Source organism: Chlamydotis macqueenii, chromosome 1 (assembly GCF_036417535.1).
Source record: "Chlamydotis macqueenii isolate bChlMac1 chromosome 1, bChlMac1.mat, whole genome shotgun sequence".
Lineage (NCBI taxonomy): Eukaryota > Metazoa > Chordata > Aves > Otidiformes > Otididae > Chlamydotis > Chlamydotis macqueenii.
The window spans coordinates 12,348,900-13,445,724 of NC_141556.1; the positions used below are offsets into that span (position 1 = coordinate 12,348,900).

General features: G+C 38.8%; 4 protein-coding genes and 1 long non-coding RNA gene across 17 annotated transcripts; 2 read left to right on the forward strand and 3 right to left on the reverse strand.

Moving 5' to 3' along the window:
* Positions 1 to 163,870: 163,870 nt before the first annotated feature.
* Positions 163,871 to 165,987, reverse strand: LOC147601972 (uncharacterized). Its single transcript, XR_015258294.1, has 2 exons — positions 165,884 to 165,987; positions 163,871 to 164,087 (listed from the first exon to the last, which is right to left on the reverse strand). It is a non-coding gene; the product is annotated as an uncharacterized LOC147601972 (long non-coding RNA).
* Positions 165,729 to 923,007, forward strand: MAGI2 (membrane associated guanylate kinase, WW and PDZ domain containing 2). Of its 11 annotated transcripts, XM_086745836.1 has the most exons (24): positions 165,729 to 166,055; positions 397,273 to 397,389; positions 620,310 to 620,429; positions 676,010 to 676,225; positions 685,855 to 686,068; positions 698,482 to 698,561; positions 767,707 to 767,764; positions 774,769 to 774,890; positions 776,340 to 776,522; positions 807,196 to 807,831; positions 834,232 to 834,263; positions 837,251 to 837,440; positions 851,449 to 851,540; positions 857,261 to 857,453; positions 858,465 to 858,551; positions 860,594 to 860,842; positions 869,449 to 869,496; positions 872,431 to 872,616; positions 875,330 to 875,507; positions 878,541 to 878,781; positions 880,493 to 880,636; positions 899,276 to 899,414; positions 904,787 to 904,875; positions 920,018 to 920,214. In XM_086745836.1, the coding sequence occupies exons 1-24, from the start codon at positions 165,755 to 165,757 to the stop codon at positions 920,072 to 920,074; spliced, it is 3,972 nt and encodes a 1,323-aa protein (XP_086601962.1). In that variant the 5' UTR covers positions 165,729 to 165,754; the 3' UTR covers positions 920,075 to 920,214. The 11 variants fall into 11 exon arrangements, with proteins under 11 accessions (XP_086601962.1, XP_086601889.1, XP_086601899.1 ...); XM_086745763.1 differs by lacking the exon at positions 904,787 to 904,875 and having other exon boundaries at positions 920,018 to 923,007; XM_086745773.1 differs by lacking the exon at positions 904,787 to 904,875 and having other exon boundaries at positions 875,333 to 875,507; positions 920,018 to 923,007.
* Positions 923,008 to 950,109: 27,102 nt separating this feature from the next.
* Positions 950,110 to 1,020,331, reverse strand: PHTF2 (putative homeodomain transcription factor 2). Of its 2 annotated transcripts, XM_086745891.1 has the most exons (18): positions 1,020,234 to 1,020,331; positions 1,005,038 to 1,005,114; positions 991,951 to 992,007; positions 987,515 to 987,584; positions 985,418 to 985,576; positions 980,577 to 980,742; positions 979,713 to 979,877; positions 974,419 to 974,620; positions 973,320 to 973,478; positions 969,479 to 969,697; positions 966,972 to 967,100; positions 965,584 to 965,856; positions 964,397 to 964,528; positions 961,793 to 961,879; positions 960,631 to 960,786; positions 957,210 to 957,305; positions 953,276 to 953,401; positions 950,110 to 952,494 (listed from the first exon to the last, which is right to left on the reverse strand). In XM_086745891.1, exons 2-18 carry the CDS (start codon positions 1,005,080 to 1,005,082, stop codon positions 952,474 to 952,476), a joined length of 2,262 nt encoding a protein of 753 aa, XP_086602017.1. In that variant the 5' UTR covers positions 1,005,083 to 1,005,114; positions 1,020,234 to 1,020,331; the 3' UTR covers positions 950,110 to 952,473. The 2 variants fall into 2 exon arrangements, with proteins under 2 accessions (XP_086602017.1, XP_086602026.1); XM_086745900.1 differs by lacking the exon at positions 979,713 to 979,877.
* Positions 1,020,332 to 1,020,874: 543 nt separating this feature from the next.
* On the forward strand, positions 1,020,875 to 1,025,518 carry TMEM60 (transmembrane protein 60). The gene is made up of 2 exons (XM_086739954.1): positions 1,020,875 to 1,021,014; positions 1,024,854 to 1,025,518. Exon 2 carries the CDS (start codon positions 1,024,896 to 1,024,898, stop codon positions 1,025,298 to 1,025,300), a length of 405 nt encoding a protein of 134 aa, XP_086596080.1. The 5' UTR covers positions 1,020,875 to 1,021,014; positions 1,024,854 to 1,024,895; the 3' UTR covers positions 1,025,301 to 1,025,518.
* A 4,949-nt stretch (positions 1,025,519 to 1,030,467) lies between these two features.
* RSBN1L (round spermatid basic protein 1 like) lies at positions 1,030,468 to 1,078,657 on the reverse strand. Of its 2 annotated transcripts, XM_086745882.1 has the most exons (9): positions 1,077,937 to 1,078,657; positions 1,064,387 to 1,064,500; positions 1,056,879 to 1,057,139; positions 1,056,496 to 1,056,560; positions 1,045,098 to 1,045,235; positions 1,044,771 to 1,044,913; positions 1,041,369 to 1,041,536; positions 1,036,100 to 1,036,208; positions 1,030,468 to 1,035,988 (listed from the first exon to the last, which is right to left on the reverse strand). In XM_086745882.1, the coding sequence occupies exons 1-9, from the start codon at positions 1,078,559 to 1,078,561 to the stop codon at positions 1,035,332 to 1,035,334; spliced, it is 2,280 nt and encodes a 759-aa protein (XP_086602008.1). In that variant the 5' UTR covers positions 1,078,562 to 1,078,657; the 3' UTR covers positions 1,030,468 to 1,035,331. The 2 variants fall into 2 exon arrangements, with proteins under 2 accessions (XP_086602008.1, XP_086602000.1); XM_086745874.1 differs by having other exon boundaries at positions 1,056,496 to 1,057,139.
* Positions 1,078,658 to 1,096,825: the final 18,168 nt, after the last annotated feature.

The following is a 1,096,825-nucleotide window of genomic DNA, read 5'->3' on the forward strand; positions in this document are numbered from 1 at the left end:
TCCAGAAGTGAAGAAAAACAAAGCAACAGTCTCATAACACAAGAAAGAAGTTTTGCACCATGTCGCTAAACGCCAGCCTGGCTGCAGCTCTGTAGAGGATGTAAATTAATATCGCTGAGCTGAGGTGAATTGCATCTGTCTAGAGTGACAATCTAGCTCGTAACACAGAATGTGACCAGTGAGGGGAAGGAAGTGTGAACTAGAGGAGAAGATTGTCGTAACTGTTGGAAAGTGCCTTCTGTGGAAGCCCTCTCAATATGATGACAGAAATGTAGGGCTGCTCGCTGCTCCCATTCCACAGAATTTCAACAAAGAGCCAATGAGGCTGATTAAAGGAACTTAGTAAGCAAAGCAATGATTGATTACAAACTTTATATGAACTGGAAGCTGAAGAAAAATTAATTAGTACCATTATCTGTTCTTGATGTGAATTTTACAGAAATTCCTACCCCGTTGTACTTGGTAATATTAGACCATATGTGTAGGTGACACGTTAAGTACACGTTCTGCCATTTCTGTTTGGTTGTGATATGATATGCCCTTTGCTGTTATGATGTGCCATTCGCTCACTGTGTGGATGGTAGCATTTAGTAGTGACTGTTTTCAGAAATACCTTTTCGCCTTTCTGTTTCTTTCGAGAGTTTTAATACTGCCAGGATTTTCTGAGGAAGCAATGTTGTTTTTACATTTTGTACAGTCCAGGCTAGCATATGAGGGGTGAAAAACTTATCTTATATGTTAATTCCAAAAACCCTATGTCCAATGAATTGCTAGGGCTTCTTCATGCTGTTTACATGTAGTCTTCTCTGCTTGAATCTTCTCAAAAATGCTGTAAAGCGTTCTTTTCTGAATATGCCAGTGTTGCTTGTATTAGTTCTTCATTAAAAGTGCTTGTTGAAGTCAATCAAAAAAGAACTTATATTCCCTTATGCCTTAACTTTTTCTCAGTCTAAAGAATAGGAGATCAGCAATGCAAAGGTGTAAGTCTGTTTTAGCTTAAGTTATTAGAGCCACCTGGAGAGAAGGAAAGAGAATTCGCAACTTTATTTGTGATGTGACAATGCAGCCACACAGGAGGATGTTGCTGAAATTTGCATGCAATGCATCACCTGCTCTGCATATTTTCATGGAGATGAGCTGGAAATGGAGAATGTAATTATATTTCAGATTTAGCAGGAGATACTCAAAATATCCAGTTCTACAGAGATAATCTCATGGAGTTAGTGTAATTATTACAAAATTACAGGGGATTAAGCTAACAAGCAAGATGATGAAGAATACAGCTCTTGAGTTCATCTTCTGCCTTTTTTTTTTTTTTTTTTTTTTAAGTAGGAATGTACTCAGACAGACCAAGTTTAATCGAACTGGATTTTTGATCTCCTTCCAATATCCCTGTTCAAACCTATTTTGTGCTCCTCATGACACTGAGGGCTCCAGGAGGAAGATCTGCACAGCGGTTGCATTAGATATACAGGTGCATAAACCTTATTCCCTACTTCCTTCTCCTAATCCTGATGCCAGTTCTGGGTTATTGTGAGCTGAAGAAATCCCTTACTGACTGAAAATCTGTATAATGGAAGTACAACAGTATCAACACATTATATACACCCAGCTACTCAGTGGGATTGCTGAGTGGCTGAGATGAAACATAAGAAAACCCCTCACTGTCAGGTTTTGCAGTAGAGGGAAAATTGTTTTTCTCTTTTCTAGCAGGTAATAGCAATTGGCACCATAACAGTGACATGGGGGAGGAATAGAGCTCACAATCCCACTGTAAAATTGTATATAGCCTATGAAAAGGATAAATAAGCCTCCACATACACTGTACAGGGAAAAAATGAGCTTTTGCTGAACCCTTCTATATGGAGCAAGCAGCCAGGCGATCATTCTCTGCAGATCTAGAAGGAGGAAAAAAATATGGTTACAGCAACTGTTTAGGTTTTTCCCTTGTTTAAAGAATGCATCCAAAATTCCGAGGGTCCTGGCAGCTGGGAATTTTATAAGCTTTCCTGATGTGTAAATATTATTGTGCACAAATATTTGCACAGTGTCCTGGACACTTTGATTATGTGTGAATTAATTGCTGGTATTGTTAAATAACAAATACAATGTTGTTAACAACAGCAATAGTAACAATATTAATAAGTGAAAAATTTTATTTCCTGTTCAGGAGAGAAACAGCATCAGGAGGATGTCTGTTTGCGCAAAATGTAGTGAGAGAAATGTACATGAAAGCAAAGCTTAGCAAAGAATTAAACCATAAAGGAAGGCTGGGTGAGATGCCTGGCCAGCTGGACAACATTTACATTCCAAGCAGTGTTCCCATGATTTACTTTGAACACATGGTGAGGTCATGACTATCAAATAACTCTAGTCCAGATTCACATATCATTATGCCTGAAATGAAGGACAATAAGATTAAAAAGTGGTCATTTAAAGAAGTGTTTTAATATATCACAGAAGTGCATAACATCTTCCATCCATGAGGATTTTCAAAATCTTTCTGTAGAGAAATAATTTTCTCCTTCATTGACTTTGCAAAGATATTTGATATGGTGGGATGAAACTGAAGATGAAGTTCCCATAACATCTAGTTGAATTTTCATGTAAGCTTTGTTGCAATAAAAATATTTGTCAAAGCTGAAGGCACAATGCTGCAGTACTTTGTCATTATAAAAGACATAAAACAAGGGCATATATTATGGTGCTTGCTTTTTATCTGTTTTTCATCTATTTTCTGGCTTTTTTTTTTAGCAGATTGGAAAAAACTAGAGCAAGTTAAATTAGAAACAATAGGAAATGCCATGGTTACAAACGTGTTTTTAGCAATTAATAGGCACATTGTACACTCTTGACTCAAGAGTGGATTCATCTCCATAGCTGCTTGTTATCAGCCTTCTAAACCTAACCCTAAATCTCCAGTTCCATTCACTCTTCTGTGCCCTTTCCCCATGTTGTACTAAGAAGTGTCCTCTTTTTTTTTTTTGCCATATATTTAACATATGTTAAATATGTGATTTCAGTTTCCTTCATATCTGACTACACGTACAACACATGCTGACTTCCTTCTTTTAATTGCTTCAGTACTGGCACATTAAATTTCACTAGTCATTAGATTTTTTTTATGTTCATATAATTCCAATAATTTTTGGTGAGAATTTAAGCATTTTTAATTTTTAGTCTAATATTGAGAGTGAAGCTCTCATAGCAAAATATAGTTAGTGTCTACACAATTTCTTCCAGAGTTCTAATTATAAGTTGATTTTTCTACTTTACCAGATCCTTTTGACATATATGGTGCATCTAATCCCCTTCAAAAAATCAGCTCATATGGAATACCTTGATTCACTAACCCTGATCTTACATACAAGATATTTTTTTTGTGTCATATTCAGGCTTTTCCTATTATTCCAGAATCATCAAGGTTTTCTGTAATTTCTTTCAGCTGTTCTTATCTGAGAGAGACTCACTGATGAGCTTTTCTTATGACATATCTTTTTTTTTATATACGTAGCCTATAAACCACATTCTTCAGGCAATAAGGCAGCCAAAATCATATATTCTGCAAACCTCAGGCTTCTGAAGAACCTGTTTCCTGCCTTAGGTCACTCCTTAAGTCTCTCAGGATTTTGTTTATCATCTCTGTTAAAATGTAAAGTTCTGATCATTGTCAATATTGAAAGACAAGTAGGATTCAGACAGCAGGTAGGAAATAACTCAAGTGAAGGCAACTGAAAATTTATTGAGAAAGAAGAAAAGGTCCAAGAAACAAGAAAAAAAACCTCATATTACTTGTTGAAATAACTGAAGATAAAAAAGAGAGAAGCCTAGCAGATGGACCTAGACTGAATTGCAAATCCAGAAGTTGAGCTTGAACAGAGTTTTGGAACCCATGAAAGAGTTTTATCTTCTTAGTGACCATAAGGTTAAGATTTACAGTTTGTGACAAATCTACAAAGTGATACTTCCGCTTCCACCACCCACTATGTAATAGTTTGTTATCAATGCCAACTGAAAGGGAAAAACGTTATTCTCCTAGTTACCAAAGTGGTATATTGCAGTATCATGCCCTATCTACAGACAGCACGAACATATAATAACCAGGAGGTGCTGAAAGATCACAGCTAAATAAATTGTGGTATAGTCTGAAAAAGTAACAAGTAAAGCTGTGCTTTATAGAGGTACATGAAGTGTTACATCTTGAATTCTGAAGCAAATTAGATGTGGAAAAAAATTCAGAGTAAAATGTTTTTGATTTTCATAGTTCCATTTCCTATTCCTAGTATCTACAGGCTTGCAGCTTGAGAGGTAATACAATGAAAGTGAACAGTTAAGTCTCATTCAATTGCTGTAGTCATTACAGATTTGGAGTTTCACTCAACATATTAACATTCAGGTATCATCAATCCAAATTTTTGTAATGGTTGAAGTGAGGCTTTATTATTATTATTGCAAATGACCATATTCCTTATATTGGAATATTCCATATTCCATATAAAATATTACAGACAGATTGAAAGATTTTACTTTGAGCACACTGGCAAAGGCTTACGTTGACACTGAAGTTCAGCTGATCTTCAGGTTACTCACCTTATAACCACACACCTTACTCCTAATCACATACCTACCCTGAGGTCGAATTGCTGTGTCCAGTGCATAGGTGTTGAGAAACACTGTATATAACATTCAGGTAATACTGATTTGCATTGGTCCAGTTTTGGTTCCTTGGGGGCAAAACAGGGGGAAAATCTGGTCTAGGTAGTCTCTTGCTCTTGTGTCCCCAGGTGCACTGCTGAAAGGCCAGCCCTTGCCCACCAGCCTGCATCTTAGTGTTTTCTTCCTGAGAACTTGCTCTAGGTGATCACACTGCCTTACTGGCACCTACTGGCCTCCCAAGTCATGCAGCGTAGCTCTCAAGGTTTGTTTTCTATGGTAAAGGCAGAAAACTTGTTCAGCCTCCATTAGCCTGGCCTTGTCAGAATTCCTTCCCAACCCCATGGCTGTTGATGAGCATGTACTGGGCTCAGGTACACTCTTATTTGTGGTGAAATAAGTCAAAGGGGAGCACATCAGCTTTCCTGGCTGCTTACCAAAGGCTGAGCTCCCAGGCTTATATAAACTAAATATAGACCCTTCCTGGCATCCACATCACAGTAATTGCAATATACAAACCTACCCCAAGGGTGCAAAGTATCCTGCTGACTCACCTGGGGGACATTTCCATTCTAACTTCTTCAGCTGAGTCTAATCAAACTTCCAGCTGAAAACCCAGTGTTAGCATCCTCTCCATAACCAGAGGTCACAACACCTTTTTTTTTTTAAATCTTCTGATTTAAGAGCATCTTCCATTTGCTAATTGTAATTAATGAAGTGCTTCTGAAATTGTTCTGATGGAATTTGATAACAACATCAGGATTAGCTTGCTACAATTACTCCAGCTTTAACAGATAATAAAATACCAAAAGTCCTTCCTCAAGTAAACATCAGAATATTAAGTTTTCCTAATACTCTGCAATACACAAGTGTGTGTTGCATTGAAAAATAGCTGCATTAATTCCAAATGTTTATATTGAATTTTCTGTATTGAATTATTAAAATGACACTTTAATTATTTATGTGCAGCATTGATGTACTCGCTAATAAGAAAATATATGAAATAGAGTTGTCAAGTATGAAAGAAGGGGAAAAAAAGTTAATATTTGTGACAAAGGACTCCCTAATCATTCCATGCTGAAAAGTTTGTTGTTACCTTGTCCATCACAGGTTGCCTTGAGGTGCTTTTCACTGAGATATATAGTTATAGGGACATCTGGGTGATTACTGCCTTTACACATTCACGGTATGAGGGATCAAAGAAATGCATGCACTCTAGATTCAAAGGAACAAATTGATAATTTGTATTCTGATAGTCGAGTGGCAGAATATCCTAAAAGTTGAAATGGTGCATATTAGAATGAGCAGTGAAAACAAAGACCTTAAAAAGTGTTCATGTAGTGCATATTTTGGAAGATGTGATTAATTATAAACTGGTTTTCTTTCTCTATTAGTACTGTTGTGAATATAACAGATAGCTCAAGGAAAAAAAAAAGTCTTCCAAAGCCAGGTCATTCTATAATGCACTTTGAATCTTGCTAACTACTGTGGACCACAATACAGTGCTGTCCTTAATAGGGGACAGCTACAAAACCAGGACTAGGTCTTCTTCTGAAGAAGAGAATCAGTGGTGATTCTCTGAAGACAATAACAGATTAAATGGCGCTAATCTTCTCCCGTACTTGTGAATGACAAATTGTCTCTCAGTACAACAGACAGGGCGGCTAACTTTTGAAATCACAAAACATTAACCCCTTATGATTACACGACTGGGAGAAGGAAGGGAATAGGGTATGAGGCTGTGATCTGCTGACACAGATCCCACTTCTGTCGTATTCTCAGGGCTGTTGGACAGGATGCTGCCCTTTGTTTAGGGTTTATGGAATAATTTAGATGTAAAAGCTCCTGAAGAAAAAGAGAGGAGGAATGCAGTGTCGCCATTCTGCAGAGAAAGGTCCATTTGGCTGGCTGTTATCTTGGTTTCCTACAGAACAGAGCTGTAATGCTCTGAATACATGTTTGTTGCCTGCTCTCTGGACCACCAGAGAGATTTTGGTAACTCTCGGTAACTTCAGCTGATGAGTAAAAAAACTTAAAACCCTCAAAGACACTAAGTTCTTAAAATCTTTATGAAAGTAGAGTGGACAGGCTGTAGGCAAACTCTATTAAGTATATGAAGTACAGTAAGATTTAAATGTGTTGGAAATGAGGCGTCATTAGTAAGAGTTCCACAGAATAACGTTTGCTATGACAGAAAATTCCAAAACTGTTGTGAAAATATACTTGGGAAAATCCTCATTACATTTTTTTTTCTTCTCTATTGTTTTCCAATGACACTTCTGAAAGTCAACTTTGAGGGAAAGAGATAAAATTCTGAAGTTAGAGGGTTCCTCAGCAATTACATATACCAATTGCCAAGTGGCCTGCAGTAGTTCAGCGGGAACATGATGATTTCTGAACTGTAGACTTTCTGTAACACAGTCACATACAAGTGATGAGAAATAAATTTGTAATTTAATGATGGAGGAGGATGTGATGATCTCAATTTTCACAGAACCCCCTAAAATAATGAGAAGACTTACAAATAGTTAAACTATGGCTAATCAGAAATGAGAATTTTCATACCACAGAAAAATTCCTATTTCAACAGTTGCTTTTTTCTAAATTAGACCAAGCTAAAATAGTAAGAGCGAGCAGAATGATATACTCCAAAATATTTTATTTAAAAAATCAGTAACGAGCTCTGTCTCCTTTGAACCATAATATATCCTAATGTATGAGATTGATGGAAATTATAATGATCCCTTTATATATTCAAGCATATAGAAGTTTATTTATGAAACTAATGTTTTACTTTTCTGTAGTGTATATGACATAAGATTGTTCTCAGAATAACTTAACTGAAAGTACATTTCGGACTTCACTTATGGATTATATTTGCTGGTTGTCCGTAAGTTTTGTATGTAACAGCTCTACCTTTCATCTAAGAATTTCATAAAAAAACCACTCACAACCCACCGTGCTGATAAATTAATCTCCACAGCCATCGAAGGCAATGGATTCCACTTTATATTCAGCATTGGTAATGCAATTTATCAACAGTAATAATTATATATCCAAGTAGGGCAAATTGGGTAAAGTTATAGGAGAAAAACTGTGCCCTGTTATGCCTATAAAACACTTGAAAGCTGATCAACTCCATTCAAGTCTGCAAAACTGCAATTATTTCAAGAAATTGGACCTATTAAGAGCAGCCAATGTAGTCAGCAGTTACATACCCTCTTAGCTGAGAGGTCAGCCTTGAAGAGAATTCTACATTTGTTAGAGTGATGTATAATATATGTATATGATAAAGAACTATTTGTTGCTCCCTGAAGATTATTAAGATATCAATTATTTAAGATGTTCATTTTTTCTCTTTCATCTGGAAGAGTATTTATGCTCTGTTGCAGTTCTTAATAAAAGATTGTATCACTTTTCCAGTTTTGTTTCTAATTTACATGTTTCCCATGCATTGTGTGACTGATTAGATGTTCCTTCTATTACTTGATGTTGCTATAGCTTTAATGTAATTCTTAGGTAGTTCCTTCACCTACATTATTTATTGTGAACTAATCTATTAATATGAAAATTGGTAAGAGTTGGACTAAATTGTGCTCTCTATTACATGAGCAGAATATGGTAGAATGGGGAAACCATATTCTTTGGATTCAATACGCCTTTTAATAGAATTGCTAATCCATGAACGTCAGTTGTGGAACGTGACTGTAGTATTGAGCTGGTCTTGATTTTCCAAAAAGATTTGCAAAGCCATATTATAACTTCTATACAACTTTCACAAGGAAGAGTTATTGGATTTCACCCTGGAACTCTTTATCAGACGCAGGGAAAAAGAGTCTTACCCTACAATGCTTCTGTGGTTCAAACCCTCATCTCCGCATTAGGGAAGGGGAAGGCAGGAATCTGAAACCTGAGACGTCTGAGGCGGCTATGACAAGCTCTGAATGGGAATCCTCCTTCCTGCTGTTCCAAAGTGTGTGGGTGTCAGACACCCTTTCTGGGATTTTAGGCTGTTTTGTTTTATTTTGTCTGTGAAGCATCTTCAAAGACGTTGGTTTCACTCAGATAGATCAGAGGAAATTAAGAGAGTTGTGTTTTCAACCTCTTCCTTCACCCTCTGTCGTACTCAAAACTAGTAATTTTGGAGGGTAAAATTATAGCTTGGGTAGGTATTATTAAATACCTCACAAGCAGTACTGGGTAACATCTTATAAGAAGAATTTTAACCCATGAATGTAATTTTCAAAATGTCTTCTGCTGTTTTGGATATTGAATGCTGTAACACTACTGACTAGCTGCAAGTTTCACTCAAGTATTTCTTTGGGTGACACAAACACATTCAAAAATGTCTGTCAAAAACCTACTGTATTTTATGCACATAAAATGACAGCAACAAAACATCCTTGCAAGTCAAACTCAGAGAACATTTGTGCAGTCTCAGATTTGTGCAGTAATGGACAAGGGATTTCTTAAACTGGGAAGAAACCTTTAAATTTGGTACATCATTACTGAACATTTTTGCAAGGCAGCTATACTATTATGTTTTAGAATTGGAAAGGTCAGTTCCCTGAGGAACTGAGACCTCACTGTTCATTTTGTCATTTTGGTTACAATAACTTTGCTTTCAAATTGACGAGTATTCTCTAAAACGTCAGGCCACAAATGTATCATGGACTGCTAGAAAGAGCAGACAAAGCAGATAATATTAGGCAACCTCTGAGGCTCAGTAGATTCTGGATTCTTTGGATTCTTTTATTTATGGTCCTAGTTTTTATCCTCCCACAGACTTATCCTTTTATCCTGTCTCCTTTTCCCTAATTTTCCTCTTATCAGTTGTTAAGTGGATTTCAAATGTAACCACATATAAGTCACTTAAAATTCCAATTGTTCATAAAAGTTTTGTGGACTGAGACTCTGGAAACAATCTTTACCAAATGGAAGGAGAGCTGTTAGACCAAAACAGCTGTCTGCATGGCCCCTGAAATGAGCTGGAGTTCATGAGGACAGAAAGTTGGAATACACAAAACAAGTCTTGCTTATTGTCTCTTGCCAATAAGCTGAGAATGAAAATTTTCCCTTTTTCTTTTCTATGTCCCTCTAGTCTATTTGTTAGCTATGCAAAAAACAACAATTATAATGTTAAACAAACCATGCAAGTCAATTATTTTCTATTTTTTTTGCTAGATAAAAAATATATTAAAAAATAAAATAGAGGAAAATATAGGATAGAATTTCTAAAAACATAGATATGATTTAGGAGTCAAAATCCCATTGAGAAGAAAATTAGGTTAGTCAGTTTTAATGTTTTGTTCCAGAGGGCGTAGGATTGAAAGATCAAGTAAAGAACTAGGTATTCTTAAGTATCCATAAACAATATTCATATCTGTGGCTTAAAATTCTTCCCCGTCACAGCCTATCATCTCATATATTTTTTAAATTTTGTCACCTTTGGAAAATATATTCAGTACTCATAGGAAAGCCACAAGAAAATAAGAAAGACGATTTTCACACACTATTCCAGTTCTCTCCTGTTCCCCATCAACAAACTGATCACCTAACTGTCTTTGTTAGTAACTGATCATCTAACTATTTATTCCTGAGAATTTTAGTTCTTGTTCTGTTTCTCTGTGATATGCTCAGCAAACGACTGTTTAAAACAATCACCATGGAGTTTTTACTATGGAGAAATAGGCTATTAAGTTTCAAATCAATGTGGATGATTGCAATGTGAAAGTAACAATTTTCTTGAAATTAATACTGGAAGTGAAAAGCTGTGGCAAAGAACTAAATCAAGCTTGATTATTAGACACATTCCCATCATTTTCACAGAATTTAGATTATTATTTTCTGTAAGAAACTTACCACATTTCTGATTTTTCACTCAATGTCCCTTTCCTAAAAGCCTCTAAACTTAATGAAAAGATTTTTGATAACTCTTATAAAATGTGAATGAGCCTTTGCTTATCCATGTGTATATTCCAATATGTTTTCATAGCATCACTACACCCGGATTTGTAAGACCCAAAAGCTCCTGGGAAACTACTGGGCTTCGATCCTCTTGGAAAGAGGATGGTCTTTGATGAGGAATCAGTGTGGTATGAGCCCTGAAAAAGAATACCTGTGTCAATCCACACCAGCAGCCACCGGCAGCAGAAGCATAATCAATACCCATGCAAACTCCTGAAATCTCTTTTAATTTATGTAGCTAGAGCCTATGTCAGACTAGGGTGAGAAGAATTAAGGGTACAATCATCACAGAGGGGATGTTGCTTATGTGAAAGGAACATATGCAGGCTCTGTCTGGCAACTTATTAAAACAGATAGTAAAAACGGTCTTTATCATGAAGAGCTTACAATCTAAGCAGAAAAGACAGTGAATGGGCAGATAAATACAGGTGCAAAGCAGTCAAATGGCTTTATCAAGGTTAGTGACAGAGCTGGAATTAGAAACGAAAGCATCCTAAATCCCAAACAGGGAATTTCAAATCTACTGAAGGATGTGTGTTGCATCCTTCAGTAGGGACTTTATTAAAGTTTTAAAAATTAAAGGAGGCATTTGCTCATGAAAAACATCTCATGCATTAGCCTGGCTGTAATCAAATGCAGCTTTTTCATGGAAAGTCTATTTATTTTCTGCCTTTTCCAAAAGAAATTAAGAAAGAGGCAGAAATCGAAAGGAATTTTGATGAACAGTTGGAAATTCTTGTCTGCTGTTCCAGCATGTTTTGCTGGTGTAGAACAAAGAAAAATAATAATAAAAAACCCTGCAGAAAATGAAATATATAGAGATTAGTTAATTTGGATTTATTGGACCTTACTTCTTTATAGCAACATAAAATGACTGGCTTAATAGAGGAGAATATGAAGGATAAGGATTCACAGGGAGTAATATAATACTTTGATACAACTTTTGTTTAATGATCTGTCTGGACATTACTTGTTTTCTCTGACACAACTCTGCTCATTTTTTTTTCTTAACCTTTACTGCCCCAAGGGCCAGATTAGATCAAACTATATCACACATCTTCAATACATGAACCAAACTATCCAAATCTCAGAATTACACTCTCCAAACCTTATTATTTCTTATTGATTATTTTTTTTTAAATTATTTTTAGGGGTTTTTCTGTGATACTTTTTGCAGATGCAACATAGAGCGTAGGACGCTAAGCAATAACACATTGTAGGAGCACTGACCATCAAGAAATCACAACTTCTTGTAGTAGGAGGCTAGGAGACAAAAAGATTTGAGCTGTTGCAAAGTGTTGTAATGGAGAACAGGAGTAGGGCAGAGACAGAAAGAGAGCCACATCTCTGAGCTGCTGGTTCAGCGACTGCAGCGCAGGAGGCAGCTGATGCTGACACCAGCAGTTTCTCACACACAGTATGGGTGTGAGCATGTGTATCTGCGTGTGTATATGTCAGAAAGGCTGCCAAAATTCAATGCACAAAGACACACTTGGATGATATAAGAATGTCTTTTTCTACAATTACTAATGCAATGAACAAAGAGCAAATTATTCGTCTGAACTTAGCTGTGGCAGACTCTGATACAGTTCCAAAAACACACATCAATGTTATCGCTTTCAAGTCCTTTGTTTTTATTAACCCATAGGATGGGTTTTTAAATATTCTTTGGACAACAAGCCAAATTTGCTAACCTAAATTTAGCAATAAAAATAGGAAAGGAGAAGAAAAGTGCTATATTTCTAGTATCAGCAGCTGTACCTTTCTCGGAGGGTCACCAGAAGAGTCTCAGACAGCTATTAAAAACACACTTGAAAGGTGCACAATGAGCACAATGCAGTCCTCAGTAACTCCAGATGAGACACTGGCTGTTATGTACAAAGCACAAGCAACAACTGTTGAGGCATAAACACACAGCTGTGAGGGCAAATATCTTTTCAGTTCACTCATTGACAATGATGCTTCCTCTTGCTTGAACAATTACCTTTTAATTTAAGGAGGGAACTTAACATTCTTCTAGCTTATAGATTCAGTGAGGATGTCTTGAAAAGAGATAGGTGCAGAAAGGTGCAATTTCATCTTACTTAACTTTAGACCTTTCCAGTACTTAAATCTGGACTAGTCAACCCCACTTCCTTGGGCAATGGAGAGAAATAGGTACTTTATCTATCTTGGACAACTGTTTTAGGAAGGGATGAAGAATGCCTTAGAAACATTTCTTTTTCTTGAGCCTTCTCAGCTGTAAATCTCTTGAGATAAGGGTCCTTTATATGAGATTTTGCTCCTAATGACAGATGATATTGACATATGAGTCCTAGTTTCAGTCCAAGAAGGAATAGCCTGTGAACAAGTAGAAAGAAGAGGTAAAAGACAATTGTTTAGAATAATTCTGAGCATCGCCTGGAAATGGGTGAGTGATGCAAGTGGCACAAAGGTGGAAAGATAGCCTTGTCAACCGTTGACTTTTCTGACCTTGGTCCAGAAACCTATGTGCTAAGGACTGATGGAAGACATCAGCAGAGCCAAGTACAGTGTCTTTGTCATAGGATGATGTATTTCCTCACAAATCTTTACAACCTTCTGCAAACTTTCTATCTCTGAAGTAAATTATTATCTACCACTGTCAATATTTCCCAGCTAATGTAATGGAGATGAGGAACAGCTTTACCAACATTGCATAATGAGTCTATATTAGAAATGAGAAATAGTAGGTGAGCTTCTTACCAGGTTTCATTTCAGACCACTATGATTACTACAGTAATTTTCCACTTAAATCATCTAGTACGCTACAATCCTTTAATTCAAATTGCTCATGCTTTCACAAAAATACTTTCTTTTCATTCACTGATCCATTGCATTAAAGTAATAGGTAAAGTGTTTAAGAACATACAGTGAAAGGAATTTGAACCATTTTCTTTCCTATTCTTTCGAAAGACCATATATACCACCTAACAGCCTGCTCCAGCCTCCAGGGAAGTTCATAGAAAGACTCCCATTCATTTTAATGAGAGCTGACTTAGTCCTGTGGTTCTACTAATTTAAACTAACTATAAATGAGTCCCCTGGTTTTAAAAATAAATGGCACAATATTACCAGGAACAAGCATGTATTCAGTAATACTTTATTTTTCTTTTATTACTGACTTGACATTTTTTCTTATTCCCACCAAATAGCTGGAAGAGGTGAAGAATAAAATGTATTCCCTGAAGAAAATATAAAATCCTATCTTTGGAGTCTTGATCATATTCCCAGACTTAGGTGATGGCTGCTTGCCAGTCTAAACTCTTTCAGAGTTGATGAATTAGTGTTCCTCAGGGGGTTACGGTCAACTACTGCTCCTTGCTTAGACAGTTGGAGCAATGATAAAAGGTGCCACCAGTCATCAGTCATACCTCAGGTGTACCTAGAGGTGAGAGCAAAGTGATTGTATTGCTGCTATGTGTGCAATGAAAGAGTTCAGAGACAGAGTAGAAACAAACCCACGGTTGGTATCAGTTGCTGAAACAGTGGTTGAGAAAACCACCTCTTAGCTGATCCTTAGCTGATATAAACTGGCCTCACTCTACTAGTCAACTCACTGTCACATCAGTGGATGTCAGCTGCAGAACTGGCCCATTGTCACTACATGCTGCATGGCCTCAGGTTCAGACTGTGCCCACTGGTAGACTCACGCAGCCACAAGTGGTTTTACAGCTTCACTTTGCACTCTGGCCACAACTGACATCACCGCAAGAATGCAACATAGTGCTGTCTGGCTTCACTGCAGGCATGATTCTACTATATATTTATTCTCCTGGTAGCTAAAAGGTGTTCTGTGTTATATACATCCTTTCGGATGTAAGCTTATGTAGGCATACTTTTGGGAAGAAACTATCTGTATTTATCAGCACTGAAGACATGAAAACAGGTAAATTGCGAAGAGTTTGAAACATCTCCATCAGCTCCTCTTAGCCCTTCAACAAAGAACAGGGTAGCGGTGTCCAGCAAGCACTCCAGAGCTGGTTAATGGCACAATGTGCTACCTTGCCTTGGACATACCATGGACACCATGCAGCATTTTGGAAGGCTTTGCTCCCCCTCATCCCTAGGAAGGATGGCGACAGCAGAGGTCCTGGCAGCAGTGCGTTGTCTCAACCTCACATTTATTTAGTAGATTGGAAAACCTGCAGAACTTGGAAGAGTGAAACCAATATGTAGGGCAAGTTTCTGCTTCATCTCTTTATTTCTTTATGACAGTCTTGGATCAGTTGCTGAGCTCTGCTTGCTTCTGAGAATTACCACTTTCTTCCTGACTTTCTGAATTTCACCAAATGATGTAATGTATTATACTAAGGAACCAAACAAGCAGAGTCTCAGAAACTGTTGCTAGTAGTTGCTTTTCAGATTTTTTTTTTATCGGTTTATGTTTCAAGGCAGGATTTCAGAGTTGATTAGCTGTCTTTGCTGTTGTTACAACCATTATTTTGGGAGGCAGCTCTCCAGTATCAGTGCGTCTAGTTTGAAGCTGACTCAAAGGATGCAGAAGCATTTATTTGTGTCCGTCTCTTCTGGTATCTAGCGAAGTTAAAGGACAGCCTTACACTACTGTCAAAGGCCTTGAGTTAGAGCTTACTGAGCAATGCAAGAAAGCCATTAGGCATGTCTTACCTGGCAGTCATTCTGCATACTTTTCAAGGACAATAATATTTTGACTGCTTATTAATAAATCCTATTGTTTCAGATACAAATATACCAGAAACTATGACAAATGGTGAAAAGCACCACATCTTATGGCTTGAGTGATTCATTTGTCAAAATCTTTGGTCAACACTTAGTAGATACACTGCCGATAATTAATATTTCATATTATTAACATCCTCATGTTTTCATAATAATGCTGTCTTCTTTTAATAGTCAGTTCCCATAAGGCTGCTTATGTGATTGTGATTCATTATATCCATAAAAGCATTTGTTTTTATCTGAAGAGTGCAGAAATCAAAACACTACATGCAAATACAAGATAAAAGTTGAGAAGCACAAGAGACATGGAAGAGAGCGGGACTGATCTTGCGTTAGTAAGACCCAAGCAGCAGGAGTGGGACAGTTACATATCACTGAGTGCCTCATCACAATACTGAGGTTTGTAGCACAGGTCCATGTATTTTTAAGCTTCTTTGATCATCTCTGCGCAGTCCCTTTCCTCAAGGTGAGCAGCATATGCAAGGAGTGGGCACAGATTTCATCTTGCAGATAATTGTATTAAGCATTACCCCAATTTGTGCAATTTGCCTCTGAATTAGTCCTGAAGAAAAACCTTGGGGTTTTTTGGTATTCTATGCAAAACCTTGCAGAATTAAGGTCACAGAACTTACATGTACATATACACATACAGAAGCAGGCTGGAAATGTTTACATTGCAACACAGACCTTTGGGTAGACCTGGCACTCACTGTACTTGTTCCTCAGTGCAGCTCCCACTTCTGCTCACGCCTGTAGGTTTGTATTTTGGACTGTAAGTCTTTAGCCCCCAAAGAAGTTACATCTGACAAGAAATTAGGTGCTTAAACTGAAGGATAAGATATTAACGCTAGATTTAATGACAATATTTAATGCTAAAACAGGTGAAGCACTCATTGGTTAAGGAGGTTGTAGAAGCTCAATTACTGGCTATTCCTGAGGACAGGCTACATTAATGTGACATAGATGATCCTGCTTAGGTCCAAAGACCAAACTGATGAGTTGGCCTGTTTCTCTCCACCATCTATAAAGAAAACTTAGGTGAGTAGGTGTCTGTCAACATTGATGTGGCAGGTGGATATAGGAAAGGAGATGTGTCTCTTAAGAGAGTGACCAATTTAATAGCTTCTGTCTATGTTGAAATAAATTTGCATGTATCTCCTGTATTATAACAATGTGGATTTCCCAGACACTGAAGGCATTCATTCAACTGCCAAATTCAAACAAATTACAAGTTTGGAATGAATGCTGGCTTCAACTTAAAATATATATCTGCATGAAGTTTACACAGTAGTTTGCATATCTGTTTGCTGTGGCAAAGTGATTCTACTCTTCGTTCCTTAGCAAATGCTCTAAGTCACTGTGAAATATTATACTGTGTGACTGACTGACTTTATAGAATGGGAACTTCACAAATCTCAATTCTGAACTGCCTGAATGTTTGTTGCAGAACAAGAGAATTTGGTCTCACCTGAAAAATTTGCAACAATCTTCCATGCAGCATCATGTGATGCTTTAAACCTCCAACTTCTGCATGTTCAAAAGCAAAAATTAAGAACTCTAAAAAATATCCTAGCTTTTCTGGACTTTTCAGGCTGTGCACTTCGAATTTCAATCTGGAAATGAGCCTGAAAGTATATTCTTCCAGGTCATTTGGTCAATGTTATCCAAAATCTCGTCAGAACGGCAGCCACAGTCACTGCTTACTTTGATAAATGGAAGAATGGTAATTGTTAAAACAATAAAATTTTAATTGAAATGTATCTTCACAATCATGACTTAGGAAAAGCTCTTCAGGACTGGTTGTTACTTCTGACAAGACTACATTGGAAATTCACATCTAGTAAGACAATAATGCGCCTGCTGTTAAGAAATAATTCTCTTTGTTATTAGTAATAAATAGGGTTGGACACTGATTAATTCACAACACACATTATTAAAAGCATTTTATGAATTAAAGTCAGAAAAAAAGGAATGTTAATGATTAATGAGTTCTTCTTTTCAACCATTTCCAAAATCAATAGATAAAGCTTTAAACTTCCCATGTCTAATGCAAAGCACAGCATGCTGGCCAACAGCATCTGCTGCTTTCTTCATCCAGGGGCAGCTCCCCAGGCTCCCAGCTTGGGCTGGCTGGGAAGTACCTGTCCTTGTGCCAAAGGTACCACTGAACTCTGATCTTCCCTATTTTTCAAGAAAGCTGAGGCAGCGCAATAAAAGGAACAGCGGAGCATGTTGTAAGACCAGAAACAAAAAGATCAAGGGGAATGCATTTGATTTTAATCTGTTCACTTGACCCTCACATTCATTCCAGCTTTTCTTTTAGACAGTGTTCACCGCTCGTTGTAGCTCTACGTTCAAAACTTGCTACATCAGCTTCTGGTCCAACTCTCTTGGAAGAAAAAAAAATCCTATTAACTTTTGTAGAAAGAGGGTCATGACCCATGTGATCACTTAGCAGTGTTTCCTCTTTCCTCTAAGAAAGAGAATAGCCAGGAGGCTGGCAAAAAAAAAAAAGGGGTGGGTTGCTTGTTTGGTTTTTTTTTTTTTTTTTTTTTTTCTAAGGGAAGAGTAAAAGATTTCACAGTACTCCCTCCAGGGCTTAATGAAGGAAGGCAGCTGGGAAGCTTTAATGACTTTTGCATGCAGAATCTTAGAGAGATCCTCAGGAGCAACTCTGTGCCCCCTCCAGCAGCAGTAAGTTCAACTGCTCCCAAACGCGTCTCCAATGGCAGAAAAGTCTGAACCTCTGCAAGCAATGTGCTCCACTCTTTTGCTATACCACCATGAAAACCCTTCCCCTAACACCCAACATACATTTTATTCTTACTCTTCAGAGACATGGAGAACAGCTTTCCTCTTTGCAGCAGCTATTCATATATTCAAAGAGCATTCCCAGAATCCCTCAGTTTTTCACTACATCTCCATTATATCTCTATTATGCTAAACAGTTCTACCTTATTCAGCATCTCCTTGCAGGTTATGCATCATGGATCTATGATCGCTTACATTTTTATCTATTCTTGTCACACATTTGCTGCTTTCTGTAAGTATGTGCAGTGTATCCTAGACAGTTATGAGTTCTTCTTACTAACATGTTAAAAGAAGCTGATAAACTATATGAATGCTATAAAAAGATAATACTACTATTTTTTTTTAATAAGAAGCAAATTAATAATAAGTGACTCAAATGTTGGATAAAGAGGAGTCAACAAGATAATATATTTAATAATCAGAAAAATGTCTTTAGAATAAAAGGCAAAAAAACTTCTCCTGTATGAAGAACTGGACAGGAAACAAAATCATAGAATCATAGGATGGTTAGGGTTGGAAGGGACCTTCAAAGGTCATCTAGTCCAACCCCCCTGCAATAAATTGTAAAAATTAAAAAAAAATCATAACAAAGTCCATCATGACTCTGTATGGAGTCCAGTATTGTACTTACCAGTGAAATAGAAGAAGGACACAGAAATTATTTGAAAAATACCATATTAAAGAGGACTGTCTGAGATAATCGTGTCCTCTACCAGGCCTTTCTTCTGTAGTGCATAACAAGAAGAATAGCAGCATGAACAAAACTAGTTTCTCCAATTTTTCTTCTTAGGTCAGTTTTTTAAGATCCCTGGTCATATTTGGTTTTCCCCTCTAGACTCTCTACAACTTTCCTTACTATTCATTATGAGCAGTAGTCACTGATAGATAAACCCTCCATGAATTTAACTGATCCCATTTGGTCTCCACAGTGCATTATGTCAATATGTTTCACAGTTCAGTGATGTACTCTTTGAAAAAGCCTTTCCTTTTACTGTTGTAAACCTATTACACATTATTTTCTTGGCTGCCTTGCTGTTCTTGGATCGTGAGAAACAGTGAATAATCAATTCCTATTAATTTTCTTCAGGAATTTATAGACTTTCATCCAAACTGCCTAAATAATCTCTTTTCCAATCTAATTGTTCTGTTCTATTCTTCTTTTATAGAAGTTGTTTGAACTTTTGATCAGCTTTGTTCTACTAAATCCTCTCTGAGATAGAGTGACCAGGAGTCTACAATTCATGCCCATTCATGGCTGGACATGATTTTCCTTCATAAGGTCATGCTTGGCTGCTACTTTCCTTACCATATTCTACAGAAAATATGTACCTTTTTTTTTTTTTTATGTGATCCTGTATTTTTCCAAGTGTTGAAGTTAAACTAATGGTCAGATAACACTTTGGTTTTCCTTTTCCTGTGTTTGAAGGAGAAGAGCTAAGACTTAGTGTGTGAAACCTTACTGATTGTTTCTGATGCATCCCATGTAATATCGCACGGTTCAAATACTCAACAATTTCAAATATTTACTGAATGTAAGTACTCTTTAATAAGTCTTTTTTTTCTACAGCTTGTTTACATTTTTTTTTCTGTCCTAATTGTGTCGGCTGTCTGACCACAGCTGTCTTTGTTTTGGGAAAATTGCTGTTAAAAAAACCCACTTGTTCCACCTGGATATATTGATGTGTTTATCTTCCCCGCTCAGTAGCCTACGGATTCTTGCCTGGGCTCTTCCTTTCTCTCTTAAGGCACTTACAGAATGTTTTCTTGTCCATCCTAATGCTCCTTGCAAGCCGTACTTTATCTTGTACTTTTTTGTGCTTTCTGCTATTGTCCACAGATGCTTATCTCTACTTATCTGTCCCTGGCAACTTGGTGTAGTTTGCCCATTTCCAGACTTCCTCCTGTATTGCCAGCTCTTGATCCAGCCACAGCAGTCTCATACTGCTTTCATCCTCTGCACTTGCACATTTTGTGTCTGTGCTTATACTATCATTTTCTTAAGAGAGCTACGTATTAGCTCAAATTCCTTTTCATAGTTCCTATTTCTATTTCCTATTCCTTTGAATAGTGATGTTCTGAGTTTAATGATTTCTTCACAATGCAGGGACCAGACAGACAGCCTCCATCTTGAGGATTTCCTTCCTCTACAGACTTTGTTTTGTTCAAAGATCCAAATGCCATTATAACTTGTATTGTGCCTGATTTCGCTGCCTACTCACAAAAAAAAAATTGCATCTATTTCATCTTCACAGCAAATTTGTCTATAGAGGATCCCTGCTATGGCAACAGCCTTTACTGCCTTTACTGTTTAAAGAATTCTTATTAGTATGTCTATCTATGTGTTCAGGGTCTCAGAGCTTACATATAAATCTTTGCTATACATGGCAACACATTTTTTTTTTCCTATAAAAGATGCATATGTTGATACTAATATTGTGGTCATGTAAATAGTACTTTTGCAAGACGTAAGAGAGTAAATAATGTGAACAATATAAAGGCTTTGTAAAAAAGCAAGAGTGTGGACATATATATGGAATATTTACAATACTAGCTGTCTTCCCTGAAATAGTGTATTGTAAAAATAGTAAGTATTCAAGAAAGAGCAAGGGAAATGAAACTGTGCAGCATTACATATAGGGACTCTGACTCCCAGACTTTGATAACAAAAATATTGTTCATATGTGTGGAAGGTTCTACAGAAGAAGCTTCTCACTGGTTTCACTAAGATATCAAAACTTCATAAAGCTACTAAAAGGCTACTCACAGATGTTACAGCATGCAAAGTACATTGGCTCCTTTTGAACCTTGGACCTTGGAAGGAGCTGCAGCATCTGTATGTCAGCTGGAGTCCCAGAGTCATTACATTTCTACACGGACTGTTGTCTCGAACCTTATAGCAGAACTCAGCTGTTCAAGTCATCACCTCGTTAATTTTATTTCACATGATAAATATTGGTTTTCCTATATCAACTAGTCAGATCTGGGATAATCCTGCAAGAAGCTGAATTCAACTCATATCAGCAATGCCACATATTCAACTTCAAGCCACTCAGCTAAACCCGTAAATGGTATTACCTTTAAAAGCCAATGCTCTATTCGATTGCTGTCCTGGCTTTGTTGGGAATGTCTCATCATTGCCATTATTCAAGATCACTCTCTATTCTTTGTGAGATTTCTGTAACTTTTGTTAAGTGTCTTCTCATTTTTATGAGTGCATATCAACTGTTCTGCTTCACTATCTTTATAGTATGTCACATACAATAGCACTGGGAGTTTTTGCCTCAGCATTTTGATGAACTGCCTGTAAAATTCTGAGGTTTTCTTCCTATTTTATAGGTACAGAAACTTCTTGATTACATTTCAAAACTAACATAAATGTTAAAATCTACCCTGAAGCTAGTGCTTCGTATTTTTTTTTGTTCCATTTTTAACATCAGAAATAAATCCTGAAATTACTTGACATTTATCTCTTTAACACAATGTTCATATTTGATATAATGTCATCCTTTCTTACATTTTTTCAATAATCCTTTCTCTGTTAACATCTATATAAGATTCTTTCTCCTTGAAAAACTTTTCAAAACCAAAGTAAATGTTTGTCTGTAAGTAGTTCACATTCCAGCTCACAATTAGTGGAATAAAGCAGGAAAAAAAAAACTCCACACAAAGTAACAACTTTATAGAAATGTAAGAAAATTCAAAACACAAAGAATATCAGGTGAAAAAGTAAATCCAAAAGTGAACAATGATTAAAACTCATCTTCTATTAAAAAGAGAGTGAATGTTATTTTATTTCTTGATTAGCTAAGTCACATTTCTGGATGAGATGTTCTGTGTCAGCATTTCACGAAAATTTTATAAGAGAGTGAGCCCAAAGTATATTATAAATGCTTTTGCCTTCTAATGTGAAGGTCTTAATAATAAACTCTCTTTTTCAAAGGAAAAGTCCAGTGTCTGCTACTGTATGTGTTCAATTTCTAATAAGCCCTTCAGCATTAATGGAGAAGAGAATCACATTCCATATTAATGGATCCCAGAAGTGCTATTTGATGACAGATGTACAGGGAGTTTTATCTTTTGGGCATAGGAGCTGAATTTATTTGACTTGGCATGTAAAGAAGCAAGCTCTGCTGCTAACCAGCGTGCATTAAATGACATCAGTGCTAAAGGCAATCATCTGAGGGCATCCAGAGAACAAAATCCAGGGTTACCAAAAGCAGAAAAGCATAAGTTGTTTTTTTTTTGTTTCTGCACACCACATAGCTGGAGATGGCTTCCTTATTATTAGAAACATTTTTTTGAGGACTTGCACAGCCCTGTTGAAAGGCAGTAAACAGAACAGTCGTGGAAGTGTGTATTTCTAAGGGTGCATTTAAAGAAACAAGTACAGGTACCTCAGCTAGATACCAGTGGGCAGCAGTGGACTGCCCATGTTGTTTTCATACCATGGGATTCAGGCAAACCTTTCCAGCCTCAAAGATAAACCAGGAAAAAAAAGCAGTAATCATGTAGACCAATAACACCAAACAGGAACCCCAATCTCCTTTTCTCACATCAACCTTGATGTAGCTTCTTTAAACTTGCGAAAGGATAAATTTGTATTATTCCATGTTGTCAAGTGTGTTAATTCATTGTTATACAATTTTAAGAGTTAGAGACCAATTTAACTGTAGCATTATTTTAAATTATTCTTTTTTTCTAAAGTCTATTTTATATCAAAGGACCAATTTATAGATTGTTGCATTTATTCATCTAAAATATGGATGAAATTGTATTTGTATTGGCATTGTGTTGAGTTGATTTCTGTTTTCTTTTTTTTTTTTTCCCCCGAAGTGTAATGTTCTAGCTTATTTAGGTAACTCTATTTTAGGCATTTTTCTCGTTCAAATATGACGTTTTGCCTTTAAGTGTCCCTGCAAGTGCTGCAACTGCTGAGGTTTTGTGCCCAGCCAACTACATTTAGTCACTAATTCTCATTTCTAGATGAAAGCATTTATACAGATTGTCAAAACTCTCTGTCCTGCAGATCCTTATAGATCCATCTGTGATTTCAATGCATATAGTCCCCAGTTTACATCATTTAACTTTAGAAAGGCCCACTTTATTTTCTGCCATGTCAGATAATATGTTTTGATCCTTTGTAACACTTCATTTAACAAACAGAGTTAATCTCTGGAACCAGGCTGTGCGTGGCCCTAGCCCAGGAATGTGGGAGTGCTTGGGGGATGTCTCTTTGCTGTAGCACTGCAGTTTCAGAAGGAGCAAATGGGACCATTGCTGACTATATCTTCTCTCTGAGGGGATGAAGGTAACTAAAAACTAGTAAAGCAAGGCTGTGAACCAGGAAAACCTAACTTCAGATGGCAACCATGGTTCAGAAGGGAGCAGGTTGTGGCCTTTCCACATCTCTACTGGTAAAAGAGAAGTGAGAGATTGAGGCAGGCACTGATGGTACCATGATAGTGGTGTTTGCATTCAGTGCCAAGGGCAGCACAAACCAGCTCTGGTACAGAAACCATTTAGACATACAAAGACATGTAGGCTGTGGCCACCAGATCAGAGCAGCCCTGCGGTCACCTGGCCCTGAGCACAGGGAAAATGAACGGCCGCCTGTTTGCACTCGGCCATGACATGCACGTGAGGAATGTGAGAGCAACCAAATGCACGGGCTGTGTTTCTCTGCTGCTTTATTAGCTACAGTTTCATATTGACAGCATCGCACTGGCATATGGCTGCCCTGTACAACCCCCTGGCAGGGTGACTACGTGCCGACCTGCTGTGGAGGCAAAACTCTCCCAAGAAGAGGACTTGCAAAGAAAGTTTCTGCTCATTAAGTTTTCTTCCAAAGCCCATCAGAACTCACTCAGTCAAAAAACCTGTTTCCAAAGTCAAATTACAACTATTCAAGTTAAGGAGGAGGTTTTATGAGCAAGATTGTGCCTTTTTGCATTCGTAACAGAAGTCTGGCCCATGTATGGGCCTCCTCCCTGGTATAGAGGAGAAGTGGCTCCTCGGAAAATCCTCATCGGAGCCCCACCACCCAGCAACTCCCTCTCCCCTTTGGCTTCACCCTGGCCCTGGTGACCTGCAAACCTCATTTTCTGTCCTGAGACTTTTTTGAATAGGGGAGGGAAGTACAGGAAATTAGAAGGGTGGGAAAAGTTGTAATTGGGAGTGTCTTTGAGCTTTTAAATTGCTGAGCTTGCAGGTAAAAGACTACATTGACCTGAATTTTTTTGCTCATTTTCCTGAGTTTTTAGCAATACCTTGGGTTTTTTAGAGTGTTTATTTTGGATATGCGCCCTTTTTTATGTGTATGTGAATTAATGAATAAAATGAAATATTCAGGCTCACATTATTTTCAACTATCTGGTTTATGCAAGTTTTGCCAGCTGATATACAGCATGAAGCAGATGAGTAAAGGATAGCAACATTTTTCTCCCCGTCGCTTTTATAACATACAATTTAATGTTTTTATTTCTTGAGCTATATTTACAGTCATGCTGTGATTAACACGCAATACTGGGGAGGCAGAGCAGTATTCATATATTTAGCAGGCCTCATTTAAGTTAATATAAAATCACTGTTCCTTGAGATTACATTGGAAAGAAGTTTTACTGCAAATGTGAAGGAATGAAGGCACTATTGTGATGGCCAGAAAGCAGCACACGTAGTTGTTTTTAGGTAAGCAGATAGCTATCCTAATATATAATCTCATTAAAATATCAAAGAAAGACCACTGAGGCTGCTGAGAGGTAACATCATGATGCCATCAAAATGCGAGATTACTGAAAAAGCACTGCATCACTTTGCCAATGAAGCTCATTTCCATGCACAATAGCATGGAGCTGCCATGCCAAATGCTGTTACTGATGTTTTTTTTGGCCTTCCTGGACTCCAGCTGTACAGATACAGCTTTCTGCTACCAGATACCATATCTGTATGTACAGTCAAATCACATCTCCCATTTTTAATTGCATGCAATACCATTTTTGACTATTTTAAAAATGCCTTGTGCTGTGTATGCTTTTCAGCTTCTCTATACCTGAATTTTTTATTGGAACATTAACTCAGCTTACTTGAGAATTACTGGGTAGTAAATGCACTAGTGAGGGAATTTAGATGTGGTGGAGTTTTGATTTATTTTTCAAATAATGATATATGGTGCAGCTTACTATTTTGTCTAATTATTCCTGCTTGAAGGATACTAGTCATATTTTGACACAGATTACCCTTGCAAATTTGAAGCACTTGTAAAAATAAATTTCAGGAGGGGAGCACACACCTTAGTTATACCTATGCTGCATGGTAGAAAATACTTTCACACATTCTCTGCTGTGGTTTTATTTCTAATTATTGATTTGAATAGATTTTTGCTTAAAGCTGATCTCTCAGTTTTAATGAGTCATATTTGTCATTTGTTCTTGAGCCATGATGGTCTCCTGTTAATATTCCACCTATATCTAGGACTTAAGTATCTGCAGCCATTCACCGGTCTCAGATTTTCTGCTTTCACAGTAGCTCTGGTTATCCAAAATATGTTTCCCTGGGGAGAATTCCAGTCTTAAAAATATCTTAGTTAAAACTCATGACTCAGGGTTTTTACCAGCTTCAGATCTTCAGGTATACTCAACCACATACTCCTTGCTGATGCAGTAGCATGTGGACTCTCTAGTATTCAAATTGCTGTCTACAGATATTTAAACAAGTATTTGGTCCAAAAGACTGATACATTGCATTTGCCTTAAATACTCAGGATCCCTAACCAAACATGAGGAGATACCTCTCAGAAAGAAATTCCCAAAAACTTTAAGATGGCGCCGGTGTCTCTAGCCTATATAAAGCAGATATTTCCTATCAGGGTAATTCAGCTTCCCACACACCCGGCAAGGCGCTGCCTAGAACCAGCACAAAAGGGAGCCTGAGAAGGGTATGCTCTGAAGCATACTCAGACACAGCCCTGCACAGGGTAACCCAAAGTTCAGATTTATAACACCAGACCATTAATTTAAATTGTATTTCTTCAAATGTGGGAGATGGAGGTAGCAATGCTTACCCACAAAAGGCGATCTGGTCTCCAGTGCATTTTCAGTCAATGAGGGCTGGGAGTAAGCATGCCAGTCCTTACAGATGTTGGCAAGTAACAGTTCTCCCTTATTCCCATGAAATTAATTACCTACAGACTTTGTAATCTCACTTTTGGTATTGCAAAAAAATAGTCTGACTATGTATCTAAGTTATTCAAACACTTTGGAAATCATTGCCATATTTCTATATGTATGTTCAAGCACTGATTTTGAACACACCATTTTCTTTCTTCCTTGATGTACCTAAATGCTTTTGCTTTCTCATTCTCTGAGCAAACTGGGAGCTGTTTGCCACAGAATCCAATTCTTTATTACATGAGACTGCAGCTAATTCAGGGACCATCTGTGTGTACTTACAACTTAAATCATTCCCTTCAATGTGCATTATATTGCACTTGTCAAAGTTCAATTTAATCTCCGGTGGTGTTGCACGTTTACCTAGTTTTGCTCTTTCCCAGTGGAGCTCGTCACATTCCTTCTGACTTTGCACATAAATAATCTTGAGAGAGCAACACATTTTACAAGTTTTCTGCATTTTGGTGAATCACACGAAAAGGACAGTTTCTGCACAGCTACAGTGCAAAGGATGCTGTACTGGACTTGCCGCCTGTCCTTCCTCGTTCCCTCTCACAGAGTTGCACACCACTGCCCCATGAAGCATACAATAGCAAAGTGGAATTTCCACCCTAAACACAGTCGAGGGGCAGGGGAGGAGAATGTTCCACCTCAGCCTGCCTGGTGCCCATGGATCCCAGTTCAGATCAGTGAGGAGGAGCAGGTGTCTGGTAGAACAGCGGGTGGCATTTTGAATAGTCCCCTGAAGATTTATGTGACATGCTGAGCATCTTCTGATGGATGACTTCTTTCAGTTAGAGTGTGACTATCGCACAGAGAGAGATAATTAGCTCTAAGTTAGCTGTCTTAGGTACAAAGAGCAATGATGCCTGAAGGCTTCAGTGCAGCTGTATAACTTTGCCAAAGATTGTGTTGCTGTGAGTGTTCTGCTATTGCTATCTAAGCCAGCTGGACTTATGGTACTGTGGGCATAACAACTGCAACCCTTATGCACAGGCACGTGAGAGCTCTATAACTTGCTTTCTGTACATTCGCTGGCTTTTCAGAGATGTCAATATTTCTTATTTAGGCACATCCACTCACAAGAGGTATAAAGGGCATGTGTTTCTCACAAGGGATTAATCTCCCTGAACTCCAGCCCTCAAGTGCATGCAGCTGGAGCTGCAGTATTGGCTCCCGGTTCTCTTGCACCCTGTGTTCTATATCACCAACCCCTTGGGTCTTATTGTGTAGTTTGGTAGCCTTTGGGGATTTTCCTGAAAATCTGAGTTCTCCTATTCCATTAAATTTTTCATAATGTGAATATTTCACTGTCACATGAAGAACTGGAAAATGTTAAAACTAAAGCCACAAGCACTGTAAGGGAAAGAAAAGACGAGCATTTATGATTACTAATGCCACGTGATTTTTAAAAGCCTGAATTACAATTACCAAAAATTGATCACTGCTAAATGTAGCCCCAAATCAGACCTGCAGGCAGCCTAGGCAGACAGCACATGCTGTGTTTGCTGTCAGGTGCCAAACTGCAGAGGTGCTCATGTCTTCTCATGCTGAATCCTGGCCTCTGCTGAGAAAAGGTGCTGCAGACCAGCAGCATCACAGGAGCCTGCAGCCAGAGAAAGGGGGAAACAAAAGGTGATCAAAAGAGAAAACAAAATGGCTTCATGTCAGGTGTGAAAGCTAAATAAAAGAGAAAAACAGCAAATCAGCAAGTGCTCTGAGAAACGAAAGAATGTAAGCAGTGAATGAATGTGGTTGCAAGGGTAGGGAATAGTGAGTAAGGATTATAGAGACGGGGTGGGTAAATCTCTATCTTTTAGGCAGAATCATTAGTGTGCCACTTCCCACCTGACCATTCATCCTCTCCCATGGAGTCATGCTGAACAGGAATCTGCCAGACAGTGATCTGTGGTGAAGGAAAGCAAAATACCTTTAAACATCTGTCCAGGGACATTTTGCACTTGGACAGAAGGGATGGTCAGGAGAAATCCTTTGGGAGAAGGAAGGAAATATTGACAAGTATCTACCTGGACTGTTGCTTCTCTCTCTCTCACCTGTTTAGCCTGCACATACATTGCAACAAAACCTGTGCTCTGTATCTGCACAATGCCTAGCATATTGCAGAAGCAAAATAAGAGAAGGGAAATATGGTGAGAAAAGGAAAGCAGAAGGCATATTTTTTTGTGTACCAAATAAACTCAAGACAATCATACTGAATGATAATTTACCTGTACTTAAGCATGTCATTTTTCCAATATGTTTGCTAGGTACCTTCAGCTGTCTTGAAACCTGAAAGGTGATTTTATGGAACACAGATTTTTAGCTTTATAGTTTTGTATAAGTGTATTATAGGTATGTAAATGTGTGATGAATGTCACACCAGCACCCTGTTTCATTTAAAACTCATTGATTGTCTGTTGTGCAGATTTCCTTTCCTGGTTATTGGGAAGAAACTGGCAGAGGCAAGCCATGAAAAGCAGAAGGAATGTGCAGGGAACAAATACTCTTAGAAAGGACAGAAAAGACAAATGGACAATCAGACACAGAATAGTGAGAAAATAGAGATAAAACATAAAGAAAAGTACATGAAGACCAAGCCCAACAAGAACTACCTCCCTACGTAAGGTTAAGCATAGATGTAATTTATTTTTCTAAGAAACAGTAATTTTAAAAAATAAATTATGCAACATTTTTTTTTGTGTGTAAAAATACTTCCTGCTATTGCAGTATTCTACCAGAAGGCTATATAAGCCTGCTAACACTATTTCTCCTCTGTACAAATCTTTTCTTAAATATTCTTTTACCTCATCTCACTAATGAGTGAAAAAAATCAGAAAAATGTGAGATGTATGACTTAAGGCATCTTATTCCAGCATGTGAAAATTGTGTTTATACAATTTATTGGGTACTGGTAGGGCTGAGATCCAGCATTTTGTCATTAAAAGAAAACTAGGAATGTCTGTAGCATTTGCTGGTATGTGAGTAGAATATATTTGTTGACATAAATACTGTGTTTCTAACAGCCCAGTGTCAGTGCGTAAATCTGCTGTTTTCTGGTAATTCTGACTGTCAAACATGGCATCCCTGCCAGACGGAGCCTTTGCCTCTGCAGCCACAGAGATCTGCAGGACTATTAAGTCTTCCCAGGTTTCCTAAAAGTTTTTAAGCACCATAAGATCTTCCCAAATAAGTGTACACTTACTGAAGGCATGATAATCTACATAAAGCTGAAGGTTATTGCAGTGCCTTGACTAGAGCAATACAATCCTCACTAGAGGGACTTTTCTCCTAATTCCAATTTCATGCATTTTTCAGCAATAGGAAACAATGAGTGAAATGTATTTACAAGCTGTAAGTTGTAAGAGGGGCTTACAATATTCAGAGTTAATGTCTAACACAGTTCTGATTATGAGGTTAATGTTAATAGCTTACAATACGCTCAAAATGCCGCTGCGTTACTCTGCTTGTTCATGTGAGATAATTGTAGTGAACGGGAGAGTTTTTCAGGTGAGAGGGTTGTTTAGCTCATCTCCTCTTAGTGCACGTCTATAATTCTAAAGTCTATATGTCGTGGTTTTATCTCAGTAGATAAATTAATAATAAATAAATAAATCCATCATTGACTTGGGTTATAACTTCAGCAAAGTTTCTGCCACTTTTACTTTTCTTCTTATTTTTTATCTACCCTATCAATCTCATTAGATTTCCAAGGCAGGGATTATCTCACAATTTATTTTGCTCTCAGCTGTGGCTCAGTATAAAAGACCTTGATCTCATTTAGAGTCTGGTCACACTGTAATATAAACAATGTTAATAAAGAGTTCAGAATAGTCATATCTCTATTTTTATTATTGTAGAGTATTCTATAGACTCAAAGGAAGTTTTTCTTTTTCATGTTTTGTCACATCTCTTTCCTTCTCTGCACAACTCTGTGTGTTCTCAGCTGTTCTGCTGAGCTCTGTCCTGAACACTCCTTCCCTACCTCAAAAGTCCACTCATCAAAGATTCATAAATTGGATTAATGTTTCATCACCTCTTAAGTTAAATACACAGATTTTCCTTTCTAAATCCTTCTTCAAATCCCGCAACAGCCTCTTGATTTCTTTTTGTGGTTTGCCTTTGTCCATCCAGTATTTCATGCAAAAGTACCTTTTCTCCTACAGACAGCACAAACAAAATATCACCAAGGTAATTCGTCGCCCTAAAAACTTGCTTCACAAGTAACTGAGAAGTTAAGGTAGGAGAAGTGAAGGTAGGGTAACTCAGCTGCTCCTTTACTCAGCATGGCTGTGGGGGCCATGTAGCAGGCCTAGGGTGCAGCATCTGCTATAAAGCCTGCATTTGATAAAATTGTGTGTTCCTTCCAATTTCAGTGATGTAGATCAGGCCTCAGCCAATGCCTGTGCCAGGAATGGGCAAGAGTTAGAGAACCGGATGAAACTCATCTGAGTATATTGGGAGAAGAAGAAAAGATGGTGATACAATCTCAGCCTCTCTGACTTAAAGCTTGTGGCCCTTCTTAAAAACAGGAGGATGCGTACCAAGGATGGTTTTAGACATTGTCCCTTGGCACATACTGTTCATTGATCTGGGTACAGAGTCCATTTCGCTATTTTGACACAGGTAATAGGCAAGTACTCATTTCTTTTAGAGGTGACCTTGCTATCTTTGTCTCAGCCATGGCCACCTTCAAATTAGATTACCAAAACTAAGAATTACATGGTCCATCACAATACCATGATGCTGGAAAAAAAATTCATTGAGGCTTACGACAAGAGTCCAGTGTGCCTTTGCCTGCAAAGTCTGTGCTAGCTGCCTCATGGTCTTCCAGCTCTTTTCAAAGTGTGGAGCTGTGAGCAATGCATTTCTTGATAGCACAGAACACATCTGTTTGCAAAACACTTTATTGCCTTTGGATGTACTTACAGGGGTGAGATTAGCTGAGCGACTGATCAAACTGATCACCTTTTATTTTAAGGGAAAGGGTATCATCAGAAGGGCATTTCCCATGAAGCGTGGAACCAGTCTCTCAGAGCTGCTAAGAGATCTTCTCATGCATGCAGAAGTTATTGATCTGACAGCTCTGGGGAAAGCTGGCAGTTTTGGTCAGAGGGAGAGGCAAAGTAGAGTTTCTTCTGTTGCTTTTCCTTATAGGCTGGATAACTGAAGCCTTTACATACACCTGGGTTTTTCTGTTTGTTTGAGTGTGTAAACAACAACTGTAATTATAAGTCTATTAAATTGAAGTCCATAGCGGTTTTGTATTGATATTTTTATTGTAATTTAAATAAAAAACCCTGCAGATCTATGTAATAGTCTCAACTATGCAGTTAGGTGTGAAATCCAGAAAAATTCCAGTAATGATTTTTTTTTTACTTTCTGTAATGAAGTAAGATTACTGAGGTGAGAATCAGAGAAAGAATAATGCTGATAACAGCACTGAAAGTGTGTTTTTTTCCTTCAGAAAAAAAAAATTACACATTAATTAAAAGCTTTAAAGATGGAATTCTTGATTAATCTTAGATTTCAATACATACATAATAAAGAGGAACATGAAAACCTATTTCTACAAGGTCAAAGATGCACACCATAGTTGATGCTCTTATTGACAGAAAAGCGTATCAGGTTGTTTATTAAATGTAGTCTAAACCTTCCTGCCTCCTGAACTATCCAAGTAATTATCACAGATTTCAGGAAAAAGTATTGTAGCATTGATTTAATTGTTCTTATGTATACTCAGAAATCATTAATTCTACAAGGGATTGCTGTGCTCTGATTTTTTAGCATCCAAAATATATTTAGTGGAAGGGAAGGGGTGTTACGTGTTAATTGAATGTGAGTATCTAGTCTTTCACCATAACATTGATCAGATGATGGTTTCTATAGCTCAAATTTTCCTATTTCTGTGTTTCACAGTTTCCTCTGTTGTGACAAGTGAGCTTTGACTTTCAAATGGAAGGTGATAATGCGCTAGTCACATCATCCCATTTGGTTAGTTATTTCATAAAACTATTTTGATGACTAATCACTTTTACTGTGTCAAAATGAATCCTACTCAGTTAGAAAGGTACCGTACAGGCATAGTAGTAATGGATTAAAATTACATATGGATAATGAGTTGAAAATTTTTAAAATGCAGAAAGAAACGTTAGTGCTCTACACATTTGTAAACCACACATATGCCTATGCATAACGATAAGGGAACACAAGACTGACTCCTGAAGTCTAGTTATTAAAAACACATATTGTAGTAATCTTTTTGTAGATCAATATGGCTCCATCTTAAAGTCAATTAGGTTTTATAACCTTACTCTTCTAATTGGAAGTCTGTTTCAGAATTTTGTTTCTCTTATGGTTAAAAAACTCCTCATATCCAGCCTAATTGCATTCATGGCTAGTTTATATGCATTTATTCTTGTGTCAGCACTGTCCTTTACCATAAATAGGTTTTCCCTTCCTGATACTTACCCATCAAGGATCTTTACAGAGCAGTCATATCCTCTCTTAGACTTCGTCTAACAGACTAAACAAGCAAAGCTTTTTTAGTAACTTTTTATAAGAAGGCTCTCCACTCTCTTGATCATCCCAGTAGCTGTTATGTTTCTGATCCGGTTTTTGATTCAAGTTTTTAAAAAATAACCAGAGAAATCTGTAATATTTTAGATGGATTTTCTCCAGCATCTTGAACAATCACTAATACTTCTATGATCCATCTGTTACATGTCACCATTGCATTTAATGACTTCTTTTTTAATGCTAGGTATAATGTTTAATATATTGATTGGCACATGCCAGTCTCTATTGCCAAGACTTTCTCCATCTATTAGTTTGCATGTGTACACCTGTGTATTTTCTAAAATCACTAGCACTTTTCCTGTGATTAATCACAAAAATAGATGCAGAATATCTGTTATTCTGCAGAGTATCTATCTCTGCACCTGATTTACAGACAATTCAACTCTATGCTAATCTGAATGCTAAGACCCCAAAGCAATATTAGTTAATGTTTTTGATCCAGAGATTCCAAGTTCAAAGTTCCTGAACTTCACCAAGAAGACTTCACAGTCTATTAGCAATAATTAAACCCACATCTAAGTTTTTGAAACAATTCTTAAAGACCTCATCATTATCAGTACTGCAGTTTAAAATTGACTGCTGACCCTGTAGATGGGCTCTAGCAAACTCAGGTAAGTCACGTACTGTGGGAACATGGAGTTCAAACTGTAAAATCCACCTGGTATCTCAGGTAGAGCCGGCAGACATTACTGAATGACATAAGGCAAAAACATTCCTCTCTGTCTTGGAAAGAGTGAAATAAAAAATTGTTATGTAAAGGGAAAGCGATGTAGAAATACTCTTAGGCATCAAATTTCCGTTAAAATTCCCTGTCATGTGCATCTGGCCACCTTACATACATGTAAAAATCCCAATATGAAAGCTTAGGAAGATGAACTGATTGCAAAGGATAGGTCAGAAAGATAAAATCATTTACAATTTATATATATATATTTGCTCTACATTTTAGAACATTGCAACTGGAGAAAGAATTTTACCAGAAAATGTTTTAGCTGCAAAACTAGGATAGACCTGAAATACCTTTGCAGCCTAATCTGTAATGTGCCCTTGATTTAAGAAAATTTGACTCAGTGCAAAATGAAATAATGAGCCACTGAAATCCTTACAAACAAAAGTGATTGCTTTTACAGTGAATCTCTTCACCACTATGTACGCAGGCAGTTACTTCAAGAGCTTTGTCAGTTTGAATGAGTTTGCAAGCAGCTGTCACACATCTTTAGCCAATTTTCCCTTGTCACATACATGGAGCTCTGTCACCAGAACTGGAATGACTGTCATTAGCAGTTATGCAAACCACATGGATTTCTTGTAATGTTTTTAAGTGACATTTCTGTAATATTTCTTGAACTTATGCAGGACAGCAGCCTGGCAGTATGGGATAGTCTGCTAATACTCAGGGCAGGTACAGCACAGATACGTTTTCCCACACAGCCTTGCAAAGCAGCACGGCTGTGTTTTATCATGGTGTGAGAACCTCTGGGAGGAAGGATGGGCTTGGGGCATACTTCAGCTGTATACATCCTGTGTGATCCCTGTGATCCAAACCAGGCTGTCAAGCAGAGATGAAGGGGTGATGATACTTTGGCACTGAGTGTGGATGCACTTTAATGAATGATGGTGGGATTCTTGCATGGGGCTCATACAGGGAAAGCTCTGCTCAGGACTAGATGCAAATTAGCTCTTATATAGCAGGCATTTAGCCATGGTAAAAGGGGAAGGTACTTTGGGATATTGACACACTAGTGTGTCTCCATTCTTTGGCTTCAAGAATGGAGACCACTCTTGTCCAGATAACTCAGAACACAAGCAATGAAGTTTATAACTGTCCAAACCTATCTATCAGGCAGAAAGTCACACACCTAAGAGGTGTTCATGTGTTCAGAGGTATTTCTGCCTTCACTTCCATTATATGTCTGATTAATAGTATTTGGGTTTTTTGAACTCTCCTGATGTATTTAAAATAGTAAAACTTGCTTCTAGGATAGATAAGAGTTATACCAAAACAAAAGTATGGCCTTTTCTTGTTTGGTGAAATGCTACTGCTAAAAAACACCTCATGGTGGTGTAAGAGTGTCTGCACTAACTCTTTCACAGGAATACTGATACTTTAAAAATCATACCTTCTACTCTGTTGTGATGATGGCAAGGATTTCTGTGCAGGTACAGCAGACTACACTCTTTCGCACTGATTTCCCATGAAAGTGTTCTGCTGGGCAAAAGAAACAAACCTCTATAAAGTCAGTTGGAACTGTTCTACAGATTAATGAACTTCATCAGACAGAAGTAACTTTCAGTGATAACTTTTCTCTAATAATGGTATTTTCAAAGACATACTAAGGCACTCAAGTCTCATTGGCTGTAGAGAGGAACTGGGTCAGGAAAACCAGAGTCTAACCCTCTGCCACCTCACCACCTCTCTTCTTGGTCTGTGTTGTAAAAGACTATCCTTGAAGGGATAGTCTTTTCCTTTATTGCTAGTTAGAGGTAGAACAACAGAAGAGGTAAACAGATACCAGTTTTAGTGACCTATAACGGAATGACTGAATGAGTGGACAAGAGAAGAGCTTTCTACCTGAAATTCTCTGAGGCCTTTGATACGGTCCCCTACAACATTCTTGCTACTAAATTGGAGAGGTATGAGCTTCATGGATGGACTGTTAGACAGATAAGTAATTGGCTAGATGGCCATATCTGAAGAGTTACAGTCAATGGCTCAATGTCTGAGTGTAAACTAATAAGGAGTGGTGTCCCTCAAGGGTCTGTACTGGTACCAAAACTATTTAATATCTTCATCAAGGACATAAAGAGTGGGATCAAGTGCACCCTCAGCAAGTTTACAGATGATAGCAAGCTGAATGCTACAGCTGATTTGCTTCAGGGAAGGGCTGCCATTCAGAGGGACTTCAGCAGCCTTGAGGAGTGGACCCGTGAAGATTGACACCTCATGAAGTTCGACACCTCATGAAGTTTGACAAAGACAAGTGCAAGGTCCTGCACTTGGGTCACGGCAATCCTCAGTATCAATACAGTCTGGGGTGTGAGTAGATTCAGAGCAGCCCTGCAGAGAAAGACTTGGGAATACTGGTGGATGAAAAATTGGATACAAGCCAGCAAAATGTGCTCGTGACCCAGAAAGTAATTGTATACTGGGTTGCATAAGAAGTGCGGCCAGCAGGTCTGCTCTTGTGAGACCCCCCCCTGGAGTACTACATCCAGTTCTGGAGTCCCCAGGACAAGAAAGACATGGACCTGTTAGAGCGGGTCCAGAGGAGGGCCACGGATATAACCAGAGGGCTGGAGCACCTCTCTGAGAGAGCTGGGGTTGTTCAGCCTAGAGAAGGGAATGCTCTGGTGAGACCTTATTGCGATCTTTCTGTATTTGAAGGAGGCTTATAAGAAAAATGGAGAGAGACTTTCACCAAGGCCTGTAGTGACAGGACAAGGGACAATGGTTTTAAACGGAAACAAGCTGGATTTACATTGAATATAAGGAAGGCATTTTTTGCAATGAGGGTGGTGAGATACGGGAACGAATTGCCCGGAGAAATTGTGGATGCCCAGTCCCTAGAAGTGTTCAAGGTCAGGCTGGATGTGGCTTTGAGTAACCTGATCTAGCAAAAGATATCCCTGTCCATGGCAGGGGGGTTGGAACTAGATGATCTTGAAAGAACCCTTCCAACTCAAACCAGTCTATGATTCCATTATTTCAAAGCTTGTTGTGTTCTGCTTCTGGAAACATAAATTATGTATTTTTGAGCACCATAATATGTCTGCACAGATGTAATTACAGCAGGATAGACTCTGCAATTCAAAATCAGATTGATCTTTGGCAAATTGTTTTCTGTGGCACTGTCATAAAGTTGAGCCTTCAAGCAAGGTAAAGCTCTAGGAATCAATTTATTTAGGGCAAACATTTATTCTGTGCAGTAATTAAAAAGTAGTAATTAGGCTTAGGATACATCATTATTTGTGCTTTGAATCCTGATCACAGCAACACATTCTTCACTGATGTTTTGATCTTTTCTTTCCCTGTTGTAAGCAACACTAACTACAATAGGTGAGGGATAAAATCTCCCCCTCGTACAAGTTAAAAGCTCAATGGGATATCTCCACATGGATTATCAGAGGGAAGCAGTACAGAGATTGTGAAAAAAAGGGAGAAAACTGAGGTTCTACTTCTGGGTCTCTCTCCAAGCACCACTACAAAGAGCAGAAGGGAAATACTGAAGCACTTCACCCCCATTAATTTCTGTGGCAGAAGCAAACTTGTGGCACAGGTCATTGGTCCAGAAGAAGTACCTATTTCTTGGCTGTGCATAGCAGCTTTGCACTAATCCCCAACATTTACACAAAGGAATAAGAAAGAAGCTATGCTGATGAACTGGTGAGCTGTGAGATACCATCTTTACAGCTGTGGAGTAGCAGATGCAGACCACTGATGGTGTTAAGCTGCCTGCTTAATTCCTGCCTGTTGCTGTTGTCCATTATGATAGCACAGTCACTTCGTCACTTGGTCTCACTTCATCTTTAGGTTATCAAGTCTTGTGCTGTAATAATTCTTACCTTATAATATGCTGTCACTCAAGTACAGGAAGTGCATCTGAACTGTATATTTCACTATTTTTTTTTTTAACAAATTGAAATCAACTTAGCATCACCCTGTCTTTATAGATGCTTGACTGAGATGGCTGAACAGGTTAAGCATGTGGATTCCTTTGATGTTCACATAGGATCTAACATCTATTTGCTGGTGAGACCTGTGAAAATCTCATCCTTAAGCATGGCTGTTACTCCATAACACTTTTTGGGTTACATGTCAGAGTATCCACATGACTATATTGTGGTCAAGGAGTTATAAGCCTACAAAAGTTTGAGCTGAAGCTCATGTAAAAACCCAACATTTTTTCTGCATGCTTTCCCCAGTGAATTCTTTCATGCCAGCTTCTACTAAGGGAAAGGGAGCTCAGTCACTGGTATACAAGTTACAGTCCTGAGTTCAGTCCAAAATGTGTCTACATGCTCAGTTAATCATGAATCTGAGCCCACCTGCATCATCATGACTATGCACTCCAAGGTTGAGTGAGGCAAAGGACTCTTGAGTCCTGTGCTCCTAATGATGCGCTATGGACAGGCAAGGCACAGGCAGCCCCTTCCATGAGAAGCCACCTGAAACTGGTTATTGGTAAGCATATTATAGATTTTTTGTTCATAAGCTACAGAGATTAAAAAAAAATATTTTCTTTGCAAAAGCCAGCTGAAATACAGAGGAGAGGAGTGCTTTGCTAGAGCTGCTTCCATAACAGTCTTTGCTTTTGCCAGTCTCCTAAGTGGAACTGCAATATGTGTCACCTATATCAAGCCAAGAAATGACCAAAATAAAACCAGGGCAAGTGCCCCTCTTATTAAAGTGTCAGGTCACAGTGTGCAATTCAAGTGGTGGGCTGTCTTCTTCCAGGGCCTAGAGGGATGGATGGCTGAAGTGATCTGAAATTGAACACCCTTTAGCTCAGATCTACAAAATCTGTCTCTCTTACTCATTGCTGACCTAATAATAAATTCATGACTGCTGTAAAAAACTCAGGCTATGAGCTTTATTGACCCAAGCATGACACCCAGCAATTCAGGAGGGAACAATCTAAACATCTCGTTTCATTTTCTTTCATGAAGCCAAGAACTCATATCACTTTCAAGTTCATTTCAGCTTTCCTGTCTGCTTCAGCAGAAAACAACCCTCTCATGTACACTTTTGGCCCACTAAAATTATACAAAATTTATTTATGCTGAATTTCACAGAGTTTCTAAGGGCAACATTATATAGTTTGCCATACAGAGAAATGCATCATGCTGAGGAAAAAGAGTGAAATTTATATATATAAATATGAAATGCCTGAGTTATTGTATCCTTTAAATAGGAATAGCCCTTGAAAAGAGTAAAAAAAAACTGCACAGAGCTTCTCAGAGGCTAGCTCATTTTAAATACCAGAAATTCAGCAAGTACCCTTTCTTCCTGTCTGCTTGTGTGACATTATAGGGAGTGAAAAAAAATATAAATCTTAAATATTCAAAATCAGGCTAAAACAGAAGGAGTGGAAGGACAGGGGTTGGAACAGGAGTTTCTAAATACATATATATGATTTGGAATTTCCTTTATTTTATTTGGAAAGTCCCATAGGTGTTCTTTCACTCAGGTATTCCGTTAGTAAATCAATCTTACTGGAAATATATTCAGTTTCCAAGAAGAGCTAACTGTACATTTCTTTTATGACTGAAGCATCAAAAATTCAACTAAAAGAAACTTTTTCCGTTATATATAGTAAAGTAATCTTTTATCTATAAAAAAATGTTACCTGTAAGCCACAATTTGTTGACACAGACGCTCTAAAAGTTAATGTGAACTTGGGTTGAATATTTGTTAGTTAAATGGTATTAAACCTGTGTGAGTAGTTTAATTCACCCTTAAACTGAAATAAGTGAAAGCAAATTGTGACCACATGAATTCTGAGTAAGGATGCTGAATCAAGGATTCAATAACATTAATCTTCTTTAAATTTGTATTGTGGATTTGTATTAACGGCCCTGAGAACCCTCAGACAAAGACATTCTTAATCTGTTTGGCTCACTGAAAATTCAAGTTTTTCCAAAGTGGGAAGCTGTGGTAAGTGGACAGAATTGTTTTCAAAAGGTGATATTAAAAACTTCTTGAGTATTTGTCATATGCATATCGTAGCCAAAGTAACAGATGAGGCTAGTTTTAGTAGATAATAATAAAGTAACAGTAGCTGAATTTAGCAGGAGCTTTGTCTGCCGAAGAATCATAAGATCAAGTCAATAAATTTTAACACTTATGTTAGGAAAGTCACCTTCAGGTGAGGAATGGAGAAAACTCAAGGAGAGCTTGCTCAGGTAAGAGGAAACTGATAGATTTTGAGAGTATGATTTTTTTTTTTTCAATCAGCAATACAGGAGAAATAGCAATGCATTTATTTCCCATTGGTTTTGCTCAAACTCCAGTGATGTTCTTGTTCAGAACAAACTTCTTATTTCAGGTCATGTAAGAGGTTGAGAAACTTCCTTTGTGTTGTCATATGATCTAGGACTTCCACAGAAAATGAGCATCAGATACTGCCCCAAAATGGCTGCCACATTTTCTGTCAGTGCCGGAGTGTGTCCCTGCCCACTCCTGTGGCTCCCCTGCCCTGCCCCTGGGGCTGTCTGTCCTCACCCCAGTGAGGCTGTAGGACATGTCTCCAGCCCTGCCACAGTCCTGCCTGGCCATGGGCTCTGCTGAGTCAGGCCCAGTTGTGGGCCAACGTCCCATCTCCAACCCAGGAAGGTGCCCGATGCCCGGGGTTGGGGCTGCCCTGGTGCCCCCTAGCCTGCCCTGTTCCTGTCTGGGAGCTTCTGCCCCCCAGGCCCTGCCCAATAGTGTGCAGAGAGGACAAGTGGGATCCAGCCAGCCATGAATAACAAGCTAGCAACAAGAGAGGGGTATCACACTCTTTCAGGAGATTCAATAACTTACCGACCTGAAGGGTAACTGGGATTCTCCCAAACTGCTAATAGGACAGAGTAGTTGCAAGCTCTCCTTTATCTGGAGAACAGCAGCTGAAGCTGACTCATACAAAATGTTAAATCTTATATTGACCTGCTATATCCTCTATTATAATTACTGTGTCTCTACCAGGAGAGTTATGTTCTCCATACAATACATTCAGCTTATCAAAGTGATGCATGCACACAAGCCTACATACTCATGCTGACTTTCAGAGATACATGTGAACATATAAATCGATTCTTGAAAGTATATAAATATATATAAATTTAGATAAAACAAAAAATCTTCATGAAATATTTGCATATGAAGTCAGGTTGTCTTTCAAGGATACAGTTGAAGCTCAGTAAATCCTCACACAAATGGAATGTGGTAGGAGTTTTAGCAAACATGTGGATGTCCAGAAAATTCAGATCTATGCACATACAGTATATTTGTAATATGCAGAGAGAAATATTTCTTTGTGAGGACATAAAGTAATTAGTTGGAAAGGTCATCAATGAGTCTTTCGATGAGGAAGCCAAAAGTGAGAAGTCATTTTTTCTTAATACCAATCTGTCTCTCTGAAAAAGAATACTCAAAACAATCAGATTGAAAATAATATCAAATTATCAACAATATTTTTCTGATGTGAATTCTCGAACATATTTTTTAGGTAAAATTCTTTGTTTTCAGATTTGTACATACTCCTAGGAAAATACATTGGCCACATGTATATTTATTTGCAATCAATGAATGAAATATTTCTAAGTCGCAAAGAATCAAACACCATGTTTTTATTCCTAACAGGCATTTTAATCACTGTTCCCCAGCCAGCTCTGGAGCAAAGTGCTACCATTGTGTTTCACAGATCTCTCTGTGCTCCCTAGCAGAACATACTGCAAACATGTCCTTTATGACCTTTCATATGCAAGGGATCTGTATTTTTTTTTCTTCTTTGGTCACCTTACCTATCTTGCTTTGCCAATCAAAACCTGAACTAAAAAGAACTCACCATCAAGTTGACAGATCGTCACATTTCTGACTTGATTCTATATGTTCACATTAAATTCATCTGTCTCAGCAAAGGGATTGGGACCATTGTTTTATAGACAAATATTTCCAAATGATCAATAATCCAGTCTCATCAGGCCATGAAAACTATTTACTTGCTCTCAGTGAATGCCAAAATTCCCTGTCTAATTCAACAGGCTAGCAAATGAGGACACATTAAATTGCTTTCCTTCATGTATATGTCTATTGACAAGATATTTCAAGCTAATTTGCTTTATACCACAGAACTATTTTAATGGGTGAATGCTTCAGCCCTTGTCTCTGCTGGGTGGCAGACATAATCATGGTTTCTCTTGCATAATTTCTCTCCCATGCCTGCATATGTACACAGAACATCTTCTCTGTAAGTTTAATGGAACAAGTTTACATTTTTAAAGAAAATACATTTATTAATAATAAACACAAAGCTCTGTAAAGTCAATGTTCAGGTCTGGAATTCCCCATTTCATCCAGGACAATCACATACTTTCTGTGGTGCCAAGACATAGTTTCAACAGCTTGCCTATCCACCAGGCCTAACCTAAGGTATGTTTACTTGGTATCAGAACTTCTTAGAGATTCCCTGAGTTTTATTTACATAACAGAGCATTAGAGGCACTATTCTGACAACTATTGGATCTAGGCCATCAAAATTTTCAAGGATTTTATGTATGTCACATCAGGCATTCAGAACCTCATACGAACCTGAAGTTAATCCTTCTCCCAGACATCATGGCCTCCCAGATGTCAGGGTAGAGTTGGATCATACAGTAGTTCACTACCACCCCAGCCCAAACAGATTATATATTAAGCAAATTATCCAAGACACACATAATTTCATTAGCACAGAAGCATATTCCAGTAAGTCTCATCTACCATGCCAGTTCACAGACAACATCTTCATTACAGATTTGGCCATCATTTCGCCAGATTGTGATATAAGTTAAATCGGGCAAGACTATCTGTGAAGGACATACCTATAATATTATTAGCTATAAGCATGGCATGGATTTTAAAAACATACCAGGTAATTTGATTTTTCAAATTCAGAGATGCATATGTAAATTAAAAAAAATATCAAAAATCACTGAATAAGTCATAGGGAAGAGTTAGCCATAGGTCCATGGTCATAAAAATAACCAACTTTGTATCCAATTCATTATCATATTCCACCAGAAAGTAGAACAATATTTTTTGCCACCCACACATACTATTTGCTGTAGTATCATTCCAAGGTCAGATGAAGTATTTTCAGTGCCTTTAGCTATTACAAGTTTGGTTTATGTTTACTTTCTTATGTTAGTAATAATAATGTACCCTTGCGATCAGAAGTGTTACTAACTTTATGTTAGCAGGCTTAATAAGGTGAATATTCTTTTTCAAGAGAAGGAACACCTCATGGCTTTTGAAAGACAGTTCTGCAATTCTTCAAGTAATATAATTCTTGCAGTATCTGTCTGTGCTACCATGGCTGTGTACAGGTTCCTATCCACATCATACGTGCTGATAAGATAGTCAAATACTACAAGTCTGTGAGTTATAAACATGTGAATCAAGGGCACTGCTGCACTCCCGGGATTGTTCATGCAGTAGAGTGCAGAACAATGGAACAAAAAAGCTCTTCGGAGCTCTGACTGCAATACCCAGAGTTTAATAAATTAGCTGAATCTGTGGGAAGGTTAAAAGAAGCCAGCTGGTTTGATTCAAGTTGTAATTATTTTGCTTGTATAATTCTGGCATTCTCAAAGCCTGTTTATGCCCTAGAAAGGCATGCACTTCTTCCAGCTTCATGCAAATTATTACTCTATGCATGACCTTGTCCAACAGCCGTATTGAGCATTTCATTGTCTTTGGAAAAGCTCTGATTTAATTCACCCAAATAATTGTCACAAAAGTGGTGCAGTGAAAAAATAAAATAAAATAATTGGGTTTGATGCTGTATTACCCCCAAATTTTTAGTGATTTGCAAGACACACAAAGTGGACTTAAGATAGTCTTAAATCACAATAGTAGTGATTTCCTCTCAAGCAATTAAAAAAGCAAAAGCTGAAGGCAACAGGGCCATACACATTCATAATTTAATCATGAGACTGTGTCTCAAAAGGGGCATCTGAACTGCCACCAAAGATGTGACTGCAATTCTTCTTACCATGTTATGCTGGTACTGTCTTCCCACTTCTGAGCATTTGCCTGAAATGTTCATATGAATCATATGTATCAAGAAGAGCTTTTTAGCCTCTCTTCATTTGATAACTGTCTCTTCCATTGTGATAGGAAGTAACACCCAAGGATCCCTAACTTCTCTTGGATTTTTGGCACAAACATTGCAATGATGCTCTGTTTGGATTTGTTGCCCCTAAAGAAGTAAAATTGCTTCAGACTCAACCTCTTTCCCTGAGGTCACTTTAGAATATTAGGCAAACTTTAATGGCAAAAAAAAAAAAAAGAGTTTTTCTTAACAAGACAGAAGGTTCATATCTTCATTATAAAATGAAAATTTAAAGGGAAGCATTGCTCCGTGGGGAGCATTTCAGTTGCCTGAACACTGGTAATTGGACAATGAGGGGTTTGGTATATGTTTTTAATTTTTTTTTTTTAAATAATGAATGGTACATTAATCTAACATATACGAGATATGGATCAAATTCTTTCTTTTTCTGTACACATGAATACCTTTAATTTTCAGAATCTTTGTATTACACACACCCAAGCTGTGTTTCGCTCAGTAAGCTCAGGTGAATAATGTAAGTATGGAATGGGGTTCAGGGTACCTGCCAGGTCCTGGACTCTGGCTCATTACTGACCAGCTTAGCCCAGACTTGGCTTTGTGCTGCTGGGGATATAGAATCATAGAATCATAGAATCATAGAATGGTTAGGGTTGGAAGGGACCTTCAAAGGTCATCTAGTCCAACCCCCCTGCAAGGAGCAGGGACATCCCTGACTAGAACAGGCTGCTCAGAGCCTCATCCAGCCTGGCCTTGAACGTTTCCAGGGATGGGGCCTCCACCACCTTTCTGGGCAACCTGTTCCAGTGTTCTATAACTCGCATCGTAAAAAATTTTTTCCTAATTTCTAATCTAAATCCACCCCCCTCTATTTTAAAACCATTACCTCTCGTCCTATCGCAACAGGCCCTACTAAACAGCCTTTCTTGTAGGCCCCCTTGAGGTACTGGAAGACTGCTATCAGGTCTCCCTGGAACCTCCTCTTCTCCAGGCTGAACAGCCCCAACTCTCTCAGCCTGTCCTCATAAGAGAGGTGCTCCAGCCCTTTTATCATCTTTGTGGCCCTCCTCTGGACCTTCTCCAACTGGTCCATGTCCTACCATTAACATCAAAGCTGATTAAAGATAATGCCTGTAGGCATACATGACCTGCTGTGACTTCTTTGAACTGCAGAGCAAATGTACTATTAGGACATGAAGCCACCATGAGAAGAAATTACAGTGAAAGTCAATTCATTAAACATTCCCTACAGCAGTGCATCCAGTACTTTAAAGTGTTCTAAAAGGTCTTTGGGATCCTATTTACCCTACGTAGGTCTTAGCACTGAAGAACTCTTCACTTTGCTCTTCAGAACCATGGCTCTCATACAGCTTAAAAGTAGCACAAAAGAGGTAACTTTGCCCCCGAAATAACAGTCCTGTCTTAAGAAGCCTAGATTTACAACAGTAAATTAAGTGGAGTAGAAACATTACTGTAATCAATGTTCATTTTTAGGTTCATTTCATTTCAATTTTTCTTTCTGGGCTTCAAAATTGGATGAACAATCTTCTTTATAAACTTTTGTAATGCACTGTAAATCTGATAGTGTATATACTTACAAAAGTGCTAAATGCATAATATGTAATTTTATTCTGCTGGCTTAGGACAAAATTTATATTCTTAAACACAGCTTGTCTAGCTTAATTTTTGATATCTATTTCACTCATTTACCCTCTCTGGTTTTAGGAAAAAAAAAAAAAAGTGCAATTTTCAATTGATCCTAAATCAATAGTGTCAAGCAGCAAAATTTTCCGTGATAATACAGTAAACCCTGAACTTACATTTCTTCCCTTCAGGTTTTAAGCCCTGATAAGGAAGATAAATCAGATGTGAGGAAGAACTTATTAATTAAGTATTCCTCACTACTGATTGCCTCTTTAAGTTCCTGGGACACTTATTGATTGAAAAGTCTCCCAAAGCCAGACATTTCAAGGAAGAAAAAAATCAAATAGTATCTTTTAAATTTTGCAGCCACATATCCCTAGTGTTTTCACGTGCTCAAATCTGTTCTTCTTGTAAACCAACAAGGTCTTCCTTTGTTTAGTTAAGTAAATATAAATAAAATTAACAACTGTGTAATACCTGTCTGTACTCACATGAAAGATTTTGTGGCTTTTTAAACCATGAAATTAAGCCTCAATGTTGTTACTGGTTAGAATTTCAAGACAAAAATGTTTTTGCATTACCATGTGCCTAAGCTTTTTCTCTTTTAATAGCCTCAGTTTGACTGAGCCTGTTTCAAGGGCCACATGCTGGTATTGCTGGTGGCATTACATGAGAAACTCCAGGAAAGCTTAGTGTCCTCAGTCATGAAAAAAACAAAGAAAAACACAGGCTTTATCCCTGCCTCCAAAGAGTATCTCATCTGAAAGAAAACATGAAAATATTAAATTGTAAGTCCCTGTCTAAACAACAATATGCCTTAAAAGGACTCAAGGGTTTTACTGGAAACACCATAAAAGAGAAGTCAGCAATTAGATCTGCTTGCAAAAGCACATCTCACACTTTGTAATAATTTGTGAGGAATAATTATCAAGTTGTATTTTGCCCTGATGAGCGTAGCTTGGATTCTGCATCTAGCTTGTCACCTACTTTTTAAGAAAAATATCACCAACTTGGAGAAAGACTAGAGAAAGACAACAAAAGATAGAATCATAGAATTATAGAATGGTTTGGGTTGGAAGGGACCTTAAAGATCATTTAGTTCCAAGCCCCCTGCCTCACGCAGGCACACCTTCCACTAGACCAGATTGCTCAAAGCCCCACCCAACCTGACATTGAACACTTCCAGGGATGGGACATCCACAACTTCTCTGGGCAACCTGTTCCAATGCCTCACCACCTTCGCAGTAAAGAATTTCTTCCTTATATCTAGTTTAAATCTACCATCTTCCAATTTTAAAACCCTTATCCCTTGTCCTATCACTGCATACTCTTGTCAAAAGTCCCTCTCCAGCTTTCTTGTAGGGCCCATTTAGGTACTGGAAGGCTACTGCAAGGTAGCTGTCTCCCCAGAGCCTTCTCTTCTCCAGGCTGAATAGTCCCAATTCTCTCAGCCTGTCCTCGTAGGACAGGTGCTCCAGCCCTCTGATCATCTTCATGGCTTCCTCTGGACTCACTCCAACAGGTCCACGTTCTTCTTGTGTTGGGGGCTCCAGAGCTGGACACAGTACTCCAGGTGAGCTCTCATGAGAGCAGAGTAGAGGGACAGAATCACTTCCCTCAACCTGCTGGCCAAGCAGTGTTCGAAGTACCATGCAAGAGGTTAGTACATTCACTGAAAAATCTTTAAAAGCTGCAAACAAAAAAGGCTAAAAATCACCCGAAAAAGAAGAGACTGAAAGGAGACATCATTACAGCTTTACAGTATATGGCAGTGTTTTCAAAACTGGAAGGTGATCCATCATCTGTTCTCTTTGGCTACTGGGAAGATGCCAAGAACATATCAGCTTAATTGGCAACAAATGGTCTTTTTGACCACTTGACAAACAAATAGTTCCCCAGGTGGAATATTAAGAAAAAAAAATTCAAGCCACAAAAACAGTGAAGCAGATTCCTCATCTCCTCCAGATAGGCACTGAAATCAACTGCAATGCATGGAGGTGGTACCTTTGTAGCATATCGCTTAGATATCAGAAGTACCGAGGTACTTGTACATCACAGGATCCAGACTGGTATTAAGAGGCTCGATGTAGTTTGTTCCCTTCACTAAGAACTAGGATGAAGACTGATCCCATGGAAAAATTCTCATGGACTTCTTTAGAGACAGAGATTCAATTCTGAAATGAAATCATGACTTTTCTATGACTACCTCTAAGTCAACTTCAAGGAAAAATGGTCTCAGACTGTCCTTCACAATTGACAGGTGATAATGTTCTAACCTGCTGAATTTTTTTTTTCTTCTTCCATTATTTCCTGCTTTCTTTCTTCCTTTTCTTCACTATGTTAAAATATAGCTTGTTATAGGAAAAATGGGAACCACAAGAACACGTGCAGCAGGGCATCACTATAGGAGGATAATGATTTGTTCTCCAGCACCAACCAGAAAATTAAAAATAATTAATTACAGTGCCATTTTGGAGGACACCTAGCAGAGCATTAAGACTTTTGTACTGTCTCACTGCTTACTTAGCAGCACAGAAAACACCTGATATTGAAGCTTACTCTCAGTCTCAAAATAAACCTCAAATTTATTATTAGGGGCACAGAAACAAATAATATCTGAAAAAGATACTAAAAAATGTCTGTGGAGAGAGAATCAAGAGTCATGTTTGTGAGCATGATGTATTCTTGTAACCTAGGCCACAGACAGAGTAAAATGAAAATGGAAGTCCAGATCTCAGCAGTCCTGTGCTCTTTTAAATTTCCAGGAAAGCCAAATCTAATCTACTCCTTTTTGAACAGCCAAATCTCTTTCAGAAGACAGGTTTCTCCCCTCAGATTTACAATGCAACTGTTCTCCAAGAAGCTCCTGCCTCCCAGTGAATCCCTGAGCTTCCATTTTCCACCTGAATTACACCCCTTTCTCAACATACATTGTTTATAAAATCATAACATAATAATCTTATCAATTAACAGCCACGGAAAACCAGTCAGAAAAACGCAGGCTAAGCAGTTTTCCAGACTGAAAGAATTAAAGAATTTATATTTTTCCACATTAATTTATGCCTTTGAGAGCTTGAGTTAAAATTACTAAGTCATCTCTTGCCAATGCAGATTGTATGTTTAAAGTAAAAACAAGATGAAAAGTTTATTTACTATGATTGTAAGACCAGGTATTGAATTTTAAAAATGTATTTCTGCAAAGGAAAGGTCAGAGTTTTGCAGCACTGGGGAAATGTAGAAATCACAGGGAATAAGCAACATGGCTGGAAACATTAAAGAATGCAGGAGAATTGCTTCTTTCTGTAGTTTGACTTCTTCAACATAGTTTTGATGGTGAACACTGGGCTACATGTGACTCCCAGCTGCATGAGGTTGGATCATGCTTTCATTTACGCTGCCTATTTGCTACTTTACTGTGGTTATTTCCTATAGTAATGCAGTTATGGTCTTCCTGACTTCTTGACTCTGTGCTAAAGAACAAGTTGTACTGCAGTTTTGAGGCCAGATTCCTTGATCATCTAATTGTGCCATGATTTTGAACAAATCTTGGTAGGCACCATAATTTTTCATAGCACCTAGGGGAAATCCTAGGGCTGTTACTCTGTAGTTGCCATATTAGATATTCTGGGTGACCTAGCATGAGGTCCTACAGTTGTATGGTGCGCCATTGTGTGTCTCACAGCCACATGTTCTCATGCCATGCTCAGTGCTGCTGTAGCCCATCAGACCAAGGACCCATGAGACTGCAAGTGCAAGATGACCACAGAGATCCTTGAGAACATAGACACAGGGTGATACTAGCAACACCCAGGATATAAACACAAATGATAGGCAGTTGGCCTGTGATCCCTAAAGAAACGTTTCCTGAGGAGTTGGGTAGAACCACTTTTAGAGCATAGCAAAGAGAATGAAGAACATATCTCTGACAGGAAATACATCCCATATTGGGTGAAGAAACAAAGGCAGGAATGAGATGACATAAACAGTCATGCCTCCTGCCAGAATGAGAGCAAGGTAAGTGCAGAAACAGAGGAAGTGCTCCAGTCCTGTCTTGCTTCGTTAAAGGTGTTGCACCTGGTCAATGCTACTGCAAATCTGCAGTGGTTCCTCTATTGCCTCCAGCAGAGAAAGAGCACTGTTGTTCAATTTGCCACTTGCCACATTCTACCCCTGCAATTCAGCAGTTGTGTATGAAGGGTTATCTTGGACTACATCATTGGCTTAAGGAAATCAGTATTTTAAAGAGCGATGACTCTCTGTGTGTGTGTTTTCTTGGTCCAGCCTTCCTATATGACAGGATAATTTATGCCAAAGCACAGAGGAAGGGTGAAGGTGCAACAGTATATCTTAAAAATCTCCACAAAACCAGTAGAGCATTTAGCATTCTCATTTACTAATCTGCACATAGTCTAATCTGATATAAAAGTGACTGGTAGAAAGAACCAAAGACTAAGGAAAAACTACAGATATAGGCTTTTCTAGAGACAGAGTCCACCTCACCTTCTCAGTTACGAATGCAGAGTTAGAGAGTTGACCTGGCACACAGCAGTCTCTATGCATCCCTTGTCTCTGCTTTCCAGCAGCAAAACACCACTCCCTGCCATGCCCACATGCATGACCTGTTTGGCATTGCTGACCAGCCAACATAGATCTAGCAGGCACCTGACGAGTGCATTTGGAAGTCTTTGTTGGTCTGAATGCACTCAGTATCAGGGGATCCTTGGGTGATTCAGGGATGCCCTGGTTTGGCTGGGAGAGAGTTAATGTTCTTCATAGTATCTTCTATGGTGCTATGTTTTGGATCTGTAATGAAAACAGTGCTGATAACACACTGATGTTGCAGCTTTTGCTGAGCGGTGCTTACACAGTGTCAAGGCCTGTTCTGCTTCTCACACCGTCCCACCAGTGAGCACGCTGAGGGTGCACACGGCTGGGACAGCTGACCCCAACTGACCAAGGGCATATCCCACAAAATATGATGTCATGCTCAGCATATAAAGCTGAGGAAAGAAGGAGGCATTTGACTTATGGTGTTTGTCTTCCCAATGAATGGTTAAGTGTGATGGAGCCCTGCTTTCCTGGAGATGGCTGAACACCTGCCTGTTGATGGGAAGCAGTGAATTAATTCCTTATTTTACTTTACTTGCACACGCAGTTTTTGCTTTACCCATTAAACTGTCTATTTCAACCCCCGAGTTTTCTCACTTTTGCCCTTTGATTCTCCCCCTCATCCCGCTGTGGGGGGGAGTGACTGTGCGGCTGAGCTGCCTGCTGGAGTTAAACCACGACAAGGGATTAATCCTGTAATAATCCTATATTTAATCCTGTTGCTTGTATAAAGCATTGTAACACTGAAAGGGATCGCAATGTTTCTTAGGGGTCACATCCTTTAACACTTACTGGATTTCTGGACACATTTGCACCTCCTAGCTTAGTAAGCGCTTGTGAAATGGACTCAAAGGTCAGAACCCTCCCAATTCTGTGATATTTGTGCCGCTCTCCAGATCAAGAGAATAGCAACCTGCTTTCAGTCAAAAATTTTTATTTTATACAGATGAAAAGATGCACAGTTTTACTTGGTGGATGTTAGAACAGGACTCAGAACATTTGGTTATTCAGTTTCTGCCTAGGCGTGCTTTGTCACAGCCCGACTGTTTCCGAAACTCCACAGGGATTATAGAACATAAGAGATAAAGGGCCTATTAAAACACCACAGTTCTTATAAAATTTTATCTTGTCAATTTGTCAATTTTTCAGCTGGAAGGGATGATACAAGCATGAAAAACCATCCTAACAGGGTACAGAGACCATCAGTGCTCTTAAAAGAGACGTGAGACTACAAGTCATTCAGTATTGTTGTCTTTGAAGGATGGATAAGAAAAAGCTAGAGGTTGCAATGTGCGATGAAGATTGAAAGCACTTTTCCTGTAGAGAGGAGCACATCTGACATCCATTTAAAGATAATGATAGCAGTCTGTTAAGGGCAAGTGAAACAAAGGGACAAGGGAAAATGTGTCTAAACAAAAAATAATGGTCATGAAGCTTAAAGAACTTAAAAATAAACACACATCAGGTCACTATCTGGTAAACAATAAAATCTTAAGTGCCATTTATCACAGAACTGAACAGATCTACATAAAAGGAGCAATGTTCTTCACATCAAATGATAAATCAAAAGTATGTTTTTAACCAGGGGAACAGAGGGAAACAGAGAAACTATTTTAGTTCACTCTTGACATTGCAGAGATAATAGCATCACCTCTCAAAGCAGTGAAGGCTAAGTCTGAAATACCTTCTTAAGGCCTTTTAAAGTTAATTACAAATAAAAGTAATTTAAAGGAAGATTGAGAGTTTGGGAAGTAACTTGTGCTTTATGATAGGGGCTCGGTGACGACTCCATCCAGCTGAACTAGTATGTCTTAAATGACCTATAAAACTATAAAAACCTATAAAACTCAAACAGCGTTCTCAATCAATATGGTCACAAAGTCTAAGACATGTTTCATGAGTTTTTAAATTTTTTTCTCATTCAGGCTATGCTAAGATACAAATACAGATTTCTGCCAGACGGCAGTTCACAGAACAGATTCTCAGCTTTTATCCATGGTTGCATCTTGTTAAACTCCACAGAGATATGCAGATTCAGAGAAGCTGAGTGTCTTGTCCATCAAGCAAGTAATGCTGTTGTATTTGTGGAAAGGAACAGTTTATTTTAGGAACAGAAAATGTAGCTATTTTATGCAATATTGCACTAGCCTTTCAGAGTTTGGTTTGCAATAAAATGTGCACACAGAAACTATTTGATTCACCTACTTGAAACTCATAAATAAGGTCTTGCTCAACAGATCTGACCAAGTTTCGTCAACAAGTTATAGGAGAACTTTTTCGGCTCAAGTATCTTCCAGAGTCTTTAAATCTGCTGGCACAGAAGCCACTTATATATGTTGGATAGCAGCTTAATTCCAGGACAATTTATAACTTCAAGCTCTTTCTTTGTATGCTAAAGGAAAGTGATTATTTGCTTGATCTTTGATATAAATGTGGCAGTTCTGATGCCACCCAGCAGACGACAATGGTATGCACAGAAAGCCACATGTACAAGCATGTGTGCGTACACATGCACCCGTGTATGTCAGCCAATTCATTACAGTGCTTTTGAATAACATTTTACGTGTGAACTTTCTAGAACCCCATATGTCTACTTTGGATGCAACCCACTTGGAAAATTCAAATGAAAAGCAGAAAGATGAATGTTTGAGTTGGTACTCTAACAGGCTTGGATTACTGAAACACACACTGCCAGTAAAACTGTTCAAGATCTCTCATGAGAGCTTAATATGCAATTTCAGTATCTTTACTTATCTGGTAATGTCTCTGGAAAGCTAGTCATAATCACCACCTTAATTAAAATATGTCCAAAATTAGACTGACAGAACCATGAGCCTAAGTCTGTCTTCTGTCAGACTCACCATAATATGTTCTGAAGCTATCCTATATCCCATATACTGTCTTGCCAGTTACTATGTGACTGTTACAGAAAAACGTTTTTGTTTGCATGAGGTAGCACCAGAAAAGAATTTTCGTGCATAGTGAATGCTACTCAGAGAGGGATATTTTTCAACCCCCAATTTCTACTCAGGAAATATATGTAAACCACTTAATGGAAATATTGATAGTAATGCTTGCTTTGGTGTCAATTCCATTGCTTTGATCAGTGCCCCTTCAAGGTGGATAATAGCTTGTGGAGAATAGTTTAAATTACTTCATCCAGAGAAACAAATACTTAGAGAATTTGTGACTTCTGTTCAGCAAAAATTGCAGATGTATTTAACTGAAATGATGAAATTAATTCAGAATTAAGAATGGAGAAGAATTGGCTAATGCTCACTTTTATACATCTTCATTCTGTAAATCAGAACAAAATACACTGAAGCTGAAAATAATTCACTGCTAAAAACAATGATCCAAATAAGATTTGACTCTGAGATCCCTGTGTGTTACCTGTTTGTCTGACTTCAGATTCTCATGATTTAATGTTGTTCCTATCTCCATTGCATCCAAGCATTTCACTTTAAGGACCACATAGCACGAATCGTTATGTTTGTTCTTAGATTCCTCTCACTTCTTTCTCCATCTGCCCAGGACAGACCAATGAAATTCTAGGCAATGCTGTTGTTATGAGCATCTCTTCGAACAAAAGACTTTACTGAAAGCTTTTACACTTGTCTGGAGCACACATTGATCTCTAGAAATTTACTGCATAGGTGGTCCTGAGCAGAAAATATTCTATTATTTCCCATGTCAGTCTACATATACCAAAGTGGAACGCACATGTCTTGATGACTCATGGATGTGTGCTCTGAGATAATAAGTACCCAGTTTACCAGGTTCTCAAACGTGCAGGGCCCTTATCCTCCCTCCTTCGCTTTCCTCAGGGGAAGATGAAAAATATAATGGGGGAAAGGTTTGGCTGGGAACAGAGCAGAGGATTTGGCAGAAGAAGCAAGATTTTTTTGCATGCTCCCAGCAAATCTGCCACCACTGTTCCTTCTTCTCTTCTCCTTCCCCCACTGAAGGAGTTGTAGACTTTGAAGATGCCTATGGAAAAGAGTGGGAGGAGAAAGGGGAGCACAGGAAAAGACTTTGAAAACCAGTGTATCTTGGGTCAATTAGGGAGTAAATCTGGTACCTTAGACCTCCTGAATCATAGGTCCAATGTATTTCCTCTTTGCAGACCACTGAATTGTGTCACAGCCTCTGCTTTGTTGAGGCTTGCATGGTATTCCTTACAAGAATAAATTACTGTAGTCCAGCACAAATCAATTCTGGATCTATCTAAAATATTGTTCACAGAAGGAAGTGATGGGTAGAACAAATATTAATACTCTGTTAAATAATAGCAAATGTTTATTCCCAAGTTCCTAATGCATCCATCCATGCTCTGTAAGGATGACTTGTGTCCTTTCCACCAGTTCTTCCATGGGGTGTATAAGGGCCTTAAGTTTCTCAGGCTCCAAAACCACTTTGGTACTTTTGAAAAGGTCTCCCATTATGAACTGAGTCAGACTTTTTCCTGAACTTTATGAGGTCCTCTCAAATGGATGAACATTGAAATGCCTTTGATATTATCATTGTCTCTCAGAGTAATAATTATAATTAGCTCTTTTCTAATATCCTCTTTTGGCTTTAGTACAGCTAAGGCTATAAAACAGACTTGAAATTTATCCCAGGCACTGTTGGGAACTCTTTTGTATTTTAAGTCAATACCTAAATATAATCAGCTTTCTTAATGTGAATTAAAAGTCTGTATGAAGTCAAAACACTTTTATGATGTTCTACAAATATATTAGACTCTTATTTTTGTGAAATAACCTTGACTAGATGCCTAGATGCTCTGGTGAGGGGCATAGTAAAATGTTTCCTGTTTTTCTTCCTTCTCCCTCCATTTCATCCCTTTATCCCTCTCTTACTCCTTTCCATCTACATAAAGTCTTCCTTTCCAAGTGACCTAAGCCTCTTCCACATTCTTGCCTCTCCAAAAACTTACTCCCTTTTCTCCTTTTCATTTCTAAATACTTCATATGCATCATTTACAGCCACTGTGTTTTCTTCTGCAGGCAGAAACCATTTTAAAAGACATCTGCCTGTGGCTCCCTAATGAACAAGTTCACATCAAATTGTCTGATAGCTGCTTACTAAAAAGCAAGTACTCCATCTCCATCATTCCTTGCTGAGGACTGTCTTGTCTTCTCATGTTTTTAAACTGTTACTCTCTTTCAGCTTTTAGGTTTTGGCCTTTTGTTGGTCATCCAGGTGTCCCAGAGGGTTTAGTCATCATCTGCTACTCTTTCCCTTCTGCATACTGTCACTGAGCAACAGAGTCAGAGTGTTACCGAAATCCGGAATAAAACTCCTTAACAGCAATGAGAAGTTAAGAAGCAGGCACTTTTTTATTGCAGCGCTGGGCGCATGGGGGATCGCTCCATCTAGCGTGCGCACCTGTTCGATCAACAGCACAGGTTAAATACACATTAATTATACATATTCACTAAATTTCTGAGAAATATTATACATAAACATCAACGTCCCAAGAAATCATTATAATATTCTCCACCCACTTGCGCATGCTCAGTCTTTTGAGTCAAGGGTCTTTTGGTGGTCTTGGTGGTGGTCAGAATGCCCCCTCCTCGAATTCGCTGGTCAAACTCCTCCTTGAAATTGCCATATATGGTCTTGAGCTCAAGGTCGTGCTGTCCTTGAAACTTTCTAGCTCCAAAGTGATGGCTCAGAGCCTATTTTCACAGGTGGTGTTTGAGGTGTTTGGGACCTACCATTGTTCTAACACCCTTCTTAATTACCCCCAGACATGCTAGACTAACTTTTAACAAATGGGATATTATGATACCTATAAGATTCCCACTCCCTCTAAGGACCAATAGATTTCATATAAAATTTAACCTATATGTCTACAGTTCTATAGTTAATAAAAATTATCTTATTAATCCTACCCATCTCTGCTGATTAGGATCCTCGATGCCCAGATCGAGATGGAAAGGGTAGGGGGTTCTCTGAGGTAGGGGTGTCCTAGCAGCAAACTGGTGTCAATGACAGTTTCCTTAATTTAAGGTTATAATCTTGTAACTACTGTTGATTCTTAGCACTCCTATATTCTACAATTTACTTTTAACCTCTAATTTGCAACAAGAGAACCTTTATTCTGAGAAGTCTCTGCTTTACTTCTACGTGGAGCTTTCACCTCTGATACAGATGCAAACCTCATCTTGTGTTTCTGTCATATTCCTGCCACAGGACCATATGAAAAGTCAGATGGGAGGACATCAGGAGGTCTCTAGTCCAATCTCCTGCTTAAAGCAGGGTCATCTCTGAAATCAGATCAGGCTGCTCAAGGCTTCATCCAGCTGTGTCTTAAAAACCTTAATGGAAGAAGACTGCAATCTCTCTGGGAAGCCTGACCTAGTGCTGGACTGTACTTGTGAATCTTAGTTTCAACATCCTGAAGAATACTCAGATAGAGTGCTTTTCTTTACTACACACTAACTGTGAAAAATCTATATTCTTTCTTGTCATCAGGTTACATCATCTGGGTCCTGGTGTTGCACAGACACTGAAAGACAGAATTCTTTGTGTTGATTGTCTCAACTATATACAAAACATGTCCGAAATGCCTCACCAGAGCTGTCCTACGTGACCATTTCTGCATCTGTAGGAACATTTTCTATTGAGTATTTACACATCTTGTCCACATGCAACTTGATCTAACCTGCAGCAAGAATCTCTGTGACACTCCACCTGCTACCTTAATCAATAGATTTAAGCAAATAAATTGGACTTGGCACAGCAGGAGCTGCCTTGTGGAATCTCTAGGGCAGTCTGAAATTCCCACCTGGAGAGCTCTTGCAACAATCAATAAAATACTTAATTTTCAAGGTGGCTGGGCTTTCAAACAATCACCTAGTTTCTTTAATTCCCTGTTGGAAAGTAATGACAACAGTGAGCTTAATTCCTAACTTTCATGAGATGGGGGAGTAATAAAGTCCTGGGAGTCTTTTGCTGTCACTGGTATGTATCTCAGTCATTTCAATAAACCATGTACTCCTCCAGGTGCTAAGTGGAAGTCTCCAGCTGGGATTCAAATTAGCAAATTAGTTTACTATAGCACCATCATATTGACACAAGCATAGAAATGGATTTTTGTTAGGTATCTTTTGGTTACTGTATTTAACTGTGTATGAGGAAGAAGGATATTGTATTTGTTCATACAGTATGGACAGGTCTGGTTTGTTCTCAGCTTGTATGTATTTGTTATTAATGTATTTTTGATTCTTGTTCCAGGTGTATTTCTTCTATTTTATTCAACTTTGTTAAGCTGGGGTTGGTGCCTGATGTTGTTGTTATTTGGGAAAAAAAAAAACAAAACCAAAATAAACAAACAAACTAACTAACAAACAAAAACCTTCTCCTTTTGCATCTTACTTTGTACCAATACCTTATTCTTAGAATGAAACATTGAATGAAAATATTCTCATGTAACCACATTAATGTGAATTCAGGGCTGACACCTGCTTGTCTAAGTCTTACTTTCAGTTACCCTGGTATGACACCGTATGGCTATTCATTTGATCAAGTTTCATTCGATACACTTAAAACTCAGAACTTACAAATTTGAAATGATGAAGAGATGGAGGGCATATGGACCAAAGAATCTGCTATGAAACTTTTAGACAAAATTTTAAGTCCTCTGGAGCTTGGATATCTGAGATGAAATGACAATCAGTGAAAGAAATGACAATGAACATAATTTTCTTTTACGTGTTACTTTAATCTTTTCCATGAAAACCACTGAAAAGTCTTGGTCTTTGCTATGCAGTCTTGAAAGCTGCATAGGAAAAGGTTCATAAAATTAAATTTCCAAGTCATTCAACCACTATTTTATCAGACAGTTCAGAAAAACTGTTCATAATACTATATATTATACTTCTTCTATTTTGTATGTGTGAGTGATTTTTAATGAAGACAGTATTGGAATACTGACATATTGGAAAACTGAAATATTCATAAATACATTTGACCTGACTGACGAGAAGCTTTATTTTGACTTCACTCTGAAAACCACAGTCAAGTTTGAGAATGAGTACACAAATACACACAGAAAACTACGTGCTCCAACCCATGAAATATTTGCATTAATTATATTTTTACAACACAAAGCAACTTCAAAATGCCTGTTGTTATCTTTGCTGTAAGCTTTGGGTAAGGAAAATGTCCACTAGCAGAAAGCTTACAGAAGCACTTAAGTAAAAATATAATGGCAAGTGGATATGTCCTATATAAGGGCATATATATGTGCTATAAGATAAGAACAAAAGTCTGCCCAGCCTGGTATCTTGTGGCTGACAGTAGCCAAAACAAATGCCTTGGGCATATGGGAGAGGAATAAGGACATATTGATTTTCCCAGAATGTTTTTCCACCTTCCCGCTATTCGCAATTCAGACATATCTTGAAAGAAACCTTTCATTTTTACTTTTAAGAGAACTGAGGTAGATAACCACCTCTACCAGAAATACTCCATTCCTTGCTTTAAAAAGAAATGATGAGCAGGTATGAAAAAAGTGGATTTGGAGTCTGGGAATTAATATCTTTGTGCTTGGTAACACAGCATTTGGATATGTTTCATGCTTTTGTGTCAACATGTGTTTGGCAGGGAATGCATGAAAGATATTCAGGGCAGCAAAGATTCACAGATCTTCAACAGAACAAAGCTTGCCAGAGGCATGTTACTCTGGTTTAAAAATCTGACTTTGACTAGAAGGGGCATGCATGTTACTTTCAAAATATTTTAAAATCTTCTGGAATGCAAAAAAATTGTATGTATCATTTCAATATTTCCAGAGGTGAAGGCACTGCCATCTTGCACCCATAACAGTGTTTCTATTGCCTGGACAGGACTTAAGGACATTTTCTTCCTCCTTCCTATTACTTTTGTTTAACTAATATAGTTAAGAAAATATGATCTGTTTAACCAGATTAATTAAATGTGATCTTTTTTTTTGTGTAAACATTATTAGTTTAGATTAATAGAATCTAGATTAAATATTCTGATTCAATTTATACCAAAAAGAAATAAGACCAGTATTGGACTGGAATACTTGCTCACATGCAGATTTCACTGTTCTCCATTTAACTCTACAGCTTAGGTTAAGCTACTGTAATTTTGGACCTTGGACTGTGTATGATGTCATTCCATATAACATCAGATTTTTGAGCCAATGTTTTCTGGGATGGCATTTACTTCATCATCTACTTCTTCTTAAAAATTCATCAGAGGTCTTTGTGAAAAAAAAGAGCTTGAAAACTATTTTCATGATTAGCAACAGCAAGAACCACAATTGGAAGCTGCAAATGTTCAGATCCAGAAGCTGGTGAAATCAGTGGGAAAATGCTTATTGACATTAAAATTTTGGATCACATCCAACAGACCAAATCTTCAGAACTGATAACAAATTTTGTGGTGACTAACACTTTCCAATATCAATTTTTTTCTTATTTGAAATAGTAAAAAGAGCAGTTCCTTTAGGTTATTTACAGAGCTAACCATCAAAATGGTCTATAATAGCCAGTTTTAAGCTATTAAAACGGAAATTTTTAAAGGCAATTAATGGGAATTTTGCAAGCCAGTGTCCTGTAATCTCTCATTTGGGACAGTTTTATGCAACATTAGTAAATAAGATATTTTACACACAGACTGTCAAAGGAACCTTCTCTTCTTACAAACATTGTTTATTTCAGCTCAGTGAAATTCTTGTTAGATGGAAATAATTGGCATAGTCTTTTTTTTTTTTTCCCCATTGGGAAATTACTTATCTTTAATTAAAATATGTGTTAAAATATTCACCCATACACTGCTTTATGAGGGACTCTTAGAAACTTTACTGAGACAAAACACAGAGCTGGTGACTTTCCTGGTAGTCATGTTCTGAAGCCTCTTTACAAAGTTTTGCTAGCGCTCACCTTGTGTACATTAGGCCCAGCTCCAAGTGGAACAGCAGAATGGAGAGAATATTGTGTGTATTCAGATACCTCATGTTCTTGTTCCAAAAATTGCTTTCTCACCAGGCAAACCCATGAGACCTCATTAATGCAAAGCCCAATTCTCGACTCCGTCTGTCAGCTTGATGCCACTGAGTCCATTGAGTTACTCCAGAGCAAAATTGATGTAACAGAGTGAAGAGAAAACTCTTTTCTCATCATCCACATCTTGTCTTTTTAATGAAAAAGTGTACATTTCTTCTGTATTCCTGTAATAACTTTATATTTGTTGTGAATGAAACAGGGTTTATGGTATGAATGCATTATTATTCTTTCTCCTGCTTTTTTTTTTTTTTTTCCCTAATCCAACTTAAGTGGAAATTGAATACTAAAATGTTAAGCTTCATTCATAGAAGTCAGCTCTATTTTTCATCTTCGATACTTGGCTGAGAAGAGGTCCCAGAATTAGGGGACCAGCATTAGGGAAGATAGTGCAGAGTAATTTTTGCAAACTGTGGCAGTCTTTTCTTATCCATGTCAGCACCTGTAACAGTTTGCTGCCTGTAGGCAGTAGTCAAGTGTTGTAAACTGAGTTTGAGCAGAACTCAATTTTGTTCCAGGCCCAGGCAATTTCTGGAAGCTGGATGCATTTCTTCTCAAGGGGATCTCAGAAATCTCCGTACCTCTTGTTCCACACTAGAGTCAGTTTGGTTATATTTGTGTGCAGATTCCAAAGCAGTCTTGGAGAAAGAGGTAGGCTATGGTCTCTGCGCCTGTCTTTTCTCAGCTCTCTGGAATATCTGCTGGCAAGAAATGGTAAAACATGGAGATCCCTTGGTTCTATTTATTGTCAATGTTTATGTTAGCTCAGTTGTTTTAGCATATTGCAGCAGCTGTGAAACCCTGCCAGAGTGATGTTCCTGGAATAATTATTTCCTGCTGCAGTCTAATCACAGTAGAGAATGAGACTGGGTCAAGACTTTGGAGTTTGCTAAGATGAGATCTATGCAATGGTAAATAATGCATGTGTCTAATGTGTTGCAACAAGATGTAAAAGAAAATTAATTCCAGAGGCAGTTTTTATTATTTTTGAGTCTGTAACCTGTCATCTTCACTGTGAGTCAAATGCCAAATTACAGATAAAATCCTGTTCTGCAAATGAAATCCTTTAGTCATGCTCATTTAAATTTTATATTTAATTGTTTGCATTTTACAACTCCTACTATTAGCCTGGAAGCCAGTTCTACCTCCTAAATTTTAAGAAACATAAAAAGCTATTTTCCTATTTTAGTACTGCAGATGCAAATGATGATGCCATAGCCTTATCTCAACTGCTTCTCAGGAGGTCCATGGGTAATGAACCAAGGAGGAAACTGGGGTTATGGGGACAGCCTGTAGGAAGTGGAAGACTTTTCTTAGGTATAATATGTAGCCTACAAAGACATAGAAAACTAGGTTAATCAGTTCTACTAGAACAGTTTATTTCTACAGGAGAATACATCAATGTAAATAAGCAATAAAGTTCAACTATTACTCAGGTTCAACAAGCCATGGAGGCTTATGCTGCTTTGTACTGGGAGTATGCAAAGTTACTGTGCCTGAGACCTGGGGACGGTAACTTCCTACCAGCTTTGCACTATATAGCTCAAGTGCTCCTCTTATATCTCAACTTTTGGATCTGATCCTGAGCTCCTAATGCTTTAGCTTCAAAATTACTTCAAGGCACTTCAGCAGCCAAAACCACTAAAAGATTCACTTTCCCCATTAATGAAATGGCTTTGGAGTGAAATATGACTTTTTTTCACAGCATGAATCAATTCTAAACAATATTTTATTAGAGGAAATTAAACACACCAGGTGGAGCTGCAATGGGAATTTTAATTTGGCAAGATTAATCAAACTCCAAATTTGACAGGTCAGTTGAGCTAATATAACCAGACTTTCCAAAAGGGCTCACTAGTGAATATTGTGCTAGACTGTTACTTTCCAAATGGGAGAAAAAACCCAAGCCATTCAGATACCATCTGCTACATCCCCTTGCACCCAAAGAGGTTACAGTAGTTCGTTCCACAACAAGCGACTGGACATGTACAAATGGCATAGGTTAATCTTTTGCTCTAAAAATTCACTAGCTCCAGGCTGACCTCTGTCTGGAGCAAGAGCAATAGTGGGTTTAGATGACCTTGATGCATATATCACCAAGTACAGAGACATATATCTGAGAATATATATCTAAATCTAAACTACTAAAGCTAAGTGCTAGAGCTCTATGTTCAGCTGAAATTTGTTGAACATATTTGCAAACCAGCTTGGCTAATGTCTAATTTTAGCAGCAATAGTTCTGCTAATTAGTTCAGTAATCAGCAACTCAGCTTTCAGAGAGCCTTTTCCCATTGACGTCGATATAAGATGCATAGACCAACTTATGAGAAGGCAAGTTATCTGGAGAGGGACAAATAACTGGTATCATAGCACACAACACAACTATTGATCTAGCAGCTGATAGTTTTGAATCTCTAACAGGACACTTCAAATAACTTAAATAAGCAACAGCTGAAAATACTTATCAGGGAAATGAAAACAGAGGAAGAGAAGACAAGGAGAATATTCACTGAATCATTCAGCCTATGAAATGAATGAAAAGCTAAGAGTACACTTAAAGTTAAATGGGAGAGATGATAAGAACCTTTTATTGATGTGAATGTAAGAATTTTTTTTTATTTCTACTGTACAGTATTTTTTGAAATAATCCTCAAATTTCAAACTGACATTAGGCTGTCCTGGGATTCATTAGTTACTAAACTGATAAAATGAGCAGTAAAAAGTGTTGCTTTAAAAAACTCACTGCCTTGGTGAGGGACATTCCTATCACAGAAACAGCAAAGGAAATTATACCATTTGTTCATGCATGCCATTTGAAAAATACAGTATACTCATTTTCACTCAGGGCCAACTCTGTATGTAAAATAACATGCAAGAGTTCCTGGACTGGACAGATTGCTCAAAGCTGGGCAGAATGGAGATGTCTAAATTAAAAACTATGACTGAAGGAAATCTTCAAGTTGATCACCCACTATAGGAGCACTGAAGTCAATATGTACATGTCCATCTTACTCTGAAAGTTCCCAAGCACCTGAATTTCTGGTTTTATGCATGTTCAGGGTCACATTAGTACCAGAATCTGGGTGCTAACCTCCCGCCCAGCTGCGAGCAGGACTGGAGGTTCAATGGAGCATTACCCAAGTTCCCCAAGGGACTCTGCAAAGATTTTGTTACTCTAAAACTGCAGGTCCAGCTGCTTCCCTTTAAAATAGACCTCAAGCAGGCATTTGCCTCTAGAGCCCTGTTTTGGAAGTGAGGCACCAGAGTCTGCAGTCAGGGATGGGAGTGTTCCCCACTCTTCTTGATGATGCTCTTCAGCAAATAATTCAAAACATTTGGCTATAGAGGAGGCACAGGGAACATAACTCTGTAGCACATCAATTAGTACAGTCCCATGGGATAACAGAAATTACAGAACTGATATATTTTCCTAGAAGGCTTTTCCTAGGTCCAAGTGGATTTAGAGGATCTCACATTTCCAGACACAGGAAATTTTTATTCTTGGTAAATGACCTAAAAAAAATGTACTTTATTCCAGCTAATGAAATACCTTATTCTTGGTAAATGACCTAACATTGCTGAAGAAATGTCAGCAGGAGCTGGTGTGCTCAGGGGCCAGATATTTCATCAAGGACTACCACGTATCTGGAAATCCACACATGTCCAGGGCGCAGGTGTAGTGTTACCAGCAAAATGTAGTTTTTGGAAAACATCTGGCTCACTAATCCTCTGCTACAAGTCAGTGTACAACGAGTCTGACACTTACTGTGCAGGGACTCTGCATTCACTGTATAGTCACCCCAAGGGATTATTGTTTAATAGATTTGTGTGTTGGCTTAGATGGGTGTCTTCATTTCGACAGTGTGAATGCTCCTCTGTGACTCCAACTTTGCATGTGGAAAAGCTTCACAAAGCAAGAGCTATTTTTGGTGCTTCAGGTAAAATAATGTGGACATCTCAAGAGAATTGAGATGCTCGTTGCTGTAATAATAAAATAATAATAAATTAATATAGCTGAAGAATCAAAATTGATTTGAAGGTGATGTGCAGGCATACATTTCTCTTATAGATTGGAATTACCTATATTTGTACTGCCTGCATTTCCAGAATTGAGCATAATATCTTAAAAAGACACTCCAGACTACAACCAGAAGAAAAAAAGAGAAAAAGAAACCTGCCTCTTGTTGTTTTCCATGTCATGTGATTCTATATCAATGAATTTCTTAACGCAGAAGTTGCAACAACACCTCCTGCAATTCTCATTGTAGCTTGCATATGCAGTAAACTGTATACAAGTCATAAAATAGTTCTCCATTCAATGGTGTCCTGGTTTCGGTCTACTGTTTTGGTATTTAAAAGGGGACATCTTCTGGGAATAAAGTTGCTGTACATTGCTACAATGAAATATGAACCACTTCTATGAGGTTACACTACAGATCATTTAGATCTTTTCGTAAAACCTCTCCTGGCAAATACTTCCTATCATATTGATTTTTGAAGAATACTTGAGATTCTCATGTTCTCATCATGGCTTATTAACATACAGTAATTAAAAAAAAAATACATCTATTTTTGGACATTTTTTCTATCAATATTAATTAACTCCTGACTATGCTAGAATGACTGAGAGAGAAGACAGTTTTATTTTGCCTTTTGCTGGGAATCTTGCTCACAAACTTCAAACTATATATGTGCTCAAAACTTCAGAAGAAAAATGAAGGTGTGGAACTCATTTTTAGAAGCAGAAACGGGAGAGGAAGGATGGCAGAAAAATCACTTATGTATGTAAACACTGTCAGTCATTCTTACACGCATCAAAAAAAAAGAGCACAAATGGGCACGGTGAAAGGAAGACTGGATTTTACTGACCGCTTGTGAACAGGGAGCTCGTTCCTCTCTGTGCCCTTAAATACTATTCTTCACAAGACACTGTAATACTTGGTGCTTATTAGAAATCTGCTGTCAGCAGCAACCTGAAGGCCCTCAACTTGTTGAAATGGAAAGTACAGCAGACATAAAATAGCCAGCCCCCTCATGTTCACAAGTTTCGAGCATACTGGATGCATACATCTTTTAATGGCCAACACAGAAAAATGGTAAATTTCTGAAAGAACTTGTGCACGGTGTATTCACTGATCACAACTGCTGCATTCATGATGAAGGAAAGATTCTTCTGAGGAATAATCTTGAAAATCCTGAAATGAAGATTTAGACAGAAAATATAAAAGGAGGCACTAGAGAGAATCTAAGCCAGTACCTAGAAGTGCTCATGAATAAGTCCTTGTTTGAGATGTTTCTAAGATCCTCTAAAGAGATTTTGCAGCTGCCTTCTATGACCTTAAATAGATCACTTTCTCAATAATTAGAAAGTGTTTCCTAACGTTTAATTTAAATTCTTCTGTACCAAAAGTTAATTCACTTTCATACTTACTTTAGGCATGCAGAAAAGTAGCTTATTCTCCTCTATTTTAACCTTTGACAAATCACAATACCATTATTATGATTTCCCCTTTATATCTCCCTCTTTTAGACCAAACAAGACTAATCCCTGGATGAGTTTGGCTTTGATAGTTCTAATATTAGTTTAATTACTGCTCTGTATAATAATGAGTCTCCTTATCAAATGCTACTGTTAGTAATGGTGAGGCTATTATTTTTGTCTCAATTACATTCACTTTTATAATGCTTAGAAGATAAAATTTCTTTGATGTCTAAATATTGAAAGAAGTCATGTCTCCAGCTGGCCAGAATAAAACCATTCAACTACCAAAAAACCTTTCTATTACAATTTTAGTAGGATTACTGGTTACTGTCATTGATTTGTAAGAAGTCCCACAGCATCTCAGTCACTGGTCTTGCCATCTGAAAATGTTTTACTTGACAGATGACCTGTAGCACAGGTGGCATGTTGGAGTGTCATGCTTAGAAAAAGATTTTCTTTCTCTTCTGGCATGGAAACTAAAGCAGCTGTCCATCCGTGTCTGTCTGCGATGAAATATTTCACAAAGTTACGATTTGGCAACACTTTAAGATTTATTAATGGTGTAAGGTAAATAAAAGGTTAAATTTAGCAGCACTTAATCATTAACCAGTTTAAATATTAAGAAAGTAATTCAATGAAATATGTTATGATTAAAACAGCAACTTAATTACAGATTCAGGAATGACAAGATTCACACTAATTTACTACAGGTTTTCTGTAAGCACAAAACACACAAACACAGAGATATTTGGATCCAATGAAGTATGTATGTAGTTACAAGTTCCCTCTTCCTTCTCGTGTTTAGAGTAGACACTCACAATGTATCCTCGGCATTCCTCAATGGGCGATAATTGAGCTTCAAGAAGTTGAAATTCACCCTGGCCTTTTGTCAATTTTGCTGACAGATGGTCCTTAAACCTCTTTGATCCAAGGAGGCTATGCCTCAGAGGTGTCCCAGCTCAGAGGAGATGCTGGTCACAGCCCACTACAATCCAGGAGAGCTCAATGGGTCTCACTTAGGGACACTATTTATAGGGTCTGAGATGATTGACTTTTGTCAGGTACTATTCCATTTCAGCTTGACTCTGACGGTGAAATATTCTGGTGCTTTCCACTAATTGTTTCTGGTATATCACACACCTGAGTTTCGACTTGGGCTAAGTTGTGCCAGGCTGCCAGGAGAAAATTGATTGTTATTATTACTTTCATTGTTTAAAATAGGAGCCAGGTGCATCAAAGGGTTGCCTTAATGCTCTAGTTCACTGTATTCCCAGTCTTTTCCTGGCTTACCCTCATTTGGTATGGGGCCCAGGAGGGGAGGAATCGCACCAAGCACTGAGTGGCTCAGGAGGCAGAGTATCCTTCTCAAAAATAATGTAGGTTTCTCATCACTTTTGTAACTCTGATGCAAACTAAATACTTAATAAAGGTCCTTAAAAATTAGATATATCCAACATCAAGAAATTGTTCATTCTAACACCAGGGTCAGATCTCTCCAGGAGACACACAGCTTGAACTACCTCAACCCTCATCAACATGTGACATCTCAAAAAAAAAGACCTGGAAGAGCCACTTGTACACTACATACTGCAAAGTAATAATAATAATAATAATAATAATAATAATAATAATAATAATAATAATAATAATAATAATAAACCTAACCCAAACAACAACAACAACAAAAAAGCAAACAAACAGCCCTTTGCCTATAACTGTTTGTTTTGCCTTAACAGGCATGTAAAACCACTCTCTATAGGACTGTCTGAACTTGACCATAGAGGACCAGATCACGTTGTTATCTATTGCTTACAAATATGGCACCCTACATTGTGCTAGCATGAATTTGTGCTAGTGCACAATTCTCTACTCCTGTTGCTTCTGGTCTCATTAGTATCTTAAAAGCAATATGAGGGATTGAATTTCAGAGTGGGTTAGCAAAATCTGCCCATTGGTCACTATTTTAAATTGCTTATGTAAACTGAGCTTTAAAAATAAAGACAGCAATTTGATGGAGGAAAGAAGCAGATCATGTTGCAAATTTTCTGTGGACAATGTCACTCATGAGTTTAGAGTTTTGGCAACAGTTGATTTGTAGACCAATATTCCCTCGGATTTTTCACAATAAATGAAAAGTTTTCAAATCACTCTGAAGATAGTGACTATTTGGATGTACAGTGCCTGTTCCTGAAAGGAATATGATTTACTAATTGGAAAATTAAGGGTAAGAGGATGAGAATGCTTACATTCTTAGACTTAATTAGTTCTGTCCAGAATAACATCCAATAAGAAATTATCTCCTGATAAAGGAAGGGGTAGCTTATTAATTCAGTCTTATTGTCGTCCTTTGTGTTGAAGGAAGGTTTTCCCTCACTTTCCAATGGTTAGGGAGGCCCAGGGAGAGATCTTGTGCAAATATTTACTGCTACTATTCATGGGATTTTCATCTACTTAAAAAAAAAAAAAAAATTCAAGTTCAAAGTGGAGAAGAAACATCGTCATGTTGCCAGTGGATTTAATTGTTATAGTCAGTTCAGTGTTAAAGAGATTGTCAGAAGTGGACTTAAATTGAACACAAAGCACTCTCCAGTCAGACACACTTTCTTCCACAAAAGCAACATTTACAAGGCAGGCAGAGTTAGTGGAAGAGAAAAGATATTGTGGCTAGTATTTTAAGCAATGGTGGGACTTGTGTTCAAGTATGCAAATGGTGAAAACCACCAACCCATCCACCCCGAACAAATAAAGCCAATTCCATGGCCCAGAGAGAATTTAGCTTAATCCTGCCAATACAGAATAGTTAGCAATAAAATTGCCTATGCATGAAAAGTAAAATGATTCTATTTAATAATTTGAGGTTAATTTTTTTATAACATTCTAAATTTGAATTGGGAGAAAAAGTATTTTATATTAATTCATACAGTCAAAAGTAGAAGAAATCTTATGATCTTGTGAAAAAGATATTTACAAATGTTTCCATTTTGCCATTTTAAATTAGATTTGTGAATATCTGATGGATTTTTGTATTTAATAGATACCATAAGAAGTGACTTCCATTATATTATAAAGAAAAAAAAGACTTTTCCTTCATGGTCTATACCACCATTTGATGTATATTCACTATTTTGAGCTAGCATTTTCTATAACTTTAATCAGACAATGTAATTCTATCTTTTCAATCTATATAATGGCATTCAAAATCAACTTTAAGGACAAAAAAATATACGGCCTCCAAGGAAAATATATTTATATTATATGCCTTTAATATATGCTTTTATATGCCAGTTTCTTTACTATGATTTAGCCTAAAGAAATTTTGCCTGCCATCTCATACACTGGGAGGGTGGAAAGATGATCTTTTCAAAGGCCTAGATGTGTATTAGGGTCAAATTGTCTTTAAACACTTTCTCTAGAGTCCCAAAGAAAATCTATTGCACTGATCAAATCAATTGGTTGACAGATATATGTATAGTGCCTTTCAAGCACAAATACTGGGCTTCTGGTCAGAATTTCTAGGATAAATTTTATGCCTCGTGTTGTTGAAGAAATCAGACTATGTAAACATTATGGCATAATCTGTATATAAGTTTATGAATCTGTGAGTATGTTTCAGAGAAATTAAAGCAAACGTGTGGACTAAAGCGAGGCAAAAATTCATAAAGTGAGTAAGTGTTTGGTTTATCTATAAAATGCTATTTCCTTTTTTCTCCAGTAAGAATTATTTGTGATTTGCTTAAAATAAATAACCTCCCTATCTTTTGTTTGTTAAACATAATGATTTTCAGCATTTACTGGAAAGAAAGCAGAAAAATTTAAAATATATAATGGAGCAAAAGTCAAATGTTCCCTTAAAATTAATTGGCAGTGTGATGACTGTCAAAAATTAAGAAAAAATTTAAGTGTCATAGAAGGTAAGTGGAACAAGAAGCACTGACGTGGATTTTCTCTGTAGCTCAAAAACTAACAACAAAATTATTCAAAATTAGACTTGAGAGAAACTTGAACAAAATTATCTGGAAATGTGTTAAACAGTAAAATTCTGTAGACAAATCTGGTGAGTTTGAAACCATGAAGTGTTCAAGTATCAGCCTGTGAATATATCTGGGCTGGAAAAGACTGAATTAATGGAGGAGCAGAGAGGAACCATTAAATCTAAAGGTCATAATTTTGGGTCGTAAGAGATGTTGTAGAATCTATTCTAAATTTAAGGGCAAGAATATTTCCTTGTAGACGTCATGTAAAAATACAATACAGAGTTATTACAAATTAATTCCGAGCTGGTCATATAGCCAACCTTGACTGAACTGTGCAAATCCAGCTGGAGTATATAGATAGTATATAGATAGAGAAGAGCCAGTCAATATTAAATCTTTACGTCATCTGAATTAATTGAAAATATATTGCACTGTAGAAATAAAGGGAAAAAAATGGAAAAAGAACTGCACTGGACTTCAGAATCAAAGTAACCTTCTATGGAGTCCTGTTGTTTACTGCAGCATAGCTATAAAGATTATTGTATTTAGTTGGATGGCTGCAAACAGAAATTTCCCGTAATACATAAAAGGACTTCATTTACGATGGTGCTGTAGAAACACATGCTCCTAAAAAGGCTGGAGAAAACCCAGAATGTAGGGGTTTTACACCTCAAAAGGGGTGTAAAGGTCCAGGGACATAAGTATGGTGCTTAAATTTGACTTCATCATCAATAGGTCACTTGACACTTTGACAATTCTGCTACCATGTTGTGATTTAAGGCCATAATAAATTTCTCTGTAAGAAAATTGCCACACAAATGAGCCTATAGCTGAAAAGCAATCATGTCAAAAACTTCAGGCAAAACAAAAGGAAGAGACTGGAAATAATGCACAGCCAACCAGGTTTCGAAAAAGATTGATAGTAAGATAGATTATATTTTCCATTCATTACTACATTTTCTAGAAATCATCAATGATATTAGTTAAAATCAAATAAAATCCAAGAACTAATCTTCACAGACTGCAGATGAAAGCAAGTAATTTTTGCAAATATAGATTTATACACATAAGAATAATCAACTAACTATAACAAGTGTGTAAGGCAATAAGTGGCTTATATGCTTTGCTTCTACTGCTGTTTGCTCTCATCTTTAAACTGGTGTTTACTCTTTTTCTGGAGTTCTCCCTAGTGTGACTTGTCTCTGTTTTATTTGATTAAGGGATCCTGTAATGCTGTGAAAAAAAGAAGGAATTCAGATCATTCAGCCTGGAACTGCTTGAAGTCAGAACTGCTAAGACTATCCAAGATAATAATTCTGTAGGAAAGCATTCCACATCTAACAGAGCCTACAAAAATAGAAAAAAAAAAAAGTGTTATCAAAACAAATGATTGACAGACTAGTTGTCAAAGGTTCATTGCGAAAATTAAAGGGTTTATTACATGGGGTTCTGAAAAACTCTTGTGCATTGAAAATAATTGATATTTTCAAGAATGACTTGAATGATGGAATTAAGCATATTTTTTACTTTTGCTAACAACACCATCCTGGATGGAACTGCAAATACATTCACCTAGGAGATTACCTGAAGAAGATAGCATAAGGCTGTCCTAAAAAACAGGAACAAGAGCAAGATACTGAATATAGGACAAAAGTAATCATCTACAAAAATACAAGAAGAGGACAACTGATTAGGGAGTAGTTCTGAAGGGGTATATGGCTTAGAGAGGATTACAAACTCAATCTGAATCAATCAAGCATTATTGCTGCGTAGAAGACAAATACCAGCTAGAACCTACAAGCAGGAATACAGTTTCCAAAGTGTTTGAAGCAATACCCCAGAAGCCTCTGCTGATGGATATTCTTGGGCTCAAGTGTGGTAAGAATCAGTGGGACAGAGTCTGGAGGGAGTAATGAGACGAATCTGTAGTCATGCACACAGGTTCACCCTTGAAAAAAAAATTAGACTGGCTGGTCAGAGACAGCTGAGGGCACCTCAATAATTACTCAGAATTGCAAAAGGTTGCTGTGAAGAGGAAGGAAACAATCTATTATTCATGTTATTAGTGAAAAATGCAAGCAGTAATCAGCTTAAATTCAAACAAGAAACAGTAAAATTAAACAGCAGAAAATATTTTTATAGAAATTATTAAATACTGGACTTGAGGAAGCAGGCTAACATCTGTAACTGGAGATCTTTAAGAATAGGTTAGACAACCATGTCACAGTGATCGTGGTTTGGGACAGAAAGATGAACTAAATGAGATCCCTTTCAACACTGTGATTCTATATTTAAGGTGTTAGAAATAAAGTGACACTGCAATAAAGTGAGACTTGTCTAAGGAAATGCGCAGGGAAATATTGAAAAGGATTATGGGAAATAAGAACTAATAAGAAAAACAGAATGAGTTTTATCTATATAAATACACAGACACAGAGGAAAAGAGAAATAGGATGTAACATAAGAAATAGATTTTTAAAATAATATTGAACTAGAACAGATATGTCAAATAAATTTGGAAAAAGTTATTGAAAATCTAAGTAAGAGCAGGATGGCAAATTTTTCATCTGAGGCAGAAGGAAAAAGTTTTAGCATTTCAGGAGGACTGTGCAATCTCCACTGCACAATAAATAAAAAAAAATCCGGGCAAAATTAATGATAAGGTATAAAATATGTTTGAGAAAGTGTAAATGCCAGAAGTGTATCTTTATGAATAATGAAAATAGAAACCATATGCCACAGGAAAAAGAGGTATCAATAGCTACAAAATAACCTTTTCTGACCTTAATATTATACAAGACTTCAGAACAAATTTTGGGAAGAAAAAATAATTGAAAACATGCAGATAAATCAAAAGTGGGATAAAACATAATCTGCTTTAACCAAACAACAGATTGACCAAGGTTTGCCTGATACCTCATTAAGAAACTATTTTTATGGGAAAATTTAAATATAGTAGGGGTTTTTTTTCTATCTGGTCTTCAAATATAGTGCTTTATGAAAAACAGTTGGTAAAGCTTGACTGCATGGGAATTAGTAAGTGAATTATAATGGGAAAAGGAAAAGACTTATGGATAATGACAACTAGTCTCACTTGAGGGGGAAATACCAATCTCGATAGAGGTTAGCATTCTCTACCATTGATCTTTTAAATAGTTTTTCAACAACCTAAACACTAAGGACAGTGGTATTCTGCTGAAATGGGACAGGGTCAGCACAGAGAAGGACTGGGATATCATAGGGAAAGAGCAAGACAGCTCAAGAGTGGTAGAAACAGGATTAAATTCAAGAGTACACAATACAGCACAATGTATTTAGGGACAATAAATATAAATTTATGAGGTACATCTGTGTACAATGAGATAAAGAACATCAGCTTTGTAGATGATAAAGAACGGTTCTCCCAGCCCTCCTCTCTCTTTTTTTTCACATCAGACAAGGATTCTCTCCTCTAAGTTCATAAGTTATGCTCAGAACTGCCACTTGGTTTTCCTTTTTTTTCAGAAGCCTAGCAAAAAGCTTCACACTGACACACTGCTGTCCAAGCAGCTAGAGGAATTCAACTCAGACGCTGTAGAAAGCCCTAGGACACAGAGTTCTGGCTCCTGTTGAATGCAAGATACCTGATGTGACACAGTAGTTCACACCAGTTAGTGACTTGGCTACATAGCTCTCCCATGCCCTTGCCATACCTTAAGATTTCTGACTTATATCTGTTCTGATTACTGCACACATAGTTTGGAAAACCATGAGCTGAAGCACCCCAGTTTAATTACTTGTAACCTGTTGCTCCTAATTCCTCTTGGCATTTACTTAGGTATGTTAACTTTATCACTGTACAACTTCCTTTTGTATATCAAGATATTAATCTGCACAGCCTCATCTCTCCATTTTTAAGTCTTAACATTTGTCATGGGTACTCAGTTGAGTCAGGGGTCGATGTTGGGACTGGCCCTGTTCAACATCTTTTTCAGCGACATGGACAGTAGGATAGGGTGCACCCTCAGGAAGTTCACCGAGGACACCAAACTGTGTGGTGCCGTCGACACGCTGGAGGGAAGGGATGCCATCCAGAGGGACTTTGACAGGCTGGAGAGGTGGGCCCATGCAAACCTCATGAAGGCCAACAGGTCAAGTGCAAGGTGCTGCACATGGGTCGGGGCAACGCCAGGCACAAATACAGGCTGGGCAGAGAGTGGATCAAGACCAGCCCTGAGAAGAGGGACTTGGCTGTGCTAGTGGATGAGAAGCTCAACATGAGACAATGCACACCTGCAGCCCAGAAAGCCAGTCGCATCCTGGGCTGCATCAAAAGAAGCATGGCCAGCAGGCTGAGAAAGGTGATTCTCCCCCTCTACTCTGCCCTGGTGAGACCCAGCGTGGAGTCCTGTGTCCAGCTCTGGAGCCCCCAACATAAGAAGGATGTGGGCCAGTTGGAGAAGGTCCAGAGGAGGCCACAATGATGACCAGAGGGCTGGAGCACCTTTCCTATGAGGACAGGCTGAAAAAGTTGGAGCTGTTCAGCCTGGAGAAGAGGAGGCTCTGGGGAGACCTTATAGCAATCTTCCAGTACCTAAAGGGGGCCTATAGGAAAGATGGGGAGAAACTCTTCTGCAGGGCCTGTTGCAATAGGTTGAGAGGTAATGTTTTTAACACAGAAGGAGGTAGATTTAGATTAGATATTAGAAATTTTTTTTTTTTACAGTGAGGGTAGCGGAATATTGGAACAGGTTGCCCAGAGAGGTGGTGGATGCCCCATCCCTGCAAACATTCAATGCCAGGTTGGTCAGAGCTCCGAGCCACCTGATCTGGTTGGAGATGTCCCTGCTCCTTGCAGGGGGGTTGGACTAGATGACCTTTAAAGGTCCCTTCCAACCCTAGCTATTCTATGATTCTATGATTCTATTATGAATGCATTAGCATTTAGTTCAGATCAAGAGTGCACCTCTGTAGCTAATCTCATCACTCTCATTCACTATGCTTGAGTTCACCTCCCAGAGGCTCTCAAAGCACACAATCAAGATTATTTTCAAACAAAAGTGAGCAATACCCAGCTAGTGGGTGGTCAGTCCATGGGAGCAGAGCAGAGGTTGCCTGAAGTGAAGCCGCAGGAGCAGACAGGTCTGGCATGCGCTGGTACTCTAACAGAAGTGTTAAGAAGTGGAAGTGCCCCACTAGGTACATGCTGTTTCGCCTCTGAAGAGTCATTTTGGTGCTGACAATGGTGAGCAGTCGAACTGCAGCCTGGCACATCTGTCACAGGTTAAAACCCTTGGAGCCAGGCACCTCCCCGATGTGTGCAGTCCATACTGGGGGTGCCATGGGGGGGCCTGCTTGGGCTTGGTGGCACAGCGATGAAGGTGAATATCTCCTTGGTACATGACCTGTGACCCAAGGAGTTTTAGGGTTGCAAGCGGAGGATGGATGACTGGGCTGCTGACTAGGTGCTGGCCTGAGATTAAGCTAACTGAACAGGATGTGAGAAACTGCTGGACAAGACATGAGAAAAATATTCATTTTACAAATGACAATGTGAGAAGTTGACAGAAGTAAATGCACCATGAGGAATGGCTAGATTTTAGAAAAGGATAAGGAGGACGTATGTGAGAAACAGACTTCACAGATAATTGGTGGATGAATAAAGGGCACCTTTAGGAAGCAGAGACTCATGAGACTGCCAGTGCCCAAGAAACATAATAATACTATGTAAGGTTGCAACTTAGGTAAATATCAGAAATACTAAATATGCAGCAAAAGTGGGACCAATGGGGAAAAAATAACTAGGGGCCAGTTGTTTATGTTGGATAGGATAAGGGTGGTAAATGGGAAGAATAATGAGGCAAAAAAAGGGACAGGGACAAGAATAGATAGAAAATGCCAACAGAAAATAAAAAGAAAATTTCATTTTTCTTCTTCTGAAGAAAGAGAAGGATATTTGTCGATGGCTTTCTCACAGAAGAGGAGGCAAATTTTTCAGTTTGCAAAACTTTGATGTGATACTTTCAAGAGCCCAAGTGAAATCTGTCTGTGCAGTTCTGGTGCAAAATCTTGACATAAACATTAGAAAAGGGAAAGTCTGACCCGGTGAGAATAAGTGGCAGAAGGAACTGTAGAACTGAGAGTAAATAGAAGAAAATTGCTTTCACTTCCCAAAGGATTCCAACAGCCCTGATGCTATCCAAATCAGTGTCTTCCCAACTTCAAGCAATCTAAAGCAATCTTGCAGCTGCCCTTGCTTATATTGTAAAACTAATACAACTTTGCAAGAAGCCACTGCATGCTCTAATAAGCAAGATCACTCAACCGCAGCCCAGTAACTGAAGTAATTAAAGACTTACATATTCAAAAAAGAGCTGTGTGCCAACTTAATCAAATTTGGGGAATGGGTATGATCTGGATGAGTCCCACCTTTATATACATTATAGACAACTTGTCTCTCAGACTTAGGAACAGTTAATATATTTTTGCTGAGCATGACTGTCATGATTTAGCTACAGTCAGCAATCGAGTACCACACAGTTGCTCAACAACCCTCAACCACCCTCGAGAATAAAATCGAAAATAAAAGAAAAGTCATGGGTTGAGATAAAGGCAGTTTACTAGGATAACAAAAGAGAATAGAATAATATATATATCTATGTAATAATGATAATAATACTAATAGAAAAAAAAAAGAAGATTTTTTTTAAAAAACAAACCAAACAAACAAACAAGAACAACAAATGATGCACAATTTCTCACCACCTGACAACCGATACAACCTGTCCCAAGCAGCAACCATGGAATGAAAAAAAAACCTGTAAACAATCCCAGAACGATTCTGAACAGTGATAGAGAAAAAAAAAGAGAGAGCAAGAGAGCTCCCTGGCTCACCCCCCTACGTAAGTACTGAGTGTGACATTTATGGCTTGGAATCGTCTCTTTGGCCAGTCTGGGTCAACTATTCTGGCTGTATCTACCTGCACATTAGCGAAACCTGGGAAGACAGACAGTGACCTTGGTCTCTTTAGCAAGAACTAAGAACATCAGTGTGTTTATCAACATTCTTCACATAGGAAATCCAAAACACATCAGCTACTGAGAGGAAAATTAACTCCATCCCTGCCCAAACCAGGACAATGACAATGACAAGAGCTATCTCTCTCTGCAATAATTGTGATTTACAGTGGCTAATCAGAAAGAGGAAAAAATGTTACTGATACATCTCCTTGCTGTTTCAAAGAACCTGATAAGGAGAGAACTCATATCGGGGCAGGATCCTAATCTAAATCAATCCCTTCCTCACCGAACTGATTCACTCAACTGTAATAGTACAAGTGAACACTAAAGTAAGAAATTAAATTGAACTCTGAAATACTTCTATCAATAAAATTGATTAATGCATGTTTTCCAGCATAGGAAAACGCAAAATTCCCAAATGGTCTAGAATAACACTTACATTTTAAATGCCTAAATTGTGGCCACTGAACAATTTCCAGTTGTTCTGGAGGCATCCACTCAAGACAAAACCAAGCTCAACAGTCTAGCAGGGGAAACATTTTGGGAAAAAAAATATTTCTTATTTAAGCATTTAATAATTTCCATATTAAGGCATTCATGAATGATGATGGTGGGGTGTGATGGTGTGCTTCCCCCCAGCCCACCCTGGCCACTTTTCCCAGAACCCTGCTTAAGTGATAACCATCAGTGACAGATGTGTCTGGTCCTGATGGTGATGGCAGCATCTGACTCAAACTGGATTTAGAGGAGACAGATAACAACACAATAGCCAAGGGACGACGGTGCACCCCCCTAACCACAGTGCTGGTTAATGTCCAACTCAAGTCATATTTGGAAGAAACTCACATGTACGGTCAGTGTGCAAATATGACTATGAGTCAATTATCTTACTGCATAATTAGTGAGCAGTCCAAGAGCCTTTTGAGCGCTCCTGCATGGCAGTGGGCTGCATGTCGGGATCTCCCCTTGGATAGGAACATCTCACAAGGTTACTCCTCAAGGCTGAGAGATTCCTTGCTGCAACAGATCCTTGTAAGTCACTAATAGCATGCTAAACTTCTTTGAATTTTTAGCTAAGTGATATAAAGGATTGATTGTGCACATATAATCCTTTAGACATAAACTATTGGTCAAGCCTGGGACTAGGATTGGATCCAGCCACACCTAGACCCCTCTCTGAGGAGTTTAGAAAGCAGGGGTGTCCTTTCTGGATCTCATGACTCAACAGGAAGTTCTCTCTGAGAGTTTTGTTTGACTTGGTCCTCTGTGCAGTAAAGAATCCAATATACCTTGCCATCAAATCTAGTTAAATCACCATTGCATTTACTATTTACTATCAAACTTTGAAAAATTGCTGGTTTATATCAATAAACAATATTATTGCTTATCTCTTACGAGTGAAGTGCATCACTCCCATTCACAACATGGGGACAGTGTCGTAGTTCAGTGTGACTAGTGTAGGGCAGGGTAGCGTAGAGTAGAATAGAATAGAATAGAATAGAATAGAATAGAATAGAATAGAACAGAACAGAACAGAACAGAAAGAACACATGCCCTTGTCAAAATATTCAGGTTGCACAGATGAAGCCAATTAGGAACTCAACTGAAAAGATCTCCTTTCCCAGGCACAGGGAATTCTTTCAACATATATAGCTTTATGTTTTCAACAGCTAGAGAAAACAAATATACATTTCTAAATAAAGTAATAGCAATGATTGTAGCTAAGCATGAAAGGTCTCTTGTTTTGTGAGTCATCCATATTTTTAAGTGCTAAAAAATATATGTTGAAAAATCCCATTTTCTGAAATTGTGCCCTAATTTGCTTTCAACCCAAGTGTAAGTGTTTTCAGACCCCTAAGCAAAATTGGTTGAACTTACTATAAACATTTTGAATATGCAGGCACAGCTTGCTGATGTAATTTAGTAGAATGGTCTCCACAGCAAGAAAAAATAATAAAGTTTAAGTCTTGGCTTTTTTGTAGCTTTTACTGAGATATATGGGAAAAAAAAAGATAGCAAGAACTTGAAAAGTTATGAATTTTTAAACATGTAATTTTGTACAGGCTTCCTAGATTGCTAAAAAGAACATATGGTGGATGGACTTAATTCGTCCTTGCATACTGAAAAGCAGACATATACACATTAGGGGTTCATCATGGGTTATGAAGGCATCAACATCAGCAGTAACCCCCAGTTACCATATATGAAGCACACTGATTTTTGGAGCAACATTTATATACTATTTGTTTAAAACTAATTGTGACATTTGAAGCACCACTGATACAGCTGCAATGCATAAAGGGAGAGAGATGAGTCAGTTCTGTTAAAAGATGTGAAAAGAATCTAGGAGTGAATTTCTGTATCTACTGGAATCAATGGTAAAAGTTGTGTTCACGTTAGTGGCACAGACCCATGTGCTTATTTTGCCTGCAGTTCTCTCCTCAATCTGCCTCACCTGAAGTCATGCAGGTTTGGAACAGAATTGTGATTCACTGATGTTCTGCAAAAAGAAGTGTTACTCCTTCTGCAGTAACACCTCTAGGTGGATTTGTTTATAAGTAGGCAATTACAAGAGGAAGAAGAATGACAGTAAACTGATCTTTCATTGCTCACCCAAAAGGTGGGAATTGTTGCAAATGTGAGAAATCCAGTTGGATACTGAGAACAGTCGTGCAACTGATGTTATTCAGCAAGCCACACTGAATAATGATGTTGCGGATAACTTTATATAAAACCCCCTGTGCTTAACAATGATGAGAATAAATGCAGCCTCACTTACAGCTTCTACTCTTTTAACAGCAGAAGGGATGACAGAGCACTTAACACAACACAGCATGAGAATGAGCTGTGCAAGTGCACGAATGTATGCCTGTAGCCTGTACAACATGCAAATGTCTTGTGACAGTTTTTATAAGTAGATCTTTTTTTCTTGCATAGTACGCCCTCAATTTAACATAATTTTCAGATTAATATTATCATCAACACAAACAGGATCTCCAAAATATTCTAGAATGTGCACAATGCAGTTACAAAGTCAAACAGGAAAGTCACACTGAAATAGAATATTTGCAACAAAACCATGAAATTAAAGAAGAAGGTCCATTTCATGCAATAGGCATGCCACAGAGGAAGGGTCCTGCTCAAGAATTAGGGAAATAGGATTGGCCAGAAAAGATGGCTAATGACAGGAAAAGGTGAAGACAGTGGAGAAATAGAACTAGGAAATGAGTCTGCCTTTAAAATCAAGAGCTGTAATTTCTAGTAGCTGCTGGACGCTTTCACTCTCTTTGATTTCGGTAGGAGTTGCAGATGGTTTGTTTTACTGATAGCTAGAAGATAATAGCTAGGAGATATTTGAGTAATTTGCACCAGATTCCCGAACTGTGTGTGACGTCATTGGCAATGACTGATGAGGTGGATGGTATAGCCCGTATTCCTAGCACAGCATGCCACTAGCAAGAAATGGTTTAAATATGCTTGGGTCAGTAAGGTGAATCTCGATTAGATGAGTGCCGTGATGGATGACCTAGGATGAAGGTTTCAGCAGAGGAGGTATCAGGAAACAGCACTCATGGATAATGCCACGGCGTTCGAAATATGACAATCAGGAGACTCAGGGAGGCAATAGGTGTCACCATACAGCTGACAACACTGGAATAAAGTTTCCAGCAATCCTCCCCCATCACAGAGATATGTTTGGCTCAGGAAGGGACGTCAAAGTGCAGCTGCCTTCTCTCTGACTGTTAATGCTGCTCAGTTGCTCAGTGACTCCAGACTAATACAAGGGCCTCCAGCCACGCATTTGTCACCAAAGTTGTTCCATGAGTCTAAATGCCAAAATAATCTCAGCCAGAGTCCCTAAACCCAGGCAGCATCATTTATCAGACAGAACAGAAACTCACCAGTTGCTCACGCAGGAAATTGAGGGTCTCTTTTTAGTCTCTACGGCGTAACAAATATAGGTGACAAGTTTCTGGTAGCTGTACATGGAGAATTCCTTTTGAGCCTTTGTATCTCACTGTACATTGTATTTTAATAATTTAAATGGTAAAATTACAAGCCTATTTAAACATAGAGGGCTTCATTTGATTACCACTGGGATTATTTTGCCTCATATGTAGCTCAGTGGATTTCAACTCTGTTTTCATTTAACTGTAGGAGGAATTGGACTTCAGTAGGTAGAAAGATGGATAAAATCTCTCTTTGCAGTGCTGCTTTCCCCTGCAGAATTACAGACTCAGAGTAAAAGATGTATCCCTGGCAGGGAAAAAGCATTCTGCAATGAACATAGATTCATAAATTTGAAAGCCAAAAAAAAAAGATTATTATCATCATTTATGCCTTCCTGCATAGTTCAGGTTACAGAATTTCCCACAAGTGATTCCAGTGTCAATTCCAATAATTTACAGCTGAACTAGAGTACATACGCTGAGAATGATGGGAGTTTTTCCATAATGATGATGCAGTGTAGCCCAGTATGCTCTGTTATGCTATGCAGCAGCTCCCTTCCTGGAAATGCATTGAGAAAATACAAATAACCACATTTTAATTTAAAAAAAAAAAAACATTTTTCAGCATTCTTCCATATCTTGATTTGAATATAGTTAGACTGAACTTGGTTTTCAAATACATTGTCACGGTATTCACAGAGCTCTGCTCCATGAGACATTAATTGACAATTTGTGCAAGCATCACCTCTGACAAATAGACCTAACCCATAGCTGGCACACCACAGACACACTTTGGAAGGGAGGTTGTATTTGTAAAGCGCAGTGTACGTGACCTGATCCCTTCTTTGGCTTCTGTTCTGTATTAGCCTTTGTCAGACATAGTTATTCAGTACTTGTAATCCCTATGCATCTGCGTACAGGAACATTTGAACACGTGAGGTGGATTTCAGGCAGTTTTCTGTGGGTGTGCAGTTTATCTGCCTTTACCTGTGTCAGGTTAGCGTGGCATCCGAGAAACTGTTTGGTGCACAAAGCCTGCAGTCATTCAGCTAACACTCTTAGTAACTGATCTGCCCAAATGGAGGCTGCCAAAGAGTATTTCATTTTAATGTTATTCCAGAGCATTAAGTATCAGTTCTCAGCTGATGCAGAATTGGTTTAATTTACTGAAGTCAAGGAAGGTGCAAGAAAATCCATTATAACCAGACAGGGATAAAGTAATCTTCAAACACTCCTGAAATGGCAGTGCTACCTGGAAAGGGCTTGTTGTCCATCTTCTGTGCCAAAAGCATTTCTCATCTGAGCCCCAGCAAGCTGCTCACACACCATCAGTGCACCCATCAGCACGCAGCCACTGTGGAAAACATGCAGAAGAAGGGAACCGATGGAGTCCATAGTGTCTCTTCTGCCCCAGAATAACCATGAAACTATTAGAAGTCCACTTGTCATTCAGTGTATAATTATTATTCTATTTCTTTTGGAAATGACTGACTTTTATCAGCCCTGATAGCTCCTCCCCTGGAAAAGGTCAGCATCTCCCCAGGGAGGCACTGCTCACAGCCTGTGAGAGATTGCCTGGGAGTCATATCCTTTTGTCAGCTGACCTTTAAATACAATAATGTCAGTTTGTTAACAAGAAAGTTTCATTTGTTAGTCCTTGGTGTTAGTCTGACGTGACTTGCCATTTAAAACATTTATCTGATTTTTTCCTACCCTGTGATTTCATGATAATGTTATCTTTGAGGTCACACACTAGGCAGATTCCCTCTCTAGCCCATATTTGTGAGCTTCATATAAATACTTTCCTCTGCCCTTAAACTACATTTAAGGAAGTTCAGACACAAGTTCAAAGAAATGCCATACCATTTCCAAAAGCTTTTACACCAGGGGCTAGGAATGCTCCTTCTGGGTTTTCTGTCTCAGATTGGTAATCTTGGGAAACTTGGGGAAAGTTTTTGATTTATTTCATAGGTCTCATTAAATCAGTGCTCTGTTCTGCAAAATGAATACCATACTCATCCTCTCTGTACTGAAAGGGCAAATACTAAGCATTTATTTAAAAACAAAAACTGTTTTCCAGCTGACAGTATAGTTGAGTGAATATGAACCATCCAAAATTGTAGAATAAATTTAGACACGGTTTCCTGAATTCCTAAGCGTCTTTTGGTGCTGCCTGTATTCAAAATTACAGACATGGTATTAGACTTTTTGGTGAGCACATATATTAGCTGCAGAAAGTAAAGAATTTTCTGTCAGTCTGCTTGAGGCTATCATTTTACTTGTCATGCTCTTGCACAAACAGAAGGTCAGGCTCTTATGGATTCTCTCCTAGGAGTTGCTTGAGTAGTTTACAGACTACAGGTAAATCTTCCCCAGAAGCTAGCTGAGTCCCTGCTGCACAGCCCTTCTTCCCAGGTTGCTTATATAGGCAACCTATCAAAATGCATGAGATGCCTTTCTGCCTACCCAACAGGCTTGCTTTCAATGAAAACTAAGGCAAATGTGGACACTGGTAGCCATCACGTGGACTGAGGCTATGGGACACGATGCAGAGCACACCTGCCTCTAGCACGGCCACATCCATGAAGAAGAGAAGAAACAATGAGGTCATCTAGGCTGACTGCATATTATCACTCGAAACTCAGCTTTATCCAGACACTTCATACGGATTGTTAAGATACCAGCCCCTCAGTCCTATGAGTGAGAACAAGAGGCAAGGAAGAGTGATGTGCTATCATCAGAGTAAAAAAAAAAAGCCAGATTAAAAAAAAAAAAAAAAAAAAAAGAAAAATAATTTCCAAACCACAGTCCGAACTAATCTGTCCAATCCAAGGGAAAATGTTCTTCCAAACTCCGATAATCACCTTGATCATGAATATGTGATTACTTTACACTCGCAGCACATCTAAGGACACAGATTTCCTGCAACTCACTGGAGCATTGTCAGGGCTGTGCTGATCATCTGCCTCCAGCTGTGCCCCATAAGCAGGGCTTCAGGCAAAGATGCCCACATGCACACAAACTCAGATTATTTTCCTACCTCTGCTTGATATATCTTTCTTTTAGTGTAATTCTGAAGTTCACATTGTCCCTTTTAGTCACAGCACTGAAAACAGTTCATGTTAAGGTAATTATCTGTGATGACCCTGAAGTCCTCCTTGGAGCCTAATGTACCTAATGCTCGTTACCGTAATATCTGAGTCTCCATAGTATCAAGGCATCTGAGTCAGTCATGTCAATCTGCAGAGCACAGCCTGGAGAACAGCGGAGAAGGAAAGCAGATGAAGATAAAGATTCAAGAGTAAAAGTGTAGGAATTTTAAATTTTAGGAGGTATTTATGAGATTGAAAGAGGAATGTAAATTTTCAGTAATAAAACAAAGAAGTATTATTGACAATGTTTCATGGGAAATACTAATGCAGAAATAACTCTGCAAAACACAACACAAAACCCCGTTGCAGGAACTGATTGGAAAATTGTTTTTACTATAAACATACAGATTGAACAGAAGCAAATTCCAGTAGAAGACTAATGCCACTGTCATGTACACTGCTAAACCAGGAGTAATTTCACTGAAAACCATGCAGTTACATGTGTGTAAGAGTGCTGTAAGAGCAGAATAAAGCTCACAATAAGGGAAATTCAGCTGTATTAGTATGGTCGTGTTGCAGTGGCCTATCATGTAAAAATAATGCACAGTACCTAGCACGGTTTCCATCAAATTATATATTCACTATACTCTTACAGGTCTTTCCCTGGTTGTTTGTTTATTGCTTGTTGGTCATTAACTGGCCTCCTTTAACAAACGATACATGCTTTCCAACATCTATAGCTTTGCAGCACTAATAGAGGAAGCATCAACCACACATTTTCTCCGTTGAATTACACGTCTCCTGTTTGTGACTGTCTTGTGGGAAGAGTCATGCTGGAACAACAGTGCGTCAGGGTGGGAATCATCTCACCTCACTTTACATGTCTACGTCTAAGGCAGTCAAACCCAACTTGTCTTATAGCCAATTACGGGCATTTCTGTAGCAGGGCATAGATGGCATCTACTTTAAGTATAGATGAGTCATGATCTAAAAGTGCCTGTTTCTCCTTATTGGCTGCAAAGGGAGCCAGGAGCAACTAGATCAAATATAGCCTTCCACAATAGACAGCTACACAGAGTCAGCTGAGTATCACCCCCGCAGTTTATAATTTTGACAAATCACACACACATTTTAAACTGAATTTGTTCAGTGAAGCATTCTTTCAACAGAGCTTTTGGCAACTAACATGCACTCTAGAAAACAGGTCTCTCTATCTAAGCCTTCCCTGCCGACACACGTGCAGGAAAGTCTGTGCCACTGCGCTTCTCTCTCACTTCAACAAGCACTTTGCTGCTTACCAAAGGACAGCAGTCCAAAACTGTATAGCTGTCTCCTAATTGTATATTAGTTTTCTGTGGCCAGGCCTATAGTAAAGCATTTTAATGTCATATATTGCCTAATACTCACGCAGTTAAGTAGTGTTCTCAGTCACCTTGTGCTCTTTTCTTCTAATTGCAGGTACCAAACCATACATGACGAGCTAAAGGCACAGCAGTGCAGATGCCCAGAGTTGCATATCTGCTTCAAGCCAATCTAGTACAAGGTAGTTCTGGTCTGCAAGTGATCTAACCAGCGTAGGGCATGAAGAGCACTGGCTAGGACTCCTTCTCTCTTTCATTTTCATTTCCCATTGTAACAGTAACTGGCTGACATCTCAAGGGATATGCTTGGCTTACAAATAAAAGGAAAATGAATTTATATCCCAGATTATCAAGAAACAACTCTAGGCAGAAAACTCCACATAGAAACTCCAGGTAGAACAGGTAGAGAGGTTGTGGAGTCCTGACCAATTTGGTGGCCTTCTATGACGGGGTGACGGCATCGGTGGACAAGGGACGAGCAACTGACATCATCTACCTGGACTTGTGCAAAGCTTTTGACACTGTCCCGCACGACATCCTTCTCTCTAAACTAGAGAGACATGGGTTTGATGGATGGACCACTCGGTGGATAAGGAGTTGGCTGGATGGCCGCACTCAGAGAGTGGTGGTCAACGGCTCAATGTCCATGTGGAGACCGGTCACGAGTGGCGTCCCTCAGGGGTCCGTGCTGGGCCCGGCCCTGTTCAACATCTTTGTCGGCGACATGGACAGTGGGATAGAGTGCACCCTCAGCAAGTTCGCCGAGTTGTGTGGTGCCGTCGACACGCTGGAAGGGAGGGATGCCATCCAGAGGGACCTTGATAGGCTGGAGAGGTGGGCCCGTGCCAACCTCATGAAGTTCAACCAGGCCAAGTGCAAGGTCCTGCACCTGGGTCATGGCAATCCCAGGCACAAATACAGGCTGGGCGGGGAATGGATTGAGAGCAGCCCTGAGGAGAAGGACTTGGGAGTGCTGGTGGATGAGAGGCTTAACATGAGCAGGCAATGCGCCCTTGCAGCCCAGAAGGCCAACCGCATCCTGGGCTGCATCAAGAGAAGCGTGGCCAGCAGGTTGAGGGAGGTGATTCTCCCCCTCTACTCTGCCCTGGTGAGACCCCACCTGGAGTACTGTGTCCAGTTCTGGAGACCCCAGCACAAGAAGGACATGGATCAGTTGAAGAAGGTCCAGAGGAGGGCCACGAAGATGATAAAAGGGCTGGAGCACCTCTCTTATGAGGACAGGCTGAGAGAGTTGGGGCTGTTCAGCCTGTAGAAGAGGAGGCTCCGGGGAGACCTGATAGCAGCCTTCCAGTACCTCAAGGGGGCTTACAAGAAAGATGGGGAAAGGCTGTTTAGTAGGGCCTGTTGCAATAGGACGAGAGGTAATGGTTTTAAAATAGAGGGGGGTAGATTTAGATTAGAAATTAGGAAAAAATTTTTTACAATGCGAGTTATAGAACACTGGCACAGGTTGCCCAGAAAGGTGGTGGAGGCCCCATCTCTGGAAACGTTCAAGGCCAGGCTGGATGAGGCTCTGAGCAACCTGTTCTAGTCAGGGATGTCCCTGGTCCTTGCAGGGGCGTTGGACTAGATGACCTTTGAAGGTCCCTTCCAATCCTAACCATTCTATGATTCTATGATTCTATGAGTCTCCTTTCTTGGAGACAGTCAACATCTGCCTGGACAAGGCCCTGGGCAGTTGACTCTAGGTGGCCGTGCTGAGCAGGGGTTTGGACAAGATGACTCCCAGAGGCCCCCTCCAACCTCAAGCATTACATGATTCTGTGAAAACTCCCACAAACCAGCTGTTAGGAAGGCTCGTCAACAGGAAACAGAGCTGATGCATTTGTACCTGTGTCTGCAAAGGCAAGTTGTGGAATAACCTTTAAATACCCAGTGAGGAAGAGTATCAGTGCTGCTATTAGAGATTCTTGTTCAGGTAGTAATAAATGAATAGTTTTCCCCAAGTTGAGTCTGTTTTGCCCGTGATGGTAACTTTAAGGATTTCTCCCTGTCCTTATCTCAAACCTTGAGCCGTTTTTCCTTATATTTTCTCTCCCTATTCTCTCAGAGTGTGGGGGGAGTGAGAGAGAGACTGCGTAGTCTGGTCCGATCGGGGCTGAACTACGACAGTTATTTTGGTGCCCAACGTGGGGTTCGAGGAATTTGAGATAAGGATTGAGTTTAATTGGGAGCGGTAACGGGCAAAACAGGGATTGAACATGACAAAAGAGCAAAATGATTAGGGGAAATTTATGTTCTGATTGTGGTGAAGGGATAAGTGGTGAATTGTGTGTAAATTGCATAGTATATTCACTGTTGGTGTTTTGAGGATATTCTTTTGATTCTTGGTGCGGGGAATTCTTTTTCTTTTATGTTGATGTGTGTGTATTTTAATTAGAGTTCTTAAATACGTAATTCGCAGAGGCGAGGGGTGGAATGTCGTGGTTTTGTTTAGTAGGGGGGAGCCTAAGGTGGTAGCTTCTGTAGGAAACTGCTAGAAGTCGCTCCCCTTTGTTCAGGGGACTTGGCCAGGCCTAGGGCGGACCCACTGCTGGCCAAGGCCGAGCCGATTGGTAGCAGAATGTCTCGTGATAACGCCTCTGCGATAACGTATTTAAGAATGGGAAAACAGAAAAAAAGGAGAGAGAAGAGAAGATGTGAAGAAGCTGAGTGGGGGCAGAGGCGCAGAGGGGGAGGCGCAGGCCTCATGGGCCTTGCAGGCTTCACCCTCTGGCCTCTCGCCAGGCAGCCAACTGGGCCTGACTCGGTCCAGCCCGGCTGCAAGAAGTGGAAAAGAGATGAGAAGTGAATAAGATGTAAAAAAAGATCCTGAGAGACATCTACTAGCCTGTTGTGAGGAACGGCTGCAGACGCCAAGGTCAGTTCAGAAGGAGGGGGAGGAGTACTGCGGCTCCTGGCCAAGATTCCCCTGCAGCCTGTGGTGACGACCATGGTGGAGCAGGTTGTCCCCCTGCAGCCCATGGAGGTCCACGGAGGAGCAGAGATCCACTTGGAGCCCGTGAAGGACCCCGTACCGGGGGAGGTGGATGCCTGAAGGCAGCTGTGGCCCGTGGAGGGCCCGCTGGGACAGCTGTTCTGGAAGGACTGCACCCGTGGAAGAGATGACCCACGCCGGAGCAGTTCCACGAAGGACTGTGGCGTAGGGGTGGGACCCCACAACGGAGCAGGGGAGGAATGCGAGGAGTTCTTCCCCCAACCATGAAGCAGCGGCGTAAAACAACGTATGATGAACTGACTGCAACCCCCATTCCCTCTTCCCCCCTGTGCCGCTCGGGAGGGGAGGGTAGTAGAGATAATGTTAAGCTCGGGAAGAGGGAGGAGTCGGGGGAGGTTATCTTGTTCTCTGTCTCATTATCCTGCTGTTTGTAGTAATAAATGAATAGTTTTCCCCAAGTTGAGTCTGTTTTGCCCGTGACGGTAACTTTAAGGATTTCTCCCTGTCCTTATCTCAAACCTTGAGCCGTTTTTCCTTATATTTTCTCTCCCTATTCTCTCAGAGTGTGGGGGGAGTGAGAGAGAGACTGCGTAGTCTGGTCCGATCGGGGCTGAACTACGACACCAGGTAAAACCATAGTTGTAGATTTAATCTCTGCCATACGAAGTAATTAGAATGTCTTATGTCCCTCTCTGTTCACGGCTCCCTTCAGTAGCTACTTCACAGCAAGGTGCCAGTTTCTGCTGTACAGCTTCAAACACAACAGATCTACACGTTACCACATGACATCAGCTTTCATTTTTATTGATTTTAAGATGATTCTTACATAGCAGATGTTGGAGTTACTCTTCAGTCTTCTCATAAACAGTTCTAGGAAATCACATAGTTGTTTGCAAATTAACCAGTCTAGAGAAAAATCATGTGTGACAACAAAATTCATAAGATGCAAGCACACAGCAGGGCAGTATTTTCAAGGTGCTGAAACTGCACCAAAAATAGAGGACCTTTTTTTCTTCCCACGTATTATATATATAACTTAAATTGACTCTCTGCACATGAAATATTAAAAAAATACTTGTCTTGCCATGTTTTGGATATTTGTCCATATTTCAGATTGGCTTAGTCTTCAAAATCAAGATCTGCCAAATGAAAACCAAGATGTGAACGCCAAGCAAGGCATCTCGCTGAACAACTATGTTTTTAAAATTTCAATTATTTCACTAACAGAAACACTCAGCCTCACTTATGATTCACCAGCTCATATGAAATACTGAGTTTCCAAAAAGAAAACAATAGTTCTGGGGTTTAGTCCTCATCTTATATCTTTAGCCTACAGTTCTAGAACCCTACAGTTGGACCATTTATAACACCTTACGCTGACTGTTTTGTAGCACCTTCTAGAGGTGCTGTAGTTTCAGTATTGACCAAAACCTCCTTGTGTCCTTGGTAGTATTTTTTTTCAATATTCTCATGCACTGTCTTAGGAAGGACAGTCTGCACATACAGAGTTATCTTCCTTTGGTATTTTGTTAGCTGTTACAAGTTGAGAGAAACACTGAAGGAATTTGTGTTTAATGTCACTCCCAGAGAACGATGTACAAACCAGCCTCATTCTATTTTCTGCAGACAGATTGTCTAGAATATTTTTTAAATCTTTCTTTTTAGGGGAATGCATACAGAAAATTCTTAACTGACACCAAATTTTCTTTTAATTTTGAGAATATATATGAGATGAGAAGTTACCCTTTTAAAACTTTTTATTTTTCCAGAAATTAAGGAGGTCTTTTGAAATTCAAATGATGTAAGATTGTATTTTTTTTTGTTGTGTTTTTGACAACATTTTTCCATCCTCAAAAGGGCTTAAATATAATTCTGATTATTAAATAAAATCATATAAAGCCAAAGAAATTATTTTCATAGTCATTACTTTATAACATAAACCCAGTGTATTTACTACAGCAGTTACTGTTACAATACTTGTTCAGGCCTTGTAGCTTTTGTTTTAAAAAACCAAACTGAAGTGTGGAACTGTTCATTAAGGAGAGGTTCAGAAATACCATAGAAGATAGAGAAGGTAAAAAAAGATCCCAGTGACAGGTTTTCTCCACTACATAGTACCAATGTAGCATCCAGCACCAAGGATGTTCCTCTGAAATTAGGAAACCAAACTTGAAGGAGTGGAAAGGTTGTTAGGAGTAGAAGATGGAAAAAAGATAGATGTGTTGGCTTCCTCAAAGATTATTATATAATGACTTCCTTTTTGCTCATCACAGATGTGGTAGACATCACAAGGAACCTGAACCACCTATACCACCAACAGGACAAGGCAAAGAGGAGGAAAATGCATGGCGAAAAGATGATGGAAAGAGGAAATTACTCCAGGTTCCTTGTGAATAGAGGCAGTCTGAATACGAGAGATGAACTAGAAGGAAACAAACCAGCTGGCATTTAAAATCATTTTTAATTCACTGCATCCTGGGCTGCATCAAGAGGAGCGTGGCCAGCAGGTTGAGGAAGGTGATTCTCCCCCTCTACTCTGCCCTGGTGAGACCCCACCTGGAGTACTGTGTCCAGTTCTGGAGACCCCAACACAAGAAGGACATGGACCAGTTGGAGAAGGTCCAGAGGAGGGCCACAAAGATGATAAAAGGGCTGGAGCACCTCTCTTATGAGGACAGGCTGAGAGAGTTGGGGCTGTTCAGCCTGGAGAAGAGGAGGCTCTGAGGAGACCTGATAGTGGTCTTTCAGTACCTCAAGGGGGCCTACAAGAAAGATGGGGAGAGGCTGTTCAGTAGGGCCTGTTGCAATAGGACAAGGAGTAATGGTTTTAAAATAGTGGGGAGTAGATTTAGATTGGAAATTAGGAAAAAATTTTTCACAATGCGAGTTATAGAACACTGGAACAGGTTGCCCAGAAAGGTGGTGGAAGCCCCATCCCTGGAAACGTTGAAGGTCAGGCTGGATGAGGCTCTGAGCGGCCTGATCTAGTCAGGGATGTCCCTGCTTCTTGCAGGGGGGTTGGACTAGATGACCTTTGAAGGTCCCTTCCACCCAAACCATTCTATGGTTCTATGATTCTATGATCAAGAAGGTTGGGAAGGAGCTTTCAAAATATAATGGTGAGGGAGTTCCAATATGTGAGATTATACTTCAAAAAAGAAACTTGCTGGAACCCGAAGTATAAAGGAGAGCTCAGGAAAGACAATTCAATTGAAGAAGGCAAATGGATTCTTTGCCTGGACATTCACTGTAGAAGAAACTGAGTGCATTCCTACATGAAAGCCTTTTCTTGCAGGCAAAGAGAAAAGGGGCAAGGACATCTGCAGAGAATCTGTTTGAAGCCAAAATAACTGTGGAAAAGACTAGACATAAAAGATGTATAGTGGATCTGTGGATAAATACTGTCTGATTAAAAAATCAACATCACTTCTTTAAGGGGAAGTCCTGGTTTACAAGTGTCTTAGAGGGTTCTGAAGGGGTTAACAATTACGTGAATAATAATTATTTGATTGATTTAATCTATCCTGATTTCCAAACAGTTTTTAAAGGAAACTGAGAAGGAATGGGTTAAGAGAGAAGGTCTCAACATATACAAAATATTCTATAAAATACAGAAAACTGAGAAAAGGAGTAAATTATTAGATCAGGGATGTCAGCAGTGGATTTTGTAATGTTCTGTTCTGGGACTTATACTGATTAATATATTCATAAATGACCTAGAAAAGAGAGTAATCAATGATAAGTTTTGCTGATGGTACAAAGTTTTTAAATGTAGTAAGGTGAGAGCCAACTGTGAAGTGTTCACAAGAACTGACAAGACTGATTGGGCAATAAAATGTCAGATTAAATGTAGTGCAGATAAATATAAAGTGATACCCATGTGGAAAACCAGTCGTAGCTTCTGACAAAGTGGTTTGTTCTGAGCTGGCTTTTGCTTCTTGGGAGTGAGAACTTGGGGTATGATAGCTAGTTCTACAAAAATATCAGCTCTGGGCTCAGCAGAAGTTTAAAAAAAAATAATTTAAAAAATGAAGCACATGTTAGGAACATGTTGGGCAAGCAACAGCAAACAAAGTAGAAAGCACCTCTTTGCTGCTGTATAAATTCACAGCTCACCCATGCTGTGCCCTTTTCAGTTTGAAAAATATATGATGTGAGAGGTGTGATAGAGATCTACAAAATCATTATGATCATGGAGAAGAAGGAGAGAGATGGACTGCTCAGCAATAATTCGGTCAATAAAAAGTAATCAGTCTTCATCAATTCTCAACATCAACAACAAAACTGGAGGCCATAAAATGAAGCTATTGGGAGCATTTTAAAAACAAGAGGAGGTGGTTCTTTATGCACTGAACAGCAGAGCTGTATTACTACATGCCAAAGGTTGTTCTGCATGCAGGATGTTTAGATGTCCAAGTGGAAACTGGATTAAATTCTGGAGGAGACATCCCATACAGGCTTAGTAAACACACTAAATTTAACTGGCTCAGGAAGTCCAACAAGGGGAAAGCATTAGGAATAACCTTGTCCTCATACAGCTGGTTCTTTCCTTACTCTTCCCTAGAGGTCTGTTTGTGGTCACTGTAGGAATCAATGGTCTAGAAGGACCATTGGCCAGGACAGAAATGATAGGACCTATGTTCTTATGTGCTTAAGGTTTGAAAAAGATGGTGCCTACTTTGTCATCAAATGCGATTTTGACACTGTTCATGACAGAATAAAGCTATTTGGTCCAATCGCAACTCTTTCTCTAGAATATCCCATAAACTGTAGAAGAAATATACACAGTTCCACGAAAATCTACTTGCCTGTTAACAGAGTTTGCACTCCTTGGTTGCAAAACCTTAGAGCAAGCTATCTGCAACATCTGAAGATAAGGTTGTTTCATTTGTCAGTGAGTAAATGAATTATTATTGTAACTAAAACAAAGAAGTCAAGATAAGGTGGAAAGATAAGACGGTTCTGTGCAAAGAATGTAATACAATTCTAGAATCAGAAAGCCACAAAACTTGGACATGTGTTATAGTAAGGGGGCAAGCAGTGAGACAATGCTTTCAAACTGTGTACCTGAAATTAAGGACCTAAGAATTCAGTAGACACTGAAGGTATCCTTCAGTACTTCATGTATGCCACAGAGGTTTAAACAATGATACAAGGGATTGGACTCTTAGGCCAAATAGATTTTTGAATCAATCCCTGACCAGCTGGAAGTCTTATCAACCATATATGAGATCCATTTTGTTTAAATTTAGATGTTTACAGTGTCTCTATACCTGAGCTAGTTGTCTAGACTTCTCAAACTTAGATGAGATGTTTCCTACCAGATGCCCATGTGTTGAATAAGGGAATTACTTTTCTTACCTGAATGTATCTATAATTTTGCAAGACTGTTATGTACTTGACTGATTCCACAGATGAAGCCCACTGCCTACTGCAGGTTCTCCCTTCTAACTCCCAGCATACAAATTTCCTTTCTACCCCTTCCCATTGCTGGTCCTTTTGTACCTTTGGCTGTGCATTTCAATCTCTCTTCCTAACTACTTCCCCCATGACTGTCCACTCTTCCACAAATAAGTACCTGTCTTTCCATCCCCTTTGCCGCAACTGATCTCCTCCCTTGCTTTTCATGCCTAGATTAGGTGCTACTCCTGTACTTTCATGCCTCATCAGTCACCTTAGATCTTCTTTACAGCAAGGCCCCACATTCCCTTTCCAATGGCTCCTGTGGGATAAGGTAGGCTATACAGCATAAAATGAACGTCACAGGTTTTCTTGGATCATCTGGCATTCTGGAAAAATTACTAAAATATTGTCAGTTGAGTATGCAAATACAATGAAGAGGCTGCTTTCCAAGGACTGTAGTAGCTATTGAATAGAATAACTTTTAAATTTTACCATATAAACATAAATAGGCAGTGACTATTTACACAGCATACATGCACAGTATCTACCTGTGTTTGTATATTAGACCACTGCAGATAAAGAGTCATTTTATAAGATGCATATTCTCAAATGTAAATGAAATATTTTTTTCCTTTAAAATAAAATATAATTTACATTCAGACTCTTTAATGGTCCCTTAACATCATTTACATTCAATTAAGCAGTGCAAGTTTTCCGTCACAGTTTAAACAAAGTCAGAGCATGAAGAGCTAGGATTTATAGGTTAGAAAAGTAAAACCAGCCTATTGAAGTTGCTAAGCTAACTTTTGACAACAGTTGTGTTTCATGAAGATGCGCAAGAGTATTTTTTATTTCAGTTTATTTGATGCTGAGCTGAAGCAAAGCTGTGAGATCCAGAGCATGCTGAAAAAGGAGGAAAGCTCATTTTCCAGTTTCAGTTTGTAAGCAAGCAGTGATGAGGTGTGAAATGATGAGACTTACTCATTTTAAAAACTTGAAGAACATGGTAAGCAAAAATAATCTATTGACTAGTGATGGTTAATACTTTCTTCATTTAATATAGTAACTAATTTTGCATAAAAGCTTATTTTGAGGAATCTTTTTTTTCTTTTTGCTATTTCTATAGTTTTATTTCCCCAACAAACAGTACCAAAATAGTTTCATTTTTAAGTTAGTGTCAATTAAACTGAATTTCAATTCAAATGCAACTTCAGACAAATAAAGATAAATTTTCCACAAAATAATGAATTCACTATTCATTGATTTCCAGTATAATTCAACTGTAACTACTGAGAAGAATAAATGCATGTAGCTTTATAACAGCTTAGACAAATATGTAGCAGACATGCATCTTTGACTGAGCAAATAGCTTAATTAAATTTATGAAATTTTATCAGCTAATTAGAACAGATGTTATTTTGCAGAATATTTTAGGAAAAGGGATAAACATTATTTAAATTAATGCTTGTTGATTTAAATGATACTTAAAATTGCTATGATTTAAATCACCCATCTTGGTGCATGTATTGCATATCTGCTCTGGTTTTATATGCAGGAAATGACATCTCACTTGGAAAAGACTGAAATCTACTCCTGCTCCATTGTTTTCTGTTGAAGTTTCATATTTGCAAGCCTGATATTATTCTATCATCTGTGTTTTGGAGATGTCTGTTCTAAAAGGATGTGGATTACAAGCATTGGGTGCTTAATCTGCTGATGAAAGATCTTTATTAAGGAATGTGAGTGCAAATAGCACTTCCACAGTTGTCATAGATGTGGCTAAGGCATCTACATAGGAGAGACCCACAGGAGTGAGTACATCTGCATTTTTGACCACTTGCAAGTGATTGTGATTTGCAAATAATGTTAAAACAGAAATTTCATAGTACAGCTAGGGGATGTAAAATGGTGGAAAATCATGAACTACTGAACTATAACACTAAGCTGCAGAAACTTAACACTTTACATGATTGTGCAGTGCCTCCAAAGTCTTCATGATTGTCACCTAGGATAAATCAAGATCTATGACACTGAATTTTAACATACGGGAGAAAGTCAAGGTTAATTTCTAAAAGGTATTATGCACAGAAATAGTGCACTTGAAAATTCACAAAATAAAGCAGGAAAGCTCACAATATAAACCCCAGAAAAACTGGAATTGGCATTAATTTATTAAAAGAATTGTATTTAGAAAACCTCTTTTGATCTAATTTACCATAGCCTCAGTAATCAGTACTTGTGGAGCTGGCTACAATAGTGAAACACAAATTTGTACGGCATAAGCAGCCAGTTTACGCTCCATCAGGAGATGCTGGAGTGAGGAAGACCAATGTAGCAATCAAAAATGCTACACTACCTGCCAGGCAAATCAAAAGAAGATATGCCACTGACAAAACAACAAACACAAGCCAAGTAATTTCCCCCTGCCTGTTCATGTTTGGCACAGGGAAAATATTTTTTTTCTGAAATACTTCTTAAATTCAAATGCAAATACCCACATAATCCTTGGCAGGTAGCAAAAGTGTAGAACAAACTGACTAATCTGAGGATATAAAAAGTAGCCACATATAATGTTAGATTTTCAGAGGACATGATTTGTTGTAACTATTGAAACCTTTTGAGAGCCACAGGAGAGCATAGCAGCTGCTTTTAAAGCTAGATCATGAAGGATATATATGGCAAACTATATACAAAATTGCACATTATCTTGAAATTACATGTTAAATTGGAAGAATGCAGATGATTCAAAGAAGATTAAAACTTCCACACTTTCTCTGCTCTGGCCCTTACAAAAAAAAAAAAAAAATAGCAGACATAACTAAAATATTTTTTCAAGGAAATCAGAATACCAGTCAGGCTAAGAAAAACAGCTTAGAGAATATTTAGCTGACATAGATGTATTCAAGTAGGCATGGTCAGATGTAATTCACTCTTGGATAACTGAGGAAATAGACAAAATAAGCTCTGATTACTATCCGTAAGAAGTTGTGACAGACAGATAGTATCTTGAGGACTGGGAAAGGACTGTCAAACTCTCTGTCTCTGAACTAAAAGGGAGAAAAGAGGACTCAGTGAAATATAGATCTAATCAGCATAGTTTCAGATATTTAAATATACTGGAAAACTTATTAAAGGTTCAATTTGTGACTGTCCAAAAGATAATTAGATGATAAACAACATGCAACAGGATTTTGTCAAGAAAATTAATATGAATCCACTCTAGTCTCATTAAATAGCTTGTTAGACAAGAACAAAAGAAAAATATGTGATCTAGCCTGATTTTAATAAGGTTTCTGACATTATCTAGCATGATGTTCCTTAATGTAATGAAATAAGAATACAAAGTAATAACTCCAAGATGACTGAATAATTGGTTAAAAATTGGATTTCAAATTGGCTTTTACCTATGATCAACTCTTAAAACACTACACAGAGTCCTAAACAAGTCTGATCTAAGTTTCATTCTACTCTGAAATATACATTTAAATAGGAGGCTGGGCACGTAATGTGCTGCTTAGCTGGCCCAGAAATTTCAAACATTCTTCTGAAAGCCCAGCAGATGAGATTCACTATATTTTCTCTTTCTAGAAAATGAGCAGACTAAATACGGTAAATTAGTTTGGACTGATCTGATTTCATAAAACAATATTGCATTTAATCCCATTTTCCATTTATCTCCATGTCTTAACTATTCTTCTCTTCCAAATTTGTTCAAAAGCTTTTCATTATACTTGGGTCAAACTAGCAGATCTCTAGTTTTCAAGATTACATATTTCCTTCTCTCAGATATCATTACTGTAATGCCGTTCTTGCTGCTGTACCATGCCCAGTTTGACAGATTCAATAAAATTTCTTGCTGCCAACTTTGAAACTTCATGTGCTAGTTCTTTCCAGTATTATGCAATGCACATTACTCTTTCCCTCCAGACTGAGCATAGGAATTTTGCTTCCACGTAAAATGGACAGGCACATCCATCACTTCTTTTCTAAAAACTACAAGGGAGATGTTGGATGCTGGTGCCAACCTTCCCTTTGAGGCTGTGCTTCTCCTACCAGCCTGTTCTCTAACCTTTCCAGACATGAACTCAGCCCATGCTGAGCAGTAACCAGGTTTCCTTTTATTTAAGCAGTTTGTCAAGAACCGTGGCTTCTTGCAGACTGAACAACCACTGACATGCAGCTCTCCAGAAAGTGGAAGTTCAGCTGGAGGCTGTGGCCTCTAGCTCCACTTATGACTAAGTATCTTTGAGTATGCTCAGATTGTTAACCCTTTGATTGCCTTGGTTAATTAGGCCCCTCATTACTATCCGTTCCAGTCCAGTTTCCCATATCTGGTCTCTTTATCAGAAACAATGGGTTGCCATAAGTTACTGCGCTGATGGACACTTATAGTTAGTTAGAGCCAAACCTACACCTGATATTTCTCTCTCTTCTACAGAAATTTTATCTTAATGGATCCTATCCTGCAGGCCTGTTGCAGACTCTTAGCATTGCTATCCCCAAAGCACTCTGAACCAGAGAAATTCTGGTTTACCTGTGTTAGCACTTAGCCTCCAGTTTGTTGTACAATTAATGTGCAAAACTACCTATCTTCTGCATCTTTATTCCTACCATTCCTGAGTAGTTCTTACCCTGTATCTTAGTCAAACCTATTTTATGCCATATTTTGGACGCCCCTGTGATATCTCATTTCACTTCATTCACCAGTAAGGTTTTGCTTTGCTTTGTTGCATTGCATTAGTGTGTGTCAGTGTCTTTTCTCTGTATATGTCCAGTCTGGTAGCTAGATAAACAATCTTTCACTGTTTATATTCCTCACAGCACTTAAGAACAGTGCTTTCATTTTTACTTTCTGTTATCCTACTTTCCTTTCTTGTAGGACTACTCCCTTTCTTCCCTTCTTCAGCTCTATCTGATCCCAATCTCTCCCCCATTCATGACAATTCTTAACTTCTATTTTTTTCTTTCTTCATCTGTTCCATGCTTCTGGGTTTCATTTGTACCCATCCTCCTTCTTGGGTTGGTCTTCACCCCAAAATGTACCCTGTTAGCACCTGTTCTACATGTGCTGATCTGATCAGCACTCATGGATAACACAACCTGTGAGTTTTTTTCATTCACTTATCCTTGTTCTTTCTTCTCTCTGCATCATCTTCATTTATAATATACATTACTGCACTCATGTCTTTTAACACCTCAAAAATATTTTGACTTCACTCACTTAAAATATAACTTACCAAAGATTTCCTGCCAAAACACGGTTCATATATAATACTGAGATTATTCTCCCTCCTAAAACCTCTATTAACATCTTGGAAGAAGTTTTCTTCAAGAAAAATCATGCTGATTATGCAATACTTACTGTCCTCTGCTGCTTGAGCCCTGCAATCCTACAATTAACTTTTTCTATAATTCCCAGCGTCTTGGTTAATGAAGCAAAAATTTTATTCTACTTAATAAAGCAAGTAAAAATTTTCCCAGTTACTGATGTGCCTGACTTACTATTACTTCCCTCTCCGTGCAAACTAGATCATGAATTATATTAATTCTAATGCCTAATTATAATACAGCATATCACTAGTAATTTTTGCATGTAGTTCTACAGCACTAATAGAATATATTATTGTCAGAGCTAGACAGATTTTTCATCCCTTTGCACATTTCTATCAGGAATTTATTGAAAAGCTGAAATAATATTGCTTTATATGTACAGGTACAATAATTATTTTGTTTGTTTTCAAAGCAGCAGTCACAGAAAAGAATATATCATCTTTTCAAAGATGATCTATGTTTTTAGGGCTGGGGACCAAATTCCATGTGACTTGTACCAAAGACCCAGTGATCTTCTGTGAGGCTTTAACAGCCAAGGTCTTGGCCCCACAGTGGATGTAGGTGCTGAACATGGATTTAGACAGGATTTAAGAGCACAGCTTCAAATACATGATTTTGAGAATTCTGCACTTAAATGCTGCCTAATTCTGCAATTGCCAAAGTTCCATAATGCCTCAGGTTTAAATTTTTAAGTTCCCAAGCACATGAAGATCTGTCACTGCTCATTTCCCAGATGACCTCTCTCTTGACTAATTTGACCTCTTTGCTGCCTAACATATGCCAACACACCAGATGGAGCACAAGACTGGTAATACTTACCAGTCTCTGCTTGCGACCTCCATACTAAAAGGGAGATTACTTTCTAAGAACATACAGATAAAAAAGCCAGGCTATCACAGCACACTGCATCTCAATTGATGGATGCACACTCTTGGAATCTCTATTACAGACAACCATTGCCTAATTCAGAGCTTTGTTACACCCCTGCATAGAAGAATCCCATGTTGGACTTTATTTTTGTAGAGAGAAATAATTGAACTTCAAGTTTAAAAACTGCTGAAACAGGGCATGGTTCTGTCATATTTTGTGCAAACCACCAAAATCTGACCAAGTCACCTGGGCTAACATAGGCATTAAAAAATTACCCTTGTAGGTGAAATAAAAATTTACCAAATTTTAAGGTTCTATTTGCCTTAGCAGGCTGCTTACACTGAGCCAGGATATACTCTGTTCTGACAAAACTGGGATGTTGTACAGTCAGGAATAAATCTAGTGGAGGCAGGTTGATAGCTAGTGCTTTCACCTGAAACCTGAATCCACTCCACAGACCTTCTCTAATTTTTAATCCAGTGAATGTGTGATGTCAAATACATGAACAGACCAAGGAGTAGAGCCTAGATCAGGCCTGGAATAACTCATACTGGGAAATTCAGAATGATTTCTTTAAATAATATGTAATACAAAACCACTAGCCAAATGAAGAAGAAAAACTGTCTTCAAAATGGAAAATGCTAGCCTTCCACACCCTCTTCAAACATAGCTGTCTGTCACTTTTATTTCCAACTTAAGGCTAAGCTCATTAGCAGCGAAAGGCACCAGAATGAAAAAGCGAGTACCTCATCCCACTGGCTGAAGCAGGCTGCTCCCAGGAGCTGATTATTCATATGACACGGCATTAAAAACTGACTTGTCCCCAAAGCAGAACGGCATACCAAAACAATCTGCCAGGATTTCAACACAGCAGTTTAAGATCTAGAAAATGAAAATGCCAATGGATTTCAGATAATTACAAAGTATGTTACTTCTACTCTGCACTGGAGTGTTGAGGTCTATTTATTCCACATCAAACTGGAAGAGTGAAGGGAACATAAGCAAGAAATAACTCCTGTTTTTACTCTATGGGATACATCTGAGAAGAGTTTGAGAAGGTAAAGATGTATGTTAATCTCTGTTTTTTCAAGTAGTCAAAAGGACTGCAGAAATGAAGTGTAGAGATATTCATGCTGACTGTTGCCTGGAGTATATTAAGCAGCCTGCAGCCTGCAGTGCATAAAGGAATCAAAAGGAAGGCAGAGGGAAGGTATATAATCTCCCTGTGTGGATTTATGAATATAACACATATAACTCTTTTTCAACTGCCTTGCTTTCTTTCTTCTCTCTCTCCTTTTTTGTCTTCTTCAAGATACCACACTTTGAAACAAAGTTTTGGAGGTAAGAGCACTTGTGCAACGCAGGACAGCTCTTCATGAATTCTCCGGTTTGGACCTGGTTCATGGGATGCTGTTGTGCTCTCAGAGAAGGCAGAGAGCAAGTTCAGGGGCAGAAAATGTTCCGTCTCCCTGGCCCTACAAGAAATAGCAAGTTAGACAGGAGCAACCATTGATAACCAACTATCTAATTGCATTCAAGGGTACACTGGGTGAAAGGACTAAAGTGATTCTCTAATACGTAAGGAGAAAATACTGGATTTGTGTAGAGAGATTATATCAGTGGTTTACCAGCAGTACAACTGTTACTAGAATATTGTATCTATTCCTACCATATAGGATTGAAGAACTAAAGAATGGAGAGGGTTCAGGATGATTGAAGGATAGGAGAACATTGCCTACAATGAAATCTTCAAAGGTCTGAATACGTTCAGTTCTGTGGATTTTTTTTTGTTTAAATGGTAATTTGATTATGGACTGTAAATTCTAATTTGGGTAACAATCTGATTGTATCTGGCTCATCAACCTTGTAGATAAAGATGAAAGAAGATCCAGTGACTGCAAATTGAAGGAAGGAAAGTTCAAGTTCAGAAACAAAAGAAGGTGAGAATTTTCAGAAGAGGGATAAATTAACCACTGAGATAACCTAACAAGATTACCTTTAGGTATATTCTTAGGTTGTTGGGTTTTATTGTTTGGGTTTTTTTTTTCTTTCTTTTATAAAAAGAATATTTAATTAAAGAAAATTTATTCAGGAAAGCCTTAGGGCATGTGTTATTCAAGAGTTTAGACTAGATGATAGTAATGATAATAATAATACAGAGCTAAGATCCATTCTGAGTGGAAGCTGTAGATTATTTAACCCATGAGCATTTTGCCACAGACTTGATTTCATAGCTGCTTTTGATTATATTAAAAATTCTTTTACCACACCAAATTTACTGGAAAAATAAGCATACACAAACCCTAGCTGAAGTGAAAGATGTTATTTCTGAAATAATTAAAAGGAGGACGTGTTTGCTGAATATGATTGAAATCCTGCCATTGGTTACTTCATTTTCAGAGCAGTGTAGCACAAGCATGCCAGGGCAACTGCCCACGGCCTGAGCTGATGGAAGCGATCCAGGTTAAAGGCAGCACTCCAAGAATAAAAGAGGTGGTGGTGGTCATGGTGTTAAGTCCAATTTCTGTGTACCTGCCTACAGTACACTACCACACACAGTTAAACAGACACAACTGGAAACACAGCTGATTGTGTCAGGACTGAATGATAAATAGTCAAATCTGGCTTTGACAGAGGAGAATGGGAACTTTTAAAGCCAGCTTCACCACCAAACACTACAGCTCACGTAACTATCTGCTAAAGCAGGATACTGGAGGGAAGAGGAAATAGTGGTATTTTTTAATGCAGTATATTTGAAATGTGATTCTTGTGTTTGTTAATGAAAGAGTGAGAACTGGAGTGCTTTTACTACAGAACAGTTTTCATGCAAACCATAACCCCCATATTACTTTTGCTAATAGCTGTACTTCACATTTCCTGTCTCTAGAGGAAATAATGACAGTCTTAATGGCATTCTTCTGTTCAAAGTTCACTCCCTCCCATACACTGTCCATTACATCCAGCATTACCATGAAGGGAGAGCAGGACTGTGTTTTTCGTAGTGTTTAAGACTCAGTGAGCTGCTGACTCAGAATCACCTTGCTTGGAGATGTGCCTTCCTCACACATTGGTCCTTTGCTTAGACTACCAGAGACATTTAAAGAATGTTGGATTCTCTACATGGCAGCATGAGTTTTGAGCAATATTCCCGTAGCACTTACACTGTGGTTCAAAATAGCATCCATATACACTTATATCTTTAAAAGATAATTTATTTTTAGCATACAGCTCAGAGCATTTTTTAATGCCCACATTTCATATTGCATTTGTCTTTGATTTGTGCTATGGGGAAGCACTAATTCATCCAACACTTTTTTTTTTTTAGCATTTTTGAACTGACATGCTATTTTTAGACCAGATTAGTTATTCCCTCATCTAGCTACTATATTTTGATCTGCTGCTAGCAGGCCTCAAGCCAGCTTTAATATGTCATGTCCTGAAAAAAAAAGGAGACAAACAGTGGAAAGGAGCTGTGGGTTCTTTATATCTGCACAACACATACAGGTTAAAGAGACGCAGCTAAAAATGCCCATAAGCTTCCAGGTCGATAGCGTGGTAGCTAAAAAGCCATTCTCAACAGCTTCTTGTAAAGCTTTACGTGGAGTGTCACAGCACTTCAAGAGCCTGCTAGAACAAGCAGTCCCATCAGTGCCCCTGACTCTGGTGAATTACTCCAACTACCTTGTCTGTGATCACCCTAGCTTTTGTAATGGAGCTGGAAGCAAGGTCAGGGAATCAATTCAGTTGAGTCCCTCGAGCTGGTGTGATCAGCTGGATTAGGTCCCTGCTCTTGTTGGCTGGGCGACTGCTGGTGCTGTCACAAGAGAGTGGGAACATGCACCTCAGAGAAAGCTTTGAAAGAAGCTTTTCAAGCTGCCTGGTCAATGAATTCACACACTTCCCATGTGTTTTACATGCTTTTTTTAACTAAGAAGTCAGGACATATTCAATCTGCATGGGCTGATGCAGAATCACTAACACCTACATGATTACAGAGCATCTACTAGATTTTATAATAGATAGATTTAGAAACAAGCCGATTTATAACAAATAGTCTTAGATTTAAAACCAAACTGCCATGGAAATTGTCTCTTGCACAGTGCTGGCTTCAACAGCCCTTCACTCAGCAGCTTCTCCACTCACTCCCGCCCTCACCGCCGTAACCCCGCAGCCCTGCAATAGGGCATTGCCATTGCTCAGCTAGAGGTGATAAGGTCCGAGGCTTGCCAGGTCTGCACTGCCTGAACTTTTCTTGACCTGCCTGCTGCTTTGTTTTACTTGGTTTAGCTGTGACAGCGATTTCTCTACTTGACTCTCTAAGGTATCTGTGGCTAATTTGTTCTACTTTTCCTTATCTTTGTGTGCTACAACCATGGTTTTATACAGATAGCTCTAACGAGCAGCTATTGTATGTAGAATGAGATATTTACAACTCTAACACAATGATGTCAGGTAGAGAAATACAAGCCTGCCACAACAGCAGAGACCTCGAGAAGTGGAGAGGCAGGATGGAGCACAGAAGAGTGCAAGTCTGGGATGATAAGAGATGGGGCATAAGATGGCACTGGGGTGCCAACAGCTGTAAATCACTCACCAGCAGGCAGTTAAAGCAATGCAGACCTGGAGCTGGACAAAGCTGATTTCAGCGGTAACAAAGAGAAGAAAGCAGTATAATTTAATATAAAGAGCACCATGGACAGTAAGTTTGGGTGTTACATGGAGCCACAGAACAATGAACAAAGGGAAAGGTGCAAATGTGTATTAGTAAATGTATAAAAATGGGCAGAGTAAGGAGCAACATTAACATTGGATTCTTCCCAGTGAGGGAGTCTGGAGGCTGATGGCTTATGGTCTTACCCTCTCCAGCAGCACCAGGCTGCTGACTGTAAGTTCAGAGGCGAAATGTAAGGGTGAGCATTCACCAAGAAAAGCATAGAAAATTAAGAACTGTGTGTTAACATTTTGTTTGTATTATTACTATTATCGAGATTCTTTCTCTATAGAAGTACTCTAATTGCATTATTACACTCTTTTTAATGTAACAAATAGAACCAGAATAATAATGATACATGAACTAGACTGTTAAGATTTCCGTTATACTAACAATAAATTCTTGGCTTTACAGATATGTGGCGTGCTTCCTCTTTGCCCATAAACAAAATTCTGAGTATAACACCACCTCCTCCTCTGTTGCACTTGTTTACCAGTGTGTGAACAGCAACTGCTCTGTGAACAGGGCAGTGACCCTGGTGATGGAGTGGAACCACAGTCAAAATAACTACGACAGAAAACTCAGCAATCATCCAACAAAAACACATATTTGTTCCTTGCTATCAGCTCCTGATTTAGTGCACCACATGTTCCACAAAAGTTATGCTGCCATGACGAAGGGTGGTACAGGAACAGAGCAAGCAGAGATGGACACTGCTTAAATCAACTCTATTACCAATGGGACCACAGCCAAAGGTGCTGCTCTGGCTTCCAAAAAGAGCTGAGAAGACTTAACAGTCCCAGGTGCTCCAGCAAAAGGTTGAAAATAAGATGTATGCAATTTATTTACATTATTTGTGAAATAATATAATTACATCTTTTATTTTTAAATGAGAGACTAACCATAATGTAAACCAAAATAACTCAGTTAGATTTTGCATATGTAAAACAACCATAAGTGACAAAAGTCAAACCTGGAGGCAAAAATATTGGAGACACCTATAAACCTACATTAGAAGCTTTCAAATCAACATTAAGCAATTTGTTGTAGTTCAGCCCCGATCATCTTTCTACAAAATAAAGACTAATAAAATTAGAACTTTTTCCTTATTTTTTGTTAAATCAGAATTTTTCAATTATTTAGAAGAATTGCTTTTGTATTTATTTAAGATTTTTTTAAATATTGTGTAATTGTGTGTCATATATTTTTATTATATTTCTACATAAATATTCTTGACATTTTTCAATACCTCCTCTTTGGTAAACATCCCAGAACTATATTTTTCAGGAGAGAAAAAAACAGAGCTTTATGAACTGCATGAGTGCTCTGAACAGCTTGATTAAGTCTATTATGACAGATGAATAAATCATTATTTTACATATTGATGCTTATTGGTTCTGAAATATCCATAAATTTGTCTCAACTATAAATAGACAAATTTATTTTTCGAGTTCATATAGTTCCTTCCATCTGTAATTTGCACCATCTTTTCTTTGGATTCCAGGACTTTACATTGGCTTCTGCATCTGTTGTTCAAGATCCTCCTAGACTAGTAGAAAATATTTCTTATGCTTCTCTTAAACTCTTCATTATGCTATTGATTGCAATGTATTGTTGACTAAAGCTCAACTAGTTAATTAAAAAGATCTGAGTTTAAGCATGTGAAATGTCTCATTGAACACAATTCTTCAGTGTTGATCAGTACTTAAAAGCCTGGGTGAATCGGGCCTTAGAGAAGGTTTCTTCTCTCAGAGCGGCTCAAACAACACTTCTCTCAGTAAATTAGGTCCTTGTCGTTCATTAATCTACTTATTCGAAGATTAACACTCACCTTTGAAGAGGTGAGCGTTACTTTATGATTCTGAACTAGATCTCAGTACTTGGACTTCAAAACCTGCTCATTTGAAGAAGTAATTAATGTTTATGTTATGAAATGGGATATTTCTTATCAAGTTTAAAATGTTTCATTAGGGGTACAGCTTGTTCCAAGGAAAAATAGTGGCTGTAGCACTGAGCACTGTAATGTCCTAATGTTTGTGTTATTTGGCTCCTTATCCTTGGAGAAATTCAAAGTGTGTGCCAATAATAATAATTATGTCAGCAAAGAGCTACCTAAACCTAATGGGACCCACAGGAGATAGGGATATCTCATAAATCCCATCTGACCCCAGAGCACTTTACCAGCTCCTTACCTGGATAGCTAACTCAGCTCCAACCACAGCCACTTTCTACTTGGTGCTAACAGACACATGCCAGCAGTCCCCTTCAGTGTGGTGTCGATGAAATCCCTGAACCAAAAATCACTAAACTTGAGAGAGCATATGCTGTCCTAGCTCTGATGTGTATCCAAGAAATTAAGAATTGTCCACTGCTGTGAATGCTGCACTGGGCCATGTGGCACTGAGATCTGAGCTGGTACAGCCATTCCTACCTTCTCTTAAAGCACAAAGGAGGGAGGTGGCTTCCCATGCTTTGCCCGTCTGAGTGGGGCAGTCCCACTTCCCCCCCCCCCACCCCCACAGTCACATGTTCCTTCTGCAGCCTTGTCCCTGGGAAAGCATTCATGTGTGTGCACTGAGCCCTGCAACTAGGTGATAAGCCAGGAAAAATAGAGATTATTTTTTGGTTATGTGGTTTAAAGACTGGATAAGAGCCAGGTCCAATTCCACCCACACCACAAGAGGACTCAGAACTGCAATCTCGGTCTCTTTAGGAGAACAACCAGAATTCAAGACTGCAAATAGTCTGAGGTGGGAAACAAATTCTGTTCCACCTGTTGAAACTGTAACATATTATATCTTTTCATTTGTCAGGTTTACTAACTCTAACTTGACTTGCAGAGACAAGGAAAGGGAAGGTTCCTCCCAGGATCAAATCTGTCACATCAACGTATTCCATTCAGCAGGAGCAGATTAGTAAGACTTGATGGGGGACTCAAGCATCTCTTCTGCAGTACCCTTCTCTGCAGCTTGCATGTGCCTATTTGTCTTCAACCCCATCTTCACTTTTTAGGGTAATCCTTCTTTCAGGGTTTCAAACTGGACTAAATTTTAAATCTCCACATGTATAATCTAGCCATGCATCTTTCCTAGACATAATTTCTGTCTTTTTTTTTTTTTCTAGAAGGAATGGACATTAGCGGTTGGACTCAAAAGCAATTACTTTCCCGCATGTATCTGTTTATCTATCTGAAACTGCAGCCTAGAGATGCCCTTATTCCCTTCCTTAACTCTTGACCCATGCTATCTTCAGAAAATGTTGTGACATTTGGTAGCATCCTTGTCATGTAACATTGTATGTAACCATTTTCAAATACGATTCTTGAGGTTGCTGAACAACCCTAGCTTAAGTTATACTTTTCTCAATTCCTTGGAAAAATCAAGGTGAAAAGTGTGAATATTTTGACCTAAGTGACATCCTGAAGATCATCAGAGAATGTAATGGCATTGATAGTACAAAGGAGATCTTCCCAATTCCATTTTTGTCATCAGCTGTCAGGAACTTTGACAGGAACTGCATTCATTTTTTTCAATGTTACTTTTTCTGTAGGTACTTTCATGCTCTTTAATGCTTCTCATCCAAGAGTATTTCTGATGTGAAATCACAAAAGTTGCTAACTTACTTGTATGAATTTGCTTTTATCCCTAATTTTAAAATAGGTTTTCAGATCTTAAGAATACATCTTCCTAAACAAATTGCAAACCTCAATGTATGCACAAAGTCAATTCATTTCCTTTGTAACTGCCCTTTTAGCAAAGATAATTGATATTAACATTGAATCATTCACCCTGCAGCACTACTTTTAAAAGCCCTGAGAGCCATATTGGTAACTTCATGTTCTGATCATTTACATCAATTACTGTTCAATTGACCACAGAAAATAAGGATCTTGACACAACCTCATCCAGAAGATGAATAAAAGCCTCTCTCATTGTATTATTCATAGACATAGTGTCTATTTTTATTAGGATCCCTGGAAGGTGATGCAATCGCAGACAGAGAATGGACCATTGACTACAATAGTAACACTGTCTATACCATGATGCTCTTCACAAATTTGCCACCAAACGTAAATACTCTAGACTGGGAGATGTTAATTTATAACAGTAGCAGATGCATGATGCTTTGATTTTTGAGCTGTTTGCAAGCAATGGCAAAAGAGCCACATTTTGCTGGTTTTGAGTAGGTCCTAGCTTGTGTGGATGAACTGTTGCTCTTTTTTATGTGATGTTTCTCCTTTGCATAGTGCAGAACAAAATCCAAAGTCCATGAGAGTTATTTTTTTCTATAATTACCATTATCAATAGTGAACATTAACAAATCTCGTGTTTGGGTTATTAAAAGAAAGTCAGGAGCTACATAACCATGGAAACACAACTTCCAACCCCCTCAAGCACGTGACTGCTCCAAGCCATGACAGGCAAAGCCCTGGCAGCAGAAGGGCCTGATCCAATGGATGTGCTGACAATCTAGGCATGAAATTTTGTTCAAACTTATATTCAGTGGAGTTTTCATCATAGATTTTGGCGTTTCAAAGGAAAAAAACTAAACACCTGAAAGGACAAAGCATTTTTTCCATTAACATGAATAAGCTTTGTGTGTTTTTACCACTACAGTTAATTTGTTTCTTATGATAGCACTCCAGAACTTGACCATGGATCTGTTTTGTTCTAGACATTTGCACAAACACACAGTGGGAGACAGTTCTGGTCCTGAGAAGCTTACACAGCTTACAAATAAAATAGACAAACTATGTGGAGAGAAAAAAGGTCCTCATTTGACCTGGTCTTTAAACACAGACTATCAATCACATCATCAGAAAATCAAGTTGCTTTACTGAGTCCATGCTTAATTGATCCTAAGGATACACAGAAAATCTGCGCTGGAGTCAAAAGTTTAATCTACATTTCCCATGTGCCACTGTTGCCTCAGCAGCAAAACCCTACTCTCTTCCTAAAAGAGACACGCATCTCCTGTTCTGCTGATCAGGTGCTTTCCACAAAAACAGATTTCACTACAAATTTAAAAACTGCCACTATCGCACTCTTTCCACTCCTCCATAAGGGAAGACTACAAAGATCTTCACAAATGTCTCGGAAACAGCTGTTATCTTTGCATGCCAGGTACTCAGGATGGCGACAGCAAAGGTGTTGAAACACTGTGTTATTACAACATTTCCTCTGTTGCTAAACCCGCCATTTCAACATTTTGCTCCTTGGGAAGTTCAGCTTTCACCAGGCATTATTATTCCTGACAGACCATCCTGTTTCCCAAATGTAGGCATCTTCCATACCTAAAACTAGTGAGACAATCTTCTTTAGGAATAGCTTCAAAGTTTTTTTCTCCTGTTGAAGCTATTCCTAATGTACTCAACACAGCAAACTTAGCCTTGCCTTCAAAGAATTCCCTTGTTCCAGCATGTCCCAAGCTTTGGGACTACACAGCCCTGCTGCTGGGGACAACAACTGGAGCTGCCTGGTGCACACTGACTGCGTGGGAAGGCAGGACCTCCAGAGGCAAGCCTAGACCACAGCACAACCATTCAGTGGCACTACCAGAAATCCTTTTTTTTTTTTTCCCTTCTAAACACACCTTCAGCATTGTTTCCAAGCACAGATTGCACAGTATGCATATTTTTAATTAAATAATCTTCAAAGATACATAGAAAGTTTATCATTGGGGAAAGAAAAGAACTGCACATGGTGGCAGATAATCATGTTGCTTACAGCACTTTCAAAAGGTTCTGGTAGTACAGTGGTGAGAATTTTCTCTGCAAATCAGAGCAGAATATTGACACTACTGTTTGAAACAGAAACATCCAAGCAGTACCCAACCACTCCTGCATAAGTGCTCCTAGGAGGCTTCAGCAGAAGGTGATTTTGAGGATGAGGAGATACCACATCCTGAGTCCTATCTGCTTTCTACGCTATCAGGGGATAAATCAATCATAGAATTATAGAATCACAGAATCTTAAGGTTGGAAGAGACCTCCAACATCATCAAGTCCAACCGTCAACCTAACACCACTATGCCTACTAAACCATGTCCTGAAATGCAGAGATCCAAGTTGGCTATTTAACAGTATGGTGACTGCATGATTGTCTCATCATCAGGGTCTTGTATGGGTATGTCCTCCTTAAAATATGGTTTAGGCTTTGCTTCCTGGGATGTACACGTATGTAAGAGCTTGCTGGTCACATTCCTGCCAAGTAGAATCCCGCTTGCCCATAAAAGTTCCTAACCTAAGTATTATCTCACCAAAACGGTAAATGCTTGGCTCTGGGGGCAGCCCAGGACTACTGAAATATCTGTCTCAGATTTCTGTGCTCTCACTAGTGCTGCTGAAGAACTGCAGAGGGAAAGTCACTTGGACTAAAGTGAAGTGCTCACACAGAGTACAAGAAATCAGTAAGAAATGTCAAGGTTGTCCATCCACTTGGCATCCAGAGTACTCAGCCCTCTTCTAAAAATGAGAAACTAATGGACCAGGACTACAGCTCTCTATCTGCTGCATTTTAGTCCAGTAATTAAAGCAGTGACCCAAGAAGCGAAAATCCTGCATCCACAGCACTGAATATTATTCCAGCAGCACAGGGAGTCTCTTGCATCAGCCTGCTTTGTCCCCCTCCTGCTAAAGCCAAACCACTGCCAGTTGAGAAAGCACAACCTAAACGTCTAGAAGGAGGCCAGGAAACTGAGTACCTGCTTTTCCTGTTTGAACAGATTTGCTGAAAACAGGAATTCTGTTTATACAACAAAATCTGACTTCAGCTCCACAAGTAGGATGAGAGTCTTGTATCAGAAATGACAACTCTACGGCAGCTCTAATGCAGTGGGAGTTGCTCAGGGAGCTTTGCTGCTGCCGCAGACAGACTTGCTGAGGTGTCAGGGCTCAGCAGAACGTGCCGTTCCCATGTCAGCCAGCTGAAGAAATGCCCTGGACACACTGCGCTGCCCATTGGAGTGCAAGAGCACTTTCCTCTCATCAAATTAAAAAGTCAGATTGAAACAAATACAGTCCTCACAGTGTTAGGAATCTTGTCCAAAATGAGCAGATGGAATTACATCCATCTGCAGGAATGCTGTGCCAGCCAGGTACTGAAAGGTTTCTGCTCACCACTATTACTGAGCCAGTGAGTGTAATGAGAGGGAGAAGAGCAGGAGCATTGTGATCCCAGGTGTTATGCATCAGGCACTGGAAACACGGCTTCAGATGTGCAAGGGCAATTTCATTAAGTACCACCACATCTGGTAACTATAACACATTCAGTGCCATTCTTTTTTTTTTTTTTTTTTTTTCACACCATCAGCTGACTGATGCCATTTTAGCCATCGCTTATTGTTCTACCTCATCTTAAAATGTCTGCTGGGTCCTCACATACCACATTTGTTGAACTATTTAGAGGCTGATGAAGATTTCTTGTCCCTAGTCTTCAAGGCAGCCACCTTGCTTTTTTTTTATCATACTGCATAAGCATTTTACTTCTGTTGACTATTAACGATAAGCCAGGTAAATACCCATTCCTTAATTAGGTTCATCCCAGCAAGCAGTCACAGAAGGTTGTAAGAGATATTATAAGAATACTCTATTTTTGCCAACAGAAATGAAACATGAAATATCCTGTAATGTAGGTTCAAGGCTCCACGAAGCACAGGCACAGAACCAAAGTTCTTGGTGGACAATTCTTAATTATTAAACTGTTTTGCAAAAAACTAAAAAGGCAAGAGAGTAAGGGAGCATCATTACTAATTGTAGTACTGCCCATTTTAGCATTGGCACTTTCTCTTGGAATTTTGCCAGAGATGGGTGTCCATCTGGCTACAAAGAACCCTCAGGCAGAATACGGGAGCTTGTCTTATTTCTACTACTCCGTGCAACTGGAAAACGACATTTAGGCATCCAGGGAACATTTAGGATAAACAGAAGGGCAGGTTATGATTATAAGACCCTACAGGGACAATATTCTTGGAGAATAGACAGACTAGGTTGCTATTGACTCCTTGAGAGATTTTACATGTCCTTAATCTAAATTTAGGCAAGATTTAAGTAGACTAAATTTAATTAAAACTAAGGCTTAAAGAGAGAAACACATTAGAAAGATTATTTCCTTTATACACAAAGCCCTATTATATGGATAAGAACAATAGATACCAGAGAATTTATCTTTGAAAAAAAGAACTGCAGGAAAATCTGTCTCTCAGTCCTGCTCCTTTATCTCCACAGCCATGTTATGTACATTTTCACTTGTGGAGTCTAACTACCTGTGTATTTTGGCATGAGCCTTGAAATATCCTAATTTTTTTTGTTAGACTTTGCCTTTACAGCACTTCAGCACTAATCACATCATTAGGGTCACCATGCTGCCAGAGCTTGACTTGGCTGGTATACTTACGTTTGGCATTGACACAGTCTGAATTCAGAAATGTCTTATAATCTCAAAAGTAAATTATTAACATGCATCCAAACACAAATGTCCATCATATTAATTAATAAAGCTCGGCATCTCAGAAGACTAATTTATTTCTATTTATAAAAGCAATGTTAATATATATATTAGCTTATTCATATATATATATATATAAAAATCTGTTTCTTCTTGAATCCACCTGTTGCCACCTGTTTAACTGTTTGTATCTTCATTCTGAGTGTCGCTAACTCATGAAGCTGGTGCAAAGCCATACAACAACTGATGTATGTTTTTCTACTGTGTAGGCGTTACTAACATATGCTAATATATCAGGTATCTGACCATCACACTGGCAGCATTCTAGCCCCAGAAAGGTTCTTTCTTCTCCATTTCTATTTCCTGTCCACTGTAAGACTACACAAGAAGTTAAAGGAAAGAGTTCCAAACAGCAGGACATGTATCAGTGCCCAAAGGAAAACGGATGCAATTGCTGCCATGCTTCCCTGTTTCTGTTCAGGGCAAATGATATTTCTGTTAGTCCCAATGGGAATGCTGGGTTCTGTTGTTCACTAGGGATGAGTCTGTCACTGACACATAGAGCGGCCCTCCAGAAGAGCCAAGCAGACCTTACTGTGGTCTGGCAAGCCACAGTGATGTTCCCAAACCTCCACCAATCTCATGGTGGGCATGGCTATGTTTACGGCATGTTAAAAGCAGCATAACTGAAAGACATTTCCAAGAAGCAGAACTTGAAATTAATTTCTATTGATGAGCAGAAATTGGAAAACATATAATACAACCCTTTTATTCAAGTCATTAGTCACAAAGGTGTCTATGTCATCCCCCTTCAGAACCTCAGTTTCGAAGAGAAGGAGGAAAATGCGATAATGGATCTGAAGGAGCAAATGAAATGCTGGGCGTGAAGAATTATCTTTGTATTGCAGTCCAGTACTCCTCCACTTCTGAAGGTAGCTGGGCAGGTGACGTGCTTTAGCTCTCTCATATAGATTCAGCACCACTGAAGTGCGCTTCATCAGCCAAGAGGCCGTAGTTTCTGGTTACGAGCATGGGAATAGTGAGAGCTGACAGCTTGGACCCCACTTCTTTCTCCGTGGCTACGTCTATGGCGTCATGCTACACCAGAAGGAGAAGAGGATATTGCTATTAGCAGACACCTTACTGCGTTATCTACAGCTGTGGATCAATGCCCTTAGTGTGCTTGGTACGTGATGAATACACAAAGATAAAAAACAAAACCAAAACTCTTCCAAAATGTGCTTATGCTTAACAGATTTGCAGGCAGACAGAGAAATACCTGTCCTCCATTGAAATATTAGTTATGATTACATGGTTTAATTACCATGTAATCATTTTTAATGGGAATTAGAAACTTGGTTTTGTTCTTCATTCACTGAAATAATTTCTGCTACTACTGATCTAAACAAATAGAAGAAAGAAAAGAACCAAACCACAAACACGTACTGCTGATTGCTGTCCATTTTTTAGCATTTTTTTTCTACTGAAACACTAGTTGCTCCATATACAAAAATGTTATGACCGTGAGATAATTTTTGTCATCACTGCATCAGGCCCTTACTATGATATATATATTCTTCATAGTATTTAGTAACAAATACTCAATTATCAGTCTCCAAAGATTTTTACATTATGCTCTGCCAATAACAATTAAGTTTGTATTGACTTCGAATAAGTGAAGATCCAGATTTATTGACCCAAGAGTTAAATATTAACTGAGGACATGCCAAGGTCAATATTCTCCTAGAGTAACAATAAATCTTGATGTTCTTCACAATAAAAAAGATGCATGTAATCCCACATGTACTGAAATAAACAGATTTGATTTGCCCAGATACCCAGTTGCTCTGCTAGACAAATAAGGGTTGCTCATGACAGAGGGAAATCTTTGTTATAGGTGAGAATGAAGAGGGGAAGGTACAGTCAGCCACCCTAGAGCCATTTTCCATGATGTATTTAAAGTAAATTGTCTGTTGTTCTAAAACACGCCAGGCAAAGTTTCAATCTGTAACCAGCACAACATGGAGAGAACAGTTGGGTGCTCTCCTCAGCTGCAGAGGTTACTCTTACAGATTCATACGTTCTGACCATGACTCTTCATCCAAATTTAAGTGAAGCCACAGAGAGAATTAGTTTTGTATCTTACTCCAATGGGCCGGGTAACTCATTTCAGCTGCATTTGGGGATCATCTGAAATACTGGAAATTTCCTATTATGAACATTTATGAGAATATATGAACATACATGAGAATAGTTGAAAATAGAATTAGAAGAGAGATAAATTTCTGATGCAAAGATCTCCCACTTGCTTTCAATTAAAAAACCCCAAGTAACAGTTTCAAGGAATTCACTAACCAGTAAAAGTTCAATTTCCGTACTTGAACCGTTATTGTATTTGCTTTGCAGATAGTCAGAAACTTTTGAAGTTGAACTAAGTTAGATACTAGCATTTTTATTTCAGTCACCTGAATTATCTGTATGTGTAGTCTTAGTAGGGTTTTATTATTCTCCAACTGCAGCTCTTTTGGACTCAATAGGATTTACTCCGTGGCAAAACAACACTCAAATCAGCAACACGAGATGCAATTTAGGGCCTGAGTGACTCACATGAACCAAATCAGCACAATTTCCAGTCTCATGAAGGAAATACTTACCCATCAAACTCTTAAAGGTTAAAAAATAAACTGTGAAATTATAAGGCATCCAGTGAAAAACTTTATTATATATTGAGTTTAACTCTTAGTTAAGATCAGAATTTGAAGGCTACATTTCATTTTGTTAAGTTAAAACAGCACTAAAGCAGCTGCTTGCTTAGTTATTGTTCTGAGATCAAAGTGATCAACACAATCCCACTATGAGATGCAAAGTCATGAACATATCTTTATCTGATTGATTAAGTATTGTAAATATATACTGCCACAGATAAACTGATTGTATCATGGTAAGCATCAGGGTCTAAGAGTGGCAAAATGATCCTACGCATAATTTGTGCTTGAGGAGCAAACGACCTGTGGAAAATCCTGACCCTATTAATTTTAGTGCATAGACCAAAAACTCTGTGTTTTGTGTGGATGCAAGGATGAATAACGTAAGGATGGAAGGATAAATACTGCAACTTAGAATCTCAGGGTGGGAAATCACATTCAAGTGTACATTCAAAAAGCTGTGTGTGCATCCCTCATCTAGTAACTTTTATGAGTTTTTATATAGGCTCAATCAGACAAAAAGCAAATTCTCCTAACTTTTCATACACATATAGCTTGTGCAATACATGGTAGGATTCAGTCTCTCATTAACAAGCTTTTGTTTCATTTTGTTTTATTTTGTTTTCATTAATCCGTTATTTCTCCAGGAATAAGGTCTATTAAATAAATTCAGATAAACAGAGTTTTTGACCAGAGGGGAATTTACAACCTATATATCAAACTTCATGTTCCAAGAGCAGTTAAAGGAATTTTCAAATACTTATTTGTACTGTTGCATTTTCTCCTGTGTACATACGATGTTAAGAATCCATTTTGTCATTCATTTTTACACTATTTGACACTAACCATGGGGGAAAAAAGCTAGAAATTTTTTTCTTATTTGCTCACTCTAGCTTCTGATATTTTAATGCAAATCACCTATGGTTAGCAGGTTTGTTATTCTCATCTCCTGAATCTTGTCTTTCTTGTCTCTCTCATTTGTTCTGCTTTAATATATGTGAATTGTTTTTTTTTTTTAAATTCCTACAAGGAAGTTCCCACAGGTCTGTTCTAAGAGGCAGAGTGGTAAAGGTTCTCTTCTTTCAGCTGGGAGAGCCACTCATTTACATTTCAATTTTCATGCTGCTGGAAATCATGAAAAATAATCTGAAGATTTGTTTATGTATCACTGTTTCTGTAAAGTTCAAACCATTATAATAAGAAAATCCTATCCAGTATTAGTAGAGAAAAATGTCAAACAGAAAATATGGACTTATCAGGTATTCAGATGACTGAATCTCACGCAATATTGTACTAGCGGAAGGGGACAAAAAGCAATTTTGTAGTTAAATATTTCAGATAATTTAGAAGATGAATAGCAGGTCTCTTATTCATAGCTCTTCTTTTTGGTGCTAAAATCCAAAATTGTAAGACTGTGCCTGAGCAGAGAGACAGTGAAGTTAAAATCGTCTGGTTCACTTTTTGACTTAGGAGTGTATTGCCGTAACAGAATTCCAATTTCCAGCTAAAAAGATTTTATTGAAAACTGACGTTTCTGAACATTTGCAAGATGGAAAATAAACTAGCAATAACACACACAAGGGAATGAGCCTGATGATAGGTTCTTATGAGTATGTCCAGATTGCTTTACAAGAAGTTTAAGAAAACTGTAGAGAAAACTAAAAGGATGATGCTTCTTATGACATACAGCACAAATTTAGGGAATAAATACTGGCCTTTAATTATTTGCTGGTGTTTTTAGTCTTTTAATTGAACGTAGTATTTGGGGAAAAATGTAAATCAGCAAGTTTTTCTACAGCCAGGAAAATGAAAACAGCCACGTAGCAGCTTTTCAAGCACAGCTCCATAAATGCCTTTCTGCTGTTACCTAGGGGAACTACCCCAGCAGAAATTCCTACTCAGGTTCTGGATAGTGTGATGTGGCTTTCCACAAGCTAGCCCTGGTTGGACCAGGTGACCTCCAGAAGTCCCTTCCAACCTCAACAATTCCATGATTCTGTGAAGGTGGCTAAATGTGCTGGTAACTTTCTAAGAAGCCTACTAGGCTTTGTTCTTATGGATCACAAAACTGTCAAGACATAGTAAAAAATTTCACTCCCTCGTGACCTGTCAGGTTCAAACCTCAGTACAGAAAAGTCATTTAAGCACATGAGTAGCTTCAATATATAAACAGTGCCATTTAATCAAGCCTACAAGACTTTTACTTATCTCTTTAGTAGGGCTATCTATATGCTTAAAATGATGCTTGTGCATTTGTGTTCTGTCCCAGACCTCAGGCCTTGTCCTCAGTGTCCTCCAAGCTGACGTCCAGCCCCAGCAGAAGCTGCTGCAGCTCTGCACAGGCACTGGCCATTCAGGCAGCAGTCAAGTACCAGGATTGAGTGCCCCTCACCTCTTCCAATTATATTTTCAGCCTGTTTCCTTTCTTTTGATATTTGTCATTGCTTAAACTGCAATACCTTTCTAAGCAGGTATTCCCTTCATTGTAATGCTGCGGATCCCCTCAGGAGAGCTTCATTCTTCACTGCTACTCCAGTCTCATTGCACATAAAGCCACTTAAATCCTTGCAGCTAAGCAAAGCAGTGACCTCTGGACTCTGAACTGATTTTTGTTTTTATCATCAGTTTGTATGGGGTAAGTCTTTGTAAGGCTGACATTTCTGCCTATGGCCAGGATAAATTATCAAATACTATTTAAAATCGTTCCATCAGCTTCTTTCTCCTATAGGTTCAGGGATAAACAATTCAGCCTGGTTCTTCTGATAAACATGACATTTTATTTAAAAGTGAAAAAGGAAATTTGAGAGTTTATTCCCCCGTCATATTTGTGTAGGGATTAATAACTCAGTACTAGGATTAGCTAGAGAGCTAAGGGAGAAGCCACCTTCTCCACAACAGGAGCAGCCCATCCTCGCTGAGCATTTCCTTGTGACACAGCGATGCCCCTTCCACACACAGCTTGTCTCAGCTCAGCCTGGGAAAAACAGCCCAGGAACAGACCGTGGCTCTTAGACCTCAATTCTGACTCTTGTGTCAGAAGTAAGAAAGACCTGGAAGTTCCTCTGTAGTCTGGAAATGCTGATATAAACCTTGTCCTCTGGGGCCAGGCTTTTCTCCATTTTTTGCTGTGTTAAAACCAGAGCATTTTCACTGACTCCTGTAATATTGTATCTAATTTGCAAATGAAATAATTCAGAAAAACTAGTCCTTACTTTCAGTTACACTGGAAGAATTGACAGTTAATTCCTTTTTCACAGAATGAAGTTATACTTCAGACCTTAGTTTTGCTCTCAGTTAAACAAGTATTCTTTGAAAATATAAATACTAATCAACCCAAAATCTAATATTTTCCAGTTATTGCCCAATTGCTAATTTATTCTTTACATAATGAGGAGCTGGGTAGCAGACAAATTATTATTTCACTATTTCTCTGAGGGAAAATGGCTTATGAAGTATGCCGGAGCATTCTTTAGTTAGGAGAGAAGTCCTCAGTTGGGCTTGGATAAAATCAGAATCTGACAATCAAAACACAATGCTTCATAAAATTTCTACAATATTTTTTTTTCCAGAGAAAATAATACTTAAATACTGAAAAGGAAGTTAAAACCTTCCCTTTTCTAAATTGCCCCAAAACTAACTGCATGAAAAATTTTTAATAATGTGGAGCAGTCAAAAAGCCAGAAACTTAACACTTGCACTGTAGGTTTTGTTTTAGAGCCAATCTATTTTCCTAGGAATTTGTTCAGATGTCATAGCAATTGGCAACAGTACAAAACATGTAAATGGACAGGTCAGAGTGCTTATCGGCCATGTTCAGATTCTAGATGACCTTTCCCCAGTGACGCTGATGTTGATTTTAATCCTATTAGATATTTCGGTTGTGCTGCAGTGGTAATATGTCACTGCTGAACTATACAGACAGTTTGTGTGCGAGAACAGTTTCCTGTCTGATTTCATTATATTTATTACAGATAGATGGGCAATGATTGTGTTCAGATTAGATTTAAGTTTCAGATGAGGCTCCAAAGTTTAGACCTAAGTTATATAGGTTTGGTTTGACGATGACCAAATTCTGCAGGCTTACCTTGTAAGATCTCTGTCATTCCAAATCAGTAAAATTTTGCTCTCGTGATGTTCTTTCTATGTCTAAAGTAGAATCAGAAGAATCAGGATTTTAGTTTGAACTTGTCCTAAGTGGGACTCCCTAGGAATAGATGGAAATTTGTATATATACATTTCATGCTTCTGGGAATTACAATATCACTTTTTGTTTTTCAACCATCTTTCAATCCTAAACATTTGCTGTTCATTTCCAGTTTCTTCTTGTGACCCATGAATGTATTTCTTGGAGCCTATTATCATTCAAGCACTTCACATCTACTTGTTTTCTTCAGTCATCTGAAATATGGATTAGATTTCCATTAGTATGTTAATATTGTGCCAGTTTCTTTGAAGATCAGCTCTCATCTTTCATCCATTTCTGTCCTTATGTGAGCTTTCCATGAGAAAATAAATGCCTGGCTAGTCAAGTACATATTAAAATACAATGCTAATAAAAGTGAACTGTTGAACTGAAATATGCAACTTTCAGATGTTGTCTTCTTTTCATTTTTTTTCTCTGCAGCACCCTTTCCTGGTCACACACCATCAATTTAGCTAGTAGTCTCAAGAATATTAGAGTTCACTGATGGTCTATTACAAAAGAGCCATTTCTAAGAACACAAATGCATGAGTCAATTTGTTCACAAAGTAAGGAAGATTAGTGCTTCCCTTTTGCAAATTGGCTTAAAAGCATAACCTAATTTAGATAGAAAAAAATACAGTATATTGCTCTAACAAATGCTTTTACAGTATTTTAATACATTACAAGCATAAAGGTATTAACCTATCATCCTTTTTTTTTATGGAAATAATGCTTTTTGAGGATCATTTTATGGAAATAATGTCATCCAAAGAGGAGGATGACTTAAATGAATATTTTGCAACCTCTATTCTTTCTGTGAATGAAAAGATGAAGTGTAGCAATAGTCTAAAGAATTACTACTGAAGAGTTTATTGGGATCAAACCTCTTTATTGGGATCAAATCTCTTTATTTGGATCAATACTAGGTAAAGTTACCAGTACTCTTACCATTACGTCAGAATGATGCTGTATTCCCATAGCAGCAGAGCACACATTTTATGGCCACTGTACTTTACAGGAACCTGTCAATAGTTTAAGAATAAAGGGCCTAACAGCACCTCATTTCTAAGAGCAAATTCTCCTGGCGAAGCAATGCCTACATAGGAGAGACAGGATTTAATGAACACAAGAAAGAGTGATAAAATTGCTACTTCATTATGATTTCAACTTTCACTAGAAGCCCAGACATCCAGAGACATTTTCACTATATCTTAACTAATTCCTGTCAAAAATATTAATAAGCCAGTTATTTCAAAATGAAGGTTTCATTTTTTCAGTGCCTCTCTCTCTCTCTTTACTTCAGGTTAACTGCTTTACAGAATCTTGGTTATTGTTACACAATATTCAGAAAATGTTACACTATAACCTTGAAATGAAATGGTCAGGTGAAAGCAAAGCCAGAATTTTATATTATTAAAACTATAACTTCTAAAGTGTCAAATAAAAATAAAATAATCTAATGTGACAAATTTGGGTTTACTTGCTTTGATATTTTTCTTTTTTTTTTTTCCTAGTCATCTTCCAAAGAGAAATAGAAATCAGAAAGAAATGAAGAAGGCTAGTATGTTGAAATAGTAATCTTATTAAGTTTTGTCACTCAGAGCTCATTTTTTCTTAACTTTCCATAATGTCATTCATCTGAATTAATCAATTCATGTACAGAATGTGGTTCATGTTTTAAAAATGTTTTTTTTTCCCCCTGTGAGATACAGCTAGAAAATTGGCAATTGGAAACAGATACAGAGTGTCTTAGCAGGATGAAGTCGGCTGCCTCAACAAACAAGTCAGATTGACAAAGCAATTAAGCAAGACTCTCAAAGCAGTTGCTGTATCAGACACTTCCCTTATCAAACAAATTGCAACATTTGATTTACATAATTAAATGTAATTCTTCTTGCCACCTGCATAACATAAGAAACAACTGACAATAATTTTTAAAAGCTTTGAAAATACATTACCCTGAAGTGGTGGCTCTCCAGACTGACACAGGTCAAGATCCACTGAGCTGAGGTAAAATAATGAAGGATGTTCCAGGTAAGCAGAAATTATCAGGTGATTCTGGTTGGCTTTATGTGCATTTTTTCCACTATTTCTTGACTAAAACATCACAGGGATCATCCACAGTCCATGCAAGATTTTGTCAGTAGTTTTCTGTACTTTTTTTTTTACAACTACAGAAAAACTTAAATTTTTTTTTGCCTGCTACAATACACATCTCTGCTGAGGAATTTAGCTGCAGAACCTAATTGCTATATTATGTTCTCCATCACTCCTATGATACTCCAGGGAAGTAAGAATGAGAAATTTATAACTGTAAAAGGAATCTTTTTACCCCTTTGGGCAGCTATGTCTTGAAATACTTTTAAATGGAACTTCAAGTATTATTACTTTAGCAGACAGTCATCTTTATTCTAACTACATCTGGTACTCACCCGTCCCTTGCCAGTCCACCCAAGAACAGTAGCTCTTTTTCACTTTAAAACAATCCAAAATGAAACAGTTAAGAGTGCTATCATTAGGTTTTTATTATATCTCAGAGTTAATGATTCAAAATGACATTGAGCTAACTAGAAACATTTTAATTCTGTCAGACCCATGAGATCTGGGTTTGATTTCATACCAAAATACATCAGAATTAATTTGGGTGAACTCAGCAAGTCCAGTGACTCCAGTTGTGATAGCAACCAGGAACTTGGTGTTGTATTTCTGAAGACTACTCCAAACTGAGGTTCATTTTCCGTGAACTTCCATCATGCCACAGCTCTCCCTGAACTGGCTCTATTTTGTGCAAATGACAGAGTCACTCTGGTTCTCAAGTCTTACAGGTAAGGTGCTAGAACAAAATAAAAAAAATCTTTCTGGTTCAGCACTTGTGAGACCATTAACTTAGCGACTCAAAAAGAGCATAGGATAAATGCTAATTAATCAGCAGAGAAGAATTCATGGTTTCATGCTACTGTAATCCTTTTTTGCTTTCTTTTTTGTTGTTTGTTTGAATCTTTGCCACAATAAAATAATTTCCTAAACGCAGAATCATAGAATCATAGAATAGTCTGGGTTGGAAAGGACTTTTAAAGGTCATCTAGTCCAACCCCCCCTGCAAGGAGCAGGGACTTCTCGAACCAGATGAGGTTGCTCAGAGCCCCATCCAACCTGGCCTTGAATGTTTCCAGGAATGGGGCATCTACCACCTCTCTGGGCAACCTGTGCCAGTGTTCTACCACCCTCATTGGAAAAATTTTTTTCCTTATGAAAATCTGCATCTACCTCCCTCTATTTTAAAATCATTACCCCTCAACCTATTGCAACAGGCCCTGCAGAAGAGTTTTTCCACGTCTTTCCTATAAGCCCCCTTTAAGTACTGGAAGAAAGCTATAAGGTCTCCCCAGAGTCTTCTCTTCTCCAGGCTGAGTAGCCCCAACTCTCTCAGCCTGTCCTCACAGGAGAGGTGCTCCACCACTAGGATCATCTTCCTGGCCTCCTCTGGACCTTCTCCAACTGGTCCATGTCCTTCTTATGTTGGCGGCTCCAGAGCTGGATGCAGTACTGAAGGTGAGGTCTCACGAGAGTGGAGTAGAGGGGCAGAATCACCTCTTTCGACCAGCTGGCCACACTTCTTTTGATGCAGCCCAGGATGCAGTTGGCTTTCTGGGCTGAAAGTGCACATTGCTGGCTCATGTTGAGCTTCTTGTCCATCAGCACTCACAAGTCCTCCTCAGGGCTGCTCTCGATCCATTCTCCACCCAGTCCGTATTTGTGCTTTGAACTGCCCCACCCGTGTGCAGGACCTTGCACTGGGCCTGGTTGAACCTCATGAGGTTCTCACAGGCCCGCCTCTCCACGCTGTCAAGGTCCCTCTGGATGGCATCCCTTCCCTCCAATGTGTCAACCGCACCACACAGCTTGGCATCATTGGCAAACTTGCTTTGGGTGCATTCTATCCCACTGTCCACGTCGTCAACAAAGACGTTAAACAGGGCTCGTAAACCTATATATGAATGAGAAGACAGCTGGAAGTGCAGTGTTGACAGCAACACACCTTTTGATTAAGTTATCTGGATCCTAGCAATCTGCGTGTGCTGACTGACAGTTCGGAAATAATGCATTTGTGGTTCATTTACACACTGGAAACAGGGTAAATACATGGCAGATGTACACAAACAACGGCCTTCTGTCAACTAAGCTTCTAGCAAAAAGTCCAAATTATGGATAGGAGGTATGAATAAAAGAGACATTAAAATAATAAGTACTGTTTCAGAGATTATCGATTACCAATGAGAATTTTTTTCCAGTGTGGGACAGGTAGATAAATTTCAGTTTTGTTAAAGCACTTCACTCTCTTCCTTCTCTCTTGCTCCTGTCTGCTATTCCAGTTTCCTCTGTGGCAGCTTCAGCCTGCAGTGAGAAAGCTACACAAATGGCCAGCAAGACTACTACACCTTCTTACTGGGTAGATTTCCATGAGGTTGAAAGCAAACTGATTTGTAACAAATTAGATGAGCTGAAGAGACAGAGTCAGGATCACAGCCCCTGTGATTTTAGAATATTCAGTTAAGGCCAGCATTGCAATGACATTCAGTAACAGAAACCAAAGGCAGACACTTTGCTGCTGAAATCAATACCTTCACTTGGAGAAAGAAGTTATCATCAACGCCCTCCAGGAATCCCCTGGATTGCTTATGCCCCGCTCTGCTGTTCCTCCCACTGATATCGAGGTGGTTGCTGTCCCCCCAAGAGGACCAGGGCTTGAGAGAGCATAAGAGGAAATACCCACACCACAGAGCAGTACTGGCGCAGTTCTGAAGCCCGAAAGAACATAACAGCTTGCTCCATATCCCTCAGAACAACCCACTCCTTCATACCTCCGACTGAGCTGAGGTGGAGAATGTAGAGCATCAATTCATGCCAGAAATTGATGCTATTGCAATCAGATAAAACAGAGACCAAACTCCAAGAGCTGATGTCAAACTGATGTATTCAGACCCTGGAAGTCCATCACAGGAGCCACAGCACTGTCCCCAGGTGAAACTCGATTCCTCTTCGATCCATATATTTTTAATTTTCTGGACAGTCTTGCTCTCCCCCTTCCCGTTCATGTAGTGTCTGAGTGTATTTTGCTAAATTTATCTGTTCTTTCTGTCGTTATCATTAGGAAAGATTATTTTTTATTATCTTTCATTTGACATTACTGTATCCCCAACCAACAATCCCACCTACATACATTCTGTGAAGCCTTGCAATGCCTTCAGACACCAGTCATGTTTATATACGCTGCATCTTTTCTCTCGTACTAATAAAGTGCTGTCATCCAACAGGTTTTTGTATCCCATCTGGCATGAATATAATACACACATTACTTAACCCGAGTCTCTCAATAACAGCTATTCTTCAGAATTATTTAGAACATCATTTAACATTGTGCTATAATGTTTTATACTAAAATTTAGTGATAACACAGTCCTGGCAATACCTCATGGGGTAATACATACCTCTGGGGTTAGGACTGAGGGAAAAACAAGAGGCCAAAGGACTTTGAATATTCGCAGAGTGCTCCTAGCATGTTAGAAACACTGAACTTAGCATGTCATACTCTGAAAAGGAAATGAAAGCCAAACAAGATGAAAAGGCTCTGCATTAAAAATGCCAGGGGCATAACCTTTCTGTCAACAAAGCAAACAGATTCTTGCTTAACACTACACTTCCGTAATAATAATTACTGTTAATATTAGGAAGTTAATTAGCTCTCCACTGTACATAGTATGTTGCAGTCAGAATATGATATAGAAATTGTAACCTGTCTGTGGAGGTTTCTCACAGTGGGAACGACTTACCCTGTTTTGATTCAGTAACATTTTGATGCTGTAAGGCAGTCTTGTGCCCTGCTCATGATTATCATTTCTATAGGTCCTCTTCAGATAGCGTCCACCAACAAGCAGCTATTTATTTACAGTGTCCTAAGGGAAGAGCTGCACAAAGGGATCGATTTACAGAGGTATCAAGCATTTTATGATGCTGATAAGTACCTACTCATAGGGATTTACAGAAGCATCTGAGCACAGTAGAGTTTATCCAGACAGTAGTCTTTGCCAGCCAAACCCAACTATGTTCCCAATATTTACTTGTTGTGTGACTGAAACTAGTTGTGTTCATACTACTCGCAAAGGCAAAGTGCTAATTTGCACGTGTTGCTGGAGGGTTCCTTCTCACTGAGCCTGCAGGTCCCGTCCAGAGGAAGGTTGGGTGATAGGCAGATTCTGGCTTGAAGGTCCACTCGGCATTGCCCTAGCCAGAGAACACGGCTGTCACTTGGGTCACCTGACATCCAGTCATTTTATTGCAGCCCAGAGAGAGAAATTACAGAAATGAGCATCATAGGTAAAGCTGGGATTACAATTCAGAAGTTTGGCAGTCTGGAATTGTGCCAGGAAGGCAATTTTTCACTATGTAAAGATCTAAGATAATGATTTATAAAGCTTCCATTGTTCATGTTAAAAAGAATGAGGAGTAATGATTTCAGAAGTAGTTTTGAAAATTGGAGATGGAAAGCTGATTGTTAACTTCTCTCTCATATATGTGAACATATATGTGAACATTAATCTGTGTATTTTATGCTCCAATCCCAAATTGTCATTGACTCAATGTGTGCCTATGAGGAAATAATTTTCTTCCTTGTGCCTCAGCTTCCCTTTTCTACAAGTGGAAGCCTCTAATCTAATAGTTTTAGAGTTCCCACGTAGAAAAATGTTTTCAGGCTTAATACATTAAGACAAATAAATTGTACAAAGATCTTTGAAAAAGAACACTGCACAAATGCTGAAAGATGTATCATAAAAAACAATTACAGCAAACTCATTTTGAGTATTGAGTCCAAAATGTTTACAAGTCTATAATTCAGAGCAAATCCTTCGAGTAAGGCTGTTCCTTTCATGAGAAAGTGCTATGCAAGAAAAATAAGAAGATTAAATATTTTTTATGTATATATCACACCACAATAATGTAGCTGCATTGGCTAAAAGCACTAATAACATCACATTAATTAGTTTAAAGAGTTAAATTATCTCCCACTACAAGTACCAAAGGTCTCTTAGCTATAGCTGAGCTAAGACAATTCCTCCTCATTTTAAAATCTGTTCTTTTACGATATATGTTTTGCAATTAACATATATTGCATTCATACGTGTGTTAAATAAAAACTATCTCTAAACAGTTGAGGTGCATAAATATCAAGGATGGAGACATGTCACAAGGTAACAAAAAAAAAAGATACGAACAGAATAGTTCAGGTTGAATATGAGAAAAAAATGTCTTAATAAGGGTAAGATCTATTGGACTGTGGAATAGTCTTTAAAGGGAAATAGTAGAATCTCCATCTCCAGGGATATGTACAAGGACACTAGAAAAAAATATGAAATAAAAAATTGCAAGAAACAATCCTGATGTGACTTGGGATGAAGGAGATTATGGTAATTGGTTTTGTTCATCTTTAATACCTCTGATTCACAGTGGAAAAAGACAAAAAGAAAACACACCACAGAAGCATTCCAGACTTGCAGTGACAGAATCAGTTTGACAGATTCACATTCAGAAGACAGTTTTGCTGACCTATCGGTCATTCCATGAAAGCATTTATTATTCAGAATATATATTGATAATAACTGATTATTCGTATTTAAGTTTTCCAGTCTCTATTCCTCCCCTTCATTCCCCCTGGGGTTCATTTAACAAAATATACAGTAAACAAAACAATGGAGTCTCTGATATTTATGTTTATAGATCTTATCAGGGCATGATCACTATGGAAATTATATCGTCAATGAAGTCAAATTTCCTTGCACTTTTATCTTTATTGCCATGGATACTTTCATCCTTATAAGCATTAAGATACAGACTTGATATTGATTGTTTTGTGATATTATGACTTGTAGAAAAAAAATACTGAAATTGTAGTCTTCCTCTAAGTTGAGGTCCTTGAAGTGAAGGAATACACCAGTATTTTCCATTGGGAGAAGAGGACATTCAACTCTAGGACAATTAAAAAATTAGTGGTTAGCCAAACCGAGGTCAGCAGCCCTAAATTTAGTCTCTAGAAATGGTCAGAGATGCTAGAAGGATTTTAGTTCAGTCTCTTCCTCTATTTCTCTTTTCCCAAATCTGTATTCTAGTTATAAGACAAACTCTTCAGAGAGGAAGCTCTAAAGATTCTTCCACGTTCCAAGTCTGCAGCCACTTCAGTAGACAGGGATTTAAATGAACAAAGACTGACCCTGAGAAACTTGAAAGCTTTTGTTCTAGAAAGAACATGGCAAAGCACAACAGAGCATAGTGTAAAGGTATCTTCAGGACGTCGCCGATGTCAGAGATCCTGTGATACCCTGAAGATCATAGTAACTCCTGAGAGAGTCCCATCAATACCTATGGCTCCAGCGTACAACCAGATGAAATGTTTTAGCTAACCTGACTACTGTCCAGAATAGAAATTGCACATACGATTGTGCATACCATTTTGTCTTATTGCTGCATAACAATGTATACTCTCATCCTCTCCAGGAATACAAAATCTGGTCCATATCTGAAGCTGGGGCAAATAAGATGTCATGGCTCTCAGTGATGAGGTTATTTTGATACAAAAGGGATAACGAGTCAAACATGAGGTCTGAAATCTCCTAACATGTTTTTCTATAAAACTAAAATACATAGCAGACACAAGGCGGTCTTGTCTGCTTTCTGCAGCTGAACTCTTGATTGTGCCTGTAGTGTAATGTTATCTGCTTTTATTTATATTCTGCTGCCATAGCAATTTAGTTCTACATTCTGCTTCCCTTCAGAACGGTAAAGACAAACAGAATAGAGACGTCTCAAATAAAAATTCTCACCTCACTTCTCTACTTAATACGATATATTGCCTTTTAGTACGTAATACATATTTTCACCTCTGATTCCTGGTTCTCAGGTGTATGACATTATGTGCTCATGTACACTTTCCATCACAGCTTCAAGTACATAAGAATCAACAGTTCTGTAATTTTGACTGCTCTATTTCTCATGCCTCATTTTCACTAGCGAGAGAGAAACAATGTAAGCAGGTAAGTATATAACACGTCCCCTTTTCTCTGAACGAGTACATTGTATTCCAAGTCTGCACTCAGCAGCCCTAGCAACATTTTAGGTTAGGTGGTAGCACATGCGCTGTCTGCTCCTGAGTTTGGGACATACTGATTGACAGCCATGCATGCTGATCAGCCAACTTGCGGGTATATTTGCCTTTCCCATAGCAGAGGACAGTAATTTACTCCTCCTCTACTTGGCTGCAAGTTTTAATGACCAGCTGGTTCATTATGGGGTAGAGGAAGACAGACAGATTGGAGAAGAAAGAGGCAGAAAATCCACTGTCATTGTTACAGTTGTTAACAATTGGATATGGAGAACATAACTTCAGTCTCTTCAGTCTTAGTAAATTGAAACAGCTCACAATGGTATCTAAAGATTTCTGAAAATACAAGATGACAAATTATTTCTCTTTCTAAATTTTCTAAACTTTCACATTTTCTAAATATCAAATGTTACAGATTCCCGGGTAATGAAGAGAAAGTTTTTCATTTGCTGATATTTCCAATTATAATGTAGCATTTAGGGTCATTATAACTTGCTCAGACTTGGATGATAAAAGAATCAGCCAAAATCTAGTAAGATTTTTTTTTTTTCATAGGAATTTTGGAAAGCGCCTGAAAACCAGAATAAGAAGCCATGTAAATCCACTGCTTTTGCTAAAGCTTTAAAGAATCCAAATAATATTAGAATTTGCAAACTTTGAACTTTATGTCAGCATGTAGCTAAAACCCTAAGCTAGAGCTACCTTTGGAGAAAAGTAAAAGCATCTAGGAAAAACGGATAATCCTGAAAAAGTATCTTTTTTCTCTTGAGTTTGAAGAGAAGCGGCTCTTGAACCATTAGAAGTATTGTCTTTAAGGGATAAAACTTCCAAGTAGAGGTGATATTTATGTTATGTTTAGCCATCTAAAGTTAGGTATCCAGTCTAAGCTGGTCATTTAGAGTCACTTTGTAGGTGGAGAGAGGTCAGCATCTGAGATGAACGAATTAGCCCTTCAAGGCACCTACTGCTTTCCACAGACAGTTTAGAACAAATGGCTACTTTTAAAGTTTCATACGTTGACTAGATGACTCCACCCTTTGTCCTATCACTACGTCCCCTTGTCAAAAGTCCCTCTCCAGCTTTTAGGGCCCTTTTAGGTACTGGAAGGACACTATAAGACCTTCCTAGAGCCTTCTCTTCTCCAGGCTGAACAGCTCCAACTCTCTCCCCCTGTCCTCATGGGAGAGGTGCTCCAGCCCTCTGATCATCTTCCTGGCTCTCCTCTGAACTCTCTGCAACAGGTCCACATCCTCTTATGTTGGGGGCTCCAGAGCTGGATGCAGTACTGCAGGTGGCGTCCCATAAAAGCAGAGTAGAGGGGCAGAATCACCTCCCTTAACCTGCTGACCACGCTTCTTGTGATGCAGCCCAGGATGTGGCTGGCTTTCTGGACTGCGAGTGCACATCACATGTTGAGTTTTTTATCAACCAACAAACACCCCAAGTCCTTCCTCTTAGGTTTGCTTGCAACCCATTCTCTGCCCAGTCTATATTTGTGCCTGGGATTGCCATGATGCATGTGCAGGACCTTGCCTTTGGCCTGGCTGAACTTCATGAGGTTTGCACAGGCCCACCTCTCCAGCCTGTCAAGGTCCCTCTGGATGGCATCCCTTCCCTCCGGTGTGTCAACTGCACCACATAGCTTGGTGTCATTGGTGAACTTGCTGAGGGTGCACTCTATCCCACTGTCCATGTCACCACAAAGATGTTAAATAGGGCCGGTCCCAACACTGACCTCTGAGGAATGCCAGTCATCACTGGTCTCCACTTGGACATCGAGTCATTGACCACAACTCTTTGAGTGTGACCATCCAGCCAATTCCTTATTCATTAGTGGTCTGTCCATCAAATCCATGTCTCTCCAGTTTAGAGACAAGGATGTCATGTGGGACAGTGTCAAACGCTTTGCACAAGTCCGGGTAGATGACGTCAGTCAGTCGTTCCCTATCCACCAATGCTATAACCCTGTCGTAGAAGGCCACCAAATTAGTCAGGCATGATTCACCCTTAGTGAAGCCGTGTTGGTTGTCACCAATCACCTCCTTATTTTCCACGTGCCTTAGCATGGTTTCCAGGAGGATCTGCTCCATGATCTTGTCGGGCAGAGAGGTGAGGCTGATTGGCTTGTAGTTCTCTGGGTCTTCATAATTTACCCTTCTAAACATGGAGGTTATGTTACCCCTTTTCCAGTCAGTGAAAACTTCAGCAGACATCCATGACTTCTCAGATATGATGGACAGTGGCTTAGCAATTTCATCTGAAAGTTCTCCCAAGACCCATGGATGTATCTCATCAGGTCCCATGGACATGTGCACTTTCAGGTTCCTTAAATGGTCTCAAACCTTATCTTCTACAGTGGGTGGTTCTTCATTCTCCCATCTCCTGCCTTTGCCTTCTGTGAACTGGGTGGCATGTCTAGAGCCCTTGCTGGTGAAGACTGAGGCAAAAATGTCACTGAGTATCTCAGTCTTTTCCATGTCAGGTCATTAGGAGGGAAGAGGAACCAATGTGCAGAGCCAGTGAAGGTCTTGGCCTTTGCCAGCATGGCAAAGGCAAAACATAGACATTGAATGCAAAACACCGTAAACTTAAAAGCAACAGAAGAGCTGAATGCAGTTCAGGAGACATCTACGCTTCAGGCTTGCCTTAGTATTCTACCTCACATTTCTCCAGATGCTGGTTTACTTTGGGCCTATCTTGAACTACCACCAGTTTGTCAAGCACCTCAGCACCTGGCTTCCAGCGTGTCACACTGTGATCAAGAGATAGATGCTTCTTTGTTTTATTCCCTGGGAAACCTGAACACAACAATCTTCTTAGGCCACATCAACATACAACTGCAGGTTGACCTCTTCAAGCAAAAAAAGATAAATGTGGCGAAGTTGCCAGCATCTTATAACGTTTCTCCTCACTCCAATTTATTTATTAGTCTAATAGACAAACCACTCACTTATGAAAGGAGCAAATGAAAGTTTATTTCTTCTCCAAGAAGTCTTGAATGGTAAAATATGTTTTGCCAGTCATCTGTGCAGATGCAGATTTTTATCAACAGATTTTAAACCTTCTATTATTAAGTATCTATTATTTTAAAATATCTGTTAAACTAATTCCATCTTAATAACTGCAATTGCATCCATACAGTCCTAATGAACTGTATTTTCTCACTGGGTGTGTAACTGGGGTGTGTACCTTGTCCTTTGGTTCTATAACAGAAGTTTCAAGGGTCTGATTCATTTGTACTTGAATTTACCGTGAAGGTTTCTAAAAAGTAAATTCAGAATACTTGTGAAATGTTGATGAATCTCAGCATTAGTGTTACATATCCACTGTATAAGATGACACTGATGCGAAATGCAGGAAAATGCAGTCTTAGGTCCTCAGACCTCCATGTTCATTTCTTAGTCTGTGCATTAACATTTCTCTCATAGTTGTTATGTTTTCAGAAGCCAGTAGTATTTTAGGTCTGCAGTAGACTGTGAATAATAATGTGCATTAATAAGGTAGCAAAAGATACAAGTTCCTGCTGATTGCATATCAAAGATTGTCGTTAATGACTCCAAGTAAACAAATTCCTACTTGAACAGATCCAAGATATGCCAGCTGCCTAGTCGCTAAAGAACATTAACATTTCAGCGAAGAAACACTCAACTGTACTGTCATTTTCAAGGGACGAATTTCACAAGTAATGATTTTTTGGAAAGGGTATCAAAAACATGTGAAAGTATGATACATTTCCAAAAGAAGCGTAAGGATCTTATTCCCTTCATTGTCCACACCATTATGGTCTAGCATCAAGGCCAACACTAAAATGTTCAAGTAACAAAGCAAACCTTCAGATATAAAATAAAAATGTATTTATTAAACTAAATTTCACCTTTTAGTACTACAATTGAAAACACTCACATTTCTTTAACCAACAGTTTAGTTTGATAATCTCCTGTGCCTGGTTAGAATAATATTTCATCTCACAACCCTGAGATGGATCCACATACCTCCAACTGATGCCAACAAGATGAGTCTTTCCCATTGTCTTCAACTGAGTTTTTGCCATGAGGCTGGATTGTAAAAGGATTAGGCTGCTTCCCTGAAGATTTTTATTTAGGTATACGAGTGTTGCAGTTTAACCCCGCTTGGGACGAAGCTATGCAGTCTCTCTCACACTCCTCCCACCCTCCAAAGGAACAGGGAGAGATAATATAAGAAAAAAGGTTCAAGCTTAAGGACAGGAAGAGATCCTTAAAGTTACCATTACGGGCAAAACAGACTCAGCTTGGGGAAAACTACTTGTTTATTATTAAAACCTAAGCAGAATAATGAGAAAGAGAACAAGATAACTTCCCCCCACCCCTCCCTCTTCCCGAGCTTAACATTATCTCTACTACCTTCCCTCCCTGAGTGGCACAGGGGGGAATAGGGAATGGGGGTTATAGTCAGTACATCACATGTCACGTTACGCCACTCCTTTCTCCTCGGGGGAAGAACTCCTCACATTCCTCCCCTGCTCCAGCGTGGGGTCCCACCCATGGGCTACAGTCCTTCATGAACTGCTCCAGTGTAGGGTCATTTTTCCATGAGGTGCATTCCCTCCAGAACGGCTGCCCCAGCAGGCCCTCCACGGGCCACAGCCTCTTTCAGGCATCCACCTCCCCCGACGTGGGGTCCTCCACAGGCTGCAGGTGGATCTCTGCTCCTCCATGGGTCTCCATGGGCTGCAGGGGGACAACCTGCCTCACCATGGGCTGCACCACGGGCTGCAGGGGAATCTCTGCTGGGAGCAGCATTACTCCTCTCCCTCCTTCTTCACTGACCTTGGTGTCTGCAGCCGTTCCTCTCACAAAAAATTCTTCACAACTGGGTCAGGCAGACGCCTCTCAGGATCTATTCACATCTCTTCTCCACTTCTTGCAGCCAGGCCGGGCCAAGTCGGGCCCAGTCGGCTGCCCGGCGGGAGGCCAGAGGGTGAGGCCTGCAAGGTCCACAAGGCTCGCGCCTCCCCCTCTCTGCCCCTGCTCAGCGTCTTTACATCTTCACTTCTTCGGTATTTTTTCTGTTTTTCCCCTTCCTAAATATGTTATTGCAGAGGCGTTATCAGGCAACATTCCATCACCAATTGGCTCGGCCCTGGCCAGCAGTGGGTCCGCCCTAGGCCCAGCTGAGTCCACTGGACAAAAGGGAAACTTCTAGCAGCTTCTTACACAAGCTGCCACCGTAGCCCCACCTCACTGAACAAAACCAACACAATGAGCCAAGTTTGGCCCTGAAGGAGGTCATTTTTGGAACACAGGAAATGTCAGTAGACTATTGCATTAATAGGTTTATAGAAAGTTCTGCAACATATAACAATATATTTCATGTTTAGCTTTCTAGATAAATAAAAAGTTATAGAATTCTAGGATCCACCCAACAGAGCCTGACTTACAATTTTGTCTAGGAAATGACTTATTACTAGTCATATAATATATGGCTTCCTGAGCTGCATTGAAGAGAAAGTGCAGGCTCCAACTGTAGACACATAAATACAATACAGCATTGTTTGGAGACTTCCATAGAAAGACAAATAAAGGCATTCAAGTGAGAGTTAGGTTCCTTTTCCCAAAAGCTTCCACAAAAAAACAAGAAGCAACAAGTTGTGAGCTATTCTAATACACAATTTCATAAGGGATCAGCACAGTGAGGTACCCAGTCAGGGACTGTCTGGTTGCTATATGGCTCACAAAAAAATAGTTCAGGTAATGGTTGCTCATAGGGTGAGTCTTTTCTGACCAGGGATGCTGTCATAGCTCCTACCATGTTCTCTATGTGAACATCCATTTCCAGACCTTACTCTTCTGTAATAATGTCTGTAATGATAACTTGCTCCAAAACAAATGAAACCACAGTTGATCTTCCAGAATAATTATACTCCTCAGTTTACTCTTTAGTGACAAGGCTGGAGAAGACAGTGGAAAATCCTGTCCTGGGCATGGGTACAGGACTTTTTTTCTGAAGGTTATTTTCTTTCTGGCTAGTATATGTTGCTCTAGGACAAGGACCTACCTAGATGCAGACATCACACCAAAAGGAGATAGCTCATCCACACAGGCACCAATCTGTACTGATTAAAGTTCCAGCAGAGCTGGGATCAGGCACATGCTTTTGGACTATGTGCTGTATTTCCTCATGCATCAAACATTAGGAATGCCCATTTTAAGCATTAGCATTGTAAAATATAGATGGTAAAGCTTAAGCGTGAGACATCTTCAGCAGTAGTTCAATTTTTCCATCTGGTTGCTGGTACCTGAGAAACACATAATACACAACTATTATTTGCTTATTATATTTTAACATGCCTGTCAGTTTATAAAATGTTAATGCAATTTCTACTTATATGTATAAGCAACATTATACAGCATTTGTTTATTCTATATAGTTACATTTTACTTTGCACATGGATAATTTTACTTTGCACAACTGAAAACAGTGAGGTACAAAAGTAGTGTGTAAAAACAGTGAGCACAATGCAAATGAGGAAATTTTAGAAATGTCAGTTCAGCATGTGAGCATGGTAAAGGGGGCTGTTCTTCAAGATACATCACATTGCTTTGGTCAGAACTGCAGTGTTTGCAACGCTTGCAGAAAGTTATTCTTGCTCTTGATGTTGCTAATACCCATGCCTTTATCATGTCACAACATTTGGCATTTTTCCTAAATTGTCAGGAAATGTTTGGGTTTTTTCCCTTTCCTTTTCTAAAAGGAAATTTCCTGCTCCTTCCAATGTCACTGGAAAGCCTGGAAATATACAGGCCCAGAAAAGAGACTCAGAAATCCCCAAAACTATCATTATTTTTAATACTGATTTTTAATCTCTATCCTATTTGTAGATTTGTGGTACTGGCTTTTCTTGTGAACTATAGCAATTTATTATTGAGTTAGCTATGGTTTTGTATTTTATATATTAAACTATTCTATATTATTGCAGAAATTTAATTTTACTTAAGGACCTAAAAAACCTATTTTTTAAAAAAAAATACAGAGTAAATCTGGATACAAAACAAGTTTCCAGTTTCCAGACTTATTTTTCCAGAAATGTGATTTTGGTTTGAATGAAAAGAAGCAGCAAATCAGTACAAACTTTATGCCAAACCAGGAGCTTCCTAGAAACGGCAGCTGGTCAGTGAAACCAATTCCTTCATTAACTTTGCTCTGAAGAGAAAGAACAGCAATTTTGCCGCTGAGAAGTTGTTGGGGGCTCCCCATCTCTCCGGCATAAGGACAGACCCTCCACTGGACTCCCCTCCATGGTCCCCTAGCCTTCTCCTGGAAATATTTTTTTATAATTTGACAAAGCACTCAATATAACATGACATACAGGTTTTGACAGTGGCTGAACCAGACACAAAGCTCTGGGAAGCTGTAAGAATGATTACTTTTTTTTTTTTTTTTTAATTAATGATATTGTTGTATTCATCTTCATGGGAATAATGGTAAGTCAGTGTATTTCTAGTATGGCGATAGCCTGTAACTGCAAAGTGATTCTCTGGACAGAAACAGACAAAGCAAAGTATATTCTGGAATCTGATAACATAGCAAGGTTTTAGGCACATCATCCCATCATCCATACACAGGTCTGAAGATGGAGCTACCTCTTTTCAAAAATTTCTCTCATCAGAGCAAATAAATATTAGTGTCAGGTGAGCAGACTGAAAATCTGAGCCTTTCCAAAACCAGCACTAGTTTAAACTTCAATACCAGACTCTCCATAAAGATAAGGCACGACAACAGGACAACATTTTTAATTGGGAAGATGAGCCATGAGAGACAGATCTACTCATTTCTCCCAGTGATCATCCTATGTATTTATTTCCTTGTCTGACATTTCATGCTGCCTTTCCTCTAAAATATTCTCTGTTTGAGGATGTCGTCAGGAGTTGTTCTGGGTACAGATTCCCAGAGCTGATTAAGCACATTGCTGGCTGTCCCTGCTGCTCTACCAGGATATTGCCCTTAGCAGAGTTCTCTGGAAACCTGCAGAGAGAAGGATGGAAGCAAGACCAGCTGAAAGGCCTGTCTCAGGCCAGTAGAGCTGGATTTGTTTTACTGAGTGGGTAAAACCTATATGTGACTATCAGTTAGTAACTGGCATTGAAAAGGATATAGTGGGCATGCAGAGCTAGATGGGGCTGAATACCTCCTCTTCAGAAAAGGAAATAAAGCATGTGGAAGCTGGAACATAGAAACAATAACAAAAGTTTGTCTGTGCTAAATGTTCAATGAATAGTGACATGATTAACAAAATAATACTTTCAGATGCTTACAAAATGCAGGTTCAAGCACTACAGCTTCCAGAGTGAGGGACCCCATTCTGCTTTTACTCCTTGACCAGTCATTGAGTCACACCACCAGGACAGGAGGGGTAATGGCAGAGAAAACCCTGCCCAATGCACAAAAAAAAGCAAACCGAGAAGCCTTTCCAATCCCTTTCATATTTATTCGTCTGTTCTGACTGTTCCTTATAGCACTGGCATGGAATAAGCAACCTTGAAATTAAGACTTCTTAACATGGGTAGTTTTCCATGGTGGGCACTGCAAAGAATTAGCATGTGGCTCATGGAAGACAAATACATTAAAATTAACAAATATCTGCGATGTGCTTGGATGAACAGGGAGAAGCAGTGGTCCACTGGTCCCATAACACTGGGGTAAGGCCATCTTTAAGAAACCAGGCAAACCCCTAGATTGGGAAACAGTAGATATCAAGAGTAGATTCCCATCTCTGCCTTACTCCTCCTGCCTGAATTTGAACAATTCTCTAAGTGTTTCTCTGCTTCAGTTCAGAATGGAGTAATATCTTCCTGATGCACTGTGGGATGCTGTTATCCAGATATTGTGCTGATGGGTGCAATTGAACAATTTACCATATATTAAAAAGAAAATGTGTTCAGATGGATGGTGACTTTATCACTGGAAAATGTCAAGTGAATGAGGTGCACTCATTTTTTTAATAGGTTCTTTGTATGTACTTCGTTACAATAAGAAATAAACCACCACTGTGGCGACCTGAGTTGTCTTTGCCCTTATTCTAATTTTTTTTGCCAGCGTTTTTCCTTGAATGTAATACAGATAAATCAGTATAAAAATGGAGTAATACCATGGTGAATCAGAGCTTTTGTTTTAATCCCTGGAAGATGCACTAGCCCTGCAGTCCAAAACAATTATTACCATGTAATTTATTTTCACTTTATTATGTTTCTCTGAAATCAGAATTCGAGTTTGTTGGTTATGCAACAGCTCCCCATATTAATTTCCCTACACAATGAAACTTCAGCTGGGAATACATACAAATTAAGGATTCAAATCTTTCTAAGAAGTTTTGCAGAACTTCCTTTATAGCTAGCTTCTATCAAATCCCATTTGGTTTTATAAACTGCTGAAAACCCTAATCAGAAACGTCTGCGCTTTTGGGCTCAAAACAGAGTATCATCTATGTCTTACCTTACTTTGCTGCAAGAATCCCTGAATAACGTCAAAATGGCATGCCTTCCCTAATTCAAACATTTGGCAAAAGTGTTATAATAAATGATGTAACAAGGGACATCCTAATAAGAAACATGTGTACAGATTGCTGAAAGCAAGATCAAAATATGTCAGAGTCTAAGAATTTACCACAAGGAAAAATTACTGACAAAAATATGTAAAAAATGTTTATATTCACTGTTGCTTGAAATGCAACATCCACAAAATGCATAACAATACCACACAAGTAGACCACAACCCTCTTTTCATATTTACAAAGCTATTGAAGGGTTGGCACAGGGAACAAAAAACGCAGTCCTTGACTAGCAGCTGCTTTGAAATGCGTTTACTGTCTGTAGGCACAGGTCTTTCCACGGCGCTTCAAACTGAGTACAGCTGAGCCTCATTTCACACAAATGAGCACATTCAGCCTCAGACCACTTGTGCAGGACAGAGAAATACTATTATCTTTCTCTTTTTGATTGGAAAACTCAGGTACAGAGAGATCAAGTCAAAATTTTTCCTTTAATCTGAATGTAATAAAACTTGTGCAATGTAATTTACCTGTTACTTAATCGAAAAATGCAATGTGTCTGAATCTTCTATTGCTTTCAGCTAAGGAAAACAGCACTTGGCCTCCTGGGGCACCATGTCCAAGATTTCTTATATCAGAGACCCCCAAAATGAGTATGTGAACTCGAAGGTTATTCATAGCACAAGGAACGTGCCCAAGGACCCTCCTACACTGACCAGCCTAATAACCTGATTCCTTGTGCTACATCACGATACATTTTTTCCTTTCTTCTTCAGAAGGACATCTCCTTCATCCATCTGTACCAGTCTGAAATGAGTAACAAAACCAAAGAAAAACATGCTGCTGAAACACACTGTGTTCTGAAAAACCATACCGGGCCCTCACCAGCAGGTAGGGAAGGTGGTCTCTGAGACTGGAAGCAGGGATATAAAACAAAAGTGCTCTCTGAATGTCATGCCTTTAGGCTCCAGGAGGAACATGCAATGAATTAAAAATAACAAGGAGATTGGACAAGCAAGCAGCATCCTGTCAGCCTCCTGCTAACGAAAGGCTGACTTTTCCAGGAATTGATGCCCTGCGCCTAGAGTCCAAGAGGCAAAGGTGATGAGAGCCTTCGAGGACTTGTAGTTTCTTAAGGGGCTGGTCAGGTCTTGAAGTAAAATACATGGAGTACTATGCAGCATTGAGTGGGGATTTCTCTGCTGTACCAGATACCCGATTATCAGAGCTCTGGGACTGCTGACACTGTATGTCAGTGATACTCAAACTAAAATTTTTGCTCCATGCTTTTTATTTATTTTTCTTTCCTCGGAGATTTTCAAAGTGTTTTAAAAACTGGAAAGAAACTGTTTTGAGGTTTTAGTTGATGTTAATTGTTTCTTCACGCATGAGGCTACATAGTTTGGAGGAGAGCTGAGGATGTTTTTTTAATAACAAACTCTGCTACTCATAAGTACGTAAAATATTTTTGCATTCTATAAAAATAATGCTGATTCTGTTCAAATAAACTCACTGCTGAGATGCTACAGTGAGTTTCAATATTTTTAGACCATTTGGGCCCCAGTCAATCTGAAGTAAATATATTTATTTTAGCTTATCCCTGGTGTAAACAGAGAAAACCTGAACATCAGGGTAAAGGTCATAATCCCATGGGCAACCTCTGCTGTCTTGAATTTTGAGGAATATTTCTGACTGCATATGCAATAAAGCTTGACAACTCTGCTCTAGATCTCAGTCTTCTCATATCCCTCCAAGTCTCCCGGTCCCAAAATGTTGGAACCTTTGAATTTCATCTGATGGATCAGACAGGAGTGGGTCAGCTACGAGTGCTGGACAAGGGTCAAACTGTGACTCAGTCTCGGAGCATCCCAGCTTGAGTGAAAATCTCCAACAAGCTTTCATTACCTCTTATCATCACTCTTTAAATCAGGAAGCAAGAAACTCTGTAGATTAAGCCATTTATTTTCATCTTATTTTCGTACAATCTGTACTTATTTTTATAAAGAGAAGCTGATGCTCTTCATTTAGTTAAAACACTGCAGACAGAACAGATATGATCTTTAAGCTTTGTCACACGGATATACACATTTAAAAGCTTACACAGTTTGTCTTAATTTGTTTTCCTTTTATTGTGCTAGAAAGTGAGGAATGGCATTTATTAATTGTTTTACTGATGATTTCCTGCTTTGGCAGGAATCAGAATCAACTTCAAAATGCTAGACGTCTCAGTTATGTCTGATCATTATTTATGCAAAATTACTTCATATGTTCTGGATAAAGAAGAAAAAACAATATGTCAAAACCATTTAATATTGAAAAGCAACAAAAAAGTGAAAAGTAGTCATTGTTTCATATCACACAGTCCTTCAAGATTTTAGATCTAAGCAGATGACAGTCTCTCAGATCTCTGGGACAGTCAGATGTAACACACTGCTGCAGGTCCATGTCCATTTTTCTCAGTGCTTGCACTGCTTGTATACAACAGAGTGCCTATCTTCTGTGTGCCTGAAGTTGCAATTTATAAATAACGGTTCATAACAAACTGTTCCTGCGTTCTTCTGCTCACAAGAACTGAAACGTGCATAAAACATAAGTTCTTCAGAGATATTTCACACCGGGCTTGTAACTAGTGAGGTTATTCCAAATCCAACCTAATGAAACAGCTAGGTTAAAATCCCAGTGTATTTAACTTTATTTATAGCAAAGCAGCTGTAATAGTTCAAGGCGTTTTATTTTTCCAAGCAAGCTTTTGCATAATGTTCTGTCTTTCTTGTTCAAATTATGAAGAGGAAAAAAAAATTGGCACTGTATGAAAGGAAGCAAGCAGACATAAGAAACACATTCCTAACATGGATCCACAGTGACACAATGAAGACCCCAGTCTGGGAATTCACCAAAGTCTGGACATATTTGGAAGAAAAGAAAGAAGTCACTTGGAGAGATCTCTCAAAGTCAGAGATATTTTCAGACAAGCTCTAGATCTCCATGAAATGTCATACAGGAAACCAACTCCTTACTGCAGATCCAGTGCTCTGGTGCTGAGAGGGTGCAACCTCCCCTGGGCTATGGCGTTTTACCATTAAAACTGAGCTACATCACCTTTCGTTATCTAAACAAGCTGAAATCAGGCCTTTACTCCTACAAACCAGTGCAATCACAGGGGCACAATGAACATTGTTCTGTGCCAGAGTGCATAAGAAGCTCCATTTTCCATTAACTTAGTTATTAACTGAGAGTAAGCAACAATTTATAATGCTACACAAAAAGGCTGCACAGGAAGAACGGATGCCATTGTATTTTCAAGCTTAACTCTGTCTCCTGACTGCTGACTGTTTGATTTCTGAAGCTGTGCGATGCACAAACACTAAGCAATTACTAGGTTATTTAAGATGTAGGCAGATTTAGGCCAACTATGGATATATCTTCCATGTATTTACAAATCATTTATACAGATAACAAAGGGTCATAGCCTGAGGATGCTGGCAATTTATGAGATCTCAGGATCTGGCCTGAAGAATCAGAGGCAGCTTTTGTATTTAACCAAGGTTTCCTGTCAAGAGGACGCAGGCTCCCAGATGACCTGAAGCGAAGGACCACATCCATAGTCACAACTCTCCGAATCACTGAGGATTTTCTTTGCCTTGCCAGTGCAAGTGGTTCACACATCACAGCATGGGGATCACTGTACTAAATTACATTTCAGTTCCTGAAATTATATGGCAGCTTAACTAACACTGGGAGAAAGAACATGGGTCACTGAGTCCGGTCCTGCATAATCTCAGGCAAGCGTGGTGTTGTCACTGAGGCCAGAGGGGTGCACAAGGATGTCCCCTCTGTCCCATGGACCACTATGCACTAAACATCCCACTGTATTTGACTTAAGATCTTTCACTATAAGGAACCAAAAACCTACAAAAATGATCATGTACAATGGCAGGAGAAATTGAGACTCTCATCTATGGGGTGGGCCCTTGCAATGGCCAGAAAACTGCTGGCACTAAAACTCATATGACCTATACTTATGCTACCCTAAAGAGAATGAGTTCTTCCTCATTTCTGCAAAAAACAAAGGACAAGCATTTAAATAATACAGGCAGTCTTATACAACCTAAAAACAATAAACAGTCAGTACTGTGAGAAATTGTACTGATCCCTCCAGGTACTGTTAACATCTCAGCACTAAACCTGAACTACAATTAAGAGACTGAGATAAATGGAAAAGACAGGCTCAAGGCAGAAAGACTTACAGACCTTAGTAATGGATTTGTAAATCTCTAAACACTTACAATTTTTCTGAATTGCAGTGATAACCTTTTATTGGAAGCTGTCTTGTGCCACTTTTATATTTTATCATTGTAGCACCAACACAAGTGCACCTGGGATATATATGGTTATGGATTCCAGCCTGATGTGTGTGTTTGACCCAGCCTTTGTAAGAGAAACTCGGTGTCACACACGTGCCTAGTTTTTTTTCCTCCATCAAGGGAAAAGGTTACCCACTTTCCAGAGTCCAAAACTGCAGTGGTACTAGGGCGTGCTCCTATGATATTGAAATAGTGATGAGATTAACTTAAAGAATAACCTAATTTACACCCGATCATTTCCATACTGTTCCTTATAGGACATCACCATGACGCATGGGCCCAGCCCTGTTCAACATCTTTGTCAGCAACATGGACAGTGGGATAGAGTGCACCCTCAGCAAGTTTGCCAACGACACCAAGCTGTGGGGTGCCGTCAACATGCTGGAAGGGAGGGATGCCATCCAGAGGGACCTTGACAGGCTGGAGAGGTGGGCCCATGCAAACCTCATGAAGTTCAACAAGGCCAAGTGCAAGGTCCTGCACCTGGGTCATGGCAATCCCAGGCACAAATACAGGCTGGGCGGAGAATGGATTGAGAGCAGTCCTGAGGAGAAGGACTTGGGAGTGCTCGTAGACAAGAAGCTCAACATGAGCCAGCAATGCACCCTTGCAGCCCAGAAGGCCAACCGCATCCTGGGCTACATCAAGAGGAGCGTGGCCAGCAGGTCGAGGGAAGTGATTCTCCCGCTCTACTCTGCCCTGGTGAGACCCCACCTGGAGTACCGTGTCCAGTTCTGGAGCCCCCAACACAAGAAGGACATGGACCAGTTGGAGAAGGTCCAGAGGAGGGCCATGAAGATGATCAGAGGGCTGGAGCACCTTTCCTATGAGGACAGGCTGAGAGAGTTGGGGCTGTTCAGCCTGGAGAAGAGGAGGCTCCGGGGAGACCTGATAGCGGTCTTCCAATACCTCAAGGGGACCTACAAGAAAGATGGGGAAAGGCTGTTTAGTAGGGCCTGTTGCAATAGGATGAGGGGTAATGGTTTTAAAATAGAGGGGGGTAGATTTAGATTGGATATTAGGAAAAAATGTTTTACAATGAGGGTTGTAGAACACTGGAACAGGTTGCCCAGAGAGGTGGTGGATGCCCCATCCCTGGAAATGTTCAAGGCCAGGCTGGATGAGGCTCTGATCTAGTTGGGGATGTCCCTGCTCCTTGCAGGGGGGTTGGACTAGATGACCTCTGAAGGTCCCTTCCAACCCTAACCATTCTATGATTCTATGATTCTATGCCTGATATTGGCACCATGAACTGCCTGCCAAGCCAGCATCTAACATTTATGCCATATGAATATGCACGGAGACGGGCCGGTGGGACTGTCCTGTGTCCCTGCGCAGCAGCTGGGACTGAGACCCCCTGACCAGGGCCCTGCACTCAAAGAAGTCCTGCTGAATGCAATGTTCTACTAGGGTGCATGCACAGCAACTCTCTTCCTTGTGCTGTGGCCTCAGAGAAGCTGTCGACATTGCAATACATAAACCTGTGCCCCTGCTGCTTGGCCCACGGCATGAATCCCCCATGTCGGTTTAATCAGAAAAGCAGATGGTCTGAAAGCTTCTCTGCATATTTTCCCAGGCAAATGCTTGGTTAGAGAGTACCCCCCAGCTAGGAAGATGAGCTCATTCAGACCCAAAACCTCGGTGTGGATGACAAGAGAGAGCGTAACACCAGGCACATTTGTTTCATTAATGAGTGGGTTTATGCTGCGACTTTCAAAGCTGCCCAATGCAAATATCAGCATTGTCAGAGCTCTCCACAAATACATCCACAAAGAGGAAGGTAATGTGACAGTACTATAGGGAGATGTCGTAGTTCAGCCCTGATCAGGACCAGACTACACAGTCTCTCTCTCACTCCCCCCACCTTCCGAGGGAACAGGGAGAGAAAATATGAGGAAAAACGGCTTGAGGTTTGAGATAAGGACAGGGAGAAATCCTTAAAGTTACCGTCATGGGCAAAACAGACTCAACTTGGGGAAAACTATTCATTTATTACTACACACAGCAGGACAATGAGACAGAGAACAAGATAACCTCCCTCCACCCCTCCCTCTTCCCAAGCTTAACATTATCTCTACTACCTTCCCCCCCCGAGCGGCACAGGGGGGAAGAGGGAATGGGGGTCGCGGTCAGTTCATCATACGTTGTTTCATGCCGCTGCTTTATGGTCGGGGGAAGAACTCCTCACATTCCTCCCCTGCTCTGTTGTGGGGTCCTACCCCTATGCCACAGTCCTTTGTGGAACTGCTCTGGCGTGGGTCATCTCTTCCACGGGTGCAGTCCCTTCAGAACAGCTGTCCCAGGAGGCCCTCCACGGGCCACAGCTCCCTTCAGGCATCCACCTCCCCCAGTATGGGGTCCTTCACAGGCTCCAAGTGGATCTCTGCTCCTCCGTGGACCTCCATGGGCTGCAGGGGGACAACCTGCTCCACCATGGTCGTCACCACAGGCTGCAGGGGAATCTTGGCCAGGAGCCGCATTACTCCTCCCCCTCCTTCTGAACTGACCTTGGCGTCTGCAGCCGTTCCTCACAACAGGCTGGTAGATGTCCCTCAGGATCTTTTTTTTTACATCTTATTCACTTCTCATCTCCTTTCCACTTCTTGCAGCCGGGCCGGGCCGAGTCGGGCCCAGTCGGCTGCCTGGCGAGAGGCCAGAGAGTGAGGCCTGCAAGGCCCATGAGGCCTGCGCCTCCCCCTCTGCACCTCTGCCCCCGCTCAGCTTCTTCACATCTTCTCTTCTCTTTTTTTTTCTGTTTTCCCATTCTTAAATATGATATCGCAGAGGCATTATCACGAGACATTCTGCTACCAATCGGCTCGGCCTTGGCCAGCAGCGGGTCCACCCTAGGCCTGGCCAAGTCCACTGAACAAAGGGGAGCGACTTCTAGCAGTTTCCTACAGAAGCTACCACCTTAGGCCCCCCCCTCACTAAACAAAACCACGACAGGAGAATATAAATAAATAAATAAATAAATAAGCTAACCAACCCCCAAAACAACAACAAAACTGAACACCTCCTGTTCCCCAAGCTGGGTAAGGCATAGATTGCCACCTACCACATTTTCTTCTTTGGTCATACTACCACAACCCCAACTTTTCTCCTCTAGCAATGGGTTTGTCAGTATCTTTATGGTATAAGTTAGCTGAAAATGTGACATTATACATATTTCATTGCTTCAGTAGATGTTTTAACAATTTTTTCTTATTTTTCCTTTTGGTTTATTTAGCACAAAAACAGTTTCTTTGTAGTGTTCTGTATATTTTAGCTCTTTAGAGAAAATATTATAAGCTACAGGTCAAAAAACAGATTTTCATAATACTACCCTGTTTTTATGCTACTGTGACTGTTAAATTAGCAAATATATTTACTACCATAAAATTAAAGTAGCACAGAGAAGAACAGGCCCATGGATTGATTCAATTCAGGAGACCAAAAATTGCCGAGAACCAAAGTGTCTACTTAACCCATTAAGGAACTGTGCAAATATGATTTGTTCCATGGTGCCAGCCACAGTGAAATACAAAGCCTGCCTCATGTGCACACATTTTAGCTCTTTTCACAGCCACAGCAAGAGGAAGAGGAGCGTTCCGAAGAGCTAACTGCATGCAGCCTGCCCCAGCTCAGAAGAAGTGAGTGAAGTCCTCTGAACCAGGGAGAGCCGGAGATGATGAGTGTGAGAAGCATGGAAACCTACAGAGGCAGTGGTCACTCCCGCTCCTACTATTATACAGTGGTGTGGGATATCTTTCTACCCACTCTCTGAATGCTCCAATACAGAAAATCCATTTTAGGGAAGTATTGATATTTTGCCTAACTTTTCACATGGTTTCACTCATTAGAAATATGAAAGGTGTTCACCAGCCAGCTCTCTGTGCATTGTTCACGATTTCTCCGGGGGCCACAACCAGGGGCCTGATATGAGGATCAAACCAATCTGACATCAGCCTCATTTTAGCATCAAATGTAATAAAGATGGCAAGCCCCAAGAGAAACTGAGGAAGTTTTCTGAGGCAGGCACAAACAATTAAATTGTCCCAGTCAGGTGTTCGTACTGATGGCCTCACCCTGCTTCTTTTCTAGCCCATAAGAGGGTGGACAATCATCAACATGTTTTAATTTTGAAACACATGACATTATGTGTTTTAAGGCAAATGGGAAAAAACCCAAACCCAAATGCAATTCTGATTCTATGTTTTGAAGCTTTTGGAAGGAAAACAAATCTAACTCCATACTCCTAATGAATACAATAATCTGATTCTTCACAGTTGGCAGGTCAGTGTGAGCCATGTAATGGAAATTTGTGGCTGTTCTTACTCTGGAGTTAGAACTAGGGCTATCAAAATAAAATGATGGATGGCAAGAGATGTTTCATAATATCTGCTCCAAACCTGCTTACATTTTGCATGTAAGTCCCTTTTGCACCGTGCTGGGAGAGCAGCAGGTCTGAATGCTCTCCATTATAATTGTCAGCTTCACGTAACTCAGGTGGGATAAACAGCGCAACGCTGGCTTAAAACCAGCCCGCATGAGAAGGGAAGCAGGCCCAGCAGTTTCAAAACAGCTATATTAGAAGAGGGTTAGCTGTTTCCATAGAAATGGAAAGGAAATATAGATTAGCTCCCTTCAAATCAGAGCTCTGAATGAAGCAGGAGAAACTAAACTGTTTGTAAACGTGTCATGTCGCACAGAAATGCCTGGTAAAAGTACAGCCTTGCAATGCTCATAATGCTAATGTAACTAACATTTATGATATAAAGCCAGGCAAAAGGCAGACCCTGGTGTCTCCGGTCTGCCTTGCTCACTCTTGCTGTGGTGGGAAGTGGGAGGACTGGAAGGCAATTATGGGTCATTGATGATCAGCCCCTGCCCTTGGGTGAGCAGTTTACAGTATTGAGATAGTTTGCAGGTACTGGTACTCACCCCCTGCACATCTCTTGTCACAGGAGTACCACTCTTCATGCAGACAGCGAGAGGTGGCAGTGCCAGCAGATGGCACTCAGAATACTCAGCATCACCCCTGCTCTTGCTGCTGGGCAGCACAGGTACCTCCCTCCCAGGGAACCAGAGGCCAGGGCTCCTGATTGAATCACCAGAAATACTCCCAAGCAGAAATGTTTGCAGGATGCGGGCAATGACATCCCTTTGGCAAGCATAAAGAGCTCCCAGTTACGCCTGTAGTGTAGAAAGTCCTCGCCCCACGCACTGCAGTGCTCAGCCGTGTTCCCTTGGCTGGGTTTTAAATACCCCAGTAACCACGACTGGGGGTGCAAAGCTGCAGCCAGCCGTCCAAACAGACACTGAAAAGAAAATCAAGGAGCGAATGAGGAGAATTAGCAGCAAATTGTGAGCGCAGGAGACATCAGAACAGCAATTACTGTGAGGAAGACTGAAGATGGTTCCCTGGGAAATGATAATAATGCACTGACAGCCTGAGCACCAGCAGCGGCCGGCGTGTCAGGAAGGATCCACAGCTCTCCCTCTAACTCTTCCAAGTCCATACATAACAAAAATCAATCCATGGATACTTTTCTTTCGCATAACATCCTGATCTCAGGTTTTTCATTAGCTTGGGAGAGTGCTGGCGACTCCCACATCAGCAAGAATTTCCCGATTGCTTTCAGAAACGCTGCGTGCTGCATTCCTCTGAGAAATGCCTTAGCATTTGCACAGCGTAAACAAGCACACACATGGGTGACATTTTCTGAAAACCCTGTGCAGCAGTGAAAAGCGGACACTCCTCCACATGCCCTTATTTCTGAGCACGAACTTTGACTTCTCTGCTGCTATCAGTACTTTTTAAAGAATTTTTTTTTGCTACAAAAGGAAAAGAGGAAAGAGGATAAAAGCAGAAAGAGTAAAATATAACTGAAATAAATGTTTGACACATCCTGGGAAAGGTTTAAAATAAAAATTTAATTTTATTAAGTATTTCGCACTAGGCTTTATTGTTAATTTCCAGTATATCCTCTTGTCCACCATGGTTTCATACGGTCTTTTAATTATCTTTGTTCATAATGGCAGGTTCCAGACCGTTATTCCCTATTTCCAGCATTTTGTCCTCCCTGACAGCCTGCTGTACTTGCAACCGAGCAGCAGACATTTGTGCTCTTGGTCAGGAATTTACTGTATGCCTTTGCTCTCTATTAGGAACAGTTGATTCGGCTAGGCTGAAACTATTGATGGCAATAACAAAAACATGGGGAAAATTCTGACATATTCCAAATATTAATTTCATTATTTTAAGAATGAAAAATTGCTGTTCCATGGTATTTCTTTTCCAATTAGGATGATCTAGATCACTGTTCAGAAACTTCAAGATGGTCCTGTATTTTCCTTTCAGCTCAGTCTGTCATTGTAACAATGGCCTAAACCATCATTAGACTTGGAGATATTGGTTCAATAATTTTAATAACTTTTGCTTAAATATTTCTATACTGAGGTAAATAGAGATATTGAGGTAAACAGAGATACAGAGCTAAAGCTCTCAAAATACCACACAGATGTGTTCCATGCAGAGAGCTGTAGGAAGTCATGAAACTGCTGAACATTTTACACCCACATTTTCAACACTGTGTTTCATAGAGCAGTAAGTTGGTTACTATGTCATAAATACCTTATGATTTCTACTGACTTTGACAGATAAAAAACAGGGAAGCAAATCCTATTTCTGAACAATGAACATAAAAATATGTGGCTACACCAAGGCTTGAAAAAAAAAGAATTACTTGAAAAGCCCAAATAATTTTTTAAACAAAATTATTAATTCTTGAAAATTCTCGCACATGCAGATATAGACATAATAAGCTGAAAAAGTATAGAAAACCCTAACCTGCCTGATTATATTCCCTTTAAGCAACTGCTCATTAAAATTATTTCATGCATGTCCTCCTATCATGAGTGAAAATTAGACTGACTGTTCTAAAAAGAAAACAACGTTGAAAAATGAACATAATTTTCCCTCCCCTCTCACACCCACTCACATGGTTTTTGTTTGATGAGGATTTCTTTTTTCATTCCTACGCCTTTAGCCCTCCTCCAGGTCTTCCTTCAAACAGTGCCCTGATCTCTCCATCCGTGTACGTGCCATACAAAACCAGCTGGAACAGACTGGTGGCTACTACTCAACTTGATTAGATCTCAGCTGCTGGTCTAACTATGAACTAGTTTAGGCAGGGTATACTCATTCCTTCTTGTAGTTACCTTTCCAGCTCCATGTCTAGCCCTTGTTGAAAGTCATATACTAGGTTTTCCATCACCTCTTTCCTACCATCAGGTCTAACAGCAATGCACACCCATGATTTGGTTCCTAGAATTAAGAAGCTGACAGAAACACCTGCCTCTTACCTAGCAGCTAGCACAGTGTTTGCGCGACAAACAAGAAAAAAGTTTTTTTTCTGTCCACAGAGCTTTGAACTTGCTGCTTATTTTCCATGTTAATGCTTTTAAGACTATCGGAGGTTCAGTCCTTCAAACTATTCCACGGCACATGACATATAGAAATAGCCACTTGATGAAGCCAAAGAGAGAGATTATGTGTGATATGATGTATACATTACAAACATAAAGGTGATCAGTTCCTGCTGGGAAGTTACAGAAATTTCAGCCCTTGCTCCAAGTACTACTTAAAGTAAGAAATGCATGTACTGTGTCATCAGGCTGGCAAAGGGAGTTGATTCCAGATTTTTCACTTATTGAATGAAGACTGACTGTTAGATACTAGAAAAATTAGATATAAAACATGGCTTCTGCAGACAAATATCCTTTCTTACAATTTTAACAGGACATGGGGCATAAGAATGTCATAACAATTCTCATGCTCATACTGAAGACATTAGTGGGTCTCTTTCTTGGGCACCTAATTCTTCTTATACATAATACAGATACTTAATTATCAGCATAGAATTTATACATCCCCACACATACAGTTCCAAGCTTCTCCTGACTGCTCAAAGTTGACTCTTGCAACATTAGAATGATGCAAGAACCAAGTCCTTCTGTAGTCCTACATCTGAAATGAGTATAATGTATCTTTGAAAGATGCTTACCCAGGTCTAGTATCAATCAGTCAATTACTCTCTTCTGCAAGAGTTTTTAGAAATCAAGGTGATTATTTATAATCCTAACTCCCCACTTGGATGTCACTTGTTTAGTCTTGTTTGAAAAGTTTCACCACAGCCATGTTATCCACTATCTGCAGCATCTGGATTTGTTAAAATATTTTACAAATTATATGGATTTAAATAATCTTTTTTTCCCAATGAAGTTTTCATATTTGCACAAAAACTGGGTTTCTAAATGAGGCTTTAAATGAACAATAGCTGATTTTGGTAGCTATAGGAAATAAATATAGTACTTGGAGTCTTGCCCACAGTACAGCAGAGTTTTATGGGATTTAAGAAAAGTAGAACATATAAGGAATTATGTATAAGCTTCTTGTAGCCACTAATGTCGATTTAGTGGGACAGAGTGCACCCTAAGCAAATTCACCAATGACACCAAGCTGTGTGGTGCGGTCAACACACTGGAGGGAAGGGACGCCATCCAGAGGGACCTGGACAAGCTGGAGAGGTGGGCCCATGCAAACCTCATGAAGTTCAACAAGGCCAAGTGCAAGGTCCTGTATGTGGCTTGGGGCAATCCCAAGCACAAATATAGGCTGGGTGGAAAATGGATTGAGAGAAGCCCTGAGGAGAAGGACTTGGGTGTGCTGGTGGATGAGAAGCTCAACATGAGCCAACAATGCACACCTGCAGCCCAGAAAGCCAACTGCATCCTGAGTTGCATCAAGAGAAGCATGGCCAGCAGGTCCAGGGAAATGATTCTCTCCCTCTACTCTGCTCTCGTGAGACCCCACCTGCAGTACTGTGTCCAGCACTGGAGCCCCAGCATAAGAAAGATGTGGACCTGTTGGAGAAGGTCCAGAGGAGGGCTACAAAAACGATTAGAGGGCTGGAGCACCTCTCCTGTGACGACAGGCTGAGGGTGTTTTGATTGTTCAGCCTGGAGAAGAGAAGGCTCTGGGGAGACCTTATAGCGGCCTTCCAGTACCTAAAGGGGGCCTACAGGGAAGATGGGGAGAAACTCATCAGCAAGGCCTGTTGTCATAGGACAAGGGGTAATGGTTTTTAAATAGGAGGCAGATTCAGACTTGATAAAAGGAATTTTTTTTTTGCACTGAGGATGGAACAGGTTGCCCAGAGAGGTGGTAGATGCCCCATCCCTGGAAACATTCAAGGTCAGGTTGGACGGGGCTCTGAGCAACCTGATCTGGTTGAAGACGTCCCTGCTCCTTGCAGGGGGGGTTGGACTAGATGACCTTTAAAGGTTCCTTCCAACCCAAACTATTCTATGATTCTATGATTCTAAGTTCTCTGAACATAACCTTTTATACAGATTAAGATTCAGAGTTCCCACACAAACACTGAAACAAATACATCTGCATACTTCACCCACGTGTATCTAACTATGCATAAATACAGCACAAGCTACATTTTCCCACCAGTTGCCCTCAGGTGAGAATGGGGACTTGGGAACACTTGAAAAAAGAAGTGAATAAGATGCTTGACCTGCAAAACCCCAACATAGTTTTACGAGTCTGTGAGTGTGAAGAGAGACATTGTAGACCTAATACACCTGTGAGACTTATGTACACACTCTGACTCAGCCCTGCCTCACCACTGCTCTTTCTGTATCGTTCATGGGATCTCTTGCAGTGCTGTGGTTGTCCCCCAAGTGGACACCCTTTTCCCACTGCAGGTTTCCATACAGGTCCTGGAGACCAGAGAGTTTCTGCTTCTCCCTTGGGGCTCCTGAGACAACTTTGGCTAACCCGTTTGATTGCATGCACTGGTAGGACCTTCCTGTTTGAGACTGACTGAGCAGAAGATCTCACTTTTTTGACATAACACCAGATGTTGAGAAAGAACTTAAAACCCTATAGCCAGGTGATTCCACTCACCTCTTGTCTGTTGACAGCTCAGTTATTTCTCTGAGCCTTGACAAAGGTGCTTGAGAGGAACCTGAATAGGGTGGACTTTGCTGGCTGGACCCAGTTTTTTTGCTGGTTATCAAAGAAAGCTTCAGACACCAAAACTAAATCTAACACCTTTTTGTTTGAGCAGGAAGAATGAACACCAGCACCTTACAGAAATGGTCTGGAACCTTATATCCAACACTTCAGTCTTCTCTGACAGGAGGCACACAGTAAGGAAAGAAAATCCACTTCCTAATAATATGATTAAATATCAGTCTGCATCTCTTTCAGTCATCTAATTACCATGTTCCATCAAAAACATTGCACCATATGTCATACTACAGTTTTGATCATGTTTGCATGTACATATTTGTTAACACATCTTGGAAATAACAATAAATTATATAAGAATTATGCTAACTTGTATTTGGACACAATAGTGATAATTTTTACTAAATAATAATTTTTTTTTTTCTCACTTTTGTGTATGTAGGCAATTAAAGTGTCTCCCTTAAGAGGCAGGATGATTTCTAATTCACTATCAAAAGCTTTTTAGTATGACAGGTATATTAATATTTCTAAGTCATAAAGAAGTCAAAGATGACTGTCATTCAAAGCCAGTTTTAAGAAAATTCCCTGCTCAAATCAGGGCTTGGCTAGATTCACATTAATTTCTTCCAACAAGAGATATCTAAAGACACAGGAATCTTCTTCTGATTAAATATGCCAAGTAGAGAGAAGAAACAGAAACGACTACAACAAGGAAAAAAATAGGGAAAACTACATTTTTCATGACTTCTCTCTTTGGTTTCTAACTAAATATTGGCTAACATAGAAATCAGTGTGTTTTAACTTCCATCTACTACTCCGCAAATTATTTTTCTGTCCTGTTCTCTAACTACATCTTGTTTGAGTGCAATAATTATTGAGTGCAATAATTATTGAGTGCAATAATGCATTAAAAGGATAATAAAGAAACAACAACATAACAGAGAATTGTATTCTGCAAAGGGCAGTGCATGGGGACAGCACTCTGTCCAGCTGATTCTTTCCCAAGTGTGTGGCCCATAGATTCAGAAATACTTCATCTGTTTAAGTTTAAACATTTGAGCATCAGATTTTCATTAGTGTGCTAGTAAAATGGAATAATGGGTTCATAATTCATTGTTCTAGTTGAAACTTCATCTGTACTTGTAAATTTGCGAGGTAAGGTGAACTGAAGAGTAACGCTAGGAAATGTAAGTAGAATTATTTTAGAGGTCATCTGAAGAAAATGAGGGAAAGCCTGAGACAAGTGAGAACTCTGTAGATAAAGTATCTTCTAATTAATTTCATACACCTCAAACATAATTTCAAATTCTCTCATTTGCTTCTTAAAGGCCATATCAACCTCATTTTCTATGTCAATGTAAGTATTTAGGGCACTGATCTTAGAAACACCTGCAGGAATTTTGTACTGCTTTAATGAGTTATCCCCCTAAAATAAAGAAACCACTCTTTTGTTTAAAGTTCAATGCATATTAAAAAATGTGTGCATTCAGAATGTAAATCCATTTGTATTGTTTTACACTGCCATAAATCACAGCGTTACAACAGGCTACAGTAATTGTTAAAACTTGTGAGAAAAAAAATCCAAAACCTAATGTGAAACAAAGAAACAAACCTGAAAAAAATGCAAGATATTTTTAAAAAGTATTAACTATACTTTGATTTTACCTGAAGATTGGATCATTGATTAATTTAGAATAGAAGTTTAACAGTTAATAGTTGCAATACTCTTATTTTCACTAAAGAGGGTTGATCATTTCACCAACACCAAGATACTATGATGATATGTGGCTAAATGTCTTTACTAATTTTGTCAGGTGTATTAGACACACCAATCCCTTCTTTTTTTTTTTTTTTTTTATTTGTTAACCCAAATAAGAACACTTAAGGAGGTTTATTCCTATTACAAGAAAAATGAGCTGCATGGTCAGGGATGGAGCCACAATGCGGTCTTACAGTTCGTCAAGTTTTGATGGTGAGGAGGCCACACTGCAGAGTACAATATTTGCCTGTCAGGCTTCCAAGCACAAATAATTATTGCACTCTCTGTGTTAAGTCGCATAGAAGCATGAAATCTAAAAAAATTCAAGTACCCAAAAGACTTTACAAATCTGGATTACAGCCAGACACAACAGTGAGTGAAGGAAGCAGATGGAAAAATAAGGGCTGGGACAAGGAGCAAGTTTTTCCTGGTAAGTAGTAGTCGCAGCGTAACACCTGCCTCCTACCGTCCTTGGATCACTGCAGAGAGCCAAGTGTTAGTAGTAACAAATACTGTCAAGTGCCATGGTTTTGCCAAAAGGAGTGAGCTCAAAAAGAGTGAGCACTCATAACAGTTAAAATCAGTGCTTGAATCAAAATTCCTGGAATCTTAAAGAAAAAAAAAAAAGTCTATGATCCAGAATAAAAAATCTAAGCATATAGATTCATTGTCAGATGAAAGTAAAAACTTTATGTTGCCTTCTACATCTCCAGTAATTATCCTAGAAAATCACTCATCATTCAAATGACAAACTAATCTTGTAACTAGTCAAACATAACATGTAAATGTCAAACTAAAGGTAAACTGAGGGATGGGGATGTACTCACATAGTGTAGAAAACTGAAGTTCAAAATAAATCATTAAGAAGAGAAATTTAAGTTTAATTTTCAACTCTTTTTCCTCTCTAGGATTAAAGTGAGCTCGTTAATACTAACATAGACTTTGTTTCGACGATTAATTATAACATGCATTCTACACAAACCAATTCTGTGGAGTTAAATACTATCATACTTACACCAAGAAGAAGGAGTGCAAATGACTTCACTTGCTCTTTTTGGCTGGAATCGACTTGCTATTTCTAAATCACAAAAATTACTTATTTTCATTAAATGTATAAAAATCAAACCAACCTTGAAAAGGTTCAACTTTGACCTATTTCTTATCAGCTTGATTACTGCTGTCTAAAGAACAAAGTGACTTCTTAACTCTTTTGCAAAGACCAAAATCGTGTTCTTCGGAAAGTCTTTCTGTAATAAAAACATGGTGAAAAATCTTGTCTAATTCTTTGTTTGCTGTGGATTTATTTTCTTTAAAAATAAACTGGCTAACTTCAGAAGATATTAGTTTAAAAATTAATATCTTTTTGATTCTGCAACAGTACAATCCAAAAGCAATAACTTTCAGTATTTTTTCATATACAAAAAGGATTAAAAAAAAAATCTGACAACCTTTATTTCTTTTGAAGACAACGCTAAGACCGAGGGATATTAGTAGGAGCCAAGGTACAACAGTGTTCTAATCTGTTTTAGAAAGATCAGTGCATACACAAAATCGGCAGGGAAATGTGTACTTTTTGAGAGAAGAGCATCCTGAAGTTACTACATACCAAAACTGAAGGAGTGATATCAGGAAAACACTGAAGTACTTGAGAAAACACTATTGTTAATTGAGTAGGTCACACTTTTTCTCATGCTCGTAATGCAAGGAAACAGCTGCCAGTGCAGCGCTCATTTTTTAAGTGCAAGCAGTGAGGGCAGAAGACTTTCCATTGACATGTAAAAACGCAAACACAAATTTAAGTCAGATATTAAATACAGCAGTACATGGGGCCCACTGAAAATTTGGTTTCATCTGCTGAGAGCTCCTGTGAAGAAGTAAAATAAAAGAAAATATTATTAGTTTGTCTGCGCAGGATGATGCTACATTTTAGTCTACTTCTAGCACTCCTTTCTACAGTGTATTCCACAAGAGACAAAATCCTGTCAAATTAATAATCTGCCATTTTCTCTCATAATTGGGAAAGATCAGTTCCAAACGAAGACCGGCTGAACTAATACCAGTTGCACCCATTTACTACTCTAGGAATACTAATACATTAACCCAGTTAATACATTATTAATTCTTTGAGGGCTCCTAGGTCTGGAAATTAAGAGGGTTATCAATCTGGGTTTGGAAGAAGTGTCTTAATAGTGCCAATTAATTTTTAAATTGAATTGCATATTAACAGCTTAACCTTCAGGTCAAGAGGTGCCCAGAAGTCAATTTAATACATAAGTCAATAGGACAATTGCTATGAAGAAGTACTACTCAATCTAATAATTGCAGAACTGGTCTCCATCCATAGCAATTTTGGTTTTATCCAACTTTATGGCAAAGATGATGTGGTTCAATGAACAGTTATGTCATATGACTCCAGAGACTTAGGTCCGCTTGACTCTGCCCCTAACACAATCACACAGAATCACCAAATTATTGAGATTGGACAGGACCTCTGGAGATCACCTAGTCCAACCTTGTGCTCAGAGCACAGTCAAGTAGAGTAGGTTGCTCAGGGCTGAGTCCAGTTGGGTTTTAAGTGCCTGCAAAGATGGAGACTCTACAGCCTCTCGGCACAACCTGTTCTAGTGTTCAAACACCTCAACTTCTGTTACATGCTCAGAAAGTGATCTTGGAGCTTGGAGTGGTCCTGCCTGCTTTTTACCCATATTACTGAAGACATCTGGATTTTAAACTGTTCAGAGCATGAACCATGTCTTATGATGTAATTGATAGCACAAAGCTCACGGTGATAGCAACAAAATGCAAGTAACAGCATCTGCTTGGAAGATCATTCAGTTTGAAGGTTAAAGTGAAAACAAGACACATCTCAAATTAATATATATCGGTGTCTTGGGAAAGTAATTTGATTCTTCTTGAAGCTCTTTCTGATGACAGTCCCTCTTCTTCTCCACTTTATTAAAAATTAATTTTAAAATTTCAACGCATGGTGTTAGTCTCTTTATTTAACCGATGGTATGTTCATGCTTATTCCATTACCTCATTACTAATTTTGGGGTAAAAAACAACAGAGTGCGGGACAGCATGTTGCAGCAGCAGAAATATGGATTGGAGGCTCCAACTCATACATCATTAGCTGACAGGGACAAAAGAATAAGTGTTATTGCCTTCAGATACAGCAACCCAGACCCTGGCTACGACAAGAAAGAACAAGACTGGCAAATAAAAAATCCTTATGAGAACAAAATGCCATCATGGAATGAAGGTTATGAGAGCTCCAACATTATTTACGTAGAATAAAATCAATATGCTTGTTCTTGAATGAAGTATCTCAGATTAATTAAATAATCTGCAGAAAATTTCCAAAATTATATAATTGCTCATTCAGTGTTTCTTTTTCATGTGTGTTTCTAACTACACAGCCAGTTAGTAAGAACCTTTTTCCCTTTGGATAGTGATAAAAAATTCAACACCTATGCCAGTCTAGCAAACACTGTATTTCTTTCATTTCCAGCTATCGTACAACAGGGCGATGATGAAGTACACTATCTTTTCCTTCCAGCACAAGCAAATACGTTTCCAAAGACAAAATCAGAATAATTTTACTTTTGAAACTTTTAAAAATCTATTTTTGTATTCTGTGTGTTCAAGACAAATCTCTCAACTGAGTGCAGTAAGAACTAAATTGTGCCTGTCTTGCCTCGTGAGGGTGAGGCACACTTCTTCCTTCAAATCCAGCGCAAGTGCCTATCTGAAAGTCTTCCCCAGGATAAGCTGGGGTTCTGTAGTGGAGCCCCAAATATTCCTGGAAACTGTGGACTTGACGTACAATTTACTGGAGCAAAAATTTTTAATTGAAACCTTGACTGAGTCTTCTGTCTTCAAATTGTTACACTTAGGTCATGGAATCGGCTGAAGTCTCTGTTTTCTGAGAAAGTCACCTGAAAACAGACCTTCAGCATTAGTGACCTGGCAATACAGCACAGTCCTACCCTGTGAGCTACTACTGATGGAAGCACCTGTATAGAAATGTTCTTACTGAGTACAATGTACGACCAGTAGACTGACTGAGCATGAAGCCATATTCTGAGAATAACGCCAAAACTGCACAATAATGTAATCCAACCTCCTTGAATGCACTTTTTAAAATTATCTCAAGTCCAAAGCGAAGCCCATCACATGCTTTTAAGCATGAGTGCACCAATTCCAGAACTATATAAAGAAAATTGAGTAAAATCTCGGTGATGAGTTTTTATGAGGACGCAATGCATATGCATGGTGGCACAAATGCCTTTATGTTACATCATCTGGAGAAAACATACTCTGGGTGTAGGGCAGAGAAAAGGGGTTATCAGCCTCTAAGTTCACCCTAGAATTCAAGTTTTAGGAGTATTTATATATTGCTTTGGAATTAAGCCCTCATAATTAAAAAAAAAACATTTTTGACACTAACCTCAGTGTGGTGATACTTTTACCAAAACATACAACCATTGCTAGATAATCTTTCAATACAACCAGCTTTTTGAAGCAATCTGAATGTTTTTGCAGTTGTGAAAAGCACCCACTGCAGGGAGTTGAGACAAGCTGGACCCTGGTCCTCAGCACCCTCCGACCAGGCAGGGGACGTCCTGCCCCTCCAGCTGTCATGAGGCAGCACAGGTCAGCAACTCTGTTGAATTTAAAAGCATGGCAGGGTACTGGAAATAAGACATGATCCTCATCCAACTAACTTCTTTAAAGCTTCAGGCTTATCAAGGTAAAAAAGTTGAGAATTTGGCCAGTTCAGTGGTTTGGCACCACTTACACTGAAGCACTAAACTGACTGAGGTGTAAATCTTTCCTACAGAGCTCTGCTCACACGTGGCCTCTGAGCTGTGACAATCATTGGGTGAGTTTGTGCAGGTATTATTTTAAAGCTGCTTTCTCTAAACTCCTCACTGCACCATGCTTTAATATTTATGGAAATGTATCTACAAAACATGTAACCTTTTGTAAATTTCCATGGTGATGTCTCTGTGAAAATACGCTACCTCTGACTTCAAAAGTATTTGTTAATTTTCATGACAAAAAGTCTTTGCAATCACATTCAGCACAAGAAGTTTGACATGGAAAGGTGATTCCTCTCTAAGAGATGAGAGAGATGTGCAAATAAGGTTCTGAATGGACATGCTGTCACAATTTCACATGGAACATGAACAATACATCCCTAGAATAATATGCTTTCATTTTATCTTTTATAAGTTCATAAAATATTCATCTTCTTTCCCTGCTACGCTGTGAGATCAATCTCAGCAGCACTGTTAGTTCGTACGAAACGTAAAATGAAACTGATTATAGACATGAAAGAGGAAAGCCTCATTTCAGTCTAATCCAAGGGAAATGAAAATGCAACAATGAAAAAAGAATTCAGAAAATAGGTCTTTTGTAGTTTGTTAATCTAAGATATCATATAAGAGTGATAACTAATTTTTTACAGATTTTTTAATTGTGAGATAAATCACTGAATACTAAATAGTATAGTGGGAACTGAAGATACTAGAAATTAAAATTCAGCGAAAGATACAGGCTAACCCACATTATTCAATGCAGTGATATCCTACTGCTGTCCAGTGAGGCTTACCAGGGGGTCCAGGGTAACTTAAGCTAGTGAGTGCACAAACTGGTGTCAAGGAGGTGGAGAAGCCGTGATTCCAAACCCAGGCAGCTACCCGGCCACTTCATTTAGTATTTTTCAGAATCCCAGCCACCACCACCCCACGTGCTGCAAGGATCTCAGCAGCTGTAATTCACTACATGTGACTCACACTTCTCTTTCCAGTCGCAGCGACAGATACTTGTAGGCTTGCTATCTTTCTAGTGTCAGGCCAAATTTAAAGGATTATTTTCTGATAGGGTATTCTGTGTGGTTTTGTTTCTAACTTACTCTATCTCCTACTGTGCGTATTTTCTGGGATGCAATTTAAACTTGATTTCTGTGGAAAGAGGCCATCATTTGCTTATTTTAACAGCTCTTACCAAATTTATTTTGACGGCTTGTCTCCCAGAACTTTGTCCCTGGGCAAGTTTATGACCTCCAACAAGTTTTATGTATCTTACCTTAATCAGCTTTTGAGCAGCTAGCAAGAGCAGCACAGGAAGTGTGTAATACCGAGGTTTGGCAAAAAAGAGAGAGGAAGGAAACTGGAAAAGATCACACTTAAAACAAACACCGACACAGAGAGGATCAGGAAAGAAAAAAATATCTCCTGCAATCTTATAATCTCATTGTAAACTATAATGTTTAGATGAACTCCTCTCTTTAATTTGTCCTTCACTCCCAAAGGCTGCATTTATTTTTCAGTACAGGCATGGAGACTATTTTCTTTGCATCCAGAAGCGATCAGATTTGTCCTCTGCAAGAGCTATTGCCACAACAGAAATCCTCTAAAGAGTTGAGAAAGCTGAGTATTTCCCATTACTTTCCATTCTAACCAGATACACATTTTAGAAAGTTTTGAAGTCTACAATTAAACAACAGTTTATTTTGAAGCACTGATGGCCAAAACTATGGAAGGTTTTGCTCTAAGACTTAAACCCTCAAAAATCCTTCTTTGGCTTTGTAGTAAAATAAAACATGTACTTTTTTATTGAAGCTTTCAGAATGTGGAAGACTTGAGAAAAGAGGTTTTGGATAAATAGCCTGCGGTTTGAGCCTTTCTGAAGCAAAAGTTCTTTAAATCCAGAAAATTGGAAAAATTATATTGGTAATAATACAAGGCTCATACTAGTAAAACTAGGTTCATAAAAGACGTGAGTGGCAATAGTAAATATCGTAGCAAACTTTTAGTGACTTTTTGGTCAAATTTGCAACTGCAAAGGCTAGGAATTTGCAATTTTTATCCAAAGAAAAAAAAAATACTTTGAATCTTCTCAGAATCCCTAGGAGAACATTTAAAACTCCCAGCAGAAAGCAGTGAAAGCAGCTAAGACACTGGAGCTCTCCTCCTGGGAAGATTAGCTGTTGTAATCTTCTCAGGCAACTAAAGGTACTGGCAAAACTTTTTTGAATTTGGATTTAAATATCTGAATTTGGTCCAAGTCCTAAATGAACATAGGTCCTGTAGTGGACCTAGGCTGTTGTGTCGAGAAGCCACATGTAAGAATAAAGCTGTTGGGTAGCTGACATGCTAAATAGAAAACTGTGAGAGAAAAGAGGGATTATGACCATACTAAAAAAAATTAAGAGATGGCAATGTCACGTAGTTAGCATCTAGTCACACAGAAAGCATATGCCAAAGATGGAAATTTAACATCTTCTGAGTTCAAGTCCAATGTTACAAACGCAATTCCAAGGTAGAGAGCATGATTACAAGGTAGCATAAATAATAGTACGTAATTGACGGGTTTTTTTTCCCTGTTTGGCACATGCAATACATCATTTTCTACTTGAAAAATTCACTTATCCAAAAATGTAGTATATTGAAAATACAGAGAGAATTCAGTTACATTTTTACTGAATCTGTAGTGTTACAGTAAGAAGGATTACTTTCCAGCTACAAAATACATTTATTTACTGAAGCCTCGTGTGCTCACGTGCTTACTCATGTGCTCAACTTTACTCCCCAAAGTACAGTGACTTACAAGTTCCTGTGTACCTGATTTAAAGGTATAATAAAAGCCACTTGTGTTGTGTTTGGTGAACGTGTTTCATTAAGTGCTGTTGTTACTTCTACCCATAGGAAATCCCTTGTATTAAGATACCCTTACATTCACACTCAGGACCAGTTCATGCCCTCCTGGGATGAAACCCAACAGAAGGGACTGACAGAAAGATCTTGGCAAGTCACAAAGTCCTTTTTAGGTTCTTCAGGGGCCAAGCAGAAAATCTGCAAACTTGCCCCTTCTGCCATGTGCTGGGACACTTCTCTGTGTGACAAAGATAATCTTGTTTTACAGCTACCTGTCTATCACCCTAAAAATGAACCAAAGTTATCGGAAAGGGTGTAGCTGCAGCACAATGACCTTATACGAGGTTTAATTTCCTCACAATATATTTTTAAATAGAAGACCAAGGCAAACTATGCATTTCCATCAGTCCTTACTGCCCTAAACTCTGAGAACAGAAATCAGTGATGATAAGATGGCAAGACTTTATCCATACACAGTCAACCCCAAACTCTAGAAACTTCTCCCAGCTACAAGAGAATGCTGCAGAGAAATACAGCATCCCTCCATCATCCTTCAGTCGCAATATCCTTCACTCTGTCCTCGTCTTTACAGGTACCACCTGTCATTCCACTCACCAAGGTTTGTTCATCTCTAAACCTGAAAACTGATATTCTTTCCTGGTATAAAGATCAACTAACATGTAGCTCTGTTTTGGGAAATCTCCTAAGGCTCCTTCCACATACCCCCCACCTCTCTGCCAAACGGCGGATGCCTGCGCTGAGGTCCAGCTCACATTGCTGCCCACCTTCTGAAGGCAAAGTTAACGCAACTACGATTCATCTCCCTCCAGACAACTACCTCCAACAGCTCTACACGGTATTATTTTGGGGAATACGACTATCTAAAGTAGTTAGAAATTAAGAGCTCATTGAGTTTCATTTGTTCACAACACATATTAAAGCAGAAATGATGACTTGTCAGCCCTTTAAAATAGGACTTTGTGCCACCAATTGTGCGTGCAAGGCACCCACCCACTACCTACTGTTAACGTCCTCTGACCTAAAATGGTAATGAGCACTTAAAAAATTCTGATCCATAAATCATGTGAGACTCCTAAGAAATAGGAAAATAACGCCCACAGGATTCCCTTCCCCCATCTCCCAAGAATATTTCAAATATTAATGACACATATTTCTTCTTAAAAGCTGCATTTTTGGCAGATGTCCTAGTGTTGTACATATACTGTGGTGAACATGAAGTTATTTAGAAATTTACTTTTAATTATCAGACAAATCAACAACTGTAATACTACACTAGCAGAATGACTACAACCTCTAAGTTAAGAAATTCAGTAGAGTAGCTTTAGTAGAGCAGAGGATTCAGCAAAGAAGTGACTGTAGAAACATTTGGGAACCTGAAGGATAACAACATGTTTTGTCTTGCTGTGTGGTTTTGTTTAGTGAGGGGGGGCCTAAGGTGGTAGTTTCCTACAGAAACTTTCTAGCAGTTTCCTACAGAAGCTACCACCTTAGGCCCCCCCCCACTAAACAAAACCACGACACTTGCAATTCCTCTTTTTAGCCATTTGCTTCCTACCCCACTTCTGAAATAAAAAGCAAGACAAAATGCAAGGGCAGAGCTACAGAGAGAAACAAACCTACTGACACTCTTGTTCTCTTTCCAAGTGTTTTAGCCCATTTCTGTCCAGACCAGAGACCCAACTCGTAGTGGCAGCAGGCCACAGACTTCAGTAATTTCTCATCGCTTTCTTCCCCTCCGCATGTGTCCATTCCACCTCTGAGTGCATGAGGATGTTAAGCAAGTAATTCTGGGAGAACATGAACTGAAGAACCCTGGTTTCCCACAGACTTACACTGAGGCTGATAACGAGCTGTAATTGAAACTTTTCTCATTACCAAGACATTTATATGGTCTCTCAACCATGTGAATCACTGTTTAATAAGAGGCAAGTTCATGTTACAGCCTTTGGGACATTTACGGGATCTCTCAGCCCTACCCAGCTGCGTGTTTTCATGAAATAACTTAATTATATTTGAGATAGATTTGGGTGAAACTGCCCAACAGCCTCAGAAGTTATTGGAGAAGTAAAGACAACACAGCCAAGCATGATTGCATAAAGGGCTGTTTCCATAGGAACCTAGAGGGAAAACAGCAATACAATTTGTGAAAAATTTCATTGCAGAGTCACTTTAATTGAAATTTTAAAAATATTTGACCAGCTTTCAATCACGTGCCGTAACACACGCAGCGTTTCTCCTGCCCTCCCCCATGCAGTACCCAGTCTGCAGACCCCTGCCTTCACGTATCCTGCTCTCCAATATCCTGCAGGCACAAAATCTACGTTTCTTACAGTCGCTCTACAGGTTGCTCTGCCTGTGTTTTGTCAATCTCCCCTTCAGGTGGAAACTATTTTTTTAGGCAAGGCAAGCTTCTCAGAAACATGCCAACTGCTACACTCTGCTGCTCGCACACGTGTTAGGCATATGACAGAACTAATTTAAGGAGAGTTCCCAAGAGGAGCGGGTTCCGGTATCACCTGCTGCACAAAATGCACCCCAGTGCTCAGGCAGAGCGAAGCTCGGGAGGTTGGCACTGACGGTCTTTGGCCGCTAAGGTCATTTGGGGTTTAGGGCCAAGGAGCAGACAGCAACCTGAGTGAGAGTGGTGAACATCTGGCAGGTGACAGCAAGTAGAAAAAAGTGCCACCCCTCTCTTCGATATCCCCTCTTCAGGTGTAACACCCACTGAGCTATTCGCTCCTGTGGCCGCAGCAATCAGCATTAAAAATTACATCCATCTACAACTCCATCAACTGAACTGTGAGACCTCCGAACGGAGAGAAGCCACTCTGCAAACGCCCGTAACAGCGGGATCCTGGAGGCAAAAGCCTGTCTTTTGTTTTTCTGGCCACATCTGTGCCGCTGGGTCCTTCCTCGCCATGAGCAGAACTACAGGACCGCGGCACCCCTCTCCCCCTCGGGCAGACTCCCGAAACTCCGGCAGAGCCCCCCCCGTGCGGATCGCAGCCGGCACACGCTCAGGACGCTGCCGGAGCACCCGGCCGCGGCGGTACGGCGAGGGGGGCTCAGCCCGGCCCGGGGAGGGAGAGGCCCGCGGGGAGGCAGCTGGCCAGGCCCCGAGGCAGCCCCGTGCCAGCGGGGGCCGGTCGCCGCCGCTGCCCCCACGCCATCTTGCCCAGCGCGCCCCCTCTCGGCCGGGGCCGGGCGGCGGGGCAGGGGGTGCCGGGCCGGGGGCTGCTGCTCTCCCCGCCGGGCTCCTTCCCCCTTCCCCGGGCCGGGCCGGGCCGCTCTCCGCCTGCTGCCGGCAGCGCCAGGCAGCCTCTCTCTCGGCCTTCACTACCGGGTCAGGCGAGGCGGGAGCGGCGAGGCAGCGCCCGCCTCGCTCCGGCACCGACACTGACACCCCTCCTCCTCCTCCTCCTCCTCCTCCTCCTCCTCCTCCCGCCGCCGTCCCCTCCCTCCTCCCTCCCTGCCAGTTTCTCTACAACTAGTACATCCACGCACAGGCAGGGTCCCGGCCGCCGCGGCTGCCATGGATATCAGCTAAAGCCGGGCGGAGAGGGCAGAGAGCCGCTCCCCGACCCAGCGCCCCAGCCCCACGGGGCCGCCGCGCCCTCCCTCCCGCTCGCCGGCCGGCCGGCAGCAGTAGCGGCGGCCGCTCCCCGCCTGCCCCGGAGGAGCCCGGCTGCCCCGGGGAGCGGGGCTGGGGGGGCGAAGAGAGGGAGGGAGGGAGGGAAGGAGGACGGAGTACCGGGAGGGAGTCGGGCAGAGCATCCCCACGGCAATGTCCAAGGGCTTGAAGAAGAAGAGCCACTGGACGAGCCGAGTCCACGAGATCGTGATCGTGAGGAACGCGGAGGGGCAGCTGGGCTTCGAGCTGAAGGGGGGCGCCGAGAACGGCCAGTTCCCCTACCTGGGGGAGGTGAAGCCCGGCAAGGTGGCCTATGAGGGCGGCAGCAAGTTAGTGCCGGAGGAGCTGCTGCTGGAGGTGAACGAGACCCCCGTGGCCGGGCTCACCATCAGGGATGTGCTGGCCGTGATTAAGCACTGCAAGGACCCCATCCGCCTCAAGTGCGTCAAGCAAGGTAAGGCGGGGACGGCCCCCCCCCCCCCCCCCCCCGCCCCGGGGCCGGGGCAGGTCTGCGGGGAGGGGGGAGCAACTTTGCTGCTGCAGTTTGACTTTCCCCCTCCCCGCCGGCGGTGCGGGGGGCGGGGGGGGGGAATGCGAGCGGCGCTGCGCGGTGCCCGCAGCCGGGCGAATTAAATGTGCGTCAGTGACAGCGCTTCGCCATGGCGGGGGGGGCCGCACCCCCCCCGCATCCCCCACGGGCCCGGCCGCCCCCCGCTGCCCCGGCTGCTGCTGGCGGTGGGGCCGGAGGGGCGGCGGGCGCGGCTGCGGAGCGGGGTTCGGCCTCGGCTCAGCTCGGGCCCGGGGCAGGGGCAGGGGCAGTGCCGCCGTGCGCCGGGTCCCCGGTGCCGTGGAGGGGGCGGCTTCAGCATCTCTCCCGTGTCCGCAGCGGAACGGGCATTCGTCTGGTCCCCGGTGGAAACGACCGCCTAATCCTAGGGAACGGGGAGCGCAGAGAAAGTGGGAGGGATGAGCGGGGAGAAACTTTTGGGAGGAAACAGTCAGCTTCTGCCTTTCCTTTCTCGGATTTATTTCTGAAGTAGTCTATTAGGTTAATGCATTTCCAGGGAAGTCAGTAGAGAAGAGCCGCCACACGCTGTTTACATGTTTGTGTCTGCCCTCGTTAAACTGGGCTGAGCTGGGCTGACTGCAGCTGAGCGCCGGTCAGGAGGTGTCTGCCCCCCCCGCCCCCCACCCCCAGCAGCCTTTTGGAAGCACAGGAGCTGTGAGGTGCTCCGGGTCCGTGGATGCTCCGTGGAGGTGGACGGCTGAAGTGCAGATTTGAGCCGGGCAGGGAGCTCAGCCCTTGGAAAGTTGGGGGTTTCGGGGGTGGGAAGGTTTTTGAGGCCGTGCATTAGAGGTGCTTGTGCTCTGAGGATGTACAGGAGAGTTGCTCTGACATTTGGTATAATTTTGTAATTCAGCTTCCTCATTGTACTTGGAGGTTTATTATTGTTGAAAGTGACATTTGTGATTCTTCTGAATGCTTCAAGGATATGTCAGTTACAAGTTTATCCAAACACAGCAGAATCAGTCGGAAGCATTTGACTTTCACTCAGGCCTTCAGAATGTACTGAATGATAGATACAGCTGTCTACATCAGGTCAAACCTCTAAATAAAGATATGATCTGGGTTTTTTGTGTTTGTCCTTTTGGGTAAGTTGTGCAATATGTTGTAGATCGTATCTTGATAGTCAGGCAATGCAGGGAGACACAATAGTTTATGTGACAAGTGAAGATTAGAAAGGAGTATAATGGATTCTGTCTTGCAGCAGAGTGTCAGCTCTGGGCACCTGAACTCCAGAAAACCTGCTCTGTAGTTCCTCTTTCTATCAATAATTTTAATGTGAGTGATCTTACTGTGACATGATTCAAAAAGAAGCAGCAGTAAAATTATCATGAAGATAAGGGTACATTGTTAAGTGATTTAAATTCTTACTTTTTTTTCTTTGCGGAAATCCTATAGATGCTTTATAGTAATGCCAGTTTAAGGTTACATTCATTTACTATGTGAAACAGTCTCTGTCCCACCTCTTCACTGTTTTTCTAATACTTCTCCTTAAGTTAAAGCAATCACCAGTGATTCATTAATGTGTGCACCCTTATTAGAGATATCTGTCATACATGAATTAGGGACATTAGTCAGGCTTTTAGTCCGTGGATTATGGCAAGTTTCTTGAATGAGACATGGAGGATGAATTCTAAATTCTGCCTGGTTTATATATATCTCTGAGGAGTTTTACTTCAGTATGTTAACATGCTACACTTTTGATGCAAGTCCTCAAAGCACTGGCCAGATGACTGCGTGCTTGGAAGTGACAGTTCTGCAGAGATTCTTGGACTGAGAGAGAGTTCCTGGCTGGAATGATCTTTCTTGTGCTCCAGCATCCATCCTCTGCTTCGCCAAAGGGAGAGGCCTTCTGGATCCAACTTCCTATTTTTAAAAAAAAGGTCAGCGGTTTGTGTATTTTGCCACCTGACTCCTCCTTCAGTGTAATTCAGTCTAATCTGCACCCCTTGGTTACAAAGCACAGACAGCAGGCATCCATGTTACAGGAACAATCACTATTCCCCAGCACTACTTTGCAGCAGTGTGTAGGAGAGAAAAAGCTGGACAATAAAATCCTTATATTTTTTTTTGTAAATTTTGTTCTTCTTTTAATTATAAAACACCTTTAGTGTGCTGGAACAAGGTTAGTGACTCCATTGTCATTGTTTCTGCATAATTTATCAATGATACCTCTGTAAATTAGAATAGCATGACCTTGAATGCACCATGTGACTGTAGCTGCTTCTTCAGTGCTGCCTAGGAATGAAGTCAGAGAGAGAAATGTGGAGGTAGGACACCACTATTTATAATGTGATGCTTAGGATACTGTGATTATTTATCTTGTTTGAAAGTTTTGATAATTCAGCAGTGAAAATTAATTTGTAGATGAAATCAGAGAATGGCTAATTCAGTTTACAGGAATTAGCTTAGCTGTTTTAAAGTACAGAAAATACAGGTGTTTTAATGATTTTTCATTACATTTTATTTGATTAAACACTTCCCTCTTCAAAATAATGAAATACTTCATCTTTTACCACACTCTGAGGTAAAATACTTCTTTAAAAAAAGTCTGATGGAATATTGCTGTTTTGTGTGAGCTGAACATCTGAGCTAAAAATACTAACTTAGAAAAAGCAATCATATAATGTAGGAGTTGCCGTATATCATCAGGAGGAGTAAACATTATGAGAAACTAATTAGCAGTTCTATGATATGATCTGACATGGAACTCTCCTAAGTATGACACCCTATAAATAAGGATGTACTGCAGGAAAATATTGCCTGGTTTTGCATGGGGAGAAAAGATTGTAAGAACCATTATTATTCTTTAATCTTAATTGTAAGAGTTTGCAGAGAAGTATTCCTTGGAGACTATTTCCTGTTTGGGATTTTTTGTTAGGTTTTTTTTTGCAAGCCACTTACTGTGCTACTATTGGCAGAATCACAGAGATTCTCTTAAAACACATGGGGTGAAATCTTGGCCCAGATGAAGTCAATGGCAAAGCTTTCCTTGACATCAAATGAGGAAGACGGGATTTCCACTGTTAAGTCCTATGCTTTTTTGAGTTTATACCCTTTGAATGGGAGAATTTTGTACGGCAGTCAAATCAGTCAGGTATATTTGCAAATGTTACACATTCTGACCTGTTCACTCTGATGAAGAGAAGAGCCTTACTGTTTCTGAAAGAAATAGTTCTGAATTTCAAATGTGATTGTTTTTACATGCAGAACATTTTAGATTAAGTACTGCCTTCTTCCCACAGATGCGTAGTTGTAAAAGTAGCAATGTGTTAAGGAAAGGCATCCTAATTTGGATAATCACACGGGAGAGTCATGTGAGGAGCAGTGTTGTTTCCAGTTCTACTCTCTGTTCATCGCTGATATCTCAGATCCACAGTGTCCTTCTCCAGTAATTCCTATCAGTAGGCGACACAGGTCCATGATGTGTGCAGACTCCAATACAGCTTTGGTTTTAATTTGGAGGGTTGCAGGAACAGCCCACTCAGCTGTCCTGCATAAACCGGGATCTTTATTCTTTGCATAGAGTTACAAACTTCCACAGATGCCCTCAGCAGAATCCCAGTGAACAGTCTGAAAACATGGATTTCAGAACTCAGGAGCACTGCAGCAGATTTTGTCCTGGAGCTGCTGCCTGACACATCTGTTCCTCAAGGAAAATGATTTGGACGTATTAAGTAACCAGGTGATCTGACTCACTTTGCAATTTAATGTACTTCTGGAAGTATTTAGTTGTATGACCATATGAAACTAGTAGTTGAACTGAATAACATTGTTACTTTGTATTGACACTTTCTAACATCTCTGATTTGACTAAATCATCAGACTTTCAGCTTCAACCCACAACGCTTTAGCACCTTATGCAAAAAGACAATTTAGTATACATAATGTAAGGAGGGACTTAAAACCAATGTTACATTCTCAGACTAATAATTTACTTACAGTCAGCGTACGCTAAAGTGTTTTGCTGATGTTCGATGGGCTTGGGCATATTTGCAGTCAGGAGAAGATTTGGACCCTCATTAGGGTGGATGCAAGAGGGGCCGTGTTTGGGCAGACTGCAGGTTTGCTTCCTCCACATCCTCTCCCTGGTAGTGGCAACAGCAGTTTCCCGGCAAAGAGTAGAAGGACAGGACAGTACTGTCCCAGCACTCAGTGATTTGTGGCTCAGGGATTTCTTAGCCTTGTAGCAAGTCTGGGTTTTGTTGTTTTTTTTTTTCCTTAATAAGTTCATCCATGAGTATTGTAATTAAAACCTGGCAGATAATTTTCTTTTTTTTTTTTTATTTAAAAGTTTGTGACAAGCCTTTTGACAGAGAGGTACGGGAATGTTTCAATTTTCTAAAGTTTTTCCCTGCACATGTAAATACCGTGTCAGCTAGTTAACATGTAACTGTTTTCCTACAGACTTTTTCATACACGTATTCCTATGTATAGTTACATTTTTAAGAAACTCCTTTGGTTATTTAAGTTCATCAATAATTCTCTTCTATGTTCATTAAAATACTCTGTGCATACAGATCATACAGATTGTCTTTTTTTGTGTTTTTTTTTAATTTTTTTTTTCCTGGGTATCAATATATACTGTCTTCCCAAATGTGAATGTTGGATAAAATTTTCTTCACTAACATAAAGGATGATATTTTACAATAGAAAGTGGTGTGATTTTTGCGAATTTTAAAAAAAAAAATCACAAAGGTCTTGCAAAAACCAAACCCAAAGAACTATAAAAACCTGCCTGGTTGCACTTCTGGTCTATAATGCAAAGTTAGTCTTTGAAAATAAATTGTACTTCAGACTCACTCCTTTTTCCTAACTTGTGCTCTGTAGGATTTTACTAACTCCAGCAGTGACATTCAGAGTTCTCTTTTTACCATGACTTTATGTAATTCTTATGCTTGTCCATCTTAAAGACCACTGAAGCTGACTTCTGACCCATGTAGCTGGTGATTTATTCTTCAGCTCCTCCAGGGAGACTCTGATGTTTCATGTCAGGAACTCTGTGTGTTCACTGGCAGTAGAATTATATTCATCAGTCTTTTTCCTTCTTGGAGAATTACAAATGTGCCATTAACGGATGGGGCCATGACTTTGTTAGTGCATCATTTCCTTGAAGAAATTAAATAATTGAGAGTGCTCTGCTTAATCCTGTTGAGTCACATATGGTAAAGTTCATCTCACACTAACACTTGTCCATCTGTTGATACTGTTGACATCAAAGGAAAGTACCGATATGAGGGGGTAAAATTGCATCTTGACTTATTTTATGCATCCTATAACCTCACCTGCATGAATTCAGCATTTTGTGAAAGATACGGATTCTAAGCGTTTGCTTTCATTGTTCATGATCTTCTCCTTACTCCTTCTAGATGAGGAGTGCCTTTCATGACATGAAAGAGTTGGTAAATTCATCTACATTTTTTGTATGCAAGAAGTGGTGTATACATGGAAAAAGTTCTCCTTCAGGAGGAATTTATGTGAGGAGGTGGTCATACTGTGATTTAGAAAGGGTGATGGAGACGAAAGTGCTACAGTAGTTATAGAAGCAGATGTTTCTTGTTCTTCTCTTCCTCATAGCAGTACAAACAATTTATTAAAAAAAAGATAATTTTTTTTTTTTTTTTTTGCTGCAGAGCATCAAGGCAAGGGTCAAAAAGCATAGTGCTTGACTGTGTTAACATTCTGGAAGTAATTTCTTTTCTTCCATACACATAATAGGTATTTATTAATGTGTAAGTATACATATTCATCTGTTGTTTGGGTTTTTTTTTTTTTTGGAGAGCTATGGGTAGGACTTTTTATCTGTGGGTTGAGAGTGTGTAAGACTTAGTGTAGTATTGCTACACAATAATAAAATATATACAGATATTTATGGGCTACAGTATCAATCTAGAATGTTTGTCATACATGTTTTGATGCATATATGTATGGTAGTTACAATGAACCTGTTCATTCTGATGGCCACGCAATGTGCAGTAAGGCACCGTTTTCTGCAGGAGGAAATAAAATTATCATCAACTTTGGAGTAAGATTGACTGGATGCCTACCCAAGCAGGTGCAGTCCATAGTGCAGAATTTGAAGGTATTGATTTCAGTAGAAAAGTGCCTATTTTTGGTTTTTGTTGCTGAATGACATTGCAATGCTGGCCTTAACTATATTTTCTAAAATCACAGGTGCTATGATCTCGACACTATCTCTTCATCACACCTAATTTATTACAAATAAGTTTGCTTTCAACCTCATGGAAATCTACCCAGCAAGAAGGTGTAGTAGTCTTGCTGGCCATTTGTGTAGCTTTCTCACTGCAGGCTGAAGCTGCCACAGAGGAAACTGGAATAGCAGACAGGAGCAAGAGAGAAGGAAGAGAGTGAAGTGCTTTAACAAAACTGAAATTTATCTACCTGTCCCACACTCGAAAAAAGTTTTCATTGTAATTGATAATCTCTGAAACAGTACTTATTATTTTAATGTCTCTTTTATTCATACCTCCTATCCATAATTTGGACTTTTTGCTAGAAGCTTAGTTGACAGAAGGCTGTTGTTTGTGTACATCTGCCATGTATTTACCCTGTTTCCAGTGTGTAAATGAACCACAAATGCATTATTTCTAAACTGTCAGTCAGCACATGCAGATTGCTAGGATCCAGACAGCTTCATCAAAAGGTGTGTTGCTGTCAACACTGCGCTTCCAGGTGTCTTCTCATTCATATATAGTTTATGGTTAGTAATAGATGAATAATGCTGTTTCACTCTGCTTATCAGCTGCAGACGTTTCTCCTGGATGTCTTTGTTTATTTCTACAATGCATGAACTCAAGATGAAGGAAAGTAAGACAAGGAACAAAATGGAGAAAGTAAAATGTAGGAGAGAAGGTCCCAGGAAGAAAGAATCAGAGATTATTAAACTAAAATATAACTGGCTTTACAAATCACATGTTCTGTCATATTCAAGAGAGATTGTGCAGCTCTGAGGAGATTCTCCAGCACAGGGAATGTGCATTTCCTAGACCTGTCTTAGATCCTCAAAATATGTTGACATCTCCTGCTGGGCTAAGGCTGGCCCTCTAAAATACCCACAATTGACTCATTCTAATGAAAAAAATTGTATTCTTTCTTTCTTTAGCTGACCTCACTAGTTGTTCTTAATGCATCACGGTTTCTGTCCCAAATTCTCACCAAAGTAAGGTGAAACAGTGGTGTCCCCTGAGAAATGAGGGAGAAACACAGATTTGTGTAGGATGACACATATTTGTGTAGGATTTGTATGTGTGTGATGGTCCTACAAAAATGGAGATTTACCAGGTAGCGTTTAGTTGCCATTGCACCAGAACTGCATGCCGGGTCTCTTGCTGCTGAGGTGGCACCAGGACCTCCCTGGCTCACGTTCTGCATCCTCCCTCTCTGGTACCAAAACTGTTATGGTGTCATTGACCTTCAGAGGCAGTGCTGGCTCACAGACACTAAGTAACTTCTGCACCTTTCTTTTCAGACCTCCGACCTTGTGAAGCAAGGCTTCCAGTTCAGATGTTCGAGATCATGTGAAAATGGAAGAAAAAAACAAGTGTTCACGTGTTTTATGGTTTGCAGACAAACCAGATTGGCTATGTCCACTGCCAGAAAAAAAATCCATAGGTGAAATAATGCTTCCTTACATTTCTAGATCACATTTTTTCTGAATGTCTTGAATCATCCTTGGTTCAGATCAGCGTACTTCAAGGAGCTCCTCCCATATACCTTTTCTTTCTCAGAAACCATGGAGACTTAGTTGCCACCACTTCTTTCTTGTTTGCTCCACAGCTTTTCTGCTACTGAAGCATCTTTGTTCAGGGCCTCCTCTGTCCCTGGAGTTCACCTCGCCCCTTTCAAGTAGTGCGTCTTTCAGGTCTGGCATTAATGTCAACTAGTTTATTCTACTAGTAAGATGTTTTTACCCTCTATACTTGTATTTACTTCAGAAAGCATGCATAAACTTGTTTTAATTTTGGCATTCCATGATTCCAGATCATTCCTGTTCTGATGGGAGTAACCCTGCTATAACAGTTTCCCGTTGTCCCTGGTCTGGCAGATACATGACACAGCCTTGACAACATATGGTAGTCTCTATAGCCATCATGGGCAATAATTTCATTGAATTATCCAGGATTATTAAATTGTTCACAGAGTTCCCAGGAAAGGAAACAGAAATAAGGCATCAGTCTCATTTCAGGACATCAGTTTTCATGTGTAAGTTCTTACAACACACACATTCTTTGTTTGCTTGATTTTAAACTCAGATTGAAAACTGAGGAATGGTCCTGTTTGTACCTCGAGTTGTACGGAATAGTTTCTAACATGTTGCATTCACATGGCTGGTTCTTTAACTAGTGTGAAATGAAATGGCTGTGTTAGTTTCTATTATTTCCTTTCTAAGTCCTATTAATCTGCATTAATAAATGTCACCTAAGCCTCTCTTATGCTTCCAAAACAGTACGTTAATATAAACAAGGATTAATCCCATTATATTTTAATTCTCTGTCCTTGTATAAGAACAGCATTTTATATTTCAAAGTGTGCAGAGTCCTGCTGCAAACTGAGTAAGCTGGCAGAGCCCCTCAGCGCTCCCCTCACCGCAGCGCAGTGCCGGTGGGGTGGGAGAGGCAGCAGATCCAACGCTCCTGTAGCACATTGGGGCAGGAGGTGAACACCTGGTCAATTTAAGCTATCCTGTGTTTTGCTTAGGTAAAGTGTCATTACTCCCCAAATTTCTATGCACAGCCACTAGACTATTCTTTTGCAAAACTCTCCTTGCAACTGAGTTCTGCGGAGATGCCCGCTCGATACTAGGTGCTGTGCTGTGATTCCTGTTTGTTATATTGACAGTGATTGTTTCGCTGGTATTCCCGATTTCCCCTTCCATGTGGGTTTGTTATCTCTGTCTGTTGTCTCATGCATCAAGTCTGAAACCTTTTGGTGAGAGGAATTGCCTTTTTGTTACAGGAGCTAGCATGACAGTTTCAAGTTGGGAGTCTCTAGTTTCTATGGCAATGTAAGTAAGTATTCACACTAAATTCGGAGTTAGCCATAATGACTTTCTTGGTAGTAGTTATTGGAAATATTCTGTATAATTTTAACACAGGATCTGTAACTCAAATTAACAGTATTTTAGTCTTGGTGATAGAAGCTGTAAAGTGGATAAAAGTTGAACAATAGAATTTCAGAGCAGTGACTGTTGAGGAGCTTCTATTATTGGTAGCACGGGTCTGTTGTCTCATGGTCTTTCCATTGCAGCTACTGCCAGTGAAGCTTGTTCAAAAAACCTTAGCTAGTCTGAATACAGAGAATATATTTCCTGAACAATTTAATTTATTCATTTTATCTGCTCCATTTACTTGTGGAGGAACATTTTCCCCCTGTAAACTTCTGGAAGAATTACTGGAATTTCTGATAAGCCAGTAAAAAGAGCTTTTTCAATGCTCACTCTATTTGGTCGTTTTCCAGTAAAAATAGCATAAAAGATTTCAGGAAAAGAATGTATCACAGCACTGGAGGTTTTGTTGAGGAAATAAAGTAAAACCAAGATGTTGGGTTTTCTTAGTTAAAATTAAAAGTCAATAATTGAAATATTAATTGAAAGGTCTTCTTTGTTCATATTTATGTTGCATTTTCATGTTATGCCTATGGTACTTATGTACTGAAATACTCTTCAGAACAGATGAACCCATAAAATTTTAAAATGTCTCCTCTAAATATGTGTGAAATATTGTAGGGGTTTCTGTACTTGCAGAAGTATAACATCTGCTTTGCCTTTATAGGGATTCATGGTTTTGTATGTGTTTTAAGGGTAATGAAATTGATGTTTCTGAATGTAAAAGTTGGGGAAACTGAAGATTTTTTTTTTTTTTGCGTACCTGAGAAAGCACCTCCTGCGTATGAAGAGTATCAGTTTCTCTTGGGAAATGTAGCAAGTCCAGTTGGGATCCAATAGTGCTCTTTTGGGTCAATATTAAGTAGATTTCTAGTAGGCAGTAAGCAAATTTCTCTCCAATTGCTGCAGGAACTGGTTGCAGTGAGCTGCAGAATTCCTCCCTCCGCGTCTGCACATTGCTGGCCAGCTAGCGAGGAGGATGCTGCTGGGAAAGAGATTTGCAGCTGAGACATTAAAACAGAAGTCTTCACATGGATCCCTCTGGACACTAGTATTGCTCTTGTTATTAAACTATCTGAATAGATTCCAGATTGTAAAAAACCTTTACAAAAAGAGCTTATTTGGAGTCCCCCAACAGGGAGTTACCCTTGGTCTCCTCACCGACCTCAGTGAATTTCGATGCGGGGAGGGAAGCTGGGACGGTGTAAAACTGCTTCGCATCTTTGGTCTCCCGATCTAGGCTGTGAGATATTGTTCTTAAAACCTCCTAGGATATTGCTGAGTTTCACAATTGCAGTGATTATATTTTCATCAGGTGTGCTGTCTTTTTATGTTTTTTTTTTTTTATTATTTAAAGCCTGTCTAGCTTTTTAGAAAGAAGCGATCCATCTGAATACGTATGGCTTACCAACAGAGCTGTCACTGTATTTCTCCAATACAATTACTTAGTTTTCTCTTTTTATTATTTAAATAATTAATCTCCTAAAACATGAATGTTACTATTAGTGTATCAAGACAACTGAAACCAGATCCCGTGGAGACAGGTACTACAAGCTGGCAGTGAGAAACAGTCGCTGCCCCAAAGGGTGTATGGAGGCTAATTGGACACAGCGGATAGGCAGGAAGAGGCAGAACCGCACGGCGGTGAAATGACTTGCCAAAAATCTCAGGTCAATCAATAACACAGTGAAGAACCCTGCAATGTAATTTGAAAGTCTATGCAAGCAGCACTGCGTCCAAGTAAACGCGCATAACCTGCAAAAACCCCTCTCCTGTTCAGTAAGGACTTCTATCGATTTCTGAGTAAAACATTTTTGGAGGTATTTACTTTAAATTCTGTGACAAATCCCGTGTAAAGCAGAAGCTTTGTCAATAACAAAGAATCACAAGCATGCAAAGGTCTGTACAGAGGAGACAGTCTGATGGGAGTGTTGTCTCTTAAAATAAAATGCCTTTCAGAAACATTTTGGAAGCAGTGAAGTGTAGGAAACTGAAGTAATATACATTTATATGTTTTAATGAGATATTTATGTTTGTTTGCAATGCTAATTGGACATGCAGGTACATCATCCACACTGTATGACAGATTTATGATTTTTTTTTCTGGCCTGTTAAAGCTGCTGCCTGATGAGTGGCAAATTATAATTTTGTGGGGGGGTTTTTGGGGTGTGAAGGTTTGGTTTTTTTTTCCTTTTTCTTTTTGTTTTAAAAAAACTTTCCCATTTGTTTTGGAAACATGAGAGGTCCTAAAAAATATTACCACAGGCAAAGTTTGGTTTGCCGAGTGACACATATAGAATACTAATTAAACACCTAGTGAGAGCTTCTCACTTTTCACAATGCTGAGGGACTTCAGATTGGCTTCGGTGGATGGTGGCATCTTTCAGAGCCCTGCTGTTGCCATCTTTTGACCCAAGTTGGGTGAGGTTATTAGCAGGATCCTAGATTTAGCTGAACTTGTGAAAAGTTAGGGCTAGGGTATAGAGTTGTCAGATGGTATCCTTCCAAATTACTGAGGAATTGTAGAGCAGTGTGGCTGTTTTGGGTTTATGAGGACACATAGTCATGCTGGGCAGGGCTCCATTGAGGCCATTTCAGTTGCAGTTACACCACTTTGTGGCTCTGTACTTCTGTCCCTCAGTGGAGAGCTGTTTTTCCCTCTTTGTGCTTTCACCTCCTTCACTTTGGCATCAGTTTCTCATTTCTCATTGGAAACTCTTTCCTCCCACTCCCCTTGGAGAGGCTGGGATGAAGGAAGGGGGTGGGGGAACTTCCCAGCACTGACCTGGTGTGAGGAATGTCTGCCTGAGCTGCTGGAGTATGTTTCACTGTGAGGATCCTCTGGAAGGTCTCTGTGTCCTCCTCTTTCACTGCCTGGGGACTGTGCAGGGTTAAAGAGATGATCAGTGAGAGATCAGAGTAGGGTTGTGCCTTGTACAAGCAACAAGACTTAGGTCTTGCTGGATCCACGCTCGTTTTTCAGGAGAAAGAAGTTGTGTAACATTAATGGTGACATCCAGCTGAGGTTCCACAATCCTTTTTTAAATCCCCTTTTAAGTACCACTGTACTTCTGGGTGCTTTAAATAAAACTGGCACAAGCCAGGGCAGCACATTGTGGACACCTGAAATTATGAAAAAAATCATGTTTCCTTTTGACAGCCACGTAGTCCTGTTCGCTGTACAACACCCTTTGTTATGTAGTTAGTCTGATAGGACTTTGATCCTGAAGTTGATCATGAGCACAATTGCCCTGCGTTTGCATTATTAATTCATCAAAGCTTTTTACAGGTGCAGTCATTTGTAGGACTAAGGACAAAGGAAACCCTGAAAAGCTGATGTCTTTGACCTGAAAAAGCGCAGCTGGTTCGCAGTGCATGGCAATACTGCAACGCAGTTTTGTACAGAAAATGTGTGATGTTGTGTGCAGCCACTCTGACCGGGGAACAGGTGGGATGAGCGGGACTTTGGCTCAGGCACCAGAGTTAACAATCCAAACAACTGTAAAGAAAAGGTCCAAACAGTACTTCATGGAACAGCACTGGGATCGTTCCCCTCCCAGGACCATCACCAGCTCTTCGCTGTCCTGAATTCAGCCAGCAATCGGGCTGTTCAGGCATGCCGGGTGTCCTCGTAGCAGGAGATGAAAATGCCTGTGTTTGAAGAGTGCTGGGGTCATCCTGCACTGCAGAATACCAAGTTTTTTCTTGTGCATGTGTGTGTCTCCCACTGTTATCAGAAGGATGGGATAGCCAAAGCTGCACAGAGTGCTGGGCACAACCACATCCCAGAACAGAGGAGTGAGCAGTGGATAGCTCTCTAGGTGATGAGAGACCTGAGCTTTCCCTCTGGGAATGTCAGATGGGGCACCGTAAAGGTTTCCCCAAATACACACTTGCAAGCGAGTGGCCTGAACCTGCTCGTCAGCTGACTCAGACCATCCCAGGGAGGAGATCTGTACAATAATCTCCAGTGATGCTTGGTGCAGGACTACAGTTGGATAGGAATTCTTCAACTAATATTTGAAAGATTTCCTTCTTTCTCCTCCATTTTATTTTTTAAAAGCACAAAATGCTTTTGTCAGATGGAGGTTGGCGACAGGTGGTGTCCCTCAAGGGTCCATACTGGGACCAGTACTGTTTAACATCTTAATCAATGATCTAGACAGTGGGATTGAGTGCACCCTCAGCAAGTTTGCAGATGACACCAAGCTGAGTGGTGTGGCTGACATGCCTGAGGGACAGGATGCCATCCAGAGGGAGCTGGACAAGCTTGAGAAGTGGGCGCATGCAAACCTCATGAGGTTCAGTAAGACCAAGTGCAAGGTCCTGCACATGGGCTGGGGATGAAGGGATTGAGTGCAGCCCTGACAAGAAGGACTTGGGGGTACTGGTGGATGAAAAGCTGGACATGAGCTGTCAGTGTGCACTTTCAGCCCAGAAAGCCAACTGCCTGGGCTGCCTCAAAAGAAACGTGGCCAGCAGGTCAAGGGAGGTGATTCTGCCCCTCTGCTCCACTCTTGTGAGACCTCACCTGGCTCTCCAGACCTGGCTGTGGAGCCCCCAACATAAGAAGGACATGGACCAGTTGGAAAGGGTCCAGAGGAGGGCCTTGAAGATGATAAGAGAGCTGGAGCACCTCTCCTGTGAGGACAGGCTGAGAGAGTTGAGGCTGTTCAGCCTGGAGAAGAGGCTCTAGGGAGACCTTATAGTGGCCTTCCAATATCTAAAGGGGGCTTACAGGAAAGATGGGGAGAAACTCTTAAGCAGGGCCTGTTGTTATAGGACAAGGGGTGATGGTTTTTAAAATAAAAGAGGGTAGATTTAGACTAGACATAAGGAAAAAAAAAAATTACAATGAGGGTGGTAGAACACTGGAACAGGTTGCCCAGAGAGGTGGTGGATGCCCCATCTCTGGAAACGTTCAAGGCCAGGTTGGACGAGGCTCTGAGCAACCTGATCTTGTTGGAGATGTCCCTACTTCTTGCAGGGGGTTGGACTAGATGACCTTTGAAGGTCCCTTCCAACCCTAACTATTTTATGATTCTGTGATTCTATGAAAATTAAACTGAATACCAATCCTTCCAATTTTTTTTTTTTTTTTTAAGCAGAATCCTTGTTTTCTGACCAGTCTTTCTGAGCTCAATTATACCTGTCTAACTTGAGAGCAACTGCCCTCTGCCACATTGCTGGACTCGGGTTATGCACAGCAAGAAGAGTGCCATCTACTCAGTCATCAGGTAGTTGCAGCTTTTTTCCTGTTCGGAAGCCAGAGCCAACCACATCGAATCATAGAATCGTAGAATCTTTAAGGTTGGAAAAGACCTCCAAGATCATCAAGTCCAACCGTCAACCTAACACTACCATGTCCACTAAACCATGTCCTGAAGTGCCACGTCTACACGTTCTTTGAACACCTCCAGGGATGGTGACTCCACCACTTCCTTGGGCAGCCTGTTCCAGTGCCTGACCACTCTTTCAGTAAAGATGTGTTTCCTAATATCCAGTCTAAACCTCCCCTGCCACATCTCATCATGTTTATGTTCTAAGATTTGATGGATCACAGAACTAGAGTGGAATTGCTCCGAGTCAAAAGTTTATGCACGTGTTTATTCCTGTTTTGCCTGAAAACAATGTTTTATGTCACTGCTGAGAGGCAATTTCTGATCAAATCCGGGAACAGCCTAGCTTCTGTGTCTCTATAGCCTTTTTTTCTTTTTTTTTTCCCCCTTGAGCTGGCAGCTACAGATACTGCTGTCTCCTGAAGACAGCCTGCAGTTAGAGAGAGTGGACCTCCAATGCGTGATTTAGACAGAAGTTTCCCAGAGGGGCAACAGAAGAGAGAGAGGTAGGAAACCCAACAACCAAGACAGTTCACTCAAGTCTCCAAGTCAGGGAACCCTCTTTATATTTTTTTTTGATTTTTTAATAATTTTCTGTTATGAAGAGCATATCCGTTGAATCTGCAGTAATTGTTTTCAAAATGAAACGGTTGAATTTTAGTATAAAGGATAAATGACTTTAAAAATACCATTTTTTTTTTTCTGACCGCTTTTTCACCCTTGGTGCTCTAACCTGCACAATGCACGGGCTGTTTGGCTGCTCTGAATGCTTTGAGTTTTATATAAAACATCTTCAAAGGTAAAAGGGACTTGTAGCAGAGCGGCTTCATCTTCAAGACCTGTAAGGTATTTCACACTTCTGGGGCTTTGTATAAGAAAAAAGAAACCCATACATTTGGAAACTTAAATAATCAGTTTGATTAGCAATATTATAGGTCATGTAACTTTGGAATTTGGCTTTGAGGAGCTAGAAACTGCAGCTTTCTCAGCATAAATTGCAGGTGTTCTGTAGCTTTCAGAGTGAGCCAGACATTTCTTACGACATCTGAGCCAAACGGAGCTGCCCTTGTTGAGCAGCCCAGCGACTGGCCTGGCTGGACGTGGCTGCCATCCCCAGAAACGCTTCACAAGCCTGCTGGAGCCTGCTCCTCGTTCCCGTAGAAGCAGCCTGTTCCCGATGCCGTCCCAACATCATGCAATGGCTTCTGACTGCTCCAGCCCCGGGATGGCCATAACTACTTCCACCTGGGTTTTTTTTGTTAGTTGGCTTGGAGATCTTCCTTCGGCTTATTTTCCTTTGAAAAAAGTTCACCTGTTAACAATCAGCTGGGTGTCATGTTTGCTTGCAAAGCACCTGCAACAACACATAATTTGTGCTTTGCTTATGTCAAACAAGACAGCCAAGAATTACATGCCCATGCTGATTTATGCTATGCTGGCTGGAATTACATTGGAAATGCATGAATTTCATGTGTCTTGCTGAGCTTTGCTTTATTTTCATGTGCCAATATCAACTATGCAGGGCAATTTCATATCAGTATTATCAAGTTCACAGTATGGTGTGGAATATTTCGTGTTTCTCTTGCAGGAGAATTGCCAATTGACTGTTTGTAGATCTTGTGGTTTTGTGTGTTAGAGCTGTGTTTTAAAGGTTTGTAATTGAGTTTTGCTTACTAAAGCTGTCCGCAAGCAATGCCTGTAATTTGTTTCTGTCTTAGAACTGTTTATAAAACAAGGAAATTTTGGATTGTCTTGTTTTTCAGAAAGCTTTGCAAAGTATTTCTGTAATTGCTTATTATAAATACAAAGAGTAACCTGGCCAGCAAAGAAAAGTGAGGAAACAGGAAAAAAACGAGGTAGGAGTGGAAGAAAATGCTGAGTAACGCCATCCAGTTGCTTAGTAGGCTACAAGGATTTGTCAGTCTGCAGTGCTGGTGCTACTGCCTGAGAGTTTTCATCTTTTCAGATTACATCTCCTAGCATAGGACTCCTCACCTGTTTTTTAAGATGGGCAGCATGTACTGTAAGAGCTGGGAAGTTTCGATGGGAGATGGAGACGTCCTGCCTCCTGAGCCCTGGCTCTGACACATGGGAAGGGCTGTGCTGCAGCCCGGCCTGGGAGGTGGAGGAGGCCTGGAGCTGGTGCCCTGACCCCGGCTCCTGGGGGAAGGTACGAGTCTGTTGTCCTGTGCGAGAAGGGAGGGAGGTTGCTCTCCCCAGGGAGACGATTCCAGCCCCTTGTGCTTCTGGAAGCCATGGGAGACGAAGGGGAGGTGTGCTCTCAGTCCTGGAACAGCTGCCTCCTCACCATTCTTACTGCCCACCTCCAGAGAGGAACTTTGCTTCCCTCCCCTCTCCCCTTCCCTCCGACATCCCTTCCAGTTGGATTGTCAGGAACTTTGCTTCCCTCCCCTCTCCCCTTCCCTCTGACATCCCTTCCAGTTGGATTGTCACCTAAGGAGGGAGAATCCGCCAAGGACTTCACACTGAGTATTGCAGAGAGGCGCTGCCCTGACCTGTGGCTGTGGTTTAGGCCTGGTCATCACACAGTTTGTCGCTCACACTCCAGTCCCCAGTGGGATGGGGGAGAGAACTGGAAAGAAAGGAAAACTCGTGGGTTGAGATGAAGACAATTTACTAGAATAGCAAATAATAACAAAAGATAAGGATACGAAAATACACAAAATGAATAGTTTATGTTTTCTCACCACCTGATGTCCCAATGACTAACACAGCCCGTCCTGAGCAGCGATCACGGAAACAAAACTGAGCAGCCAGCAAAGGAGCGAGAGGAAGAGAGCAAGGTAGGAGTGATGCCAGCGAGCGAGATGGCTCCCTGGGCAACCCCCACTTAAGTACTGAGCGTGATGCTTATGACATGGAATACTCTCTGTCGTAGTTCAGCCCCGATTGGACCAGACTACGCAGTCTCTCTCTCACTCCCCCCACCCTCCGAGAGAACAGGGAGAGAAAATATAAGGAAAAACAGCTCGAGGTTTGAGATAAGGACAGGGAGAAATCCTTAAAGTTACCGTCACGGGCAAAACAGACTCGACTTGGGGAAAAAACTATTCATTTATTACTACAAACAGCAGGATAATGAGACAGAGAACAAGATAACCTCCCCCCACCCCTCCCTCTTCCCAAGCTTAACATTATCTCTACTACCTTCCCCCCCCCCCCCGAGCGGCACAGGGGGGAAGAGGGAATGGGGGTTGCAGTCAGTTCATCATATGTTGTTCTACGCCACTGCTTCATGGTCGGGGGAAGAACTCCTCACATTCCTCCCCTGCTCCAGCGTGGGGTCCCTCCCACGGGCCACAGTCCTTCGTGGAACTGCTCTGGCGTGGGTCATCTCTTCCACGGGTGCAGTCTCTCCAGAACAGCTGTCCCAGCGGGCCCTCCACGGGCCACAGCTGCCTTCAGGCATCCACCTCCCCCGGTATGGTGTCCTTCACGGGCTCCAAGTGGATCTCTGCTCCTCCGTGGACCTCCATGGGCTGCAGGGGGACAACCTGCTCCACCATGGTCGTCACCACAGGCTGCAGGGGAATCTTGGCCAGGAGCCGCATTACTCCTCCCCCTCCTTCTGAACTGACCTTGGCGTCTGCAGCCGTTCCTCACAACAGGCTGGTAGATGTCTCTCAGGATCTTTTTTTACATCTTATTCACTTCTCATCTCCTTTCCACTTCTTGCAGCTGGGCTGGACCGAGTCGGGCCCAATCGGCTGCCTGGCGAGAGGCCAGAGGGTGAGGCCTGCAAGGCCCATGAGGCCTGCGCCTCCCCCTCTGCGCCTCTGCCCCCGCTCAGCTTCTTCACATCTTCTCTCCTCTGTCTTTTTTTTCTGTTTTCCCATTCTTAAATACGTTATCGCAGAGGCGTTATCACGAGACATTCTGCTACCAATCGGCTCGGCCCTGGCCAGCAGCAGGTCCGCCCCAGGCCTGGCCAAGTCCCCTGAACAAAGGGGAGCGACTTCTAGCAGTTTCCTACAGAAGCTACCACCTTAGGCCCCCCCCTACTAAACAAAACCACGACACTCTCTTTGGCCAGTTTGGGTCAATTATTCTGTCTGTATCCCTCCCAGCTTCCTGCACCTGCACATTAGCGAGACTTGGAAATCTGGACAGTGTCCTTGGTCTCATTAGCAACAACTTGTATCATCAGTGTACTTATCAACATTCCAATCCAAAATACACCGGCTACTGAGAGGAAAATTAGCTCCATCCCTGCCAAAACCAGGACACTTGGCTTTGTTGCGTGTGCTGCCAGAGCCCAGTGGCATTGAGTCGGCCGCTGTGCTGCCCCAAAGGGTTTACCCACCGGTGAGCTCTGCTGGGCTGCTGTCCCACCAGCTCTGGGAGCGGGACAGGGGCCGGGGATCTGGGCTGGCTCCTCGGTGGTGCTTTGCGAGTTGAAAAATCTTAACAGCTTATTAAAGCTGTTTGTTGTCCTTCATCATGCAATGCAGTTCAGCTCAGCAAAGGAAATAAATGTATTTGGTCTACAGAAATTTTACATGCCTCTGAGTCTTTGTGAATCTGTATGGAGAAACTGTATGTTTAATGCATAAGTGGCTAGTTACAGTAACATTAAGAATTTTATTTAAACCAACAGAATCCAGGATTTCCAAATAAAAAACATAATCTGTCTTTTCATCCAGGTTTTGTTAAGCATGTTATGTATGTAAAATGTCCTCTTTTTTTTTTTTAATTGTTTTCTGATTTAGGGAATGTTTTTTAATTTTTTTTTTGGTAGAAGAGGTTCAGTTTTTCTGCACTGTGTGAAAACAGATCCAGAGCAACCCCCTGATCCCATGTGTTGGGTTCTTAGGGGTTTGTTGGAGTACGTTCAGCATCAATCACGTGAACACTGTCCTGTATCTCGGTCTTCGGTCCTGTGATTTGAAAAGAGAAAAGATTTGAATCCTGTGATTTGAATGGAGTTATGTGCAGAATCTCACCGTGTTTCAAAGATGTGCTTCTGCCGAGGGGGTCAGCCTGGGCTTGGCAGGGGTGGCTGCTGCGGCTGGGGGGAGAGAAGTGCAGTGCTGTCTGGGGGCTTTGGTGGTGATACTGGGATGGATGGAGGAAGGGTTGGAGGTAGGCTGCTTAACCACTCCTTACGGTGCTAAGACTACGGTGCATCACTTTTTGAAAAGTCACTTTTACAGTTATATGCAGCTGTATATGTAAAGGGATCTATATACTATAGTGATGACAGAAGAACAGCGGTTTGTGATATATCTCATTTGATAAAGTGCTGAGATATGATAATGTCGGTATTGTGTTTGTGCCCTGTTTTAAAGTGACAAATCTACAAGTAGTTCCAGTATTTTCAGTGGGGTGTTTGAAATGTGTGGTGACATAGATTTTAAGATGTTTCAGTAGATTAGGCAGTGTATAAGCAGTCAGGAGATCTGGACTCTGATTCTCTAGAAACCTTACATAAATTTCTTTGTCTCTCTGCCTTAGTTCCCCAATGATAATAAAATCCCCAATGATAATAACACCACATAGAGTGTTAAATTGGTAATTGGTCTGTTCCTCAGAAATTTGTTCTGAGGGTAACTCCAATAATAGTTGTGTGTTTGTCTACAATAGTAGTAAGGGCCACATAGTAATATGACTTAGAGACATGTTAATTGCTAATTGTTCAGTATTGACCTGATCCTTGAAAAGTAAACTCTGAAAGCAGCATAAGATCTTGTGTAAATAAGAGATAAATTATAATGTGTGTATTTGTCGTTGGTCATTTTCTCTATGTATAATGCAGTGTCTCAAGATGTTTCCCATATCAATTTTGAGGCAATAATCAAGTCAATGATCTTCTCAACTATACCTGTCTTTTTTTTTTTTTTTTTTTAGCTGCATGGCAAATAAGGGCTTTCCCTTTGCTGAGAAGTGTCTTTTCTGCTATTATTACTTCTCTAGAGGGATAATTTCTCTTTGGTAGAGATAAGGAGAGTGATCACTGAGTGCATTATCCTTCTTCTTTCACTGGGGTAGAACATCTGCTGAAGGTTTTATTTAAGCATTTATTTAATACCTATGGCCAAACGTTTGGACTCTGGGGTAGTTCCAGACAATTTAATTCCTTACTTTCCAACAAAACTGTAGTAGTAGAAGTTAATGTTGTTTCTGATTATTACCTTCGCACTAAATTGTTCTCCTGACGGTACATGAGTGCTTTGGAAGATACCTGGCCAAAAATACATCCCTATGCTATTCTTCTTCTATACTTTCCTCATTCTGCAATTTGTCTATTTTCTTTCTTTATATAAAGAATCTACTTTCTAATTTTTATTTCTTTTCCTTTCTGAGCTGTTTCACTTCTTTTTCATCCAAATTCATACTTGTGGGCATTCTTCTATTTGTTGTAGAGGCAGCATTGGACGTGAAGAGAGTTATAAAAATCCTGGTCTCGGGGTCGATACTGAAGGTAATTAGATTTTACTCTGGATCTCTGTTTGCTGGATTTTAATTGCCTGAATCCTACAGGCTGGTTGCAGTATTTCAGTAAAATCTGGGAGCACTAGATGCTTACAGGATAAGGCAAGAAAAATATAAGGGCTCGCTTCATAACCAGGTTTGCAATTTGATTCCAAATGAAGGTGGTTTTGAAAAGGAATAAAGTGTAAGTTGCTCCTTTGATCTTTCTGGTTTTTATTAAAAGATACTGGATTTCAGCATTTTTTTTTTCTGAAGATATTGGTTCTTTTATGCACTTTCAAATTGTTTGGGAATTTTTAGGTAGCTTGTTAGGTATATTGGATTCCGGAACTGGGGTTGTTTATTGTTCTCAGATGTCAGGTAAGATAGGGTGTCGTCTTCTTTTCTTTTGCTTCAGAAATGATTTTTCAAAACTATGGTTGGTTTCTTTGAATAGTCTTGAAAGAACAATTCTTTAAAAGGAAAATAATTCATCTGCCCAAACAAATACAAGATTTAAACACGCTGAAATATATTATTTCTATTTGGAGATTTTTACCTACAGTTAGGGAACAAAATCTGCTGTCAGTTAAGGCATTGTAAACCCTCATTAAATTTGCTATGGAATTGCTCTGGATTCGTGGGTAAAACTGAAAAAAAATAATATGCTCCACTTTGTTCTTTGTATTTTAAGGTACCAGAGGCTGTCATTACTCCTTGTACAGGTGCAGTATCTGAGTTTACTGAAGATAGTATTTTCTAATTTTTTTTTTCCTACTTTTCTAAATTTTCTTTCTGCTTTATCCTCCAGAAGATAGGCTGAATTCCCTATATTGAGTAGAAAGGGCCAAAATATTTGGCTTGGATGCATAGCAAACTATTATCCACCAGAACATTAACTTTCAGGCACTTCATATTTCTGTTTCTTTTTTCTGTTTTATTATTTAGTATAATGTCCAGTATGAGGAGGTGCAGGGGAAGGATTTGTTGTTCAGTCTTCTGGAGCATGAAAGCTGAACTCCGGCTTGACGTGATCTTTGATTCCATCTTTCTACACAACTACAAATATCTTAACTATCAAATATTCCTGTCGTTCACATATAAACCAAGAACCAATATTGCAAGTTTTCATAATCTTTACTTTTCTGTAATCTGCTGCCCACAAAGCAATAGAGATGGAGGATAATATGAAGTCCAGTTGCACTTCCTCATCTAAAGCTCTTAACCAATACATAAATAATGGAAACATTTTTATTTTTTTGAACATGGTGTGGTAAGTTCCTATGACAAACCTGTGTTCAGAAGGGATCAGTACCACACCACAGCTGATGTAAGAAGCAGAAAAGAAACTCAGATTCAGGTGGCTGCATCAGAGTGGCTGAAATAACAGTTTGTAGGTGAAGCATGTGCTTAAGGTTGATGTCATGATCACCGTATCTGAGAACGAAGCAGTAATGTGTAATATTTTTTTTTTTGCATTCTGAGCAAAATTCAAACTCTCATGTCAGCTTTGCTTTTTAAAAATCCCCCATCAGGTTTGATACAGGTAAGTAGGTAGATTTTGCCAAGCAGCTGTATAAGCCTTGAGAACATTTTTATAATTTAGTTATAAATTTCTCGTACTATGTTCTAATATAAACACTTAAGTTTAGTAGTAATAAGAAGCTCTACAGTTAAAATTAGTATCAGATTTACCTAGAATGAAAGACAAATAATTTTTCTATATAGAATAAATGCAAGAGTAACCTGTGTAATAATTGTCTTGTACTTAACCAAATTTATCAAAGGCCATTTGAAACGGAAAGTACTTTTTGACAATCCTACCTGAGATCATCTGAGAAATTGAGAGTGCTTTGATTTTTTTATTTTAATTGTTTTAATATATTTGTTTTTATTAAATGTTGAGCAGTTCTTCCTTACTGATGTTAGAATTATGGATGTGTGACATTTTTGGATAGTAATTTCTGGTATAAAAAGTCTAAATCTATCTGCTGAAGTTGAGGTGAAATGGAGATGGTTTTTGTAGCTTCTCTGAGTCATCATTAATCTCACAGGAAATATGGACTTCTAAAGATTTTTTGAAAATCATTACAGTTTTGGGCAGCCCAGACCATAGAACATTGAAAAAAACATAAGTTTTGAGGTAGAATATTAAGTGTTGGGATACTGCAGGCAGTGTCTGTGTGGAGATGACAGTGTGTAGACCTCCAGAAAAGCACATCAATACTGGGAGTTCAGAAGGCCATAAGGGAGCAGGAAATCACTGAAATGCAGTAGTCCTTTTTGAAACATCCTCTAAGAGAATAAATTTTCAGTACTTGATTAGCGCAGGGTTGGTTTCCTCAAATGATTTTAGTGTCTGAGGGACTCTGAGAGAGCTGTGGGGCTGTCGAGCGCTCATGATACCTGGTGACTGAGGCCAAAGCTTGTCATGTATTGACAGTAAACACAACTTGACCTCAGTCAACATCACAACTGTCTTTTGTTCTCCAGGGTTCCAGTGTATTCCAGTGTACGAACTAGAAGTGGTGGAGTTATAGTGATTCTGTTTTCTGCTGTCCTGTGATGCATGATTTAGTTCGCTAATTTATATTTAAAAGAGCCATCTGACTGTCTTACCAGTTCATCCCGTTCGGTGTTGTGTAATTCCACTCAGTAATACACGAGTCTTTGTTGCTGCAGACTACCTTATTCCTATTTCTTTAATATATACACATATAAAATAAGAATCAGTGTTTACAGAAGGGGAAAAGGAAGTGGCCGTACATCTTGAAGATGTTAACAGATTATGTTTTTATCTTTGTGGAAGAGACAAATAACTGGAAATGTGAAAAGAAAGTGAGAATTTGTGGGGTTTTTTTTGATAGGAGTGTCATACATTCCTCATAAATAATTGAGTGACCATGATGTATTCAATGCTTTGTTGCTGTTGGTAAAAAACATTGATTTTCCCAGGGTTAATAGACTTGAGAAGTGGTAAGTTAGGAGTTACCTGTAATGCTGTACTTAGAGAGCAGTGGTGTGAATTTCTTCTTCCACAAACAGAGCAGCTCCCCTCCGTCTAGGAGGGTCCACTGGTGGCTTTCATGGTGTGGATGCTGCATTCGGAACGAAACAGAAAAACTTTTTTCCCGTAGGTCACTACCTAGAGGTACGCATGTCAGGTACGGACAGTGCCCAGGGCTGGGAAACTGGGAAGACCTGGGCTGCATGTGCTGGGTTCTGATGGAGAGAACGGTGTTGCTGAGGTGTATCTGGCGTACCTTACAGGAACCCTTAATAGTTTTTGTAACACATGTACAGAAAGGTTGTTCTGTCTGTCTCCTGCAGCCATAAATGCAATCCCTTGTAAAAGAGCACATTACTGGTCAGTGTGATAGGGTTGGGAGGCATCAATGGCAGTTGGTATGTGAATTTACTGCAATTTTCAGTAACTGGCAGTCACTGCCACTCCAGGCTGCATTCAATGACCTGATACACAAAGATGAGTGGGTTTGTTTTTTTTTTTTTTTTAAGAAATTGAAAGATCTGTATTGTATTTCTGGAATGACCAGGAATTGTCTGTGAAAATGAAATATGCAAAAGTTGTCATCACAGCCCAAAGAGCAGGTTTGTCTTTCAGTGTCTGCATCCTTTTCTAGCGGGAAAAAATGAGAATTTAAATTAGCTAAATCTGGTTTTTATGTGAGATATTTGTGTGGGAAAGAGCAAAATTTAGATTCTTCAGTAGCATAGTAAGATGACCCAATAAATAGCTGCCTCCTTGTAGTTCAATATTATTTTATTTTTTTTAATTGATCTGATCCAGACTGTAAGATTCTTTCTTTTGTTTGGGCATAGATGTCTCCTCATAAGCTCTGTATGTGCTGGTATTCACTCAAACAATGTAGAAGCAATGGAGGACAAAAATAAAATCACCCTGTTAACTGCAATAAATAAATAGCTAGATTGTAATGGGTAAAGATAGAATAGGGAAGTATTGCCAAAGGAGTGTCAGAGTCCAAATTGTTATCTATGTTTGTAATTCCACGGTGGAATTCTGCAAGAAGTTGAAACTTAATCTGCAGAATTTTTACCCAGAAGAATTCTCTTTAACTTGGACAATCTTAAAATTACTGGAGTTTAAAAAAATCTAAGTCAATTTTAAAGAACACTTCTTAGAAAGTATATTTCAAGTGGATTTTGATAATAACGCAGAAGCAGAGACTGAATTTACGTCTCGTTTTTGATATTTTTTTACTGCATGGTAAAAAAATAAATTAATCTCCCTTTCTCTATACTCCTGTCTGACCACTGAGGATAAAATTTCCCTCATTTATGTGTTGTATAGATTCACATGTTGTAGAGATGTTTTGCACAGAAGAAAAGCAGATTTGGTCTCTTATTTGTGATGTGCTCAGAATCATCTGACTTAATCACTTTGCATAGTAACCGGAACAGATAATCCCCCTGCAGCTTAAGGAAGTGCTATACAATCAGGATATGATCTTGCAATCCTTGATTACTTGACCAAGGACCATCAGCCTTGTTTTTAAAGATTGGTGCTAAAAGGTGCAAAAGCAGCTAGTGGGGTTTGCAGGTGGTTTAGCCATTCTGGAAAACCTTACTTGCCAGCTGCATCTTTATACAGTCGCAGACTTTTCCGGCTATTACCCAGTGTGTCTTAATATAGGATTACGAATGGGAAGCCTTTATTTTGTTCTAGCCTAAATATGTTCATGATTAAATGTAAGAATGTGGATCAACCAGTTCTAATTCCTAAATGGATTTCAGAAAAGATGAGTTGAGCTCCTCTTTTAAAAGCAGAGATCTCTTCTTCAGTGGTTTGACCGGATTTCTTCGCCTTTCTTTACCTCGTTTGCTGGGAATGTGTGGGTACAGGAGAGAGGAAAAAGTTGATACCCAGCTGGCTTCCAGCTTTTTGATGAGTTAATTGGAACAGCACTACCCCCTAATGATCACTGATGGGGATTTAGGGTTGGGTTGGTTGGTTGGTTGGTTTCCATGTCTGTGAATCACTCACTAAAGGACGAATGCCTATTTTCTGTTCTGCAAAATTGTTGTAGTAGAGTTGGTAGTGGCTGTGATGTTCAGGAGTTCTCCAGCCCTGGAAATGTAGTGGCTCTCTGCAGTGCCTTCCTCCTTCCAAAGCCCTTTGGACAGCAGGACAGGTTTGGAGTGGCTGGTTTCTCTGCCTCTGCACGCATCGGTCAGACCATGAGTCCACCTCAGTTCTTCAGCTAGCGAACGTGTTTTTCTGTCCTGCTCTTCCCCATGCTGTGTCCTACCACCTTAGGAAGGAATCTCTCTTTAATGCTGTATATAAGACTTTCATGTGCATTGCAAAACTCTTTTTACATTTGCAGAAACGGGGAAATGAGTGGAAGTACATTCTTAAACTTGTGAACAGGTTGTGGAAAATAGTTTTTATGCTCAGATCAAAAGCACAGGCTACTGAAGAGAGTGGAATTTCGTGGATGTTGAGCCTCTGTGAGGAAGCAAAGTTTATGGTGGCAGATAGTTGTTTTATTTTTTTCCTAGCAACTGCAGGTAAACTGCATTTTAATTTTGTTTTCTTACCGTTTGTGGTAGGAATATCTGGAGCTGTTTTGAGATGTCTCCTAATCTAATTATTGCAGAATCCAAATACCTGTGCAGAAATTAAAAAAAAAAGCTATACAGGATTTTTCTTTGCTTAGACTGCTTAGCAGCTTATGTTTGAAGAATGAGTTCAGCATCTCAGGTCTAGAACAGAATACCAATACCCAGTTCAGGGTGAAGAATGATGCTTTCACTGTCTTTTAGTGAATAGCAGCAGCCGGAAAAATCAAAGCATCTGTGCCATCTTCTCTATAGGAGCATGTGCAACTACTGTGCACCAGTTTGCATGCTGAAATACATACTGCCCAAACCAGGTGAACGATTTTTTAAGTTGCCTTCATACATATTTATATGAGTGAATGAATTATTGGAGTGTCTCACTTCTCTTTACACTTCATAGTTGAAAATTATGCTTATAAGATCAGGTATCCGTTACACTCTGACACTGCCCAGACACTTTCCCAGAGAATAATTTATTTATTCTTTTTATCTGCTCCTTTTTAAAACTAGTATAGAATGGAGTTTTACATAAGGGAAAATGAGGTTTTGGCTGCAGGGAGGAAATGTGGAGCATAAGAGAATAGCTAGAAACCCTGCAGGCTAAGAGGATGCTCTGTTTCATGGTGTTGTTACATCCTTCAGTCGTACATCAATACTATATTATGTCGGAAGCAACCCCTGCAGTTTCCCAGCCAGAATGTCTTGTGAAGTCTCTGAGTCAGCAGATAATGGAGAAAAATTTGGAATATGAGCGAGTCCTTAAAAGAGACTTTATTCTTTCAAATTGACATAAAAAATCAACAGAGCTTCCTAAAAACACTTTATTGTTCTTTCTATATTTAATTCCTTTTGTTCTTCTTCAAGTGTTATTTTTGTAACCCTTTGTTTCAGCCTGGTCTGTTTAGGTTTTTATACCATTCTCATCACTATTGTTTCTGAGTGCATTTGACTACTATATAAAATGACATGACAAACATCTGTCGCATGTTGCTCTTTCATCCTGTCCCCAGGGAAGAATCATGCCTGCGGTGCTGTATTTTTGTCAGATTTTTGTTGTTGGTTTGTTTTTGTTTTTTTTTTTAAGCTATGTACACATTGCTGTAAGTTTATGTTAGAGCAGGATGGCTAACAGAGAATCCTTTGTACTTGGAGGAGAAGGGGGTTTGAGTTATCATCTGGATGTTTCCCCTGTACATCTGGGGAACAGTGGCGATGCTCAGCCACTTCTCTCTACTTTCTAGACCTGCTGATATTTCTGTGGGGTTTTCCAAGGTGTGCACAGAGGTTATTGTGGGAAAGCTAAAACTAAAGACTCGGTTTTGCCTTTGGCTCAGAATGTGGTAAAGTCAGCGCATGTCCTGGTTTGTGTTTGTGATCCGCTTCCAGCTCACGCACGACTTCGTGTTTTTGGGAAGGGGAGGTCTGCAGGTACGGTCAGATGTCTTCAGGTCGGTATCAGAGTATGAGCCCTCACTGTGGTGGTCGGGACATCTTTTATGGGAACATCTAGTCAAGGACAGGGAGATAATAATGACCTTCTGTGTACTGTACAGAACAGAGCATGGCGTTATGACAGGCAGGAGATTGAGACAAATATTCGCACAATGGGAGTTGCCTGGACTCTGCTACAGTGGTCACTCTGCTACAGTGACCAATTTGGCAGGAGCCTGAGGCTGCAAAGTGACAGTAACTGGCAGAGAGAGATCATTGCAAGTGACTTCCCATGCTTTTAAGGAAGCTGGCTGCAAATCCAGCTTGTTCAGTTCTAGCCAACTGCTCTTGATTGTCTTGGAAGAGATGAAAATGATTACCTGAGTCTGGGATGAAGAAGCTACGGGAGTGGGCGATTCCCCTCCCGCCTCTTTAAAAATGTACAAAAAATATATGATCCACCTTTAACAGAAAGAGTGTTTATGTTTCTGACCAATTACAGGATTGTACAGCTACATTTAAATTATTTTCTCCTTTTCTTTGCATGGTTTTTTCCAGGACTGTATAGGATGTACTGTAACAATATTCATTTTGGTGTGAAGGTTACTTTTACTCAGCAACTTGTTAGGTGGTTATGCAATATCGAACCCAGAGTTGCAGAGGCACCAATCCTAGACTTCTGGATTTACCAGTGAAAGTTGACCTGAGTCTGGCCTTTTTTGGATTACACCTTCTGGTATGTCTCATCTTAGGATTCGTAGCTTTTTAGGATAGGCAGGATTATTACCATCACACAACTGACCCCACCTCATACTCACCATGTAATTTTAATAGATTTTTTTTTTCCATGAAAACCATAAGTTTGTCTTTTTTTCTTTTTTTTTTTCTTTAGGACGAGCTTATCTTTCAGAAATATGCATTGTCTTGATTTAAGTTCTTAAGGGACAAGAGGTTCATGATAGGTGAAGTGTTCCACAGTTAATTACTCAAAGCCTTAAAAATCTTCTTTATTTCTGGTATATGTTTCTACCTTCAGGTTCCGATTGTTGAACTTTCTTTGGCAACTGAATGAAAATTAAAGAACTCTCTTGTATTGAAAGTATCCTCATCCATATATTTGGAGAGGATGGCTAAATTGCTTCTTAACCATCTGCATGCGAACTACACACCTGAAGTTCTTCCAGTAATATCTGTTTTCCAGATCTCCCGTTGTTTCTGTAGCTCCTTTTGAAGTCTTTATAATTTATCAATATCTGCTTAAAATACAGACAGCAAAGTGGAGCCCAGTTTTCCAGTAATGATCTTATAAAAGCAGAATGTGGTGCTAATAACGCTCCTGAGCACTGTTTGAACATTCACCTTGTTATCCAGGCAGTGATCATCTTCACACCGCATCACTGTTCCTTACCCACATTAGTATAACGATGTAGCTTCTTTTTCTAAGACACAGAGAATGATAGGATTTATGCCCAATTAGGCAATAAATCTGCATGAAGGAGCTGTGAATTGTGAAACTGGACCTTGTCTCCTCACTTCCACACTCCAGAAGGTGTGTGTGTATCATACCGAGTTGCTTTTAAAGTTGTACGTATTACATCTACAAGTAACCGTTCTGGCAATTGCAGTGGGAAAAGAGGCAGAGGTCAAATACCTAACATTCCTTTGCAGTGAAAAAAATAATCCCATATTAACAGGCATCTATCCCCATCCAAAAACTTAGAAAACAGAATTATGTAATTGCTGAGTGGTACCCTTCATTAGTAAGCCGGTCATGAGCAGAGATTTATGCCACTTTTAGGCAAAGGCAATTTTCTGAGGTGTGGTAGGAAAGGAAGACAAAATTATGTTAGGACTTTAAACAATCAGTGAGTCAACAAGTTTAAGTAGGGGTCCTAATCACAGTTTCTCTGTCAGAATTTTGAGAGGGTAGTGAAGCAGTTTGCCATATTCCACCCAAATTGCACAACTGGTAGAGAGGAAAAAAAAAAAATTAAAATAGTGACACAGGCTCTTTTCTTCCCAAATGGAGAGGGTTGGTCTGGCCGTAACCATGCATCCAAGTGAAGGAAATACAGTGGTCAACCATGCAGAGACCACTATAGGTCTCCGGCCAAGCAGACCAAGATCAGCTAAGGCAAGGGGACGTGAGGGAGGGTTGTAGTCAGGGAAGCGGTGGCTCGGTCTGCCACTCACAGGGGGTACGAAGGGACAGGTAAGAGGCGTTAAGGTGGGACTGAAGGGGTGAAGAAGGGAAAACGGGGTCAAATGATAGGAGTACTGGGAAGGATATATGGGGGAGACAGGTGGTAGTGGGGAGAGAGATGTGAAGTATAGTGGGAATTTACAGAGGGTAAAAAGGATACGTGGACACAGATGTCCTTGTGGGGAGAGGTGGGAAGGGGTTGGTCGGACGTGGGCAGGAGATAAGAGCATAAACCTCAGTGTTGCGAAACTTGAATTGCTGCTGACCCGCTCCTTCATCTGATTTGCACACTGCTCCCCTCTGGCTTCATTTGCATGGCTTACATGCCGGAAGGACGTGATTTGCTGGGAAAAGTTATTCAATCTATAAAAAGCAATTTAAGAAGCAGACTATCAAGAAGGTGCTTAGGGCATGAAGAATGATATGGCAGATAGGAATACAGTGGCCTAGAAACATAAATAAGTGAAGTTCAGCAGCATTATTTCCATTTGTAAAGTTTTCACTAGCGTGCATGTCAGTATTACAAGTAACGTTTTTATATCTTATCGCAGTAGTACTCTGCACATTTATTCTACTGAGCAGAGAGTAAACATAAAATATAAATAACTAGAGCTTCAGAGAGTGTGGGTTTTTTTTCCCCTGACTTTTCAGATAAGATGCAAAATTGCCTCAGCAGAGCCCTGCTAGAAAGCGGCTGATAGTTCTTATTTCCCTGCTTTCTCCTTCTGAAAGGGGTTTGGCAGTACTCTGTTTTATTGTCTTGGGTCTACTCGTCCTTGGGAACAATGTGTAGAGCCCTAAATTTACCATCTGCATTGTGAAGGGAGAGTTAGGAACCTCAGAGAGGAATCCAGTGCAGCCTGCATGGTGCCGGTGGGAGATGCTGTCGCTGCTCTCCTCAGTGTGTTCTCCTGCTCAGAAACCTGCCCCTCTCCTCCGTGTCCCATGGAAGTGGGCAGTTGAGAGGCAGGAGCCACCTCTTCACGTAGCTGTCTGGGATCCAGGTGGTATGCTCTCCCTTTTAAAAGATATCTAAAGAAAGATGGCATTTACATATATATTTGTTTGTGTGCATTGAGTGTTTCTCTTTAATTTTGCCTTTAAAGAGTGAAGCCTTTGGAGTTAAAATTGTCTTCTACAGCTGTTCATCACATACAATGAGGGCCTCATCCCAAGTTGAGACCTTTTAATTCTGAATCATTTTTTTTCAGGCAGATAAATAATTTGTTTGGTATATGAACTTATCAAAAGCCTGAACGTAAATGTTTAAGACCATCCAACCCACTGTTCTATATATAAATCAACACAAGAAGAGTGTTTTACTGAATTTTGCGTGGTAGGTGATTGCTCTTTTCAGATTTGAGGATAGGTCAAACTTTGCTGAATGTAATTTGTCATGGGCTGTGCAGACGAAATTAACACGATATGTATGGAAAACTGAAACGAGGAGTTCTTGTCTCTTTTTTTTTTAATTGCTATTTTTTAGTGTATCACCAATGAAGTATCTGGCTGTAATATGTTTAAAATGAAGGGCTTTTTAGTGTTAGCAAGGATTGCAAAATTTAATTCTGAGTAGTGAATATTTTTTTGCCTTATGCAATTCAAGTTAAAACATTCAGCAATCCTTTTTCCTTTGAGAAATGTCAGGATGACAGGTGGCTCCATTCCTCTTGTTCTGTCACTTCCATGTGAACTGAGGTCATGCCACTGTTCGCTGTGGTGATGTGCTCTCTGATTTTAAGGTCAGGTGAGGAGTTACGCAGAACCTTGGCCATCGGTGGGCAAAGGTATTAGAAATCGTTCACGTTCCTCTGTTCTGACATAGAGAGTCATTACTGAATGAAGCTGTGATGAATCATAATCTGCTGACGTTTGATGTGGTCTGGTAGGAGCGCTGGGAGTGCTTAGATTCGCCAGAGTGGTGAATTAGTCCTGGTCTATGGCTGGTATCTCCTGAATTTGGTAAATAACCAGCCTGGGGCCAGCACATGTCTCCTATTAGCATTCCATACCTGGATTAAGGCTTACAGTAAGCACGTTGAGTGTGCTGTACATTTGTCGTAGTTGGGGTTTTCTGTAAGCAAAGTTTTAGAAATGGCATGAAACCCACTCTCCGTCGGGGGACAACCACTGGCACGGCTGCTCGGTGAGCTTTGGTGGTGGCAAAATCCCTGCTGCTTTTCAGCACACGGTTGCACAGTTTGCCAGGCATGCCATGCTTATGGAAATAACCAGGTTGTAGCAAGTAATTAAGTTTTTACTCCAAAGTTGCAATTACTGTTTAAGCATCAAATTATTCCCATGTGACACACAAAATTATGGATATGAGCAGATCTGAATTTTCTTCGTTATCAGCAACTTGTGAGTTCTTTTGTAAGTTTGCCTTGTACTGCTCAGTGCACTGGCTTATATTAGGTCAGATTCTGGAATACAGTGTCTTTCACCGCAGGAAATAAGTAGCATAGACAGAACTTAAAATTTCAGGAAAATTGAGGCTTACAGGACAAATCAATGTTTTGTACTGCAGGCTGAACGATAGCACATGAATAATCGGCTGGACGCTGAGGTTCAGGTCCAGTTTCACACCCACCTCTTTTCTGAGGGTAACTTAGCTTTTAAAAAAACCCCGAAATAGCTTAAATGCTGTGCAGGCTGAGTTCACACCACCCCGATTATAGTCTGTCTACTTAGACGATAAGCTCCTTAAGAGAGAGGCTTTTCCTTCACGCAGCAGCCACCATTGCGGGGCTTTGATCTCAGGGGGTTTTGTGCAAGCGGTGTGGTGCAGTCCAGAGCGATATCTGAACAGCAGGACTGCTTAGTAAAACTCCTCCCTTCCATGACACCATAAAGTGCTTTTTGCTGGAAGTCTTCTATAAATAGTACTGTGAGGTTTTTAAAAATGAGCTCAGAAACTGCCCTGTGTGGGTGTGGAGTGTCCCCATTTATTTTCTTTTCAACTGGAAGGCACCTGGTTGGTCTAGCCCTGGTTGATTCAGGCTTTTTGTCCTTTGACTGCATCTTTATTTAATTTTGGAAAGTTAATATAACTCTTTAATTACAGTTTGTAATTCAGTAGTTTGTTCTTGACTATATATCAGAAGTTACATAAATGATAACAGCGGTGGGATGCTAGAAAGGATGGCTAATTTTCTATGGTGTTTCTAAAATGCAGTTTCCTAAATTACTAATTTATTAGCAGCACTTCAAAGCATTCTTCTTGAAAGAAAAAATAAATCTTCTCATGAAGGCTGTCTTCAGCCAAAAATGCCTATCAAATTTAAATTTGGTATGTCAGTGAATCAAAAGATTATACTCCTAATCTGAACATGCAGCATTTTAGGAAAGTCATGGGAGGTAAGGGTACATAGAGTATTTGAGAACTGGTCCTTAATGAGAAGGTTTTATATGCAAAGTTTCTTTATATGCAAAGTTTCTTTCTTGGATAGACTGCATTTCTTCCATGGTTTGGTTTTTAATACAAGGCAATTTATTCATACATAATCTTTATTTTACTTTAATCTATTTAAAGTAATTTAAAAATAAGAAAGACTGTATAGTTTGTTTTAAATCTGCTGATGTTGGTTTGGGTATAAAAGTAATGAGGCAGATGAAATTAATTTATTTTTACTTAGGCACCCTCTGTGGTTTCTCCTTCAGTGGATCAGTCTTACATTGTGTAATCCGTGTTTAAGCAATCACAGCTGCCTCTTTCACCACCTATACAGAGAAAAAGTTCTGTTAATGTGCTGCTCTACAGCTGGTATCTCACCACCGGATCCTTGGCAAGTGGTATTCAGCTTTGAGGCAACATGTGGGAAATTTGGTAGTGAAAACCTTGTTCTCAGTTTTCTTATCTGTAGGGACCTTTCCTGGCCCCATCATAGTAAAGAGGAGTCACTCCGCTTCAGGCAGAGTGCGTTTGGCTGTTCCTAGCTTTTAGTTCCTCATTGCATTTTTTAATTTTGGAGAGTAGCAAACAAACTTCGGAAACAGTAATCACAAAAACTCCCCACATTTTTAAATGCTTCTGAGAATTAGTTAGGTATTTCCATCTGCCATGTTAAAAAGTTGAAATGCACCACTAGACCTGATGGATAAATCTGATACATCAAGAAGGAGTTCAAATTAACAAAAAATTAATGGGCAGCATCTGTGCTATTGTACTGGTGTCTCTGAGGGGAAAGAGGCACTAATGGTGAAAGAACTGGTGTACACTTTTTATGTGAAAGGGGAAAAAATGCCTTTTGTAGTTGTAGAATTGTTGTAGATTATGATTATCTAAAGTTACGTAAGAGGCAGGATTTTTAGGGAGAGATTGTCAGACAATTATTCTTCCTATTAAGAAAGAAAAAGTGTTAGCCATACTTTGAGCACACATATTCTTCCTCAGGTCTGGTTTATTTTTTTACTTTTTTTTTTTTTTTTAGCATGGAAAGCAAAAGTCTTCTTGTATATATTGAACTTTTCAGTTTCCTCTTTTTTTTTTCTTCTTGTCAAATGAGAACAACCTGATGCTCAGTAAAAGGAAAGCAACTCAGTGTGTGAAATAAAAAGCCGACCCCATCCTCTCTTAAGATTCACATCCCAGAGGATCCTGAGAGTTGTGTGAGGTTTGGCAGCTTTTAGTCCCATACAGTGAAAGTCATTGCAGTCTGAAGTCATTCAAAGAGGCATTGTGCTGTGCTTCAAGAGGCAGGGATCTATATTCTGTAATATATGAAGAAAATATTTAGCAATTCAAGGTAATGAAGGAGCAGCCAATTAGCTGCTGTGTAAGCTGGCTACGTGGATGGTGTCTGGCGTGAATTCCCACTGCTCTCTCTGCACCTGCATTGCAGTAGTACTTAGATATATATTTTTCAATTGCTTTCCTCTAAAAATCCCCTTTGTTCACTACTGAAAGCTGATTCCAGGTGATACAGGCAATTGGTATTATTTGGTATGATAGGTATTTTAGGTAAATATAAGTAATGGAAAAATATGACAAATGAATTATACACATAAACAAACAAACAAAAAAAAATACGCAAAGTTAACGTAGCATGTGACTAGTCAGATCTGTACAAGGACGAGTCCAGCTGTACAAAACAGAAGTGTCCCTTGTGATGGGAGATGAGCAATGCGTATTGAGAGTGCTACTGATTTTGAGAACAATCATTCTATTTTTGGACTTTTGTGACCAGCTATGGCACAATACCTCTTCGGGAAGGCTGTTACAGTACTACCCATTATTTCAGCTAAACTTAACATTCTACCAGCATTTGCATGATAAATCTATTTCTAAAGGCTACAACGAGGCGGTAAATGTTCATTCAGCAACAAAGACAGCTGCGATTAGCCATTAAAAAAATTTAGAAATAGAAAGCAGAAGTTCACAAAAACAGTCTCGCATTCTGGCACTTGTATACAGGAATTAAAAAAAATATAGAAGCACTGCAGGCATGGGACATGCTTCTGTTTGTACAGAGCACAAATGGCTCTGTCTGCTCTGTTCTGCAAGAAAGCTGCAGAGTTGCCTTTAAGACACAAAACCTCTGATTATCCAAACCCTCAGAGCCATTAGAATTCCCACCTGGAGTGTCATGAATGATCTTGGAGGACCAAGTAGGTGGTCTGAGTGACCAAAATTGCCTGGAAGAGCCTGGTTTCTATGAGACTGCGCAGAAAGGCTGGTGCCATCACCCTCCCCACATCATCTCGCTGGTCTTTTGGCACGGGCAATGCAGTGTCATCTGGTCCCGGAAGACACTCGTGTCTCTTTTTCACATGGGAAGAGTACACCTGTGTAATGAACTCATTTCCTGGAAATATCCCAGCAGATTGGTCACCAGTGCTCCATTAAGGCCAAAATGCTGGAGAGGTTAGAGCGTGGTTAAGTACAGCTGCCCTTGCTCGCAGATGGTAATCGCTTCTGCTTTGAGTAGAAGGTTTTATAGCACTCACTGGTTTTGCCGTTCAGTTCATGCTTCAGTTCATGCTTCACCTGTGAGGCTGAGAAGAGCAACACATGGCTTTCTGGAGGATCTCTCTGTGAGGACAGAAGTGAAACATCTGGTGTGTCCTCATAGCTTCAGGCCTTCTCTCGCCTCTGGTAAGCTCACAGTGCACTGAGGGATGCACTAGTCAAGATCATGTCACCAGTGTGAGAGACCAGCCCCTCTCCAACAACATCGCTAGCTCTTGCATGGCATGATCCTCATCCTGGAACAGGCACCACTCGTGCCTGAAGCACTCCAGCCTTGGGACAGCCAGTCCTCCTCTTCCTCCTTCTGCCAGCAGGCCCCAGCTCACAGACAGGACTCCACGACTCCTCTTCAGGCCATCACCTCTTGATGGTTGCCTTTGAGTCCTCTGATGGAATGATACGTATCTGCCAGCTGATGTGGAGGAGGGCTTACTCCAGGCACCCAGCCCAGATCGTGCAGAAGAAAGTTCTTCTTTCATCCTGCTGGACAGCAAGCAGGATTCAGACACTGGTGAGTGTGTTTTGGGGTCTCGTGTGTTTGGGAGAGGGAGGATAAGTTAAGGTACCTCTATGTAGTTTTAAAGGGAACAGCTCTGAGGCTGTAGTGACATAAAGCAAGGCAGGAACAAGGACAAGCTAAGCTTGAAGAAAAACTGTGAGGAACTGCAAAAGAACTGGGTCCTTTGCATGATCTGGACCTGGCGCCTTACAAGTTTCTTTCCCCAGAGGAAGAGCAGGTTGTTCAGATCGTGTAGGAAAAAATGTGTCTGCTCAGCTACTGCCTGTGTGAGAGTCCGACCCACCTCTGGTCAGAACAGTCAGTTAGGAGTGACAGCCTTGTCCCTTGCTTTCTTCACAGAGTCATCAGGCAAAGTGGCTTGGTGCGATGGATTTTCCTGTCTCCCACTGCCTCTCCAGTAGAAGTCCAGGCTGCAGAGGGCACACCACCCGTGTGACATCCCAGATCTCCTGGCTCCAGGAGGCCTGCACAATTGCCACCAGGCCATAACAGAGCTCACCAAGATGGTGGATGAGCAGGAAGCATAGCTGCAGCAGGACCATGTAGAGTGGAGGTTTGGGGCAGCTGGGAGACCCTGAGGTAGAACAACCTGGTGGGGCATGAGGAGTTCCTGGCACTTCTCACTCCAGACATGAGAGCCCGACTGCCAGTTTCCTGGGGAACTCCATAACTGCCTATCGTGTGGAGACAGCCAGGCATCCTACACCACTTCTAAGCAGATGAAGTGTTTACGGTGCCTGGTCTGCTGACTGACTTTGTGAGTTTTTGTATTCTCCAGCTTATGAAAGTCCACTCAAATGATTGCATCAATGGGTGATGCAGCTTTGAAGGGGGGCACCTACAAACTCATCGATACCAGTAGTGGGCTGTTCATAGCCTCTGGTGGGACTGAAGGTCACAGTAACAAACATTTTTAAATGTTTGTTGTTGTTGTTGTTCTTGCCTTTGACTTTGGCATTTGGAGGAGATGCCCTGTCACAGACTGGTAATTCTAATTAAGGTTGGACATGTTCTAATGTAATGAGGAAGTGGACAGACTCACGGACCATTATTGCAGGACAGAGAAGACTAGAACGCTTCATATTTGTTTAGCACATTTCAACAGATATATTGGTGCTATAGTCATACTTTTTAAATTGGGTTACACTTGAGAACGTGCAATGTTTTTGTTCTCTTTCTCTCTATCATCAGCCAGAGAGATAAAGCCCAAAGAGAGCCCCTCAGTGCATGTAATTTGTCTGAACTTAAGGCCTCGCTCACTACGGATGGCCGGTTTCCCAGTCTTGTGTGGCTGGACTGTGCCTGCTCCCATCTGGTCCTGGTGAACAAGGGTAGCCTGTATGAAAATCTATGCATGGGGCAGTTCTACGTGTGGACTCTGGGTGTGCTGGCTGCAACAAGAACAACTGTCCCATTTTGAAATGTCTTCTCTTTTTCCTTATCAGTGTCCCATTGTGGTAGGTAATCCATGCAGTTAAAGATTGGTTGCCTTTCAGGTCTGCTCCTTGCCAGTGGCTTTCCTATATAAGGTTAATACAGTTGCCTTGCACGTGTCAAACCAGCAAACAAATGTGATAACAAATAAAGTTTTTTTTTGCACTGTACAGTGTGTGACTGTTCTCTGTACTCAATGTCCTTTGGGAAGATGCTTAGCTCTGTGACTGCCACAGCCATCCTGTGCAGTTTAAATGCCCCTTGACCCAGGGTTGGGGGACAGATTTGGGATGAACTGTTAGTTTCTTATGGTAACAAATGGGGAATTTGGCATGGACTGGGGGTAAAGAGGCAACTGTTGGCAATGCGTGACTGGTGTTTTCTGGGCAAACCTGGCAGGCATCTGGGACATTTGCTGCTGCTCCTTATGTTGAGTGCTGAGCAATTCTGTAGTTCCTCATAACCCCGTAACAAGCTTCCCTAAGTTGTAGCTACAGAGTTCAAACAAGGTGCCTACATTAAAAAAGAAGTGCTTTGGATAAGCAGACCCAGGGGACTTGGACATTGGTTAACTCTTAACAAGGCTGCCCTCTGTTTTCATGGCAGTTAGAGGAAGAAAGTCTGCTGTCTCCAAGTCTTCTCCAGACAGTGATAGTCTGTATCTGGCTGTATCAGAAAAACAGATGTGAAAAAAAACAGGAGAATAACTGTTTAAAAGACCAAAACAGGAGTTTGAAAGGATTGGAAAAAGAGGTGAGCCTGAAGTTGCAAAATAAAGCTGATGCCCCATGCTGGCATAGGAGGATCTTGGTGGTGGACAGGAAGCTTTGCAGATCACCCTTGTTTGCAGGGGCTCTGTTACTGGGGCTGTGTCTGGAGTTGCTACTGGGCAAGGACTGGAGCACCTCATCCTCAGACAGCCCCAACATGATTTTTAAGGCCTCCTCATTGTCTTTGCATGTATTTGTGTCAAGCCCATCTCACAAGCACTGCCATTCAGCAGAAGCTGATGGTTGTTTGAAACTCCTGGGCACTGTGGTCACTGGAAAGGATCATACATGTTGCATGTGGCATCAGAGAACAGATAGCTTTGCAAGTGATGAAGGCAAGTACTTCCACTCTCAGATGGTGGGAGTTTCTGTTTGTGGCAGGAACAAGGTACCAGTGTGTCCTGGGAAGTACACGCTGGAGCTCTGAACGTATGTGAAAAGCACGTGGTTTTACCTGTGAAGTTTGTACATCACCATGGAGATTGCTGAAGCCTGAGTGTATGATGGGATTATATCTCTTATCATCATAATGATAATGTATTGCCTCCAGTAGCATTAAAAGGGAAAATAAGTCACATTTGGACCCTTGTTCATTACTGTGTCTCTTGGCTTTGCACATCTTCAGCAGGGAATTACAGTCAGTACAGCAGTGGCCTTGCAGGCCCGGCAGATCTGCTGACAATGTAAGAGTTTAGAAACCCTTAAAATAAACCCAATGCCTGTCACTGCAATGCTGATGGTTGTACTTTTCCATTTGGCTGACCCACCTGGGAGCCTTGAGCTCCCTCCTGGTTTGACTGAACCCTGCAAGTATTCACCTGTCGTAGCCTGGTACTGCAGTGCGAAGGCAGGAGAGCTCCAACAAATGGAGTCCTTCTTGGGTGGAGCATGCTGCACTGGCCTGTCCAATAATTCAGGTTTATTAAGAGTGGTAGAAATTTCAGAGCATTAGGTAAGTAGAGGTTTCATTACCTTTTCTGTGGCAGATTTCCTAAGGCAAAGTGACTTAGGTGAAATCGAACAGAGCTCTGCCTCGCCTGTGCTTTGAGTGCTGGGCAAAGCGTTCAGCCCTCCTGTTGCAGCTGTGCGTGGTTCACATGTCTGGACAGAATAAATGAACCCCTGTGCTGTCCTGGGAGGGAGAAGGGAATTGTGGATTCTCTCTGGGAATTGCATATGCAGTTTACAGTGATGAATCTTTAAGTTTTGAGAATAATCATGAGGTGCACAGGGCCAAAATGGAGCCTAAAGAGCTTCAGCTGGGATGGGGGGAGATCGTTCTCAAGGTGTTCAGGTACACCCACTCTTCCAGTTTCTGGCTGAATGCCTTAAATATTACTTTATGTTAAATATTCAATACTTGCCTATATATTAAAGATGGGTAGTGCCCAAGACTTTTCTTCCTTTGAAAGAATGTGGCTCTGTCTTTTCAGCTGGACTGAACGTGGAACCTTTGGGACACAGTAGGTAACGTTAAGGCAAGCTGAAAATGACACATGTATGGGGATGTGAGCATATGAGTCTGAATTATTGCCAGCGTAGGCACTAGCTAATTCTTCTTTGCGTGATGTGAGTTCAGATGTGTGCAGTGTAGAGACCTCTAGATGCTGTTTTGGTTTCCTGGTATAAGGTGAGGTGCCTGTGGGATCCCAGGAGGCTGTGCAGTTAAATAGGGTCTCCGTGGCTTGTTCACTTGGATTTATTAAATTGCCTGCCTGTGGAGAGTGGGTAGTAGGACTCCTGTACTTGACAAAGGGAGTTTTGAGGACAGACTATTAATAACTGTTGAGTGTATATGTACAGCCTACCTTATTAATGTCTTCTTAAATGTAAGTGTTCCAATACTTACTTGGTTTTTATAGATTATTATAAAAATGTACTTACAGGAAACACTGGTAGGGGGCCAACTCTGAGATCTTTGGGTAGTGTGGCTGTAGTACCAGACCAATAGTTTTTTTTCAGAAGAGAAGGAAAAAATTCTGTCCAAATTTATACAAGACAATTATGATGAAAATAGCAAAAAGTCTTGGGCCTAAATATAGAGATAGTGATATTTTACAGAGCTGATGACTGTTTTTTACAGCTAATTTTTCTAATCAAAATCTAGACTCAGAAAGAAAAAAAGGGACAAAAATCAGTCCTGGACACTGGTACATGCAAACCAAAATTTAACTTACAGGTTAAAATTCTTAGTCTCATTGTACTCAGTAATACAATACTCTGGATCTGCTGTTTTTCCCAGGGTTTGTAAGTGCCCTTTGGAAAGTACCTAAGTATCGTTCAGATAATTTACCGCAACAGTTCTGATAATTTGCTGGGTAAATATTCTGTGTCTGGAAATCTCCGTACAAGGTAGTTTAGCTGCAACCGTGAGGAATTAGGGAGCAAGGAGTTTATACCTCTAGTTTGTAAGAAGTTTATGAACTGTAATAAAATCAGACTAAATCAGACTCTATAAATCAGAATGCTTAAAAGTGAGAAAGATTTTCCCTTCTTTTAGATGCCCCAGCTAAACCCACTGTAAGCAGCCTCAGGGCACAGCATGAAATGGGAGCTGCCTCAGGTACTGAGTTGCATTTACTTTTAAAACACATCCATGAAGAGCACTATAGAAGATCTTTTATTTGTGCTAAAAAGGAAAAGCTGTCGAAGTTAAGGCTCTCTGGGACATCTTACCCAGTGTGCATTCAGAGTTAAAACTTCCATCTCTCTGCTCAGTGACCCTGATGCTGTCAGGTGCTGGGTGCCTTCAAGTTCCTTTGCTGTCAGTGGGAGAAGACTTTTACACTTCTCAAGATCGGGCCTTCGGCCTTCGGTATTTGCACACTCCTGCTGTCGCAATGGGATGGACGCTTATGTTGGTGCCCAAAGACTGACACTGCGGGTGTCCTGGAAATACTCCTGGTAGCAGCTGAAGGAGCTTTCGCTTTGCTTACAGGGTAGGAAAAGCTTTAGAGCTTCTCTGGTATTTCCTTTTGAGGTATCACTAATAATTACGGCTTTCTGTTTCTTTCTGTGCTCAACATTTCCTATTTTGAAGCTGACTCACTGGTGTGAGTTATCTCTTGGAGACTGGAGACTCCTCCCCTCACCTCTTCTTCTTTCAAAGAAGAGAGTTCGTGGCTTCCAGTCACCCCCAGTGTTGTGGTCCCCTGGGTCTCCTCGGTGCCCCTGTCCCCCCGGAGCCTGATGTGAACAGTCTGTGTGGGTCTCTGCTGCCCGTGCTGCCCGCAGAGCCCCACTGGCCTCTCCCCAGTGGGCACAGGCTCTGCAGCTTGCCTGGGGTACCGATTCCCTAAAAAGGAACTAGGGGGGGAGGTCACCATATTGAGTCAATGTTTTCTGCACAAATGTCCTCAAGATTTCTGTTCTAATGTATCTTCCTCTTCAAAAGGCTGGTTAGTAAGTGTGGCAATTCCTATTCCTAATTAAGTGACTTTAAACAAATACCGGGCAACTACTGAGACTTGGCTCAAGGGAGAGCATACCTGAACACTGAAAATAAATGGCATATTTCATTCCCCTTCAGTACTTTCTTTGTTGACTATACCTGTGCATTTATATAATCACAGAGCCTACGTTGAATGTATTTTTGTTAAATTTTGACATGTTTTTTTTTTAACCCATTACAAATTTTGTTACAGGAAACAAGAAGTACATCTGGACTGTAACTAGCATGATTGTAGTTTTATTGGTTAAATGTGGCCATCTATATGTAATGTTTTCATGTGTTTTGAACTCGAACAAGAACATTGCTTGCATTAGTGTGTGTTTCATGGCCTTTCAGAATTCAGTGGAGGGGACAGCCTTCCAGGAAGCCGTAATGCCTTTCCATATGGAGGCAGTGCCTGGTTGTGCACGAGATGTTTGATTTCTTTTCAGTTCTGAAATTTCTTACCTTCTGGTATATGTTACTTTATTATTTTTCTTTTTTTTTTAATAAAGGAGCAGAATTAAGCTTATTATGTAAAGGGCACAGTTCTTTAACTCACAGTTGTGTAAAACTTCCTGCGCAGAGATTTTTTTTTTATCTGAGCAACGGAACTCGATATATTTATAATGCTAGAACTTCTTTTTCAGTGGGAGAAGTTGCAAATGTAATTATTTTGTAACAGGAGAACAGATTGCTATATGAAATTGGAAAGATTGGCTGGAAGGCCTGTTTCTGTCCTTAGAATAATGATATAGAACTATAGATTGGTATAGTATAAGAATTGCAGAATATGAAACAGAATAATGCTATCAGAAGTACTTTTTTTGTGTGTGTGTGCTGGGTACAATTAGCTAGACCTTTTCTGGTCTAGAAATTAAATTAGAATTCATAAACATAAATGGAGTTGTCTGAATTGTAAGGTTAAATTGAAGAACTTATCTCAGGTTTACTGAATCTTAATTTGTTTGAGGTCACCCCTTCCCTTTGTCAGGGGATTTGATTTCCTCAACCTTAAAGAGCTGGCTGGGGTTCAGATGCTGGAACCCAAAGTAAAATCCAGTGCATTGGGATCCTTGGAGGCTGAAAACTCAGCAGCCCAGACAGCGATCCAGCAAATTTACTTTCCAGAACTGCACAACCTAGTAAGCATCTCCTTTCCTAGCCTGAGAGCTTTCTGAATTCCTGTTATGAGGAGATAAGCACTTACCTCTTGCCTAGACTGTATTTGCAATTGGATTTAAGGATGGAATATTTTCTACCTCTGCTGGGTCCCCTGAAAAGTCCAGACAGTCAAGAATTTAAATGACTGTTGCAGGCTGAATGCGTGTCCATCCTTCCATGATGTCTAAACAGCACCCAAAACACTCAGCTCCTGTGACAGTTAAGGGTAAGGGCCATATCAAAGCTGATACCACGATCGACCAGCATTTCTTCTAGTACATCCCTAAATACAGCTCTTGATGGAGCGGTATTAGTCATGAAGGGAATCCTTCACTCTCCGCACTGCTGTTCATGGAGTAGGTGTCATCAGACCTGAAATGAGGACAGGCAGTGTTGCCAGAGTCAAGATGGACATTCAGGGGCAGATGTTGATCCTTTGGGTTTGAATTTTCCTGTTCAGAGAGTGGGCAGTGTGGAGCAGACCCATTTTTGCCTTTCTGCTGTTACTCAGCAGTTCTTCAGAATCTGTGCAGAATCAGAGCGTTAACAAACTGGTGGATGCAATGCTGTGTTCCCTGTACCTCTCAACCCATGATGCACGACATCCTTTGACCGTAAGAGTCATCGAGTGATAAATCTTGGAAAAGAGCTACTCTGTGCCAAGCATCCTTTCCTTTTTGATGTTGCTAGTCTTGTTCTTGATGATGAATCTCTGTGTATAACATACCACAATCCCCTCGTAATTCAGACAAATTTTGTGTTTTTGTAGTACGCCATCTCCTACAGTATGAATATTCAACTGTTGGCATGTCTGTAAGCATTGGACTGTTTTCTGAAGTGCTGGAAATAGGCTATGGTGCCTCAGCAATTTGATACCAGGAATTGTACTTCATCTGTAGCACCCATATTAATTCATCATTCATTCTATCTATAAATTAGCAACAGAAAGCCCTTTAATTTATATTTAACGTAAGAAGCATTACCAGATACATCTCTTCTGCAAGAGCTGGAGAAGAAGAGCTTGCTTTCATCTGACTGCTTCCACTTGTTAATAAAACTCAGTGACTCCAGCATTGAGTCTGGTGACACATGTATGTAGTTTTAACAGAAACAGCAGGGATCCAGATCATTATTGTTACCTCAGGAGAAAATTAGAAAAAATTGATCCAGCTGAGCAATGTTCTCAAGGTGCTGAGCACCCTTAGCTTCCAGAAACTTTAATGAACTTGAAAGCACTGAATTAACTAGATTGACCTGCCATGAATTAATCAAGACAGCTCATAAGCCATTTAGCAGAGTAACACTGAGCCATATTTGAGTGGTCAGGTATCACTTCATAAGCCAGTGCTCTAACTCTCAACAGGAAAGTCAGGTGTCTGGGGTAGTACATGATGGTTTCTTGCTTGATGGATGAGTAACCTGCAGGATGATGAAATAAGTGGTGAAAAAGGCTTTAATTTGAGTCGCTTTAAAAAAAAACTTATATTTTTTTGATGAGCAACATGCATTATTTAGTTAATTGCTACTTTAGTCCTTTTTATGGATACTAATTATGGTAGTTTGAACAGTGTGTTGGAAAGAAATATATATCCTGTTCATCATTGCCATGTGCGCTCTAGCATGAGAAGCTGGGGACAAAGACACCTTTTTAGGTCAGAAGCTACTGTAAGAACTCTGCAGCTATTGAAAGATGATTTGTTTCCGAGAAAACGATGAGCTGTACTCACCGAGTCAATGAGAGCTGACTCATCATTATGTAGCAAATAGCTGCTGCACTTGAAGGTACGATCAGCCCTATAATAGAAATGTCAGACAAATCACATATGCCCACACGTTCAGTCATGCCAGTAACAAACTGCCATTGTAGCTCAAAGCCGCTTTTACCAATGTGCTGCAGGCACTTGGAGAGGAGCTGTGTAATAGTGGAGTTGAATCGGTCCAGACAAGGCAGGAGGAGGGCTAGAGCATCTTCTGCAATAGATCTTGTGCTTTGGAACCCTCTTCCAGAGGACGTCACAAAGCTCATCTGAATTTAGGAACAGGATACATGTTTTTAACAGAATTACACTCCTATATGTGTTTGACAGTACATATGCATGGTAATGTACAGCCCAGAGGAACAGGAAAATGTTTTTTTTTTCTCTTGTGGAAGTCATATTGCTTTATAATTTTGTTTGTCATTTGTGTATCTGCTTCGTCACTGAAAATGTTGGTTAGCATTTGGGTGACACAAGCTTTTCGCTTCGGCGTAGGCACAGATGTGTGCAGAAGCCTGGGCAGGCTCTGTGTGTCAGAGTATCTCAGACTCCTGCCTGCTCTCCCCGTATTTCTGCCACACGAGTGTGTTGTTGGGTTTAGGCAGCAGCTCTTGAAGCGGCATCCATGGCTCCGGGTCCACCCAGGACTGACTTCCAGCTGACCAACCTGCCAGGTAGATACAGAGTGTGTGGCCAGATGTGCTTGGAGCACAAAACCCTTAATGGTCCCAAGACACCCAGGAGTTACCAGGCAGAAGCTGCTCTTTGTGATTGCTCATTCACAGCTTTATAGGTGTATTCAGAGACTTTAAGAGGAAACGCTCAGTTTTTGGATTGGTTCCCTGAATTTTCCATCAGTTTCTAAGCAGTTAGAACTGTACCTGCAACAGGCAAAGCAATTTGTCTCTTCAGAAGCCTTGCTGAGCCACATAGTGGAATAATCTCTGAAATATTTTTGTTGAGCTGTGGGGTTTTTTTGTGCGCAAAGAGATTATAAATTTTTATTAAAAGAAGAATCATGTAAAAATGGAGATTACACTGCAGATAGTGTGTCCAAAATTCCACATGCTCGACAATGATAAATTATACCATTTAACTTATCAGAAGCTCAGTGAAGCAAGATTTTACGAGGATGCCTAGAACTTGTAAGTTCTGTAAATTAATGAAAGCACATAGAAACTGCAGTGTAAAACTCAATTAAAAAAGGAATGTATTTTTAAGGAAAAACAAGAGGTTAGAGAGTGGTTTATGTATTTGATCCATGCTTTCCCCCATGACACAAGTATTTCTGTGAATGAACAGGAAAATTATCTGATTATGGTGACTTCCATAACTCATTTTTATTTATTCATGATAAAATATGTCTAGAGGAGATGCATTGCACCCATTGCTTCTAATGTTGGCAGGACTAGAAAGGAGACTGCATTTCACATACTGAAGAATGCCACTTCTGAGACTAAGATTGAGTCTAATGCCTTTTCACGTGCTAGAAAAGAGAGCAGAACTACTGGTAGTGTTTCCTCACATACTTTCAGGTTTTGTTGTTAGAGAGCCTCTGGCAGAAGTCATGCTAGCTATGAAAAAAATTGGTGACATGGACCTGGTATCCTCTTCACATCACAAGCAGCAGAAGTTCTTGACATTTCTTGTCATCTGCACCAGACGTTCCTTCACCAAGCATTAAAAATTAACCTAATCCTGCAGCTGAGTCTCCTGGGAGTTTGTGCGCCTTTGGGAGTTCTGCAGTGGCAAAGGAAAAAGAAGAAATCGGGGAAAAACAACAACAAAAAGCAACCAGCCTTGACTGAGCAATCAGTTTCTCTTCCTTTAAGACTAGGGGAAACTTTTCAGTTTGCTTTATTACCAGAATTGGAAGCAAAGTCCTTGCAGTAGCAGCTCACAGTTCAGCCTGCTGCCCTGCAGACTCTGCTTTATCTTCATCAGAATTCTCTCCGGGAACATGAAGCTCCAGAAGTCTGTTGTGCCCTCAAGACTGTGGAGGTCGGAGCTCCTTACCTTTTGCACCTTTCCCCAGAACTCCTCAGACCAGCAGGGACTCTCCAGTGGATTTTCTGGTTTCTGGTCTGTATAATGATCATGAGTCCGGCTTCTTGCCTCTGAAGCTTTGTCTACAAAACAGAATTTTGCTATCGGCACTACACCATTGTCACTTCACAATGTGTCTTATAATACAACCCATTGTTACAAACCCTGTAGCTACAAAAATTTCAGAAATAGTTTCATGACTTTTCTTCTGACCAGGGATAGCCACTCTGTCATCTCTGTCGCCACAGCAGTCACGGCAGCAGTCACGGTGTCCCTGCGGCAGCAACACTGAACAAAGGTACCACACAGACGCAAAGATGCTGTGGATCTTCCCAGTGCAGTCATCTGTCATTGATGGCTTATCTCCAAAGCAGCACGTGCGGTGCCTGAACAGCGTCTTATCCCATTCCCACCATCGTTTGCAGAACTCAGCTGTGGTGTTACGTGTCTAGCCTCAGCTCCCTTTCTTCATTCATCAGCCCTTCTTCTTAGGCTCAACAGAGAGGCACAGAGATAGAAGGGAAAAATGTACCGAAAAAAACGAGATTTAGTTGAGTTTTTCTTTCCTCTCGGGAAATTAATCTGGAAAATTCAACAAGGAGACAGCAGAACCGGCAGTGAACACACGTACACAAAGTACAATTTGTGTCCTCAGTGTCTTTATGAAGGTCAGCTGTTACCAGTGGACATCTTCCCCGTTTGCGAGATCTGAAAACAGATCACATAGATGAGATGAGAGAAGACAGACAGACGAGATGATGCTCATTATTAGTTATTGGCTGCAAACAAAGAAAGCTGTCCCAGAACTCTGCTCTTTTCCCCATTTTAACTTTTTTTTTTTTTTCAGGCATAGTGTATGGCAAGGAAATGATGGGTGGAGGGAACCTGCCTGGATCAGGATAGGAAGGCACGTAGAGTGATAGTGTCCTTTGGACTTGGGCCTCAGCAGGCCTTTCTGTAAATGCTAGCAGAAACCAAAGACATAAATAAAATAGATAAGGTAGAAAACACAGTTAAATTCCTCAAGAAAATTAGATTGTAAGAGTTTGAAAGTGAAAATTATAGGAATTAAGACAAAATTAAAAGAGTTAAATATCTCTCTCTCTTTTTTTTCCTACATCTGCAGTTTATTAAGTTCTGACAAAAGCCCTCCGGGTATCAGGGCACTAGCTCCTTTGCAAGGAGCCTGCAGGGATTGTTCCCTGTGTTGTACCTTCAGACAATTCAACAGTAACAGCACTTGAGTTAGTGTGCCAGTGCGTACGGAGCTCCTCCTGTTTGGGGATTAGGAACTGGCAGTCTGGAATTGGATTTACAGCCTTCACACACCAGGTTTGGTTTCAAGGATTTTTCTTGGCTTCTTTTTTTTGTATTTTTTGTTTTTTAAGGCTGAGAGTCTGTTTTAGCAGAAAACTACCAACAATATCTAATCACGTTCAGCTTTGCACTCATACTTTTCAGAGTAGGAACGCAATTTTCTATGCTCTGCATAGAATTGGGGGGATTGCAGAGTTCCAAAGGGAAGTGTTGGAGGAGTCTTCCAAGGTGTGTGGGGACTCAGTGCGAGAGGAAGAGTGAAAGTTTTGTCAGTACTCACTTTAGTTCAATATTGCACATTGGCTTCCATTGGTGCCTAGCAAATACAAAAAATATGGTATTTCTGTCATTAATGAACTCAATTTGGTTGTCATACTGTATTCATCTAGATAAAAGGAAGTAACTCTTAGAAGGTCCACCAGTATAAGAATGATGATATTAATAAGAATATTAATATAATATTTGTCAGCTCAAAGCACCTCACAAGCCACAGAGCTTTACATCCAAAGAAATCTAGACCTCGCTAGGATAAAGAAAAAATAATGGTCATATTACAGCGCAGTGCACAGCAGTGGGAAGAATACACAACACAGAAATTTCTCACAATCCAAAAAAAGTATAGATAGGAATTGTGCTTTCTGGTCTTTTTGCCATTTAATATCCTGCTTTCAATCTGCTCCTATGTAAAAAAGTCGAATTCCAAAAATACGTTTTCCGGATTTGCCCTCATTTATGGCAAAATTTATCTCCTCATTGATGTCTTGTTTAATTTAGCTTCAACAGTGGTTTTCTTCAGCAATCTAGAATTTACTGTTCTTATTTTTAAGTTATATGAGATTCCCAGTTGCTGAACTGGTGATATGAGTTTACATAAAGAGAAATCTAGTCCTTTGTACTTAAGGTATATAAAATCCTTGTAATAGTTTTTTTTTTTGACATTTTGATCTCTCAGATTGAAAGTCCCATGGAAAGTGCAGTTCTGACACTTTCCTGCTGTAGCACTGGAAAACCACAAGAATATTCTGAACTTCAGGACTTTTCCCTGTTCATACTTTGCTAGTCATGCTTGAGGTACTTAAGAAATGGAGTGGTAAACTGCTGCGTTGATATTGGGGGGATTTGTGCAGGCAAATAGAAATTTACTCTTCAATTTTGCTGGGAAAGACTACTTGGAAGACAAGAAAATACAGCACCTGGTACAGACTATAATTGCAAACAGCCGTAGTTGAAGTAATTCCATTTTTTATTTTTGATGCATTTTTGGATTTAACCTGACCTGGTGTAGTGTCTTGTTACATACATGATATGACATATAAAATGAAAACCAGGTCCTTTTTGCATTTTGAACAACTGATAATAGTTTATTTGGAAAGTGAAATTTGAAAGTAAAGTAGCATGGCCTGTTTGTGAAAAGGATAGAAGTTGTTTATGATTAAAAACCTTTAAATTCTGTTTGCTTTGATCTTTTATTTTATGAAACTCAGGAATGAAAGCAATTTGCAGTACTAAAAAGGATTTTTTTTTTTAAGGCTGCTTCAATATGCACATTATTTTCTAATTTGATAATAGATATTTTGATTTGTATTCTAAAGTACCTTCATTAACTTGAAGAAATTTTGGATTGGACACCTTATGAAATTGTCACCGTTAGAAATTTTACATGTAATTTAAATCTATGTGAAGAAATAACAGCATCATCAGTATGTAGCAGTGGAACCTGGCCAACTGAATTGTGTCTGTCTCATCTCATACTCTATGTCCCAACCTTTTCAGCTCAGTGACCTCTATTTAAAATAAAAAAATTTCACGCTACTCTTGTTTTAGTATTAAAGTAAGAACAAAAAAGGCAGAAATACTAACAGTGATAAACCTGTGTAATTTATTAGTGTGTCTGTGTTTTGAAACGCTGATGCATAATATTCAGCTCTGAAGGGCAGAAGCTCTTTGGAATAAGCTTTTCTATTATTTATATTGGATTTAAATATCTAGCACCTTGCAGTCTCTCTTAATTACCTTTGTGAATGCGTAGGGACTCCAGAAAACCTTCAATGTTTGTGAATTGCAACTGTCCAATATTGTAAAAATAATATACCACATAGATGGAAAGAATTAAATGTTCAGATGGCTAAGTTATGTCTTTGTAACAGAGCCTGCATAAAGGGATGCAGAAACTGCCAGAGACCTAGGCCTGTATCCAAAAAGAAGTCAATAAATTGTTCCCAAAACTGCATATTAATAAGGATAACTCAGTGGAAAGCAGAACTTTCTGGTTTATGAGCACACTTTGAAAAAGTCATCCTTTTTTATCAAAACTCAAAAAACTGTAACCCAGGAGTTTAACCAATGACTGAGAGAAATTCTGAAACACCAGATTTACACAAATCCAGCCCAAAACTAGTGAAGATTGACAGGATTCTGAAAGCAGAACATGGACTTCAGCTTTGGTTTGGTTCTCCCAGAGTGATCACCACCTTGTGTGACTGAGCAGTATAATGTACAGGCAATAAACCGATGAAGTATAATGGCATATAAAAGATGAATAATTAGTTGGGAGAATGCAATGTCAGCTGATAGCAGCAGAAAGCTTACTGTTGAGAATTTAAATAAAGTAACGAAGTCTCAATACAATATAGTCTCAGTTGGCTTTGTGTGATTAAATATCAGTGAAGAGAGAAGAAAGATGATAAAGAGTGGAAATGGTGGTGGAGCAAGGGAGAAGGAGAGGTTCTTGTCAGTAGGTATTCTTCAAGTTGTCAGGAGAGACTAGATTTCTCTTGCCTCTGCAGATGGGAGAACTATTGCATATCCGAGGTGTTTTGCCACATATCATGCACCAAACCTGTTTGTGCCACTTGGTCAGCACTGGGCTTCAGTTTATTTCCATACTCATGCCATTTAAAATATAGGAGCTGTGGCTCCAGGACTGCCAGAGGATTTGCACATAGAGCTATTTGCACATAGAGCTAGTTGCAAATTTTTGATGGGATTTTTAGATAAGTTTCAAATAAGAAAAGAATTGTCTCCAAGTCCATGTTTCCATCTCCTTTCATTTTTCTGTGACCTTGGTGGGGTCTCTCTAGGTGCTGTGGGAAAGGAGCACAGAACCAGAGACAACGGCCTTTTCTCTGTCCAGGGAGTGTGCATGGAGAATGCTTTAAATACGGATGGAAATGGTTCCTTCTTCCTTCGAAGCAGGCTTACATCAGCCGTATAGATTGTAAAATATGCAGATCTTTGATAAGCACCCTATTAAATTTCCAGCACCAGATTTGAATTTTTGTTCAACAACGGGTAATCAGAACAGATAAATATTTCCTTACCTCACTGCAGCACAAGACAAAGATAGCTAGCATTACCCAAAATGAGGACAAAGAGAAGAAATTTTCCCACTTTATGTGTCTACTCAAATTACTAAGAGGAAAAACTCTTTAAAAGAAAGTTATTTTTTTTAGTTTTGGGTCAATAAATATGAGCGAAAGAGCCACTTTTCAAGTGATAAATCTCTAGAGCTTAGCGTAAAACCTCAAAAAAGGCAATTTATACTGTTGGCTTCAACCATAATTTTCTTTCTTTATGTGCAAATCAGTCTAAGAAGTTTAATACATAATTCATGTCTGTGAGTAAATTTATTTATTTTGATGGCACAGAACAATATTGTCTAAATAGAAAAGGATGTGAAAGCACGACTGCTCTGTAGGATCATAAGATAGGATTCATTATCTTCAAATGTGTTCTGTATGTTGTCAATGGATGATTTAATATAATGCAGCTCCATTCCCGGTGTTCTTTATGCCACACAAGCTTTAAAAGGCGTTATCTGGCTAAAAGACAGAGATGGCTTTATTTAGATCTCTACTTATTATCCAACCTCTGAAAGTGAAGGGAGAAAAAGCCCACAGACTGTAAAGGTTTTTTTTATATTAAAGGAAGATGTTTAAAACCATTAATTTAAAGGTGAGAGGTCTTCCACTGATCATGCAACTTTGTGATGATATATAAAGGGAACAACTTTGTTATTTAAATTCCTACCAACTGTTATTATTTTGCCAGCAACATTTTCAGCCAGCTTCATATAAATTCCTGTCTTCTTTTGTTTACAGTAGACTAATACGTGTGTCAGAAATACCAGCACGTCAAAGACAGATATCTACGTAGAAAAATGTGATGTTATCTATCCTAAACAAACCTACTTTTTAAAGCAGTCCAAGTAACTGTTCAGTGTATGCCAGAGTAACACCAAACGACGATTCAATCTTTATCCATTCCTAAGGCTGCAATCCCAGTAGTCATCATCCAAACCTTGAGAGCTCAGACCTCCCAGCACAATCTGGGCAATGTGGTGGAGAGGGTCTGAATGGATGTTGTACAAAACATGGTTTTGATAGACAGGAAATTCTGTTTCTCAGCGCATTCCCAGCTTCTCATTACTAAAATGATATACTGGTGGTTGTAGGTGGAACTCAGTTGCTGAAGTTGTTTCACAAAAGGGTGTACTGATGGTTCAAGTCAGTTGATGTGGGGCAGGAAACTCTTTGGATATTTGGTGAGGAAAAAGAGGATGGCGGGGAGATCTTGTTTACTGAAGCCTAAGGTTCAATTGCAAAGGTGCAGTTTTTTTAAAGATTTCCATGGAAGATTTATACAGGCAAGCAGATGGTCAGGTCATCTTTTCAGACTTGGCATGATTGCATACATTTTAATGCTTTCCTAAAATTGTTGCTAACCTCTTGGATTTGTTTGCTTGTCCTGTATAAAACGTATTGTATGAGGTTCATTCATTGCTACATCACAGTATGATAAGAACAAGGGCCATTCATTTATAAGGTTATGATTTTCGTTACGGTCTCATGGTTTTGAGATATTTAATGCAGAATTTGTCTAAAGGGGTGTTACTTGAGTCTTTTTATTGAAGAAGTTGTTTGCCCACAAAAGATGCGGTATCCTGAAACAGGTCTGTTTCTTGCTCAGCAGCAATTCATTGTATCCAGAAGCTGATGCCTGTGCTGAAAATACAGAAGTCAACATTATTTAAGGCTGTTTTGGTATCCGTGACATTGTTGGCTGTAACTTCTTATCCCAGTAGTATTGTCATTGAGGGTACGGGAATGACCTGCTGGAGGATTTCCAAATAGACTTGTACTTGTGATTCATTATTCATTAAAGGAAACAATCTATACAGCATTTTTCAGGTAATCTAGTATGATGTGCTGCTTTACTCCTCATCCCTTTTTCTCATTTCTGCTGATTAGACACAGACTGAGTTTTCAGGCATATAAGGGCAGCTTGTCTGAAACAAAAGGAAAGAATACGGCTTTAAAAAATGGAAGGCCTTGTTTTAGAATGAGAAGGTAGTGTTATGTAGTATGAGCTTAATCGTAGAATCATAGAATGGTTTGGGTTGGAAGGGACCGTAAAGGTCTTCTAATTCCAACCCCCCTGCCCTAGGCAGGGACACCTTCCACCAGTCCAGGTGGCTCAAAGCCCCATCCAACCTGTCCTTGAACACTTCCAGGGATGGGGCATCTACAATTTCTCTGGGCAACCTGTTCCAGTGCCTCACCACCCTCACAGTGAAGAAGTGACAGAACACAAGCCAACAGTCATGTCCCCAGCAGGCAGATGCTTACTTACTGCTACTCACTCCACTTCAGCACCAAGGCAACAGGCAGAGGTGGTCCTGGAATGGCATTTCTCATTGCGCTTGGATGAAGGGCAGAGCCCCAGAAGGTCATGCTGGCTTCCCCAGGAGAAAAAACCCAGGTTACTCTGAATTGGCAAGGACCAAGGGTATGCCTTTTGGACAAATCTCCTGATAAAATAGGCTGATTTATTTATATTGATGGTTATTAGTGTGATGTGAAAGGAAAGAGCAATGAAAAAATATTAAGAAAAAAAAAATTAAAGGCACTTGAAATGATAAATTGAAAGAGATGAAGATATATTTCCTACAATTATTGATGTAATTCTGATGTCTCTGTTTGTACTTGGAATATCCCCATAATAGGCAGTTTAGAAAACAGCTAAAGGACGTTCCTTCTCTCAGGATACTCTCAGCGTTTCTCAGACAAACAAATGTAATGAGTGATGGGAGTCAGCACTTTATTCACTGTCCCAAATTTAAGAAAGTAAGATACTCAGTTTATTTTTGATTAATCATGTAGCCCAGATGAGAGTGATAAATGCATCATTTTTGTAGGAATGTTCAAGTCTTGTGCTCTATGAGTAGCGAATGATGATGCAGAATGTTGAATTTTGAATAATACAGATCTTCTTTTCTGAAGTATAGGGCGTTTGTGACTTTTAGCAAAGGCTCTTGTTTCTCCCTTGCAAAGTCTCTGGTTCAACAAGTTACTTAGGCATCTGCATAGTTTTATGTGTGTGGATACTCATATTGATTTTAGCTTAAATTTTTGAGCCTTAAAGCTTTATTTTCTTTAATTACATTACTGAATTAAGGCCAGAGTTGTTAAAAAAAAATGTCTTAAATTGAGTTCTCAGGGATGCTATACCATTCAATTAAAATTTGTAAATCACTTATTATGGCATCAGGCAGTACCCATTGTTAATTTGTACTTTATTTACTGACAGGCACAGGATAAAAGCCGCTGTACCAGAAATGGAACATTCTTTGCTTTGCAATAGTTCCATTACGTACCAGCCACGGAGAAAATGAAAATGTGGGGCATTTTTCTGTGGCAACATTGTCCACCGTCACTAGGACACAGGGCTATCGTACAACCGCAATATTGCAGGAGGGAGATACAGGCTATAAAGTGAGCGAGAAAGGATTCACAGGCTGATAGGGAAGGAAAAGAAAGTTGTAGCAGTGGGACGTGACATGATTTTCTTGGGTTGTTTTTTTTTTTTTAGGCAAAATACTCCCTTGACATTGTTTTACCTGTTATTGTAAATAAACCACGTATGGGAGGGAAGTAACTCTAGGGTCAGGTCTATAACTAGTTAGAGCTTATTTAAGTCAGGGGAGTTACAACAGAGCTTTGGCACGTAGAGTTTTAGCAATTCAGAAATGTCTCCTCTGATGAAAAGCTAAAAAAAAAAAATACTTGAAAGATACTGTGCCCTTTGAGGGTCAGTATAATCCTGTCAGTATTTAAAATGGATTTCAGTATTGGTAATGTGACTGCAGTTGGTTCCGCACCAGATTCCTGGTTCAGTGAACAAAACTTAAGAGTCTGTGTCACTTTGAAGATAAAATACTCTCTCTCAGGACATACTGTCAAAAGTCTGATGAGATGAAGTGCTGAAGCTTTGACTGGTTCTTTAGTTGTGCTTTGACTTCAGAGTCCTTTGGGTTATTCTTTATTAATCTAAAGAAATCACACCTTCTGGCTATTTCACACTGTTTGAATTGCTAAACAAGCCTGGCTGCTAGATTTCTTATTCCAAAGGAGTCCTCTAGATCATATGAATGACCTCGGGCGGTGTTGCTAATACCTGGAAACGTTCTCTAGATGTAGTTACTAGAGGTGTAGTCAGTATTACACAGGCTTATTGTGGGAATTTCTTTGAATGCAGAAAAGTTACAATAGCAATGCTTGGCTTTTTGGGGCTCGATCCTCAATTCTGGGCTTGATCCTCAATTCTGGGCTTAATCTTCAGTTCTCCATGCTCTAGATCCTATACTAGCAAGGTAGTGAAATTAAAGACTGTTTCAAATCAGCTATAGTCATTAGGTTTCTAAGTGCTGAAGTATCATTGCATTGTCTCCACATAGAGCCTTCACAGTTTCCCACAAGGAAACTCTAAAACCCTACCTAGAGGTGCGCTGGGTTGAAAAATCCTTCTTACAGAGAACAAGAGAGCAAGTGACTTTTGAATTAGTTTCTTACTCTATGCCTAGCACAGAGACCTTGATCTCGGTTGCTATCCCAAAATACCGATCAAATAATAACAGTAGTTGCTAATGATTTATGAGGTTTGGAGAATCATCACGGGATTATTAGAGGAGTTTTGTATTTACTTTATATCACTGTGTTGACTAAAAGCTGCCAGAGCCAAGCATGAAGACTTAGACCCCTTCCTACGTAGTAATTGTCTGGGCTCTTCCACTGGCATTGTTTCACTGATGTGCTTATTGAACGTTGAAGTTACTTAATGCTTTAGGAGGCAATGTATTTTGTCCAGATGTATTCATCCCAGAAGGCAGAGGTTTCAATTTCCTTCTTTATACGCTACTCAGTGTAGAGTAAAAGCAGAGTGGGGAAGGAAGAATTCAGGAGACTGATGGTACATATTCTCTTGAGATTAATTGTTGTCTCAGGCTGGAGACATTTGGCTCAGATTCCTTTATTTTAAAGTCCTTTTCTGTTGTTTTTTTTTGTTTTTATTTTTTTGTTTGTTCGTTTTAACATTTAAATTATACTGAGTAATTCTGCTGTGATACTAGCTTCTCTGAAAATACATGTTTTTTCTTCCTACTTTATTAGAAGTGATTCCTGATGTAAAACATTGTGGAAGATGAGAGATTTGTAACACAGTAGGTTATTCATTAGCTGTTCCACTGGAGGAGCTTGGCAGAAAACTGTTCCAATCTACTGATTATTTTATGTTTTGTGTAAAATGAGTTTAATACTTTTGATAAATCCCAGTTGATCTGAATATTTTTTATCCTTTTGTAAAGGATTTCTTAGGAACATCTTCTTCAAGGGCAATATTTGCAAGATCTGGAAAGAGCTTTCCATTCCCTCCATCCTTGCTCTGTAGCTTTGTTTGCCTAAAGCCACTGTCCCAGCCTTAGACCCTCCTGGTCTTTGACTTCACACTGGTGGACTCTCAACCATTGGCTTGTCCTTTTTCTTCCTTCATATCTGCAAAATCTCATAGCTCAAACTTTTCTTGTTTCACTAGCTCCTCTTCCTCAATTGTCCTGCCGGTCCTGATGGCTCAGATCCTCCTGACGAAGCCTGCTAAGAAGGAGTTTAGGTCAGTCAGCAGGATGCAAAGCAATGATGCAGATTTTCAAGCTCTTAGAAATGTGAAGCAAATCGCTCAAGCCAAACTGCAAACTGAAATGTAGTCACAGTGTAGAGCCTGACTTGTCCTACACAAGCAAATCCTCAATGAGTTTGGATATTTGTGGCAATGCAGACCTTGATGACTGGAGCCATCCTGACACACAGGATTTCGGGTGGGTTTGACAGTCTGCACTGAATCACACAGTCCCGCAGCTGTTACTGGTACTGAAGTTGACTTAAAGTTTATATGTGTACACCTGTCGTGGTTTTGTTAGTGAGGGGGGGCCTAAGGTGGTAGCTTCTGTAGGAAACTGCTAGAAGTCGCTCCCCTTTGTTCAGGGGACTTGGCCAGGCCTAGGGCGGACCCACCGCTGGCCAAGGCCGAGCCGATTGGTAGCAGAATGTCCCGTGATAACGCCTCTGCGATAACGTATTTAAGAATGGGAAAACAGAAAAAAAAAAAGAGGAGAGAAGATGTGAAGAAGCTGAGCGGGGGCAGAGGTGCAGAGGGGGAGGCGCAGGCCTCATGGGCCTTGCAGGCCTCACCCTCTGGCCTCTCGCCAGGCAGCCGATTGGGCCCGACTCGGTCCAGCCCAGCTGCAAGAAGTGGAAAGGAGATGAGAAGTGAATAAGATGTAAAAAAAGATCCTGAGAGACATCTACCAGCCTGTTGTGAGGAACGGCTGCAGACGCCAAGGTCAGTTCAGAAGGAGGGGGAGGAGTAATGCGGCTCCTGGCCAAGATTCCCCTGCAGCCTGTGGTGACGACCATGGTGGAGCAGGTTGTCCCCCTGCAGCCCATGGAGGTCCATGGAGGAGCAGAGATCCACTTGGAGCCCGTGAAGGACCCCGTACCAGGGGAGGTGGATGCCTGAAGGCAGCTGTGGCCCGTGGAGGGCCCACTGGGACAGCTGTTCTGAAGGGACTGGACTCTGTGGAAGAGATGACCCACGCCAGAGCAGTTCCACAAAGGACTGTGGCGTAGGGGTGGGACCCCACAACGGAGCAGGGGAGGAATGTGAGGAGTTCTTCCCCCGACCATGAAGCAGCGGCATGAAACAACGTATGATGAACTGACCGCGACCCCCATTCCCTCTTCCCCCCTGTGCTGCTCGGCGGGGGAAGGTAGTAGAGATAATGTTAAGCTTGGGAAGAGGGAGGGGTGGAGGGAGGTTATCTTGTTCTCTGTCTCATTATCCTGCTGTTTTTAGTAATAAATGAATAGTTTTCCCCAAGTTGAGTCTGTTTTGCCCATGACGGTAACTTTAAGGATTTCTCCCTGTCCTTATCTCAAACCTCAAGCCATTTTTCCTTATATTTTCTCTCCCTGTTCTCTCGGAGGGTGGGGGGAGTGAGAGAGAGACTGCGTAGTCTGGTCCTTTTCGGGCCTGAACTACGACAACACCTTTGTCGACAAGATCATGGAATAGGTGTATCATGAGGCTGGCAACAGTTTTCCGTAAGGACCATCAGAAAATCGTGGGGAAATGCTGTTTAAGGGAAAGCTCTGTTTTCTGTGACAAAAAGTCAATACTTTTCATTGAAAAATCTAATGAAAATGAAACCTTGTACTCTGGGAAAAGATTTGCAGAGAAAAAAAAATTTCTAATAAACTTTCTGAGTTTTATTAAAATACTTATTTGCTTCTCTTGCTTCTGTTTCCACTCATTTCTTTTCCATCTCTCCTCATGCCAACTGTGCCACTTATGACTTTCACCATTCCCGTATCGTATTCTGTCTTTCAATTGATTTGTTAGCTCCTCTGACTGTACCAAATGCTTCCTATCTCACTCTGTATTTACATGGTATCTCCTGCCACAAAGGAAAATCCACTTGTGAAAGATTTACACCGTCTCCTATTTTCTCAGTTGTTTCTGAATAACCCCTTTTTGCCTAAGATCTTCAGACTTACCCCTTTGGCAATAAACACTATTTATTCCTTCATTTATTAGATTCCTATTGTCCCCCGGGTGCTCCTGCTCTTTACCTTTCCTTTGCATGGTAATTTCTTTCTGTATTGGTTCTCCAAGAATTTATAGCGCTTTTGTTGCTTGGACTCTGTGCCTGGCTTTCTGTTAATGATATTTGAGCTGATTTGTTTAAATCTATGGCAGTGAGCAATTGTATGACCTTCAGACATGCTTTGAAATTGTGGAGTAGACATTCTAGTTGATCAACAGTTTTCACTGGAATCATCAGAAAATTATATTATTTGTTGTTTAAGGGAGAAATATGCTTGTGGTATTGAACTACAAGTTGTGGACATGAACCTTGATTTAAAAAAAAAATTAATTCCACTTTAGTTTGTGACCATTTCCCTGCTAAATCAAAGGCTGTTGCTATTGTTCTCCAGAGGAAATATTGCTTATGTAGATTCATTTTTTTTTTGTGTGAATATGAAAGGCCACAAATATTTCCAGAACGCTGATGACATTTAACACTATTTAGTTATTGCCTTGCATCATACACTGTGCTGTTATTTTTTGTCTTCTTCCAGTCTTTAATTTTTCTTTCTTCAAAGCAATAGAAAATAAATTCATAAATTTTAAAGCTTGGATGCTTGTCTTGTCAGTTGAACCAGAGTGTAGATGGAAGAGAACAATCCCTTGACTGAATGATAACCTGTAACTGAGGTGTTGGGAGTAATTTTTAAAAAAATCATGCTAAAACAAACATACAACTCCCCTCTCAATTTCTTTTACAGTAACAGTATTTCATGAAGCACAGAGCATACACTCTGGAGGCAAATAAAAAGGAGTCGTCTCTGAGGAAGCACATCTGTGGCTTTTTTCATTTGTTTGATGGCACTTTGGTACCTTACACGCCTGGTTTTGAGAGTTCAGTTTCTTTTCCCCTATGTAATAACAGGGAATTTACCCTATTATTACTCCTGCCATTTTGGATATCGCAGAAATGACAGTAAGAGAAATGAAGACATCTAACTTAAACCAATGGTAGCTTATTAATGTAGACTGACTCTATGCAACTTACTGGTGTGATCAGTGACTTTCAAAATGTTGGGGCTTGCAGACTGTCGCCAGCCCTCTTGTTTTCTCCATCTGTACTCGTAGCATTACCCAGGAAATACTGTTGCACAGCTCAGCTGCAATTCGGTTATCCCAGAACTGGGGGCTTTTGGTGGGTGGCAGAACACGGTCTAGAAATCAAAGGCAGAATATTCAACCTTAGGGCCTTGCCACTATTGTTATGCTAATCAAAGTGTTCTTTACCTCAGGCAACAGTTTAGATCCTGAAATCCTTCATTCAATTTATGGAAAACAACCTGCGGAACAAGGCCTTAAACGTAACATAGGACGCGTTTAACATGAACGCTTTGTAAATCTAGTTTTCCGGACATGCCTGTCCGCAAAGTCTTCTTTGAATGATGCTTCACCATTACTTCACACTGCCACTTAGATTATATTTCTGTTTTCCAGTGCTGAAATGAACAGGAGCAGCTATCACCCTCACCAAGGCACTTGGACTATGAAGTAGTTAGCACGGCTCCTGAGCAGCTATTGTAACTCTTAGTGGTTTCTTTCTAAATAGTAAACGAGATTGTTCTCTGTGACTTATTTAAGAATTTTCTGATATACTTCGTCCGGATTATTTTCTTAACGGTAAGAACTTAATAAATTGGGAGCCATTTAGACACCTTAGGTAAAATCCTTCCTTCAGCTGAGTCACTTGGAGTTCATCCCTAAACAAAATTGATGCCAGGATCTCATCAATTCCCCTGCGAGCCAGGGGCAAAGCTAATACCTGCCTGTACTGATATATTGAAGAGAACTGCAGTGAGACTGCAGTGGTGTTGGTAACTCTGTGTGGGTAATGGAAAAATATTGGGTAATAAGAAAGCATCTGAAAAATACTTGAAAGACTCAAGGACCACAAAAAGATACGGGTGAGGAAATCCTCCTCTGCTGACGTCTACTGGAGATGTACCCAGCATGAGTAAAGATTTGCATTCCCTTTGGCAGACGCAGTATGCACTGTGACAGTGCTCTTTTGACTCACAGGCAGCTGAAGTAGAAATACATGGCAGTTTTAATTGCTCAACACTGCAAGTGAGAATTTAAATATTGAGGTCTGTTGTAACAGTTTTTAAGGATGTGCTGCTCCAGGAGTGCTCTGGATTTTAGCCGTGTGTCATGTAGTAGACTAATTCTCTCTCAAGGAAAAAAAGAAAAAGATCATCAGACTTCTGAAGCTTTTAAATCTTGGCAGCTCTCCAATAACTGTAGTTGTGATGTTCATTTATGCAGCACCACAACCCTGATTTGAGGTTTTAATAAATCTACAGATATTATTTAAACCTAAACTCACGAATAAGGGTAAAATCGGGAAGTACAGTGTTTTCTTTGACATCAGTGTTACGACTGAGTTTGCCTTCCTATACACCATTTATCATATGGAAAAAAAATGCTATTGATGGAGTTTTGTTTGTGTATATTGTTTTTAAACTGGAGGAAGTTGTAGCTGGGCTATGTAAGGTATTTCCTGTGAGTGTGCAGGATGGCAACACGAGCACTTTCTGTGGTTAGTGAAGAGATGCTGCTTACAGAAGGCTGCATGTTCCACTAACACTGTTTTCATTTGGCGAGAGACCAGGACTTCACAGTGCCTTTTCATAGCTTTTCCAATTTCTTAGCCTGAGTTTCCTCTGTCAGCTGTCACACAGGTTACTGCTTCTTCCTTGTTAGCTATCATTTCAGTTATTGTGCTATTTGTGAAAATTAGCTGATTCTGTGTGACCATAGTAAACAACCTGCTCTAGAAATGAGGCCCTCGTCTCCCATTTCAGACTGGTGGCCTAAAAGTCCTTTGTGGTTTCTCCTACTTTTAGTGTGTGCTACTTTTTCTTCTGCCCCAATGCGTCTTTCATTTGGTTGAGTGGACACCAACTGATCCGTCTGTGCTGCTCTTGCACATAACCCTCCCTCTCCTGCGTCAGACCTGCTGATTGATTCAGCTTGCCTTACTTACTCCTGATCCTTTGACCCTATCCCACTGGTTGCCTGCTGATCCTGTTTGGTTATTTACCATTCTTGCTCCAGGACTGTTCAATACCTGGAACACGTTTTTGACTCTGTCCCATCAAAGTTCAGACTGTTGACTTCGCCATTCTCTCTCTACTTATTTGGTGGTTGGACATGGATGCTTACTTCTTGCTGTAAACAGTTTCCTGCTTTGCTTGTTATTCCCCGACTACCGATGTGTTGTCTCATTTCTGTGTGTCTACAGCAGTGCCCATCCTAGGAGGCAGTCTTGGTTCTCTAGCTCATCCACCTTGCTGGTTACAGGAGGAAAAGTGCAGACAGAATCAGATTTTGCTTAAAAAGGCACAGACAACTTCACTAGGAGATTTAAGAGAAGACACGTTGCCCAAGTGGATGTTTTACATCTTAGGAGAAATGCCTGGGACAAGTCAGGAGTGATATTTATGCTAACAGTGATAAGGAGTTTGCAGCTAATGGGGACCGTTTGATCGTGTTGTATGACCTGCTGGACATCACAAGCCAATGGCATTTTTCTGGCTTTTCCTGCCTTAATCCTAGTTTGAAAAGTAGACTTCCAAATATTATATGATTTTATATCTCTTTTTACTGCAGTCTCCAGCTTGACTGATTTCCATTAATAGAAACTGGACCGGATATTTTTAAAAGTATTTTTCATAGTTGGTCTTTGTACACTCCTATGTGCACTTCTGTCAGCCTTGACAGTGGTGCTGAGTGTCTGGTAACACTTGAAAACCAAATTCAAAGAAACTTGCTGTTGTTTATACCTGCATCATTTGGTGTCCTGAGATTTGGAGGAGTCTTTTTAACAGAAATTCCTACTACGTGCTGCATCAATTCCCAAACCGTATAAAATTTCCTGTTATGTCATGTCTGATTTCTTTTCATTTTCCAGCTTAAAATTTTAATACTTTTATTTTTCTTCCCTGTCAAAACACTTTTATCATGAAATCTCATTATACCCTCAGTACCTGGTGCCTACAGCATATTGCAAATATATTTGCTGTATGCTTATTGCTTATTTATGAAACATATTCCCAGTGTTTGTCCAATACTCTGGCACACATCACAGAAGTGAACACGCAGCACCTGGTCTTAGTTAAGGAAAATGTTGCTAATTCAATCAGAGACCTATTAAGGATCCCTTTGCTGCACACCCAAAACTCCACTGCCTGAGGGAAGAAAAGAAATAAATTGAGGAACTTTTACTGAAAGCACTCTTTCATCGACAAAAGTCTGCCTAGTCGCTGTGCTGTCCTCATTCAAATCTGTCCTCAGGACTTCCCAGCACACTGCCACATGTTCCCAGAGGTAAGCAGCTGCTAGCGTCTATTAGCTGCTTATGAAACTAATCATAACTTATCTCCTCCTGCACTCTTTTCACAAGTATTTGTGGTTTCCATTAATTATTTCCTATCATATAGTTAATGTGATTGTAAAATCATTGGTTTTAATCTTTTTTCCTATATGAGCCCACAGTATTTAATATGAATACATGTATCCATAATTGAAGTAAATAACTTTTAATAAATTTCCAGCTTGCTGCAGGAGGATTTAATCAGTTCTGTCAGAGAGCTGATGATTTCATCCACAAGTACTTACCTATCCATCCTCTGGGGTTGCGCAGGGGATACACTTTACATAAGAGAGCAGTCGTTACGCAAGTCAGCTCAGACTTTTTCTCTACCTTGAGGTGACACACAGATCATCCTGTGCCTGAAGGATTCCCATGGACTTGCAGAACTGGGACTTGCTGTCTCTCCAGTTTTATTTAGGATCCTCTGCTAGTTTTATGGCCTCATTATCCCTTCTGTACCAGTCAGAAATAAAAAAGTCTGGCCTTTGATTTTCAGTTAGTAGTCATTCTGAAGTATTTTTTGAAATGTGTACGATTTTCATAAGATTCTTCAGAGAAAGGTAAACTAGTCTTAGTATTGGTGTTTTCACTGCTAAATTGGTAGGGAATTGGTAGAGCTTTATTTAGAAAGAAGAATGTTTGCATGCAAAAAAAATATTTGCCAGTTAATTGTCTGTGGGACCAGCACGGTATTATATATGAGGAGCGTAGAGCACAATGGAAGTTAATGTAAGAAATGTTTAGTCTAAACTGATTGAAACTTGTGTTCCTTTCTCTACTGGGTTAACCATCATTCTTGAGAATGTGGTTAGGGATTTTTAGAGGATCTTTTGTTGTTATTGTGCTTTTTTTTTCTTACATTTTGAGTTAAATATTTTTTAGCTTGCAGTTTCTTTCTTATCTAAATCTTTTCCTAGCAGTATTTTCCTTACCACAAGGTTAAATATCCTGCAGTCAGTCAGATCCCACAATACCCATTGGCTCCATCTGAATTTTCCATATAGAACAATTTTAAGATAAGGATTTAAATATTAAATCCACAATAATATTTTTCATTATTACCTTGAAGTGTCATTAAATTAGATGCACTGAGCAAAGCTGAGGAGGCAGCAGGGAACAAACTGTTCAAAAAGTCAAAGAATATAATGTACAGATATGAAGGACAGAGAGTCTGCATTAACCAAGCCTGCCAGGAAGAGATTGTAAGACTAAATGAGGAGCCAATTAGGGCAGTTTGTTCTCACATAAAGACTAAATGCCGTATTATACCATTGATCCACACCTTAAACACTCATTGATTTTTACAGGGTGTTTCATCTGTAAGAGGGTGGTAAAAGATAAAGCTTTTAATGAAAATTCATTTGAAGAGGATAAATGAAGGTATAACCGTACTATTTCAAACCACTTAAGAAGATCTGATTTTTGGGAACAAGCACATTATATTGGCACGTGCTGTGTCCAGAGGTGGGCTCCCAGTAGGACATGGAGTGACTACAGCAAGTCCAGGGAAGGACTACTGAAACACAGAAGGACTTGGGGAATCTCTTACATGAGGAGAGGCTGAGGAAGCTGGGACTGTTCAGCCTGCAGAAGAGAAGGGTCAGGTGAATCTTAGCAATGCATGGACGGCATAGAGAAGACAGAACCGGACTCTTCCCAGTAGTGCCCAGTGACAGGACAAGAGATTATGGGCATGGACTGAAACACTGGAAATTCCATTTAAACATCAGAAAAAACACTTTTATTGAGAGGGTGGACAAACACTGGGATGGGTTGCCCGGAGAGGTTGTGGAGTTTCCATCGCTGGAGATGTGCATAGCCCACCTGGACACAGCCCTGAGCAGCCTGGCTAACTCTTCTCTGAGCAGGGAGCGGGAGAAGGTGGTCTCCAGAGGTGCATGCCAACCTCATCCATGCTCTGATTGTGTAATTCTGTCACACTGGACAGTTTTCTTATTGTTATATGTTTTCTAGAAGCTCAGATTTTCTCCAACTTCTGTAAGGCAACGGTAATTTTTTAGATTTTCAGATTTGCATATACTGCTAAGAGAAACACCTTTTTCATGGTCAGATCCATAGATTTTGTCCAAAGAAAAATGTCCTTGTTTTTCCCTAGGCTAAGTGGTTCTGTAGGACCGTAAAATATTGGCAAAGAAGAAAATACTTTGATAAAGGAGGAAAACACCAAGCGATAATTTTGAAAAAAGAGAAGTGTTCTTGAAAGACCGTGTAACATTGGCTCAGGTTAAACATCTGTAGAATGATAGCCTACATTATTCTGTCTGGATGTGCAAAATTTTGTGCAAATATATCCAAAAACTTTGAAGAAAGTATTTTTTTATAATTATATTTTTAATATTTGTTTTTCAGTTGAGTAAATTGACTCACAGAGAATGTAAGGAAATGGTGCAGCAAATCAGTTGCATACACAGAAACAGAAACTTATCTAGCAGGTCTAATTTTTAGACTCTGACATTCGATTCCATTGCATTAATTGCAAATTACATTTTGTCATACAATAGGTTTTGTAAGGAAATTCTGATTATTATACTAAATCAATCAGAAGTTAAAATTAATAACTTGTAGGTTAAGTGATATTGTAGAGGGCAGATTTGCTTTTGTTCTGCTTTTGAAGGGACCTGAGAAGGTGAAATCACCTCTACAATAGAAATCCAATGAAAATCAAGGTACTGACTTTCACAAATGCTTTTGAGAAGTGCATCTTATATGTCTAACACCACACCTTTCTGTAAGCTAACAGAAAAGTAGCTGGAAAATCGTGTGAAGAAAACATTTGCATAAATATGAAGTTGGGCACAGCTGTTCTGAGAAAGCATGAAGCTGAAATAGTATAGGAAATGGAAGCAAGGAATTCTTTTATGTTTAAAATATGAGCCTATATGAGAAGAGATTAATGAGAATAGTTGTGAAAATGAATTCATTTAAATATGAGCTATTTCCTTTTTTTGGACCAGTAGGTTATGGTTTCATGAATATTTGTCAAAGTTAATGTTGTAAAGCTGAGCTGTTGCTTTTTCTTGGAGAATAAAACTTGTTGTCTTCCTTTGTATTGCATATTCTCTTTTAAAAAATGAAGAGAATGCAATGATTAATACATATGCTGCTACATTCTCAAAAGCTTGGTTCAGCTGTGGAACAAGAACATTTTGCTTCTTGTGAAAAAGTAATAAACTGTATAAATATAGGAATCAAAGCTTAGAGTTGGCTGAAAGGGATGAACAGCTCTTCTCTTTGGAAACTCAATCTTTGTTCAGTTTCCTGACCTTCAGATAAGAAGAGCCATCAGGCTTTTCCACACTTGCTCATGCAGTAGCACATCCATTATGGTGCTTATGGTCTTATGGGAAGTATAATGCCTTGTCCAGTTATGATGTTACATACTTGGAAATAATGCAGCTGCTACTGCAGATTTAAAACAAAAAAAAAAGCAAACCCCTCATGGTTTTCCACAGGGAAACAATAAAGCAAAACCTTTGCTGAAGGCAGTTTGCATATGTGTGTAAAAATTACAAGTTTCTAAATTCTAATAGCACAAAAAGCCTCAGATATATGCTTAATCTTGATTTTTAATAAGCCAGTATGACCATGCACTGATTAAACTCGGAAATATATTTTTTTCTGAGATATGTTTTCTTCTTGGCAAGATATTATTTTAAATTAACATTCTGCCTTTGGGCAAACTAATAGCAGATTTCCAGGAATGGATAATTTGCCTTTTCACAGTGTTTTCAAACACGGAAGAAAGTCTGTATTGATTTATAGATTGCCTTTAACTTTGTTGTTTGTTACAGTAGAACATAAGGCACTGAAAATAAAATTAATATGAAAATAAAATTAATAAAAAAATTGTACAAAACCAAGGACTTGAGTAATGGATAAATGTCTTTTCACAAGTTGCTCATAACTCATAACCACTTTGGCCATATTCAGTATGTACATTGTAGAGAATTTTGACCAGAAATCAGATGGCAATGGTATTATTTATTATGCATTATTGATTTATTTGATTAAAGGATTTATAAAAATGTAACTGAATTAACCAGACTGATTTAATGAAGTAATGAGGTTCCATGTAAAGCAGGGTGAACCTCAGTGAGTACATACTCGTCTTCTAGTTTAAATTGGTAGGTATCTGGGTACAGGATAAACATACCTCTCAGTACTTGAGATGCACCCATGCTGTAGTTTGGTGAGATCATGGAAGTCGTAGAATCGTAACATCTTAAAATTATATGTAGAAAGGCAAGAAACTGTTAATGTATGTTAGTCCAGTATTTTAAACAATACATAGCTCTGATTTTGTTGATGTATTAGATGCTATCAACAGAAGAAGGAAAATGTTTTAGATAACCAATATGTTTAAAAGTGCTTATAATTGTTTCAGGTAACTTCTATGAGTCCAATGGAGTTATGCTGCCTGTAGTAAGTGAAGGTAGCACTGGTTTAAAGCGCATCTATTTGCCTGAGCGTACTGCTGAGTGTTCAAACAGTCAAAGTTATAATTGTCTGCAGTAATGCTCTTCAACATTCAGACACAAATAACTGCATTATTTTCAGTGTGTTAGGACTTCTAAATGATGTCTTCTGAGTAAACTGAGGCCATTTTCATAGAATATACACCTCAATATAACGTGAAATCTCTATGCGTGCTTATAATGTGGGACTTTAAACATTTCAAAAAAAAAACCAACCTAGTATTTTTTAACTCAAAGGAAATTTTGCCTTTGGCTTTAATGGATCCATTATTTTTTTTCTGTGCATTGGTTTCACATTTAAAACTTTTTTTAGGTCTTTTTTGTTACTATATGCTTTTCTGAGGCAGGAACATTCCGACCTATGGAGATGTTTTTGAAAGTTCAAATTAGTGGTTCTGCAGTTTCTAATCTTATTAAAGAGACATTCTTCTTCATGTATTGAAAATCTAACTTGAGTACTCAAAAATTTGCCTACACATATGCCCCTAGCGCCATACAAGATGTAGTGTAGTCTGTGGCACAGCACATCCAGGAGAGGAGGGTGATAGAACATGGGGCAATAGAGTTCCTGCACTCTTGGGAGCACAGGAAAGATATCCAAAATAATCCCAAGTGTTTCTGGAAACCTTTTAGGCAATTAAACTCAGGGCCTAAGTTATATGTAGATACCTGAATCTAGATTCTTAACTCTGGATCTGAATCTGTACCTCATGCCTTTATTCATGCCTTTAGCACAAAGAAGCTGCGTAAAAGAACACAATACTGTCTTCTAACTGTACAGCCTACTTGAAGTGTGTGTGTATCGTTATATATATTTAACTGTAAGCAAATTAATAATCCCACATAGTGCATTGGTCTTGGTATACATATGTTCTTCTGAGAGATCTTCTCCAAATATCTTTTGAGATCTCTCTCATCCTTGGAGATATTCAAAGGCCATCTGGACATGGTCCTGGGCAATCTGCTTTAGGTGACTCTGCTTGAGCAGAGGGCTTAGACAAGATGACCTCCAGAAATTCCTTCCGACCTCAGCCATTCTGTGATTCTGTGAGCGATGTTTGCTTATAAGCAAATTATGATCTAATAGGGAATATGCCAGTAGATGGTGCTCATGAATGTATAGCTTTGTTCTCACATCATTAACAGATTTTTTGGTAGTTAATGTTACCAGGCTTCCAGCATATGATGTGGCTCTCTTAACAGTTACATAATTAAAGTTGAGAACATACATAATTATTTGCAAGGTAAGAACCTAAATGATGTCATAAGGTTGTAGATGAAACTGATCCTTCACTAAGCCTCTCAATTGCCTTCGTGTTAGCATGAGTCCTCCAAAACCAAATTACTTCCACCCTGTTTGAATTCTCCTCTACAGAATGACATTGTTTCTTGGCTCTGGAACGATCCAAAATCAAAGAATTTTGAACACGTCAGGGATTTCTGAATGTGAACTGCTAGCCTCAGCGCTTTATCATTGCTAGATTAGAATAATAACATTTTCTGTTTTCTCAGGCTGCAGGAACTGACCTCAGAACTGTATTGGACTTGACTCTACTGAACAGATGTTGTAATGAGATAATAAAAAACCCTAATTTGTTCCGTAGAGGAAAGGAACAGAAAAGTATTTTATTTACATGAAAGGCATAACCACATTAAAACAGTTCGATGAAAACATTATATACTTCAGAAAGATGTTACTGAATAGAGTTAGGGCTAGGGCTTATAAAAGACAAATCTACAAGCTGGTGTGTCAGTGGTTGCTATAGACATAATGGCTCACTAATAATGCCGCAGTCAGAACTGGGTGCCTAAGCTCCAGGAAACTGAATGAGGAAAGCTGGAAGCTCAAAGTGGCAACTTGAAAACCTGAGGCTGAGTGAGAAGTCACCCCAGGTTAGCTGTTAGAGAGAGTACAGGAAGGGTATATGGAGTCCTACCCCACGGCAAGAGCTGATCTCTGTCATTTGATCCGGCAGTGGGATGCCTCCATCCATGGAGACAGCAGAGTTTGGAGTCCTCTCCGTGTACTAACCACTTCCAGATTTTTTTTTTCTAAAACAACTGAGCAGAACCTACTGCTGTCTTGGTAAGGAAGTAGGAGCAGTGTAACAGTACCTGCCTTTTATAGGCTGCCGTAAGTGGGTGACCATCTCCTGGGTAGTAGGGTACCTGCCTTCTGCAGCCGCCACTCGCTGACTTGTCGCCCAGGTGAGAACTTCCACCACCACTTGCCAGGCTGAAGCAGGTGGGCACCCGTGCCTGTGCAGGCTCTGCTCAGCCCAACAAACGGTGCCACAGGAGTGGGACTGACCTGAGGGAGCAAAACAGAGCCTGACCCTGCCACCTGGTGCCCCAACATCCATTGGTGAGCTGTGCAGACGTAGGCATTTCACATGAAATAGTCACTGGTTAAAATATAGAAACTATACTGAGACCAGGCGCCATGGATCAAGTCCACCCCTCCTAGGTGATTTCCCTAATTACTGAAGGAGAGCCTGTTCCTCCATGCCTTCCTGTGTCCCCAGGATGCTGGGTTTCCTGCCCGTGCCTTTGCTTCAGCAGCACAAGGATATTTGCTCACTCGGGCTGGCCTGCAGCCTGCCAGCGCACACTGTCTTGGCACATGTGGCTTTCATTCGCCTCAAGCTAAAGAGGGAGTTCAGTCCAAAGTCATCTTTATCCCAGGAGAAGGTTCTCCTGCATAGATCAGAGGCTAACAGTTTTTTTTTTTTTCTCAGCTAGTGAAATAATTTCCATGCACATTTCCAAACTTATCACCCCTAACAGAGATTCTGACGCTCTGTGATTTGGGAAATTTCTCATATTGCCTGAATCCAACACTGAAGAGCGTTCTTGTGCAGGTCTTACAGAGAACTTTGGCACGTCTGTTCAGCTCAGGACCCAGCACGGCGCGGGGGGAAGAGCATCCGCCTGGCCACAGGGCAGCTCTGGGCACAGGCAGTGCGCAGCCCGGCAGGGACCTGGAGAAGGAGCGGCTGCGAGAAACTGAGGAAACCAGCCTGGATCACAGCTTTTGTCTCAGCCCTTCCTGGGTCTGACCCATACTCGAATAATATGCTGTTATTATTTAGTAGCTTCTGTCAGCAAATGCATACTGCCAAATGACAGAGAAATGTTGTCTTATAAATTTTAGTCAGAAAAACATACACTACCCTTATTTTAGTGTATCATATAGCAAAAGCTGTATGTTTTATGTTAATGGCTTCATGTACTGTTTACATTTTATTCATATTATTTTGTTGGTCCTTAAATGTAAAAATATCATTATAAATATTTTAGATGTTTTCTACTTGTAAGTTCTTTTCCCGCAGCTGGTGGTCTATTTTGCCAATTTGGGTTAAAGGAACATCGTCGGTTGGAAACCTAATCCATTTTAAAAACAGAGTTAGAGGGAGAATAAATTACCACACCTGCTAATAACACCCCTGCCAGTTTTCCTGTTTCTTTTCAAGACTTTTTTTCCCCCTCTCTTCTCTTGCTGTGCCAGTGTTTGACATCCATTCCTTGCTGTGAGAGGCAGCATTGCCAACGCCTCTGCGCGGAGCAGGCTCCGGGAGCGGCTGCGGGGCTCGGTGCGCTGCGCTGCGGGGAGCTGTGGAGCTGTAACCCCGTCGCATGATGGAGTGCCTGCAGCTGCTGTGGGGCCACATTCACCTATCAGCACTGTGAGGCTGCTCTCGGTAGAGATGTTGGCATTATCTTTAAATCAGCTGGCTTAGTCTCGCCGTGGCAGAGCAGAACTTGAGGCAGGCTGGCTTGATGTGCTCGTGCCCTCAGAGAGCCAGAACAGCAACTGAAGGAATTGACTACGCTGGGAAACTGAGCAACTGTGCCCAAAGGATCAAAATACACACAGAGTCTTAAATTAAGGGGAGAGGGGGAACAGAAATACTCATAAATAAACTGATGGCTCTTTTTGTGTGCTTATAAAATTCATTTTATAGCACTCAGACTCCTGAGTGCCTTGTCTTCCACGAGGTACCTAGAAAATCAGTGAATGTGAAAGCACTACTGGCCGATGGAAAGCTGCTGCATTCAGCTTACACAAAGCTCCCCGTCAGCTCGACTCATCTGCCCAGCCGGTCCATGCTGCTGGCGAGGTCAGAAATGATGGGTGCTTTGCTTTTCCTGCCTCATGCCGATTCCCGTTCTCATACTGGCACATGGTGTACCCTCCCCTGCGGACCTGTGGGACTGCTGCTCCGTCCTTCTCTGTCCTGATCCCTTCCCAACTGGATCTGTCCTAGAACGCCTGAAGTCAATGAGGCCATCAGTAATGGCAGACTTTCCAGGCAACTGGGCAGCTGATAAAATCAGCTGGTTGCTTTAGCATTAGTATAAGGGTTTTCATTTGATTACCTACCAGAATGCCTCTCTCCTCACACGTATATACACACAACATTTTGGTAGCTAGACCTCCCTCCCGTTTAGCATTTTGGAGGTGGGACAGTGGCTGAAGCTGCCTGGCACTCATTCCCAACTCCAAGATCAACAGCTGCTGCCACCATGCATCAGCTCTGCCATTCTCATCCAACATCTTGCAACAACCTCTTCACAGAAACATACTACTCTCCCTCATATGCAAGTTATACAACTACAAGCCTTAGAAGATAAATTTCTTTTTAACCCTAGGCATTGCAGCATCTAACTTCTCCTTTAGATGTTTTTTCCCTAGGCCAGAAGGACATTTTTGTTTGTCACATGCATATCTTTTCCTGTTTCTTTAATCTAAAAATCTTGATAAAATGAATTTCAGTTTTTTCCAGATCATCTCAGGCAGGAAATATTTTGTGTCTCCTCTGACAATTAATCAGTAAAACTCTGTTCCTGTGTTGCATTAAAAAAAAGCCGCCTTCAGCACTGAAGTAATGATTAATTTATGCAATGTTTGAATGATTTTCATCAGTTAGCAGATACAATGATTTGATTTTCCTGTATAATGATTTTGTCTTAGATGTATCACTTGCCAAAGGAGCCTGACAGATCTGATGTGAATACTGTTTTTTTTATTACAGTAAATCACTTTATATTCAATTTTTTTTTTTACATTTTGATACTTGCTTACCTTAAGAGATAATTCAAAATAATGATACATTTTTTTTCATTTTGAAATGAGTCACTGATGAACCTGTTCATTCCCTACTGCAATTCAGAATCCAGTCTGCTATTTTAAATAACCAGCTGCTTCACAAGGAGCATAAATGCCCGGTTCCATAGTGAACAGTTCAGTCTGCCTACCATAATTTGGGTTTTTTCCCCTGTGCATTCAACAGAGGCGCTTCTGCAGATCTACAGGATCCAGCCTGCCTCATTTAAATACTCATTACTCTCCTTTGGCTGGATGGGGTTTTTCAGCACCTTCGGAGACTTGTCAGTCAGATCAGGTGTCAGCCACCTTCACTGAAAACAGAGGGAAACAATAGCAAACGTTAGAGAAATGCATTTGGCATCCAATCCGTCCAACGCTTTTCAGCGGTGGGTGGTAGTGTGCCAGCAACCACCTTGTGCATTTTAATAAGGACACTTTTCGAACCATAGAGAGCTATAGACTGTTATGGAACCCATGAAAAAGACCAAGGAAAAGCCATCAGTCAAGGAAAGACATCAGTCAAGGAAAAGACGTTTCAGTCATCTTAAAATCACTGTACAGAGAGCCCTGCACTTCTGTATGAATTCAGGTCATAGTTGTTGCTTCCTGGAACTTCTGTGTGTTTTACATCACGTTGTTGTGTAAAGACCTCAAGCTGGCCCAAGAAGCAAAGCCGAGCTCTCCTCGTTTTCAGCGATGCTGCGTGCCCACAGCCAGGCTTGCTCCAGGCTGCTCTCCCTTGGGGCCGCGTCGCTCGGCTCTGGCTGCCCAGGGCAGCTGCTCCGCTTCACGGCCTGCTCGGCGTAGCCCAGGAATGCCAGTGTCATCAAATCGTCCCATCCAGGTATACTTGGGTGATTAAATTTAAGCACGTAAAGGGTTTTCAGGCTAACTGGGGAAGTACCTAATGAATTCAGGTTTTTCTGGAAAGCAGAATTCAAGGACTTCAAGGGACTTTATTGGCTCACCTCCCTGCTCAGATAGAAACCTCCTCTTGGTTTTCCCAAAAAAAATAGAGTTTTGCAAACAGCAGTGCAAATTTTAAGCTGGCTTTCTGAACTTAGCATATAAGAAGGCCAGAAGATAGCAGAAAGCAAGCCTGGGGTAATCTATAGATAGGGTTTGCAGCCTCTCTGTCTTCATTAACACCTTAATTGGGGTGTAAAGCAAACACCCTGGCTGATGCTTGGCCTTTCCGTTATCACAGTTCCTGGGCAGGAGGCTGATCAGGATGCCAGCTGCTGTTCACAGATGGTTTCCTCTCTCAGTCAGGATGCACAGAGGTGTAGGGAGCTCACTAAGTACTCAGCCATGGGTCAGTGGACCTGGCTGAACAGCTGATGACTTCCTTGGCTTCATCACTATCCAGTCCTTCCAACCTCCATCTCTCCTGTCCTGTGTTGAGACCAGGGGGCGTAAAGCACTCTTGAAAGGTGCCTGGTGGGAGGTGAGGAGTCTCAGGTAATGCAGGTAAAGAGAGAGCGTCCTGAGGCTGATGGAGGAAGAGGGGTGGGTGGATGTTTGGGAGAGAGCAGAGGCTGCAGAGTGGGTTGTTGTGGGGCTGGCACTGCTGGGGTTAACTTCTGAGCAGTGGGGCTCTAGGAAGAATTTAAGGGCTGGAGGGTGTGGAATTGATTAACTTGTATTTTGGGGAGGGGTGGAGAAAGGAGATGCAAGACTTGTGCCAGGAGGCACAGTGTTTTGGAGAAGTATGTAATTTCATGCAAATTGAAAAATCTTTTTTTTTTTTTTTTTGTTGGAGTCAACTGGCAGATGAGATTGCTGGCACTTGCTATAGTGCAATTATGTTCATGTTGCTCCTGGGGTAGAATCAAATGCTCAAGTAGTTACCCATATATATTTGATGAGATGTATATAAAAATTTGGCAAGTGTCTGAGCATTGCTCTGTTTAGGCAAGTATTAATTGGAATGGGTAAGGTAATAAAAGTTGTATTTGCTGCTAAGTTAAAAATAGTATAAATATTGAAACAAAAATATCAGAAAAATCTTGAAGCTTAGCCAAAAAGGGAATATCCTCTTCTATGTTACTGTCATTCATGAAGAGAAAATTTTGTTATTTTTTCCATGGTAGTCAGGAGACTACCATGCTTTTAGAGACTTAGACAATCTACATCAAGATGAAATTAAGTCTTGAATAGTTCATAAGTCAGCTATTCCTAGTTGGATTATGAATGCATCTAAGTTTATTTATTTTAAGGACATGCTTGCAAGTAAATTCAACTTCTGTTTTTAACAAAGTGTACAAGATCAATACTGAGGCATAAATGCTGTAATCATTACTTTTTTTTTTTCAAATAGAGGCAGAAAACTTCTCCCTAATAGTAAAAGTAATGGGAAGTTTTGATCTCCAGATGTGTGTATTACAACTGAAGTCAATCCCTGTGTAGAGAGGCAGTCCATCGAATTTTCCACTCAATATCTCATTCTGGAAACTGTTTGTAGAAACTAGTTACAAAAGTAAGAAAGAGTCTTATTGTAGTTGAAGGATCATAACTTTGATTTATAGATCAATAGACTATAATTAGATCTCATTCAGAAATGGTACACAAAAAAAATTATGTCTTGAAGGTTTTCTACTTCTGTTTCTCTTATCCCTACCTGCTATGAACTACTCTTAAATTATTTACCTGAGATCATGATGCACATCCTGTCAGCATGTAACTGTTTGGATTCTTCTTCACCAGCTACCTCTGCAGGAGTGGTTCTGATCCCCCTCATGATTCCCTTGATGCCTCACAGCCAGGGAAATACCTCTCTCTTGCTGAGTTGCAGTAGCTGTCATAGGACTTGAAAAAGAAACAGATAGGTCTCTGCCACTCTTCCAATATGTAAATTTGATTCTTAATAATGTAGAGTGCTCACTTTGGAGGTGCCCTTGGTGTCAGAACATTCAAAGAGGACTGTGGTGTCTGATCTGGCCTGTGGTGGGGAAGCAGCAGAACGTGTAAGTACCTTTTGGCACCTCACTTGAAAGTGCTACCATCAACTTGGAGGCAAGTGTGATTATGACTCTGTAGTATTCAAACCCTGTGCATAACTCAATTTCCAAGAAAAGGATTAGATAGCTGTAATTGTCTTAAGATTTTTTTTTTCCTATGTTCAGCCTGTACTTCAAGAACTGGAATAAAATCAAAAGCATTTCAGAGAACTAAGCACGATATCTGCATTTTTTTTTTTTTAGGATGCTGTTTCTCATTTTTTTAATAAACTTTTTAATTTAATGTAAAGATTTGATTGATGAAAAGACTTTAAATCATTACTTCTGTGTGTTGAAGGATGGGATAGAAAACTCTACAGCTGGTTAAAACTCAAGTCACATTCGAGCCACTTGAGGACTTGAAATGTAGACTGTGTTATGTAACGCTGATCATGAAAAGCCCATGAATTCTTAAATATGTACTTTGATACTACCTGACAGATTGATTTACTCTACACAGAGTCCTTCGCATACATGCACCCATCTCTCCATACTAGAGCTCTGAATGGAAAGGGATTAATCTTGCTGAAGTCAATGCCAGGGGAATCAGGCTCCCAGAATGATTCTAGTAGTTCCTTTTTTTGCTGAAACCTAGTGTTAGTGTCTCTGATTTTTCTTTTTTTTTAAATATTTTTTTACTTTTTCTTTCTTTGAGGCACTGCATTTTTAATTACATGCATTTTTTTTTTATTACAGATGGGAAAGACAGTTCTGTTGTCATGGTACATAACAGACTTGGAGAAATCCATCTCATTTTCATGGCGTTTTTGTGTAACGTGTGCGAACAAATTTGTTTTGCTTAAGGAATGGAGAAATTTTTCCTTTATTCACTGTCCTTAAATGTTTATATCCATCCTTGTTCAGTTGGACTAAAAGTTCTTCAGAGCAGCACACAGTTCTTGCCTTGTGAGAAGATCTTGTACTGAAAGTGCTCTGGTCTTCCTGAGGCCTGAAGACATTACAATGCAACAAATAAAAAAAAATTTCTTAATTGCTTTGGTCTTCCTGCAAAACCTGTTCAGTAAAGTACCTGTTCACTCTTAAATCTGTTGTTGTGTGACATCTCATAAAGAATGGAGTGTGTTCTTGGGTACATCTTATAAATTATTGCTGTCCTTGTTGAATATATAATACTCCTTGGCTGAGAAACTTATGATATGAAATACTGTTTATTTTCTTCCCACAATACATCAGCACTTGAAGAGCAGCATAACCTTCACCATCCCTAAATATCATGTGACAGTTTAATCCACTGCATTTACTTACTTCACTACAATTTACGTAAAACACAGCATGATTTTTTTAAAAAATCTAGTGTTTTAAACTTCCTTTTGCCACAGTTGCATATTTTAGTGTTTCTCAAGCCACAGTTGCATCTCTTGCTACTGCTTTGCGGCTCCTACATTCTCCATTTTCTGGTATGCAGTAGTTGGTAGGGTCTTTAAACTGCCAATAGAGTTCAGAATCAATTATATAAACTGCTTAAATAGATATTTTTAAACAGTGAAAATTACCAAAATGTTTTCTAAGCAGATTATTGTAAACTTTGACTATGATCACGATTTTCCAATGTAAAGCAATACATGCATTCAATAAGCTGAGAGCATAAACAGGATAAAGTTTGACTGCACTTGGAGAAGCCTACTGAAAAATTGAAATTGTTTCATTAATTAAGTCTTTATTGAATAAGCGTGCATCTGAAAAGATAGAACTTGTTAAATAGTGATAAAGCAAGAGTATTTCTGTCTGCATCATACCCAAGTATCCTTTAACTGTGTGCTTGATAGAGGATTTTTCAAAGCCTAAAGGTGAGCTGTTGACAGTAGTTTGGAGTGCTTGTGTTGACTGCAACGTTTCTTTCACAGCCCTTTTATTGTCTTTCAGAAATGAATTGGTGTTGCTTGCATCCATTCAAGATATTGTGCAATGCAGGTGGTTCTGTTTGTTTGGAAGTCATTGATAGAGCTCCTCCAACATCTATCCAGTGGTATACTCTTGAAATTTTAAAGAGAAGAATTTTTTTTTCAGCACTAGTCAGTGAAGAATGTAGCTAGGGGCTGAAATTCAATTGAATGGTAGGATTCCTCAGTACTCTTCGTTTTCTTGGCAACACTGGGCTGCTGCTGTGAAGGCAGTGTATGGTAGGTCTGGCTTTGAGACCCCCACAGATTATATCTGTGTAAAGCACACTTTTGTACAGCTATCTGCAAATAGTTATTTTACCTTCCCATTGCAATGATGTAAATCTATATGTTCTATTTACCCAGTGTTTGTCCACAAGAATTGGACTAAGAATCAGCAGACTTTTACACAAGTCTTGGTGCTGCTACCAATATCCTGGAATCAGTGCCCTCGTTACAAGATTATTACAGTTATTCAATCACCTCCTGATAGGCAGCATATATTTATAGTACATAAAGCACTTAGGGGAAGTTATTATTTTTGGTAGGTGGCAGGAATGTTCTGGGCTCAAATTGTTGCATACTGAGCATCCCATAAGGGGGGGTCTGAGGAGACTTCCTTTGAAACAGAGAAATGGAAGAAGGAAGCAAAGATTAACTAGTTGCTGTCTCTGCAGTCCTTGAATCAAATAAACTTGTAAGTGCTCTTTCAAAGGCAAAACTATCCCCTCCCAGGAATTGAATCACTCCCAGGAATTGCGGCTGTATATAACAGGAACTGGCATATACAACTGACGTACAGAAATTGAGTGTTTGATCACTGAGCATTCAGCTGGGATATTTCTATTGTGAATAGTTTATAAGCCAGAAAGTACCAATTTAACATTTTCAAGGAAATGCAAAACTTCCTTGCGTCTCAGTGTTTATGTATGAGTGTGTAACTAGTCTCGTTGTTGACTCTGAAGTATTGACTTAAAATGAAGCTATTCTGCTCTAGAAATACATTTCCCCCGGAGATATGGGTAATGTTCCTCCTATGAACTGGAATAATCTCATGAACTTTGTTTTCCTGTATATTTTAGTGATAGCTGCAGAACTTTGCTGTGAATCTCAGAACTTTGTGAATCAGGTCACATTGGTTATTTTAAATTTATTTTTACTTTCATATAGAACATGCTAGTGAAGCGTTACAATTTTTAATTAAATTTCTCTTATCTCACTGTAATTCATCTTGCTGTATCATATGTTATTATAATTATGAAAAGGTAACTAATTGTGTTCCTTAGCAGCAATATACCATCTTATTATTCTGTTTTAAGTTGTGCCAGATGACAAACAGCACGATTTTGTAATGCTCATAACACCACAGCAACTAAAATTTTAAGGATAAATAAAAGACTCCTGTGGAATATGTCAAACTGAATTTACTCCAATCCTTTAGGAATAATAAACTTCTTCATGATCCTTTAAATAAAGAACTGGAAAAGAGAAAGGCAAACAATACATGAAACAGCAATGGAATTTGTACTATAGAAGTAATTAGATTATTCTGTGCACAAATCAGTTCAAATAAATTCTTTAAATTGTTTTTCCTCATAACAAAGTTTATGAAAATATTAAGAAAGTAGACTGCAGGTATGCAACAGAAAATGGCTGCCAGAGACTTTGCAATATTTGTAGATTTTTGTTCTGAAGCAATGATCTAATAACTAAGCAAGATTGAATCTTCTCAACAAACATTACTACATGTCTAACAAATAATTTGGCTTTTTAAAAAGTTTTCTAAGTGTATTTATCTCATTCAGTACCATTAAACTGGAACACATGTTGTTTATAAACTACCATGTACATTTGCAGCACTAAGAGACTTTTATTAGTAATTAGGTCAATAAATTTCCCATTTAAAATCCCTTCGTTATCTATGCAAGTGACAGATTAACCCTCAGAATAAACCAGATAAACTCATCAGACCAGTAATGCACACTCAAAGGAAATCTCTACGACTGATCAGTAACAGACCCTAATAGATAGCATAGAAAGCATGCACAGATTGTATTATCAAATAAATGTCCATAGTATATCTTTTCTTAAAATAATCTAGACATTCAGATTTATACTTCCCTGCACCATCTGACATGGTTACTTCTCATGGTTGGACTTGCTTGCGCATGTGGAGCTGCCCTACCCCATGTAAAAGCGTTCTGCTTGCTTACTAATATAAATGATGCTTAGCTCTCTATAATACTTTTTGTCCATTATTATCTAAAAACCTTGAGCTTTTTCACTGGGTTATTGAAAATCTTCTGTAGTGAGTTTCTTAAAAGCCCATTGTGACGCCAGTTGTTTCTCTTACATCTCCCAGAACTTTTCTTTATTTAAAGAAATATTATCTGTGTAGCGTGGCAACGCATTGCCTTCCTCAGCGCTGTCGTCGCTGCTCACGGGGTGTTCATTCAGTGCTGTACCCCTTGTCAGTCTCTCTCCTTAATATTTCTTTTGCAAAGCTGTCATTTCAAGTATTTTTCAATTTTAATGCAGTCTTCACCACTATCGAGAGCATTTACCTTGCCAGACAGGGTGAGAAAAGAAAAACAGCTGTTTTTTCTTGTTTTTAAGCTGCCCGCAGACTTCTGTCTTGAGGTCATGAGGGTCACAAGCATATTGTGTGCTCACAATGCTCAAGCAGATATTTTCTGTAATAAAAATTTGGGGCTGTGTTCCCTGGTCAGCACTTGCATGATACCAGCTGTGATACTGCTATTAGTATTAGTACACTGTGTCCATTGAGAGACAATATGTTGCTGGGTATGCTGCTTGTTTTTTGAGCTCATTTTGTTTTGCTTGCCTTTCCCCCCCCCCCCCGAAATACCCATGTATAATCATGAATTTCCTCCTGAGGCATTACTGTTCCTTTTAAGGGTCTTAATATTGGTGTCTGGCAAAAGATTCCCACCTAACTTCTGCGTTTTCTTCTTTGGCAATGGGTAAAGAGCGTTATCTCTTCTTGCTTTTATTGTATCTCACTCTGGTAGTATGATGTCTTAATTTGCTTTCCATGTTGCCTTTGTGTATTTTATAGAAGATCTGCTTTTATTTGAGAGGCCTCAAGAATGTGTTCACTGAACTGCAGTTATTTGATGGAGCTGGTGGGGGGGAATATTATAAAATGGTATTTGATTCTTCTGTGAAAACACTCTGGTCCTGCTGCTTTAACTTGGACGTAAATATTTCACAGATTAAGATGATAAGAAGTGCATAAATTTAGGTGTGTAAACTAGCACAGTAAAATATATTATCGCCACACACTTTGTGTATAAATTGAACGACTTGTGCGAATTTTAATTAATGTCAGTTTGTTAATATGTTTGTCATTTTCTATCTACTGTATTATTTTTTCCTCCTTTTGGTTTTATTCTCCATGTAGAAAATGAAAATATTCTAGGATAGTAACAAATTTGTCTTTCATTTCATCCTGGAAACAATCCTGAGTTGGCTGTAGAAATATTTAAACACTACAATGAGGTGACTTATATCAGCTTTTACTTAATGTTTTTCACCTAAGGGGAATAAATCCTGATTTAAAAGGTTAATTTGCATCTGAATATGTGAATGTTCTAGACTGAAATGAGATGGAAGGAAACCTCTTCAAGGCAAAGAAGATACATCACTCAGGCTGTCAGGCTGGGCAGTTCTGCTACAATTGAAGTATTTGTGAGCAGTCAAAGACCAGCACTTGGGGCAGGAGAACACACTGGGAGCAGACTTAGGAGGACAGACTATCGCTTTAGAGTCACTGTGGTAAGAGATGTTGTGGATCTTGAAGGCATTGTATTTTGTACTGCTATAAAGCTTTATTTGGAAGTTTGGGTTGCCCCTGTCTTTCTCCTGTTCCATGTACTTAGAATCATAGAATAGTTTGGGTTGGAAGGGACCTTCAAAGGCCATCTAGTCCAACCCCCTGCAAGGAGCAGGGACATCTTCAACCAGATCAGGTGGCTCAGAGCCCCGTTCAACCTGGCCTTGAATGTTTCCAGGGATGGGGCATCCACCACCTCTCTGGGCAACCTGTTCCAGTGTTTCACCACCCACAGTGTAAAAAAAAGATTTCCCTATATCCACTCTAAGTCTGCCCTCTTTTATTTTAAAATGAATACCCCTTCTCCTATCACAACAGGCCCTACTGAAGAGTTTCTCCCCATCTTTCCTGTAGGCCCCCTTTAGGTATTGGAAGGCTGCTGTAAGGCTGACCATGGATGTGCTGTAATGAATGAACAGTCTTTGAACCCATCACACTTGCCTGGTTCAAAGTGCAGTGATGTGACAGCCTGCACACCCTGTCACAGCTGCTTTGCCTGTGGGGTGGTTAGGTGGACACAAGTAATCTTTGACTTTTGTTCACTAATGCGGCATTTAAATGGTGTGCTAACACATTAAGAGCATATTGTGTGCATGCTGCAACAGCTTGATTCCAGCTACTTTATTTCGTTGTCATAATTGTCTAAAACATCAGGTGATTTCTCTGATTTTAAGCATTGTACATTTTGGTAATTAGAGGGAAAGAGAAAGCACTGCTCGTGAAATGGAATAGAGAGGCTGAAGTGAGGTTCATTATGACTGAAACATTCAAATAAATTACTGCTCTGCAAGACTGACACGTAGACAACCATCTGCTTGCAGAGAAGCCCACCTTTCTGTGGGTATCTAGGGGAAACATTCTTTATGCTTTTAAAAAGTTTTTTGGTTTTTTTTGAGAATTGAGACTTCAAATGTATTGACTGTATCCCTGCCTTGCTGCCTGACTTGACTACATCTTGAGACCTGCTAAAGTCTGGTTTAAAGTCACTTACCCTTCCTTGCAATATTTGCAGAGAGACTGTTGTGTTGTAAGTGTCATTCCTGTCCTCTGTCAAGTCAAAACTCAGTGCCAGCAATCTGCTGTGCAACCTGTCAGCTCTCCAAGGTTGTCTCTGCTCATGCTGGTTGAACAGATTTTTTTGAGACACTGTTTTTGAGTGTTTTTTTTTTCTTTTTGTTTCGGAGTAGTATTCCACCTGGTTTCTGCTGTTGTTTTCGCTTCTTGCATTTGGAAAGGATTCTCCTCAAACCTGCCTTTGAAGCAAGTCCTAAACTGACATGGTAGTAAAGCTGGAGCTGTTGCTGAGCCTTCAGAAAGCTTAAAATTTAATTGTTATGGAGGAAGTAAACAGGAAAAGATGGAAACACATTAATTGAAATTATTTACCTCCTTTTACATGAGTGCCTGGTTTGCTTTGTTATTTTAAAATTTATTTTCATAATATTCCAGAGACCTGATGTTTAGTTTCATGTCCTCTGGCATTAGTCAGTCATGGTGCAGGCCTTCTCAAAGGCTTGTGGCAGACTCCGCACCTGGGACACTTGTCAATTCCAAAAAAATAGCGCTAGACAAACTCTAATTGTTGTCTTTGTTGGCTAACCGAAAAGGCACTGAAAGCGACATGTACATGAGAACCTAAGTTAGGTCACATTATTTCCTTTTCTTGATAATGGCATGGTGCTTGCATGGTAAGTCCTGGGCAGTGGAGTGAAGCACTGGTACCCTGAAGCAGAGTAGATGGGTACAGCACCAGGCAGTAGAGGGAAGGGTAGGACCTCCTTGGCTGAGTGTTAATTGGCTTTGAATTCTAAACTGAGCTGGAAAACTTCTGTACAACATCTCTGGCACTCTTTCTTCATGTGAAATCTCTGGATGGTTCACATCTGTGAACTAAGGAAAAGAAAGAGGAACGCTTTTCTAGTCCTGTGTCATTAAAAATTTCTGAAGTTGACTGGCTCTGCACCCAAAACTGCTTGAACATAACCTTGAAGCCCTGCACTGACAAGGTATTTGATATTGGAGGTGCTGGGAAGTACTGAGATACCTATAATCTTGGTGTCTTCAAAACCACTGTCCTGAACTTTAATATCTGCCACAAATCTTGAAAGACTGTTCCTTGTCGGCTGCGGTCTGATTCAGTGAGGAATAGTCTGGAGTTATCTTCAATTAGAGCAGGCTTTTTTTTCTGAAGGAGATAGTAAAATTTTGTTGTAGCTTTGTTTCACAGAAGTGGTGTGGGACAATGCTAACCAGAGTCCAGTTTTAGTTGGTAAATATCTTCATGATTATGACAAGAAGGATTCTTTAATACCTGGCTGGTTATTATATAACCTCAGTTTGCAACACCTGTTAATCTACAGCAATGTGTGTGTGATTTTATTTAAGCAGGAAACATTTTGTTGCTTCACTCTTTACTTTTTAATAGTAGAATATTATACTTAAAAGCCAGTCCAGGTGCATGTGAAGATCTGCTCTAGATCATAGCTGAAATGGTTTATCTTTAAAACTGAAATGCAAGCGATACATACAAAACTGTCAGATTTAATGTAAGGGTGCAACCAACAGTTGATGAAACTCTACAAATAAAGCCATTCCAGAGCAAGGGAACAAAAAGGCTACACGAATAATATATAAAAATAATTACATAGGAATGTGATGGATACAGAAATGTAACCACAAAGATCTCATTCTCCCGGCATCTTCCATTGCTATTCACGTGGAAGGTGCCTCCACTTTCCACTAGAACTGGTCATGAGAGTCCTGAGCAACTTATTGTCTGACAGCCTCTGTTCAGTAAAGGCTCTTGAAGATCTCCACCAGAGTGTTTTCCACTGAAGGGTGTGTGGAGACTACCACTTTGTTTTAAAACAGATCTGAAGTAGGAGGTGATCCTCTAACCTTTCCTTTTCACATAGTAGTTCATGGCTTGGAACACTTCTTCAGTACTTGTGTTTTGGGTGGAGGAGATTCAAATACCTACTTGACTGTGAAGTAGAGAGTAGATTAAAATGAGGGAAAGGTGAAGGGATGCTCCTGTATCTTGTTTGATGGAATTCATTTGTCATAGACTTGTGGAGAAGTCACAATGAATCAGAAAGAGAGCAATTAAGATGGCAGATAGGTTGTTCATCTGTGACTGGGGAATCTTAAAGTCTCATTATATTTCCTACTTCTGATGCATCAAACAGCCCTTGAAGAAACCAAAAACTCAACCTTCCTGTTTTCACCTAAGTTCCTATGCAGATGGCAACAGACTCAAGCCTAAGCTTTCTGCTTTCTTCTCAGCCCAGTAGTTCACAAATTATGCTCAGTCTGGAGGAGCACTTGCGACTGAAGGAGTTCCTGGACCAGACTTCTCTGTACACCAACATTTAGAGAATGCCTGTAAAAGAGGGATTTAAGTCCCTCAAAATGACAAAATGATTATATTTGAGGTTAGCTGTAGTACTTGCCCAGGTAACGCTCTGTGAAACTATTGGATAAAACTGAGGCAACCAGCTATAATTTAAACAAAATGATGACTCCTGGACTTCATTGAATGGAGACTGCTGAGTGTCTGGTTTTAGAGCAGGTGCTCGTTTATGAAACCTCGATATAGAAGAGAATGCCTGAGACTTTCTGAGGAATAATACAAAAGGTGCACATCTATACTCTCCCTGTTTGTACTATCTGGATTAGGTGCCTCCCTGTTCAACGAACTGTTTTGTCTGTCTTTTCTCCATCTCAGCCCCTGAACACACTAATGTAAGAAGTTAAGGCAGATCTGATACAGAACCCTTTAGAAGTGCCAGATTCTCTCCACCAATGAGTAGGTGAACTCAGAGATCTGACCTAGATACTTGAACTTTAGCTTTCTAGAGTTAATAAAGATGAATCCCGTCTTTTGCTGCTAAAGAGGAAACCAAGTTTCTTAAATGTCTCACAGTGAGTGAATGGCCTTCTCTCTTTTACTTACCAATATGCAATTCATAGTATTTTTACACTTTTTGAGGTCTTGTATGAACCTTACCTTATGATAGTGTAAAGAAAATTGACTGTACTGTTAGTTTTTGCTTTTCCAGGGCACAGTTGTCCAAAATTACCAACTGCTGTCTAATGGTACTTAAAATACCATAGTTTTGAATACACTTTAGGCCACATAATTTTTTCATTGTTGCATTTTTTTTTAGCTTGCTGTTTGTTATTATCTTACCTGAATAGCTATTATGCATCTTACACAAAGTAGCTTAACTAGAAAGTAGGGACAAGGAGTTGGCCAAACAGTCTCTTTCTGAGGGATGACCTTGAATTTTATAGCTAATAGTGGCAAGTGGTTTTCTTGGAAGGGTTTGATCAATAAAATTCCCCTGGATTTATGATCCCATTGTCTTTGTCTCCTTACAAAGTTGCTGTTCTTGTAGGCTTGACCTGGCATTTGATTTATCAGATGAAACTTTCTGCTTTGCCCAGTTGAGATTGCCATTGTAATGCTCAGAGACTTTTAGGACACCAAACTTTAAGGTAAGAATCTGTTCATTGTTGCTAATTGCTGTAATGAAGGGGGTTTTTTTGGTTTTTTTTTGGTTTTTTTTACATTGTGATGTACTTCATGGGTCAGTTATCAAGGATTCATAGAAACTGAGTTGCAGAAAGGAGCAGGTTCTGCTTTGTAGCATTAGTTGTCATTAAAATGAGGGATTGTGCGAGGCAAAATGCATCAGGAAATAGAAGGAATTAGAAGTCTGGTGTAGCATTTCCGGACTATTTGGAGTTAAACGTAGCTGCTGTTGTAGTCTCCTCCAATAATTTCCCAAAGGTTCATTACAGAGGATGAAGATACGAACTCTGATAAGAGGCAAGCCATCAGCAATTAGGGCCTTCTATAAAAGAAGGGATTTGCCTGGAGCAACTGCTGTGAGGGGCCCAGTAGGAATCTCTGGTGAACGAGGCAGGGTAGGTGTGACTTAAGGCAAGCTCCAAGAGTTCTCAATGGAGGCCTTACAGTGCCTCGTCAACTCCCGGAGACTGTGAAGTAGCTGAGGAAAAACATCACCATCAATGCTTGCCAGTAGCGACTTTGTTCATCTCGCACTCTCCTGTTCTGCCTCTGTTTCTACCATTGGAACAGAATGTTTAGATAAAAATTAAACATGTTATTTTGTCAATGCTTTCACCATTGGCCCTGGGAATGACAAATCAATACACAGAATCACAAACTTGGGCTGTCTTATAGCCTGTGTGAGCTGTGTCCAGCCTCTGCAAAATATCACACACTTTATCCCCTTGCTGAAAGGGGTTGCTTGAGCACTAGTTGTCCTAAAAGCTACAGTTTTAAAGAGCAGGTTTATTTTGAAGCTATAACCTTTGTTCTTTTGGCAAGCAAGCAACAAGTGACTAGGAAAATACATTACCTCTTCACAGTGACCCAGTCACTTGTTTGTGGCTGTCAGCTGAGCAAATGGCACTTCATTCCTAATAAGATACTCTGATTTCAACTTCAATACTAACTGAGGATTTTTAAAAATTATTTCAATTTCTTTTCATATTTCAGATCAGGCAAAGGATTTACTTCAAATCACAGCTTGTGCAGAAGTACTCTGAGGGAAATCTAGCCTACATAAAAAAAAAAAATGTTAAAGGGGGAAAGGTCTTCTTGTAGACAGATGAAAGTTAAGGTTTGCCTATTTTGTTATCTAACCGCATAGTTCTTTAGCTAGAGGTAATAAAATATATGTCAAAACAATTAATGCCAGAAAATATATCTGCTCATCACAGTAATCTTGTAGCTCTTAACCAAAAAAAAAAGAAGCCAAGAGTGCTCTTTAAATGAAATTAACTGGTTGCTCTAACTGTCAGAGTGCTGCTTCATCATATTTTTCCAGTCTGATATCAAGACTTTATAGACTAAAGCCTAATTCATCATAAATAAACATATTACCATATAAACAATTCGTGCAGAGTCATTTTGTGGGAGTCAGAGGAGTTAATATTTATTGGTACAGTGTACTAGGAATGCAGCCAGATCTCCTGTGATGCAGGCTGTGCTCAGTAGCGGTGAATATAAGATCAGCAGCACATGGAGTGAGAGACTGGCAAAGGCAGGACTCTTAATTCATAAACAGAGAAGCTGGATTTGTGCATTTTGTTATTGTACAGCACTGTACAAAAGACTGCACTAAAGAGAGCATTTGCCCTGGGTTTACCCCTTCTTAACTCATTGCTCCCTCGCTAGCTGCTGCTGTTACAGTTATAAACCTTGGCGTAGATGCCTCCAGTTTTCACTATAATTGATCATAAGAAATCTTTTGCCATCAAATCTCAACTGAACCTTTTTGGTGGTTTGCTAACAATTATGTCTCTCTCCTAAATTTGGTGTATCTTTAACTTAATGTTAGTCGGCTGAGACCTGAGCTTGTCCAGATTATTTCCATAAATCTTGCATGTCCTTTTTCGAGAACTATTTTTAAGATCTGTTGTTTTTACCTGGGCAGTACTGAAGATCAGAAAATATATTCCATAAGCTTGAAATAAACTCTACTTTTTTAAGAAAAAAAAGGAAATTCAACCTAGAGGAGCCTTTGGAAATATAATAATGACCAAGACAGAATTTATGCTTTCAATAGCTAGAAAAAATTGCAGTCAAATGGCCTATGAGCTTGGCTAGCAGTCGTAGGAACTGCATATAGGAGAAAAGGAGTAATTTGGATTTTGGGTGTTCATCCTTACAGGAAGGAGCAGCTTCAGTGAGTGGTGATGCTCAAGGAGGATGCCTGTTGTTTGCAGAGTTATAGCCTTGCTTGGCATCTGTGCAAGCAGTTTGCTCAGTAAAAGTATATTTAAATCAACAGGAAAGTATAAACCATTGGGATTATCTAATTAGGAAAACATAAAGCCAACAAAATCATCAGTCAATCTTACTTACACAGTGGGCCTTATTTGACCTGTACCATAGTCAGCGTGTCTGCAGTATTGTTCAAGTGGCAACTCGTTCTGTTTGTATGCTCAGGCTTGTTCTTTTGGTCCAGGGACCGTGCTACACAGCCCCGCTTATGCTGAAGAGATGGACATCGTATAAGGAGAAGTGCTTTATGGTAGACATTTCTTATATTAATGGGGCCACTAAACACCAAAGACTTTGTTGATCTGTCACTTGTACATCAACAAGTCTTGGTGCTTTAAAGAATTTGACTCCTAAAGCTTGTTTCCTCTCCAAACAGTGACCTCTGGTAGGATTCACCAACAAGGAGCAATAGCTTTTACAACAAGGACAACTTACAGAAATATTAGCGTGATAGTTACATACGGAGTTTTCCAGCCAAGGAGGGCACACAGCCTCTGCCGTCACTGCTGTCCAAAGGAGAGCTCAGAGAACTTGTAGAAAACCTGTTTGTGCTCTCACTGTAGGACTTGTGGCTAATGAAATGATGAAGTTACACCTCAGAGTGGCTGTATTGCCTGTCCCATCAAATGAGTGTGACTCTTCTTTCATTTCTTCTTCTTTTGTTTTGTATTAGGTCCTGTATATATTTTCAAAGTTATTTGATGTCACAGCATCCATGCCATGCTATGGCTGCAATGTGTCTTAAATTTCCTTAGTTCCTCTGAACTAACATGCCCACATGATCCATGGCACAGTAAATTTAAACACCTTTCTTCAACGTCTAGCAAGGCATTCTGAAACATTAAACTATTGCAGTCTATCCTGAAGGCCTTAGTATGGTGTGATCACTTTCCCCCTTGAATTTCATTTGCTCTCCAATTTTAATCCAGTCTCCAAATTTCAGCATTCGCTATATGGGGATAAATAAGTGCCTTCAAATTGTATACTTTTCGGTCCACCAGAGCATCCTCATAAGACAGTATGAAGCCAACCACCGTTATGCTTTGTTTCAGTTGTTATCAATATTTGTTGCTTAATTAAAGCCCCATGTCTATGAAGCAAGTACTTGCTGGGAAAATTTCAGGTGTAATGTAAATGTGGTAAGATACTAGTCTCTATGATGGTGGGGAAAAAAACTTGATAATGTGACTATAATGTGCACCAAGAGGTGAAAAAGATAAAATCCCAGGCCTTTCTTAAAGCCAGCTGTGTAATTTTCAGGGTACCAGATGGCGTGGCGGAGCTGGTGAGGTTTGTATTTGGCATTTGAAATGTATTGTAATTTTGCTATTTCAGGGGTAAAAAAATTGCAAAGCCTTTTGCAGTACCTTGAATAGACAACACAGTGTGGTATGAAACTAATTATCCTTGTTACACAGGAAGCATATCATTGTCTTTAAAATATACCCTGGTAAACACCATACTCCCCCAGTTTCTCATAGCACTTGCACAGTAACAATCAGTTGCTTTTGACTGGGTTAGTTTTATACTGCTCTTAGGGAGAATGTTTTATCTGATGGAGAACCAGCATTTGCCGAGCATATAATGTGATTAAAGAGCTTGATAAAAATTCTGGTAGTAGTTTTTAGGAGTGTATAATCTAAACTTATTTCTCTATCTGTATAAACAATGAAGCTCTCATTGTTTATACAGATATACTCTCAAAATACAAATAATACTCTCAAAATAATTTGTTCCATTGTATTTATAAGAACTGATGCAAAATTATTTTTTATGAAGAAAATCTGTTATGTGTCAAACTGATACAACACCTGTATTAGTATTATTTAACTCTCAAACAGGAATCTATTGGAATCTATTGTTTTAATTCTAAAAACTTTTTTCAAGCACATAACATTCCCCTGGAGTATGTAGAAATCTATATTATTCATTTGATTAACACTACTAAATTCTAGAAAAGTGCATTGTGGCAGTGTTGAAAGATACCCTGTTCAAATACATTTTCATTTTTAACATGAATACAACTTTCAAGGAAACACTTAAAGGCTTCAGGTCGTGCTTAATGCTAAGGTTATTTGCAAGTTTTTCTTTTTTCATGTTCATGGCTAAGGATTGCAAAAGTTTCTTATTCTGTGGGGCTGGAGCTTTTTTTTTTTTTCTGTTAGTACTTGAAACTCTTTGGTTGTCAGTTTGCTGTTTGGATGAAACTGGCAAACTTTCAGTGAACATCTTTGCAATATTAGTTTGATTTGCTGACATTAAAAGTCTGGACACATTTTCTTTCAGAGCATCCAGGCTTTCTCTGTGTAGTGGAGGGATTTGAAGTTTATAGCATGGATATGCTTTTTTACTACGCCTGTAAAAATCCACCCACATTTGGCAAAGTTATAAACATTTGAAAAATTGCATTTCACACATTCTTGGTCAAATCTTATTAGATTTTTAGCAGCTACATTTCCAAAAGATTATGTATGTATTGGATGTTTGCCTCCCTCGAGCAAGATACAACTTTCCTTGAAATCGCTGCTCTGAGTTGAATGGGTCAAACCAGTACAACCAGAGGAACTGAGATCAAGGAATTTGCCTGCCATGTTTTCTAGTGAATATCCTTTTAAGATCAGTTGACACATCAATAAGAATTAAACACTGAGGATTAAACTTCAGAAGAGATAGCAGTTGGGTAGGTAGGTGAGAATGGTTGTTAGTTAAGTGGTAAGTTGTGTTTCCATGGCCAACCAAGAATGGGAGCAGGACTGGAAGAAGATGAGGATCATAGAAAGGAGTTCTGGCTGAGCGAAGGACAAGGGCTGAACTGGTGGCCTTGAAGGAAGGGCATGGCAAAGAAGTGAGATCCAATGAGGAAATGGATTGCATGAAGAGAGTGTACTGCAGCTGGAGGAAAACATGAGAGGGTAGAGAGACTGAATCGGATGCCCTTGAAATGGTAAAGGAGAGAGACAGCCTGCATGTTCTGGATGCAATCTTCTATGTGACCTCAACCTGAGGTCTACCAGGAGATAAAGTACTTCTGGTGTGCTAGAGGTGTGCTTGGTACAAACCACGTGACGCCCAGTATAGATGCAAGGCAAACCTTTTGCTATAAAATGGATGCCTTCAGTCCATTAAACTGCTGATATAGATGCATCCAGTGTCCCCCAGCAATACTTGCACATGCTGATGCAGAGCTTCTCAATCTTTCAGTTATATTGGCTACCCCTTAAAGCCAAGATTCTTGTGATAACTTTCTCCCCCATGTTTTTGTCTAGACCACCTTCCCTTTTGTTTTGCGTTGTGGAAAATCCTTGCATTGATTAGACAAAGAACTTTAAAACACTTTCCTGAAATTGTTTTTGTATAACTTCTAACTAAACTTACCAGCTGCAATTAGAGAGGAGCCAGCAGGTTGTTCTTGGTGTCAGTGGAGAAACTTGGAGCTTTTTGCAGCAGAATTTAGTAATTTCCAAGGTAAAAAAAAAAAAAAATTAAAAAAAAAAAAGAGGAATTGTGTATTTACTAATTTAGTTTTCTTAGGAGATCCTGCATTATGTCTACTGTAAGTGGATACTACACATCTGCCTTCATTCTTTTGTCTGAAGCCCAAGGCATGGGAACCTCTGGTATCTCTAGTTTTACTTAGAACACTGCTGCACTTCACATAAATTTAGCATTCCTTCTCTAGTCACCCAGCAAGGACAAGCTGTCATCTCCATTTTTTTTTCCTTCTCTTTTTCTCTCTCTGTAAATACATGGGTTGTTCTAGTGATTTCCCATGTCGTGTCCATCCCTTTCCCTCTCATCTTCATATTCATATTTTACATCTCTTCCTGCATGTTGGTTTTCTGTAATGTAGAAGGACCTTCATAGACCTCGATAAGTTTATGACATTTTATCTCTTTCTATATAACCTAGAAAGGAGATAATTTGGCGGGTTTTTCTTTCCATTCTTGCAAAGATTCTTTGCATAAAGAAAATCAATTATCTGTCAAATGTGAAAATCAAGTGATGTGTCAGCAGAACCTGAACCTGCTGAAATAACGTCTGTGCTCTGACCTGCTGAGTTGAAGCTGATTGACACAGCTCAGCATGATTGTTTGAAGTGAAAACACAGGGAAACAAAGTGAGCATTTAACAAATAGCTCCTTTGTGACTGGCCTGTTAGCTTAGGAAAAAAACGCCATTTTGTGACGTAAGGAAGTGTGCTTTTCCCTTTATGCGTCAACATCATTGTACTTTTGGCCAGTGTGGGGTTTAATAGGTCACAAGTCATAGGTAGCTTCTCTAACTCAAGGCAGAAGTTCTCTTCCTTTCACTGCTGTTCTCTGCAGGTTCGGCTACACCTTGCATAGGAGTTCAAGGTCTGAAGCAAGAATGTTTGGTTTTTGACTCATTATCTTCTTTCTGAATGTCAGTTTAACAATACCGTACTGGAAGGCAGAATAGCTGAAGTGCAGCAATGCCTGATTTCCGCACTAGGCGATGACTTCTTGGCTTTGACAGAAATTTTCTAAAGAAAAAAAGGATGACATTGCACCACTTTAGCAAAAATTTTGATATTGAATTTTGTATTTTTTTTCCCTTTTCTAATAGCATTCTTTTGTTTGGTTCAAACCAAAGGGGAAAGAAAGAGCCATAAAATGCTGAAATTGCATACAGGTTTTGATTTACTTTATCCTGGCCAAGACAAGTAAGTCAAGTAAAGATTCAAACTATACAGCTTCCTTATAACCACACAGCTGAATTCTTTTCAGATAAATAGAATGTAAAATCAGTTAATGCCCAACAGAAAGGAGACTCCGTGGTGAATTACTAGGCTTCTCCCGGGGCACATGACAGAAGTTTGACCTCGTGTTCAAAAGGAGTGGCTTAGGCCCAATCCAAATTACATGGAATTGAGTGGAAAGAGTCACTGTATTTTTAATGGGAAAAGAGTTGGGGCCTTTATTGGTAACTTTAATATAGTACTGTCTCGAGAGGTTTCATTCTACTGCATTTTGTGTTTGAATATGACTGCCTTGCTGCAAATTATCTGGTTATTGTGATTTCAGCAGCAGCAGACAATTTCTTGAACATTTTACTATTACGAGTAATGGCATGGAAGGAGAAAAGTTTATTGTTCGCTTGAATTTTTTTTTTGTGTATGAAGAGCTAGAAACACAGAAGTTCAAAGAGGAGCTGCATTCCTTAGTTTTAATGGACAGTGCTGTGTTCCAGAAAAAAGGGAGAAATAAATGTGAGTATGGAAAGCGTGTCATGAAATAGCTGTTTCACTTGTAGTTGGAGCTGAGGTGCTACAAAACGTCCCAAGAAGGTAGTTATGAACCCTTGGTATCAAGCATCACCTGCAGGAAGTGGAGCAAAACTTTTCTTGTCATCCTAGTAGGAGAAACGTGGAGCTGTCTCCATGCTTTTCCAATGAATGATGCATCTAAATGCTGCAGAGCAGTGCAGCACAGAGATAGTAGCTCCAAAACTGCAGACAAGGCAGCATACTGGGATGTAGCTGGACTAATTTACACTGGTGGCCTCATCTAGGCTCTGGACGTGGTTTACTTTGCAAGACGTCTGATGCCACAGCTAATATGCTGCCTATAAATTGTTGACTTCTTTGGTTTTTTTTTTAAAAAAAATATTCTGCCCCTCCATCCCCTCCAGGAAAGAAAGAGGAAATTGGTAAACTCTACCAGCCCAGCTTTCCTCCTCACCTCTTAGAATAAATTGGGAATAGTTCCCAGCTATTGAATGGAAATACAGTAGTGTCCTCCTACCTTCTTGTTTGTGCAGTGCTGGTAGGTGGCCTGTCATGGCTGCTACTAGTGACAGGTCATCTTCTGCTCATGAGGAAACTGAGCTCTTAGTTTGAAGTTAATTTAGGCTAATTTTACCTGTAGCTCAAATATGGTCTTCCCCGACATCTGGTGATCCCTGTTTGAGCATGTTTCAGAGTTTATGGAATAGTTTCTGGTGTGGTTTTTGAAGTGCTGATTAGTTTTGATCCTAATTATGTGACTTCTAGTTCATTGCAGTACTATGGATCTCAGATGGATTGATGGGAGGGGCAGGGCTTTTGTTGTGGGTTTTTTTAGTTTTTTAAACTTTAGTGCTTGAATGAATTTATCATCAAATCTAAAGTGTTGGGAAGGGGTCTCTTAACAGGAAACCACACTTCCCTCTCTGCAGGCTTTGCGGCATCACGCAGCAGCTTGCTTGCTTGAATTCTCTTTTATGTTGTCAACTATAAATATATAAAACCAAAAGAAAACCTTTAGTGTAAAAGGCTTTAAATATCTAAATTGAAGTACTTTAATCTAGACCAATAAATTAATGAGCGAGTGATAAAAAAATATTATCAACATTTATAAAAAATAACAAAAATCTGCTCATTGTATTATCTGATGCTTCTATACTTTCTTAGGGCAAAATAAATGTTTTCTGTATTGGGAACCTGTGATAATATCACCATATCACATTACGGTCAGGTTTCTTGACTTTTCTTCAAAGGAGCTGACCTGTCTTCCTTTACAGAAAGCAAATTCCAATTTCTGAAAGGAGGATAGTTTATAAATAAGTAGATGGAAGAGGGCTGTGTTGCAGTGTGGTAATTGCTTTCCTCTGACAATACTTCTGCAATGCTTGGAGCTGATTTTTGTTTGACCATTCCTAGGTCTTTTGCTACTCTCCTGCCTGTATTAAGGTCTTGTGCTGTTGGAGCTGAATCAGCTCTGTCCAGATCTCATAGAATCATAGAATGGTTAGAGTTGGATGGGATCTTTAAAGGCCATCTAGTCCAACCCCCTTGCACGGAGCCAGGCACATCTCCAAACAGATCAGGTTGCTCAGAGCCTCATCCAACCTGGCCTTGAATGTTTCCAGGGACACATCTAACACCTCTCTGGGCAACCTGTTCCAGTGTTCTACCATCCTCATTGTAAAAAAAAAATTTCCTGATGTCCAGTCTGAATCTACCTCCCTCTGTTGTAAATCCATTACCCCTTGTCCTATCAGAACAGGCCTTCCTAAAGAGTTTCTCCCAGTCTCTTTTGTAGGCCCCCTTTAGGTAGCGGAAGGCTATAAGGTCTCCTTGGAGCCTTCTCTTCTCCAGGCTGAACAGCCCCAAACTCTCTCAGCCTGTCCTCATAGGAGAGGTGCTCCAGTCCTTTGATCATCCTTATGGCCTCCTCTGGACTCCCTCCAACAGGTCCACGTCCTTCTTACATTGGAAGCTCCAGGACTGGATGCAGTACTCCAGGTGGGGTTTCACGAGAGTGGAGCAGAGGTGCAGAATCACCTCCCTTGACCTACTGGCCATGCTTCTTCTGATGCAGCTTGGTGCCATGCAAGGATCTTGTTTGATACCACACGAAGAACTCAGAGATTGGGCATGAAGGGATAAGAGATGCAGATTATAAATTTACTATACTAGTTTAGCATCAGTCCAAATGAGCAGAGGATCTGCTGTGGAAGTGGTCATGAGAGGAGACAGCTGCTGCCTTTTTTGTCTTGAGCATTTACTGGTGCGTCCATTGGCAGGGTGAAAGAGAGCATTTCTTGGCTCTGTCACAAAATATTTTATGTCCCTAATTTTCTTAGCAGTTTGCATGGGCTTAAATACTTAGATATATATATTTACAAATTAGTCACCTGAGGGTCATTTAACACCAAATTTTACTTCAGATGTGTGTTATTTCTGATTTTATTTACTCAATCTAACATTGTGCATTCGCTAAAACCACCCTTATGCTTATGCAGAACACCAGTTTCTTTACAGAACAATACCAATGAACCTCCTTATCACCATGCTAATGCTTCATTTCCGATCAGTTTATTATTTCAAGCCAAAACGTACATTACTCTACCTTCCAGATAGTGGTAGACCAGGGTCTACACTGAACTTCAGCTTTTGTTTCCTTTGCGAGGTCTTGCATCTAATGTTTCCAGAGAGAACTGAGGTTCCCATGCAGTGACTTTGCTGTAGTATATAGTATAAAAGGGCTAAAATAGTTTATCCTTGATATTTCCATTAAATACAAAATATGAAAACTCTCTGTAGGAAGCAACATTAAATTAGTACAATTACATATCTAATCGTGGCAAACAGCATTGTTGGTAGTAGTATTCCTGCTAACTGCTATGGGCATGAAGTAATGTTTAAAAAAATTATTTAAAAATAAAATGGGGACATTCACATGTTTATTTTTCTTGAAATAAGCTAGTGATTGGGGTGTCAGTAAGAGCAGAAGACTTCTAGGAAGGATACTGTTCTTAGAGCTTTTTTCCTTCAAACATGTGGAGACCTGTTTTCTTCCAGGCCCTGGTAGTGTAGAAGGAACACAGGGATTTTTTATTTTGGTTTTTTTTTTTTTTGATGGTTTATTTTGTTTGTTTTGATTTGTTTTGTTTTTACATATAGTAACTGAACCAATATTCATTATAATACCCCTGCCATTTCTGTGACAAAACAAGGCATGTGGCAGGAGACCAGGGGGAGATACCAGCCTTTTCTTTCATCGTATTACTAGCTTCATCTGGCCAGGTTGGCACTTTTTGTGGAAATGTATGCCAAATATTCAGGATTATTAGTTTGGCCACACAGCAACATGGCATGGCTCGGTAACGCTTTGGTCAATCACTTTTAATGCACCTCCTTTGATTGTATTTTCTGACGCTGTTTTGTGACTTGCTCGGGGTTGCTAATTTCATTTCAATTAAAAATACCCCTTTTCCACTGCTGAAATATTTCACTTGCTACTCTGTTCCATGCAGTATTAAAGAATTGTTGCTCTTTTTAATATGTTTTCCTTTGGGACTGGATTTCAAAGGTATACATGAGAAGTTTTTCTTTGTTTCATGTTGTTTCATTTACAGTAGCCTGAATTCACAAAAGAGGCATAAACAGAATAAATTAGCCAGCATATTTAAAGTTAAGACAGTTTGCTTAGAAAAGGTGTAAATCTCTTGGGAGATGGTATCCAAAAGCTTGTGTAAACTGAGCAATTAGAATTCTTGCTTGGAAAGAACTTTACTTAAATTCTCTTTCTATTGGAAATATGGTCAGAAGGAAAGCTGTTCCTAAGGAAAACTGTAATTTAAATAGTTTTATGCTTACCCAAATTATTTTTATCCCTTGTTGCTCAAAAATAGTAATTATTCTTTTACAGCTCATTTTAAATTTGGATTATGGTTTTCATTTATAAAAAAAAAAATAAATGTTTAAGTGAAAAGTATAAGTTGGTGAACAAGCACTCTCTAATGCAGATTAAAGGTCCGGTATGTGCTGTAGAATCTAGCACAGCTCATGGCTGTAAAGGCATCTGTATTCATTTTTGTAGACATTCCTATAACCCCTTCCCATTATTACATCAGTACTGAAGTGTGGGGTTTTTTTTCCAAATTAAGCACCCTTTTGCCTTCAGGGAAAGAGTGATCAATAGCATCTTCAGAAATCCCACTGACCTTTGAGAATACAGCACATCCTTCAATGTTTCCAGAATTGGGGACAATAATACTTTTACAAATAGATTTTTTAGTATAGAAGGTTCATGAATGACAAGTTTGTAGTTGAGACTGCCCACAGTCATCTATTCGGGTGCCGACAGTGGAGAGAAATAAACAGTGATTAGATTAAGAGGAAGCTAGAGGGGAAAATCTGAGGGGTTTGGATATATCTAGGTTGCATTAATTGTATTTTCTACCTGTCCTTCTATCAAAAGAGAAATTGTGACTTTTGCTTAGTGATGTGCTCAAACACCTTGCTGAAATTGAATTTTTTTTTCTTCACTCCCTATTTTTTTTTTCATGAAACAATGTGATGAAGGCAATATTTATTGGATATTTAGCATAGATTTTTGAAGAATCTAATAATACTGATCTTTAGGAAATTCAGGTGTTTCAAAATTTTAAGTTTAAATTTGACCTTTCTCAGGTTTCAAACTACACATAGATTTATGTTACGTACACTACTGGGTGCCTTTCAAATAGATTAAATTAAGGAAAGGGACTTTAGTGATGCATAGCTCAAGCACTTGACTCTTCATTATTTTGAACTATGAATCTTAAATAGATACATAGGCATCTTTCCATCATTGAGCCAGATGGGAGCAGCGTTCTCACTCGACAGAATCCAATTTGACTTGAGCATATCTTTCTCTTATTTATTTTAATGTGTTTCATTTCATGTCTTCAAATGTTTTCATTTTTGCCCAACTCTGTGGGCCAGTTCCAAAATTCACATGCTACAACCCTTCCTCTCCCCATCTCTACCAGAATGAGCAATCATATTTTGTTCCTTATTCTCTAAAGTGGGCTACTTCTGCCAGACTTATGTTTGTTTTGTTCGCCTGCCAAACTCCAGCAAATGTCTTATGTTTTAAAGATGATGGGCCAGTCTCCGTATGAATTCAGATGGTTCTGCAGATTTTTTCAGGGTTTTTTTGTTTCTTTTTTTCTTTGTTTTGGGCCTTTTTTTTTACTTGCAGGTTTTTTTTAGGCTGTAAGACATAGCAGCTAAAATGATCTTCAGCTAAAGAGTGAATTTTGTTCTATTCTTCTGGAATGGTAAATGTTAAAATTCACTTTAAAGCAGTCAGGAATTTATAGCACAGCATGGTGAGGCAAGGTCTTTCACTCATTTACAAAAGAACTATCAGCTGTCCAGGAATTTGTAGTTTAAACACAGTATTTACAGCTCGTACACTTTAACAGCTCCTCTCTGTGTTTACGTGACCTGGTAAGGGCAAAACTTATGTTCACTCATATTCTTCTACAATCAATGTAATCATGAAACCTGCCATGAAAGTTCAATTTCAGTAGTTCACTGCTGACATTTTTATGAAACTCCTCTGGGATGTGGATTTTTATTTTACCGCTGTGGGTAATGCCTATGTAAATCTGTCTGGGAAAAATAATCTGAATTACATGCAAGACTGTCATGGTTCTTTTTTTTTTCTCCCTGAACTATTTATCAGTTCTATTCCATTCCACAAAATGATAATGATGTGACTGTCCAGGCTGTCACCTGAATATTACAATGTGAGTGAGATATTTTTCATAGTGTTGAGACCTCAGACAAAATAAACAGTTACGAAAACTAGTTTGAAATATTTTTGGTTTGCTTTTTAAAATTTTATTTCTATTTCTTAATATGAATGCAAACCCTTATTTTCCATGGTGTTGGTTACTAACTGCCTATATAGGAGGAGTGGAGGGATTTTCCTGATCGTATTCTAATTGCCAACAGACAGGTTGCACTTTCTTCCAAAAATTTAGTGTTGCACTTTGTAAGATTCTGTGGTAAATGCAAATGGTTGTGGGGATGGAAGCAAGGGGTAGGTGGAGGGTAACCTCTTAAACAAGCATGGCGCAGATGGTCAGAAGTTGTCATGGAGAACTCCCATGTTTAGCCATGATGCAAGTCTGAGGTAATGTAGTGATAAGGGGAAGAGGAGGATAAGAAGCAATTATAATAAAAGAGTGCCTATTTTCAACTTTGTGAAACACCTTAGTTTCAGAAGGGATTTTACTGCAAGAGAGCGGAAAGAGAGGAAGGCAGGAAAAAGTAGAGTACCTGAGGAAAAGGACAATTCCAGGTACAGAAAGATGCAAAAGGCATAGGCAGAGATAGTAATTGAGAGAAAATGATGGAAAAGAAACAATTAGTGTGCATTTTCTCTTGAAATCCTTATTAAAACAAAGGACATGACCCGAGGAAAGGTGCTGGATGTGACTGATGGTGGCTTGTGTGGTTACAGATTTGACGTGGTCAAAACAGGATGAAGGCAACCAACAAGTCTTTACAAATCAATCATCTTTTCCATGTTGCTGAACTCCTTTTTGTGGGGAACCTTTACAGAGGTCAGGGTGGTCTTTCCGATCCCAGTTCAAGTCAGCAACATTATCATTGAAAGAAACAGTTCAGTTCATAGGTCTTTAACTTCATTGTGTCCCATATGTGTGCCAGTATTGAGCTCGGTGAAGACAGCATTGTTCATCTGATAGCAGAATGGATGGATGTGTCATCCTCCCGGGAAGGTTGGACCCTCACAAGTCCTTGGGGGATTCATATGTACCTGGACTGGTTACAAGTTTTGGGAGATGGTGAAGGTTGTCTGGCAGCCCCTTTTCTAAGACACAGCTGTCACTTGTACTATTTTAGGCAGTGACTCTGGGTAGGTTCTGAAGAACAACAAGAAATCCTGAGCATGTGCATTGCTGTTAGTAGTGGTTTTCCTCATTAAAACTCTTGCTCAGTGGCTGGTGAGGCCAGACAACTAGATGAGAAGCAACTCAATGCATGGCATATATTTTAATCTGTGGCTTCTATTTCTCTGGTAGAGATGTCTGGGAAGGACTATGAAAGGTGTCATGTCCAGTGTTGAACTCAATTAATAACTAATATGCTCTGTTTTTCCATAATTAAGAAAATCCAAGTGAGTCCCTTCTCCTACTGCTCGCTTTCATTGTAGACTTTACCTACTTTCTTAATAGTAAATTCAAGGGGAAAAACATTGCTGTTAATCCCAGGCAATAAACTCACACAGACAAATAGAAAAATGAGTAATTTCCACCAGTTTTCCTATTCCTGTCCTGTGGAGTCTTATCACAATCTAGTTATCAAAAATGGCAAAGGAGGGACAAAAGAAGAAGACACATAAAATAATTTCCTTAGTATACAATTTTGCAGCCTCATATTAGTGAAGTGAAAAGAGAGATTTGGCATTTGTGAATTACCCATGGATTTAGCGCTTGCAAATCACCTTTATTTTGGAGACATTTATCCTGATTGAGTCTGCTGTCATTCAAGTGAAATCATTTAGGAGAGAAAAACTTTGTGGATGACCTTGTAACACCTGGCTTTGTGACTCTTTTGATCCTGAAGTAAAAGTAACTGGCACTTTGCTACCTTGAACTTTGTGCAGTCATTTACAGCCATGAAATGAGACCAGATCAATGGGGTGTCATTGTATTCTGACTCCCCAAATGTACAAATCAGCTATAAGACAGTAGGTAGTGGAACACTTGACCCACTCTTCTCCAGGGAGTAATGATAATGTGCTAATTTAAGGTTAGTGGTATTAGAAATGGCTGTTTAGCTTATATTAAGTACATAGAATCATAGAACCATTTAGGTTGGAAAAAACCTGTAAGATCATAGAGGGCAACTGCAGATTTGAAGTTGATGATTTGAAGTTTACATGTGAGGCACTTCAAAGAAAATATTAAAGAGACCCCTGCTTTTTCCTGGTTTGGTTTTCTTTTGTGATTTTGGGGGTTTTTTTCCACCTCCTTGGGTTTTTTTTTTTTTTATCTTACAAAAGAAGGAACAACATAATGATATAGAATGGATGTGCAGCAAACATAAATGAAGGAGGGCTGTTACCCTTGAAAGGGTGAATGAGATTTTAGTTTCTCCTCAGCAAACACTAGGTAGCTTGGATTGGAATATTTTGGCCAAGTATCCAATTTTAGTGTTTTAGTAAGTATTTAATTTTTAAATAAGACTCCCTGATAGACTTTCTGGGCTCTCAACTTTTTTTTTTTTTTTTTTTTTTTAACAGAGTGTTTATTAATCATTGCCTCTGAAGTGCCTTTTCCAGAGACTTTGATTTTTCACTGTGAGTGTCAGTTTTGTTTATATAGAGGTAGCAGTGTGTAGAAACTCCTTTTTGGACCGTTACTCAGTGTTGAGTATTCCTTGGGGATTTGCACCAGGGACAAAGCCAAAAAGCTGCAAATCTCCAGCTTTTCTGACACAAGAAGTTTAGAGGCCAGCATATTATTGCCATCTAAATACTACAACAGAAAGAATGGTGATGCCTTCTCTTACCGCTAGTAGACCATTCAAGGTGAAGAGAGGAAAATGCAAGAAAAGGCATGGGGAGAAATCCTGCATCTGCGTGCAGTAACTTGACTAGGAGAAACCGTAAGGTCAGTGAGGAGAGCACAAGTCACCAAGTTGGAAGATGTAAAATACATCTTCTGTGCCATTTTCTTCACGATGTAGGTAATTGGAAGTGCTTTACTATCCTCTCTTAGCAAAGAGTGGATTAAAACAGCAGTGCATCAGATAGAGCCCTGATCCTTCAGGGCTTTTCTGGGCTTTGCTGTGTGCCAATTGCCCATGGCAATGTTTGCCCGATTCCAGTGAGTTGTTTGAAGAAATTTTAAACTAGGCGTAACATTAGACCAGGAGATCAAATAGCATCTATCCCTTCCTAAGCCACACTGGAGTGTGATGAAAGTCTGTGGATGTGGAACACTCCTATAATAGTGGATGATGAGTGAAATTAGTTTAAAGACAACCCTTGAGCAGGACTAGGATTTCAGTCAACTACTCCAGAAGCAGAAATAAGTCATCTGTAATTGCATTTGGCTGCACGATACGCAACAGAGGTGCTACAAGTGGTGTTATTTAGTAAGTACGGTAGTTAGGTACAAAGATAATGATCAAGGCTATTTTTAAGTGCATCTACTGAGGCTGCTATGCAAAATTTATAACTGGATAGCACTCCTTAGTGATTGAAGTTTGTACGTACCCTATGGGAGGCTGTAAAATATTGCAGATTTTTGATCTAGAAGAAAAAGCATTTTAGCAATGAGGAAAGAGAAAGTGTGCCCACATGTCCTCTCTTGCTATTTGTATTCTTACTAAGCTGGTCTTTGCCAGGATGAAGAGATCAAGACTTGTCCTCAGAATCAATTTTGAACCCCCCAATAAATAAATCATTAGCTGAGGAGAACATGTTTGTGTGTGTATGTGTGTGCAATTGTTTTCTAAGAAAAAGCCAGCTTGCTTACTGACTGACTTGTCAATAGATGACACCATGTTCACACAGACAGGTTTCAGAACACAGAAGCAGCAAACAGAAGTCTCTGGGTTACGTGTTTGAGGCAGACTTTTGCAGATGCGCACAGCGTTTGGGTCGGCATGCCAACTCTCCCATCCTCACAGTAGGAGACTGCTGCAGAACTTGGACTGTGGCTCTCAAGCTACATTGTCCTGCTGCAGTGTCTGGAAGAGGGCCTTTTCTAGGGATTGGGATGACATACAGAAAAAGCCTTATTTTGGCAGACACATGTCCACATACATATATGCACATATATGCCGTATGGATACAATTCTAGTATACTTAGTTTAAGGATGTCCCATTTGACAATACAAATGCAGGGAACATAAAGACATTACATGCATGGCAGGGGAGGCAACATGAAAAAAAAAGAAAACAAACCCAACTCTATAGTAATGAATACTTTCTGGAGTGGTCCTGAAGGTAATTTTACTTTTCCAAAAGGAAAAGCAAATGATTCTTTAAAAAAACCCACAAAACAAACTGGCTTATGGACTAATACATCATAGGATCATAGAATCATAGAATGGTTAGGGTTAGAAGGGACCTTCAAAGGTCATCTAGTCCAACCCCCCTGCAAGAAGCAGGGACATCTCCAACTAGATCAGGTTGCTCAGAGCCCCGTCCAACCTGGCCTTGAATGTTTCCAGGGATGGGGCATCCACCACCTCTCTGGGCAACCTGTTCCAGTGTTCTACCACCCTCATTGTAAAAAAATTTTTCCCTAGTAGAGGACTTCAGAATCAACTTTTATCCATTGATGGTGAGTAAGCTGACTACCCCAATAACAATGGGAAAATGTCAGATTTGTAAGAAATTGTCATTTTAGTGCATCCTTATCTGTAAAGGCTGGATTTATTGCTAGGCCTATTTCTGTACCATTCTATAACTGGGTTGGAGTAGTTGTCACTGAAGCTTTAATAGACTCACATGTCAGACAAGCAGAAAGAAGAGGAGAGTGGCAAAAGCTTTTTAATGCTTCATCAAAATTTTATTTCTTTGCTTTTAATAAAATCTAGTTAGGGAAATATATTTATAGGACTTATGGTGTGTTTCTGAATTCTGTAATATAAGAGGAAAAGTCCCCCACACTTGCATATCTCTACACTGAAGTGTTGCTCTTCAGACATTTTTTTCCTTCCTCTGTTTTGGGTAACATCTTACTGAATGAGTAACAAACAGCACCAAACTCCCAAAGTCTGTCACTCTGTACCGCGGCTTGTTCTGTGCCACGCTGGACCAAGCCTGTACCTTTGGCTTTTAAAAACGCACTTTGCACTTGGGAGTGGAGCTGTTGATTCTTCTCTGCTATCTGTGGTGGCTTTGCAGGGCAGTTTTCCATGGTCTGCGCCTTCTGAGTGTGGTGGGATGTCTATACCACTGGTCTGTTTTCTCAGGTCTGTCTGAACTGTACGGCTTTGCCCTTGTCTCATCCTCTCTCTTGGCTGGCAAGAGCATGGCAGTAAGGTGTGTTGACAGAGGTCTCCATCTGACATTTCCAGGTGTCCTAGTCAGGCAGAGAGCTGCTATTTCTTTTGCTTCCCACGCTTGTCAGTCTGCTGATTGCTAGCGCTGGCCCTGATCCGGTGGATGTGTGCTCACCTGTTTCCAGTGAAATGCAGTACAAGAGGTGATGTGCACACGCGAAGAGCTCATCTTTGATGTTGTTGTTCTAGTCTTTAATTCTCCGCAGCCCCTGGACTCTGCCAAGGCAGCGAGCTTGGTAGCAAAGCCTTCTGCAGAGGGGCTGCACGCTTCTCCGGGGCTGAGGCATTAACATTCAGCAGGCTGCTTCCCCCTCGCAGCAGTGTTTCTGATCAACCGAAAGCTGCAACCATGCTGCTGAGCTCTTCTATTCCGATGAGTTAAGGTCTACGAGTGTATAACTCAAAGTTGTTTTGAAGAAATCAACATACAAACGTAGAATAAATTTCTTTTAAAAAACACTTCTTCACGGAAAATTTGAGTGTGCTCTATTCTGAGTGAGGGATTGCTTTATACTCGCCACGTCTAACAAGAAAAGATGAAGAAGGAGGCAGTTCTATGGAGATAACTGTGAGCAGTCATGATGGTAGTCAGTAATTTGTATTCTACTCACTGAGAAAAGGGTAAATAAGGAAGTTTGTGATTTTTTTCATACTTTTTAAAAGTTGCAAAATCATTCATTATTTGACTGCCCAGTATTTCACAAAATGGTTTTCATTCCAAGTGTTTACTTTCTTTGTGCTTTTGATTGTGAATAATGTATATTTGCTTATAGTAAGTTTTAAAAGGCCAAAAAATAAAGTCTGCATGTGAGCTTTGTAATGAAATGAAGGTGTCCGTCTGACAGCATTACTATGGTCTCTACAACTCTCATCTTGGCTGTTCTCAAGGAAGCTGAGTTGGCAGAAGTTAAACATAAAACAAAGCAGGCTGGAGGAGCACAACTACTTTCAGCAAGAATATGTGTGCTTTTGGGAGGTTTTTTGTTATTTTTTAAATGCTTCATCATGAAATATTCATGCTTTATTTTATTAAAACTGTAATTGGGTCATATGCTTCTGGAGGGGGAGACTGCCAGGCATGACTGAGCTGTTGGATCTTCCTCAGTGTTGGTCCATTTTTGCTTTACAGATTTAATTGACTCCAGATTCTCTTTGCACGCTGAATACAATTGTATTGTTAGGTTAAAATCCTGGAGTCCAAATCAGACGTGACTCCCACTGACTCAATGGGAAATCGTTCCTCCGTAAGAGTTGTAGGACCAAACCAGCTGAATCTGTTGTGCTTCAGGGAAGCAGAAGCAGTAATTATCTGCTTCCCTATCAGGACTACTTAGAAAAACATTAACATTATCCGTCTCTCAGTTAAGCAGCATCAGCTGTTCAAGTTTTGGCTCCAGTTTTACTTCCTTCGTAGTTGTACAAAAATCCCTGTGGGTGGGGTGGAGTAAAGCTCTATGAAAGGTGAGTTTGAGGTTTTTTTACGTTTTTCTCCATATTTCCCAAATCCTTCTTGTAGACATCCCTTTTTTTCCTTTATCATTTTCTTTTGGGTTGCCTCATCCCAAGGAAGCCAGGCTGGAGCCAGGGAAGTCTATCTGGCATGCCAAACATTTTTCTGTGGCTCACAGGACGACATAGCAGTAGACTGTGATGAGCCCTGATCCTCACTGTGCGCTGCGTGACCGGCAGCGAGCTCTGAACCTGTTACGCAGTGGGAGGGCCGTCTGACCGAGATGGCGGGCACAGGTCAGTCAAAATGGGGAATGCTCTTGAATACAAAGTCACAACTGACGTATCTCATGTCTTGAGCTGGAAATTAAAAACTGATTTCTGTGCAAATAGAAAGTTCGTATCCTGGCTTATTCCTTTCTGCAAGCCTGCGGAAGCACAATAAATGAATGAAAGGCTGTTGAATTCAGTGGGAATTGCTGAGAACAATCAAGTAAACATCTTCATTGATGTCAGCTACACATACAGCTTATCACTGGACAGATTTCTCTGAAATTTGGCAAAAATATCACAATATTTAGGATATTTCAGGGTTGCATTTACTATATTGTGACAACAAAAACACTAGAGCCTAGTTAAAATTTTTATTTAAATCTTTTAAAGTGTTCATAAGTACTTGCTTAAATAAGAATACAAGCTTCTCATTTAGATGGTTACTCAAATAAATTTATTTTAAATGTAGTACGCAGCAAGGGCCTGAGATGCATTCCTCAATCAGAGCAGCTTTGACTAAGGTACACTCTTACCTTGTGAGCAAAGGTGCTGTACTAAATAAAGTGATTTGAGAAACTTGATTTTGGAGCTATGGTAATCGGTGGGATGCATGATGGATGTTGTTATTTTAATTTCTGTGTTCTTTAAGATTTAGTAATTTCCCTGAAGAATTAATTCAGTGTCAGGACTAATGCTGCATTTAATGTTCATTACAGGAGGATGGGAAGAACCACTGCTGCTATTGTTGCCCTCATAGTTTCAGATGATTTCTCTAGGTTATTTGTGTGAGGCATGAAAAGCTTCAGCCTGGCTGTAGGAATTCAATTGTGACTGAGAGCAGGAAGGAGTTAGTTGGGGTCAGGTAGTCACAGTAAAACCTTTGCTGAAAGGGCTGGGTCTAGAAGGACGATCCTTAGAAGGTCTCAGGACTTGGAGAGGAGGAAGCTGGAAGCAAAATTGCCTTCTCTAGGTCTAGGATAACAGGGAAATTAAAGGATTAATTGGTGATGAAACTTCTTTTTTTTCCCCCCTCTAATTAAATAAAAGATTTTGACTGTGGAATGGAAGGCTGACTGCATCTAAGCATTTCTGGTGATTGGCTCCAATCTACACCTGGCTCAGGCAGATGAATTTAAGCAAATTTCTGTGAGATTAAATTTTAAGAAGTCTCCAAATTCCTCTGAAATTTGGCACAGCTGTTACTTGCTCTCCCCTTTTTGGAGGAGGGGGAGGGGAATAAAGATTTGAATGTTATCAAGAATGTATGGTTTAGGAAATAAAGGGTGTAAATATTTGCTTTAAAAAGAACTCCCAAAAAACTTCTTGAAAACAGTGAAATGAGAGGAGGGGAAAAAAAAAGAAAAGAAAAGGAATGCTGGGACGAGTCCAAATTCACAAACCCCACAGATGTTCCACATCAGCAAATGCCTTTTGTTCTTGGATGATGTTTTTGATGATGCTCTAAATTATATATTGGGAGTAGAAGTGGCGGGCTTCCCACATAACCGCAGATGACAGCTGCATGATAAAAAGTAAATGTGTAAATAAAGTGTATCGTTCACTCCTGCAGAGAGAGGGTGATAAAGGTCTAGGATAGTGCCAGGTGACCAAAGAGAAATAGTTTAAATGTGTAAGTAATTAAAGGATTTCACTCCTTAGTCTTATATTAGTCTATAGACCCACACAGGAAGATACATTCTCAAACATTCTTCATAGATCCACCAGGACTCCTGTGTGTGTGCCTAACTTGCGGAAACACAGGTAGTGTTTACCTAACGGGACTTCTCACATGCTTAGACTTATTTGCATGCTGTAACATTAGAAGATAGATGTTCTACTCATGCTGGTGGTAAGGTAAAGAGCACCAATGTGTGTACCCCGCTAAAATTCAGTGCAAGGACTGATATGTAGTAAATAGCAGCATCTCAATTCGGAGACGTAGTCTAAATCATCTAGTTGTATGAGTGCATGTGCAAATGTATATGTTGTTTGTCAAATAAATAGAAAAAAACCCCAGTTCTTTATTTTTATACATTTTAGATCATTCAAGCTACAAAGCTCTGGTCTGTTAGGTAAAATGAGATATCTCGCTAGGTTTTTGCCATTAAGGACGACTGTATGTTAACATCAAAGATCAAATCACATTTTATCTTATAATCTACTTAATTTTGGCTTGTAGCATAGTAATTATCTTCTAAAAATAGTATTTATGACTTAAAATGTTAACTGACAAAAGTTATTGTAGAAAAATTAATTATAGAAGTTTATTAGTGTTTTGAATTTTTTTCTTTTTGGGGGGTGGCAAAAGCAAGTTTGATGACTTTTGAATTCTTCAGTGACAGCATACCAGAAGTTTCTGCCAAAATAACTTAGAAATGAGAAATAGAGTTACATTACCATTACAGTATTTAATAAAAAGATTAAAATGGTATCTCTGTTACTTAGAAATAAAATAAGGAAAGGATTGCCTGGGAACCTGAGAGCTCATCTAGCTCCTCTCTTATCTGGAGGCAGGATCGACGATACCTGCATACTTCCTGACAGATGCTTATCGGGCTCTTTCTTAAAGATTTTCAGTAATAGAAATTCCGTAATCTTTGTAGCCAGGAAGTCCACTCTGGTGCCTCGCTTAGTCCAGAAATGTTTTTTTTCCCAGCTCTCTAACCTGAATCTGCATTACTGCAGTTCAAGGTCATTTTGTAGAAGAGAGGAGATTCTTTTATTTGTAGCAGCAACTTCCCTGCATTTATTTAAAGTGTTACTATGATCTGCCCAAGTCTTCTGTTGGTTAAACACTATTCATTCTTCATTTAACATTTAACCCAGAATTGTACTGAAATCTAGAAGCTGTAGTGTAGGAGATAATCTCACTGTAAGTGCAGGTATGGTTTGGAGTACTTATAATTATAACTCTTAATTATAACTGCTTATTCTAGTAGTCACCAATGATTATCATGCCAGCAAGGGAAGAATATAAAGAATGTAGAATATCGAGAGCTTTTAACCATGTGAAGGTTGTGACTGTACTGTTTTAATAACGTGGCATTTCTGTGCTGCTCCCAAGTACATACCATATTTTTGTTGCAAGTTTAATGCATGACAATACTGAGTAGTATTGAGTAGTAGAGATTGTGACGTTCAAATTTGTATTAATTTGGGCAATTTTGTTATAGAAACAGTGTGAGATATGGGAGATTATTTTTTTGTTTACATGTAGAATTATAAGGAAACTGGTTGTTAAGAGGTTGAAGGGGATTAGATTAAAAGATTGCAGCAAACATTACAATTAATTTGTATTGAATTGCAAGTACTAGCCAGAGCTTTCCAGCTTTTACTAATCTTGATTTAATTTCTTTTTGTAATGTTGCAATTCTAAAAGCCAGAAAACATCATGTTTCCTTTTTTAAATTCAGAGGAAACTGCAGCTTCAGGTTAGATGCACTGTATTATACTAGGTGCATCAAATTTGCATTTGTGGTTGGCTTCTTGATTGCTCTTGTTTTCTTTTTGTTTTCTTCTGGGAATAAAAGCAGAACAATCCTAAAAATTTATATTATTTAAATGAGGGACTATAAATAGAGTAGAAGATGGAAGCAGGAAGATCTCCAGCAATACCGTTTTGCAGACTGTCTCATGAGGGGCTGAAACAATGGAGACTCGATTAGCTTGAAAGTCCAGTTATGTTAAGAACAGAACCAAATCAAAACAAAAAAAAAACCCCAGCCTGTGCCAAATGGGAAATGTAAAATACCAACACATTTGTGATCTGCCAAATACAGGACTAGGGGTGGCCATGATCTGAACAGAAAAGAGGGGATGAGGGGGAAGGAGGCTGCCCGTGCCTCCCTCCCGCGTGCTGTGAAGTACGTCCTGGGCCTGTTCAGATCGCTGGCAACCAAACCCATCCCCCTTGTCCAGGCAACACCTGAAACACCAATTGGATATAGACTATACATTAATACTGTGATTATTTTTTAGGTTCACTGCTAATCACTGAGTGGTTAAAGCAGTCTTTTTCTGGATGTAAGATGCATTTCTGTTAATTTTATTCCAATAAGTTCAAGTATTATAACTCCTGGTCTATGCAAGCTCTGAAAACTCATGAGCTTCACAGCTGTGGCCTTCAGCTTTCTCTTATCTGTTTCTCTTGTCATATTTATTTTTGTGATATCTCAATGGCCAGGACTGTTCACAAACATATTTTTCTCTTCTCTGTGGAGGTGGCAGGTTCTTCACGCAAAGACCTGGGCTTGGGTCATTCTTGCACCAACAGGAACCTGGGGTTCATTAGTTTAGCCTGGGAGTGAGGATGAACATTAACTTTGTACACATATTGGATGTTGCGGCTCGTAGAGAAAGGAAACCCATTGATCTGAGCGCTGTAAGTGCCTGCTGTATATGTTCATGAGACGCAGGAAGCAAATTGATCTCTGAACTCAATAGGTCAGCAATCCATGTGGAGTGTAGGTCATGAGCAAAGGGCTTTCCTTTTAGATTAGTGGTGTATTTGCTCAGTGCACAGGAGTGTTTTATATTGGTGAATTTTGAAATCAGGATTCCAAAGAATCATGTCCTTTCAACCAGTTTGTGGTAATTCTCTTAGGGTCACTTGCAATTTATGTTGGAATATATTTATCTGTATGTATGTACTAACCCAAATCACAATTTATTTCCCATAAAATGAACATATTTGCAAAATTAATAATACATTTGTGAAAATAATAATAAATTTCTTTTTAATAGTATGAAATTAAAGGTGAGGTTCATCTGACAAACTAATATACATCCTAAAAGTGTTTGCATATCCTCACAGAATATGAAAGGAACTTGTAGTGATCAGCTAAATATGTGTATCCGCAATGGAGATTTTAAGGTCGGTTTGTTATGGGGTACTTTTTCGGTAGTAGTGGTGGGAGGTGTTGGGCTTGAGAAACAAAAGAAGGTATCCTACATATGTCAATCAGAGGTGAACTCCTGGTGTAATTGTTTACTTCTGTAAAAGTGTGTATTTGTGTGTATATATGTACTTGCATGTATATATTGATATATATTTAAAAAAATCTAATGTAACTGTGTTTGTATAATTAAAGTTAGTCCTGAATAGCACAAAAAAAAGTATGAACTTGTCGATGAGTATAAGAGTAAAATACAGCATAGGCCTAAACACCAGCAGAGCTGCTGCCATAGCCAAGCGTTTCTGCGTTGTAATTGTATATCCTGAGCTAAGATGGTTGTGAAACATTTTAAATTGAGTTATGTGGTAAAAGTAATTTCTTTGAAAACAAGAATATTACTAGCAGAAATTCAAGTTAGACTTATTAAATTAATGCAATTTCAGGAAAGTAATTAAAAATCCAAGTTGCAGTTATTAATGTAATTTCAGTGAAGTAATTAAAGTTAAAGCAGAAAATTACTGTTTTGGCATTGTATCAAGCTACAGGTTTAGGAAGATTTATCCCAAGCACTTGAAAAATTAGCTAATACTTAAACAAACACATGCCGATAAATTAAATGACTTTCACAAGCAGAATTTTGTAATGGTGACTTATTAAAGAAATCCATAGAATATAGTCAGGAAAATAAAACCATGGATATTAAAAACAACAACAAAATCCCTTGGTACTATAATGAATATAGAAATTACTGGTGCCATCTACTGTTGGGAAAATAGAGATGAGCAAAAGATCCAGGCTGAGAGGTGGAAACGAGAATTAGAAGTCAAATAATTCCTTTCCTTAATATCAAACTGAAAAACAAGAAAAAACCAAAACCAAAACACAAACAAACATGATGGGAAGATCATATTATTTTATGTTTCTGTGTTGTTACCAATTACAAAGTTGGAAATAATTGTCACAATACTTGGAACCTATTTAGGCTTTTTTTTAATCCCTCAAACTCTGTGATTGTTTAGAGAGGAAAGCCAGGACAGGATACGTGTAATTCGACTATTTTGGGATTGGAGTTTGTCTTGATAACTTTATCCTGTTTTTCTTTAGCTTTTAAATCTACTGGGGTCAGTTCTTCAGCCTGTACAAACAGGTGTCACTCAATTAATACTAGTGTTGAAATCCCATATTAAAACATGACTGAGAGGAATGCTCTGGGGTTTTTTGGTTTGGCTTTTTTTGTTTGTTTGTTTGTTTTTGTTTTTGTTTTCCGTCACAGGAACAAATTACCTTCTTTGGCTTCTAAGAAAGCAGATAAATATTGGAGTAGTTTAACAGCAATAGTAACACTGAGATCAAAAGGATGACTGCAATAGAAATAATTCAAGTTTTTAAGGGAAAAAAAAACCCCACAACAATAAAGAACAAAATCTCTCAACATAAGAAAACACTTTAGGAATTTAAGAAATTCAACTGCTTTGATTGTTCAAGTGAGCTTGAAGCAGTGATGGAGGCAAACACAAGATGTTTCTGTCTGCGTACATGTAGAGAACTTTTGAGGGCTCTCCTGCTGGAAATGTTATCTCTCTCATTGTGGTCTGGGTTAGGTGGGGTCTTTTTTCATTTTACAGCTACACCCTGGTTTCATTTAAATCCATGGTAAAGACCTTGATTATTTCAGCCAAGGTAAGGTTTTGCCCACAGGTTACCCTGAAATCCAGGTCCATCTCCTGGGCAGAACCATGCTCTGGAGCATAAGCTGTTGTTCTCTTACAGCATAGTTTTGTAACCTTTTAGATGACTTTGTTAATGTGACTAGGATTTAATTTAAAGTTCGGAGTCAAGGAGGTGACCACTCTGTCAGCAGCCAGATTGAAATATAAATTCAAAGGCCCAATTTCATTTCCTCATGCCACTGGGAACTTACCTATAAAACTCAACGAGAATTTAAACATCACTGGTGAAATGTACCATACAGAAACACATAGGTAATGCATCAGGTTTATTTTAAGAGGACTATAAAGACTTCACTTGATTTCAGGAAAAAGAACACCTCAAATAAAACATGGGCAGTGCTCTGCCTGAGGGCAGGAAGGCTCTGCAGAGGGATCTGGACAGGCTGGATCCATGGGCCGAGGTCGGTTGTATGAGGTTCAACAAGGGTAAGTGCCAGGTCCTGCACTTGGGTCACAACAACCCCATGCAACGGTACGGGCCTGGGGAAGAGTGGCTGGAAAGCTGCCCAGCGGAAAGGGACCTGGGGGTGCTGGCTGACAGCTAGCTGAACATGAGCTGGTAGTGTGCCCAGGTGGCCAATAAGGCCAATAGCATTCTGGCTTGTATCGGGAACGGTGTGGCCAGCAGGAGTAGGGGAGTGATTGTGCCCCTGTACTCGGCACTGATGAGGCCGCACCTCGAATACTGTGCGGTTTTGGGCCCCTCACTACAAGAAGGACGTTGAGTTGCTGGAGCACATCCAGAGAAGATAACAAAGCTGCTGAAGGACCTGGAGCACAAGTCTTATGAGGAGTGGCTGAGGGAACTGGGGTTGTTTAGTCTGGAGAAGAGGAGGCTGAGGGGAAACCTTATCGCTGTCTACAAGTACCTGAAAGGAGGCTGTAGTGAGTTGGGTGTTGGTCTCTTCTCCCAAGTAACTAGCGATAGGATGAGAGGAAATGGCTTCAAGTTGTGTCGGGGAGGTTTAGACTGGATATTAGGAAAGATTTCTTCACTGAAAGGGCTTCAAGCATTGGAACAGGCTGCTCGGGGTAGTGGTAAAGTCACCATCCCTGAAGATATTCAAAAGACTTGTAGATGTGGAGGTTGGAAACATGGTTTAGTGGTGGGCTTGGCAGTTTTAGATTTACAGTTTGGCTCGATGGTCCAATCTAAATGATTCTATAGTTCATATATGAGGTTTAAATTCAGGACAACTCCCCACCAAAGCAGAATCCCAAGTATGGTCTGTCTGTTCCCTGGGCTTCCTTGGTGGTGCTGGAGGAGAATGAAGCAGCTCTGGTTGCTGATCTGGAAAGCTGTGTCTGGAGGTATGGAATCACTAGTTGTTTTCTGTCTACTGGCTCCCAGGACTCAGGGAGTGTTTGAAATCCCTGCCCATCTCCAAAAAAGACAGCAGGAGATCACTGTGAGCTGCAGAGCTCTGAATTGACTCCTCAAAGTAGACACGATAAAAGTGGTGAGAAATGTTACAGATAAGCATGAGGTGCCAGTGTCCCTCAGTATTTATAGCAGTTGATTGATCAAAGCTTCCCACATAAAGGGATTCAAACCAGTGTTTCTGACTGCAAAGCTGTGGGTTACCTTGTCAGGGTGAGGAGCATCACTTTCCTATTCCTCCAGCTGTCTGTTGAAGCTGGCAGCTATGCAGCTGAGGGTGCAAGGTCATTTTGGTGAGGAGGGGACACCTCTCCTGAAGTCTTCAGACTGCTCAAGCATTTCATATTACGCAGACAGTTGATTGATTACCAACCCCATCACTGGTTTGAAGGAGGGAGTAAATCCCCCTGCAGTGCTGCTGGCCACCAAGACAAGAGTGTGCCACGGAAGTCCTAGATTGTGTTAATCAACTTGTTTGAATCTGATTTCTTACAGAAAGAGAAGCTGAGAAGATACAGGCACGCTGAGCACTCAAAACTGATAGGTTTTGGCTTTGCAAGGCCCAAGTAATGCGAAGAATTCTTGAAAGTATCAGATTGTTTTCTTTGCTAACTGGGCACCGAAACACTAATAAATTTTAAGCTCTTTCTGTCTTGCATGTCTTCATCTGAAAAGTGCAGATAATATGATTCCCTTCCTAGTAGGAGTCTTGTGAAAATAAACTAGTATTTTTGGTGTTGTTAGATACTGTATCGAGGAACAATAGAAAAATTCCACAAGAAAATTAATCATTCTGTTTGCAGAGCATCTTTGAATGGAGCATGCTAAACTAAAGGGTATGGTTGTGCACTGAACACTGAGGAGGAAGCCAGTTTTTAAGTATCTGTTCATTGAATGAGCATAGCCATCCATCTTTTGCATTAAAATGGGAAAAGCTCTTACAGAAGAGTTTGTATGTGGTCACATAATTGAGAATGACATCCTAGTGCATACACATGGAAGGCTATCACTTTAATTATGACATTCAATAAGTTTTTGACTCTGTACTAAGATATAGCTGAAGTTGCTGTAAGCTGCTGTGGTTTTTTAGTGTATTATGCCCTCTTGCTTTTAGAGCCGCATACGCATTTAGGTTGTTTATGTTCTGTGTTACAGCTCTGTTCCAAGCAGTGTTCTCTGTTAAACTGGTGATTCAGGAGTGATTCAGTACACATCAATGCATACAGACTGTGAAATTGTGTCTTAAAATGACTCAAAGCAAACTTACAAAAAAAATTTTCTTATTCTCAATATGTTTTCCTTACCCAGGTAATTGATGATCAGACATAGTTTGAGTCTGTGCCAGGAGTACAAATCACTGCATAGATGGCTCTCAACTGTGAAATTGGTCAGCCCATCCAAGGTCTACACTGCTTAAAATATTGAGTATTACATATATTTTCACCTGTGTTTAAAATCTGAATAACAGCATTGTGTTATCTTCCTGCTACTTTTCAAGGTTTTTCACAGACTTATTAACTACTGTTTAGGACTTCGGCATTGCGGATAAAACTACAGGCTTTATCCTCCTGTTGTGTACACTTTATTTTTAGTTTGCATTGCAACAAAAAGCTTTTCCGTTCTGTACGTGTATGATTTTTGATTGAATGATGTTAGCATTAGCTATTGTTCAATTTTTGTTAGATTAATGCAGCAGCACTGTTAAAAAGCTGTGGTGGTGTAAGGACCAGCACTGACCTGCATGTATGCGTAGGGATGGGCTTCTGTTTTGGTTGCTTTTTTGGAGGGCAGTTTTGGGGTGTTTCTTTTGGTGGAGTTTTTTTTTTCTTTTTTTTTTTTTTTTTGGTGTGTTAATGCTTTAGGATTAGTCAATCTATTGTCTGCTGCGGAAGTATTTGTTTGTCCCTGGGGAGATGAGAGGAATTTTAGGAAGAGTACTGTACAGACTCTGAACACTATGATTTGTGCCAGTATCTTCCCTTCAAAGTAGACAGCTCCCAGCCTTTACTGAAGTGAAAAGTGATTTCTAACCTATAACTCAATGATTTCATAGCATCTCTAAACCTGGATGTGTCAGGAGGAGGAGAAGGTACTGAAAGGCTGCAATAAGGTCTCCCCAGAGCCTTCTCTTCTCCAGGCTGAACAGCCCCAGCTCTCTCAGCCTGTGCTTGTAGGAGAGGTGCTCCAGCCCTCTGATCATCTTCCTGGCCTCCTCTGGACCTTCTCCAACTGGTCCATGTCCTTCTTATGTTGGGGGCTTGTTGTGGTTTTGTTTAGTGAGGGGGGGCCTAAGGTGGTAGCTTCTGTAGGAAACTGCTAGAAGTCGCTCCCCTTTGTTCAGTGGACTCGGACGGGCCAAGGGCGAACATGCTGCTGGCGAAGGCCGAGCCGATTGATAGCAGAATGTGCTGTGATAACGCCTCTGCGATAACGTATTTAAGAAGGGGAAAACAGAAGAAAAAAAAAAAAAAGAAGAGAAGATGTGAAGAAGCTGAGCGGGGGCAGTGGCACAGAGTGGGGGGAGCAGGCCTCATGGGCCTTGCAGGCCTCACCCTCTAGTCTCTCGCCAGACGGCCGACTGGGCCCAACTCAGTCCGGCCCAGCTGCAAGACGTGGAGAGGAGATGAGATGGATGATGTGAAGAGATTCTGAGAGGCATCCGCCAGCCTGTTGTGAAGAACTTTTCTTGTGAGAGAAACAGCTGCAGACGCCAAGGTCAGTTCAGAAGGAGGGGGAGGAGTAATGCGGCTCCTGGCCAAGATTTCCCTGCAGCCTGTCATGACGACCATGGTGGAGCAGGTTGTCCCCCTGCAGCCCATGGAGGTCCACGGAGGAGCAGAGATCCACTTGGAGCCCATGAAGGACCCTACATCGGGGGAGGTGGATGCCTGAAGGCGGCTGCGGCCTGTGGAGGGCCCACTGGGGCAGCCATTCTGGAGGGACTGCACCCCATGGAAGAGATGACCCACGCCGGAGCAGTTTCATGAAGGACTATGGCGTATGGGTGGGACCCCACAACAGAGCAGGGGAGGAGCACAAGTCTTATGAGGAGTGGCTGAGGGAACTGGTGTTGTTTAGTCTGGAGAAGAGGAGGCTGAGGGGAAACCTTATCGCTGTCTACAAGTACCTGAAAGGAGGCTGTAGTGTAGTCCCCCGACCATGAAGCAGCTGTGTGAAACAATGTGTGATGAACTGACCGCAACCCCCATTCCCTCTTCCCCCCTGTGCCGCTCGGGGGGGGAAGGTAGTAGAGATAATGTTAAGCTTGGGAAGAGGGAGGGGTGGAGGGAGGTTATCTTGTTCTCTGTCTCATTATCCTGCTGTTTTTAGTAATAAATGAATAGTTTTCCCAAAGTCAAGTCTGTTTTGTCTGTTTTTGTAACTTTAAGGATTTCTCCCTGTCCTTATCTCAAACCTTGAGCTGTTTTTCTCTCCCTATTCTTTCAGAGGGTGGGAGGAGTGAGAGAGAGACTGCGTAGTCTGGTCCGGATTGGGGCTGAACTACGACAGGGCTCCAGAACTGGATGCAGTACTGGAGGTGGGCTCTCAGGAGAGCAAAGTAGAAGGGCAGAAACACTTCCCTCAACCTGCTGGCCATGCTTCTCATGTTGAAGGTGCTTTGCCCACAGGTGCACTAACCAAGTGTATCACAGTAATGTGCGAGTTTGCATCATTTTGCACCTCTAAATTATAGCTTTCTTCTATTATAACACTGGTAGAACTGTATTCTAGATTCAAGTCATCTAAATATCAATATTGTGAGTTTACCTCCCTTCTCCCCCTGTCCAGAGAAAGTTTCTTAGCAGTCCTGATGACTGGATTTGGCTACACGTTTAAATAGCAGGCATTTGTCTGAAGTGCGAGAAATTCCTGGAAACTGTAAATTTTAAGTTATTATCGTAGATATGCATATTTTAAAACTTTGAAATTGAGTTAGCAGCAGCTTTTCCAGTGTAGCTTTCTCAGATGATTTATATTCTGGTCTAACTTGAGTGAAATAATTTAAAATCAAAATGCCTAGGTTTGGTGTTTCATTTCAGTATATTCAAGATATATTTTTAAGGCTCTGCATTTGAGCTTCAGATCCCACCAGAGGATAAAACTTTGTAACATTCCTGGACCTCTGTTCTGGGGGTCTTTTGTTGTAGAATGCTTCCTTGTTTTTTGTTAAGCAATTTTTCTTTCTCAGTCAACTGAAATCATTTGTTCTGATGGGGCGGAGGAGAAAAGCATCAATCTAAGCTTTAAAATATTTTGTTGTTGTTCAGAGCAAAGTGATTTTAGACTGTATTGTACCCAGACCCCTGGTGAACAAGCTGTTTTTTGCAATGACCACTTTCCTGTGATTTGGCTTTTAGTGTATTTTCTGTCAGCAAGGTGACACTGCCATGAGAAGATCTGTCAGGTTTGGCCATAATTAGCATCAGTGGGAGAGGCTTAGCAGAAAGCTCAAGGTTAAATGGTTTCCTTGAACTGATTCCTTTTTTCCTTTCCTAGGGAGGATCCTTGTAAAGAGAGGTTGAGGCATTCCTGGGGTTAAAAGGGGGGGGAGGACAGATTTTTTTGCTTTTCTAGATAATTAGAGGCCTTTAGTCTCTCAAGTTCTCATCCTGCAGCTTTCATGAGCATTGATTTTCACTGGAAAAAAATCTAGGGGGAAAGAGAAAGCAGAAGAGACTGTATTATGCTTCATTTATGAGAACTTGAGCTAAAATCCCAAACATATCAGAAGAGAAAATGTGCTCAGTGGACTTGGTATTTTTTAAGCGTTTGTTTTCCTTGCAAGACCAGCCTGCTACTGGGTAGTTTTAGCAATGTCCAGTCAGCAGAGTTGGGATGTTTTTTGTTGTTTTTTTTTTTTTTTTCCTTTGGGAGCTTAAGGCTGTGTTTTTAAAATGGAAAAAAGTAAACAAAGAAAGTAGATAAAAGATATCTTTTGGATATCTCATTTTAAAACTATTACCTTAAATGCAAAAATGAAATTAAACATGTTAATATTTTCTCAGGATTTTTCTTATTCCTCACTGCCAGGATAATAGTGGAGCTGTTCCCACTGTCTGCATGGTGTGTGAAAGAGGTGACATTGTAAGTAATTGTTTTGGTCTGGAAAATGTTTTCTTCAAATTGAATTAAAATACCTTTAGGATTAAGGAACTAAGACTTGTTATTCTATCATAATAACTATCCTCTTCACTTAAAAACTTTATTTTATGAGCAGCTGTTTCTGGAGTCATCTTGATAAGGAGTCTGGGCATTTTCTGTCTCATGAGAGCTCTCTTTAGTATGTGTTGCAAGTTTGTTTTTTTTTAATATTGATGAAAAATAATCAGCTACAGATTTTTTCTTTTCTTTTTTTTTTTTTTTTTTATAACAAGGCAGAATACTATACTAAACCAGTAAAATAATAGCCAACATGGAGGTTGCTTATTGATGAGGTGACCAGAGGAAAAGTCAAATAATCGATCACAGCATCCTGTGACATAGAACTCTTAAAAATTTAGCAGTTTGTTTGAAGCATTCCTCTTTGTTGGCAAACAAAAGTGTTTGGAAGCAGATCAGGTCATTTCCCCGTGCTCTTTTTGGCTAGTGGGAAGCTGTTGCCATTTCTTTTCGCCCCAGGGGGAACCAAATAAGAGAGAAATCAGATGGTCTCCATTTTAGATGTGGACTTGCAGTTCTGGGCTCCCACCTTCAGATATGATGTTTTTCACGTGTGGATTACTTGCAGTATTTACTGTCAGGGGTTCCCTGGAGTCAGGGCTCTGGGAGCCATGGGTGGGAGTCAGGATCAGGCCCGGTGACGGGCAGGGTTGTGGGGATGGGAGTGGGCCAGGACGGTGGTGCCTGCCATAGTGGGGCCTGTGGTCAGGCAGGGCTTGGACCGCATCCTATGGCCTTACTGGGTCAGGGACCGGCGGCCCTGAGGGCCGAGATGACGTTCTGGGCTGTGGGTAGGGCAGGGGGAGCCCCGGAGGTGGGCAGGGGCATTAGGGTCTCTGAGTGCATTCAAGTGCTACATTTGCAAACTGACATCTTAATTTCTAACAGAAATATGACATAATGGGCAGTATTAATGCTGGAAAAAAAAAACCAGAGCCATTAGCTGTCCCAACACTTGTAAACCGTGCACCACAAAAGCTTAAGGTGAGTTTTGGGAACTGAGGCTGACTCTGCACAGCATCATTTCACCCGTTACAGAAACCATTGGCAGTAAACGGTCCCGGTGGCTTACAAGTAAGCACAGTCTTGTCACTGGCTCTTTTCTCTGAAGCAATTATAGACTCTCATAATGTTGTACAGTAACGTTTCAGAGAAGAGCAGGCTGTATAAGACATCTAAATGAGCCATCTCATGTAGATACATGGCTGTGGTCCCTTCAGTAGCTTTGGCAATGACCGTGCTGTAGGTGGACTGGAGATTTTCTTTTTGCTGCTCAAGTAACAGAGTGCACAGCTGGATTCCAGCTATGCTGCATTTGGATCGAAGCGGTTTATGTGCTCTTGCTCTCTGAGAAGAGCTGAGTGCTAAGTCTGTTCATTGAACTTACATTGCAAGTTGAAGAATGTGTTATGGTTCTTTTTCAGGTGTGAAAGTTTATTTCAAAAGGTTTAATTGCAAACTTTTGATAATTTCTGCTAGCTCCTTAAACTGTATATTTGTCTTAATAGCATCATTATAGTCTGTATACATCACTAATTTTTAAACACAGAACCACTAACTGAAACAATGGGGGAAAAACCCCTTAATCTGGCCATTTTAAATCAGTAGCTGTTCCTGTTATGAGCTCCATAGTGTCTCCTAAAACCTAAGATATGGAATTATAGGAAGTGTTGTGTCTCACTTCATTGAACTCTGCGATTCATCTCGTACAGTCAAAGAGATTGTATCATGAAAATCCCTCGTTAGTCTCTTCCTTAATATTGCTGTGCTTAAGTAGAATGGTATCTTGTCCGGCATTTATTGCACAGAACAGGACATCAGACACCATCTATGCTTCTTCCTGAGCTACAGGAAAACAAACTGGTAGTGTCTGAAATCCTAGTTTAGGAAACAGTTGACTGGCCTCACTGGACTACAAGGCAGGAGTTGGGGGGATTTGATCTGAGAGGTGAAATTCTGTGCTCTGAAGAGCAGGAGTATCCCACTGCACTTAAGGGAAGTCTGCTTTATGTCTCTCAGATTGTCCAACAAAAAAAAACTGGTCCATGAACTACATTATTGTGCAAAATGTAGAACAAAAGTAGTGAAAGTAAATCAACTAGATTTGAAAAAAAATTATAATCTAATAGTTCTAATATAATAATGTCAGCAGCTGTTTTAAAAATATATCAAAACTGACCTTTCCACTTCTATGTGTATTCCAAATATACTTTGTCACTAGTTTGAGTTGCAAAGAGAATAACTTTGTTAATATTATTCTCTTACTGAAGTCCTTCTCATCACTGGAGAGATCATCATGCTCATCACCTCTGCATCTTCATGCAGTGTTCTCCAAGTTATCCTAGGTGTTACTCTATGATGTGCCCTTTTTCATCTATTTATTCCTCTATCCCATCTCACTGTATCATGGCCCTACGCTGTGTGTGTGATAGTGAAGTTTAGCTGTTGATTTATTCTTCATTGCCTCCTTGCTGGCTCACTGAACTGATGGGCATGGCTTCTTTCTAAATCCCACTGGGAACAGAGTTTAAGAACTGCATTGTTTGGATAAAATATTCTGGTTTCAGAGTGGTCATTGATCTGAGATTTGGTTGTGTGCAGTCCTTTTTTGCATTGGTAGCTCTGACAGGGCTGCCCTGCGGGCTGTGAGTTCCTTTGGTCTCCTGGTTGTTCAGAGACCATCCAGTTAATTTCCCTGTCCTTCATGAGATCAAGCCCAGTTTCTCCCTCACACAGAAAAAGAGCAGTTGAGGGTGACTTTGTCTTGTGGAATGGCTCAAGTTCCCTGTTCTTGCCTTAAAATGAAGACAGTGTCAGAGCCCTGCATGTGTGATAACCCTGAGTGGCCCTGGGCAGGCTCACAGGGGACCCCTACCTGCACCCTCAGCTCGTGGGCCCAGGGAGATGCTGGCACCCATGGCCCCTGGCTCGCCTGCCCTCCTGGAGCAACCATGCTCTTGCTGCTCCCTGCTAGGCAGTCATGTGCCCAAATCCACTTCTCACATTTTGAGACAAATGCCCCAAATGGCCTCTGCCTGTTCCCGGAGTTCTCAACACTTACTCTTTTTGTCCTGAGGAGATTTTATACCTCAAAGAAAATCACATCAGATTATAAAAGCCCGTGAAGGGATTAGATGGTGGGCTAGGGGCAAGCTAACATTTCATCTGCCTGCTCTGAGTAGTCTGCATCTTGTTCAAGGGCTTTTTGCCCTGCAGAATCCCTGTCAGCCCTCAGGACAAGGATGTTTTGCTGCACTGAGACCATGATCTGCTTTACTGCTTACAGAAGACCTATGCAAAAGCTGCATAATATGTCTCAGAGCGCTAAAGGCAGTGTTTTTTTTCCAGAGGAGCGTGTATCATGAGCAGGATGATCGACTCTTACCCTTCCAGTCTGTGGTGCTGATATTAGAATGAGCATTTCATGAGCATGGCAGTGGATGGATCTTAATTTGTGTACACAGTGCTCTTCTGGTTTTTCATCACTGTAGTTTGTCAGCCTTCATTGTTGTGGCAATTCTTCGGAAAGAGATAAGTTATTTGTTCCAAGCTTGGGTAGTGTAATTTGATATTCTAATTTTCTTTTTATGAGTGGGTAGATAAAATTGCATCAATATTTTTGTTTTGTTGCTGGAAATGTGATAAGTACAAGGTATCTTCAAAAATTTAACACGTTGAAATAATTGTGCTAGGTAGTACTGTGCTGTTCCTGTCATTCACCTTACAAAAGCAAGGACCGCTGAGGAACACAATGACAAAGCATTTACGGTGCTCCAGAAAGCCTGATATAGGTGTTCTGTGCATTGGCTTCACATTGTAAGTCTGGTGGCAGACTTAGTTTTTGGTTTTTTTTTTGTTTTTTTTTTTTTTTCGGTTGCTGTTCATAGGGCATGTTTGCTAAGAGATAGCACTCATCACAGGATGTTGTGGGTACTAATTTACAAGAGTTAAGAGATACGAGCTGTGCATCAGAAATTCCCTCAGCTGCAAAATGCTTTGAAGTATAGAGTATGCTGGACGAGTACACAGTTACACTGTTTTCACAGTTATTCCTATATCCCATCTTGGTGCCTGTTGGAGACAGGATCTTGGGCTAGGTGGATCTTTCTAAGAACTTCTGTACTAAGCCAGAGCACCTTTGATGTTATTTTCTTATGATATTCAGGGTAGAGGTATAAGATAGGCAAAATGGCATTTCCAATTCTGAGTAAGTTCACAAAGTTTCCTATAAAATCATCTCACAGTGAAGCAGTCATTCTCTCCTGTGGTATTTGAATTCATTAAAGGTGAATAGTATCGCTTTTATGGAAGCTTAGAGACTGTTCAAGTAGTCTAAAACTAGGAGACCTTTTGGCCTCAGAGCCATTGGAGAGATAATTACTGTAGTTGGATTGCACTGGTTCCTTTCAGCATAGCTTGATGCATACAGTTGGTATTTCGCTTAGTATTTGATTAAAACCTGTAATCTTAAGTAACACAGGCTGTTCTTTGGTGCACAGAAGTTTACAGTCTGTTTAAAAGGAACAACTTGGTGTACTTCATGGTTGGAGTGGTGGAACGTGAGCAGTGACAGCAAAGAGAAGGATGGATCAGAACCATCAATCACTGCCATCAGGGAAGTGCTGAGGAAGGTTCTCTCAATGCTTTATAAACCCCCAATGGACCAGCTCCAAAAGCTTCTCATGTGACACTTCTGGATAATGATTTGGATTAGTCATCCAAGCCTAGTTTTGATTTTTGCAGTCTTTCTGCCTTGCTACTGGCAGCATTGGTTTCAAATGGAGGAGAAAGCCAGAAGGAAAAGCAAAACTATCTACCTCAGCCATTCTTTGTTGTGTTGCTGAGTAGCTTTTCATACCACAGAGTTGCTTTGGCCAGAAGCAGCAGCAGACAATATTGTAGCTGTTGGCCCAGATGTGAAAGGTTCCCCATTCCATGCTTGCTTTCCCTAAGCAGATTACTGCCCGTGGGGCAGTGAAGAGACACCTGTGTCCTTATAGCTGTCTTGGCAGTCCTTCATCTGGTTGAAAAACTCAACTTTCTGTACCTGAGCTTGAGCATGCAGTCACTGAATTTAGGGCTGCTTTCCTCCTTCACACCAGGCTTCTTGGGAGAACTGTCCTGATATCTCAGTTCTTCAGGGGAAACACTGAGCAGAGGTTTTGGGTCTTGATTTTGAACCATTTCCTGGGACCAAAGGGATTTTCAGAGTTTGTTGGAAAGCTGACATCTCTAAAAGCCTGGAAATCGATGTCTGAGTTCAGTTTTGCTCACCTTTCTGCAAAAGAATCGTAGGGACAGATTCCCCAAAGTATGTAAAGAGGGCATGTGGTCTAAAAGATAGTCTCTTGGCACTGTTTTTTCTTACTTTTGCAATTCAGTAGGGAGAGATAGTCTTTTGGCCTTCAGTTCCCCTTCTGCCCTCCCAGTGAGTGATGGAGACTAAAGGAGAAGGAAGAAGGCACAGATCTAAGCTGATTTCCTGAGAGCTATGGACTCAAAGATATTTTATTTTTCTTCTTCTTCAAGGAGAAAAGCCACCTATCTGAATTGGGAGATTAAATGGCAACATTTATGTATGAGTAGTTATTCCTCCGGGTGGAATTTCAAGTACTGCAAATGTGTACTTAAGAGGACTAGGAGTGTAGCTGCCCCAGAAAAGCTAGAGCCACTTCTGGTTTTCTTGTTACTTGGGAAGCTGGAACTGAAGGAAAAAAGGCTTTCTTGCCACTCGTGAAACACTGAAATAGTATCTGGCTGTTTCCACAAAGGACCAGTACCACTGTGAGTTTCTGTGCCCTTGTGTCTGTATCAGTAGCACAGCTGCGGCTGCTGCAGATTACAGTTTTTCATTTCTATTCCTCTCTTCCTGTGACCAAAGGGAGAAGACCTGATACAGAAAAAGAAGTGGTCTCTTGCTTGCAACGTATTTACTAGCCTGCCCTCCTGTCTGCTCCATCTCCCAGATGCACGTAGTATTCCTTATATGTTGTGAGACTACAAAATTTATCAGTCCTGTATCTGTGCTCATGATATATATGGCTGTCTGAAAAGGGTTTGTTCCTTGTTTTTAACTTGGAGATGCTTGTTCTTTTTCATGTTAACTCTTCCTAGACTGTAAATCAAAGATGTAACTTCAGCTTCTATGTCTGTATATTAAAAATACCCTCAGGAACAGGTTGCCCAGAAAGGTGGTGGAGGCCCCATCCCTGGAAACGTTCAAGGCCAGGCTGGATGAGGCTCTGAGCAACCTGATCTAGTCAGGGATGTCCCTGCTCCTTGCAGGGGGGTTGGACTAGATGACCTTTGAAGGTCCCTTCCAACCCTAACCATTCTATGATTCTATGATTCTATGAAAATCAAACTTCTGGCATCAGCCTAATACCAATGAAGATAAAAGCTGGAATGTCATGCAACATTGTCCCCTTACTTTCACAAATGATCCAACACTGGTGCACACTTTATGATTTTTACTCTTTTAAAAAAAATAAAAAATTAGTAGGACTGAGATACAGTGGCATTGGCATGTTGCACATAGTCTTCCACGTCCCCTCTTCCATTGCAGAGGTTTATCTTTCAAAGTGATATATAGGCACTGAAATTAGATGCTCTGGTAAATCCCAGCTCTTAGTGCCAGAGCAAAAAAAATTCTGCAGAAAGCTTGAGGCTGACCAGAATCAATCATAGTTGTTTGTGAGCCTTTTTTCTTTCCTTTCTGTCAGAATCCACAGAAGGGAATATGTGTTGAGTGGCAAGTCTGAAGCAGTCCCCAAAGCAAACGAAGCAAACCATCACTTTGCAAGCGGTTTCTGGAATAACTCCAGACCTTAGAGCAAGCTGTATGGCTCCTAACCCGCCCTTCCCGGAGTTAGTCCTTGCAATTAGCCAGGAGCTTTCAGTCTGGGAACAGACAGCTGACTATAGCTTCAGACAAAAGGAGGGAAATAGGCATTGTCCAGAGGGGGAAACTTGTGGAGCTATACAAGAAGCACTTGGATCACAACAACCCCGTGCAACACTACAGGCTTAGGGAAGAGTGACTGGAAAGCTTCCCGGTGGAAAGGGACCTGCAGATGTTGGTTGACAGCCAGCTGAACGTGATCCAGCATTGTGCCCAGGTGGCCAAGAAGGTCAACAGTATTCTGGCTTGTTTCAGGAATGGTGTGGCCAGCAGGAGCAGGGAAATGATCATGCTGCTGTACTCGGCACTGATGAGGCCGCACCTCAAATACTGTGTGCAGTTTTGGGCCCCTCAGTATAAGAAGGATGGTGAGTTGCTGGAGTGCATCCAGAGAAGGGCAACAAAGCTGGTGAGGGGTCTGTAGATCAAGTCCTATGAGGAGCAGCTGAGGGAACTGGGGTTGTTCACTCTGGAGAAGATGAGGCTGAGGGGAGACCTCATTGCTCTCTACAACTACCTGGAAGGAGGTTGTAGTGAGGTGGGTGTTGGTCTTTTCTCCCAAATAACTTGTGATAGGATGCGAGGAAACGTCCTCAAGTTGTGTCAGGGGAGGTTTAGATTGGATATTAGGAAACATTTCTTTACTGAAAGAGTGGTCAGGCACTGGAACAGGTTGCCCGAGGAAATGGTAGAGTCACCATCCCTGGAGCTGTTCAAAAACCATGTAGACGTGGCACTTCAGGACATGATTTAGTAGGCGTAGTGGTGTTAGCTTGATGGTTGAACTTGATGATCTTGGAAGTCTTTTCCAACCTTGAAGATTCTATGATTCTATAAGAATCTGACTGCAAAGATTCCAGTGGATTAGAAGCCATGCAACATGGATGTTGGATCATAACAATGTAGAACCTTTGAGAGTCTTTGAGTAAATCCATGAAAAGCGAACCAGGTTTCCATCTATAAATACATCCAAAGGCGGTGCTGTTGTTAAATCCCCACTCACTATCCACATCTCTTGTAGTACACAGTTGGTTTTATTAATTTAGGGCATTAGCTTTTCTTTGCCTAGTATAAGTACGTTTCATTTGATCTGAAAAATTGATCTTAAAATCAATGTTTAAAAAATAGAAGATGGAAATGTGTTCTGCTGAGCAGAACAGAGACAGAAAAATCTCCAGAGACAGAAAAATAACTATATGTTCTTTTATGCAATATCATGATTTGTGGTAAAACCCAGACCTGGTGTAGTTAGTGCTTTTCTAGGAAGCCTGGGTGAAATATGCAGCCTGTTTCAGTGGAAGCTGATTTTGGGAGGATGTTAATTGAAGATAGTCATTAAAGACATGTCTGTGTCAGAAACAAAACTATAGCTCTTACGGAAACCATCTGGGGATTGTAATTTATTTACAAATATGGTTCAGTGAACTGGTGTTCAAGTTAATGCTCTCCAGTAATTCCTCCATACTGCATCGTATTACCCTACTGACAGAAATCAAGATCCTAAATTTAATCCATTTTTAAGGGATTTACCTATTTAGCTGACAAATGATCCTTAGCCACATGTTATCAGGAATAGTGAAATGAAATAATTTGTGAACTGGGCATCTAATAGAGAAGGTATAATATACCCTGAATCTCAAAAGACCATTCTCATGAAAAAGTGCCTTTTCCCGGTATGATACCCAGTGTGCCTGGCAGGCTTCACATGAAGAAACTGGAAGATATGTAATAGCTCATTGCAGCTGAAAAAATCAGCATCTTTCTTGGAAGAGGCAGCAGTGCCAAGGAGAAAACTTGCACCAAGGCTTACAGGGCCAATAGCGTAGAGAAAAATCTGCCCCCGGAATATCCTCATGTATTGTAAGTCAACTTGATGTCCTTTTTTTTTTTTTTTTTTTTTGTACTTAGTACCTGTTATAAAACACCTTGTGGTCTCTTCAAGTGTCAGAACTCATCTGAGCGGTTGATAAATGGTGTCTCACAGATTGGAAAGGTTGCTGCTATATATCTTCACATGGCTCTCCAGAGCTAGACAAAGTACAGGAGAAGCAGCAGCAGCAATATTCATGTCTTTTTGCTGAGAAGGCTCTGGCTTGTACTGCTGATTACCATGAAAGCACGATTTTCAATATACTTCTTTCTTCATTAGGGAGATCTAAGTAATCAAATTCAACTCTTGGTTAATAGCAACTCAAAACACCTGCATGAAACAGTGGTCACTTTCATGAACTTCATGGAGAAGCTAACAAACCTAGCTTACTCTCCTGTTGCAGTCAAAGCAATAATGTGAATATATCGTGTCTGGTATCTTTGTACTTGAATGCCTTGGTCCTATTGCTGCATTAAATGCATTTTTTTCTTATGTTCATTAAAACGCTCCCTTTAAATAGGCTTACGTTTAGCCAATTAAGGGAACAGAATCTGCTTTAAAAGTTAGTACATCCCCTTGGAAACTCTTCTGGCAGTGTTACCTGTGTGGATTTATAGCTAATGCATACTTTCTGATTTGTCCTAAAGTAAAGCATCGATTATTATCATCTTTTGTTGTGTTGGAAGCCTCCTTGGATGACACCCAGACTGATACTTGTACTTTGGAAAAATCCTCCTAATAGTCATAACCACAAATTTCCTCAGTGAATGTGATAAATATTTATTTTTCCTTTCAAGGACAAACATTAAGATCATCAGCGCTCCTACAAAATGAAAGTGGGGAAGTCGTATGTTCTGTAATGGGATCTGCTTGTTAAAATGTCATAGTGTTCTAAAAACATTAATATGTGTATTTGCCAAATTATTTATAATGGTCATCTGGTGACAAATTTGAGCAGGTGTGTTTTTCAATGTCTTTTTCTTTTATGAACACATAATTCTTAATGCTAAGCTGTTCATATTTAAAGAGCAATTATGTTTTGCATACTGAAGTTGATAATGCTATGAAAATCCTCTATTGCTTATTCTCCTTATATCATTACAGTAAAGAATAAGAAAACTCTGCTTGCTTGAAATTTTATTTTTCCATCTTTTTCCCTCCTTTTCTCCCTTTCCCCCAGCAAGATGTGCTCATTCGGTCAACCTAGACAATATTTACAGGTTTATAAATGTAAATTTCTATCAGAAGTTTTCATTGTATGAAATTAGAGACCTATTGTGCCTGTGATCTGTGACAAGAGACACTAAGGAAAAAACACCGTGTAGGTGTAACTAACTCCTCTGTCATTTAGGAAAGCAGAGGGGAGTCTGGTTATAAAAGTTATATCAGCGGATTAATTTCCAGGGGTGCTTGATATTGGCAGCAGAACATGACAATTCTTGTTATGATGGAAAGCTGTCATCTATTTTAATGGATCTGCACACATTATTAAAGGGCATAGAAAGAAAAAAAAAAGGGACAACAAAAAAAACAAACCAAAAAGAAAAAAAAAAACAGAAAGTGTATGCAGTTTACAGTTGTGGTAGGATAGGAGTCTTAGTCTGTTATTTTCTGAAGCTACAACTGCTCCCTTAGGGCTTCAGAGGTTTTCTGAAAATTGGGCATTTTTTGTGCTAAAATGTTAATGAGCATTAGTAGCTCATTTCCATTCATCTCCCCTGGGGAAATGAGACTTTTGCAGTCACACTGCCTCTGAATGCAGGTAGTGGAATGCAGGTGATAACTTCAAAATCAGTTGTCCAACCTAAGCTAGGTTTCACAGAAAAATGAGTTTCCAATAATTGTGATACTGCAGGTTTTAGGAAAATGAAGAGTCAAATACAAAGCTTCAGTTTGAACACAGTAATAGTAGACATTGGAGAATTCACATGGGAAAGAGCTGGTGTAGATGCACCATGCGGGACTGGTACATTTATCAATACTTTCTTTGTTCTGACTTTTGTAAATAAAAGTGTAGCAAATGTAGAAGAAAACAAAATAACTCCATCAACTTCTGTTTTGTTTCTATGTCTGATCTGGTTCTAGGAAAATTCACACTTGCACAGGGAGCCAGTGAGACAGCTGCAAGCAGCACAGTGAGAGGTCTCCTGCGTTGTTTCTTATGGAACATATCTTTGTTTCTAACATTGCTGCTCGTGTTTGCAAACATTACTCCTATTGTTTGTAGATTTTTCTAAGAAAAAGGTATTTTTTAAAATGCTTATTTGACTTATATCTCAGGTAATAAATTCAAGCCAAAAGGCATCTTTTACTGTTACATTATCTTTAAAAGTTCTTAAAAAGGTGTGCTCACAGCATCTTGGGAGCCTTGTTCCAGCCTGTGGGTAGGTTCATTCCACAGTGTGGACTGGTCCCTGCAGATCGCTCTGCCCCATCCTCCACACCTCTTGGTTCCTTTCAACAGGGAAGAAATTCATGGAGAAGTGCCACCCCAGGAGCATTCCTGGATTTCACAGCTCTGACATAGTCTATGAACGCTGTCTCTCGAGCTGACCTTCATCATACGAGAAAAGATGATGTCTTTACCGGTATTTGTCTCAACTCAAATGTCTTTTGTAGTGGCTTACAAATGTATTAAGCCATTTCTTCTTGCAGCTACTACCATATTCACATCTGTACCTCCCTTAATTACCTTGGATGCAGAAATATCTCTTAATAGAATGAGCACCAGATTTTTCAGTGTCACTGCAGTCCCATCCATCAAGAACTTTATCCATCATCTAATCATATTAACCTTCAGTGATTTCACTAGTTCAGCAGAACACAAAAGAAAAAGCCTTTACCAGTTCTGTCTCTATTCTTTAAATGTAGAAACAGCTCAAATATATAAGCAAATAAGAACAGAGCTAGCCAGTCATATATTGCTACCTAGAGTAATTTTATTGTGTTTCAATATTGATTTCTGTTTCATTAGACTGAGATTTACAGTGGGCAACAAAAAAAAAATCATATTCTTCTAGGACTGCTGTTGACCTCAACCTGGGACATGTTTTCAGAATCCATCACAATGCTCTCATATTAAAGATATTAAACAAGGGAACTTTTGCAGTATATATTTCCATGATAACATACAAGGCTGGTAAGTCCGTGCAGAAAGCAGTGTGGTCTCCACCAGCTTCTCTTTCACTTTGAGTGCATTCTCAGGGTAGAATCAATGACACTTCCAACTCCAGCATCATCTGGCCACTTCAAATTTACAAGATATTTAGAAGAAAAGGCCATGAAACCTGCAGGACATAAGATGAGTCAGTGACTCTTCCTTGCATAAAAGACAGAAACGCATTTTTTTGGCCACAGATTTGGAGTAGAGAATCAATATTTCATAAAAATTAGATGGGGACGGAAAGTGGTGGTGATGTCTGTCTTATGATCCCAGAAGTATGTTGCCTTATGATGTAGGTCATCTTAGTCTGGTTTTAAAACGAAATAATCATTTGTGAGAATTCTGTTCCTTTGTAAAAACACATCTTATTTTCAGATTTTGCCTAACACCTTGTATGCATTTTCTAAAAAGCTTGTTTTAAAAGACTAAGCAAATCATTTATAGGCCTTTTAGAGCCTTAGAAGCTCTATTTAAAGGCTTTAGTTCTTAGTTTTACCCAGCTTTGATGAAAGTGTCTGCAAAAAATGTTACATACTAAATCGCTAGCTTTACTGCACGAGTGAAATCTTTTCTTCCACTTTTCCAGTTTAAACAAACATCTAATTCAGCTGTGGCCTGCAAATCCATCAAGAATGGTGCAAGATCTGATTATAGCACAAAACTGTAGCCTACAGAAGGTAGTGAATGAAAACTTTCCTTCTCATACACATAGATGTACCAACACGTGGGTCACAGCTCAGGACCACTTAGCTCCTGGAGTTTTAGCAGGAATTTGCTATGTGTCATGCTATAATTGCTGCTGCTCATTAGATGCAATGAGCAAGGACAACAGTAAAAATTCAAGTCTGTCATAACTGCTTGGATCTTGTACAAAGATGCTTTTAAGTAATCTGTTATAGTAGTTGTCTATTTTTATTCCAGACATAATAAACACTTATGATGTTTTTCTTTGCGACATACCCCTTCCATATCTTCTACCTCCAGCTTTGCTGGAGAAGACAGGGTTTATGCAAAATGTTTTTCATTTCTTATTTGCAGCTGGTGTTAAGAAAGTAGAACCTAGTATTTGCCACTTAAATAAAGGCACTGAACTGAATAAATAATTGAATTAAAAATGGAGAGTTATCTAGGCATCAAATTTGTTTAGTAATTTGTCTTCACGGTGCCACTGTGTATGTATTTCTTTTCTGCATGACAGTTGGTTAATCTGTTTCGACAGCTACTTAATTTTACGAGCTAAGATATAGAGCTGAGCATCTATTAGAAAGTATTTCTTGTGAGGCACTTGCCTGAGGCTAGTTTCTTATTTAAATGAAGAGTCCTCTAAAGCACAGCAGCTAAGTAAATGCACCTGAGTGTGTTTGAAATATTATGCTTGTCTCTGTTACTAGTCAGAGAATGACATAGAAATGAGACTGAAAAATCAGTGTTAATATGGGATTCTTGTTTTCCTGTTTTCTTTTGAAGAGGAACTAATTAGTCTTTGTTCTTTCATCCTTTTATTACATCTCTTCTCCTCCTAGGATGCTATTATTTTAGCTATCTTCATATACATTAAAAATGTCAAGTATTTGTAATGTGCTATGGTTTTAAAAGTTGCAGAGTTCATGCTATTCTGGCTGATCAGAGACGGGCTTTTAAGTAATCCTGGTTGAGCATGTGAAAGGGGAACCAGCAGCCTCTCCTCTCATCATCTTTATTCTGAGTAGGGAAATGAAATGAAAAGGCTAAACTTGTGCTCAAGTGTGCAAATGTGACATGAGGGAAGGGTGCAGCAGCTGAAGGACAGCCCCGTGGCACACTGGGTCCAACTCCCAACTGCCTCTTGAGTCCAGCCAAGGCCACCCATGCTTCTCTCAGCATCTCTGTGCAGATACAACTAAAGCCATTGAAATAGGAAGAGTTGCTCCACATGCCAAGGAGAGATTAATTTATTTTGTATTCTGATAGTGTTCTAACCTCCCTCTGTTGTAAGCATTTTTAATATAATTTTGATGCTAAAAATAGCCAGAAATATGTTGATCCCATTCTGGGAAAAAAAAAAAAAAAAACCACCAAAAACAAAACCCCAAACCATTCCAAAAAAAAAGTGGACTATATTTTTTGCTTGTCATCTGTATTAAATTCTCAGGTACCTGCAATGACTGTGAGACAACAAAAGATGTGATGGATTAAGAGACAATCTGGTGGATTAATAGACAATGAAAGATCTGGTGGATTAAGAGACAACAGCTGAGTAAGGGAGAAAAATGTATGATACCTTCTGAATTCTCCGTTTATGGAGGATGAATGACCAAAATGTTTAGAGAAAGAAACTGCTTTCTGAAGAAGCATGGGTTTTTCTATTGATACACCTCCAGGCAAGATAAAAATAAAAAATGTATGTGGTGGAAAGATGGGATGGGTGAGGGGAAACATCTTCTGTTCATAACTTATCATCTAGAAGTAAAAAGAGAATATTTTCTTTACAATATATCCTTGGTAGCTGACCTCTAAGCCTATTTTTAGACTATTTTTATTCATTTTTATTTTCAGACAGGTGATAGTTAAAAAGCCATCTTATTTCCTGCTGAAACACTTTATTTGCTTTCAATTTGCTTTCTGGAGTCTTAAAATGACAAAGCTATTCCTAGTCCTGTCCTTGTGCTATTTGAACAAAATTGAACAATATCTGTATACTGCCTGAACAGAAGCTACAAGAAAGGACAGCCGTAAGAAGTGTGTTTGTGTGAAATTGTTTGCGCTATGATATTGCTTTGCATTGCATAACCAAATGCAAATATTGCGTTTAAAAGAAAAAAATGTAAGGGACCCACAAAGACTGGAGAATAACTGAAAAAAAGGAAGGGCAGATGGGGAAAAAACCAGCAGGGAATCTAAAAGGTGCGTTCTGGTGGGGCGTGTGTGACAGCAGCGATGGAAAAAAAAAAACAAAATAAGAGAGAAAGTAATAGTCGGAGATCAAGGGAACAATACAAAACTGCAATAAAAGCAACAGAAAGATGAGAAAAAAAAAACAACGTAAGATTTGAAATAAGATGAAAATTGACCTTTAAGAGGCTAAATGGAGAATTAAAGTAATAAGAAAATGAACTGTGGAGTTGGGGTAAACTGCTGTCTTTGACAGTTGATGTTTAAGAAATGTTGAACATGGTATGTAAATTTTCTCTGATAATTTGGTAATCTTGTGGCACTAATATTACTTAAATTTGCAAAAATTTTTGCATTCAAGGAGGGCACCACAAAAAGTAACTTCCTGGACAACTCCAGCAATTTAAAGTTCTAATACATAAAAGTCTAAAAGCAATTAATGGAAATGCTCTGCTGCGTGCTTGCTGGTAAAAATTCCTCTTAAAATGCTGGTTTTAGGATTCCATCCCCTGTAGTTTTTTAAATATCCCAGAACTGGTAGAGTTCCCAACTTTCCTAAGGCAATTATTTCACAATTTAAGAAAGCTGTGAAAATAACTTCTGAGCTCAGCTTCAGTCTTTGTCTTTTACTCAGTTAATTGCACATCCATGGGCTAATGTAAAGCAACTCTGTCAGTATTAGCTTTTGTCCCTTGCAAAACTTTTTCCAGGACTCCTCATGAGCTGTTGTTTAGCTGAATTGCGTATGTGTTTAAAACAGTCTTTTTAGCTATTTCTTTCACTTCCCAGGTCATCTTGTGGCTTGCCAGTGGTTCTTTTCTGGCCTCTCTGCAGTTTTTCTTTCTTTCCTCTATACTATGAAAAACTGAGATGCTTTTTTATGTGGATGTTTCTGTCATTGCCAAAATGGAAACAATTCTTGTTGTGTCTTTATCTGCATTGTCTCTGTCTTGTGATATTTAATGCAGAGGTCAGAATTAAGCACAAGTAATCAACATGTGATTTGATCTGGGTTTTTGTTGTTGTTCGTGAGGTTTTGGAGGGGTTTTGTATTTTTTTTCCTTTTCTTTTTTTTTTTTTTTTTCCCAGTCTCTGGCACAATGGAAGCATTTCCCTCCCAAAGATAGGTGCCTGGACGCTCCTTTATGGTAGCGCTGCCGAAATGGTGGAGGCAGCCCCCAGATTTGCGCACACAGGCCTCCAGCGCTTGCAGACAGATGGACGAGTTGGCAGGCTTTAGTAGCAAGGCCTGTGCTGCGCCTGTGCTTCTGCCAGCTTGGACATGAGCGACAGTTGTGTTGCAGGGGATGCTTTAAACGTTTGCACATGGAATATGCTCCAGCAGTGGTGTCGGCAAGCCCCAGGGCGGCTGTGCGCCCAGCCCTGTCAGACCGCGGGGGAAAGGGGATGTGTGGGTCCCAGAGCCCTGATCCCCCAGGATCTGGCAGTTCCTCAGCCCTCTGCTCCCAGGCTAGAGCATATGGACAGGGAGGGCCCAAAGAGGCTGGAAAGAGGCAGAAGGCAAGGGCAGATCAAGAGCTTAATCTGGTAGATGAGTATTTTAATTTTTTTTTTAATAAACTGCAGCCTGTACAGTTACACGTCTGAGATCCCCTCCATGCTTTGAGCTAGATGTGTTTATCTATGCTGAACTGTTATCATTGAATTACAGGCATGTCCAGCACGCGTATTCAAGTGAAATGCTGCAGTCCTGACCCATGGAAAAGAAGTTGGCAGGTGGTTGAAACAATTTGCCATAAATAAAGGGGGATTGTTGGACAACAGACCTCATTTGTGGACAACTATCAAATATTCCACTGAGAGATCAGTGCAGTAACTAAACCTTAGTTACTGCAGGCTTACAATTAATTTTGTTCAGTGGGATTTTTATCATATCTAGAGTCCTGCATTGGACAGAGTTTTGCATGGCTTCCCATGGTGATTTCGGTGTGTGACCATGCAATTGTCCCCTAATTCCAGTTCATCAGTATTCCAGTGGCAGAAGGACTCCTTATTCTTTTCAATGCAAGTTCAGCTCTAGTCTTGCTGTGGTATGAAAAGAGACTAAATTACTGCATCTGTTGAGCAGGGGATGCAAGTAGATCATTCCTACCTGAGAAACCTGATTGTGGCTGTACTAAGGCCAGACCTAAGATCTGCCCCTGCCCTTGGTGGTGGCTGCTGCGGGTATTTGAGAAGGCATCTGAGGATAGGATGGTCGGGTAGTGATACTTCTCTAGAATACTTTGATTGCTTCTAGCACATCACAACTCATAGATTTCATAAATTACAAGAGAAAACTTGAAATTCTGTAGCTGTCAATGGATTTTTCTTCAATACATTTGTCGCATAATTTTGTGAACTAAGTGTTACAAGTTCTGTAGGAAGGAATAATATAGGTTAACAGCAAAATATGTGGAAAAAATATCTTCTGTGCAAATATGTCATGTGATACCATCTTTTGATAGCCCTTCATCTTTGTATAGCAAGGCAGTGAACAAGCATTACCTGTTCAGCTTCTTCATACTGTTCCAGATTTCTTAGATTTCTTTCCTGTCCCACGCCAGCTTTATCTTTTCCAGGTTCAGGAATCCCTGTGTCCTCTTCTGTAATATTTAATAATTTGCTTTATTTCAGTTTGAATTACTGTACCTAATGGGCTTTGTATTCATTCCCCCATTACTTCTTACCAGTTGATGTGTTTGTTACATTTCTTTCTCTGAAATCCTAACATTGAGACCTCATTCAGCAGTGGTGATCACTATTTTAGAGCCAACCACAGCACACTTCTTTTTTTTTTTCCCTCACATGTATCACTTCACTTTCATTTATATTTGATTTTGTCTTTCTTACCACTCAGTGTCTTGAAGTTATTCTACAACATACTGAGTTGGCTTTTGTCTTTACTCCATGGAATAATTTATATTCTCCATCACCGTTGTTACTGCACGGTTCATTCTTTCATCCAGATAGAGCTTACTCCTTTCCTGATTGTTTTTTCTTTTATTTTTTGCTGGTCCAGTTGTAAATACGCAAGAGAAAATAAAATTGAGATCTCCCTGTCTTGAACACGATTCCTAAAGCCTCATGCAAGTTTGACTCAAGCCTGTGGCTAAACCTTGACAGTTCTAGAGATGTCAGCTTTGCCTTCTCTTATCACTGACAGGCTGTTCCACCTGCCTGCCAAACAGAAGTTATCTACCTAAACAAGGCACAGCAAAGACAAGAGGAGGCACTACAAGGCAATTAACAGAAGAGATATTAACATCAGAGAGCACAGAAGAGGCAGATGCCCCAAACTTACCAGTGGACATACAGAGGAATGGGGAAATGGCAGCCAAGATACTGTGTCCAGTTCTGGAGCCCCCAACATAAGAAGGACATGGATCAGTTGGGAGAGAGTCCAGAGGAGGGCCACAAAGATGATCAGAGGGCTGAAGCACCTCTCCTGTGAGCACAGGCTGAGAGAGTTGGGGCTGTTCAGCCTGGAGAAGAGAAGGCTGAGGGAGATCTTATAGTGGCCTTCAACTACCTAAAGGGGGCTTACAGGAACAATGGGGAGAAATTCTTCAGCAGGGCCTGTTGTGATAGGACAAGGGGTGATGGTTTTAAAATAGATGGAGGTAGATTTAGATTTAGATTAGAAAAAAAAATTTCCAGTGAGGGTGATAGAACACTGGAACAGGTTGCCTAGAGAGGTGGTGGATGCCCCATCCCTGGAAACGTTCAAGGCCAGGCTGGATGGGGCTTTGAGCAACCTGATCTGGTTGGAGATGTCCCTGCTCCTTGCAGGGGAGCTGGACTAGATGGCCTTTGAAGGTCCCTTACAACCCTAACGATTCTATGATTCTGTAACAGCAGCCAGATCACCCGTAGTTATTCCTGCACCTTTCACAGATCCAAGAGTGATACCAGTTTTTACAATATGTCTCTGCAAGGTTTGTGTTAGAAGCTCAGAGACTGCAGATGCGATGGCATTAGGGTCAGATGAAGTCCTGTTGCTTGCAAAAGTAGCCATTGATACGTAATCTGCTTTAATAACTTATTGTGTAACTGTGCTTATCTATATAGATTTGAATAACTCAGATTATAGTTGTCCAAAGAAAAAAAAAGTTTATAAATCAGTAAAAATCCCTATCACTCTGTCCCAAAGGAAGCTAAACACTGTGCTGGCTTGGAATATGCAAAGTTTAATGGATTGACTTAGATGAGCATTTAAAAGGGTCTGTCGTCAAGTATAGTAGCTGTACTTTACATATAATTGGAAATATTGTTATAATGGGAAATCAATGTAAAGCATATTACATGTCCACTCAAGGTGTATTTTTTTCTGTAAGCTTAAATGTTTGGGGGGGGTTGTTTCTTTGTTTTGTTTTTCAAAGCTATTCAAACCCAATGTAATATTAAAAAGAATGCTTAGTAAGTATGCGTAAAATAACATTATCAGGGTTTCATTTTGATGAAGACATCCCATACTCATGTGTCACAAAGCCTTAGGGTCTAGCACGTCAGGATCCCCTGTTGCTCAGACTCTTCTGATAATAATTTTCTGTCAAATCCATGTGGGTCTGTTTAACATTGTTGCTTTATTCTGTCAGAATCTGGACATTTCTAATTACCAAACTCTTCTGATTACCTTTTTTTTTACCATTAGCAGTAACCCTAGGAATATGAAAAACGAGAATAACATGACAAGATTGATTACACAAGTTAAAAACCTAAGAAAACTTCAGCAAAGCTTTAAAAAATAAAGCCTGTTAATTAATCCTGTGTGCCTCAATAGATAGATGTAAGAGTCTCTGAGCTCCTCAACCGGGGCAGTAGTGTAGCATCCAGAGTGGAGTATTTAATAGCATTTGCTTGATGCTTTTGTAGATTTTCCAGTATTTAGTCATTCTTTAAAATAGATTGTATTTATCTAATTCAACAATGCCTTTAAAATTAGTAAATTCACCTGTACTAGTTAAATCTTCAATTTTTAAGGGCCAAAATCCTGCTGTGGCTGCATCTGTGTCTTCTAAAACCAGAAGAGAACAAATACCCAGTTTTCACAACAAAGACTTTAACTTGTGTCTGCTAGGGCTGCTGGCAGTGGCCAAGTGCATTACCAGAATGTGCCAGTAAGACTTTGCACCAGGTGACGTGCAGCAAAGGTACCAAATTCTACAGGTAGCGTTTAGCTCCCAACGGCCAGTTCCCAACTGTGCTGCTTCGTGTCTCAACCGTGAAATGTGTGTTGTCTTTCTGCAGCCTGACTAAGCAGCTTTGGATATTACAGAGGCTCCTCTGAGTGTTTTAATTTGCATAGATTAGTCTTTTTCCTTTTTGTTACATTGAGTAATCAGGAGAATTTGTTAGCCCAGACATGTTTATAACCTTGTATGATCATGTTTGGCTACATAGAAAAAATATGCTCTCATTTGCCTGATTATTGGATGAAAACAGTACTCTTAGAAAGCTAAAACACTAATTTAACAATACTTCCCCACGTCTCTGCTTTGTCTTCCCCTTTTTCCTCCAAGAATCCACTTGTCCAACTCATCACTTCTTTTTTCCACCTCTTCACTTTGGTGAAATCTTTTGATGGCACAGACAGAACTACTTGGCTTGATTCTCAGCCCAAAACCAAGTGGAAATACTGAACAAGCATTTGGCAGGGACGGGGTTTGCTGTAGCTGGAGATGGCAGTGCTCGGCAGTTGCCCCTTGCCCGTGCAGTGCCTGGGGAACAGGGCAGTCCAGGTGGGGAGAAGCAGATGAAGCCGCTGAGGGAACAGAGAAAAGGAAAGACAGAGCAGTAGTTTACTGTGGAGAAAGCCCTGGGAAGATTGAGGACAATTTTTGGGGTGTCTGAAGGCCCACCACAGGGTGGCTTTTGCGGGTGGCTGGTCTCTGCAGCTTCTTCCCAGGCCATGTGCTGGCAGGCAGGAGCAAACACCCTGACGCTGAACCGCTTCTCCGTGCTCAGAACGTAACCTGCCCTAAATAGAAAAATAAATCATTGATTTTACATAAAATTCAGTAAAATAGTAGTTTTGTGTCTTTTTATTTCAGGAAACAGTGTTATGTCAAAATTTTTCCAAATCTGCAGAAATGCAGCTATAGTATTTGACTCACTGAAGCGCTTGAATGCATGATAAAGTCTCAAAGAGAATCGTGGCCTCCTAATTTTTCTAGCAGATGGATAAAGTAATGCATCGTACAAATTCAGGCCTGAATACTCATTCTGAGTTTTCACTGAAATCTGTATTAACAGATTTTGGCTTTGATATTTCATATCAACTGTTTGATACCTCTGTAATGAAAACAGAAAACATTGCCGTAGGTTCTGATAATAAAGAGTGAAGCTTAGAAATCAGTTATCAGTCAAAAGAAAGGCAAATTTAAGGATGACACATGTAAACCAATCTGGCATCTTAGTTTTGTAAGATTTTCATAAAGCATCATAGATAAACTTCCAACAATGACTGCTAACACAGTTCTGAAAGATGAGGAAATGCCATTTGGAAATACATGGATTTTTTAATCTTGTTTAGAAAATGAGAACTTTTCCTAAACTGATTTTTGTGGAAATAGAAATAAACTGTGAGTTTAATCTGAGCTCAGCAAATAATTAAGATAAAATACTTTGGAAAAGTTACAGCTTCTGAAATGAAGACGTTCACATATCTATGTGAACAGAGACGAGAATTTTTTGAAACTATGATTAAATTTAAAAGGATTTAACCTAGCTGCAGCTTAACTGCAGTACTTTATTTGCAATTTTCTTTTTTTCTGTTATTTCTCCAGGAAGTGTAAAAGACATTTACCTTCCCAAGGAGTGGTGTATCTTACAGCAGCTGCCTGAGCAACTAGGGAAAGGAGCAGTAGCTCTCTTAAGCGTGCTGGGGAAACGCATCTGTCACAGCCTCGGCTTATTAGATCTAACCCCATTACAAACCAGCACTGGCTGCCTACTCCCAGTGCCGTCATAAACAATTCACTTAATTTCCTTACACAGTCATCTAAACATTGTTCCAAGCAGGGAGAAGAGAGTGGACTGTCCTCATAGATGGATGAGTGTGCAATCTGATTTATTCTATGGATTCTGCAAAGCCAGCTGTCTGAGTTAAACCAAGGACCATGAACTGCAGGCCAAGTGGCTATCAGAGAGCAAGGGAGAATGGCTGATTATTTCAGAAAGGGACAGGTAGAGTTGGCCCTGTACTTATTCTATCACAGAACCAACAGACAGTCAACACTAAATGTTTTCATACTCTCATGTACATTTTGAACATTGCTGATTTCTCACTACCTTATTATTAAAGAAATAAATAGAAAACAAGTTCTCATTTTTTTTACGTAGCCTTGCTAAATTTATTTCTTTGCTTTATCAGCCTCCTTACCTATCTGTTTCCCGTTCCTTTCCTGACACATTAATGCCTTTTAAATTAAACTATGGGATCATGGTGCCCCGATTTGTTTCAAATCATCATGTATTTGGAATGAAGACAGTGCATTGTAGAAGGGTGAACTACAGAACTATAGCGTTGTTTGTTGTTTTCCTCTGCTCTTCCCTCTCTCTTGTTTTTTAATGTAGGGTTAAAGAGCTGATTTGGAACATATTTTGAAGCATATTTTACCAGCCTAAGATCTTTCACTTTGTACACTCTGTTACCTATTACAGTGGGTTTTCAATTCTAAGTAGGGCATCTTTGCACTGCTCAAGTACAAATGTTTCCATACATATCCTAGGTGAGTGGGAAAGTGTATCACTGTACCGTACCAGAACACTCCTTAATAGCACTGTTAAGAATGGTTTCCTGAAAATGTTTCCTTATAGCTCTAAAAATCCATTCTTTACCCTTTGCTTCACCTACATGCAAAATCTTTTTGCTAGGACTTGTATGGTATAGTATCTGATATTATTATTAGTACTTATTCAAAAGATGGCATTATGAGAAGCCAAATGTATAATTTTGTATTCATGGCTTTTAACAAAAAAAAAAAAACAGTCTATTTTTTTCTGATCTTACTTTCTCTGTCTGGTATTCTACAAGTCATCTGAGCTTGTCCAGAAGACTAATTTGCTGTTACTTCTTGGTCAGAATAGTAAGTTTTAATTTTGTCTTGGTATGCATGAACTGTAATTTTCATTAATTCTTGTTACCACTTTTTTAGAGAGGCGAGGTTAGTGGTTTCTGTCTGGATTAGCACTCCTTTTTTTTTTTTTTTTTTTTAGTTTCCTTAGAGCATTATGAATTGTGGAGAACTCTATGATAGTTGGGACATGCTAGGATCTTTATTTCTTCAAAGTTATATTTAAGTGATTGAAATGAGCACAGCAATTCAAGAGTGAGGAACTGTCAGTACAGGGTGGGCAGTCATTACTGCATTCCAATTCAGACATGTATTACTAGGACAGTCATAATTTTAAAGTGAATGTATTTAATAATAGTCACCTGACTATCAGTTTCTGGTAAAAAAATAAGTTCAACAACATACGTATGGTTTTGCTATTAACCAATCTCTATGTATCATCATAAAATTAAGTAAAGTATTTATGAAGAGAGCTTACCCAGGCTTGGAAATCTCTTCTGCATGCTGATTCTTGCAAGCCATTCCATTTAAATCACATGAATATGTTGCAGGTTCAAGCTCTCAGTTCTCTGTTTTGCTTTTGTTGCTTTAAATTATAAGCTGTAGTATTATACTTTGACAGGTAAATCAGAAAATCTAAGGCAACACCTCTTAGGGCTGTCTTAAGCAGCTTATATTTCAGTTGTTTTGCATAAACCTGGCTTGCTTACTTCTTATTCATCATAAAATAATGTTTATGTTCCTTGAAGAAAACATAGAGAGGACAGTGGGAGGTATTTAACAGTTGTTGAATAGCAAATGACTTTTCATAGGTTACTGGTTTTAAATTGAAGTAGTTTGAAATTTCATTGAACTCCACTCCTTTAAGCACTAGCTAAAATGTGATAGTCAAGGCTACCATGACACAGCTACGCTCATCTTAGAATGCCATGAGGCATTCTGTATGATAGCTTTCTTTACATTCATATTGAAAATTAATTTACAATTGTAAAAATAAATTATACAGTCATCCAAATAAATGACACAACTAGTAAATTGGAGTTTGGCTATGTTTTCCAGTTAGTGGTTTGAAAAAGGCGTTTACTTATGATTCACTAATACAATTACATGATGGCCTGTCAAACCACCTGGCTTTAAAAATGATTCATTAAAATGTAGAGTTGTGTCAAATGTATCTCAGTGAATTGCATTCCCAAATCTTTTCATTTTAGTTTCTCGGTTGCTGCAATGCATAAGAGAGTTGTTCACTGCCTTCTGCGTGGCTGGAAGCAACATCCAATGAGTCTTGTTTCTATAGTAGTGCCTTGAATACTTTCAGATCTAACTTTTCGTTCCTTCCTGCCTTACACAAAGGATGTTGTGACTAAAGTAAATCTTGCAGATGCCCTTTGGGATTTATCTCTTTATTGAGTGTAATTTTGCAAAAACGAATTGTGCAAGCATTCTTCTCCTTTTTTTTTCCCTATTTTTATCATAACCTTTAATCATGAGTGTGAATAATTAAGAGCAGGATGTCAGACTAGATTTCCACTGGAAATGTGTGCCCAGTAATCACGCTGATCTCAGATGATAAGAAAGATTACTTACTGTACTCGTCCTGGCTACTGTTGGGGATTCTGCTAGAAGGAACAGCAAAAACAAGTGCAGAGCAATTAATTGATTGTGCTGTATACATTCCACTGCTAGCTCTCTTGCTCCTTTTGATACTTTGGAGTGCTATTGTCTTTTCTGAAGTCTTTATGAACTCTTGTGAGTATTTAAGCACTTTTGAAAAATTACTTAACAAATATAATGTGTGGCACTCAAATCCATTACAGTCTTTTCTCCCCCCAGGTTGTATAAGACTAATAAATTGCATAGGAAATTAAAAAATAAAAAAAAAGACTATCAGTCTTTTTCCTCCATGGCAGATGGGCTATTTTATGTGTGGCAGCGGATCGGTAGAATTTTACTTGGAAATATAAATCCATAAGCAAACATTTCTATTGAAAACATGTATGGTGATTCATCTACGGTTTTATGGAGAGTAAAACAGGTGCAGAACGTGTCCAGGATTTTGTACAATACTAATTTTATTTGACTAGTTTTTCCTCTTTTACATTAAAACCAAAACCGACCACATGACGCACTGATTCTACAGAGTGGCTATAGACTAGACCCACAGTGGTTAGTGTATTTGAAAATAACATTCCATACTCTGAATTACACCTCTGAGGAATAAGGGTATCAGTTTTAGTAGGAACCACTTAGAAATGGTGCAGGAGAAGAAGGAAACACTAAGCAATGGTGTGGATTGCAGCTCAAGGCTGGCCACCAGCCCGTGCAGAAGTGCCAAGCTGGATTGCTGCTGCTGCTGCCCCAGAGGCACTGGCAGCGCGGCACAGTTTGATGGAGTCAGGGTGATGGTTGCATGGCACAACCCTGCCTCTCAGCAGGCAGTGATAGTGGGAAGGGATACAGATGTCTCAGCGTTTGTGGTAGGTAATTCTCAGCACTGCCTTCCCTCGCCTTTGGGCTGGTACCCATGCTTTTTGCATTTCTTGGTATTAATGTGACACTCCTTTAACTCAGTTTCTTGAATAATGCAGTAGAGCCCTTTGGTCTTCATCCAGATATTTTCATGAAGGCATAGACTACTGTTATTTATTAATTATTAGAGTTTGGCAGATAAGCCCTAACCAAAATTACGGTCCCATTATGCTAGGCAGTGATTCAGCGCAAAAACAGAATGTTACTCTGCCAAATAGTTTTATAGTTCTTTCTTCTCTGTTTTATAGGCGGGAGTTAAAGGCAGGACATGAAGATATGTCTTTTCCAATGTCAAATAGGAAGACAGTGACAGAATTGGGAATTTAGGATCTTATTAATCTTAGCCCACTGCCTTAACCAAAACAGCATTTTCTTTCCTTACAGTAGTTAATATAGTTTACTTAGTGTAGCTAAGCTTTCTCCCTTGGTTGGTAAGAAACACTATTAAACTATGGTATAATAATGCCATAAATCTAAAACAATAAACAGCATATTCACCAGGGCAAAGACTTTGTGGTTTTAATATGTAGAGGATGTAAAGACTTTGTTTTTGCTTAAAAGCAAAAATGTGTGTGAACATTATGGGTAAATATTGTATTTGCTTGTGTTTTGCTTTTCCCCTAAAGGAATGAACCAATTACTCCTCTCAAGCAGAGCATGACACACTGGAGTAAATGTTAAGAAAAAAAAAATAGCCAAAGCAAAAATGAGCAGTTATAGTAAAAACAAAACAAAAGCCCTCTGTGAGTTCAAGACATTTGAAGTTAGACTGTAACATATTGAGAAGAAAATTATAATATAAATTTTCTGTGTTATAAATGATGCTGCTCTGCAGGCAAGAATTAGGTAGATTTTTCTACTCCATTAGGTTTCATTCACCTTTGAGATTATAGGATTCCCTAAAATCTGGGTGTGGATATACCCTCCTGTAGGTGTCTGAAAAATGATGCTGTGGCAGTGCAGTGGGAGAGGAAGAAATCTAAGGAAAATATTATTGCCTTTTATTACTTGTAATTTATTTGTAGAGGAGGAGGCAGAGGAAATAAATGCTGTTTCTCAGGCTTTGTATTTATTATGCTCTGTGAGAGTCTGTTTTGCAGAGATCAAGGCGTGTAAACGCATATACTCTCATCAGTTCAAACCCAGCGCTCAGCTCTGCAAGGTGATAGTGGATTCTCAGGTCCAGTAACGCTCTGCGGCCCAGCTCATGACCTGGGCTCACATTGCAGGGCTTCGCTGCAAAACTGGACATCTGGTTGGATGGAAGAGAGGTGCAATGCTCTTCAGCAGGTTGTGGGTTCAGAAGTGCCAAGTTGTACATAAACAGAGTTAGAGTCTCTGGAGTTTTGTAGCTCTGGCCTGAAGGCTCGTGCCAGTGGCCACCGGTATGACAGCTGGATTCAGTTCCTCCTAAACCTCCCTCATCCAACTCTCCTCTCTCCACTACAACACATTTCTTCCAGAATCTATGATGTATTTGATGTCTCTAAGTATTCTATTCTGTGATTTTGTGACGTATTTGATATGTTTAATTCTTTATGCTTCAGTAGAGGTGTTTGTAGGAAACTGATAACAATTATTCCATAGTTGTTAAGACGAAGTACATCCTGTGTGCTGTGGATTGCATTGTATTAAGTCACCTTGGTTTAGTACATCTGGGCTTTTAGCTGATGTTAATGGATGTTAATAAGGAAGCTATGCCTTCCAAATAGCTAAGTTAGCTAAGCAGTTAACTGTGTAGTTGCAAATAGCAGCTAAATATTAGCAACTACGCAACAGTGGGGAGAAGGCCTCAACTTAGCCAATTTGTGACTGTGTTTTGTAAACAATGTTTATAGAATCATAGAATAGTTTGGGTTGGAAGGGACCTTTAAAGTTCATCTAGTCCAACTCTCCTGCAAGAAGCAGGGACATCTTCAACCAGATCAGGTTGCTCAGAGCCCCATCCAACCTGGCCTTGAATGTTTCCAGGAGTTTAGAGTGTTTGCAGTTTGTTATACACAAACTTTAATACCTTTATCAAGTTTTCACCTCAAAAAGATCTGGTATTTAAAGACTAGGACTGATGGTTTAAGGGTAAGCCATAGCAGTATTTAAACAAAGCTCTGTCAGAATTGTGACTGCAAACAAAAATACCACATCTCCAGGGAAATCTGTGTTAGAACATTTTTGATGTTCCTACTAAACTTTGTGTGGCTTGTATTTCCAGATTGGTTTTCCTACTTGTTTTTACTGCTCAGCGTGCAGTGCCATGTCAAGAGTCATTAGTTACAGGGGATCCCCGGTAAGAACAACCTTCTGAGGAAACTGGGTAAATGGAGAAAATATATCAAAGGCTTGCTGCTTACTGTTGGAAAAGAAAATGGTTTGTGAACAAGTGGCATCAGGCTAGAAGAACTGGAGGTGTGAACAGCCATGGCTGGAAAGAGCCTGGGGTGTGAGAAGGGAACCTAAGTCTCTATCACAATGTCCCTGTGGCTCTGAACATGGAGAAGGAACTTCCCAACAAAGTTTTTTTTGTGTTCATCTGGGAGCACTTTATGAATCAAGACCAACTTGCGTAGTTAGAGGTAATGCAAATACTTTTGGACACACAACATTTCCAACTACATCTAGTAAAAGATATTACCTTTCCCTGAAAACGGCTTTTGTAGTCAAGGTGGTCTCAAGATACTATAATTAATAAAACACTTCTACATATTTCAGTGTATCTGCATATTTATGTGTGCAGAGACCTTCTTGCTCTTTAGTACTCTATAGATGTGCTTCCTCAAAAACCCTCATTTTGTCTTTCTGCCTTTAGTATTTTCAACTTGTTTTCCATTCCACATTTTTCTCCATCTCTCTGCTTGTCACTCTGCTGACACCTGTATCCCTGTACTGTAGAGGGAAGTTTGCACTTGAAGGGAGAAACCACAAAGGTCTCAAAGTGCATCTTATTGTAGTAAAACAAGGCAGCAGGAATACCTCCCTCTTCTCAGAACAAGCCAGAAACTTGGGAAAAAGGAAATCTGAAGCTTTAAAAAAGAATTTTCTCAATTTCTACTTCTTGTCATAAATTTGACATCTTTTGAGTAGGGAGCAGCCAGGAGCCTGTAATTTTAAAGCAAAGCATAAGGAAAACTTTTTTTCTCAATTTTATTGACTCCAATGGACATGCATCAAAAGTGCATTGCATGCAGAGGATTTTAGGGCCTCCTGTTTATTCCTTACTTTTAACCTGAGAAAAGAATCAGTGTGAAGAGTGGGCTCCTAAGCGTCAGTATAAATGAAGACAGAGTGCAAGCTACAGTTTTCACTTTTATTTGGAAGTGAAATTAAGCATTAACCAAAACTGTCTTTGGGAGCTATGGAAACAGTTCATATATTGTAGATAATGCAAATACATAAAATCGTGCGTTCCAGAATAGGTTTTCCAGATCAATGGTACAAAGTCCTCTGTATCAGACACTGATACTTCTTTGGGGAACTCTGCTTGAATAATCTGAAGTTGTCCACTAATTCTGTGGTCTAAACTGAAGAGGAAAGGCAGTCAGTGATGACAGGCTTTTCTTAAAGGAAGCTGTAACAGCATCCTGAGCAAACCAGATTCTCGGGCAGAACACAAAGATCTTTGAGAGCCATACTGCTATTGTATCTCCTGATTTATGGAGGAGGGTTTTTTTTGCCTTCAGTTTAACAAAGAGATGATTAAGGTAAGGTATAATAGAGGTTTACAAAAGAATGAATGGATAGAAAGGAAAATGACTCCCTTATAAATATTCATATGGAGTCACAGTTTAAAATTATCAGGTATTTAGTAAGAGAAAACAAATTAAGTACTTCATGCAGTGCTTCATGTAGAACTTCAAAATTAAGTTATGTAGAATTAAATTGTAGAACTTGCTGCCATGGGATGTTGTACATGTCAAGAGTGGAAATGAGCTGCAATATGATTGGACAGGTTCATTAAAAGAAAAAAAAAAGTACACCTACTACCATCTCTTAAATGCAATTTCCAGTTTACAAAGTCCCTAAGCAGTGCGTTGTCAGACTCTGGAAGGTACACCAAGCTAGTATTGCTGTATACTCACCCTCTTCTTAATTGCCACTGTCAGATAAAAGATGCTGACCTAGTAGAGATGGTTTTGTCTACATCTTCCCGCACGACATCCTTCTCCCGCACGACATCCTTCTCTCTAAACTAGAGAGACATGGGTTTGATGGACGGACCACTCGGTGGATAAGGAGTTGGCTGGATGGCCGCACTCAGAGAGTGGTGGTCAACGGCTCGATGTCCAGGTGACCGGTCTCCACCTGGACATCGAGCCGTTGACCACCACTCTCTGAGTGCGGCCATCCAGCCAACTCCTTATCCACCGAGTGGGCGTCCCTCAGGGGTCCGTGCTGGGCCCGGCCCTGTTCAACATCTTTGTCGGCGGTATGGACAGTGGGATAGAGTGCACCCTCAGCAAGTTCACCGACGACACCAAGTTGTGTGGTGCCGTCGACACGCTGGAAGGGAGGGATGCCATCCAGAGGGACCTTGACAGGCTGGAGAGGTGGGCCCGTGCCAACCTCATGAAGTTCAACCAGGCCAAGTGCAAGGTCCTGCACCTGGGTCATGGCAATCCCAGGCACAAATACAGGCTGGGCAGGGAATGGATTGAGAGCAGCCCTGAGGAGAAGGACTTGGGAGTGCTGGTGGATGAGAAGCTTAACATGAGCAGGCAATGCGCCCTTGCGGCCCAGAAGGCCAACCGCATCCTGGGCTGCATCAAGAGAAGCGTGGCCAGCAGGTTGAGGGAGGTGATTCTCCCCCTCTACTCTGCCCTGGTGAGACCCCACCTGGAGTACTGTGTCCAGTTCTGGAGCCCCCAGCACAAGAAGGACATGGATCAGTTGGAGAAGGTCCAGAGGAGGGCTACGAAGATGATAAAAGGGCTGGAGCACCTCTCTTATGAGGACAGGCTGAGAGAGTTGGGGCTGTTCAGCCTGCAGAAGAGGAGGCTCCAGGGAGACCTGATAGCGGTCTTCCAGTACCTCAAGGGGGCCTACAAGAAAGATGGGGATAGGCTGTTTAGTAGGGCCTGTTGCGATAGGATGAGAGGTAATGGTTTTAAAATAGAGGGGGGTAGATTTAGATTAGAAATGAGGAAAAAAATTTTTACGATGCGAGTTATAGAACACTGGCACAGGTTGCCCAGAAAGGTGGTGGAGGCCCCATCTCTGGAAGCGTTCAAGGCCAGGCTGGATGAGGCTCTGAGCAACCTGACCTAGTCAGGGATGTCCCTGCTCCTTGCAGGGGGGTTGGACTAGATGACCTTTGAAGGTCCCTTCCAACCCTAACCATTCTATGATTCTATGATCTTCTCACTGCCTTTGTTGCATGTATGTATTTTTGAAATTAGTCCTAAAAAAAACCCACAAATCCCTGAAGAAGGTAAAGCTAGATCTTTGTGGAGTGGGTTATAGGAAGTGATTTTAAGGATGTCTTTGGTGTTGTTTCAGACTCTTGGTTCTGTGGTCTTTCCAGCTCAGGTTCTGTGCTGGTTGCAGTTAAGGCCACAGAAACCCTTGGGCAGTACCAGCAAATTTAATATACTTCTGTCTGATTTTGTAGGATAAAAGAGTATATACAAAACAGTGAATATAAAGCAGCAGATCAGACGAGGTAAAAGCATCCAATTAATGGAATATCTGTTCTCTTTTCATTTTGTGTTATTCATGAGACAAAGTTGAGTCTTTCTGCAGGAAAGATATTCAACATGTTTCCTTGAAAGAGCTCATTTTCCTTTGGGAGTTCCACGATGGGAAACCAAACTGTGGAGGGCACACTGTCATGCAGGTACTGCTACCCTTCCCAGCAGCAGTCTCTTTCACCAGATCAGACAAGTTGTTCTGCTAGGCAGTGGTTGGACACAATCTTTCTTTTGCCAAGTCCAGGCAATCCCTTGAACTGTATCTTCAGCAGCACCAAACAGAGCATTCTGTTCTAAATTTTCTGACCACAGCATCTTATTTTGCCTTGATAGTGTGTTTGCTTAGAGTTCCAACTGGTTCTTCCTCAGGCCGAGATCCAGAATACATTCAGGTTAGTTTGTGATGCAGACCTTAGCTCTCTGGGATCCTGCTAGTGAGCCTAAGGGGGGACCTGGTGTGTAAGTGGGGATGGATATTTGAGGGAGAAATAAGGGATAACTGAAAAGAAGTGTCTGACCTACGTGCAAGAAATGAAAAGGTTTTGTAACTACAGCTTGCAGTTTGTGATAATGGAACAAGGCAGAAATGGGGCTGAAAGAGTTATCTGAATGCATTTCAATGTAAATATTTAGCACAGGACAAGACAAACTTGTATGGTCTGAGATAGTTTGTTAAGAGGCAGTTCTTACTGGGTCTTCCTAAGGTTGTTTTCTCGTTGGAACCTTTTTTTTTTTTTTTTTAATGCTTTCTGGTTGTGCAGTGTATTTTTTCATTCTCTGCTTTTGTGTAACTCCAGTTCATAGACTGTTGGCAGAAATGTTAATGCAATTATGGTGCTTAAATTAGACCATTGAGAAATACATCAGAATAAGGAAATTAATTATTTTTAATTTTGTTGGCAATTTTTGTTGGAAATTTTTGTTGGACAGCGTGAGATCCTGGCAACTTGGAAAACTAAGTCACTTATTTGGACAGTTTGAGTAGCTGTTCATATTTAAAAGCCTAGCTTTTGGGGGTTTTTTTTGGAAAACACTGGCTTTCATTGATTGTTGAAATGAAAGGAGACCTGTGTAGATTGTAGGAGATTTCTTCTGTGAAACTTCCAAAATAAACAATTGAAACACAGCATGCCTAAGAAATAATTTTTTTTTTTTTGTCAAAACTAAATCAGAGTTTCTTTCCTGTGATTAGTAAGTGACTATGAGAATTCATTACAAAGACACTGTGACGTGTGGAGGTAAATATGTATACATATACACTTTACGTGATTATTTGACAGCAATTTCTAGTAAGAAAAAAATTTTAGTGACGTAGTGAGACCTATGAGATCAGGAGCATGCACTATGATGTTTATGATATGTTTTAACTGTGAAACATTAAAGTTTATGTTTGAATTTTTAAAATGCTTTTGATGCAAGCTTTAAGGATAGTTATGGAAAAATAATTGCAAACAAAACCAAGCTGTGTAACTTTCCAACGGCTTTTCTCAAGTTACAAAATCTACCTCTCTCTTATATTTGACTTAAATGTATATATATAAAACTTAAGTTATTTTTTTCTCCTCAGTATTGAATAACTTTTTTTTTGGCTATATTACAGGGGAGAAAATGCAAACAATGAGAAGCAGAGTTTACATTATATAATTTGTAACGAGGTAATGACTTGAGATGTTCTCTTGCTTCTTTTTATTATGAAGTAAGATGTTTGTAGTTCATTACAATAGTTTGTAATAAAATTATTTTCTTAACTAAAACAAAAATAGAGTTTCAGGTGTACTAACAATGTGATATAAAACTTGTTGGTCTGTTGGTAACTAGCTATGTATGTTCTAGCTGGCTATGAGAATATTTTCAAAGGATTTTTCTTTGTAAGGGTTATTTTGAACAAAGCCAGCTGATGCCTGATCTATGCCTGGGTGAACTGTTTGGATACAGATTCCACATGCAAAATTGTTGTACTGAAGTACTATAATATCACTGAAAATGTATTTATTTGAGGAAACATAAAACTTGTGTCTGAACTCTTACAAAACCAAAATATACAGTATTTCTGATTTTCAAATGTTTGGGTCAGTCGGTACACCTTCATGATGCAGAATCATCTAGGAAGCTGAACTGAAATGCCTTAGTCAAAATCCAGTACATATTGCTGCATCTTTTATATAAATACTGATACAACTTCTTTTAATAAACATGTACTCCATTTCAGCAATGTATCTGCCTTAGAGAGACACTGCTTTTCTCCCAGAACAATTTACATTTTCGAGTTGTCAGAAATTACTTTCGTCTATAAACAGTTTAGTCATGTAATAAAGTTTTGTCCCACATAAATAAGAAGCCAGTACCTCAATAATAGAACAATTAGATAAATTAAACACTCTGAAAAAAAAAGGAATTTTAAATGTCACTTTCGTACTGATAAAATTTAACAGCAGACAATGAAAGATTTTCTAGAAAAAAAACAAATCAAACAACAAAACAACAAAACCCCAATAATTTGACTCTGCTGGCTACCAGGGAAATTTATGAGCTTTTTTTTTTTTTCTGCATCACAGCAAATTAAGTTATTCTTCAAATCTGAAAGACATGAGGAGTAATATACTTTAAGTGACAGAGCTAGAGAATAAGTGTCTAGTTCAGATTCAGTGTGCTAAAATAACTCCTGAATGTAGTTATTTTTAGCATCTATTTGACTTAATATTGCCTAGATTAAATGGCTATGGTACTTACCATTGTAAGTACAGAGAACTAGGGATCCTACTAATAAGTAAAGGATGTTTCTTTGTGAAAAAAAAATGGGTATTTTTGTGTACGGCTGAATTATTTTGCTACATACAATTTTAAAATGAAAAGTTTTGTACTATAATGCCCAAACTTGCAATCTTTGCTTAGCTAAAACTACTAGTGACATCAATCCCCAAAGTTAGTGCAAGTTTTCTGTGGATAAGGGCTGCAGGTTTCAGTTCGTAATTATTCATGTATTCCAAAATGACTGTCATTATAGCTCCATTATGGAAAGACTGTACTCGGGTAGCTCTGATGCGCACCTGAAGAGATGGTCAATTAGGCATGAGCTCAGTGAAGGTATGGGTACATAAAATATGGGAGTAACGCCTGTCAGCATGATGGTAATATTTCCAGCTACGTCTTTGCACTCTGAAAGTTAAAGAGAGAAATGTTGGAATTTCCAAGTATGTGGACTGAAAACTAATAGAAGAAATTCCATTATTTCTCCAGGTTGTTTTGGAAACATCAGCCATTGTTTCAGTGGAAGCTGGTATTCGTTCAGGAGACCAATGGGTGTAATGCATGTAAGGACAACCATGGAAACCTGTAGGATTTCATTATTCTAAAGTTACATGTAAGCTGATAAACAGAGGAGAGACTAACAAATTCATTGTTTTAAAAGGAAATAAACAATGTAAAAGTGTTACAGTACCTCTTGGATAGTGCTTTTAAAATAAACATGCCCTGCTTTATTTCCAGAACATCAATGGGTACAAGGAACATGTATTTAATAAATTAGGAAGCAGTAACCTTTCCTTCTGCAGTTGTTCTGTTGTGTAGTCTTAACCCTCATCAAGTTAAAATATGCTCTGGCTTGTACAGTCAAATATCCGACTGCTTCGTTACGAAGATGATCGAGACTTGTTCTGTGACAGCATGTGGCAAATCAGTTTTTAACAATCTTGCCCATAGAATAAAGTAGTTAGTTCTGTGCCTTTTTTAAGGGTTTTGTTTTAAGCTGTTGCCTTTCATGCTGCCTTTTTAACTTTCCAAACTTAATACTGCTTTGGTTATCTGTAATCCGCGATTGCCAGACTGCGTGCGGCCACTTGTTTGGACAACTAGAATGCAATATTCCTCAAGTAGATATCTACTAAAAGGGATTTACCTATCCAAATTTTGTTCTTTATAGGACAGAAATAGACATTACAGTTGAATTAAAGGACAATGCTTGTTGTTCATAACAATCTCCGATTATTTTAAAAACATATTTTTTCTTTAAAGATATTTAAACATTAAAAAAAAATTCTTAAGTGTAAATTCTCTTGTGTAAGTCAGAGTTCAGCTGTGTATCCAAGACTTTATACACAAGAATCTTCATCGAGATGAAGATTAAAGATGTGTTGAGTTTTAATTTTAAAATAATCTAATTGATGACACTGGTATAATTAGAAATATAGATAAATACATACCTCAACTCAAGAAGTAAAACCCAAATTTCCCTGGGTGAAAAACATTACTTACTAGAGTAAAGGAGATGAAGTCTGGAGTGCCTGTGTTACTATCTGTTTATTCCAGTGTAAGCTCGCTTGCAGTGAAATTCTCAGGTTTGTAACTAAAAATTTAACTCTAACGTGACCAACATTCAAGGAATGACACAGTGTAAGAGATCAGCAAAGTAAATTTAGCAAAATGTTGAAGCTGTGCTATGTGTATTGTAAGTTATGAAATACTGATGGTTTTCAAAATAGGAAAATACTTTTCATTATGAAAAATTGCTCCATTTTTGGCAGGAAAATTTCCACCAAATACCAGTTAAGATTTTTTTTTAATGACTGTGGGTAACTGCAGTTGACACGGCTGGTGTTAAGAAGATATTTCTGTTATGTACTGCTGACCTCTGTTGGTTTATTTCCACTGTATGCTGATGTTCTGGCACTGCGCTTTTCTTCCCCTGGGAATTATGAGTGTATAGGGTTTTTTTCTTTTTTTTTTTTTTAATTTAGGGAGCTTTGTAGCAGAGTAACAGAAATTTGAGCATATATGTTACTTGTCACACACGAGTACACTCTTTTAGTGACTTTAGTGACTCAGGTAAGTCAATGGAAAAGCCATTATGTTGAAGTAGTGATTTGGTAGGGGCTTCTCTGTCTGTAAATTTACAAATATGCTTAAATTGTTTTACTGAGGTGGGACCTGGATATACTATGCTATAAAAAAAAATAAGTGCTGTAGTTGCAGTTTTCTGTTGCCTCTGTTAGTCAAAAACTACTTTTGCTTTAGAAAGGATAATTTGGCAAATCATCAGACTGTAACACAGCCTAATTGGTTTTGAAGCCACAACATAAAATTTAAATTGGAGAAGATATTTAACTGTGCAAAATATTCTATTGATTGCATCTTAGAAGTCAATACCATAATGTTACATTCTAAGCATTTGCTCTAATCAATTTTTAAGTCCATTCCTAATACCTTACATTGTCTTTCTGATATTTGTACACAGATGCATAATTTTATTTCCATTTCTAATAACACTGATGTCTTTGAACAATTCTTAGCCTACAGTCGCCTGCACTGGCAAATGCAGATATTAAGGAGTTCTAGCTCACACTGACTCCCTAAACCATGATTTTTGTAAGGACGGTCTGCTGATGCCTTTTGTTTTTTGAGAAGTCAGGACTGTTATGAGTATCTATTTTAAAATTTGTTTTATCAGAGAGAGGGCCTATGGTTAGCTCTACAACAATTAACACAGCTCTATGGAGTGCATGCAATGGAATGCTCACTGTGTGCTTTTTAGATGAAGCTTTGATTTGGAGTCATATTTCAAATAAATATTTTAATTTTTAAATTTTAATTTTTAAAAGAATCTGTAGGATTTTGCTGGTTAGAGTACTGCACTGGAATTTCATGTCTTAATGATTCACTGGCTTGAGAAGACTGTTTAAAGAAATAAATGTCTAAGAAACAGGTTTTACATCATGGCAGTGTGTATGCAGGATGTAGGGGCAGCCTGTAGAATGATTCTCCATGTGAACCTTTCATAATAACTGAAGGCAGTGGGAGCAGATGTAAGAAGCAGGCTTCAATGGCTATATTTGGCTCGAAATTTCAGAGAATCGGGTCCAAAATAATTTGGGATTTTCGTCTTTAATTCTCTCCAGGGAAACATAGGAAATAACACTGAGAGGATGAACAATAAGGCTTAGGAAATGCTTAGGGAATGCTTTGTCCCTCTGGGTGAGATATATGTTACATGCACAAAAAGGAGATAATTTTTCTTATTCTGTCTTATAGCTGCCAGAGAAAGACCAGAAAGTTTCTAAACTATTTGGATTCATTCAGATCTAAACTCACCTCATTGCTATGTAGTCCTAAAACAAGCAAGGCCACCTTTGTAAAAAATAGAGAGGAAACTGCTGTTCTGGCTGCTCCTTACCGAAACATCTGTTGGGAAGGAACATTTCAAAGGTCAGTTCCTTTAAAAGCAGGACTTCTTAGACAAAGTCTCTTTCTAGAGAAGTGTTTTGTAGTTCTTGGCTCTCCTAGCCATCATAACTTTGCTAGTGCTTACTAAGTAAAAAATATCCCATTACATCAAGCTGGATTTAAATGTATCAAAATTCTTTATAGACTGCATTTGTTAGTGCTCTTGCTGTATAGTGGAGATGTTTTCCAGCTGAGTTCTCTTAGCCAGTTAAACTCTAGTGACTGGGCTATTTACAGTCAAGCCGAAGGTTTGGTCACGTACCCAGGGTAATGAGGTAGCAGGGATCAGAGAGATTTGCTCAAGGTGAGGTGATGTAGAACCAAGGGGCAGGCCAACAAAACATCCATGCAGCAAGTGGAATCTGTGCATCCTGATGTGGCTACGTTAAAGTGAATGGAGCCTTGGCCACATTTTTAATGTGTGCTATCCTTGACTAAATGGTATCCTACAATTGAAGTTTCCAGGTATTTCAAATGGTCTATTAAACGTTGCATTAATGGCTACTAATCTCTATTCATTAAATCACTATGGGTACAGCTAACCATATGTTATTGTTGTGATAAGGAATTTCAAAGTGTCCTGCTTAATCTTACCTCATAATGTGTTCCATGGCTGTGCTAGGCATGTGCTAAGGAGCTAAGCACTATCTTTGCTGGGGGTTGTTTTTCTTTTTTTTTTTTCAGAGAGAGCTTATTATTTTTGTTATTACTGTTTTCTAATAAAAAGTATAAAAAAATCAGGAGTAGAGTATTTTCCCCTGAAAACTTTCTAAAGTTAAAGCAAGAAAAAACACTCTTCCATTTCCTTTTCTTGTTTGAGTAATCAGCCTTGAAAAGCTTTAAATTAATAGAAAATGAAAGTCTGAAAGATTGTGTTTTCAACTCAGACTGATTTATCTGATTCCCACAAGAATTTTACAAATTAGATTTTTCTGTGTGTCTCTGTGAGTATACAGTTTCATAAGGATGGTATAAGTACTTCTGTGTTGGTTTCAAAATAGAATCAAACCTGGTACTGAAAAGCATCTGATAGGCTGGTACTACTCACTTTGCAGATGGGGAGAAATCTTTTAAAAAAGACTCTACCCATTTCTTACAGTGTGTTTTGTTTTGTTTTTGTGGAAAGGCAATGAGCATCAGGCACCATGGAGAAACAGTATGATGTTAGGATACAGTTTTAGAAAGCTCTACTTGTCATTTTCTTTCAAGCATACATTCTTGTTCGGTGGTATTCCAGAAGTTCAGAAAAAAAAACTACTGTGCATTGAGTTGCTGTGAAGTCTTTGGCAGGAGTATTTGATATTTTAATTTTGTAGACAGCAAGGAGTGAATTGTGTTAATTAGCACTACAGCTACCCTGCCTCAGTGGTAGCAAGAGTGTTTCTTAAGAAAAAAATGTCTTTTAGAAGGTCTCCTTTATACACTGAACGCATAAATTTATCCTCTTAAAATATTTATAATAGAGGGATTGTGTAACTACTGTATTTGAGATGAGACAGGTCTGTAAAGAGGAGCAAGCCCTGTGGTATGTGCAGTGAGTAATTAGCCCACTGGTGAGAGGGGGCAGAAAGCTCTTTGTGTTTTCCTGTACCACTGCCAGGAGGAACGTGGTTCAAAGTAAAGGCAGTCTGAGGAAAAGTCCGCTGAATTCTGCCGGATTTAGTCTCATGCATTGGGTTAGGTTTTAAGAGCATGTATCATAGCAGTAGACTTGCATAAGGTTAAAAATTTAAAAAATCTTTCCCTTAGAAACCAAAGGAAAATCCAAGCATCAAGTAAAGTCACCCTTTCCCAAGATCATCCCTGTTGTTCAGTGAAGCACTAAGCAATTCTAACAACTATGTGGCAAGAGATGTGTAGCTCCACATTTTCTTCTTCAGATGGACCCGTCATCAAAGAGGTTTCCTGCCAGCATGGCCCATCACACTGAGGGTACACGTGCCCTAGTTTCAGTGCTCTGTGTCTTTGCACTCCATGGCTGTAGGGATTGTTATCCTGGTGCTATGCAGAAGGCTACAAGAGTCTGATGTTTTCCTGAAAAAAAGCAGTATTGTTTCAGAAATAGCCATTTAATAGCCATTTGTTCTCACCACCTTCAGAGTGCACGTGCCCTACATTCAGAGAGTTCCTCCTTCTTTCTTCTTCGTCTGGTCATGGGTTATTAAGTGATGGCTGTGGAGCAGTGGGTGACACATACAGAAAGCAGTTAATTATCATTAAAAGCGCTGCTGTCAGAAGAACATCCAGCTGACTGGGTAAGAGCATGTCCAAATTAAGTTTATTTTGTTTGTCAGTGCCACCAGACTGAATTTGTGGAAGTGAAATAATTGATTGATAGTATTTAGCCCGATGGCCTGCTCTGTATTAGAAAAGCTTAACATTTCCTATGACTGAAATTTTACTGTTTTAGCAATATTTGGAGCCTTAAATAAGAGACATTGGAGCCACAGGCAGTTTCAATGTACGTGAATTAGACTCCTTGAGAACTCTGGCTTATGTCCGTTGACCACAGGATTCCTTACCTTCTTCATATATGTGGAAACAAGCAGTATGAGTAGGAAAGTTTTAATATTTGAGATAGATACAAAAAAAAAAAAAAGGATTACACTTTTTACCAGTCACTGGTAAAATAATCCCTTGTTTGGAGATTTTATTTGGCTCACCAGACCAGGAAATGTAGCCAGCTGTATGGCCAAGGGTGAAGAAATCACTGTCCTTTTGTCCCTGTTGAATGGCAGCAGAGATGGGAGCAAGACTGAGATGCTCACCCTGTCTTATTCTACACTAAAAATAGGGAGAGCTCAAATACTGAAAATAAACAACTAACTGCCCGTTACCATCTTGTTTATTTGTGTATTCCTATTAATACCCTTATTGAGGAAGGAATTCACATTTTCCAAACGATAGCATTGATTTTAAGTAGATTTACTTTAACTGTAATTTTTAAGATTGTGTGATTCACACCATACATAACAGAATACAAAAGAGTCACAGTTTTGACTGTTGGTGATGAGACTTGGCAATGACTTGTAAAAGCTCGAGATCCAGAAGAATTTCTTGTGTGAAATTAAATGCAAAATCTGCAAGTAAACAAAAGCCGCTGGAAAATAGCGTATTTGGGTATTGTCTTCCCTGGTTAGGAGAGAAATACTGGATATGATATTGAATTTTCTACTTCAGCATTTTTTCTAGTCATGTTTTTCCCTTCCACATTCCCATCTGTAAAAAAAAAAAAACCTTTCTTTTTGAAGAACATATTATTCCACAGACCTGGTAAAAAAAAAAGAAAAAATCAAAGATTGTAACAGCAGGAGGCTGCATTTTGACAAAAGCAGATGAAGATAAGCCATACTGTTTGAATCATGTAAGTGTGGTGAACATCTTGGATTAACTGTTCTTTAAAAATCTTTCCTTGTTTTAACATAAAGGAAGGTGTTAGCTACTCACTGCTTAAGTAGCTGTGTTAAGGTAATAATGGTGGACAGCTCTGTTAGCAGCAGCTTTTACTCTGTTATAAGCATTTCTCAGTTGTTTTTATTGTACCACATTTACATTGTTCATATTTTTGTTATATCTGACCAGAAGTTCTGTTGGAGACATTTTGTACTGTAAAATTCTATTTTGAGAAAATAAAGTATTTTACATGAGTATTTTTGATATTTAAAGCAGCCTTGCTTGTTTGAGTAGAAATATTTTTACTTGGAAGAAAAAAATAAATCAAATGGGTTTCAAGTAAGGTTGAAGGGCTTTATTATGACAAAAATAACAATTGTATCAGGCTATTTTGTAATAACAATTCATGTGCGTTATAGAATATAAACAGTCTCTTGAGCTCTATTGAAAAATGCAGCTACAGAAAGACCTTTTCATATTTTCAAATAAAATTTTCCATCCTATGGCAATGTTGGAACATTGTGTTAGCGGAAGATTACCTTCCTGCTTCCTTATATTCTCAGGGATTTTATATCCTCTACTGAGTCAGTGAGTAACCAAGTGTATACCACAATTTTTTCAAAATAGGGATGAAATGTTAGGATTTTATTCTAATAGTTGCTCCCTATTAACAATTAATACATCTTATATAAATAGGAAATTAACTCTGTCACAACACAGTAGGGAGTTTTCTGTATTCCTTATTTCACTCCTTAAAGGTAAAAGAGCTTTATGTGTCTTTGTGCCATACTTTTTTGTTATAACTGCAGTAGAATCAGAAAAAAAAAGTAAAATTTGAGAAGTTCAATAGTGTAGTAAGCTCCTGATCATTTTTCCCAGTGAAGTTCTTTGCTGTAACATCAGGCTGCAGTGTTCAAGCTTCAGGTGCTACTCTGCTTAAGCTTCAAGTGAAAGGAGCACTAAAGAAACTATGCATAGAAATGTTAAAACTCCTCTTTTGCCTTACAGACATCAAGAAAATATGTATTTGAGGACTTTGTCTGCAGATAGCAGATGTTTAGTATCTCTGGGGTCTCTCAATTGGGAAACTCCCGTAGTGCTATAAGATATTTGTACCTGCGTTGTGGAAGCGCTGCCATCCATGAAGTCAAAACTGACTGTTGGGAAAAGTGTTATTCTCATCTACACTGCAAACAGCTAAAGCTGCTTGGAAATTATCCAAAACTGAAGCAGCCATTCAGCTAAAGAAGAAAACAAGCTATGAATTAAATCACAAGATCTGCAAGTAACAATAGTGTTGTACTTTTAAGCACAGCAAAGAAGTGCTTTTGTGCCTGTTGGAGGTTGTCCTCACCCCCGACTCTATCAGCTCACGCAGAGGTGCGCCCTGTTGTTCTGCTGTACACTGTGTAACATCTCCAGAAATATTCTATTACTGTCTCGCATTAGCAGTGGGTGGAGGAATTACGGATGCTGAGGTAACATGGTCAGGGCTGTGAAGGATGATTGCGCCTGTGTTGGGAACAGAAGTCAGATCACATGCTGTCCCTCGTCTAATACTGGTTCTCACCATGCAGAGGATTTGATGTAGCAAAGGGTCCGACCGAAAGTTGCCATAGTCCTTCTATATCTGCTTGGTTGGTATTTCTACATGTCAATAAACATTCTGTGATGCAGTTGAATGTTCACTAATACGGATTGTGACAGTACTCGCTATGGCAGGACTACTTAGAAGTATGGGAGATGTTTTTTTTTCTGTCCAAGAATTGTGTGTAATTTAGGAAAAAGGAAGGAAAATGTGTTTTAAGTCACCATTTGATCCCTTCAGTAGTTATTTGTGCCAAATTTGAGCTGGTGAAAAGTGGCTGTTTGCTTGGCAGTTTTCACAAAGACTAGAACAGTTGCAATGAAAGGCTGTCTATAAAGTGCTTATTCCTACAGGATTTTAGACTTTTATGTTAAGTTTTAAGATAAGAGTAGTTTTGCATATTTGCTTGAATGGGCCTTTCATCTGTAATAGTAATAATACTTAGCACTTCCCAGCTTCAAAGTGCCTTACAAATGATAATCCTACAACACCCCAATGATACAATGAGTATTTTATTTGCCCAAGGCAATGAAGGGAGTCGCTGTCAGCACTAGGATTAAAGTAAAAAGGAGAAGGGTCTGTATGGAGAGGAATATTTTCAGGAAAACTTTACAATAGTCCTTTATTTCACGCTAGTTCATCTTTTTCCCGTGCCTTTTCCAAAATATACGTTTTAGTACTGAAATACTGAGAGCACTAGAATGAAACTAAGAGAGAAGATCTCGTGTTTGGATTTGTTCATGGGCTTCTCACTTTCTACAGCTCATTGCGCACAGAGATTTGATGCTCTTCCGTCTGACCTCGGTATCAGTCTTAAAGAACCAGACCTAGGTAAACGTGTCTTTTCGGGAGGGAAGAGTGAAATCTAGTGCTTGAGATTATTTAATGCACTGAAAAATTATGTAATATTACATGTCTTTTAACGAATAAGTCAGAGGGTAAAAGTTATAAATGAAATGTAATTCCATTGCCTGAATTTTTAGTTTTTGCTTGAATCTACAGAGGGCAGCAAAGAGCTTCGGTTTAAAACCTCTGCAGCAGGTAACCTGCAATCTCTGGTTTGTCTTTGCTAATAGTGTTAAATAACGTCATGAAAGTATTTTCAGAGCGTTCCTCAGTTTTCTGACTACAAGTATAATGGCAAGGGTTTTGTGGGTGGCTTTAAGTTATGAGACAGGATGGTCAGAATTAACAACTTGACCACAGGCGAAGGATCTTACCAAATCAAGACAAGGTCTCATAATCACAACCTAAGCTCCGTTTATCCGTCTCAGTGCCTCCAGGTAATTCAGGATATTAGAAACAGGATTTTTATTAAACCTCTGGAAACCTATTCATCGTCAAATCCATTACCCTGAAAGAGCAGTCTGGATGTGTACCCTGGGCAGACTTAGCAGACATCAAACTGAAATTCACTGCTTTCACTACTCATGGAAAGGAAATCCTGCTACCTTGTACACAGATATGGCAGGAGGCTGGTATTCTGCTGGCAAAGGAGAGGAGCTTTTGCAAAGTAAAGGAAGGAAGGTGGGCTGTAGGATATTTGGAAGGCAAATCTATAAACATCCTGACATTAAAGGAAGAGGAGACAGAAGGTAGGTACCAGTCCACTTTCCAGTGGATTCAGTGGAGCTGACTCTTTTGGAGCAGAGATGTAAGAACAGCAGGACGTTACTCTGAAGTCCAGACTCTTGCAACATCTGAACTTTCTTTCGTACTGTTCGTTGTTCTCAGCTACCTGGCTTAAGTCTAAATTTTTGTCCCAAGTGATGTTAGTGGGAATGTTGCACTGATTTCACTAAGATTAGCATTTGAGATTAGCAGAAGTCTCCTTACCGAATTTCTTGTATTCCAGTGTGCTCACCTACAGCACTGTCGCAATGTGTCATGTTCACAGTCACCTCTGATTACCAGCTTGTACGTTTTGTGATATGTAACCATGCCTGCCAGCCTGAACAAACCACAGGTTTCTGCCAGTTGTATTTTTCTCATATTCTGGGACCTAAAAAGGGCTTTATTTTTACTATAGTGTGCCACTCATGTACTTTGATTCTTTAGTGTAGGTGGAACAGGGTAAGTGCTGGCCCTGGCATGCCCTCATGCAGTAACTAGAATTGACTTCCATAACATCCCTCCATAACATTCCATGCAGGAATTTATGTCCTCTTTTCAGTGGAAATTCACTGAGAGAGGGGGATGTTATCTATGTGTATAAATATCTGATGGGGAGGGGAAAATAAGATAGTCACACTCTCCTCAGTGACAAGGCAAGAGGCAACAGGCACAAGCTAAAATGTTGGAAAATCTATTCCTACATAAGAAATAACTTTTTAAATGTTGTTTAAACTGTTGGGGGATGAACACTTAACGAGGTAGCTCAGAGAGCTTGTGGAATCACCATTCTTGGAGATATCCAAAAGCTGGACATGACCCAGAGCAACTTGCGCTCAGTGACCCTGCTTTGAGCGGAGGGGTGGGATGGGAAAAGCTCTGGAGGTCTCTGCCAGCCTCGACCGTTCTGAGATTCCCCACTCAGATCTTCTTCTCATTAACCTACTTGAAAACCATCAACAGTTTTGCAAATCCAGTAAAAGCTGCATGAAATGTTTATTTAAATGTAAAAGTTAACACTTGTTTTAAATTAATTTGATTCTTTTCCCTAACAGTCTCAACAAATTAATACAGTGTTTAATGAAAATGTAGTGCAGTGTCTGTGTAAAAGATGATCTCCTTATCCTGCTGTCTGATTTGTGTAAAGAAGATTTTTTTTCCTAATATCTGCAATACTGTATAAATTCCCTTTAAATATTCCATTTGATAATCTTCCTTCCATCAGAAGGTTTTTGGACTTCAAATGTCATTTGAAAGTCCTGAGCACAAATAAAATGTGAATCACAGTAGAAATCTGCGAAAGATTTAAAGAAAATGGGCATGATTTTTCTTACTCTCTTTATTTTATTAATGTTGTGACATTTCGACTGAGAAATAAAATACCGCTTTTACCAAACTGCGGAAAAACAGTGACTGAATTATTGGTAATCTTAACTGGAAATTCCTGAAAGTCAATGTGTGAAGTTCTTATGTTGCTCTTACAGCCTCAGTGCTGTTGTGTGAGAGCTTTCCTAGTCATGAAACAGTACCGAAAATAGTAATTTAAAAAAAAATACCAAACAAACCCAAAAAACTCTAAAGCTGTGTTGAACATTCAAAGAATGTCTGGCAGAGAGGAACAAAACCAATTCAGAAACAGCTACACCATGCTGTTTGACTTGCATCAGAGAAAATTTTCAAGTGAGGCCTTTAGTAATCTCATCTCATATTAATCATTCTTAGATGGTTGGGTCTATCATTTGCTAATAATCTCTAGCAAACATTACTTTCTTATTCTTGGCAGCAGCCTTTTGAGTAATTGAGGACTGTTTTCATGTTCTGTCTCTTCATTAGTCATTTTAGTTTTAGACTCTACTCTCCTGATTGATTGTTGGTTTGGGGTTCCTCCTCATCCTTCTGTTTATTCTTATAACTGCCGTGTGGCCTCTGACCAGTGGTTAACATCTCTCTTGATGTATGGACATACACTCGTCATACTTTCTGCCAGCCAGCAGAGAGACTGCTACAACAATTTAGAGTTCCAGTTTTGAAATAGATACAAATTTTTCAAAACAAGGCTTTCCTAAGGGCTGCTCTCTATATGAGCCATCTTAACTTTGAAGTTTTTCAAGCCTTTAAGCTGGAAATCAGAGCCTGGCTCTTGAGGTGCACGTATTTGTTTGGTAGGAAGGAAAAGCTACTCTTTTGAGTCCCTAAGGAGTTAATGTACTGCATCAGATATGACTAATGCTGATCACAGCAGTTCAACTGTGACAATGTACCTGGGCTGAATGGACTGAAAGGAGATTGGATAGGTTGCCCAGGGAGGGGGTAGATGCCTCATCCCTGGAAACATTCAAGGCCAGATTGGACAGGGCTCTGAGCAACCTGATCTGGTTGGAGATGTCCCTGCTCCTTGCAGGGGGGTTGGACTAGATGGCCTTTAAAGGTCTCTTCCAACCCAAACCATTCTATGATTCTGTGAGATATGTCTGATAGTCTCCTAGTAGGATATTTACCCTTTCTACAACAGCCTGAGATGGTTGACGTATTTGACTGGTGGATGGTGGAACCATTGAAATCCATGGGTCCCTTTGTACTATCAAGACAGTTGTTTCTCATCCTTAAGAAAATATATAAGGAACTCGTTTCCTCATTACAGTTCATTTTCCTGCTTAGAGTTCCCTGTTCCTGTCCCCTGTGATCATCTTGAGTAGCAGCATGGGGATTTTTAAATGTATTTCCAATTTGTCAGGATTTAATTATGCTCTTCAGGGTGCCAGCGGTTCCTCCCAGCTTGGTGCCCTTCTGAAAATTTACTCTCTGTTCTATTACCCACGTCCTTGCTGCTTCTGATGATTGCTATTTTTAGGTAAGGAAGAAGAGTAATATTGAATGAAGAATATACACCCATCCATAATTTTCTATGTATGGAAAGCATATAGTGATGGAAACAATCTGCTATCTGTGTAGTTGTCCTTTCTTCTTCATCTGTATTTCTATCTTAAATACCTGAATATTATCACCGTGGCCTCTTGATTACATTCAAATCTGTTACTGGAAGTAGAAATTTCTAATTTGAAAGATGGTGTGTGTATCCACAATTATATGATGTGAAAGTTTTACATGTGTCTTCTTGGTCTGTAAAGCCACAGAGGTGCCTGTAGTGTTGCTGCTAACTGGAAGGAGAGAAGGCAGGAGAGAATGGCCAGTGAGTGATCTGCTGGGGTGCCTGTGATGCTGTGCCAGGTTTCTGCAGGGGAAGGATGTAAGAGGGGGCAAATCTGCTGCCTCCCTCAGCAGCCAGCTCAACCTGATCTCATTAACTCCAGTCCTGAGATAGAAGAGTAAAAGAGTAAAGAAATTAGATAGCAGAGAGAGAAAGTAGGTGAAGGATAATGTGTATTAGAAGGAAACCTTCTTTAAACACCAACCTGGGAGCAGAATTCAAGCTATGCATTTTTACATTGTTAATTTGAAAATAGCAGGCAAGTTAGGAAATGAGTGGGTTAGGTTTGCTAATATGTTTAAATTTTAGCTATTCACAGTTCCCTGTTTGTTTTCGTTTGTTTGAAAACAACTCAAATTTAATGAATTAGAACACCTGAAATATGCTTAAAGGAAATAATTACAGAGTGAAACACTGTATTAAGAAAAGCAACCCAAGCCTTCCTGTGTGCGTATTCTTACTATGCAGAATAAAAATGAACTGAAGATAGAGAGTCCGAAAAGAAAGAAACTCAGAGGCCTTAGAGAAAGATAACTTCGTATGCTCTGTGTTTTGAATGAATGCTATTTTTCGTGTGACCTCTAGACTCCCTCAAAAAATTACTTTGACCCTTGTGATGAGCAAGAGGAAAAGAGTATGACCAAGAAACAGCTAAGGAACCACATGGGAACAGACCTTAATGAAATAAGCATTGCTTCAATCTCAGATCAAAGCTTTTTTTTTTTTTTTTTTTTTTTTAAACTGTCTTGCTTAATGCTGCATAAAGTACCATTAAATCTCCCTCTAGGCCTTAGGAGTCCTACTTTGCAGGTGATGGATCTCAGGCACTGGTAGGTATTCAAGGGCTCGTGAAAATGGATGTCATAGGAAAGTTCAGAGGAGAGAATGTGCCCTGAGGACACAACAAAAAGAAGCTAGTCCCTGTCTACATTTAGTACCTGCAGGTTTGGAGCCAACTATGTTTCCTGGGCCTTCAAATACATCTCTAGTACCACTGGTTTACCAGCACTGCATTCTGGATGGTTCTGTAGGTAGGTGTTTCGTGCAATGTCTTAATTACATTTTTTTTCTTCTTGACAGGATTCCACAGAACTCACAAGCGTGCATTTTAAAATGTAATATTAAAAGAAAAGAAGATGGTCACCAAAGCTTTCCCAGTGACTAATGTTGTGTAAATACTGTCATGGTACAGTTGGATTTATTTTTAATTGTTAGACCAGCCTGGGGAAGTGCTGTCGGAGCGCAGTGATAGCCTGTCCATTGCTTGTTTGAGCATAGCAAAGGGCTTGACTTGGAGCGAGTTGCAATGCAGATAAAGTATCATCTGAGTTTATTCTGCCCTTCTTGTTCTCAACATCAGAAATGTAATCTTGAGCTGCAATGGAATTTAATACTAGGGCAGATCCCTGTGGAGTAGTAACTCGACTATACATTCTCAAATTAACCATAGTCTTCCATTTTATTGTTTTGATGTGGTTTTAACCAGTTAGGAAATCATAATACTGTTCTGTCAAAGGTGTTGCTCTTGTTGCTCTATTCCCTCCTTTACTTAATATTTTTCTTAAATCAGATTCAGGTTTTTTTTATTCTGAGAAGTGTCTTACTATATTCAAATCAACATCAGACATAATAAAATCTTGGGATTTTTTCCTATATGGATTTGTCCAGATTTTGTTGGTTTAGCTTTTCAGGGGGTTTTCACATATGGAAATACTGTTAAAACAGAACTGGAATAAGCTGAGTGAGAATAAATAACTTACACAAAGCATATCTTGCTGTATTGTCTTACATACAATATGCTGTCTTTTCATACCCTCTACAACAATAGTTCTGTTCTGTTTTATAAACCACCATTCAGTCTGACTCAGTGTTGCTGCTTTTCAGAAGTAGATGTGCCCTAAGATGCTAGTTATTTTTTCTGTTGCTGAGTTGAGACAGATTGCTGCAATTATAAAAGGAGTTTATTCTATTTGTTTGAAGGAAACAATGACGCGCAGGAGTAGCTTATGTTGAGACAGATTGATTTTTGGGGAGAGGAGTTAAAACAACCTGAATAATTCTGCAAACTAAGAGATCAGTAAATAAATAGCCAGGACGTGACATCTGGAGCAGGACTCTCTTGCTTGAATACAGACACCTGATTTTGGATGTCTTGGGATATCTGAGGCATCTGCAGAGGCTATATTGATGTGGCACAGGAGCTAGTGCAGACCTATGCTGTTCTGAACGGGCACCTTGGCTTCCAGGTGTCCAAGAACCATCTAAATAGTCCCCGATGTCTTCTTTTTGGTAGGCAATAAAAAACTGCCCCTGCGCTCTAAGTTATTTTTATTTAATCTCCTTCTGCCTGCATTGTGTTTGTTTGCTGGGGTTTTGTTTGGGATTTTTTTCCATGCAGAAGTATTGTCTCTCTGGAAGCCATTTGGAAGGCAATACTTTCCATGAACAGGTGAAATTTAGGCTAGTTTTATGTATGTGTTTATATGTAGATTATAATAAGTTTTAAGAGCCTAAATATGGGCTCTTAGAATTGTGAATCTCGTGCCCACAGCCTTCATGCAGAGGTGATGTGCCATTTTATGCAGGCGAGTTCAGCACATTGAACGTAGCAGTGCACTGCAGCAGCTGTGGGTGCTGAGATATCAGGAGAGCCAAACTCATCTCAAGCTCATTGAATTCAGAGGATTACTGTGGCATAAGCTGTATTTAGTGTCTAAAGGAGCTATGCCGTATTTCATTCAAATCGCTGTCAGATGAAATCTTCTTCTCAACAAAGGCTTAAGTGCATATATTCCAAATGCTTTGGATCAACAACAAAAATCCAGAACTTAGTCTCAGGGTCTAGATGAGGAGTGAAGGTCATGATAGCACACTGCACGATGTCAGTCTTCTCCCTTTTGCACTGGAAGGAGGTCACAGAAAGTCTTGGGACAGGTTTGGTGCCTGCAAACAGTGTGTAGTATCTGGGTGACAGAACCATTTTGAATGGACAGGGAAACGTTGCAAACAAAGAGGAAATAGATATGAGAGCTATTTTTACTGTACCTTTTGAACTAATTTGGAAGGTCGTGGGAATTCTGGATGGGAACATAGCAAATACTGGCACTCACTCCTTGCAGAGTGCCAGGACTTCTAACAGTGTGAAGGAGATCCCTGTGCAGCTGTTAAAATATTAGAATTTAAAATGTTAATATGTTTAATTGCAGGAAGTTCAAAGAAAGTTGAAAGTGTCATGTACAACTTATTTTTCATTATTCCTAGGCAGAACTATCCAACTCCTCGTTGCAGCTGTTCTAGTGAGTATCAGCTCTAATCCCCTTGAGAGAAAACAGTTCTTGTTTTATAAAGGAATAGGGTGGCAGAAAGGCTAAAATATTACTCTTCAGAGGATCAAGTGAGAAGAATCTGTTATTTCAGGCTCTGTACACATATAATAAGGGTATGCTCATGAAATGATAAATTATCAAGGTAGCTTCTCCCTCATCTGAGGAACGGTTACTGCCTGTACTCTTCTTGTCATCTGGAAATAAGTAGCAGGACACATTAGCTAATCTGCTTTCAGGGCTAAAGGAAGATACAGCACGTTAGTTTAAACCTTAGTGAAACCTCCTGTTCACAGTTGGCTATAAACACATGTGAGATGGCTGGAACTGACAGTCAATCACTTGTTTAACCTCAGTGACTGGATGGTGGGCTTTCAGCCTAGAGAGAAAAACAGCGCTGCTGTCCCCCTCATCTGTACGGGGAGCTGAGAGGGGGAGAGCCTGAAGTGCAGCCACTCTCTGTTGGTTCCCAGCTGAAGTCCCCAACCACCAGAGATATCCCATAGATGTCCGATAGTCTTCACAATCTGAAAAAATCACTAAAAGCTTCGGTGAAGATTTCAGTTTTCAACATCAGCAATGTAAATGCCAAGATGTGGTTTTGGTAAAGTCTAGAACTCAAAGATCTTGCAGTAAGCTCAGAGAAATGCAGTGGAAATGAAAATGCATTATCTAATAAAACTAATACTGTAGTCTTAATGTCCATTTATAGTATCCCTTAAATTCCCTTCCATTTTAGTCACATGTATAAGATGATGAAATCTATTTGCATGAGCTACCTGATTCTGTTAAAGTATTGAGAACTGGGAATTACAGAAGCAGGTATTTTCATATCTGAGAGTGAGATTAAATTACGCCATATGTACTGGAGTTTGTTACTGTGATGCAGTTGTATTGGCACAGTCTTTCTTCTCAAAAGTTGTGGAGGACTGTAATATCTTTTGGAAACCATATTTTTTCAGAGATTTTTTTTTGCATAACAGGTTAGAAATATAAAGGGAGTTTCATAAGAGAAGCATGTGTGTGCCCTAATGCTAACCATTTTATCTTTTTTTCCCACTTAAACTTACTTCATTCAGGACTTTAGTCAAGCACCTTTTTAAAAGTCTGCTATTTCATTATTTATATTTGGGCAAGAAAGCAGTATTAAACATTTGCAGTAGCTAGCTTTTTTTTTTTATTACTGACTGCAGTTGTTATAGTAGAAAGTTGGCATCTATCCACAGGTTTTTATCTACAGCTATCTACAAATTTTCTTGTATTCAAAAAAGTGCTGGGAAAAAATGCAAAGAAAATATTCACAGAAATTTGCTCAAATGAAAATAGAGCATGTAATTTGACCTCAGACATTCCTCTGTTGCGATAATACCACATAAATGTTCTAGTGCAAGAGTTAAACGTGGAGGTGTGCCTTCACTCAAGTTCTGGTCTTTAACATTACTAATACTCAGAGAAGATGACCTAGCCTGGACTCCCGTTACTCATCCCGCTACCTAACCTAACGCAGAAGATGTGAACCTCGCAAGTTAACCTGAACTGAGATACATGCCAGGAGCAGCCCATTATTCATTGAGTTAGAAGTGTGTGCCCAACATGTAACTCAAACAGGGACCTCTACACTTAACTCTTGCTTGCATTTAAATTTTAAGGGCCATGGAAATCATAGACAAAATCCGTATTTGGCATAACTTGTATATATGCAACAAAACAGGTAATAAGAATATTGTCTTCTCTAGCTCCTACTGAAGATTTTGCCTTTTATTGTGTGTTTAGCACCATTCTTTAAAACTTTGCAGACACGTTAGTGGAGCTGATTGGTTGTTGGTGTGGTTGATCTGATATTTTTTAATATCAAGTAATTCAACTGGTATATTTTGAAAATGTAAAACAAATCTTTGCTATTCCTCGTAAAATAGTCAGATATCAGTGCTTCTGGATGTGGACAAGGGCTGCAGAAAACAGAGCAAAATTCTTGCCTGCTTACCTTGAAATTAATTCCAAATTAATTACATGCACAAATTAAATGCACCAATTCTCAGTTTCTCCCTTCCTTTCTCTTTCCCTGTCATTATTTTTATCATTATAGTGCACCTCCCGTGGCTCTGTAATCCCCTGAAACATTTCACAGTCCTGATTTTCACATTCCAGCTGTACATTTTTTTCCTGTGCCCGGTCAGCTTTGTGTTCTTCATAATCTTTCCTGCTTTCATGCCCATGTTTTTATCGCTCCACATCCCCTTATCTCTTCCCTCTCAAATCTCCTTATCCTAGATCCAGAATATACCCTACTCTTACTCATGCTCCAGTCTCCTTCCCTCTGTTTTGGTGATGCATATGCCTTTCAGTTGCCCAGCCCTACCTGTGTGTCAGATGTTTATTCCTTCAAATGCTTTTTCTCTGCCACAACTCTTCCTGCCTCACTTTGGTGTAGTATGGTCGGGAAAGCTTGAACGACTAGGACGTATCTGTTAGTATCAATAGGAAAATCCCTTTTTTGCCACTTCCTTCTCAGTGAGCAAACTAACGTGCTATAAATCATTGCAGGAAGCTGAAGAAAGACCAACTGTCATGTTTGCTGCAGGAGATCTGCATTAGTACTAGTTCAAACTTTAGTCCATAAAATGTATGAAAAATTCCCATTACCTTTATAGTAGGAGTTGGATGAGGTCCATTATTCTTGTTGCCTTCATTAGCTAGCTGTAGACAGTGAAAGTTCATAAGGACACTAAAATAACATAGATCTTCTGAGCATAAGCCCTTAAGTAGCCAGAAAATCTGTCAGTACTAGGAGAAATATTCTTTGTTATGGACAACACACTGTAGTTACAGGTTTATGTGGAGTGGCATCAGCAAGGGCTCCAACTAAAGATCTCCCAACCTGCTTCCACTGCTTAAAAATGTGATTTACCTGGTACTGAAGTATTCGTTGTCTCTTATACTCCATTAGTTTATAGACATAAGTGATTATTTAACACGTTGATGTATGTCCTAGGCTTTTTGCTGATTTTTTGCTTTACTGTACTATGTTGAGTCTAGTATTTTCTGGCTTTGAAGAAGAATTATTTTGGGATGAATGTGCTAAAACTATATACCTTGCCTGAAAAAAAGATGGTGTTGAAAGGTGGTCAGTTGGTACAGAGAGCACACTGCCTTAGATGAGGGAAGGTACGCAGAGTTTATAAAATTTGAACTTATTTTCAAATAAATTAACATAGGAAAGCCACGGAGCTTTCAGGTAGGACTGGATCATGTCCCATGTTCTGACAGTCAGGAGCGTATTGAAGGGGAGCACATAGCTGAAATGTGCCAAGGCATTGCTTTTCCTGCCTTGCTCCTCCCCAATCAGCCTTCTCAATGGAGAAGTGATGCTGACTGGGTCAGTACAGCAACAAAGAAGGGGAATCTGATTCCTTCTGATACTTGTGAAAATGTTATTTCTAGCTTCTTAATAGGAATCTCTGTTCTCTTGGAAATGAACAGTTTAATGCACATGCAAACACTTTGCACTTCTGGTTAATACAGTATTGTTTGGATGCTGTGTAGCATGTCTGTTGAATTCAGAGGGTTTACTAATGTAGACATGCAAATATCCTGTGTCCTGGGATGCCTTTGTAAATGAATTTTGCTTCCTTTTTGTTTTTTTTTTTTTTGTCCTATCCTCAGCTGCTAATTTGTGTTATTCAATATCTGTTGCTTTTTATCACAGCGGTTTCAGGAGTAGGGAGAGTGATTCCCTTCAGTTTATGTATCATTTTTAGTGCAGTTATGGAAGGAGCAGGACTGCAATGCTTTACAAATATTGAAAAAGCCCCAAACAAAAAAAAAACACCAACCTCCCAAAAAAAGCCCAACCAACCAACCAATCCACACTACTGCTGTTTGCAACAGTAATTAGAACAAGTTGACTTTGTGTTTCTTCTTTTGGCTGTTTTGAGCTGAGGGGTGATTATCCTGAAAAATATTCTTATACATCCTAATATTTATGGAATTCTGAATTATACTAATATGTAATAGGATTTATAAGACTACTCGTATTTTTTTTCCACCAAAAGACTGCATTACACTTAATCAACTTCAGAAAGAAAAGGACAATTTTGCAGAGAAAAGACCAAACATGACATGAAGGTGTCACACGTCAAGTGGATGTTTTAGACCTCCTTCACTCTTTTGTCAAAAGCTGAAATTGAAAAGATTTTTTTTTTTGATCACTGAGATTCAGTGAGTGATTGATTCAGTGAAAGCTTTACCCAACATCTTCTGAAAAGTTACCAACAAGAATATGATCAGATTTTTGTAGGCCAAAACTGAGATAGAGTGCTACAGGACTTCCTTCTGATTTCTTCAGAGACAAACTTCCATTTTTATAACATTCAAGAGAACTGAAAGTTTACATTAAGGTCCCAAAAGGATCAAACAGTTAATTATTTAGTACAAGCCAGGTTATTTCATTAGTATAAAAAGGCTTATGACTCATAGTATGCATGAGGAAGAAAAGTGCACAAGGAAGAGAAGCGAAGGCTATGCTTGTCTCATGCAGGGGTGAGTGGTATTGGGAATGTGCCTTGAGCATTAACTTCCAGGGTCCTCAGAGAAGATGTGAAAGGGGAAGGGCTACAGGATACAGCCTTTGTATTCTAGAGGCCGTATTCTCGGGGAGCTAAAGGAGTATTCAAGGATGATTAGACTAATGGGGGGAATTAATTTTTTTTTTTTTTTTTTTTTTAGCCACCTTCACTTTGAAGGAGCCTGGGGAAGTTGTTATGCTGGAACTGTTTGTTGCAGAAGCAGAGGATCTGCCTCAAGTTGAGATGGCAGTAGGCAAGGTTATAGAAGAATAAGAGATAACATGCTTGCATTGGTTAAAACAGTCAAGAGACAGGATAGGAATAATTATTTTCATCTTAGAGGGTATTCATTGGTAGAGTTTTAAAATAATTTATGTTTTTCAACCTGGTCATGAATCATCTGGAAAATTATCATAAAACTTGCTGGTGATAGTAGATTATTCTGTAGAGCAAAGAAAAAGGCCAGCTTGAGGAGCTACACTGAATAACTAAGAAATCCAATGGCAGAGGACAAGATGTTCAGTATTGAAAAATGCAAAATGGTGCAGATGAGAGAGAAACATTCCCTACTTTTGACTCAGCAGTGAGCACTGGGATTGGTCGTTCTAGTTTCTATGCCTTATAAAACATCTGGGATGCTTTCTTTAAAAAAAAAAAAAAAACAAAAAAAAATTTGGGAGCTCAAGTTACCAGCTGGTGGTTTTACCTAAAAATAGTTTTAATGTGAGCATAGTATGTGCATTTCCTTTCACTGATTTTGTAAAGGTACATTACTAGTGATACAAAATAGCCATAATTTACTCTGGGATACTAGAGCTACATAAATATGAATGGGGCATATATGTACTATATAGACAGCTTTCCTTTTGTTGCTTTGGGCAAACATATAGTTAAGTGATAATGTTCCTGGAGATTGAGTCTATGAAGCAATAAATGGCTTTTATAGTTGATTAAATGCTGAAGTGCAGCTGGAGCTACAAAAGCCATCTCAAGCAGCAAGTATGTTATTACCACTATGGAAAGATAAAAGGAGAACATCATAGGAATAGGAATCTTTAAAATTTTGAGGCAGGAGGAAGAACAGAAAGGATAATATTGTAATTAAAAATATTTGTGGGGTAGATGTGAACCAGTGCTATTAGTCTATAACCTTTGCATTTTTTACCAAATCCAGATCCATAAGAAGTAACTAAATACTGTTAATATGATCTGTAAAACTTTAAAGTGAGGGATGTGATGACACTTAAATTCTGAGCTGGTTTGGATCTGAACTGGGCTGCTAATTTCTCAAAATAAGCATTGAGAAGGAAGACCGGTGGGTTTTGCAGCAAGAGTAGTTTTGCACAATTTTCTTAAATCAATGCTAGTTCCAAGTTATGTCAGGCTTGGAAGCTAGCCTGTTAATTTATTTTCATAAGCTCTGGCCTCCTAAGACATCTCCTTCCTCCTGGCAAATGTCTTTTATCTCTACAGGAGCTTTGGAAGGAAAGGAACTGTGGACTGAGGACTTTCTGTCTGTAGTTAAGCAGACTGCAGTGACTGAATGTATCTGTTCCTGGTTCAAACCCACAGCAGATGTGAGGTTGCAGCTCCTTTTCCCAGGGCAGGGATACCAAGCTCAGTCAGGTGAACAGAGCCTTCTTATGTTGATGCTGTAACCATGACCCTGGTGACCGGGTGTTTGTTCCTGCTGCATAGTCTTGGGCTTCCAGGAAAAAATCATGATAGATTATGTGTTCTGGTTTTATTGCTAAACTACGACAATTATACAAAAATGTAATGTCATGAAGCAGTGTGCTATACCCTAAACACCTGAAGTAATTCATTTTCTCACCATCTCCGACCCAGTGAAAAGTACAAGAAAAGTTGTATGAAACAAAACAATCGATAACTAGTGTTGAAAATTATCAGAAGTTCTCAAATCGTATGAAAGAAATCTTCCCAAGTAATTACCTGAAAATCATATGCTCTCTTTTCAGTCAGTTCTTGAGGGCTGGACAGGCAAATACTCCAGCATCTTAGTGTACCACCTGAATGGTGAGCACACTTTCTCTGTCCCAGACCGTTTCAGTCTTTGGCATTATTTTATCCAGAAAAGGACTAGGGCGAACGTGGGCATACTAGGAATTTAAAACTGTGGGCATGGAGTGGTAGCATCTGAAGGACTGACTTTATGTCACATTTAGCCGACTGTGTTCTGATCTCAGGCCTTGTAATCGGAGCTAAAGCTCCAGCAACTGCTATCCAGCAGATGCATCCCTGAATTCAAGACCTAAAGATAAGTCAGCAAACAAATACTGTGCTGAGCAGAGCTGCCTCTTCATGGCTTCTGCATTGCCTGAGATGCTTGGAGGTCTCCAGGGCTACAACTCCTGATACAGAATCATACATTTAGATTAACAGATGTGTCTCTTTTCCACTTATTTTAAGATTCATAAAAAATGGCCCAATCTGTTTCCATTAAGTCAACAAAACTTTTGTCAGTGACTTAAATGTAAGCAGACCTGACTCCAATATGAAAACATTCTGTCACTAGAAAAGTAAACTGAAAAAGCTCAATTTAACCAGGCTTGCCTTGGGTATTGCATTGTTTAGATCAGGTTATCCACGCACAAATGTTTCTTTAGCTTTAACTGTTCATTGTCCTTGAAATATATATATTGTAAATAACATTGGAAAGCAGTTATTTTCACTAGGTCTTGTGTATAGATCTGTAATGCAGATCTGGAAGACCATCGTTCCTAACAGCTATCTTTCTGTAATGTGATGCTGATGAACAAAATTCCCCTTTATTTTGAACTGCAGTTTGTTGTGTGTCTCTATTTTCAGCCATTTGTCTAAATCTTTGCCTTGTTTCTTTAAAGAATTTTGAATGTCTCTGGGGGAAAAATTCTTTATACCACATTACTGTTTTACGCATAAAATAAAAGATGTGTTATGCTATTTTGCTTTTGTTAAAGGCGTGAGAGGAAAACTATACCTTCACTTTTCTCATGGAAGTGTATTATTTTGGTCAGCCCTTGAACTGGTTACAGTTCTTAACTGGAATCTTTAACTTCATTGGGTAATCATAGCAGCATATATTCACCCAGGTGAGAAGGATCTCAGAAGGCCATCTGCTCAAAGCAGAAGCAACACTGAATTCAGAGCAGGTTGCTTAGGGCTTTGTCCAAATGTGTCTTAGAAACCTCCAAGGATGGAGATCCCAAAGCTGCTGGGAAACCTGTTCCAGTGCTTAATTATCCTCACAGAGATGTTATTTTTTTCTTATATCCAGTAGGAACCCACTGTTTCAAGTTATGGCCATCATCTCTCTTGTTCTGCACTTCAGTAGAAAGCCTGGGTCAATCCTCTTGGTAACTGTTTTGTTAGGTATTGGCAGGCCACAGTAGTTACCCCTGAAGCCTTCTCTTCTCGGGGCTAAAAAAACCTGGTCCTTCAGGCTGTCTTCATAGGCACATGTGTATGGAATTGTATATGTTCTGTTACACCTACAGTGTCTTGAGCTGCAAAGCACAGAGTTAATTGCGTATTCTGCTGTGGTTTTCCTGAGGTCAGATCATATCTAGTATTATCCATTACAAGTTTGAATGTCTTTTCAAGTGGTAACCAAGCAAGCGGGCTTATGGCTCTTAAAGATTAGCCACAGACAATGTCTATCTGAAATTATTTGAACCCATAATTGCATTCTCAGTCAATTGAGTCCATTATGATTGTGTGTTTATGTCAAAAAATGCTGATGCATACCGTTATACTTCGTGTGCTTTAATCTGTAAACATCACATCGTACCTCTGTCTAGGAAACTGTTATGTCACTTCAGGCTTCTTTCACATAGAAATATTTATGTAGGACACATACAAATGCATCGTTTATGGAGCAGAACACTAGTTTAACGTCCACCCTCTGATACAACACACCAGAGATCTTTTCTTGCTTCAATTGAATGTTGTGCCAATCCTGCAGTCGGCTTCAGAGGCAGCAGATCCTCTGATCACGTGCAAAGGTAGACCCCATAAGACATCATGCTTTTATTACTAGATAATTACCTCCTTCACCCAAATGAGGCACGGAAGATCTTTCATTACTACATTAGTAACAGAAATCTTGAGAGAAAGTCCTGGAGATTTTAGTGCTCAAATAAACTGAGTGTGGTGTCAAGTCAGTGCATGAATGAGACAGCTCAGAGATTTTTCCACAGGCCTTATTCCTGTCCCATCTCTATAAGCTGTTGGAAGCTGATGAAACAGTCAAGCTCATGCTATGGAACCCATATTTGTGACTAAATTATATCCCTTTTTTCTCAGTTGCCAATACGTGGATGGCCATTCATAGCTGCTGTGTGAGTTTGGTACCTGTCCACAAGATTTTCATGTTCAGTCAAAGAAGCATAAACACAGCCATTTACTTGTTTCCTAGTTTTACAACTAGTAATTGAAGCAAGGTAATCTTTTCACTTTTCAGCAAATTACATAGACATCCATTCCTGACATTCAGTACATGACAGGAAATGCTCCTATTCCGATGCCTATTCCATTAGAGTTGCTATGGTTTGCAGGCCTTCAAAAACAAAATTACACGGTTTTTAGTTTTTTTTTTTTTAAATAGCTAAATTAAAAAAAAAAAGGGGGGGAGGGGAGACTCCCAAACAAAACACATGATCATTCTTCTTTTTCACAAAAGTTGACACCTGAGTCCTAGCAAAATAGGAATTTGGGTTTTTTTTTGTTTTGTATTTCACCCATGGAATCAACTGTTCAGTAGGTGAGATGAAAGAGAAGCTGTGCAAGGTAAAAGGGACTTCATAAGCCACTGCATTTGAAGGAATAGGATTTTTCAGGTTTATGGTTCATGGGAACTGAATAAGATCAATAGGCATATGAACAAGATATTCCTAGTTGCACGAAATATGTATAAACATCGTACTATATGTGAGATGTGACTGAAATGATACAGGCCCTATATACTTCTAACATGTAAGTTATATTTTTTCTGGTGAAACATATAATTTGCATTTCTGTAAGAAAGGGCAATGCCTACGAAATGCAGATTTGTAGCACTTGATGACCTTTGCCAGTGCAGTTTATACAGCAAACAATTTTCTGACTTGCGGCACGTATGAATCTTTTTTCTCCTTTATTTTATCCGAGGGTCACGCAGTCGGTCGTTCTGTCATTAGATGGCGTATTGCTGTCTTGTAAACACAGATGTGTTTAGTGGGGAGGTTAGTGGCAGTGAGAAATGAGCAATATCTTTCCTGCTCTTGCCAATATTGTTGTTATTTATTATTTTTACAGCCCCCAAATGTGTGCTAGGCACTTAGAGGAACCATTAAAGCAATTTAATGCTTCTTTTAATGCTCCAGTAACCAGGGAATTTTTTACACATATTTACCTTTATGTAGATAATGTTACAAGATATGCTGCGAGCAATCACCCAGCAGCTCCTTTTGTCACTGTTGTGTACAATGTGTAGGGCCCTGTTGGTTTTGCCTGCTTTCTTGTCCTGTCTGTTTCACACGGGAGGCTGTAGTTCTGCCTTATATTGTCATGGTGCTTTATATCTAAGAGTGATAGGGGGTTTGCCTTAATTACAGCATAATTTTGCATTCTGCTCATTCTTAGTCACACTTGTATGTATGAGACCTGTGGAGATAGCTAGAAAGATCACATAATGTCTACAGATGTTCTTATGAGTAGTCCATGCTTGCTTTCTTGAGTTGTAGCCCAAGGGGAAGCTTGTTTTAAGGGAGAATGGAGGTGCCTACTTCTTTTCACTGGTTCTTTTGTAGCCAAATTTCTACATGTCTGTTTACGTTTAGAGCCAGTTTACTGCAAGGGTTTGCAACCTGAGAAGTCTGTTACATCATACCGCAGCACCTCTGGTCCACGTACGTGGCTGCTCAACACTTTTGACGAGGCTTGGGTTAGCACTTGTACGCAGTGAATCCCTGTGTGCACTCCTGATGGCATAAATGCAGAATACTTCTTGCCTACAACACAATTCAGAATTTAGTGCTCATATATGATACTATTTCATTGCACTCGGCTTTACCACCCAGATAAATTTGTTTTAGTTTAATTTATATTTTTATATGTAATATTTATGTGTTATATTTATCTTATATATTTATTTTCTTCATATGTTTTATGCTTGAAGCAATCTCAGGAACATTTTTCCTACATAATTTTTGGCAAAGCTCCAGCATCATGTGGTTAAATCAAATCAGGATGCTTTTACATATAATATTGAATCATGCATGCTTAACTCTGTAGCCATCAAAAATGTACAAAACAAATGGACTATGACCATCTCTTGTAATTCTGAAGCAAACCTGAATAGCTTCTTCTTAATTAAAATTTAACTTTTTCTTTAATTTGCATTGGCTATGAATGAACTGGAATGAAGAGCAAGTGCTGCTGTGTTTAATAAGAATAGAAGTTACATTGAACATCCAAATGGAGTGCTGGAAGCACATCTTGTTAATCAGATTGGGAGTATTATATTTGACATTGTAAATGCGTGCAGTAGGAAAAGACCATTATCTTTAAGTGCTGTTTGGGATAGAAGTGTACTATTTCTATTTGTATATGAGTTTTCGGAAGCACATACACACTAGAAGCAAACAAATTTAAACTACAAAGAATGTGCTTCTTATTTAAAGGCTAGACAGAATTCATAAACTATTGAAACCAGCCTATTAATTTGAGGCAGTTCCATTATCTAAAAAAAAAAAAAGAAGAAGAGGGAGAAAAAAGGAACTCAGTGAAGTGTAATTGATTCCATTTATGTGCTGAAATAAAATCACAGTGATAGAGATTTGTTCAAACAGCAGCTCAGGGCAGATTGAAAGTTGTTCTAGAAACAAATGTTTGTTTTTTTAGTGTAGATTTTTAATGGTAGAGCTGCTATATTAATATTTTTCATTTCAATTAGACAAAGACAGTGGGTGTTTGTGAGTGCATGCTTCCTCTTGGCATTCAACAGCATTTCCCTGGAGTAGGAATTACAACAGTTTGTTTCAAAGATTGTAAGACAAAGACAGGACTTTGTGAGTGTCCAGAGAGTAGAAAGGATTTCAGTATCTGCTTATAATAATAAAGATATCCTATAGTACCCTTCATCATGACCCGTCCCAGAGGGTTCTGCAGATCAAAGCACAGATCTGCAGACCTGCAGATATTTGTGGCAGCCACCTGCTAACTTGCAGGTGAAATAGAAACTGCTTGTTAGTGCTTTGCAACAGCATGCACCTGCGTTGGAGAGGAAAAGGGAAATTTCTTTTAAGACTATCTGCCCATCTTAAGGTTTTCTGAATTATTACTTTAATATCTCAGGTCTACCAGACTTGCATAAAAAAATGTCGAGGAATTGTTTTAATACCTAGATGTCCTCCATGGTATCACTGGTCTTCCATCTTTCTGTTCATGAGGGATTCTGTTTGGCCCATGTGTGCGTACATGAAAGCCCTTTCAGAGCCCTCAGCAGGGTAGGCTCCTTCTTTGAGCTCGGTTCAAAGGGAGTTAAGTGGGGCAATCAGAGTTAGGAAATGACCCAGGCATGACCGAATGAATGAAGTAAATTCAAAACCTTCTTTTGCCAAAAGTTAATTGATCGGTTTGTCCATTAAAATCATGCTGTGGAGATGGGGAGAGCTTTGGCACAAGTGTAAAGGAGCTGTGTAGCAGTGGCAAGCGCCCAAGAGCTGCCGGCTCCAGCCAGCGCTGCAGTGATCCAGCCGCACGCTGAGCCCCAACCCCAGCCCCACGCCAGTGGCACCAAGCGTCACCGCTGCCTTCATGGTCGGGCAGGGTGTCGTTCCCAGAACTAACAACAGCTACAGGAATGTTCTTCTGCCTTTGGGGGCAAAAGATCTTTCCATAATAAAATATTATCAGCCTTCAGAGGGAATGCCTGATTTGTTGCTGTTTTGTTTCTGTCAGAAATAGACAAAAGAAACCTGTTGAAATCCATTAAATTAAATCCTTGAATTTTAAAAGGTCTTGAGATTAATTTGATTATTGAACCTTGCAGAATATCTTTATTCAGGGATTTTTATGCCCTATTCAAACTGCCAGGGCTTAGGAGTTGTTTGCATTTTAAAGTGTAAAGATTGCCCTTAGTGATTTGAGGCTTCAGAAATAAATTGGTACATATTTATTGCTGTAAAGATAATCTTCCAAACATGAATTGATGCTACTCTGACTTCCTGAGGGTTCAGCAGTTCTACTGTAGAAAACCTTCCCAATCAACCAAAAAAGGGAAACTGCCAGTACTTTGCTGAGATTTGTTATTGCCGCCTGGGAGTCTGAAGGACGAAGAGGATGTGATCTGCAAGCATGAGAACTCAAATATTCATGGGGGAAAAATGTCACGTGGACAGTTGGTGGCTAGGAAATGCTTCTGAGCATTCTGAATAAAACTATTTTTTTATTGTAAAACTATGCCTGACATCTTGTTCAGTGTACACCTTTAGTAGATCTAATAGTTGGAGTTCCTCAATTGAGATTGTAACTGCACTCTTACATTTATTTAAATTAACTTAATGAAATCTAAAAAAATGGGATTGCTTAATTGAGGAGTAAGTTTTTACTATGAATCTACCACTCCACTTACTTACAATTTTCTTTTTCTCCTGTTACCTTGGAGATTCTTTGTAAATAGGGACAGCACAAATGGTGGAAGTTCAGATAATCCTTTCTCATAAAAACAATTCTTGCCTTCCTGTTGTTCCGAGTCTCTGGGAGAGCAGCTTGGCTAAGGCAACTGTTATATGTATTATATATTTTATATTTTTCTTTACACAACAATGGCGATAAAGAGTTAAAAGTATTAGGAATTTTAGGCACTGTGGGTGCAGAATGAACAAATTCAGAAATTGAGTGCAAGTCAAAAATGTCTGCAAGATGAATGACTGAAGGAACAGAATCAGGATGCACTGGTCAAGATTGATTGTTCCTTTCACCTTAGCTCTTCTAGAGCTGCGACATGGGGCTTAGGAAGGCAGGGGTAGAGATAATTAATATGTTTGGAGGAAAATTTTGGGAAAAGTGGGATGTAAGCATTAAGCAGCAAACTTTTTTTTAAAAAACAGACCCATTTTACAAATTTATTTTAAAGTAGAAAAACATAGCAGCATTAGAATAGACTAAATCCCCTTAATGTTTTTTATTGGATGAATACATTATCTTTGAATGAGAAAATCAATGCATTGTTCATGTGCTAGTCAAAGATTTATGCACATCAGGATTTTTCCTGATGGATCAATTTTCAGGATAAAGGTACTATTGTTTGGAATAGTATGTGACATATTTTTGTAATGCTTTCAAATTACTGGAATCACTGCCTTTAGAAAAATAAAAAAAAAAAAAAACAAAACACATATTTCCTGTGAATAGAAATGTACAACATGTTCTTTCCCTTTTTAGAAGCTAACCTTTGCCTTCTGTTACAGGTCTTTTCAATTGGTATGCTGAATTCAGTCACAGTGTGCCATGCCAGTCACATTTCTTATATGTGTGACAAAACCAAAGCTATATTTAAAAGGAGGCTTTTTTTTTGTTTTGTTTTGAAGCCACAATCAAAATGCTTTGAGAGAAACACAAAATACTTGCCTTTCAAACCTGTAATTACGTGTTATTGTCTATTCAGCGTCTGTGTTAATCATGAAAAAAACTGTTCTCATTCTGTTAAGGATGTGATGCACTGCTACTGAAGTTAATGGTGAGAGTCCATTAGATTTTAATGGGCTTGGGGTGCCTTTGACAGTAAGAAAGGGTGTTCTAGAGTTGATAGCCTTGTTGCCTCTTGGTCATTTCAATTTAAACTTCAAAATTAGAAAAGATGAATCACATAAAACCCGTTTATAATCAGATATTGTATTTCTCTGCAGTTATTCAGCACAATAGAAGTACACATCACAATTTCTTCTCTCCCATTAAGACTTACAAGCTGTTCCAGTACTGAATAACTTACAGAAGTGAATAAGCCACCAGCTTCTTTTCTTTTGTGAGCTCTGTAATCCACTCTAATCCATTTTAAAGATGTAAGCGATACTGGTGATGTGAGTGCTCTGCAGAGCTCCTTGGGATCAGTAATTTTTTCCTGTTGCTAGAAGGTATCTCATTATCTAATAAATATCTAACAAAATCATGATTTTAATATTAACTATTCATATTTTTTTTTAGATCAGGTAGCATCATTGGGTCTAAATGACATATTTTGATGGGTTTTTTACTATGTACGTATTATGCTCATATTTTGTACTGGGCAAAATCTTGTTGAAAAAGCAACTCAGTGCAGTGTCAGAACAACTTACTGCCAGCTTGAGATGGAAGTAAAAGAATTAGAAACATCAGGTGATTTGATTGTACTGAGATTAAATCTTTTCAATATTTGTGCAGCTTTAAAAAAAATAATCTGATACTACTGAGCTGTGAGGATCAAAGAAGGAAAAAGCTAGTATTAAATGTAATAGATGGGACATCTACATACTCCCTAACTTATGAGTAAATTATTGAGTTTGTGGGGCTTATTGGGATGATATCCACAGTAATAAAATCTAGGACTAAAGTTGTAGAAACCTCCGCTGTTAATCAAGGTCTTCAGTAAAACCACTTTCCTAATAGCATTGAACCATGTTATTTTCAGTAGAACAGAAATAATTCCCATTGATGAATTGATTACAAGTTGAAGAAGTCCTATATGAGGTTCAGAGAGTGAAGCTCAAAGACTAGTTCTGTTCTAGCTAATGACATAAAGTTGAGTCTCTGGCCTCTGGAGCAGGTGGCATGGTGTGGCTTTCATCCTGTTTCCAGTTAAAGCCAGTGGTGGTAGCCATGCTGCTGGAAACTTGATTATCCTATCCCTTACACTTCATCCACTGAAAAAAGTGGATATCCACTCCTCACTTTAGATACGTTTGTCATAAGTTAAATCCTTATTTGGAGGCTTCAGAAGATTTTTCAGTCATCAAAACCTTCTGAAGTGTTATGTTTGCAGGCAGCTTTAAGTGTGGTTTATACAATTCCCTGTGAGAATTTTCAATTGAATTTCCATTCTGGTTTATTTTGTAATCCACTTTGTTCACCTCTGCTGAACCTTTCCTTTAAGATGTTAGTCTGCTATTTGAAGATTGGAGCTGTGCATGTTTTTCTAAATGTCACCAGAAGCTCCATCTAGTATTTTTTTTTTATGAATACCCTAGTCATCTGTGAATGCCTTCTACTGTATGAGGCCCCCAAATAGTTAAACTGGAAAAGCTCAGTACAGGAGCTATAGCTGGGCATGCTCTGGTTTTCTACTTATAAATCAATGGCATAGGAAGGCAACACTGGGAACAAATATGTAAGGAACTGTAGCAGTCAGTGAGGTCTTCAAGGTGAAAACGCCAAGCTTGAGTTTCATATTGTGCTGGAGAAGGTTTATGACTTTGGCTCCATTCCAGCAAAGTACTTCAAGCCAAAGCATAGTCCCATTTTGTAAATCTATTTATAGAGGTAGATCTTTAATAAATGCATAAAACTCATTAGCATTAATAGAATTTATGAGGTAGCAGTAAGGAGAGAGGTAGCTGTTAGTTTGAACAACAATTCTTTTTTTTCATAATAAAATCTGATCTTTTCTTTAAAAAAAACTCTACATGTTAGGTTTGATCACAGGACATCTCTGAGAGTTGGAGAGTTTTGGCACACAGAACATGATGTCTGTCATATTTATCATCCAAACTGCAGCTTTTGACATATAGCTTATATAAAAAAAAAACCTGGAATTGTAAATTAAATGACAATCAATTAAAATTAAGAAGAAAATTTAAAGCAGAAGTCACAAGTATACTTGTTTTGCAAGGATGGAAACCCAGTGATATTCTCCCTTCCACAGTGTATTTTAAGACAATATTCACAAAAATTGTAAGTCATTGATATGTCATTTGTTACAAGATCCTGCAATTATTGGTGAAAATTCAGAAGATTAATGTCTAGAGGTTCAAATAAGCTTGAGAGATACTTATTCAACAGGCTCTGGGGAAAGTAAAGAGATTACTTGACAGAAAGTAAGAAAGGGCTACAGACTGCTAAAGTTTAGACCATATATGTGCTTGAATTAAATTGGAAATCAAGAAGCAGTGAAATACCATCTGTGCTTTGAGTTCAGGTGCACATGGGTCAGGTTCGGCCTTGTACTGCCTGTTACAGAACTACTTTTAGTTGCTGAAACCTTAATAATGTTTTCCTACTTGAACCATTTGGGAGCTCTGAGTCTGTGGGGAAACAATGGTTGGGATCTGGCAGACAGCACTGAAGGCAGGAGAAGTCATGGCAGAAGAGACAATGGAAATTGGAAGGAGTTCTGCAAGGCAGGATTAAAGGAAAGGTTCAGCGGAGGTGGAAAAGCAAAGCAGGAGCCAAAACAGAGTAAGTGCTGAAGAAGTAAAATTGGAGTGGGGCTGGAAGGCTCACAGACCAGGTGTAAGTGATGCAGGGGACAAGGAAAAGCCAGGGCTGATGTGGTAAAATTGTGCAGTGCTGATGGGGCAGGGTTATTGCCATCCCCAACACCTGGGTCTGGTATTTCTCAGTACTACTTTGTAGTGAAAAATGTTCATCATCAGAACCAGCTCAGTGCTGCTTGGCAATTAAGACAAAACTGAGTATTTTTTCCCTAAATAAAAGAAAAAAAAAAGTGGCTTTCTGGCTGCTGCCATTTGGGACAAGAGTGGGAACACTTCCGTCTGTTTCCACTGTCCTCTCCCATGCACTCAGCCTGCTGCTGGTGGCAGTCATAGCAGCGAGGCCATCGCCTCAGGACCATGTTGTTAAGGAGAGCTGTCAGCATGGACACCTCTTACTAGGACAGTTGCCACCATGCACATCTAGTTATTTTGCCTCTGCCTGAAATTGGCCCTATTTTGTTCCTCTCCAGGTCGTAAGTCCAGCTAGAAAGAATGTCCTCTTATTGCCAGCCGCTACTCTTTCTACATGGCCATCTTGGTCTGGGTCATGTCCCAGAATAGGACTGTAAGAATTTTTCTTTCCATTTTTAACTTTTGGGTTTTTTTAATATAGAAAATTGCTTACAATTTACTCCTCCTTTCTTCCTCAGTGCCCCTCAAACCCTGGTTTTCTCCACAAAATTCTTGTCTCAGTCAGAGCACAGGATAAGTGGTGATCACTGAACCAGTAACTACTCAATATTTCTTTTTAACATCAGCCATATGGTAAGTCTGTGATCATTGCCTAACTCGGTCAGGGGCTTAGAGATGTAAAGCTTCTTATGCCTTTGTTAGGCCAGCTGTTTCTATTGGGAGACTGAAGATCAAGCATCCCTACTACTGAATTTATCTAAAAAATCTTGCTATGTAAATCTCAAAAAGGGAGGATTTAAAAAAAATCTGACTCTAGTATGTGCTGAGAATTCTTACCTAAGTAAACTATCCAAGGCTACTCAGAAGGTGACATTCCTCCTTTCCTATCCTTCTTCCTGGTTTTCTCCAGTACTTAATCACAATATCAACCATCCATTTCTTTTATGGTTTAACCAATTTCAGGAATATGTCGGAACAGAAAACAGGAATATTTCATTTCCAGTTTTATTTTAAGCACAGTTCAAAAGTTACCATAACAGCTGGTAGTAATAAAGCAACATTTGCTGTCATACTAGTTTAAAATAAACTTTCCAGCACTAACACGAAATCAGTAGCATTGTGATTGAAGCAATTAATTGTATGTGACACTACAATTATATGACAGATTTCTATTAGCTTCTCACTTTGCTACAGATTATAATCAGATGTGCTTTAAATGCACCTTATCAAATAACAGTGTCTTTAAAGCTCTTCAAGACATGAATAAACTTCCTGGTAATGTAGTTCCTGGGAGTGGGGAGGAAAAGGGTCATTATTTAGAAAAATAAGAAAAAAAACCCTTGTGTTTTTCCAATACACATAACGGTTTTACACTGAGAATAGAAGTGGCCACTGAGTCGGCTCTGTGTGTGTGCCGTGGTCCCAACCAGAGCCCACCCTTTTGGCTTTGGCTTGCCCCGAAGCTGTCCCACCAGCCCAAGCACTGGTATTGCTGATGGCATTCCCACAAGTGTGTCTCCTGCTGTTGTAAATTGAAACAATTGGATAGTAGAAATTAGGTTCATCTTTCTAAGCTTTTCGCCTGAAAGGAGAAGAGAAGTTGGTTGAGACAATCTGAAAATGTCTCCTGGAAAAAACCTGTCATCAAACGGGTGAAGCACTTCCCCATCTGCAGAAGAATGGCTGCTCTTGCCTCCCCTCGCCAGCTTAGGAACTGTGGTAGAAACAGAAGAATTTGTCAATCAAAAAGTCCTGTTATTGAGTGCAAAGCCACTTCCTCTAGATCAACATTGCAGAACCATTCCTACTGCAGAGCTGCACAGAGGGAAAGAGGGTTTTGTGCAACTCAATAAATAGAGCCATGGTATCTGAATGAATGCAGCTACTCCTTATTCTAACTTTCCACAGATCTCACAACACACGCTTCAATAACTGCTGGCAAGTATTGACTTTGGGAACTCTAATCTCACCGCCAGCTTGTTCAGGGTGCCAGTGAGTTGCTATTACAGTGTGTCAACGGTTGTAGTTACTGCCCTTTCCATTTCTCCCTCTAGGTTAAGAGGCATTTTCCCCTTCTCTGTAATTACCAGCCAAACACCAAAGAATTAACACTGTCCATCTGACAGATTCTGTGATACTGTGTGATTGCTCCTGCTGAAGCAATAAACATTTGCTGACCTGCCAGTTCTTGCAGGAGGCTTGTTTTATAGTTCCATTCAAACACATTTAAGAAAACAAGCATCTCAGGAGAGACTCTATGGGCTAATATAAGTAAAGCTAAGACATTGTAGCTTATACACTGACATTTTCAGAGCTTTAATTTCAGACAACAAATGGTGCAGTCATCGAGGCAATCAATTTAGAATGACAGAAAATGTTTAGATAAACATGAAATCATCTGCTGCATAAATAAAGGTACGGGGCGGGGGGGGAAGAGATAAGTTTGCTAATGGAAGGAAACAAATTAAAAGCCTCCCTGTGGAGGGAAACTTAAATAAAAAAGGAGTAATGGAAAGGATTAGACCAAATCTCTGTTTATAATGCATAGTCATTTCAGTTTATTACCATGAAGACTGAAAAGCATAAGCCAGGCCTTTTCATCATCGCAGGCTTCAGGCCTGATCTAGTCTGCCAATTGTCAGCAAATGGTGAAAACGCTGTCAATTAGCAAAAATGTTCTCAGTCCTCTCACACCAAAACAGTGATAATGTGCCCTTGGATTGTCTGGTAGCATGAACATCAGAGAAGGCAGTCGGACTGCTTGGAGAAGGCCTAGGCAAATGGGAAAACCCTGTGTATGGCTTGGAGGGGTTCGTGTGCGGAGCTGCAGCCATGGCTTGGCTGAGTGCATGTGGAGAAGTGGTGATGTGTGATAGGCTCTGAGGGGAGCAGCATGAGCCTGGCATCTGGAAAAGGAGGGAAAACTTCATTTTCTTGCTTATTTATATCACTCGGGGATGCAGCCAAGTCATCCCCTCTGTTGAAGAACTGTGGAAAAGGAGGCAGTGGATCCTAGGTAGAGATGAATGATTTTTCATTACATGTTTAACATTCCAGGCAGGTATGTGCAATCTGTATCTTGGTTCTGAGATGCAAAGGAGAGTGAGACATTAAGAAAATCAGATCCAGTATCAAGATGTTGCCTAGAATTATTCTAGAACCATAGACGCAGAAGTACAATATTTTTTGTTTAAGGAAACAGCTTCATAGGCATTGGAGTAAAATCTGATCTTGATTATATCACTATAAAGCACTAACTTCAGTAGTAAGTGTAGATGAGAGCAGGAATTGATCTATAAAACTCAGTTGCAAAACTGAAAATAGAGAGAGGTATTAGGAGTTTGTTAAAGTGGAAAAGGATACAAACAAAGCATGTGAAAGCCAAACCTTTTATCTGGAGATTCAGATGTGGTTCTGCTCATCATAAGTTGAGATCCTGCAGTGACAAGATCCTTACAATAAATTAGTCTGTACAAGTGCAAAGATAAACTGAACACTCTGGTCACCTTTTGCTTTAAATTGTGGTAAATGGGAAGCAATTTTTCATGATCTTGTTCTCTGAAGGTTTTAGTTTGTTGAGTTCAACAATAAAAACTGACATCAGCAGCATAAAGTTTAAAATAGTGAATTGATTTTTAAGCTCGGACAGCCAAAGGCAAAGTTCTCAGTAACATAAAACTGTTAAGCCACGAGGTTCTGAATCTGAATGCTACCACAGATCATTTCCACTTGTAGTGCAATGTGTATAGGACAAATGCAGATCTTGGTAAATGCCTTTAAATCCCTCTAGCACAAATACATTAAAATCATTCATTCATAGGTACTTAGAGCATCAGCATCTGAGTAAAAGGTCTGAACGGAAATGAATTTTCTGCATCCCTGTAAGTCATTCTCAGTGAAAATTCCTTATGACTAAAAGTGAAAGCAGTTGCTAACGGACATTCAATAGGGAACTTACATTACTGAATAATGTAAAAAGAGAAGACTCAGCTGAGTAGTCAGTGCATTGCCTGCAAATGTCAGAAGTAGTACTGTCCTGTGGTCACATCTTTGGACAGACGCTTCTTTTAATCCCAAGGCTCTGTGTTGCTCATGTTACCTTATTTGCTGTCTCTCTTGCAGTTTTGTGATGGTTTTAAGCTTTTCAGAGCTGAGCCTTTTTCTGACGCACATAGCATAATGCTGTACTCCTCTCACTTGCCACGGTTGCTGGTACTGCAGTGGGAGAGAATAATAACGCAGGTTGCATCTGCCTGTTCAGTGCATTTGGAACTTAGTAGAAAAATCCAAATATTTTGTTATTTGGAAATTGGAGAGACAATACCCATTTTAAATTTAATTTGAGTTAATAACAAAGCCTGAAATCACTGCTGGTATTAGGAACTGTGTGGTATATGTTGGCCTGCATTTTGCCTCTGTGATTCCATTGATAATTTCAGGCTGCTGAGCAATGTTTATTAAATTGTTCTTGATATTCTTGGGTGACAACTTGTGTTGTGATTAGAACAGCAATCCTTTTGCACATTTGTGGGCATATATATAATATAAAAGACTTCAAAGAAATAGATGTGGCCCTCAAACAGGAGCTGGTTTGTAGAATGTGTCTCATTGTGCATCTCCTTGCTTTAACCCTGGGACACATTCTTCCTGCTTCCCCCAATGGAACTGGGGGGAGTTGGGTTTTTTTTGGAGAGTGTTGACTATTCCACTTTTGTACTGGATGGAGAACATCTTGGACTACCCCACCTCAAAACCCAGAAACTGTTCAGCCCTCCCTGCCATCAGCCTTTCTTGTGGAAGGGCAGCCTGTTGCAGGGTGTAACGATTTGCAAGGTCATTGTTAGTTTGGATTTAATGTTTCTTTGATACTGAAGAGTAAAACAGCAAAGCGGGTGGTCTCAATTCTGTTGATGCTTAAGAGGCAAAAGTGGTAGAATTATTTCCTTCCTACATCTGACATTTTATCCAATTTCAGTTTGGGTCAGTGTTTCTTTCAGCACTTGGCATTCATGTAGTTGTGAGTTTTCATAAAACTGCCTGAGCTTCTCATAGGGATGGCAGGAGTGAACGTGCTGCTCACCTCTGTCCCTCACAGGCTGTCCTAGCCCAGACTTGCTTTGAACCTTGCAGTTTGTTTCACTGTGTAGGCAAACCTACAGGGCCTCTCTTGAGATAATAAGAATAATCAGATCTAAAAATATTGTAATAAACAAGCTAAGGAAATGTTAAGTAGTTGAAGAAAAAACAACATCAAATTAAAACTAGTTCTAGCATAGGATCAGTGAAATTAAGGGCTTTTAAAATTCATGCGTTATTTCCCAGTTGAGGATGTGTAGAGTGCAGGTAAAAAGTTACGAAGCAAAATGTTGCCATATTAACCTTTCCCCCCTGTTTTTAATCCACACAATCTAAACACAGCCACTGCACAGGAGCACAGATAGTTCCATAAGACAGTTATTCAGCTGGAAGAAACATTAATCTATAAATATAAGATTGTTCAGTTTGTACTCTGTTACGGATTATTTAGTGTTTTTCATGTACTGTAGCTCAAAGTGTTTTACTAAGCAATGAATTATAGCAAAGGTGTGCCATGAATGCAGAATTCACCAAAGCTACAGATACAAATGCATTAGAGTTATTTTTTGTGTCTGAATGCTGCCACTTGCACCTATACAAATGATGGATAGGGATGAGTTCTGTGCAAAATAGATGTTTGCTTTTATGGACTAACCAGAAAATATGAATCCAAGAGTAATATTTGCAAACAGGAAAGCTATCTTTGAGATACAGTTTTTTTGCCACCCCATGAAAACACAACAGAATATGTATGAAAAATGCAGGCAGGAAAAATATTGGTAAATACGAAGCAGTATTCTACTTTTTTTTTTTCTTTAATTTCTTTTTTTATTTCACTAGCAGCTAAAATTCCGTAAAGTAACCAGACACCACATTTTCCCAGGCATTGCAAAAGTGTATGGTAGGAGATAGTTCTTCCCAGAAGACCTTGTAGTCTGGGCACCTAAGGTAGGAAAAGATTGGTGATGGCAACTAAGAATGAGGATTGATGTTTGAAAGCAAATGAGTTACAGTTGTATAACAATTTAATGCTGAGCAGCTGCAGAACAATGGATGTATTTTTAGCCTGTTCAGTCATGAGGTTATGTTAATTTGCTTCATCATCCTTAACTGGAAAAGCAGGAGAGTCCTTGCAACTGGTGATACTTCCTTTACTGCTCTGAGGTGACTTTATTCACCACTGTGACTTGACCTTATTCGATCATTTGGCTACATCTTCAATCACATAGAGATTGGAGTGGTTTACACAGTCTTTGATATTTGAATCTTGATGTTTCTAGTTCTCTTTCCAATATCTTAAACTCTCTTATCTTCCATTGAAGTCCCCTGTCTTTTGCTGTATTTAAGGAGGCTTATAAGAAGATAAAGATTCAGGATGGAATTTAAAAAGATTGGAGAATATTGCATCTGCTGTGCTGGTTTTCAAAGGTGTTTGCTTTAAGTCTTATCCTTCTGTAGCACAACAGTGTGAAAGCAGCAGTCAATAACTCTGTGAAGAAAAAAAAAGATACCTTGACAGTGAGTATCTTCAGTCACTTGGTATAATGTTATAACATTTCTTAATGGATCCCTTGGGCAAAGTGAGTATCTTCACCACTTACTGCTCTTACTGGTTATCACAGAAAGGAAATGAATCTGAAAATGGTTTCAAATAAGAGGAACAACATTACACGGTAGAAACTGCATTAGCTTTTTTCTGTCTCTTTCTGTTCTTCCCACTACCTTTATTCAGATGAGTTAGGAGGATCACCAAAATCACGTTTTATAATTTCCAGTATTAATAGTTTTTCTTATTGTAGAAGAGCAGAACTCCCATTTTTTTTCTCTGTATCTCATGCTGATATATACAGTATTGTACAAAAAGCGTGATTTGATAAATATAATAATTGGCCTGACATGACGTCAGCAGCAGCAAAGCACAAGAATGTTGCCTTTTGGAAGAAATAGCCCAGTTCCCAAGTATCAATTAAATTCTTCATCTCTTGCTACAGGTAATGGTGTAGTGCCTTATCCTTTGGACTAGAATGCTCAAATTTATTTTTTAAAGACCATTTTATTTTGTTTGTCATATTTTTACATTTACACAGAAGGGTTATGGGGTGTATCCCCTTCAAGCAGTGGGTAAAGTTTGATTTTTCTGTGATTGTTAGACCGTTATTCACAGTCTCTCTACCCATCACTCTTGAGTTTGAAGTCTGATGTAAACAGGCATTAAACTCTTTATTTCAATTAATCTTTATATTGTAAGTAATGGATAATCTATTTAGGTGTGCTCTGGAACTTCGAAGTAAATGGTCTGAGTAGATCAAACAGACTGGACCCATTTCTTTCAAAATCTTTCCTGTGTCATTCCCTGCCACCAAGGGAGGTCAGCTCTGATGCCCTATATAATCTCCATGGAAAGTCATTAAAAACAAAGAGTTTCCTCTGTGATTATGTTCTTTTTACTCTGTGGGTTTAATAGTCTCTCTGTTCTTTGTTATGAATTGGTTAGTTCTTGCTACAAGCACAACAGAACATTATTATTTTTAGAAAAAATCGGTGTCCTGTTAGTGTGAAGTCTTAGTTCAATGCAGCAGGACCATTTTTTTATGATAGAAGACTGGCTATGGGTTAAAATAACAAGATCTGTGTTCTGCCCCTCACTCTCTAACAGCTTCTTCACTGCCCCTGAGCAAGTCACTTAAACTTGAACTTTCTTCTCTGAAAATTGTGGATAATAATGAATACTTCAGTATCTCACAGTGTGCCAGAAAACAAAACTTCTACTGGATAATCCACAAAGAGAAGGAAGTGTGGCAAAGAAATGATACATTATTAGTCATATTTTAAAAGTAAATGGTGTTAAAATAGCATCAAAATGATGTGCAGGGAAATGCACCTTCCAAGTAGCTAATAATGTTATATACTGTCAGGAGGGAAGGAGATAAATGTCAAATGCACCGTGCTTTGTCGCTGTTCTTGATGCACCCGCTGTATGCTCCAGCTTTCAGATCACCTGGGTGTCCCTGGCTGGACTTGCTCCAGTATGCGGATGTCTGTCCAGGACGTATTCCAGGGCTCCATCTGTAGCCTCACCAGCGCCAAAGTGGGATGGGAGTCACTTGCCATGGGAAAGTCCCATGTAGTGCAGAAATAGCTCCTCCCTCCCACATTCAATCTCTTCGAAAGCTTTGTGCGTTATTTCTCTTTAAAACCCCTGAAGAGGTCTCATACACTTTAGGATTGGAGCTGTGTTAATTTAACAGTCTTTTGCCCTAAGGATCCTGCAATGCAGGGGGGAATCTTTAATATTTTTTGTGTAGAAAACCTAGGACAGGGTTCTTTGCTGTTAACTGCTATGGACCAGGCTTTCTGCGGAGCAATTTTATTCACATTCTTGCGGTTGGTGTTCAGCCCGTCTGATATATTAGTTGCCACAGAAGTAAAAATGTCTGACTTCTCTTGCATAACTTATTATTGTTGAGATTAAAAGCTTGCTAGCAGAGACAAGAGTGCTGTCTGGCATGGCAGAGGGACAGGGCTATCCAGCTCCACCCAGCACCTTTATAGGAAAAACACTGAGAGAAGTCACCTATAAAACAAACGAAATTGGTTGGCACTGATAAATGCCATGGTAATTACGTAGAACTTAGAAGTAATAATAAATGGGAAAATGTGAAAGTTCATTTACTGAAACGTGTAAGCATTCTATCCAAAGAAGTGATTAAGGACCTGTTTGTCATTGCTGTAACACATCTCAATTCATGGTACAAAGCAGCAGGGCAATATTCCAGTATTTGATGTGCCGAGTACAACGTAATGAAGTAAAGTCTGTTACTTTACAGCTTGTCAAACAGCTGTGTAAAATGAAAAACTAATCTAACAGGTTATGTTTTCTTTTTGATCATCCAGCACAACTGATTTAAAACCTGCACATTTATATAAATAAGGCTTTAGTCACCTTAGAAGAGTAACTATACAGCTACAATTGTTGTTTCTCTGGTTATGCTGTGATTTAGTGAAAAACTGTTTTCATGGAAGGGGCAGCAATCAGTTCTTAAAGTACATAAGCAATCTCTTATACTTGACTAACATTTAAAGCTGTCTTATGGAATCTGTTTCTTGCCTTGCTCTTAGCCATTTGAACTTTCCTGTTGTCAGTAAAATCTATAAAAAATGACAAGGGGATTCTGGTTTATAGGCAAGTGAACTTTGAGCTCTTCTAAGACAGTGGTCACAAGCAAAACCTGAACATCTCTGAATTATTATTATTATTATTATTTCAGAAAGCAGCGATGTCTGACTGTTAAGTGCACTTGATGTTCAGGTCATCCAGCGAGGTTCCGAAAATGAATAAGCATTCTGACGGTGCTGCACAAATTGCCCTCAAGTAACTGCTGCCTAGTATGGAAGATAGGGTGTTATCTTAAGCTGCGTATTTATTTACCCATCACTATGTTTTGGACAGGAAAGTATTTGAATAGATCAATTGTAGCTGCTATTTGGCAGTGCCCTACATGTAAACATGTTTGATGCTTCTGTGGTCTTCAGCTATAGAGACTGCTAAAATATTCCAGTAGGAAAAAACATGAAAAGCGAGTCATGGATTCACCTTTGAACCAGAGCAGGATCTTTTTCCTTAGTCAATAGAATACTGAAGTCTGAATAAATATTCCCTGGTTTGTGTTTATCTGCATTCATCTATAAAACATTAGCTGTATTTCTATATCATTTAAATTTTATGCACTTTTTGGAGATGGCTGGGAATGATTTTTTTTTTCATATTTTCATTGCATTTATTTCTGTAGGTAAGTATCAGCCAAGGTATTGGTCTGGAAAACAGGTGTTCTCTGAATGCCTAAATGAGTATTGCATTGAGGTTTTAGGTCAAATTCTAGACTTTATTATATATTTGTAAGAAATTACTTCCAAATTGCATATGACATATCCTTCAATTCTCAGTAGTTTAGGAGGTGACGTCCAGTAGGAAATACATTCAGAGACCTCAGGTACTAGATTTATAATAAAATTACTTTCCTGATTCCAAAGCATGCTTTATAGAAGCTTTATGAAAAAGCAAATGTCAGGTTTCCTGTTCTTTGAGGACTGTCTTTTGGCATTTGGAATTCCTTTAATCTAAGTGATAGCAGCAGCAATAACAGTATTGCAACAATTAGTAGATGGCTTTCTGTTTAGAAGCTATGTACCAATTTTACAAATATGCAAACAATTTTTATTAGGTAGGCTGTTAGTTTCATTGTAGATTAAAATGGATAAAAATAAAAGCAGTTTCTTAGGCACACTGTGTTTTACTTATAGTTTTTTTATATGTGTAATATAGCACTACTGCGTTTAAAATTTAAAAACTTATATTCATATATATTCATCATATATTATATCATAAATACTTTAAATATAACTAAGAATAACCAAAAACTGTAAGGTAAAAATCTCAGATCCATTCAGCTGGTGTTAAAATCCCTGCTGAGTTCAGCTTGCCAAGATTTCACAATCAGCCGTGCTGAGCCTCAGAAATATGTTCCTTTCTGGCAATGTCATCTGAGGGCGCGGTGAGCCCAGTGTCACTGCGAGTGCTCCCGGGATGCCACTAACAGGCCCTGGCAGTGTCCTTGTAGGATGTGGTGCCTTCTGCCTTCACACCTAGACAAGAGCCGCCAGTGTTTTCTGTAATATGCTGAACAGACACTACGAAAGAAAACCCTCCAAATAGTAGACCTTTCAAAATCTTTCCCCTCTGTAATATTGTTTGTCCTTCAAAACATACCTGCTGCACATTGTTAGTGCTTCTCAGAGTCTGACGTTTCTGTTCTGTGCAAAAGGTTTCAAAGGCCGAAAACAAGGAGTTTGGTATCTTTAATGTAGGAGATATGCCAGCAGCAGGAAGGATGTAAGAGTGCCTCAATGAAAATTGGAAAATATGTATTATTGGAGGGTAAAATAGCAAAGGATTTGTTCTATTTTAACTGGGTTGTAAGTCACCAGTCACTTACCAGAAGGGCAAAACCAAGAAACCCCACTTCAATCAGATAAAGGAATTTCTGTTTTATTTTATGTTATTAAATATACTTTTAATATTTTGTGTTCATACTGAAGAAATAAAAAGCTATGAGCCAAATATTGCCACTCACAGCTCCTTCTTTTCAAGATCACATTAGTTTTGTTCGTCATGTTACTCACTATGACACTTGCAGACCTTACAACTGTTACCCATCTTTTTTCATCCTCTGTCTAAAAGAGAGTTTATTTCCTGTTCCACAGCAATATTAGGCAGTTACTTTTGAAAAAAAAAAACATTAACAATGAAATAAAAAAAACAAACTTTAACTCTTCCAAAGACACCCATGAAAAGTTGTGCTGCACAGATGACTGTACAATAGTAAGGCTGGGAGAGAGATAATAGAAAGATTTTTTTTTAAACCAGAGGTGCTGCAGGATAGTGAAAAGGAAAGATACAAGACTGTTTTGAGAGAAAAATCCTTTAACTCTTAATCCCAATATAGAGATGCAAATAGGAAGGCAAACTGTTTGCTGAGTTATTGTTCTACCTCATCAATCATATATAAAATCTTCAAAGAATTTATATTCTTGCTATTGCAAGGCACTGCATCTAGTTTAAAATACAGTACTTTATCAGGACCACCTCCTACCCAGGGCTCAGGGTGGTGGGTAGGTCAGGCTGTGCAGTCTCTTGTTCAGGTGTGGGAAGGCTGTGGTATATAGGAAATTGTTGGGTCTGAACAATAAACATAACAGTTCTGCTATTTGAATCTTAACCTCTTTGAATTTGGAAATAGATGTGCAGTTGTGCCGCTCTTCATTGTAATGCTGCTTGGACAGTGCAGCAAGAGCCTTGGGACAAAAGCAGCAAGGGCTGGTTAGGCTGCTACACAACCGGAAGGCTTTTCGACAGGGTTCAACAAAGGTCGGTAGGGATACTTGCGGGTTGATAGATCCTCTTTGTTTACAGACGTAACCTTGTTATTAGCACCGACTCAAGAGGATGTGTGGGTTGTTACTGACCAAATTGCCAAAGCACTGAGAAAGGGCAAAATACATTTACAATTATCCGGACAAAGCAGATCCAATCCAGCAAACCTCAGGGTAAAGCCAGTTGTTCTTAAAGGACAAAAATTTCATCATATGGTATCCAGGTAGTTTGTTGTACAGTGATTTCTTTATAGATTTTTGCAGTAATCTTTAATATCAGATATGTTAGCTTTGCTTTTTCACAGCCATGTTTCTAAGTATGCAAAATCATAGAATCTTAAGGTTAGAAGAGACCTCCAAGATCATGAGGTCCAACCATCAACCTAACACCACCATGCTTACTAAACCATGTCCTGAAACCTACATAAACTCAATTTAAACATATGTGAACAATATAAAATATCAAAATAATGGAGCTGAGCTGAGCTACAGGAACAGCCAAAATCTTCTGTTAAAAACCCACATGGTGAATTTGTCTTAATATCTGTGATCATAGCAGTTCAAATAATAAAGCAGTTCTGATTCCCCAAAGTGTACTATTAAAAGTTTTTATGGCCATGCTCAGACAATTTGTACTGAATATGAGTGATGAAAAAATTTACTGAGCAAGACAAAACACTGTAACTGTGATAAGCAATATTTCATGTCCTTGCTAATTAAGAAATGCAGCAAGAAAATATTTCACTTATTTTTCTGTAGTAATGAAGATAAGATAATTAAATTTTTAAATAGAAAAAATATTGAAGCAAATGACAGCAAAACAATCCACTTTCTTTACCGCTCAGAAATAACTTTGTTATTTAAAAAAGAACTATTTCTTTAAAAGTAAAGCAAATTGTTAAACAAACTTATAGTTATGTTGCCACAATCACATTATTGGAAATATGTTTGGAATATGTAATTTGATAATGAAACAATTAGCATGCCTCTTCACAAAAGCAAAAAGTGTTGGTAATAATAAATATATTAAAAAGATATAGTTAGAAAAGCAATGGAAAAATACAAACTAAACACTGTTTTCTTTATTTCTCTCTTATTTTTTTAAACAAAGAGTGAGTTACAGTATCTTTGACTAGGTCTGCTTCTGAAATACTTACACACTTAATACACTTTACGCAGTTTTAAAGCAGCTACCCCAAATCCACCCCAAAATGATGCTGTTCATAGGTAAGTGAAGACCTTGGCATGACTGGCAGCTGATTGCAAACCAAACAAAATTAGATCAAGTAAGGAAGGCAGTGGTTAATAATCTGAAGAAAATTGACTCAGTACTGATCACCTCCTCTCAAAAGCAGTATAACTAAATAAGAGGGGTTTCACAGAAAAGCAGTGTAAAAGATCAGGGACTTTTAGGAAGACACTATCATATAAAAGAAGTGTAGAAAAGACTGAGAGTGATTTTTTTTTTTAGAAAGGTAATTAATAATAAATATATGTTGGAATTCAGGACCTAATAATGTGAAAGAAATATGTATTGATCTTCAGAATATTTAATCATAATTAATTTCAACATTTTTTAAAGGGCTGTGAACATGTACACCTCAAGGCTTATACTGATCTCCACTGTTAGAAATAGATATTGATCAAATGCAGAGAGTCGATTACTGCACATATGTATGATATGGGATTCTTGCACCTTCTTCTGAAGCATCTGTTGCTGTTAGGAACAAGATACAGAGCCAACTAGAAATTTATGTAGAAACAGCTTTGAATTTCCTTCTGTTTTTAATAAGCTCAGATCAATCAGTGGCTGACGGCTGTGTCCAAACCAAAACTGTCAATCTGTGAGCAGTTTTCAGTATCTACAGTTTTGCATACCCTGTTCATAAAAATAAATCTGTTCAGTTGGATAATTTTAGTTTCAGTCTTCCTGGTTCATCTCCAAGGAATTCGTCTTGCTGTCCTGGAGCCTGACAATTCCAAAGGATCCCGTTAGAAATGAGCTTTTTTTTTTTTTTTCAATTTAGTAACTCAAGATAATCCAGTTGAAATGTAGCAATGGTCATGAGTATTTTGAAGACTATTACTTTTGATGTTAAAGTTCTTCAGCAGTGGGATCAGTGTGTATTTTGTTTCTAATTTGCATTGTAAAATGCCTTATGTGCACTGTATTGTAATAGGAAATAATGCTAGGATATTGTGGTTCTCTAGAAAAGAAGAAAAGAAAAAAAGAAAAATGAAACTTTCAACTTATTTCATTTTAAGGTTGCCATTTCACCCTTGCGCACCTGCTGGGGACTACACTGGGAAAGGAGGTAAACAGTTAAGGTCCGTCTATCGTCTACTTAGACAGGCCTAGAGAGAATACTTGACTTTTGAGGCTCCCTGCCCTTGGAGCATAGCTTGTTTGATCGCACCCGACAGTTGTTTCCGAAGTGCGTTAGCTCCCCATGATGTCAGTGGAAACAGAGGGGGACAATTCCAGATTGAAATTCAGATCTTAACTGGTTTGCCTGCTGAAGTTGCCTATTTCTTTTGTTGACTGGAGAGGCAATTTACAATAATTACAGTGTGATTTGGTTCACCTAATTTTAGATACCTGCAGGCATTTGTAGAGTGCAGTTTGTGTGGCATATACTAAACAGCTGCTTTAGGATGAGATGACTCATGTCTAAAAATGCTCATTTCTCCCCATTTACTGTAAGGGAAGTTTGTATAACTACCTCATAAGTAAATCTCTCTGTTTTCTGTGTAGGAGAATAATTAGGCCATCAGCAATTCTGTGATGAGGGATTTACTCTAAATTCCTTTTATAAGGGTTGCTCCACTTGGCCTAAACAATTAAGATCCACTAGCTAAAAAGAAAGAACATTAATGAATGTTAACATTAAAGAGAAAAATAATGTGATTCTCCTAGTTAATTAGCCATACTGCTGAGGAACACATGAGTTCTGGTGTCAGGAAATGCTGAATGAAAAGGTACAGCAAGAACTGGAGCCAGAACTACCATCACAGATCGATGCCCTAAAACCAAGCCTTGTGCTGAATCTGTCTTTTACTCCGCAAATATTTATGCAACAGGGAAAGCAGGAACGATCTGAAGTTGCCTACAACCCCCTCTGGAATAACCTATGGGCTTGTGCTTGGCATAGCGTGTTAGCTGGGCTGAGCCCGGATGTGTCTGAACCGCCTTGAACACAGGTCTCCTAGCACATTTCTGAGCACATTTCTTATAAACTGAAAGGCAAAGTACCACCACTGGAACAACCGTCGCCATTTCCTTCATCTGTGTTTTGAAGGAGGGTATTCATTTCTGCATGGCTTCTGAAGGACAGGGCTCGCGCGTAACTGCAAAGGCTGGGCCAGGTGCCTCTGTGCACAAAGGAGGTCCCTGTACATTGCAGAGTACAGATTGGAGTCCAAGGTTTGGAATTCCTCTTCCTAACCTTGTGTAATTTTCCATGCAGCATTATCTGTTGCAAATCCTGGTTTCTGTGGCATTCAGCCCTTCTCAGCATTGTCCATACCACCAGCCTGACCCAGTACTGTGGATTGTCAGTGGGAAAAGGGAAAAATCTGTGTGTTCTTTCCTTCTTTTATTGCTGAATTGCACTGAACTTTTCCAGCCTTATTCCTGTATGCCCAAACCTCTTGAGCCACGGAGGACATACCTTCTGTCAGCACAGGGAAGCATTTCAATCAGCTGAAAGTCTGAAGGTTATTAAAATAAATGGAAATAGAATATACATATGTGCAAATTACTTTTTCAAGGAGCAGAAGAGCTCAGTGTCTGCTCCTTCCTTATATTCTTCTCATTACTTAGTATGCTGCCTGTGTGAGGTCTGGTTCATCTCTCAGGGATACAGTCTACCCTCAACGTAAATAAAAGAGGACACTATATTCTATAGGATGGTGCTGATGCTATATCTTGAAAAAAAAACAACCCCAAACCAAAAATAAACTGAGGCACTTCCAAGGCACCTTGACCAAACGATAGCATAATTTTACTGGATTTAGTCTAGAATATGCTTGACTGTAAGACCTTATAATTATATAGAACTTTTCATTTTAAACAATCCATATGTGCCCTGTAAAGAAACAATGAGATCATGTACGCCTGAGAACAAGCAGCCGACGAACAGTGATTGAGGCTACAGAGTCAAACAGGGAATGAGTAGGAACCACCTACCCAACACCAGGATTTGGTCAGACACTGGAAACAATTCCTTACTCATTACTTCTTGCTGGTTTTTGACTTTCATTTAATCTGAATGAATGGACTAATGAAGTAGCCCGTCGGTTTTAAACGCTGTCACTGTTCTTTTTTTTATTAGCCAGTTTGCCATATGAATGAGTGTGGTTTAATAGGCAGACATTACCACTGAATTTTTTAATGTCAATATTTATCATAATGAAAACGTGTGTGCTATTGTCACAGAAGTGTTAAATGAGCTGCTTTCATTTATGGGTGTAATGAACCAAACAACAGTAAAGGAACCAGATAGGATCAAGGGTAACACTGAAGAAGAAGCTATAACTTTCAGATTTATCAGTAATTGAATAATGTACATTTTAATCTATATTTTTTTTTAAATTAAATGGCTTCTTTTTGGTTAAAAATGCAGAATTGTCCTGCTATTTTTTTAATGTATTTTCAAAAGGAATTGCAACCTATCATACTTCATGTGTGAAATGTGTGATTACTGCTTAGCATGGAACCATGCAATTTTGGCAGATGTAAAGTTAGGTAAACTCATATTATCTATGCTGTTATTCTTGTACTTTTCTTTGAAGCATCTAGCTTAGCTACAGCCAGGAGTGCCTTGGCCTAAATGGACCTCAAAAGCAACCCTATTAGTTGATTTCTGAAACATATTCTTTTATTTGTTTATTTATTTTGTTAAAGATGAGCTGCAATAATATATACAAAATAAGAAAAAAAATCACTCTATAGAGTGCCTTGGTGGAGCTTCTTTATTGTTTCTATATAAAACAAAGAAATTGGTTCTGCCTAGAAGCATTTGTAATTTGTAATCTTCTGTGATTTTCTGGTTTTGTCAGAAGTAGCTGTAATTATGTGAATAAAAAAAATAAACTAAAGATGAGGATGTGGAGGTGTGAGGGAGATGAATGCATTTCTTACTTTGAATGCTCATTGTGGATCAATTGTAATGTCTGAATGTATAAACTTATTTAATTCTTGTTAAATCGGCCATGAAATGTACTTTGTCCCAAGAGAGCATCTTTGCCGGTGTCCTGGTAAATGGCCAAGGGCCAAGCCCAACCCACAGGTAGCTCTCAGCAGACGAGCTGAATGGTGTGTCTCGACATGTCAAGCTGCTCAGGTGGGAAAGCTGCATGCCCACCTCTGTGCACACTGGTGGGTCTGCCCTCAATGTGAGGCTCCCTGATCCTGACACACAACCTCAGCACACAGCACGTGCAGGCCTTTATGCTCCTGGAGCTCAAGCATCTCACTTTGCATGGTCCTCATCAGTTGGCATTAATTTCAGGCTGCACAGATCTTTGTAATGGTAGTTTACAACGAACTATCGCTGAACCATCGTATTTTTCTAGCCAGTGTTATGAAGCTGTACAGTAAAAAGGCAATTTTTCTTACTGCTTTGGGACCTATTAGGGCAAGCATTTTAGTATTCCTAACACAGACCGTATAACTTACTGAGCCATACTGAGAGACACCATTGGCTGTTCAGTGGGTTTTAACTATGTTAAGCTTTATTGCCTTCTGGAAAAAGTACTTTGTAAGGGTCCCTCTTCTGCACTGGAGAAAAATGATTCTTTCACATTAAACATATTTTATTCCAATGGAAATTTAGAAAATATGAAGCTGATTGAACCTAACTCTAAATAATGTATGTATAGTTACATATATTATATATAGTTATATTATATATAGTTACCTGTATTATCGACCTGAACATTTGCCATGTGCAACTATTTGTTTTTTCTGTCTAAAGAACAATGACAAAATGGTGGCCTGTGACTCAGGTTAGAGGACACAGGAGTCAACAGCACGCCATGAGAATATCCAGTTGTCAAATCGAATTTGTCATTTGTGTTAGCGGGCTTGTTAAACTACAAATAATTATTTTGCATTGGACTTTTGAGATTTAGGTCAAAACTTTATTTACAAAACAGAGAAAAAAATAAGGTGCTGTTCTGTTTTATTATAACATTAGTTCCCACAGTAGTGTTTTAGTCTTACCTGAACTTCTGTCTTGGTGGGAGACACCACTGTTTTCTAAATAAAACTATGGGTAAAGAGGAAGTTACCAGATCCTTAGGCAAGCAAGTAGCTTAAGAACATGTATAATATAGAAAGCATAAATATTCTTATTGGGAATTATGAGAGTTTATTCATGTACATGAACACACGAACATGTCTCAGTTTGGGTGGACTCATCACTAACAGAAATGTATCTGTACTGGTGGTTAAACCCTTCAAAGTGAGTATATTTTTTTTTCCCCAGGCGAAGTATACCTCTCTAAACTGTCTCTTGGAACTTCAAAATAGCTTAGCTATGTTCATTCAAGATTTTACTGTTCTTATGGTTCCTAAAACGAAGTCAATAAATTAGGAAAAAAACAAACAAACAAACAAAAAAGCAACAAAAAAAAAACCACAGCAGAGAATTATTAAAATAGACTGAAACCACCATTTTGCACTGCAACTGCAATTGGTGGCATGTGGAATAACTGTTACTTCACCATTTAAATGTGGTTGTTCCCAGCAAAGATCTGGATGCAAGTCCAGTTTGTTTCTAGGACACAGCAAAGAGCTGCTCCTGTGGGTCAAAGCTCCTCTTGCGCAAATTCTCCTTTTCTGTCGTAGGCTTTGTGCCCGTGCAGGGCACACGGGGCAGCCAGTGCCCTATGGTGAGTGGTGAGGGCCTTGGTGGTGGCTGGTGAAGAAGGGAGAAATGAGTTGGTCTTTGCAGCATCCAAACTGATTCCAATTCATTAGCTTATTTATTATTAATATTTATTATTATTAAACAATTTTTAGAATTGGCTCTTATACCCACCTCAGAAATCTTTTGACTCAGATGTACAGATAAAACTGAAACTGTCTCTTCAGAAAAGCTAGGGGACTGCCATCCAGAACTGTGAATAAGCTGCTTAGCCAATATCAGCTTTTCAGCTTTTTGGAGCAGCTGCTTAGATCCTCAGTAATTACATACCTCTACAAAAGACGGCGGCTTCAATGTGTTGTAAGGGGGAGTCTATATTCAGTTCATTTACCCTCAGTGGCTATTCCACAGCTGAGATACTAAGCTAACCCTTATCTTTGTGTCTCTGTTTAATGTATAATTATGGTTTCTTAATTGCATTTTAGTACCACCTGGCTTTTAATTCTACATGCTCCCTTTAGGTACAGTTTTATTAATGCACAAGATGAATGAATATTTTTATTCTATTATTGTTGCAAATAGGTAATTTTGTTTGCATTTTAGTTAGAAAATTTATTCTAAATGATAAAAAAAAATGCCTAGATCAATCTTTCATACGTGTTTCAGCATTGTCATTAAAAATATCTGATTCAGAATTAAAAAATGACCAATTCCTACTTTTAGATGGGAACCCATATGGTGATTGAAAATCACAGGTTGAAAGTTATCTGCTTCTGCACTACTTACTGTTACCGAGAAAATTCACAGAAAGTTTCTTAAATCTTAGAAAATTGCTAGAGTCAATACTGACTTGTTTTCCTGTGACAATGTCTGGGAAAATATCTTCCTCTTGTGGGCTTCCTGCTATGTTGCCCAGTTATGTTACCAATTTGGGACTAACCCACAGTACCTATCTGAGTTTTTCTTTTCAAAAGGTACAGACCCTTAGGCATTAGCCATCTTTGCCAATTCTTATTACCTACGTGTGCAGCATCTGTGCAGTTCCGTTGACTTAAGCAGAATTATTTTTGACAAAGAGTGGCTGAAGTGGCTGTCCTGGATGCAGGCAGCCTGTTGTGTGAGTTCATGGCTCTTTGTGCTAGAATTCAAATGAGACCTTTCCAGTTCTGCACAAATTTTTGAAAATAAAATGTTGACAGCAGAACATCATCTGGGAGAAGTGAGGAATGGTATCAAGTGGATCTTCCTTCCAGGAAAAATGATTGATAGAAATTTGAATAAGCAACAGAACTAGAAATGTTGCTGCTTTTTATTGATGATAGGATGATGGTGAGGAATGTCTGTTGTTTTGTGTTGGGAGGCAGTTCATTGTGGAAATGGAACACTGGAATAAAATTACCCTGTCAGAAATGTGTTGGGAACAGAGGGAGAAAGAGGAGTTATTCATAAATAGGTAGTTGAAGTAGAAAGACTTACAGATGCAACATCAGAAGTTACTGAAAAATTTTCAGTAAGTCTGTCTTCCTTTTGCAAGAGCAAAACCTCTTTAGAATTAGGTTCATTAAAGAATTTAAGTGCTTGCAGATTAGGAACAGTAGTCTTCACATTTTAGACCCCTAATCCAGAAAGGGGAATCTGAAGACAGTTGGGCAATCAAATTGTCTCCTTGAAGTATAAGAAGGGAGAACTACTTCAAGCAGTCATTTTTTTAATCCCTAAAATGTGAAAGATATATGAGTGTATTAGCTAGACCTGAGCAAGGGATTTTTATTCTCCTGTGGTTTCTAGATCCAGGTGCAGTTTGGTTAGGATTTTAGGCCCTTTATGCTCAGCCATAGCAACACTGGTTGTGAACCAAATGTATCTGCCTGAGAAATTTTAAAACCTTGAACCACATGGGCTGAGGGTGCTGCTTTGCTTTGGGAACTTGGGTTTTCTCTTTTTTTTTTTTTTTGTACCTAAAGTACACCGCACTGAAGTATGTTAAATCTTTTTTTTTTCAAATTGAGCTCAAAGCCCATAAAATGCAATTACAAAGTGAATAAGGACATGTACACAGTTTACCGTATTTCTTCAATAGCATGAGATACAGTGTGCGATATATAGGTTCTTCTTCTGGTAGCACCAGTTAAGAAGAGGAACACTAGGAGAAAGGCCAAGTGATGGCAGCATGAGTCAGTCAGATGTGGAACTGATCTGTTTTATGCAGTAATGCACAGTCTCACGTTCTTCTTTCTGGCTTGGAAATTCTTTGCAAGTAGTCACTCCTTTTTTTTGGCAATTTATGGAAGATCTTTCAATTGTCAGGGTTTTGTGCTTGTGCTTCAGAAATTAAGATTTTTTGCAAAGGCATTCGGTTTAAATGTTTCACATGGAAAGTATACAATGAAAGAAAGGACCTTTAAAGATCTCTTCCAACCCTAACTATTCTGTGATTCTGTGATTATAATGTAGTTAAAGCACTGGACAGGTCATATAATGTGGCCATAAATGCTTCAAATCCGAGGATATGGCTGTTCTGAGTGTTGGACTATTCAGAAAGGAAAAAGCAACAAATCAACCAGAGATTTCTGTAAGCCTTCAACAAGTTATTTTCTCTGTGCTGATATGTACAGTAATCTGAATAGGGCTTCCCAGTCCAACAGACCATGAACTGAAGTTTGTAATATTAACTTGTACTGTGTCATCTGAATTGCCATACTCCTGCCAGAAGCACACTGCAAAAATAGTTTTGCAGTAAAAGACAAAGCATGATAGTTGAGTCATACATGGGTCACTACAGAAACATTTTTAAAAAATGTTACCAGCTAATAGTTGCAGTGCAGAACACCTCAATTTGAAAGTCATTTTTTTTTTCTGCCAGAACATCTGTAGAAAAATAACAGGGTTTAAGGTTTGCAGAAGAGGCTAGAAGTTAAGGAACTGGAAAGATGACTTACTAGAACTCATGAATATTTTATTTCTTTTAATATATCACTTTCCACCCCTCCAAAATAGCTTCTAATGGATTCTCAAGTGACCCTTGGGTCTTTACTCTGGAGACAATTTTTAACATTATTTTTTGATAGGATAAGGTGTATCCATATGTCTGCTTTATTGAATGTTCCCAGTGTTCTCTGGAAAATAGCACTTCTGTTGACAGCAATGCATTTTTGCTTTCAGTTTTTTCAGTTAAGCCTTTTGAAAGACTAATCCATACAGATTTAGAATCAAATTCTGATTTTGGTCACACTGCTATATAATGTGGTGTAAGCACTTAACATTTCAATAGATACCTGAAAAGAGTTCGTTAAAAGGTCCCAGTTTCTATGTCACTTCGTCACTGTTGTGTCCTAAGTCAGGTAAGGAATCAAAGTAATATTCTCAGTAGAATACAAGAGAAACTTTAACAGTGTGTTCACTTCCCATATGGTATTCTAAAAATACATTTAAAATGAAGATTGATGGATATTTTGGCACAGTTTTGGTTGATAGTTTGGCTGGGAAACTAACTGTCCCATCATGAAATCTAGCTAGGAATTATGCCAAAATGTTTAGGGCAGGGGGAAATGCATTGAGGCTGCTGCTGGTAGAAAGTTCGGAAGTGGGGAGAACAAAAATTTCATTATGGGCAGTCTTATGAGACACTTTGGTTTCTAAATGCTAGTGTCGCATTTTCCCGTGTTAGCTGAGGATAAAATCATTTTTTTCTTTCTCTTTACTGATCCCACTTCTCTTTTACCCTGTCTAAAGGCATGTCTACAGCCAGGCCTTGTAATGCACCCTGCGTAGCTGTGGTCAGCCTAGCCCAGGCAGTGGAAGGAATGCACCACTGTCGCAGGACCATGCTGGGCTCCAGCAAATCAACCTTGCTGGGAAGGAGGGCTCGCAAATGTGAGCACAGCTTTGTGCTGCCACAGCTGCATGGAGCTTCCATCTCCTTGTGCTCCTTGTGCACCGCAGAGCTGCTGGGCAGGATGTCTCCTCTCAGTTTAAGTGTGTAAAGTTAGGCGTACAAATTTCAGCCCTGCTGTTGACATTGGGAAGAAACAGACTGTCCAAAACAGTGATTCTCTCATCTCAAGACATCTATTTCAATATTGGATGAGGGTACCCCTCTCACTGTATTAGCTGTAGAGGGAGACCAGATGACTACTTCAGACTTCAAACAGCTAAAGATGAATCATATTTGTCCTATGTTACCATTTATTTATCCCCAGGAAGTGAAGCATGGAAGATGGCTTCATGGGAGAGGGCTGCAAAAATTACAAATCCCTCAGCTTCAGTGGTTTATTTTCAATTTTAATTTTCCTTTTCCAATATCTGTGGCATTAATTCTCTGACAATTCAAAACAACATCAGTGAGGCCTTTAAGAAATTAAAAGCTGAAGGAGAATGAAAGCAAGTAGTGTATGACAGTGAAAAAAGGATGAGGAATAAGGACCTCTGTAAGAATTGCGAATAGCCCAGGTGATGGCCTGTGGCCACGGACAGCAGCCAGGCATCGGCCATCTCTCTGCCTCCATGGCCTGTTTGGAGTTTGTAACTTCAGAAGATTAGACACAGGTATCTTCTTTTGCATCAAAAAATATGTGCCTTCAGCTCTGTAACTGCCCTGAAGGGATTTTGAGAGGAATTTGAAATTTATACCCTCACAGATAACAGAGGCACAGTCGAGTTCTGGGGTTTTTTACTATTAATACAGAAATGGGAGATGAGAAGTATAGAAAGTGAGGACAAAACCAAATGGATAACAAGTAGAATAAAAATAATTTGATTTAGTGATATAATGCCTTTTCTCTGTAACTGTCATTCACCTGTTTTATAAATGTGGTATTTTTATTCAGGATTATGCAGTGTAAGAGCTACGATGCTGTCTTATGTTAGAAGAAATGAGTATGGGGAGAAGCAAACCGATTGATGAGAATAGGGGCTAACAGCCTAAGACTTCTACTTTTATACAGTTGAATCTATGACATTGCAAAACCTTTGCCATAAAGAAAACCAAAGATTGTATTTTTGTGGTATGGTAGAAATCCTATTGCAAGAAATCCCCAAGACTTTTCTGAGACTCATCAAAACATTTTTGAAAGTCTTTCTGTAACAACACAATTTTCTTTTTATTAAGGTATAGCATGCTGCGGCTGAAACCTACTGGTGTGAAAACACCATTGAGATATTTCGCTGCCGAGATGTTGATGTGCAAATCACAGGTTATGATGCAGAGCAGCAGATTATCTGTGAAATTTGATCTTACCCATTTTTTGTAGATATGTATACAATTAGAATTTCCAAACACAGTAAATTTAGCAGTTGCATGGTCCAGAATGCAACTTCATAAACATGCTGGTTTTACAAATTGCTTTTAAATGGTGGTTTCAAATGCAGAGGCTGGTGAATGATCTTCTCAGATAGCACCTCAGCAGGAACTTATTAGACAGCCCAGGAGGTGCGTACTTAAACGGATTTCATTCAACGGACAGGAGGACAGCATTGTTCTAATTGACCTTCAGCACATAAAATGCAAGTAGTTTTTTTTTGTCCAGCTAATATACACGGGTAAGAGAACAAGATTTTGTTTTAAAAGCATACATACTCCACTGGATACTTCAGCTTTCTGGTACATCTAACATTTTTAAGGTAGTCTTAATATCGAATAAAAAGCTATATTGGTCTTTTTGCAGGCTTTTATCACTTGTTAGCTGTTCATTCTTGCAGAGAAAAATAATTCATACTACTGTGAGGTAAGGGAAGTTCCATTTATTTTCAGTACATCTCTTCTAAAGCACTCAGCAGCGGTGGATACGGTGTCTGTACCAAATCCAGCTCTGTTCCAGGAATCCCTGTTTAAACAATTGTTTTCAAAGCCCAACACCAGCTACAGCACCACAATATGTGCAATCCTGTTTTTAAGAAGCTGGTTACACATTTCACTGATGTTCTGTGTCCTTTAATGAAAATATGTTGTAAAGGATGTAAAGAAAAGCACCTTCCAAAGTAATTTTTGAAGTAATATATGTTATTGTAATAAATAGAAGACAGTTACTGAATAATAATACCATTTACAATCCAAAGTTAGATTGCTTTTAAACAAAACCTGTAATATTTTTAAATATTTAAAGCAAATAGGGCATATTTACTGCATTCCTTCTTAAGATTTTAAAATAAAACAACTGCAAATGAAATTTCATACTTCCTTTCTCAACTATACCAGCACTGGAAACAAACAAAAATTCCCAATTGACAAAGAGGCTCAAAAAGCCTCTCTCTCTTATAAGCTTTTTTTTTTAAGGGAATGGCAGTTTTTATTTCCTGGAGAAAGGACCAGCCCAAATGCCTTTCTTTAAAATGCAGAAAATTTACTGCATTTGCAGCAAAGAGCGTTTTGTGTCTTGTCTGGTTTAGGAAAATTAATGTACCAGCTAGGAAGTACCTGTTTATGGAGACCAAGGCAAAATCATTTTGTTTTGAAAGCAGTGAGACTTCTGGGTGCTGAAATAATGTATCTTAAAGCCTTGAGTGATAAAAACTTTTAACTGCAGTGTTTAAAAACAAGATAAAAAACATAAATATAGGAAAAATCTGCCCACACCAGGGTATCATAAATTTTACTTGTCCAGCAGTCTTTCTGGAGCAATCCAGAAAAGTGGTGCTTTAGTTGACCAAGTCAGGAGTCTTTCAGATGAAGAAAGATGCCAGAGCTCCTGTGTCTCCTAGAAGAAAAAAAAAGTTCTTGGTTATGGAAAAAGTGTGATTGATGTACCATACCCATCATTATAGGCATATGGCATAATTTAGAGCATGATCTAGGAAAAGCAGAGAAAGCTTGTTGTTACTGTAGGCTGAGAGAAATTGATCAAAAACTAAGAATTATCATGTTGGATAATCAATGATCTGCTTCTGTGGACACTGACAGCTATATCATCATTTTTGGGAGGAGTTAGATCTGCAGAAAACATATGAAAATTAAATTATACTTTACTTAGAAGAATCATTTGTTAACTAGAATGTCTAATATAATCTTGCTAAGCAGAGTGGTGTCCTATCTTCTGTGGTGTGTCAAAAGGAGTTTGGAAATTTCAATATATACCTCGTGTTCATTAGAATAATTTCCTAATTTTGTTCTACTAATCAACGGTACATATTTTCCTTTATAAGCTTAGCAGCTATTGAATTATCTACAGAGTGTTTTGGGGACAAAAAAAAATCCCCACCTAGCTACAATAACATTTGCCTTAGCAAAAAGGCTGGTATGAAGTACATCCCTAGAGTGTAAGAAGAATGTTAATGTTTGACAATTAAGCCTTCAGAAGCAGTAAAATGCCAGTTAAGGTTGAATGGATAGTGTTAACGCTGTCCCTTGTGCACATGTATGTTCTGGTATTCCATAATGATATGATTGCTTACAGTTTATCACTTAATATTGTATAATGTCACATATTTATCACATATTTTCTTTTGTGGCCTCAGATCTCTCTCTATTGTTACATATGGCTAGTAACAGCAGAATTGTTAAAAATTGGAAGGACTTGATTTTCTGTTGGCCTTCCCATTATATGTACAATTAAAAGTGAGTAAGATTTTAAAAATTTTTATACTCATTTTATGTAGTGGCCTTCCAGTACCTTAAGGGGGCCTAGAAGAAAGATAGGGAGAGACTGTTCAGTAGGGCCTGTTGTGATAGAATGAGGGGTAATGGTTTTAAAATAGAGGGAGGTAGATTTAGATTAGATATTAGGAAAAAATGTTTTACAATGAGGGTTGTAGAACACTGGAACAGGTTGCTTAGAGAGGTGGTGGTGGTGGATGCCCCATCCCTGGAAACATTCAAGGCCAGGCTGGATGAGGCTCTGAGCAACCTGACCTAGTCAGGGATGTCCCTGCTCCTTGCAGGGGGGTGGGACTAGATGACCTTTGAAGGTCCCTTCCAACCCTAACCATTCTATGATTGTAAGATTTTAAATTTTGCAAATATCTACAAGAAAAGAAATCAAGGGATCAGGAATCTCAGTGATTAGCACACCCCAAGCCACCTATTTTCTCATAAAATTGCTGGTTTTTATTTTCCTAGATTTATAAGATTTAAGAAAATACTTTTTCAGTCATAACAAGAAATGTGATTCTACCATAGTACCTTTGTGCTGTAAAATAAAAAGTTTGTTTTGCATCACAAACAACTTCACCATTTAGGAATATCAGTACCTATAAACTTTAGGAAAGTAGGTGAAAATTATGGAAATATATGAGTAGATGGAAACTAGCTTTTTTAGAGATATTTGTGCAGAAACATGCAAGTCCAGTTTTCATAGAGGAAATAATGTTTAAGACTGTATTCTTCCTTCTTTCAAATATTTTTCTGTTTATTTTGTCTTACTCCAGCTTTTCTTCTTCATTTTTATGTTGTGATCCTTAAGTTCTCTAGGCCCAGATTAGAAAAATATATAAACATCCACCTCCTATCTTAGTGCTTGACTTTGAAATGACAGTAAATACCTTTCTCTTTTCAAATAGCTCCTTAGAGCATATTTCTTACTGGTCACCTGTGCTGTTGAACAGTGTGGTTGATGGTATTAATAAAATATTTCCTATCTTGTATTGTAATTTTTCAACGTTTTCACTAAATAGTTGCCTTGTATCTTCTCTTTTTCTGAGTCCTGTGACCACCAGTTGGAAGAGTGTTACCATTTAAAGCTTTCTTGCTCTGATATTGAAGTGCACTCAAATAGGCAGTGTTCTGTAGGCAACGTCAAAAAACAGAGGGCTTTCCAGGAATGCTGGGAGTTCATTTCAGTTGTTTCCTGTAAGGAGACACTAAATTCCCTGCAATTTCAGTGGCGGTACAATCACGGGTGCTCTGTGGCTCTTGGTGAGTCAGTGCGGAGTCTGTCGCAGCTCTGCTCTCTTTTCTTTGGATGTGATGTAGACAGGAGAGGCTGTTTAGTAGGGCCTGTTGCGATAGGACGAGGGGTAATGGTTTTAAAATAGAGGGGGGTAGAATTAGATTGGATATTAGGAAAAAAATTTTTTACAATGCAAGTTGTAGAACACTGGAAAAGGTTGCCCAGAGAGGTGGTGGAAGCCCCATCCCTGGAAACGTTCAAGGCCAGGCTGGATGAGGCTCTGAGCAACCTGATCTGGTTGGGGATGTCCCTGCTCCTTGCAGGGGGGTTGGACTAGATGACCTTTGAAGGTCCCTTCCAACCCTAACCATTCTATGATTGTATGATTCTATGAAATTAGAAATCAGCTGCAGTGAAAAACATCCAAGAGATGTAAAAATCAGAGAAATTCAGTACCTTGCTTTGTTCAGCTCAACAGTAACACGGGGAAAAAAAAAAAGAAAAAAAAGAGAAAGAAAGTGGTTTCGTTTACAAGGAACACTTTTTTTTTTTTTTTTTCATGGAGCTGTTTCAGGTAGTTCATTGTTGCAAGGAGAGAGAGATACTCTAACCAACAACTGAGAATGGAAGTCACAGACATTCAAATGAAAATTAATGCTTAAAAGAGCAAGACTAACGAAACTACCAAGGAAAGAGGGGAGGGTCTCCGTCTTTTCTCACCTTCAAGCCTGTAGACCTTTCTGGAAAGTGCGGTAGCAACATAAATTAATAGGCTTGATACAGGGGTCACTGGCTGAAATAGCATGTCCTGCAGCATGTGGGAGGTCAGACTAAATGATCTTTTTTTTTTTTTTCTGACTTTGAACATCAAGCATTAGTACATGTAATCTTAAAATATAGCTGCATGCCTTTGCTTATGTTTGGAGTGGTGTTTGATCTTTCCAAATCTGCAGCCATCAAATGATAGATCTGGCTTCTCTGTGCAGTGATTTTAAATTGCTCACATTTGTGGTGCAGAAATTCAGAATATGTAATTTGCCTTAAAACATAAAATTAAAAAGAAAGTAATACTAAGTCTGTCTCATGCTCAGTTCCATGTTTAAAGACATACAAATTGCTCAGTGACATTTTTCTAAACCAATCATTGTTTCAATAGCCCTTGGCAGCCTGGCTACTTTGAATCTGAAACTCTGAATAAATTATTTGTAATATCCAGCATTTTTCAGTAACATTTTTCTTCTTTGTGATGTGGTAGTTGGCTGCTATCCCAAAACACATCATTTTTCCCCTTGTGATGTTCTATTTTGGGCACAAATTTATGCATGCATGAGTAATAATAATAATAAAACCAAAAGTAGCAGTAGTATCAAGTATCTCTTCAGGTAGTTGTTAGGGTAACAGATAACCTTTATATGTTGCCTGTAGAACAGAAGCAAGGATCATTGCAAAGTTTTTTCTTCAGAGTGCAGTGTACGTATGGCAATGGGCAAGAAAGCAAGTGTGGATGCATATGCATTCACGTTTCAGTTCAGATCAGGAATGTTCTTCTGAAGTAAATGTCCTGATGGTCCCTACTTTGTTGCATTTTAGTTCATCCTTCAGATCAGTCTCACGGGATGCAGACGGGGTTCCTTTTGGCTAAGGATAAACCAGAAAGTGACCAGCTATGAGTGGTCCCTCAGTCCATGGGATTACACTGGAACAAGTGCTAGGTAACGCCCATAAAGCACGTACAGTCTGGATGTTAGGTCCTCAACCATTCACTCTGCCAGTCTGCTGAACATTGCTGTCTGTTGCTAATATAGATATATCCTCTTTCTAACCATTCGCAAAAGCACACAATAATAGTTCATAATTTTTAGGAGGTACTACAATCCTGGCATTATCCTCAGATGTTAGCTTTCCTCCTGGTTTTCCTTGATGTACAGCATTCCCTTTATCCTTGAAATAGCTGTTAATGCCATACATTGGCTATTCTCTTTCTGAATTAAGACATCTGCCAGGTCTTCCTTGACAACTGGTGAATTAGTACATCTTTTATGTGTTCCTTAAGAAGAAAAAGCAGATCCTTTTTTCCTGGTGTATTTGGTCTTTTGCTGATTAGAAAGATGTCTGCAGACTGCAGTACAGTAGAAACTAGTCTACTCAATTTTATTTGAAATGTGTCGACTCTATTTGTTTAATTAAAACACAAAAAATCAGATGCCCTTGTGGGATACCTCTGAATTCACCTCATGCATAAGATCGTAGCTTCAACTGAAGTTTGTCTTGAAACAGCCAGCCAGTCTTTCTGATTATTTGCTCCAAGCTCCAACCAACATTACACATTCATAAAATTCTTGAGATTGTTTTTTTGGTTTTTTTTTTCTGGGCCAAAAGTGATTTGCACTTCCGTCACATTCTCAGTTAAAACAAGAGAGTTCCTCAGCTCTAAATATTCCCTCTCAGGAGTTCACTATTTTGATGCAGAAAGCTAGTTCTGAATCTGGGTTTGGAGTTAAACTGACATGCCAACACTGTTGCAGCTTGCTTTAGATATTTCTGCAAAAATATTTTATTTTTATCAGGCACTCTAACTGATATTTCATTCATATGTTTTTTAATTGCAAGCAAAAGCATTTTTTTTTTTTGTTCTCAGTATTATAGTCAAAGTCTTTTGGCTGGTCTGCCTGTACTATACTGATATAGACAAATCTTGATTTTTCCTGTTGTATAAGGTATTTCCTTAGCTCTGACAACTGTTGCATGAAACAGCTATAAGGATATAGCTGCATTATATTCAAGGAGATGTATACAGACCCATCTAATACTTGTACATGCTTGCTTGTTTAGGACATAAGAGCTTTGGCCCTTCAGGTATCTCTTCCTCTGGTGCCAACTCAGTGTGACTGGCACATCTGGTGCTTACTCCAGTACTCACGGTCTGATGGCAGACTTTGGTTATCACACTAGATAGTAAACAGGTATTGAGAGCATCAAAAAAAGAGAGGAGAGATGGGAAAGGCAAGATGAGAGTGTAACAGGGGAAGAAAAGGGTAGAAGGAAAGTGTAGAAGGAAACCAGGATTCAAGATTAAAAGAAAGATATTGAGAAGCAGGGAAAGGTTGAAGAGCAAAAGGAAGAAGAGGAAACATAACTAGCTCCTTATCAGAACTGCTAATATATGAAAGGTCAATAGGTAGGACATGGTGTCTGTTAATATTGATCCCCAAGCCACATCATCTTTTCAGATACACATGCAGTTTCTGCAAACTTCAAACAGAGTAAGTCCAATGCAATTTTTCAGTTCTTCTGACTTGTAAACTAACTTAGAGTTTTGGGGGATCGCTCAGCAGCTCATGAAGCCTTCAGAAAGCACCCTCAACATTCAAATGGAACGCTTAACGCATTTTAGTCTGGAGGGACTCCTGAAACAAAAAAGCTTCTTCCTAAAGTGCAGTGAATTATATGGTTTGTTTATTGAATGAAATATGCATACAAAACTCATTGCTTCTTCCTGTGTTATCATCCTTCTTTGTCTGTCCTCCTAAAGCAACAGAGAGACTTCCAGAGTCCCTAGATGTAACCCTCTGGATGTGACTGTTTCCTCTGCTCTGACACCTTATACCCCAAAATGTGAATGCAGACCCACTCTGACATAAGCGTTATTTGAGCTTATTACTATAGGATGAGTGAACAATCCGACTTGCACACTAGCATTGTTCTGCATATGAGGCCCAAGTCCACCACTGTGTCCCAGAAGGCCTCACAGTAGTGTTTCAAAATGGATAGAGGTAAAACAATTAAAGCTGACTGCTGAAGTTCTTCTGTTTCCTTTCAGTTTTCATGCATGTGGAAGAGAATCCATGAGATGAACAGTTTTTCTTTACCATAGCAGCATAAGGATCTAAGAATCTGGCCATTTATCATTTTAATTTCCTTTTTTTTTTATTGCAAAGCTTCCTGATTTAAAAGCATAAATGTCTCTATTATCTCCACATGCTAGTTTAGTACTGTCAAGCTGTGGAGAAAAAAAAAAAAAAAAAGGAAAATAGGTAAATTGACTGCTGGCATTTTTTATATGGTGTAAAGCTTACTTATGGTATGTTGAGTCTATAGCACTAGAAAAAGGAAATGGCATTGAGAAAGTACAGATCTACTATTTCATGATATGTGCATCAGAATCTCAACAGGGAAAGGCAGCTGAAGCTACGGGCACATCCTCCTTGACAATATTTGTGTCTGAGGGACTTTTATGGCTTTGTACCATATGCACACTGATATTGACCTGAACATGCACAGCTAAAGCTGGGAATGTGGAGCTGTTAATCCACACCTCAGTGGCTTGCCAAGTTCTTTATTGTCCCATGATTTTAGCCCACTAGTTTTCTCTTTTAATTAAGTAACAACTGTGAAAATGTAATAAATTCTGTATGAAACAACTAAGCATTCTTCTGAACTCCAGACAGTATTGATTTCAGGCCAGTAGATCATAGCCACGAGGACAATGTGCCTGAAGGGTAAAAAAGTGAACCTAGAACTCTGTCATCTCCTTTTTGTCCCCTGTTGTGACACCTTCCTGCTTCTGGGGATGCAGAGTGAGCAATTTTAGCCCAGCTGTAATCCTGTGTTTTGTTCTGTGGATCAGCAAACCAGGGTATTACAGAAGTGCAGCAGCAGTCCCTTCCCCTGAGGTCGAGGGCATCACTTCTCTGCCGGCAAAGTGCATGATCCTGCTGGAGTACCCACCATCTGCCTGCCTGGGGCTCCTGGGAGCAGGAACATTGCCTTTCCTTGTTGAAACACATTATGTAAGCACACATATTTTGCACAATGTAATTGTGCACAACGCACAGTGTCTCTTTCGGTCATTTACATTTTCCAGCACTGCTAATTAAATCAGCACAAGGGGACTCAGCAAACCAACTGAGACCGCCCAGGAATCTAACAGCTTCTTCGTGCACTCAGCAGCTGGTTCGCTGCTCCCAAACCGAGTGCTGCCTTTTATGCTGAAGTACCATACTTCACAAAAGGCACTGTTGGTTGCCCAAAGTCACCGCTTTATTGGCTGGGCTTAGCAACATGCAGTAATTTGGAAGTGCTTATGAAGTGACATTACAAAGACTTTCATTTGTTAATTTAAAAAAATCAAACCTATTTTTGTGCCTTTTTTGAGGACAAGCTAATTTGAAATTACCTTGTCTTTACGTACTGGGGATCTGCTGCTGTTGACTGATAGAGACACGCGTTCATGCGGTCTGTATCCCCGTTGAGAAGTGAAGAAGGTATTGTCGGTGCATAGAAAGCACTGTCAGCAGGAAGTAAATAGAAATAATTTGCTTGGTCATCTATGAATCTTTCTGTTGTATTTGATGTTGAGTTATTTGTTTGCTTGTATTTCATCCTGCCAGCTTGTCTCTGAAACAAGTGAGAAGATTTTCCTTTTTATATGTGGAAAATAGAGGGACTGTAGAAATCGTATCCTGAGTGAGAGTGATTCAGAGGCAGAGTTAGAGATGATGTAGGAGAGCACCTGGGTCTGTGACAGGAACTTTGGTTCTTCCTTTGCCTTGGCAAAACGCTTGCCAGAGACAGGCTACTAAGCGTAACGGACCGGAGCTTGACCCAAAGCAATAGTTCCTCTGATCTGAAATGTCCTGGCACCTGTAGCTCCGTGATGCTATGACAAATATTGCTGGATTTAATCAATGCATAACTAGGGCAAAATGTTAAAGGTTATTGTAGAGACAATGTGTGGCAAACCCAATGCATGGCGCTGCACAGTGCCAACTTCGTTTTGATTTTTCGTATTGAGGTATGACTCAATCTTTTACCAAAATTTACACTTTGATTGTACTCTTACTGTACATCTTCAAAACTTGCTTAGTGTGATGGATTGTGCCAGAAAATACTCTGAATGGGTTTTATGTTAAGGTAACAGATACTGTCTGTCATGCTGTTGTGCTAGAGTAGCTAATAAGTTTGTCGCGATCAAAGATGCTTCACTGACAAATTAGTGCTTTTTTCAGCCTTATGTCTAAACCAAGCAAACCTCTTGGTTTACTTAGACCTTCACATTTCTTTCCCAAACTCAAATTTATTCTTTATACCAGTCTTTTAATTATTAGCATTAATTATTAATTATTAATTATTCTTGTAAGATTATTAATCACTTTATTAGACTGCACAGTGAATGATGAGGATTTACATGTCTCCAAAAAAGAAAATAGGATTACTTATGCTTTTTTCTCCAGTCATTTTAAATGGTAAATGCTTATTTTGTTACAGATCTTTCTAGCTATATCTAGCTTTTTAAATAAATCAGTTTTATAGTCAAATTGTGTACTTTTCCCAACTTTTTATATAATTTTACTAGATTTTTTTTTTTTCTGACAGTATATAATATTTAACCATCTTCAATGCTTTAAGGAGAGTGGACCCCCACCCCAGGCAAGGAAAGAAAAGTTTTTGGTTAAAGGCTCTAATTCCCAAGACAGTGCAAAATGAAAACCTGAATAATATATAGCCTTGGAAATAAATCTGCTACGCTTTCAGTGGATTAACACTGTAGTCTTCTTGTAAAGCTCTAAATATTATGTACGCTGCCAGTTTAGTTATTTCTTGATGTATTTATTTTTAGGTCTAATTATAAGTTGTTCAATTAGTACTGTAACTTTCATTCCAGAGAATCCCAAATGCTTCACAGACTTCCTCTGCTCTTCCATCTTGACTGAAATGCAGATTTTTAGTGTATAGCATGTGTCACCACTTCAACCCTATCCTACAAGGACCAAATAATGTATCCACTGGTCCTGTGGCCTCAACATGCAGACGCACTCACCCACACTTGGCTTAGAAAGAAGAGCATCACTTGCTCAATTTCCAACATGACTTTGATTTTGGTTTCCTGTGCTGAGAAGTTTTCTGTGCAGTTACTGGCTGGGTAGAACCTTGGTTAGCTTGTGTGATAGCTGCAAGATGGTATCACTGTGGACTTTGAGCTGAAAGGAACATCCCACAAATATGAACCGGAGAGGACCATGTCACTTAATTGTGCTGAGTATCGTGTTGTGTATAAAGCTGGTGGACACCTCGTTGACCTCAGGTTTATTTGCATGTTTTGTGTTGTCTTAGTTTCCCATTATTGAAAAATAGCTGTAAAGTACCTCCTGTTTTAATTTTTCTCCATATTTTACTCTTACTTTGACTTGATAGGAATGCCACAACACTTGATTCAGGAAAATAGATTTTTGTGTGAAGGATATACATTTGATAATATATATGCAATTCAATCTCAGATATTAGCAATAATTTTGTGAACTCCTTTTCAAGTTTAGTTTATCTATTGCAAGTTGAGTTTGCACCTGGTAAATTTCAGGAGTATAAAGTCTGCAAAATGATGTTCTGCTATTTATTCAATAAGCTATTAGAAAGCCAGGAAGTAATGTATTACAGTAGTGATTTTTTACAGTGCATTATGGGTTCAGACTGATGCTGCAAAGACTTCAAAAAAGTGGGCTGCCATGATTCAGATACCAACCTAAATCACATTTTGTAACTATTATTAGAACTCACACAATGGTAGAGTATTTCTTCCCTCATAAATTGTGTATTACTGGGATTTTTTTTACCCAGATTAATCTTTCTCTTTTTACAAAATGTCAGCACACAATTCACAGCCTATTAATATGGCAGTATTATTTCCAGAAGTAAGGAAAATAAGTCTCTGTCTCAAGCAATTAAAATTATGCAGCTATGATTTAAGTAGAATACCCTTCAAATAATTCAAGTCTGGTAAAACTATGCCCTATTCCAATCCAGTCATTCATATTTTATTCAAATACATGTCAAACCTCAAAGTTCCATCACAGTTGTCTTCCACAAAGAAGATAAAACTAAAAGAGTATTAGAGGAAAAGAACATTTGTGTCCCTAGATGAACAGCCGTATTGCTGTATTCATGAAAAAAAAAAAAGTGTTAAACAGAACAGTAGCTTTTCGAATAAAGGTGAGGAGCAATTGCTGTCCACTCTCCAGAGGAGATGATTTTAAGCATTGCAGAGCAAGGACAGGAGAATATTTGTCTGAAGTAAGACAATTTTTAACATATTCTTTTAAGTTCTACTTTTACTTGGGTAATAAAACTTGTAACAGCTTCTTCTTGAAGACCGACAATCTGTGTGTGTAGCTCTCAACACAGGCTTTTAGGAGGAGGAAGCCCAGAGGGGAGCACAGAGAGGGCTACAGAGGCTCTGGATGTGGAGAGCAGTGATGGTGTTGGGTACAAGTAAGATGTATGTGGTTGGTTCCAGAGGAATAGCATCTGAACATGCCCTTCTTCCAGGTGTTCTGGGCATTAAAGTTCTGCTCCACCAGATGACCCCAAGAGGAGTTACAGGGTTTCAGTGTTAGGTGACTCACCCTTACAGCACAGAGAACTAAACTGACGCAATGAGGTGTGATTTGTACCCACATTATCACCATTACTGTGTGTCAGAGATTAGTGCTGCATTTGAGCTTTTCCAGAGAAGTCAATTTGTCTGGTTTTTCTAATAAGCATTTCAGTACACAGCACACATAGAGACGTATTATTTTTTTCCAATTATATGCATAAAAAAATTCTGCTATAGTTTAATTAAAGCATAAAATTCTTACATCTTTATGGCTTTTTTTTTCCCTTGGTTAACTTGTCTATTGGACTTTGGTGGCTAATGTGGATTTTCCTAGAATTCAAAACAGCTTCCTAGCAATATATCCAGGCCAAATAGCAATATACATGTTTTTCTGAAGCTAAAACCAGCCTTATTAGTTCTGTTCAAATGTTTTTAGTATGCTACAGTCGATCTCTGGTTAGGCTTATTCAGTGAGTTTTCAGCTTTATGTGCCATCAATTTTTGAAGAGGTTTTGTCTTGAGAAGAACACCAATAAGATGTTTTATTTCCCTTTTCCAACTGTTCTCGTTGAAGTCAGTCGGGACCTTGCTATTGGTTTTTTTTTAGGAGCTGTATCTAGGAGTTAGGTCACATAACAAACATTGGCCTTAACGAGTTTCAAGCTCTGTTGTGATACCCTTTGTCCAAATAAAAGGAGATTTCGATGAGTCATGGCATCTAAATGCCAGGTTGTGTTTGAAGTAAGAGTTCTGTAAACACCTTCAAATTTCACGAGGAGAGGTCTGTCCTAGCAAATATTGCTGGGCTCTATATGACTGTGTAGGCTGTGTCATTTTTGACATTCTCACTTGGTAAGTAAATGTATAATCCCTTACAGTTTAGTGTTTGTCAAAAACATCTGTAAAGGTAATAATTTCCATTGTAGTAAGTCTTGTAGGAACAATGTTCTAATATGTTCCAACAATGTTCTAAATATCTCAGTAGCAATCATTAAATTTAAGCAGTAAAATCCACGGTATACCGGAGGCACCTACAAACAGAGCCTTTACTCTTGAGATTTGTTTAGATCTCAGTAAAGGGTCATGAACTGAATTTCTGGGAGTAGTCTCAAGTATGAAAGAAATTATTTTTTTCCTGAGAAGCCCAATTTTCTTCCAAAATTCCCTCTTGGTTCTCTATCACACTTTATCTTACCACACATTCCACAGTGATGATCACTCAACCCTGATGGTTTGAGACTTTGCAGATAAGTCTGATAGCAGACTTGGCTGAAGGTAGTGGTGGAAGGTAGGCAGAAGTTTAAAGAAGACCCACAGAGTTTAATCTGGAGATAGCAAGGCTTTAAAAATAAAAAGTGTGATCTTCAGTTGATGACTGGAATGTAATACATGCTTCTTATAATTTACTAAAGTTTTGTTGTACTGTTTTTAGTCTACTGTTATAATGATTAAATATTTTATATGGAAACCTGAAGGAAATTCCAGGGTTGAATATGCTTAATATACCATGATTAGTGAAATGCCAACATTCATCTTTATACTCCTCTGAGCACAAGATAGGTATGTTGAGAATAATTTCCTTTAAATAATAAGCTTAGCTGTAGGCTGTATTTTAATAATGGATCCTTATGAAATCCAACCGAGAGTTTTGATATTACTTGGAATTTTCATATTCTTTCTTAGAAGTAATTTTTTTTTGTTACTCTTTCCAGTTAAAGAAACTATTGAAACAAATAATCTCATACTGGTTCTGAAATGTTAAATGCATTGTATCTTCATTAATCAACTACTAAGATAAAACATACTTACTTTTTTTAAAAGTATTGTTTGTACTACAAATGGTTGCCATTCATACAAGTAATGGTAATCATCAATTCCTCTTTAATGATTTTTTTATATATCTTAAAGATTTTTAGAAAAAATTATTACAATATATTACTAGACTGGGGGGGGGGGGGGAAGAAAGTCTAGTGGACGTATTTTACCTCTTTGTTCACAGACTTTGTTATGGTCCATGGGTTAGGGGGAGCCCTCAGGAGAGGTGAAGATTGCTGTTCTCATGAAAGGACCATCTGGGGGAAGAAACTTTGAGAGAAGAAGGGATGTGGCAGTTAATATTTTTTAACATTGAAAATATTTTCAGTTGCTTTAGGGATTTCACAGTGAGATATGTAAGTCAGCAGGAGAGTTTTGGAGCCCTGGCTGATATGGGCTCTCTTGCAGATAGGTAGAGCCAGTCCCTCACTGCAGCTTAAGCTTGCGTTGCTGGTTTTTGTTCATATACCAGCCTAGAGCTGTGTGGGTCTGGAGAACAGGACTGGAGGAGGGGAATTATAGGTCACCTCAAGTTAGGTGGCAGAATGAAAAATAAAACAGAAATTTTTATAGGTAGGTGGGAGTGATGTCACTGAACTGATGGGGATAACTGAGAGGGGTTGTATATGATAATTCCAGGTATTCTGAATTCTTACTGGACCATTTCAAAAAATATTCAGAAATCAGCAATTAAACCATATATGCAACTTTTTATTCCTCATGGCCACTGATTTTCTTAGTAGATCCCAAAGAGAGTCACAAAAAATATTCTTGCAGCCACTTTCATGGGTAAAAGACTTTTTTTATCTCATCAGCACAGAAAAGAACTAATAAATCAGATATTCCTGATATCTGATTTAAAGAAGTCAGGCCATAATTTAGGCCGGTGATTGAAAGGTTGGTTAGATCATCTGTTGATGATAAAAGAGAAGTTAGTCTGGTATGCACCAAATTGCATGTCTTCTACAGAAAAGGTGCAGAAGAAACTTGATCTGTTGTCAGACATCTATGGAGGCATACCATAGTAGTAATATAAAGCTCCAGGTGGCACCTGAGTAAGTATTTGGGGTGAGACTGTCCAGTAGAAGAGTCCTGCCAAAGCTGGTGAAAGCCTGTTCAGCCAAGGCATTTGATTTTGCCAAATATTTGTCTTTTATTTCAGTTAGAAATGGGAGTTTGCTGAAAACAAGGGGAGGCACAGATTAATGCAAGTAGAGCAGTAGAAGAGGGGAGGTATATACTAAAAGTTTATGATCTTATTGTACTGCACCAGGTTTTTGGAAGTCAATTCATTGAAATGTTATGATGCAAGATGAGAAAATAGATGAATACTCAAAAATATTTGTTGAGAAGTTATAGCCATAAAAATTGTGTTAAGAGTAAGAAATAAATTATTTAGAGCTAACATTGTGGGAACAAGACGAGGGATGTTTGTATTTTGCAGGTAGCTCTTCACTGAAAAATAAAATACAGGAGTAGACTCCAGGTGCAGCATCGGTGGGTTACCAAATAGGAAGTTACAAAAAATCCATTTACAATCTTTAGGGCTAGAGAAAATTGTAAACCTTTATCCCCATCATTTTCTCAGAAATGGCAATTATCTTTTTCAGTTTTGAATCTTTTAATGAGCTACAAGCTGTTCAATACCCTTTTATATGCGTGTTCTTTATTGTATTTCTTTTCTGATTGGGCTTTGCTACTAGATTTTGAGAAGAGAAGGAAGCCTGACAAATAAAACACTGTGAAAAGATATACTTTAGTCATTAAATTCATAAGTAAAACATACAAGCAGAGCATTTTTTTAGTTCAGCCAAGTGTATCTAATTTTATAATCTGTGGAATCAAATTCAGTCATGGTTGTGAGTTTGACATCATGATTGGTAGCTGTACCTAAAGCAGGCATACATGATGCAAGAGATCATTATTCGATGTATTTATTCACGTCCTATATTTCCCAGCTAGCAAAGCAATGGGATTCATTGAAGTGAAATGAAACTGAAACAGAGTATAGGCCTCAAGCCAGGAAAAAGAAAAAAAAAAGCCCTGCATGGCTGCAAGCCAGTGCATGCTCTGTTACACAGTTGTCAGCCTCCTCCCGTGGCAGCGGCCAAGGAACATTTTTAATTATGATCTCTGGGCTGGGTTTCTAAAGCTTGTGCTGTGTAACACTTCTGTCCCACAACAGCTCTTTCTCTCAGTGTCATGCACGGTGAGTAGGATGTGGTCTTCATGAGCTCCTTCTCTCTGGGCTGCTCCTCATGAGGCGCTGTGCAGCTGCAGTGAGGTTGGTGGTACGGTGCAACAAGCAGCAGCGGCCCCTGAGCATCCTTCCGAGGTCCTCTCCAGTGGGCCAGCTGGGAATAATAGAAAACTATGGGGTTAAGTTCATGTCAGGAATTTTTCAACATCTCAATGTTTTCAACGTACTGCAAAAAGATAAAATAAAGGACAGTTGAATTTTATAGAAACCAAGTCAGTCATTTGTCTAACTGGGTTGGATGGGACCACTAAATGGTGGAGTATTGCTACTGCCTGTAGAAACAAGTTCTCACTGATTGCTTCTTTTTTTATGAACTTACTGACAATGTCTCTAAGTTTCTTTTTTTCCCTCCAAAGTAAAACAGATGTCATATTTTCTGTCTCTTATTTCAGCCTTTTGGAGGACATAGTCCTATTATTGTTGCTCATGTGAGTCTTGATTTATATAGTCTGTAACACTGCTGCTAAATCAAGGCTGTTTCACATCCTTGCAAATCACTGTAGTTTCTTGGAAAAGGTCTTATGGCCCCATTTTAGCACACTCAAGATTTTGTTCTGCTTGCACTGTAAAAGGATGAGGCCGCTCCAAAGCTCAGGTATTGTAAATACCTGGAAAGCACATCTGGAGTCCAGTAAGTTTTTCACAAGCGTCAGGTAAAACACCAAAGCTTTTTAGAGGAGAAAAGCAGAAGAATGACAATTGGAAGATTGAATTTAAAATATTGCATCTGCTCTTCAGGACTCTCGAACTATTTTATTTTTTACACTTTCCAGGGTGTAAAATCCATTGTTATACCAGATTAAAAAAAAAAAAAAAAGTAACTTATGCCCAAAGACTTGAAAAATGTCAGTTAGGTCAGAAAACAGAATGTCTTTCAAAGAAGGAAATTTGTCAGTTGTATACGTGCTGTCTGTAGTTCATCTGGCTGCTCTTTAAAATAGACTTTGCTGATGTTACAGTATATAAGCAGAAATTAAGAAAAAAATCATGCTTCCCTTGTGCTTGGAAGCTGGTAAGTTTTTTTTCGTCTGCACCATGTACAAGTTTTATTTCTGTTACAGACCTTTGCTTTTGAAACTGTATGTAACAATGGCTGTAGATGTCTCCTCTTGTAAATACACATTTTTGTAGTCCAGTCTGGAATATGCCATTTGCCAAAGATATCAGGTGACTCTTTTTATGAAGTCCTTAGGAGGTTTTAGTGCATTTGTTTACACACGGTGAAGTAAATGTCTGTTTGAAGAAAAAGGTTGTAAATAAAAAATGCACTTTGAGGGTCAGAAATCTGTGTAGGTTCCTAAACTTACTTATGTCATAAGTTGAATGATTCAGGTTTATGTCAGTGGGCAGGCTACAGCTGTTGTTCTGGAGCTGGCATTTTCTCAGGCTGCCAGAAAGCATCTGCATCACTGGGCATGTTCTGTATATTAGAGCGAGAAGAGCAGGAGCTGCAGGACCTTTACTCTCTGCAGCCGATCAGTGAGGACAGCTGATTCTGATCAAGAGCAGCGTGTTTCTCTGCAGCCTCCTCTTGCCCTTGCCTCCACCGAAATCTCCTAAGAAATTAGCAGGAGGAAGGATGGTCTGGTCTGCAAGCAGAGCCCATTGCTAGAAATGGGATTAGTGGTGCCAAAGCAGTAGTCTGAGTGGCTCAGCTGGGATCCTGGAGGAACAGAGATCTGTATGGGAGTTCTCAGGCTCTGGGAACTGGGCACACAGGTATTTCTTTGTGTCTGTTATGAGTTGAGGCTCTTTTTTTTTTTCTCCTTCTTTTGGTTATGAAAGTCTGCTGTGTTTTCTTGCCTTTAGCTAAAGATGAGAGAAATTATTTATAAGCTTTTTATAAACTTGGAACAAAAGATTTGAAGTTATTGACAAAGAACAGCAATGGTAAGATTATGGACTTAAAATTGGCAGATAAATAGGAATAGCTGTAAGGAGAAATACGTTTTAATTTATAGACAATTGTGATCTGCAGGAACTTTCAAAAAATTAGGTAGGAATGTTATTTGTTCCTTTTTATAGGGAAATCGTTACGTAGTCCAAGTCAATAAGACTTTTGGCAGAGGGTTCAATAGCAAATGCCATCTCAAAATATGTTTTAAGGTTGAATGTATGAAGCAACAAGTTAGGGATCTATTTGCTTGCAATTTTTCGTCTTGGGAATGCATGTCAGAACTCAGTGTAGTAATGATTTTCTATACTTTTCTTATGTCAGAATTTCAGAGAAGGGAGAAATGCAGTTATTTGTTGACTTTTTCCCCATAATTATGAGCGTGATCCATACTGTAGGTTAAAAGAAATTGAGATGAACTGTATCGGGAAATGTTTATTAATCACATTGGTTTAGATTTATAGAAAAGCTTTAAATAGTGGAACATAATACACCAGTCACTGGCTGAACAATACTTTGTTTTTTCCTAAAGTTATAGTAAAAGTGGCAAATACAGATTTTTTTAAACTCAATTTTTTTTTCACATTTGCAGTGTTATGCTGAGATAATATATTACCAATGACTCTTTTCAGTGGTGGAAATAAAATATGTACCCTTGTTTCTTATAGTATATTTTTCAGATCTGAGTCCTATTAGAAATAAGTAATACAGAAGATTATGTTTATATGATCATTAAGTACAACATTTTAGTATGGTTACACTTGGACTGAAAACACTGAACATTACAGAGACATTTTGAACCAAGAGTTTTTCTTTTAATAAGCGATGGGAAATTAGTACAAGGTCATGAGGAATGTAATACTTAATGATATTTTATTTAGATATTATGGAGGTAGTTATATAATAAAAATGTTCCAGTTTTGTGCAGAAAAAAAAAGACACCTCTGTCTGTAATCCTGTATGAATTTTCTGAACTGTACAGATTCAGCCAGTTAGTCATTATTAACTGGTTTTAACCTTTGCAGTTATCAATACTAAATAATATTATATCAACAGCATGTCTTAACCAAAAAGCTCTTTATGCTTCTCTTATCCATCGTGACAGAAATATGAAGGAAAATGAGCCACTGAGACTTTACAAGTGATTCATTGTTTTCGTCAAAGCAATAAGTTTTTAAATCATGCTTTCATTTGTCTTCTCCTTGACAGGAGGCATTGTTGATAAGGACCTTCGTCACTACCTCAATTTACGGTTCCAGAAAGGTTCAGTAGACCATGAGCTCCAGCAGATCATAAGAGACAATCTCTACCTCCGCACAGTGCCATGTGAGTAGGGTGGAGATGAACAAATCTGTTTTCTTAGTCGCAACAGTCTGTCTGAATTAATGCTGCTAAGGCCATTTGCAGGGCGTGAAGATGTGGGCTGTGGATGAAACAGGCTTCCTGTAAATAAATTAGTGGCTTGGTTCATGTCTTCCACGTTATCGCTGAGGAACTGAACTGTCTAATGCTGAATTAATTTCTGAAAATGCATGGTGTTTTCAAAGTTGTAGTTCTCATAAGCTGTGTGTCTAGAATAATGATCTTTTTCTTCTGCAGCTTTAGGAAGCACAAATTTAAAGGAAAAAAAAAAAAGCTGTTTTCTGGGCTGGTTAAATTGATGTCCAACAGAGAGAGTTTGATCTGCCTCGTATTTCACTGTATTATACCTTACATAATAATACTGTGGGGTTTAGAATGCAGTAGAGCAACAGAGGAAACATAAAAACAAGGAAAAATTGTTGTTTACATACAGCAGGCATGGCAATGAAAGTTTGTATTGTCTTGCATTCGGTTGTCACATAAGTCAGTGGTATCTATATCTGAAATATTCTGAAATCTGTAAAATAATTTTTGTAACTATTGACATTATTCACCTGTTTCTGCAGCGGACATTAAATTAAGCAGAATGTCCGACTGCCAGGGCCGTGCCTTTCAGAACAGATCTACTTGGCTGACAGACCATATATCATTTAAAATTGATTAAAATTCCATTATTCTTCCATCATGAAATAATTGCTTTGTAGACAAAAAATCAGATTCTGGTTTTGGAAAAAAAAAAAAAAAAGAGTGCACCATTGAACTTGGAGGCTTGACACTGGAATGATAGGCAGAGGAAGGTGTACAGGGTAAGTGACTGTGCTATTCATATGGTAATGAGTGGACGCTCTTTGAAAGTTGTGTTGTTTTGAATGCTGCTGTATGTTTTTTTTTTCTTTCATTAGATTAAAGAATGGAGCTTTGAAAAGCTCCGCCAAATAAAGATGCTCAAGCATTTCCCTTTTCTTTTGAAAGCTGAAGATAAATAAATATAAAGTCCTCATTTCAGGAGTTCCATTCATCCCTGATTATAAAGGAAGATGGAGAAAAACATTAAAAAAAAAATATTACCTGTGTGCAGGAAATCAAAACCATTACATTTATGTAAGATTTATGATGAATTAGGTTTGTCTGAAGGTGCTGAGAAACATCACAGCTGAAGTGCAAATACGAGTACAAAGATGTTTTGAGATTAAATCCCACTTTTTAGGATGTTCAGGGGGTCATTAGCATAGGATTATACTTATTATTTGGAACCTTTCCTTTCTGCTGTGACTTATCTATCTTCTGTGTCATTTGATGTGGTTAGATTCTTAGGTCATTATTCTATTATTGATAGAATATCTATATATCTATTATTCTATGTTGAGCGGCTTTAGCAAAGCAAGAACCAGATTTTAAAAAATAGCATAGTGCTGCGGTTGGCAGCTGCTGAATTGCTGGGTAAGCAGGCGTGTTCTTGGATGGAGTGGAAGACTCTCTTCAATAGTGGTGGTAGAAAAAAATAGGAAAAAAAATAGTGGCTGACTGGCGTATTTTCTTTAACATTTTCTTGAAAATCCTATGGAAGTAGCCCTCCTGAAATGTGTCTACTTGAAAATAAAGAAATTTAAAAATGCAGACAGGGTGATGTGTGGTTAGCTAAGAAGTTTGCACAATCAGGGAAGTAAAAAGGACACCATCACATTGATTGCAACCCAGATTTCCCCTTAATCATAATTGAGGTGAATCTTTTTTAATGCTATTTTATTCTATCTCCAGCATTCATATTTAGGAGGGAAAATGTTCTCAACTGTTTTATTTTTTTTTCATATAACTTAATTGTTTTTTGAATCATGAACTTATTTTTCAAAGGTGCTGATAGCCAAAATTTTCTGCTCTGTGCATTTATTTTTTTTTAGCCATCCAAACAGTGTACTTTACAACTGGTAGCAGCACTCAATTTGATCAAATTTTCATGCAGAAAAATAGAGAGAGAAAGCCAACTACATGCAACGTAGCCTTTATTTCCAATTACAAGATTGTAGCATAAAGAGAAAAAAAAGTCTGAAAAATAGGAGTCAACCTTTCACTTTAAAAATGCCCCTACAAACTTTCTTCAGTTATAAAGGTATAATTGCCAGTGAAACCACGAGAGTCTTTATAAGAGAGTCCTTGACCTTGAGCATTTACTGTTCTTTGCCTTCTGTTCAGACTGACAGCACCGGCCCTAGCGCTGCAGTGGGCGTGACCACTGGGTTCTCAGCCTTCCAGGTCAGCCTAAGACATCCTTCACATACGTGAAATGAGTATTCTCTGTGAAACTAGGAAGCAGAGAACTAAATCCATTCCTGTTTTAAATCAGGGTAAGCCAAATGTACTTAGAACAGGTAAGCCAGTATGTATTGGGTAAGAATTTGAATTGTACGTTATACAGGTGTACATCTTTGTGTGCACCAAAGGATGGATGGGCCAGAAGAGCATGACATGAGGATAATGGATCAATTCTGCCTTCGGAAACTGTGGCCCCTCTGGACCGGATGGATTGGTTGGGTTTGTGATCCTTGCATTTCTCTGTTTTTGATGATATAGTGCCACTTCCTACCAATTTACAAATAACCATGTAACCCCTAAAAGTCAAATGCTGCCTTCCATAAGTGGTTGCACTTCTCACTGCCACGTGAAATTGATTTTCACTGCATTGTCAACAGGTATTACACGCATATATCCCAGGGCAGAACGTGTGAATGTATTTGAAGCAGTTGGGATGCAGCTGTTAACCAACTCTGTCCCCAGAGCTGTGTGACAATGGCAATGAAACTGATACATAAACAAGAAAATGAAGAAAAAGTTCTGTTAATTTGAAGCTGAGTTAGAAAAGCAGTAAAGCTTTCAACAGACAAGGTCAAGAAACTGAAACTTTTAACAAGATAGAGTTTTGCAAATAATATAAAGGAAAATATGTGCTCTTTAGAAGGAGGTCTGGGCAGTGGTCTTCTGTCAGGGCACAAGTTGTGTTTTAATGCGAGGACGAGGACTAGGATTCAGGTGTTGGGAAACCAAAAGTAGCATGGATGAGAAATATGCTGAGCATCTCAGAGGAAAACAAAAAATTACAAAATGCAGTTTTGGCAGGAAGAAAGGTTCACAGGTCTCCAAGTTCAGAAGACCTGGCTGACATTTGTCTCATGCATTTTCTTCCCCTTTTTCTGTTGTGTGGGTTTTTAGCATAGTTTTCATACCCTAAACTTGTTCCTGAAGTTATTCAGGAGCACTAACTATTGAGGTTGTTCTACAATACAGAAAAATAGACATAGTAAGAAGTAGTAGTTACTAAACACGGTAAGCAGTATCTAGCACTCTCTATCCAACTCCGGGGATCTGGAGAAAGGCCAAGAAACACATCTAGGACTGTGAACGCTGTAGGCAGACAACAAGTTAGCCAAGCTGCACCTTGCGCTTGGTAGTGCTGTCGGCAAACTTCCAGTTGCCATGTGGGCAAGCAGCTTCCCAGTGCTCGCTAGTGCGAGAGCAGATAGCTCTAACTTTGTGTCATTGGAAGAATAAAGCTTTGGGGAGAGTACATGACAGGAAAGAAGTTTTGATAGTGACAGTTATGGTCAGACCTGTCTCCTTTGATATTTTCTTCCAAGCAATTGCAAATTCCTTTTCTTTAAGAGCTGGCAAAATAGTGGAGCTGTGGTTGAAAATAGTCTGTATGCTTCCTTCGCTGACAGGGAATATGAAATGATAGTGGAAGATACTGTGATTAAACAGCACTGGAAAAAGTTAAAAGAATGACAAGCTAATTCACGAAGTAAAAAATAATCTATTAATTTGAAGAGATTCTCATTGATATTCTCTGACAGATAACCTCAGATCGACAGTAGCTCAGGTGAATTCCTCTATCCCACTGCACTGATTTACACCACCGGAGGATGTAGCCCAAAAGTGCATCCTTCACTGGCCACATGTTGGTAGTGATAATGTGAAATAGAAATTAAAAAAAAAATAATAATGGGGATGAGGAAGGTTATGATGGCTCTGTGTTAGGTGTCTATATAATTAGATTCTTGAGTCATTTTGTGTGTCTTCAAATAAGACCTTCATTTTCAGACATAGTTATGTTCTATTCTACTATAATCTGATCTATATATAAATATATTTAACCTACATGCTGCAGTATTATCTATGAACTGTTGACGTCTTATATATTAAAAATGCTTCTGTTTATTGTCTAGTCCTCTTCCCAGAAGAGAAAGTGTGTGCAGTGATTTATTTAATTTTATTTTATTTGGACCTGCTTTTGTCTCTCATATGTGGCAAAGGTAAGTGAGATACTGAAGTCAATAGCGTGTGTTTCTACTTGAAGCAGAAATTGCTGCAGGGTGGTGAGGACACCCAGCCTCACCAGAATTCACTCCACACTTTCAGCCCTGGAGAAATCTCCATCTCCAAAACAATCAGGGTCTTTCACTCTGGAAGAGAGGTGTATTGCATTACGAGACCATAGTCATTCATAGTCTTCTTCATGGGTACCAATCAGAAGAAGTAAGGCACTTCTAGCTGTGTGTATATAATGAGTTATGATGAGCCTTTCCTCTCCTACCCCTTCTTTGTAGGACTGGAGCTACCAGGTTTTCTCATAGAACAGTAGTTTGTACTAATGCTAAAACCTTTTATATTAGTCATTATGACAAGGGAGGGACAATATTGAGTAAATACTGAAAGAAATCCCAATTACGTACTCAGGTTTTCATCTGAGGTTCCTGAATTTAAAGGTGAGACAAGAGTGGCAGAAGTCAAGTGGACAAGAAATATGTGTTGGGTGAAGATACACCCCACTCAGAAGTTCTGTGTGTGTAGTTCTGTTGTTCTGAGTAAGGATATCAGATATATTTCACTCTATATTTGGAAAAACATGAAGCCTTTAAAATTTTATTTCTGAAATACTTTGTTCCTCTGCTAAAAAGTATATTTCCAAGAGCATTCAAGGGGAAATGTGTGCAACAGACTTATCAGTGATTTCGTGTATTTTTCTTTTAAGTTTATTCAGGCTCAAAAGTGTCTTTCAAGAGTGGAAATTCAGTGCAAAACATTGTTCTTAAAATAAATAAATTAGAAAATCTGCATATTGTCAGTTAAAGGATCTACCAGTTTGACATCACATGGAACTGTTCTTAGAATAAAATAACCTGTGCTTAGCAGACCGTACCACCAAGAAATGTCCACATCATGGAAGATAACAGTACCTAACTTTAATGACTGTTTCATTCTTTCAGAAACTAGTTATTTCTTAGACTGGACTTTGATGTCTCAGAATAGAGCAATGCAGAGCTCTAGGGAAATGTTGTGTATCTAATGGAGCACACGTCCAAGGTGTGTTGAAAGCAGAGTCATTGGCAAGCTTTTTCAGTCTTTTTTGTATCTTGAGCAAAACTAAACCAAATCAGATAATTATGTGAGATGTGGACCCCACTATGCTATATGTAGCACTGCCACATGTACCAGAAGATGATGGGGAGGTCTCTTCTTCAAATAACTGACAGCCTAAATAGAAGAGGCAAAGAATGGTTCACAAATAAACCCGTAACACAGGCAGTGCCAGAGTTGACTTGCATGAGGCGGAGTGGTGGTTAAACTGGTGCCCATGGACCTTGCTTTCTTTTCTGCTGCTACATGTGGTATTCCCAGTTACCTCCTGGAAATGCACATGGTATGCTTACCTGTTTCTCTGAAGATGCTGGGCGTGTCTGGTTATGCATCTTTGTATTGACTTTTCCATGTGATTTTTATGGGGTTTTTTTTGTCTGTTTCTGTACAGGGTGAGAAAGGCACTGCGCTGCCTCTCAGTCAGTGGGCACGAGGCCTTGCTCAGGCTGAGTGCATTCGGGCTGCAGGCACTGCATTGCTGTTGATGGGAAGGAGAGAAAACCAAGCAAAACACAATTCTGTCTTTTTTTTTTTTTTTTTAGTTATCAAAGTGAATTACCATTTTATCTCAAGATCTAGGGTAAACAGATGCCCAAACTTTGTCTACAAATAGCAAGCCTGATGATAGAAAATATTGTACTGTTTGTTACTCATGAGAGAGAAAAGACACATAACTTCTGTCTCCTTTTCTCAGAAATTCCTCAGCTCTATATATTGAGGACATAAATTCTCAGCCATTCAGTGACAAATACATCTGTTTTAAATATTCACCTTGACGTAACAGGTACCCAAAGAAAATAAATACTGTTCAAGAAGGGGAATGGGAATGTGTCTGATGTGGTATGAGTGTAATAAAATAAAGAGCAGTAGTTGTGTACCACTTACGATACTACATCTTGAATGTCCTGTAAAAAAAAAAAGTAGGAAGACATTAGGATGATTTCATTGGCTGTATAGTTCCAACAGCTTGTGTTTCTCTGAGATCCTTCAACCCAGATCTCATCTGTGAGACAGTGAGACGGCTCATTCTGTCCCCCACGCCCATTCTTTCCACTCCATTCTCTGCTTTCTGCTCCCTTAAACACCATGCTTTTCTGTCCCATTTTCAAAATAAGTACTTTTTTTTTTAATACTGTAGTGCCAATATAAATTATTTGTATATCAGGTAATCTGGTGCACTGCTAACTGGAGAGTTGATATAATACCACTAAAGTCACTAGAAATTATTGCATGCCAAAAAAAGCCAGAAAAAGTTCTGAAATTGCAGACCTGACCTTTTTAAAACAGTTTTCCCTTCCTTAAGTGATGTTAACCAGCATGTGATTTAAAGACTGATGTCTCTGGCAGGCAGAGACTGTCTGTAATTATTTATATGTGATATAACAAATGCATAATGTTGGATAAGAACTTTAGTGACAATATTTGTGCCAGTTGCTCCCAAAAACTGATTCTTTTTTCTTTTAACTTTGAGGAGGCTTTCTGGTGTTGCAAAGTGAGTTCTTGAATTCACATGATACCAGAAGGATAAAGGATAGTGACAGTTTTAAATGAATTTTGGTGATAGCACTAATCTTATTGATTACTTGAGAACTAGCAGGAAACTAGGAGGGCTATAGTATAAATCTGATAAAGTACCTGTCTCTGCAGAACTAGAACAGCAAATAATAGAATAGGCCACAATTAACTTCTTTTACAAGTACAAGTCATAGTTCTTGACTTGCCTGAAGCAGCTTGAAGTTTGGGTAGAGACTATATCTCCCTATGACAGTAGGCTTTTCCAGCCTGAAGGTCTTGGATGTACTATTGACCTTTTTCTTGAAATAACAAAACTGTCTTTGAAATTATGAGAAATACAAATATGATTAACAAAACTTACAGCATTATTGAATGCAAACATTCCTATGATTTCTAAACCATTTTTACATGATCTTTTTGAATTGTCTGCTTGATATTAAAATATTTTAAAATATCTCCTATAGATAAATTTATCCTCCATTTGCAGTCAGATAGGTAAAAAAATTGTGGTGGTTTTTTTTTTTTTTTTCCTTGAAGGAAGCTGAGATACTTTACATAAAGGCAGAAGCACATGCCAGATTGTACAAGTTTTGTGATAAAACATTAGATAACGAAATTCACCTGAGAACATTAGAACTGCTTAGATCAAAGTTGCCTCAAAAGCTTCTTCATTTTGGAACTTTTAATGTCTTTGATGACCTTTGGATTTATTATCTTTCTTAGTATAATTTAAAGCTGGTTTTGTTTTGTTTTGGTCATTTTCTCTGTGTTCTTTCAGTCTGTAGAAGATAAACTGTCAGAGACAGGGGATAATCTTTACTTGATGATTTTCATCTGAAGAACAACTGAATAGTGAACATGGAGCATGAACAGCTGCTCTTAGAAATTCAGAACAATAGCAATGAAAGAAAAGGAGTAAGAGTTGTGTAAAAGAATCGATATTCAGAATTGGATGCCCAAGTTAAGCTACTAAATCTATATTTGCATCATTGAACAAAAAGGTCTAATATAGATTTTGGCAGGATGTGCTTCTTTTGTTTTTCTCTTTTGGGGCTTTCGTCTACAATCATAATGAAACAAAATCACTGGCAGTGAGGATGGACTTCCTTCTGAATAGATTGTCTAGTGCATATCAAGCAATTTATGTGAATTGTTAAGCAGTTGGCCAAGTTTGGGTTCACCAAATAATCAGTTTGTTCACGCTTATGGCTCTGATGTGTGCCTGTAGTTCAGTAGTCTTCTCACACCAACTGGAGCTGAGGTTGTCGCTCGTTTGTTCGGACACTGTGCTCTATGCCACTGCTTCCTTCCTTTAAAAAAGGCCATGACTACATTGCATTAATGAGATTATACAACTGACACTACTTTAAAGCTTTTTTCAAGCTTTCTGATTGTTGTCATGCCTCTGCCTTTAGAGAAAGCAAAGTAGCCCTCATGTTTTCTAGGTCTTATGAAAAAAGAAAGAATTTCAGACCTTTTGTGAGCAGTGTGCCAAGGTCAATGGACTAGTGCCTCTAGTGGCAGCATGTTTTAGATTCAAAAGTACCCTGGTTAGAATAAATCGTTTTGAGGAAAAAAAAAATATAGAATGAAGATTAAAGAGTTGCTTTTTAACATCTGAAGATTGAATAAAGCTTTGGTTTCAACAGTAAGAGTGAGACTGATTTGTAATATACTGGTGAAAAACTGTTAGGAGGAAAACTCTTTTCTGCAAGTACTTTGCTTTTTATTTCCCTTTATCCTGAGGGTACCGCTGTCCTGTTTTTTGTCCCATGACAGTTTGTCACAACTTTATATTTCTCCTGTATCTCCAGGTTTTTATTCCACCCAAAGTACTTTTCTTTTTCCGATTTATTACTGTTATTAACACATCAACCTCTTGACTAGCTATCAATCTAATACAGATTATTCAAGTAGTTCTGTCAAATTTATTTCAATGATTCTGAATTGGGAAGTGTTCTTGCTGTGGAGATGGCAGAAATATATTTTGGTTTTAAAAAATATAATAATGCAGAAGTTACAGATTGTATTTCAAATGAAAGCAGCAATCTGGATTTAAATGCAGAACAGTGTTATAATTTCAGCTTTAAAATTCTTGTCTTCAAATTTTAAAAGGCTGGTATGGACACATATAAAAGGCTCTAGAAAATAATGTGCTTTCCAGTTGGAGATTAGATTTTTTTTTTTAGTATTAAGTTTTATAATAATAAATTACATGTGTCATTATTTTATCAATGCATTTCCTTTGTATTTTTGTGGAAAATAATTAGTAATATATGTGATATGTCGGTAAGATATTTTCACAGTGTTCACAAAATTAGTGGATCACTTTATATGTAGGAAAGAATGAGATTCACTCTAGACTGCTGATGGTGCAGTCTCTACATGCATTCTAGTGGCCTTTTGGTAATGACAAAATGCACACTATCACTCATTTCAAGTCATCTGTATTTTCCAATTCCTGTTTTTGTTTTTGATTGACTGATAAGTTTTGTTTTTCAACACATTGTTACTGATACGAGTCTTCAACTCATATTGGTACTGACTTGACTAGATGTTTGACCTGTCTTTTAGCCTTTATTAATCTTAGAGAAACTCAGAAATGTCTTCTTTTTTTTTTTTTTTTTTTCAAGCTTTAAATCAAAAACACCCTACCACTTCTTGCAAAAGTATAATCCTTTTGTATTTTCTCTGCAGAAGAAGTTGTGGAGCACTTCCTGGAAAGGTTGATTGCAGGATGTCAGGAATCACGCAGTAGAGCTCTGTCCTGCTATGGTTCACTCGTTTCACAGGAGATATCATTTAAGTGGGAAGTACATTGTGAAATGTACTCATTGAAAAGCTGTTAGACTGCAGAGAATAGCCTGTCATTTAATGACCTTTAATTCATTGGAAAATGTAAACTATGGTGCCATTTAAAGTATTGATTTGTCAATATTTCCTTTCAGAAGCTGTCTTGACACAAGATTTCCTGGTAGTAGTAGCAGCATCTGCCAAAAAAAAAAAAAAAAAAAAAAAATTTAAAAATATCTCTTGTTCCTTTAGAAGTGGCCTATTCTGTATTGTTTTCCACTAAAATATATCAAACGTTGAGTGATTCTGAGCATGTGCAGATTCTGTTTGCTTGTTGAAGGTTGTCAGTGCTGCCTATGTTTCCTGGCTGGGCTTGCATTGCTGGTGAAGCAGCTCTCTTCCCTTCACTGTTTTTGGATACTACATGCAGTGAAGAGCTGGGCTATTGCCTTTTCATTCTATCCGTGCAATCCTCTGTAAATATCTCTGTTGCTGTTCTGTGCAGTCTTATATAATAAAAAGGCTTTTCCTCTTTAGCCTTGCCAGAGGGAGTGACTGGGAAAAATAGGATATCAGGAACACATCCCGTACAGTGCTATTATACAGTTGTTGACATTCTCAGTTAATAGTTGTAATATATAAAATTTAGCACAAATTAGTGCAAAGCCCCAAGTTCTTCAAAGTCGGTGCAAAGCCCCAAAAGTTAGTGCAACTTGGTGCAAAGCCCCTGAGTCTGCAATCATTGTGCAGGTCCTCCTGGTCACTCCATGCTTGCTCAATTGCAGTTGAGGAGGCCCAGCTGCTTCATTTGTTTCTATTTTTCACATCTGAATACAAACAATTTATTTGCAAAAAATCTCAAAATCGTTCCGTGTGTGTGAGTGCAAGTAATCTAAAGCATTATGAGTGGACTGAGGCTTGTATAGTTGTTTTACAGCTTTTGGCAAATAATTATTCTTACACTAATTGGAATGTACTTGGTAATACAAGGTCTGTGGAGTGCACATATTATAATTCCCATTAAACCCACGTACCTATATATTGTCAACATCAGTACCTAATCATTCTTATCTTCTTGTTATAATTAGCTTTGTATGATTTCAGAAGTGTAAAGCAAGCGATTATATTTTGCATGTTAATTTCATCTTGCAGTGTTATCTATCTTATCAGAATAAGTTAGAATAATATGGCTTGTGATTACATTTTTTAGATTAAAATAAAAGAATAAAAAATATCTTTTAACTATAGGCAAAAAAAGGACAGTCTTTGATTACATAAGATGATGCTAATACACTACTGGAATTTGAGAGCTCCTAGTGTAGATTAAAAATAGTTTAAAAGCATTAAAATTCTTCAATGTTGTCATAGTTAGCACATTAAATTCACTTAGTGGCCAACACTGCCAGAACACTGCTGTGAAGAAACTAGTATTGTTGCACCTAAACCAACATCTTGGTAGTATATACAGCTTACAGTGCCAAGTTTTCATGTGTCTGAACACAATGAAATAGGAGGGAGTTGCTTGTATGTTGACAACTGCCACAGGTGCCTAAAGTCATCATTCTTACTCATACTCCGGTTACTTTATATTTCCATAGCAATGTAAAGTACCTCAGGGTTAGAAACACAGACAGACACGGGTAGGTTTACGTAGACTTTTGGTTCTTGTGGTCTTTAAAAGATCTGTGGTCTTTAAAATCCATTTTCTTTTGCCATCTAACTTAGTGGAGAGATAAAATTCTTAGTTGCTTAAGTTTTCATTGGTAGAAGTATTTAAACACCTACAACAGTCGTGTGAAACACCTGGGCAGTCATGTGAATGTCCTAGCACGTGTCAGGATTGATTCTATTAAGGCAAACATTCAGGTTGCCCAAGGAGTATGTTTTCTAGATGTTTGCATGAAAACAAATTGGGTGCCATACAAAGCATGGTAAAGTCCTTGCTTTTGCTTGAAAACATTGTTGTTGTAAAGAAGAGAGAAACACCCCATGTTATTGACTTTGTATTGCTAAACCCTGGCTGAATCCCCAGTCAGTAAGGTGCTGGTTTGGTGTATGACTCCAAGCCTCCAGCAACTGGGCAGGGAAAGGAAGCTTATAACTTGAGGCTGTAGGTTTTACGAAGGTCTGAGAAGGTGTCTTGCACTAAAGCTGATGCTTAGGTGATGGAACTTTGTAAGTCTAGTCCATATAATAAGCAAGATTCTTGCCCAAATATACCTCAAGGTTTATGTGCTCTAGATAATTACTGCAGCTGCCTTCTCACGGATAGTATAAAAATCAGACTGGTTTAATCTTTCTCTTCTTTCCTTTTAAGTCTTGTGAGGAGATGATGAAATGTACAGCTGAGTAGTGAGTCATTCTACTATTCATGGTTTCATTCAAGGAATATGTGAAATAGTGTAGAGTTCTTCATCGATTACAGAAGGCTTTGGGGCAAGTTTTTCCTGTGTGCATCATGTAGAATGAGGTTAGCTATAATATGTATTATCACATTTTTAGTTTATCTTTGTGTGCTTCAAAAATAATGATAATTTCCTACAGTGCTTCAAAACTTGCCATGGGATCATCAGTCACTTTTATCTGCAATGCAAATGCGTCTCTACTTGTATCAAGATTTGGGCACCAACTCTACACTATTTAAACACAAAATTAAAATTGTACTGACTCAGAAACATGGTAATTAGAGCCAGAAACAATTTAGTAATCTGGATCTTAAAGCTGTCAGAGAATAGTTGTCATTGTGGTTTTGTATTTTATAATGCCGTGTCCTGGAAAAGAGCGATGAATTTTGGAGAAAATCCTTCCTTTCATAATCTTCACAAAAAGAGAGCATTTAATCACTCCTGTTCTTTCCTGTCATTATCCTCAATTTGCATCTCCCAACTCTGATATGTCTGGTTGGCTTTTGTAGAGATTTTTGCTTTTCAGACACTTCTGAGTAAGATGCAAGATTATTTCTGGTCTGAATCAGAGCTGTTCATTCTGAACTGGGGAAAAGAAGTGGAGGAAAGGCCGGGATATCTGAGGGATTCAGTGGTGACCATGCTTCATGCTTCTACTAGCTTCCATTTTTTTTCAAAAAAAAATATTTGATGAAGTCTTTGAGACACTGTGTTTCTAAGAGCTTTTTTTTTGCCTACTAAGTTAAGGAAAATATTCAAGCTCTATGATTTAAAGAATTTTTTTCTGTTAAGTAGTTCCTATTTTATTGAAATTCTTTTAAAAGTTCTGAAAAAGCAGTAAGGTCTAAAAGAAAAGAGAAGGCTTCCGCAAGATGCAATTATACTGTCTCTTTGTCCCTCTTTTATTAAATGTGGAAGACTTGAGCAACAATAATAAACATAAGAAAATGTTAGTTCTTGTGTAATCCTCCATTAGCATCGTAAAAGGGAATTCTGAATAAAGATTAAAGGTTTGTTTTTTAAAAAAGAGAGATTTAAGTTCTCTTTTCTACAAAAAAGAAACTAGAAGGGTTTGTTATAAAAACAAATGTCTTTGCTTCTTGTGCCCAATATTTTTTTGTCCGTCAGACAGTGGAGTGGCCTAAAATGCAGACACATCATGGGGGAAGCTGAAGTGCAGCTTTGTCCTTTAGCTCAGTACAGACCTTGGAAGTGACATTGCCATTTTTCAATAAGGGTTTCATGCAGTGAGTAGTGTGCACATATACCAACATTTCAATAACACCATGGCAGTGATAGATCTTCTTTTGGTAACTTTAGGTCAAGTGAACCTAATAATGACTTCAAAATTTGAAGATTCTAATGGAAATTCTAGAAATAAGGTTGCAATGTTTTGTACTGGAGGAGCAACCTTTATAGAGTTGCCTGTCAAGGTCATGGGTAAAGCTCAGTAAAAAGACATAAAACATTTATGTACCACATATATCACTTTCATTTTTAAAAAGTGAAACTCCTCATATAAATTCCTTACAGCCCATTTGTCACTGCAACCTTCTATGGTATTATTCACTGAGTTTGGAAACATGGAGGGGTTGCTGAGGGCGTGTGTTTAAATGCGTTATGGCCAGAGGCCAGATCGTGCTCTTGTGGAAAGGCAGAAGTCTTCTGGACTTGGGCAAGTGCCTCCTGAGCCTCACAGCATTGCTGTCATTGTTAAGGACACTCATTGTTATGGCATGGACTGCAATTTAAAGTACAGCAACTGGTCTTTTGTTCTGCTTTGGAAATGTCTGTGCTCATGAGCAGTTACCAAAGACTAGAAAAAAAGTTGAATTTTAAGAGGAAAATGATTTGGGGAGACAGTAAATTCAGAGCAAAAAATGCACCTCATCCTCCCATGGAGCAACTCGAGTAGCCTCCCAGGTCTCGGGGTACACAACACCTGGTTAGACCATGTGGCAGTTGTCTGTGAAGCTGTTTGGGTCGTGGAGGGAACACATGGGTAACTTCTGAAGATACATTTATATATAATTGTGTGATACATTGAGAATTTTCTACAATCCTGTAGTTTTTTAATAATCTGAAAACAGACCATTCTTTTAGACCAATGATCACCTTAAATTCAGGGTATGCTGTACATGCATTTAAAAAAAAAAAAGGCAGAACATTTTGTGTTTCATTTCATGAAGCATTTTCTGAAGTGATTTCTATTTGTCTCTCCAATTCTGCTGTGGTTGATCTTAAAATGAGGAAAAACTCTACCACCTTAGCCTGGCTTAGGCACTGAAAAAATAAAACTATTGCTTGAGGGGTGATTTTAACTTACTGGTAAGAACATAAGCAAAGTTACATAGGAAATGTATAGAGGCACAGTCATAACTTGGAGCATAGTTTTTACTGCTCAAGTGAAATATCATCATGAACTTTCATTGAATTGAAGTGAGAATTAATTTAGTTCTCTGTGTCCCTGCTAGAATTCTGTTGAATTACTACAGGCCTTAACTTTCTGCAACTTGTAAAATAATGCACTCCTTCCCCAGACAACACGGTTGATGTTTATAGCAGCTTAATTTTCTTTCATTATGTGATTCCCTGTAGCACCTATAAAGATGTGATCTGCACAACACTAACAATCCTTCAAAGTTAAAGCTTAAACAGATCGATGTCATCAAATCCATTAAACTCAATGCACAAAGCACTTCACGCTGCTGGCCAGAATGATTAATAAAGGTGTAAGAGTTATACAGAAATAAGAAAACCATGAGTAATTATAGAAACTAGACTGTCAACCTGATTATTGCAAAAGTCACACACAGGAGGCTCTGCAGTGCTCCAGCACTGCATTCTTCCAGTCCACTCCAGTTCTGGTGCAGGATCATGGCACGAGGTTGAAAATATCTTGTTAGGTACTCCATTTTAGGTGTTAACTATATGCTTATAGAAACTCCTTGTAGTTTAGTGCCATAGCAACAGAGGAGGAGGAGAAAAGGGAAATTTTCTAGAGAGAGAGGAATCGTAGAATCATAGAATGGTTAGGGTTGGAAGGGACCTTCAAAGGTCATCTGGTCCAACACCCCTGCAAGGAGCAGGGACACCTCCAACCAGATCAGGTTGCTCAGAGCCCTGTCCAGCCTGACCTTGAACGTTTCCAGGGCACCCACCACCTCTCTGGGCAACCTGTTCCAGTGTTCTACAGCCCTCATTGTAAAAAAATTTTTCCTAATATCTAATCTAAATCTACCTCCCTCTATTTTAAAACCATTACCCCTCATCCTATCACAACAGGCCCTACTGAACAGCGTCTCCCCATCTTTCTTGTAGGCCCCCTTGAGGTACTGGAAGACCGCTATCAGGTCTCCCCGGAGCCTTCTCTTCTCCAGGCTGAACAGCCCCAGCTCTCTCAGCCTGTCCTCACAGGAAAGGTGCTCCAGCCCTGGCCTGTGGTTTGGTTCATGCCATGTGTGCATATTATGGTACAGAGCTGCTCTGTTCCCCATGAGCTCTGTGCTGTCCCCATTCAGCCAGTATTGTGCAGAGCTGCAACGTGTGGCAGACAGAAATGTGTCTCCATACAGTACCCCGTATGGTTCTGTAGTCTTCCTTCATACCCCAACTCTCCTTTCACATCCCAAAGACAGACCACAGAAAATGGGGGAACACTTAAAGAGCAAGTTCCTTGGCCGGTGTGAGGTGGCCAGTGGCAGCAACATGCATTCCTACCCACTTCAAGGTGATGGCTGTGTCTGTGGTAGAAAAACCACATACAGATTAGAATAGAAAATAGTGACCCTGCAGACTGATGGGAAACGATTTCTTTCCCTTCATCTCCACTTATGAAAACATATGACATAGCTAAATGTTCCATTAGCTTTGTCTCCACGGCTCCATGAATCTCTCACAGAAGTGTACTTCCAAGCTTATTTTCCAATGACATGTGCTGCCAAGTTTGAGATGAGAAAACTGATTCAGAATGATATAGCCCAATTCTCACTTCTGAGAGCTGAAGAATATCACATCATCTTGGCAAATATTGTTCAGCTATTATATCAAAGCAACCATAGTGCTTTTAAAATATGTCCCTTAGCACACATGTGGGGTTTTTTCTTGTTCTGTATAGGATTATCTAAACAATTGGAAGTCAGAGATTGGGTGATATTCTCATTGGCCTTGGTTAGATTCATTATTCTGGCCAGCTGCTTTGTTAAATCTGGGCCATATACTACTCATCTTTCTATGTCACTAAAAAACTTGAGCAGAGGCAAACACTATCCTACAGCATGGGAGGGACTAGCAGTAAAGAGAGTTCAACGTCACTTTCCTGTCATTCTCTAGCTCCACAAATGAGTTCTACGATAGCGTAAGGAATGCAGAATTGTATATGTGTGTCGATAATCAGAGTCTACTCTAACTACATGGGTTCACTCATCAAGGCCAGAAATCCACGAGCATAACTTGTGTGTTCATTCTCTGCAGGCAGCACAAGCACCAGTATCACTCTGCTAAGAATTTGAGCATGTTTCCCATCCACAGAGGCAAGGATTTCATTCTCTGTGTGTCACTCTATCCATGGATACAGTAGTGCTACAATAGTGCTGTTGATCAGATGTAATGCTGCTGTTGTGTATTGTTCATAGAGCACACTTGAACAATGGGGTAGGATTCTGCAAGATGCTTCAGATGAGAAATGCCATAAAAGTAAAAAATAATTGTTCTTATAGTTGTTTGGTGATTTGAGGAAACAGCCTATTTTACATAAATGCAAAGAAAAAGAGTTGGCAACTAATTAAATGACTTCTTAAAGTCTTAATTTTTTTTTTCAATTTCATCTGTTTTATTTTTTTTCCTTTATTTTATTATTCAAATGAAATTTGGTGCATGACAACTAAAGCATAATGCTTCACAATTCTATTTCTTTCTAGAAAGGCTACATTTTCTATTTATCCAGTGGTGTTGGCATCTATGTAAATATTTGTACTGCCTGCAGTTATTGTATTCATACCTATACATACATGAGAGAATCCAATGCCTACGTGGATTGCAGGTGTGAAGGGATCCATACATCCTTGGTGAGCCACACACAGCATCCTGTGAGATCAAACTCTGAAGTCTGGTACTCACAAGGACTTTGGTGGAACAGGGGACTTCAAGTGTGTCAAAAGCTGCACTTTAATGATTTAGTAGCTGAATTAGGTCTGCAGGTAGAATGCTTCTCATTGTCTTTTGGAACTTGTTCTGTATAATGATTTTTTAAAGTTAGTATTCTTAAGAGTTTCCATGATTCTGAAAATATCCAGCAACCAATTCTCAGCTGATGTCAATCTTAATTACTGTTGGCAAGTTTTGGAGACTAACACTGTCTCAGGCTTTAACCTTACTATGATAGCCAGGTGTCGTAGTTCAGCCCTGATCCGGACCAGACTAGGCAGTCTCTCTCTCACTCTCCCCACCTGTAAAAGCCTCAAATGTGAAAAGCAGGAGTTTTATTGTTTTCTTTAAATTATATGTGGTTACTGTCAGTTCCATAGTAAAACAAAAACAAAACCACTCACCTTCCAGTTCAAATTAAGAAAATTGTATTAATTTATTTTTATGTTTTTGAAAGTAGTTGCTTTTGGAGGTTAATTTTCCAGCACAGTGAAGTGCTGATTGTCATAATTGCTGCCTGGGAAGGGATACCTTTGCCAAGGTCATTTCTGTCACTTCTCTGCATTTTTTTTTCTTTAATCTTACCTCTGAAAATAAATGTCACGTTGTAGCTTAAACACTATTATAAGCAATCACATGCCTGAATGCAGTTGTAATTGAGGATCTACCTAGGCTTCCTTTTACAAAATTTGTGCAGTCTTCACTGCTCAACCCAGGTACGCCAATCTCAATTAAAGGTGGGGTGAAAAACTGCAATTCTGTATGGTCTTATTTTCATAAATGTGATTTTGTTTGGGACTATTTTAGTCCACATGTGCCTCTGTGAACAGAGGTGGAGCAGCAAGACAATGGGCTAGGACTGTTCGCATAGGCAAATAGTATTCATTTCCTTGAAAGAAAGAAGAGAACAGTAGATGTTCATAGAATCACAGAACAGTTTGGGGTGGAAGGGACCTTTAAAGGTCATCTAGTCCAACCCCTCTGCAGTGACCAGGGACATCTCCAACCAGATCAGGTTGCTCAGAGCCCCATCCAACCTGGCCTTGAATGTTTCCAGGGATGGGGCATTGACCACCTCTCTAGGCAATGTGTGCCAGTGTTCCACCACCCTCAGTGTAAAAAATTTCTTCCTTACATCTAGTTTAAATCTACCGTGGAAAGTCAGAAGCTGTGTAAACCACTTTTTGGTAAGTGGAAAAGTGAATTATACCTTTGAGATTAAAAAGGACGTGAGAGGTAGAAAATGTGTTGCAGCAGGGCTGTTGCATTCAGCGGGACAAACATGACAGTTGAGAAGCACAGAAAAGAGAAGTGAGAGGGGCAGTCCAGGAAGGTGGCTAATAGAATTGATCTGTGGCTTGGCTGTAGATGACAGCAATGAGCAAACAGGGGGAAGAGGGAAGATGGCATTGAACAATCAGAAGGGTAGGGCAGATACAGGACAAAGACTTCAAAACAGAAAGAGCAGAGAAGGTGACAGACATCCCCAGCCTGGACCAATTCATGGTAAGGATTGTAGGAAAATGAGAAGCCTTGTTGAGAGACAGCAACTGCCAAAACAGTGCATGGCACACGGATAAACGTGAGCTTCCTCTGGAAGGACTGGCTGGCTGCGATTGAATGGGGTGGTCTGGGAGGTTGCAGCACTAGCAGAGGCCTCAGCCAGAGGTAATACCTGCCACAGTTGGTGTGCGAGGGATGGTGTTGTAGTTCAGCCCTGATCCAGACGTACTAGCATTGTTCTCCAGGTTCCTACCCAAACTGAAAGTGGGTTGAGCTTGCATACGTTTGCACTGGTTTATGTTGATTTTGTATGAGAACTAAGAATCAGAGGAAGGTGAGACGAGGCTTTGGGGCCGTGTGATCATGGATTTGGAGATGGCAGGAGGGTAGATAGAGGAGGCGAGCATGAGGTTCTATAAGGCAAAGGGAAAAATTAGGGTGTAGTTTTCACAAGACTGATTTTAGTGGCAAACCTGTGGGGAAAATACTGTGTGACAGAATCGTTAAATATTGCATTATAATAGAAATCCGAAAGGAGGTGAATTTTAAAAACTGCTAAACTGTGACATTTTCTGATTTTTGAGTGCTATGGTTTACAAGTGTAATAATGTTTTTCTGTTATAACTTACAGAGTAGAGATAGTCATAACACAATTCTTTTTTTTCTTTCTTTATTTTTTTTTCTTGGAGGAAACAACATTTTTAGGGAAAAAAAATAAATTTAGATGTTTATCTTACTGTCTTCCTGCTTATAGTGCTGGCAACACTAAACATTACTCTGGGGAAAAAAAAAAACTTCCGAGCTTGTTTTGATGTAAAGTAACTACAGCTCTCAGTAAATGTGAACTCTGAAACAATTTCTTAGTAGAAAACCCAGTACCACTTAAAATATTAAAAGAAAAACTTTAGTTGACCTTATTAGGGAGACTTTCTGCACATAGATTTACACTTTTTTTCCCAAATCTGTTATTAGTTTTATGCAATAATTCTGACATTATTGAAGGAAAGAACAATGCTAACATACGTGATGGCAGTTGCCACTAACAGTCTGGAGTGATCCACAAAACAGAGATAAAGAAAGATTCTAAAAAGCAGAAGCTTGCTTACAGCATGTCTAGCCCAGGGTTCGTAAAGCTGAGATTATGTTATTTATTTACAGTAGCTGCATAAAGCTTATGTGAGCCACAAAATAATTAATAAAATGTGAGAGAACTAGTTCATGATCTTTGTGCCAAGCAGGCATTCGTGTATCAGCTGGGGAAGGCGGTAGCATTCTTTAGAAAAATACAGTGGAGCTGTGGTGAAGGAAAAGAACTACCAGTAATATTTTCTGCTGTCAGTTAAAGTAGGTTCTGCTCTTTTAATCTCAAACATTTCTCCAGGGTTTCTGGTAAAATTGGAAGCACTTGAAATGCATTTTGAGTGCTGGGGAAGCTCAGAAATGCATTGCAATGATACGCTGTTGAAAATAAGAAATGTTTTTGTCTAAATGGCAGTGTGAACTGAGCTTTCAAGGAGTTTTCTCCGCACAGCAGTACTGCACAGTGTTCCTCACCAAGAAATGTGCATGAACTATCCTACAGGCAGACGTCCTCAGACATGTCCTGCTTTCATATGCCTTTTGTGTGGAATCAGGAATGACTCCAAAGCCTGCAGGAGAGAGTGGAATGGGAGCAAAGGCGATGTTCCTTGGTGATATCCCACTAAAACATATATCTGAATTGATGGCACTCCATTTGTGAGGCTTGACAATGACAAAGATTAATTCAGCAAAAAGTTCTATAGCAATATGCTAGAAGGTATTTATCTGTCATTGATGTTTAGATCCTTGACTAAAAAGGAGAGAGGAGAACTGGAATTGAAATATCAAGTATTAGAATAAGTGAGCTGATGAAAATGTCCATATTAGTTTTTAGAATTTGGAAGCAGGTATTGAATACGGTGTTTTCAGTTAGGGCAGATAGAAAAGGGTCAGTTGTTACTAAGTTATTGACTGAGTGGAGGAAAAAAAAAAAGATTTAACTTCTAGCCAGGTTTCAGAAATTGAGATAGTGAAAGACAGTCATCTGTTGTGTCTGGAGAACTTAAATGTGTGTAAGAAAGAGCTTTAACCTGTTTTACAGAAGTGAATGAAAAGGTCCACAAGAACTGACAAGGTGAGTCCCTGGTTAAGGTTAGGAAAGAAGAACTGTGCTATGTGGCTTCAAAAAGGTGTACAGACAAGATCTCAGGACATGGAACTGGGAGGGAAATTAAGAACTCTTCAGAAAGCAGCGTATTGTTTTTAACAGACACCTGCAGTAAGGGAGGTGTTGATTACACACTGCTGCTACAGAGAAAAAGCCTATATTTAGTTTATTTTATCTGCAGAGTGTTAAGGCTTTCTAGATTAGCTGAATATTTGCAATAAAATCAGTGTTGAATCTTATTGATTACTTTGCATTCACCTTTGGTCTTATTCTGTGTGCCTCTACTATTCTTGCCTCAGTATTTTAGCATCTGAGCAAAATAAGAGTGTATACATGAATAGTTTCTTGGTTAATTATAGAGGAGTTTTTTTCAAGAACTAATTTTTAATCACACTTTCACAAATGATAAACAGGAGCCAGAACAGTTTCCTGTTAGTGACATGTCAGAAGGCGCAATAGAAAATTGTTTTTGGAAAGGTATTTTTATGTGCATTTGTGACTCAAGTTTACCAAAGGTATGCAAATTAATTAATAGTGAAATGATTTAAACATGTTTAATACAAATTAATTTAAACGTGTTTGAATAAGTGATCATAAATCAGAAGATTTCTGTTATTGACAAAATGCAAACATCAATTTACTTGCAAGAAAGATAGTTAAAACAGGAGCAGATTGAGATATGCTGGTCCCAGATGCTCAAAATGAAAGATGAACTTGACCAGACTTCACAGGATTTTATGCTGGATCTGGCCCTATGTGCTCTAAGTAATTAAAGTGAACCTGCTGTTAGAGGTGAAAGTTAATTAGGTTGAAGAAAAGTATTTGCTTCATTTCAGTATGTCTTTTGCTTCCTGTGTGACCTTAAGAAGGTCACTGAACTTTTGCTGCAAATTCGTTTTATTCATACATGAAACAAGAGAAATAATAGTCTTTATAAGGTTTCTTGTGATGGCAGATTAATGAAGATTCATAACATGGTTTCGTATCACCAAGTGTAATGTAAATTGGAACATGCTATCAAGTTAAGTGTATTTAGTTAGTATTGTCAAAATCAAACTCTGAAAGATGACTCAGACCAGAAAAAAAAATAATCCCCAGGTAGATTTCAAATAATGACATATTACTACATGCAGTCCTTTTAGGTTTTGTTTCCGCCCTCTTTCTGTAATAGTTCCTCTCTGTGTGATTTAGTATAAGTCACAATACATAAGCACTGGAATCCTTGAGCAGGGTGTTTTTGTTAAAGCCTAAATTTTTAAGACTTCATACTACTATGGGAGGACTTGGATTTTTGTTCTTTTTGGTCTAAGAACATGGGGGGTTTTTCATGGTTATGTTTAATAAATGAATGATTTTACACCTTTCAAGAGGGAGAACATTTATTGAGAAAAATGCTAAAACATGCCTTCTGTGGGCAATATCTTCAAATTCATGGTATCCTTATGTCATGAATAATTAGTCTTGGAGGAGAAGGTATTGTAAGCCTGTATAAGTTAATTGATTTTGAAAATTTTTATGTAAGGATGGTGAAAAAAAGATAAAAAGAAAAATAAATCAGAATGTTTGATTGTAAGCACTCAGTGTTTTGGTCAATGAGGTAAGAAAAATGCCGTTCACTTCCACAAAGAAAGTTTGCCTTTCATTTTTTCCAGTTTATTTTATCCTTTGATAATAAAAGATAACTAATGTATGACTCAGTTGAATATGAAGAAAGCAAAACCAGTTATAAGGATGCTTTGACAAATAAGCACGAAAACAAGTACTTATATGTTCACATATTAAAGTGTATACTTTTATTATTTACAGATTTTATTTGAATATATTCTTTCTGGAGAAATAAGGAGCTATATTAAATCAGTTTGGGAAATTTGGGAAATTTCCTAGCCAGGGAGTTGGATCTTCTGTAAGATGAAAATGTAAAGCAATACAGAATTTTCTTCCAGGCAAAAGCAAAAGAAAATCAGAGAAAGATTTAATCTTTAACTACCTTAAAAAAATACTAGGAGTAAGTGAAGAGTCTACAAGGAAGAGAGAAGACATTTATCAGTCTAGAAAGTACGCTCTGTTCTTGAGGTTGGAAAGTAAGGTTGAGAAGAATAAAGATGAATTAGACCTTCCAGAGAACTGAACAAAATAGTATATATATATATATATATATTTACCACATAAATAGGGATGAAATAAGGAAAGAATACAAGTGTTTCATTAGACTGGGGGAGGTAAGAATTAGCTATGCTCCAGACTAAAAAAATGTTCAGTGAGGATCATTCAGAACATAGATGTGGAAGAAGAATAACTAATGAGAAAGTGTGTAATTTTGTGGGGTTTGGGGTTTTGTTTTTTAGAAAGCAAGCCATTTGTTACGTATCAAAATATCTGAAGAATTTAAATATGAAATTACAAGTCTGACATCAAGGATGTTTAGTGTATTTATAACATCATAAGTAGTACTACAAATAGCAAATAAAGCTAATTTTAAGAGAAAAATATGTTTCAGGAAACAATGTATTTATTTGTTCAACTCTGTAGAAAGCAAAACTTAAAATAACTTTGAAGTGTTGACAAAGCAAAGTCAAAGAGATGAATGGAAAATGAGATAAAATACAAGAATTTTGTAAAGAGTTTAAAATGTCAAACTAATCTGATAGCTCTTTGATGGAATTATTGATTTTATCAGATGAGGAAGTGCACTATAGAATTAATCTGTCTGTAATTCATTGTCATGTTTGGTATAGAGAGATAGGAAGGTGTAAAGCTGCTAGGTAGGAGATTGACGAGACCTCATCTGAAATTCTTTGTACTGTTTTGCATGTGTGTGTTCAAGAAAGATGTAAATTGGAAGAAGCGCTCAGAAGACACACGAAGCTGTTCAGCAGAGTAAAGTGCCTGTCTTACTGAAATAACTTAGCTTAATTACTTTAGCAAAGTAAAGATCGATATATAAGAGGAACTTTATTCACCCTGTATAGAGAGATTCAGGAATGAATACCAAAGTGGAAAAAAAAAAAGAAAAAAAAAAAAGATAGAAGAGGTTAAAGAAATGGATACAAACTGAATATGAATCCATTGAGATTGGAAATTAATGGCACTTTTGAAAATGGGGTTTGGTTTTAAGGGAGTAAAAAGAAACTCGTTTTAAGTTTGTGAAAGAGGCTACTTTGTGTTTTCCCTGTGACTGTAGACTGAACTCAATGATAGATGGAATTTCTTTCTAGCTATTCATTCCTATTCCATATGTGATACAGCCACTTGTCTTCAATTTTATGGCACAGGGCTGAGATTGTTTGTGATGGAAGTTTAAGGTTTAGTCCAGATTAGCAAAACATTTCAGTATATGCTTAAGTCCCAGTGAAATAATGGGTTACTGAATTTAATTACTAAAATGCACCTCTTTGTGTAAGAAATACTTAAAGAAAGGAACTATGTCATTATTTTGTTTACACCTGGATATAGATCATTCCATTGATATTTTAACCCTATAAAGATGGAACTTGAATTATAGAATTATAGATATCTCAGCCCTTCTTAAAAAAAAAAAAAAAAAAAAGCTTTTCTTCAAATCTAATTTACAGTTTTGTGATTGTCATCAGTTCATACCAGACAACAAAACACTGCTGATGTCAATGCATGATATAAAGCCACTATTATAATGTCAGAAGTGCAAGTTGCTCTTGGAGTTGGCTGTTTGTATGCTGTGATGATATGTACACAGAATTATGGTCAGTTATTCTAAATGTAGTCACTACTGTAAATTTTGTTGTGTGTGTAAGTGTGGTATAAGTGAGAAATAGAGGAAGCAATAGACAGATGTATGTACTTTTATGTTTTCACAGCTTCTATTACAAACAGGTACCTCTTCAGGTTAGGATAATCAGTGTGTTGTTCATTAGTGAGAAGTAAAAGAGTAAATGTGACTTTGCCTTCACTGAAGCTAGAGGAAAGCTAGAAGAAAAATTATTATAATGAACACCTTCCAGGTGAGGCAACTTCTTAAAGTTAAAAAGTGTTACAATGACATTTACTTTATTTCTTTCGTTTCACTTTTTAATTCATTTCAGACCATGGTGACATTTTTATTTTTCTATCTATTAGATTTTATTAATTTGTTTATTTAATCATAGCGTAAAGGATCTCCATGTACGAAGTGCCATGCAAGCAGTTATTTAAAGGCAGTTGTTGATTTAAAAGTATCTTAAGTAAACTAAAAAATATAACAAATCTACTGAATGGAGTGGAGGGCATGTTGCAGAATGATGGAGTATTCGTAAGCACAAACACCTTTTCTTACCCATATGAACTTTTTCTAGTGAAGAAGAACCTTTAGAGATGAAGATAGAAATGTGTCAATCCGAAATTGAAGGGAAGTTTGTATAGCAGAGTTTTCTACCAAGAAAAAAAAAAAAGAGTGATTAAGTTAAACCTTCCCTGATACCACAGGAGAAATTTTGTTTATCCTGTTCTCTTCCCACTCCCTCTAGAGAGTGTGTGGCAATTAATTTAGATCATAACTGTACAACCTAATTGTTAATTAAATAACTTCTTATGAGAAATGACCTCTACAAAGCAGATAAAACACAACACTTCTACTATTTAATGTTGTCTCATCGGTATAGAAGTGCAGATGGTCATCCACCCAATGCAACAAGTCTCCTGGAGGAAAGAGGCATTTTGCAACATAGAAGTAGCTTCAAACATCCATCTGTTAAAACCAATGATGTACGGTAAAAGGAATGTAGCTGCAGTCATCTAATAAATAGCATAAGTATGCTCAGACCTTCAAAAGATTGTTTGCACAAATATCGTCATTGCTGAAAAAGGAAAATACAGATATGGATATACAAATATAGATATGTACAGATACAGAAGAAGGTAAGTGCCTTCATATTTAAATCATGAAGCTTTTGTTGTTTTGAATAGAAACCTTTTTGCTTAGAACATAAGAAAAATAAAGAATATTTCATTGATAATATTATAATAGAATCATAGAATGGTTAGGATTGGAAGGGACCTTCCAAGATCATCTAGTCCAACCCCCTTCAAGGAGCAGGGACATCCCTGATTAGATCAGGTTGCTCAGAGCCCCGTCCAACCTGGCCTTGAACGTTTGCAGGGATGGGGCACCCACCACCTCTCTGGGCAACCTGTGCCAGTGTTCTACAACTCGCATTGCAAAATTTTTTTTTCCTAATATCTAGTCTAAATCTACCCCCCTCTATTTTAAAACCATTACCCCTCATCCTATCACAACAGGCCCTACTGAACAGCCTTTCCCCATCTTTCTTGTAGGCCCCCTTGAGGTACTGGAAGACCGCTATAAGGTCTCCCCGGAGCCTTCTCTTCTCCAAGCTGAACAGCCCCAACTCTCTCAGCCTGTCCTCATAGGAAAGGTGCTCCAGCCCTTTTATCATCTTTGTGGCCCTCCTCTGGACCTTCTCCAACTGGTCCATGTCCTTCTTATGTTGGGGGCTCCAGAACTGGACACAGTACTCCAGGTGGGGTCTCACCAGGGCAGAGTAGAGGGGGAGAATCACCTCTCTCGACCTGCTGGCCATGCTCCTCTTGATGCAGCCCAGGATGCGGTTGGCTTTCTGGGCCGCAAGGGCGCATTGCTGGCTCATGTTGAGCTTCTTGTCCACCAGCACTCCCAAGACCGATTGAGTTAGATATCTAACTCTATTGAGTTAGATATTTACTCCTAGGGTTTTCAGATGAAAAAGTCTCAACGCAATTTAAAGTAGTGGTTTTCTTTAGGAGCTGCTGATAGGGTGACTTAGAAGTTTAAGGCCATTTAGGTCTTTAAGCAGAAATCATGCTTGGAGTATATGTAATCAAATATAATTCATTTTCTTGAGTATAGGGAATGGTGACTAGTGAAACTTGTTCATTTCCATCCCTATAACTCTGTTTCTGGTTATTGAAAATCTAAAGCTGTGTTTATTATATTTATAAAACAATCCTTTCTATATTGGTTACAGTTTTGATCATATTTATATACGCTTCTGCTATCAAAACCACTAATTTGTCATTAGTACTTTTGGGAAGACTTTCTGTTGGCACAAAGTGGTTGCTAACCTCGTCCCTAAGTGCAAAAAAAAAGCAGACCCACCAAGAAAGGGGCTTGATTGCAGAATCTATTCACAGGAAATTTTACATTCTCTCTCATGAGAGAGTGGCAGCATTGCTTGTGAATTTCTGTTGTGGACATTAAACCATTCTGCTGAATTTCTGTGTCTTTGAATTTTAAAAGTATTTTTGCATCATGGATTTTTACTAGGAAAATCAGTCTAGAAAATTAGCAATGCTGCCTCTATTTATGCTTTTATCCTCATTTTAACTTTCTTATTGACTGACTTATTATGTGTTTGTCTGACTTGAGACTTGGAAATTACTCAATGATTACAGAACATTCTCAATAATAAAAATGATATATTCTTTTAAGGAAGTCTTTCAAAGGAAAACATTCAAAAATACTTTAAAAGCTATGCAGGAAACCTTTTAATGGGCTTTAAATGATGTGTGTTTTTCCTATAGATTCAGAAATCTACTCAATGAGTTAGGGAGGAATTTCCAGACTAATTGTCTCTGTTACCACCCGTCAATGGCAATGACAGTTGCAGATTTACATTTATGCACAGACAGAGAAGTGTAATTTCCCTTCTTACTTTCCAAGCCAGAAGGTACATACAGTTATCTTCATATTTCCCTTATGCTCTTCTCCATCTCCCTCACAGACCTTCCCTCATTCATGGAGGAGCCCTAAGTCATCCCTTCATCACTTTTAAGAGGATTCAGTCTGCAGGCAGAGCTAAAACTTGTTATATTCTCCCCCTAGTGCAAGTTTAGGTAATGAAAATTTTGTTCCAGCTCACATAACTAAGATGACTACAAATGTATAATGAACAGATTTCCTTCCAAGAATCTCTCTTCTATATAAGTGCTAATATATGTGGAATTTATTTATTACCAGTTTTGAACTTGGCATGGATGTCATGTTCAGAGCCTGTCTTACTGTCTTTAGCTTTAAATATCAGAAACTACCAGGCCTTTTCCCAAGAACATCATTTCGGGATTCCAAATCTATCAGTAAATGCTGCTTCCTTCAGTACCGAAATATTTTTTGGTCACATTCCACTAAGTTGTGATAAGACCACATATGTTGCCTTGGTCTGCTTTTACGCAATAAGACTGCAAGGCTGCATCACTGTACAGTGGTGATGTTATTTTGGTTTACTTCTGAATGTATTCTAAACAATGTATTTGATCTATTTTAACATGTACCTGTGAAAAAAAAATGCTCATTTGTTTTCACCAACTATATACATAGGCTAAATATGTGTCTTAGACACAGATGTCTAGGTACATAAAGTTAGAGGGCATTAATTCCTTACTAGTGTCACTATTCTGTTAATTGACCCCTTGCATTCATGGTACTAATTTCACTTTTGCCTGGTAAATTTTTCAACTTTTCCTTCAGCAGGTATTTTAAATTCTTTGGCTGTCAAAAAGCCCTTTGACAAATACAGTTTTTTCAAAAGTTAAAATCTTTTATCCACCACATTATCAAGAAGGCTTAATTCACTTTGAAGTATGTATGAAGGAAACTGCATTACAATTCATTCTTCTTCAGGACATTTTTCTCTAAGATGAGTTTGGACAGACAAAAGAAACCCTGCAACACTGGGATCCCAGTGGTGCCTCACTTGTAGTGATTTTTACATCTAACATTTTATAGAAAATCTTTTATATATTTTATAAGTATGTAAGTGATCTTCAACTAATTCTAAGTTAATTCCAAAGACAGATAAAGGAAAACCTTTGGAAAATGAACAGAAGCCATTAAAAAAAAAAAAAGAAAAAAGAAAAAAAGAACAAATACTGAACTGCGTTCAGCACTAGCAGATACAGCCAGAGAGCAGTGCAGCTATTTTGTGGCTGACTTCTCAGCAGGTGAGCGACTCATCATCACTTCCCCCAGCCTCAAAGGAGGTGTAAAAAATGTGAAAGCTCTGTCATCAGTAGTGGTGTTGTAATTGTATCTCACATGGAAGGTGAAACTCTGCCTACAGTAGGAATTAATGGAGTTCGGCTGCTCTGACACACATCCGTTCAAATTCTGTAGATCATACTTGTGCCCTTACCTCTTTTACATTTCTTCATAGCTCCCAAAATGTGATAAAGTTACAAAGCTATAAAATTCAAGGTAAACTTTCCCTTTAAGTCTGACTTTTCTGAGGTGTCCTCTTTGCAGACATTCATTCTGGACCTCAGAAAACATTTCTACCTACAAAAGGTAGAAATAAACAGGGAGAAAGCTGAGTTAAGTGAAATATTTTATTGTATGATAATGAAAGCTTGAGTTTGCAAATATTTTTGTTGCGACTATGAGACATTTTTTCCTTTCTTAGTGAAGAGGTCAAGGATCTATCAAGCTACTTCTGGCCAACTGAATATTTTTTGTGTTCGTACAGTACTCATAACAACACATTGACACTTACCAATGCTCCTGAAATACCACTGTATGCAACTGCTTACAGATAGCACTGCCCAAAATATAATGAATATAATCCTAATTTAGTTCATATGCATCTGACTTACTGCTGCCATTTTCTTTAAGTCAAATGAAAGGAGAACGCTTGATATAATTTAAATAATCTAAAGTCATGTACAGCTGTTTTTTACTAAGTATTTGCCAGCTTGAGTAATGACATGCTTTCTTTGGCATGTCATAATAATGGTGTGGTAGAATATATACATTATGATTACATGAGTTAGTAACCAAGGAAACAAAATTGGTGTTGTACCCATGTCCTCCAGCACATGTATAATTAAGGGCCTGTCAGATTTTCTGAGAAAGATCTCCAGTGTCTGGAGACTTAACAACATTCTTGTGAAATTCTGATCTACAGACTGAAATGTAACAGGTGAGAGAGCAGGCACTGCATCAACTGTAACGCACTTGTCTTTGTCTATGAAGATGTTCGTCAGCAAACTACAGTTTTTATATTTGTCAATGCCTTTTTTTGATGTCTTCTCAGTTGCTCACAGGAAATAAATGTCTCAAAAATAAAGCCTTTATTTCAAATTCAAGACATCTATTGCACTGAAGTCAATAGCTGTTGAAGATATTGGGTAAATTCCAGCTGGATATCATTGTAGGATTAGAGGTATTTTAGATATTATAGTTCTCTACACGGACACCTTCATTCGTCTCACCTAACCTTAGGTGAAAACCCAGGATGGATTCACACATACCTAACTTGAATCTCAGCCGTATGAGTACCCAGTTGAGACGTAAGGCAAAGGTACTACATATAGAAAAAGGTAAGTTGTGCCTGTCTTGAAGGCCCCCAGAGGAAAATCATATCCACTTGAGCACCTGCACCTGAAGTAAATGGGAAAACCTTTAAAGGCACCTGCCTCTTTCTGTTCACTACATAGCTCGTTAAGTTACTCAGGAAAAATTATTCACTAAGTGCTTAAAATTGAGGCAAAGTTGAGATGACTAAGATGGGCAGATGGGATTCCATACATGCCTGTCACAGGGAAAACTTGGTCAGTTTGTGATCAAGTTTTTCCTGTGGGAAACCAAGTCAGGATCAAAACAATTTATTCATTTATTAGCAGCATACAATTTTCTGGCAATCGGCGAACTGTACAGGATCAACCAGTGACCACCACCATGAGGTCCTAGGCACACCATGGTGTGGGTCCCCAGGTGCTGTGCCCCACACTGTCACTTCTCTAGAGGGTTGCAGGTTCACCATTGCACAACATAGGAAGGCAGTTTGTGATGCCATGGGCAACTGCTGACAGGGACAAACTCAGTTTTCTCTGCTGCTGTCCCCACTCCCAGGTCTCTTCCCAGTGTTTTGAATTTCTATGCTTCATTTACACTTCTCTAAAGCTGATGCCTTCCTTGTTTTGAAAGTCTCCTTGTAACTCCCCATTACTGTTTAATCTAGCTAATTGTCATCTTCCTTCTTAATGTAATTTTTGGAAAATTCCTACTTAGATATTCTTAACAACCTTGGCTACCCAGGCTATTTTCCCAAGGATTCCCACAGATGCCCCCTTATTCTCCTATATTAACTGGAGACAGGTGCTGTGTAGGGAATGGGCCGGATGCTAGGTGATCTGAACAAATTTGGAAACTGAACCTTAGTGGACAAGAGAATCTTTGGCGTTTCAGTATTTGAACTCTAGTCTTCAAGAGGACCAGAACTGATTTCTGCATGGTTTTCCAACCCTTTGGATTTGATATATGTCGTTCATCATTTTTTTTTATTTTGGATGCAAGCCAGGAATGTACATATAGTTTGCACATTTTTCATATGAAGTCTTAAAAACTGTATATGGCACAGCAGATGCTGCTATTTCTAAACATGCAGTTCTAAACTCTTGATATTGTAGTTTATGGACTCTTGCAGTCTGATTAAATTTTTCTTTTTTTTTTTTTTTTGGTCCCATATAACAAGAAGAGTTCTATACTGACAGTACAGTTAAAATAATGACTTAACATTTCCCTCAAATCAAGCGACTGAAGCTTGACAGCTTCATAGTATTTCTGATAATTTTAAAAGAGCACATACTGTAACTCAGAATTAGTTTGCTGTGAGTCACAAATAAAATATTGATGAAATATGCTCATAATAAAAAATCTTAGAACATCATTTTTCCATGACTGTCAAACATGGTGATATCCCATTAATCTAGATCACTGGGCAGAGTCAGTAGTAAAAAAAAAAAGTTTAAGTAGTATGCAAAGCTTCTCTTAGACTAGGGAGTAAATTACCTGACATCTCATCCATTTGTCAAATGTGCAGGTGCAGAAGACTTCAGAGCAGATAAAAAGAAAACAGAGCTTTATCTTGCTTCAACAACAACAAACTCTGCTTACTTTTCCTAATATTTCCAATGGTTAAAAATGCTGTCCTGGCCTGAACTGGATCATGTAATTACTAAGCACACAAAAAGCCCAAAGACTGGGTCATCAAGCTTTAGATCACTTCCTGCTGTGTGTAGAACACCCCTTCCTCTTGCATGAGTGTGAGGCAGGATGCCCGTGGAGTTTGCTGCAAGTAAGTTTATGTGACTTCTTCAAGAACTTGCTAAAAATGAGGGATAGGACGAACATATGTAACATTTGTCCTTCCAAATACAGAAAACAAATGCAATGGTCCAATTGCTTCTGTGTTGCCACATATGAAAATTGTTGAAACTTTTCAAAGGTAAGAAGTTCCATGATTTTGGGACTTTTTTGGTGAATTTGCATTTAAATGCAGTGTTGTTTTCTATGGAGGAACACATTTGTTTTTGAAGGCCTTTAGGCAATTGGGTCTGCTATGAACTTTTTACTGTTGGCTCACAGGCCATGATGTGAGTGAAATCAAAGACTACAGAGCAGAATCAAGGTCACTCCCAGCATGCAGCAAAGACCGACACAAACCCTAGCAATGATTATTGCCACACGTTATTCCATAAAGATGCCGGCACTTTAATATTTTTCTTCCAGCAAACTCCACAATTGCATGACAATAATATGGCACAGCACAAAAATTGTATCATAAAATTGTTCTGAAACCTCCTCCAAGCTGTTGTCATGGCAAAGGAATCTATTGAGAATGCTTTTAATTCAACAATATTTTGGCGAGCCTTAAAAAATGTGAGTTAGAGCCAGCTAAAAAAAATGTTCGTGAGTACATTAAAACCTGGTGTCATATTGTCTGTGTTGTCTCTGTGTATTTTATATTTTGTTTTTCATCATAACCTCCATACTAGGAGTATGGAAGGGTGTGATCTTTCTGCTTTGAGCATCTGTCAGAGATAAGTGCTTGACAAGGTGCAGTGTAATAGTAGCAAGGGAAGAAGTACTCCATTGTTACCCCCAGTCTTCATACAGTGTGTGGAAAGTGCCACCTCACAGGGAGGCCCATTGTTTAGATCTCTGAACCTGAAAGATGTCAAATTACCCCTGTTTGGAATCTTTTATAGCACAACTGAAGAAATCTCAAATTACTTCTGCTTGTGATTTCAATTTAGGGGTAATTTCAAAATAATCTCTTTGAAAAAAACTTTACCACATTCACTTTTCTCAGTAGTTTTCACCGTTTCCAAGGAAGAAAGATGATTGGTCATTCATCTGTTCAGTGTGGTGGCTGGCATCTGTATGCCAGTGAACACAGTTAGGGAACAGATTTATTACATGAACGTTTCAGAATTGATAATAGCACTAATTCATTTTCTCTTTTCCTGGAGAGAACCCTGAGTAACTTTTTGTCTGTGAAAAAAAAATAGTTCAAGATTCAAATGCTGGAAATAAAAATTTGAAATATTCATATTGGAAATAAAATGCTACCTCCTAACAATGAGGGCAGTTTGCTACTGAAAATGTACAAATCAGAGAAAATAAGAAATTCATCTTTACTTGCAGTCAGGAATTTCAGAATCACAGAATAGCTAAGGTTGGAAGTCACCTGTGGAGGTCGTCTGGTCCAGCTTCCCTGCTCAAGTGGGGCCATCTAGAACCAATTGCCCAAAACCATGTCCAGATGGCTTTTGAGTGTCTCCAAAGATAGAAACTCCACAACCTCTCTGAGCAGCCTATGCAAGTGCTCTGTCACTTTCAGAATAAATAGATGTTTCCTTAAGTTCAGAGGGAACCTCCTGTGTTTCAGTTTGTCCCTGTTGCCTCTGGTCCTGTCTCTGAGCACCAATGGAAGGAGCCTGGCTGTGTCTTCTCTGCACTCTCCCTTCAGGTATTTATAGACACTGATGAGATCCTCCTGAGCATTCTCTTCTGCAGGCTGAACAGTCCCAGCTCTCTCAGCCTTTCCTAAAAAGAGAGGCTCCAGTTCCTTCATCATCTTAATGACCCTTCAATGGAATCTCTCCAGTATCTCCATGTCTCTCTTGTACTGGAAGCCCAGAACTGGGCACAGTACTCCAGATGTGGCCTCACCAGTGCTGAGTAGTGGGGAAGGATCACCTCTCAAGACCTGGTGGCAATACTTTGTCTAATGCAGCCTAGGAAGCTATTCACCTTCTTTGTTGCAAGGGCATGTTGCATATCTTCCACTTGATGTGCACCAGGACTTCCAGATCCTTTTCTGCCAAGCTGCTTTCTGTCTGGGTGTCGGCCAAAATATATTGGTGCATGAGGCTGTTCCTCTGTACTTCTCTTTGTTGAACTAGCTATTCAAGGAAACTGAAAAGATTTTTCATTCCTTCGATTACAAGATTATTTTTAATTTCATATTTGGAAAGAATAATTATTTTTTCTTTAAATTAAATTATTTATGGGTGCTTCATTTTATAGGTTTGTCAATATAATGAGATTAATTATTCTGGACTAACATTAAGAAGTGCCAAAAATGTGAGATGCCTAATGTGAATCAGCAAGAGTGGCTTGAGTTTCAGAAATATAACTACATTGTAGTACTATTCTGTTTTATTTTTCATTTCTGTACAAAAAAAAAAAAAATAGATGAAGTAGATATTACCAGCTAACTAAATATGTAAACATAGTTTATGTCATGAAGTTCAGAGCACACGAATAATGACCAGATGGTCAGATATTGCCATGATTTAAGTGATGGTTAAGTATTAATTGGTTTATTCTATAAACAAAGTGTTTATAGCAAAAAAAAGGAATTAAAAAATTTAAAATAGGTTGCAATTTTGTATTATTTGAATTAGTTCTCTCTCCTATTATAGTCTACTATATTTTTTTTTTAATTTCAACTTTAATTAAAATTTACCCATCAAACAGACATAAAATATATGCTACCCCGTCATCTTCTTTTCAGGACACTGGAAGGATGAAAGCCAGTAAGCAGCAACTCTCATTCTAAAAGCAAAACTTGCTGATTTCCACCTAGTTTAGAAGTAGTGTGTATTAGTCTTGTGGTTTTTAATATCTAAGAACATGTAACTCACCTCGAAGCAGAAGGATGTCCCTCATTTAATAAAAACAGAAATGGTCAGAAATGTTCTAGAACTTAATTACTGATGACCCCATTACTGACCTTGAAAGTAATTGCAGGAAAAATAGTATTCTCCTTTCTTCTCTGAGCTTTAACTGAATTGGAACAGAGCTCCTGGCAGAGGAAATTGGCAAGGTTATGGGGCTTGTTTGAGTGAGGAGCTGGATTTTGACAGCAACTATGACTCTTCCAGATCAGAGAAAGATGCCTACTTCACGTGTAAGGAAGATAATCCCGTCACCAGAAAAGTGAAAAATAAAGTGAATGGGCAGCAGGACAGTTTGATGCATTTTCAGTAAAAGCAATGAGAGTATAGGTAAATGCTGAAGAAAAAAAAGACAAATGTGAATTTAAGTTAATCTACTTGAGAGAGAAAGGAATTTAGAAGTGTGATGATGGCATCATCTGAGATAACTGCATGTTAAACAGTTCTCCCAGTCCTTGTAATATAATAGTACATCTTTTCTTGGCTTTCCATTAGTATGTTGCGTAGACTTGAGAGAAAGCAGGTGAGCTAAAATGGATACACTAGAAGATCATGGTGAAATAAGCATTCCTGCGATGCGTGTAGTGAACGGCGTATGTGTGTGATGCCTTAAGTAACTTAGAACACTTGATGTCTAGAATACACTGTAAGAAGAATGATTTAGTCCTAATAAAAATGGGCCTTGGCCCATTAAATAACAATAATTGAGTGTGAGGAATAGTATCCATAAAATAATTAACTTCTCTTTATGATGAATCACAAACAAAACTTCCTTTCTGTCACCTAATTTTTAAAAATAGAAATGTCAAGGAAATGGGGGAAGAATTAAAACTGTTGCTAGAAATGAGAACTCAACTCTAGAGTTTAGTTAATCATAGTGATAGAAATGTCACAAGTGAGCAAGCTCCTAAACAAATGGTCAGGATGGCAAGAACAGAAACACACCCTTCTGGAAAGAAAGACACTGTTTTAGGTGAGGGGTCTATTTACTTTCTTTTAATTTAAGAGAAGTTAAATTGGCTGTAAGAATAGCTGTACTAAGTCATTTATCATTTTCAGTTGCTGCCCTTAGAAAACTGTTGAACAAAATGGTTGACAATTTTGAGATGTTAAAATGTCTTGTTTTCTGACATGTTGACATCAGTTTTTTTTTTTCCTTGCATTTCTGCAAACTTACAGTCTACTTGAACAAAAATGTATCGTGAAGTCTTTTGTTGTAATTTCACATATTTCCAATATTGAGGCATGGCATTTAATCATTTTTTCAAGGCTTTTTGGTTCTTTTTGTCCTCCTCAACTCACAAGTAATACCAAGAAGTATACTAATTACTAAACTGAATCTTCCCCTTCATCAAAAATAGCATGAAGCTGCATTTAGGGGAAACAGGGTCACAGTAGCAGTGATTTTATCAGGGGAGAAGATAATCAGGAGCAGTGGATATGGGCACTCTGTGGTGTACTGGGTAGGGATTCTTTCCAAAAATACACTTGTCCACTCTTTGCTCTGCCCTCAGCGCTACCACAAAGAGAGGTTGCAATGTCTGTGTCCTCTTCAGTTGTACTCATGCAATTTTAGATGCTTTTTTACCACAGAAAGGCATGATACCCCTCAGAGAGTACATAGCTTTTTTTCTTTTTTTTTTTTTGTGTGTGCATGTAACATTTCTAGAGAGGTTTTAACAGCCTGAATTTTGTTTTCAGCTGTCTCTGAGAAAGCCCTGTTCAGAGGTGCAATTACATGTGTGGCAACTGTCTCTTCCTTTTCTTAGTAATTCCTAAACAGCCTACATAACAAAATCTAAAAGCAAGGCATATAAACAACATTTGCTCCAATGTTATTTTTATTAAAATTGTGGATAAAGCCACTGTTTTCTAGAAATTTCTGGAGTATGGAATTGTGGAATGTCATGCTTTTTATATTTTCGCTTTTTAAATATCTCTTAAGTGAAATCATTTCAAATGCTGAAGGTAATCAGCCCTTGATTACCGTGGTCAGTCTTAGCTAGAGAGATGTGAGATGAATGGTTCCTCCGTAGTTAAAGTGAATAGCAGTGCCTTGACCTTTTCTAAATGAAACATGACAGAATACTGATGCCAGCAGACAGTTTGCACATCTCAGGCTTTTTGTATCCAAATAGTAATATAATTTACGCAGGCTAGTGCCTAGCATCTCTAAGAAAACATCAGATCAAATACTACCGTAATTACATAAAGTAATGTAGGGAAAAAAAAAGTGGTAGAGAGAAGAATAAAACTTGTGAGCAATTGGAAAAAATATCAGGTTTGTATCAACATTAAAGCCAATGGAATACCTACAGAGGTTTTCTTGAAAGAAAAATTAATGGAAAAACTTAATTCCTAAAGCGAATACTTCAATAATGTCCTTTCATTTGGTTTTAAACTGAATGAGTTTTTAATAGGCTACACTAGAAGATGAAATGAACTGTTCCATTAAAAATGTTCTTTTATTACATGTTTATTTTGGGGTTAGCCTGCAATCTGTTAAAAAGAACAACCCTTCCAAAACTGTCAGAGTGGATCATGTAGGAATTTCAAAGATGCAGAATATTTACTTAAGAGGAAATAGCCTAAGGAATTATCGCTAATTTTAATTAAGTTTTTTGCATATCCGATTGGTCTGCTATGTCTGGACACCCTTAGAACTTCTCGTTTCTTGCAGAAAACATTGCTCCATGACTACCATGGTACCTTCTGATAGTTCGTTCATAAAGATGGCTTGTCATTTTATCTTTATCAATGCAAAAGAGTAAAAAGCAATGTTATTTTTTGTATAGTTTTAAAAGTTATTTGGTAAAAAATAGTTGTGTGTGATACTGTGTCTTCAGAGTACTTAATACAGTCATTATTTCCCTCCTTTTGCTTTTCACTGTGTTTGTATTTAATTAAATACCCTAAAAATTTCTCAGTGATGTCTACTTGTTTTCCTGTACAAGGTAATATGTTGGCTATTTGAAAGGCCAACTGAGACTACTGAATCACAGAAATTTTAGTTCAAAGCAACCTGCATAGCCCAAGCTGCACTCAAAGCCAATTTGCTACCTGACCCATTAAGTTTATGGAGGACGTGAACTTGCTTAGCATGCCATCTAATAACCACTAATGGTATATTTGGGGTAGCTAAGGCTTTCTGCTCTTCTCCATCTCTTCTCTTGCATCCAGAACAACTTTGCCTACTGGCCCTTTTTAGAAGATTGATAAGACCTAAGGAGATGTTCAGTATTCCTGTAAAAAAAGTGAAAAAAAAAAAAGAAGCCCAAATTTGAAAAAAAAAACCCAAACAAACAACAGAAAAAAAACACCGCAAAAAAAAAAAACCAAAACCCAACAACCCTCAACCCCCCCAAAAAAAAAAACAAAAAAAAAAAACCAAAAAAAAAACCAGAAAACAAACCAAAACCTATCTGCTAAAGCTATATTTCAGTCAAGATTGTGACACGATAGAACAAGCTGGGCTGTTGGCTTGGTTTTGTTTTTTTTTCTGTACATGTGCATGATCTGTACAGTAAAAATCCCTAATCCAAAGAGCTAAAAACTACAGGTGCAAGGAGATTATGAGATATCTCTGGGTAATTACCCGAGTCATTGTTTTTGTTTTTTTCCTATTGTCTTCATTCAATGGTTATAATTAGACTACTTATTTTACAAGAAATGTTTTAATGAGGTTCCCAGTCCATCTTACATGGCAGGTAGACAGTTTATCTCAATAGATGTCTAATTACCTCCAGTGAGTTGAAGGGAACTGACTTGCCTAAACTACCATCATTCTCTGTCCAGGGAACCACTTTACCTCAATAAAGATAAAGTATTTAGAAATGAAATTCCTTTAAAGACTCTTAAAATTCAGCAGCTCCAAGTGGCTCCTCCTGCTGGAGAGGAGCCCTTCCTGGAAGCCAGGAAGCTGCTAGATACCTTGCAGTTCCTCACAGCTTGACTGCAAGAAGTCTATTGCTGTGGAAATCACCAATTCTTTTTCTCAAGAAAGAGATGCTGTTTTGTTGTCGTCGGATACCAGCAGGCAGTGAAGGTCACATCAGAGAACAAAGTTGGGCTTCTTGCTTAGTTCTTTGGGTTATAGTGCCTTTGATATAATGTTTTTACTCAAATCTTTTCTCTTCCCTGTTCTTCACTATCTTAGGTGGGAAATATTTGTTTCTTTCAAATAAATTGTTTTATCTGACTGTGCAGAACTTTCAGTGGATTATTCTTATTTGGAAAGAACATGTGCTTGTGCCCTCTCTACGTCAGCAACCGTCTGGAGTGTGTGGAGCTCCACCTGGGGATGGAGGAGGAGCTGACAGAGAGCTTATGGGTCACGATTAGAGGATGGGGACGGACAGGGTCCGTTACGGTGGGGGTCTGTTACAGGCCGCCTGGCCAGGAGGACAGAGCAGATGAAGTGCTCTATAGGCAGATAGGAGCAGCCTCACGGTCACAGGCCCTGGTTCTCATGGGGGACTTCAACCACCCTGACATCTGTTGGAGAGACGACACGGCAGGGCACAGGCAGTCCAGGAGGTTCCTGGAATGCGTGGACGACAACTTCCTCCTGCAGGCGATAGAGGAGCCGACAAGGAGGGGTGCCATGCTCGACCTTGTGCTCACCAACAGGGAGGGGCTGATGGGGGATGTGAAACTAAAGGACAGCCTTGGCTGCAGCGACCATGACATGGTGGAGTTCAAGATCCATGGGGCAGCAAGGAAACTACATGGCAAGCTCTCTGCCCTAGACTTCAGGAAGGCGGACTTCGACCTCTTCAGGGACCTGATGGGCCAAGTGCCATGGGAGGCGGCCCTGGAGGGAAGAGGGGCCCAGGAAAGTTGGTCTATATTCAAGGAGCACCTCCTCCAAGCTCAGCAGAAGTGCATCCCGATGAAAAACAAGTCGGGCAAAAAGGCCAGGAGGCCGACGTGGATGAGCAAGGAGCTCCTCGACCAACTAAAAGTAAAAAAGGAAGCCTATAGAGGGTGGAAGCAGGGACAGGTAGCCTGGGAGGACTACAAAGAGGCTGCGCGAGTGGCCAGGGATAAGGTAAGGAAGGCCAAAGCCCTGGCAGAACTGAATCTGGCCAGGGATATAAAATGTAACAAGAAGAGCTTTTATAGGTACGTAGGGGACAAAAGAAAGTCCAGGGAAAATGTAGGCCCCCTCCAGAAGGGAACTGGTGTCCTGGTTACCCAGGACATGGAGAAGGCTGAGGTTCTCAATGACATTTTTGCCTCATTCTTCACCGACAAGAGTTCCTGTCCCACCACCCAAGCTGTAGAAGGTGCAAGCAGGGACTGCGAGGATGAAGAACCGCCCTTGAAGAGCAGGTTCGGGATCATCTGAGGAACCTAAAGGTGCACAAGTCCATGGGACCTGATGAGATCCATCCGCGGGTCCTGAGGGAACTGGTGGATGAAGTTGCCAAGCCACTGGCTATCGTATTTGAGAAGTCGTGGCGGTCTGGTGAGGTCCCCGATGACTGGAAGAGAGGGAACATAACCCCAATTTTTAAAAAGGGGAATAAGGAAGACCCGGGTAACTACAGGCCGCTCAGCCTCACCTCTGTGCCTGGCAAGGTCATGGAGCAGATTCTCCTGGAAACCATGCTAAGGCACATGGAGAGCAAGGAGGTGGTTGGTGACAGCCAACATGGCTTCACCAAGGGCAGATCGTGCCTGACCAATTTGGTGGCCTTCTATGATGGGGTGACAGCATTGGTGGACAAGGGACGAGCAACTGACATCATCTACCTGGACTTGTGCAAAGCTTTTGACACTGTCCCGCATGACATCCTTCTCTCTAAACTAGAGAGACATGGGTTTGATGGACGGACCACTCGGTGGATAAGGAGTTGGCTGGATGGCCACACTCAGAGAGTGGTGGTCAACGGCTCAATGTCCATGTGGAGACCGGTCACGAGTGGCGTCCCTCAGGGGTCCGTGCTGGGCCCGGCCCTGTTCAACATCTTTGTCAGCGACATGGACAGTGGGATAGAGTGCACCCTCAGCAAGTTCGCCGACGACACCAAGTTGTGTGGTGCCGTTGACATGCTGGAAGGGAGGGATGCCATCCAGAGGAACCTTGATAGGCTGGAGAGGTGGGCCCGTGCCAACCTCATGAAGTTCAACCAGGCAAAGTGCAAGGTCCTGCACCTGGGTCATGGCAATCCCAGGCACAAATACAGGCTGGGCAGGGAATGGATTGAGAGCAGCCCTGAGGAGAAGGACTTGGGAGTGCTGGTGGATGAGAAGCTTAACATGAGCAGGCAATGCGCCCTTGCGGCCCAGAAGGCCAACCGCATCCTGGGCTGCATCAAGAGAAGCATGGCCAGCAGGTCGAGGGAGGTGATTCTCCCCCTCTACTCTGCCCTGGTGAGACCCCACCTGGACTACTGTGTCCAGTTCTGGAGCCCCCAACACAAGAAGGACATGGACCAGTTGGAGAAGGTCGAGAGGAGGGCCACAAAGATGATAAAAGGGCTGGAGCACCTCTCCTGTGAGGACAGGCTGAGAGAGTTGGGGCTGTTCAGCTTGGAGAAGAGAAGGCTCCGGGGAGACCTTATAGCGGTCTTCCAGTACCTCAAGGGGGCCTACAAGAAAGATGGGGAAAGGCTGTTTAGTAGGGCCTGTTGCAATAGGATGAGGGGTAATGGTTTTAAAATAGAGGGAGGTAGATTTAGATTGGAAATTAGGAAAAAATTTTTTACGATGCGAGTTATAGAACACTGGAACAGGTTGCCCAGAGAGGTGGTGGAAGTCCCATCCCTGGAAACGTTCAAGGCCAGGCTGGATGAGGCTCTGAGCAACCTGATCTAGTTGGGGATGTCCCTGCTCCTTGCAGGGGGGTTGGACTAGATGACCTTTGAAGGTCCCTTCCAACCCTAACCATTCTATGATTCTATGAAAGTTAGCAACGCGCAATGGGAAGCCTTTACATCAGAAGAAAACCAATCAGCACAAGATTTTTTGGAGTAGGAAGCGGGATTCCATGGATAGGTTTGTTGTGCAGTAAGTTGGCTTTCACTGTGTCAGTGACGTTATAGCTGCTTGGTTTTCTGTGTTTATAGGGATCTGCCTGAAAGACTTTGAAAAGGCCCATCTCCACTTGACTGAATAACTGGACCTGCAAATGCCCGTCTTCCACAGGAGGTTTTACTTTGGGTAAAACAGCTGTGGGTTTTGGCAAACACAGGCATGAGTCCACTCCAAATGAATCAGAATAACCACAGATGTCAGCTTCATCAAAGCTGATACACCAGCATTCGACCTCAGGAAAATTAAAATTCTGTATTAATAACAACTCATTAGAAATGCCCTTCCACGGAAGTATTTTAGTATTGAGTCTCACAGCCATCCTGAACCCTGCAGCAAGGTTGTCATGGGCACTTATTTGTGATCAAACAACTCATCACCATCAACAAGAGTTTGGCTGTTGATACCTTTGTGGATAGAGCAGCCTTTTCTGCAACCTCTCTGCTCTCAAGAAAACTAAACACGACAGGATACTCTGCAAGGGGGTATTTTCATTTGGAGAAACAGCAGTTTCAATAATGAACATTTTTTATCCTGGTGCAAAGCTAGGTGATGTTGATAGTGACCTGATAACATTGAAATACAAGCTTGCCTTTTAAATCAGAAGTAAGTGCAGAACCAGTACAAAGAGACTGTGGATCTGTCTGTAGGACATTTGTTTCCGTGTGTCCCATGGATAACAGATTCCTTAAAAAACAGGCTAATGTATATAGTGCTGCACACTGCAACGAGGGAGATTAGGTGTATGTCTTTAATGATTCCCTAACCACTTTAGACATATTTTACAGTTTCAAGGAGCTGAAGTCTCTGGAAGCAAGTAATTTGAAGAACCAACTCTCTCCTCACTTCCTCTCACCCAACTCTTTCCCCACTGTATCCCATCTCACACATACTATGCATCCCAGCATAATTTCAATTTACATGATATGCAAAAATAATTAAAAATGAATAGGGCAATGTTGTCCACAGATCTTGTTTTTCCTTAAAGCATTTCTTAGATATTTTCCTTAGGGATGAATCCTGATTCATTTTTCTTTGGTAATAAGAAATCATGGAACAAGGTTAATCCAAACAAGGCATGCAAGACCAAAGTGGATGTCCATGAGAAGGGTGGTTTGGATAATACCTTTTGTCTGCCCTTTCTCTTTGGTTATAAAGATACACAGACACAGACACACACACACACACACATAATATATACTCTTAAATGCTCTCCAGAAGCCTGGCCATCACTGCCAAGAAGATGAAGGAGATTATTCCCTTTTAAAAACAAAAATAGGATTATGAGTGGCACCCAAGTTTTGTCTAGACCAGTGGACTGGTGTCAGTTTTGGCCTTCCTAAATCTAGGTAGGGACTAGTCTTGTCAAAATACCCCAATAGGGTAAGGCCCAGGCAAGCACACTTCCTTTTCCCAGCTTGAGGGTTTTTTTTTTGTGGGAAGGAGGCCCAAGAGCATAACCTAGAAGGGAACTGGTTGATCTCCAGTCGGAATAGGCAAGACATCAGGGCTGGCTATGGTATGCATCTATCTTTCAGCCTGTGCATAGGCAATCTGTGTGCTGCCTAGGCTGTCCTTTCCTTCGTGGGATGTGTTAGATGGCAAGCCTGCCTTCGCTGTACCCTTACTTCTATGAGGGCTTCTTTCATCTTCTTGTTCTTAGGAGAGAGGGATTAAAAGTCTTTGAGAAAAAAAATAAGGTCAGCTGAAAGCAGCTTTTTATGACTACTACTTGGTTGTATGAAACCTTAAATCAAGCATCTGACTTGGCATGAGAGCTCAGTGCCACTACAATTAACATCTGAGAAATGTATTCATATTTCCTAAGCAGTTAAGGGTGAAGTTGTAATTTCTTTCCTTTTAGATCTAGGTCAAAAATGTCAGTACCTATCAAAGAAGTGCAGCCTGCAAAAGAAAAAGAGAAAAAAAAAAAGGAAAGAAAAAACTGCCATTACAGAGTATGTGAAGACCATCCAATGAGACCATCATAAGCAGGAGAGAGGTTCCATCGTATACAGAGTATAAGCCTATGTCATGAAAAAGAGTTTAAAAAAAAAAACAGTAGAGAGAAAATGCAGAGATAAATTTAATATCCACCCAGAATTTGAATATAGTTTAATATATCATCTTTTTTTTCTTTCCTGAGAGGAGTCAGTTTGAGTTCTTCATTGCAGAAAATGGAATAAAAACAGCTTTTAGCCTAAGGTAATTACTCATTATCATAATCTTCACAAGAACCTCCTCAGATGGACATGAGTGTACCTGGGGAACTTTAATCAGATTGAATGGAGGTTTTCCTCTTGCTAATTAAAGCTAGGAAGTTTGGTGTGAAACAAATTAGCAAAACCTGGTTGTTCTATGAAATGATAATACAGTACTTTATTAGCACATCTCTCTCTAATTGAAACCCGGTATATCATGCATCATAATGTTTCTCTAGAAATGCATACCAAAAAAGAATAGCTTTTTGAGGACCGTGAAGTATTATATTTGATTTAGAAGGTGGAAAGACATGCTGATACTGCAGAAAGCCAAATATCTCCACCTGTTTTGAATGGATCTTAAAAATATTCATGGCTTATACAACACTAAAAACTCCATTTACTTATTTTTACTCTTTGTGGTTATGTTCAACATAGATTCACCAGGAGAGAGAGGGATTTCAAAGCAGCTGTAATCTCTTCTCCCACAGTCATTGGCATCAAAGGCAAGGTACATAGGGGATGCCAAATGTATTGAGACTCTCCACTGCAGGTCAGGAGCAACTGCAATGAAGTTAGGTGTTTGGTGCTGCCAAATTGTTTCAAATGTTCCACTGCTTAAATGTTTAGACTAATATATCTGAACACATATATATGAAAAGTCAGCTTGCATGTGTCTCTTTACATTTTTTCTAGTCCTTTTTTTTTGCCATTATCATGTAGAGCAAACGTTAGCTTTAGGCAGCAGTTTCGTTTGAGGAACTTAAGCGTCAGGATGAATTAGGCATAAGGCATTTTTGTTTTAATGTTAAAACAAGTGTTTCCGTAGAGGACGGTGTGAATTTAAATCCACATGGAAGGACAGTCATATCTGAACAAAATTAATTCAGCAGATAAGATTAACTTTGGGTTGTTTAATTCGTATCATGCTATACTAATGTTAAGGTCAACAGAAACCAGACTTCTTGTTTTTCGTCAGTATCATTGTAAAACTTTTTCTGCCCTTCATTCTGCATGCTTTGGTATCATGAAGTTCCTACCGTTATCCTTAGTACCACAAAGCATGTAGCACCTGTTTGTTTTTTACTGTCATGTTATTGGAGGCTCAGGTCAGCAGATTCACAGCAAAGGCAGTTGTTTGATGCTGTTACCTACCTGTCTGTCTTTTCACTTTTTCTGCTTGTTTAGCCAAAACTTTGTATTTTTTTACATTTACGATTGACGAGGAGCAGGAATCCAAGGGTGCAGAATTCTATTGTGCAAGAAGGTACACTGACCTCGTAATGACAACATTTTTCTGTTAAGATTTAAACGTGTTTCAGGGACTTTCTGAAATACAAATGAGTTTAAGAGGGGAAAGCAATGTTATTCCATACCTCTAGTGTTTTTTTTTAATTTACAGAAAATCTTGATTACTTCAATTTTCAAGATGAAAAGCAAAAGTTTAGCTACCACGTAGGTCATTCCATTCTTCTGGGCTGTTCATTTTCTTTACAGTCAGCTGGATCATTTGGTGCCATCATCTCGATAGTGAATGCCTTGTATGCAGAATAAGTGCTTTATAGATGGATTTGCTAAATTGAGGTCTGACCTGACTTGTTCTAATCCCAACCTCATATTTTCTTTTTGCTTTATCCTTTCTTACCTCTGTTTCATAATATATTTCAAACACTCCAGCTGTCTCTGCATGCTGTCACCTCAGCTCGTGAAGGACTGCATACACATAACATCGGCCAGTCAGCCTTATTTTAATGCATGTGATGACACTGGATAGTCTGTTTGGTATAGAGCCACCATGCTATCAACAAGGACTAAATTTAAGATCTTAAAAATGCAAAGTCCTACATAATGTCTTCATTAGATATTCTTAAGGTGTGGACTCTCTCTCACCTGTGATATAACCAGTCAGTAAAGAATGACTCAGTTACAGGTACCAGCATAGTGTGTTACATTGGCATTGTTTGAACACACAATTCAAATGGATTTGGGAATCTGTTACAGCATGTAACTTAACCCTATAAAAAACAGTTTATACTTTATCTTCTGAGGCAAAATCTGAATATATGCAACTCTAGCAATCCATCCTTTCCTCCTTAGGGCTGCGGGAAATGCACAGCCTCATTGATGCTGTGCAACTGTTTCATAGCTGATCTGTAATTTGTATGCAGTTCCTTCTCACCTCCTCAACTCCGCATAGATATTTGACATTCAAACTGTGTGAATGTCCTCCTGTGGAGGATTTGGACATGAAAGTACCTAAAGCCCTAAAATTAAGCGATGATATTCAAGCTCCCAAAGACCAGGCAGTAGATCTCAACTGGTATATGAAATAGAAGTTGAGCCTGGTTTGGACTTTATTGTGCTTTTAGTGCTGTGTGATAAGTTAGCATCAGAATGAAATTAGAAAGGACCTTATGACTGCTTGGCATTGAACAGTTTTCCAATATTCAAAGCAGGATTATTTCCTTTGCCACGGTTTGGTAAGTGGACTGTTCCTGCTGGTGTGGGAGTGGTCCTCATATGCCTTTGAAAATTATAAGCATGTTCATCTATTTCTGTGCTGTGAACATTCAGGTACCAGGTGAAATTCCAAGGATTTTAGTAACTCATCCACCATCTTCAGGTGTAATCAACTGTGATTCAGGAAGTTATGACTCCTGCCAAGCTTGTGAGTGGCATCTGGCTTACTCTTTATTTTCAGTTCCAGAAAAAAAAAATTGTCACAATATGTTCTGAAAATGTCAAATTGCTACTAAAGATGAAATAGATGAGTGATAACAGAAGATCTGAAACTTTAAACAGTAGTTGCAAAGTGCCATGGCCAAGAAATTATTCTTCTTGTTAGAATGCAGTAAAGGTCTTGACTAGGCCTAATTAAACTTTCTTCTTTAAGTAAGTCAGATTTTGAATCCTACTTCACCTCAGTGGGTTCTTATGCAATGACTAAAACCATTATAATTTTCAAAATTGTTGATTAAGCAATTGTCTGTGTGTATGCAACCTGTGTGTCTATCATCAACAACTTGTACATTATTGACATTATTTCCATTTCAAATCTTCACATTTTCCTGAGGCTTTCACATTATGGAATCTTCCTAAACTTCTGTTGTGGAGTAAATATGTTCCCTGTTTGCATAGACTTCTTGTATTGAACACTACATTATTAATGAACTGAAGAATACGTTCCTTCTAAGACAATTGACCAGGGAAAACTGTTGTGTATGTATGGGTTGGTCTACTGGTTCGATATGTTACCAAGAGAAGGCTTTCATTTTTCAGCGTAAGAACTTCAAGTCAGTAAACAGAGTGAGTAAAGGTAAAGTAAAAGTTTACTTTACTTTGCAAGTTCTTAAAGGAACTGCTCAGTAACTCAGCCAGTAGAGGGAACTCTAATACAGTACATGGCAGGTGGCCTGGGAGTGCAGGAGAGGGTAGCATCACAAGACACAAGACGAAGTGTAAAATGTATTTCTGTCATATATCATGTGTAAAACAAAGTACTTATCTCATCTGTGCTATTTATTATTTAGTGAGTTTATATCTGTTGGCTTGTTTCCTTTCCTTTCCTTTTCCTTGTATCCTGTGGTAACAATTCACATACAACATCCGCCAAATTTAAGGGATGGATTGCCAATGACAATGTCACAGTTCTAATAGTTCATAAGTATTACAGATCATGTACATTGACCATTTATTCAAAATGTGTCCAGAATAAAAAAAAATAGAATTTTGTATTTATTTTGTGATTCTTGTAAGATATCACAATTATGTGACATAATGGCAGATGGTACTCTCTCTTAGAATGACTGGCACTTGTCCTTTGGTGGAGAGTGTAACAGTTTACAACTGTAAGACATAGCAGTCACAAAAAAAAAAAAAAAAAAAAAATGGTTGTATGAAGCTGCCTTTCTATGTAAGGTCCTGGAAAGTAAGGAACTCTTTTTTTTTTTTTTTTTTTTTTTTGACCTTTACTCACCTGAATGTACTTTTACTTGGTGTATCAACAATTCATTGTTTTTAAGGCTTGATGTGTTCACTCAGTCATCATTCTATCATTTACTGCTTTCCTTTTTTTTGTTGTCCTTAGGGATAAAATGTCACCATGTAGGTTGATCACTAAATAGGTTTCTTAGAGAAATCGTTTCTTATTTCTTCTGAACTGTCGAAAGTCAGCAAGTGCATGAAATAGATGTAACATTTCTCTGTTCCAGCTTGAACTTAAGAGCCTTCCTGGGTCTATCTTCATCAAATAGCCTTAATTCTGCTCCTACTCTGCATTGAGACATTTTGTTATTTTTACACGTTGAGGTATTTTCTGGGCTTCTATAAAAAATAAAGAAACATTTAAAAAATGTAAAACCTACTGACGTTGCTGAAGATATTTTAAAGCTTTTTCAAAATGTGTATGCATAGGTTGGGGTGTTCAATATGAAGATCTGGCATGAAAATGAATTGAATAATATGGTTTTAAGGAGTATTTATTCTAATAGAAAGGACAAACATCCCTGCATGTATCATGCTCCAGTATTTCCAGTGGCAGCGTTTCAGACTTTCTGCACAGCTGTGCAACAGAGCAAAAGTCTAACCCAGCATCCACTGTGGACTTGGCACGTCCCTTGGCCGTGCCTACTGAAGCACAGTCCTGTTGCCTCTGCTTTGCTTATATGCATTTCTAGGATTAAAGTTGCAGAAGGATTGGTGTATTAGCTAGCTAATCCTCCTCCTTCCTGAAGTGCCACACAGTACTGTCTTTTTTAGATGAAACTCAACTTACCTTTCCATTATAATTAGGTAGTAGCTTTTTTTGAAAGGAAATCATTATGGGTCATCTAGAAATGGTTGTTAATAAAGGAAGTTCCAGGGAACTGTGTTTATTTTGGTTACATACTTATGTAAAGTCTGGTCTATAATGCCATTCAAGTCAGTGCAAAGCTGTTCTTTAGCATCTGCAGAACCAAGAGGCAAAAAAAGGTGCAGGTATCCATGTCATTTTTAATAATATTTTGTAATTGCAGTGGAGTATAACTTTTGAAGAACATTTTAACCAAATTAATATATATGGAATGTATATATCATTCTCTTTACTGAAATCTTTTACTGAGTTTGGATGAAGCAGATTGTGCTTCCCTAGGAATTAGTCTAAAATGCTGATTCTAGATGTAGCACAAAACCTAGGGGAAAATGAAGCCGTGCATTCCAGAGGTCAGTTCAGGATATCCTGAGGATGCCATAGCTAAATATGCCAAAAAATAAGGAGATGTGAACTTCATGTTTACCCTTTACTTCATGGGCACTCAGAATATGTGTTGATTTCCAGATACAGAAGTAGGTGACATTTGCAGGTATGGTTATTAAGAACCATGCTGTTAACCATTCCTATGAAGTTCTCTGATATTCTGAACTATAACAAGATGATATCTCTGAGGCTCCAGGCTGTGTGCCTGGTACCTGTTCATAAATCCCCTGTGCTTACTCTTTTGTAGTAGCTTCCTGTACAGTATCCTGCTATTCAATCTATCCTGTGTTAAATGTGTTAAGTGTGTTAAATGCTCCTTATAATGTGTCTGCAGTCAAGGGGGAGATGTAAATGCCTTAGTGAGGCTGGAGTCCTTCACCAGAGTTCTGGGGTGGCCTCAGACTCAAAAATATCACTTAGGCTCCCTGAATGATTTTGCTAATGCCTGATATTTCATTTTATGTATTACATGTCTAAATTAGGCATAAAGTGGATGATCCGAATATGACCCTTCTTCAGCAAACTTGTGCCATGACACATTAGTCTCAGGTTGGTTTTTCTCTTCTCTGGTCATGCAGGACGGCAAAGCAGGATAGTTTGCTTTGTTTAGAAAAATAGTTTCAAAAATAGAAAACTGTAAATGCATATCTATCCACCTAAATAATTTGACAGCAACAGTCAACAGATATTTCTAGCTGCTGAAGTACGACTGCTAAATGGTAATAGTTGTAGAGCCTTAATACACCATGTCTTGTGTGTATTTACTTTTGTTGTTTTTTTCAGGATACTTTTTGCTGATTTATTTTCTCTTTGTTTTCTGATCTATGTCTAGAGACAATTAACAAGCATCAAACATTCCCATTGCGTCTTTTTGATCAAATAGGCAGGTTTGCTCTGCAAGAAAAGGACTTCATCTAGTATTGAATTCGGTGCCTCCTCCACGATGCTGTGCACTATCAATTCTAATCGGTATTGACAGAGATAGGAAAGCAGTATATAGTGAGCAGGAGGACAGGGAAAAAACAGACCAGAAAAGGTAGAAGGATTTATTTTCATGAATTGTTCATAAGTAGATTGTTCTTTGTGGGAGGAGTGCTGTAATCATACAAGATTGCTTATGTGGCCCTTGCATTTTCTGGAGAACATTTCCCTTTTGTTGGCATTTCCATCAATTGCATAGTTTGTTTTTTTTTTGTGGTAAACACTTTTCTGTATACACAGTGCAAGGTGAGTCTGTGCTAATAGATTGCCAGCTTATGTTCTGCTACTGCTGGCATCTAAAATATTTCTCATTTAGGAATTGATTTGGATTGTTACTGTGTTACTCTTAAGTGATGGAATGGGTAATAATTTCCTAAAGTAAATACAGGGCACATCATACAGTATTAAAGGAAATGTGTAGAGGGCCACATGAACAAGACAGGAAGGTAATTTGATCTCTGTTAAATTATTTAGTGCACATTTCCATGTAAGTAGGAACTAATGATAAGCAGCCAGGTGAAGCTTTGTGCATTCATTTATGGGTTTGTATTAAAGATTTCACATAGTTGCTTACAGTTCAGCAAGCTTGTAGAGTCTCTTCTGTATGTGGAGCATTTTGTATTCTGCACGTTGAAATGAGAGTTGGTGTTTATGTTTCCAGGACCAACATGTGCGACAGGGCAGATGTAAAAGGACAGACACTGAAGTAATAGATTTCTCTTTTGGTTATTACTTGTCTGATATACGGCATGAGGGTTGGATCTAGGGAATTATAGATTTTCTTAGTGAATTTTGTCAGTACGTGAGTATGCTATATTTGAAGAAAATATTGAGGTGTTTTTAAAAGTATTACTATCTTGAGTTGTTTGGAGTGTTACCAATTAATATATTACATTATACCTAATATGCATTTGATGCCACTGATACGGACAGTGGGACGGCTGAATCTAATTTATTGGAAAATATGCAATAGGTTCTTTTAAAGCTACTGCTCTTAGCAAGGAATTTGATTTGTCACTGAAGCAGAGACTAAATCTAATGTATTAATCAACATTACCGTTTTATATTAAATATATGATTACAAACTTGAAGAGGTTTTGCTTTCTACATTTATATTTGTAACGTGATATTCATTGGATGTTCTGCATCAGAAGATGACTGACAGGAGGTCCTGAATTCTCCTCTTTCTGAAGTCCAAAATGAGATAGAAATCAAGTGCTTATCTGGCATGGCATATAAACTTTTGTGATTGTGATAGATAAATGTGACTGAATTCATTTCCTGATTAAGTAACAGTTTAGTCTGTGATCTGCTGATCTCAGTTTAGAGTGAATATTCCAACCAGTAGCTCAGAAGCAGCTCTTGGCATTTGGCATCCATTCCCAGCCATGCTTAATCTTCACTTCCTTCTGTGAACACTCCCCTACACAATTTGAGCCGGTAAGATGCACTAAAACTGCAAGATAATTTTGTAGTGCTTATGATGCCTTGAGCCACATACCAGCTCAAGTAGAAAATCCGGAATGCATATTTGCTCCCTACAAACTCGTAAATGAATAAAATTGATAGAATCACCATGGCCCCATGGATCAGTGGGTCTAGGACTCTTGCAAATACAAATGATGGGTAATGCATGATCATGATGTTCCAGAGCTCTAGCAGATGTTAAGTATATGTCTTTAACCGTTAGTGTAGTCTTTTTTTTTTTTCCATGTGAAATGGGATTATTCTTTTGAATAACAAATGAGAAACAATTCAGTAATCCTTAACCTCTGCTAACTGGTTCCACCAAGCAGGATAAAGAGGTGTGCAAATTTCATATATATAAAGTAGGAAGAAGAAAATCAACATTTGATCAATGAATCATGAAGGTCAAAGGGGCATTTTTAAAAATAGCTGTTATTCCATTTACTTATTACTTTATCTGCTTGCTAATCTGCTTGCTCTCAAATGTTTGCTTGGTGAAAGATGATAAATACACAGTGAATTTTCTAGACATGTATATACAAATTATATAGGGACACTCATGCCTTGACAGAAAGCAAAAATATGAATATAAAAAGATTTAAAATTTTCATTTCTGACCTTAAATTTTGATTATGTTCAGACTCAGCATAGTGATATAGTACAGGGGGTTTATTTCATTGCATTTTGAGGCCATTCAGCACCTTTACAAGATCATACAGTATCATACAGGCACTACTGTATGCAACATCTCTCCCAGGTACTTATATGATCCCATTATCATGTTATTTGAATCCTTCACAATTTTTATTGTGTAAATTTGCAGCAGCTTTTCAAGCAAGAAAATGTAGTTGGGCCCATTGTTCAATTAGGAACTTAGTCTCACCATTAGGAAATGGTTCAGAGAAATAATAGTTAGTGGGTCTGGCATGTTTCAAAGTCTTTTTTTTTTTTTTCCACTTTTCTGGAATGTTTTGAGGTGACTTTTAAGTTTTGCTTTCAAATTCAGATAAAATAGAAACTTTTATATCCAGTGTGTCTAGTCTAGCCAGATCTGTAACACAGAACAAGATTCCTCTCTCCTACCTTTGTACATTCATAATGCAGATTTTACCTTTGAACTAGTTGCTAGACTCCTGTTGTAGCCCTCAGAGAGAAATGGGTGTTGAGGGCATGAGTCATCTCGTCCTATTAACCACACAGGGAGTCTGGATAACTAACTGAAATATCTACAGAGAAGATGATTAATTAAGCCGAATCTCACTCAAAACAATTATATAACTTGGCCAAGACCACAAAAGAGACAAATGGAAAGTTGATTATCTCCTCGTTCCTCGGTCTGCATCCTAAACACTAAAGCACTCTATCCATCCATGACCTCGATTACATTCTTGTCTCCTGATCTTAATACTTGTCACAGTACAGCCATAAATTATAGAGTGAAATTCATCCCACTGAACTTCCAACACTTATGATGTGGCCACCAACACAAGCACTAGTCACTTCAGGCTTTGCTTATTAAAACTATGTTGTAGAAATACTTATTGCATTAACTGTCAGTGGAAATTAGAGGATTATCTTAAAAGTGAATGTTAATACGGTCTCATTGACAAATGGTGTGAGCTTTTGTAACCATGAGGAGTTCATTTAAGACAGATCAGATGAAGGCAACTAAGAAACCAGATATTTGGAATAAACCCAACTATTTGACATTTCCAAGATACAGAAAGAATTGAACAGGAAACTCTTGCCATTATTTTTTTTGGTATTTTATTGGTGGTGCTGTTGTTTGTGATTTGATCACATTATTCCTGAGAATAGTAGTTGCTCTGAGGAAGCATTTGTGTATAGATGTTATACCCAGCGTGATATACTTTCAAACTACATTCTCTTTATTATACACTTCTTAGCTGTCACAAGCTCAATTCTTTATCTCTAATTGAAGCACTGTGATTAAGTAATTGACAACAGGACCTATATTCCTGATGTAATTTTGAAATAAATAGAGCTTTGTACACTCTTGATAAGATTATCCTAATTCATCCAGTGAGCGTGGAATCTATAACACACAATGTGTTTTCTACTTTCTGGAGTAGAAGTTTTTGTTTTATTTCGTGCTGTGTTGTTTGAAAGTAGAAGCTATGTAACCCAGATAGGCAGGTAGATTTTGCATTTTTCGTGCTCCTGTCTACTTAGGGAATCTGCTGAAGGTGATGCCAGCTTTTTTTTTTTATGTTTCTATAGATGATAGGTGAAGTCTTGAGACAGGAGATTTTGTTATATTTCATGAGAGCCCTTAAGTCAAACAAGGTGATGAATTGTGTGACCAGGAATATCTCTGAGAAGTCTCTGGTTTGCCAAGATTTACAACATAGTCAAGGCTAGTCTTGTACAGTGACTCAAAGAACATGTGAAACAACTAAGGGATTTTGATTCAAGTATCCTTTTCATTCGTTTGAGCCCTAAAAAGAGCAAAATTATTTATCTGCATCCCGTTTCTATCTCTGAATCTCAGTTCAAATTCTGAGGCTTAGAATTGTTGAGATGTGATCTGCTTTTTTTTTATCTCAGATTGTACTTTTTTTTTTATTTTCTCTGTCCATATGAGCATAAAAAAAGACAGCTTGTAAAAGTTTGGGAATTTTTTCGAAAGTATGAAAGGGGACAAGGCAGAAAATAATGATAAGTGGAGTGATTTTCTGCACCTGGCGTTTGTGTTGAGTACTTATGAATCACCAGTGCTCTCTTTACCCTCTGAAGTCAATGAAACCACTCAGCTGGGTAACAGTGTAAACTTCCAGAAAAACGAGTCTCAACAGGACAGACATTATAACGAATTCAGGTAAGTTACAGTAGAAGTGAGTAGAAATGAATTGGTATTGCTTGCAAGGAGAACATATAAAAGCTAAAGGAAGAGTGATATTAAAAACAATGAAATAGTTAACATGGAAAGATGTGATCCATAATTTTGAGAATAAGCTTAATGTTCATTACCAAAATAGCTGTTTTATGGAAAGCAAAGAAAAATACAGAATTTGCAAACTGTACTGTAACATTCCATACTCAAACCCTTAAGGATATCCTTTCTTTTCTCTGTAGTTTTTAACAGGTCATTTGTTGATGAAGACACTGAGAAGAACTGTGATTCTAATAAATGCAACAGATTACTGTAGAGCTGTAGAAATAACTTTATGTATATTTTATGAAACAAGATGCACACAGGTTGAGTGCATATGGGACAGGGCAGGGCAGCAACCAGACCTTTGGTCTTGGGTAGAAGCTCCAACAAAAGGAGTTCAAATACATGATAATTAAAAAAAAAAAAAAAAGTTTTACTAGTTGCTAAGTATTCTACCTATTAGAGACTTGAATTAAGAACTTCAATCAGTCTGTTAGTCTTTGGGAATCACTATGTCAAACCTGCTGAATGTTGAGGATTCGAAGGAGTTAAAATATTAGCTGTTTCCTGTGCTGCAATACTGGTGTAGCTGCATCAAACAGAAATTAACATTTCATATGTGTAGTATAGGCAGAGAAAGGGAAAAGAAAATGAAAAGTAAACTGTGATATAAAAATGACTATTCCTTCTATTTAGGTCAGCTCCTATAGAATATGGTAACTTGATTGTTTTGATACTTCTTTTTTTTTTTGTGCTGAATTTTGGCATTATTGAATAATTTTATTATTTGGCTAAAGAAATTATGAGAAAAGGTCCAGTTCTGAATAAAGTGCAATGATATTAAAAACTGAGTTGGAGCCAAAAGCTGTATAATGATGATGGGGTAATAACAGTGTAATTATGAAATGAAAAATTTGTGGCTTACATGCTGAAAAACATAGGAGTAGCATGATCAGTTTATGAGTCAAATAAAAGTTGAGACAATTAGACTTGATCTGTGCCAGTACTGGTCTTGCATCCCCTCCATGGAGGGCAGGGTGTTGGATTCTTACACTTTTCCTAAGGAAGCAAACTGGGGCCTCACATCAGTGGAAACAGGAACAGCTCCAGGTTTTTGTTGTTTCTATGGAAACAAACTCCCACTCTGTTTACGAGGCAGAGGAAATGCCTTGTAATGCATGAATTAAGGGGAGCAAAGCAGTGAGCAGAACAGGTGAGCCTCAAAAAAGCCCTGGGACTCAAGCCCTGCAAACCCACCCATTGCAAAACCAGAGCTTAACAAAAGCTCATCTGATAAAAAGAAAACATCAGCTGCTGCTTTAGGGAGGATGGATCGCTGCTATTATGCCAAGGAGTGTTTCAGGGGTTCCTAAATTGTCTTCTGTCTCACACTCAAAACTGCCACATTTGAACACTGAAAAATATTGTTTCACTTCCAGCTAAATGCACTTTAATGGCTTCTAGACAGCCGTAAAGCTCTGCAGCAGGCATAATTCTTCACACAGGATAGAACATCTAGTGTGTTTCTTGATTACCCAACTCCATCTGATTCTCTACAGATTTCCAGTGCCTCACACTTTTGTATAAGATATATTTCTAATAGAATGCATTCATTTACCAGTTTGGATATCTTTATGTTGTACTGTGAGGATCTATGAGTTCCCATCAATCTGTATTTTATCAGCCTACCCTCTAAATTTCCTTAACAATAAATTATTTTATTTCATGATCTCCATTAACTTTGAGGTCATATTTGGCTTTTTCTGATATATTTTCAACCTATTAACTTCATGAAATTTCACTGCAGGTCAGTCATTTGGTTTAAAGTGTTAGGCCCAAGTGAAAGGTTGGATGATGAAAATTATGGGATGTACAAACTTTTTGTAGAAAGTATTTATTAGAAGAAACTCAGCAGTTAAGCCTGTGCATCCACCATAGTCACACAATCTTCACTGATATCTTGTGTGTACCTAATTTTACTTCCAATGGTCCTCAAAAATCTGTACTGATAAAGTAATTGTAGGTATTTGGTATTTTACTTTACTGGTTACATATTTGTAGGAAATGAAGGGTTTTGGAACGATATTGGGATAAATGCTCTTAAATATTATCTTCCTCAAACTCATTGCACAAAAACATTTGCATGTTTGTGCTTGTACTTACTAATATTAGAGTTAAGAATTCCAAAACTACTGTGCTATCTGCTGTCCTCAAACTTAAGTCACTTTGACTATCTGGTTACTTGGCTTTCGTTCATATTGTTAATTCCTGCGTCATAAGTTGATAAACTTCAGTGATTTTAGAGGCATTCATGAATGAGGTTGGCTGGGTTTATTTTCTGCAGTAACTCAGAAGAACACATGGTTGTAATGTCTGGTGAGGCTCATGCATGTGCCAGCAAATATGAAAGGCAGGAGAGGGACAAGTAACCAAAAGAGTGAGGTTAGGATTAACACTGAGGTTTTTTTCTTTGATTCATTCAGTCAAAGACATTTGTAAGAATCTCTCATGACAATTATTTTTCGAAGTTACGCAGTAATCCCAAAGGCAATGGCATTTTTGTTAGGTTCAAATACAGGTATATAGCTCTCCATTGTAGCTCCCTGACGTTTTGATAGTTAAATACGGGAAAATTGTAATCTTAGTCATCATCCTAGGGTCGTGCAATTTTGAGAAAACAAGATTGGATGAAAAATTAGGTAGTACTTATACTCATTTTTTGTTTCTCTCAGCCTTCCACTTCAACTGACAGATCTTCCTGATGCATGGTGAATACCCGTTCAAAAACAGAATGAGGATTCATTTACTGTTGTGACAGAGAAATGTATTAATACTGACTGTGATACAAAAGGCAAAAGGTTTCACAATAAAAGATTTAAAAGGAAAAAAAACCTGGACAACATGTATTATTGTCTGACTGTCCTGAAATTTCATCATGTTATTTAGTGCTGCGTATTATGCAGTGGCAATTAAACCTCACTAGTTTGCTTTTCTCTTTTTTTTTTTTTTTTTTAAAGCATTTAACATTGCAAGTTGTTACAAATTTGCTACATTTTACTCACAGCTATAAATAGCTAGAAGACTCTTAGTTTGAAGGGGTCTTATAAGTGGAAGTAAAACCAGAGTTTATGCCTTCAGTTCCTTTGTTAAATTATATGCACAACTACCCTTGGAGTTTTCCATCCTGATGATGCTGTCTTCATTTTGAACTGCTGTTTTGACATTTGTAAAGTTTTAGCAAATGCTTCAGGAAAAGGTCAGTTTATAGTGACATTTTCCCTTTTTGAAAACCTGTGGAGAGGACACTGAATACAGGTTTACATTATAAGCTGTTGTGGATTTAAAATCAAGGCTTTTCTTGCTGTATTTTAGAACACTTGTTTTTCACAATCTTGTTTTGTTTTCAAACTGCTACTCTCACCATTTACTAGAAAGTTCTTTACATATAACTCTGTTCTGAATGTCTTCTTTGTGCACTGTTAACAAAAGAAATATTTCACAGCTTGGGGTGATACAAGAATAGAATATTTAGAAACATAGGGCTAGGGTATTAATATTACTGACTTAGATCCAAATAAACTGAAACAGCTCCTGCAAAAGCCTCCCTGCGTACCTCAGTCATTGTGCAGTGTTCGCTCCTGATCAGCCGTGCTGGGGCTTTATGTGCAAGCATATTTTTTCCCATCCTACTGCTGGGTCATTTCCATCTGTCACTTTGTTCTGTAGTGGTTTGAAATACACCAAATTAATTAGAAATTGTCCAGTAACATGCATCAATACTTTCTAACACAGTCAGAGCTTCTGTCAATGATGCCATAGAGTAATTTACTGTTTGGGGAATAGGGGTCCATTCATGAATGAGAATATGTCACCAACCTTTTTTTTCATTATTTCAAATTAAGAAAATTCCAGTGCTTTCTTGTTGACATATTTTATGACAAAAAATTATGTTTCTTCAAAGAACTTCTCTAAATACTAAAGGAGAAATATTGCACTTTTTCAAAAGTATAGATTTATAGAATGAGAAAATATATTGGGATATATATTTTTGTCTGGATATCACTATTTTCTCTGTCCCTGAGAATTCTGTGCCTTCAACTCTCCAGGAATTATGCTGGTGCCCTAGTGAACACAAAATCTGTTTCTATCAAAGCAAGGCCTATTAACTTTAAATAATAAGTGCTTAGAGGAAAATTATAATAAATTGTTCAATATTTCCACTGACAAGATGATTCTTAGGAAATAAATAACATAGAAAAATATCTAGAAAGATACATTTTAAACTGTGGAATTTACGACATCACAAGTGCTGTATGTTTAAAGATTGAAGGAACTGGCCTTTAGTCATTACATACTTTTATACAGCAATGTGACAGAATATGTAAACTGACCTTTTCCTTGAATTAATTAACGTAGAAATTCTACCAAATTTTCAGGACTGTGTGTATGTACTTCGTTAGAGCTGTCCTATTGCCTGTGCTCACTGATCCGATAGGATAATACTATAGCAATACTTGATGTGGCCGTATGATAGAAGTCCCATAAGCAAAAGGGCTCAGTTGAACTTAGATGAAAAGACTAGTCAGGACATCTCAATGACATATATTTAGTCAAACGTTGTATAGCCACTCTACCATCAGAAAGCAGAGACATCTGATTAGACATACTTGGTGAATTTGATGGATGAGGAGGATGAAAATGCCCACAGCAACTCTCTTCATTTCTTGAGAGCCAGCAGACATTCATGCAAGTTTTCTGTTTTTCTCAGCTTTCTATTTTTTGACTTTCATCATTTTAGGGGGGATTTTTTTTTTTCAGCATCTAAATAGCGTGTCCTTATTTGTACACTTATAGAAAATACCTTTAGTTCCATTAAGTAAGAGCAAATATTTCACAAATTGTTTATCTCTGTTTTGACTGACCTACTTCGTGTCACAAAAGTGTCACCAAGTGAAATCTATGTTCATGTGTAGTTAATGAGAAGCACATGGTTATTAAACAGATGTGTTAACTAGGCCAATGAGAATACACATGGCATGTACTCTTCTGAACTGCTGCTGCACTGTTACTTTTGATGACTTCACTTACAAAGTGATAATATTCATGGCAGAACACTTCACCAGATCTTAAGCAGAGATAGCATAGATATTTATTTCATTAAATGATGCTTTGCTTTGAAGGAAATATGTATTTGCAAGTTTTTATAACTTTGTGCCTTTTAGCTTTCAATTGCCAAGTCTTGGACTGAAAATTGCAAAAGAACAGAAATGCAACTGATACACAGTATAACATTTGAACATGAACATTATTTCCAATCTTGAATTTTATGTTTCTTCTTTTAACAAAAAAAAAATATTATCAACCAACCCAAAAGAACTTAAAAGAGCTTTCTTTGAAATATTAGCCGTATTTACAAAAGCATGATTTATAAGATTTGTATATTTTGACCTAACTTGATTTAATCATAGAGTCATAGAATTGTAGAATGGTTTGGGTTGGAAGGGACCTTAAAGATCATCTAGGTCCAACCCCTTTGCTGTGGACAGGGGCACCTTCCGCTAGACCAGGTCACTCAAAGCACCATCCAACCTGGCCTTTAACACTTCCAGGGATGGGGCATCCACAGCTTCTCTGGGCAACCTGTTCCAGTGCCTCACCACCTTCACAGTAAAGAATTTCTTCCTTATCTCTAATCTAAATCTGCCCTCTTTCAGTTTAAAGCCCTTACCCCTTGTCCTATCACTGGAACCAATTGCCTTGCCCATGGCAGAGGGGGTTGGAACTGGATGACCTTTAAGGTCCCTTCCAACTCAAACGATTCTATGATTCTGTGATTCTATGATTAAATCAGCTTAGGTCAAAATAGCACAAATCTTATAAATCATGTTTTTTGTAAATGTGGCTAATAAAATTTAATATTGCTAAATTTAATATTGTTTCATGCTTTTCTCTTGGTAACCTCTTCAACTATTATATTTTATTACCTTTTGTGGTTTTGTGTTTGAGCCAAATGAACAGATTGCATACTGTCTAAATAATTCCATTAGATATTTGAGGGCTTTATTTTTCATTCTTCAGCTCAAAGCTGTGAAACTTTCCAAAATGTACAGCTTAAATTCTATCAATGAAAATCTTTCTCTTTCCCTCTCTCTTTCCTTCTCCCACCCCTTGTCCCTCTTGTCTCTCTCCTCCCCTCTTTCCCAATCCCTCTCTTCGCTCCCCTTTTTCTCTTTTGTTCTTTCTTTCTTTTTCTTTCTCTTTCTTTCTATTCTGCCTTGTTTCTTGATGAAGTTTCAGTAGCAGTGAGAAACCTGCAGCAGAGCAATTGCCCGTCTGACCTAGTTCACTCAATCTGAGCAACAGCCCATCTTGTTTGTAGTTGACTGGTGTTTATTTGGGGAATTTAAACCTCTTGTCTCTTATGGATGGAGCTAATTGACATTTTTTAGTCTAAATTTCCAGTACCAGAAGGTTTTAAGATAGACTAAACATATATGTGAGCAATGAAATGCTCACATATCATGCTGAGAATGCAATTGAGTTTTGATTTGATTTTGCTGTAGTCGTTCAAAGCTATGTCCTTACCCTAGGTTTGTGTACCTGCTAAGGTTAGGGCATGAGTGGCTCTTGTGAAATCACTGAAATTAGCTATATGCATAAAGTTAACCATTTATGTGTACTTTTGCTGTCTCAATACATGCCTTTAATATGAAAACAAAAAGCAGTTTAATGTAAGCTACTGAAACAAAATACTGTACCTCTTTATGCCGCTCCCCTTTTTTCAAAAGCCTATGACAGTTGACAGAGTTACCTGGAAGGCATCATTTTGAGTTTTCACTAGTCTAAGAGAAAAGAAGTTTCATGACAGAAATAAAAGATATATTCTGTTCAGTAAAACCTGCATATTTGGAATGTATTCAGAAAATAAGAGTAAAACTGATCCAAATTCTAGAAAACCTGCCACAAAATCCAGATAATCTGAACATACGTAGTATAACAAAAGAGAAATGAGGAGCTGACTTGATCATGCAAGTAAGTACTTAAGGAAAAGGTACTTTATCGAAAAAGTAGTTTCTGAGAGCAGAAACTTTTTACTTTAAAAGACAAAGACATAACAAAAGCTATAGCTGAGGACTGAATGTAGACAGATCCAAAGGAAAACAAAGGAGAGTGGATTGCTCTCCAGCTCCCTCTGAAGAAGAAGGGCAGAGGATTGTTCAGTTGATGGTTCAGACTCTTTCTAGAGTATTTTACTGTGTTGAATCAATTTCCATTGAATGTAATGGTAGTTAAAATACCTAGCTTAAGTGAGGACACCTGTGTTCGGGTTTCTTAATCTCAAAGCAAATGGTTCCTTTCATGGTTTTCCAATGAATGTTCTCTAGGTCAAGGAGATATGCAGTTGATGCAGGATTTACTGTATGAAATTCTATATGGGCCATGCTATTGAAAAGGTCAGGTTGATACATCATATAGTCCTGTGAAAGTAATGTATTTTCTTACAGCCTGCAGCTTTTATTAATCACTACCTGTGCCTACATCAGTAGTAGAAATAATAAAGGATTTTCTAGATGCTTTTTCCAATATATCAGATGAACTTTCAGGTGGTTCTCTGTGTGCCTGGGTGTTTTGGCAAACAACCGTACACTTTTGCACTTATTTAAGAGAAGGGAAAATCATGGTTTATCCTGTAGATAAGTACTGAGCTTTGCCTTTGGTTCAGACGTTCCCAAGTGAGCATGGAGGCAGGTGTGCTTGTGTCTACTCCACAGGACTGAGAATGCACAGGGTGACTTTCAGGACAAGCTCAAGCCCCTGAATGCTGACACATCAAGTGAGATGATGTAAAGCCATATGCTGATCTGATGTCCTGTTTGCATTCCTGGATGATGGGGGCCAAGTCAAACACCATAACAGAGCCTGAGAGCCCAGTAGAAGTGTTCAAGTTTGCTTCTGTGCTAGAGGTTGGCATCTGGGATACTTCTGGATTAAGACAAGTAAAGAGTTTGTAAGAGACTTTGCCATAAAATATATATCTCATAATTAATATTTACTATTTTAACTAGAAAAATATCCTTATAAAAGGTTAAAAAGTAATAAAATAATAAAGAATAAAGAAACCATTGCATTTAAATATTTTCACACTAGACAAATGTTAAAGTTCTACGTGACAAATGCAATGCATTGGCTTATTTCAATATGCCAAGTTTTCACTGAATTACATATCTAAACATTTCATAGTACTTTAGAAGTAATGCTGCATATTCTTTCCTGTTAATGCAATGATACGCCATTTTCATTCTCTCTGGATTAAACACAGTATTTCGTCTAGCTGATTTCAAGTAAATTTCAAAATGTTTGCTCTTTTATTGCTGTTTGGTCATCCCGGTATGCACTTACGTTATTTGCTGTATTAAAAAATTAAAATTTCTTCCCTTTCAGTCACTGAAATAAAACTTATAGTTTTCTGTAAAAAGTATGGATTATTTTAAAAAGTCAAATTAGGGAAAAATATGTATTAAATGTGTTTTCTGCAAGGCCTTAAAATATGTCAGAGGGTAAACGAATGCTAAGTTTTACAGCTGGTTAAGAGGTCCACCTTTCTTCTTTTTAAAGTTCTGAATCATCTCTGTCTCTGAGATTCGTAATCACTTCCAATGGAATACTAAAGGTTGGTAGTCTGTTGGAGCAGTGGTGGAGTCTTTCTGCAAACTGCTTGCTTGATCGGCTTTTGATTTATTACTATGTAAGTGCTTTGAAATACCTTGGGTATGAAAGGAACTTTATTTTTTTTTTTAAAGAATTATATTCTGTTCTGTGCAATTCTGTGCACACATTTCCTAGGATGGAAAATTTGTTGAAAAGATTATAGAGGAGGTCAGAATAGCTGATCATAAGTGTTCCCTTGGGCCATACAAAAATCTATGACTAAATAACAAGTAGTAGTTTCTGTGAAGAAGTGAGAAGATAAAGACTATTTTAGTACCAGAAAAGTATTGTATGTGATTTTTGTTTCTAATAAAGTTAGAGAAATTGCTCTTTTCACTTATGACATATCATATATATTAGTCTCTTTGAATTTTGTTTATTCTGTTTTAGGAGAGTAAGTGAATCACTTCAACAGTTTTGTGTTACTTCAATATGTTCCTTCTCGTTTGTAAAGAAAATAGGACCATTGTGATGCTCTCTAATAATTTACATAACGTGTCTTTACAGCAGGAAGAAAAACATCCTGAAGCAATAACCTCTGATGTCTACTGTGAAATTACTAGTATTTATTTAGGGTATGTAGTCTGAAAAATATAGTCAAAATTTTTATCATAAGACATTATGGAGATTATCAGAGAATGATGAAAATCTAACCGGATTAAAAATTTAGAAGCAGCAGGCCTATTATTTAGCTGAAGAAGTGTTCAATCCTTCTCTCTGATTAGGTGTGCATGCTCAAGGACCTTGGCCAGGAGTTTAACTTTACAAGAAGGAAGCTGATTACATATATATTAAATGCTGCTTCACAATGTTGGTTCAGTTCAATTTTGTTATCATGGAGCTTTTCGGTGTGTTGGTTTAAAACAGATACCTTGATTAAAATCAACGAATTCAACACTTCTCCCCGTTACAGCAATACTAAGTCTAGGTACATTTTTAAAAGGTTAAGGTACATAAACTTTTTCAGCTATCTAAAATACACAGAAAACCTGACGTTTCTTTGGCATTCTTTGTATTGTATACATTAGATAACATTTGAAGCTGAATGGAAAGCTAAGAGTTTACAATAGTATTGTCAATACTACTACTGCCCTTCAGAAGAAAGGTAAAAGATATCTAGGAACCTGTAAATCGTTTTACTGCAATAACAAAAAAAAAAAAAAGTAGTAGTGAGTCTAAGCATAATTCTAGTTTGTTGAGATTTCTTTAGGTTTCTCTTGCCCCACCAGTCCTCCAATACAGGTTCTTGCAAGCCCAGGACAGGTGAATCTTCCCTCTCAGGGTCTCAGTCCAACCTGACTCTCAGACCAAGTTTCTTCCTGATGAACTCACTGGAGCTGGAAGACCAAGGCAACAAGTGATCATCTTTGGTGCATGCAACAGCTCCCTCCAGTACAATTTTCCAGACAGCAATGAAGACAGGGAACTCTTCTCCAAAGTTGAGCAGAACTACTGGGCCAGGAATTAAGTGCAGTACCTTTTATGACTCGAATGACAGAACCATGCAGAGACATTCATGATGTCGTATGATTGCAGTATTGCATCTTTTAACCCACAGCACATCCAGGAATCATTTCATGAACTCTCTCAGCACGGCATACGGCAGTTTAATAGGGCTTAGCAATACTATAAAGCTGTTATGAGCAGGAATGAAGACTAACCTAATCATGCAATTTTCTAAACAGAATTTTGCTGTAGAGTAGAAACTTATGCAAAAAGATCACCACTTCGTGATAGCCAGAAATAAAAATAAAAATAGAAGAGAAAATTCAGGTCATTACATTAAATATTTAAAATTTTTTATGTATCAACCAAAGTCACATTGCTTATTGTCGTTCTTATGTTTATCAGGCTATTCAGTCTATGTTTTCTGTTTGGGACAGTCTTTCTTGTAGCCTGATGAGATGTAAAGAAAAAAAGATAACAGAAACATTCTGTTAGATTTGCTTACAGTTAGTAAACCTGTCTTTTACTGACAGAATTTTATCTCACAAAAGTGAGATCTGTCCCTTTAATTCTGGCAAGATATGAATTAAAGAATCCTCTTTTTTTTTTTTAGTTTTTCTGTATATGAAAAACTACATTGCCAACAAAAGAGTTTTGTGTATGTAGCTGCTCAGTTTGCAAAAGATGTGTTTGTGGTCTCTGATTCCAAAACCACGAATGTCTGCAGAGAGGATCAGGCCTAAGCATAATATTTGAAAATACTTTTAACTAATTTTAAATGACCATATGCCAGCTTTCATTAGTATTAAGGAGTGATTAGAAGACACATTCATATCTACTGTGTCTCTTGAAAGTCTTGTTCTTGTTTGGAGAACAAGTCTTATGAGGAGCAGCTGGGGAAACTGGGATTGTTTAGCCTGGAGAAGAGGAGACTGAGGGAAGACCTCATTGCTCTCTACAACTACCTGAAAGAAGGTTGTAGAGAGGTGGGTATTGGTCTCTTCTCCCAAGTGACTTGTAATAGGACAAGAGGAAATTGCCTCAAGTTGCAGCAGAGGAGGTTTAGGTTGGATATTGGGAAACACTTCTTTACTGAAAGAGTGGTCAGGCACTGGAACAGGAGTCACCATCCCTGAAGGCGTTCAAAAAACGTGTAGATGTGGCACTTCAGGATGTGGTTTAGTAGGCATGGTGGTGTTAGGTTGACGGTTGGACTTGATAATCTTGGAGGTCTCTTCCAACCTTAAAGATTCTATGATTCTATGTTTCCAAATATAATCTTGTTTAGATACTGACAGGGCCTAGCAAACAGTAATAAAAGCTCATCTACAGTGTATGATTTTTCTGATAGTCCTGGTTCCTCAGGGTGGCTTTGAAGACTCAGAAACTCATCCTCCCTTAGACAAACGTAACAAGATAACTTAATTTGAAAACAACTATCTTTCATGGTATTTAACTTTCTCATGCTACACCCAGAGTTGTCTTGCAGGCTGGTTTTTACATAAATAAAACCCAGTGGAAGGCATGACTGGGGACTGTTAACCTTTAGAACATGAAAAGCTTAAGCTTAAGGAATATTTTTGAGTTGCCTTGTAGTGCTTTGAAGCCACTGCCTCCATCCTTCATCTCAATTGCCTGAATTCATTTTCAGGGCTGATAAACTGTCAAGTGAATTACGAGACATAGGCCTTGGGTTAATTTATAGAAATGCTCCTTCACTGATGCTGAGTAAATCCACCTTTCTTTGTTGAGTATACTGGCTTCAGCTTCCAGAACTATCTTATTTTGCCCCATTACAAGCTCTGCATTTCAAACTCTTCTTTCTTTATTTGTAAAAAACTAATTTACTAAACAGATTATAATGAGGGGCATTTTTCTAGCACATGTTTACACTCCTTCAAATACAGTAGTAGCAATACAATATGTAAAAGGATGGTCAAGTTGGCTTACTCTTTTTTTTTTTTTTTTTTTTTTTTTTTTTTTTAGTAAGATGAGAAAGTCTGTCTCACGAGCACTGTCTCACAAGTACTCCCAGCACTTCACCTGTCAAAGATGAGTTCAAAGGAATAATTCATCTTTTATCTTCTCTTATTCAATGGCTAGACAGACTGCAATTTATGCTTATCTGGCTAGCTGAGTTCAGAGAGAATTACAAGAAAATTCTGTACTAGCCAGTTACCTTCACTGTTAAGTTCTGGCTCTCTATATCCATATATATTTGGTAAATGTAATACGGAACTGGAAATAGCTTGGCTGTCCCCTTTTTAGTTAATTATTTTGTGTATTTTATAAACAAGAGGGAGATTATTATCTCAAGCAGAGGTATTTGGATTGTATTCCCATTAAAACTGCTAAGAAAAAAAAAAACAATTAATCACTGTCATGTTATGCTTACCTTTGGGTAGCTCTCAGATTAGCATTAATATTCATCTTTAAATATTTTTATGTTTGGACATTCAGATGTATGATGATAACTACAGTATAAGTTGTCTTACTGAGATAAATAGGTGAACATATTTCTTTGGAAACATAAATGTAAGTAAGCTTTTTACAATCGTTTGTTTTATTTTGCAGATATTGTAGTCTCTTAGTACTTCAGCTTGGGTAAAATCTACTTAGACTTCAATCTTTTTAGTAGTACATGCATGATTAGTTCTCAAATCCTGTATCAATAAGATCCTTTTCATGGTAATGGTTGTTAAAGACCTCGCATGTATAACCATCATAGCATAATGTGTCCCTAGAGAATGCTTACATTTCTTCGTGCTGTGTAAGCATCTGAAAAGCTGAAGTCCTTGGGGATGAACAGGGCTTACCAGGCAGTCATGACTGGTAAACAGGACTCACTGGTAGAGAATGGGTTCAGAGAAGGGGTACTACACCTATCACCGTATAACTAGTAGTTACATGCTCCATTTCGGTCACTTCTTTACCAAGAAACCTGCATTATCTCTGTGCCTAATACAATCATTTTCAGGAATGAAATAAGGCTTAGTAAATATGCATCCTATTTATTTACTTCAGCATATCTTACTAAAAATGACATAGTGCAAACAGTTAATATTTGAAAGCAAAATGCATAGAATAGTAACTTAAACTCAACAGATAGTTTCAGAGGTCTTTACACTTTGATGTATATTTGGCATGATGAACTGTGAATTTCTGCAAGTAGAATTAATATTTTTTTTTCAATTAGAATACTTTGAAGCAAGTTACTTTTTTACTCTGAGTTTTTTCCTGACCTGAATAATTAGGACGGTAATGTGTTCATACTTCAGAAGTGTATTCTGAAACTTAATTAATTTGGCACCATAGACAGTTGGTATAGAAATGGTAAGAATTAATTACCTAGGTCCTAATCTTACAAAGAGAACCATGTGAGAAAAAGTTAGAAAGAGCAAACTTACTGCATGGCAGAGGAGGGATGTGGAAGGAGACGGAAGAGGTGAAAGAGACTATGGTTGCTTGGCACATGGACATGGCTGTACTCTTAGGCAGTTCCCACTCCCTGCTTTCTGTACACAGGGGTTGTTGACAATCCTGTGGTTCTTCACTCTGCTCCTTGAACGTCATCAGAACTCCATTCTGTCCAAACACAGATGCCTTCAGACCTTGTTGCAGGGCCTTGATAGCCCCATGATGGAGATGTTCTCCACAGTCATAACACAAAGTTCTTATCCACAAAATTATCCAAATAAGACACACTGCTGCATATCCGTGCAGCAAATCCATGCAGGGCAAACCATTCTTGCTTTGCATAGTCATGGTCACAGCCTCAGTGAAAGGACTGTTTCTTCTCTAGGTTGTATGTTGCTCTCACTGCATTGTCCAAGCTTAATAAACAGAATATAATAAGAATGACCAAATATAAGAGAACTAGTGCTGACCAAACATGCTTATTGTAACAATGCTTTTATTTTCTATTGCTTACCTATGGAAGGTATAGTGGAGTTACAAAGACTAAATTGATTCTGTTTTCTAATTAAGAAGAAAATGAGGAAAGAGGCTGGAAATCTATTCCCGAATTGCAATGTACAGTATTTAAAATGCATAACAAACTACAGTCTTGCTTCCTAATTACTTAGTCCCTGTCACTTCTCATTAACATGTAAATCATGTTATAAACATAGTAAAGGTGGAGTAAAATATGTCCTGAGGGGAGGGGACATACTGGAAAATTGCTTTGGGCAGTGTGATGATGAGAGTGTTTCATTTGCAGCTCATCTGTATTCCACTCCCATGGGAAGCTGCATATATGAGATTCAAAGCAATCATATTTTCTTTGTCCTAGGCTGGAGTGGTTGTTGCACTTAAACAAACAGATCTGCAGGTTTTGAATCACCTACAAGAAAATTAACATGCAAAATCTAATTCTATCAAACAGATCGAGAATTCATTTATAGAGTAATTATATTCTTCTTTAAAATGAAAGGAAAAATTTTCTATGATCTGAGATGATTGTCCTCAAAATAAGAACAGTGTTAATAAGATGGTTTGATTCATAGCAATCCACTAGCAAAAGCCTTTGGGCACCTTACTACATAAAAATAGATTATACAAAAAGAAGACAACATTCAGAACATGCAGAATTAATTATGTTAATTAGTGAAGTTATTTGAAAACTGGAGATTTGACTTCCATAAACTCAATTAACTTTTAGTATCTAATCTTCTATGTTTGTAAGAATCATTGTTTCAAAACTAATTCAGGCAATAACATTAACACTTTTTATTTACTCCAAGGACTCCCATGCTGAAAAGACATCAAGGCCTATAATTTTATTGAGAAAATCAGTTTATACATATGACTTCACTCTTAATTTACTTACCTGTCACTGACTGAATCATGAATAGGGTAGAAGTAGAAGGTTTTCTTATAAAACATTACACTCAAAGTTGAGGAAAAGTAAATACTTTAAAAAAAAATTGTGCTGGTGCTCTTTTCTCTCTTGACAACTACTTTGGAGTCCTTTATCTGAACAAGAAGACTGAATTTGAAAACTTAACCCTCTTCTTGTAGTCAAATTTCACAATGCTTCCTGAATAAAAATATTTAGATTAAATATTATATAGGAATAACTGGCTTAGATGTATTTCATTTAGTGTTTAGCATAGTTAGTCATCTGATTTAGCTCAAATGTCACTGATCTGGTGAAAGGTAGAAAAAAGGGTAATAGAAAGAAAAAAAAAAAAGAGAAGTGAGCACTTAATTATTTCATTAAAATTAGCCTACAGCACATAATTACATATATTATGCATATGTCATCATACTATACTTTTTAGCACTTTCCATATCAGTATGGCCTTGTATTTAAAAAAGAGATATTGGCAAGTGATTAGTGAACAGCTGGGACTTTTGGTCTAAAGGATGTGTATTTCACACATCTAGAGGTTACTGAAGCATTTAATGCTGAGGAAAGGATGAATTTTCTATTCTATCTTGAGAAAAGGGAATTTTTTTTTTTTTTTTTTTTTATTCTGGGGAGAAGGGTTATCTCATTCCTTATATTCTGAGAATTTTGATGGCAGCTGCTTTTCCTAGGTCATGCCCCATTATCTGCCATTACATCCACTTATAAAGGATCAGTTGTATCATTCCACTAAAATGATGTAAGTGCCATAGTTAGCAACAGTAAGTATCAGTTTTGAGCTATTTTTTCCTTGGAATGATTCATAGTTTGCTTGCAAGTCATCTTGTTTCAAGAAGTTGGTAATTCTAGGAAGATATTATGTTCACATGTGTAGTGTTACCTTCACAGCCAAAAGATTTGGACATACATATTTTAGTGAATTTAAGTTGAAATTTTAGACTCTGCTTATGCAGCATGTTTTTAAATTAAATGGGAATTACACTACAGTAGCCACTGCCTCAGCCCATTGTGTGGTTTACTGGACGTAACAGGCTCTCAGACAAAAAGCAGCTAGTGGTCACAGAGAGTACTAAGTGAACTTTAAACTCCCTAATTAAGGACAGATTGAAGAGATTTGAATAGATGAGAATGATGAGAGAAGAGTTTTGGCAAGTGGAGACAGAAAAGGCCTGGTTCTCAGAACTGCTGTATGTGGGGACATGTGCTGAAATAAAGTTAGTTTTCATTACATTTTTTTTGTAGAAGCCAATGTTAAAAAAATTCCATTGATTATTACAAGAATGACTTAAGTTGAATGTAAGTAAGGTAATTTATCTTCAGCTAAAAGTGCTTGTGCACTGACTTGCCTCGGCATACCAGGAGATGGGTTGAAGTGGAGTTAGTCATTGCACTGTGATGTTATTCTCTAAAGAGAGGGAATTTAGTCCGTACCTGAAGCAGGATTCTGGCTGAAGGGTCAGAGTCTGTAATTTAGAAACAAGCTGATGACAGAGTGGATTTAAAGACACTGGTAAATGTGTGTGCTTGAGTCACATAGGAAGGAATGTCTTTGCTGGCAGTGGTAGGAAGAAGGAGGAGATGGGAAGTGACAAGTTCAGGTTTCTCGATGGTTATGTAAGGCAGCCTCAAGGCAGGAGGAGAGATAAGGCTGCTGGGCTGGCACCCTGACTGACAGGCAGCTCAGCTGCACTCTCAGCCCAGGTAGATCAGCAAACCGCCCCTCCTGAGGCTGACAGGAAAGGTGGCAATTGCTTTTCCCATCTACAAGGGCAGCTGGGTGGCAAACAGTGAAGAAGCTGCAAGTCGAGCCCTTTCTGAGCCTGCTGGAGTATCTGAGTGATGAAGGACAGTACCACGTATAGATAAAGATGCTTTTTAGCGAGGGCAGGCTAGTGGAGAAAGAGACTCAGAGAAGCTCATGGCTTGTCCTCTGGCATTGCCGTCCAGAAGTCACTCAACAGCGTTCCAGCCAACAGGCCGTTCCCAGATAGTCAAGCTGAGAGGCCACATTGATCACCCGTTTCTTTATCCCAGCAGTTATTTACCTACCATCATAATAGCATTTCTTCGTTGTGTCATAAAAGGGTTTGACTCTAGGAACAGGCATTTCCTACCTTCCCCTTGACCCATGCCCATCCCAGTTGCATGAGAGCACTTTTGCTCCCCAGAATGTTATTCCCTGACCACCAGCCTTGCAGAGCTAATCTGAAGCATTTACTTAGTTGCATATTCCTTGCAAGTGTACGGACTCACTCACAGGTTTTGCACAGAGTATCATGCACAGGGCCAGCAGAAATCTGAGACCTGTTGGGTAGATATCTGGAGAGGAGGAGTTAAGGAAACCAGAAAATGGACAGTTAAGAATAGTCTTCTGGTAACCAAAAAATCATGTGAAGCACAAAGCAGAAAATGAAAATTGAAATAGAAGTGGGGAGGAGCTATGCACTTTGGTTAAATTTTTGCATTTGAATTCTGGCCTGTTATTAAAATTTTCTGAGCCAGACAGAAAATTGAAGGCAGCCTGGGAACAGTGCTCGATGACAGTGACATTTCCTGACAGAGCAATTCTTTGTATATCAGTTGTGCTAATTGTATTCACACTGACAGCGACAGTTTAACCCATTCACCAGAGGAATCGTCTTGCTGCGAGACCAGTGATCTATGTTTTCATCTAGATGTCAATCTAGCCTTGTGCTGTACATCTTAAAGATACAATTAGCCTTAAATGATTAGTACAATAAACATCATCTCCTCTTCAAATGTTGCACAGCAGAATCTTAAAAAAAAAAGCTTGTTTTCTCCTGCAGAAAACCTTAGAAAACCAAGGTTTTTTGCCCTTTTCAAAGCCAGGTTGAATGAAATCACTTTTTGCCTTAGGCAGTTTTTTTTTATTTGACCATAAATGAAAATACTTTTGAGCATCAGAAAGTGTTTTGCCTCCACGAATACCCAGAGTGCATCATACAGCTGGAACAACTGAAATACAACTGCCTGTGCCGTTTTCTTCCAGTCTGAGTGGGTTTACATTTTTTACATGAGAGGCGGGAGACCCTATCAGCCTGGAAGACAGGAACATGGGATGAAAATCAGTTAAATACATCCATTCATTGCAGAAATTATTCTGTCCATAGAAAGCTTAATTGTGGGTGGAAATGGAGAAAGATGAAAATCCTGTATGACTGGCCATGCTCACAAGGTTGGAAGCTGCTTTAAATGTGTATTCGGTTGTCCTTTGAAAACTGCCAAACCTTATAAATGCTTCCGAGGCCTGTTTCTCTGCTCCTACAACACTGCTAGCTGCTGCAGAAAATATCACCAGAATAAATCTTCAGAAATTACACCCTGCCATTGGGTTCTACTGAAGATGATGGGTGCCTGAATAGACTTTTGAAATACAGCTTAAGTAGTCACTAAATACAGTTACAGTGTAGAAAACTCTCAGATACAGGGTAGTTAGTGTGCTAATACAAGACATGAGCTTAATTGCAAAAAGAGGAGAGAAGAAGAGGAGAGGTGGGGAGGGCAGTGTAGGTAACCTCTAGGACATGAAAGACCATGCCTTTTAACAGGTTTCTGCCTGGTGCTGTTGGTCTGGGTGGTGAATAGGTTATATACTGTGTTAAGAATGATGGGAATGACCCACTCTTAGAAAAGACAAGGCAAGGAGAACAAACAGAAAGTCTGAAGACAATACCAGAAAAAAAAAAATATGGTTAAATGCAAGAGAAACAAGAAAAATTTTATGGAGAAATTACAGAAAGAAGGAAAAGATAGATAGAGAAAAATAATGAAGAGAGTTTGAGTTTTGGAGAAAATCAATATAGAAATGTTAGCTTAAAAAAGATCGAACAAACTGACATAGCACAGAAAACTGCGGTACCTGACATCTGTCAATGTGTTTGGGTTTTATGACCACTTTTGCAGAGCCATGCTATGAAGATAATATTCACCCCGTAGCCCAGACTCAATTAGTGCACCACAGATTTTTCTTTAGAAGGAGTTTGATCCCTTCTTCCCGTGGACCCTTGAGAAATAAAGGCTGTAGAGCACTCTTAAAGCTTTTAGTGGAGAGCCTACAAAATTTTCCTTGCTGAGAGATGAGGAAAATTTCAGCTAGGTGAATAAACAACATGATGGCAAATGAATGTTTAACTGAAAGTAATGGACTTTGATCCAGTGAAAAATTCTTTTAATAGACCTTGCATACAGCTCAACATTAACGTAATCAATGTATTTAACCCAAGTAAGAAAACTGTACATTACTGTGTGGAGTGCAGTGAGGTGTCACATTAATGTTTAACTACTGTTTAAAAATCCTTACAGATATAAAAACAAATACAATATTAACTGCATGTATTCCCATGCTAATCCTAAAATGAAAGGCAGGTCATTTGAAAAAGTTTAATTTTATGTAAGTTCAGTCCTCTTAAAGTGAATTGTCTAATTTCATGCTAGTCACACAGGCTTCCTTTCCAGTAAATGGAATAAATAAGCATAGCTGAAAGATAAATAATTTGGCCTACTTTAGAAGCTATTTTAGGATTAAATGTATTATCTTTTGGAGGTGCTTGTTTCTCTTTGACAACAATGAAGACAACCTACAATGACTGACTCAGAGTAATAGATTTAACTTTCAGACCCCTAAATTATGGCAAATCAGTTGCATCCTTTGTTACATGAAAGAGGGTCAAAGTGTAAAACACTCTTCTGCCAACAAATAGTGTTTTCATTTTTTTTCAGAAAACATGAGTTGTTGCCTGTTAGTAGTTCAGACATGGAGTGATTCAAGAATCATCTGCTTTGTTCTGCCTTTGTTTTCTCACTGTTATCTAGAGCTCTTCCTGGTCTATGTTTCAAAGGCTAATTAGCAGAATTTTATGAAGAGGCTTAATTTGATTTATTAATTTTAAAGTACAAGAATATTTTGTGGAAGCTTTATATTTCCTTATTTTATATGCTCTACTGAACAGCATAGTAAAGTTAAAAATATCTTATGGTATGAATTTTTTAACAAACAAAAAGTCTTTAGATGTTTTCAAAAATTCTGTAAAAACAGAACAAAAAAAAAGTGAAATGTAGAACAGCACATAGGAATGCAGCTTATTTTGACAAGTGACTACAGATTGCTTAGTCTTTGTTTTCACCTGATGACTAGTTTTGAGTATGACAGGGTGCATCCTTAGCTAGCAGTTCCTGAGAAGATGTCCTGAGCTTTTGTATCTGTATCTGAGTTGTGTGTTTCTCACAGGACCACACTATAGATGATGTTGTGCTCATCTTCTGGACATTTTCCCAGTGTTATGTGGGAGAGTTTTTGTACGTGGATCAAAATATGGTGTTTCTGTAAAATATACACAATTATCTATGTTCCTTTGAATGTTTGTAGCTTGCTGTTGTGAAATGCTTGTTCTCAACAGCCCAATTTAAGTAAATATTTGGAGTTCCATTTGATCTTCCTGTGTGGCAAATGGCCTTGTTACTGACTGCCAATAAGATGCATTGTGGGGCATATACAGTTGTGGTCCAAATACATGCAATTGCGTGTAATTCACTGCAGAAATTGAAGACCTACTTTTGTCATTTGCATGTCATCAGTTTGTCTTATGATATTAATCTCATTTTGTACTATTTCAAAATTACAGATTCCTGCTAAGTAGATTGTTTGCTTTTTTTTTTTATTCTTTTCTTCAGGATTTAATTTTACTGTTTACTACAAGGGCTTTAAAAATAGGAACCACTCTTAGCAGACCTACTGTAATATCTCAAGAAGGACTTGGGAGTGCTGGTGGATGAGAAGCTTAACATGAGCAGGCAATGCGCCCTTGCGGCCCAGAAGGCCAACTGCATCCTGGGCTGCATCAAGAGAAGCATGGCCAGCAGGTCAAGGGAGGTGATTCTCCCCCTCTACTCTGCCCTGGTGAGACCCCACCTGGAGTACTGTGTCCAGTTCTGGAGCCCCCAACACAAGAAGGACATGGACCAGTTGGAGAAGGTCCAGAGGAGGGCCACGAAGATGATAAAAGGGCTGGAGCACCTCTCCTATGAGGACAGGCTGAGAGAGTTGGGGCTGTTCAGCCTGTAGAAGAGGAGGCTCCGGGGAGACCTGATAGCGGTCTTCCAGTACCTCAAGGGGGCCTACAAGAAAGATGGGGAAAGGCTGTTTAGTAGGGCCTGTTGCGATAGGACGAGAGGTAATGGTTTTAAAATAGAGGGGGGTAGATTTAGATTGGAAATTAGGAAAAAAATTTTTACGATGCGAGTTATAGAACACTGGAACAGGTTGCCCAGAAAGGTGGTGGAGGCCCCATCCCTGGAAACGTTCAAGGCCAGGCTGGATGAGGCTCTGAGCAACCTGATCTGGTTGGGGATGTCCCTGGTCCTTGCAGGGGGGTTGGACTAGATGACCTTTGAAGGTCCCTTCCAACCCTAACCATTCTATGATTCTGTGATTCTATGATCTCATTGTGATGTTAAAGCTGTCAAGGACACGAAATAGCATCATAACATTTTGACTGAATACAAGTGACTGTGCTGTAGTTTTGAGATTGTGGTTTGTGAGCCAAGCGTCAGTAGAGGTAACTTATTAGCTACATGGCATTCAGTAAAAGGCCATAATAGTGGATTGGCAGTCACGTAATGTTTAGCTATATCCTCACAAATGGTGGGGTTTTTTTTTTTTGCAGAGCATAGCTTCTCAAACCATGTTTATTTTGGGTTCCCAAACTCCACTCTCTTCCTTATTAAAATACTGCCACCAAAGTTTGACTCTTACCTTTTCCAAATTAGGTTAAAGTTTCTCAAAGTAGGCTAGGCCATGAGATGAGCCATCTTCTTGGAGAAGTGTTCCCAATGTTCAAGTATCCTGGGACTTGCTGGCCTCTTGTACCAGACCCAGTGTAAGCAGAGCACCAGATTTAATGAGGTGTGTTGAGGCCCAGATGGATGGGTAAAATGCTGTGCCATATGCACTGGAATCTCCAAAGGTAACTGAGGAATCATGAGTGGGTGGTGTGGAGGCAGGGCATTGGAGCACGTGTATTGACACAACCTAAATGACAAATTGGTGCAGTAAAAGGAACAAATATCAAAGACTGAGAGGCTGTTTTTAAAGAGTGGTATTTGCTTGTGAATTTGTCCAAGCCAGGTTCCCCCTTTTCTGTTTTAGATGATGATAGAATATGAGGAGCAGCCGCTTCTCTATCCTGACAGTAAAAAAAAACCCAACCGACCAGGCAAACAAAAGACTGACCCCCACGCACATGCAGAAAAATCCACACACAAAAATAAGGATTCACAGTTACTGATGAGAGAAGAGTGCAACAACATATTGACCATTTTACTCTGAAGGCAGTCATAGTTCATGTAGAACACCTGATATTACAGATGTTTTGAACTCATGTTTTTAACTTTTTTGTTTTAATTTTTTTTTCTGAAGTTGAACCTGACTTGTATTTAAAACAGATATGTAAATGGAGCATCTCATATAAGAGATCTTTTAATAAAGAACACATGAACAACTTCAGTTTTCTGCACTCATTAAGAGCACTGATTAAGAGTGTATCTTCCCAGCCTTTCATTGGACTCTGTGTCAGTCATCCAGGGAAAAGTCAGTAGTGTCAAAAAGGTGGCAGTCAGGAAGTTTTCTGAGAAGTTTTGGTGGCTAAAAAGTTATTGTTTTTCTGTAAACCACCATCAATTATGTGTAACATATCTTCCAGCTTCTGTATTCAATGGTGAAAGGAACTGGGATTTCTTTCTCTCTAAGCAGTGAGCTCATATCAGGTATTTTGATGGTATTTTACTAAAGAGAAATTAAAAGGTGATACTTGTGTTCATTAAGTGAAAGGATCTTGTCTGAATCACCACAAGCTTCCTACAGACTTAATGGGAGTTTGAATAACCTTAGAGACTTTTTTTAAGTGAATGAGGAAAGAAGTGTCAATAGAAAAATCTCCAATTCAGGGTGAAGTATTCTTATGTATATTGCATGATATAGATGTGTAAGTATTACAAGAGCTATTGGAAGATGGAGAAGCTATCTCAATCATATTTCAATCATATAGGAAGGAGAAGAGGGATAAAAATTCTTTTTCAGAAATACTTCAGTCTTTTAGAGAAGATTCCAATAAGGCCATGAAATCTCTACCCATTTAGATCAGTTCAAATCAAATAACAATTTGAGACAACATATTACCTTTGGGGTTTTTTTTTAATACTCTTAAGAAATAAATCATTGTTTTAAAAAATAAGATACAAAAAGGATAAAAATATTTTCCCCTATATTTTCAAAATACGATTTATTTTTCTTAAGGACATCTAGAAGGACATAATCTCTGTGATTTCTAACTTATTTTGTGTGATGAAATCATACTTTTGTTCTTGAATACACACAATTCCTGCTTAAGCTTTTTAAGAAAATCAAATGTGGCTCTGAAAGTCACATATTGCAATAAGAAAACCGTGACTTTTGAACACCAACAGCTACACCACAGAAGTCTTACTAAATCTTGGCAGGATATTACATGTGATGGGTGTCATGTGTCTAAAATCTTAACACAAATCATGAAATGAGTGAAGGATTAAATACACCAAACATGAAAAGATGTGCCTCTGTGAACCACCCTTTATATTGGTCCACTAAGGGTGTGAGACTGTGGGAGGCAGAACTCTTTCTAGTGGTTTTTTTTCTTATCCATCACACCAAACAATAGCTTTGAACATGGATGTTAAAGAAATAACTGCTTACTTGTGTGAGAAAATTTGTCATTCATAGTCAGGAAGAATCTAGTCATCTTTAAAGTACAGACTGTCAGTTCAGTTTAGTTGGTGTTGAATTTGTGATTTGTCATTGAATGGCCGTAAAAGAGTTATCCTTCCTATCAGTCTCAGATGATAAAATGCCTTTGCAGTGTTTTGATTAACATACTTAGTAGTGCACCTAGGAAAAGAATTTAATAAATTTCTCATATCTGATTTTGTACTGATAAATTATTCTTGGACAATTTGATGTATTTATAAGACTCAATATAATAGGTAGGATACCATTCCCAAAAGTGCAAACCACTAGGGAGGTTAGGATGTTTGCAATATACTGTTTTAATCAGTACCTCTAAATATGAATTCAAAGATAAGGCAAATTATACTGTAGGGAGACCAAATGGGCAAATACAAGTTTTGGATGATGTCTCATGGCTAGAATGTCAATGACAGTATATTGTCAATGTATTACGATAGTCCATACCAGGAAATAGCAATGGTATATCAATAGTATATCAACAGTATATCAAAAGTAATCACAGCTCCAGCAAACTGTGTTCAACAAATGAGGTGGGTTTTGATTTGGTTTGGTTTGGTTTGGTTTGAATAGAAGCACTAGAAACATCTACTGCAAACCATTAGCTCTGCTGGAAAAAAAAAAAGAGGAAAAAAAGACTGTTTCCAAGATGCCTTAACGTACAGTGAATACAAGTCAAATGAAATATTAATGGTCTAGATCTCTACTGGTATAACCCAGTCACACAAACATACATCAAAGGATTTCCTAAGTTATAAAAGAGCTATCTTTGTGATTGTGGAAATTGATATTACATTTGGAAGTAAAGGCGTTCTGAATTGATTCAAAAAAAAAGATTAAATTTTCTGAAAATGCACTAGTAGGAGAACTCTATACAAGTAACTGTTAAATCAGCAAGGATGTAAAATAGATTCTGTATTTGAAATAATTCACAAAATTACTGTGTGAGCTAATTAAAGAAGACTAGAGGGAGTTTTATTGCTTGGGGGGTTACAAACTAGAGTGGATGAGACACTAGGGGGCCTGTTCAAAAACCTTCGAAACCTTTTGAAGTATCAGAAGCCTGTCCCTTGTATTTCAGCAGTTTTTGAGTCAGCCATAGATAGTTGTGCTAAAGGAATTACTCTTCATTCTTAGGATATGTAAGTATATCGTCTGAAAGTGTTTTCCATTTTCTGACTTACACATTTCTAAGTGTAGAAGAGTATGAAAACTTATTTTTTTATCTCCTAGAATGAAATCAGTTGCAATATGGGTAGAAATTATTCCCACTTATATGATATAAGGTTATGTATTTCCATATTTCTTAGTATCAATAAAGGGTATGAACTCTGTTCTTTGCTGAAATTCAGTGTCTTTCACTAGCTAAGGTACACAGAAAGCAGTAAATTTTCCAAGCAGAAAATTACTGCTGAAGAACATTTAGTAACTGAATTGGGAGTCAATAAGAAATGTAATTTCTCATTATCATCACTAATTAATTAGGTTGTGAAGAAATATGGACTCTAATGTGAAACCTAACAGGAAGGAACCATCTATTTCCCATAAGTTTTTCATTAGGTATTCCAACATTTTAGAATAAAAATTTTAAAACACTTTAAAATGGATGAGTACATTCCATTAGACTTGCATATTCATAACTCAGTTTTTTGTTCAATAAAGACCAGAAAATTCCATGTGACGTATAATTCCTACTCCTGTAAGTCTTGCAATACTGTATCATATGTAGGAATAATTGTGTTCAAAATTCACAGTTATTTTCCTTGAAGGACAAGGAAACTCCATCAGGCTGTTTGTGCAGATATGTACATACATTTATATTTACATGTGCACATGCATGCATGTGCTTTCTAAAAAGCCAGCTGGGTGAAATTACTCTCCCACTCGTTAGCGTAACATCAGAACTGGATGAAAGTGTTAACTGTGGTTTTTGGAGATCTCTCTGAAATAAGTGTAAATTCTATGGCATACTGAGTTACAGAACAAACTGGAGGAGAGCAAAACCACTGGCCAAACACCAGCACCTACCCGTGTTAGTGTCCAAGGGGATCTGCCTGCAGGAGGTTGCTGTATGGAGCCGTGCCCATGTGAAATGATAGCAAAAAGAAAGTGGCTGATACCTGCTCGCTCAAAATATCTTCTGAGGTAGATCTGCTATGGACCTCCTAACTCTTCCACTTCTGTCTAAATTCTCATTAATTTATCTTTCTGTATAACCAAATTTCATACCTTTTAGAAGTCTAAGGAATACCATATCCATTTTTGTGGTAACTTTAAAGATGGCAATTTGAGATGCTTTATATATAACTTAAAGATCAGAGCAAAATGTATAGCACTTTTTTTCTTTTTTTTCTTTTTTTTTTTCCATAATTATCCACTCTATACACTTACAGCTTCATCTGACTAGTTTTCACTTAGGTGAAAATTCCATTAGTTGAGCACCATTTATCTGAATCTTCTTTAACTAAATCAGCTGTTCATGGTTAATAGAAACACAATGACCAAATATATATGTCAGTCACTTAGAAAATGAGGTAAAATCCCCAGTATGCATGGGTTTCCATCACCATCACTCCTCACATAGGAGGAGGCACAACTTTTTAAAGTAGCTTTTAGATTAAAATGGTGTTCTGAAAACATACCTATGAGAAGAAACAAATGGACCTTAAAATAGTCCAAGATCTATTTTACACAAAATCTCTTTATATATAAGAGAAAGGAAAAAGACCCTTTAGCTACTGAAGCTTGAGTACACATTTAAAAATACCTTAAAAATTGGACTTCAAATAAAGTCAGACTTGATCCATTGAAATTCACAATTTCTACTCACCCCTGAAGTGGTGAATTTGTGTCTCTAATACTTGAGTAATCCATTCAGTGTCTTCCACTGAAGCAAAACCAGGTAAACAAAGAAGTGGAGCTGAAAAGCCAAGACCATTATGTTTTAAAAAATATCTATATACATCATTAAATTGTAACAGCAGTGTTTTTACTGTTTACTTTTCATTATAGCCATATTTCTCAGTGGGAAGTAAACAATAGCTTTTTTACAAAGATTAATGACTTATTGCCCCGTAGTTTGATCTGTGTAATTAGTGTGTTCTACAGACAAGGTATGCAGACAGAAAATACCCCCCAAAACTCCTCTCTTCAGTCTTTCTCATAATTTAACTATTTTATAATGTATTCCTTGGCATAAGAGGTTGTTACAAATTAAAAAGAAACTATGTAAATTGATTTGAAATCACTTCAGTACTATCAACTTGAAGTTTGTCACAAAAACCCCCCAATTTTGTGGCTTTTTATCATGACTAAATACAGAATTAAAAATATTTGCAAGTGTATCATAGAATCACAGAATCATAGAACAGTTTGGGTTGGAAGAGACCTTTAAATGTCATCTAGTTCAATCCCCCTGCAAGGAGCAGGGACATCTCCAACCAGATCAGGCTGCTCAGAGCCCCATCCAACCTGGCCTTGGATGTTTCCAGGGATGGGGCATCCACCACCTCTCTGGGCAACCTGTTCCAGTGTTCCATCACCCTCAGTGTAAAAATTTTTTTCCTAATATCTAATCTAAATCTACGTCCTTCTATTTTGAAACCGTTACCCCTCATCCTGTCACAACAGGCCCTACTAAAAAGTCTCTCCCCATCTTCCCTGTAGGCCCCCTTGAGGTACTGGAAGACCGCTATCAGGTCTCCCCGGAGCCTCCTCTTCTCCAGGCTGAATAGCCCCAACAGCCCCAGCAGTATCATTTGAAATCAACTGAAATATGTAACAGCATACATTTGGTTTTAGTGATCCCATATTAAAATATCTGTTTATGTTTGTGATACAAAGAATGAAATTAAAATGCCGGTGCTGTTCATACTTTTTGGAAAGAAAGCTCAACAGTAAATCTTTTGGAATGGTAATAACATAAAGAAGTGGTAGTGAACCTAGCATAACTCTGTAAGGGAGGCCAGACACTCGTCCTGACAAAAGTGATTGAAAGTCATTCTGATCATTTGGCTATAAACAATCCCTAGGGAATAGAATTTGACATCAAATTTTGTCAGTGACTTGGTTTATGTAACAAAACCATTATAGACTAGACAGAAATGGCATGCTTTACTCAGGAAAAGCTTAGGGGTGGATTCATTAGGAAAAGAGGTACTATAGACATTGCATAATTTCTCTGCAGACCAGTTACATGAGGGATGAGGTCTATATAAAGTGTGATTCTTGCAAAAACCTCAAGACTAACAGTCCACGGATTGTCAGCATCCAGACAGAATTTAGACAAGTGCGTAATTGAGTACTGACATCAAAGAGGGTATGGGAAATATCATCCTCTCTTTGACCATAATGGAAAAGATGGCATGATGAGCAAGATATGTTTGATAAAAGATTCTTATGTCAAAACAAACTAGTGGCCAGCAATTTTCACTAGAGTGTGAAGCATCCCTACAATGTTGTCCAATAATGGGAAAGACACATACCATCACAGAATTGTATGTTTTCCCTGAATACTGTTTAATTAATTTTTCTTCTGCTATCTGTTCATAAGAAGGCTAGAATGAATCTTTAAATAATATGCTGTACATATTGGTAATTATTTCTGCAGTCTTATTTTCTTCCAGTATGTTTCAGAAAAACTACTGTTCTACCGGAGGGGGGGGTGGGGACCAAAAAAAAAACCAACAACAACAACAACAACAAAAACCCAAAACTATAACAAGAACAAAAGTAGCAAAAATAGCAAATTAGTAGCCATTCTTATTATCAGAAGGTTTTTTACTTTTTCCCAATACTTTCTTCATCCTTACAGATAAGGCTAATTTTATATTTTTCTTATATTTATAGATTTTTTTTTTTCCTGCAGAACTCAAAATACTGTGAAAACATGTAAATCTGGATGCCTTTGTGGAGATGTGAATCTGATAATGTAATAAGTCACATAAATTTCCTGAGGTCACACAGAAAGCTCCCAACTTTCCTCACTGCTTTTGACAGAAAAGATTTCCTGTGTATATGGGAAAACAATTTCAATGCAATTTATGACTTTCCAGAAGCTTCATGCTTTTTTATGAAAAATTACGTTTTTTGTAACGTCAGTGATAGGCTCAGATCATACAAGGTCAAGGTTAAAATAGTTTGCATATGCCTCTACCAGCAGTTTAAAAGAATCTAAATATTAGACAAGGCTTTCTATGGTTCGTGGATGGACAAATTTTAGTTTTCATTTTTGCTACTGCAGTTAGTGGCAGCAGAAGTGTTAATACCTGGACCTTTGAAGAGTGATCATTATTTTAAAGTTTCAGTAAGATTTAAAGATCCATTTTGCTGTTCGCTACCGCAGCACAGAAATTTCCTAACCTGAAAAGCTAATTTCTAGTAAGATATATAATACAGTGACAGTAGTGACTTAGAATATGACATCCAAACAAATAAATGTGGACCTGAATTGTATATCAAGTTTCCCTCAGGGCCTACATCTGTGAACACGGAGACTTGCTAATGCAATCTGAATGATTAGGTTGTGTAACTCCTTAAGTTATTTCAAAATTTATTTTCTATAAGGAAGTGCTGTTTATAGATGAAACAATTTGGATGACAAAATCCTTATGAACAGAGGTGGAAGCTTATTGACAATATGAAACTTATATTTAATTGTGTTACTCTTCTTCTATTCTAAAAATTAAAAAACTGCAAAGATAAACATTTGTTTATTGCTTCAAAAGTTTTGAATCAATTTTCTCAAAGAAGATAAACTTAGATTCTAATTTAACTCCGCAGAAATGTCTATGTGACATAGGGAAGGAAGAAATGGAAAATAGTAACATAAGCAATACATCTCAGTCATGTAACAGCTTGATGATGCTGCTAGTAGTTCTATGAATTGTTTTCTTGTGAGCTTTATACATAGGTTAATAATTTTAGATTATATTTAGCATTTATTTCTGTAATTTTCATTTACAGTGGTCTGTTGGCATTCACACTTCAATATGTAATTGCTTCAATGAAGGAATTTCTGTATTAACTGCAAGATAACTGAATATTTTGTGAGATTGCAAAAATCATTATTAGTTCCAGTTGACATTTAATAAACAGTCTTAGTAAATAAGGTGAGTGAAATTTAGAAAATTAACTCCACCAAATAAGACTGTCTTGGAGCACATGTAATTGGTCAGATGCTTCTAGCATTCTGCCTTGGCAATGTAATGTTATGTGCACAAAAATATTCCTCTAGCATTAAACATTATCTCTCTGAAAATTAGTAGCTGATAAATTAGGTGCTGATGGAGAACCAATAGAGTGCAGTCAACTGTGAGTGTGAAGATAGCACTATTTGCATTCCTTATTATTCATAAAGAATTACAGGACGCCCACACATCTGACATGATTAGAACGCATGAACAGTAGATTAAAAATCATAGTGTATTAAACATACAAAATGAAGTGGAAATGAAAATACATTTTGGACATTATAAGAAAGTAATGTTTGTTCAGTATTTCCTAACTGCTCTCTGAATGTCTGCACCAGCTGTCTTTTCAAGAAAAAAAAAAAAAAACAAAAAAACAACCTTTACTTTTCTCTTACAATTTATCTGCCTTTAGATTTCAATAGACCTTATTGCCTAGGAATTACATCAGAGACTTTTTTGCAAACCCTAAGTCACACTGGAGCTGACAACTCAGAGGTGATAGTCTTCCATGGTTTCTTTCTCCTTTTTTGTGATTTTAACTTTAAGTAATCTTAATGTGATTTTCTAATATTGAAAGGTTGTTATTGAAGTTAACGTCAGTCTTAAAGGGTGGTAGAATGTATCTGAATACTTATATTCTACTGAGCAAACATAAATGTACCTGTCTTTAAATAACTACAGATAGTAATATATGTTCATTGTTCCAAAAAAATATTGACTAAAGAAGAGAAATATAACATGCCTGGAAGTTAGTGCAAAACTCAGGAGTCAAAGGGAGACTGTTCACACCATCAGTGAATTTTGGATCAGCCCTGGAAAACACAGTGTAAATCCAGAAGTGTGTTACTGCTTTCATTTAACTTGCAATTTTCATGAGCCTTGAGTTTCTCCTTTCTATGAGGACTTTCAAGCTGAACGAACATTTTGTGACAGAAATCTGATTGACACAAATATATAGATTTTTTTTTTATTAAAAAAATACAAGTTCTACAATTGATACTTACATTGGTATACTGTAAATGAGAAATAATACCACTAAAACCAAACTGATTTGAGTATGTTTGCATAAGTAGACACCATCAATCATCTGTTTACTCTGCCCGTGATCCTGACCACCAGTCAGCTGTGGTCCAGGTGACAAGGAGCTGAGCCTGAGGTTATATACCTATTTCAAAACCACACAGCTTCTGGATCGGGAGCTTATAGAAACAGTGATTTTGTTTGATTTGACAGTTCATTTGTTTGATTTGACAATGTCTGTCATACTCTTTGAGCAGAGTTTTTCAAGAACTCTCCAGAAAAGGGGAAGAGCAGCAGAGTAGAGGAGTTTGCAAATTAAATCATAAGGTTTAGGCATACTTAGCTTCTGAGAGACTTCATAAACCCTCATTACGTAGTTAGCATGATACCAGAAGAAATTTGAAGATGGCAGATGCAAAATAAAGGATATTAAAATGTATATTTGAACTATCCGTATGCCTCACTGGACTTAAAGAGATTGGAAGTGTTCCTGCTGAGGACCAAGGAACTGCTTCAGGAAGTTTTTTTAATAACTCTGTTCAGTGCACAGGAGCTTTCAAATAGACAATGATGATAAAGAGATCAAAGACCAAGTAGAAAATAATATGGAGAGTATTCACTATCATCTTATCAGTTTAGATTTCATGTACTGAACTTTAATTACCTCATTTAAGAAAAGAAGTTGAAAGAATTTGGGAAGAAAAACAAATTGGAGTGGAAGAGACATTGAAAGGCATGAGGAGAGCTTGAGAAGTCTGAAGCTAACTTGTATACAAGACAAGTAAGATTTAATAGTAAGATGTAATACATTAGATGTAGTGGTAACGTAATCATAGCCCCTATTGTATCTTTCATCTTTACGCCAAACAAAGGGAGTAGTCACTAGAATTGAAAATAGTCACTAATATTGAATGCCAATGTGCTTAATTATTTTCTATTGTCCTTTCCTTTGCATAATGTTGAATTTGTCTGTGAAATTGAGACTCAGAGTTTCAAAGTATTAAAAAAAACCCACCAAGAGATACTTGTGACTATGAAGAATACCTATAGTCATATCAGATAAAACATGTTGGTTTTGGAAGGGATACAAACTCATAGATTTCCGAGTTTAGGGAAAACCATTAACTAATGGCATTTTTTTTGCCTAGGGGCTGATTGTTTCATAATTGTCAACTGAAGAGTTCCTTTCACCTTCGTTTGAAGTGTGGGGTGGTGGCCTCTGTCAAAGATGTGACAGCAGATTAGATGGATAATTGATGTGATTCCTTATGACAGCTGAAATAATTCTGTATAAAATCAAAGTAAAGGGGAAGAAAATCAAGCTCATACATTTTCCTGAAGATGAAAGCTACTGTATAGTGTGGTGGTTTTTTTGGGAGGAAGGCTAATTCTTCCAAGTATTTCTGCTACACCTAAATAATCCTGAAGTTAGAATTTCTGAAGATTGTACCAAAATGCAATTCACTGTAGGAATAGCTGTGCTAATTTAAGTGCTGGGGAAAAAAAAACCTATATGAACATGGCCTTTTGCCTGTACTAATACACTCTGCTATGCTGCAAGCCTCATTTACCCAGGCAAAATGCACCAGTAGGTATGGTGATACCTGTTCTGATATCCGAGACAGTTTATGTTTGACCAGTTAAGTATATGTGTGTGATACCATATTCTGCTGTATGTACTTATCCTTTTGGAACAAACATCCAGTAGTGAGTGTGTCAGCCATTTAGACTGGTTATAGACATTTTAAGCATTTTTGGTCCGTTAGACTGACAAAGATAAAAATAGATGTAGCTACCTTTCAATATCTACATGATTACCAGATCTTCATAATGAAGTCATCGGTTCATTAGAGAAATAGCAGGAGCAGTTCTTTTTATTCTGAAGGGTGCTTGAAAGAAAGAAGGGTTCTTTCCTTCCTTCTTGGCTTGCTTGTGGCTTTCAAGGAGAACACGCACAAACAACCCTGGGTTATATTTAACAAATGAAACAATAAACTTTTCTTCTGTGCAATCTCTACTGCTTAACAAGTACATTGGGACACAGAGAACATTCTGTTTTTCATCCATGTTCTGTTGCTTTTTTGTGTCTGCTTTTGCGGTGTTTTGGACAGCTGTGATCACTGGAAGGACAAAATGCTGATCACAAGATGAAGGGAAGCTTAGAGACAGAAAAAGAGACAATATTTCTGGGAGGAAAGAGAATATATGGATAAAAAAGGAAAATGTCAAGATTCATTATTCTCAGAACAATGTCTCTCTTGTATTTTTTTGTAATGACTAATATTGTGTGGATCCAGCAACACTGAGTTCTGCATTCCTCTAGTGTTATCTTTTGATAGGAGCTGATTACCTGCTTTAAACCACTTCTGAAAAATCCCAGTATAATTCAGTTAGTAAAAGCTTGCTATGAAAAAAAAACCAGAAAAACAACATTTTCTTGATAGACTGCTTGTCAAGCAGCAAAAGGAGAAGAGTGAGAGTGTAGAAATATGAGGTCAAATGGTCTTGACCACCCTGGATTTACAGCAGTAGCATTTAGAGCAGCACTTAGCTCCTAATCTCTAATGCCAGACATGTAGTGAGATCTGAAGCAAGTCATAAATTTCTTGTGTGCATTCCTATAGATAGCTGTACAATGGCCCTTACAACCCTATGCTCCTTGGGGCCATGGGGGCTCCTGTGGCATCTTTAAATTTCATCTAAGCCATACAAGTCTTCCAGGCTGTCAAACAGGGTCCACTGAATCAGCTCTTCATTGGTCAGGTGACCAGTAACTGTCCTTACTAGGTGACCAGTGAAATCAGAAATACGTTGGATGAATTCTCTTGTATTGGATGAATAGCCTAAGTTTGAGGATAGTACATGAGATGGCATGAGTGATGGAGTAAATTTCATGTATTGGACTTCCCATGATTCTTATATAATGTCTGCTATTTTTTCTTATCCTGACATGTTGGTTAGTTGTTTGTTATGTTACGTCACTAACTAGGTAGCTTACCTTGAAAGCATAAAATGGTAATGAGTCCTCTAAGCAAGAGGGTAGTAGCATTCTGCTTCACTTGGCTAACTCTTCTCAAAGTATTTTCCTGTACCCCAAATACAGCCAAGGATAAATATATGTACTGATATATACGGAATATACCAGTAGCTCCCTACACACAGGTATTTTGGAGAGGAAAGGACAGTGTTTTAGCCAGGAATCAGGATTTTCTTTTAGACTTAGCATGGAATTGCTTCATGCGTTCATCAGCCAATGCCTTTATTTTTTTGTTTGTTTGTTTTATCTGACAACTGAGGCCTAATGATAGAAACAAATCCTCCCGCTGACTTAGTTGCTGCGTTTTTCTGGGAAGCTCTGACCAGGAATTGCAATGGTATGGGAGGCTGCTCAGCTTATGCAGTTGAAAGTGGCATATTCAAACATCAAGCACTGAGTGAAAGGCTGATTCCCACTGTTCCATAACTAAGTTCTTTCTCATGCCTTTACAGTTCAGCACTGTAGCCTTTTTTTGCATTTCATGGTCCCAGATGTGAGAAGCAGCTGGTTGGCTGATCTTGTGTGGGTGACCAGCTGTGTCTGGCACATATTCACGGAAGAGAAAATTGCTATGCAAAGGTGCACTGCTTAAGAGAACATACTGTGTCCACAGGTTGTAGCACAGCCTACCCCGTACAGCAGCCAGATGAGCCTCCACTTTTCACATGAATTAGTATGTCAAATTCGGTGGTTCCACAACCTACTCTATGTGCCCTAGTGCAGAGATGTTGCAGCCATCAGAGAAGACCCATTGGGGAGCTCAAGATTACATTTCATTCATAGCCTGAGTTATACACCTATTTTACATACAGGTATATACACACATTTTGTGTTTGAGTCATACAAGTTGAGATTCATATGTAAAAGTTAAAAATCTGGGATTTGCAAATACAAATTTTTTTTTACATGTAACAGAACGCTGCTCCAGAATGCACTGAGATAATAAAAACTTAATGTCAAAAGATTTAGATTTATCCTAAACAAATTAATTGTATTTAGTTATGACAATGTTGGTTGGAAAAGGGAAAAAAAAAAAACAAACATTTGTGTCAATGTGGTTAATAACTTATTTTTTTCAATTTAGGGTAACAGATATTTTTTTGGTTTTTTAGGAAAAGGTATAATTATGGCAAGTGCCAGATTCTGTATTTTGTATTATTCTTGGTTACAAATGGTGATATGAAGGTTGACTGATTCACATTGCACAAATACGATGCTCTACAGGGTGGACTAAAACTTGAAGTACAGCGTTTCATATAGCAGACAGGAATGAGTAATCCTGGAAAAGCACAAGCTTACACGTAATACAACCTTCAGGCTATGCAGTTTTGTGTTCTTGCTTTATTAGACATTTTCTAAAAGCAAAAGTCCTTCTCAATGATTAAATGTCTTATTCAGACAACAACTGCATAGGCTGGATAAGAAGGCTGGAGATAAGTTTTTAGGCTTCCCTACAATACGTGCATGCATAATATTCAAACATAATTCTTCAACCACCTGCAACAAAACCAGCATAAATTTGTTTGTTTGTTTGTTTTGTTAGTGGTCTTGTTTCACAATACTACAAGATTTTTAGCAATGTTCTAATTTTAGAAAGATCAAGAGAGAGAATTTGAATGTGGAAGAAAGGTCATAATAGAGGATATTGGAGTAAAGGTTGTGAGAAGTAGGCAAAGAAACCTGAGCTGCTAAAGGAGAAAATGGGCAAAAATGAGGTTGGAAGTGGTAAAGAAGTAACGGACACTGATAGATCATGGGCTTACAAGGTACTGAGCAGAAAGACATGGAGAAGATGAATTATTCTGAAGGACACAAAATGTGTCGAGTGAGACACAGAAAAGGAAACAAAGCAGACTGATGACAAGGTTGAGCAAGTGGTAAATGGATGGGTTGATCCATGACTGAAACTCAGTCTGAGAGGTGGTGCTAAGAAGTCAAAGGGGATGTCATTGCAGCTGCATCATTTACCCAGTATGAAAAAAAAAGAGGCTTGAGTAGAGGAAGAGCTCAGTTGGCATTATTTATCTCTTTATTTTTCTCAGTCTGTGTAAGCTTTGAAATACTACATGTATCCTATCTATATTAGATTTTTTTTTAGGGTCTGAGCTTTGGCAATGTCCATAACGTAATAGATAGAGTTAAGAAATTGTTTGATTCATAACTCTTTTTCTTTCTTTGGGTATTCACATATATGAATTTAGATTTATATATCTAGATATATATTTAAGGAGATTGAAGCCAGTAGGATAAGTTGCTAAACTGCCTGCAGTTTTCTCTGCTTGTATTAAACATGAACATACTGAATGCTAAAGCTGTCATTATCAAACAATCAAGGTTGAGGTGCCATTGTGGAGCTGTAAGCACAGGAGCTAATCTTTTCAAGGGCTTAAAGAAATTAGATGAATAAATCTCATCCTGAAAGAAAGTACCTTTTTTTTTTTTTATGTGGATGGATGGGATTTATTCATCATAGGCAGCCTTCTTCCCATATGATGAATATAGAGGCAAAGTTGATTTGGCTTCTGATTTTAAAGAAAATATCCCTGACTGAAACATGGAGGAAATCATGTTAACAAGGTTTGTCCGCACGTGGACTCTAGCTACCGAAAAAGACAAACTGACTTGAAAGGGTCTCTCTCCTAGAACTCTACTTCAGAGATTGTCTTTGGAGATGGCTGTAAAGGTGAATTGGCATCCTTTGCAGAGTTTCCATCATCCTTACTACTCTCCTCTAGTTTTTTTTTTTTTTTCCATCTTTTCTGTTTTTCTATATTCCTAGATTATAGAGGGAGAATATAATTTGAACAATTTAATTTCCAGAGGACAATTAGCATACCAGTATAATTTGCCCTATGACTTTCTCCCAGACAGAGATAGAAAGGAGCACTCTACTTAATATTTCTTTGTGAGCTCCGTAGTTAGTATCCTAAAAGTAGACCTGAGAGAAATGTCGCGGTCCTGACAAAACCCACCACTCTCAGACTGTTTCTGCCCCTGACTCTTCTGCGCCACAGCTGTGACTGACCTTCACAAAGTCTCACCATGCAGTCATGTAAGGTCTAACTGCTTTTAATTTTGTAAGTAGGAAAAAGAAAGAGATTCAATGAAGTGAATTACTAAACGCAAAATTTTAAAATACACAGCAGTTTATCCTGCAACGAAAGCCAGTGCCTGACAAATAAAATTACAGCAGCAATAAAAGAGAAGTGTCCCAGTCTGCAAAGCTAATGATATTGTTGGTAATTAAGACAGAAAACTAATGTAAGCACTGCATTTTCTGATGTAAAGCAGAGCTGGTGGAGTGCTTTTGTCTGTTCTATTTTCTTTCTGAGTAAACAGATAATAGGTTCATGGTTCAAGTTGAGAATAAACTGTGTTACAACATTAAGTCCTTAATTATTTGACCATTTGGAGTACAATTAAATATCTCTAAAAAATGGTTGTTAGTTTAGTTAGTATTCCTGAGTTTTAAATGGAAAACTGAATTATATTTTAAATCTAATTTACTTAAACAACCAAAACAAATCTTGCTGTGAGCACTTAGCAAAGTTATTCTCCACTTGTGCTTTTTATGAATTGGGAAAACCAGCTGGTTTCAATCTCTCTTTTAAACCTGAGTTTCTTTCAGTGTTAGTGCACAGACATCTTTTTCAATAGGTATTATCTTGAACTATAGTCATTTTTATTCAAAAGCATGCTTGCTCTCATATGATTAAAAAAAAAAAGTGTAAAAACCTCCTAAACATTTGAGATAACAGAGGATATGGCAGTAATATTATATTTAGATTTTCTTTTCTGCAAATAGTTGTGCAGACTTTTCAGCTGGAGGTTTGAATGATCAGTAGTCACTTTCCATTAATTAACTCTCACATTTAAACAATGAGGCCATCTTTTTCCCATCCAGTTTCTATTTATTCTGCATTGTCCATCTGGAGTCAGAAAGGAAGAGAAACAAAATGTTCTGAAATATGTTCATGGGCATGTATTTGTGATTTTGCATACTTTTGGCATAATAGCCTGTTTTGGTGTTACCTGATTATAAGAGAGGTATCCATCAGCATCCACCTGTAATTTGAAGTTATGCTGATCCCATTTTCTACAGGGTTATATTTCAAGCTGTGTATGCAGCAAAGCTGTCTGGCAGCAAAGTCCGTGGAGCCAAGTAGGGATTTGCTACCAGATAATTTGATCCTTTACTTTCTGCACTTTTTTGAACTCATCTATCTTTGGTATCATTTGCACCCCACAAGCCAGTGTGAAAGTCATCAGTCATTGCATGACTGTTAGTAAAAAATAAAAATAGTCTGATGATTGAGGGATATACTGGAGCTGTATAAATACATACTATATTTTATTTTTAAAGAGCATTGCACTGAATAACTCCTGAAAGTTGAGGGGGCATATTTTTAACATGTATAATGCTGACTACTTCCTAGCTGATGGTTGAGTTTATTTCAATTTATTTTAATACAGAAGCAAGATGATGTGATAATAATGTTTCATTTAGATCAAATTGACCATATCTGTAATATAACTCCATTCAAGATAATAGAAATATGCCAACCAAAAAATTGACCCTACTACATACAAAATTCAACATTTAAATAGTCTCTGAGTTTGATTAAGGAGACCTTAGTCAGTTTAGTCTCATGCCAAAGCTATATAGGATAAAAGGAAAAAAAAAAGAATTTGAAATTAAAATCAGGATGCATAAGCAAAATAATTTCATGCAAAAATATTAAAATATCTTTTTCAGGCTGAAGACATTGGTTAGAATTGCTTTTTTTTTTACCCATGCACAAATGTAAGTCAGAATAGAATAGTCCTGTCACTGAATTTTGAGTGGAAAAGTGTGAATAATGGCTATTTTTCCAAATTTGTCAAAGCAAACCATAGTGGAAAAAGCAGAACCTATTTTCAGTATAAATGGCTATGACAGTCACAAACAGGCACTCTAATGTGGTGCCCACAGTTGTAGTCAACAACTACTGCAATCTGTCCTCCACAACCACCTCTCTTTATTTTTTATTATTTCACGGCTTGAGACACCATGAGGCGAGTTTCTTTCCTTCTCCGCAGGAGCTGCTGCAGCCCGTTTTGCCAGCGCTGTGAAGTGTAGTGAGGCTCAGGGTTGCTGTGAAATTGAGAGAGAGACGGGTAAAGAGAGGAAAAATAAGAAGATAGTCAGGAGGACAGAAGGGAAAATGGAGCAAAATCTTGTGTATATCGGATAGGATTTTGCTGGTGCTCTGATACAAATCAGAAATCCTTGTGGCTGTGCTTGTCTAGATGTTCCAGTGATCAAGGCTCACTAGCAAAGGGCACAGTTTCTAGACCACAAGAGATACTCACTGGCCTTTGCCAAAGGATTACCCCAGGAATCCTTATGTCTTTCTTTTGAAATTTAGGAAAAAAAAAAAAAAGGGGAATGGAGAGAGACTAGAATTTGTTTTATTCATACTTAAGCCTAATTTCTGATATCCTTCCTTCAGTGCACAGATTTCTGATGTTGTTTATTCTGGTTTTTTTTTTGCTGGAGATCCTAATAAGCCTTGGATTTTATGTCCTGTCCTTTATGCCTGCATTCATCCAGAGATTTGTTGCCTTCTTGTGCCCTTTCTATCAAAATTCCATCTTACTTATTAGTATAACATTTTATGAGCTTGCTACAGGTGAGGTTGCAATTGAGATAGATCTATAGGCCCCAATTACAACAACGTATAGATGCATTGGATACTGAGAAGCTTTTCCATACAGCTTGGCAACTGTCCATTACTTTGACATCAGTTACTCTCACACAGTCCTACTTTGTGGATTTTTCTGGCTAGATATTACCTGTTTTGTCTATTTGAAAAAGACACAGAATGATACTCCATGGATCACCAGTGATTTGTCTTAGTGCTTGACCTGAGAAATGTGAGAAAAGGTGTGTTTGTTTAAGATATGCTGGTGAAAGATTTGCCATTGTCTTCAATGAGCAGAGGAGAAGGCTATGCAGTTAAGATGCTGTGTATCTCAGAGATAGCTTTAGTACTTGAAAATACACTATTCAGGGAAGCTGAGTGAGGACACTTCTCATGTACTCGGTTACCCACACGCTGCAATGAAGCCCTCTTTAGAGATACTCCCGCAGGAGTGGTTCTGACAGAGGAATTATACACCCCTTGTATCAGCCACTTCTAAGTTCATTTGAACTTGGCATTGCCTTTCTTCAGTTTATATGGGCAAGCACAGTAATTCTGCAGATGTAAGAGGACAAATATAAAATTTGTTATTTAAAATGTCTTTATACTTGGAAGAGCCTTTTTTGACTTTGTGTGTGAAAAAAAAAAAAAACCTGAAAAATATTTTTCCCCAATAAGTATATAGAGCTATATATAGTTGACCCATGTACTTACCTTTCTTCACCTTTTGGTGAATTTCTTCTCTTACTATAGATTGACATATATCCTGCAGACAGGGGTAATTAATGTCATTATTTGTAGGAATCCCAGAGCAGACCACTTCTGCAGCTGTGGTCTTATTTTTGCCTTTGCATTTCCATTTGTATCCCCTGACATTTGCCTGGAGCTCTACTCTTTCCTGTTACAACTTTTACCGGTAGAGTGCAAAGGAAGGTGAAAAGACCTGTTGCAGATGTATTTACTGTATGCTCATTGTTTTTAATTCTGATGATCAATTAGAGCTTTAGGTTGAATGGCTCAAAGTTTAGGCAAGCATGGCAGAGTTTTTTCTTTGTAGGATCCTTTGCACAGGAGGCAAGGATCACAGATCCCCACTGCTTGTGTATATCTGTCTTCGTGTTCCCTCTAAAAACTTTTGAACTTGGTGTATTTTAATGACTGTGACAGAAGTAGAGGACTCAAATTAATTAAATAATTAGATTTGCACAGATTTATGACTGTTTCAGACGGACACCAAGGTCAATCAGTCACAAGACACTTCTACAGGAAATAATGTTTTATTAGTTCCAGTGATGTCAGAACTTACTGTTGACTTTCATGTATCATTCAATTACTTTGGTGCTAGAGGATATATAAACATACACAGTGGATTTAGATGACTGGGCAATCCATGACTTTTGAACAGTCCAGGTTTTTAAACATCTTCAAAAGCAATTGTGATGGCAGTAAAGCACTGCCATACTGATGGCAGTAGAGCACCCAGTAAAATGTGACTACCTAACAGGATTTCATGTCTGAAAAACTTGGTTTCATGTCTGAAAAACTTGGGTGTTAAGTGGCTAAGCATTTTCTGAAGTTCACGTGTCTCTGTGTATCTTTGCAAGCACGTGTATAATTCGGAAGTAGAATGAGAACATTGTTGTGCTTTTGTAAGTATGAGGATCAAAGATGCCTTTTCAGTCTCAGTGATGCACTCATTTTAAGGACACACTGAATTTGTGAGTACCAAATTCCTCTCTGACTCCCTGCAAATAAGCATATGGACAAATAAATTAAAAAAAAAAAAAAAGTTTCAGATTTCTCAGTCAACTATCTGGAGACATCTTTCCTTCCTGAGGTGCATTAAAAGTACTTCACAAGTAAAGTGCAATAATCAACTAAGCCTATAAATGAGAGACAGCTGCCTAGGCTTTCCTAACGTCAGCAGAAAGAGATAGGTGATGCCAGAGGCTAATTAGTCTACTCTAAGATAAGTGTTAAAGGTAAGTGGGATACATTGCCCTGAGGATGTTCCTGTCTCTTTTTGTAAGGGAGTCCATGTGATTAGCTTAGATTTGACATGTAGCATTTCTGTCTCTAAAATTAGATTAAATGAATCCCTCATATATTGTGCAAATTGACATCAATTTCCGTTGGATTGGAACACAGTAAAGTGTTTCTCACTGTAAAGCAGGTGAGATCTATCCCTTCATATTCCTTTTAATTATCTCTTCTTTTTCATATGAAAGTCATCAATACAGTTTTGTCCTCATATTTAAAACTTTAAAAATGAGGGCCAGTACTCAAAAATGAGTGCTTAAGTATGGGTTCTGAGTTTTTATATTTTTCAGAGCCTAAAGCATCTTCAAATCTTCCTTAATCTGATTTGGAGCCTAGAGATTGATCTTGATCTTGCAAGCATTTTCCCTATTGATTTCCCATTGTTTGCTGTGGAAGCTTCATTAATTGAGAACTATTTGCCTTGACCAGTCTAATATCATATTCATCACATCTCAGAGTCTCTGAAGTATTCATCTTTGTTGTTGATATACAAACAGTGCAAATTCTGCATGAAAGTTGAGTTGAAAAATCTTTGCAGTGTACCACTTAAGAAATGTGAAAGATAGATAGAAATTTATCTATGTACTCTGTAAATTTGTTCTGAAATTCTGCTGGGCAGAATTATCTATTATCTATTGGTCCTGTATCTATTTAATCGTTTATATTGTTTGGGAGGAGTTTGTATTGTTCCCCTAATCCATAACAATTCCATGTGCGTTTTACTGGGAAGTGTGCAGTTCATTGTCTCCATTCTGACAGGCTTGAGAATGTAGAAGAAATTTCATTTTAAAAATTATTAATTTTCCTTTTAAAATCTCTTGGTACAAAAGGCCCTAGTATCAATAAGCTTGCAAGCAGCATACACACTGCTTCTAAATAAAGCTCCTCTTGCAGGCTCCTTTTTTTTCTCACCTTACATGCACAGGCACACAAGGGACTCCATCCTGGCAGCTTCTGCCACTTTGTCTCTAAAAACAGACAATAACCTGTTGTCTGCATTGTAGGCTCTTGATGTCCTATTACACTGACAATTCAGGCAAAGAGAGCTTCCAGGCTTGGCAAAGGCTACAGTCTTCGCTCCTTCTTCGTATTCATTCTCTAGAAGTCTGTTAGATGCATGAGAAAGGAGGGATGCAGCTCACCCAGAAGTGTGAGCAGCATTCATAGCTGCCACAATGCTACATGGCGGGAGATCTGCAACACCACACCGGCTGCACTTCAACAGACAGAGCTATAACCCTCTCAGACATCCCCTTTTCTCCCTTGCACCATTTATCTTTTTCTCATTATCAGGGAATTTCCAAGGGCTAACATAACCAGTTGCCTTCCAAGACTGATATTTGTGGATAACATAACAGGGAAGGGCCATGTTCAGATTCTGAAAGATAAGATTTCTGCTAAGCAGAGGTGGTTCTGCTTTGGTCTTAGAGGTCACTGCAGTATCTTGCAAACTATGAAAAATGGAAATGGGTCCCATATGTCACTGGAAATCTACTTTTCTGGAAAGAAAATAAAGAAAAACTGTTATTTTCCCAAAATTTTATTTCATTTTTTACTAGGATGTGTAAGAACTGAAATAAGTGCATTCTGTTCTTGAAATGTAAATCTATTATGAAACTATTTTTATAACCACTGCTAATTCACATTGACTGAATTTAGTAAAGGGAAAAAATGCTTGTTTTGAGGAGCTGTTTTGACTTATCTAAAAATGCTTCCAAGACCTACAGAAACATTGCAGATGTGAGAAAGGGAGCTGGATCCTACTCCATTTTTGTGCAACAATTAGGCCATGAGCCCGTGAAGCCTTGGTTAGTTCAGTGAAAGATTGCACACACGTGGGAAAAAGCATGGGTGCAGTCAGCACCCACTGGAGTCAGTGGAAATCCTGAGCCCATGTGGTCTGGAAACCACAGAGAATCACAGTAGAGGTTGGTGCCCAAAGCAGTGCATCGGACAGAGGGAGACGTGCTGTGGTGTGCTGCTCCCCACAGCGTTGCATCTCTCGTGCTGACACATACCATTATTGCCTATCAATCCCCAACAATTTAGCTTCTCCTAATAGTGTACATCACATTTTAAAAGGCACTTAAAGAGGACTGTCAGTGGTGTCTGGAAATACAGCATGCAGGTGTTTTAAGATCAGTTAAACAAGTTGCAAACACCAGTGCATATTCAGTCTACCGACTCTGCAATTCATTCAGAGATTCAGCAGTGTCATTTCATTCCTTTGTATGATGCAGTATTTTTGAGAAATCAGCTGAAAATAAACAATACTTTGCAAAAGATGGAGATGGAGGACATTATCACATTCATTTAAATAAAAAGAAGTGAGCACAACTGACAAGGTTATTTTTTTTCTTCACTGCTTCATGTGGTATAATAAATCATCCTTGATGTTTCCCCCATTTTATTATCAGTATCTGTGGACAAGCTAGGAGTAAGTTGATTCTTTATGAGCTATGACATTCATCTCAAAAACAAGACTAAAAGTTCAGTCTCCAGAGGAAAAAATTAAAATCATTAGGGAAATATGGAACAGAATGTCTAATCAAATGATTATTTTGGATGAAGGAAAACCATGATTTCGCAATGAGGCACTTTACTTTGTAGTTAGAATTAGCTTGGTAATTATAACGAGTGATTAATTTTGCAATTATTATTTTTTAGAAATATATAACTGTCCAAGAGAGTGGATTTCAAAACAGCAGGGTTTTCAACATCAGGAAAAAAATGTACTAACCTCCAAATTACTAAATAGAATTAAAGTGTACATGCACACAAAACATAAATATAACTCTGCAAGTAAGCTTAACATGCATTGAAAGCATAGTATTTACCAGTGAAAGCAGGGACATGTGGGGAGAGTATCAAGACACTGTCCAAGCATGCAGAAACAGGTTTAGAAATTTTAAAGAGTTGAATCTAGTGAGGGACATGAGCAACAAGAAAGCTTCTACAGGTACATCAGTAGCTAAAACACAACTTGGGAAAATGTGTTCCTGCTGCTGGATGGTGCAGAGTAGTTGGTGATGAAGGATGTAGAAAAGAAAGGTACTTGATACCTTCTTTGCCTTGGTCTTTACTGGTAAGACTGGCCTTCCATAATTCCAGGTTCCTGAAACCTGTAGGAAATCTGGAGAAAAGAAGACCTACCCTTGGTGAAGGAGGATGAGGTAAGGGAACATTTAAATAGATAGGACAAGATAGGACATGCAAAACTCCATGGGACCTGATGGTATGCACCCACAAGCGCTGAGGGAGCTGGCTAGTCACTGTGAGGCCACTCCTGGTTATATTTGGAAGGTTATGGCTGTCAGGAAATGTTGCTGGGACTGGAAGAAAGCAAATATTACTCCCTACAAGAAGGGCAAAGAGGATGCAGAGAACTGCAGGCTGTGCAGCCTCACCTCAGTCCTTGGGAAGGTGATGGAGTGCATAATCTTGGAAGCCATTACTGAATATATTAAGGACAAGGTGATTGGGAATAGTCAGCATAGATTTATGAAGGAGAAATCATGCCTGATCATGCCTTTGTGTAATGAAATAACTAGGTTGGTGGACGAGAGGAGTGCAGATGATGTTGTTCTTGACTTCAGTAAGGCTTTCAACACTGTCTGCCATAATATCCTCATGGACAAAGTATGGGCTAGACAAATGGACAGTGAGATGGCCTGAAAACTGTTTGACTGCTGGTTCAAAGGGTTGTGATAAGCTGCTCAAAGTCCAGCCTTCGAGTTAAATCTGTAATGTGCAGGGTAATAGCGAAGTAAAAAAGGCATCTTGCTTAGCAGGATGCTGTGAAATTTATACCACACTTGTGTGGACATGCTGGTGCGGTACAGAACGGACTTATTTATCAGGTAGGTTAAGATTAGGGTAGTCATATCTTAAGGAGTGCATGTACCTTTGTGCTGGCATGGGGAATTGTGTGACCTGTGAGCAAGTTTGGGAAGCAGATCTGGCCCAGAATTATTCTTGTAAAAGTACCTTGGTCAGTTTGGGGTCAGATCAGCATATTGAACTGGCATAATTAATGGAGAAAGAGAGAGGATTGGACTAGATGACCTTTAAAGGTCCCTTCCAACCACAGACCTTTCTGATTCTTCGGCAAATTTGCTCTACATTGGCATAAACAGGGGTATCTCTCAATATAGGTACAAATCAAAGAACAAGATTTTGGGAACAAGACAGTTATGCAGGCACAACTATGCAGCTGCAAATTACAAGATTTTTTCCTGCTGCAAATATATCCTCAATTATCTTTCATTTATTTATAGACTGATTACCTTTCACTGTGTAAATCACTTAACACCATAGAACAATGTTGAAAGGAACAGCAGTTTAGGCAGTCGTACTTCTCATATGGAAACAGGACTGCTTGGAAGTGTTCCCATTAGATTGACTTTGTGAATATATGTTGTAAATTTTACTGAGATGAGAAATATTCTCTTTGAAGTAAAGCAACGAGATCTATATTGTGTTTCAAATGAGGTTAAAAATATTTTGTTATTGATTCTGTGATTAATTAGTGTGGTAGCTGGAAGGAAAACCTTTATTAATGTTCAAATGAAGTTGCTCTGTTTTTCTTTTGTTGGATAAAGTACTAAGTATATTAATTGCTTTGGAATGAATCAACTGACTTAAAAAGGGTTAACTGCAATTCTAGGAGAGCAAATCTATTTATTTCCTTATCTGTCTTGTACCAGAGAAAAGTAAGTCACATGGAAAATATTGTATAACTGTAGTTAAGCTGTTAATTAGAACACTTCTCAGAAACAATGGATTTTGTGAACAAAATGAAACAAATCTTTGATGGAGGAGAGCAGTTCAGAGAGGTTACATGTTACTTTTGCTTACAGTTTTTCGAACATTGTAATTTAGCCATTTCAGGTTTTTAAATATGTGATTTTAAATTTGTATATGTGTGTTTAAAATATGTATTTTTAAATTTGTATATTTTAAAGAAAAATACACAACTCTCTAAGTATAGGAATAAAACTGCAACACCACAAAATCTTTTTTTTTCCTTTTCCACTTACATGTGTACCTACCTAGCATAAGGCAGTGTTAAGGCAGTGATAGTAATAGGCTTAGCTACTGGTGACTTTTTTTTTTTGTGATGAATACTGTGTTTCCTGAAAAATACAGCTTATGTGTCGAACTCCATGAGAACTTTTTCTTTAACCTCTTAGATGAACTACAGAGAGGGAAGGGAAATGTTTTCTTTCAGCTTTTTTTTGAAACTAAATATTGCAAATTCCAAATTATGACACTTAGAAACTTTTGCATAAATGTAAAACATTTAAGTGACTAAGTACACTGGAGAAAAAAAGTACCTTGTTTTGGAGGGGACCTCAGGCATGATGTTAGTGTTACATGGATGAAAAGGAACATAGAACAAAATTAATTATGACCAAAAATAAGCATTCAGAATGCTGCAGAAATGGATTTCCAGCATTTATGTATCTTTGCCATTGTCTTCTGGTAAATTCTGTAAGAATGCTAAGATTGGAGTGCAGTCATTTCTGCCTGAAATATTCCTCCCAATTTGAAGTACCAAGATAGTACTGTCATGCATGCATTTGTAGTCTGGAAATTGATCTTTCTTGAGTTATATGGTGTAGGTCCCTTAAAAAACTGGAAGCCTAGCATGAATAGAGTGACCATATTTTAATGTACTATTATTACTGTAATGCTTTTTCTACAAAGAATGATAATGTGTGTAAACCTTGTCCATTTATTTTTCTAGTAGAAGTTTCTTAAAGGGGCAATTTCTACAGTTGTTAACGAAGATACTAGGGCAAAAATTAAATCTTAATTCCTTAATCTCAATTATTACTCTTAAAATAAAATCATACAAGATAATTCACAGTCATTATCACCCGTGTGGATTGGCATGGAAACTGAGATGCCCTTCTGGTTCATCAAGCAGTCATCTCCTACCAGACAGGAGCCAGTCTGGGGGAACTTTCTGAGGAACCATGCAAACCTGTCGTGCTTTCCTCATTTTGTAGTGGTATGAACTACCAAGCACATTTGCAAAAACACCTACTGGCACTGAATGCTTAATTTTGTTTTTGTGAAACAGTAAGTCTATATTTTAAAACCAAATTGAGCATCTGAACTTACAGCTAAGGTCAGTGGAAAGTTTTACAGCTCAACACTTAAAAAAAACAGCTAAAGAGACCTTGCTCACATAGCGGGTGAGAGAGCCTTGTTAGTAGACTTAAAATACAAATTAAAACCAAAACACCTGCCTCCTTTCCCCAGCAAACTACAAATCCAAGGTGGCATATACAGGCTGGGAACTAAATTTAAGCAAACAGATTTTAAAGCACTTTATAAGAAAATAGTGGAAATTATATGTAAATTCCTACAAAGAAATAGTGCAAAAAAAAAACTTACACAAAAGATAAGTAATTTCATTGTGTGAAATATAATAAGGGAGACCTTAAAAAATCAATAGGTTAGTTATCTCACTAATAATTACATTTCTGCATTTGAGTATGTAATTATTTTAAACTTCTTACATTAACTAGAAACAGAAGAAAAAGAATTTTCATTTTTTCGTATTACAGAACAGGGACTTACTGTAAATATAAATATAAATATGAGTTCCTGATGGGTTTATCCAGTAACATCCACTATTTATTGCTGGCTGACTACTTGCTATTAAAACGAGGGGCTGCTAAACCAGCAAAAAAAAAAAAGGTTTCCGTTTCCTTTTGTGAACAAGAAATGTTCTTCAAATACTGAGATTAAATTCACCCCGTATTGTCTGTGTAGCACATGTATGCATCTAACATCTCTCACCTCTCTTTTGATGCAGACACTGAAAATAATAAACCTTTTACACACAGGGTGAGGAAGACTTCAGTACTTCAGTACTTCAACAAGTACTGAATCTTCGGACAATAAAATAGCTGAAGAAAATGATGCAGAAAGAGGCAGGCACTGGCCGTGAATGTCAATTTTATTATATATGTGACTTTGCTAGAATTTAGCTAAAGAAATAAACTGCCTCTGGAGATACTTGAAGAGTAAGAAAATCAAGCATTTCTTCTTGTTCAGAAGTAACGCTATATTACATATCACACTGGTCTTGAAGCACCAAACCTTTCAACAAACTGATGCTGTTAAAGAAAAAGTGTATGTTTCTGGCGTTTTCACACCACTATTGATGACATTATCAGATCATCATTAATTAAAATAGATTCTGTGTTTTTCTTTGCGTATCCATCAATGTGCTCAACAAATTATGACTGTAGACTGTGGCAGTGTGAAGGGAATTTGCCTTAAACTGAGTTGATCTCAAAATCTGTACAAGCACCTTACGTGGAGGAACTGCCTCTGGAACCAGCATTATGCTGCTTCCCAACTGGTGTATTTTAGCCATCAAGTGAGAATGAGGCTTTTTTTTTTTACCTCTGCTTCTACTGTCCTGCCAGCACAGTGGCTGCTTTAGCAGGAGGTGAAGAACATCTTCAAATATACATGACCATCAAAAATGCAATTTTGGTACTCTCACCTAGTGACTGGAATGCAATGATTTTTTAATTTTCCTTAATTTTAGCATCTTCTCAAACATAAGCTGCTACATTAATTTTTACATCATCATTCCCAACTGTTTGTAATGGATCCTGAAGGTGCTTGATTTAAAATGGTCTGTTATGTACTTAAGTACTTAAATAGATAATTGATTGTTCACTTTTTGTGGCAGTGGGTGGGTAACAGAGCACCTCAAAGATTGTCTTCCTGTGGCATTTTCCTTCCACTTACGTTTGAAAATCTGTTCCCAATACTGATGGCATTGGCTTTTCCCTCTTCATGGGCACTGCAAGTCTGTTAGTGATATATTAGGAAATGTGATACATTATATTGCTTTCACATTCTTTCTTTCTATCAGATAAACTATTAAATGAAAGAATTTACTTTATGTTAACTTTAGGAACTTACTCAGTGACTGAATTCTCATTGGTCAGTAATATCATACTGATATCATACCCGAGCTGCTGGTTAACCTTACCTCCCACACTATGATCAGCTGGTCATTCTTACCAGTGCTTGTATTTGTTAGCACACTCTGCATCACCTATCCAGCTCTGAGTTTATGGAAAGAAACACAGTGATTTCTGCTTCTGCCTTAGTCTCCTGCCTTGAAGTGAAAATGAAATGCAGCACTCCTGTCCTTTCTGACTTTTTCTCAGGTTTGACATGTTCACTTTTGCTGAAGTAATTTTCTATGAATGAGCAAACTTTTTCAAATAGCTTGTTTCTTCCTTCCAATCTAAATGTTTTGTTTTGCTCTTCAGGAAACTGATGTGTTTGCATCAAATTTTACAAGGGAGTTTGTCAGCACTTGAAATAAGAAATACTGGACAACAAATTGTTCATACAGGAGTAATGCAGTTACAGTAGAATAAATGCAGCTTTCAGGGCTCTCCTGCCTTCGTTAATGTGTAAGAGTATTTTCCATTCATAATTCTCTCCATGACAACTCATAAAATGAACAGTTTGTGCTCATTTTGTGCTAGTACTCATTTTGTTTCTCAGTCATCCAAGACCATCTGCACATTCCTTTTACTCTAAAGATATATATTTCCATTTCAAATCAACTTGCAGTTTGCTGAATATAGTCACCTAAGTACTGTGCTTGAAGACCTCTTTAGATAAAGTCAAATACTTTAATTTCTTCTTCTAAAATTCCTGTGGACCAGGTACTTCTTCTAACTGTATGCGTATGTATAGACTTATCTAAATTTGTCTATAATTCAGGAAGCCCACAATGATCTGCAGTTCTCCGTCGTAAGTTGAATGTGGTTTAAAGCCCAGATAGTGTGTTTCAATTTGCAGGATGTTATTTATTCTAAATAATCTTTCCCCAAAATCCAGCAGAAGTCAGGAAAAATGAACTCGAAGCTGACTTTCTAAAAGACTAACACTTGGCAAGTTGTTATTATGACAAAACCAATTTTCAAAATTGTCTGGCTTTTTTCTCAGAAAAACTATCTCCTCCTGAGTCTGCCACGTCCTTTCATCTGCCAGCAGAAAGCAACAATAGTGAGAATGCATCTTTTGCTCTGTTCCCCCCAACACATTTTTTTTGTGGTTTTTATCTCTCCCTTCAAGACTACAGTACTTCTGTACTGTCTTTAGGAAAAATTTATAGGATGAAGCATTTTTAGACAGCTTTCATAAAAATAGGAATTGTCTGCTGCTTAAATGCTATACGTTTTGCTGATTTAGTTTTAATTTTGACAAGAACTTTCTCACGCAACCTTTGTCTGTGTTATATCTGACAATTCTTTTTTTCAATTTTTTTTTTTTTTTTTTTTTAGCTACAATTAAAAATGTAACTGCAATGATTTAGGGGTGGCCAGAGGCAGGCACGTAAAATCACATAAAAAGAAGCTAAGCATTTCAGTCATAAACACAAAGGGGAAAAAAAAATCAGGTAGCATTTATATGTTATACTGTTCCATAACATCCAGGTCAAATTACAACTTAACTAATAAGCATTTCACTCTTCTATGTTCAGGGACTGAGCACATTCTTTCACAAAGAACCAGCAACTCAGCACACTTCTTCACCAGCCAGGCTCTCTGCTGATCATTAAGAAGCCCCTGCAAGGAGCCAGTGGTCAGGAAACGTTAACCCTGTACGTATTCTTCCAAAAGTATAGATCTGTAAAACATCTGCCTTCTTTTTTTTTTTTTTTTGTATTCAGAAATAGTGTAACCCACAGAGACTGACACTGTTTAGATTTGAGAAAAACTAAAAATCCATCTCTCTTAGTAGCTTAGTAACTCTAGCATCCAATGATGGGAATGATTATTACCTTTCCACTGTAGCAAAGTGGTCAGGACTGGAAAAAAAACACTTCCCCTTGCCTAATTGCAGCAGCATCTCAGCTTTCAATTTTTGCAATAGCTATAGCCACCTAAATCAACCTCAAGTCTTGTATAAAAATGTTTGTGCTCTTATATTTTAGCACCCACAGAAACCTCACAAAAATGAAATTACAGTTTATGGAAAGCAGTCCAACAAATGAATTGAAAAATATACGAGTTACCTACAGATCTGTAAATTTCCCTCTGGTCTGTTTTATAAGGTAACCACTAGTGTCTTGACCTGTTAAATTCAAACTGAGGAAATATAAAATTAACCTTAGCTCTACACTTGCTTATCAGTGGCCTGCCATATATATATTGCATTCTGTTTTTGCAGGTAATATAAAAGAATAATGGAAAAAGCACTTAACTTACTCCACAGAAATACTTCCCCCCCACACACACCTTTTACTCACTATATCTTTTTACCACTTTGCCCTGTCATGCACTGCTTTTGGAAATGAGCTGTCACAGATATTCCCAGTGGCTTTTGCAGAGGTAGAATTGTGGTGAGTTAGACTGAGCTGTCAGGTACTGTAATTCTTTATTTTATGCTTTTCAGAAGGTTTAATTTTTCTGAAGTGATGCTCTGTAAGAGATACTAGTGAGAGTCTTAAATGTGCATTAACAAAGGATTGGGTTTTTTTTTGTCGGAGAACGTGATTTCTTAATGTAGGAGGATATAGATTTATATCTGATTTCTGCCATGCAAGGATATTGTCTGTGAGACTGAAACCTAAATAAAACACAGATTTCTCCTCCAACAAGAACAGGAGAACAAAGAGAAACCCAACAAAAAAAAAAAACCACAAAACCCACAAATAAACCAAACAAAACCAAACCAAAACAAAAAAGACACAAAAACTGACTTGGAACAGTTGAGTGAGTCAAAGGCACCATGTATACAAATATCTCACTATGTGAAGAAGGCAAGAAGGATGCTTTAGGAAGGTGCTGAAGATGCACCTACCCCTTCAGCATGACTGTCTCCAGAGAAGAATATATGTAACAGTGTTTTGAAACATATAAAAGGTGTTAAATGGTGAAATAATTTGCTGAACTATTTTGTCCTGATGGTAATACAGATGTTATAATTAAAGCTATCTTTTGGCCTAGGTACAAGGAGCCAGTCATGGTTTGTGTTTGTGCCACACACTGATAAGCAAAGTAATTTGTAGCGGTATGAACAATGGACTTTTAGATTTTGGTGCATAACCTTGACTGTCTTCCAGACAAATATAGGGAAAATGTCCTAAGGCTGCAAATTGTTATATTTGGGATGATGAGTGTTGGATTCTCAGCAAAATTACCAAGTTGTCCCATTTTATCTCAGTTTTACTTTTTCTAATTATGTGTAATTTACTATACAATGATTGAAAAAAAAATGCCTCCTTCTTTATACCTGCAATCCTGTAGATTTCATGGCATTTCTTATTATTCAAAGAACTGTTGATACAGATGTTATGCTCATAAAAATTCACATACATATAATGTTTCCTACAGTGATCTCATGTACTTTATGAGCATAATTAAGCCCTGCAGCACAGTTAAATGGCATTCCGGTTTTGTAAATGGGTAAACTGAGGCATTGCAGTCATGACTTGCTTAAAATTACACCAATTTAATGAGAACATTAGTTGTGGAAGCCGGGGGCTCTGACTACTAATTGTTTGATCCGAATTGTGAGAACATACAGCCTCCATTAACCCAGACAGACTTCAGCTACAGCCACGCTTCTTCATAACTTTGTATTGCAAATGTTTTGCTTGCATTAAGCTAAAATGGTTGTTGACATTTATATTTCATCAACTACCTTGGTTCCAAGTGCCTCTTTCAGAGGGTTCAGCTTTCCAAAGCCACATTATAAATCCCTTTTTATACACTCACATTTTTCCCTTTTTTCCCGTTGAGTTTCTACCCTGCTCTACAAAACCTCGCCACTATGACCCTGCAGTGCACTATGCACACTTTAAAATTCTCTTTCCTTTCCTGATGATTTGTTTCATTAGTGACATTCTTCAAATCAAATGTACCTAATCCATGGTTCAGTCTTCTAACAGGAAATCGGTTCAGTGAACAGGGATTTATGTAACAAAAGAAGTGCTCACTTAGGGAGTACTTTTAATACTTTGTTCATTGAAAAAAATGCTAACCTTCAGAATTTTCTGACTTTAATGCTCTGGTGTTTCAGTTTGGATTTAACTGTAAATGAAAGCCTTCGAAAGCCATATAATCCATCGATCTCATATTTGCTGAAGCACAAGTTTCATGGTACATGAACATTTTTTATTCCTTTTTCTTTTTATTTTTTTTCTCCTGTAATTATGTCAGCTGTATGACTTCCAGGCATGCTTAATTCTGTTGTCTGTTCTGCTGTGCAGTTCTTAACCAAGGTCAAAATGTCTATTTTATTTTATATTTGTTTAATTTTGGGATAGTGATTGTAATCCCAGCATCTGAATTTATTTTTTTTAGGGAAATGTTTCTCTTTTTTATGGCAGCCATACTTCAGCTATTGGGATGTTGAGGCTTAAGTGTTCTGTTTTGAGATGTGGGTATCTAAAGATACAGTTTTCTTACATGATAGCTTTTGTTTTTTCTTTTTTTTTTTGTATGCAGTTTTTTAACTATTTCCTCAGACAAGAATTTCCTGTATTTCTGACAGGAATATGTTTTTATTTCTCTTAGCTTTTCAGAGAGGATATTAATATAAGAAACTCTACTAGACTGCAGATCATTAGATTGTATCATCAATTAGTTTCACTAACTGCAAAATTCAGTGTGCCAAAGACCAAAATCTACTGTCACCACCGCCAGTGTTAGCTTGGCTGGCTTTCAAAACTCTTAATCTATTGGTAGTGCTCCGGAAGGAAAAAAAAGTTGGACTTCAGTGTCAGGGAAAGAAAACAAGAAAAGGCAATTATGCCAAGACAATTGTGTCTGGAAATTGTGACAAAGCCTAAGGAATGACTATGCCCGTTATATATATTTATATAGAGAGATATATATAAATTTGTTTTTATGAGGGAAAAATGATTCACAGTGTAACTGATTAGAATATACAAGTCCTAAAGTAGCAAGGCCTTTTTACTGAATCGTGTTATGGTTCTTTTATTCTCTATTCTGCCCCCCAAATGCAAATGACCTTATGTAGCTGAGTTAAGGTTAAATTACTAATATGAATACATTTTACAATGGAAGTATGCATGATGATCAGATTTGAATGAAAATAGGGTTCTGAAAACAGGAACTGAAAAGAAGCTGCCCAGGATGTGAACAAGAATTATATAACATGATTTTATACTTTTAGTAGATAGTTGAAGAGCTTTTTTTTTTTTCTAACGATTTGTCTCATGGATTTTCCATTGCAATTCAGTAGGATATACGTATTCTTTCAAAATTGTGGCCACAGAATCATGAGACAGACGTGTATCTTCTATACACAGATCCATAATTTTCAAAGAGGAATCATTGCACTACTTTCAGTCACTAATCCTCGAAGCAATGGTCCAGCTCATCACTCATCTCTGACGATTCTCTTCCTTTCCTCTGGGATACTTATCTCATGAAATGAGCCACATAGATCACAGTTTTAGCTGTGCCCTAAATAGGAAAGAAGTTCCTCCCAATATATCCTACTTGACCTTCTGAAAGAGAGGACAGAAGCAATCCAGCCATTCATTATTTAGTTTTCAGTTCAGAATACACTTTATCTGACTGTAGCCTGATTTGAAAGAAATGAGTTCTCCACATTTCAATCATCTGTTTTTCCTGTTGTGATGAAATACCAATAGTATTCAATAGACTATTCCACTGGCAATAAGATCATCGGATGAATTAAGCAACCCTTCCTTATCTAAGATATCTGTAAAATAGAATATTTTACTGTGACACAAAAAAAAATTGACTAGCAGAAAATGAATGTCAAAAGCTCAATGTAGCATCTGCAATACATCCCAGTAGTGATGAATAACTGTTGATCTTTATTCACAGTTAAAAATACACTTAATATTCTATATATGAAAACTACTGCCTGTGCTGTCACTGGAATCAGATGAGACTTATTTGCAAGACAAAAATCCACAACTTCCTTTATGAAACCTTTAGGGAACATGAGACCGGCTGTCAAGATCTCTGATCTAGCCAAAGTTTCAGCTCTCATTTAAGGGTAGCCATCGATAAGTTACTCTTGTCCTACTCTTTTCTTACAGTGAAAAGTCCTTCTTTACTATATTTTAGTGGAGTAGCAAACCAGAAAGACTTGAAATACAATATTCTCTTTGTATTTTGTGCTTGCTAAGCTATAAACAGTTTTTAGCAACAATACTCCAAGCTTAGTGCTCAAAAATTATTTTATCAAATTTCATATCAGAAAGTAAGCAAGTATTCAATACTGGAAGGGTCAAATGAGTATGCACTGAATTTTGGTATATGTAACCTTTGTTCATGAGAATTTTTCTTTTCCATGGAGAACAGGTGCAGTGAGGTAAACTGTGATATTAGAAATCTTGACATGTATGTCAAAAATGGGTTTCTCTTCATTTGCAAAGGTGTTCCACAGAATAAAGAAAAAAAAAATAGTAGAAGAAAAAGCAAGATTAGGCTCTTGGTGTTGAGTCTGACAACTGGATAAAGGCCTGACACTCTGGAAAATCAGCAGCTGCACTTACCTGCATTCTGAGGAACTGTAAGCTGTGTGCCTTGGATGCCAACTCATAACTGTAAATCAGATAAAATTTCCACCTAAAGTATCATTGAAGATGAGTTTTTAGTATTATTTCTGAGTTTTACATGCAGCAACTGCAACTGTTCATCTGTATTTTAACTGTTTCTAATGTTCCCATTGCACAGGATAGAAATCCTAGGAAGTCTTAACTCTCTGTAGTTTTACAGGAGGTCTTCTTACTGATACCATTCACTACCATTACCAATCATAATGTTTAGCTCAGATTAGTAGAAAAACAGATAAATAATTATTGTTATATTTTGTAACATGAAAAAGTATGGTAGTGCATGTTATTTACAGAAGGTCTTTATATCTTGTATTGCAACTAAACATGATCACATCTGAATTCCTAGATTTCCTTTAAAATCCTTGTCAAGTTTCTTCTGCCGGATGTGGTGCTGCTTAATTCTAGAATCCTCATTGAAAATAACACTTCTGGTGGGTTATGGATAAGTTTTGCTCTCCATCACAGTCAAGTAATCAGAAATGCTTATGGAGAAAATGTGTTTATTTGTGCTAGGAAAAAAAAAAAAACAAGAGTCATTAGAGATGAAATACTATTTATTAGTAGCATACTGTCCATGTGATATTCACTCTCAGTGCCTATAAAGTGAGTGACATTATTTGGTCTGCTTTTGAATTTGAAGGCGTGGGATCTCAGTAATAAAAATAGCTACTGGCCTTGTAATGGGAGTGGTTGCCTTCCTCTTTCACTGCATATGGAAACAGGACTTATGATTTTGTGCCATTGTGAGAACTCCCCAAGAAAGTGCTGCTTCTTCAATCCAGCATGCTTTGTAGAGTCTAACATCCACCTCAGACCTGTGAAGTTTGTCTTCAGGGACCAACTGGAGCCAGATGGATTGTTCATCCTACATCCAGGTTATGTAGTGATACATATACACTAGCCCAAATTGAGTTCTGAGTGATCCAGATTAAGGCTATAATTTGTTGATAGTGTTTGAATGTGAGTACATGTATATGCAACTTTAACTTCCTCCTTCCTGTGTACAGGACACATGTTGCTTTTTTTTTTTACATATTTGAGCTTTACCCTTTAGACCTCCCACTTTATAATGCCTGGTTTTCCTACTGTGTATTGAGAAATGCTATGATGGAAGTGGATTTCTGGTAGAAAGTGCCTTGGAGCCAATATAAGCAGTTCTTCACAGCATTTCAGTATAAGCAGTTCTTCACAACATGTCAATAGTTTCATTGTTTTCATTTGAGGATTTTTTTTTGTGTGTCTGAATCTTCTGAAGTGCATTGCATGGGTGTTTTGTTTGTTGTGAAGAAAGAGAGGCTACTTCTGATTCTTATTCTGATGGGAAGGCTGAAGATGCATTTTAAATTCCATGTAGCAGAGTAAACCTACAAAAGACACAGTAATAAAAAAGAGATGTGAAATATATTTTCAGAACTCTCCAAGCTTTTAAAAAGAAGGAATACTTTCATGCTACCAAATCCACAAACCTGGTCTCTTATGAATCTTGTGACTGAGCTCCAGAATGAGCTCTTTATTCAGCCTTTCCTTATTTCCCCTACCTCTTTGTATCTTTACAAAACTTGTAAAAGCTTGATAGCTTGAAGATGTCAATTGCACTATAAAAATAATTTTAAATTGGCCATTGTATTCAAGCTTACTAGAGGAGACTGAAGGGCTCACAGGTAAATGCATATATGTGTGTATATCATACCCACATCGTCTCCTCCTCACTTCTTACTTCCCTCTCATGATCCATCACAGAAACCTAATTTTCCTTAAGAAACCAACATTTAAAAATTCACTGAGTTACCCCAATGAACCTGTACTGACTTTTGGGAATCATTCTTGATTTATATCTATCTGAGTGGTAATTAAACTCAGAGCCTTAATGAGATCATTTAAGTACAGATCCTGCAAGGACATAGCATGCGGCTTTGTACAGGTGAACCGTTCCAGTGAACTGACTAAGATTAGAATAGAATCAGGTTTTTAGTTAAAATTTCAAACTTTAACTCTTCTTTCAAGCTTTGAAGAAAATCTGAGGCATTCAAATGTGTTTAATACATGAATGAAGATTAGTAAGTACAACTGTATTGTTATGGCTGCAATGAAATAATTTATATGACTCTAATAACAATAATTACTGATTTAGAGTTATTACAAAGCAAGTTTTGGGACAGTACACAGTGTAAAAGAATGTGATATATCTGACTCCAATATATATTAAAACACAATGCTGTAATGCTTGATACAATACTTCTATTCCATGTTCCATGATGATATTGTCAGCATTAAATATAAGGCAGTTTTTTAAAAAAAAAAAATGCAATGTGTTTGAAGAACGAAAGGGAGAACATTTTGTTTCTTACAAATGGGAAAGTTGCTACAACAGTAAATGCACCATAAAAGAAAAAGACAATTTGAGGATGAGGAAAGGAAAGATAGAGCAGTTGTAAGAGACAGACAGAAAAAGAGAGGATGATAATTTATGTAAAATGAAAGCGCAAAGTGATGTTTGTTCCAGAGTCCAAGGGTCGCTGGTAGCGGAGCGATGGGCTGCGCTGGGGGCTGTTGCTCTCCAAGGTGCTGAACAGAGAAGAACAGGGAGTCTGGCCAGAGGCGTAGCAAATAGAGGGGTAATTGAAACAGGAAACCTGGAGTGAATGATACCAAAATTACTGCAGAAATTTAAATATTAGATTAAATTGTTTATAGGGAGAACTATGCAATAATTTTATTTATTTATTTATTGGAGTTTGGATTCTGTTTTGTACATCACTATGGTTTTATAGGGAATATCTCTGTGTGTGTTTTTGCGTGCTCACGCACAATATTTAGAAAAGAGTTTGATGTGTTCTGCTGACACAAGCTTCCCATTGTTGCATTCCTTGTGCATTAGATCTAATCAGTGATATGCTTCCATTCTGCTTTTCATACTAAGTTAATTCCCTCTTCCAGTGGGCAAGCACACCGCAGAGTGTTTCATTTACTTGTCATGGTGAGATCAGGAAATCTATTGTTAATTATTATGGTTTCAATTCCCAACTCAGCTGCCTATGTCAGATGTGCCATTGTGTGTGTGTTTGACTATTAATGACTAGATGGAATATTACTATGTACACTGTGAATACAAGGGGGGTTTTAAGGCAAACTGTTCTAGAAAGAAAAAATAAAAATGGTACCAGAAAATTCTGACAGTCTCTTACATAACTATCCAATAACAGATTTAAATACAAAATTAAAATTATCAGGTTTTTGTGTGCATATTTGAAATAAGTTATCTAATTTTTCAGACTGTTTTAAAATGTACATAATATGCAAAGAGATTTTAAAACAGCATATGAATACAAAAATAGATACTATTAATAATAATAATGCTATTGCATTTTTATTAACTGGAATATGTTAACAGACATAGCTAAAATGCTGAAAATGCAAGAAAAACAACAACAAAAGTAAATTAATTAAAATAGTATCTGATCCATAAAGTGTCTATGCTTACAAATAGATACGAATTTTTTTTTTTTAGCAATTTCATTCTGGCTTTTTGTTAGTTGGAGCTACTGAGTCAAACAAACAAAAAATTCAGAAGTTCCACTTAAAATCCTAGCCTGTAGAGGTTCCAACAAGTTCTTCACATTGGGAGTTTTGGAGTGGAAGAGTAATAGTGTGGAAAATGCTTACCTCCTCTTTTCATATGCCATGAGGAAAAAAAAATAAAAGAAAGAAAAGAATGTGTAATAATTTCCAATTGTTGAGTCTTTCCAGAACAATGACATTTGAAATTTAAAATCAGTCTCTTCTCAGTAAAATGTTTGTTGGCTTCAGTGGAAAAATGTAAGCTTTGGCAACTAACCCTAAGAGATACAATAGTGAATGTGCTACCATTCTCTAACTAGCAAACTGTGGAGTTGCACTATTTTTGCAGATAGTATAAGACTTCAATTTTCTTTTGCAAATGTACTATAGTATACCCATATAAACATAATTATTTTTAAACAAGGTACATTAATAAAGTATATAAAAATAGAATACCAAAATGAATTTTGCATTCTTTTGTAAGTTCCTTTATTTTATTATGACATTAAATACATAAATAAATAGCATTTTTAACAATAATGATGAATGGAAATATATTGAATAGATTTCATGCGTAACAATTTGTTTTTTATTTTGTTATTAGCATTTGTAATTAAAATTTTGAGAACTGTTTTAAATGAGGTTTGTATCACATGTGGGGACGAGTGAGCGCTGAGCAAACGTGCAGATGAGCAGAGATACCATAACTTGGAAGCACAGTGCAGTAGTACTAGTGTATGAAGGCTCAATCCTTGTTATTTTAGAATATTACATCTATCCCTCCGCAAATTTATTCTTATTCTTTCTGTTTCATTCCTACTAGTGGTAGGGTAAGTATTGTACACAGGATTAAAGAATGTTTGCTAACATGTAATTTAGCTCTTCTTAAATCAGGGTGAAATAATATTGGAGCAAAACCACAGCTGAGTCATTATTAATGTTTATACAACCACGGTGATTTTTCAAGTTTACACCTTAGTTGTCCTTTACAGGTCAGGAAATTATTTTTCTCCATGAAAAAGTTTTACAAATCAAAACTTGTTATATTTGACTGTTTAACAGAGGAGAGAACAAACATACAAAAATATTAACTTTTATTTAAAATTGTATTTAATCAACATATCATTTATGTTAAAGGAGAATTGGGAATTTTTTTGGCCAGTTTTAATGGATTTGGTTCATTTGTTTTGCAACATACTAAGAGCTTTTAACAAAAGCATTTGGTACCTTTAGGGTTTCAGATCTTAAATCAGATAAAAGAGGACTAGGAAGTAGTCAGAAAGATTGGTTAAGGAAGGTTAAAGGATTCTATCTATTTACTTATATGAGCAAACAATTTATTTTTTTTTTTTCCCCTTGGACAAAGCATGGACAAAGGATAGTTTTGCATAGTTCATAAAATGGTATCTTTTCTCAGTTCTAGGAAAGGAGACTATCAACACATGGGCAAAGTCACAGATGCAGGAGGACATTCCAGAACTAGCTTTAAATAAAGTAGGTCACATGCTGTGAACTCAGACCAGGTAGAGCTTTAATTTTTGTAGGCAACGTCACAAGAGTTGTGTGATTATGCTGCTGTTTAATAAAGAGTATGGTGTCTTTGTACAATACTTACTTATTCTCTGGGAAGAAGGGGAAGAGGTCTTGTAATAAGACAGGTGTGCAGAGTGAGTCAATCACATGCCATTGGAAGAAGAGGTCCACACTCTGAATGTACCAGTAATTGACATCTTGTGGCTACCCCCATTGTAATCCAATTAAACTTTATTGAATTCCAACAGGGGAAAGCAGTAGGAGTGCAGATCCTCACTGCCATACTGCCATAGGCCATCCTCCTTACCAGCACTGAAAACCAATTAAAAACTTACTTATTCAAAATAGCATGCTTAATGAACACACTGTCTGGAGAGGACTGTAATTATCTTCTTCTCATCATGGGCCTTTAAAGGCATTGGTACAATCTCAGGGAGAAACAGTTGAACTATCCCAAGAAAGTTAAATTAATATCCTCCAAAAAATAAACCAGACATTTTTATGTGGAGGTTTTTTCCCATCACTACTCACCTGTTTCTGACAGTTATTAAGACTACTGTGCTTAGGAGTTAAATGAAGACATTTGGTCTTCTCTGAAACACACACCCCAGAATTGGTTGTCAAAGAAGCTGGCAAGAGTTTCTGTGGAGTCTGACTGAAAGTTACATATTCCATCCCCGAAACCATCTACAAATTGAATTTTATTGGATTGAATTGAACCCTCGACAAGTTTTGTACAATGGAATGACTGTCACTTTATTGATGGAATGTGATGTGTATGTAGAGATTAACAGCAGCACTGAAGACAGCTTAGATATAGCAGTTAGTTATTTATATATCTTTTTAAAACTGTAATGTGTTGCTCTGAGGGATACATCCTATTTTCCTTTTTTGAGACTGATAGGAATTACCCAGAGCAATGCTCAAGCATATACACACATGTGTATACACATTTATATATGTCAAAGTAAAGAATAAAATCTTTCTCTCTTCAGTCTGGGTCAGCAAAACATTTATCCTGGCTCTAGATTCTAGTCAGGATATTAGTATTGAATTCCTGCTTTGCAAAAAGAGCCATGAGATATCTCAGTGGCTACACGCAATCCAACCCTTCATTTTTATATTGTTAAGAGATTTCCTGCAGCACAGTCTTCTGAAGCAGCAAATAAAGGTCTGCTGTTGACATCAGTGTTGAACGGTATCTATCCATTCAATTTCCATTTTGCTCAAGCAGTTTCTTTAGTAGTGTCCAAGAGCTGATGTCACTCCTGTATCACTCCCATAAGGAAAAAAACAACATGGACATTCTAGCAGACTGGATAGTGAATTTCCTCCTTACTCTCAAAGGCATGTAATTTCTTCTATTTTTATCTTTCATGTGTTTTTGTTTTTTTTTTTGAAGAAGGGAAAGTTTCCATAATCTCTTCCTGTGGCTTCCATAATTTGACAAGAAAATACCAGGGGCTCAAGAGGATATTTGTATTAACCTTGCTCATCATCTCTCAGTTCTTTATGTCTATTTTAAAGTCAAAGATAATGGCTAATTCATTCCACAGAAAGGTCTGAATTAAATGCTATCTCCAGCACGAGTCACAGCCCCCACATGTCAGATGGCTTATTTCTAATGTCACTGGAATAGGACCACATCTCCACTTCAGCCTTTCTTCTTTCTCTTTCATCCCGGCATTCTTTCTCCTATGAGCACAAAAGACTGTAGGTACATCCACAAACCAAACTAAATTTATCTCAAATTGTTAACCTTAGTGATTATAACTTACAGTATTTCTGAAGGTGCAAGATACTTAAAATACTGTCAGTGCTCATTTTGTAGTGGTTTTCTCCATTGTATAAATTGCACGTGTAACTTGTATGCACTTGGATATTTTCACTCATCAGTAACATTGATGTAAAGGATCTGAAGTTAAGTGGTTTATCTCCTTTAGCATTACTTTTGAGACACAAACTTGCAAATTCTACATCTGAAGAGTAGTGGAAAAGGAAAGCATCCATGCCTGTTTGCTGCACAAATTCAAAAAGCCTTCATAAATACACTTACACGACAGATCCTTTTTTCCTACTGATTGGACATACTTTCATTTTTAAGCATGTTCCTTTTTGACTTGCATATAAATGAACTGTAAAAAAAAATGCAACCTAGTTCTATGGCTTCTTTCAGGAATAAATCCAGCCTTAAGGCTGACATGTATTACAAATAAAATAGGGGTGTATATTGTTGCTTAATGTTGATGCATGCATGTTTTTACTGTTTTGAAATTACATTGCAAATATTGAAACTATTTCTGTAACAAAGTAGACCATTAATTTATTTTCGTCATGCCTAGATAATTTGATTATGTATGTGGTGTTGTTTAAATTAAAGCTCTCATTTTTAAAAGAGTATCACTTTAAAATAGTGATTTTGACAGGAAACTTTCAAATTTCTCTCAAAAGATTACTTGAGTAAAGTTTGTGCAGATTTTTATTTTGATAAGTAGTACTGCACACAATTTCCAAAGCATAATTGTTATCTACATGGTTGAGACAGGTTTTGATCCGTATTTATTATATGGGTTTGGTTAATTATGTATACATGTCCATATATATATCTATATGTCTATATGTGTGTATACATGCACCCTTTAGATAGAAAATAGTCAACTAGTTTCTGCCAGTGGATTAAGCCTGTACTTATTACTGCGTCAACATGTAAATTCAGAATGTCTTGTTCCTGTCAATTTCTATGGCAGCCCCAGCATTTTAAGAGGCTTTATGGGAAGTCTAAAATCATTGCTTTATTTCTTAAATGACTATCGTTTGACAGCCATAAACCGTATTTAGCACCAGGCGGGTGACCACAGCATTTCATTGTTGAAAATCTGCAGTGTACTCTGCTTTGCTAAATGGAACATTTTTGGTGGTTTTAGTAACTATGCGTAAGAGGTGATCCTCTTGCTCATCAAGAAACTCATCACATTCAATGGGAGTACTCTGTACAGAATGACACAACTGCATGCTAGTAGTTGAATTTAGGTTGGAAATTTTGTCTAGCAGCCCCATGCTTTTACACAGTATTGTAGCTACTATAAGCAGCTGGCGGGATGATAGTGTCTATTTGCCTTTTCAGCAATGATAGTTTAGGCTTATTTGTTTACTAAAAACAATTTTTATGTGGACTTGTGGCTCTAAAAGATGGTTGGTGATATCTGAATTAGAAAACACCAATATGTATGCGATTCTGTATTATGAGTTCTGAGTAATTAGAGTAAGAAATAAGGTTTGGCTGTCCCTATTAGCCTGTTCAGATTATTTTCTCAGCTGATTCTCTTCTATTTGACCCATTCTAGCCAATATATGTTGTTACTCTTCTTTCACGGTTGTTGCTTCAGGAGGATGGAGGGAGAAAACTATTATTAGTAGAATAACTAAGAAGTTAATAAGGAGTCCCAAAAAAACTGCAGAATTCCACTTACATCCAGGAACTTAGATGATCAAGGTGGAATTACCTGGTTCTTCTGGCTTCTGTTGTCTCCTATGGCCTTCATTGGTGGGATCAGGTGTTCAAGTGTTAAGTGTGCAAAGCATGCAAAGCATTAAATACTTTTCTACAAGAATATGCTTACCTTAGCATCACAAGAGTCTCACTTCTGAAATTTTTTGAACATATAATTAAATGTAAAAAATTACATTAAACTGTAATCTAGCACAAGCTAAACGCCAATGATTCTTTTCCTTTTTTTTTTCCTTTTTTCCTTTTTTTTTTTCCCCCTAGGAAGAGGGGAAAGAACTTCATATATTACAGTTATGGGAATTTACCAGCCCCTTGGAGTCAATATTGGCTTCTGCTGAAAGCTCATGGACTATGGCAGAAACTTTGGCTATGAAAGGAATGGTGTGAAGCACTCCTACTAGAGCATCACTAATAAGGATGTGTCAGAGTTAAAAACCTTTAAGTCTCTGCAAGTCAGAGCAAGATAAAGACAGTTGGTAGCACATATCTCTTAGAGATCGCCTAGTAGTATGGTGCATGATATAATCCATGATATCTCATGTAGCTTTTTTTCCTCAGTATCCTAAAATATTTTCAAGTTGTTCCTTTATGTGCTTATCAAGAGAATCACCTTACATCATAACAGTGATAGCAAATGGATGGAAAGCAAAAAGTTGAAATTTGCATTCTGTGTGTAGTGCCAGAGGGACTGAAGTGTGGTCTGTGGACAGATCTGCAGTTAATATGAGAGGAGTAAATGCTTATTGTCGGAAACATTGGGAAGCATTAGAAGTGCCTGTGCTGGATGATGGATGGATGAGTAGGGTTTCTGGCTTTAACGTCAGTCTTTAAGAATCCAGTCATAGGAGGGTGGGCTTAGATTTTTTTTTTCTGGAATAGGTGATATATTACATCTATACATTTAGAGTTTCTCAGAAAGACTGATTAAATATGAATACCTACTTTACCCTTAGTGCCTAGTTTTGCAAATGTTTCCTGTTAGCTAACATTTTATAATGATTGCAAAGGAAATATGTTGGGTGAAATTCTGATCTCATTAAACCCGATAGAAAATTTTTAATGACAACTCGCATTACAATTTCAGTATTTAATTGAGACTTACAGTCTTTGTTTCTTATAAGATTTACTTGCAACACACTGTTTGCAAGTAAACCTAACTTTTGCAAAAATATTTGAATGTTTCTGAGAACTTGGCAATAACAAGGACTCTCACGGAATCTGGAGCTACAGTTTCATTCTTTCAGTCTTTTAGAGTCTAAGATACAAAGCCCTGCACAGTATGGTAGCTTTAATCAGGGTAATCCCAGGGAACGAGGCCATTGGATAAGCTACAATTCATAAAGTCAGGTTTATCCATTGGCCCTTAGGTCAAAGATAATTTGAATTACACTGTAGTAATGTGAATAAAGAACTAATAATTGTTTTCACTTGGGTATGGTCCATTTGCTGTTGAGATATTAAAAACGGCTTCAGCGTAAATATTTAAAGATTGTGTTGTAAAAAAAAATATGATTGGGAATAAGCTGTAAAGGGACTTAAGAACCAGCAGAGGATCTATTTTCCAATACGAAAAATAATTATGTTTATTTAGGAATAAGCTCCTACTTTTAGATGTTTAGGAGCGTTATGGTATACAAACTATGTGTGATTGTTACCACTGAAAAGTTTAATTACATATCTTTCCACTGTGCCTGCCTTTGCGGATTGCTGGAGGAGCACTGGAAAGCAGAAGAATGCCTGACGATCTCCTCAGAGCTGTATTTTTCATCCCTGCTTTGTAATGTAAATGGATAGTTTGAAAACCACCGAGGATGCAGGCGCTCCATCCCCGAGCATCCTCTCCGCTTTTAGCAGGAAGATCACCTGACCGCCACCTACAGCTGCCCCTTTTACTGACAAATCTCGGCAGGCGCTGGCTGGGGCTGGGGTAGGTGGTGGCTGCCGGGGGCGGGGGGGCTGGCGGCCGCCGGGGGTGGGGACGGGAGCGGGGGCGCCGGGAGCGCGGCGGCTTCAGCCCCAGAGAGGAGGGAAAACAAAAGAGCTCGGCTGCAGTTTTGTGGTGCTGTGTCTGGCTTAAGCAGAAGATTCGAGACATTCGTGCCGCCAAAAAAAAAAAAAAAAAAAAAAAATCAAAGCACGGCTGAGGCTGCATCTGCCGGGAAGGTGCCTTCTGCCCCCAGAATGGGCTGGATCGGTACAGGTGGTTTGCAGAGCATGCGAAGACAGACGGGCTGAGAGCCATGGAAAGGTGGGATACCGCTCTGCCTAGCTTTCTTCTCCTTTTTTTTTTTTTTTCTTTCCCTCTCTCTTTTTCTCGATTTGTAAAGCAGTATAGCTGGGACCAGAGATGGGGTCAGTTAAACAGATTAGATAGGTTTTAATCCCAGAAAGCAAAATCAAAATTAGAGGCACTACCGTCTTCAGCCAGATGTTGAATCCAAACTTGGGCTGAGTCGGACTTGCTTTGCACGGGTCTTGTGTTGCTTTTGATGTTGTCTTTGTTTAGAACAGTTCCTGAGGAAACACCGTGCCTTACGACGAACTGCATGCTTCTTTCAGAAATTGTCAGATGGCTGTGTCGATGCTCTTAGGATTTTGCCAGGGAAACTGCAAATGAAGGCTTTGATTTTGATGTTTGTGGAAATAAAAAAGAGCTGTTGACTTTGAATTCCTTGCAATGCGGGCAGGCATGGTTAGAAGTTGAGCTGTGATTGTTGTTGTACATTGTCTGAATCGTAACAATGGGCAGTTCAAGTGGCGCAAGTTTGAATGGTGTTTCTTCAGCAATTCCAAATGCATTTCACTCTTATGATCTCTGGCTTTTCAGGCAAGGCAAGGAATGTGATTTTTGATTATTTTTTTTTGAGGAAAAAGCCAGTAGAATTTTTAAAAAGGCTCAAAGACAGAAGCAAATTAACATTTTTATTTGAATGGTTGTTGTTCCACTGGCATGCCTAAGCATCTAAAACATATCCCAGTGATTTCTCATTTCTCTTGCATTTCTTTTGTTCCTGAAAATTTTCCCCTGCCTTTTTAGAACAAAAGGAATTTGCTTTTTTTTTCTTTCTTTTTGATGGCAGCAAGACAGTTATACATAAATTAGCAATTTTGTACAGGTTAATGCTCTGCTTCATTCTGAAGTAAACTGCCTTAAGGTATTAGGAGGGAAGGGGGTGGGCAGACAGGGGGGAGGCTTGACCGATGTCCAGGAAATGTTGAATTCAGATGGATTTAAATCATATAGAGAAGCATGCATTTATCTGTAGCTGGATTTCAGCTCCATGTCATGCAAAATCTGCAGACCATAGCAGGGAGATTCTTAGCAACCAATAAATCAGATTCGTAATGGGCCTTTAAAATTTGTCTGTGAGGGGTGACTGCCTAGGTCCCCTTTGGCCAAATTAAGATGCAATCTGACAGTACAGTAGCATCTGTGTGCTGACATTTTCTTGTGAACCTAGTGAAAAATGGCTCCATATCTCTGCTTCAGTCCCCAAAAGACGGTTTCTGAATAGCCATGCATTTTTCCCCTGTATTGTTGTTTGTTCTAATCACCATTCTCTCTGATAATGTCTGACTGGCTTGTTTTGCTGTGCTTGCTTTGACTGTTTGACTAGCTGAGGGGCTGGAGTGGGCAGTGGTTGTTTTACCTGAAATCAGAACCTCATCCCAATACTACTACTGGCGAAAAAAAAAAAAATTGAAAACAAATGTCTGTTGCAAATGAATGGTTTAAATACTGCTAATAAAGCAGCTTCTGCTTGTATTGCTGGAATTAGGTAAGAAGGTTGAAAAACATGTGTCTTAGATAATGTGCTGTCCACGATACAGGTGAAAAAGAAATGCCAGCCAGTAGTGAGTGCCACTGATAGGTAAAACTGAAAACCTAAAGGAAAAATCACAAGAATAAATTCCTTAAAGGCCAGCAGTATACCTGTCGGTACGCGTGTTTGTTTATCCGAGGGAGAAGTTCACATTCAGATACTACAGGACCGAGTAGGGGAGGAGGAGGAGGGAGGAAGGCACTCCTTTAATTATACTACAAGTGTGCTTGTTTGAAAGAGCCTCGCATTGAATGGCCATTCACTCTGACACCACAGCTCTACTTCAGTGTTCCTCTGCAGAAGTTGCAGCTCAGGGGTGGGAGAAGCCTTTGTGTGTGGGGTGAGCGCGGGGGAGCGAGAAGGGGCCCGTCTTTCTCTGGAGTGACCTGCGCCAGGTGACTCGTGGGGTGGCAGGGAAATTCACTCCAGCAGAAACCGCTTCTGTAAGCGTTCCCTGAGATAAGGTGGCTCCATAGCACAAAAGTAGGGCAAGTAGGAGGCAGAAGGATGGCTGTGAGAAGTTGTGAGTAGTATGGATCCTCTCCAGAAAATGTGACTGGTGTTATTTTTGTGGTTGCCTAATAGTGCCAGTGGATGCTTTTGAAAAATCAGTGTATTGACTGAACCTCTGTACTTTCTCTCCAATTTAAGGTAATACTTTCTCTGTGTTACAAATATGATTTTCAGCAAGAAAAGAATAACTTTAAAAGCTTTCCTCATAGAAAACAAATGGTATAAATATACCATTTACTCATTGCAAGAGGCATTACATTTTAATTGGTGCTTAGAAAGCATGTTGTGTGTAGTTTTTATAAAAATCCCAAATGTTACTTGCCAGACTTCTTACAGTCGTTTTAGATTAATTTTCATAGACCTAAATGCTTAATGTTATGGTATAAAATTCCACTACTGCTGGAAAGGAGCGAAAATGGAACTTTAACACCGCATGCAGATCCCATTACTGCTTTTGTGCAGGTAGATAGTTTGACAGTAGTAAACAGTTTGCTTCACAGAAGGTGACACAATTGCACTCTGGAAATATGAAAAAGAAAACAAACATCTTGCAAACCATCAGACAAGCAGAAATGTCAATGAGAGAGATTCGAAATAAATTGAGTTAAAATGATTTGAGTGACAGAAATATTCCAGATGCCTAATTCACATTGACCAGTTATAAAACAAGGGAATGCAGCTGCAATTTGAGAAACTAAACCAAACCAGGCTGATTTCCAGATGTGTGTGTACATAATCGGAATGCATGGGAGTCCAATACTGAACAGGAACAAATTAGATTTCAGAACTTAACTGGACACATTTAGAGAAACTGGATTGAAGATTCACAGGCAGAAAAGTTTCTAGAAGAAATGAAATGAAGAAACTTAACCCAAATGAAACACACACTTCCAACTGATAGCATTGTCTATCGATTATGTCATTGTTAAGTACAACGTTGTTTAAAGTGGGCTTTAAAAGTGAAAATCTGATTTAAGAAATTAAGCAAGACTTTTGACATTTATTCTCACTACAAAATGAAAACTGCCCAGGGACTTTGCTTGCAAATACACATTTTCCTACGACACATCACTGACACACTGGACCTCTGTAAAGCGGGAGGGGAAGACAAAGATAGAAATAAAATGGGGGCGTTTTGAAAATTTCTCACCATCGCTTTCTACAAGCTACATAAGTACATTCTATCATTAAACATAAAGGACAGGATTGTTTTCTTGTTGTGATGTAAATAAAATATAAGAAGAATGAAGCAGATTAATGTATACTAACATTAAAGAAGAATCAGACCCGGAGTGTTGAAGTCTGAGAAAATTATATTTACATTGAAGCCGTCCAAGTCGCGATTGTCAGTGTTCCAGCTGACAGACTCAGCAAACAGCCCACCTATTTCCCATTTCAGCAGCAAATGCCTGTACAGAAACCATGATGCTGTCACTGCAAAATAAGCTTAAGAACATTAAAGGCCATATAGTATTCCTGGTGGCTGTAATTCAGTCCGTTTAAGTCAAGTCTGTTGTAAATGATATCACTGTAACAGACCTGATTGTAGCCCATAGAGTCAAGAACAGTGTGGTCAGCATAATTTTATCTCTTTTTTTTAAAAAATAAGAACATTCCAGCTTTTCCTCTGTCATTCTTTCCACATTTATATAGCACATTGCAGACCCATGTGTCTTTGTTTCTAGAACCAGATAAAAATTTCAGAGACAGAGCTATCTCTTGTCACTGTTATAACAGTCTTCTCGTGACTATATTACACTGTAGCATAAAAAGGAAGTTCATTCTTCTGGTGGCCTTTGGTGTTTATATACAAAGCATACCCAAGTATTAGCGACAGTCCATTGTTTTGTAGAAAATGAAACGTCGATGGTAGGGTTAGCTGAAAATTACTGGCTAAGTTTTCTCTTTCTCTGAATATGGAAGGTTAGGTTGACTTTTTCAGCTGAAGAAAGAAAACCACTCTCATCTAGAAAGATGCAAGATATTTCTAACCTGAGCTTACCGTCTTTTCCCTGTCACGTTTCTAAGTTTTTGGATTTTTCCTCTCATACTTTTTTCCTGACTCTCCACAAACTTCTTTATTTATGTAAATCCTCTTTGAATTTACCTTGCCAACCATTTGTGAATTTCCCCTCCTGCCCCAGCTCCATGTTCTGGGACAGAGAGATGTACTTTCTGCCACCTGGCCTTTCTTTGGTCCAGGCAAAATCCGAACTCGGTGCTAGGGAAGTACGTTGTACAGAGGTGCATATCTAGATGCATATGGAATGAGATACTCTCACTTTCATCACTCTCCCTACTACACAAAGGAAATTATTTTTCATCCCAACATTAGTCAAATCTACCTCAAAGAACTTAGCCAATATTCCTATGGTTAAACTGCTGAAGGAAGCAGTGAGAGCTGGTGTCATCGTCAGGACACTTTGATCATCTGAATCTGTATCCTGAACACCTATATCATCATATAAACAGTCCTACAGGTGTAGGGCTCAGGTCTGCCTCTGAGGAAGTGGGTGCCAAGTTTCACTCTAGAGATGAGATAAGAGAACATGTAATAGAGAAAAGAAAGCTGATCTTGCAGAGGGGCTCAGGTTAAATACACGTTAGCGCCTTCCTGGCAAAGAAAACAAGCAAATAGGATTGACAGTGGGTGATCACTGAACCTCTAAACCCCCTAACTGTTATGCCTTATAAAAATGTGAACCAAAAAAAAAGTGCCTGGGAAAAATTCTTTAATCTGGAGGTATTAGGAGTTAAGTCTTTACAGCCATGACAATCCCCATTGACAGAAATGCTCATAACCCAGAGGTGAAGGAATACAAATGGGCATAGATGTGGGAAGCATGCAATAGAGAGCACATCACAATAAAAGCTCTCTTTCTCAGTTATCCGTTCCTTTCCTGTCAAATAAATAAATTGCAGTGATGTACAGTGTGAAAAATTACTGCAGCTAGAGTGCTTTTCTGATGACAGAGATGACATAAGTTATAAAAGCCTGTCCTAGATAATAGAAAGTAAAGATTGCTGGAAGTTAGTAAAGATTTAGGAACTCTTGGGATTTGGATTGATTCAAGCATACCAATTGGATATGGATTGCTTCACTCCCAGGTTGGTCATCTGCTGAGAAACCCGCACCGATGGGGGCACAGAGCCATGGCACTCCAGGACTGCACGTGCTCTCTGTCTGACTCTGCTCCCAAGTTCCTGGCATAAATCTTCAAGAATGCTCATGAAGTTGGTCAAAGTTGTTGGAGCAATTGTACCCATCTCTGTGAACTGTGATGGCAGAAGGCATGATGAGTCCACAAGGTGACAGTGATTGTAGTGAAACGTTGGTGAGCAGAGCCTCTTTAGGGACTGGACCTTCAGGGCAGAGTTCCCTTTTGTCCAAGGATTTTTCACTTTCAGAGTCAGCTTCTTGACAGAAAGTCTGAAGGGTAACTTGGCATCACCCTGTAATGCTACGTAGTCAGACACAATCCAGCATTTTGTGTTTTAACAATGCTGTAAACTAGTACATAACCTAAAAAGGAGTGAGGAACAGTGCTTTTCTCACTGATTAAGGTTCCCCATTACACAGTTGGGATCATGTACATCTAAAAGCAAAGCTTAAATATGACACCAGCTTTCTGGAGTGCTCTGCAAATCTAGAGCATCTGAGGAGGTTTGCAGAAGGCGGAATAAAGGAGCTTGGTAAGTTCATAATTGTTCACTGTCTGTGACTGGGGCAACTGGAAGTGCGTGTGCCTCTGTGTCCAGAGCTCTGCAGCTCCTGAATGGCAGAAGACACTCTTGTCTTGGTGTTTCTTGTTCATTAGAAAGAGGTTCTGGGAAACAGAAGTGAGGAGTTTGTGGAAGTGTGAGCATCTTTGTAGCATTTGCTTTTACAGTCCTGCACCCTAGAAATCTTTATGGGATGGGTGGTAGGTGTCCCTTGTATAGCAGTAAAAGGACTGTGCTACACAGAAGCAAGGGATAACTCCAGACTTTCCTAGCTTTTCTCATTCTGGATTTTAAAATCTGGAATAACTGAGGAGACAGTCTATTCCCATCACCTCCCCTTCTGTCATCACAGCCATCAAATACCAATGTCAAACCAGCTGCAGTGATGTAATCATCCTAAACCAGCTGCCTGTACACCTATTGGAAAGTCCTTCTGAAAAAGGAGTGTGCCGATAGGGAGCTCTTTATTGTGTTTTGTTTTTTTTTTTCCTTCTGCAGATTCAGCAGGTGCTATATATTATCCTTTACAACCTTCAGCCATTGGGAGCTAGGACATTGTAATTATGTTGCCCGTCCATGGAAGTTACTGCCTATTACTTTGAGAAATATGTGCTCTACTCAGCATTCAAAACTAAACTGAATAAGCACGTTTGCTGTCGCTTTTGAACCAACAAAGTAATGATAGCATTAATTTACAGTAGTAAATGCTGTCTGCCCCTTAAACGGTGGAGCCTGTATAATAGTACCACGTTGCTGGTGTGTAAAGAAGTCAGATTCTCCGAGGTGATTGTTCACTTCCACAAATAATATTTTACATTCATGTAGTTCCTTTTACTGAAAAGTCAAAGAGATTTACACTCATTCAGAAGTGTAAAAATAAACTGGGAGGCTGAAACATAGAAAGTATATGACCATTTTTATACAGAGGTAATTTTAAGTTGTCTCTGTAGAGATAGTCAGGATCTCACAGCCCTTCCTAACAAGTTGCCTTACTCGCTCATTACTCTTGAATTTGTATGCAGATTGATCTTTAAGTGCCTGGACCCAGTTCCCACAATGATTCAGTAGCACAGGAGAAAACAAAAGTTGGGTTTTCTAGCTCCTCCAGCTCCTACTTTTGTGGCCTCATCCACATAAGCATTGCCTTCTGTGAAGTTTCACCACTTTCTGACTAGAAAAATTTAGCCTAGCTTTATCTCGCTCTGTTCTCTTGCAGAGTTATTCAGAGCAAGTGAGATATGGTGGGTACCTCGCACATTATTCTGTTAGGATAAAGAATGTATGCTGTCTTATTGTGTTTAGAAGAATGTTCCAAAGAAAACTCTCTATGGCATAGTTGTGATAACAAGCAGGAAATAAATAAATAAAAGGTGAGACAGCACAAGAAAATTTAACTGCTTTGGTGTAATCTGCTAGTTCAGTGTTACAGTACTTGAAACTAGTGTGCTTCCTTTGCCAAGACTCAGCAATAGCCACAATGGTCCACAACATCAAATGCTGTGTTGCCTATAGCTGCCCTAAAAGCAAAAAGAAAGTTTTTGTTGCTATGTACCTCCAGGAGGTAATGTGCAGACCATTTCTGGTGGGGGCACAGTGCACAGTGACACGCTCTTGAACATCTTCTCCTCCTGTTCATTTCCTCTTTCCACTTTAATTTAAATAGGAAAGTCCTACGTATCTCCACACTCTCTCATGGCTCTTAAGTAACCAGGTTCTCAGTTTGTCACTGCTCTCATCTAGTGAGTGAGGCTGTGAGTATTTCTAGAAATGTTAGTGCACCACACACACCAGCTCAGGCTTGGTTGCTCGTGAAGGTGGAAGACACCATCTTACTCTCCTACCAGACGTTATTTTTTGTTGTACTGTGTGTTTGATTATCACTTCTGTGTATAAAACTTAGTATATTTGAATTCTCCACTGTGATAAGAATATATGATCAGACAGCCCAGACTCCACCTGAACATGAAATACAGGAATTATTGTCAAACTATCGTAAATGTTTGAAAAGAAATTTGCTTCCCCAGCTGGAGTAACAGCAAGGTAAAATACATCCTGCTTTTCATGCTGGTCAGTAGTGGATACTCTGGGAAAAGTAGATGCACCTGGGCAGTATAGGGTAATATTTTGTTTTTATACCTTCCAGTTTCCAGTATAAGTTGCCAAGATACTATGATGTTTTCCAAGTGATATGACATTCTTCTTTTAAAGCATGAATTGATGTTTATGTGGCCACACAATGCAGAAGAAATGCAATTTCCAGTGTTGGTCCTATGGATATGTGCTTACTGGTGTGTATGTAACCAGACCTCTGCACCTCAGTACAGGGTGACCCAGTTGTGGAGGAAAATTGGTTTGTTATCCCTTCACCTGAGCTTACTGCTGCCTTGGTGATGAGCCTCATATCTTCAAGCACATCAGACCTGAAATACTTTAGAAGTCAAAAGCTTTATGTTTTGGCTACCTCAGCATATAAATCTGACGATGTGTTTCATTTGTGATAAACACATTTTTGTGCATATGAGTCATGCCCAGCAAATGCAAAGTACTGTAATAAAAAAAAAAAGAAAAAAATCTGAAGAAACCCTTTTTTTTTTTGTGAAGCTGTTATCACAAAAGTATCTTAAAATGTTTGACTCTTTGACATAGAATGTGCCTCCTCTGTTGGGATCATAGTAGTGCTTTTACCAGTCATCTTTTCTGTTACAAGAGCATTTATCCCTCATTTTTACAGGAATGCCTTGCAAATACCAGATCATCTTACCAGTGTGCATATGATTTTGGTTTGCCTATTTGCTTATCCTTGTTAGGGTTCTCCCACCCTTCCCCAAAGGTGTGAGGGGAGACTGGACCAAAATAGATAGATGCAAATGAACAAATGCTATTTTTGTCTTTGGGTGTAGTACAGTTGTCTCTAAGAGACAGCTTCTGTTTTTCCTGAGAATTGCTGACCCTCTCTGCAAATGGCTATCCTTGAGTCTTGTGTTGAACTCTTCACACTGAAAGAGAGAACTGGCCATTGTCTACAAAGGGTTGTGACCAGCTATCGCTGCACCAGAGAGGTCAATGGCAGAGAGCACATTTAACAAGCTGTGAGTGAGCAGCACAGAGGAAGAAGGAGCACGGAGAGGAGCTGAGAGCAGAGAGCTTGTAGTAAAGCTCCAAGAAGGAAAGGAAATCCAAGAATTTATAAAGAAACTGGGAGGCCAACAAGAAAACAAAAGTAAGAGAACTGAGAAAGACAAATTAAAATGAGTGAAAGCAGAAATAGGAATCCTCCTATGTGTCCTCAAGCTGTCATGATAGAGAATATAAGCCCTACAGCTTTTCCTTCACTTCTCCATGGAAATAAGACAATTATCATGAAACTATTCTATTTTATTCTTCAGAGAAATTATTTAAAAGCAGTTCCCCATTGTGAGAAGACTTGACATCAAGAACAGTTAGTGTCTCACATAAGCCCTTCTTTATGGTTACTCTTTAACTCAAATGACAGAAGGCTAACACCCAGATGCTACCTTAACAGAAATGGGCAGTTTTGCCTTATGGGAGTGAGAGGTAGAGAGAAGCATGTCTTCAAAAGGAGAAGAAAAATAATTGTGAGCTGGATTGTGTCCTTTGGTCTGCACATGGAGACTTAAGCCAGTGTTAAAGTTTCCTTCCCCAAGTGGAAGATGTTCTCAGGGCAGTGGGACCCTTCCCTTCCACCCCAGGCACTACTGCTCCTTGCTCATGGTGCTCATGCCATTCCCCTCTTGCTTTCAAACACCCATGTCCCACGTCCATGACTTCTCCAGAAGAGACCCTGGGGCTGGCATGTTGCACCAGGCTCCTCTCCATCAGAGCTGTTTGGGGAGAGGTCAATGCTATGGTGCTTGCTGTGGCAAAAGATCTTCAGGTTTTCAGCATTGTGGTGAACCATGGGCTGCCAAGGGAGAAAAGTGTGGGCCTGTGAAGATGGGAAGACCCAGTCTTCATGGCCTGCACCTGGCATCCGTACTCATGAGGAAAAGCAGAGAGGAAACTGTGAGAGAAATGGACCATTATCCCTGTTGCTTTGTGGCATATTATTATATGAGCATAAGAGATAACAGTGTGCTCTTTGATAGAAAGTCACCTCCTAGCACTTTGTCATTCAGGTTCTTTGAAACTGAGCCTGAATGAAACTTGCCTGAATAAAGCTCTAAAACATGTGCTTTGTCTTAAAGTCCCTGAAGAAGAAGTGTCTTCATTCCTGAAACACACTGAAGCTTTATTACGAGCTAGATTCTGATCTCAGACACAGTGGTGTAAATCTCCTGTTACTCACTCAAAATCGGTGGTATTATCCTAGCAGTGAAAGAGAGCAGGTTCACCTCTTCCTCCCAAGCAGAGGGATGAATTCATTCCACTTTGTTGGCACTGTAAACTTCTCCTGACATAGTGCTGGCACTTACTTTCATCCGGATGATTAGAATTAAGCATCGCCTTCCTTTTGCAATTATACTAAATTAAGTTAAATCATTACGTTTTCAACCTTCTGTTACACTGTAGAAAACTTACTTTAGATAAAACTCACCCGTTTATTTTACTTTAGAATTCTGTGCTCATAAATGGCTCCCAGAACATGAAAATGCATATTATAAACACGCAGAGCTAGTTGTCTCTGTGTTGGTGCTACCATTTTTTCTCAGTTTTCACAGTTAGAGATGCAATAACTTTCAGGATGATGCAAGGTTTTTTTATTGGTTTGGGATAATGACTGGGTTTGGAATAATGAGTGGTGTTGCTGGGTTTATCAGAGGAGAGCTGTACATGGTGGTTAATGAAGAGTCAGTGTTGGAGTTTATATTAAAGTGAATGTTTAGGATAGCAACACGTAAGAGCTTAGGGCAAAAAGGGTGAGAAGGAGCCTGTATGTCAGAAAGCTGGTGATGCAGCTCTCACAAACTGTTTCAGCCAGCATGTTGCAGAGGTGCTGACCTGACCACGTCTCATAGGTGCAGGCAGCATCGCAAGAGGCTAAGAGTGAATATGCATGAGAGAGGTGAATAATTTTATTTGCTTAGACACTATCCTTCTGCATCCCAGGTGGCGGTGTCAAACTGAGAGGATATTCCAGGAAATAATCACAAGAGTTTTTTTCTAGGACCATTAGTTCTAATCCTCTCATCATCCTTATTTTTTTTACAGTGATAATACGTGCTATTTATAATGAGTTGCTCCTTCTTTTCTAGTCCTTCACAGATAATTCCTTTTTCACCTTGTTAAGATGACTATTAAATTATTATCTATGATGCAATAGGTTCTACAGATCTTGATTAGTATTATTTGTACACGTTTATAAAGATAAATTCATTGTCCACCTTAAAAAGGTTGTGAACATGCACTTCTGCATTTGATGTATTCTGTGGCTGTACAAATGGTTTCTACTGTTCTAGAAATTCAGGATTCATAACGTAAAAGCAGATTGTTCAAGGGTTATTTTTCAGAAGTATAAACCATGCAGTATTAAAACATTTAAGAGAACGTATCCATCTGTAATGCAAAGAGAGACTTTATAGAGTTTCATATACAAAATTATAGTTTTCTGCTTATTTTTGCATAACAAGGACCAAACCTTCATACTAAGGACAAAAAAAATAAATTATTTTACAATTTCCTGTTAATGACAAGCAAATTAGTGACCACCCATCGAAATGACCGCATTCCTAACACTGTACCACAGATTACACCTCTTCTTTTTAATTAAAATACCTGTATCATTTTTCAGGAGTGTAGAACTGGAAGAGACCTTTGGGTCATTGAGTTCAGTTCCCCTACAATCACAGGCAATTGTATCATATAATCTCTTGCACAAGCATATCAGTTTTGCTACATTAAATGCATGGAGCAGCAACTATGTTCTCATCTGTTATCAATGCTTTTCATTGATCTCAGCGCTGTGCTCTATGCACCAATTAACTAGACATATCACCTTCACTGACCTGAATACAGGCACTTTGCAGAATAATCTCTCATCCAGCAGCCAGATTTGCTGCTTTATACTCTTCCACCTGTCTAGCTGCATCGTGATCATGTTTTCTCTTTACTAGATTCTTTTTCTTTTTATTTGTTGTTTTAAAGTCATAGTGATAATATATGAAGTAATGGGTAATATTTAGATAGGCCAGTCAATACAGTGGAGAGTAATTTCTAATTTGTGTTTAAAAAGTAAATTTAATTTAGCAATTCTGTTCACAGCAGAGGTCAGTTTAAGTTTGATTGCCCATGTACACACCCAGTTTGTATCAAACAAATCTAACTTGGTAATGTAAACAAGTATCGTCCTTGGCACTTGAATCAAGGCATGTACCAGAGAGGATAGTAGATTATTAAGCTGTTAAAAATGTTTGATGGTGAGAGTGCCATTATGCCAAATGCTCTTCTGAACTCTTGGTTGTGTCTGTAGTGCCGATGGATGAGTAAAACAACCCTCATGTGTAAACATGATTGTTGTATTTACTGCACTCTCAGTTCTGAATGTACAACATTTTGTTAGGTTTAGCCCCTTTAACGATGATATTTGCTGTGTTCTTCATTAAGTCTCACATGATTTTAACTTAAAAGGAGTTATGTCACAACCCTTTGATCACATTACATTTTTTTCTTCCTGTGACCTTGGTTGATCAAGACTTTCATTAAAGGAGTTTCTTATCAAATGTATACAGGCCATTCCTTCTACACCATTTTGTTGTAGGAATCTCAAAAAGTCTGTAGTTTACGACTGAAATTAATGTTTCATGAGACTATTAGAATAGTCTCTTGAGTACTGGAAAACAGCAATGAAGTAAGAATTTTTGTTTATAGAGCACCCAGCTCTTCATATTAACAATCATCCTTTGATCTCCTCCTGGAGCTGACAAGATAGGAAGCAAATTGGTAATTTTCAGGATTTTTTTTTTTTTTTAAAAAAAAGGAGAGAGATTAATTGCAAAAGCGTGTTTTACATCAATGTGGGACTTGCCCAGCTAATGATCCAGACAGGCAGAAAAAAAAAAGCTGGATTTCTAACAGCAGTTTTGGTACTGTGCTAACGCAATCCTGTGGCAAAAAAAAAAGATATTACCTGTTCTTAAAATTGCAGTTTGTGTCATAAATTTTATAACATAAAAAAACGATGCCATGTAAGTGAGGTAGCTTTTGTTTCTTCAATATTTGTTTTATCTGGTTCTTTAAAATAACATTACTTTGGTCACTAAGAGCTGCTGTAACTCTGGGCTATTACATCTCTAGACGCTTCTGGCCAGGAGAATTCAAACCACTTGTCAGTTTACAGACAGCATCGCCTGCAGAGAAATTAGAGACTAAACTCAGTGATAAAGTGGTAACTTTTAACTATATTCACAAGTGCCCCTCAACTCTGAGATGTCACTTCAAAAAAGCCACGTTCCCAAATGCTTTGAGACGCTGTTTTTGAGGTGACAAAGGGAGAGTGAAAGGGAGAGCGGGCTAAAATCAGGTACAAGCGAAGTAAGAAATGGCCACGTATGGACAACTGGGTGCTCTGGCCTTTGATGAGGTGAGTGATTTAGAATTTATATACAAAAGCTACTGCCAAGCTTTTATGGCCACAGCATTGAAGACAATCAAAGTGAAAATCCATATTTAGAGTGTTCCTTAAACACCTTTTTTTTTTCTTTTTCTACAAGAAATGTTGTATGAGCTATGAAGAGATGACTGGGGGATATAAGAAGTACTGCAGTGACCAAAGAATTCTTAAAGAGAAATACATTTTCACATAATGTCAAAACAGAGTGTATCTGGATAAGCTCTGCAAAAGCTGCCGTTTTGGTAAACACCCACAAGAAATTCCTGGGAGGTTTCTATATCTGACATTAGAGATATAAATGAAAAATGAAGTGTAAATTCTTCTCACACATGTAACAATGTAGGAGGAGTGTGTACCATGCTTTTCATCCCATGTAGCTTACTGTCCAGCAGACCAACATTTTGGCATCTCAAAGAGGCTTACGCCTCTGCCCTGATCGTGTAAAATGGGTTGTGCCCAGCCCTCCACAGTTGTTCTCCCAATAGCACGTTGCACGACCCAGGTTCAGCTGAACTATCTTATACGGGCAAAGGTGGGTGTGAAGGGGGATCTGTGTGTGTTAATGTTCACAACATTGATGTCTGAGGAATAAGTTAGCTACTAATTTTGGTTCAGAACAAGTCACAGTGAAGAAACGTGATGAAATGACAAGAAACCAGAAGACAGGCATCCAAGGATTGTACACCTACATTTATGAGTGCTGATTGAAAATTAACAGAAATGAAAGAAGTAGTAAATTACTCCAAGAAAAGTGTTAGGACCTGTGACACAGCTTGTGGTAAATGGAGAAATAATGAAGAAGAATGTTGTGCATTTGTTTAGAAAATAACAAAGGGATTGACATAGTAGGAAGCGGTGTAATTGCTAAAGGAAATATATTATTATTTTTTTTTCCATTAACCTGATGGTGCTAGCACAGAAATCAAATCTGAAAAGAAAATGTTATTGTAAAAACAAAGTCTGTAAAGGTCAATAAGCAACTGGAGGAACAAGTAGAAACTGCTCCTGCAGTTGACAGGCATTTCTAAACAATCTGAAATCACAAAAATCTCTAGATTAACTCAGTAATTTAGAAATTACAAGGGAGGGATACAGTGGCTAGTGCTTTACACTATGTTAACTTTGTGCAATTGCCAAGCCCGTAATGGGGCAGTGGGGTTGGATTGCTCAACTCTAAGACCACATCGCCTGAAACAAGGCTCCATCCAAAAAGAAGGTGGGAAGCAACAGGAGTCACTGGGATGGCTCAGCTCATTCTTATTGTTGTTTTACATAGAGATTCTGCTCTAATTAAGATTCATATAGTTAATGAAAAAAAGGCATATTGGGAGTTTGAAAAAGACACTTTTTTTTTAACTGTAATTTACATTAATGTAAAGCTTTCTGTGTTTACACTGTGAAAGTGCTGACACAAGCGGAGAGCTACTCATAAAGCAAGTTTATTTTTGCAAATACATGAAGTACAGAATGCACAAAAGAGCTTACAAAAGAGGAAGGCGTATCTCAGACAGACAGAAAAAGATGTCAGAATACATTTTATTAGCCTAAAAAGGATGCTGGTTTTGATATAAATCTTTTTTTTTTTTCTTAAAGACTTACCCATAGCCCATGACAGACATTGTGTAACTCTAGAGATACATCTTTTTCAGATTCATTGGGAAACGTCCAATATTCCTGCTTGAACCGTTCATATAACCTTAGCTAGAGGTTTTACTTAAGGCTAAAGCCTCTCATGAAGTATTAAGGCTGTCCGAGCTTTTCCCATTTCATTTTCTTCATCCATACAGTTGAAGAAATGAAAGTACTAATCCTTCTCAGCATGGCTTTTAGTTCCAGGCAGAACAGGCATTCACGGAGCAGTTGGACTATCAGATTGCGTCATGCCTGGAAGCCACATCCCGCGTTGCCTTAGCAATGGCATACAACAGTTTCTCTGAGCTGTACCACCTGGATGGAACAGCAGCTCCCAATAGGTGCTACACACAGGTTGAGCAGTGCGTCCAATTGTTGAGTTTTTATAACCACGGTTGCTAGAGACGGGTTGTGGAGTCTGTGTGTGTATGTCCTGTGTGGTTATATCAGTAAAACTCCGAGTTATCCTGTATTTACATAGGCTCTGTATAGCAATAAAACTCACCAGCTTTCCATACAAATAAGTTACACTATCATAAGTGCATCTACCTAAACCTGGGAATTATACTGATCCCAGATATAGCAATACAGACACAGAGATTAATGTTTGTGGCAAAGTTGTTTTTTTGAGAGAAGTCCTTTGTATTGTCTCCCTCAGAGGTGTGACTTGGCTGTGCTCTGTTGGGCTCAGCAAGCTGTAACTTGGCTTTTTAGATGCAAAGACAGCACTTGGAGATTGGGCTGGGATTGAGCTCTGAGTTTGTTTGGGTTTCTTTTTGATAGTGGTCTAGTCTATAATCATACCTAAGTCTCTAATGCCTTTGATCTTTTTCCCATTAAATACATACATTGATAACGATGCCAGTCCTTCTATGCAACATGCTTGAAAACTAGAGATTAAATATATGAATATGCATTTTTCCAAAGTGACCCAATTTTTATTAGCAATAGTAAGAATTATATCTTCTCATAGGTAAGATTTGCTGGCTGTCTTACATAAATACTAATTAGCTCATTTTTAAGGGCTTGTTGATAAATATTCTAGTCACATCTTATTTTTGTCTACAGTTTTCATGAGAATGCTGCCACTCCTATCAGGTGCATAGTAAGTTCCATAAATACTCACTTCTGAGTGTGCAAGGGTAGGGAGAAGAGAGCTTACTTATAACAGGGTTGCACTCGGATTTCACATACGTTAACTTTTTCTGCATTATTGGAAAAGATATGTAAGATGGAAGAGAAGGATTACACTTCTCAGATATGCTCATCTTACAAGACTTGCTCTCCATTTTTACTCGGGGTCTCTGACTCATCCTGCTTGATGACAGAAATTCTTGCTCTATAGGGAAGAAAAAACTTCAGCAGTGTAATTCTAAAACTGATGAAAGGTTTGTTTAAACACTGGGAAAATAATCAACTCACCTTAAAATCATCTCTCTTGTTCAGATAAGCACAGTGTTATCTCAGCTTGGGAGAATAAATGGTGCTGATGTGTCTAGTGCTTTATGTAACTGCAGATACCGTGTATTTAAAAAGCAACACATCAAAGTGATTTAATGCATTAATTGGATAAGAGAAAAAACAAGTAAGTCTCTAAATGAAGGAAACTTAATAAAGCTGGCAGATCTTTTTCAAATACAGAAGTAGTCTCTTTGTATTTTACAGGATTTTTCTGAAAGGGAATTTTTGCTTTGATTTAGCCTTGATGAAGTGTTTCAGGGGTAAAAATCCAATTATGCCTAAACTCAGTGTGTTGAAAATACCCAGAAGAGAACTTAAATCTAATTGATGTATCTGAATTCATATTCAAAGTGAGGAATTACCTAACATATGTTTGTAAAGAATTGTACTAGGGTGTTCATTTCCTTGCAGCATCTTTCTTCTTTCAAGATACTGCCCTCAAAAATCTAAATCAAAATAACCAAATTCAGTATCTCAAATGTACTGATTGCTTTTCAAACCATCTAAAGAGTTCAAACCATGTGCTGGGTTAGTGGATAAGAATTCTTTAGCACTTTTTCTTTGACTCCAATTAGCTTGTTTTGTGACCTTAGATAAAGTCATTGCATATCTTTGTCTATGAATCAATAACACTGTGGATAATGATGCTCATTTAGGTTGTTGGAGTTTTTTTAAGTGTATTTATGCTTATAGATAGAAATGTGAAGTACTACTTTTACTAACTTTCCAATCTCTTTAAACTCCAAATCTCTAACTTGATGTTACTTGTAGTGTTGCATACGAATGCTCTGTTTTCTCTCTGATTATTGAGGTGTTAAAGTAGTGAGACCTTATCAAGGACAAAGGTATCATTTTATGTTTCAGTGGCCTAAGAGTACAGACGCCAACAGTCAGAAACCAGTGAGACAGCAATGAGTTTGTGATTTTTCACTCTACAGGAAGGACGTACTTTGGGCCTCTCATATGAGAAAAGAGTTATTTTTCCTTTTCCTTATGAGCTAGAAGATGAACTGCTCTCAAAGCTGAGGAAGATTTAGGACTACACTAGCTAAGCTGGTGTATTTTATTGGCAGTACTCATTTGCTTTCTTCATGCTGTGCAAGCTGACACGAATAGGTTGTAAAAAGAGGTGATAATACAATGAGAGATAGTTACAAAGAAAATTGGGGGAAATGTATCCATTTTATTTTCCCCTAAAATGTAATTTAGTTTTTCCAAACATCAATAAAGAACAGGTCTTTAGGATGGTAAGTGGAGGGATGCGTATGTCCCAGCTGGACATTTAAATGGACTATATATTTACCAGCTGGAGTGACATCATAATGATATTGATATCTGTTGAAAAATTTCAGCAAAGATCAATTATATGTCATGTGATAAAATAGTGGGAAAATGATGCTTCCTGCCAGGTTTTTTAATTTGTACGTCTGGTTAAATTTCAGGCAGGGCTGAGTTATGTGCCCTGTGGATTAACAGTGCAACAGCAAAAGAGACACTGAGGTGGTTCTTTATAGAGCCAATCGTCCCCAGCAAGGTTTGCCTTAGCTAGACTGCAGCATGAATCCAGCGACCCTCTTTCCAGGGCCAGTCCAGAGCTGGACTACTTCTGGAACAGCACTGGCTAACAACTGGGCTAGTATCTAGGCAGGTCTCCCCCTGCACCCGTGCAATGCCTCTGCATCATCTCGGCACAGCAAGGAGTTTGATGATTACAGAGTGCACCCTCAGCAAGCTCACCGATGACACCAAGCTGTATGGTGCGGTTGACACGCTGGAAGGGAGGGATGCCATCCAGAGGGACCTTGACGGGCTGGAAAGGTGGGCCCGTGCCAACCTCATGAAGTTCAACCAGGCCAAGTGCAAGGTCCTGCACCTGGGTCCTGGCAATCCCAGGCACAAATACAGGCTGAGCGGAGAATGGATCAAGAGCAGCCCTGAGAAGAAGGACTTGGGAGTGCTGATGGATGAGAAGCTCATCATGAGCTGCCAATGTGCTCTTGCGGCCCAGAAGGCCTACCATATCCTGGGCTGCGTCAAGAGAAGCGTGGCCAGCAGGTTGAGGGAGGTGATTCTCCCCCTCTACTCTGCCCTGGTGAGACCCCACCTGGAGTACTGTGTCCAGTTCTGGAGCCCCCAACACAAGAAGGACATGGACCAGTTGGAGAAGGTCCAGAGGAAGGCCACAAAGATGACAAGAGTGCTGGAGCACCTTTCCTATGAGGACAGGCTGAGAGAGTTGGGGCTGTTCAGCTTGGAGAAGAGGAGGCTCCGGGGAGACCTGATAGCGGTCTTCCAGTACCTCAAGGGGGCCTACAAGAAAGATGGTGAGAGGCTGTTCAGTAGGGCCTGTTGTGATAGGACGAGAGGTAATGGTTTTAAAATAGGGGGAGGTAGATTTAGATTGGATATTAGGAAAAAATTGTTTACAATGCGAGTTATAGAACACTGGAACAGGTTGCCCAGAGAGGTGGTGGAAGTCCCATCCCTGGAAGTGTTCAAGGCCAGGCTGGATGAGGCTCTGAGCAACCTGATCTAGTTGGGGATGTCCCTGCTCCTTGCAGGGGGGTTGGACTAGATGACCTTTGAAGGTCCCTTCCAACTCTAACCATTCTATGATTCTATGATTTCTGTGCAGGGATACCCCTGTGACTGGGTGCAGCATCAGAGCAGGATCCTGTAGGGCCTGTTCTGGCCACTCACCAAGTAAACGTATGCTAGTGCCTGGTTTCCAGTGAAGTCAGGCCCAGTGCTGTACTGAGAGATGGCTGGTGCATTCATGTGCCCGAGCTGGTAAATGAAAGCAGTTGCGTAAAGCCAGGTTGAATGGTTTGGCACCTCCCTCCCAGCCTCGGGTACAACATACATTCACCAGACACAAATGTCGTGTTATTCCTCAGCCTCGACTGATGCTACCAGTACGCTAGATATTTACAGTGGTCTTGTAAATATAGGCAGCTCAAAGGCAGTGTACAAAGATACAGCAAAGGCTCTGGGCTCCTTTTCTTTGACATTTTGAGTTGTAGATGAAGCCTTCTCTGCTAAAAGAATTTTGTGTGTGTGTGAGGTCTGTTCAGCTCCCAGTTTCACACTGAAAAACTGAAAAAATGCTATTTTTTGACTTGGTGTTGGTATCAGTTTTTACACAAAGCTGTAAAGTGGATAAGCTTAAGAATAATTTGAACAGTTATTTCTAGTGTGCTTAATTATAATTGGGTTAAGTGAGGACAAGTCCAGACTGTTAGACTGCAGAGTGACTGCTCGACTTAGCCACAGATCACTAGTTCACGATCCTTATTTCTATGGATATAACCATTTCTCCTGATACTGAGGTCATATTGCTAGAATGTCAGATATGAAAGATGTACACTAGTGCTTACTCTGCTTATCTTTGGGTTTATCAATGTATTTAAAAGTGCATAAAAGAGGATACATGTGTATAGGCAATGTGTAGCAGCTTCACTGAGTTTGAGTCTTGTACCAATATTAAAATGATATCAGATGATTCAGTTATAGAACAAGTTATGTCATCTTTATGTGTAGCAGTTTCTCTGTGTAAACTGTATGAAAATGTGTTTCAGGTACTCTAAAGGAACAGCACCACGTGAATTAGAGCATCTCCCCTTTCTAAGGGTCTTTGCCAATGCATTGTACAAGGGTGAACTGGTAAACTGTTGACTTAATTTCACTTTCGCCGTAACCTCTGGTAGCTGTTGCATCGTCTTAGACAGCAGATGAATGAGATAGTTGTATACTTTGGAAAACAGATCACAACTGTCCCACTGGAAATCAGTGTTAAAACTCCAGCTGATTTCTGTAGTGTCAGGGCTTACATACTCCTACACATGGAAACAGGCCCAGCAGAAGCTGGACCATGAGTTAATTTTAGCAATACCCAGAAGCAGTTGTGCTTTGCATGTACCTGACATCTGTGGTCCAGAGAATCGCACTGGCTTTTCCCATCAGGAACTAGGCATGGCTTAGCCTTTGTGAGGTACCTAGGTGTTAGGATTCAGCATGTGCATGGGGATAAACTGAGGCATAAAAGTATCCAGAACACCAAGCAGGCAGGTCAGGGACACGGCTGCACTGCAGCCCCAGGTTTCTGTCCTCGCCACTAAACTTAAACTCTTTTTTTAGTTTCCATACAGCTCAAGAACTGCAACAGAAACCAGGAAAAATGCTGTCTGTTCCCACTGATTTTCAAGCCCGTTGCTAATTGAGACGTAACACTAGCTCTGTAATGCTGGTGTATGTGACAACTCACACCCATTTACTGTCTATTAGCATTATTCTTCTGGCTTTAGAACCTAAATCTGGCATCGCATTTTACAGCTTGGGAAAAGATCCTATGAGGAACAAAGCACTAGGATGCAGTCAGAAGTGTCTAGTCATTAATGCCAGCCACCATCTCAGTTCTCAAAAGTGCCTGGATTAGTGTTTGACAGGAGCCTATTTGTTAAGAGAAGGAAAAGATCTGTTTTAAAATAATAACTTGGTAGGATGCCTATTAAAATAATGATTACAGCCTATAGAAACAGCAGTTTTGGAGGAACCCTGGAAATGTTTTGTTTGTCTTTTACCAATCCTGTGCAAAAACCTTGTGTACATAATGACATCTTGAGTTTATTAAGGGGACTCTTGCAAGGCTGACAGACCAGAAATCTGAACTTTCCTAAAAACAAACAAGCCAGCCCTACAATTTTTTTTCCCATATAAAAATACTACAGTGATAGTCAACATTGCAAAGACTAGACATTTCAAAATTGAAGCAAGCAGAGGATTACTGGAAGTGTTTGTCATGAGCCGGAGTGTCCCTTCATTTCTAGGGACACTGCTTCAAGTTGGGTGGCAATTTAGAATACATCTGTACTGCAGAGGTAAGTCAGTGTATCGCTTCGGTGTTGCAACTAACCAAATATGCACAAAAATCCCTCGTTTGAGTGTGCTGGCTTGTGAAGCTTGCCCTTGCTGGCTCATCGGCAGAGCAGTGCTGCTGGCATGAGCTCAGCTCCTGTTGATCGCCATGCTGCCCTGCATTGGGCTCCCGCGGGCACAGGCAGGTACTCAGCCTTCCGTCTGTGATGCTGCCAAAACCTCCCAGGCTGGCTTTGGGGTCTCTGGTTGCTTATTCCTGGGTTCCAGTATGGAAATTTCCTTCAACCTTCATTAATAGTGAATAATTCTTGGCTCTTGTATCTACTCCTTCTAGAAAACATTTCCACCCTCCAGCCAGCTGTCTGCAAGGCAGCTCCAGTCCGCTGGTCTGGTCTTGGTGATTAGAGTACTTCTTTCGTCTCCATAAAGTCTGCTAAATCCAGTAGTCCCACACTCAGGGATCCACATGAAGCCTTGCCACAGTTTGCTGCTTTCTGAAGTTAACATTTAAGCCTGACAACATAATTGAGGACCTGTGGTGTAGGATTAGGAAGATTCAGGCTCCAGAGCCAAAACCAAAACTTCCCAGGCATTTTGTCTCCAAAGCTAGCTGGGAAAAAAAAAACAAAACAACTAACATTTCTGTATTAACCGTCAGCTTCAGAAAAGAGGAAATCCACAACTCCTGATGCAGCATTTCTCCTGGAGTATACATTCTTTATAGGAAGCTGAACCTTTGCCTGAAGTGCATGTGCCTGACTTGGAGAAGCTGGATCTGGAGCAGACAGTAGCACTTAACACCTGAACCCATCTGTAAAAAGCTGCTTAGGGAGGAAGAAACAACAAAGATTAGGGAAAAAAAAAAAGGTAGAGAAAGGGGAAGAGGCATGTTTCTTAAAGGCAGGACAGTATGAGACCATAGAAAGGTCAACACTGCCTGTTCAGGGCCAGTCTCTTAGTTTAATGCACTGAGGGATGCTTCATGCCAGAGGGGAGGCTTTTCATGCAGTGTCACTTTACATTCAGCCGAGGGAAGAAGGATTACCATCTCCTTTCCAGCAATGTGGAAAGGAGGCCACCATCCCACTCATCTGCAGGCATGTGGAAACAGTGGGGGAAATTAAACTCACAAATAGCGCATGCTGTTTCATGTGTGCAAGTCAGAGATGATGATGTCCAAACCAAACACTGCCTCCAACACATGGGCTACAGTGGCTCCAACAGACTGCAGTGACTCTCAAATCAGCACTAAATGATAGCATTTTTGCAGGTATTTAAACATTCAAAATGGACAAACAGCTGAGGAAATAGGTCTGTAGCCCTTGCAAAATCTTTCAGTGTTATTTCTGAAAATTCTTGAGGGGTTCAGCTTCTGCAGGCTGGACAGATACGGCTGCAAAAGCACACTGGGCCATCAGCGCACTTTCTTTGTATGCCTCAAGTCCAGCCTACCTATCTAGCAATGCCAAGATAGTTTCTGAACACAGCAAGCTCTACACTGCCTATTCTTACTGCTTACTGCTACAGTTTTCCTGCGAGATCCATCCAATGGGCTTCGCACCATTTTTAGCCCATGATCCAGTCTCTCCACTGTCGCACGCAGAGCACTTCCATAGCTAAAGTCAATATCTCATGGCTGCACAAAAGACTTCACTCGCAAAATTGTTGATCATCATTTGTGAGCCCTGCAATTCCCACTTTTGCTCTCCCGTGAATCGTTCCAAGCTGCTCTGAGAAATTTGCTGCTTTTTCTGCTCTCCCCATAAGTCACCACCTCCTTCTCATGAGCTGGCAGATGATTGAAACTGATATGAGATTTTCAAAGCATTGAAATAATATTTAGCACTCTAATTATGTTTTTGTAGGTGCTAGTAATAATAATGTAATATTGATTCATCAGATCTCAGGCTGGAAAACTCAGCAAGTCAGCAAGATTGGGAAATGCAAAATGATTTTTAAAGGCACCCTGTTCTCATAACCTGTAATGAAATAGCGACTATGGAGCAATAGTGAATAGTGATTATGGAGCAATAGTGAATATTTCTAGATGTTCTTTCCTAAATGAAAACTTTAAATAGCAAGATATAGATTTGTATATGGCAGAATTATGCTACAGTAATGTCACAGCAAGGGAAAGGGGAAAAAAAAAAAAAAGGAGTGAGAACATTTTATACAAATTTAGAAAAAAAGGATTGCTGAAAGAAGTCCCGTCCATCCCAGCTTTATGAGTTGACTATGGGATGCTGAGGTAAACTCAGGGGTGAGCATGCAATGCTGGAGAATAGAAGACTGAGGTCTGAATTGCTGCCCTGTTGGCTGTATTTCTTTCTTTGGAGTCCTTGCTAGTGTTTAATTTATTTTCCTGTGGCTGCTTTGGTGGAATACATTAGCTATTCATAGGCATTGAGGTCTATCGGGCAGGAAGGGCACTGGGCTAGAGGAAATTTGCATTAGGCAGTGTGGTTGAGGGTTCATGTAAGCTCTCCAGCTGAGAATATGACTCTGTTTAGTGAAGGAAACATTCCTGAGGCTGCAAAACCTCAGAAATTGGTTGGTATTTTTTCCATCATGCACACATCTATTCCCTGTCTGCTGGAGATATTGGGGAAGTTCTTCCACTGAACGCCAGCTGACAACACAAGGGGTGTTTGGAGATATCATGGACAGCTTATCCTTGGCTTGCAGACATAATAAAGGGGAAGAGTTGCTGGGGGACAAGATGTCCAAAAGGTCACAGAAAGAAAGGCCATTGCATCTCTGTTTCAACACCTGCCAGCCGCACAGGCATGACGAAGAGATGCCAAATATCTGGAGGTCCATGCGAAGCAGCACACAGGGCATGGGCAGCTCCATTAAATGAGCACTCCTCACCTGGGGCAGCTCTGTAATTGCTGTTGCCCGTCTCATGGATGAACACGTCTGGCTGCCTGCAGAGTTGGTATTCCTCGGGCTTGCACGGTTCTGTTCCTTAATGCTCTCTAATGAATAAATGCCAACACAATGCAGTAGATAAATATGTGCTACCAGTACTATTGATGCTGAAAATCAGGCATTCATATTTAAGGCTTATTTTCCTCATTTGCTTGCTTACTCAACTACAGAAAGAAAAGAAAAGGGAAAAGGTGCAAGAGGCAAAGTGCTCTTTTTGGAGGAATAGCAGCAGTAATAACCAATCAGCCTAGTTATTGAACTGTTCAAAGCTGTCAGAAGCTAATCATTTCCTGTTGGTTTTGATGGCAAATTGGGAAGGCAATCTATTCCCCCTTCTCGTCTCTTGTTCTTGAGAGAGCTGATCCTTTCAGCAGAGAATTTGAGTGATAAAACTCATACAGGCTTCAAAAAGATCAGATGCAGATGCTGATGGCGTCATAGAGGTGGCATCCTGAAGCTGGGGCGGGCATTGTGTCTATTTAACAGAAAATCAGACAGCCATCTGATGAGCTGTAAAGAGTCGCCTCAATTGCCTTTTCCTCAAAGAGGGGCCGCAGTACATAACATCCAAAAGCTGTTCAGTGGGTTCATCAGGGATCTAACAAGCAGTTTGCAGAAAGAGCGTGAGCTTGCAGGGCAGATTTTTAAACAGATTTGTGGTTTATTTGTTTTTTTCAAGTTCTAGTTGCTGCAGGAAACCATTCCTCAACTTTTTTAATGATAGCAAGTGCATGCACGTAAGCAATTTTCCTCTCTCCCTGCCCTGTGCTTTTGTTACTGTAGGCAGACAGCAAAGTGGGATATGCAAAAATCCTACTGTCTTGTTCTGTGAAGTACTCACAAAGGCAGAATGCTTATACGTTTCACCTCACCACTATAATAAGAAAACAGAGCAGACAAGTATGGCTAGGAAAAGCACGATGTGTATATAAACCCCAGTCTAAAACATAACTGCTCGGTCAGATCTTTTGAGAGCAATGACTTCAGTTCAATATTGCCACTAACAGCATTCATCTCTGCGCACAACTTCTAGCCTGTAGACAAGAATGGGTTTGGATGAATAAAAATGTGTTTCTCTCTTTTATACCAGGTACATAGGAACAAGTTTGAATCGAATAATTATAGAGCAAACTCTGCAGCCCAGTAGGCTAACATGAAATAGCATCGCTTCAGAAATCCTACATGTTGTTGGTAAAAATTTCAGAATTTGTCTCCTCTCATTAGATAAAATACTGCAAATGTCAACCTGGATGTGAGGCAGCACCAACAAAAGTTTGGAGGCCTTCAACTTTGGAGTTCTGTTCCAGGAGCATACTGATCTAAGAAACTTGCTGAAATTGTGGTCTGAGTTTAAAGGGGGGGAAGGACACAGATGGCTCCTGTAAAATTGGTTGTTCTCCAGAAGTTTTGTTTCTATGCTAACTTTACAAACGTAGCTAGGATTTTATAAATAGGTATCATATGAAACACAACATGGCCTGTGAAATTTAAGCAGCTCTTGGCCTAACCTCCAAAAGACTGATTTGGTTTAGCTAAACCCTGCCAAGTCAGGAGTTGATTTGAAGGCAATTACGAAGCCATATGTTGTCCTCATCTTAACACAAACAGAAACCTTTTTTTATACCACAACTCCTGCGCTATCACGTGCCGCTTCCCAGGAACCCAGCCCAGTCTCTCACCGGTGGTTGTTTCCCTTTTGGCTGTGCCCACCTCCGCCTGCAGCCCCCAGTGTGCTGGCCGGCTCCCCTGCTCTCCCTTCACACGTGTTTTGAGGCTTGGCAGGGATGGCAGCCTTCACCGACGTCCAGCTCCCTGGGCGAGATGCCACGTAGGCCATCGTCCACAGTCCAGGGAAAAGGGAAACAGGACAGTGTGGCTATCCAAGGCAATGACCACTGCGTGTGTCCGTACATCATGAGGTCCCAGGCTGCAGTTCACGTGCTAGGTATTAAACAGTTGCAGCAATGGTTAAGGGGGAATGCAAACCAGCCTATAGTCTGGAATAACCCAACAGGTGAAAATGGCTTTGATTCTGCTGTGCGCTCAGCTTTAGGGACCATATATTGCTAGCATCAGCTAATAAGATAAATGTCATGATAGTTTTGTTAATATTTTGTGTGCAGGGAGTTCAGTAAATTGTGGACAATTCTCAAGAAACAGGCAGAGAGTGCACTTCTTGTGTAAAGAATTTTTTTTTTTACCCGGAAACTATTTTGACCAGCTACCTGTTATCCAGGAATGTCAGATGGAGAATTACTTTTTAAAAGTAATTTTGACAACTGTTTTCTCCTTGGTGTAAAGAAAACATGCTGAAAATGGTGGCGTATGTCATTTGTGCCGCTGGGGATTCATTACAACTCAGCTAACAATTCCTACCATGGATTCCTTCAGTGGTAAGCCAGTTGCTGAGAAAGGCAGTAGTAGGAACTCATGGGGTTTACAGGCATTTGCAAACCGATATAAATTAGAGAAAGAAAGAAAGAAAAAGCATGTAGTCCTTCCCTAGGGAGAAATGCAGCATTGTTCCTCTCCACTGCTTTGTACAGCTGAGATTTTATTGTTCATTTGTTTGCAAAGAGACACATGTACTTTCCCATGAGCCCAGAAAGAATCCACAAAGCCCCTTGATACATATACCTTTCAAAAAAGCCCGTACTACCATGCTACCACAAGACTTCAGCAGAAATACTATGATTTCTGAAGTCCCATGCAAAATTCAAAATTATATTTAGCATAGAAGATTGTTCCATTACAAGGTACTTCTAGAAATCAACCTGTTGATGGTAAGGATGCAGGTGCAGAACTTGCAGGACTAGGCTCAGGCTTCAGCACTGCCCAGATTTTCTGCCTGACCGGGAATAAGTTCCAATGCTAAGATTTTTAATTTTTAAATTGGGATGATGATACTGGTGAATCTTCTGCAAGTGCTCTGCAAGCATGTTACAGGAATGGGCACAGATTGGAAGCATCTCTTATCGGTTCCATTCCTGCCCTGTCCTGTCCTATCCTATCCTATCTTATCCAGTCCCACTCCATCCTAATTGCAAGGCCATCCATTCTTTCCGGATGACTGACTATGTCAACGCGCAGTTCAGTATCAGTAAGCATTACATGGTCTTTAGCGCTGCAGAAGGTACAATTGCTTTAAATTTATGGTATAAATCCCTTGGGAAGCCTGTGCCATGACTGCCAAAATGGGATTTGGAGTGAAGCAGTCATTCGTCTGTCCCAGCACAGAGCCTGCGATGTGAGTTCAAGTTTGCTGTGCACCTTCCAATAAATATGCTTCTGGTTGCAAAGGGGGAAGAGATGAAGGCAGGATGTGATGGTAGGCATGTCACTGCCTTGAAGTCCCTCTAGCTCCCCGCAAAACTAAAGACACATTAAGTCTCATGTTATAGGAAATAGAAGAATACACACTGATGTATGTTAATGTGTAAATAACTTATAATGCCAGCTAAATAATTTATTCTAAATATTGTTCTGTATAGTTATGGTGTATTTTTAAATTTCTTCTCTTCTTTGAGAACAACCAGTCTTCAGTATCCGTTGTTCTACTGATTTTAAAATTAGATACTTTCCAACATATTTCTTGTTTTGCGAAGACTCTAAATAATAATTTCTGTTTGAGAAGTTTTATCAATGAATCAAGTTAGGAAAATGCAGTTTTTGGTCTAGAAACAGATGATGAGAGATAGCTGCATAGATATTTAAAACTAGAAAAGACCATTCTGATCAAGTCACCCAACTTTATGCACAACGCTAAGCACTGAATTTCACCTCATAATCGCTAAAGCAGAGGGAATTATTTTTCCTTACAATATTAGCAAACACCGTTAGGCCTAAGAACCTCTGGTAGAATTTGTGTATATCTTCATGAAAGATTTTGCATCTCAATTTAAAGACGATTTAAAGATGAGGCTTGCTTCCCTAGTGCCAGCCCATCACATGGCTTCAGGCAAGCATGCAGCAGTGCAGCACACACGGTAGGATAATTAGCAAAAAATGCGATGGTACATTCTCTTGTGCACCGCATCTTTAAATGCAAGAGCCTCTTCTGGAAGCTCAAAACCAGGCAGAAGTATGCCCTCTTTTCCTGTTTCTTTCCCTGTTTCCTTTCTCTAAATGCCATTGATATGAAAATACAATTTTTCGTTGCTTGCTGCACTGGAAATGCCCGTTGTATCAGAGCCCTCTTGCTACTCCACACACGTCACTAAAACCCATCTGCCATTCCTCCTGTGTGGCTTCCCACAGTCCCTGCAAACGCACAGCATCAGGGGAAATACATCCAGGTGGAGACAAGGTCCTCTGCTGCTCTCCAGCCTTGCTGCTGTGCAGGGGACCGGACACAGAAGCGTTTTTCTGCGCTGCTGATGCTGCATTTGGCCACATCTGGAATGCCAGTGGGAGTGCGTGGCCCCCGGCGCCAGGCTGGGGGCACCTCTCATGCAAAGGGTTGCTTAGTGGCAGATGATGTGCCAACCAAGCTTCAGTGATGCTAAATTAGACTTTGGGGCACTTGAAGGAAGGAAGGAAGGAAGGTGACACACAGTCATACTTGGGGGAGAGGAGGAAAAAAATCATCAAATGATTCCAGATTAGCAAAAGAAATTGGTGCATTAAAAGTATGAATTTAAAATTCCACTTTGTACGCTGTGTGCAGGAAGCTGCGTCCTGCTCTGCCATCCGTTTTATAGTACAGTAATCCCATTGACTTCACTGTAATTTTTCCTGATTTACGCTCATCTGAGATAAACACAAAGCCCAGTGCCTTTCCAAGTCATCCATCTTTGTTTGTGGAGAACTACTTGTGAGAGAAACAGCTCAGTCATGCGTAAGGGGAAGTAATAATCTGACTGTAAGATCTGCAGTGGCATGTTGTATTATTAGCTCTTGAGTACCCTGTTTTATAGCACAAATGAGCTGAAACATTTCTTCTTTTTGTTTTTTTTTTTCCCCAGCTTTAGATAAATTTGTTTTTAAAGCACACCAAACTGTGTCAATAATCTAGGATACTAGTTTTTCTATTTTGCTTGTACTTTCACTATGTCTGAAAAGTTGTACTGTCCGGGTATACTTTCTGCAGTGGATCTGAGCTGTGCCTGTTAAAACTGGAAAATACATTCCAAAGCTGTGAAAGACTGTGTTTCCAGAGACCTTGGGTTTATTCCCTTCCAAGGTCCTGAGGTAAGTTACAGCCTTCAATGCGTGCAAGATCTACTGTACAAGTTGTGAGCTCTTTAAGACCGAATCACATTTTCTCCCTTGGTGTGTTTCTTTTGCTTCCATTTGCAAACATGAAAGGAATGTAAAATTATATATTTTGTGTATGTGCTATTCTGAATTGATGCTATCTTAGGATGCACTCAAGAATAATGCTTTTCCTGCTGTACACAGTGAGTGTACAAAGCTGCACAAAAGAAAAAAAAAATATTACAATCACTTAGGTTTCTTCTTTATTATGCTAGTATACTTTGGGTTATGATCAAGCAATGAGGTGGAAAAGATATTATGTAGTATTTTATTTTAATTCAAATGAATTTTCATACATTCTTGCATAGAGCAAACTGGAAACAGTATTGACCACGTGTTTTTGCTTTCTTTCTCCTGGAGCTCTGAGCTGTGTAGTAGTCCTTCTTGAATGCATCCTTGATTTTTACATGTACTAAATTTCTTTAGGTTCTGGAGTTAGAAAATGCTCAGAAATTCAGAAAATGTAGAAACAGACTTCCTTGAAATGCATATTTTTGAAAAACGTGGCCATCAAACGTAAATGTTGCTCACAGATACGGTACAGAAAATGTACCAGTGTCACTCTCTTTTCTTTACTGCCTTTAGATCACGCCCTGCATTTCTCTTTGTGTGCAGCCTGACAGTGAGATGTAATGGTAAGACTAATTATAATAATAGATGCAACAGTGGCTTTTCCGCACTGGATGCATTTTCCAGTAACTTATTGAGGTCACTAATTCCTTTCATGCAGGCTATGAATAGAAGTGATTTTCCAACACTAACCTAGAAGAAAAATAGTCTATGATCTGTTATCAATTCATAGATCTATGTCTCAAAGCTCTTGCAAAGTGACTGATCATCTATTTAAAAAAAAATTAAAACTGCTGTACTGCATACAGAATCAAAAGTGTAGATTATATTTATTCATCATAATAAGACTTTCTGTACACTAAAAGTAGAACTAATGATTCCCCTGTTATAATTTCCAGCTACAGAAATTGCAAAGGTATGTGTTTTATTTTAAACATATTATGCACACAAGAAGATTCTAATCAGAATGTATTAACCTTTTAAAAATCAAAATTAGTGGTATTACAGAGCTGTGAAATATTGGATTCTTCTGACAACTTCTCTGATGGTACAGTGTCAGCCTGTAGTTTACTAGTATTTTGGTAGTCAGAGCTGACCATGTCTGTCTGAGCTAGGTGCCACCATTGGCCATGCTAGAGGACAGAAGTACATATGCGTGATTTTGGTATGTGTACAACAGTCAGTCTGGGAAGCATTTGGTTGCCTGAGGGGACCAGAAGCAGTCTGACATGAAGATTACATGTAAGAACAAATGCTCATCCCTCACGGCCAGTGGGACGATTTCTGGAACCACAACATAAAGACTTAGAAGAAGCACCTGGCAGGGTGCCGTCATGACACCTACATCCTGCCATACGTTGGCCAGATTTTCTGTGCTCTGCAATCTTGAAAAAAAGAAATCTTAAGATGAATTTTATCTGCTTTGGTGGTGATGACTGACTGGGCAGGGCATTCTAAACTGAAGGGCTTTATGGCTAAGAAAAAGGTCTTTCTTGTAAATCTTGGCAAGTGTCTCCAGGCGTATTTGATTTCAGACAGTTCACTGGAAGCTAGCTTAAACAGAACAGAAAAAAAAGTGAGACAAGAAATAAAAGCATTAGCACGCATATCTGTAATATCTCTCCACAAAGTTCTCTAGAGTCTGTTAAGGTAAGATTCTATCTGCGGGAAAGGAAGTTCTCCCTCCTCTGCTGTCTGGCGACCATTACTCTTAGGTCACTACTGTCTATGGCTAAAGGCAGCAGCAGAGAGTATTGCAGGAATATTATTACTTTTAATAGTGTTAAGGACTATATAAAGATTATGGAGGGAAATGTGGGCTATTAGCATGTGGGTAACAGTCGGTGTACCCAAAGGGCTTTTCAAAGGGCATCTTGGACCGTGGTTAGGACTGGTTGTGCTGTCCCTCCAGATAGCCAGGCAGGCCTTTGACACAGGTACAGAAGAAAATGTCCTTGGGCATGGCCAGCAGCAAAATGTGGCATCTGGACACTGTTTAGGTGGCTCAGTGTGCTGCCAGAGCACAGGGCCATACGCAGGCAGAGCAGTAAAAGACATTACAATCCTCTTGACCTTCTCTTCATACAAGTGCTTGAAAGCCCAAGTATTAAAGTCACAATATCTACTGAATGCCACTTTAAGTGCTATTTTTAAAAGGCAATTTGCAATTTTTTTTAATATAAAGAAGCCTACTGCAATTTATTTTTAATCAGAAGTAAATCTAAAATTCAAGCTTAACCTTTGCGATGCGCGTATTCTTGTACTGCCTGTGTTTTGAACACAGTCATACTTCCTTTTTAGTGAGACACTAAAAATAGCCATGGCTGTAATGTATGTCATGAGTCATAATCAATAAGAATGTTCTGCAGGACAATCTATTGACTTAGTGCAATTAAAGTAAAACATCTATTTTGGACTTCTCGAGTGTGTGAAAAGGGTAGCACTTTTGTCGATGGATTGTATTGTGGATGTAGGGTTTGTTCAGTGCCGGTCTGGTCATACTAAAGAAAGATATTCTTTATTTTGCATGTCTGCCTATCTTAAGAAGCAAGGAGATTTGTTTAAGAGGGAGAAGCTAAGCATGAAATAGAAGTGTTTACTCAAATACATTTTTTAAAGAGAATGACTAGTAAATTCTTCATTTAAAGTTCAAATATAACAAATTTTTTTTAAAGTGCAAGGCATCAGTGCTAAAAGTATTACCTGTGCTAGTATTTACAGACTCAATGTCCAGGTGAAATGTGAGTTAACATATATGAGGTTGCAAATGTATTAATCTAACTTCTTGTTTTGAAAAAAGTGAGAGGAGCCACTGACACCATGTGGAAAACTCGGAAAGTGCCTTGTTAAAAAAAATAGTTTCCAGCTTGATAGCTTGTTACGTCTCTTTCTTTCTGATTCATCCACTGTTTATAGGACAAGGTGCAGAGGGAATGGTACTCCATGAGATGGCAGTTTTTAAATGTGGAAATGCTCCTTCTTGTGCTTAAGGCCATGTCTACCACAGAAGACCATGGAGCAGGGATGATTGGGGTGAATTGAAAGAAGTTGTGTCAATAAAGTCATACACTCTGGTCCACAGGCTTGAGAGTCACGGGAGGCCGTTAACAGAAGAATAGATAGTGCTTTGAGGAAAAAAAGTGGGCAGAGAAGTACTGAGCGTATCTGCATGTAGTAGGTATCTGATCATAACAGCTAACATGTCTCTGTGGGACAGGTCCCCAGTTGTATGGCCAAAACTCTGTAAATATAAACAAAATATGTTGCTTATCTTTTGGGGAGTGGGAAAAAAACCATCAGTATTATCTTCCTTTCTCAATAACTCTTTTTCTCTCTACTGATAATGTTTCTGAGAATTAGTCTTCCTCCTCACCTAATTTCATGGAAATATTTAGACCATCACATTATGTAGAACAAGATTTAGTATTACCTTCAGAAAGAGAATATTATCAGATGGTAAATAAAATACAGGCAAGTTATAGGAGGGAAGGACACTCCTCCAGAATTAAACCAATTTTCACTCGGTATTCTGGAGATAAAAATGTCCCCAGTAGTTGAGGCAAGAAGTAAATGCACAGAGAAAATGGCTCAGAGACTTTGTTGTCTCTAGATAGAATGGCTTTGAAGGCACAGAAACACTAACAGTTTCTTAATGGTACAGTGTCTCAAGAAAAATTTTCACCAAAGCTATCATAAATAAAACATTTGTTCCTTCTCTTTCTGAAGGATATGTTTAACAAATTCATAAGAAGGATGTGGACCTGTTGGAGTGAGTCCAGAGGAGGCCACAAAGATGATCAAAGGGCTGGAGCACCTCTCCTATGAGGACAGGCTGAGAGAGTTAGGGCTGTTCAGCCTGGAGAAGAGGAGGCTCCGGGGAGACCTGATAGCGGTCTTCCAGTACCTCAAGGGGGCCTACAAGAAAGATGGGGAAAGGCTGTTCAATAGGGCCTGTTGCGATAGGACAAGGAGTAACGGTTTTAAAATAGTGGGGAGTAGATTTAGATTGGAAATTAGGAAAAAAATTTTTACAATGCGAGTTATAGAACACTGGAACAGGTTGCCCAGAAAGGTGGTGGAGGCCCCATCCCTGGAAACATTCAAGGCCAGGTTGGATGGGGCTCTGAGCAACCTGATCTGGTTGGAGATGTCCCTGCTCCTTGCAGGGGGGCTGGACTAGATGACCTTTAAAGGTCTATTCCAACCCTAACAATTCTATGATGTATCATTCCTTTTGCGATAAAAACTTTTGAGTGGATTTTTGAAAGATGTGTTGAGATTCAATTTAGCTCTGAAAGGAAATCTTGCATTAAAAATTCTTTACTTTATTCAACTTTTTCTTCAGTGAAGTGTTTTTGTTTTGCTCCAGTGTACGTGATGTGTGCTTTAAAACTAGATTTTCTTTCATTTTCTATGTAATTAGTTAAATTGTCTGCTTTCACTATTGAAGTCATTCATAATTAAGTGCAACCCATTAGGGTCTTCTACAGTGCTGTAATTAACAAATCTGAATTGTTTGATACCTTTTATGCAACTTTTCCTTATTATATTCCTATAGTGTCTTATGTTTTATTTAGAATAATTATTATTAAGTTCCTTGAAAAAACTGTATAATTAATAAAATATATTATGAAGCACCAAACATTCCCACAGATGTGTTGAACCATTCTCATAATTTCCAATTTACTTTTCAATAACTTTGGTTCTTAAAGGGAAATATGCTTGTTACAACACAGCGTTATTTAAATGAAAATGCTACTTAATGAAGGAATCTAGTAACTTTTATGAAGACAAACTGAGAAATAATTTGTCATTTAAGTCAACATTTCACAAGTAAACCAGCAGAAGCTAATGATGAAAAGTGGTTACACTCTTATAATATGCAACCATACATTTAACAGTGCCGTACAGATGTTCAGTATCTTATGTGAGATGAGTAAATAACTTCTGTGTAATCTTACGGTTTAATCAATCCCAATTGATTTCAGAGCTTTTTTTCTATGCAATTGTCGTGGTTTTGTTAGTAAGGGGGGGGCCTAAGGTGGTAGCTTCTGTAGGAAACTGCTAGAAGTCGCTCCCCTTTGTTCAGGGGACTTGGCCAGGCCTAGGGCGGACCCACTGCTGGCCAAGGCCGAGCCGATTGGTAGCAGAATGTCCCGTGATAACGCCTCTGCGATAACGTATTTAAGAATGGGAAAACAGAAAAAAAAGAGAGAGGAGAGAAGATGTGAAGAAGCTGAGCAGGGGCAGAGGCGCAGAGGGGGAGGCGCAGGCCTATGGGCCTTGCAGGCCTCACCCTCTGGCCTCTCGCCAGGCGGCCGACTGGGCCCAACTCGGTCCGGCCTGGCTGCAAGAAGTGGAGAGGAGATGAGAAGTGAATGAGATGTAAAAAAAGATCCTGAGAGACATCTACTAGCCTGTTGTGAGGAACGGCTGCAGACGCCAAGGTCAGTTCAGAAGGAGGGGGAGGAGTAATGCGGCTCCTGGCCAAGATTCCCCTGCAGCCTGTGGTGACGACCATGGTGGAGCAGGTTGTCCCCCTGCAGCCCATGGAGGTCCACGGAGGAGCAGAGATCCACTTGGAGCCCGTGAAGGACCCCGTACCGGGGGAGGTGGATGCCTGAAGGCAGCTGTGGCCCGTGGAGGGCCCGCTGGGACAGCTGTTCTGGAGAGACTGCACCCGTGGAAGAGATGACCCACGCCGGAGCAGTTCCACGAAGGACTGTGGCCCGTGGGAGGGACCCCACAACAGAGCAGGGGAGGAATGTGAGGAGTTCTTCCCCCGACCATGAAGCAGCGGCGTAAAACAACATATGATGAACTGACTGCAACCCCCATTCCCTCTTCTCCCCCTGTGCCGCTTGCGTGGGGGGGAAAGGTAGAGATAATGTTAAGCTTGGGAAGAGGGAGGGGTGGAGGGAGGTTATCTTGTTCTCTGTCTCATTATCCTGCTGTTTGTAGTAATAAATGAATAGTTTTCCCCAAGTTTAGTCTGGTTTGCCCGTGACGGTAACTTTAAGGATTTCTCCCTGTCCTTATCTCAAACCTCGAGCCGTTTTTCCTTATATTTTCTCTCCCTGTTCTCTCGGAAGGTGGGGGGAGTGAGAGAGAGATTGCGTAGTCTGGTCCGATCGGGGCTGAACTACGACAGCAATACATCTATTGCTTATTTAATATGAGTTCTATCAGCCTGTTGGTGCTCAGGTGCTTATAGCATAAAATGATCTATAGTAGTCTGAATAAGGCCTGCTATTGAAGGACCTGTGTGATAAAATAGCATCTTGATTGTTTAAGTGTATTTTTGTATAACAGCAATGCAAGTTCTGATAGACTAATATTGCAACATTGTGACATTCACGCTATTTTCAGTGATTCTTTTTTGTTCCTATTTGGGCTCCAGACCTCCAAATTATGGATATTTGGAAGGACACCTACACACCTAATCAGATCCCTATTTAAAGACTTAAGAAGTCTTCACAGGTCCAGAAGCCCATCATTTGTCAGTAACTGCAGAACCAGGGCCTTGTTGAGCAAACCAAGGATTTAAATGAGCAAGGTCGTTCCACCGAGCACTTCTTTAACATAATATTTTATTTACTTTAAGAAACCGAGAATTTTAAAACTGCATACATTTGTGGCACTCAGAGTTGAAGACACTAACTCAGCTTTGTTTTACTGCACACAATTCTTGTTTATAACTGTTTTGGTATATTATCTGCTCTACATTCCCTATTTTGAGCAAATTGCTTTTTGTAGAATATTACCTATTGTTGACCTGACCTTCAAAACATGAAAAACTTTTCCCTTTTCCAGTAGATTTTAATTTTTAATTTTAATTTTAATTTTGTATTCGTAGCTCTGTTTAGATACAAATTCAAGGGAAACTGGAAAATGATACTGCAGCAGTTGTCGAGTCTTTGTGGCATTAGAAACATTTCCTCCATAACCTGTAAGTTATGGAAATTCTATTATGGAGAGTCTGTTATGACCTATATAAGCACTTCAGTAATGCCAACATTAAAGGACTCAAGAGTTTTGTTGGTTATTGTCTGCCCAAGTTTGCCAGACAAGATCTACTTGGAAACCTACTGCTTATTTCTTCTTATCACTGCTACGTAAGGAGCTACTCATTGGTCCTTAAGGGTTATTTAGGGAACTCGAGCTTTTATTACAGAAAGGAACTAAAATATGAGCAGTCAACCAAATCCTATGACTACACAAAGAATTCCATGTGGTATGCAAAAATATATGCTGGATTACTCCAGGGCCTTTACTCCTATACCATAACTTAATATTTAAGATATTCTGACTTGTATATTGGAGAAAGTAATCTAATCTCAAGTATTTTTAAAAAATACAACTTTTTACTTTTCCTACTTCATTCGAAACAGCATGTTATGGCACATTAAGTGACTTTGAAAAGCCTCAGGCAAAGGGTATGAAAGGTTCCACTTATCACCAATATTATTTCTATCTAAAAATATCTGATTAAATAGTAGGCAGATAGGGTTTGGAGGACACTGACAGTTGCATGGGTTAGAATTAAAGGAATATAAGTTTGTGCAGAAGACAGGACACTTCAAAACAACCAGTGACAGAAAGTATCTCTGTGTCTTCTGTGTCCTTTTACCTCTGTGTCCTTCAACTTTCCAGCAGAAACCCTTTCCCACACCCCCATTGGAACATCCAAACTCCCCTGTCCCCTTTTTCAGGTGTCTGTAAAGTAAGACTTTGGAGTTTTCTTTCTTCTTTTAGCTGCCTGTGTTGTACTGAAAAGGAAGTTTAACCCCTTTAGTTCCCTTTAGCCCACAAATGTTTTCTCTTCAGCAGCTCTAATCATGACCTGTAGGAGCACCTCCCCCTCCATTCCTCCTTGGACTGGATACACTAATTTTCCAGCCTCCTTCCCGCTACGACATACTCTAAGAGGTACATGAAAAGAGCAGGTACCTCATGTTGGTGGAGCAGAGTGTACCAGTATACTGAGGAAGCCAAGGTAGCCTGTCCTGCCTCTGAATCCATTACAAACCTTGAGTCTTCATCTGGAAACAACTGGATGGTTATTTAGGCAACACGAAGATTTGAGACTTGGAGTGTCTCTGGTTACCAGCTAGTAGGCTGTTGTGTCTTGGTGGCATGGGCAGCTGTGGAGCTTGTGTTACACAGATTCCAGCCATCTGAATTCCTACAAAGCTGTGTGTGTTTGTGTTGCTGTGCACAGTTAAGAAGGATTATACCCTAACCCAAATTTTAGATACACTCTGACTTTAGCTGGTTCTGGGTTTTAGTACATTGTTCTGTATGTCAGCCCTGATAGACCACTTCCAAAGATGAACAGATAGTTTCTGTAGCCCAAATAAGTTATTGGAATATTGGTATTAATTGTGAAAAACTGTGAGGAAGGAGATAACTTTTGTCACACTATTATTGGAGCCGGACATTGGTATCAAGCTACTTTTCTTCTTACTGAATCTAAAAAAAAATTTGCAAATAAAAGTAGGAAAATTGCAGTGGGAAAAATACCCTGGAAAGGTTTCTGCACATCTGCTTTCATTAATGACTGATTTCAATAATTAACAGCAAACATACAGATCTATATTCGTGCCTTCAGATATCCCTGTTTAACCAAGTATTAATTAATTAAAAATGAATGTGATTATTCATATTGACTTTTGGCAATATTCTCCTTAATGTATTAGTACCAAATTAGTAAAATCTGAAATAGGAACGGAAACTTTTAAGACTTCTTTATTCTAATGAACTTGATTTTATTATTTTTAAACCACTGGCACCAAAATTTTGATACACTGGAAAAACTGAGTTTGAGTGGTGATAAACACACTTGAAATCAGGGCCCAATTTAATATTTTTGCATTCAGGCTGAGGTGTCTGAAAATGTAGGTTTATTTTTAAATATGGCCCAATCTGATAAAGCTTGCAACTCCCATGTTTTGCCAATCATGCGGAACTGGTAGCAGTTTTTGAAATTGATGGCTTAAAGTAATTATTGGAAAATACTTTTTCTTTATGAGATTCTTTTAAGGCTGACCATTGTATGTGCAGTGAGACCTCAGGCTGCTGGTACTTTATGCCAGTAGCTCAGTGGAGATGAGTGAGATGGCTCAAGGGCACAGTGTAAGCTTCTCCAAGAGAGGTTTCAAGGAAGGGTTGTTTGATCCCTTCTGCCAGATTTTTGCATTCCCAGGTCATCCGATAGCTGACGTTTGATCCAGAGCAGGTACACAACTGCATTTCGGCTGATCTAGCAAGAGCAAGCACCACCAGGTTTATGCTGGTTTTAAGACAGGTTAGACTTGTGGAAAGATACCTGGGCCACCAATGCCTGATTTGGAAAAAAAAAAAAAAAAAGCCTTCCATTAGAATTTAACCCATCAAAACCATTTTGACACATTTGAAATGACAATATGGGTTAATACAGGATCAGCGCTTTGTTTTGATGGTCATGGCGTTTTCAATCTGGTACTAGGAACCCTAAAGCTGGATTTACTTTATCACTGAACCTCATCTAGCAGTCAGCAGAACCATACACATGGGAGTTTTCTATTTGAAAACCCAGACAAAGACACTGATATCTGTTTTTTTTCACTTCTTGTACTGCCACCAGCTTTTGTTTTCTGATAGCTGATTAAACACATTTACGGAGTAAATAAAGAAATTTGTAGAAGCTGTATTTATCTTATATTAAATTGAACTCCTGTTTATCCAATAGACTAGAATTGTTGCAAGTTATTCCAGCCCATTGGATAAGTACATATTTAAGAGATAGAGATAAACATATAGTAGAGCTATCAGTGAGGAAGATCTTTAGCTGTTGTAAATTGTTACAGATTCCTTTGGAGTACATTTATAGTAGCTTAAGTTTTAATCAATATTATACATGTATTTATGGTCTAGACTATTCTGATATTTACATTAAATGAACAATAATGCTATTATAGGAGATACTAAAGAGGAAATTATCTTTAATTTTATTGTATGAAGAGCAGCTCTTTACCTGTGCTTAATACTATCGATTTTAGAGAGAATATACATGAATTCAATTATTCTTTTCCTTAAATGTTTGTCAGAACTGAATTTTAGATGCAACCTGAAGGAGAGCTTGTATGAACTGTATGAAAAGCAATTTTTAATCTCAAATTTGTTGTAATTCTGACAATTTTGGGTTTCTACACTTAGAAATTACCCTTCTTTCCTCCTCATGCATATTTATTATGCAAAATAGTGGGATCCAACTAATTTTATTCATTCTCAATAGAGTTAAGAGGACGTAGTGAGTCAAGTTACTCATCCTTGGATATGATATTCATTAAACATGAAATCCAACAAAGTTAAAATAGGCATTGCTGACCATAGGTGAGATATACTCATGAGCCATAGTCTTGCAAATTCTTATTCTCCTTCTGGATTTTTTTTCTGGAATCTTGAAGCAGCTTGTGTTACCTAGCATGACATGAAGTTGCTGGAATCTGAAATGAGATGAGTTAATGGCATTGCATTATCTCCTGATGACAAATCCGTTAGCATATGTCACCACTCTCACTTATAATTCAAGTCCCTGCTTGTTTGGTGCTCATTGCAAGGGAAAATCTGCAAGATTTTATATTTCCATTTCTTTACAAATGCTTTGTACAGCTTTATAAGGCTGAGCAATGCATTCAAATGAAGGACTAATTTGTGTGTTCTAATGGCTATGCATAGATTTGTTGTCTTGCATTATTTAAAATCTTCTTTGTCAACTGAAATGACCTACAGTATATAATTAATATTTATTATATTAATTATGAATTGCATTGCATTTTTATTCTACTAAAATGAAAAATTTAGATAACCGTTCTATATTCCTTTTGAATAATTTGCTTTACAGCAAATATATGCAGTATGTAGCGGCAAGTTTTCATTGCATTTTACTCTGGGTGAAAGATTTGGGATTGCAGAAAGAAGTCTTAGTGGTCCTCAATTTTACTGACCCTCCCAGGATGTGAGGGTGAGGCTGGGTAGCACTGCAGAGCATGTGAACAGCACTGCATTCACTAGGATGGAATGACTCGGATTAAGCTGGCCCTTCAGGGTGGTATGACTTATGGAAATCACTGCTCGAACACAGGGCAGTGCTGAGCTGGGAAGTAGCACAATGGTTGGCAGACACCTTAACCTGTCTAGCTGCTAAGTTTAATTCTGTTCTTTACCTCCCAAACTCAATGGAATAGACATGAAAGATTTGTACTGAGAATTAGGAAAGGAAGGTTTGTCTGACTTTGGTGAGGTGAGGGACCAGCAGTGAGGAAGAACAGGAAATGTGTTCCATGCATAATAGTTGGAAAAAAAGCAAAGGGAAGGCAAAGTGGGAGAAATGAAGACAGAAATGGATGGATAATTGTCCTGGGTGGAGGCAATAATGAAACACTGATCTTTTGAACTGAACATCAAGAATTTGTAAGAAGCCATAGGTGGGGAAGAAGTTATTATGGTCAGAGAGTCAGTTAAAGAAGGGGACATAACTGTGACAATTTAAGAGCAGGGTATAATTGACTTGTCAGAATATCATTTAGTAAAAATTACTATATAAAACTGTGTTTGATTCATCAAATAAACAGGTTGAATAGCAGTTCTAACAAAGGATACCTTAAAATCAATAGTCATTTCATAACAAGATACTCATTTTTAACTTAACCTACTTTGGCATCTACAAATGAAATAGCCTACAAATGGCTTGTATTCACCCTATCTAGCTTTAAGCATTTAACTAATGCATTAAGTTAGATCACACACCAATTTTAGGTAATTAATTGGTATTTAGTAAAGCAGTCATCTTCCAGGAAGTGCCTAACTGCCTTAAAATTATGCAAGAAATAAAAGCCGTAGCAGGAAGAATTCGCCCTCCCAGCGTATGTGCTTCATTTTATTGTCTTCATAGGTATTCATATTGTATAAATTTATGTTTTCATTACCTGCATTCTTGCAGAGTATTTCCTATTTTATAAGATTTATTGCTGAACCTATGGCCCCATCTGTGTTAAATGTCTACCAGCGTAGAAGTTATTCAGCTAATTTAGCCATCATCAGCTGCCAAATTCAAATTTACACAACTTCAAAATTTAGCACACACAATTCAAGTTCTTTCCTTCCACAGTAAAGGCCTTCAGGCAGAGAGATTACAGCAGTGGTGACATTTCATTCGTTATTATTCACCCATTGTTCCTTGCGTTATACTTTTATGTTTTTCTTTTCCCCTCTAGTTCTCTTTCTCTCATTTACAATAGGAACTGATGAGGACTCTCCATATAATGGGCAATCATGGCATAGTTTTTTCAGGGTTGACCATGCAGTCCTTAAATTAATTGGCAATTGCTAATGATCTGCTTTTTCTCAGTTGGGTTAAAGCAATCTGCACTGCTCAGACTTACTGTATAGGGCAAACAGAGCATCAAAATTGCAAGAGAATAAAAAAAAAAAGTGCAGGGTGGCTTTAGACTGCAGACATTAAGACAGGCAGCTTTCTATGTCTCCATTCAGATATCTTCAAACATTTAACTCTCTCATTGTTTTATTTTGACCTTTGGACCATAGGGTTTCTTTTTTAACTTATTCTGTGTAGGTTAAGTTTTCATGAAATTGATGATTGCGATTTTCTTCTTACATGTTCAAGATACTAGTTGCTTAGGAAATAACTTGTTATTTAATATTTTACAGATAGAAAATGAGTAATTAGGTTTCCCTAGAAGTATGTAACAAAGGAAGAAAACCCTCACTGCCATGATTTTGTGCATGGGGTGACCAAGGCAGGAAGGTGAACAATTTCCTGCTCCCTCTATTTCCAGGCTGGGGCCTCATACACAGGTCCTAAGTAACAACTAATTGTCTTAAATTATGAACATTTTCTGTAGAAGTCTGGTATTCTTTTCATTCCATGTGAAATAGATTTATGTACCCTTGGCCTTGCATGGTGCTGAGCAAACTCTTCATTCACTGACTTTGGTAGCTGAGAGCGCTCAGCATTTATTAGATGAAATCCTTTCTAATTATAAATAGGGAATGAGTCAGGCTGTTCCAGTCATGATAAATGAACCTGATTAAACATTTTGTGTCAAATATAGCACAGTGGAAAGGAAAGTTAAGAGTAAGTGTATCGAAGGACTGCATAATTACCAGGAATGGTGCTCATTCACTTCAGGGAGGTAGTGCTGTGCAGCAGCGTCAACGCTGTGAAGTTAGGAGGAGAATTACAAAAACGGTACCAGTTCTTGTTCTCTGCTGGAAATCAGCCTGGCAGCATGTGTATTTAGCTTTCTGGCCTCCAGATACCCTCTGAGCTTTGCGTGGCTTTGCTGTACATGCCTCAAACTTTAAAGATGAAGTGAATGACCCCCCAGTGCCCTGCTCAGACCTCGACTGGAGGGTTCATGAATCTTCTGCTAGAATTGCCAATGAGGTGCTAGCATGGGTTTCTAAATAAAAAAAAGGAAATTATTAATAACAGAAAGAACTTGAATCTGTTCTCTATTATGCCATATTTACACTGTCTTTTAATTGATTCTCAGTCTTAAATGTCTGATTTTATTATTGTGGATGGTTATTAAAGCAATTTTAATTTTTTTTTAAATCTCATTAATTTCTACTTACATTTCTGTCTGTTAATGGCTTCTTTATAGCATTTCTCTTGATTAAGAAAACCACATTGTTAGCTTTTAAGATTTCCAGGGAGTTCTGATATATACTGGCAAATAAGGGGAAGAGGAAAAGAAAAAAAGGCCAAGTATGCTTTGCTGTTTTGTAGAGATTCAATAAATAGAAGATGTTTCTGTTTCATAGACTCAAATTTATAGAATTAATGGAAAATGTTTGCTGCTCGGGACTGGAATTTTGATTCCTTGCTGGAATTGTTTGCTGTAAGATTTTTTTTTGCCATAGCTACATTGTGAATTTCAATATCCAACATATTTTTAGTAAGGCCACCAGGGGAGAACTGGAAAGCTGGCAATTAGCATCTCCCATGTTTCAGATGAAATATCAATAGCGCAAAAATCTGCAATCCCACAAGGGCCCATTCATGAGCTTGATTCTGCATGCACCATTAAAATATTGAGGCTATGCAAGGGCTGCAGAATTAAGCATTTGTGTCAGGATCAGGCATGGGAGAATGCAATGAACATGTGAGAGCCTTTGACATTTAACCAGTCTGTAGTATTTTCTTGGCCTGACTGCTTGAGAAATCAGTATAAATTGAGTTGCATTATGAAGGAGAAAATGTGGTACGTGCTGTGCTCCGTGATGGCATGCTTTTCGTCAGGGCTTGTTTTGGAGAGCAGGTCATGCTGCAGGGCAGCCTCTACCGGCAGTGCCATTCTCTAGCCTCGCCTGCCTCCATGGCTTCACATCCCTGCACAGCTCATCAGCAGGCTAGTGGGATCTGATAACATGAGAGCGGCCATACAACTGCGTGGCAAGCCTGGGAGATGCCAAATGATGAGATGTGTCATTAATACTGCCCATGTTTTGACAGGACTGGAATATGAGTACAGGAAGAGTGGTTTTCTTCACTAATCACTCCTCACCTTCCAACATGAGCTTTGTGGCACATCTGAATGCACTGAGTCATAAATACTTTCTGGGGCCATTAAAACATTCATTCTTATTTCTAAGGTAGCCACAGTGCTCGTCTCTTATCTGTCACAGTCACTCCAGGCATCAGTGGAAAGCTTATGTTCTAAAGCACAGCTGCATTTCTCAGAACACATACAAATTTCTCATCAAAATTTTATCATGAAAACTAGGATATGGCGATTCTTACTCTGGTTTTCAGTTTTTAAAAATATCTTATGTTTCAGTTCTTTTGTTTTGCATGTGGAGTTCTTGGTGTGTCTAGTAAAAATGTTTCTCTTGTGGTTTATTAAAATCTCTCAAAATCAGTAAGTTGAGAACAAATAGGACCAAAAACATCAAACATGTTTTGTACTGCAGAAATAATTCAGTCTTAATTTTGATGAGAGGTAATGCGATACAAAGATATAGAATCTTTGATTACTTTTTAAAATATTCCATTTCTACCTCCTGATGATATTTTAAGAACACATTTTTTTTAATTATGCTCATTCCACTTGTGGTTTTGTTAGTGAGGGGGGGCCTAAGGTGGTAGCTTCTGTAGGAAACTGCTAGAAGTCGCTCCCCTTTGTTCAGTGGACTCGGCCGGGCCTAGGGCGGACCTGCTGCTGGCCAAGGCCGAGCCAATTGGTAGCAGAATGTCCCGTGATAACGCCTCTGCGATAACGTATTTAAGAATGGGAAAACAGAAAAAAAAAGAGAGGAGAGAAGATGTGAAGAAGCTGAGCGGGGGCAGAGGCGCAGAGGGGGAGGCGCAGGCCTCATGGGCCTTGCAGGCCTCACCCTCTGGCCTCTCGCCAGGCAGCCGACTGGGCCCAACTCAGTCCAGCCCGGCTGCAAGAAGTGGAAAGGAGATGAGAAGTGAATAAGATGTAAAAAAAAAAGATCCTGAGAGACATCTACCAGCCTGTTGTGAGGAACGGCTGCAGACGCCAAGGTCAGTTCAGAAGGAGGGGGAGGAGTAACGTGGCTCCTGGCCAAGATTCCCCTGCAGCCTGTGGTGACGACCATGGTGGAGCAGGTTGTCCCCCTGCAGCCCATGGAGGTCCACGGAGGAGCAGAGATCCATTTGGAGCCCGTGAAGGACCCCGTACTGGGGGAGGTGGATGCCTGAAGGCAGCTGTGGCCCGTGGAGGGCCCGCTGGGCCAGCTGTTCTAGAGGGACTGCGCCTGTGGAAGAGATGACCCACGCCGGAGCAGTTCCACGAAGGACTGTGGCGTAGGGGTGGGACCCCACAACGGAGCAGGGGAGGAATGCGAGGAGTTCTTCCCCCGACCATGAAGCAGCGGCGTAAAACAACGCGTGATGAACTGACTGCAACCCCCATTCCCTCTTCCCCCCTGTGCCGCTCAGGAGGGGAAGGTAGTAGAGATAATGTTAAGCTTGGGAAGAGGGAGGGGTGGAGGGAGGTTATCGTGTTCTCTGTCTCATTATCCTGCTGTTTGTAGTAATAAATGAATAGTTTTCCCCAAGTTTAGTCTGTTTTGCCCGTGACGGTAACTTTAAGGATTTCTCCCTGTCCTTATCTCAAACCTCGAGCCGTTTTTCCTTATATTTTCTCTCCCTGTTCTCTCAGAAGGTGGGGGGGAGTGAGAGAGAGACTGCGTAGTCTGGTCCAATCGGGGCTGAACTACTACACCACTAAAGAATTTCAAAGACTTTCTGTACGCTGCAAATTTATCATATAACATTGAAGAATATCCTCTTAAAAGGATATAATAGGTACCAGATCATTAAAGATTGTTCACTTTACTACAGAATGCAACAAAAAAAAAAAAAGTTGTTTGTTTCTCCATCTCCAAGGATGATACTTTAAGAGAAATTAAATCATCCAGTTCCATATCCCTTTGGATGTGCATGAATACTTTGAGTTCAGAAAATATAAGCAATAATCAATAAAGCCAATTTTATATTCTGTTTTCTTCAGAGCTTTATGATTTTAACAGTGATTTTTTTTTTTAAGTTGTTTTCACAAAACATCTTGGATGAGCAGAGTGTCAGTGTGCTGTGGTGCAGACTTTTACACCAGAGGTATAGCCATCACACCCCATTTAACTACTGAATGTGTTATTAAAAACTAATTATTTCTTCTTCTTCATTACTTTTTGAGGATTTTTTAATTTGATTTAATGTGGATAATGTCACCTAGAGGTTGAAAATTTAAAGATTATATTTCTTTGTAAATATAACTCAATCAAGGTAATTTTAGTTCCCTTTGCTGTCTTATCATTGTTTGTCTAAAACAATGAGAATTTTCTTCTCTCTGTTGCAGCCCACTGTAATTGAAGACCCTGATTATCTTTGCTGTATGTTTCTCCCACGAAATCAGCTAGGCAGTCTGAGCTTTTCTCCCCCTGCACCTCTTTGGCTTAATGCCTTCCTGAATTTAGCTCCTAAATTCTCCAAAAAGTGAGAGTTTGTTAATACTAGATGTGCAGGGCATAATCTTCAGAATTACCTGGACCGTGATGATAAATTATGGTGCCATCTGAAGGAAAAAACAAAAAAAAAGAGTACATGTTGTTATTAGTGTCAAGTAGCCTTTGTTCGAAGACAGGTCAACCTTCCAGTTTATCAACAGGAGTATATATTAATATAATCGTGCTTAAGATTAACAGACTGTAAAGGAGAAGACTGAGCAGCTTAGGGAAGACCGGTCTTATAAGTAGCAGAGAATGGACCAGGAAGTTAGATGTATAGCATAAAATATTATTCTGTAAGCGTCTGTGGCATAGATTATCCTAAAGTAATGAATATGTCCTTAAGGCAGAGGAAATACTTTAGATTTGCTCTCATGTAGATTTTTTTTTCAGGTAATTTTTTTGGAAGACATTATGTTCCTTGAATTCTTGGCTCATCTAAGGACTGAGCAGGAGTTACCGTGGACACTTATGAAGAATAAAATTTAGTTAGAGGATTAGAAGGACTTTTGTAATTATTCAAAGAATGAGGATCTGGAATGAACTTCCAATATAAGGGGTCAAGAACTTACAAGCTTCCATCTGAAGGCTTGAGCAGTTGATGTTCAGGGTTATTTGGCATGATGAACTCCACCAGGAGGAGAATTTAATGCACTGCTCTTTGTCCTGGTAAGAAAGGATTTTCACATGGACAAATAAACTCCGTCTCCAAGAACAGACAGAGTGTCAGAGCTCTATGGTCTGTGCTAGCGACTACCAGAGTCACTCGTTTCAGAGCTCAGGTAGCTTTGCAGAGCAGTGCATTTTTTTTTTTGGTGGACATACCTAGGGAGTCCACCTGACTTTCTTACCCACAACTGACGCTGGCTTTTTTCAGTCCTCAAGACACTGCCTGATTTAAAATTTGTACCTGTGCTTTGACTATATTGAGACTACTTTGCAAACACATGCCCTGAAAGCAGCGGATAAACTGCCAGTAATTAATTACATGCCTTCCTTGGTTAGTGAAAAAATGGTGAAAAGTAACTGAGACTCTGATCAGCTGTGATTGTCAACACCTCCCTCAGTGTTGGCAATCTACTAGCAATGCTAAAACAGTCTATAATCTGGCCTTGGCTCAAGAAAATATCACTCTAAACTAGCAGTCTTGCCAAAAGCTATCCTATTTCTAATCTTTTCTACTTAAGTAAGGTAATTGCCTTACTTTTACCCCCAAAACCCAAGAACTTTTTGAATATATTTTAGTTAGACTGATGCATGTTCTTATAACAACTAAGGACAGATAGACACACTGTTAGGTCTATCGGGAGATTCAATCTAATTCATCAAGAGATGTTGTTAATATGCTTAAATGATCTGGCAAACAAAGCCAAACTGAGCTTATTCTGTTCTCTCTTAAATAGATTCTGCAGAAGTTGGGATGAGTGGTTGTTTCCTCTTACCAAACATTCTCATTTCAGCGGTGTTCCTCCACTCAGCTCTGTTTGTTTGAAGTTTTGGTGGTATTGTTGTAGTAATTGTCCCCCTTGAAATACAGAACGAGCCATTACTACCAGAGAAAGATCTTTCTTCCTAAACAGTGTTCACCTGAGACTTTGGAACCATGCTTGTTTACCATTTTATATTTAAATATCTGCATGGAAGAGTGTGTTTATGTGTTTGTGTGTATTATAAGTGTGTGTGTATGAATAATGGGGTTTTCCTCTGCTTTTCTGTATGAGATGACACAACTTCTGATTGTTTTCCTCTTTTCTCCTTAGTTGTCATCCCCCTCCACCCTCATATCCTCTTTTCTAACTGATGTCTGCTTCCTCCTAAAAACATAAAATCCAGTTCTGTCATCATAATTAAATTATCTCATCACTAAATACTCAGGTTTTATCTTCACTGATTAAAATATTATTATTTCTGCCCACTCTATTCAAAATCTGTAACTTTCCTTCCCTCCAGGAATCTCTCTATGGGAAAACATGGGGAAGGATGGCTTCATTACCTCTTCTTCCCTGCCACGCACTGTCCTGCTGTTCTCATTTAAGTGTGAAGGCACCATAAAGATCTGTAAACATTCTTGATCATAGACAATTTAGGAACAATGAGATTTAAGCACATCCAAATGTGTTGGAATTTTATGGGATATGTCAGCAAAGTCAGAAAACTTGCTATCTGCTCAAAAATGCTGAGAAAGTGAGGAAACTGAGCTCTCATAGGTTTTTTTTTTTAATTTAGCAGACATAATTAAGATGTTACCATCCTTGCTTTCTGCCCACAACTTTGTTAAAGGTTATTGTCCCAACAGCAATGGAAGCAAGAACAATATTCCTGTGCTGATTCCTCAACCGCTGCTATTCACGGACCTATGCTTTGTCCTAAAGCACGTTAAGCAGAGGTTCATGTTAATACCACTCTGTGAGTGGCAGTGCCTGAAAAACTGGTATGTGTTTTGCTTCTGATGTGTCTATTTTGCCTTGAAAGCACAAAGTGGACTGCAAATACCAGTATCACCTTCACGTGTCAGCTGTATCCAAGGTAGACTGTCAGCCTCCAACTGCACTCTTTAAAAGTGAAAAACAGAGTTAATGGGAAATTAGGAAGCCTTCAGCTTGGTTTCAATATTTTTAACTAGTTTTATTAGTCCCAGCAGGGACTAACATGTTGTTCTCCATAAAGGGGCTTTTGGTATACGTGACCATGCTGCCTCCATATCATCAAAAAGATCATGTTACATCTCCATGATGCACAGCATAAATGTCTCTAAGATTGTTCCCACGGCTTGCTTTATTATTAAGACCACTAAGAGATTTCATACATAGACTAAGCGGTTTAGATGCTTGGATTTTTCTTTTGTTCATGTTCGAATCGTACCAATTCATTTTACCAGCCTGATGTGTCACTGGCAATGTTCTCCTTCATTACCTTGCCTGGTAAAGTTGAATCACGTGCTGAAGGTCTGGTGCCTTATTGTTGCATATGTGTGCACAGCTTTAAATGAATACAAGTACTAAAAGATTTCACGTAGCTCCTGTTTCCAGAGAAACCAGTTTCCTGTTGTCTGGGCATGTTCAAAGAGGGTAGGTCAATTGTAAACTAAGCATAAACCTTGCTGTGGCTTCGCGCTGAGAAAACAAACAAGGAAAAAACAAGTTATGATGGAAAAACTGATTGAAATAACAAAGTATTAGAGCAAATTCTTTTAACGCTTGGATTGGTGAATGGGTGAGAGGGTGTCTCCAGGGATAAAAGCAGAAGCTGAGGGGAATGTTCTCACTTTTCTGTGTTTCTTTGATTAATTCTCTCCCTTGTTTTTTTCTTCTTTTCTCCTCTACAAAGCTATTTGAATAGGACCAAGGGAAGGGAGGTGGGGTGGCGTGAGATACATCTTGGGAACTTTAATATTTAGATGTTGCTCCTTTTTCTGTCTTTTCCATATGGGAGACATAGCATTTGAAAAAAAAAAAAAATTCTGGCATGTGTCTTTCTCTGGGCTTTAGATTTACATTTATCAGCATTATCTTGCTTTACGCACCTGTGAACATACCATAACCACCTAAAATCCTAGGGTTTAGATCCCTAGTTCCTGCTATTCTTCCCCAAAATAAGTGGGAGGTTTCATCCTGTGTAATGACCCCATGATACTTCATACTAAGAAGGACAGTAGTGACCAAGGCTGCATTTGAGTTACACATTAAAACTGGAGTACTGGATTTGCTCAGGCTTTTCCCATCACCCCAAATGTCTCAACTCATCGTAATGCTTAAATGTACCTGATCTGCAGCAAAGAGCTTCTGGGCTAAATGTCAGGATGTAAGTGAGGGGAAGCAGCTGTTAAGGAAATAGATGATCTCTAGAGCCTCCCTTTTTCTTTGGGAGTCTCTACTGCAGTATTGGCAAACAGGGACCGTTGTGAAGAACTGTCCTTCATTTTAGGGCACAGCATTCGGAAAATACTAGATCCTTATGAGGAATAAGCATGGATCAGTACGAATCTGTGCTGCCTGGCAGATAAGAAGTAAACAAGTTGTTCTCAGAGCAATAGAGTACAAAAAGTCTTATTTGCTCTGGATGTGTGTCCTTAATTCCCATTCTGCCTACCCCAGATGTAGACACTCCTGTACCCCTTATTCCTTACTTACTTTTTCAATGCCATTAGTTCTTTCAGGCCCTGGATGTGAATCACAACATGTTCAGATCCATGGATGAAAAATGCCTGCTGCTGGGGCTGTTTGGGGACAGCTGTGCACCAGTCAGTAAATGGAACTGATGGACCAGCAAGCAGGCCAAAGGGATGGCAAATGTTGGGGTCTCACTTTAGCCTTAACTGTTTGGTCTGGCTCCCCAGCTGACAGTGTTCAAACATTATTTTTGACATCTAAAAATATTAATTTAGTATTGGTGAAATTAGAAATTAGACTTTAAAAGCTCTTTCTTGGGTGAGGAGGGGATTGCAGGCAGATGGCACAAGCCTCACTTCCTTAGGAAACCTGGCTAAACACCTTGCATTCACAGGTGGCAGCCCCACAGCAGGACACAGAAACAGAATATTTGCCTGTGGGGTTTTTTGCCTTTGGAAGTGAAAAACACTTATTTTGACTAGTGGATCAACATCACCAGCCAGAATAGTGACTCAAGAAAGACTTGATGGGGACTGGAGGAGTAGAGATCTCTCTACTTTATCAGTGATGGAAACAAATATGACACTTTCCCTTTGTAGAGTTTCAATAGTTATTTGGGCTAAGAAGTGGAATCTCTTTAGATCTGTCTGTAATGACAAGATAGCACTGACTGAGCAGAAAATCCATAAGCGGTTATTAAAGAATCACAGAATGGTTGAGGTTGGCAGGGACCTCTGGAGGTCATCTGATCCACCCCTCCTGCTCAAGCAAGGCCATCAGGTTGCCCAGGACCATGTCCAGGTGTCTTTGAATATCTCCAGGGATGGAGACTCTCCACCTCTGTGGGCAACCTGTGCTGGTGTTCAAACATTGTATGCTTGGAGAACTACAGCATCTGGCTGGTCATCCCAGCCCAAACCAGAAGTAGTTTAGGTCTTAATCTGATCTCGGTTAATTGTAAATCTGCTGAAGTCTAGAAAGTGACACTTCATTTATACTGGTGTTAGTAAGAGCAAAATCTGCCCTGAGGCTCTTATTCTTGTATCATTGTCTTGCAAAGGAAGATGTGTTCTTTAAGCAGTCAAAATGTTGAATTAGAGGATTTTTGTTTGGATGTGATTTGTGTGTTTTAGGGGGGGAGGAGTGGGTGGGTGGGGAGCATAGAAGAGATTATTATTATTTAGAATGTAATATAGCAATAATGTACCTGGGGGATATTTTCAGGGTTTTTTTTTTTATAGCAAATACTTCTTTTCCTGATATAAACAAGTAATGTTAGCTACAGGTTTCAAATGCAGAGCTACTGTATTCCTAATCTATTTTTCTTCTACTGAGAAGGATGAGTTACTAAAGAAAAGACTTATATTAATTTGCCTAAATAAGAGTTTATAAATTGTCTTTAAATGACCATTTACTATTCTTAATTTTTCTTGGCAAAAAAAACCACAAACTGACAAAAAAAAAAACCCAGACTAACCAAAATAGCTGTAATAATTGAGTGGAAACTTCCTTTAGTGAAAAATAAAATAACTCTATTTGGGGAAGAATATTGTTTGCTGATCTGTTTTGATTGCCTAGATAAATGGCCTAGCAATTATGAAATTGTTGTGCTGCTAATCAATTGCTTACTAGTACAGACTTTCCTTGGGAGAATAATCTGGTGTCCTTGGTGACATCTACAAAGTACAAGGGAGTACACTGAAGACAAAAATAAAGATTTAGTACAACTATGAAGATTATTATATGCCAAGCAATACCAATTGTTTATTTTACTTGATGTAAGTAGTATCTCAGACCTTGATGTGTCAGGATTTTGGTAAATTCTTAGTAATTTATCTTCTTTATCAAGAAGATTTGCTTTATATCAATATTCCGATTGATTGCTCCAAGACAAGCTGTATTCAGAAGTAGGCATCTTCTGAAAAACTTTCATCTGTTATATATCCAGATGAAAAGAAATGTATTTCTTATTTGTAAGACATTTGTAAGACTTATTTGTAAGGCATTTTAATTCTTTTCTGTTTCTAATAATAGCAGTATACTTTTCAAAGATATTTTAATAGATCATGCTAAGAATTTGTTATCAGTTTTGTAACACACTTAAATCAGCGATCCTAATGCAGTACTTTTCAGCTATTTTTGGATTTGTTTCTTAAATGTTATCCGGTAAGGCTTTCTGAAGTCTGTTTAAAGTCGGTATTATCCCTGTTTTACAAACTTGAGTCCTTGCCAAGTCCACACAGTTAATGGATCCTGTGCCTGGTAACAAATAACATACTATTTGCAATTCACATTGCAAAATTGAATGATGTGAACCCATAGATTCATTTTTATCCTCCTGCATTTGCACTGTCTGAAACAATGCAAGAGATTATGAATATGTTTGCTGTATGACAATCCCACAAAATAAATCTTAGCTGCCCCAAGAAATGCTCCTGAAAACCTGCCATTGTTCAAACTTCTTTATCATCTTTAAAATTTAGATTCTGTAATTCACTTATTTAGATTTAATAATTAAACCACTGCATGGTGAATTGGGAAGCTATGTCCAAGCCTCTCTGGAAAAGCTGAAGTACTAAACACAGTAATAGGTGCTGGTGCAATCTGCACAGTACTTTTTTTTGAAAGCAGGAAAAATGGAAGCAGGAAACTTCATTTCTGGTGATCTTTCTAATGGAGTTGAGAACTGGAGTGAAAAGCCTGTATGGGAGTGTTACTTCTTTCTAAAAAATTTAGAAGTGATACTGACTAAATATTGTCAGGCACATTATTTTCCAGGACGCTCCCCTTCCTTGCAGGTTCCCCTTCATTTATCTATGGTCTGGATCAGTAAGGCCATAGAATTTCCAAGGGCAGATTTTTGGAACAGAGTATTCTGCGTGGCTGTGGAGTGGTGGGCAGAGGGCAGGTCCTTGCGGGTTACAGCACTGAGGACACCAGGCCCCCTGTCAGATTGCCCCCAGGAGAAAGACTGAAACTCAACCTCTTCCTGGGTGGGCTTTTGTGAGGCATTTTTTCAAAATTACATCCTGATTCCTGGCACCAGGGTGCTTCAGTTCTCCACTGCCTTTCTTCAGGAAGCACTCCTTGATCGTCCACAGACAGAGCTGGAGGACACAGCTGCCAGTGTACCTTCCTCAAGCTTTTGCTTGCACTGCAGTGTGGGAGAAACATTGCATCCCAACGCCCTTTCAAAAGGCCATCATCATGGGGATAATGTTAAGAGCCATTCAAGAGAGCAGAGATGAAATATAACATTCCATGACTATTCTGGGGGAGATTAGCTGTGGCTGATAGACTGGGTGATCAGCCCAGCTGGGAGGGAAGTACAAACACAAGCACCTTTCCCTCCTCCATAAACTCCTTTCTCAGCTCATTTACCCGCCAAAGGTTCAATATAGTTTTAAGATTCTGTATAAGTGTAAGGTTCAGCAGCATTACAAGAACAATCTCCTGTTTGTTTTTCACTATACTATGAAAAAAATTTCACCACCACATATATACTTACTATATAAGTACTGTTCAATTTAGGAAAGTCTGTTTTTGTTAAGAAACAACTTCTAAAATATCTTTGAAGGACATTGGCAAAGAGTCAGGATAGCTATTTGCTGAAACCAAGGACGTCTCGGAGTCATGTTGACTGTATGGCTCCCTTTCAGCTTGATATACTGTGGGATGCATCGTGGGTCAGTGTGACTGCTGAAAATTTAGGGCACAGAAGGCTTTCTGAGCATAACAAAAGCAGCTTATTTGCGGTGGCTATCTATTTTTTTAAGGAATATGTTCATTGAAAGTGAAGTAGTTGAGTAAGACTATCATTCAAAACAGTAGTTTAGTATGCCCATTTTTAACAGTCCACATTTTAATGTATTTTGTATGAGAAGAATATAGTGAAATTACACTACGCTATCAACAATAATAAGATCCAAGTCTGTCACATGCAGACTCCTTCAGTTCAAATGAAGTTATCAGCAAGGATATGTTATCCTTATCAAACAGCAACCTTCACTGATTTCAATGGTAGTTTAACAAGAAATGTATTTTCTTAAAAACAGAAAGAAAAAAAAGTCAGGTTTCATGTGAAGCCCGTAGTATTTTGTAGTCAAAGTCTGTACTATTAATTTCCTATTTATTTATTTATAACATTCTTTGAAAAATATAGTTATTTCAGAAATTGTCTGTTTCCTCCTTTGTCAGTATTGTTTAGAGATGCCCATGCATATCAGAATATTACTATCAGTATTGATAGTAATTGCCCTGAAATGTACATATAGTTGAAGAGAAAACTCCTACCTTGTTTTAGGAGACAAAATAACCACAGTTAGATGGACCAAAATCAAGAAAAAAATAAAGTTAGCTCCGTCTGGTGTAGAGGATAGTAAAGATAATGTATCATGTAAACAGAATGTGTTGTGCCATGTATTTATCTATGATATTAATGGAAAAGATCTCTTGTGGACATAAACTGTAATTCCTGTTTACTAAGATTCTTCTTTGTGCCTGGGGAATAAGTGTTAAGTTGGATATTTTTCGGTGCCTGCTACTAACCATGCCTTATTTTAAAGAACATCTCATCTGTAAATGAATGCAAGAAATGAATACTTTTGATATAAAAGAGTACAAATTGATGATAAAACCAAGACTGTTAAATAAGAAATGGATTTGTGACTCTAATAAATACACACTTTAGTTTTACCATGCTATTTTCTTTGGTACCTCTTTTACCTCTATATAAGTGATGTAATAATGCCATTACTGGGGTAAGAAATCTTTTTTTTTTCTTCTTTTTTCTTTTTTTTTCCTAGTCTGTTAAATCCCTCTAGTTCCTGAGAAGGAAGGTTGAAAGCATTGTAAGCACATGAAAATAAACAGAAGGCTCAGAATTTGTTGCTTCATACCAGGAAATAAATTTGAAGAAAAAAAAATCCTGTAGTTTTCAGAGCTGATTTTAGTGTAAAGTGTAAGAAACAGCATTAATGGATAAAAAAATACTGGAAGATGATGGAATGGGCATGGGAATAAATTACTAACACTGAATGAGATCAGTAGACATGAAAGGACAAGGGTTGTGCAATAGCATGAGACATCAGAAAAATGGCAGAAACCAGGACTGAGAATACGATTCTGTTAAAAACTATTGCTGGAAGTCTGATAAGAGGTCCTGTTTGGATTATGTTATGACTCTTCTGTGGGCTTTTCTGGTCAGACTGGGACACAGAGCAGACGCTTTTCCATATAACGGGGGATATGAAAACTGCAGTAAGTTTGATCACAATGAAATATTGTAAACATCCAGCTATCGTCTGTCTTTACTAATAGCAGGAAGTTCCAGTTATACTCTTTTTGTCACCAGACAGTCAACAGAAGAAGAAGTTATTGTCTTTTGAACTTATTTTCAGCAGAATATTATAGAAGTTATAAAAAGCAGACTGAATATTCATGAGTGTATTCAGTTTAAATTAAATGGAAGAATAAACAAAAATAGGTCCGTAGTTAAAGACTTTAATTTTGAAAAGACAAGACTGAGAGATTAAGAAAGCTAATTAGTGAAGTGAACTGGAATGAAGAGCTAGAGGATTTTAATACAGACAAGACCTGGAATGTAGAGGAGGCTGACCTAGACTGCATGCAAAACCTATGAACAAATTTTGAATGGAAGAATAATCAGTGATGTAGTGGGTAAGTGATAAATACATCATGGGTTTACTAAGGTTGATCATAGTAAGATTGTCTCTCTATAAGATAACTGATTTTCTGAAAAAAAAAAAGAGCAAATAACTTTCTACAAACAAAGCTAAATTTAATCTGTCAGGATTTCAGAAAAGCATTTAATATGGTGTCACATCGAAATTACTAGGTAAACCTTAGAAAATGAGGATTAATAAAAGAATTACAGAGTAGTGGACCATAAAGGAATCTAGCTATCAATAGCAGGCATCTCTAAAAGTGCACTATTGGTCTGAAAGGTTTTTTATTAATAGAACTAACAAGGATCATTATTAGAACAAATTGTATTTAATGATTTCCTTAATGGTGATACTGTAAAATGCAGAAGATAGATGATTTTTTTTTCAAATGATGAATGGGATATCATAAAAGAGTACAAATAAGATGAAACCTAAGATGATTTGATTTAAAAAATCACATAGCTTTGCACTAAGTATTTCTGCTATAATTTGGAGACTCATCAACATGAAATGTTGACAGAGATAAAAGAGCATGGACTAATTAAACTGGTGTGACCGTGTCTGGAATTTATACACAGTGGTGGTAATGCATATTTAAGAAGACAAGGTGGAATTGTGTTAAGAAGAGAGAAGGATATCATTATACCAGCTGTATTAAGAGACCATTTTATGACAGGAAAGAAAAAGAGCTTGGTACAAAGAAAAATGTGTGTTGATAAATGATCACTTTGTTCCAAGGTGCAAACACAAAGGTGGTAAAAGAGATACTTTGCTGGAAGAGCAATCTTAGCACAAGAGTAAATGAGAATAAATTGGCTGTGAACAGATGTTGACTGGAAACTGGAAGATGTGCCTTATTACTCAAAGATGCCAGACCAATTTTTCATAGGAAAGTGTCATGGTAAAACCCTAGTTTTAGATGAAGCTGGTAGCCTTATGGAAGTGACACTAGGACCTGTCTCTACAGGAGGAGTGGACTCTATTTGGTAACTCTTGCAGTCATCTCTCTTGCATTACATACACAACTGTAAATGCAGAAAGATGTTATGTGTCTTGATAGTATGCCTTGCCTTGATAGTATCCCAAATTCCTGTGAACTTCACAAAGCAGAAGCATTAAATTATTCCTACCAATATTTATGCATAGTAGCTATATAATGCGTAAGTGTTCAAAGTATTCTGTTAACACGTCTGACATTCTGACACCCCAATAGATGGGCAGGTATTGCTCTTAGTTTCCCAAAGACACAAACACACTAGCTTGCTCAAGGTTATATTACAAGACAGTGCCAAAGATTAAATTGGAGACCATCACACATGGATCGCAATCTTTGGTTGTAAACCCTAAACTGCCTTTTTTTTTTTTTTTCAGGAATAGGGTTTGAATGATTTAAAAAAAAAAAAGGTTGGCATGAACTCTCTTTTCCTAGATAGGGAGTTCTTCAGAGCAAGGTTATTTCACCTCTGTTCGTTCTGTAGCAGCATTACCCAAACATTGTTCATTGCTATGCTGAGAAGATAAGACTAAAGCGTTTATGGATAGGTAAGCAGGTAATGCTAATTCCAAATAGTAATAAAATTATAGGTATGTAAACCCAAGATGATCTCATTAAAGTAATAAACTCAGAAGGATATCGAAGACCAGATGGAAATCCAAATAGGAAAATCTATAATAGGACATAAGGATGCAAATTACCCAGAACAGAGTTTTTCCACATTTGAATGTAGTTCCTTATGTCATAAAAAGATATATACATAAAATACAATCTGTTAAAGTATTTGTATTGAAATCACAATTTCTAAATAGATATACTTTGCATGCTTCCAAATTAATGAATATGTATGGAATTGTTACCTTTTGTGGAAAGATTCAGTGGAAAATGTCAAACCTTGTATGATGTGTGGAATCAAAATGAAAGTGTATTCGCTGAACAGTCCATCCATAGAACATTAAAAGAACTTATGGGTAATTACAGATCAATAGGAGACTTCTTGTTTAGTCAGTATCCATTATTCTCCCTCTACCAGTCTCTGTCGCGCTTTGGTAGTAGGAACCATGCCAGAAGGATTTGAATTTGATCTGGGCAGAATCTGGGCAGTGAAGTGCAGGAAGAGCCATCACACTGGCTTTTGAGATCTACCTGTTGTCTTTATACAGATAATATTGCAGTATTAGAAAAACTGGCTACTTTGAAGATCTCTTTATCACTGTCACAGGTCTTGCTTAATTAGTATTCTAGGATAACAATCAGATTGTTTCAGTGTTGGAATAAGTCCTGCATATCTCTCCCCAAAAGACAGGTTGTGTCTTTCATGTAAGATTTCATATTCATGCCCTGCAGCCTTGTTCACAGTCCCCCTCCAACAATCCATTCAGGCTTGGTGGGTTTTTATTTGTCTTTTCCGTGGAAAACATGCTTAGAGTGGAAACAGCAGAGACTGATAAAGCCTGCTGGAGAACAGAAAAAGCGGATTAGGATGTCTGCTGTAGGAACAAGTATTGCCTCTGAATCCGTTCCTACCATATATACACTATATGTAACAAGGCACAATCAGGTGTTTGTTTGAATTTAACCCTTTGTTTCAAAAGAAACAATAAAAGGGTAATGCATCTCCACTCTTAAAGGCAGAGAATCAGATAAAATAGGAAATAAATGCTATTCACACACAATAAACAGTTATTCACACACAATAAACAGTTATTCACACACTGGATAGTGTGCGTTGTGTCATTCTGTGGAGTGCTCCAGGGGAGAAAGCAGACATCATTTCTATTGTGGTTTTTTTCAAGAAAAGATATTGACTTCTAACAATGCAAAGGCAGTGTTTAGCGCTCATTTTCGGTTATTAGTATTACTGAAAATTTGAGCATTTAGAAATGGCCCAAGTTCTTGCACTTGCTCTGACTTTGTTTCCTAGGCACACTGGCTAGCCCTGGCCTGGAGATTGCCCTCAATAGCACTTTTGCACCAAAAAAAAATAATCTGTCATGTAGGATAGAAATGTTGCATGCAAGTCTTTTTATGCTTCCTTCCCTTCTGCTACTTCTTTTGCTCAGTAACCAATTTTAAAGAAGACTCCTGTGGGGCTTTGGCACAAGGCAAAACAGAGCAGCTGGCAATCCCTAACCAGCAGAACAATCCCTGTAGTCCTTTAAAATTATTTGATCTTAAGTCATTCTTTAAACTACATTGCTTTACACTAAGGTCAATTTGGTTTTCAATGAGTCTGTAAATCATGATAGCATATAGGTTTTGGAACTAGCTTGCTTTGTTGCTGTGATCTGCTTTTGTTCTAGCAATAGGCAGGTGAAGATGGAGAGCTGATACAGAGTAAAAAAATAATGAGACATCACATGTAGTTTAAAAAAAAAAGGCTTGGCAACATATTTTTTAATTGTTTTGGAACTGGAGAGCAAAACGAAGGAGGTCGCAGTACGTATTTGGGATTACTGTTCTAGGTGGCAAATGTTCAAAAGCACCTTTAAGCCTCACTTCACGTTTTAAGTATGAAGTTACAAACCGCCTCCATCACAAAGCTTATGGTAGACAGACAGTGTGTATTTTGGACTAAATACAGATATCCTTCTTACAGTAGGTTTACTTTTAGAAAGCAGTCAGCATGTGACATGGACAGCATTCAAAAATGTGCTGCCAGGTTCTGACCTCACCCTGGATTCACTCCAGCAGGAACTCCAGTGGAGTTGGCAGAAGTCAATGGGGCTACTTGAAATTTACACCAGAGGATATTAATTTGGAAACTGTCCATGCCTAGGTAGCATCTCCTGAAGCAATGTTTCTATTCCAGCTGCTCTCTGAAGTTGATATTCTTCTGGTTATGGGGGTTAGAAGACTACTCTAACTTTATTTCAACAAAAAGTTGTTATTAAGTAGTAATAACACTTTGTCAATCTCTGAGTTTCACATCCTGATACTTCTGTTAAGACCCAAGTGATTTTGGATCCAGTTCCAGGATCTAAACATAGAAACAGTTAATTTCAAAATGAGGATTTATGTATAATCAGCAGCAAAACAATTGAAAGCAGTGTATAGCCTGGTTCTTCTAAAAGGATGGGCTGGACAAAACCACTAATTTCTAAAAGTTGATAATTCTAAAAATGTTGCAGCATTAATTTCAGAAACTGTGGTGAATAATGGATTTTACTCTGAATCTTTCCACAGTAAACTCATGCTCAAATATGTATTTCCTCCAAATTTAAAGTCAAAGAATATGCCAAATAACACTTATTTTCCCCAAAATTCTAGGTCCTGTGAGTCAGGGAAACATGGATGCATCCTATTGGTCATTACTATTCATAATGATAGATTATGAGTAAAGATTGCTAGTTCTCCTTGCATAACAAAAATGAAGATTTTGAAATTGCAAAGTCCAAAAGGAAAGTAAGACGACTGTGGATTTATTTTTAAACTTATTTTTAAAAAAAATAATTTTCATCATTTGTGAACTCTAATTATTTTTTTAGTTGGGATTGGTGGAGCCTGAGGAGAGGCAGAGTAGTGTCTTATGGCGTGAGGTCCCCAGGTAAGCAAAGTTATTCGCTTCTCTGTGCAACACCTCACCTTACGGACTCATTTGGGTATCGATTCTCCTGAGAGGGACAACCATTCCCCACAGTAAGTCATGAGATTTAGTCACTCTACAGAACTCATACCTATGTTGTAAAGGCTTATGTACTGGGAAGTTTTGCCTTTACACCTTTCTCAGTCTCAGTATGAATACATGGGAGTATGAATTCATATTTCCCATCAAGAATATAAGTGAATATTTTAGATCACGTGTCATGTACTTATGGAGTTAAACTTCTCTGAGAGCCACTGGTGAGCCGATCAGAACAGAAGATTAGCCTTGCAATGGAGTTTTAAATTCTGTTCATAATCAGTTTCTTTACTCTTTATTTCTTTCTCTGTTTATCTTCAGATTCCATTTACAGCACACGTGGACAAAATTATTTTCTCTTTCTAAAAAGGAAAGAGAGCTGGGATAATTTAAATAATTGCTCGAGTTGCTTGTAATAGCTCTTGAGAGAGAAGAGATTAATCTGAATATTGTGTTAGGATTCATACCTTCTACTTTAGTTGCTTGCTTAGTCACATAGTACTCTGTAATCATTGGTTGTATGGAAAGGTAGTTCTGAACAAAGTCAAGATATTGAAAGGTATATCTAATTTCACTCTTCTGTATCTAGTTTTCTGATTTTATGTGGCTATTCTGACATCCAAATGACCAACTCAATTAAGGTCTGTAGGGTAAGTCTCTTTTTCCTTTCTATACTTCCCAATGTGATTATCTTCTGTCTCCCCTGACTGAAGTGAACAGTAACAACATGCACAGAGCTTCCTCTGACACCTGCCAGGACTGATGTTCAAACTTAGGGTGTGACTGGATGTAGCAGAGGTTTAAGGTCCTACTTCCCCAAAGGTTACATGAAATCAGCTTTTCCAGAAATACATGTACACATCTTGGGGGGAGTGGGGTGGAGATATCCTGCAGCAGTTCAGAAAAGCTGTCTCTTCTTTTAATAAAACTGTTGATATTTCTTCCCTATATAAGTTCTCTTTTTACTGTCTAAGAACAGACTGAAGATGGGCGTAAGAACGATGGTTCTTAGAGTGTATTAATTTAGTTTTACTTTCTTTGATGATACTACATCTGGTTCAGATTCTGTCTCTTTCAACCTTCTCCAAACCACAGTGAAGTTTAATAATTATGCAGATTTTAGACTACTTAGAATGGCTGACCTTTACGCAGAAAATTATTCTCAGTCCTAGCTAGAGAGGAGGTCATACTTTGCTGTTATAATTAAGAGAACTGGGATATTAAGGTTAGTTTAAAGCATATTAATGGGAATGAAATGCATTAATATTAGAATTTAATCCCAATGCAAGAGTGTGATTGAGAATTCTACTCTCATCTGGGAGGAAGAAATAGATATCACTCATCAATACTGAAAGCAACGACAGCTTAAGCTAGCCCATTTTCTTTGCATTGTGACGGGCTGGGAACATACATGTGTTTAGCTATTGCATGTCATCTAAGCCCTGGCAGTTTTCAGCTGAAAGCTGTTAATTTCTTAAGATGAGCTAACTCCGTTGCTTGAAATCATGAAAGCATAACCTGTCTGATAAATTGCATGTAAGTGTATGTTTGTAACCTTGTTACGCAAGGAGAAATTATTGTGTTTTAGAAATAAGTGACAGAAGTGAACATGCAACATCGACTCAATTTTAAAACTAAGCAACTCAATCAGGTGCTGAAACTTGTAATGGATCTATCTCCTGCTTGTTTCTCAACATGGACAAAAATAACAAAAGTGCTTAACATTACCATGGAATAGGAAACAAAAATCATTTTAAAGTATAGGAAAACGGTGAGGATATTGTTGTTAATAATCTGAAACATTTGGCGTATCTGATACTTAAGATATTTCAGATGGGCAATGGCATGGCTTATCATTCATACTTGTTGGATCCTCTGTTGTATCTTTTCATATGATCAAGTCCGTTTGCTACAAACGTTCACAGACCCACTCTTCATTGCTTTGCAAGCTAGAAGTGGTCAATTTAATCTTCGGTTGTGACTGACCATATTACACAAAGCCCAGACTTTCACAAATGGTTCTTGCTTGAACCTTATAGCTTGTGTAAGCTTAACACTCTACTTTCATTTTAAAAGCTTCATATGAGGGAAAAACTCCAACATAAAACTTGCTGTCTCTGCTCTGCATTCTTCACTATTGATCCTTGAAGTGCATTCAAACCTATGCTGCATGTTTACTGTTTTTTGCCCATTTCAATTAAAACAAATACACTAAGCAAGTTTGTCACTGAAATACCATTAGTGAAGCAATGTTGAAGAGTTGTTTCTTGCAGGAAGATGTCTGTTAAAAGCCTATTGAAAAAAAACAGAAATTAGTTAGGTGAGGCCAGCTGTTTCCTGTAATTCCAGACTATTTAAATTTTTGTTCAAGTGTACAGAAATCAATGTAAAGGTGATAAATCTTTGAATGAAGTTCTGAATTATTAGATGAAGCCCTGAAGCAAGACCTCATAAACTTGCAGATTTTGAGGGACATCTACGCTGATTCTCCACAGGCTGGATTGGTCCTGCCTAGACAGTCGCCTCATATTAGCACTTGGTTGAGTTTTCACTATCCCACAGTCGAACTCCATCCTGGCTTGCAGTCCCTGAGGCTGCTCAGTCACCACAGAAGGCACTGCTGGAATGACACTGCTTCAGATGGCAGTAACACTCGACCGCATATGTACTCAGATCTGCAGGCTCAACAAAAGATGTTCCCCAAAAATTTGGCTACTTCCCTCCTTCAGCCCTGCTCCCCTCCAATCTCACCTAGAGCAAACTAATGAAAAAAACAACAACCCAAAAAATGTGAAACAAGAAACTGAAAAAGGTTCTCTGAGTCTTCCATAATTTTCCTTTTGCAAACAGTTTCACTGTTTTTAATCTATGATCCTTGCAGTTTGAAGATTTTAGTCTATGATTCTTGTGGTTTTCAGCCTGGCTGAGTAAGGCTAAGATAGTGCTGCAGCTAAGATACCTATCTCAGCTAAACCAATTAGTCTCAGTAATACTTGATGATGATTTATGCACTGGCTTGTTAATTATGAAATTATTCATCTTCACAGTGCACACAGGAGTTGTGTGACTTTCGATCAACTTGTATCCAAAACTTCTTTCAAATGGGACTTTTTAAAATATAAAAATGTTTTTTTTTCAAGTAACTGCTTAGAAACAAACATAGCAAAATAGAAAAATTATTTTTAAATGTGCTAAGAAAATGATATAACTTTAAAGGAAGAGAATGCTGTCCTTGGAAATGCAGTTAGTGTAATCATAGAAACATGGAAAACCACACAATAATTGGCTTTTTTATATCTGCAGCTCCTCACCAAATTTACTCATAGACAATTCTGCATATGAAAAAAAAAAAACCCCACATTCTTTAGTGTTCCTTCTAAAGCTGCCTTGAACTTTGCAGGTCTTACTTTGGTGGTTCTCACACATGTTAGCAGGCACAGAGAATAAAGGTGCAGTGAACATTGGAAAAGATGTTGGACTAGATTTTTTTTCTTTTTCTCTTTTTCCCTTTCTTCCTGTCTTCTTGCCTTCCTTTCTTTCCTCCTTTTCCCCCTTTTTCTTTTTTTTTCTTTCATTGCTTCTTTTTCTTTCCTTCTCTCTTTTTCTCCATCTTTCTCTGTATCTGTTTGTTTGTTTGTTTGTTTTTAACTGTCCTGTGGCTTAGTTATGGATAGAAACATCTGTTTTACTTTGAATCTATAGCCATTTATGAAATCACATGGAATGCTTTTAGCCTAAAAGGAAGAAAAAATGTAGAAATATCAACTTAAATATTGGGAAGATTCTGTTTTAAAATTATGCTCATATTTGGAAAACAAAATCAGATTTTAATCAAAGATTTTTCAAAAATCTGTTATAAGTCTGGAAAGGAAAATGACATTTAACTTTGATTAACAGTAAGTACTTGATCCACACAATGTAAAAAATGGACTTTTTTACATCTGTTTTTCAAATTCATTCACTAAAAGTCAATTCTTTGCACAGCTCCAGTCAGAATTTTGACTCTCTATGCTCCCTTTCTCTGCTTCCTGTCTTTTCTTTCCTTCCTCCCAGAGAAATGTGCTTCAGGTTTGCCATACATCAATTTATCTTTAGACATTTTTGTTGCTGGCTCTGTGTGCTCTTTTATATTTCCAATTAAAAAAAAAAAAATATCCCAAATCTGAAGGTCACTGATTAGCTTATTTATGTTCCATAACAGAGGAAATAACGTTAACTTCCATAGCATCTAAACTGAATATAAATGCCTCATTAATCTTAGGCATATCAAAGCAAGCATCTGACAATGGATAACAATGTAGAAAAAAAAATCCCTGGAGAGGAAGATGCAGAAAGATTAGACAGTGTTTATTATCATAAAGCAATTGCTATGTGCTCTATAGACTAAGTGATATAAGGGCACAATGCAACATTGTGCATGAAGAACAACATTTTGAAGAAGTAAGGAAAATGTTCTACTGAGCAAAGTATGCAAATAGTGAGATTTATTACAGAAGTCCTCCCTAAGCTATGACAAAAGTTCTCCCAGAGCAATGCTCAGCACCTTATTAATTTTTAAAGAAAGTGGCAGTAGTTAATATATTTAGACAACAGAAAGCTTCCTTCTAGGACATGGTGTTTCCACTTTGTTGAGCCATATATTTTATTGGTCCGTTCTCAGAGGTTCTTCAAAAATGCACTGAAAATGCTCGAGGAAGCCTGAGCAGGCCTCAAAGTCCAGCTGGACTGAAAGCAGTGGCCCAAAACAAAATTTGTGCAAACATCAAACCTACAGAAACCAGCATCCTGTCTGGTGGCAGCAATCTGCAGGTGATTCGGTTTGTTTAAGTGAATTAAACAAATCAATGGATCATGATTTTACATAATCATGTGTAAGTTGGAGATGAAAACGTATTCATTAAAATTGAAAGCCAATTATTTGTTAGTGCTATCTATTACAGCAAGTCACAGAAGTTTTCATATGTAAACCTAAGGATTTTGAATATCAAAATTCATTCCAGTTGGACTGAAAAGTTGAAGTTGATGTTTTTGTGGGTTTATTTGGAAATATTTCAATACTAAATATACAACAATAAATTCATAAAATAATATTATAGTGCATAAATCAATGTCAATAATAAGAATGAAACAGTAAAATCCTAATGCCTCATTTCCACACATTTGTTACAACTTTTTAAATTGACATGTTCTGACAATGCACTTTGATTTTAATGAAGCTGTCTTTCCAGTTGAAGAATCTTCCACTGTAATAATTAAGAGTCTCTTAGTTTTCCAGTTTAAGTACTCTAGAGGACTGAAAGTGTTTCTTTTCAAAGAAAAAATAATAATCAGTTCTTTCAAAAAGATTTGCCTCTGTAAAATCTAACTTGGGATAAGTAACTCTGATGAAATTAGGACCACTTCTTAATGTCCAAAAAAAAATCCCCACGACATAGGCCAACAACCTATTCTTACCTTTATCAACCTCCTTCCATAAATATTATGGGAGCAAGTGAGAAAAGTGAAACTGGTGACAGTTTGTTTTGTGATTTTTTTTTTTTTAAAGAAAACTTTAAACATCAGCTTAAATCCCTTTTATACTTTATTCAATCACCTGGCTGTAAAACAAGTTGCCATTCACACACTGATTGCTGTAGCTGTGAAAATTTGTGAACTATAAGATCTTGACTTACAATTTACCTATGTTCCTCATCTAATAATATTTCATTAAATAGCAGAGAAATACAAATATTGAAAATAGATGAAACTTGGTACCACCTTTTACACTGAAGAAATCAAATCTTGTTACTTCACTGTTTATACTCATTTTGTACTCTTTGTTCCCCAAATGAAACTTCAAGAGACATTGCTAACATTTTATTTTCACTTTCTGGTATTCTTGAAAAAAACTCACAACGGAGATTAAAATATTATTCTATTCCAATATTAACAGCCCACTATGTCCCAGTGCTAGCTTTGTCCTTTGTGGGACAAAGCCTTTGGGCTTTTGAAAGACTAACCTGTTTATAGGAAAGCGTACCAGAGAGATGCATGAGCTATCCTACAAATTAAAAGATTCTTTTATTCCTGTTATATTTTGGCTTCCACAAAAGAAATATACTGTGTGATAAGAGACCGTGGTGTAAAGTACTCAAATTCTATTTTATTAACAAAACTATCAAAATGACAGTTATCTAAGTGAAATTGAGAAAATTTTAAAACAAAGAGAAAGGAGAGACTCTGGCCTCCTATATAAACAATAGCCTTTGCCTATTACATCACTGTATTGTAATTAGATTTATTACAGCTGTGTGCTCATGGTTTGAGTAAGTGGAATATGTGATGTGATTTTAATTGGCTTACGTGTCATGCTGAGTTCACTAATGCATTACAGTCTGCCTTGTCCTGCTGCTGTAAGAAATGTTTCCTGTAAAAAAAATCAGCCCATCCACCACAATCTTTCAGAAATATTCCAGCGCATAAAATGGCAACATTTTCTAAATTAGATTGGAGACTTAACTCATCAACAAAGTAACTCTTATTGCCTGCCTTTCCCGTCCTTCTCATCATATCTGAGAAATCTCGGTTGAAGTCTGTCCTTTCAGGTCTGGTGCGAAACCTGCTCATCAAGAAGCACAAATTCTCTTCTTATTTCTGCCACAGGCTTCAGAATATTTCTAGCTCCTCAGATAATGGATAACACTGGGCAGCTCATTTCATCTGTCTGTGTCTTTATATAGCAGTTCTGTGAATAGAGAGAATAGTTCTTAACCCATCTCAGAGATTCCTGAATGAGGTATGCAGTATGAGCATAATTTGTAATGAATGATACGGATACTCAGAAATGATCATATGAAGTATTTTAATAATATATTTGCCCATACTGTAGATGTTCCTGCATGTAAGTTACACCAACCGTGTCAAGGTGGATTACGGCTAGGGAATTTGAATCTACAGTTGAATGATCTGAATTTGTTTCTATTTTCCATCTACATATAAAAACAATTGTGAGATCTGTTTTAACATTACTATGAATAATGATGGAGTCTAAATGTGATTTAAACATAAAGAGGTAAAATGAGAAAGTTAATTTAAATCTGATCCTAACAAAATGTTCATACCAAGTGCAAGATCTTATGGAAACTGAAACCAGGTGATAAACTGTATGATTGTCATTGAGGGATCTGTTAATGTTAATACCAGGTGCTCTCTACATGTCTGTAAAGACTTTTTACAAAATTCTTCTGTTTATATTACATTATGTGTGCAGATTTCCCCACAAGTGGATAGTGAAGAGTAAATCATAAAGGTGCAAGTGTACGCTCATATGTTTAATCTCTTTCAATTATTAGTAGCAAACAAATTTTTAGCAAACACACCCTTGTTCTTGGGAGAGAGAATTGATGGTAATTCTCCAGTTGTAGCTGCAATTAATACAGTATATGGTTTTTATTTTCTTGGTATCTTAGGAGTGGAGCATGACCCTGTATTTCAATCACTCAACAATAATTAACAAACAAACAAACAAGTAAATAAATAACATTCACATATTTGTCTGAATCTGTGAGTAATCCAAACTGAGCCACGGTCTGACATCCTGTCTGGTCAGATGAGATAATTTGAGTTGTCTTTGTGCATCCTGAGTTCGAATTTCCCTTTTGTTTTAAATCAGTAGAGTTGTATGGATAGTTAAGTCCTGTCTGCTCCCTTAGGACATCCATTGTGCTGTGGACTTCAAAACCAAACAAAAGTCTTTGACTTTGACAGGTTACTTTATGATCGTGGAGCATAGCTCTTTATTTCTTCTTGCTTATTTTAGGAAGAGAGTTCAGTTTTGGTGTTGATGAGTTCTAGACAAAGCTCTGGCTTTGCTGTTTGTTGCAGGATTTATAAAAATATATACATATGTGGAGCAGATAGTTTTGAAAATGTTGACCTAATAAATGATTTAAATGAGCCCATGAAATAACATGGAGAGGTATTTATTTTATAGACTGCATATAAAATGACCATAAATTGAGAAATGAAATTAAATAAAATTAAATAATGAGTATAGCCTGTTTAAAGCAATATAATATTTTGTCTAGAACTGTTTTCAGTACTATTTTGTCTGACTAATAGTATTTGGATTTTTTTTTTAATATACTTAAAATAAAAGTAGTTGGTGCCTGATGATTTGTAATTTTCCTTTCTCTGCTTTGCAGGTGATATAGTATGTTATTGTTTGCTTCCAAAAATATAAAATTTATTAATATAAATATCCTAATGTTTGCTTTAGAAAGAGACTCAATATGTACAAAACTTGAATTGCTGTTACATGGTTTTGGACAAAAAAGTAAGTAATGTCTTAAATTAAAGAGAAAATGTGTGTGTAAATGGTGCACATTTGTATTGTTGAGCTCTCTGCTGATGAGGAAGTGTTATAAATTGTGTATGAAAACCATGTTACCTATGATGCAATCAGCAATGGCAAATTTTATTTTAAATTACTCTACTGAGATTAGGAAACCATGTCTTGATCATGAACTGCTGAAGTCACAGCAACTTTATCACTGACTTCAGTCTATATGGGATAAAGGAGAAAGAAAAGGGTGAAGAAGTAGAGAATAAATTAAAAACTAATTAGTTTTAAAAAAAAAAATGAAAGGTAGGAACTAACAAGGATGGTTATAGATACAACCATGTTCACTGGAGGAAAATGTAGAGAAGCATGAAAACTATCTACTAGTGTATAAAAAAAAAAGACCATAAAAAGAAGATTGACCAATTATTTTCCTTAATTAATAATCACACAACTAGGAGTAATGGGCTTAGTCTTCCTTATACAAACTTAAGCTTAAAGAGTAGAAAGAAACTTTATCAAATACAGTCATGCAATGAAATATTCTGCCAATGGAAATTTAAGAATTACTGGTATGGAAAGTATTTAGAGCTGTGACTTGTAATGCATATGTAAAAGCAGCTTCATTGTGACCAGATGTAGCCAGCTTTGAAAATCACAGGTATAGGAACACAAATCTAGCCACAGGTAACAGCTGCAAAAGAGTGTCATAAGCCCTGGTACTGGCTAGGCCAATGGTCCCAGAGTCTGGAGTCCTTGTTTGCGGTGCAAACAGTGCCACAGAGCTGCTGGGTGATGTACATCATCACTCTTTTTTGCTCTTTTTGCACAAGAGGGATGATGGTATTTTCTTCCTGCCTGCATTCCAGCTCTTATGCATAGACACTGTAAGGTGTCTTAAGCATGTAGGAGGGAGAGAAGAAGTATAGAAGAACAGGGAAGAAAGGTATGTCTGTATTCGGGGTGTGTGTCCACACTCACATTCATTTCCTCAGCTGCTATGGTCTTAATTTTTCCTGCAGGGAAGCAAACATGTAAGCAAGTTTCAGCATTTAGGGCACAACTGTGTGTGCTGAGGTCCAAGAGGGACATCTCTTAAATGCTGGAACGGTTCCCTCCTGCCTGCTTTCTGTTTTGAATGCTTAGTGCTCTGCACTTCAGGGAGCTGATCCACAATACAATACCAAAAATATATTTCTCATGAAGGCAGCGAAGAAGGTGAAAGTACCTGACAGACAGTCACGGTCTGGAGTGTCACCCTATAGCTCAAACTGAAGTACTTACTCTTTCAGAAACCATTTCAAAGATAGTTTCACAAACCTACACATCAACAAGTTCCATAGACAAATGCTTGTGGAAATCAGTTCTCCAAAACTTTTGAGACCATAAGACCACAGAATCCGGACTGGGTCACCACAGTGGCTAGGACAGGAGTTGTGCATGGGAAATGGAGAAGTCAGGCCTTCCCTGGAGGCCTGCCTTTAACATCCAGTTTGCACCCTGTACATGGCCAGATCTGTGGTACTGGTCTCTCCTCATTCTGCAATGGTTTATACAAGGAGTTTTCTAAACAGAAGAACCTTGGGCTTCCTTGAAAATAAAACCTAAAGATGCACATGCACCTGTTCGGGAAGAAGTGGTTTTGAAGATTCTTTGTCTTGTCTCCCTGTGTGGTCTATAAATGCAGTCTGTAATTAATGTAACCTGACCTCTTCAGGTGTTTGCAACCATACATTTCTCAGAGAAAGGCAAATGCTTTTGAAAACACTGAGCAGCACCCACAGGACAACTTGTTGCAGTTGTTTCAAATCTGAAATTAATTTATATTTAAGGAAAGCAAGACTCAGGGACTATTTTGTTGTTGTTGTTGTTTTTTTATTGGTTTGAACCCAGTGGATTTATATCATGAGTGGATTTGGCCCTTTATATCTTATCATTTCGAGACTGTCACAGGATTCTTCTTACAAAGCAACAGGTTCCCATAAGCTGTGTAATCTCTTCCATGCCAGACTGTGGATTTCATTTCCTGCCTCTCCAGGAAATAAAAACTTGATGTCTGGTATATAGGATAAAGCCAACATATAAAAGCATGAGACAGCTCTTCAGTACATCTAGAAAAATGTCTGACTATTGGTTTCTGGTGGGGACTGGCATTATCATTGTTTTCTTCTTTTTAGCAAGTAAATTGAATAGATTTGTAAATTCCTCAGAGTCAATAGTAAATAAATGGAAATAGCCTCAGAAGACAGGAAAACAAATAAACATCTGAGCTTCTGGAAGTCTCTAAAATGACACTAAGATTGCAAATGCAACTGGTGCTTACCAAGAAATAGGAAGCGGTACGAGTGATATTTGTATCTCTTAGACATTGAGGGAGAAGAGACAATGACAGAGATGATGCAGCTGAATATGTGCCTGCTCACTTAATTTTGATGTTGGAAATGTTCTAAGTATTTTTCTTGGCAGTACCATATTAGTCTTCACTATGTGGTTATGCTACAGTAATCTGTCAATGTTTTGTAATTATTCATCCCCTGAAGACTACGTTTGGAGTGTTTGCGTACTGCTGTAATTACAGCATGGGTGTTTCAAAATGAGTGTGCAATATTTGTAAAAACAACTGCACTCATATAGGTGTAAACCAAAACAATGTTGTTGATAATCTTTCTTGCATGCTATTTCCCGAGATACTTTATGTATTAAAATAATAAATCCTTAAGAATTAAATTATAAAGAAGAGGGAGTAGAAAGAATTGAGTAGAAATGGGATAAGTAATGGTGAACAATACTTTTCAGTTGTGATTTTGAATGAGACAGAGTTGCTGAAGCAGAGAAGTAACAGGAGTCTAATCCAGACAACACAGTCTGCAGAGACTTAATTGTTCATCAGTATTTAGGGCACAATTTTGTATTTTCCCTTTTTTTTTAATGAGGTTTGTGTAAGTATATTAGACATGCAACACCAATATTTAGAAGCAAGGCAATTCTACTAGTCTATGGATACCTGCAGATTTCTCAAATTCTTAAGTGTTGTTTTATGCAAACAAACAGGATGACAGCAGTATCAGTCAGGCTTTTGCCAAAGTTGCACCTTTGCAGCAGTTTCCTAGCTAGAAGTCAGTCAATGATCTGAGTGATAATAGAAAACGAAAACCCTGTAAAGACATGCAGTCAGTCATGCTATTGTTATTTTTGCTCTCCCATTCTCGTCTACCATCTGTAGCTTACAATGTTTCTGATTTTGGACTCAGCACATTTTGAGCTGTCGAAAATGTCGATATTTTACATTTTTCATTTCTATGGGCTAGAGGATGTACAAGCATGTAGATACATGATCTCTTCAGAAGAACAGGGTCACAGGCAGGAGGTGGAGCAGAGCTGCCTTAAAAATTACAGCAATGAGAGTAAATGTCTGCAAAATTGCTCTGTGGGAGAGACAACTTTGTCCTCCTTACACTGTGCTCAAGACCTCCATCCTTAGGAGTAGGAGTTATTCATGACTATAAATTGAGCCACACCAAAAGGCATATTTATAGCTCCTCTAGCTGGCCATAGACATGGAATCTGAAATTAGTCCTCCTTTTCTTCCTGAGTAGGTGGAATTATTTTTCAGAAATCATTTTCAGAGCAGTCAAAGTCTTTTAAAGTCTCAGGAGAAATATTTCTACACGGCCAGTGCAGAGTCCTTAAATGGACTTGCCTTCAGGGGGATTCACATATGTTCCAATTGATTCCATATTTAAAATCCAACCTGATGAAAGCAGGCAATCGTGTACACAGGGGAAAAAAGTTCAGAAAAGGACAGCAGGATGTATGTTTTCAATCAAATCAAGAGTAAGGAAAGGCTATTATGTGTTACAGGCGTATTTTTGCAACATCCATACTTCTTCTATGTTCATGTGTATGTGCATGCATGCACATCTGTATTGCAGACAAATCTGTCACATTAAACTCAGTAATAATAAGTAATATGCAAAACTAGCTATTTCAACAGACCTTATGGTGTTCAGCCAGATGATAATGAATGAAAAAATCCGTATGTCTTCTCAAAGTGTGACAAAAGTAGCAATGTTCTTCCAGACTTCCACTTTATATTATCCACAATGAACTAATACGCTACTGCAGAGTGAGCAGACAGTACTGAGATATCTTGAGGATGAGATGTATAATCCAAATGTTGAGGTTTACTAAAAATGACCTGGAGCTTTCTTCTGGTTGGTCTGCAGAAGTCTGCCCAACAGGAACAGTTACACCCTTTTGACAATTTATTTCGGAAATTGTTAGCCTCTCTTGTGGACATTGCATTTCTCTTCAATATAAATGTTTTTCTCTGCTCTCAAACTTCATAGTTAACTAGATTCTGAGCTAATTTTCTCTCCCAACAGATATTCTTGGTGAAAATAATCTGAAAAAAAGTGTGCTGAACAATGTCAGCCCCAACTTACTTGCACAGTTAGACAGTAGGTGGTACTTGCTTGACATATCACACCTAATATGAACAGAGTTGCTAAAGGCACTTTAAAAGATGCATTTCTTAAATGTTGAGTGCAGACTGGACATCACAGTGTATATAATCACATGAAAAATGCTTCTGGGGTTGAAATGGTGTTTCAAAGGACCTTCCTCATAATGAAACACGAGCTCTTATATTCACTACCTCTCGCCCATTATTTCTTTAAGACTGCAGGATAACATCAATATATCAATGAATGGACTGCACTTTTCTACTATTAAATTTTAGCCTGAATTATTTTTCTGTCCATCATTCTGTGGAAATAAGTACTGAGTTAATAATTTTTCTACTGTTACCAACATAATATAATGATCAACAAGCTAGAATAGGATAAGATTAAAACAAAAGAGAAGAAAAGAGAAGAAAAGAGAAGAAAAGAGAAGAAAAGAGAAGAAAAGAGAAGAAAAGAAAAGAAAAGAAAAGATAAGAAAAGAGAAGAGAAGAAAAGAAAGAAAAGAAAAGAAAAGAAAAGAAAAGAAAAGAAAAGAAAAGAAAAGAAAAGAAAAGAAAAGAAAAGAAAAGAAAAGAAAAGATGAAAGGAGAGAAAAGAAAGAATAGCCTTTCAGTGTATTTTTCAGGTGTTAGGGTGGTTATATCCTTAAACTTAACTAAAAGGATGTCTCTGAGTTAGGTGCATTCAGAATGAGCAGAAAATTCCCAAGAGAATTTAAAGTTTTGCTGTATTTATGCAATATTTACATATTAGGTCCCTGAATCCGTGATTGTTATGGACTAATGACATAGAATAATTGATTTTGAAAATAAATTTTTAAAATACAAAAATCAGAATTTCTGAGAATTTAGTTTCAGATTTTTTACCCTGTTGCTCACAGATGAAATCTGCAGTGGTGGCTCTAGGTGGCACATTTACTGCAGCATCCCAACTCTGAATAGAAAGAGGGTCTGGATTATACTTTTACCTTCTAAAGGGGCTCCAAACCAGGTTTGGCAAGGGAGCAAAAAGATGTCTCTGTTGTCATTTGTCATAATGTATCAGTATGAATAAACAGAAAACACCTTCAGGGTCAATTGCCATTCTAACAGTTTTACTAATGCAAATGACTTAAGAGGATGTCACCTCCAGGTCAGTGGTTGAGGTTAATGAGTGAAAGAGATACGGTGAGCATACATTGGCTGTACACGGGTGAGCTCATTCCAGTGTCTGTTGGATGGACACAGAACATCACATTTGGAGGGACAGACCAATGAGAAGAGACTGGATGCTCTTCTTATGTGAAGAGTTGGTCCTTTCTATAGCACATGTGAGCAGAAAGCACAAAGCAAATCTTTCTTCTAGAACCTTAGCTTTCTTGTTCTCTTACATGAGAAAAAGCATTGCATTTTAAGCTTTCAGAACAGACCTATCCACAGGTATTAAACAAGAAGGGACTCTTATAAGAAAAGAGTGAAAATAGACAATAATTTCATAACAGGTGTGATATGCACATTGCTCCCTGCCCTGCATTCATTTGAGGCCAGATTTTGTAGGTCAAATTGCACTATAGGATAACTTTTTATGAACATTTAACTGAAGACATTTGTGCTAACCCATTATTTTTGTATTGTAATAAAGAATTGGAATTTTTTTTTTTAAATTGAAGTGACATTTCAGTTTTCATTTTCCCTTTAATTATCTTAAAATAAACTAAACTAACAAGCTGGTTTTCATTTTTACCTCTTTTGGTACATTGCTAACCAGTCTGAAGTCTGGAATATTCCTGATGACATGACATAAAACGGTATAATAGTACATTTTGTTGCATGAAGGTGAAATGATTTCCCTTCATGCTGTGAGCCAAATATAGAAGATAGTATTGCAACTGGTGTAGAAAATTTATATGAGTAGTGGTTACGTTTCTGAAGGAATGGATATTAGGGGAAAAAAATACTCTTGACAGGAAAAAAAAAACTAGTATCAAGGACACTGGGTAATCTGTTGTACCTCTAACGCAGTACAGGAAATGTTTGTACTTCAGGCATAAGGTGATATTTTCCTGTTCACCTTTCAAGGCTAAAAAAAACTTCTTATACTTTAACTAACTTCCTCTGAGCCCTGGAGTTTAAATGTTTTAGGTAACATTTGAAATAATAACTTCATTCGTACGTTAAATACTGCAGTGCTGAGAACACAGTTACATTCGCTATATTATTCATGTTTTATATGAACTGTTGTCTGCACTGGGACTTCTGTTGCCAACTTTATGGAATTTTCTACTTTATATCTTTTTTTTTTCAGTATGTTTTACTTGTAGTTTTATGCTCTGTAGTTTGCATTGGTTTTTTTTCTCTAATTACTTTTTTTTATTTAACTGCAAAAGTTACAAGTAGGGTCTATATTAAATAATTAGGAATCTTAATCTAAGCTTTGGTGAAACATCAACCTATCTTATGATTAATTACATTTTCTTCCTGCTGTTTATATGTCATATGATGAAACAATGTGAAGTAAAATCATTCAAGCACCTTGGGGAATGCAGCTGAAAACTGTTTTAAATGAAATGAAAAGAAGGATGAAATTACAAGGAGATTCTCCTTTTTCCAAGTAGAACCTAATTTCCTTGGAGGAGAGAAATAGTAATATTTCTAGTAGTTAATCTATAGAAAACATTCTGTAAATAAATATGACATTATAGAAAGTTTTACAGGATCAGTCACATTACATTTATTTTACTTCAATATGAAATGTCAGCAAAAATATTCTCTCTTCCAAAAACAAAATAGCCACATATAAGAATTTAATAAAAAGGCAAGTAAGTTGTGCAGTTGAAAAGTATCTATTCATATATTGGATATATTTTTACACCAAAACTGCTACTTTTTAGAAATTTGTTACAACCAACATAAGCTCATTCAAAACCTTTTTAACAGAAATGTAGAATTCTCAATAATGACCTTTTACAAATCTTCCTAAGCTTATCATCAAAGTATCTTGTTAAATAAGCTGCAGAATCAAGAAGTCCATGGAGAATGAAAAGCTAATTTCAAAACTCTTAATTAAAGAAAAGTTTAAAAGTATGTGCTGGTGGGAAAATGTATGTCTTCTTCACATCTGTACCACCATGGCTTTACAACATGTAGCTTATAGAAAATTGAGAAATTACATGTCCCTTCTAGCGCTTTTCATGCTGATGTGTTGTAGAGCCATATGAGGTAAATGCAAATCCAGTCATTAGTTTTCTTTGACAGCATAAAATAATTTTATACAAAAAAAAAGAAATAATAATATTCCAATAAACCTGTTTATTTTCATTCTGTATTCCCTGATCAACAAAACTGAATAATTATGTCCCAGCACAAGGGAGATGGTTTACAGGGCAAGCTTTTACTTTCGTCTATGTCCTGTTCCTAATTATGCATATCATGTAACATATCCCTGCTTCAGAAAAGACGTCTATCCATTTGTGTACCGCCTGGTCTGCTGGTAATATCTGTGTTGGGTTTGCGTAGCGGAGGGGGCTACAGGAATGTCTTCTGTACAGGGGCTGTCTTCTGTTAATACCAGTTCACAAGGATGAGTTCCTGCAGGGCTCCTGCGGGGCTTTAGAAGAGTGAAGTGCTAAAGATCTTAGATGTCTTTGTTCAATAAACATTGCTGTGGTTACTTTCACGTAACATATTTCACTTTTTATTACAGCACTGTATCTGTCAGTAGAAGGCAAATAGACATTGTTTTTCATAAAGTAACAGATCATTCTTTAAAATACAATAAATTTCATTGTAAATGAGCATTCAGACTGGACCTGAGCGCACATGGCGTAGTTAGTGAAAAGTCTGCTACATGTTATGGGAGTTGTGTTAAACATTCAAAAGTATCTAACTAGAAGGGAATAGGAATGGTGCCTCCTAAATGCAAGTTTTGATTCTAGATTCAAAAGCATAAAACAAATCTCAAGCAAAGCCTGGTGCTGGTGATGCATTTAAACTTCACTTGCAGAAAGGCAGGACCCTGCCAGGCATTTGTAATTGACTACCGGCAGCCACTTCTTTATTGATAAACTTCATTATCACAGGATCATCAAATAGTTAGTCTAGAAAAGAATCTCTGGAGATCATTTGGTCTAACACACCACCTGCAGCAGGACCAACTTCAGAGTTGCATCCATCTTGGATGGTAGATCATTTTGCTCAAGACTTTGTCAAGCTGACTTCGAGCCTCTACAAGGATATGGTCTCTGGGCAACCTGTTCCAGTGTTTATTACTCCTAATGCCAATTTTTTTTTCCCCCTCTTAATATCTTTATGAGAGTGTTACTGGGTTTTTTTTTTCTGTACATTTGGCATGAGTAAGGGAGAGTTTAGGCTGAGGAATTTAGTTCCTCTGTAGTTCTTGGAAGTCTCTGGAAAAAAACACTGAATTGGCAGTTTCAGCTGGGAGCAGTAGACATTACTTTAGGTGAAGAAAAAGACTGACCAGAGAGTGGCAGTTAGCAGTCTGCTTGCATAAAATATTTGAAATTGGTCACCAATTCTTGAGCAGCATTGAGAAGATTTTAATCTGTGGGTTCTGGCAGATTAGGATTGTTCCTTTTTATTCAATGTGATCATCTACTGGACCAAGGGACTCGAAATCTTTGAGCTGTAAGTATGGAAGATAAGTGTCACACATCTTCCATAGGCTATAATTTACTCCTGGATGGATGGAGGTAAGCTACTCATATGACTGGAAGCTGCTGCTTCTATGTCAGTCTCATCCATTTACCTGCCCTTGCTGAGAGGCAGCTTGAGGAAGAATGGGAATGCACTACCCAAAAATGAGCATGCTAATACTTCTGTAGCTAAATACATCACTAACTAAATGCTGAATTCATAGAGTCAGAAGTTCTACAGCCAGAGGGGATCATTATGTTCACCTTGTCTGACCTCCTGTGTTACATAAAGGACAGATTTCTTCAGCCATTTTTAACAATTAAGACCAGTTCCTATGGAAAAAAAAAAAAACAACTTAAAGATACAGAGAATCTACTGCATAATAATAATTCAAATAGTCAATTAGCCTCTATATTAAAAATGTGCACCTTTTTCTAGTCTCAGTAGATGAACACTCAGCTTCTAGCTACTAGATACATCATAGAATCATAGAATTATAGAATCATAGAATAGTTTGGGTTGGAAGGGATCTTTAAATTTCATCTAATACAACCCCTCTGCAAGGAGCAGGGACATCTCCAACCGGATCAGGTTGCTCAGAGCCCTGTCCAACCTGGCCTTGAACGTTTCCAGGGATGGGACATCAACCACCTCTCTGGGCAACCTGTGCCAGTGTTCCACCACTCTCAGTGTAAAAAAATTCTTCCTTATCTGATCTAAATATACCTCCTTCTATTTAAAAATTATTAACCCTTGTCCTATCACAACAGACCCTGGCAAAAACTTTGTCCCCATCTTCTCTTCTCCAGGCTGAACAATCCCAACTCTCTCAGACTGTCTTCAGGGAACTAGACATTTTATGAGGCATATAATTATTCATTAAACTAAAAATTTGCTTTAAAAATATTTTATAAAGGGACACATAAATCACTTTTCCATAATGTAAAATTTGAAATATTAATTAAATGCCTCCATTGTGAGATCCTAGAACATACATAGAATCACAGAATCATAGAATGGTTAGGGTTGGAAGGGACCTTCAAAGGTCATCTAGTCCAACCCCCCTGCAAGGACCAGGGACATCCCCGACTAAATCAGGTTGCTCAGAGCCTCATCCAGCCTGGCCTTGAACGTTTCCAGGGATGGGGCCTCCACCACCTTTCTGGGCAACCTGTTCCAGTGTTCCACAACTCGCATTGTAAAAAATTTTTTCCTAATTTCCAATCTAAATCTACCCCCCACTATTTTAAAACCATTACTCCTTGTCCTATTGCAACAGGCCCTACTAAACAGCCTCTCCCATGCCCTGGACCTTCATGTGATTACATTCATATTCATCTTTACTCTTCTGTCTCCCATCTTCCTGTTCTCTATATACTACTTGCTGTAGCAGAGTCAACATATTATGAGTTCATTTACTTTACGTGTGTTTAAATGTATTACTATAATAGCACAAAATCTTTAGGGACTCTGCGATCATCTGGATTAAGAATGTGTATGTGATTCTTGTATTTTTCCTTATATTTTCTGATGACTACTACAATTATTTACAGTATATAATTCTATGCATCAGTTTTTCCTGTACCTGTATTGTCAGTACCATTATGAAGAGAGTTAGCGAAGATTGATGTTTCAGCCTTTGTAACATTTTGACTTTCAACTTATTCAAGAAAGAGCAACAGTAAGAGAACGTTTATGGCACTGTTCAGTTTTTCTTTGTTAGAAGGACAGTTGTAATTACTATTAAAATGCCTAACAGTATAAACTCAGGTGAGACTGTCATCAAAAATTAACACATCTATATAGTCAGCAACATCCGTGGTCAGAGAACCAAAGAATGAAGATATATCCTCATTGCTATAAAACAAGGCCTTCTGGGGTCATGCTGCATGTGGTGGAGGTAGATTTGCTTTTTCTTGTACATTTGTTCTCTTTTCTTGTTTCTTCCCACTTTTTGATAGGACTACTTTTGAAAGAGTTTAGGACCCATTCTGTTTTACCTTAGGATATTTTCTTTTAGCTTTTTCTCTCTTGAGAGGAACATGTGTTATTTCATTCAGCAAGATGTATTTCTTGTTGAGATGGCTACCATACAAAAACAATTCATTTTGCAATACTAATTGCTGTGTCTTCCTAACATGTCCTCTGTGAAGTCTGCGGCTTCTGCAAAACACTTGGACTTGTCTACATTTTAGATAGAGGGCACATTTATGGATCTCATACCGTTCACAGATGAAAAAAAAAAAAAAAAGACAGACAACCCCCCACAAAATAGCTACACAAGAATTCATGAAGGTTTAACAGTGGTGCTTTGTGATATTAGTGAACGAATTCACCTGCAGTGAATTCCCTGACTGTATTGGGTTATAAAATAGATAAAGCACCAATAAGACAGAGAGCATTATTTATTGTATAATTTTAGACTGAAATTAATATTAAAGTATGAGGAAATTGTATTGTGTGATTTATGAGCTTGATTTCAATTACTTGAAAATTATTAAAGCCACAGGTCTACTTCTCGGCTGGTATAAATAAAAAAAATTGCTTCAATTTATGCTAGTTGCAGATATGATTACATAGTTTTAGTTTCTTCATAACTGTATTCTTTCCTTCAGATATTTCAGAAGAAAAGCCCCACAGCCACACTTCAGAATGTCAGGAACTGTAGAACTGATTCCTGTGGGAGATTTGCATCAACTGAGCCCATTTCCTTCAGTTGTCTTTCACTTGTAGCTGATCAAAAATTCAGCAGGCTATATTGTGCCTTTACCTCCTTACATAGTGACTGCTTGGGTCTCCTTTGAAGAGATAAGAGATGGGTGTATATTTATTTAAAAATTTGGATGAATCACCTTAAAAAAAATGTGGAAGTGATACAAAGTTTAGATTGTTAATAGATCATTTGAGATAGGAATATAACATACTCCCTCTAGTGATGAACAGGCCATTTCCAAATTCTTCATATATGATGACTTTTTCAGAGTCATCAAAGTTGTTGATTAGTAAAACTTGGAAGGAATCTTTTGCATTCTGATGGTACGTGGTATGCAATATGCTTTATTGCATACATATTTTGAATAATAGCTCAACAAGAAGTTGAAGTGTTTCATTAGATGTACTTGAATGCAAGATTTCTGAACATATATCACCATCATTAGTTCCATTTTCTGTGAAGATTCCGTGAATCATAGAACAAATCGGTGGTGAATTAATGTTCTCTACTCAGATAAAAATAAATTCACAAAAAGAACAACTGTGAGTTAAATAATAAATAGGCTAATTTGCACTCATAATTCTTACATCCTTAAATCTTCCTAAAGTGTCATTAAAATTTGATGTTCCTCATACAGAACGATGCGCACCAATACATATTGCAAAAATTAGATTCAATGGATATGTAAGAAGTGGGTTTATGCCGTAATTATAGCATTACTTCATTTATAATTATTATCTTTATTAGATGTAATTCAGCGAGTCAGTGTAATTTAGATACACATGTGCATCTACTACTTTAATAAAAACATGCTTGCTAATTTTGGCAGCTTCATACCTTAGACAAATCCCATGTATCGAAAGCTCTACTTCTTCATACTTTCTTCTTGTGGAGTGCAGCCAACATAAATCTTTGTTGTTGCTGCCATTGTTTTATTCTGCTTTCAGGAAACCATTTATTCTAGCTAAAACAAAAAAAAAGGCCTTGTTTCTAGTCATTTCACTTCCTCAAGGTCAGCTCATTCAGCAATTACTGTTCTTGACTAGGTTTTCAAAACCTTAAAAAATGTTACTAGATGTAATGTTTCTTTATTCGGGGAGCTTTTTATACTGGAATTCACATTATTTGAAGTACATTGTTTTAAACAAACAAACAAACAAACAAAAGCAATCAAGCAAACGTCTTAAAAATAAGAAACATAGTTAATAAATCAATGGACTTAGTGTCAAAACTATGCAGATTAGAAGTTAATGTCACAGCTTGATGTGAGATCTAATTACGTTGTCACTGAAGATAAGCTATTTTTGTCAAACGATTGACAAAGACTCTCCACCACTGGTACACTTATGTTTTCAATGGATTGATAGTTTTGTCTGAAGGATTTATTGAATTTGATGCTTATCTGTGGTAAACTAGTATTACGAAGTGGAAGTTAAAGCTGAAATTCAATCTGGTAACCTGGCAGAGAAGGTACATGATTTGAATGTTACTCCATGTGAGCTGGTTCAACAACTGTATAAAAGAAGTCCTACTGTGTGGAACACCTGAGGCTTGTTTCTAAGTGAGAAGTCACTTCCCAAGGTACAGATGACTCCTACCTTCTGCTGAGCATGGGGGCCTAGGAGTTGATGCTGGTAGTGTTGATGTGTTGCTCTTCTGGTAAATACTACAGCAGTGCCTCATCTTTCCAGAACTCGCTGTTGTTCTCCCCTGGAGAAATAATTGTAACAGCAGTATTAGCTGAGGTTTGGCAAGTCTGCATATCTTCTGAGTAGTATTGAGTAAGCACAGCAATATTCACGTTCAAACAGTTTAGTGACAAATGTTTTGTGCCGTAAAAACACAACAAGCAGCCCAAGCCAAAATAAACTGCCCATTTTCCTGTTCTCCATCACAGCAATACCACCGGTAGCAAGTCAACCCTGAAGTGTGAGTGTAGGGACACCACCTTTTCCTAGAAAGGATCATGATGCTGAAAAGTAATTCCAAAGGAAATAAATCTGCTCTACACATTCTTCAAGATAAAAACATTACATTTCATTTTTATTTTTTGTTCTGCTGGATTTTCATCATTATTTTTTGAGAGTGCAAATGTTTCAACTACATTCATGCTGTATGTCTGGACATTATTAATCTTTGGGCTTAAAAGTGATCTGAGACATATTTAATTTTTCTGACTTCTGAGAAGTAAATTTTGATTATCACTGACATTAGTAAAAATTAGATCAAAATTAAATCTTGCAAATTATTTCTGAGTAATGGGCCAGCATTCCTTGAGTTTTGATGGAGATGTGTCTTTAAGGTATACTATCTTGCTTTCGTTAATAGCACTGAAATGAGGTTCCTGCTTCAGTTTCACTGGAGAGAGGAAATGCTCAGTTGTTATGTAAATGGCACACACATATTCTTCACAACACAGAGAGCTCATGATTTGGTATATACAACACTCTATATCAATGCTTATGATGTAGTTCTCATTTAATAATATTTGGGCCTAATCATACTCTCATTTCAGTGAATTGCAGTTTTGCTATTGACTGCAGGAGTAGAAAAGAGATGCTTATTATTATTACTTCACTTGTTGACTTTAGGGAAGTCACTTCCAAATTATCGGTTATCAGATTACTAATTGCAAAATATTTTCTCTAATGCCTCCTGTGTTATCTAGAGGCAAAACCACAGCTCAGTGGATTAAAAAAAAAAGAACAGAGAAGAGGCAGTAAGGAACAGCTTCTGAAATCACCTCTCAATTTTGTATAACCACATTTTTAATGGTTTGAAATGCAGTTAATCTGATTAATTTATTCTTCAGAATTACTTTAAACTGATTTTTTGCCTTTCTGCTACTAGAGTGGGATCATTTACATGGTCAGATGCAGTTGATTTTCTCTTCGTCTTTAACATTTCTCAGATGCTTGCTGCTGATTTATCAGCCACCCTGTATCATTAACCATCTATCAATGTATAGGTCTTGAGATGAGTAATGGGCATCACTGAGAAAAAGTGCTATGTTCTACCGAGGACCAAACATGCAGTGTGCATCCCTTCTTGTAGGTAAATTAAAAAAGATACCTCTACTGAGGACATTTTGGGTTATTACATCAATTCTTACTCTGATTCAAATTTACTTTCAGATTTTAGAAGCTAATTTATATTCTTCTGTCTTATTGTTGGTATCCTATTTATATACTTTGATTCAGATTCACATTCTGTTCACAGGCAAAACTTTAAGCGAGATATTATTATGTGCGCTTGCAGCCCAGAATGTGCACTTGCAGCCCATAAAGCCAACCACATCCTGGGCTGCATCAAAACAAGTGTGGCTAGCAGGTCAAGGGAAGTGATTCTGCCCCTCTGCTCTGTTCTGGTGAAACCCCACCTGGAGTACTGCATCCAGCTCTGGAGCCCCAAACATAAGAAGGATGTGGACTGTTGGAATGAGTCCAGAGGAGGGCCAGGAAGATGATCAGAGGGCTGAAGCACCCCTCCTGTGAGGACAGGCTGAGAGATTTGGGGCTGTTCAGCCTGGAGAAGAGAAGGCTCTGGGGAGGCCTTATAGCAGCCTTCCAGTACCTCAAGGGGGCCTACAGGAAAGATGGGGAGAAATGCTTTAGCAGGGCTTGTTGTGATAGGACAAGGGGTAATGGCTTTAAAATAGAGGGAGGTAGATTCAGACTGGACATAAGGGAAAAGTTTTTCACACTGAGGATGGTGGAACACTGAAACAGGTTGCCCAGAGAGGTGGTGGAGGCCCCATCCCTGGAAGCATTCAAGGTCAGGTTGGATGAGGCTCTGAGCAACCTGATCTGGTTGAAGATGTCCCTGCTTCTTGCAGGGAGGTTGGACTAGATGACCTTTAAAGGTCCCATCCAATCCAAACTTTTCTATGATTCTATGATTCTATTCTGTGAACCCAAGTAATCCACAGCTAAATTACTCAAAAGTAAGAACTATCCCCTCCTAGTAGAATCATCATGGAGATATTTTATTTTCAAGAGGAACTGTTCAGCTGGAGATAGACCACTGCTGGAGATAGACCACTGCTCAGATAGACCACATGCTTCAGAAGCATGAAGATTTCTAGAACTGCAGTGTCTGAACATGAGCTGTACTTCAGGACAAGCATATATATGAGTTAACAGAGTGAGCTATTTTTCAGGCAATGTGTGTATGTCATGTATACCACTTTCATTAAATTCACAAGTTATTGACAGGATTTTACCACTATTTAATGCAGTGGCACTTCTACATATTGCAATGATGGGACCACTATCTGAATTGCATGTGGTACCAAACAAAAACCCCAGCACATTAGGATGTAGATCACAGAGATGATTAGTTTGAAAACACAAGAGCAATACTGTACGTAGCTATACAGAGCTCATGAAAAGAACTTTAAAGAAGCAGAAATGCTAAGATACCTAAAAGGAAAGAAATGGCATAATTATAAAATAAGGAATATTCACATTCTCTGATTGCTGGAGAGCTAGAATCATTGACCCACCCCCTTCAGGGAATTCAGGTTTCTGATACTAATTATCAGAGCTACAAAATCTTAAATAGTAATTAACTACACCCATAAAAATAAAAGTAGTATAATTATATATGTTTCAATTTGATATAGGTACTTTTAATTTGCTCTGTTATCATCAGTGGCAACAGATGCCAGTTCTTGGTATCCATTTGGAGATAAAATAAGTGGAATTAAATCATCTCGAGTGACTTCTGAATTGAATGTTGCAAGGTTGATTATTACAACTCATCATATCAGAAAGGAAGCCTCACTGTACATTAAAAAGAGCAAGCTTAATTAACCAACCGGTGTCACATTTCCCACTCACCACCACCTTTTCTTTCAGCACTACTGAAGAATACCAAGGTCACACCTGGGACTGAAATCTTTCAGGTTGTTTTAAGCCGTTCTTTATTTAGACATAACCTTCCACATCACACTTACGTTCTTCTGGAATAAGGAAATTGTCCATCAGTTGGAGTGTGTAGTCCTCATGAAATGACCTTCACTAGTGCTGTAGTTACACCTCGGAAATAATTCCTGTAGGAGATAAGCATAGCAGTGGGATTCCTCGCATTCAGAATTATGTGACATTTTTTTTCCTCACCTTCACTGTATTTGACTCCTTTGAAGTTAAATCTAAGCTTATTTTTTTTCTATCTTCAGAAGAATGATCAAGGTTTTTTAAATTTCTTTTAAAAACTTGAAGATAGTCACAATATCTAAATCTGCAGCAGGCACTTTTAAGTTTGTATGCTATAAAATAATGACTCCTGTATAAATAATTTATTCAACTTGTTACTGAGGAATTATTTTTTTTTTATTAATGTAAGTTTAGCTGAAAATAGGTTTGTTTTTTTTTTCTAAAAACAGATGGGAATAAATCTGTTTCAATTACTTTTTTTTTTTTATGAGGAGTCATGGTTTTAGGGAAAACAATTTAATATAAGAACTAAGATGGTGTTGTGGTTTTGTTTCGTGAGGGGGGGCCTAAGGTGGTAGCTTCTGTAGGAAACTGCTAGAAGTCGCTCCCCTTTGTTCAGTGGACTCAGCCGGGCCTAGGGCAGACCCGCTGCTGGCCAAGGCCGAGCCAATCGGTAGCAGAATGTTCCGTGATAACGCCTCTGCGATAACGTATTTAAGAAGGGGAAAACAGAAAAAAAAAGGGAGAAGAGAAGATGTGAAGAAGCTGAGTGGCGGCAGAGGCACAGAAGGGGAGGCGCAGGCCTCATGGGCCTTGCAGGCCTCACCCTCTGGCCTCTTGCCAGGCGGCCAACTGGGCCCAACTCAGCCCGGCCCAGCTTCAAGAAGTGGAGAGGAAATGAGCTGGATGATGTGAAGAGATTCTGAGAGGCGTCTGCCAGCCTGTTGTGAAGAACTTTTCTTGTGAGAGAAACAGCTGCAGATGCCAAGGTCAGTTCAGAAGGAGGGGGAGGAGTAATGCGGCTCCTGGCCAAGATTCCCCTGCAGCCTGTGACGACCATGGTGGAGCAGGTTGTCCCCCTGCAGCCCATGGAGGTCCACTTGGAGCCCATGAAGGACCCCACACTGGGGGAGGTGGATGCCTGAAGGTGGCTGTGGCCTGTGGAGGGCCCGCTGGGGCAGCCGTTCTGGAGGGACTGCACCCTGTGGAAGAGATGACCCACGCCGGAGCAGTTCCACGAAGGACTGTGGTGTATGGGTGGGACCCCGCAATGGAGCAAAGGAGGAATGTGAGGAGTTCTTCCCCCGACCATGAAGCAATGGCATAAAAGAATGCGTGATGAACTGACTGCAACCCCCGTTCCCTCTTTTCCCCCTGTGCTGCTCGGGGGGGAATAGCATAGTAGAAGTGTTTCATGATGCAGTCATTTATCTGAAAGAAGACATTTCTCTCCCACTGTTTTAAACTGGACTTTTTAGAACAGAAAAATCAAACATTATGTTTCCTTGAAAATTACTGCACAAGATCATCTTGCAATCAAAACTTTATTACCTATCAGAAACAGTGGAGGAAGAGGAGCAACAGAAGAGTTTTTGCCAAGGACTTCACATCATTATTGTGTATATCCTTCTTTTACTGTTTGTAGTGGAAAATAAGAGGAGGAAAGAGGGAACAAGATGCTTTCTCTTACTCTAGAAGCAGAAAACATGTGCTTGCTATGCCCATGTGCCCAAGAGGTACAGCATTCGGTAGCCTGTAACATTCACATGAAAAATGTGCTTCTACACACAGACAGAGCAGCGCTGCCATGGAAGCTGTCTCTCAGCATGACTTCTTCTGATGAAAGCCTTCCTGCAGCATGCTATGGCATCCCACCATGAGAAATCCTGTCTAGCGCTGGTGAGAACCCTACTGAGGGAATACAGTTCCCTGTTTCTCAGTTCAGCTTTTCCTCTGCTGTCTGGATAGCAGTAGGCCACCAGGGATTTCAGCTGTGAATCTGCAGGTGGTGTTGCACACAGTATTGCACAGCAACTCCATCATTTCTTCAAGCTCTGTTCATTAAAAGTGACTGCAACCATATCTGCTATTACATATGAGCATTTTTTGTCACCACACCAATGTCTAGTCCAGCAGTCTGGTGAATGGTGCAGAGATTTGGCTGTATATATCAGCTTTTGTGGTGAAAGTCAAGGAATAAAACCACCAAAATAAACTATGTATTGGAAGAGAAAGAAAAACCAAGTAACTTGTAACTCTCTTCTACCAGTCAGACACCATCCATTGCAGTTTTCCGAAGTACTTTTTGATTCAGAACAAGAGATGGGCTCTGGATTGGCTCCTGCTCACATGCCTTGTTGGATAGATGCTGTTTGGAGGTACAGCAGAACATAACTATGAAGACTACAGACAGAATTTTATACTTGTGTCTAAAGACTGTCCCATTTTAAGTACAGGGGGTTTTTTTATTCCATTTGCATATATTCACTATGTTCCCTATTTTAAGCATGAACTCTCCTCTCATTTCTCTATATGTCATCTGTCCTCATCAGTAAATAACCCTTAAAATCCTGTTATTGTTTCATACTATTGATGCCTGAATTAGCTGTTCTGTAATATTCACATAAACTTCTGTTCTGGTTTTGTTAGTGGGGGGGGGCTAAGGTGGTAGCTTCTGTAGGAAACTGCTAGATGTTGCTCCCTTTTGTTCAGTGGACTCGGCCGGGCCTAGGGCGGACCTGCTGCTGGCCAAGGCCAAGCCAATTGGTAGCAGAATGTTCCGTGGTAACGCCTCTGCAATAACGTATTTAAGAAGGGGAAAACAGGAAAAAAAAGGGAGAAGATGTGAAGCAGCTGAGCGGGGGCAAAGAGGGGGAGGCGTGAGCCTTGTGGGCCTTGCAGGCCTCACCCTCTGGCCTCCCACCAGGCAGCCGTCTGGGCCCAACTATGCTCAGCCCAGCTGCAAGAAGTGGAGAGGAGATGAGAAGTGAATAAGATATAAAAAGGATCCTGAGAGGCATCTGCCAGCCTGTTGTGAGGAACGGCTGCAGATTCCAAGGTCAGTTCAGAAGGAGGGGGAGGAGTAATGCGGCTCCTGGCCAAGATCCCCCTACAGCCTGTGGTGACAACCATGGTGGAGCAGGTTGTCCCCCTGCAGCCCATGGAGGTCCACGGAGGAGCAGAGATCCACCTGCAGCCCATGGAGGACCCCACGCCGGAGCAGGTGGAGGCCTGAAGGATGCTGTGGCTCGTGGAGGGCCCGCTGGGGCAGCTGTTCTGGAGGGACTGCACCCCGTGGAAGAGATGACCCACACTGGAGCAGTTTCACGAAGGACTGTGGCCTGTGGGAGGGACCCCACGATGGAGCAGAGGAGGAATGTGAGGAGTTCTTCCCCCGACAACAAAGTAGCAGCGTAAAACAATGCGTGACCAAAATCCCCATTCCCTCTTCCCCGCTGTGCCGCTCAGGGGCGGGGGAAGGTAGTAGAGATAATGTTAAGTCTGGGAAGAGGGAGGGGTGGGGGGAGGTTATCTTGTTCCCTGTCTCATTCTCCTGCTAGTTTTAGAAATAAATGGTTTTCCCCAAGTCGAGTCTGTTTTGCCCGTGACGGTAACTTTAAGGATTTTTTCCCTGTCCTTATCTCAAACCTCGAGCCGTTTTTCTTATATCATCTCCGCCTATTCTCTTGGAGGGTGGGGGGAGTGAGAGAGAGACTGCGTAGTCTGGTCCCGATCTGGGCTGAACTACAACAACTTCCAAAACAGCTGAAGTGTGTTTGGCTTAGGAATACATCTGTGGATGGTTTCTGTGGTAGCTTATTCCACAGTCCTTCTTTTAATGCCTCTCAAAGTAAGACTATAGATTTAGAAAATCCATTTATAAATATTTTCAGAGATAGAGTAGCTACAGATAACAGCTTCATAAATCCTTCAAAAATGTACTATTAAATAGACATTATACAGGATGAGTGTCTCCCTCTGTTTGAGTAAAATGTGTAGAGTCAATAAGAATATCAGTATTTTTTCAGTTTATGAGTTATCATTGCTGACATTGCAGAATCTTTCAAGATAACACTATGGTCTGTATATGATTTGAGCAGGTTCTTAGTTCTCTGTAGTAACATGTGCAAGCTGCCTAACAGAAGTCATCTGCTACAGTGAAATCATAAAGTTAATAAAATCAACTGATATAAGATCAGGTTCTGTTGTTGATAGCAGAAGTGTTCTCCCTTATTCAAGATGTGGTGTGTTTCCAGGATTTCTGAAAGTATATTAATGTGCAATATAAAGACATTTTGACATCACAGTTGAACAAACTATCCCAAATCTCACTTAATAATATTTCTACTGATGCTCCAATCAGTTAGATCATCAGCAGGAATAATAGGATAATAGAACAACTGAGCAAAAATTCAGCCATACTACCTGACGGTTAAGCAGAACTACACATGCCAACAGACTGCTATACAAGTAGTTCTTTAACTACACCATCTATCCTCTTGAACAGCTGCAAAAAAAAAATCAGACATTTCCCAGAAAAGGCTTTGTTCTTCCAAAGACCTTAAGAAACCATGTTCTAATTAAACTTTTCTAGTAGTAGAAAGCATTTTGCATGTAATGAGGTGTACCTTTATTTTATTAGTAACATCAAAAGTCCCTGTCTAGATCTCATTAGCAGAGGACTTTTATAAATCTGAAGGAATATGTGGAAACATAAATGCTCACGCATACAAAATGCCCTAATGCATGGCTTGATTTATCAGATAATTTTGTGCATATATATTCACTTTCATGTAAAAATCTGTTGTTTATAGTTGGAATAAAGTTTTATGGAGGTGTAAAGAACCTTGTGCAATGGGAATCAAAGCCTAAACTTCCAAAAAGGTTAAAGATTTATCATCATATTTCAGTTTATGTCTTTACCTAAAAGACTGTTTCCATGCAAGAGCAACATTGAGTGTCTAAAGTATGTATAAAAAAAATAATATTGGACTTTATTAATTATTTATTAGCTCTACAAGTTCCTAATGACCAAAATAAAACCCTCAACTTCCTACCAGCACAAGCTACCATACATTTATCATCGGGTTTCGAATCTCCGTTCTCAAATATTTCTTTAGAGCAGTTCACTTCTTTCTTTGCTATGTGTTTGGAAAGCTGATATTGTGTTTTAGTCTTCTAATAAGTGTGAAAGATATTGGTATATATTGCAGGGATATTTGCTAAGATATTAACATGTTTCATGAAGAAAATCCCAGTGTCTTCCAGAGCTTCATGACTGGTACTAACTCTTGCCTTCAAAAAAACTTTGAGGCAGTAATGTGGAATCCAGAATGATTCGTAACTGGTTTTCCATCTTTTCACTTTTTGAGCACTGAAAATCAGATTCCTTCAGGCACTTGGCTAACCTCTGCATGGTCTGCACTTCCAAATGCCAGAATACTTGCAATTTCCCAATTTGATATTTTCCTGGAATTATACAGAATATATTTTAAGTCTTCATTATATCTGCATTAGCAACAGCTTTCCTGTTTTCACAATATTCCACAATATTCCATGCCTAACTTGACACAAAGTATTCACACTTCTCTGTTATTAGCTTTTGTCTCTGGAGTCTACTGTTAACATCTTAAAAGGTACTCTTGGCAAAGATAATGAAAAAAAATGTTGTATTTGCTCAGAAGCTGTGCTGACAATGGAACTTGTATAGCTGGGCTTAATACTGGGTCAGAGTTGTTCCTAAAAGAAAGTACTTCACAAACTTAATGAGGAATTCCCCAACAGCAGGAAAGTGACCCGATTCATGCTGCGATTACCAGGCAATGAGTCATCTGCCTTTCCAGAGGGAACATCCAGTATATCAGTGCCTCTTACAGGATAACAGCATGAAAGTGCAATGATCAAATCCTCACATGGTGTAATGGGGAACTCTGGATATGTCACAGTTCATTTTGAAGAAAAATCCTCAAGTACCTGTCTCAGCCTACAGCTCTTGTGCCACATTTCTTCTCTGTATGTCTTGCTGGTTCCAGTGGTCCTCTCATAATTAACCAAGTCAATAAATAACCTTCTTACCAGCAGTCCTCAGCTAGAACTACTGTCATTCATAACTCTTGATTTTACTTTACTGTTCAGCTCCAATACAAATTAATTTTTTTAATGCATTAATTATCTTTGGGCTGTTGTTATGCACATTGTACAGTGTCTGTCACACTGCACGAAACCAAAAGAACAAATAGAAATCCCAGGCTATGTTTAATTGGAAGCTACTGAATGTATATTGACTCTAAAAAAAAAAAAAAAAGTATTTGAAAGGATATACACATCTGGAGTGTAATAATCCTGCTAACCATCAGGCAGGAGCTTATCTAGCTAACCTAATGCATGTATCTCAAGTTTAGAAAAAGTGAAAATGTAAAGGCCCACAGGCTGAATGCATATTCTTTCCATAAAGGACATGCTTGTCTGTTATTATGTGCATTGTAGATCTCAGACCCAGGAAGTCACTGCTTCTGTTTTACACTATAAAATATAAAATATAAAATATAAAATATAAAATATAAAATATAAAATATAAAATATATTGTCCTAAGAATTATGTGGTATTACAGAACGCGGGCACTACAACCTAGTACATGGTCCCTTAAGGCTACTTTTCACAATCTTATGTTTTACATCTTCAGGAAAAATCAAAATGTAACAAACAATGTCATTAATCCCAAAGTACACTAGAAACTGTTTAAAATACAGATCAGGGTTTGCTTGGCTTTTTTTTAAGAGTTTCTTTTGAAATGACCCAAATTCTCCATCTAGTTTCAGTGGATACCGGGTTGAGCCATGTAGTTAATCTATTATTTCTGCTAATATCTGTGGAAACTAATGACGCACAGGGATTGGAAAACTACTCATGAATTAAATACACAGAAATGAAACTATTAGTTCTATGATGAAGTATGGATAAGTGCTTTTCCCTTTCTACTAAAACTTGTCAGAAAATCCTGGAGATAGCAAAAACACACTATTTCTTCCAAATAGTGTCTGATTTTTCTCTGTGTGTACAGGTAACATTGCAAAATAGTGCTGCAGTCTCATAACTCAGCAACTGCTAAAAGCCTGGCTTTGCCTCGCTCTAGAGCATTTAGCACCTTTGCTGGTGGTGTTTGAGTTGATTAACCTGGAAATCTTCTTCAGGATGACATTTGCCAGCAGCCTGCTTATTAATGCAGTTTGAAACTGTTACCCCTGAAAAATATTTTCAAGAATCTGTAATACATTCCTTTGCTTCTGCAATTATTTTTAAAGGGAGACATCAGAGAAATTGCTGGTGTTGCACACTTACAAAGAGGAAAAAAGTTTTCCTCTCCATGACCCTTGGCAAGAAGGGGCCTTTGCCATTGTGTTTTATGTTGTTGTTATGAGAAGTATCATAAACACTTGAAGCTTCCTGCTTTGTAGTACATCTAAAATCACTTTACTTGAAAATTATGTTTATTATTCTCTTCAGCTGGGAATTCAGTAGATCTAGACGAATGCGGTGTTTCTCTGCTTAATGCAGTTAGTAATTTGACAAGATAGGTATAATTTCCCATACGTTTCACTTCCTCACAGTAATAGTGTCCCAGAGTAATTTGGCAAACAAACAAAATAGCTAATTAAACACTGTTGAATTTTTCTAAGGCAAAGTGTATACAAGGTCGTACCAAGGGCTCAGCTGAAGTTTATTAAAGATTAGCAGTCTGTTTCTGCAGGAGGGATCCCTCTAGCTACTGCAGTGTGTGACAGCCTGGCGTACCGCTTTTCACAGCAAGCTGTTGTACAGAGTTGAATTACAGAACAAATTTTCAGTAGAACGTCTAATAAAAGGGCTTTATATATTAAATATTTTTTTCTCTTTATATTTACTTATATTTGGAACTCATAAGCACAATAAGGCCCTATTTCCTCCCATATATTTGGAGAAATGAATCTAGGAGTAGATAATTATACAAAAAAAAAAGGGCTAGATTAATACTGTGCCTTTCCCTTACACTGTAAATCTTTGTGGCAAAGACTATACCCTTCCTTTTGTATTTACCTCATGCAATAGGAACCAATCTGTGGATCCAAATGCACATCAGCTAAATAACCGTGAAGGTGTTTGGATAGCAAAGAGGTTTGCTATGTTTGCCCTTAACTTGAAATTAAAAAATGTAATAATATGAATATTTATGACATGCCTATAAGCTCAGAGCATTGAAACCTATGCACAAAGTCTGTGAGTAGGTATTGGACCATGCAGGGGCTAATGCCTTTGCTTTTGCCATCATACAGAGTATATAGGAACACTACTCATGCGATACTTTCCCTGTAATGCTGACAAAGACTGTAAAATACAGATTATTTACTCTGCAAATATAAAGTATCCTTGAAAATTTGTCTATGGTACTGAGCGCAGAAAAGCTTTCTAAGTCTTTCCTGTCATAGTTCTGGAATTTTTAACTAACATTCATGTTCCTATGATGATATACAAATTTGCCTCTTCTCCTATCATGCAGAACTATATGAAGTTAGCAAGAAAAGAAATATTGTGAGAGCACCTTTCCTGCTTTTGAAAGTAGCAGAGCTGGACAGACACTGTGAAGAGCCAGTGCTTCTAAGAAGTAGGAATATTTTCAAAGTCAAACCAAGCACCTTGTTCCCAAATAAGCACTAATATATTATAATTATGTACTTGCAAACTGAGATTAAAAGAAAGACATATAAATTTCTAGTTGCACTCCTACCTGTACAAACAGGTGTGCAGCTTTCCAACCCTGGAGTTCCTCCGGAGTTAATAATTCTATAGTTTTTTACTAATAACATGAATCCGGACTGAACACTGGCTTTAAGAACTGAACATTTTTCGAATCTGCACTAGCTGTCAACGTAAAACTTCCGTGTTAAAGGCTATTTATTGTTCCCCAACCTCATATAAGCAGTATTTCAAACACAGTTTACTGGTATAAAATTAACACACTTCTTTTCTTACTCATTGTAAAGATTTCTTAGGTGTCTAAATTTGTACCCTCAGGTGCCTTATACTCGGTTAAAAAGAAAAATGCTCTTTCAAGGGCTATTGATGTAAACAGCACCTATTTCCTCTCCAGAAACAGAGCACCATCATATAACATAACATTGAGCATGGAAAGCCTGCACTACAAGAGGATGAATCACCATGTTTCCCCTGTAGAACAGAAGAAGAAACAAGCTGCAAAGGCAAAGGGTCTTTTTTAAAAAAAAAAAAAAAAGAAAGATCAGCCACATAGCTTAAATATCTCTAAACTGTACAAACTGTTCATCTTGAAGTTATAAATCCAAACAAAGCAGTTGCTCAGTGAATTACTCTAATATTGTTTTTGAGAGAAAGTTGATGAATTATGTAAGCAGTGCTCATGAAATCAAAGAAAATCAGTATCAGTCCAGATTTGGTAGATCAAATTCCTGTAGGTGCTAAGTTACTATGTGACAGCACTCTCTTGTATGGACTGGTCGCGGTTACTTGCAAGCTACTCCTTGTGTGTCTTCTGTTCAACAGCAACAATAGATTGCATTTGTCAGAAATATGCATAGCGCAAATATCCTTTGCTAGTTTTGATCCTGCAAGATCTAAAAGTATCATTTTCTTTCATTATAGAATTCAAAGATTTTTTTTTCATATGTTACCATAGTAACAAAATGGTAACTGGATTCCTATTTTCATTTTACATTAATAAAAGGCTAAATATTATAAGCAGTAGCAAGTGTGCGGTATTAAGCCTTGATAGTATATAATGAGGTGTTGTGATTCTGTAAAAATATGAGGCTTGAAATTAATAGTTTGTTTTAAATCTTCCAGCACTTTAGATTTAGGGCTGCTTGTCTGTCTACATGAATACAGTTAAAGACAAAATCTATTAAGAACAGTAACTCTACATTAGTTTAAAAGCAAGGAAAAAGAAAAACTGTCTGCGGGCTATAAGATTCCTATATATAGACCTCAGTGTTCAGATCTTGATGGGTGTTTAAGATTCTCCAGTAACTGCCTCCGAGTTTGTTAACCTGCACACCAAAAACCCTATGGTGCTTACAGAAAGGTATAAAGGACAGCAGAAGTATTAATAGCCGCAACTCAGTTGCTCCAGGGCGAAGGAATAAAAGAGGCAATAGCTATTGATTATTCCATTAGCGAGGGAATTGCTTTAACCATTTTCAAGATCTCAGGTCCTCCAGGCTGAGGGAATGAGGACAGTGAAATGGGGCTCAGTGACATTTTATCAAGGGCAATAAAGTTCTGGTGAGGATGGAAAGTGCTGTACCTGGGGTAAGAGTCACCCTGAACATGTGCAACTAGTGATCATGGTTTACCCTTTTCTCCATTTTTTGAAGGAAGTGAGTAGTTGATATCTTATGGGAGAACAAACCTCTGTATACAATACAATGCAGAGCTCTTGGAGTAGACTCCCTAAGGATTATAAGAAAATAGGGGGATACACTAGTGTTACCATCTGAGTGACAGTATTATCTCCTGGCATTGTAGGACAGACATAGCAGGTATAAAAAGAACTGGTAAGAAATTTTCTAGAAAATCTGCTTTTCCTTAAAAATGTTAATGTGTGTAATTTACGCATTTCAATTCAACTTTCGTGAGAAAAGATTCCTCATTTCCATGCTGGAATATCTAGTGAAACCATGGTGTGCAAGAGAAATGGAGAAAGGAAAACATGTGGTAGGATTACCAGTAGCTCTTTAGTCACTTAGGAAAATCAGTGGGAAACTGATATTCAGGAAGACTAAATTAAGAAGCTGCTGTGTACAGTAGCACACTGGTGATTCTAAAGTGGACTTCTAGGTCTTTTGGTTTTTCCACAAAAATCAATTAGTTTTATCTTGAAGCAAAATAGGAACTATTTGAAATCTTGGAGTGTTACAGAACAAGATAATGATCATATCTGCAGCTCTAAATACAGGGCATCTCACGACTACCTTACATATGGGGATAGATAATGAGCAATTCGACTGAAGAACAGACAGCCTACAGTTAAGCTGTGTGTTAAGGTTACAGAATTAGTCTATAATTGGACTATGCATTTCATTTGAAATACAGGAAGCAGAATAGTCAGAATATTCAAATCATAGTACAGAGCCTATGCAAACATTCTCATATAGGCACCATATCCAGAAGAACATGACTAAGCCACATAAGAGCAAAAAGGTCTGGTCTTTAGCTTCCAGCTTAAGGGAGGGACTCAGAACCTGAAATTTAGTCCGTTACTCTTTTCTAGGCAAGTTGACCAAGGACAGTGACCAAAGTAGAGAAACAAAGAGATAACTGAAACAATTGTTGGACCTCCTGTGAGACTTTGCAGTCATCTCTGCTCAATATAACTGTTGAATATCCATGTGTTTTAAACAAACTGCAGTGTATTAATGCTTAATATCATAGAATTGTTGAAAATTTAGGTTGAGAGGGAGCTCAGTAGGTCACTTGTTCCAAGTTTCTACTCGAAGCAGGGCTTACCTCCACATTTTATGTAACTTGTGTTTTTATCTGATTGATAAATTTCCGGTTATCCTAGTTTGGTTATGTACAAAAATATTGAAGAAACAGTAAGTTTTAAGTACTCATCTAATGCGTCAGCTTCTTCCCTGTGCCATGTCTAGGAACAAGATAGCTTTGATTTGCCAGACCTTGCTTGTCTCTTGTGTTTTATGAGGAAGATACAGTTCCTGTCAATAGGAACTTTGTGAGTGAAAAATTCCTCAGGAGAGAGCATGCAGATCAAACATCTGATGCCTGTGCTGTTAGCAGAACTCTCTGGAGCTCGGGGACTTGCCAGAATCCCTGAGCTTCTGCACAGTTCTCACAAAGGGCTGGAGATCTTTGAGGATGCTGCTGCATCCCTGGGCGTCAGATATTCCATGGGGAGTAAATTCAACATATTTATGGACAACTAACTCAAGTGTCTGAGTGCTTTAAACATACCATCCGTGAAACACAGTAGTAATAATCCTAACAAATCCACTTCTGCAAATATTAAATTCCCAGAAATAAACAGCCAAATCAGATGAGTTTTAGTTTTAAACATTGAAATGAAAAGGGAATGGAATCAGACAAATGAGGGCAAGTGTCTGATAGATTTATCAAAACATATTCCTGATGTTAGCTATGGAAATATTAGCTTTTCAGACACATTCAGACTTTGCCGTAGACATCCAGGTTGCCTGAGAGGAAAGACCTTGACAGGCTGGAGATGTGGGCCCGTGCCAACCTCATGAAGTTCAACCAGGCAAAGTGCAAGGTCCTGCACCTGGGTCATAGCAATGTCAGGCACAAATACAGGCTGGGCGGTGAATGGATTGAGAGCAGCCCTGAGGAGAAGGACTTGGGAGTGCTGGTGGACGAGAAGCTCAACATGAGCCGGCAATGCGCCCTTGCGGCCCAGAAGGCCAACCGCATCCTGGGCTGCATCAAGAGGAGCGTGGCCAGCAGGTCAAGGGAGGTGATTCTCCCCCTCTACTCTGCCCTGGTGAGACCCCACCTGGAGTACTGTGTTCAGTTCTGGAGACCCCAGCACAAGAAGGACATGGACCAGCTGAAGAGGGTCCAGAGGAGGGCCACGAAGATGATAAAAGGGCTGGAGCACCTATCCTGTGAGGACAGGCTGAGAGAGTTGGGGCTGTTCAGCCTGCAGAAGAGGAGGCTCCGGGGAGACCTGATAGCAGCCTTCCAGTACCTCAAGGGGGCCTACAAGAAAGATGGGGAAAGGCTGTTTAGTAGGGCCTGTTGCAATAGGACGAGGGGTAATGTTTTTAAAATAGAGGGGGGTAGATTTAGATTAGAAATTAGGAAAAAATTTTTTACGATGCAAGTTATAGAACACTGGAACAGGTTGCCCAGAAAGGTGGTGGAGGCCCCATCCCTGGAAACATTCAAGGCCAGGCTGGATGAGGCTCTGAGCAACGTGATCTAGTTGGGGATGTCCCTGCTCCTTGCAGGGGGGTTGGACTAGATGACCTTTGAAGGTCCCTTCCAACCCTAACCATTCTATCATTCTATGATTCTATGATTCTATGATTCTATGATTCTATGAAAGGTGCCTATGACAAGCAGTCCAGATAACCCAACTAAGGCATCCTTATGTCTCTGTGTCTCCAATGACAGCAAGGAGTTTGGGCAGCTCTGAAGGGTATTCAGTGCTTTGGCAAAGCTGAGCACTGGCAAGTAGGAATCACTGAGGGCATCGGAGTCCCATCACTGTCACCAAGAGAACTTTGCACTTCTAATGTGCTCTTCATAGCACAGAGGTCTCCATTAGATCTAGCTATAGAGTCGGATTCAGTATAAGATTAAGAAAGCTGAATTTTGGGCCGTACGAATGATAATTTTGTGCATTTAGGGCAATTCCAGGGGTATTTTGTCCTTTGCATATCTGTAGCCTCATGTATCTGAGGCATCCCGCAGAGACCTATGTACAGCCAACTGAATTGAGCTCTCAGCAAGTAGGCAGCTGAATAGCTCTCTTCCTTCCACCACTGATGAGATTTCTATTAATTGTAATAGTTTACACACATGGCAGAAATGTAGGCAATCACACCTAGTTTTCTTAATCTCATGATAAGTCTCACAGAAAATTATTCAAGTGGTTTAAATTAAGATGTCTGAATAACAGACATCAAAAAGTATATGAAATAGACTTTATGTTAGCTAAGCAGAACAGATGTCTGAATCAGGACTGCATAATATGAAAGTCACGATATAGTGTTTAAGGTGGTGGATTAATAACTAAGGAAGAGACAGCGTCTTTTGCTCAACATCATAATGTTAAACATTTGTCCAGGAAGTGGGAGATCTGGTTTCTAGCCACTTCCCAGTGTCAACAGTCTTCAAACCAAACCCTGTGGGTGTAATCACTACAGTATTGATAAAGATTGATTAAGATGTTTCAAACACTCTGACACTAAGGAGGACCTAAAACTCTCCCATTTCAAAATGGAGCTTTAAGACTTAGTGGTTTCAATCAAAGCAGGGATAGCCTGACCACAATAAACTGGACCATTAGGAAATTAGGTCAAATTCAGATGCTTCCCTGCTAACATCTCAACTTCTGCTAGCTAAGTCAAGTCATTTCTTAGCATGTATGAAATATTGTCTGTCAGCATTTACGCAGTTCTGTCATACTGAAATGACAATAGAGGCAATAACTAAATATAAGCATCTTTGCAGTTTGACAGCATGGTTAGCAGGTGATTTGAATCACTCAGTCCCCTAAGCCTAACCATTTATCAAGTCCACTTATGGCATTGTTAGAAGCAATGTGAACATAACTCTTACAGATTTTCTTAATGATTTGTTATTTTGTGTTTTAAATAAATGTGCAAAAGCAGATTAATTGTAGACAAGACTTTGAAACTGTAGAAAATACACATCAAGGATTTTTGTTACCTCTGAATGCCTGGTGTCACTGAGGGTCTTTCTAGTAACATGAAAAGAATAGCAGTATGATATATTTTCATTAGTGAGAATAAATAATATGGATCCAAAGAACATCTGACATGATCTTAAACATGCATCTCATATACCTCTGTCAGCCTCAACAAATGTAGCTATATTATTTTGAAAGACATCCTCAAAAGGAGGATGTGCTATATAATGTGTTGTATAAAGAGTTTACTTTGTAAATTTTCCAAAACTTTCAAAAAGGTAATTCTACATTTAGGTCATGTGCTTGACAGTGTGTCTTTCGTCTTATTAATAGGCACCACAAGGCCACATAAGGAGGGGGAAGTCCCTGGTGTGGACTACATTTTCATCACTGTTGAAGATTTTATGGAATTGGAGAAAAGTGGCGCTCTCCTAGAAAGTGGAACATATGAAGGTAAGCACACTTTTACTGCTCAATCTGTCTCATGTTTCCATTATGCTTTTTTTTTTTGATGGAATCGCACTGGGACATCCCATTACAAATGTGTCATTGTTACTGTTACCAGAAATTTGTGAAGAGCCATATGGCAATTAGGAAAATATTTTCATGTGTAAAAGCTAAATGCAGATGGGTTCATTGTAATTTTAGTATATTATACTCATTAAGAGAAACAGGATAATACATTGCACTTACAGGAAAGAAACACTTTACCAAATACTTGAGGAGATTTCCACAAAATTTCAGCAAACAACTGCTTTTCAAATGTAGGACAAACAAACTCTAGAGCAGAAATCAGTTGTAAGGCTGACACTTTTCCTTTGCATGTGTGATCCTTCAAATACTAATCTATATCAGAGGTTGAAACCTCACTATTTAAGTAAAACAGGAAGAATTTTCTGTCATGTCTTACGGGCTTTGTAAAGTTATTGAAAAGAACTCATTATTTTTGTAATATGGCAGAGAGGTAGGAGCTGTCCTAATGACTGTATTAGAAAGTGTCTGCATATGGGGCAAAGAGCCAGCAGCATATTGCAGAACAGTGCTTCCCAGGAGAACTGATGATTCATCTGATTTTAAACCTTTTCCAAAACACAGCTGTCCTGAAAGTGAAACAACTATAAATGGAAGGGCAGTTACATAGCAGGGCATTTTAATAAAACCACCATAATGCTATATTATTTTAGAATTTTAAACCAGATGCTCCTTAGAAATACGCTGGTATTTAAGATAGTCGAGTAAAGGATAGGTCTTTTTACTGTAATCTTCAAAATGACAGGGAATGCCCTTTGTATGAAAAATATGACCCATACCTATGAGAATACCTGGGTGAGTAGAACTGGTTACAGGAAGCAGCCTCATATTTTTACCTTGTAGCAAAAAAAAGCAATGAAGACCTTTTTGTCCTGACTTTGTCCCTGCCAAGGAAAGCATCTGAAGATAAATAAGAAGCTATTCACCCCAAAGAAAATCATTAGCTGTGTTATAAATAGCAGGAAAGAAGGTAATTCTTTCTCATCTAATCAGCACAAGGTACCCATTGGAAAGTAAATAAATTTTCATAAAGAGTTATATAAATACAGAACTTATTACAAAGATTTCCATTAAAGAAGGTCAAATAAAGGAAAATATATCGTCTTTTCCTTTTCTACATTTTCCCCACTGTCTGACACCTAATGGTAGAAGTTACCTAAACATTAATGCAACACTACAATTTTACATTTCTCAGAGATGCATTAAATAACAAGCCTTTCTTGCAGTATCTTTCTGTTACCTTAGATGTTTGAAACTAACATTACAGGAGCTTAAGTGTAGCACAAGTCTGTCATTACTTGACCATGTAATTTCATTAGTTTGTAGCAAGTTTTTAGAGATTGAACTGCTAGGTTAAATTAATTCACAGTGCTCTTCTGTCCCTCGAGGGGTACTGAGAGGTGTCTTTTAATACCAGCTACTAGAGCTGAGTGGACAGCAAGGTGAAATACTGGTTGGGGAAGTCTGCGTAACTCCTTAATCAGGCTGAGGATCTAGCTGAAGAGAGGTCTAAAGTCGTGACTATGCAATGTCTGTCACATTGTTCGCTGATCACAGATGACAAGTTCACTGAAGCCAAGAAGTCAGAAACCAAATGCAAAACAAAATAAACTCAGCAGAACAATTTCTGTGTGAATCCTGTCTTTGATTCCCAGGTTTCCCAATCACCAAATGTGCATTCTGACAAATAATAGATAATATGTTATTTGTCTATGTATTATGGTAAATAATAGGGAACACATTAGAAAATATACCTAGTTTACAGACACTGTTTCGCCTCTTCCCATACAAAGACTTCAGGACATGTCCTTACAATTTACAGACCCTGTTTCCTGATTAATTTCTTATGACTGTAGTACCTTCCTCAGGGAAGGATTTTGCTAAATATTTCATCACAAATTTTCCTGAGCATATTAAGTCTTCAGTGATTAAGTTTACTGGTGACAATTGTACCAACCAGAGTAAAGAAATTTTCAATTCCTTCTAAGAGAAGATGATTTTTTAATCCTCCCACAGATCAAGCAACTTACGTGAGTGTGCATGTTCTGGGAGATGAATTTTCTCTCCTTATCAACACTGGTTATCAGGCCTCTGAAATAAATCAGCCTTCTTTTCAATGATTCTCAATGTTAATAGATTGGTTTGCAGATTTATTTATTATTTCTTTTTTTTTTTTGGTCTTGAAAAAATCATTCTGTATTTAGTTAAGTTTCTATAGTTTAGCTGAGTTGGTTTCTGCTGATTGTCTAACCACGCCACTATGTACTAGTTTGTGTCTATCAGAAAAACATTTTAAAGAAGGGATTTCTTATTTATTTGAGACAAAAAGACAGACCCTGTGTACATGTCTTGTTTTTCACCACTTCTTGACTAGAAGGGTTGATTCCATCAATTTACCTTCTACTGTATGAATTCCAAAGAGAATTAGAAACATCCAGATAAAACAGAGGAGAAGGAGGCCAAGCGGAGATTTACCTGACACTGAGTCTTTGTAGTGTTCGTTATAATATTCAGTATTGTTGGGAGGGGGGTCATGAGAAAATCAGTGAAAGAAATCAGAAACTTTTTCTTCTAGTGCAAGCATATGGTTTTAACTCCAACCTGGACAGACTATAATCTAAAAGTGAAACGAGTATATATTCTTAGAAAAGTATAGTTCTATATTTCTTTTTTTTTAAGCACACATTATTTTTTGAGTCCTAAAATATATTTTTAAGTCATAAAAGCTTCAGAATTAACAATAGGGTGCTCTGTGACCTCCTTACTATTTAGGCTTTCAATATGCCTTTCTTTGTCTACCATTTTTGTGACAACTGTGAATGACTGTAGTATTCCGAAGTGTTGTAGAAAAGCAACAGTGTGTTCATAGTAAAAATTCTACAAATCTCTGGTTTTAACAGTTTTGCAAATATGAAAACGTTTAGTTTTAGTAGAACCAAATCCATTACTATTTGGATATTTTCTATCTATGCCTTTTTGAGCAACTGCTGGAAGCCATTTTTATAGATATTAATTATCTTAAATGTATATAATGGCACATAAACAGTTGGTGTATGTTTTGTAGCTTACCTGTGGTAAAGTTCCACAGCAATCGAGGTGGCACTACTCAATGTAGAATGAGAGAAAGAAGAATACAAGGCTCACTTCCACTCTCAGGCATATTAACAGTCCAAGTCACATTAAGTTCAGTGAGATTCTCATAGAGTTCTGAATTTGTAGTAAAATTTCAGTGAATTCCACCAAAGCATTGCTATTTGGGGCAGAGACTATTTGCCTGAAGCACAGCAAAATCATTTATTTAGAGGTCTTTGTATAATAGCACAGCCAAATCCTAAAGGTTTCACTTAGTTTCTTTTTAGCAGAATTCTGATTTACTGTACTGATTAAAGGAATTCTGATTTGGCCCAGAATTAAAATTTCATTGGAGATAAAACTTGTTTCCAGCACAGATATTGGGGTAAGGTAAAATAACAATAGTTCCGTACCAGGGGAAGAAATGTTCCTCTGCAGAGTAGAAGCCACCTGCCTCTGTTATGGAGACTCACGTCATATAGGAGGATGTGCCCCAGCAAAATAATCCACATTCCTTTTCCAGTTTCTGGAATGAAGTTCATAGATAGTTTTTGAATTGCTACAATATGTGCAAATCTATAAAGTGCAGAATAACAAAGCTGTGATGAACAGACAAGTTCTGTGTATATGTATGCGCTGTCTTTTATGACTTCTCCAATAGGAGGCTTGGCTCAGTATACTATCATCTCTCTGATACGTCAAAACTTGTATGAAGACTTCACGGATCACTGACTTCAAAGGCTGTTCCCATGTCCCTGTTAGATCAGCAAATTTTCTTAGCCAGTGCAGCGTATCAATAGACTGAAAATGTACTTGAAATGTGTATTGGTTAAGAATGCCAATGCTCATAAACACAACTGTAACAGCTCAATATTATTTCCAAAACTCGGTTATGTTAAGGTACATGATTGAAGGTTATGGTAAGACATCATTATGAGGTATTAATAATGTAAGAGTGTAAGAGTAATGCATGCTATGGGTAGAATTGCCTTTTAAAAGTAACATGCAGTAGCAGTACCAGAAATAAGAATTGTTCAATATATAAGTACTGTAAGAAAAAGAAACATGTTTGTTGATAACCCATAAGGATATAAATGCATTTCAGATACACAAAAACAAGAGGGTTTTTTTAGCAGTGTGGAAATCCGTAAGAAATGAAGACATAGAAAAGCTTGTTCATAACTGTCATGATGTGGAAAAATTATGAAAAAAAAAGTTAATTCAACCAGTACACCTATGAATAATGTACTAAGTAGAACTCTATTTTTTCTATCAAATTTTTGACTCAGAAGAGCTCCATAACAGTAGTTTTATAAAAGACATCTCATTTACTATTAATATAAGAATAGTCCTTAATTTATCCCATGAGAAGCAATCATTTTAGTTATTGTGCCATTAATTTTGACAAAAATACATTTTTATCATAGAATGGTTTGGGTTGGAAGGGACCTTAAAGATCATCTAGTTCCAGCATCCCTGTCATGGGCAGGGACACCTTCCACTCAACCAGGTCACTGAAAGCTCCACCCAGCCTGGCCTTGAACATTTCCAGGATGGGGCATCCACAACTTCTCTAGACAACCTGTTCCAGTGCCTCACCACCCTCATAGTAAAGAATCTCTTGTTTATATCTAATCTAAATCTACCCTATTTCAGTTTAAAGCCATTATCCCTTGTCCTGTCACTACCTGCTCTGGTCAAAAGTCCCTCTCCAGCTTTCTGGAGAGGTGACTTGCCTCCTTGCCTCCTTGCCTCTCCATGCCCCCTTTAAGTATTGAAAGGTGGCTATAAGGTCTCCCCGGAGCCTTCTCTTCTCCAGACTGAACAGCCCCAACTCTCTCAGCCTGTCCTCATAGGAGAGTTACTTCAGCCCTCTGGTCATCTTCCTGGCCTCCTCTGGACCCACTCCAACAGGTCCATGTCCTTCTTATTTGTTTGACTGTTTGGAATTATCTCAAATTCATTCACTAGTTAGAATTCAAAGCTCACTGAAGCTATTTAACCACTTATGTGATTGTGAATTTCTCTTGGCCCCACTGAAGTCCATGGTAAAATTCCAGCTGGCTTAAATGGAGACATAATTTCACCCAGATTCTTTTTACTGATGGAGTATTATTTGGCAAAAGGCTGAATGTTAGCTGGAATTTCCTTAATATTCCAGAATTCTGTAATTATTAAGTCTTTAAAAAACAGGTTGAATATATCCCATCCATAAAACCTTAGTGTTCTGTATTACTTGTTTATTTGAGAACACAAAACTTACAGTTGTTTTAGGAACAGTTTTAACAGGTCAGCTTACATGTTTTCAGTTGAGTCACCATTATGATGAGCTCCCATGGGAAAGTGAATGTGGGTTGAAGCTGAGGTCTTGCCTGTGACTCTTCCCACATGCTGGCACATAAGCAACACTGGGAGGTACTCTGATTCCATTCACCTGGAGAGTCCTCACACTCAAGAAGACATTAAGTTTTGCATAGGCTTTCATTCCAGTTCTCAAGTCAAATTTAGCCTAAAACCTTCTAAACAGTCTAAACCCTTCTGTTCAGCTAATGCATTTTCAATTAACATTTCATTTTACTCTCTGTAATTTAAAATATGAGTTAAGGATTGCTCCATAGGCAATGGATTTTTTAATTACTACATTGTGGTGACAATGGTTTTATAAAGAGGTGCTGTTTGATTCCAGTAGTTTTGATTCCATTCTTCCACGTAAAAAAATTGTGAGGAATTCAAAATTGCACCCACTTACTGTATGCAGCATTCCCTTGTGAGCAGGACATCCTGGGCACTCTACAGCAGAGGGATACCAAGGAAATTAATCAAAATAAAGATGATAAAACACTAATCTCCTAAGACCTAAACACAATAATTAATGAAATATTCTATTTAAAATGGAAAAAAAAAAAAAGGAAACATGAGGGTAGATGTATATAGATGTATATAGAAGTAGTCCTTCAAAAGCCACATCTTCTAACAGCAGAAAGTGGTTTCAAGGGCACAGATGAATGAAATTAGATAGTTTATAGTAAAGATGACATTCCTGTTGAAAGTGCCTCTTGAAGTGTAGATATCATATCAATATGTTGTCCACTTCTTAACATTGTATTGACAGAACATATAAATGTGGATATATCAACATTTAGGCCAAAAAATCAGAGGAGAAATCTTTAATACAGTCAGTCACTTCATGGTCGGATTGAGTTCTTGTACCTGTTCTATATTAGTAAGATTTTATGGGCTTTGTTGTGTTTCCTTCCTTACCTATGGGGCAGAGGAGGGAGTTGAATCTTGTCATTAAATACAAAATGCAAAGAATTAATGATTTTTTTTTCCTAAAAAGTAAAGTGGGAAGCATAGTGCTCAAAAAGTAAATGCTCTGAGACTCATAAATGTAATGCCAGTGCATATATGAACATGTATAAGGAATCCTGTCTACATTTGTTAATGCATTTTAAGGCATAAAGTAACACATTTACTTCTTTTTTTTTAAGTTTATTTAAGTATTTTGTCAATATGTCAGGGAATTAATAAGGAAAGAATCAAAATTGAATAAATATTATTTCCTTTGTTCATGAAAACCAGCTACTGTTAAAAATTATCATACTGCAATATAAAGGACAACTTTCATAACTTCTACAGTGCCTTTTTAAACTTTCTGAAATTATTAGTGCCACAGAATGTATCCTTCCGCTCTGTTCTGAATTGGAGGCTGTATAAATGCTCATTATTTTAATAGTTGGTATGCCTGGTGTGTGGTTGCTTCTATCTAGGGAAGTCACGCCTCTGTCTTTGGTGGCATCCAGAGACAGGAACACTGGTGACATCAAAACACTAACTGTTTTGCGAGTGATGCTGCTTGCCTTCTGCTGCCATGGCTATCAGGTGAGGGTGTAGAGTCCGTAGTCCTGCTGTGGTCCTCTCACTCCTGCAGCATGGGCTCTTCTCCCTTTTCTGCAACAAGGCTTACGGTCAGAGGGTTCTCTTCCCCATATGGGTCCCACAGCAGGTCATCATCCTCCATAGCAGAATGGTGACACTGCAACCAAGCTGCTGGCTGGGCAAAGCTTACAGATACCTGAGGCTGCAGGCTGTATCAATAGGCAAATACTGTTCTTTGAGAAATATTGATGATATGGTCAATTTAGGCCTACTGCAAGAACACAAGCAATAAGAAAAGATGAAATCCAGATGCTTATGGTAATGTAGCATGACTGGCCTCCACAACTACCTGAAAGGAGGTTTTACTGAGGTGGATGTTGATCTTTTTTCACAAGTAGAAAGTGACAGGATGAGAGGAAATGGCCTGAAGTTGAGCCAGGGGAGGTTTAGATTGGATATTAGGTAAAATTTCTTCACTGAAAGGGTTATCAAGCATTAGAGCAGGCTGCCCAGGGAAGTGGTTGATGTCCCTAAGCACCACATCTACATGTCTTTCAAACACCTCCAGGGATGGTGACTCCACCGCTTCCTTGGGCAGCCTGTTCCAGTGCCTGACCACTCTTTCAGTAAAGAAATTTTTCCTAATATCCAATCTAAACCTCCCCTGTTGCAACTTGAGGCTATTTCCTCTCAGCCTCAGGAAGTCTCATTGACTTCCCCACGACTTCTAACAGGGTTCAGCTGAAAGAAAATGAACCATCATTACAATTGTCTTTCTCTCCAGGAGCATCTTTCTGCTCACATCCCCTGTCTAGTAGAGGGTTGTACCGAGGATGGCCATGGATAGACTTGATCTGTGCATGGGTTGAGTAGGCTGTGATTGAGTTGCACTTGACTGAGCTCTGATGCAGTCAGCTGCTAGACTGAACTCCCTGCTTGGCCTTCCAGACAGCTCTTCTGTCTAAGTAGAGGGTGCTAGGTGGCCAAATCAGTGTTCCTGACCATCCCAGGGTGCTGGTTGGTGCTCTTCCTAAGTCAATGTGCAGTGCTTCTTTCAACCACTTGTGTCAGACACAAAGTCAGAGACTGGCCACTGTCACATAGGGCTTGGTAGAACCCATAATTATGATGGCTAGTGCTGCACAGCTCAGCAGAAGTGTGCATGGACATTCAATTAATCTAATTTGTGTTCTGTTGAGATTCTGTGGCTACTACAAACAGCAACATGTTGTCAGCGCAGGGTTGCTTTAAATTACATCATCTGGTAATTTACCTAAGGAAATCAGATGAATATATGTTCCTTATGCACACAAGACTTTCCTTTGCTCATACATGTTCCTAGGATGTAAAGCAGGACCAGGTGCCACAGTGCACATATTATATCGGTCTGTGTGCTCCAGAAACCCTTACTGGTCAAACAGGATCACTGAAATGACTGTCAATGTGCTTTGAGTTATATCAAAACTGGATCAGCACTAAGAGGATCTCGGCTGCAGAGAAATCAAGAAATGACCTTTGCCTTTGTGCTTTTTTCTGAGCTGGGTTGACTGTGTCAGCTCAGCCCAAGACCTGCCCTATTCTTTACAATTCTGTGCAGTCACTACCAGAAAAGTATTAACAAACTGAAGTGTCCAGACAAAAGTAATGCAAATTACTAGGAGATTTATAGGGAATAAATTTAGAGAACTCATCAGATAGAGCTTTGTTCAGTAATGACTGAGAAGCTCTGAGAAATTAAAATGTGTGAACCCAATGCATGAATAAAGATAATTCAAAAGTGGTCAAATAAGTAACCAGGGTTAATGTGATGTATCTGGAAAAGGTGAACATTTGGATTTAATATTGAGAAAAAATTTTCTCATACTGATGTGATTTAGTAGAAATATTCCTGCACTAGTAGAGGGATTAATTAAAGGCTGTAGTATAGTATTGTCTACTTCAGTATGGTATTTATTAGTACTGTCTGTGTGACACATTAGGTTTTGAATGTGGGAATTTTTTTGTAAAATAGATCACAAACAGTTGATGTGCGCATTTCAGATATGTTTCTAACTGAACTTCGACTGCAGTGGGTATCGTGCTGTTTTAGTTTAAATGCAGACTATATTAGAAAAACATTGTCAAGCTCCGTACAGCCCGAGCTATCAGGCTATCGCACTGATAAGGCACTAAGTCTATAGTTATTCCAAAAGATGTTAAAAAATTTAACATCTGAAATTACAAATCATAACGATGTGTCATTGCTCTGGAGAAATGTTTAGCTAAATTGCTCAGTTACAGAGATGTCCATTTTCTAATGTTACTGGGAAGAAAAATGTTTGTTATATCATATTCAGTTTACATGCAATTATAATGTTACTATGTCTTTATGAAGTTTTTCTGGATTTTATATCCTCTTGGATACTACCCATTTGTATTTGTGATATTTCTCATTATTTGGCTTCAGACGAGAAATGATCACCTTCCTGTAGCAAGCAATATTCTGCTAAATACCAAAAAAGTGCAGTCCAAACATTGTTTGGGAGGTTCTTCCTAAAGCACATGGAGAAAATCCCCATTGCTACAAGTCTTTCCATTTTATCAGCCTCAGAACTTTCAAGAACATTGAAGCAGTTTTATTTTCTGAAGTCAAGGTATACTGAAGCTTCTGTAATACTTTCCTGTTAACATCTTCCTATATGTCAAATGATTTTTTTTTTCTGAGTACATTCCCTAAATCCTTCTTGCCTTTTTTGAAGATAGTTTTAACAATTACCTTCTCTAGCCTTTGCTCCCTTAATCATCACAGCTTTTTAAAAGTGATAGAGAATGGTCCTAAAATAACATCAAGCCAGCTTCCTAGCACCTTCAGATGCATTCTATCCAGATCTATGGACTTGCATATGTTCAGATTACATAATTAGTACTTAATTTGATCTTTCGGTGCCATAGGTAGTATCTGTCTCTGCCAGTCTTTGCTATGAAGGAAAGACCTGAAAGGCCTGGGACCGAGCAGCAGACCTTGTCAGTAAAGGGTGAGGAAGTGAAGACGTTGAGTTCTTCACTGAGGGAGCCTTTTCCAGGCTCCCCATCACTTGATCACCTACCACCTGGGGCAGCAGGCTCATGTTCTCCCCTATCTTCCTTTTGTTGCTGCTGTGGCTGTAGAAACCTTTCCTATTGCCCTTGATGTCCTTCATAATTTCAACTCTAGCTGTTCTTTGACTTTCCTAATTCTGCCCTGCATGTCCAGGAAACATTTATCTGTTTCTTCTTGGTTGCCTGTCTGTGTTTCTACCTTCTTGACACACCTATAGTGAGGAGTTCCCTGGGAGCAAACCCAAGCATTAGACTCTTCCCTTGTTTGCATAATGTTCCATAAAACCAGGATAAGGCTTCTCTATACTAGCAAGTATTGGACTGTAGTTTCTCTCTTCCTATTCTTTCAGCAGAAATTGCTTTGCAGCAAGACATAAACAATTCCTTTTTATGGCCTTGGGAGGAGTTGTGGTTTTTTGAAACCTCACTTTGTTTACTCTGTTTCAATAGCAAGGTATTCGGTATTCTAGGACTTTGCAGTACTGCACGCAACCCTGGTCATGGCTGCTCTGGACTCCAAACAGGTGAATAAAAGTGTGCATCTTGCTGCCTGCCAGCACAAAACAAGGGAATGGGCTGCTTCCTGTCAAGATGACCTTAAAATAATCAAGGACAATGACAGAAGCAGGTTGTGCCAAGTGTAGAATAATGCAGTATAAGTGTGGGAAGAGGGCCTGGATTTGTATGGTTAATTGAAAAAAAAAGAATTCAGCTACTGATACAGCTTTTTCTGCAATAGTTACATTACTTCCCAAGTGAGCTAATTAAAACAAGATAAAAGACCAACAAAACCCAAGCACTAAAAGAAGTGTTTGTGTTTCAAAGCAAGGCATTTTCTGATTAAAAACAAAACAAAACAAAACAAAAAACTCTAAAGATATTAAAAACAAACAAAACTTTTCAAGTATAGGGAAATCTGTATATTGGGTTTGCACTGTCTTAAAAAATAATTACTCTATGTTTTACCTTGTGTAAATGAAAGAGTAAATAGGTCTACAGTTTGGTTGTTTTTTTTTTTTTTTTTTGCCAATGGAAGGCTCCTCTTATATTTCCAGTAAAAGTAACGGAGATATAATCAGAAGTAAAGGTCAAATATGCTGGTAGGGAATGAAATAGCCCAGTTGATGACCTACATCTACAGTTATTTTATGTCATTTATACATTTAAAAAATAGCCAAGAATATAGAATAAGCTTTAAAGGGTCCTAGTGATGCAGAAGAAACCTACAGTAGCGTAAGGAAAATGCAATATATTCAGTGCACCAGCACTGAAAGTGGTGCAGGACAGGTGCCACAGCATCTTCAAACTGCGTGGCTTTTCAGGATTTAGATTTATCTTTCCAGACTCAATTAAATGTAAGTCTAAGCTCCCTCAGTCATCACCAGAAAGAGATAGGATGTGACTTAGCCATGACCACGGCATGTTGACATCTGACCTAGTTTAGAGCATCCTCAAGGCTGCTGAAGTTTAGAGGAATGCAAAGACAAAAATCTTGCTTTTATCTTAGTTTACTCCCAAATTATGTTATGTACTCTATCACTGAATTCAGGACTCCAGGAGAAAAATTTACAATTTAAAAAAAAAAAATCTTTAAGTCCTTCTAAGTTGCATAGTGATGTGCCACTTTCAAATTGGTGATAGGGAATCAAATACCCTTTCTGTCCATGGAGAAACACATCTGCAGGGTCTTCCACAAACATTGAGGTTGATTGTAGGAGAATGATGCAGTTCTTCTTCCTTTACGTTCTGTGCATCTACGTCCTTTACTCTCCCCTAATAAGCGTAGAGATTATAGGAACTTTAAATGAAAGAACCAAATTGATCTTATTTCTTTTTGCTATTTGTATTTACATGGTGTCAGAGAGCCCCAGGCATAGAGCAGGAACCATTAGCTAGGTGCTGCAGAAGCAGAGGAAAAAAAGAGAGCCCTTTCCCTTGGGAATTTATGATTGCAGCATGAGATGAAGGACAATAGATGAAAGTAGTCAGCAGGGAAAGCAGCTGAATGTCAAGCAGCGTGTCTCCATGGACCAGTGATTTGATTGCTGTCACGACTGTATATAGGAACACTTAGAGAGAGAGGAAAGAGTTAAAGAGAGGTATTGAAGAGGCAATGGGCCCAAACAGAAACACAGGTTCCATCTGAGTATTCGAAAACACCTTTTTGCTGTGAGAGTGACCACGCACTGGCACAGGTTGCCCAGAAAGGTTGTGGAGTCTCCATCTTTGGGGACAGCTGTTTGGATGTAGTCCTGGGCAACCTTCTCCAGGTGACCCTCCTTGACCAGGGAGGTTGGATGAGATAACCTCTGGATGTCCTTTCCAACTTCAGCTGTTCTGTGAAATCATACTGTTGGTGACATCATATTGTGCATATAAATAGTTCTTCCTGAAGGCATGTCAAGAGCAACAGGGAGACACAAAGAGATTTTATAAGAGCTGGTGCTACCAAGAACAAGAATGGTGAAAGCAAATGCTCAGTTGAGCAAGGAGTTATGCAGGTGAGAAGGTGGAGCCAGTATAGAAAATAAGTGAGGAAGGCGACATGTTGGCGACATGGACAGTGGGATAGAGTGCACCGTCAGCAAGTTCACCGATAACACCAAGTTGTGTGGTGCTGTCGACACGCTGGAAGGGAGGGATGCCATCCAGAGGGACCTTGACAGGCTGGAGAGGTGGGCCTGTGCCAACCTCATGAAGTTCAACCAGGCCAAGTGCAAGGTCCTGCACCTGAGTCATGGCAATCCCAGGCACAAATACAGGCTGGGCGGTGAATGGATTGAGAGCAGCCCTGAGGAGAAGGACTTGGGAGTGCTGGTGGATGAGAAGCTTAACATGAGCAGGCAGTGCGCCCTTGCGGCCCAGAAGGCCAACCGCATCCTGGGCTGCATCAAGAGGAGCGTGGCCAGCAGGTCGAGGGAGGTGATTCTCCCCCTCTACTCTGCCCTGGTGAGACCCCACCTGGAGTACTGTGTCCAGTTCTGGAGCCCCCAACACAAGAAGGACATGGACCAGTTGGAGAAGGTCCAGAGGAGGGCCACGAAGATGATAAAAGGGCTGGAGCACCTCTCCTGTGAGGACAGGCTGAGAGAGTTGGGGCTGTTCAGCCTGCAGAAGAGGAGGCTCTGGGGAGACCTGATAGCGGTCCTCCAGTACCTCAAGGGGGCCTACAAGAAAGATGGGGAAAGGCTGTTTAGTAGGGCCTGTTGCAATAGGACGAGAGGTAATGTTTTTAAAATAGTGGGGGGTAGATTTAGATTAGAAATTAGGAAAAAAATTTTTACGATGCGAGTTATAGAACACTGGAACAGGTTGCCCAGAAAGGTGGTGGAGGCCCCATCTCTGGAAACGTTCAAGGCCAGGCTGGATGAGGCTCTGAGCAAACTGATCTAGTTGGGGATGTCCCTGGTCCTTGCAGGGGGGTTGGACTAGATGACCTTTGAAGGTCCCTTCCAACCCTAACCATTCTATGATTCTATGATTCTAAGAGGTAGGTGCTGCGATGAATAAAAGGGTACTGGTAACTTAGGCAGAACTGGTGGAATGAGTGTTTAAAAGGCAGGGGAATACAGTGATACTTGAATGGGTCTTACTGCTGGAGTGCAGTGTCCTTTCACTCTAAGCAGGCAGAAGGTCTCCTCACTGGGAAGATCTGGGAATGGTGTAGCTCACAGCTGCCTTCTTGCCCAGTTTAGCAAAAGATATATTAGTTTAGCCACATATAAATGGAGAAGCTTCAGTAGGAGAGTTAATTCCCACCCAAAAAACTTTAAAGCACAGCTTCTGGTATGGAACAATATTACTGTCAGCATTTTTAACGTATTCTGTTAGAGAATGATATTCAGCCTGGTTCATAATTACTCCAAAAGGATTATTCTGAAGCAAGCTACTTTACCTTTTTGTTATATTAGAGTAGGCTGCACAGGCTGCTTACTGTCACAAAATGTCCCATTAACAGTTTTCTGAGTGAAGGTTTTGAAAGAGTTTTATACAGAGACAAGGGGGAAGGTGCAAGTATTTCGTCCTCCCTTGCCCAGTATGTGCAAGGCCCGAGGCCTGTCAGAGACCCCACAGCAGAGGGTACGGGCTGTGGAGCAGATCACGCACCACCACAGTTTTGAGAAGCTCTTCACTTGCTACAGATGGTCAAGTGTGACGAGGGAAGCAGGATCCTCCTCACCGAGCTGACACCTGGGCTATGTCAGACAGAAGTTTGCTTTACGAGTTCAACCTAACCAAAACCTGCAGGCTGTTGTAACTTCATAATTGAGAGCCCTCTGAGAAAATTCTGTCTAACCTCCCTGTGGTGATTTTGGTTGCAAGCAGTTGTGTTGGTACTCCCTAGCACACGATTCACTGTCATATTTTCCCATCTGTATTTGAATATTAGTCTGCTGAGCATAAAAACACTGCAGCTAAAAGAAATAGAAATGAAATCTCCTGTACACTACACAAATTGTTATTATCTTTGGAAAACCTCTGCTTCTCTGGCTGAGATAGGATAAAAATCTCTTGACTGATGAAAATTCAAATTAAAACTCTGACTGATTCAATTGTAAAAAATATGAAAGGGGACAGATGGTATGAAGATGTGCGTGATTATATGCTCAGTGGTGAATTTTAGCTGGAAAGAGAAAGAAAGCAAATCAAAGTGATGGAAATGATGGAATTCCCCCCCTGTAACACTATTTAACAAATTCCTTCACAGCCTTACCTGGCAATGCCTTTGTAGTATCAGCCCCTAACCTTTGCTATCTCATTGCAACCACCACATTGAGGGGTTATTGTCAGTGTCAGAGTGGATTCTTCTAGCTGAGGGAAGAACCAAGATATGAAGAGAGTACATTTGGTTGATGAGGGCAAAGCAAAGATACTGTTTTGCCATCCATAGGAGGGTTAGGGCTGTTTCCTTTTCCTTACTGGGATTATGCTCAAGGGTAAGGTAGAAACCTCTAACAGGAACACAGTCAACAGGAGATGCTTTGTGTCATGAGGAGGCTAAGTTGACTATGGCTTAGTAGCACTCTTGCCTCCCTTTTTAGTGCAAGCTTGTGGAAGGAAGGAGAAATATTTTTTTAGGGGCTGTGAGGTGAAAAGTTGATGTTATCTTCTACATTGAGGCTTAGGTTGGAACAGCTAGAGCAGAGCCTACATCTGTGACCTTCTTGGCTTTAAGCAGTATCTACCTGAATTCTGTATGCTTTTTTGTTTTTATCAGTTACGAGTGATTTACTGCATCCTCAACTGATTTTGACTCTTGGTAGTAATGATTTTGTCAGTGAAAATCACACAGGGGAAAAAAGAGTCACTTGAGGCATAAGATTAAAGAATAATGTGTTAGGAAAATCATTCTGTTTATTTAATGTTTCATCAGCTCCTTGTCTTATGTGTATAGGGTGTGTGTTTGGAGTGTTTACTTTCATTAAAGCCACATGACTTCTGCAGAGCCTAACTTTTATGTAGTGTCTTCCAATGGTGCTGGCTGGTATGAACTCAAGAGACCCTTTAATTGAAGTGCAGCAATCCGATTAGATAAGCGAGACTGGGGAAAAAAACCTGCATTACATAGACAGTACATTTTTCAAGACAGGTTTTTCCCCTTAGAAATGTATTGTTCTTACAGAATGCTTTTAGTGTATATAAATTTATATAAAAATGGAGACGGGGTTTGTTTTGTTGTTTTAGTTACAGGCTGCTGTTTCCACTGTTTTCAGCATTGCCATAACTTTTCAGCTTGTCAACTAAAATCTTTATGTGTAAAAGTGTTGGGTAAAGTGTAGTGATATGTTTTTATAGGGATCTTCATGCAGCTGAACTACTATTTACAGAATAATTACTTTCCTTTGCTGCTTTATCTCATTCTTTCCACTCCTCATTCTGAGGGTGCTCAGTAATATGTTGGTTTGCAAGATAGGATTTACTTTCAGAGATGCTGTTCCACATAACTCATAAAGGCAAAGGAAGGTAAAACAAACCAGCTACTTCCAATACTTTGTGTCTTTTGATTAGGAAATGAAAAAATTCTCCACAGCACCTTTACTTCATCAACTGCAAGTTTACATGATACGTGTTATGAAGACACACAGCATTCAGTTAAAAATAAATACTGAATACCCATCTTTCTCACTGAACTTTTTCATTCTACACATTTTTGTTTTGAATGAGTCAGGAATTCACCAGGAAAAACAGTATGTGATTGAGAGGTTATTCACACTATGTAACGTTAAGTATTTCACTTAATGCTCTTAATCACCCCCTAGAGACATTCAGTTCTCTCTGTTCTCTGTATTGAGAATTTCAGTTCTTAACTTCGGGTGCACTAAATTGCAGAGCACGTGCTGAAGGAGTTAAGTAGATGAGGTGGACACTCTCATACAGCTAAAGACCTGTTTAAGATACCAGAAGAGGTCCTTAGCAGAAGAGGCACTGTACTCCAGGGCTGGTGTCTCTTCAAACAGAGGGCAGTGAAATGCATCAGGGTTTTAGTCTGCTGGGTACAGATACAGACACAAGCTACCATTTTCGTCGATAGAGGAAATCAGCTCTAAAATTCCCTAGGATTGCAAAAGAAGTCTGAGAGGTAGGGGTCAGGTTTCAGTTTTACTCATACCAGTAAACCTGATATTACTCAGTGCCAATCATTTTTACATTACAGTAGCTATCTGTTATCTGACAGACAGATTGACACAGTCTATCTCCTCTTCTGGTCTGGCACGGTCTAGGAAACTGTCATCCTCAAGATCACAGACTCACAGAATCATTTAGGTTGGAAGGGGTCTCTTCAGATCATCTAGTGACTAGCTTTGTGAATGAGGAGAGGTTAGTGAATGTTTTCTACCTGGACTTCAGGAAAGCTTTTGACATTGTTTCTAACAGTACCCTCATAGACAAGCTGCCGAAATATGGATTAGGTAAGTGAACAGTGAGGTGGATTGAAAACTGGCTGAACAGCCAGGTCCAGAGGGTTGTGATCAGAGGTACAAAGTTGAGTTGGAGGCAAGTCCCTAGTGGTGGATGCCCCAGGGGCTGATGTTGGGGCCAATACTGTTCCTCAAACATCTTCATTAATGATCCAGACAATGGGACAGTGCACTCGCAGCAAGTCTGCAGATGATACAAAGCTGGGAGTGGCTGATACTCTAGCTGTTTGTGCTGTCATTCAGATGAACCTGGACAGGCTGGAGAATTAGGCTGAGAGGGAACTCATTAATTTCAGCAAAAGGTAATGCAAAGTCTTGCACCTGGGGAAGAATAACCCAATGCACCCATACATTGTCTCCAGGCAGAGGTCCAGGCATTCCAGCTGCAGTCTCACAGAAAAGTCAAAATGTTCCCCTCACTTTCCCAGTCTTTCCAGAAGAGCCTATATGCAACCATTGCAGAAATCTAGTTGTGTGAGCTATCCCATCATGTCTCCATTAGCTCAGTTACTGTAACTGCACATAGAACTCTAGTTCCTTCTGTTGATTCCTCATGCTGCATCCACTAGATGAAAATATTTCAGAGAGGCACCCAGGCATGCTCATTCACCAGAACAGTCTCAATAGGTTTCCCCACAAGATTGTTCCATAGGCACTTCCTTCTTTATACACCTATACTTAAAGTGATTCCACTTCAGCATTGTTTTGTTGTTGCTTTGTCCCTTCTGTTCCCTTCTCCACTGGCTTTTAGGTTGCCTACCCCATCCACAACTTGCTCACTTGCTTGTTGAGGAACCTCTATCTCTCCTGTAATTCCTAGTTTAAAGCTCTCGTTTGGCAGTCCTGTTGGCACACATTGTATGCTCCTGGCTGTGTGCTTTGGCCACAAGAGCCTCCTCCCTCATTCTGCATCATTAGGTTCTTGCTGAGAAATGGACTCCAGCCTTCTGCTGTTATAAACTTATGAAGATCTATCTCACAATCATAGAATATCTTGTCCTTATTTCATATGGAAATACTTCTCTAGAATATCACTCCTCTTCTACATAGAAAATTATTTCTAATTTCTGGCCTTTGTTCCTTATAAACCATTACAAGATTATTGCAGCATCTTTGTCTTCTGCCTCATCATTGTTCTGCTAAGCTGAATGAACTATGTTATTTTAGTCTCTTTCTATACAAAGGCCGAAGTAAAACTCCTAAGTGCAGAGAGATCAAATTACCACATCTCTTCTTCAAAGTGTGTTTTAAAGCCCTGTGTATCTTTGAGTCAGAATAATGGGCCAGTGTGTTCTTGGATATTTTTTTCCTCTTTCCTAAATATCGGTATTTTATTTGCTATTCTTCAAACATTTAATTTGATAAATGCATTAAATATCCTCACTACTAGTCCAAGAGATCACACACTGCTTTCCTGCAATGAAGGTTACCTGTTATCCTTGTTTTGAGAACACCGAACTCTTCTTTGCCATTCTACTTTTTTACCCCCACATTCCGCAACATATAATTACAGATATGCTAATTCCTTTTCAATCATGGAAAATATCTGTGAAGAGTAATAAAGAGGAGAGTGAATTTCAATAGCAGAAGTGGATTAAGAATCAATTCTCTACTTATTCCCTGTGTTCTTTTCTTGTAAACACCTTCAAAACTTCATGCTAAATCTTCTTCTTTCTCTGTTGAGCCTATGATGGCTGGAATTGAAGGAAAAGCAAATGAACCATACCAGCTGAAAAATGCAGGGGAGCAAATTTAGGATATCTTGCTGCTCAGACATGAATGGTTTCTACCAGCACTATCTTCCTTTCTGCTGCTACCGTTTTTGCTTTGGCATTGCTCAAGGAGTGTCTGCAAAGATAGATACTTCAAGCAGTAGGAGTCCAAAAATAAATACTCTAACCATAATAATCCCAGGTATAACTAAATCCTGTTTGTGTATTTGATTACCCCTGGCTGGCTCACCTTCTGGCAAGGAAAATTCTTCATTTTGGTAGGGGCAAAGGGGAAATGCTTTAAAACAACTTCCAAAATAATAACACAAACCAGAGAATAGTTCAGTTAATCATTAGTTTTACCTATCAGATGTCTGAATATTTATGATAATTTACATATTTTTCATTTGTAAGCAGTCGCTTGAGGAAATGAATACGAGCATTTCACAGAATGCTGTTTTTTCTCATTTTCCTTAATATGAACAGACTAAAATTAAATGGAACGATAGAAAGGAGAGCTGGCTAAGACTTGTCAGGTCATTGAGATTGTCTGCCTGCCAACTAAGCTGTGTTGCCTGCGGTACATGCAGGTGCTTTGTTTCAGTCTAATTTTAAATGACTCATACAGTGAAGCTCCTTCCACCACCTCCCTTGGGAGACAGCTCTGTAATCTAACATCTTCATGGTGAGAAAATGCTTCCTGATACTTGGCTGGAGATTTCCTTTTGCGCAGCATTAATCCACTCTTACTGTTTGTATCCACTGAGGCCATTTTAAATAATTTTTCTTCTTAATCTAGGTTTGACCCTCCTAAAAGAGGTGACGATCATATTACTCTCTGATTTCTCCCACCTTGCATTCTAAGTTGTAATTTTTTCAGTTGATCTCTAAACTATTCCTAAATACTTTCTAAGTATTCCTAGAATCAGTGCATGTATTCTGATGTTATTCTTTCCTGATATTTTCTTTTCTCATGTTTTTGGCACTGAGATGCTTCAAATTCTGGGCTCAAAGTGTAAATTATCAACCTGTCACTTCACTGCAGCTCTTCTGTCAGTGCTCACTATCTTTTCTCCACCAGCTTCACTGCCTTAACACTCTCCTCACTAGCATGTGAACAAGTTTGCCATATGTAACCTGGGACCTCATCACAAAGCATCACAGGAAGGGAGAAGGGGAACCAAGCTGAAAAAGTAAATGGAAAGAAGGGGGGGAAAAAGTATTTATAGATTAAATGAGAATCATAGAATCATAGAATAGTTTGGGTTGGAAGGGACCTTTAAAGGCCATCTAGTCCAACCCCCTGCAAGGAGAAGGGACATCTCCAACCAGATCAGGTTGCTCAGAGCCTCATCCAACCTGGCCTTGAATGTTTCCAGGAATGGGGCATCCACCACCTCTCTGGGCAACTTGTTCCAGTGTTTCACTACCCTCATTGTAAGTTAGAGGAAGTAAGGTGGTATTGAAATTAAATATCCTTTGGGAGTGGTGGGATATTGTGGGATGTTTAGTCTGGAAGAAACCAAAACATTGAGGTACCACAAATGTATGCATGATGATGGAAATTAAGTAGACAATATAAGGTCTAAAAGGTGAATCTGAATATAAGGTCAAAAAAAGTGAATCTTAACTATTCTTATCACAGCAGCAAGTTTTGTTTTTTTTTTTTCCAGAAAACAAACACAAACACAGAAAGCTATCCCATCTGTACTTTATTTCACATTAGAATTGATTTAGAAAAGCCTCATGTTCTGTGGCATAAAGGAAGATCAAGTTAATGGTGCTCAGGTTCCTCTGGTCTCTTCACCCAGGCCTGCTACTCAGAGGAACAGGGTCTTGCAGCAGGGCTGCCCGTCTTCCTCTCCAAAAAGGCTGGGAAAAGGACTCCCTACCCACAGAGGCAGGCTGGAAGCTTTACACTCTGCACTAGGCCTCCTTGTACCTCCATCAGGGCTTGGATACCAGCTATCATTACTTATTAATAACTTTGTTTTATGCCAGCAATTGTCCCCTGATATATCGTATTTGCAAGTCAAATCGAGTATAGCACATGTCCTTTCTCTCTCTTAGCTAGAATTAGTTCATTTTGTCCTTTGCTGACACTGCCTTTTTCCTGCACACATTTACTGACTTGTGGCTGCTTCTTTGACACATTCATGTTTTTTTTTTTTTCATTGCAGCAAATATAAGTCATTCCTGAAGGAGCTCTCTTACCCATTTATTTTATTAGTTACTCAGGGGTGATGCTTTCTGGTGCAAAGTACCCCTTTGCAACTTTTAAGCTTCCCCAGCCACCTTCCAACTAAAAGGTTTCAACAGTGCCTTATGAAGAACCATACGGGCTAAATATCTGAAATCCCCGAAGAACTTATTTCTCCGAAGTTAATGGTTTTGCTTTCATGGAAACAATTTCTTAATAAATGCAATCAATAACTCATCATCATATTCACTAAATATTCCATTTGTCACCAGTTCATTTACTATTTCATACTTTTTAATAAGAAATATATTTTCTTTTGCTTTTGTTATTATCTGTACTTTCTAGACTCTGCAATTTTCTATCTCTTCTGGTACTTGTGTGGCATACTTTGCAATGATATATTTTACTCTAGAAAATTTATGAGCTTTTTTGAAGATCTGTGTTTAAATAAATTTTTACACAACAGATACATTCCTGAATGGTCCCACCTGAACCATGAGTAAATAATTGACAATGAGTATCTTTCACCTATAACTGGAGAGCAAGAATTGCAATTGCAATGAACTAAGATAGCAGTAAGTTCAGTAAAACAGACATCAATGAGGCTGAGATAATATTGCTTCTGAAGCACAGCAATAAAACAGGATTTCAAACACATGTGTGAAAAGATAGCTGTATCTGAGCACTTTGTCTCCTGCTTTAGGTTCCAGGCAAATCAAACTTGCCGTAGTAGGAAAACATGCTTCTTTTTTTCCCCCCAAACAGCATAGTTTTTAAAATAGCTGAAATGACAACAGCAGAATGAAAGGCAAACAAGGGAGTAAAGAAAGGAAAGATACAGAAAGGAGGATATATAGAAATAACCAGGAAGGTTACAAGAAGATCTAGAGAAGACTTTAAATATTAGAAAAACTTTCTTATAAAGAGACAAGATTAAAAGTAGTATATCTGAAGGACATGAAACAATTCTGAGATACGTACAATAGTTTTGAAAATGTCAGGAGTTTGATTAAAACTTTGGTTGAATATGAGGTAGTATTTTGCTATCATTAATCATAATTACAATGTAAGTTAATTTTAATTAATTTATCCAGTAAAAGCATTAAGGGATGAATTGTATTGTTTATTGAATTAAAGACTTTTTACACTAAACCATATTTGCTGATATATTCAAATCAGCAAAACATTCTTGAGGAGACGAAGCTTATGTTAGCAAGACAGATTTTATAAGGACAGAACTCCCACCGGTTCCTTGAATAAGATAAACTATCCCAACAAAAGGCGTTCTTTGCTGGTATAAATATGTCCAGTCTGGGGCTTTTGCCAATGCAGTCATGTTAGTTGAGGGAGCTGTGAAGGATATTTTTTCACACTCCCAATCAAGTTACTATGACAAAAATTCTGGTTAGTCCTCAGTCATTTCACATTTAAGGAAAAACCTAAAAAATCTAGGTGGTCTTCCTCTGTCTGTTCTCAGGAGGGTATAGGAGCATCTGTTGTGTTTTGGATAATTAAGAAGAGTAGCTCTTGAATATTTTATCACCTCTAAAGCTAGAAAAAATTGTGTATTGTCATTCATAATTTCATAGTCACTGTTTCTTAATCCAATAAACTGGTTAAAGTTCTGGCTAATTAAATAATTATGTATATAACATAGTTATAGAACCAAAGGTGTTTTTTAAAGACAATGCATTTTATAAGTCTGCAAAGAAAATTAATTTGTGTTAGTGAACACAACTGGACAACTGAGTGGCCAAGTGGGATTTGGTTCTCAGGAGATTCACAGGAATCTCATTCAGGAGTTCCATATCTATAGTTCAATGTTTGCAATTGCATCACCAGTATAATAAGGCTTCGTACTGGAGCAGCTACAGTCGTTAATGGACAGTGTCTTTCTCCAGTCGTCTTATTACTGGGGCAAAGTTGTCATACATCATTTAGCCAATACATTCTATAAAAAATGTTAAAAGAATCATGAGATAATTCACATTTATTCTATACGTGTTTAAAATACTAATTCCAAAATCAATGCTTATGTTTTCAAAGTGCCCTACACTTACGATGCACATTCCAACAAGGAACAGATTTGAGTGTTTAGAAATCAGATCATGAAGTATATATTTGGTAAACATATAACAACACTATAAATGTGAAATTTGTAGCATATAACATAACTTATTAATATATAACTTATCATAACTTGATAAATAAACCTGAATGCAGTCTGCATGAAATAATGTGAAAAATCTATGACTAGAAGCATCTTATTGCCAGCAGGGAATGGCTGTCATAAGGCTAAGAAAGTAGTTAAACATTAAAATTACTGATGAGATGGATTTAGATGTTTGGCTTTTGGATATTATAGCTTTTATTTTCCTGTCTTAAAGTCACTTACAAAATCACCATGCTATGTAAAGTTATGATGTACTCATGCAGGTCAGTTAGTGAACCTGGAAAAGCCGAAATCAGAAGGTTCTGATTTGTGTTCTGTTATCAGTTAAAATTATATTTTCACTGACAGTTATCAAAAATTATCTTAATGCATGCTATTTAGTCTGTGAGTTTGAAATAAATGATGTTAAGAAATGCAAATACAGTAAATAATATGACATCTATTTCAGTGTTTATTACTTTGGGAACCGAAATATCCCTTTACTCTACTACACTGTTTGTTTGTACTCTCATTTTACTGATTTTCTTACCGTTTATTCTGTGTTCTGAGTATTTGGATCTCAGCAGATACATCAACAATTAATGTGAATATTTTTCCATAAATATGCTATTTTGTGATTGTTTTCCATTTAGGATTTTGCATATTATTATTCCTATTGTAACCCAGAACATGTGACCTCTCTGTTCAAATAAAATAATTAATCATAGTTTCGAATTTTGAAAGGAACTAATCCACAAACTAGTTACCCACATAAAGTACTCAAGTGGTACAAATGAGTAAATTTGAGAAACTGTAAAATGAAAAGAAAGACACATTTTTATAAGCATATTGTTTGGTTTCTTTTACTTCACATGAGTATGGACTGTTAGTATAGTGGGGAAAAAATATCTTTGCACAAGTGCTTAGGAGAAAGTCTTTACTGTCTACAGCAAACACTTAATAGGGCTCATAAATTTTCTCATATACTTTCATATCCTCAGAATTTTTTATTATTACAGGAGCCTGTCAAAACTCAGGATCCTGTATTGGGAGTGACGTCTCTAGTGTTAAGCAGTTTTGTTATCAATTATGTCAGGGTTAACTAAAGTAATGATATAATTTCTGAAGATTTATCCTAACTTTTCAATTCAGTTACTTTAGGTTAAAAATGACCAGCACTTAAGATGATTGAAAATACTTGTGGCAAAAATCTTAGAAGTGCCAAAGTGAGTTAGGAGATTTTCTGTTGAATGCTGTTTAAAGTTTGCATTCAAGTTAAGGTTGACAATATTATTTGAGAAACAAATCCAGAGAAAGGAGTAAGCTGTAACCGGTGTGGATAAAATAGATTGGGAATTTTACCGGATTACTAAGAGTATTTGTGTGTTTATTCAATTTAATTTTTAATCGAGTCCAGAGAGATAATAAAAAGATTAAATTATCTATATACCTACAATGAAAACGCGATCACAAAACACGCTCTCAAATATTTGAAATGTGTAAATGTCAGCAAGGAAGAGAGGTTATTTAGAATGTTGTAAACAGTATTAGTAGAATAGCCAGATTAAATTTTAAAAGGAAGGATTTCGTCTAGCTCTCTGGGTTAATTTCTGATTACAAAATCCTTTGGAGTATAGAATTTTTTTTGCAAAGAAGCAGCAGAAAATTTCTCATTCAAGAAACTGAAAGTAAACCAAAGCGCAGACTGAGAAAATAATTTTATTATCCTAAATGTCTCTGGAACCCAGCTTTAAGAACAAAATAAATCTTTTCCATTAGTAATTTTGTTTTTAAATGCTGATTCTTATTTATTTTATAAGACTCAGTGCTACATGATGAATGTGTTGTTTATTTAGATTTTTTACAAGATTTAAGCAGCTTTTGATTAGTGTAATTAGTGAAAAATCCTTATTTTAAGCTAAAATGAAAAATCACAGTAGAAACTAACATCTGGCTACAAATAACAGAAATTTGGTTTTCATAGGCGCTAACCTGCCCCTATATATCTTGTTTGTATTTTAGTTGCAATTTGTTCTCTTTCAGTTAAACATTTCAGTAGTATTTGATGTTTTATTTAGGTTTTCTTTTGATATTTAGTGTAGAGCTTTTGAAGGATATTGGATGTGTAGACAAGAACATCAAAGAGCTCTTCTTACCTACGAGATATCCAAGCTCACCCACACCATTTCAACCACTGCCAACAGAGCATGTGTCTAGGAAGGCTATAGTTATCTTTGCTGGGGGTGGTAAGAAAACTATTGTCCCTAAAAGATTTTGTGATGCTAACATAAAAGGTGGGAGTCAATTCAGTGCTAAGACACTTGTGTTTAGGAGTCTCATGTCCCACTGCTGTCAGTTAATGAGATCCAGTTGATAGCCAAGGGGAGCCTGGAGAGGGATTCAGCTGCTCAGCCACTAGATGTCAACTTCAGGCTGAACCGAATCATTGCTTCATCTCCGCAGTGCTTGGCCAGGGAATTTCAGTTGCTTAAACAGAGGTGGTTAGTATTGTTTGGAAAAACATAGACTATCTTTGCACTAGCAGGTAGTACGGTAATATAGGAGCATATTTGTAAAGAGAAACACACACGTGCTGTGGTCCCAGTGCCTGCACTGCATATATCAGAAAGGAGTACGGCCTGTGTGATCTGAGATGGCTTCACATGCACAACGATGCTGGGTAAATAGGAGCAGCAGGGGGTTGCCTCACATGAGCACTTCTGATCCAAACTCAAATACTAATGTATATGCAGACCTTGTGTCTCTCACTGGACTTTCAGCTGCTGTTCCAGAAGGGCACGTCTCCTGCAAGTCATGTTTCAAACCATCCAGTCCTGTGTGATTGTCCAAGGTACTTTACTGAGTCCAAAGCTGCAGAGGGCACTTGTACTTGGTCAACTGGGTTGTAATCCTGATCTCCACTGTGTATCCTGGGAGTTTATACATTAAAGGCAGATAACTAAGTTCAGATGTTGCTATCGATTGCCCAATCCCACCCAACAAAATGGACTGAAGTTACAAAATTCAGTGTCAGCCTCTGCTAGTGTTAACAGTGAACTTTCTATTGCAGAAATTGATTTTTTTTTTCTTTTACTCTATTTCTGATATCCTCAATTGTTTCTAGGTTCACTTCATGCTCTAGTTTCACATACTTCATTTTTCATGTATATTCATGTTTGAGTAATGTAACATTTATACATTTGGTCTTGGCATCCAGTGAATGCTAATGATAGTTAGATGTTCTCTCAGTCCCAGAAGAACCAGCAAAGACTTTTGTTAATTACACATTACTTATCACATAAAATCTCAGACAAGTATTTGGCTGTGTGTCAAATGCCTCTAGCTTGCAATTGTAGAATTAAAGTATGAGAGATTTGGGAGTGCTCTGTTTTCTGCTTTATTGTCGACCAATGTTTCCACTTTGTATAGCTGGTAACCTTATAGTCTTTCTTTTATTCAGCATCTAGTAGCTAGACTCTAGAGTGAACTTTGGTAGTTACTTGTGGCTGGAGATTGAGAGGGTTTCCTTTACACAAATTACAGTATTATTTTCTTCTTTAGATAAACATTCTTAGAAACAATTATGAAAAATAGATTGTTGTAAAAGTAGCTGTGAAGACCACATCTATCGTTAGCATCCCCAGTATGGTACGTGTTACCAAGAGTAACATGAGGAAGAAATAGTCTTCATCACCTATATTTACATCAAAGATGGATATAGCTGTACAGGATGAGCCATCTTATAAAAGGTGACACTAATCTGTAACTATAAATACTGAAAAGATGGTGTGAATGCTGAATGACAAAACCAGACTGATAACACTCCATCCAAACCATTACGATTTGTTTTTTTTTTTTATATTTTCCACAACATGGAAAAATCCGTCTGCAGACAGAGTAGGATGAGCTGTAGTGTTAAGAGGAACCCAAAATAGTGAAAAATGATGCCTAGTAACAGGACTGGGGAGAATTCAACTGAGGGCCAATCAGCCACAAACTGGTCCAAGCCTTCTTCAGAGCATTGGATCCAAATGGGCACTGCATTCTACAGTCCTTTAATTAACTACTGCTTTTTTCCCCATCTCTTGGTGGTATTGAAGGTATAACCCGTGCTTCCCTTAATCTCCTATATTTTATAGTTATCAGATCAAACTGCTGGTAAAAATGAAGTATAAGAATATTTTAGAATCGTAGAATCATAGAATGGTTAGGGTTGGAAGGGACCTTCAAAGGTCATCTAGTCCAACCCCCCTGCAAGGAGCAGGGACATCCCCAACTAGATCAGGTTGCCCAGAGCCTCATCCAACCTGGCCTTGAACGTTTTTGCGCCCTATTTTGCACACAGCCTGACACAATAAAGTATTTCCTTAAATGACTCACTGAAAATAATATGAATAATTCCCAATGCTGTTGTATCTGAGTCATCTGATCCACTGTTTTTTTATAAATAGCAGATACCTTTGCTTGCTTTCATGCTGTCTCTAGCCATTACAGTTCATTAAGATCAGATGCATGTTGCTTTTTTTCTGCTATTTGGATTATTCCAGCCATTAAGAAAACACAGGAGTGAGAGGGAAAATCATGAGATCTTTTGTGTCGATATTGTTGCCAGGGAAACCACTTTCTTTTTATTTCAGTGCATGGGACACTGGTGTCACTTTTGAGTCTGACTTGCAGAAAGACAACTTCAGAGGAAGGTATCAGGATGAAAAACAGAATTAATGAAATCCTAAACTTCTGTTGTAAATAGAAAAAGAGTTATACAAGATGCTTCAAAAGCAGCCTGAATTATCTGTGAATTTAATTTTTCTTTTTTAAATCTGACTAGAATTTTTTAGGGAATGTTAAAGAGAACAGATATGAAAAACTTCGAGGTTTCTCCAGACATGTCTTAGATAATCTCTCATGCCTTTTTCTGTACATACTTCATTGTGGTGCATCACCATTTAGGCAGAATGGAGAATATCTGGCTGGAATGACAAGGAATATTTCACTCTCTCCAGAACTTTCCTCCAGGGTCCTCCTCTGCTCACAGCTATCTGTACAACCTTAGTTGTAGCCTTGCATGCCTGGAAGGGTTTCCTGACTTCATCTAATCAGTCTTGCACCATTCTGTCCTTCAAAGCCCTTTATAAACCACATTTCTTTCAAGAAAATCATTATATGAATTTTGTGAAGAGCAATAGTGAATTTAGGAATGAAAACGAGAACAAATGCAAATCCAGTCTAAAGCTATGAAGTAATATAACACGTGAGAGATTTCACCACTGCATTGCCTTATGTCATTTAAAGCTCATTTGCCATTCTCATTTTGATCAGATCTTGAGAATTAAACTGTACATAAAAGGAAGTTGAAGCAGCATCAGTAAAATAATTCTAAAAGTCATATTTTTAATTAATTCTTTAAGGGAAGGAAACACTGACAGCAAAGAACCACTGCAGCAGAGCAACCTGAATGGTTATATCACCGTAAATACTTGGAAGTGCAATACTTCCAAGATGCAACTCTCACTATGAGGAATGGGAGTATTCAGCCAGCAACTGGATAAATAATATGTCAAGTACTCTTTTCAAATTATGGTACTTATTAGATTCTAGTTTCTTCTTTCTCAGTATAATTTTTCTTTTGTGGGGATTGGATACAAAAAAAAAAAGGATGAATTAATATTGATCTTATACCTCAATTATATTTGAAATAGACTCAGGAAAGCACTATAACTGCAGGAAAAGACTCTGTACTGGTAGGAGCTGAACTACATAATACTGTGGGTTTTTTCTGTCTCTCATTTGTGATGTTCTAGCCATTAAAGCACCTGGAAGTTGAATGGTACTAAATAAATAATAAGTTTTGAGCGATCCTTTGGAACACTAAAATGCATAAAACTTTTTAGAACAAGTGGGGATTGTGAATATTCCTAAATAAAAACAAATAGGTTCCTAACATCAAGGCTTGCTGTCTTCACACTGGTTTTATCTCCTTCTTACATTTCTTCTTTCCATTGCCCACTCAAAATAAATGAGAATTGGACGCCAGTTTTTCATGAACTAGTGTCAGAATTAGGTTACAGTCTGAGACAAATTTACATGCTAAGGCTTTTTCAGTCATTTTGTGAAAACTGTAGTTTTTCAGCTACATTAATTAACGTGTTGTGGACACAATGTGTTCTTAGCATAATGAAGACACCTATGAAGGTGTCTTCATTAACAGGTCACATTAAACAGATATAAACTGGACATCAGCATAGCTTGCAGCAGGTCAGGAGGATTAAATGTCTGATTCCCATGTTTCTCTCACTACACACATGCTATAGCTATAACCAAATGTCCAAGTACGTTATGCTCTGGATGGCAGTACAACTAGATGAGTGAAAACTGCTTGGCTATAACTTGTTGCATAATTTATAAATATAAAAATATTGTTATACATATTTTAATCTTTTATTTCAAATATTTATTTAAATAAATCATAGATAATAAACAGCTAAATATTTTGGTAGCCTAGCTAGGAGCCAAAATATCTAGGGAGTTTTTGTAATCTGGAATGTTGATAAAAGCCTTGATAAGAATATACCTCTTGCTTGAGCACTTGAAAAGAGATTATTAAAGTGAGTGCAAGGAATTATATTTACATTAGTTAAAAGTCAGATTAGTTAAAATTTGACTTTGTGCTTGCTTGGTCAAGGTTACAGTGTCTCAGTGGTCTGTGATGCATTCAATACATTGTATATCATTTATTCTTCAGTTACAAAACTGTAGAGGTAGCTAATATCATCTCATGTATCATTTTTGCTCCACTGGTTTGTCATGCAGCTGCTGTCAGTAACAGGATGGAATCCATGCTTTTATATATATATATATATGTATATATATATACATTTCATTCTCTTCTAAAGTTTTGATCTAGGTCTTCCTATTATGTAAAATTTTGTACATCCAGTCCTCTGAAGGTTTCTCAGTGATAATGACTTATTAGGAAGCAAAATATTAAAAAAAAAAAGTATCTGCCTGTCTGTGTTGGCTTGTCACTGTAAAGTTTAATTCATTTTATTCTCACAGCTCCTTCTGAGCAACACAACCCCACAGAGATCCTTTCTATGCATCAGTACGTATAAAACAGTATATAAAAATTGTATTTTTCTCATAGGCAAAGGCCATAATTTTCAGTGTGATTTTAAAGTGTTTAGCTGAATCATACACTACACAGTCTTATAAACTAAAATCCAAACATCTGTAAACAGATGTTTTATTGAATGGAGCAGTGGGTGCTAAATGATGGATGACTGATTCAGAGACATCTGCATTAGATGACCTAAGTAAATGATAATAGGTTATAAATATAGAGTTTTTTATGAAAGAATGATTGGTCTGGGGCATATTTATACAGGTCACGATTTTTTTTTCTCATAATTGGTGGCAGTTAAAAGCTGTAAGAGCATAGCAAACCACCTTAACGGAGTGTGAGGTCCCACTCTGGTGTTAGAGCAAAGAGATAATATGACTGTAGAGTGAAGGACTGGGCCAGCAGGACCTGGGAGGTTACATCACCTTTGTGTATGAAGCTGCCTGAAGCTCTCCTGGCTGTCTCTGTCCAGTTGTGGTGCATGCAGTTTAGGCAGGAGGATGACAAGTTGGAGGAGTTCATGAGAAATTTTAAAGGACTGGAAAATATGATTTATGTGGGATATTGAGACCCGAATCTGTCTGGCTTAGCAAAATAAAGCTGAAGGGGTGACTTTGTCATGCTTTGCAAGTACTTCTGCAGTGTTTGTAGAAACAGATATCAGGTAATAGATAGCTCTTCAGTCTCGCAGCCAAAGTGTAACATGATCCCCAGCTGTAACTTCAACCTGTTCAGATTAGACATAAAGCACAGGTTTTTAGCAATTAATGAGATACTCAGGGTTACCTTATATTAATTTTTAAAACTAAGATCGGATTTTTTTTCCTTAAAGACAGGCAATAATTCAAATAGGAGTTAATTCAGGGAAGTTCACAAAAGGATGCATCCACAAAAGTACCACGCTATTTTACAGTTTGAGAATCTGGATATAGAATCATAGAATCATAGAATGGTTAGGGTTGGAAGGGACCTTCAAAGGCCATCTAGTCCAACCCCCCTGCAAGGAGCAGGGACATCCCCAACTAGATCAGGTTGCTCAGAGCCTCATCCAGCCTGGCCTTGAACGTTTCCAGGGATGGGGCATCCACCACCTCTCTGGGCAACCTGTTCCAGTGTTCTATAACTCGCATCGTAAAAAATTTTTTCCTAATATCCAATCTAAATCTACCTCCCTCTATTTTAAAATCATTACCCCTCGTCCTATCACAACAGGCCCTACTGAACAGCCTCTCCCCATCTTTCTTGTGGGCCCCCTTGAGGTACTGGAAGGCTGCTATCAGGTCTCCCCGGAGCCTCCTCTTCTGCAGGCTGAACAGCCCCAACTCTCTCAGCCTGTCCTCATAGGAAAGGTGCTCCAGCACTCTGATCATCTTTGTGGCCCTCCTCTGGACCCTCTTCAGCTGGTCCATGTCCTTCTTGTGTTGGGGGCTCCAGAACTGGACACAGTAGTCCAGGTGGGGTCTCACCAGGGCAGAGTAGAGGGGGAGAATCACCTCCCTTAATCTGCTGGCCACGCTCCTCTTGATGCAGCCCAGGATGTGGTTGGCCTTCTGGGCCACAAGGGCGCATTGCCTGCTCATGTTGAGCTTCTCGTCCACCAGCACTCCCAAGTCCTTCTCCTCAGGGCTGCTCTTGATCCATTCTCCACTCAGCCTGTATTTGTGCCTGGGGTTGCTATGACCCAAGTGCAGGACCTTGCACTTGACCTGGCTGAACTTCATGAGGTTGGCACGGGCCCACCTCTCCAGCCTGTCAAGGTCCCTCTGGATGGCATCCCTCCCTTCCAGCGTGTCGACGGCATCACACAGCTTGGTGTTATTAATGAATTTGCTGAGGGTGCGCTCTATAAATCTACAAATCACTCTATATGATCTCCTCTTAGCAATTAGTAAGATTCCTATAGGGAAGAAGAGAGGCGGTTTGTTTTGGATCACAGTAGCTCCTGCAGAACCCTGCTACAAGGAGTATTTCATTGTGTTGGTACAACCCCAACAGTGACAAATGCCAACAGCCTGGACGAGGTCAGAGCTGGAGTCACCCCATGGCAGGAGCACAGATCAGAAGTTGTGATTTGCCAGGTGCAGTGCTGTTGCATAGCGTCATGAGTGAATCTATTTCTGGCATCCTCCACATTCACAGCAGATGGGGCCATCTAACAGTTGTGGCATTCCCAGTGTACTGCCGCTGCCAGTGTGACACTATGGGGCAGGCGGTTTTGTGCACGAAGAGCTACTCTGAGAACGGTTCGGGGTTAGTATGATCAATGGGCATTGCCAGATGGCACCGTGTGAGGTGCAGGCATGTCCCACTGCACCACAGCACTTTTGGCAGCATTGCTGTGTGCCAGGAGCCCGCACAGGTGGGTTTACACCCTGATGCAAGTGCTCTGCTTGGGTATTGTGCCGCACATGGGCCATACGCACGTGAGATTTTGGCTGCCTAGCAACTGCATAATAGGGCTGTCCCAGAAGGACACTCCGTCTGTTTAGTCTATAAATGTAAAATTTCCATTTAAAATCTGCATAGTACCTCCCAAAGAATATTGGAGCACTGACTGCTTTTATATAGCCAGAGGTATTTGGCATTATTAGCACAGCACCTTCTCAGCACAGTAGCAGTGCCAGAGGTTTCTGATAGACTCTAACTGTGCAATGCATTGACCTCTTCATCCAGCAAAAACCTCCCTCTGGTTTTCTTCCTGTCCTTCCTGCCCTGTTCTACTCTGTAGAGAGCATCATCTGCCAGGAAATTGCTTCATTTTCAGTCCTGAATAAGAACTAATGTTTTTAAAGACAAAGATTCACAGAGTGTATAGAAAACAATTGTAAGTTGCAAAGCATGCGTGGGCAAAACAGTGCTTTAAAAATATGATTCTTCATCTCAAATGTCTTTTTTATAATACATTTGCTAAGAAGCTGTAATCCAAGTTAGAAAGACAAAATACCAGGATGCAAGTATGTGAAATCTTAGGGATAGATTTGCTAAAACAAGTAACTTCTGACTATTTTTCTGTTCCTTTAAAAAAATGTACTCAGTTTGACAATTTTTATTTAAATTAAAATACAATCAGCTGGATGACAAATACCTGCTAGTGTTGCTCATAGAAAATAGTTCTGCATGTTAACTTTTCAGTTTCATCTAATGAAATGTAACGTCTGAAGTGATAAAAAAGTAAAATAACATGTGGCTATTAGTGTATTTAGCCTGCTCTTCAGTTGGTGACTGACATCTGCACAGGCAGTAGATAAGTTAGATTTAGCACAAAAGCTTCCATAAATAAAGTTCTTATGCAAAAAATGTAAATGCAAGAAAAAATATTTTTAAAGGAATTCAATATCTTCATTTTTTCCTGAAAAAAAATACAGTAAAGTGATTAATCAGCGTGGCAATTTATAAAACATGTCACTTGGGTGAGAAAAACATCCATATTCATGACAATCCATACTTCACTTTCTTCAAATAAAACCTCTGAATGGATTTTTTCCAAGGGTTTCTAACCATTGTTTAGGTAGTTAATTCTGTTTTAAAGCTTTCTCTCCAATAAATTGTCTTGCTGTTTAGTAAACAGACAGGCTGACATATGAGTGGTCAAGTTACCTGTCCCAAACCTCATTCCCAGTTACAGAAAGTACTTGCAAAATCAAGAAATCTTCATTTTTTCTTTCACCTTTACCCAATACAACTTTTACATCCATTTACTACCATTCAGGTTTCTGGATTTCCAGTTATTCATTTCTGCAATCCAACCAGAGTACAACATTCTTTGTTTTACAATCATCTGAAAAGCATTTAGTTCTGCATTTAGAAAGCTTTTTTGACTACTAACCTGAAATGTCTGTATTTAACCCAGGCTTGCAAGAAACTAAAGGAGATTTAGAGGTAGGTTACAAAGAGTCGGATTTTAAGGTAATACTATGGGTTGAAAGATACTTGCATCCTTTATTGTGCAGTTTGAGTTGAATTAATTACGTCAGTATGACAGCTGGATTTCACTCCTTTGTTGGGGCATTGACAGACATCCTCCCCAGCACCAGCTGCCTTGGTGGAGAATTGGCCACCTTGGCTGCTCACTGGCGCTTTCTCCCACCCCTTCCTTCCCGTAGTTCCCATTTATCTGCCAGCAGAGCAGTTTGTACTGGACAGCCCACTGGTCTGCTCCAGACAAAGTCAGCTAGGAGCACTCATGCGGACTATCAGTAAGGATGATGGTCCACTAACAGGGTGACAATGAGGGACAGGGATCAGGGACAACTTCCACGAGCCTTGGGTTTTGTTCCAAACTTGCAACGCTGCTGCAGTCCAAAAGCTATTTCGGGAACTTTACACAAAAATAGGTCTTGCTGAGCAAGGTTAGTGAATATAGTGACAATGACATCTGTAAAAGCAGTAAATGTAGTTCTTCTGGACATAAAATATGCATAGAAATTCAGCATTTCCAGAGAAAACACAAAAACTTTGTAGTAGGAGGCACTGACAAAGTGTATGCTAACACAGCACTTTAATTAATGGCACATAGCAGCAACTTTCAGGATCATTCTGAATGACACTTTTTGTGTGAGACATTCAGGTTAAAAATCAGAACTGATAGTAGCTCTGTAAGTTTTCGCTTGCAGCCTGCTCAGTGGTCACTGATCTTGCCTTCTGTCAAGATCTCTTTCTTGTGCATTCTCCATGCCTGTGTCGTGTTTATCTGCTGACGCTGGGAACCATTAAATGGCAGGGCTTACACCATTGACTTATTTCATAGCAGTAACTGCACATTCCTTTGATTTACTATAATTTTTGGTTTTAGTATATGTAGTGCCCTAGCAGGGCAATGTCTACATCACCTTATCATTACACTGATGCTTGTAGTAGCTTCAACCTGGTAAATCTGTAATTCTGTTGTAAATCTGTAAAACTTTGCTGTTTAGACAGACTGGTTCAAGTTCAGCTGTAACAACGGGCCACAATACCATCAAAGCTCTTTAGAACTGAGCAGACTTTGACACACTTCATAATAAATTATTAATCTTGCGATTTTGATCTGCCATAATTGTGTTTAGTACAAACAAGCTGGTTTTATGGCCATAAGTATGAAAGAGGAATATACTGCTTGTCCCTAACTTGGTCACCATAAAACTCAGTTTTGTTGTCATTTATAGGATTAAAGACATTGATTTCAACATTGGTGTTCTGGATCGATGTCAAAGTAAGGGAGTTCCTTGCTGTGTTTCATTTTGCGAAGGGATTGTTGGTATTGCCTGAATAAATTGCTTTCCAAGGGCCTCTGCATATTCCCACTGGCAGCTTATGGTAACCAAGTTAGGGACAAGCTAAGAAGCATTTTCAAAACTTTCTTTCATGTCAGTGCATGAGAAATCTTGCCTGAGTATGACATTGCTGGCATATGTGTGTGTGTGTAAACACATTCTCACATCTAGCTGCATAAGTTGCCATCCTTTCTGATGCTAAGAGGAGACATAGGTTGCTCCATAGAGTATTCTTATCTTGTCTGCTAGTCATTACTTTCTGTAGAGGACTATACATCACACTTTTGCACAGATAATTTGCCCACAAGCTCACGCAGACCAGCACTAGAGTCCGGAAGACTGACTCCCATGTCTAGTTCCAGTCATGTCTAGTCCTTCTTATCCTTTGCTCTTTCAGACCTGTGGGTCTCAGAACCTGCAACAACTTGGCACTTCAGAGCCTCTGAGAGTATCAAGATCACCGTTGGCACCCCACTGCTCTGGCATGTGAAGTAACTGTGTAACTGCAGCCTCATCACTGCCCTCTGTCATGAATTGTAGGCTCTTCTTTGCCTTTTATCCCAGAATCATGGGTACAAATGCCTTGCTGGGTACATCCTTTCTTGTCCCATCACTGCTTGTCTGACACCTTTATCTTAGTGAAGACTCAAGATCATCCTCTGGTGCTAATAGCTGTGAGTATGCCCAGCGGTTAAAAGGACAGAGTTAAGAAATATTGCTAGGAACTGAATTGGTAAGAGTCCAACTTCCACTGTAGTAATGCATCCCGGCTTTTAAGAGGGAAAAGTGGCAGTGGCCTTTTGAAAGTTTAGAAGGCTTTTCCAGTCCAGGCAAGAGTGATGAGGGAAAAGATTGCCTGCCTTTCCAGGGCAGTGGTGTGTTCCTTGCTCTTTCTCCCTACCCCACACTTTTTTTTGCTACTTCTGTCCATTCCTGTCCTCATTTCTCCAGGTTCAAATCAGAACCCCTTTGCTTTGAAGTTCAGGTCAGCATCAGGCAAGGCATTGGGCATTACCGTTGCTAAGAGCAGCCTGTCCTCTCCCAGTTGCATGCTTGTGCGTTGACAGGGTCAGAGCATGATTGAAGGGTGAGAGATGCACAAAAGCAGAGAAGGCTTGAAATTAAATAGTCTTTGAAGCTTTCCCTTAACTAGTCTCACTCTGGCACAGACCCCTGCCTTAGGGGGATGATCCAGTGGAATAGCAATGACCTAAAGCTACTGCTCTGCCCACTCAAGCATGCAAGGGGGAGAATTTATCTCAAAAATGACCATATGAGAATATCTGGGCTGCAAATAAATGTTTGTAAAATATGTACATTAACATTAAAAGAATAAGGACTTCAATTTTTTTTCTGAATAAAACCATTTTCTTCTGAAATACTGAATGCTACACAGAAACAAAAAGATAGAAAAATCCTGTGGTTGAGACCTTTATCTCTTCTTTCAATTATTACTAGTGCCAATGGAGTAGCTGTCCTAATTAAAAAGACTTTGCCCTTTCAAACAGAGGAGCTGGATTCTGATCCAAATGGCCTTGTAGAAAAGAAATTGCTGAATGAAGTCATTACTCTAATTAACATTTATGCTCCTAATGTTAACAATGTACTTTTAAAAGGAACCAGTAGCATAGATATTCCTCCGTAAACCCTCTAATAGTCTGGTGTGGGTACTGATTCTAATTGCCTTGGGTTATCAATTTAGACAGATCTTCTAGGGGTGATTGCGTTGTAAATCAGATATCTCAAGAAAGTCATTATTGAGCTAATGAACGACAGATATTTGCAGTGATGAATGGCACAGCTGATAATGCTTATTTAGCCAAGTGGTGTACTTAAGTGGTGTTCTGTGTTGCGAGTGGAAAGAAGTGACCATTCACCAGTAACTAGGTAATCATGTGTTAGCTGTTACTCAGTCTGATCCGTGGTTCTATCTTCCAGTTCCCAGGATTAGCCCAGTCCCCTGTGCTCTACATCCCTAAGCCATTTCTGGGCATTGTAGCTCACAGAACAGTAGTTTGGATCCCTGCATCTCTGTTTGACTTTGTTTAGATATTTCTTGTCTCCCTTAACATAAATCATAATGACAGCTTAATTGGTTTATATTTCTGGAGCCGTTTGAAATGTGAAGTGTTGTATAAGTGTTCAAGGTTGTTATTACTTTGTGACTCTTCCCAACCATTTTCTTTCCAGAATGAAAATTAAAGAGAAATTATTTGCCATTTACAAGGCTAAATATGGTGAATCCTGTCATAAGTAATCACCCAAGGATCACAAAAAAAAAAAAAAAACCAGCCCTTTTTTCACAGAATTGCACTTTTTAAGTGCTTGAACTTTGCCATCTCCTTCATAACACAGCAAATCCCTTAACTTCCCTGGAAGATTTATGCTCATGTGAATGGAGAATTAGAGCTTTGATATCTGTAGCTGTGAGAGGGTAGTTTCATGATGGAATAAAGGTCCCAGAAAATATGGATCTTCAGTACAGGTTTTGCTATAATTAAAATATTTGGCCATTTGATACACTTAGAATTTGAGATTATGACGTCTTTATTTCACAGAAGGAATATTTATAATTGTAGTAGTCTTTAAAGCACAGTATTATTGCAGAGTGGAAGATTCCTTCATTTATAGATGCATATTTTAAATAAAATATTTACATAAACCAAACTGCTAGGTTTTTGGTTGGTTTTTTTTTCCCATAGAGCAGTGTGGACTGGAGACTAACCCTCTAGCTTTTCCCTAGAACCTGGCTAGCACTTGGCATTACCAGAGAATTTTTATCAGATGCAGTTTTCAAAAAATAAAGCCACGTGGGGACAGATGTTTGTGCATTTAATTCCCTTTGTTGCTTCCACTAGCTCACAGGGCAGAGTCAAGGGGTATCCATGACAAAGTAGAAAAGTCTTTTATCCTAGAACACGATTTTAGGATCAGAAATTAAGCAGGCAGACAAAACAAGGACAGCCAACAAAAAGTAGCCTGGGGCAACACAATGTGTCAATGAGAAAGAGAAAGATAAGAAACACTTGGACAGTTGTGCATGTTGGCTTCAATCTATAATGACTGTGCAGATCATACATCAAAAACATTTGGCTGTCCTTGACAGAGAACAAAAAAAAAAAGCCCAGATTTTTCAGCAATTGTTAATTTTTTTTCAATTGAAATTATTTAAATAGTCAACCTGGAGAATAACAATTCATTTATTCTACCTCTGCTTTTGATTATTTGTCTAAGTGGCTTCAGGCAATTTTTAGACATCATCTTAGAGAGACAAAGTTAAAGCTGTCTTCATCTTTTAACAATCAGTCTTTCTGCTGTTGATCAGCTGGATTTACAGCTCTCACTGATGTAAATTCCATTTGTGTTGTATCTTTCTAGCATAAACTAAGAGCAAAATTTGGACCATCAGCTCAAATAACACTTAATTCAGTCAGCACTGACAGCTACATTTCTCAATTTCTGAGCATGCAGAGACCTCCATGGCCTTGGGAACGAAGTCTCTTTTTGTGCCTAAATTCTGTCATAGTCAAGAAATGAGTGGGAAACACCTATATCCCACACACTTCCACAGCAGTCCTATCCGTGCTCAGAGAATCCATAATATAAGTTGGACTCATGGCAAAATGCCCAAGCTCTCATGGTGGTGATGACACTTTCTTGATAGCCTCATGTCCACTTTCTTGGTAGCCTTGTGGCCAAAGAAAAAAGGCAGTGGAAGGTCAGGGTTTATTTAATGACTCACCTTGCACTCCCAGAGAGTGCCCTAGCTACTGGATGAAGGTGACAGTCCATTCCTTCTTTTGGAAGAATGATCCTATGAAGCTTATAATCTGTGGAACCTGAAGAAGAGCAAGCCAGAAGTGGCCTAATTATATAGTTCAGAAGTGAGAAGACTCATCAAGTGTGGACAGGTTCATTTGTTAGAGACTCCAGAACTATCTTTTCCTACTCTATTTTTCAACTAACGTAATGAACTCACCCCAATGATGGCATGCAATATCAATTGCATCATTCCCCAATATCTATTAGTTTGTTTCTAATCTGAATTTTTTCTAAATGCCTCAAAATTATTTTGGATTAAAACCTTTATTTTTTCCTCCTGGCTGAAAGTTGTGTAACAACATAGGTAGGCTGTGGGTTTTTAGGACTGTTTTTTAGGCCTGGGAATTGCCTCATCATGCATCTTTATGAAGTCACTGAGCTCTGGAGAAGCACAAATTCCTTGTTATAGCACAATAATTCATTGTTAGGAAAGTTAAGGATTAAAGAAAAGCTAAGGATTAAAACTCTCATGAGAAAAATAAAGCTCTATATCTCTGTCATATTGGGACCAAGGTGGTAGACAGCAAATTGAGTAAAAAATATCATGTGAAAGAGATACCATCCCAAAAATGGGAATACAGCGTGTCCATTAGTTAATGCTTAATATTTAGGATTTATAATACCAAATTACCTTAAAAAAACCCTGATTGTTTACATTAATATGGCAAAATATTAATCTTCTGTTGATGAAAACAGAATCTATATAGTTTTTCTCTGGGGTTTTTTGGGGGACTAACTTTGTTTGGTTTTTTTACCTGGAATTACTGGGAGTCTCTGAAAAGTATTTTTTATTTATTCTGACAACTCCTTAAGGGAAGAACCAATAAGGAACATCTGATTTATTCACGTTGTGCAAGATGACTATCCAGGACAATCTGCAGATGCCTTTTTAGGCACATAAGGCAAGGATTCCCTACATACCTCTCTAATTGTCAAGATAACTTTCTCTGGTAGCAGCTTGAATAAATGAATAAAAAAAAAAAATTGGTTGACTACAAGAATCACTTTTTTTTCCTCAAAAAACAAATTTAAAGAAAATGTCAGACGAAATTAACAGTCTAGAGTGCCTTCTTGAGGTTGTCAAGGAAGTTGGAGATGACAGGTTTCCAACTATAACCCAGAGAAAATGCCACTGTGAAATTGTATAAGATGTCTATAAATGCAGTTTTTTAAAATAAGCCTAAATTCCTATGAAAAATAGGAAACACAGTACTGATAAAAGCAGGGGTGGGGACATTAATACAGCAAAAGACAGATCAGGCAATTCTCAGGACTCTAAGACCTCTACAGTATATATTTTTGAGTAAACTTCACCTGGTCCATGTTCCCCTACACATAACATATTCAGATAGATCTGTAGCAAGTCTGGATTGATTCCACATGCAGGTAATCTCTCAAAAATTTCTGGTATAGTAACTGTATGTTTTGAAACTTATTCTCATTTTAGACTCAAAACTTGATCTGAAAAACTTCAGAAGTTCTACAGTTTAATTCATTTTGAATGCAGGTGCTTCCTCTCACTGACCTTCAACTTCTCATCTTTACTTTTATGTAAATTTTGTATTTATTTCATTTAATCTTATCCCTTCCGTTTTGCCACCTTATTACATAAATACATTTGATTTGTAGAAGTTAAATGCATTTGCATGTTCTTCTAGGAAGTTTATAATTTTCTTTGCTTTTCTCAGAATATCTTTTATTTCTGTAATTTTTTTCCTTAAAAAGGTCTGGGCCAACACTGTGTGCAATAAAGTTCTTAAACACATTCTTGAACACTTGCATTACACATCATTCTGTTCTTTCCATAAGCTGCCTTCCAGTTTACAATTCTAGCTTTGCTTATTTTTTTAGCAGAAGGAAGCTGATACTGTACAGTGAGCTGTCTGCAGTAATGCCAGTATCTCTCTAAAAAGGACAGTCATTTTATAATGGTTCCCTGATTTGCATTTTTCAGTAATAAATTTCATCTAACTTGATGCTTTCCCATACATCTATGTTTTTACACTGGATAAAATTTTGTCTATAAATTCTCTGAGTCTTTTCTCATATTTCCTTTCCAGATCATTTGTAAGGTTGTAAAACCATGTAGATACTACTGTCAAAATGGAGAGACCCTGCTGCAAGCTGTTCTTTAATATGGCAAAGGACTATTCCTTCTACAAGAAACTTAGCAATAATGTATAAATTATGCAAAATCAGAGTTCAAGGAAAGTAGGCAATCTTGTCGTTTGTTAAACCTCTGTCTTTTAATGATGGCAGAAACTAATAGCATGATTCAGTGTGTTGGGACCTTGGTTATTAAAGGTCTAAATCACGCCATCTATCATTAACCTTCTAAAAGGTGTCTGGACCTTCTTGTAAGGTCAGCAACCAAAAACATGTATGTTTCCAGAGGTCAATTCATCCCACCTAAGATCCTCCCACCCAGGGCAGGTGGATAGAAAAAGCTGGTTACTTTAAACTAGGCACCTAACTTCTAAGCAGCAGAAGTGAAATGAGTTAAAAACCTACTCTTTCTTATCATTTAGGTATTAGACACAATGACAAGTGACTGTTCAAGGGCTGAATCCAGACAACAACAGCCAGCTCACAACAAAAACGATATATGTGCTGTGGAAAGAAGTGCCTTGGTATCTGTGCTTAGCCGCAGCAAGTGATATACTGTTTAGGTACTGAACCATGTATCTTTTATGGGAAAGTAGAAGTTTCAGATTGTACTATAATCTTTTTGGAAGATTAGGTCAGATGACAGAATTGCTTTAAAATGTGCAAAGTACTAAAAAATAGTTACTAATGTATTTATCAAGATGTATTGTTGCACAGTCTTGTTCCAATATCCTGCATTCATAGCTGTGTGATTCTTGCTTGTGAAGTCCAAATGCCTTTTTATATTCATTATGAATTCCTGTCCCTTTGTCCACAATCTTCCTTAGAGTAGCCTTTTAAAGAGCTCTGTCTAGATTTTTCACTTCTGGTATGCTGTGCTCAGTATAAGATCAAAACATGGAAGTTAAAGGTCACTTCACATTTGCTGGTGGTTGGGAGATCTGGGATGATGTGCAGTGCGTGCAGCACAGTGCTGCATCTGATAAGCAGTCATCTCTCTTCTAGGCCATTATCTAAAATTGATTTGTTCTGCTTCTCAGAGAGAAATACAAACTTGAAGAATATTTGAAAGAAATAAGGTCAGGACCTTAATCTTTGAAGAATCTTAAAGCAAGACAGTTCCCTCTCCATAACCACCTGGGCCTGGACTTAATGCAGAATGGTTTATAGTTACTTTATCTGAAAAGTATTTACACCTTCAACCCTTGGGATTCCCAGGTCTGATGGGATAACTGTTATTTCCCAACTGTGAGAGATTTAGGGCTCAAGAGGGTTGTATCTGTTCGCATGGTTTGGTCTTGGTAGGAATTAAAGGGATGATGAAAACAGTTCAGGTGGTATCTGATTCTCTAAAGATGAAATTGTTCTTTCTACTTGCTTCTTCTACTCTTACACAGAATCTTTAGGGATTAATCTTGCATATGTGTCTAAATTTCTAGATGGTCTACTGCAAATACGTAAAAGATTAATTAACAAAATCTAAGGAATGCAGAATATTTGTAGGATAAAACTACCATAGTACATAAAAAAGAAAGAAAGAAAGAAAAAAGAATAATTTAGTTAAAAGAAAAAACCATGTAAAATGGAACTGTGGAAATAGAGATGAAGAAAAATTTGGAGTTTGAACTCTGAAATATACTAAAGCATGAAGTGACATCTCTGAGGAATTTTTTTTTTTTTAAATGAGAGTTAACTTTGTATGCCTTAGTTTTGGGGTCTTCAAAATTTCTGAAAATCAGAATTGTTTTAGATCATCCCCTATGCAAATCTGATATACTCTATCAGTTCCTTAAGTTTACAAAAAAAAAAAAAGATTTGCTACTGATATTTATCCTGAAAAAAAGACCAATTAAGAAATTGAAACAAACTAATATATCCTTACTGTTACAGTCTTTCCCAATCTGTTTGGAAAAGAGAGATTCTTACTGGGGCAGTTGAAGTCCGATAGTAAGAGAAGAGTACATCTGTCATGTTGGAAGTTTTGACAGCCCGTCTGCCTCCATTCCTGTATTTCTGAATTTAGAAACTTCCTCTGCTATTGCACTCTTTGGGGGCCAGATACTCTTGGGCAAAAATCCATAGCTATAATTAGTGATTTAATTTTAATGTAGATGAATAGACAATCCTGAAGCCAGTTATTAAAATGTCATTAGTTGACAGAGAAGTTAGCATATCTACCTAATGTCTGTTAGCAGAAGCTGCAGAGACCAACCCAAATGAGAATTCTGCCTGGGGAAGAGTCGTGGCAACATAAGGCATCAAAAATTTTCCTGTCTCTGGGAAACAGCTGAACAGCCCCTGCCAGAAAATGCTTATGTGTTTGTTGGGAATGCATGGGCAATAACTCTGATCTCTCTGTTCTAGCAGAACTCTGAGATCTCTGGAAAATATTCTTTTTTAGTAGCTTTCGCCATAGCTAAAGCCTAATGCAGTTAGAAAACAGCAAGGGTAAAAAACAGATTTTATAACAAGTAGCCCTGGGGACCTCTATATCCAGCAAGTATGGAATTAGTTCTGTATATCATGTGTAACTCACTCTGACAGTACTCCCAAAGTAAATAAATTTTAATTTGTATTTTTAATTCAGATGTTAATGTAACAGCAAGGCTTAGAGAACTAAGCAATTTGGATTCAAAGACTTGGTTAGAAAAAGAACAGCAAGGACTTCTCTGGGATCTTCAGTTTCTGACTGAAAATTGAGAAACTAAAAGTAGCAGAAAAACTCTTAGTAGAAGTATAACTATGCTTGTAAATATTTCAGAGGACACAATAGAAGTTAAGAGCTATTGTTAAAAAACATAACCACAAATCAATATTCAATAACATTTTTTTTTCCTAAATTCTGAGAGATCTGAACTACAGTCTTTCTTGGTCTCTTTGCCATCTTAATCACACAAGATCATGAGTAAAAATAACACCAATGTAAATCTAAAATCAAAAGGCTTTAGAAGGCTTCATTTTTTAATTCCACTTACTTTGGCACCACACTAAGAGTTCTGTAACTTTGATCCAGCACGTAGCATTGCAAAACCATCATGAAAATGTATGAACCCAAGAACAAAATCTACTCATCCAACCTTACATTAAAGATTAAAAAATCCCTAATTATACTATAGTCACCCGTCAAAATAAATTACTTACTCAGGGTGAGTGGGTGAAAAGAGGTTTGCTAGGCTTCCTTAAGGAGCTGGTAATTGTCCTGAATTTTGTTAAAATACATCAGTAATTATATTTTAACAACGTCTATGTACTATTTTCCTCTTTGGGAATTTTATAATATGGTTGTAAGAATTTTGAGAGAGGGATTTTTCAGTCTTAAAATATTCTATACTTGTCTATTTATACTGCAGAATATCTTTCATGACATACAGAAGAATGCACTAAATGACATATAAAGGTGACCAGAAATGTTAGAATAAAATAATTTCATAAGAAGATGCCAATTGCTTTGATGTACTTCCATGGCAAAGTGATGTCTGGATTTGACAACACAGTGAAGTGAGAGCATGGTGGTGCCACATGGTTAGTTCTTGGAGATCTACACAGATTTTAGGAGGTCCATGGATCCTGCATTTACAAATCCCTCCTGTCTTCAACATCCATTGCACACAATACCAAATCCTTCAAAGAAGGTGTCTGCAACACATTCACCTGGGCTATGTTGGCCACGAAATTTTCATAGAATTATAGAGTTATAGAATGGTTTGGGTTGGAAGGGACCTTAAAGATCATCTAGTTCCAAACCCCTGCCATGGGCAGGGACACCTTCCACTAGACCAGGTTGCTCAAAGGCCCATCTCCAACCTGGCCTTGAACACTTCCAGGGATCGGGCATCCATAACTTCTCTGAGCAACCTGTTCCAATGCCTCACCACTCTCGCAGTAAAGGATTTCTTCCTTATAACTAACCTAAATCTGCCCTCTCTCATTTTAAAGCCATTACCCCTTGTCCTATCCCTACATACCCTTGTAAAAAGTCCCTCTGCAGCTTTCTTGTAGGCCTCCAGGTACTGGAAGGATGCTGTAAGGTCTCCCTGGAGCCTTCTCTTTGCCTGGCTGAACAACCCCAACTCTCTCAGTCTGTCTTTGTAGGAGAAGTGCTCCAGCCCTCTAATCATCTTTGTGGCCCTCCTCTGGACTCTCCCCAACAGGTCCAGAACTGGATGCAGTACTCCAGGTGGGGTCTCACAAGAGTGGAGCAGAGAGGGAGAATCAACTCCCTTGACCTGCTAATCACACTTCTTTTGATGCAGCCCAGGATGCAGTTGGCTTTCTGGGCTGCAAGCACACATTGCTGGCTCGTGTTGAGCTTCTCATCAACCAGTACCCACAAGTCCTTCTCCTCAGGGCTGCTCTCAGTCCATTCCCTGCTCAGCCTGTACTTGTGCTTGGGATTGCCCAGACCCATGTGCAGGACCTTACGCTTGGCCTTGTTGAACTTTATGACGTTCACACAGACCCACTTCTCGAGCCTGTCAAGGTCCCTCTGGATGACATCACTTCCATCCAGCATGTCTACCACACACACCGCTTGGTGTTGTTGGTGAACTTGCTGAGGGTGCACTCTATCCCACTGCCCATGTTGCCGACAAAGATGTCAAACAGGGCTGGTCCCAGTACTGACCCCTGAGGAGCACCACTCATCACTAGTCTCCACTTGGACATCGAGCCATTTACCACAACTCTTTGAGTGCAGCCATCCAGCCAATTCCTTATCCACTGAGTGGTCCATCCATCAAATCCCTGTCTCTCCACTTTAGAGACAAGGATGTTGTGTGGAACAGTGTCAAATTCTTTGCACAAGTCCAGCTAGGTAATGTGAGTTGGTCATCCCTTATCCATGAATGCTGTAACCCCATTGCAGAAGGCCATCAAATTTGTCAGGCATGATTTTCCCTTAGGGAAGCCATGTTGGCTGTCATAAATCATCTCCTTATTTTTCCATGTGCCTTAGCATGGTTTCCAGGAGGATCTGCTTCATGAGCTTGCCAGGCACAGAGGTGAGACTGAGTTCTCCAGCTCTTTGTTTTTTTCATTTTTAAAAATGGGAGGTTTGTTACTCCTCTACCAGTCAGTGGGAACTTCACTAAACTGCCACGACTTCTCAAATACAATGGACAATGGCTTAGCAACTTCCTCCACCAGTTTTCTCAGGACCCGTGGATGCATCACATCAAGATCCATGGACTTGTGCATCTTCAGGTTCCTTAGATGGTCCGAAATTGGACTTTCTTCTACAGTGGGTCGTTCCTCATTCTCCCAGTTCCTAACTTTGCTTTCTGTGACTTGGGTGGTGTGGCTAGAGCACTTGTTGGTGAAGACTGAGGCAAAAACTTTACTGAGTACCTCAGCCTTCTCTGTATCCCAAGTAACTGGGTCTCAGTTTTCTTCAGGAGAGGGCTCACATTTTCCCTCATCTTCCCTTTATCACCAACGTACCTATAGAAGCTTTTCTTGTCCTTGATGTCCCTGGCTGGATTTAATTCTATAAGGGCTTTAGCTTTCCTAACCTGATCCCTGGCCACTCGAACAATCTCTCCGTATTCATCTCAGGCTACCTGTCCTTGCTTCTACCCTCTGTAGACTTCCTTTTGTGTTTGAGTTTGTCCAGGAGCTCCTTGTTCCCCCATGGAAGCCTTCTGGCATTTTTGCAAAGTTTGAGAGACTACCAATCACATATGATCTTACCCTTCTGGTTATACTGCCAGTGTGTTGGGCATGCTCTAAGCAATATCAAAACCACAGACTTTCTTTCCTGCTGTCTTCTGGAGGTTGCCAGAAACCTACACTTAAATTTGCATCCAAAGAATGCTCAATGCTTGGACTCCAGAGTGGAGCAGACTCGATCCTGATGTCCTAGGGCTTGCAGGCTGTGGGTCACTACAGATGGAGATGGTGGTTTTAGATCTCCTTTCATTGTTAACATTGCACTTTTTGGTTGCTTCCAAAATCTGGGAGTTTTGTTAGTTTTTTTACTATAATTTAGATGATGTTCAGACACTTTCATCATAGATTATAAACAGAGGCTTCTTGAGGTATGGAACAGGCCTCTAATCTTAAACAAATACAGCTAATATTTTTGAACTAAATAACAAAATATTCACATTTATTATTTTAATTAAAAATTAAGCTAATTTCTGCCTACCAAAACTTTGTATATTGTTGCAATATTATTTTTCCATGTTTATTTGTGAGCTGTTAAAATGTCAAATGTAATTCTTATATCAGACAATAATTAAACTTCACAGTACTTTTGCCTTGATTTATTTTCACTATGAGTGACCACAAAAGCAACATGTAGAGATTTAACATTCAACATAACATTTGCAGTTATTGTTCTAATAACTGAAAAATAAGGTTTGTTTTTCATTTCCTAGAGTGGTGGCTGACTCACACATTTTTGACTGATACTTCAGCAATTCAAAGTTGTATAAACAGTACAGAGAGATCAATCTAAATGAGGGTGCTGAATAAGCAGAAGCAGGAGTGTATTTGTAGCTGGGTATTGTTTCATCCTACTCTAAAAATAAGTGTGAAAAGGGATGCGTATCTCATCTGAGTCACACCATAGTTGGAAGTATTCAAATTAAAATCATTTGGCTCTGGCACACCTCTTGTTTTCTGTCTGACTGTTCATTCTTACTACAGTCTCCTAATTCCTCAGCATCACATTTAAGTTTTCGTAATACTTTTATTTACTTTTCGAAATACCTAGATGAAGCCCCCATAATCCAAGGGGAAATTGTTAGTGACCTGCTACACCACTTAGATGCACACAAGCCTATGGGGTTGGATGGGATCCACCCAAGAGTACTGAGGGAGATGGCAGAAGCGCTCATCAAGCCACTTTCCATCATTTACCAGCAGTTCTGGCAAATCCTGGAGGTCCCAGTTGACTGGAGGTTATCAAATGTGACACCCATCTACAAGAAGGCCCAGAAGGAGGATCCGGGGAACTACAAGTCTGTCCGTCTGACCTCGGTACCAGGGAAGGTTATGGAGCAGATCATCTTGAGTGCCATCACACAGCACATACAGGAAAACCAGGTGATCAGGCCCAATCAGCATGGGTTTATGAAAGGCAGGTCCTGCTTGACTAACCTGATCTCCTTCTACGACAAGGTGACCCGCCTATGGATAATGGAAAGGCTGTGGATGTTGTCTACCTAGACTTTAGTAAAGCCTTTGACACTGTTTCCTACAGTATTGTCCTGGAGAAACTGGCTGCTCCTGACTTGGATGGGTGTACTCTTCGCTGGGTAAAAAACTGGCTGGATGGCCAGGCCTAAAGAGTTGTCGTGAATGGAGTTAAATCCAGTTGGCAGCCAGTCACAAGTGGTGTTTTCCAGGGCTTAGTACTGGGGCCAGTTCTTATTAATATCTTTATCAGTGATCTGGATGAGGTGATTGAGTGCTCCCTCAGTAAGTTTGCAGATGATACTAAGTTGGGTGGGAGTGTTGATCTGCTCAAGGGCAGGAAGGCTCTGCAGAGGGCTGGACAGGCTGGACCGATGGGTCAAGGCCAATTGTATGAGGTTCAACAAGGCCGAGTGCCGGGTCCTGCACTTGAGTCACAACAACCCCATGCAATGCTACAGGCTTGGGGAAGAGTGGCTGGAAAGCTGCCCAGCGGAAAGGGACCTGGGGGTGCTGGTTGACAGCTGGCTGAACATGAGCCAGCAGTGAGCCCAGGTGGCCAAAAAGGCCAACAGCATCCTGGCTTGTATCAGGAATAGTGTGGCCAGCAGGAGTAGGGAAGTGATTGTCTCCCTGGACTCAGCACTGGTGAGGCCGTACCTCGAATACTCTGTTCAGTCTTGGGCCCTTCACTATAAGAAGGCACTTGTGGTGCTGGAGCGTGTCCAATGAAGGGCAATGAACCTGGTGAAGGTTCTGGAGAACAAGTCTTACAAGGATGGCTGAGGGAACTGGGGTTGTTTTGTCTGGAGAAGAGGAGGCTGAGGGGACCTTATCGCTCCCTGCAACTACCTGAAAGAAGGCTGTAGTAAGGTGGGTGTCAGTCTTTTCTCCCAAGTAACAAGTGATAGGATGAGACGAAATGGCCTCAAGTTGCACCAGGGGAGCTTTAGATTGGATATTAGAAAAAATTTCTTCACCTAAAGGGTTGTCAAGCATTAAAATAGGCAGCCAGCAAGTGATGCAGACACCATCTCTGGACATATGCGAAAGGCTTGTAGGCGTGGTGCTTAAGGACATGGTTTAGTGATGGGCTTAGCAGTGCTAGGTTAATGGTTAGACTTGATGATCTTAAATGTCTTTTCCAACCTAAACAATTTTTGAACTAGACTTTTTCATTTCTTAGATGAGTTCAGTGGAGCTTCAGGAGCGAAGGACTCTCGCAGCAATAACCCCTTTCCTCCACAATCTGATGGTTCAGGCTGGCCAGTGCCAGGAGCTAAGGGAGTACATCCTCCTCCACAGCTGGGGATGCGCAAACCTGGCAAAAAGCCCTTCCTCTCCCTTCCCTGTGCAGAAGGATAGAAAGTGGAGATTTCCACTCTGTCTTGCATTTCGGGCTCATTCCTCGCAGAACAGGAGAGAGATGGGGCGCTGGTGGTGAAGGTGCTCAGTGAGGCCAGGCAGAGGAACACACATGTAGCTCAGTCCCTGCAGCGTGGTGCAAAGTGGAGCACAACATTGTGGGAGACCCATTTATGACTGTGTCCAGTAACTGGATCGCTGTGTGTCAATCACATTGGTACAGTGACCATCACTAGATCTGACTCTTGTTATTATTTCACTGTGCTGATTCTTCTGCTTCTTTACTACCACCCAAAAGCTTTGTCTTTTTTTCTTCCACAAGGGCTTACATTTTCTCAGGAAGCAAGTTAGGATCTATTGCTTCATCATCAAACACTTTATCAATAAAATAAAAGTCTTACTACTTCCTGACATAGGTGAGCTCAGGTTAAGAAAAAAAAATAGCTGCCTTGTTCTCCTCATTTTCTCCTTTTTCTGCTTCATTCTGACTTTCTGACTTCCTGATCTGAGCTCTGTTATCAGGGCTAACCTCCCCAGTAATTTTATCCGGCTATCTCCTTGCAGAATCAGGTAGACCTTTTCATATAGGTGAAAAGTGTATTAGGAGTGACAAAGAACACTTGGTATTTGTAACTGTGCTATAGCTTCCAAGCTGTTTTAGCAGTGTCGTAGTTTAGTTCCGATCAGAACCAGACTACACAGTCGCTCTCTCACTCCCCTCACCCTCTGAGAGAATAGGGAGAGATGATGTAAGAAAACAGGCTCGAGGTTTGAGTTAGGGTTAGGCTTAGGGTTGGGGTGAGGGTTAGGGTTAGGGTTAGGGTTAGGGTTAGGGTTAGGGCAAAATAGACTCAGCTTGAGAAAAACGATTTGTCTATTACTAAAAACAAAGCAGAATTATGAGAAAGAGAACAAGACAACCTCCCCCCAGCCCTCCCTCTTCTTGGGCTTAACATTATCTCTACCACCTTCCCGCCCCGAGTGGGACCTCTCTATTACCTTCCCGCCCTGGCTGACCTTGGTGTCTGCAGCCATTCCTCTCACAAGAAATCCTTCACAATCGGCTCAGGCAGATGCCTCTCAGTTTCTCTGCACATCTCCTCTCTTTGCTTCTTGCAGCCGGGCCGGGCCGAGTTGGGCCCAGACGGCTGCCCGGTGGGAGGCCAGAGGGTGAGGGCCACAAGGCCCATAAAGCTCGCACCTCCACCTCTCTGTCCCCGCTTTTGCTTCTTCACATCTTCATTTCTTATTTTTTTTCCTGTTTTCCTCTTCTTAAATACATTATCACAGAGGCGTTGTCACAGAACATTCTGCTACCAACTGGCTCGGCCCTGGCCAGCAGTGGGTCCGCCCCAGGCCCGGCTGAGTCCACTGGACAAAGGGGAAACAACTTCTAGCAGGTTCTTACAGAAGCTACCACCGTAACCCTCCCTCACTAAATAAAACCAGGACAGACAGCAAAGTCAAACAGGTTAGGCTGGACCATCCTGACTGTTCAGCTGGACTTGGAAACAGGTTGGGAGCACTGAGACAATCAGGCACAGCAGCAAGAAGGATTACGCAGTGGTGGTCTTTCTGCAATTAAATACTTATTCTGCTCTGCCTGTCTGCATGAAGGCTTTTGGTCAGATCCAGTGCAAAGAGCTTAGTTTAAGCTCTGCTGGCTTAAGTCAACCTCTGGACTTTGTGCCGGGGTGGCAGAGGAGCATGCCCACATTTTTAAGCACAATGAGGAGAGACCTGAGTAAGAGAGTGGCTGCACTGAGTCAGACCAAGGGAAGCTGTAGCCCCAAACTCTGTCTGTACTACTGCCCCTTGGTAGGTGTTAAGGAAAAAAATATAAGAACAGGGAAGGCATGCAGAGAGACATTCTGCACTCAACCAATCTCTATTGTATGAAACTCTTGATTCAGAATTGATACCTTTATATTTAGTAGAATTTCATGGTATTTTCTTCTATGACTTTGTATAGCTGCCTTTTGACTGTATTGGTGATACTGGGAGCATCTGACAGTGAATGCACCTATTCTCTTATGCTGTGTAAAAAAAAAAAAAAAAAGAAAAAACAAACCAAAAAACCCCCACTTCTTTTGCTTGTTTTTAAACCTGCTAATTTCATTGGGCATCCTCTTGTTCTCATGTAGTGAGAAGCCAAGCATCCATTCATTTATTTTCTAAGCACTTTCCCAGGGTTCTGATTTTATACATATCTGCCATATCGCCCTTCAGTTGTCCCCTTTCCAAGGCGAAAACTCCAAATCAATTTAAGCAGTTCCAAGCTTTAATTGCCCTTCTTTAGTTCCACCATGTAATTTTTTTTGAGAGGCAAGTACCAGAACAGCAGGCAGTATACAAAAGGGAGGGTACTATGTGGTTTTGTATGGTGCTATAAAGGTGTTTTCTGTTTTGTGCTCCATTCGTTTTTTTTAAAGCTCCTAACTACTGAGTTTTTTGACTGCCAATGAGCATGGGATTTATGTTTTCTTTTATTAAGCTTTCTTTTTTCCTTTATTAATTCATTTTAAAAAAATAAACAGAACTGAAATTATTTATTTGGTCTGCTTTTTGTACCCACAGGAAGCTGAATTTCAGTACCTTATGATTAGTGTTTCAACAGTAACATCTTGAACCAGCCCTGTTCTTTGCTCAGGCAAGATGAAAAAGAGCTGGTTTTATCAGAGATTTTCCAAACATCATTGCAACAAAAGTTATGATGTTTAAACATTTAGTCTCTACATTATGCCTAGATATGACTGTTGCTGAAGCTTTATGAAAGAGTCTCCCCTTAGCTCTAATGCTAATTTCTAAGGCTTAGGCAAGGAATTTCAAGACATCGAGAAACTCTTTTTGATAGAATATACAGTTTACATTGATTCTAATTTTTCTTTAATGGAGGATTGCTGTTCCATTTAAAAGGCTAGGTCTCTCATCCTGTGCATTTTTTTCCTTTAGAACTGTATGGTATCTTTTCATCATTTTTATGATGCAATGACTTTGTCAATGTAGACCAGTTTCTTATTTTTAATTTGCTCTGCTTGTGCATATATTTGAATTAAGGATAGATAGATAGCAACTGATAGAGCAAAACTCACTTTTAAATCAGTGGTTACTGGATCATAAATCATATTACATGTTATGTTAGAGGACAGAAGTTGGAAATTATACTGCATTTTCAGTTTGAAACTGAAAGAGTTAAATCCTCTTTGGTTCCTAATCTTTAATGTGCATTTTTGTTTCTTGTATTTTTATATATGTGATATTAATAGAAATGTCTTTGTTATGATTTTTGTCTCTGTCTCCCACTAATGCATACAGTCAGTCCAAGTGGAAAAGTGTTTAATATCCAAAAATAGAATATGTCCTTCATTTAAAACATCTTATCTACTATTCAAGATATTAACATTACTGCTGATTACTGCATTGCATTTGATATTGTGAGACAATGGCAAGACTAAGAACAAAGGAAAAAAGCCAAAGTACTGCACTTTTAGTTTCACAGTTTGTTTCACACTGGTTCTGTAATCCTGGGATTTGTGTGCTGATATTTATGAAATCAGTGGAAATCAGTGCATAGTTCACAAGTTTTGTGAAGCTTATGGCATCTGTGGCACTGATTAACTTTCAGACTGGTAAAATGGCTTAGGTCAGGGAGGAATTTTTTAAATTGAGGAATTCTTTTTTTAAAATATGTAGTATTGCTCACCAATAAAAGTATCATGCTCTTAAGGAAATACAAAAGTAGACTTCCAGCTGAGCACTGCCTTCCAGACTGTTGGCTTTCAGGTGCTCTCAAAATACCCTGCACTGTCAGAGCTAAGAAGTTTGACTGCGACCAGATCTGGTTTTGACATATTTTGAAGATACAGTTTTGTGAATGGATCAATGTAGATTTCCCTTCCTCACTTAAACCCCAAATCCTGCTCCCCTGCTTTAACCCTGGGATTCGGAGATCTGCAGGCTGTGGGAGGGCAGGTCACAGACAGCCATACAAAGGCACAACTCCTAACTCATTGCCCTACTGACACTGGGACTCTGTTAAACCCGCTGCCATCTCATAAAATCAAAAGAAAATCTTCAGTGAGCCAGTTTATCATTCTATCACCCCAGAGTGAGTACGAGGGTTGCCCAGAGTGAGTATGAGGGTTGTTTAACACAGTAAATTTTTCTAGTGTATTACAATTACAGAAACATCTGTTATGAATAATGTTTTGCTAAACCACTGCAAAAAATTCATAGAGTAATCAGTAGTTGTAAGACTGCTCAATTACTTACCTGGTGGTCATGTGGCTGAACATTGTAATTCATGGGAAACACACAGAAATACTAGTAACAGAAATATTTTTTACTCTGCCTGCAAAATGCATCTTATGATGGTTTACTGTGCAGATATAACATATTTCTTTATCTGTGTCACGCTCATATGTGGTTAAAATAATGTTTGCCAGCTGCTAGTATTATTTGATCATGCAGAAGCCCTAAATTGTGGAATAAGAATTTTTAAATGGTAATATGGTCTACAAATATATTCAGCAAATCAGTATCTTTACATAAATGCTTTTTTCTTTGGAAAAGTTTATCAGAGCTGGACAGTATTTTTAGTTTTCCATACTAACTACTGCAAATGTATTTGTATGGCGTCATGTTCACTGCCCTTCAATGCAGCCTTCAGATGAAAAAAGATAACTCTGCATAAATAGCATGCTTTTATCTTTATGTCTTATATTACTCTTTATGTTTGCTTCTAATATTTTAAATTCTTTCATTTAATTGTTTTAATATTTTACTTGTAATCATATTTTTAAAGATAATTTTGAAGTATCAGTAAGAAACCAGTTTCAGGACGACATGTGCTAGAAATGCAAACCTACAGATATTGATAGATAAGATCAGACCATGGTCCATCTAATCTAATAACCCTTCTGACAGAAAGTAGATGATTAAGGAGAAGTTGCCAGAAATTTCATGAGAGACAAATAGAAGGTAATCTGTCAGCCACCTTAAGTCTTCTCAGAATTTCCTAGTACTTTGAGATAATTTTAAGCCCTAACGCATAAGGTTTCAACTTTCTTTGAAAATATATTAGCATTAACTATTACAGTCTGGAGCTTTGCTCATGAATAGCAAAAAAATTGACAAATAACAAAAAATGAGATAGAGCAGGCGTTACTGAAAACTGCAAATCTCTGTATCATTGAACGATTCTTTACTTTCTAAGCAGGTGAGGGAATTTGAGGTGTGTGAAAATGACATAACATAGTGAATAGCCAAGACTTACTTTTATGATTCTTTTGAGCCTTCAGGAACTCTTTTATTGTGGCATAAATATTATAAAACTAATTTTCCCTAACCAGTGATTTGAAGTAAGAAAATAGCTCCAGTGTGCTGCCTATTTGTCAGATATTTGGATCAGAGAAATGTTAATTTACCCTGGTAAAATTTCAGGAAGTGTTAATGTGGTACATACTTCTAAGCATGATTTGATCACTAGTGCTACCACCAACCAAATTATTCACCATTTCATGAAAGATGAATATTTGTCTTTGCAGAAAATATTTTGAACTAATCTTCATATTGGCTGATGGACCAGATCCTACCTCACATAATCCCAGTAATCTAAGCCAAAAGAATGAGGAGCAGCAGATTTTTTTCTGAAAAATTATGTGTTATTCTTTTTATTTTCTTTCCAGACAACTATTACGGCACTCCGAAACCTCCAGCAGAACCAGCTCCATTGCTGTTAAATGTAACAGATCAGATCCTCCCAGGTGCCACTCCCGGGGCTGAAGGCAAACGTAAAAGGAATAAGTCTGTGAGCAATATGGAGAAGACGGGTATCGAACCACCGGAGGAAGAAGAGGAAGAAAGGCCTGTGGTCAATGGAAATGACGTGACAGTAACACCAGGTCTGTTCTTCCTTCTTACTTTTCAATGCGTTTCTGTTATTCACAGGGTCCTCAGTTACCTCCTTCTGCAGTGAGAATATGCATGTTCAGGTAAGGATGTTCTTGCAGGACTGAAAGCCAGGAATCCTGAATAACAGGGTTTCTCTAAGCCTAAACCAAATTACTTAACCTCCATTTTGGGAAGTCATCTCACTTACCTCAGCTACCATAAAGATATCTGTCTCTGAACTAGTCACACTGAACACTCTTTATAGACCAAAGAGAAAAATATCTACTTTCTGAATGCAGTTCATGTCATTTGTTTTGGGTTCTAGGTTAGAAATCAATCACAAATGCCTGTTTCTCTCCATTGACTGTAGAGGGAGTCTAGAGAACTGTAGTTTGGTCAAATGAATCCAGACTCTCTGTTTCAGGTCTCCTTGTTCTCAAACGGTGGTACTCACCAGACAGTTCACTGCATTATAAAGTGAACTTTTGTAAATTGTTAGGAAATCTTGGCAATACTGGGTAAGAGTAAAGTTCTTATCATATTGACAAATTTGTGGCAGTGCCAATGAAACTTTGCTGGCAATACTATCAGGAAGGATGTTTTTAAGCAATGTTACAGGGCTGATAAAGGTTTCAGATGTCTAGTCCTAAAAGGCAGCTGTTGTTTTACCCCTTGGATCATAGGTCTTCAGAAAAAAAAAAGAGGCTTAAGATACTGACTGGTATCCTGAGTGAGAACACTTCAGCCTTTTCCCAAGCAGGTAATCAGCTTCCCCTTCAACATTTCAGCAAGAGTCATCATTTTACAGTACTTAATCATTTTTATTCTGAAATGCCATTTAAGAGATTATTTTTTTTTTTTTGTTCAAGTAGGAAATTAAAGAATTCAGACTTCTATATCTCTCTGAGAAATAACTCTATAAATCTTTTTTGGTGAACTTAGAAATTCAGAAACAAATTATTGAAGTAGAAATCTGTAGTGACAATCATATGGATGAGAAGATAAAAGGGAATATTGCAAGTTCTCTGAATGTATAGGTTAATGTGAAACAAACAAAAAAAAATCCATTATCTGATATTCTAAGCACTGTAAAAAGGATTTTAATACTGCAGATTATGTATTTGTTTTTTTTTTTTCCTCCCTCCTGCATTAGAAAGTATATCAAATTGAATATCTTCCCATCAAGGATGTATTTGCCACATGCTTTTCTGTAGTTGTTGCCTAACATTACACGTAAGAGCAAATCCTTGTGCAGAGTCCATCCCTGTGTACAAGAAGGCTGGCAGAGAGCATGGGGTGAGAGTGGGTCTCGCTCTTCTCTCCCAGCTCGCCAAGGGGCTGCAGCATTACTCCCTGGCCACTGCCATCACACGCAGTAGGAGCCTTGCTTGTCCCTTCCACACAACATTGCATCTTCTCATAGGCAATGCCCTGATGCTTAGTGCCTTTCCTACACAGCTAAGCAGAAGAGGATGGAGCCTTAGGAATCCTTACATAAAACATCAGCACTGGCTCTGTTGCCAGGATACTTCCATAGCGAAAGAGGCAAAGGCAGGATTTGGTCTCTGATGTGTATTGTAGAAATCATTAGAAAGATCGTTCTTTGCAGTTATTCAAAATGTGTCACATAACAGACCATTGCTGAGGAGTGGTTTCCAGGGCAATATATTTCAGCTCAAACTGGATCAAGAGGCAACGTTTACCTGCTTTTCTCGTTGCATTGTATACTTACAATTTGTTTCTTCCAGGCAAATTCAATGTGAACGATGAGTAGGCAGCACCCAAGAAACAGTCGCTGGCATGTGCTGTGTTAAAAAAATGAAATACATGAGAATCAGTGTAAGACAGCCCCCCTTCTCCCCCTCCTTGCCCCCCAGAAAGTAATTCCTGTAGGTGTGGCCAGCAGAACAAGCGGTGCCTGTGTTGGGTCTCATGGTTTCATAAACAGGGTTTTGTTATTCGGTTACACTGATTGAGGACTTCAGGGATTGTAGCAAAGCAGCTCTGTACATACATGCTGTGTCGCCTTTGTTGGGCAGCGTAGCTCCCACGGACCCTGTTACTGCAGTCATTTTCTCTGCGAGCTGACAGAGTCTTAGCTACCTCTGAAATATGTGTACGTTTGTAGTTTGTGTCTTTGAGCAATCAGGAAAACCAGAATATGGGGGTTTTTTTTCTTTTTTTTTTTTTTTTAAGAAAAAACTCTTGATGGAGGGAGCAATCCAGTTTTTTATAATGAAGCAACCAAGACAGGATATTTGTGATTTCCACTTCCTTTACAAAGTGTGTTCCATTTTAAAGGCTTCACTTCTAAGAGGTGACTTTTATTAAATATAAAACTCTTGGGACATCTGAAATATGGATACATTTTTTTAATAGATGCTTAGCAACTTAATGACTTATTAACTGCCAAAGGTATAAGAGTGCTGGTAAGACAAAGGACTGCTGTAAAACTTGGGACTTCTAGGTTGAAATAATAACATCTAAGATGAATCTGAAGAAAATAAACCTGTCTTTATCAGACCAGTAGATGACATTTTTACTTGCAGAGATCTTTGTGCTTTTGGTCTGATTTGTCAGACCACTTTTCAGTGTCCATTGAGATAATCTGTGCATCTGTTGAGCTTTATTAGTAGGAATCAATTTTTCATTAATTCACTTCCACATACCTTGCTTCATAGGCCATCAGATTTCCCTTGGACAGTTGTATTTGGACAGACTGGAGATCTTCAAGTGTGCTCCATAATTGTCTTGTTAATTTGTGCTGTCCAATGTGTTTGTTCTTTCTGATTTTTGTCACCTGTCCTCAGCCCATAACCCGACAGGGAGCCTCCTCACTTGTTTGGGATGAGGGTTTTGGCCATTTTAGATTTGAGCATTCTCAGTCCTTCATCTTGGATCAAACTATCTCAGGACGCAGTAGTATTAGTTGGGAGATGGGATTTATCTCAATCAACTTTAGTAAATTATATGCCTAAATGCCTTACTTTTTGTTTAAGCTACTTGTCTCTGCTCTATCTATATAGTCAGGAGAAAGAGGCAATTCCAAAGAGTAAGAGAGCATAGCTATTTTAGATACCCATTTTAGGATATCATCTCTACAATCTAGAATGCTTAATTCAGCCTACAGATACACGGAAGCCTGGATCGCTAAATTTAAATGAAGAGTTCTACTATTTGCCAAGCAGCATATGAGAGACAATTTATAGATTAGCTGTTAAGATGGCCAAGTCTAGAGTTAGCGCTGAGTTTCTCACACCTAGTGCAATTGTGCACATTACTGGACTTTTGGCTGCTCTGGGTTGGGTCTTTGCTATTCACTGGTTTGGGTGAGACATCTTCAACCCGAGAAGCCTTTCCTGATGGTCACTGCATTCAAATGAACAATTTTTGCAAGATTGATGCTTTGACAAAAAAAGACTTGTGGTCAAATTGCAACCTGCTTGTCAGACAATCAGTTTTCACTGCTGTTGCTGTTCAGGTCTGCGGAGAATTAAGTGAGTCTTCACAATCACCATCATGATTTGACGCTGTGTTGGTCTTGTCACATTTGCTTCACACTTCTGACTGATTAAGTGTTTATCATCCAAACTCCAGAAGAACCACTCTAAGATTGAAAGAATGCTTATGTATGTGCATTATTCTGACATTACTTGAGCACTGATAAGTTGCACCCAGAGAATGAAAGTTCTGGCAGCCTCAAATTAATTGAGGGATAAGATATGACACAGAGTTTCAGAATGATCATTCCATGCCTTAGGTTGATAATGAAGCAAAAGGCTGGAGTCCCAGTGCTGTCAATCACCACGCAAGGTGCAGTAGTCCCAGGCAACAGGTTGAGCTTATTCTTTTATTATTACACAGCAAAGACAGCCAGAGGCATGAAAATAACACACACAGCATTCAAGAGCCGTGAGATTTTACAAAATACAAAAGTTTATATCTATTGATATTTCTGTGGTAGATGTGTTCTCTAAACTCAATTTATCACAGCTAGGTCACAACCTATGACCTACAGAATACCCCATGCTCACCCAGTCTCCATGTCTCCTGTTTTGCTTCCCCCACATCAGTCCCTAGTTCTTATTGTTAGTGGTTGGTGGGAACAGTGTCTCCATGAAAAGCACCAAAACTCAAGTATGGCTACAGCTCTGTGGAAAAAGGATCAGTTCCAAGGCTACAGAGTGATATTTTTGCGAGAAAATAGATGCACATAGCTCGACAAACATGTGTTACACTACTCTTGTATCCAACAGTTATTTAAACTAGAGGGACTGTTTCCTGTGCAGAATTTAAAAAAAAAAATCATTTAAGTACAACAAGGGTATATAAAGCTGCAATATTTTCCTTTAGAGTTGCTAAAACCTCTCCATAAATTAATATTTAATAATATTTCCTTTAATTTGTTCTCTGATGATATTGCTAGGTCATCTGAGTTGTTTCTTTTGGAAGAAAATAATAGCTATTTTTTCAAGATTCAGACTGTAAATAATAAAAACTATTTAAAATGTAAGAAACAGCATTGATGAAGGCTCAAATTCTGAGACTCTCACAGCATAACTATTTTTTTTTTTTAAATGGTCACCATATTGTCTAAGAACTGTATAGAGAATATGCCATATCAACCAGTAATGTTTTAACTGCTGGTATTTGGAGTTGGAGTACTACAGAGATGAACTTACAGTGTTTAATGATAAGTAGGTATTTTTAACATACATATCATCTTGTTCTCAAAATTCTTTGCATTCCACATATGCAATAACTTGCTGGTGCTTTTCTGGTGCCTATTCTGTCACTTGCCAGGACACTCACTCTTGAGATACTATGCTAAACTGCTTTTGAAAACTGGACCTCGTTTTGTAGCGAAACAGCAGCTCGAGTAGGCTATTTCACTTGATGTAAAGTCAATTGATTGTGTTGTTAGTGACAAAAATACCTCTGGACACATATTATGGTACCATTTTAGGATTTTTTTTAATATCATATATTGTCTGAAGATAAGTATTTGTGCTTACAGTGTATTACTGTAGTATTTCAAACATTATTTGTACGTTTAAGACACTGCTAGTTTTTAAGCAGAACTGGTTTTTATCAGGTCAAAAATTATGTAAGGATATATATTAGCAGAAAAAAAACCACTGAGGTAAATGTCTACCTTACCTGGAGTATGTGAGTGATAGATGCATGTAACAAAACATAAGATGACACTGTAGGGCTGTATTCCAGGTAGGTGTGACTGGGATGTCCTTAATGCTATTAAATGGCATTAGGCAATTCTACCTTAATTGCTTGGGCTTTAGTCATCATGATGCCTTCTCCATTATCAAAGTAAGCTATTAAAAGGTAATAATCCAGGAATTAATAATTCATGAGATTGGCTTTAAAATAATTATATTCCTCAGTTGTTAAATAAGCATTAGGTTCCTTTTTTCCCCCACTATATTTTGACAGCAATCTGTGTCTTAGACAAGCCTGTATTTCTTCTAATCCTCAAGGTTTAATTTCCATATTTTTTCTTCTTTCTATTTGTTAATATAGTTATTGAAAATCAAGAATCTGACCCCATGAGATCTGCTGAAAATAAAATCTTGAGAAAGAACATGTATTACAAATATCATGGTAAAATCTCAGTGCACAGAAATGTCACCACGTATGTGCTCTATCAGACCAATTGATCGATAATTAACCATTGTGTGTGATGCATTTGTGCTCCAAATTTATTTGTTCTACTGCAGTCATATGTACCATGTGGCTTTATGCCTTATTTTCAGTTTAATCTGTACAGCATCCTTCCTACAGAAGAAATGTGGTCAAGACTGCAGGTAGCCTCAGGAATAAAACTCACAGATCTTAATGATGCTTGAGACAGATGAGAACTTACTTTTGCTTTGCAGAGATAAGAACAAAAAAAAAAACCCAAAGAATTTATCAGCAATTACATTGTCCTGTCCTCAGGGGAAGTAAAGACCATATATCTTCTTTGCCTAGCAGAAAACTTCTACGTATTTGAAAATGCTTCCGCTATCCATCAGTCCTTTCTCCTCAAGTCTAAAAACAGCTGGGTTTCAATCTTTCCATGCTTTCCCCATACCTCCATTGTATTTTTACTAGGAATTCTACCTAGGCATTTGCTCCCCATGTTATATTTGTACTGCTTGTGGCATTTTGCAGAAGACAGATACTACGTATTTTGGAAAGCCAAGGTGGGGTGGGGGTGGTGGGGGATTAGGAGTACCACATAAGCAGGAGATGACTTCAGCTCCCCTGGGATCGTTACTGCTCTGCTGTAGGTTGCAACTAAGCAAAACTTGTGTTTGTGTCTCTTGCTAATTCATTTCTTCCCACAGGCAAATTCACATTTCCAAACAGCATAAAATGATTGTAATACCATGTATTTCAAGTATGAGTTAAGATTCAGCAGCATGAGCTGCACATGACTAGAGCTATAGACCATCACCCTGTTCAAAACAGGACCTATTTTTTTTCCACATTATTCTATTCAGTGTCAAAAGTCTTTTTTTTTAAGATCATGAAAGCTATATCTACCATTTCCCCCAAGGAACAGCACCTGTTACTCTGTCATGAAAAAAAAAAAAAAAAAAAAAAAAAAGATTAGTTTGGCACAATTTCTTCCTGAAAAAATCTTGACAATTATTTACCACCTTTGAAGAGCTTACATGTAAGTGGTTTGATTGCTGGTCCCAACATCCTTCTAGGAATTAAAAATAGAAAGAAGTTAAGTTGCAGTTTCGTGAGTCCTCCCTTTTTACAAAACAACATAATGATCTAATTAGGCCAATTATTTCAAAGGGAACTTCAGTACTCAGAAATTAAGAATAGAAAACTATCTAAAAATCTAAATCACAGATACTTTCCTGAAACCAGAACTGTGTCTGTCTTTTCCAAGTTTCTTTTCTCCATGAAGTCTCAGAGGAATAGCCATTACTAGCCATGAGTCTGCTTCATTGGTTTGCTCATAGCCTAGGTTTCATTTCATCAGATTCCGCCAATTGAGAATGGCTGCTTCATCTAAGTTGTACCTGGCCTGTTATCTGCCCACTCCAAGTTCTTTAGCCCCATTGCTGACATTAATTATGTTAGTCATTTAATCACAGGTAATCTTTTTGCAGTAGTGACTGAAGCAAGAAGAGTGCTAAATGCTTTGGGTTTTTATGCATCATATATTATTAGCTTTCCTTCCTTCCCACATAGTGGAATTAGCCTGCTTTTGGTCTTATTATTAATGCACTCAAATAAAGGTTTTTTTTGTCACTGCTAATGTCCCTGACAGTAATTTTCTAGACTGACTGTTCTGCTTTGCTCTCACATGCCCTTATTGTTTTCCTGTGTTCATCCTTAACAATTTAATCTAGTTTTCACCTTTTGTACAATTCTCTATGAAGTAGCAGACCACTGAAAAGTCATGACTTAATGAAAATGATCTCTGATTGTACTTACTATTTTTCTTTTTTATTAGAACAATTTGTGCTTGCACTCTTAGTATTGTTTATTTAATCTTTACCAATTCTCCTGAACTCCTCTTCCCTTACTGTTGCTTGCTGTGATTAATTAATTCTGAGAGTTTGTATATGGGCAAATTCACAGTTTTTAAGACCATTGTTAATTTTTTGTTGCTTTTCTTTCTTGCTGTCCTAAGCATCACGAATTGGATCATTTCACCCAGGTCTTCCACCTCCTACAGGTTTCACAAAAACATCTGCATAGTTCTGTGTTCTGGATGCACTGTTAGTTCATTTAAGAAATTGTCATATTCTTGAACTTTATTGTAGGCTCCATTGTTGACTTCTTTTAAAAACATATTTTTCCCTTTCTTTTTTATAGTTATCCACAGACTTCAATATAGTCTATATAGTATTACTCAGAGCAAGTGTATACACATTTTTGATGACACAAAACCATACATACTTTCATTCCTTATGTATCTTTATGAACAAGCTGTAGTAGTCTCAATCTAGTCTCTGTTGCACCAAATATGTATCATTTTGGTTAAATAATGGTGTACAAGTTCACAGTTTGTTCTCAGTTCTCCTCTAATATTCATTGTCTGTGTCCTTGCGATTTATATCTTCTGGTGAGCTTATGTCATTACCCTTTACATAAGCTAATATAAAAGCCATGCTCACTAGGTCTGAGATTCATCTCCCCTCATTTTAACTATCTAGAAGCTGAGTGAGTAGCCTAAGCAGGACTGAATTTGGTTTACCTAACTTAACATGTAGGGTCGTTTCAGCCATCTGACTGGTCATCATAGTCAGTGGAGATTCAGTCGATATATTAAAATTGTTAATTTATTTTAGTTGCAGTTCGTTTGGCCAAAAGTAGATATCTGACTAGATTTTCAGTGAGATCAGGCTTCATTTAAGTGCCACCAAAAAATAGGATCCAAGGATGAGAGCTTCTGTTGTCCACTGAGGCAACAGGTTCCTGCTACATATTTTCAAGAAATAATTCCTAGATAGACCATGTGATAAAACACAGCTTACAAATAAATACCTAATAGACCAGTCAACCAAATTTATTCACCTTCAAGGATGAAGGAATCTCTTTCTTTAGTAGGACAAGTTCTCTCAAGCGCCCTCCATTTGAGCTAGTAGCAGTCAAGAAAAGATTGTGTTTTCTCCACTGTCAAAAGCTGTTTGCATGGAAGCCCTGCTACTTGATACTGATTCATGCAAATGAACGTGTCGTCTCTTAAGTGCGGAGACAAGTGTCCAACAATGTGTATGAGGCACATGTAGACTCCTAATATCGCACACCTCGTCCCTATTTAGCTGATTTTTTTAAGTTATTTTTGTGGTTTTGTCTTATGTTTGTGTTCAGCGGATGTTTTAAGAAGTATCACTATATTCTGCTGCACTTATTTATCTAAAAGTATGTGGACTGGACTGTGGGAACTGATAGTGGCAGAGATACTGCTGGAAACCACATTTTTTAAATTTCTGACCTTATGGAAAGTAAAATCAATAAAAGTGAAAGATCAAGTACAGAAAAAGACGTAGGAAATGCAGACTCCTTCCTGAATATGTTCTTGGTCACAGTGAGACACAAACACAGTGGATATAGGAAGCATTTGGCTCCCAGAGGTTATATCAGTAATGAGATCACAACCACTTTCTATACAGTTAATATATTGTTATGAGTTGACAGATATCATCTTGATTTCTTTGATGTACAGATATAGGCAAAGTAATTAGCATATATACTTTTTTAATTGAAAAGGACCTCTTGTCTGCATTAAAACAGCAGGGTACTTGCTTTATGGGTGTATAGTTTAAAAAGTTAAGACACAAGACAGTAGCGCTGCTGGATATGAAACTGCCTTCTGCTCAGCACTAACTGCTGTTCTGGAAGGACTCCTGGAACAGAATGATCCAGAACTCTTCGGTTTGTTTCTTTCTTTATTAATTTCTTGTTTCAGTTTAGTTTTATTTTTTTAATTTATTTTCTTGTGTTCCAGATAAAATGCATCATCAGAAGGGCCCTTGTGTAAACCCAGCAGAATTTTTCTCTTTATTTCAAGACTTGCAGTTCATAGAATATTGCTTGGAGACTTGCGCGTGGTAAATTCTCCAGCGTTAACTTGGATATCCAAAACCTGTAATTTTTTTTTCTCTTGTAGAATCAAGTGAACATGAAGAGAAGAGTACAGGTATCTCGGGTGAGGTATCTTCCACTCAGCCTTGTCCTGCACCAGGATATACTCAGCCTGAAGAAGCAAAAGAGGATATGGAAGTAACAAAGCAGACTAAACCTGAAGAGAATGATGACTTGGGCCCACTGCCTGATAACTGGGAAATGGCTTATACAGAAAAGGGGGAAGTCTACTTTATTGAGTGAGTCTTATTTCTTCTCTTTCTGATAGCTGTATCATATTTAACTGAGTGGGGAAATGGTTTGTATGGTGGAGTGGAGCATTGCACTCCTCATTACAGCAAGAATATTCTGGCTGTCAAGGCTCCTGAGAGCTGGTGGCAATCTCTGCATTACTGACTTACGTTGAAGAATACTGGTTTTTAAGATAGGCAACTGGACTGTTTAGCACTTGGATGGCAGCAATTAAAGCTGTTGTTTCTTCTGTTGGAAGCAAGGCTTTTCTACTGTTCTGGTGTTTATGGGAGAGTAGCACAATCGTGGAGTTCTTCTTTCCTTATGTGGACAGAGGTGGAGATGGTTGAGGTTTCTGCCAATTTTAGGAAAGAAAGATAGACAGACTAAAAACTAGCTAGTTAATAGTAGAGGGAGGCCACACTATATTAGAAGTAATTTTTAAAATGAGTGGACAATAAGGATAATTAATTATGTATAGAAGGTTTTTCCTGTTGATAGGCTATATATACCTGTTGCTAATTGAACAAATGGATATGAAAGTTCTTCCTTCTCTAAGTGTTGTCATTAATACGTGTTACCAGAATAAAAGCACAGCAAATAAGTGAGTTCATATAAGCTCATGTTCCACAAAAAAAAAAAAAAAAAAAAAAAAAAAAAAAGAGAGAAAGGAAAAACCAACACCTTCATCAGCAGAACACTACAGCCGAGGTAGCGGTAGCATTTATGTTTGCTTTAAGGAACTGGCTCACACAATTTGGGGTGTTAGCCATTACTCTAATCATTGCTAGGTAAAAATAACATTTGGTGCTATCACTTCTGCTTTATGTCTTTTATTTCATGTAAAATGTTATGACTATCACATGAAGTGTAAACAAATGATAAGAATACAGTTTGTGCATGTGATTTTTCATTAGTATTGGCATGACCAACAATAGCTTCTGGCATATACAAGGCTGGGAAGAGCAGTAACTATTAAAACATAAGTGCCTTTGCTGAAAGGGCAAAAATATGCTTATTCTAGAAAAAGGCTAATTATAGTAACTTTGCCCAAGTGAGCAAAGAAGAACTAGGATGACCTCAGGGCTAGCTCAAACCCTTGTTTCCTTTATACCTCACTCCCAAATTTAATTTTTCTGCACATACTGAATGCTCTGACAGAGAGCAGACTGAATTCTGTGGCACTTTCATTTTACGTGTTGTAACAAAACCCTGAGGTACTTTTGGGGGGTGGGGGACGGGATGATAGGTAGGTCACTAACACACCAAACTGTGACAGTGGTAAATACTGCAGCAGGCAATTTAATAGAAAATAAATGTATATTTTGTAACAAATACAGTGAATGCAAATAACCCTGCTGCTCTACAGAGCAGACATTCCGTTCCACAAGTTCCTTTGATGTTACAGTTTACTTCCTTTCCTGGAAATGCTCTGGTTTACACTGCAGTTCTGACAATGCTTATCATTCACTTAGCCTAAATGAATGTTATGTAAAGCAGAGAAATCAATCAGAGGCGAAGACTGGATAGAACAACTGTTATAAGGGCTCCTTGCCTTTGAGATTATATTCCTGGATAATGTAATTGCCAAAAAGTGCAATTACATATCTGTAAAAATAACATTATTTACTAGAATCCTAGCAAGGGAACAACTCTTTGATCGTCTGAGTTTTCACATTGCACAGTCTTCACAGGGTTAAGTAGGAATGTAATGCTGTGGGGATGCTGTTAAATTGCCTCTTTGTTTACAAGTCACTTTAGTTAATGGCATGAAGAGACTCCATTCGCTTTCGCAAAAAACGGAAAGATAAAAAGACAACAAAAACCTATTTGTCTAACAACATCTCCCTGAACAGTAATAAAGATTGTACTACATTATTAAATAATAGATGAAAACCAAACATTTTTAAAGTGTACATCACAATGGGTGAAAAAAAAAGTCATACTAGGCAGCATCTTTTATTGCTTTAATTTGAGACTCATGTGAATTGTGCCTTTAAACCCGAAGGACTTCAAGCAGTAAGTGATCTCAAGTTCCAGGTTGTCACAGGTATATGCAAAGGTCTTAGACTTTATGACAGCATTTTCATTCATTCACCTCAAACTAATCTCGAAAATTTGTACATGAGCCTGTTTATCAAAAGCGCCGTCAGAAGTAACGTGGCAGATTTACAGTGAGAGAGAGTGACTTCATAAGAAGAAAGGCAACTGTCTGTAGACAGTATTATTTATTTGTTAATCATTAATGGCCCAGTTAGCAGTTTGTAAAGCACACTGGAAGGAATTTCCTCTGCCTGAAGATCTAAAAAGAAAAAAAAAAATAATCATATACTAGAATCACTGGATGGTTCCGAGGACGGTTGTAGCATGAGCTTGGCTTGGTCTGTTTGTTCCTTTCTTTCCCTTTTTTGCCATAGGTGCTTGACCTTATATTTACCTATATTAGCATTCATAGACAGAACAGGAAGAGATCCCTTCTTACTGCATAATACTTACCACTGTTTTTCAGGAAGAGCTACTTAATTACATTTATTGGGCTGTTTCTAGTCTCCCTTATGTATGAATTCAAGTTTTCAAATACAGGCACAAACCACACAAATAGGAGTTCATCTCCTACATTTGCTTTCCTTGAGAACATACGCTAATGAGAATATGCAATAATTAAAACACTATATATAAAGTTGTAATACCACCAAAAAAACCCGCCAGTTCTGCTCCTTCTTTCCTACTTTAAATAGGACTCATGAGCGTGACCTGTTTTGGCATGCTTAAATAAATTGTAGCCATCACTGACTTTTAGTTTTTCCCTCTCCCAGAGCTAAGGAAAGGCTACAGTTCCCCATAGCCTTCAGACGTCACCTTGCCAACTGCTCCCAAACCACACAGTAGAGACTTGAGTGTCGTGTTGCCCTCACAAAGTCAGAAGACACTGGCTGTGCTGGATCCTGGGAATCAATGTTTGCTGTGTTGGCCCAGTGCAGCATTGAAGGGAAGACAAAAGGACCAAGACTGTTGGTGCATCTGCTATAATGTGCAGTCAGCCTTTAAGACCCTCACGCAACTCTCTAACTCCGTCACATACACCATGATGTTTTAGAGTGTCTGTAGAGATGGGTACCCATTATGATACTTATTAATCAGTAAGGCAGATTTTATTTTGCCCCTCTCTCCAGCCCACTATCCGTCTGTAGGCAGCAGAACCTAGGGATATGGGAAGAGTAAGACATTAAACCAGGAAAAGCTGCAGTTTGTTAAGCTGAGCTACAACTAATCCTTGATGAATAATCTCAAGGACATTGCATAGTCCATAACAAAAGCTATTTAACTCTGTACTGTTCAAAAGCACATATAGTTTCCTTTGCTTATACTACATCAATAATTGTTTTGTTAGTGGAGAAAAGTCTAGAATAAACTCAAATCTTTGTAATACATCTTTAAAGGATCATCTTTGACTTGTGGTGATGATTTTTAGGATAATTTGGCCACATGAGGTTTAATAAACCACTTTTCAGTACATCTCACAGACATTCAGTTTCTTCCTACTTCAACACCTACTTCTGCAAGCAGAATAGTCAGCATTGCTTTCTAGACTTGTTGCAATATCTTTTCTAGTTGTTAAAGCTGCTTTTTTATGAGAGCACCATAAAAGACTACAAAACAACTATAAAATAGGCCTCTGCCAAGGACTCTCCTCTTCACAGTAAAAAACAGCCGTTAACTTTTTGAATACAGCTGGTGCTCTTTCAGGTGTTACCTGAAAAGTTGTACAGCCACAAAATGGAAAAGTGAAATCCTGACCCTGTTCAGTAGGGCCTGTTGTGATAGGATGAGGGGTAATGGTTTTAAAATAGAGGGAGGTAGATTTAGATTGGATATTAGGAAAAAAATTTTTACAATGAGAGTTGTAGAACACTGGAACAGGTTACCCAGAGAGGTAGTAGATGCCCCATCCCTGGAAACGTTCAAGGCCGGGTTGGATGAGGCTCTGAGCAACCTGATCTAGTTGGGGATGTCCCTGCTCCTTGCAGGGGGGTTGGACTAGATGACCTTTGAAGGTCCCTTCCAACTCTAACCATTCTATGATTTAGCTATTCCTGGTTGCTCCATCAGTTCACCATCAGAAAGGAGGATATGTTAGTTAAGCCTGGCTACACCATTACATGTGATAACTTTATCTTTTGTACCAGAAGATACTAAAAGTACTGAGGTAGAAGTACACCCTTCTAGCTGCTCAAGATTACTTCTATATTCTGCAGTGATTATCTCTTATAAGCTAGCTTGGCTCTTCTGTCAGCATGTTACATCATCAGTGTTTCAATGCATAATATTGAAATTCAACATGTTTTCATTGTGTGGTTATTTCTGCTACTTTAATTAGACAGCAATTAAGATGAAGGATTTTTTTTTTTCACATGCTACTTTAATATTCACTTCTGATGGGATTCTTCTTCTTTGGGAAACAAGCCATCTTGTACCAGTATGCCTTTACTGTGTGGACAATTCTGAATCATCAGGGCTTTTGTAAATATGATCATAGATGTCTGTGACTCTTTTTTCTTGTTTATATGTTGTATTGAATTTATCAGTTTTGGTCAGCATAACGATGATCAGATCTCTAATACTCTTTGGACTTCAACATGATATACAGTGGTACAGGCAACAGAAAAAAAAATCTCTCTTGGTTTCTTTCTGCTGAGAACACTTCCTTGCCTTGTGACAAATTAATTAGGGGTGAAGAGATGGTAGAACAGAAAATAATTTGAGGAATGCTGAATTTTTTTCTTCTCTTGCCTTTTGCTGTTGTAAAGACATTCTCAGTCTGTATTAGTGCTGTGTTGTCCTTTGCTCTCACTTGCTGTTTTTATCTATGCTGACACCCAGGTCAAACTGCCAGCTCAAGTCTTGTTGTCTGTCCTCAGTTTCTTATTTCTTGTCTTTCCCCCAAAGGCCTCTGCTGCTCGCTCTGCAGAATTCCTCTTCCAACATCTTTCCTCTGATGTGTGTAGTGGTATTATAATTTTTGTCCTTTGTATTTTTTGAACTAGAAGATTCAGCTCACCTGGCATGCCATATGGCATTAGGTATCTAGTAGAAACTAGTTGCCAACACTCATTCTGTGATCAATGGAGAGAGATAATGACCTCCAGAGCCTGATTCATCCTGTCCAAAGATAAGGACACAATTAATTTGGCTAAATGTAGGTGCTTCTACCAGTAAAGTTGCCCTCGAATATCCAAAAATATATCTGCGGTAGTATGTAATTTGTGTCACTTTTGAAGCAAGTCTTCTGGTTGTGTCCGTGCACTGTGATTTGGTTCACGTTTCAGAGTACATGAACTGGATTCCTTTCAGATGAAACTAAAAGAAAGTTGATCTGTAGGAGTGCACTTAGTTGTCTCCAACCCCTGAGCCCAGTCCATGAGACCAGACTTGAGTTAAAAACAGTCTGAATTCCTTCTGAATTGACCATGTCCATATCTGGTTGATAGATACCAGTAGACTGCAGAGAGAAACACTTGGTGCTGATGGGCCAGCATCCACAGCTACCAGGTCTGTGTCTCTTAAGGACCACATACTCCAGGCACATCTAACAGATTGACAGCATGAAAAGCAACACAAACCAGCAGTCATAGCTGCTGCCATTCAAGACGTAGCCAGAGGACAACTTCCTTTTTTATCTGTCCCTACATGTGTGCAGGAAGGTTGGGTAGCACGCCACAAAGGATGAATTGCAAAACTGCCATTTTGGTGCTCTATTTTCCTGTCACTGTCCCCCTATAAATATATTACTTGAAAATCATTATTGTGCTATCTGAAAAGCTCTGCAGATCTACAAATCTTAGGCATACAAAAGGGAGGGAGGAGTAAGAATTTTAAAAGTTGGGTGGCCTACAGTGCACTTTGTTTTTCTCTGCCTCTTATACTCCCCTTTGCTCAAGCTGTTATATTGAGGACCATCTTGAACGTAATATATTCACAATAAAAACCCAAACAAACCCATATGTGCTGGCCCCAAATACACTGAAGCAGCACATTGGTAAATACCCATTTTGAAATGCCTTTCACAATAACATGCAAATTACATACCTTGCGAGAGTCACAATTTAAAATAGGTTTGCAGTGTTTTCAAAAGACATTAAGGCTATTACTGTCAGTAACTACTTTCTATATTCCCTTCAAAAATGTTTCAAGAGGTTGTCTGAGGGCTTTGTTAGTGCAAGAAACTTTATCTGTCAAAAGTGCTTTAAACTGACAGATTCCTAACACAAATCCATTATATTCAAAACTTAAGTAAAATAATATACTGTCTAACAAATAGTTATAATAAAAAGATAATACATTGTTAAATAAGAAAAGCCACATTCCTAATATTTTTCACTTCCTAAAGATATGGATGAGTATCCGGTGAGATTTCCAGAGAGGCTGTGGTCCTGGTACCTGGTTCTAGTGGTGATAACAGACAACTAGGGCATATACAGACTTACAAAGAAAACCTGGAGAAGAGCAAGGGGTTGAGTCAGGGTTTCTGGGAAGTATTCTGAGCTTTCTTTCACTCTCTTTAAACCAGCTGAAAAATATTTTTTCATATATGTTTAAAATTGTCTATAATTGGTACCAGAGGACTCTGATGACAATAAACTGTTTCCACTGGATGTAAATACTCAGTAAAGAGTGATGATTTAAGCTAGTTCAGCAATAATTATTTCATTGACTTTCAGCTACAATATTAAGCTCCACTGCTTTACTGAGTGACATTTTTTTAATATTATTTTTCAAAGTTGTAATACACTTCAGGCCTACAAGTGATTTCTATTTTGTATGATAGGTAACCCATTAGGATTACTTTTAAAATGTTATGCTATTCCCATGCTCCACCTGCTTGAAGCAAAACCAAAGGGATCCTTCACTGACTGCTTTCAAAGTTTCCAAAATTAGGTATTTGCTTTTGACTTTAAGACAGAACCCAGATGTGTCTAGTTGATTTGCCAGCACTTGTCTCTTAGCTCAATCATCCTAGCTAGTCATCAAGATCATTGAAATTGTGTAAGGATGGACCTTCTAAATCTGCCCCTTTAATGATAAGGTATGGTTACTGCTGAGTAATCAGTGGCCAGTGCTGGTGGATCCACAGCTGTATTTCTCATAGGATGCTTTTATTGCATCACTTCACTCTCATTCAGCCAGTGACAACTGCTCTGACTGCCTGTTTGTGCATTTATTCCACAACTGTCTTTGCTATTCATCTGCAATTCATTCATAATTAACCTGTAAATCCCCAGCCCCTTTTCCTTCTGGTCTGTCTATAAGACTTCCCAAATGGACATCAATGATTAGACCTAGTGGTAAGACAGGTGTGCCATACACTCTACGTTTTACAAGGTTTTAGTGCTTAAAAGGCATTAACGTTCACAGCTCATGAAGCAGATGTGTTGATGTTACTTTTGTCATTGGTGTTAATTTGGCCATTTTACTGTCCCTTCTGTCTTCTTCCCTAGTGTGAAAGGTTTCCTGTAAAGGCTTCTTTTAAATTAGATTTAAAATTGTTTAGATGCTAAATATTAGCTTTTACAGATTCTAGTCCATTGCAGAGTTGAAGAGGGAACAAACAGAGCCCTGGGGCAGAGGGCAGGTGGCATCTTTCTCGAGATGTCCCTGCACCCTGCCTGCTGTGGCACCACCATGCTTTTGTTCTTCCTCTCTTTCCCAATGTGCCCTACCCTAGCTGTGCAGGGAAGAAGCCGCCTCTTTTTCCTATGGTTGGCTAATCCCAGTTCTAGTCCTTACTGGAAGACAGGTAACAGGCAGTTACTCTGAACCACACTGGATAGTGCTAGCATGGCACTGGCTATGGCAAGAGCAGCATCTCACCAAAACTCACAACTTGAAAGCTGGCACAATGGAGGTTGCAAGAGTACCCTGCCAAATAAACCTCCTGTGTAGAACAGAAGTAGACATGCATACCAAACCACTAAGCTGTAATGCAGGAGTACGTATTTCCCGCTCTCACTAAGAGTGGCACAGCAGTAGCCATGTCTGTCCTCATTCTAGGAGTGTTTGTGTGTTGTGTGTCCAGTTACTAAAATGATCCCAGTAATCAGTACTATGTAGTGCTAAAGAGGACATTGATGGTATTGTAGAGGTGTTAGAAGACAGGTGGGGTTGGTTCTGCCCCTTTTGAAGTAGGGTCTGTCTTCAGAGCAGGAACGAGGCTTTTTGCCCACTGGATCACCTATCTAGAAGCATTTAAAGTCCCTTGCAAGACATAGCATGCATTTTTAGGAGCGATGATAAAGTGGAGAGACGGGGCAAGAGAGCGGGCATGGAGATGGACAAGGAGGAGAGTGATGATTTTCAAAGGGTATTTTGTTCCTTCAGTTCATAGAGTACCAGGTTGGAAGGAACCTCAAGGATCGTCTGGTCCAACCTTTCTTGGCAGAATCATAGTCTAGACGAGGTGACCCAGCCCCTGTCCAGCTGAATCTTAAAAGTGTCCAATGTTGGGGAATCCACCACTTACCTGGGGAGGTTATTCCAGTTATTCTCATTGTCAAAAATTTTCCTCTCGTGTCCAATCAGAATCTTCCCAGGAGTAACTTGTACCAATTACCCTTCATCTTTTCCATGTGACTCCTTCTAAAAAGGAGCTGCCTGGGAAGCTTCCCTGTCCTTTGATCACTCTGGCCCTTCTCTGGACCCTCTCCAGCCTGTCCACATCTTTTTTGTATAGTGAGGATGAAAACTGAACACAGTACTCCAGGTGTGGCCTGACAAGCACTGAGTAGAGTGGGATAATGTTGCATTGTTGATGCAACCCAGCATCCTGTTGGCTTTCTTTGCCGCTGTAGCACACTGTTCACTCATATTGAGCTTGTTGTCCACCAGGAGCCCCAGGTTCCTTTCCACAGAGCTGCTTCCCAGCCTGTGCTGCACTCCCAGATTATGTTTTCCCAGGTGCAAGATCTTACCCTTGTCCTTGCTGAACTTCTTAAGGTTCTTGTTAGCCCACTCTTCCACCCAATCCAGGTCTTTCTGCAGGATGGCTCTCCCTTCCAAAGTATCCACTTTCCCACTCAGTTTGGTGTTATCACACTTCATCAGGGTACACTCAATCCTGTCATCCAGATCACTTATGAAGATATGAAAAAGCATTGGGCCCAATATTTATCCCTGGGTCTCCCACTTGTGACAGGTTGCCAGACTAGAAGGGAGCTATTTACCACCACCCAATGTGTGCAGCCTGCCAGCTGGTTGCCCGCTATCATGGTTTAGCCCCACCCAGCAGCTAAAATACCTTGCAGCCACTCACTCACTACCCTGCTCCTCATCTCCCTAGCGGGATGAGGAGAATTGGCAGAAAAAGAAAGGCAAAACTTACAGGTTGGAATAAAAACAGTTTAACAGAACAGCAAAGAAAGAGAAAACGGAGAGGGGAGAAAACCAATAACAGAATATACTAAGTACATGATTACCAGTACCATAGCTGATGGTGGATCCCAGCTCACTCCCAAGTAGCAAAAAAGCCCTTTGGCACCGTCTCCACTTTATATACTGAGCATGATGTCACATGGTATGGAATATCCCTTTGGCTAATTTGGGTAAGCTATCCTAGCTGTTGGCTAATTGGTAAGCAATCCCAGCTGTGTCCCCTCCCAGCTTCCGGAGAAAATTAACGCTACTCTAGCTAGAACCAGGACACCCACCCACTGCACAGACTGACTGCAATGCAATTTGTTACAGAGAAAAGCCCTTGTAGATGAGCTTTGTTTTTACTAAGTAGCTGAATGGATTTGACAGACAGTAACTGGAAGAGGAGATTGAGTGCTGTAAGAGCTGATCTCAATGAGATGCCATCTTCATTCTCTGAAGTTTCTCTGCAAACTGAACACTCTTCTGTTAGAAAAGCTGTTGACTGTTAAATTTTTTCATGGTTTTGTTTAGAATGGCCACAGTGCACAAAACTGGAAGACATCAGTTCTGGGTTTATGGAAGCCACATTTATGCTGATGGAAAGTGTAACTGTTTGCTTGTTGTTGTTCTCAGTTTCAACAAAAGCCTTGGAGGCTGTAATTCAACAATTTCACATTTTTAAACAGTAATACTAAATTTGGCTTGTTTTCAGCATGGCACTTGTCTTTATGGATGCCTGAAAACTCATTTCTCGGGCATGTTCTAGAAATGTCACAGAGGAACTTTCAGGGCTGGTGAATTGGCTTGTTCTGATGTTGTGTGGACTTGCGAGGAAGATGCTGGCCAGGTGCCTTGCAACAGAGTTGGCTTCTAGTACTGGCTCTGTCACTGGTTTGGTTGGTGGCTGTGGACAGTCACTTGATGACTTTGTGACAACATGTTCCCAGCTTTAAAAGCAGGGTGATGGTTTTTATTTCCTTTGTAAAATGCTTTGAGATCCACTTTATACCACAGCAAACATTACTAAAAGTAGTCATATATATTTTACTCTTTTAAAGCCATAGGAAACTGTCTGTGAATCCAGCTTAGTCCCTGCAGCCAGTGGGGGTCCCTAAAACCATTCAGAATTAGTAGCTGGGAGAGAGTGGCTGTGGCACAGACGTGCCCACACTTCAGAGATGTGGCTGCAGCTTTCACAGGTCTGTCCGAGCTCCCTCGGTGCTCTGGCAGTGCTAAGGGGATGCCCACGACAGCGTGGAGCTCAGCACATGCTGCTGCCTGCACCCACGTAGCTCAGTAGATGCTGGGGTGATGGGCCCACGCTGAGCTCCGTACCGCTGTGGTGGCACTGCTGCTGCTATCTCCCCTCGTTAATTTAAAGCTAGCTCAAGTATGTCTGCACAAGCTGCCATTCGGCTGTGACTGTGATGTAAAATACACCCTACAGCAGACCACGAACAGCCAGAGCTTCAGAGAAAGCCTCTTAGTTACGTTTGCAATTAAGCATGGGCTGCTGGCATAATTTCAGATTTGCCTTACCTTTGGCTTATCGTTCTTCATACTCTGCAAATATATCCCTGCTCTCAAAGTTCACCTGTCGTGAATGGTGTTCTGGACTAGAGCGTGCTTAAAATAGGAATTTAAATGCCTCAATTTTCATTTTACTTGCTGCTTTAGCCATACATAACTCTCATCTACCTTTTTTCCAATCCAAAATGTGGAGGAAGTGTTAACATCGTGACAATAATGCTGAGAAGTAGGTAGTATCGCTCTGTTTATAGAGAGAAAGAGAAATTGAGGCAGAGGAAAAGTTACCTGCCATGGACTAAACAGGGAGTCAAGGTGGGAGAAGGAACTGGCTCTATGCATTGATTTTTCCTTAGGGGAGCCAGTGGTGTTTGGACCACTGTTATCAGTTAATCAGCAACTCAGCAGCTGCCAAACACATACTACTCCATCTTTTACCAGGTCCACTGGTTTTGTACACCTTATACTAAAGTTTGTAAGAGAAGTCTTAAGTACACTTTAAACTGGCACAGCAAATTAATAATAAACTGAATAATTCAGTATTATATAAATGGTATGGAACAAGCATCCTCCTCCGATGTATCAGATAAATAATACATGGCTTAGAAGTGACTCTGAATGATGGTATTGTAGCAAGGGCATCTCAAAAAATAAAGGAGTAATGATCACATCCTTTTCAGCTTTATAGTCTTTTATTAACATGTTTAAAATATTTGGCTCCACATTCACATGCTTATGAGAAAGGTATACACTGAAAAGCTCTGGATTTGAATCTCATTAGCGGTGCTAAGTATCAGTTCATTTGGCGAAATATTCTCCCAGAAAACAGTTTGTGACAGCTCAACACTATTTGATGGCTGATTCCTCAAAGATCTATTCTGAGTACAGAGAGGAGCCACATGATTCATTCAGCTTGTGCATATCTATTTTATCTCGATAGAAGGATTATATATGGAGAGATAAAGGTTTGTTAAACAAAGTATCATTAATCACTCTGTCCGGAAATGTAGACTTTGCACGAGCACGCTGTAATTTGCATCACTTTTGCTATGCCTTGCCAGTGCTGCTGGTGAGAAATAACAAACCTGTATTTATGAAAAGGACAGGTTTAAGATGAAAATAATTCTAGCTGAAAACTATGAGAATGGTACAGAATCCTGTCGCCTGCACTTGTTCAACGGGAGAACACTGTATTTGTAATAAATTCCTTTTGCTCTGGATGAGTTCTGCATTTTCAATGAGGTTAACTTGGCAACATTCTAGTTGATTTTAATAAAAATAGCTGCTTTGAGGACAGGGAGCTGAGGTTGCCAAATTTACAGCTGCCTTGCACAATTACTCTTACACCTCCTTCAGGGCTACTTAGAACCAGTAAGCAAATTAAGTGTATCGATTGCAATTTTGTTGGACTAACCCTTTTTTCTTAAGGAATAAACTTGATTCCTTTCAGTATGTGTCTGCTCAGAGTGATCTCTTTTCTTTTCAGCCATAACACAAAGACAACATCATGGCTGGATCCACGACTTGCGAAAAAGGCTAAACCTCCAGAAGAGTGCAAAGAAAATGGTAGGTTATTAAGTTTTCGTTGCTGCTTGGAGGGGATTTGCCTTTGTGTGTGTGTCTCTCTCTCTCAGTTCTTACAAAAAATCCGGCGTTTGGGGGAATGATGAAAGGTGTTTAATTGCTGCTTTGGTTAGAAGCCATAAGTGATACCAGTTCTCAGTGTGCCATGTGTTTCTGCTTTTTATTCCCCTTTCTGATGCTATCCAAAGCTGAGGATCACAAGTGTGTTTTCTGCCTGTTGTGTGTGTGACTCCGGGACTGACCCTCTCCCTCATCTCCTACAGAGAACTTTGGTCTGCAGAACAGAATCCCTTTTCAGATTCTGAGCTTTTAATCTACAGGCAATTCAATGCATAAGGGAAACTAGCAGCACCGTGGGAATATGAATATTGTTTGATTTGTATTTAAAGGTACAGTGCTATGCTATTTAGTAGCCAATTTAAACAAAATAGTGTCTGATAAAACAGAGTGTGGGAAGGAGAGAAGCGATCAGTGTCTGTCAGAGTTCAAGACTGGATTTGGGGGGTACTGCATTGTTAATGGTTTAAAATGTAAAAGCATAAATATTGTTGAGGATGCTTAAAGGAGCTGTAGCTGTTGTGCAGGAGAGATTACTATATTGACAGATTCAGAGATGTTAAATAATACAGGTCTTATCAAACTACCTTGTGTGCATTCAGTATAATTTCTATTTTTTCTCCAGTAAAGTTTCAGTCATCAAAATTGTTTCATAAATCCAAAGTAAAAATGTATTGTAATAGATGTTTTTCTGTGGAGGATTTTTTTCATTGTTTTGTAGTTCAGTGTCATTTCAATTAGCCAGTTAAGAAGTAATGCTTTCTAAAGACTGCTATTATTTTATTATTGTGAGATATAGAGGATTAAATGCATGCATGCTATGTGCATTAATTCAAAGCAGTTTTAAATATTTTAAATGTATTAATAGGTTTTCATGCAGTGCATCAGATTTATTTTAAATTTTGCAAAATACCTTAATTTGGTTAATGTAAATACTATTAGCAGAAGGAAAACTCAGTGCCGTTTTGGGCTGATAAAGAGGTCACTGAGGAGTTGCTGCCTGTATGAAATGCAGGGTCAGTGGTTTGGTAAGGAATGTTCCTGTTTTTTTTTATAAATGGCTTCATTTTGAAAGATTGCTATATTCCAAAAATCCTTCCCTTATTTCAGCAGTAATTCTGACGTTCTCTTCTGACATCAGAAATTACATGTCTGAATGATTTTGTGATGCTTATTCTGGCACTGACAACGCTAGATCCCAGAGTAAATTCTACAGTGAATACAACAGAAGTGTTACTGAAACAAGGGCACAGGAGTTTTGCATTATAAATCTCTCACATTACTTATATGAAGCTATATCTTTGCCTGCTCCTTAAGGGATACTAGTGGAAAAAGCAGAAGAAAAATCCACCAATATCTACGGAATAATATATCACAGAGTTACTTAGAGTAAATGTGTGTAGCTTTTTTTTTTCTTTTTTCTTTTTCTGTTAACTGTTGTATACCAAGGTCACAACACTGAAATATTAAAAAAAAAAAGCTACAGTGTTTGAAACAATTTAAAATGAAGATCAGTGCATTAAAAAAAACAGCATTATTTTATAGTTATTTGACCACTGGATTATTGAATTACTATAGTATGCTGAGTCATGTTGTTCTTTGAAGAGTTGCTTAATGCAATGCTCATTAATGCAAAGTACTTGAAGTGAAGCATAAAAGACTTTAGGGAGAGATCTTCTATTCTTACAGAGATTGTTCTTGCAACATCCTCTCTTCTCCTAAGTTTGTTTGGTTGTTCAAAAATGTGGTTTTGTTTTTTTTCAATCCAATACCTGCAGAAGGAAAGGTTCTTAAAAATCACTAACATGCCTTAAAATTACTATACCTTGCCATTAAGGTGCAACACCAGGAAATTTGTTAGAGCACATGGGGATTTGGAATTTTTGTTTAGATTTAATGTCAGATCAAGAATGAATTTCACATGCATTTCAGCTATGGTTCATAGATTTTTTTTTTTTTTATGCCAAACATCTTTCCTGTTACACTTTATGATTTATTGTGGCACATTTTACTCAGATATACAAAATTTTAGAAAGACATCCGTGTTTACATAGGAAATGATACTTACCTTGCTTCTTTATCACTATCTGCATAACTTGTGTTTTTCATTGACATTCGTTTTGTCACGTCTGAAACTTGTATTGATTCTCTGAGATACATAATGATGTCCTTAACCCCTATCGGATTCTGCTATCAGGTTTTCATTCTGAACAACCCAACTTTTGTGTTCTCCTTTCAGTGCAAATCCTGCTAAATCCTCCTTCTTCGTTCTGCCACCAGCACGCAGTTTCCACACCAGACAACGTCCAAGCAGCATACAATATTTGAGTCCTGATGTTCTGGGCTAGCGATATTGAGGGCCCCCTCTACTCCAGGCATTTCCTCTCTTCCACTTTCAGCTCTTCAATACTCCTTTGCCAAATACAATTTCTTTATTTTCTCTATCTTCTGTATCTGCGAATCCCAGTGCTTGCTCATTTCTCTTTGCAAAATCTGAACCAACCTTCCAGCTCATCCCTCCTCTTGGAAAAATTTTCACATGCCTTTGCCAAGAGATTGACAAGCTCTACCAAGTCAAGCTTTCTTTGCCTCCGAGCTGTGGTCTTTGTCTGTTTTCCTTTAATGATACTCACTGCTCTAAACCCCTTTGTAGGTCAAGAGGTTTTAAGGGCTGATCTTTATTTCTGTCTCTGTCATGGAACTTCTGTGTGAGTTTCAGCAAATTACTTTGACTTTTGCTCTGTCAGATCTACTTAGATGGTAGGTCTTTGAAGCTAGAATTGCCTCTTGCTCTGTTTGTATGGTACCTATCTAGGTTTCATAATAGCAATAAGCAGAAATAGCTGGCAATTCTTCAGTATGAAATAGAATTTTTTACAGATTTCTAATTTCCTCCCGAAAGTCTTGACTTCATAAAAAATAATTGTGTTTTCCCTGCTGTAAATATGAATCAAATATTTGAGTTTTCTGAATTAGAATACTTCTTTTAAATGCTGGGGGTTTTTTCCACACCAAAATTGTTCAAACAATTTTTATCTATAATCAAGTACTACAGAATTCATAGTTTTGCCCTCTTTGTTTCTGTGAGCTAGATTCCCCTTTTGCTACATTTTCTATAAAGTCATATTACATAGCAGATTCACAGGATTTGCATGATCACAGGTGTATTATATGAATAGTCTACTAACAGAGTCTGTTCTTTGGGAGAGTATGTGGAAAAGAATGACAAGTCCCATAAGGCAGTAAAAAATGTAGTTTAATACTGAAAGGTAATTCAGCCTTAATTTTATTAAATATGTCAGGTTTTAGAAAGTTCATTTTTGGTTAAGAAATGTAGTAATTAAATTTTTCAAATTCCTTCATTCATTTTAGGAAACTTTCCATTCTGGAGAAAAGTGAACATTTACTTCTTCATCCAATTTGGGAATTAAACAGCTGTTGAAATTTCCTAGGAACAGATATGTCAAATTTCACTTATTTCATTACTAATCCATCCCAATCAGCAGTCTCCATCACTCTTAAACCTCCCTTTCTGTCAACCTCCTTTATCCTATCTCTTAGTTTTCAAATACAAGTAGGCTTAAGACTATAAATAAAGCTTTGATTTCACCTAGCATGCATCTATCATCTGTCTTTCCATCTCCTCTACACCCGCCGACTTGACAGCAAAATATAGATGTTTATTTAGGGTGAGTCAAGTTGCCTTTAAACTTCATTGACTGTGAATATCAGATCTATTTTGACAATCAGAGGGCACAGACATTTGGTTCACATGTAAACACCTGTACGCAGACAGACTACTACATTTAGGTGTCTTCGTCTTGAACTGAACCCGACCCTACTGCCACCTTTTGTTGGGTTATCCTTTTCCCCATTTCTGTAGTCACAGATGATACCTTTTGATGAGCTCGCTGCCACGCACAGCCTCAATGCTCTTCCTCATGCCATCAACACACACATCTACCCTTGTCCTTGTCATCTTTCCTAGTTGAGACCTTTGTTTCATGCTACATATGACCTCTCCCACTGGGTGTCTCCCATCTTGAGTCCTCCAAGCAAATTCCCTTTCACTAATAGCAGTAATTTCCATATATATCCTTGCTCTGCCACTTCATAGCATATAGGACTTCTCCCTTTTCCTTTTTACCCATACAGCAGAGTTCCTTCTTAGGGCTTTACATGGCACATGCAGTGGGCGCATGCAGTCACGAATTCAGCTCTCTTTCTGAACACTGTCATCATCTTGGTGAATATCTCTGAACATTTCAGAATTTCTCAAAAAAAAAAAAAGGAAAGCTGTAGATTTATTACTATAACTTAGTTTTTAAACATGTGTATTTACATATTTAATATGATTCTGGCCAGGAAAAAATACTAATCAGAAGACAAATGTTAAATTTGGAATCATAAAGATGGTTGCTGATTAGGCTATCTATAATCTCAAGGTATAACTGTCCCAGGAAACCAATAGTCTTTCACATCAGTAAATAAGCCCACTTTTCCTTACTTTTTTTCTGAAACTTTATGTAGTGTGTTTTTAGCTGGACACAGGAACAACTTTGTCCACTGCATGCTCGGTTTGGAAATCTCTTTAAATGGTGCTGAGATTTAAGAAAAAAAATGTTTTCAAACTGTTTTACATTATATGAGTGCCTTAATGCTGAAAAATGCTTCTTTCTCACAACTTCACCATTTGACATCTAGTCTCTCTTCGTGTTCCTGCTCTAAGCTACAGCCTCACTGTACAGCCCTGTACTAATCCTAGAAATGGCTGAAGCCCAGCAATTGTCTACGTTCTTGACTATTTTGCTTATTCCCAGCAGGTGTTCCCCCTCCCTAACTCTGGTCGAAATTAAACTCAGACTTCCAGTGACAGAGGAAAGTTTATATGGGCACCTCTGTTGTTATATTTCCACAAATGTAAACAGGAATTCAAAACAAATTTCACCAGACTTTGTTAAAATTAATAACTTTTCATAATATCATTAGTTTGTTTGACTGTTGGTGTGAGAGAAATAAAATCTAGGACTGTCTTTCTCATCTTGCTTGCATTTAATATATTTTAAATTTCTTGTTAAGAATTCAACCCACATAGTGAACCATTGCATATATATACATTTTAACTTCAGCTGACAGTGCATAGATCGTATATAAAGAGATCCTGAAGATTTATGATCTATTATTATTATTATTATTACTACTACTACTACTACTAGGCATAAAATTCAACTGACTCTGCTGTTTTAAAAAAAGAAAATTTCAAGTTCATTGGGTTTTTTTTGTTTGCTATCTGATACTTTTCTTTTTCCTTTGAGAAGATTATTTCTATAGAATGAAAAGAAATAATTAAAAGAAATAATAAATAATTGGCATTAGCATTAATCTCCATAGTTCCTGTTTCATGATGAGCATCTTAAAAATCTGTTTCTTGAAACTGTTTTGTTTTATTTATTTTTTTTTTCTTGTCACTTGTACAGATTTTGCAACTGAGCATATAAAACGAGTAAGAAATTATCTCAAAACTGGAGCACTTGTTTTCCTTTTTTACTTCATACTGTATACCTATCAATATTTTTTCCATCAAAAAAAACCCAGGTGTGACTAAGACTATTTGATGACACAAGCAGTTTTTTTCAGTACTTTTAGCCACAATTTTTTTTTCTTATTTACATAGAATTTTTAAGCATTTCTATCATGATCAAACTGTAGAGTGTCTGGCTGTATACATCTCCTTCCTTTTAGTAAGTGCAAGCTACTCTATAAATAAGCATATGCATAACTCTATCCAACATTGCAACTTAAAGTAGATCACAAACATAATGAGTATAATTTGTCATTGTTTACCTGACTCTTCACTATGCTATCATAAGATATATCAACCCTTCACATTTTTGTTTCGTAGATGCATTTGTGCATAGGCATACTGGTTTTATGAGTAAAGCATTACTTCTTGATTCTCATATATATATTTTCACTGGAAACCAAGGTCTGAACATTTATGTTCTATGGATGCCATTTATGCGTGGCAATGCCCACTACTGGCAACTTGTAGCAGATAAATACTTGTCTACAAGTAGGTTTTTGCTTGACTGAAGTAGTGGTAGCCTAGAGTTTGAAACCAAATCTTTCAGCAGTCAGGGTACAAAGGGGTGTGGGATTTTTTTGATTGATTGGGATGAATCCATACCAGAGATTTACATGTGAAACTTGGATGGAGCGGTGCTGTACACGGGTAGAAGAGGACATGGAATGAGGAGGAAGTGCCCTATGTTGTTGAGTGGACAAAGCATTAGCAGGACATCTTGCAACTCCAGATCAAACTCCTGTTTCTGACGAATGAATGGATCCCAATATGAACTGAGAGAGAAGGCTAGCTTTTGAGTTTTGTATAGAGCTGTGTGACCCTTAGCACTATGTCTCTCAACATGGTATTCTGCTTGTTGCTTCCTAAAAATTTTTCTCTCGATGGCTTGTAAAAAGTGCCCTTTTTTTAAGTTGTTTCTGCAAATCAGATTGGCTTGTGCCAGCCAGACAAGTACCTGCTGAGCTCAGGGTATAAACTTATCTGATGCAGGGGCAAAGTATTTATCTTTGAGATATCTGTGTCTCAGCTAAATTTAGCTGAAAACTAGCAATAGATTCAGACAGTAACAGAGGGAAGTAACAAACAGACAGTATGAACCCATAAAGTTCATTTTCCTGGGATACCATAGTAGAAAGAGATATCATCTTCAGAAAAGTGGGGTTTTTTTCTTAATTAAAACAAGAACTCCTAAAATTACACAAGTCATGATTGATATCTAATGCTAAGTGCTAGTTACACTGTGGGTTAAATAGTACCGTTTGTTCCGCTACAGTCAACCAGCATTGCTATTTTAAACCTTGTTTCCGGGGAATTATATTTACAATTGGAAATATGTTGAGGAGAGTGGTTCTTTTTAGACTTTGTACGGGCATAGCTTAATTCTTTTCTTCAAATGCTGGAATGTTGTTGGTTATTAAATAGGTCACCATATAAAATAAAGGGTTTATATAAAATGAGACATGACTTTATATAAAGGGACCTTTTGCTTATTTTATCAGCAGTTCATATGTGCATTTTTTCAGGAAAGCTGTCTTGGATAATTTTATCTTAATGTTAATTTATAATATATGACTTAGCCACAGATAAATAAAGGCTACAGAAGTGTCTGTCTCTAACACAGTTTTCAGTTCATGAGAGCCATGCAATTAATAAAAATTTAGTTAGTCTGTTACCTTTTATTATTCCTGTTGGCCTCAGTTAATAAAATACAGCTGCCAGCCACATGGGAAAAACTTTCTGTCTATCCACCTGTCCATCTCATGTGGAATTTCAGAAATATTTAAAGTGAGTTTAACTCTTCTTCACTGAAGCCGTTTGGAGGCCGGGATCTAAATGCTGGTCAATATTTTCCATGAAAAATACAGAACCATTATGTATCAATGTGGACATGTTAAGTGATTTCATATGGGAGAGGAAATGTAGTGCACGATCATAATGGATAGGATATGGCCAAGGAGGTGCTCTCTCTGTGAAGGGAAAAGCAAAGAATTCCCTGTCATAGCTGATGTGGGCACCTACTTGCTGCAGCAACTGCTATGTGGTGACCTGGTACCTGAAAGAGCATCTAGATCCTCAAGCTGGGAATTTATCTGTGGGTAGGGAATTGAATACACTATGACAAGCCAGAAAGGCTGTGCAGTGGAGAGGGAGATAGCTGAAGACAGCAAAGAGGAAAGGTTAATCACAAGCTTGCATCTTGAATCTTTATATTCTCCAGAGCTTAGCAAAATATTCGAGGCTCTGAAGTATCACATCCATCTAAGAGCCAGAGCCCGGCCTCTGCATACTCTCTTGCGGACGGGGCTTATATGTGTTTCTCAAAAAAAAATGTGTTGGGACCTATTTCTTTTATTGTAAAAGACACCAACATTCACTATTACAGCCTGGGAAAGATACTGTCCTGCAAGCGAGAAAAACATGTTGAGTAAGCTCCTCTGACAGGTGGAGTGCAGAATATAATGTCAGATTAATCAGTCTGGAGAGAAAATATGAGAGCGACGTGGAGCATGATATTGTCCCTAGACATTTTAAACCATCTCCTCTGGGAAGTTTTGAGTCACTGTGCCAAGGACTGTTGTTTTTCTTTCCCCAAGGGCAAGTAAGCAATGCTTACGGAGTTCAGCTGAGAGTGCCAGGCACACATGAGTAATTTTGCTGCAAACTTTTGATACCGCGCTGCAAACACGTTCCAATTCAGACATTAAAACCCTTCCTATTCCAGGCCTGAGTCACTTCTGAGAAGGGACTGCCCATCACGCACTCCTGCCTGGTGGCTTTGTGATACGAACAAATGACTAGGAATTAGGAAATGGATTGACAGACTACCAAATTCATTTCCAGTTTTGACTTAAGTCCAGGTGTTCCCAGATGATAAGAATATTGCACCTTTAAACCACAGAGTTTTTACTTAGTACTCTATTTTGCAGTTTATTAACTCCTTTTAGTAGTATTTAATGCCATCAGTTTTGTAATGGAGCTGGCATTACTCGTAATAATATTGATCACAATGCATTTTTTTCTGTCTTTTAATTACTTATTGAACATGCTTTTTTTTCAGCTAGCATTTTCAAATTTGGGTCAATTAAACAAGAACAGGAAATATCCTGAACTGTCATGACCTTTTGAAGGGTGTTTTGTGCTGGCAGCACCAGCTGTACATTAATTGACAAAAAAAAAAGACTTCAATGCCAAAGTCACAATAATGATAATAAAAATAAGAAAGGGCGGACATCATCAGTGTTTCTTCCTGAGAGTTCAGAATATACTTCTCTGGATTAATTTGTTGCAGTGACATGGCTTTTGAGTGTAATTCTTCTTCGTTCTTGACAAACAATGAGGACAAAATAGCTGTCCACATGTACGTACCTTGGCTGTCTATGCCTTAGGGCCGGCCCTGGGCAACCTACTGGTATCTCCCTGGGGAAACTCTTGGGTGCAGGGAGCACTTCCTTGGAGCACACTTATCGGAGTGACAGATAAGCCCTTTAAGCTGTAATGGACTATTAAGTATTACTTTGCTTTCAGAACCATTACAGTTTCTCACAATCATAGACATACAAATCCCTGTAGAGTACTAAACTTAATCTTAAATAGAGTTTGTAATTGCAAGGACAAGAACGAATAAAAGTGGAGAAAAAGTCTATTTTCCTTGATTGTTCAGCTAGCACTTGGCTGTCTTGCACTCACTGCTCTCACTGCTCACCGGGATTGTATCTCTAAACTGGGAGATGACTGAGACCTGGAGGCATCCTGTGGCTGCCTGCAGACACAGGGCTAGGGTTGCAAGGATCCCTGCCTGTACAGGTATTATCAGCCTGACAGTAACTCTTCCAGTGACCTAAGGATTTTAAAGGTTGGCAAATGCAAGCTGACGAGGCTACTAACTTGTCCCATGGTCCTTGATGAGGAAAATCACAGGCTTTCATTCTAATTAGTTAATGATGTTATGAAAACAAGACACTTCAAGTTTCGGTTTTATGAAAGGGGGTTACGTAAACAGACCTTTCATATGACTGTGAAACTCATTTACTTGTAAAATGTTTGAAATTCTCAGCTGAAAAAGTGCATCGAGATATGAAGTATTATTTTTAATATATGACCCTTTACAGTTTAAGTCTTTATTACAACCTTCATAATAAATGCCCACTGTAAGGAATGCAGCATGGTCATCAGTGATGTAAGATGTATTGAATAATACATATTAAAATGGTAATAAAGGTTGACTGTTATTTTGTAAAACTTTTTCAGATTATAATTTAATTTCAGAATAAAATAAACAGATTTACTAGTGATGGACCCCAAAACACAGCCAGCAAACTGGAGCTAACATCATAGTACAGTTTAAACTACACTGCAACTGAAAGATGGTCCAAGGCTACATGACCACCACAGAATGGCTATGGTAGCTTGAGTTTCTGCTGAAAGTCCTCACATCTAGTTTCTGATAGCATCCCCTTTTCATTTGGCTGCCAAGTTAACTGGCTAAGCGTAAGTAGTTTTTAGCTAGAATGTGCAATGAAATTTAGAAAGAGAGGGAGAGAGATTTTTTTAAACTCATCAGGAGAAACAGAGCCAGAGTTTTAACAGTTCACACCCTTAATGAGCTGTAAATTGGATTCCACTCACAAATGAAGCAAGTAGCAAAATTGTCTCTGACTGCACAAGGTTGATTTTTGCCACTAAAATGCAAGCATTGTGTGATATGAGAATAGAAGTGGCCTGAAATATTCCTACAAGGACCATTGAAAGGAATGCTCCAACATGGGAAATTCTGAAAGATCTTTTCACGTAGAAAAGAATTCACAACATCATATTTAGCAGAGATCATACTCAAGGTCTTGATGCCAGTGAAGAACAAAAGGTTAAAATTCCTTCTGAAATATTGTTTAGTCCTAAATAGAAATCAGAATGCATTATTTTTATTCCTATTCTCTCTATAGCCTTAATCCTTCAATCCTTGATTTCTAAATGGCGATGAAGCATGATACATTTAAAAAGAGGGCCTTGTGGGATTATATTCATTACAATATTTCCAGCTACCTTCATTTTTATTATTTCTCCTCCCTCTGGCTTTTTTTATGAAAGCTCCTGTTTTTAACAGATATCATCAGTGAAAAAGGAATGGCAATCTTCTCCTTTTTAAAAATTAATCTTCATAATGACATCATTTTACATTTCATCCAGAAGGTCATAAATTACATCAAATTTAGAAGTTAAAAACAATTTGGTGTTCTTTGATGGAAAGTTTACCTTGTTGTGCAGACCTGTTGGGTATTTCCTGGAAGTCCTTTCAAAGCACATTGCTACCAAATCAGAAATATGACGACTTGCTAACATCTCTAGTAACACTATTTTTCAGATACTTTTAAAGGCAAGTTCTTTGTCATTTCTTTCAACATTAATTGATTGTTCTTTGCTTATAATGCAATGCATTTATAGACGAGTGAAGACAAATCCATACTTTTCCTTACTTCTAGCAGTTGAGCTTCACAAATACAGTTACCTCCAGGTTTCCACTTAGTATTAACTTAATTCCTTATAGTTATGACTTCCTGGTTTCCATTTTCTTCAATTTTTGTAATATCCTTTAAAAAAAAAAGTCTCAGTAATTTTCCTTTTCTGAGACCTGAGCTTTGATTCTAGCCTAACCTCCACAAAGTGAGTGTTGGAGTCCCTGCTAAATAGAGCTGGAAAATCCTGCCTGAGCACAGATGTCTGTGTTTAAGATTTGACAGGTAACTCAGCACTTTAAAAAGTCACTGTCTTTCATGACTAATACCCTTGTGGACCCAGTGGCAGATAAGAACTGTTTGTGGGAGAGAAAAAATAAATGTTGTGGTAACATTTCAAGATTTTTGAGAAGTGTATCTGCCCGAGTGGGAGGAAGACATAGGTATTTAGTATGTGGATGGTGGTTGCCCCAGAACAATTGGGAAGAGAACTGCATTTTTCAAATTAGTAGTAGAAGGCTTTGGAGTAGAATAAGTGGCTATAAAAGGTGGAAAGTATAAAAAGCAGAGATGTGGAGAACATATTGCAGGCTATATGAAAAGAGATTTCAATTTGTCATGCCTTAAAATATTAGAATTATTTAAGCGTAGAATGATAAAGAGAGAAAAATCTCTCTGGATATGAGAAAAACCTGCAATAGGAGTAAAGGACTGGTGAGGCAAATGGGCAGTATTCTGGAATCCACATGAGAAACGTAAGAATTTGTTTCTTTTAAACATCAAACCTTTACGTATAATTAAATTCTACAGAATGTAGTCTAATGTTTCATCAAACTAATCATTTCTGATGACACATTCTGGTGAAGTGTTGAATCGTTGTTGTTTATCCAACTGTAAAAATGAAAAGGCCAGGAAAATGCAGCAGGATTCCCAATAAATGTAGTCACCTAATATAAACAAACACAAATAAGCCATACTTACATATCTACATTTGTGCATGCTTCTGTCGCCATGCAGGCCAGATTCTGGTAATTCCTGAGACTGGGAGGCAGCCCAGAGAGCTTCCCTGTACAAAGGAGTAATACTTGGTTCTTCTGCTGCATCCTCCTCCTCGTTCTGGTGTATGAAGGAGGGGAAAAAGTCAAAAGTCTTACTGTCAAAACTAGTAACAATAGTGCAAGCTAGCAGTTTTATCTGATAAATTATTTAGCCTAGATAGCATCTCATTGTTTATATAATCCACTGATGAGCAATGAATTAGGTGGAAAGTTATATCATTTGTAAGAAGGAGTTTTTGCCTTTTTTTCAGCGTAGGCTTGCATTATTGATTGACTTGAAGGGTTCCCTATTCAGATGAAGAGTGTGCTTTTCGAGATTTTGCTTATGCAACACCAAATATTGTAATTATGTCTTCATGAATATTCTTTCCAGAGAGAACAAGGTGCATTCCGATGGCAGTGCAATCCACACTTAATATTTGTGTGCAAACAGTGTTTATTCTGGGTTGTGTATGCCTCTGTGATAAGTTTTCCTTCTCTCACTTCTAATGGCTTTTGAATGACTGTCGCAGTGGTCACTGACAGTTCATGGCTGATGGGCAAATTGCACGTGTGCTGGCTTTCTTCCTGTGATTACTGGGACACTTAAAAAAACAAAAGCAATCCCCCACATACATTTCTCTGCCAACTATCATCTCCAAGTTACTGTTCTGCTCATGTTTCCTTCATTTGTTCTTGAGATTCACAAAAATGTAATACCTTTTTCTCCCCTTAGAATATTTTTTAGTAAGGACCAGATTGGTAGAAAGTTCAGCCTGAATATTTAGTGTGTTCAAGATTTTTTTTATTGCTTAGCTCTTAATCTGAGAAAGAGACATAATGGCAGATTCTTTTTCTTCTCCTGGGATAGCAGACGTGGCCCGTTATTGCCATAGTAATTAAGAACAGTAGGCTTTGAAAAATCGATTAGAAAACTTTTTAAATGCTTGCTTAGGGGAAAGGTGCAGCTGATATTTATATAATGTCCTGCTTTGAAAACAAATACCTGTGTTCCCCAAAAGATGACTTGCATTGAAAAGTTAATTGTGCTTTGTGTTCCTGTTGCATGTGTGAAGTTATGCAGAGATGATGAATTTGCACATATTCCAGAGTGCACTCACAGTTATTAGTGTAGTCAGCTTGTACTTCGGGCAGAAGTGAGGGCATGTTCATGTCATGTCCTATTGACCTAATCTAGCTATTTCTACTGTTCTAATCACCATAACTTCAGAGCTGCTGGTTCTCCATTTTGCTATTCTGCTCTGCTTATGTATGCAGATCTCCCGCTGATGTTGCAGTAGGAAGCTGTATAAGGAAAGAAGAATATCAGGATTTGTTACTATCATGTGCAACTGAGAGGAGATGTTTGAACTGGGACTATTGCCCTTCAGCTTTTGCTGTTGTACACTGCCTTTCTTATGACTCAATGCCCATCAGTTGAGATTTTGTACAGACTTGTGCTGAATTTGAGATTAAAATAGTGTCACTATGGATTTGATCGTTCTGAGAACTGAGTCCCAGCTCTTATTTTTTAAACATTATGTGTGGCCAAATGCTAGTTCAGCTTTGCGTGTATTCATGCACACAGAATTTTGCAACACCAGGCAAAGCAAGATAAGCTTTTAAACTGGTTCAAAGAATTGTGGATTTCTTCTTGGAGTTTCTCATTCTGTGTAATATATTCCTATGACTGTAAATCTTTGAGTGTAATGCCAGAGGTATATTTTCTCCACAAACTTAAAACATTGCCTTTGGGAATTGCTCATCAAAGGAGTCGAACTAAAAGGATAACTGTGATCAGGTGTTCCTGGACTGCATAGCTCATACAATGTGGATTTTTTGTTGTGCTGTGATGAGAGTCCCTCACGAGAGATGCCAAATTCCTTGCTACTGTTAAATTAAAATCATACAGGGCTAACACTCAACTGAAATGAATATGGAATGCCTACTTCAGCTTGGATTTTACAGAATGTTGCTACTGTGATGAGCTTTATCATGGTTTTATTTTTCTTTGTAAAGTGCTTTGGCATAAACAATTTTTTTCTTGGAAAATAAGGAAAGATGACTTCCTCAAACCTTCAGTACCAGAACAATACACTGAGGTTGTATAACAGCAAGTCTATACATGCAGTGCTTTCAGGCATATTCAGTGTCGGTATTTGTCATGAACCTCAGTCAGAACTGGAAAGATATAGTCCTACAAAAAGTTTTATTACAGATGTGGATGACAAGCTTTGGAAGTCTTTTTGTTCTAAACTCATGTGTTATATTGACCACAAAAACTAGAGATATCTATAGTTTTAAAGTTGCTTTAATTCCTGGACAAATGAAACATGGTTTTCTTTCTATTTTAGCACCTATCCAGGTTGTTTTAAAAAACAATATATTCATTATTAAATTAGAGTTGTTTCTATTAGAAAATTAGAATTAATTAGAATTAGAATTCTTGAGTTTTTTATTGTGATTCTGCAGCTGAAAGAAAATTTGATCTTGTGCTGAATAATGATAAATTCCTACATTACACATAGTGAGAAAAACATAGTAAGAACATAATGTCTGCTTTACTGGCTCAGAATAACTCTGTCTAACCTGTATCCTGTCTCTAAGTACTGCTTGGAGCAGATGGTTGGGAAAAGACTACAAGAAACAAAGCAGACATAATCTTCTCCCTCTCACACCTTCCTACTTCCTATCTCTCAGTATCTTAAAGCATCTCTGAGCTGCAGGCTGCCTAAGGATCATTGCACTTATCTATCCTTTATAGATGCATCTAATTCCTTTCTAGAGCCTTTAAACTTTCCTCTTTACCAGCCGCCTGGGGCAATGATTTCAGTTATGTGTTCTTGGTGGGGAAAAGCACACACATGAAAAAAAAATAACAAACCGAAAAACCCCTTTTCTTTGTTGAATGCCTGCTTGCTGATATTTTCACTAGGTAACCATGGGATTTCTTATTATGAAAAATGCTCAATAATAATTACCTTTGCACTTTATCCCTATCATTACTAATTTCAGGTAACATTATCATATCACTTCATGCGATATCTGTCCAGCCAGGGAATCCCAGTCCACTAAATGTCCTGTTTGCAAATGAGCTGTGATGACAGTAGCTGTCCCGCTCTGCACTCTGCTGGTTCTGCTTCGTGCTTGTTGGGTTGAATGACCAGAACTCCATGCAATACTTGGGATGTGAGTGCAGCGTTGCTGGCCTGATGGTGTTTTCTGTTTTAGCCTCAATTCCTTTCCTGAGATTGCTAACGTTCTGTTTGCTTTTAAAATCACACTGGGCTTAAGAGAGTGTCTTTAAGATCTTTTCCCTGAGTGGTAATAACTAGTTTAGAGCCCATCATTGCGTATATATGTGTATGCATGGTTAGCATTATTTTTCCCTCTGTGCATTTCTTTGCATTTATGGAGATTAAAATTCATCTGCCATTTTATCACTCAGTATTATGAGATTGTTCTTCAGCTTCTCACAGGCAGCTATAATTTGATTATCCTGAATAAGCTTTCAGAGTCTTTAATCAATATCTCAGAATCAGAAAAGTGACTTCAGAATCACACAGTCTTGAGAAGGAATGTGTGGCGATTTTTATTTACATTTATTTTGCTTGATCTTTTAAGATGACTATTTGCATACTTTTATTCACCATTGTAATGGACTAAAAACATGCTAAAAAAGCCAGAAAGAGAGGTAATACAGTCATGTTGTTTCTGAAATGGGCTTCAGGAATGCATGGTAACAGCAGCTCAGTTTAATTAGCTGAATTTAATTATTCCACAGAAAGGAAACCAGCTGGCCCAATTTAGCAATGGAAAAGTGGGATGTTGAAATCCAGAGCTGGACACCGTGGGCTCTTTGTGACTGTAGGTGCCTCCAAAGGATGTTTCATCTCACCCTTAGCTTCTGTGCTAAATCAGATGGATTTTCCTTCTGACACCCCTGTCCTCCCTGGCAGCTGTAAAGGGAGTCAGTGGGGATTGACCCTGAGTGAGAATGACACAGACATCTTTGAAGTAGGTGAGAGGTGTCCTGAGGCATTTGACCAGGGAGAAGGATTGCCAGAGAAATTGGTTTAGTGTGGGGTCTCCCATGAAATTGGCCTGACGCAGCAGCAACAGCAGCCATTATCGTCCTTTCCTTTCACGAGACACAGCAAGGCTTTTACACTCATCCTTTACCTCCACTCCCCTGCAACCTCCTGTTGATGCTGTGCTACTGAAGAGCTCTGGAGCAGGTAAACAGGCAAATCTGTTAGGGAATAGGCTGCTGGCATCACTTTGTTGCTTTAAGAATATTTTCTGGAATCTATTGGCTGTCGGTTATGTCGGCTGTCGGTTATCTATTGGCAATACGGTTATGCTGGGATAGAGTTCTAGATTCAGTAATGTCGTGATGGTTTTAGGCACTACAGGTAAAGGGGAAATTTTGTAATATATCTATATGTATAAAATTTTTAATTCTTGAGATGTTTTTGATATTATCTGTTCATCTAAGAACTTTGAAGAACTTTTAATGAAAAGGAAAAAAAAATGGGGCCAATTTAAGCTAACTTCATCCTCTAATATGTTTTGAAATGTGAGGCATGAATACTCTAGTAATATTGAAAGTGTCAAACTGTTCTTCAAGAACAAAAATGTAAGGATTACAGGAAATAAAACTTAGAGCTTTCAAAATTTTAGCTACTATGTTATATCTCTAAAGTAAACTTAGACAGCACTGAGAAAAGGAAAGAAAGAAACTTTTCAAGAAATAATGTTCATGTTTAATTGCAACTTGGTGACCCACTACATGAGTTCTTTTGGCTTATTAAGAGTACTTAATATTCACAAATTAAAATTTGTTTGTGATATAAAAGCATCAAACTTTAGCAAAAGTCTTAGCTTAGTAAACTGCAGGACACTGCATCTGGGAGTTTCTGAATAATTTATCTGAAGTAATGAGTATCATCATGTGATGTTGTATCAAAGCAACTGCTCGAGTGAAAGCCAGCTGGGTACAGCTGTTGTATATCAAATAGTTGCTTGAGTTGTCTCTCTGGAAAAATTAGAGAACATAATTAGCAAAATTAGAAAACCTGGGGAGCAGCCTCCATGGATACCTATTAGCAAGAAGTAATTTGATTAGTGTGAAATCTGTGAAAGTTCATTATTTACAAAGTTTGCTACACACACACACACACATCTATTTATACAACATGGACATACAAATCTATGAGATGAGTACTAGGAGTGCTTATTTTTCTATATCAGCTTTATGAAACACTAATAGAGTATTTATTTGCTCAGAATCTGAAAGGAACTCATTTAATGCCTGACATAAGCTTTTGATTTGAGTTTCCCTAAAGGCTTTATATAGTCTCAATAAAAGTAGATGCTTCAAATACAAGATCCAGGAGAGACTGACAAAACACATTTGCTAAGGGAAAATGCACTGTTAAGTATTAGATTGATGCTTTTATGAGGTATGTATATTTAAAGTGCCGTTTGTGCCCGCTCTGCACAATGCTGAGAGTAGAGAGCCATGCCATGCAGAACTGAGAGAGGAGGACAGACCTGCGGAATTTTCAGCAGAGTCAATGGATGCTGCAGCTGGTCTGCATCTCTTAGGATCAAGTCCTGCTCTAAACATTTTAACTGCTTTTGCTAGCCTATCTCCTAGTAAATCTAATATCTGAATGGTTTAACAATAAAGTCATTTACAACACCTTTTGGATCCACATTTAAGACCACAAAAACAATTTGATTATATATTTGTGTTAATGGTTTTTGTAGCTCTGGCTAATTGTTTTTTTTTTTACAGACATGAGAGAAATACTGCTTCATAAGGTTGTCCTTAGCCTGGGAAAAAAGAGACCATTGATTAGAGGCATGAATAGAATGGCTTGTAAACTAAATTACCCGTTGGGGATTCCGGAATGGCCAAGGGCACAGCCTGTCTGATCTTAGCAAAACTCTGCATTGCAGTGGGGAACTCCCCAAAGGATGCACTGTCATGTGATGGTGACCTTAAATCAAGACCTGTCATTTGAAAGAAATAAACTAGAAGGCTTTTATTCTCAATAACAGATTTGAAGTGTGTTAATTCTAATACAATCCAAAACCAAAAATGTTTATAGCAGTTTAGAGTGACAGACATATTTCTTTGACGTATTTAGGTACATTTCTGCAGTGTATGAAAGCAAGAAAAGTATTCTACTAAAGTACATGAAATATGACTATTGCAGCATTATTCTATTACATGGGAATTTGGAAGTGGAGGACTGCATAACATTTCTTTAATATTATATACTAACATAAAGCAATAACATTCTTAAATTTTAAAAATAACCAGAAAAATATGACATGCATTCAGCCAAGGCTTTTGTTTCTTTTCATGCAAAGTTATTTTATAAAAATATACTTTTCAAACTGATAGTGCCCTTTGACAGACATTAGGAACAACAAAGTGGAGTCTTTAGTTACCCAAATTCAAAGACCTACTGTTATCCTATTTAAATGCACTCTGCTAAGAATGTAATATAAACATGAAAAATGTATTGAAATGTTTTTATCATCTATTGAATTTAGCTAGGTAATGTCTTCCTAAAGGAATTAATATTAGTAAATTCCCTGACCTTAATTGTGAAACGCTCCCTTGCACATATATCTAGAGAGGTGTGCACCATCAGTACATCAGCTTGTTTACAAGTTAATGCAGAAAGGCACAATAAAAAACTTGATTCATGAAAGCAATTCACAATATTTACAGGCTGAATGAAGCATTTCATTCTTTCCTGTCTTTTTGGTTTGCATGTCATGAAGGTTAACTGAGCCAAAATGAAAAGGACAAAACCGATCTCTTCTACAAAATTTAATCTGATCTACAGATTTTGGAACACTGGCGGAACACAGATATTTGTAGCGAGGCCCACAGTATTGTGATTTCATAGAATGCCAGATTTTTAATGATTGTAGTTAAATTGCTAAATCTGTGATGAGAAAACAGAGCTTTCATTTAGCATTGTTAATCTCACCCATTTAACCCTTTCAGAGGGCTTACATCTGCCAGCCATAAGTAGCACATTCTGACACCAGAACCTTCACTGAAATCCTCAAGTTCATTTCTCAAGTTCCTCGTCAGCATAGAAGGATAAGGGTCAAGAAAGTCTTTTGAGAAAATACTTTAGCAGGAGATTCACATATATTGTCCTGAGAAACCCAAAGCACTCTTCTAATTTCCCTTTTGCAGAAGGGGAGATTGGTAAATTGTTCTGAAACATCCCTGTTAGCGAATGTTATTTATTTTACAGAGAACTACTGTGGTGGTTGCTGTTTAAGGAGCCTTTACCTGTTTTGTTTTTCTCCTGGATCCCAGAAGTATTGTCTGGTACCACCCCTTTCGTCCTTAAACTGCATCCTGAGGATGAGATTTCTCTGTGATTTCCACTCCCTCACCTGGCAAGGCAAAGCAAAACAAAGATAGAATTTGGTCTCTGCTGAGTACTGGAATTATTTGTGTTAAATACTTTATCACTACTGGGCTGAAAATTGAGTTATTTATTATCAATTGGAATGCCATTCTGTAGTTCCACTACAGTTAGTGCTGCACTACTTTCATTATAAAATCAATTTCCTGGAGATGTCTATCTCCATTGGTTTAATATATACCAGATTGAAAGTTGGCATAGAGGTGCTGATGCTCTTCCAAGGTAGAAGTACTGACTGCTGAAGAGGAGGTGTAGTTAAAATAGGAAAAAGCAATAGATTTTCCATGTTTCAGAGTGGCTGATATTCTCCAAGTCTAAAGGACACAGCTCAGCTATTTTTATGCTTAAAAGTAAGCCCCTATTCCCACTTTAGCTGTATGGGGGACAGATCCTGTTTCATCCTGGCGGTCTTTTGACAAGTACCTCCTGATTAATCCCGGTCCTTTTTCGCTCACCTCTCGATTGCTATTCAATGAGTCTTCACAAGGATCTACTCCAGATTCCAGCTTCAGTAACCTTCACTACACCAGTATCGAGGGGACAGAGGAGCAGAGCTCCTGCTGGGATCATAGATGCAGACTGCCTGGCCCGAGGGGGACCCATGTTTCTCTGGAGTGATCCCTCATTTAGGCATTCACTGCAGTAGAGAAGGGAGATGCTGTGCCCAGCTCTAAACAGCCAGGTTTACGTACTGCTGGCATGGCCGTGCAGAGCTCAGTGGGCTCAGCCTCCCTGCAGTAAAAATGGGATCACCTGTGTCCTGCAGATTTCAGATCAGGAAATCCCTGTAGTAACTGAGAACATAAAACTTATTCAATATGGAGAAGTTTACAGCTGCCCTTGCTTTGGCTCTGGCAATGTCACTGCAATCATAAGGTTACAGGAACAACAGTGGCACTACATGGTATTAATACATCTGGGTTTGGGCTGTTCTAAGAGGATTTTGGAGCTTTGACAGTTTTATGTGCCTACAGATGCTCTTAGTCATGGATTTATTAGGATTTTTTTTCTCTTTAAGTCTTATTAGATATATCTTCAGAAATGGGGTTTAAACCTGTCTTTTTTGAGGTAATTTAGCATGTATAAAAAAATCCAGCTCTCCCTCCTCTTGACTAGAGGGCTACTTCAAAAGTTGTTGAACTGTTTTATCAGCCTCATAACCTTCCTTTACCTCATTTCTATTCATCCAATATCCTTTTCTATCTCTCTCCCCCTCTCCACTCTTTAAGTGATCTAAGCACATGCTAAAAACATCAGACTGATAGCTCTGCAGATACAGGCTCGCTTTTTGTCAGACTTTAAAGATGCTGTTAATTCAGGAGTAGCAATGTCAGTCCTAGTTCACAGATTATCTGTCATGGGCTTTACCCAGGCCCCTGTTTAGAGAAGAAAAATCTATAAAACATGTTCTTTGTCTTCCTCAGTGCTGGCTGCTGAAATATTTGCAGATCGACCACTGATGATGCATTAGTGGGTAACAGGTGTACGCTAATCTGCATAATGTCATTGTGTTAGAGGCTCCATGTTTGCTGGCATTCGGGCTGCTTACAAGCACATTTAGTTAGTATTTGTACCACATAATACCCCAATAAACCCACTATAAATGCATCACTAAAAATGCAAAACTGAAGGCCTCAAATGCTGAGCTAATTAGAAAAATCCTAGACAGGATTTATTTATTAAATTTATTAAATTTTGCCCTAATTCCCTCTTTTTAATAGCAGTTTAACCTTTACATATTTTTTTTTTTTGCTGTGTGTCATAAACCCTGCCTATTTTCTCCTGCATTTTTCCCTTATAATAACTTCTGCCTATTTGCTTTCTTGATTTTTCATTTATTTATTGAAGTCTGCTTTTCTGCCTGTGTGTCTTTTAGTTAGGCATTTATCCATCATCACTCTTTCTTTGGAGTTTATCCAAACTCTAAACCCCTCACTCTGTAGCCTGCCCTTGGGTCTCTGCAGGCAGGTGCCTCTGCCAAGGCACAGACCCAGTGAGGTACAAGGTATTGAGGATGGCATTAGTCTGCCTTTCGTACTTCTGTCTGTATGTAAGTTGTTCTGTTCTCTCAGCAGTTACTTTTTTCCCTAGATCCTGTTGTTTTCCTTATCAAGTTCCTCAGACAGAGGAGAGAGAGCTGTTCCACCAGACAGCTATAAAGCCCTTCTGCAGGGGAGGAGGCTGCATGCTCACGGTGTCGGGCACTTAGAGCTGACTCCACTCAATAGAGTGAAGAAAAACCAGAAGGATGCTCTTAGCTCTGCTGGCTCCTGGTTCCATTGTTTGGGTTTAGGTTATCTAAAACTAACAAAAACATTACCATTGTTTATTAAGCTAACTGCTTTAACTTCCATATTATCACCCTCTAAAAAAATAAAACCTGTAGTCTATTTTTTCTCTTATTCTATCAAGAGATATATTAATACACTAGTACATGAAGACAGTCCTTGCCAGCTCCTTTTATTTTTTTTAAAATGCCTATTTGAATAATCACTATAAAAAAGGTACATATCAGTTTAGAAGTTTTAAATACCAGCTCAGGAATCCACCATCATTTTAGAATCTACTGTTCAGGCACTGAAGGCTGAAATAAAGGCTATCAGCTGCAGAGCAGGTATTATAATGTAAAAATAATAATATAAATTTAGATTTATTGCTTGGCAATTAATATAACTTTAAATCTAGAGCCTGACAATTGGCAAAAGAGAGTCACCTGTTTGGCTGTTATGTAATGATGTGACCAAAGCTACTAAGCTGTTCATTTAGACGTTTTCTGTTAGGCTGTTGATAATGAATACAGGAGTCTTTGTGAAAGTTTGCTGTGTGATCTAAGGGGAAAAAAAATATGCCTGTATTATATTTTTGTTTCTAAATTTGCATTTTGCGTCAGTTTAATTCTATGAGCACTGTCATCTTTCACTGGGCAGGTTTACTTTGCTACCTAGTCCTGACCTCTAGCTGGTCCTAATTATGCAGCCCTACCTCAAGCTCATCTGTATCAGAAGTTTCAAGTCTCTTACGTGAACATCCTCGCAGCCCAAGGAACAGCCTGAGCCCATGCATTCTTCTGCGGTTACAATTGCCAAATACATCTTGTAGCCATTGTCAGATAGACCTTGGGGTGACTTAGCAGTAGAAAGCAGCTGAAAAATCTTTGTGGTACTACAAACAGTGCTATTCAGCAATTTCAACTTTGTAATTGCCACTTAGTCTTGGGTTACTCATTAAATTATCAGCCTTTGGTAACCTCCTCTCAGCTGAGAGGAGAACACGAACTGCAAATTTAGATGAAAACAGGTTAATTTTACGTTTTGACATTGAAATCTGACACTAAGTGCTTGCACTGCCATTTTGCATGTTTCTACCACATTATTTTACTTAAGTAGATGAAAGGCACAGATAAGCAGCTTTCTAAGCTGTTATTCACCTGTTCCTGGCGGTGCAATCAGTCCTGTTCCCTGCTAAAGATGATGATAGTTAACTTGGCAAACTTTGCGCCTCTATGGGGGAAGCTGTCACCCAGCAGAACCATGTCTGAAGCTGGTACACAAGCAAACATTTGATTGTACCTTGACTTTCTGCTTAGCTCATCGGGAATGCCCAGGGCTTTGTTCTCTACAGAGTATCTAAAAACACAGCTCAGGCTCTCCCTGAATTGGGCAGGGTTTCACCTTCCCAAGAGAAAGGACTTCATCAGATAATTGAAAAAGGCATCCTGGCATAAACTAAGGATTTTAATAAGTGGGCAGACAGCAGATGATTTGTCTGCTCTGACCTAGACTTGCAGTATAGGCCTGTCCTTAAAACTTGTGGCAGAGAAGTACGGAGAGTTTTGAAGACCAGGTCTTTTGTATGAGCTGCTTCTTTATCACAATGAGCCCTAATTCAGTAACTTAGTGTTCATCTGAATGCGTATTACAATGCATGGTCAATCATTTCTTCATTTAATAATTTAACATGTCATTTTTCCAGTTTGTCACTTACAGCTGGCACTTCTGCAATACTTTTTATTTTTCAGACATCTTTTAGTGGATCACCAGCTAGAGCAGCTGTGACAGCTATCCATTAATTATATCTCTGTATTAAAATCTAATGAAAATATTACTTCCAAGGGACAGTCTCCAATAGTGCCTAAGCAGCAGTAGTTAGACTGCCACTATCTGGTAGTTGAATTGGTGGTTGATTAAATATTTGTATAGATATTCGCATAGTTTTATTAACCTCAAATATTATTTATGAACAATTTGCCTTTGGGATTAGAATGAAGGAAAGCAAATGAGTTTTTATGTCTCAATACTAATTAGTATTGCCTTGATGCACTTTTACACTGTGCCAATCACAGGCAATCCAAAATCATTAACATGTGCCATGGCCTTTCACTTGATTTAGTCTAAGCTAGGCAGGACTACTTCATTTCAAATACAGGAAAGTAGAAGCCATGCTGCCTTATTCTGTCTACTGCACTTTATAAAAAGATAAGTGAGAATAATGAAGAAGAGTCTAGGGGTCTTTTAAGATAGCAAAAAATGAGTGACATGCAAGATGAAACCAGCTATTTCACTTAATCTAGAACCAGAAATTGAAATCAGAATGCATATATAACTGCATTCATAATTTTGTATCACAGCTCTCCATAGTCTCGTGACTCTTCTTTCCCAAATCCCCAGTAAAAGCAGACTTGTGTAAAGGTCAGGTATGAACTATCTGGGGACACGCTATTAACCTAAAGGCCAAACTCTCCCTGTCAACTGAGGCTGGAGAGACCAGTCAAGCTGCAGCTGCTAGAGGTGGGCATAAATGGAAGGAGTTTACGCAGCCACCTACACAAGAGATGGCTGTATCTCGAGGGGGATTCCCAGGAAGATACGTCAAAGCCCAATTTGGTAGGTTTCTATTACAAGCTCATTCAAAAGTAGATAGACTGAAGCTTATGCTGGTGAGGAAGACCTGTTTGATTGATTACCAGAACTTTCTCATCATTCATTTATATGATTTTGACCTTTTTTTTTAAATGAAGTGGAAAGTTTTCAATTTTCTCATTGAAAATAGAGGCAAGTGCTGTCTGCAGGAACCATAGACATATCGTTTCTGTTGGCTTGGTGACTTTTCTGTCAGTTTTTTCTTTTTGTTACTGGTATGCCACAATGCTGACAGCTTTTATTCTTTGAACAAAGCCTAGCAAGGAAGTTTATGTTGAAATGTGATTATTTCTTTCACAGACACAGATGGGGACTGTTCCCACTTACTTCTGATTCTGTTAACTGTGCTCCCAAATCGGCCACCCTTCACCTTGTTGAGTTTTTTGAGACACCAAATATTTTTCTGAGGCCTGGCAGCATTTCAGAGAAAGAACTTCTCTGCTTCTGCTGAAATCATCAGCAGAAGTCCCATGTAATTCAGCTGCAGTGCATTCAGGTACAGATTTTTTTTACCACAGACACTGAATATTCCTTTACCTTACATTATTTTTTTTTGCCTATGGGTTGCCAAAATGAGCTTCACTATGGCTACATTTAGAATCCATTTCTTTTCAGGTGCTATCTTTTCTTTGGGCTCAAAAATCCACATCTATGCATTTCCTAGACTTTTGTTATTCCTACTGGAGAGAAAAGGTGAAACTAATATTGCAGATATTGCCACCAAATCTAATACTTCCCAAGAAAGAATATGTCTATTAGTTGTTTTCTTGGAAATATAGATGCTCAGTGTTGGTTTTCAGTATGCCTCAAATGATCTGGAACACTCAGTATTCACCTCACCCATCATATGGCAACCACAGCATCTCTGGTAAAGCAATTTTAAGTCATCAACAGAGAGAGTAGCTATGAACCTCACTCTTCACCCTAGCCCAACTGGATGTGCGTGAGCCCATCTCTCTGCTCTGTTTTGTGAACTTGGATTTTCATGAACTGACATGTTGCTTTTGCATGGGAAATAGCATTCATAGAGTTTTTGGCAATCTAAATGGATCCTGCCTGTTTCCTGTATGTGGACTGCAAAGAAAGTCCGAAGACCAAAAATACAGTTGATTTCTTTCCCTGTCCCTTGTATCAGTAAAGATCAAGGAGTCTTGATGGTAATAGAGTTGGAAAAATTGATAATGAATAAATATAAATTAAGATACAGTTTCTCGTACATATGACACAATTTCACCCCACTGTTAAGAAAAATGGAATGGAGGGATAGATAAACAAAGATAAAGGGGTTTGTCCAAAGGAAGGAAAGAAATCCAAATAAGCAGAGCACAATAGTGGGAGCTAAGCCCTTGGTTAGGGAAATAGTCATGTCTATAGACAAGGAGGCGTGAAACTTTCCTATAAAGAGCTGGTTGCAGGGAGCTTTTTGTTGCTGTTGTTGCTATGATGACTTCTAAAAGGCTGGATGTTTAGTGGCAGATGAATGCTAGGAAATTCAATGACAAAAAATAATCTTATAACTCAACTGAAGTGCCTCTGACCCCAAATCTCCAAACATCTGGGAAAATGAATTATGGCCATGTATTTTAACTCCCTCCTCTTTAAGCAATGCCCTAACACACCCAAATGCTTGCTTTGTGTGTGGAATATCTCATGAGGCTGTCAGATATGCATATAGTCTGCTCCACAAAAAATCGTAACTGTAAAATTTACTACACCTATTTGCCCCTAATCCTGCTGCTAGCACCCTACAGGGAGTTAACCACCATCTTCTGCTACTGAATAATATTATCAGTTCAAAGTTGACTTTTCAGTGGAGATGTGTACCCTTTTCCTCTGATCCATGGGAGTTAATCAAAGACACTTGATCCAGCAAGATCATGTCAATATACACCAACTTGTTCTAAATGACCTCTTGATGGGCTAATACTTTATACCACATAGTCACTCAGCACTTAGAATGGCTCTAAGTTGCTTCTGTTAGCTTTTGCCACTGTCTGAAACTCAAACTTCATTGAAACAGTCTCCTTTCAAACAGGAACATGGGCATTAGAAGAATATAATTTGTGTTTCATTCACCCCTGATGTATCACCACTAGTTCGTACTGAAATTACAATTAATAATGATCAAAACAATCACCGTAATGGTTACATGTAGTAAATGCAGTTTCTTGCTACTAGCTTTAGGACAAAAATTATACTTATGTATAATATATTCATATTATTTGCAGATTATTTCCTATAACTTTTAAGTAATCCCTAGACTTCTTTAAAGATTTGTAGTATTTAGAATCATAACTTCTTATATTCCTCCTTTAGATTTCATCTTCATCAGCCTCTAGCCTTGATGAGTATAAGGTACCCCATCGTAGTTTCCTCTAAATTCTTTCACTTAGGTGGAACCAAATGCAGTCCATAATAAAAGACAATAGCGAAGAATTACAAAAAGTGTTTCTTACTAGTACTGTCAATGCTTTTAAAATAAGGAAAGTAGCATTATTCTTAAAATTAATTTTCTCTGGTTTACCACTCTTTCTGTTTCTTCTGTCTAAAGTATTGATCCATTCTGTGTAGCTGCTGTTAAACGTAAGCTATGGATAGCATTTCCACATGCAGCTGTGCTGACATTAGAATACATCTTGCATAGGCTCTCTGGAGGAGGTACATGTCCTTCTCCTCTGCAGTCTCAGAACCCCAAATCTAATCAAGTTGCTAGAGTCCTAGGGGAAAGGCCAGGATCTGGTAGTGCTAAGGAAGATGATGGACAGGAATTGTATAAAGGACAGTTTATTAGTTTAAAAGCCCTCTTGACTTCTTTGTATTAACTGTTAATACTGTCTAAAAGAAAATTTAGAGCAAAAACATTGAAGGACTTACTCCAGTTCAAAAAAAAATTATAGTAGACTTTCCACTGTTCTTCTAGTGCTCGTTTTAGATTTAGAAATTTGAAAGCTGCACAGAGTCTGAAAAGTAGAAGAAATCACTTTACTTTTATAGGTTTTCTGTAGATCAGTTCAAGAATGTAGTGATTCAGACTATTAGATGGCTATGAGCATTGATGGCTAAACAATGAATGCTCAGGATTTTTTAGCAGCTTGACATACAAATCTTTTCTTCTACAGAATTGGGTTCATGTAGAAGAAAAAAGATATCTATCTTATGACAAGAAACTACTAATAATTCAACAACTAATTTGATAGGGTTTTTTTAAACCTGTTGGGGGTTTTGGGTTTTTTTTTTTTGTTCAGAAATGCAAAGAACTTTAACACAGTAAAAGGAAAAAAAATAAAGAAATTAGACAGAAGCAGATGCAGAACATTCATGTTTATGTACACCAAACAAAAGATGTTTGTCCATTTGTGCAGGAAAAGATTTGTTTAGATAAAAGAGTAGAAAAAAGATTTTGTGTTTTTTTCAGGATGTTGTAAAAGTTAAAAAATAGTTATTTTGTGATTGCAAAACCAAAGTAATATACTGATAAACTTAATTTTTTTTCCTGATTTTATAATAAAAAATGCTGAATTTAATGAAAATGTATTGTCATTTCTCTTTTGCAGGGGGATTGAAAAGTAGTTTTTTATATTTAATTGGAAGTGGCATAATAAATTCTTTTTTTTGGTAAACTGATTTAGTTCTGTACGTAAATTCAGTTTGTCAGATACCGCTATAGTTCTACTGTCCTGAGCTGTACAGAGAAAGCAGATAGCCTGTAGTTCTTGCTGTTTGGATTTTGTCTGTGGAGCAGAGCACCTTGGAAATTTCAGTGAATATTGCGTAAGGAAATATTGATAATGCCAGGCGTTTAAATCATATTGTGCATTCTGCTCTAAGCACTGTACACACAATATTAGATACTGTAGCCTTGAACTACATATTTTCTTAAATTCTACTTTGTGGACATAGCTCTCCATGCCTTGGTATATGCGACATTTCATAACCAATGCTTCTAGATTAGTTACTCATCACCACAAAACAGAGGTCATTCGGCATTTGTGTCCAGCATCCATAACAGTTCTGTTGTATGAAGGCATCAAAATCAGAAAGTTTCCCATCAAATTTTTGCTTTGGGTAGGTTTTAAAGCACATACAGTAGACTTCTCTAAGAATAATTCAGTGTATTTAAGAAAACTGTGTATTTTTTAAAAAACGCTGGAGGTATAATCTTCCTTGAGAAAAAAAATAACTGGAAATGGAAATCAAATCCTATGTAGTTCTTCATTGTCATTGTTAATAATAGGTGGTATGCCATGCTGTCAATAATAGAGAAAAAAAATGTTTAAGTAAGTGCATTACAACTAACTTGCTTTTACGCTTTGGTGAACTTGCTGTGTTGTGTCCTGCAGCCTTTATTAATAAACTCCACAAAGGATAATGGCAATATGTTGTCTGAACTTGTCATTTAGGAGACTAAAACCACAGATGAGAGAGCAAATTAAAATTACAATTTGCACTGAGTCATATATGCCAAAGTTTCTGCATTGTTAGTTAATCCAGTGACTAAATACTGCAACAGAAACCATCTTTTCTCACAAAAATCTTAAATCTAGGTGGACATCTATGCCCATAGAAGCATCATCTGCCGCTCACTTTTGAGGAAATATTACTGATTTACTATTCCAAACAGTGAAAATTAAACCAAGAAAAATATTCTGTGGAATTTTTGGTTAAATTTGAGTTAAAAGTGAGGCGAAGAAAAATAAGTGTATTGTAAAACACATGCACCTTGAATCAAGGTGGTGTAAAGCTGTTAGGCTGTTCAGCCTTAGGAACCTGTAACACACCAGGCTGGGGTCTCCACTCTTGCTGTATAAATAAGGTCAGTGGGGGACTTCTAATCTTGGTGCAGAAAGTGGTCCTGATGATTTGTTAGAGGGCACTTGTTTTTCAGGCACTTCTGACCCAACTGCCCAGCTTAATAACAGGGATACTTTCTGCTGAAATTGAGATATGAGACTGGCCTTTAACAGTCCCATAGCATTTATGGCAAGGGTAAAGGCAAACCAGTGTGCTCAAATCGCATCCATTCCAGCGTTCAGGCTGAAGTGATAAATGTGAAAGAGCTCCATTTCTTACATCTTCAGTACTCCAGTTCCTCACTGCAAATCTGGATTTCTTCAGAACTGGGTGTGAAGAGAGTGGGGTAACTGATCGAGGAACATCACTAGCTCCTTGTCTATGTTTGGTCCTCCTTCCTCCAGACTCCAAGGAGTGAATTTGAAACACCTGAGGAAAGCAGTGCTCTGCCATAAAAATCCACATTTGCCTTTCTGGACATCTTCCCATCCTCTCCTATATGCCTTTCTCACCCCAGATTGAAATACTGTTGGCTCAACTGTACGCCAGTAAGAAAGTTACTTGTGTGTCAGGGGAAAACTGAATTCAGTCAGCCAACTAGATGAGGTTTTTGTAATGTCATTTACTGTTTTAACAGTCTCTGCAACTTAGCCACAGCAGGAAACTCTGTCAGCGTACAGTAAACAAGAGCTGATTGATTTTGTAATCTCATGAGGGAGGCCTGCCTTCATATTTGGCTAAAGCTCTCATTTCTTTTGCTCTAGTAAATCTACAAACTATAGAACAAACAGCACTCTAGTACTTCATACGTTTAAAAAAAGAAAATCCATTTCCATCTTCCAAAAGGCAGAATCACAGGTGCAGAAGGTCATCACAAGTTCCCAGGCACTCTGTAGCACCATGCTTTTGCAGAAGAGCTTTTTTTTTTTCTTTTGGGAACAGCTGAGGCAGTTTCAGCATCAGCTCACCTGTGGTATGAGCTGCATCTTCCTTAATGCCTCAGCTTTCCTTTTATACAATGGTATTTGTATGAACAAAGGTAAATGTTTTTTTCTAAAACCAAAAAAAAAAAAAAGCAGAAGAAAAAGAGTCTATTTTAGGTTAAATGGTTTAAGATTTACAAAATCTTAATTAAAGTAATTAAAGATTATTTTAAAATGGAATATATTAGCTGTCTTAAGCCATTAATAGCTGTGCTTTTCTTTGTGCTATCATCTATTTATCCCACTTCTCTAGCGATGGTCTTCCTTCAAAACTGACTTACTAACTTAACTTGTTGCTGAAATTGAGCTTTACCTTGTTAAATGACACTAAAATACAAAGATTATTTTACATCCTTATGTGTATATTTTAACATGTCCAAGTTCTTTGAAAGAAAATGAAGTTCCTAATAGTTTTACCATTTTCTCTTAAGTGCTAGCAAGTTTTACTCACTTTAATGACAAGGAAAAATGCTTATCTTGAAGAACAGCAGCTAAATATTGCAATATATTTTGAAAGGAAGATCATAGACTTTGAGTTAATTGACAACTGAGTTATGGTCAAAGGAAAGAATTTTGTCTTTAGCATTAAACAAAACTTTCACGGCTGCAATTGTGTTGAAAGATAATATTAAATTCTTTAAACTTCTAGTCAGCCTGTCAGAGATTCAAAGCACTCACTAAAACGGTGTTCTAGCAATTGAGGTGCAGTTTCTCAGGTACTGTGTGTCCCATCTCTTTCTGGTGCCATCAGGAGGCATGATGTTTTTCAAAACACTTTATGGTGGTTTGTCATAGAACTGAGCTGCCTGTATTTGTATTTTCTTTTCATATGGGTTTGCGAGTAAAACAAAAACTTAATTTGTAAATATGTGATTACAAAATAAAATGCATTCTGGTTGGGTTTTTTTGTTTTGTTTTGTTTTTCCTTTTGGAGTCAATTTCAGTTTCAAAACTGTAAGAGAAAAAAAGAAAAACCATCAGGCAGTGCTAGGTCCTTAATCTTCAGGTTTTACTCCTCCAGGCTGTCATTACTCATTGGTAGTCTGACTGATGTGAGCTGGACAACTTGCATGATATTCTGGTGTACTGATTTTGATAAGGCAAACTTAGTAACATTTGCAGAATGCTTAGCAACCCTCTGGTATGTTGGAAAGGCAACATTTATTTCTTCAGAATTCTTTTTCTGAGCCCTAGAATTGAGGAAGCAGGATCCCAAGAGAGGATAATTCCCTTCAGAGATAAGTTCATGTCAGCTTTCCCTTCGGAGAGGTGGATGAATTTTAATGGGGTGCACCTGGGACTTCCCCTAGCCCCGCAGTGAGTCTCTGCTGACTTCTAGCTCTGGCAGGGTCAAGTCTCCACAACTACGGAGTTGCATTTGATCTTTTGAGAAAGTGTCAGTTGAGATTTCATAAATATAGCTTGAGAAAGAGTACCTCCATCTCCATATTTACAGCTTTAAGAAAGCCACTTCAGAAGCACTAATGTAAAACAGACCAGAAACTGAAATGGAGAAAAGGAGTAAGTTATGCAACTTTTTATCTATTGAGGTCAGATAGCTCCCAAAAATTTATGTAGCTTCCAAAATGACAGAGAAAGTTACTTAATCCTTTTTTTTTTGTTTTTGGTTCTCTACATATCCAGAAAGAGATAAGAAAAAGAATTATGAGCATCAGATTCCCCTGGGCATCCCTATCCTGCACTATTCCGCTATCCCAATCCCCTGGGTCACCTCTGTGCCATGGTCTCCAAGCTCATCAATCAGATTCTTCCTGGTTGGAGATATTTGCACCCATGTCAGTGAATTGAAAGTAAACAGAATGTCAGATATTTTGTATTCCAGATTTGAAAACTGTATTGATTATCTAGGGTCCATAGTGCTTCCCATGGAGCTGTTGGATTTTAAGGGAAAGTTACATTATTGATCTAAAAAATTGTAGATTTGCCTTAGTTTATAACAAAAGCAAAGGACTGATTTTCTTTGAAAGTAATGCTAGTGAATGTATGGTTCTGGTTACCCTTCAAAAGGAAAAATTTTTCCAAAGTCTGTGATCCTTTATAGCAATAAAGTTTGATCTCATCTCTTTGTCCTTCAGACAGGCTCACATCACTCCTCTAATACATTAGTAACCTTCCCCACCCAGATCTCACTGAAACATCAATAATTATCTGCCATCTAGAAACCCAGTACCCCGCAGGAGGCTCGTGTCACTTCTGAGAGCGTGTCTGAGTGAGGAACAAAAGCAAAATTATGTCTGACTGTTTGCCAAGAACACAGAGGAAAGCGATATTGCCAGTGAGAGCAGGGAGTGAGACTGGAGGGCATGGAGTGGCAGGAGAGGTTGGGTACCTTGGCCTGAACTCAAGGTCAAGCTGAAGGCAAGATCACAATTACTTCTTTTGCCATGATTTTTTTATTCTTTCAGTTTGTAATATTTTTTAAGAGAAAGATGTCATCAGACAGGAAATGCAGAGCCACAGAGCAATGTTGGCTGCTACCTTAAAATATATACTTTAAAATATATTCCCCAAATTCTCAGATCGGATGTCTTCCTCACTGACTAGCTGGAAATGGCATTTGGGAAAAATCACTGTGCTTGAAAGTTAAGGGTGTCATCAAAAGAGTACAAGTGAAGAAGATGATGATGCGAGAAATGCAATTTAACATGTACAATATTGAAGCTCAACCTATATAAGTCTCCAGAAATGCTGAAACTTCGTTATGGCAGTCTAATTAGTATTTGTTGTTCTTGATGTTAATAAACTCTATCTTGGCACTGGATGCTCGTCATACCTCTCCGTCTAGCTTAATCAGATCTGTCTCTCATCAGATCTCTATTGAGACAGCCTTTGATAGAAACCCCCTAAAGTTATTCCATAACTTGAAAGTCTGTGTCTCATATATGTTTTTAATTGGTCGGAACTGTTTTTTATGATGTATCAGAGAGTTCCTTTACAATCTTCTGTTTATCATTTAATAGACAATCAGGAAGTTAATTGTAATTTTTGTTTCATTTTTGTCAGATTGGCTGCAATCCTTACTTTCACTAAGGATTCAAATAATTTTTAAGTGTTAAATTGTGTATACCATCCAGTTTTCAGCTGGTAAAGGTACATACTAACATAAAACATCTGGAAGAGGAGTATCTGTTTGCTAAGGGTACCAAGTAGTTTCATTCTTAGGTGATAACTTATTTCTTTTCTCTTTATAAGTGAATGTAAAATAACTCATATCCTTAAGCATTGTGGTATGTCATTAATTCTATGTAGAGGCTGTAACTAATGTTCCATTCAAGTCTATAATTTAAATGAGGCTTTGCACTTGGTGTGTGTGAACAGAGGAGACAGATCCCATAATAGCTTGCAATAATTGACCTGGTGGAGCCATTTTGGAATCATCTGAGAGTAATATACTTGATCCTGCAACCTTTCCTCCCACATGCAGTCTGATTTCAATCCTACAGTTGCAACAGAGGCTATTAGCATGACATCATCTCTGATTCATGGGGATATGAGGAATGAAGGCATTATATATGGGAAGTAACATTTTGATCTCTCAGCCATAGTCAGATGTTGGAATGGAGAGGGATCAAAACATTGCCTGAATCTTGTAGCTGAAATGATGAGGAGTGATCAACATGGGTTCATGAGAGGATGAATGCCAACAGGTTTCCCTGTTGCAAGCTGGGAAATTTAAATGTCTTACCATTGAGTAGGTCGGTCAGAATAGGAACATTTTTAGTACTGCTGGAAATAGTCCTTTCCTCCTCCCTACTAACTTGGGAGACACAGTTTAAGGTATGGCCCCTGCTCTTAGAGGAGGCCGAGATGGTGACCTTGATACATTCTCTTCAACAACAGTTTTAGGAGTAGCAGAAGCAGCAAAACTGGAGTCAGAGAAGAGGACAACAATGGGATAGACTTGGTGGGGGACCTAAAGATTACAGTGTATTTGGTGAGAGAATAAACTGCTTGGGCAGGAAAAAGGGAAGAGGTCAAGTAACCATTTGCCACACCACCACCTTCCGGGTCAGAGCAGGGCTCTCCTGACTTCTCTCACAGTTCTCAGCTGTGATGAAGGGACATGGGGGTGTTTGTCACAAAGGAAGATGTCACTCGAGGTAGACCACCCTCTGCCCTCGAGATTCCTCACACCGAGGGCTAAGTGAATTGGAAAGGCTCAGCAGCATCCCTCTTGGTAATTACTCGGGCATTTTCTCAATGGGGCCAGCAACAGTTCCCAGGAAGGGCAATAGTCCGGTGCAGCAGCTGGAGACTGCATGGAGCTCAAAATGTATAGACTGAGAATTACTGAGTTAGTCTGTAAGTCTAGATGAGAAAATCAAGCTGAGCATAACATTGCCTTTGAAGTTCTAGAAACTAGGGGTTATCAGAAGTGGTGTCAGGCCGGCCCCCCTACAGACCCTGCACCCAGACAGCTGGTGTGGCTTTGCTGAGGCTTGGTAGGTGAAATAAAACTCACTCCCCATGGATGCCAAAGACTGTCTTGGGTTGCACTTAGTAATGTCACAATTCTGCTCTTCATCAACAAGATAACATAAACTGACTCAAGAAAAGTAATTGGAAAGGTGGGGGGAGTGAGCTTTGGAGTGATACTTTGGGTCTCTCAGCCTCTAGTTAAGCAATGCTTCCTTAACAACATTGGAGGGAGGGGGGGAGGAATTAGCCCCCTCAGATAATATCTGAAGCTTCAAATTGTCTTCCTTTTTCTTGCCAGAGGAAAAAAAAAAGAATCCCTGCTCCTGCAAAAAAAAAAACATATTAGTGTCTCAGGCCTGTGGGGGCATGGTAGGGTAGGTACTTCTGTAAGGACTCTTGGGCTTTTAAGTGGCTCCAATTATTTTTTAACAACTAAGTAGAGTGCTCATTAAGCATTTTCTTTAAATGAAAATTATGACCTACAAGGTCATGTTAATTAAGAAGCACAGTAAGTCAATGTGAAGAGGTTTTGTTAGCACAAACAGTGGGTCTGATCCTTCATAACACTGTGCTCACAAATATTTCCAGTTTGTGTTCATCCTTGTAATATTAAGAATTTGTAGGACAGGATCATTGCACAAATAAAAATTGCAGCAGGTCAGTTCAATCTGACAGCAGCCACAGGCTCATTATGTGATCATGAGCTGTATCTGCTTTTAGATAATCCTGACCAGAGCACTGAGGTCTGCTGTGATCAGGAGCGGTGCCAATTTACCCTGTTGAGAAGAACAGTTGACACATTCCGAGACTTTTACTCTCTTTGCAGAGTTTGTCATTTGGACCAGTATGGTGCAAGATCATACACAGTGGTGAAATTTTACAGTTGAATCATCACATTTCAGCCACAAGTCCCATTAGCTGCAGGAGGCTCTAGCTGTCAGGCAGCCTTGGACTCCAACTAGTACAGCACAACGCAGGTTGGGGCATGAATTTCTCCTCTGTGAACCAGTTTAGACATGCTGAGTCTCACATGTTCTTACATTTACTAACTCTCACCTCCTGTTGTCCCACATCTTCTCTCTCAGACTTTCTCAGCACAGTCCCACCATGTCCACATGGGAAACCCACCCGGCTGCTGGATCTGGGATACACAAGTTCCCAGCACAGGGAAAGGCTGAGGAGATGCACTGCAGCCAGGGGTTCGTCGTCATACACAGGGCTGTGCTGCAATGTTTCCTTCTGGGCATCGTCTTGTTGACCATCCACAATTGCATCCCAATCCCTTTACATGACATACTTCTCATATGACCAATACTTGTGTACCCATATGCCCCATTTTCTAACATCAGGAGCCTAGAGAATTCACAGGATTTGACATTTGGCATCCCGAACATTTGGACTTTGGGAAGATGAAGCGTGCATGCTGTTACCAAGATGACAAAAGCTTAAAATCAATAGCCCTCTCAGAGGGTATGTAAGATTGTTCCAGCTGATGGAGCTCTATGAAATGGAGGAAAATCCTCTGAAATAAGGAATTTTCTCTGCAGAGAACGGGCTTTTATATGTGGTACCTACTTTTGTAAACAGGTTAAAAGGCTCATTTTCTAAATACCTATTCACAACTTTACATCTCATTGAAAAATACCAGAGCTTGGAGCACTCTCGCTCATCCTTTTTTAGAAAATACTACACTTTTCTTATTATTATTAATAATACTTTGTTAATGGTGGAAGATGTAGATTGTTTTTAACAAGTTTATACCCTAAAGTTTTTACTTTTTCCGTTCAAACAAGAAAAGAAAGTGGTTAATTAAAATCTACACATCAAAAAAGAAAAATGCAGCAATCAAAAACAAATCTGGAATTTGAGTTGGGAATTTTTCTCATGAAATATTACAATTTTAAGGTGGAATTTTGTGCCTCATGTTACAGTATTTTACCTCTTACCGTTGCTTCTAAGTCACATACATGGCTAGCTGCATTTTTGTATTCAATATTCAAGGTCATATCTCTGCTGATGTGAACTGTGACAGCTCTGTTGAAGCCAGCAGAGCTCGGACAATATATGCCAGCTAAGATTTGCCCCTTAGTATTCCCCCCATCTGCTGTGTGACTCAGTCATACCAACACTGCGAGCACCTGCTTGCCTGATGTTTTTTAATGAGTTGAACCCTTCATGTTGGGTTTGTGTCTCTGCCAGGTTCCGGTTTAATCATATATAATTTTTAGTGTGAAGTTTCACCTTGGGCTTTGAACTTGTAGGCACAGAACAAAAAGTCCTGTTTCCAGGGGAGTTTGCATAGTAATAATAGTAATAATAGCTGGAATACAAGGGAAGTGTTTAAATTGATAGGTTGTGACATTTAGCTTTTAAGAGCAGGAAAGAGGAATTATCCTCCATAGACAGGAAATAATGAGGTTGACCCATATTCCGTAATAGTGTATAAAAATTAACTAAAGATTTGTGTGACTAAGATAATAAACACTTATATTTAAATTTATAGCCTGGCCTAGTTGTGTAAAAGGGAGAAGATGTATGTATACTAATAGATTAGTGGCTGTCTCTGGAGTTTCCAGGCAAATCCTATAAAGCAGTTCAATATGCCATAAATCAGAGAGCTTGCTTGTAAAAATTTGGCTAAAAGTATCCTAAGATGCATGAGCCCTGCTTTCCCAAGTATGTGATGGCTTTTTTTAACTTTCAGATAAGAGTCAATATACAATGTGTGTTTTGCAGACCAAAATATGCTTATTTAAGTAATAACATTTATTTATTTATCAGGAAGTAAAACTGTCAGTAAGAAAAAAAAAAAAATCTGTGATATCCTGGAACCAGTAATGTAAGCTTCTGGTGAGCTGTTTCAAAACCATGAATACTTGCAGTGGATTAAGTTTGTCCTTAGGAGAAATTATTTTAATCTTTAAAATTCTGGTTTTGGAAAAGCATTGTAAAGGAGAAAATAAATGGACACACATAAACTTGTTTTCTTAATGTAAATGGTTTGTGAATTTGCTAGTTTTCATAAATATAAAGCAGCCTTGGAAGCACTTGGTTAGTACTAGTAATATTATTTTTGTTCTACCATTCGTCTGGGAATCGGAGTGTTTTATGTATTCTACCAGTGATTAACAAAATAGAATATATTTTCAGTCTAGGATAATTTGAAAGGGAAAGTTCCCCTGGCGGTACATCAGAACATTTTAGTGAAATATAATGTTAATAAAGAAACATTTTAGAACAGGAAGTGAAAAGAATATTCCTATTCTACTGAAATGGCAGGAGAGATTTGGGGTGAGAGTTCGTCATCCCTTTACCAGGTGTCCTGGTTTCAGCTGAGATGGAGCTAATTTTCTTCCCAGTGGCTGCTGTGGTTCGGATTTAGTATGGGATTTGATGTGTGAAGAGTGTTGATAACACACTGATGTTATTAGTTGTTGCTAAGAAATCAAGGACTTTTTCCAGCTTCCCAGGTTTTGCTAATGTGCATGTGCAAGAAGCTGGGAGGGGTATAGCCAGTATAGTCGGCCCAAACTGGCCAGAGGAAGTATTCCATACTTTGAACACCATATATATGCAAGGGTTGCTGGTGGGACAGTGGGCAAGCTCGCTCTCTCTCGGGAAGCTGCAGTTCCGAGATCACTGCTTGGGAGATCACTGTGCCAGGATCGTTGCATGGGATTGTTCCAAGATTGCTCTCAGTTCTATTCCATGATGACTGCTTGGGATAGGCTGTGTTGGCCATCAAGTTGTTGAGTGGTGAGAGATTGAGTATTGTTTGTTTTGTGTATTCTATTATCATTATATTTTTTTATTGTTGTTGTTGTTATTGTTTGTATGTTATAATTATCATCTTTTTCTTTGATGTCCTAGTGAACTGTCATTGTTTCAACCCACAAGTTTTCCTTTCTTTTCGATCTCTCCCTCAGGAGAGAAGCTCTTCCCCCCACCCTCCCCACCCCAAGAGTGAGCAAGCGACTGCGTGGTCCTTGGTTGCTAGGCGGTGTTAAAGGACAACAGGGATTTTTGGTCCCCAGTGTGAGGCTCAAACCCATGACTCTGAGATTAAGAGTACGAATTTTACTGAATAACCCACATTGACATTGTCATAAGAATACAAGTAGCCAAGCTCCACTGGTTGAAATGTTATATATACATTTTGTTTGAATAAAAAATTCTGGAATATCATTTCTGTAACTTGCAAAGGACAATCATCAGGGAGCAACTTCAACATGATTGTTTAAAAATTGAATACACAACAAATACTTAGATACAGAACCCTTTAAACTGCATGTCCTGGTTTGTATGTAATTTATTCTGAAAATGAAAGGATGTTTTCCATTGCCCTATTGCTATTAAAGGCAATCATTTGGGACAGCCTGACAAAAGCATATCAAAGAAAATCAGACCCACAACTCTATGTTTTTTTTTTTTTCCTCTGCATCCTGCATCTCTGCATGCTGTCTTTTCTGTGTTTTCTTTCACATTTTGTTGTGACTGGTAAAGTGTTCCTGGTTAATATTCTTTTTGCAGCCTGGGGAAGGAAGAGTCCATCTGTGAAAGACTGACATAGACAATCCACAACTGCTGCCTAATCACAGAGTTAAACACGCACACACACACACGCACACACAGATTTTCATAGTGATTATTTCTTACAATAGAAATTATAGTGTTTTTACAGAAATCTGGGGGGTTTTCATGTTAGTGGTCCTGCTTTGCAGAATGTTGTGCTATGAGCGTAGGCACCTCTGGTGCTGATCAACACTAGCAATGTCAGATGCTTCAGAGAAAAGCACAGGAAACCCAGGAGTGGCATTTACAGATTGATTTGAATGAGAGGAAGTTTCCTCTTAACCTTCATTAGCTTGTGATTTGACCTCAGTCTGAAGGACGTTTTTTCCTTCAGTTATTATCACTAATATTCATTATACTTATAAATTGCTAAACCTATTTTAAATCCTGTTAAGTCTCAGTGATACTCTGTGGTGGTGAGTTTCTCAGGTTCTATAAAAAGAATTTATTTCTATCACTTTTAAATTTTCTGCCTTTAAATTTCCCACTTAAATGGGCAGAAAAAAAAAAGATAACCATGTTCAATTTATTTTCTGTATATCCATTTGTAAAACAACCCCCATTCAAAATGGTTCAAATATTTTCAACCTCCTTTTGTATAGAATTAATTTACCTTTACCTTTTTATTTAATACTAATTAAATTCCCCAGTGTGATGCTGAGGATCAATGACCTTGTCTACATCTGGCCTACATTACAGATGGCCCTCGGCCACAGGCCATCTTCCAATCTATTTCTACACTTATTGCATTTTGTAAGCAGAAGTATTTGGCCCATTTAATCTCCTTCAGCACACAAAAGTGGGAAGAGACAGCTACAAAAGCTTTTTCTCTCCTCTGCCTGCCAGCTGGATGGATCTAGCCCTCTTTGATGGGCTTGGGTGTTTCAGGGACAGGACTCCAAGAGTGACTTCCATTCCAGCTTCTCAGGATATTGCTGGAAACATTCCCAAAGCTCACAGGAGGAAATAGGAGGCAATGGTGTGATGGGAGAAAGACTGGAAGTAGGCATCTGCAGCAGGTGATGCTTCCTCCAGGGTAACTGCACTTGCGGTAGCTGGTGAGCAGTAGTTTGATGTGCCTCACAGCAGCCAGCTAGCAGTGAATGATTCCTGGAAGAGCTTATTCCCAGATGAAACGTGGTGGTGGATGACAGGGTGCTGGCCTCCCAGCTTCACATATGTACAGAAGAAAGGCAACAGTAATGGAATGAAAGGAGGAAGACTGCTGTATGCATCCCTGTGACAGGTGATGCCACCGTCTTCCTAGGATAGATGGTGTGCAGTCTGGCCTACCCAAGTTGGCTAGTATTGCTTCACAGGCCAACGGAACCGTTGGAGGCTACTGAACAATTGCAGACCTCGTGGACCTGTCCTCAAGCCCTGTTCATAAGTGTTACAACATCAACAATGCTCAAAAGCACAAGATGCATCTAAAGCTCCCACTTAGAGCAGTAACACCTGAGCTGCCTCAGAGTAGTCATGCAGAGCATTTCTGAAGGCAAAAAAGATGGGTGGCTGCTGAATTCGATCCCAAACCTTGCCTCACTCATGCTCTCACACTGCATTGTAAGTACAGCTGGTGTGAGTTTGGGAATACTATATTTTGCGTAATACAGAGATCCTAGTAATTTTAGTTACAGAAAAATCCTGTGGAGCTGAAATTCTGATCAAATTCCAAAGCAAGTAAATATGCCAATGACCACAATTTCTGTTGCACTGAAGGGTAGCAAGTTTCCCTGTGTGTAGATAAGATGGCAAAGAAAAAGCATTTTGTTGTCCAAAGCATTTGGTATAGGATTTTCTTTGTAGTGATTTTTCCTAAACTTTGTGAAGGCATGAGCTAAAACTATTGCTATAAAGTTCTAAAACCAAATTAACCACTAATATTTCTATAGCAGCTCAAGGGAAACTGTCTCTTTAGTGCTAGTGAAACTGCTGTAACAACTGCATACCTTTACATCTGTTCAACTGAGAAGTAAATATTGAATATTAAGATGAGAATTTCATTAGCTAACTGTACTGTGAAATCACTATTTCAGCCTATACATAATTCTTCAGTATCAGAAAAGAGACTGGAATGGTGCTAAGCATTAAAATAATTAATGCCTGAGGCTACTTATATAATAAATGCAATAACTGTATTTGTATTGTTGGTTGCTTCGTGCTACTTATCTGCTAACCATGTTGCTAAATGAGATTAATTAACAGTATTTGTATTCAGAGGTCAGATCACCTTATGTGAATCTCAGATAGTAGAATCTGTAAAACCTTATTATTTAGCTGTCAGATTTAATTATCAGATGGTGGAATCTCTAAAGAGTTAAAATCCACTCTCTGCTTTTTACTTACCTGTTTCAACTACTCTGCAGTAGTGTGGTGTTATAAATGGGTTTAAACCTGTTTAAAACGCAATTGCTAATTTTAATATACATATAAAAGTGATCTAGTTGTCCAGTTTCCTTTTCTGTCACTGTGCATATAAATATGCCACTATTTGTTTCCTCTTCCAGCTTTCATGGCTCCATATTCTGGCCCCTTCAGAGATGTATACTTTGTCTTCTAGTTACCTTAAAGACCTGCTTAGAGTAACGTTATTTCCATGTTGCTGTATATATTAATTCATTTACTGTAGTATCTTTACGCCACCAAGTACTCAAAAGCAGAAAACACAATGTTAATCTCACTCTCTGTATTCCATTTGAGCTTTTAGGAAAAACGGGATTTTTGTAATTAGGTTAGCTTTTCTGTGAGCATATCAGTGTGAAAAGTATATTGAAAGAAACCTCAGGTATGAAGAAATTCCCATGTGATAATTGTCTTCCCGAAGCTTGGAGACAGAACAAAACTTTGGCCTAGATGATACAATTCAACATATGAACACACACAAAAAAAGAAATTGTTAAAATAATGCTGTTAAGATGGCAGAAACATATTCCAGAATATCCTAACACCTTAAAATTCAAGTTTCTTGTGCAATTTCAGTTTGGGTCTTTTGTTCATATAGACTGTGATATTTTCTTTTTGTTACATGAGTATGAGTATTTTTCACTTAGACTCATTTCACTGAGTACAGAGGACAGGCCTTTACGTACTCTGGCATGAGTCAAAGCTCTGTAGAAGATCAGACTTGTGGCTGTGGGATGTTTTTGCTTCTTTTACAAAATGCTTAATGCAAGAAATTGCAGAAAGAAAAGGTAAAGTGGGGCAGTTTGATCCTTGTTTTATCTTGCTCTAGTTGAATGTAGCTCTGAAGACTTAGATTCTTACACTGCAGTTAGGAGGTGTTCACTGTTTGTGTGGTGAGTTCAAGGCTCTGGAACCTATCTTAAATTTTCAGTTTTAATAATAAAGTTTTTTTAAAAAGAAAAAGAAACTGAAATATTTGTTTCCACAAAGTTCATCTGCAGCTTTGCAAAGAGTAGATTCAGTAACAGATTTTTTTTCAGGTGAGTAAGTAGCACCACGGATCAGTTGTTGCTTTAGATTGGAGGCTACTCTATAGCATCTTCTGTTAGTAGGGAGCTGGATATTCTGTAGTGCACACGTGCTCCCAACAGCCAAGGAATGATGAAATTCAAGTGTCTTGGGTTCCATTGTCTTGGAAAGAGCAAGCAATTAAAAAGTCTGATTTTGTCACCTGTCCCTCTGTTATCCCAAGGGACAGTGCCCAAGGGACACTGTGTGCAGTACAGTTATGCTATGTTGTGATAAGAAGATATGCATTGCTATCTCATGAGACAACAGATTTGTGCATACTCAGCCAGGATAAAATTCTGCAGAAATTGTACCTGGCCAGGACAATGACCATGTGCAAAGTGCAGGTTTTGAGAAGGTTAGTGATTTTTTCTGAGGCTACAAAAGGCCCTACTTGACATAAAGACCTTCTCTTTGTAGGTTTAAGTTCTGTTTCTAAGCAGATATTTTCTTACAGCATTTAAAAGTCAAGATATATTGATTTTTTTTATCATTGTCCCAAATGTTTTTCTCTGACCTTATTCTAGGAAATACCTGGAGTGTTTTGACTTCAAATTTTTATCAGAAGTTCCAAGCAAGCAGAAAGGATGTTATTACGGGAGTGTTGCGCCAGCCTGGTGACAAGCAGTAATTGTGACCAGTGCTGCCTACAATATAAGGGTACTGCTCCCAAACCACCACAAAGCAGCTCCGTGTACAACTTGTCTTCCAGGCTGATGTCTTCCTACCCAGGAACGTTCTCCTGTTCGCCTACAACACTGCCAGGAGAACCACCTAGGTCTGGGCCCACATTTTAATCATCACAATTGCCACAGTATCATGGGCTAGTTGCTTTAAAATATAATTGCCGTCTGTTTGAGGGTGAACATGGCCCCAGTGAGATGGACATATCTGTACGACAAGTTTCCTAGACAGCAGCTCTTTTCTGTTGCTTGATCAAAGAGTGAAGGCACAGAAACTGGTTAGATCTGTTCCAATCTACCTGACCCAACTGCAAGCAGGGGGAAACATCCCTGCTTTCATTCACATAATATTTATCCTAGCTCCATTGCAGAGTATCATTGTCTGAAACTCTCATTTTATTAGTGATGATTTTCTGCATTGCAGTTTCTTTTTCCTATGCTGATCATTTTCTTTGCGAGACCAACTATTTCTTCTTTCTCTCTAGATCTTAAATTGAAGTGACTCACACTTTAGGCCTTAAGTATACTTGAGTAAATCCTTCCAAATTTAGCTTAAACAGACAAGCCAGATAGATTTCTGTCTTCTAAGAAATTGTATTATGGAGATGTTAGGATCAGGATCAGATACCATAGCAGCATTTTATTTATTTTCTTGGCTTATTGTATGATATTTCATCAAAGAAGTTTAAAACTACTGTGTTAAATCTATTTAAATACGGGGGTTTTTTTCCAGCATGCCTTTCCATAAAAAAATTACTGCAAAAACTGAAGTGATGTTTCTAGTTGAGGCTACTTAGGATTTTAAAGATAATGATGCTATATTGTAACTTTCAATTTAATATATTGTACAGTTAGATAGTACATATCAGTCACTGCCTTACTAAGATTTCTTTTTTTTTCATTTGAGGTTGGTTTTTCATTTGTTTTAGAGCAGTTCTCTGCTAACTTATTATTTCTGCCAGAAACGGGAAAATTTATGTCAATGCTAAGAAGATAATGTTGTGAAAAGATCCATTGATTTGTGAAATCAGGCCTCATATGTCTAAAGGTTCAAGAGTGAGACCTGCAAAGCATTTGCATGCCTTTAGATTCACAAAGTTGGATTGGTATGTATTTGGGTGTCTGCTCTGTTCAGACTCCAGTCTGGCTGCTCTTCAGTCAGCTGTGCTCCTGGAGCTGCGTAGCTGCATCAATGGGGCAGTGAGCGCAGCTTAATGCATAGTAACTCTGCTTAGAAAAGGTTTGTAATTTTCTCTGTATTTTACATGCTACACTAACAATTCAAGTGTCTGTACAGTTTGAGAAGCCCTTCAAGAGATGAATTTATTGTAAGCCTGTTGTCATAGTTTCAGTGGCCACCTGCCATTCTCCAAAATCTCCAGTGTTTTTTGACTGTCGCTTCATTATGTCTGATACAGACAAGAAGTGAAATACCATAGTTATGCTATACTTTCAAGGCATCTACCAGAGGTTGATAGTTTTCAGCGTTCTGTGACACTATGTGCTGATGCCTGTGCACCACCAATAAAACATTCTGATAGTTAAGGATTTTGGATGTACTAAAAAATTTGCCACAAAGGCGTCTGTCTCTGTTGCATCACTCAGTGGTGTCAGATATTGATGCGCAAGAGTTTACTAAACATGCTGGATACTCTTGTTCAAGTTTGTAATTTTTATATCCAGCACACATGCAATGTTTTTTATTTCCACCAAGCACTGTAGTATAGCTGCAGTTAATATGTAATAGTATCACTAAAAGATTTATATGCAAGTCAGTATTTCACTGTAAATGATAAAAAGTGAATCATATTATACTTTACAGGGATTTTAGAATGTAACATAATTGCTGTAATAGGCTGGGGAAAGAATGGAGAAAGTCAAGGAAATGTGAAGAAATGTAAAGCTTGGTTGAAACATTTCCACAGTAGGGACTTTATCTACCATTTTCTGCTTCAAATTAGGAAAATTAAAAGTACAGATCAGAATTTGTCTTTTTGAAGTGTCTGTTCATAAAACATTGAAAGTTTTCAGCTATTTTGATGACAGAATCGGCACAATATATGTCATGCTGTTGGGAACATCTGTTATAAAGAATATCATTGTGGTCACTTCTGCTTTCACCATTTGCTTTTAATTTTCATTTGGACAAAAAAATTCCAGTGTAGTAATTTTAAACAATATACAGTAGGGTTGAGAAAATATTACCATATAGTCAGCCAATTTCTAATGATACTAGGGAAAATAATTGAACACTTAATTTAGAAGTTACGTATTGCTGCTTGCACAAATGGCTATAAGCAGTTTATAATTTTTCATTAGATTAAATATGCCAAAAAATATTTTAAAACATATTGTGGTTCAGCACTTACAACCTCACACTTTCTGTGACAGTTTGTTTCTGACATATTTTGGAGGTCAATTTTGAAATTTTGACATAGCATAAAAATTTTCCCCTTTTTCAAAAATTTTACATATAAAATTTCTACTCTGTGGCTGGAAAGAATAGCTTTCAGGAACAGTGCAACATATCACTAAATTGTCATAATTACCTTTCTCCATATATTCTAACTCAACCTTATCATTCGTATAGATGTTCCTGACAGCTAACTCCTACACTGGGAAAAGCAAAGAAAAAGCTGATATGAACGTAGAAATGACACATACTTACATATCCACCTGTTCCAATAAATCCCGAATGCTATATTGTAAGACACTAAACATAAAACAGACATTTTGTTACTCATGTGCATCATAATAATAAAAGTCTTGGTATGGGCAGAGGTTTACTCAGTTACAGGTTTCAACACCAGACCCTTGTACATAATTGCTTTTCTAATCCCTTCTGTGCTTAATATCTGCCATTTTGTACACAGTCAACCAGTAAAAACACAGAGTATGTGTCAATTTTTAGCCTAGTGAGAAGGATGCTCTCCTTACAGGAAAATATGTAAACTCCAGGTTCTACCCTGTTAAATAAATATTCATAAAAAGTTAAAAAGCAAAAGCAAATGAAAATTTTTGCTTTTTGACTGAGCACACTGGTAAGGCTATACTTCTGGAAAGTGGTAAATTTGCTTCAAATCTCCTCTGAATATGAAGGCCACATCTTGATGGGGAGTACTTACACTCTGCATTTAAATTAAATAAATATTATCCTTTATGAATCTCATCCGGAAAAAAATATCAGCAGCCAAATCTATCCCAAATCTCATTCTCAATTTCTGAATAGTTATGGAGTGACAAATTTATGATCTTTAGGCAAATTTACTTTTCATCCAGCTCCATTCAGAATAAATACTGTCAGGCTTAAATCCTGTCTTTTTTTTTTTGTATTTTGGTCCCTGGTTATGGATTTTGTGTTCCTATAACATCATTCCAACTTTCAGTGACAAAATTTATTCCCTGATAAGATCTCAATTTACAATACTATTGAGCACATTATTAATTGTAATTAGCACTATCTGATCCATAATCTCAAAGTTCTCAAGAGCTAATCCCAAAGCACATTGCTAAGTCAAAAACCTGGGAAATAGGACAACTGGAAAAAATTGGAATAACAACTACTACATCTGAAAGCCTGCCGGGAGTTATATTTTGCAAAGCTATCTTCTGAGACTGAGGGTGACTCTTTGAATGATGCTGAGAGATAGTGTAGTCTAGTGGTTCACAAAGAATCAGGGGTCCTGGACTCTGCCCCATACATTGCCAGTGATTTAATGTGTAACTATGAGAAAATCCATCTTTTTACACTTCAATAACCACAGCAGCAAAAATAAGTATAATAGAATCATAGGATCATAGAACAGTTAGGGTTGGAAGGGACCTTTAAAAGTCATCTAGTCCAAGCCCCCTGCAAGAAGCAGGGACATCTCCAACCAGATCAAGTTGCTCAGAGCCTCATCCAACCTGGCCTTGAATGTTTACAGGAATGAGTCAGCCACCACCTCTCTGGGCAACCTGTTCCAGTGTTCCACCAACCTCACTGGAAAAAAAAATAAATTCCTTATGTCCAGTCTGAATCTACCTCCCTCTATTTTAAAACCATTACCCCTTGTCCTATCACACCAGGCCCTGCAGAAGAGTTTCTCCCCATCTTTCTTATAGGCCCCTTTGAGGTACTGGAAGGCTGCTATAAGGACTCCCCAGAGCCTTCTCTTCTCCAGGCTGTACAGCCCCAGCTCTCTCAGCCTGTCCTCATAGGAGAGATGCTCCAGCCCTCTGATCATCTTTGTGGCTCTCCTCTGGACTCACTCCAGCAGGTCCATGTCCTCCTTATGTTGAGGGCTCCAGAGCTGGATGGAGTACTCCAGGTCAGGTCTCACCAGAACAGAGTAAAGGGGGAGAATCACCTCCGTCGTCCTGCTGGTCATGCTTCTTTTGATGCAGCCCAGGATATGGGTGACAGTCTGGGCTGCAAGCTTCTCGTCCACCAGCACCCCCAGCTCCTTCTCCTCAGGGCTGCTGTCAATCCATTCTCTGCCCAGCCTCTGCTTGTGCTTGGGATTGCCCGGACCCATGTGCAGGACCTTGCACTTGGCCTAGCTGAGTTCATGAGGTTCTCATGGGCCCATCTCTCCAGCCTGTCAAGGTCCCTCTGGATGGCATCCCTCCCCTCCAGCATGTCAACCGCACCTCACAGCTTGGTGTCATTGGCAAACTTGCTGAGAGTGCACTCTATCCCACTGTCCATGTCGCTGACAAAGATGTTGAACAGGGCCAGTCCCAATACTGACTCCCAGGGAACGCCAGTTGTCACTGGTCTCCACTTCAACATCGAGCTGTTGACCACAACTCTTTGAGTCCAGCCATCCAGCCAATTCCTTATCCACCTAGTAGTCCATCTGTCAAATCCATGTCTCTCCAGTTTAGAGTCAAGGATGTCGTGTGGGACAGTGACAAATGCCTTGCACAAGTCCAGCTAGGTGACGTCAGTTGGTCATCCCTTTTCCACTGATGCTGTAACCCCATCATAGAAAGCCAACAAACTGGTCAGGCATGATTTGCCCTTAGTGAAGCCTTAAAGTATTGACTTACTTTATTTGAGATTTAAAAACATTGATGTATTCTGAAGAAAAGGTGTTATAAAGCTGCTGCTTTTCCCATTAAATAAAATGGGGAAAATTTCCATATTTTGGTTAAGCATGGCGGTCTGCCTATATGAACAAAAAAAAAATGTTATTAAAGGGAGTATTTAAAGAGATTTTTAACTGGAGCAAGAGACATTACTACCATTTGTGCCTTTGAAAGTATCCCTATTTTTGCATTCCAGCAGTTCTGATGATAATAATTGATTCTGTAGGTCAAGTATCTATAGCCAATACATACAATTTTGCCAGCTCTAAATGTCATGAGTTCATTTCTGATGACTTTCAGTCCAAGCAAATCTCCTTTCCATTGACTTCAATGTGAGTTGGCCCAGATCCAAGGGATTCAGTACAAACTGTAGCTACCAATCTCGAAGCGACTTTAATGATGCCACATTCAAAATCAGGTGCAGTTATTTTTTCAGATTTAATCAGTTCATCTGTTGGTTTTAATATAATGAATCAAAAGCACAGTTTAGACTACCATATCTAAATACTTCTTAACATAATGTTATTGTATTCTGTAGGTATTTTAGAATAATCTGTAAACACTTATCAGTAGCCATGTGGAAAAGGAAAGCTGAGCATAGTAACCAGATTTAGCACTTTATATGGAAAATATTTTGCAAAGCTGTTGGAGAAATTAGTTATTCAACTACACATTTGAAAAACAAGTATTGCTTTGAGCAAGTAATTTAAAGAACAAACATAAAATACCTCAGTAGTGAGGATGATGCTGTAAAGAAATATGATTTACCTGCAGTCAGCACATAAACTCTTGAATATAAGGATCTTTGCAATTCAATAAATGCTGAGTTGTAACTAGAGGCAAATTCAGCCTTAATTGAATAGAAACATATCTGCATGTCCTGGAAATCTCAGAAAAGCAAAAATGTTCAGCAGTATGGCTCAGAAGCTAAAATGCCATCCATCCCATTTTTTTATCATTTTCTCCATCTGCTTCCATCCTAACCTGCTGATAAGAATATAGAATTGTTTTCTGGTTTACTGCTTATAGTAGCTAAAGCTTTTTTCATTATATATCTCAGATAAAAACTTTTATGACATCCTTCCTGTGTTTCTTTATTGTGTTTGCTTAGAAGTTTTCCAGAATAAATAATTTCTAAGTATTAGCTGATGTCTGCCCAGAAGAACTTAATCTAAGAAATCTCTTGACAACTCCAATGCAATGAACAAAATAAAATCAGCTTTCAAAGCATGTTGAGGGCATGCCTGACTAGCTCTGAAAGGTCTTATCCTGCATCAGAATGAGCAAGATAGATTTAGTTTGCATGCAGCTTTGAGCTGCCAAGTCTATGGCTAGACTGGTTCTGGGACCTAAGTTATCTCATGCACACCAGTAGTGTAAATGTGTCTGCAATTCTTGGGGCTCACACACTACAGACTGGGGGCAATATTTAGTCTCCTTCATTCAATGGAAGTTCTGCACATACATCTCAGTTCATAGTGAGAAAGAATAGAGGGCTTCAGTGGACCTGAGAAGAGAATTTAGATGAGAGAATTTGAATTGGACATTTTGTTTGTCTTAATTTTACATTTTAACACTTAATTTGTTTTTTTTTTTTTTGACATTCTACTCTTTTCTTAAACATAAGAACAGCTGTGTTTAATGAGCTGGAGCTGAAATAGGTCAATAAAATGTTACCTGCCTGATCAGAGAGAACCTACAGTGTATGTGAGTGTGATTAACAGTCCTATAGCTTAGATTTGAATGAGATGGCATGTACAGTTAAGGATTAAGGGAATGCTTTTTGTGAAACAGAAATGCAAATTTCTCTTTAATATGGCACAAATTTCAATGAAAAGTATTTAGATTAGAAAGATCTAGACAGTAAAAGCAGGCAATCAACAACACTGAAGTTTTTTCAGAAGGTCTGTGCCTCCTGAGTAGGCTGTGTGTTGAAACATACCTTGGAACAAGAATCAAAGTCTGAAGCTGAAACAGAGAAAAGGAGGAATAAATATGGAGACTAAATTTATTTTACCTATTTTTTTCATGCATTTTACTTTTTTTGTACACTTGTATTGTCTTTTTTGTGTCTGTTTCTGTGCAGTTCTTTAAGCATTTTTTTTTCGTACTTTTGGCAAATCATAATCCAAGTATCTAGACTGCATAAGATCTTGTAGATGCTGCCAGTATCTTCTGCCCTAACAGAATCACAGAATGGTTGAGGCAGCCAAGGCTGCCTTTGACCATCACATCTCCAACAAATCCCTCCATGTTGGTGAGTATGATGTCCAGCAGACCATCTCTTCTCTTTGACTCCACTATCACTTGGGTGAGGAAGTTGTTGATGTATTCCAGGAACTTCTGCTGTGTTGTCCCTCCAGCAGATATCGAGGTGGCTGAAGTACCCCATGAAGACCAGGGCCTGAAAATGTGATGCTGGTTCTGTCTTTCTGTAGAGTGTCTTATCTACTTTTTCTTCCTAGTCAGGAAGCCTGTAGCAGACACTGACTACAATGTCACCCTTATCTGTCTTCTCTTTAATCCTCACCCATAAGCTCTTAGTTGGCTCCTTATCCATGTCCAGGCAGAGTTCCATGCATTCCAGCTCTTCTCTCAGATAAGGGGCAGCTCTACCTCCTTGTCTTCCCAGCCTGTCCTTCCTAAGGACCCTGTAAAGAGTGCTCCTCCTCTGACTAGAAAATTGGTTGTTGTCAGCCCAGTCAGGTTTGGCACACTACGCACTAGAGCAGTTCACAGACCTTCAGGGTACTCTAACACCGTTACTTTGGCAGAAGAGTGAATATATTATGTCTTGTGTGTGCTTCAAAAAAGTAGTGACAATCACACCTTGCTGGGCTGAGAAGCCCACCTACACCATCATCAAGAACCAGCAGTCCTGAGAAAAACCTCTTTTTCACAATTTTTATGGAAGTAACACCACTTCTTAAGGTTTCTGATTAATTTCCAATGCTAATTCAGAGTGAAACAGCCCAAATTATTTGAGATAGCATGTAAAGAATTTTTATTTTAAAAGGAGGGAGCACATTTGTGGGAAGATGTATGAGAATGGAACTGGGGATTTGGAAAAAGTATCTCTTTACAGTGAGTGGTTGGAAACTGCAGAGAGAACAGAGGGAGTGGGGAAGAGCACTAAAAGAAGAAAAGTAACTCACCTGTAGAGAAACTGGAATTCCTGGAGACAAGTTGTCCATATTCCTTCATTCCATAACCGTTCACATTGCCAGTTATCCTTAGAATCATAGAATGGTTTGGGTCAGAAGGGACCTTTAAACATCTAGTCCAACTCTCCTGCCATGAGTAGGGACATCTTTCAGTAGATCAGGCTGCTCAAAACTCTCCTTCTCCGTTTCTACTGAAGATTGCAATTCCATTGGATGTAATTATTTGCATATAAATTATTATTCCTTCTTCTTCCGAATATAAAAGGGAAACTGAAGAATCCAGTAGATCTATATACTTTCAAAACAGAATCTTAAATACAGAAACTTTTCATCCTTTTTATATTTCTAGCTCGTTTTTAACATTTTCTCCTTGTGCATACTGTACGTACATGTGAAGTGTTCAGTATTCAGCTGGAGGTTAACCTAGTAAAAGTTATTCTTATTCCAGAAAAATACACACACATAGCAAGAACTGTAGAAAAGCACAGCCTACCTTAATCCCTGATTTCTTTCAAGTGGAAATAAATTCTGATGGGAAAAAGAAATAGGATTGAAATGAGAAAATCTGGACTTTTACTAAAACACTAAATTAGACAAGTTGCATGTTTCATATTGACAAAAAAAAAATTGAATTTTGACAGACCAGCATATATAATAGTTCAGTCTGAGGCTCTGAGGAGCACTAATGTGTGGGCTGGGATTTTTTGATATATCAGACATAAGAAGCTTATAAACTCTTGACCTATTTGAACTATAGTTCCTGGAATATTTAATTCTAAGAAAATAAAGTTGGAGTACTGGTCAAAGATAACATCCAGATCTGTAACGATAGTAAAAGGAACTAATGAGAGAATCTGTAACAATAGTAATAATGGGAAGAAAGATTGAAAAAAACAAGAGGAACTTTGAAGGAAAAAATGGGGAAAAGTACTATTTTATGTTTTTAATTTAAAACTATTAGGTTGCCCATCTTTTAGTTCTTTAGTAGATATTTTTTAGGGAATGTTTATCTTTGTGGTCTTTTTATATTATAGTGATGAGGTGTTAATGTACTGTAATTTGCTTCTGTACTGGAACATATGGCCACACTATCTGGTTTTGTTATTTTGGTCATTTTCATCTTGCATCAACTGCATGCAAATGGAGTTACAAGGTATTTTCTTTTGCAAATGTGACAAATAATCTGTAGATGTTGTCAGTCTACTGTATGATTTGGAGTTGAAAACAGAAAAGAAACTATCCTAACTGTAAACTACACTTCCTTGTTTTCATTGGTTTCATTTCTATTGTTCATTTTATTAGCTTAGATCTCTTTGAAAGGGAACATGAAATACTGGAAGTAGAGCATTCAGCAGAGATTCCCATTTTCTGACCTCTAGATAACTCAAAGGATATCATAAATATCCATTAAGGGGAGAAAAAAAAAAGTTATACAGAGGTAAAAATTGATCTAGAGAAAATATTGAGGGCCTTTGTGTGCTATCCTTAATAGATCAAGGTTTTATTTTGGGAGAGAAGGGAAAAGGTTATACATTTTATTTTCCTCTCTTTTCTTTCTTCCTAACGTTTTCTTCTACTTAATAAGATTTGTATTAGACATGAGTCTAAATCAAAGACTGCAGACATACAGTTTTAGATGGATTAAAAATTGGATTTTGTATTCATATTTGGCATCTCAAGACCATTCATACTGCAATAATTGAATGAATTTTCCCTTTCTTTAATCCAATATTTTATTCTCACAAGATTAAGTGCTGATGTCCTTGATTCTGTTTTTAATTATTTTTTTTCATTTTATTGCCACAGTCTTTAATTATCCTTAATAACAGAAATGTTTATCAATTCATCAAAAATTAAGAAGATAAGTGGGCAAGCCTACTCGTAAGGCAATAGTATGTTTTATTATAAGGATTTATCTCCTTCTGACCACTAGATCAGCTAAAATAAGACAGAAGAACCTCTCTGTCAAGAGTTTTTGTTTTCTGAGATAAGACAGTGGATAACAGACATTATCATGGGTTAAACTCTGCTATTTCCTCTGAAGTAGTGAAACTGGTGCAGGTTCTTTGGGAGAGAAGCAAACTGTGCTGCGGGGCAGAGGCTGCCCTGTTGCCTGTGCAGCTCTGAATCCCCCCAGGGCCGGGCTGTGTGCAGATGCAGAGACCCCTCCCGGCCAGGAAGCTATTGCGAGTGGGAGGTGCAAATTCCTGTGTCCACGAGCAGAAGTGTTTCTACTGTGGCAACTTCCACATGATGTGTGTCTGTATTTCCTTGGTTCTTCTGCCCTGCTAAATATTCCTTCTCTTTCATTCCTGTAGAATTACCCAGATTATCTCAGGTTTGCTTAGTGCCATGAAAGAAAGGTTTTAGCTTGTTAGCGTAACCTTGACTTGCAGAAAACCTAGCAATATTGATACCAAAGTCATATGCTCTGCATCACAATTTGAGCCCTTTATTGAAAGCTTCTCCTTATGAGGGACAAATGTGATTAAACAGAAGAGCACAGTCATCAGTATAGCCACAGCAACACTTCCAGTTTTTTGAAGATTTTTTAAATGTTTTCTGCTGGCACAAAAATCAATAATCCTCTTGCTATTAATGGTTAAAAGAAAGATCCTGAAAGAAGATGGTAAAACTTTAATAAGAATAATTGTTAAAGAGAACAGAGCAGAAACATGAGCAGGTCTAAATATAAGTTCCCATCATGCAAGGATAGTTGGAGCTGTGAAATGGTGTTAATTGTTGTCTGGTTGCAGTGAACTACTTTTGCTACAGCGAAGAAGGTGCTGCTGCCTGTCATTTTGGGTCAAAACAGCCTCCAGACTCCAGATTTCGTTGTGTGAACAGACAGGATTGAGAATTTATGATTACTGGGCCTTTGATCCTAATACAATGTCCTTCATTACTTTCATTGGCTGTTTCAGTGTATTTTTTTGCTCACTGTTGTAACTGAGGATGAGGATGCTGGTGATTGATTGCTATGAATAGGTGCTGGTTTGGTTCGCTTTATTAAATTATTTCAGGACCTTGGTAACAGCTGAACGGCAGAAGTCAGACCTGTGAATCAAAGAGCAGGCAGAGTTTAGCTCAGAGGTGCTGTCTGACACCAATTGCTTTTAACAGCCCTGTTCTGAAGGAACGTGAGAATGTCTTTGGTTGTAGGATTGCAGTTGTTCATGAGGTCTCCATTTTTTTGAGGTAAGCAGATATTGTCACACTAATCATAAGAGAGGAGGATAATGGAAATCTGAGCAAATAATGATTAAGTGTTGTGAACTTCAGACTCTTTAGGACAATGTAAAATTGACAGATCTGATACAGCCCATACTTATCCTGTTTACCGTTGTGGTCCTAAAACAGCTGAGTGGCATTCATTATCTTTACTAAAGGCAGGCAAGGAAATGCAAATATTCTCAGGAGAACCTTAGAGTGACATCTAAATTAGTTTTAATTTTATAAAATCCTTGTCATGCTGAGCACTCACTAGTGAGTTACGTATTCATATCACAAATATTTTTGTGTTTTAAAGGAGCGGGCTACTCATTATCTTAAAACCATATTATACAATCCTCATTCTCTTTTAGATTTGGTACAGATATCCCGACACAGCTTCTGCAAACTCAGAAGTTGTAAACACAAACTTTCGCCCTTTGTTAGGTTGTATGGTGCAAATTCCATGAGCATTTGTTCCTATTTTGGTTTGCAGGAGATACCATTGTCTTCTATCACCTTTAGGAAACCAAAAGGTATCCTGTTTGTTACTGGCTCAAACAATTTAAAAAAAAAAAGGGGAAAGGAAGCTAAAAATAAAATTTAAAAAAAAAAAAAGAAGAATGGAGGTAATATAACTGGCAAAAGAAAAGAGATTGACAAATAAAGGATGATAGAAGTAAGGTATGGAGGGAAATGAGCAATTTCAGGGCCAGTCCAAGCAAGACTTGCCCAGCCATTGTGCTAATCATAGCAACATGTCTTCCTCCCCTCACTGTCAGACTGGTGCTCTCTCTCACTCATTTCTACCTGTCTTTTGTACTCTCCTTGTCCCTTTGCCCTTTCACATCACCTACTCAATTTTAAAGGTAGAAGGAAAAAGAGATTAAAGAGAAAAAAGAGACCGTTGCAAAGCAACACTATCTTCACTCCTTCCACTTAAAGGCCTTTACTGTTAAATAGCACAGATTTTCCTGCAGCACCAGCTGCATTCTGTAATTAGGACTGCAACTGCAAAGTGGAAAACTAATACATTTTTATCATTTCACTGTGTACTAAAAGGCTGGCAGAGGCTGCCTCTGCCACAGGTGTTGCAAGTGCTCAGAGCCAACCGGTTTACAAACATGGCAGTTGCACAACTGACTTTGTCAGTGAAGCAGAGAAAAATATGCACCTGAAATGCATGTAGCATTCAATTCTCTGCATTTGTAAGAGTTTTTATAAAAGATTGGAGGCTTATTTTTTTCCCATGATACAGAAATAATCCTTTTCTATGAGAACGGACTAGTCAACCAGATGTGAACCAAGCCTGTGAAATGCAAGCACCTAATTACATATCAAAGAAGAAAAGAGACACTTGTTTAAATCCACAAATCCCGACTGCAGCTCAGCACAAAAGGCAAATTTAAGAATTGAGCACACATATTATGTACGCTTATAACATTTTCCCCAAAATAATTAAAGTTGGCCAAGGAAAACCGTAACTGCTATTGATTAGTGCACACAGTGAATATATAATAAGTTGCAAATAAACTTAATTTAGCCCTCTTTGCTGCAACAGAAAGTTATGGGTGACAATCCCAACATTACAGTTTACAGCAGTGCGTAGCAAACAGTACAGTTACAATGTCAGGAGTGCTTATCAACAGAGATGTAAAATCAAGTCCCTTCCAGCTCTGCGTGACTTAAGATAGTAATTATAGTGTCTACACCTGACCAATTGAGAAGTCGCAATAAAATTCTTATCCTCTAAGTTCTGCCTGAAGATGGCCAGTAGGGTTTATTATGCTTTATGAAGACTGCAAATGCATGAAAAGAATTATAACCAGCCACTAAAAGTTGTTCTTTTCAGTGCTTATTTGGTTTTCCCTGGTTGTATTACAACTATGCGTAGTTACAATGACAACAACATCAGTCTTAAAAAACACATTGCCATAGCCTAATTTGTCCATTTCTCCTGCTTGCAATTTCTGAAGTTCATTTGTCTGATATCCTCAGACTTCTTTCTACTAATTGAGGGGCAGCTTTGGTTGAACAGTACTTTTTATATTTTCTTTTAGGCTCTCATACATGTATTTTTTGAAGTAACTGAGGTTCTAGTCAGTAAGGTCATATTGGTGCCTGTCTTACTGAGCCTTCTGAACAGGATGCTCTGACATTGAGGTGACCCAGCCTAAGCACTCAGTCTGAGTTGATCGCATGGACCAGAAGGAGAAATTTTTTAAAAATTTCAATCAAGTATCACTGGGTCAATCTGTAAAAGGCATGCCTTTGTATGTCTATATCTGATTACTTCTAAGCTGACTTAGAGAGAAATTAGAAAGGTATAAAATACTCTAGGCAAAGCTGGGCTGAAATGAGATACTGCAGTGAGACATCTGTTCAGTCTTCATGTTTGGTGTTCTTGTAGGGTCCCTGTAGGGTCTATACTGTACTAATTTTGTGGTAGACCGTACATCTTTTGGGATAAGTTGTAAGGGAAGCAGTTTGGAGGTTCTCTTTTTTTTTTTTAAGAACTTGTAGTGACCTTGATATTGAAGGAGCTGAATAGACTGGAGAAGGCTAAAGAGCAGAAAGTAAAGGACTAAGAGAAAAAGAGGAGTCAAAATTTAATATTTCTCTATTATGCTACTGAGTTAATTCAGCTTCAATTTGGAGACCTACCTTCTACCATTAAGTGTAAATGCAATTAAAACTAATTAATTTAATTTAAATAAGTGATTAATATAATATCTATGCAAGAGCATACACTGAGGAAAAGGTTACTTTCTTTGGAAAAACTCAAGTAGATGAGTAGCTGATTCCAAAATTATGTATAGCCGTATTGTGAAAGTAGGTACCTCATTTCTCTGCGCTGATGCTTATGATAAAGGCAGCCATATGACTGAGTAACCTGGAGGTCCCCTGACTTATGCAAATAGGCTATTGCTGCACATGAAAGAAAATTGAGCAGACATTCTCTTCTTCCATTAACTGTTGTAGATATGATTTTCTGAGGTAGCCACAGCAGTCTTTTGGTTCTCTTTATAATCTTATTCTCCTCAAAAGTTCTGGAAATGGAAAAGACTCGGACTTACATACGGGAATGGAGGTGCTCCCTAGGTCCCAAGTGGGGCTAAACTATAACAGGGAAGGAACAAATTCCTTTGATAAAAACCTACTAAGTTTGGGGAGAACTAGGAATAGATTGCAGCTTGTCTTTGAAGAAGATTTGACTTTTCTTGGGAGAATAAAGGGGCTCTTTTCTTTGGGAGAACTTGACGGGTTTTGGAAATGCTTAGTAACAAACAAGACATGTGAAGAACCGTGGCCTGCTCTTTGGTTTTTTCCATTGCTCTGTCCCATCTCCATCTCCATCCTTTCCCTCTAACACAGTACCATCTTAGTCCCCTCTCTAGTGTTTGGGTTACGACTCTGTTCACCCTTTTGAAGGTTTTACGCTAAGAAGGAAGAGAGGAGGAGAAAAGGGTATGGAAAATATGTATGATGTTGTCACTTTTCATGACATTGCAGCACTTAAAAAATAGTGACTATGAACATGAAAGTACTACTTCGCCTTTCTTTTTTTATTTCTTTCTTCCTATAACATTTTAGTAATTGCCAACTTTACTGGATGTTAAAACATAGAGAAAACATCTTAATTGTCTTATTATTATCCCACACAGTTAAAATTCTTGAAGGAAAACTGTCTTAGAAACTTGGTTATTTTGTCATTGTCACTAATCGGTGTATTAATTGGACACTGCATTTGCAAAGTGCCCTTATGAATGCAAACAAAATGTGTCTGGTAGATTAGCAAAGGACTACACACCTGTTTCTCATGCAAAGTTCCTTTCTAATGCTGTCACAAAACCATACTGAGAGAGAGTTTTGGCAGATGGCATTACAATTCAAGTAACGAAAAATAAGCTTCTGAATTCATACATATTTCGTTGTCATTCAAATGCCAGGGGATTTTTTAACATAATGTTTAAAGTATGGAGTGACTCAATTTGAGTGTCCTCATAAATATAACTAATGCATAATGATGAATAAGTTATGACAATAAATTTCAGAGAGCAGTTACATGCAACTAAAGCTTTTTTTAATCTATTGTGCAACAAAGCAAAAAAAGTAATAAAAGCTGGGACTTCTAAAGTTCTTACCCTTGACAAGGCAGTGAAGCCACTGAGGAGACAAAACCAGATTCTGATCTTATTTCGCCAGTATAAATCAAGAATTGCTGCCTCAGCAGCTGCAGCATTAACTTGAGTTTTCCACAGTGCAATGTAATCTCCCTCATCAATTGTATTGATTTATCTATTTCATCAAATACTATTTAAACAACTGATGTATCTGCATTACATATATCCAGCTACTGTTCAGAACTGTGAAAACATGTTATTAAAAAGCATGGTAGTCATGGAAACAGATCATGTAGGAAGTACCTTGAGGAGGATTCTTCCATTTGATTGCATACAACTTCATTGGCCACTTGGAAATAAAATATAGAAATGTAAGATGTCTTGTACTTGATCAGAGCACTAGTTTATTTAATCTGCTCTGAGATTTCCATCCAAGGCCCGTATCTGATGCATCTGATGCAGTTGCAGCTCATCACAAATAAGTAATGTACCTATGCCATTTTACAGTCTGGACAGGATAGTTCTTTATTTGTGGACCACCTGCAGATAATCAGTTCATTATCAACATACAAAGTAGTTCTTGGCTGGTTTTTGGTTTTTTTAATTATCACTGTAGATGCTACATTTTCCCATCTCTTTTTATAATATGTCTATCCATTTGCCTCACTGGCCTGTCACATAAAATCAAGTAATTGCCATTTGGTGTAATAACAAGGCAGAAAAACAAAACAACAGAAAAGAAAACCCAGAAAGCATTATGCTGTGTGCTTTATTTTGAAACATTGCTTTGAGACTTTCAAGGACCAGTGGGACAACTGAAGTCATGAAGCAAATGTTTTCTAATCTTGATGGAAATGTTAAAGTTTAGTATTGTTATTTTAAAAAACAGTCAGAAATAAGGTACAATAACCTGTTTTACCAGGAAAGATGGTTAGGGAAGATGAGGAAAAGGGGTTGTCCTTTGCACATAGAACAGCTTAGATGTACAAAGCTCTCCTATGGGATGGATGGCTCACTGGTGGCCGGTAAGGGAGGCCATGGGGAGCTGTTGTGACAAACCCTCTGTTCTAGGTGAGGAAGCCTTCTTTAAGCAACCAGTGAAGTCTCTGATCACAGATTCTGGCTTTCATGGGGGACTTTAACCTCCCTGACCTCTGCTAAATGGACAGCAAGGCAGAAGACAAGCAGGCAACAAGATTTCTGGAGGTTTTGAGAGATAACTTCTTGATACAGGTGCCAGATGAGCCAATGAGGGGTGACACACAGCTGGACCTGCTGTGAACTAACATGGAAAATGGGAGATGTGATAATCAATGGCAGCTTTGGTTATTGTGACTGTGAAATAGTGAAGTTCAAGATGCTGTGGCAGAGGAGCTCATGACACTGGCACGTGCCAGGCCCTGACAACATCCATGATGAAATCATGAATGAAGTCCTCTGAGAACACATTTCTGTACAGCTGAAGGGGAGGGTGGTGCCTGGGAACATTCAGTGTGGATTTACCTGATGCAAATCATGCCTGACCAACTTGATTAATGTGCTAAAATGACTGGATTTGTGGATGAAGCAAAAGCAGTGGATGTCATCTACCTTGATTTTTGCAAGATTTTGTGCACTGTCTCTCACAATATTTGTGTATCACATTTAGGGCATTAAAAATCTGGATGGATGGACTGTACAGATAAATAACTGGTTCAATGGTGAGGTTCAGAGGGTAGTGGTTAATGGGCCATAGTATACCTGGATGCCTATGCAAGAGGAGTACTGCAGGGGTTTATAGCGGAGTCTGTCCCATTTGACATCTTTATGGACAATCTTTATGGACTGCTTTATGGACTAGATGACCTTTAAAGGTCCCTTCCAACCCAAACTATTCTGTGATTCTATGATTCTGTGAATCTGAAGGAGGCAACAAAGTCAACTTTGCAGGTGACCCCAGGGGGACCATTCAATGTGGCAGGCCAGGGCTGCCACTGAGGGAACTAGCCAGGCCAGAGGAACAGGCCAGCAGAAACCTCGCAAAATTTGACAAGGAAAAATGCAAAGTCCTGCACGTGAGAAGGAAGAAAATCTTGCAACATTACAGGTTGTTAATTGACTTATTAGACTGCATCTGCAATACTGCATCCAGTTTTGGGACCCCCAATACATGACAAACTGGATTGATACACAGGAACAAGCTCAGCAGAAGGCCACCAAGATGGTCAAGGGCAGAGGTGCTTGCCCCTGAATAATATAAATAAATGAAGAGACTGAAACAGAAGTAAAAGAAGGAAAATCTAACTTCATAAGATCAGGCAGTTATTAGGTAGAAAACATTGGTTTGTAAGAAGGCTGAATTGATACACTCAGTAATGAGGTACAAGCACTGAAATATTTGAACATCTGAAAGATCAAAAAGAATGTCTCTCTTCAGTCTGTTTTCTTCAAAGTCTAAAGAATATAGCATAAAAAGCTGTGCTAATAAAATCAGTTTCAAAGGCAGAATCTTCCACATTGTAGGTATACAGAGCGTACAGCAAATCTGCTAAACTTCAGGAATATGAATCAGTAATGTCGCATGCAGTTGATGTACTTGGCGCTCGTTTTCTGCTGGTAAAACAAGTGTGCCGATGACAGTCCCTTTTATGTGCATGTCTGGACCTTGAACCAGGCAGCAGTGCTGTCGCAGCTCCTCGGCATGCGTGTGAGGAACCGCCGGGGCACGCGCTGAACTTTTCCGACAGGTTCGCGTTCTGCGCCGAGATTCACCCTGAAGTGACTTCACTTCTGGCAGTGCCCACGTTAGGTGGTTCAAAGCTGAGAGCTGTGAGGACAAGCATTTCAGTGACTGTTTAGATGTACCCTTTGTTATATTAAAAATGAGATAACTTGTAATTAACATAGAATTCAGAAAATCATCCCAACCTATTCTTGAAAGCTAAGGAACATAACTGTTTAATTATGCTATGGAAGCGTGGATATATTAATATCCAATCTCCTGGGCAAGAACTTGTAGCTAAAAATTGAGATTTTTCAGTGTTTCCTAGTGGTCTCTGTTTCTCCAGCAAAATACAAGGCACTTTAGTGGAAATTGTGAGACCAACAAGGAGTTGGTGTAAGCTTCTCTCTCCTCAAATGTTCTGTAATGCAAACCAGCACAAATAACACAGGAGTAAGGACAGGGAACAAGACAAAAGGATAACATGATTTGATGAAAAAAAACCAAGTTTTAATAATAAAAGGTTTTCAGTGAGTACGTTGGCTTCTCTTAAATCTATTATTTCTAAATACTCTGAAAACAGGATTTTGTCGGGGATTTTGAATCCTTTAACAGAAACTCTAAGCTTTCTCTTGAAAAGCTCCATGGAGAGTACTCTGACCAGCTTCAGCTATTGGCTGGTAAACTGTTGAGAATTGAGTTTTTTATTGAGGCTTTATTAAGAAAACCATCTCAGGTGCTGCCTCCAATAGCCTAACTAAATTGTCACATCTAAGGTATGTGTTCCCCTAATTTCTTTTTAATTGCTTTTTTTTTAATTTTTATTTGAATTAATAGCTAACAAGCTCTTCATGAACTCTTTTTTCATAGCTAAAATTCAGCTTGTACTTTTTCACTGTATTAATGCAATCTTGATGGACATTACACAGAGGGATCAAGTACACCTAATGTTAAAAATATCCCTACTGTTGTCAGTATTTCACTTGGTAACGATGTTGGGAGAAAATATTATTGAATTGATAGTAATATTGAGTAATCTACGTTCTGCACAATTAAGAATGTAGGATGTCACAATAAGCTGCACAGAAGGAAAATGATGCATTTATCAGATGCGAATGTTACTTAGACATTTGTTTCCATTGTGCAAGAAGAAATTATGCATAATGTCATTTTATTCAGGAGAATAAATTGCATATGAGTGGTTTGTGATTACAGACAGAACATAAACAGTCATGACTTTGTGAAATTTGCTGGTAAGAGAATGGCAGTTGGAAAACACAAGTTTCATTGAAATTGAGCTTACATGGCTTAGCTTGGAGTTGGTACACTTCCTAAATTTTCCAGATATTCCATGACAGGAAAAGTAAATTTGTTGTTAATAATGGAGGTGGGGTTGTCCATCCTGCCTTTGTTGTTATTTTCACTGAGACAGGGAACGATTCAACTTGCAATTTTTTAATCTAATTTACTTTCTCCTGCAGCTTTTGATTTGTACACAAGCATAGAGAAGTCCATGTTAGCAAAAGCATTTTCTAGCTTAGGCTGTGACATCACTGAGCGATGAGGCTCTGAGCAACTTGATCTGGTTGAAGATGTCCCTGCTCCTTGCAGAGGGGTTGGACTAGATGACCTTTAAAGGTCACTTCCAACCCAAACCATTCTATGATTCTATGATTCTGTGATCTCAAATGTGGCTAAATGGAGGAATCTGTTGAGGTAGTATAAAGGATTTTACCATAGTATATACCTGTTGATTTTTTGGTTGTTTTTCGGAGCTCCCAGATGGTATGCAGATAGCTGATCTAGCAGAAGGCTGTGGATAGTAGGTTAAATACTGACTTTCAGTGAGAAATGTTATCCTGTCTTTTCTTATGGCAACCTGTAACAGCAGGTTTCAGGACCAGCAGCCCAACTGCTGTTATTACCTGTTTCACATATCAGCTGGGCAGTGTGGACAGAAAAGCACTCAGACCAGACATCTGCAGCCCTCTGCTCATGAGGGAGCATCACAGCATGCCATGAGCATCATCCACGCCCTGGTAATCTGCGCACTGTGCTTTAGAGTATTCCAGGCAACGTTTTCTGTGTAAGCTCTGCTGTGGGGAATACTGGTTTAGACTTGCAGATAAATGTTTGCAAAGACTATATCTCTTAAAGAAACTAGAAGAGTGTGCATCTGCATTGGGCTGTGGACCCACGCGGTATTTTGTAACTTTTAACCCAGCTCATTTGATGCCTTCTGTAGTAGGTAATTGACTTGAAAAGACAAAACTGAATTTGAAACAGGGAGAAAGAAAAGAGAAGAGAGAAAAGGAGAGAAAGCAAGAGGTAAAACAAACAGGCTGTTGAAAGGAAAGGTACAATACTTTTTCTGATAAGTCTCATATATAGGTTAGTAATGAATTCCTGACCTGTGCTTGGATATTAACAAGGCGGGTGAACCAAACTCGTGCTGACTTCCATGGCTACCGCATCCTTATTGACAGCATTTTCAGTTATTGCAGGCATTATATTTTCTTTTTCTCTCTCATACTATACTCTTTTGTACTATACAAATATTTTGATTGCAGCTGATTCAAGAAATATGCTCTCATCTTTCTTTCCAGCCTGCCAGCAGGGTAGTGACACAAGGCTGGTTGTTGTTCTGAAGCCTTGAGAGGTTTTTCTGACTCTCTTTAGCATAGTTAGTACTCCATAAACTTCAGAAAAAATAATCTTTGGGTTTCGTAATATGCTTTTTAATCTTGGCACATTGAGATCCGAAATGTGCTCCTTCCTCCATCCCCAGAGAAGGTTAAGTGGCACTATCAAAAATCATTCTGAAACACAACAGCTTTCGGAGGGTGGAATAAGAGCATCTGGACCATTAGCATAAGCAGGCTGTGATGAGAAAGCACTACCATTGATTATTAAAATAATCTGCTTGAATTCACATTAGTCTTTCTTTCCCTTTTTTTTCCTCTTTTCTTTCTTTTTTGCTTTCTTTGAAAATACAAGGGCCTTTGCTACCATTGGGCATTTAACTTTTAGAAACGCAGCTCCTTCTGCATTTAAAAGCTTATCCAGATACGTACTGAGCAAAGTGTCTGACTATCAGCTGTGCTTGTTTGATCTTCTTTCTTGGATGACTGCTGCAGTGTTAGCTAAATGCTGCTTCTCTGGTAAGGAAGAAAGCACAAAATGTGAAAACTGCTGCGCATAAACTTACTGTACAGGTTACCCAACACTTTCCATCCACTCATTGTATCAGTACTACCAAATGCTGCACAAACTATTACTGATTTTTAAATGGTGATTTTACAAAAGTTCCTGAACGCTCCCTGCACTGGATGATATGAGATCTGTGGGAATGCAATGTCACATATTAAAGATTAAAAATAAAGGGTAGATTTTTTTTTTCCTTCTACACAGAGAAATCCTTTTGCAGTCAATCAAATTGAAAGACATGGATGATAGAAGTGTTGAGCTCATGAAATGAAGACTTCATGTATAGCATAGTAACCATGAAACTGCTGGTTGCAGAAATTATGTGTGAACTAGAATGCTAGTGCTACCACATGAACATCAGAGATTGCTATAATTTATAGCTCCCTTTCCCTTTCAAATCGTGGTAGCCAACAATAATCTCCTTCACAAGTGTTTTATAACAATTCTCTTTTATAAATGTTTACTGTTCACTCTCATCCCTAATGGTTGTCACTGGGCACAGTGAAATGAAAGAGAGAAACTGTAATGTCTTCACCCCTAATTTGGCAAGTGCTTAGCTTCCATTTTATGAAGTACTGAAATATTTCTGTCCTGCAGCCTTTCATTTCAATAGTCAAAAATGGAATAGATGCCACTAGATAATGTAATGAAAAATAATTGCAGTCTTCCTAAAAGCAAATATACCGTAAGATTCTTCTAACAGAAGCTCTGTAGTAAACTGTGCTCCACTGACCTCATCTGCCATCTTTCAGGAGGGGCGGGGGGCTGGGGGCTTGTGCTCTAGCAGTTCCATTTTACTGGTCAACACAGAATTTTAATTAAACGTAGCTTACAGGCTGCATCCCAAATGGAAAAATGAAATTAGAACATAGCCTTACAAGGAGTTTATCTCTATTGTGGTAGATGAAGGTAATTTTTTATTTCCTTTCTTCTGAACCCATGACTATTTTATGATGTTAGATAATCAGTGGTTCAATCCATGCATTTAAAAATGGGTTCTCTGTAATATATCCAATTCATTAAATTTTTACAGACTTTTACACTAGAAAATGAGATTTGCTATTTGCCTTCTAAATAGTTGTGCCAGTTCATAAATACAGTTATGCATCATTACTTTAGGGAAAAAAAAATAGGCCAATAGGTTAAGTAGTAAATCCTCAAATTGTTTCGGTTTTTCATAACTACATAAAATAAAATATATTCTCTATATCTATATATTTTAAAGTGTATATATTTACAGAAAGATACCTACTTTTCAATTTGGGCAGAACATCTACTTTTTCTTTCAAATTTCATAGTTGGAAAAAAATCCATCTACTAATACAGTTTGCAAAAGGGACCTGTGCACACATTTGTGTGTTTATGTGTATTTTTAAGTATGTAGAGATTTTACCAGTACCTGCCTCACTTTTCTCTAAGGGCATGTACTTTTGGATGGCCAGGTATGAAAGTAACGAAGTTAATTTGGTGAAGAAAATTTTCCAAGGTTACATGAAAATAAAATGTACCTACAGTATTTAAACTAATACATTATATTTATTCTGTATCATAGGATGAGGTAACAGCATCATTTTTTTCATAGCAAATTATTGCCTTATTTATCATGCATGCATTGGGAATGAAACTTACTCTAGGGGCAGTACAGGATTTGTGCATCAGCTCCTTTCTTTTTGAATATTTATGGATTACCTTCCGCAGTCTTGTCTCAGGATATACAGGACTTCATGGGAACTACTGTGGGGTCAATCTCCTACAGATTTTACTGAAGTTCTGGGCAGGTCTGGAAAGAGCAACACTAGGGCTTTCTATGCTTGGTGACTTGACGATGAGCCAGTGACATGCCCTTGAAAAAATGACGGCCAACAGCCTCCTGAGCTGCAGTTGGCAAAGCCTTGCCAGCAGATCAAGGGAGATGATCCTACCACTCTACTCAGCACTGTTGAGACACAGCTGGAGTTCTGGGTGCAGTTCTGAGCTCCCCAGTACAAGAGAGACATGGACATACAGGAGAGAGTCCAGCAAAGGGCCACTAAGATGATGAAGGGACTGGAGCGTCTCTGCTATAAGGAAAGGATGAGAGAGTGGGACTGGCCTGGAGAAGAGCAGGCTCAGGGGGATTTTATCAATCTAAATAAACACCTGAAGGAAGGTGCAAGGAAGACAGAACCAGGCTCTTTTCAGCAGTACCCAGTGACAGGACAGGAGGTAAAGGGTACAAACTGGAGTACATAAAATTCTACTTAAACAAAAGAAGAAAACTTAATCACTCTGTGAGTGATCAAACACTTGAAGAAGTTGCCTAGAGAGGCTGTGGAGTCTCCATCTCTGGAGATATTGAAAAGCCAAGTGGAGATGGTCCTGAGCAACCTTGTCTAAGTGACCCTACTTTGAGCAGAGGAGTCAGGCTAGGTAATCTCCAGAGGTCCTTTCCAATATCAACCGTTCTGTGATTCTGCGACCTGCTTAAATACTTTATGCTGCATTTATTCCTATGAAGTGATAAAAATAGCCCTGATAAAAGTAGTTCAGAGTGCAGACTGCGAGGATTTCAAAGCTAACAATATTCCAAGAATAATAGGAAAAAAATTAGTGTCTACATTAAGGAAGTCCTTGAGCTTTTCATTACAAATTTGTGGAGTTTTTCGTCTTCCAGTCTTTGGCAGAGGGTTGTATCCCTCATTGCAGTATTGGAAAGGGCTGAGCAGAAACATCCTCTGAAGTGAATATGACATGAAGACTACAGCAGTCTAAGCAGGTTCACTCCAGAAAGGATAAGATACTACAGATACGTTTAAAGCAGCAGTAACAAGCAGAGATGAAGCAATTTCTTAACATTGTTTTTTAACTCTATTATCTCCCCATTGCCAGTCAGACTTTACTTGCCTATTTGCCTTTTACAGCACACCAATAATTGTCTATTCACATTGTCCCTGAAACAAACAAACAAAAAAAAGCTCAAATCATCCAGGAATACTTCTTTATGGCCAGTTTAATGACTACATTCAGTAAGAACTACATTAGTTCTGCTCTGTCTAGTTTGGTACTCTTTTTGTCTCAAAAAAGTTATTTTGAAAGTGCAACTGAGTTTGAAAAGGAAAAAAAAAATCTGAGATAATGAATTCCAAAATAAAATTCCCTTATAGAGTCTCAGTACCACTCCCCGTATATTGTGCCATAGTCTTTAACTGCACAGAAATCAATACCTGTGCGTGTTGGGAATGTCCATGCTTTTGTGAGTTTCCTTTGTCAACGTCATCACATCTGGCACTGAGGTTTTTATTCCATTCGTGTCAGCTGAGGTACTTGTCACATCTGTCTACTACCTTTTAAACACAAGATGAAGTTCTATTGGCAGAATAAAAACTTTTTAAGTGTTCAGTGTGAGTGACAATAAAACATGTATTTATGGATGTACACGGATATATATATGAGACTTTGCTTCTACTTGAACACAGATTGATTCTCAAAATCATTAAATTATTGTATTTAACATTTTAATTGTAAATACCTCAATGTTTTAGATATTAAAATTTAAATGTCTTCTGTATTTCTGCAAAATATCGTTAGGCCAGAAGGTGCTATTTGGTTTGTACTTCCATGTATTGCTATGTACTCTGATGTTCCTGATATAGAACTAAGCTTAGGAACAGGATGCTGTTGGAGGCTGTGGAATTACGGTTGCAGTAGAACAAACAGTACAAACTTCTCAGGAACGTTTAGGTATACTTACTGTACTTACATGGCAGAAGGTAAACTCTTTTTGTTCCTTCAAAGCCAACTTTTCCAGGATTCTTAGCAAAGAAAAGAAAAAAAGCTAAAAAAAAAGCAAAGTCCTTTTTTGTGTGTGTGCTTATTTGGGGAAACAGAATGCCCTCACTTCCTCCAGCAGTGATGTCATACAAGATGTGCTACAGTTGGCGGCTGGCACAGCTGTTGGAACAATAAAGTAGTTCAACTAAAATGTGTTGTTCTAGAGACTGAGATCTGTGTTTGCTTGCCAGTTTTCAAGTTACTACTACTTGTGGCTGCCATGGTATGTGTTCAAGATTTGGCGTTTACTTTGGTTACTGTATCTAATTTCACTGTCAAGTTATTTTGCTCACAAGCCAGCAAAGATCCACAATTTTTTACTAGAAATCTTGTCATCCTGTACTGTATTTACTGAGAAAGATAACTCTTTGTTTTTCAGAGCTTCCATATGGCTGGGAGAAAATTGATGACCCCATTTATGGCACTTATTATGTTGAGTAAGTCTCCAAGTTCAATATTAAGTTGCTGTTGATATGTCATAACCTAATCCTAGCATCCTCTGCAGTGCTTAGCCTGGCAAGGCATGAGTATGATTACCTGACATGTTAAACTGGAGGTATACCAGAAATTCTCAGTCATCAAGACAGCTAATGTGTCCAAATATATCTAGTGTGTCTCAGATCAGTGACTCAGGCATTCAGTCATTTTGTTCCTCCAGAGTCTGATTTCATGGTATCGTTTCAGATGATACTTGTACAAAGATCATATTCATTACAGAAATGTTGTATTTCCTTATGTAATATTTAGATATCCAGTGAGGTAGAGATCTTGTAAGTCAATGAACAGAGCAAAGCACAATCATTCTAGCTCAGTTAAAATCCTTTTCTGGGTAGTCCTTCCTTGCTGCAAATCAGATGTTTTACACTGTTTGTACCAGAAGGCAAGTTATTTATTATGCTGCATATAAAATTTTAGGGATGTTGTATTTTATTTTGTATTTAAAAGTGCAACTGAAAATAAGATAATATAAATTTCTATTTTCACAGCACAATCCTTGCTCTCATTTTTTTCAGGTTTTATTTTACTTATGAAACAAGAAAAAGAGATTCTTACTCCTCTGTGCAAAGGGCAACAGGGAGCTTTTATTTGAAGTACTAGGTAGAACCTGTTCTGGCCACTTCCTGCATAAAATAAGGAAATCAGGGAGGTGATTTTCTCTGCTTTGTAGCTTAACACAGCGAATGAGACTTATGCAAAGTGAATCTAGATTCAAAATTGTGATACCTGTTCAGAGTGGTCACTCCTCTCTCTGCTCTCCACACAAAGTACATAGCAGAGGCAGAAAGCCACTCCCCATCGCTGCACAGACAGCACTTTGAAAGACTGAGAAAGGTCTATCTATTAGTTCCTTTTAAAGAAGAGAGATATTTAGGGAAAATGGTCCCTGACCTATAATCTCAATTTCAAATCCTGGCACTAGTTGTTTCATACAAAATCAAAAATTTTAGTTTGTGTGCCACATTATTCCCTTTGTGCCTGGAATCCATACCAACACGTTGACATTCGGAACAGATACAGGGACTGCAGCTTTTCAGACCTGAGGATATGCTGCTATTAACATGCACAGGGTAGAGCTGGACAGGGAAATAAAAAAAAAAATCTGATTTCTGGAGGGTTAGAAGATGTAAGATGCCCCTTTCTTTAGTGCTATAACACCAGCAGCTTGTGGATGCCTGTGCACCTTCTCTAGCCCTCCTACAAAGCAAATAAATGAATTCTAAGAGTGTTTGGCCACTAACCTGCTGACTCCTTCTGTCCCGTTCTCCAAGTGCAGGAGCACCTGCTCTGCTATGTTGTCCCCAGCTTGTTCCCTGCCCTCAGGTGAACGAGCCAGCAGCCCCATCTGCTTTGCTGCTCAGCCCAAATTAGCTTAGTCAGTCCAGATTCATGCAAAAAGATGAGTAAGTTTTTGAAGTCCTTACATAATGCCATTAAACTACCCTCTCTCTTTATGGCTGTTTATGATGACCCCAAGTAGCTAGGGGCTGGAGCTCACATGTCTCTTTGTACTTAACCCCCCACCCCAAAGATTTCTACAAGTGCAATTATGCAGCTGCTGGGTGTGAGCAAGAGTCTTCTGCCCCATGGTTTTTGGTGTATTTTGGTGAGTAACAGGTGTCGTGCAATTTCTGTGCCTTAATCTCTTCCTGAGACCTCACTTTGTTGTTAGCGCAGCCCAAGGCATTCTGGCACCGGTGAGGCTCACACTTCACTGCCGAGGCAGAAAAGGACAAGTATTTATCTCCATTTCATGTCCATCCACAGGTAAACAGACATAAGGCACCAGGCCCAAATGTTATTATGCAATTACGTACTTTAAGGCTGTTAGTGCCAGATTTATTAATCCTGCCACAGATAAGATTTGTGGAAAGATAGATCAAACCTACTGCAGGCTCAGGGGTTTTTAGAAGTGGAATGGGTGTTCACAGGATGGCATTAAAACTGCTGCAGCACTAAATTCATAAGCAGTTTTATAGTCAGTAAAATGTGGCTGAACTTTAATTTGCTGTCTGAGCTCCGTAAGTTTTAAACAAAGATTGCTTTCCATTTTTCATGCTAAAAAGTGTCAGTCACACCCTTTTTATTACCAGTATTCAACAGATGAGTTCATTTTTAACTAGATAAACTCAGATTACAACAGGTTCTCTTAATTATGTCATAAAAATGGGTAAATCATGAAAAATTAGGTTATGCATTTTCACATATTCAAGCTCAGTCCAAATTTATATGCAGATCTTTAAAACTGTCAGTGAAAAAATGGCTTGTATTCTGCTCACTGAAACATTTTTGTCCCATGGGGAGTTTGTAAGGATGAGCAATGAGGCAGACAGATTCAGGTTCACCTTACAAGGGCCAGCCATGCTCAGCTCCCATATTCTCAGATGAGGAAAAGCTAAAAATGAAACAAAGAAAAACCTCAAAAGTCTTGCTGATAAAGTTAATGAAGAGTAATCACAACATATTTGCAAATTCTGTTTAAAAAAAATAAGTCTCCAATATCACTTCCTCTCTTAATCGTGCGTGAATGTAGATGTGAGACATTATTAAAATTTTCATTTGCCTTGTTATGCAGGTCCAGGCTTCGTTTGTAAGGTGTAGACATTTGACATAAATGAGAAGTGTTTGCTAAACGTGGGTTAACTTTCATGCAATTTTCTCTTAATTTATAAACTAAGAACTAGCAGCACTTAGCTGTGCAGGGCTATGGAGAGAGTGTGGTTATTAGAGTGCACTGAGTCTTTCAGCATTCTAATTGTCAAAAGATTATTTCCCCCTTTAAGCATGATTAACTACAACACAGAGCTCAATTTCGAGACATGGTCTCCTTAATAGAACAGCTAAATTAGGCATACAGGTATTTATTCTGGAAAAATATACCTCCTTCACTTACAATTTTTTGACAATACTCTGTTGCTACTCCAACAGAAAAACTTATTTCGGGTCTTGTTATCATTATAAAGTATTAGTAACTGAAAAATGTGAATGTAAAAAGGAGCTAGACACTAACAAGTTATGCATCAGAATCTCTATCTTCTAGGCATCCTGATCCTCGGAATTACTTTGGTGAGTTTTAGGCAAAAGTTAGAGTCACATACTACCAAAATAATCCGTACATTGAAGTAACTAAGAAAAGGAGATAGGTTAAACTCCTCCTGCTGATGCACATGCGTAGACATGCTACCATTTTGGAAGGGCTCAGTATCTTGGCCATCAACTAAAATCTACATAATAGGCATTACTGCCCATAAATCTCCTAAGAATGTGTTTCATTTGTCTTAAGCACATCTAACGTGAAACTCCATCACAAAACCAACTTAGCCTGCTTAGTCTGGCCACATGCACTGATGAGATGGAAGAATGGTGTCTATGTCTTAAAGGATGGCTGGTGGTGACAGTACCTACTCATAACAGTATTTCAACTTCTCAGCTAAAGGCAACCCAAGAACAAATCCTACCTCTGAGGAGTTGTCCCCAGTTAGCATACGGCAAGCTAACAGAGAACAGCAGCACCGACTAACTCTGCTTCTCTGCAGAGAGAAATTCAGGGTTCCTGGGGCTAGAAAGCAAATAAAAGGCAGCATGATTCTTCTGTACAGCCACAGTGGCACTAGGAGAAATTAGTTGGATCCTTGTATTTGGAAAGTGAAGATAAAAATGTTCACTGAATTAGATACTATGAGCAATGAGTAATACATTTTTTAATCACATCTAAAACCTATTTTAAGCACAAAAGCACTTATTTGTAACCATCTCTAGAACTCGCATTTGGCTTTTCTTATTAAGGTCTAGGTTAATAATACCTATTTTGTATGCAGTTGAGGTAGCTAGATGAAAGGCTAGAATGTCCTTTCAAGGGAACTACCTAGCTTAATAACTTCTTTCTCAGGTAAACTCATCAGTAGCAAGTTTTCTGATTCAGCCATGAAGCCATATAGCACTTAAAACTGCATGAAAGGAAGGTGTTTTATGTCTTATTAGTCTAGGAGCATAAATCTAGTGTTACTGACTGATAAAAAGGGCTCATTATCAGTATAATTTTCTTATCTTTGACTCCTCTTGGACACAATATTTAATGTAGTTGTTTTAATTTGTTGTAATTGTCACGTAGTGCTTTGGAGACTGCACACTACCATGAAACAGTCAAGATATAGAAATAAATTGGAGCTAAGAATTACTAAGATTGCACCAACACCTTGAGGTATTTCAAGTACCTCTGCTAGACTTCCTGTCTGATCTGCTAGGACAAAAAAAAAAGTAATTTTCAAGGTAGCCATTACTGAAGACATTTCTGTGTAAATGGACTAAACCACAACTTAAACTCTACCCAGAAACTGCAGAGAGGCAGTGGGTAACAGATTCTGGCTGTCATGTCAGTACCACAGGAATGGATATTCCTTGAGCTATGGACACATTCTATATTAGCTAAAGTCCATCTTTTTTTATGTCACAGATCCACATATAAGTTGTAACTTAGGCCTGCAAGGGGCGTCCTGCAGCAGTGTGCCCTGCAATTACTGCATGACAGTCTGCATAGTCCAGTGTCCTAAATGCAAATCTGTAGTGTGATCTTGGACATTCATTACCTCTGCATAATATGCCACAAAAGCTGTGGGAAACCCATGCTTTTCTGGAAGAGCAGCTGAAGACCAGGGCAGGATAATTTAGAGCCTCTAAAATAAGACACGATCCCTGTGTTGAAGCAATTAACTCAACACACTGTGTAGCAACCCTGTTTTTAACCTTATCAAATGCCAACGTAAAACAAGCGACATATTTTACCCCATATCTGCTATTGGAAGCTGTTACCTAATTTCACACTTCTGCTTGTAAAAAGTGCCTACAGATTTAAAGTCTGAAATCCTGACATCTTTAATGCATTCTAGTATTTATTTCCAAATGTGTTTATAGAATATAATTGTATCTCAGAATTAATTCTTCTTGAATAAAAACCTGAAACTCCTTTGGTCTTCTATCATAGCAGACTCTCTCTTTCACTGGTCTTCCTGTAAAACCTTTTCTATGGATTCATCATATTTGGTCATGTGTGATCAGAGCTTTCTGTCATATTTCACATGATATTTCATCACTGCCTTGTGTAATGGTAAAAGTAGTATTTCCTTCACAGTATTGAAATACATCACGTGATAGGTGGTAGCACAAAAATTACCTTTTTCATGCTTATGCTACTAGTTCATAATTACCCTACGAACATTTAATGTGTGTAAGTCCTGTCTTCCTCCATTTTTAACTGGTGAAGTTTCTCCCTTCCGTTATACATTTCTAGGTTTGCAATAGACTACGGTGCTGAAGACCCTGCCAATTACAGCATGATCTAACTAGGAAGCAAAAGCCTAGGAAAGGACAGCCTGCAATCTTAAACAGTCTATCTGAAGAAGAAAAGAAAGAACAGGGACTGTCTTTGTCTGTAGCATAGATTTAAATTTATGAGAAAAGTATTAATCAGAATTTTAGAGTATGAGTGTGAGTTAGCAGCCACTTGGATGAGTTATAGCCATGTTAACAGAGTAGCAGCTTCAGGATTTATCACATTTACTTCCTCTCCTTAAATAAAATATTCTTTTGAATGACTGGAAAGCTGTTCATTGCATTAATTCTGTCCACTAATCCTGGTTTTCCAAGTGTATTACACTTCCACAGGACCTACTGACTTCCCTCTACCTCACTTCTTAATGGCAATTCCACTTACTTTCTTTGAAACAGTGGCAGGATCTGAATCCCAAGGGACAAGAAAAGTGCTTAATGTAGCATAAAAGGCCATTTCAGTATAAACTGAAGATATTCAACCCTTTTTAGGATCTCAGAGTTTCAAAAGTTCCCAGGTCACATCTCCAAGTGCTTAAAGCCCATGACTGGGACTGGATTTTCAGAGGAACTCAATACATGGTAGCTTAGTAACAAATAAGGTGTAACATGTTTGAAAACCTATCCTTCTGTATGTATGTATTTATTTCCTGAGAAAAACATTTGGAGCACAAACCCCTTTTCTCAGTTGTGATCCTATTGTGATCCTATCTTGCAGAGTTGTTCAATGCCACCTACTAAATTATTTTGCCTTTTTCAGAAAACACGTGAAACATATCACAGAACAGGATTATAGGAATACACATTGACCGATAAAATATATGCTTTAAATTAAAGGATTGAAATCAAGGGTATGATAAGAGTATGTAGTTAAGGTAGTAGTTCTAAACACAGTACAGGAAATTGTCTTTTAATGACAGAGATTTAGTTACTGACCTGTTATAGGAAATATAAAACATCAAGAAAAAAAAATGTGTATCTTATCTTTTCTTATATTTCATATATTTATTTGTGTATTTCTAATCTACCATCTGACTTCTGTTTCTGCAACACCCCATTTTTCCGTACAGCTGAACAGATATCTACCATAGAATTAAAAAGAAATCTTCTTCAGTTTATTTCCTGTGATAGATTTATTTCTAAGCTGTGATCATGAAAGCATTCTGTGTTGTAGCCTTTACCTTTTCTGTAAGTGATTAAGTAATTTCACTTACAGCTAATCGACAATAATGCACAAAACTGGTTCAGATCCTTTGAATCATGCCCAAAACAATGTTTGTGCTAAATACATGAAAAACTGTCATAACATGCTTCAGCAGTACTGCTATTTAATATGTAGTCTCATAGATCAAAACCATTTACCTGTAGCAGAGCTCAGCGTATTGAAATGATAGGACACTTCTCTCAATGCTGTTCATTATGCGATGCACTAAATTGTGCATTTCTCATCCCCAATGAAATTGTGTGGAGTATAAGGGACATGCTCAGGCCCATTGGGGTTTCATGATGGTTTCGCTATCTAGCCACACACACCTAAGTCACATACAACATGCTACTGTGAAAATGATCATTTTCCCCAACTGAACCCCATTTTTAATCAAAACCAAATTTTTTCCAGCCACATAAATAGAAGAACACAATTTGAAAACCCTGTCCTAGAAGCAAAAAGGAAGCTACAGCAGCATAACATGCCCAACGCAGAACTTGGAACAAAGCCTATGCAGGCCCAAGGTTTCCGAGGTACAGTACCATGTCAGCTATCTTAGTTAAGATGAAAGATCCTGCTCTCCTCTTTATGCGACAATGATTTTGTCATAGTCTGATTAAAACAATAGTGTTGCCAAATCTCACAATGTTATCACCTATCTCCTAGCTTTTTCTTCCCTAAATGTCCAAGAGCCCAGAGTTGCGGGACTCATGAGCCACCTAAAATACCCTAACCATCAGAGGCACAGAGAAAAGACAGGAAAGTTGAGCCTAGTTTTTCCTAAAGGCTAAGAAACAGAAAACACAATAAAAGCCCCAAAGTAATTTTCTAAATAAAATCATAAATTCTATTCCTGGGAATGCACCACTCTCTCTTGAGCACCCGAGGTTGGCAACACTGAAATAATTAATTGTACTTTCTCTAAATTACCATTAATTGATGTTTGGTATGTTTCTAAGCTAGCTCATCCAGCAAGCATCAATTAAGTTAAAAGCCTCAAGCACTGTGTTAACGGAGTTTACAAGAACACAGCCTCTTGGTAATGTAAAAATTAATGTGCTTAAAATGAGTATAAGCAGCAAACAGTTTTGGTAGAGATCAATAAATTTTAACATAAGGTTGTAGCCAAAGAATGAGGCTTATTCTCCTTTGTAACAGTAGAAAGCTCCTCATCAACCTTACCTAGGCCCAAATTCGCCCACTCGCACCCCGCTCCTAAGAGGTCCCGCAGCGTGAATGACCTGTCCCAGTGCCGGCGCAACCCCGTCGGGACGCGCAGGCTACATGGTATGTCCTCTGCTGCCGGCCAGTCCAGCCCCACTGCTACGGGCATACCAAAAGTATTTGAAGTCACAACCTTTGCACCTTTTTCTCACCCTTCCTCACTGAGCGCGGAGCGGGAGAGAGGCACGGGGAGCTCCCCACCACCCACACTGCACGCCCAGGCACACGGAGAGGGGACATGAAGGTTGCACAGCAGTTACGTGTGTCACTTGTTGGATGCCAAAACCCCACACGTTCAGAAAGAAAAGCTCACCTGATATTTAGTACTGCTTGTTAACAAATGGAATAAGATATTCAGGGGATATTTTCTTTATTGTGGGTGGGAGGGAAATTATGGAGAATGTATTATTTTGTAGACAAAGCTGAATTTATAGGTTAGGAAAGAGGTTTTAAAATTACCTCACAGATCATTTTTATTGTTGTAATTATTTTAGCTACACAATATCCACTTCTAAATGTATTTCTAATATGAAAGAACATTTATAACTCCCCACTTATGGCTGATCTGCCATAGATAAGAAATATGTTTTAAGCTTTGTATTAATTTAAGAACTCACAATTATATTTTTCCTGGAATGCCTGCACTCTATTTCCTTGATTTTCATACACTGTCACCTGCTGTTAGCCAATATTGTTATCTCGCTGTGTTGTGACTAGATGAGAACTTTTGTCTTTCTTGTTTGTGTTGACTGATGTAGAAAAACCACTCTTCACCCGTGATGCATCACAGCTGAAGGGGACTTTCCTCAGCACAACTCTTAAGAAAAGCAACATGGGTTTTGGATTTACCATCATTGGTGGGGATGAGCCGGATGAGTTTCTCCAGGTGAAGAGTGTAATTCCTGATGGGCCTGCAGCACAAGATGGGAAAATGGAAACAGGTAATTAAGAGGGTACCTCTGTTCTTTTATATGAGAAGTAGAATGAGACATAGATTTCTGAGTCTTATGCTCTCCATGAATGCATACATTGTTCCACACAACTTTCTCTCTCAATGCGTAGTACAGCTGCTCTATGAAAGAAGATAAGCTTCTCAGATAAAACTTTCTTATAATTTTTCTCTCTAATAATGCCAGGTAGCTTATTTTTCCCATTACACAATATTTTAAGAGAGAAGAGATCTCGGTATTCTCCTACATAAAAATGAGATATGATGTTCTTTGGTTTATAGGCTGTTTACTCAAGAGGAGTCTGTGCATGGAGAGAAAAAGAGAGAGGCAAAGACAGCACAGACTACTAAGTGCAAATTTATTTATTTAGAAAGGATGGTTTTGCAAAATAATCAGATTCAAGTCTGAGCCAACATTGTTCTCATTAGAACCATCAAAACAAGAGTTTTCTGTGCAGCATATGGACATGTGGGCATCTGTGGCCTACTAATAGAGAATCTATGAAAACTAACTAAATAAAAGAAACTACTTCTGAAGAGATTTAAAGCTACTCATAAGATCTGGGCCACCACTGGAAATATTTTCATGTTCACAGATTGATAAAGATGGCAAACCACTCTTTTAAAGGTTTTCATGGTCACATCAGGTCTATGTATAGATGAAATATTTTTGGAGGAAGATGAACTCAGTTTCCAAGCCAGCTATCATCTCCTGTAAGAGAGTAATTTCTGTTGGCAGGGACCTCCAGCTACCAACTTTCTGCTCAAAGCTAACTTCATGGTTGGATCGGGTTGCTCAGGGCTTCATCCATGGGACTTCAGAAAATTTTATAGGACAGAAATCCCACAGCTTCTGTCCCAGTATTTAACCACCATTTAATCATGGTGAAGATTTTTGTTCTTCAGATCCAGTCGGGATTTCCACCACTGCAACTGGTTACCACTGCTGTAACTGATGACTGTAGTCCAGTGTTCGTACAGCCCTCTCGCTGTGCACCACCCCTCCCCAGCAGTCCTTGTTCCTCAGATACTAGTCAGGCTGCACATTAGTACTGGGACATATGTACAATTTTTTTCTTCCATTTCTCACCAAGATTTTATAGAAGAAATACTAGTTTGGTATTTATGTTGTCTCTACAGAAAGGCAAGTTCATGGTGGCCAGAGTCACTGTAAGGATAAGGAGAATTTCCTAGCTTGTGACAGATGACTGTGGATGGACCTCAGCAGCAAAGCAGGATCCTTTTAGTGTGTTGCAGTACAGGAGGCAGACACATAAATACACACAAGCACAAAAAAAAAATGTGGGTGGAATAGTCCTAAGTGATTCTTCTGGAAATTTCCTTTCATCCCTCTTTTGTTGTAGCAAAGGAATGATCTGAACTATCATGTGTCGGAATAAATCACCCTGAACTCTGGTTTATTCTATAGGACTTTCAAGTAGGAAGTGTGAAGGTTGTGAAAAGCATTATTTTTAAAACACTGCAGTTTGCCTCAAGTCTTATATTACAGCTGGCACAATGTTTCTGATGCTGAATGGATAAACAGCTAATTCACGTAAAGAAGTAAAATGTAAGAAGGAAGTATAATATAGATTGTTGCTATTGGTTTTATAAAAAAAAAAAAAATTAGTCTAACAGCTTTTTAATTCTCAGTTCTTATTGCCATTTTAACTTAATGCAATTTGGCTCCCAAAGGCACAATTAAATTAGCGGATTAAGTGAACAAAGGATACAACAGACTTCCTGAAGTTCAGGAACATGAACCCCATTTTTCCTAACATTTTCATAGTACCTAATACACTACCTGACAGATTTTCCTTGCTTGTCATGGTTCAGCATTCTCAGATCCAGCACTCAAATATTGTTACTTGCTAATCTGACAAAAGTGTGGGCTGGTTATTGGTGAATTTGTTCATATGGAGTTCTTTTCTCTGGAAAAGAGAGTATCCTTGCAACTTACTTAAATGTTGATGTTGAAATTGAATATGAGTGTCATAATACTATTGATGGTGATTATTGTAGTCACAGATTGTGATGGGAATATATAGGAAAATATACTTTAAAATACATAGAAATAACCTTGGTTTTTTTTCAAAGGTAATTAATTCAACTATATTAAGAATGCAAAACAGAAATGTACATTCAAATATATATTCACACTATAATTATGTGGGCCCAGTACGTGCAAAATTACATCTCAGAATAAATTCTGGCCTCAAATATCTTCATTTTTGAGAAGAGTGGCAGAGTTTGATATAAAGTAACTTGAGAATCTCAGCCTAGTGATTGTGGCACCTAACATGTTTTCCATGAATATTTGAAGTTATTTCTAAATATGATAATGGCAAAATGATAAAAGATACTTAAGGTCAGAATATTTGTAAAAGTACTGTTCAGCAAAATGCCTTTATTTCCTGATACCCAATTCTTTTTCACTCTTCCTGAAGTAGGATTTCTCTCACAGGTCAGCCATTTTACAGTCTAAACAAGAGATAATGAAAGCCTCCCAGGTTCCATCAATAATGTCTTTTTCCTAAAGCTGTTAAAATCTTATGTTTTTAAACTATTTGAAATTACACATATATCTTTTGTTTGTTAGGTAGACATCACTGGATGACAAATAGAGCTTTTAAAATAGATTTTATTTATTCTTTTGGAATGAACTGTGTGGTGGTATGCAATTTATGTGCACTCCTCCTATGACCACAGTCATTCTACCACAATGCCTTACTGCCACATTATGATATTTTGATCATTTATCAAAGCCTCCTATGACCACAGTCAAAATATCATAATGTGGCAGTAAGGCATCGTAGTAGAAAGCTTGAGGAGAATGGCACTATGGTCTGTGAAGCATCCTGGGTGTGAGGGGTAACCACAGGTGCTGGTGCTCCTAGCTGTAATACAACTCTATAGCCTTTCTCTTGCAAGGCTGATACTTTGGCCAAACAGTAGACAAAATCCTAGTGTTTTAGACCTGCATCAGATATGGGGAAAAAAAGGCACCATCTCCTTCGTCTTACCTGATCTTGGCCACAGACTAAAGACACCAATGTTATACTTTATCCTAATTGTTAAAGAAACCAGCCTATAGAAAACTAATATTGTAACTTTGGTTTACTTCTCCACCCAAAATCTAATTTAGGGGTCAGATACAAACACTATTCAAAAAGAAGGGTGAAGCTATGTAAGATATTATTGTCACCCTTTTCACATGACCACAACACAGTGATTTCATCTGCAGGTTTCAAAGTGAAACAGTTTTGGATTTCACCACTTAGAACACAGAAGCAGCTGCCTGACAATGACCTGGCATCGCTGTGATGCTATGAAACCATTAAAGCAGTGAGACAAACTGAGTGCATTGAGATGCAACGAGAGATATCTGAAGTCCTGGTGCTTTAACACCACCAGTCAGAGTCCAGTGCTGAGCACTAAGAGGTAGCTACAACTGTCCCAGACCCACAACAAACCTCACAAGCAGACTCAGAGGAACCACGTCTCAATGGATGAGTTAAAAACAGCCGAAATTACATTCCTGATCCCATTTGCCAGATGTTTCAGAATTCCTAAGGGTTATTATGTCCTCATGTAAATCTAGCATCTGTGAGCTAATGGCTGTTAACAATACTGCAAGTGCCTTTCTAGGACATGTTTTAGCATTTGGAGCTCAATCAAGCTGCTGGATATGAACATTACACTCCACAGCATCTCTGTCTACCTCAAGACAGTCTAGGAGCTGATACCACATTCTTTCCTGAGAGGTTACATTGCTTTGTCTTGTCTGAAGCCTCATGTTGCTGATAGAAAACTGTCTGCATTTAAGAGGCCCCTGTATGCCATTAAAATGCTGAGTGAACGTCACTGGTAAAAGACTGCATTTACATGAAGAGATTTTTATACAGAGAGTGATTTTGAATGACTGCTGTTCTAAGGCAAACAAAGATTCAGGCCTGCGGCTGAATCAGATAAAAGCTCAAGCTGCAAAGGCAAAGCCTTTCCTACAATTCTCAAGGTTATTCAATGGACTAGGTAAACTGAAACACCCCCACTTAATCAAGCTTGGCAAAGATTCTCACTGCGCGTTTCAGCAAGTTCCAGTTCCTTTGGTGAAAGTTTCCAGGAAACAACTCAAAGATATGGTGCATAAGTGATTAATAGAGTCTGTTGATGATCTTTCAGACGATCTTTCAGACTGATGAATAGCTATGGTCATTGCAAGTTGAACTTTCCAGAAACATATATACATCTGTGATGAATTGTTATAGCTCAACAGTGTGAATCAAGAAATGAGAAACATACTCTTTCATTTCATCAGCCAAGCATACATTTGGCCGAGATGCTAAATCATCTGTAAACTATGCAGACTTGGACTTTTTTAAATGCTATTCTCTCGGGAATGGTAGCTTCACTATATTAGTTAATCTATTCTAGATATAAAAATTCATAAGTGTAGGATAAGGTTCAGCTAACAAATATAGTTGTCTACAAGACAGGTGTCTACACCTACCACATGAGTAGACACCACCACTTCTAGGTGACTGTATTAGGATGAAGCCTAGACACTAGAGATCTAGACTCTGGAGATGAGTCCTACATCTACCACTCAGAATTTCTACTGCACCTGAGAGATCTCCAAAGGGAGTGAGCCAGTTAGAAATACTGGAAGGAGTGGCCCATGGCCTTGCTGCTGTCCATGGGCATACCATCAAGACCTGTAACAATCTTCTATATATGATGAATTTTTCAAGAAACTGAGGTTACTCTAAATGTAAGCAAATTGGAGAGACTGCACCCTTGTTGTTCTACAAAGTCAGAAATGTTGTTATTCACTTGAATAAGAACAAAACTAAAGCCATTATCAGGTGGCTGACCCTAAAATGTCACTAAGTTTAGGGAATAATTATCTATTCATGCATATTTTTGCATAGTAAGGCTAATATCTCACAACCTCTTTAAAAAGTAGAGTACTCAAAACAGAAGGAGTTGAGGGCATTTGCAAAAGGATGCATTTTTACAAGTTCAAACAGATCCTTAGTTCTGGTCCCTGTTTGTCCGTTTTCAGTTCAGATGAACAAACCGTTGTCTTACGTAATGTTAGATCAGACGAGATGCAAGCTGTCAGGTTTCAGCAACACCAGAAATGTTGAACTATGTGTTCACAAGAAATACTTTCAATCCAAAGAAGCAATACAGTAATTTGATAGTCATCTATGAATGTGCATACTGTCAGAATAAAACTTTAGGACTCAGCCTATCATGACCACACACCACTGTACCTATCTTCTTTTTCTAACAACTCAAGTCTTTCTTACGTGCAATCAATTAAGCTCCATCTGACAATATTCACTTTTACAATATTCCCTCTCCATGGCAGCTGACTGTTTACCAGAGTTGTCATCTCAATAAGTTCACTAACCAGGAGCTCAGTGAGGAAATGGTCACACACATATGTAGGCCTTCATTAACACAATAGAAGAAGCTGACTGAAATGTAGTTAGCTCACCTCCCTGGCACCCTGTTACCACCTTATCCAGTATCACCAGGAAGGCTGGCCTCCCAAAATTAGGCCAAGGCCTCACCAAGTGTCAGGCTTGCAACCACAAGCTTATGCCACATGGCAGGTCTGTGAGAGTGGAGCAGCATACATAAAAGCAGCTTGTGTTATCAACCTCCCTTAATACCCTTGCTTTCTTTGGAAGCTAGGATGTTTTATCTGAACCAGCAATGGTCTTTTGTCTCCCCATTTCAGTCTAGCAAAGACCAAAGATCTCTCTCTCTTCAGATGTTGCTATTAATCTCATGGAATTAAGAGAAGGAAAATTAACTGTTTGGAAAGTAACTAACAGCAATAATAAAAAATATTTCAGGCATCATGGAGAGTGAGAATTTCTCCCACCCATGTTAGGCCATTTGGTGGGGATTTGTGTTATGTTTTCTGCTTGTGTTCCTACTCCCTCCAGCACAAGCAACTGAGGAAACAGGGCAAAACAGCAGAAACAGTATATTTGCATCATGTACCACCAAAACTATTGCATTCTTTGTTCAGCCACGACACCTACAGTTCCTTTCACCTGTAACACTGGTTACATTTTCCTTTTTGTGAGACAACCATGTGGTAAAACCTCAACCTGAACTTTTAAAACCAATCTTCTGTCCTTTCACAATTTAATTTGGCTTTTCAAGGACAGGAGATTGAGAGAGCACTGACTGGAACTGCAATATGAATGCTGTGGTCTTTACACCTGACATGAGGATGGAGCTTATGGATGCCCTGCTAGTTTGTAGCTGAGATGAATGGCCATCTAGGGGCTACACTTCACTTTTTTTTTTTTTCTTTGTGCAGTACACAGCATCCCACTTCGTTCAATCCACTTTATATTTCTCACCATAAAACTTGCGTATCTCATGTGGCTAGTGCCAAAACTGTTGAAGAGGTGTATGGATAAAACTAACCCTGACTTTTGAGAAGGTAGACTGATGCAGTGTTGCTAGTCCTTACAATTTTATGCTGAATATCCGTGTAAACAGAATTCGTTAAAGCGCAACTCTTAATTGTTTGGGTTTTTTTTAAAGGTGACTAAATGTGAACCTTAGCTTAAATTTTTATGAGATAAAAATTTCTATTCCTCTAGTTGTAGAGAAAAGCTCTGAAGTATGACCACATTATACTTAATAGATTTCAAATAGAAAGCAAAGGAAAAAAAGGCCAAATTTGCTGTTTATTTGACTTCATGTACATGATGTCACTTTAGCTAGGGGAAAGGATATGACTTGTGATTTTGGATGCTTCATGATGATAGTAAAAGTAGTACTTGCATTTTAGGAATATGAATAGTAATTAAGGACTTGGTAGCAGAAATATTTTATTCTTTTTCAATCCCCTTTTCTTTCCTGTTTTAAAGTAGGCGATTCATTGAACTCTACGTGTAAATAAATAAACCAGAAGATAGCACTCAGGTTGCTAGAAATTTTTAGTACTTGTGCTATTTTTTCTAATATTGATTTTCCTTTTTTTCTGGTTTTATTGCTTTCATATGAAATGAACTTGCTGCAGTGGTCACAGTAATATCTGTAAATTGCTTTTTACATTAACCAAAGACTTGGAAAAAGCATCCACCTTTGTCAACAACTTATTGAATATTAATCTTCATGAGGTTCCTATTTTAGTGTTTTCTTCATATTTTCATTCTTTTGGTACTCTCTAGATTGCTAGGTACTCATTGAATGACAACCAGGATAGAGATTAGCCTAGACTAAAATATTTGTACCCTTATTTTGTATACCACACACTGTTACTGTTTGCATCCAAGGTCTTTGTGTGCATCTTGTCAGATTTCTTTGTTTGGCTAGTGTGATATAGAAAAGCCTTGGTGTTCTCCCTGAGGTGCAGAAAATCCATGTGTCACTATTTGTTCTGCCTGATAGAGAGTTAGAGCTTGAGTCCATGTTGCCTATCTATCAAGCTGCTGAGCATTCATTAAGCACTGTGTACAAATCTTTCCTATTAAAACCATTCCACTTTGCATAAATATTCCTTGAGGTATGAAGGGAGCTATTGATTCTTTTTAGCCTTGTCATTTGGCTATTCCCTTGAAGTTTTCAATTAAAATTATTTATACAAACTTGAAGACCAGTTACAGCAGAGCATCAAACTTGGATTTCAAAATGCTTCTGAAAATGTACAGTATATTCTTTAAGTCAAAGGCATAATTAGAAAAATTTCTTAGGAACGTCTTGTCTTCACCTTACACTCTATCTCGCTTCATTGGTTAATTCTGTTTCTGCATTAGTAGTACAAATGTGACTCAGTGATCTCTGAACTTATTTTTAGCCCCAAAGATTGCTGTAATTTAAAAATTTTGGGAATCTTCTATCTCAAACTTTACATTTAGTACCTTAATTTGAAGAGGTTCAAAGTGTCACATTAAGGAACATTGATCCACATGTACAATGTCAATAGAGTGGAGAAGGTTTCCTCCAGCACAGAACTGAGTCTACCAATGTTTGAGGTGCAATTCAGTTGCATAAACACAGGTGTCCAATGCCATTGAAAGTGCCAGAGATCCCACCTAGCCTCCTCCTCCCTTTCCAGAGAGTAGTCTCTTCAAAGTCCTGTGTCATACTTGCAAGTCCCATATGAACATCACAAACACCAAGGCTATTATATATTAATTTGAATGCCTACTTAAACAACCATAGTCCTCCTTTAGTACTTTAAGAGGAGTGTGTTAGTAGACTTCTTTGTTTTTTCTTATCATCTATTACAGCAAGCACTGACTGATTCATTATTGTAATAATAACCCTTTCCTGACAGTGTTAAAGATATTTGTTTCCCCTAGCCTAATTCAAAGCTCACATTTGCGGTTTTATGAACACTTAAAAGAAACAGCAAAAACCCTTTTGAACTTAATAGGCTTGATTTTCTCTCCATCAGCCATTCAAACAACATAAGTCTGGTTGAGTTCAGTCATATACTGATGATTATAAATTCAGTTTCATCTCCAGCCCTTATAATATTTTGATTCAGATATTATTGGTGCCCATTAAATATATACTAATATTCGGATTGCATAATACGTGTAACTTGTTTACTTTCCTGTAGGGACTCTTCTTCAAAAGCCTCTTTTTCCAAACAGATAATACACAGAAATGCAGCAGGAATCTGAAAAGAACAGCAAACTTTTATTTTGGTTTGATAAAATCCATATTTTACACAGCAGATAACTCATAGTATGCATGGTTTATGGCACCTATTTCATTTTTAAAGAAATTTACCTTTGTTGACACTATATTTTGATCTATGTTTATCAGTCCTAAGAATGACAATATGTGCTTGCTAATTGAAACAGTAAAAGATTGGACATGTAAAGAGGTGAAGTTCTGGGTTATGTAAGTGTGCCACATAGTCTTCTGCAGGAGAGAATATATATGCTTAGCTGTAATGAGTTAATTCTAACGGCTAAGCCATTACAGCAGCTTTTCCAGCATTGACTACAGAAAGTTGAACATGTTTCATTAGAAATGGCCAAGGTCTGAATGTGTCCAGCTGTGCCAGATTCCACATGTACTGCACTTACTGTCTTTTTATCCAACTCTTTCAACTTTGACCAGATTTTTGCTGCAGTTATGGTTTTATATAACCCAGAAACCAAAGGTGAACCAATTTAATGGGAAGAGAGGGCATAATACAGATACAATCTGTGATAATATAAACAGTCCTGTCTCTTATGGACAAACACAACACAAACCATATACACAAGCTGTACACATTCTGTTTAACCTAAGCCACCAGTCTAGGTCTGTCTAACAAGAGTAAACAGAGATCTTCTGATGCTCAAAGGTGTCATATCTTTAGCAGAGGATAAGATTATACAGAAATTAAGAAACATGGTAAAGTAAAACATAAATGAGTAAAGATGAAAAAGCAGAGAGAGTATTTGGAACACTAGCTATTCAAGTATGTGCAGCTTCACTTTCCTGTTATTCAGTGTGTGACTCCATGGAAAAAATGTCCACAAAAGCCAAAAGCATAGACAAGGATACTATAACTAAATCATATATATTGCAATATGCCAAATACAAAGGCAGAACAAATGTTAAATTGTTTTTCTGCCTGCTATTGCATGCTGTCATAGTTCAGCCCCGATCAGGACCAGACTACACAGTCTCTCTCTCACTCCCCTCCCCCCACCACCCTCCAGTGGGACAGAAGGGAGAATTGGTTAAAAAAAAAAAAAAAACACCAAAAACATGTGGGTTGAGATGGAACAAAAAAGTAAATTTAACAGTGATGACAGAAGAAAACAAAACAGTGATGGAAAACAAATACAGTATAATGGCTTACAACAAATCTCCACACCTAATTTCTTCCAAGTAGCAGGAGGCTCCCCTCAGCACCCTCCTCACTTATATACTGAGCATGATGTCAGATAGGATGGAATAGCCCTTTGGCTAATTTGGGTAAATTAACCCCAGCTGTTAGCTAATTAGTTAACTATCCCAGCCATAGGGGCTACCAGCTTCAGTTCTCCACCCAGCTCAGGTGAATATTAACTCTATCCTAGCCAGAACCAGGACACATACTAAGATACTTTTATCCCATTTTGCTCATCATATTGTCATACACCAAACCAGTCTGTATGACAAGTCACAGAAGCTCATAAATTCATTCTTCAATTTGAACTGCCTCACACAGAATATGCAGATTCCGCTATTAGGATATTTAACATAGTCCAGGAGATTATATATATAAATTGTCATAATCCTCACATTTTCACATTTATTAGGACAATTTTTGTAAGTTTTGCAGGTTGCTAGTTGAGTAAGCAGTGTGAAATGAACTCGATGGCTGCCCAAAAAATGCTGCAGTTGCAGAAATATCTTTTCTCCTGTCAAATGTAATTAACATCACTCTCGCATGATTTGGCTATTCATATGTACAGACAAAAATATACATTGAAAATAATAGTCATCTTCTCATGTACTATTTTATTCAATAAATAATGACATCTTATTGCTTAAGAAGAGTGATCTAGGAGAGGGGAAAGAGCTTCTTTCTGTCTAAAGAGATGACAGGGAAAGTGAAAACTTCATATTGCACTAATGAAATTAATAATCTAGAAATGTACTTTTCAATATCATCAGCCATGCCACCTTTTTTATTTTTTTTTTTTGCATATAGGAATTTATTATACCATTCAATTATCGAACCAAAAAGTGAACATTTAGATGAGTTTCAGATTTTTTTATTTTGTATTAAAAATTAAATAGATTCAGAATGCATAATCACCTCTCTGCCTCTACATTTGGGCAACCAAATGCAATCTCTATGTATCTTAAAATCAGAAATTCAGCTCTTCATTTGCCTTTAACTATTCTTTGAGCACAAATTTTAAAGCTAAAATTCAAAGCAAATTTTAAACCCTTTTAAAATTTAAGAATAAAGTAATTGCTTTTAAGATACAATTGCTACTGTATATTTAGAGTGGGAAATATCTTTCTTGACAGTTAGCAAATATTTTACTTCAATAAATTAGCTAAGATCCTTATATCTGAGTTTCCCCATCCAAGAGGAAACAGTCATTTTAGAACTTCGTAAAGTCCAGTAATTATTGCAGTTAGCAACTCCCATCATAACTGCTAGAAACGTTAGTGAAGAGAAGCCTAATGGAGCTCAGTTTAAGCTGACTACTGTGTATGTCCGATTGTGTGGTACACATTAAAACAGAAATCTGTGCTCAGCTGCATGTAAATCAATTTTTTGTCAGTGCTCTGAGTTTCTCATTTGATGCATGGCATAAATTAAAAATATCCATAGCTGCGTTAGAGATGACGAAACATTTCCAGGCATATAAATCATCTTCCAGGAGCTTTGTGAACCTTTAACTAATGGAGGTTACAAAGGCATTTCAGACAAGTTTTTAATGATTTCACTTCTAAAGCATCTTTCACTGTCTATTGCTGGAATAAGGATATTGGCACGGATGCACCTGTCATCTCACCCTGTTTAGCTGTTCACCTAGCCTTTGTCAGAAGAGCAAAGTTTATTCCAGCACTTATGCAACTGCCTCTTTGAAACTGATGATTCTGACATTTTAAAAAACAGCTTGTTCGTTTAAAAACCGGTAATGGAAATTTCTCAATAACATAAGGAGCACTTTTCAAACCAGTAGGTGGGCATGAAGTTAATCCTGATGAAAAGTGGAAAGCCCCTGGAAAATTTCATCCAGCCTTTTCTCTCTCCACCCCACAAAAGTCTTCTCCCTTCCAGCAGTCACATAACTGGGATATTTATTCTGAGGCAGTGAAATGGAGGTGGAGGGTCAGTGGAGCTTGAGATGCAATGCTGCTACCCTGTGCTCTGTGCATGCGGCAGCAGGATGCAGCCTGGGCAGCACTGGCTTCTGCTCATCTCCCCTTCCAGTGGTGCCATGAGAGGAGAGCCAGGCTGTCCTAAATGCCATTCATGTCATTGTGCCCGGATAAGCGAGGATGTAGGGACTATGTACAGGAGCTAGATCAATTCTGGGTGACTGGAGCTCAGGAGCTTTGCCAGCTCTCAGCTATTAGTCTCAGGGAATGACTGTTGCGGGAGAAGAAGAGGGTCCCATCTCTAGAGGCTGGGTGCAGGACTGGGAGAAAACTGTCTTGACTAGGATTTGCTTGAGCTGAAGATGTGACAATTTTTCTTCTGCAGGGAGACAGGGAGAAAAGGCACAGTCATTTTATGCTCAGAGATGGCTGGAGAGTGGGTGTTTATATGTGTGTGTGTGTAGAAGGAAGTGGGAGAGGGGAGGACAAGGTACTAAAGAAAAGAAGAGAAGGAGCTCTGCGAGAAATGTCTGAGAGCAGTGATGTGAGTATAGATCTTTTAAACATTGGCACTTTCACTCCTCTTGATGTATTGCTTTCTTCTTCAGCTCCTAATGAAAGTAAATTAAAATTCTTTGTATTCAACTAATTTCTTCTGCATTAAAATCAGCATCATTACACACAGTATTTACTGAGACTTTCTTTGCCATACTGAGCATCACCTGTGGTACTGCTGAGGAAAAGTCAGATAATATTGGACACCTCTTCTTTTCTTGATAAGTCTGTTCCTTGAGAATTTATTCATAGCCTAATAGTGAGTCATGAAGCATCCTGGGTTATGCTGCTGCTCTGTTATTCATGATCTTTTCTATTCCACCTGTGCATACACAAAATAACAAGTCTCAGTAAGCAAAGGCTATCAGCGGTTGATGATTATTGGCCTGAAATCATGCCTTTGAATCTGACGAATCCATCAGCTCTGCAGAAGTTGGCAGGACTGAGCTGTGGTGACTGTAACACAGTGAAGGACTGAAAGCGCGCAGGAAAAATTGGTGGTTTCGCACTGGGACAATTCAGAGAAAGCAGGCAGCAGAAAGAGGTAGGAAACTGGAAAGAGGAAATTGAGTTAGTAATGGAAACCTGACAGTGCTTTCATGTCTTGTAAGGGAGAGATGTAGGTTATAGTTTAATAGAAACATCATTGCGATTGTATGGGAATGAAAGACGTGCTAGGTGTGCAGGGTGGCATTAATCACACCGCCGTCACTGGCATGTTACTATGATTATTCCCCTGATATTGGCCAGAGCCTCATCCAGGCCTCTCAGTCCTCATCTTGTTTGATGAAGCCTGGTTGACTTTCTTCCACTGAAACCTCTAGAAAAGTCCATGCACCACAGGGTGCCTGGTGGGCTCAGGCAGGTTGTCCTCAGGCAGCTGGAGAGGAAGGCAACCAGCCACAGCACAGACACGGCCTCCCGTCAGACCTCATCATAAATCTCCCATGTATTTAACCTTGTTTAGCTAATAGGTGCATTTGGGGGTAGATTCCTCTGTAAAATTCCACATGAAATTCATACAATGCTGCAGTGCTACACTTGGTACCAAAAAATTTACCACACTTATCTGTTCCTACTTTTTGTATAATTTTAGAAGGTTGCTTCATTTTAAGAGGATTTTGTTCTAACATAGGAAAGAGAAGTTAAAAATGCTATCATTTTACCTCTGGTCATTTTCCAGACAGGTTAGAATGGCAGCATAATTACTCAGAGTTCAAAACAGCTTTCTGGTTTTCTGGTAGATTGTTTTCAGCAATCTGTTTGGTCTGTCTTATTCCAATTATTTTCTGTATATCAGACAGAGTATATTTTTAGGCCAAACTTGATTGCATCAGAAGGAAATGCAGTTGACTATTATATAAGAGATTCAAGTGTTTCTAGTGCGGTTCCTACTTATTTAGAAAATAGTTCTGACTTGATTTGAGAAATAGGGATAATAATAAGAATTGCACTTGAACAATTGCTCATGTCAAAAATGCAACTCCATCCAAGGTGCCAAGCTGATGGATATTCATTTTAAACTGTACAGTGTTAAATGCTATCTTTTGATAGTCTGTTCAGTTCTGAATGCAGGATTGTGATATTTTAAACATTTCATTTGCTACAAGAATAATGAATTCTGCTTTGCTAGAGCATATATATAATTTCAAGTCAACTGGAAGTAATATTTTTCAAAAAATGTTGGGAAATAATTTTTTTAAAGTATTTTACTTGAAAATAATATGAGCTTAAGAAAATTCAGTGAAGAAACAAAACCATAATGCTTCTAATTTTTAAACTTTTTTTTTAATTTAACTATTCCAGCAAAATTGCCGCAACTGGCAATTTCTTCTAATTAACCCCAACCTAGAAAAAAAATTCTCAGAACACATTATTATTTGTGTAACATCTCTTCACAAGCTATATCTTAACTTTCTGTTTGCAAAAGCTCCTAATGATAAGAATTTTCTAAAAGTTTGTAGGCAATGTGTATGTTTGTAGTGTATGTACAGATACAGTGGTGCAGCATTACTGGAGCTCCAGCAGTGATACCAGTATCAGTGCTCCCTGAGGCCACACAGCACCCCAGGTCTTTTTACAACGAAGTCCTACATAACCATTTTCAAAGGCATAATCTCAGCCAGAGTTTCACCTGAGTCATCCAATTCTATGTCACACTTCCAAATATATACTTTTTCTAATCACAGTCTATTAGAGATAATCCATTATAAAGCAATGGCATGCATATAATATGTAGTACAGGTACCTGAATGTATCTCAAAGTGTTAAACATAGTAATGTAAAATTGGTTATAATACGAGCAAATATTGAATGTGTGTGATGAAGTGCTTTAATATGTGTATGTCTGTAGGTAGGTGTGCTGAAGGTATATCTCTAAAAATATCCACATGCATGTGTGAATATATATACCTTTATATATATACAAAAGAAACATAAAATTGAGTACATATCATTTAAAAAAAAAACAGTTGTTTGTAGGAACTAGGGGAGACAGAGGAACCATAATATTGTTTCATCATATAAAATACTCCTACAGACACATCACTGAGATGGTCTATGACATGGAGCAGTCACTTTCACAGTGATCAGCCTGGTCCCAGGGATACACATTTTTACTTTCCCATGTAGAAATACATCCACATGTAGATGTTACCTCATTTTGCATATGTGCATTAGAATTAGGGGGATCATTTTCTTTCACTATGACTTCTGTGTGATCCTTTGTCTTGAGTTGATAGAAAAAGCCAAGAACCAGACCAAGTGCAGGAAAAAGGAGGGATTGAAACAAAGACCCTAAAGCAAATGATAAAATATAAAGGGTTATCTCGATAAAGACTGTATAAAAATCTGTTTGCACAATGCAAACACATTGAATGCATGTAGGCAACCTTTAATCTACCAATTTCCAAATGTGAAAGTTTTCTTTTTGAGTATTTAATAGATATCATAGAAGAGACTTGAAACAATCCCTCTCTGAGTCAAGACTGGAAGGAAAAAGCCAGTGTGTTTAGTCAGTGCCTGATAGCCTGCCCACAAATACCATGAAAGCAGCCCTATCCAGTTCACAGGCAGAGGGGTGCATAACACCTTCTACAGGATAACTGCATCTGCTTCAACAGACTTCAGCAAGATTCTTACTCTTTCTTGCAGTGTCAGCAACTTTTTCTCCCAAACCTTAGAAATAACATGGGCTACCATGACTTTTTTGTGACCTGTGCTTGCATCCTGCAATAACAGTTTTTAGGGAAAGGCTATATATTGAACCTACTCCTTCAGAGTAATTTAAATTTCTCATGTAGCCTTACTGTTATATTGCTATCAAAGATGGAAGTAGATGTTCTTTCCTGATGTAGCTGGAAAAGAGAGAAATCATTAAGCTAGTACAATTTTTATTCCTATTTCTTTCACCTCTTTACATTTCAGTCAATTTCATGCAACAGTATTGATTTGCCCTTAGATGAAGGTACACCTCGTATTTTTGTGTTTGAATTAGGCAGCGCGTCTGGATTTTAATTTGGGAGAGTGAGGGATTTGAGAAAATTGCAGAATGCTCACATAACTGATTTCTCTTTTAATGGCGACAGCTTTTAATCTCTTTCATGTCTTGTTGGTATCTGAACACATCTGGGTCTTACTTAGGTATTCAAAATCTTTGCTATGCCTCAAGAGCATCCTTCCCAAATGAATTCTATTTGTGCAAGTGAAAAAGAATATATTATCAGCCTTCTTAAACAGTCTTGCTTTTGCACATTCCCTTTAACTACACAAAAATAACCATACAGACAAGTACACTTGTTCTACATCTTTTCATAGTTGAGGGGAGGGAGAGAATTCTTCAGCAGAAGAAATGTAGAGGGCGAGAAAGAACAAAGGTGGGAAAACATTTAATTAGAATCCAAAGTAAAACCTGACTAGACTCCAGTGGAGGAGAGCACATCTGTTATGTGCAAACACTTCTTCCCTGTGCATGCAGAAGACACAATCAGACCTAAACCTCATCTTTGACATTACTCATTTTAATGGTGGTATCAGTTTTGAATGCTCTGACATGGGCGTTAATAGGTTTGGGGAACATGCTCTTTGTAAGATTATCTACTGACAGTGCAAATACAGAAATGCTTTTCAGCCTCTTTGGCCAGCCTGTGGAACACTAGCCACCAATGTCAGAGGGATTTAGCCTAAGCTTTTTCCACACCATAATGTTTCTCCCTCCATTGCTGCTAGTAGTCACTTTTTATCTTTATTTCTATGTCACATAAGTGACATTATCTGTTCCACTATTCCCAGCCCTCTTGTGCTAGGCTTGCTTTGAGGGTTCTCTGGTGCTATGGAGCTCTTTCTGATAGCAACAGCCTAAAGCTCAGCATAGAGGCAGATGGTCTCAGCTCTATCAGAGAAAAGGCTGTCCTGTAACTTCAAGCCCAGATGACCACAGTTGGAAGAAAATGTGCCACCTGGGGTTATCAGCACCACCACACCAGAGAAATGTCTATGCTTGCTCTTATATAAATTCAGGATTGCCTCAAAATCCAAAACACAGTTTCCAGTTTTTAGATGGACCATTGATTCTCCTTCTAAAGCACTACTCTTTTTGAAGCTAGCTGAAGCTATCTGAATAAATGTAAAAATAGGCGTACCTCTGTTTTGCAAAAGTACCTTCTATATGAGTTCTACTAGGAGCGCTTTACGGTATTCAGCATTTAATCTGGGCATTGCAATAAATCCTAGAGAACACTGAAGTCTGAGAAACAACATGGATATGGCTACCACAAATACCAGAGTCGGTGCCCTCTTTTTATTATCTTTATCATGTAATATCATATGAGCAGACTGAGAAGCATTTCACATTATTTATCCCTAACATATTAAATAATTTCTGGAAATAGTCTTAGTAATTGTACTATAGTGACATTAACAGGGTGGTATCAGGCTTTTTCATTGCATAAACCTCCTCCACAGTCCCTGGTTAATCAGAATACTCCTTGCTGTGAGAATGCTAGCAGTGCTTTTACCGTAGTTCTCTCATGTGGAATAATAATATACATATTTTTTGAGTCATAGTGAAAAGACTGAATAGTTTCATTCTCAGTGAAAATAAAATGATAGAACTTTTCACAATTTGTTTCTTCACAGTGTTTAATGATAATTCCAGTTATTTCTTGACCCTGAAGATCCAGTCTTGACAGTGTTTCAGTAGTAGTTTTCAGTATCCTAGGTTCACTAGACATTAAATACATTGTTTTATTGGTTTGTCTATGTACGTAAAATTTGGCAAGGCTGAACAATTTTGGAATTCCTTGCTGAGAAAAGCTAAAGGACTGCCAGTTTGGAAATGCTGTGATTCCTTCTTCTAAATATTAACTAGAAACATAAAATATAAACTTTCACTAGTATAAAATAAGAAAAAAATAATATTATATTTTGTAATTATAACATTTAGTACATTGTTTTCAATTATTGTAAAAGCTTGCTTTATTTTACGTATTGGTTGATTGTCCTATGAGCAGGTACACATTCTCCCTTCTATATCCATTATAAAATCCGTTACATCAAAACACACTAAGTCAAACAAACACTGAATTCATTCACCCAGTCATACTCAACTTTGCTGGTGGGACAGTATTATTTATAGCAATGACTCTGTTGTTAGTGTCAGCAGCCCCAGATCTGGTTTGAATGATTTGTAAAGACAATTTTGGGTTTCTTTTAATGAACCTGTATCTTCTTGATTATCCTAAATGCAGAAAGAATTAAAATAGACAAGGAGTCCTGCTTTCATTTTTATGCCTAGGGTTGTTTGGTTTTTTTTTACTTTAACCTTAGGTGAGTTTCTTTTGATTTTAATCCGTATCCGAATTAATGACTCTGTCATTTGACTGTATTTCTAAAAATTACTCTTATGTACAATTGACACCTTACTGTGTTTTTTTTCTGGAAAGTGCTTTTCTTACAGGGCATATATGTGAGCATCGTGTGCATACAAGCCTGAAAAATTAATAATTTCATACTTGAACCGTCATAAGAAGCAAGAAGAACAAAAGCAGTTTTAATACAAATTGTCAGGCATTTTTAAAACATTGATTTTAGGAGCAGGATTCACCAACAGACGCTAGGCATTTTGTGCCTGCCTGAAGCAGGACAGGGCTCTCAGACATGCAGCTACTTAGAATATTTTTAAAGACAGGGAAGAACAAAGCAGCCACCACACTTCAGTATCCTTTTTTGCTTTCTCTAGCACTCTGCTGCTGGCATTCACATCCCAAATTCCTCCTGCTCCTTCTGTTTCTGTATCCCACAGCACACACGCTCATTGCTCATCCTTAGTTATCTCCTATCTGTAACATGCTGCATCCCTGCGTGCATCTTGCTTTTACCCTTCTTCGTGCACTTCTTTGCAGCAGATAGTTCTGGGAAGTTTGTGAAATGACTGTCCCATTTCTTACCATTTTCACAGGCTTACCAAATAAGGGTAAGTAGTGCATAAGATATGTTTGAGAGAAATTTTCCATGATTTGCTTTCTGTCACTATGGCTACGGTCTCCAACTGGATGGGAGACCACAACTTGGTCTCAATTTTTGATGGACATAGAAGCAATACATTCTCTGGAGAGATAGTACCACCTACTTTGTCAAGAGCAGGATAGAAATATTGTATAGAACCAAATGACGGTAAGTGGTAGCCTTTTGAGGAAAAATCAGATACAATGATCATTTTGGGAAGAGTTCTTTAACTACAGGCCACCCATGGGTTTATTCACAGTGAGAGCATTAGGAGATGGCAAGCATACAGTTAGACAGCTTTTTTAGTTTGAACAAATAGTCTGATATGAGATAATAGTAATTCTAATAACCCATTTTAATTTACTTTTATTCATTAGCTAATTAACAAATAAATAAAGTCAAACATCTAGAAAATTAATTATTTTCTAAAGAGGAAGATATGGTGTGTTGTCATACACAACAAAGGATTCATGCCTCTTTATATGTAAAATCTGAGGGTTTACTATTGAGCAGTAATTGATATATCCAGAGAATCACAGAATGGTTTGGGTTGGAAGGGACCTTTAAAGGTCATCTAGTCCAACCTCCCGGCAAGGAGCAGGGATATCTCCAACCAGATCAGGTTGCTCAGAGCCTGTCCAACTTGGCCTTGAATGTTTCCAGAGATGCGGCATCTACCACCTCTCTGGGCAGCGTGTTCCAGTGCTTCACCACCCTCAGAGTAATTTTTTTTTTCCTTATATGCAGTCTAAATCTAGTTTAAAACCATTACCTTTCACAACAGGCCCTGCTAGAGTTTCTCCCCATCTTTCTTATAAGTCCCCTTTAGGTACTGGAAGGCCGCTATAAGGTCTCCCGGGAGTCTTCTCTCAGCCTGTCCTCACAGGAACCTCTACATTGCATTCAAAAATGATAGACTATTTACCCTGCAGTGGTGTTGTTATTGTTCAAATATTTACTGCAGTGGAAATGAAGTCACAAGGAAATTGTGACTCCACAGTGCAGTAAACCATACAAGACTACTGCAAATTCTCATCTCTTTCCCAGAAACCTTATAAACCAAAACAGAAAATAGAGAACGTGAATGAGACATACAAGGAGGCAGAATAGCTAGTGGGAGATTGGATAATCCTCATAAAAGGAGAATGTAATTCTCAGCCATGCAGCTATAAGGGTGAAAATTGACCTTTGCCTAACCGCTATAAGGCTGGAGTTTCCTGTGTGTTATAAAGCAGTCTTAAGGAAGGGGCTTGGTTGGACTTTTCTTAATGATTTTGCCTCCTTCATCTCACCAAAAATTATTATTATGCAATGAATTTTGTAGTTTAGACTCAGTGTAGTATTCAGGAATGGGCTGGAAAAGAAAGCATAAATTATTCAGTGGTGAAGGTGTTAAATTGTTTTGCAAAGAATAAAAATATATTGTCCTTGAAAATGAGTGCTTGGCAGGGAAAGAGGCTCTAGAGATATTAAGATAACATTTGCTTGGACGGAAGGTCAGTTTGATAATACATTACCCTCTATTAACCTGGAAAAATACTGTAAAACCTAAGAGAACCAAAAGGAACACCACTGTTTCTCTTTGCCATACCATTTTAAATCAAGTAATATATTTATACATGCCTGGAAAACTATTGAGTAGATCTTTTGGTATAGAAATGGTGTGAGAAACTCTCTGAAGTAGAGGTAACTTCTACGCTGATGATTTTACTATCAAAAAAGCTAAACTAGAGGTAATATATAAGATAGACATGTATCAACCTAAAGGTTGAATGACCTTTATAAAACTCTTAAGTCAAAAATGACTCATATACTAGCCATACATTTTTAAATGAATTAGTAATCAAAGATTACTCAATTTTAAATGCACTGAGGTATTTATACAGAATAGACTATTAGTAAAAATCCACTTATTTAACTGGAAATTATTTCACCATTTTGACACATCTAAATTCTGCTCGGTACAAATGTAATGTTTCCTGTCTTTAATTTTGCATAAAAGCATTAACCTGCAGTAATCCAGACTTCCAGTTGAAGTAGGTCCAGAGGAGGGCCACGAAGATGATAAAAGGGCTGGAGCACCTATCTTATGAGGACAGGCTGAGAGAGTTGGGGCTGTTCAGCCTGGAGAAGAGGAGGCTCCGGGGAGACCTGATAGCGGTCTTCCAGTACCTCAAGGGGGCCTACAAGAAAGATGGGGATAGGCTGTTTAGTAGGGCCTGTTGCGATAGGACGAGAGGTAATGGTTTTAAAATAGAGGGGGGTAGATTTAGATTAGAAATTAGGAAAAAATTTTTTACGATGCGAGTTATAGAACACTGGCACAGGTTGCCCAGAAAGGTGGTGGAGGCCCCATCCCTGGAAACGTTCAAGGCCAGGCTGGATGAGGCTCTGAGCAACCTGATCTAGTTGGGGATGTCCCTGGTCCTTGCAGGGGGGTTTGGACTAGATGACCTTTGAAGGTCCCTTCCAACCCTAACCATTCTATGATTCTATGATTCTTTGGAAGTGTCTGTTTGGAAGTATCTGTCTCTGTCTCTGGAATGTGCTGATCTTGTAAATCCAGATGACTGCTTTCAAGATGCAACAAGATTTGAGGATTTATCTATATATACAAATATGAATGCACATATAGATATTCTGAATTTCTGGTTTGGCAAGACAGTAGATGCTCTAATAAGTAGGATGAAGCCATGAATAAGCACCCAGTTCGTTACAGCTGGCAGGATTTAGCCAGAATCAGATTCTTCAACATAAAGTTTGAGAGTGAATTTATAGTGTTAATAACAGTGTCTGGGGGGACAGTAATTGTAAACATTTCTCATGGGAAGCATTTGGATGCATGTTATTATAATAGATTGAACTTGCTAAACAATACATCATAGCAACACCTTCAGATTTGGTGCCTGGTGTTTGGCCCACATCCATGGGTTGGCTGTGAAATAAGCACGCTGATGCTCAGAGGTGCTGAGTGCTGGCAGCTCCCCTTGAGCTCAGTCAGCAGAATGTGGACCTGAGCAATGAATACACAAAAAAAAAAAAAAATCACAATCAAAGCTTTCAATCTTAGCTTTAAATTAAGTTAATGACATGACTGATAGTAAAATCAGGTTTGCACTGGCCTCAGAGAGTCAGCTGCTGAAGTCAGGCACCTGGGTGAGCACTCGGTGTGAGCGTAGCAAGAAAAACAGAGTATTGATTAAACAATGTTGAAATTCGTGGTCTCAGTAAATAGATAACAGAGTTATAAAAGTGCCTCAGTTCTGGCAGTAATGCCCACTTCAGGTACAGGGAATGTCCTCAGAAGCTGCAATATCTCTAAAATAAAAATTAACTTTCAAGTTGTACCTCTATAGATTTAAAATTGAGACTAATCCTACTCATCTGTCTTTGCGCATATTTTTTAGGTGTCCAAGTAACTGCTGTTACTTTCACTAAGTACTAATTTGGTATGTGAATAGCTATTTCTTGTGCTTGTGGTGCTAGCATTACTCAAAGAAAGGGAAAAAAAAAACTCTATCAATCATTTCAGGTCACAAGTAAAACATAACTGCCCCATTACTAAAAATTCCCAGTTACATATGTATTTCGATATATAAAGACATTTGTCTTTGTGCTGCAGCCTCTTTGTAAATGCTCCATCTAGTTCCTCACCTCATTCATCTCCCTCTTTCCTTCCTGGCAGTTTATGTCAAGAATTAGCAGTTGCAGTGGTGTGCAGCCGACGCTGCTGCTGGAAATGCCTTCCTCCAGGGACAGTGGCACATTGCCGAGCTTCCCAGGCGGGGACAGGGGCTGCTTGGTATTTACATCAGGCTCTGCCGTACCCTTATGCCTTTAGGCTGCCGGGAAGCTGGCCGGGCTACTTTCCTCCTCCTGGGAGCCATTACCTAGATAAATGTGATGCTCTGCGTACAGAAATAAAATGTTGTGCGTACACAAGCAAATGCGTTGTAAATTTTGACCTCCTTTTTTATAAAAGAAAAGGATTTTGTTTCTACATGAGCCTCTGCACACAGTGACACCTTTCCGAGTGATCCCAAATAGCTATGCCAACATGGCATACATTTTTTATCTTGCTCTTCAGATCCACGGATGTTTTGTCACGCAGTTCACTCACACCAGGCATTTCAGGATGCGCAAGTAGATCCTGCATGCAAAACCTAGAGCAAACAGGCTTATATAATTTCTAAATAAAAGACTGCCTTGAAAATGAGACCTTTTCCTTCTTATGTGGTCTTGCCTGCAAATTAAATAATTACTTTTTTGTAAAGTGGTGATTTTAACATCCATGCTATCCTTTCAGATGCTTGAAGAAGTGAAAAACTGTCTAGCTAGGAAGGGAATTTGCCTGCTCTTTGGCACTTTATGAGCAGCATTCATTTCAGTGTTCTTTTGCTATTGCTTTCCTTACATTTTTAATCTGCAATGGTTCATGTTTACTGGATCAGCAAATAATCAAAGCCTTTAGATTTTTTTGGAATGTATTTTATTTCTCTCCCCCCCCCAAAAAAAAAAGTTAAACACCTCTATTTAAATAGCTTTTAGTGCTATATGCAAAATACAAATAAAATGTAAATAGTTTATTCTACTAATCCACATCTGCCTGGGTGTAATTGCGTGATACATGCTGGTTAAGCACAAAAATTTTGAATAGACAGCTTTTTAATTGGGCATGTATATTGGGTCACAGTAGAATTAAAATGAGTTCTAAAAAAATTGATTGTATAAAAATGGCACCTGCTTACTCAACACATCTGATTCTTGGGTAAAGTTGCAGACAAGTGTCTGTGTCACATCCTTCTGTTGGCCCTTGTAGAGGAAGCCAAGTTCAGAGCCGGGGTGCTTGGTCCTCCCAACAATGTGGACAGATCTTACCCCAAGTTAACCACTTCTACAATGATGCTTTGTAGAATTACTGACTTTCAAGGGTATCAAACAGCTGATTTACGTCTCTTGCTCAGGTTTCATTAAGAGGAAAAGTTAAGCCTATCTTGTGCAAATTTGAGTGCCTGAATGCCTAGAAATTCATTTGGATTTCACTTTTTGTCAGCTTTAGTAAATAATAGTTTTTGTTACCCTGAACTTAGGTTCCCAGAGTCCAGTGAGTGAAAGGAGGATCTGTGGGTAGTGGTTGCCTGGCAGCTTTGCAGACTTTGTCAGCACGTGGGTAAAACTTTCTGTACGAGATGAAGACTGGGAAACGGCTCTCCCATGCCAGCCTGAGCAGACATATTTATTGGGTTGTTCAGTGTTCTCACATAGCAGCAAGTAGTCCTGCAATTATTTCTGAGCGCGGAGGCAGCTAAGCGTTATGTCTCCCAGCAGCTCTTCTCATTTCTCTGCGGCTGCCGCAGTACTATCTATCAGATAAAGTTGTTATAAAGCTAATAATAAAATGGTCAATTTTAAATTTAGCTTTTCCAATCACTAGTTGTGGTTATTCTATGCGTGTACTTCTCCCCAGGTTACATTCTTGATACATTTTAGCAATTAATTTAATGTTCCTTTTTAAAAGAAATAAGTTAGAATTTCCTTGCAGGTGTTTTAAGTATTTCAATATTAATATGCAATAGCTATCTTACACTGCAGTCTCCTTTAGAAGTTATTATAATTCAGTAATTCTTATTTTTAAAATAAAGGTAATTATGTAATGAGTATTAACAAAAAGTAGAGCCAACTTTTTTTTTTTAAAAAAAGAGATAAATCATGCTACCGTGAACTGCAGGATCCTAGGTTTTATCTTTTGTTATAAAAGTTATGCCATGCAGATGTTAGCAGCTAGAGCCAAATTGGTTTTACAAGGTTCTGTGGCAGGGCAGAGTACAAGAAAACAGAGAATTTATGTTTATGCAGAACCTTTTGAAATCTTTTACATCTAAAGAAATGCCTCTAGCCATTCATAACAAAAATAATTTATTCACAGACTGGATTAACTCCTATGGCAGGTGGAAGGAAATTGAGATTCAAAATTTGAAAATATAATTTAGCTGCCACTGTTTAGCTAAATGATCCCTCACACCCTAGTTCTCTGTCCTGCTACTAGTAACTGTATGTGCACATGTAAAAATATATCATTTCTAAGGAATCTTCACCTCTTCCATGACCATCAATCACGTGCCATTGTTATTAAAATTACCCCCATGTTTCATATCTCAGTACTGGAAATGTGCTAACACCTCTGAATTTGTTATTAACAGGCTACAGTGCCAGCAATGTTGCAGCACTTTGCAGAAAAAGACAAGGTCATTGCTGAGATGTGACAGAAATAGCTGGTAATGACAGTAGATGGTGTGGGTGGGCAGGTGAAGGGAAAGCTTCAACAAGAAAGTAATTACATATTGCCAGTTCTGAAGCTCGTGCAAAGTACACATATGCAGAATTTAGAGAATATGGTTGAGAAATGCAAGTGGGACCACGTAATGCTGGAGACGTTAGTAGAGATTACCTGGGCTATAAATGCAGCAAAAAGAAAAATGCAGCCTGAGTCTTGCAGAGACGGTGCTGCCTTGCCAAACCATGGGTTGTTTTCAGCTCCGCTGCTGTTGGCTTGTGCTGGCTGCAGGCAGGGAGCAGAGCTGTCGCTGCCCCCCACCTCTGTGAGGTCACAGCTTTCTGTCAGATTTAAGCATTGGACACAGATACTAAGAGCTTCATCCAAAACCCATCAGAAACAATGGAGACATTTCTACAAAAATTTTAATATGATCGTACATTAACAACAAAGATCTAATCTGTGTTTTTAACTCTGCATCCAGACTTCGAGGTTTAAAGGATTCTAAATATGAAGATGAAGGGCAGTCCAGTAGGCAATTCAGTTCCCTGAGGTACAATTAAAAACTCCAACAAGGAAACCAAGTGCACAAGAAACAAGAATAATAAGAAATAAAGTGCTTGTTTACAAATGGTGGGAACATGGGTAAGAAAATGGAGGATCTTTACCTACTAGTGCAAGATGTGTATACAGACATTCTAGAAGTAATAAAAACATAGCAGAAACAATAACTGGAGTCACTGAATAATACAGGTTCTTCAGAAAGGAGGGAAACAGAGCTGGTAGCATTACACGAAGCTTTAGGAAAATTTGTAATCAAATGAGTTGTGTCAATAAAACAGTTTATGTTTGGGTCAAGTAAATCAAGCATGGAAAAAAAAAGTATTTTTGTGGAATTAATGCTAGCAAAAAAAAAATCCCCAGGGTGTCGGATTTGACTCTGTAACCTTATTGTAGAGAGGAATGCAAGGAAGAATCTGCCATTAGAGGATGTTGAAGCTTCACCAGTTACTAAACCAACAAAAAATAATGATAGTTTAAATCCGGGTTTTGCTTTGAAATGTGTAGATAACAAAATATAACCTTTAACCAAACCTTCAGGCATTGATTCCATTTACATTACATGAACAAAATAAGTAATCAGCAAACTTTAATAAACAAAACAAGCCAGTTAAAGAAGTTAAATATTCTAGGGCTCCATGGATATTTCTGTGAAGAGGACATCAAATTTCATCAAGTGTAACATACTGTGTCCTATCTGACAACAGGGGACTACGTTCAGCCATCCAGGAAGACCCCTCCAGACCTATGTTCCTAAATTTGTCAGTTAAATGCAAGGGTCTTAAGCAAAGCAGAGGTAATTGTAAGACAGTTTGACAAATTTGGTTGCTGTCAGTGTTCTCTAACATTCTTTGACTCAATGCTGAATTTGGACATTGGCTGCTGGACAGCAGAATCTGTTCTTGTGACAGTGCAGATGTTCGAGATGTAGGACAGGATATTTATTACTTACTCTGTTGGGTATCTGTCAAACCTACCACTTTATCTAGAGAGTCCCATTCAGATGCCTTCTCCGCAGATCAGCCCTCTTGATGTCCCTCATCCTTGAACAGTCTCAAGTAAGTTTGGATTGGTACGGCATGTGTAGAGTTCATACAAGCTAGCAAGGAAGATTGAATTGAGGAGAGCACCCAGTAGTGGCAGCATTGAAGGCAGCATTCAGTCTGGAGAAGAAAGGGCTCAAGGGCATCTTACCAATGTATGTGAATGTGTAAATACCTGAAGGGAGGGTGCAAAGAGGACAAAATCAGGCTCTTTTCAGTGATGCCTGAACTGAAAGGATCAGAGGCAATGAGGACAAACTGAAACCCAGGACGTTCCCTCTAAACATCAGGAAACACTTTCTTACTGTGAGGCTGACCAAGCACTGGCACATGTTGCCCAGAGAGGTTGAGAAGTCTCTCTCTTTGAAGATATTCAAAAGCCACCTGGACATGTTCCTAGACAGCTGGTTCTAGGTGACCCAGTTTGACGATAGGGATTGGACATGACCTTCAGAGGTGCCTTCCAACCTCAACCATTCTGTGATTCTGTAAACAAGCTCCAGTGATTTTAGCAGGTTTAATTCTAAAAGCCAAGCAAAGTTGGATGCTTAATATAAATGTTCTGTATAACTTCAAAGATACCCACTCACTGTGAAACTGTGATTTCTGGAGGCAGACACTGGCTTGCTCAGAAAATCAGGCATGAATTATAAGGGCAATCGCCATTATTAGAAGCAGCAGGAGAGATCAGACAGAGAAGATGCTACAGGAACCTTTCAGGGAATTTTCCTAAACTAGAGAGGTTTTGAACTTTGCATTAGTATGGTACTGGTGCTGTAATGCTCTTAACTTATCTCTCTCTTCCTGCCAAATGCTGGGTACTTGTCTGTGTGAGCAGTGAAGAACTCTTAGCCTGGAAAATGAGTTTGATTTGGAGAAACTCCTACAGTCCAGAGGTTTATTTGAAGGATTTCTCAAATTAACCCCTTTTATTTCTCCTTCATGTCTCGTGATCTGAAATTCTGTTTCTTCCCAGTGTAACACCACTGTAGCTATTTCTTTGAGTTGAACTTAACAACCCATGCCTTTCTCCCCATCCCTCTTAACCTTCAGCTGCATGTTCTCCATACGACAGTACAGCATTATGGGTCCCAAACGGTTCAGCTGTGAGTGAGTTACAACTTCAGAGTGTGCCTAGACGTGCTATTCCTGTTATACCTCAGAAATCATTTTTTAAAATATTGATTCAGGATATGCTGAAGAATTTTATGCTGTCTTGTGAGGGATGATGTAGGGTCATTATTTGAAGGAATTCTTACCCAAGACCTTCTAATGCTCAGTTTTGCCGTTTAGTGACTGGGGAAAGAGGTTACTTGGCCTGTATATAGGACTGCATTCCTTGTGCACAAGTTAATTTCTTTTCAGTGGAGACCTATGTAATGTCAACTAGTTCATCTGATTTTCTGATTTATGAGAAACATGTTGTTTCAATTTTTAGATCATAGGTAATGCTGTACCAATGTATAAAGTGAAGTGGTGAAAATAGACAGTTTTTACTTGCCCGACACGATAAATGCTTTATTCCTTTTGCGCTCTACAATACCTAAATTGCAAGAGAGGATGAACAAACAGATTGGTCTCCTCCCACCACATATCTGCATTGCCAGCACTCAGGGGAATAAAAACTGCATGGATTAAAAAGTTGCAAGGGTATTATTAAGGCATAAGCTACCAAAATGGGAGCATGCATTGAAGAGGTCTCGGTTCGACAGTGTCAGTCGTGTTATGAGCAAAGTCAGCCTCACTGCTAATGTGGGAGTCAGGCATGAGAGTGCAGGTAAGATCTTTCTATACCAGGACGCGAGCAAATCACAATGAATTGCAGCCTTTACCATGATAATTTATTAAAGTACATTCTTTCTCTCTTTAAAATATTGACTTTTGAAAACTGTTGTACTCTCAGCTGCTTGAGACAGAAGCATTTGATTTCTTTCAGCACTGCCTGTAAAGTGACCTTACTGCTTTTGCTTATTGTTTGAAATCTATTTATGATGCACATTTAAGACAGTATTTGCAGCTCCTAAGATTTCTGTGAATAATATTCAGAAACATTTAAAGAAACTGTCCTAGCATTTTTTCCCTGTAAGCCCTTTGAAGAAATCTTTCTCTGAATCATAATTTGTGCATATGCGATTAATTACTGTCAGGCTGTTAGATAGGCTGATAACATGGGAAATGACCATTTCGTTTTCACCTAGAAGCAGCCTTTGCCTTTCATTGTCACATAGGAACAGCCCTTGCACTGGCATCGTGATGATGCTCTTTTTCTCAGTTTGCTTTATTAGACCTTTTGATTGAAGTACTTGAAAGACGTAATTTCATAAATATGCTTGCAGCAATTCCATACAAACCACCTCATTCTGCCTAAATCATTCTCATTTTATTGCTAAATTTTGAAATACCATTGAAAAACATTGTGTTATGATAGGTCAATTGTTGAACTGTGTACCTTGTAGACACATAACAGTGTTGCCTGTATAAATAATGTCTTCTTCCTAATGAATTTTAGGATAATAAGATGATCTTCACTTAGAAAAATACTTTAACTTGTGGAGTTCTCTAACCAAACATCCTTCTCCTTTGTTATAAGGATGCAAACTGTTTTATTATAGTAGAAAGTGACTGTGGGTCACCAAACTATTCTGATTATCATTTGTACTGATTACTCATTTTTACTTTAATATACACCTTAATAGTACCATAAAAAAAAATTTAATGTCTGTAAATATAAGATCCATTCTAATAACAAGAAGGAACTTGAACTTATTTCTGAACTTTTCAGTAATGGTTGGTGCATGAGCACTTCCTTCCTTCCTGCGGAAGGATCATAATAGTAGGGCCTGTTGCAATAAGACAAGGAGTAATGGTTTTAAAATAGTGGGGGGTAGATTTAGATTGGAAATTAGGAAAAAAATTTTTTACAATGCGAATTATAGAACACTGGAACAGGTTGCCCAGAAAGGTGGTGGAGGCCCCATCCCTGGAAACGTTCAAGGCCAGGCTGGATGAGGCTCTGAGCAACCTGATCTAGTTGGGGATGTCCCTGGTCCTTGCAGGGGGGTTTGGACTAGATGACCTTTGAAGGTCCCTTCCAACCCTAACCATTCTATGATTCTATATGTGCTCTGACTGGTAGCACTGTACTCTATATGAGACAAGCTTTGGAGGTAAAGGTAGTATCTTTGGTTTTATTTGACCAACTGGTTTAGGTGGAAATATTAAACTGATTTTCAGACATTTGCCTAGATTTTTCTAGTAAAAAGCTATTATACCTGCCTACAAAATTTTTCCTGTCATTGTCCTTGAACCGCCATGGCTAAACATCTCTATGAAAAGTAAGATACAGTTTAGTTCATGCCTGGAATAAGAAATTACTATAGTAGTCCTGGATGTCTGATGGCAAGTAATGACATTTAGTAGGAAACTGTCAATATCATGATCAATGCAAGAAGTGTTTCTTTATGCACATGCATGCACAGTCTTACATCCCTATTCATTGATTCTTAAGTCCATGAGTACTTATTATTTCCTTTTTTATTTCCTTTAACCTTTAACAAAAAATGGTATTTCTTGATAACCAGCCCTCCAAATAAACTTCCATTGTGTCTTATTAAAAAAAAAGTAATCTGTGGACTACACTGAAAGGTAGTTAAAAAAAAGGTATATGTCTGGATCCAGCTTAATTCTCCAACTGTGAGTTCCCACAGAAAACAACAGTACAGTCATTGTCATTATTATATGTATTACATTTACTCGCAGACAAACTTTAATTTTTTGTATCCACTATTTGATTTAGCATTTTGATCTAATTTATTTTATTTTTAATAGAGTTCTAGCTCATAAAATAAAATTGCACTGCATATATTTTGATTGAAGTTGTCTCATGTTGTCACTATTTCTTCTTCTCTTTCTAGGTGATGTCATTGTCTATATTAATGAAGTTTGTGTCCTTGGACATACTCACGCAGATGTAGTCAAACTCTTCCAGTCTGTTCCTATTGGTCAGAGTGTCAACTTGGTGCTATGTCGTGGATACCCTTTGCCCTTTGATCCTGAAGATCCTGCCAACAGCATGGTGCCACCCCTTGCAGTAATGGAGAGGCCTCCGGTAGTGGTAAATGGAAGACATAACTATGAAACTTATTTGGAATACATTTCTAGGACTTCTCAGTCTGTTCCAGACGTAGCAGATCGACCACCACACTCCTTGCACTCCATTCCAGCAGATAGTCAGCTTGATAGCACATTCCCACCACCTGCCCATGATGATAATGTATCAATGGCTTCTTCTGGGGCCACCCAAGCTGAACTCATGACCTTAACCATTGTGAAAGGGGCCCAGGGCTTTGGCTTCACTATAGCAGACAGTCCTACAGGACAGAGGGTGAAGCAAATTCTAGACATTCAGGGATGTCCTGGTTTGTGTGAAGGTGACCTCATTGTTGAGATCAACCAGCAGAATGTACAGAACCTGAGCCATGCAGAAGTAGTGGATATACTTAAAGAATGTCCTGTTGGAAGTGAAACTTCTTTGATTATCCATAGAGGAGGTAAGTTTGGAAAGTCTGTACAATTACAAAAATGTGTGTAAAAGGTTCTAAACCGTAAGACATACATATATTCACTAAATCCTTGTGTGCTAGATTGGAAATTAATTTCCATGATGTGGGAGGTAACACCATTGCTTTTGGAAAAAGTATGCCTGCAATGAAGTATTCTAGGCAAAATCTAACAGTTTGTTGAACATTCCTTTTTGTGTTTTGAGTGTCAATTGTCCCACCTCTGTATAATGGTAAAACTGTAGCAGCTCCAGACCTTTCACTCCATAATAGTTTGTGTGGTGTCTGCAGCACACTCTTCTAGTCCGAAAGCAGTGCTGCAAGTTTTAGATATAATTGTCTATATTGACTCGTTAAGGTAGATCAAAATCAGAGCAATCTGTTAGCCCTTTACAAGGTCACTGGTTTTGCTTAGCCATTTTGCCTCCTTTTCCTTCATTGTAAAAGTATTGTGCAATAGTTGTTTTGTTTCTTTCTTGACAACAAATATCCGTAGGATATTTTTCTCTGTTTTAGAAAAAAAATTCTATCAACTTAGTTTTTCTGACACAGTAAGCTTGAATATGCAGCACTGAAAGGGGAGAGTCAAGACTTACCTGTAAGGAAGCAATAACAATAGAAGTCGTCTTAATAGCTTGACAGTGATAAGTAATTTTGTAACTTTTAATATTTTAGCCAAACAAATATCATTGATGGTTTGAGATAAGCATCCATCACAATTTATTATTACCAGAAGTGAATAATGATTTAATTTCTTTAATTAAAGATCTTCATGTCTCTAAAGGGATTAATATGTCACTGAATGTACGTTACTCTGTGCTTCAAAAGAAAAAAAAAAGATTCTATACAAAAATACAAATTACTTTCCTTCTGAATAGTAGAGGTGGGAAAGTGAAGCTTTAGTGTTTTTGTGTGCCAAATGTTTGTCACTGGAAAACCTAAAAATCCTTAGAACAAGGAAAACAGTGACATTATATCAAATTGCAGAAATAATGAATGTAAGATATTTAAGTATCTGTAGATTCACATAGTCAATAAAGTATTTTTTCATACATATATTTAAAAGAATGCTTTATAAGAGACAGAATCTGCCAGGTTTTTTGAATGAAACCTAATTAGAGTCATAAGTAAAGGCCAATTGTGCCACTTTAGTATATGAACTTGGAGAAAGTGAATTATTGCAGAGATGCTATATTTTTTTGTATTAAATCTGGTTTTATTTAACATCCATTAAGAATCTGGAGCAGTGGAGTAAGCAACATTTTTTTTTCTGAAAATAATGACAAATTAGGGAGAATTACATAGCAAAGAAAGAGTGTAAAGGGGATTAGAAGGGTTAATGTAACCCCAAAAGATGGGATTTTATTTTGAGAAATGCAAGCTAATCCCTCTCTAGAGGAAAACAATTCAGAACACCAATCTTCAGAGAGAAGTGGAGTGTGAAATCCAGTATGCTGAACAAGCCTGAGTAATAATAGACAGGAAAATAGATATTTCAGCAATCAGTGCAGGACAGTAGCAAAAAAAAAACCCCTGAAGCAGCAACATACTCAAGCCCATGAGGATAATTCCTATCTCTCACAAGAATTTCTTCTTAGAGAATCGATTCATGATCAAAACAAGTTGATCAACATGATAGTTTAACAAGTTCTGGTACATTAACTGAGCTGTGGTTATTTTCTACACTTTGCTGTGGCAGATAGGAGATACTGCACTGAGCTCAACCCTCCGTAAAAGCAGTATAAATAACACCATCTTCTCTTTCGTCAGGCCAAGCATGGAGGTACAGATAGTTGCCCTAGCTCAGCTGACACAAAATGCTAGATCCAAATGCAGTAATGTGTTCCTGAGTCTCATCCCTCTGTTGCTGCGGCAGGCGGTGGTTGGTTGCTTTACAGAATGAAGAGAAGGGAATGAGAGCATGTTCATGGTAAAACAATGACTAAGACTAAAGCAACTGTTTGGAAGTGCTACAGAGTGATTACACTTAATGGGATAACACAGAACAAGTGAAAGTTTACTATCAGAAATTTCTGTATGTCAGAAATAAGGAATATACCTTAATGCAAGATTGTTAGACTCAGAAATTAAAGAAAATACTCATTTGTTGGAGTGATTCAAAAGAAGTGAAAAAATGCAGTGCATGAGACAAACCTACTCTACCCAAGACTATGCTTAACAGAAATATGAGAACTGTTTTAAGATGACAACCTGTTTTTTTTTTTTTCCATAAACTCATAGGAAAAGGGAATCTATGTGATGAAATATATGTCTATAATGCAGGTAATTTTATCTGTGCTAGTCATCATGTCTCCTTTTATAGTCCTTGGGCAGAAACAGACCTTTCTAGGGTGCAATTCATATCATTCCAATGTAGATGTTTCAAATAAGTTAGCTGTACCCTAAAAGTATATATTCTGCTCGACTGGCTATAAAGGGAATTGAGGATGACTGGATCAGATGTATGTGTCTATCCCATATGTTATGAATAAGAAACAGACGATAAGATTTGGTCATGTGAGATAATCTGAATATAAAACAAAATTCTAGCACTTAGGGAAACCTGCTATGATTCTAAAATATTTAATCTGTGACACCGGTGAAGCAAGGTATACTTTCTTGTTACTCATGGATCCAATTTTTATTTTATTATCTTTAATGTGTAACAACACTGGAATAATACCATCTTTTTCCATCATTACCCTATGCATCCTGTCTTTAGCATCTCATTTTTAAGATTAAGGCCAAAGAACTATTCCTGCTTGTGAAAGAGGAAGGCTGCGTTATGCTTAAGGTTGTGTGTTGCCTTGTAATGTGTTCTGTCTCTGATATGAATATGGCCTGACTGCATAGTTCACTGTGGCAAATCCATTTTTGTAAGTGACTTAATTTCTCTCTCTCATCCAGCAATCTTACCTACATTGCAGAGAAGAAACAGATTGACATTGAAATATATTCTCACTACAGGAAAAAAGCATCTTATACAGGAAAGAATACTATCTCGTATGCAAGTAGTATACTTGCTACAGCATTTAAAAAGCCATTGTTCCTTCAGATTAAGAGATCAACAGCCAGAGTACGCAGGGGGAGGAAAGGTCTGCATGTTTCAAAAAGATGGAGGGAATAGCAGTATTCAAATTTAAAGAGACCACTAAAGAAAACTATCTGAACCAACACCAGAGACCTGTCATAGGGTACAATCCAGCTCTAGGAAGTCCCATTGAATTTGTAGTGTACTCATTTTAAAATTTCTAAAGCTGAAGTAGTAATTTTCCTGATTGTTAAAAAAAAATAATAATGGAAATAATATTATTGTATATCTAAGAAAATACTAAGCATCATTTGTTTAGATAGCAACTATGATACTTTATGGCTAGAGATCTTGCCATCTCCTTTCTGTTTGTTAGTCAGGTTCTTTGCTAAGCACAGGTGTGCTGTTTAGTTCAGTTTCTTTGCATCTGTTTTTGCCTTGTAGTTTCCATTGATTACTATAAGCTGACAGAAGTTTTCATACTGAAAAAAATAAAATTAAAGGAAAAGATGGTGAAAAAAAAAAAGGAAAAATGGATAGAAAAAAAAAAAAGAAGTTATGAAAGTGTTTGTTACCCAAACAGATTTACCCCTTTCCAGCTTTACTTCAGCCTTCACACTTCATCCTCAGCGTCTGCAGCAGTCTGCATTGAGGATAGGCTGCTGAAACAGTGTGGAAGAGCTCTCAAAAATCAGTCTTTCTGAATGTGGAGAGAGCAGAAATTCTGCATTAGTCCAGAACTACTGAAAAATGGCACTAAGTGGTTGAAGCAAAGTGGTATGTACCAAATTTATGTAGAGCAAAATATTCACTAATTAAGACATCAAAAATTGGTTTTGGCATGTTCTGCTAAATGAGCCATCCAAGTACCTGATATATGCCATCTCTTTTGGAAAGTATCTTTGAAACATATGAACCTATATACGGCAGCCCAGACTCAGAACTGTTCCTGTCTAAAAAAGAGTTGACATATTCAAATGTAGATCCATCAAGACTATGTCTGAAATACTGTTATTAAGGAAATTTGAAGACAATCCAGGACGGATTCATGAAGCTATGGCAACTCCTAAACAAGTGCTGTGAGTGAAACATCAATACCAAATGCAAAAAAAAAAATGGGAGCCTGACAAAGGTCCTATATCAGACAGATATTTTGTAATGGTAGAGTCCAAATAGCCTCCAAGAAACTAAGGCTGTTAGTATGAAACAGAGCCAGAAAACTGACACACTGTTTGTACTGGTTCATTGTTAGCCTGCTCCTGGCATGGGACTGGAATAATCCAGCAGCCAGTTTCACTCTGTCGCAATATGGGAGATAGCGTGGCCCACACACAATGCATGAACAGTCAAGATAAGGAGGGAGAATTTAACTATGTAGATGTAAACTGAGAATAAAAGGAAGTCCAAGTATCTTCCTCAGATTTTGTATAAACCCCAGTAGAAGTTTATAACTCCTTGAGACTGCTACCAGTACATCACACGAAACATCAGCAATTTCCAAAAAAAAAGCCAGAAATTTCACAAAAAAAAAAAATCTTTGCATATTCTAGTGAATAAGCCTAGCCCCTCAAAATAAGCAGGCTTCAATGGAAGGAATGCAACATCCTCGGTGCCCTTTCCGTAGACAGTTCTCAGCTTTAGCTCTCCACAACACCACCACAGAGACGAATTTTTTTTTTTTCCCCCCACACTTGCTGTAAGATGTCTTTAAATTCTTCTGGTTAGGGAAGGTCATACTTCTTTTTCTCCAAGTTGTCCTCTCTCTTGGGAAAGCTGCGCTAGATAAAGCTGCAGGCAGCACCATCATCCTGCTAACACTAGTCTGGCCTAGGCAGTTTTTGTCTCCTGGTTCCACAACCTCAGCCCATCATTGAGGTCTCTAGAACTTTGACTCTACTTCTGCAGTTTTTCATTCAAAATATTAAGAGAGTACCTGGTTCGACCCTGTATCTCCTGGCTTGCTCATCCTCAATTCAGGACTTTCTAGTCAACAGTACTGAGGGTTTGAAGAAATGAAATTGTTAGGAGGATGGTGTAGATTTTTGATTTGGGGCTTATGGAGGTTTTCTATCATCCTACTATCTCTGCTCTTTTACATCCCTGAGTCATTGGTGATTTTTTTCCTTCCAGTCACTTCCTAAAGGAACCCAGTCTTGGTTTAACTGCTTCTGTGGGTACTCTGAATCAACAGCAGTCCGTTCATGCTTACTTTATTCATGAAGGTATACTTCCTTCTGTTGTCTCTAACAAGAGATATTGGGAGATAAAAGGTCTGATAGCTCTGCTGTTTCCTACCATGCTTTCTCCTCTCCAGGGAGTTATTCCAACTGTACATTTGCTCCTGATCTCTTTTCTCCTGTTTCTTGAGAGTGTTCTAATGTTGAGAGGAACTCAGATCCATTTGGCAACATCTGCATTTTTAGCCATGCTGTATTCTTAAATTACACATTGTATCTCTTGTTTGCAAGTTTAAGGGACATTTGATCCCACAAAGGGAATATGCACATGAACCTAGTCATGAACCAATGACCCATTTGAAGTGAATAATGTGAACCATTGATACCTAGAAGTCAATGACATAAATGTCTTCTGCCCAACATACTGCTAAAACATCCTTTTTCAACTTTCTCTTTCCGATTTACCGCACCATTTTGCCTTGTCACCCCTCTATGAAGTGCTCTGTTGTTCCTGGGTCTGTCTGCTTTAAAATTGATGGAAAACAAGGGTTTGTAGCTGACCTTTTTCCTTTCCATCTCAAAATTATGAGCTTTTGTATGACATCATAAATTCAACAGTTTCCTCAGCATGAGCTCCCTGTAAACATATCCTTCTCATGCTGGCTTTTGAGTTGTTTCATTTTTTTGCTCATTTTTGTTGCTGTTCTTAGCTAGTAATGCCAGAAATATTTAAAGATCAAAAATATTGTGAGTCATGCTGCGTTGTCCACTTCACTGACTTTGCTATTAGATGTCATGTTGCCCTTTTCCCCACACCCAGCTTGGCCACTTGTCCCTTCCTACCTTCCCTACACAGAAATCAATATTTTGTGCAAGATAGTTTCATAACAGCCTTGTGAAAGGGGCAGTTGTCTTTCCTATGTTAATTCCAGAAATAAAATCTCTGAAAGATTTTCAGAAAATACTGTTACCATGCAAGAATTACTGCTGTTCTATTAACATAACCCCCGGAAGCACTGTTCTCCAGGTTCATTTTTACAAGGCATATCTCACCTTACAGAGTATCGTATTTTTATCTGTGAGATATGTAGTCTCATTGTAACCTTCAAATTATTTGCATCCTTTCTATCCTACGCATTGAGACTGTTTTATATTTTGGATTAAATCAAAATCTTTTTTAAGCATCTTGTAATCATCTGGTATAAAGTATATTTCAATAAATATTTTACTTATTATAGCAGGTAAACTAAAAATAATTTACATATATAGCCTAGTTTATGAATGGATTCTATCTAAATCTTGTTAGTAAGAGAAATGGTAACCTCTCAGTAGTACAGGGAATGATAAATTTGAACAGAAGGAGTCATGGCAGGAGGCCAGTTATCCTAAAATTCACACTGATGAGACTTTCATATCTTTTCTTGTATAGCTCTGATTAGCAGTGAAACAGTGTGCAATTGCTTCCATATTTCTGAATAAAAGAAAAAGAAACCATAGACCTCCTTAATGAATATGGATTCCTGAAAAAAAAAAGACATCAATAATAGTTAGTAGCTATTACACTGTATTAATGGAAGTAGTATTAATTGCATTGCGTTTCAAAGTGGTAGTGTTACAGTTTTGCTGCTTCTTTCTTATTAATGTTTGTGCACTGCGTGGTACATTTGTGGATAATTTTGCAAAGAATTAGATAAATCTTTTCTACATATATTGCATAGAAGATTTTAAATTACTATTAGCAAGCATTTTGTTTCAAAAGTACTTTATTGGTGAAACTGTTTTCTAATGTAGGCTTGTATGGTCTGTGTTAAATTTGAACAGTGCTTCTATTAAAACTGATGGGGACACTTCTCCTAGAGATGTGTGTGCCTAAGTCTTGTTGACATTAAGAGGAGTTTGCACACTGGAGAAATAGGTCCCTTAGAAAGACCTTTTAGTAAAAAGAATATGAGCGTGTAGGCAAAATTCTCATCATTGCATGTCGTAAAGAGATAACTACCATTGCTCCAATGGATATTTTGGCATTAAGTTTTTATGTCCAATATGAGACTACATACAGTAAGCAGTCAGACACTGTCATTATTAGGTCTACACAGAGACTTCCCGTGCACCTAGGCTTTGTGCAGAGCTGCAGCAACTCTGCCTCAGGATAGACAAGTACTTGTCTCTGTTGAGGAGAGCAGGGCACGTTTCTCTCTGGGAGCTGCAGCCCACGTCACTGCTAGGACCAAAGAGCTCTATTGGCAGCACTGCAGAATGATTTCAGTCTTACTGATATTAGTGAATGAATTAATATTAGTTGAAGAACAGTTTGTTTGAGACAACAGAGTTTTTGGCTTGCCTACACTGGAATCTGGCCAGGCCAGAGAAGTTTCTCTGTTAAAAATGGCATCTTGAAGCCAAATACCTCCCAAGTATGGTACATGGGAGAATCTACTGGAATACTGGGGCATGAAGAAACTAAATTTTTCCTAATTGCCCATAATCTAGTCTCTGAGTGAATCAAGCCTTCCTCAGAGGAGATCTGGGAAATCGCAGCCTAAGGAGAGAGAACTGCAGAGTTGGAATCTGAAAAAAAGTACCCTACAATCTGTGCTTGTGTACTGCGGCATGTCTAAAGTTTAGTCTAAATGTGGTGAACAATGTTTCTGTTGGTTCAGTATAATGTAATGTCCTATTAAACAACATTTGTTGGGTTTCCAAATCTGTTGTCAAAGTACATTGTGTAGAAGTTGTGATGTGGTGATCTGTAACACAGTGCAATATTTTATAGTAATAAAGTAAGCTAATACACTTTAAAACAAGTGAGTACATTATCTATCGTGCTACAGACACGAGACACAGCACTGGGGAGATGGGAAGGTGTGATTTTCAGGCACCTCGTAAACCACTTAAAAGAGCCACAAAACTCTCTTGGTTCTTACGATTTGTCTATCCAGTAACAACGCAGAAAACAAATTAGTCTTCTAGATGAGGTATTTATCCCTGTATAATTCTTTAAGCAATTTTCTTTTACATTCTTATAAAGGAAAGGGAGGCTTTGACAATGGCTATGCTTGCCCTCTATGAGTAATGCTCAACTCTTTTATTTTTTATAAACCAAGAGCATGTATTTATTAAATACAACACTGCCCTTCTCAGGAAGCCTTTGGGTGACTTATAATCCAAACACAATCAAAACCAACACCAGGCTACATACACCTTTGCTGTGTCACCTTCAGATTACAAGATAAAAAAGGACATGGAAGCCAAAGCTGTCAGGCACAAACTCTGAAAGTTGACTCCCAAGTGTTTCAAAACAGATTTCTAAAAGAAATAAATTGCTTTCCAAAGCCAGATTTGTCATAACTTGGAACAGTATTTAAGTGGGTAAGAAACATACTGTGCAGTTTTCCTGTTTGGTAAATTAGAAAAATCTTGACTTTTGTTTATTTTATACCTTTTGTTACCATCAGCTAAAAGAAGGCAAACTTTCTATGCACACATTCCTAGAGTCACCTTCTATTTCAGTTAGGTGCAAATTCTATTTAATGCTCTTTTTAGAACATTTTTTGCTCTAATGAAAGCATTTTTTATTGCATTTTGTTTGTTCTAGATAGAGAACTTCTAAAGATCCTGTGATAATTAGAAAAAGAATCTATATGCATGAATAAAAGCACAAACTCAAAACCTTTGAAGGAGAAAATATTTTAATGATCTTTAAATTCATTTTATCAATTAATTTCAATTTCCACAATAAGTTTCTCTAGCAGAAAGTTTGCTAATATTTTAAAAGCATAAGTGATGATAATATAGCAATAATAATAATACAATTTTTCCTAAAGAATAAAAAAATCATTAAGTAATGCTTCAGGGATTAGTTAGAAAGGTTTGCTGATTATGCGAAATACCACAGTATTGTCTGCATATATTTTAATAGCTTAACTAAATACATTTGTCAATACAAAGTCAACATCTTTTTCTTGCTATCCATGTGAGGCAATTTCTGTGTCCTAAACTGCTTGTTCTCAAGAAATGTGATTATTTTAGGCAACTGGGGCCAAGCAGCGCCTCTCTACTGCACTATAAACACTATCATATCTCTGAGGTAGCGCAGAAGACACCTTAATCTGAGCCTTAAGGAAAAAAAAAAAAGAAACGACCAGTGGAGAAACTTGTTCCTTTTATTTTGTAAATATGATCCTAGTGGGACAGTGTGTCAGATGACCAAGATGCTCTTTTGCATAGCTCTTAAGCCTCACATTACTATTTAACATGTAATGTTCTCAGGAATAACTAAAAGAAGATGGAAAGATTCTGGCAGAGTGATTCAACTGTGTAACCAAAATAAAGGATGATTACATCAATGGGAGGTCCTAGAGCAGGCCAGAGGGAAGTTTGGGGAAAACTCCACAGGGCTTTGATCTGTGGCCAGTGAGAAACAACAAATGTGGTAGAGCCAAAGACAGTCATCTCCATCCAATTTCTGCCCTTCTTCACAAGCTGTTTCCATGTTTTACTCGGGTCCTTCCTCAGTCTGTATGCTTATTGCATGTCATTCTGACTCCTTCATTTGAGCAATTCAGAGAAGCTCTCAGTCTTGAATGTCAGCCTAGTCTTTGAACTTAGCTTTGATTTGAGCAGGAGGTTGGACTAGATGAAATCAAACTGCCCTTCCAATCTAAACACCTGTGTTATTCTATGGTTCTCCATCTTTCTCATGTTTGGGGGCCCAAGGTGCTAAAAGACAGGGTCTCTGACTGAATATAATAAATCACCATCTAGATAATTTTAAACTTTTTTTCCACAGTACTTCTTAGAGGGAAAGAGAAGTTATTTAATCTTATCTCCTTATTACACCATATCAAATATATATATTTATATAAAACAAATATATATTTCTTTATATATGAAAGTTCTTTAGAAATTTATGCGAACAGAAAGAATGAAGACATACTTTTTTATTTCAGCTTGCCAAATGTGTTCATTGAGATTACATACACAGCAAGTTATTCTCACCCTATCATTGAGTGCAGTGTTTATTATATCACATTCCTGAGACATCTCAATGGCTTGTGGGGTTGGCTCTAAAATAGGAACAGCTAGGTAGTCTGATCCCTGATCCAGCTAACATTCACTACATGGACATCAACTGCAACGATTATTTCTACTAAGGTTAATCTTAATTAAGCAAGAGGTTTATCTTCTAACTCATTCATTACATACCAGACCTCCAACTTTATCGATCTCTTTATCCTAATAGAAGCACATTATAATGTGTTGTACTAAAAGAAGAACAAGCTAGATAGAGGTTCAGTCAAAATGGCCCTTTTAAAACAGTCATGTCATGAACATTAATGGTGAATATACATTTTTACAGTTCCCTGTTATCAGGGATCCTGTGTAGATGAGGAAAACAGGCACCTCTGTAGTGGCATTCAGCCACATCTAAAGTAGCTGAAATGAATAATATTCTAAAACAGCCTATTCTTCTCTGATGATTATTAAAGTTTTTAAAGAGTCACCTACTAAAGTTTTATATTTAAATTTCTACTCACATATGGTCAGCTGAATCCCAGCTTAACTGTAAAAAAGTTAGATTTCTAGTCTACACTAGTCAAAATACTTACCTCTGCAGTCACTGGTGGAAAATAGGCACCTAAAGAGCATGATTTACAACATTTTATTCAGTTGTTGCTTAAGCAGCTTGTTCTCTGAGTTTCCCCATCATGCTCCACTGATTACAGAGATGTCTGGCTGAGGACCTTAGCTTAGCTGACCAGCCAGTCAGACAATGGTGCGTGAGATAAGTCCTGCCCACACACCAGAGGCAAGCAGAGAACAAATGAAAATATTGAAAAAAACTATATTATCACAAAAGTTGGAATCTGACTCATGCACTGTAGCTAAGTCTGGAATCCCATTTATGTTACCATAGAAAGTAATCTGGGTTTCTTTAGAAAAGGGAAGTTATAAATGTGGGCTTGCAGAAAACAGATTATTTCAGATCAAATCTATGTTAATATTACAATTTGAATCTAAAATTTACTTGTTTTTATATAATAGACTTGTATGTAAGGCTTTACATGCAACAGCCCCACTCCTTTTTAGGAATGGAAAGAAGTAAAATTAGTATGGCTTATATTGAATTGAAAAATTGGTTAACAGATTAATCTTTTAATATAATTAAAAGTAAGAAATCAGTGAGGTAATTTCTTTTTAATGAACTTCCTCTAGGATAAGTTCTGGACTTTTGACTATATTACACTTTTTATGAAGATCCTGTAAAAAACGTAAAATCAATACTAATAAATTTTGCAGACGGCAGAGAGATTGGTCCATGTCACTGGACAGATGACAAATTACTGATAAAGAACAGTGTAGAATACTTAATAAATCAAGCATCAGCAAACAGGAAGCATTTTTATGCCATCAGTGTAAATTAATTCCTGAAACACAGAGCAGTTGAACATAACATCACAATGAAAAAGGCAAATTTAGCACAATTTCTTAAAATAAAACTTATTGTTTATATATTTTTCTCAGTAAGATGCCATTAGTACACTAATTTATTGTCTTTATTATGATTGTTAACAAAATCAATGAGATCTTGTTCCAGATCTTTTTTCCCTGCTTCTTAAGTTCATATTTGTTTTTCCATCTTTTTTTCCTTTTTCCACATTTACTTCAAAGTTATTATGTGACACTTCCATACACTATTCAAAGATCAAGCCTCTTGCAGGAGTCTTATCTTTAACTGAAATTTCTATTATTGTTAGTAGTGACTTGAAATGTGGGATTTCTCTAGGATTTTCTGTACAGTTCTTCATTAGTAGAAGTAATGGCTGATTCAATTGTCCATGTGCAAGGTAGAGGGAAAGATACTTCCTTAATATCCAGCTCATATAATACGTCTCATTTCCTGTACAGACAATTAAGCATATAATTTCAGAATTTATTTCCTATGAGGAATCTTGCAAGCATTTGTTAATTAAAAGCTTGTAGAAATGGGAGAAAAGGACTTGGCTTGGAAAAAGTGGTCTAAAACAGAGCTGAAAGGTTGGAAACCAGATAGTGAAGAATTAGGGAATCTGAAAAGATATTTTGGGTCATGTAAACAGATCTCTAAGGAGACATGTTGTAGGATGATCGTTTTTTTCAGCAGAGGAAGCACAGTCCCTGACCTACAATACTCTGGGCACCAGAGTCTATAAAACTACTTGAAATATGTTTATGGTTAGCATGAGAATCTCTCAACTTAAAACAGCTACAACCATCCTTTGATCCTCTGTGTCAACTAGATAATAGCAATCTGATGGAGACCATCCATTTGATTTCTTCCAAGCGTGTATGCATGCTACCTTCCTTCCTCTGAGAAGTACCTGGGTCATGCAGGTCCTCCTGCAGTGAAGACAGAGGTCCTCATCATGGAGAGACATTCCCAATGGCTGTGGGATCTGATCAAGTGGAAGAGGACTCAGGGCAGAAAGCTGGAGATCCACAGCCTAATCCAGGAACCTGCTGAGAAGAGCAAGCAGCAGATACATAGGCTACAGCACAGAGGGAGTGGGATGAAAATCTTTTGGGGACTGGCAGGGAATATACAGAGCTTGTAACTCAAGAAGTCATTGATTTCACTGGAAACAAGGACCTGTGATGTAGGGACATAGTGAGCTGTTCAGAAATCCCTTTTGCTTCTATATTCTCCAGCTAATCATTTTACATTTTCTCTATTTGAGAACTTATGTATTTTAGTTATACTATAGTAATGCCTGGTGTTTTGGGTTTTGATTTGATTTTTTATATATATATATGTATATGTATATGTAAATGTAAATGTAAAAGCCTTTGGAGCTGTCCATAAGAAGGAGTCTAGGCAGATCTAGCTTAGATCTTTCGCTAACCTGAGATTCCATCTCAGGTGGGAAGGAAACACCAAATGAAAACCAACTGCATTGCCACAAAATAAAAAGAAATTTCTTCACCAGCATCCCAGGTTGGCATATTCCACACATTGCAGATCAAAAGCTTGAATGCTGGAGCTAAGGACTGATGATGCTTCTCCTCCAACATCATCTCTGTAGCTATTTAAATGGGAGTTAGTAATGAAGAAACAAAATTAAACAGAAATTCTAGGGATTTCAGAGATTTTTACAAAAGGGGAAAGACTTATTACAACAGTTTTATAATTTGGGGTGATAAATCACAAAAATAATATGCATCAGTGTAATTATAAAGTCAGAAAAAGCGCCTCAATTTGGAAATATAATGCTACCACCTTCCCTTTTGCTTTTTAAACTATGAATGTTATATTTGGAAATATACACAGATCTCAAAGAATAATAGAAATAAAAATAAATAATAGTGATTTACAATACAATATTATAAGTAAGAAAACATTAGTTTTCTATATTCAAGATAGTGTTGCAAATTAAACTCAATAAATTCAGGAAAGAAAAAGTCATGCCTCTGAAATTTTTCAGGTGAAGAATCAAACCTAGTCTCTAGAGAGTGAGTATTAATTCTGAAGTATTCACAAGTTGCTTTTTTTTTGCTCCCCAATATTGTCTGAGAGATAAAGAACTGCAGTGTAACAAGATACATATTTTTGTCATTAAATTAAACTGCATCTGTTGCAGAGTGCTGATGTAGGAGTTGCAATTTAGTTGTATTTCTAATTCATTCATACTAAGAAAGGGATGAATAAAAATTAATGACTTGTGTTTGTACACAGAGGTACCCACTTTTATTCATTAATATGTGATAGCTACTTGCACACTGTTTTTTTCAGTTCTCACTACCAGTAAATAGTCTTTACCAGATTAAAGAGAATAATAGATGTTCGTCATGTCTTGGATTTAAGGACATTCTTTGTATAGCAGAATATGCAACTTTCAGAGCATTCTTACTGGAAAAACTCTTCAATGGAGGATCTGAAGTTATTTTTGTCAGCTTTTTGTTTTATATTTGTTAATATGTTCAAACTCCTGCAATAATTTCTGAATTATTAAATTCTGACTAGCTGGGCGTATAATTTTGTTGAAACTAGAATGGGATTGTAATTTGTTTCCTCTAGTCTATGAAATATTAAGTCTAAAACACCTCCTACCAAGATTGAGTCCTAGACCTTTTTAAAAAAATCACCAAAGAGAACATCTGCTGAGAAACAGAGTAACTTAGTCTAGAACTGTCAATTGCCTGATAGATCACTATTAGTGCTCACTAAATATTAGATGGTCAGAAGGTATTTTATCTAGACGTTAACTAGAAATTTCATCTGAGATCTGATTTATTTTTTTACCAATTAAATGTTCAATATATTCTGGAAATGCAGCTGCTTTTCACAAAAATGCCTTTAGTGAATCACCATTCAGCAATGAAAACTCCCTTTATCAGAAGAGCACTAGCAAGCTCTAATTTGAATCAACCTTCTCCTTCGTCTTACTCTGAAGTAAATCATTTGTTGTTGATCCCTGTGACATGAATTATACTTTTAAAATTAGCTCACAAGAGTTAAAAACAAAAACAAGCCAGGGACATATTCCCCTGCAAACTATTTCCTATCCTAGGTAATGAGTATTATACACCAGCAAAACTGTACAGTGACTGGGTAAAGAGCATACAGATCCACCTTTAGTGCCTTTTTATTTACCTGTTCTTTGGGGAACCCCAAGTAAAAAGTATATATCACATCTGATTTGATAACCATCACTGATTAATTGTACTTTTCATCCAAACATAAATTATTTTTTTTTTCTGTGATCATACGGGTATACTGAGGTATATGGGTATAATGAGGAAGATGATGTTTTACAGATCCAAAGGCTACACTCAAGTTTGCTTTCTTATGCAGTAAGTTCTGATTTTTAAAAAAGGAGGTACCCTAGCAAGTCTTTCTAAAAATGCTAATTTTTAAGCTTAGGCTAGCTGTGGCATTCACTGGGTACTTCATGGTTGTCAGCACCGTCATCTTCTCTATTTAACTTCTCATGTTTATATACTGTTCTAATTTTCTCACTATTGAGCGGTTATTTCTGTTATGTTAGACGTATCGTCTAAACCTCAACAGTCTGAAATCGATTTATGTTCCTCAGAGAGACAGAACACTGTCACAGGGGAAAAAAAAATTACCTACTTAAAATTTTTCTTGCTTTTCCTTGTAATACATTTGTTTAGTACTTATCACTTCCCAACTATCTTGTCAGGATCCTTTATCAGCGTCATTTTTTAGTGTTCTGTTCATTAACTTTTCGAAGTACTGCACAGGACTACATGTGACTAGCACACAATCTAAACATCATAAAATTCATATCAATACTGTTCCTCTCTCATTAGACTTAAGGACACAGCCTTTCTTTATGTTAATTGCTCATCTCCAAACCTTCAGGAATTCAGAAAAATGTGACATTTTTCAACCTTTTTTTTTTTGCAAGCCAGGTCATCTTGATCAATTTATCATGCTTTATACTCTTCAGTGTTCTGTACTGCAATATTATTCTGCCCATCAATCATTTCTCTCTCATTTTTTTCCTTCCAGATACTATGGTCTTATGCTAAATCTTCTGAACTTCATGTCATTTTAACCATTGTAATCTAGATCGCTGCAAAGCTTTTACTAATTCAGCTTTGTTCTTCTTGATAAGTATGTCAAATACTGAGAATTACCTCCTGACTGGGTGAACATGAAAGCAAAAAGGTACCTAGTCTCTATTAGGTACATATCAGGTAGACAGTATCTAATCTTCTGCAGCTCAAAGCAAAGTGAATTACCTAGAGGTTCAACCAGGCAACTGAGAGTTTAGAAATTCACTGTTCTTTTCACAGTTTTGTTACTCCTTGGACATCAGCCTTCCACTAACCTCCCTTGCCAAATATTCACCTTTCCTACACTAAATGATATACTTTCACAGCTAAGACTCAACCCTGTAAAATGTGGATAGTGTGATAAGCTTTGTTTTCTCCTGTTAGTCTTTTCTTTCAGTTTCCCACTGTTTGTCAATCTTTCTGTTCTACCTGAATCCCTAGAACCAGGAATAAACTGGTTCATCAAGCTGGTGTGAAGGAGCGGGAAATTGGAAAGAAATTATTACTTTGAGTAACATCTGGATCTGAAGAATCAAATAAGCATGCTATTGCTTATTCCAGCTTCCACCACTGTGGCCAAGTGACAGGATTAACTTTTCATTATGTTGCCATCAAGTGTTTATCATTCCGCCATGCGGTATGAAAATGAGCCAATTATAGTTAACACACCTGAGCTCCTGATACTTCCTATTGTCACAGAAGAGGTTTCAAAGGCAAGTCAATAACGTTCAGAGCCATGCTGACAGCTTAATGCATATTAAACACAAAATTCTGAAGTTACTACAGTGTAATTTAATAATGACAGAAAGGTAGTCAGGTGAAACCAGCAGGCTCTCTCAGTCTCTGTAATTTAACTTATTTGTTGCTTTATGATGAACTTTTGTCCAGTGCTCCCAAACCTCAGAGAAATCAGGAGAAGTGAGACTGAGCTCAGCTCTGAGCTCACTGACATCCAGGACCATTTGAGATGCACTGTGCTGTCAAGAAATCGTCACTGGAATGGCAATACTCAGTGGGAGACTGAGAGAGATTGTCCAGGATGACAACTGAAGCTCTGAAGTCTCCCATAGATTCTGTGTCATATCTGCCAGTTCAGCACAGATTTCTGAGTAACATAAGGTATGGCACCCTTGAGACGAGACCTGTGCTTGTGCATCTGCTTTAAGTTCTTAATTCACAGACTGTGGCATCAAAATTTAGTTCTCTGAGTATCAGTGTCTAAATTTGGTGCAGGTGTCTATGAGTCCATTATTACTGATGGGGGCTTCAGTAAACTGCATAAATGTAGGTACCCTATACTAATTGAGATGCCCTTGTGTATTCCACCTCACCTCCCACCCATAGGTGCTTTGTCACAGCTGGCAACACTGTGAGGATACATATTCCAACCCAAAAGACACTAGACAGTGATGCAACTGAGCTGATATCTGAAAAACTATTCAGGACAAACAACAGAGTCCAGACAGTTTTTCAGGTCACTGCGAGGTTGCCGCCTCTGTTTGATTAGCTGAAATCTTTCTCAGTTCTCGGCTGTTCTACCTCAGTTGCATGGTTCGCCACAGCTTCCAATGTGCTATTTTTCTGTCTCCGATTGAGTGGAGCATGGCATTGCAAGGTCTCCCATTCAGAAATAGTCATGGGCACCAAGGGCATTTCCCTACATGTACCTATTTTTATTCTTTCAGTAGGGATTTTTCTGGTCACTGTTTCAGATACAGGATTAGCTGGTTTTCAAATAAGGATCAGGAGACTGAAAGGGAAATCCTGGGAACAAGAAGTATGTGAGAGTTTGGGAACAGGCATCTGAAGAAGGAGGTAGCTGCAAGAAAACATGGATGCAATGAAGGAATTTAGAAGAGGAGGAAATGATAGCATAAACGTCAACACTAAATATCTGATAACTCCTTTTCGTCTGTGTCTTAATATCAAGCTTACATATAAGAAAAAGAATGAATTTATTATAGAATATTTTCCCCCACATACTTGGTGAAGACTTTTCGTGAATGTATTTTCATGAAAAGGACTTTAGGACAGCGTACAAACAACTTGCACTCCATCTACATTTTAACGGAAAATATTGAGAACGTGCCTTGATATTCATCAAAGTGACATGCCATAATGTAAACTGGGATTTCTGTAATGTGCTTAGAAAGTGTAAAAGCTTAAATGGGAGCAGATTCTAAACAAATGAAAGAGCAGAGACACTGGCATAGTTAGGCAGAGTTTCTGACTGTCAGAGAGCTCTGAAAATACAGTGCATTATTCCAAAAAGTTAGTTTTGAAGCTTAAATTAGCTTTCAGTAAAGCCAGGCTGAGTTGTCAGACATATCCTCAGCAAGTGTACAGAGGCTTCATGGGTATGGCAACACTCACAGGCCCTTCCAGAAGCAACAGTCAGGAGCCGTCAGGACTCTGAAGACTCAATTTATATTCTAAATTATGTTGCTGATTCAGTGTGTGTGACATACATCAGTCTTTTCACCTTGCTGTGTCTGCTCTGCTCGGGGAGTGTTGCATGCAACGATATGTTTGCCCAAGATGATGCCTTACTTGCTTTACAAGCTCTTGCAGTATTAAAGCAGCACAGCAGAGAGCACAGTCCCTAGCCTGGACACATGAACTAGCACACCAATTTTAGCAGCAGTCATTGGACAACACACTTGAGCAAATATGGAGGTTGTCCAGGGAAAATTTCCTTCTGTTAAACAAAAGGTTCTTTTTCTTGTTTGAACAGAAAACTAACCTTGACCTTTTCAAGATTTTGGAGGGTTTACAGCTTGTCAGCAAACTTCTGAGGTCTCTTTCTCCACTCATCATGTGTTAGTACCTGGCACGCAGACTTTAGGTAATTGTGTTAGTATTTACATAAAATACATATATTATAGACTTCAGTGAGGAAAATGATAGTTCATCCAGTACTACTTGCAGCTGGAAATCATAAACCAGGATATGGACCTAAGGACTTGAACTTTTAGCAGGAACTTCTGTAATAAAAGGCAAGAGACAAGGTTCTTCCTCTCTTCCATAAGATATCTTTTTCTACTCCAGGTCAAGCTGTCCCAGTAAAATCTGTTCTGAATTTTACTGTAGCAGCATTTTCTCTATTCAAAGACATGATTGGCTTCAGATAATACAGTTTGCTATCAACAAGGAAATAAATCTGTAACAGTGTAACAGTGTTCTGGTAGTAGGTACCAAAAAAGAGATGAAAGTTCCTATAAAAGTGTCACCTAATGATACGTTCTACAGGTGTTTAGTATCAAACTTTGTCTGTGGAAAATAATCTATTCTTGTTGACCATATACAAAGCTACTTCTTAAAAAAAAATGTATTTCTCATTTCCAGAAATTATTGTAGAGATTTTTATTAAAAATCTTTCCCTGACAATGTTGCATTTCTCTCTGCACCGTTTAGCTGTGATCCAGAAATCCTCTGCTTCACGTCCAGATTAATCAGGAGATGATATTTAGCTTGTTGTATTTTTCTAGTTTCATAAATTATTTTAAATCTCTCATTGATAAGCAATTCACAGAGTTGTAGCAGCCAAGCAAAATAAATAGCTGCACATCCATTAGAATGTAAATTAACTCATTACTATGCCAGCTTCTGACCTTTCCTGATGACTGTATTCTTCCTAAAAAAGACTCATTGCCATTCATGAAAGTGAAAAGTTAATGGTAGCTTGAGATTCTCTGGTCTATTTTAGAGGAAATTCTCATAGACACAGGTGACCGGTGAGGGTTCCAGCTTGAGCAGCAAGTATTTGTGTTATTCATTACTTTGAATAAGTATCATTTTTCTAATTATTTATGAAGATCTGAATATTGTTGAAAAATTCTTGCTTAAGAAGGCTAGGTCCCTGAAACTTCATGAACTGCACAAAAAGTGCTCTTATGTATAAAAAGCTGAATATTGATTTAGTGCCTGACCTCACAGTCAATTAAGTTTTTGTATCAGTTCTATAGACCTCAGTGAGATGAGACCAGGTTTAATTTCCTACAGTACTCCTCTACCTCCACATCATTTATGATAAACTTCTCCATCTTGCACTTTATGCTACTCATCAAGAAATCTGAAAGTTTGAAGGCAAGAAATGTAGACTTGGACTCATGAAGCCCCCAGATCACCTGGAGAAGAGATGAGCCACAGAAGGCCACCCTTCTGTGTCTCATCATGGGGTCTGAAGATCCAACTGACCTTCCTGTGAACCGTATCTGCTCTTTGCCTTGCACCTTCATAGAGTGATCATCTGTAGGCAGAAATGCATTCGTTCTTTGGAGTCAATTTTCACAGGTGTAGTAGGCCAAAGATAAGGAAAAATAGTGCTGATTTGGACTGGGGCACTACTTCTGTAGCAGTCTCACATGGGTTGAGATCAGGAGCAATGGAGCAGTGGAGCATAAAGAAAAAGCCACCACAAGCAACTGCTGAGGATCAGTTTGTACCACTGTGAGTCTCTTTCAGGCAAAATTGTTTAATAATATCTGGGGATATGTATATAACCCTAAAGAAGACAGACCTGTTTCACAGTTTTCTTAATCTGAAGCTGCATCTGATATAACATCTGAGGATTGTAACCAGCCTTCATCTCAGTGCAGCACAGTGTTACGTCAGGTACTTGCCATGCTGCCAGTGTGTAGCCTACTGCAAGGGAAAAGACACCGGGTCTAACCCCGTATGATGTTGTGGGCCTGATCAAACATGATGGGTCATTCATCTCACTCTGATCTGGAATGTGTTGATTGTTGACCCATTGCATCGGGTGCCAACCCGACCAAAGACCAAATGGATCCTCCACAGCATGGCACCGTCACTCTGAAGGACAACTGACAACAGGACTAGCTAACTGTGCTTGAAGAGATAGAGCTCCCAGTCTTCTTACATCTACTCTTTATTTCAAGGTAAATCAACTTTTTGTTGTTGCTAGAGTAAGAGCCCAATTCTAAAAGCTGTTTGAAGAGAAACCTTTGAAAAAATACTATGTATTAATAGTTGATTTTATTAGAAATGGAACTACTAATTGCCATTCTCTATACATCATCTAATATTTTAAATATGATGTGACCGGTTCAAGCTTTTTATCACCTGCTTGTTTTCATAAGTATTATTTCCATCTATTTTAAGTCATTGTTTCCTTTTAGATTTTGTTTACTGCAGTATATAAATTAATTGATTTTACGTGTTCTCATTGATTGGGTTTGTTTTCCTGAAAAGGGGAAAATATTTGAAGAATAATTGAATTAATGCTCTATATTTGTTCTATGTACACACACAAAAAAAAAATTATCTCTCTCACCAGTATTTTTGGAATTTTAGCCAGAGGATATTTTCCATCTTAATGCGTGAGCCTAATTATAGCTTGAGTTCTGTGCACCTAATCCAACCACAGCTAGTACAGCTCAACAGAAGGTAAACATACAGAAGGAGAAGCCAGATGTAACATGAATGGTAAGAAACAGTTCCCTGCATCCTGCTAATGGTGTACACTGTGAGTCTGAACTCTCAGAGAAGTTCTCCACTGTCACATCCATTTGAAGTCAGTGGGTATTTGACACCTCTGGAACTGAGGCCTCCATGTAGGCAACTGATAGACATCTCAGGGATCCCAGTAAGAGAGAAAAAAGGCACAGGGAAAAAAAAAATCTGTTACAGTAAATTTATACAGTAACTTTCTAGAAAGGAAAACTTTTGCTGAATTGAAGTGTTGTCACATGGACGTTGATAAGATGCCCATGGAGTCAGTTAATGCTCTGAGAGTGCTCATCAGCCATCTGTTCACTGGCTTCCAAGCATCTACGTGAGAAAGGTTTGTGGAGTGCTTGGGACAGCTTTGGTTAGGAAGCCACATGCAACACGGCTTTTTTAGCACAAAAAAAAAAAAAAAAAAAAAAAGCCCAGCAAAAGCTCATGGGCAAAATATTTGCTGTATCGTCAGCGCAACAAGTGATGTGGAGGGAAGTTGACATGCCTTGAACTTTGCTGTGGATTAAAAGGCTTTATCTTTGATGCTGTTGAGTTCCTCCCTGCAGCACTACGACACACTGTCACTGCAGAAATCAAACTGTTCCCAGGCTTCAGTTTAATTATACATACATGTCTGCCACAGAGGTGAACGTCATTAAAGGTCTCATGGTTTAGCAATACTTACGTTATGTGATTTTATAGTCTTAAGAACTTTTCAGGAATCAATACAAAATAGTGAGAATAATGGAGATGGCATATAGGAAAAAGCATCCACATGGCAGCAGACTAATAATCAAAGGCTGGTTTTGTATCACTGACATTACAAGATATGCCATGTTCAGGAAAAAAAAAATAAATAAAAAATAAAAAATCAAGACTCTGTCTTGCAAATGCTCTAAGTCCTGTCTGATACGCTGCTTTTAGAAAACTAAATTTTTCAACACTAAATACTGTCTGAAGTGTACGGCGTGTGAAATTTTTAAGCATATTTTATGACAAAAGCATAGTTAAGTTTGTATATAAGAAGGAATAGATACAATGAGTGTAATGTGATTTGTCTTTTGTTATAGGATATCTTCATCGAAAAGGAGAAGTGCAGTAAACTGAAGCTGGAATTTGCCTTGATCTGAAAAAAAAAAGAAAAAAATATATTTTTTTCCCCCAAATACAGTTGAATCCAAAATTTGTTTTCTGTTACTGTTTTTTTTAGTAAAGTTACACCATCACAGCTCTGATTTCCAGGGAAGCTTATTTGGGAAGGTGATAAATACAATTTAAAAAGCCATGTCAAAAATAATTTTTCTAACACTGCTTTATAAGAAAATGTATTTCTGATTTTTAAAAGCATATGGTTGTTACTGTACCTCAGCTTATTTATTTAAAATGAAACAATTAAAATTTCAGTAAAGGCATTGGCCACCAGCTGCTGTAACTTATTACAGTTTAAATGGCCAACATTGAAAAATAGATCATTATATTCTCAAAACTAACTTTGGAGAAGAATGTGAGGTTATGTATTTTATTCTCTCATGTTTACACGTTACATTACTTCACACTAGGTCATGTCCATGGTATTTTCCTGCTAACACCTGCCTGAGGGGTGGTAGGTGCTCCTTGACGCAGGCCAGTAACACCACTCTCCTTTCCAAAACTAATTCAGACCTCTACTGCTGCCTTTACAGGGAGTGTTAATAAAGATTTATTTAAAACTGCTAGAAAGATAAGGGAGTCTTCAGAAAGTGAGCCACAAGTTACGTGGTGAAGCTTATTATAAGAAGGGATGGCTGTCAGGCACATGGGTGAGCATGGAAGAACAGTCTGCAGGAAATACTTTTAGGTGAATCTAAGTTGGCTTTTATTATTTCATATTTTTAAAGTGTATGTGAATATGAGGGTGAGGGTTGTTGATATGTATATGTGTATAATACTCTCAGCTACTCAAGTTTTTATAGAAGACATCACAAATTAGACAGTAGGGGGTTGGGAGTTTGGGGAGGGAGAAATGGAAATCTGGAAGTGGGATAAGAGGTTGTAAGAGCTTGTCCAGTATGTGTGCCTAGTTAGATGTGAGCTGATTAGAAGGTTGAGCAGAATTAGTACTGTATTTACACTCAAGAGAAGTTGAAATCTGCAGTCTTTGGAGAACAAATTTAAGTCTTGCCTCTAAACCAGTATTGAATTGATGCCAGTCTGCCGGCGGCTGTCATTCAGGTGGGACCGCACTCTCTCTGGTGGGGAATACTCACAGCATGTGATGAACCAGGGCCAGAAAGTCAAGGGAAAATCTAGTGTTGTGAAGCGAGGTCAAACTAAATCAAAGCCTACTGCTGCTCATTGCCAGCTGTAGATGTGGCTGCAGAAGGCTGACACTGTTGCGTATGCACTAAATACACGTTATTAGGATATATTCTTCAGGTGAGCTTCTGAGCCTCAATTTTCTACATGTAGAAGATTGGGTCCCGTACTTATGCAGAACAATATTTAAAGGTGAACATTAGAAGGGAGCAAGCAGAATACGCAGGAAAGTGCATTTTGCTTTTATGCTTTTTTATGTGATGTTTCTGTTACACTTACAATGTACTACATATGCATTGCACTCTTGATTCTTGAATTTGGAGGAATGGTTGCATGTATTTAAATATCAGTGATAATTCTGGACATGTTTGGTTCACAACAATTATCCATAATCAGTATCATGTTAAGTAACTGATAATGCCGTACATTGTCTAAAGGTCAGTTTTGTTTAGATTGGGAAAACAGCTGTTTAGATCTCCTGAGAATACAGGTGTTATGTGAGGCAACATTAAAATTGCCATGAAATACATGAAAGATATAAGACAGGGTTTGCTTTATGGAACTAGGCCTTCATCTGTTTAGTCTAGCACCTAGTCTGTGACGTAGGTGAGAGACCATTTCATCTAACATGAGATCTTGGTCTAATAGTTGAATTTAAATCCAAGGAATGGATTTTCATACTAGTTCCAAGGTTTGTTACCATTAGAGATTTTTGCTTCTAACATGCTTTTGTACACATGTGGATATCCAACACTTTTTTTTAATCTCGCTTTGGTTCTTTTACCTCCATGGCGTCCTATATTTGTTAGTTTTCTTAACATAATTTCATGCTATGTGAATAAATATTGCCTTTTATTTTTTTGGAGTGTAGATGTTGTCATTTGTATGTTGCAGTCTGTGCCCATGGCCTCCAAGCTAAGTATGAGCCTACGTTCTCCTTGTTTGGATAATTGATTTTTTTCAGTTGAGGAGGAGTTTTTTTAAATCTTCACTTGATGTATATGTCATTATTTATCTGATTTATAAATACTTATTATATTTTAATTGATATTAAAATTTTCTGATAAGTGCAGTAAAACATATTTTTAGTTGGAAATAGTAAATAAACAGGAAAAAAATGACCTTTCAGTTTGACCTGACAATAGGTTATGTGAGATGCACCAGTACCAATGGGGAGGGAGTGTTACCTCTACCAATATTTTCCGAACACCAAATCAGGGTATTTAGTTGATTGGAGATACCTTTCAGCAAACCTCCTTGTTTCAAATCTTACCTTTAGTTCAGAGAGGAATATTAACTTACACTCTTATTAGCTGTCCAGAACAACAGCACGTAGTAAAAAGGTAGTCATCTGCCATCCAAGAAGTTATTAAATAAGTTTCCACTACAGAATCTTTAATACTGAAGGTGATGTACAAGCCAGATCTATACAGAATGCCTATTATCTCAGCTTGCATTTACAGATGGAGAGAAATCTGTCTACTTGTTAATATAGCAGTTTTTATCCAGATACTGTAGAGTTAGTAAACATACACCTTGTATTACTCTTCTGAATATACTTTTTGTTTAAAAGCACTATCAGCTTGTACATCAGCATTACAAAACAGCCAGTGTTTCCTGCAAATAGCTCAAGTCCTTTTTCACTCCAAGACTTTTTCAGTCTAAATGAATTAGACATAATGGCAGAAAATAATTACCTCATTATTGCAGAATTCTAGGAATCTTAAATAATATGTACAAGTATAATTTTTATTGTGATTTTTCTGTAGAAAGATACTTTTCCTAGTGTTCTCATTGTTTTAATTTTTTTCTAGACTCACCTTAGAAAAAGATTACTACTCTTACAGTTTAATTCATTTTTTGAATGAAAGAGCAGCTTTCTATTAGATGTCTCAGTTTAAGCCCCATTTCTGTTTCTGACAAAACAAAGGAACTCTTTGCTATTAGCTTTTAATCTTACTCAGGAAGGTCCACAGCCTTTTTTATTTAACCTGCTATTAAACTAAGAATGATTTTTTTTTTAATGAAAGCTATGCTGAAAGCTGGTATTTTTAAAAACGTGAGCCAATATTCTTTGAAATGCTTTTTCTTTAATATTTTGTAAGTTTTTTAACATTGTGCTACGTAAGAACCATGTTTACAGTAAGTGCTCCAAATTATCTCCTTATATGAAAAGCACATATCTGGAGTTTTGAATATTTTTAAGCTACAATAGTTGAAATTCATGAAAGTCACTAAAACAAGTTATCAGCCAATAACCAAGGAAAAAGAGATAACTAGTTGTGTAGAAGAGGTAGTCATGTCTGGCCACTTGCTAACTATGCCAAAAAAAAAAACCAGAACAGTATCAAAACAAGCAACCCTCCCAACACTTAGCAACCTTATCTAGACAGAAGAAACACTTATTTCTTTCCAGACTTTTCTTCTAAAAAAATCTCTTGTATTATTAGGTTTTGTTGATGGGATGTTCTGAATTGCTTCTTCTTAAAGGTGCGACTGCATTTGACACATCAATACCAGGTCATTTGGTGTCTTATCCAATGTCCACCAAGACATTTGGAAGTCCTTTTGTTATTTTAATTTCAACCTAATTCCATGCTGTTTGTAAAGTATGGCAATGATCTCAATAGCTCCACTTGCAGATATATATATATATCTATGCATATATATATATATATTTGCATATGTTTTTGTTAGAAATTATCCTCTGTGGTTTGTGTTTTCACCCCTTGTGTGTAGAGAATTTTCATGTATATCAATATTATCTGCAGACCTGAATGAGAATGGGAGCATAGGCACTACTTAGCCTCCACTCTTTATGTGTCAGAAAACTCTGCTAATGTTATTTTTCGTTTATTTCAGGTTTCTTTTCTCCATGGAAAACTCCAAAGCCTGTAAGTTCCCTTTCAAAATTTTACACATTGAGTTCATAAGATGACTATCATTCAAAACAAATTTCTGTAGACTTTCATCTAACCCTCCTGTTCCCAGCTTATGAGACACCTCTCAGCAGTGCCCCTGCTCTAGGTGAGACAGCATCAGGGGTGGCCTCATTAATAAGATCTGAAGATCTGTTGACTTGGAGCCTGCCAGCAGCAGTTTGGAGAAAGGAACATCTCAACATTAAGATGGATGTCAAGAACTGGAAGTGCAGTGGCTCAAAAATGAGGGGTCTGGAGGAAAAGGCAGCAGAGGTCCTGAGCAATGAGGCCAGTCTAGTCGGCCTTCTAGGTGGCGATCTCTTTGAAATGGACAACATACACTTCTTCCGGTTTACAAGTGGCTTGAATTAACATCCTTGAAGTGATTGTTATTCTTTCTTGTGTTAGTAGATCTAGACCTATAAATAGTCACACTTCAAGTGAGAGCTTGGACTAAATAACTTACTGAGGTGTCTTCTAACAAACATTTTTCTGTTTCTGTGATTTTGACATTAAATCCCAAGGTATGAAGACCTTTTGGACTGTAAGACTGTAAGCAATGACTGTATTTATTCTGTTGACATCACTTTATATTATTTTTTGAAGTTGTGATAACATTCACAGTGTAAAAAGAAATCATAAGCTGCTAATTTTGGTTGTCTGGTTTGTTTTGTTGTTTTGGTTTTTTGTTTGTTTGTTTTTATTTTGGCTATTTCATTTAGATTGTAAAGACCTTAAAGTAGTGTTTGTCTCTCTTCAGAAGTGTGTAGAGGGAAAAAGAGCCCTGACACTGCCTGAAGGTTTCCAAGAGCAATAGAAATAACAATAGTAATATTTTTCAAAGGATTTATAGCTTGCTTATTTGGAAGGAGTGGGTATGTTGAATCTGGACAGCTTAACATCCTCTCATATGGATCATGGCATGTTTAATGCATACCAAAATAAACTTTGTAGCCTTTCAAGTACAAATAGAAATTAATTAATCAGCTGATGCAACTCCATCAGACTGCTTGCAAAACACTAAGTGACTATTTAACTAACAGATATGGGTTTGGGAGATAGAATTCCCCTTTGTGTTTGTCTGATATATAACTATTTAAGTTAGCAGATATCTCCATATGTCACTGTATTGCACAGGATCTACATACGGGATCTATAGTGCCCTCTTATATCACATCCCAGTTGCTGTCTTTTGTATCTAACACAAAATAAATGTGTCTTTCTTGAAGAACATTGGGGAATATTGAATACAGTATTCCATATCTTCATCATTAGCACTTCATAGCACTCTTTCCTTTCTCAACTTAAGTATCATACCCAACACATACCCAACTCATGGTGCGTGAGAGTCATCCTATAATTGACTGAGATACCTAGATCTTTCTTTTCTTCATTGTTTCTAATGAACCAGCCCTACTTACTACTGAAACTCTGGCAGAAACACAGCTTGAATTATAACACTACTCTGTATAAGGAATGAGATCCTCAACAACTTAAAATGGCCAATATCCATAATCTGTTTGTTTTGAATTATGAAGCTACGAATGTCAGATCACCTGGGATGTACAGAGTGATAGTTACTCAGCATGTTCACCAGGAGGACTCTAAAACATGTGTAGTTCCCACATACTTGGTGTGGAAAATGTCTGATGCTGTTAATCATCAGAATAGAGAGCAAAGCCTACCTGCTGAGCCAAACACCTTCTGCAACCGAGGAACTAAAGGCAAATTATAATCACAGAATTTGTACAGTAAATTTGCTGTAAACCTGCAACCATCTTTGACAAGACACTGCGGATACAACACTAGAAGTCAGTGGTATTTAATTACAGTTCAGTTTGTTTCCGAGAATCATTTTTTGTATAATTAGCTGATTGTTGGGTTATGTGCGAGACCACACTGTTCTGGAAGCTTCACCACCCTTTGCTTCAGGAGGGCTCACAGGAAAAGCCAAATGTTTGTTTCCTAGCATAAACATTTGTGTTTTGTTTAACATAGCCTCTTCAAATATATTTGCTGATGCAATTTAATTAGTAGCCAACTCTTTCAAAAAGAAAAATGCAGATCCCCAAGTCTTCTTTTGCACTGTCCATCATATTATCTCCTTTCTGGCTTGATGTACTTGTGAGATCTCTAAGGGCAGTCTTGAAGAAAACGTGGACTGAGGCGGCTTTCATGCATAGATAATACATTGCTGTGTGCTTCTCTCCTGTAAGTGATCCGGAAGAGCTGAAAAGCTTATCCTGCTCTTGGGAGTTTAGGTGGATGATGTCAATGTATTTTTTAATGAAGAAAGAAATCATTAGAAATGAAAAATATTCTATCAGACTAATGCCAACTTTTCTCTCACCGTGTTCTGTATTTTATCATTGCACATTTGACTATCACTAGATGCTAAAATACTTGTTGTAATAATTTTCCCTTTTTTTTTTTTTCTTTTTCTTCAATTTAAGTTGTAAATTCTGCTCACTGTTACCATAATCTACTTCTTGCTGGGCAGCTAGCTATTTTTATGCATTCCTAAAAGATACAGCATTAAGATCATTCAGTAACTACCCAGTCTGGCCACTTCTTTGTTAAGCGCTACTTCTAGTTATGTGTTTTAATGATTCTGATAATTGTATCTTCACAGACGCACAGATTCCACCTTTAGCAGAATAACTTCCAATAGCTCAGTGCATTCTATGAGAGGCAGTCAACATGCTTCTGGGGTAACGCTGGGCCCTAATCCACATGGGATTGTATTGTCTGAGAAAGCACGCATCTTCCCATGAGCAACAAATTAACAAGTAAATTTAACCAAGTCATTTTATAAACAGCACAACACATACCTTTCATCTCAAAAGGCAGCAAACAGATTTGTTAATTTTACAAAACACATCCTCAGCTGGATGGTCTCATCATGGAAATCACAGTTTTAGTAAAACTTCATCTTTATTCTCTGTATGTTTTTATTCCAGATGATGGAACGATGGGAGAATCAAGGCAGCCCTCAAACAAGCCTGTCTGCTCCAGCTATGCCACAGAATATTCCCTATCCACCCACTCTTCACAGGAGTTCATTTCCCGATTCCACAGAGGCCTTTGATCCACGAAAACCTGACCCATACGAGCTGTATGAGAAATCAAGAGCTATTTATGAAAGTAGGCGTAAGTGAAAGCCCTGTTCACCCTGCTGACCATTTAATATTTTAAGCTTTTGCCTATGAATGTGTCACTGCTGACATAATTTTCTGTTATTATCTTTTGCAATTTAAAGCAAGCAACTATAATCCCAGTTAATAGAGGCCATTATAAATTATTCAAAATTTTTACACTTACATATTTTCCTAGATCTTGCCTAGATTCTAAAGTTAGACTTGCTTAAGCTTTTCTCCTTGTGTTTTTGCTCTCCTCATTTTGATTGTTAAATCCTTAGTGAAGAATAATATATGTGCCACCACATTTTAATGGAAAACTTTTCTCGATTTTATTCTCCATCCCTGGAAACATTCAAGGCCAGGTTGGACAGGGCTCTGAGCAACCTGATCTGGTTGGAGATGTCCCTGCTCCTTGCAGGGTGGTTGGACTAGATGACCTTTGAAGGTCCCTTCCAACCCTAACTATTCTATAATTCTATGATTCTATATCCCTTGGTCATGAATAACTGCCTTCCAACATCTCTGTTCTCCCAGACATTTTTGTTTCATTAATGCCATAAGCACACATTGTAGCAAATTAAATTCGTCAAGCCTTTGGTTGCTATTATTCTCTACGTAACGCTAGTGTTTCCTGAAGTGAGAAAAATAACAGGCAGGAAATCCATTACTGAGTCAAGAAATTGTCATCTAAATTGAGTTTATAGGAGAGAGAGTTTCAAGATAATACACACTTAGTTTCCTACCATATGGCTGTGTCAGGTTGGTTATCTTCCGTAAAGACTTATCCTTAAAGTGCACAGGAAAAGTTCAGCTACTTTGAGGTTTTTTAAGTACTTCTTATCTCAGAGCAAGTTTGCTTTATCTCCTGGCAAGACCGGAAAAGAAGGAGGGTCATCTTCTAAAAATAGTGCAAAGAAGTGAACAGTCGTGACCTGGAAAACTCAAAAAGAAAGAGATCCTGCCAGATTTTTGTTTCTCTCACAGTGAGACTCTGTTATTAAATAGTTCATTTTCATACTGTTATAGCTCTGAATTTCTGTGGATCCTTTTATCAGAGGATCTCACCGCAGTCAGCACTCACCAGGACCTCATCAAAGCCTTCTGATTCCCTGTCAGCGAGTTGAGCAAGTTACGCATCACAGTGTAGTTCTGTGAGGAGCGCAAGCAACATGACTTGGAACAGAGCAAGGAGCCCAAGGAGCCTGATTCACAAGGTTTTGCTCTAGCTGCTAGGTGTGCTCATCCCTAATGATAGCAAGAAAGGGGCTTCAAGCCCAAAATCTCCATGAAAAAGGATTATTTTCATTCTGCAGGAGTGTTTTTTCCACCTTAAGCATGTGAACGACCTGCATGACCCTGTGCAACAGGGAGATTTCAATTTTTAATGATCACATATGAATTACAAAGTACTACTGCTTCCTCACTGGGAATAGTTTTGTAGAGGCAGTTCTACCAATACAGCTATGAGACAAATCAAATGGTGCGTTAGTACAAAAGCAGAGTGCAACTCTATTTTCTATGTCGTAGCTCCTTGAAATTTTTTTTGTCATGAGTTAGCTGTCAGCTTTTGCCTGTTAGCTGTCACCTGCCTCTGTCACCCATCATCTGCACTCAGTAGCACCAAGTAGCCAAAAATGAGCATAAAGTGTTTCCAAAGAGTGATGAAGATTATCATGTCATCCAAACCAACTGCCTAAAAATAAAAGAAGATAAGTTGTTTTCTACTTTCTTTCTCTTTCCTCTCTGTAGCTACATCTCTCCCTCTCTGCTTTTTTTTTTCCCCCTCCACTTATTTGTTCTGCCTACTAAAGAGAAGATTTCTGCTGTAAATATTGTTTTGCAAAATTCAGAAATGGAGGAGATCTGCTCAAGTAACTGGATTGGTTTTCCTTTTTCCGTCCAACTATTAATTTTGCATTTCTTAAAAGCAAATCCTTTAACTCCTTTCTCCTTATGAAAACCCTTAGAATGTAAGGGAGAGTGTAATTCTGCTAATAACCATGAAAGTTAGGTAGAGAAGCTAGAATATGGAACGTCAGATCAGGAATCTCTTATTAATGAAAATATTATGAGATTTTATAAGCACCAGTTGTTACATCTGTAACTGGACCTCCACATTGGCAGAAGTCATTCTCCTGAATTTAACAGTTTTACCTTTATAAATTTTCTTTATACTTTCTTATATTTTACATTAAACACTTTGTTGTAAATACATGGTTTATAATACTTTGCTCAGAGACCTGTTTAAGCAGACATTAGTCAAACAAGAGACACAAAGCTGTTAGGAAACATAATGCTATAAAATTTCTCTATCTATAAGTGTGTAATAGAAATTTGTTTATATATTCCTCTAAAGAAAGCAGTAAAATAAAACTTTTTTTTACAGCAATTAGATTACATTTGTCCTTCAGTTAGTGTGGTAGCCCAAGACTGGTGATGTGACACAGAAATGCCAGTTGGAAGAACAAGATAAGCCAGTGATAAGCTTTTATTAAAGGTGAAATCTGAACAATTATAGTTCCACCTTTTACTGGAAGGACAAATGTTCCTTCCTTCAAAATCTCCCATGTTATTTTGCCCTCTGACCATAGCATCATAAATTTCCAAAGATCCTTTCAAATCCATCAACTGTCTTATGCACCATAATATTTTTGCTGCCAGAAAGTTAGACAAATTGGAAAATAATAAAAAAGCAAAGTCCACCAATATCTGTGAAACATGTAAATAGCAAATGTATTAACATAATGCATTATTAGACTTCATAAAATAAGAGTGTTTTCTTATAAAACACTTGTAAGGCTTACAAATAACTGTCTCTAAGGGTCACACACAAGCATTTCAATACATATTCACAGGCTACCTTTCCTCTCAAATACCACTGCAGGTATTCAGCACAGATATGCATTAAAGTATTAGCAGTAGGAAAGGTTTGTCATACAGCATTGTACTGACTGACTCATAACGTGTAACTTGGAAAATACCATTTTTGCAGAAAAATGCTAAGGCCATCAGGGTTTCCTAAATTTTATACTCACGGGATATTAAAAAAAAAAAAAGGTGTACAGAACTGAATGCATTATCACCTGAGGGGGTCCATGGCATAGTCTATAGCTAAGCAGAATTTTCTTGTCAATGCTTGTTGACCTACACAGTTGCAATCTTAAAAACTGAAGGAAATTTTTCATATAACTGTTACTGCAATTAGTTCAGACAGTATTTTCCTGACAAAAATTTTGCCTCTAACAATTTTTCCCATTTTTGCTCATCTGTAGTCTAAAAAGAAATTCACATTTTAGTTATGATGCTTTAAAAAGATACATACGTACATGTGCACACATACATATATGTAGCACTATGTTAGTGTTACTTACATATTATTCTGAAGTATTGTAGAAATATAAAATATTTCTTTGTAGGGGTGAAGAATTTGCAACTACAAATTCAGAAAATTAGGTCCTATTTTCAAATCTTCCTTGAGCTCTGTTTGCCATGTTTTTCAATACTTCTGTTAACCAGTTACTGCTCTTTATATCAGTAAGTCATGCCTGCCTTCAGTTAGTAAATAAAAGAGTGTTGGGAAATCACTAATTATTATGTATTATCATCAAACTACTCCTTGACCTATGTATGAGCAATTGAGTTATAGGAAAGTAATTTCTCAAAGTAATTTCCAAACAGAACAGGTTGTTGTTTTCCTTGCATCTATTGCCACCCCAAGCAACAGCATAGAGCTCTAAGAACTTGTGTTACTAAATGAATGTAAACTTTTTTTTTTAATAAGATACAATATGTAACTAAAGGTGAGGAAATTCAGCAGACCAATGTCAGATAATTTTGTATTGTTCATCACTGCAGAAAGAGTTACTCGCCATGACAAAATGGATTTGTTGGTTATAAGAACTGACAGTGAAACCAAAGGCATTTTCAAATGGAATTCTGAGAATATCATCATCACAGTACTGTGAATGTAAAGTGATTTTGATTGCTGGATTGCAAAGTAGGACCCAAATGACCTATGCTAATATGAAATGTCAGTTTTACAACTCATGGCAGTATTAAAGATGCAGTATTCCTTTCTCTTGAACAATTTACACTTTACTAAAAGGTGTACAAATAGATTTTCATCTGCAAAGTAATAGGATGTACTTAAGAAGTCAAAGGAATAATTTAATAAAACTGACTTGTAAGCACCAGAGAATTGGTCACAGGCGCATGAGACCAATGGGAGCTGCATTGCCTATGTGATGTTTCAAACTACTGCTTGTCATGTCTACTACTACATTGCAGCATGATCTTATTTGTTCTGCTCATTTTACCTAAAGCATGCCTAAGACTGTGTTGCAATTTAGCCTCAGTCAGCAATCAAGTACCATACAGCAGTTGGCTCCTCCTCCCCCCCTCCCCAGGGGATGGGAGAGAGAACTGGGAAGAAAAGAAAACTCATGCATTGAGATAAAGACAGTTTACTAGAAAAGGAAGATATAATGAAATATATATTAATAATGAGAAGAAGAAGAAGAACAGGAATAATGAAATACGCAAAATGAATGATGCACAATTTCTCACCATTCAATGACCTGATGACTGATACAGCCCATCCCAAACAGCGACAGAACAAAAAACTGAAAATGATCCCAGAATGATTCTGAACAGTGAGAGAAAAAGTGAGTCAACTGTCATAGTTTAATTCCTCTCAAGTTCTCCTCATATCTCCTCTCTTCAGTTCTTGTGGCTGGGCTGAGTCGGGCCCATACGGCTGCCCAGCAGGACGCCAGAGGATGAGTGCTGCAAGGCCCACATGGCTCATGCCTCCTCCTCTCTGCCCCCATTCCTGCTTCTTCACATCTTCTCTTTTTTTTCTGTTTTCCCCTTCTTAAATATGTTATCACAGTGGTGTTATCAGGGAACATTCTGCCACCAATTGGCTCGGCCCTGGCCAGTGGCGGGTCCGCCCTAGGCCCAGTCAAGTCCCCTGGACAAAGGGAAGACTTCTAGCAGCTTCTTGCAGAAGCTGCCACCGTAGTCCTTCCAACTAAACAAAACCAACACACCAGCTCACCGACCCACCTCCACTTATATACTGAGCAAGATGTTTATGGCATAGAATACTTCCTTTGGCCAGTTTGGGTCAATTGTACTGGCTATATCCCACTCAGTTTCTTGCATCTGCACGTTAGCAAAACTTGAGAAGCTGAGAAAAGTCCTTGGTCTCTTTAGCAACAACTAATAAAATCAATGTATTATCGACGTTCTTCACATACCAAATCTCATACTAAATCCAAAACACAGCAACTTCTGGGAAGAAAATTAGCTCCATCCCAGCTGAAACCAAGACAGACTGAGATGCTGAAATATGAATGTTTGCTAGTTCTAGTTTTGTTCCATGTATTTAGCATTCAACAAAGTATGGTCCAGAAAATAACACAGTATGGAAAATAAATATTATCATTGCTATTTTTCATCAGCATAATTCCTCCCCCAGAAAATACCAGTGACTCCGCATTGGTGAAAATAAGACTATCCTTGTGTCATATTGCAGGTGAACTGCGCTTCTAGTGTTTTACAAGAAGAGGTCTAGTATTTTCACCATTGGTTTCAGTTAAGTCAGGATTGTGTCCCAAGTCTTCTTTATTGTTTATCATTTTCAGAAATATTTTGCAGTTTAAAATGATTTATTTTAAATTAAGCATGAAGCTAGATGTACAAGCTTTTTCCTACTCTATCTTCTCATAGCAAAGTTAACCTTCCCTTTGCATTCATCTGATACAGAAGAAATCTTGATGTGTAGCAAGAGTCTTTGAAATGCATAGCTGCATCCTTCTTCTCCAGAGCGCATGGAGTAGCCCTCATGGTAGACGTTTTTTTCAGTTACAGTTATAAAAAAGTAGCAGCTCAGAAGAAAACTTCTTAATTTTACTTTCCTAATTCTTGTTGCAAGGCCAGATTGGCTGAACTAAAAAAAAAATTAATGCAGCAATTTTACCTAGTATTTTATTGTTCATTCAAAATCTACTTTGTCATTATTTCATTCCTATTTCACATTACTCATGACAATGCAGGCACAGAAGTTCAGCTAAAAAGGCTTTATATGGAGAATACACAAACCTTATGTCAACTTTTTAAATCTTTCTGCACTTCAAGTGCAGAGTGTTCATGGTGACAGTATTGGATAGTCTGGTCTCTTTGTCCTGGTCTTTCCAAACATGCCTTCTGCTACATGCTAAGAAGTGGAGGCAGGAGGTTTAACTTAGTCAAAGTTTAGAAAATGCCAAAATGAATTTAATAATAAGAAAATGGAAAGTTTCAAATTGCCTTGTGTAAAGGTTAGTTTCTTATAAAAACTAATTGATGGGTTTTTTATAAAATTGAACTTGCTGGAGTCGCTTAGTATTTTGGTAAAATTACCAGTTCAATCAGTTTGCTCTCCATAGATACTAGGCACCAGGGTGTGCACAAGTGATGTGCATTCTGCTTTGCTGAGGACCAATCCCAGCAGGCCTTCCTCTTCCTTGAAAGTTGCTGTTCTGTAGGGTCTTTCAGCCCAGAATTATGTGAGTTTTGAAAAAGTTACGTATGTGTGAATTTCATTTGGTTGTGCTTCTTTCGCTTTGCTGCTTGAGGCCAGTTCTGAGGGATATCAGGGTGACTGCAAGCAGAAATGGAAACACAGAATGAGCCAATCTTACAGCAGCTCAAAAGACTAATTCTAGCTGGCTGACCAGCAGAAAAGGCTTGCGTCCTTTCAAACATAAAAGCTAATTGGGACTGTCAAGATTAAATTGCTTACTGTACATTAAAATCATTCTGTCTGTCACTTTTAAGAATTTCATTCAAATCTTGAAAGGATGTGAGTAAAAAAAAAAAATCATTTCTCCAAGTTTGCAGTGGAGCAGCATCAGTTTCAAAGGTGATGGTTTTCAGGAGTTGTGGTCGTGGAATAATTTACATATAGGTAACATCTCTCATATTAAGGACCCCAATAACTTTACAAAATCTGAAGTGCGTGAAGGAATTACCTCTTTTAACAACCAAAGTAAAGATGTGCAACCACCTATAAACTAAAACACCATAGCCCACATGGCTTAAGTCCTAACACAGCAGGTGAACAGAAATACAACAGGAACACCAAATCCAAAGAGATATTCCTATCCAGTACAATCTCTAGACTGTAGTTTAGTTAAGCGGTGTAGCAGTCATCTGAATTTGAGCAGGTCACGGCTGTTATGTAAATACTCTTACAAAGAAGGATGTAAAATATTCAGTGGCCTCCATCTCCATTTTTGGGAAAATGTCTTTGACCTAGAGCATTAATTCAGTATTTACTCAAGAAAACTATGAGTTACTCAGTTGCTGCCATTACAGTCCATGCTGCCTTTAGGAAGCAGTCCACCAGAAGGCAGGTAGCTTTAGTCCGAACTCTTCCAAAGTGGTAAGGAACTGCCCACAGAAGAAATACTGTCTTCTCCTTTCTCTGACCATATTCACATATTTCCAGTAGGCTTAGCCAAAATTGCTGGCCTCCAGTGCATTCTCTGGCTTCTTTCTGCCTGGAGCTACCTACTTACAGTACTAAATCCACTCCTGTCTTCCTTCTATCTCAGGAAGATAATACATACTCATATATTGCATCACTGTCCTATAGATGCTGATGTGACAGACCTTCCCCTGTTTATACCATGAAATATGTGTGGTATGATACTCTAGCTTAGAGCTTAGAGTGCTCTATTTATGTTTTTGTTGTTGTCAGGCCAATGCAAATCACCTCTGGTTTGGGATGTTTTGCAATTCACTCTGGATGCTGCAGAGATAATAAAACAGAAAATCTTAGTTAGAACATTTCAAAATCAGCAAAGGAATTGTGACAGTGAACTCAGCTATAGACTTGTTCCAGATTCCTCTAATGCCAGCAAAGTAGTTGTGTATGAAAACAAGTTAGTTATTTACTGCATTTCATCTAGTGAAATGCAAACACTTTGAAACTACCTGCATGAGAAGTAGGTTAAATGGGTTTATCTGCATTTGCCTTCATGTACAATCAGTTGTTGCTGTTGGCAACATACATCCTTCTCACAAAATTTTACTCTTCTTGATGGTAAAAGACATTTTGCATCTGAGTTGAATAAAAGCAATGGTCAAGTCACCTAAACATAGCCATTAAACTTTCCCTTTTATTGCATGAGCCTTGAATGAGCACAAATATCGTTACTAAATTTCACGGTTTTAAACATGTTAACCATTTTATCTTCATCATAAACTATGTTATGTTAAAGGAACATTACCATCTTATCTTCTGTTCCACTTTGCATAGAAATGGACAGGGAGGTCTACATCTAGCAGGAATACATATATGTGCCACCTAGGAAGTCAGGAAGGAGCGGAGTAGAAAAAGAAATCTGAAATAAATAGTAGAAATTGCACTTCAGTAATTCAAAACACAGCAAAGAAATTGATGCTGCATCTTTAAATAACTTGAGAAATGTATTTCATCTTTAATTCCCCGTTTTCCTATTCAGAACAAGTGCTGCCCAGGACTGGTTTTCGAGTGGATTCCTCTGGCAAGTATTTTTCAGCCTTCATTGTTCTGTAAACTAATTGTCCTTCATTTTATGTTTTAGTTATTCTTCTTTCTTTAATCATTTCTCTAGATAATGGCCAGTCATGACTGCCCAGTCATCATTTTATTTTTGTGTGAGCTTTGTGGGGTTACAGAATACTAACTCTAAATCTTTTTAACATAGATTTCCATTCTGAGAAAAGAAAAGTATTTCTTTTTCCTCAGCCAGTCTTTGTGTATGTTTTACAATGTTTTACTTGTGCTTTCATACATTAGTGTTCAGTCATTACCATAAAATTTGGGCATTTACCTATAGCTCATGCCCAAATCTAACCTTAAGCAATATTGGGTGTAAAACTGGCATTAATTCTATCTTCATTTGCAAAAGAACAGGACTGATGTATTGTGCAGACCCACTCATTCCTTGCTCTCATAGATATATTTTGTCGTGTAAAAACCTAAAAGCAAAAACTTTCAAAAGCAGAAGCTTTTTCAGGTAATTGAATCAACATCGGTCTTGTAAAGTGCCAATGAACTTGTTTAAAGAGTAGCATATATGATTTCCCAATGTGATCCTGTTAAGTGAACAGTTAAACCAGGTTGTTTTGACAATCCCATTGAAGTCTTTTCTAGTCCTACACAGGCTGGACAGAGATCCTAAACTAAATGTGATATTGGGCTGTTTTGCATATCCCAGTAGGGTTTATACGTTGAATAACTCTGTTAGCACACCAGGTTGGTTTTGGTTTTTTTTTTTTTCTTTTCTGATTTTTGCACTGATGTCTTTATTTACCAGTTTTTCCTCTCTATAAATATCAAGAGGAAATGTGTATGTTTTTTAAAAAGCTACTCACATTGGAGACCAGTGGACTGTTTTCAAGCTTTTCACATCTTTCAAGAGCATCTGAACCACAGATTAAAAGTTATTGTAGATTTGTGTCAATCACAATCAGCAATTCACAGTAATGATTTATATGGAACAAAAATCTCCACCACCTTCAGCAAAGGAGTCCAAATTAATTTTTATTTTTAGCTGGAAAGTTGAGTACATCCACAAAGACTAAAATTATTACAGTAAAGCTCTTCATTCTTGTTCTAATTGCAATACAGAAGAGGTTTAATTTAAAAAAATCATTTTCAAAATTTACAGCATCATCCCAAATACCAGGTTTATCACTATAAAAATCACATAGCACTTGTGCAACTTGACTCATATAGAAAATGAATTAATCATCTTCAGGGATATATTTTTTCTACATCCTTTTAAGAAACAATTGTATATACACTTATCAATGTGGAATTCACCTAGGAATTCAAATGAATACAGTACAGAAATTTAGCTAAGAGTTGATAATCACAGCTTCACCTATGAGATCTCACTATTATTCAGTAACAATCTATTCTGGTACCTTTACATTTAAAGCAAATTCCCCATCATCCAGAAACCAGAAAGCAGAATTTCCCAATGCTCTTTACCATCCTCACTGTGCAGCAATGATCAGATCACAGCTTGTCCAATACCATTATCAAATTCACTGGGGAACCAGCTGGTTTTATAACTTAGCAAAAAGAATTGCTTTTTTTTTCTCTAAGCCAAATGATTAAGAAATTTTTCCTTTACACAAAAAGAAGAAACAAAATGCTACAACTATAAGAAAAGACAATGAAGTTACTAGCAGGCAAACCTAAAGTTCTTTTTCTAATATAAATGTGCAGAGAGGCAAGGGAGAACAGGGAACATTGTCATTCTTGCACAGGATACCTATATTATACAATCAGAAATATTGACCTTAAGCTGGAACTCTGCTTTCAATGAAATGAGAGGAGATGGGACATTCAGGTGTATTAAGCTGACTTGAAGGAAAAGCAAACTGTGCAAAAGACTATACTTATTCAGTCTTGGCTTGACTCCCAGGTCTGCAAACCTGTGCATTGCTTCTTACTTGGCGTGAACTACAAGGTGCTAATCTAGTTTACAAAGAGGAAAAAAAAAAAGGTGTATTTTCCATAATGAAGTTATATTAACCAACAGTTTGCAGTGTATTGCAAGGCACAGGAGTGTCATTTTTCTGTAAGTATAGGTAATTTTCTTTGTATGATCAACTGAAAATTTGCTCCAGCAAGAAAAGGCAAAATTTAGTTTATCTAATGATCCTTTGTGAGGAAAAATAAGTACCAGAATCATAGAGAAGCAAGCGCTGAAGAAATAACAGATGAAATGTAATCACTTATATGTGTAAGAATACTTGATCAATGTACATTCAGGAATATTGAAACTGCTGCCACATGATAGGGACTTTCAGTAAATCTGCCAAGCATGTGCTCCTGTAGTAAAAACAGATAGTAGTGAACAATCTACCTGTCTTTAAGGAACAAGAAAAAATAAATTTCATCATCACAAGACTTTAGAACATATTTTTGATTAAAGACTGTCAATACAGTGATAAACTGAGAGCTAATGCAGAAGGTGCTTACAAAAAATTGATTGTGTCAGACTAACCTGGTAGCTGAATTTTTGCACCAAAAAAATAATGTATGTTTAATCAGTCTAGACTCCCACTAGACATTTTACAAAATGCCAGTTATACTTGAAGTACTTCCATGTTAGCGTAGAGAAGACCATGCTTAGCACAAAGCATAAAGAGGAAAGGCTGGAAAGCAGATAAACAATTCTACTAAAATAACAGTTTCTAGACTGAAAGGGTAATAGTGCAGAGCCTTGCGATAAGTCTTCTGTGTTGTTTTCATGAATGATCTAAGCACAGAAACTAAGGATGGAAATCAGGTCCACCTTCAGACATGTAACTTCAGGTATCTATGGTGTAGTTGTCTCTAGACCAGTGGAGAGCTGGTCAGTGCAGGCAAGGTAGTTGTGTCATGCCAGACATGAAAGCTGAAACAACCAGCAACAACAGTGGAGGAAACGCTCTTAAGTGTACTAGTCAGTCGCTGGAGATAATACGATATTACTGTGAAAAAGTAAGTTAAATCATGAGGTGCAATCCATCACTGAAATTCTGAATGAGGCAGGTGACCAAGTTACAAAGGCTACAAAGAGTCTTAGGCGTCCACTGTCTTCTTTAGTGATAAGGTGTGTGTGCTGTTTGCATGCAGAGGCTTGCAATGACAAGGGGCTGGACTAGATGACCCAGGGATCCTTTCCAGTCCCATGTTTTGTTTGCTTGGTGGGACAGAGAAACACGTTATTTTTTAAAAGCAGTTTTCAGTCACCTGGTAAGAGTTGGCAGAGAACGGGCTCCATAGGCTTCCAGCCGTTTGGAGAGGAAGATTCTTCGGAGCAAGCATGATGGCATAGTCAGTTAATCCAAAGGCTTCCAAACTGTGTTAGAGCTCATAGAAAAGTACGCCCATATACAGTATTTTTAGCCTAAACCTTTTCATGGTCAACTTGGCCTACCTATTCCATTCTAAATGGGTGAAAAACAGCATAAAAAAAAAAAATAATAGTAGGACTTATCTTGGAGTCTGGTGCCGACATTGGTTTGGATCACTTTTGTCAACATATGTGTTTGAGGGAAGTTTTCATCCCCGTGTGCCAAAGCGTGTATACTTCACAACCTGACATTCTTATACTTTCTTAAAGTATTCCTAAGTGTGCGTATTCATTCATGTGTGTGCAAATAAAGGTAGTGCTTGGTTGGTGACAGACTGCTGGAAACAGTGCCTGTGAGTGTTAGACCTGGGCTGTAAATGGTGATCCTACTCTGTCTGTCTACAAAGCCTTCTCCCTAGTACTAAGCCCCATCCTTGTTACACTCAGGCACAGCAAATCAGGTTGAGATAAGGTATTGCTTTCATCTTAAAATTCCTTTGCCCCTCACCACTTTGAAACAATATTTGCATGAATTTAACATACTGTACATGCACAAACTTAATTTGTTCTTCTATTCACTGTTGAGACACTTATCAAATAAATTGAAAAATAAAAGGAGGATAATAAGCAGTTAGGATCTGTTTGGGTTTGTCTTCTAAATACATGAGAAACAAGTTGGTAGGGAAAGGTAATACTTCTATTTTACTAACTGAAATATTTGTGATTCGGTCTCACTCATACCAATATATGTACAATGACTATGCTGCTGTCTACAGAGGATTTTTATTGTATGGTCATCGCATAGAGCCACTGCATGTAGTTCTGTCTTTGCAAGACCTAACTAAAACTGAATGAGCTTTAATCCCAGACCAATGCTGGGATCTGTCTGACTCTGCAGTTTGTGAGGTGTCCACCGCTGGCGCTGGGGGGGATCTGGAAACGAGAGTCGCGGAAGTGCCGTGTTTCAGCCATCTGTAGTCCCTCCCCTCCTGAGAAAACAAGGCACATCTGGAGGCACTGTGAACAGTTTGCTGAAATAAACCCACTCATCTCTTTTTGTCTTTTGGGGTCAGCCATAAGCTGACACTGGCCAAAAGCTGTCACAATTTGTAAGCCAAAGTGCAATTTGTGCAAAAGACCATTCCTGTTAATCACTGTCCTGCTTCAAATTATGAGCCTAAAGCATCTCTGAACATTCAGACAAAGCGACAGTCAAAACAGACTTAGTCCTCTAACAGCTTACTGTTTCACTTTATAATTTTTGAAATTTTATTAAAAATTTCTCTTTTGTATTTTGAGGGCATCAAGACCCAAAGCAATGGGCTCTTTCAAATGAAGCTAAAGACACTTTTATAAGAAACTGACTTTTGAAAAACACTACCTTCCTGAATTGATATATTCCAGGGCAGAATATATGTTTACAGGCAAGTTACGCAGACATATGGAAGAGCAATTCTAATGATTCATAAAGCTGTTGAGACTTTAATTAAGTAGCATTAAGGACTTCAGGTTAATGATGTTAGCTTTCCATTTAAACCTTAAGACTCAGAGCTTATAAGAACATCTTTCGTCAAAACTCTTTATTGAAGGTATTACCTGAAAGCGAAGTACTTAAAGATACATTACATAAAAAGACATATTGCTTTATATCTGTCTGTGGGACTAAAATGGCCTGCAATGATTATTCATCTTTTATAAGTTGGACTGATAATTTTTCTATGTATCTTTATCTCCCATTTCAGTTTATTCTCTTTAGGTTTTAATGAACTGCAAGGAAAACACAAATTAAAAGCCAGAGGTGGATGCCAGCAGTATATTATGCAGTCACTTGTAGGAAGAAGGCACCTTTATAACCTCTATTTTGGACAGACTTTTCCAGTACTGTTCTCCTGTGAATGTGTTCTAGCTTGGTTTAGTGATTTCTACTGAACATAATCATCCTCCAAGATATCTACATTTTCAAGTCTCCTTCTTGTCTGTGTTCAACACATTGTGTCCCATTTGTTTCCACCAGCTGTAACCAGGATGCCATTAGTCATGTGCAATGAACACAAGGTGGGAGGGAAGATGGTGCTAATTCTCGAGACAAAGCCAAAATACTTTGCTCAGTGGGATTTCCCTTTAAACCAGGTCCCGATTACAAGGAGCTGGATGTTCACCTTCGGAGAATGGAGTCTGGGTTTGGCTTCAGGATCCTGGGAGGAGATGAGCCTGGACAGCCTGTGAGTTATTTCTTCCTGACTTTTCTTTTTTAACTTGAAATCTGTGTAAAGGTCAGAAAAATGTTACTACATAGCTGAACCCAAATGAACACCATGTTAAAGCTGTAAGTAAAATGACTTTTTTATTCATCCATAGAAAATGAGAGGACTCTCAGGTTGTCCACATCTAAAAGATGTCACAGTAAATTAAGTTAGATTCATAAGGAATTCAGTTCGAAACAGTGCATCATTCAGCTCTTTACTGCGGAGCGTGACCTTACATCTTTTAATCTTGACTTTCCAAAACTGAGTTGAAGCAGATTTTAAAAATCAGATTATGTAAGACTATGCATGACTCTGTTCAGCGTAAGCAGACTGTATATATATATGCATAAGATTAAAAGATACTGTTGACAATGCAGTTTATTTCCAGAAACACAGAAGGGCCCACCAGGGAAGGGTAGTCCATGTTCCAGGTTAGATGACACATCATGTGATGCATCAGGCATAAAAATGGTAGCTTTATATGATTAGTAGGGAGACTTTCCTGTAACCAAATAACAGGTAACAAAGTCAACATAGATTCATTGCGGGTGAAATAAAATATAAAATAATACATATACACAATTTTTAAAATACGTGTGTACATATTTTATTAAATTAGTGATGTATGTAAATACTATAATTTTGAGAAGGCAGGCAGAATTAGTACTCCTTCAGAATAACTTTGAGAAGTTATTGGTTAACTATGGTTTGTCAGTGAGGACTAATCCCAAGTCAATAATTATAACATTTTATTATCACAACCTTATGCATCATCTGAGTCCTGTGTTACCACATTTCTTAGGCAATGTATAACTAGTTGATAGATTTATATATTCCATATTCAAATTAATACCGAATAATAGCGTAGTCATTCAAGCATTAACATGAGCCAACACATGGCTCTCAGAAACAAACTTCACTATTTTAAAATTGTCAACATCTGTGAAAGTACTGATAAATATTAACAGTTTACTGATGCCTCCTGCAAAAAGAAACAAATGCACTGTATTCTAAAGTAGGTCCTTCAAGTCCTGATTGAAATGCAGAGACCCTATTTTAGAATAAGTGTTTTGGAATGATTTTCCAAGCTAACTAAGGTGTAGCTGTACAGAAGGACTCCTGAACAACACTGTTTCATCATCTATACCTGCAGTGTGGCTGAAGTCCCTCTGGCATCTAACTTTCTTCCATGGAGCATATCCCAGCGTACATAAAATGAGGCCCTGAGCCATCATCTGCACATTCTCCAGCGAGGCATTTTTCCTGTCCTTTCTGGATGGCCCAGCCAGTATGGGTTCTCAAAGCTCGCCTGCTGGGTGAAATCAGAAAGGAAATCTGTTAGGCGCTAGAGGTAATGTTCCATTTTATCATTTTATCCTGCTGAGAACAGGCACTAGTGGAAGATTTGGAAATCTTCTACCTGCTTTGGACTATAATGTCTAGTGGCATTTTCCACCTCCCAGGAAAGCATCCCTGTCTACAAGGCTGCTCAGTATTCTGGGAAAGTCTGTCTTGGTGTCTCCTTTAGTGCTTTTTTAATTACAAATGGATAATTAAGTAGTCACAGATTGAATGTCTGGCTGGCCTTGTAGTTTGGAGGTTTACAACATTCTCATGGAGAAAAGTGCAGCTCAAATGCCTCACCTAAAGAAAGCATGATTATTTATATAAAATGGAATTCTTTCAACCTAAAGGACTGCAACCTTAAGAATACATGCCGGAGTTTTGGGAGATCTGAATTTATGTCTCTGCTCAACAGTCCAGTAGAGTGGGAATTTGGAAATAAGTCCTTTGCCTCCCAGCTACTGATCAGGCACTGAACCGTTACAGAGGAAGCAGCTCTTTCTGGTTTCTTTTCAGCAAAGAACAGACCTGGCTTTACTGTCCAAAGTCAAAGAGTCATAGCCAGATGCCAAGCACAGAGATAAGCACCTTGCTGGTTTTGGAGAGCAGGACCGAAAATGCTGCCTTCTGTGAACCACTTTCTAAGATGCTTCGCTGTCCTGCTGAACAGTTGCTCTCAGCCTGCACTTAGCCCCAGGGTTGCTATCTCTATTTCAGTGCTTGCAAATACGAAAGCATTTTTCCCTCAGACGTATCAATCTAACGGGCTCTATGTCTCCCCACAAACTATATCTCAAAGTCCTCAGGAAAGATCCTAGCTTGAGGCTGAGAATCCTCCGAGGCAAAAAGGCACCTCCTCAGAGCTAGGTGCTTCAATACTGAACTTCTCAGTTCGCACTCCCTCTTTGTTGTCCATCTACTTGTTTTCACTGCTTAAATTCATCACTGATAAAGAAAACAGATGTTCTCCACTTTTTTTAATTTCCATCTGTTTTGTATTCAAAATACAAGCTTTCTGAACTCTCTTCTCTCTCCTCCACTGCATCCCTGCTCCCCATGGACAGCCTACCTGCAGCCTCCTATTCCTTTCACCACCAGAAAAGGAGAGGCAGTTTCTGCCTGTCCTCCAAACCCCTGCAATTCCTATGAAACAAGAACTGAGAGACTTTGAAATGTTTGTTTCGGCTCTCTTGCTGTGCAGTCAAGTAACACAGAACAAAAGGAAGCTTTCATTGCCTTTTGTCTTTGTGGTTTGGTTTCTAAAGAGGAATATGGGTTCTTCAGCATAAGGCAATAAGTTTTTGAGAGAAGCAGAATCCACATGAAGTTTTTTTGGGAGGATAATACTGACACTGTAAAAGGGACTGTAGCCTAGTTTCTTTCTAGTTATATCAGCTACCCGGCACCTTAGAAGGAGAAAGTGTTCCTGGAGTACTCCGCTTTCCATATTTGTAAGCATAAAGATGCTTTCCAAAGAAAAGACATTTATTGAGAAATTTCAAATATCAAGACTGTGGATTGTGTCAGTTCCAGTCACTTCTCAACTCATGAGATCATACACCAGATATTTATCACATCTCCGGGTAACTTGAGAAGTTAGAGATAATCTGAGTCTATTACAGTGAATTATAATATCACTGAAAGATTGCAAATATACATAAACTTGAACTTTACTGAAGCTGCAAATTACTGTCCCAAAGTGGAGAACTATTTTGGATACATTTGTGCAGCTCAAACTCAAATTCATGGGAACATGTACATAATTACACTGAGTTTCACCTTTTCAACACAGATTGACTCAGATTGACTGGGATTCTTCTCAAAATGTCTGCAAGATGTGTGCCTATATTCCTTTTCTAATCAGTGCCAAGAAACAAACATTTCTAAGACATAACAGATGTCCATAGAGCAAAACGTTAGGATAGTGCGGACCACACCTCAGGAGCTCCTATTTTTAGCGGTGATTAGACAGAGTTCAGATGATTACTTTTGATTTAGACATCACAGACACTTAAAATTAGGTGAGATGAATCACACCTTCTCTATCTATTACTTAAATTTTACTACGTGCCTGTGAAGCTACTGTGTTGTATTCAGTGAAACTGAAACATGAAGTCAAATAATCATCAAGAATCACAAAGAAACTCAGTATCAAAACAGATTAACATGCATGAGTTAATAGATTCAGGCTTCAATTTCTGATTATGCTCTGTCACAATCTTCCTAATCACAGCATTTCTCATGTTTAATCTCAGGCAATAGATGAAACCTTTCCTTTTATCGCTTACATCTCGTCATCCTTTTCCTCACACTTTCAAAGCAATCTCATGTCAGTATGAAACTGCATTACAGAGGTAATATAGTCCTGATAAATATTTTTCTAATTTGTGTTTTGCTTGTAGGATTTATAACTATAATGGAAAGTACTCAGCCATGAAATGAGAGCAGATACTGAATAAGAAACAAGTTCAGACATAGAAAATGAAAAAGAAGGAAAATTAAGTTAACCTTGCTATTAAATATATATACCAAATAACAGATATGGTAGCCATCATCTTGACAAACACACCTACCTGAAATGTTGAAAGTGGGACTGTGCTACTTAATGTTAGGAGTCAGTTCCACCACTGAGATGAGTAACACAATCACATTCCACTGTGGATATGTGAAATATCAGCAATAATTACTTAATTAGTCAAAACTGGAAAGAGTTTTTGCACTTTTCTGTAGATACTGATGACATACCATGCTGTGAGCTGCATTTGTGTTTCTCCAAAGGTTAAAGATGCACAAATTGTTCGGTACTCTGGCAGCCAATTTTAAAGAAACTGCAAATGCTCAATAAAACCAAAGGAGGAAACCACTCCCTACAATCCTCCAAGCTGCAGAAGGTCTTCTCAAGATGACTAGGAAAACATTCTTACTCATATGACATGCCCAAAAGTAAAGGTTTTGAGGATGCTTTATGAAGGTCTAGCTAAATGTAGCTTTGGATAGCTTTTTTCCTACCCAGTAAGGAGCATAAATACATATTTCATAGTTGGATTTTGCACAAAGTATGTTCCAAAGCTCTGAGGTATTTTCTTTCACTGTTTGAAGAACAGAATGGAGAACCTGAAAGAGTCTCTCTGGCAACTCAGCCTGATACTGCTTAACAGGATCCCAGAAACACCAGGAAGCAAGAAAACGCTGCATCATGTTCTCTCTTTGCTGACTTTTGAAAGCAAAAGTGAGCCAAAGGGAGGCTGGGAAGTGGAGAAGATTCTCCAGGCTCCACATGGGCTTTCATTTAAACACTCTGCTGGGATACTCGAAACTCTGCCGCTAAGACCACAAAAAACCCCCACAAGATCACCTGTGTGAATACCACATCTAGCCTTCACAATTCCTCATGAAAAGCAATACTTGATACCTTTTATCTTTTATTGTTTAAAGCAGATTGTCACATGGCATGTCATATCCATCAGTCTGTGCTCACTCTCACGCTGAACAAGAGAAAGAAAAATTTGGAACATGCTCTGTGAATGCTTTAATATTCTTTCAAAGAAAGCAGGTTTTGTTTGAATCAATCTCAACTGTTCTACCAGTTATTCCACAGGGAAAATATATATGTCTTCTTCTAATAAATTATGAGAATTTATGTGCATAGAAATTGGAGAAAGTCGTTAAAAGGCTTTGAACAGATTTTTTACTAGTTTATATGTCTCATACAAATTATGTTTAAGTATTGATTTTGGAAAACAGCATCTGCCCAGAGTAAGCAGATATTTTTCCTCTTTTTCCATTTTACTAATCAACCACTACCTGGGAAATTATTCATTATGAGTAACAACATTTCATATAGCACTTCTTTTCCCCTAGAGTCCCAAAGCAAACTCCATGTTGTGGGGTCACTTCCACTCCTGACCTCAAGTGCATTACTCCAAGTGCTTACACCACACAGCAGTGGGGAACCTTAGATAAGAAATATGCAGACTAACTAATTTTAAGTCAAAAGGACCCTTAAGTGGAATTAATCTGTTTAGATCTTCTACATAATGTAGTCTATATAAACACAGCACTCTTAGACAAATTGTCTTGAGTTGAAGATAGCAAGTCGAGATCTAGATCAGGATGCTCAGGTGTATCACTCCTACGCAGGCAGGAAACATCTTACCTTCTTACTAAAGGCAAGGAAGCATCTTTAATCATACCCACAGAGAAGGAGCACAGCTTTCAGACACACGCAGATCTCTTCACCTGCACTGAATCATCAACATTTTCAACAGAAAGGGAAAATCACTACAACGTTCATGGCACTAAATTGGAGGCTCAATGTATACATGATGGGATTTTGTGTCTTTGCTGCCTAGATTCTCATCGGAGCAGTAATTGCCATGGGCTCAGCAGACCGAGATGGTCGACTCCATCCTGGCGATGAGCTGGTGTATGTAGATGGGATTCCAGTGGCTGGCAAAACCCACCGATACGTGATTGATCTTATGCATAATGCTGCCCGAAACGGGCAAGTGAATCTTACTGTGAGGAGAAAGGTGCTACCCACAGGTGAGTAAATGCTGGGAAAGATGAAAGGAAAATTAAAGTTCAATGCTGGCAGCACAGGCAGATGCTGTTTAAAAAAAAAAAAAAAAAAAAAAAAGATAAAATTAAAGTCAAATTGAATGTTTGTGTCATTTTGAAGACAGAATAATTGTAAATATGTGTCCCTCATTTCTGTGACAAAAACATTGCAGCTGAGTGTTGTTTCTCTGAGAAGTGGAAACAATATTGGCAACCCGGTGTAGTGATCATGAGTGTTCTGGATTTGTTCCATACTGTCTTGGTCTGTGCTGTCTCCTCTTGCCCGCTTCTGGGACAAAGCATTCACCTAAGTTAAAGGTGTTAAAGCTGACCGTGTCAATAAGCAAACAGAGAAAAGCTTGAAGACTGTTAACTGTTTAGGGCAAGGACTCATTTCAGTCTTGTATGTGTTAAAAGCCCATTTCTGGTCTCACTGATGTTAGTTGAAGTTTTCCCCCTGATTGCAATGCAAGCTGTCTGAAAACCTTCTGTACAGCACAAGCAGCTCCTAGGAACAGGGCCGGATCCTCCCTTCAAACAGACATGATCAGAAAATAAACTTAAAATGATATGAAGAATCGGAAGTAAGTTGAACATTTAATCTAGCTCTATTTCAATTATTGAAAAACACTGGAACCTGGAAAAATGTGTGGCAGCATCTACTAAAGCTTTAGTGGGAGAATCTGCTGCTGTTCCATTGCAACCTTTGCTTACACAAGGAAAGAAGTTTATTTAAGAACTTTTAAAACATTTGTGGTGAGTACACTTCACTGAGGCACCAGAAATGAGCAAAACCATGTTGCCAGGCTGTCCTGTCTTCTGCCTTCCCATGCCCTAGATCTGCTGTCATTGCCTGCACTGTTCCCCTTCGCTCCCCTGCCAAAAAGCCGCCCTCCCACTCACCTTCGTCTTCGCAGTCCCCCTCCCACTGCGGCACCGCAGCTCCCTGCCAGCCACGCTCTCGCGGGACTGACTTTCTTCTGTTACTGACTCCAGAGTCCTCCAGCCAGAAAGGTCCCCCTCCGCCCAGCACGACGCCCCCTCGCAGCTCCCCCAACGCTAGGAAAATGGCCAATAACCAAGGTAATCCGCCGAGCGCTTGCGATTAGCACCTTTCCCGGGTCAGCCGGCTGTACAGACTGCAGACATGATTAGCAAGGGGGTTAGCACAGAGTGGATGCCAGGCTTCGCTACGGCTCCTTAAAAATTAAGTAAAAAGGTCTATTAGACACTTTGGTCTCCTGGCACAGAAAATGAAGCAAGCTGGTAAGACACCTGGAGTTATTATTGGGCCTTGAGACTGCCACACCGAGGAGAATAGTGTGTAACTCATTATCGTTTAAGTATTTCAGGAGCTGAACAGGATTTTAATTTGGTGTGTTACAACATAAGCTTTGTGGAAAAAAAAATAGAATGACTGATGCTGCTGTACATGAGTGAAAAATGCAATACTAATGCATCAGGTCAGCTGATTTGGTGTGAATTTCTCACTAGTGAGAATGCATACAGCAGAGGGATCTGGGGCTTTCCTCACCTGCCCGATAGCTGATGTGTGTATCTTAGCCCTCACCTGGAATCACCATTTTGCACAGATACTTACCCAGATCTGGAACAGAAAATCACCATTCACAAGCTCTGGAAAACAATTTGATTAGGAAAATGTGGTATTCAGAACAACATGGACTAAAATGCTATTTTTTTCACAGGCATAAGCAAAATGTAATTTTTCTGATTAATATCTATTGCACAGCTGACCATTGAATAGCCATTTAAACTTTTACTCCTTTATCTTTCTTCTTTTTTTTTTTTTCCTTTCTTAATGGCATGCAGTTGCATTCATTTATGGCCAAGCCAGCTCTTGGTCATTCTGCAGGGTAAGATAATTTCCTTTCTGTTGCAGCCGTATTGACATAAACAGTATTCAGTTTTCTGAAACATGACAGCCAGAAAATTAGATCTCTCTTGTCACTGACTATGGCATTTAGTTGCAGATTTGATTCAATAGCTCTTGGAGATTTTCAATTCTAATGCAGAAGTATAATAATTGTTTGTTTTTCTTCTTCTTTATTCTCTCTAATCACTTTATTTCATAGTTGCAGAAGGACTGCTAAAGGATGCACCCGACTGAGAAAACAACAGCTTGTCCTTGGATGATGTTTATTTTATTAATATATACATACTGAAGGTCTAATTTGCAAGCTCTCTTCCTAGGATATATGTGTGTATGTGTAAGCTCTTCATGCGTTCAGCAGAATGACTCTGCCACTCTCATCATTCCAAACAGAGAACATATTAGTTGCATTCATCTGAAAGTTCTGTATTAAAACTGTTGATAAATACTGATTTGTGTAAACAACTTATATATGTGAGGAATGTAAATCTTTTTTCCCATCTGGAAGTGTAACTTTACTGTTTTCAATTGCCAAAAAGCTTGTACTAAAAAAGTGTGTAATCCCACAAGAATTAACTTGTTCCCTGTTCTTGTAACTATAAAGCAATACTGAAGTGTGGATGGACTCCATTTTCACTTCTGCCCTTTCCAACTCACCATATAAGAGCATTTTCTAAACCTTTAAATGAGTACTGCTTCTGTCGTGACACCCACAGAAAAACCATTTGTGATTGTTTTTCATTGTATAACTGCTCTGTTCCATGAACATCTTTTAAGCATGCTAATCAACTTGTGAGAAGAACATTACACAGCTAATCCTAATTACTCTATGTTAGCTGTCTGTTTAAATTGTTTTAACCCAAACACAAATAATTTTATATTGGATTAGATGGTCACATTTTTTTTCTTGATGACAGATCCACCAGCAGACAAGGGAATAATGCTTGCTAATGTTTTTGCAACCCAGATAGCCACTGTTTCTTACTTTCCTTTCCTGTCCTGTAGATAGCTTAGCAGTGAGCGTTCATGCTTGCTTTATCTGATTACCCTTGAATGTTTTGCATAATTTTGTAGATCCCTGTCTCTCTGCATCTATTACAGCGCTTAGTTTAATACTTGCGGTAGTCTGGGCTATAGACAGTCAACTGTATTCACGTTGCATTAGCAAATGTAGTGTAAGTCACAAAGCCACTGAGCGAGTCGGACTGTAATACTGGTGTGATTTATGTTGTAGGAGAACCGTGCCCAGAGAATGGCAGAAGCCCAGGCTCCGTGTCGACGCATCACAGTTCTCCAAGAAGTGACTACACTACTTATGCTAACAGTAATCACGCCGCATCGAGTAGCAATGCTACACCCCCCGAGGGCTTCACTTCTCACAGCCTGCAAACCAGCGACGTTGTGATCCACCGCAAGGAGAATGAAGGCTTTGGCTTTGTTATCATCAGTTCCCTGAACAGGCCAGAATCTGGATCTACAATAAGTAAGTAAACCACATTTTTCAGCTTATATTTTTCCAAGGGCATTCCAAATTTAAAAAAAAAAAAAAATTAAAACCTGACATCTGCTAATTAATTGTTGCAGAGATTAAAACTGAAGAGACTTTTAAGGCTGCTTCCAGGGGCACCATTTGTTTCTCTGTTGTGCCTCAGACAAAACCAAAAGTTATTCTGGCTTCCAAGGCTCTGCGCTTCACACACTCATTTGGCTGTCAGAGTACGACAGGATTCACCCACAAAGTAGATTTTCTCTGTTCCTGTATCCCAGAGAGACGCTCTGCAAGTAACCACATGGGTTATGTGAATAAATTATTCCCCCACATGCAACTGACTTACACCTTTCTTTTTTCTTTTTTTGAATTAAGATGAAGTTCAGGAACTTGAAATAAAGCTGAGATCAGAGCAAACACCATGACAGCAGCTGTCCAGATAGGGCACTGCAGCAGCAACTGGAAAATGGGAAAACTGGTTAGACAGAGGTGCAGAGAAGTGGAATTTTTTAGTCTCTGGACTATACATAGTACGATAGAGTACAGGGAGATAGTGAATATAGTGACAGGATGCACTCTTAATGATTACAGCTCACTTTTCTCCAGAAAACTAATGTTCATTGGATCTCAATTTTATTTCTTTAATATAGGCATCTGGTGCCATTGAGGTGTCCTAGGTACATCTAGAGAGAGGTGAGGCAGATGAGGAGACTCAGATCTTTTGGTTCAGGGAGCTGTAGGCACAGGGATGCCCTTGGGTGTTTCAAGTGGTATTTAACCAACTGTGAGCTGAGCGCCTTGGAAGGAAGAAGCATTTATGTTGAGAGACATCAACATCTCACACCCAATCCATCTGAAGTTGTGAATGCTAGCCACTGCTGAAAAACCAAAACAAGTGAGAACATTGGTCATTTTGCAAGTTGCAGCCTGATGTAGTCCTTTCAAAATATGTTTTGAAGGAATTGTTCTTTTGCCCGAAACTGCTTCCTGAGGAAATAAAATAACAATTTCAATTTTTAGGGCCAAACTTCACTCTTCTAAATTCATAACAGAAAAGCAGCTAAGAGAGTACTGGGAAAGCCATATCTCACAGTAGCAAATGATCTCAGAGAACTTCTTTGCAGTATTTCATGATCATGCAGTTATTAAAAGAGTTACTTTTCACATTACCTCAGCAGAATTTTAAAATTCCATGACTGACAGAACTAATATTGTAACAAAACCATAGATCATTAGCCTCTTGGGACTCTGAGGTTTCACTTTACTGAATATAATAGCCAATTGGAAGTTCTTTGCAGAAGATCAGACAGGAAAAAAAAATCCATAGAGGATATAGAGATACATATGTATTAATCAGTTAAGTCAGTCATGAGTTTTTCAAGAAAACTATTTCACAGATAGAGAAACAGAATATGCCCAAGCAACGAAAAGTTCTGGGGCTTGAGTATTCTGCTGAGTACAACAGACCCAGGTTCAAGATCTTGCTTTGCCTCCTATCCTCCAACATAATCTTGTGGTACTTTTCTTTCTCCCCAAGCAACTACATAGGTAGCTACTGTTGAACCTCGGTTGAACACCTCCAATAGTAAAGGAAAATGACAGTCTGCTGTGGAAGTGACAAGCAACTTCATTCAAATAATAACTGCACTGAATTTCAGTGATCCCAAATGGCACTCAAATCCTAAGTTTGGAAGAACGGCAATGAACCAAAAAATGTCATTTACTGTAGACAATGGCAGAACAGAGGAGAAAATAGCCTTTCTATGTGAATTCTGTTCTAAGAAAAAATAAGCTGAAAATGACATAATCTGTCATCAGTAACAAAACCAGCCTAAAAATCATTGGCTATTTGTGGTTTAAGGGAGGTTAATTTTCTTTAGTTAATATTGTTTTAGGTTAAGTAATTTGGGCTTTATTAACAGGATTATAGCCAGTAGATTAAGGGGAAATTATTATCCTCTTTTACTCAGCAAACATTAGGACCCATCTAGAATACAGAATCCAAGTTTCGGGCCCTTCAATACAAGAAAGACAAGAAAAATTTCAGCAGCAGCCATTGAGACCTCTTGAGGTTCCTACCAGCTTGAATTAACCTAAAATCCTTTGATTAAAATGCACAATCTACAATAGAAAGTGTACTAACAGCAGGAAAGTATCAACTGGATGTAGGAGATGTAATGGCCAAAACATAGCTTACATCAGTATAGGAATATAGATCTGCACAGCAACATGTCAAGTACCTTGGTAGTCGCTCACTTCTCATTGCAGTAGTACATTATTTGGTGAAACGTTGTACTATAGTTCCAGTGTTTCTGGTTTCAGAGCCAGTGTGCTTGTTTCCAGCTCATACATCCCCACTAGTCATAGAGTGATACTGTGCAGACATACCCTAAACACACACAATTAAATGTTGATGTAGTAATTGCAAGACAACACTGAAAGAATCAAAATGGGCAAAATAGATCAGAAAAGGGAATATCCTGTAGTGGCAGACACTACTCAGAATAGCATAGCCTAAGAAGTCATCTCACTGGAAGCATCCTCAGGACTAAGTGAAGAAGAGCTTTTTTGATCTAAGAATGTTTATTTTGATGACTCTATTCCCCTCTGTACTTTCTTGTAAAAGAAAAAGGCTTAAGGACTTGGAAGTGTATCATCATCACTTTTACTCAAGAAGGAAATTAATCGTACCCTGAAAGTTTTCCTTGTTCTTGACATCACACTTATAAACTACCTTTTACAATCCAACAAATTACAACAGCTCTTGCTCAGTATAGGAGCATGAACCTTGTGTCACTAGCAGCTTGTGCTTCAAGTGCTGTTAAGATTGAGTTAGCCATTCAGTCAGATTTGCTTCTAGCCTCAGAGCTGCAGGTTCATGGGTTTGCTGCTTTGCAGTTGGCCCAAAGCTCAAGGGGTGACACAAAAGCTCACCCTCTGGGTGTTTGCCAGGGGAGTTAAAACCAGCTCTGGCTGTGAAGCTGTAGGACCACTCCATGGAGTCAGAGGAGCAGTGCTCCAGCTGAATCTCATATCCCTTTCCCACCCTCTCTGGTGGGATGTGCGCTGCTCCCACATAGCCTATTAGGAGTGCTTCATGCTCCCTCTGACCTGGAAAAGAGCCACAAAAGGCTTGGGAGCTCCCAGACTTGAGGATGTCATTCTTGTTCCAAGGCTTAATGTCTTGGTCAACTTTTTTTTCGACATTCTTTCCAAGGGGTTTATCACCGTTGTTGATTTACAGACCTGCCTTTGCCTTGCAGAAATTTTCAAAACACTAAGAGCATTTTTTTTTTTTACCTTTGGTACATGCACAGAGTGAGGGCAGATTACAGCCGTAATTAGGCAATAGACTATTTTTTCACATTTTGTGATAGGCAGCACTGTAGTAGCTGTCATTTAAATAAATCACTATTAAGTAGTTAGGAGTCAGCCTTTAGGTCTGGATGTAATTTTTGGCTTACTGGTACTTGCTTAAACATCCAATTCTTGTGGCACATTTATTTTCCTGTGTTCTATTACAGTAGAAATCTTGTCTCCCCTTTGTCAAAGCATTGCTCGGGATGTTCTCTAATCCAGCACAAGGGATTACCTTGCACCAGACTACAGTTCTGATGTGGGATAGATCAGGAGTGGAAAACGAGTGACAAGGATTGAATGAAGAGATTTCACGGGGCAAAGCATGGTCAAGGGCAAGCCATGCTTCAAAATCATATCAGTAAAAGAAGATAAATTGCATAAAGAACCATGTTTGAGTGGGACATCCAGGAGCAAGACATTTTGGCCAGTGCTGAACCCACAGGATCTTAGAGTGCTAAGAAATTAAAAAAAGAAAATTCACGTGGCCAGGCTCCTGACCTGTTCCTAATGAAAGGAACAACTTCCACTGACCCTGAAACATATTATCATGCTTTCCCCTAGACCCTATCCCAACATTAAAGGATGCTTTGGCTCTCATCTCTTCTCCAGACAGGCCACCTAAATTTGACCGTGCGCCCTGCAGCAATGTATGAGGCCGTGGAGGTGCAGCTGTGCCTGGAGTGGCATCGCCCCACACAACAGTGCTGAGTGTCACACTACAGCTAAAATACTGAAACAGAATTAATTAATCTACCCGTTGTATTACATTTAGAATAATACTCAATAGTGTGTGTCCTCTGTGGTAAAACTCCATTCTTGTGGAGGTTTTTAAGGTATCAAGATAAGTTCACTATCTGCATCCCATGGAAAAGCTCTTGCAGGCAGCTGGAAATGGCCAAAAGGAAATTTCTGTATTAATTTGTCCCGGAGCTTTATGGAGTACATTTGTCCCTGCATACTTCATATTATCCTGTTGCTTTTTATTTCATGTGTTTGGGATGCAGCTTCCTCTCGGAGAAGAACTTGTGACTGACCCCCTGTAAATCTCTTAACATCCTTATTTCTGTAGAAAGAAACCATGTGTTGTAAACAGATCTCATTAACTGGCAACTCCCAAGGAAATCAGCTAGTTGGTAATATTTCCATGAATTTTACTGTAGCAGGTACTGTCAGTTAGTACAGTTATAAAGTGTAAACAAACTGAAAATACAGGCATAATCAATAAACATTTTTTTAAAAATTGAAGGTGGAAGATTGTGCATATTTCTTATGATCTTCCTTCTGTTTAGCAGAAGAGGAGTTGTAGATTTAATTTGCCTCTACACTGCATATGCCAATGACTGCTGCATTTTCTAAAGAAAGAAGTTTCTCTTATTTCTCAAAACATGCAGTCTTAACTAAAAACCGTAAATCCAAGATAAGCCTCTGCTGACTGCAGAAAACAGCATTCTAAAATAAGTCCCACGCAGCCCCAGAGTTTCTTTGAACTCCTTGCAGTTTAGAGATAAAAACCAGTGTATTGATCAATGATAATGGCGTGATCCGAGACAGTTATTTGTGTGGCAATTTCACCCATGCTCCTTCCTGGGTAAGAAGGTGCCTGGGGATACAATTTTCTGTGACCAATCTGCAAATGCTAAAGAAAAAAGAGCTTTGAAAATTAGGATGTCTACCTATCCCAGCTCGGATGTCTTTGGTACAGAGCAGTGAAAACCCACCTGCAGCGTGAGTCCCCTGTGGAAGATACTTGTGACTTGTGGGCAAAGGATCTGGTTTGTCATTTCCAGTTGGCTTTGATATCCAGGTTTGAGCAGTTCTTTTGCTTCTTCAGCTACAAAACCACACTTTCTAAGCGTGTTTATCTGATAGTGTAATTTGGAGCTAAAAGAAATTGTTACAAGATTAGTTTTTCAAATCAATATAATTAATAAAAATTAATAATTAATAATAATGCAATAACCTTAAGAAGTGAAAGAGATATTTTATATCATCGAAAATACATTGTTGCAGTTTGCAGCCATGAATTACTCAATTGGCTATTTGAGATTTTTGGAGAATAAAGCATGAAGCCACATCAGTCCCCTCTCTTGGTGACTTCTGTCCTCCTGCATGTTCCTGAATAGGTCACTTGGACCTCGTGGGGCTGCTCTTCTGTTTTCTGAGAACAAACTCTGCCAGTCTTCTTAGCACAAATCTGGGGATGGAATCAAGGTTTTTCTAACAATTCCATAGGGCCCAATTTTGCTTTCAGGAGAAATCTGTATTTAGGTACCAAAATTCCATTAATTTTTTCTTAGATCTTCAGATTTCTAAGTTACATACATTCCTTCCCACCTACCTTCTTCTGCCTGTGACAAAATGATGCTATGCAAATAAATATGCTCCTTATTAGCACACACCAGGATGTCTCAATTCATAAGTTCATTAACCTTATAAACAAAAGGGATAATTGTCATCTGCAACTATGCAGCATGCCACAGATTTCTGCTTTGCAAATAAGTGTCACATAAAATAGCCCATCAATTTCAGGAAAATATTTTATCTTGATTCTAATATTAGCCCTGATAGAAAGTCCGTCATACAAGCATCCCAAATTTTAGATTATTCAGTAACAATGAAATTACAGATGTTTACATTTAATATATTCGCCCAATTAAAATCTGACATGCTGGAGCCTGCTGGTTGAATGAAAACTCTTGCACCTTTTGAGACTTGAGTAGATAATAAATATTCATGTGATCAGCTGTATAAAGTTGAAAAGGACAGCTGGCTCAGGAAGGTTCATTTGCTTGTTTTACTATCTATATCCATTAACATTAGAAAAGATTGCAAGAATTTATCTACCGAAGGGTTTAATAGATAAAGTAGAGGTTTGATTTTTTTTTCCCCTTAAGTGATGGGTTTTGACATTTAGCTACTATATAGGGAAAAAACAGGAAAGTTGCTTTTTATGAAATAAAGTCTCGACAGTTATGACTAAAGGAACTGAATAGATGTAAAAAAAAAAAAAATTCTTTATGTAAACCAGAAAAGCCTTATTTGTTGGTAACATCTTCTTAGAATCAGCTGTTTCCAGCATATGGGTCTCCCAAGTGAGGAGAAATAATTTTTATTTCCAAAAAGCAAGAGGCTGATAGAAATACACAGTGTTAGAAGCAGCATCTGTATTCAGCAACTGCTCTGGCGTTATGTACAGCTGCCCCAAGCACCTAGACCCTCAGATGTAAAGCCACAGAATTTACTCTTTCATTTCTGTGACAAGAAGGTGTGGGAAGGATGATAATTCAGATCATGGAGAGTAAAAGTGGGTGATTTTATCAAATAAAAATATTAATATAGAGAAAAAATGAATTTGTAGTTATCAGTAAGTTACTGAAAGCAGACTCTACCCACTTTCTAAATGCAAAAATTTCTTTTAAGTCATTTTGCCTCTTAATTTTTTAATTTAAATTCTCTTTTGATAATGAACTTAGAGCTGATCATTGCACAATTAACTGCCTTCTGAGCCAGCTGCTAGATGCCAGCACTGGGTCAGTTTGTGTTCCTGACAAATGCTGTAAATCTCTGGGGCATGTTTAGGGGGAGAGGCTGATAGCTTCAAATGGCACCGAAGCTTTGGTGCTCTCAGGATTCAAATCTCTCTGAAGTCACAAATTTTTCAGAAAACACACTGCAGAAAAATTAGATCACATCATAAGATCCTTTGTGAAGAAATACTTGTGCAGCATTGCTGTTCTCAGCTAGGTTTTTTTTGGATCTAGGATTATGACTTCTGCCTTGGAAGGATTTTTTTTCTTAATGTAGATATCTATATATATCACTCTTAGGTATTACACTTTGGATGATTTCATAGTGTTAGAGAAAAAAAAAAGAAATCTATATATCTGTTTTGAGGAATTGTATGTTTCATATACATATAAACTGTACCTCGCTGATTTCCCATATTTTCAGCAGTTTAAAAAATCTGTATAAACCCCTGTTTACCATCATATTTTTCCCTTGCAGTCTCATCCATTGTGTAGTCTGAGAGAACTAAGAAATTAATTGTGCTCCAAAGTGGCAACTTGTTTTCTGTGCTCACTCTTAGCGTGAATAATAGCATTCCTGAAAAAAAAACTCCACAAATCCAAGTGTTTCTGTATAGCCTGCTAATATTAAATGCTACTCGGGTAACTCTGTGTTTTGAAATAAATGGATCAAATTCTCTGCAGAGTCTAATCCAGGCATGTGCTGCCCCTGTTCAAAATGTGCATATGTTTGGAGAACAGCTTGTGGTGGATTCTTAAAAGAGGTGTGAATAGATGAGTAAAAACTTTTAAGGAGGAGTGGAATGATTTATCACCAGTCAAGTGATCTGAGATTTCCTTTAAAGGGTTCCATTATTAATGTTCATCTTAGATAAAAACAAAACACTGAAGATGCAATTTACGAAAAAAAATATGATGTGTTAACAAAGCCATAATTAAATGCCAGACATAGGCAATTTCTTCCTGAGAAGAGCTCTGTGATGCTGGGAGAGATGGAGGAGCTGTGGAGCTCTGCACTGTCCCTGGCCATGACCAGTGGCAGAGAGGACAGCACCTACAGCAGCCAGAGACCTTCCCAGGCACCTCCTCAGCTTTCACAGCCAGGACTTGCTGATTTAATCAGCAGTGGATCCACCCCCTGTGAATTTGTCTAATCCCCTTCTGAATCCTTTCATTCTCCTGGCCCTTCAGGTTGCCCAGCTCTCTTCTCCAAGCTGCAGACAGTGAGCGCAGGGACCACTTTGGGCAGAGACTGTTCTCTGCTTCTGACTGCTGTGCTGTCTGTCTCCGAGTCTTTGCTAGCTCAGTGCTCTGATTTTTGAGTGAGGATACTGGGACTATCAGCAATACTCAAACTTTAGGTGCACAGTACTGTTTGTTTCATTTGCTACTCTTTTTCTAAATCTTAAAATTCTGTTTGCTGTTTTACTAAGTTTATGTTTTTAGAGAAGTAGGCACACTTTTTTCAAGATCTCCTGAGTGGTAATAATTAATTTAGAGCCCATCCCTGCTTAAGCTTAGGCAAGGTTATTTTTTTCCCCATGTGCATCATCTTGCATTTCTTTTCATGAAATCTTGTCTGCCACTTCACTCAGCCCACTCAGGACTGACAGTTTTACAGTTCTTCCACGCCTGTTTTAGACGTGACCATTCTGAATGATAAAAAATCTCTGTTATGGAAATTCACAGTTCATTTCTACCTTTGTTCCATAGCTTTTACCCAGTTAATCTCCTATGAGAGTATCTCCTTATCCCTTCACAGTAAGTATTTCACCACCAAAGGCTCTTAAAAATTAAAAATTTTCTAACATATTCTAACATGTTAATATTTTCATGCACATTTTGCATATCAGATAACCTGCATCCCTTAGAAGCACTCATGCTTGTAAATAAATCAGGTTCTACCCTCCCAAGGCAGCAGCAGGGACTGTGGAGGCCAGGATATTGTGGCACAGGAGGAGACTCAGGGGAGAGCAAGCGGAGACCAGAAGCTCCTTAGGATATTACTGGGATAGCAGGAGCCAGGAGATAAACTTCTACTCATATTATCCAGAAATGCACAGAAACCAGCTTCTGCTGAGTTGCTGTGAGTTTCATTAGTAATTCATTGGATTTGCCATTAAACTCTGACATGGCATACCAGTAGCCTCCCTTGCAGACTCAGGTTCCTTGTGCAAAAGCTTTCCACACCCCACTCCGCAGTAAGACGGTGTGGCAACACATTGCACCAACACAATCTCGGAAGAGTGGCGTTGAATCCTCCAAAACCAAAGTGCGGTAGAAAAGGTAGCTTGGCAGACGTGAGCTTTGTTCTGAAGGTCGCGCTGTTGGTCCTTCCATAGCATGGCAGGATGAAGGGAGTACAGTGATGCCAAAACATTTAGAGTAGTTTCCTTTATCAGGAAGGTAAAGGCCATTATGTTTAAGAAGAAAAAGGAATAAAGCTTTTGTCCTTTTTCTCCCTTCTTCCCTTTTCTCACGATCTGGAGCTGATTCAGGCTTTCATGGCTCTCCCACCCCCAGGTTCGATTTTAGCAGGCATCCCAAACATGCAGGCATCTGCTCTACTCCCTCATCAGGTGCAAGAAGCCTGACAAAAACATTTGTGCTTGCAAATTAATAGACTTTCCCACCTCCTCTTCCCTCACTACTGAAAGTATGTCCCTACTTAATTAATTAGGCTAGCAAAAACATCTTCTTTAGGGTTAGAAGTGGCAAGCATGGGAATTTTAACTATGGCATCTCAGCCATAATACTTCCCCTTCTTTCTTCCTACTAAGTGTCTCATTTTCAGATCTGCACGGATGTGTAGTATGAGCATGGTAATTTCAGAGAGATCTTGTATCACATATACCAGAAGCAGGCACGTTTTAGTCTTACCTTAAATGATACTTGGCGATGCTTTAAGAATTGATTTGACGCGAAAGGCTCTGTGTGAATGTGAACTGTTTCAGTGCCACGTTACTCTTGTACTTATTTACTTACTGATGCGCATGCACGGCAGTGATACATCGGCATCAGGGGCAAAATAAATGCAAGTGTTGTACGCAATGTTGTTATTCATATTTAATGTATTTTTTTAAGTAGAAAGGTTTAGACATTGTGGCATAAATTGAGTGTGTATTTCTTAAGCAGCAAAACATTTCTGAAGTACGCTAGTTGTGTTTGTATTACTAACACTATAATTTAATTTGTATTCTTACCTGAACTATAGTGGTAAAGAAGCATGCAGTTTGATTATGGCTTGCACTTCAGAGTACTCACATATTTTTAATTCTCAGAAAATTAATTTTTAACACTGTAAACAAAACTTGCGTCCGTACTGGAAAGAAAAGTCCCTTTGAGGTGTGTGTACTGTGACTGTGCATGAGATGTGCAATTTGTGTTTTTCACTATCACCTTCAGGGAATTTTTATCAGAGGGCTGAGAAATTTGTTCTGCGGTGATGGAGTGTTCTGAACACATCTCCTGATAGAGCTTTGTACCATATGAACATTGATAGCCTAGGTATTTCCCCAAAAGTGTTTGATTATTTTTTCTTTCATGTTTCCCAAGTTGTCTTTAAATGTAAGAATTTTTGAGGATATATTATTTTAAAGAAAAGAAATAAAACAACTGGATTTAAACACCAGTTGGAGGTGCATAGTGAGGGCAAGCAGCTTTGTGCTAAGTTTGCCAAGACCAAAATATGGAATTGGTGAGAGATACTCAGACACTATTATGATATTACTAGAATTTATGGTTAAATTTAATTGTGATACGCATATTTTTGAGTAGTAGAGAGAAAGAAAAACAGCATGCTCTTTGGGGAGCCTAGATAGACAGAAAAGAAGAGTCAGCTATAGTATATGCATGTAGTTAAAAACAGGAGGAGAACAGGGAAGAAATACTGGGAGAAAGATAAAGAGTAATATTTAGAAAATTCATCAGGAAATGAGGGAAAAAACAGAATGAGAGAATGGATTGAGTACAGAGAGAGATGGAGAACCACAGAGAAGAATAAAAGGAGAAGCAAAGTTGATCTGTAATGTTTTGAAAATGTGTATGTGTGTCTGTTTGATGTAGTAAATGTGTCTATGCACTCATAATTAGCTGTAAATTCATGCTGGCGTGTATCTAATGAGAAAGCTGCACATCTCAATAAATCTTCAGTATGATTTCTGTTTATCAATTAACATATCTGAATGGAGGAAGAGAACAATTTAGTGAACTCTGGGCATTTTAAGTAATAACATCTATTTGTATATAAAATAAATCATATTTGTGGTGCCTCTATTGCACATACAAATGAAGAAATTCTGTAAACTGGGAGGTGGGAGGCAATTTATGACTACTACTTATTGTGCAAATTTATCCCCTTTGCTGTTTTAGTGCCTTATTGTTCTCCTGATCTGTTTATTATCTTGTTACGTGCCAGGTTTGTAAACTAGCTGAACCATGAGCTGATTTTGGACTTCATATGTATATGCCATGTATATATGCACTTCTGGATTCTGAATTTTTAGTGAAATCTGTTCTGTGTTAATGCAAATGATGTTGTATAAGAGTTTATATTCTTAATGTTTACACACAAGTTGTTTTTTAATTCATAAAGAACTTTCTTCCAAATGAACTCACTTTCTTTTGCTTGTGAGCATCACCATTTGTTGCAGTATATCACTGTGCAATTAACTGTGACTATTTTTCCTTGTCTAGCTGTACCCCATAAAATAGGGCGGATAATTGATGGAAGTCCTGCAGATCGCTGTGCAAAACTTAAAGTTGGAGACCGGATCTTAGCTGTGAATGGCCAGTCTATTATTAACATGCCTCATGCAGATATTGTGAAGCTAATTAAAGATGCAGGTCTCAGTGTAACTCTTCGCATCATTCCTCAGGAGGGTAAGTCAATGGCCCTTAAAAACAGGAAGAAAATTTTAAGTAGCCTTCAATTAGCTTGAATTATGTCACCGCTTGAAAGAACATCTTTTGTTTCGCTTTCTCAGCTGTAATGTACAGCACACCAAAATTACAGGCTTACAACTAGCTGGGAAAATATCCGAATTCTTGAAAAGGTTTCTAGTTATGAAAATATTATCTAAAGCAAACCTGGAGAAACCCGAGAGAGAGCTGAGTACCAAAGAGTCAGTGTTAATGTCTTTTGGAAGAATTGTCGTCTACATGGGAAAAGCACCCTACAAGGGAGCCAGGTTTTGAGTTTGTTCCCTTGTATCCTGCTATAAACCAAACCAAAGTCTGGCTCACAAGAAACTGCAATGGCTGTCACCAGGCATCTTCAGCAGCCGGCTGCCTGTGACAAAGTGATGTGAAGGAAGAGTTCAGATTTGTTAGTTTCCACTACATATATCACTATAAATGCACAAGGCAGGAAGGAACTGAACCCTAAATTATCTCATCTGTAAGGTGAGGGTAAGGGGACAGACTTATTATTCTGGTCATTACTCCACAGCTAATCAGTGAAGAACTTTTGATGTTGGCTTCAAGGGTTTTGGGGTTGATTTCAGGGCTTCTTTTAGTTTAGTGATGTGCTGTACTGGTGTATGAATTATACTGTATTAATGAGACTGCAGCTTTATATCTCAGCACAAATGCCATTAGAGCTAGGAACGTCACACAGCAAATAATGTAATTACTTAATGATCCATGCTCCAGTTAGACGACCTTCACCTGCTGCTGCTGCATCCAGCAACAGGACAAAGAAATCGTCTGACACTGGCCATGGACGGCAGCTGGGGGAAGTTATCTACTTTGTTAAATTATTTCAGTGAAGAGAAAAACACAAACATATACAAGTTCAGAACTCACACCAAAGAGCTGCTCTGTAATCACTGGAGGTCATTTTTCCAAGCATCTTCAAACAAGTATGATGCTGCACACAGTCCTGGCCTCCCTGGTACCCAGATTAATTCATATTAGCAAATTACCAATAGTTCAGTGTTAGAGATAGATACCTTAAATTAGAAAGAAAGCAGAGGTGCATCTGAGATGCAGTGCTACAAGATGTTCCTGAGTGCTGAGAAATTATATGTGTCCAAGTCATCGCTTCCCTGTGTGACTGTGAGACACTGGACACCTCATTTGCTTTCTGATATTAGCTTCCCAGCTTATAAAATTAGGAAAAAATCTAATACCTCTGTAATGTACTTTCAGGTGAAAAATACCATATAAATGCAAAGCAGTTTTAGAAGCAGCTTATGATTTGACTAGTTCATCCATAGTTATGAGAGTAATGTGGAAATGAGGGACAATGTTCCTAATCTTCGTCTCTGAAACACTGCAATACGGAAGAGACTCACAGATGCAAAATGGGCAATTAAAGCCTTAAGCATAGCAATTACACAGACAAGTATTGCTTATGCCTGCATGAGGAGTGGTTTAAGTGCAAATATACAAGCTTTTTTGACAATTAAGCCTAAATTGAAAAGATTTTTTAATAAAGTAGCTAAATTTTTTAAAATAATTATGAGCATAAATTAAATAAGTAGAGAGCCATTAGAAATGTGCAGTCATAGGGGACGTACTTGCATGCTAAAAAAATAAAAAATAAAATCATTTAAAATTCAAACTAGATTCAAATATAAAACCAGGCAAGACTTGGATAGTGAATAGCTATTTCTGTTAGGGATGCTCCGCCGTACACATATCTGTTCTGGGCACTTTGCACCACACCACACCGGCCTTGCTCATTCAGTTACAAGCAGAAATAAAAAATTATAATGTGTACCTTTGCTGTTGATCATGCATGAGCAATTACTTCTGCAGTGCTCTGTCCTCTTGTGGGTAGAGTCCCTCTCATTTATGCTTCTTAATAGGTAAATGATGGGCAACATAACCGTACCGGTGTGTCGGGAGAAATATATTCGATATGAGCTCAGTGCCAAATGTGTCCTCCCCCATGTGCAGCTGGAAGCCTGAAGGAAGATTGGCATCCCTTATTTCTAACAACACCACGAGGTCACATTTCCTACCTTAGTCTCTCTGTCTTCTTGAATTTTCTGTTGTTTGGAAAGAAGGATTCTGGTTTTCTGCAGTGTTCCTTTTGGAAACCCTTGTCACTCAGGCTCAATACAGTGAAATAAAACATCGATTTAGCTGGTTAGTCAGAATTTATTGAGATTGGGTTTACTGTTCACAATCTCCAAAAATTTTTTGAAAAATAGGAAACTCTTGTTGAGCTGAAAGACAGCAGGAGCTAACACAAACACACCAGTGTTTTAGCTTTTGTGACGAGTCTGTCATCCCATAACGGTGGTGAAAGCAATAAAATTTTTATTCTCTCAAAATTAAAAGCTTTCAAATATCAGTATTTCTAGACTTTAAAAGAAAACATGAAACACTGAAGCCATTTGCCTTGTTCAATTGGCTTTTAAATAATCGAGGTGTCAACTGGAGTTATAGAAGTGACCAAGATTTCAGATCCCACAGACTATCAAAAGGAGCCCATTAGGTTCAGATGTCTTCAAATCTAATTATAACCCAAGAGAGTAAAAGTGACAAAGCATAAATTTTCAGAAGCAGCGTGTGACCAAAAATTATTATCGCCTACCTTTGCCCTTTATTAAATGCTGCGCTGTGACAGGTCTTTAATCTCCAGCAGAGCTGAACAGCCCAGCCTCGGCCCCCAGCTCAGAGAAGCAGAGCCCCATGGCCCAGCAGCACAGCCCCATGGCCCAGCAGAGTCCCCTGGCACAGCAGAGCCCCGTCGCCCAGCACAGCCCCGTCGCCCAGCCTCCGCCTCCGCAGCCCCTCCAGCTGCAGGGACACGAAAACAGGTAAGAGCGGCTCCTCCAGCCTCTGTCGCCTGTGAGGACTACGGGACACCCTTGTTGGTCTTCTCATTGATTCTAGCAGCTGTGAGCCATTGCTTGTGGGGCTCTGACACCCCATGGTCCTCTGATTGCCCTTGCAGAGCATGAATTGGGCATGCCAGAATGAGCTGTAAGTCTTGTTCAAGTGTGAAACATGTTGTTATTATGAAGAAGGATCTAGCCAAACTTCCTCAACCATCCATCAGGATTGTATGTTTGCCAAGAAAATAAACACTGAAATATTCCTTGCTAATAATTTCATTAATTTCATTGCTGACATACTACTTTCTTATACCACTGCAACTTACAAAATATGGATATATCACTATGTGATCATGAGGTGGCCTCTTTTTTCATTACATGTCCTTTTTTTTTTTTTTTTTGGTCTCTTAGAGTTCTGGAGTCAGAAAGATATTTTTGTAAGAGGTTTTTTCTATGGTGTATGATTTTCCAGCCGATTTCCCATGTGTAATTTATGCATATGCATTGACAAACTTATCTGTGATGGAAAGTTAATGGTAGAGGGAGAGAAATTTTGTGACCAGCTGTATTAAAAGCTGTATATATAAAAAGCATGCTTAGGCTATGGAATGATACAACTTTCTGTGATCTCCAATCAACACTATTTAGTCTTTGGATTAATTTTTGGCATGTTAAATGAGGCTGATTACACTGACTGTCTTTTTGCTAATGTTAAGTAACCAACATACCTCATCAAGACCCTCTTCTCCAAATTGTAGATGTTTGTTAAGAATTGTAACTTTTTGCTTCTGAAGATGCTTGAGTTCAGTTGTGATTTAGACACTCTGCCTTCTAATTTTCCTTGCTTAACAGATGTAGCACTTTCACGTCCCTGAAATTATTTTCTCTCGATTAGTCACACTTGGCAAATTTCTTTGCCTTGTATTTTGTTGACTACTTTTTCCAAAAGTGATCACCTTCTAGAAGATACATGTTTCTGACAAAATCAAATGCAAATCTTTCACAAAAGTCTCTCTATGCAATTGTAAGTCAGTATTAAATGTCTATGGAATTGGGAATTTGCAGAGGGGGGCAGTAAACTATATAATTTACTCTAACAGTTTTACTGAAAAGCATAAGCCATAACTGGTCATGTCACCATTTACATATTCAGCAAATATTACAGTGCCTCCAACTGTAAATAAAAGGATCATCTTCTGGGGTACAGCTGTGGTTGTATATTGGGAACCTGCCTAAGGATGAGTCTTATTCCAGAAAAAGTTCCATTATTGTTAGTTCATGTAGAATTATTTTTCACTAGGTTTTATGTCAGATTACAGCTTGTTTATATAGCCACATATATTGTTTCTTTATCAAAATCAAATATGAAAAAATATTTTAAACTCTTTGGAATACTAACTAGTATTTTTACTTCCAGTATGAATAAGGCTCAGTATCATAGTAAGCCTGTTTGTTCTCCATCTTCTTTTTACAGGAACATGATACTGAGCAAAGAAAGTAAGAGGATTGCTGTATATGTGCAGGTCTTATTAATAGATGCCATGTACAGGTTTTAAAAGAACATGTGGCAGTAGGCTATTTTCATCTTCTCAGAAAAGTCAAAGGGAAATATTTCTGATATTTTCAATTCTGGTTATACATTTAGCTAATTAAAGCTAGCGTGTAGGAAGATTTGCCATAATGTTACAGTAACTGTACTAATAAAGTAATGAAGTTTTGAAACATATCTGAAATGTTTAGATTATTTAGATTATCTTTTCATAGATAAATTAACATGATCAAAAACAATGCTTTCATCAAAATGTTGTGGGTTTTTTTAAATCAGTATGTACATTTCAAAATCCCTTTCACAGTTTATGTTTGTCCATGTATCTGCATGTGTACACATACATACATGGTCATCTCATTGACTGAAAGCTTCCAGACTATTATTAAAGCAGAGTTTGAGATGTATATTTCCTGTATAGGAAAAAAATATTTCCTTCAGCACCTAGAGAAGAGTGTAAAAAGATCCACTATGTGAAAATTTTTGTTAAATCTAACTCAATCTATTACCGAATTACCTTGCTAAAAATGTCCAGGACTTTCTTTGTGCACATTCAGCATGTTACATGGTCAAGGTACAGAAATTTCCAGTAAGATACATTCCATACTTCACCCTGAAGTGTGAAATGCCATCATGCACTGATTTCCACGTGGTAAGGGAGCCACTCATTCGCATCCGAGTAAATTAATTACCTAGTCATTGTATTAGAGAAAGTCACATTTTCTTTGAAATGTTAGGACTCATCTTCCTATAACCAGTTAACAATTAAAGCAATATTTTACTCATTAATAATTGCTCATTAACCAATTTTTTTTCCGTTCTCTCTGTGTTAGTTCAGTGCAGAACTACGAATATGACCTGCAATGGGCTTGTAGCCAGACAGTATTATAGGGACTGTGATAACAATAATAATGCACACTATATTAACAACTGTTCTATCAAAGAATACCTTCCGTTAAGAAGATAACAGGTAGTACAAAAATGTATCATTTTTTAACCTTAAGAAACTCACAATAATAACAGCTCATGTCAATGAAACAGGTGTTTAATTTACTCTGTAGAAATAGTAATTCTGGAAAAAAAAGTACTTTATAAACTCAGTGGATTATTTTGTAGTGAGTATTATGGATGTTTTCACATGCAGTTTCATCTTCCAGGTAGACAAGATAAGTGGGAATCAGGATGCTTTTCCTGCTCCTGTCCCTCTGAGCCTAACCCTGATTTGGCTGATACAAGCTGGAAAATTGCACAGTATGACCTGAAGGAAAATTGCTTATGTCCATGTTTCAAAAGCACTCACCGGTTTTGGATGCCTTGACTATTTGCGCTTGAAAGTTTGCTTCTCTATGAAAATTTGTTTTATGCAATCTTCCGGTCAGGCAGTTTGCTGTCCTTCCTCGGTGTTGTGTGTAATGCATATTCTTCATGTTTCGCCACTTTCTGAAACAAAGCCATTTTGCCTTTCTCAGTTATAGGTCAGAAGTAAAAGCCAGACAGGATGTGAAACCTGATATCCGGCAACCTCCATTTACAGACTACCGGCAGTCCTCGACGGACTACCGACAGCCTCCGCTGGACTACAGGCATCCTCCGGTGATGGATTACCAGCAGCCACCACCCCTTGACTACAGGCAGCCGCCCTTGATAGATTACAGGCAGCATTCGCCCGACACCAGGCAGTACCCTCTGTCAGAGTACAGGCAGCCCCAGGTACGAACTGAAATACTTGCGCGCTCCTAAACAGAAAGCATTAGGGTTTGTAGGGTGAGATCATGTATATTGGTAAAAAAGATGACATCAGAGAAGAAAAAAGTATCTTTATTGTTTTTACTGTGAGTTACTGTTTCTCTGTAGAGGAGATTACTTCAGAACCATTAATATTAATGAAGAACTATGTGATCTGTCAAATAACATTGCATTAATAATTGTGTCACTATAATGTTAAATAAGTGCTATTTTTGGGGTGGAGAGTTAAAATGAAAGCTCTAAAGTAAGCTGCCCTTGCATTAGCAGATAATTTTTTTTATTCCTAGGAACATAATAAAGTCGTCAAATAGTGGATGTACTTATGTCAGACTGCATTTCTACAGCATTGTTGAAAATGAAAATTTTATCTAATATGAATAAATAAATAGAAGTTAATCCTGACTGCTAAAATTACGTTTCTGTTGGTAATAGTCTGGATGAGGAGAAAGGACGAACTAGCTTGCGCAACTAGTTCCTTTGACATCAGGCATGACCTTATAAATTCCAAGAAATAAACCTTAGATGAACAGTTATGTTACCTTGGACAAGACTCTGCTGAGGACAAATATTTACTGACATCTGTGAAGATTTGAGGATTTAGCCCAAAGTTCAGACTTTGAAAAAAAACCTCCTTTCTCCTTACATGAAGGCAGAAAAGAACAGAGGTCAGAAAAATATTAAATAACATAACGTACACTTCTGGGCACTATATGCTGGAACCATATATAAATGGTTTCTATGTCCATACTTTTAAAGTCAGACACATAAACCATATCAATGAAAATATCCAAATTCTTAAACGGGATCCAGAGAATCCTCTGAAAATTTTATGCATTTCAGCATCTAAATAGCAAATCCCTGTCCCTGTCCTCAAGATGCTTCTTGGCATCTAGACTGCCTGTTTCTCACCATCTCCAGTTTAATTCTCTAACAACTGGCCTCGACAACCCAAACTTTCTCTCGTTTTCCTCCTGCTCCAATGACTCTTGCAATCCTGGCTGCAAATGGATCAGAAGCAACAGAGCAAGTTCCCACTCAGACCCCTCTATGGTGCTGGTAGTTAGGGTCCACCAAGGTAAAAATTGAAAGGTAAATCTGTGTCTCTGCAGGACGTGGAAAGGGTGAAACTCAAATCTTCTACTTCCCACCTCCTCCTCAAGCACATTTTAACCAAAGTGATGAGAGTTGCTGTACTTTGTGACTCCATGTAGTCCAGCCTGCTGATCATGTAAAGTTCTGCTGGAAATTTAGGAGGTGTCTCTCCTACTCATTTTTAGTGGTGATGGTGCTTATACAGGGACTGCCTGCTACCTCACTTGCCAAAGCAGCACTTCTTGCAGAGACGTAAACACTTACACTTGGGTACCGTGAAAGTATTGAGCGAGAACATGGAAACCATCTAGAGAGCTTTCGGTACCAGACAACTAGTGGATGATGTCCTTTCAGGGTGGTTTAGACTTTGGCATTTACATTTAGCTGAAGTCTCTTTTCAGAGAGACTTTTCAGACTTTTGACAGGCCAAAGTCTGTCAATGCAGAAGTATACTTTGAAGATCCCTTTGCTTGTATCAATTGCATAGATGCACTTTTAAAGAGATATATTTTAAAGTTTTCTTGAATGCATACAGTGACATTCATATGGTTAATTGTCTTTCACGTTGTATTTGTCTATGCAGGACTTTGATTATTTCACTGTTGATTTGGAGAAAGGAGCCAAAGGTTTTGGGTTTAGTATTCGAGGAGGAAGGGAGTACAAAATGGATTTGTATGTGTTGAGGTTAGCAGAAGATGGACCAGCAATAAGAAATGGAAGAATGAGGGTAAGTAAAACATATTGTAACATTTTTTTTCAACCTTTAAAGATATGTTTGCTGATGGAGTCAAAGAGAAAGCAGTTTTTTCATCTCTGATCAGTTTTTAAAGAACCAATGCAAAACACCTCTGGTATTAAAAACTTGTCCTGAAGAGTTGAAGAAGGGACCTGAAACATATAGTAGCTCTGTGTAATTTCTTTGTGGAATAAATGTATTGCTTCCTGTTGATAGTAGCTTTTACTGTTTTATACATTTTTCTCCTTATTCTTTTACTCATAAGTAACTTAAAAGTCTCTGACAAAGAATTTGGTATTTCTTTCATAATAATGTCAGAAAATTAAGAGTTATATCTCTAATCACAAAAGCAAAGTGATAGCTATATGACACTTATTGGATAGCTATGAAATGTAAGACCTGGTCTGTGTTCTTTTACTGATGTAATCAAGTTGCCTTTATAGTGTTTGCTAAGTTTGTTTATTGATATTATTCAGTCTTGTTTGTAGGGATCAGTTTTCAGTATTTGTCTGCATAGGTCTTACTGCATTTGAGTCCTGTATTGGTAGAAATCAGGACCATCACATCCAAATACTAAATCTAAAAGCATTCACTTAAGAAGTTCTGTGATTAAAAAGTGCGTGTTCTGTGTAGGAAAAATAACTTAATAAAAAATAGATGGGTTTAATCTGTCCACTTGTACTAGAGTCAACATTAAAAAGTCATTTATGCATCTAATTAGTGCAGCCTTGTTGAACCAATATTTAGTTATAAACATGAGCAATGGAAATTGTGTTTATTACGGTAGTAATAGCAGATTTTGCAAGTGTCATGTTTGTTACACAGGTTCTGTTTCGCAATACTAACAATCTCATCAAATTTGACTTCATGCTGAAAGAGCATTGTAAATATATAATCAGAGACTTTCTGTATATACTTCAGTAGTTTTAGTAGGCTTCAAATCACTCTTAATTTGCCCACTTGTAGAATTTGAGAAGTCAGTTAGTCCTCAGTCATACCATGAAGTGCAAACCCCTGGCACTGGGAGCTTGCTTAAGTGAGCAATGGCATTACCAGTCCCTGTGATGAAGAGGCCAGGCAGGCAAGCAGGCAGGCAACTGGTAACTGAGAACTCCTCCCACAATATTTGTTGTGTGAAATATAGGTGAACTAATGCTGCAACTAGAACGTTAACTCATATCTTCTCTGGTGAGTGTTTTTACTCTTTCCTTCACTGTAGCACTATCACAATCAGTTGTTCTTAATCAAGAGCTCTAAGACAGATGTACATTATCAGCCATAATGTGATTAAAGACAAGGAAAAAGTTGTGCTTTTAATAAGCTCTGGAAACATATACTTGGAAATATATGGCTAAGATTATAGAAAAAAAAAAAGGAAGAACAATGCCCTTAGAGAGGGTTCATTTCAAGTAGTAACCTGTATTAGGCAAAAAAAAAAATAACCTATTAAAATGTATGTATCATTTGAATAAACTAGTATCACAGAATAAACTTAGACTACCCATTCTGTTAATAGCCTAAGTATACCAACTGTGTAATACAAGTATGCAGCTTTTTTCAATTTCATTAGGAAAAATCGTGTATATTATAGTGAAAAATATTAATACATTTTCTAAAATATCTTATTTTCAAGCTTTTTGGATGATGTGGCCACAATATTTTGTCCAGATAGTTGCAACTGGGTTTTTTCACCCCTTTAAAAGTGTTGTTCTTTGTAATTGGTTTTATTCTGCAGCCCAGTCACTGAATCTTGTGTTGTATTCTCCTGTTTAACAGCCGTTTTAACCTGACAGTCACAAATGGATTCGGAACTTGAAAGACTTTCATCTCCAGTGACCTGTAACTAATGGACAGTAGGAGCTCAAGAAACAGCTTTTTTAAAACAAAAATAGAAAAAAAAAAAACACAAAGCAAAACAAATGAATAATTGCTGAAAGAAATGGAGTGTATAGGAAGAAGAGCAAAGGAAGCAGATTTCTGTACCCATATCTCCTTTCCTAAGTTTACACCCGCTGTCAATAGTGCAGGTTCATTCCCATTTCTTGGCTAGGACCAGCAGCCTGCTTGCTGCAGTTCTCTGTCTCTCTGTTTTACAGATGCATCTTTATAGCAAAATATGCAAAAATCTGTTTAGCGCTTCTCACTTCACATACCATCGTCTTTAAAGATCAGATTCAGTGATCCTAGGCTTTCAGTGCTAGGAATAGTAAACCGTGCTTATGTTGTAGGATCTTATCAGGAGCATTTTCCAGCTTATAGTTTTTCTCACGATCTATTTATCTCCATTATTGTTTTGCTTGCTCTTTTCTCCTCCTTGAACAGCCTTCTTTGATTTAACTGAAGCCTTACAGAAAAACATTAAGTAGATAACACAAGGTGCAGATCATGCTTATAGAAAGAAATAATGTGCATACCTCCATCGTTATTCCTACTCATCAAGCCAAGAAAAGAAAAATTAAATCAGCTAAGCTGTTGAAAAAAAATAGATCATATAATGAAACATTACCTGTAAAGCATTTAGGTGTAACAAATAAATGTTCCACAAATGACATCTTGTTGTCAGACTAGTTACAGCCAGCGAAAGCCCTGATAAAAGCCTCACATTCACATTGATATAAATCTCCTTCCTTTATAGAAATAAATAAAAGAATATAAAGTACTTCAAGTAACAGAGCTACATCTATACTAGTGGGTTTATATGATTTTGTATAATTGAAGCACTGCAACCTCTAACTGAAGACAGCTCCAGATAGGCAAGTGAAGGTCTGCATGTCGTACTCTTGCCAGTGGGCACTGCAAAACCTTACTGATGGGATGAGCCCTGCAGCTGTATTCCACCTGGACATGTACTAAAAAATGTGACAGTCTATCAGCATGCATTCAAAGGATTCTGTGGTCTAAATACATGCAGAAGTGTATAAATTAAAGAAGTAAAAGCTAAGATTATAGGAAACTAGATGTAAATAAAGAAGCAGTATGAAGCTACCTCTTGGTAAAGAAATTAGAGCAGATCTGTTACTGAGGAAGGTAACTGTGAAAGGAATACAATATACTTATACTAGGAGCAAAGAGAAATTGAATGAAAAGGCAAAGATGAAACAACATGAAGAACAGTGAAACCAAAACCAGGGCATCCTTATGACACTTTCAGTTTGATCTTCAGGCTCTTATGAACTCCAGTGAAGCTTGGGAGCAGAGAGAACAGATTTAGAGAGCAAGCACTGGAAGTGATGGTCTTCCACTGGCCCTGCCAGAACTGTCTGGATTTGAAAAGATTGATGGAAGGAGCAAAAAGGTTTAGTGAAGTTTGTTGTCACATCATCATTTCAAATCAGAAGTCTTGGTCTTCCTTCCCACTGGGAATGGCATACTAGGCACTTTGTGTTTTTGGAAACAATCCACTGAGGAACATCTCCTTTTAGGATTATGAGATCTAAAATAGTCTTTAATGGCCCTTCATGACTGGCAGGGCTTTCAACTTTTATTTTCTGCAGAATAGTTCTGGGAACCAAAAAGGTGGGAGACTAGTGAGTTGATACAGAGTTCATCAGTCTCACCAGCATACTGCTTTTCTACCCTTCTGCCTTCCTGCCAGCCTATATAGACACTGCATTATGTCTTAAGGTTCAACAAGTTATTCCCTTAAAAACAGTTTTAAAACTTTCACAGGCTTATTTCGCTGTTCTTAGTCTTGGCACTTTTACATGCACTGAGACTTTTATCTGGGCTCATAGCCTCTGCTTCTGCAGAAAGCCCAAGCATACATCCGAGTTTAACTTGGATTCATCTGTCACTAGACGTGGGAAGGAAATATCCATCAAAGGACCTAGAAGGCTACTGGAAGAAGTGTTTCTTCACATGCATCCTCTGCCTGCATAGTTGCTAAACTATTCTCAGCCAGTGTTGGAGAGCTACAGCCGTAACTGTGTAGCTTCATATAAAACCAAGTCAGGTCATACCACAATTAACTTTGTTAGGATTTCACTGCAATTCATGGATAAGACATATGGAGATTTCTCACAGAATACCTCAGTAGGGGGGAACTTCATCACTAAACTGGAAGCAAATACAGATCCCCAGATCCCTCTCAGTTCTGACAGCTGAGCTGAGAGCAAGCTACAAAAGCAAGCTTACCACAGCAAAGGTTTACGCAACTTGAAATATATTACTCAAAATGCTTCCAGTATACTAAATGAGATTTCACAAATAGTAGGTTATCTTACAAATTAGAAGTAATGAAGAAAATTTCATTAGATCTAAAAAATAGACTATAAAAGAAAAAGAGCCTATCCCAAACTTTAAGTGGCAGATAGACTTGCTGAGAGCTCTGAGTTCTAAAAATTTCTCTCCAGCCTCCTTTCTTCTTCAGGATGAGAGAACACCAGAAATATAAGACTCTGTCTACACCATGGCAAAAAAAATGGAGTGACTAGAATCATGTATGTGTTCCATAAGACAAAAATGTATTAAAAGAACCAGGAGAAAAGTTTGGAGAATTATTATTGCCTTTGATATCAAAACTAGCAGAGGTCTGAGCACATCAGGACTCCGTTTCTCAAGTAATCCTAATATCAGGAAAAAAATTTGAAACTAGTTGGTGACGGCAATATTGGAAAATAACACTTCAAGGCCTGAGTAGGGTAAGAGTATGACGCACACAGTATCAGTGACAGCAGTATTGAGTTGAATCAGTCACCAGAGATGAGGGACATAACACAACTGATTGTGGAGTACAGTCCCCACAGCCTTTGAAGATTCACATGCTACTGGTAACAATTTTACAGGTCCATTAGATGAGGCTCACGATAACTCATATTTGTCTCTTTTTCTCACATTGAGGACAGCAATCAGCAGAGCTCTGCTTGCAGATCTCTATCCCTTACTGTCTCAGCCATGGGGAACTACTGAATGCTCTCGGGAGAATTGTTAAGGGTGGTTGTAGTGTTTGCTAGACATGTGAGATATGATCAACAGGTCTCTTATTGCTTTGAATGATATCTCCTGCAGCCAGCATGCTTATTGAAACCAGCGTCAAACAAAGAGCCTGTGGCTGAGGGCTGCAAGGACATAGAGTATCTTGCACAAATGGGTTTAGTGGATATGAAATTCATTAAGAATGAGGGCAAAATGTGGGTTTTTTATATACAGTATTCATCTGTATCATTTTTTTTGCTTTGGGAGTTACATCCTTTTTTTCACATCTTCCATGTAAGCCATACTTCTCATGTGTGACATTTCTAGTTTCATTGTCTTGTCAACTCATTTTTCTCAGTCCATGTACAACAGTTAGCCCTATCTCTAGCTTCCTCATATCTCCTAATATTACATTATTTTTCTCATTCTTTTGTAGATTTTTCTTATGTATTTGAATAACAGACATCTGAAATACAAGCACTGCAGAATTTGATATCTGTAATGCTTGCAGTCCTTCTTTCGCTCTTCAATCTTTTCTCCTGTTTGTTGCTTTTCCTGCAGTCTGTGCCACTTTCTTTGTATCACTTGTACACAGTTGGAGACAAAAATAGGCACAAAGGACAGAAAGCTCCTACAGTATCAATTATGAGCTTCTGTGTTGTTGTTGCATAGAAATCTGTGTGGCCTTACCTGGTCTATTCTACCTTGCCAAGTGAGCAGGGCAGTGAGACTCACACCAGTGACCAACTTATGCTGTGGGCAGGTTGATGGCATTCTGCAAACTAGCACAATATGTGTGTTTTGTCCTTTCCCGTAGTAACAGAGTTCACATCAACTTTATTTGTGGTTATTCAGGAAACTTTGTCCACCTAAACCAAGAATTATTCCTAGCAAGAAGAGAGAAATAAGTATTTAAGAGCCAAGGGTCAAAAAAGGCAGGCACACAACAGCAACTCTGTATCTTATGTGGAAGGAAACAGAACTCAAGTTTCAAGTCATGGAAGGCATAGGCATAACATTTGAAACTGCTGTCAAAACCCATATATGAGTACACAACAGCATTCAAAACTGGCATTTCCCTCTTTGTAAGTGTCCTTAATACAAGGTCAGGCAACTTCTATTTTTCTCCTTCTGACAACATGACTTGTGAATTTGTGTTTGCAGTAAGAGGGACAGAGTGCCTATGAAACTCATAACCTGATATTAAAGCCATGTCTTGACCCATAGAAGATATGATTCTAGGTCCCCCTTGAAAAGTGTAGAGGCCAGGCTTCTAAACAGGTGGATGACATGCAATAGCTGATTTTTACTAACTATGCCTCCTGGAAAAAATTAATTAGGATCAAGATTAACTCCTCAGGCTTCTCAAACTAATAGGCAGCATGTAGGCACCTACCTACCTGAGCTCTTGTCCTGGTTTTGCCTGGGATAGAGTTAATTTTCTTTCTAATAGCTGATACAGTGCTATGTTTTGGATTTAGGATGAGAGTACTGTTGATAACAAACTGATGTTTTAGTTGTTGCTAAGTAGTGCTTACACTAAGTGAAGGACTTTCCAGCTTCTCGTGTCCTGCCAGCAAGAAGGCTGGAGGTACACAAGAAACTGGGAGGGGGCACAGCCAGGACAGCTGACTCAATCTATCCAAAGGGATATTCCATGCCATATGACATCATGCTCAGCATATAAACCGAGGGGAGTTGTCCGGGGGGCCACGACCACTGCTCAGGGACTGGCTGGCCGCCAGTCGGCGAGTGGAGAGTGGTTGCATCAATTATTTTTCTTGGGTTTTGTTTCTCTTTCTTTTATTTTTTTTCCTTTTCATTACATTTTAATTGTTTTTTTAATTATTATTATTTTTTAAATTTTCTTTTACTTCAGTCATTAAACTGTTCTTATCTCAGCATACAAGTTTTCTTACTTTTAGCCTTCCAATTCTCTCCCCCATCCCACTGGGCCAAGGGGAGGGTGAGCGAGTTGCTGTGTGGTACTTAGTTGCCAACTGGGGTTAAACCATGACATCTCTGTAAACTGTATAACAGTGGAGTTTAACAAGGGAATACAGACCTATCTCCTTGGAGCAGGACACTCTTGAACATATCAAGTCAGGCACTCAGAAATCCCTTGAGTTATTCTGGGTACAGTGGCTAGATAGGCAGAGCTGAAAAGCAGACAAAGTTTAGAGCAGTTTTAGTTAATTATATCCCTGCAGCGTCAGGAAAGGCTTTTATACCATGCAAAGCAGAAAACTTTTGCTTTTCTGTTCATCGTGGATTTTTTCCATTTCAGCTTTCTTGATTGCTTGTTGTTACACACATTTAGCTTCGTGTTCATCTAGTCACTTTATCACTGTATCTGTTTTTAGCAGGCCTTGACTTCTAGGTTTTTAAAAGATCAAAGTCATCCGCTTCCACCAATTAAGAAATCATTCCCTGTCTGAGGTTTGAACATAACACAGCTTACACAGACACTTATTTTAAGCTCATATCATAATTTGTAAAGTATCATCATTCTTTTTAAAATGTATTTTTGGTAGCTGTTGCCTTGCATCTCATAGAAGACAAAATCAAAGGAGAAATGGGTGGGCTACCATGTATACTGTTTTGTGAGATTCCCATTCCAGGGTCAAATTTTGTGAGAGAAATCACATACAGTTCTTGTAGCTTCAGACACAGGGACCTTCCCCTAATCTTTGTGATGCCATTTTCCAAGCATTACTGCTATATTTCTTCAGTCCCTCCAGAACAATCTCAATGGTTATCTTAGCTTTTTTGTAGTCCTTTTGCCAAAGGAAAGGAGTAAATACGAAAAACGCACTGGTCATCAACAGGACTGATTGTTTCCTGTCAGAGAACATCCAATAAAAGCTCAAAAGGAAAAATTAATTGTTTCTTCATTTACAGTAAATAGAAATCTTTAAGAGCATGTTGCTGTGCAGACCTCACAATTGCACTGGCTCCTCACTGGCATAGAGCCTTTCCTAGATTTCTTGTTAATGAAGAATAGAGCATCTGTTCGGGGTGCTCCATCATTGATTAACGCCACATCAAAGGGTTATTTCTTACAGTCTGCAGTGGAATACACCTGAGGTTGCAGTCAGTAAGTACAGCAAGCAAGAAGTAGCTCAGCTCAGCTTGACAGTGATTAGAGCAAAAAGTACTAAAAATAGGAGGCAAGCAGTTGTCACACAGTAGAGATAGTGGGTGACAGATACAGACATTCCTCTATGCAACCGAGAAAGCTGCAGCAAGGAAATGGGAAGAGGGCAAGAATGGCTTGATCAGTCACGACCTTCTTACAAACATTTAGGGCAATCACTGTATCAAAAAATAAATCAAGGATTGGCAAGTGTAATCCTTCATTTTTGCCATAGCAAATGTTGGACTCCTATTTTGGATCAGAAAATAAGCTGAAGACTCTGAGATATTGACTCTTGTGAATCTCCCGGTCTTAAGTCAGTGAAGTCCTGTATTCAAAATATTGGATCAAAGTAGATACTGCTGTTGGAAAGCCTCTTGCAACTTTACTGTAGTCACAGCAAGCATAAAAGTGCAGTGGTACGTCCTGAGAGCCAAAAAGATGTTCCCCAGGTGGTGGGCTGGGAGCAGTAGCAAGTCAGCTGCTGAGCACTTAACATGAGCATGGGCTTCAGAAGGCCATCAGAAACCCCACTGAAAAGTCACTGATATTTAGATATAAAATATTGACCTTATGCCCACACATAAGGGACAGAAAAATGCTCCAGGAGCACACAGTGCTCTATCAGCCTCTGTTTGACTAAGGTCTTGTGCACATATCTGAAAGATAAATGCCTACAGAGTGATAAATGTCAGTTAAGTAGCCAATCTTTTCTACATAAGTAACACTTACTCTTAAAACCTGCAGCATACCTGGCTTACTTTATGCTGTAATATAAATCTTACCTTCATAGTAAGTGTTCAGTGAATGTCAACACTGTCATTACAATGGAGCACAAAGACAAAGATATGCTTAGTGCCATCCATTTATTCTGTGATTTGTGATCCATCTGAACAGTTCAGGAAGATGTTAGCTGTGCTTTCCCACCAAATTGCATGTCCCTTTGGGGTAATCTCATTCACACGCCAGTTCCTTGCTACATACATCACTGTCCAATCTCACTTGCAGTGAAACTGGGTGTGATTGATCTGAACTGGGGAATTCAACTGGGATACTCGAGCATATGAGCTGTATGCCAGCCTGTGGCAAGAGGAGCTCAATGCCAGGTTGGTGTAATTGGCAGAACTCAAGAAAGAATATATTGATGTGCAGATAAAGCTGATCAATATTCTTGTGTTTGCACAACAAAGAAATGCAAACTGAGGTCCTTGGGGATCCTGAATATGTTTTGACAGTGTAAAAGTTTAATAAATCAAGAGTGAATTAACTGTAGGTGAACTATTATTCATCATTTCTCCAAAAATTTGTGTGTGTCTTTTAGAATTTGTTTGCAGAAAGGTAAGAAGAAAGAATATTCCTCTCTCTGTTAATGGTAATTAACACCATTCTTGCAAAAATGTACTCAATTTGAAACATTCAAAGCACCCTTGTAGGTCTGTGTCTAATAGTAAAATCCTTCAAGCCAGCTATGGAAAAGAACAAGTTAATAATCTCGCTAAAAATGGTTTAGTATGAAATGTTAAAAATAAAATACTTGGCAGGCAGGCATGATATTTAAATCTGTATTTCATGGAAGATTTATAAAGTTTTTCAGGTCTTAAAAATTAATTAGCCCTTAAAAAAGTAAAAATCAAGAGTGTTAGAAAAAAATTAACACACCAAGTGATGTTGCTCTCATAGCTGAAACAGTTTGTCCAGCAACTGGAATGACAGAGTCAGCTTCTCTTCTGTGTTTTCCCAAACTGTGACAAGTAGAAATTGGGAGAGATCACCTGTGAAGTTAAAGGATACAGATATTAGACCAATTCCTACAGCCCACTCAGTCCAGTGTCCTTACTCCAACAAGGGCAAGTAGAGGATGCTTAGGAAAGCAATATAGGACAAGTACAAAACGATTCTTCACTGGGTATAGCAACATCCAAGCCCCTGGCAATCAGCAGTTTACAGATTTTTTTTTTTTAATACTAGAATTTTCTTATTTAGTATCTAGGACTATTTTTTAACCATTTATTTGAATTTGCTCGTGCTTTTTACATTCCTGATATACTATGTCAATGGATTCCAAAGCTAAATGCTTGCATTGCTTGAAAATAGCTCCTTTCTTTGTTTATAGCTACAACATAATAATCTTATGACTGCTTCCTCATTCTCCATATCATTCCTTATTATATTGACCTATATCATATTCACCTTTTTCCCACTGAAGCTCACCAGTCTATTTCATCTTGCCTCATAAGGGAGCTGTTCTTTAACCCTGATCGGTCTCATTGGCCTCCTCCAAACCATTTCTTGGTCAATCACGTGTATTTGGAGGTAGAAGCACCTGAACAATCTGCAGTTTTCAAGATATTGGTGCTCCTAAATGACATAGTGATGGTTTATCCTTTGTTTTCTATTCTTTCCCTAACTGTTAATATTCTCTTTGCTTTTTTGACTGGGCTGACATTTTTAGCGAGCTAACCACAAAAACTAAGAGATCTGCCTCTTCAGGAGTAATAGTTAATTTAGAGTGATTGTGGATGTAATTTTCCACTGTACTTAGCACTTAGCACCACTGAATTTCACCTGCTGCTTTAACACACAGTATTTTGCTATCTTCTTACAGCTTTTAACTTTAAATTTAGACTTAACATTCCTGCATGGTATTGTGTTGCCTGTGAATCTTATCGCCCCAATCTTCAACCTCCTCACCATGCCATTTACAAATACGCTGAACAGAATAATCACTATAGTAAGGTCTTTTGATTGTGAAAATTGACCACTTATTTAAAGTTTTTTTTTCTCCTTGAATTAAATCTCTTACCTAGAAGACCCTATTCTTTCTCATCCCACAGCAGAGCTTTTACTGAAGGCTTTACTATTAAGAGCTTTCTGAAAATGTCAGTATACTAACCAGATCACATTTATCTATATAGTCATTGACAGCTCCAGTGACCTGCAATAGATCTGTGAGGAACGGCTTCCCTCTACAACAGTCACACTAACCCTTCCCCACTATATCATCATTATCCATGTGCCAACTAACCCTCACCAGCCTTATTGCTTCCTTCCGTCTGCTCAATTGAACATGAGACTCGCTTGGTTACTTTCCAGGACTGTCTTTAAAGACTGGTGTCACACTTGCCACTTCCCATTCCTCTGCTATTCAGCAGTTTACTGATTTAGGCAGTAGATTACATCCTGTAGCTACTAATTCATCAGTTGCATATCCAAGTTCCCTTAGAGTTCAGGATGAGAGCCATCTACTTCTGGTGGTTTCTTACTATCCAATTCATCAGTCTGTTATAAAATCTTTGCCACTGACCCTGCCATTGAAGTAATTTCCTCAGACTCACCCCTGTGGTGAGTAAACCCTCTGCAGGAGCTTTACTATTCTCCTCTTTAGAGAACATTGATGCAAAGAATTCATCTGACTATTTTCTGTGGTCTTTTCTACCTTGCACCCAAACTATCTTTCGAGCTCTTCGTTCTCTGGCAGGCTCCACACCTCTGCTATGTTTGAAAGTATATTCTTAGCTCTTACATTTTAGCATTTTTCCTCCTGAAAATCTTTTTGTGGTTTTATGTTTAACTTGTCAGAGTTTATGTTCTTTTCTGTTTTCTTGTGTGAATGCAACTTTGTACGAAACAGTCTCCATGAACATTTATGCCTAGGCTTCTATGTAGGATCTATAAAAACAGCTTGCCAAGTCTTGAATTTTCTTTGGTTTTGCTTAATGGGAACTGACTGAGACCATCAAGAAGATATCAGAAAATTTTCTGCTTCTTTTTTAACCATCTTTATTGGTTCCTATCAATGATTGTAGTAGTGAAATAAACAATACATGCTATTAATACTACATTATGGTACACTGAGTCATCCTAGCTCTATTTAAAGAAAGTAATGGTATATCCATTAACTCTAGTAAGATAATGAATTTTCCTTTTATCTTTGACACCTTTAATTCACATACACATGGATTATTTTGCAGCAATGCTGCTGAAGGCATCAAGTCTATTGTAGTATCAGAAGTCACTTTGCTGTCTTGATAGCCACTCACCAGTGCAAACTCCATTTCTCAATCCTGCCCTCCCCATTCTCTGCAGACACTCGGTCATGCACATTTTCCACTTTCCAAGGTCTTTTTCTGTAATAGCACTTCTAGCATTTCTCCCTCTGTCAGGAAAAGGTGAAAAAGTGAAAAGGAAAAAAAGCTATAGCACCTGCTGAGGAGTGGTGTGAAAGCCATTTAATGCTCTGCACCAGCTCAGTCCATGTCCTGTGGCCCCTCTCTTCCCCCCTACGTGCCCTCCCCTTCTGAGCAGGAGGCAAGAGCAGCTCTCTGCTCTAACGAGGAGCCCGGCATTTCCAGGGGTAAGAAGCCACAGCTGCTTAAACAACTGGTTGACCACGGAAGAAAAGAGTTTGTACTCTTAAACTTTCATGGCTGGTTGCTTCACAAGAGGCATGGGGTACATTAGTGTAATTCCTCCAAAGAGAAAAGCATGTCTCTTACTGAGACAGCCAAGCTTATGTACCTAAAATGCACTGGAAGGAGTCCACAACTAGAAGTACCCCATAGCTTTGCTCAGGTCAGACATTACACCTGGGATTTCCAGGCAGTACAGACTCTCTGCTGTGAGGAAGTTTGCACAGCAGATATCCAGCCTGTGCCTAACTCCAGGCAATGATATTAGGGCTTGACAGTGCTTGGAAACACACCAACAAAGATGTTCTGGAGTTGGTATTTGGTCTCCAAGTTAAGACAATCTCTCAGCCTTTTGGACTCATTAACAATAACAACAAATAATATGCAAAAAATGTTTCAGTTATAAAAATAGAATGCTCATATAAAAGGAATTAAGTGTAATTAGTCTCTTTCCTGAGGTTTAATTATAAAATGCATTAATAAAATGACAGATAGCAATACCCTCTTTACAAATCATTTGAGGCTGCTTTTATCATTAGATTTCCTCATTTAACATAGAATGAAAATGTGCCTACAAAATTAATTTCTTTTTGTGCAACCGTGAGCTGTACACCTGGTTAGAGACTGTTCCTTACACACTGACAGAGGCAAATGTGCACAAGGCTATTGTCAGTAGCTTTAAAGTACGTCTGAGCAAGGAAAAAGCTCTTTGCTACATTAAAGCTGTATGTAGTTCCTTCTGATTTTGTCTGCTTCTGAAATTCTATTTATATGTATGGTTGGCTTTTTTTAACAAGACAGGTAATAATTACTATAAAATGTGGCCAGAACAAAGATTCCACAGCTAAACTCACATGTGCTAGAGGCATTTTATTCTAATGATTTGGAGAAGCTTTACAGTTTTATTTCTAATTAACCTATCAATAGTGATGTCACTTAAACACTCCTTAGGAATATTATCTTCTCATTATTGCCAGAAAACACGCTGCCCAATTTTATAGCTCAGTTGTTCTTACGCATGGATGGAGTGTCTGAATTAACTTGAACTGAAACAGATTTTTTTAAGACATTTCCTATACACACAAACTACTTTCATAATTACATTTAAATCATTCATATTCAACTTTTAAAATATTAAGGATGGGAGAAGCATTCAGTGTTTACTTTGTTCTTGCACATTGTAAGAATAGAACAGAGGAGCATTTTCTTTATCAAATGCCATCGGGTCAGGAGGAGAACCAGTGGGTTTGGGTAGGCATTCATCCCAAACAGCATGGAAATTCAGGCAGGGTTATGTTCTGTAGGAAGAAAGAAACACAATGTAAAATAAATGTGTGTAAATTTGCCAGATTCATAGCTGCAAAGAGCATGTTTCTTCAGAATAAACACAACTCTGGCAGCAGCCGTGCAAGCTTCCCAGGCTGGCTTGCCAACGCGCTTCAACCTTAAGCTAGTGGGAGCGTCTGGAGGGTGCAGAGGCCGATCAATCTGGCTTTCTAGTCTTTGCTGAAGACTGCCAGGAAGGTTAGAAATCAGAGCTGATGACAGTTCGGGGAGTGTCCCATGGCACAGGGCCTGCCTGTTGAGAGCAGGAAGGGGTCCATTGGTTCGTTTTGCATAACTGGCCACCAAACAGCTGCCAGCCCTGCGAAGCAATGTGTTCATTGCAGCTCCGCACATGGATCTCATGTAACGACACCTTCAAAACAAAATTTATTCCAAAGAGCCGAAGGCAGTCTGTGCCTTTGTGAGATTAGAATATTGGATTTCACCGGCTGCAGTCTCAAACATTCTCCCTGCTCTTCGTGGATTTAAAACCTGGTGATTAGGATGCATGCGTCCTCTCAGTCTGTCAGGCGAATATTGTACTTGAATGGCATGGGAGCTGAAGGTATTATTTTTGGGATGGCTAACTCTCTAGATGTGGAGAGTTGTTTTTCCTGTTAATTTCTTCACAGAAATTAAATCTATAAAGTGTAAAATGACAGAGGACCTAAATGTCATGCAAAATGATAACATTGCTACATTGAAGTTTACCTTTTAAAATGATCTGATGTTTCATCTGGAAAGCTTTATATCTCCACAGAAGGCAGCTTGCTGAAATGCCTCTTAAAATAATGGTCTGATAGCCAAATGTGTCACTTTGCATGAAAGGAGCTAATGCCACAGGGTCATACCCAATAAAAGATGTAAACGCTCAAAGCTTGATGCTGCAACACCTGTTAGGTGGCTGGTGTCCCACTAGATGCAGAGGGAAGATTAAACGTGTCAGAATTATACCCAAGCAGCCTGCAAGGAAAGTATAAAAGGTAACAAGAAAAGGCAACATCAATGTATTAAAAGAAATATGAAGAACAGAAGAGGCCTGTTGCCTATGGAGACTGCAGCAAGGGCTGAAATATTCAGTGCTTTCTTTGTATCAGTCTTCAATTCGATGTTCAGAAGGACCATAAACTTGCTACATCAACTTCAACAAAGAGAAAGTAGTATCAATCAGAATAAGGATAAATCTGCTTAAAGCATACTTAGATTCAAGTCAACCGAACCTGCTGATCTTCATGTATGCCCAAGGACTTAGAGAAAATAATTTCTAGACTATTACTATAGTAATTATGTCCAAGAATTCACGGAGGACTAGAAAGTTAGTAGAAGACTAGAGAAAGGAAAACATATTTTTGTAATACATCAGTCAGCCACAAGACACAAATGCATTGGAACACAACCCACTGCTCCTGCAACTATTCCTTTTACCTCTGGTTTCACACTTTCTGATTTGAATTTCAGAGCACCTAATTCTTTCAAACTTGTTTCTCTCCCCTCATTTAGTCATCTAACCAAGATATGGGCCTTTTTAAGCTTTCTCAGGTTATTTGCACTTAAGATTTTCTAATAAAAAAGGAAACTATCAAATCAGCTATATGCTGCCTACAGAGGAAAAAATATTTTAATCCACTGAAATACAGAAAAGGTTACATTAGTACAAGACAGTTCCTGCATATTGACCAATAAGAATGGAAGAAAGGCAAACGGCAAGGGGAAAATGTGACATTAACTTAACCTTTCTACATATTAAACTGTATTAAAATCTTTCTCTTTTTCTGCTCTGGAGTGCAGAGAATTTTATTTGAAAGACAGTGCGTGCTCTGAACAGCTTTCATCGGTACTCATTTTAATGGCTATTTATCAAGGAGTGCTAAAAACACCTCCTTCATTTGATCTAATCTGGCACTTTTTCTCTCAAAACATGCTAACAAGATCATTTTAAAAAACCTTCTGCAAAACATGGCCTATCCAGGCAATATGACACAAAAGAGAGTTGTCATTAAGCCTTTGGAAAATCTGAGTTTACTTTTATAGGATTTCTACCAGGGTTTAATTGTTTAATGACATTTAGAAACAGGTTTTCTCAAACTGCTTGAATTTTGTTTGCATTTGGCCTCACTAATATCTTTATGGGGATGCTACAAGTCTATCTTTTGTCTTCATGTTACAGAAGTGGTAAAAGAGGTTTTCCATTTTTACCTTAAGTGTGTGCAGCAACTACATCCTCCCTAGGGTGATGCAAACAGCCCTGCATGGCCAGATCCTGGGGAGATCTCTCCATGATCCAGACAGCACTTGCACTGTGTGTCACCGTGGTCTGGATGTCATCAGAAGTGTCTAAAAATGCACACTGCATGGTACTACCAAATGCATTCTTCATGCATTCTTCCTAAAAGAGAAAATCTGCTAAGGAGGAAATTTGCACTGCAAAAATAAGGTCTTTTTGCAAAAAAATAATCAAAATTTTTCCTCCACTGCTCAGCCTGCAGCATTTACAAAATGTGACAGCAAGGCTGAGAGGTTTTATTCGGATCAATGGCTTTTTAGCTAAGTAAAGTACTGGCATAGATTGTGTACAGGATTCTGGGAGAGTTCTTAAAATAGGCAGCCACTCCTATTGACAAGGTATGAATTCCTATTGATAAACACTGCCGTAGTGCTTTTAGTGGCATTCTTTCTTTCTCTGAACAAAAGTAGGGGCTAGATAACTTCTTGACATCCCTTCCAGTTTTCTTTGATGCTGAGAGTCTTGTTGACATTTCATATTATGCACATGTATTTGGTAAATAATGTATTTTAAACTCAGGAAGGAAGGAAAGCCTCTGAAGGATTACAGTTTTAGTTGACAGAAATACAATAGCAGCAAAGAAAACATACAACACAGAAAACATTTCAATGTCCAAGGCCAGCAAAGAGCTGGTTTTGTCAAGACAGGCTTGTAAGAGGAAAAGGAATTGCCCATCATCTTGAAATCTGTATAGTCTCCTTAAAACCCTCTCTAAGATACATGCAGCATTATTATTCCAGTGTAGTGGGTACACACGGTGAGGAAGCCCTAGATGCAGACTGAGGCATATGTAATCCTACCAAGCTGAGGTGCCGGTAGGAAAAAAAACAGTGTCCTGTAGCTGATGTGTTCTGGATTTGGGATGTGAAGAATGTTGATAAACACACTGATGATATGAGATAATGAGACCAAGGACACAGTCCAGCTTTCCAGGTCTCGCTAATGTGCAGGTGCAGGAAGCTGGGCGAAAGACAGCCAGAATAATTGACCCAAACTGGCCAAATAGAGTATTCCATGCCAAAAACATCATGCTCAATACTTAAGTGGGGGTTGGCCAGGGGAGGAATGGCTCCCTCTCGCTCCTTTGCTTGCTGTTCGGTTTTGTTTCCATGATCCCTGCTCGGGATGGGCTGTGTCAGTCATTGGGACATCAGTTGGTGAGAAATCATGCATTGTTATATTTTAGCATCCTTATATTTTGTTATTACTGTCATTTTCCCTTGCTATTCTAGTAAACTCTCTTCATCTCAACCCACGAGTTTTCCTTTCTTCCTGATTCTCTTCCTCATCCTGCTGGGGAAGGGGAGGGGGAGTGAGAAACTATGTGGTGACAGGGCTAAACCACAACAATGATTTTGCTGAATCTGCTCAACTGAAACTCTCACGCACCTCTCTTGGCTGCCAATACCTGGACCCGCACCTCTGCCAGCACCAGGAGATCAGCCCTCCTTCTGGGCTTCACCTGGGTCACCCCCGTGATGGGGCTGGGAGGCTTCTGCAACGCAGCTGCAAAACGTGAACTCCAAAGGCTGTGGTGCTGCTAACGCGAGGTTCACACGTCGCCTCGCTGTGCTGCACGTTTAACTCTCTCACAAAAGAAGTGGGTGGCTGTGGTGCTGCAGCACCCAACAAGCTGTACAGTTGCCTCTTACAACACGTGCTGTCTGCCATGCCGACCAGGCACAGTGGAAAGCAACCACTCCCCTATTCATGGAGAAGTTTTCCAGTGTCAAAAGCCAGCTCTTGTCCCAGAGAGAAGAGCTGAACCGAAACATCCCAGCAGGAGGCAAAGCTGGGAGGGAGATCGGGGTGGATGGGAGATGCAGACATCAGTGCCCCATTTCACAGCTGTAGAAACAGAGATGGAAAAATAATGATGAAGCTAACTCTGACTGGAAAGCCGGCTGGGAGATGAGTGGCAGAAATCCGTAATCAGAGCCTTGGAGTTGGCTACCCTAACGAGATGGCTCAGCCAGGGGCTGTGCTTAGTCCAAGCAAAAATCTTCTGCGGATAAATAGTTCAAAGCAGGCTCTCCAGCAAATCTGTGTGATCATGCCGTAGCACTTTCTTTGCTTAATGGTTTGCTTTGTAAGAACTCTTAATTTGTTGTGAAACTTTGCTACCAAGATTTGGATAGTTAAAGGATGGATCTCGGTATTTATGCTTTGAACCTCTCTTTTCTCTATGAAAGCGACAAGTTAAATGCAGCAATGGTCTTCTCAGGCCCACACAGCACTGCAAGTTAAGGTATATCACAGATAATGTCACCAGTGATTCCAACATATCAAGCAATTCAAAACAAACTCTTACGTGTAGAAGACATGAGGCAAGTTACAAACGCATTTCCACAGAAGATGAGCAGCGTTTGATACACCACATTCAGAATCCACTTTGTAGGTTATTTAATCTGCCAGTAATATCCCTCAGACAGACAGGAACAAATTTACCTTGATGTGTCTGTCTGCCATTCAAGTAACCTGTGATCCATTGAATATGTCTCTTTCTGAAATGCTCATTTTACTGCAATTCTATCTGACTCAATCTTCTTCTTACCTGACAGGTAGGAGATCAAATAATTGAAATCAATGGAGACAGCACAAGGGACATGACACACGCCAGAGCAATAGAGTTAATCAAGTCTGGTGGCAGGAGAGTGCGACTGTTGTTGAAACGTGGAACAGGCCAGGTCCCAGAATATGGTGGGTTTTCGTCTTTACATTTTTCTATGTGCATGAACCTATATAAAATAATTATATTGCTTTTGAGTTAAGCAGCAGTGCTCATATTTATATATTGCTGTGTCCTGGGGCACATTAAGTATGGTTTTAAGTGCTTACCTGAGTAGAGGTGGAATTATTCACATGTTTAAGTGTTTCCTTGGCTCAAGACCATATATGTGTGTACATCACTGTCCTCTGCCGCCCTCCAGACATAGGCAATGACTTACCAGATGGGCATTGGAGGAAGCACTTTGAACCCATTAGGGGACATCTCTGAGTGTGCTGGGAGTTGCTGATTTGTCTATAAACTGTTCTTTTCTTACTCTGTTGGTACTTCTCTGCACATTTTGAATCACAGCAGATGATCTTGTTGGCGTGCAATTCAGTGGCTCAGGTTTAAACTCAAAGCATTAACCAGAATGTACTTCTTTCTTTGACAAACTCACCCACTATATTATCTCTGATGATATACACAGAAGATCAAGTAGAAGCCAAGTCTGAGTAAAAAAGGAGACTTTGCTCATTGTGATGAGAAAGCAGGATTCATTCTTCTTATGTTTTGTTTCAGGGGGACTTCTGAGACTTTTTTGAGCATTTAAAAAAGTGTGAGTCATTTAGACAATATAGAAACCTTATTTCTCTACTGAAATAACAAGAAGTAAAAAAAAAAATATGCAAAAGTAATACAAAGACAAAAAAACTCTTTTTTAAAATTGAAATCATGGCTTCCTCTAAAGTATGGTGTGACAATGTTATATATTTACGTAAGTTCTGTGATGTGCACAGCAGGACCTGAAATCTCACAGGAAAAGGGCTTTTTCAATGAAAATTCCTTGACTTCTCTGTGCTAGGAGGTCCAAAATTCTATTAAACTTTTCTAATGTTACTTTTTAAATTCCAACATAATTTCCCATTAGAATCAGAAGTTGCAGTAGCATATGAAAATTCAAAGTAGTACTTAGGCTTAACTATAGGTTCAGGTCAGTCTTTGTTATCAACATAAATTCATTATCTCCGTTGGTGACATTAAAGTCAGCTCCGCTGATAGTCAACGCTTTGCTAGCTGTCAGTATACATGGTAATTGCACCGTTTTCTTCTCTAGACTAGAGCCAATTCTGTGGCTAAGGCAACGCTCAGGATAGTGTACGTTGCATTTTTTTATATATTTATAGAATCTTATAAATCTGTACCTTGTTCCAGAATTATAAGAAAATGTACATAGATGTAAAAAAAGTTCAGGGTAAATAGCATTGTTTTGGGAAAACAAAGGTTCTGAAAGGTGTACATGTGCACGAGCCTCCCCTTCCCCTCCCTGGAAGAACTCAAATAGCAAATACAGATAAACCACTACAAATCCAGGCACAGTTCATAGTGCTAACAGAAGGAAACAGGACGACCTCACAGAACTGCTTAAAGAACTGCTCACCATTCAGAAAGGCATTTGGAATGCATTAGCTGTGTAAAAATGCAACCTGCTATGATATAAAAGTTACTGCAAAGAAGTGCTGTTTAATGTGATCGTTTTCCTAGCTGCATCCCCAGCTTACAGCTCTGTATGGGAGGAGAAGTACGTAGCTGTACCTGAAAGCTGTGTTGTCCCACTGCACTGAAAAAGCAGTGGGGGCAGGAATTACTCTGTAATGTACACACAACCTACAGAAAGCATCACAGCAAAGGAAAACATCCTCATGTCTGCAGTGCTTACCATGCATTACGCAGGCAGAGAAATGTCAGTGCAGTACCCAGTCTGCAGGCAGAATGGAAGAAACATAAGATGCCTGTTGAAATTAACTGAGATATTCAAGTCCTCCCTAGGTCATTTCACAAAGCAATGAGAAATACTCCAAGAACAAACAGAAGGCGCACATAAAAATCAACAGCAGCCTGTTTAGGAAGTTAAAACAGAAATTAAAAAACAGAAATCATAACCAGAGGGCATGTCTCGAGAAGGCCAGAATCTCAAGGGTAAGTCATCATGCTACAAAGAACATCTCTCAGAGTATTGATGACACAGACCTCCAGAGAAGACTGTCCTTTCCAAGTAATGGAAAATTGAATGCAGAGAAGATTGTGACAGCAAGCTCGATGACAAAGTGGTCCTGAGGACAGTAGACAAACTAGTCAATATTTAGTAGTTCCCTCTTCTTCCCACCAGAATTGCACGGCTGAAATGTAACAAGACTAAATGAAGCTTTTTTTACTGAAATAATCAGCCCTTTGTAGCACGTACATGTGAGAAATGTTTCTTGTTCTCATCAGGGCCCAGCTCTGGAGACCATCAGTGGGAAATAAGACTTAGTTGAGTATAAAAAAGCAAGGCTGGAGGACTGAGCTAGTATCTGGATTACAACAGTGGTGTACAGCAGAAGCCTAGGGAGAAATAAAATCAGAACAAGTTTAACAGGGTTCTTTCCTGGATATTCTCTCTCATTCTCTGACAAATGAAATGGTTGACTTGCCAGGTCAGTTGTAGTAACGCTGTGTATAAAGACCTTTCCAACAGCATGACATTCAGACTCACAGCATTAAAAAGAAGGCTTACCTAGAACAACCTAAACCAACCAGCCAAAAATCACTACATTATTGTCCCTCAGTCATCACTTTTTTATTTTCCTTGTGCAACATAATCAACGCTTTTTAAATTCCAGAGCCGTGTTTCTGTTAGTACAAAATATGGAGGTACATATTTAAGTGCCAGAAATATCAGTGTTTGAATGATGATGTGATTGACATCAGTAAAAGCAGTGTTAAGGAAAAATCATCAATGGTAAGGAAGTGATCTGTGAAAGAAAAGAACATGTATTGAAAAGAAGAAAGCACTTGGTGAGGGAACAAAGAACAAGCTCCTGGGGGGATGTAAATCTCCTGAATGAGTTATGTCAGTTTATGCTGCCTGGAAATCTGTCCCTACGAGTACATCTCAGAAAATTCTGGCTGAGCTGAAGCGCTATTCAGACCTAGGGGAAGACATAAAGTGTGTTGCAAATGCATCATTTACCTCAATTCCAGCTGTTGATTTTGCTTGAAAACAAATGCCAAAGATCCCAGAGCACTTCAGAGGGAGAAATCCCCCTGAAGCGTGCATGGTAGCATCAGAATATATGGGAAGGAGCATGCATATGATTAATGCTCTAAAATGATAGCTGATTTCACAGCAGGGTGCATCAAAAGAAGCTTAGAAAACAGATGTTTTATCACCCAGCATCTCAGAACATGTTTGCTGAGGATACAGATAGCCAGAGGAACTGTGCTTCCACTGAAGGTGAATTATCACAGCTCATCCAAACCCAAGGAACATCAGCATTATGTTTCATAGAAAATGTTCTGCCAGACATGTTCTCCGAAGGACCAAGTCATAGCAAGAAATCATATTACTGTGCAAGAAAGGCTAGAAGTACTGCTGGGAATTCTGATCCCAAAACATACTTAATGCCCAGGGAGTCCAGCTGGAGGTTTCATACATGTCACAGGACAAAAAATTCAGTCATCACTGTAGCACTAAGCACTTCTCATCCTGGCGTTAAATACAATTTGAATAAAATGACAGACCAAGATTATTTCTTGCAATGGCTGCCTGATTCCCTGTGTATGCATCTGCCTAAGAGGTTGTTGACTTCAGCAGGGGCTGTGCAGCACTTCTAAAAATCTGTCTGCTCACACTGTAGGAGCCTAATTACAGATGCTCATGTTTTTCAGGCCTTAACCATAGCTGTATAAACACCATGAGAAGGGCATGTACATTGTGCAGCCAAACATTGGGATGAAGAGGCATCCCTAAAGGCAAAACATGGGAAAACTGTTCACAAAACCCCAAAAGAGTAACATTAAAGATTAAATAAAACTAACAAATCATAGCCTCTCCATCCAGCAATGAGCTCTGCAAGAGGCACGTTAATTCTAATGATGGATCAGCCCCAGGAAGCTACAGTTTTATCTGAGAGCAACTGCTGTTTTCTGTCAATATCTATGGAAGAAGGTCCCTAGGAAAGCCTGAGATGTTTCATTCTCAGTCCCAGAAGCCCTGGCAGCTTGCTGCTTCTGGCTTACTGCTCGTAGTATTTCCTGACTGGAGCTTTCATTATTCAAAGCTACATTAAAATATATAAGTTTCTAGAAGTATCTGAAAGCAATGGGTCTTATAACCAAAGAATTGCAAACAGCACAAAAAGGTAGAGAAGGCTGAAGCAAGATTAAAGCTTGTAGGTGGACTCCATCCCTCTGGCAAGGCACAGTCTCCTTCCCCAGCTGCTTCCCATCTGGCACTGCAGAAACACTGAATTTCACCTGTGAGGAACGTCTAGAAGAAAGCTAATTCATTTCCCTTCCCACTTTCACAGCAGGACTTCAGTATCATACTTTCTATCAAGTTTGGTAGTTTTTCACTTCAAGTTGCTCAACAGCTCTTGCAAGAAGTTGTAAGTTTTAGAGACCTCAGCTCATTCACACTGAGATTATAGAAAACCTGTCTTGGAAATCTGGGTCTGAGCCTGAGCATACTGAGTCATGATATGACACTAACAGACACAGGGCCATGAGAATCAGAATCAGTGAGGTTTGGTGAACAAGGAATCTGTGTCTCGGGACTGGTTGGCACTTGATGGATTTACACAACATTGCTTCTTTCCCTTTCTCTTCCCTCTTGCTTAGCTTCATTAAAAAAGAAGTCCTGGGGTTGCATTGCGCATTTTTGGAATCCACGTTGCTTGACATGATGCCAAATGATGTATAAAACTCATCCTATGGCTTCACAACACGCAGGTGATTTTACAGAACTAGAGCTTAGGTTCAGTTTGGGCTAGTTAAGGGAGGAAGAGTTCTGTATGTAAAATGTAAAGTTTCAGTATACACAAAATCATTGCTGGATGACAGATAAAAGCTACAAGTTATTTAGCAGTGAGTCATTTTTAAGGGCCTTGAAGAAACTCTTTGCTCATTTGTCAGCACTACCTCACCAATAAAAGCAAAAAATGTCAGAGTTGATACCAATACAAGGATTTTTCATACAAGTAAATTGGCACGGTTCTGAAATGCATTAAAATCTTTGCTTTTGATTTGTCATAACTGCTTCCAAAAGCACCTCAAGATGTACTCCACATTGACAGTCCAGGTGAATTTACGTCCTCAATATGTACGTACAGTAGTTTCAGTCATCCACTAATATTTAGACTTACAGCATGCTTACTTCTCTTGGCTTTACAGAAATACTTCTTTCCTGTTACGTATAAGCTTTTTACTCAGTTGTTCTAAACTTACTAAGCATTCTCTGCTCTAACAATAGTAAAATATCTGTATGTCACTGGTTCTGTTAATTCTAATGATTGGTCCTAGGCTGTTCCTCCCCTTCCTTTAGGAATGGTACCTTCCAGTCTCTCCATGTGCATGAAAAGTGACAAGCATGGGTCCCCATATTTCTACTTATTGGGCCACCCTAAAGACACGGTTTGTAAACTCTGCATGTATATTATCTTTCTCTAATATGCTTTTGTTTCTCACAACTGTTAATAGAGTCTCTGCCAACTTTTTCTGACATGCTAGCTCGCTTAATACTTTCTACAGTGTTTGACTTTTCTTCTGTAAATTATTATCTTGAATATCAAAGCAGCTGTGCATTTTACAAATGTCTTTTAATATCTTAGATAACTGGTTCTTCAGGTTACACTGTTGCTACTGCAAGAAACACAGCCATAGCTCTGCTATATATCCACTTTTTCTCATTACAAAAATTTGTCTTATGAATTTGACTTTTCAGGTAGAAAATCTTAAATTTTTGAGAATCAAAGCCATAATTTTCCCCTTCCTTATGGTACTTGGCTTGCAAAAATATTAGTAATGTTAAGGCAGAAGTTAGATGCTAATCTTAAGTAATATTTATATGCAGTCTCTTGAAGAAATAACTAATGTGAAATGGAAGAGTTTTTGGAACGTGCTGTAAGGCAATACTCATTTTTTAAACCCAGTGGCTATGCTGGGTTTGCCATGGCTATGCTATTTACACATACCACTTTGCATTTGATTTCAAGCTATTTTCTTCATAAATCAGATCCAGCTGCACAGATTGTTTGGATATATCAAATTTGTAATGGAGTCATGGCCCAAAAATATACCTGGAAATCAAAGGAAAATAAAAATGTATTTTTCCCTTTTTTTTTAATTGATTGCTGTCACCACAGAAAATATAGTCGTGTTCAGATGCACTGTCTGTCTGCTGTTGACTTTGCACGATGTAGTATATTTGCTAAAATTTTAAGTCCAGTCTCACACTATTGAAGTAGACAGATTGGAAACAGAAAAGGAGTTATGCCCAAAGGTATCCGCCTAGCCTTGGAGCTTCGAGCAGCTCCTCCAGTGTGACACCCACAGAATTCCTGCCCCCAGCACCCAGGCATTAAGCTGTGCTTAAGGTATCAGCCTTGTGCGTGCAAACCCAGGTAATCTAATCTTGCATGTGTTTCCAGTTATAGCTTCTTTCCAATTTGTGTCTATAAATAAGAGTTTTTTGAACACAGACAAGTCCCTATACTTAACTGGACACAACTAAAGGCCATTTGAGAATTGTATCCATGTAGTTCAAGAATGTGTGTCAGCGTCAGAGACCTCCTAGCAACAAAGAAGTTCCTGCATTATGTAGAAATCTGAATTACACCACTCCTCGCAGTCACTCTCACCTTACTTTTGCTTTGTCCTCTTTGGCACTTCGCTGAAAGTAGTTTAGAGAGATCATGAGGTCAAAAAATCCAAGCTGACATTAGGGCCGTTTTACAAGTCTCAGTTGTCAAGGATAGGAAGTTCAGCGAACTGCCATTCCACCACAAATGTTAGATATTTATAACCATAGCTTTCTGTGCGTTATCTTTATTTTTCCTCCTATAGCACAACAGACACAGGAAATAAGTCTTTTTTTCCTGAAATAAGTAGAAACATAAATCCTCTATAAATACCACTAAAGTTAGTTTTGCATAGTCACTCAGCTGTGAATGGTTCTGATTATTTATTTGGCAAGAACCGTTAGGACAGAAATTTTTTCCCAGCAAAATATATCCAGAAAATCAAAAGCAATTTAGTTTGGGTCAACACCAAAATCAAAATACTTGATTGTTAAAAAAAAACTAATATCAGGTCAAAAGAAAATATGTGTGTTACAAAGTGTTTCGATTTCAGGTGTTTTTAATGAAAGAGCTGGTTTTCCAAAGGGTCTTTTCCCAAACAAATTGTGGCTGTGCTGCCATTTATTAGAGCACTGACCAAGGATGTAAGTAAAATTTTCTGATGCAGAACACATATATCAACCATGCTGGCATGTCTTAGGAGAGGCCCCTACCATAACACCATAGCGTAGTTTGTTACGAGTCCACATGTCTCCCATAGGAATTCTTCCATTTTATATAAATAATCACTTATGGAAGATGATCAGCAGGCTTGCTTAAAGTTTAAGATAGCACAGGAGAGATGCAGGTAGTAGAAGGTGGTTTAGAAAGTACATCCAGATCAAGTGATATGTGCCTGTGCTTTCTTGCACCACGCGTCTGGTAGCCCTTACTGGTGACCACTTTGGAAAAATAGATGAAAAGTTGGGAGCTTATACTGTGTTTTTATTGCTTGAATACAGTAAATCCTTCAGAAATCTCCAGTCAGCTGCAAACTGCATTTTCTCGTTCTTTAACTGTTAATAAGTCTGAAGCTTTTATGTTTGTGTAATAAACGGCTAAAGCACCTTGGCCTATACATTTGAGCCAGATACTCCTACCCGCTCAGAGCAGTCCTCAGATAAACCAATTCATCCGATTTTTGATACTCATTTTATAAATCTCTAGAGCTGAGTTTGAGTGTTATTTGAAACTTGAACTACCCCATATATCATTCATCTGATGTGAGTGCAAAAATCAATAGTCATTTTGGAAAAGTGCCCTTTCCTTCTGTGACCACCTTGGTGGTGGAACTGCAAACATTCATTCATATTCCTGTTGCATTTCCAATACCAGCTTCTTATTTCTAGCAATACCAGCTTAATTTCAGGAACCTGTGGTGTGTAAAAAAAAAAAAAAAAAAAAAAAAAGACTAACTAAATGAATCGATATACTTGTTAATCAAATTCATCTAAAACCATCAGGCAATTTGAATATGGGCTCCCAAAGGTTCTAGTTGTTTTGTTGCTATGGGTAAAAACTATTCAAGGACAAAATTAAATATTAAAATCTGATTTACAAACATGTCTTTAGTATTTAATAAACATGCAGGAACCTGCAGGAAAGTAGAACATCCTTCTGTTAAATAACACTGTATGTGTATGCATATGTGGGTGTGTATAGTTATTTCTGCCTTACAGAAAATTTCTATTTTAAAACATATGTAGTCTTTTTACATAGGTGTCCGTTGACATAGAAATAGAAAGCACAGTTTTGAAAGAAAGAGGGACACATGGGAAGATGTTTTCAGTTTTGTGGCAATGTTTTTGAGCTTCCAGGGAAGCAATACCTTTTCCTTATTTTTTAAATGCAGAAATACTGAGTCCTTTCCAGTAGTCCTAAACACTGCTTTGGCAACTACACTCCCAGTGGCTTTCGGCAATCCAGACAAATTCTCTAACCCATTCTACCCTCATCTGTATAACAGGGATAGTAATATTTACTTACCCATCTCATGGGGATTAATTATTTAATGCTTCAAGAGCACTTTAAAGATTAAAATTCCTAGTCGACTACTCAGTATTATTATTAAAGCAGAACATCACTAATCCACACACATTATAATCCACACTAAAATTGGCAGTGTCCCCTCACATCTGAGCAAAGAATAATGAAGCTGTTGAGCAAGTTCTCTTATTACTAAGGCTTAATTATTATAATATAGTATTCTGGAGTAGATTTACTAATATGGTATAAAGTGTAGATAATTACAGCTAAACTACAGTGAATAAAACAGATGAACAAACATTATCCCTGGTTTTGTTCACATACGCTGGCAAGTAGATTTAGCAGCCAAAGAAGGCAAAAGTCCCACATGCAAATCTTTTTCTAACATTATTTTTATTGTGTCCTATATTTCCATCCAGTTGGTGATATTAGGAGATAAGCACCTAAAATACAGGGCCTGAAGGAACACAGCCATCTCTCTGCCTCCCCAGCATCAGTTTTTCCTTTCTTCATATAATCCAGATAAATAGGAAAAATGGGAACTCAGTAACATTTACTGTATCTTTGCAGTTTCCCATAGGATTAAGTCTGTTCCTCTGCTGTTGCAGGGTCGAGTAAAATCCCTCTCCTGCTGCTGATTTCACAGTTCCTCCCATTTGAAAATTTACAACAGGCCTTCAGTTAATAGCAAGACTGCATCACTCCAACTCGTTCTTAATCAGAGTTAGCTTTCCTGCTTGTCTGTGATGGTATCTTTGGAATATAGAGCTACATATCGAAGGGAATGGTGTGAAGGCACAAACCGTTATTCCAGTGGCCTGGGCCAATAATTCTCATTGTGAATGTTGTGCAGTAACCACATCAATGGCTGGACTCCAAGGGATCTAAAACCCATTCCACATTGAATCATAGCATAATTTAGATTGGAAAAGACCCTTAAGATCATCAAGTCCAACCATAAACCTAAGACTGTCAAGTTGACCATTAAACCACGTCCCTAAGCACCACGCCTACAGGTCTTTTAAATACCTCCAGGGATGGAGACCCAACCACTTCCCTGGGCAGCCTGTTCCAGTGCTTGACAATCTCTTCAGCACAGTCAGTCTTCTGCATTGGCACGCATTTCCCCATAGGACAGCAGAGCCACTTATCTACATTTTTAGGCAAATAATAGTTTGGAGAGGTCAAACTCCATACTCTTTAGAACAACCTGGACACTATTGTGTATCCTCCTCTAGCTTGACATGAACAAAAACATTTTATCTTTGTACTTCCCAACAAAGACTCCATCTCTAACAATATCAGCTGAGCTTGGGGTATAATGGCTTTGAACTTATTTACATGATCTTTTAATTTATCTGTGGTTATCCAGGTGTAAAACGTCTGGCTTTTTAGCTTGCTCAGAAGAATCCATAAGCAGCTATGAGCTCTTTTGGGGACAAAAGCACAGCCACGAAAGTACACAAAGTGATATACATGTACAACAAGAGGCAATCAAGCTGTATCAGATTGTGCCAGTGGCCTGGTGCTGTGATACTCAAGGCTAAATTAAACTATCATCAGGTCCGCTAATGACTCTTGTCATTGGCTTCAGAAATTTGATTAATCTAAACAGTGACATAGAGAGTGGCATAAAAAAAAATGTTATTCCAACCATTAGAAAGGACAAGGCAAGCTTTGTCCATAATAAGGCTTGCAGTTGGTCCTGCCTCTGTCCTTCTCATTCCTCCATCCCATGGTGCAATTCCCAGCTGATGCTTTGTGGCCTGACCACAGGGAGAGGTTAGCAGAGCTCATGGCTTCTGTCAGATTTCTTATAGCCTGTTGTTCCTGGCTTTGGAAAAAAACCCTCAGAAAATGAAATTTTTTTTTTTTTTTAGTTTGACAATATGAGGTAACTGTGGCTCCCCAATCGACGCTAATGAACATGATCATAGACCATGTTATATTTTGTTGAGCTACAGCAACACATATGCAACCCAGAATTTTAAACATCTGGGTTTTGTAACAACATGTAGTTTGTGTTTACTCATTAGGAGCTGAACATTACAATGCAACATTCATTTATTCGTGCACTTCCATCTCATTATACAGTTTTCAGAGAAAATTGTCACAGCATCCAAAAGATACCAGATACCACAACAGCCCCAACAGCAAGCATGGTCCCAGGGTCAGCTCTGCACTTTCAGTGCCCAGTGGCCTCGAGTCTGAAAAGAGCTTGCTAAAAAGACACTAAACTGATTCTGCAGCTTCTACCCTAAGCAGGATGGTAATACTTATTCATGAGCTTTGTAAATAAGGATTGGTGCAAACCAAGTTACGTGTTTTGCTTAAGATCTTGCTGAAATCTTACTTAAGAACCACCAACACTCAGCACTTGCCAGAAGCAACTTTCTAGGAGCATTTCATATATAGTCAACATGCTCTGAATTCCTTACCCATTAAATATATTTTATATATTATCTACATACCTTTAATGACAGCTGCATGTTGACCAGACAGGATGTGATACCTACTGGTAACACCCATTTTAGCTGTGATAATTAATAATTTTAATATTTATGTTTAATTAAGTGTGTAATATCCAACTTTTAAATTATTCAGTCTGCAGAATGTTTTCCATTAATACCACACACTCTATTAACATATTTATTAATAACTTTTATGACTTAATGTGGCTTAATTCTATTAATAAAAAGTAATTTTAAAGTCATTATCTCTTTTAGTTAGACAGTAACTTGCAATGTAGATTTTTCCAGCTCCAGCATGGCTCTGGAAGAGAACTGCTGAGGTTTCTGCAGCTTCTACTCTACTGCTTGACCACACAGAAAAAAACAAAACCTTCTTTAGGGAAGGGATGAGGTTCTTTTGCCTGAGCAGCTCTGATATGATAGATATGTGACATGCACAGCACTTCAAAAAGGAAAAAAGGATAACAAACTGCCTGAAGGACCTAGTGAATGATAACGCACAATTAGAGCAACATGACTCAAGACCAGCACTTAGGCTGTCCATAGACTTAACACTGATGCAGCAGTGAGGAGCTTGCTGTGGAGGATAAAAGCACTGTACAGGCTGCAAATTTTAATTATTTCAGCTGTTCATAGTATCCATGAGTAATCCTGTAACATTTCTGCAGATACATTAACTTGATTCAAGGAAAAATCAAATTTACCAAGTTCACTGAGATTAGTGATCATGATCATTGGTTTAGATATGTAATGGATAGGACTGTTTATGAGATCCGTATCTATTGAACAGACTGAAATGGGTCTTGGAATGAGTGATAAACTGTGTATTCAAAATCATCTGGCCTTAACATTCACAGCCAGAAGAGTATTACAGTAAATTAGTAAATTGATTTACTAAATTAATTTACCTGTTTCAGGTCTGAAATACAACCTGTTTGCAAGTGTGACTCTTGATTATTTTTCCCTCTCCCATTCTGCACTTTAGGTAGTTTTGTGCTGCACAGAAAAAAAAAAAAATCACTCTTTTTTTTGTTCTTACTATTATAAGAGCAGTGTTAAAATTATCTCAGTCCTGTTGTAAGGTGTGACCTGTGTTGGAGAGAGCCCAGTGGTGCAGTGCTTAGGCATTATTACAAAATCATAGTGACTTGCTCGTGGATGTGGTTTATATTTAAGGGGTGAACAACTGCTGGATAATCAGGAGCAGGCTAAAGTTAGATACAGCACCCGAAGATCATCCAAGTCCTGGAGACAGTCCAGTCTACCTGCTTTCTAGAGCAGAAACCCTGAGTGTTTCTGAATTCATTAGTTATGTCCTGTATTAGCCTGAAAGGTCTCAGGCTACTCACCTGCAGTGACCCATGCTTGCTAAAAAGGGCCTGATGTGGGGCAGTGGGTGTAGATCTCCATGTCCATCCACTCAGCTTTGATCCACAGCTTCCGAAAGGGCTTCCCAGAAAGAGCTCCCCAATGTGGTTGTGAACACGTTCAACAGAAAAGCAGACATCTATTTCCAGAGGTCTTCTGGGGCACCTATCTCTCTCTTACTCTGTAAGGCAATTAAATTATTATCTCAAGTGATTAGAACAGTATAATACTGGTGAAGCAATGCCATAATTAAACAACTAACTCACAGAAAGGGATTTACTGAGGATGCACTGGGTATCATGTAGGATCAGGAACAGTGCAGAATAAGAACAGGAACTCTCCAAGTCAGATCAACCACTTCCCATTTTTCTTTGTTAGCCATCTTTAAAGAATATGTTACATTAAAAATTGAGAAGTACTTTCATCTATAGCACTTTCTGTAGATTAAAGACAACACAAATCAATGTGTGTGACTTTCTTGTTTCAAGAAAACATTCAGCATTTTTCTAAAGGGTTTTTAAAGTTTTTTCCTCACAATATGCAGTTTTGCCCTCTCTGCACCAAGTTTAAATTTTCCCTTTCTCTCTGTTCCTGTAGTTCCCTTAGCTCCAAAACCAAGCAATATAATCTCCTGAACTTCTGCAGATTTGGTCTTCCAAGTGTAACTAACAATCTGCTCTTCCTGAAGTGTATTTCAATAATTCTCAAATTAGATCTCTGAACATGAAAGCACTTTTTCTAACAAACCTCCATACAGAGTACAGAAATGGTGATGAAAGTGAATTTTACTTCAGTTGAGATAATTCGAAGTCTCATCAGATGGCCCTCGCAAGGACTCTATGAACACCACGTCTGCTATAAAAAAATATTTGCGGCATCTTCCATTTAATGTCTAGGTAAAGTATACAATGCAAGATGGATATAATGAACCCAAAGGAACTAAAATGTTGCTCATCAATAATGATTAGTAACATGAAAAGAAGTAGGGCATCGGGGTATAAATGCCACTGCGAAGTGAATAAAAGCAAGGAGTAGCACTGTGCTTCCTGGTGTTGGAATAGGTCAATAACTGAATTTTCTGCATGTAAAATTAAACGTTTGAAGTTTACAGAGGAGATAAAAGTATTCCTCATCTATCCTACATTTACAGTCACATCTCGTCAGTTCTTGTGGACATCTGCAGAAGCCATGCCACCGATAGCTCCCAGGAGTAGTAATGTCACCCTTTTCCAATATTAGACCGGTGACAAAAATAAAAATCCACAATGACTTTGGTGACAGAGAGGCTAGGCCTGACATTGTTTCATACTCCAACCATCAGTCTTTCTTACCAAATTGTTCTATTTTTCTGAAAACACTGAGCACAAAATTCAAAAGTAAAAGATGCAGGTACTCAGGTGGATGTTTTTTTTCCTGTAATCTTTCTTGACTTGTAAACTCACTCTGGTTACCCTGACCACTGTCCTTAACCTTTGCAAAAATAAATGTGGAAAGCCAAAAAAAAAAATTACTAGGAAGTAGAAAAATTCCAGTCTTAAGCAAAATTACATTTACAAGCTACTATAAATATTCACTGTCATGATGACATTACTGAGTACAAACAAGCAAGCAGTATAATGAATGTGGTTACATTAAGATAACAAGAAATTAGATTAGGTTTTTATTGCATCAGAGACTTCACAATACCAAACAAATCACTTAATTGCATGCGTAGGGAAGCAAAAGTAGTTCATATGCCAAAATAACTGAGAATAACCTGGATTTATTTTTTAAATTTATACACATATATGTCATTTTTGTACATAGAATCAACATTTTGCACCTATAGCACACTGCCATCATAGCTTACTGTCGTAGTTCAGCCCCGATCGGACCAGACTACGCAGTCTCTCTCTCACTCCCCCCACCTTCTGAACTGACCTTGGTGTCTGCAGCCGTTCCTCACAACAGGCTGGTAGGTGTCTCTCAGGATCTTTTTTACATCTCATTCACTTCTCATCTCCTCTCCACTTCTTGCAGCCGGGCTGGACCGAGTCGGGCCCAGTCGGCTGCCTGGCGAGAGGCCAGAGGGTGAGGCCTGCAAGGCCCATGAGGCCTGCGCCTCCCCCTCTGCGCCTCTGCCCCCGCTCAGCTTCTTCACATCTTCTCTTCTCTCTCTCTTTTTTTCTGTTTTCCCATTCTTAAATACGTTATCGCAGAGGCATTATCACGAGACATTCTGCTACCAATCGGCTCGGCCTTGGCCAGCAGTGGGTCCGCCCTAGGCCTGGCCAAGTCCCCTGAACAAAGGGGAGCGACTTCTAGCAGTTTCCTACAGAAGCTACCACCTTAGGCCCCCCCTACTAAACAAAACCACAACACTTACAAAAACAAAAAAGTGTAAGGGAAGTACTAATGATGAAAAGACAGTCCATGTGCCCATGGTTACTGACCAAACAAAGGACCATGTCACAGCAAAAGGCACCTAAATCCATTGATGTTTATTTCCAGAACTATTGGTGTTGAGGGTTTTGAATGTGAATAAGAGAAGTGGAAGGAGGGCAGCCAAGCAAAGGGTAATTTTAAGACAAGCAACATGTAATTTATGGGAAAACATTTGCATAGCACTATTGAATAATTAACAAGTGCAAATTTATAGCCAGATGTATGAGGAGCCTGTAAGATGGGGACAGAACCCATTGCCCCTCACTTTCTGGGAGAGGCTGGGGGAAAGGTGGCATATCATGTCATGTTGGCGTGAGGCTGACAACTGGCCAGAAGGTACCAAGAGTTTTTTCTAACCATCAAAACCTCAGAGAATCATTTATTTCAGGAGACAAAGGGTGCTGTATGTCTGAGTCGTAGAAGCTCCAGGATGAAAGATTAAAGATTCTTTAAATATTCTGAAATATCCCTCCTTAGAGAGTGTTAAAGACAACCTGCAGGAGACCAATGCAATCAGGAACATCAGAGACATGTCAAGCTATAATGAGAAAGAGCCGACTGCATTCCTGGTGTAACACTGCCAACATTAGTGGATACTCACCAGGGGACAATTTGTCCCATTTTCGTTATTAGCAGCATCTGTAAGAACTGTTTACCACCTTCTGGCAATACATAATTTCAGATAAAAAGTGGGGAAAAAAATAAAGCACCATATTTTTTATTTAATCAAAAACTCTTTGATTCCCTAGGAAAACAATTCTGGGAAAATATGAAAACAGCTGCTTAGACATTTCAGGAAATGTTTCATTTAGATTACTGAAAGTGTTCAAAGCTTTAATATATTGTTCATTATTCACATAATTTGGAAATGTAAAAGGCATTGAGATTTTTTTGTACTTAAGTAATTAAAAGTGATGTCATTTTTACTCTTATCATTACTATTAAATATTAAGTAAATTAATATTAGTACTTTATAGTTAGTTTTATCTGATGAAATATCCCACATTCTTTATAAACTACTGAGCAACTATTTAAAATATTTTGATGGAAAAGGAGAACCCAGTAACAAATCTGGGTCTAATCTCTCTTGACTTGGCAGAGCAGATAAGCAGAGTAAGACCAGACCTGACAGAATCTTAGAAGGGCAACCTGTAAAAAAAACATGACTGTTGCAGGAAATTAAATAAACTTATGAGTAGGCTGAGCTCTTTCCTCTGACTTAGTACTGAGGCAATGCTCAGAAAGTAAGACAGGCACACTTCTCCTCTCCGTTAGCCATAAAGCCAGGTTTCTTTTGCTACTGATTCAGACATAAGCCATCAGCAAGCACCGGATGCAGGTAGAGGACAGGGCTTTAGTTAAGAGAGGAACAAGTCGATACATGAGAGTAGTATTGTCATTTCCACTCCGTTGAACGCTGACGTAGCAAAGCAAGCAATTCATGTATATGGCAGTTCTAACTCAAACAAAAAAGCCTCTAGACAGAAAACTTCTGGTCCTGATGTTTTCTCCTTGTCGCTCTTCCTCCAAAATGGCTGTGTTCATCTCCTACTTGTCCTCCTACGCACTCAAGTCTTCTGTCTGTGGTGTCTCTTACTCAGTTAGCAATTTACTCTTTGCCTGGGAGTTACGCGAAACAGGTCATGGGTGAGTCATTCTTACACATCCCATGGAGAAGTGCCGCCAACCTGCATGACAGTAGCTTGTGGAAACTAAAAGCCACCCAGAAAACACCTACTAAATTACACCAAATCAGATGCCATCACAGTGACAGATTATAGTGCTGCTCCAGCTCGTTTATCTTGTCTAAATTAGTAGGTCAAGGGAGATTTTCTCCCTTCAAAGAAGGGAGGAAGGTATCTATTAACCTTCAGTGAGATGTATACCTTTGAAAAAAAATTTCTCCCACAATAAAGATGATATTCATAGTCACAAAGTCCAAAACAAATTTAAAACTACATCGTCCCTAAATCTCCGCTGCAGCTTCAACTGAACGTGATATTCTTCACTTCTGCTTGTAAGTTATTTAAGCATTAGTAGTTCATGCTCTATTAAACAAATACTGTCTTCAGTTCCTCCCAGAGGTGAAGGGAGAAAAAAGTAAAATCGTTGCTCTGTCTCTGATTTAGTATGTTTGCAAAATGTTTTGAGATATTTTGGAACAACAGACAGTAAAAGTACGTTATGTTCACATTTAACACATAGGTTTAATATAAAGCTTAAAAGCTACAGAAAAAATATTTATTCAGAAATATTAATAACTCTCTCCAAAATGCAGCTATAACCTCAGAATAAGCGTAAAGGTTTAGTTGTTCTACAGAACAAAATTTTGCAGTTTTCTCCTGTTTATATTTGTTATGGAAAAGCAATCATGTTAGTGCTGGTTGAACAAGTCCAAATGAACCCTTATGGCTCAACACAGCTCTTTAAAAGGTTTTTCTTCTGAGCAACAAATTACTTAAATTACTGCACTTTGCTCTACTCTAGTAATTTTGATGTTTTCCCATAATATTCAAACATTAGAGGAAAGTTGGTTACAATGCCCTCACATCAGTATTCTCCTCACTAGCCAGTGACATATTGCAACAAGGGCTTGTTGACATTAACGTCTACTGAGGCTGAGGATGACTTTCTACATCATTTCATTTCATTTGAAAGAAAAAGCAGGTTAGGTTGGGTTTTGGCTATCTCAGATTGATGGTACTTAAACCTTATAGAAAGTCATTTTGTCAAGTTCTTACTTGCAAGTACTATATTGCCACAGAATATGAATGACAGTTTTATTTCACAGCAGCTTTTGCTTCCAGACTACATAGGTGCTCCCCAGTAAGGTGGCCAGGCACAGTATTGTAAATAAACTGGAGCCAGTGGCCCACCTGGGGTTCTCACACAGCCAAACTTCCCTTTAAGCTGTGGCTACAAGTCTTCTTGCTTAGTTGGCCAAGTTGTCTTTTTCTTAGGGTTTTCTAGGGGAGAGGTGGAAATCCAGTAACACATGTAATATTGCACATCCTAGTGTAGAGATATCTGTATTTATTTATCATTACATGTAACAAATACAGTGATTCACTTTTGTTGAAGTAGGTTCTAACTTGCCATGATTTCTCACTGCAACATTTGGTGTGTGTGTGTGTCCCCCAAAAAAAAAAAAAATAAAAAGGAAAAAAAAGAAAATTTTCTAGAGGGACAATCCATTAATAAATCAGTTCTCTCGTCTCTAGGGAATGAAACAGCAGGCCACTCACTCCCAGATCTCTTCCCCTGAGTGTCCCTCAAATAACTGTTCAATATTGCCCTTTGTGCCTCAGAGGAGCCATGAAAGGTGTTTTCCAACCTGGTTTTGAATGCTGGCCACCTGCCTTATCCTCCTGGACAAGAAACAGCTTATTTGAGCATAGTGGCACATTTTGCACAGAGGCAATCTTGTTACCCAAAAGCGTCTTGCTGCTCCAGGCCATTTGATGTCTTGACTGGCATGCAGTTGATACTTCCCAAATTAGCAAACTATTTCTGTAACTTCAGATGCTCTCAGAGCCTTGCACAAGATCTGGTAATGGCCCACTGCTCTCCACTGCCACTCAGTGAAAAACATTATCTCATGGACAACTGGGAAAGAAGCCTGTAGTTAAGTCAAACACGTTGGTCAGGCCCATGCTCAGTACCACCTCTACCCTGGGGAGGTGTGACAGTGCCATAAAAACCACAAACTTAATTTTCTAAGGACCAAAGTGGCTTGTGTGGTGCTAGCTCAGTTACCTTGCTGGTGCACACAGGCAGCTTCATCCTGCTCAGCGGAGTCCAGACATAATTTTAGAGAAGCAGGCAAAGTGACTTCAATCCCATGCATGATCCCTGATTCAAGTGTTAATCTAAATGGGATTCCCTGGATTTCAGACCTAAAAAGAGCTGGGATGGGGTCTGTGCCTCCCTCATCAGGCACAGCCTGCGGTCCTATACAGGGGGGGCAGCTCTGCAGAGCAGAAGTAAAGAAGCAGCCCATCAAAGCAGATGCTTTTTGTAGGCAAGCTCCTGAGTGCTGATCACTCTACATGCGTGAGCCTTCCTTTTATTTTTTCTTGCTCAAGTGCCAAGCAGGGAGCAGATGGTACATTACTCAGCCTTAACTGGAGGGTAAGAAAGTGTGATTTAAAAAAAAAAAAAATCAGTTGAGACCCTCAGCCCATTTAGATTCCCAGCTCAAAGTTTATTTGTCTTACACAGAACTCGTGCTTTCTCCCCTCTCAAATGCTAATCCTCTCCACACATATGCTCATTATGCAAAAGCATATGACAAACACCATCTGGGAAAATAAATAGCTCCTCAGCTAACCGCACTGCTCCCTCCCTTTATGTCACCCACCTCACTATTGTCTCTCCTATTTTTATCTCCAAGACAGCAATAACTCAATCAAGCTATTAACTTAAAAGTGCCATCTCAGTCAAGTAAGATGCAGATCCCAGGCTGGGCAGTAAAACCCATTCCATTTTTTGAGGTGATGTGCATCTTTATAATTTGAAAGCAGCTGTAGCACTGAGAAAAATAAATACATCTTTTAGAAGACAGTTGATATCACTGAGACATACTAGTCCTGACCTGCAGAAGTCCATGCTTGTTTTTCAGCTAGAAGGTGAGATTTTCTCCCCCCATGAAATATGCAGCTCTTGCCACAAGTTCCACCTTGTTTCCATGGATCCCTGAGATAGTCCTTCATCTCTGACAGATTATTGCTCATACCGTTCAGAGACAGGCAATGGTGCTAAATAGGGAATGACATTAGCCAAGTTCAGTGATTTCTCTAACCTCCATTTAGACAGATAAGAATAGGAGTCGTGCTGTCATTAGTCATGACAAATTCGTTGTCTGCCTGAACATTAATCAAAAGAAATGAGGATCGCATATGCAAGAGAAAGGCATCTCAGAATATTCTGGTTTGTACCAATGGATTAGGAAAATCATCATGATTCAGCAAAGGAGATATCTCTTTAGCTAAATTAAACAGGATCTGCACAATCCAGCCATATTGTGTTGAGGCTAAGTAACCAGGAGAAACACAAAACGCACAGCCAAGAGACTCAGCAGTTGACGCTGTGATATAAAGGCAGAGCTTTGTAAGCACCCTGTAAGAATTGTGGGGCCATAAACACAGCAATATTATATCTGTTTAGAAAAAATATGAGACAGAATTCAATGATGACCTTATCCGAGCCACAAATTCTTGTCAATTATTATATGCTTGTAGGGACATGTTTAATAGATGGCAGAAAGTCCTTCTCATTTGTCCTCAGAGGCAGCACTGATATTGCCCAGCTAAGAAATCCATTATACAGCTACCAAAGAGGCAATTTGATTTCATGAGCACGTGCCTTTATTATTTTAAGAATAATTTAACATCGGCAGAGAAAAGCAGAACCTGTATGAAAAAAAAAAGAACAAGATTTTCAGCATTTGCGGTTACCAGCCCTGTGGTTCTTGCTTCTCTTGGACCTTTTTTTAAGGGGGGAGTGACTTTATTTTTGGTTTTTTTCACCATTGACTCCCCTGGGAGTTTCACCTCATCTAAGACAGAGGAGTTTAAGTCTGGTATGTGATTTAGGTGTTGATGTTACTCAGAATACATATGCCTGCGCAATACACGCTCTGTGCTGCTGAATATGCCCTTAACTTCCTTCTCTTTGTTGTTACAACAGACGAACCAAACTCCTGGAGCGCTCCCTCTGCCACCTCCCCAGGTCTGCCGGAAGTAGCTCTTTCCCTCGACGACATAATCTCACCATTATCTTCATCACACATAGCCCCACCCTCTGACCCTTCTCACCAGATAAGCCCAGAGGCAACATGGGATATCAAGAGGGAACGTGATGTAAGGAAACCAAAGGAGCTTTCGGTGAACGGTCACAAAAAGAAAAGGTTAGGAGAACAAAGAGAAAGGTCAGCAAGTCCTAAAAAGGTAGACAGGTCAAAGCATGAAGAGGCTTCCTGGAAAGTATATTCAGAAGGCAAAAATAAGACCACTGACGGTGGCAGGCCCACCTCAGAAAGCAAAGTGGTGGGACATAGCATTATGATCGAAGCTGGCGCAAGAGAACACGTGTGTGCTGGAACCAGTGATGAACAGTTTGGGAGGCTGAGGAAGCCGGAAAGCAAGAGAGGAGGATCTCTTAGCAAAAAAGAAGATCATAAATCCACAAATACCAGTGAGAAGAAGCCAGCTGCAGCATCCGACCGTGTCAAGCTTGACACAGGTGCTACCAAGACGTACAGTAGCAACCGCTGCAGCTCACCTGGAAGTGATAAGGACCACAGCCAGAGGGACCCTGACGGGAAACCCAGCGAGTTCCCCAGGAAGGGACATCTCCACTCCATTAGCACTCGCAGCACCAACACCACAGTTCGAAAGGCAACGGTCTCCCCAGGGCCATGGAAAATCCCTGGCTCAGATAAGCTACCTAGCGTCCTGAAGTCTGGTACTTCTGCCATGAGCAGATAAGCAAGGGACTGTTGCCCTCTAACTGTCTCAAACTGACGCAGAACATTCTTCTTAGTTTTTGTCTCACATTGGTTTGTTTTAATTTATTTTAACTATCACACATATACACAAAGCGTTGAGGAATGAAAACATTAGCGTGTAATTCCATGACAATGTGCACAGTATCTAATAAGTTCAAAAACATATAGTCAACACGGAGATTTAAAATCTACCCTAAAGTCCCAGTTCCATTTTAGGGACTTTGGCAGCTATGGAAGAAACCAAAACAATATGAAGGACAGTACATCAGAGAAAGATAGTGCAGTGTAGCTTTAGCATTTTTTTCCCACTGCATGAAGGACTTGGATTTCATTCAAACTTTATATCAAGAAACTGGAACAAGTTAGAGCAATCACAAACTGGAACATCGCCTTAAATAAAACTGCACGAAGCAAGCTGAAACCGAGAGAGGATCTTTTCATGGAGCTAAAATGTTGTAAATAAATTGTTCTCGACATATCTAGACAGGGGTTAAAGGGTTTCTTTGAAGCATCGTTCAGAACTGTACACCATGACACGTCTCCACTGTTAACGCTTTGGGATAGTCCTCGTGATACCCTGTAGCATAGTTCACTGGGCGCTACGGGAGGAGTGGGGAATCCAGTGGGTTAGTTTCTGTGATACCATTTCTACTGCCATTTTTGTGAACAAACCATGTTTCTGTACATTGGAAAGGAGTTAGGGTGGAGTTGTATTTGCAAATTATTCGCAAAAGCTATTTACTATAGGTTCCCCAGATCCTGTGAGGTAGCACACAAACCAATTGGTCAGGCTCAAAACCCAGACGTCCGCAAGGCCCTTGCAATGAAAGGAAGAGTGCTACAGAGAAAAAGCTGCAGTTTCCTTAAGGAAAGGCCTTTCCCTCCTGCAGAAAACGAGAGCTTCACTTATCAACAGTGCTATGTTTCATACCCATCTACATTTAGTTTGGACACTCTCACATTTCATCCCCTCAGTTTGGCAGAGCAGGTGCCTTTCAAGCACACGTTAACAATAGTTAGACTGGTTTCTGAAATACGGTTGTCAGTGTCCTCATTCAGTAAATTCAATATATTTCCATTTTTTAAATTGTTTCAATTTTATCATTTCTTCCCTACCTCCTTTTTTTTTTTTTTGTCTTTTTTGTTTTTATCTTTCTTGCTTGTCTGTTTTGAATTTCAAGCCTTAAGTGCCAGGTAAACATTCCAGTCTGCCTTCACAGGAAATAACTCCGAGTTCGGTCAATCAGTCATTATCTTGTTTCAAAAAGATGCGTATGTGTCTGTGTAAACGTGCATATGCTTATTTGTCTGTCAAAATTAAAACAAAATTCTGGGCAATAATACATCGGTAATTAAAAAGAAAATCATAAAGCTAAGCACTGTCAAAAAATCGTATTCAAAAATTATTGTTCTCTAGCAATCTTAGTTCCTCACATGCTCTGCTGAAAAATTAGATTGAGATTGGCTTTGTTCCAAGAAATTAGCACATTACTGTATGTCTCAAACATTGCACTGGACTGAGAAATTTATAGGCATGTTTCTTCCTGTCCAATTATTTGAAAAGCCTCAAGTCAAGGATTTTGCAGCTTTCAAACAATTTTTTTTTTTAGAAAGAAAAATCCATTTATAATTTCTAAAAAAAGCACAAGTCCATGTAGCAGTTTATAAAACTCTTATTAAATGGAAATGAAAAAAATCTTTATCCCCTGCACTAGAATCCAATATAATTTGCCATTAATTTATTGAATCTGATTTCGGACAATGCTTCTGTAGTTTAGATGCACGTCCTGGTATCTTATTTTTATGTATAAAGAAAGCAAACAATGAAATCTGAAAAACAGTTGAGATTATGCTTGCATAAACTCTAATTTGCACAGTTCACAGCTACTTCTTGTGCAGTAATTGCTTTATGCGGCTGTAATCGATAACCTGTGAAGACAGCACATCATCTAAACCCCATTCCAAATAATATTTCTGTGTAGTGTTAGCTGTGAATTTACCCTGTACAGCTCTATCTCTATAAATATAATTCCATGTATTAATAGTCACAGAAAGGCTGTAAGTGAGCAACTATTTTTATGAAACGCACCACTATGGATAAATTAACTTTTACAGAAATCTTGTTTACTGTATGATATTCTAAACCACTGTCAAATAAAATATATATCCAAAAATCTTTTTTTTTTCAATGTACATAGTCTGTATTAATTTTGAGTAATGGGCTTCAGTGTTACACTGAGAAGCAATCATTTACATGCATATGAGTAGAATTAATTAACTACTGCATTATAAAAAAAAGAGAATGCTCCATTTTGCTTTCTTTCTCCAAAATGGGGTACCATTTATGAATATACATGTGGGTGACCAAACAAATTCTATATAGGCAAGTTAAGCCTCATGCTACACAGATGCAGAAAAATCTCCTCCTTGGCAGAGAAGCTTGAACTCTTATTCTCCTTCTAGACCCAGGAGAGCCAGGACCAGGGTGGCCAGACTCCCAGCACTGAGAGACAACTTCTGAGCCTACACCATAGATGCAAAAGGCATCTGGCAGCTCTAACTAGCCCTAGAAATGTTTGTTTGCAAGCTCAGTGAAGCAGGCATAATTTGATTTCCAGTTTACTTTATAGAAACAATGTCTCTGAAAACATGATAAAGGTGTAAAGATAATTGTAACCCGACAGCCTCCTCTGGGGCCTAATCCATCCTCCATCAAACAGAACACGAAAATGCTCCTTACCTTCAGTTAGTCAAAATCATAGAATCATAGAACCATAGAATGGTTAGGGTTGGAAGGGACCTTCAAAGGTCATCTAGTCCAACCCCCCTGCAAGGACCAGGGACATCCCCAACTAGATCAGGTTGCTTAGAGCCTCATCCAGCCTGGCCATGAACATTTCCAGGGATGGGGCATCCACCACCTCTCTGGGCAACCTGTTCCAGTGTTCTACAACTCTCACTGTAAAAAAATTTTTTCCTAATATCTAATCTAAATCTACCCCCCTCTATTTAAAAACCATTACCCTTTGTCCTATCACAACAGGCCCTACTGAACAGCCTCTCCCCATCTTTCTTGTAGGCCCCCTTGAGGTACTGGAAGACCGCTATCGGGTCTCCCTGGAGCCTCCTCTTCTCCAGGCTGAAGAGCCCCAACTCTCTCAGCCTGTCCTCATAGGAAAGGTGCTCCAGCCCTTTTATCATCTTCGTGGCCCTCCTCTGGACCTTCTCCAACTGGTCCAAGTCCTTCTTATGTTGGGCGCTCCAGAACTGGACACAGTAGTCCAGGTGGGGTCTCACCAGGGCAGAGTAGAGGGGGAGAATCACCTCCCTCGACCTGCTGGCCACACTCCTCTTGATGCAGCCCAGGATGCAGTTGGCCTTCTGGGCCGCAGGGGCGCATTGCCTGCTCATGTTAAGCTTCTCGTCCACCAGCACTCCCAAGTCCTTCTCCTCAGGGCTGCTCTCAATCCACTCTCCGCCCAGCCTGTATTTGTGCCTGGGATTGCCATGACCCATGTGCAGGACCTTGCACTTGGCCTGGTTGAACTTCATGAGGTTGGCACGGGCCCACCTCTCCAGCCTGTCAAGGTCCCTCTGGATGGCATCCCTCCCTTCCAACGTGTTGACGGCACCACACAGCTTGGTGTCATCATTGAACTTGCTGAGGGTGCACTCTATCCCACTGTCCATGTCGCCGACAAAGATATTGAACAGGGCCGGGCCCAACACAGACCCCTGAGGGACACCACTCGTGACTGGTGTCCACTTGGACATTGAGTCATTGACCACCACTCTCTGAGTGTGGCCATTCAGCCAACTCCTTACCCACCGAGTGGTCTGTCCATCAAACCCGTGGCTCTATGGTTTAGAGAGAAGGATGTCGTGTGGGACAGTGTCAAAAGCTTTGCACAAGTCCAGGTAGATGATATCCATTGCTCGTCCCTTGTCCACCGATGCTGTGACCCCGTCATAGAAGGCCACCAAATTGGTCAGGCACGATCTGCCCTTGGTGAAGCCATGTTGGCTGTCACCAACCACCTCCTTGCTCTCCATGTGCCTTAGCATGGTTTCCAGGAGAATCTGCTCCGTGACCTTGCCAGGCACAGAGGTGAGGCTGACAGGCCTGTAGTTGCCCAGGTCTTCCTTGTTACCTTTTTTAAAAATTGGGGTTATGTTCCCTCTCTTCCAGTCATCAGGGACCTCACCAGACCACCACGACTTCTCAAATATGATGATAAGTGGCTTGGCAACTTCATCCGCCAGCTCTCTTAGGACCCGCGGATGGATCTTATCAGGTCCAATGGACTTGTGCACTTTCAAGTTCTTCAGATGTTCCCGAACCTGCTTTTCCAGTACAGTGGGCGGTTCTTCATCCTCGCAGTCCCTGCTTGTGCCTTCCACAGCTTGGGTGACGAGACAAGAGCCCTTATCAGTGAAGACTGAGGCAAAAAAGTCATTGAGTACGTCAGCCTTCGCCATGTCCCAGGTAACCACGACACCGGTTTCCTTCCGGAGGGGGCCTACATTCTCCTTGGACTTTCTTTTGTCCCCTAAATACCTATAGAAGGCTTTCTTGTTGCTTTTGACATCCCTGGTCAGATTCAATTCCGTCAGGGCTTTAGCGTTCCTCACCCGATCCCTGGCCACTCGCACAGCCTCTTTGTAGTCCTCCCAGGCTACCTGTCTCCGCTTCCACCCTTCCACTTGCTCATCCACGCAGGCCTCCTGGCCTTTTTGCCTGACTTGTTCTTCATTGGGATGCACCTCTGCTGAGCTTGGAGGAGGTGCTCCTTGAATGTGGACCAACTTTCCTGGGCCCCTCTTCCCTCCAGGGCCGCCTCCCATGGCATTTTGCCCATCAGGTCCCTGAAGAGGCCAAAGTCCACCTTTTTGAAGTCTAGGGCAGAGAGCTTGCCGTGTAGTTTCCTTGCTGCCCCGTGGATCTTGAACTCCACTGTGTCGTGGTCACTGCAGCCAAGGCTGTCCTTCAGTTTCACATCCCCCACCAGCCCCTCCCTGTTGGTGAGCACAAGGTCGAGCATGGCACCCCTCCTTGTCGGCTCCTCTATCGCCTGCAGGAGGAAGTTGTCGTCCACGCACTAGTTTACAGATTGTAGGCAGTACAAGATGCGTCGTCTGGAAAACTACCAATATTTTTCACATAAATATGACTTTTTTAAAATAAATGTTTCCTTTTTCCTTAAAATATTATTTTCTTCAAAAAAATAATTATTTGCCTTCGTACACCCTGAGTCAGCTTCTGCAGAGCCTCATTTTTCAGAAGATTAATGTTCCACATAAAAAATTTTGATCAGCAGAACTAATAACATCATTTTTCATTACAATAAACACATAACAAATTTGAAGCATCTTTAATATTCCAAAAATAGCTGCTGCTCTTTAAATAGGAACCATTTTCATGCTCAGAAATCTGAGTATGGGCCTGATTCAGACCCAGCGGTATCACAGGGAAGTGTGCTGAAGCCATATAGCCTCACCGAGTCTAATTTTTTCCTGTTAATAACATGTTCTTTCTCTTCTAAACATAGTAGTACAGCATTTGCATTGCATTGCCATTCTTATGACCCCTTTTTACCTACTTTTTAATTTCTGTGCTATAATATGTGAAATTGGATGTCTATTTTGACATAGATTCACAGCTCAAAACTGCAATGCATTAATGTAAGTAAGCTTGCCTACATGTGATCAGCAACGCACATTTGGAGGGGTTTTGGCAGAACCTCATAGGCAGATATTGGTGCAGCCCTTTTCATAACCAGTGGCAAATGTTGGCTCTGGGGCTCGCTCGCTCGCCAGGGATTCCTCTGCTCAGTAGCTTTAGGAAGTCCACACAAACCACAGGGCCTGAAAGAGCAGATCTTCAAATAAATCTAATAAAAAAGACAGAAAATTTAACAACTCCCAAAAGGTCTTGCCAAAGATGTCATCTTTTCCTCCAGAAAGGTGCTGGACTGACAGTACTCTTCATTTAGGCACAACAGAGCACAGGCTGCACTGGTTTCACTACACTACCCTCCCTTAAAAAGGAGGGGCATTTGTAGCCCATATAGCTACCTGCAGTGTGGTCTCACTTGTAAGACTGCCAACAATTTAGCACCAGTGTGGATAGCTGTCTGCTAGGAATTAATGCAGAAGTTCAAGTACGGACCCATTTCTTCCCTGATACTTTTCATCTTCCATTTGAATGTGCAGCCAGTCACCACTGCCAAGGACTTCTCATCTCCAGCAAAGATCAGCTTTGGCCTGATTTGCATCATCTCTGCTGACTATGAACATCCCATGCTTAGCCTCCTTTACATGCCATGTGCCCTCAGCACCACCATATCAGTCTTGCATCTCTCCTTTCACAGTTCCCCGCTGCTTTTGTTCTTAATTCTAACTGTGAGATAAGTCCTACCGTCTTGCAGGATTGATTCTTCCATTCTCCATTTCCCCCTTCTATCCCTCAGTACTTTTTGTCCTCCTTTTTTTTTCCTCTTTCCTTCTGGCCCTCTCTCACCAGCTGACGTCATTTGCCGCTCTCAACCTCTACCTCACACTCTTACCTTACACACTCAACCTCTATCTTACCTCAGCCTCTCAGCAGCTCCACATTAGACACCTCTGCTGAGAGGTGCCATGACCAGTTACTGACACTGGCCAAGTCATTAACATACTCCTAGGTGTCATATAAACATATAGACATACCCAGCATCTTGTTCTGAAGCCCAACCCAAATCATCTGCCTTGCCTCCCGAAACCAGCAGCAGTTACTGATTAGACATACTAACTCTACGTGCAGCCACTAACTCCCTTTGCAAGTATGAATAGTGTTTTTTCTTCAATGCTATTATAGCTAAATGTCTGTACTAATAGTGATCCAAGCATTCAGGACAGATTTTGTGGCTGCAACGAGCTATAATCTCTACTGGAACTCTCCAAATTCATTTTACAAAGGCAAGGACAGGCAAAGCCGCAGGCACATTTCTGTCTTAGCCACCGTGCTCTTTCTGTACGCCACTGCTGCAGCAGAAACCCGGGGCCAGAACTGCAGAGGCGTAAGTAAAAGAGCACACCTCAGCTAATGAGGATGTCGCCCTCCATGTTTCTCCTTGCTTGGAGGGAAGCTTTGGTGTGAAGTGAAAAAGTTTCTTGGTACACTGCCATGGAGCTCAAAGTTGGAGAAGGCTTTGGAAATGCCCAGGGATGACTGATCTCATTAGGGATTTACTTCACAGTTCACTTCTGTAAATCTCTAAAAGAGTCCTTTCCCTCTTTTGTCCCCTTGACGCCTAGGATATTTTCTGTAATTGTCGCTAAAAAGGCCACACAGACAAGGCAGGTTGCCTACTCTTATGACTAATAGAGGGCTTGGAGAGCATTTCCACAGCTGTGTCACACAGGGCTCCCACCCCCATGTCTATTAAACTCAAGGACTCCCAAGGCTGTTTCTCCATCTACCACGTCAGAACTGAACATCACCTTTACTTTCACAGCCATCGTCGAAACAGTGAGCCTTTTTAATTAGCCATTACTCCCAGAGGAAAACCCAGTGCACCATCTGGACAGAAAGAGCTGTGCTTTGGGAGGGGCGAGGACTCAAACATCGCCTCTGCCCCAAGCCTCTCGCTGGCCATTACACAGGTCCCCTGCTCAGCATCCAGGACTGACCTCTCCCTTGGAGTAACGGCCTCTTCCCGCTGCCCAAATAAGTATCCATAGGCTCTGCGTAGACCATCACCCTCCTGCAGCCAGCACAGGCATGCTCAGCCCAGTATTCCCAGTCCCCAAGTATTTTTCTTGGTGCATCTAACAACAATGACAGGATTGCACGTTTATCTATCTCCGTAGCTAGTACCTAAACTTAAAGCAATTTTGTAAAAAATACATCCTCAAGATACAGTAACATAAGCAACACATCTGAATTATAGCCAATCTAAAATGATGTTCTGTCCTTTCCTGCCTTTAGTGCCTCTGTGGCAATAAGTCACCCTGCCAGTTCAATTAATCGATAAGGAGAGTTTTCCTTACAAGGTACAAATATATCTCTTTTAGACAGCTGGGGAAACACCAGTGCACAAGTACGCACTCACACACACAAGGGCCTGGAGCCCCACCTTCCACTCCCACTCAGGACCTTCCCAAATATCCGTGTCTGAGATGGGTGGCTGTCCCTCTCAGGAAAAAACCCACATAAGGATGCAGATGGATACAGAGAGCTATTGTCCTTCCACAGATGAACTGCTCTAAGTGTTTTAAAGATAGGAGATATTTAAACCGAAAAAATAAGCAAGAATGGGTGCATGGAGAAAGAAGAGGAGTGACAGGGCTTTCTGTGATGTGGTCGCTTGCTGACCTGCTCTATTTTCAACTTCTTCAAACTTAAAAATGAAAGAAGAGAATCTATCAAACATGACAAATGCTGAAACAAAGCACTGCAAGTTTTGGGGACAGCAAGAAAGGACATTCAGTGATTACACTTCTGAAAAATTAAAAAAAAATTTTTCAAGTGAAAGGCCTGATTAAACACAAGGAGACGGACGGTGCCAGAGCAGAGGAGACCATGCTGTCCTCTGCCCTCCAGGGCAACTCCAGGGTGCTGACGGGCTCTTCCACACAGCCTAACCCTCCAGTATTTCCAGAGGCTGTGGTCCTGTTGAGTGACCTCAGCAGCGTGCTGGCACTCCAGTGACAGCCTAGCAGCTGCAGTTACCTCCCTACAGTGTAGGAAGGTCATCCAACCCCTGTGATGCTTCTCTTGACCTCTGTGCCCCAGGATCACTGCACACCACCAAGGGACGGCCTTGTTGCCCACCCAAAGATGCTGTAGAGGTGGAAGCAGTGGGAAGAGTAACTAAAACACGAACGCTAAATCCAGACCCATGGTGAGAGCCCCGGTGCAGCCGCAGGTTGGAGGAAAGGTTCTAAGCAAGAGCCGAGGCACAGCTGCAGCAGGAGACCCAGCAGCAGTGGTGTCCTTTTACCCCTCCCCTCTCTGTAAACTGGGGCCATTGCTGTCAGTGAAGTCACTTGACTTTTCACACTGTTTTTCTAACATGCTACAAAAACAAATGTAGGTTTTGCTTCCTGGATTGTGCTTTGCTCAAAAGTAGTGAAAAACAACAGGCAACAAAACCAGGCCAAAACACCCTCCCCCGCCATCACCAAGTGACAGGGCTGCCCATAGCTCTGAAGTTTCTATTCATACATATGTATAAAATCAATAATTTTTGGTGGTTTTACTTTTCCAAAGTGATTAAAACTATGCCAAGTGCTTTAACTAAAGTGTTTAAAGAATTGCAGTCCATAAACCAGAAAATTGCTCACCCTGTCTTTAAACCAGCACATACAAAGAGCTACATTCAGGTACCTATTTAATTCAGGAAGGAAATCAGACCTTCCCCTGCATAGCCCACAAAGCTCACCATGTACAAAACACCTATTCCAATTAGCACTTCACTCACTCCAGAAGTTTTTAAAAAATAAGCCCAGCAGGCAATACAAAGCACTGTAATGTGAATATTTCAGAGTACCTCTCAAGCCTCCAACATCATGAACAATACCAATTGATTACTCTTCTATATCACCCCAGGAAAGATGAATGCCAGCGTGTGCCTCCTCCTGAATGACTCCTGTCTCCTGTATCCCTGGTATTGTACGGCTTTTCGGGGTGGTTGCTGGCAGAGACATGCCTGGAGTGCCTCTGTGCCCTGTCAGCTGCAGCAGGTCACAAAGCTGTTTGGAGGCACCTTCCCACACCAGCACTGCAGCATCCGCCCCCCCCCCTGCACCCAGGAGCACAGAGAGCCATCCTACATGGCATCCGACTGAGAGGGGCTGCACGAAAAGCACTGTACCCCCAGGCACGCAGCACTAAGTCCTGTGTTGTGACATCCAACAACTAGCACCTGGCAGCACAAGCCCCAAAACTAGCTTTGTGCCAAGGAGGAGAAGTTTTTTCCCTAACCGCAACCGTTTGTCCCTGTTTGGGGGTGTACAGCCCCCTTAACCTGGCTGCTACTTCACTTGCCACATTGATTTGCAGGCACTCTTCCTGAGAGAGGGCAACTTCAGCAAGGCTTCTGCCCTGACTTCACATCCCAAAATACATTACAGGCTTCACATTTAGCAAAACTGAGAGAGCCCAGCCCCAGGCTCTGCTCATGAAGCATCTCTGGAGGATCAGCAACCTCATTCCCTGCAGGCAGAGTCCTTGAGCAGTCTCTGCCCAGTTCCCCTCTCTCTTCTCTCATCCTGTTCTCTTTATATTGAACATTTTTCACAATGGCATACAAATGCAAATGCAGCCTGAATTGATCCCCTCCATGCCTTCCGTCCCCTAAGGTTAACAAGTAGGTCTCTGCTTTACAGTTTTGTAGGTCCATTACGTTGATTAGCAGCTGCTTCCCAGACTAAATGGCTTTAAAATTAACTCAGAATATTTGATAGATAGTATTTTAAGTCTGATTGTTAAAGTTTTTTGCAAATTACATAGAAATTATTTATCTGTCAGCTTCACTTACAAGCACTAGCATCCCTGAGCTTCACTAGCTACAGCAGAATACCAGCAAGTGCCCCAGCAGTGGGGCTGGAGGTGGCAAGGCACCAGGTGCATTGGGCCTGGATGCCACCAGAGCTCTCCACTCTTAGTCAGACCTTTCCACTTGGATTTCCATGCTCTGCTCTGCAATCCCCATTGTTTATGCTGCTGCTGAAGTCCAAAGGGAGTAAAGGATGGACCAGCCTAGTGACAAATCCCCCTTGATTTCCCCACTCATTTCAGGCATGTTCCTCACATGAGGAGGACCCAGCAAATAACGTGCACAGCAGCATAGAGCTCTGCCACCATAAGCCCAAGAGCAGGTTTGCCTGGGGCAAACTACCATGGAGAATTGTATGCTGATTTTCACCATCCAGGTCTGGATTGCCTCCTGGTGACCTGGCCAACATAGAAAAGTGGTTGGGGACCTCTGATATAGGACTGGCCGTGTAAACATTGTAGGCTCAGATGGAATAAATGGGCCCCACGAGTCAAAGCGGGATGGTATGAGCCGTCGCTATACAACACCAGCAATTACTCTCACATCAAGCTACCAAGCGCAGGAACCTCAGCCTGCGTAGCCTGAGGGACAGTAAGGAACTATTACATCTTTTTTTATAAAATATTGTATTGAAGTAATGGATAAAAAAAAAAGCAAAAGGGCAGTTGTAGCATGTGAAATACGAACTATGAATTGACCCGCTCATTTTAATGGCATCTCTTCCTCCCTTTTCTTGCAGTTAGAGACAGCTTTTGTGTGTCAAAACGCCACCCATGGCCAGCTTGTATAGGATACAAGAATGGTGGGAGCTGCTCTGTGGGAAAGAGGGGAAAAGCGAGATGGAGTGAGCAGCTGCTGATGTTGCTTTGTGCCCTTGAACACCTCACAAGCACCCACACACACGTCTGTGTCAGAGAGAAGCAGGCAGCTCTGTTGCTGGGGCTGAGTCTTCCTCACAGCCTCACCGCTGGGAAAGGACAACTTGGACGTGTGATCTTCATCATCACTCCAGCCCGCAGCAGGCTTGCCGCCGGGTGCTTGGGACCACGCCACTGGCACGCAGGGTGTGCCAGCCATACTGGCATGACCCTGCTAAAGCTCTCTGCTCTGTATACAGAAGTATTTATAGGCAAGAGAAAATAGACTCTATAACCCAGGGTTGATCTTCCAAGCTTTAGCAATAAGCATTACTAGAAAATGCAAACATTGTATTTTTCTACTAAGGTCTTTCAGTAGAAAAGTGATTCACCAGCACAATAAAAAACATAATACTTTAAGAGGAAAAAAAATTGTGCTTTAAGTGGTAAATAATATATATAGTCATCGAATTCTTACAATTAGTTAATATCACACCATTTTAAGAAATTATTGCAAATCATCTTGTAAGTATGTAACCTTAGGGAACTACCAGATATTTTATGATGTCTAATGGAACCAAGGCATGCAAACACAGAATCAAACTGACACAGAAGAAAGTACCAAGCCATAAGAACTCAAATCACAGCAACACAGTTACAAAGACTGACCTATAGCCTAAGTAACCTAATGGCTATATATAACCCAACCCATAAACAGTAAAGAAAACTACAACTACATAAATCTATAAAAATATGATTAGAAAATCAAGTTATAAAAAAAACCACTCAAACTCTGAGTCTTTGGCAGAGAAGAATTATCTTCCTCCGGACTGGTACCTGTCTGGTATCTGGTCAGCCTAACACCAGCTGGGGTCAACTTCACAAGAATAAGATTTTTCAGCCAAAAAGTCCTGTAATTTTTTTTCTCTGTGTGTTCATTATGCAATGACTTTTTTATTAGTTTTCCAGTTTGAAACAGACTTTTTTGAATTTTCTTATTTCTTCCAGCATGACAGTCCACTATTTTGTAAGGGGTCACAGTCAAGAACTCAAAGGACACATAGCCTTAATCAATATTGGGAATTGGTGAGCAATGGCTAAGTCTGTACTGTATAGCAAGGAGCTCTGAAAGCACAAATGTAAGATGGCAGCAGCAGAACTCCCCAAAGGATGCGTTACAGGAACAGGATTACACCGAGGTCCCAAGGTCACAAACACAAAGCACAAATTACTAATTAGCGGGCCCAAAAGTAATGATGTGACCTCAAAAGCTGGGAGGAACCTGTTTTTAGAGCATGGCGAAAAAGCATAGTGTGAAATGTCCTGCATAGGGTAACAGCCCAAAGAAGCAAGAGGGTACAAAATACAGTTGTGGACCCTACAAGAACAGGGTCGAAGGAAGAAGAGGAAAGGAATTGCTCCAGCACCATCTCCCTTGGTTAAGGACTCTACACATGATCAATATTGGTGCATATTTGCAGTGGTTCCTCCATCACCTTCGACAGACAAAGAGCTCTGCCCTTGGATTTCCCATTTGCCACATTCTGCCATTGCAGCTCAGCAGTCGTCTCTGCAAGGCTTTCACTGTATCAGCGGCTAGAGGAAATCAGGATTTTAAGAGCAATATGTGCATGTGTGTGTACTTTCTGCTCCAGCTTTCCTCCATCACGCAGTGATGCTGCAATGCTCAGATGCACAACAGTCATTATGGATTCAAGGCAAGTCCTCACTCTCTGTAAACATTTATACAACATAGACCAAGTGAAACTGAGAATATGCCGTAGCCCAATGTTATGAATGTTAGCATCCCAAGTTCAGGCCCTGCTCCAGAGACTAATGGGATAGGAATGCAGAGCAGGATCCATCTCAACCAAGTTTAGATATCTACATTACTGTTACTCATTCTAGGCTTTTTACAAAGGATCAGTAGACACCTTTAGGATGAAATTAATTGTCCTGCAGAAGCATCTAAATCTTTCCATTGACTAGAAAGAGCATGCAGGATTATTAGCTCCAAGTCATGTCTGATGTCTCAATTTCTGAAGTCAGGATAGATAAATCCCTACTAAAATGTTCCCAAATGCCTTCAATTTCAGACGTGTCCTGAGCATATCTATAGGATCAGTCTGCATGAAGGAGATAAGCAGGGAAACCCTGAGGGTTCAGTGTGCAACATCTCCCCTTGGACGCCCACAGTTGATGATGCAGGGACTGAGCCCCACGATCAGTTAAGAGGTAGCTGAGCTCCAGTTCAGATGATCTGGGGCAACCAAGGGGATTTCCACCAGCACTGACAAGGCACAAAGGTGGCCAGGCTCTTCTGAGAACCAGGACGTTCCTACCCAGGGAGTTCTGCTGAAACCAAAACTCCCAGTGCCTGTTATTGCCCTCCCTGTGCTGCCTGAACGGTGACTGCCTGCCCAAGTCCTTTGAAGCAGAACACACATACAATGGTCAGAAAGTAACACAAAAGTGGATAACTGTGGATGTCACAGGTTTATAAGAAAGAATATTTTGCAGTGCATCAAGCTAGCAGGTAATTACTAACATGTTTGCAAAGGTGCCATGTTGGTAACTTAAAGTCTCACTTTCTGAAGTTCACCTTTGCATCGCAGAACCTATGTCCCCTTCCCAACAAGATGACATTGCTTTTCACCACGATGTGCATTCAAGTGTCTAGAGACAGCAGTTCAGGGTTTTGTGTACAGTTGTTAGAGAAAAATGTGTATTTCTAACAGACTGCACACACGCTTTCCCTCAGAGAGCAATTCCTGCGTGGGTCATCATGGGTCCATACTTTTGGGTGCTTTTGCCTAGAACCCATCAAAGCATCTGTCCCTGGCATATAGTCCACCATCCAAACTCTAATTAACCTCAGACTTATTTACCTTTTCTTTTTGCAGACCTTCTGAATGATTTGTCTGTAAATTGTCCATATGATTTTTTTTTCTGTTTTAAAAGAATACTGGATATTTAAAAAATCTAAGTCCAGATCTCAAAGAAATAGGAGCAGGTCCTTACAGAATACAGGGGAAATCAATACCTGGGTACTCCCTTCTTCCTCTGGGGACACAGGAGCAGAAATTTTTTCTATCTCATTGCACATGTGGTATGATCAGTGAGGAACAGAAAATGAAGCAGAACTTTCCTGCCCAAACAGGGCACGGGAAAGAAGATCTGTGCATGCACTCACACACACTCACAAAAACACATCCCGGCAGTTGCACAAACAGCACAAACAGCCCTGCTCAGTCAGTTTTGCCAGTAAAGCCTGAAGCTCTCTTGTACGGGGATAATTTTGGCTTGCTGTCATTAAATCTGAATTTTGCATTTGACATGATTTTTCTTAGGTTAACCATGTATATGCACTTATGTATATCAAACGATTATTCTCAAGGAAATAAAAGGTGTCCCATATGAAGACAGAGAGTGAATCCCAAAAGGTGTCTCAATGAAGTGAGAGTGCTCAGTGAGCATGGTTTGTTCCATGCCTGAATCCCAAGATATTCTGCCTTCCTCAGTTTTCTGGAGGACAGTTAGGGGATGGTTAACAGGCAAAGTGATTAAACCTGTTATCCCCGCTGCACCAAACAGTGGCATTGGTAGAAGAGTAGGACTTTACAGTCATGATATGCTGAGCACTGTAGCTGAACTACAGCTGTCTGTTCTAGAATTAACCTACCCACGATTTTTCATAGCATAAGAAGAAGAAGATTGTAGCACTACCAAGCAATGACTTGGTTATTGGTTATATAGTCACAATATATGTGCTCCATTCAAAGCTCAGTTTGACACTCCATGACTACTAAGCAAATGACGTAAAGGGTACTGTACTAGTTGGGACACATCAGAGGTATTCTTTTATTTTCTTACCTAGATAATATCTTAATCACTTATGTTTGTAGCCTAGGGATTTTTGAGAATGGGAATTCAAAAGGACTTTTTTTCGTAATCCATTTTACCAACTACAGAATTTTTATTTCCTCCAAGGAAGCAAAAACTCTTTGAATTAAACTAACGTTAGTTGTCTATTACTGGGTAGCACAAAGAGAGATAGAAAATAAGGACTAACAATATTCTGAAACTAGCATGACCTTAAATTATGGCAGCTTAATAAATCACTTCAAATGTAAATCTCTGTCTGCTCTCACCTTCAGTTCTGAATACCTTTAATCAAATAACATAACAGAAATTTCAACGATCAAAGGCTATAACTGCTGGCAGAGTGAGACTACAAGTTGGACAGACATCTGGGACCTAAAGTTTGGGCTTTGGAAATTCATTCTCTCAGGAACCTGTAAAATCTAATAAAGTGATGGAAAAGGTTTCATTATTTTTAAAAAGTCATTGTAAATCTTCTAAAGCCCAGCATGGGTGATGCAGGTGGGAACTCAGAGATACTAAGAACATAGGAAGGGAAGAGATTTTGGGGTGAGTCACAAGATTGACGTTCACAAACAACACAACCATATAGGATGAGTTGTGGCAGCCTGTGTCCCCACAGGGCTCTTCTGCAATGCTATTCCCCTGGGAGAAGAACAGTTGACACCACCAGAGTTCAGAGACCTGCATCCTGCAATGCAGGCACACTCGGTGTATAGTAAAGCCAAGACTCACAAATCTTAGAGAATTGATCAATGTGAAGCTTCTGTTCTGCTGAGAAACCTGAGGGGAGCTGCAGCACCAGCATCCTAATGCCACTGTCCTGCAGCAGCTTTTTGTGGAAGCTGAGGCAAAGGTCCAATGTCACTCACTCTGTGGTCTTCTTTAACGTGAACACAAAAAAAAGACTTGTATGCATCTGATTTTTTTAAAAGAACTATCTATATACCAAAGATCTGCACATGTGAACAAGCAGAGTTTATAAGCCTTCAATCCAAAAATCTAGGAGAAGAAAGACATAAGGGCCAATTCAAGGCAGAGAAGAAAATCCAGAGTGGCATTGTCTGCTTCACATACCTCCATCCCCACATGGAAGTTGTACTCGGCTGCTAAATTTGAGGTGTTCACATTTTTTTTCTGAGCATGTCCTCATTCATGCATTTAATCTCTACACTCTTCCTAGTGGGGTGCAAGGCAGCATAAGGCTGTCATGGTTTTCTCCCTGTTTATTGTTATTACTGCTTACTGTTACAAAAACACCCTAATCTCAGAGACATAATTTATGGGTATGCCTGCCTCTCCATGCTTAGGAAGCTTCTAAAGGGGTAGAAAACCCGTGTCCTTACAGGAATGGTAAGTTTTATGAAACTCTTAATCATATAAATCCAGCATCTCCCGTTGAAATAAAAATGAAAGCTTGGCTCCACTGAAATCAAACATAAACGTCTAATTTCAGAGCGGACAGAATTTCATATAACACCTGGAAGAGAAATCGGCTGTTATGCCCAGTTTATTGCAGCACAAGGGGAAACACCCCCAGCTGAGTACTGGGCTGCTTGAGCATTTCAGGCCTTTTACGATGAACATAAAAGCCAGAGACCTGGCAGAGACCCCTGCTTCAGCTCTCTCCAAAATGACAAGTAATTCTTCAACATCATGGAAGATTTCAGCACATTCTGGAATGTAAATATCTAGATTTGCTCCATCCAAAGTGCAGTACTCACTGCAGGGGTGCTCTGGCCTGCCACGGTGAAACCCAGACACGTCCAGGCAGAGCCTCCAAGGCGGCTTGGTTGTGCATTTCCACGTCATAGAATCACAGAATGGTGAGGGCTGGAAGAGACCTTCAAAGGTCATCTAGTCCAACCTCCCTGCAAGGAGCAGGGACATCACCAACCAGATCAAGTTGCTCAGAGCCCCATCCAACCTGGCCCTGAATGTTTCCAGGGATGGGGCATCCACCACCTCTCTGGGCAACAGCTGACCTGGGAATCTGTATAACTGCAGTCACACAGCACTGTACCTCAGCTGCACAGCAGCCATCTCTGGTTACCAGTATAACAAACGCAAGCTGGATCATCTGCAGTGCAAATAATCCGTTTCCAGGGAACCCAAAGCAGTCTTGCCAAGCTGTCTTTACCTGCAGCTTCGCACCCCAGCATACAGAACATGAAAGACACTGTGGCCACGGTTTTGTTTATCCGGCATTTTCCACTTGAGATATAAGCCAGAGCATACTAAATGTATATATGTGTATGTGTGTGTGTTTGTGTGCAGCTACATGTGTTTGAGTCAATTTCTTACAGCAGTCTGCACTGATAAATTATATCTACAGCTGGCCCTTCTGGTTCCTTCTGTTTTTCAGCAGAGGCCCTGGGAAGTCAGCTCAAGGGGAAGAACTGCTGCTCTTTAAACGCTGCGCTCCCCTCTTCAAGAAACACTGGTCTCGGGAGGAGGCAGAGCCTGGCTTGCAGGGGATGAGTAATTGCCTTCAGGAGTAGCTGAGCCTTCGAAATATAGTTTTCAGTCCCCATCTGCAGGCAGGATGGAGCAGAGCAACTCAGCGCCCCAGCTGGGCTGGGGGGCACTGGGCTGAGCTGGGCCTGGAGCTGGGGGGCACTGGGCTGAGCTGGGGTAGAGCCACAGCACTGCAGTGCAGGGTGAAGAACAGCCCTGCTGTGCAAATCAAGGCAGTGATCTGCAGAAAAATCTCGTCTGCCATTCATCACTTAATCGCCTACCAGCCAAGGCTGTAAGGGTCCGGTCTCCCCACCCAGCTGTAAGTGGGCAGCTGTTCTGCAGTTCTGCCAGAGAGTCAGGCTGGATGAGTACAGGTTTGCAATATACATATACACCTATTTTGGTAAAATGGTAGAAAGTAGTAATTTTTAAATTAAGGAGGCAACAGCTATACACAGACACCACATCTGTGCACTTGGGGCAGAGCAGGCGTGTCGGCGGCAGCGTGTAACACTTCGGGGCAGCGCAGGGATGCAGAGAAGAGCAGAGCAAAGCCCTGCAGAACCCAGGGGCTGCACCGAGTGCTCAGGCTGGCGTGGTCCTCCGGTGACCCAAAGCAGCCCCAAACCACAGCAGCTCCTGAGTCTCACGCCAGACAGGAATTTCATGACAGGTGAAAGAAGAAAGCAAACTACCTGCTCAGACAGCAACGTACTTATTAATTGCATGAGCAAATCCAGATCGACTCCCAGATTTCCAGCTCCAGGAAAGAGCTATGCACACAATTTGGGGAGAGGGGTGCATGCAGTTGAGCTGCGAGCTCCATAGCACCCATACGGTGGCTCACTGCTCCCTCAAACCCAAACAACCACCAAGCTCCTGCCTGTACCAAAAATTTTGTCTGCTTGATAAATCAGTGCCCGAACCCTAAGGCAGTAAAATCTTAAAGGAATATTTTCCTTGCTCCGAAAGCAGTGATTGAGAGCAAGGTTTTTAGCTTCAGCCCAAGGCGTAAGTACAACTCAATCAGCACTTTTGGGTGAGAGAATATTCCCTTCATCTAGGGAAGCATGAAGAATCCAGAGGTTTTGATTAAAGTCCACCTTCCAGCCCTTCCTCGCGTTAGGACATTTCACTGTTATCTAAGCACACTCCTTCACCTGCTGACGGACAGCTTGCTATAATATGCAATATTATTCAAACTTGTCAAAAGTCATTTAAAATCCCATCAACATCAGCAAAATGAAAAGGGGAATATTAACCCCTACTTCCAAGAACTGCACTTTCACTAGTTTCTAATGAAAATCACTCTGTAATAAGTTTGTCTTCATTTTTTGTTGTGACACAGTCCTTTAATTAATACATTTTTATAGCTGAAGTAATGAGTTTTCTCTATCACATCTGCCTGATCATATATCTCCTAAGAAAAATGAGATTAATCATTATTTTAAAACATTAGCTTCCTGGGTTTTTTCATTTTATTTATGATATCTGTATAGATAAATCAAAATATCCCAGTTTCCATCACTGTCCCAGAATGCGATTAATTTACTCTAACAAAAATGGATGGGAGCATCAGAAATACTCGCTCCAAATAGGCTCACAGTGACTAATACCATGAATATGAAAAGCTATCTTAACCGATTCTAAGTTGCAGATGGATCTTGGCAGAAAGGAAGCCAGAGGAAATGAACATAATAGCTGCAAAATCTGTAAAAATGACAGAGGAAAGTCTAGACAATGTGAGATGATTGCCGTGCTCTCCAGCTTGGAATGCAAAGCTCGTCTTCTGATTGTTCTGGGGTTTAATCTGCCGAACACACATAGCTCTTCGAACCCATATGGGCAAGTAATTTGCCATATGTTTTAGTATAGAGCACGAGTACCCGGAGGTGTACGACTGCTAACGCTGCAAACAGAAAAAAGCAAGAAATGCCACCTGATACACTAACAAGAGGGTGGAGCGTTCCAGGGTTGTTTTTAAAACAAATACCACCCTTCTACAAGGTGTCTTCTTCTTTTCCACGCATGTGGCCATGTCAGCTCTCCCTGACTCCCACAGCCCTAGGACCACGGAAAGGGTTCTGGAGGTTTGGGTTGACGGCAAGTTGAATATGAGTCAACAGTGTGTCCTGGCAGCCAAAATGGCCAGCCATGTCCTAGGGTGCATCAAGCACAGCATTGTTAGACTGTCAAGGGAGGTGACCGTTCCACTCTACAGCGCACTGGCATAGCCCCACCTCAAGTACTGCATGCAGTTTTGGGCCCCTCAATATAAGAAGGTCATCAAACTATTAGGGTGTGTCCAACAGAGAGCAACCAAGATGGTGAGAGGTCTCAAGGGCAAGACTTACAAGGAGCAGCTGAAATCACTTGACTTGTTCAGCTTGGAGAAGAGAAGGCTGAAGGGTGATGTCACCACAGTCTACACCTTCCTCAAGGCGGGCAGAGGAGGGGAGGTGCTGATCTCCTCTCTCAGGTGACCAGCGATAGGACACAAGGAAATGGAGTAAAGCTGCATCAGGGGAAGTTCAGATCGGACTTTAGGAAAAAGTTCTTCACTGAGAGAGTATTTGGTCCCTGGAACAGGCTCCCCAGGAAAGTGGTCATGGCACTAAGCCTGTCAGAGTTCAAGAAATGTCTGAATGACGCTTTTAGTCATATTGTTCAGTTTTAGGTAGTCCTGCAAGGAGCAAGGAGTTGGACTCGGTGATCCTTATGAGTCCCTTCCAACTTGAGATATTCTATGATTGTATGATTTCCCACCACCCAGGCCCAGGAGTGCTCTGCTGCCACCTCAGCCTTGCATGGAGAAATGACTCCAAGACAGATATCCCCCTCTCCTTCCACCCTCTGTGAAACACAGGAAGAAATCCTGAGCACCAGAACTCGAAGGGAACCACCTGTGCTCCATTCAGCTTGACATCTTTCCTCTCCTGTCCCTCTGCCTCCCTACATCATGCAGACATTACACATGGTATGGGCAAAACTGTGCTTTTGTGCAACCTTACTCCCAGTTTCCATCATTATTCTAAATAACATCAACTTTCCATGTACTTGGCCTTAAACTCATGAGGCAATGCCATCTTTCTGCAGGGAAAATGTATCCTCCCCAAGATCCTACCTCATAATTCTTGGTCTTGTCCTAAATCCTTCTTCATCTGCCCTCGTGCACCCAGCATACACTGCTCTCCTTCCCCATCTCAGCAGCCCATTTGTATGTTCCTCCCAACCACGTCACAATTCCTCTCTCTTCATCCCTAGTCCATTCACACATGACAGCACTCATAAAATCAACATTTCCTGCAAATCTTAAAAGAAACTGTCAGTTGACAATGGCCAACTCAAAGTAGGATAAGGACTCTCAAAATTTCAATATATATTGAATATATATTGATATATATATATATATTGAATTCAATATATATTTCAATATATATTGGGCAGAGCATCTAAATAGCCTGTACAATCTCATATACTTACCACTGTTATTTTTGTCTGATACACCATTAACGTCAATAGTTGTCAAACCTCAGGGCATCCCAGTTCAAATCAGGCTGTGGACACTGGCACGCAGGGTATCTCTGGTCTTTTGAGTCTGATCATATTGATGCCAGTTATAACTAGCTACAAAACTATAGCCACTAAAGTTCTGGGACATTAACAGCGTTTGCCTGTAGTCAAACATTCGGCAGTTTACTGCTGCTTAAATCTAACAGATATATTAAGCCCAAAAGGCAGGGCTTCAATGTACATTGGTTGACGTATTCTGATACACTGAAAGCCTTTGCATTTTTAAAGCACAGATCTGTGTGTGCACGGAAATCTTCTGTGGCTGAAATACGCAACTTGTACCCATTGCCCCTTGTCTTCTCTGTGTGGCTCCTTTTGTCTGTCCTCTTTGTAGTCACTTTCCAGTACATAAAAGTACTGGAATATTGCAATGAGGTCCCCCTGAGCCTTACCTTCTCCAGGGAGAAAAGACCCAACTGCTTCAGTCTTTCCCCGCAGGGCACATTCAGAAACTGGTTTGATCATCTTCCTGGCCCTCCTCTGGACTCCCTCCAGTCTATCCATTGCTAAGGTCAGTGGAAATTTTTTAACATGCGATACCACTATCCAAGCTATCTAATCTACATCATTTTCTTCTACGGCAATGACAGCCTTTAGTTTTGCACAGTTGGGCTGGTGTCTTGATGAGTAGAAGTCACAGCTGTTTTTAGAAGGAGCAGGTTCAAAAGATCACATCTGGAGAAAAGAGCACTGCAGTTCTCTGTATATTCCCCAGCTGCGAGCTCCAGGTGTTAAATATGCATTATCAGTAGTAACTTCAACAAACCATCAACCTTTTCTTCAGTGAAATTAGATTTAAAAAAAATAATAATAATACAGCTAGGTCTTGGGGTTTTTTAATGTCATTTTCAAGCATTTCTAGCATTAATAATCTATTTTGCCTTTTATTTCAATAAAGGTTACTGGCTCAGTTAAGAGAATTTGAAAGAAATAAAATCCAAAAGTAGTGGCAAAACCTGCTACGCTAGTCCCAGCAGTGCATCGTTTGGCTGGGCACCGTTAGGCTAACACAAAGAACATTTTGAGGAATACCATTATGTTGCTGCACAGAGAAAAATGTTTCTGATTAGCATGTACTCGATATGCTTGGAAAATTAGTTCTCCTTCAGAGAGTTCTAGCAACAAGTGAAACATCTGTTGCTTCATCCAAGTTATAACTATTTCACAATTATTCTTTCGCATACTTTGAATTTCTAATTTCTTTATTTTTATCTAGGAAGCCAAGATTTGTGCTGCAATTGAAATGCACAATGTGCCCATGTGCAGGCGAAAGAAGAATAGGAAATAATTGGGGTCTCTAACTCCAGCGTTAGGTCAGATCAGGGCTAAAACTGTTGGCCATCTACATTATTTGCATTCACTGTATGAATTCTACTACATCCACAATGGGAATTAATCCCATTTCAATAGCTTCAATGGCTTCTATTTATTCCAAGGTTGGTGCCAGTGGCCACTGTTGTGTGTAGCTACACAATACACTTTCTGCTGCCAAAAAGCCAGCCTCAAGTTCCCACCCCCTTACCACAGTGCATTGCTTGTGTGGCTGCATCGGTACTACCGCTCATGGTATAGGCACCGCTGAAACAAATCACCTTATAGAAACCCACAGCTGGGCTGGAGCAGTGAACAACATGGCAGCAAAACCACATAGCTGCACTCCGGAGAGGCAGAAATCGCTTAAGCCAGCTTCACAAGGGTGCAACCAAGTCATAGCACAAATGAGCAAGAGCTGCCAACAGCCAGACCCCTCAACAGCACTGAAGTGAAAAGACCGAGCAGAGACCTTGTCCCATGGCAACAGTCACATTCACAAGGATAGGGACAGGTTTGTCCCACTATGTCCAATGCTGGTTATCTGCTATCAAGAGCTGTTATTTTAAAAGGCAATGAACAAAGGTGAGGTGGAAATGCAGGTTCAATATTGTACTTCGCTCTTCTTGCTGTCTTTGCCTGCACAGCAACAGCACCAGTGCCGGGGCCACAGCCTGTTACGGAAACAGGGCTCCAGTGCCAGCCTCCGGTTGTCATCATAGGGTTATTTAGAATCATAGAAGGGCTTGGGTTGGAAAGGACCTTTAAAGGCCATCTAGTCCAACCCCCCTGCAAGGAGCAGGGACATCTTCAACCAGATCAGGTTGCTCAGAGCCCGTCAAACCTGACCTTGAATGTTTCCAGGGATGGGGCATCTACCATCTCTCTGGGTAACCTGGGCCAGTGTTCCATCACCCTCAGTGTAAAACATTTCTTCCTTATGTCTGATCTGAATTTCTGCCATCCACGTAGGCCAGATGAATAACTAACTTACCAACTACACTTGGAAGCGGTCTAACTTCATAGCATGGGTTTAGAAAAGGCTGGAACCAGGATGCCTTGCTGGAGGACAGGGATCCTCCAGTCAGTGGTTCCCCCTCTGCAAGCTGGAGTTTTTTGCATTATTTTTATCTGCCCTGCAAACCTTGTTCAGCCAGCCAGTGAAGGCCTGCTGGGATTATCTTTGACTCAGCTGCAAAACTGCAGCCTGCAGACAACACAGGAGAAATATGGAATCATAGAATCATAGAATGGTTAGAGTTGGAAGGGACCTTCAAAGGTCATCTAGTCCAGCCTCCCTGCAAGGAGCAGGGACATCTCCAACCAGATCAGGTTGCTTAGAGCCTCATCCAGCCTGGCCTTGAACGTTTCCAGGGATGGAGCATCCACCACCTCTCTGGGCAACCTGTTCCAGTGTTCTACAACTATCATCGTAAAAAATTTTTTCCTAATATCCAATATGAATCTACCTCCCTCTGTTTTAAAACCATTGCCCCTCATCCTATCACAACAGGCCCTACTGAACAGCCTCTCCCCATCTTTCTTGTAGGCCGCCTTGAGGTACTGGAAGACCGCTATCAGGTCTCCCCGGAGCCTCCTCTTCTCCAGGCTGAACAGCCCCAACTCTCTCAGCCTGTCCTCATAGGAAAGGTGCTCCTCTGGACCTCTCCAACTGGTCCATGTCCTTCTTATGTTGGGGGCTCCTTCTTATGTTGGAAGCCTTGTCCCTGTCAACCTACTCCTCGTGGGCACTGGGTGCCCTCGGTTCCAGCTGCTGGGAGGACGCACACCGCAGCGTCTGCTCTGCACGGAGGATCTTTGCCGAGCAGGGAGGGGTCTGTGTTCCTGGACAGGTTTGAGAGCGCTACGGCATTGCATCTTTACACCTGGCAGCAGCGTTGCCATAAGGGATTGTAAACGTACCAGGCAATGAATGAGAGCAGCGTCACCCCCACAACTCCCTGCAAACAACAGGAGCAGCGATTCCCCATGAGCAGGACAAGTTTAGAGGTGATCTTACCCAGCTTTCAAGTCACTCATTTTAGTACTTTATCTGGTATCTAAAAACCAGATCCCCTCAGGTACACCTGCGCGTTATCCCGCTGCTGGCGGTGGCTATTTCGGGTGCTGTTGCTATGCCTGCGCCATGCCGTCTGTACAGAGGTGGGCAGCTCACCAGCCGCAGTACCGCCGCTTGCGGGTAGTCTTGCTGAGTGCTGGCACAGGATTACAGAATTCACATTTGGAAATCTTTTTTTTTCCTAAGAGCAAATCAATAAAATTAAAAAAAGAAGAAAAAAAAAACCAAACAAACTTCCTTCAGTGGCAGCTGAACTAATCACACAGCTGCGAACACTGCAGGCTTCACTGCAGAACAAAACAGCAAAGTAGAATTAATCAGCCCTAATTTAGGTGGCTAAAATTCTACATTATCCACATTATTTTCCTTCTGTGCTCAAAAGAGAAATACTCCAGAGGATCACTAAAAATAGTGTCAAAGATAACAGAATGAATCCTCCTCACTCCTTTTCCAGTGACTGCAAGGGAAGCTTTGGGTCAATTCTGCATCTGATCCTCAGGTATCTGCGGTGGGCTGGCCCTGGCTGGGGGCCAGGTGCCCACTGAAGCTGCTCTATCACCCCCCTCCTCAGCTGGACAGGGGACAGAAAATATAATGACAGGCTCGTGGGTTGAGATAAGGACAGGGAGATCACTCAGCAATTACTGTCACAGGCAAAACAGACTCAACTTGGGGAAAAATTAATTTAATTTATTGACAATCAAACCAGAGTAGGGCAATGAGAAAATAAATTCCCCTCCCCCTGCTTCCTCCTGGGTTTCCTGCTTCTTCCTAGTTTCTCTACCTCCTCCCCCAAGCAGCGCAGGGGGACGGGCAATGAGGCTTGTGGTCAGTTCATCGCATGTTGTCACTGCCGCTCCTTCCTCCTCAGGGGGGAGGACTCCTCACACTCTTCCCCTCCTCCAGAGTTGGGGTCCCTCCCAAAGGAGACAGTCCTCCATGAACCGCTCCAGTGTGGGTCCCTCCCACGCACTACAGTCCTCCACAAACTGCTCTAGCATGGGTCCTTTCCATGGGATGGTTCTTCAAGAACAGACTGCTCCAGCGCAGGTCCCCCGTGGGGTCACAAGCCCTGCCAGCAAACCTGCTCCAGCCTGGGCCCCTCTCTCCATGGAGCCACAGGTCCTGCCAGGAGCCTGCCCAGCACAGGCCCTCCATGGGCCACAGCCTGCTTCAGGCATCCGCCTGCCCTGGCATGGGGTCCTCCATGGGCTGCAGGTGGATCTCTGGTCGTCTGTGGGCCTCCATGGGCTGCAGGGGGACAACCTGCTTCACCATGGGCTGCAGAGGAATCTGTGCTGGGAGCAACATTATTCCTCCCCCTCCTTCACTGACCTCAGTGTCTGCAGAGTTGTTTCTCTCACATCTTCTCACTCCTGCCTCCAGCTGCAGTTGTGCGCGTGTTTTTCCCCTTAAATCTGTTATCCCAGAGGCGCTACCACTGTCGCCAATGGGCTCATCCTTGGTCCGTCTTGGAGCTGGCCGGTGTTGGCTCTGACATGGGGGAAGCTTCTAGCAGCTTCTCACAGGAGCCAGCCCTGCAGCCCCCCCACTACCAAAACCTTGCCACACAAACCCAGTACAACACCTGGAGCTCAGGGCAACGACCCAATGCAAAGTGTATGACCAGGCCCATAGCTACGGTGAGCGGGGCGTGCAGAGCTGATGGAGAGCGAGCTTTCATCAGCGTCAAACCCTTATCCCCAGGCTGGCTGAGTTGTCTTTGATCCCAAACAACACTATTGTAGAGACGGTTTCATGAAATACTAAAGCACTCCTTGATACGCCAAAGCAGAACAACTATTTCACCAAAACTCACTGGTTTAGTGCCATCTACCACTTAGGTTCCCTTTGTTCAACTGCATTTTTCAATTAGCCAAGTAATTCCCTTCCCATCCATTCACAAGCACGGGACAGAGCAAAAGCCAAAGATTTCATTTAATTTACAACCACATGTCTAGAGACCTCGGCTTGGACCGTGGTGTATTCAGGAGGCAGCTACCTAATCCCTGATAACATTTCATTGCCAGCGAGGCCAAGCTCGAGGGACAGGCGCTGTTTGTAAGGGCTAGAAGCGAGAAGTCGGGTGGGTGGGTGTTTAAGAACCCAAGTGTGCCTAAACATAAAGTACTGTCATTTTTAAACATAAAGCATGAAGTAATAAATTAAATTGAGTAACAAATGAAATAATTTTGGAAGCTTGTCCCTAAACTGTACGTGCTTTCTTTTTCTTGAATTTATTAATCAAGTATAGGAAAAGAAGAATGTAAAAAGGACAAATGTTTCTGCAGCATGGCCTTATTTCTTACTCCAGATAACAAACTTAAACAAACTTGTATGGGAAAAATTGAATCACACCAGCAATCAGTGCTGTGAATTTTATCACAGTGCTTGTGTCCATACTGAAGGTTGTAGCTTCATCTCTCAAGAGCTAGAAAGAAACAGAAAATCTCTTGATTTCTCTCTCCAGAGAGTTCTGTTCCTAACAGCAGGAGACATGGCATTGCTTACAGCCCAGAGCAGTGACTTTTTATCATTAAACCCAATCTGCAGCAATTTCAGATTTCTGAAATTTTCTTTAAAGATGGCAAGTATCAGCTCAAGCATAAAACAATTAAAGGGTGGAAAAGAATAGGGAAGGAAAAGGTAAAAACATTTTTTTAAATTCATTTTATGTTATTTCATAGTAACACTTTGGGAGAGTTATTTTTAACACTTTGAGGTTACATATTTACTCCTCAACATTTAATCTAAACTAATCCCATACAGATATTTTACACTTGCATAATTAAGATATTCCATAAGGACGTACGTGTACCAAAGGTAACAGTGGGAAGTTCTGAAATTATGAGCTTATAATGGCAACCTCGTGGCTAATGCAGCCAGCATCAACCAAATGGTTTTCTTTGCCCTTTCCTATTTACTCCTGTTGCCACACTGCAAACCTTCCCTGGTGAAACCAAGACGGAACTCAGATTGTGGCCTGAGCTTTTACATTAATATACGGCAATTAAAATCCACAGTCTTACATACCTGCTGAGATAAAGCTCCATTGCATCTTTGGTACAACAGCACTAAAGCAAGGCCTTCTGACACCTTGTTGCCAGAAAGCCCTATCTGCCTTACCCTGGTACAATATCAGCTGAAGCGCAGAACTGCCACGCAGCATCCAGGCTGCCATTGCGGCAGCAGCGCGCTCCACCGCTGGCCCCAGAGGAGCTCTCGGCAAGGGGCTGGAGAAGCAGATCCAACTACTGACACAGACAGAAGATGGATGGCAAATTTTCCTTCACATTGAACATCCCCTACACCAAACATCCAATATTAATCAATATCTACAGCATCCTCAGGACTACTGCAGTTGCCCTTACCTATTGAAGTCCATGGGGTACGATATTAATGAAGATCAAAATCACCAAAGAGGACAAATGCCCAGTGGCAGTTATTGACCAGCTTTGAGACTGACTGTGGGACATGGGGATCTTTACATTCAGAACAGATCTCTCCACATGATTTAGGCTCCCCAAAATTATGGGTAAGCTATAGGATCTACAGCCATGATTCACAAGCTGTGTTGAGCCTGCAAAACTACCATCTTGCATCCACAGGAAGACCAAGTGAAGAGCGATCAGACTCACAGCTGCAGCCTCCTCAGATTTCAGTAGCTTTCTGTTATTATCACTGAACTGTCCATTGCCATCCTCTGCAAGTTCTGTCTCAAACCCAACCAAGGGAACTAGAAGCACACTATGGGGAAGATCTTGGAGTCCCTAACAGAGAAGGCTTCAGAACCAGGCCCTTCTCAAGGCTGCCTGTATGTCTAGAGAACATGGACCGCATGCCAGATTCAATGCTAGCAGTGACTGACTGCTTGAGGCAGTAAGGAGGAAATCTGTCTCCGCCAAAATCTTTGGAATCTAAACCAGTAATATTCTTAAGCATTACCTGCAATGAAATGTGCTTACAATCCAGAGGAGCTTTTGGAAGTTACCAAATTTGATATCTGCCGAAGGGTTTTAAAGGTCCCACCCAAAGACATGGAGAAATAAAATTACTGAAGTATCTTTCTGCATTTCATCCATATTTGTTTTAACTTATGCTGTTCTATTCTGGCATATACCAGGTTGAGGTAACGCTGTAACTTTGCAAGAAAAGGGTTGTAAATTTTTTTTTTTCCCTTTTTGGAATACATGTAAACCACACACTCGATGGCTCGCTGGAGCCTCCCAGAGACAGCAGGTTTGTAATTGTATATTGAGCAAGCAGCACACAGGTAAAACATCTTAAAATTCACTTCTGTGGTTTCCTGAAAGATCTCACATCCCTTCAGATTCCAAACATGGCACTCAAAGAGAAGGATGTCCAATACTGTCAATAAAATTAAACTACTTTTCATAAGTAAAAGTGCCTGAAAGTTTGTGTTCTTGCAATATAAGGCAATTTTGACAACCATCATTAACATTCTATGTGCAGAATTTCTCTCCCAAACACGCTTGAATTTAAAGAAATATATGGATTTAAATCAAAATAAAAATTACGGATTTAATCAAAAGATACGGCTCACCGCATTGGTTTTTACTTTTTTACCATCAACCATAGAAAGCTTTATTCCAAGCCTGATCACACTTTCAGTTACAAAACATGTGGCAAAAAATTACAGTTAACACGCAAGATCTGCCATATTTCTACTTGCCTCTATTCTCATACTGGATTTTTCATACTGAGGGATGGAGAATAAACCCCTCCCATTTTTAACATAATGAATATACCTAATGGTAGCAAATAAAGGTTTTTATTATTTTTAAATTTCATTTCACAAATCTTTTACTCTCCCCAAGCCGACATTTGTTAGTGCAACAATCCAGCACAGTGCTAGTTGCTGAGGTATACGTGGTAACCGAAACCGACCGCAATGTTTTCCCTCCCTCCTCCCCCCCCTTTTTTTTTTTAGGTATGAAAGCTGTATATTCATCATTTTAGATTTTTTAAAATCTAATCACATTCTAGAGTAAAGAATGGTTTTGTAATAGTGACAGGCTGTAAACAGCAATAGCCTTATCTTTTATCACCCATAGAACTCCCACTGTATGTTTTTTTTTTCTTAAAATATATTTTGTGCAAAATTAAGTTTTGTATAGGTCTGTACCATAATCTGGAAAAAACTGTGTATAAAATGTACTTAATTTTAAAAACAATCCCAACATCAAACAACAGAGAAAGAAGAAACAGATCAGATGCAGCTGAAGTTTTCACATGAGAAACTAAATATAGTATGTTCTTAAAGCTCCAGTAATACATTCTTTCAAAAAACAGAATGCACTTTGGTCATTATTAAACATTAGTACAGAGGCAAATAAAATACAAAATGCTTGTTTGTGTTGCTTTATATATAAAAATATCTTTATACCACATAAGTTTAAGATACATTACTTTAAATCTTTCAAGATTCTGAAGATTAGCAAACATAGTGCAATGTCCAGACTCTTGTCACCTAATTACTTGTCATTTTTCAATATGAAGCCACTATTTTAGAAACATAAAAAGTAAGAACACTTGCACCTGGTGATATTAATCCTCCCAATATAATTTGTGGTTGGAAATGTTGTTCCAAGTAATTTAATTCCATAGGGGTGAACATCTATTTTTGTCACACTGAAGAACCATGAGTCAATATGACTGGTCCATGGGGAGGCAGGGATAAAAGACAGAGGGAGAGGTGGGAAACCCCAACTGGGAAAGCAGTAGGGAATGACCCCTGCCAGGGAGGAATGGGAGGAAGGGAGGTTATCTGAAAACCCAAATCTGCCGAATATCAGGCTTCAAGAGCTCTGCTGCTCACCAGATGAACTTGTTTTCTGCATTTAACTGTTCTTAAACTTCAATGTGGTATGAATGGCATATACTATAGTGTACAAGAGGAGAGCATCTATCTACCTTATGCTCAGTCATTCATAGCATTCCTGTCACCAGTAAATCTTTCACTTGTTTAAATATTCAACTTCAACATATAATATATACTGCTCCACAGTTCACCATAATATATTCCAATTAGTATACATTTATATGTATATATATAAAGTTTCTCATTCAAAGTAACAATAAAAAGTGCACATATTGAGCATGCACAGTCAGAGCTGCGCAGAACAGCCCAGTATTTCAAATAAATACAATACTTAATTTTATCAAAATATCATACAGCATGGTAATCATTTACAATTATTGCTCTAATAAAAGTGTTATCAAAGAGCACTTGTTGACCTGTTATATAATACCTTATTAATATCCCAGGATATTTAAACTGCAGCCTACATGAGTTTAGATCCTGGAATTACTGAAAATATTAAAAATTCCCACTTGCTTCCAATAGCAATATAAAATATTTCTGCTACCTGTCATCTTGTATTGTCAGTACTTCATTTTTTGTATATGTCTCACTTTTCTATTGCAACCCAACATCTATTGATGTTATGTTGACCTCAAAAATGACTGGTGCAAATGAAATATTCTAAGCAATTTTACCACACTATCAAAAATCAAGTGACTTCCATATAGAATTACTCTAACTAAAAATGTTCAGCATTGGCTTCAGTTTTAACAGTAGATACAGTAATTTAGTGTAATCAATTTCCAGGATTTCAGGTTCTCAGATACACAGTTTTTGACCTTTCCCAAATCTGATCCTTTCCAAAGCTAAACAAATAAGACTGAAAATAAAATATAAATGTCAACTAAAATGAATATAAAACAGTGAGAAGATGAAATAAATACAAAGATTGCACAAGACAGTCAGATGTAAACACTTCAATTTTCCAAACAACATCCTTGAAGAGGTTGTAGCATCTGAAATACAGATTTAGTGGCTGCTTTGAGGCAGTATTGTCAATCAATGAGTTTTCTATAACACTGTGTTATCTCATCTTCTTTACATATTGTCAAGATTTGATCTTCCAGAGCTGGAAAAGTTAGAGCAGTAAATCATCGTTATTTCCCATTTCAGTTTTCTATTTACCAAAACTGCAAAATCATCACGTTTTTTTCTTCTTGCATTTGTTGTATATTCTATGATACACAAAACAAATTTTATATTCCTATACTTCTAATAGAAAAAATTTGATAGATGTAAGTAAACTCAACAGCTAATTAACGGCTTTATGCTACAAGCTTGTGGAAACTAAGGTGCCTTGTAACCCAAACCTTGAAATAGTTTCCAGAGTTCGTAATTCAGAGGCACCTGAAAGTAGGACTCCACAAGACCGTCCTCCAGCCATGACACCATGATGCTGTGTGAGATTGGTCACGGTAATACTGTATCTACTGTAATACTTTACTGCAGTGCAAGACAAGGCTAGCTTGTATCTTTCTGCATCCCTTAAATCGTGACAAGGTCAACAGTCAGGAATTCAAGAGAGAAATCAGATCTGGGATATGAAGAAAAGTTAAATAAATCTTGTACTTATGTGCACAAATGTCTCTGTATTTACGTCTATGAATTTTTAGTAATTATGTGTCCTAAATGAAGTTAGAGAGCCATAAAAATACAAAAAAATACTAAAAGGGCTACTTTGTCAAATACATCACTATTCTTCTGATATAGTTTACATTTAATAATCATTTTCAAAAAATAAATCTTCCAGTTAATACAGTTAAGAATTCACTAGGCTACAATGTATGATCCATCTATCATAACTTTCTGAGCATCCTGGTGAAAAAAAAGGTTGCTTATCAAGTAGTTACCTTTAGATTAAATCCAAGCAAGTCACTGATGACACCGGAAACAGCTGACAGGATGACAACCTGGGTGATATTATAAAGCAGTGGATTCATTGTAAGCCCATATAACCTAAAGGGACTGTCCAGTTCCTAGTAATGAAAAACAATGACATCGTTAAAAAGCAAAATTTACACAAAGGAGCTTCTGTTCACATATGTATTAAAGTGACATTACATAGTTTAGGGAAGTCTTAAAGTCACAGTGGACTAGAACATTCTCCTATTCTTCTGCACATAAAAAATAATGTGCAAGAAAATACCCATCACATCTACTGACTATTGACTGATGGCATCTAAATAATCCTTCAAAAAATTGGAGGCTACCCATCTACAGCATCTTCCAATTTGCTCATGGAGCGAGGGAGAGTGCACTACTTTTCCTGGCACCAAGGTGCCATCATTTTAGAATTCCTTATAATTTTCCAGAAATCACCTTCAGCGTTAAAAGAGCGAACAGACAGCAGAATGACAAAAAAAAAAACAAGAAAAGATGGATATTCCACAGCGACAGAAGGCTACTTCACTACTACGAAAAATTAACAAAAATGTCTTTCCTAATGCAATTCCCCTCCTTTTCCATTTATTTTGAGAACAATTACTGATGACCATAACCAGAAAAGGAAGATAAAGAACAAAAATACTAATAACCACTTAACTGCCAGTATTTTACTTTTTTTTTTTCGCCCAAGCTGGAAGGATCAAAAAATTAGTCAAAATTAATCTGCAAAAACACTTCAACAAAGAGGCTATTTCACCAATTTTCAATTCTTAGTGTGTGAATAAAGTCACTCAAACCTTTCTTGCTTAGAAACACGACAAATAAAGGAAGAAAAAAGAGAGTTTTAAAATCTAAGAGTGGATTATGCAAGGTATAACAACTATCACTGCTTTGGTCATTTATATTTTCTAGCTTTAAATTAATCTCCATCCCTTCTCCTGCATCACATCCTGGGCCCTTATAAACTCCTTTTTAACAAAGAAGAATTTCAGAGCTCAGACTCTTCTTTCAAAAGAGATGAAATAAGAACGAACAACCTTTTCATTTAGAAATAATGTGGCATAAAACTCCGCTGCAAATACAAAAGATATAAAAGACATGATTCTGAGAACTGCAGAGAAACTCTTTAAGTAAAAAGTTTTTAGATTCATTTTACCAGTTTGGGAAGTAACAAAATATTAAGAATATTCAACATAATGTAGTCTTCAGTAAGAGCTTAAAACCAAATTTAAAACAAAACAACCTCTATTTAGCTACTAGGCATGAAAGACGTAATTGTGTTGATCACTAACTACCAAGAACTCATTAAAGCTCATACTAGGTGGCTTGGAAATTCCATCTCGCTTTAGGGCACGTTCTCCCAGCAACCGCGCAATGGCCTGGGTCTGGGATTTGTGCCACAAAAGCCAAGTCCCCTATTGGAAAGGCCATGCCAGCTGATCCATTTCTGGAAAGAGTAAAACATGAACATTTTTTTGTAAAATCTGAAAAACTTAAGTGAATCAGATCAAGCGTCTATCAGCACCCTGCCACCAACAGTAGCTACTTCTCACCCTATCTACATTCTAACAGCACACAAACATTTCCACTCATGAGATACTCTGAATCTGTTGTACTTCGGCCAGTTTCTCCGTGAATCCAGATAACCTTTCTGCATCCACAGTGTCCTCTTATCAAGAGTTGCACAAGTCTGCCACCTGATGCACTGAGGATACTTCCTTTCCTTTGTTCCAAAACCAGGTCCCAAAAGCTTTGCAGTCCCTTACTCTTATACTAAGAGATACAGTCAATAACTGACTTAGCCAGGCTCTCCACATCGCTGTACTGTAACTCCCAGTTTAAGTTGCTGCTTTGTCAACTTTGAGCCCTTGCTGGCTCCATCAGTCCTCTCATGGAAAGTGTACTTTTTTTTTTGAGATGAGGGGACCACGCACTGTTACAGATGCGCTGGTAGGAAGAATTACTCAGCTGACTAGAAGAAATACTCCATCATCTCAGCTAATAGCTGGCTGGATTAAACAGAGTTTCTGCTTCATTTTAAAAATTGCTCCTTGGCACACAGAAAACAAAGGAGTAAGTGACTAGAATTCAATGCATGGAAGATTGCGGCAGTAAGGTCTTAAAGCACCACTACATACAAAAAACCCCAACTGTTTCTCTTAACAAGCTTGAATTTTCCTGACTGCAGATGAAAGGTATAGAGGCATTGAAAGATATGGTTCAGGTTTACTGTATGATAATCCAGCCATTCCCTCTACTGGATCAAGATCTCTGCACATGGAATAAGTATCAGTTGTGCTATAATCAGGGAGGGGTGTGTGGATCAAAGGAAGTTTATCTGAGGGCAAGGAAAATACTTTTATATTTGTCAGCCATTCCTAGGGAACTGTCCTATCTGACCACTCTGTCTTGGGCTAAATGAAGAAGTTGATTTGCTGAATGAGAAATCAAAATTTCTCATTCAGCATTCTCAGTCTGGGTTACTTCTGAACCCAAGAATAAAAAATCAGCAGCATCTCTTAAGAACTTTACTGCAGTATCAAAATGTATAACAAGATCTGAATACTGAAAGCTGAAGCTAGACAAATTTAATTTAAAAATAGTTTACCCAGCAGCAGACGTGATTAAGCACAGAAACACCATGCCAAGAGAGATGGGGAGGCAAGTTATGAATTTATTTTTTGTAGTGTCAGGACTGGCTTCCTCTTTGAAAGCCCACTTTAGCCAATTGTAAGTTACATACTGTTAATTTTAGTGTAAAAACACATAAGGAATAGTAGATTTAATTTATTTGTTCATAAAAGCCAAACCTAAAATAAAAAAAAAAAAAAAAACTTTTTGAAGTGTTAAATTTATCACTCTTATTTGGCATTCAGGTAACTCTTGAGTAAGTTTTGTTTAGCCTGAAGGAAAATGAGGCTTTTCTGGAGCAAGCATTAAGCTCACAGTCAACTGAAAGAACAAAACAGCTTGCTTCCCAAATTATGACAGATCTGTGAGTTTCAAAGAACAGAATTCAGCAGAGGCAATTTAGGATCAAATGTGTCTTCCTGAGAACCTCAACCACTGTTTTGTTTATAACAACAACAATAATAACAGGTTTTTTAAAGTCTTAAGCATGTCCATGCTCTAGCTCCAGATGAGTGAAAGTAAGATGATTTTTCTCCTGCAGAATTCTAGAAATGGGAAGTAATAAAAAAATGCATGTTTTCTAACCATGAAGAAATACCTTCTACCCACTAAATTCAGTCAGTTGGCAGAGAGGATAATATTGCATAAGCAGAAAACTTTTTTACTCATCAGTAAAATTCCATTTAAAAAATTGCCAAATAGTTCAAGGTCACAGCTGACAAGTATCTGAATTACAGTAAATGAAATTCATATCTTTCAGTCACTTAACAATGGACCTATGTAACAATTTCTCTCCGTATTCCAAAAGGATTTTTCTATGACAGTAAGTAAATAAGACATCAAGTATAATCTAGTTTTCATTTGAAACATTAACCATTGATAGTTTTTAAGAGGAATTATTTTTTTTGAAGAATATTATTTTATTACTAGAAACAGATATCAAGACTCAAAACAGACAACAAAACTGCATCATTTATTTCCCAAGGGTTCACCATCCTATCCATATCGACGTCCCTTCTCTCTCACTGCTCATATACTGTTAAAGAATCAAACTTATAGCATATAATAATAATTTGCAACCCACAAGGATAGCAACATAACTAACTGTAGTGTATGAACAAGTAGTATCGCTGTGACAGAGTTACAGAGTAGATTTAAACCAAAGCATACTGTACTTACTGCCTGCAGGAGTAACAAGTGACTCATTAAGCAATCTATTCTGCATCTATATAGTTATATATAATAGGGTAATACGATTTTAATTCTTACCTTCAATAACTTAGTAGCAAGTTTTAAAACATTGTTCACTAGTGTCAGTTCCTCCTTCTTATTAGGCTTTTTCTCCATTTTCAAGTACAAGTTTATCTGATTTAAATAAAATATGAGTATCACTGCTTATGCAGAATTTAAAGGAATTCATTTGGAAATATTTCACAATAAAATTAAGTGATTACTCAGTGTTTTATGATATAGCAAAATACATTTGACACTATTAAAGCAACAACTTTGAAGTATAACATAACCTACAAATTAGGCAAGAAAAAACACCATATACGTAAGGTTTGCATAATTTCTTCGTCCTCCTTCAATAATTGCCTGAGGTTTGTCAATTAATTTCCAGAAGGTTTTATATCAGTATGCAGACCTTACAAGGCTTAACATCCCCCAAAGTTTTTGAATTGACTGAAATGCTAAAACATAACTCTGCTAAAGTGTAATTTCTTTTACAAGATTTTAATATAATTAAGTACTTCATAAGCACCTTGACTTCAGAAAATCTATCTTTCCAGTGCCTTGACATATTTGAAAAATTATTAAACTCTCTATTGCTGTAGAAGAACAGTATATTGATCATTTCAACCATTCTGTGATCCAGACTTTTTTAGGTCACTGTGTTTCTGAGAAAGTTTAGTTAAGAGTACAAATTAGCTCTCTTTTCGCCTTCTAGGAATTCTGAAACATCAGCTTTCATTCTCAAGTAGCTTATCTTTGATATCCTAGATCAGGCAAAAGTTCGTTTTTCTTTTTTATTGCATAACAAAAGCAAATCAAAGGAAAAATATCTTGATAAGCCATGAACTTTTTATTGTAGGATGATGACCTCAAACAAAATAAAAAACGAACAATTTAGCAGTATGCTGAAGGAGTCCTTCAGGTGACAGAGACTCTTACCAAGCTACAGAAGTGAAGCTGCAGAAAGGAAGTGATGCTATATGATGCTATGATACATTTAACCACCTTCTTGTAAGGTGGTTATCAAAGTAAGGACCACAGACATATAAACAAAGTAACTAAATATTATCAGATGTCCCTAAAAAGGTCACTGCAAGTTTCTTATACAAGTTAAAAATCAAAAACTATGCCTAATATATTTCAAGTCATATCACACTTCCAAGCTATCAATTTCACTTTAAAGTAAATTATGCTTTTAGTAGCAAAGAGATTCCAGTCCTTAAATGTAAAATCACTGATTTCAACAATTCAAGTGTTTATAAAGAGGAATAAACTAAGAACAAAGGCTCTATTTAGTAACTCAGAAAAAAATGGTAGGTAATAAACCCTAGAAGGTTCAAATCTTTTAACAGTTACTATGATTTCATTGATCTATGAAAAAAGTCAACATTCAATAACAAATTTTTAATCAGGAGGCAAGTTTGAATATGTATATGCACAGTTATCGACTATATCTATTCTGAGACTTGAAACTGGCAAGACGATAACTTTGATAGGACCACACGCTGTAATTTACTCAACAAGGAACCACTGGGGCACTTAATTTCTGAAACCCATTGAAACACTTTCAGAAGGACTTGAAAAAATTACAGGCACACAGCATATATTCCAAAAATCCCTTGATGTAAAATGATGGATCTTTTTGTTTCCCATCATGACTCCTAATAATGAAATTCATAGGTCGAATATAAAGCACACAGAAGTGGATGGAACTTTGCTGACAGAAAGCAAAATTTGCAATTTAATCTTATCTGTGAAGCATTTAAATTGCACCAGGGGGTTGAGGGCTGTTTGCCCTTTTGGGTTTTTTTTATTGTTGGTTTTTGTTTGTTTGTTTTAAAGCTCCATTCTCTTCTCAGTAATTCTAATAACACTAGTGTGCTATTTTCAAGGACATCAGTTCAGATGTGCTTTTTTAGGTCAAATAGTTGTCAGTAAATTGTTTGGGCTTGGCCTCTCATGAAAGGCCAAAATGTCAGACTTTCATGGCTTTGTCTCAACACTGTAGATATGCAGTGGTATACAGCTGGTATGTAAAACTCTACTCAGAGTGACATGTATCTTTTTTGTTTTCTGAGAAACTATTGTGAACTCTGTTTTGGTTTTCATTTCATAAAGCTCTCAGGCCTTTTTGAGGGAAATGACTTATAATCAGCTGGATTCAATATAAAGTTAAGTGTCTGATGACATAGCACTGATTTTTTTTTTTTTTTTTTTTTTTTTAAAGTTCTGGGGACACAGAGGGAGTGCGTCTTTCAGTGTTCGTGCTGGCTTAAAATGTTCAAACGTTGACTCTCACGAAGAGCACAGTATAGAAGCCTATGAAAGCAAAACAAAAGCTTGACATTCTCTCTCTCTCTCACCTTGCTCTCCACATTTTTTTCCAATCCTTATCCCCAACATTTCCCTCCATTTTCATTCCAGAAACAGAGGTCAAACTTCACTGGGACATTAGGCTATTTGTACTCTGATGATCAACAGAACAATGCAAATCTCTCCAGAAAGTTTTCACACTAGTGCAAAATACAGCATTCAGGACAAGGTAAACAGGCAGTCTGTCTTCTCACTGTCTAGCCTCATCATCTTTAGCAAAGAGAGAGAGAATTCTCTTTGAGCAAAACATGTAAGCAGTCACTTACACCATAGAATTATACATCTGTCATAAGCTTCACATCCTGAGTTTGGGAGTCTCAGTTTGAAAGATTTTGTTCTCCAACTTGAACACATTTTCTGTAGGAAATCTGTGAAGATTTCTTGAACTTCCTATTTACCTTGTCCTGAATGCTGTGTTTCGCACCAGTGTGAAACCTCTCCAAGCAGAGAGATTGCTTCTTACCTGATGCTAACTGAACATGCTTAGCTCGGAAAACTGTCAACAGTGCCAGGCAGAGCAGAGAAGGAAGTCTGCAGTACGAACGCCAACTACAATATTGCTGAGAAGAAAAGTATGTAGACCTAAAGCCAAGCTTGACAGATGACTGAAAGGAAAAGTTTCCAGGAGTCTAGAAGAGACCATATGTAATCCACACAAGCTATTAGTCAAGATTATTGGACTGGAAACAGTGATCCACTTTGTAGAGGGTAAGTTTTTTTTCCAGTCTTTTACTCTCCCACCCAACACTTGGAGACTTATAGTTTCTTTTTCCTATTTAAAAGCTACTTTTTATGTTTGTGTTCTGTTAGATCTTTAGTTATATCAAGTGACATATACTGATATTTCTAAGCGCACAAACTTAAGAGAAATTGGGACACAGCCATCTCAGTGTTCTGTACAACTTTTAAACAAAGTCACACACTTCTCACAGAAATGGAACTTCAGGTTGTAAAGTGTTGTTTCACTACACCATAATTAACTCCCTAATATAGACTATTTTAATACATCTAAAACGCATGCCTGAGTCCTACCAGATTAATGACTTGTTTAGATATAAAAATACAGGTGTATACAAATTCTCACCTGCTCAGTAAGTAATATTGAGGTATTGCTGTACTTTTTACTGGTTTCAGATCCAAGAGTAACAAATCTTAAGAGAAAAAGAGTTAGTGAAATGCACCAAATTACGAGTTCCCAATTGTAGTGACAATCAAGGAAGATCTCATGCATGTGAAGCAGCTGAAAACAAGAGGGGGGGGGGAAAAAAAAAAAAATCAACATTTCATTCAAAGTAATAATTATATTACAACATAAGAAAATAATCACATATTTCCCAAACTCCAAGAAAAATTTCCCAGTAAAAAGTATATTGATTGGTTTTAGGCATAAAAGATCTTTGAATCATAATTTAAAATCAACATTGTGTCAAAGATATGAGGTTTGAGAAAAGATATGCTCTGAAAGGCTCAATCAGAATTTAGATACATCTTTTTTTCATATCCCTAAAGCAATATAAAGAAATACAGACTCTAAAACAATTCTAAACTCACCTTCAAAGTTGCAAAGACACTACATGGGATCAAAACCAAAATATAAACTCAAATGTACTGAATTATATAGAAAATTGAATCCAAGCAGAGTTACTACTAAATTATATTATTTTTTAAATATTTATACTTAGCTACCAGGAAAACACATTACTGTTAACTAGGGAAGAAAGTGGAAAAATATATGATCAGAAGCCATTCACAAGCTTTGCTGTACTCTGAAACAGAAGCTCAAGGAAAAATCTTAAACAGCAGAAATCATCCTTAAACACAGATATGCTTACTAAAATATACTCCACTAGAGGGCAAGCTAATACAGCCAACAATCTTGTTTCTCACAAACATCATCAGTCAAGGTCAATCTCAAATGTCTCTGCAAAAGTATGTTTTAATGCAAACTGTTAGAAAAAATACTATGTTCCAAAATCCATGGTGGAAAATTAAAGAGGACACAGATTTAAAAATAATAATATCATGTTAGGAATTATAGTACTAATAAGTTTCTTTAGCTCTTACAGAATAATATTCTAAAAATGAACAATATAAATAGAGTTTAATCTTCTGAAAAGCTGTAACAGCTGTTACTGATTTTTCACTGTGGTCTTTTAACTTAAGAGGAATCACTAGGCAAAAGGCACTCAATTATTTTAAAAACTATTTAAGTCATGGCTGTTTCTATAAAAGTAGGATTTCCTCACCTGTGCACAACAGATAAACACAACTGAGATAGTCAGCAGGAAAGCAGATGAAACTATTACATCGACTGAGCGTTGAGGACCTCGACGCTGAAAATAAAGGAGATGTATATATGTGAGTGAAAACCTACGCAATCAGCACTGATATTTAGCACATTCAGTTAGAGTCACACTTCGAATCTATGTTTCATCATGGCTCACAACTTGGCAATCTAAGTTCCAAACACCATATCCTAATGATATTTGATAACCTTAAAGCCATGTGAGATTAATTCAGATGTAAGCATTTTAATATAACTATGAGGAAAGAAAATATTCACCTCTTATTCAGTCAGCTCCTTCATGACGGGAAGTAATTTTCATTTAGGCAGCATTCCCTGACATAACAGATTTGATACAGCACTGGGCTTTAACGTCAGTATCAAACCAGTGCTAACAGAAGATTTTTGGACATCAGATCACAATGGGATATCAAGATATTATTTCTTTTCACATGATTGATATTTTCCATTACCTGCATCTTTTTAACACACAAAAATTGTAACTGTAAATCACCATCCCATTGTGATGTGCAATAATGTAATTCTCTCACATGTAATGATTCCCACAGAACAGGAAGGAAAATTGGGGAACAAGACACTTGTCTTGAAAGGTGCAACCTCATTGTTATCAACCATTTTTTTCTTGCTTACTGGTACAATGAAATGTTTCTATCCACTGACCTTTTTCCTCATTTTTTTTTAATTAAAGAATTAAACATCGTGTGCTGCATTGAAGCACGTACAGGTTATAATAGACACGTCTCAACTTTGTTCTCCAGACATGCTACTAACTGTACAAACATGAGAAGGATAACGGGTGTCCATAGGCAAGACATAGCCTTGGAACTTGGAGAAAGGGATAGGAAGCTTAACCGCTGAAAAAAAAGTGCGAACTGGTACTGCAGATAGCACGCACCACTTCTATACTGGGAGAGAGTGTTTTGCCTGTGCAAGACTTGAGATGTGTACATACCCCAGCTCACATCTTCACAGCTGGACACATTAGAGATAGGTAATATGCAAGTATATTTTGGACAAATGCTATGCCAGTATATGCCAGCAGCACCACTGCAAGAAGGCAGCCCTGTTCCTTAGCTGCTTGTCTCCATTCCCTTCCTTGTTATAGCACAGCCATTACAGAGCTGCCCAGTGAACCAAGTAAAGCAACAGATAGAGGTGAAAACTACTGTTCTTGACTGGTTATTTTTCAGTTGGGTCAGTTGCCTATGCAGCCGCCTCTGACCATTGTTTGATTGCATTTTTTTTTTGCCATATAATTATGTTTCCGGTGGCATAGGAAAAGGTGGAATACATAGAAGTGGTTCTGGGAAAGAAGACGCAACCCTCTCTCCACAGGAATGCTACCATATGTAATCTTTAAAGCAGCAGAACTACTTTCTGTTGTCCAAGTGATGTTATCCTCCTTTCCTCCCATCCAGTAACTCATTACACACTACAAGGAAAAACATAAAAGTCTCTCAAGTGTAAAGTTTAAAGGGCACCTCTTTTACAATCTCCCCAACTTCCATAACACAAGTGGTACTGTAAATGAATCACCTCAGTTCCTCTTAAAATGATGCCTCTTTGAAATGTAAGATTGTGCTTTACATTAAAAACTTTGTCCACTTTTAGTTCCTGCTTTCCACGCTCCCCAGTCTCCACCCCATAACTTGCTTATGTTTTCATAATCCTTTACCTACTTATAAAAACTATCGATAGTAGATTTCGTCTAACCTTTCTTAATTGCTGTTGGAAAGAGGCATAGATGCAAATAAGGGGATTAGCATCGCTAATAGGAGATTGTCAGTTGCTGTTCACCAAAAAAAAAAAAAACCTGGTTCTATAGAAACCAAATGGGAAAAAAAAACTGGTTTCATTACCTAATGCAGAGAAAAATGGAAAAAACTTGGAGGGGGAAAAACAAACAAACAAAAAAACAAAACAAACAAACAAAAAAAACCACCACAACAAACCCCCCTCCAACTCTGAGTTAGATAACATGATCCTTTTCACAAAGAATCATCAAAATACTCTGGCTTGAAAAGATCATTAGGGAGATATAAGGAGATTACTCAAATACGAGTTGAACATACAGTAGAGACTGGAATATCTTACAGATAATGCCTGGGCATAATTTCTAGCTTCACCTGGCACATAGGCACTTACAGCACAAGTATGTATGTAAACTATCTTGCTTCATAAATTCCTTCTGTGTTAATGACACTAGCTGGTGGGGCTCTTACAATATTGTCTGTATTAAACTACAAGTGGTCATTTTTACCCAACATGTTCACCTGAGAGACTTTTCTGCTAGCATTAGTAACATAAGACTCCAACTCTGAACACACTCATACTTTACTCCAAGGTAAAAACTAGACATTTACTTTCTCACAGTCTGGCTGCCTGCAGACACTGCTGGCCCAGAGACACCAAAATGAAGTGTATAGGCCACATGTGCACCAACAGGGATAAGTGCACAGGAGGATAAATTCAGACTAGAATACCAACCTTCCATCAACAGCACCTGGGATATTTTATATTAAAGTGGTAGTAAAAAATATTTTACCTTTAGATAGGACCTGAGAGAAAGCCACATTTTTATATTCTGTACTTTCTTCAAACGGAAGTGAGGAACCTCTGATTTTCTTGCCCTTCTGGCAGATGTCAGGTGACCAAAAAGTTTGGCAAACAGCAGCCTCTGCAGAGAAGAAAAAAATACTTCACCTGTTAATTGATTTCCAGAGGACTAAAAAGAAAACTGAGAAAAGGTTTCACAATATGTCAAAGTAATCTATGATTTATCAATGTGAAGTAAAACATGTTAGCAGTGCAGAAATAAGAGTAACGTTACTAAAAAGAAGAGAAATGCTAAAAGGTTTTACAACTCCTCTTATTCTAGTGAGAAATAAAATTTAGCTACACTGACTTCCTTTCTTGAAATTTCAGACAACAGACCTGCTCTGCTATTAAAATCTAGGAGAAAATCCAACCAGCCAATCATTTGCATTAGAAAGTGCCTGTATCACAGAAGTTCCTTCCAACAGAAATTATTATTAGAAATGGGTTAATTCTATTCTACTGTATTAAGTATTTTTTTGCTATAATTTGAAAAAAGAAAGTACAAAAATGTTTTCTTCTGCAGACCAGTAAGTATCTATACTTTGCAGCTAGTAAGGGATATTAAACTTAAAGGGATATTAAACTTAAAAGTTTAATTGCAACAACAAGCAATAAATTAGCAGGTGTATTACTTCAGATAGCAACTCTCATGGTCTCCAGCCATGGGACTGATTCACCAGCAAAGCAGCCAGGGCTCTCTGCTAAGGTTTGGACTGAACTGTTTTGAATTAAACTGAAGGGTTTGAATCAAATACACTGGTAGAAGAAACTGAAAACACACAGAGTTCTTTTACTGAAACTTCTCCTTGGGGAAGACTGAGACAAACTGGGACATAACTAAGAGCTGGGTTCGTGCATTGAGTCAGAAATCTGCAGTAAAAGCCTAAAAAGTTTTCCCTCAGAAACATTTTCCAGGAAAAAACATTTAGCTACAGAGACTGTAAAGAAACTTCAGTCCACTGCAACTGAGTCATCTGCTAAACTGTAAACCCACTGAAGTATTTGTCATCATTGATCTATGAATCATAGTGCACTGAAGAAAACAAGTTTAAAATATCCATAAAGTCAAAGAAATGCAAACATTAAACTTTGATTTATTGCTTTGGGTGAAGCCTCTTGGCTTGCTGTTTGTACCTGTTTATATGTCCTCTCTGCTACACATAGCAGAAAAAAGAAAATCCACACTAGAGACACACGGACCACAAAACTTATAAGAACCATTGAGAGAACCAGAATATCTCCATTTGATCCAAATGCAGTCATACAAAGTTCAGTGGCAGAATGTGTAGCTAGTTGTTCCAAATCTTTAGCTTGGGAAAGTCGAAAGACAAATGGCATTAAACCCAGGATTAAAGATATGGCATTTCCAAAAATCTGATAACCAATTCCTGGTATATAGCTGTTCACCTATAAACAAAAGAAAACAAGGTATATTTTTAATTTTGGAATTAACTTGACATTAAATCAGTTATTAAATAGTACTGTCTTACTATCACAAAGAACACTTTTATAACCTGAGAAGTTACATGAAATCTTCAACCAAACATCTTCACAATTTACTATTAAGAAAAAGGAAATTCTCAGAAAGCACTTAATGCACAGGAACCAAATATGACAAATAATTTTAAAACCCAACAACATAACACAGCAGTTAAAAGACTCCAGTGCATATTCGTGTATTAAAAATTCATTCAGTGCTGAATTAGCAAAGTGCGCCAACCAGACTGTGTTGCTTACATCCTGCATGTTACTCCTATTTGTGTTTTGATTCTTTTAAAAAACGTACAACCTAAAAGCAAAGTGTTCACAGCGCAGACAGGACTGGAGTTCTATTGTGCTGGCTATGGCTTTGTTAAGTTGACTCCTGCTGTGGATTGCCCCCCAGACTCTACTGTCTCTGAGTCAGGTACAGAGATCTGAACCAAGTTTGTGAATATATTGCTTTTTAACAATTTTCTTAAGCTATGCTAGGATTTTATGTTCAACTCTACATAACGTCTACATTGTCTATATTGAAAAAGAGTATAACATCAATTAAAGGCTTTCCAACTGCTTCCTGAAGAGGAGTACTAGGAAAAAAGACGGGAGAACTAATGAGACATCCCACTCATCCTGTTAGATCTTTGTTTCCTAAAGAGGAAAGCTTTATTTTCCAATCTTAACCTTAGCATCCAAATACTCAGATCTTTATATTTCTAACCCAACGTATTAGTTGTACATTGGAATCAAGGAGATAAATAAGAACATTCATACTGTATATAACTTTGGAACAATAAAACAGAGGTTGGCTACGTAAGTAAGCACCAAACAACACAAAGACATTTTACTGTTCCAGCACTTAAGACTTGACAGCTCTTTTATCTATTAGTAACAGGTAAATCAGAGTGATATAAGCCATGGAACAATAATGTCAATAACAGATACTTTATTAAAAAACCCAAACCAACAAAAAAAAAAGCTTATTTTTGGTAGTGCTTAGACTCCTAAATAAAATATTTGCATAAAGCAAAAAGAATACTCACTCTGTTCATTATCATACCACTGATTTCAAGCACAGACATATCTGCTTTCTTGCAGTCATTACCCTCCCATACAATTGCACTTATTTTTTCTAGTCCTGGGTTCAAACTGTGGATCCAAGGCAAATGACTCTGGGGAAGACAGGGAATATGTTCCATCAGATAAAAATCTATTGCTGTGTCAATACATCTTTGTCAGCAATATGCTGACAGAAAAAATGCTTTCGAGTGACACAAATATTGTTACATAGCATTTGCTTCTACTATATGTTACTATAGGTTAACCACACTCATCAAAATCATCCACTTCTTTTCCCAGAAATAGCTATGAGTACAGAGATCTCTCCTTCCCCATACAGTGTTATTATGGTTGAGAATTAATTGGCTTCTTTTTTGCTCAAACATATCAAAGAAGTGAGGTATGAAGACAAAGGTCTACTTATAAGCCATCTTTAATTTTGCCACATGTTTAATAGAGTATTTTATTCTTCTGATTATTTTTTTCCCCCTAACATTCTGAAAAGTAGTCTTCTCAGGTTGGGCGTAAGGCAAACATTTTTTTTAATTTGCTTTTAACAGTATTTGTGTACTTGACAACCCTTGTTATAGATAAAAGACCCCCCTATGCCAACTGTATCTGGCAAGCAGTAGGAGTCCAATCAATACACACTGCTCCAAGAGCCAAGCAATCCCAGCCTAAGCTACTGAACACACTTATGGCTGAGGCACTGTACTCTAAACGGAGAGCCAAGTGAGAACTGAAGGATCTGGAAAAACGTCGAGGCAACAAGCTCTGCTGTGGCCATCTCGATTTCCCTCAGCCCTGTCTCACTCCTCTCCCATTCACGTGATTTAAATCTCTCTCAGCTCTGCCTGGTCACCTAGCACTACGTGTATCAAACTACTGGAAATGATGGTGCTGCCAGGGGAGGGGGTGTGCGTGTGATAAACTTTTAAAAGTATTACTTTACCATTGATTAAAAGTAAAGCTTTTTATTTTATTACTTGCTTTATCAGTATTTATCTGGATCTTTGTATTCTGCCAAGTACTCAATTTTCTCACTTTTTTCCCACTGGATAAAAAAAAAAAAAAAAAGATTTATATTTGCATTGTTTAATAATACTAGTTGCAAGACTTTCTTAACCACAGATTTCCAAAGTCTCCCTCTAGAGGGAGTACCAACACCAGGAGCTGAAACTCAAAAATTCACGATCTGCAATGAAACAGAAAAACACTCAACTATAGAAAAACAAAGTCAATGCATATACTGCAATTCAACTCCCTGTTGTAAGGCTTCTGCTTTACTGTTTATATGGAATGTAAACAAGAGCAGCTAAAAATAAATTAAAAAAAGGCAAAACTGCATGAAATCCAAATTGCTATCTCTTTTGGGGGACAGGGAGAGTTGCAAGGGGGGTCATTTTTTAAAATCAACAAATAGATAATTTTCAAATCTGGTTATGAGTAAAAAGCTTGCCTCTTGAAATTCTTTTTTGTGGCTAGCTAGCATTAACACTATCTCTTGCATGCCATTCCTTAGTACTGATATACGCGCTACCAACACATGACACGTTTACCCAGAAGAATATTTCACATTCTCTCCATCTCTTTACTTAAATGTTTCAGATCAGCAACACAATTAACATGCGATTTAAAGATAAGACTTGTGCTACAAATATAACTGACATTGTGACATATGAATGGATTTTACCAAATAAAAACTAGTATTTGATTCTTCATGATCAGGTATTAACAATGGATTCTGTCCAATGTTAACTCAAGGCAGGCTGCAACTGAAGCATTGCTCAAAAACTAAAATTTTCAGAAATTGCTGCCTGTATGTTGCTACAGAAGAGCATTAAAGAAGGGAAATAAAATTATTAGCTTTAAGGTAAAAATATTTTATCTAACTAGAATTTAGATGCACAGAATACACATGTAACGTTATATATATATTATATATACACATATATAACCTTAGGTACTATGTATATTATCTGTTTATTTGCTTTTTTATACAGATATTTATATATAAGCAAACTGCAGGGAAGAAGAGAGAGAGAGGGAGGGAGGGAGGGAAGGGGGGAGGAAGGCGGGGGGGGGAGGGAGGGAGAGAGAGACAGAGAGACACAGAGAGAGAGAGAGAGAGACAGAGACAGAGAGAGACAAACAAACCAAAGAACCCCAGAGTCACCTACTGCAGAGGAGACTTAAATCCATCAGTACTTGTCCTGAACTAGAAACTAAGATTCAAACACTCAAATATTCTGCAGGCTATTTCAGTATATTGTCATATCCTCTTAATTTGACAAATTAATAATCGAGCAGCAGAAATCAAATTCTCTTTGTTTTAATTCTATCATATTACTTCAGCTTTGCTACTTTCATTTAATACAGAATTCTTTCTCCCAGGCCCCTGACATATGACAAAGCAGATAATACTGAACTTGTGTGTGGTGTAAAAAAAAATTAAAAAAATTTTAAAAAATCAAAATTGGTGGATACCAACCTGATGAAATGGGTCATCTCTGTATTCTTTCTTCACACACGGATTCACTTGAGGGCTTTCTACATCTGTCTCACTGGAACAGGAAGAGTGGCACTCTGCGCAGTGTAAGAGGTCCTCCCACAGCACATCTTCAGTTTCTGATTCCGGCCTTGTGCTCTCAGAATCTTGTCTGGAGCTTGAGCACCGAGAACTGCAGCTAGTACCTGATTTAGGTGTATCCTGAAATTAAAATATGCATTGCAATTAATGCACCTTTTGTATTCTACATTGTTTCCCAACAGAACAGTTATAAAGTACAAATTAGTGAATCCATGTTTATCTGTCTTTTTATGTTCCAATCTATTATCTTTGCAATCAGAAAGAATTACACTTTCATTGAAGGAGTGCCTAAGAGGTACACATTTTTAGACACTGTACAAACAAGTAACCGTCCATGGTCCCTGCTCTGTTGGAGAGGGTGTTAAATAATGAAAAATCAAATCATATTAACTATTGAAAGGAAATAACTGCATATTTTTTTTAGAATTCATTCATTTAGACTTTAACAGCAATTATCAAGCCACAGACTCCAACTATGTCTCAAACTTCCGATTTTATAAGCTATAAATTAAGTCTCTTTTAAAACACTTTACAGCTCCATTATTTTAGTGAAAATTTGAAAGACACAAATGAGCATTAAAGCCATATACACCAGATGGAAATTGTAATACACAAATGTGAGAGTAAGAAAAGTACCATTCACAAAATATTTTAAATTAATTTGACATTTTCATTTTCTGACTCTAGTTGTTTGAGCTGAAGTACTTTAGCTACTTATTAGCTTCACACAGTAATGAATTCTTTCTCTAGAAAAAGCAAGGCCCTAGAGGAAGAAGGTACAGGTATTTCTAGTCATTCAAGACTCAAGGAGCCTTCCAAGCAAGCAGTGTGGACACAGTTTAACTAGTTTTAAAAGAATCATAGAATAGTTTGAGTTGGAACAGACCTTTAAAGGGCATCTAGTCCAACCCCCCTGTAAGAAGCAGGGACATCTTCAACCAGATCAGGTTGCTCAGAGCCCCATCCAACCTGGCCTTAAATGTTTCCAGGGATGGGGCATCTACCACTTCTCTCTGGACAACCTGTTCCAGTGTTCCACCACCTTCAGTGTAAAAAAATGTTTTCCTTATGTCTAGTCCGAATCTGCCTCCTTCTATTGTAAAACCATTGCTCCTTGTCCAATCACAACAGGCCCTGATAAGAAGAGTTTCTCCCCGTCTTTTCTATAAGCCCCTTTTAGGTACTACAAGGCCGCTATAAGGTCTCCCCAGAGCCTTCTCTTCTCCAGGCTGAACAGCCCCAGCTCTCTCAGCCTTCTACATAGTATAAGTTCTCCAGTCCTCTGATCATCTTCATGGCCCTCCTCTGGTCTCACTCCAAAAAAAGAAAGCTTGATGTGCTCCAGAAGTGTATTTCTAAATGTAAGAGCCTATAATAAAAGAGGAGTTGACTCCGAAAGTCCTCTACAAATCACATTCCCTCATTGTTACTACTTCTCAAAGACAGAGTGATCTTGTTTGAAGATAGTTATGCATCCAGTGTAGAGAGGAAAAATAAGCAAGAGTATATATAGCTAATGCTAGATATATGTGTAGTCTACATAATCATACATAAAATGTTAATTATTTTAAACAAACTGTACTTGAGAAAGAGTGCTTTATTTTGTTCAAATTTTACCTATATCTTAAATAACGAAATAAAAATATGAAGTTTAGGACATTCAAATCTCCTCATGCATACACATAAAACAATTTAATGTCTTCAAAACAAGAACGTAGAGCTTTAAACTCCTTTCTAGAGTAAGCAGAATCCATTTCCTGCAAAACAGGTAAGTAGTCTTAAAAGCAGTACCACCCTACTCATCACGGTCTCTGGGAATTTCTGTTCCTTCTTAACACAAAGTTTATTTCTTTTTACTAGTTTCTGTCAAGAATAGACACTATTTTTTACACTAAAAAAAAATAATTAAGCAATATTCCAGCAGACCTACTAATTTAATGATTTGTAATGCATTACATGCTTAATGTATTTAATGTAAGCAATTTCATAAAGAAATATTTGGAAAAAAATTTGCCTGAACTCTTTCACTTTCTTTTACAAAGTGAGTGGTAACATCAATGTGGAAAGAGTCTGAAATCTTTTTTTTTTTTCCTTAAAAAACCCCGTTTTATTTATAGAAGGCAGTCTTTTCTGGGTACCATTGAGTTCTGAAGCTAATAAAGTAAGAACATTAAAAAGCTTGCTCAAACAATTAAGTTGACAAGTAAATATGAAGATAAAACTCTATGACAGAGGTGGAGAGTATATCCACTGACTTCACTAATTTATTTTTTATAAATACAAAGAAAGCTTTCACAGATTTGAAAACTATTGTTTCATTTCCTTTGTAATCGTGTGGGGGAGGCAAGTTGGTAGCAACAAAGAAAGCCTTCCTCTTTCATGGCATCAGTCAGATAACTAAACAGGGAACAAGTGTAAAATATTACTGCCAAAGCTACACACCAGGCAAATTTAGTCTCTTCAGTTTCTGGAGAGATCTACACAGCCTTCCTTAGCTCTGAAGAACTCTATGCACGAGAAAATATATTTAAACTGAAAAAAAAAATTGACTGTAACCCTGTCTTTCTGCTTCCTCTTGTCAAGCACTACCAGCTGCACGAGTATACAGTCAAGAGACATCTTCTGTAATACGAAACGAACAGTTCCAAGTATAGACCTGTCCAGTTACCCTAAATCAAATATGCATAAGGCATTAAGCAGTCAAATCAATTAGCCTTCTGGATCTTTCTAACCAAAGTCTGTGAAAAACAAATTAAATAATAGAATGTTTTTATGCAAAGCATCAACTTCAAGGCTTTGCAGTTGTTATCAGAGAAAACTATTTTAACTCTTCTAAGGAAATGTTTCTTACAGCAAGTAGAAAGCTTACTCATGAGGTTCTGCCTATTCAACTCATCTGTAAGTTAACTTGTCAGAGCTGAAATTATTCTTTACAGTCTTTTCTCATAGTTCTAGGGAAAAAAAATGGCAATATAGCCTTTAAAAAAAAGTTCCATAGATTTGTTAAGTTGCATATCATCAGCAAAAAAACCCTATAATTTAAAACTATAAATAAATAAAAACATGGTAACATATCCCCTTCTCTTACAATGTCCGAGTCCTTACAATTAAGGACTCTGCTAATATAGAATCTGTGAATTCCCCTCTTGTAAGCTATGATGTCATCAAGTCTCTTAAAACTTAAGTATTTTTATGCATTAACAGTTGTGTTGAGATTTCATGACAATATTTTAAACGACTGTTTCAATAAACATGAGGGAACAAAAACTCAGAGATAGACTCAGACTTCTAAGACGAAAAGGCTAGCGAATCCAAAATACTAACTAAATGGAGAGAAGCAGCAGCACTAGCATGATGAAAATTTGCATACTGACAACTACTACTGTTTCTGTTACAAATCCAGTTTCCAGAGGAGATAACTGGTGTAAAAAGACAGCAACAGAGTTGGACATAATCTGATGCAAGTTCTCAAGATCTACAGAATGTATTTTAGGATCCTTACAACAAATTGAAAAATAGGATGAAGCTCAAATGAAATAAATAAAAACTTATTAATTTCAAAACTCCATCATTAAAAAGAGAAGAAAAAAAAAAATCCCTGTTCCCCACTAACATGTCTTCCAATTAAGAGACTCCTAAAATCCAATACAGGAGAAGAAAGGTTTGAGGGAAATATATAATTCAATAAGAAACTTAGATGTTTTATCAACTTACAGAAAAGTAGCAATGGAAAAGAACATACCTCCAGAGGATAGTGTTTCTTATAATGATGAGATTTCCTGTTTCGAAGTGTACAATCACTAGAAGCGCGTTCTACATTGCGACGTAAAGAATATCCAGTTTCAGGCCCTTCCTCACTAGAAACTTCATCTGATAAATTTGTCACAGTCCTGTGAGTATCCTGGTGCAAGAGATAGAGCGTTAGTAAGAAATACACTCAACTTTATTAGGTCTTGTCCTCAACTACTGAAATATTTTTTTTTCTGCAACATTGTTATCTATGCTCTGTTAAATTAGATATTAATTAATTTCCAATTGTCAACATTAAGTGGTTCAGTAGGAACGAGAAAACAGAAATTGTAATAACAAAATAAACATGATCGATCATTGATGGTAAATACTAGTGAGACAGAGTCAAGTGTAAGAGCTGTAATGGCATGTTCAAATGCCAGTGATAAGAAAGCCAGGAAAAATGTTTTGGAAAAGTTATTCTGTAGAACAGTAAGATGAAAACACAAAATCCAGGAGATAATCAGACCCAGCCAAATTAAAAGTTCTGCTTTCTTTCATGACCACTCCCTATGCTTCCATCTCATCTTTATTTCTCACTATAGAGTCCTGCCTATTTCATCAAGAGGAAAATCCTGCCTTCCTCATTTTCTACAGAGATCAATCCCTCAAATTCTTTAAAGACAAACGCTCAGAATGACTTCAAAATTATAAATCGCCAGTAATACAAAATTTGTTCCACTTTAGCATAAAGACATATCTGTGCTCAGAATATCAAAGAGGCAGGAAAAGGTACAGTGTGTTCAGTTGGTCTGGAAAACCCCACAGATAAAGGGCAGCACACAAATTTGTGCATTGAAATACAGAACAGCAAAGGATATTTAGATGTCAGTAAGGATCCTCCTACAAGAAAAAGGAAAGGCTTGGAATATAAGGATGAAATAAAAAGACCTAACATAATTTTCGGTCCCAGGATCCTAAGTCTTATTTAATTTTATAAACATTTTTAATAACAAAGTAGATAAGAATGCATCAAAGCATCATAAAAATACACTTCACACATCATTTGACAAATTAATAATCCTGCTTTGAAAACAACGAAGCACACTTACTTTGTGATGACTGTGATTGTTGAAGGCATCTCTCACTGTTGCAGGACTCCACCCTGACTCTTCTGGCTTAATCACTTCACATCGACGTTCATGGGCCTGCACACATTCTTCACTGGTTTTACCTGTTTTTTTCCCATCAAGGGACACGTAGCCATTATCGGTCTCAGTGGATTTATCTATTGAGTTTTTTGCTTTCTTAGATCTATGTTTGAAACAAATATACTTGTTAAATTCATTATTCTCTCAATTTTTCCCAGTCTAAATCCTGCTTATCCCTCTTAACCCATGTTTTAGTTTTACTATTAAGATGAACATAAACTAATAATATTAATATCTGATGTAATATTTGTAACTATTTAATCTTCTAAATTATATCAATTATCTTTTCCTAAAATTGTTACAAAATAAACTGTCAGTGTTTGAAAGAAAATTATATCATTAGCTACTGAAAGAAAAAGGAAATCTGTTTTAATACTAAAACTTCACAGCAACTTTGGCAATAGAAGAACCGCAAGCCTCAAATGTAAATGAAAAATTTCTCTATTCTATCTTAACAAAGAAAAGGTATGCTGAAAATTTCTTTAAGTCTTATTAATTCAAAGCAAGTATGCCATTTCCTGAAGCTGCAAACAAACACACTCTGTTTAGTACTCTGCACACAGATACTTCTTCTGTTGTTTTAAATACGCTCTGCTTATTGGCAACTCTACTATCAGAAGGTGATTTACTCTTCTTCCTATCATCCAATAACACCCCGGCAACATATTTCGATATATCTTACAGTAACTAAGCACGTTGTCAAATCACAAAATAAGTTTATGAATTATGCTTCAGTATTATTATTCTTAAGACTACTAATACAGATGAATAGTCTTGCATAACATTCTCTAGATGTCAAGGCCCTTAACTAGTCAATAGATGTAGCAGCAAGAATATAAAATGTGTGAAAAAGGTTTTCTCAAAGGAAACATCTGGATGATTACACTGCCACATTTGAAAACCATAGTCAAGGAAGGAATGAAAAGAAACAGCAGTTAACTACCTTATCAACAGAGACTACTTTAAGTCTTCGCTTCTGTATTCTCAAATAAAACCACACAGGAAAAAAAAGGAAAAAAAAAAAAAATCAGAAAAGCAACAAATATCTTGTATGTATTAGATTTTGCTTGTTAGAATTTTGCTTGTTTTTTCTCCTTGCGAGGAGTAAAAAAAAAAAAAAAAAAAAAGTGTTATAAATCAAGTTTCCAGATTTTTTAATTTTTTATTAAAAGCAGAACCCTGGACGTAGGTCATAAAACTATAAATAACCTGTTCAATTGATCTTGTGTTCCTGTGAGGGAATATGCATTGCCTTTCCCTTTAAGGAATGAGGCATTCTGTGAGAGCTTGGATTACACAGCAGAAGATTAAATTCCTCTTTAATATGTACATCAAACAACGGGATAGTCACCTCACATTCCTCCCAAGATAACGTATTCCACATATACGGGGGAGATCTGAACACAAAAAATGGTTAGGGAGAGCTCAATAAAATGGAAAAATCCAAAAAGAAGCAATTCATCTGTTGGAATGCAGACAAAATAATTAAGAGAAGATACAGTGTTACTAAGGTGTTTCATCCTCCTTTCTCATCTTTAGTCTCATTCCATCTTCCCTCATCCCATCCTGGAAATAACCTAACTTTTTTTCTCTAAACCAAAGTAAATGCTACTCCGTTTCTCTTGGGGGAAGAAGCTCTTGCAGGAAGCTGTAGAGCTCACCTACTATTCCCTGACCTATTCCCAAAATTCTTAGTCAATCTTATTTCTAAATGAGTACCAAAACAAGCAGAAACACTTTTTTGTAGTTGTTATCCACTTGCATAGATTAATTTTTATTATAAGCCCATAAAAGTAAAGAAACAGCAAGATGTTATGTGTTTTGTGCTGGAGAAGCAGTTAGTAAGCTGCCTCCTGTTGGCTGAGTACCAATGTGCTAGCTCACACAGAGTTCTAATGCTCCAGGTCCATTATGATGATCATACAAAACATTACTGAAGTTTGGACAAAAAGGTTGATCTATCAACAGTAAACTTGTTAGAACTTTATTTCTGTGCCATTCCATAATGTCATTGTTTAAGTTAATGAAGATAAGAGAACGGAAGAAAGAGAAAGCGTAGCTTATTATTTAATGGAAAACTTTGCTGTTCCAGTTCCGGAAATAATAAGTTTCAGTAAGCTCCATTGTGAGCACTAAGGAGGTAGCACTAATATTATATTATTTGCAATAGGTAGGAGCCCAGTGAGGCAAATTTTTAATGCATTAAATAAACTTTTGGCACTTTTAAAAAGTTCCTTTTTAACAGTGGAAAAGAGAATGCAGTTCTCATCACATACAGACTTCAGAGACTTACTCTAGAAGTTACTAAGCTGTGTAAGTGGAGTAACTGGACAACTCTTCCAAGTTTAATTGGAAAAGTTTTTATACATTCCACATGAAACTTGAAAGCTACTAGGAAGAAGTAGCCTCAAACAGTTGAGTAGGAATAGATACGAGAAAAAAAAGAAAGTATGTTTGTATGTATAATTTGTTCAGACAGGACTTCACTACTCAAGCAATGCTTAAGTGCTAAAATTGCAAGACATACTAGTCTGATAACAATTAAAGCTCATTTTGAAAACCAAGTAACTTGACTGAAGTATTTCATTTGTTTCTAACATAGAGACCATAGAGTTATTTTTTTGTAAGAATCCCTAAATTTAAGTGTAAGCCCCAGGCCAGAAAAGCACAAATTTGGGCTTAAAGTTAGGTTTTCATGCACTACACCGTGTTAAAAGAAAAAACAACAATAACAAACATGAACAATACTTCCCTAGCTGACAGAAATGTATAGTTTCCTACAACTACCACACATACACATCAACTTCTAAATTTCATGCTAGAATTAAAAGTATTTAAGAGCAACACAAGAAGCATTTAACACTATTAATAAATCCAAGAAGGTCTTAAAAAGCTTGAACATATGCAAAAGCTAAGTCACAAATGACTTTCAGTCTTATTCATGCATTAGCTAGAGAAAATATTAAGGAAGATTTAAATCAAGTTTCTGGAAGACTGTAGATTTTCACTGTCAAGTATTCTATTCCCATGAATTTTCATTGCGGTGAGTCAAAAAAAAATAAAAAAAAAAAACCCCACACAAATTCTCCTCCCTGTTCATGCTGCAAAACTTCTAAAGAAGCTACAGTTGTAAAATTTCCATAACTGGAGTAAGACACACACAGAAAGCAAAGCCCCAAGCTGGTACTACATTCTGAATAAATTACCTATTTGGATATTGCCCTCCTTTCCAGTGCAACTAATAATTAGCATTTTCTAAATTGCTCCATGCAATTAGTTAAAGTTAAGAACTATATTTTATTAGTTAGATTGAGTTCTGCTACTCAAAAGAATATTTATTGAATATAAGGTTCCAGATCATCAACGATCTGAATGTAGGCAAATGATCTAGGTACACAGGATCCTGTCCTAAAGGAAAGAACATAATTTCTGAGGTTCATTTTGAAACGTGTTTAAGACCTATATTTAAAACTAAAAAAAAATGGTATCTCAAAGTTTAGTATATGTGGAAAACTGCTGTAAATAAACACTAATGAGACATTCTAATGTGCTTATCTAAAGAGCCTCAAAATATGTCTTAAGAAACAGGTCAGGTGTGACTGTACAGCTTCCTTGCACTGAATTTTCAAAAGATTTTCTTCAGCAACATCACAAAGTAAAATAGCCAATGTGCTCCATGCTGCGCTCCTGCTCACTCCTTCCCAATCCCACTCTGCCGTACCACTGTGCTGACAAAACTGTTTGCATTACCACAAAAGAAACTGCATGAAAAAACTGATCTGCATGATCTCCTGAGCGGGGGGGGGGGGGGGGGGGAGTTATTTTTCAGCTGGACAAGTTCCTGTTATGGTCTGTATGGCATAAACAACTGTCTCTGGATTGAAGAGGTAACAAATGACTAGGGGCTACTTACAGCATTCTCAGTCACTCTGTGCTCTTTATCCTTTGAAGATACTGAATATACTAAGTAGCTATCATTGGGGCTTAACATCTATAAATATATACACGCTATCTCTCATTAAATGCTTTAAACAAGTCCTTCGAGCAAGTCCCACAGAGCCCTTCTCAACTGAAAACACTCTGAATCCAATACAAGGGAAGGTAATGAAAAAAAAAATGGATCTTCCAACACTTCTTATTGCAGATCAGTATCTTCAATGAATGGAAAACATTCAAAAATTTAGAAGACTACCCTCCAAACAGACTAGAAAGTGATGCACACAATCCCAAAGAACAGTAGTGGTGCCCATTACTATGGCTCACAGTTTGTCAAAGCTAGCTTAATCTAGACAGGAAAAAGTCAAATGAACTCTCCTCTTGCAATATTTTTAAACATTTTTAAAACTTCTCCGGAGTTTCAACTAGATGTTGCCAGAACATAACATAAGATAAGCTTTACCAGTGGTTAAGAGCACATATCACAAGTATGACAGACATGTTAGTATTGTCACATTTAAGACACAGCATGCACAATAAAACATCAATGTAATAACTTGCAGTATCCCTTTTCTCAATTTCATACTACTTCATGAGTATATTTTCTCTTGTTAATAAATGCTAATATATAGCACTCACAATGCCGTGTGTACAGCTTGTCTTGAACACAGACTGCTACAGGATGCTTTTTAAAAAACTTTTTAATTGCCCAGAGCACTGCATTAGTAGGTCGATCATTTGCAAAACAGCTGTGGAATGTAACAGGGTTAGATGTTCCTTCCAATCATCAGAAAACAAATCCTCAATGTTTATTTATTAACTAAATGCTGTGCCTATTTGAATCCCGAAGGCTTTTCCTTCAGAAAAAGTGTGTGATTTGGTGACAGTGATAGAGTTCAATAAGCATTCTCTCAGAGTAATAGGCAGCTAATGTAATAAAGTAAAATTAAAGAGATGAATTTTCTCATTGGATTAAAATTGAGAAACTGAGTTGGTTCGTTCCTGAGAGCCCACACAGAGTACTTCTACATCAAAATATAATTTAACTAAAAGTTAATTCAGTATCTTTTCAAAACTACCTATCACTGTTTGCAAAAGTCAAGAGACAACACATTAGTACATGTTCAAATACTGAGATGAGTTTACTATTAAGAATAAAAACTAGATCAACAAGAGTTTAATCATTACATCAATGTTTACTTTTTTAGAAAAGGGATAGTGCATCTCTAACACATATGTAGCCTTGAATAAATACAAACCCTGATAAAAAGAAAGCAGCATGCCAGATATCTCTGAAGACAGCGCCAATACTGCAAGAGGTGCTTGTACCGTAGCTCTGCACTGTTCCCTCCTGTGTGTTATCTGTGGTACTAGAGCCATCTCCTTCCCTATGTACTTCCAAATGTGCTGCTTTCCTTAATTTCCTTCATCAGAAGAGATTAAAATTGGAAGGTAGCTTTATAAGTGCAATCTACTTATCTACATCTATAATGTGTTCAGCAGTTTAAGCATGCAAAAACAAGCAAGATTTCTAAGTATTTTGCTAAAGCTTTATCACATCAATTTAATAAACAATTTAATAAAACTAAGCATAACACTTATTCATTATCGTAACACTTACACAGAAAATACAGTTCATCTCATTATCAGAGGCTTAGACCTGTAAAAATCACTACTGTAGGTTTTCCCATTTTAATGGGACAATTCACTGTAGCAAACCATACTCAGTGAAGTGCTGGAACACCAAAGTTCTACGCTTCCAATAGCGCCTCATTTCACATGTTTCTCACAGAGAAAACGTGGTGTCAGTACTGCACAGAGTTCTAAAACTAAATTTGCAGTAATATAAATACTGTCACTCACCACTATTCAGATACAAACGATTTTGAGGCAAAATGTCAGATTCAATGTATTAAAATTCAAATAAAACAATGCATAAATTAGTCAGTGCATAAAAGTTAAAGAGTCCCAATTAAGCACCCATTTCGAAGTTTCAGATAAAAAGAGCACCGGTTTCTCATCTCTTGCAAAGCAGAGGCTGTAAACCCCTACATTTTTTTCAAGCATGTTCTTTAGAATAGTTTAACAATCCTAAACGACAAGTACTTTAACACATACTATACCTCCTTCTTTTAACTCCTGTGCTGGGAGGTGGCTTAGGAGTTCGCGTTGAAACAATCTGACAATGCACAGTTCCAAGTAGCAACATTAGCCATATGGGCCCAATTACTTCAGTCAGAGGTATATTATGTGGGCTTTGGGCTGTACAGAATAACACTACAGCAGCAACTGGAAAAGAAGGGAAATGAAGTTGAGTTCAATATCTGAAGTGTCCAAAGCAGACAACTCGTTATATGGCTTTTGGTTAAGAAGAGAAACAGTCAGATGTAGTCCTGCATCTTAAACCAACTCTTGTAACTCTGAGAGGAAGGAATCATAATTGCAATGAAACAGGCAGTAATAAAGATTTAAACAGTTGCCTACTGTCTTAATATCCATCTCTTCTTTTACACTTGTGATATTATAGCTATTGCTCAAAAAAAAGATGGCAGAATGAAGTAAGAGGGGTAAGGGGGGAAAAACACATTTGGAAAGCTATATCTGTCACAAAACAACTTTACATTAAGGTGAAACTTCAGTAGGAGACAAAAACAAACAACAAATGTCATCCTTAAAGCAGCGCAAATAAATGTAATTCTGTATCACCTAGAATGACACAGAACAATCCAACAACTTAAGTGAGCACAGGACTCATTAAACCAGGAGCAGGTTGTCCAAACAGGTTGAAGTCTCTCCATCCTTGGAGATATTCAAACCCTGACTGGACACGGCCCTGAGCAACCTGTTGTAGCTGACCCTGCTTTGAGCAGGGGTTTGGACTAAACGATCTCCAGAGGTCCCTGCCAGCCTCAACTAGCCCGTGATTCTGTGAAACCATACATCTATTTCAACACTGTAAGGACCAACAGACTTGACACTAGATACTCTCTATATTCTCTAACAGAATAAAGTTTAAACTCCATATTCCAGTCAAAGGACAAAATTGCCCATATGGATAGACAAATAAGCCTAAGTGCAACCCTGTATACATTTCCTATATACTTCTGTGTATGTTTTCTAGTAATGAGGAAAGACCAAAGAGAAACCATGTAAACTATGAGGTCGTCCAGCTGAAGTGACAAGGACTCCAACTAGCACTTGTGTTTGGAAAAGGGGCAGTTTGCAATTCCCTAGTTAACTATTAATTTTGTAGCCCTATAACCAGCTTTTCATATATAGCCAGCACCCACACAGCTCTTCTTGCTCCCATACCCAGAGTCCAACCACTTCTACAACTCAGAAACATCTTTACAGGCTTCAGGTCAATCTAAACACATTCAACAGGCATGGGGCAGACAGAAAAGGCAATCTCTCTCTTTGCTTATTTTACGTTCTTGTTGCTCTGCCTCTATGGCTTGAAGTGTTGTGTTCTGTAACTCAGCTGAGAGAAGCTATCAAAAAAAAACAAAAAAAACCAAAAAAAAAACAAAACCAGAAACTCCAAGAAACAACACCAAAACGGAACAGGGGAATAATTCTCTAACATCCGCACATCCCATGAGAACTTGGTTTTGTTCTTGTATCACTAAGAAGTGAAAGTCCCATAACTTAGACCTACTCCTAGCACAAGAAATACATGGAACAAGTTCAACAGCTTTCACCAGTTCTCTGTCAAAATTAACTGAAAAAAAATTACAGCCACATGCAAATGTGTGTACCAAATTCAAACACCTAAAATACATCACATGAAGCTACACCAAACACAGTAGATACCTGGATGTGATGTTTTCCACTAAAAAGAGATTAGACTTGTTTTTCACAAAATATTCTTTAGCAACGTAACCAGTATTAGAAAAATGATGAATGTACAAAACAATAGAATTATTTTTGAAGGTGGTAATCTATTTCTAATTTCCCATCAGTCTTTTTCCTAAATTAAAGCATAGAAAGAAGTCTTACATAGAACACATAATAGGGTATATTTTGTTACTCTGTGTGGACTGTATGTGGACTAAGTTTGTGCCATATGAGGTTTCTCAGAAAGACAGTATGCGTCAATTAGAAATCCAACTTATTAACAAATCAACAAGAAAGATATAGATAATACTACCTCTTTGTAAATGAGCTTGTCTGAGTTTCTCACACATACAATAGCTTCATAAAGTGTAAGTAAGTAGCCAGTTTTGACTCCTACCATACAATTTGGATAAATATGTACTTCTGAGAACACAGAGCTCAACAGATCCATGTGAAATTATTTGGAGGAGTAGGTCTCCACAAAATAATTTCAAACCTCACAAGATTTCTTCTGCTACTTAAAAAACATCTAGCAGAGTGCTCTAGAAGAAATCACCTTCTTCTGGAAGATACAAATACATAGACTGCAGATTCCCACCATGAAATTTCACACAGATTTAAGAAAATGTTACCAATTTCCTGATCTTTCAAACCCAAGAACTTGCTTCCTGCACAGTGTGTCACTATGCTGCAGTTCAGGTTATACTGGAATTGCTCCCACCAACAACTAGGTCTTGGAACAGAATTTCTCACACTACTTTTAATTATCTCTTTACTTATTTACAGTATTTGGACTCGTACTTTTCTAAATTACAATTGTTTATTTTGTGACACAGACACAAATGAAATTATATCACATATAGCAAACAGCTGCATCCAAGAAAGCAACTGTACATTTCAAAGGCCAACAAGCATTTATTTTTATAGCATTTAAAGCTTTGAAATATTTGTATTACCAAGTTTTTAAATGCATACATATATATATCCAACCACAATAAACAATCATTATATCAATATCAAAGTTTCTTGTTTCACATTTAAGAAATACCCAATAGAGATACGTACTATAATTTTACACTTAATTTTCCTATTAGAATATTGAAGTAAAATTAAATATTTAAAGTGAAAATGAGGTAATGCTGTAGACTAAGTGGATAAGGAGTCAAAAGAAAAAGTTTTTACTTCTACCGTAATTCCTTGGCCTGTTCCATGACCTTGGACAAAAAAAACCTTTTCTCTGTAGTCCTCCTATCATACATTTTGCTAATCACAGTTTATACTAAAGGAGACCAATGCAAATAAAATCTGGAGTTTAAATCTACAGCCAAGGAAATAATTAATTTCTGTAGAATTACATAAATGCCAGTAAGTATCCTGCTAAAGCTACTCAATTTCAAAGCAATAATTCCAAGTAATGCAGTTCATAAATCTATAGAAAATAATTTGTAATTAAATAAAATCATTTAACTAAATATATATAAACAAGATAAAGTCAGACCATTTTACAACAGTGTTGGTGAGAGTCTTATCACGATGACAGAAAGTCCAAGCTACAACACAAAATTCAGATTCAAGGTAGAAATACAGCCACTGGAATTTGAAGTGTTTTGTTGTTAAGTTTTCGTAACAGATTCTTGACTTTTTGGTGCCACATTACCAATTTTGTATGAAGTTAATAACTGAGCACACCTTCTGAGTAAAATATAAACAAAACTTATACAGAAGCACTTTGGGGGAAGTTATTCTAAATAGTTTCCAAAAAATTTTTTGTCAATTTATTTTCACTTACATGTACATTGTAAGTCTTGCGATTTGTTTCAAAAACTATCATAAACTCTACAGTTAATTCAGCACAATTTAAATGACAAGCATTTCAAATAGTTGGATTATAGTGTAATATCGAATACTATTAATTCTTTTCCTGTATTTGTTAATTCACAAGCTCAGAAATATCGGAAATATTTCATCACATTACAGACCACATGGATTAGGAAAATGATGCATCCCAACCATAACTTTAGTAAATCACAGGTCCCAAGAAATCTGAGAGAAAAAAATGTTAATTACAAGGTAGTTCTCTAATTAATGCCCTAAAAAACTTGCTTGCACTAGGAATCTGCACTGTCCTACCACTTTGCTGCTTTTATAGTCTTATGAAGGCTCCACAAATTAAGCGTGGGTATATTTTTTTAAATAAATGTAAGAATGGGAACATTAAAGATTACTATAACGGTGTTTCTCTGAATAAGCCACCTATGAACATGGTAACAAAGTATAACTTATGTATTTTACTATCTATATTACTATAAATGAGATTAAAGTTATTAATACTATGGGATTGCTTCCATAGTACACACAAATGCTAACGTATGCAACAATACTTCTTAAACACCTATCTCATAAATGGGGTAAGGAGAAGTTTGGATAGGAGACCACATGAATATTTGTCAATATTTCAAGTTCGGGGGCACTGGTACTGTGGATTTCATTTTATAGTTGCTAACATCATCACACAAGAGGTACTGTCATCTTTTTTTTTTTTTTTTTTTAAGCTCCAGGTCTTGTTTTAAATACAATTTCCAAATGATACAGTGACTCACAACTGCAAGGACAGATGGCAACATTGAAAAAGTAATATTGTATTTTAATTGGATTTCAGCAGAAAACTTATCAGTCATTTAGCTTCTCAGGATACTTAAATTGTTCCCAGCTTTCATTAATCTTCTGTTCCATTTCTTTGTATGTGCTTCTGATACATTTATTCTTTTGGTGACTTGAACACTGTTAGATACTGACTTACTACATTACATTCTTCCCTTTCTAATTTCCCTCTTATATTTCACATATAATTAAGAGAGGCACAAAGTCAGATTACTAGAACTCGAGACTGAGCATCTTAAAAGGTGTGAATTGCCTTCTGTTTGTTAACAGTTGCCCAAAAGTCCTTCTATAATCTAGGAAATAGAAAATTAAGATGTATAGTTTCCCCACTGCTGTGGGGACTGTGTCATTCCAGTATTTCAGAAAATATTGGAATGAACCTTAACAGCATAAAGTAACATATAGCAGCTCCCATAGAGTTAAAATAAGGCATTCAGCTGAAGTTGATCCTGTAAACCAACTCTACCTTGAAGAAGGTAAAGAACAAGCAGCCAGAAGAAGATGACCTTTGATGTCACTTGTAGCCACCACCTGCAGAAGAACGGAAAGAAAACAACTCTCACAATTCCTTTGCGGGTCAGAGATGTCCAAGGACTTTCAGGTTTTGCTTTAGCAAAAGCAGATCCTTTAAAAAAAGAAAAGAAATTTTGATATATTTCATTGTTATTGCTAATAAAAACTTTAGTTGTTCAATAGCAGAATCATTAAAATAGCTATTTAAAGGAGCAATTATTAAACATAATTATTTGAATGAATCTTGGTTTTTCACCATTTCTCTATCCCTCATTTCAACATTTGTGTAAATTGTTGGTGCTCTCTTGACTGCCATTATCAGGAACTTCTACAAATACCTAGATTTTGGAATGCGTCAATTACAAAATATTCCCATTTCATACTATGTCAAAATTATTTTAAAATACATTATTGAAAATTATTCTGTTTCACTGAGCTATCAGAAACACTGGCAGAAACCTGATAGGAAGCAACAGGAAGTCATATGAAAACTCCACATGCCCGTGCAGGCACAGCAGAGCCCTTTCCCAACACAGCAAAGGGATCTAAAACTTCAACATCTGTACGTTGCTCCAGCCATGTCATTCAGGAAAATGGAGTAAGGTCGAGAAGCACAGAGGGGTATCTGTCCAACTGACGACTAGCCCCAGGAGCAGGGAAGACAACCAAAGAAAAATTTCTCTGTCTCTCCTTCTAAACCATTTTTCATCTCACTCATTCAAATGTCCTTCCTCTCTCATATCACTCCATTTATTTTTCTTCCTCCAAATTCCCACTTCTCTGGCAGCTAGATAACTGTGTAACATTTACTTAAAGGAGGTGTGACTTAAATTATTTCAAGGTTACTGCTTGGAAAGGGCAACTACTGGTGCTGTTACGCCATCTCCGCCTTCTTTATAAGCGGAATTGGCATTAGTGAGCTCTGTGCCGGCACAGGTAAAACAGTCAGTACTGGAACTACTCTAATGCCAACTCAGACATCCACGCAGTGGATGAGCAGTCATTTAAATTCTATTCATGTATCACTATATCAAAGTGGTCTACCGCCGTTCCTTAATTCCTACAAGGCACTAGGCAATTTAGGGAAGAAGAAATGTGGGGAAACTGAGAGGTCAAGGGGATTAAAAAAGGTCAGTTGTGTGTGAATAGCTGCTGCTCGGTATGCTGGGCAAGGGGGGCTGAGTGACAGCCAGGAGTCACCAGAGCATGAGGCGGGGGCCTGCTGTGTCCGTGGTGCCAGCAACTCGAGTGCGGGCGTGCGAGTGCTAGTGAAGGTGAAGCCAGACGAACGGGTGAAGAGGTGAAGCGGCCTGGGATCAAGGGGGCGAGTGGGCTTCTAAAGGCCAGCTCTGGGTGTGAGGGTGCCTGTGTATCTCTAAGGGCAAGAGCACAGCGAAGTGCTTCGGTTAATCAAGACCGGATTCAAAGAGCTCTACCTGGAATAGATTCAGGAGACTGTGCTAGCTGCTGGGCTTATGGAAATAAAAGCTAAATAATATTTTCCCTAGCCTCCACGAGTCATGAGGGACATTAAATAAAGATAAAAATAATTTAAGACTAAATAAAGACTTTCTGAAAAGTATCATATCATCTGACCTTCTGTCGCAGTTATTTAAAACAGGCAAGAAATATTCAAGGCCTACACAATTTCTGCTCTACAGAAATTTCAACATAACCTTTCCCCTAGATGTCAGAAGATTTGGAATAAGTCTGAATGCATGAAAACAGGAAATTTCTGAACTAATAACTCCAAAACTTCCATCCATGACAATCAACAGTTCTTTTTTTCAAAATCTATACAACAAAATTTAAATCAAGTTTCTAAGTCTTCAGTTTAATCTAGAGGTCATCTTTTAACAATATTTCCTATCAGTCTTCTTTAAAGAGGAGTTATAAATGCTGGTTTTGGTTGGATTTTTGGTTGGTTTTTTTTTGGTTTTTTTTGTTGTTGTTTTTTTTTAATTATTTACTAATACCCTCTTGTCACAAGACACAGGGTGGCAGTTATTTTTACACTGAGAAATTCAGCTTTTTCTAGCTCAGGACTTACCTCTCACAAGATCAACATCTATGAGGTCTGGTTTGACATGTCCTGTTTTCTTTGGTTTGTTTCTCAAACCCTGCAATAAGCAAATACTATCAAAATACATTCATGCAGATGATGGGTATTACAAAAGAAAAAAATATCAATGTGGTCAGTAATTGTATTTAACCTATACTGCTATTGAAAATTCAGACAAACACATCAACTTCATAGATCTGAAGTACTATAAAATAAACATTCCAAGGAACAAGGCACAATAAATGCCTTTTACACACTTTACAATCTAAACAAAATCCAATCAATTACTGACCCATGAGGCAATTTTTCAAACATAGTCAAGCGCTGAGCACTCGTCTCCCATGGCTTGGGATTATGCAGACAACATACGCACACACTTGCAAGAATTAGTAATACATTTCTATTAGGTTTCAGAACTTTTGCAACAAATGACTTTCCTGAATTGCTTTTCTCCTTAGATGTCTAATTAAACTTCACAAAATGCTTACATTGCAACTTCTTAACTCCAAACCTAGATAGCAAATCATGTTGTAACGCAAGAGCTACTAATCACCATGTTCCACTGTCAGAAATCCAAATTCTAGAAAAGTACAGATTTTTTTTTTTTAATAGTGAATCTAGATTAGTCTATTAAAAAGAGGAAAAAACACCCCACACAACAGGAAAGCAGCAGGTGAAAAAGCAAGCTCATTTTGTCTTTTAGGAACAGAATCTTCCTTCACTGAAGATCCAAACTATCTTGCAAAACTTTCAAGTCTTGTTTTTAATGCTAACTCGTGATGCTGTACTCTCAAGTCTCAGACAGCTGTGAGTTTATTCTGATCCCTTTAGATTAGGCTCTTGGTCACATTAGCCAATAAAGATTCCACAAAGTATGATTCACACAGAGTAAAATATAATACTTCAAAAAATATTTTGGGTACAAATGGAATTATGATGGAAATGGTTTAACTGTTTTCATTCAAAAAGTAGTTAAATTCATTGGTGAAATGTCAGTTTTGACTATTGTCATATTTCATCCACATGTAAAAACATTTACTACTTAAATGTAAACATTAAATTCAGATGAAAGCCTAAAAATTAGATTATTATCAATGAGAGAAAGATGAAATCTGGCAATGTTAATCTTCATAAGAACAATATCAAGCAAATTGTTCAAATAGGTAGAGTGCAGCTCAAAATATTTCTCACATCTAAATGCAACTGAATTTATTTTTCATGTTGAAACAAAAATTTTTTAAAAATCAAACTGTTCACAATGAACTAGATATCTAGTCATCATCTGATGTGTCTATGAGAAAAACTGGATTGCTTGAAACAAAAACAAAATTAATACATAGAATTGAAATATGGATGGGACAAAACGTGCTCTGAGGATGACAAACACAGAAAATCAGTTGTATTGCAGACTTAAGCACTGCATAGAGCTTCACGTGCAAGATTTTCACAGAATAGCAGTCTTAAAACTGTCGGAATTTTATGTGGAATGAGAGAACAATTCCATAATTAGAACTGGAAATTACTATAATTCTAGAACCAGCTACAGATCCTTTGAAATCTTGCATAAGTGAGCCACTCTATTTTCTAAAAAGGTCTAAAGCTTAAAAATAAAATGCCAAATGATATAATAATTTTCAAATGTATTGCTGCTTGCAGGCCACAAGATTTCTCTTAAAAGTCTAAATAAAGAGGTATGTGCCTCTTAGAAGAAATAAACCCCTGGAAACACATGCACAATCCTAGGAAAAATTTACTACTGTGGCTAAAATTATGTTTTCATTTTAAAGAAGGAATTCTGTAAAAAATAAGTCAACAGTATAGCTTGATGTATCTTTCATAAGAACAGAAGTGGTGACATATTCTTAAATTCCTTTGGTCAAGTATCACTTTCAGTGTCCACGGACTACACTGAATTGGTTGATCTAGTTTTTGCCACCCACAGTGAAAGAATTCCATTTAATATGATGCAATTTCTTCAGTCTCTTAATGCATCACAAATATATGTAATACATGTGCAAAACCAGCAGTATTTCAAATCAAGGTTAATTTTAAAAAATATCCATAATGTTTCATACTGTTCAGGCCCATCCAGTTAGTCCATATAACTTTTATTCAGCATCAAACACATTTCAGAAAAAAAAAAGTTTAAATAAAAATGCTTAAAATAGTAGCTATTATTGTAAAAATTATTTTGCACAAACTGTAAAATTAATCTTAGTAGAGTCTATTAGAGTTCCAACTAAGCTATATAGTATCAAAATCAGATTTTCCACTAGAAAATTTTTTTTAGATTTTTAGTAAAGTTCATTTATAAACAGCACTGTAGCAGTTTTGAGATTAAAGCACTAATGTGCAAGACTTGAACTTAGCATTCTGTTTCAGTGTTAACCATTATTACACTAAACTCAGTCAGTACGAAGTCATACAGACACCGTCATTAATTTGTTAGTTATTAGACTCTTAAGCCAAATGAGAGGCATTCTGAATAAACACAAGGCATTATTTGCAATAAATTATTTGAATAAAGTCCTATTATACAATAGTTGAAAGAACTTCTGTCATAATGGTGACTGTTTTTCATGGTTATGAAAATGACCCTGAAAACAAGTAACATGCTAGGGTCTCAGTTTGTAATTAGTTGTACTGATTGTCAAGAATATTTCTGAAAGCTCCCTCTCTGCACTCTTCAGACAAATGGTACCACAAAACCCAGTTTTCCCACCATAGATTTCTACTTGTATTACCAGCACTTATCCCAGCAGTAGAATCATAGAAGGGTTTGGGTTGGAAGGGACCTTTAAAGGCCATCTAGTCCAACCACCCTGCAAGGAGCAGGGACATCTCCAACCAGATCAGGTTGCTCAGAGCCCCGTCCAACCTGGCCTTCAATGTTTCCAGGGATGGGGATCTACCACCTCTCTGGGCAACCTGTTCCTGTGTTTCACCACTCTCACTGTAAAAAAATTATTCCTTATGTGCAGTCTAAATCTACCCTCTAGTTTAAAGCCATTACCCCTCATCCTATCACAACAGGCCCTGCTAAAGCATTTCTCCCATCTTTCCTGTTGGCCCCCTTTAGGTACTGGAAGGCTGCTATCAGGTCTCCCCGGAGTCTCCTCTTCTCCAGGCTGAACAGCCCCGACTCTCTCAGCCTGAACTCATAGAGAGGTGCTCCAGCCCTCTCATCATCTTCATGGCCCTGCTCTGGACTCGCTCCAAGCGGCCCATGTTCTTCTCATGCAGGAGTAGCCGGTGCTGTCCCCAGAAGCATCCTCCCCTTAAGATGCGCCAGGCACCTCCCAGTAACCTGCTCCGAGCAGCCGCCGGCGGGGCAGGGCCGGGGGCAGCGGCTCCCGCTCGGGCGGGGAGGGACCGGCTGCGGGCTGCCGGCGGGGGCGGGGGGGCCGGGCAAAGATCCAGGCACCGGGAGTAGAAGCATTTGTAAAAATACCATCAGCTCCAACTTAAGGATATTCACTAATTTGTAGAAATTAATTTGTACATTTTTGTACAGAAGTCGGGGAACTCTGTGGTTCAGGTCAGTAACAGTTTCCATGTAATGCAGACAAGTCGCCCCAGCACATTTTGTTTCGCTATTTAAGTATAGCGAAACGGGAAAAAAAAAAAAAAAAAAAAACAACCCACAAACAAAAACAACAACAAAAAACACCACCACAGGGAAACTGAAGCAGTGTCCATTTTGCTAATGTTAAGAATTAGCAATGCCTTGAAATTCATGCAGTAATAGCACACTTGTGTGCTGTATTTGAAGAAAAAAAAAAAAAAAAAGGTTAATTGCAAGAAAATGTTAATTAAGTTAACTTTAGCATCATGGAGTATGACATAATACACAATCCATAAAACTATTACATACAGGATTTATTTCTTTTTCTCCAAAACAATTTAGCAGTATGGCAGATACTGACGATACAGTTAGTTAAACCAAAATGCAAAGAACACTGTTAAACTGCTTGTTCAGAGAAACAAAGCCTGAAGTACTCACCAGTCTAATAAACTGTACAAAACAATAACAGCATCATAAAGGAGGAAAAGTAAACTGCAGGTATAAGGTAACTAACTGAAAGTAAAGAGAGCTCAGATAACTGACATTAGAATTCATCACAAAGAAAAGTGACAGAGATACTAAAACAACTACACCCTGGCTTAAGACAACTGAAAAGAAAAAAAAAAAAGTACTGACATACAGAAAGATGCAGCACTTTAAATGCCATGGAGTTATTAATTATGTAAAATAAATAAAGCATAATATGCCTGTTACCTTTGGTTACACTCCAAAAGCCTGGTTTTACTTTACCAGTATGAAATACCACCACATACATTGTAAATTATATCAGCGTACCACAGACAGCACTGCTGATAACTGTCAAAAAAAAAAAAAAGTTTAAATGTTATAATATTATTACCTTTATTTCTCTTTGCTCTACTGATTTTTCCCATATTTGTTGATCATATGCCCCAATCTAAAAAGAACACACACACAAAAAAAATCTGCATTAGATTTTTAAAAGATATTGTTCAAACAAAATCAATCAATCTTCAACAAGACAAGCATGAAGACAGCAGGTTATTTCCTTGGGGAGAGTTATTTACAGGGAAATCTTTATCTTCTCCATTCCAGCTTGGCTGGACTGGACCTAGCCGACCTGCAAACGAGCTGTGACGAGGGGAGAGGCAGGCAGACAGCCGCAGCCTCACCACACGACCTGTGCCAGCGGGCCGGGAACACCAGCCCGGCGCCCACCTCAGGTCGGGATCCCAGCCTCAGTGCTGACAGAGCAGATCGACAGCTGCAAGACCGACAGAGTCTCCTGTTAACTTTGGAGACAATAACCATGCAGATCTAGTTGAACCCATATCCTCAATTAATTCATTATTTTTAAAACCATCTCCCTCCACATTTCCCGTTCCATTCCACCCACTTTTACAGCTACATTGTCTTTAGCTTTATCTCTTAAGATTGCACAACAATAAAATACATAGTCAGGCTGGTAATCAACTAGATTGCAAGCCAGGGAAAGCTCTAAGAGTATGAGGAAACAGCACTTTTCCTGTTGAAGCACTGATGAAATAATGTTCCTAGTAGACATATTCCCAAATTTGTTCACTCTCCTTTAGCTGCTGGTCTATTTATTCACGAAACTCTTCTAAAAGATCTTAGTTTTGTCTAAATGTAAGCAATTTTTTAGTTAAAATCATGTAATAAAAAGGAATCGTTTCCTCCCAGGCTCTAATTTCACCACAGCATTGTAGAAAACCTTATGTATTTATAAAAGCAGAACTATAGAAAGACTAAAGGTTGATCCTGCAAGCACTTACTAAAATCCTAGCACTAAGATTTTGATGAGTTTTGATGAGTTTTGTGTTTTTAAATAACCATCAATACAGGTAACTATAGTTAACTTAAAAAATTACTGTGCATTTGTTTATACAAGAAAGCCACTCTATGACTGTCAGATATTTTGAAGAAGGGCAACTTCAAACTTCAGGAAATTCACATGTAAGATAGTGACAAGAACAACTCAGTATTTGAGACAGTATGTCCAAGTTTTGTAAGAAGTTAGCAGGGATCATCAGACTGCTTTGAACTCCGCACAAATAGTAATTACTGAATATTATCTAGAAATATCTCTTACTATGCCATTTTTAAAACCTTTCCACCCCAGAAGTTCTACCTAGACATATACATGCATGTGCACGCATATGTGCACACACGTATGTGCGCACACACTGCTAGATATCTGGGGTTTGGTTCACATCACAAACTCTGAGCAGTTAAGCACAAGATCACTTTTAGGTCGCAAGGGAGAGACAGACGCACTTCCTGAGATTTTAAGTCCCTTTACTGACTGCGCAGAGAGCCGAGTCCAGACGCCTAACAGAGAGGCAAGAGAAATCCCAGTCTTTTGAGCAAATCTACTTAAATTCAATCTTACTGCAAAGGTATGACTTCTTGGCTCCAGTTCACAAACTGCAACAGGCATGAAAGGCCCCAGCACAAGTGCATACACCCTAAAGCAGAAAACATCGTTCTAATTTGTCTTTTACTATTTCAGTCTTCAGTGTTAAATTAGAAGACAGTATTTAAACAAAAAGTCATTCTTCATTAAAAAGCAACTTAACCAAGGATCCAACATAAACCCAAAAAGATATCCAGGGAAGCCAGCAGGCAAACACATCCATGAAAAAAAAAAAATCTAGAGGCATCTTCTGTGCCTCTAAACCTGAAACATCAGGGGGAAAAAAAAAAAAAAAAAAGAGAAAAAAATAATAATTCTAATTTATAGCAGAAAAGTCCAAAGCATATCTAAAACTGAAAGTGAGAACAGTGAATTGAGTTACTGAATTACCCATTCTCAAATTCCAATAATATTTCCCATTCACAAGAGCTCAGTATCCAATCAATTTCCATAGCTTGCTACCTTAAAAACGGGGGGGGGGGGGGGGGGGGGCAGAGAATGTACTGACTTTTTTGTAGTAATAAAAATAAATACTTTGCACCTTCCATTTGGAAAAAAATGTAGACTGTGGAAAATAATTAGGAAGTCAGTCAGTGTACTGGGCAGAATTAAGCACTTGCTACAATTAAAGTAATTAAACCAAAGGAAGTTTAAGAGCTAACTCCACCTGGATAACAGCCAGCAATTAAAAAGTCAGTATCTTGAATAACCACTCCACCCAGACATTTATATCTAATTGTTCTGACTTTTTCTCTAAATACATCTTAAACGAAATTTCAGGCCTTCCTGTTTTTCATGAAATTTACTGAGGGGAGCCCTGAGCGCGGGCTTTGTGCTGCATAATATTGTGTCCTCCCCTCCTCACTTCCAAAAAAGATTTCTTTCTACAAAGACAGAAAAGGGGATGCAAGTCTCTCTCCCTCTCAATTACGCAAGAAAAAAAAATGCGGAAGGAAGCCTTTTTGCCAATAAAGCAGTAAAGCAAACTCTGTATTCCTAATTCCATTCATAGCTGAAACTGGTGTAGAGTTGAAAGAGTCTTTAAAAAGAGTGTTCTTCTTTTAGACAAATAACAGATCGTTTGTTAAATGAATGCTGAAAAACACAGATCCCAGAAGACATCTGATGCAAGAAGCTGATTGATTTAAAATTTGACTTAGTTACATTTTCCTACAAACATTTCTTCGCCCTCAAGGCTAAGTAACAGTTTCTGTCCCCACAAAAAGACAAGAAGTAGGGATTGCCCCGTAAAGCAATTCTTCTAATAGGAGGTAAAATCAGAAGGCCAAAACAATTTTAAGGGAGATGATCTTTTACAACTGTTTTATTAGGCAAGTAGATCTGGCCAATCACCTCTGATCAACTTTAATTATTAAAATCTGAGCACACGGCTACTAAGTAAAGGCATACTGTTGCAAATTGAAGAGTTAGAGGGCTAATTAGAGACAGCAAGTATCATAACAATCTCACACAATTTTTTTCTTTTTTTTTAATCTACCTAATTTCACTGCTTTGTTTTAAGAAAGTTTTAGAAGCACTGTAGGGAGCAGGCATACACGCTCAGCACATTAAATTTAGACCTGATACTCAATTTCCCTTCTCTCCATCTGCATCCCTTTGTAGTTCTCTTGCAAGTGTATCAAAAGGAAACACATGCAAACAAAGGCATCATTACACAGCAGCATACGGGCACACTTCATTTCCCACACTGAACAAAAATAGGTAGAACTAGTGTTACTGAAACAAGGTAAGTAAAAACCACAGGCATTAACTTTTTTCTTCTCTACCTATGTCTACCATGTGAAACATATCTTGTAGAAATCATTTAAAAGTGTTTTTCACTGACCGCAAGCTAAATTACGATATATAATTATTAGCAGAGATGCTGGACAACTGTATGAATTAAATTCAAGAACGTAAGTTAGTAATACTAGCAAACCTTCCCAGTTTTAAATTGAGAGCACCAGTTACTTCCATCTTCTAAGAGTTTTGATTTACAAGTATTTGCATCTAAACTATGTTTCATGTTAAATCTAAATACTAAATTGTCAGGAGTTTGCATTTAGGCTCTAGCTCTTGGCTATTCATGCAGTTCTTTAAAATTGTTCATACCCGCAGGATGCTGAAAGAAGTCCAGCATCTAGCAATGCCAAAGAAATTAAGCTCTAAGGGCAAATAAAAAGAAGGAAAAACCTTCTAGAGATAAAATCATTCATGCTTCCAACCCGAAGAATTTAAATACACACAAAACTTGATCAAAGCAAGCTTTCCCTCAATGTGCAACTGTCCCCAGGCCTCCTCCGCAGGTGTTCAAGTTTCCTGTGCCTGAACTGTTAGGCCAACGCGAAGGCCCCAAATCCACTCAAGTACCTATATACTCCTGAATCTCACCCATTGTACCTGCAAGTTCTGCAGTATCCTTCAAAAAAAATTTACAGCACAAAATATAAGGTTCCAAAAATTGTCCAATTTTGAAGTATACAACAAGTAATGCTTTCAAAATCTGTCCAAGACTTAGTGCAAGAGTGTTTGCATAATAGCTTGTCACTGGTATTTTCAATCCATCAGTCCCGTCTACAGCTGCACAAGACTTTTTCTAGCGAACTATAAAAAACAAAATATCCCCATTTTAATCTTATTTACTGTAGAAATTTATTCTAACTTAATTTATAAAATATCTAGTGGAAGTTAATCTCAAATTTGTATTCTATAGTATTTATTTATTTATTTATTAAGATTTGTCAGGAATACAAATTACCAAAAAAACTCCCTTGATCTTTTTTAAATTATGTGTTGATTCAAGTTAGATAATGAGCCTATCTTATAATTTTTAATGTGACTCATCACCAATCATCAACAGCAACATAACTCTGTTGTAGGAAACTCGTCAGTAATATGTTACAGCTATATCATGGTACAATCTACAGGTGCAGCAGTACTAGATAAACCAGCAGATGTTACTTTACACACATTTAGTTTAAATCATGCATCCCAGGGTTCCTCAATGCCAAGATTCTATTCAGTCTATCCAAACCGGTTACCTCTAAAACATTCCGTTCTCAAGACACCATGCCTCAATAAACACCAAGAGGATGAAAGGAATTCTGTTCCTTTACGTATTTGCAGAATTAACAACTATTCTTCAAGCAGCTACTAAAATTTTCAGCATATAAAGGACTGCATGCAAAGACTGAAAACCCTGCTAGGCTTCTTTCACAATGGAAAAGTGGAGGTTTAGCATCCTGAATTAACTAAGCATAATAAACTTTCAAATAGATTTTCCAGATAAAGAAAAATGTTTCATCACAAGTAATTAATTGCCAATTATTAACTTGTACGTGAACTGGCACAGGATATTAAGCTATGAAATTACACATTTGACAAAACTAAACTAAACTCACCTGAGTTAGCTAGCTCTTTACTGAAAGATTAAATAAATTAGAGATAATTTTTAAGTGTAGACTCCTCATAACATTTTCTGGTTTTAAGAGACTTGAGCACCTCTTGAAATTACCTAAAATAATTGCACTTATTTCTTTCCAATCAAATACTTCAGAAAGCATTTGATCACATTTCTTTATATATCTAAAATTTGTTTGGCATCTGTATAGCTTGGTTTTATAGTATTAACAGCAATTAGCCTAAGCAAAAAGTTAAGCTATTGAAAACATTTAATTTTTCCTTCAAATGAAGCGCAGAGCAAAGGGTTTCTGCACTGCGTAATATTTCCTCCCAGTGTCTCTCTCATAACAAGCCATATGTGCATCAAGATTGAATTTGAGCTTTGTGAATGACACTGATATTCACTTTAAGCTAATGTAGTGATGGTATCAACGTGTAGCCCAATACTCACAAAGCCTTCTGATTCTAATGGAATCGATCAATATTTCAGGAGATATCCATAATTTATGACCAAGCAGACTAGCAAAGATTATAATCCTAAGAATACATAGCATTTCCTGCTGGATGTTAAAACTTTAATGTTTATCAATAATGAAACCTGCATGCTAAGCTTTGCTCTTTAAAACTTCTAAACACTATTACAAGCAGCATCACAATAGCATTACAAATTCAAAAGACAGAAGATACAGAGCCTGGTAAATAAAAAACAGTCGCTTCCTTGGATTGTCTACCAAGGAAATTCCGAATTTAACACCTTATGAAAACACTTAGTGTTAAAATATAGCTACTCTACTTTATTAATTTTTATAGTCCAACAGTCTTCAAAAAAATGCCTGATCTACTGTATCAATTTTAATATTATCGATGTATAAATAATTACTATACATGTAATAATATTCCTTTTTAAAATACCTTTTAAAATGCTTCATATTCACTTTATTTTGAAGTATGTATTTTCAGATATTAGGCAAATAGTTTCTTATTTTCTCAAAACTAGGAACAGGATTATTAAAAGATATTTTAAACCCCATTTTATTTCTTACATTAACTGATCCTCATTGCAGGAAAGGCAATAATCTAGTAGCTCAGCAGTATCATTATCTCTGTTGGAGTAGGTTTCTACTGTTCGGATTATTTTTTTTTCCAGAATTGTTTCATTTTTCAAGGGTCGTGGGTTTTTTTCAATTTTGTTTATAGTGGATACGTGGACTGGACAAGCTAAGCTAAGACAAACTTAGCTAATAAACCAAAGATGGAAATCACTATGTAATAGTTGTACACTGTCTGCTAATAGCGAAGAGTTTAGTAACTTTCAGTTGAATGGAGAAGGACAATGAAGAGATTAAAGCTGTATATCCTAAGGTGCAGAGCTTTCAATTTATGACTGCTGAATTGTTACCTCTGATTACTAAAAGATGCTGGGATTTCTCCCTCTTCCCCCTGTTTGGCCCCAGAGAGAGAGCTGAAACCAACTATTTAGAATAAAACAAAGCAATTCAAAACTTTAAGAGTTATTTGTTCTTAACTGTTTGAATTGCAAACTGATGACCTGCTTAAATTCTAGCAATAACTGCAACAGCACTGGACTTACTGCCATTTCCCTGAACAATAATTTTACCAAAGCTTACTTCAAAGATACTGTCCCTTTCAGAGCACAACAATACATAATTAAACTTTTATCACCCACGTATTAATGGTTTTTCTGTATCATTCATTACAGATTAATTCTTGGTAACATCAGTCAGCCCTACTTATTGCCCTGAGTAATGTTTACAGGTACAGTTTGCAGGTTGAACTAAACGAGAGTACAGGAACAACCAACACTGACTCCAGGCCACTTCCTAGTGACGTGAACTGGGTGCTAGGAGTAACTTTAGGTACCATTTCTTTGGCTTAAGTGGACTATACAGCAAAACCAGAAAAGAAGCACAAACCGAATGAGATTCCATCTCTGCCTTTAACCACAATTAAGTACAATCCCTTACGAAAATGTTTATCCATTTTCAAATTTCAAACTAAAGTCATCACAGAACCACACAGGTTGGAACCCCTGGAGGTCATCCAGCCCAACCTCCTGTGCAAAGCACGACCAGTTACAGCAGGTTGCTCAAGGACTTCTCCAGTAGAAATCCAGATATCTCCCAAGGTCAGCCATTTCACAGCCTCTCTGAGATCCTGTCTCAATGCTTGGCAAACCTCATGTTAAACACTTTTATCCTTGTATCTAATCAGAATTTCCTACATTTCAACTTGTGTTTATTGCGTCTCACGCAAACCCTGTGCACCTCTGAGAAGAGCTCAGCAACATCCTCTCCAAGGCCTCAAAAGCAGTCAGCTCTCCTCTTTGCCCTCTCTTCTTAAGACTGAGCAAACCAAGATCCCTCAGACTCTTTGTACACCACATGCTTCAGCCCCATAACAATCTTGGTGGCCCTCCACTGGGCTTGCCAACGAATGCCAAAGCCTTTCTTGTACTGGACAGTCCAAAGCTGGACACAGCACCTTAGATGCTGTCTCACATGAGCCGAACAGGGGCAAATAATCCCATCCCTTGATCTGCTGGCTACAACTATTGCTAACACAGCTCTGTTATTCTCCAATTGTTAAGGATTTAAGACCTCTGCAATACTTTTTTTTTTTTTTAAATGATTATGTACTTGCACAAAACAAAGCAGCCTCCAGATGTAACTATGAGAAGAAAACCACTCTGATGGCTCATTATTCAGTATAACTCGCTGAAGACCACTGAAAATCCAGCCATTTTACCAGCACTGCAAATAGGATTTAAAACAGGACTGCTCTTACACGCCTGACCATTTCCACTTCCCACAGCACACTTTCCTTGTGCCAGTGCATTCATCTGGGTGGCTGAAAGAACAATCAGATCACTCAGGCACAGAAAATAAAATGTTAGCTTACGGTTCCACAAGGCATAATGAAACAATTCAAGAACCTGTATTATACACAGAAGGATTTCATCTCTTCACCCTTCTGCTCTCCCTACCCCACCTCACTCCCTTTAGATAGGTTCAGCTCCTTATAGATTTGCAAGAATGTCTCAGTTTTAACAGGATTAGTCCCCTGACCAAATTTGCCAGATAGGTGCATGGAAGTCTGTGGGAAGGCAAAGCAGGCATGGGAGCCAACAGCCAGGCAAAATGCAAGCCTGCTTCGTTCAGTCAGAGCTCCAGTTTTTGAGTGATCTTCTGCACAAAATTCAGAAACTTTGCCTCACCGAAACAAGGTGCTGAAGGCAATCTCCACTGTTTGGTCAGATGATAACTTGAGTACCAAATCCTAGCACTATGTGGAAGGAAATCCTTCTAAGTATACTTTTTTTTCCCCTCAGTGTTTTCACAAATAGCCAGCTCCAACATTTGTCAAGTTTTGGCACTTGAAGGCAGATCTTTTGAACTGATGCAGTTTCAGCACCCAAAGTCTCAGGTAATACAGCCATTCAGGCTGACCATTTGGCAAAAACTGGCTTTGGTGCCAGGGTCACCAATGCATCGTGTGAATTCAGTGCCAAGAAGGAAATGAGGTAGTTTCAGAAAATGACATAATTTTTGTTTTGTTTCCTCCTTTATTAACTTGGCAAGTATAATCTTGGACTAATGAGCTGTAAAACACTGAATATTACAGATCTTAAAGTAATGCAATTAAAACTCTAATTTTGCCCTTTAAAGCCTCGAGAGAGAAAACATCTCATTTGTTTTATTGTGCCCTTTAACAGCCATACCCAAGGGACACCCAGAACAGCAGAAAGCTGCACTGGCAAAGTTAACTGATACGCAGGCAGGTGCAGGATTTGGGTTCAAGTTATTAAGTTCAATTCTGTCTTCTCCTACAACAATCCCCAAGAGAAGGAACAACATAATTGTCTCCTGCAATATTATCAACAAATTTGTAAAAAGTTCCCCATTTTACCAGCAAGGCTTCTGTGAGGATTGAAAATCAGAAAGTTGTTATGGTGAATTTACATACAGTGTCCAAACTGGAAACCAGACCAAAAACTGCACATCTACTATTGTCTGTGAAACTTGAAATTATTGTAAGAAATTAATACAAAAGCTTAAGTTACAAACAATATTTTAGATTATTACCAATTTTATTATTTTTAACATCAGTTACTGTTACTGAGGCAACACTTCAAGTATGTATAAAGTATTTCTGATCAGTATCAGAAAGGTACACCATCAGATACTGAAATTGTTTAGAATAATTGTGGGGGTGTTAGGTTTTTTCATAGGAAACATTACGATGGTTTTTCTCTATAAAATTAATCAATTATAAAATCTAAAGCAAGTTCAGTATTCTGGCAAATACACATAATCCTAAGGATATTAGCTAACAAAGCGCATAAATGTGAGTATCAGTTCCGCAGCTGTCAGGGACCAAAGCAACGAACCATTCCAGAGAGCAAAGCAGACACCCCTGCCACACCCTTTTATTGCAAGAACCAGGGCAGCAGAAAGTGTTGAAAACAAGCTAGGCAAACAGTCTGACACACAAATATCTCACCATTGCCCTCCCCAGTGCATCCACGAACACAGCACAGGTTTAATTTATTTTGCTTCCTACAGAACCAACTTGTATCCAGCAGGATTTATCTATTCAGATTTCATGCCTTGCAAAAATATTCACAGCAGCTGGGAAACATAAGCTATCACTGGAAGCAGTAAAGCTATGTCCATGCAATCTTGTATCTCAAATAACAAGATGGTATAATACACTATCTGAAATCTTACAGTCCAATTTAAAATAACTAAGAATTTATTATTGTATTTTTACCAGACCGTAATCAAAAGCTTTGATGCCCTAAAAGCAGAGTAAATGTATTACAACAACAAAAAAAAACAAGTTTACATAATAAAAGGTCTGACCTTTTAAACGATTAAGCATATTACTAAATCATCCTCATGCGAGGAGCTCAATTTCAGACAATAGTATGAGTCATACAAGTAAACCGGGTGTTTAGAAAACTTGCCTGAAGTGGAGTTTGAAAAGCTCAGTTGCTTAACTCTTTCCATTAAAGAAATATAAAAATGTCTTACTTCTGAGAAACCAACAGATCTTTGAAACTCAGTAGACGTAAAATAAGTACATCAGAAATACATGCAATAAATACATTAAAACGAAAATAAAGAAACACAAGGAGTAAGTCATCTGTTCCATATTTCTTAAACAGCCTCTACCTATCAAATATATTTCTCTTCTTTATGTATGACTACACATATCAGAAGTTCTTCATGGGTTTTTTTAGGGCATTCATACACCAATTCTTTAATCTGAAAATACTTCCCTCCAAAAACCACTTTATTGTCCTCATTTTATCATATAGGCCTGTCATAACATTTTGGTCAATACTAACTGCAACCCCCGTTCTCCCTGGCCCCAGAAACAATGTTTTACTACCAGGATGCGCGAAGTTTTGATCTCTCCTCACTTTAAATTTCAGTTACTGTTGTGAGGAATCAGCAGATCTAAGAAGCAAAGTAAGTGTGACAACTTTGACAACTCTAAAATAAAAATTTAATACTGAAAGCAACCACCAGTTTACAGAAGTCAGTATTTTGCCATTATAACCAAACACATGATAGAAAAGTATCAGAACGGGGTGGGAGGAGGAAGTCTGGTACCCACTAATCACTAGCATAGCTATTCCTGTTCCCCAATTTGAAATCTTTAGTGCAAACAGCAAATCCATGGGAAAAAACAAAAAAAAAAACAAAAAAAAACCAAAGAAACAAACAAACTGTGCCACATAAGATATTTAAGTAAACAATTATTTTTTTTTTAATTTAAAGATACGGGTGAAAAAGCCTAGATGCTCCCAGGAAAGGATCACGCACTATGCTACAAAGCTGAAAAACCCATGGGGGTTATCAGCCTGATCCAGGAGAACATTCAACAAATGGGACCTAAGAAACAACAATCTAATTACCATGAACATTTGCATGACCTACAACATTTCTGCAGTGCAGCCATTTGTCGCAAAATATGACTACTTCCTCATACCGAAAGAAGCAAAGCCTGCTCATTTGGCAGACCTCAGTCCCGTGTGGATTGCAATTAATTTTTGTTCACACAATGGAAAACATTGACATTTGGTTTATGCAAGATCTTATCCCTCTTCAAGACAGGCCAGTCTTTCATGAAGTAACAGAAGTCACCTTATCACAACTCCTTGCCATAAAGGGATTTCTGGCTGAGCAGACCTCAGTAAAAGCCTACAGAAACTTGTAGCAGAAATATTGCTGTTGCTATGAAGGAAATAAATGCAAAAGTGTTTGAAACCACTGTAAAAAACAACAGAACAAGAATTAGAAGAATGAGTGCTGATAATGAGTAAATCCCGTTACGAGCAGTGTCCTGGGAAAAGTAAAACTGAGGAATGGGTTGTTTATAACAAGATCAGAAGGCCTGCCTCTGTAAGATCTCAGCACAGTGACCTATCGGCAGAAAATCCTGCCTTCTTAACTTCAGGAGGATGGAAAGTTGGAGCATATCACATATGGCCTACCTTCTCCTGTATGACCAACGGGTAAACAGACACATATTTTAAAAATATGGAAAAAACAGATAACAAGCATGAACTTGACTTAAGATTTATGGAGATTTCAGATTCTTTCTTGCATCAAAGGACCAATTATATGTAAAGCTGAAGACCATGAAAGACCTGTCCAAAGACTAGTTCATCATCACCAATGAAAAAACCTCAGAGACACAATGAGGATCTGATAGCCAGCCTCTCTTGCACTGCACAAAAGAGGCCCTGGCCAGACCAAATATGCACACAATCAGTGCCTTTAAGTATTATCAATACGACAGTGAGTGAATTAAATTTATGAGAGAATGAGTGGAAGTCGGTAAAATCAGCATCACTTTCCCCTTCTGTAAGATCCTGCACTGGATTTTGTTACAGTAAATCTTGTCTACAAGTCATCCTCTAAATCTTTACAAAATGGGATTGGACCTGCAATCAAGAAACAGTTCAAAACCACAGTGTAAATCCACTGATACTTTAAAAAAAATACATTTTGTAAAGCTTAAGTAAGAGAAGGGAGAGAGTACACAGTACAAACCCAAACAATAAATCCTCATTAAATTCTGAATTATTTTCAATTTTTAATACATAACTGAATGCCTAGTATAAATCAAATCAACAAAATTATTTTTTTTCTGCTTTTCCAAATGTTCCTTTAATTCACAGTTGTAAAGATCTCAGCAAAGCATACCAGTATTGTCTTATTTCTAGAAATTAACTGTTACTTAGCTAGAAGTTAACTAGAATTTCTTTTCTGAAGATCATTGCCATCATTCTCCTAAGGAGATGATGCATCCTCTCAAAGACAGCCACAGGCCCAAGAAAAAAACAGTAACTCAGAGAAACTCACTAAATCATGAGAGACCCAAAGAAAAAAAAAAATCATCACATCTTGTTTATATCTTAGTAAAAAAGTACATCTCAAACATAGCAAATTTTTCAGCTTTTTAAAACCAATTTAACTGAATAAGCTAACTGGCATACTACTGTCAAGAGGGTATGATGATTTGAAATTGTAAAAATAAATCAGAAAGACATATCAACATTTCTATGTGTAAACATGAATCAAAAGACACAATATCAGGCAATACTGCAACTATGTATCTCCAAATGGATCTTTTTCCTCTCTCCTCTCCAATTTTTTTTTCTAATTCATTTCCAAAACATCCTAGTCTATCTCTTTTCAGTATGGATTACACAGTTCCTTTTTAGTGACAGAAAATATGTTTCAATTCTTACTTTCTAATTAAATACAAGGATTGATTTATGTGATACAGAAACAACATTCTCCTGTACATTAATTAACATTCTACTGAGAACAAAAATTCTCTTTCCTTTTTTCCATAGCACAAGTAGCCAGGGAGTGAGGAGCTTTGAACACAGACCAAAAGCTATTCCATTTCATTAGATACAGTCACTAACTATTTATTTGCTTTTGGAAGAAAAAGTTTCAAGCTACTCATTCTCATACAACACTAACCAGTGATGCGTAGTATTTTACATTTATTACACTTTACACATAGAATACAATAAGCCAACTTTTTTTTTTTTTAAAGCCACCATAAAAACAAATAGAACGCTTACCTTCTTCTGGTACCAAACTATAGCATCAGTTACTTTGGACGCCATTTATTCCACTGAATTCACACAGTCATTTTAGGCTGTTAACAGAAAAAGACAGAACTTTACTTCCACCTTCCCTACGAAGGCAAACACAGGGAATGTAGAAACACTCCCATCACCTGCAAAGCGCTGAACAGCTGTATTTACTTTATACTTTGCCTCATTACTATTTTAGTATGAGTTTGGGTTTTCTCCTCTGAATAAAGAAAAAAAAAAAACAGAAATCTGCTGCTACAGGACATCACAACCTTCAGTTTTGTTCCTCCTTCTCAGTCAAACACAGGTGGCACAGAGATGATCTGTTATTGTCTCATGAGAACATCACAAGAGTTATATTACATGTAGCTTTTTTTTTTTCTGTGACAAATAAGGCAACCCACAATTATTACCACAGCACATTCTGAAGTCCAGGAATAACTGTTACAAAATGCAAGAAAACGTCATACCAACTATTAGGTATTTTTGAAGGGGGGGGCAGGGGGAAACCACCACACAGTGCTAGAACTCGACTCATATATTTTCTCTCATACTGGACATTCTGTAAAATCAGATTCCTTTCCAGATATATTGTTATAATACACAAGCTCTTTCAGATATGAATGTATTATCATTAAAACCAAACTCGAATATTTCATAAATAGATTACTTCCAATATTAAGAGATTAATAACAGTTAAATTAGTTTAGTACCTACATTTCAAACTGTTAATTAAGACAGGAAGCAGTCAGTGGAAGAAAAAAGGAAGAAGGAATTAAAAAAAAAATTGTTAAAATATGTCAAAAAATCTGAATACTTTTGCGTTTAACAATCTTTCATCTCACTGATTCCCTTTAAAAATACATGTATGTAAACAAATATGCCATACTCAAGCCCAGCTAAAAAAAGTCAAGAGGCACTATACTACTTATGACCTTTCAACACTAGTTGGTAAAAGCTGAAGTTTTCAGCTCCACCTAATATTCAGTATTCTTCCTATGTTTACAAGAAGTTTAACAATGTTATTTTTATATAACTGCACCAAGTATTTAACATGCAAGACAATTCCTACTTTATTCTGTAAAGCTATAAATTCCTAACAAATTATGGAAAAGGCTTTGAAAAAGTTAGTATAAGTAACTTCAAAATATTAAACAAGTTTTCCAAACACGTTATCCGAATGATTTCAGGATCAAGCACAACTGGTAAAAATCAACACAAGAAGCTCTCTTAAAAAAAACTTCGCAAACACAGTTTCACAGAATCACAGATGGTTGAGGTTGGCAGGGACCTCTGGAGGTTGTCCGGTCCAAGCCCCCTGCTCAAGCAAGGCCACCTAGAGCAAGCTGCCCAGGCCCATGTCCAGATGTTTTTTGCATACCTCCAAGCATGGAGACTCCACAGCCGCTCTAAGCAACTTGTGCCAGCACTCAATCACCCTCACTAAGTAAGAAAGTGTTTCCTGATGTTCAGAGGGAATGTCCTGTGTTTCAATTCATGCCAGTTGCCTCTGGTCCTGGCACTGGGTACAACCGGAAAGAGCCTGACTCTGTTCTCGTTGCACCCTCCCCTCAGGTACTACACACATTGGTAAGATCCCCCTGAGCCTTCTCCTCTCCAGGTTGAACAGTCCTAACTCTCTCAGCCTTTTCTCACAGGAGAGATGCTCCAGTTCCTTCGCCATCTCTGTGGCCCTTCGTTAGGCTCTCTCCACTATGTTCATGTCTCTCTTGTACTTGACCCAGTACTCCAGACATGGCCTCACCAGTAGTGAAGAGGAGGAGTGGTAGTTTATCCCCCAAACACCAAACTATACATCAAGCATTCTTCCAAGATTGATCTCTCTCAGGAAAAAAAAAAAAAGTGATTAAGGGGTATATTTCTGATAAAAATATCACATTTATCATAACATTGTCAGTATCAACAACATTGCACCTTCTATTTCTTCATTAAAAGCAAATACGAATTATTACTCTGCAGGCAGTTTTTATAGTGAAAGCTTAAGTGTGATCCTAGTCCTTAAAATAAAGAGAAAGATAAGACATTTGTTTACAGCATTTGCACAGATAAGGAATGCAAATAAAAATACCATGTGCAACAGACGGGATGGAAACTGAACTTGTGCAATCGACTGAAATAAAAGTGTCTTTATGAAATGTCTAAGCATTGTAATAACTTGTGACACTTTATTACATGTTGTTCATCACCAAAAAGTTCAGGTTGGTTTGTTTTGGTTTGGCTTTTTTTTAAAAAAAAAAAAAAATAAAAATCAGAGATTGGATTACCTGATCAGAACAGCTGCTTGTACAAAAATCACAAACACTCCCCCTACAGAAGTGCTATCAACACTGCCATCTTTCAAGACACTTCTCAGCTTGGGGAAAAAAAAAAAAAAAAAAAGAAAGAAAAAAAAAAAAAAGGACCCTCCAAAAGGCAGTTACGCACTGACACTTGTTTATTCAGTCTTTCCTGACTCATGTATGGATGTACTTGTATTTTATACAGCGTATTACTTTAAAGACACTGTATCCAGTAAGTTTGGATATGTATTATATACAGCACAGTACAAATCTTCAACAAACAGATTGATTTTACACCAGTTCCTGAGGATTTCTAAAAAAAACATGTCATACATTTTCATGTTTCACAAAGTTTTTTCAAAAAAGAGAAATCAAATACTCAAAAGGAACTATACTTACCATTTCTAACAGTGTAATTCCAATACCCTTTATGCAACTTCAGATAAAATTACAACACAATAGAAATAAATGTCTCAGAGAGCTTAGACAATCACTAACAAATTTCAGAAATATCAGGACGCTGGCTTTCATTTCAATAGAGCAAACAAACACTGCAATTTTTCCACTGTTGATAATAGTATTGTGTAAGTCAGATCAAGTCAGTTAAAGCTGGCAGTCATGATTGTGTCAACATCTGTAATTGTTTCTGACCTGTTTGTTTCTCATAATAGCAGCAGTTTTTCTAAGAGCAATTATTAGTTATTAAGAACTCATTGGCACAATAAATACATAAATATTTCTATCATGTAAAGTATGGAGTCCAACAGAGGCTTTAATATAACTTGGCATATTACAGAGAATGGTTACCCTTCTTTCTCACCCATACAAAGCTTAAAATAGGATTTGCTTTCTTGTTTGAAAACCTGTTTAAGTAAACCTAAATTTAAAATCATTTGCTACACTGGACTATAGAATCAAAGTGACATAAACCCCTTAGCCATCCATAGCCTCCACACACAACATGACCTACATCGTCATAGCGACAGCAGTTCCTCTGCTCATGGATGTGCTGACGTAGGAAGGATGTGATACACATTTTCATCACACTTGCACCTCTCGTCTTCTCCTCCCCTGTGAAGTCATCTTGGAGGTTCCTTAATTCCTTCGTATTTCTCCTAAACCAGTCTCCCCTCTTCTCACATACAATATACCCTGCTTCCTACCACCATAACTACAGCATGAGAAAAAGGTTAGAGAGCTCATTATCGGCAGTAAAGAACTAAATGTTGAACCTGCACAGAAACCTTGCCCTCAACAGCTACATTAACTTGATCTCTGCCTCTACAAGGTAACTTACTTATCCAGGACGTCCAACTGTGTCAAACATGGCTAAAATTGGAGAAGCCATTCTAAAGGCAGCAACCTTTTTTTGCAGTAGTTCTCCAATCCGCTGAAAAACCCTTTGCCTTGAGAAACAACTACATCACAAAACTATAAACCAAGTACAATGATATATCTGATTTCTATCAACAAACTTGTTATATACACTACCCATGGTTTTCATATTTCTAAGAAACTCTCTACATTAAATCCTCCATAGAGTTTATTTTGGTGGTGCTTAAAGCATATTTGCATCAACAAATGCAAAGATGATGCTTACAAAACTAAGTATGACAAAATCATGAGATGGATGTCTCAAAAGATTTTAACAGACTTTGGTGTGCTGAGTAAAAATACCTTTACAAGGAAATATCACATGCTTTCTTTAAAAGATATACAACAATTTCTGAGACAGCACTGAAATGAAAGGGTAAGAGGGTTGTTTAATTATTTCTGGACAGTGTTTCTACTTACAGGTGCTGGGATTTCACTGTGGTTTGGTTTGGTTTTTTGGGGTGTTTTTTGAGACAATATAATGAGTTTGATACACTTGGCCTGAAGCTAACTTATCTGGATGAGAAATGGATGGTAACAATCCAAGGCACTTAAGCTGCAGCCCTGGCTCACTGAACACCTAGACAGGAGACCAAGGATTGCGCCATCCCAGAATGCTGCACACTCGTTACAGGTTAATATGTGATTCAGCTGACAGTTTGTATTGATATTGATCCTGAAGTCAAACCATACAAGCTGAGCTCTAAGGCACATCAGTATCAAATGGGTAAAGTGAACAAATCAAAACAGCTGATAACACTTCCACAAGCACAACATAGCACTGCCTGTTCTCCTCCCATCCTCTACAGATCTAGCCTTTTATTTCATGTTCTGTGTGTTGCGTACCTGCATCTGGGACACGGACCATCTTTAGCACTCAGTTGTACACTGTCCTGTGCAGAGTAACTACAGCAAGATTAGCTTAATCTTAAGGAACTAGAGAATTAAGAGCAACACACAAAAAAAACCTCTCAACATCAGAGATTAGACAGAACATGTAAATGTAAAAGCTTGATCATAACATCTCTGTGACATTCAACAGAGTCATTCATGACATTTCCATCAAACTCACAGTTAATACTACAAATAACAAGCAACATTTTTTTGATCAAAACTTCAGTACTTCCTTAAAACTAAAAGAAGATGACTACCTGGTTTTCGTGGTTCCTGTTGAGGAATTTCTTAGCTATTTTTTTTCAATGTCAGAGCATAATCATATTCCATTTTAAGTAAGTACACGCTACACCTTGCAATCAAACAAGCAGTTTTTCAAAAGCCACAGAAATCTATATTTAGATGTTTTCAGGTAGTTAAATGCTCACTCAAGTAGTGCAGTGCTTATTGTGTAAGACAGGACTAGATACTACAGTACAGATTTAAATAAATTCAAAGTAAATATGTTTTTAAATTTTACTCATATCCACAGGATTTTGGTGACCCAAGTCAGCCATAAATGAGTACATTTCTAAATGACAGTAACGGAAATAAAATCTATTCTGAACTCTGACAGAAGTTCTGAATAAAACTGCTCCTCATAATGACAAAGGCAAAAAAAAAGGACAATTTTTGGAAGAATATACAAGTCTAAGCAGTGGCAAGTAGCAAAGGGACATAACTAAAAATCCAACATAAGCAAGGAAGCATAGGCAAATAGTTGCTTTCCTTACCTGTAAACACTGTGAATCACTAAGTATTTTAAGGAACCTATTTCTTTTATAAGAGTCCTAACCCGAACGGTCAGGATACCATCCAGCTGTTGAGTCAAGACTTGAATGTCCTTATCATCTCATTATGACCACGGAATGATGAAGCTAGCATGCTCACTAGACATCATTATAGGAATAAAATTGCAGCTGTAGCATTGGTCTCAAATGTTTTTTTAAAATGCCATGGATTTTTATCACCTTCAGAAGACCTTCTCTTAGCAGCAAATTAAAGGCCGTTCTAAAAAAGTCACTTCACAAAGCCATGAAAATACTACAACTTGGTTTCAACTACTTTTCAGAATAGAATTGTTTTACCATTATGTTAGATCCTCCATATTACAGTTTCACAATCACAGGCATAATTCCACAAAGATTTCCTAGTATGAAGAGTAAGAAGAGACAATGAATCAGAACAGTAAAGCCTACGGCCTAAACTACTAATTTTGTACCAACATTTGTATCACACAAACTCACTTAAAAGTAAAATATTATGCTTGCTGATGCACAGCTAGAAAATAACTTTAACGCGGAAAAAAACCTCACTCGCCAGGTTCAACATCAAAATAGAAGTTAACATTATCATCAAATTGTTGACATTAATTGATGTTTTAAGTTAATTTTAAATGAGCCCAATAAACAGCTTAGTCACAATTAGGCATCCACTGTTGACTGAAAAGCTGCTTCGGTCGTGACGAAACAAATCAACACAGGTATCAGTGAAATGCAGATACACCACTAAAACTCACCAGGAGTCATCCTTTCTACACTCAAATCCATGGGAGCTGGGCCACTGCCACCAAGAACAGGATTAAACCCTTGAAGCAGTGTTTAAAAAGACACATTCCTTTCATGTGCATTACAAATAAACCATTAAACCTACACTTCTTTTTCTAAAAGGAACAGCAAATACTGTATTAATTCACTCAGTGTTCTGTTTCAGTACTTTATCTATGCATCATGTTCCCAAAATAGCATTTCAGAATTGCAAATTGTATACAAGCAAATGAGAAACTTGCCTCTCCCTCCCTCCCTATCACACCTTTCAGTGGAAGTTTTATCACGTTCCTTTCAGCTAGCCTTAAGAAAATCTGAAGCCGCCAAAGGGAAGGGAAAATATAACATAAAATTTTAAAATCAGACACTGCTAACCTCAGGACCATATCGCAGCCAGCAGGAAAAGTACTCTTGCTGCCAAGCCAGCCAAAGACCACCTCCCAAGTTGTTGCCTTGCAATCCAAGGTTCATGATAGTTTGTAAACAAAAAGGAATTAACACACTTGCTTTCCCCAAAGAACACCAACAACTCTGCTAAATTTGGATATCAGCATTCCTAAGACACTGCTCATGAAAGAGAATGAATTTTCAAACCTTGCTCTTCACTCTACCTCACCCCTCCCCTCCCCTCCCCAAAAAAAAAAAAACCACCCCCCAAAAAAAAAACAAACCCCAAAAAATTACCAACCAAAAAAACCCACCCAACAACAAAAAAGACACCCCCAAACAACTGGTGAAAAAAAAAAAATTAACATCCCTAGATACTTGTTTGGGGAGTTCTGTTGTTTGCTTGAGGAGGTTATCAGGCCAACAACAGCAACAATAAAATATGAATCAGACCCTACGCTGGCTGCTGTGTATCAAGCCCTGTTCTTTATGAACACAGACATACCAAACGTGATATATCATGACACAGACAGACATTTGGCAGCATGTCCATGCCTGCCTGTGCCTCCAGTAAGATGTCAGTTACTGAAAAACTGATACTTTCCTCAGGCCTCTGTATTTTGCCCACAAACCATGGTATCTGAGCCCATTTCTGCCACTGCATACTTACTCTTCCTTATAAGCTCATGCCCTTTATCACTTACCATCCCCAGCAGGAAGCTCTCACAGTTGCAGCTGTGGCATAGAGCACGCAGCAAGAATCAGTTTTCAAATTCTGATGGGAAGCAGGCTTGACCTAACCATCTTCACCTCCATAGTAAAAATGCCAACATCTGAAGGACAAACTAGCAAGGAAGTAGCACAGAAAATAACTGTCTCCCAAGGAATACTTGTTTTGCCAGTGAATTACACAACTGTCTGAAATAGCAGCAAAATGTTGAGTATCAGGATTTCTGAGATTTATTTCAGGTTCTGGGAAAAGAACATTGTGTGCAGTTGTTGCAACTGCTGTAGCCGTTTCTGGAATCTATGCCCTCAGCCTTAAAGTCTGTTCAAATTTCCTAATTTTGTTACATAACTGGTTTCTGTTCATGGCTCCATTTGAAGTGACATGACAGGATTTCATAGTTACCTTACTTGTAAAACAAGGGGCAAGGACTCTGTACTGAGAAATCCAGGATTCTACACCCCTTCTAATTTACTCCTGAGCCTGCTGCAGTGTTTATTAATAAGCAAAATGCTCACAAAAATTAAGCATACTGTCCCATTTAATGAAGTGGAAAAAAATTCAAGCCCTTAAACAGGACTACAATCAAGTTGATTTTGCCCCTTAACTTCTACAAGAGATGTTCATTTCAAAATTCCCATCAGTGCAAAAGCAGTAATTGCTGCCAGCATGACAGACCTACAAGCCAAGATATTTCTGAAAATGCTGCATCTTTTAAAAAATTAAATAAAACACAGCATATAGTCAATCTCAAGTTCTGCTCTTTTTAATTCCTGTTTTTTGTGCTGAAGACCACACACATACATACATACCCCATTAAACATATTCACAATCTTATAATGAGAAATCTCTGAAATACTGCATGTATACAACTGCTCTTAGAACTGTAACAACTTTATTAAGGACTGGAATTTCTGTAAATACTATGTTTTTCATTTACATACACATTCTTCTTGAACACTAAAAAACAAAAAAAAAAAAAAACCAAAAAAACCAAAAACCAATCCAAAATACAGTGGCCACCTTGAAATAAAATCCTATGCTCTTTTCTCCTCCTAGTGATTCTAAATACAGCTGTAATTTCCTGCAACAATAAATCCTGCTCACTGAAAATACTGACTTGGTGTTTAGGAAAATGTGTTTGTCTGTCACTAGGCAATGCACAGCAGAGTTGTGGCTTCTCGATGAGTACAGTCAGGAAGCTGAAAACCACTCCTAAATGACCAGGTTTGCATCATGTTCTACAAATAGTTATCCAGCAAGTTTTTGAAGCAGCTGAAGTATGAAGTGGCTGAGCTGTCAGAAAAAGCTGCAGTCTCTTGTAACAGCCACTGTTCTGTAGGAACACAGCAGCAAACGCTGAGCCTATATTTTTTAAATAAGTCTCTGTAGCGATCCAAGTAAGGAACTGCAGAGTAACAAGGCTTACATGTGTATCTGGCAAGCTCCTCAGAACAATCATTAAAAATAGAACACCACTATACCTGAAAGACTATCTGATAGGGTCTAATCAGCAGTTTCTGCAAAGGAAGATCATGCATGGCTATCAGTATTTTTGAACATGTCAAACTAACTGATAAGCAAGAGCAAGTGATAAAACATACGCGGACCTTCAAAGAGCCTTTGGAAGGATGCCAAAGACTCCTAAACAGACTGCTGTTTGTGAAAAGCAAACACTGCCACGGATCAAAAATCAGCCAGAAAATTGAACAAAATTTTGAGGTCAATGTTCTTCATTGCAATAGGCTAACTAGGTAATAAAGATTAATAGCAGCATCCAGTCTGAATTAAACGGCCTATTTATTGCCTGCTCAGGTGCCCAGAAGCTCCTTGCATTGCACACAGCTAGCCTGCCAGCTCTCCGTCCACTGCCAGCCCAAGGCAAAGTGTACGCCAATCCGAGGGTGCTCCCAAGTTCTCCTTCACATAGAAGCATCCTAATCCCAAAGCTAAACTCAGACTAAATCTTCCTAGTCTGCTTTCTTTATGTTCCTCTAGTTTTCACATACCTGACCACCCTGTAGTGACAGAGGCAGACACTCAGGATATACATGCCGTGGTGACTGGCTCTTTCTGAAGGTTTGACATTAAAGCCACTCAGGACAACTGGACTCAGAAATTGTGACTTCCAACTTTCTAAGTACGCTAACCGTTAGACTTTTATGAGAAAGACGAACACAGATACTCATCATGCCACTGCTTCATCAGGCACTAACAGCTAATGTGAGCTTAGAGATAAACAGACACGCCCCACATTCCTGCTGGTTCTGAGAGTTCTAAGGAGTTAAGTTTCACCAGAAGAAACCATTCACTAAATACACCTAAGGTCTACACAGAGACAATGGAGAAGGTCAGGGTGGCCGAGTAAGGCTTCACAACCATTTAAACCACTCAACCAGTATTACCCCAAACAGCTTCAAGGAACTGACTACTATTACTAAGTAAATGAGCAGTTTTCACCTGAGATTAGCTCCACAGATCTATGCACCACAGAATAAGACTAATGCCACCGCTGGTAGTGAGGCAGCTCTGACTGAAGCCAGCTTAAACACTCTGAATCTCTACCTGCAAGCCTTCTGAAGTGCCATTAACAGAGTTAATCAGGACTAATTAAGGCTGTTTCCTCTCTCCTCCTCCTCCTATTTAGACCAGTAGCCTAGAGTTTTTGTGAAGTACTACCTTAATTATATCCTTAAATGCTGTGAACTGAGCTCTGCCTTGTCAGTCCGAACTTCAAACTTCTGTAAATAGGTCCAGCAGTGCTCACTATATTTATTTTTTATACATCAGAGATTAAAAGAAAACCTGAAGTAGTGAAACTTAAGAATATGCAAAGCTTAAGAATATGGATCAACTTTAACAATGAATAGGCAACAAACAGAATTTAGTATTCATAATGCAAATGATACCTATGGGTGGGAGGGGAAGGGAGTGAACTATGTACACCACACAAAGCTTTAAAATCAGATATCTCAAATCCAGAAAGGAAATTTAGCAACTCAGTAAGCTCTTCCATTCAATACACTATAGTCAGAAGAGCACAGAGACACCAGAATAAAAGAGGAATGACATAGAAAACACTGCAGTACAGCTCTGTTAATCAGCTGTGCAATCTGACCTGAAACGCATGTATTTTATTTGAAGAAGAATATTAAAATACTGGAGGATGGGGAGGTGTTCTGAGGAGGGCCATGAATTATCAACCACTTGAAAACTCTCCTGTTGAGACAGGAAAGTGTGAATAGAAAAAATAAGAACTTATAAATTAAATGAGACTTCAAGAAATATAAAGAAAATATAGTCAAAAAAAACAACAACTTACAATTAAACAGGGAATTCCTTTCATTAACTGAGCTCAGAGGATAGCAAAGCCAAACTCTTAACAGATAAATATTATATTACAAGACATAATTAGACTGTTAAACTCAGAACCACAGGAAGTCACTGAAGCCAAGACTTTACCCAGATTCAAAAAGCAAGCAGCTAAACACACAATAACAGTAAGAAGAAAAGATCCATACAGCTGAGGGAATCTCAAGCTTCACGACCCAGGATGCAAGAAAACATCCAAAGAGATCACCCAGGCTGTATTTGGCCAGACAAACTCTCTACCTAACCCGACCCCAGAGTGGCCAGCAGCAAATACCAAGGAAAGCATATAAGCTACGTGGCAAGCATAGAACAAACTGTCCCTTATGACAGCTGAACACAAAAAGTGTTTTTGCTGCCAGGCTGGCATCTGCCAACCACCTAACCCCCAAAAGCATCTGGCACTGGCCAGCTGCCAAAATCCAAGACTTAGATGACTTTTATATTTGATGCTATATTGCCTTAATTTCTTCTCCCACTTTGCAATTGTATTTTACTTTTTAAGAACAAGAACCACAAATGTATTTGCAAATAGTTCAATTCAACATCTGGAGTCATTCCAGGAAGCCACCTAGTCTCTCTAGAGTACATCTACCAAGACCACCCCAAATGAACAAAGAATTACACACTGAACACTACATGTCTCACTTAAAGAGTATTCCCAGTAGAAACAAATTTGGAAAAAATCCCATTTACACATTTAAATTAAGAAACAAGAGAATAGCACTATGAACTCCCTGATACTGTCCTCTCAACTGAAAAAAAAAAAAAAAAAAAAGGGAAAAAAAAAAATCACAAAAGAAAAAACCCACAAACATAAGCTGTATGTCCAAATTTCTTGACAACATAATGAGTATCTCTATATATGCATAGATGTTTGCTCTGACTTTGAAGCTGGCCGTGCTTGGAGATGAGGTTGGACCAGGTAGATTAGATGACTTCCAGTGACCCCTTTTCAACCTAAATTATTCTATGATTACATGTAGAGCATACCCAAACATTACACAGTAATACATTATAGCTCTAATTACTATTAACTCTTTTTTCCCCTACAGGCAATGTATTAATCTCTTTGTATTCTCCTTAGAAATCTGAATATAATTTCTTCAAGTAGTTAGCTGTTGCCTCTGTACTCAGCAAGAAGGACCTTTATGAATAACAGCACAGTAAACTCAAGGGAGAAAACAAGGTATTTATTTTTCACGTCACTACATATCTTAAACAGTGGTCAACTGTTCTTGAACATTCAGAAGGAGTAGCACCTCTGACAGAGGTATCCTAAAAGATTTTTGGTTTGTTTCCTTTGTGAAAGACAAAAACATTACAGAAAAAAAAAACAGGCCTACCTTGTTTCATGGACAGAAGCAATTAAGTTTGTCTGATTTTACCAGTGTTCAATGGCTCTCTATTGTCCTTCTCCAACTAACCCAACCCTTTTTTGCTGTTCCCCACCCCGTATTACCAACTGCCCCAGCTATCCAGCTGGGCCAGCAGCAGTACGCACCACGATGGCTCACAGCTTAGCACACCGACTGGCCAGCAGTTGCTCTCTTTCTGAAGAAAGAAGGGACTCAATTATAACTGCCTTTTTGTGGATGGGAATATTAATTTGGGTCACTACCTACCATAAGTTTTATAAAAATTTGTCACTGTGCAGGTACTTAATGTGTTTCAGTTGCGTCATCTGAGTAAAGAAGTTACTCAAACGGGAGAAGACGGACAAAGAAAGTAATTGTACAAGCACTGCGTCCCTGGTAAGCGTAGGTAAAAATTCCAATAAACTGTTCAGTGATGAATCCATAGAGCATGCTGTTTATTATGAAAAGAACTTCCTCACAGACAAAAAAACCCAACCCGCGACTGTCATCACTCTCAATCCCAGAGGTCCTGAGAAAAGGAAAAGAAATTATGTTTTCATTTATTTATCAAAATTTCTACTACAAACAAGTAGAGGATAAGATATTCAGAAAAAGTCTGGGAAGACAGTATATGTAACTCCGGAGAATCGGGAAAGAAAGTGTCCACTGCTTTCCAGTGACCCCTGCCAGCTGTGACAGGAACAGCATTGTTCAACTCCAAGAGCCGCTCCACCCTTCCCTGCCTGGTTAACCGCCTCAAGACAAAGTTGAGTCTTTTTGATGCACCTATGCCTCCCTCCTAACACAACATCAATACTCCTTCCTATTTCAAAAGCTACGGGAGTTTGAGTTCTCCCAAAACTCACACCAACATTCAGCAGCCATGGATACAGCCGAGACCAACTTTCTGAGACGAGCCGAGCCAACTCTGCTTTGGGAGATATCCAGTACTACCGGAACACTTGAAATGCTCCGTGGAGCACCCAACAATTACTGACAATTTATTTGCATGCCACATTCCACACAACACAAGAGGAAAAAATTCTATACAAGCATTGAATTAAACTAACTAGGTTTCCAAATTCTTTTTCAGATTATTCAGGCTCATGTTTTATCCTTTGTAATATTTATATCCAGAATAAAAACATACATTGGCAGCAAAACATAGCAACAGAAAAGTCAACTGTACAAAAATTCCACTTCAAACAGGGATCGGGATCTTAACCGCACCAGTTCCAAGTATTGCTCTCAACCTTCGCCTTCAGAAATTAAAATTGTTTGCAAACATTTTAAAGTAGAGCTCTGAGGTGGAAAAAAAACCAGCCAAAACCAACAGAAGTATGATGTGCAGACATATATTGTTCATAAACACCTTACTAAAACAAAAATAAGACTTCAGAGAAAAGGATTATCCTTTCCAGGGAGCCACAAATAAAGAGGCAAATCAAACCCTTCAGAGCTACAGAAATAGCCAAATACATACAGCTATTTATAACGCAGAGATTTATTCATAGAACACTTTTAGCCTCTAACCTCAGGAAAACAAAAACATCTCATGCCAAGCACTAATGTATGTAACAGAAATATATCTTTCTACTACTTAGTGACCACTGTAAGCGCAGCTAAAGATACCAGGATTCACTTACTAGAATTAACAGGTTATTTCAAGTGATGCACTTCTCCCTGATAAAACAGATACCACCATCTGTTTAGTAGCATCAGAAGGAAGATCTAAGCGGGTAAATTACTGATGACGTCCTTTCTTTAGTCTCTCTCCTGTTAGAGAACTCATATGTCAAAATTCTAACACAGCTGTATTTTCTGCAGGAATGTTTCATCACAAAGAATTTCAGAACATTAATTGAAGTACTTTCAACAAGTCAGGTTTTCCAATTAATTACTTTTTCCAGTTAATTATATGACAGATGACCAAAATGCAAGACTCATTGGTATTACTTTTCAAGTGACTAATAACATGTAAGAGCAGTAAAAGACAAAATACCAAGCGCAGAGTTTGAAAATACAGACTAAAACTGTCACCGAATCTGATACACCTGAGTCATGTGCAGCCAGGGAGTAAGTATGAGAAACAAAAGTAAAAGAAGCTGACACCTGGATAGTTATACTAACTACTGTATAATAATTTTCCCCCACTGCTCTCTTTTTTTGTTTGTTTCTGATAGAAAAGACAGCAAATGAACCACTTATGAGGAAAATTAATATGTCAGAAGAAATTCTAACTCATGAGAAGTAGCCTAACATTTCTTTTCTCGAATTGAAAACCACGGAAAAGGCATGACCTGTAGAAAGGTTGTCACTGGGTTAGGGTGGAAAAGGGGTAAGGAATGGAAAGAAAGCACCAGAGGAAGAAGACTGCGTGTAAAATACAAGAATATAGAAGGAGATGAGGTCAAAGATAAAGGTGAAGATGCTGAAATCCTCCCTTAAAAGGAAAGGAGAAAAAAAAAAAAAATCCCATCACCTGGCACAGACACTAAAGCAGCTCAAGACGTATTAAAGCAACTTACCACGGGAAAGATGCGTTACAGCAGCAGCCCGACTGAGCAAGTGGGAACGGCGGGCAGCCCGAGCCCCGAACGCCCAACTGAGCGCTGCCCCCCGCAGCAAACTCAGCAGCCGGGGGCCAGCGCGCCCGGTTACCGAGGGTTCACGGGCACGGCGCGGCCCCCCCAGCGCCTGGCGCAGCCCGCGCCCGATGCGGTCACACGGCCCGGCGGGAAGGGCCCCCCCCAGCCGCCCCGGGACCCCACGGCCCGGCGGGGAAGGGCCCCGGGGGCGCCGCAGCGCGAACACCCGCGCCAGCCCCCGCCCGAGGGGGATCCCGGCGCCGCCGGCCTCCCGCCCTTCCCCTGGCCTGGCTCCCCGCGGTGGGGCGGAGGGAGGCCGGCAGTGGACCCGCTCTCGCCGCCCGACCAGGGCCGAGGGGAGCCGCAGCAGCCGGTTCCGCCGCGCCCCGCCGGGGATGCGCGTACGGCCCCGCCGCCCCCACCCCACCGAACGGGAAACCCTCGCCTCGCCCCGGTTCCAAAGCCAAAGCAGCTCCGGCCGCCTCCTCCCGCCGCCGCCGAGCTGGGTGGCCCCTTCCTCAGCCGCATGGGGAACTCGGCGCCCCGCTGCGCCCCCACCCCCGCCTCCCCCGCTGACCGAGCCGGGTCCCGTCCTTACCGGTCGCCCGGTGCCGCGGCGAGGCGGCGGAGGGGGCCGGCGCGCGCCGCAGACAACAGCAGCGAGGGGAGCGCGAGACGGCGAGGAGGAGGAGGCGGCGGGCGGGCACGCGCGAGGCAACAGCTGGGGGGGGTGGGGGAAAGAGGATGAGGAGGCGCGTGCCTGAGCGGCGGCAGCAACAGCGCGCCACCCGAGAGGGCGCGCGCCACCGTGCCGGGGGCGGGGTCAGCAGCAGGTCGGCAGCCAATAGCGCCCCCTCCGCCTGTGAGGGTGGGGCCGAGGTGAGACTGGCGGTGATGTTCTCCAACGAGAGAGGGAAGAAGGTGGGGCTGTGCTTGACGGACAGCTCCCCGCCTAGAGGCGGGGCCGGCGTGACAGACAAACTCCTGCACGAATTGGTGGGAAAGAGAATGGAAAGGGGGTGGGCTCAAGGCTGAACCGCCACCGGCCGTGAGGGGGTTGGCTGACCTTGATGGGCGTCGCCACGACCGAGTAGCTGAGGGGGGAAGGCGGGGATAAACTTGAGCGACGTCGCCGCTACCCAGTGATACGGAGTACAGTAGGACGTGCGTCCCCGCTGCCCAATAGGCAGGTCCGGGGCGGGGGGATGAGGAAGGCGGTCGGTTTCCTGTGGCGGAGCGGGCGGGGCGAGCCTGGCCGCCCTCTCACCTGCGCGTCTGGCTCCGTATCGCCGGGCGGGAGGGCGATGCGCCGAGACCCTGTGCGGGGCGGCGGGTCCGTGCGAGGGCGGCAGCGGCGCAGGGCGGCCCGGGCCCGCGAGGTGAGGGCGGGAGGGGGAGGGTGAGGGCTTCCAACTCAGGATCCCGCGCCGGGCCCGTCCTCGTTCGGGCGGGCAGGGCCTCCGGCGCGGCCGGGGAAGCGGCTCTGTCGGGGGAGCCGCGGGGGAAGGCCGCCTCGGCCGAGGGAGGCGCCCAGGAAGGCGGTGGGCCGGTAGGGAAGGCTGGGGCGGGGGTGTCGAGGAGGCCCGGGGTCCGGAGGGAGGGCGGGAGGGACGGGCGGCCTCCCCCGCCTGCGGGGCCCCGGCCTCGGCCCCGGCCCGGTTGTCCGCAGCTGCTGGAGCCCCAGCCCCGGGGTGCGTGGGGCGGAGGTGGCCGTGGGTGGCGGCTGTGCCCACCGCGAGTGGGCCGGCGCTGGAAGCGGCCGGTGTTCCTCGGAGGAGCGCCGAGGCTGTGAGCCTGCTGTGCCCGGCTTTGCTTAGCCCGGCGCCCTCGGTTGGTTTACGGGTTTCCTCGTTCAGGGCCTCTGAAAAGTTTCTGAATATCTTTTGTTTTTCTCTAGCCAAATTCAGCACTCGGGAGTCACAAAGACTCTTAAATTACTGTTTCACTGAAAAACAGCAACACAAGCACTCCAGTTAGGGGAACGTTGTAGTTTGATTTTATTTACGCTTTCAAATCTACATAGGCTGCCTGAACTGAGAAGGCACCAGTTGCAAAGAGAACTTGTGAACATCTAACCGGTATTCGCGTCAGAGGAGTTTAAATGTGGTTTCAAAATGGGGCTACTGGAGTATTTCTTCTTGGGTGTTAAATTACTCATGCCTACTGAATTGGCTGTCATTTATTCAGGGTAGAGTTCTATTTAATTTGGTTTCAGTGGAATATAATTTTCTGAACTTTGTTAGACATTGTTCAAGATTTACATTTATAGATTTATCTTATCATTATTATCGAGTTGAATGTCACAGAAACATAGAGCCTTTAAGGTTGGAAAAGACCTCCAAGATAATCAAGTCTAACTGTCATGTGTAAGTTTCCCTCCTCTTCATATTTTTCCTTCTAAACAGGACATAATCAGCCATCGTAATATTCTAATTATGTAGGTCAGTCCACCAAGGTCAGCATTGCTACTTAGACAATACTTCTCATTACTGAACACTTTCGTTTTCTGTTAATTATGTGAGTCCTGTAAGGAATCAAGAGTTTTTATTTTTACACTCTGGCTTTGACATTCTTCAGTGTTTTCACAGAAGAGCTACTTCAGATTTATACCCTATCTGCATCCTTTTTCCAGTGTTAACCTTCTTGTGATAGCTGGCCTGTAGCTGAGAACCTTACAGTAGTCTGCTTTCTTTCCTGATGAGAGATGGTCCATGCTCCGTGTAATCAAACCCTTCGTCGTATGTCAGCTGTATCCCTAGCAGTCAGTCTTTAGAATTTGGTAGCTTCTTTTACAACTCAAAAGTACGCTTCTATTTTATTGAGTTTTCATCCAAAAAAAAAGCCTGTAAAATTGAATGGAGCCTTGCAGTCCTGCCCAGTCATGCAGTTACATCTCTTAATTGGGTCAAGGAAAGGCAGAATAATGTCCCATGCAGAGTTACCTGCCCGTGCTTTTTAAAATTGTTACAAAGTGGTTCTGAACAGTCAGGAAAATTGAAAATCTTTCATCAAGGGAGCAACCTTGAATATTGAGTAGCCCCATCTAATACAGCTTCAGTAAGTAGCTTTCCATTTCCTTCAAAGACAGTTGATAGCACCTTCTTTGAGTATCTGATAACCTGATACTTCCAAGAGTGTTGAATTCCTTTTTTCCTTTCAGACCCAAGTTTCCAGTCTGTTTCTTTGGTTTCCGCTTTCTCCGGTTTGCTAATAAGAGATTCCCCTCCTTGTAGTATCTCTAGCATTGATTTCTAGAACTAGGTTTTGAAAAACGTTCTCATGAAAGGAATATTGAAGCTTCATTTCAGGTCAGTGTTCTCTCCGCTTTAGCAGCAGACTTGCACTTGAGAATACTGGGAATGTTTACAAAATACTGGAAATACTTCAGGCAGGTCATAGTAGTTGTTCTGTAATCCTGCGCACCTGCCAGCTAGTTTAGGTATGTTTCTGTAACAAGATAAGAGCAATGCTCTCTAAACCTCCTCCTTTTTTTTTTTTCTGTCTCCTTAGCAGTTAACTCTGGTGTTAGTGTCACTGCTAAGCTTCACCCTTTCCCTAAAGAGGGGGTTTGGGTTCCTCCAGACTCTTTGGTGATCTGAGCAGAACTGAGACAGCAAACTACAAAAATCCTATTTTAAACTTCTTTTTTTTGGTAGTTCAGCTCAAGGAACTCGCCTGCTCTGGGTCATGCAAGTGTCAGCCCTAACACAGGGGAGGAGATGCACCAACAGAAACTCCAATTTAGATTATTTTAGGCTAAACTGGATATTTTCCTTAAGAGAAATCCTGGTGCTATTCACTGAATCAAATCCATTAAAACTTCAAACCTAGACTGAAGAAAAAAGTAGGTCTGTTGAACTGTGTATCAGAAGACACAGATTTAAATTGTAGGCTAATTTTAGTGGTGTACAGAATTGTTATCCTCTAGCTCTAATGTAGCAGGTCATCTGCTAACCAGTTAAGCCAGCAAGTTTTACTTCCCTGCTTCCGGTTCCGATGCTTATCTGAGCACAAAGTTGGTTCAACTTGCTAATCTGGCAAAAGTAACCCAGTTAAAAAGAAAGGTTGCTAATAGATTTCTGCTTGTTCAGTGGGTTTCGTAGGCTTAATTGGGTGATCTTGTGAGCATCAGCCGTAACAGAGGAAGCAGTAGCTTGTGGCCAGGGGCGCAGAGGGGAAGAAGGGCTTCTCCTTCCCTTGCGGCATCTGGTGGTGAGGGTTAGATCCTTCAGAACGCATCTGTCACTTACAGTAATATATATCTTTTTGTAATTCAGAACAAATCAAAGCGCAGTTTCCTATTTCAGGTGAAAGAATATCAGTGTTCTAAAGGGAATGATCAAATTCCTAAAGATCCTGATTTTTTAAAATAATTAGGAAGACTATTTCAGCACTGTTTCACTGGTATGTATTAATTATCCACCATCGTAGCGTGAAATGTTAAGGAAGATCGTAGTATTCTCACTCCTATTTTTTACACTTGCAGTGGAAGGCTTCTGGCAGATGCAGTGGTGAACGCCTTCCAGTTAGGAATTTAAAAACTAACTTTTATTACTGTAGTAGCAGATGCACTTGTCCCTGTCTTTCTTGTCATGACTACATAGAAATTTAAATATACTACCAAGCCAGTAAACCTAAATAGTGTTCCTGCCAGCCAGTGTCTGTGTGCTTTAGATACCTGCCAGAAAGCAAACATGCGTAGCTATTAGTAGTTTTAAGACTGCTTGACAAAAAGTGGCAGTAGTGCTTCCTGGCTCATTTCAGCTGCAGCTCTGCAGACGACAGGATCTTCAGATGGTTTGTAACTTGTGCTTGTTAGTTGGTTTACATTTTACTGTAATTATTTAGCTGTATGAAGAGAATTGCTGGGTTTATTTTCAAGTGTTAACTATGAGTGCCTCAGTACTGGAGGAGAACGGTTCTAAACATATTCTTAGCGCACAAAAATCTCTAAAGGAGTCTTGGCAGCTAGTTTAGGATTAAACAAATTTAGATTAAGGCAGTTTACACAGCTGATTTAACGCACTTAAATTGCATGGTGGACAGGACCAGAGTGGCTTCACTGAGGATGGTAGTTACAAAAGAAATGCTAGGAAGCATTATGTAGGTGAGGTTAGGAGGAGTGGGAGAACAAGAAATGAGTCTCCTTCAAGGAATGTGGCTAATGGTTGTGCACTGACATCTTTTGATGCCTTCCCCCTCTCTTTTGTTTTGTCAGGTTGTTGCTGACAGTGAAAGACTTCCTCTCAAAGCTGTTTAAATGAGAATGTCCCTGGCGCAGAGAGTACTACTGACATGGCTTTTTACGTTGCTCTTCCTGATCATGCTGGTGCTAAAGTTGGATGAGAAAGCACCATGGAACTGGTTCCTCATTTTTATTCCAGTCTGGATATTTGATACTATTCTTCTGGTTATGTTAATTGTAAAAATGGCTGGACGTTGCAAGTCTGGCTTTGACCCTCGCAATGGCTCCCAAAACATCAAGAAAAAAGCCTGGTATCTCATTGCAATGCTACTTAAGTTAGCCTTCTGCCTTGCCCTCTGTGCTAAACTGCAACGATTCACTGCGATGAAACTAGCCTATGTATTTATCCCTTTGTGGGCCTTGCTTATTGGGGGCATGATTGAACTTGGATATAATATCTTCTATGTACGAAGAGACTAAGCTATACTAGGTGGTTTTCAACGCTGAGATTGGTACCAAATTCCTGGATTATTATAGTTTTGCCACAAACTAGATCTCCAGATTAGAACGCCAAATAAGAAATCAGTCAAGCTGGAGACTTTATCCAAACCAGGCTGAAGACTGAAAGTAGACCCATTCCATTTTTATTTTAAAACTGTCATGTATACTCTTGTAAATAAAAGTATTTGTTGAATGTAGTCTGTTCTGATATGATTGTTATTTGTTACATGGATAAAGATACGGGCTCTTCACATGTACATAGAAAATCTCCTCAAAGGAACCACGAATGTTCTGCCTCAGAGCATTCAGCACGTTGGGTAATCGTTGGTAAGAGGACTTAAGTTATCTATGACTTCTGCTGTTACTCAAGAAATAACCAGTTAACAGTAATTTCTATAATGTGCTAAATTTACTTTAAGAATCAGAAACAATTGATAGTCACCAGATAAGAGCACTTACTTCCTTGAAAGTGATTCAGCATTTTCTTTTGACGGAATCCACTTCCAGTCTGAAAGACTAAAAATAAGCAATTTTTTTTTTTTTTAAGCTGCTGAAACAGACAATAACCAGTGCGCTTACCTAGGGAGAAAAGTCAGTAGCTGAACTGTGCCAGCTGTCCAAGATCCAGAGGAGAGGGAGGCAATGGTGATGACCCTTCCAAGTGAGAAATCCCCAGTGCTGTAAAAGACTGAAGCTATGGGGTGAGTTCTGTAATGCCTTTGTACCTGCGGGAAGTGGTACTTTAACAGGGAAAGTGGTTTTTAATACCCTAGTATATTAAATCTCTGAGGGTGAAGTCTTGGCTTTATGGAGTACTGGCAGACACAGATGTGAGTATATGAACTTGATTTTCAGTAAAAAATGCAATGAATGGGACTTCTGGGCCAAGCTGGAACCATGAACATATTTTGTGGACTGAAAGTGCTCTTCCAGGAGCTACAAAACCAAATTCAAATGTAAAAGTCATCTAGGATGTTATTAACATGCATGCTGAAGATGCTGATCCATTTATGTTTCCTAGGTACAGAAGAATGTCTAGTGAATGAAAAAAGCCCAGGAAAGACAGTCTGAGCAGATAGGAAGTGACTGGATCGAAGTGTCTCACAAATAAAATTTTAACTATGTATGTTTAACTGTACTTGTCCTTTAAAAAAAAATCTTCCTTCTTCAAGTGTTGTGGTTTTCTGCTTGCTGTTTGGTCACACAGATGTGGGTGTAAAAGCATGGGAACAATATTGTTGGAGACTGCTGGAAGGGCTTTATCTAAGAAATCCACCTGTTCAGTTCTAAGGGAATGGATCTCCATGCAGAACATCAGGTAACAAATCATCTTTAGAAATAGTTTAAGTTGTGTTTGCTTCAGAGCGGTCGACTGTCCTACCTTGCTTTCTGCCCAGCAGAAAAAGATGTAGGGGTGTTGGTTGATAGACAGCCAGCTGAGTATGAGCTGGCAGTGTGCCCAGGTGGCCAAGAAGGCCAATGGCATCCTGGCTTGTATCAGGAACAGCGTGGCCAGCAGGAGGAGGAAGCGATCGTCCCCCTGGATTCAGCACTTGTGAGGCTGCACCTTGAAGACTGTGTTCAGTTTTAGGCCCCTCACTACAAGTATGAAACTGAGGTGCTAGAACATGTCCAGAGAAGGGCAACAAAGCTGGTGAAGGGTCTGAAGCACAAGTCTTATGAGGAGCGGCTGCGGGAACTGCTGAGGGAGGTTGTTTAGTCTGGAGGAGGCTGAGGGGAGACCTTATCGCTCTGTACAGCTGCCTGAAAGGAGGTTGTAGCAAGGTGGGTGTTTGTTGGTCTCTTTTTTCCAAGTAGCAAGTGATAGGGTGAGAGGAAATGGCCTCAAGTTGTGGCAGGGGAGGTTTAGATTGGAAATTTGGAAAAATTTCTTCACTGTAAGAGTTGCTAAGCATCGGAACAGACTGCCTAGCGAAGTGGTGGAGTTGCAGTCCCTGGAGGTGTTTAAAAGATGAGTAGATGTGGTGCTTAGGGACATGGTTTAGTGGCAGGCTTGGCAGTGTTCATGCCTGTACATGTTCTGGGGCCTGCTGCTTATAGGAGATGCAAGAGCAAGCATGCACATATACATATGATGAGTGTATGCATCTGTGTGTATGTACACACAGTACAGAGAACATGCTTAATTTGTACATCCTGTTTGTCCCTTTAAGCAGTTCTTCAGTGGTCAAATGGAACCTAGGGTCAGGGAGTAAGGTCATTGAGCTTCCCAGGAGGCAATAGTCCAGCTATGGCCCACAGCAAGCAAGCTGGGCCTCAGGTGGAATTTTTATTGGGATGCTTTAAAAGTTTGTGAAGAAGAAAGTGCCCAAAGACCTGCCTCCAATTAAGGTAGACTTTTATGAACCACTTAACAAACATTGCCACGAATACATAACAAGCATGTAGGCACTTTAGACAAGACAAATACATACATATACACACACACACTCATCTCTTTGTTCTGTTACAGCATAAAGCAATGTACCCGTAGTCTTTTCCCATCTGATGATTATCACAGAATAAAAAGCAAAAAAGCTCTGTTCACTTGATGCCAAAAAACCCCATACTGCTCAGAAGAGCAGAGCAGCTTTCCTGAGTCAAGCTGATAATGTTAACAGATCGCTACAACTTAACAAATAATGGGAGAATAAGAACTAGCCTCATTAGGACTGGGTATATTATTAGCATGATGGGCCACAAATGGTGACTCTGCCCCCTTAATAAACCCCTTCTCTTCCACAGATGTAACAATTATCTGAAAGTTTGGCATCTCTAATTAACAAGAATTGAACACAGTTGTTCCCAATCTCCTTTTAATTGCTGCCTCAAATTCAATAGAAAAAGACCAACAATTGCTGTGTTTTGGTTGTGGGTTTAGCTTTTTTGTTTGGTTGGTTGTTTTTTTTTTTTGTTTACAGACCTTGAAATAAATAGCAGTGATTTTGAAAGCTGAAGAGACATTTCTTTTTGGTGTCCTACAGAAGTCACACGTTGATTTCCTTTAGTACAAGATGGTTTTAGGACACAGCCCTTTGGAAGTGCTGAACTTGGCAAGCTCTTGGTCCTTACAGAAATACTTTTATAACAGGAATGTCCCTTTTGATTTAGTATTTTTGTATCAGATTTAACCGACTTAAACTGTGCTGACACCTTTGTATGCACAGTCTCACTTCTTTGTGAACGTCATTCAAAAGGATTTACTACAAAAGTGGACTGCAGCCCACTGTGACCAGTGCCGAAGCTGTTGCAGGAATTACCTCTACTCCTAATCACCCTGTTCTCAAAGTCACTGTTCACAGGCTTGAAATGGAATGAGTTCTCCTCACACTTTTACTTGAAATTTACAGACTGATCAACAGATCTTCATTAAATAGAAGAAAATGAGTGAAAAGCAGATCTGATTAAGTTGGCAAGGAACAGGGAAGTCGATGCTGAGATGGCTCACGCTGACTTGCAAGAAATGGGCAGATGGAAATGGGGATCCAAGCACCCAGCCCACAAGAGAACCCCTCCTTCTCAGTTGTCTGCAGCAGCTGATGCAGGGTGTGGAGGAGAGAACTTTGCCTTCAGCAGCTTTGTTTTAAAATGCAATGCAAAAGCTCGCTGTTCTTAAATGAAACGGTTGATGATATATGTATTATATATATGGAGATACATAGAATATGTCACTTATTTATCTTCAAATTATTTATACAAGCTTGAACACTTCAGCATGCTTTGTTAGTATCTACTTTTGTCTAAGGAAAATCCTCAATGCACGTGTATGAAACGTCATGAAACTAGAATTTCCAGTTACCTGTTCATACTGCGATTCTTGACCTGTAACCTATTTTAGACTAGTGCCAACAAACTGTAGCCTAGGTGCTCTAGGAACATGTGTACAAGCACCCAACATGCATTGCTAGGTATGGGTGACAATATTACAAAATAAGCTAGCACAGGACTAAGTTACACAACAACTGAAGAGAGGGAAGCAGTATTATTTTCTGCCATACATGCATAGTAGTACAGAAATAAAGTCTTAAGAGTAACCTCATTGAAATTTTCACATTTGCCCAGTTTAAAAGTTGGGCGACACAAAGGTATTGATGAAAGTGAAATTTATGGGACTCCCAGAAACTCGGAATTCCAACCACATTAGGTGTAACCTGTTTTAACACCATTATATTTTGGGAACAAATAACACTGCTTTTCAGTAATAAAACTCCAGAATAACTGCATCCTCAGAAATAAGTTATTTGAATTTATTAGCATGAAAGCATAGCACTATTATGTAACACATCACACTCTTTTAAATTAAGGGAAAAATAACTATGCTGGGTTGGAAAAAGGGTGTTTGTACCTTTTCTTTGTACCTTTATTGTTTCAAGGTTGGGTGGAGTCAGTCTCCTGTATGAGCCTTTTAGACCTGAACAGGTCTGGGTATCAACTTGCTGCTGAAGAGCGTCAGGCTTTGTGGACTAAGGCCATTTAAGAAATCGCTGCAGTTGGACCACTACAGTACTAGTCAACATTAATTCAACATTTTCTCCTTGTACTGAAGTTGGGTAAAGAGTAGAAAAATCTGCATCTCAGTAATGCTATTTCCTTTGGTTTGCCTTCTCTAACAAAACCAACATCACAAGCAGGCACATTTAAGAAAAGTCTTCATACAGTGCAAAATGACACCATAAGAGCAAGAAACGGGGAAGAAATAAGAAACCAAGTTTCATTTATCTGTGTTAGTTTTTATCTCTGATCCTTTTGAAGTTTATAAAGAGATCACTGCTAAAAGATGGTTTTTCATCTAAAAATTTCATTTCTGAGATTAATAAAAGCTCTCAACTACATCGCTTAGACAGACAAGTACCTGAATGTTATTGCATGCTTAGGATAGAGCTTGGCAGTCTGGACTTACTTTACGTTAGTCTTGCGCACACAGACCTAGTTCTCAAGGTTTTCTTCTTGAGACCCTTAGAGAACAGCTTTCTCAGCTAACTGCCCTACCAGATTAAAAAAAACCTGCCGTAAAATGCATAGTCCTTAAAACCCAGGCCTGAGCTCTGCCGAACACTGCACTTTCATTCCAGTGGACTGGAAATTAATTGGTAAAAGAAAACATAGTATCCAAATAGTTATTGAAAAATCAAACTTGATAAAAATAGAAGTTTAAACTGCTGTTTTAATTGATGTTTGTATCAGATCACCATAACTGTACACCAAATATTAAAGGACTATTTAGGACTAATGCCCTCATCAGTAGGGTCGTCTATCAGCACGAACAGAACATGAGAAGACTGGTGTTTTGCTGGCACTCCACTACAGCACAGCTCCAAAGCAGAGGAAGGATCAGCATTGCAGCACAGAGAAAAACAGTGGTTAGAATATAACATACTAAATTTGCAAAGTCAGTATCCCTGATGATTCTAACAGAAATAGCAACCTGGATATTGTGAAGTTAACCACTGCTTCTGAACAAAATGCAAAATAATTTGCATTTCTAATAAAAATTAAATGAGTGACTGATAGGAATTAAAGCTTCCCAAATTTTCCCATGTATGCTGCACATTCAGTGGGATCTGCACAAAATATCAGTATCGCCTATTATACAGTTTTTAAAGTGCTTTTCATCCGTTTGAGAAAGTAGTATCAGTTGAACACAGTGACTCACAATCAAATAAAACATTCTCAACAGTGTGGTTCACAGCAAAGCACAGATCAGTGAAAATTTGTCCTTTCGATTTCCAACTTGTACAAAGTCATCGTAAGGTAATGGGCGCAGTCAGCCCCAAGACAAGGTTTTCTACGTATCTGACCACCAGAGAACAAGTGAATGAAGTTACACGTCAGAACCCTGCAAAGTTCTTCTCTCTCTTGATCAGAATCAGTACAGTTTTCACCCCCGTAGGGTCAGGTGGCAGGCTATTATCTCACAACAGTTTATTTTGCCAATGAGCATGGATAAAACATTGATTTATTTCAATCAATTCAGCATCCTTATTCACATGCAGGTATTAGAAAACAGTCATTTTGATCAGTGAATACCAGTCCCATGTTTCTTGGAAGACTTACTCTGTTTTCCAGATCTGTAATGTTCGGATCTGTTTCACAGCATTCTACTGTTTTATGCTTCCATTTCCTACATCATTTGCAATGCCAACTTATTTACTGTGCACATATATATCTGCTTAAAAATCAATTTTATTTATCATCAAGGAATTATTTCACAGATGAATACTTAAATCATCACCCTCTGAAATAATACTTTATTTCTAATACTAAATAGAATTAATATTTCAGTTAAAGAAGTATTGAAATATTCACTATAGCAACAAGGAAGGGAAAATCTGCATGCCAGCAGTACCTGTAATGAAAATGCTGTTTCAGAGTCAATTTGCAGGCATTTGGAGGGCTGGGGGATGACACAACACTGAGTAACACTTGTATGCAAAACGTGAAGTCAGTCATCAGTGAAATGCAAAAGATCCAGTAATTTTTAAAAAACAAAAGCAGCTACCATCTTGAAAGCTATTGGTAGTGACAGCAACAATGCAATTCTTTGCTACCCACAAATATGGTACCAGTATCTAGGAAAACAGGTCTAAATTTCTGCACATCATGTCATTAACTGGAACACCACTGCAAACACACAGATGTCAATACCATTGCAGCACAGGCAATAGGCCTTAAGCAGATTTTTCCAATCTGCAGAAGAACAAGGGCCAAGAGAGACAACTAAAACACTGGAGATTTCAGCCAAAATAACAGCAACTTTACATGTAACTGAAATCCAGGGAGGAGGGAAAAAAAGCAATGAGCAAAGACTAGTTTCAGTACATCAGAAAGCATGAAAGATTTATTGCTGAAGCAAAAGTCTGAGTATGAAGTTGTATGTGGCAGGAAGAAAGGTTATAGCATAGGACCACCTGGAACCAAAGCAGGACCTTTGTCAGACTAATGAACAATTTGGGAGTTGAAATTCTCAGAAAAGGTACTCCCCTCTTAAAAAGCAACCGCATCAAAATGAATACACCACAGGCAGAGGATCAAAACTTCCCATCCCCCCCCCAAAATAAAAGGCAAATTCAGAAGTATACACTAATATAGCCAGTCAACCCAGACTGTTTACACCTTTGAATACAAAGGCAGTTCTGACAGCCATTGGTAATCCCAGTATTGTTCATATCTTGTCTGCAAGGAATTCTGACTAAAAATTAGAATCTAGTCTGTCTCAAAAATAAAGGATGCATAAAAATTCCAAAAACTGCCTTTGTTTTTTTTTATGTCCTAAAATTCTGAAAATGATTAAAAAAAAAAAAAAGAGTTTAATATCTAGGCAGTTTAGAAGCAAAATTTCAGAACCAAGACATACCCAAGTAGAAGTTTGAGGCCATATGAGGCAAGACCACTGAGCAGGTCTTCAAAAGGAACCAGAATTCTACTCTTCAGTGTAGAGTTGTGTTTGCTAAACCATTTTCAAAGATTCCCCATGCCCAGTCTGGACAGGGCCTGCGATGCAGAAAGTTGTTGCCTGTCAAGGGGGATGTATACCCTTTACTAAAATCTGAGAGACTGAAAAAAAAGCCTGAACCAGAATGAATGATCAGCATACAGATCACCAGCATACAAATAAGATTTTTTTTTTTTTTTTTTTTATACGTAAACTAAATAGTTGTGTGTTTGGTTTTTTTAAAATCAGTATCTGGCAAGGCTGGTTTTGATAAAGCTGGAGCCTTCTGCTGACCCACTTGGAAAGCTGCATGCTTGGTGCAAATTACAACCTACAGCTCTTCTCTTTCACTGTTCTCCAACAGCTGGCACAGAGAACAGGAATGGAAAGCTACACAATTGTGTACGGATGTTCATAAAGCCAAAGAGATTACAGGCGGAAGCTTCCAGATAATCCAGAAAACACAAAGGGCGCTGAGACCACATTTCTATCAGGAAGGCTCAAATTCTTACATGAACCAATTAGTTTTTCAAATCAGAATCTGCTAGAGTAATAACTTACCATTTCGCACATGAATCAGTTGCTCATGGCACGAGGGGAAAGCAAGATCCCTGAGGCTGCAGAACTGGTAGTAATCTCTTAGCCAGCATTACAGCAAACAGCAGTAAGACTTAAGGACGTACTAGCCACGTGCAAGAGATTCATGTTTCTATTGCTTCTCTAATATGTAGTTATGGCTATGTAGGAGTAATGCTTCACAATTCAAATATTGATTTAATTAGTAATTCCTTGACAGACCTATTTTAGATTTAAACAAATCAGGGCACTTATCTGTTAAATGGTTGATTTTAGTGCCAGGCTAAGTGCACAGTAACATTTTGAATTTTAACAACCTATAAGCAAAAAGTGTTTACAAGAAAAGGGCCTCAGGTAGTTGAGTTGACATCACCTGGAAATCACATTGTTCTATTGCTACAAATGAAGCCAAAGTGATCACTAAGTGCATTAAAGGTTATAAACTGAGTACGTAAGGATGTACAACTTTCAGAAAGTTCTAGGGAAAAGTACAGAAAAAAACAAATCAGAGATACGGAGGGCTTTGGAAATAGCAACAGGCCTAGGATCTTAAGTTTTAAATACTTAGTTGAAGGACAGGCTGTAGGGCAGTTTACTGCTATTTGTAGCTACCTGAAAAAGAAACATCATTCAGATGCGATTGAACTATACAGTAATATGTTACACAAAGCATTAAATAAGTTAAATGACAGCGGTTTTGCCGTTACCACATCAGATGCTAGCTAGCCTCGAAATCCTCTTCCCTCAGAACATGGCTTAAGAGAATTCAAGCGTTCCATAGGCAGGGAGAGAGGAGAACAGTTACCTTGGGCACCACTATCATTTTCTTAATGAAACAATTCTTGCTTCCAAACTGGGACTCGTGAGGAATCTTCCTACGAGACACACTGGTGACTACCTTTATTCCCTGGTGCTATGAGCATAGGGAGCGATTCCAATCCAAATGTGTCTCCATGAATTATAGGTCATCGCTAAAATTAGGCCTTTATAGCTTGGTAAGTAACCATTTAAAAGTATTCTTTGTTTTAATTTTAGTCAGATAACTGATTTAAGTTGGGGCAGGAAGGGTGTTTGGGTTTTGGTGGGTTTTTGTTTGGTTTTGGTTTTTAATGAGAAATGGAACTGTCTTAACTGTGGCTTGAGCAGGGGGAAGAGGTAAGCAATGGAAGGGAGTTTGCTCCCTTTTACCAGCTCACCTAGAGACACACATGGTTACTGGTAGCGTTCCTGGAGCATTACTGGGTGTCCAACTGCCCTCCACAGCAGGGGAAGGCTTGCCTCTCTGTTCCACATTAACATCCGGCAGCAGGAGTTTGGGGAGTGCCTTTAACGAGCAACGGTAAGGAATCTTGTGAAGGGAGGACTGATTTTGCATTCTGACTAATCTCAGTTTACAAAGAATGCCTCAGCTCTACCTCAGTTTGCTACAGCTCCTCACCCCACAATGGCGTAAGAGCATCCTATGCTTTAGTGCAGGTAGAAACATAACCATTCAGAGAGGCAGTTTAACTGAATTATTTTTTGCAGACCCAAAAATAAAACCAATCTGTTATTATGAACCTTTATTAGGCGGCTCACATTTCAGTATAAATCACACTAAAAAGATTTTTAAAAAAGATATTTACACTACAGTGCTGACACATTTAAAAAGAAAAAATTGGTATAAATAAGCTCTATGGAAAAGCCTGGAATTGTCAAAAAGAATTCTGGCTCATCTTACAAAAAATATATATGTTAAATGTCAGCTCTACTCTAAAACCTACAACTCAAAATTATTTAAAGACTTTTTTATGTTAAACCTGCAGTGTTTACAGTGCATCTGGCCCTAAGTGCTTTGATACTTCACAGTTATGGACAGGCACTGAGGAATGTTACAAAGCTACATAACTATTTTCTGTAACAGATGCGAAGGCAAGTCACAAACCTGCCTCACAGAATTCATGAATCTTTACATTATTACATCATTAAGTTTAAAAAGGAATTTAAAACCATATATACAAATTTAGCACAAAAAATCATCCTCTCTTTGTCCATGCAGTTTTGGATATGATGAACTCCTTTGTCTTGTATCATCTGGATGTACGTGACCTCCAGGGCACAACTTGCCTTGTAAGTCCTTGTTGCCAGGTTCACATTTAGAATCCATTTCCAACTTAAATGCCGTCAATTCAACGTGATCCAGTCTAGTCTGGACATTCTGGCCCCCAATGTCATCAGGCGCCGCTGTCTTTTCAGCAAGAACAACATTCATAGGTTCTTCTTTTATTCGGTGAGATGCAATAGGTTCATGTTTTATCGGCATAAATTCCTGCTGCAGATACTTCGCATGTAGAGCATCTGAAAATTTGGTGTCTTCGGAGGTATTTTTGCTCATTGTACAAATTCTGCTGTCAGTCTGAAGTCCAATAACCGAAGACTTGGGGTCTGCAGAGGTCTCTGCTTCAACAGTACTTGTATTTTGAGAAAGTTCTTCCTCCGAATGATATAGCTTGAGCCGGATGTGCCAAGCCAAACTGCACACAGCTGAAACTGTTTTGAACTGGTGCACAACATTCCTTGGGATAAAATAAATGTCATTATCGAATAACTGAATTCTGGCATATCGAATGCCTTCCCTTCGCAGTTGATTAAGTTTTGCATCATCAACCCACTGGACACACTGCAGGAAGGAAAAAAAAAAAAAAAAAAAAAAAAAACCACAAACTAAAAGGTGAACACTGACTTAGGACACAGAAGATACCTGATCAACAACAGTTCGTAGCATGCTTACCTGTGAGAGCGGAGGCTCATGCAAATCTAATTGCATTCGCTGAACTACCTCTAGGAAATCTTCAGCATGAAAACAAATTACATCTTTGGTTATACGAGGCTGCTCAGACCTACAGAAGAATAAGAAGTGCACAGTCAAGAGGCAGAAACTACCATGCTACAAAGAATAATAAAGAAAATCTGCAAGCAAGAATAAAGCAAATTATTAAAAACCCCAAAACAACAGTTCTAGTTAAGAAATTTTTTTTAAGAAAAAAAAGCTAACTAAAATGGATATTCCTCAAACACAGTCTCATTAAACTGCTTAAATGAATTAACCACAATTTCTTTACAAGTGGTAGTAAAAGCAGCAATGAAAGGTCAACAAAACTCACTATTTTTGTTTTTAATTGACCTCTGTCTGCCTTGATGCTGAAACCAGGTGCCCTAGGTATGCTGGGCTTACTTTGTCAACACTCTGACATGATACGCCCCTCGGGTACCTCAAAGTACGCAGCAGTCTGACTAGTACTGTGGCAAACACTGCTTAGTATCTTAGCCTCAAACACCTTGTTCACAGTTAGCAGTAAAGCTGAATCTACGTGAAGCTGCCACAATGCTAGCAAGCAGCAAATACTGGCATCCTCCACAAAACTTCCCTTAAAAATAAATTCCTATCTGTGCTCACTAAGGGCTGTGGAAGAGCAAAATCTGCATTAGGGTTTGTGTCCATATTCAAACTGTTAGGAGAATTCACCTCTTGCCTCACATCTCCCCCAAAGAAATGTGCACCATTTATACAATTCCTGTAGAGACATATCTAGAATCAGCTAACAAAAGGCAAGAACAGCTATGATCCTTACCACTTTCTGATCTAAAAGGCAAACGCAGTTCTTCAACAGAAACATACACAACTAAGCTCCATGTGTTTGAGGGATGTTTCGTTTTTAAAAGGTTTTTTTAAAGTGTGGTGATATGAAGATTTCATTTACATAGGATAAAGCTCTCACTGGAGTGGTTTTGCAAGGAAAATTTATCAGCCGGGAAGAGCCTGGTTGATTATTTCCTTCCCTCATCCTTCGCAGAGCTCTCCCAGGGCTGGCAGGAGCGCAACACCTTCCCACGCAGTTGGCCGCTGTGCAGTAACCGCAAACCAGCTGTGCATCAGGCCAACAGGAACAACCAGCAAACGGCTGCCCTCTGCCCCCTCACTCCCAGGCCGGGCTGGCTCCCCTGCCCCACCAGGCACAGCCCTACGCCCTGCCCCGGCCCCGCTCCTGCCACCTCCAGCCCTGTGTCCAACCGGCCACTGCTCCGGAGTTACTGGGGCCCGCAGGAGGAGGCAATGTGCCAGAAGTGTCCGATACATTTCAGAAGTTATTTCATGGATGTTCAAGCACTCCTTTGTAAAAGCAATATAATAATCAATTTTATTTTTTATATATATATATTTACATATTTAATATATATTTTATGTATATATACGGTGTTAATTAATATTCTAAGAAGCAGGCAATGATCTTCAGTTTACTGGGCTTGTTAAACTGCCAAGGCTTGTTTTTTTTTATTTAGGTCGTGACCTCAGTAAAGTGAAAAATAACCAGTCTGAGGCTATTTTCAGGGGGAAAAAAAAATCCCAGATCAACTACTGAAAGTATGCTAGGGAGAATTTTCAGACCACATATTTTACTTTCAATTTTACAAACATTAAAATATCTCTCTATATTTTGGTCTGTATACTCCTGAAGAGTATTTAAGCACTGAAAGCAAAAAGCTTACAGAAACATCTCTAAGTAGTGGCATAAAAAAATATTAGCTACATTAATCTACTTTTTTAAAAAAATAAAAAAAAATGCGTTATAAAAATACCTATCTGCATCTGGAGTTAACAGTATTTGTAACTGAAGTTAAGAATTAAAATAAGTACAAAGAATATTCGCATTATTCACATACTAAAAGAACGTCAATCCAAAGCAATGTTTTCACAGCAGTGTCTACTCTGTGTCATGCATTATACAGGATAAAGGGTAATGATTTTTAAAACCATTCTTTTTCTCAGTCCCTATATTTATGTGCAACAATATGCATTAGCAACTCTGTGCTGCTCACAAAACACAACATTCCTTTTACAAACACTGATAAAAAATATTCCCAGATAATTTAATTCTGCATTTGCAGATTTGACACCTTCAAGATTCTATTTCGTACAATCTAAAGTTTAGGGGGTCCCTCTCCCCACCAAGCAATATAGTAGCAGAACAGTTCAGTTAAATGTCCAAAAAGACATTAAATCCAACAGAACTGTAAGATGACTTCAGAAAAATCCGTAAGTCCCGATTAGAGTGCTGCTAGAACTACTTCTGTCAATATTTTTTTCCCTTAACCTCAGTCTTTGAAAGGGATGGACTCTTTGTTGTAATTTTTTGAAACAGACTACAGGTTTTCCCATTAATATTTCTGAACTAATGCATAAAATCTGGCAATATATAACAAATTCCTATGATCAAACAGAGAAGCACCAACAACTGCAGGCTGCAGAACACAAAATCGAAAGCTGCTTGCTGAAGCACTGGATGGAGGGGGTCAACTCTGCCAAAAACAACGCCATGAAGTGCCTTTTGCTGTCCCTCTATAAACCCATCCAAGTTTTCTATGTAAAAATCTTACAAGTTTCTATAGTTTAAAATTCCACTGGCATTTCCTAAGTTCTAAAGAACACTTGGTGTCACCTACAAAAATAGTGTTAAGTAATCGGCACAATCACAACACCAGTGTTTATCAGACTTCAGTGCAGCGCAGTTTTTAAAACGTTAGCTAGCAATAGCCAGAGCTCTTCTGCAATTTTTAGAGATTCACAGAAATAAAATAAATTTAAAAAATCATAATCCAGTAATTTTACAGAACAACTCAAATCAAGAGTCTCTCAAGCAAATAGCAAAACTATTTTTTTGTTCTTCCAAATACTATGTTTTGTTTCCAGTTCTGTCCTCTATCCCCAAAAACTGGTTATTGCCTTTCAACAGTTCTGTTCCTGTCTTTTCTGAAAGATACCAGTTATCCCACCTAAAACTAACATTCATGCCTATCAACTACTAAATAAATCCCACTTGCTTTAAACCTACAGCAACTTCTTGATTACAAAGCTTACTTTTTGCACATTCAATTCATTTTTATACTAACTAAACAAAAACTAACAGGCTCAGTTCAGGAAGTCTAGGAATCACTTTATTTTCTCCTCACAGAAAACATGAATTTTATATATTGTATCTCACCATTTAAAACATGTATTTTTACTGCCATAGTGCCCTCGTCACCCCTGGAATATCTCCAACTTTCAGTTTCGTTCAACTACTTAAATAGGCTTGGGTTTTTGGGGGTTTTTTGTTTGGTTGGTTGGTTGGTTTGTTTTTTTTTTAAAAAAAAAAAAAAAACACCACAAAAAAAACACAGTTGTTTCCCTTAAAATACATCTACTCACAGCTTACAAATTACAGTAAAGCTAGTATCTGAAATTATTTTTATGTGTTACATTAATTAATGATGCTTTATTATCATAAGCTCTGATTAGTTCTCTTCATGTAAGTGAAGTGGCTTTTCAAAATTATACAAAAAGTGGAAAGGGAAAGCAAAAATTATCATTGAGGTCAAATCAAGCTTGAAATATATAATTTTTATTGTGTTGATTTTGTAATATGTTTTCCTCCTCCACATGTCAGTCTCAAATTTATTATTGTGCATTAAAAGATACATTTTCAGTCCTTACACTGAAGTGAAATGCTGACGGTTACTGTTTCCCCCCCCCCGACTGAAGTACTTTCAAGTGTGTTGGGCAGTTTTGCCTAGTTTTGCCTATTTTCATATAGCTTTTTAATCTACGCAATTTTTATTTTGATTTATTCATTTTTTCAAGTTTAAAAGTAGTTTTAATGGAACTTGAATAGACAGCCTTTTCCACAAGTTCCAACATGTGAGAGAAGATGATGGTTTAGAACTGAAAAGCAAGAAAACTTATTTTTAGAATGTAGATGAACATGTAATGATTTCCAAGAGAGGAGGATCTTGCTACGAAGGTGTACAATGAGAATGCGCAGTTCCCACAGACATTTAAATTACTATCAATTAAAATTAGTATTAATTTCCATACACATGTAATTTTGGAGAACGGAGGTTTTGTTTGGTTTGTTTGGTATTCTTTACTTTCTTTGATAGAGCTTTGAGTTCCTCTCTCTCTCTCTCTCTCATATGTGCAAAGTGTAATTTAAAACAATCAGATCTACACAGTATCTCAGTGTCTGCCCTACTATGACTGCTCAGGCTTAATTAATTCCAACTTCTCACAATCAGAGCAAGCAGGGAGTTTAAGGCTCCAGCTATCATCAACCTGAAGAGAAAGTAACCTGAAAAACCTCAGAGCCCAAAATATAAACACATTAACATCTGAACAATCCAGTTCTTCCCCAGCAGCAATTATTCTGTTTTCTGTCTCAGTGAACTCATGTACTGTAACACAAGTTTGCATCATTTCATCCAAAGGGAATTCTCTCTTCTAATTTCTACACAGATACAAAGAGTAAAAGGTGGTGTTAGTGTTTACATATGCAAAAGTAACCTCCAAAACTAAGGTCATTCTCCCAAACCAAGGTCAGAAGATCCAGAAAAATGCTTCTTCGATCTGGGCCAGGAAGCCCATATAATTATGGGCTTTTTATTTGGCTAAAAACATAAACAGCTTCAAATGAAATACATTCATTTCCTGAATCTCAGATGGGAATTCCAAAGACAGACACCAAAGAATATCACACAACCTCCAACGGGATTCTTCCTAGGTGATCTACCATAGATAGATCAGGGTTATAACAGCCGTGAAGCAGAAGCAAAAAAAAATTCTGCTCCTCTCCATACAACACAAAGAATTGCCAAAAGGTCTTCATGCGCACCTCTGAGGCAGAGCCTCCGGTCAGTCCATATGTACTATTTCAAACAGAAAAAAGCATTAAGTGTTTTGACATCTAATATTAACTCAGTTACAGCAACTCCATGATACTATTAAACTATCATTGCAAAGCACCTCACTAGTTTCCACCACACAACAAAACTGTATACAATCCAGCAGAGGGCAAACACATCTAGTGCACAGAGATAAAGGGAAAAGAAATCCAGTATCTACTAAGTCTTCATTAAATCTCTACTACTAGATAAACCTATTTGGTGCTCCTTCTACCAATTATAAATGAAAATTCAGGCAAATATTCTTCTAACACCTAGGTGAATACAAGCCAATCAACACATACCACTCTCCACAGCGCACAGCCTTCAATACTCCCACAGCAGCTGTAGTCTGTCGTTCAAAACCTTGTCCTATGTGATCCGCGTGGGCTCGTGTCCGGTCTTCAAACAGCATTTCACGGGGTTCACTGGTTCGAGGTAGGTACTGCAAGTTTTTTATTTCATTGGTAGTTCTGTATAAGAAAAATAGTATTAGTGATATAGAAATTTCTCTTCATTATCCTATTTCCCCCACAGCCAAGAGGGTTGTTTTCCCTTCAGTGAGAACAAATAGCTAAATCAGAAAAAACAGTAACACACAGGAAAAATTTAAAAGGTAATGAGGTAAAAAAAAAAAAAATCATAATATAAAACCCCACCCACAACACAGTGTCAGGGCTCTGAGTGCACTAGAAGGTCCTAATGACCGAGCAGACTCATCTGCAGTCTCCACCCATAAACCCAGACAAAGGGTCCAAGAGCTCTATTTAAGCCTAGGCCTGGGCCTTCATTCTTGGCCTGAGCCGTGCTGCAGGAACGCTGGTCTTCACCTCAGCCAGAGGTGTGCTGGGCCACAGACTTGCTTCCCAGCTTGACCTCAGCACAGCTTTGTCATGATGGACCTGCCCGGCAATCACTGGGCCTCCTCCTCACTGACAGACTGACGTCCTGGCTTGACCTCAGAGCTGCCCCATCACCACACACCTGCCTGATGCACTGGAGTTTGGGCTGAACCTGGTCCCCAAACACCAGGTCTGCCCCACCTGCCTCCCTCAGGCACCGTGAGACTGGGCCCTACCACCATCAGCCCCTGGCAGGGAACTGCCAGCCTTTGCTGCTTCCTGACTGTTAGACACAGATTTCAGTTGTCCCTGAAGTCATTCTTCATCATTCATGTTTCTACCAGACCACTGGAAAATGTGTATGAATATTTAGTCCCATGTTGTAGAACTGGGATTGAGAAGCAGCAAGAGATTATTTCTTTGGGGTTCTGTGAAAGTGAAGGAAACACTGCAGACCAGGAACAGAGTCACAAGATCATCTTCTCAGCCACACAGAGCCAACATTGTGTCATACTTTTCCAAGAGCTGTTTATAATCGTAACATAGCCAAGGTTGGAAGGGACATCTGGAGACTGTGTAGTCCAACTTCCTCCACTCAACTAGAGCACGTTGCTCAGAGCCACGTCCAGTCAAGTTCTGAGCAACTCCAAAGACAGAGACTCCACAAACTCTCTGGGCAATCTCTTGTTGTGTTCAACTCATCCATACAGTAAACTTTTTTTTTTTCCTTATTTTAAATTGAACTTCTTGTAATTCAGTTTCTGCCCATTACCTCTGGTCATGTCATTGGGCACTGCTAAGAAAGTCCTTCTTACAACCTCCACCAGATGTTTATACAGATTAATACAATCCCATTGAGTCTTCTTTTCTCAAGGGTAAATTCCGTTTCTCCCATGCCCGCTTTTCATGTCACCAGACTTGCTCAGGTATGCCCATGTCTGTCTTGGACTGGTGAGCCCAGAAACTGGACACGATATTCCAGATGTGTCTCACCAGTGATCAGCAGAGGGGAAGAATCACCACCCTCAACCGGCTGGCAGTGTTCTTCCTAATCCTGTTCAGGGGGCTGCTGGCCAGCTTTGCCACAAAGGCACACTCATCCTCCAGGACCCCCAAGTCCCTCTCTGTTGAGCTGCTGTCCAGCCAGTTGGGCCCCAGCCTGTACTGCCAGACGGGGTTGTTCCTCTTAGGTGCAGCAGGGCTTTGCACATCCCTGTGTTAACTTCATGAGTCCACTGAGTTGGCCCACTTCTACAGCCTCTCAAGGTCCTTCTCATTGGCAACTTGACCCTGTGGTGCCTTGACCATTCCTTCCAGTTTTGTATTACCCGCAAACTTGCTCAGGGCATGTTCTGTCCCGTGATGCCAACCATTAATGAAGACGTTGAAGAGTACTGGCAAAAGGTATCAATGTCTGGGTTACTCCAGTAGTGACTGTCCTCCAGCCGGACTTTGTGCTGCTGATCACAACCCTTTGAGCACAGCAGTTAGGCCAGTTCTTGAACCACTTCACTGTCCACCAGTCCAGTTCGTCCTTCATTCATGTGCCTACTAGGATGTTATGGGAGCCACGTGTCCAGTGTGGAAAGCCTTGCTAAATTCAAGATAAACACCACCCCTGGCACTCTTCTCGTCCTGTAAGCCAGTCATTTTGTTGTAGAACATTATCAGGTGGATAAGGCATGATTTCTCCTTTCTAAGTCAATACTAGCTACTCCCAATGATCATCTTGTTCCTCACGTTTGAAACAGCATCCTTCCCAGGATGAAGGTGAGGCTGACTGGCCTGCAGTTCCTGAGGCCCTGCTTCTTACCATTCTAAATGACTAGAATGACATTTGCTTTCCTCCAGTCCTCAGGAACCTGTGCCAATCATCATGGTCTTTCAAAGACAATGTAAAGTGGCCTTGCAAAGGTATTGGCCAGCTCCCACAGCACTTGTGGGTACATCCCATCAGGTCCCATGGGCTTATGTCTATCTATCTATATGCTTAATATGTTCTTTAACCTGATTCTCCTCCACTGAAGGCAAGTAGTCCTTGCTCCAGGCATTCCTACTGTCTCCGAGATCTGGCATTCCTGAAGGCAAGTCTCACCAGTAAAGACAATGGCAAAGAAAGCACTGAGTATCTCGACCTTTTGTGTGTCCTTTGTTTCCAGGCCCTTTGCCCCATTCAGCAGACACTTCATTTTCCCTGTAGAAGGGAAATGCCTGTAGAAATCCTTGTTGCCCTTCACATCCCTTGCCAAATTCACTCCTGGCTTTAACTGCATCCCCTTCATGGCTGGACAGTGTTTCCATACTCCTTCTGAGGCACCTGACTCTGATTCCACTTCCTGTATGCTCCCTTTTTATGTTTGAATTTTGAACAAGAGAACTCCAAAGACATAATTTCTCATGACACATAATGTTAAAGTTCTGCAGAGGATATCCCTGCTCTTAAGCTGGTACTTATAGCCAGTGCCACAGCAAAGCTTAAAGGTGTCATTTAATGTTGGAAGTGCTACCTTTCAGATGAGAGAGAAGCCCTTATCCCTTGAAGTCTTTAAACATCCACTCACATTTAAGAATAAGGGTATTAATTCCCATCTGTGGCATACATCAGTAGTTCTATGCCTATTCACATTTCCCTGTAGTTTTCACCTTAAATTCCTACTGAAGCTCAAGTAGGCCAAATAGTAAACAATTAAAAAAAAATATCAACATCCTTACAAAACAAAGTAACTTAAAAGTATATTTTGAGAAGAAGGTTTACAGAAACTTATACTAAGATATCATATCAGTCAGTAAAAGATTTGGGATAAAATATATTTGTAGAGAAAGAATACTAATCACACATTTATCAAGCAAAATAATTCAACATACCTCTTCCTTTTGAAAGGTGACTTTGGCATGTCAGCCACAGGGATCATCTGTTCTCCTGGACGTACCCACATAATGGGACCATCATCACTGTCTTTACGACTCTCTAATTTTAAACTAGAAAGTGTTCCCCATGGCAGTGTACACTAATGGGAAATACAAGCCACAATTTTGAAGTGAGTTACTTTAAAAACTTTTTAAAAGCAGCCTTTATCTGTCATGAAAACATTGATTAGACCACTCAATTATCTAAGCAAGTATCACGTACTCTCATTTTATTATGACAGTACACTGTCCCCCTTCTCCCAACCCTTTCCCTTCTGTCCTTACTTTTAAGAAGGGTGATTCTTCCAACATATCAAGGAATTCAGGGAAGTAATCCCCCACTTCCTCATCAACTGCTCCAACCAGGCTGATCTGTCTCATTGGGCCAGCTCTATACGTACCGTGAGAGTATGTTCTTTTTACCTACAAGTAGAATATGACAGCAAAAGTTATACCAAGTCTACCGCTCAAAATCTACATTCAATAAACACCTTTGATCTCTATGCTTATGTTCTCTGATTGATATTAGTCCTATGAACTCCTCACCAAAGACAAGAGTTATTAAAGATACATGACAACTTGTATTTTATTTATTTTAAAGTCTAAAGGTAAGATTAGGTAACCATTTATTGCTTTTCAAGAAAACAGCATTCCAAAATAGTAACTGTGAAAAGCTATTAACATATGTTCTGCTCAACAACTAGTAAATAAGGATTCTTACCTGGACTGCTCAAGTCTAGATGAATTTTTACCTTTTTCCTGTAAGTTAGGCAGAACCCTAAGTTACAACCAATCAAACTGTAAACATTTCCTCTGCTAATCATCCTCTCCAGTACAGCCTCTGTGTGAGCACATTAAGAGGAGCTACTTATTACAAAGAAGACAAAGCTCATAAAGACATAGTACAGGAAGAGAGAGAATGGCAGTTATTCCTTCATTTTTGTTGTGCTGTGCTAACATGTCTTGTGCTCCCTTAAAACTTTAAGGGCTGTAACATTCACCTCTCATGAAAAATCTTTTATTTTGAACTTGAACAAAACCACATACTGTCATAAGGTTTATTCAATAATCTTATCTGTCATGTTACTTCAACAAAATGCTTAGGCATGAGACTGATGAGGATCACTTCCCCTTAAGCTTCTGATCTCCTATTTAACAGGCTGAAAGACACGGTGGTGTTAGCAGATGAAATATAATCAGATCAGAACAGAGGGAAGAGCAGATGCATTACTGCACAAACCAAGTAAGGCTCTTGCACTGCATCTCTAGACATTCTGCATCCAAAGGAAAGAAAAAAAAGAAAAAAAAAAAGGTGCAAGAATACAGTTAATGAAGTACTGCTGACCGGTACTGAAGTACTGGTCCTCACCAAAACAGACTATTAAAACTCCTAGTAATTATGGAAGTGCAGAGGAGAATTCGCAGCAGCTTCTGAAAAAAAAGGACTAAATCACAGAATCCTAGAATAGTTTGGGTTGGAAGGGACCTTTAAAGGCCATCTAGTCCAACCGCCCTGCAAGGAGCAGGGACATCTCAGGTTGTGGAGAGCCACATCCAATCTGGACTTCAATGTTTCTAGGGATGGGGCATCTACCACCTCTCTGGGCAACCTGGGCCAGTGTTCCACCACCCTCAGTGTAAAAAATTTTTTCCAAATCATATAGTGTGGAACAATACTGGGCCCTTCGGAGAAGCTAGACTGATGCAAACAGATGCATTCCAGAAATGCAGAACCAAACACTCTTCTTCAGATCATCTCAGTCATCATACACACCCAGGAAACAGGACTGACTAAAAGTAGGATTTTAGAAAACGTCTGAGCTAATGTAACAGCAAGCCACCACAGCCATACTGAAAAGAAGAGTACTGCTAGACAGTAGTATTGCCCTGTTCCCCAAATCCTTAGTCATACACTCCTGTAGCTTTTTTGCACAGACCGCTAGTGATTTTGGGATAAAACACCAAAAAGCATTCATAGAATGGTTTAGGTTGGAAGGGATCTTAAAGACCATCTAGTTCCAAACTCCCTGCCACATGCAGCGACACCTTCCACTAGACCAGGTCGCTCAAAGCCCCATCTCCAACCTGGCCTTGAACACTTCCAGGGATGGGTCATCCACAGCTTCCCTGGGCAACCTGTACCTCACCACGCTCAGAGAGAATTTATTTCTTATCTCTAATCTAAACCTACCCTTTTCCAGTTAAAGGCTATTACCTCTTGTCCCACCACTACATGCCCTTGTCAAAAGTCCCTCTCTAGCTTTCTTGTAAGCCCCCTTTAGCTACTGGAAGGTCTCTCTGGGGAGCAATAGGTCTCCCCAGAATTCTCTCTTCTCTAGGCTGAACAGTCCCAACTCTCAGCCTGTCCTCATAGGAGAGGTGCTCCAGCCCTCTGATCATCTTCCTGGTCCTCCTCTGGACTCACCCCAACAGGTCCACGTCCTTCTTATGTTCGGGGCTCCAGAGCTGGATGCAGTACTGCAGGTGGGGTCTTACGAGAGTGGAGTAGAAGGGCAGAATCACCTCCCTCAACCTCCTGGTCATGCTGCTTCTGATGCAGCCCAGGATGCAGTTGGTTTTCTGGGCTGCAAGTGCACATTGCTGAGTCATGTTGAGCTTCATTTCTGCTGAATCCACATCAGCTCAGTCCTCAGCTATATCTGCACTGGCACAAAGCATCAGGAGCTCACACAACTAAAGCACTTGGAGAAGGAACAGATACTCACTTGTCATTATTGCCTTACCAGATAGATCAATTTAACAGTACCCTAAAGTCAGTTTCTGAAGCTACAGATAGTCATAGGTTTATCAATAAACTGTCAGTAACAGACTTAACATGCAAAAGACATTTCTTCCACTGGCACGAGTAGCTTAGTATTCCACTATTCCATGCCAGGATATTAATCTGCTGTTTTCATCCACATCCCTGATTGAAGAGAACCATTCTTCTGCCTTTTTCTTTCTTTCCTTCTACTACCACTACCATTCTCCCAATTAACAAGTGATAAGACAAAAGCAAACAGCCTCAAGTTGTGCCAGGGGAGGTTTAGATTGGATATTAGGAAAAATCTCTTCGCCAGAAGGGTTCTTAAGCATTGGAACAGGCTGCCCAGGGAAGTGGTGGAGTCATCATCCCTGGAGGTGTTTAAAATATGTGTAGATGTGGCACTTAGGGACATGGTTTAGTGATGGGTTTGGCAGTGTTAGGTTAACAGTTGGACTAGATTATCTTAAAGGTATTTTCCAACCTAAATGATTCTATGATTCATATAGCATATGATAAACTACTGCAACTGAAAACTCTACAACTTCCCCAAAAAATACTAACTGAAGTGAAGACATGAGCAGTTGTAAAGCTTTCAGCTGATCAACTCTCCTCTCTGGCTTATGTACCACTATGTGTTGGCAGTGAAATACAAGTCAGCAAAGTGCTTAGTGCAACATAATACTTGCTTAAGGTGGACCAATTAAGAAATTTCTTCTATATTTCCAAAAAGACAATGTCACTGAAAGTTAAAACTGAAAGATCAGCTCAACATTTTAAAGTATCATTTGACCATCCAATTCACTCCTAGCTCTCCTCATAAATTACGTTCCCTTCATTCACCAGGTAGAACAGATTCCTTTTCAAGATACAGCCTGGGAGAGATGAAATACAAAAAAAATAATGCTAAGATAATGTCAAAGTTACACATTATGAGTGATTTCTTCTGGGACCATATTCAGAGTCATATCAATCTAAACACACAGAATGAAATGTCTGAGCATTTAAGAATGCCGTGGTGGGTTAAGCCCAGGCAGCATCTAAGTACCACACAGCCCCTTGCTCACTCACCCTCCCACCCCTGCCCTCTGCAATGGTGAGAGACATGGGAGAGAACAGGAAAGGCAAGGAAATGCACGGGTCCAGATAAAGACAAATTTAATAAGTAAAAAAAAAAGAGGAAAGTGAAGAAAAGTGGAAAAAACACCAAGTAGTGTTTTTCACCACTCTTTACCTCCCTCAAGCAGATTGATGCCCAGCCAGTCTGAGCAATAGCTACCTTCCAGACCAACACTCACCCCACTCAGGTTTTTATTGCTGAGCGTGATGTTATATGGTGTGGGACACCCCTGCAGTCAGTTTGGGTCAGCCGTCCCAGCTGCCTCCCCTCCCATCTTCTTGCCCACCCTAGCCTACTCACCAGAGGGTCCAAAATGGGGAAAAGAGAAATCCTTGACACTGTGCAAATGCTGCTCAGTAACAGCCTAAACACTAGTGTGTTGTCAACAATTTTAGTCACAAATCAAAAATGCAGCCCCGTAATAGGCTGCTACGAAGAAAATTAAGTCTAACCCATTCCAGACCCAGTATAAGCAGAAAATAAACCCATCCTGGTGATGAAAGGGGAAGATCTGCTCCCTCTTTTTCCCTTGTCTCCTGCTAGCATTAGGTCTTCCAAAGGCAGAAAGGGAGCCAGCTTAAGGAACTGATTTGATTTTAATTCAAAAATTACCTGAATAATTTATTAACTTATTTATTTTAGAAAATTATATAAATAAGAATTAAACAAAGACATAGGCCATAAAGACAAATGCCTGATCAGAAAAAAAAAAAAAAAACAAAAAAACAACAAGAGGGAATCTGGAAGAGGAGGCAGCTGTTGGCAGAAAAGTGACTCATCTCATCTCTTCTACAGACTGGGTTACAGCATCCTAAACTCTAGACTCAGTTCAGGGGTTGCTGTTTAAATGATACTATCTCAGAAGAATTAGAAAGACATATCTAAAAAAGTGAGCTTGTTCTTAGAGGGGAGAACTAGCTAGGAAACAAAATTAATTTTCACTCACTCCAAAATTAGACTGCTACTAAGTAATAGTGTGAAAACACCAAAAACATTCCATTGATGTTTGACCAATGACAAAAGTAAAATTAATCCTCTTAAAGGAAACATTTTAGATATTGTATTTTAAAGATGTTTCAATTTTCTGTTCGGGGGAAAAAAAAAAAGACACAAATTGGATAGAACAGTCTAGAGAAACCAAGCATTTCAAGAGATTAATTTAAGAAAATGTAAACTGGAGGAAATCACTACTGAACGTCTATTTTTAATGTAGTAGGGTTTGGTTTGAGGTTTTTTTTCAGTTGAAATTCTAACATTTTCCTGTGAGAATTTTAAAGGTTTAAATTTCTTTCACTTTTCAGCTTTAAAACCAGGAAGTCTGAAAAAGCAGTCCTTATGAAACAAAAAAGAAAACATACAAACTCACTGACCTCAAAATAATCTCAAGAAACCCACAAAGAAAGCCCCACCAAAGACCACTAAAAACAACAAAAACACTAAATCAGCATAAAAATATGCTGGAAGGTCAGAGGGAATAGCAGGTTTCCATTTCACTACACAAGTGCACACACAATGCACTTACACATTTGTATTAGAACTTAAAACATCCAGCTTCATGTTCACTGTTATTCCTCTAAAGCTGTTATCGCAAACACTATAGTCATGAAGAGGCAATGTAGCATTCCTTCTTACTTTGTACAAATCGACAAGGCAAACAGCTTATGCTTTTCTTTCAGTTTTCTTTGTATTTTAAGATTGCTTAACAGCTCCTTTTTTCCCCCCGCCTCCCTAGATGAAGTAATCTGAGTTATTTCAGTCTACCATTACACCCTTATCAGACTTACTGCTCCCCCCTTAAGCTTTCTTCAGTCATCTCTATTTTCCTTAAAATACAGTACCTAAAATAGACAGTGTCTGCCTGATGTATTGTTGTCAAGTAGTATGAGAAGACTGCTTCAACTGTCTTGCAAATTATTGCTCTTTGTTATCTATTCCTACCTTTTTCAGAGCAGTTTGCGATCTGCTGTAGCAGTAGCTCCTCTTAAGTGAGTTACTCCCCTTCTCACGTTAATGCAGTTTAACTATACATATCTCTGTGTAGTTCTTTGCTTTTTTCCAGACTGAATTACGTCCTGCATATTCAGATCTCTTCTCCAGTTTATGAGACATCCTGTTAGTTTTGAAAGGAAAGATCCTTGCTACGTGCCACAGAATCAGTCTTCTCATATTGACAGTTATGTGAACATGGACAAATGAGAACTGCCCACTGTTTTTTTGGGTTGTTTTGTTTTTTTTTTTATATGTCCATATTTGTTTTATAGGTGGTTAAGACAGGAGTATCTAGCTAACTTTTTTCTGGAAAATGAAGTTAGGCTGAACGGTCTCTAACTCCTCTATGCCTTGCTCCTCTTGACACCTTTTCCTTTAAGATGGTATGTTTATCCTCTTCCAGCTCTGAAGAACCTGTTTTGTGTTTTGAGTTCTCATTGACTTATTACAGTTTTGCTTCTTTTTAGCTTGCTGCCTTCACACTGTCAAGCGTGTAAGAATACTCATCACTATGCCTATGCAGTTTAGGAAAAGTCACCTGTATTTTACACTGCTCACTGTGCAGTTAGACAAATTGTCAGAGCCAATCTAGCACCTGTTGCTGCTAAAAGAGAACATCCTCATTGCTTCCGTCCTCCCAGTTGTGTGTTCTTGTGCCACGCTTTGATGCTCCTCGAACTAGTAATCCAGTTTGTTTTATTAATCCAGCAAAAAACTTAACCTCCCCCTGAGTGAGTGGTTTCATTGCTGAGTTATCAAGTTATATTAGTTTACTATGCCAGAGGTAGCTCAAGGTTGAGTGTAGGACTACACAAACAGCCCTGTTCCATAACGGCAGGCAGTCTGCATCTTCAGAGAAATAATTTTGGTTGGGTTTTTTCCCCAGTCTGAAATAACTTATTCCATGTTGCCTATGTTAACTGTGAAGGACACTGGATATTCAGACAGTAGAAAGAATAACTTAAGTATTTTAGAGGAAGAAATGCAATAGTAATTATAGCTCTTGTATGTGTTGGACTTTTCAGATGGGTAGTTGTCCTCACTTCTTAAAGTTGTGGACATAGTTTTTCATTCCCGTTCTCTCTCAGCCGCCTTTTACTACTAGCTTCTCTTTACTGTCCTCCTTGTTTAGCTCTTAAATGTTTGTCTTTTACAGAGGTTTTTGCTGTTTACTCCTTTTCTAGGTTGTGAAGTCCTGCTTGCTTGAAAATATTTACTTTTCTAGTATTTGAGAGAAATTGCTGAAAATATTTTTCTTTAAATAAAATCTGAAATAACTGGTTAGTTTCCTTTTCTTATCATTGAAAATGTGTACAGTGCCTGTTTCTATATATTGTGTTGTTTTTCCTGTGTTCTTGAAATAATTCTTTATATTGGAACTATATGTCTCTTCAGTTGTGTTTCAGTAGCTTTCAGTAGAATTCTGCTTTCAATAGAAGTCACTCCATGCTTTTAAGCTCTCTGAATGCTTCATTGGTTATTAAAACATTTTAATGTTTTTCAGCAACTGTTTGCTGTTACACAAGTTCCCCAAAGCATAGCTGCCTCTTTCGCCCCCCATCCCCACTTCTGAATGAAGAAATATTGAATTTTAGCTCTGTTACAGCATATATATACATTGCCCCATGCTTTTTTAACCAATTCGTAAGACTATGTGTAAGAGACTCTTTGATAATGGCAACCTATTGTCTTCCAAGCAAAAAAAAAAAAAAAAAAGTTCTTACTTACTCAATAACATTGAACAAAGAATAAGTTCACTTGGAATGACATTAGAAATCTGCAAAGCACACTCATTTGTTTTCCACTTCAAAAATAGTTACCTTTCCAGGTTGCGTCTTGAGAGTTTCAGCCAATAAATATGAAATGACAGTCACATGTTGCTCTTTTTGGTCACATATTCTGTATTAATAAAAAAACAAACCTGAACAAAACCCTAGAGGTTTGTACTGGCATCTTGGACGGGATCTGAGACTGCATCATAATAGATCTTCCTAAGTTACAAGAGCATAATAGCTACTTTGCTTTCACAGGATCCTTTTCCATGAAGGCATCTAATTTATGCTATTTTAATTTTATTTTTAATTCTTTATCAACTGCTTCATTGTTTTTATGTCACCAGAATTCAGAAAAAAATAGGTGATCTTGCTTTTAAAAATCTCTATCCATCATATTATTTGAGGATTTCAGCTGCAAGGTGAAACATGAAGTGATACACAAACTGGAGTAAAAATACTTGGGATTGTATTTACAGACACTTCCAACTGGGAAATGGTATATTTGTTAAAATTAAAGCTTTAATGATAATGGATTGCTTTTGAATAATGCTAGAACTTTCAAAATACCTTATTCTGATACCAAACCCCTGACTTAAAAAAATAAAGAAAGAAAAAGAAAAAGAAAAAAAAGTAGTATGAGGTACATGTGGTTTAAAAGTAAAAAGTAGCTGAGTAGATTTGCAAGTATTTCTAAACTCGGAGTACATATAAAGAAAGCTGTTCCACTAACCTAAAAAGTTTTAAGAAATAAGTAGTACTCAAACAAAGGCCCAAGCTAGATGATAAAAAAATTCCCAATTCCTCTCCCCTCAAAAGTAAAAGCTCTTTCTGATGAGACAGAACAAGTTTCAACACAAACTTCCTCTCTCCTGTGCCTGCTGTAACTATTCTCACCAGCTTCTAACCACTTCTAATCTAATGACACAGGTGTACTGGGAAGCCAAGAGGAGTTCATTTTCAACTCTACAATTGTGAAAACTAAATTACTGGAGAGACACAGACTTTCCAGTTAGATTTAGGACAACTCCAACAGTTTTGATTTTGTCAACAGAACTTACTGTGGAATCTGCCTCTTACCACAGAACTCAATTACTTTAAAATACACATTACTTAAAATGAAAAAAACTCATTTGCTGCAAAATAAGACATGGAAGCTTATTGACTAGTACTGAAAGAATCAACTTGAGAAATTAAAAAAAAAAAAAGCTGATAAAATACTCCATAATACTTTCCATTTCAGGCTTAGCTCATCCCTCCTTTTTATTATTTTTTAATACTCTTTCAGATCTTTTTAAATACTAACATTTGCCAGACTGATTACATGTACTACAAAATGAGTTCTCAAAATCAACGAAAGAACCGCATGGACTAAAGTGAGTCTCATTTCAGTGTTTCAGTTAAAATTAGCAAAGCAATGCCCAAGTTTCTTAGGGCTAAAGAAGGCTGAGATACTCAAGGGAGACTTGACAAAATTAAGTTCCTGCTTAGACATCAGAAAACAGATCACTTCTTAACCGAGGCTAAACAACTGCTAGACGTTGCTCAGGCAGCTCAGGACAACAGGGAACACAGCAGCACTGAGCTTTTGCAACGTAGGAACAGAAAGTCACATCTAAAATTTCACTAAAATATACTGCAACAGCACGTTAGAATCACTTTAAGATTCACAAAGAACTCCACGAGACAGGAGAATGTTATCAATCTGCACAAAACGTAACAAGTTATGCAATCATTTAATACTTTTATAAAGGTAGGATGAGGCAGAAAACCAAAAGAGAGGTAGCTGATACTAACAAATCAGAAATTCACACACACACAAAAAAATACAGCTGAAGGTTAAATCCACAAAATTGCCAACTCTCAGATTTAAAAAGGTCCTGTCGTAGCCGTGGAGGATGAGCACTCTGACACAGTATCACAATTACTATTAGACTCTTATACGCCTTCCTAGACATCTTTGATACTGCCCCGCTGAGAAAGGAGAATCCTAAGCTAACAAAACCTTTCCAATGCAGCAGATCACCTGAGTAAGACAAAATAAGCAAAAAATTATGAAATAATAAGGGAAAATAGAATCAATAGTTACGCAACCAAAATACTGACTTAAATGCTCCAGGAACCAGCGATGCTGCACAGAAGACAATGTAAGTCTGGTTTATGCCTGTATACATTACTTATACACACTATACCCTTTATGTTAGCAAAAACACAGGGAGCCAAGCATTTTCTGTCAAGCAACCAAACTCTGACAAGTGACAAAATGCTATAAAGACTAACTGAAAAACTGAGAGAAGACAAAGGAAAATAAGATACTAGAACTAAATCTCCAGCCAACTGAAATACAGATTAGAAGACAGACTATAAAGTTGACCATTTGAATGCTACAGTAACACAATTTGGCTTCTTTCATCCATTATATTCTCTCTCTGTTCCTCCTTCACTTAAAGGAAATTGGGAAATTATTATCTCAAAAACAATGACCACGGGATTGATTTAACTATAGATACTGATGATACCATTGTAATATCATTTCAGTAAAATAACTCCACGATGTTTCACAAAAATAAAATTTGGGCTTTTTGTAACTATTTCTTTAGGACAGGTAGTAGCACACAGCTATGCTTGCATGAACGCTGCCCAAGACAACAGGCTGGAGTTTAAGAACATAATTACTAGGACAGATCAATTTTTTTTTAAATAAAATTACCTAAAACAGAGCAGCTCTAGGTAGCCACCCATATTATGTTCTGTGACTTTTACTAATAAATTTACAATTCAGTTAACACAGTGAAAACAATTAATGCATATGTTTCATAGGATATTCATATTCCATGGCAGTGGATGTTTTCTCAACCAGTACTGCAAATATTCTCCTGCAGCAACATTTCAGTTCTGCATATTCTTGTGGATAACAGACACCTGAAACTTGTCCATAACTGCAATAGTGTTCCACACACATGTTTATATAGTCAAAGAAAACAAAAGTATGTTTCTCAGAGATAACAGCATAACTTACACATGAACTCATCACATTGTCTAAAAAGTGAAGACTAAAATAGTTTAAAGGTGTTCCATAGAACATTTAAATTCACAAACAGGGAATTCCACAGGCAATTGTGAGCAAAAGTTGATGTAATGAAAAACAGCATTGAGTTTCTTCATAAATTGTTTCAGAATATCTGTATGGGTTTTACATAATACCCTCATCACCAAGGTAGCAATCTAAGAAAGTTAGAATTCTTTTTTTCCCCCCCGAACGTAAAACACCTGAAATATAAGCCATTTATATGCAACAGTAATGTATCTTCTGCAACAACTTAATAAATATCAGAGGTGATGCTTAATCAGTAGCTTTTGTTAAGAGAGTATACAGTCATTTCTCTCCACAAAAAAAAAAAAAAAAAAACAAACAAACAAACAACAACAACAAAAAAAAAAACCAAGACATTCAAAAGCTGTCTGCCGTTTTGCCAAGTTACTTAACAGCTTTCAAGAGAATACAACTAACTGGGGGGAAATGTGAAAGCATAACGATCAAAGTAGTAGCTACATTAACCACTATTAACTTCTCCTTTAAGAATGGATTTCAAAGCCTTGAACTACAAATGAAACTAATTAACTGTGTCCTACACAGGTTCTACGTATAACATTGTTCTAACGTATTAAAGCATTTCAGTTTTATGAAGAAGTTCATACATATACACTACAGATCAGACACCCGGATAGACATAGCTAAATCATTTTAACCATCCAAAGCTCAGGGTTAAGCTTCAGCTACAGAAACAAATCCAAAGAAATCTACACACACACACGCATGCAAAACACTTTGCTTCCCCCATAAAATACAGCTTCACGTCTCAGTTAATAGGCTCCTTATCTTGAATATTGCAGAACTAACTTAAAGAATTTCCTTGTTTCTAGTCTTCTGCATCATCCACACAGCACAGGTAATAGTAACTGTATTCTAAAATAACCCATTCACAGTTGTTTGAAACCATTACATGACTTTAGAAAGTAAAATGTATAACCTCTTACCTGAGCATGAAAATTTGACATAGTCGTTGTCTCTATATCTTTCTTTCCCAAAATCTCCATTTTCACTGGTGAATTGGGAAAATTAAACGAAAAGTAGTCTAAAAAGTCAGGTAAATAAGTAGCTGCCCCATGAACAATACCCATTACATAGTAAGCTGCACAGTTTTCATTTTCACTAAAAACCAGACCTACAAACTCTTCTGCAAATCTCTCCATCTCCACAGGAGATAAGTGGGAGAGTTCATTACTGTAGGCATGGATAACTGATGCACCTCCGTTAGGCTGGTGCTCAATATGAATCAGCTGTTTGAACTCCAATGTGTCCAACCTTTTGAGTTTATTTTGAACCCGTGGCTCCTTTAACGAGACAAATGGAAACTCACTGTTCTCTGGTATCTTGGACTCACAGTCCTTCTTAGGATCCATATTTTTCCCAATGAAATCCTTAAGATGATCATCTATGATGCCTTTGGCTTCCTGATCCTCAATATCAGAAACCAATCCTGAGCAGATAGTCTGAATGGATTTGCTGTACATTTTTGGACGCTTCCTCTTCTCATTCTCTTTATGTTTCTTTTTCTTTTTCTTCTTAACTTTTTTGATCTGTAGCTCCTCTGCATTCATTTTTGGTTTCTCCTTCCCACCTGTTAAGAGGGAAAAAAAGATCTCTTAACTATCTTTATATATAAAATATGTATTTAAAAGATCAGGATTCAAAATTACCAAAACCCTCACCGTGGCACACAAAGACCAGAGACCAATACCGAGGGTGATAACATGTATTAAAAATTAATAGTAAGAGACACTTGCCATGTTTATATCATTACTGACAAATTGGGGGGGGGGGGGGGGGGGGTGTCACAAAAACACAGGTTTCCCAAGGCTTTCATGACGACTCACATTCCTTAATCATACTCTTTAACTGGTCATCAGCAATTACTGTATTAGAAAGGTTAGAGACATGGTATGACAGCTGTTAAAAGAGACATTGCCAAACAAGAGGTTTACAAACAGTCAATGAATATCAACCATCATCAGCAAGCTGTTCATAAGATGCCACTGCCAGAACCGACCTTGTCAGATGGCTTTACAGGGCCATCCTTCCAGAACCAAACTTTGTTGAAATACATATAGAAAAAATGTAAAAACCGACCCCATATTTATTATAAAAAATTTAAACAAAATAAGTAAAAAACTTCAAACAAACTCCCAACCAACCACCAAAAACCAAACCCTCACAAAACAGAAATTATCTTCAAGTTTATATAATATGCAAGTTGAACTGAAAACAAACTGAAATGACAAAGCCAAAAAATACTCATTTGGGGATAAGGCATTCAAATGATTCCCAAGGTAAACATTCTCCCTCCCTCATTTTGAAGTGTTTTTCTCCAAGTGCTTCTCAGGGTTGTTTTTTTTTGCAAGTAATAAATGCAGTAGCCAAAAAAACTTCTGCCACTACACTGCCCTAAAGTCTAGCAGTTGAAATGACTTCATTATTTGATAAATCAGATTATTGGGCATGTCACAGCACAAAATTATATTTATGAGTGATTCAAGATCATCAGGTTTCAACACAGAAGTTTATAAGTTTAGTCTTGCAATGAAATAAACTATTTCTAAGTAATCTCAAATTCACTAGAGTTAGCCAGTCTCTACTACTATGCTGTAGTAGACTATTTTCAGCTTGCAATCCTCAGCCCAAGTAATTCGCAAGAGTCCCTAAAAAAAAAAAAAAGAATAAAAGAAAAAGAAAAGATCACAACTGTTGGTGCATGGAATCACACGTTCTTGCTGATAATGAAGAAGTTTGGATATGGAAGGTACAGAGATACTGCAAAGGAGAATAAGCAATTAAGACACTTGCCTCTGAGCCTCCTGAGGTTTGCAACAGCAGCTACATATGTCTGGGATTTCTGAAGTGGAGGCAGGCAAGCTAGTTAACCCTCTAGCTTCTATTTTCTCATCTTGTAGGGGGAAGAAGTGCCCTGAGGCCACTACCTCATCACTTAGCCCAAACAAGGACGTGGGCTCTAGGATTTCTCAACCTAATCCACACAGTTAAGAGCTACAAAGACTCCCTTCTCTCTAACCCAGGTTTAACATAGCATACTCTATGAGCACAATTTCACTTCCAGCTAACCAAGTTCAACGGTGGTAGCTTCTGTAAGAAGCTGCTAGAAGTTGTTTCCCTTTGTCCAGTGGACTCGCTGGGCCTAGGGAGGACCAGCTGCTGGCCAGGGCCGAGCCAATTGGTAGCTGAATGTTCCCTGATAACACCTCTGTGATAACGTATTTAAGACAGAGAAAAACGGGGGGGGGGGGGGGGGGGGGAGGAAATGATAAGAAGATGTGAAGACGTTAAGTGGGGGGCAGAGAAGGGGAGGCACAAGCCTTGTGGGCCCTGCAACCCTCACCCCCTGGCCTCCTGCTGGGCAGCCGACTGGGCTCTACTTGGCCCAGCCTGGCTGCAAGGAGTGGAGAGGAGATGAAATGTGATGAGAACCTGAGAGGCATCTGCCTGCCTGAGCTGATTGTGAATAATTTCTTGTGAGAAGAACAGCTGCAGATGCCAAGGTCAGTGAAAAAGGAGGGGGAGGAGTAATGCTGCTCCTGGCAGAGATTCCCCTGCAGCCCGTGGTGCAGCCCGTGGAGGCCCACAGAGGAGCAGAGATCCACCTGTGGCCCATGGAGGACCCCACATCGATGCAGGCAGATGTCTGAAGGAGGCTGTGGTCCATGGAGGGCCTGCTGGGGCAGCAGTTCTGAAAAGACCGCACCCTGTGGAAAAGGACCCCACACCAGAGTGGTTCATGAAGGACTGTAGCCCTTGGGAGGGACCCCGTGCTGGAGCAGGGGGGGAACGTGAGGAGTTCTTCCCCCAACCAGGAAGCAGCGGCATCAAGTGACAAGTGATGAACTGACCATAACCCCCATTCCCTATTCCCCCTGTGCTGCTCAAGGGGAGGAAGGAGGTAGAGATAATGTTAAGGCTGGGAAGACGAAGGGGTAGGGGGAGGTTGTTTTTGTTTTCTTCCTCATTATCCTGTTTTGGTTTTAACAATAATAACAAATAATAAATAGTTTTCCACAAGTCAAGTCTGTTTTGCCCATAACAGTAACTTTAATTATCTCTGTCCTTATCTCAGACCTTGAGCCTTTTTGTTATATTACCTCTCCCTATTCCCTCAGAAGGTGCAGGGAGCGAGAGAGAGACTGCACAGCTTGGTCACAAATGGGGCTGAACTACAACAATTCTGAAGCAGGTGTTTAAAGCTGCTCAGAAGTTGCAAAGACTTCAGTAGCAAAAGGATTTAGCAATCCCAGCATTTCAGCAAACTATAAGCAATGCCCAATGAAGTACTTTGATCTTATTCCTTTTTTGCAACAGCTGTAGAGAGGAGCAGAAACACTCATTCAGTCACTCCTCTGCTGCATATATCAAAATACTTTAAAGTAAAATGTGCTGCTTCTTCCAAAACCAATAATGCTGCTTTGACACTTGGCTAACAGACATGAAAAAAAAAAAAAGAACAGCTGCCTTCAGTGTCTCCCTAGGGCAGTAATCAAGTTGCCTCACAGCAGACATACAGAACTCGGTGAAAGTACAAGCAAGCAATCCAAAAGGCTAAATAAAGATCCAAACACTGTAAGACTGAGAGATCCAAACTAGCTTTGTTTCAGGCAAGATTCGGCTGCAGCAGTACAGTGCTTGATGAAAGCTAACTTATTTCACCTCTCAAGTGGTCACCATTGAGGCATGCACTCACAACCCAAAGCCTTCAAGACAAGTGTCTCAGAGAGTCCTCACCAGCAATCACAATAAGGGTGTGTACATACATACAAGTACATACAACTGCTGGATTCTAATTCCAGCCAAGCCAGTAGCCATTTTGAAGTGCATGGCATCTTCTGTCGGTGTGTTCCGAGAGGCCTTTAGGCAATCACAGCTACTGAAACCCTTTAAACAAAAAAACTTTTTCCACTGTGTGATTTAGAAACGAGACAGAAGTAAGAATTTTCACTTATATTCAAAAAGTCTTTTAGTTAAGGCGAGTCAGAGAACTGCTTTGGGAGTCCAAGAATGAAGAATAACAGGGGCAGAGGGTGGGGAGAAAAACTCTCACCACCCTTAGACCATTGCAGGAACTTTCCCCTTGATCTGATGTTAAAAAGCAGACTGAGCTCACACTTTACTGGAACTTAAAAGACTAAAGAACAGCAAAATTTTAATTTTGCTTCTGCTTTTATTTGGCTAGCAATATCTGCATGAGAATGGAGTTATAAAACTTGCACTGTATTTTTAAATAAATTAGAAGAAAGGAAATCTGTGTTCATTCTGTTCATGTATGCACATACTCAGCAATAACAAAAAGGCCTGGCCTTAGTTTTTGTTTCACAGGAAGAAGATATCCTTAGATGAAGGGTGACAAAGGCACTGACCATTGATACATATAAGAAGTTGCATCTTAAAGCACTTTTGCCTTTGCTCTCTTGCCCTCAGCCCCCAGGATGTAAAGCTAGATCAGCAGAAGGAACCAGGAAATGTTATACAAACTTCACAGCACATACAAGCACATCCAGTCAGATTTTGGAGGCCAATGAAAGACATCCAGAGCTGCTGTTCTGAACAGTATTCAAACAGTGGAAAGCATCTGACTGCTCCCAATAACTGCTCTCTCAACATGCTCCCTTCCTTCTCTGAAATACGAGTAAATTTTGCAGGATACTGGTAAACCAATCATAGCCTCTACACTTCCCACCACCATCTTAAGAAAATCGAAAATGTGATGATGACCAACAGCATATCAGATCTACGAAATAGGGGTAAGACACCTAATGCACTTGTAGCACTGTTCTCTGTGAGAATAACCTATTCTGCTACTCAACTGGCTCAAAATAGCCGAGGTGTTCTAACACAGCCCGTGTGCACATGCTTGTTTATTTTAGCTCGAAAATAAGTCACGACTTGAGGCCCAATATCCTGATTAGATATCACTTATTAGCTCTGTGTAGTAAGACTTGCTGTCTTTGCAGCTTCCACCTTATCTGCTTAATGACAACAGAATGAGGACACAGAGTTAAAAAAAAAGCTGGTACGCAAACAAGACCTGAAGAACCTCACTGTTGAGGCAGTTAAGTATTGCCCAGTATCTCAACCACCAACTTCCTTTCATGCCCGGCAGAGACAAGCCACATCTGTTCTTTTCACAGGAAGTCACCAGCTTAAGCATTCCTCATGGTCTAAGCTGATACCTTGAGATCAGATCAACACAGGTTTTAGGCTGTCACAGCTACTAATACAGTTACTTGGAGCTGTGCACAGCGTATAGTAAGTGATGTAGTAGGGTTCCGTGCCTCTGACCTTGTATGAACGTGTTAGAGATAATGTCATGTTTTGCGGGTTTCAGGTTTTTGTTTGTAAAGGAAAATATACAGCAAACAAGATAACAGAAAAATATATCAAGAATTTGTTCCTAACTTTCCTAACTTCAAAAGCAGAGTCTGAAAATAACAGATAAAAAACATAGTCTACTTAAATAAGCAACATCGTCACAGAAAAACTGATGCAGCATGACCTAGATAAGCAAAGAGAGAGGTGGACCAAGAACTGGCTTAACTGCTGTGCTCAAAGGGTTGTGATCAGCAGCACAAAGTCCAGCTGGAGGACAGTCACTACTGGAGTAACCCAGACATTGATACCTTTTGCCAGTACTCTTCAACGTCTTCATTAATGGTTGGCATCACGGGACAGAACATGCCCTGAGCAAGTTTGCGGGTAATACAAAACTGGAAGGAGTGGTCAAGGCACCACAGGGTCAAGTTGCCAATGAGAAGGACCTTGAGAGGCTGTAGAAGTGGGCCAACTCAGCGGACTCATGAAGTTAACACAGGGATGTACAAAGCCCTGCTGCACCTAAGAGGAACAACCCCGTCTGGCAGTACAGGCTGGGGCCCAACTGGCTGGACAGCAGCTCAACAGAGAGGGACTTGGGGGTCCTGGAGGATGAGTGTGCCTTTGTGGCAAAGCTGGCCAGCAGCCCCCTGAACAGGATTAGGAAGAGCACTGCCAGCCGGTTGAGGGTGGTGATTCTTCCCCTCTGCTGATCACTGGTGAGACACATCTGGAGTATCATGTGCAGTTCTGGGCTCGCCAGTCCAAGACAAACATGGGCATACCTGAGCAAGTCCAGCAAAGGGCCCCTAAAATGATTAAGGGAGCAGAGCATCACTTACACAAGGAGAGGCTAAGAGTAGTGAAATGCTCAGTGTGGAGAAAAGAAAGTGGGGAGAGGGACAAGAATTTTATCAGTGTGTACAGATACCTGATGAGACGGTGTAAAGATGTAACCAGACTCACAAAAGCACTGATGTTGGAAGGGAACTGTTTATATCATTTAGTCCAACCCCCCCCTGCTCAAGCACAGTCACCTAGACCAGCCAGCCTAGAGCTGCGTCCAGTCAGGTTTTACACAACTCCACGTATGGAGATTCCACAATCCTGTAGGCAATCTGTGCCAGTACTCAATCACCCTCACAGTAATGAAGTTTTTTCTTACATTCAGACAGAATTTCATGTGTTTTAATTTGTGTCCATTGCCTCCTGTCTTGTTGTTGGTCACTGCTGAGAAGAGTTCGGCTCCATCTTCATTCTCTTCTATCAAGTGTTTATACACATGGATGAGATCCCCTTGAGGCTCCCCTTTTCCAGGCTGATCCGTCCCAGCTCTCTCAGCCTTTCCTCATAGGGAAGATGCTGCAGCCCTTTCACCATCTTTGGCCATGTGATGGACTCACTCCAGTAAGTCTGCACCTTTGTCATAACGGGGAACCCAGAGCTGGACACAGTACTCCAGATGCAGCCTCAGCAGTGCTGAGTAGAAGAGAATGATCACCTCCCTCAACTTGCTAGCAACATTCTTGCCAGTGCAGCTCAGCATACTGCTGGCCTTTTTTTGGCATGAAGATGCACTGCTCACAGTCAGCTTGCTGTCTGCCAGAGCCCCTTGGTCCTTAGCAAAGTGGCTTTCTAGCTGGTCAGCCCCTAGCATGTACCAGTGCTTGGGGTTATTCCCTCTCAGATGCAGGACTACTCTCAGAGGTATCCACAACAGGACAAGAGGTAAAGGGTACAAATTTAAACAAAATAAATTCCTTTTAAGTATAAGACAACACTTTTTTACTGCAAGAGTCATCAAATATTGATACTGGTTGCCCAGAGAGATTGTGGAGCCTCCACCCATGGATATACTCAAAGTCTGACAGTCCTGGGCAACCTGCTCTAGTTGACCCTACTTTGAGCAGCAGCATTGGACTAGGTCCCTTCCAGTCTCAACTATCATACAAATCTAAGATCCAATGGATATACAAGCAAGTGCGAGAACATAATCTTAATTACATTCTATTACAGTAAACGAAGTTGAAAAAAATTAGCTAAAATTAAGGCTGCCTGTTGCACATAAATTTTTTAGTATTTGACAATGTTCCTGAATTATAACTCCTTAGTTATTAATTTTTGTGCACTTAATGTTAGATATAAAATGTGACATGGATTCGTTTTCCTTCTCCACAATATATAAAATAACCTTCTTCAGTAACTGCAGAGAAGATGTAGGTATCACCAATATTATTCCTTGAAGTACTAGTCTTTACTACTACTGTATAAGCAACCTTGTGGTGATAGTTATATTTTTAATCGCCAGTACCTAACACAGTTCACAAAAACTTTAACAATTATAGTTAAGTTTGAATTTGCAAGTCTCACACCAACTAATCAGGGAAAACAGCATTTAAGTTAAATGAAAAACATACTATTAAAATTCAACATCCAATTCAGTGACAAAGATTTTAAAGCACTAGAATGAAATACCACTACATATTTTGAACCTACCTTTCTGCAATAATTTGATCTCTCCATTTTCTTTCTTGATTTCATTCATTATTTTGTGCTTTTTCTTCTCTTTTTGCTTCTTTTCCCTTTCTTTAATTTTGTCTTTGATTTGAGCTGAAATGCAAATATTTTACAATTAAGTAGGAATGGAAAACTAATTATCACATGCACGTTTCATATTACTCTTATGTAAGCTCTATTAACGGATAAAAGGAGGAGTTACAAGGAAATTCCAGTACTTACAATATGAAAAGCTAATATTTATCTGTTGTATAATCTGACATAAGCTTATTTAACCCAGATAAGTTTTGTTTCTGTAATGTTAGAACTGTGTGCAACAACTCAGCACATTAACCGTACACAGTTAATTTTCACTTACTCTGACTACCCTCTGCTCTTATTTTGCAACTGTAGTCTGCTCCTATTTCTTGAATTCAAATTACACACATTAGGTAACAAATGGGAGAAAAGAGTACATTTTGTATTTTCCTGGGTGCACATACACACTAGGAAACCTCACTTAAATATCTTCAAATAGGGTAAACTTAAAGGCTTTTACAAGTAGCTTGGAATGAAGACAAAAAAATCTTTTAAATTAAGTTCAAAGGCTACCTTAATGCCTGTAACTAAGATGTAATTAACAAACACATGAAATGGGCTGTATTTGCACAGCAGATACAATGCACTGGTCCCTTGCTTACCTAACAATCAGCCATAGCTTACCTGGGCAATCTCATTATTCACTTACTTTTCTGTCAAGTCACTCCAGGTTTTTAAATCGTCATACAAAAGCAGAGCCTTTAGGCATGCTTTCTAAATTAAAAATACTAGACTCAGAGGAATTCATAATTTCAAGGAGTAATCTTTTCAAGACGACCTTTAATTTACTTTTGAGGCCCAGCACTTAGAGAACTCAGATTTTACTAGGCTCAGAGGCACTGCAGCCAGCACTTCATGCCTAGTTTCTTGGCCTGAAGCCAAGTACCTGCTCCAAGAGTTTACGGGGCTTTTTAACCTCCGCAGGGAAAGAGGAAATCTGATTTCAAGCTTCTACATAATGTTACGCTTCAGAACGCTTTCCCAATAACACAGCTGAGAGACAATTCTGATGTTTTATTTATGGTTCTTGCCTTATAAATCCCATGTGGAAGCCAAGAGAAATTCAATTATTTTTCCTCAAGCATTCACATAAAACAGAAGAATCCGGTATCTTCACTACTAACAAATCAGAAATATTCCTCAGAATCAAACCAAAGAAAGCCTTCAATTCTAGAAAGAATATAAAGTGTCCCACAACCAAACTATTTATGAAGCATGTTAATAGTTAAACAAAAGGTGGAAAGGGTTGATAGTAATCCATATAGATGAATGCTGTAACAATGACTCCACAGCATTCACATCTTGCCTTTTAGGAGTCTTCTACTAAGGCCACACAACTTCCACCCTAGTAGTTGTCAGGATGAAGATCATATTTTGTTAAGAGTCTAAGAAAGAAAATAAAATCCAAAATAAATGGCAATTGAGATATATCTGTTGTCTATCCACTGATCAAGATAAGCAGTGGGAAGAGAAGAGAAACTATGCTGGGACAAAAATAATAAGGAATAAGGTAGCTGTACTTGAAACAGTCTGGAAGTTTTAGTTATAAGCAACTGAATCACGTCCAAGAACAGCCTTCTAACGGTTCAATGAGAAGGGATGACAAAGCAGATTCATCTGTACAGCTGACCATGGAATTCAAACAAGTTTTCCTAAGCAACACAAATATGTACTTTCTAGGAATAGGTTAAGCAGACATTAATCTTCTTCTCCAGCCTGCTTTTCCCCCAAAGAAAATCCCCAAATTGAAAATCCTGCAACTTAAAAGGGCTCGGAGTAGGAAATAAATTATACAACAGGAGTTCAAGTAACACTCTGAAAGTAGACACTCAGCAAGTAGGCACTAACACCAAACTTGATTTGTAACCTGCACTGAATGTTCAACTCACCCAGGATTATAATTATTATGGAAAGACCTAGATTTTATCTCAACATTTGCATACTCTGTTAAGAGGCACACTTGACTTCTGCTATCACTTACAAATCAAAGAAAGACTGAAGAGCATATACAAATGCTGAGCCTTGTTGAAAGAGGAGAGAAAGACTAAAAGAATCCTTTATTGCAGGCTCATGAATAGCATCACAGACCAATGCATCTCCCAGTTTTGTCAGGAGCAATACATAAAGTAAGGACAGAGAACAAACCGAAAGCTTTTAAAGAGCCTCTAGTTTATTTTCACATCTGGAAACCAATCAGCACAGTCAATGCTGAAATGTTCCTGACAAAAGAAACAATGGAAGTGTCCTGTGACCTCCTTCAGCAACAGCCACAAGCAAATCATACCTTAAACGATTGCAAATAGAATGTAAATACAGCTGAGGAAGGTTTGAAATAAATTACGCCTAACTTTTTCCCTTTTAGAGATCACAGTACTACAATAAAAGCAGTGTACAGCCTGAGGCAAGTAAATAACAGTTGAGAATCCCAATTTAAACGTAAAGATTCTCATGTTTCCTCCCTCAAAGCCCACAGAACAGATAAGCGACAGTATAGTTCTCCTTAAAAAAGCATAACTAAATATTGAAATAAAGACAAAATATAATATAATTTTTTTAAAAATCTATGTTGAAATTAGAGTCATTCCGTGGATTAACACTTGGTCTTGATTCGCAGTTCAAATGTCTTCGGTTTACGAGTAAAAATAAATATTTTCTAGTCTGGCTGGCAGAACTCAAAACACCATTCTCAAACAAAATTCTGCAGATTATTCTCCTCAGTGATACATATTACGTTTCACAGCTTTCAATAGGATGCAGGGATAAAAATCAACCAAACTGTTGCAACTTAGCTATGCTGGCTCTACAAAGGCAGTAAATTTAGAAGCATCCAATAGTCACTATAGCAAATAAACGTGATTAAAATATGCCTATGGCATAGACATCCAACAAGGGAGGGCAAGTGCAATTCTCCAACTACAGCCTCCATACTAACTGCTGCCACCATATGATGCTGCCCAATAAAGCTCATACAGTTCAACAGAAGCTACAGCCCTCTGAGACTTTCCAGAATGCCACAGACCAGTATCTCTTCTAGAGTCTTCTCTAATATAAAGTATCAATCCCCTCTAATCATACATAATTTCAGTCTGAATCTCAGTTTCTCAACCAAGACACATGAAAGCTCTTCACAAAAATCCTGCTTTAAAACAAATGCCTCCAACACTAAGCAATTTACAATCTACATGTCGTAGAATAAACAACCAGTAAGTGAGGTTGGCAAGGGAAAAATAAGACAAAACTTGTTCTGTTGAACAAATTTAAGAAAACTTGGAACACTCTTTAGAGCTTTTCTGAGGTTTACCAGCAGCAGCTACTACTGATCCAAAATCCTATGTCTCCATTTCTAGGGCAACAGCATCTCAAAGTAGTGAGAGGTAGAGAGATGTTTATACTAATCTTCCCACGTCCACAGAATATGCTGCAATTAGCTTTCACCAATACTACTACTAACAAATTTAAAAAAAAAAAAAACAAGAAAAAGAAAGAATGCAATGAGTCTTCAGGGAAATAATGTAACCAAAATGGTCAGTCATCAGGACAAGAGAACATCAAGTATCAACAGCTATTACCTCCGTATGTCACAGCATTGCAATTGTCACTGGAATAGTATCAATTTGCACAAAGATGAAAAACAGAAGCTGCAGAAAAGCAATTAACAAATTTAAGTTTCATATGCTAATAAGAAGATAACTTGACTTCAAAGTAAGGTGAAGGGGCAATTTGATTCAAACGGGGAATACAAGCTTTAATAAAAAGGTCTCCATTCTAAAAAAATCCAAATACATAGATGTACCAATGACTAGAAGCTGAAGTCTGGCATTCCCAGTCCACACATGATCATATCACAGTTCCTTTTTTTTATTGGTAAACAAAGGCACAAGTTAGTCACAGGAACAAGTACCAAATAATTGTGTCCATTACTGGAACTTTCTCCACAAGAGTGTTGGTATTTTGGTTTGCTGTGTGTTTGTTTGTTTGGTGGTGGGTTTGGGTTTGTTTTTTTTTTGTTGGGGGGGCGGGGGGGGGGGTTAAAAAGTAGTCTAGTCTAAATAAAAGGTTAATTAAAAAAAGGAATAGGCACAGTGTATGTTCTATAGGAAATCCCAAAAACATTTATAATAACCCTTTCAAAATTCATCAACACTGTACAATATTTTTATGCAAAGCCACCTAAGCATATTTACATTTCAATAACTATTTTGCCATTTTAGAAAAATTAAAAAATTGCATTCCAGCAACATAAGCTTCACTTTATTTAAGCTGAGCTATCTGCTCTCTCCCTTTTAACAAAACTGTTCTGGTAAGGGATAACCTAAAGATTAGTCAGGTACTGAATATGAGTATTTGTCTTAATATTTCATCTGTATGTTGGGTGGTTTTTTGTTGATGATATATTTTTTTTCTTATTAGATCAAAACAGACACAAAAAATTCCTGTTATGTCTGCTCCACTTTAGAAAGGAAGAAAATACCAGATCTTAAAAAGTTGGTACCCCAGTTCTTCTAACGGGAGCAAGAGTCAATCATGACGCCATGAATCACATCTGAAGGGACAGAAAAGAATACTTAATAGCCATATAAGATACCAACAAAAACAAATGCAATGAAACAGGTCTCTCTGGAAAATACCAGTTCCTCTACTACAAATTTAAATTAACACTTTGTTTTATCAGCACATCACTCATACCAAAATCCTTAATCTTAAAGTCATGCACAACACTAAGCAATGCACTAGCTCCCAGCCTGGCCAGAACACAGAGGATGACTGATGCCTCCGTTTCTACGAACCATGTCATACTGAGACAGCCAATGGCTATTCCTCCTTAACCCAATGCTTACTACTGCTGCAATAGCTTCCTTGTGACAGTCAACACCCAAAGAAGTCAGTGGTCCTCAAAATATTATCTTACTGTTCATTTGAAGAATTTTAGGGACTAGCTCCAAAGAGCAAATGGTATATTCAGGTCTTTCCTCAATATTCTGTATTTTCCACTGTTGGTTTTTTTTGGTGGGTTGTTTTTGGTGGGTTTTTTTGGTTGGTTGGTTGGTTGTTTAACAGCTACATTAGGGACAAGTACGACTAACATAGTAGTTATTACATACAAACTTTTCATACATACATACAAGCATTATTGTAGCTTAGTAACCCTTAGAGTCTTCTCACATTATCGTTCATTGTACTATGTGTTCTTCCTGTGCACATACACACTTCTTATTCCTTTACATAGCTCTAAATACACTAAAACTGAAAGCCAAGAAGTTTGTATCCCAGGGTAAAGATGGAAGAATCCTGTATCTTTTAATGAAGTTTTTCCCTATCAAAATGCACTTTTGCTTTATATGCTTTTGACAGAGAAATAGCCGGTCACAGACTAAACAGTTTGTAAATACTCCCCAGTAGGGTTTGGTTTATTATTTTAAAAAAGAAAAGAAAAAAAAAAAAAAGAAAAAAAAAAAGAGAGAGAGGGAATCTGCTACGGAAGGTCCAGCAAGAATTAGGCTTGCTGCTTAGCTTTCAAGCTCTACTGTCTGAATAAAAGAAGTCCCTATTATCATAAAGTTATTTTTAACTCTTGTGATGGGATAACCTTGGCTGGACACTAGATGCCCACCAAAGCCACTCTATCGCTCCCCTCCTCAGCTGGACAGGGGAGAGAAAATATAACGAAAAGCTCACAGGTCAAGTTAGGGACAGGGTGGTCACTCACTAATTACTGTTACAGGCAAAACTTGGGGGGAAAAAAATTAGTTTAATTTATTGCCAATCAGAATCAGAGTAGGATAATGAGAAACAAAAACTAAATCTTAAGAACACCCTTCCATCACCCCTCCCTTCTTCCCAGGTTGAACTTGACTCCCGGATTCTCTACCTCCTCCCCCGAGCAGCACAGGAAGATGGGGAATGGGGATCAGTTCACCACATGTTGTCTCTGACATTCCTTCCTCCTCATAGGGATGACTCCTCACGCTCTTGAAGGCCTCCCACGGGAGACAGTCCTCCACGAACTGCTCCAGCACAAGTCCTTTCCAGGGGCTGCAGTTCTTCAGGAACAGACTGCTCCAGCATGGAGCATGTGACCTCACAGGGTCACAAGTCATGTCAGCAAACCTGCTCCAGCCTGGGCTCCTTTCTCCAGAGGCCCACAGGTCCTGCCAGGAGCCTGCCCATTGCAGGCCCTCCACAGGCCACAGCCTCCTTTAGGCATCCTCCTGCCCCAGCACGGGGTCCTCCACAGGCTGCAGGTGGATCTCTGCTCCTCCATGGGCATCACATCTCTGCTCCAGCATCTGGAGCAGCTCCTCCCCCTCCTTCTGCATGACCTTGATGTCTGCAGGGTTGTTTGTCTCTCTTATCTTCTCACTGCTCTCTCCACCTACAGTTGCACAGGGTTTCCACTTAATGTTATCCCACAAGCATGACCATCATCGCTGATGGGCTTGGCCTTGGCCAGCAGAGGGTCCAACTTGGAGATGGCTGGTATTGGGCTCTATTGGACTATGGAGGAAGCTTCTAGCAGCTTCTCACAGAAGCTACCTCTGCAGCTTCCCTACTCCCCAAACCTTGCCACACAAACCCAATACAACTCTACTAAATAAACCAATACCACGTGTATACGTACACTTTTTGAAATACAGAGTTCTGTAGGAACAAGTATCTCTCTTTGGAAGAAACAGAACACTCAAGGAATGAAGATATTTCTACATGTCTCATTCAAATTCACAATATTAGTGTCACCACAATGTCCCTATTACTTTTTTTTTAATGTCACAGAAACAGTACTCCCATGAATGAAGTGCAGCCACAAGCAATATTCTAAGAAAAAGTTAAATATACAGACAGGAAGAATTCCATCGTGAAAAAGTGTTCCACCTCACCTTCCTAAATGGCATCTGAAGAATGTTTTCACTTTACAGTGAATCCACATGATTAACTGAATTAATTCAGAGTGATATGCATACTTGCTTCTCAAATCCAAAAGCTTCTACTTTTTCTGTTAAGTACATAAATAAATGAAATTGAATACATACTATATTTATAAAGTAAACCGCCATTTTCAACCAAAGGCTTAGTTTTCTGTTTCCTAACTAGCTAGATACCTTCCCATAACAATTGCAGTGATTTCCTAAGTAGTAAATAAAGGAACACACCATTCAGATTTCAGAAATTTAACCAGATCTTTGCCTCTATTGCAAGCTTTCTACAGGCAAAACCGTAAATAAAGTACACAGAGAACAAGTCAAGGGGGAAATACTCTGTACTGCATTATATGCCACGTGGTCACTGTTACATTGTGAAATTCGCACCTTGAAGCCTATGCAGAAGATCAACCAAGTCTGTTTCAGCACTGAACCAGGCGAGTTTTACAACCTTGTCAGATGCCAAAAGCTACAGCTGCTTTGCATCAGTTTTCCAGATGGTAACCCACATTAGTAGTCAGTCACAGATCATGTTCAAAGTATTCTGCCTCTCTCCTCCCTTTGATTTAAGGGCTGTCACTGAACATCAGGCAAAATATTTACAAACTACTGCTAACGGACACCATCAAACACCAATGGTACAGTAACTGAGGGGAAGGGGGAGGAGGAGGGGAGTACAAGAACATCAGTCACAGTTCCTTCCATCGGCACTCTCCTCCCTTTATACAAATACCCATAAAAATAAAAACTCAAGAAGCCATGTTTAACTTGTTATGCAGATACATTAAGTACGTTTAACACCACTATTTTAACGGTTTTGACACCTGCACTTTTATTAAGTCACACAGAGCAGGCTTCCTGACTTAATGAACACGAAAAACCCCATAGAGTATTTCTGAGACCCTCTCCAAAAAAACCGAAATCATTAAAGCTTTCTCATGCATATAACCAGAAATATCTGGATGACATCCCTTTCAGTAAGTTTAAAATCCAATATATGACTAAAGAAATCCCCTTACCAGGCAAGAACATTTCCCCAAACCCTTCAGTAAATGGGAAGGAGGACAGACTCCCTTCAGAATCAGAACACTTCCAAGAAATTTAAATCTAATCTTTATAATTCCTCTAATATTTGCACTTCTACAGGAGACCTTCTACACGCAGAACTGAACGAGCCAAGTTTAAGCTTACGCGCTAGGGAGTTGCATCAGAAATTGCTAGAGGAGAACGTGACAGCTGCAAACAAGGCCTCTACAAGGTTTCAGATCTGATGTTTCAGCTTACTGATCTTGTTTCAACTAAGAAAAATGATTTATTATTCTACAATCAGAATAAGTTTCTGCTGCATAAGTTACACGCAGAGTTAGATTCTGGGGTACAGGAGGGGGTCTGTTTGTTCCCCAGCTTAGAAAGTAAAACATTTTGTTCTGCCTAGCAAAGCTTCTTGGTTATTTCATAGAAACTAAAAGGGGACAGAGGTCCCTCAGGAGAAAGATACACAGCTCTAAATCAATCTCGACATTGGATGCTTACGTTAACGTTGCTATCAGCTCTCAAAACTAAACTGCAGATAAATCTCCAACATCTAAAGAAATGTGATGTCCCTCTTCCTCTTGTATACCACAATTAAAAGCCTGAACACTTTCTAGACATCACTGATTGCAGTGGGGTATCTAAACAGAAATATGTCAAAGAATTCAGAAGAGAGTGATCAACAAGAGGCCTCACAAGCATGAAAATGCTGAATTTAAGGAGTTTAGCAAGGGGAGAGGGAAGTGAGTCAGGTCACACAGTACCCAAAAAAAAAAAAAAAAGCAAAGGAAATAGAAGTAAACAGAGAAGGAAACGTTTAGCAGAACAAAAGAGACAACCTAACTAGCAAGAGGCACAGTCCCAGCTCTAAAGAAGGGAAAAAGAAGATCCAAAACCTTCTCCAACCTACATCAGTAAGTCAGACTGAAATGAGCATCCCTCTGGATGCAAACCAAGCTTAACAAGCCCGAAAAGTGCCCACCTGATATCTAATCTAATCTATCTTTCAAAGAAAGCTGGAGAAGGGGGGGAACAAAAGACTAGAAGTAAAAACAAGAGCTACAGTACCATGTTCAGCTTCCTCGCTCATACGGGGAACCCTCATTTGCAAGTTAAAAATACAAGTCTAATTTTATAATTGCTTGCATACTAAGTTAATCTGATCAGCAAATGGATCACCGAAGAAAAAAAAATTAGGGAGAAAGGGAAACTATCCACAGAAACAGCAAAAAAAGCAGAAAAGACGGCTCATGCACCTAGATTACACCTTATAGCAAGTCTATGAACAAAGAACTTCGGGCAGGTATCGTCTGATGAAGTGGTTTAGTTGAGCTTTGCACTGTTAAAAAAAAAAAAACAAAACAAAAAACCAAAAAAACAATTTCCACTATGAGCTGCCAGTGCAGAGTATCAGTTAAATGACTAGCTGAATCAGTATCGTCATAAACTGGAACAGCAATCATTTCTGACAGATTCACACCATGTTTTAGAACAAAAATAGCTACACAACTTCTAATTCCACTGTCAGAGTGTACTTGACAAGTGAAATTTAAGCTTAAACAGCCTAAACCTCGTATCTGCAGGATAAATAACACATACGGCAAAATGTTCTTCCAGGTTCTCTGCATGCTAGACCATAATCTCAGAAGGGTTCACTCAACTCCATTCATTTAACTGAAACACAAGCTGCAAGGCCTGGTTATGACTCTGCAAGTTAAAGGTCTTCCAACGAATCAGAAGATCAGAAAACTCTGTAAATCAAGACTTGTTCAAGGAAGAAAACACAAAAATTTTAAAGAGCTTTAAACATATCATCCATCTTGGCTATAACCAAGCTTAACATCTTCCTATCACTTAGGAAAGAAAAGTGCCACAAACCTAGGCTCTCTTACCTTAGTAATCACTATTGCAAGCAAACGACAAACATCAGCCTCTATACTCAGCTTTTTTGAATGGTAGCTGAAAAATCTGCTTGCATTTTCCTTCTCAGTGTCAATATCCCTTATCATCATCACAGTAATTAAACTAGAATTAGGAAAGTGCTGTTGGTACTACTTAAACTCCTAAGACAGTTTTCCAAGTCCAGGTCTCTTGTTCACGCACCCCGCATCACTTTGTGCCCGACTCCCTGTATTATCTTGTCTACACCACCGTCCCAACAATCCCATGAAGCTAGGGGGATAAGGGAAAGAATCTGTCTCATTTCTCAGTACTAAGGTCTGTGCAGGCCCTCTCTCACCAGCAGGAAGCTTTTTCTCCAAGTGTCATAACTGCTCTACACAGCAGAGTATGCACACAGCTCACTGATTAGAAATGCAACTCCTCCCAGCTGATAGACACTGGCACCCTTAACAGTACAAAGTTCAATTGGGAATTCCACCCCATCCTGTGTACCCACGTCTCCACTTTGGCTGCAAAGAGGAGGATGGAGTTTTTCTATCTTTAGAGACTCGAAACGATAAAGGAAATCCCACCTGCTTCACCCACTTATCTTTTGATAATTATGTCTCTTTTAGAGACTTCAGCACAATTTTCTTTCCAACTGGTGCAACAGCAATACATGTATCAGTTCTGAATGCTATGAGAAAAAAAACAACCAATATTGTCAATTCCATGTTGCTGCTCATTTTCTATAGCACCAAAAGCAAAAAGGTGGTCTTACCGCAGACTCCAGGAAAAGGAGCACTTGCCTGCATTAGGTTGATCTTTAGTATTACCAGCTGCATACATGACAACTTCCATGAACTCATCTTATTACACCTAAAGGAGCATATTTTATTCTTAATTTTCCCCTATATATTCTGTGTGTGCAAGCCTCTCAGGTTTTTTTTTTTATTATACAAAATCCTCTAAGTCTACTCTGATGTCATATCTATAGGTTGCCTAAATTTTCCACTCTCCTTCTATTCTAACCTTCCTCACCTTTTCTATAGCACCTACATCTATGTTCTTTGCCCTAAAACCAAGATCAGAATCGCCTCCCTCTGACGCAGCTTTTGCATGCTATTTCCTCTCTCTTTAACATCAGTATCTCAAATTCACTCATTCACCGCCGCAACCAGAATCCCTATGCTATCTTCTTCTAGTCTATGCCAGAGTCCCAGCAATCACAAGTTCTGCCTATTTTACCCTAGTATATCATTCTTAGTTTTCCTCTGTACTTAGGATCTGCATGCCTCCTCCAGTCATTCTTTGCTCCCTGCATCATAACTACATTTCTCCTTTTCTCTCCGAAAAGTAAATTATTCACAGGATGAACAGCACAAACCTGTTCTTTAAGCTACAAATACAGAACCACTTTAAAAAGACCGGCTACTCTCAGTAGAAGACTCAGTGCATCACTCACTTTCTTACAGCCTTCTCTGAAAAAATATACAGTTTAATGAATATAAAGTTTCTCATTTATCTAGCAAACTACATCACAAAATTTTAACTATAGAAACTACTTCCTCTAAACACAAATCTGGAGACCTAGATGCCAAACAGGCATCATTTGTCTTGGAAAATGTTATTTGTTGCCTGTACTAAGGTTTTCAAGAAATAAATGAAAGGTAAAAAGATCTCTTCTGAGCAAATAGCAACTAAACCATCAAGTATTCGTGCCTGTAGGTATACAAGCTCTGAGAAAACATCCTTTCCAGATACAACGTGCAGAATGTCCTCTTCAAAGATGAATCGCTGCTTCCAGGAGGGTTCAATTAACAATTTTTCAGCTGACACGATCAGCGTCAACATTTCTTTTACCAATGTGCAAAAAAAAAAAAAACATTTAATCCTGTTATTGTAATACTATTCTGAAAGATTTATTAACATGATTGTGTAACACTGGTAGGACCTATGACAATCTGAGTGAACATAGTTATTATTTCCATAGCTTCGCAAGAAAGATACTGGGCGAGTTTCTCAGTGGCTATCTTTAAAGAGAAGAAGGCTTCACCAACATCAAACGTGTACTGAGTATGATTTCTGAAGACTTCTACAAGTCACCTTTTGGACAGAAACAAGAAAAAAAAAATCCCTAAAACGAAATACCTGAAAGCACTGAAATGACATACATAAAGCTTGCTTGTACACCAGCAATCGAGATCCCAAAAACAAAATGATATGTGCAACATGCTGACTAAAAAGAACACGTAATTCGGGAAAAAAAAAAAAAAAAAAAACACACCTCAAAAATAAGTGAATCAGAGATGATGACACTAATGGCAATTAGTGGAAAATGCAGTAAGGCAGCCAGACAACATAATCAATAGACAAAAAGGCATACTGATATTAATAATTGTTCTCTACCAGCTTGGCTCATCCTAGAAGTACAAGTATAGACCACAATCAAAGTAACCTAAGCCTACATAACAGCTATAATTTATTTTTCCTTTGAAAGAGAGGAAACTTGTGTAAACTAGGTAATGGAGTGAAAGTTTCAAGTTCTTCGTATTTCAGTGTAAATGCAAGAGCATCAACATCTGGTTTAAGGCCACTGGAAATTGAGAAAGCATACACTGGAAATAAAAGCATATATTCTTGTCCTGTCTTCATATATTCATGCATTGTCTTTTACTTTCTAAGCACCTACTGTTGATCACAGTCAGCAGGAATCTAAGCAAGAATCTAGCCTAATATCTTATCTTACCTGGTATGGCCATTTCTGTCCAGCCCCACGAATAAACTAACCCAGTGCTCCTCCCTTTCTCCTGAAGGCCTCAAGCATTTCTTGGAAGATTTTAGCCCAGTGATCTTCAGGAAATAAAGCAAACCTGAAGCAGCAACTAAATGAGATTTCAAAAGTCTAAATATCTAAATTTTAACTGCATGCTCTCTAGTACTTGATTACTTAGCCTATAAAAGTTAATAGCGAGATCATTCCGGATTTAATTTTAAAATTAGAGGGGTTTTGTAACACGTGGTCTTCTCTTTTTTTCCCGCCCCCACAGCAATGACAAAAATTCAGTTTTGTTCGCAGATCTCTAGTAAATTACTAGGCACCCTTATTTCCCTAATAGGTAAGAAAACCTAAAGCCTCTGGCAGCTTCTAGCTGACGCCATCGCTAATTCCACACCCCCTTTTTTGACAGGATTGACGGCAGACTAAGCCGCCACTGCCTTCTCCATAAACTTAGACAAGGCCAGTGGTCTCCTACCGGGGTCTGGCAAGCCGTCCCCAAGCCCAGCTACCCCCGCTCTGTGGAGGGCAGGGTGGCGGGGGGGCGGTGTGCACGCAGGTAAGGCCCCCGTGAAGCGGCGCTGCCCCGGGGCCAGCGTGCTGAGGCGGGGGGGGGGCGGCGGGGGGGCAGGCAGCCATTCTAACGGCTCGGCCCCAGCATCACAACCATTTCCTGCTCCCTCAAGACAGCTGCGGGCACCTTCATGTGCAGCACCATACCCACTCTGCCCTGCCCGGGCTCGCCGTTCCTTCCAGCTCTCCTCCAGCCCTCACCACCCCTCTCGCTGCGGGCGGCGAGCGATCCCCGCGGGCCGCACACAGCCACGGCGCCCGGCCCTCACCTTTCGGCAACAGCAGCTTCACCTCTCCGTTCTCCTCCCGGCCTGCCGCACTCAGCGCCCCGCCGCCATCTCCCACCGGCGCCACCACGGGCAGGGCCCCGTGCTTCCTCCTCTCCTTGTCCCGCTTTTCCTTGGGCCTCTTCGGCTTGGCGCTCCCGCCGCCAGCGCCGGCCGCCCCGCCGCTGCCGCAGCCTCCCGCCTCGATGGCCAGGGCCAAGCGGTGCCGGTGGTGGCGGTGCTGGTGCTGCTGGTAGGAAGAGGAGGGAGAGGCGGACGACGGCAGCAAAACGGCGGGCGACAGAAGCTTCCGGGGCAGCGGAGAAGGGAAAGCGAAGCCCCCCGCGCTCCCGGAGGGGCCTGAAGGGAGCGCGGGGAAGCCCCACGCCGCGGGGTTGCTGTAGCTCGGCACGACCGCTGGCAGCGGCAGCTTGCTGCTCCCGCCACCGCCGCCCCCTTCACCGTTGACGCGCTTGGTGCCCTTCACGCTCCTCTCATCAGCTCCCTTCATCTTCTTAGCGGCTGGCTGAGACCCACGGGAAGCCTTCGCATCCGGGGCTGGCCTGGTGCCGAACGGCTCCCGCTCGGGCGACGCCGCGCCACGAACAGAACTCGGCGACTCCGCCATTTTGGGCTCCTGCTTCTATTTACTCTCGCCTCGCCTCAACCGACAGAACCGGGAGGGGCGGGGGGGGCGCCCCCGCTTGGCCCAATGGGCAGGGGAGGCGCCGGAGAGACAGCGGGATCGACCAATGGTAGGGAGAGGAGGGGGCGGGTTCTCAGGGGATTGGGGACGACGGGCTCGGCTGAGTACGCAGTCGGAGTGTGGGGGAGAGGGTGCAGCCGGACGGGGACGGGGACGGGGACGGGGACGGGGACGGGGACGGGGACGGGGACGGGGACGGGGACGGGGACGGGGACGGGGACGAGACTCCCGATCCCTGCTCGGTGTGGCCCCGGCAGGCGTGTCGGGGTGCGCCCGTGGCGGGGGCAGGGCCGGGCAGGGCAGGCAGCCGCTCCGAGCGATGGCGGGCGGGGCAGCCGGAGGGGCAGGCCCGGGCCTGAGAGGCTGCGTGCCGGAGAGGCGCCCCGTCGGGCTGCGGGTGGTCGGGCTGTGGCGCGATACGGTGGGTGCTGGAGGCGGTGGAGAGCCGGCAGCTGGTTTTCTTTAATTCTTAAGGTTTGGGGATTCCCCGCTGCCGCCTGGCACTGCTCACTGGCGGGAGGGCCGAGGGGATCCTTGCAGCGGGCTGTTCCCGGAGAAGGGCGTTTGTTTGGAAATAAGGAAGGTTTGGAGCAGCGCCTTTCCCAGGAGGTTTCGCAGCCGGTCCCGTGGGCAGGGGCAGCCGCAGCGCTCGGGACAAAGCCGCCTGGCCTGGAGCCGCGGGGTCGGTTCCCATGGACGCCCTGTGTACAAGGCCGGCTCAGGCAGCAGCGGCGTTTCTGGCTGAACCTGAGTTTTCCACGCTCTCCCAAATCATCGGAGGAGGTCAGCCTAAGGGCTGGAAGCTCTCACGAGAGCTGATGGGAGGCCTGGTGGGAGGAAGGCAAATGCTGCAAAGGTTTGCTGCTGTGTGAGGCGCTTTCCCACCGGAATACTGGGATGTCGGTCTCGTCAGCCAGATCACCGACAGCCGACTGCTTCGGTTAAGAGGTTGCACTGCTGCTGCTTCCAAAGCAAAAGGCAGCATGGCCTGTAAGGTGGAGTTTATTGTCTCCCAGCCATGTCTTTGGCATCTGCAGCTGCCATAGCTGCTTTTAATGTGTGGAGCGAAATTCTCCCAAGACCTAGTGTAAGTGGGAAGCGGTCACAGAAATAAACAGGTGCTGAGCCCTTGTTTCCTGGAGTGTCTGCGTTGCCAGTTTCCAACCGGTCCATCATACCTGCACATCTCCTTGTCATAGTGGAAAGAACAGAGTAGCTAACTTTACCTGGCAGACTGGCCAAATCATTGCTCTGTGAAGTTTTGTATATGATGTATTAGCAGACAAACAGGGGTTTGATATTAGATTTTCTGACTTCACAAATTTTCATTTGAGCTGCAACTGACCGGCCTCAGATTCTTGCTTCTAGCACTCTGGCTGACTCCTTTGTTTCATTTTTTTGCAAACTGTAAACCAGGCTGGATTTGGTTCAATGTTCATCTCAGCAGCAGTGAAGAATACATTTTCTATATCCAGCTAACTCTGTGTAAGTAATCTTTCCTCAGATGATTTAAGTTTCACTACTGTGAGAGCGTATCCTCAAACTGTATGATGGGGAAAATGGCATCTGCATCAAAGCACAGGAAGAACATTTCACAGCATGTATTTGAGCAGTAGTCAACTAACATCCAATCCTAGACTGAAATCCACACGTATGTACAGAGAATAGTCTTATGAATATGAAGGTCATTTTCAGCTCCCTCAGAAATTTATTATTTGTATCAGTAGGGGAGAAAAACCTATGTATTTTGATACCTCTAGAATGAGAAATTTTAGGTGCCTCATGGCACTGTCTCAGCCTCACAGGCTTTACAACCCAGTTCATCTTAGTTCTATGCTGGTATTGATACCAAATATCAATAAACTTCAGATAAGTCACAACTTATCTTAAAGTCACAACGTATTTTCACGATCTTGCTTTTAGAGGCTTTGAAAAACAGAACAGCATTTCTCATGGGCTTCAATCTTTAACTAGAGTAAATGCTGTGGCGTGCTTTTTGGTCCAAGAAACTTGACCACAACCTCTGTGAAATGCCGAAGTCACCTAGGAGTACAACATCGCTTTTCTCCACGCACAGGCTTAGCAAGATTTATTAGGCTAATTAGGCTAGATAGCTATGTAAATAGCTGAGTATCTTCAAATGTGCACTTGCATTAATATAGTTAATAATTAAGACGAATCTTCATATTTCTGAACTTCTTATTGGACATGCTGGATGTCTAAAAAAGTTTGCATTGAGTCATAATGCAACATATTCATGTGAAAATAGACACAAACCTAAAACTGGGGTCAGGAGGGCAGTCGTAGCCCAAAACTTTATCTAAAAACTGACATCTAAACTAATAAATGTGCAGCCAACGTTAACAGACAGCTGACAATATGCTACTAAACTTCAGTCAAGCTATTGTTTCCTTTGCTTTTTGAAGTAGTGTATCATGCTTGTAAGCATAAGCCAAGTTTTTATTAGTGAATTCTTTAGAAAATTCAGCTGAAGCAAGATGAGAGAGTACCTATTAAGTGTCATTGTTGCTTGTTAGAAAGCAGTGTGACTAATGTTCGGAGGTTTTCTGTTGCTATCTTATACCTATTTGTCACCCGGGAAAATTATAGGGCACTTGAAATTCAGAAGCCAGTTCTGTGTTTCAGATCCCACAGCCCTGCTGCCGCGTGGTGGCCAGCCTGGCGGGCACACTCGAGGAATAGGTGTTGTCCCTGTCACTTGTTTTGTCACCAATTACACAGATGCATTAAAGTGCTACAGCATTCTTACGTGAGCACACATTCCAAAATACTTAAAGCAAATTTCAGTGCGTCTTCCTCTCCACTTCTTTTTACTTTAATTAAATCTCTGGATGCTGGCGCATACACCACAGGCAGACACTTGTGAGTGAGAGATGTCAAAATGAGAAACACTAAAACATGCTTTAGAATAAAAAGTATCTTTGAAAAAAAAGGGGTAAATACAAGCAATACACCCTGCAGAAAATACAGGTTAGAATCACAAATTTGTTCTGATGTTAATTGTAAACGGTGGAATATATATGTTTATATTACGATGCAATCTATAAAAACATAATCAAAACCATTGCCCTCCAAAACCAAACTATTCTAGAGAAATATAGCAGCGTCTCGTGCCATAACTGCAGTGCCCTCAGCGACTGCACAGAGATGCATGAACTGAGAGCGCCTGTATGGGGATCGGCCCTCGGTGGAGTGACGGCAGCACGGTACGGAACCCATAAACACAGGGACCAGAGAACCTTATCTGTTTTAGCAGAAGACTTTGGTTATGGAAATGAATCAATGTGCTTTTCTCTATAATTTTATGTACACTTAGGGAAATCTGTGAAGATTTTCTAGACCATGAAAACCCAAAAGAGGCAAAACTGCAAATGCCAGGCACGTATCAGTCCAACATGCATTAAGGATAAGCTTAACAGAGTATTGCCCTGCACGTGTTATCATTTTGATTAGAATAATTCTGAAATGCTGATATAATTATTTATTAATCAAAACATTTGTTTAAATATCTGTCTTCTTTCAGGAACTAAGGAAGCTTAACAAATTAGTGTAGATGCTCACTTAAACTTTGTGAAATTTCAGATGTCCCCTATAAAATAAAAAGCCATGTGGAAGTGCTGTAGAGAGATTCACTTACATTGTTTTGGCTTTATGCTCTTAGCTGCCTACCAAAGTGATGCTGTGGAACCTTACTCTGGTCTCCAAATAGAAATACAATTTTCAGAAATGTTATTTTATCTCTTTATAGTTTCAACAGTTTGCTTTCCACGCGCTTACTTCCTTGGTTTGGCTTCTGTTTAGTTTCTAATTCAAGCATGGAAATAATTGTGCCAAGAGTAAATTGAAAACATTTGATAACACTTAGACATCTTTATGCTGGTTTTTATCTGCAAAATTAGCTATTTATTTTTTCTTACAATTCATTAACAGTAAATTTATTCACCTTTGGAAATGGAGGTGAAAATTAGCCTTCTTACCTGTACTTACAAAAGTAGTTTTGTCATATAAAAGTATGATTTATTTTAGAAAAGCCCAGAAAAGCCTCGTTTTCCATGGTCAAAGTTTTCAGAATGACCAGTGGCATATCCAAATTCTTCTGTAATTACCACCCAAACAATTGAACTAAATGAGACAGTCGGGACCGACTTGGTTCATAACCGGGAGCTGCTGACAGGCGGACAAGCCTTGCTGCAGGGGCGCAGGAATTTCCACCCCTCCTTGTCCTTCGCAAGGGACAGCATCCCCACGCCCAAGCAATGTGAATGTGCAGCCCAACATCTTTGATTAAACAGGTGACAAAGCTGGGTTTATGCTAAAAAGTCTTTTTTTTTTTCCCTCCTGGAAGTAGCTGACGTCTCTTTTTGCTGAGGGGTTAGTGGATTAGACATTTGGAAGAGGGGCAGAGCAGACCGCTGGGGCCAGTAATGTTTTTCATTACACTGTTCATCTGCCAACACTTTGAGGAATCCATAAAAACCACAAAAGGGAGTTTACACTTCAGAGAGGACGTACAATAATTGCTCCTTGTTTAATGTTTTTATCAAATAACCACATCTTACTGTTATAACAGTTCTGCAATCTTTATAACTTTTTTTTCTTATTTGTATTTAACATGTGAAATGCCTCAGTTCCTATATTTCTTTTTTTTTTTCAAGTGTAATAACAATCACAGCAATGGAGCCAACTTAGAAAGTATTGATACACACAATCACAAATGATATCTTCTTGCAGTTTAAAAGATAATTTGCTTTGCTGTTGTCTTCATAGCATCCAAATTAGAGTATCTGAAAGGTCCTTAGGATTTTTCAATATGAAAGGAACACAGTACAAGAAAGACATAGACCTGTTTGAGTCAGTCCAGAGGAGGCTACAAAAATGATCAGAGGGCTGGAGCACCTCTCCTATGAGGACAGGCTGAGAAAGCTGGGGCTGTTCAGCCTGGAAAGGAGAAGGGTCCAGGGGATCCTACCAACATGTGTAAATACCTGAGGAGAGGGTGCAACAAGGACAGAGCCAGGCTGTTTCTGGTGGTGCCCAGCGCCAGGACCAAAGGCAATGGGCACAAACTGAAACCCAGGACGTTCCCTCTGAACATCAGGAAACACTTTCTTACTGTGAAGGTGACCGAGCACTGGCACAGGTTGCCCAGAGAGGTTGTGGAGTCTCCATCCTTGGAGATATTGAAAAGCCATCTGGGCACGGGCCTGGGCAGCCTGCGGTAGGTGGCCCTGCTTGAGCAGGGGGGTTGGATCAGATGACATCCAGAGGTCCCTGCCAACCTCAGCCATCTGTGATTCTATGACATATACATAGGTAAAGCTCGATGGGCAAAAAGATAGTTACATCTCTGAAAGATGAGAGGTACAGTGATTTGAATTTTTCCAAAATGTGGTGTCCATTCTGAGGAAGTATTTGGATAATACCTCATGTCAAATTCAAAATTAGAACCTTTGCAGCAGCTGAGGTCACAGGGTTACACAAAACCTCAAGCACTTTCATGGATGGGGTCATGAACAGAGAGGTGAGAGTGGATCCATCTCTGTCTGGTTATAAACAATTCCCAACAAACCTGTTTACGTGACAGTGTGATCAAGGCAAGCTGCACCTTCATCTTATTTGGCCTCTGACAGTGTTAAGTAAAAGCAAGTGACGTCTGAAAGGCTTTATCGTGAAGCTTGGGAGCACCTTTTCTTTTTGTACGTTCAGTGTACCCTAAGGAGAATAAAGCACAATCCAGCAGCTGTCAGCATGTTCCAGGAAACTGAGGTTTTGTACTAAAAATGTCTAGACCATAAGGAACTGTCTTGTTTAGTTACAAAGATTTTACAGAGGAACCCAGAATTCTGGCATCAAGATGCCATTTTTATCATTCATGTCCAGAACTCTGTAGAAAAGATCTTGCTGTTGGCTTCCTCTCTCATAAAACCTTTGAACTCTTTTCTGGGGCCGAATTGAAATGATGAGGCTCCCCCAGTTCAGAATGTTAATACTTTATCTTGGGCTTTTGCTATTGTTGCTCTTCTTGAGAAAAAAAAAGCCACAGGCAGTTTTATCTAAACAAATCAATGCACTTTGTGTCTTTTTTTTTTCTTTCCAGCTGTTGTGATCTATTTTCCCATATACAGAAGCACTACACAGTAGGTCCAGCACCAGACGTGTGCTAAAATATGCTGTATAGACTTGTTGAACATTTTGTCTATTAGAGACCACAGCACACTCTTGCTCATGTAGGTCTTTGAAAGTGACAGAAGTAGGGTGTTACATGGTCTGAAAGCATAAAAATCCCCTTGCAATGTGAAATTGATACAGTGGTTTCTGGACATCCCCGAGCTAAACTGGAGAAAATCCATTGCTCTCCACTGCAGATTTTAGAAAAGTTACAGTCACTTGAACACAGTCCTATTTCAGAGGATGACACAGGTGATTAATTTTCGGTTTCTGTGGACAGCTCAGAGTGAACCAGCTGAACAAACAGGAAAAGACGGGTGCCACCCAGGACAGGTAGCACTGAGGGACACAAGTGCAATAAGGCAAGTTTCACAATTGTCATCTGAAGGCCATAGAGTGCGTGACCAGAGTACAAATATCCTGAGAGAACTGTCTTTGTTCAAGCTAAATCCCTGATTCTTTTCACCCATGCAATCCAGGGGAAGAATCCCTTGGTAAGTATCTGTAATCCCTAATCCATGATGCTGTGGCTTTGGGAATAAGAAAAGCTGAAGCTCTAGTGCAAGTACTTTCAAAGTCCCCTTGAAGTACATGTTGAGAAGAAAATTGGCAGCTATCGGTACTGCTGCAGTAACGTTAAGAGCTGTGCATAATGTTTGTTGGAAGACCAAATAAAACAGTTTCAAATCTGTTGGATCAAAAGCAGTAACACCCATTGATGTTAGCAGGGCTAATGCAGCAAGGACAAAGAAACCAGCGGTGGACTCCTTGCACTGTTGTCTGGAGCTGGAATGTGGTATCCATCTGTAGTAGGTATGTAATTCCTACAAGCCCAGCATTTCCATCACTTTTCAGTTTCAGAGAGACTCTAACCTTGTTCCCCCATCCCCAACATGAACAGAAACGTAGTAGGAGCCCAAGCTGGACCAAGGGAAGATGTTGATCGGGAGCCAGATGTTCTCCAGCTCAGAAGACTCCTCCAGGGCTGGAGTGCGAGAGGGTATTTACCCTAGAGAAAAGACAGTAATGAGTCACACAAGAATTGTGTCTAAACAGGCATCACAACCAAAACTCTGCTTTTTAACATCCTTTCAGGAAAGGAAAAAAAAAAAAAAAAGGTGCATTAGTTGCAGATTTGCTGCTGCTAAGAAAGCTTTAAAGCAGCCGACACCTCCAAAGCGACAGTCGACACCAGGGAATGGTGTCTTGGAGAAAGAAAATACTTGAAAATAACGGTTTCAAATTAGTCAACTCCAATGACAATAAAAACGAAAAACCCATTATGGGAAAAAAAAAAGCTATAGACTTTCCCAAGCTGAAGTTTAAAACAATACTTATTCCTTAACAAGCATTTCCCCCAAGTTACACATACCCCTTATTGTTGCCAGAGTTCAACTCAATGGCAAAAGAGAGGGACTGAACCACAGACCTTGGACTTCTGTCTCAGTCGCAGGGGTGCAGAGGGCCTGTGCACGGTCTCTGGGAGTCACTCTGCTTTCACGAGGGGCGTGCAGGTAGGGAACGAGTAGGCAGGGCTGGCCAGTCGAATTCACATGCGTCAAGAAGGGAATAAAGGCAGCCCCCTGAAACAACTGGTTTAAACACAGCTTGCTTCCCTCTATTTCCAGCTCTTTTGGCAATGGAAGTGGTGAGGTATTTCTCAGTAGGTTGGTGTAGTGTCTTTTAAAAACTGAAATCAGATGGATTTGCTGATGGGTTTTGTCCCCCTATCCCTAGACACTTAAAACCTATGCTGTTTCAGAGGCAGTTCTTTGGAGTACATTTAGTTCTAGGAAACTCAGGTCCTGTATCTTAGACACTGGCACTTATTTGTGGAGTAGCGGTTTATATACTTCTATATAAAAATAAATGGCTACTTGTAAGTAGCAGCTAATCTTTCACTGCTCACCTCTGCTTCTCACTCATATAAACAACAAACACGTACATGGAAAAATCCACAATAAAGAGCTTTCTGTCTGTTCACAAATTGTATTCCACATTAGAGGCAGCAGCTCTACAGAGCAGTGGCCTCGACGATTCTGGGAAACAGTTAGTTCAGGGCAAACTGCTGCAAGTAAAAACACATTTGTCATAATGTCCTTGGATTTTCTCAGATGTGTCAACATAACTGGGAGTTAATTGTACCTGAAGTTTCTAGACCATGGAATTAGGAAAGCATCTCACAGAGACAACAGGCCAGGTTTAAGCAGCCTAGGTTTATTTACATTAAATAAGGTCATCCAGAAATGTTTAAATATATATACTGGGTTGCAGTCAAGGGCTTTGGGATCCCTTTGTGATGGAATTAAAAATGTTAACGTAAATCTAACACATCGCTATCAGCCTTGGATCACTGTCTTGAACATGGGAGATAACCTGGCTCCTCCCAGCCTGTTTACGTAAAATCACAGTTGTACCGAACATTGCTGCTTGTATGGTCTTGCCCTGGCTTAGAGGCAGGAATGCTAAGTGTACGTGATGGATAGCCCCAAATTCCAGTAAATGCGTAGAAAGGATTTGTCATCTCACCGTAGACTGTGGCCTAGAGGCTGCTCCAAGCAAGCTCCCTCGTGCTGATCACTCCTGACACTTAGAGGTAATGGGCAGAGAGGAAGAGGAGGGGAGGGAGAAAGAGAAACAGATGGAAAAATCCTTCACACAAAATGGATCTTAATCACTGAAACAAGAGACCTTGAAAAGTGTTTGCTTGATACATCTACATAAATATCATTGAGATAAAAATGAGGCCTGACTTCTGTTTTTTTTTCAATTATAAGAATAGAAACCCAGTGTCTTCTGAATCAAGAAGTGTGAGACCACCCTTCCTGCTGCAGAAGAGCTGCCTAAGTGGAGTTCCGTTTTTCTAAACAGAAAATGTGAAAGGCAGAAACGATGGAGAGGTAAATTCAGGACAACTTTGACCACCACACAGTATCCAGAATGTAAAGAACTAATTTGTCATCGAAATGTTTCTGTAGGGCCTGAAAATTTATTTCCAAAAAGGGGGGATTTGGAAAAAGAAAAAGCCACTTGAGCGAGTCTGCTCCCCAGCATCACCAAACTTGTATCAGTTTGCTGTCAGAGGACGCAGAAGGGGAAGGAGCACCTCAGCAACGCTTCTCAGAACTGGTAGTTGTCCCAGTAGTGGTAAAGTGTAATAAAAGTTTATTTACATTATCAAAATAATTACTTGTATTGCTTCCTTCCTATCAGTGATTACATATCAGCAGACACATAGATAAATATGTATTCATTACATGGCAGCGATATCATAACGTGCCACTGTTCAGGTGTCACTTTGAGGTCTCAAAATCTACACGTGACAACAGATTGCTTTCAAAACTTGTCATTCTTCATTTCTCCACCTCTCCCACCCACCCCAGGACATTTCAAGGATCAATTTATTCTTCTTAGGTCCCACCACCAATTTTTCTCCCACCCTGGCGTGTAATCTTCCCCAGGGCCTGATCAGGCAAAACCAACAAGGCTGGTACACAATTAGATGATTTGTAGAAACTCAAACCCCACCAATTTGTTTAAAGAAGCGTCTTCCTTGTGCTGCATTCCTGTTACCCAACCACACCTCTTCTGCCCTTCTGAGGATCTTACAAAACGTGGAACCTGCTGAACAAGTTCGCTTCAGCCTCTTATTACCCCCAGGCAAAGACAGTTTCCTCCTTGTACTTGCTACAGTTCAGCTCTTCCCACCTCTCTCCTGCTGAGCTACCTGCTCCTCGTTCTTCCCGATGCTGCCGCACTCGTGTCACACCACACACCAAGCAGAGACCACAGCATTTTATGAACACAATTTGGATCAGGTTCTCTATCCAGGCAACATGCTTCACTTTTGAAGTGCTCACAAATTACTCCCCACATATCTCGTGGCCTGACTTATGAGTAGTTTCTTAATTAACTTTTATAAAAACCAACGTACAAGTGCTTTTTCAAAAAAGCCTTATGGTATGGACTGTTCACATCCATGGGAAATGTAACCCTGGATTCCTCACTGGAGTTCACAGTGATGGCTATTTTAGTTTTTTAAGCATGTCTAGTGAAATACAGATCAGAAGCTACGTTACTATTTCTTAACAAAATTGCCAGCCTTTCACTGGTGGGTTCAGCTGTGTTCAGATATCAGTGTAACATGGAATTAGAACATGCCAGGCCTGACCTTCCTTCACTTACAGCAAAATAATGGTGTTCAGCACAAGTAAAAGTAAAATCCTGAAAAGAGAAGTGTACTGGGCAGTGCTGATAAAACATGTAAGTGATATTACAAAGTTAAATATTCACCCTAAAGCATACGCAGTGAATGATGAAAGTATTTTGGAGATGCAGCAACTAAAAGGAAAGCAGCTACAGCCAACAGACACTAGAGAGCTTGCATGTTTCCCCAGATTTGTGCCTTCTTCCTGCCAACTTCTCTAGGCTTACTTGAACAATGAATACACTACTTTTAAAAAGTGAAAACAGCAAGAGAATTAATAAAAAATTAAACAAATGTAGCAAGAGATTTAAAAATACTTAGATTCATAAACCTGATTTTATTTTTTTTTTTGGTCCTTTTGACATTAGGCCAGAGATGTAGCAGGGATGGGATGGAACCACACACTACACCAGACAACATCTGGTGAAGAGTGAGCAGAGTCAGTAAGCAGAAAAGCTCAGCACAGTCTTTGATACTCTGTGTTTTAACAATGGGACTCTTTGAACCAAGTCCAGCTCTTCATTTGACTTGATAGTCAAGCTCTCCGTGGGATTTAGGCCCTACCTACCCAAGACAGAGATTTTCTTCCATGCCTGTGATCTTTTCTACTAAGGACTGTAACTCTGTGGATCAAAGTGGGAACTGTAGATGTGAAAGACAACTTCCACTTCACTAGCTGAAATCCGTGGAGCTCAGTTGTGCTGCCGAAGACAGAGCTAACCACTCACCTGATGAGAGCCCCAAACTGCAAACATTTACACGCGTGCTTACCTCAGCGGATGAATAGCCTCATTGAGCTCACTACGGCCATTGACATGCATAAGTTCCTCACGTAACCGTTTGCAGAATTTAAGCCAAAATGCAAAACTAATTTCTTGCCTTGGCTTCACCACAGTAAGTTCTTCATACAGGCACAATGCATTTTCAGAGAAGAGAGTCAAGTGGTTAAAGAAATCAACTGTTACAGCAACAACAACTTAATAGATCAAAACAGAAGAGGTTTTCAGCTAAGTTTCTTCAAGGAAAGACTGTTTACCCCAGAAGTTCAGACTGTGAGATTCGAGTGCACAGGAAAACAAAATTTTATTCACTCACTGGTCTAAGACTGCGAATGCTAAGCTTTTGCCATGTACAGCCTTAGAGGTGATGAATTTCAGCATTTGGTAGAGGTCTTAAGTTTGATGGGGGATACCACAGTACTGCAGCAGAGAAAACAGTATTTTCTAGCTCCAGCTGATGGCCTAACACTCAACAAACCCGAGTTTTGAAGTGCACACATTGAAATGGTCAGAAGAAGTCACATCAGGGAGATCCTGGCTATTCCTGGATGTTACCAAGATTGTTGCTAGGCACTTTGCAGACTTTTTTACTCTCTTAAAATGCTCAAAATACGCTGAGAGTTCCAGGAGGCCAGTCGGTGCATTGCACTGGCTTGCCCCAGCTACGCTGTGTCCTAGTTTAATGCGTCTTTGCATTCAGCTCTGCTTTTTAGCCCACACAGCATAAACCTTCCGTGGAAGCTGTCTCAACTCTTCAGGTTGACATTTGAAGAGCATTTTGAGATCATGTGAGAGGTCCTTGTTTGGTGAAGGTCTGCAGTAATTGCAACTTGTTTATCCTGCTGAGATGTTCCTTCTCCCTCAGGCGCAAAGAAAACTCTCAGAGAAGTAGCTGCACCCAATTGTAAATGCTTGCATATTTGCTCAGTTACATGAAGCCTGCATTGTCCAATGTCTTTAACTCCTTGTTCCTCCTCCAACACCCCTTTTCAAGGTGATTTTCATTTCTAGTCTTTCTCTAGTCCAGCCTTCTCTTTCTTGGTTTTCTCTCTCTGGCTGCAGTGTGCTGGGGTTATGCTACAAGTGAGAGCTTTATAGTTAGGAGCTCCCCGGTGCTGTGGGCAAATCCCTGTTGAGTAGGAAGGCAGCAGGGACTGCACAGTGGCCAAATTTTTTTACAATGAGAATGGTGAAGCACTGGAACAGGTTGCCCATAGAGGGGATAGATGCCCCATCCCTGTAAATGTTCAAGGCCAGGTTGGATGGGGCTCTGAGCAACCTGATCTGGTTGGAGATGTCCCTGCTCCTTGCAGGGGGGTTGGACTAGATGGTCTTTAAAGGTCCCTTCCAACCCAAACTGTTCTATGATTCTATGACCTGGCGGGCTACCAGGACTCATCCCGCACCCCAGGCACAGTCACATGCATTCACATCATCTAACTGTACTTCAGCTTTCACCACTAAATCACATCTGTGGCAGCAGCAGCAACAATAAAACCCCTACAAGCAGAGTTTGAGCATGGCCTCTTTAGCACTGCTTTTCATACTTGGAGGTAAAAAGATACTCAGACAGCAAGAGAAGGCTCCGAATCAGAAGCAGAAGCATACTCTAGAACCTGCAGCTGAGTGAGGCTACGTTCAGTTTGGCACAGAGGACATGGCAGAAGCAGCCTATTAACAAGCTGTGTCAGTAACTGTACGTTTTCAAATGCAGTTCCATCAGGAGCACTAGTGATTTCATGGTGTGTATAGATGCGTACTGATCTCACATTCAATGTCAAGGGCAGCTTTTAAAACTTTCAGACTGAACTTGTGGAACTTCAATGATGCTTAACACCTGAATTCAAGAGAAGTTATGCCCTTATTTCCAGCCTGTACCTACAGAGAATCCTACAATCTAGAGAGTGTACTTCTATACAGCTTATTAGAAAGTTTCACCTTATGCTTCATCAATTTAGATCATTTTAAAGTGATGATTTTTGCACTTACATTGCTACGAAAAAGCCCTCAGATAATAAATCTTGTCTTTGAGCCTGTATACATCAATGCCATGTCATGTTTACCCACTCTGACTCCCATTACCCTTCATTTCAGTCCAAGCCAACCAGGTTGACGTTGTTCTCCAGTTCTCTTTGTGTCAAGAGAGTGAAGAGCTGCAATGAATATGTGTACCAAATTGCACATTGTCTGCATGATCTTGACAGCAGATTAAGATAAACCTTTGAGAAAGAGCAAGCCAGAGCTTCCATACAGACACCTTAATGGTTACATCCCAGATGAGGCTCAGAGGTCAAAATCAGTTCTGTTTTTAGTTCAGCTGGAAGCAGGGGTGAAGCTCAAGGCTTTGAGGCAGATGATTTCTCTTTAACTAGGTTTGAGAGATGTTCACCGTATATATGCCACCTAGTTCACCTCAAAGAAAGAGAAGTAAACTGTTTCAGTACATGTCTTAAACCTCCACATGCACAGCTATAAGGGTTAACACTGAATTGAGTTTCACACAAACAATAATGACAGGTGAGGGGTCCCCTTGTAGAAGCTGAGATACCTCTGATTCAGCTCCTCAAATTCTCCTCAACTTCTGCCCTCCCTTAACTGCAGGGAACCTCTAACTGCCCCATTTTCTCTCCCTGATTTACCACTTTCATATTTCACCTTTCTGCCATCAAATGGGTATATTTTTTTGTCTTTTCTCCTCAAGTTTTTCTGCTTGCCCTCAATTCCATCCTAACCTCAATCTCCACCTTGCTGTTGTCTTTTGCTCTTCGCTTTCCCCCCCGAAGCTGCTCTTTTCCCTCACAGTGCGCTCTTTAGTCTCCATGAGGGGGTGTGTGTGTGGGTGAAGGCAATGCTTCAGCTTTTTGCCTCCCAGAACATTTAGTATTTGTTTTAATTTTCACCTCCATGTTCACTTCTTCTGTCTCCTAAAATTTCTTTTTGGCTTATGTCCAATCTGGCTTCCGTCTCAAACCAGTTTCCAAGGGCTTTTTGATTCCAGACACATCAAATGCAGGATCCCTTTCCTCCTCACACTGTCCTGAAAATTCTTCTTCCCCTGGCCCATGCTTTCTCTGACTTCTTTTCATCTTTTTTAACCCTTTCAGTGTACTCCAGGTGACTCCTCCCCCAAGCCTTCTAGCAGCATGGACACACTGAGGGGTCCCTAACAAACCCTAATATCACATAGGTGTGCTCTTATAATCCAGATTTGTTTCCTCCTGCACAGAGGTGTTACACAATTTTGTTTCTTTCTTTTTAGGGACACCTAGCCATCAGCTGAAGCTCTGTTTGCCTTAATCAGACCTTTTTCTCCTCTGTTTTCCTTCTTCTACCCACTTTTCTCATCATTGCACTTGCTGCCACCATCCCAGCCATCGCTGATGCTTACTCCCTTCCACCTGGACTTCTCTCCAGGTGCTCTGATTTAGGCTAGTCAGATCTTGCAGGTCTTTCCTGCTGAACATATAAGATCTTATCTTCCCAGAGTTCTTGCCCATCTCACATCTCATTTCACCTTCACAAATAAAATGTCTTGCTTATACCCATGAGAGAACAGCTGCCCTCCAGACTTTTGCTAAGTGCATTGCTTATCCTCATCTTACCTCTTGCTCTGCTGTTTTCCACCACACTTAGCACAAGTACTTGTTTTCAGCTTCAGTGTTCTCCACACCCTTACTTTTGCCCTTCATGCTGTTCTAAGAGATCAACTTTTGCATGACTGACCTGTTATGCCAGCCTCTGTGGTATTCTCCAAGCTTTAAATCATCCAACCTTATAAATTTATTCCATGCTGCCTCTCAAGTTTCCAAGTTTCCTTCAATCCTTCCAAAGCCATTTCACTGTTTATGTTCCTCCACTGAGAGTTTTCCTTGACTGAGATAGAACACGATCTTGTTCAGATTGCATGTGTCATTTCTGTTTCCTATCACAGAGCACCATCACAGGTTCACTGCTCTCCTGTCCGTGGCTCTAGCACAATGGGTCCTGGGTAGAGGCCTGATAGAGGCTTTAGTGCAGTCCCATAACCCGAGGTGTAATCAACACCAACTGCAGGCACCTTGTACTCTTTCTATTCTAGGTCCTATATGAGAAAGGCAAGTATAAAGAACAGGTATGCAAGTGAGAGACAAATATTTTTAGAGAAGATGTACCAAGGAGTGGTTAGCACAAAAGCTACTGCAGCCTGAGGAAATTAGTAACTGACTTGTGCAGGGGCTTAGGGACACTTAGAGCAAGCCTGGCCACCAATGCAGCAATCAAAAAACTGTTTTCCTTGAAGTGATGGGCCCAGAAGCCCTTTGCTGGCCAAGGGAAGATGCCTTCTCTGGGAAGAAGAGTCACGCTCTCAGTTCGGGAGTGCCAAGTCTGGACTGAAGGTGTATTTCTCACCCATATGCAAAATTATTCTCTTGTTACATTACTTAAATACAGTTCTCCCCCCTACTGCAAGACTGCTCGTTTCTAAACATCCAACACTCCTCCACTGTACTCCCCTGCTTGCCCTTGACCTTCCTGCCCACTACTGCATTACTGATTTACTAGTAAGGGCAGAGAAACTGCTCCTTAGTACAGCTAAGAAAAACTGTTTTGCCAGATCTACTGGATGTCATATGGGAGATGAAAAACAGCAGACTATTGCCTAAACAAAGTTAAATCAGCCCACATTTACATCCCAGGCAAAAGAGAAGTGCATTCAAACGAAAAAACGGTTGCTTTATGAAAGTATGCATTGATCAGCTGCCTCCCCATCTAGGATTCATACACAATTTTGGCTCACAAGCTCCTGCAAGGCTAAAGCCATAAAATTTTAGGTAAACCGATGCCCTGGAAAAACATGAAGAAAAAAGTTACTGCACAATCATTTTAGGCATTTACACTTTGTACTTGAACTTTCTCACTCTGATGAGTGAGAAATAATGGTTGGGGGGAAGAAAGAATAAAATAAATGCTGTTAGGGTATAGAATCTTCAATTTAGCTTGTTTCAAACTATTTTCTCTATTGCCTTGATGTTATATTATGCACAAAATACGTTGTATTCTCACTATGACCTAAACATCAGTCCCCCAAACCTGGAATCATGTTCCCATACCAATTATAACCCAGTGATCCAGCCTATGAGGCCAATGGAAAGAAGTATCCCACTTGGGACTGTTTGTTTATGGCAAAGTCTACAAAATAAGATTTAAGCAGAAGAAAGCACTTGCACATTTGAGATAATTATTTGAGATTTTTTCATTGTTCTGCACAGTTCCCAAGTTAGAAACTTCTTTAAGGAAAATTACATAAAAATACAGCAGGCTTTCCTAACAGATAAATAAGAAATAAAACCACTGAAGTAATGCTCTAATCACTAAAAAGTAGAAAGGTACCTGCCATAAGGTACCTAAAATACGCTGCATAATAGAGATGAGCAATGATATTAGTGGAGGCCAGCTTTCTTCTGAGACTTGGGTATTTACATATCTTAAACATGGAAAACTCATTCTTCTCTTGATGCGATAGTTTACAGCATGATTTGTTCACTATTTTTAGATTTAGACAATTTAATAAATGGAATATTAGAAAAATACTGAAGGAACAAGACAATGCAGTGGTTATTAATAAGAACAGCTGAGTTGAGCAGTGTTACTGGTTCTTTGCCACCATGATCAAGTCAATCGTATGCCTGATAAAAGCTGCACTTCAGAGACTGAAGTTGAAGATTGCTTTCGGAAAAAATAACATGCAAGACAAACTAAACAAAAGGAAAGACTATTCCATGATTGATTTCAAAACAAGTATATAATGACTTGGTCTAGATCTGCATTCAGTAATACTTTGCAGAACTAATGTAATATTCTTAACCCCTTTAGAGTCAATTTCAAATAAACCACAGCAAAGAAAGTTCTTGTTTTTTGAAGATGCTGTTAGACTGGGTAACATTTTGAAGTTATGATGTGCAACTATCCAGCATACAGCACCCAACCCTGGGCTTGTCTCTGTACCTCCCTCAGGTGTGCATACAGAAAGTAATGACATTGGGCAGGTTTTGCCCTGCACTTAAAACTGTCAGTTTACCTGAAATAAAATAGGTGAAAATACAAAGCTCAGATGAATGTAAGCAGGCAACAGTGAGTTGTAAAACAGATCTGTCAAAGGATACAGAAATCCACACAGCACAATTGTAATTTCATATCATTAAAGTGAAGGAAGGCTGAGAACTTTCTGTGATAAACTCAGTCTGGAATACGATCCAAATCCATACAAATCTAAAGGAAAAAATATGAACCTGGATGTACTTTAATTAACATTACCAAGATGGCCTGTATATAGTACAGAGATTTTTGACAGCCTTTACTCTAAGTAAAATTCAAACATGGGAAGCTGAAATTCTACAGTCTGCACAGTTCTGTATTTCCTCAACAGTGAAACATGGAAATGATCCTTAAAAAGGACATCCAAAACATAATTGGAAATTTTCTTATTTAACAGTAGTTTCAAAAAGTTGCACTGATTTTGACTGTCCAGTAGTAATGACAGCTCATCGTGCATTACAAAACTGCAGGAAGTCCGTAAGAGTGAAAGTCTAAGCTAATCATCTTCAGTGCAGGGGAAGGGGAACAAAGTTCAGGTCAACTTTATGCTGCCAACGGCAAGACATTCCAGCTGTCTGAACTGTTTACAAAGCAGCAATCTGCTTGATATAGGTTATCCCAAATGGCATATATAATTGAATTATTTATTTTTAAATTAATAATTGCAAAGCTATATCCATGGGAAGCTACGATAAGTATTTATAGCGTGTACAGTTCTTTGAAAGTGCTCCCCAGCTAAGCAGACTGTCACATGTACCAAATGCACGGTGATTAATCCACAGTCAAAAACGGCAGTGGCAGTTATGTACCTTTTGGCAGTTATAACAGGGCTGCTCTCTGGGCATTAGCTCTCTTTTAGCATATACAAGGTACAAGCAGTAAATTAGACCTAATGTTTCCACAGCTAAAGCGCAGATTAACAGATTTTCACTACCT

Excerpts from the sequence above, each read along its gene's own strand:
- MAGI2 (XM_086745763.1), top strand. The coding sequence starts at position 165,755 with ATGTCCAAGGGCTTGAAGAAGAAGAGCCACTGGACGAGCCGAGTCCAC. Across the intron at positions 166,056-397,272 it reads CCTCAAGTGCGTCAAGCAAG|GAGGCATTGTTGATAAGGAC; the intron begins GTAAGGCGGGGA and ends TCTCCTTGACAG. Across the intron at positions 698,562-767,706 it reads AGAAGAGTGCAAAGAAAATG|AGCTTCCATATGGCTGGGAG; the intron begins GTAGGTTATTAA and ends TTTGTTTTTCAG.
- PHTF2 (XM_086745891.1), bottom strand. The coding sequence starts at position 1,005,082 with ATGGCGTCCAAAGTAACTGATGCTATAGTTTGGTACCAGAAGAAG. Across the intron at positions 964,529-965,583 it reads CAGAGAGGACATATAAACAG|AGGCTGCTGTTTGCCAAACT; the intron begins GTACAAACAGCA and ends TCTTCTCTGCAG. Across the intron at positions 952,495-953,275 it reads TGCTTGGATTTAATCTAAAG|CTCTGGAAGATCAAATCTTG; the intron begins GTAACTACTTGA and ends TAACTTTTCCAG.
- TMEM60 (XM_086739954.1), top strand. The coding sequence starts at position 1,024,896 with ATGAGAATGTCCCTGGCGCAGAGAGTACTACTGACATGGCTTTTTACG.
- RSBN1L (XM_086745874.1), bottom strand. The coding sequence starts at position 1,078,561 with ATGGCGGAGTCGCCGAGTTCTGTTCGTGGCGCGGCGTCGCCCGAGCGG. Across the intron at positions 1,045,236-1,056,495 it reads TGTCAAATTTTCATGCTCAG|GTAAAAAGAACATACTCTCA; the intron begins GTAAGAGGTTAT and ends TTCTACTTGTAG. Across the intron at positions 1,044,914-1,045,097 it reads AAGAATCACCCTTCTTAAAA|TGTACACTGCCATGGGGAAC; the intron begins GTAAGGACAGAA and ends ATTTCCCATTAG.